Raw genomic sequence first — 1,007,103 nt, 5'->3', positions numbered from 1 at the left:
ATCTGCCCCCTACTCCATTAAACTGGAATTAATATAGTAAATCTAAAAAAGGTGTAAGTGAGCCTGGGTGGCTCAGTTGGTTAAGCATCCAACTTTGGCTCAGGTCATGATATCATGGTGCAGGGGGTCAAGCCCCACATCTGGCTCTGTACCGACAGCTCGGAGCCTGGAACCTGCTTTGGATTCTGTGTGTGGGTCTCTCTCTGCCCCTCTCCTGCTCACGCTCTGTATCTCAAAAACGAATAAATGTTAAAAAAATATTCTAAAAGCTGTAAGTATATTTGAAATGAATAAGTATATTTAAAATGAATAAATAAATAAAAATACTGATAGATGGGGGACTGAAAAAAAGCTATTTAGTGTTTTTAAAAATAACAGGTAAACCTTCAAGAAGTTAAAACCGAACTATTGAAATGAAAAACCCAGTGGTTAGCTTAAAATTAAATTAGATACAGCTAAAGACAGAACAAGTAAACTGGGAAAATTATCTAGAATGCAACAAAAGGATATGGAGAAAAAATGTGAAATAAGAGTTAGACATTGAAGATAGAATGAGAGGGTCCAAAATATATCTTCAACCTATTAGTGGCTAACCAAAGAACTTCAAAACATAAGGCAAAAATTGACATAATTACAAAGAAAATATGACAAATCCATAGTCACAAAAAAATGTTTTAAGACATCTCTCTTAGAAACTGATATATTGAAAGACCAAATATGAGTAGTATTTAGAACATTTGAAAAATTTAATAAGCAACCTTGAGCTAATGGACAAATAGAGAAATCCACCACCACAGAGAATACATTTGTTTTCTGGCTCATGTAAAACCAGTGCAAAATCTGACCACAAAATAGCCCTTAAGTAAAATCTTGGAAAATACCAAAGAATAAACATTTTGCAGTGCCGTAAAATTAGAAATCAATAACAAAAATACAGTCTGCTAAAGCCACACTTGGTAACTGAAAATACATATCTTCATAATTAATGGTTCAAAGACAAAATTATAATGGGAATTAGAAAATATTTAGAACTTTGTATGGAAACCAATTTGACAATAAATTATATTTAATATAAAAAAAGAAAATATTTAGAACTGTGTAACAAAATCAGCATATTCAGAAGACTTTGTGACATTGCTAATATAGTACTTTGTGGGAAATTTATAACTAAATTTGTATATTGAAAAACAAGGAATTTGAAAATATTTAGCAAGCTGTTACAATAAAGATAGAAACAACAGAATAATCACAAAAGGAAAAAGGATGGAATAAATAGTAAGAATGAGAGTACAAGTTAATGAAATGGGAAACAATAAGACAAACCAAATCAAAATTATCTTCAAAAGACTAATAAAGTATACAAAAGATTGATAAAAAAAGACAAGACAAAAATTAACAAAAGATTAACAAAAAATTAACAAGACAAAAATTAATTCTAATAGAAATGAAAAACAGTGGACAGATCTGCATATATTTTAAACCATAAGAGAACACCATGCTGTACTGAACATTCTTGGTAGTTTATTCATATCAGAATTTGGGGGAAGGGGTATATACCTAGTAAAATTTCTGGGTTGAAGAATGTATATACCTTCTACTTAAATACATATTGCCACCTGGCTTTCCAAAAGGGGGTTGTAGTACTCACTTATTTATAGGCTTGCCAACATGTAGTATCAACAGGTTGTTATTTATTGTTTTGGGGTTTTTTTTGCAGCTGGATAAGCATGAGATGGTCTATCAGTGGTTTCAATTTGCGTTTTCCTGGCTATTAGTAAGTTGGCAATATTTCCATATATTCTTTTCTGTGAATTGCCCTTTCATATCTTTTGCACATTTTACTAGAATATTGTTTACATTTCTCTTTTAGATTTGTCGGAGCTCATTGTAAACTCTAGACACCAATCTTATGGCAATTAAATGCAAAGCAAATTTTTCCTGATATGGGAGAAAATATATTTGCAAGCCATTTTGTGAACATATGTTTTCATTTCTAAAAAATAGATGCCTGGGAGTGAAAAGGCTGTATCACAATTCAGAAATGCATTCAACATTATGAGAAACTGCCAAATCATTCTCCAAAATGGTAGTACCATTTTACACTCCGCCAGCAATGTATGAGAGTTCCTATTGCTCCACATTCTCATCAACATTTGATTCTGTCTGTCCTTTCTTTTTTCAAGTTTACTTATTTTGAGAGAGAGAGCATGCATGTGTGAGAGAGTGAGTGGGGGAGGGGCAGAGAGAGGAAGAGAGAATCCCAAGCAGTCTCCACGCTGACAGCATGGAGCCCAACATGGGGCTTGATGTGGGGCTTGAGCTGGGGCTGGATCCAACGAACCACAAGGTCATGACCTAAGCTGAAACCAAGAGTCAGATACCCAACAGACTGAGCCACCCAGGCGCCCCTGATTTTTGTCTGTCATTTTTACTTTAGTCATTATAGAGAGCGTGAAATATCTCTTGTGGTTTTAATTTAAATTTTCCTGAAGACTAGTTATTTGCATACTGCCATTCATAAATCATTAAAAAAATTTTTTTATGTTTATTTATTTTTGAGAAGTGGGGGAGGGGCAGAGAGAGAGAAAGAGAGACAGAATCCAAAGCAGGCTCCAGGCTCTGAGCTGTCAGTACAGAGCTTGATGAGGGACTGGAACCCACAAACCGCAAGGTCATGACCTGAGCTGAAGTCAGATGCTTACACAACTGATCCATCTAAGCCCCCCTCATAAATCACTTTTTAAATATCACTTCAAGTCTTTGCCCATTTTTATTGGGTGTTTGCCTTTTTATTATTGATTTGAAGGACTTCTTTACATGCTTATATTTTGGCTATGAATCCTTTGCCATTTTTTCTTTCCAAAAGAATATTCAGTTTGTACCATTTGTTAAAAAGACCTCCCATCCTTGTTTGATTGACTTTGCCTTGGCCAGTAGTCAGTTGACCTTATATGAGTGAGTATATCTCTGGACTATTTTCTTCCAATGATCTGCTTGTCTCTCCTGTCAATAACACTCTGTCTCAATCATGTAAGTCTTGAAATCAGGTCATGTAAGCCCTCCAACTTTTTCCTTAGATTTCAACATTGTTTTCAAAATTCCTCATATTTCCAAATAAATTTTAGAATGAGCTTTGTCAATGGGGTATTGATTGGTATTGCATTGAACTTATGAATCAATTTGAGGAGAATGGACATTCTTATATATTGGTCATAAAGCCATCTACTTTGATGAACTCTGTCTTGTCCATTGCTAGCCCTAGGTCTAGGTGACACTATTTATTTCCTTCTTCTGTGTTTGAACCTCCAGTTAAACTCAGTTTGTATTAGTACTATCTCTTCCTTTGATGCCTTTATTCTCCTCTAATTACCAACCCATAACTTATCCAAGTTCATGGCTTGTCTCCTTCTTCCTGGGTGAGTGCTACTCAGATTATGTGCTCAAGGCATTCTCATTTCCAGCTTCCATGGGATGCCTTGTACTCCTGAGAATGGACACCAAGTCTCTGAATAGCTTAACGTGGCATACAAGCCCTCTCACATGGTCAAGCTCCTTCATACCTCTCTAGCCTTATCACTTAAATTACTATCTTGTGCTCTTCCTTCAGCCATAATAAGCCACTAGGAGTTCCTTGAACACACACACTCTCTCTCTCATCTGGACCTTTGCATATCCTATTACTATCTCCTGAAGCATGTTTCCCTCCCCAGACACACCCATCCCCATCCTGTTAGCTTAGAAACCTTCCCTGATTCTTCAAGGCTGGTTTAGATGCCCTTCTCTGAGCTCTCATAACAACAGCCTGCAATTCATCATAACAGCCCTATTACGCTGTGCCCTTTGAAGGCAGGGACTGGGTCTTTCTCACTGTTGAATTTCCAACATCTATTTTTTTTTAATTTTTTTAAATATTTATTTGAGAGACATAGACAGTGTGAGTTGGGGAGAGGCAGAGAGAGAGGGAGACAGAGGATCTGAAGCAGCCTCCGTGCTGACAGCAGAGAGCCCCCTGCTGGGTTTGAACTCACAAACCCTGAGATCATGACTTGAGCTGAAGTTGGACACTTAACTCACTGAGCCATCCAGGTGCCCCTCCAACATTTACCACGTTGCCTGGCACATAGCTCTCCATCAATATGTGTTAAATGTATGAATAAATGGAAGAATTAATAATAAGTAGACGCTGTCAGTATATCCATTATATATTCCTAGGGGATGGGAACCCTGACTCACTAAAGACATCATGGCAGTTATGTACCTGTGGTAGAGACAGATGACTCATTCTGCTCCCAGCACTTGTTAAAAATATCCCTTATCCATATTCAATTTTTATGCACCGATCAGTCTTCTAATCTTAATGCACTTTCCAAGTAGATTTCTTAAACTAGGGCGGAAATGTATTTGCTGGTGGATACATTCTTAGCCTATTGGTAGATAGAGTGCACATTGTAAATGAGTTTTTGTTTTTCTGTTTTTTAAAGCAATCTTATGTTATTTTGGTTGACATGGATACAATCTTAGAACTCCTGCTGGGAACTGAAAGAACTGTTTTTCTTTCCTTTTTTTTCCCCCCCCATATATACGTTCCCCATGGAGGGCTGTTCTTACTTGTGTTTTCCCCACAGGGCCTACCTAACATAGTGTAGAAACACCTTGATGGCATTCAATAAACATAAGTTGGATTTAACAATTAGCAAGGCTGAAAACTAAACTCTAGGGACATGTATTAGTTTGCTAGGGCTGTCCTAACAAAGTACCAGAAACTGGGCAGCATATCAACAAAAATATATTGTTTCCCATTTCTGGAGGCTAGAAGTCTGAGATATTGGCAGAGTTGGTTAGTTCTGAGGGCTGTGAGGAAGAATCTGTTTCATGCCTTTGTTTTAGCCTATGGTGGTTTGCTGGCAATCTTTGGCGTTCCTTGGCTTATACAAGCATCACGCTGATCTCTCTGCCTCCACCTTCACACGGCGTTCTCCTGTGCATACCTCTGTGTCCAGATTACCCCTTTTTATAAGACACCAGTGGTATTGGATGAGGGGACTGGCCTATTCCAGTATGACCTCATCTAAACTTACCTAATTAAACCTGCAATGACCCTACTTCCAAATCACCACATTCCTAGGTATCAGAAGTTAGGGCTTCAAGATGTGAATTTGGGAGTGGGGGGTGGGACATACAATTCACCTCAACAAGACAATTAACCCTAGCCATTGAAAACCTCAGAAAGGCTTTATATCAAAATATAACCTTAAATAGACTTCACTTAGGTATAATATACATTTAAGTATACAGTTCAGTGAGTTTTGATAAATGTATAAATCTATGTAACTACTACCACTATCAAGAAGATATAAGACAATTACATCACCCCAGAAATTTCTCTTGGTCCTCTTTTTAGTCAATATCCCCCACCCCAACTACTGCTCTGGCAACAACTGATTTAATTTCTGTCACCAATGATTAGTTTTGCCTATTCTAGAACTTCATATAAATGGAATATAATAGTGTGTAGTCTTTAAACAATTTTTTAATGTTTACTTTTGAGAGAGAAAGAGAGAAAGGAGGGGAGGAGGGGCAGAGAGAGAGAGGGAGAGAGAGTGAGAGAGAGAGAGGCAGAAACCGAAGCAGGGTCCAGGCTCTGAGCTGTTAGCACAGAGCCTGACATGGGGCTTGAACTCATGAGCCGTGAGATCAAACCTGAGCCAAAGTTGGACATTTAACCAACTGAGCCATCCAGGTGCCCCATAATAGTGTGTAGTCTTTAGTGTTGGCTTTTTTTCTCCCAGCATACTATCTGTGAGATTCATCTGTTTTAACATTTGTAATATCTGTGTTCATCAGCAGTTTGTTCCTTTTATGTTGGTTTGTAGCCCTCCCAGGGGCTTCCCTGGTGTAATCTGAAACTGGTCCCTGCATTCAGAGGGCAGGGAGAGACTGAAGAAAGAGGGAGGCCACTGACGTTGACCAGAACTCCATCTCTCAGAGCTGTGGTCTCTCGTGACTTTCCTTAACCTCCCAAAGCTTTAGTTTACCTGTATCTAAAATATATAATTATGCTGTATTAGTTTCCTATTGCTACCAATTTTGTGACTTAAAACAACACAGATTTATTACTGTTGAAGGAGGTCATCAAGAGGATGTGACCCTTGGTTGACCTGCAACCCCAACAGAGTCTTCTCAGTCCTTCCCCTGTCCTTGGACTGTACGTTCTGCCCACCTCCCCACAATAGGAGCCATTTTCAAAGACATAGTCTGGAGAGAGTAAGGTGTTATTGAGATCATCTGGACTGAATACATTACTGAGCCTAATTAAGGCCTGTATATAAACTTTTAAGATTCTGGCAGGTGGTTACATATATGACCCCTCTTGCAGCTGCCTAGGACAAGCCTTGTGTGTAAATTTCCTTGCTTATTAGAATAGCCACCTGTCAATCTAGAGTGGTCTGCCTCTATTTGGTCACCCCTTGCCCTCTGTATGGGGGCCAATTTTCAAACCAACAATTAATTTTCAGTTTTGGAGGTCAGAAGTCCAAAATGGATCTCACTGGACTAAAATCAGCAAAGTGGCCTTCCTTTCTGGAAGTTCTAGAAGTTACACCATTTTCTTGCCTTGCCCAGTGTTTAGAGGCTGCCTGCATTTCTTGACTTGCAGCCTTTCCATCTTCAAAGCCAGTAATGGCCCAGCTAGCCTTTCTCACATCCTATCACTCTGAAACTCTCTCTTCTGCCTCCCTGTTTCACTTATAAGGATGCTTGTGTTTGTATTGGGTCCACTCAGATATTCCAGGCTAATCCCTCATCTCAAACTCAGCTGATTAGCAATCTTCATTCCTTCTGCAGTCTCAATCTCCCTTTGCCGTGTAACATAACATAATCACAGGTCCCAGGGATTGGGTTGTGGATGTCTTTAGGGGGCCATTCTGCCTATCACAAATATCTTGCCTCTTAACTAGGTTCTAAGGATTAAATAAGTTATATTTAAGGCACAGTACCTAGCCTATGGTAAACTCTCTGATCTGTTGGTTCATCTCAAGAAAATTCTTGACTGACATCAACTAGTCTGGAACTATGTTTTATTCATCTTTGTTTTCCTAGGGCTTTCCTATGATCTGCCATACTAGGGTCGGTACATTTTTTCCATGCGTAAGTGAAGAAACGAATGAACAAATAAATGAAAACTCCCTATTCTTGATAGTGACTTACAAATTCAACCCTCACTTCCTATTATATTTATGCACTTGAAATTCAATTAGAGAAAGTTTGGGTACCCCTAACATATAACATGGGTATCAAAGAATCCGCTATCATAGACTTAGAGTTGGAAAGGACAATAAAAGTAACTGGATCCCCCTCAACCTCGGTAGAGAAGCGCAAATCAAAACTATAATGAAGTATCATCCCATACCCATTATGATGGCTATTATCAAAGAAAAAAATAACAAGTGTTGATATGGTTGTAGGGAAATTGGAACTCTTGTGCACTGCTGGTGGGAAGGTAAAATGGTAAAGCTGCCATGGAAATAACTCAAAATAGAATTACCATATGATCCAGTAATTCCACTTCTGGGGATATACTCAAAAGAATTGAAAACAGGGCCTCAAAGAGATATTTATCCACCTATACTCACAGCAACATTGTTTACAATAGCCAAAAGGTAGAAGCAACCCAACTCTCCATTTGTGGGTGAGTGGATGTACAGAATGTGGTACATACATACCTTGGAATATCATTCAGCCTTAAAAAGGAGGGGAATTCTGACACACACACTACAACATTGATGAACCTTGAGGACAGTATGCTACATGAAATAAACCAGCCACAAAAAAGACAAATACTGTGTGATTCCATTTATAAATTTTTTTTTCAACGTTTTTTATTTATTTTTGGGACAGAGAGAGACAGAGCATGAACAGGGGAGGGGCAGAGAGAGAGGGAGACACAGAATCGGAAACAGGCTCCAGGCTCCGAGCCATCAGCCCAGAGCCCGACGCGGGGCTCGAACTCACGGACCGCGAGATCGTGACCTGGCTGAAGTCGGACGCTTAACCGACTGCGCCACCCAGGCGCCCCTTTGTGATTCCATTTATATGAGGCCCCTAGAGTAGCCAGACTCCTAGAAACGAGAAGTAGAGTGGTGGTTGCCAGTGGCTGGGTGGGGGGAAATGGGGAGTTGTTTAATGAATATAGAGTTTCAGTTGTGCAAGATGAGAAAGTTCTGGAGATCTGTTGCATTGCTATGTGAGTATACATAACACTACTGCACTATACAGTTAAAATGGTTAAGATGCTAAACTTTATGTTATGTGTATTTTACCACAATTTAAAAAAATGTTTTTAAGTGATTGGATCCCTACTCCCACCAACATCAATTCTTTTCCAGTGTCTCTGATAGTAGATTATTCTCTTATACTCTAAAATATCCAGCGACAAGAAATGCCAGAGTTACTAAATGCCATTATTGGATGATTCTACTTGATTAAAAAAAGTTTTCCTATTTGGAGCTGAAATTACCTGCCCTATAGGTTACTAGATACAGATTTGTCCACTGATGTAACAGAATAACTTGACTCCTTCTATAAAACACACTTTCAAGGATTTGAAAAAATTTAGATCTTCCCTAAAGTAAATACATAGGACATAGTGCCCAAACCATTTGGAGGAAGATAATTTGGGTACCCACCGCCTGTAAACTATGAGAATTTTAGCATCTCAAACACTCTGAACCTCAATTTTATTCATTCATTCATTCATTCATTTAGCCAGTCTTTATTAAGCTCTGTTTTTTTTTTAACCAAGCACTGTCCAAGATACTAGGAATATAACGTTGAACAACACAGACATAGTCACTATATTCATAAAGCAGGTAATCCAGTGAGGAGTAAAGATAATTAAGCAAGTGTTAACAAGAAATTGAGACAGGTGCTAGGAGGTAGAAATTACAGAATTAAATGTGAGCATGGAACGGAATCATCAAAACTTGTTTGGGGACTGGGGTAGACTTCCCCTGAGAAGTAACATTTAATGTAAGCCCTTAAGAATATATAACAGTTTGCCAGGTGAGTAGCACCTAGAACCTTAGGGGTTATCAGGAAGATTAAACTGGATAAAATAATTTAGAAAAATTTTATCCTTGTGCTCTCATTTACCCCTATGGATTCAAATCTTTTAGACTCTATTATCATTTATGGAGCTACTGTATGCCAGGCTCTGTGCTAGCTTCCCATATCCTATCTAATTTATTTATGACAACCTCATGAAGACAACTCAGAGTGCTGCCATCTTTTTTAAAAAGTGACAAGAACTATTCCATTTTGGATGAAATTATGCAGAGTGCAGTGGGAAAACACAAAGAGAATGAAATGCTTTTGCTAATAGTATATTGTGAAATGATAAGCCATCATTATTACCATTACTTTCTTACATATTTATGTCTGGACACAATGATTAGCGTAGCCTGCAGTTTCATTAATATTCTGATGCTGAATTGGTTTACTTGCATATGTGGTCCTACAAATATTTTCTCTTTTGTTCTTATAAGAATTCTGTCCATTTAGGTCTCCTTCCAGTCTGCACTTACACAGCTGAATTTTGGAAATTAAATGGACACATTTCGTGTTACCCTACACATTTTTTACTTAACTGATTTGGATGCTTCATTCTAGTCTGTCAAGATAACCTTGAGTTCTGCTTTTGTCATTCACGTTAGCTCTTTTTCATTAGATTTGATAAGCATCTCTTCTGAGATCTGAGATTCAGCGACCAAGGTAATAGCCTTACTTTGTTTCCTTTGATTCTGCTGGCTCCAGGTGGAGAAAACTGAGCCAATGCCAGCTTTAACCTGTCTCAAGCTCCTAAGAAGATAGAGGCTGGAGCAAGATTCACGAGGCTTCTCCCATCACGTCTCATTGGTGGGGTTGGTTACTAGATCTTGCTCTCACGTTCTGGGATTTCATGGCCTAGTCATGCCTTTTGCGTCCTTCTTTCTTCCCCTGTTTATGAAGGTGTCCTTAAGATGACATGTGGACATGCCCCTTTCGTGGCACATCACATTCCATATCCTGACTTGACTATTCCCTTACCCTATCACATCCCTATCTGTGTGCTAAGAGTACACCCCCCACCCCAAATAGTCAGTGTTTTGCAAGTGGTTTGGTAGTGGTAGATAAAAGCAAGGAAATAATTTTGTTCATATATTTTATATGAATTAAATTACTTCTGCTTTTTATAGAAATCTCAGTTTCTTAAAATCATTGCATTCACTAAAAGTTTTATGCATGCCACACATGGCCATGGTATAATACTGTACATCATTTACATTATCAATGTGCTTGTTTTCATTTATAAAATTTTCACTTTTCAATGTTACTCTACGGTATTACCTTATGTTCCAAAATGTTCTTTAAAAAATGTGTCATTGCCTCCAAGGAGTTTTTTTTGAAACATAAAAGTGATAAAAATAGTAATAATATTATAAATGTAAACTGTGGACAGATCTCCATACAATACAGGGTGAAAGAGAAATGTAAAGTAATATTACAAATTATGGAAAGGTCTTCATATAACATAGAGTAAGGAATAAATCTCCAGCCAAAAAAATATAAATATAAAATTTAATAATAAGTATCTAAAAATGTATTTTATTGGGCTTGTAATCCATTTGCTTCTGCTGCCCCAGGAACTGTCAGTTTTAAATCTTTGCAAATACTGACAGGTAGCCAAAGAAATGCTATGCATTTTCAAATAAAGTAGGAACTTCTTTGGTAATCCAGTCACTTTTTCCCCCAGTCCTTGCACCAAATAGTATTTGCTAGTATGATTTAAGTGAATTGTATAGCCAGATGTAGAAGAGAGTCCAACACTCCAGAGGCGTCCATTGCTGGAAAACCTGATAAACTAGCCGAAAAGTTAGTGAAAACATTGCAAAATTCTTTAATCCAATTAATGCCTTTGGGTATTACATAGTATTAATCCTAAAAAAAAAAATGTGAAGAGAAATTGCTAGATGAGAATTTCTAGCACATATTTTGCTTTACATGTAGATCAAACCACTCATATGCAGAGTGTAAATCAACCCCTTGAATGTGTGTAGGGCATATATGACAGAGATATGTTCAACAGCTCATTATCACTGAAAGCCTGTGCCATCAGCAGACTTTTTCATTTAAGTTAAAACGATTTTGTGAGCCAAGAGGAGGACAGTACAAATACACTGGGACCCATACCAATAGTGCCCACATATTTTCTTGAATATTTTATTCACAGAGACTCATTAGTAGCCAACAGTATGCCTCTCGATTTTGATCCAAGGTTGAAAAACCTGTGGAAATTTTTACTGTGACTGAATCATAGCCAGTATATGTGCATCTTTTCACTGCGACGTGTTGAGAAATAGACTGACACATAGTGGTTGATAAAAAACAAAAATGGATGTTTTAAAGTTAGGAATAAAAAGAAAACATTTCTTTGTGACTTGATCACTTCAATTACTTAGAATGTACTAATATATATTTCAAAGTTGGAGTCAGTATCTTGAATAAAGGGAATCTGTCATTTCAGAGCTAAACGATTATAATTTCTAGTGTTCCGGACACAATATTAGGATTTCTTAAGAAGATCAAACCGTGAAGAAATCCTTCAATCATTATGGCTAATAATTTTCTTCCAGTGTCAGAGAGAGAAACTGATGATATATTATTGATAATGTCTGAAAAATCACACCCAATACTGCCACAAAGCATTTAGAAATATATTCCAAAGACACATTCATCCAAAGAATGAATTGGTATTTTCATCTTTCAAGTTGAAGGGTTCTCTGAAAGGTAAAACTTTGCCTATGATGTATTTATGTCTAATGAAACATGGAAAGCAATCTTCAGTGATAAATCTATTCTTTCTGAGGCAATGCTTTATTTGAATATCCAGGATTATCTAACTATCTTTATAATTGTAAATTGGTATCTTTCAATTTAGAAGGAATGAAGATTGTAGCACCTGGACGTGTTTTGAGCTACTCATTGTCAAGCTGGATCTAAACTAAAATTGGTGGTCAGCTTGCAACACGTGAAGTGGTCTGCAAATGCTCAGGCATTGAAAGACTGTGCCAGAAATTCTGACCAGGTTCAGAAAGCACCTACCCCCAGAGCAGGGAATTACCCTGAATCGCAGAGTGTTGACTAAGCTAACATCAGTCCTCATTTTTGCCATTTCTTTTTTCCCAAGATTGGAACCTCGTCATTTATTGTTGACCCATGACTCTATCTGACTGTATCTTTTGCTCACTACCTGGACCCTTGATTCCCTACGTGCCCTACCATGTTGAATATCCTAGAGCCAATTGCTCGAGCTTTGGTAGTAAGATAGACTACTGTGTTCCTTTGAATAGAATTCACCTGTGTGCTCCCTCTGTAGCTCATTAAAAAAGACACGCTTCTTTTCTCTTTTACTCCTGATGAATCCCTCCATGTGGCAGTGTCTCAGCTAGTGAAATGCCCCTGGCCTTAACTATCCTCGCTTATCAGATTTATGAGTTTTGAAGGAGAAATAGCTTTGGTAACCCAGCGCCTTCCTCCTGTTTCCCCTTGGGACTGTGCCAAACATGGAACAGGGGTTGCTGTCACTTGGCAGTCTGGCCAATGATGGATGATGACAGGATATAAAACCTGTGACAGGGTGGATGAATCTGTCTATTCTAGGGTTCAGTATCAGTATCAGCAGCTGGCCTGCAGATGTGTGACATTTACAAATATCAGCTTCTTCTCTTGGTAGTACAAGTGGCACTTCGGCTCTCTTTGCCTATTATTTTCACATGTCTCCCCCAATTCAAAGGGTTAGAAAAGGAGGTGCTATTACTTAGCTTTGTTCAAATTCTAATACCAGCCTCTATTGCTGGATCAATTTTCTCCACTGCTGTCCTGCCTTGGGGACAGAAAGAAGGTGCACAGTGTTTCAGCTCACTTCTCCTCCCCACCTGCTGGGAAACAGCATGCCTGGGTCTCAGAGAAGCTCAAACTATGGTTAAGACCGACAGGTAGTCAACAGTCTCTGGTGATTTAACCAGTGATGGAAATATTTAGCCAGTACCAGCCAGTCCAAATCTCCCCATCTTGTCTGTAAGCTATTGGAGTCCATTTCAGAGAGCTTGCTGAAATCTGAATGCATCCTCCTGTTCCCCCAGACTGGCAGGTAGTTTCAGGAAAGAAAGTGAAGCTAGTTCTGAATTTTTGTTAGTAAATGCTACTAGCTTGGTGGTAAAGCAAAGCCTTCTATATTTTTATAACCTCTGTGTCTCACACGTACTACATACTCAATAAATGTTTTGACAAATGAATAAATTAATCAGTCCCATAAACTATTGCTGACTCCTAATAATTATCTTTTTAACTTGTGAGTGTTCACAGACCATCTTTTTAATGATCATTCTTTCAGTGCTTTCTTGTTCTAATTTCAAACTGCATATATAAAAGGAGGGGGTCTCCTTTTTACCTCGTGGTAACACAGAACAGTATTTACCTTCCCCTGGCCTTCTAGCCTAGCTCTCTTTCTGGATCATTTCTTAAAGAGCAGAAATGTCGATCCATCAACAGAGACACGTTTTATTAATACATCCTGTGCCCTGAGGTAGAATTATTCTGGTTGTGAGAATTTGAATTCATTTAAAGCATATTAAATCCTCTCTTTATTATCTTTTATCTTCTGGGAAGTATCTGGTTGGAGATAGCGTTTCTAGCGTTTATTAATTATTCCCCTTGGTGGTAAAGGCAAGTAGGAACTGAGCCATTTGCTTTTCTCTCTCTCATGCGTTAACATTCTAATATCAGCCCTAAGAACTGAGTCTATACCCTTGTCTCCCTTGTAGTATTATTTACAACTTTGCCAGCCTCTGCTTTTCTGGCAATATTCTTATGGGTTCCATAATTTGTTGTTGTTTGGCTATGGTTCCCTTCTTCTGTATTTTTTTTAAATTAAAAAAATTGAGTGTGTTTAAGAGAGACAGCATGAATAGGGGAGAGGCAGAGAGAGAGAGAGAGAGAGAGAGAGAGAGAGAGAGAGAGAGAGAGAGAGAGAGGAGAGAATCCCAAGCAGGCTCTGTGCTGCCAGCTCAGAGCCTGACGCGGGGCTTAAACTCATGAACCATGAGATTATGACCTGAGCCAAAACCAAGGGTCGGATGCTTAACTGACTTAGCCACACAGGTGCTCCTTTTCTTCTGTATTTTGTACACATGCTTTCATTTAAAAGACAGTCTAGAGGACCCTTCTTGAGGTCACTGTCTTTCTCTGAGAGCCCACTGCCAGACTTAAGTTTCATGCAAAGCCATCATCTTCCTTGACCACAGTTGATTAGGCAAAGAATGAACATCTGGGAAACCAGACTCTCTCTCCCAGGAATTCAGAGCTGAGACGGGATTGCTATTTGAGTCTAGGTTGGCCACTTGGGTGGAGAGATTAGGACCTCAGAAGTTATGAAATGGAGCATAGGCAGACTGTACACAATGAATTGGTAAGAGGAGAATGGACAGATGTGTAGAATGAACTGGAGGCAGTGAGCCAAGGAGATGAGCTCCTGACGACTTCCCAGGTCCTAGCAAATCATGGCAGGATAATCTCTGAAGATTTCAATTTATTCTTGCTCCTTCCTGCTCCCATTATGAGGCAGGAACTAGACCACTGCTATTTCCTTGACTGTCCACATGACAGGGCAGAAAGCAAACACTGCTTAAAGACAACACAGAGAAGCAGTGTAGAGCTGCAGGGGTGAGAGCAAGAGTCTCGGGCCAGGCCATCTGGTTTTGAAGAGTCTTGTGTCAATTCCTGGCTGTGAGAACCTAGGCAAGTGGCTTAATCACCATGCTGTCCCATCTGTAAAATAAGGGTAATGCTGCATCCCTTGTAGGGTTATCGTGACAATTAACTAAACATGTAACATTCTTAGAACAATTACCATCATGTCACAAAGAAACTAATAAGTGCAAGGTATTTTTATTATCTTAGTTTTGTTTTTGTTTTTGTTTTTTTTTCCTCCAAAGCCCGAAACTAGTTGAAGGGCAGTGCTCTGTGTCCCAGAGGGTAAAACAGAGAGAGGACCACCTCTGAGGACACGGAGTGTGTCGGGGGGAAGCTGGCCAGGTGGGGTAGAGATTAGAATGGCCTGGAAGAGCAGTGGTTCCTACGACATTCTGACACAGTGTCTGGGAAGGATGCGCTGGACCTCAGACAGGAGGGCTGCCTCGCGAGTCTGAGAAAGCAGAACCCTGCTCCCAGGACCCAGAACCTGGCGTCGATGACAGACTGCTAGCTGCTTCCCAAATGCTATTCTTTCCTTCTCCCTGCTAAATTTTAGCTGGCCTCCCAGGTCAAAGTGGCTAGATTTTTTATGAGTGAGAGGCAAAGAGACTTCCATCTTAATCAAGCCTTGCTATTTTGTTTTTCATTTTCGTATGCAGCCAAAGCTAATCCTGTCTGCTTCTACACGAAAGTGACAGGGCTTCCTGACTTGAACTACCAGTTAGGAGGATGGGTGTAAGTAAGCCCAGGACTGCTGTCCAAAACCTGGAGAGGCTCTTCTGTTCTTTGGAGCCCCCTTGGACAAAGTAGGCAAGGAGGTCCCCCAGATAACCAAGATTTTATATCCCTCCAACATGGCAAGATGGGAGAATCCAAACCAGGTGGAAGTTGATGTAGTATTCCTCACGTTATCTGAGTTTATTGTTTGAGATTAAAGAGGTTTAACAGCCACCCTGGGATTTTGTGCTTTACCCTAGGACCCTTTAAATAGATTCCTCTTTGACTTCTTAAACTTAATCCAAAGTGATTTTTTCCTCGCACCCAAAAGGACCCTACCTAAGACACAGGACCTACCTGTGCAAACGCATTAATTTCTTAAGGTGTTTCTTTCATCTCTGGCTAGGGATACTTTAAATTATACTGTCAGATTTCATTTTTAGGCTCCTTCTAAAGCGGTTTGCTTTGGTGAAGTGTCAGTTCCTGGCATCATGTTCGTTTTTTGCCTCACATTTGACATCTGCATTGTCAAAGTTTCGGGCCTGGGGAGGGGGGGGCTCCCTCCCTTCACCCCGTGCCAACCTGGTTCTCTTCCTGGTCATGTCCAGACAGTCAGCTGTTCCTTATTGATCTAAATCAAGTCCAGGATGGCAGTTCTTGCCGGTTCCTCTACCAGCTGGGCAGGGAGCTGTCAGCGAGGCAAGGCAAGAATTTATCCGCTTATCAGCGGTAATTCTTCCGGAGGAATTAACCTACCTAAGGATGGCAGGCTCCTTGAATCTTTCAAATGTGGTTTTTACAAGTGCAGGGGACTACAGAAGAGATTCTTAGGCAGAGCTTGGATAACACCTCTGAGGAAGGCCTTTGTTATTTAAGCCATTCACAGATGCCCCACATTCTTTGATGCTGGTTGGCTGTTGAAACAAACTGAAGCCAAACACTGGAGAGAAGCAACTGGAAAGAGCACACAGGGGAAATGGGCAAGAGCAGAACTCCTGCATGAAATGCAAAGCCCCTCAGCTTTGCCACTGATTCACTCTGTGATCCAGTACAAGCCACTCGAACTCACTGGGGCTTACTCTTTCCATCTATAAAATGGGGATAATTATCTCTCTTCTCGATACCTCACAAAATTGTCTGGTACAGGGTTTGGAAACATGATTAGTTCTGTTTAAATGTGTGGTATTGTTATGATCTGACCGTGCTCTCAATCCCAGCTTCCATCCCCATATGAATTACATGTGCATTTTATTTTCTTCTTTTATTTTTTTAAACACGTATTCATTTTTGAGACAGAGAGAGAGAAAGAGAGCAGGGGAGGGCCAGAGAGAGAGGAAGACACAGAATCTGAAGCAGGCTCCAGGCTCTGAGCTGTCAGCACAGAGCCTGATGTGGGGCTCGAGGTCATGAACCCACAAGATCATGACCTGGGCCGAAGTTGGAAGCTTAATCCACCGAGCCACCCAAGTGCCCCATTTTTTTAATGTTTATTTATTTTTGAGAGAGAGGGGTGGGGGAAGGGTCAGAGAGCGAGACAGAATCCCAAGCAAGCTCCGCAGAGCCTGATGCTCTCACAAACTGTGAGATCATGACCTGAGCTGAAACCAAGAATCAGACAATTAACCGACTGAGCTACCCATGCACTCCAATTACATGTGCATTTTAATTTAACTTTCCCACCAGCCCAATGAGGCGTATATTAACATGCATTTTTGTGTTCACTTTGCAGACTTCCCTGCCAGGTTCTGGGAATTGAAGCGATTACTTACTCAGAGTCTCATAGTTGGTAACTTTTAGAGACAAAATTCAAGTTCTAGGTTTACTCCAAAGCCAGTGTGTGTTTGTATATACTGTACACAAAGAGGAAAGGGAGTAGGGAAGGAGAGGTTGGAACTCTAAGGCTATCTTTTTCTAAGGCATTTATTTGTGTTTGTTTTCTTCAGCAATGGAAGTATCTTTATGACCTGACACAGATTTATGGAAATAGAACTCCAGGGAATTTATTCCTTTAGAGCATCTGAGGTGCATTTGTAATAGCCAATCTGTTCACTGTCATCCAGGAACCCAGTCAGGTCCTAAATTCACGTCACTTTTCTGCTCAAAGCCCGCCAATGGTTTCTCATCTCACTCCGAGTAAAAGCCAGAGTCTTACAATGGCCCACCATTGTCCTGTGTGTTCTATGCTTGGTGTCCTTCCTTCTGGATTCCTCACTGTTCCTCATTCTTCCCCAACTCACTCTGCTTCAGCCATCTTTGCCTTCTTACTAATCATCTAGCCTGCCAAGGACTCTCCTGCCTCAGGGCGTTTGCATTGGCTGTTTTGTTCTATCTGATTACTCTTTCCCAGATTTCCACATGTCTCACTCTTCTTCTAAGTCTCTGATCTTATCAGTGAGGCTTTCCCTGGCCACCCATTGACATTGTAAGCCCCTCTTCCCCCACAGCCTTCCCATATCTTAAAGAAGTTCTTTTCTGCTTGTAATGAGGAGGAAATAGACCTCTCTAGGAAGTAACACCCCCCCCCCCCCCGCAGGACACAGAAAGCCTTTGAACAGCCCATTACAACATAGAAACAGGAGAGGCCTTAGAAATCCTTGCAATCAGTTCTTCCATTTCACAGATGGAGACAAGAAGGCTCAGAGAGGGAAAGTGAGAATAAGAAGCTGTGTAGAGATGGGTCTGGGAATAGAAGCCAAGTTCAACTATACATTCATTCATTTACCAAACATCTACTACAGGGTAGGGTCTTGAGCTACCCTGGTGAATGAAACCAGTTTCAGTTCTTCCCTACCTCTCTCTAGAGCCTCCAGCCTCATCAGAGAGTCACTGAACAAATCACTACATACACAACTGTGAAATTCAGCAGTGGCAGGTGTTTTGAAGAAGTCCTCGGTGCTTTGACAGCACAGTTTGAGGTGTTGACTTGGACGGAGAGATCAATGCACGCTTCTTAGCACTGGCGATGGACGAATGACTGACAGGTGGCTGGATGAGAGCAAAGGGCATTTCAGGCAGCCGGGCAGAGTGCGGTGTGAGATGAAGACAGACATGGAGGTGGAGGATGGAGTCTGCGGCTCCCTATAAGCCACGATAAGAAATTTTATCCTCATCCTAAGAAACACTGAAAGGTTTATCTGATTCCTATTTCCATTCCTTACCTTTAAGCACACTGACAAATAATGTTAAAGATAAGTAATAGGGGAGGCAGATTCAATTTCTATTTATATCCATGAACCATCCAGAGAGTGAAAAATACACTTGGAAAAATATTCCTTCCATCCCTTGCCACATCATACTTTCCTGGCCACCTGGACAGTCAGATGCCTTCTGTTTCTCTGCAAGCCTGATTTGTGTGTGCACTGCACGCACACACACACGCGCTTTACATATACCTCTTCATTTTAGCAAACAGTGTCTTGACATTCCCGATACAGGAATAACAGGGCTTATTCTGATTAATCTCATTTAATTCCAATTAGTTTATCCACTTGGGTCATTTGATCTGCAATTACTTGCTGTCAGGGCGCTGAGAATAATGCCCATCCTGACTTCTCCAAATGATGGTAATTCAATTGAGAGGTCTCTCCTGTTGTTCGGGAGTCCCACTCTCTGGTTCCAGAACACAGAGAAGCACCCAGGAGCATCATTATTAGCCACTTTGAAAGGTTTGTGATGTCTGTTTGCCTGGTTGAATGTTGCTTTTCTGCAAGAACCATGAGTTTCTGACATCTGGGACCTTGCTGACCCTGGAGAGGCTTGTCCCTCCCAGGGCCGGCCTTCCGTATGCAAATCAACCAATGCAAAGGTCTTACCCCCCACCACCTTCTGTATCTGGCTGTTACACTGTGGGCCACTCCCCTGCTCCAGTCACCGGAGGGTTGGGTACCAGACAACTCTGGGCCCTAACCCCAGAGCCCACTGAAGTTATTCAAACTAGGCACTCCTAAGCCCACTTACCCTGCCTCACGAGTCCCTTCCCTGGAAACCGTAATAAAGGCTCTTACCAGTGTTTTTCTCCATCACGTCTGCCTCTGACTGACCCTGGTATCTCCCCATGTGGCCCTGCATGATGTGCCCGCCCCTTCTCTTGGCAACTGTGAGTAACAAACTGTCTTTTCAATAACAGTCCTCTCCTGAGGTGCCTGGCGGGCTCAGTCAGAGGGGCGGAGGGGTGTGCTCTCCTCTCCCCCTTCCTTTCTCCTCTCATAACTCTTGGTTATGAGTTCGAGCCCCATGTTGGGCATAGAGATTACTTAAAATAAAAAAATAAAATTAAAAAAAAATCCCCTGATCTGTTGGCCTCATCATGTCTGAATACAAATAAAACCTACATTTTCAAGCATCTTCCTCAGACTCTTTTTCATTCCCTTCTGAGGAATCCCATGGGAGATCCCTCTGCCTCCCTGGGGTATGTGCTAATGGAAAGACACAGATTTCAGAGCCTGGCAGACCAGAGTCAATAGCCCTGGGGAGCCAGGGACCAGCTGCTTCACCCCCTTGACCCTCCCCCCGCCCTGCCCACCCCCTACAGAAACCAGGATCACACAGTCATCTCAAGAGGTTGCTTGAGGCTTGGATGAGATAATACAGACCATGCATCTAGCACAGAATCCAGTACCTGGTGTCTGCCTAACGTGATAGACCCCCCCTCCCCCCACTCCCTTCAGTAATCTGAGAGCCTCCTTTGCTGTCTGTTTTCTGCGTGCCGGTTTTATTGTTCAGTCAACCGGGAACCTTGAAGAAAATCCGTGGATGATTTATTGTAAGCTTTTCAACCTTTGCTTCCTTTATTTGCTAACCTCCAGCCAACCAGAGCCTTTTATTTTCCCCTCCCGAAGCCCCCTGCAGACTGACAGGTTCTGAGAGGGTGTTTTTCATGAACTGCTTGGGCCCAGCCACTCTCTTGCCAAGCATGTCAAAAGAGGGCTCCCAGGGACACAGGCCTGGGTTCCAGCTCTGACTCTACTTCTCATGCATGCCTGGGGGCACAATGGTTCACCCCTGGAGACTTCACTTCCTCCTTTGTAAAGTCAGGATAAAAATGCTTGTGTTGCCTCTTAGTACTGTTTCGTGAAGCCCTATGAAATGATAGGACACTAGCAAAAACCATCATGAACAACACGAGAGGCAGTCAGGGTTGACCCTCTGTTTTTCCTCTTCTGTGTCTCTTGACCTCCTTCCTGGTATTGGAGGTATATCCTGTCCCCTACCATCCAGGCCTCCTACCGCCCAGCCCTTCCCTTCCCTCTCCCATTCCTGCCTTGTGGCTCTGAGTCCAGCCTGAAAGACCTTCCTTTCTCCCTTATCTCGAGGATTCATAGAGGGAACCTCTGTGAAGGGGGCAGAGAAAACCACAGGGAAGAAAAAGGGAGAAGGATCAACTGTGTGTGTGCAGGTGTGGGCACATGTGCAGACTCACTACGTCCCAGGTGCTGTCCCATGCAAACCTAAGAGGAAAATGGGGATCCTAGTGTCATCACCTTACAAGTGAGGACAGGAGACACAGATGTGCAATAAGTAGCTGGGAAGTGAGGACTTTTTTGAGCCTGAGCTCTCGACTCCTATGACGTCTTGCTCCGCAGTCACATCATAAAAATGCTCCCATGCAGCCAATCCCAGGAAGGAAACTGCCCCCCACCCCCGCCCCTGCCTTGGGGTCGCTGCTGTTCCTGATTCACCTGTGTTCTCCTACTTGACTGATGGTTTTTGTGTGCTCATCTCCTGCACTAAGCAGTGAGCCTCGTCTGTCTCTTTCAGAGCCTGTGGGGCTGAAGCCAGCACACACACATTCTCACTGAATGCTGCATTTAATTTAATTAAAAGAACATCCTGTCCCACCCTGGGAAGAGAATGCACACATGAGAACGAGAGAAAAACGATCATGAAGCAGCGAACGGGAAGTGACGATACCTGTCATGGAATGGAGGGGTTTCTCCCTTCGGATGTCCGTGTTTTCAGAATGAAAGGCTAGTGCCTGGTGCATGTTGGTACCACACCTGGCATTGCCCAAGCCTGGCATCAACAGAGTACGAGCAGGACAGTCTCTGTGGCATCGGGTGATTTACACTGAGCAAGGACTGAGTGCCGCTATGGGGACAAAGTACCAGTCATGGGACCCAGTGGCAGCCCTCTCTCTCAAGGAGTGTGCGGTCGGGCCCGGATAGAGGTGGGTCACGTGACTCCTTGCTTGTGCCAACAAGAGGTTTCTCCACACGACATTGTAATTGAAACTCAGACTTTTTCTTTGGATTTATCTTCTCTCACAAGTTTTGCAATGTTTAAACGGCCAGAGAGCGATGAGAATTGGGATTCTGCGGTTCTGTCTCAGGGTCTTGGCTCTAATTTACCTCTGCTCACTCGTTAGACGGCCTTAGGGGCTACTGTTGACTAAAGGCACTGGGACCGTTTTTCTGGGTCCCAAATTCAAATTGTGATTCAAAAGTGGCTCTCTGAAGGAGAGTGTGTGAAAAGGTTGGTTATTTTATAAAAAGTGTGAAAAAGGAAAAAAATGAACCAAGGCTAAGATGCAATACAAGACCAAACAAAACCAACAAACCCTGAGCCAAAATCAAACCCAGACAAACACTCAAACCTGTTGTTGATTCTAAAATTTCGGTGACATGCTTCTACACCCAACGTCCTGTCAGTGTGTTGAAGTGTGAAGGAAATGAATCCTGAATAAAGGACTGTGTCTTCTCTGTCACGGGTTTGAGAATTCATTGTGTTTTTGCTTCTGTCTTCTCATCCCTGAAATGATTTATTTGCCCTCTAGAGCAGAGACTCAAACTGTGTGGCCACCAACATCCACCATGGCTATGGCAGCTCCTCCCAGCTCTTCAGACAAGTGCCCCAGAAGAATCTCTATTTCAGGGATATTCATGATAACTAACCTCTTGGCTCCCTTTTCCCACTCAAAAAAGCACAGATACTGAACAGGAAAAAAAAATGCATGAAGAGTTTTCTCGCAAACAATACTTTGTATGGATGGAGTGCTTTGAGGGTAAAACATATCCACTCATGCTGATGCCTTCAATCTTGACACAAATCTTAAGAGACAGGCAGGATTTTTCACAGTGTTTTCTTCACAGCTGAGTGAACCCAGGGCAGAGATGCTAACTGGCTTCACCATCACCTGGCTGTGAAGAGGTCTGGGAGACACAGGAGCTCATGCGGGTCTGATCTCAAGTACAGAGCTCTTATGACCAGGCCATTCTAAAAGAACTTCTGGAAAATTCTCCCTCCTCCTTTGCTTTTGGCCAAACCCCTTCTGGGGCACAGGGGGTAGGCAGGAGAGTCACATTCTTCTCTATTAAAGGCCTACAGTCCATCCTTGCTGGTGTCACCTCTGGTTCTTCTGCAGTGGGGAGACACAGGCCATCCTGTCTCTCCCACAGCCTGGTTCTTCTGCATGAAGGCCTAGGGTCCTACCCACCTCTCAGTGTGAAGCTCACAGGTAACCTCCTTAGGAAGCCGGAACTGATGCTCAGCCTGGGGTGGGTGCCCCTCCATGCTCCCACAGAATGTCGTGCCTTTCAGCTGGGCTGATAACTGATTAATTCCTTTTCCCTCAAAGGCAGTGGACTTGCTTCGCAGAAATCCTTCTGACCACAAATTCACATCGGAATCCCCCACTCCCTCCCACTCTGTGGCAGCAGGATTCTAAGGAAGCCCTGAAGTTTTTCATACCCTTGTGTGCTCGCCCTGTAGAACTCTACCCTGCCCTGGGTGTGGGCAGGGCTTGGGGATGCGATGAGGTATCACTCCCATGATTATATTACTTTATAATAGACTCTGTCTTAGCAAGCTGGAGGGAGAGGTTACCTCTCGAGGGCTTCAAAGAAGGAAACAGGCATGTTGTTCAGGGGACCACTTGGCAGGGAATGATGGGTGTCCTGTAGTTGCTGAGAGTGGCCGTGGCCAACAGCCAGCAAGAAAGCTGGGATCTTGCAGCATCATTTATAATAGTCAAGATATGGAAGCAACCCAAGTGTCCATCGATGGATGACTAGATAAAGAAGATGTGGTCTATATACACAATGGAATATTAGTCATAGGAAAGAATGAGATCTTGCCATTTGCAACGACATGGATGGATCTACAGGGTATTATGCTAAGTGAAGTAAGTTGGACAGAGAAAGACAAATACCACATGATTTCACTTACATGTAGAACTTATAAAACAAAACAAACAAGCAAACAAACCAAGAAACAGACTCATAAGTACAGAGAGCAAACTCATGGTTGCCAGAGGGCATGTGAAGGGTGGGGGGAGGGGGGGAGAGGCAGGGGCTGGGTGAAATAGACAAAGGGGATTAGTATAGTTAGGGGCATCTGGGTGGCTCAGTTGGTTAAGTGGCCAACTCTTGATTTCAGCTCAGGTTATGATCTCACAGTTTGTGAGTTTGAACCTGTGTCAGGTTCTGTGCTGGCAGCATGAAGCCTGCTTGGTATTCTCTCTCTCTCCCTCTCTCTCTTTGCTCCTCCCCCTGCTCTCTCTCTCTCACAAAACAAATAAGTAAACATTAAAAAAAAAAAAAAGTACAATTGTGCTGAGCACTGAGTACTGTACAGGAATGTTGAATCATATTGTGCACCCAAAACTAATATAATACTGTATACTTTAATTAAAAACATAAAAGCATAGGGGCACCTAAGACTGGGTTTCTTAGTCGGTTAAGCATCTGACTTCTGCTCAGGTCATGATCTCATGGTTTGGGAGTTTGAGCCCCACATCAGGCTCTGTGCTGACAGCTCAGAGCCTGGAGCCTGCTTCGGATTCTGTGTCTCCCTCTCTCTCTCTGCCTCTCCCCTACTCATGCTCTCTCTCTCTCTCAAAAAAAAAAAAAACATTTAAAAAGTTAATAAATAATAAAAAAAAAAGACAGTGGCACCCTCAGTCGTACAACCACAAGGAACTGAATTCTCCCAACAAACAGTGAACTTGGAAGAGGACCCTGAGTTCCAGATGAGAACCATACCATGGCTCGCATCTCTGTGGCAGCCTGGTGAGGCCCTGATCAGAGGACCCAGCCAACCCATGTCTGGACTCCTGATCCTTGGGAACAGTGAGATAAGAAATGTGTATTGTTTTAAGCCACTTAGTGAGTGGTACTTTTTTACACAGCAATAGAAAACTGATACACCCAGCAAAGATATTAAATGCATAATGAGGAATCTGTTATAATTGCATCTTTCTTTCCCCATCAGGGAGGCAGTAGCACATAGTGGTTAAGAAGTGAACTCTGGGGGCCCCTGGTGGTTCAGTCAGTTAAGTGTCTGACTTTGGCTAAGGTCATGATCTCACTGTTCATGAGTTCGAGCTCCACGTCGGGCTCTGTGCTGACAGCTTGGAGCCTGGAGCCTGCCTCAGATTGTGTCTCCCTCTCTCTCTGCCCCTCCCCTGATTGTGTGCTCTCTCACTCTCTCTCTCTCAAAAACATTAAAAAAGAAAAAAGAAAAAAGAAAAAAAGAACAAAGAATGTGAACTCTGGGGCCAACCTGCTTGATTCATATCCCAGCTCTGCTAATTACTGTGTGATTTTGGGCAAACTACTTAACCTCTCTGTGCCTCAATGTGCCCCTTCACAAGATAGGTCTGGTAATATAGTACCTACCTAAGGTTACTACTTAAACTAATTTATGAATTTTCTAAATGTAAGGTGCTTAGAATTATGATACATAGCAAGCACTACCCAAGTGCTTCCTAAAATCATTAGCAAATCAAAACCAAATGGTATAACAGAATTTCTGTTCAGAGACACACACAACCAACTGCCTCATATTATAAACACAGAAACTGAGCTCAAGAGATGTCTTGTTCAAGGTCAGAGGGACGGTTTGAAATTCACCAACTACATTTAGTCCTGTCGGTAAGGCTCTTGGAGCCCACAGGATAAAATCATATTGTAATCCATTCATGGCAAAATCAGACCTGAATTATGGTAAAGAAAAACAAGCCAGTTTCAGGTCTCTCCCTGCTGGGCAGGCCACTTAAATCAGGTTTGCCTCCTTGTTCTTTAGGCCAGTGATTGTCCTCTGTCAGATGTGACAAAGACTCTCTCCTTGACCCAACTCTGTATGGGCTCCTCTGAGCCCTCTTCGTGACATGGTTTGTTCCCATTCTGTGGTGAGCTCAGCCCATTATAGCAAAGAATCCTGCTGACAAGTTAGCTTAGTAAGAATCCTCTACCCTTGACAGATGATCAGCCTTGACATCTGACCAAGTTCTTCACCCCCACCTTTGATGCATAAGTCCTGTATCTGCACGGGCAAGAATCCTGTTAATTTGGTTTAGGAAGACTCTCACTACCCTTGAGGTCTCGGTGATTTTCCATCTACCAATCCGCCCCCCCCCCCCCACCGCCGCCACCCCACTCAGCTTGTCTATAAATCCCCCCCCCCGTATCTGGAGCTGAGCTCCGTTTCTCTCCCCTACTGCAACAGTCTTAACACCTGAATAAAGCCATCCTTACCATTTTAACATGTGTCAATCAATAATTTTTAACAGGAGTCATCTGTCTTGAGAGCCTTCCAGGAGCCCAGCCTGGAGTGAGCTCCTTTCTGCCAAGCTCCCATAACACCCTCAGTCCCTCTCCCGATACTTCCCCGTATGTCACTCATCACACACCTCTCTTCCTACTGGACACGGGGAGGGAGGGTGGGGAGGGTGGTTCCATGAGCTTGAGGACTGTGTCTAATTCATCTTTGAATTACCACCACCTGGCACAGTTGCTGAACCTTAGCCACTGTTTCTTAAAAATGAACCAATCTCCTGAACGGCAATTTTCCGAGGTATCTAGTGATGCCTGCTAGGCATGCTGTCAGAGCTCCACAAAGATTTGGAAAGAAGCTGAGTGACTGATGCTTAAAGGCATGAGACCATATCACGTGTGTGGACCAGGAGCCTCTGCATCATGTGGAAGTTTGTTAGAAATGCAGAATCTGGGGATGCACACACTGAATCAGCTTTTTTTTTAATGTTTATTTTTGAGAGAGAGAGAGAGACAGAGCATGAGTGGGGGAGGGACAGAGAGAGGAAGCAGGCTCCAAGCTCTGAGCTGTCAGCACAGAGCCCGATGCAGGGCTGGAACCCATGGACCGCGAGATCATGTTCTGAGCCAAAGTCAGATGCTTAACCTACTGAGCCACCTAGGCGCCCTGCACTGAATCAGCTTTTAATAAATGCTCACAATCCATGCACGTTAATGTTGGAAAAGCACTAGTTATAAGCCAAAGAGGAAACACACCCCACTGATGACTAGGCTTTTTCTCATTATTAAGGTCCTTTGAAAAACAAAGATTCTATGACCTTGTGTTAGCCAAATCCCTGGGAAACAGTGCAGACAACTGGCAACATCATGAGCTCTGGAGTACCTAGATCCGGCTCTTTTCACGGCTCTTGTTTAACGTCTCTGAGCTTCTGTTTTCTTACCTTTAACAAGGAGACACCTATTGCTGGTTAAATAAAATAATGCAAATTGCATACTAGTCAGCAAATGTCTGTCCACCCCCTTCCTTCCCAGCTCTGACTGATCCTTGCCTACATCGTTCAGAATGGTTCACAACACCAAGCAACAAAAGAGAACCCGGACTTTCGGGGAGGGAGACCATGAGGTCTAGCTTTATGTACACTGGGTTCAGGAATGCTGCGGGAGACCAGCAGAGAGACTCCTGTCCACTGATTCGCCCCCAACCCCATACGCATTTACTTCCATCCACCAAAATTGTGGAGTCAGAAAAATAGTGTTTGGTTTGTGGCCCTACCAAGTACTTCCACTGAGCCTTGGTTTCCCCATCTATGAAAATAATCCCTCCTCTCATGGGATTCCTCCAGACCACAGAAGAAATTTAGCACACCAGCCCATAAGTCCCGCATAAATGGTAGCTGGGATGGCTTCAGGTAGCCCTGAGCAGTATTAGAATGTTTGAAGTGGATTTGTTGTCAGATAGGATTAACTGGAGGTTTCCCATAAATCTCTTCTGCTGGGCGAGACATAGGTTTTTTATATTCAAGGAACTCAGAGTTAATGACATGCCCAAGCTCAGAGTTGCCATTGTTTAGGCATATAGACAAGCCACGCAGGACTGCAGGGTGCCTCAGGGAGGGGCCCCTGGGACTTTGGAATCTGAGAGTGGCTAGCTTGGTATAACACAGTGACCAGGGACTACCAGGAAAACAGACACTTTTGAGTGGGGCTTTTGGTTTTGAGGCCAGATTACCAAGCCAGGGTATACAAAGAGGGCTCATTGTCCTTCCACATCAAGGGTGTTGGTTATCAGCGGGTCAGTCTTCTCTCACCTACTTAGAAGACATTTCTGATCCTACTAGATGTTGACCTTAATATTCATGGGGAAGGAAACCTAGTTGCACAGCTCTACCTAAGTATTAAATAATCTTTGGGTAGGTTGAAAATATTAATAAGTTGGTGAATGTGGGTCCATACATAATGAAGTTGGGGGGGGGGAAGGTAAGAATTCTTGAATTGTTTTATCTTTTCTCTTGTAGATCTGAGAAACTGAGCTAAAAATGTCCACATTTACATCCACATGTAATATACATTCATCCTAACACACAAAGCATTTCGACTAATGCGTGTATCTTAAAAGTGACTACTTAAATTTCAAGTAAATAGAAAATGATCACTTTCATTGGTGATAAGATAACTAAGTGGGGTTAGTGATGTGTCCCCATGGCTGTATGTGCTGCCTGCCATAGCATCCCACCTATTGGACCATCTCAGCAATGCACATGCACACACATTGATGGTGAACCTTCTGAGGACTGGCTTCTTTAACGCTATTTGCCATACAATTTTATGTTATACAATATAATATATAATATTAATGAATTTAGAAAGTCACACATGCATATGTACCTATTTCATGAATTGCTTTGTATATGTATATCTATTTCTCATTCAAAACACTAAACTATTGCAAAATGACTGTGCTTTTCAAAAATCTCATTGTCATAAAGTGCAAAGGACCCAGGAATTATTCCTGATTAGAGACTGTAGGCAACTATGCAATGTGTCTTAGATTGGATTGGACCCTGGAGTTAGAGGTGGGATGGATGTGGTTACTGTGACACAAATTATTAGGGCAATCAGCAAACTGTGAATGTAGACTGTGTAATAGATTGTCATATTGTAGCAAACTTTTCTTGAATTTCATCACTGCATCATGGTTATATGAGAATGTCCTTTAAAACAAATACATGCTAAAGTATTCAGATTAAAAGGGGTGTAACATCTACAATCCACTGTTAAAGGTTCCAGAAAAAATATAGACAGATATAAAGCCTAAGTGGTCAAATGTTAACAATCATCGAATCTAAGTGAAGGGCATACAGTTCTTTGTATTATTCTTACAACTCTTCTATATGCAAGTGTAAGTTTAAAAAAAATAATCTGGGGTACCTGGGTAGCTCAGTCGGTTAAGCATCTGACTTACTTTCGGCTCAGGTCCTGATCCCAGGGTTGTGGGATTGAGCTGAGTCAGGCTCCATACCCAGGTTAAGATTCTCTCTCTGTCTCTCCCTCCCTCTGTCCCTCTCCCCCGCTCCTGCACTCTTTGTCTAAAAAAACAAACAAAACACCAAAAAAACCTAAAATTGTTGACGTGAGTGTAATAAAATAAGACCTATTTCAGCATTGTATGTTTTTTAGCTCTCCAGGTAAATATATTACCTGAAAGCTGGCTGTGCCTGGGTTGCTGCTGCATTCACAGTGCACATCCCACAGTAGATGCTCCATAAATTCTTTGTGGAATGAAGAAAGAAATATTAGTACAGTGAAATTACTCTGACGCCACCACTGGAGCCCTTCCTTCCTTCCTTCAGAATTTCAGCAGCATAACGTACCCAGGAATCTCTTGACAGTTCTTCTCTGGGCAAACTCTGTTAGTCATTCCATGACATCATCCCAGCCTCATTGGTCCCAAACCTTGGGAAACACTTTCCCAAAACTGACCGACCTCCTTTCATTCCAGAAAACACTATCTCTCAAGACTGTGTTGGAAAAAAACAAGGACCAACTCCATCAAATAGTCACAATAAGAAACCCAACATTTCTGTGGTGCCCCCATTATCTCCTTTCCGATATTATCAATCATTCCTTGAAATCAGGGGAGGGGGTTCTTACTAAGAACATTTTTGTTAAATGAATGAAGACAAAAACCATGGTATCTCTGACATTAGATTCTATGGGTCTGAAACTACTTAGAATGCACTTAGTGGATAACTGACATTTCATAAACTTCAATGGCATTAAATTGAAGATAAATACATGATTAATAAGGCAAGGAAAAAAAAAGCATATCACCATGAACTACATGATGATGTGGCTGCATAAGCCTGTAGCCAAACTGATTTCAATGTCATATGGGGAGACAGCAGCACAGAGTGGAAAGACATGGGTTTTTGAAGTCAGCCAGATTTTGGCTCAAATTCCAGAACCTTCATGAACAACCTGCGTGATTTTGGGCAACTCACATAATTGCTCTGAGGGGTTGGTTCCATTAGCTAAAGAGTAGGGATAGTCAAACCTTCCTTATATTATTATGCCACTGTGAAGATTCATCAGTGCCAACTACCATAGAAGTCTTAGTTCAGTAAATGGTGGCTCTTATCTTCCCCGAGAGTGTGCAGGAGCCGTGTTGGAGGGGATTTTAATCACGTTTCTTCCACTAACACAGAGCTCCCTAAAGGCCGGGTGACCACAAATGAAGCCTTAACTCAAAGACAGTAGAGTCTTTGAAAGGAACAGAATTAAAGTAGGGTCTGTCCTTTCATGATGGGGTACAAAGAAGCTATTAGTCAACTCGGCAAATATGTGCTCTGTAAATCAGCTCAACACTCAGATCACTTTGAAGCAGCAAGCTGAGTTCGGGTCTAAGGGCGAGATTAAAACATAGTGTCTCGACCTGTGCCATGTAATCTAGGAGGTAGCCCAGGAGACGCATTCAGGGAACGAATTACTGCTTCCTAGAGTTGATCCCAGCCATGTCTAAATATGATTATAGACTGCCAGGCCTATTTCACATGAATTTTCAGGAAGTCCATGAGCATAGCAAGATTTAGAGCTTCTAGGGGAAATTGCTGTCTGGACAGTGTTATTGGATGGATGTTGGAGAAAGTCTAGAAATCTAATACTCTTCCCATATAGGTTCAAATGCTCTCATTGGCCAATATTTGATAGATTTCTTTCTTACTGGGGAAGGAAGGAGCATTGCAGGTTATGTGGTTTTGGATCCACCCAAGTAGGCATGGGTTTAAATTCTGGTTCTGCCGTATATTATTGATGTGAATTCAGGGAAGCTAATTTCCCAGAGCTCCCTCGGTTTCCTCATCTATAAGCAGTAATTTTCATTTTGCAGCCTTGCTGCAAGGATTCAATGAGCTAATGCATGCAAAGGCCCTTTTACATAGTAGTTACTTGATAAATCTTAACTCTCCAGGGAATAGTATGGGGGCTAAATGAGAAGAACTTTTTTTTCCTCCCAGCTGAAAGCCAAGATGGTATTGGCTTCTTTAGGCCTGAAAACATCCGTGTGGCCCATTTATAAGCTTGTTTTGCCCTGGGGAACTGATTCTAGGGAATCCACATCGATAGTGATTGCCTCTGCCCACAGGCAGCGCCCCCCACCCTTGAACTGGGATGTGCAGTGAGATGCCGCTGTGGGCTAAGTTCTGGAAGTTCCTTCTGTTGGCTCTGCAGACCTCAGCCTCCACTGACTTGGCAGCCTCTGTGTTGAACTTGGGCCTTAGCCTCTGAGCTCTAGCCTTAAGTGAGACCGGCTTCACTGTGTCAGGCACCTGTCTTTGGGGGAATAGGATTTTCTCCTGTTGGTGTGGAGAGTCAGTTTCGGGCTTTAACAAATTCAGTGTGCATGAAGCTACATTGTCCTCCAATTTATACCTATTGTCTCAAAGCACTTAGTACCTTCTCTTCTTCTCAGAGGTGACCCAGTCTGCATGGTAAGTGATACGGTCATTCTCATACCCATAGAAACGCAAGTAAAAGCAAGGTGGCTGGGCAGGATCCAGGGGCTGTGAAAAATTTAAAACATAAAAGGCTTTAGGGAATTAAAAATTGATTTTTAACATCAAAGAGCTAGTACTACTGTATATTCTCACTTGGCTCAAGTAGCTGGTAGTGATTAATTAAAAATTACATCTATTAACAATGGTCTTCTCTAGAAAAGAGAGTTTTTGAGTGAGTGAACGAGTGTGTGTGTGTACACAACGAAGATAAAAAGGCACTGGTGTGCTGGTAAATGTTTAACAACCAGCTCTTGGCTGGGGGGGGGGGGGGGGCCCTGATTTGTGTTTTTCAGATTTCCCATGGTGTAAATACTTCCATCATGGCCAATTTCAAACACAAGAGTAGGAGAAAGATGCACACAGTAAGTCCTCATGAGCTGGTCGGGGCTGGCTCTCACACACCTATGGAGAAAGGGGACTTCACCATGTACTTTGAATACTTTTGTGATAGTCTACTTTTTACAGTATTCATATATTGTGATATGCATGCTACCTATATGCTATATGTATGTAATACCATGACAGACATACACATATGCCTACAGACACACAAACTTATCCGTATCTGAGGGTGAGTCTTATTGTTTTCCTAAGTTTTTAAAAATCAACCTGAGTGAAATCTCCCCTTGGGCATATAACACATGGAAGGGTCTCATAGGTCAGATTGCAGTGGGGTGTCACATGGCCACCAGGACAGAGCCTTAGAGGCTCACTCTGCTATTGACGACCAGGTTTTAACGTGCTAGCATCTGAGATATAAAACATCTGGCTCCCGTGCCGAGACAGAAGCTGGACGGAGACTCTGAAGACGCTTTGAGGGTCAGAGGGTGTGGTGAGATCTAACCTCAGAAAAGGAGAAAACAAGGTTAAGGTTCAAATGGTGAGAAAAACAAAACGGGAGAACACAAAGTGTAAAGTTGCTGTTTATCGATCTTGCTCTCTACCCTGGAGCTACCCTCTGCAGCTTCTTACAGGAGTGGAGGGAGGGAGCGGGGGAGACACAGTCCGTACTTTCGTTTATTGAATGCAGCGTTCGCTGGTCACATTGCAACTCAATACAAACAGCCCAGCCTAGAGGAGGGCGTGGACTTTTGTTCTCATCAATGTAAACACAACATTAATATTGAAGATTCAAGAAAATGGGTAAAAAGTCCAGCGTCTCCTCAATCCTTGTAATGGTAAAGGTGCTTGCCTGCCCTCTGGACAGGTCCCAGAGGGAGCCCCAGGCTGTGACCTCCTCCCACCCGCAGCGAAGCAGCACGGAGTCAGAGGAACCCAACACATTCTTCCTCAAGGTCTCCAAAGGGACATGTGAATCTTCGGAATTGGGCATGTGTGAACTATTACAGTTCTTCTGAAGGCCTGGGAGGTTCGTACCTTTCATATGCACCAAAGCAGCCCCTTCAGAGCCCTTTCTTCAGGAAGCGGTCACTGCCAATAGAAAATGTGACTGGTTGTAGACGGGATGGTCTTCCTATTTCCACAGTCCCCGTCTTAGCCCCTGGATTCTGGAGAGTAGGGAATTCAAGGTCATGGGGGCCTCAGTGAGAATCCTGAAGAGGGCTGCCCATGTTTAAATATTGGCTGAAGACTCTTGTCCTCCTTGCTGGGCCACTGCTCATAAGGGGATGTTGGTTGACGCAGCTGATTCTCTTTCAGAGACTTAAAAGATCAAGTTTTCAATTTTGGATTCCCAGACCAAAAACAAACAAACAAAATCCCCTCAAAGGAAAACAAATCAAAGCAAAACAAGAGCGACTTTGAGGATAAAGAACCAACCCACCCCACCTCCAGGTCCCACCAGGTATAATGTCCCCACTGGGTCTTTCCACATAGTTGGTTCAGATCATTGGATGGCCCCCACCTTGGATACACAGCTAGATTGCAGGACACAAAAGAAAGTTTCCTCTGGACAAAAAGACAGTTTTGCCTTTATTTTCTGGGATCGCTAACCCCCAGCACCCTGACTTCCCTTTCTTAAAAAGCAACAAGAACATCCCTAAAGACCAGCTCGGTTTTGTGGCTTTTTAGTAGGATAACCCCTTTGCTCCCTCTAACACCCCTGTGTCCCGTTCTTGAAGAGACTGTGTCGATGAGCTACTCTTCCACATTCTGGGAATGCCAGATTGTGGAGCAGAGAGAAGCTGGCTGGATCCTTGTCCCAGATCTCTGTAGTGTGGGTGGCTTTGTTGGGCCAAAGAGACAAATAAAAACAAACCAAAAAAGCATTGCTCAAATTTTGAGTTTGAAGGCTGGGCCCCAAATAGCAAAGTGGCTTTTCCCCTGCAGAATAGGTCTCTCCCTAGGGGTGGGTTTCCTGGTGCTAGCTGTTGTTCTCAGCCGTGAGATATTTGAGGGCGGCAAAGCCGTAGCGGCGGGACATGTCCTGCTGAAACTCTTCCTTCAGGGTTTTGAGACAGATGCGGTATTGCTTGTTGGACCGGAACTTGGTGATGTCAAAGCTGGGGGCGTGAGGCATGTGGATCATGTAGGCATTGGGCAGCACGATGAATTCATATTCCTGGAAGACAAGAGTAGTGTGAGAGCGCTTGCAAGAACCCTCCAGAATGCATGATGAATGCCCAAGTGCATGACCAAATGACAAAGTGACTGAATGAAGTGGGGAATGATGTCAGCAAGGAGGGTGGGGCCATGGAAAGCCTGCCATGCTGGAGAGGGACAGAGCAGGGCTGTTTCCCTGACTCTGGACAAACTTCTTGGCTTCTCTATGCCTTAGTTTTCTCATCTATAAAGTAAAAGTAATAATACCTACCTTGAAAGATGACTAATAATGTGTGGATGATGCTGGGCAGAGCTCATGGCCCATGAAAGATTCTTGATAAATGTAAGTACATGCCCACGTGGTTGTTCTAGAATGACATAAGCCACGAGAGACTCTGTTGCTCAATTAAATGATGTCTGTTTATGTGATTTCTCATAGGGCTTGATGAGGTTTGACAGACTAACATACTAGTACACAAGAGGGGACAAAAAAGGAATAATAAAAAAAAAAGATCCCAATGGAATCTCATAGATTCCACGAGCTTTCATGGAACGCTCATTAGGAACAAAGCTCTTGCCTACCTATCCTTCTTACACGTCACATCGCCATACAGGGGCCTCCGCTTGGCAGAATACAGATAGAAACTCAGACCAAAAATAAAATGTCTCCAAACAGCCCAAATGAGTGACATAAATTTAGAACGTGTAACAGAGGAGAATCCGGTGTACCTTCACTCAGACTCTGTGTATTCTGGTTTTGGACATAATGTCTGATAGGCTTTGATCATCTAGTTTCCCGGCCCAGAACAGATCAGAATAAACTATGAGAGGGAAAATCAGAATGGAGAAAGGTAGGGGTGCCTGGTGGCTCAGTCAGTTAAGTGTCTGACTTCGGCTCAGATCATGATCTGTGGTTCACAAATTCAAGCCCTGCTTCTGGCTCTGTACTGATAGCTTAGAGCCTGGAGCCTCCTTCGGATTCTGTGTCTCCCTCTCTCTCTGCCTCTCACTCTCTCTGTCTCTCTTTCTCTCTCAAAAATATATAAACATTAAAAAAAAAAATGGAGAAAGGCATCTGTTACAGATGGAAGAACACTGACCGCAGCAAGAAATGACAGGTGATGGTAAGGAGGAGTAAGAAAAATTCCTGAAAAGAAAATGCAAGAACTGTCAGAGCTTAGCTGTTGCGACATCTCCTACAGGGACAAAGCAGCTCACCGATCCCATTAGCCCCAGTAGGTGTGGCTGGATTACCTGTCAGGTATGACCTCATTATTTCCTTCAATCACTGGAAAGGGCAAAATTGGCTGTGCTACTGGCAAAAAAGGGAAATAAGCAAGAAATGCTCAAGAATCCGACCAAAATTGCCTAAAACAAACAAAGCCCAGGTTTTAGTGCTGGAAAAATTAATTTTATTTGAACCAGTTCACCTCACCACACTGCTGGATACAAAAATAGTACTTTTCTTTTTGTTCAAGCAGAAGCTGAGGCAGACTAAACATTTCTGTCTGTGAGTAGCACTAGACTACCTCCAAGTATCAATGACAAAATGAATACTATCAGTCATGCTTCTGTTGTTAAATATGGACACTATTCTACAGCCTTCCATCTACACAGGTGGTTTGCAACCCTAGATACTTATTAAAACCACTTGGGACTGCTCTTAAATATAACGAGCTGTTGGAAAATTCTCCAGGTGATTCTCAGGCCAGGCAGCACTGAGCATATCCAACCTTGCTTTTTTTTTTTATGAATTTGGTGCTCCTGTTGAGAAGTATGTGCACTGTGCTCCATGAACAGGTGCCTTGGTGAATAGACACAAAGAGAAAAAGGTGGAGTTGAGAGGCCCAGGAATCCTTCTCCTAACTTAACCAGATCAACTTTACTTTTGTTTGTTTGACACAGGGGCTGATGAATTGCAACATGTCCGGCTTGCTGCATGTTTTTATAAATAAAGTTTTATTGGAACACAGCCACACTCATTGGTTTATATACTGCCTACCACTGAATGACAAAGGCAGAGTTAAGTAGTTGAGAAGGAGACCTGTAGGCCCCACAAAGCCCCCCAATTCAAAAAAAAATTTTTTTAATGTTTATTTATTATTGAGAGACACAGCATGAGCATGGGAAGGGCAGAGAAAGGGGGAGACACAGAATCTGAAGCACGCTTCAGGCTCTGAGCTGTCAGCACAGAGCCCGATGTGGGGCTTAAACTCACAAAATGTGAGATCATGACCCGAGCTGAAGTCGGACGCTTAACCGACTGAGCCACCCAGGTGCCCCTAAAGTCCCCAAATTTTCTATCTGGTCCTTTGTGGAATAAGTTTGCAGACTCCTGGTTTAACCTGTTGGAATTCTACTGATTTCTTCTGAAGCAGGTGTTTAATAAGTATTATTGAATGAATGAAAGTGTTTCACAACTAAATACAGTCTAAAGACCATCACTTATAGTTATAACGTACAATAATGAGCTGCCCCTCAGCCTCAAGCCTTGTGTCACTCATATGGAACTCCTAAAATGCTTTGGGCCACTTATATGGCTCTAACGCTAAGTGACAATTTTTCATCCTCATCATTAAATTGGGTAAGGATGGGGGGTGGAATGTTTTGTCACAAGACACTCACACTTGCCTGGGTCCTGGTCAGGAATCGAACTCTCACCCAAATGTAGAGAAAGAAGGTTTGGAAATCAACAGCCCTAAGAATTAGCACTGCCATTTTCTCACTTCTGGTCCTAGGCCATGTCTTGTTCCCTCTCGGGCTCTGCTTTCTCACCTCCAAGGTCCCCTTTCAGCCCTGAAGTCTAGGCTGCTTCTTTCCTCACAGCCATGACAGTCCATTGTCTCACCTGTGCATCCAGTTCCATGATATGAGCCACCTTGTTCCATCCAAAGCCCACAAACCTCCGGTCATACTCAGGGCAGTCCCTTCTCACAACAACATATGGCTCGAAATCAGCTTCCCACTCAACACGGTAAGGCGTGGTGGCAGTCCGCCACTTGGCGAAGTTTGTGGGAGCATGGCCTTTTGTCCAGACGTGGTACCTAGGTCACACAGAGAAAAGCCATTGGGCAAAAGGAAGGAAGGAAAGGTTTATGCAGATACGGTCCTTGTGGGTTGCACTGTGTCCCCCCCCAAAAGATTTTCAAGCTCTAACTTTCAGTACCTGTGAATGGGACCTATTTGGAAAGAGGGTCTTTGCAGATATATCAAGATGAGATCATGGTGGAATAGGGTGGGCTCTAATCCAACCACTGGTATCTTTATAAGAAGAGGCAAATGTGGACACTGAGACACACACTGGGAGGATGCCATGGACAGGTGGAGGCAGAGATGGAAGTGATGCTCCCACAAGCCAAGGGACATCAGAGTTGGCCAGCCTCCACCAGGAGCTGGAAAGAGGCAAAGAAGGATTCTTCCCTAGAGCCTTTGGAGGAAGAATGAACCTGCCAACACCTTGACTTTGGATTTCTGGCTTCCACAACTACAAGAGAATAAACTTCTGCCATGTTGGGCTACCCGCTTTGTACAATTTTGTTATGGCAGCCTTAGGAAACTAACCCAGTCTGTTATGTACATCTTTCACTAACGCCAAGACTCTCACAATGAAGGGGTCGGTGAATTCGTGTATCATTTATATGGAATGAACTGCAGGTGAGTGGATGCTGGTTGATCCTACCAGAGAACACGGTGCCCCTGCCCTCATACAACATTCTCCCCGCTGAGGCTGAACCTGTGACCGTGTCACTCCTGTGAGTATGTTACATCATATGGCAAAAGGGATCCTTGTAGAATCCTCATAGATGTAATTAAATTGAGCAATCAGTTGACTCTGGACTAATTAAAAGGGGGATTCCTGGGGTGGGTCTGGCCAAATCATGTGAACTTTTAGATCTGAGTTTGGAAGAGAGTGAAGAGCCATGTGTGGGCTACCTGTGGGGGCCACATGGCAAAGAGCCAGCAGGGAAATGGTGACTGTGGCCTTCCAAGTGCAAGGAAAGGAAGTCCATGAGCCCAGAGTTCAAGAGAACTGTAGTCTTGCCCTCACTTTGATTTCAGCCCAGTGAGACCCTACTGAGAATCCAGACATTCCATGCCCCAATCTCTCACCCTCAGGGACTGTGAGGGAACAAATTTGTATTGTTTAAAGCTTCTAAATTTGTAGCAACTTGTTATACAGCAAATGAATACAACTATATAACAACAATCCTAACAAGCTAATAGTTATTAAGCACTTACTATATACCAGTTATATTGTAAATACTGTATCTATAGCTTTAAATTGGTATAACTTAATACCAAGTTACAAATAATAAGGATGGGCTGGGATTCAATCCTAGACAGCCTGGCTCAAGGGCCAGGACCCTGAACCACTATGCTAGGTTATCTCTCTTCCGTGTCATTCTTACCCACACTCTCTGGTCTATACAAACAGAGAGTCAATAATCAGACACTAAGTTGAATAACTAACTAACGAGTAACCTAAAAACCTGAGGGGTACCTAAGACAGAGGGCAGACAGTAGGGCAGGAATCTGCCTCTGGAAGCTACAAAGAGATGACAGGAGGCTGGGAGCCTAGTGAAGGCAGCAGACCTGGCCCAAGAGCAAGGGGTTAGGGACAAAGAACACGGTAGAAGATAAAATGAAAGTGAGACTGAAGGGTAGGACTGTAACATCTTAGGGAGCTACAGGGAGAACGGAGCTCGTGGTCTGGGGGTTCCACCTCCACGCAGGGAGGGTCTAAAGCATGTGAGATTTTTTTTTTAATGGGTATTTATTTTGGAGAGAGAGTGAGCAAGAGGGAGAGAGCACGCATGTGAGTGGGGCAGGGGCAGAGAGAGAAGGAGACAGAGGATCCGCAGCGGGCTTGGCACTGAGAGCAGAGAGCCCAGTGCAGGGCTTGAACTCAGGAACCGTGAGATTATGATCTGAGCCAAAGTCACATGCTCAACCCACTGAGCCACCCAGGCGCCCCTAAAGTGAGTGAGGTTTAAGTGAGAGTGGGTGGTCAGTGGAGCCCTGCTGGCAGGGGAGGCGGCCGCTTACTTATTCTGCTCCCTCCTGACGGAGGCTGGGCCTGCCCTGAAGCCTGAGGAACTCCCCAGTGCACGGGCACTGGCCTTTCAGGAAGCTGTGTTGTGGGGCGACATGGCCAGGCTGGCAGAGAGCAGGGACTTGAATCCTCAGCTCTATCAGTTCAGCAACTGCCACCTAAACCACAGTCACACAATGGGAAGAAAAATGAAAGGCTGAGTCACATCACCTTAACAGAGTGTGAAAAGCAGGGATACTGCGAGATGTCGGGATTAATCAAAAAATCAGGCCGGGAAGGAGTTGATTTTCCATCTGTGAACTAGCCCAACAGGCAGCCTTGACATCTGAGACTTGCACAGAGCTGGCCCAGCACGACCGGTGGCTGTGAACATGCACTAGGCTCAAGCATGGCACAGTGGGACCACCGCACCAGGGTTTAAAACCCACCTCCGCCACTTAGGAGCTGGGGACCTCGGTCAGCAAAGCATTTAAATGAGGCTTCACCTGCCTCTTGCATCCACTGGAGAAAAGAATATCTATCTTGTTGGACTGCTGAGGAACTGAAATGAGAAAATGTTTATAAAGGGCTTGGCACAGTGCTAGCATACAGCAGGCGTTCAATAAATGCTCCTTCCCTAGAGGCACTTTAACAAGGCGGCTGAAAACAATGGCTCTAGCGGCGCCTGGGTGGCTCAGTCGGTTGAGCGTCCGTCCAACTTCAGCTCAGGTCATGATCTCACGGTCCATGAGTTCGAGCCCTGCATCGGGCTCTGTGCTGACAGCTCAGAGCCTGGAGCCTGCTTCAGATTCTGTGTCTCCTTCTCTCTCTGCCCCTCCCCTGCTCACACTCTGTCTCTCTCTCTCTCTCAAAAATAAATAAACATTAAAAAAAAATGTAAAAAAACAAAACAAAACAAAAAAAAACAATGGCTCTAGAGCCTCCCTGTCTGGGTTTGAATTCTGTCACTTAGCAGGTGCAGAAAACTTACTGAATTCCTCTGCTCCTTCATTTCTTTCTCTAGGTGAATTTATTAATAAATAATAATTAATATGATTCATTTCTTTCTATAGGTAAAACAGAGATGCTAATACCTACTTCATAGATTTCTGACAACTATGTGAATTCACATAAAGTATCCAGAGCAGTGCCTGATATGTAATAATTCCTCAAAAAATGAAAATATTCTCATTATTTCCCCTTGTTTGCCCTAACTACAATGTCAATTCACAGTGGTCTTACTCCCAGGGATATCAATGCATCAATAGCCTTCTTATTTAGAATATAAACTCGTGGCCTACTGTATGAGAAAGAGGAAATGGGGGAGGGAGGCAGCTGGCTCAGTCCTCTACTCCTGGGTGGGAAGGCAGCTTTCCTTAGCTCAGCAGGAACACTGACAAGCATACTGAGTGGCTGGTCAGCACAGAACAGGGTGACATTACAGTTCACCTGCCATGAAAACACATCACAGCCTGAATGCTCGCTCAAGGAACCTACCGTGAGTCCAGTAGACATTGGACTTCAAGGCTGTTCTCTGGGACCATCAGCACCAGGTAGCCTCCAAAGAAACAGAGATGAGAGAGGTTTCCTGGATATAGCATGTGGGATGCTACTTCTGAGAGATCTGGGGGCATTCTGCTTTGAGCAGTGGTACTTAGACTTGAGCTGAGTACCAGAATCACCTAGGAGACTATTTTTTTTAACCAATCACTGGGTTCCACCCCCAGAGCCTCTGATCGGTTACATCTGGAATAGGGCTTGAGAGTTGGCACTTGGAAGTTTCCAGGGGATGCTGGATGCGACTTGTCCAAGGAGGCTTGACAGGTCATCATTTGGAGGGAAGGTGACAGAAGCAATTTCTTGGAGGGAAGGTCTATAATTTAGCACTTGGCCTTGTGGCTTGTGAGCTGTTGGCCAGAGCAGCAATCACGGATGCAGCAGGCCAAACATGACCACAGACATGGCCTTGAAATGAGTTCTCAGATCACCTGGGGATGGGGATGGAAAGAAAGATGCCTTGGAAATGTACCAGGCGTGGAGCCATGAGGCTATGGCATCTGTAGGAAACTCAGACTGATTTTGGTCTCAGTGCCTCCATGTTTACCTTTATCTTCTGACACTGATTGGTGGGAACATTCAGGACCCAGTCCAAAGGTATTAGACTTAAAAGCACTGGCTGTGCAGCTCCTAAGACCTGGTCTGAATCCAGGCTCTGCCACGTACTGGCGATGTGTCTTTGGGCAAGTTATTTAGCCTCTCAGAGTCTCAGTTTCTTTATCTGTAGAAGGGGAATAACAGTTATCTGCCTCATGGATTTGTTGTGAGGATTCCATGAGCTGATGACAGTGTCTGGCAGAAGTTATATATTCAAAAACTGGTGGTTGTGGTTATTTTTTCTCCAAGAAGAAAGAAGTCTTCGTTTTGGGGGGCAGGTATTAAATCAAGTGATTTCAGATCACTTTCCAGAATTCTGGATACAGGAAGAAGGTTGGGGTTCAAGTCCTGGCATGAGCAGGTCCCCTCCACTCCTCAGTTTATCTGTATAAAATGTGGAAAAGGATCATCTCTGAATTGTTGAATGAATAACCTATCTCATGAAGGTACTTTCCCAAAATAAAACTTGTTTGAGAAAACCTTCTAGAAACTTCTAGTAACTTAGTAGTATGGAAACTTAAGTTATTATTACAATCTTTTTTAAAAATTTATTTATTAAAAAAATTTTTTAATGTTTATTTATTTTTGAAAGACAGACAGAGCATGAGTGGGGGAGGGGCAGAGAGAGGCGGGGACAGAGGGTCTGAAGCAGGCTCCAGGTTCTGAGGTGTAAGAACAGAACCCAATGCAAAGCTTGAACCCATGAACCGTGAGATCACGACCTGAGCCGAAATTGGCCACTGAACTGACTGAGCCACCCAGGTGCCCCACTATTACAATCTTCTTGGTAAAATTCGGGTTGCCTAGAAATGTATGATTTTTCACTCCAAGGTGGCGTTGGCCATTCTTACACTGTTCAAAGCAGAGGCTTCTCTGTAAAATCGGAGACGGGAGCAGTGGCTCTGTCTTCAGACTGTTCTGTCACGAGACCGGGGAGGACTCGTACTTCCCCCAAGGGCACTACACTTACTGTTTACACTTACAGCCTGTTTCTGGGAGTCGGAGCCCCTTCCCACCTGTGCAGGTGCACACGCTCTCTGGGCACTGTGGACAGGTGGCAGGGCAGCTCCCCTGCGATGCTCCTGCAGGACTTTGGGAACTTGGAAAGTCAGGCAAGTGAGAGGCTTGTTCAGACCTGTCACTTGGGCAATAGCAAAGTCAGTGGCCCCATCTGCTATATCTGACCCTGCAGTCACCTTGATGCCATTAGTTGTTGAAGCTACATGAGCCCATCCTAGGCCTGAGGACCTTGGAGACCAGACCACTCACAGAAAAAGGAAAAGGGGGAATAGGAGTCATCATGCTAACAGGACGAACCCATTTCCCAGATGAATGAAGTAACAAACAAACCAAAGAGAGAATTCAGAGAGAGGAGATGGGATCAAGTATAAGCTGAACTTCCTACCTGACAACCCGATCCTTCCATCTGGACACATGATGTCCACCACCCATGTGCAAAACAGAGCACACGGCATGTGGGAAGAGAAAGAATATTCCAAAGACCTAGTGGGGGCCAGCGGTGCTTCTTCTGGCCTTTAAATGGTTTAAGGTAGCAACAAACTTCTGGGCCAGCAGCTCTGGTGCCTGGGTTTCCAAGAAGGTCCCGGACACCCCCAGGAGGGATGGCACCGAGGGCAACTCACCTGAATGTGAAGAGAGTCCCCATGTCCAGCATTGACAGCAACTCCGCTTTGGACTTGGGGAAAGACAGCCGGTAGCGCAGTGTCTCGAATGCAGGGACAATCATCGCTTTCTTGGTGCTGGCAAGGTCAAGCTGGATGACAGACTTCCTGAAAAGAGAGGGCAGGAAGAAACAGGGTCTCATGATACCAGGCAAATGCCTTTCCCACGTGAGGACAGGGAGAGGGTCGGCACAAGGGGGTGGAGGACAGAAAGCCCAAGTCAAACTCTCAGTTTAAAGATGGGGAAACCGAGGCTTGGGGAGGCCAAGCAGCCAGTCCAACACCACTCAGGAGTCCAGAGAAGCAATGTCATCTCTGAGCCAAGTGCAGAAGGCAGGTCTCCAAGGACTCACGGGGGGTTGGAGCTCAGCCTGCAGGAGCCACTGCGCTGGCTGCACACTCCTGCTGTGCCACTGGCCACATGGCATCGTCAGACGTAAAGCTGATGACGTGATCACCAACCTTGGCATTTCTGGGTCACCTCTCTTGGGCTCCTCAACCCCTTGAATCCCCCAGACCCTGAACCTTTAAACTAGCCAGGCCTGCCCCTTGCAGCCAGCACCCAATACAATAGAGCTTTGGTATTCCATGCAAGGGTGGGACATTCTCCATCCTCTTACACACTCCTACCTTTGACCCTGGCCTTCTGCTCGACTCCCCTGAGACCCAGCTCCTGCCCTTCTAAATTCGTCTGCCATTGCCTAGCTCTGTGGCCACCATTCTGAAGGGGAGAAGAGCAGGAGGTTTGTAATGGACACAGAAAGATGATGGGTCTTGTACCAGGCAAGTAATTTAGCTTCTTACTACCTCAGTTCCTCCTCCCTAAAACGGGGCAATGATCTCTCCCTCCTGGAGCTGTTGTGGAGGCTGAACGAGGTAATATAAATACAAATGCTGTTCGGTACACTCGGCACATGGCTGACTTGTAGCAACAAAAGGTCACTATTCTGCCACGACACCATCATTATTCCGGCTTTGGTCTTCCTATGAGCCCTTTTGGCCACAACTATGGTACTTCATTCTGGCTTCCTGCTCAGACCACTGACTCTCGGGTCTCAATGCCAGCAAGGGCTATTTGCTTATTATCTCTGAAGTCTTCCTTGGGGGAATCGAGGCACTGGAAGGCATTTTGCAAAATACTGGAAGCAGCAGTTCCATAGCAATACAACTTATCGCCGTATTGTTAAAGTCACTTCACTCGACACAACTTTGAGCCTATGCGTAAGCAGGGACTGGTCTGCAAAGGGAAGTCATGCTACCATTTAGTAACTGTTAGCTCGGGCCAGCATGGGGCAAGAACAGAGCCGCAGTTTGAGAAGGATGAGGCAGGGCTTGGTATCCATCCATGATGAGGTCAGAATAAGGACAGGTCTCAGAAGTTACCCTTGCTTAAGGGGTAGCACCAGTGTCCCCTTGAGTAGAGGTGGCTGAGAGATGGACCAGAAGGTCATTTTAGAATGCTCTGAATATCATTTGTAGTTCATTCTTTAGAACTAGGCTTGTGTTATGTTCACTATATACCAAATCATATATGGTCCCGATGGCACTATTTCTGGGGAGACTCATAGAGGGTGACACCAAGATAGAATCTGGGTGAGCTATATTTAGCCAGTTGGAGGACAAGTAGTCTGAGTCAGACAGCTTTGGTCTGCGTTCCTCTCCTGCTTTGTGTCTCTGAACAATGACTTCATGGCTTCAAACACCAAAGATTCCCTCATCCACGGCCAAGCATTCTCTTCTATATCAATCCTATATTAGACATCAGCAGAACTGAGGCTCGTCACCTTTCCTCCAGGAAAACTAGATACCTTATCTACTGGTTCTGGGTGTTGAGGATGGGACACATGGGTCTACAGAATTTCCCTGGACTCACCAGGTAGCAGAGCCCCTGCAACTACCAGGAAGGAGGGGTTGGGAGGTCCCCCTCCCCCCAGCACGGATAGATAGTTGCTACTTATTGAACAATCACTGAGCACACCCACTATGTGCCAGGCACCACACTAGGCACTGGGAGACACAGACTGAACAAAATAGCCCGGATCTTTCCTGCCTGGTATTTACATTCTTGTCTCAAATATCTCAGGATGCTAAAAGCCCAAGATTGCATTTGCAGATAATTGTGTTAAGATAATTGGAAAAAGCGTGGGAGGCCAGTAGCTCTGAACCACAAAGGGATGGGCAAAGCGTGCATACACATCCACAACAGAGATCCAGGAATGCACATGTGTCTATCTCTATTACTTTTATAATCACAGTCACGGTGGCCACTTCTCAGGCTGCCTGCTCAAAGATGACTCCCCTTCTCGTCGTCCCTGTGTGGAGGAGCAGCTCCCAGAACACACGGCCAGGGCAGTGTTCAGGGGCACACACTTGACTCAGGCTGAGCAAATCAGTTTCTCACTCTTGGAAGTTTGAACGGAGATGCAGAGACTGAAAACCAAAGAGCTGACATGTACTAATGTCAGGCAGCACTCTAGAAGCTTCTGAACTTCGAAAAAGATTTTTTTTTAACATTTTAATTTATTTTTGAGAGACAGCACAAGCAGGGGAGGGGCACAGTGAACGGAACACAGAATCCGAAGCAGGCTCCAGGCTCTGAGCTGTCAGCACAGAACCTGATGTGGTGCTCGAACTCACAAACCATGAAATCATGACCTGAGCCGAAGTCGGATGCTTAACTGAGCCACTCAGGCGCCCCGAGGCTTCTGAACTTCTGCTGCAGAGGGTCCCAGAGCTGCCCAGGTTAATTATGGTCTCAGGTATTGGTTTTTCCAGATTCTACTTTGATTCCATAAGAAATACCACTCAACTAGTTTTTGTCTTGTTTTCCTTTGATTTCTTTTCATTTTTATTAAGCTGCCTACCATTGGTTTCTGTTGCTTGCAGCCAAACCACCCTGATCGATATGTTGCAAGGCCCAGAGTAAGCAGACCCAGTAAGCAGCATGCTTCACAAAATGCAGCCCAAGAAAGCCTTATTTCCCTGCATAGAGAGCATCAGATTCCGGAGTGCTTTCTGCAAATTCCCTTTAATCTCCCTGAAACATGCACTGCCACAAAGATGGATTTGTCACTAGATAGGCCCATTACAGACTCAGTTCAAAGAGGTTCTGATATCGATGTCCCGAATGGGTCTCATTACGAAGTTGTTGCAGCAGTAAAATGGTTCCAGGATGCTGACTCTGAGCACATCTGCTCATGGACATGGCAAAGACAGCTTGGATCCTTCCACACGGCTTCCTTCCCTTGCTGGGGGTTTGTGGACCACCTAGGGATGCACAACATGCCTCCACTATTTACCTGGAAAGTGAGTCCTGCAGGAGATGGAGTGTTTCAAATGCAGAATCTTCAGGGAACAGAGGGGCAGTATAGTTGAGGTGAGAAGGCTAGACTGGGAGCCAAGAGACCTGAGTTCTGGAGCCAGCCCTGACAGGCTGAGTGACTTTTGGTCACTTCACTCATTCCTCTTAGAATCCTAAATCCAGATTAACACTGAAGATTCTAGAAGGCAGTCTGGTACAGGAGCAATCAGACACACTTAGCTTCTAGTTCTGACTCTAGAAAGTCACTTGAACCATTCTGAGATTCAGAGTTCATGCTCTCGTTAAATATTTTGGTGAGGAAAAGCACACGTGCATATGGAAATACTTGGTGCCATGCCTAGCGCACGTTAAGCACTGCGTATGTGATGGTTCAGCCTATGACGGTTGCTTTTATGTGCCAACTTAGGGAGGCAATGCTGCCAGCTGTTTGGAGGAACCACTCATCTAGATGTTGCAATGAAAATATTTCATGGATGTAATTAACGTTTACAATCAGCTGACTGGAAATAAAGGCCTGAAAACAAGGCCCGAACCCACAACTGTGAGATCATGACCTGAGCCGAAATCAAGAGTGGGATGCTTAACCAACGGAACCACCCAGGCGCCCCTGGACTGAGGGACTCTTAAAAGAAACCTTAGGCTTCTACTGAAGTAGTTCAGAACCCTGGGCAGCACATGCAAGTGACCTGGGGCCAGCCAGCACTGGGTTCAAATCCTGCCTGCCACTCTCTTATGACCTTGGGCATGATGCTCCATTTCTCCTGCTCACAGGTTCCCCGTCTACAAAGTGGAGATGATGACTCTTACCAATAGGGCTGCTGAAAGGATGAAGCAGAACAGTCCCTCTAGAGCCCGACCCAGTGCCTGACTTAGAATAGCCGCTTCACAAACAACCCCCTTCCCCTTTCCGGCTCGGCTTACTGATGGGCCTGTTGCAGGAGATGCGTGAGTGCAGTGGAGGCGGGAAATACAACACACTCTCACACCTGGGGCGGGACTCTGGCTGCCAAGCTGCTTATCTACGGAGACAGACTGTGTTAGATCTCTGTCTCCAGCCAGCTCTCTGGGTCCTTCTTCATGTCCAAAACAAGTCAGGTGTTCCCGGCAGATTAAGTTTGGCCCCGTCTGATCTGGCCGAGCTGATGGGGGGAGGGAGACCGTGCACCGGGTGGCGTCTGTCTTCGAGCCCCCCTAGTGCTCTCTCCTGCACATCTTCCTTAGGCATCTCCCCATAGCTTGCTCAAGTCTACAAATACCGCCTGCTTTGCTCTTGCCTGGGAAAAGTGGTGAGCAGGGGAGAGGACATGAGCAGTGAGGATTCCTATACCAACTGACGGGGTGGCAGAGAGCGGACTGTAGGCTCGCCCGGGCTCAGTGTCATGTCAAAGAAACAGCACGAAAGGGTACCCTGTAAGGTAGACAGGCTTCCTGGGGTTTCGAATGACCAAACCCCAAGACTGGTCCTGACCAGTGCGTGTGCACATGCATGCACACAAGCACATACACCCCTCCCTCCATCTCTCTCAATCTCTTTGCACCCCATCCTCTGCCCAAGAGGCAGGTCTCTGTCACCAGGGAAACAGGTACCAGGCATGAAGAGATTACGGAAGAGCATCTCAGAGAAATAAGGAACAGGGCACTGCAGAGCTCTTCTGACTTCATCCCATCAGTGGTGAGGACAAGGGCTTGGGCTGCCTAGCACTGCATCCTGGTGGATCACTTATCCTCTCTGTGCCAGTTTCTGTATCTGTGATCACGGGGGAGGTGACAACATCACTAGTCTCAGAGGGGGTCTGTGAGGACCACACAGCACTTAAACAGAGCCCTGCAGATAGTAACCACTCCATGCATGACGGCCGCTAGCACGACTGCCCACCCATCTTCTCACAGCGGCTTGACCGGGGTCCCAAAGGCTGGCGCCAGCACTGGCCAAGGTCTGACTCTGCTACTCATCTGTTCAAGTCCTCACTTATTCCACCACGTGCCAGAGGCTGTGTGAACACTTGGGATACATCAGTAAATACAACAGGCAGACATTCCTGTCCTCGTGGAGCTGACATTTCCAGGACGGAGACACAACAGTAAGTGAATTACTGTTGGAAAGCAAGAATTTCTGTGAGAGAGGAAGGGGCTGGGTGAGGGGTATTAAGAATGCCAGGGGTGGGGAGTGGGTGGCAATTTTAGATAGGATGGTCCAGGAAGGCCCCACGGAGAAGGGTGAGCAGCAGGCGAGGGAGCAGTCATGTGATCTGGGGCAGGCGCTTTCCAGGCTAAGGAAGCAGCCAGTGCAAAGGTCCTAATGACGAGAGCACAATAAGGAACAGGGAGAGTCCCTAAAAGTGGGGCCAGAGAGGCAACGAGGGAAGAAGGGGTGCTGCAGGTCACATGGGGTCGTGTAGATCACCGAAGGTTGAGGTGGGCAAGAGAACGGCACTCCCTCTCCTCCAAAAGTGTCCATGTCCTAATCCCAGAAACCTGGCAACACGCAACCTTACTTGGCAAATAGGACTTCACAGATGTTATTAAAGATGCTGAGATGGAAAGATAATCCTGTTTTACTTAAGTGAGTGCAGTGTAATCACGAGGGTCCTTATAAGACAGAAGCAGGAGGGTCAGAGTCAGAAAGATGGGATGATGGAAGCAGAGGTAGGGGTGAGGTGGCCACAAGCCAAAGAATGTGGATCCCCCTAGAAGGCAAGACATTCTCCCCTACAGCCTCCAGAAAGAACGCAGCCTGGGGTGCCTTGATTTCAGCCCTGAAAGACTGATTTCCGATCCTGACCTCCACTACTGTAAGATAATACGTTTGTGTTGTTTTCAAGTATGTTCATGGTGATTTGTGACAGCAGCCACAGGAGACCAATACAGAGGTCTTGGGATTTTACTTAGTGAGATGCAGTGCCACTGGGGACTCTGAGCTAAGGGGTGAGATGAGCTGCTTTCTATATTAAAAGAATCCCTCCAGGGGTGCTTGGGTGGCTCAGTTGGTTGAGTTTCTGACTCTCGACTTCAGCTCAGGTCATGATCCCAGGGTCATGGGATTGAGCCGTGTGTTGGGCTCCGTGTTGAAAGTGGAGACTGCTTAAGAGTCTCTCTATCTCTCCCTCTGCCCCTCTCCCCTGCTTGCTTTCTCTCTCTCTCTCTAAAAAAGAAGGGTCTCTCTGGCTGCCTTGTTGGTAAGAGGTTCCAGTGCTGCGCGGGCAGAAGCAGGGAGATCAGTCAGGAGGCTCCTGAGGTGATGCAGGTGAGCTAGCTTGGACCAAGCTAGTAACAATGAAGGCAAAAAGACTAGCCTGGTTTTAGAGCCAGCAGGATTTCCTGACCCACTGGGCGTGGGCTGTGAAAGTGGAGTACAGGACGTGACCCAAGGCTCTTGGCTTGCATCATGGGAAGACAAGTTGCCATCAACAGAGATGCTGGCGTGGGCTTTTGGGGGAAGATGAGACTTCAGTTTTGAACAGTTCATTTGAGATGCTCATGGGAGAACTGAGCAGAGGCACCGAGAAGGCCATTGGGACATAGGAGTTTTGAGGTCAAGGGACAGGGCTGGGTGGAGCTATACTGGGGATCAGTGGCAGATGCCTTTAAAGCCACAAGACTGAACAACATCAGCGAGGGACGGTGGAATGAGAAGAGAAGTAGCCAGCGATGAGAATTACAGGGAGGGACTAATAAAGTCAAGAACCACCAGGAGACAGGGATGTACTTCGGTAAGCCACGAAGAAAGAAATGGAGCAGCCATCAGTGGTCAAATGCTGTGGAGGAGTGAAGAGGAGAAGCGGGCACTGACCACTGGATTTTGGCAACGTGGTTTCTCCCTTGATGGCTGCCACCTGGACCCGAAGCAGCAGCCAAGACCAGCTAATGGGTGGGTGTGAGAGCCATGGCCATTTGGCATGGCCTGCCCGTACTTCTGCAGAAACGAACCAAATCAACATAAGAGGAGGGTCAAATCATTTGTCAGGAACGGGATCCACGTCACCATGCTGGCCCCTCGTCCCCCACCCAGCATGCACGCTGATGGTCAGAAGAGGCTGGCTATGGTGGAAGCAGGGGTGTTCAGAGAGGCCAGGGTCACTCACCAAGAAATGGGACCTTACACTTGGCAAAAACATACAACCTTGTTGTCATGAGTATCTTTCTGTGAAAAATGTTTAGTTTCACCTTATGTGATTAGAGGTTGGAAAGAACTGACCGGCATGGTGCAGTGGAGAGGAAATAAGTAAAAGTTCCCGACTGACACCTGACTTCTTAACCGTGTGCTGGGAGCCAGAAGAGGAGGCCAAGTTTTCCATTTAGACCCTCTAGGGGTCCCACAAAGGGTCACGATTTGCCTGCAAATGGGACTTGAGTTACTTGCCAGTTTCCCTCAAAGGATTAGCTAACTCCTTCCTCTCTACTTACCTGGACTCTGCTCTGTTCAGAATTCCCTGAAACAAAAGCTTCCTCTCTCATGGGCGTGGGCTTAGGCACTGCCAACCCCATTTGATGTTATTTTTAGGAAAACAAAATGAGAAAAATAATCTACCTCCAATGTACATAAAAATGAGAGGGGCGTCTGGGTAGCTCAGTCGGTTAAACATCTGACTCTTGATTCTGGTTCAGGTCATGATCTCACGGTTTGCGGGTTCGAGCCCTGCGTTGGGCTCCATGCCGAAGTGAAGAGCCTGTTTGGGATTTTCTCTGTCTCCCTCTCTCTGCCCCTCCTCTGCTCATGCTCTCTCTCTCTCTCTCTCTCAAAATAAATACAACTTAAAAAAATTTTTAAAAAGGAGACAACACAGTCAAATTTGAACAGGAAGAAATGGTTTTGGAATTATCTCCTGTTTCGGTCTATATTGGGTGGGAGGGAGGGGGGCACAGCCGCAGGGCAGGCAGGGCAGTGGAGGATAGCGGACATCAGGTGTCAGTGCTGGGCAGGCAAAAGGGGGAAAGGGCAGGGGATGGGATGAACCAGGACCCACACCCCTCACTGAGATGCTCTTCAACTCCTGCTGTGTGGTAGCCACATGGCATTGTGGCATCCCTGTGGCCAGGTAGTCTGAAGTTTCAGGAGGAGCCAGCTAAAATTCAATGCATTTGAGGGCTGAATCTCCCTCAGGGGGGTACCAGTTTGAAGGAGGCTGAATAGTAAGAAAGAGCGTGATCTTTATTTAAAAAAAAATTTTTTTTAAGTTTATTTATCTTGAGAGAGAGAGATTGCAAGGGAAGAAGGGGAAGGGGGTGGGGAGAGAGAATCCCAAGCAGGATCTACACTGTCAGCACAGAGCCTGATGTGGGGCTCGGAATCATGAACTTTGAGATCATGACCTAAGCAAGATCAAGAGTCGGACGTTTAACTGACTGAGCCACCCAGGCGCCCCAAGTGTGATCTTTTAGATGACAGAGATCCTATCTGAACTCTACCCCTTCACTAATTGTACAATCGGGGCAATTAGCTCAACTCTCTGGGCTTTTGTTTCCTTATCTTGATAATAAACATTTCACAGACTTGGTTATTAACAGAACTGAGATACTACAGTCATTAATTAATGGACATTTATGAAGCCAGGCATAGAAACGGAGTACAGAGCTGAATGAACAGATATAACCTCTGTCTACACAGAGCTCAAAGTGCAGGGGGGGAGGAAGACAGGAGTGCAGGGCTCTCTGGTGCAGAGTCACGGAGAGTTTCCCACCACTGTGTTCGAGGAAGCAGGAGTTAGCTGGTTAGGGGAGGGGGCTCTAAATATTTGCAAAGCTCTGAAAATGAGAAAGCACATAAGGTTTGGGGAAACGGATTTCTTAGAAATGCCCGGTACATTCATTGTAGGTGGTCAAGAGATGGCAGTAAAGAATGCTTATGTATGTTCAGTACCAAGCATCTTAAACACTTTATATGCTTCACTTCTTGAACCATTGCCATGTAGGGCACAGGCACTAGTATTTCCAGTTTACTGATGAAGCCACTAAGACTCCAAGAGGCTGAGCAATTTGCCTTATAACCCAGCTGGCAGGTGCAATCACCATCATCACATCATCATTATCAAGTGAAGGTGATGACAATCACTGTTTTAGTTAAGGCTGCACCAGCTTAGAAATAACTGGGAAAGATCAATAATCATGGGATCTGTCTCAGCCAACTCTGTTCGTGTGGGGACTTTACACCTGAAGCACTGAGCCTCTTGGAGTCCATGGGTCAAGGCAGCTGATGGGAGAGCCAGTGGGAACGGGAAGGAGGGAGACACCGGTATAAGACATACAGCCCGTATGCTTATCCTCACGGCAGACCCTTCCTCACAGCAGCCAGGTGGGGCAGAGGCCAGAGCACAGGCGGTGTCTGGAGACGTGAGCACCGATGTGCTGGCTTACTGAGCCTCCCACACTGGCGATTTCCTTTCTTCAAACAAGTGGAGTCTGCCATCGAGCCCCCGGATCTGGCCACGATCAGCAGTGTCCCTTCATTGTCAAATCTGACACTTCTCCATTTCCATCTTTCCCGACTCCTCTCTCATTTGGTGCTAAGACCACGCCCTCTGCCCTCAGCTGGAGAACTCCATCCCAGAATTTCTGGACAGCAGCTTCCCCCTTGCATCGGCTTTGATCAGGGAACTGCTTTGGGCATCAGCCCTTGTGGTGCTGGTTACCATTTGGATATCTCTTGTTCCCTCTACCTTTGGGCAGGGGTGGGGGTGGGGGGGGGGAATCCTTGATCTCTGCTCGTGCGAACTTCTGCTCCCATAACAGAATTGGCTGAGCTGGTATTTTGTGGCAGTGCGATGAATGGCTGGGGCCAATGCTGACCAGTGACAGACTGCTGGGAACCACGGGCTGAAGGCACTGGGGCTGGTGTCGAAATTCCAGGAGAGAAGGAGGAGGCTCATCAGCTCTCGGAGCCTTGCATTTGCACGGCCCAGTCGGCAGCATCCGATGTCAGAGAGCATGCTGTTTAATCAAACCTGAGCTGTAAGGAGTCCAAGCAGCTCTTACGGGCTCCTGGGGACTTAGGTGAAAGTCATATTCAAAAGGGATGGGAGGCGGGAAGGAAAGTTATGCTGGAGTGTGCACCTATTTCTGAAACCCCAGAATGGCCTCACGCTTTCTCTTAAGGCTTTGTGCACAGCCGGCAGGAGGAGCTTTGCCCTTGCACCTCTCCTGCCCACCTCTGCTGGCCTTGACGCATCCCTCGGATGATGGGCCCACATCTTCTTGGGGACTGCTTCCTTCTGGACAGTTCTGCTCGCCGGGGATCGTGAGAGGTGGTTCTGGACAGTTCTGCTCGCTAGGGATGGTGGGAGGTGGCAGCAGTCACAGCATGCAGACAGCCTGTGTGTGTAACCTGTCAGCTCTGCCAGGCCTGAGGTCAGGGACGCACCTCGTCCGTGGCTGTGTATCTAGCTCTGGCACACAGTAGGCACTCAATAAGTGTACAGAGAATGAAGGAATTCGTCTATGGTTGTCCTATGGAGGAGAGGACGGTATTGTGAAGGTTATCCTTTGGAAATGATGGAGTTTCCAAAACTGGGTTGAAATTGTGGTTGGTCCTGCCCCTTAATCCACAGGACCTCTGGGCACATTTACCTTCTGCACGTTCATCCTCTCGCTTGGATAACAGGAATGGAAGCCCTGTGCACTGACTGGGTTGCCATAAAAAGGAGAACATTTGTCGAGCACGTAGCACAGTGCCTGGTACACAGAAGGCACCTGTAAAACGCTCCTTCCTTCCTTGTTCCTTCGCAGACTGCTGTGCGGTCACATTCTCTGGTGATGTTCTCCAGGAGTACGTGGGCACAGCTGGGGTGGTCCCTGCTCGAAGAGAAAGCTGAGGCACACGTCTGAGGCTCACCCTCAGACCCTTTCCTGATTTCAGCTTCTTCCTGGAGCTAGTGGGTGGGCAGGGTGCAAACCAAACCCGTAAGTGAGCTCAGATGGTGAGAAGCAGCAGGCTAGTGTGGCCACAGGTGTAACCAACCGGGGAGGGGCAAGGAAGGGCATTTGTGTGTGTGTGTGTGTGTGTGTGTGTGTGTGTGTGTGTGTGTGTGTGTGTTGGGGGGAGGGCGGGGGGGGGTGAGGGAGCATAAGGCAAACTGACACCTCGCAGCCCCTCCCCCACTCCGTGGGATGAGTGTGATATTCCTCAGGCACTCCTGGCTGCCCAAGGACACAGGAAAGGAAAGCAAACAAATGGTTAACTGATGGAGATCACAGTCCTGCAGGACCCAAGTCTTCATTAGTTTACAAATGTCTTAGTAAACTACAAGAAAAAGCCAATCTTCTCAACAGCCTAATCTCCAGAAATCCTTAGACTTAGTTTCCTGGAGCCCCCAAATCACCCTCCCCTCCACAGTGATGTGGGGAACAGGCAAGGAGGGAATGGTAGGTAAAGTTAAGTTGCTTTATAACCTGCAGCCCACGGATAGATACTTGAGACAGAACACAGAGTCACACATTTCTCCAGCAACCCCCTCCTGTTGCAACGCTAATGTCTTACTAGAGAGAAAACAACTTTAACTTGACAATAGCAAGGCCTCCTGTATCCTAGAAGTCCTCTTTAGCATAGAAAGCTCATTTAGAAATTTCCTTTTTTTTTTTTGCCTTTACCTCCCCTAACTCCCTAGTATACAATTTTTTTTTTTAATAATGTTTATTTATTCTGGGGAGAGAGACAGAGCATGAGCAGGGGAGGGGCAGAGAGAAAGGGAGACACAGAATCCAAAGCAGGCTCCAGGCTCTGAGCTGTCAGCACAGAGCCCAACGTGGGGCTCGAACTCACAAACCACAAGAGCATGACCTGAGCTGAAGTCAGATGCTTAACTGACTGAGCCACCCAGGTGCCCCAACTCCATAGTATATAAATGGTCACCCCTCACACTTATAATGCAACTCTTTCTGCCCAAGGGTCCTGTCCCCGTGCTTTAATAAAATCACCTTTTTTTGCACCAAAGACGTTTCAAGAATTCTTTCTTGGCCGTCAGCTCCACACCCCCACCACTCCACAACCCCATTGTGTGTGTGTGTGTGTGTGTGTGTGTGTGTGTGTCTCAGGGAGGCTAGGAGAGGCCCCTGTCTCCAGCTGCCCCCACCCCCACCCCTTAAACCACCTAGCTTCAGTAGCACTAGATGTAAGCATGGCCTTAACCAGAGTGTTGGGGCTCTGAACCAGGTTCAGGTTCACCTGAACCGCATCTCTGAGGGCTCAGCAGCCTCCCTGAGGGCAGGGGAAGGCAGGAGCAGAGTGCCCCTGTCCTGATTACTGTGCTGATAACCTTAGAGGCAGGCCCCACACAGCCAGCCCTGCTTCCTCTCTGAACAGGGAGGCAGGTAACAGGGTGGACTCAGACCCTATTCCAGTTGCCTAGGAAATGAGCTCCTGGCAGACAGGCTTCCAGGAGGTGTGTGGGGACAACAGCAAAGACTTGCAAATGAGGGTGATCAGGCTGCCCACAGAGAATGCGACTGTAAAAGACACACATAATGGATGAGGTCTGGAGAGCCAGGGGGCTCCCAGGCCCCAGCAAGATCCCGTGGCTCCAAAATTGGTGGCATTAACATATCCAGAGAGAGAACCTGTCAGTCAGAGAGGGGTCAGGAAGAAAGAGAAGCTGAAAATGAGTCTTGGGGGCAAATTTTTAAACAACGAAATAGCTATAGTTACAACACCACGCTCCACGCTAGGGACTCCATATTCACCACCTCACGTAATTCTCAACATCCCTACCGACTCCTATTTAACTACCCCATGGCCACCATATTTACTGTTAGCAATCAGGGCTAAACTTCGGGGAGCGCTTTCTCTGTGAGGGCACTTTGTTAAGTGTTGGCTGTGGGTTATGGGAGGGCAGTCAATACCCCCGAAGTTAGGAGGGCAGCTTTGGGGCAGGCTGCCCGATTCACATCCTACCTGGACCCTCACCAGCTTGTGCTCTGGAGCAAGTTACAACGAGCAAGTTACACCGTCGTGCCACAGCTTTCTCTTCTCTGTGCGTGTGGTAGAGGGTGGGGGGCGGTTGTGAGGCTTAAATGGGTTATCTCATGTAGAGGTGAAGACAGCTCTCCAATGCATGGAATAGCACTTGACAAATACAACCCGTGATGATGGGCGTGGCCATGATGATGGCGGTGGAGATGGGCCCATCAGGCAATGGGAGCAATAAACGGATAAGCGTAGAACCCTTGGGATAAGCCCAAGATAAGTGAGTTGTCCCCTTGGCAATGCTGTGCCTGAGGGCATGCTTCTTAGTCTAACCCACCTCATCTCTAAAATGAGTTGTGATGAGGTGAAATGAGAAGATACAGGCAGAGTGCTGGTAACAGTGCTTGGCACATAGTAAGTGCTCAATAAACGTTAAATGTCATCGAGATAGCAGGATTAAATGATGAATTAACCCGAGGAAGTGCCACGTAGTCACGGCTCTTGGAAGGCAGCCAGTCGGCCTTGCTTGGTGCTACCTCGGCCTGGTCTTTTCAGATTTCTGCACTCGTTCAACAAGTATTTATAGAGAAGCTATGTGTGCCAAGGGAAATTTGATGCGGGAAGGTGGTTAGACATCATCCTGGAGAGAACAGAAGAAAACTGAAATCTGTCATTCCTGCACGCTGTCAGAATACAGTATCCGCGTAGGGTGGCATGTTCGTCCCCTAGAAAGCAAAAGCAACATTTGCAAAGCAGATGTTTTAAGTTTCAGGCAGTGAACAAAGATGAGGATTCTTCAGGATTAGTGAAAGGGGCGGGAAGCTTGCCCAGTCTCATGGATCTCCCTCTACCTTCCGGAACAGCCCTTGAAAGTGCCAGGATGTATCAGGCCTCTACGCCTGTTAGTCCTTCGAGTCCATTACCGACTACCCAACTCTTTTCGAGGCCTCCCCTGTCCACCACACTGGGTCACCTGGTTGTGAGTCTGAGCTCCTGGATCTTCTCTGTCTGTACCAATAACAAGAACAGCAACAGCAACGACAGTTGAGAGTAGCCCCTAGAATGTAAACCCCATGAGGGCAGGAACCTACGGGGCCTGTTCTGCCCACCGAGATAGCCCCGCGCCTGGAACAGTGCAGGGCCGCGGCAGCCATGACAATTCGGGGAATGAAGCACGTTCCAAGGCATTTTGCCAGGTGCTGTGCAAATACTACTATATTTAATTTTCCCAGGACCTTACGAGGGAAGGAATAATATGATCCCCATTTCACAAATGAAGAAAAAAAACAAGTTACAGAAAGTTAAGTACCTTTCTGGAGGTCAACTAAACGCTGAGTAAAGGGTACTCAGAATTGAAAGGCAAGGCTGGGGGCACCTGGGTGGCTCAGTCAGTTAAGCGTCTGACTTTGGCTCAGGTCATGATCTCACAGTTTGTGAATTCGAGCCCCACGTCGGGCTCTGTGCTGACAGCTCGGAGCCTGGAACCTGCTTCGGATTCTGTGTCTCCCTCTCTCTCTCTGCCCCTCCCCTACTAGTGCACTCCTCTCTCTCTCTCTCTCTCTCTCTCTCTCTCTGTCTCTCAAAAATAAATAAACTTAACAAAAAAGAAAAAGAAAGACAAGTCTGAATGACTCTGGGGACAGCACTGTCACAATGCAGCCCACTGCCTGGCACATAATAGGTACTCACTAAATATCTTTTTGAATAAGTGAATATAACTACACAGCTTCTCATTTTATAAGAAAAAAAGTGGAGGTGGTTATATGAAGTCACCCGGTGGCACTAAAGCTGGCAGTCTGCAGTGGGGAGGGGTGGGGGTGGGGGCCTGGCAATGAAGTCCAATTCTGAGTGTTGTGAGCAATTCTGAGTGCTGTACACTGACCATTCCCTCACACGAGGCTATCGTTAGCCCCTTTATTCATTGAGAAAACATAGGATTGGAGAGACGAAACTGCCCCAAATCACACACCTGGTAAGAACCAGGATTCGGATGCAGGTCTGCTGTGCCCCGCTGAATCCCACTTGACACTTCTGAGATCCAGTGAAAGCCACACATCTACCAGCTCCTTTAGGAGGAACTGGCGAAGAGGCGCGGGAGAGATTTCAGTGAAATTCTGCAGCTGTGTCCGTGCGAATAACTTATTTCATTATTTTCCAATTGGTCTGTTTGTTTTTGCTGTCATATTAGCTGGTTGGTAAGCAACTGCTGAGGGGAGCCATGATGCTGGACTGTGTAGGGAAAGGTCCCCCCAAAAGGACGATACGAATGTCTGGGCGGGGGGGTCCAATGAGAGGGCTGCCAGTCAGCCTGTGCTGGTGTCCCGGGGTCTGAGAGTGGTCTGGCCCCTTCCATTAGTGAGCAGGCTGTCACAGAGGCAAGCCCACCTTCCTCCACTGGGGCCTCAGTTTGGTCACCTGTAATAACCGTTACCTCACAGAGAAGTGTGAACAAGAGAGGTGACGTATAACAAGGCAGCTGGCAGGCTTGCTGGCCCATGTTAAGGGCTCAAGAAATTGTAACTATCCTCATTTTTAATATTAACGTTTTAACAGAGTTTGGGGAGAGCGTTTTGTTGGAAATCGATGCTGAAGAAGTCAGTCTCAAAGAGGGTCCGCCGGCCTTGTTGGGGTCCACGACTCTCATGGCAAGCAGTACTCTTAACCTCATCCCAAAGTAATGATATAATACTGGTCACGAAGTACATCCACTTTTAGTGTCTGGATCAGAAACACATTCATCCCGTTCACTGGGGACAAAATTTTCCAGAAGCTGATGGCAAGCCAATATGGTTATCTTCATATGAGAAGAACAGTACGTGCTTATTTGGGGCTCCTGATAGAATCATATTCCTGACCAGTCCCCCCAGTTCTGGTGCCTAGGAATTACCTAGGTCAGAGGTCACAAACTGGTGGCACAGGATGGGGGTGGGAAGTTCTATTCAGCCTGAAGACATATTTGATTTGGGGCTCAATAGTGTTTTTGTTTTTGTTCTTTAAATTAGTTGTCAACATTAAAAATCAAAACACAAAAATCCAAGTTTCCAGGTTCTCTTGAAAAATATGAAGACCTCAGCCCTGTCCCCCATTCCCAAAGCAATCATGCCACAATTAGGGTGGAGAGAAGCCAGCAGCCAGAGGTGGGGGCTGGGCTCAGCATTCTTGGCTCTTTTAGGCCAAGACTGCATTTCTGCCTCCTGATAAAAGTTCATTTCTTCATTTTACAATGCGGAAACAGGCTGGTAAAAATAGGATTGCTGGAAGCCACACAGTTCACTACGGCACACGGGGTGAGTGGGAACAGGATTCCTGGGTCTCAGCCAGCGTCCTGTCCACCATAACACTCAAAGTCAATGCCAAGATATCCTGCCCAGTCCTGGAAGGAATGGGCACAGCGGATCAACAGGTGGTCAGCATGTGGGCCAAAGCAGGCAGGACTTCTGGGTGAAGGCTTTGCAAAGGAAGACTTGGGTGGCAGCACTTGGAAGAGATTCCTCTTCCCTTTCAAAGTCTAGACACCTTTGCAGAAAGTTACTGATTTCAGCGGCAGGATCCCTCACTGGTCCATCAGAAGCCCTGCTGCTTCTGATCCCTGCGTCAGGCCCTCAGTGCCTCCCACCTGAATTAATGCAATCGCCCCCTCACTTGTCCCCCTTGCTCTGGCCCTGCTGATTGAGATCCTTCACAAAGCAACCAGAATGATCTTCCTGAAATGAACATCTAATCCGGCCATTCTCTCCATGATCTTCCATTGCTTTCCTCCCTCACGGAGTCCAAACTCCTCAGCATGTTTTACACGAAGTTCTGCGGGACCCACTCTGGCTTACATTTCTGGCCACATCATCTCTTGCTGTTCTCTTCATCAAGGCTCTCACAACCCTGCACCTCTGGAATGGACAGCCTCTTCTACCTGGAACATCGCCACTTCTACCAGCAAATGCCCACTCAGCCTCCACTTAGATCTATCTTCTTCAGGACATCCTTCCTCCCACCCCAGACTGGGTGAATTCCACCGGGAGGGGGCACAGTCCCTCACAGAACAATAAGAATTTACATCTTTAATGGTCATTCCTGCTGGCCTGTAAATGCTGGGATTCATAGTTCCTCTCTGTGTGGCTCACACACATGGGGGCACATAGTAGGTACCTTACAAAAGTTCATACACTAAATGAATGACAAGATGGAGGGGAAGAAATCAGGAGAGTCACAATGTCTTTTTACTCTAGACGGGCAAGACACAGCTTCCCTGTTCTCAGTTTCCACATGCATACTTTAAAGAGAAGACTGGATAATACAATGCAACACTCCAAAACCAAATAATCCAACTAAGAAATGGGTAGAAGACATGAACAGACACTTCTCCAAAGAAGACATCCAGATGCTCAACAGACACATGAAAAGATGCTCAACATCACTCATCATCAGGGAAATGCAAGTCAATACCATGATGAGATACCACCTCACATCTGTCAGCATGGCTAAAATCAATAGCACAGGAAACAACAGGTGTTGGTGAGGATGTGGAGAAAAGGGAACCCTTTTGCACTGTGGTGGGAATGCAAACTGGTGCAGCCACTCTGGAAAACAGTGTGGACATTCCTCAAAAAGTTAAAAAATAGGACTACCCCACGATCCAGTAATTGCACTACTGGTTATTTACCTCCAAAATACACAAACACTAATCCAAAAGGGTACATGCACCCCAATGTTTATAGCTGCATTATTTACAATAGACATACGGAAACAGTCCAAGTGTCCACAGATAGATGAATGGGTAAAAAAGATATGGTGTATATATATACACACACACACACACATGCCCCACAACAGAATATTAATCAGCCATAAAAAAGAATGAAATCTTGCCATTTATTACACATAGATGGAGCTAGAGAATATAATGCTGAGCGAAATAAGTCAGTCAGTAGAAGACAAATATCATATGATCTCACTCATATGTAGAATTTAAGAAACAAATGAGCAAAGGAAAAAAAAGAGAGAAACCAAGAAACACACTCTTAACTATCGAGAACAAACTGATGGTTACCAGCGAGGAGGTGGGTGGGGGGACGGGGGATAGGTGATGGGGATTAAAGATATGCTTATCATGTTGAGCACTGAGTCATGTACAGAACTGCTGAACTGTTGTATTGTACACCTGAAACTAATATATCATTGAATGTTAACTATACTGGAATTAAAATGAAAAAGTTAATAAAAAAAAAAAGATTGGACAAGATCATTTCTTCTCACTCAGGGTAGGGTCGCTGGGCTGCTACAGGGCCTGTGAAGAGAGCAGCAGAGCGGTAGAAGCCATGTGCACTATTTCAAAACCCCTGAGGGGACCACGCACCTTCCTGTAACGAGGTGGCAAAGGCCAACCAAGCCTCAGGTGACTGGGTGTTAAGAAAATGTTAATTAGTGGGCAACACTGCTTGCCTCATATTGAGTAAGGTCTTGATTAGAGATTAATAGAGTCTTTGATCAGTACAACATAGGAGTACAACATAGAAACAATCTGTTCGTGTGTGATGGTTTTTAAAACCGTTATGCCCATGAGGTAAGATAAGAAAATAGTGCTTGGAGGTGGGGAGCAGACCACACACTCTTAAGAGAGGACCAGTTCACCTTAACTCCTGGGAATGGAGGCCCCTCAGGTGCTCCTGCAGAATAGCTCCACAGGGGGAGGACGGGCCCTGCAGTCTAACCCTGATTCCTCTCTTTTCTTGGTGGAGGGCGGCCCAACCACTGTCTGTTCCTGAGGGACTCCCAGAGCCTGCAGGCTGCAGCGGCTTCAGATCTACACGACTCAGGCGCTGAGAACACAGTCTGGCCACACGGGGGCACCCTGAGCCCACACACTGGGCTTCCAAGGCCCAGCTGGAGCAGAGCCGGAGGACAGATCCATTCCTGGAGCCCCAAAGCCCATGCTCTTCGGGAAGACACCTCCCATCCTCCCTGGCTGAGGGTTATGCTGCTCCAGGGTCACAGACCCTGCTGGTGGAGAGAGAGAGAGATTGGACGGGGCTCTTCCTGTGCATAGGGGAGGGATTGAAGTTATGAAACCCCAAAATCACCCTGGAAGGAAGTCCGGTTCAGAAAAGTGGACAGAGAACACAGGCTGCCTTCCCTTGCTCCAGAGGGTAGGGTGGGGAGGGAGCTTAGATCACACCTGTGCTCTGGCTTCAGGACAAATGGTTGAAAGTGTTTTGGAAGAAGAGGCTTTTTTAACACTGGGAGCAACAGGGGCACCTGGGTGACTCAGTCGGTTAAGCATTTGACTCTTGATTTCAGCTCAGGCCATGAGTTCACGGTTCGTGAGATCGAGGCCTATGTCGGGCTCTGCACTGACAACAGGGAGCCTTGCTTGGGATTCTCTCTCTGTACCACCTCCAGCTTGTGCGTGCTCTCTCTCTCTCAAACATTTCAAAAAAAAAAAAAAAGTGATGGAGACAGTAAGAGAAAGACTGAGAGACAGAGGCAGACGGACACACACACACACACACACACACACACACACACACACACAGAGGGAGGGAGGGCAAGAGAGCAGGAGAGAAAGGATTCAGATCCTACCTGGTTTGGGTGCAGCCAGACATGTATGAAGCAGGGCGGCTTGCCCACTTGGAGTTTAACAGACACTGGTTCAAATTCTGGAGCAAGCAGGGGACTCTGCCCCTTTGAGCCTCACGGTTGCCCACAGTCTGAGGAGGGTAACCATGCCTGCCTTTTGGGTTTGATGTGAGGCTCCAGCAGGATAATTCATATGTGCAAACCACCTCTCATGGTACCTGGATCCAGGCAAACACTCACTGGGTAGCAGAGATAATTCGTGCTGACAAAAGCCAGCAGTAAAGAATTAAAACAAAACAAAAGGCTTGACCACTTACATCTTGTGACTTTAGTTTTCTCACATGGGGACTTTAGGGCTATATGAATTCAACAGTCCCTTCCAGTTCAGATCGGTTGTTATGTCATAATAAATGCCATTCCCCACACAGCCATCTATGCCTGACATGAGCCGAGGGCTCTCTCCAGCTGCTGGATGCCTGCCCCTCCACATGGGCAGAGCTTCTGGAAAGGGTCACTGGACAGTCAGAGAGGCAGCCAAGATGGAAATTCAGCACGTGGCTCTGGAGTCGGGCCGGCTGACCCCAACTCCCGCAGTAGGTGTATAACCTTGTGCTAACAGCTCGCGATCTCAGCTGCACACACTCCCATTCGGAAAATAAAGACAATAATAGTCCCCAGCGCAGGGACTGCAGGGGGTGGGAATGAACTACTTGTCACGCACTCAGAACCGCGCTTGGCACTCAGCAAGCACTTCAATAAATGTTAGCCTTCACCATCACTCTGATCTGTTTTACAGAATAGGCAGTGATCTTTCTAGAATGGTTAGATGAAGGCCATCTGATCCAAAACTGGAAGAGGGACGACACGTTTTCATAGCAGCTACAGAAAGAGCATTGGACTGGGAGCACAAGAGATGTTTCTGAGACCAAGCTCTGCCACTAACATTTCCATATGCAAAGTGGGGTTCCAGCCTGCTCGTCAGGAAAATGAAGACGCTGGCTTGCTGATGGCCCTTCCAAACCTGAGAGGACCATCTTTAAGAGGGAAGAGTTGGACTAGAGCCTAGGGAGCATCCTGCACAAGCTGATGTCCCCATGGTCCTCACCTGAGGTACTCATAGAGCCCGTACATGGGCAGGAAGTCGATGTCCGACAGGAACATGTAGGGTGTGCCGACGTGCTTCATGGCCACGTTGCGCAGCAGGTTCACGGGGTAGAACTGGCCCTCCTTGTACACGATGTGGTAGGCCACATTGTGGCGGCTCATGAGCACCTCGGAGCCCTGTGCGTAGCGGAGGAACTGCTGGGCCTCGGCGTCCGACAGGTAGAGGGCCAGGCTGATGGGTCCCTCCCAGTGCTTGCAGATGGCCTCGAGCATCTGGAGCCTGGACGAGACAGGGAAGGTGAGCCACGGGGACCTGGTCCACACACCATCCACCCAGCCTCCTGAGGGGGTGGGGGCAACTCCACCTCCACAGACACCTGGTCAACCAGCTCCCAATCCAAATCCCTGCTCTAACATTAATCACGGTGCAATGAGGGCAAATCCCCCAAACCTCAGTTCCTTTATCTATAAAATGGCCATAAAGACACTTACCTTTCTGGTTCTTGTCTTTATCTGCTTCCAATTGAAGGTGTGATACTGACAGAGTCATATCCTACTATCAGCCTTCTCTTTTCAGACTCCTCTTTCCACAGGGGGTGGGGATGATTATATTAAATGATATAAAGATCCCCTTCCAGCTCAAAATTCCGTTGCCTCTCCTCTCTCAGCAAAGATGTACAAGAGCCACACTGCTCTGCTAAAGCAGTGACCAGCCATAGAAGATTTAGCCAAACTGGGGTCATAAGTTGCAAAGAGCATTAAAACAGGGGTGATAACAACTATGATCACCGACTCATTAACTATGCACCAGACCCTTTCCAAAACTCCCTCAACAACCCTGTGCACGACCATCATTTCTCTGATGGAGAAACCGGGGAATCCAGATGTCCAGTCAGCTTGGATTCTTGGATGTGGACCAGACCCGTACAGATGGGTACTGGGACAGGGCCTCGGAGACGGTGAGAAGAAACATATACTGGGAACGGAAAAACATGTGAATGCCAGGGACAAAAGTTTGCCTGGAGTTACGCTGTCTTCATTTGTCAGAGTCCTTATTGCCTCAGGGTCTGAGCCAATTTTGCGAGGCAACATGACAGGCACCAAGCCAAGGATTATGGGCAGGGAAGAAGAAAGCCCAGAGAAAAAACAAGAGGTGCTTCCAATGGAGAGGATTCTACAAAAATGAAGAGAAATCTATAAAGATTTTTTACCCCCCAAAGGCATTAGAAGTGCCTGGCAGATAGGATCTATGGTTAAGAGACAGCAATAGCCTATTTCAATTTTTTCTCTGCCCAGCAAGAGGTACATAATCAGCAGTCTCCTGGTCGGATGCCCACTTTATTCGGACAATTACCAGGAAATAGATTCCATGCATTTCCCTGCTTCTAAACAAAAGAAAACAGGCACACCTATCTTGTGTCAATGGCTTTCTCGATGGACTTTCAGAGTTTCCTCTCAGTAATTCTGTGAATTGCCATTGCCTGGAGTTGCTTCCTCTTTCATGACGGGGGATTAAGATATTCACTAGGATAAAATGCCCTCCATTTCTCATACTTTTTACTTACTAATCAAATTGACCACAGCCAGTTTTCAAAGAGGGTCTGCATTCTCCACAATGCCTGATTTCCCTGAAATGTACATTTGGCTTAAGCCACAGACCCTGTTCTCCACTGGGCTCAGAGAACCTGGGATTTTGAATGATCCCACGTGCACCGCACTATCGCTATCTGTGAAGCGGGGCGGGGACCGTGCATTTGGAAGGGACAGCTGTTTGTACAAATCCTTTGAGATCTGGGGAGTGAAGGGCAAGAATAATTTCTAACATGTGGAAGGAAGAGCTTGCTAGAGGGACAGCGATGTGGGAGGCGTGCGTGTCTGCTGGGAAGAGAGGTCAGTTCCTGTGGTGGAGTCCCCCACTGCCTGGGTTTTTGACTCTGAGTTTTCTGCGTGGGGAGCCAGCTCTGCCAAAGGTTTAGCATGAGAACAGAGACACAAATACTCCAGGTTCTCAGGTGCTGCTGATGTGCTATACATCACACCCACATGGGCTTTACTATAAAGAGTACAGCGAACAAAGAGTAACAATGACCCAGCCACTCCTTGCCGGTCCGCCACCAGCCCGAAGCTTTCCCACCTCTCCTGCCTCAAAACTAAGCTTTCTGGCAGGACCTGAACAATAGTGGGAGACTGAGGTCTATCATAATGATACTACAGAAAATGTGATTGTGATACAATAAATCTCCACCATTTCTCTGCTGCTTCCAGTGTGCTGGCCACATTTTCAGTTACTGGCTTTTTTTTTAAATGTTTTTTTTAATGTTTATTTATTTTTGAGACAGAGAGAGACAAAGCATGAATGGGGGAGGGTCAGAGAGAGGGAGACACAGAATCCGAAACAGGCTCCAGGCTCTGAGCTGTCAGCACAGAGCCCGACGCGGGGCTCGAACTCACGGACCGTGAGATCATGACCTGGGCCGAAGTCGGCCGCTCAACTGACTGAGCCACCCAGGCGCCCCTACTGGCTTTTAACATTCACACTAATTCCATAAAGTTGAGATTCTTTTAAAAATTTTTTTAAGGTTTATTTAATGAGAGAGAGAGAGAGAGAGAGAGAGAGAGAGAGAATCCCAAGCAGGCACAGAGCCCGACTCAGGGCTTGAACTCACGAATCGTGAGATCATGATGTGAGCTGAAATCAAGAGTCGGCTGCTTAACTGACTGAGCCACCCAGGCGCCCCTAAAGCTGAGGTTCTAACCACTGTGTTACAGGTAAGGAAGTTCAGGAGGCAAAGGGACTTCTTTCAAGTCACGTAGCTGCAAAGTGGGGAAGCTGGATTTACACCCAGGTCTGTCAGACTCCAGTGCGCAGAACACAGAAGGTTATTCCATGCGGATGGCTGGCAGGCTGAAACAAATGTCCCCAAGCAGCTTCTCCTTGTTTCCCCAAACACGAATGTGTTCTTCCCCTGGTGTCAGCTTCTGTGCGTTCATTCCTTCCTCCTCCTCCTCCTCAGTCTTGGGTCTGTCTCAAAGACCCCGCCGTTCTCTTGACCCTCCTCCTGGTTGCGTGTCCCACACCTGTTCCTTAGGGTCCCCCTGTGCAGCTCTTGTCCACACAAAGTTCTGTGTTGAGTCACTCTTTGGTCTCTTACACTGGAAGATAAAGTCACAGCAAGGACCAGGGACGATGGAGAATGGTTCAAGAGACAAAGGTTCATTCTGAAACTATGGAATTTTCAGTTTGGAAAGAATCATAGAGGTTTTCTTAGATTATGCCATCTTTATGATCAAAGAGCTCAGCCTCGGAGAGGGGCTTGGCTTGGCGAGCACGTAGTGAGCGAATGGAAGAGCTCATTAGCGCTAGGACCCATGGTCCCGACTCTCTTGCCCCATGCTCTTCTCCACTTCCACCATTGCTTCATGTCTGGAAGGGGAGGACAAAGGCTCAGGAAAGGACAAAGAGATGGCGGGAAGGGCTAGATTGAGGCCAGGGCCACCCAGGGAGTCCTACTGAGACAGGAAGCCTCGTGTGCTCTGTCTAGAATCAAGGGAGCAGGCAAGGAGACAGCCAGGTCAGAAACCTGTAAGACTGGGTTGGAAGGGACTCTAGAATGCCAGTCGGCCTCTGCTGACATAGGGAACTCACTCCCTACAAGACAGCCAATTTGGTTCACCAGAGCAAGGCAGGATGCATGGTGTGGCAGTGCAACCGTGGGTTCTGGAGTCAGAACTGGGTGGGAATTCTGAGCTGTGTCAGTATCCCTGAGCAAGTCATGATGGTTCTTTTGAGCTTCCATTTCCACACATGTACAGCGTGGACAGTGATAACCTCTGTAGATCACCAAAGGGCTATAAGTTATTCTTCTCTCTCAATCTACACCCTCGGCTAATACTCCCCACACCGATTCTGGGATGGCCACGTGACTTGCTTCCAACAGGACACAAACACAGGTGTTAAACCGTGCTTACCTGGTGGGGCTTGGCCCTAGCTTTGTGACAACCACCATGGGACAAGCCTACTTACTACGCTTCTATGAGGCGTCTGGCACAAAGCAAGGTACACAGCAGGTACTCAATATATGGCAGCTGTACTCTTCCTTAGGTTCTGTTTCTGCCTTTCAAACATGCACCCAGCCAACAGATATTTATTATCTATAATGTGCAGGTGAACGTGCTGGGCCCTGCGATGAACAAGAAAGACAAGGTTCCTGCGCTCCTGGAGCTTCTTTCCAGTGGAGGGAAAAGACAGAACAAACCAAAGTAGATTCTGAGGGAATGAAGGGCTAAAGAAGGCAACCAAGACAGGAAATAGGATGGAGTAACTGTGACGGCTGCTGGGGAAGGCCTGATGGGCACATGAATTTGAGACTTGGGTAAGGAGAAGGTCCCAGCCTTGAGGAGTCAGGGCGAGAAGCTTTCCAAGGAAAGGGAGCAGCCTTTGGGACAACTGGGTATAGCATGTTCAAGCAAGAAGAGAGGGAAGATGGGTGAGTGAGGGGCAGAAGGGCAGAAGACGCTGGGGAGTAGGCAAGTGTCGGGTTACACGGGGCCCGGAGGCTGCTGTAATACTGTTCTGAATGTGGTGAGAAATCATCAGAGACTTTTAAAGATGGTGACCTGATGTACAGACAGATCCCAGCTAATGATGGGTTGACTTGACAAATTTTCAACTTGGGGCTCCTGGGTGGCTCAGTCGGTCAAGCGTCTGACTCTTGATTTCAGCTCAGGTCATGATCTCGCGGTTGGTAGGTTCGAGCCTGACATCAGGCTCTGTGCTGACCACGCGGAGTCTGCTTGTGATTCTCTCTCTGTCTCTGCCCCTCCTCAAAATAAATAAACTTAGAACAATTATTTAAAAAACAAAACAAGGGGCGCCTGGGTGGCGCAGTCGGTTAAGCGTCCGACTTCAGCCAGGTCACGATCTCGCGGTCCGTGAGTTCGAGCCCCGCGTCAGGCTCTGGGCTGATGGCTCGGAGCCTGGAGCCTGTTTCCGATTCTGTGTCTCCCTCTCTCTCTGCCCCTCCCCCGTTCATGCTCTGTCTCTCTCTGTCCAAAAATAAATAAAAAACGTTGAAAAAAAAAATTTAAAAAAACAAAACACAATTTTTAAACTTTATGATGGTGCATTCAGTAGAAACCATCCTTGGGGTTTAGAATTTGCATTTCCTCTCCGGGGTATCAACATGCTGTGTGATGCTCCCTCGTGATGCTGGGCAGCCGTGGCCGCGACACTCAGTCAGCTGCATAGTCACAAGGGTCAGCAACTGATACACAGACAACCAATCTGTACCCAGACAGCCATTCTGCTTCTCACTTTTGGTACACTATTCCAAAAATTGCATGATACATCCGACATTTTGTTATAAAATAGGCTGTGTGTGAGATGGTTTTGCCCAACTGCAGGCCAAGGTAAGCGTTCTGAACACATTTAAGGTTGGCGAGGTTAAGCTAGGATGTGTGGTAGGTTAGGTGTATTAAATGCACGTTTGACTTACGATCTTTTCAGCTTATGATGGGTTTACTGAGCTATAGCCCCAGCCACTGGACGTTAAGGAAGATCTGTATTAGAAGATCACTCTGGCTGTTACATGGAGAAGGGATTACCTTCCACTCTCTTGAACGATGCTTTTCAAACTTAAGCATGTTCAAGATCACCTGGGAGGTTTATTACAACACAGATTCCTGGGCCCCACTCTAGAGGTTGCTGTTGGCTAGGTCTGGGTGGGGCCAAGGATTTGTCTCTCTAACAGGCTCCTGGGTGATCGAAAGCAGGGCCCCCTTCACCTCAGCTAACATCCCTTCCTCCACTCACAGAAGGCAGAGAAGACCCATCAACCACAGGATTCCCTGGAGCTATATTCAGTATGTCAATAACTTTGTCAAAGGAACACAAAAGAGCAAGCTCTCCTGGCCAGGTGGCAAGGATGCTGTGACCAGAATCCCTCCTATCGACCGTTCTCGTGTGCTGCTAGGACGGGAGGGACGTCTCCTGTGTGCTGGGAGAGAGCAAACCTGCCGGTTTCATAGCTGTGGCAGGCGACATTCATTCTTTCTGAACAGAATTCTAGAGGGAGCCGGACACGGGAGCCTGTGTGCCGGCTCCCCTAATTCATTGTGGCGTTCACGTAGGGCCTACTTCTGACTCAAAGGTTTACAAACACACCCGGAATGTTTCTTCAATTAAGAATCAATCCAACAGGCACCAGTGAGCCTGCTGCATCATAATTGGATGTGTAGGATGAAGCGGAAGGAGGAATTCCTACCGTCTCCATCGGCTTATGGTACTGCTCTATAATTTTTTATTATGTCCCGCTAAGCATCTCTCGTTAGGGTGTGGAACTCCTTGGGCTCTCTGGGGTATTGTTAGGATGGCAACACTTGTCACAACGCATTAGGGGAGGGGATCATGCACCTGCTATGCCGAGGGATGTGCGTGCTTTGAAGGGAAGGTCTCTGTGGTCAGTGTTTGTGGCAGATGCGAGAGGGGCCAGGGTTTTCTTTTCAGAGGGCTGGGAGAGGGGGGCCTGCCGGGGTCCTGCAGCCCCAGCTGGGAGGATGCTTCTAGCCAGCACTAGCAGGAGCAGTTCTGTTTTGCCTGGATCCTTTTATTGATGGCAACTGCATACAGAAGGATGGCTGTGGGGTGTTAATCACTTAAACAATTTTCTAGTTGTCTATAAATTCCAGATCGCGAATTCCACAGCTAGTATAGAGGTTAAAAAAAAAAAAACCTAAGGAAAGGGAAACTAACATTTGTTGTAGACCTACATCTCACTGAGCACTCCAGAGCCTCTTATTTCAGAACACCTGACACCAATCTGTGACCCTGACAGTATTGTCCACTTCACAGATAAGTAAGATGAGGCTCAAAAAGCCTAAGTAACTTGCCCAAGTTCATACAGCTAGTAAGTGGTGCAAATGGGCTTTGAACCCAGATGTTTCTTTTTGTTGTTCCCACATCATTTCACCTCTCCTAAATACATACCATGTGCAGATGCTGTGGTCAGGGTTTTGAGATCTGTAAGCATTTATTGAAGGCAAATATATGCCAAGGGCTTTCACAGACAGTCTCTCATTTAATCCTATGAGGCAAATATTTTTTTTTAACTCTTTTTATTGAAGGAGAAAGATAACCAAAGTGCAAGTGGTGATCTTGCACAAGATCACCAGCTGAAGAGTAATGGAGTTGGTGGGATTTGAACCCAGAGCTCTTTGTGAGACGAGTGTCCTTTTGTGCATTACCACAAATACTAAGATTTTGGCCAACGGTGCTATCAAATGATAAGGAGCCTCTGACCACACACCAGGGCTAAGTCCTGGGTATGTACTATCTCACCTGATCATTACAAAAACCTTAGATGGGAGCTACTGTCATTAGCATTCCCAGATTACAGATGAGGAAACCAAGGCTTAAGAGGTGATTTGTTCAGGGGCACCTGGGTGGCTCAGTCGGTTGAGCGTCTGACTTCGGCTCAGGTCATGATCTCGCGGTCCGTGAGTTTGAGCCTCGCACAGGACTCTGTGCTGACAGCTCAGAGCCTGGAACCTGCTTCAGATTCTGTGTCTCCCTCTGTCTCTGCTCCTTTCCCGCTCACACTCTGTCTCTCTCAAAAATAAATAAAACATTAAAAAAAAAAGAGGTGATTTGTTCAAGGGTCAAAGTCAAGAAGTGGCAGTACCACCAAGACCCCACAGTGTCTGATTCCTGAGACCAAGTTATTCAAGGTCAGACCACTTTATTCAGATTAGAAAGGATGCCAGATTTACCTCTTTCATTTTCTCCTGAGTTTGGAGGTACCAGATAGCTACTAATCTTGATTCAGCATATTTTGTTGATAAACTGAATGTATTAACAGGAGGCATGAATTGGGCCAAGGAAAACCAGGGATGGTCTGAGAGCTGAGAACCTGGAATTGTCTGAAACTCACTCACCTGGGCAGATTACAGTATTTGAGCTTCAGGGAACCCATCTGAGGGGCCTGACGTGCGTTTATGCTGCCTGAAGAATATAGAAGGCCAATCTCAAACATCATTCAGCATGAATATTAAGGATTAGATTTTATTCTCATTTTAAATGGCATAGAGGAAAAGGAAAAAGAAATGAGGAGACTGGAATGGCCAGGTCACTCACTAAAGTGCTGCCTGGTGAGGGGAGAGTGTGCATACCCCAACCGAAGGCTGGGTGAGGAGCTCAAGGGACATAGAAGTTTAGGGGTGACTCTGGGGCTCAGGTCTTGGTCAGGCCCTTATGGAGCCTCACAGGGAGCTTGACAGGGTTGAGCAGGGGCAGGGGGCACCGGCCCTGGCATCCCAAACCCCTCTGTAATACTACCTGGCCATGTTCATCTGATCTCCTCTTCCTCACCAACCCCCAAAACTCTAACCACACTCGAGCCTGCATGTTCCCCATGGGCCTGGGGTCCTCTTTGTCCCATGAATACGCTTAGCTCCACCTCGGGAAGCCTCCTTCTTTCCCTGTGCGCTTTCTCCTGCCCACCTACTCAGCCTCCAGCTCAATGTAGGCAACACCTCCCTTCGGACGCACTCCCTGTCTCTTCTTTTCTCTGCCCCCAGGCTGGGATGGGGGCTCCTCTCATAGCATTTTCTCTATAGTGAGAATTCTAAGGATGAATTCTAAGCTGGGCCCCCCAACTCCTGCCCCCCTGACATATAGACCTGTATAACCTCCTCCCTTGAGTGTGAGCCAAACCCAGGGAAAGGGATGGAATATTGTTCCCATGGATTACGTGATATAACAGACTGCAGAGTCTCCTGCTGGCTTGGAAGACGTAAGCTGCCAGGCTGTGAGAAAACCACAAGGCTAAGACCTAGGGGTGGCCTTTTATTGCTCAGAAGGACCTCAACCCAAAAGCCAGCAAGGAAACGGGGACCTCAGTCCTAGCATGAGTTCTGCCAAAAGCCAAATGAGCTGGGAAGTGGACCCAGACTCCCATGAGATCACAGCCCCAGCCAACACCTGGATTGCAGTCCTGAGAGCCAAATAGGGGATCCTGCCAGCCCGTATCCAGACTCCTGATCCCCCAAACTGGAAGATACTAAGTGTGTGTTGAAGCTGCGCCATCTGTGGTTGTTTGTTCTACAACAATAGATAACACACACACCGTCTGAGCCATGAATACGCTATGCACTCCTTGAAGGCAAACATGGCGTCTTCTCATAAATATCCCCAGCTTCACAAAAGCCTGGTACAACACAGGAGTAGACGCCGACACAGTATTTGCTGAGTGGTCACACGAGTTTTGGACATTAGGAAACGGAGGCCATAGGAAGGGAAAATCTTGCTTGAGGTCACACGGTAGGTCTGGACAGAGCTGGTACAAGGACCTCTGTGCTCTCCTCTTGAGTCCCAGTTCATCTCTACCTGCCACCTGTTATGCTCAGCAAGTTCTGTGTATTTCTGCACAGGAGCCCTGAGCCTGTGAATCTCCAGGAAACACCCAACCAATGGAGCCACTTAATTCCACAAGCAAGCATTCGCCAACACACAGTGGCACTCCCACAGTGAGGAGCCTGCTTCCATAAGCCACACTGAACTCGACTCATTCCAGATGTCTCTTGATGCCAGGTTCCGCTCACACTCCTTGGACTATGTGTGAACCTTTCATGTCTGAGTGCTTACCCCTTCGTTGGCTTGTACAGTCTTCAATCAGTCCCAACTAATAACAACTGACATTTATTGAACACCTAACAAGTGTGCCAAGTACTGTTTTAACTCCTTTAATCCTGAAAACAGGCATTAACTCCTTTAATACTGAAAACAACCCCATGGAGTCTCATCCATAGGCTGGACAGGCATCTCCAAGGTGACTCAAAGACAGAGTGAGCCAATCAAATTCCCTTCCCAACTGTGGGAGGTGAGGGGGAATGATATGAAGGAGGCTGGGGCTAGGGAGCCACTGTGGGCCATGTGTAAATCAAAGAGAAAGCTGATCACTCGAGGTGGGAAGGAGACACATAGGACACCCAGGCAAAGAAAAGTATAGCCTTGAATGCGTGACCTCAGGACTCTGAACCCATATACCTCCTGGCAGCCAGAGAGAGAGATTTTCAAAAACCTAACCTGGATCATATAACTTGGTATAAATGTCTTCACTAAGTTCTCACCACCCTTAGGATAAAATCTGAATATTTTGTGAGTTTCTAATGTTCTATAATCTTATTCTCATGCCACTTTCCTGCTAGGCTTCAGCCACTGCTCTTCTATCATGTTTTTGAATGTTGCAAGACCCTTCTCACCACAGGGCCTTTACACTCGCTATTTTATCCACCTGGAAACGTTTTTCTTTCAGCAACCCACATACCTGCCTCCTTTTCTCATCCTTTAGATCCCTGCAGAAATGTCCCGTCCTTATAAAGATTTCCCCTGACCACATCACCTAAAGAAGGTCCCTCTCTTATCATAGTTATTATCAATCTCTTTTCCTTCCAAGCACGTATCACAATTATAATCATTTTACTCAACTATTTGTTGCTATTTATGCCACTATCCCCACATTCTCAACCCTGGCTGCACATCTCAAACTTAAAACAATGCAAGGTCTCTACCACACAAATATTCTTACTTAAATGGTGTGCAACAGAGCTTGAAGGTGAATTTAAGAGCTCCCCACATGATTCAATTTGTCCCCAGCCAAGGTTGAGAATCAGTGCATTAGAGTGTAAGCCACATAAGGGTGGAATCACGTCAGTACTTCCTGATAAGGGGTTGATGGATGTTTGCTGCATCAATCCACTAAGGAAAAGAAACAGCAATTGCTTTCCAGCAGTGATAGTGGTTCCAGAATATGTGTTTCCCTATAACACACCCCTTCTTCCTTCAGGTAGTCTGAGTAGAGCACTGTTCTTCTTACTCTATCCTCAAAACCACCACCCTCACCGGAAGCCAAGAGCCCTTGGGTTTCAGGGCTGGAGAGGGCTGTGACCTGAGCCTAAGCCTGTGAAGCCATCTCTCCCTTCTCTGTATGACTGGGTATAGAGCTGCAGGGAGGGCCCTGTGGGGAAGGCAGGGCCCATCTGCATACCTGTCCATGGAGAGCTGAGCGACCAGGGTGACATCCGTGTTGTCTGAAGCAGGCTCATACTCATAGTGTAAGAAGTACAGGTGGGTTCGGTGGACAGTGAATCGTTCTCGCCGGAACTCATAACACAGGTCATCCTCATCCAGCTCAGAGAGCTGCTTCTGAAGCTGAAAGATAGAAGAAAGGCGTATGGGACCAGGAAGGGAAGCCCCAAGGAGCCAGGAGCCTGCCCTTGCCTGAGGTGGTTACTTATTAGACGTTGTTGATGGGTCACACATAGAAAGACAGGATCACTCTTTTTAGTTTCCTTGGCAATTTAATTTTATAAAGGCCATGATGAAGAAATGAAGGCCATGAAGATCTCATGATCTGAGAAACAAGCCTCTCTCAGCTGAGAATGATGATGGTTATCATCAACAAACATATAAGCAACCACAAACTTCTTATAAACAGAAAAATGTTTTGGTAGATGACCTAGTACAACAATTTCAGATAACAGGGCAGAATGTACTGAAATCCAAATGCAGCAGTGCCTTTGTGTGAGCTGATGCTTTTCTCCCGCCTAGAGCTACAGACTTCAATCTCTATACCAGCTATTGTGAGAGAAAAGCAAAACCAACCCCCAAACAAAATTTAAAAATCTGTTTCTTTCATTCTATCCAAGTTTAATCAGAGTCTTGGCATCCACTCTTCTTTCTTCTTTCTAACTCTCAGGAAGTCGTGCTCTCTTAATCTGCCTGTAGAAGTTCTTAGCTCTACTTGCCTTCCAAATCCAGCATGTAAGAGCAGGCTGACCTGCCAATAGGGAACCAAGGACTTAGCATCTAACATTGACAGATGCAGACGCACAATATCCAGATTTGTCTGAGGATGCACAATTGCCTGACACACAACCATGTCATGCCAATCCCACCATGTCCCTCCCAGGCAAGGGTGACTGTGTCTACTTCATTGACGAAGATTTGCAATGAAAAGTAAAAGAACTTCAGCAGGGATAGAAATTAGATCAGTGGACGTGTGGGGGCAGAGTAGATGGACTGGGCAGAAGCAGGAGAGAAGCTTTTTGGGGGATGGAAATGGAGGACACTTTGTCTGTGAGACCCTAGCTGGCCCTGCCAGGTAGAGCTGGGTCCACTTCTCTGTGCCCCAAGAGCACTTGATTCATAACTCCGCTAAAGCACTCATTAGTTTGAACTGAAATTAATCAAGGGTAACTTCCGTGGCGCCATGGTGACACTTTACCATTGCCCTTAGCACTGTGCCCATTGCATGACAGGTGCTTAATATTCATGTGCTGCACACATGAGAAATGTTTGCTGCACATACACTGTAATCATTGTGCATTAAGGCCTGTCCTTCTAATTTTCCTTCCATATCCTCTAATGCTATACATAGAAGGTGATCCTTCTTAAGCCCTTTATTTGCTCCTGTATTTGCAGTTCAAGGGTCTGTAATGGCTGAAAACGTTTTGGACAGCAAACAAGCATGCACCAGGCTCTCTGCAAGGTGGCGGGTGCATGTGATCCCTTGGAGCCCTCCAATGAGGCATGTACAGCCTCATCTGACAGATGAAAAGCAGTTTCGAGATCTTGAGGTCACTCAGGGAGGTCAAACCTGGGTCTGCCACCAAGCTGCCTCTCCAGGAAGGATGCTCACTCAGCCTTGGGTCAAGAAGCAGACGCAGCACAGTGGCTGAGGCTACTGGTTCTATCCCACTCCCGCCTCTACAATCTTGGGTGAGCTGCTTAACCCTTCTGAGCTTCCACTTCCTCAACTGTAAAATGGGGTTGATAATAGTAACTACCCCAGGTGGCTGTAGGAGGACTCCAAGAGATCCTGCATATGCAGAGTACAGTGTTTGGAGGGAAGTAAAGACACAGCCAACGCTGTCTATTACCAAGGTTGTTATCACAGTTAGGAAAGGGAGACATGTGGGTGGATGCTTTCCATCCTCAACCACCACCTGAAGGAGACAGTACAGGGAGGGCAGGGGAGGCAGGGGCTGGGTGAGCCTGGATAGCACTTCTGTCAAACACAGTCCCTACCTCCTCCTCCTTGAGGAACCCAAATATACCTAGAAACCACAGTGTCACCCCCCCAAGAGGAAACTTAACCAATTCATATCCTCCTCCTCTCCCACCCACACTGCAAAAGAACACAAGCAATTATTCCCTTTCAGAGAATATACATCTGCAAAGTTCTTTGCAAAAGCAGGGTTGTTTGGAGTGGGGGTGGGGGTTGATTTGTGTGGTGTTTTTTAATGTGTTGACAGGAGTGCATGGCTTCCGGTTCAGTGAAGACAGGTGTGGGGTCGCATGTGAGGATAGGTGTGGACATGTGTAAGGGTGGCCACACACGTGTGCATGGAGAAAAGCGTCTTTGATGAGCTTTAAAAAGAGAAGGTTATTTTGAGAAAGGAAATTAGTGGGCAGAACATAAGAAATGCATGGGTGTATAGGGGTTTCTCTTTACTTATGCAGGAACATACCCTTGAGTTAGGGGCAAAAACCATCCCAAGGTAAATGGCTCCTCCAGGCAGGGGCTGTAGCCCATTCATCTCTGAATTTCCTGTACCTAGAACATCTAGAGCATCCTGAATGTTCACATAGTCTCTACTAGATGTACTCATAGCCATGTACTCAGGTTAAAAAAGGGAACAGTGACCAGTGACGCTTCCAGAACTCTCAAAGCATGGTCTGACCAAGTTGGGAGGGTCTACCAATAGTCCTGAGGGATAAGTAGCCTCTATGAACTTCATAGTAACAACAATGTGGTTCAGTGGCATCCATCCCTAGGTCACCTGTGGCCTAAGGGGTAGGGTCTAGGGAATACTGTTGCCTTCCTTGAGCTTTAATGTTCTATTCATTATCAACATGGTGGTCTGTACCTTTGCTCAGCTAACAGGAGTGAAACACCTGCTCTGGGCCAGGTGCGTTGCTAAATGTTTTCAGGTGGATTGTTTTATTAATTTAATCCTTTAGCACACATCTGTTTTACCAAGGAGGAAAGTGAGGCTCAGAGGGTTTCAGTTATCTGCCAGTTACACAGCTAAGGAGCAGTCCAGGCTGAGAATCCAGTCTTCAGACCTCACACCAGGGACATCTTCGCAGTGTGGTGACTCCTCTTCCAGGGGATAGATACAAGGATCAAGGGAGATGGTGGAAGACACAATCCTCCATGAAAAAGCAGGCCACAAAAATGCGTATGCAGTATGATCCCAATACAGCAAAAAGACAAACAAAAAGCCACACAGAAAACAGACAAAAGGGAACACATTACAATGTTAACTAAAGCTTTTCTCTCGACTGGTGGATTCACAGATGAATTTTATTAGCTTCTTTATACTTTTCTGTATTTAACAAATTCCCTGCAATTTTCTCAAAGGAACTAATGCATGTAAAAGTGCTTTATAAACTGTAAAGTGCTACACAAAACCTAAGCAATGTTATTATGATTCCATTATGTACCTTTCCAAATTCTAATCTAGGAATTCTTAGTGCTGACTGCATGGTTGATGTTATCTCAAGGGGAAGACTGGAACAGCTTAAAAACTGCTTAAAACTACCTCTTTTTCACCCAGAGTAGGCGTAATTTCTCCAGGGAGATGCTGGGCTGGAGGGAGGGCTTTCATTAACAGGGCCTGAATGCGCCCGCACTCCATACTCTGGCCACGGGGGAAGGAGCAGGGGGCTCCTGACAAGCAAGTCACAGAAACAAAAGACAGATTTCTCCTGAGATAAAATGCATTTGCTAAATTGCTTCTTTGGGCAGCCAGCTGAGGCACAGGGAGATTTGGACTCAAGGGAAAATGGCCCTTTAAGCACTTTGCATTTATTTCTTCCCATCCTTAAAGACAGTGGCCTGGATTGACCTCTGAGCTGTCAGAGATGACGGCTGGTCATTCCTGAGGATTCAGAGGGGTTGCAAGTGCGTCCATGGCTCTGGCCTAATGGCCTTCTGTTCAAAGTCAGGCAAAACTACAGAGAGAAGTTATGGGGATAACCAGAAACTGAGACCTAATCTCTCTGACATCCATTTTCTATGTGACCTTGACCGAGTCATTTCCCCGATTCATAAGACCAAGAGTTTGGGCTTCATAAAAGAGCTCTCAAGGATCAAATGCTCACTAGGGTCAGCAAACGTGCTGGGAGCTTTGCAGACACTTTCTCTTTTAATACTCACACAGACTCCATGGGTTAGGGACAGCTACCTGCCTGTTTACAGATGAAAGCATTCATCATCTGAAGGGTATAGCCACTTGTTCAAGATCACACAGTGAGTGGACGGAGCTGAGATATTACCTCCAGGTGTACTTCCTTTGAGTCATTGTAAGTAATCAAGTCACTACAATACCTTGTTAATCAATCTCTGGGACTCTTTCTAGTTCTAATGCTACATAGTTCTGTGACTATAGGAGACTGAACACATATATTCCCCACAGTGGCAGAGACATTCTGCATTCATCAATATTCATGTTCTCTTCTCTTCCTGGGTGCACAGCCAGGCTGTGTTCCCAATCTTCCTGCAGATAAGCTAACTGCATGGCAAAGTCTGGTCAGTGGAATGTGGGCAGGTTCTGGCTACTCTGGGCACCACTTTCGAGGCTAACTTATGCACCTCTGTCAGAGAGAGCAAGGGCATCCAGTAGAGTTCAAGGCTCCACGGAGGGAAGAGCCACAAGATGGAAGGAGTCTGGGTCCCTAAACCTGGAAAAAACACACCGGCCAATCAAAAACATCCATTTGGACTTTCCTGAGTAATAAACAGCTAGCATGCTGAACCCATTTCACAATTGCTTGTGTTACTTTAACTAACATGACTACTTGCCTCTTCTAGTCACTGAGTGATGAAGACAGAATCCAACAGACCAAGTAAGAAGTCTATTCCTTCTTAGGACACTTCTCTTTCGGATGCCTTGGCAGCACAGGTGGAAATACCTGGTGGGTAAAATAACACTCCAGAGTGTTGCTTTATACTTTCAACTTACTTTCGGTATTCTATGGCCTCGACACCCATGGCCTTATGTGTTCCTCTCAATCTCTGAATGAGACAGGTGGGGCTGCCCTATTGCCCTCAGGTGACTGATGAGGAAACCAGGGCCCCAGAGATTTGCTCCGAGAAGTTGGACTCTAATGCACGTCTCCTGAAACCTACCTCAAGGCTCTTCCCTGTGGTTTTCCGTGAAGCAATTAGGCTTTATCAAACCACACAGACAGGTAGAGAAAGATTACTAGCTCACACTGGCTGCCTGCAGTGTGTATTAATCAACGAAGTTCCAGGAACTCAAAACATCTACTAAGGAAAAAAACCCATGCGCCACTTTCCTGTTTTTGTGGGATGGGAAAGGCATGGGTTTAGGTCTATTCAGGGAGTCTTCCCAGAACTCAGGCTCTGAGGAAATAATGAGGAAAAAGGCCTGGTCTCCTCTCTCCCAGGTTATCAGTATTAATTCGTATGTGACACACACAATGAATAGGCGCTTATTATGCACCAAGCTGTGTGCTAGGAATGGGGAATGAACCCATTTCTACATCTAAACTGTTCATAGGGTCTGGGTGGGGAAATAAATGAGCAAGTTAGCAATTACAATGCTGTGTATCCAAAATACCAACAAAACCTAGTGTGTGTGTGGGGGGGGGGGGGTGTGGGCATGTGCTGTGTGCCACGCTGCCCAAAGTTCCTCAGCTCTCTTATATTTAGTTCTCACTGAGCCTATCAGGCAGCACTCGTTACGATGCCCATTTAACAGAAGGGAAAACTGAGGCACAAAGAGTTTAAGTAAATGGCCTGAAATCTCATATTTAGTTTTCCTAAGATTTTACATGCGGCAACCCTGCTCCAGAGCTGCCCTATTAGGTACGGCACCAGGAGCCGGCCAGTGGAGAAAAAGTCCAGGAGAAGAAGGCAGGGAGTTGCTGCAAAAGCACATGAGGGGAGGGGCACCTGAGCGGCTTACTCGGTTAAGCAGCCGACTTCGGCTCAGGTCATGATCTCATGGCTTGTGGGTTCGAGCCCCGCGTCGGGCTCTGTGCTGACGGCTCAGAGCCTGGAGCCTCTTTGGATTCTTAGTCTCCTGTGTCTCCCTCTCTCTCTGCCCCTCCCCTGCTTACATTCTGTCTCTCTTTCTGTCAAAAAGAAATACACATGGGAAAAAAAAAAAAGCACATGAAGGGAGAGCACCTAGCACATTGGAACAGATTCCAGCCAGAGCCTTGGGGCGGGAAGGGGGGATGCGTGCAAGTTGGAGCCGGATGGGAACAAAGCAGATAGGCCACCATGGCGTGCCTAGCACCCAGACACATCCCCTGAGCACCAGGACCCCCTGGCTCCTCCTCTTCTCCCTGCCCCCGCCTCCCAGGCAAACACTGTGATCCTTCTGGGCTCCTCCAGAATGGAATATGCCCGTGGAAGGCCACCAGAGGCTGGCCTTGGGCAGCCTGTCTTAGGGCCCTGGTGCCATCCACCCAAGGGCTCTTCTGCCCACCGCGTGAGCAAAGAGCTGGTGACCTGTGGCTCACACGTGAGGGCAATAATGCATTCTGGTTTTTCCTCTGGGGTTTCTCTGGGATACAGCTGTTTCCAGAGCCATCTGTTCCCCGGCCCTGCTGTGCAGACGGATGCTGTAAAGTGTTTATAGAATCCACTTATATATGTCTTATTTTTAACTTCTAATTGAGCCACGGTGATGCTGTGGTCTTTTCTTTTTGGTGGGCTTGGTATGAGGGAACGTGGCCCACACAGGCAGCCTGCCACCCTCGTAGGATGAGGGCGTTGAGTCTGGAAACTGTCCTTTCAGAGGCGAGGGAGCGCTCTCAGAGCAGCTGGAAGGGAAGGTGTCAGGACAAGCTTTCTGGCCAGCGCGCCGAACCTGGCCTCCTGTGGATGTGCAGCACTCCACACCCCTTAAACCCATCAACCCGCACAACAGCCTGAGCTGGGCTTATTTATTATGGACCATTCTACAGGTGAGACCACTGAGGCTGTGGGAGGTGAGAGTTATTCCTAAAGCCCCATATCTAGTCTTCAGGCCAGTTGTTCTGATTTCGAGCACAGGGGTCCTTCCAGTACACCACAGGTGCTTCCAGAGAAGGACTTATAATAGCTCATGTGTTTGCCAAAATTTACTGAACATACCAGGTGCCAGGCGGTCGTTTATGGGCATGAAGATACACTGATGAATGAAACAGACAAAAATCCTTGCAGTCACAGAGCTTCCTGTCTAGTGGGGAGAGACATAATCAACAAAATAAAAAAGTCAAGATTATAATATATCTAGTGGTGAGAAGTGCTGTGGGGAAAAATAAAGGCAGGAGCCCTGGGAGACAGGGATGCTGGGGTAGAGGGCAGGCACTACACTTGTAGATCGGGGAGTGTTTTAAATACTTGTAGAAAGGCCACTCGGCTGTGGGTCAAGCTGCATACAGGTTCCAGCGCCGCCATCAACCTGTTGCATGATTTGATTCCTCGGACCCGCTACCTCCTTCTCCAGAAATGGAGACAGTAACTACCTTGCAGGGTTCGCCTAAGAGTAAGAAGTGGTGATAAGTAAAAACCATGAGGACAGTCACCGAATAACCTGCAGTTCTCATTATGTTCATTTTCTATACAGAGCTCCATCCACATGGGAAACATGGCCCTAGTTCATCACTCCTGAGTAAGACAGACCTGGTTTCCAATCATGGCCCCACCACTTAGGAGCTGTTTGACTTTGAGCAAGTAACTCATCCCTTCTGAGCTTTGCTTTTCTTATCTGTGAAATGTGACTCATAAAGCCTACCTCCCTCGACTGCAGTGAAGATTAAAGCTGCATTTCCCTTTCTGCAGGAAACCCCCAATTGGCAGAGGCTGCTAGAAAAAGCAGATAAAAGTCTTGAAGCCACACAGAGAGCTGTCCCCATTTAGGAGACACTAGAGTGACTAATGCCTGGCACAGGGAGACTCAACAGGCTCCAGCATCTCTTATGTCATCACTTGGAGACCGGTGCTGGTTTCCTGAAGCGCTGTCCTGGCGAGGATGCTGGGGATGGGGCTGAGCCCAAGTACAAAGAGAGGGGCCATTGATTAGTGATATCTGCTGTGGACATGTACTAAGGAAGCTCCAAGTCTGCAATGTCCATTGACTTACAATTCCACATAAAGGTGAAAACTCATCAGTGTCCAGTTTTTTGTTGTTTTTTCTTTTTTTGGCACATTGTGGATGTTTGCTATGTTTCATAATTTTTTTTTTAATTTTTTTTTAACGTTTATTTTTGAGACAGAGAGAGACAGAGCATGAACAGGGGAGGGGCAGAGAGAGAGGGAGACACAGAATCGGAAGCAGGCTCCAGGCTCCGAGCCATCAGCCCAGAGCCCGACGCGGGGCTCGAACTCACGGAGCGCGAGATCGTGACCTGAGCTGAAGTCGGACGCTTAACTGACTGAGCCACCCAGGTGCCCCAGCTATGTTTCATAATTTAACTTCTCAATAATGTGTGATTCTTTTACTAGGGTCTTTCTGACTTACATATAATTGTTTTTACTTTTTTTCCTTCAGCTGCAGGGGAAGGATGAATGGGGAGGTGAGCCCAGAAAAGGTTGTTCTGAAGCTGATGAACTCAAAGTGACAGCTGTCAGAAAAGAATTTGCAGAATAAGCAGGAGAGTCTGAGGCCATTTCCTGCCAGGATAAACAGCATCCTCCTTCCTCTGGCCAATTCCTGCCTCCTCAGTCTAGTCAGTGCCGCCTTAGTCACTGAAAATTGTAAACTGAGGTTAGTATACTTTAGTTATTAAAGGAAGCACATGTACTTTATGAAGATTCCCATCCAAACTGATGAACACACCTGTATTCTAATGGTTCTGCATATAAAAGGTGAGCTTCCTTTATCTGGAAAATTCCCTTAGGTAGAACAAGGCACTCTTGATGATAAAACATCACTTTACAAATGCAATGCTTAGGGAGAGTTGCCTGTTTCTGAATCACCAATGTATGGAAACACGCCACCCTATCTGGTAGGCTGTCAGGGACAACAGGGGTGTATCCTTATTTTTCATTGCTCTAGAGGACAGTACTCAGAAGGGAAGGCTACACTCAACATAAGGAAGAACAGGTTAGCATCTGGAGCTTTCCAACAGTGGAGTAAGCTGTTGTAGGTGATGAGCTCCCTGTCTTTGGGAGGATTCCAACAGAGGCCAGATGCAAGCCTGTTAGAGTTGCCGTAGAAGGATTTTTGCATGGATTAGGGGTGGGGAGTATCTGTGATCATCCAACTGTGTTCTGAGGAGCCCCAGGGTTTCCTGGATACACTTGAGGGACGGGGTTGCTGAGGAAAAGGGAGGGAAATGCTAAGGTATAGAATTCTGGACTCCACTGGAACTTCAGATAACAACCAATGCCCACTGAATGCTTACTGCATTACATAAATTATTGGTTCCAGGGAGAGATGTTATGGGACAGGAGAGACCGTGTGTCCCATCGGCTGTTCATCTAAACCACAGATGGAACCTGCTCTTCAAAGCAAACCATCTTGTCCTCAAGCAAGAACCTCAAACACAGTCTAAAATGGGGGTCTGCTCCTTCCATCACATTGGGTTCTGAATGCATTTACTCTTTGGCAGCAAAGTCAGCCAAATGGGCTCTGCTTCTCACCCGGAATCTCCTACCTGGTGGGAAATCCATTTGGGATTGTTTGGCCCAGAGCAAAGGTGATAGTCCCCTGCTATGTTTTACAGCAAGGGCTCTAAGCAACGCTGTGTTCCTCTCTCTGCCAGGCCTGCCCGGGAAAAATGTTCATAAAATCTGAAAACCATTTGTGGAACAACAGATTTGGACTCAGTATCAGAGGGATTTGGAATCACAATTGGTGAAAAAATGCACCTCAGTGAATGCTGTGTTCCTGGTGCTGAGTCCCGTTTTTGGTGATTTAACATAAATTATGCATAAAACACTGTGACAAAGGCATCACTGTCCCCACTTGTCTGATGGTGAACTGAGGCTCGGAGGCCTCGCATGAATTCTCTGAGTCATATGTCTGCTGAATGAGTGATCTGTGATGAGGGAGCCCACTGTCTTCTCATCACCGCCCCAGTGAAGAAATAATAGTGAATTCGTGTGGCTTTTTATGTTCTCACATTGCCTTCCTTTGCATGTGCCCTGTTGTGTTCACCTCTGGTCTCCACTGCCTGTGCTGTTCCCTCCTTCCCACCAAGTCTACTCTCTGTACCCCCTCATTCCTCCTTTTTTGGCCTTCAACTCTTACCTCCTCCAGGAAGGTTTCCCTGATGCACCTGCTCTCCTGTAGTGTATGGAATGGCCTTCTCGTGTACTATCGAAGCAAAACCTTGCTCTGTCACTTCTCACACTGAAGAACGACCCCTGCGTGTCTGCATCCCTCACTAGAACAGGCTGTGATTTGCAACACTCCCCCTGGATCACTAGTCCTGTGGCCGGTGACTGTCTGAACAACTATCTGCCCAGCAGATACTCCCTTTGGAGCCCTCTCCCCTCTGGGACCTGCAGTCCCATGAAGAGGTTCCCGACTTCATTTCTTCAAGAATGCACTTGTCAAAGCTCTACTTATGACCTCTTCCCACAGAGCTGGGAGTATCTGGCTTCGGCCCACGTCCAAGATCTTACCCTTTCCTTCTGGCTGTGTTTGCCGGTGACACTTGACATGCTAGAGGGCCAGGGCTGGAACTCCCTACAGGGATGCCTTTCCAGGGACACAATGTTACAGCCTCTCTCCTCGCCCCCGCCCCTGCCATTGGGGGCGGGCTCAGCCAGAGGAACCTGGCAGCTGCAGGGCACAGGAACCTGTCCTCTTGACTTAGAGTGCTAGTTTTACTGCTCCCCTGTTCTGAGCTGTTCCTTCTGTCCCTGCTGCTGCTGCCCTAGGTCAGAGCCCCACCTCCACTTTTGCCTGGGATGTGGCAATGGTCTAACTGGCCTCCCAGCCTCCAACCTGTCCCTCTTTATTGTATTCTCTATATGGAGCGATTTCTCTCAAACATAAATGTGACCTTGATTAAAGCCCTTTAGTGGGTCTTCACTACTGACAGGTCAGTCAAAACTCCTAAGCGCAGCCAAGGTCCCTCCGATCAGTTTCATTCTTCGTCACTGTCAACATGTCTGTGCTCCAGGACACCAGCTGCCAGCACGTTCTCTGTGAGTGCCCTGCTTTTTTATCCGCTCTGTCCTTTACCTGGGACTTCCTTCGTCTCTCTTATTTCTTCAAGTATTCCATAAATATTTGTTAAGTGCTTATGAGGTCCTTGCTTCTCTGCTAGAGGAAGGAGTCCCTAGGCGGGAACCAGACAAAGTCTCTAGAGGTCTTATATTCTGGTCTTCTATTAGGGAAAAAAGAAGAAGAAGAAAAAAGAAACAACTGTATGAACCAACTAATTGTAGACAGTAGCATGTGCTTGGATGAAAGGAAAATGGAGCACATCACAGACAGTGACTTGAAGCATTACTTAAGGTTAGGGGCAGGTCAAGGGAAGTTTCTGAGGACGCCACATCTGAGACACTTGGGAACCTGGAGGCAGGGTGTTCTAGGCAGAAGCGAAGCAAGCACAAAGGCCCTGCCTTGGGAAGGAGATTGGAGCAGAAGGAACAGAAGGAGGTGGGTGTGGCTAGTGCACAGTCAAGGGCAGAGTGTTTGGGACAACAGCTACAGCGAGACATGCAATCGAGAGGGCTGTTCTCTCCTTCGAGGCCCTCCCTCTACTCGGAGAGACCACCCCCTTGGCAGTGCTAACACTTGTGCACAGCAAGTGACTTAACGTACAGGGACTGGGCCAGCCTCTGAGTTCAACCCCGGTGTCCTGCATGGTCTGGCAGACGGCTGGCATTCACACCTGCTTGTCGAGCAAATAAATGCGGTTACAGATTCTGAGAAGGACCACTGACGACTTCCCTACCCTGATGACCCACTGGGGGAAGCTGGTGGTAGGAGAACCAGGTGGGTCATTTATAAAGGGAGTCTCACCTCCTAAAACACAGAAGAGTGCACCTGGGGAACTCACTGATAGGGACAGCTAACCGATGGCTTCATCCTGCAAGGCATTTTATTTGAGCCTCTTCTATGTAGGAAGAAACAAAGGCAAGAGAACAGTTTCCATTTAGTATTTGGGGACAAAAGTGCCGAATGGGCACTTAGATATTGACAATGATGGCAAATACTGATTAGAGAGTGGAAGGAAAAACCAGAAGAACACGGTGTCTGTCGAAACCTCTAAGTGCTTCCCAGAATCCAAGCCAGAGTTCAAGTGCTTAATGGTCTTCTTTCCTCTACTGCCAGTGGTAGGGAAGGGCAGACACTGACAAAGGCATGGGGTGATGCAGAGGAGGGCCAGAGCTTGAGGGGAGTCCACTGTGACTCAGGGGTCAAATACTAGAGGGCAGGGGGGCCTTTGGACCAGTTGTCCTGATAAATGTCCAGCCGAGTGCATCCTCCAGACCTTCCACACACACCCTCCCCTGCCACTGGGAGCCTAAAAGAATTTTCATGACATCCAAGATAAGAATATAAACAATAACAATAACAGTAACAAAACAAAATCCTGACTCTTTAGCCTGCCTACAACATCCTTCCAATCTGTCTCCTGCCTTCTTGCTGCTCAGCTTCTCGTGTTCTCCTCCTCCCCCTCCAGCCCCTGGCCACCCTGGCCATCCTTCAGGTCCTCTTGTGGGCCTGGCCCTACCCCACGGCTTTTGCACTGGCTATTTCCCCCACCTGGAGTGTACTTCCTTTGCCCTTCCACCCCTGCCCCCCCAGCTTTACTGAAGTGTAATTGACAGAAAATTATACATAATGATAACAATTTGGTGACTTTGGACATACGCTACATTCATTCATGTATTTTCACTACAATCAAGGTAATAAACACATCTATCACCCCCAAAACCTTCTTAGATTTTGAGTGTGTGTGTATGTGTATGTGTGTGTTAAGAACACTTAACATGAGGTCTACCTCTTAAAACGTTTGAGTGCCCAATACTCTGTTAACTGTAAGCACTACATTGTACAGCAAGTCTCTGGGACTCATTCATGCCGTGCAACTAACTTTACACCCACTGAACAACGGCTCCCCACGGCCCCTCCCCCTGCCCCCTGGTAACCAACATTCTGTGGCCTACATCTCCAGCTTTTACTATTTTAGATGCATCTACATACGTGAGGCATCATGCAGTATTTATCCTTCTGGGACTGACTTCCTTCACCTGGCATAATATCTGCCTGGTTCACCTACGTTGTCACAAATGCTAAGATTTCCTCTTATTTTTGAAGGCTGGACGATACTCTATCGTATATATACACTACATTCTATCCACTCGTCTGTCGACGGGCAGGTAGGTCATTTCCACCTCCGGCTGTCAAGAGTAATACCACAGTGACCATGGCAATGCAGACACTGCCTGGAGATCCTGATCCTGATTTCAATTCTTTTGGACACATCCCAGAGTGGGATTACTGGGTCATGGGACAGTTCTATTTGTAATTTCTTGAGGAACTGCCATACCGATTCCCACAGCAGCCACAGCATTGTACGTTCAACCAACCGTCCTGGTTCCTCCTCATCCCCAACAATTCTTGTTACCTTTTGCTCTTTGGGAATAGACATTCTAACAGGTGTGAGGAGGGGTCTCATTGTGGCTTTGATCCCTTGCTCTTCCATGACTGGCTCTTTCTTGTCACTCAGGTCTCAGATGGACCATCACCTCCTCAAAGAAGCCCTCCAGACCCTGCAAACCAGCGGAGTAGCCAGCTCGTCATTAATATGCTTAGTACTATGTAGTATTTCCCACTGGCTGATCATTTTTCCTGAATGTTCTTGTAGTTATCAACTATGTTTCCCCCATGAGAATATCAGCACCGCAAGAGCAAGGACCATCGTCCTTTTATTACCTATGAATACTCAGTGCTCAGCATAAGAAGGCCCTCAGTAAATGTTTGTCGACTGACTACATGAACAAGTTACTTCTGTGTCTAATACTAAGGGTCAAGGCAAGGGAGGAAATATTTATTGAGCGTCTAACACGGCAGACGCTGAACCAGGTGCTTCAAATGCAATTTTGTGCTTAGTCTCAAACACGCCTCTAAGGTTTTCGTCCCCATTTGGCGGTTGAGGAAACGGAAGCACAGAGAGGTCGAGTAACTTGCCAGAGGTCACATACTTGGTAACTGGAAGGGGTTAAGCCAAACCCAGGTCGGCCTGACCCTACATGCCCTGCTTTTTCCATGACAGCTTGCTGCTTCCCCCCCTTCCTGCTCCCCAGAACTTCAAGTCACTGTCAACTTCGCCCCTTGCTTGCTGTGCACAACCTGCTTAACCTCTCTGCGCCTCAACTTCTCAACTCTGATGGGGGGCGGGGAGATGTTTCTACAAACATCAAAGGAGACAGAACATATAAACGATTATAAACAGTGAAGAGACAGGAAAGTAGAGGTGTTAGCCATGCCACGTACCTAACACTCTCTTCACCTCTGCTAACCCTAAAGGAGCCAGCTACTTGTGCAAATCTTTGATGCCCCCCGGGCACTGACCACTGAAGCCTGGGTCTCCCCTGTGGCTGCCAGGTCCACAAGGATGTCAGAGTTTCCTGGCTATGGAGAGACACGGCATCTGTTGTTTCACTGGAGCTTGGCTCGTCCTGATTCCTCTGCTTGGACACTCACTTCCGACCTCACCCCGTCCGGGCCAGGCACGGCCCTTCTACACCCACAGCGGGGAGCACGGCAGGGATGTGCTGACTCACCTGCCTCCCCCACAGCCTGGGGCAAGGGTGGTGGCTTGTGTATCTCATGGGCCCTGCCCCGCACCCCCAGGCCCCACGAGCCACTTACGTTTTCGCTGTTGACATCGGCTTCACTGGGGCAGCCAAACAGCTCTCGTCTTAGGAGGTTCCCGTCGTACTCCAGGAAGGTCAGGTAGAGGTTGCGGAAAAACTCCACGTGCTTGTTCTTCACCCGCAGCTTCTTCGGGGAGTTCCAGTGAATGACCTGCCCGGGCGATGAGGGGCCGTCAGGCTGGGAGGACTGTACAAAGACTCGGCTGGGCGCCGGGCTAAGCAGTATTGGTGGCTTGTCCACTCACTCACTCACTCACTCACTCACTCGCCATCTATGGTACAGTGCTGAAGAGGAAGGGCGCGAAGGCCAGACTGCCTGGGTTCAAATCCTGGCTCTGGTCTAGGTAGCTCCTTCATCTTGGACAAGTGACTTACTCTCTCTGTGCCTCAATTTCCATATCTGTGAAATGGGGAGAGCAACAGCTGCCGCCCATGCCAGCATTTTAGCTTCTGTCTCTCAGCTCCAAGCTTGCTTTGTGATGCTGAGGCAGGGACTTTGCAAACCCTATTTCTGCCTTGCCAGCCGCCTCCCATTAGATGCTGCCAGCAGGGGCCGTGACAGGGAGACTGACTGACAATCTGGGAGAAGGAAAAAGGAATGTGGCCCTCCTGTTGCTTCCTGTTTCTGCAAGCATCACCCTACCTCCTTTATTTTTATTTTTATTTTGTCTTCAATGTTTATTTTTGAGAGGGAGACAAAGCATGAGCCGGGGAGTAGCAGAGAGAAGGGGACACAGGATCTGAAGCAGGCTCCAGGCTTGGAGCTGTCAGCACAGAGCCTGACGCGGGACTCAAACCCACAAACCGTGAGATCATGACCTGAGCCGAACTCCAAAGCTCAACCGACTGAACCACCAGGGCGCCCCACCCCCCTCCTTTCTTCAAGGTGGCAGTGGCACATCCTCCCTTTAGCAGCAGCTAGAATCATTCTGCAGTTTTCCCAACACTGAGAACAAGTTTCCTCGTCTGCCCTGGAGCTGCCTGCTTTCCCCAGCCCAGGTCTGGGTTCCAGCCCCAAGCTGTAAGAATCCCCCCACCTCTCCCTCTGTTCCTTCAGCCCTGGGGGTGGTAATGGTTTCCTGCGAGTTTCTATTTTTACTTAGTTTACCAAATCAACACTTTATGTGTAGTTGCCATTTTTTAAAAATTAAATTCTCTGTTTAAATATTTGGTATGGTTCCTGCCTCCAGCCGGACTGAGGGATGCTCCGTCTCAGAGCTGCCTTCAACTCGTTAATACATGTAAAGCATGTAAGGAGTGTCTGGCCAAGTGTGAGCGCTCAATAAAGGCTGGCTAGTAAGTGCCAAGGTTGGGAGAGGGGCAGTGCCCCCTGCTGACAGTGCTCGCCCTTGGTTGGCTGGCGGTGGGCGGGAGAGGCATCCACAAACAGGACTCAGAATGTGACCATGGAGGGAGGGGCGTGGAAAACGGGAGCTCTAGAAGAGGAGCTCCAGAGGTGCACCTGCTGGGGCCTGAAAGATGAAGCAGAGTTTCCTGGGAGGCAGGGGCGGGCACGGAGGGCATGGTGGTGGCACAGTCCAGCCAGAGGGAAGACGGTGGGAAATGAGAAGTCACGTGCTGCAGCCGGAGCCCAGGTGCTGGGTGGGGTGGGTGGGAGATGAGGCTGCAGAGGTGAGCAGGGTGCAGGGAGAGCCCGGCTCCACGGAGGCCATGCTCGGGGTGCAGGGAAAGCCGGCTCCATGGAGGCTCAGAACTCAGCTGTGGCACTGGAGATTTTACAGAGGAGGAAATTACTAACTCCATGTTTGAGTAGGATCCTCTGACTACTGGACAAGACATGAGTGGCAGGGTGGACAGGCAGCAAGTGATGCCAGTTAGGAGAATTTCCCAGCAGGCACAGCTCATGCTTTTGGCAGGGGGGACCCCTCACCATCAGCTTTGTATTTGTTGTCTTTTAATCCTTATGGTGACCTGAACAAGGAATGCAATTTTAAATGTTTTTTTTAAATCTATCTGAGAGAGAGAGAGAGAGAGAGAGAGAGAGAGAGAGAGAGAGACAAAAAGAGAAAGAATCCCAACCAGGCTCCATGCTGTCAGTGCAGAGCCCGATGCGGGGCTGGGACCCACAAACCTCGAGATCATAACCTGAGCAGAAACCAAGAGTCCCAGATGCTTAACTGACTGAGCCACCCAGGCATCTCAGGAATGCAATTGTAAAGAAGAAACTGGAGAAGTGACTTGCCCAAGGCCACAGAGTTGGTAAACATGGGAGCCGGGATTCAAACCTAAGTCTGAATAAACCTGATTCCAAAGCCCACGTTCTTCTGTCCACAGGGCAGAGAACAGGAGAAGCCAGGTTGTAAAAACTTCCCTGTTGATGCCTTGTCACATCGCAGAAGAAATAAACTAGCTCTCACCTTTCTCCAACTCGCCTCATGTGGTGGGGGGACCAGCAGAGCTGACACTGAGACAGAGGAAGGGAATGGGGTGTCAGAGCTCAGTCTTTTCCTGGCTCCCTCCTTTAACCACATTCTTTCTGCAGGAGCCTCAACAGGCTGCCATTTAGAGAGGTCTGGAAGGCCTACTTCCCCCTGCCCGCCCTCTCAGGGTCCTCTGGAGGTATGGCAGCCACAGCCCTTGAGGCTGGCTGGGCAAATACTCTGCAAGACCAAGTCCTTCTCTCAAGGCAAAGGGAACAACAGGAGTCCTGACTGGTGCAAACCACACCCCCTGCCCTCCCATGACCAGAATGGGGTGATGACGGAGCAAGAACCCGGGATGCCAGGCCAGCCTGGGTTTGAATCTCAGCTACGCTCCTCATTAGCTGTGTGTCCCGGGACAGCTCGTTTTGTTTCTTGGGGCCTCAGTTTCCTCATGTACAAGGTGGGAATCAGTAACCCTGACTCCACAGAGTAGCTAAGAGGTTTAAACAGATGCCTACCTGGCCCAGTGCCTGTAGGCCGGGGTGGGCCCACCTTATGTGGGTTCTCTTCTCTCCTCAAAGACGGTGGCAGCAGCCTGCCTACTGGCATCCTGCCCTCCCTTCTCCTCCTGCCAGCCTGAAGTCCACTGGAGCAGTAAGTCAGGAAGAGAGTATTTAGCATTCAGGACAGTGCAGAACGGCCAGCAGACCCTTCCTGGAATGAGGCCACTTGGTGGCACTTGCATTTCAGGGAAGCAGGAGTGTGCACGATGCATTCTCTTCCTGTGCCTTCTGAAGGATGCAAGAGGGAAGGAGAGGGAAGGCTCTCCCCTGAGAACACACAACCTGGGCATGAGAAGGTCCTGGGCCACGCATTAAAATAATTGCATACGAGCTGGTGTCACTCACACCCTGTGGGGATCATGTCTTTGCTGCAAGACATTTTGGTGTGTGCCAAGTGCTGAGGCAGCAGGAAGGCTGATGGATATGCATCTGACTCAGGAAACCTGAACTTCCTCAACAGGGAGAAACTTAACACTAAGTAAAAATCAGGGCTAGCCTCTGTGTCCCCAGACAAACAAATCTTCACTCTCTGTGCACAAATCTGCCAGGCACTTTGGAGACACTGCGTCATCACATCCCCCAAATAAGCCCATTTGGGTCCTAGTGTCCATTTTACGGAGATGGTACTTGACTTGCCTGTGTCTCACAGCGGGTAAGTGGCAGAGCTGAGACACGAAGCCAGCTCTAAACCCGAACCCCAGCTTCCTAACTGCTATCACACACAGCGCTGTGGGCTGAGAGCTTTGCAGACAAGGACAGTGAGGCTTATGGAGGAGGTGGCTTGCCCAAGATCACGTGGTGAGTATGGACTCAGTCAAGGCTACAATGAGGACCCAGGCCTCCAGATGCCCCGACCCACTCCAGGCCACCTCTTAACCCATCATGCCTCACTCTGTTCTGTGTCTGCAGAGTGAGTTAGGTCTGCCTATTGCATCCAGGTAAATACTGGTGACTGGAGTCCTATAAAAATTAGCCGAAGTTAGAGGGAGAAGACGGTGGCGACACTGGCAGGCCAAGGGGATTCTGGGAAACCCTTTGCCACCTGGGTGGCCTGTGACAGGGAAGCTCACCCAAAGATCCTGGTGCTTGCCAAGTGCTAAGCCAGCAGGAAGGCTGAGGGATGTGCATCTGACTCAAAAAACTTGAGCCTCTTCAACAGGGAGAAACTTAATGTATATTCGGATTTACCTTTTTCTCCTTAGTTTTTAATCAGCTAGACACAACACACTCCCTTCCCCTGTGCTAGGCTCCAGAGAAGTAAATGATAGCTATGTTTATCTAATACCCATCATACCCTAGACATTAGGCCATGGTTGGCGTGTGTGTGCATGTGTGACGTTTTCACATCCAACCCTCAAAACAACTTGGTAAAATTATTTCTATTATCCCCATCTTTGCAGATGATAATTCTGAGGCTGAGCCTAACACAGTGTCACTCAGTAAGTAACCAATCCTAATGCAAAATCAGGTCTGTCGTGCTCCCAAATCTTTTTCTTTCTATCACATCATTCATTTATTCAATACATATTAAAAATGAGCACTGACTGTGTGCCAGGCACTGAGAGGGGCCGTGAATGCAGAGGTGAACACAAGAGATCATGACTCCCTTTCTGGAACTTACAACTGAGAGAGAGAGAGAGAGAGAGGCAGATATTATATAGCTGTCCATTTTAAATTACAGGTATGAGGTGTATTCTTAAAGAGATGTTAAAGACAGGCGGTTATTGATGGTTCCTGAGCTATAGTAAAGAAACCAAGGCCCAGAGGGAGAAAGTGACTTGTCCAGAGCCACACAGCAGAGGGAGAATTTGTGCCCAGGATCTGTCTCCTGGGGCACTGTTCCTTCCACTAAACCATATACCTGCCTCTGAAAATCTGACTCAGGATTAGTATTGCTGATAATTTTGATCAGCGCTTGTCTTGACGACTGAGAAATGTCATTTCCTGGTCCCTTGAGGGACAGAATCACCCATCATTGCTGGATTGGGGGCAGCAAGCTGGTGGTGTAGATGACATTTAGTGACAAGTTTTCACACATGAGATGGAGTGACACTGGAGAATGTGTCCCAAAAATAGATTTTTGCAAGGAGCTGGTAGTGTGTGTGAGTCTCCCAAGACTTGTGGTAAAAACCCATCATAACTTACTCCACTTACTGAGGCACATTGGCGTGGCAAGAATACTCAGTATCAGCAGCTAACATATATGGGAGGCTTGCGAACGTGCCATGGCACTGCTCTGAATACTTTGCTGTCATAGCTCCCTTAACATGTGCATTCAACACTACAAGTGATCGTCTCCTTATCCCATCTTACAGGTGAGGAAAATCCAGCGAACTAGGAAGCAGGAGAGTCAGGATTTGAACCTGAGGGAGAGAGACATTAGGGATTCCTCTCTCATTTCTCTCATGTCTATAATCATCAAATGACTCTATTCACAGCAATGAATGTGAGTTTTACTGAAAAATTATAGGATCATAAAATAAAAGAAGCCTACTTTCCCCTTCCAAGCACAGGGACCTCACCCATCCCTGGGATACTGAGGCCGAAGGATGGTTTAGGGCTTCTCAGATACAGGGGCTAAACCTCCAGCTTGGAAGGAAGCAGAGAAGGAGGTATCCAGGTTGCAGGCCAGGTGGGCTGCAGAAGCTGCCAGGCACCAAGGGGCCCCGTGGGCGTGATCTGCTTGGGTCTGAAATGTCTGTAAAGGCTGAGTGTATGTGCAGACCTGGAGTCAGCCTGGAGTGAGCCAGAGAAACTGACAGAAATTGATTACTATCCGGGGAACTTAAACATCATCTGGGAAGACAGCAGAAGTCAACTTGTTTAAAGGAGAAACAGGAGACTCTATCGCCCATCAAGGAAAAGGCATTTTAAAGGTAGAAACGAGACCTCAATACAAGGACAAGGCTATGGAAAGAGCTCAAAAATTCAGCTTCTGAAGCACTCAGAACCCAGAGGGTTCATAAAAATAACGCATGGTACCAAAATGCTAAGACATCAGAGCCTGCATGCAAGTGCCAGGTGAGCAAGAACATGGGCCTTATGTCTTCCAAGTTTACGGGGATAAGGGGTATCTGGCAAGTGGGTATGTGTCTCAAGACCTCCCCTGATTTTCTATGACTCACAGAATAAGCCCTACCCTCCTTGGCCTGGTAGTTAAGCCTATTGCAAAATGGTTCCCACTTACAATTCCTGCTCTTATCTCCAGGCTAAGAGAATTTCCTGGTATTTCTTGAGCCTGTCTTTCATGACTTGGTGCCTTTGCATATGCTCTAGCCCCCTCCCCAGAAATCCTTACTTCTTCTCTTTCACGTGAAGACCTGCTCGTCCTGAAGGGCTGAGTTCAAATGCATGTCTCTTATGTAAATCTCTGCCTGACCGCTTGTGGCAGAAGGTTTTCTCCCAGTAGGTCTGTCTCTCCAACCCATTCTTCATTCCTGACAGAACACTAACTCTGTAGTTGCAACTGCCAACTCCTGTGAATGGATCATGATCCATTTAAGATCTAAGCTAAACATGATGATCCTGTTCTCTGATTTCCCAGACCCCCTTGCAGCCAAGGTGGGCCATATGATTCAGGATTGCCCAAAAAGATACATGGGGAAGCATATATTTCATTTCCTAATAATAAGGTTCAGTTAAAGTGCCATTCTTCTCCCACCCCACTCACCTTTCTGCAGTAAACAGAGATGTGATGACTGGAACCATGACAGCCATCCCGTGACTATGAGAAAGAGCTCAATGCACTGCTATCCACAAACCAATGTCTGTATCTACTGCAGTATTCTTAGCTAAGAAATTAAACTCCCCCAATATAGGGGTTTTAGTTTAAGCCTCTGCAAACTGGGTTTTCTGATTCTCACTGCAAGCATTCTTAATGTAACACCTAGGGCTGTTGCTGGGCCCTTCTTCAATGCTCCATAGAATTCTTGCACTTAACTCTATGGAGGACTCATTGAACACTCTTGTAGTTATTTATTTACATGCCTGCACCTGGCAGCAATGGAATGTGAATTTCTGGGCTGGCAGGGAGCATGACTTATTATTCTTCCTGAGTGCCACAGTGCCTGGCAGGTACTTAGTATTCAATCGCTGCCCTTTGCTTCAAGAATGGAAATCATGATGATGACATTCTCAATAATCTTCACATTCTGTCTACAGCAAATCATTTATAAAAGCCCTATTAATGTGGACTTTAGGATGGAGAAATATATTCCCCTCTTCTTTGTCTAAGGGCCAAACAGCTTGTCATGTTCTCTTGAAGGAGTTGAAGCTCCCTCTGTGCTCCCCCCTTGTTTGGTATTTCAAGGAGGGGATGATAGTCTCACAAGTCCTTTTCCCTGTCATCCTCAGGATTACGCTGCATGGGAGAGAGGGAAGAAGCAGACACACCCACACACCGGCTGCCGGCTGCCATTAGCGGCTGGCCTGTGCTAAATTGCCTAATACCATGGAGACAGCCCCTCATCTACAAAAGGGCTGTCACAGAAACCACCCTGTAGTTCATGGTCAAGCCCAGAACCGATGGATCGATGCACATGAAGGTACGTCGCATGAGCACCTCAAGTCACAAAAGAAATCTGGGTTTGGATTTCACAAAATGGACACCTTACGAACTAGGAAGGCTGGATGAAAATGGAGTCTCTGGGGGCGCCTGGGTGGCGCAGTCGGTTAAGCGTCCGACTTCAGCCAGGTCACGATCTCGCAGTCTGTGAGTTCGAGCCCCGCGTCGGGCTCTGTGCTGACAGCTCAGAGCCTGGAGCCTGTTTCCGATTCTGTGTCTCCCTCTCTCTCTGCCCCTCCCCCGTTCATGCTCTGTCTCTCTCTGTCCCAAAAATACATAAAAAACGTTGAAAAAAAAATTTTTTTAAAAATAAAAAAAATTAAAAAAAAAAAAGAAAATGGAGTCTCTGTGTGGGAAGGGGGAACGAGAAACAAGAATGGAAGCTAGGGACTACAGGTGGTCGCAGGCTGAGGCAGAAGGGTAGGATGGGTCGGACGACACAGCCCAGAGAAGAAGCTGCGGTCCTGGCCGGACCACACGGAGAGGCTTGAAGAGGGACTACTCAGTAAGGCAAATAGGTTTAACATACTGAGCAGACACTGAGCAGTGCTGATGGGCAGAGGAACAAAGCAAATTTCACCTCTGCTTCCTCTCGACTCTGTCCCCTAAACAGCTTGATGTGCATGAACCTCGATTTTCCAATCTGATGTCTGCTTCAGAGGATCCACGAGACAAGAAATGTCAAGGCGCCCACTGCAGAGTCTGGAGCAGACTGGCGCTCAGTTCGCATGGAACACACACACTCTGTTCCCATGGGATGTCCTTTAAAGTGACACTATCCCTCAGTCTCTAACCGCCTGACTGCTGGCTCCCTGAATGCGAGGCCTGTGTTTGTCCACCTCTGCATGTGCAGTGACAGGCTTGGCCAATGTTTGTTGACTGACAATGGAATCCACCTCCCTTCTTTTATTGCCCCCACCAACTGTCGAAGATTCTTTTCCAGCTCTCGTCCTTCTCTGTTCCCATTCCTGACAATTACCGGGAGTAGCTATTAAACAAAAACAGTGTGTCTGAAACTCAGATTTCAAGCCACAAAGGCTCTGTTGACTCTTTGTCTCCTTTTTACACAGGTCCTTTGTTGCTTCTTGGTTCTTACAAATCCCAGAAAGAAAAAAAAATTCTTCCCAGACAAAAGTGCATCGTTACCCATGAAAGGAGCAGAGTACAGACCAAATTCAGTGATTATTTAGTCTCCTCATCTGGAAAAGGTAGACACGTAGGCTCCTGCATGAATCCGAGGCCCTGTCCTACATCCTTCCATCTCTTGTTCTGTCTCTGTAACATTATTTCTCGCTGTCTGAGGAGGGAGAGGATAGGGAGGGGGAAAATAACAATAGGAAAATGGATACTCTTGCTAATGCTCAGGGACGACAGGGTCAGGAATCCATGAGAAGGTCTAGCCATCTTCTCTCATGTTCATCACGTTCAATGTTTTCAGTTCTTTTTTGCTATAAAATGGAGTTAATAATCAGTTTGAACTGGGTTTTGGTATGTGTGGGGAATTCCTGATGGACCACTGATGGCAGGAAATGGCAAAGCCGTCCAAACTGAAGAGTCCCTCAGTGAGTGTTGTCTTAATGTGGCTTCTCTGCAGACATCTGACTTAGGACTTGTGGATGATAACTGGCCCCATATTCTTCCTCTCTATGAAATTAACTAATTACTAGGACTTGACCCACATTTCATAGACTTCTCACAGTGTCCTCCTGGGGAGTGTGTCTATTGATCTGGGGACAGGGAGGATAGAGGGAAGCAGATCCCACCTGTAGGGACAGCATGGATCTTTAGCAGAGGGATTCTCCCAAGGTTGGTTGAGGAGCAGATGGGTTTGTAGTCCAGTGGGATTTTGCCCGTAGGGGGTAATTAATGTCCTTAGGGCAGGCACCATATGGATCTCTGCTCCAGGAAAGGCAGCTGGCTTCCTGGTTCCCAGCAGACACCTTCCGTGATGGCTATTGCTTTTCTCTGTGCCCTACATCATTCCATCACAGAACCAGACCTGGTCCTCTTTGGATGATTCTCATGGGACTATCAGTCATGCCTGATATGCCAGAAGCATGGGCATGTGACTCACACTGACCAATGAGCCATTCCTGACCATCCCTAAGAACAAAGAGTTGGGTTCAGGTGTGGGCATGTGTCCTAAGAAGCATCAACAGAGTTATTCAGCTGAGGCACTGAGAGAAAGAGGGTCTCTTTCTCCACACTGGGATTATGAGTGCCAGTGATGGTTAAATCACTCGCTTTGATTTCTTCATAGCCAGTTCGATTGCCTGGAATGCCCCATTTGACCGTCTGTTTTCTTGTTTGGTATCTATATTCTGTGCTGGCACATAAGCTCACGGAGAGCAGGGCCTATGCAGTCTCACTCACTGCCGTACAACCAGTGCTCAGGGCAGTGCTTGGTCTACAGCACACACGTAGCGCGTATTTGTTGAAGAACTGACTTCTGCGTACTTACTGGTGGGGGGACTGCTAAAAGTTACCCTGCGGAAACACAGGCAGCCCGAGAGAGAGAAAGGGAGAGAATGAGTTCCTATGTCATTTGAGCGCCCATATTTCGCAGTGTCAGTGCAGAGGGCAGAATGTGGAGCTGTCACATTTTGAGACGTATTGGAGTTTAAATGTGTGTGCGTGGGGCACCTGGGTGGCTCAGTCGGTTAAGCGGCCGACTTCGGCTCAGGTCATGATCTCACGGTCTGTGAGTTCGAGCCCCGCGTCGGGCTCTGTGCTGACAGCTCAGAGCCTGAAGCCTATTTCAGATTCTGTGTCTCCCTCTCTCTGACCCTCCCCCATTCATGCTCTGTCTCTCTCTGTCTCAAAAATAAATAAATGTTAAAAAAAAAAATTAAAAAAAAAATGTGTGTGCGTAAGTGTTCCACCAACCATTAATATCTATTGCTAGTACATTTAATAATATTTTTTTTTAACGTTTATTTATTTTTGAGACAGAGAGAGACAGAGCATGAACGGGGGAGGGTCACAGAGAGAAGGAGACACAGAATCTGAAACAGGCTCCAGGCTCTGAGCTGTCAGCACAGAGCCAGATGTGGGGCTCGAACCCATGGACCTTGAGATCGTGACCTGAGCTGAAGTTGGACGCTTAACCGACCGAGCCACCCAGGCGCCCCCATTTAATAATATTTAATAATATCAATATTTAATTAAAATATCCCTCACAAAATGGAAAAAATGGCTTAAAAGGAGTCCTGCATGATAGCCCAAAGTATAAAATAAATATACATGCATCTACATGGATATAAATAAATATAAATGGAGAAGAGAAGCAGATCTCCTTACAGAACAGCCCTAACATGTAGATTCGAATCCCTTATTGGGAAGTAGAACTTAATCTCCCCATTTCCAGTGTGGGGTGGGTGTAGGGACTCACTTCCGAAAAATGACGCATGAAAGGGGAAAATAATCACCTTGTGGTACAGAAACCTGGAAACGCTCTCCTAACCAAGTACAGAGAGAGCCCTTAGTGAAGTTGTGTGTGAAACGCAGGTCCTCCCTGAAATGATGTGATGCCCTTGTGGGGGTGGGCACCCTTAACCTGTACGATACTCTCTCCAAACACTCACAATCTCAGTTTCATCATGAGAAAAAATACATTGGACAAACCAAGTTTGAGGGATATTTTATAAAATACCTGACCAGTCCAGCTCAAAACTATCAAGGTCGGTCATGAAAAACATGGGAAAACTAAGATGGTGTCAGAGGCTAGAGGAGACTAAGGAAACACTGGCAAAATGCACCTAAAGCCTGCAGGTCAGTGAGGAGCAATCTACCAACGTGGGTTTGTCAGTTTTGACAGTTCACCATCATCCTGTAAGATGTTAACATTAGGGGAAACTGACACTAGATGGCTGGGGATACAGGACTCTCAGCACTGCTTTTACAACCTTTTCTTTCAAAAATCCTTCCAAACAAAAGTGTGTATTAAAAACAAAAGAGAGGGTGCCTGGGTAGCTCAGTTGATTAAGTGTCCGACTTCAGCTCAGGTCACAATCTCACCGTTCGTGGAATGGAGTCCCACATTGCGCTCTGCGCGAACAGTGAGGAACCTGCTTGAGATTTTCTCTCTCCCTCTCTTTCTGCCCTTCCCTCTCACACACACACACACACTCTCTCTCTCTCTCTCTCTCTCTCTCTCAAATATAAAAAAAATATTTAAAACAAAACACAGTCCTACAAAGCATCGACTGATTGAGAACACCAGTGAGACAAGTTCAGGTGACCAGCAAGAAAACAGCCAAGCTGATGCTTCTGTTTCCAATATGAGCACCTCCTTAGCTACATTCCCAAGTACAGAAATGTCTACCTCATTAGATCTGACAAGAAGCTACAAAAAAAAAAATTTAATTCAAATATGGATTTACAACCACTATCATTAAGGAAGAGCTTCACCCCAAGTGTGTATAATGCCTCGAGATACCATTTGATGTTAGTACAAAGAGCCATGATTAGCAAGACATTTAAAAACAAAGCATCCAGAATATGAAGACAAGCCTCCATAATTTTTTGATGATGTTTAAAGTCTTGTGAAAGTCAGTCTAGAACTTTATAACATTCCACTAACTCCCATGAAAAGAGTTTAGCAGTCCCTTTGGGGATTTATACGTAACAATGAAAGATAATAAAATCCAATAAGGGAAACACTTGTTTTTCCTGCCTAGGCAAAAATGGCTGAAAAAATACACAAGATAATACAGTAACAAATGAAGTAAATTCCTTTGTCAGCAAATGCTGTGAGAAGAGTCACGAAAACAAATGCTGAAGGCCTGAAGATACACGTAGGAGAACAAATTACATGGGAGATTTGCTACCGAGTTAAATCAAAGCATAGAGGATCCTGGTGTGTGTCAGCTTAGGCTATTTGCAAGATTCTGTTTCGATAACGAAATACCCAAAGACCAACCTTCCAGTGAGCACTAAAAGAAAGACAAGTTATAATCTGAACAGCAACTTCCTGCTTTCATGATGACAGTGCTTTTATGGAAAGTGCATGTACGAAAGGTACAGTTGCTTTAATTGGAATAACCAGATTCCAAGTAAGGTTACAAAGTGATACTGAATTCTTTCACCGTATTAGTGAAGTAAAGTTTGCAACAAAGCGCTTGAAGCCAGCTGCACACTGAATGTCACTGATTTGGTTACTTTTGTAAAGGCAAGACTGAAAATATAGAATTTTTACAATACTTGGGAATGATACCAGGAATGACAATGGATATCTTTTGTAAAATACAGAGTTCATAGCAAAGCCCTTTAGAAGGCATACATAAAGGTGATTTATGCATGTTTTTATGAAAAAAAACCCAGTTATCTTTTGTATGCTATCTCGTACTTTTGAAAAAAAAATACACTTTTAATCTGACCCTTCAATGTCAAGGTAATGAATGGAGAAGTAACTACTTTTAGAAAGAGCATGTGATATAGATAGGGCTTTTAGAAAGTAAATGTTTGAAATTGTTGCCATTGTTATGGGGTTTTGAGGTAAAAAAAAAAATGCTGTGCTACCTATCAAAACTCTCATTTCAACATACTTAGAAATTTCAGTGGTTTGATATCCACAACCACCCAATATTGCTTAATTGGTAATTCCCTCTCTCAAAATCTTTTTCATTCGAGAGCCCAGACTATTTAGGGAAGTGTTTTCTTACAGTGGGCTTTTAAGGAACCAGTCCCACAAGATATTCTATGATCAAAGGGATCTGTTCTGTGTGTTGACGCAGAAATGCTGAGGGTCCACCAATCCCATCAGGATTCCTTACTGCAGGACTTCATAATGTGCTATTTTGTATATACAGTACACAGAACTCCCCCTCTGCAGTACCCCCCCCCCCAGCTCCCCCCTGTTTAAAGCAATCCCATTAACAATTCTTAGACTTGTTTGGATACATACCCCAAACAGTGCTACATAGGGCAGACCCTCCAGAGGCAACACCTTGCTCCTAGGAATGTTGTTGATGTTTCCAGGAATAATTGCATCTCAACTTCATCAGCTACGTATAACAAAAGCCAATGATGGATAACTTAAATCACTAACCAAAGGAGTTTAGTTCTGAAAATTACCTCATGAGCAAAGAATGGGTGAGTGTTGAAGGAAGACAAAAGACCAAAAACTTAAATTCTCCAAAGTCTCCGACACTGGGTATGCCATTCTCCAGCACACTAGTAGGGCCCAAGACCAAGTACCACAAACCAGGGCTTAATCTCGGGGGACAGCCCTTTCCCTCCTCAGGTCCCTATTTCTGGTCTGTGAAATGAGGGCATTGGGACAGACGAGGAAGAAGATCCCTTGTTTACATGCCCACTAGCTGACTGAAAACGACTCTAAGAGAGAGTGGGAACATTACTAATTATTAATTATTGGTAAGAAGGAAACGAGGCTTACTATGTGTCCCCCAGCTCGGTACCAACTGCTTTATACATAGCCCCTTGGACTAAAGTCATGCGATGAAACTGAACAGGCCTTGGCCTGGAGTAAAGAGAGGTCTGGCTGGGAGGTGGTAATTGTAGCTTTTAGATCTTCTCCCCCACAGCAACTGTTTTTTCTTCCTGATCCATCCTAATCTTCCAAAATCAACCTTACCGTTCATCATTCTTATTACCCTCGCTCTGGCTTCCCGGGCCTCATTTTTCACTGTAGTCTGCTCAGCTACAGCACACTCAGTATGCTAATGCACGGCGGCCCCTCATCTTCCTCAAAAGATGTGAAAACTGACACCTCTCTAAGTATTATAAAATGTTTTAAAACTTGAGTTATGTGCTACTCCTTTTATGCAAATGGTACAGATTGCCTCTAGGCACATGCATCGTTTCTCCATATGGATGGCACGTTTTCTCTTGGTTTTTCTCTTTAGGATTTTTCTTTTAAGTGTACTCAGCTCCCAATGTATGAATGGATGGCAGTCAAAAATCCAGTCTCTGACTCTGTTGCTTAAAATCCAAATGTTCTTTCAAGGAGGCAATGTGATATTGAGAGTCTCTGTTCTGGGGTCAGCCCTCAAAAAGCCATTGAATGCAAAGAGGGCTCACATAGAATAATCCTACATAAGCATTATCTCACGTAAAATGCTTTCCTGGGAAACTATATTAAGGTGGGAACTCAGCCCTGTATCGGAGGAAAGAGCTCTAGAGTTAGGGTCAGGCCAACGTGAGTTCAAACCTCAGCTCTGTCATATTTTGCTGTGTGACTCTGGGCAAGCAACTAAGTGACTTCATCCATATGATCCCTAATTTTCCGATGTATAAAACAGACCAAAATTCACCCCGTGATGCTTCTGTAAAGATTGAGTGATTACTGCCTGGCACACCACCCCCACCCCATCCACCTGAAAACTCCAGGTCATCCTTTGAGGTCCTGGCCACAGCCTGCTTCTTCTGAGAGGCATTTCCTGTCAATCCCAGAAAGGATCAGTGCATTCCGGGCAGATGTTTTTGGAGCACTGCTGTGGTCCCTGCTAGGCAAGTATCTACCAGCCCCCGGTTCACTATTCCTAACTTGCATGGGGGTTACTGCTCCTTCCCATTCTCCAGGGTCATATTCAGGGGAGGAAAAGTGGTTACACAGAAGGACTGGGGAGAGGAGCGGCAAGGGTGTTTGGGGGCTGAGGAATGACGTGAGGGCAGAAGACGAGGAAGGAAGAGACTTGGTATCACGACTGAGCTTGGACGTCCTATAGAATCCCTCAAGACACAGACTGCATCACATTTTCTCCCAAGAGGGGCCTCCTCCAGTTCTCCCAGGCCCCCTTTACTTCCTTCCACTGCAGCACTTAGCAGGCTGTACTTGGAATGTTCTGTTTGCTTAATGCTTGCTTCTCACTAGACTGTGACCCTCCTGAGCGCCAGGAGCTGTGGCTTACTCAGCCCTGGGGCTCCAGTAACTCTTATAGACCCAAGGACTGGATGCTCTGCTTGCTACCTCCTGACCATCACCCACTGTTTGTGGCCAGGACTTCCTTCTCTAAACGCCTACTGAAGACTCAAAGACTAGAACACAGTGTCATAGCTATCCTCCCAATCTACCTTCTCCCAGCCAATGCACAGCCCTTTTGCTCATCTCCTAAGAGCTGTGCTCTGGGTGAAAAGACAAATGCTCCGTTGGGTCCTTCTCTTTTTATTTAAGACTCAGCCAGGGAAGGTTGAGTCATCAAGCTTTAGGACTGAAAGATAAAAATGAAGGTCTTTGAAACACAAAGACTGAAGTAAAAAGTCAAGTGCATTTCTACGGACTACTCAAGGGGCCTGGTTGATAACAGGGCCAAAAATCATGGCCTCCATTTTACAAGAACATAACTGACATTGGGGAGAATGTACGTGGTTTATACAAGTCCTTCAGCTGGTAAGAGGTCGAACAGGCATTAGAGTGTAAGGGATTGCTTGGCTCCAAAAGCCCATATGCTTCTTCCCCTTTCTCAGTGAAACCATTTTTCCCTTAGTTGTGCCCTTAACCAATCTCTTCTTAGCATAAATTTCTCTACTGACACCCAGGGCAGGATAGATGCCCAGGGCTGGTAAGCTCCTGTCTGGTAGGATGTGGGAGTACGTCTGCTCCTACAGAGTGAGCTTTATGCTTACCAACAGTGAGCTGTGTGTTGCCAAATGTGTTTTGATACCACTTTTATTTATAATGTAAGTGGAAATGTATGTATTCAAATATTCTCTGAATTAGGAGAATGCAAAAAGACTTGCTATTTCCACGAAAGGCAAGCCAAAGCTTTGGGACAACTTGATTAAAAAAAAAAAAAAAAAGTCCCTTAAAAAATGGCTGTCAGATTAGTTGTGGGTGAGAGACCATACAAATCCAGGACTGTCCTTCACCTGCTTTGTAAGAGTCCTTAAGTTCTTGCTCGCCCTTCAAGGAAAGGAATCGGAGAACCACAGAAGATGGATAATGAGAGATGTCTATGCAGGATAATACAGCACAATCAGCAGACGAAAAAACCTGGCCTTGGTTGAAAAGACAAGCTAATCAAGGTTAACCTATTTTTAGGAATCTTGCCTGAAGCGACATTTTCAATCAGCTGACCCAGCACAGGTGCCCTGGGTGACCCACAGGTGGGCTTCTCAGGTTGGCTACCCTTTGGAGTGTGAGCTGAGGGAGAACAGCATTCAGGGCACCTCTGTATACTCCCCAGGGGGGAACATGGTACCCAGCAAACAGGAGGTCCTTCATTCCCATTGAACATGATGGATGAAAGAAAGGATGGGAGAAGAAGGAGACAGAATGAGAAGAAGAAAGAAAATGACAAAGATGCACCTTTACCTGGAATCTGAGGCCCAGGTTGGCCTGGAGGGACCTATAGACACACTGTGTCATTAAACCAGGCCCTCGGGCTCCATGGCAATGTACAGGCCCCGATATCACCCAAAGGGTGAAACTTGGGCTGCCAGCCTTTCTCCTTCATCCCTTAACCCTCTCCCCACTTTTACGGACTGGCTGTATTTTAGGGTTCTGTGTAAGATTTTGGTGGAAAAGGTATTGGTGGGTAAAATGACTTTCAGATTTTTTTTTATGGTTTATCTAAAAAGATAGGAGTTAATCTGATTTGACTCTGTCTTCCTGATTTTGCTATTTGATACAAAGGGCTCTACTTGTACGTAGAATAGGCTGCCAAAAAGAGTTGGTTCACAAATTATTTTGATAGTTTCAAAGTGACAATAATTAAGCAACCACTAAGCAATGTCAAAGTGGTGTCACCACCTGCTACATCAACATCTAATGTTAAATCATTCTGGTCTTTCCTGGAATAAAGCCAAGTTAGCCGTGATATATTATCTATCTATCTATCTATCTATCTATCTATCTATCTATCTATCTACCTGTCTGTCTGTCTGTCTGTCTGTCTGTCTCTATGTGACCAATGGCTTTGTCTGTTTTGTTTCCCATAGCATCACCAGCGCCTGTGACAGTGTCTGGCATACAGTAACCACTCAGTAAATGCACAAATGCATTGGTATGACTGTGAGGGACAGATGTGACACACTTTCACTTGGATGCCTAGCTAGCTTTGTTGGCATTTATGAAATGTCTAAGTTGAAGGTTCACCGAGGAGATCTCCTCTATTTTATGGTGCCTTTCCTTGTCCCTTTTGTGGCTGCCAATTTAGAATCTCTGATAACAACGTCAAATACACTGGTTTATGAATACCTGGCCAATTTTTTTTTTAATGAAACTCATACTAATCCTGCTAAAAACAATCAATTAATTATACAAGACACCTGCCACAGTCCTCCCCACCCCTGAATTCTTTTTATTGTGATAAAATGTACATGATATTTACCAATTTAACCATTTTCAAGGGTATAGTTCAATGCCACGAAGTGTATTCACATTGCTATGCAACCCTCACCACCATCCATTTTGAGGATTCTTTCAATATCTCCTATGGAAATCTGTACTCATTAATTCCATGTTTTCCCTTCAACCCAGCCCCTGGTAATCATTCTGTTCTGCTTCTGTTCTCTGTGAATTTGACTACTGCAAGTATCTCATATAAATGAGATCATCAATAGTTTCCCTTTTTTTCTGGTTTATTTCACTTAGCATTTTTTCGAAGTTCATCCACATTATGGCACGTGTCTGAACTTCCTTCCTTTTTAAGGGCTGCCAAGGTTTTTAGGTGCACTGGTTTTTGTAGAATTTTTATGTTTTTATTCTTTTTGTGTGTTTTTATGTTTTTATTTTATTTATGTTTTTATTTTTATCCTATATGAAAATAGGACTTGAGAGTTTAGAAGTCTCCTATCAAGGAGACTTGCCTGGTCAAGTGCCAAAGTGTTTTTCCAATTTTGTTGTATCCACTGACACTTCTGTCAACAGGACTGGACACTTCCTACAGATCAGCTGAGACTTGACAATACTACTCTTCTAATTTGGTGGGGGTGAAATTATATGTGGTCTTAATTTTCACTTCCAGGATTTAATAAAGAAGCTGTACATCTTTTCAAGTGTTTATTGGCCATTTTCTTCACAATCGGTGAAATGACTGTTTATATCTTTTACATATTTTTCTTATTAATTAGTAAGAGTTATTTGTGTGTTTAGTTTGCTAGTCCATTGTCAGTTGTGTTGAAATGTCTTTTTCTTTTCTCCTTTTGACGCTACTTTGACGGGAATTATTAATTTCAATGTGGTTGAATTCACGGATCTTTTCATTTGTGACATATGCTTTTGCTGTCTTGTTGAATACATTCTTCCCAACTCTGAGGTCATAGGCCAGTTACCTAAATTTTTTTTAAATTAAAGCTTAATTTGGTTTAGTTTTTTTTTTTTTTAATTTTTTTTTTTTAACGTTTATTTATTTTTGAGACAGAGAGAGACAGAGCATGAACAGGGGAGGGGCAGAGAGAGAGGGAGACACAGAATCGGAAGCAGGCTCCAGGCTCTGAGCCATCAGCCCAGAGCCCGACGCGGGGCTCGAACTCACGGACCGTGAGATCGTGACCTGAGCTGAAGTCGGACGCTTAACCGACTGAGCCACCCAGGCGCCCCTAATTTGGTTTAGTTTTAAGTCTCTAATCCCTTATAATTAATTTTGTGCATGGTGTGATATAGGGACCAATTTTCACTTTTCCACTTGGATAATCAAGGTGCCTCAACACCATTTGTGGACGATTACATGCTTTCTCCAATGGCCAGCAGGCCATCTCTTTATAGATCACATTCCCATTTGTGTGGGCTCTCTGTTCTTTTTTTTTTTTTTTTTATTAATTAGCACATCCCTAAGCAAATGCTCAGCAAAACTTTGCTGTAGGTTTTCAATGGATACTATTTATGAGAGTGTTTCTCATAAATGAATATTTAATCTTATCGAATAACTTTCTTGCATCTATTTACATGATTATGTGGTGTTTCTCCTTTAATCTATTAACATGCTGAATGATACTTGTGGATTTTTCAATGTTAAGTCATTCTTGTCTTTCCTGGAATAAAGCCAAGTTGGCCATGATGTATTATCTATTTTCTACATGGCTGAATTCGATTTGCTAATATTTTGCTTAAGGTTTTTGCATCTCAATATTCATGAGTGCTACAGGCCTACAGTCTTCTTTTCTTGTGCTCTCCTCGTCTGATTTTGGTATCGAGGATACTGTGGTCTTTTAAATGGGTTAAAAGTGTTCCTTTTTTTCTATTCTCTGGAAATTTACTTAAAATGGGAATTTTTGATTACAAAAATTGGTATAACTTAATCTCTATTTACCATCTAGGGATGCTGTGTACTTTGTAAGAGGGTTTAATGGCTAGAAGGTAATCCAGAATTGATATTTTTTCCTTAGGTCAGTTTTGGTAAATTATACATATGTAGGATTTTGTTCATTTCATGTATATATATGCCACTGTATGAAATGTATACAAGTCTGGAGTTCCTGTATCTTCTTGGTGAACTTTAATTTTTAAGTTGTGATCATCTCTACACCTACCGATGCTCTGTCTGACACCAACACAGTTATCTTGGCATTCTTTCTGCATCGTCAACTGTTCAAGTTGTTATTCGTTAGGTGTGTCTTTTATAAACAGCATATGTTGCACACTATTTCCTGTTCAGTCTGACAATTGGTCTTTTCATTCTCAAACTTAGGTTGCAATTATTTGCTTACTGATATATTTGCACCTCTTTCTATTATCTGATTTCTTGCTCTCTATTTCCCCCCACTTTTTCTATGCTGTCACTTTTTTTTTTAATGATGGAGATATTTTGGTTGGTTTTGTTTTTTCCAGTTCCATTTACCATCCTACCCATCACAGGCTTGTAAGTTATGTACTTTTCTTCCCCATTCTTTTCAGGGCTTCAGCTTGAATGGTTAACATGTACAACTACTTAGCAGCTAAAATTACTATCTCATTCCCTTTCTCAACAAAACTCTGATTCCAGAATACCTGAATTCTCATCGCTTCCCTCCTGACTTATGTGATGTCATTGTCTGATATTTTAGGTATAACCTTTTTAAGACCACAGTTATATGGTATTATTATTACTACTCCTATGACTACTATTTAGAAATTATTGAATGAAATCCCTACATGTTTCTAATTTGTTCAGCATTCCTTCTTGGATCTGGAATCACACGCCTTATTCCCGAAGTAAATCCTTTAGAAGTTTCTTCACAGAGGTATGTTCACGGAAAATTCTCTTTGCTTTTGCTCATCTGAATACTCTTTTCTCATGTCTGAAGGACTGTTTTGCTAAGTATACATATTGTTATTGTCACCCCGCACCCTGAAGGTATTACTTCCACTCTTCTGGCTTGCACTGCTGCTGATAAAAACTCTCATTCCCACCCATGAAATGTCTTCGTAGAGAATCTATTTTTTTCTCTCTTGGTTATTCTAAAAAAGTCACAGTAGGGTGCTGCAATTTTACTACTGTAGGTCTAAGTATAGCTTTCTCTTAATTTAAACTGCTTGCATCTGTGGCTACTTTTAGCAGTTCTGGAAAATTCCCATTCACTATAAAGATGCCTCACTTCCAATTTTCTCTATTATCTCCTTCTAACATTCTAATTAGACATATCTGGATATCTTAATTTCTCTCTGTTTTTCTTTTTCCCTGTGTGCTCGGTTTTGGATGATTTCTTCAGTTCTCTCTTCTAGTTCACTAATTCTCTCTTTACCTGGGTCTAATTTACTGCTTAACACATTCCTTCAATTTGAAATCTCAGTAATTATATTTTTCACTTCCAAAAGTACTATTTGATCCAAATACGTCTGTTTGCCTTCAAAAATCTCTTGTTCTTCCATCCTATTAATTCTCTTTTATTACTTACACATAATGACAATTCTTCTGTTTTATATCTGATGAGTCTACTACCTGAAGTTTTTGAGATTAGTTCTATAGTCTCTGCCCTTTCTCCTGGTGGCTGATTTCCCTATATGTTTAATGATTACTGAATGAGAACTCATTTTTCTTGAAATGTCACCTAAAGAATTCTTTGAAGTCTTTCTTGTTTTTGAGAGCATTCTTTTAGATCATATTTCTGTTTATTTCTGCCAGGCACCTGGCACATTTTCATTTTTTTCTATTTCTGCCCCACACATATAATTTTAGTCCATCAATTAATATGAGCACAGGCTTGAAAATAGAGATTCCCATTGGAAACATTTCTCTTATTTTACCTAAAGCCTAGGATAAAACATGTAACAATCACTATCATCTTCTTCTATGGATATTTTTAAATGTGTTATCCATTGAGGATATCACTTTTCCTGGATCTTGACTTCAGCAAGGATCTTTTAATTGTCTTTCTTGGGGTTGAGACCCAAATTCCAACACACAGCCTTCCAATAGAATGGTTGTACATAGGTTTGCCTGACTTTGATTTAGGCCTAATGTCCCAGTGTAACTAATAATAGCATTCCTTTGTTTAAATTATATAGTTACCTACATTTAAGCCAGGGCTCCAGCTACCAACGGTCAGCAGATACCCAGCAAATGTCAGATCCAGCTGCTTTTTGCTTATCCTTCTGGATCCATATTTTATCATGTGTCTGGTCTCTCCTTACTTCATTTACTTTATGGACTGATCTACTATGCTTTCAAATCATTAAAAAAAATTATTTATCCAGTATTTTTGGTGTTCTCTACAGGGCTGGTTTTATTTGCTTTCTCTTTTAAACTTCTAGTTCTTGACAGTCTTAGAAATATTCGTGAGTATTTCATATATTTTCTTTATGTCTAAGAAACACATGACATAGTGAAACTGCATAAAAGTTGGTTGAAAGATTCAACGATGGAGGCACTTCTGTTTTAAACACTTTCTAAGATTTTGCAATGAACTTCAAGAGCAGTGAAAAAACAAAAAGAAGTTCTTTCTTCTTGACTATGTAATTTCACTAACTTTAGACTGTTCATTACAACACAGTTTATCTTTGTGAAAATTGAAAACAACGAAACTAAAAGCAATGGCTCAGCAACAGAAGTGTACAAAATTCTATGTGCCTGAGGACAATAAATGAGATACAACACATACCTACTTGGAAAAGACTGATGTCTTTGGTCTCATGGTCTCATGGTTTGGGAGTCTGAGCCCCATGTCGGGTTCTGAGCTGACAGTTCAGAGCCTGGAGCCTGCTTCAGGTTCTGTGTCTCCCTCTCTCTCTGCCCCTCCCCTGCTAGCTCTCTCTTTCTCTCTCTCTCTCTCAAAAATAAATACATGTCAAAAAAAAAAAAAGTAAAAATTTGAAACTATTGCTACTGCAGTGTCACGTGGGCAATGGCTACACATTTTAAGTGACATGAACTGTTGATGGTTATAGGTGTCTGCTTCCTGTTTGATACAGCCAGAGAAGCAAACACACCTGCTGTCAGGCAGGCCTGGGTTCAAGTCCTTGTTCTGTCACTTATCAGATGAGGTCGGTTCCTCACTCCTCCCTCTGCAGGTAGGATATTCTGACACACCCTTTAACTGGGCTCAGCCCTATGGGTACTCTGGCCGACAGGATATCAGCAGCAAGGGCTCAAGCTTTCCTTGCAAGCACTAAGACTTCCTCTCCCACCTCTGCTTTGCTATGACAAACCAGCCTGGCCTGCTCATGGGACATGGCAGACACTGGAGGAGGACCAGGTCATCCCAGCCACCAGCCATCGGATCCGAGGCTGACCACAGACACTTGGTTAGGCCAATGAAAATCAGACAACCATCCCGCCAACCTGCAAACTCCTCAACTAAATAAATGGTTATTGATTTAAGCCACTATTAGACTATGGCAGCAGATAACTCATACATCCTGTTTTCTTCATTGTGTGGGGGGATGCACAAGGGCTCTCCATACAGGCCACCAAACGTGGAGTCTTCCAATTGGATGGCGGGGGGGCACCCAATGTGGGACAACCCAATCAGATGGAAGCTGGCTGCAGGGTGGTGAAAAGAATTCACTGAAGGCAGAACAAAGGACACAGAAGTTTACTGAATACACCTCAAGGGAGCGGTGGGCAGGACAGGAAAGCAGAGACCATCTGATGCAAAGCAGTCGTGGGGGGGCTGTAGTTAAAGGAGGAAGACGAGGAGGTATGGGGAATATGGAATTTTCCTTTTTTGGTAACGGTGTCCAGATGTTAGTAACTCATTGGTCAGCTAGGACTTAGGGCTATCTTGAGGTGAGTCACCTGATGGGCCTGTTTGTATTTGGTCAGGGGGTTGCGGGGTCACTGCGGGTCCTTGTACCTCACTCAGGTTTCCATTGTTCGGGCTGGTCACCTAAAAGCAGCCTCTGCATTACTCTTTCTATGTCCCGGCCCTACCACTATGTCCAGTACCTAGAGACCAACATTGAAGGCTTTTCTGTCACTGTCACCGCTGCCTGAGGTAGAATGAGACATTTGTGCTGGCGTTCCCACCCCTACCCCACCTCACCACAGCACCTGGCAGGCGTTTTTACATTCATTTCCTCACATGTGTGTCTCCCCTAGCCACGACTGACTTGAGAGTAGGAAGTAAGTTATTCCCATCCGTATCTATGGCACCTGGCACAGAGTAGCCCTTCAATAAATGTTTTTGTTGCAATTAAATGACTGGATTTGGGGAGCAGACAGGAACCAAAACAGCCAGCAGCAGGTGGCAAGAAGAATAACCACGCAAGCTGGTTCTTACGCTTTCTAGAAAGCCCAAACAAGAGAAAAAAAGAAAACAAAGGACAAAAGCACATTCTCTCTGCTCTTCTGTGTCCTTATCTCTCTCACCACATGCACACAAAGCTCAGAGCCATTCATCCCCCGAAGAGCCCTCCCCATCTGGCTTCCGTCCACCGGCCACCACCGCAGGACACCTCCCTCCACCTCCGGTCATGGGCCCTGCATCCACTGCAACCTGTCCTTCCTCTACCTTTAGATCAGACACGTCCCTGTAGCACTGCTCAGAGCGGGTGTGGTCCGACAGCTGCACATTCCAGAAGCAGGGGAGCTGATACACGAGGAAGGGGTTCTGTTTGATGACAGCGTTGAAAATATCCTGGGAGATAAAAGCCAGAGATAGAATGTTCAGGAGCGTTTCACTTAGGAGGCCAGCTCACAGGCACAGCCCCTCCTGTGCAAAGGCCTCTCTTTAGGCTCCTGCTCTGAGCACAGGCTGGCTTGCACTGTGAGGCATTCCCCTTGGAATGGACGGGGGAGCGCCCCACGCGTGCTTGAAGCTCATGGGCTCTCTGGCCTCAGGAGGCGCCATCCGGCAAGGGGACATGGGAGCAGACATGGCTGGTCTTTCATACTGGAGCCAGCACAGATGAAATGAAGTCACTTTTCCACCCCTCTTCCCACCTCATCCAGGAGCCCTGTGTCATCCATCCTGGGCCTCCTGGAGAGGAAACTGCATGATGACAACTGCTCTGCTCATTCAGGGGCTGAGACAAATTATAGATCTTGTTTCATCAGTTCTTCCTGGGGCTTTTGGCGGGGACTCGATGATGGATGTGCCTTGGACTCCTGCAGGCCATGGTGCCCGAGGACGCTCTCCCCACCTCCAAATCCAACTCCGACTTTTCTAGGGAGTTTTCCTTCTTTTGGGCTTTTCTCCAAGCTCTCGTCGCACCAGACCACGCTTATTAACTAGCTGCTGACAGCTGGTGCCGGGGGGTGAATTATGTGCCTTCGCAGAAGGAGATGACTGGATAAACTACCCTCATTGGACACAGATATGCAACTGCTAGCTTTTGGGGACATGCTGGAGTCATTGTGACCTGACTTAAAATATGATGATGGAGGACAATTTTCCCCTCAGGTTTAAAACAGCTACCTGGGTAATTTTTAACTCATTCATTATACCAGATCTCATGTTTGAAAAAGGAAATTAGTTTCTGGCTGCTTGGGAAATACTGAATAATAACAATGCTAAAAAAAAAAAAAATAGTAAAGTCACCCTACAGAGTTTCTTGTTTCCTCTGTATTAGAAAACTTTACAAAAATTCAGTGACTCAGACAGTTGAACATCGGGCAAAAACATGGGACTGCACTTTCTTTTTGGATGAACAGTAAAGGGTAAAACGCAGAGAACCCAGACAAGTCTTCTCCCCGTTTCAACACAGCCATCTACACCACAGGGAACTCAAAATCTAAATGCACAAGCCTGGCAGAGCCAAGGTCAAAAGCTCGGGCACCTACATTTGCTAGCAAAAATGAGGAATGGGATTTTTATGCATTCACATCAATGGTTTGGTGGAGTTCACAGACTTTTTCAGATCGCCTGGATTAGAAGCTGGTTATTCAAGACAGGTAGTTTGTCTCTTCCATTTAAATGCATTTCCCTTGAGGATAGGGTCATAGCACAGGATCTAAGTGAAAGGCATTGCTTTTAAAGTTAGACCCTATGTGCCGGAAAAGCAAATGTAACCTTGTCTGGGAAATGTGCTGTGGTGTTCTATGCACCCCACACCAAGATGAAGACAGCAAGCTCCTCCGAATGCCTCCTCATCAGTCTCCTTTAATAAGCTAGAAGTTCTCTGAGGCCAAGGACGACGTCCTTCATTTACCTCTGCAATCCTGTCTCTGAACGTCATCCTTGGCTCACGCAGCGTGCAGTGAAGGTCTGCTGAAGGAAGCGATGAACGGGTCACACGACAGGTGGAGACACCATTCAGACCCCTCTACTTTCAAGCTTCCTGGAGAAACCGCACAGGGCGTCCAGGAACAACTGCACCTTCTCACCTGGCCACTCACCTGGTCCGCTAAGGACGTGGACAGCATGCCCATCAACTCCCTCTCTGCGGTCAGCCGCCACATCTGTTCCCATTTCATCTTCCGTAGTTTGTCCAGAAGGAGCAGGATCACCCCTAGGCAACAGCATAGGGTGGAAGAAGGAAAAAACGACAGTCAGACAGACAGACAGACACACCTGTCCGCGTCTTGGAGACGAACATACCTGGGTTCAATCCCAGGCTCTGCCAGTGACTCAGGATGAGACTTCAAACAGCCTCTCTGAACATCCTCGTTGCTGGAAAACGTGACAATAGCATCGAAGGCTGTGGCCGACACTAAGTGAGATGGGCAGAAGAGCCTCGCACTTTCTGGAGAGGGGAGGTGGAGACAGTGGCACGACGTCGATGTGCTTAATGCTTCTGAACTGCACACTTAAAGCAGGTTAAAGCGGTACATTTGTGCTATGGAGATTCTGCCACGCTAATCTTGAAAAGAGCCTCGTATTGCACCTGATACGTACTACACTCCCGAGAAGCATTTGGTTCTTCCCTGTGTTTTTTCCCCAGAGACAGGACAACCTCCCTAGGTGTAGCTGATGGAAGGCGTTTGTACACTATATGCTGTTTATCTTTACACACACAAAGCGGCTCCTCTGTGACTTTTTTCTAGGTGAGACTGGCTGATTTGCTTTGCGTTTATTGACAAGCCATGGGAGCTTGCTTCGGTGTTCTGATTTCCAAAGTCTTCTCTGGTCCCCACAACGAACACAGATGTAAACTACAGTGAAGGTGGTGCTGATGCTCTAAGATGCACTCCATCTTTCTTTTGTTAGTTTTTACGGGGAGGGACCTGGGTCAATGGGGGGTTGTGTCGCGAGACAAACTGCCATCGCATACCCTGCTGTTATTATTTTTTTTTAATGTTAAAACAACTCAATTTATTACTCAGGTAAAAATTAGCTAGTAAAAATGAACTAGAAAAGCACATTTTGGCTTTGCTGAATGACTCAGAAGCAGCTGTCTACTTCCAGGTCAGTTAGAGCATATAGAGAATGCACAGAGAGCACAGAACACGAGGAACCAAGAGAATTTCCCTGCAGGCCACTGCAGTTAATTTGGTGGATGGAACTGTAGCACCCATGGGCTCCCAAATCAATCCTCCTCAGGACGCTGAGCTCAGCAGAAAGCTCAGCGGAGAAAACTCCAGGCAGTTGACAAATGATCTGAGTTGATACCTAGTACATACATTTCTAAGAGTTTTGGAGAGAACCTGATTCCCCAAGTCACATATAAATGTCAACTCTGGGAGTTTTTTTTTTTTTTTTTAAACCTATTCCAGTGGCACATATTTGGAGAAAAAAAGTAAATTCACCATTTAGTCAAAGGTGTTTGATCAGGTAAAGATGAAATAAGAAAAAAAAATATATATATGGTAGCGATAATAATGGGGTAATACACAGATCTGAACTCGTTAAGCCAAAGGGTTAAATTATATCCTTTGCACATCTTTTATGGTTTGCTCAGTTTTTGCACGTATCTTTTCCCTTTTTGCTCCCAAGATCACTGCAGGTTAGATATTGTCATCCTTATTTCTTAGGTGGGGAAACTGAGAAACTAAGTCAGAAGCTGGAACAATTCACAGTACCAGAGAAGCTACACCAGCTTCAAACTCAGACCTGCCTGGCTCCAAGGCTGGTGTTCCCTCATCTACACCACAAAAACCGAAGCCTCAGCACCGAGCCCAGGGACTCGGGCCAAGACTTCTTCCCTTTGGTGACCTTTGGTTTCTATATGTGTAAAATGAGAAAAATGCTACTTGCCCTGTGCAACTCAGAAAGCTGTTATATCCATTCATGGTACACTGGTAAATGTTTAGCCACAAGCTCCCGGGGGGGTGGGGGTGGGGACTCTGAAAACGTGATTTGTAGCATCTGCTGGTTCCTATGGTGTAAATTCTCCTATCGTGGCTGATTTCAAACTACCAAAGTAATCTCACTGAACACCCCATTGGGAAGACCCGGCACACAGCTGACCCTCGCCAGTCAGTGCAGGCACTGAAACTGTTCACAGAAGCAATTTCAGAAATAGTAAAATTCACCATAAGCATATTATTTGCTTCTTGTGGAGAAAGAAAAGAAAAAATTTACAGAGTTACAAACCAAGAGAATATAGTGATAGATTCAGGAAAATATATCCCTAACACGTAAGACAATTTCATCTTACTGTAGAAACTAATCCTAATTAGGTTGGATAGGTGCTCTAATATACAGAAAAAAATGGGAAGGGAGTGGAGGCTACAAACAAGATGGAGAATATTAATGCACATTTTGAAGCCTCTAGAGATGTCAATGGGAGATCTATCAGTCTCAGGGGACTGACCTGAGAACTAATGCTTTTTAATGGGTATTAAGACTTGGCAAGTCCTCTGTGGCCAATGTGATTCCACCCCATTTCCCAGACTAGTTGAAGAGAGGCAAGTGTCTAGACCAGAAAACTAAATGCAGAAATGTGGGCCTATTCTCCCAGTTACCTAGCCTTTTTTTTTTTTTTTTTTATGTGATGATTTTTTTTTTCTTGAAATTCATCGTCAAATTGGTTTCCATACAACACCCAGTGCTCCTGTTGGGATGAGCACTGGGTGTTGTCATGTTGATTTTTAAAAGCATGAACTATTTCAAACCACCAGAAAAGTCTAGAAATTAATATGACAAATACCCACCACCCCAATTTAATAAATGCTAATATATTGCCACATTTGCTGTGAATAATAAAACATTATAGATAAATCAAAAGCTCCTTCATCCCACTCTGGCTCTCTCTCTCTGTCTCCCAAGGGTAACCACCATCCTGAGGTGGTTGGGTCTCATTTCCATGCATATTTTTATAGTTTTATTCTCTGTGCATATATTAATTAACAATCTATGATGCCTTTAGAGTATTTCATTTCTCAATTCTCATTTACCTTTTCACCCAACATTACGTCTTGAAGACTTAACCATGTTAAGATTGCAATATCTAGTCTATTCATGGCAATCACTTCACTCATTGTAAAAATATACCACAAGTTATTTATGCATTGCCTGACTGAACAACATTCTGGCTGCTTCCTTTGTTTCTCCTGTTACAAACGATGCTGCAGTAAGCATCCTAATCTCAATTTGTGGGGCACATGGCTGAGAGGTGAGCTGGGGTCCAGCCTCCAAAACTGTGCAAGGATCGCTGTGTTGATGGTGCCACGTGCCCCAAAACTTCTCGAACTACTCTTTCTCCTCTCTCGTGTTTGGGCCATTGAAGCATCCCACAGATGCTACATTTAAAACGGCTTTTGCGGGGCGCCTGGGTGGCTCAGTCGGTTGAGCGTCTGACTTCGGCTCAGGTCATGATCTCACGGTTCATGGGTTCAAGCCCCGCATTGGGCTCTGTGCTGACAGCTGGGAGCCTGGAGCCTGCTTCAGATTCTGTCTCCCTCTCTCTCTGCCCCTCCCCTGCTCACACTCTGTCTCTCTGTGTCTCTCTCTCTCAAAAGAAAAACCAGGGGTGCCTGGGTGGCTCAGTCAGTTAAGTGTCTTCAGATCATGATCTCACGGTTAGTGGGTTTGAGCCCCACGTTGGGCTCTGTGCTGACAGCTGGGAGCCTAGAGCTTGCTTCGGATTCTGTGTCTCCCTCTCTCTCTGTTCCTCCCCTGCTCTCACTCCCTCGAAAATAAATAAAGATTAAAAAAAAATTTTTAAATGGCTTTTGGATCTCTTCCTTTATTCACTCATTCGGTGGTTATTTATTGAGCACCTATTTTGTGCAAACAACTGAAACAGACCTGTACATGTTTTTCTTCCCTACTTTTCCCAATTTCTTGGGTTTATTCAAAATATTAATTCAACACATATTTACTGGATGGAGAGCATTTAGTCTTGGTCATGCCCATCTGTGGAAGACACATTAAGCATCATGATTCAAGGCCAGGGCTGTGAACACTGAGAACGTGCACTGTTCATTAAGAGAGTCTGGGGAGGGTGGCGGGGGGGGGGGTGGTCAGCCTGCGCTATGATCAGGCCAGGCAGACACAAGGGGGACATCTGAAGAAACACGGACAAAGGCAGAGTAGTAAGACGTGTGGGAACAGGTGTATATGATGGCTGGATGGCTGAAATAGAGTGTTTTGGGGCAAATGTCAGGACATGACCTTGAACACGTGAGCAGGGATGGATCATGAAGGGCTCGTATCTGTGCAAGAGGTGCTTTCCAACCATTTTCATGTCATTTCTTACATAGAACATGAGATCCTTACAACCTGCTTAGGGCTGGAAAGGCCGACCCAGGGGTCTGGCTGCTCCAGGCCCCATTCAGGGGTCCCAATGGCTGATGGGATCACTATTTTGGCACATCTATTACCCACGTGTGCCACGCTGGTTGGAAAGTCCTGCTGAGGGCACCTGGGAGCTAGCGAAAGATTTTGAGCAAGGGAATGACCACAACTGGGTCTGTTTCAGAAAAGCCAACCTGAAATGTTGCTTTATCAGGTCACTTCACAGGCTCAAAGGCCTCTAGTATCTCAGGAAGCCTAAAGAACAAGCTGTAATTCCTTAGCCAGGAATTATAATTCCACAGGAATTACAGCCACACATTTACTTTTTTCCTTCCATCAGATTATGCAGTAAAGCTGGCACAATCAATCGCACTTTGCCACTTAACTATCTCTCTCTTTGCAAACTTGACAAGCCAATATGCAGTTTGGTTTTCTCATCAGAATCCAGAATGTTTACTAAATATACTACTGCCCATCCCTGATTCAATCAGAATCCAAAACAAACAAAACTCGTGAACGAACATGTTATAAAGCTTATGAACTTCACTGTCAGCTTCTGCATTTAAGAGTTTCCACATTTATCCACTTCTGACTCCACCATATCCTTAGAAAGGAGACAGGCTACTCATCATCGCTTCTGGATAGACGTGGGAAGTGAGGTGCTACGAAGTGACTTTCCAATGTCATGGTAAGTGTCTCCCACTGCTCCATCTAGAAAAGGGTCTTGATCTTAGAACATTAGAACTAATGAAGCCGGTGTATCCCCTGTGCCAGCAAGGTCTATGGGATGTATGTATGTATGTCTTGATTTTTTTTAAGTTTTTTTTTTGTTTTTTTTGTTTTAGAAATACGGCAAAGTCTTTTTAAAGAATTTTTTTAACAATTATTTATTTTTCAGAGACATAGCATGAGCAGGGGAGGGGTAGAGAGAGAGAGGGAGACATAGAATCTAAAGTAGGCTCCAGGCTCTGAGCTGTTGGCACAGAGCCTGATGTAGGGCTAGAACCCACAAACTGTGAGATCACGACCTGAGCCAAAGTTGGATGCTTAATTGATTGAACCACTCAGGCTCCCCTTAAAGATTTTAAGTACTCTCTACACCCACTGTGGGGCTTGAACTTAACCCCCAGATCAAGAGTCACATGCTCTACTGACTGAGTCAGCCAGGAGCCCCTGTCTCAATGTTTTGAAACAGCTGCTTCATGCTAAACATTAATGCCAAGTGTGTACTTGGCCAACACAGGCCAACAAAAGCTCATGGGAATCAGGGCTCCCAGGACCTACAGCCCGGCCATATGTGAGCTTCTCTTGACTTGTCAAACAAACCAGTGGGGATCCTGTCTGGTCTTTATTCATGGGGCCTGCATTCAGAAGTTATTTCTTCTACAATTCATTTAGAGGTATGTTTTGAGCACCTCCTACGATTCACTGGGTTAGCTGGTGACTTAGCGGTTTGTAAAATGCAGTCCTTGCTCTTAGGGAGCAAGATCTAATAGGGAAGGGAGATGGGCAATCAAGACAATGTAAACACTGTGACAGATACAAGATGGGGTAAGAAGCATGGGATCTGGGACTGGGAAATGTGATCTGAATGTGGGAGGAAGCATTAGGGAAAAGCTTCCTGAAAAAAATGATGTCCAACCTGAAAGCTGAATCCTGTCTAACCTGCAGCCTCTGAAAGGATGCAAAGGATCACCTGTGTGAAGGTCAAGCCAGACACACTTGTCCCTTCAGGGCTGTGACTGCCTATCAGGTAGCAGATTATTTTCCACCACATTTGAACAGCAGACCTTAAAAGGTAATGACCCATTTCCCCTTCTTCTCCCCAAAAAAGAAAGTTAAAAAGCGGCCACATAAAATTGTCTAGCATGGGTGAAACCATTTGTCTTTGCTCATAAATCTGTAATTAACCATGGGTTATTTGTACAATAAATATCCTCACATCCTCACGCTGATGCAGTTGAGTGGATTCTGGGAATACAGGCGTTTCTGTAGCTGTCACACAAGAGGAAACTGTATGTTAAGTGGAAACCTCAAGTTTTTCCAACTGGACTTGAAAACAGAAGCCCTGGGTTTGAGTCCTGACATCATCACTTACCACCAATTTCTCTTGAAAAAAGCCACTGGGATTCTGAGCTCCAGTGCCTTACCTATAATATATGGGGACAATCCCACATTAACTCAACATGATTAGGAGGACTTTTTAAAAAAGTGTATCTTTAAAAGTATCTGGTATAGGCCATGATCTATTATTTCCTACCTCAAAGTAAAAATCCCACAACATTATGAAGTATCTAGGGGTGCCTGGGTGGCTCAGTCGGTTGAGAAGCTGACTCTTGATCTCAGCTTGGGTCATGATCCTAGTGTCGTGGGACTGAGCCCTGCATCAGGCTCCGTGCTGAGCATGTGGTGCCAACTTAAGATTCTCCCTCAAATAATAAAAAAAAAAGGTATCTAGCACAGTAGGCACAGTACTTAATATGGCTGAACTGAGAAATATTAATTGATAATAAATATGCATGCCTAGTAATTCACTTACTAGCCTGAATTAACTTGTCTTTCTAAAACTCCTTAAAATCCCCTCATGTGTGGAATGCCCCGGACACTCAAACTATTTGAAATATCTTCAAGCCTATATTCTTCCTCAGATTTCTGTCAAATAGTCAGCTTATGGTGTCACAACCAGCATGATTAGGAGATCCCCTGGGGTTATTAAGTGGCAGCTAAGGGATGTGACCTACAAGGAAGAAAAAAATAATAATAAAGGAAAGAAAATCTACCATAAGTAAAATTATGTGCATAAATGATGTTTCTAAGCAGCTAGGGAGTCTGTATAGACTGTTAAATACAATCACACGGTGCACACTCATAAGAGAATCTGCCTGTTTCTTCAAAGGTTAGGAGTTTGCACACAGATTGTACAAGAGCTGAAAAACAACATTTCCAACAGAAACGGAGCTCTAGCTGTTTATTGACCTCACTCCTATGGTGCTGGGGAGATATCCTAATTAATGATTGTAAAGGGCTTTGAAAATATGAAGTGGTACATAAAAGCTTATAAATAACAGTTACAGAAACTATACATTTCCTCATTAAGGTGCCTAATTATCACTCACTCAACTTGCATAATTCCCACTAGAATGAATACAAATTATATGCATGCATTCAATGTGGGAACAAGCTTTTTGAGTGAATATTGGTTAAAATGATGAAGACGGCTCCTTCTGAAATTGGACCCTTTCGAGCGGAAACGACACAGATTTGGCTTTGCGGGGCTTGCCCCGAGTCACACTGTGACAGCGCTTTCCTGCTGTCAGGGGGATGGTGGTACCAAAGACCTTGACTTTGGCCTTTGGCTGGTATTTGCTACTGCACGATTCCTCCCATTTCCATACTTTCTGCCCGGATCTGGGAGCACAGAGAGAGCCCTCGGCCCTGGAGGCCAGCACTCTGCACAGAGGCAGCATGCCTTCCATTTGACAGAGACTCCCAACGGAGCTGGCTGGGAGGCATGGGGCTGGCACGGCTTTACCTTAAGCTGTTGTGCTGGGAGCCTAAGAGACCAACACTAAATAAATCAATGAATAAGTAAATTAAAAATCAAAGGCTTCTCCTGCGAACATCTGGTCCAGTGGTAGGGTGTTTCATCTGTGGATCAGAGGGCAATATTTCTGTTTTCCAAACTGAATATGTAGCAATAGCTTGCTAGCCAAGATGGCAGGGAAAGCAAGGGGGAGGTCTATGAAGAGAGGAGGGAGAAAATCATGCTTTTTTAAAAGAGCCAGATACTGGTTCTTACCAATGGAACTGCAAGAAGGAGAAGAGACTAAATACGGTACCAGTGTTGATAACACCTGCCATTTCTCAAGCAACTGCTGCATACTAGAGATGGGGCTTTACTTACAGGGCCTCCAAGTCTTAGGACAAACCTGCAAGGTGGATAGAATCATCCCCATCTTACACTCACCTAGCTAGTGAGGGGCAAAATTAGTCTCACCCTTTGACCTGTAGCCTTTCAACCATGCCATGTTGCCTCCCAGTGTGTGTGTGTGTGTGTGTGTGTGTGTGTGTGTGTGTGTGTGTGCATGTGTCTGTGCGCATGCTCATGACTGGATACGACAAGACTTAGCTGAATCAGTGGCCCAAACCCAAAACAAGTCAGGTAGCTCTTTAAAAAACGTAAGTAAATGCTTGAAGGACTGTGTGAAGACCACAGGCCATAAGCAGTTTACTTGTACGAAAACATACGGGGAGATCAGGCATTACAGGAGGCCAGGAAAGGGAGGGTTTCCCCATAGAGTGGGGCCTGATCAGCTACAAGGGAGCACAGGTGACCAGTTGGAGAGAGACGCAGTCAGGACACTGTTTCAGAGCTATCATGTCATCTCTCTCTCCTGGGTGGCACAGAGACCCTCTTCTTTCTGTGTCTGGGCCCACTCAACTCGGACCTCAGCTCGTGTCCCACCACCTCCTGCCTACATTCTTTAGATTGTGCAAGAATTCTGTTTGAAAGAGTCTGCCACTATTTTCTTCCTTTCTTTCTATGCAACCTGCTTCCACTCTTTAGTCAAGCTCAAGAATACTGCCAGAATTGGGTTGGTTAATTCAGACCACGTACTTTCTTAGTTCAGGGGAAACTGAGGTCCGAAGTGGCCACATGACTCCTTCAGACGAGATCAGAGCAGGCTTCAGATGAGACCCCTGTTCTCACACTCGTGCTAAGTCACAATGTATTGCGTGGTGTCCTGCAGGATGCCAACAGGTGTGTGGGAAACAGGGTCAAATCAGTAAATTAAGTTTAGGAGATGGTCAGTTAAACACAGTAGGCTGTATCTGTGTGCACAGTGAATCTCAAAGGGGGCTACTGCATCCAGCATTTCCCAGATTTATTTACCAGGACCTCTTCTCCCCTTTTCCCCAGGAATCTGGTAGGATGTTGCTTTTCCTTCACTCTGAGCCCTCACTGGCTTCTGTCTGCCTTTTCTTGGCTCTCTATCTGCACTGCAGGGACCAACACATGAAAATACAAATCTGTTCCCCTCGTCCCTCAGCATTTCCCGTGGTTTTGCTGGTTTGAATCAGAGAAACAAAGCCTTAAGTGGGTACTGCACATCTTCTGTACCAGGGGCTCAGGGGAACATGTGGGCTCTCATCCCAGAAACGTTCACGAAGATGACCCTCAAAATCACCACTTTCCTCTCCCGCTTTGAAGTTCTACATTTCTCTTCTCCCGCGTGACCCACGAGAAAGTGAGTTTATTAAAAACCACTTAATTTAAAATCCCCTGCTGATTTTACCTGGGACTCACTTTTGATCACATAAATTAAAAGCTTCTACTTTTTGTTTGTTAAATCTTTCCGTTTCTGAAAGCTGTTGAGCACAGAGAGAAAATGGAGATCCTCCCACCTGAAGCCTACATTTGCTGGGATTTCTGAAAGTGTGGATGGATAGGAAACAAAGGTCAGTTCATACCTTACAAGAGGCTGGTGCTCATTCACTCACTCAATCACCCATTCAGTTAATATTTATTGAGGAATTTCTATGCACCAGATACACAGAGATGGAAAACAGAGCGGTTCCTGCACACCAGAGTGGGAAGGATCTACAGGTGTTCAAACAGAGAGGGGTGTTCTGGAGAAGGGTAGGCTTGGTTCAAAAATATACCTGTCACTGGACAGAATGTATTTGCTACAGTTGTGATATGGCTAAGAACATGAAGGGTTTGGTGGCTGGCAAACACTTATTTTAAGTTTATTTATTTATTTGGTGGGGGGAGGTTGGAGGGGCCAGAGAGAGGGAGAGAGAGAATCCCAATCAGGCTCCACACAGTCATACTGGAACCCAAAGTGGGGCTTGATCCCATGAACTGTGAGACCACTACCTGAGCCAAAATCAACAGTCAGATGCTTAACCGCCCAGGTGCCCTGATTGCCAAACACTTTCAACCAAGACTTGAAGAGCATTTTTGTTTTTGCGACTTACAGGAAACTTTTAATTGTAGTATCATATACATCCAGAAAACCAGAGGGACCCTAAGTGCACAGCTTCACGAATTTTCAGACCCCTGAAGTCCTTGCTGGAACTAGACCCCAGACAAGGAAACAGAACATCACTGACAGACTAGAATGCCTCTTACAGTCACACGCACACACACCCGCCATGTTGCCATTATCCCAAATTCTGACATCATACCTTCGTTTTATCAGTTTCTGAATTTTATGTAAATTGAATCATATAGTATGTGGCCTTTTTATGACTGGCCTTTTGGCTCAAAACTATGCCTGTGAGATCCAGTCGCATTATTACACGTGGCATTTTGTTCACCTAATGCTGTATAATAACCTATCATGTGGATAGAACTCACCCTAGTTACGTATTACATTGATGATGAACATTTGGGTTTTGCCAGTCGTGAAAGTTACAATCATCCCTGATTGGGTCTCTTGGCATCATATGTATGACTTTCTGGGTCCCGGGATGTGCACACGTGCAGTCTAGGCAGACACTGCAATTGCTTCTTCCTCTTTACACAGCCACTAGCAGTGCACGAGAGGTTTTTTCTTTTTTTTTTTTTTTTAATGTTTATTTATTTTTGAGAGACAGACACAGAGCATGAGCGGGAGAGGGGCTGAGAGAGAGAGAGAGAGAGAGAGAGAGAGAGAGGGAGGGAGGGCGACACAGAATCCGAGGCAGACTCCAGGCTCTGAGCTTTCAGCACAGAGCCAGACACAGGGCTTGAACTCACGAACTGTGAGATCATGACCTGAGCCAAACTAGGATGCTCAACTGACTGAGCCACGAAGGCGCCCTTGTCCACTTTTAAAGCAAAGGATTGTGGGTCTTGGAGCTGACTGATGCTGATTTATGTCCAGTTCTGCACTTACAGACACCCACTGCTCAGAGCTGCCTGGATTTTCCTGGGTGGGTGGTGTTCCCTGCCCACATTGCTAGTTTTGTGGAACCAAAGAATATTAAGCTAGAAGAAACCTCAAAAAGTTATCAAATCCATGCTCCCACCCCTATCTTCATCTTTATGAGGAAACTGAGGTTCAAAAAGGCTAGGTGGGTGGCTCAAAGTAAAATAACCAGCACGAAGCAAACACAACTTCCCCAGGAGCCCACCCTTCTCCTGGGCTTTCTCTTTGTCTCCTGGCCCCCATTTCTCTCCAACCAAGCTCTTGAAACTCCTCTCGGTGTGGTTCTTCTAGACTCCTGGACCAAAATAAGGGAGACAATTCCTGGTCAACTGCACAGACCCAAGGAGATTCTATAGGCAGGTCTTTTTTCTTATTTAAAAGTTTATTTATTTTGAGGGAAAGAGCATGGAAGGGGCAGAGAGAGGGAGAGAGAGAGAATCCCAAGCAGGCTTTGTACCATCAGTGTGGAGCCCAACACGGAGCTTGAATTCATGAACTGCAAGATCATGACCTACGCTGAAGTCAGAAGCTTAACCAACTGAGCCACCACGTGGCCCTATAGGTAGGTCTTCTTAATCAGACAGTGTTTTGCAAATAATAAGTGGAGGAAAATCACTATTATGGGGTGAACTGAGTCCCCCCAGAAAGGTGTGTCCACATCATACCCCCTTACCTGTGAATAGGACCTTGGTGGGAAACAAGGTCTTTGCAGGTATAGTTAAGTTAAGATGAGCCACACTCAATAAGGATGGGCCCTAACCCAATGACTGGTGTCCTTATAAGAAGAGAAGACACGGAAACAGATGTAGAGTGAAGACAGGGGCACATACTGGAGTGGTACAGCCACAGCCAAGGAACACCTGGGGCTGCCAGAGCTGGAACAGACAGGGAAGGATCCTCCTTGAGAAACCCAGAAGGGAGCGTGGCCCTGCCGACACCTTGATTTGGACTCCTAGCATCCAGAGCCATGAAAGAATAAACTGATGATGACACTGAGTCCTTGGCACTTACAACAGCCGAGGAAACTGACATAGCACCAAGACCCCAAATCCACTTGATTCTCAAGCACCCTAAACTGCTGTCTTAGGCCAAACTTATTCCTGCCATTTTTCTGATTCGGGTAAGTTTTCAGACAATCATTAAGTCTTAGAAGGTAAGTGAGTTTGCCCATTTTATTTAAAAAAGTTTTCTTCAATGTTTATTTACTTTTGAGAGAGAGAGAAACAGAGAGAGTGTGTGAGCAGGGAAGGGGCAGAGAGAGGGAGATATAGAATCAGAAGCGGGTTCCAGGTTCTGAGCTGTCAGCACAGAGCCCGATGCGGGGCTCAAAATCACAGACCGCAAGATCACAACTTGAGCCAAAGTTGGGATGCTTAACGAACTGAACCACCCAGGAGCCCCAGAGTTTGCCCATTTTAGACAGTGAGTGATAAGAAAAAATCCAAGGCAGAAGCCATGCCTGCTGGTCTGTAGTTTTGGCTCTCCTGCTACCCAGAAAACACATCAGAAGATGGGAGTCTCGTATAGGACCTGCTCTGAGACAAGGACAGTCTTTCATTGGCAGACCATCAGATAGCAGGAGACAACAGATACTGAAGAGATATTCTGACCATGCCCAGCCCACTGTCATTAAGGTGGTTATTAAAGAGTCTCTGACCTGTCTCTTCCAGCAAGAGGAAAGTATTTTCTGGAGCTGTATATGGGAACGAATATAGAGAGTCCAAGCGGTAGATCTAAAAATTATCAGTAAGGGGTGCCTGGGTGGCTCAGTCGTTTAAGCATCCGACTGGCTCAGGTCACGATCTCACGGTCTGTGAGTTTGAGCCCCACGTTGGACTCTGTGTTGACAGCTCAGAGCCTGGAGCCTGCTTCGGATTCTGTGTCTCCCTCTCTCCCTCTGCCCCTCCCTGCTCACACTCTCTCTCAAAAATAAACAAACATTAAAAAAAATTATCATTGAACAAAATGGAGCATATTACAACGCTTAGAAAAGCCAGAGGTAGACGCAAGAGCCAAGGACAGCACAGCAGAACCTGTCTGGGGGGCCGGGAACCCCGTGACATTTCAGCAGGTACGGAAAAATTATTATACTCTGAAAAGAAGTCAGACCTGCCGACCAGCTCGTTGGCATGGAGATTTTAATTTTTTACAAATAATGAGCCTGCCTCTCCCTACCAGTCTGGCTGGATGCTCCACTGCACAAGATGATGTCTCATTTGCTTACCAAGAAGGGCGAGGCGGTGTGGATGGCCGGGCGATTCTGACCAGCCGAACGTGTGCTAGAGCCTGGCTGAATGCGGAGCTAATGGCCCGCAGAAAGGGCAAGAAGCTTTTTGCAGTTTCAGACTTAACCAAAGGGAGTCCACATGGAAGGATGCATTGTGCGCCTCTTCACTACTCACTCGTTCACATGCTCAGAGAAAAAGCAGGTACTGCAGGACAGCCAGTGAGGTAGGTAGGGGTGCACAGCCGCCTTCTTCACTTTTCTCCCTCCATTTATGAAGTGGAAAGAAATAGCACTTCTGGAGTGTCTCTCATGCAGCACATGCCTTGCCAAGTGGCATATTCTCCATCTGTCCGCTTCAGCCCCACTCTCTGGTCTTCTCTGCACCCTAAGAGATGCTTCCCCACAGACAGAATTACCTGCGACCCCTGCTGGATGATTCCTAGTTGGAGGCATTGGCCACAGACTGGAGGGTGGGAGGAAAGAGAGGGTGTTCTCTTCTCATGCACTATCCAGTTTGGGCAATGTGTCCTACAGTACCAGTGTCCTCTCCTGCTTCCGCTTCTACTGGGTAGCCATGTAGGTAGCCAGGTAGGGTGGCCATGCTGGTTTCTTCTCTTGGTATCTTGTTAGGGGCTGAACTGTGTTCCCCCCCAAATTCCCAAGTTGAAGTCCTAACCCCCAGTACCTTATCATGTGATTGGATTTGGAGATGAAATCTTAAAGAGGTGCCAAGTGCAAATAACATCATCAAGATGGCCCCCGATCCAGTATGGCTGGTGTCCTTCTAAGAAGAGGAAATCTGGACAGATAGGCACAGAGGGTCAACCAAAGCTCAGGGAGAAGTGGTCACTACAGGCGAAGGAGAGAGGCTTCAAAATGAATCAACCCTATGGACACTTGATCATGGACTGCTAGTTTCCAGAATTATAAGAGAATGTATTCCTGCTAAGCCAGCCGATTGGTTATACTTTGTTATGGCAGATCCTGAGAAACTAACACACATTTCCTGGCCCAGAGGTGGCAACAGCTTGTGGCTTCTGCTCACCTCTGGTGCCTCAGCATCCTTGCTGATACCTTCATTGCTGCCCATTCATCTCATACATAGTCCCTTCATTACAACACCTTATGTCTGATGACATCCTATTACATGTATATTATAATCATTTCATCCCCTGGACTGTTTCAAGAAATTTGGATGATTATATTCAGCTGGAAAATAAGGAAACTGAGGCTGAGAAAAGTCACACAGCTAGTGGGTGGTAAAGTTGTGATTTCAACCGAGGTCTTTCTAACTCTAAGGGCACAGCATGCTGGCTCTGGGAAACCTGTGGCAGGTGGAATGAAAGAGCCACCTTGCAGAATTAGAGGCCCATGGAGTGGGTAGGACCCTTGGACAACATCTAGGGCAATCTCTTCATTTTATAGATGAGGAAAGCGAGACTCCGAAGACTGAACTCAGTAAAGTGAGGAAGCTCAGGACGCTCATTCATATAAGTGGCTAAATTAGGGCTTGAGTGTCAGTCTCTTGACTCCAGCTTTGGTATGTTCTGTTGCTTCCCTGACTGGCACCTCATAAGCCCCCAGCCTGGACTATCTGAAGACTCCAGCGTAGGTGTGAAGAGTAAGGGTTCCAGCAACAATCCACATGCTTGTTCTATGCTTATTAGCTACGTGACCCGGGGCAAGTAGAGTGACTTAATTACTGCTCTATGGGTCAGTGTACTCTTCTGTAAAATGGGTATTCATAACTCCTAGGATTGTTAGGAGGATTAAATAGGACAAAATAAAACAGTCAGCACAGCAACTAACACACAGGGTAGTCTTCATTAAATAATGAGCTATCGTTATTACCCAGGGTAGACTTTAAAACTCAAACCAAGTTCTTCCTACTGATGTGTAGGCACTGAATTTATTGCTCAGAAGCCAAATGATAATAAATAATGGCACTGATAACTAACAAGGATGGCAGAGCCCACTAATAGGCCCCCTCTAGGCCCCAGACACTGTGCTACGCATGTCCATGACCACTACTCCTTATAACATCCCAGGAAAGTTGGAAGTAACGGAGAAGCTAATACGGAAGAGCCCAGATTCAAACCTAGTTTCATCTAGTTAGCAAAGCCATGCATTTCCCAGGCTCAATGTTGATGAGATGAAGCCGGACAAGCTTAGTAAGCAAACTGGCTGTGAAAAAGTCCCACACAACCCTGTCTACACAGATGTGACTTTAACATCCACAGCCATCGTGCATGCTTTGTGCCACAAACTGTGAGCTCCCGGAGGGTAGCATGTGTCTCACCAACTGCACCCCAGGTTCAAACAGTCCGTGATACACGGCAGATCTGCCCAAGACAAATATAGTGACCTACCCGTGGTGTTGCACTGAATTCTGGACAGTTGCATTTCAACCAGCACAGTGCCTAGAGCCACAGGAGGGACCAGATGTGGTCCCTTGGTTAAAGTGAATCCCTGTTACACTAAAGCTGAATTTAAGCGAACGTTTTTTTTTTTTATTTTCAACGTTTTTTATTTATTTTTGGGACAGAGAGAGACAGAGCATGAACGGGGGAGGGGCAGAGAGAGAGGGAGACACAGCCATCAGCCCAGAGCCTGACGCGGGGCTCGAACTCACAGACCGCGAGATCGTGACCTGGCTGAAGTCGGACGCTTAACCGACTGCGCCACCCAGGCGCCCCTAAGCGAACGTTTTTACAGGAGGAGTAGGCAGTTCTGTCTCCGTATTTCCTAGCACATCCACACTTCTAGAGAAGGCTTTGGGTTTGGCCAGATGCTGTAGGGTAGAACCGTAAAGACTTGAGGGTCTGAGACACAGGTTAATTCTGGATCGGTTCATTACTTGTTTTCCAAACAACCTGGGGCACACTGGCTAATTTCTGTAAACCTTCTCTTTCTTGGTCTGTAAAATGGTTATGGCGATAATTATATTTGTTTTTTCACTCAACTGATATCTGCTGAGAGTCTGTGTACCAGAACCCATTCTGAAAACAAGCCATTGTCCTCATGGAGCCTATATGCTGATAGAAGAGGAAAGACAATAAACAAGTAAGCAGGTTGAGGATAAAAGTGTGTTCTCTGATGATAACAATAAAGCAGGATGGGAGATAAGGAGCAGTTGGGCAGGGAACCTGTTGAAATCTTGAATGGATGGTCAGCAAAGGTTTCTCTTCAGAAGGTGATATTCAAGCAAAGACCTGCATGAGGCCAGGGAGCATGGGATGCTGACGTGGGGCGAGGAAATCAGGCTGAAGGAGCTACAGGTGCAAAGGCCCTGGGTGAGCTGATCTACTGCAGGAACAGCAAGGAGTGCCTGCCTCCTGGGCTGCTGTGAAAGTTAAACAAGATAATAATCCATTTGAAATATCACATTCATAACAAGTGCTCAATAAATGTTAGCCAGGACTATTAGCATTATTCCCGTGGGCACACAAAGGCCCATATCTACTGGAAAGCGACTCCAGCAGGCAGAAGACCATGGTAACCCTTCGGGGTGTGAGCCTGTACTAATGAATGAGCCTACTGCTCTTTGCCAGCCTGATCTGGGCAAACCCACAGGCTGTCCTGTTCACGAGAGAGGATTTTGTATAAATTGGATTAGTGGGGTGCACACTGAATGCTGGGCAGAAAGAAGGGAGAACTTAATCCAGCTTTGTTGTGGTGTCAATCATTGAAAAAGCAGGCGCAAAATTACCCTGGTCCGAGCTTTCAGGCAAGAATGATAAACGTCCTTCCCTTGATAACGTTTCCAGCGTTCAATAAAACAGAAAGAAGGAAGGAGTGGGGATCGGTGGAGCCAAACGGCATTATCCTTCCAAGGATCTATTTAATGCAGGGTGAAATTTCTCCCCGGAAATGAATTTCTGCTTCTGTTAAGTGGGGGGAGGGGAAGTGTGGTGCAAGCTGTACCTGGGAGCAATTATCTGGGGTGATTCTTAGTAATCAAGATAATCAAAGAGGACACAAGAGCAGGAGCCCTGTGTTGGGAGGGTGGGGATCAGCGTTCGTTTGGCTTTTAAGGGCATATAGTCATCCAAAGCTACGCTTTAATGGACACTGAAATTTGAATTTCATCTAATTTTTATGTGCCACAAAACGTACTTGTCTTTTTTCATCATTTAAAAATGTAAAAACCATTCCTAGCTTGAGACACACCAAAACAGGTGGTGGCTAGATCAGGCGTGCATCAATCCCTGCTGTAAACAGTTGAACGTTAGGAAGAGGTTGAACATTAGGAACAGTTGAACATTAGTCTATTTAGACTGAGACGAAGAAAATAAATGTCCCCTCAGTATATTTGCCTGGGCACTCCAATTCGATCTTGGGTTTGCTGAAAGCAAGGGCTATGTTTTCTACTTCTTTTGTTGTCTCCGTTGAGCATAACTAAAGATGAGCTTGTCTGCACTGTGCCGGGCACACGGTCCATGCTGGATACATGTGGGCCCAATAAGCAAAGCTTGCCTCTTTGCAATAGCACTGTCAGCTAAGAGACGGGTGATTTCTCTTGGATAATTGTCTGAGCTAAGATTGCCTTCACTTCGAGGAGTCCCTGAGGGCCCTGCTAACCAATTCAGGATATTCCATGCTATTCTGATTCAAATACATCTGACCTGCTGTGGGGAAATGTCAAATATGGTCTAAAAGGACATCTGGCAACTGAGGGCTCAGGAGGACACAGTGCGGGGGGGTGGGGGGATGCTTAAACATAAAGGTGGACGACAAGAACAGCTTTCAAGGAAAGGGAAGACGGTGAGGCTAGTCTCTCTGATGTCACTGGCATTTTTGCCGGGTTCTGTCAGTTCCAGGGAAAGTATAGGATAATGGGTCATAATCTGGGCAACAATGGGGGTGCAAATAAACCACTGGAGGTGCGTCCTTGCACCCCCCCCCCTTCCCTGTAGCCCAAGACTTGCTTCATCTGGGCACTGATAGATTACAACCTTTTATAATTGTTTCTGGGTCTGTAACATTTAACTTAACTTTATTGAAGAATAACCAACACATAGAATTGTATATATTTAAGGCGTATGATGTGATGATTTGATATACCTGTGCATTGTAGAATGATTATGAAGATCAAGATAATTAGCACATCCATCACCTCGCATAGTTAACAAAGGCAACTCTCCAAAGGAATTGAAATTAGGATCTTGAAGAGATGTCTGCACACCTATGTTCACTGTAGCAGTAAATAGTCAAGATAGGGAAATAAACAAAATGCCCTTTGATGGTAAATGGGTAAAGAAAATGTGGTGTGTACACACACACACACACACACACCAACCAGGAATATAATTCAGCTATACAAAAGAAGGAAATCCTGCCATTTGTGACAACATGGATGAATCTGCAGTGCCTCTATCCTGGGTCTTCCTGACAGCAGTCTGAGGCCAAGATTCTGGTTTCACTCAAGTATGCCCAGAGGCTAACACGGGGTCTGATATTACACAAAGCTAATACTCAAAATGTCTTTGCTGAATGAATGTACACAAAATCAAACAGCTATGGAGTCCCAGAGTCTGGTGACGGTTATAGAAACAAGGTGAAGATAGAGAAGGTCCAAAGAAAGCTGTGGGAGGCACACAGGGGTACCTATAACTACTTTATAATGTAGTTTTGGGAAAGATTAGGGGGCAGGCCTATCGAGTAGAAAGGAAACACCTCAGGGGTGCCTGGGTGGCTTCTGACTCTTGATTTCGGCTCAGGTAATGATCTCACGATTCAGGGGATCAAGCCCTGCGCTGGGCTCTGCGTTGATGGCACAGAGGCTGCTTGGGATTCTTTTTCTCCCTCTCTCTCAAAAATAAATGTACAGAAAGAAAGAGAGAGAGAGAGAGAGAGAGAGAGAGAGAGAAAGAAAGAAAGAAAGAAAGAAAGAAAGAAAGAAAGAAAGAAAGAAAGAAAGAAAGAAAGAAAGGAAGGAAACAAGAGAACACATGTTTGATTTGAGAGGTGAGCCCTGGACAGTAGGGTTTTTAAGATCTCCCTAGGGGATGCCAGTGCACAGCCATGACTGTGAAGCACTCTTCTAAAGGAAAGTTTTGAATACCTGGGCAAACCGGACAAAAGATATACTGAGAGTTAGATGAGATAAAGCATAAAGTGCACTTAGCAAAGGACTCAGCAGAGTAAATGCTCTGTGAGTGTTACCAGGTGATACTAACATAATGCCTGGCCCTCAATGCGTGGATGGCACAAGGTTGTAAGACTACAGCTGCCTAGCCCTGCGTATTGGGGAAGGGGCTGGGTAATCCTCCCTGGGGTAAATGCTCTCTCAATCTCAAGCACTGAAGGCCAGAGAAAAGACTGGAAAGTAGGCGCAAGCACTGGGCTGTTTACTGGCTCTGCTAACTTCTGGAGCCCATCAGCCCCTCTGTACCTCCACCGACGCCTCTGATTACGTGAGCCCGTGCACATAAAAGCATGAGTCGACTCTAAGAGATGGGTACTGTGCACTGGAGAGGCCTCAAGGAAATCAGATGCCTCCCACGTAAACATGTCTTCAAGGAAACAGTGCACTGAATGAATGCCAGATTATTTTCTTTATGGCAGGAAGATTTAGGATCATATCCTCCCTTCTTCTGCAGACTGAACCACCCAGGTGTCTGGGTCAGGAAGAGCTGACCTTCTGTGGACCAGCAGAGTAGGGCAGAAACATTTTCAGGAAATGACCACCCCTTGCGTCCACTGATTCGGCCTGGTCAATACGCTTCGTCCAGGTGTGGCAATGCCAGAACCAGGCAGAGCTCCCCACAGGAAGGAAAGGGCTCTGCTTGAGTTGGCCGCTGCTTTGTGATTCATGGCTTCCAAGGCCTGGCTGGACCTCTCAGTCAGAGACTGTCTGCCTGGATTGGAAAAGGCTGAAATTGGGTTTTGTATTTGGTGGCTCAGGCTGGTGTAAGAGAACACCGCGGACTGGGTGGCTTCGGCAACGGGCATTTCTTTTCTCACAGTTCTGGAGGCTGGAAATCCAAGATCCAGGCAGGGTTTCTGGCAGGACGGCTTCCTGGTGAGGGCTCTCCTCCTGGCTTGGAGAAGACTACTTTTTCATTGTGTCCCCTCATGGAAGGGGGGGGGAGGAGGGAGGGAGGGAAAGAGCGTGAGCCTCTCTGGTATCTTTTTTTTTTTTTTTTTTTTGAGAGAGCATGGGTGGAGAGTGAGAGAGAGAACCGTAAGCATATTAAGCAGTCTCCACGTCCAGTGTCGAGCCCACCAGTGCCAAACCCGATGTGCGGCTTGATCTCACGACCTTAAGATCATGACCTGAGCCGAAATCGGCAGTTGGACACTTAAGCAAGTGAGCCATCCAGGCGCTCCTGGTGTCTCTTCTTATTAGAACACTTAACCCTATCATGAGGGCCCCTCTCTCTTGGCTTTATGTAAACCTAATTCTCTCTCAAAAGCCCCATATCCAAATACCATCACATCAGGGATTAAGGCTTAACCTTATGAATTTGGGGAGGTGGCACATTCGGTCCACAGCAAATTCCTATTAAGTAGGTACATGGCAAAAAACAGATTCTTCTGCAATATACAGACTGTGTTCCCAGCACTGAAAACAAAACACATACATATACACACACACATTAGACTTTTTTCAAGTTTACTTTTAAATATTACCTGTTCCACCTGACCTCCACACATTTAGCATTTTCTAATCTAAAAAAATTTAAAATATCTATGTTTTTTTAAGATTTAAAAAAATTTGTTAATGTTTATTTTTAGGAGAGAGAGAGAGAGAGAGAGAGAGAGACAGAGTGCGAGTGGGGGAGAGGCAGAGAGAGAGGGAGACACAGAATCTGAAGTAGGCTCCAGGCTCTAAGCTGTCATCACAGAGCCCGACATGGGGCTCAAACTCATGAACCATGAGATCATGATCTGAACTGAAGTCAGACGCTTAACCGACAGAGCCACCCAGGTGCTCCCTTTTCAAGATTTTTTAAAAGTTTATTTATTTTTGAGAGAGAAAGTGGTGGAGGGGGAGAGAGAGAATCCCAAGCAGACTCTGCACTGTCAGCATAGAGCCCAATGTGGGGCTTGATCTCATGAACCGTGAGATCATGACCTGAGCTGAGATCAAGAGTTGGATGCTTACCTGACTGAGCCTCCCAGGTGCCCCCACAATGTTTGATATAGCAGTACCCCTTCTTAAAATCCATTGTGTACAAATACACATAAGCAAACAAATAAATATAAGGGATGTTTCTGTGTATTGTTTGTAAATGGAGGGGGGCAAAGCCTAGCAACTAAAATAGCAATTAATCAGGAAATGAGATCAATTATGGCACATTCATCAAATGGAAAAAGCATGCAGTTCTTAAAAAGAAAATGCAACTTTATATACCAATGTAGAAAGATATCCCAACATCCTATTTTTAAGTAAACAGAGCACATAACTAAAAAGGAGATGCATCCGTAAAGAGAAATAATTACAGAGGCAGAAGAAGTATTAACCTTGGGGAAGGTGATGCGGAGAGGGGATTTCACGTATTACGGCATCTCGGTTAGATGCTGGCAAATGTTTAACATTTGCATCTGCAGAAAGACAAGCTCTGATTTGTAGTGTTTGCCAATTCCCATGGTGTAAATACTCTCACTGTGGAAGATTTCAAGTTACTAACACAGTGTCACTGCTGGAGCTGGGAGGAGACGTGCAGTAGCAAATCACAATACACTACTCCCACCATATAAATATGGCAGATATAAATAACGTTAGGAACACAGATAGTAGTAAGATGTTTAGGAAGTAATGAGTTTTGAGCATTTATTACCTGTTTAAAAAATAACTTATTTAATGGTAAGTTTACAGAATTTGATTCTAAATAGTAGTTGTGTTTAACAACCAGATCTCGTATTTCCTGAAAATTTAACCACAGGCTCTCACAAGCCAAGGCTCTAGTACGTCACTGCACTTCTTTACTATTTGTCCTTTACAACAAATGTGGACATGGATTGTTGTCTAAAGTTTTTTACATGCAGTTTAAAATTAAAAAAAAAAAGTGATCCAATTCTTTGGCAGTAATCTAGTGCTCTCACAGCACCTGGCAGAGTCTATAATGGAATTTTAAAGCTCTTTCTGAAAGGCCCATTGTGTGCCAGGTTCTACAGAAAGAGTTTATTGAGTGCCTGCTATGTGCCAGAATATGGATTTTTTTTTTTAAGTTTATTTTTGAGAGACAGAGTGAGAGTGGGGGAGGGGCAGAGAGAGAGGGAGACACAGAATTTGAAGCAGGCTCCAGGTTCTGGGCGGTCAGCACAGAGCCCGACATGGGGCTCGAACCCACGAACTGTGAGATCATGACCTAAGCCGAAGTTGGATGCTTAACCAACTGAGCCACCCAGGCGCCCCCAGAATATGGATTTTTAAACATACACACTATACATACACCTTACAAGATCTCTACTTCTGCCCTGAAATACCCTAAGTAGGTATCAGGATTTGGGACTTTCAGACCCCTGAGAGCCCTCTCAAACATCAAGGCACAGGAAGCCCTGTTTATGAAGATGACCGCCATATGCCCTGGGGAGAGGGTTTCTAGCTGCAGAATGAGGAATGGCTGAAGGTAAGTGGATAAAACAGGTGTGATCAGGCTGAAGGAGCAAGTGGTGATATGTAATTAACAAAGTGGTGTAGGATTGGTGACAGGCGCTCAGATGTTAAGAAAACACTGATGACCTTGTTCAGCTCTATAGATCTCTACGCTTTTACCTTCTCAGCAGTAGGGTGACATTTCAGGGCAGGTAATTATGACAGACTGAATGTGTGCCCCCCAAACTCCTATGTTGAAGCCTAATCCCCACTGTGATGGCATTAGGAATGGGGGGTCTTTGGGAGGTGATCAGGTCAAGATAGGAGGGACCTCATGAATGGGATTAGAGCCCTTATAAGAGGGACCACAGTGAGCTCCTTGCCTTCTCCACCATGTGAGAACACAGGAAAAAGATGGCCATCCATGAACCAGGAAGCAGGGTCCTCAGCAGACACCAAATCTGCTGGCACCTTGATTTTGGACTTCCCCTGTCTATAGAACTGTGACCAATAAATGTGTGTCATTTATAAGCCACTCAGTCTCAGGTATTCTGTTACCAGCAGCCTGAATGGACTAAGACAGCACTGTTGCTTTCAACTCACAGCAGAGAACACTGAGGCTTGGAGAGGCGGCTGGACTACCTTCCGTTCAGGATGCATAGCAGTTTAAGGACAAACTCAGCAGCAGCCAGTAGCACCCCCTTCTCTAGGTGACAGATGAGGCCATTCTAGCTCACCTGGACAACTGCAGATGAGGCCCAGTGGAGGCCAGTGGACAAGTTTTACTATTGTTCTTGGTTTTCTCTTTATGATTTACTTAGCAAAGAGAGAAGAAAACTGTGAGACCCTGGTCAGAGCTACCCAGGAAACAGAATCATTTATAAGGAAAATAGTTCAGGCGAAAAGATCCCAGAATGAGAGAAGTCGCGAAGCAGACTTCTTGTACTTAAGGTCAGATTCTGGAAGCCTTACATTAAACACACATTCTCTCTTGTGAGGCCATGCCAGGGGAAGGAAGGAAGCAAATGACAGAGAAACTCTTCTAGAACAGGGGCTTTTGCTCAGGAGGGTGGGGGATGAAAAATCTTGCCATGTTTTCAGAATGCTGCAGTTAGGAAAACACTTCAGCAGTTCAGGGTAATTGGAGGCCACCCATCAAGTCTGACAAGTGGAGGGGGGCTCTTGCTTGGCTGCCTTGCGAGGGTACTACAGAGAACCCAGAGCTACTGAAGGCAATGTGGTGGGTTAAGTGCCCTGGGCCTGCTGATGGGCGCTTCAGCAAAGTGTCTGCACAGGCTGTAATCCCAGCGCTCAGATGAGAACCTGGCTCAGAGACAAGACTTAAATGGAGACCGTGAAAAGGGAAGAGAGTGCTGGGTGAGGACAGTTTCTCCCTAGGGCCAAGAGTGAAGCTGTGCATTGTTTAAAAACCTTCCAGCCTGTCCGGTGAAGCTGGATGGGCCCTTTAGCATTCAGACATTGGCCCTACCTAAGTTCCCAGCCTCTTGGCCTACCACTGTGCTCTGTACTCTTATGCCAGGAGTCTTAGCTACCATTTGTTGAGTGCTTACTGTTGCCAGGCATTTTCCATTCACTTACGCTTTCCAGCAATCCTCTGAGTCTGTACCGACACTCCCATTTTACAAGAAAGGCAAAAAAAAAAAAAAAAAAAAAAAAAACAACAAACCAAAAAGGTGAAGGGATGTGCCTAAGTGACCACTGTATGGTTGCTGTAAGGCCACTGAAGGAGCCAGAACTTGGGCTCTTCACCACTCCCCACATGCTGGGCACATACTCTACAAGTCACATCTTGGACTAAACTAAAAGCCCAAACCATGGGCTGTTTGGTTTCTGTGCTAAGAAATTCTACATCTCCTAGCCTGGGCAAGGGGCAAAGTTGGGGGGTGGGGGAGCTTGCTGCTCTATTGACCTGGAATGTCCACCCCCACCCCCATCCCCACCTCCAGTCCTCTTGGCTGACACTTCTCAATGCATGCAAGCAGGGACTGTGGGCACACCCCTCCATCACAGCACCCAACTGCATTGTATTTGTCCTTAACTTCCTACTTTAAATTTAACGTGACCATGTGGGGGGAGGGGAAATGGGGGTGCAAGCAGAGACCACACGTGACTTTAATTTCTACTCCTAGTGTAGGGCCTGATGCCAGGCACCTGTGACCTGCTGAGTGCATGCCTATCGAATGGGCACATCCTGTAAGACACGGGGACATAGATGGTTTCCCACTAGTGACTTTCCAAGTTGTCTTCCATGTCCAGAAAGGCAGGATTGATGGAAGCTGGAATGCATTTATTCATTCGACAAATATCTGAGAACTTTCCCTGTTCTGGATGGGGACATGGGAGCAAACAAAACAAGATTCTCACCCCTCAAGGACCTTGCTTTCTTGTGGGGAAAGACAGGGATACAAGGCTCCTGTTGCTGCCATAACAAATTACTTTAACAGCTTAAAACCCACACATTCATTATCTTGTAGCTGTGTAGGTCGGAAGCCTAGGGGTGGGGCTGGGTTCTCCACTTAGTCTCACAAGGCCAAAATCAAGGTGTCAGCCAGGCTGGGATCTTAACTGGAGGTTCTAGGGGAAAATCTACTCACAAACTCATCAGGTTGTTTCCAGAATTTGGTTCCCTGTGGTTGTAGAACTAAGCTCCCCTCTTCTTTGCATGCATTAGCTCCTGAAGGCTACCTGCTCTCCTTGTCACACACTGTCCACCAGGGTGGCATGAGAACTCTTCCCCACACTCCCAGTCTCTCTGGCTCCCCTTCTGTAACATCTGTCCTGTTGTCAGGTGGAAGAAGCTTTCTGCTTTCAAGGGCTCCTGTGATTAGATTTTTGGGCACATCGGATAATCCAGGATAATCTCTCCATTTTAAGGTCTGTAATTACCACTGCAAAGTCTCTTTTGCCATGTAACGTAACAGAATCACAGATTCCAAAGATTAGGGCATGGGCATTTTTCGGGGGCCCATCTGCCTACAACAGGCAGCAGCTGAATAATAAAAAATGTGTCTTTTATAACACTGATGAAAAGCACAATGAACCAAAAGAAACCAGGGTGAGGGATGGGGAGTGTTCCCTGGGAGAAGCAGGCCAGGTAAGCCTGCCTTGAGGAGAGGCTGTCTGAGCAGAGCACTGAAGGTAGTAGTGGAAAGAGCAGTCCAGGCAGAGGGTTCAGGCTTAGGGGTGAGAATGCATTTGGGTGACAGCCAGGAGGCCAGTGTGGCCAAACAGGAATGTGCAGGGAAGAGGAGGGGCCATGTGCTTGGAGAGGTAGCCAGGACCGGCCCAGAATGACCCCCTTCCAATGATGCTACACTTTGCCACGATTCTCTCTGGGCTAGTGGTGGTCTTTACAAACCCTAGACCAAAGCAGGAGAACAGGACCAGATGCAAGGCTCCAATGTGTGTTAACGTGAGTCAGAGCTCCCAGGGCCTGCAGGGCAGAATCTGGAGGCATTCTGAATCTGCATACTTGAAGACCCGGCTTTGAGCATCCCCAGATTTCTAGAGGAGGGCTTGGACACTGCAGGTAAGGAATGGCCCAGAGATGGGTTAATCCTCCGTAGCTTGGTGAAAGTATGCTTGACACCTGTGGCCAGGGGGTGTGGGGTGTGACCATAAGAAGAACATACACATCCAGGTCTACTCCTGCTGGGGGCCTCTGCTGTGTTGGCCGTTCTCTCTGGAATGCTGTTCAGAACCCAACATGGCTGCCAACTTCCTTCCTTTCAGGTCTGCTGCTCAAATGCCATCCTCCCAGAGAGTCCTTCCCTAAAGAAATGGCTCTTTCCAGAAGAATCCAATTCCCTTCTATGCTTCCCAGCACATCATATTACATCAGGGTTTTCTCAAACTCAGAAGCGTAAACATTTTATGCCGGACATATTTTTATAGGGGACCTTCCGTGCATTGTTGGGTTGGCTGCATCCCTGGCCTCTACCCACTAAATGCCAGAAGTATCTTCCTCACTGTGACAACCAAATACATCTCTGAACAGTGCCAATGTCCCCCAGGAGCCAGATTTCCCCACCAATTCCCACTGATGACTGCTGCTCTGTGCTACTGTCTCCAAAACACTTACCATCTTCCAAAGTTATTAATTTCATTCAACAACAAATACTTACTCAATGCCTAATATATGCCAGGCGTGATTCTAGGGACAGGATATAAAGCAGGGAAATTAATAGACAGAAATTACTACCCTTGAGGAACTTAAATCCTCATGGAAAGAGACAGAAAATTAAAAAGAAAATGAGGGAAATTATCGTAGGTCAGATGGCAATTACCACGACCGAGGAGAGTAAGGCAGGGAAAGGCAGTGGAGTGAGGCTGCTCTCTGGAGCTGGATAGGCCCCCCCCAGGTTCAAACAGGTGTGTTTGAGGAATGGCAGGGAAGGCAGAGTGGTTGCAGCTGAGTGAGTTCAGGAGCGCCTGACACCAGGGCATCACAGGATACAAGAGGGGGATTGCTTCTCTCCTACAATAAGGGACCTCCCACAAACACAGCTCCTTTTTGCTCTGTCTCTAGCATCCCCTGAGCCTAGAAAGGCACCTGGCAAGTCACACATGCTGGGTGCGTGAGGATTATGTGTCCAGCGAATGACTGAACACATGGATGGCTGGTGCTGAGGAGGGAGTGCTCAGGCCCAGACCTCTTCAATGGACTAACGATAGGGTGACTATCAAACCATGTTCAAGAGCCACAACTGTTTTCCCTCCATGGGAACCTCATAACATTTTTTTAAAGTTTATTTCTTTATTTTGAGAGAGGGTGAGCCAACATGAGTGGGGCAGAGAGAGAGGGAGACAGAGAGCTCCAAGCAGGCTCTGCACTGACAGCACAGAGGCTCAATCTCATCGAACTGTGAGATCACGACCTGAGCTGAAATCAAGAGTCAGACAGTTAACCAACTGAGCCACCGAGGAGCCCCGGGGAACCTCAAATATAAAAAGAAAGTACTAATATCTGACACTGACTGATCCAGAGATCGTCCCAAGCACTTTATAAATATTATCTAATTTTGTCCTCTAAGCAACCCTGTGAGGTGAGAATGCTTCAAGTCCTGATATGATAAAGACTATTAGATGCCCGGATATCATGGAGCCAGAACCAGATGGAGCCATGAGTTGAACCCACAACTGTTCATTTCCACAAGTAATACTGTGTTTTAAAAGGAAAACGGAGGGTCACCTGGGTGGCTCAGTGGATTTCGGCTTAGGTCATGATCTCCTGGTTCGTGAGACTGAGCCCTGCGTTGGACTCTGTGCTAACAGGTGGGGCCTGCTTGGGATTCTCTCTCACTCTCTCTCTTCCCTTCCCCTGCTTGTGCATTCTCTCTTTCTCAAAATAAATAAACTAAAAAAAAGAAGAAGAAGAACTAAGGCCAAAGGAGATTCTGGTTCAGGAAATGAAGTGAACAAGCTTTGGGCAACTTCACTGAGCCTTAGAAGAAGCGTAAATGCAGAGAAGTAGCTGGCGGCAGTATTGCTACACAGACTTCTAGCTGAGTGAATTTCCCTCTGAGAGGGGAGCATATTATCTTATTCATTGATGCTAACCTTGAGGGAGATCACAAGCAGGTCACGGCTTTGCACTTGGGTCCATCTGTTGAACAGCTGCAGTGCCTTGAACTCATGGCTCTCCATGGGGGCAATGCCTCTTCTTCCCAGGAAAGGCTACCACAATGAAGACTATTCCTGCATCCCATGGGTCCCCCTGGACATTTGTGTTTAGGCAATCTAACTATCTGAGCCTGAAACTCATCTCCTTACAGAAACAGAACTAAGTGATGTTTTTTCAATGGTTTTAATAATAGACAATGAATTTGGAGTGCAAATCGAGGGAGGAGGATACTTCCTGCTACCTGATAATTTGCCAAGAGATGGTTACCACTTTGGGAAAACATCTCACAGATCACAAACGCCACTCGTGGAATCTGGATTGCCAGTGCCCCGTTGGTGATGTTCAACACTGTCAGCATCACACTGAAGATGGCTGTACCCTGAACACAGGCACAGAAGCATCTGACTATTCCATCAGGTCCTGGTTCCACTGGAGCCAAGCCTGAGCAATTACATGTGAAGTCAATATTATTTTATAGTAAATTAATTTCCTTTTATCTCTTCTGTAAATTATATAGCCAGGTCACTATATCGATTTTTTTTTGAAATTGTATTTGTAGACAGTGTAATATAGGTAACCTTTGAATTTTATTCCAGGATTGTAAAAAAAGCCTTCAAAACATTTGTTACAAAAATGAGGCAAGGCCACTGGCTGAATGAACAGAAGGCATTTTCATTATTTCCATTATTTTTGTGGATGACCCTAAGTTGAGGACTAAAATGAAGTCAAATAAAATGAGACAAAGATGGGTCTAAATCAGATAAAACTCAACTAGAGATAAATATAAAGTCTGTGCTTTGGGGTCAGTAAATCTAGTACAGAAGTACAGAATGGGGAACCTTTGGCTCAACAGTCACTCATGGAGCTTCTCAGTTGAACTCAAGTTCAATGTGAGCTTGATGTGCAAATGGCAATAAAAGTGTGTACCAGGAGGCTGTCTCTCAAATTTTAGCATGCATCAGAATCACGTAGGGAGCACGCTTCGAAGCACAGTTACTTGGCCTCACCTCCAGAGATTCAGATTCACTTTATGTGGTTTAGAGCCTGAAAGCTGACATTTTTAAGCAGACGTTCTAAATGATTCAGAAGAGTGGACAGAAATGTCCAGGTGGAGGCGTGAACCTCTGACAGTTTGATAACATCCAGAATGTATCATTCAGATCAGTGTGTCGCCCTCACAGAGAGAAGTTGGAGCTACCCAAAATGGCCAACCCAACAGGATGGTGGAAGATCTAGAAGCTATCTCACATAGAATTCCTTCCTATGGGAAGGAGGTTTTGGAGAGCTGGCAACTGGCTTCAGACATGTAATGACACCGAAGATGTTGACTAAGAAGGTGCAGTAAGAGCACGTCTACATCCTTACAGTACAGAGATGGATCAGAAAATACAGTACAGAATAGACTAGACATGTCTACTGAGTGAACCATGCTTCGAATGGCAAGCATCTTTCTATGGGCTTATTCTACAAACTCTATTTAAACTCTTCTGTGCCACGAGCTTGGGATACAGAGCTCAAAAAGTCATAATCCCTGCCCCCAGAATTAGTGTAAAAGTAGTTTTTTTCCAAACTTCTTTCCATAGCCCTAGGATCAAGTAAGAGTGGAAAATCCGCTGGGCTGAAAAGCCTCCCTTACTTTTGACTTTCCAGGATCTCAAATACACCAATACTCAATTTGAATCTCTAAGGGAAGGATCTAGTGTACAGATTTCTCAACCTTATCTGTCCATAGTTTCTAAAGATGTATCAACATCTCCTGCAATGCCTTCTGGAATTAGTCTAGAAAATGCTGGTTGAGGTTTATTACGAGGTCAGCATTCAACTCTGAATCTCAATCGTCCTAGGGGCTCAAGTCACCCTAAGTCTCTGTGGATAGGCAAACTTTCCTCCACTAAACCACAATCTTCTTAAAGGAAAGTTCTTGGTAGCACTCATTTTTTTTGTTGTTTACAAATCTTTTTCTACGCTGAATATAGACATTCAGTAGCATGTGTTGAATGAACTACATTTAAAGCTAGTTTCTCTGAAAGCAATTATTGCAGACAAATCATCCAATACTAATATTCCTTCAGAGCATAAACAGTTCTTAGCTCTTGAGCCAAGAGACAAGGAGGGCTCTGAGAAATGAAAGGACTTGCCTTGGGCTGCAGAAGACTGGAGGTCAGGGGCAGAGCAAAGGGTCAGCGGACATCCCACGCTCTGGGCGGCCCTCGAAAGCTAATTGTTTAGGAGTTCTTTGGCAAGTGGCCAAACATTGGCTCCTTTTGAATTCCTGCCCTGGAATCACCGTGGCACCTGGCTTTGCCAGGCCTCCACCTTCCACTTGTACCTCTTACTGTGCTCTAGCCTCAGAGCTGAGTCCACCCTTGAATGTCCCCATTCGATTGTTCTGTGGATGAGGATTCCTAGAGAAATTCCTCCTCCCTCCCTGGAGAGCCAGGTCTCCATCTGCCTGTCTCTGGCCTACTTTGGAGACTGAAAGGAATTGGGATACATTTTATTTTTAAATTGTTTCTTAAAGCACATCCTCTGGTTAACAACCTCGTCTCGGGGAGGACGCACCTTGTCCTGGAGTAACCTTTGGGATCGTCCACAAACAAACCTCTCTGTCAAGCATCTCCTTTCTACCGGCCTGACTTCCCTCACCCCATTCTCCGGTCACCTGCTACTTGTAGCTTTCTTTCTCCTTCTCTTCTTTGCTGGTGTTTGTTTCTAAGATATTCGCCGTCAGCGTAGGAACTGAAGTGGGCTGAATCTTAATGAGCCTGTCATAATCTTATTTAAGGAAAGAAAAAAAAAAAAGTCCTGCAGACAGCTGAATGCTGGGTGAATGACAGCTTCCCGCACCTAGATGATGAATGGACAGAGTGGTCGGGAATGAACCCATCTCGATGCAAGGATGTGGGAGGTGCCCTTTAATTCCACCCGAGTGCTCATGGCAAAGGCACTGTGCTGGGGTCGGCCTGGTCGTCCACAGCTGCTGTGGCTCAGCAGTTCTGTGAAGATGGAATTAAGTTGTAAACAGCTCTGGTAAGAAGGGAGGGGAGGATGTGGGAGATGGCGAACAGATCTGCTCTAATCGTTTAGGCCCTGTGGGCTTTGTGCAAGCAGACTGGGAAGGAGAAACAAAAGGAAGGAGGAAGCTGGCTGGCTATTTTCAGGGGAATGTCTACCGCACAAGACAATTCTAGGAATTAATGAAGATAGTGCATAGTAAAGTGTCTGGTCTGATGCCTGGTGAATGCAGCTGAACTTGATAAATGTGGACAAATCTAAATGACTGGAAAACAGTTACTCAGCTAGGCTGTGGTCCGGAGGAGATATAAAAACTACAACCAACTCCTAATGCATTTCGGTTCACCAGGCCCTTGTAGCTACACTACCACAACAGAGCCTCACAATGGGCTCTGGGTGGGCTTATTCATTCTCCGTTCCCAGAAACAAACCCAAGGCTCAGAGAGCTTGAGTAGCTTTCCAAAAGGAACCATGTTGGAAAGCGATAAAGTTATCTCTTGAAGACAGATTTTCAACTCAAACAGCCTATGCTTCCCCCCCACCCCCGAGGATTTTTAAAGTAAAACACAGTTAGGAAGCTGGTCTATGAAGTAAAATCATCTCTTTTTCTAAAATGATATGAAAAGGTAACTTTTTCCAGATAGTAGAGAAACAGGAGAAAAAGTGCTAGGTGGCTGCACTGTATTTAGGGAAGAGCGAAAATCTCAGGTTTTTTTTTCTGACCTGAGAGGGCTTTGAAGACCTTAACAAACGTCACATAACCACCAGTTTAAAAGCAGAGGACGGGTTCCATTCCCCCATAGGACAAGTGACAGAAAATCCAAGGGAGCACAAACTAAGATTTACTGAGCACTTGTTTTGTGCGAGACACCGGGCTAGGCTTTTGAACTAGTTACCTTGTTAATCCCCCCATACTAGGTACTATGATCCTATTTTATAGGGGAAAGAATTAATTAAGTTTCAGGGAGGTGAACTAACTTGGCCAAGCCTACATGGGCACTTAGTGGCTGAATCACGATTCCAACATGGATCTGCCAGAGTTTGCCAAGACAAAGCAGAAGTCTCAACGCGGGGCTTTGTTGGAGATACCCCTTTTGGAGGCCTGCTTTCCGTTAGGATTTAGGGCAGCGGGCTCCCTCCCAGCAGAGTCCTCAATTTTCACGAGAATCTAAGTGCTTCATGACTCATCCACTGATGTGTGGTACAATTCCTAGTCTTAAAATAACAAATCCCCATCATGAAAGCCAATGCATTCTGATGTCGCATAAATCCTTTTATAATGATCACTCGGTGTCACTGGCTTATTTAAATGGACACATCACTTCTAACAGGGTTTTCCTCATCTGCTCTGCCCTTTAAGCAGCAGCAAGTGGGAAAGTAACTCACTGCCTTGGCATATCAAGGAGGAGCTGGAGGTGGTTTAGAGACTTGTATGTCTCCCGACCTCACACTGAAGCAAACTGGGAGAGGCAGGATAGGATGTGTCATTTTTGTCATAATAAATTCCCCAGTGTGCCACATTCTTCTCCTCCCTGCAAACCCAGATTGATGACCTGTGGTTTTTGTTTGACACAGATAACCACGACCCTGATGCTGTGTCCTCGAGACCACTGCAGTATATATCTCTGTGTGACACTGTCTATTATTCTGTGTTGTGGAAGACAGATACCAGGGTTTACCTGAAATCTCCCTTATCCCACCCAACAGACATGGGTGTCTCGGGCTTCCTGAAAGCCTGGAGTGAATGTACTGGAATTCAGGATTTTACAAAATATCAACATCAGATGATAATTCGTTTACCAAAGGAAAGAATGGGGCGGGGTGGGAGGAAGGCATATGATTGGCCCCACAGTGGGTTCCTAAAGGGTCTAGCCTCAAATACACTGGGAAAGCCCTCTGGGAAGGTTTGCTTGGAGAAGAAACAGAGTGCCACATTTCAGAGCAGACTCTTCTGCTCCAGAAACATCCTGGAGGCTTATGAGGCAAAATTCTAGGCTCGTCTCCAGATGGTTGAAAGACAAGAGTCCAGAATTCCACAATGTATAGTATTCTTGATCTTGAAGCCAGTGAAGTTCAACCTAGGAAGGTCAATAGTCAACAAGGCAGCCTCCTTAATGCTCAGACTAGAGCCTCAACCCCTCTCAGTGTGAGTTTCCTGGGTATAAAATAGAGATAAGAATAGTGCCTGCCTGGTGGGGTTAGTGTAAGGATTGTATCAGAGTAACTTCTAGAAAGCACCCGGTACATACTCAGCTGGTACACCGAGACCAGAGATGTTGCCTTAGCCATTATGAAAATACTTCTACACCAGCTGAGGGAGAGCTGGTGCTCAGAGCCCTTCTGCCTCTCTCCCCCAGCCTGGCCCCTCTCAGGGATTCCTCAGACATCCTCACCATCCAGCAACTCAAGGGTTAATGCCCAGCGCAGCAGGGGAGCCTCCAGGAGGTGCGTGAAAGGCCTGTTAAAATTCCTTAGCTGCAACCTGCAAAGAAGGCTGTAATGCCTGGAAGGTATCACAGGAAAAAATTCCATAGAGGGAGGCATGCCTGGATGTTCTGCCAAATGTCAGCTAAGGACGGCCCCCGACCCCCATCTCAAAGGACAGCCTTACAGGACTCCCTAACTGGCACCTCTGGACATGGACTCTGACACTTCCTTTCCTTGTCCTCCTCCAGCTTTGACACCATCTCTGAACTCTCACCTCTGGAAGCTTGACTGTCATCCATTTTTCTTTGGCCTCTGGGGCCCCTGCATTTGCACCTGACCCTCAGCTCTCAGAGTTGACTTTTAGCCCCCAGGACCTTTTAGGTGGTGCCATCCCCTGACACCCGCCCCACCCCAGTCCACCTGGTCTCAGATGCCAGGTCCCAGGCCTTCTGGGCCTCACCAAACCTACTGCCCCCTGAGCTCCAAGTTTTGATCTTGACACAGACCACACATCTACATCCTTCAAGAGCAAGGTTCCAAAGCAGTGGCAATAGAAGATAAAGGAGAAAGGGCAGAAGGATCCAGAAGCACTGCAACAATAGACATTGGCAGTCCTGAGCTTAAGGAGAGGGATGTCGCTCTAGTCTCTTATTGATACACTCTGTGAGGTCATGGGAGTTATCTGGCCTACCTGGCACGGGGTCTAGGGTCTAGTCCACACCAGGCACTCTATACATAGCTGTTGAACACAGAATGAATGAATGAAGATACCATTAGCCAATGAACTATTAGCAGAAATTATGTCACTTCTGACCAGAAACTTTCAGAATCAATAGGACATCTGCTACTTTCCTCCCTATACCGGGAAGGATGAATCCAGATGAATCCGGAATGCCTACAGTGAGCAAGATCCAGCAGGCCTCACACAGACATGGAATGGGAGGAAAGTAAACTTTTGTCGTGGTAAGAAGCTGAATGTCGGGTTCTTTGTCACTGTGGAACGATCCTTGTATCAACGGAGCCAAGGGACCTAGAGGTCATACTTCTAAAAAAGTCCAATGGGATCTAGATCTGAAGGTGAGTCAGGAGGGAGGCTTTTTGCTGAGGTTGCAACTGACAGCCAAAGTCTGACAGCTGAGCTGACTATAGTTGTGGCTCTAAGAAAGAACCGAAGGTCAGCTGTGTATGTACCATCCACTGCAGAATTCAGGCAACCAAGTGGTCTCCTCCTATCCTTTGCCTGCCTCCTCCCTCAGAGGAAGGCACACTGAACCCTCACGTCACCTTCTGAAACCCCCACCATGTACCACCCTCACGATTTACCTGTGTTGTAGCCCCTTCCAAGGGCAGGCCAAGGACGGTGATTTTTCCACAGGTTTCCAAGGTACCAGTCACTCTGGTTCTCTACCAAGCCCAGGACCTGCTGACCTGTAAAGTACAGAGAAAGCAAAGGTCATAAAAGAAGCCAAGCCACACGGAACAGTAAGTACTGAATAGGAGATATAGTAATGGCAAATCTTATTGTAGTTTTTATTAAGTGTCAGGCCCTGATCTAAGTGCTTAACTTGTATTAGTGTATTTAATTTTCAAACTTTGGCAGCCCCGCCATTTTTTTTTAAGTTTATTTAGTCATTTTGTGAGAGAGAGAGAGAGAGAGAGAGAGAGAGTGAGCGAGCATGCGTGTATGGGGGAGGGGCAGAGAGAGAGAGGGGGAGAGAGAGAGTGAGCGAGCATGTGTGCATGGGGGAGGGGCAGAGAGAGAGAGGGAGAGAGAGAGAGAGAGAGCAAGCAAGCGAGCATGTGTGCATGGGGGAGGAGCAGAGAGAGAGGGAGAGAGAGAATCCCAAGCAGGATCTGGGCTGTCAGCACAGAGCCTGACTTGGGGCTTGATCTCACAAACCACAAGATGATGACCTAAGCCAAAATCAAGAGTCGGATGTTTAAACGACTAAGCCACCCAGGTACCCCTTGCCCCACCATTTTTATTACCCCCATTTTATAGAGAAGAAACTAAGGAGCAGATAATTAACTTGCCCAAGGTCACCCAGTTACTCTGTGATAATACCGGAATCCCAAACCAACCAACCAACCAACCAGCCGACCATCCAGCTGACCAGCTGACCATCCATCCCTTAACTCATGCAACACATATTTATGGACACACCTCAAGTGTTCCAGCTCTACTATTCCCCACTGTACATGAGTTCACTGGCTGTCTGGGCATCAGCTGAGATCATCTGCCCCCATTGGAGGGAAGAAATGTCCCTTGGTGAAGGAGATGGAAGCCCATAGAGAAGAGCCCCCTTTTGGCCACCTCCCCACAGTGTTTTCACCCTCACGTCCATTTCATCATGAGTCCCAAGCCACTGTGTCATGTCAGTGCAGGAGTGTTTTCTAGAGGAGCAATTGGTTCTCTGTCCCCAGCACTCAGCTCTGACGTTGGCCTGTGTCTGCTGTACTGGGACCAACAGCACGGCTGAGCCAGGCCTCTTAGACTAGTTTCTCAGCACCTTAGGGGAGTCAGTCACTTCTCTTGATTTCTTAGAACATAATGTTCCTGGGAGTCCAGGCCTTGTATGGAGGGCAAGCAAGGCATCAGACCCACCCATCTTCCACGAGACAAGTCCATCATCTACTTGCAGAAGGTATTCATTCCCTTGGATTTAACCGTCAACTATTTACACACCAGGAAACTGAAGTTCACCAGGATCATGATGTGCACAGGTAGTGGTGGAGCCAGCACATAATTTAATACTTGTGCGACACGCACACTCCTTCCACCGTCTCAATTCCATCTCGTTTGCCTTTGCAACAAGCATTTGTGGGAAGAATGAAAAACCCTTGTTATGGAAAAAGAAACTGACGCTTGGATATTTTAAATAGCTTGCTAAGGGTCACATGACTAATAATCATGGTCTTCCAGAGCTAAGTGATGCCTTCTGGGGCTGAAATCTTGATATTATTGGCCAATCTGAGAAATAAAGACCTTTCTGACCAAATGAAAGCCTGGCAGCATGTTAAGAAAAACACGACATTTCTCCCGGAACAGCATGCTGCATGATATAGAACCTCCCTGGTGTGATGGCAGCTCCCTGAAATGATGGTGTGTGGGCTCGGCATAATTTATTTGATCAATTTATCGAGCTCCTATCTAAATCATCACCCCGGCACAAATACATAAATTAGAGGCATGGGAAAAATACTACCACCCACTTTGTCATTGTATATGATCACATCCCAAACTTGTAGAATCCCTCAGAAAAACACATCAACAATTCAAGAAGTGGAAGAGCGAATCAATTCTACATGCAACGAGCTTGGGATGTTTGTGCAAAACAATGAGATCTGAAAAGCAGGTTGTCCTCGGCTGAGAAAGATGTGTGCCGCATCCCGATGCTGTGACCTCCTTACAGAGTCCACGTGATAACCTCTCACAGAGGTTGGGGTGCAGGGGGGCTACAGAGTCCTTGAGGGATCCGGTTCATAATTACTAATGACCCCGGGTTCAGTATAATGAACACGGTGTCTGTCACATGCTCAAAAATGACAACAGGGGAATGAGCGTTCACTGACTTTTAGGGTAGCCACCTAGAAGTTCAGATATGCTCATCTTCAGCACCTTCAAAGTCCAAATCGCATACTCTGGCATTCCACGAACTGTGTTCTGCCTCAATCTACTTCTTCAGAAGCTTTCTCTTTTTTTTAAGTTTATTTATTTTGAAAGAGAGAGTACATGTGCGTGTGAGTGAGCAAGAAGGGTCAGAGAATCTGTGCTGTCAGTGCAGAGCCCGATGCGGGGCTCGATCTCATGAACCATGAGATCGTGACCTGAGCTGAAATCAAGAGTTGGCTGCTTAACCAACTGGGCCACCCAAGCACCCCAGAAGTTTTCTCTATTTAACCACACTTCATTCCTGACAAATAAAAATGTACAGTTTTATTGTTTACATTCTCACCTCTGGCTATTGCTCATTTGGCTCTTGTTTGACGGGAACTGCCCTGACCCCCAGACAACCCCTGCCCGTCAACCCTTCCCGTTCATCTAGCATGAAGCCACCTATGAACACCCCTAAGTCTGAATGGTCACTCTACCTTCACTCCCATGAGATGGGAGACAGCTCTATTTAGCACTTCCTCCTGGCATGTTTTGCATAGCCAACTTACGCCCGCCCTGTAAAGGACAGAGTGGGTGATACGCAGGTACACCCACACCTCATTTGTAAATATCCACCTACATTAGTCCGAGGGCAAGGACTGGGTGGTATCCAACACACTAACAGGTGCTAATAAATATGCTAAATCAATGACGTCTGGTGGATAAACCTCTCCCGACTGGGAGACCCGCAATGTTAGTGTATTAGTACCCCCACACTTCTGAAGCTGCAAAGCATTGTGCCCTCCCCCTACTCACCAACACATTCTCTGGCAAATCTGGCATCTTCCTCACCTGCATGGAAAACTGCAAAGGTGGGGTGGCACCACCTGAAAGCATGTTTATGTTGGTTGCTCTGCCCAAGGCTCGAACCCAAGGTCTTGATCTCCAGAGAAGGAGTGACATACATGATTAACCTAAGTTAATGTTATCCAAACTCCCCTCTCAGTTTGCACCTGGGCTGCATTTCTCATGATGGTTGCATACGACTCCTTTACACATGCCAGCCCTCTTTAAGGTTAAAAAATCCTTAATTAGGAACACGATAGCTATAATTTTAACATCCGCTGGTTGACAAAATGCAAAATAATAAATAGCTACTAAGATTTCATTTTGCTTTTTCAGATGGATTCATTAGCTGCTCTGTCAGGGATTAAAAGGGTAGCTGGGTTGGGGAGCCTGGGTGGCTCAGTCGGTTAAGTGTCCAACTTCAGCTCAGGTCATGATCTCACAGTTTGGAAGTTCAAGCCCCACGTCAGGCTCTGTGCTCACAGCCTGGAGCCTGGAGACTGGAGCCTGGAGCCTGGAGCCTGGAGCCTGGAGCCTGGAGCCTGCTTCAGATTCTGTGTCTCCTCCTCTTTCTGCCCCTCCCCAGCTCGCACTCTGTCTCTGTCTCTCTCTCAAAAATAAAATAGAACAATGGGGTGACTGGGTGGCTCAGTCGGTTAAGTGGCTGACGTCAGCTCAGGTCATGATCTCATGGTTCATGGGTTCAAGCCCCACGTTGGGCTGTGTGTTGACGGCTTGGAACCTGGAGCCTGCTTCAGATTCTCTGTCTCCCTCTCTCTCTGCCCCTCCCCTGCTTACATGCTCTCTCTCTCTCTCTCTCTCAAAAATAAATAAACATTAAAAAAAATAACAAAACATTTTAAAAAATTAAAAAGAAAAAAAGGGCAGCTGGGCTTTGCAAATGGGCTTGTGAGTACCTTAGACTGTCTGATGTGTCCTATCCTGCAGAGGTCTGTTGTCCATCCACAGGGAACCATGCAGCAGGGTAGCTAGAGGTAAAGAGTGGAAACCTCAGGTCCCACTGCCTGATCCCAATTCCTGGCCCTGCCCCTGCCCCTTTCCAGCTGTGTAGCCTTGAGAAAATTACTTGACCTCTCTTGGCCTCAGTCTCTAACCATTAGGGCTGTTGTGTCTACACATGTCTGAATGACTTCATGTGTGTTAAGGGTTAAGCATAGGGCCTGAAACCTATTAAGCACTCTGTAAGTCATAACTATTTTCACAGATCATCCAAGCTCCCCTGGAAGCTTCTGGAAGAGAGCAAGCCCATCCACAAGCTTTTCTTTGAAGGTCAATCTAGCACAACAGTTAGGTCTTTCTAGGACTTTATCTAACTGTGGTCTGAGAACTGAGTGCTTCTGAGGTTCTTATTAACTGCAGGTTTCCTGGGCGTCAACCTAGACATTAATTATGACCCAGAGGCAGCTTCCTCCTGCCTCTCTGGTTTCTAGAAGGAGGAATTTCCTGGCTGCTAGCCCCAACCCTTTGTCTCCTCTATCACACAGGAGGACTTACCTGGCTGGTGAGCTTCAGAGAAACAAGCCTACATTGCTTAACCCCTCCTCCATCCCTTCTCTGACAAAGGGTCACCTTAACCCTGTCCTTTCCTGGGGCAGGCCCCTTTCCATGAGGCCACGGTTGCCCCACGCTTCTTGGGATGGGGTGGGGGGGGGGCGCAATTCCAACTCAGAGTGTTGATATGACAAACACCCACAGTAAGCCCTCCAATTTAACTTGCACTAAAAAGGTGACATTTTGCTCTCTTTTACCCTTAAATTGGCTCAGTGTCTGGGAAGGTGGGGTTCACGTCATCTATTAATTCTCTCATGCCTCAATTCTAAATAAGAATTCCGGTCACTGGGTCTGGTCATCTGCATTTTAAAAAAACAGGTAATTGGAAAGGACATTAACATTTGAGAATTAGTGATCCAGGTCTGGAAACTCTGTCCCTGACAGTCGAAGGCGAGGGTCGAAGGCGAGGTTCACCAGTCGGGTCCCCAGCATACGATAAACTCATGGCATCTAAATCTAGCCGACAAACCAGCAGAACTCAGTGGCAGCCTCCAGTGGTAGGCTTCTTGAGGACAGTGAAGGGATGAAGAAGCGAACATCAGAGCCAGACCGCCCACATCCAATCCTGGCTCTTCCACTTATTAGTTGTGCAACCTTGAACAAGTTACTCAATCTCTTGGTGCCCATTTCTTCATTCGTTTATAAAGTGAATACGTAGGACATCCCTTAGAATTAATTTTTTTTTCTCTAGGCACTATTTTGTGTTCTTTGCTTATTCAAATGTTACCACTAACAATGCCTGGAAAAATAGTAAAATGTTCAGTAAATATCTGCTCTTATCATTACACCCAGAATTCCCTGGCCCCACCTTCTGTCCCATCCACCTGGATTCAGGCATCAGCAGTTTCGGCCTTCTCCCCTGATCCTTCCTTAGCTGACACGGTCCTTACTCGCCTAGACTTTGGTTCTGTTTAATATCGACTGAGGGTTTGCTCTGTGTCAGATACCACACAAAAACTAAGGAATCAAAGACAAATAAAACACGGTCCTTGCCCTAGAGGCAGCTAGAAGAGGAGGCAGATAAACAATTATGAAACAGCATGGTACCCACAGTGACAGAAACACTGATAAGTTAGAGGAATGGAGGGCAGGGAATAATTGATTCTGTGGGGGAGGGTGGGTGATGCTGGCTTGGGGTCTCCCCGGGGTCGTCTACTGCATCCTAACCTGCACTGTGGGCTACACCTGCTGGTCCACACAGACCTCCAAACCCCCAAGCTTCCCCACAAGCTTTTCTGATAACAGTGCTATCTCACAACACCGTTCTCAGCAGAGACGGTGCATAAGACAGGCCATCCTTTATAGCTTTGCCAATCCCAGCTCATCAGCCAGATGGCATCTGGTCTCCAGAGGTCAAAGTCTAAAGCCTTAACCTGGATGATGCGAACACACATGAGATCTGCCATCCCATTAAGAGGTAAAGTCCCAGGGGACTCCTCTTGGAGGGCGGTGCGGGGGGCTGGGGGGAACATGGCCGCTGGCGTGCTGCCTCGCTCAGCATCCCGCACTGTGTCGTCTTCTTAGGAGTTATTATAATAAACCACCGTGACTAACAGAAAAGGCTTTGTCATTGTTTTCCGTGCGGCCCTGTGGTTATGATTAAGTGCACTGTTCCCCGTCTTCCTTACTCCAGGCACAAGTTAACTTATGAAAATGAAGCTGTCTTCTTTGCTTATTCATACATCACCACTAACAGCCAGACAAGAGCGAACAAGCTTGCTATTCTGCTGGGGCCCTGGTGTCGGTGTCACCAGCCAGCAGACGGATGGCTCCAGGCTGGGAACTCCCCTCGCTCCCTCCTTCCGCAGCTTTTGGCTCAAGGCAGAGAGCTCCGTTCAGGAGGTGAAGCCCCAGAAGCAGGGGGATGGTGATGCTTCCACGTGGCACATGGGGGCATGGACAGGGCATGCTGGGCATTCGCCCACCAGGTGGCCAGGAGGGAGGCAGACAGCATGGTGAATTAGACAAACGGTTTGTGACCCAGATGAAGAGGGGGGTCTAGCCCTGATTCTGTATGGTTTGGCCACGGTCTTACTTTTCTGAGCCTCTATTTCCTCACTGTAAAGGGGCAAGGACAGAATCTACCTCCCGCCTCCAAGAAGGGATGTGCAGCCAAGTGACACAGGCAAAGAGCCCTGCTCCTGGTGGATGCCTGCCTAAGGCACTGCCCTTCCTCTCCACGGTGATGGTCACTGTGCATATGGTGTCTGAGTCTTCCTATCAAGTGCTCACACCGGCTGCACACACTAGACTCTGCGAAATCTGGCCCTACTGCCTGCACCCTGTCCTGCTGGCCCTGCCGTGCCTTTCTGAAGCTATCAGCTGCACCAGTCTCTTGGCTGTTTTCTTCCCTCTAAACATTCTTTCCCTGCCTCCCCTTCGATGCTGGTGCTCCCCAACTCCCATCCTTGCCCCCCGCCCCACTTCTTCTTGTTCTACATTTTATCCCTGGATGACAGGATCTGCTCCAGTGGCCTCAAGTACCACTGACAGGAAGTTAGTCACCTATCTCCATCCCAGTTCAGACCACTTTCCAAAGCATCTTCTCTTAATTCCTTGCTCTTCAAATCCTTGCCATAACCAAATCCCACAGATTTTATCTGCTATTTTTCAAACCTGTCCCCTCGCCTGCTCTGTCACCCCCTTATCACATTTTCTTCCCAGATTACTTGGCAGATTGCACTTGATCACCTTCTCTGAGGGGAGCTGTGCCATTCCATTCTGCCTATGTAAAAATATTTGGAAGGTGCAAATTTGATAATTTTGCTTCCTTGATTAAAAGCTTAGTGCTCCTGGGGGCCCAGTATAGCACGGATGGGTAGATGAAAATCTATCACGGACCACCCTAGCCCATCTGGAACTGGTAAACTCTTTCTAGCTGAATGGGATGGAAATGGATGCTTACAGGTTAACCTCGCCAGGTAAACGCCAGGAACAGAGTTCTAACGCGGATTGCAGATGCTCCCAGGGCTGCCTCCTCTCCCCCGCCCCCAGGAAAGCTCCTGGATGCACAGAGAAAGTCCACCAATCACTTCTGCATATCAAAACTGCTCTGTTTGCACCAGCAGGTGAATATTAAAATGTGATAGCCAGGGGCTGTCCGTAGTATCAGCAGAGAAAGCAACAATGACATTTCAACCTCATATTTATTCTAATAAGCTATTTTAAAATAGAAAAGTCTTTAATAGTACCATTCAATAATGCATGTCTGAGCACAGGACGGCTGTAATAAGGAAAACGTATAGTGTCACATTACCGTTTACTACACATCCTGAGAGGACTGTTCCTCGCCCTGGATGCCCTCTGCTAGTGGGTGTGGAATAATAAAGCATCCCCTGAGAAGATGCAACACAAAAGGTATTTAAATCAACCCTGGATGGGTTGAAAAGGACTGTTTCGGGAACCTGCATGTTTCCCTACATCCTACATCCTCAGTATAACTCCGCCTGAAGTCACTCTGGGATCACCGAAAAGTCCCAGGCACAGCAAAGATCTGAGTACTCACTCCAGAACTGCCTGCTTTTACAGGTGGAGCCCAGAGAAAGGGAGTGAGGTGCTTGGGAACATACCATCCAATGCTGGGGCTCAAGTGCTGACTCCATGCTGGCTGTGCTTTCTATGCTCAAGCTTCTCCAACCTGGCTGCCTCTCCTTTCTTTGAACGTGAATATAATTCTCACCTTGTTCAAATTCTACTTGAATGGTAATCCTGGGTCAATTCGTACTCCCTCAGTCTCCTCCTCTGTATAATGGTAAAGGGATCTACTTCATGGGGTTCCCTGAGACTCTTGGTTAGGTTTATGTACCACAGGCTCATACTGTGCATCCTTGCGTTGGAATGCACGTGCCCTAGTTAAAAAAAGGTCTTCCCTCCAATCATTTTCTTGCCTTGGGGGTGCTCCTCTAGTTTATTCATTCCAGTCAACCTCGATTTCATTTGGAGATAAAGACCCCATTCTTGCTGACCTTGATAGCTGAGGGATAATCCCCTCTAAGAGGAATTAGAATCCGTGTCACTCTAGAAGGCAGAATTAGGCTGAATGAGTGAAGACCGAAGGAAGATAGATTTTGCTTCTTATAAGCAAGGCTGTAAGTTCCCTTAGAGTTCGCCAAAATGGAAACAGGCTGCCTTTCTAGGGAGCAGCTTTTAAATACTGGCGTAGTTCTGGAAAAGGCTGCATGATTCAGCCCTCAGCCAGCAGGTATTCACCAAGATCCTACTGTGCACAGGGCTCTGTGCCAACTGCCGGAGACACAACAGCGAAGAAGAAAACAGGCCCAGTCCCCGCCTGTCAGATTTTATGATCTCTACGCAACGCTTCTCAAATGGTTTAGCTACCTTCCGCCAGGCCCCACCCCTAACCTCACTGAAGCAGATTCTCCTGGGATGAAGCCTGGGGGTTTCTCTGCAAAGACAGCCCCCTTAATTCTCATGCATGGCAGATTTGGGGGCCTTTGGAGTGGAAGGGCACCCAGGGATTTCTGTACTAGATTTGATGACCTCAAATCTCCCTTCCAACTTGATTATAAGATCTCTTTATTAGGCGGTGTTCAGATTACTCTGTTGCACTGTGTTTCCACACCTACATTTCTGGTTAGGAACAACCTGCAGGGCCTCTCCCTCACACTGTGGGTAAGGCTCCAAAGGACAGGAAAGAATGGGTAGAAAGGCTGCCCAAGGCGTATTTGACCTGCACACCTGTCCCTGCCTGCACCGCCACCAGAGGCTGTGGGTAGGGGTCCTGAATACGGCAGAGTCCTCTGTGGTTCATCTAAGTGTTAATTCCAGAGCACTGAGCTGAGAGCACTTCCTATCCCAGGGGCATCTGTGGAGAACAGAAAAGGACAGCCTGAGGTTCAGAAAAGAGTCTGCAATCCAATAAAGGTCCAGGTAACAATTCCATCTGCCAAGATGCAAGAGTAAGTCCCCACCCACCTCCTTAGGTCAGTCCCAAGTGGGCCCACATTAACTTAACTTACAGTTTAAAAAATCCTGCTCAATCTCAAATAATGATTCTGTCTTCTTCCTTCCTTGATCTTTGGTCTTTGGAAATGGGAAAAACTAAAAAGGAACACAGGGCCAGCTGCTGGGCAATCTTCCAAGGCTGCTTTTATCACACCAACTCCCAGGACGCTTGACTGCTGTCACCTCTCAGACGAGGCCTCCCCCAGGGGAGCAGAGCTGGCCTGGATCCAGCTACAACTTCCATCTGTGGACTCCTTGGATCCTTTTTTAAAAACACAATTTGTTTGGGGGCGCCTGGGTGGCTCAGTCGGTTAAGTGTCCGACTCTTGATCTCGGCTCAGGTCACGATCTCACGGTTTGTGAGTTTGAGCCCCGTGTCAGGATCTGTGCTGGGAGCAAGGAGCCTGCTTGGGATTTTGTCTCTCTGTCTCTGTCTCTCTCTGCCCCTTCTCCACTTGCATGCTCTCTCTCTTTCAATAAATAAATAAACTTAAAAAAAAAAAACCACCCACAATTTGTTAGCAACTTTCAGATACCTGGCTCACAGATACTCCTGTAACTCACTGTTGATAGCACCTAGGAGAAACAATCTCACTTTTCCTACTACGATTGAAGAAAAAGCACTTACTTGTGGGAGTCTCAGACCACCAGAAAAGTTCTGGCTTTTCCAATTATAGCTGACCCTTGAACAACATGGGTTTGAACTGTGCGGGCCCATTTACACATGGAGTTTTTTGGTTAAATCTGGTACAGGGCTGTAAATTCACTGCTCTTCTGATTTTCTTAACATTTCCTTTTCTCTTGGTTGCTTGTAAGAATACAGGATATAATACGGATAACGTACAAAATATCTGCCAATCAGTTATTCACATGACTGGTAAGGCCTCCAGGCAGTAAGTAGGTAAGTTTGGGGGGAGTCGGAAGCTAAATGCAGATATTCTGACCGCGTGAGGGGCAGGGGTTCGGTGCCCCCATTCCTGAAATTGTTCAAATTGTATTAATTGTGCAACCTGGGCCAATACTGCTTGATTCCTGAGCTTTAGTTTTCATTTCTTTAAAATGGATGATGGTAAAATTCATTCTATTTCCATCATACAGTTATTTTAAGAGTAAAATAAAATGTTGTAAACCAGAAACTACTGCTCAACTTTAAGTATTACCATTATTAGCCAACATTTTTGTGTCTTTTGTAGCTAGTACTTAATTTTTTTCCCATATAGTTTTTTTTTTTTTTTTTTGAGAGAGAGAGAGAGAGAGGGAGGAAGAGAGAGGTAGCACGTGTGAGGGGGGAGGAACAGAGAGAGGGAGAAAAAGAATCCCAAGCAGCCTTCACAGTCAGTGCAGAGCCCTACACAGGGCTCGATCCCATGAGTCTGGGATCATGACCTGAGCCGGAATCAAGCGTTGGAGTCTCAACTGACTGAGCCACCTAGGTGCCCCAGAGCATCTTTTGTTCTAATGAGGTGACTCTTGGTGGGCTTCTAGAGAGCTACATTGGGTGGGGGAGGCTGGCTGCCAGAAAGACAAAGTCTTGATTGGAAGCTTAGGATTTTCACCCCACTGCCCAACCTCCAGAGAAGGGAGAGGGACTGGAGACAGTTCATCACAAATGGCCAGTGATTTAATCAACCATGCCTACCTACCTGACGAAACCTCCGTGAAGACCCTAAGTAACGGGATTAGAGAGCTTGCGGACTGGTGAACACGTCAGGGTGCCTGAGGGGAGTGCACTCAGAATGGCCACGGCCCCTCTACCACACCCTCCCCCTTCAACCTCGTCCTTAGGCACCTCATCCATGTGGCTGTTCCTGAGTTGCATTCTTTAGAATCAACCACTAACAGTAAGTACAGTGGGTTCCTGAGTTCTGTGTTCTAGCAAATAGCAAACCGATGTGAGAAGGGGGTTGAGGGAGGGTCTGACTTTGTAGCCAAGTCAAATGGAAATGTGGGTAACCTGGGGGCCTGATGCTCATGTCTGGTGTCCGAGGGACAGGCAGTCCTGTGGGACAGAGCCCATATGCCTGTGGGGTTGGATGCCAATTCCAGGTAGTTGTATCAGAACTGAATTGTAGGATGCCTACTTGGTGCCCCCAGGGGGCTGGAGCACTGGTTGTTGTCAGGAGGAAAATCCACCCCTCGAGGGACTGATAGCCAATGCGGTAAATGTGCAGGGCCTCATGGTGAAGGAGTAAGGAGCTTCTCCGTGCAGGATAGGCAGGGACACAGCTGAAGAGTCTGAGGCAGGCAGGACTATCTGCTCACACAACACCGGGCACCATGTGCAAAGAAGACAACATGAACCGTGCCCTGTGGTGTGGTGTGGCACTGAGGGGAACTGCACAGCCCCATTTATGGCCATTAAATGCCCGTGTGATCAGAGTTTGGATCTGAAAAGAACGTTGTTGCTGCTGTGTGGGGTAGGACGAGTGGATGCTTGGAAGGGTTAGCAACCAAAGGTCTTATTTTATTTTTTTTTCCTTCTATTAGAAACAGCCCATTGGAGATCCACATGCCTGGAGATGCGTGGAGATGTAAGGGCTGCAGACGTGCATCATGGTCAGTAAACACCTTCTGAGGGATCTGGGTGCAGATGGCATGCTTGGGCTGAGGGCCATCCACACCAAGAGGTGGAGGTGAGGTGCCTGCAATCCAGTAAGGGGGTGGAGCATGTAGGGAAGGGGATAGACTCTGACGCTCCCCTAACCCTGGATCTCCCAAGGCTCCACATACCCCGGAGAGCATTGAACTGCTCTCTCCTTGCTGGGGATGGTGCTGTGGTGGTAACAAGTCAGCCTGTGCCTGGAGCCAATCAGCCTCCTGGAAAGAGGTGGTAAAGGCAACTTGATGCAATTATTATTGCATGTGTCTTGAGGGACGCAAAAGAGATGCTGCTGGGCATGGGGTAAGTCTCCGAGGAGGTGAGACTCACCCCCTAAAATAAGTCAAATCAGTAGAGGGAGGGGAAGGAAGGGACAGCGAGGTAAAAGGAGGAGGGGAGGAAAGTTCTCAGGTAAGAACTCCCACACATGCTTTCTGGAGTCAGCGTGGGGAGACACGAAGCCATAATAACAAAATAACATACTCAGCCATAAAAAGAAAGACGTATTGATATGCGCTACAACTCGGGTGAACCTTGGACACATTACACCTAGTGAAAGAAGCCAGACACAAAAGATCACATACTGTACAATTCCTTTTATATGTCTAGAGTAGGCAAATTTATAAAGACAGAAAGTAGGTCAGTGGTTAACGGGCACTGTGGGAGGGGTGGTGGGGAGTGATCACTGGCTGGGTATGGGGAGCTTTTCTAGGGTGACAGGAAATGTCTTGAACGTAGAGAGAGAGAACAGCTGCATAACACTATAAACAGCTAAACACTACTGAAATGCACATTTTAAAACGGGCAATGTTTGAATTGGATTTCGCCAACATAAAAGCTGATGACAACGTAGCTAATGCATCGTGGAAGTAATATATGTCAATAATAGGTCTACGTGGGGCATCCCCCTGTGTCTTCACCACTGAGGCCAGAGTGCCGAGACCTCACTCAATCCCTGGAGCTTCTCTGTTTGCCAATCATCTGCCTGCGTCCCCAGTGACTTCCCTCCAGGCCACTGCTTTATTTATTTATTAAAAAAAAAATTTTTTTTTTAATGTTTGTTTATTTTTGAGACAGGGAGAGTGTGAGTGGAGGAGGGGCAGAGAGAGACAGAGAGAGAGGGAGAGAGACAGAGGATCCGAAGCAGGCTCCGTGCCGACAGCAGCGAGATCTAAATGGGGCTTGAACTCTCAAACCATGAGATCATGACCTGAGCTGAAGTCGGACGCTTAATCAAGTGAGCCGTCCAGGTGCCCCGGGGCCACTCTGCTTTAAATACTGCCCACGTGTTGGTAACTTTCAATTTATATCCCCAGTCTGATTTCTACACTGAGCCCCAGAATCATAAATCCAGCCGCCATCTCACTTCTCTCCTTGGGGCATGTACCAGGCATCTTGGACTTGGTGCATCCCATATTGAGGTCTTGATCCTTCTCTGCTCCACATGTTCTCACCTGTGCTACCCACATCAGGAAAGAGCAGCTCACTCTGTCCACCTCTCTAGTTGCTTAGACAGAAAACTATGGAATCATTTCCTCAAGCTTTACTGAAATACAGTGGAATTCAATAAACTCACTGATCTGGAGTTTAACAAAACTTTGGCAAATATGTCTAGCCATGTAACCATCCTCACCATCAAGATACAGAATGGTTCCAACACCCCAGTGTTTCCTTGGGGCCCTTCTGCAATCTACTTCCCTGAACCCCAGCTCCAGGCAACTGCTGATTTTCGTTCCGTCACACTATCGTCGAGCCTTTTCTAGGACTGCACTTAACAGAATCACAATCACAGAGCACACGGTTTTTCATATTTGACTTCCTGTACTTAGCATAGTGTTTCTGAAATTTATCCAAGCCATATGCATTAATACTGCTTTTCTTTTTATTGCTGAACCGTATCCTAAAGCTTGGATATATCACAACTGGGGTAGAATCAAGAGTTCTTGTTTGGCCTAAATTAAGCCTGCGATCCAAGCTGCAGATTTGGGTATCACTGGAACACAAATGGCATTTAAGAACATGAGCTTATGGAGGGGCACCTGGGTGCTCGGTCAGTTAAACATCCAACTTTGGCTCAGGTCATGGTCTCATGGTTCGTGGGTTCAAGTCCCACATCTGGCTCTGTGCTGAGAACTCAGAGCCTGGAGCCTGATTCAGCTTCTGTCTCTGTCTCTGTCTCTGTCTCTCTCTCTCTGTGCCTCCCTGCTCACAGTCTGTCTCTCTCTCTCAAAAATAAATAAACATTTAAAAAAAAAAAAAAAAAAGGACACAAGCTCATGGAAAGGAGAGGCTAATGAAGACCAAGGCAGAATGCCGAGCCCCATAATGCTTTGCTGTTGAACAAAGGAGAAAGAAGCCAGAAAAGGAATCTCCCCTGAATAATAGCAGAAGGGAGGGCAACCGTCTGTCACCCGTCAATGGGGACTCTAAAGGTAGGGATTCTAGACGATATCGGCTCTCTCTCCATCTAAAATTTGCAACGAAGCAGTCTTGACTCCCAAACCCAGACTCACCCTCCCCCGATTCATTACACCTGCCATCACCTTTCATTCACAAGATGCTGTCTATGGTGAGAGTTGTAACTGGCTTCCTTAGCATTAGTGGCGAGAAACCAAGGTCTCTGTACTTCTCTCACCAGCTTCAGATTGAAGCACCTGATATACACGCCTTGTGATACACGTCCTTCTGGGAGGGAAATCAGTTGCCACTCTTCTTTCCTCAAACAATGTGCCAAAGCAGCCCACTGGGGCAGGAAAGCTGAGCTCAAAATCACATTTCTCTCTGTTGATAACCTGAGGACAAGTGCTCACATAAGAAAACTGTGTCTCATGTTTAGAAAAGCCCCCCCACCCCTCCGCCCCGTGTCTAAGGAAACTCCTGCATCAAGGATGTGGCTTTTTTACTTAAAAAAAAAAACAAGAAAAAAAATGAACAAACCCATTCCAGCATCATGGCATAGGATATCAAAGTGGCAAGGGCCTGGGGAATATTTTGGACCACACTTTCCATCTGAATGATAAAGAAATGGAAGCAGGTGCCCTTGTCCTTCCCCTGTGCGGTCTCCACTGCCTGCACAGAACATGAATTAAGCATCTGCTATTTTCCAGACACTGGGCTAAAAAAAGAGTAGACACTTTAGTAGGTGCCGTGATGCTTAGCATTTTATAATCTATTGTGCAAAAGTGAGTATAGATACTCCAAGATAAACAACAGAGGTGTCATATCCTATGGTGTCTAAAGAACAACCACCAGGGGTTGCCTGGGAAAGCTCTGAGGGTGTCTTGAACTGAGCCCTGGAGGGAACAATTAACATTACTTAGTCCCTGTTAGGCACTGTGCTAGAGGTTACTTAATCCCGTGACCAACCCTGCAAGGTTAGCGTTGTTCCCATTTACAGGTAAGGCTCAGAGGTAAAATGGAACTAGCCTGATTCAGCACAGGCTAATGATGGAGCTGGGATCTGAGTGTGACCTGAAGCCTAGGTGTCGTTTTTCTGGGATGAAGATGAAAAGAGACGGAAAGGGGGTTAAAAAAGTTTCCTACGGGTGCCTGGATGGCTCAGTTGGTTAAGCGTCTGACTTTGGCTCAGATCATGATCTCACAGCTCGTGGGTTCGAGCCCCGCGCTGCACTCTGTGCTGACAGCTCAGAGCCTGGAGCCTGCTTCCGATTCTCGTTTCCCTCTCTCTGCCCCTTCCCTGCCCGTGCACTGTATGTCTGTCTGTCTCTCAAAAATAAATAAACATTAAAAACATTAAAAAAAAGTTTTCTATATTGAAGAAATGTGAGAGATGGCATACGAGAGTGATCAGATTCTCAGAACTTATGCATGGAGGATTTATGAATTTTGCATAAGCCACCTGTGTTTTGGGGCATTTCACTGCATAATTAAAACTCCATCAGCAGGTACCCAAGTGCAGGAAAAGAGCTGAGTCGCATTGTCCACACAATGCACAAGTACTGGGCACTAGCTCTGACTATGGGTGACAGACCCATAGATAAGACAGGGTCCTCTCCCTCAGAAAGGCCACGGACTCATCAAGGAGACAAAGCACGTGACCAAATACATGGCCTGAAACGTGTAAGAGAGACATGCTAAACAGCAGACTTCAAAAGGGCATTTAGAACAGCTTATCAATACCAGGTCCTAATGTGGTTAAAAATATTACACTTGGAACAACTTAGTAATCATCTACTCTAACCTTGTCATGGCATCACTGATGGAACCGAGTTACAGCAAGAGGAAACGGGATTCTCAAGATTACACAGCTGTGTAGAGACCAGAACCCTCGAGTCTTAACAAAACGGTGCTTCTCAGCTGTTCAGGATCACCGTGGGAAGGAAGGCTGCTGATACCAACAGCTGGCGTGGACCCTGGCTTCCTGGGGCCCTTACACACACTCTTCTCACGCCACACCTGCAGGAGCTGAACAGCAGACACGCCACATAAACCACGGGGTTCTGCTCGCAGTCTCGAAGCCTGCTCGTTGCCGTCCTCCTTGGAGAGAGTCCTCTCTTAGCAAGCCAAGGGCAACACACCTGTAATAGTCAGCTAATGGTCTTCTTTGGCCTGGTATTAAGTCGCCAATAACAAAACGCAAGACCTTGCTTTCCAACAGTTTTGATATCCTTTTTGATGCAGACTATAAATGGAGGCTTGCAAGTTCAATGTAGAAAATAATTTGGTCTGGTGAAGTCACTGGGCAGTGGTGGGAGAGAGCCAGACAGGGGATGCATGTATGTGGATGTAGATAAGCACATAATTCTGAACAAGGAGCCAGCATTCTAATCTAGATCTGCTCAGCCAGCCAGCCAGCCAGCCACCCACCCATTCAATTCATCCAGCATTCATTTATTAAGTGCCGATTATGTGCCAGGCACTGTTCTGGGCTCTGAGTTGTAAACAACAACAACAAAGCCAAAAACCTTAAGGTCCTGTCTCATTGGCACATCCGTTCCAGTGGGAGAGCCAGGTCACAGACAGATCCACAGTAAAATGCCAAGTGGGGCTAAGAGACATGGGGACAGCACAGTAGAGGAGGGGGTCCAGACTGATGGCGGCAGTGGGAATGGGAGCCTACCAGAGAAGACGGGGGTTGGAAAAGTATAGCTGAGGTGACATTTGAGGAGAAAGAAACTCTCCCTCGGCTCAGAGCAAAAGTAAGAAGAAAGAGCGGCAGACGAATGGGGAGCCTGTAGCACCGAGGTGTCTAGGAAAGGAACCAGGGGCAGCTGAAGTCTGTCTGTCTGTCCCAGGTGAGCTGGCTGCATGAAAAAGCTTTTGTCGAGGCTCAATCTAGAAAAGGTCACTGATTTAGTAGCAAGTGGCAGGTAAAAAAATCTGCCTGGATGGAATGTGTTCCTTACTTAGAGCTCAAGGCTGCTGGAGAATAGGTCAGAAGGCACGAGGCTGCATGCTGTATGTTGTAAATACATTTCAGAGCCATCGAAGGAGGGAAATGATGCCCATCTTGGCCAGAGAAAGAGAAGTGCATAGAAACAACACATTCCCTGAGCCCAGAAGTTGAGAGGTGTACGTGGATCCCAGGGAAGATGCCTACAGCTTTCCCATCCTCTTTTCGTAGTCAAAATTAGGACATTTCAATTCATTTAGGCTTTAACTTACAAAACAGTCATTTCTTTTGCTATCAGAATTTAACCCTGCATGATTTGCCATTGAGGTCCTGCCAAAGGCCTGGGAGAGAGGAGTCACAGTGATGGATGACTGGTTAAGGGCCGGTGGGGGGATTGCAGAATGCTGCATGACGGGGCCACACTGCCTGGGGCCTGTACTGAACTCCCATGCCTGGCCTCCAATTTTCACCAAAGGACACTGAACAAAGAGCTCTACAAAACTCTCCATTGCATTTATTGCAAGGATGTTACTGAGGACACCGTCCACTGTAGATTGAGTCCCCTCAAAATAAACAATTATATATTCTTTTGGAGCAAGAATCCTTCAAATGACCGAGTAGACCTTTTACTTTGGCAGCCTGGAAGCTCAGAGCTCAACTTTAAAAACAGCACAGGATACAATGAACCTTGTACATAACTTATTGTATAAGTTGCCTAAAACCCTTTGTAGGATAAAGTGGGCTATAAATGAGTGATAAATAAAACAGAATGTTTGTGCAAACACAGAGCCTGTTAGGTGTTTAACTTTGTTTAAACTTCTTACATGGTTTCTCACTATGGTTTGTTAGACATGAATCTTCGCAAAGTGTTTCCCATTTTCCATTTTCTAGTAGTGGGCCAAAGACAAGCTGACTTCTTTGTCACCATGTAAGGTTTGGAACTCCCTTAGAAGGAAGACTTTGAGATGTTGTCCTTTCACTGACTTGCTAACTTGGACAGCTACATATGCTCAGTCCAGTCTCCCAGGAAGTAGCACAAATTACCCCACTCCAGAGGTTAGAGTTTATAAAGCTTCAACCGATGTGTAGAGTCAAGCACAAAGACAGCCAAGTTCACCCGTTTCACCGAGGGGCCCGGTCCTTTCCATTAACCTTGATCTGGAGCACATCTGACCAGCAGCTTGCGGCCAGTCCATCCTCATTCTGTCTCTGCATCTGTCAGGCTGTCCGTCTCTCCTGGATCCTAGTTTTTACATGGATTCTGGCTAAACTCCAGAGAAGTGACCTGGTTCTGACCTCCAGTTCCTATTTCCGTTTCACTTCCTGTAGCTTCTGTTGGATGTCTGGATTTTCTCAGTTTTCTCAGAAACCTGAGAAATGGGAAAACTACTCATTTTATCCTTTTCCTGCTGCATTTTGAACATACATCAGAGGCTCTCTCTGTTGAGCAACATTTAATCACTGCGCTGAATTAGGTACCTGGGAGGACATGGAGGGATGAGATTCCAAGAATAAGAGCCCCTTGGGGTGCCTGAGTGGCTCAGCCGGTTAAGCGTTCAACTTTTGGGCTCAGGTCAGGATCTCACGGTTCATGAATTCGAGCTCCACGTCAGGTTCTGTGCTGACAGCTCAGAGCCTGGAGCCTGCTTCAGATTCTGGGTCTCCCTCTCTTTCTGTCCCTCCCCGGCTCATGCTGTCTCTCTCCTTCAAAAATAAATAGACATTAAAAAAAAATTAAAAAAAAAAAAGAAAGGAAAACAAGAGTGAGGGCCCCTACTCTGGGTCAAGTTATCACAAGACACTGCAAGGAGAGAGGAGCCCAGAAGCATCCCGCCCCAGTCACTGCCACACTGAAGAGAGCTCTGGTCCAAATTTCACACACGAGGTCTGTGAGCTATATATCCTGTCATCACCACACTAACGAGAGCTGTGTCAGTCATACACTGCTATGTATATGCCAACAGTTATGTAGTTACACGCCACTGTCCAAGGAGCAACTGCCCCATGAAGCTGTTGACTCGATTTGTTTGCCATGTGCTGTTGACTGGGTATTTGCATGCCCCTCAAGTTCTTATGTTGAAACATAATCACCAGTGGGGATGGTGCTTGAAGGTGGGGCCCTTAGGAGGTGATCTCTGGGGTGATTCCTCAGAGATTCCTCACCCCATCAGCCATGTGAGGACACAGAAAGGAGATGGCCAACTATGAACCAGGAGGGAGTCCCACACCAGACACCAAAACTGTTGATGCCTTGATCTTGGACTTCCCAGTCTCCAAAACAGTAAGGAATAAGCGTGCCATGCAGTGTATGCAATTCTGTTAGAACAGCCCAAATGGATGAAGACACCAGACCAGGTAGAACTCTCAAATACCATTAATGTGTTTGATTGAAGGTCTATCACCTTTCTTTTGTTCCTGGGTCTGCAAGGGGAGGGAATAGATTACAATACATCGAGGGCCTCCTGCCCATCCTTCCTGTTTCCCCAGGAATGTGTTACATGGACTGGTGCATAGGGCATGCAGAACAAGGTCTACTGAGTTCTTCAAGATGTCTCCACTTTCCCGTCTCTGCCCATTGGGCCATGGGTGAACCAAGAATGAGTTGTGGTTGCTCCAAAACCTGTGTAGGCCTGTTGTTATTGTTGCAGTTAAGTATGCTAAGTCAACATTATGTAAATTGATTAATTAGGAGGGTGAGAAGAGCTGTTTCTCTGAAAACTAAATTGGATTCTTGAGAAAGATCTGATGATGGCAGTGAGTAGCTGAACAACGGCTATTGTATTAGAGAACTCAGAAAGGCAGTAAACATCGGGCTGGATTCTGCATTCCTGGGCTTGGAGAGTGTCTTTGATGCTACCTCTAACTGAAATTGGAAATGACATTACAAGCGTAGGCTATATAAAAAAAATGCCAAATAAGGCTAATCAGTGGACTCTAAATCAGAAACAAAGCTGTGACTTCAAAACACCTGCATTTACAGCCACGGTTCATCTGTACGTTTTCTCCCCATATTATGGCCATCTTTGTGATACCTGAGCAATTATCATAGGCAGTCTCAGAAACAAGCATCACGAGGGGCTCCTGGGTGGCTCAGTTGGTTGAGCGTCCAACTTTGGCTCAGGTCATGATCTCGCGGTCTGTGGGCATCAGGCTCTGTGCTGACAGCTCGGAGCCTGGAGCCTGCTTCCGATCCTGTGTCTCCCTCTCTCTCTGCCCCTCCCCCACTCTCACTTTGTCTCACTCTGTCTCTCAAAAATAAATAAATGTAAAAAAAAAAAAAAAAGAAAAAAAGAAACAAGCATCACGAGAGTTCTAGGCCAGGCCCAATTGTTCCAAGACCTGGGCATCCACTTTTGTGAAATATTTCCACAAAATAATCCCAAAGGTCCATCTGAGTTCTGACACTAGGATTCTGTGGCTGTCAATTAGCTCATAGCTGCTTAAGACCTAAGCACATCCATCAATCCATCTGTACCGAAAAGTCTCCCATACAATCTAAGGACTCTGACCTACCTTATTATAATCAGTGCTCCCCACCTTGGGTACTTTTATTCTTCCTTAGAGACAGGAAGATTTGGGACATATTGTCTTCATAGTTTTCAAACACACAGTTCTTGGTTTGCCTGTGACTTCTAAATGTATTCCTAATCAAAGTGTGGAAAACTCTTAAACATCTTATAAAGTCCTTTGTGCTGCTTCTGTGCTTGACGTTTTCCATTTCAATTAACTCTGTATTAAGGTGTCATTGGATGAAAGGCATCAGAGAAACAGAGGAACCTGTTATAAGCGCAACCTTTTAGCCCCCGGGAGATTCTAATTCCGTTCCACTTATGCAATTTTTGACTGCTGCTGACCCGGTAACTTAGGGGCAAGCTTCCTCATCATGAATCATTTTAAAGAGCTTGTACATGTGGGCAGCTGTGGCTCTGAGCTAACAGAACTCAACATGCTGTCCACTCACCTTTTGTAGATTTGGAATAATGTGCCAGGTGAGAATGAAGCCAAAGGGGGCCGCAGAGAAAGATACAGACGAGGAACAGGAGCAAACCTGCAGTCTGGGAAATTCTGTGGCCATCAACAAAGCTAGGCACTAAGGCAAAGTGAGTCAACTTTGTCTTCCACTAACAGTCACTTGTACACATCACTGAAGATTTAAGGACGAGTATGTGGAAGAACATACTGAATCACAACCAGAATTTTTATTCTTTAATTCGATACACATTTAGTGGACATCTAGGACAGGTCATGGATTATTATTAAGTAAAAGAATGAATGAGATAGAACTGCTGACTTCAGACACACTGCAAATAAATATAGGAGACGTTTATGTGCATGAGAGACACAAGAGAGTATCAACTGTGCCCCGGTGGAACCTAAGTAAACTCCCATGGAAATACTGCAATGCACTAATTCTTTGCAACTGAGAGAGCCAGGGGAGGTGGTATTTGTGCTGGGTCTTAAAGGATGAATAAGATTTTGGTGGGCAGATTAAAAGTAGAAGGGCCATTTCAGGCTGAGGAAAGACCCCAAGCGTAACAATCACACAGAGCCCAGCATGGGGAAGGGAAGCTGCATACGTATCAAAGACACCACCATCTTTGTTTCCAGTCCCAGCAGAGCCACTGGCCACTTGTGTGTCCTTTCAAATTCCTTTTATTCTCTGGGCTTTAGTTTGTTCTCTGCAAAATGGGGCTGATAAAACCCACTTAGGTACTATAAAGACTAGAGATAATATAGGTAAAGTATCTATACCTACACTGATGTTGTTTAATAAATGAATTGTGGTTTTTACTGTTATTACTAGGAACTAAATCTGGGCAAGTGGACTGGGGTCAGCGTGGACACAGAAATCTGGTCTTGACTTAGATGCTGAAGCGAGTGGGCATCAAATTTGCTAAACAGGAAAAGAATATGAAACTAATCCTTGTCCTATTTATGCCTTAGGGATTTTAGGAACCATAATAACAACAGCAAAAGTAACAAAGAGAAGTGTCCATAAGACAATTAGTATAGGGCATTTAAAATACACGGTTTCATTTAAGTTTTCCAATAACCCCAGAAGATAGATATTGTTACCTTCCATTTAACAGAAATGGAAACAGAGGCTTAGAAAAATTGAAATCCTTTGCCTGTGGACATGCTGCTAATAAGCTGTGCAGCTGGATTCAAACCCAGGTCCTTCCTGGGTCCAGATATGCAAGCCTTGTGAACTGTTCAGGATCTCCTTTCAATGTGAATCTAGGGGTGTGGTCCATTGTGAAGACTTTTTCAGGTTACTGAAAAGTACAACCAAACTCCCCTGACACCACAGGGTTTGATACAGCTTGGGGTCCTGCCAGAAATGGACCCGACATCCTGAGGGCTGTCTCCTGTCCAGAATCCTCCTGGCTCAGCCAGTGTAGCTGAAATTCTCTGACTTTTCAGCACCTGACAGCTTGGACAGCCCACGCCATACTCTCAGTAGGACCAGAGAACAACGCAGGTGGGTTTCTACTCTGTAGGCTGGAACGCTGGTGGCTAAGCCCATGCAATGGGCAGACATGTGGACGGCATTAGGAAGTTTGAGAACCTCATGCCACAAGGTCGGCCACCTCACAAGGTCTTGCTACACACACAGTGAGAAGATGGCTGCCACCTTGTGGACATTCCCCGGGGGCCTTCGATACGTGGAGCAATGCTGATGTTAGATGCATACCTATGGTAAAGCTAACTGCAGCAGAGGATGAGAGGGAAGGTTTAAAAGGGGTAAAAAGCAATTTCCTCCTCTATAAAGCCTTCCCCAACTTCATGGGCCAAATTTAGCTCTCCTGCTGCACTTCCATTGCTCCTGGACCATGTCCTCATTATAATAATTATCTCTTAGTATGAGCGGGCATCACGATCCTCTGAGGAGGCTTTTTAAAAGTACATGGACTTGGCTCCCCATCTCAGGAGATTCTAATTTGCTAAGTTTGGGTTTTGGACAGGGAATCAGTATTTTTAAAGAACCCCTCCCCCAACCCCGAGCATTAGTATTTGACAGTGTGGAGGATAATATATCCTGAAAAACAAACCAAAAATCTTGGTAGAAACCTAAAAATGCTGGATTAGTAATAATGATGATGATGATGATGATGATGATGATGTGGGGGGGGGGTGTAAAAAAGGAAAAAAAGGAATAGACAAGAACATAAAGATAATCTTCAGAGTCAATAAAGAAATTGATAAGAAAGCACAAATCCAGAGAGGTAAGCAAGCTGAAAGCAATACATGAGCTGGGGAACCTGCCTCCATGAGCATCATTAAGCACTGGTTTTAATAAGCCAAACACAGGAAGAGAGACAGACTAGGACTGTAGGACTATGCAAAAGCAGGCTGGGCAACAAAGACTAAAGCCAAGAATCCACCCTGCCCTCCACAACCCCTGGGGAAGTCAGGGCCCTGGTCAGTGAAGCCAGCCTTGCAGAGGGAGAGAGAAGGGACATTTGCCTGTCCTGGCTCCAAGTCTGGGTGAAAGACAGTGACAAAGAGGTCTCTACTGAGAGTTCTTAACTCCAGGCCTATCCGCAGGTATTTGGGGGCCAGAATTCATAGCTGTCTTTTTGGTTTGAAACCACTGTGAACACAAATCCTCCCTGGAGGCGTGTATTTTAAAACCTGGCATCAAAGGTCTCATAGATAAATCTCCAACTCTCTTGCTGCCGCCCCCCCGCCCCACACAGACACACACATATACACACAGTTGCAAAATCTATCAAAAAACAAACCCTGCAGAAGTCAAAATGAATTCAACCCCAAAAGACTGACTATTGAAAACATTACATAAGAACATAACACAGACCCACAGACTAAGAAGTAACAGGGAATGGGTGGTGGTTTAAAAACATCCCCAAATTCTTTCACGCTCCTTCCATGAAAAGGTAGAGTCTAATCCTCTGCCCATTGAATGATTCATTTCGATACCAACCTGCCTCACACTGTTTGCTCACTTTGAGAGAACCCAGTTTCCATGAGACAAGGACACTGGAGAGGCCTCCATGAAGGGTCAATAAAGCTCCCAGCCTACATCAGGCACCAACTTGCCAGCTATGTGAATATACCTTGAAAGTCAATTACACAGCCTCTTCAATAAATGGTGCTGGGAAAACTGGATAACCACATGCAGAATGAAATCAGACCCCTATCTTACACCACTCATAAAAATTAACTCAAAATGGATTAAGGACATATACATAAAAATTGAAACTATAAAACTCCTAAGAGAAAATATATAGAAAAAAAAGCTCTTCACTTTGGCAATGATTTTTTTGGATATGACACCAAAAACACAACCAATAAAAGCAAAAATTAATGAGTGGGACTGTATCAAACTAAAAAGCTCTGTATAGCAAAAGAAACAACAAAATGAAAAGGCAAGTGATGAAATGGGAAAGATATTTGCTTAACCGACTGAGCCACCCAGGCGCCCCTATGAAAGATATTTGCAAATCACATATCTGATAAGGAGTTAATATCCAAAATATATAAGGAACTCATACATCTCAACAGCAAAACAACAATCTGATTAAAAAATGGGCAGAGGACCTGGAAAGATGTTTTTCCCAAAGAAGACATACAAGTAGCCAACAGGTACATGAAAAAGTACAGCCATCACTAATCATCAAGGGAATGCCTATCAAACTACAGTGAGATGTCACTTCACCCCTGTTAGAGTGGCTGTCATCAAAAGGACAAGAGGTAACCTGTACTGGCAAGGATGTAGAGACAAGGGAACCCTTGCGCACTGTTGATGGGAAAGTCAACTGGCATAGCTATTAGGGAAAATGGTATGGAAAAATTAAATACAGAACTACTATATAACCCAGCAACTCCACTTCTGGGTATATATCCAAAGAAAATGAAAACAAGATCTCAAAGACACATCTGCACTCCCATGCAGCATTCATTATTCACCCTGGCACTATTCACAATAGCCAAGACATGGAAACAACCTAAGTGTGACCAGACAAATAAAGAACATGTGGTATATAGAGTGGAATATTATTCAGCCATAAAAAGAGGGAGATCTTGCCATTTGACACAACTTGGATGGACCTTGAGGACATTATGCTAAATGACATAAGACAGAGAAAGACAAATACTATATGGTATCACTTATATCGGGAAATCTGAAAAAGCTCATGGGAAGTATAACGGTGGTTACCAAGGGCTGGGGGTGGCAGTGAGAGGGGTGGGGAAATGTTGGTCAAAGGGTATAAACTTCTAGTAGTAAGATGAATTAGTTCTGGGGATCTAATATGTAGCAGGGCGAATATAATTAGTAAGACTGTATTACATACTTGAAAGTTGATGTCAAATGTTCTCATCACAAAGACTGGGACATGATGGTAATCATTTTGCAAAGTACAATGTATCAAATCAAATCAAACCAAAAACACGTTGTATACCTTAAACTTACATAATCTTATAAGTCAAATCTATCTCAATAAAGCTGAAAAAATAACTGAAACAAAAATAAAATACCAACACCATAACACGATAAAATATTTTGTGTGTAAAAAAAGGGGAAAAGATCAATTATCCAAACCAAGATGACATATGCCTACAACAGCATGAGTCCCCAAATGAGAAATGACCAGCTAAGCCCTTCCTGAATTTCTAACAGAAATCATAAGACATAAGTGACTTGTTTTAAGTCACTAAAGTTGATCTTAATTTGGTATGGATGAATAGGTAACTATCCATACTATAAAAAGTATGATAAAAGAACATGAAAGCTGTCAAAAATGACCAGGCATATTTGAAAAAAAAAACCAAGAAAAGGATGTGGAAATGAAAAGTGACTGACAGCTGACTTATCAACAGAAACAATGTAAGCCTTTAGAGAGTGGAAGAATTTCTTCAGCGTGCCAAAAGAAAATCATTATCACCTAGACTGGTGGATACAGTGAAAACATCCTTTAGGAGGGCAAAATAAAGACATTTTTTCAGAGGATCAGGAACAAATTTGACTAGGAGCAGACATTAATTAAAGGAAATTTAAAAATATACATTATAGGGAGGAGGAAAATTATCCTAGAAGGAAAGTCTGAAATGTGGGAAAGAATAGAGAGAAAAAAGCAAATTTATAAAGTTTTAAAAACATACCAACTGAAAATCAACAATGCTACCTGATGAAATTAGAAGAAAAGTGAAATATGGCACAAAAACAGACACTCAGATCAATGGAACAGAATAGAGAACCCAGAAGTGGACCCACAAATGTATGGCCAAGTGATCTTTGACAAAGCAGGAAAGAATATCCAATGGAATAAAAACAGTCTCTTCAGCAAGTGGTGCTGGAAAAACTGGACAGCGACATGCAAAAGAATAAACCTGGACCACTTTCTTACTCTATCCACAAAAAGAAACTCAAAATGGATGGAAGACCTAAACATAAGACAGGAAGCCATCAAAATCCTAGAGGAAGAAGCAGGCAAAAACCTCTTTGATCTGGAGGGTATTACGCTAAGTGAAATTAGTCAGTCAGAGAAAGACAAATATCATAGGACTTCACTCAAATGAGGACTTTAAGACACAGAACAGATGAACATAAGGGAAGGGAAGCAAAAATAATATAAAAACAGGGAGGGGGACAAAACAGAAGAGACACATAAATATGGAGAACAAACAGAGGGTTACTGGAGGGGTTGTGGGAGAGGAGGATGAGCTAAATGGGTAAGGGGCATTAAGGAATCTACTCCTGAAATCATTGTTGCACTATATGCTAACTAACTTGGATGTAAATTCAAAAAATAAAATTTAAAAAAAAGAAGAAAAGTGAAATAACCTAACATACTTTAAACAACAAGCATGTAATTCAAGAGGAGGTGATTATAGACAAAGCATTCTAAAGTTCTCATGGGTTTTTTTTTAGGAGAGGGAAAATATTGATTTTAGACTTTAAGTTAAATATTCATGTTAAGATTCCTAGATTCCTCAACCTAACAGAGGTTAAAATCCAAATAAGATCAGAAAGGAGAAATGAGGGAACCTAAGAAGTGGGACCAGTAGGAGGCACAAAATCAAATGGCAGAAGTAACAACCACCATATGAATAACAGAAATTTGGATAAATAGACCCAAACCTTCTGGGTGAAGGATTTTTATACAAAAAAATTTTTTAAATCCAGCTACATGTCATTTAAGAAGGAAAAAAAAAAAATAAAAAGATAAAAAAAATCTAAAAGGCAAATAGGAAATACATCTATTAATATACCAAAAAAAGACATTACTAGAGGTAGTCTTTACATTATGAAAACATTGAAGTCTATCGATAAATTATTAGGACCAGTAAGAGTTTAGTAGATTTCTGCATATAGTGTCCATGTACAAAAATTAATTGTCTTTTCATATATGGACAATAAGTTAAAAATACACTAAAATATCATTTGCAATGGAAAAAAATACATCAGATACCCAGAAATGCATCTACAGAATATGCGTAAGACTTTTATGGGGAACACTATAAAGTGTTATTGGAAGATATTAAAGAACAAACCAAAAGAATAACAAATCATGTTTATAGATTTTAAAAAAACCCTCATTATCATCAAGATAACAATTCCTGTCAAACTGATTTATGGATATTGACTTGAAAAAATTCCAATCAAGATCCCAATGTTTATGAGTGTGTGTATACATGCACGGGACCTGAGAAATTTATTCTTACACATATTTAAGAATAGGCAAGACTCTGATAATTCACTAAGGTATAAACACCTATACATACTGTATTTTTGTTATAGTTCAATTTTAAAAAGCTTTTTTTTTTTAAAGGGAAAGAATAGGTGAGGAGACCACCACTATCAGCTACCAAGACCTATTATAAAGGTATAGTAACATAATGTGGTACTGATACAGGGATGCACAAATAGTCCATGCATATGCAGGAATGTGATCTATGACAGATAAATGGGAGAAAGTTGATTTGAAAAACTATCTTGGAAAAAATGTTTATAAAAAATAAACAAACTTTATACTTTATGTAAATCAATCCCATATGAAGTTAAATATGAAAAACTCTTTAACAAACTAAAAAAAATTAGAATAAAATGTGGAGAATATTTTTATGACTTCAGGGTATGGGTTATTTTCTTAAACCAAATACAAAAGCATGCAAACCATAAAGGAAAAGTCCGATAAATTCAACTGTGCTCTAATGTCAGTGTATCAATGGACACAATAAAAAAAATTAGAAAGACATGAAATAAACTGAGAGATGATTTTGCAGCATATAGAATTTGCAAAGGCTTAGTATCTAGAACATATAAAGAGTGGTTACAAATCAATAAGGAAAAGATGAGCAACTCAGTGGAAAAATGGGCAAAGACATGAATATTTCTAGAATAGAAAATCCAACCAGTCAATAAACACATTAACAATGTTCAACCTCATTAGTAATAGAAAAATGCAAATTAATGTACCAGTGACATATCATTTTTCACACAGTAGACTGGCAAAGATTTTAAAAAGTAAGACAACAAGGAGTAAATACCAGTGTAGATGGGTAGCCATAGGAACCCTTAATCACTACAGTGGGAGTATAAATTGTAACAACTACTTTGGAAAACCACTGGCAATCAGTAATCAAGTTGAATATATACATATTCTATGACCCACCTCTATGTGTAACCCCTCAGGAAAGCCTCAGGAGGTATGCACCCTAAAATATATATAAATAATATTCATACAAGTATCGGTGGGAATAGCCAAAACTGTGGCAAAAGAAGGGATACACTGTGACTTAGGCATACAGAGCAGTGAAAACAGAATGAACTCAAGTTACATGTCGCAATGCTGATGTAGCCCACTAATAAGACATGAGCAAAAGAAGGAAGTTACAAAAGTATATAGGCAGAATGCTTCCATTTTTAAAAAATGAAAAGAGGCAGAATAAATAACACAGTATTTGAGAATGTGGATTGTTAAACTACAAAGAAGAGCCAGGAGGTGATAAAACATACTGGATTCTGGATTTAACTCTGGGCAAAGAGTACATAGGGCTTCAAAGGGTTTGACGAAGGTTTATTTCTTGAGCTAGATGGTGGATACATGGATGTTGGATTTATTCTTCTTTAAGCAGAATGTAAATATCAAATGTATTCCTTTCCGTGTAGAGCATGTCTCATATATTTTAAATACATAAGAACAAAAATGACAACAGTTGCTACAAAACAAAGCTGGTGGAGGCAGGGGGACAAGGGGTAAATAAACAGCCCAGGGGATTCTGCCAAGCACCTCCAGTTGTGTGCCAGTGGGTCCTGTTGTTCTAAGTGTTTATTTGCACATCTGTCTTCCTGTTACAACTGTGAACCCGGTGAGGGCAGCGATTGTATTCCGCTCCCATCTATTTCCCCAGCCGTGGCATTGCTGACGTGCCACGAACATTTGTTGACTAGTGATGATGGCATCCTTCCTCATACTGCCTGAGCCAGAAAGCTGGAAGTCAACTCTGATTCCTTCTCTCCCTCACCAACCATAGCCTAGCATCCTAAGTAGCACACCCAAAATATATCTGAGATCCAGACACCTCTCTCTGCAAAGGCTACTATCCTCCTCTGCCCGAACCAGTCACCCTGCTTTGATACTCGTCTCCTCCAATCCCACTTCCATGCTGTAAACAAGCTATGTTCTCGGAATGCAAATCAGATCCACACCAGTACCTTACTGTAAAACTATTTAAACATAAAAACCAAACTATTATTGTGGCCTCCAGATCCCTACATGAACAAGCGCCTGCCCATCTCCTTCTGCCCTTCCTAATGTGTGTCCCTCAAGATTACTCCAGCCACAGGGGACATCCCGTTCCTCCAAGGCCAACTGTTCAGATGCCACACGTGCTGGAATGTTCTCTGCCAAGCTCTTCCCTACTTTTCTCACGGTCAGCTCCTCTGCACTCTTTCAGCTTAAGGTTCTCCTTCCAGAGAAGCCTTCCTTCTTGTCCCTCTCCCCAAATACTTCCCCACTCCTTTATTCTCAAATTCTCTCATGTTTCCTTCAGAGGACCTATCTCATTGATTTTTCTCTTGCCTCTCTTTCATACTACATAAGCTTCTGAGGGGGGTTGTTATTCCATGTCTAGAGCCCAGTAGTGTCAGGAATATAGTAAGTGTTCAATAAATATTTGTTGAAGGGGAGGAAAAAAAGGAAGCCCAGATTAATTACAATGGAAGATACTCCTTGGTTAAGTCATGAACCTTAACTGTGATCCCAGGTGTTTCCCCTCCTTTCCTGATCTCCTCACTTACCCACTCTCTCAAGGACAGGATGCTTCCTGTGGCAAAGGAGCTCAGAAGAACCAGTCCTCACCTCATTCTCCCCTGAGTTTTCTCTGTTCTCCCCTTTATCACACACACACACACCTGATGTGGTAGTTCTCTCACACTGATCCTATCTGTCACTTCTAAAGGAATGATATTATTGTCTCAATGTTCTCTTACATTCTCCAAGGGTCAGGTGCGAACTGTAAGGAAAAGACTGGAGACGCCCTGCCTTCCCTTGGCCGCTCTTCCTTGCTTACCTGCCACATGGGTGTCTCTGAATCTGTACAAATGGTGACACTCAGCCCAGGGTACTCAGTGTTGAGATGATTCTCAAACTACGAGAACAATTCAAAGGAAATGATATGGGCTCATTGGAGACGCGGCAATTATTAGAACAAGACCTCTAATCTCATGAACAGTTTTCCTAATTAACAAGTCCCATTTTCCCTTAACTGATGTATATTCTAATTTTTTTAATGACAGCTCATTCATAGAGAGGCAGAATCCAAAAAGAAAGCCTTCTGAGTTTTGTTCAAAGGATTCAAGTTTAAAAGCAAATAGGTGAAGGATTAACGGAAGGTTCAAGTTTCATTAAGTAGATGTGTTGATGTTACGGGAAAGTAAAGTACAGAGGGCCAAGCCTTTCCATCCTTAGGAACACGTCGCCTGTAATGAATTCTGTACAGCACTGCTTTCAACCTTGCGATATTTCATTCATTGATTTTATTGTCAAATGAAAAGGCTCTGGTTCCAAGTGGCATTTCGTGAGACAGACGGGAGTGACCCAGACTTCATTACTCGGCACTTGCTCTCTGGATAATTTTAATGCTACGTGGGCGGAAAGCAACAGAAGAGGACAGTGTGCTGATTCCAACATCTGGAATCACTTTGGTTGAGGTCCACGTTACCAATACCCCCCAGCTATTCGATTCCATCTGTCTCTGGAAATTTGTGTGCCTGCCCTGGATGCTAATGAAGGGCCTGACCCCAGCTTCTCTCCCTCCCCTCTGAGGCTCGGAGGGGTGACTGGCACAGGTGGTCAATCTCGCTAGCTGTGGCAGAAGATGAGGACAGAGAAGGAGCTCGGCATGTGGTGGGAACACCCGGGAAGCATCCCGATGAACAATTCAACAGCGTGCTCTCCGCACTGTGGCAACACCGGGGAGGGCACAGAGCACAGAGAGCCCCGTCTCTTCCGTGATCTTGTCACCTTTTCAATAGAAAGTTCATTTTTTTGCCAGGGGCTCTCTCCATCAACGTCTCTGACTCTACGCGTGCCTATCGAACCTCGTATGAGTTTCGGTCCCAGATCACCAACTCTACACCCAACATTTTGACGCGGCTGTCACTCAAGTTCAGCATGTAACAGCCCAGACTCCAAATTTTTCCAGCACGGTTGCCATTTTTAGGCAACAAGTCTGGGGGCTTGAACTCAATTAATTATCAAACCCATTAGTAATTCCTTTGGAAAAAGAGGACATAAAGCCACAACATTTATTATTTCCTGGGAACAGGTGCTCTGAAAATATTATCTGTTTTATTTTTCCTAGTAGCTGAAGTACATACCTCAGTCTCCATTTTTCAGATGAGGAAACACACTGACAGCTGAAGGGCACTCAGCTGGAAAGTGGCAGAGCCAGAGCCTGGCCTTACACGGCTTACGGAAAGTCCAAAAGCAAACCCCCAAAACATTAAGCAAAAATAATCATTACTGTTGCAATAATTATTAATAACTAATAATAATGAAAACCACTGCCTCTCTGTACAAAGCATATGCTCAAGTTCTCAATGTGTTTAAGGATTTATCACTGGTCTTTTCTTTCTCCAGTCGCTAATTTTTTGTGTCTTAAGCATTTCATTTCCCACCAACGTGCCTCACCAAAAGGAATACCAACGTGGACTGGGGTGCCTGGGTGGCTCAGTCGGTTAAGCGTCTGAGTCTTGATTTCAGCTCAAGTCATGGCCTCACGATTCGTGAGATCAAGCCCCGTGTCAGGCTCTGCACTGGCAGTGCAGAGCCTACTTGGGATTCTCTTCCTTTCTCTCTCTGCCCCTTCCCTGCTCATGCTCTCTCTCTCCCTCAAAATAAATAAACTTAAAAAACAAAGCAAAACAAAAAAAACATGTACCAGTTGAATAGCTGGTCAAGACCGAACACAAGACTGCCTGGGAAACTCTTTCACTCAAGAAGGTGTGGGTCTTAGCTCCTTCCATCTCTCCCACTGCCAGTCCAGAGGACACAGAGAGGGAAAACACTGGGCTGATTTTATGATCAATAAAAAGAAGCGAAACCTCAGCTCAGGGCTAGTGGAATTAATGGGAAGACCACCCAACGAATTCAGTCACAGCTGGAACTCAGCATACATTCCTGATTCAGGGTCATTTCGGTCATGTTAGAGCTGATCCTTTGGGTTGGTTTGGTATGTCCAAGCATACCCTAAGCAGTTTGGGGATGAAGATAGTTATCAGCAGACTGTCCCAGGCGACTTTGTAGGATGTTGTACACAGAGAAAATCTCTACAGGTTGTAGCTGATGAAGGACAGGAAATAAGAGAACAAGGACAGGAGAAGGTCTGCTGTACCTGATCTCTCCTTAAATATTTATTTCTTCTCAAATGTGTAATACAGTGATTTCCACTGAGGGAACTACTGCCTCCTAGTGGGTGGTCTGGAAATCTGTGCAGGAGGTTTCTGTTATTGCTAAGACTGGAGAAGCCACCGGCTAAATTCGGAAAGTAAAGTCAAGGATGATCAATATTCCACAGTGTGCAGGACAACTCCACACCACAAAGAATTGTCTCTTGCCTCTCTTGACTTTCAAATACCTCACTAGATATTCATTTAAGGGGAAAAGATGTCAATAATCATCTGTGTATGAAATCAAAATTACATTTTACAGGTAAACTCCACGTTTTTCTGCAGACATTGATATATGCTGAATTTTCCAGCAATGCAACTACTGAGTAAACAGAGGGAAGATTCGGTTTTGTTTGTAATTTTACCCAGAGTTCATCATTTTGTGAAATAATGCTATCGACAGTAGCGTCACTTGGAGTATCGGAGTCACCACTACAACACATCTGTATCTCTCTGCATTTGTGGCTGTCACCGGCACAGGAATTCTACCTGTTGAAGCTCACACATCATGTCTTCCAGGGTAGGCATTTCTGAGCAACCGGGTGACGAATTGCCCTTGAGGGGGTTCCTGAATGTAGAACTCTTAATGCTAAATGAGAAAAGACCCAGGTAAACCGGGATGGGTTGGACACCTCATTGAACAGGAACACATAAGCACTGTACTCTCAAAATCATGCCTTCTTTCCTTCTTTATACCCACCATATACACAGAGTGCCTGGCACATGGAAAGTTCTCAAAAAATATTGCTGAATGAATGGGAGAAGGAAAAAAGAAAGACCATTCTCTTAGAGTTAACAAAAATTAATTCCCCTCCATATACATGCTTGCTTCTTTCTAGAAACATGTGGCTGAAATACAGGCTCACCTTCCCGCCACCCCACAGTTTGAAGACTTCTCGTATTGTTACAGTTTTCTGCCAAGTAGCTCCCCAACTCTTCTTTGGAGGGCAAAGAAAGCTGGCCTGGATTTTACAAAGGAATTGTAATATCACAGGATCACAGACTTTTTTCAAGGGAACTTCAACACCATTATTACATCTGAATAATCACTTGTATCCAAAGAGTCCCAGACATGTATTGTTGGCCATTGTGTTTAAGTTGCCTGTTAAAAGGCAACATAGGGGCATGCGGGTGGCTCAGTCGGTTAAGCGTCTGACTTCGGCTCAGGTCATGATCTCAGGGTTCATGAGTTTGAGCTCTACATCAGGCTCTCTGCTGTCAGTGTGGAGCCTTCTTTGGATCTTCTGTCTCCCTCTCTCTCTCTCTCTCTCTCTCTTTCTCTCTCTCTCTCTGCTCTCCTCTCTCTCAAAAATAAACATTAAAAAATAAATAAATAAAAGGCAACATAATGTGGCAGGTGACTCACCTACTTACAATCCCAGAGACATAAAACCTACCGACTTATACTTGGAAAGTTTTGTGTATTCGTATTACACCTGCCTTCTGCTTGCATACACATGAGTTTGAAACCTTGCTCTATGCCTCTGAGACCCAAACAGCTTCTATATTTTTGATAAGTGATCCTGAGCCTCACCTTGAACATCTGCTGTGAGATAATAAGCAGTAACTGGAAAACAGTTCTCTGTTAAGATTAAGAGGTGGTCACAAGAGGAAATGAACCAAAAGCTTCCAGGGAAAATAAGCAATGCAGACAAAGAGCAGGATGCTGTGGGTTAGCTGGTGTCCCCAGAGAAAACTCAGCTGTCAGCACGATGCTAAACCTCCCGAACCCCAAACCACTGCTCATCTATAATCCTGAAGCAATTTAGTTCAAGGGAAGACTGGTAGGAAAAGCAGACAGTTTTTGAGTCTCTTATGTTTTGGCTCCCTCCCTCTCTAACCAATTTGACAATAAATTTCATATTAATAAAAAGAAAAGAAAAGCAGACAGATAGAAGCGAAAAGCCATGAACATGGGTTTCTGAAAGGACTACTGAATTTACTGAGACCTATGGCCTTCTGTCAGGCTGCACTTCTCTACCCATCACCATCTTCCGGAACCACAAGGGGTAGGATCAGGGGACAGAAGACCTGAGTATGGGAATAGGGAATGGTAGTCTATTCACTGAAACAAAGCTTTAGGGTTTAAAACTGCATTCAGAAGTTTTTGGGCTTTTTTCTTTTTTCTTTTTCTGAAAGACTGTCTAATCCAGTATAGGAGGTGATTTCTGGAGCTGGACTACCAGGGCTCAAATCCCTGTTCCATCTCTTCCTACTTATATAACTTTATCGGTCAAGGCCAACTGGCATATCTTCAGTCAGCCTCCTCCTTGTTAGCTAAAGATGGTAACAACAGAGTTTACATTATAGAGAGTGTTTACAAACACAAATTGAGAGAGAGAATGCAGAGAAAATGTTTAGTCCTGTTCCTGGTCCATTTTTTTTTTTTTTAATTTTTTTTTCAACATTTTCTATTCATTTTTGGGACAGAGAGAGACAGAGCATGAATGGGGGAGGGGCAGAGAGAGAGGGAGACACAGAATCGGAAACAGGCTCCAGGCTCCGAGCCATCAGCCCAGAGCCTGACGCGGGGCTCGAACTCACGGACCGCGAGATCGTGACCTGGCTGAAGTCGGACGCTTAACCGACTGCGCCACCCAGGCGCCCCAAGGTCCATTTTGGATACTCAGTATCAGCTGTTATTATTATTATTATTATTTTTTTTTTTTACAGCTTGATTTAGATACAATTAACATGCTGAACAATTAGCTATTTTTATTAAATTTTAAATTTTGATTCCAATATAGTTAACATGCAGTGTTATATTTAGTTTCAGAGGTATGATATAGTGAGTCAACAATTCCATACATCACCCACTGCTCACCATGGCAAAGGCACTCTTCAATCCCTGTCACCTATTTCGCCCATCCCCCCACCCACTTCCCCTCTGGTAACCATCAGTTTATTCTCTTTAGTTAAGAGTCTGTTTCCTGGTTCGTTACTTTCTTTTTTCCTTTGTTTTGTTTCTTAAATTCCACATATGAGTGAAACCATATGGTACTTCTTTGTCAGATTGACTTCTTTTGCTTAGCATCATACTCCAGCTCCATTTGTGTCATTGCAAATGGCAGAATTACTTTCCTTTTTATGACTGAATAATGTTCAGTTGTGTGTATATGTATATGTCTTCTTTATTCATCCATCCATGAACACTTGGGCTACTCTCATAATTTGGCTATGGTAAATAATGCTGCAGTTAACACAGGGGTGAACAGATCCTTTAGAATTCGTGTTTTCATATTCTTTGGATACTCAGCAGTGGGATTGCTGGCTCACAGGTAGTTCTATTTTTAATATTTTGAGGAACCTCCATTTTTTTCCACAGTGGCTGCACCAATCTGCCTTGCCACCCATAGTGCAAGAGGGTTCTTTTTTCTCCACATCCTTGCCAACCCTTGTTGTTTCTTGTGTTGTTGATTTTAGCCATCCTGACAGGTGTGAGGGGATACCTCATTGTAGTTTTAATTTGCATTTCCCTGATGATGAGTGATGTTGAGCATCTTTTCATGTGTCCGTTGTCTTCCGTATGTCTTCTTTAAAGAAATGTTTGTTCATGTCCTCTGCCTATCATATGTTTTTTGAGTGTTGAATTGTGGAAGTTCTTTATATACTTTGGATATTAGCCCTTTATCGGGTATGTCATTTGCAAATATCTTCTCCAATTCAGAAGGATGTCTTTTAGTTTTGTTGATTGTTTCCTTTGCTGTGCAGAAGTTTGTATCTTGATGTAGTCCCAATAGTTAATATTTGCTTTTATTTCCCTTGCCTCAGGAGACGTATCTAGAAAAATGTTGTTATGGCTGATGTCAGACAAATTACTGCCTGTGCTCTCTTCTAGAATTTTTATGGTTTCAGGCCTCACATTTAGATCCTTAATCCATTTTGAGTTTATTTTCTGTATGATGTTAACAAAATGTCCAGTTTTTCAACACCAATTGTTAGAGAGACGTTTTCTCATTGCATATTCTTGCCTCTTTTGTAGAAGATTAATTGACCACATAATTTTGAATTTGTTTCTGGATCTTCTATGCTGTTCCATCGATCTATGTGTCTATTTGTATGCCAGTGCCATACTGTTTTGATTACTACAGCTTTTCCGTGTAACTTGAAATCTGGAATTGTGATGCCTTCAGCTTTTTCAAGATTGTTTTGGCTATTCAGGGTCTTCTGTGGTTTCATACAAATTTCAGAATTGTTTGTTCCAGCTCCAGAGAAAAATGCTGTTGGTATTTTGATAGGGATTGCATTCAATGTATAGATTGTTTTGGGTAGTATCACATTTGTAACAATTTTGCTCTTCTAATCCATGAGCCTGGAATGTCTTTCCATTTTTTTGCATCATCTTCAAGTTCTTTCATCAAGGTTTTACAGTTTTTAGAGTACAGTTCTTTCACCTCCTCAGTTTATTCCTAGATATTTTACTATTTTTAGTGCAAATGGAAGTGTTTAATTTCTTTCTGTTGTTTCTTTGTGTATAGAAATGCAATGGATTTCTGTACATTGATTTTGTATCCTGTGACCGTACTAAATTCATTTATCAGTTCTAATAGTTTTTTGTTAGACTCTTTAGGGTTTTATATATATAATATCATGTCATCCACAGACAGTGGAAGTTTCACTTCTTCCTTACAGATCTAGATGTCCTTTAATTCCTTTTTCTTGTCTGACTGGAAGCTCGGACTTCCAGTACTATGTTGAATACAGTCTTCTTCCTGACCTTAGGGGAAAAGCTCTCAACTTTTCACCACTGAGTATGATGTTTGCTGTGGGGTTTTCATATACGGCCTTAATTATGTTGAGGTATGTTCCCTCTAAACCTACTTTGTTGAGGATTTTTATCATGAATGTTTGTCAAATGCTTTTTCTCAATCTATGGAAAGAATCATATGATTTTTATCCTTTCTCATACTGATGTAAATTAGCCATTCTTTTAAAACACATCTCTCCTGTCCCTAAACCATCTACAGCCCATAGTTTGGACAGGTGCAATTACAATGTGTTGTCATTTAAATAAGGTAACTTTTCACTCCGATTCTGTTCCACACCTCTACCCCTAGGAAATAATTAGGTACTATTTAGGCAGGCCCCAAATAATGGTAAGGTCATGAACAAAGAGGGCAGAATTAGAGACCCAAACAGTGGTGTCAAAATGTTGTAACACAGGATTTTCTTGATCAATGCTGACAGCAAGCTTTAGTGACATTACCTGGAAATGTACTGTGATATGCTACCTGCTGTTATGGACTGAATGTTTGCATCCTCCCCAAATCCTTATGCTGAAGTCCTAACCTCTAACGTGATGGTATTTGGAGGTGGGCCTTTGGGAGGTAATTAGAGTTAGATGAGGTGATGAGGATGGGACCCAGTCTGATAGAATTAATCCATTATCATAGCCTTAGAAGAGACAGCAGACAGCTTGTGTACACTCATCCCCCCATGTGCACGTAAAGAGCAGGTCACGTGAGCGCATAGCCAGCTGGCTATAGCCTCCCAGCCAAGAGAAGAGATCTCAGGATGAAACTTATCTTGCTGGCACTTTGATGTTGGACTACTTTGCCTCCAGAACTGGGAGAAAATAAATGTTCGACCCACCCCACCCCATTTATGGTATTTTGCTATGGTGGCCGGTGGCCGAGCAGCCTACCATACTTGCTGTTCTTCAGCTTAGTTTACCAGAAACAAAAGGCAGCAGGGGGCTCAGGACCGCCCAAGACGTGAAGAAACCATTTTTTGGGGGGGCTGCCTTATGAGCCTGCCACACGTTTTCTTTTCTCAGGTCATGTAGAAATAACTTTCCTGGAAAAAGTTTTCAGAGAGATGAAAAAGAAGGGCTAAGAGCTGCACTGTGACTTAGTTTTCAAAGTGCCATGGGTGCCAAGGGGATTCTGTAAGAAATATTCTTAGAAGAGCCCCACCTGGGGTTTGAGAGATCTTGACACTTGTGTGTGTAGATTCTTCCTTCTTATACAAGTCAGGAGGGGATCAACAGAGTATAATTATGACACTTCAGCAAGAGTAAGGTGAGGCCATTGGGTCCCTTCCAAGAAAGCATTTGCCTGTCAGCTGCAAGGAAAGGGGAATTCTGCAACCTCTGAAGGGCTCTTTGTTGAAAGTTTCTATTTGATAATTATGCTGTCTGAAGATTTTCTGACAAAAGTCCTGCTTTGTTTAGAAACCATGCAGTCTTGCTCTTTTGGGTTCAACAAAAGAGTAGGAAAAAAATTGCCTCAGTATAAGGTACTGAAAAAGGTACAAGAATGCTGTTTGTGCTCGCAGGAACTTAATTTCATGTCCAAGGGAATCTATCAAAGGATTCAGAAGATACCCCCAGAAGCTTGTCCACAGGTAAGCATAACCGCCCCCCCCCCAGCCAAGGATGCAGACCACACCCACCCCCCTAAATGTGAGTCCTTCCAGTCCCAGGGCTCCACTGAATAATCCCACTTCAAGCAAAGGGCTAAAAGCAGTATGACTATGACCTAGGTAACACTAAGAATTGCAATGAATTGCTAATAAATGGAGAATTAAAGCCTATGACTACCATCTGTCTTTTCAGATCTTGCACAGTCCATTTCATTGCAATAAAAATAGCCCAAATGCCCAGAGAAAGAATCTCTGATTGCCAAAGAATCTAAAATCCTCACCCTGCCTTACCCAGATTCTTTCTACATTTCCCCAACACGCAGCCTCTCTGCTTGAACATGTGAGTCATGGGCCCTAGGACCTTCTTCCTGGAAGCCTTCTTCTCAGTTCTTCAGTCAAGGTCAAGGCCCATTTCACACACCCTCTCAGATATGGATTAGGCTGTAGTGATGACAAGTTCAGTGGGCACTGGGGAGGGAGGGAGGAATAGGACACAGTCCAGAGAAAGGCAGGCTCGCAGACCACGGGTGCCATTCTCAGAATAGCTCATCAGATGCTGGTTAAAGGAATGGTATTTCTGAATTTGGCTTTCACGGGACACAAGTGCCATGATGCACTGTGTGTTCGTGTATGCCTGCCACAATGTCCTCTCCGAGCCTCACAGGACATGTATGTAACCTGAAGAGATAAAGAAGCTCCCTACTTAAACCTGTTTAACCCAGCATTTCCCCCAATGTATTTAACCATGGAAGCTTTTTCTGGTTAAACACCTATTAACATCTTTGTTCTCCAAAATAGTCTGGGAAACAGTGCTGCGTTACCAAGTAGGATGAAATCATTGCCAGAAGGGAATTTCAAATAAAGCACCAAAGGGTAAACCCTCCTCCATGCTGTTTCCCTAATTGCAGAGGGATGAAGAGGGCAGACAGCTGTGTTTGGGACTCAGTTATGCAGTTCGATACCTGTGACCTTGGCCAAGTCAATTAACCTCTCTGAACCACAATTTCTTCAGCTGTGAAAGCTTAATAAACTGTCACAGGATTTCTTTGACAATTAAATGAGATAGCACAAGGAAGTATCTGGCAAAATGCCTAGAAGGAATCTAATAGGTGTTCAATAAAAGCCTGTTTCTTCCCCCTCTCATTTTATGGAATTCCTGTAACACAGACACGGTCCACATCACTGAGCTGGCACTTACAGGTGGTTAAGTACTGATGGCTCTCCTTCCCATGGGATGCTGCTTGGGGTTTGCATCCCCAGTCTTCGAGGCTCACGGAGTGGATGCTTCAATACATAGCTGATATCAAGAATTTTACCAGTAAAGTAGTTATTTTTCAAGGAACCCTACCATTTGTGTTCCCTGGTGGCAACGTGACACCTCTTGACTTCTTTCTGTGTGATTCCTGAGGCCAACTTTCCATCCAGAGCAGGTGAGTTGCAGAAGCAGGAACTAGATAAGGACAGGCATTCCTGCAGCCAGGAAAGAGGTGATCTGTAGCTGATGTGTTTGTGTGGGTGGTGCTCCCATGTGCCTCCACTGGGCATGCTGGGGTTATGCCCAGCATAACACTTACCGGACAGTCCCTGATCTTGTCTCATTTCCTCACTAGACCTTCCACTTTTTCAGAACAGGAGCAGGGCCTTGTTTATCAGTATCTCTCAATGCCTACCACAATACCAGGCATCAGATGAGCACTCGATAAGTGATGGATAGATAGATGGGCAGATGGTTAGAACAAGGAAGGATGGGGAAGAGGGGGAAGGAAGGAAGGAAGGAAGGAAGGAAGGAAGGAAGGAAGGAAGGAAGGAAGGAAGGAAGGAAGGAAGGAACTGATCTCAATTCTACTGAAATATGAGCTTCGTAAAAAGTGTCTTTTTGTCCCCTGTTAGTCACTGCTGTATCCAACGGGACTAAAACAGTGCCTGGCACTAACAGAGACTAAATAAATATTTGTTGAATGAGCAGATGAATAATTGAATAAACTAAGCTGAGCTACCCATTTGGAAAATTAGCTGTAAACAATTACTACTCACTGACAAATCAAATTGCTCTCATATTATTTCCTGATCTGCTGATTCCTCAAAATTATTAGGGCAGTTTAACATTCATGCAAGTCAAAATGAAAGCTGAGAGACAGTAGCAACATGAAGGTCTCCTAGGGGTCAGGCAATGTACAAAGCTGAGGGACTACAAGACGGGGCCCTGCCCTCCAGGAGCCACAAAGACCTAGAACCCCACGCCTCAACTCAACGCAGTGGGTTGACAGCAGCGGGAGGGAAAGGAACGAGCACCTTCTGTGGCTTCACACATCGCGGAGCAGGGCTGCGCCACCCCAGCTAGAGTGCGCTCGGGGAGGAAAGCAGAGAATGACAGTCTCAATTGATCCCTTCATGATCCTAATGTCAAAAATGTAAGCCTTTTATGATGCAGTAAAACTATTTTTATGGGTTTTTCCATCCGTCTCATGTCTTGATGTATTTTTTAATCAAAAAGGATAAGAACAAGAAGTCAAGTGGGTATAAATCTCCTGCTCATTTTTCTGGTTCTCTGCCCAGGGAGGAGAGACAAGCCCCACAGTGCCCCACAGGAGATTCTGTGGTGCTTCCTGTTCTCCCTGGGAGTATTTTCCAGAAAGAAGCCTATTATTCCTGGTTTGGAGAGCTGGGCCTTGCTTTAAACAACAGACACATTGGGGCACCTGGGTGGCTCAGTCGGTTAAGCGTCCGACTTCGGCTCAGGTCATGATCTCACGGTCCGTGACTTCGAGCCCCACGTCGGGCTCTGTGCTGACGGCTCGGAGCCTGGAGCCTGTTTCGGATTCTGTGTCTCCCTCTCTCTGACCCTCCCCCGTTCATGCTCTGTCTCTCTCTGTCTCAAAAATAAATAAACGTTAAAAAAAAAATTTTTAAACAACAGACACATTCTCTAAAGACTACACGTAAATGAAATCTCAGTCAATCAAAACCTCACGTTTCCAATAACTTATAGGTTTATCATTCTTGATTTCTGATGGTCTGATGACGAGACCCAAAAAAAAGTGTTCTTGCATGAAATGCGCAAATCAGAATAAAGCACAAACAAGGAAATAAAATTACCTGCATTCTTATCACCTAGAGGTAATTTTAAAATGTAATCTTAGACTTTTATTCCACATTGAGATACAGATACATATTCTGACAAAAAAAGGGTAACGGTAGAGGCACTATGTAACCTACTTTTACAGCTGATCTATAAATATGTCATCAGCATTTACTCATGTCAATATTCTACCTTTTATTTACTAGTTCCATTAGCATTCTGCTCTATGGACACACTGCAATTTAACAAGTTCTTGATTTGGGATGCTGGATTTGTTTTCAACATTTTATCACAAATAATGATAAATATCTCCCACAATTTCTCATCTCCCATAATTTCTTAGAAATAAAATGGCCATGTCACATACATGCATATTTTTAAAATTAGATACATTTTGTCAACTTGTCCTGCAAAAATGCTTTGGCCACTTATACTACCTCTAGCAAGAAAAGAAGTCCTTACATTTTTATCTTTACCATCACTGGTGTGTGTGAGTGTGTGTGTGTGTGTGCATATGTATATTTATATATATGTATATATACGTGTATATATACACGTGTATATGTATATATGGTAGTGTTTAATTCCTGTTTTATTTTTCATTTTTTGATTAGTCACAAAGTAGAATTTTTTCCTATGTTAATTGGCCTCTGGATTTTCTTAAGCAAAGGATATCCATGTTCTTTGCCCATTATTTTTTTCTTATTGATTTATAGCAACATTTTACATACTGAAATACTGATGCATTATTTTTCATCTAAGATGTACATCTTCCCTAGAGTAGTTTATTTCGACGTTTTTGTTTTTAAATGTTTATTTATTTTTGAGACAGAGAGAGCATGAATGGGGGGAGGGTCAGAGAGAGAGGGAGACACAGAATCAGAAGCAGGCTCCAGGTTCTGAGCTGTCAGCACAGAGCCTGACACGGGGCTCGAACTCACGGATCGCGAGATCACAACCTGAGCTGAAGGCGGATGCTTAACCGACTGAGCCACCCAGGTGCCCCTCGACATATTTTTTTTTTAAGTGTTTTGTCTCGTCTCTTCATCCACCCTCCCAATTTTTACTTGTAGTTTCTCTTGTCTCCTTACTTATCAAATAGTTATTGGTAAAATGACAGGAGAGAAAACCACCACCGTTCACTCCAAGTTTATCAGTAATTTATCTATGGGATGATCAAAGGAATTTTCTTCAAGGTGGTAAACTTCATCCCTTAGAGCAATCACCAACCCAAGGAGATGCTGGCAGTCAATGTAGAAATTGGTCCCTACAGAAACCTTACCAGTTATCTTAGCAAAGTCAGGCAGCAGCAGCCTCATTTAGAACAATACAATTTTGAGGGACATGGACATCACCAACAGAGTTGAGAATTTGGAGTTCCTCAAGGGACTCTGAGTTTCTGGGTCAGTAAGGCCACTTCCTGCATGTTAAAGGAGGGTCTTGCTTGTAGGGAGATGTTAATCAATGAGTTACTTCCCCTAGAGGAAACTTCCTCCATGAGCAGAGAAATCAGAGTAAAAAGACCCTTGTCTCTATTAATGGAAAGCTGGCTTTGTTGTTCCTCAAAATGATGATGCCAGGAGTCTGAGCATTGGTGCAGCTCCCAGTTGGTGGGGACAGGTATGGTGCCCTCTCCACAGGGTGCTGGGAAACCAGCAAAGCAGAGATCCCACCTGAGATAGGACGGGCCTTACAAGGTCTTGGAGCAAACCAACCACTACAGAACCAGAAACTCCACCGTTGATCTTTTACTGTCATGTCTCTTGTGGTTCCATTTATGAATTACATTTCCCCACTACTTTCTAATTGCAAATTTTGAATCTTTTTGAAAGACTTGTCTGGTGTGCATTGGGTTTGGCTCACACTTGGGCCAGGGCATTAAGGGTTAAGTGGTATCGTCCCAAGGGCCACCAATATGGCAGCAGTGAGAGCGAGGAGAAAGACTCTAACAGAAGGTCAAATTCAGAGGCCCTCTACCCTTTCTTAGAAAAGGCATTTGTACTTCCACAGCCACCCTGGAGATCCAAGATTCCATTTTATTAATGAGAATGCTTTCCTGCACAGCCAGCAGTCCAGCAAAGCTTGGGGATACATTGATTTAGGGGATGGGAAGGCATGCAAAACTGGCCACTGAGTTCTCATGCCCAGAGGACTGAGCACAAGGTAGTTTACGGACAGGGGAGGAAAGGATAGACAGAAGGAGGATAAGGCAGTGAAGAGGCAGGCTAGAAATCAAGATACAGAAGCTTAAAGACAGATGGGGACAGGTGAGAGTGGGTGGGGCAGTAGCCACAGGAGGCTGAGGGAGAGAACTGCACCAGGACGGTGGATATTTCTAATGACCGCTGACACTCTTAATTATAACCGCGGGCCACTAAAGCTCCTGTCTCGTTAAAAAACAATTAAATTATCTTCACTCAGTTAAACTGATGGAGGCAGGATAGTGGGCCACTGGCTTTTAAAATTCTCTTCAGAAGCAGGAATGACACAGCAATGGGTTGGAGATCTGGGGAGGGTGACACAGGATGAGAGAGTGCCAGTCTGTGTCTGGGCCAGGCCTGGCGGTGGGTGCAGGCATCACGGTGGTGGTCTGGCACAGTGAGATCTACAACCAAGATGGCTGCAAGTTTAGATTTTTCTGGTAATCTGTGAGCATGTTTGAGGAGAATGTGGGTACAAACAGTGGAAAGCCATGATCTGGGATGATGACCACCATCTCCTTCCTACAAATGCATTTATCACTGGACTGTAAATGTGGGACATTTCAAAGGTGCTCCTCACCAAATACAGTAAACAACGAGATAATGGACAGCGTGGGGGAGATTCTGATATCCCTACGTTAAAAAAAAAAAAATTAGCTGTATTTCCATTGTTCTTCTCACTTTATCAAACAATCTTTTCTAATAAAATCAATAAATATTTATGGAGCTAGGTGCTACGGGGGATACAAAGAAAAATGAGCCACGGTCTCTAACCTTGAGGAGTTCCCACTTAATGACTATTTAAGAGACTTTTTTTCCCCCTACAACCAATGTCATCACTATTTAAATGCAGGAACAGAAATACTCAATAAATCTTACTGCGAATCATACTTGGAAAAGAAATAATGTTTCTAGAAAAAATGTTAAGGGATGATAAATTCCTCTTTTCCCATCTTCTCAGAGTTTCTGCATCTGTAGGTACCAGCAATGTTAAAGGGCCCGAGGATCCCGCCATCTTGAAGTGAGCTGGGCAGGGCATGCAGGAAGGCTCTGGGGGGCTTGTACTGGAGGACACAAGTGCAGGAGGGGTCCAGGGCTTACTCTTTAGCTGACTTTAAGAATCAAGCATAATGGGGGCACCTGGGTGGGCTCAGTCGCTTGAGCGACTGATTCACGTCATGATTTCATGGCTCATGGGTTCGAGCAGTCGGGCTCTGTGCTGACAGCTCAGAGCCTGGAGCCTGCTTCAGATTCTGTGTCTCCCTCTCTCTCTGTCCCTAGCCCACTCGCATTCTGTCTCTCTCAAAAATACATAAATATTAAAAAAAAAAAATCAAGCATAATGGTTGCTTTTACTCTCCTGCTGCCACATTTTTACTTAAATTTGCCAACAGGATGCTGAGCCACGCCCCATCTGGTTATTCTCGTTCAACTTCTCTCTTTCTTCCACACTCATTGTGGCTTGTTAATCTATCACTTCACTACAATGAAACCTCCCTCACTCACAGTAATCGATGAATCTTTTATTATTATCAAAGTAATATATATTTCTCGTGCGAAATGCTAGGAATAAAAATATAGTGAATAGAAAGAACTGTAGGGGCACCTGGGTGGCTCACTCAGTTGGTTGAGCATCTGAAACTTGATTTTGGCTTAAATCCCAGGGTCATGGGATTGAGCCCTGAGCACTGGGTGTGGAGCCAACTTGGGATTCTTTCTCTTTCCTTCTGTCCCTTGCCCTGCTTGCACTCTCTCTCTATAAAATAAAAATTAAAAAAAAAAAAAAAGAACTGTAATCCCAGAAGTTAGAGATTCGCACTGTGAACGTTTTAGAGGGTATTCAAGGACTTTCTGGAGCTTAGACGCTGTTTTTTCTTAGACCACCACCCAAACTCAATCATCAGCTCAAACACCATGCTATCAACCAGTGAGGCCTCTCAGACTGTACTTCCCAGTTACCATAGCAACTCCTCTACTCCCCACCGCCCCCCCACCCCCACCCCACGCATGCTCCACCACCTAAAACACTATGTATTTATGTGCTGTCCTGGGGCAGAATACCAGCTCCACCAGGACAGGGACTTTGCCTGTTTTGTTTGCTGCTCTGTCACTAACATCCAAGGACAATTACCTCAAAACAGCCAGCACTCTTCTCCACCCAGTGAAGAACTGTTAGTAACAAAGACCATCACTCCAGGGGATGGCCTCTGCAGGTCTGCCACTTAGTGCTGGTGGAGAGAAAGGGGCAGGGAGGCCAGGAAAGAGCATGGGAGCCCTGGCCACCAGGACTGACTCTACACTTACTTTTCTGGTTGAGCTGGAGCATATGGCTTGTCCACACAGAGTCTCGGCTTCCTCACTTATGTAAATGAGAGGGCTGGAGGGACCCGAAGCCCAACGGCTCTTGCATCTATCTGTTCCTTGTTATCATACGGACTGTATGGAGAAAATAACACACAGCCACCAAAAGCAGGGTGGATGTCTGACTACTCTCCCTACCATCCACCCCGTGCCACCCCCTTCCACTGGCACAGCATTTGACAGTTTACTAAGTGCTGTCATCTAGATGATCTCATTAACTTTATCTATTGGCTAATCAGCTCCAAGAATCTCAAACAGAGCATCAAAATCAAGCTCAGTGCGCTCCCAAAATGCCATGACAAAGACAGCAGGATTAAACAGAAGCGATAGGGAGAGCCAGCCAGAGAAAGACTGAGAAACTGCATCGATGAGATTAAATGTAACTTCAGAGAGGGGGAGAAAAAGAGCACCAAGAGGCAAGGGAGCTAATTTTCACATAACTCACCCAAATTGCATTTAAATACTCTTCAGGCAACTGTCACCCTCCAGCAATCCCATGGGGATTACACAAACCACGCCAATTCAGCTCTATGTCCTTACTCCTGGCACCTCCTCCCCCACCTCCCTGATGGACGGGATGAAACTAGGTGGTTTCACAGGCTCCCACTCCCCAGACTTGGCTTGAGGGTTCCAGGATCCTCAGGAAGCGGCTGCCAAAACTTTTGTAACAAATTTAGGAGGATATATCTAGATTCCTAGCGAATCTGTTTACTGAGTTAAATAACTGTGCTCTTATTGTGATTCTGTGACTTTTATCAAAAGGCTGGATCTGAATTGCAGACACAAATATTCCCTTCTTACATTCTCTCCCAATGAGTGACTACAGCCCCAGGTGATTCTCCAGTCCCTCCAGATTGCTATAGAAGTTCACAGAAGCAAACACTTTTTTTTTTTTTTTAGAAGTCCTTTAGGGCAACCGTAAACTTATGCTCATCAAATTATTTATTCATTCACCTGTTCATCCATCCAACAGATGACTATTGAAAATCTCCTGTCAGCAAGACACTGATCTAGGCAATGGGGGTAAAGAATCTCATTGGAACTGGAGAGAAAGATGTAACTCACTTGCACCAGGGGTTAGAAGGCTGCCTCCTGTCGTCATCACAAGATGCTGAATTCCCTGGCCCCACTCCCTGGTGCAGGCCACCAATTCCTCTTGCTTCGATTTACATCAGTCTGACAGGGTTCTCTGCAGCAGCCTAAGGTCTTTCTCCTTTTCTCTTCCAAGTCCTTTTACCCAACACACACCCCTCTGAATGCTTTTCTGGCTCATGAGTTACTCTGTCCAGTACCTTTGGGGAGCACTTTGGTTTTAAAGGTCTTTCTCTCCTGCTGCCAAGCCGGGGAATCAGAGAACATGCCTGTCCATCTCACAGGGTCAGTATACCTCTCGAATAAGGGAGTTTTGAGAACACGTTGCTAAGGATGCTGTGTTGTTGCCAGTTAAGAGGTGATTTTGTTTCGCAGAGTAAAGAGGAAAAAGTCACTGAAGTCTAGAAAGTAAGTCTGCTTTCTGGCCCAGTGCTTAGGAAAGTGCATTCAGAATCTCTCTTCTGCTACTCACTGGCTGCAAAACCGTCATGGGCACTTGATTTAAAATTCTGTGTTTCAGTTTCCCTATCTACAAATGGAGATCATAATAGCTCCCCTTAGGGTTACTGCCAGTGTTAAATAAATGCTACCTTTATTGAGCATTTACTATGAGTCAGGCAGTGTGTGAAGAAGTACTTTTACAAATAGAATCTGTTCCACTCCACATCAGCCTCAGATCAAGGTACTGGTGGGGGATTTTGGTTTCCTAAGAAAGAGTGTTTCTGGAGCAACTAGGTTGGGATTAAATACTTCAATGATGAACAGGAATTGGGGAAATGTCAAACGAGGTTGGTCCAGATATCTAGAGTTGTGCTAGCCATGTACCTACCTAATACAGCAGCCACCAGCCACCTGCAGCTACTTAAATCTAATCAAAACTAGGTTCGATTAAAATTTCGTTCCTAGGTTACACTAGCTGCATCTCAAGTGCTTAATGACCAGTGTGGCTAGTGACTACCTTAATCAACAGTGCAAACATAAAATATTTCCATCATTCTAGAAAATTCTATCGGAACTGGCAAATATAAAATAAGTTATGGAAGGAGAAATGAGAAAAATCAACACCAGGGTGTGAGGGTCAACTCCATAGACACTTGTGAAATTTCAGCAGATTTTCAGTAATTTGTCAGGGCTAATAGGGTGAGGCCGTTCCCTTTGTGGTCTGTCCTAACAAAGTGCCTTGGGGGCATCTGGATGGCTTTGTAGGTCACCTTTAGTAGTTGTGGTTACTAACAGTTCAGCACCATTCAAAGGTATTACATTTTCAGATCTTTTACTAATTAGCACAGATCAAATAAAGACATTTATTAAAAAGTCATACAGAATCCACTCCAACAAGCCAAATGGCTCCCCTATCATTTGCCCTGACAATATTAATTCTGATAACCTAGCACTAAGGAGCCATACCTCAAAAATAAATCATGTGCTCAATCATTATGACTTGCGGAAATGCTTTGCAATACTCTCGGATGTAAGGAGTCTTCCCTCCAGATATAGCCTACTCTCTATTATACAAGCTCTAGTGTGCTCCCAAACTCCCTCTGGCCACACCCAATGGCCCTTGTAAAATGCAACTGTGATCAGATCCCCCAGCTTCAAAAATTTCACAAAGCACTCTTCCCTAGATTACTTATCAAAAGCCCTCAGCTTGGCATAGGATCCCCTGCACAACCTGACTATAGTTCGCCAAACCCACCCTTACTCCTCTGCCCCAGACCCCTACCTACTCCTGCTGCATTCAATCTCACAGAGACAGCCTCATTCAGCCATTCATTCCTTCAAAAAGTATTTATTAAGGACTCCTAGGTGCCAAATATTATGCTAGGTACTAGAGATACAAACAGTGAAGGCAAGAGAAAACAAGATCCCATCCCTACCCTCATGGAGGTTACAATGTAGTCGGATGAGACAGACAAGAGATAAGTAAATGTATTTAGATACAGGATATGCCAAATGGCGATAGGTACTACAGAAACCAAAACATGGGTGGTGGCTGGTGGGGGTACTTTCCTTACATTTAGATATTATATTATTTTCTTAAATCCTTTGAAATTATCATTCATTCATTCAATAGATTTCTATTGCGTAGTTGCCATGTGCTGGGAGGTGTTCTAAGCGTTATGGCTGTAGCAACAAACAAAACAGATGCCCTGACAACACCTGATGGAGCTTATGCTCTAGTGGCTGAGAGGGATCATAAGCAAGGCAACACTGTAGAGGCTCAGCTGATGGCAAGTACCGAGGATAAGGGAGGTGAAAGGATATAGGAATGCAAAGATGGGGATGGAGAGGTGGTGTTCCCGTCTACACAGAAGGTCACTGCGCCTGGACATGCACAAACTGTACATGCATCTTTTATTGTACATGCACTTGCATAGGTGGCCACTTCCTCCTCTGTTTCCTCTCCAAGCCCTGACTGCAATGGTACTTTCTGGAGCTTTTCTGATTCTCCCCCTGATGGATTTCTCCCTGCATATTATAAACACCTTGATTCATCTAGTATCATACAATATTACATTATGGATTTAGGTATATGTTAGTCCCAGTGGGTTCAAATTCCTGAAGGGCAGGGACAGTGTCTTATCCATCTTCATTTATTTATTCTAGAAGCTTTCACGGAACACCAGCTACAAAGCTTGCCCTGTTTCTCTACCATAGAGGATAAAAGAACCCCTATCATTTTGTCCTAACTTGAAAAAGACCTGTTTTCTGTCCACCCTGCCCACCCACAAGAAAGCACTGATGCGCCATTTAAATAAAATAACGTGTGCAGAAGTGTTTGAAATCGCACCAAGAACATGAAAATTCCTCTATAAATAGGAATTGTTGCTACTATAATCATTCCTAATCTAAATCTGTTGTTTGTCTGTCTAGTATAGTACATGCACATGTACATAACATGCACATGTTATCTAGTAAGTACATTATGGGAATGCTTCTGATTTTAGTGTCTGACGATGGTAAGATACAACTCTAGCACGACCTGACTAGTAAACCTGAAAGTGGGCACCTGGGAATCCTGTACAGCTTATCTGCTCACTAAAGAGACAGCTCGTATGGGAAGGCATTGCAGTGACTTCAAGGTGGTTACTGACCCTCCACATCATCTCCAACACTCTCGATACTCAGTTATGGTGGAGATACTCTTTGTTTTCAAAGCCTGTAAGTATGGACATGGCTCTTTGCCCCCCACCCTGAGCTGCACAGCGGCCCCACCTCTTGGGTCTTTTCTGCTGTTCACTTCTTCAAACCCTTGGCACCAACTCCCCAGACTCTCTTCCCTCCTAACCCATGTTTCTTCTCTCATATATATGTTACCTATATATTGTCTGGAGAACGTGTAAAAAATCTCAGCAGCTCGACGAGACAAAATTGAGCCCTGCACCCTCATGCCCCATTGAAATGGCTGTAGGACCACGGGGGCAGATCTGTCTCTGGGTCTTGGAATGTTCTTTTGTAAAAGGGAATAGCATCTGCTTTCAAGGCAGTCGAGAGGAGGTACATACCTTAATCCCACAGTGCTGGCAACACAGTGTCTGGAAGTTCGAGGGCATGAAAATGCTCTTTCCTGAATAGATGGCCACCTACTACATGTGGTTATAGAGATACAGCTTAACAATTATATTTTAAAATCAGAAAAAGTTTTTAATGTTTATTTATTTTTGAGAGCGGGGGTAGGGGCAGAGAGGGAGGGAGACACAGAATCCAAAGCTGGCTCCAGGCTCTGAGCCCAATGCAGAGCCCCATACAGGGCTCGAACCCACGAACCATGAGATCATGACCTGGGCCCAAATTGGCGACTGAGCCACCCAGGCACCCCTATTTTTAAAAAAATGTTTTAAGTGTATTTATTTATTTTGAGAAAGAGAAAGAGAGAGAGAGAATCCCAAGCAGGCCCCACTGACAGCAAAGAGCCCGAGGCAGGGCTTGAACTCACAAACCATGAGATTATGACCCAAACCAAGGTCAAAAGTCAGATGCGTAACCAACTGAGTCACACAGCACCCCTCACGAAGTATTAAGTAGGCATGAGCGGGAACCATGTTTTTATACATTAGCTGTTTGTGGATAGGAAGACTGAGGTCAGTTGACCTGTACCTGTGGGGGGGTCAGACAGAACCTCTGATAAAAATAGTTAGAAAGATGAATGCATATTCTTAATTGGGCTACTACACCAGGCAGCTAGGGCTCGATAATTTAAAAGACGATGCTGGACTCTCATTTCAAGGTGAGAGAAAATTCTGAAGAGGAAAGAATCTTCTCCAAACTTACTTCTAATGAAAGTGTTGGTTGGCTGCATTTCCCCTGAGCTCAGGTCTTGGTCTATGGAGGGGAAATCACATGGGGCTTTGCCTAGACAATGAGCCACTTCATTTAAACTGGAACTCAATGGCGGGTTTTCTAGCCCCAGTTTTGTGCCCAGCATTGGGTAGGTTTGAAAAGTTTTTGAAAAGTATGAATTCAGTCTTTTTTGGCCAACACTGCCTGCATGGTTAAAACTAAGCAAAATTGTCGAATTGACGCAGGAGAGAAATTTGAGATGTGGCTGAATTACTACAAAATGCAGATGAGGTTAGGAGGAAAAACAAAACAAAACAAAACAAAACCCCAAAACCCACCATTCCACAGCAAGTTGTAAGGCAAAATTTCTGCCGAGGTGGGGACTGACCCACCGACGCGGCTGCAGGGCTCAATACATGAGAAGAGTTTCACAGAATATTTGAAAACTGAAAACTTGCAAAAGATGCTAATGTTCTGCGCCGAGCAGGTGCCAGAAAAGTGCTGAATTACCAAATGGGCGATGACAGAGAAGAAAAAAGGCTGGCGGATGAGCAAGTAACAGTAAGATTGATGGGACCGGTCAGCCACTAGCAGGTGACAGATGAGCCAATGCATCACCAAGGAAGATGGAGGGAAAGGCACAAAAATACTCTGAGCTGCGGGGTGAGCTGCGGGATGGAGCCTCTCTAGCTGAGAAGCGCAAAGCAACAGGAGCTCTTGGGCTGTAAGCTCCATGGCCCAAGGAACAGAGCAGGCCACCCTTGATTCCTGAATGTGCCAAGTGAAGCCAAAGGAGGGTGGGAGAGAACACCACCTGACAGACACTGTGCTTCACCTCTACATATGTTATCTCCTTTGACTCTCCCCCAAATCTACTGAAGTAGAAAGCAGTATCATCGTGATTTTATAGCAGAAGAAACTAAATCTCCAACTTGTATACTCTGGTAACACAGCAAGCAGGGAGCAGAGCAAGGACTTACAGCTGGTCTGTCTGAAGGCACAGGTTGGATGCTCTCAGAGCTCTGCAGAGTTTTTCACTAACGTAATTCCTAGGACCCTGGGGAATGAATACACAGCCCAGATTAGCCTGCTGGTAAGCAAGCCATTTCTTTGAAGTCTCAATTTTTATCGTAATCATTTGTGCATTTTATCTTGTATTTGTGTTTTAACTGAAAAATAATGTTTTAAATTTCTTACCATATGGAAGGACATACTGTCCTTGTCCTGGGGGCTTGGAACAGTGACTGGAGTCATAGCAGGCACCCAAGGGGAGAGGGGAGAACAATGGGTGGGCCATGTGCACCCTGTCTTGAAAGGCAACATATTCTACCATGCTGCCTCCTCACACTCCATTTTCAGGGCAAAATAGGAAATATCAGAGTGCCCCATTAAAGTCAAAATTATGTTTAATGGCTGGATAAGTGAGGAGAGCCATAGTGCTCTGGCGAATAACTCGCATGTACTCTCTCCAATTGAGAAATAACCTATCTAGGCTACTTTCCTGGTAAAAATCCTCTCTGTCCAAATGAATACTCCTATGGGCATGGTGTTTTCTTACAGTCTGCATCATCTGTGCAGCTGACATTATCACTCAGCCTAAAGGTGACAACAGGTGACTCTGACCCTAATAGTGACAATAGGTGACTCTGAGTGTTGGTCCAGGTACTGGCCAAAGGGTTTTACATGGGTTGCCCCCAATTAATCTCTTTCAACTACTCTATGAAATAGGCTGTACTATCACATCCATTTTGCAGATGAAGAAACTGAGGACGGAAAGGGGGCACCTGCATGGCTCAGTTGGTTAAGCATCTGACTTTGGCTCAGGTCATGATCTCATGATCATGTTTGTGGGTTCAAGCCCTGTGTCAGATTCTGTGCTAACAGCTCAGAGCCTGGAGCCTGCTTCAGATTCTGTGTCTCCCTCTCTCTCTGCCCCTCCCCCGCTCATTCTGTCTCTGTCTCTAAAAAATAAACATTGAAGAAAAAAAAAAAAAAAAACCAACAACTGAAGACAGAAAAGCTGAACTGCTTGGTCCAAGGTGATCCAAGCTAGGGCATCTTGGGGCTGGGATTCACATCAATGTAACTGGATTCAAAAGCCTTCATTTTAGCAAATCGCCCCAGGTAGCCTGGCTCCTTGGCCCACCTTTGCATAGCACAAAGCGAAGAAATATCAGTAAGCTCATTTCTCTTGACATAACTAAGAAGCTCTACTAACCCATTTGCTGAGTGGGGTCTTCTATCTTCTGATTGGGTAGCCATCATTAGCACCTTCTATTGGTGCTAAGGGAATAGTTGCTCAATCCTTGCCAAAGGTTCTCATCTAAAAGATGCTGCTCGGAGATTGCAATGCCCACTGTCAGTTTAACACATGTACAAGGTAAATGCCCAAGGTAAATTTGCTTTTGTTGAGCTCCTCAGCCCAGAAGTCAAGTTTGAATGCTGGGTAATTGATAGATACTGGCAAGGCTATGGTTGTATGAAACTCTGTCAAGAGAAAGCAGGGTGGACTCATGGTCAATCCGTTCCGGAACCAAACAGCCCTGGGTGTGGATGGGTAACCTTTCCACTTACAGGTTGCATGGTTCTGAGCGCTAAACCTAACCGCTGCGTCTCTGTTTCTCCCACCTGTAAAGTGGAGTTAGTAATTCTGGCCCCTCAGTGCTGCTGTAAAGATAAACTGAGACATGCTTCCCTAAGGTTAAATGCTATTTGATGACTTGTGTGAATGTCCACAACAACCGAGCTCCTTCTAAAACACGACACAGATCAATGTATCGTAATGATCCCCGGACAACAGCAGGGTTAGGGGTGCTGCTCCCCCTGCCCCCACACGGTCAAAAATCCACATACAACTTTTGATTTCCCCAAACTTAACTACTAATAGCCTACTGTTGATCAGAAGCATTACCGAGAGCATAAATAACCGACCAACACGTGTTTTGTATATGCTATTACGACAAAGCTAGAGAAAAGAAAATGTTACTTAGAACATCATAAAGGAAAATACTAGCATTGTCCTGCGTTTATTGAAACAAATCTGCATGTAAGTGGTCCCGGGCAGTTGAAACCTGTAGTTAGCTGTTCAAGGGTCAGCTGTGTGCGAATGTGTTCAGTTTGGTGCCTAACACACAGTGAATGTTCAATATGCTGTACATGACAACGGCATCAGAATATTGGGATCTGTGTTGCCGTGTTATATTTTTAATTGTTCGGATCAATAACATCAATACCTTGCAAACGTGTTTCTTTAAAACCGTTTCAAACTGCTTTCCTACCGTCTTCTCCAATTGATAATCACAAACCCCTGGCAGGCGGGTAGCTCAACTAATATTACACTTCTTCAGCAGATAAGAGACGTGAGGTTCAGAGAGATTGAAGAACTTGCTTAAAGCCAGGAGGCTAGTTGGTGTCACTGTTGCAGCTAAGACCAGAGATCGGATTCTCCTTCTTTTCCTTCTGCCACCGCTGCTTTGAAAATACCTGCAGGTTCTGCGAGATCACAAGGAAGAGAGATAATCGGCTTCTCCAGGATCACACAGCAAGTCCACGAGAAGGCAGGAAACCATCCTCAAGTCTAGTCTTCCACTGTGCTGCAGTCAGGCAGATAACTGCACCTTACGGTTCACAGGGAGAGACAAAACCTGCTCAGGAATGCTATATCTGAGCCCCAAGTCAGACAGCAGCTGATTTCCTCTGTCCTCTGCCTCCAGTTCATCAGAAAGCCCTCCATGAATGAGCCCCACACCCTACCTCCTGACTCCCCTCCTCCACTTGCTATACTTCGGTGATACCCGCTTCCTTGGTCTTTATCTGCTTTTTGCATTTGCCGTTTGCTCTGCTTAAAGCACTCTTGGCTCTTGGAAGCGTTGGTGTCTTCTCTTGGCTGAAAGTCCTCACCCACCCTTTGTGAGTTCCTACAGAAGCAGCCTTACATCTACCCACCCATCTCTGTATTGTTGCTCTTGGGTCCTTCATAGCCCTTATCACCATCGCAAGTTGCTTCTGTGCAGTCTTCTTTCCTCCACCAAGAGATCTAAGCTCCATGGGTGCAAGTCCCTTGGCTGTACCTCACGCAGTATGTGTTACATGGTGTAAAAAAATTTTCCAACCCCAGCAGCACCTGCCTAGGAGAGATCAAAACTGGAAGTGTGTGTTTCAGTGCAACTGCTCTTAATAAGCAGCTGAAGCTGTTCAGAGACCGTGATCATGGCAGGCTCTAACTGGACCTAAAAAGAAAAATCCTTTCCTAGCCAATGAACTGTATTACTTTCTCTCAAAAACCTCTGTGCAAACCAATGAACTCATCCTGTCCCACTGAGAACACAGTTTTCAAGTGCTCTTTCCTAACCTACCTCTCTCTTTTGCATTTAAAAACTGACTTTTTCTCTCTGCCACCTATTCGGTACTTTTTTTTTCATTGGTGTGTGTTCCCTTACCTGGCAATGAAATAAACAATAAATTCAACTTAGTTTTGTTTCTTTGTGTTTGTTATATTTTATTTATTTATTTAATTTTCTTTTTTGCTCTTGTTAATGAAAATAGGGCTCTTCCTGAAGTATTCTGACATACCTGGAGAGGCAGTATACATAGGGACCCGAATCTCAAATTCGGGAACAAGACAATCAAATTCAGACCCTAGTTGTGCTATTTTCTTAGGCAAATGGAGTAACCACTCTATGCCTCAGTTTCCTCACTGCAAACTACAATAATGATGATGATGATGATGATGATGATGATGATGATGCCTGTACCATGGTCTGGCCCAGAGTAAGAGCTATCTAAGTGCCAGCTACCATAATTATTCAGCACAATGTCAAAAAAGAGCCTCAAAATTTGTAGACAGGATTCTTACAAGGTTGTTGCCAGAAGCTTAGGGCTAATATGTTTATCAGTTTTTCAATGTGATAAAACATACAAAGTGTCCAATACATATTGAATAAATGAGAGCAACTCTTCTTCTAAAGCAAGGCATGAAAATCAACGCAATATATAATTACTTTCAACTTTTTACTAAGGCTTTGCTAAATAATGAAGTTAGTACAGGCAGTGAAAATGATAACAACCTTACTGTTTTAGAAGAGCTTTTAGGGGTGCCTCGGTGGCTCAGTCAGTTAAGTATCTGACTCTTGATTTTGGCTCAGGTCATGATCTCATGGTTCGTGAGATAGAGCCCTGTCGCGCTGACAGCACGGAGCCTGCTTGGGATTCTCTCTCCCTTTCTCTCTCTGCCCCCTCTCTGATGCACCCTACCTCTCTCTCCAAACATACAAACAGAACTTTTATATACTTGATCTCAGTTAATTGACACTGCACAAAGGAAGTCTTAACAGGTGCTCATTTTATAGATAAGAAAGCTGAGGATCAGAGATGGAATTGTGACTTGTCCCTGGCCCCACAGTGCAGGGGAGTCAGATTTAACTTTTTCACTAACTGTATTTCCTAAAACCTCAAGTAAGGGAAAGTCACTCAAGTGGAATTGTTCTATAAAAATAATTTCTAGAATTCTTTAGAATGACTCCATAGGAGAAAACGGGTTGTGATTAGGATATTTCTTCCTTCAGAATAGTAATCTTGAGTATGTATATTCAAGATGCTGCCATTGTTAAAATTACTACTGCTGTAGTAATATCCTAAAGCATTTTCTGAATACCAAAGGACTGGCATATCTTTCCCTCTGAGAGTTGATTTAATTTTCATAAAAAGCCAAGAATCCCATGTACTTTTAAATCTTGTAAATAAGATAAGTGGTAAAGAAAAGTAATGAGGGTTTGTTCTTTTTAAAAAAAAAAATTTTTTTTTAATGTTTATTTATTTTTGAGAGACAGAGAGACACAGAGCACAAGCAGGGGAGGGGCAGAGAGAGAGGGAGACACAGAAGCGGAAACAGGCTCCAGGCTCCGAGCTGTCAGCACAGAGCCTGGCACGGGGCTCGAACCCATAAACTGTGATCATGACCTGAGCCAAAGTCAGATGCCTAACTGACTGAGCTGCCCAGGCACCCTACCCTCCCCACCTTTTTTTTTTTTTTTTTTTTTAAATAAAACTGACTATAAAAGGAGACTCACATGGTTTACAAGGTAGTTTTGTAATAGGACTTTGGCGATGATGGACATTTAGAGTAGCCTCTGTGATATTCCTTCCTGTTGCTTGCTGTCTTCCATAGAATTAGACTAATGCTTTGTAGCAGGGTGAACTCTGGGGTCACAGCGGACCCCAAGCCTAGAGCTTTCTGCCCTAAATGCAATAAGGAAACCAAAGAAAGGTGCTCTGTAGCAGACTAATAGTTGCAGCTTCCTCTTATCTTCTTCCCTCCTCTATTTTGTAGCAGCCATTCAGTTTAGATGGGAGTCACCTCACCCCTGCTCAAAGCTTGGACCCAACCTGATCTAGGCAAGGAGCCTAATCCGCTCTTTAGCTATATAGATTGGATAAGGAGTGGGGCTATGGTCTGAGGTAGCGCAATTAGAGTAAAGCATAGGACTCTTCCTCCCTTAGAGATAAATGAGGAAGCTGGCAGCCCAAGGGATGGATAGAAATCATGTGCTACTAAAAGGGAAGTCAGCCTGAGGACAAAGATGAAGAATCTTTGAGAAATGAGCCAAAGCCCATCTGCCACCTGCAATTACACAACGCAGTGCGTTCATTTTTTATGCCAGTATGGTATGGATTTCCTTATAGCACGATTCCTCTCTTTGTTTCCAGAGCACCCTATGTCATTCCTTACATCAGATTTTTTTTTTTCAACGTTTTTTATTTATTTTTGGGACAGAGAGAGACAGAGCATGAACAGGGGAGGGGCAGAGAGAGAGGGAGACACAGAATCGGAAACAGGCTCCGAGCCATCAGCCCAGAGCCTGACGCGGGGCTCGAACTCACGGACCGTGAGATCGTGACCTGGCTGAAGTCGGACGCTTAACCGACTGCGCCACCCAGGCGCCCCAAGATTTTAAGTATGTAAACATATAATAATTATATCATTTCCTATGTACACATTAGAACGCATATACGTAAGATAATATGTAAGTCTGCATATATGTTCTTTTTTCTTCTACACGTAAGTTTTTCAAAGTAGAAAAGGATTCACTTTTGAATCCCCAGTGCTTAGCACACAGCTTTGCTAACTAAGTGGGAGAGGCTTCTCTCAAAAGACCATTAAAGTTTTAGAACCTCTTGGGGATGCCTGGGTGGCTCAGTCAGTTAAGCAACTGACTTTGGCTCAGGTCTTGATCTCACTGCATGTGGGTTCGAGCCCCGCATTGGCTCTGTGCTGACAGCTCAGAGCCTTGAACCTGCATCGGATTCTGTGTCTCCCTCTCTCTCTGCCCCTCTTCCACCGCTCTAAGAATAAACATTAAAAATTTTAAAAAAGTTTTAGAACATCTTCAGGCAGCAAAGGAATTACAAGGCACTTACTTCATATCTCCATCTTTCCAAACTCCTAACTTTACCTGTCCAATTACAGGTACAAACCCACTTTGAGGACCATGATGTTGACAACTAAAGAGAGAGGAAAAACATCATTACAGGCAGAATCTCCTATGGGAGGCCATTTGGATATAAAAATTCTAGTATGTATTTATTAAGGAAAAACAAGTTCCATAGCTTCCTGGTTTATAAGGTGGTTAAGTGGAGGTGTGTGCATCCCTCCCTGATGCTACCCGGGGACTCTCTCCTTGCTAACTGTGGGAAAGCTACTTCACCTAAGTGTTTGTGTCCTCATCCACAAAATGGGGATGATAAAATCACCTTTCCTTAAGTGACTGTTGGAGATTAAATAAGGCAATACGCATGAAGCCATTAGCCTAATGACTGGCATTATCAATAAATGGAATGCATTATTATTACTAATGTTATGACTCTTATTACTTCAGCACTTGCTAACACAGAAGCCAATCCAGGCAAGTGCCTTAATGGAAATTCACAGCTAAACCAACAGAAGAGTTGCCATCCCCGGAAGGGATGCAGGAGGAACATCTGGTCCCAGCACAGGTGTAAGCTCAGGGGAGACACGGCAGATGATCACTGCTGGACCGGTGATGAGATGGAGGTTTCAAGGGAGCCTATGGATGGCTTCCCGACCCAGCCCGAGACCCTGCTGGAACGTAAAGAGGAACCAAGAGAATGGGGAGGGGGTAGGGGCAGGCTGTGACACTTCAAAGCCATTTCGGGGCTGCATCTGAGAGGTACAGGATTGAAAATGATACATTAAAGAGCTGGACTCTGAAGGCGAGTGGATTAGAGCTACTCTCCAAGTCAGGGATGAAGCTAATGAGGCTTTTCTCGTCACCATCTATAAAAGTTTATTACTTATACTTCAAAGGCAGTGAGCAGCAGAGGGGCTGGGGAGAGGGACTGCTTCTCACAAGAACAGGAGCAGGAAACAGAAGATGCTGACTTTGTGGGGAAGGGGGGGGTCACCCCCTGCATCACTGCTTCCAAAAGAACTAAGCCCGGGGGCGGGGGTGGGGCAGTAGTCTGGATGCACACACCTGTGATGGTCAGGAGCTGGTGGTGGTCACAGGGTGGGAAGAAGATGGATAGGAAGGAGGATTAATTAACTTTATTATGAGGCAGGAGACGGGCTGGTTACCCTGAAATTACCTGCCGGCAGCCCTCAATTCTGATCTCACACACTCTAGGTTTCTTTCCCGGTAGAAAGTGCTGCAAGTCTTTGTTAATATCAACCTACTTAACACCTGGCTGTCCGTCAACATATATTCCACTTGAACACGGTCATCCAGACAGGATGGCAGGCGGCTTGCACAATGACTCTTCACTCACCCATGAGATGGATGATGCCTTCCTTCTAACTCAAAGCAAGTCACTTTTGATAGTTTGTAATTACAGGGAAAGGAACAGATATTCATTCCCTCATTACATATTTACTGACTGCTCACTACTGTGTGCTAGATACCAGGAATACAGTGAGGAGCAATGATAGCCCAGGCCTTGCCCTCCTGGAACTTTAGAGTCTAGTGGGATATATGGGACATTAATTAAAGAATCATGCAAAACCAAATAAATTCAAAATGATAGCAATCCTAAGTGCTATGAAGGGGTAACATGATGTAGGTATAAAATAAGAGGAATTGATCTGAACAGGCAAGGCTCTCCTGAAGGAGTGAAGACAGGGCTGTGGATGGCAGAACATGTAGGATCAACCAAGCAAAGGTGGGGAGGTTGGCCTAGGAACACAGGGAAGAAAGCTCCAGTGTGAGGGAAGAGCATGTGCCAAGGCCCTGTGGTGGCAGGGAGAACGAGTCACTCTAGAAACACAGAACACCAATATTTCTAGAGTGAGGCAAGGAGTATGTGGAGAGGCAAGTAGGCATGGACTTTTGTCTGTATTTTTCACTACTTATCCTTTTGGTTCGTACTATGTGCTTTTACACCACATAGTAAAGCTCAAGTGTATGGGAATGCAAACTGGTACAGCCACCCCGGCTGGAAAACTTATGGAGATTCCTCAAAAAAACTAAAAATAGAACTACCCTACGACCCAGCAATGGCACTACTAGTATTTATCCAATGGATACAGGTGTGCTGTTTTGAAGGGACACATGCACCCCCATGTTTTATAGCAACACTATCAACAATAGCCAAAGTATGGAAAGATCCCAAATGTCCATTGATGGGTGAATGGATAAAGATGTGGTATATATATACAATGGAATATTACTCAGCAACCAAAAAGAATGAAATCTTGCCATTTGCAACTACGTGGATGGAACTGGAGGATATTATGCTAAGTGAAATTAGTCAGTCAGAGAAAGACAAATATCATATGACTTCACTCATATGAGGATTTTAAGAGACAAAACAGATGAACATAATAGAAGGGAAGCAAAAATAATATAAAAATGGGGAGGGGGACAAAACATAAGAGACTCTTGAATATAGAAAACAAACAGAGGGTTGCTGGAGGCGTTGTTGGGGGGGGGGGGACAGGCTAAATGGGTAAGGGACATTAAGGAATCTACTCCTGAAATCATTGTTGCACTATATGTTAACTAACTTGGATATAAATTAAAAAAAAATAAATTATTAAAAAAAGTTCAAGTATAAATGCTGAAGTGAAATGAATGATTTACTACGATGTCAGGATTTTATGTACTGTATCTTACTGAATCCATTAATTCACTGATTCCCATTCAATCAATGCCTTTTACTCTCAGAGAAAGAACAGCTGATAAACCCAAGGTCACAGAGGTGGTAAGTCCCAAAGTGGAGATCCCAATCAGGTACCCTTCAGAAACTTTATAGGTAGGCTAGTCTGTGTAATGTAGCTGAAATTCACGAGTTAGGTTATCAAACTAAAATAATGAGTCAGGAGAGTTTGCTCACTTAAGACATGATTCCTGCACTCAAAAAAAGCACTCAAAAACAATGACTAGGAAATGGGAGCAGCCACTTTGAAAAAATGGCTCGGCAGTTTTTCAAAACACTGCATATGCAGTTATTACCTGAGCTAGAAATCACACTCCTAGGTATTCACCAAAAGAAATGGAAAGACGCCCAGGAAAAACTTGTACACGAGTTTCGTTAGTAGCATTATTATTCATAATGTCAAAAAGTCATTAGTAGCATTATTCATGTCAAAAAGTGGTTAACAGCCTCAGTTCAGTGTCCAATAACCATGAATGAAAAGATGAAATGCGGCATATATCCATACAATGGAACATTATGTGGCCATAAAGAGGAATGAAGCACTAACAAGGGCTACAAGATGGGCGAACCTTGAAAACATGCTAAGGGCAAGAAACCTGTCATAAAGGCCATATGCTGTCTGATTCCATTTCTATGAAATGTTCAGAGTAGGCAACTCCATGGAGAGAGGAAGGAGATTAGTAGTTACTTAGGCTGGGGAGTGATGCTTAATGGGTACAGGTCTCTTTTTGGAGTGAAAGTCTAACATTAGATTATAGTAAGGGTCATGTAAGTCTGTGAATATACTAAAGAGTACTCAACTGGACACTATAAAGGGGGATATTTTATGGTATATGAAACACATCTAAAAAATAAAAAGGAATAGTGACTAAGACTCCGACAGAGTCTGAATCCTTAGTCTGAATCCTTGCTCTACTAATCACTAAGCCATGTGAAATAGGGCAGGTGAATTTCTCTCTGCAAGCTTTAGTTTCCACATCGGCACAAGATCCACACCCCCAGCTCACAGGGGTAAAGAGGCAGCAGCACATTTGCCATAAGACCTCCCCACTTAAAATACCTTAGGTGGACGCTGTGATCATCGAAACAACACATGACAGTGAAAAGCACAATTAATCATGTGTCCAGCAAGTGCTACATCTCTTGCCAGCTCACAGGTCACCCCCACTCCCTAGAAAAAGTGCAGAAACTGAAGAGAGTTTCCCCTGGAAAAAGAGAATAAAAGGCTCACCAGGTCCATTCTACCTGCCCCAGACATGTGAAGGAGAATTCTAGGAAGGGGGATTTATTCTGCCTGGTGAGGGCAGATCCTGAAACAAAGAAAGGAGTTACAGAATGAGACATGGGGTTGAATGTGAAGAACTTTCAAAGGTCACTGTTCTTTGGAGGCGGAATGTGTTGTTGTGATAGTGAGTTCACCATCACTGGGGGTATGCGAGCTTAGCTGACGACTTGGGCAAGACAAGTGGGCACTCTAGGCCTTGAGGATTGCTTGTCATGCTGAGATTGTCATTTGAGGCGCTGTCTCTTGGTTTCTGTCATTTGGAATCAATTTCCCTTCTCTTCCTTCACTTCCTAGTACTTAATAAATGACGGATCTGACAACTGCTTTGCTCCCAGAGCAACTTGCCCTCTGCTCTACTAAGCACTGGTCATTCTACATCAGATATAATTATCATGCCGTTCTCCTTGCCAGGGACTGCTCTTTTCATCCCAGACACCCCAGGGCCCTGAAGCACAGGAGGCGCTGAGTGTGTGGGTCAGGGCAACAACATTCCCTATGCTTTATAATTACAAACTGTCCTCACTCAATTATAAGACTCACTGCAATGCATTCTGGACACTTGCTTGACTCTCCTCTGACATTAGATCTTCCCTGAAAGAAGGAATGGGGTCTCATTTCAAACCTCTTTACCTCACAGGATGCCTCGAGCATGGTACACACTACATAAAATGTAATATGTACTGTGTATGTGTGTGTGTGTGTGTGTGTGTGTGTGTGTGTGTGTGTGTGTGTATTCCCCCCCCTCCCCCCAAATCAGAGCAACGCATCTTCTTACTTAGGGCTAAAGAGGCAGCTGCTGCTTCTGGAACAATTTCCCATTTACACCTAGTAATAAATGACAATTCTGAACCAGGCATGAAAACCATACAGCTCCTAGAGCCAGAGATCAAGCCCCTCAGGGCAAGAATTTGGCATTGGGGACATACAACTATAGATGTACCTCACAGGGGCCCTTCCTCATCACCTAGGCTGGACTCAACTTGCAAAATTCTACTCGGGGAGGAGCTGGGGTAGTGTAATGGAATCTGCGAGGTCCCAAACGGATCTCCTTTCTTATTAAAAAAAAAAAAAAAAAAAAAAGATTCTACTAGGATTTCTGGGTTTTCTTGCCTCTATTTAGCAAGCTGCTCAACAAAGGTTACTGAGCACAGACCGTGTGCCGGGGCTTTCTTCCAGGTATCTGGGAGACACTAGGGCAAGGGGTACTCACAGGCTGAAGGGAAAAGTCACGGAGAGAGAAGGAAGTGGGTAATTATAATAGTGTGGCACGCCATGCAAACATGGAGGCCATGAGTACTGAGCTCAAGGGGACCCCAGAGCGATGCCCTGAGAATGAGTTGGAATCCAGCAGGCTGATGAGACGGGCATCCCAGACACAGGAATTAGAATACGCAAAGACCTGAGAGCTTGTGAGCAGTTTGGTTTAATAACTTTGTTTGCCAGGGGCTGGTGGGAGAAGGAACGGGGAGTTGGTGTTTAATGGGTACAGAGTCTCAGTTTGGGGAGATAAAAAAGTTCTGGAGACGGGAAGGTGGTGATTGCTGAGCAGCGTGAATGCACTTAATGTCACCGAAATGTACACTTGAAAATGGTTAAAATGCTGATTTCTGTTATATTTTACAATAATTAAAAAAAAAAAAAAGATTATGCCCAGGAAGCATGCCCAGGACCACCCTTCTGCAGTCTATAAATTCAGGAATCTCGGCTGGCACTGCACTGATGTGGTATGGGAATCAGACACCCATGGGAAATGTCTCAGACTCCCTCTTTACAAATAATCTAGCAGTTTTAAAAGCTGTCGCCTCCTGAAAGAGGTGAACCTTTAAGTCACACAATTTCCCCCTCCTCCCCAAGTTTTTAACAAACTCCCCTAATTTTACCCCTTTGGGTTGAGGGAAGAAATGAGGCAGAGCTGAAATAGGCAGGCATCCTTTGATAAGGTGCTCCCTCTCCTAATTAACAGGACCCCACACAACTAAACATCTGCCAGCTTCAAAAACTTCCACAGTGATGAGCTTTGATCACGGTGGAGCACATAGTATCTGTACCGAAAAGAGAATTTCACACAGCTGAAATCAGACACTGCTCAATCCAACTTGACTCAACTCAATCCAACATATGAAGACGGCCGTGAGAGTCAACCCACGTAAGGCATGGGGGTGCTGCAGAGAACTGGGAATGAGCAAGATACGATCCTTGCCAAACTGAAGGCGCCCCGCGGTTCCAAAGCAGCCTTTCTCTTCTTCCAACGTGCACCATGTTCATGGACAAGCTAATGGGAAGCTCGTGTTAATTCTATCTCTTAACATTTCCTGGAAGTTTCCTAAAGCCTATGTTTGGTAACTCAACACCACGGTTGTCAAAAGTTTATGAAGTTGCCTTTCTGTCTGGAAATGATCCTTTCTTGGTTTCTCTTCTTTCTCTTTGGTTCTAGTCTCACAAAACTCAGAGAGAACTGTCATTTGGTGAGCTCATCCAACAATTTCTGACATGCCTATAAATCATTTTCTGCTTCCTGGAGAAAGTTACAACGTACATCCTGACATCGCCATAGGAATTATGCAGGTGCATCCAAAAGGTTGATTCACAACTTTCACATACACCCCAACTGAATCAGCACGTCCTGGCAAGCATTAAAAAAATACCACTGCATATTATTACTTCATGTAATCTTGTCTCAAGAGAAGAATCCATCCAACTGTGATGGTGTTTTGAATGCAAAAGAGAAACATGGCAGAAAAACGTTGAGAAAACTCAGAGTGAATTCAAATGGTGGGGATGTCTTTGAACCACAACTGTTTTCCTCTCTAGAGTCATTAGTGCTAATTACTAACAACCACCCTGGTGACAAGTGCTGGCAGTTACTTAACTGCTAATTGGCTTCAATTTACCGCTCTGATTGTGTGGTCACAGGTATATATTTGCTTGGGGAGTGAGGAAAAAGAGCAGGTATCTCAAGCCTTGAGGCTGTCCTTTAAAAAGGCATCAACTGTCTAAAATGTCCAGTTTAACCCCAGTGGGTCTCAAACTTTCCTGAGCATCGGAATCACCTGGAGGTTATTTAGCACAGACCTGCTGGGCCCCATCCCCAGAAATTCCGATTCCGCAGGCCTGGGGTGGGGCCCAAGAATCTGAGTATCTTAGAAGTTCCCAGGTAATGCTGGAGCTGCAGATTCTAGGGCCAGCGGCTGAAAACCACTGGCCTCCTCAATCCTCTACTCCCCTCAGCCAAGGTAGGCTCTGCCTCTCCCGCCTCAGCTGTCCCACCTGCTGCGAATGGACGGACGGGTGCAGCTCAAGACCACCCAGCACCCTGTAGGGTCTCAGGGTGCACCGCCTCAGGCAGGAGAGTGATGCTGTATGAACGCGGGGGAGATCTATTGAAAGACGGGGATTTTAGAAATGATTTGCCTCGCCCCCACACAACTTAACTGGGCATTTTACAATCTTTCTGCTTTTTCAGATGGACAGAATGAATCCAAGAGAGAGTAGAGGAAAAATGAGTAAAGCTTCCTCACCTGGGGTTCACCCAGCTGTGACTTGGCAGTCAGAAAACGTCCTGTGCTTCATTGCTAGGACCCCTCTCCACCCTGCTCTTTATACACATTTTAGACCTAAAGACGTAGAATGTGTAAATATGGTAATAAAGGTTCCAGCCCCTAACCTAACAGATTAGAGAATAAACCTGAGGAATGAGCCTTATTCAAGAAACTGCCATAAACAATGCGCTGGGAGTCAAGGATATAATCATGACAATGAGAACTACTGTTAATTAAGCCTCACTGCACACTAACCAGTGCAAAGGACAGTGCGGGGACTTCAGCACACGCCTACAGCGTGCCTATCAGGTCCCAAGTTTCTTCTCAGCACTTGGCACATACTTATTTGGTTCCAACAACCCTGGGAGTTGGAACTTTGCAGGAGAGGCTACTAAGCCACAGAGAGGTTCAACAGCTTGGCCAATTTGCTCATAAAAGGTGAACATAACAATTGCACCCAAGTCACCGGCCTCAGGGGATGTACCAAACCCTATCCTATTGCCTCTGTTGGTCAGTGACGTCACCCACGTTCCACCGATAAGAAAACAGAAGCCCACGGAGGTTTCGAATGGACTCAGCGTCTGATTCTGAAGTCTGTGCTACATGCCCCCGGGCTCTCCGATGATTGGCATGAGGCAGCCGCTGTTCTCAAGAGGAAGACGGGCATAGAAACTAGGAAACACAACTCAAGGTGGCGGGTGCCATGACGGTGCAGTAATGTTAAGCAATCCTTCACACACAAAGTGATTTTCTTCCCGTTCTACTGATGGGCTGTTAAATGACTAATGAGACTGATCTGGGGCAGCCAGATTTTGCTCCCATTTGGGCCAGATGTTTCCACATGTGGCAGCTGTACTCGGATACCTTCGCATGCAGGTTTTATCGCCACTTCTTTATGTTGCCAGTGCTGCCCGCGTTGAGTTGTACCTGTGTGCGTACTTCCTTGTGCCCTCATCTGGAAGCTTAATACCCTACGTGGTAATATTTGTTGAGTATCCTTTAAACTCTTACGGAGACTTGAAGGCTTTGACACAGACAACACGGGTGGTATTTTCCTGGCATTTAAAGAGGTTTTCTATGTGTTATCCATGGTGCCGCTACTGAGAGCAAAGCAGGAATCAGCTTTGCATCATAAACCCCAGAGCATTTCGGCTCTGCTATCATCGTTCCCCAATATTCTAAAGATTTAGGTGAACTAAGCAGTTTCACCCCTGAGATTAATCCCATAAAGACAGGATGGCTCCAGGTTAGAGACAGAACTCCCCCAAAGCTGGGATGTTTGCAGGCCCCTATAGCAGAGATGGAATGCCTCACCCTGGACTCGGCAGAAGGAATGTGTTTACAAGGAGGAGTGGGTCTTCTCCTCTCTGACGGCCTCTGCTATATCCTGCATCTTGCGAGGCAGCTTCTGCACACCCCAGCTTGGTAAAGACAAATCTGAATGATGTCAAGGTTGCCTTTTCCCATGAAACAGAACATCATTTTTCTACTTAATGGCCAGCTTTCCTCCTTCAACTCCACCAGAAGAGATGCTTTTGTCGAACTGTCCAACTATATCAACCGCCCACACCTGTGGATGGGACTGCAGGGCATCACCTTGTCTGACCTCTTTATTTTACAGGGAGGAAAACTGAGGCCCAGGACAAGGAACCACTTACTTGTCAGTTGGTGGTCAGGTCACACAAATTTTTTTTTTTAAGCCATTCTTTTTTTCTTTTTTTTTTCTTTTATAAAAAATGTACTGTGAAAGAAAAATCAGAGTCAGAACTTCATTGTGACCTAAAACATTAAATTTATACCTCTGCTAGGGCTCTCTCTGACATCACTGGCTGTACTATATATATATAGTAGCATGCCTTGTAAGAAGAAAACTGAAAATTTCGATGAGGAACCTTCAGAAAATTCAAACCCCAAAATCACACTCTGCTAATTTATACTGAAAGATGAATCTGGAAGAAGGAATGCTATATGCCACAGAAATTCAGTAAAGTCTTAAGTAAATCTTCAAAAAAAAAAAAAAATCAGAAACATCCTAATTGGCCCCAAGTAGTGAGAATGTCTTAAAATAATAATTATGATATATCACTAAGTGGAACATTACCCAGATAGTGAAAGTGATGATTATATGGATCAATAATGTTAAGTGAAAATATAAACAATCAGAATTGCCTACAGAAGCAACACAACTGTCTTGAAAAATGTAGAGAAAAACTCGAAGTAACTGATCAAATAGTGGTGATTTCTAAGTAGTAGAAGTATGATTTCCCTCACTTCTCCCAATCTTCTCGAGTCTCCAACATATTCTGTGATGCACAGACTTTATTCTATAATGAGGAACATGCACTGTTATTTTTCTTTTTTTTTTTACATTCTTTTTTAAATGCCTGAGTGAGATGTGCTATATCACCCTGACCAAGTTTTTTTTTTTTTTTTTTGGGGGGGGGAGGGGGGGGCAGTGGCACCTAACACCCAAGGATCCCGGAAGATGCAAACATTGCATTCAGATGCTTTGCTGGAGAAACATAGGTGAGAAGCAGGGCTGTCAGGATGTGCTTTGGTGTGACCATTAATCAAAATGCTCAAACAAAAGTAAGGAATGTAAAAGAAAGGTACTGCAGAAGAGCCTTTCTGAGAAAGGGAATCGTGCTGGGGGGAGGGGGGGAAGATTTGTAACAAATGCAGCCATTTAGTAAGATTAATGAAAGGAGAAACTACTTTGCATGGCGGTCAATCTTCAATAATTTAAGGGTAATCGAGACTAATTTCGAGGTAATAGGAAAAGCTACCCATGTCTAAATTTTGGCTGAGATTCCTTTGTGTGCTAAATGGGCTAACCCTTGTGAAATCTGAGTATTACTGAGCATGGGGCAATTCCAGAACCTTTTGGTTCCTATTCCATACAGTTGTATGGCCAGGCTCCTGAATCGTAGAATTGGCATGCAGACGATGGAGACCAGCAGCAAGAAGATGTTTCTGCTCCAGGAAACTAGTTAACGGTAAGCAGAATGATGACAGATCCAGGAGAGCAGAATAAACAGAAATAAAGCACGTGCAAAAGAGGAAATTAATAAAAATCCCCATGGACCGCACAAGGATTGATAGAATCCTTGCACTGGAATGGGCAAAAATTAATTTCTCTGACCCTGGAGCACTCCCCCATATGTGAAAACGCATCATCGCTTAGGAGCTGGGACACGGACTACAGACTGCAACGACAGAAACAGAAAAACTCTACAGACCTACAAGCTGAGGTTCTTTGCGCGCACACACACACACACACACACACACATAAGGCATATGTACATATATGTATACTTATGTACACATATATGATACGTATCTCTATACAGGCACAGATATAGAGACCTCATACTGCCATATTTTAGTTGCCCAGTGTATATGTGGAGGAGAGACAATCATCCCAGGTCCAATACTACTTAAACTGAGTCTGAAAGAGACCCATGTCGAGCTGAAACAAACACTTGGTCTTATAGAAAGGGACAGCCAAAGTCCAAAGCAAGAGGCCTAAGTTCAGAGAGGGTTCAAACAACATGAATGGACAAAGCATCACGTGCACACAGGGACCAGGCACTGGGCTAAGGAACTGACGTGCAGTATTTCCTTGGCAGCAGGTGGTGTGCCTGGCCCTATACTGCATGTGAAAACTACCAGCTGATATTGAGAAGTTGTTTGCTCAAGGGGTCAGCAAACAGCACAGCCGAGACTGAACCCGGTGTGGTGTGACTTCAGAGGGTAAACTCTTGATCTCAAAGCCACTTTTGTTGGTGGTGAGGCCTGGATGGTAATTCAGGTCTCTAGACTTTGGGCCCAAATGTTCCTCCTTTCACACCATTACGAGTGGCTTTTCCAGTGCTAATTGAGGCATCGAGACCTTGAGAGATAGCAAATCTATCCATGCCAGTGGCTCATCCTGGACATCTATGAAAATGTATGTTCCAAAAGGCAGAGGTGTGGTTTGGTTTCACTGCTCTTTTTTGAGGGGCTCAAAGAATCCCTAGCACATGACGGGTACTCAGCATACATCTGCTGGCTGGCTGAATGAAGGAAGGAATATCGACAGCAATTAGAGAATAGAAAGCCAGGGTTGTCTTTTCCAGAACGTTGCAGTTGGATAAGAATTCTGGGCTCACTCAGCACACATTCAATACTAAATTAGAAATGCCATCCTTGTTTTATAGACTGAAGAACCCAGGTAAGGAGGTGGGGGTCTCCTGACTTAATCTGCCTGGAAGGGAGTGCAGAGTCCAGGAACAGGCATTTGCCAAAACACAAGGGTGTCCCAATGTGTACTTCACAGATGAACGGTGCCCTGAGATACTTGGTGAAATGAATGAATAAGTTTGTGAAATTCAGTGCATGTCAGCACACACAGGGCTCTGAGAACCCTGAAGTCAAAAGTCAGGTCACCTTGTTTAATCCCCCACTCCCTCCAGCATATCTGACCTCAGAACTGTCCCACACCACAGCTGCAAACTCAATGCAGGAAGTAGTGTGTTTCAGCAGATTCTTAAAATTCAGTGGCGACTTTGGCCTCTTACATGCCAACACCTGTTTTCTGTTTCACAGTCAAGGTCCTGAATCTTACAAATGGCACAGAGTCTGAATCAGACTCATGGAGACCAAGAGGAAGAAATGCTTCTGCCTGAGCAGATCACTGATAAAAGCAGGCAGAGTCAAGAGCAAACCCTCAGCCTTCTCTTGAACCCTCACACCTGGTTTGGCTTTGCCAGATGGCAAAGAGCATCCCCACACAGGCAATCCACACATACCAAACAACAAAGGTGTGACTGGCACTGGGTGAGCCCTACAGAATACATACAGCAGTGAGCAGCTCAGATCAAGTCCCAGCCCTACAAGAGCTTACACCTCACTGGGGTAAGAACAGCAATAATGATGAACCATATGTATGGAGAGAGTCAGGTCTTTGAGGCAAAGGGTGTAAGGGAGAGTGTTTGCAAAGGCAGGGAGTGCTATTTGGAGGAGGGTGCTCAGGGAAGGCCCTTCTGCTAAGGTGACGTCTGAGCAGGAACCTAGGTGGGCCCTAGGGTGACCTCGGGGCACAGACTTCCAGGCAGAGGGACAGCAAGTACAAAGTCATGAGGCAGGTATGTGCACACTGTGATGGAGACACAGCAAACATCCAGATGCTCAAAGTGTGGCAAGCATAGGGGATAAGCCCCCATCCCAGCATCCTTCCAGGGCTGGCCTCATGGTCTTATGACCCATTTAGCCACCAAAAACCCCAGGCTGCACTTGGATTAACACTCTGCTGTCACCATTCTGAAATTCCTAACAGTTCTAGAAAGAGGAGGTCTTACGTGTAATTTTGCACCGGGCTCCACAAATTACACAGTCAATCTGCTGCCCGCAACACCATCCACAGAGGACCTGCCAACGTTACCCTTAAGACCAGTGCCTGTATCACTGGGGGAAGTGCTCCCCACTTTGTCCTGTTTAAGCCCTTTTCTCTCCCACTTACTAGACAGTGATGACAAGAACCCCACAGAAGTCCACAAGGGGGGGGGGGGCCCATCATTTTTTTTTTTTTAATGTTTACCGGAGCTTTAAAAAGAAAAACAAACACTCTTGTGTTGGGGCCCAGACCTCCAAAATGTTGCCAACTCTTTATTATCTGCATTAATAAGGGGAATACGGAGTGTGAATAATTCAAAAGAAGTGATGAAAATCTCCAGTTCTTGAAGGTACATGTGGCTTTTTTTTCTTTCTTCCCCTGCATAGTTTCCTTAATTGTGAATAAGCACTGACTGGTAATCCTGAGCCATAGGAAAGCGAACTCTCCGTTACTGAGCAAAGCTGCTGAAGGATGAAAAATTGCGAGGTGGTTACAAGCTTACTTCCCTCACCACCAACTCTCCCCTTCCTCATGATCACCTGTCAAGTATCAGGGGCACACTCTCACATCCGTGACAGTTTCCGTCTAAGAAATGACAACCCACGTGTGACAGTGCCACCAAAGTTGCACCTAATACACAAACAGTTCTGCACATACCTTCTGAGGGGTCTGAGAACTGCCATAATCTATGGACCCCAGGTAAGAGCCCTCCCCCTCCCCGGACTTAGGAATGGGGTGCATGGCAAGGAACTGGCCCAGCACCCAACTGTTGTATCACCAGACGCAGCACACCCTGGGAAGGAAGGGGTAGATTTGGGTCAGCCACAGTGGCTTCTTCTACAAAAATAAGGCCACAAAGTTGGACCCCAGCAATTAGGTCCAGGAGATTACAAGTGGAAGGTGACATTCCTTACCATCTTTAGATAGACTTTTTATTACTTGGGGCTCTCTCTTCCCAAGGCAGTGGGATTCAGGATAGGACTTAAGGCTGTTTTTATGGCCAAGAAGACAACCACAGGAGAACTTCGGGCCTTTAAGTGAAGGAGCTGGAACAATGGCAAATGTGCACTGAGCATCTTTTGTTAATCACTGTTCTAAACACGTAACATATATTATTACCTCACTGGATTGTCACACTAACCATATGAGTTAGATTCTGTTACTGTCATCCCCATCTTACACATGAGGAGACTGAGGCCCAAATAAGTTAAACCACCTGCCCAAAGTCACACAGCCGGTAAGTGGTAGGCTCAGGACTTGGAATGCTGGCCGACGGGTCCTTCTCCACTAGTGTTGACCATAACAGGATCCCACATAAGTTCTACCCACAGGGACCCTCCTAAGTCAGCAGGCCACGGACAGTTCTCCAGGATAGGGGTCGATGTGTGAGAAATGAGGCTGACAGTCCATAGTAAAAAGAGTGCCAGCTATTTCCTGGGAGGGTCCCTAAGGGACTGGTTCAGACAAAGGGATACGGCTGGGGGTACTAGACAAGGTTTAAAATTCTGGTAATAATCTGAAATACCTAGCAAGAACAGACACGAAGAAAAATTCCATTTAGTCAGCTGGGTGTAACGTGTTTTAGGAAAAGGAAAATAAAAGGTTTCACTTGCGGCCACCTGATACCACAGTCTAAAGGGACTTTGGCTTCCACAGGAAGAATGAAATCCCACGGATATGCCTAAGCTGCTGAATGAAAATCCAACTCCTCCTGCACACTGATCTCTGGCAAAACCCTGAAGGCCTCTGAGCTGCCCACACGTCAGGAGGACACGTGTGCTCTAGAGAGAGGTTCACCCCAAGGAGACCGGGGAACTCTGGGAGGTGGATGGCTAAGGCACAGATTCTACCCCAGACACAGAGGGCCCAGGATTTTGCAAGTTCTGTTAAAAACCACTCACGCCAGAAGGGGGCACTGTTACCTCTAAAACTCACCTTAAGCTCCATCCAGGTCCTGAGGCAGGTTACCTGAGCTGATAAAAGGAAGCCCCAGCCAGACCCTTCAGGTTTCATTCATGGGGCAAAGGGCACATCTTTCAGGTTCCATATCACAAACTAGGCTCCCCATCTCCCACCCCTGAGGACTTTACTTCCTACATTAAAAAAAAAAAAAAAATGATGATTCCCTTCCCAAATTTCTTTTAAATAGTTGCTATTTTTACATCTTCTCTGCTCTACTGAAGTCTGTCATTTAACTAAAAGAAACAATATTTTAGAAGTAAAGAACAAGGGTGGGGGGGGGAAAGAAACCACTCATTTTTTCAGAGGCCTGATCTGGGATGGCTACATCACTAGCCCACATTGTTTTTAATGTCGGACATAAAAGACAACATTTCCAAGTTGTGTTCTGAAGGAAAGGGGGATTTATTTCTTCTTGGTATTTATTTAAAGAGCATTTTCTTTTCCTTGGGTTAGAAAGTTGCTCCAGCTGGCTTTCCCTTGTCGAGAGGCTTGTCTCTCTTGTAAGAGACCGTGATTCATCAATTTCAGTAGTTCTTAAACTGCTGTGAGCCTGAGCCCTGCACACAGGAGTGATAAAATGTAGTCTCCCGGATCCCACAATTGTGCAGGGAACATCCTCTGGGCTTCTGCATTTCTAACAAGCATGCAGGGAACTCAGACCTCTCTCTGCAGAGCACAGCAGTTCAGAACTGTCATCTCCAACTCACGCTGCCCCTGACACGTGTCCAGCTACTCCCTGTGCATTAGGCTGAAGCACAGTCCACTCCCCGACTGCTTCTGCAGTCCACAGTGGAGTCCTAATCCTGGGTTTGCTCTGCTGGACTCCCTATGGTTTTCTCTGTATTTCTGTCCTGGTTTCTGTAATGCTCTGTGAAACACAGACTGCAGGAAATTCACGGGATTACTGTGCAAAACACGAGCTATCACTTTGTGACTTACTTCACTCATTTGTGAAAGGCAAGCACTGAGCGCTAAGTGCCCTACACTTCCCTCCTTGTCAACTGAGGGAGGGCATCTGAACCTTCCCAATTTACTCCCATCACTGCACTTGCCAGCACCTGAAATAACTGTTTCTATTTATCTCTTGCTGGAAGGTAAGCTTCCTGAAGCCAGGGCATCTGACTTTGAGTCCTTAGCACTTGCCAAGTAGAGTCTTGATGAATATTCGCTGGTACTGCCTGTCTAACTGAAGATGAGATTGAACTATGAGTTATCTCAGGAATGATGATGAAATGGTGAAGAGAGAGCATGACAGGGCATATGTGGTTCTTAGAGAACTTGTCTCAGAAAGAACACACTGGGACCCGCACTGCTGTGTAACAAATCCCCCCAAGACGTACTGGCTTCAACATGCAGGTGGACCATGCATGGTCTCATGGCTGAGTTTGCTCAGCATCTGTAGTTGGCTCGTGGATCAGCTGGGGTTGGCTACTATGTGATGGCCTCTGCAACCCTCATAAGGCAGCTCAGGCAACAGGGACTTCTCTTCGCATGGTCTCTCATCCTCTGGCAGGCTGGCCCAAGTGTGTTCACGTCACAGCAGAAGGCAGCAGAGGGGTGAGACCCAAAGCTTTCCAGTCTCTGCTCAGGTCGCGTTTGCTCCCATCCCATGGGCCAAAACAAGTGCTAAGAGCAGCCCAGATTCAGGAAGTAAAGACAAACTCCTCCTCTTGATGGGCAGGGCTGCAAAGCCGTGGTGCAGGGCATGCGCACAGGGAAGGAAGGAACTTGTGGCCATTTCTGCAAATGTGCATGCGCGCACACGCATACACAGGCACGTTTTTAATTCACATCCTACTGCTGAGTTGCAGCAGACACATTGCTGGGAAGGGTAGCCCTTGTCTGCTTATCCATGCTCCAGCTATAAATGTATCACTGGGGAAGGGCAAAATGAATTTTCTCTGTTCCAGGAATTTTGTCAGTTCCGCCGAGTCGCCCGTTCATACTCCCACCAGAAAAGCCTGAGAGGGCCGCTTTCCCACAGCTCCGTCAACAGAACGTGTTAACCAAATTTACAGATCTTTGCAAATCTCAGATTTTAAAAGTGGTATCTCAGTATAGTCTTATATGCATAACTGTTTGTTTTTTTAATTTTTGAGAGAGAGGTTGAGTCTCTTTTATGTTTAGGAACCACTGGTATTTCTTCCTCTGTGAATGATGTGTTCATATTCTTTGACCATAGTTGTTGGTCTTTTTCATGTTAATTTCTAGGAGTTCTTAGCATATAATTTTGAGATTAGTCCCTTGTGTGTGACATGAGCCAAACAATTTCCTCTTGGGGAATCTTGATGATGGACACCACACAAGCCACCAGGGGCTGCCTTCTGGTTTGAAATGACACTATTTGTCAGAAGCGCAATAGAGGTTATACCTAGTTAGACGCTAGGACATTATTTGCCCTGTCCATCACATCATTTACTTTTTTTTCTGTTTGCAGTACTATTTCCTTTTTTTCCTCCCAAGTTAAAACAAAAACAAAAACAAAAACAGGACCTTTTTTGGTTTGAAATAATTATAGATGTTGCAACATAGCACAGGGAGGTCCCACGTACCCTTCACACAATTTCTCCCATGGTGACGTCTGACATTAAGTACAGTATGATATCCAACCAGGATACTGATGCTGGCACCCTGTGTGAATAGCTCTGTACCACTTTATCATACACGGAGAGTCAACTAACTACCCAGCAGTCAGGATCCTGACCTGTCTCATCTGACTGCAAACACCTCCCTGATACTGTCCATTGCTTTCAAAACTGTAGCTACTCCCTTGTACTCTCTCATCCCTGGCAACTGCTCATGCCATTTCCTTTCTAACCTACTAATTTTTCTTTGTGCCCTCATCATCTTCTAAAATCTCTAATGTTCCAAGTATAGGGTCCCATGTAAAATGTGTTTACTTGAACCTGGGAAACTACCAACACAACGCTGGGACCCCAGAACGTCTGCGTCGTCATCCCGTTCCGTGTTCTCTCATTCCCTCCAACATGCACCCTTCCGGGGTGAGTTCGGGTGCCAGACAACTGCCTTCATCCCAAAAGCCTTTCAGTCAAACCTTCCTCTCATTCCAATACAGGTGTGAGCCTCCTCGAGGTCTGAAAAGCCACTCCTGCTTCCTGGTTGGCTGGAGTCACTGGTCTACCAAAAATCACAAGGTAAAGCTAAAACAAAACAAAACACCTTCAAATCAAACAGAAGCCATAAGAAAAGCTCAGCCCACTGTCAGTAGGCATGGTACAGAGAGCCCTTTCTCTTCCAGTGTCTCTACAGGGGAATGTATCTCTGGTAGAGGCAGTTTGTTGTGGCAAAGAAACCTGGCAAGAGGGACCCCAGGGAATTCTGTCTGAAATGCAGTAAGGCTGCTACCACTGAGGTGGTTTTGCATTTGTCGACTCAGTACACAGACCTTCTGGTTTAGGAAGGGTCTAAATGCTTGTTAATCTTTTGTTTAGAATCTTTCCATTAGAGAGTGTGGTGTTGTCATAAAGATGAAAGTCCTACCTCAGTTGAGACAAATAATAATTAGGGCAGGGAGAAAGGACAAGAGTCAGAGCTGACCCCGTACTGCAGAAGGTCTCATTACCTGCTCTGCCATCAAGAACAGAGGGACCCTTGACCTGCCGGCTCTAACAGGCTCTGCTTAATCCTTTAGGATGGAGGCCCAGAGAAAACACCTTCAGTGAAAAACAGTCTCCTGGGCAAATCAGTGGCCACCTCAGGGCCACGGTATCAGCACGATTTGGCAGCACAGAAGGTGTGACCTCCAGTAAGAGATTGGAGGTATTATGAACCTTGATTGTAACTATTGTACAAAGTACAGAGACGGAAGCCAAAAGCTGCAGGAAATAGCCTCTCAAGCAATTCTGCTGCATGCCACTGAAGAGAAAGAAAAACAAATACAAGTGATACATGATGTGTGATCAGGATGCAGGCACCCGTCATGGAAATTTACCTCTTAGATACCATCCTGCCTTTGCCTCATGGCTAAACAACTTCATCTGTCCCAAGGCGACCCCTAAGCCCTGGATCCTCTGTGTCTTTACCCATCACACTGGACCCACTCACTGTGTCTGAACTGGGCCTCAGAGTGGCTGCAGTGATGGAGGAGTCTGCAGTTCTTTGTTCCACATTCGTCACGTGTGTTTCACCTGTCTGATTAGCTGGCTTTCAATGAAGACACAGGCGTTGGTATTCTTAGCACACGAAAGGCTAGGTCTAAGATACAGGCTTGCAAATGGGACACTTTGGAAAACAGTTTGGCAGTTCCCCAAAATATTAAACAGACCTTCTGTTTAGTATATTCCCAAGAGAGCTGAAAATACATGTCCACACAAAAACGAGCTATGCAATATTCATAGCAGCATTATTCCTAAGAGCCAGAAAGTGGAAACAACCCAAATGTCTATCAGCTGACGAATGCATTAAAAAATGTGGTATAACCCTACAATGGAATAGGACTTGGCCATAAAAAGGAATGATGTACTGATACATGCTACAACGTGGATGAACCTTAAAAACATGCTAGGCAAAAGAAGCCAGAAAAGATCACATAATGTATTATTCTATTTATATGAAACAGAATAGGTGAATTCTAGATGCAGAAAGTAGGCTAGCGGTTGCCATGAGCTGGCAGGGTGAGGAATGATGGGGAGTGACCACAAAAGGCTGAGAAGTATCTATTTTGGGGTGATTAAAATGTTCTAAAATTAAAAAGTTCTGATATAGTTGCACAACTCTTTGAATGTTTGACTATGCTAAAAATCACTGCACTACATACTTTAAAAGGGTAACTTTTATGGTATATGAATTATATCTTCATAAAGCTGCTAAAAAAAAGAAGAAGAAAAATATATGGGCTTACCCAATACAATAAAGACCCCATGAATGAATGCCTGCTAAAAAATTACTACGAGGGGAAAAAAGTCAAAGCAAAGTTAACTAATATCTTTCCAACTTTGGAAGATGAGCTAAAGTAATTGCTCTCTCTGCTATGTATTACAAATGATAATAAAGAGCCCCAAGTCCATCTTTTAGTATTTCCTCCATTCACAGCACGATCCACCGCTTAATTATTCATTTTCTGATATTCAGGAAAATCAGACGCAGTGAGATGAAGTCAGCTAGTTCCTAAGAAGCAGAGCTGGTATCAGAACCTGGTCACTTCATTAACCATTTATTCCGGAAGGATTTATGTGCCTACCATGTACACAGCACATGAAGTTCTTGGTCTTCAAGGGCTTCTAGTCTAATAAGGGAGATGTGAACATTTTAAATAACACAAAGCAAAGCTCTTGAGGAGGCCGGTTTTAGAAAGAGATGGCACTGATGTAAAGGAGAGACTGATCCAGCTTGATCTGGAGAAAAACAGAATGTGTTTCAGGAGAAGGTAATGCCCAAACCAGGCTTAGGGTCTGGAAGCACTCGTCAGATGAGTAAAGCCCAGTGCAGGCGTCTGTTCACAATACAGGTAAATTCCCCACGTAAGGGTCTGGCTTGACACGATCCAGGGAGACCAGCGACAGTGGGGCCCCAGGAAGAGTTCACACGGAAAACGCTGAACACAAGTTCTTAAGTTGCAAAGGCCATTCTGATCTTTCAGGGCAACTGATTTATACTGTTTTCCTTTACTCTCAGGAAACTTGCATTTCCTGAACTCCTTTCTCTTCTCTTTGTATACTAATTAATCAAATAGTCAATTAGCCCACCATTCAATTAAAAAAATAATCAGGCAAGATGCTGGGACTGCACAGATACAGTCACAGACTTGCTCCCATGCAGCTCACAGTTGAGTGAAGAAGCATTTCTCAAAGCATGACCCAAAGATTGCATCCGTATGACCCATGAAGTTGGGTAAAAATATGGATCTCAAGGTCAAATCCTGGTAGGTCTGGGGACCTGGACCTGGAAATCTGTTTTCCTAAGGAAGCCCCACATGTTTCTAGGCTGGTGGTCCTCAGAATACACGTTGACAAACATTGGCTCAGTGACAATGACACTGGCACGTGGCAGGGGCTCCAAAGACCCAAGTAGGTGATGTGGTAGGAGCACAGAGCATGGACAGAGGAGATTTACCTTCAGGGAGCTCAATCCTGACATGACTCTTGGTGAGAAGTACTGGGATGGTGGGCAGCTCAGAGACCACCTCAAAGATGAGTGTCAACTTGAACCACTTTCACCATTTCTCCACCATCAAGATGACTTAACATGCCCCTGTATCTGATGTGACACCTCCTGACCCAGCTTCTGAGTGCCACAGAGTCTGCGGTCCCCTGGCTCCTCTGTGGAAGGTACAACCATCTGCCCAGATGCTGACCCCATTCAAGGAAAGTGCCAACACAAAGAGAAAGTGACTGACTATGTGGGTGAAAGGAACTGTAACTGCAAGAGGGAAAAATGAGAGGAGAGAGAAGGCCCAGAAAGGAGAGGAGGGAGAATGAGCCGGTGTTCCTAAAAGACAAGTCATACCCTACCCTAGAGCAGGGCTAGACGTCCGTAGGCAGAAACGCAGTTTCCATATGGAAGAGCAGAAGAACAGCTTTGGTGCCAAGATACTTCTGAGCTTGAACAACTAAACAGCTGCATGGGAGCAAGCCTGTGACTATATCTCTGCATCCCCAGACCTCATCTGCTGTATTTTTAATTGAACAGTAGGTTAATTGACTATTTGATTAATTAGTATACAAAGAGAAGAGAAGGAAGTCCAGGAGATAGAAAGTTCTAGTTTCTTAAGAGTAAAGGAAACAAAATAAATCAAACCGATTTCTGGACTTGAACAAATAGCTTAATCTTTCCAGAGCCCCCAAATTTTCTGCTCTGTAAAATCAGTATATTAATATCGATCTCAGTCTATTGGAGGAATAAAAAGAAAAGTTCTAGCAATAGATCTTTGCACAGAGTAATTAATGTACCTCCTTTCTTCTCCTTCAAATTGTGGGTTTTAGAGGGTCAAATCTCATACAGTTTCCAAGATTAATAATAGCAGATAATTTAATACATGTCTACTAAATATGGGGCACTATATTCGGTATTTACATTTGTGAAATTCTTTAGTCTTATACCCTTACCTTCCAAGGTGGAGAGGTTCATCAACTACAACAATTATTGTACACCCACCATCAAAAGTTACAACATTCCATCTCCCTTACCCAACTCCCTAAACATGGAACGGTGAATATCTTCTCTACTCTCTCTTTTTTTTACTTCCCCAGTATCTTTTCTACCAGCCATGTCCTACCAAAAAAGAACTCTCTGAAGAGTTGGAGGAAGATGAACTTCAAATGGTATCTTGCGTGCTTTTCATTAGAAGAAATATCAAACCCTCTTTAATACCTGGCTCATTGCCACTGAGTGTTGTGATGGCCTCCTGCTTTATCAACCCAACCTCAGGTTGGGTGGCCCCTCAGGTTGAACCAGCACCGTGGGAATCACAACTCCACCACTAAGGTCCATCCAAATGCAGTAGCTAAGAATCTTCCTAATTTACTGTGGATACCTAATTACCTACAGGAATCCAGTCAAGGGCATTTACCAAGTGGGCACCTGGAGCCAAAAATGATAGTGGGCAATGAAGTACACAGGAGACAAAAAGCAGCCTAATGTGTAGAGCTGTTGGCAGGGCAGAGAGCACTAAGTACCCCAAAGGAAAGACGACATAGTTGACAGCGGTGGAGGTTCTTACTCTCAATGAAAAGGTAGGACTTCCAGAAGAGAAAGGATTTTCGCCTTGCTTTATCTTTCTTTAGAGACCCTGGAGTAAAGATAAGATGGCCTGGGCCATGGCAGCCATCTTGCAACCATGAAGCAAGAAGTATGGAGACAAAAAGCCAACACACTAAGAATATAAAAAGATGGGAAGAATCTGGGGTTTTGAGGACACCGTGGAGCTGCTGCAAAGGCCCTGGGCTTCCCTACCTCCTTATGGCTTAAAGCCCTGTCACTTGCAGCAAAAGCTCACCTAACTGAAGTGACATATATAACAATTGGCCTAGAACTTGGCAAACCAAAGATGTTCACTTCCTGTAGGGCAAGACTGTTTCACTGAAGCATTTTTTTAAAGCTATCAGATAAGCTTCCTAATGGCATTGGTTTTATATTTTCCCAGCAAACTAAAAATGAAGACCAAACAATCCAGGGGCAAAATGTCCTTTTATCCCAGGTCTCATACGACCTCAGCTCACCAGTATTGAGAAGTTAGGTGTGTTTGCTCTCTTGTGCCCCCTGAAGTCAACTGTGTCAGTCTCATAGTGCACAGACCTCACTCCGTACCTGTAGAATCTGAATCTTCAAGCACGGGACCCATGGTCTGAAAGTTCCCTAGGAGACAGACTTTGAAGCACATCCAAATTTGAGAAATACCAGCCTGCATATGGACTCAGACTCGGATATGATCATTTGGTTAGCTGGCCCTTTTCTCTGGACTGGAAGGACGCTATCTTATTGTCTGGCCATCAGGTACCACCCTGTGCACAGCAAGAATTGCAATCAAGTACCACCCTGTGCACAGCAGGAATTCAGACATTGCAGAGACTGGCCATCCTGACTTTCCACCCGGTCATTCAGGGCACATACAGGGCACTGATATCCAGCCTCACCCTGACCTTCTAACAGACGTTCCAGGCTGGGAGGTTGGAGGCTCACGTGTCCTGATGGTACATCAGCATCTTCATCCATAACCTGAGACCTGACCCCATCAAGTCAGAAGCACTGCCTGTGTGGACGGCTAGACACACATACAGCACTATCATGCAAAGCTACATCAATTAATCCTTCAACTATCCAGGGTCCACATCATTGTGACTGCCCCTTCCTTTTGAGGAGCCTAGAGACCGACTCACTGGCTCAAGGTCACACAGCAAGAAAATGGCAGAGTGGAACATGAGTACGGTCCTATGCTGGTTTTGTGATCATGTGCTGCCACCCCAGACAGAGATCCCGGTAAACATGGAATCCCACTTCCTAGAGGAATTCAGACATTGGGCCTGATGGAGGTAAGCCTTGAAGGCAGCCATGAAGCCAGCCGTTAATTACCTGAAAGGACATCATCAGAAAATCAATCAGCCTCAGCTCTAGGTCTTGGAGGGCATGACTCTAAACAGGGAGAAGAAGACAGGCAGTGGTTTAGGCTTATCCAAGCTTTGCTCAAGATGTCCAGAAGCAGAGAAGATTGTCCTGTGAGGTTAGCTTCTTTCCAAAGGATGCATACAACAGAGGCTGAACACCTACCTGCAAGGCAGGGCTTATACGGAAGGGCCTGAAGCCTCAGGAGTGCCGACATGATCCAGAAAGCCATTTTAGTGTAATTGTGCCATGAACTTAGGTATAGCAGTGGTATCCAACTCTGATATGCTTGGCACATAGTAGGTGCTTAATTAATGCTTACTAAATAATGAATGAAAAAAACAGAAATGAAGAGGGCCACATATATCCTTTAACTCCATCACATGCTAACTGTATTAACCTAAGTCTTCCTCATGTGAGATCTAGGAACTTGTTAATAATCTCTTAGGGTCCCATTTTCCCCCACCTGTAACAGCTGTTATACTGGTCTCTGTCCCCACAGGCTCTAGGATGGGTTTGTGCAGGCAACAGATGGATGCACAGATGTAGAAGTCCCGAAAAGGGGGGAGACTAGGAGCCCCATCCATTCAGCCCCTACTCTTGTGCCAGGTGCCACTCTGTGTATGTCTCACGGAGCATCTCCAATAATCCAGATACTAACACTCTAGGGCAGAGATTTTTCATCCCCAATTTACAGATAAAAACACTGAGGTGGACTGAGGTGGTCACTGACCCAAGAGCAGACAGCTACTAGGTGGCCTGGTCCTTGTCTGCAAGTGCTTATCACTGCTGGCTTAAGTTCTGGGCTCATCAGCCCCTCCTGATATTTCTAAGACATGACATTAAGACTGTGCTGATTTTAAGTTTATTTATTTTGAGAAAGAGAACGTGCACATGCATGAGTGGGGCAGGGGCAGAGAGGGATAGAGAGAATCCCAAGCAGGCTCCACGCTCAGTGTGGAACCAACTCGGGGGTCGATGTCAGGAACCATAAGATCATGACCTGAGCCAACATCAAGAAGAGCTGGACACTTAACTGACTGAGCCACCCAGGCACCCCAAGACTATGCTGATTTTCAGAATGGAAAAGAATTCAGTCCTAAGACCCTTTCCCCTTGTACATACAAGAGGTATATGCTAATTTCTAAGTGCCAAGCACAGCGGTCAGCACAATTGGCCTGAAAATGGCTGCCGGATAACGCCCAGCTACTAATTCACTAGGAATGGACACGGAGAGCACGAACTCATATACCAAAGAGCCAGCACAGAGCAAGATATGGCATAGGTTAGAGCTCAAGACATGCGTTGAACTCGAATGCTTGGTTTCTTTCAGTGGGAGAAAAAAAGGTAAAAATATTTAGAACAAAGAAACATCAAGCAGATGTATCTGCTGTAGGGACAGACCATTTTAGAGATGGGGGTAAAAAAAAAATAGTACATAATTGAGCATCCCAGGAGGAGAGAGGGACTGAGGTCCAGCCACTGAGCACGGATACTAGTCTTTTAGGAGCTAACAGATGTTCATTTTATGGGCAAAGACAAGAGCCATTTGGCCTTTTTAGGTAGCTATAAAAATCTGGATAATTTTAAGTTATTCTAATAGCTGCCTGACAATTTTATTAACATTGTCAGCTGCTGGGTGGCCCTGTCCATGCCTGAAGGAATGAGCCCTCACTTGGGATTATTCTTATCAGCTGTGTCCTATTCGGAACACCTTCCTGGTTTTAAATTAGCCAGAATAAGAGGCTGTCTGCCCATATGGCCCCTTCGAAACTTCACGGCAGGCTTTCTCTCTGGGCATGCAGTCCCCTTTAAGAGGCTGACTGGAGCTTTAAAATCAGGCAGTACTTTCCGCACCCCGGTTTCCTAATGTAGTGGGTGTAAAACACCCAGACTCGTGGACTTTTACCAGCAATAAGCAGGATAATGTAGAGTTATCCCAGAGACTGACACTTGGTGTTCAATAAGTTGTTAGTTTGTGTTTTCTTCTCATTAGCCTAAAGTCATTTGAAAGAACTTAGGTGGCGAGGCTCCCCATTCAACAGGGATATGAAGCCAAGAATTTTTCTGACCATCACTACTACTTATTATTATTATTATTAACAAAACGTTTACGTCATCCTGTGTCAAGAACTATGCTAGATGTTGGTGTTACAGGATTTAAGCTCCCAACAATTTCATGAGAGACTAAGTATTGTCATCCCCATATTCTTTACAAGAACACAGAAGCCCAGAACCATTTACTAACTTTCTTAAGACCAAAAGTTAGCTGAGTGCTCCTCTTCTCCCTCATCTCTGTTTCTTAGGTATTCCTTTCTTTCATCTGTCAAAATGGACCTCTGACTTTTATATTAGAGATTTTCCTCCAATGTGTACTGACTCTTCACAGTAGATATGAATGAGACACTAAAAATGGCTTGGCAGCTTTGAATTCACGGGTAAGCTTTTTAAAAATTTTTTTAATTAAAAAAAAATTTTTTTTTAATTTCCCCCCACCCCCCCAGCTTTACAGAGATATAACAGACATGCACCATCAAGTTTAAGGTGCACAGGGTGTTGACTGGATACGCCTATAAATCTCAAAATGACTATCACCAGAGTATCAGCTACCAACTCTATCCCATCACATAATTACTATTTCTTTGTTTGCGGTGAGAACATTTAAGATCTACCCTCTTAGCACTGTTCAAGTATGATACAGTATGATGAGCCAGAATCACCATGCAGTACATTAGATTCCCCAAACTTCTTCATCTTATAACTGGACGTTTGTGCCCTCTGACCAGTATCTCATGTGGGTGGACTTCCTGGCTGTTGGCCTTCACTAAAGGGTGTTGAAACGAGTATTGGTCTCTTATTAGGTCCATTAGTCAGGGTCCAGTCAAGGAAGAGGAACCCCACACAGAGGAACCTTACTAAAGGGTTGCTAGCTAGGTATGGGGGTGCTGGAAAAGCCAAAAGGAAAATACTGAAATGTCACATAAATAGCACCTGTGACAAGTGCCATTCAGAGAGCCAGCACAACAAAGGGAAGTGAGGAATTAGGATTACTAGAGTTTAGGAGCTAGGAAGGGAGCCCCCCCTCAGACCTGGGGCCCAGGCCCCTGAGAAGGAGGCACCACAATGTGGGTGTTGGGAGGGGATAGACTAAAGTTGGAATGAACTGCACACCCAGGTGAGGAAGTCCTGCAAAAAACAGACTGTAGATAAGCAGGAGCAAACCCCTTCTTCTCTCCAGCCTTAGTTTTCCTCTAGTGCCCTATTCATAGAACCTCACAGGAGCCAAGGGCAGGACTGAAATGTTAGCAGAGTCCCAGCCCCAGCATCGCAGAGCAGAGCACACGAGGCTGGGTTTGAAGCTGAGAGTAGAAACTTAAAATGACCTCAAGTGAGCACATGGGCTGTCCTAAACGTCAGTGCCAGACTCTTGGGCTGGGACCTTTGCCCACAGACATCAAACAATTTCTTGTCTAGAGGACAGGAAACCTGCCACACATATTCTGAGCTCTGGGTAGAGGAGGAGACTGAGGGGTCTTCTCTGTCCAGGACACAGACTTGGAGGCAATCTCCCGACGTTCACTCCAGCGTCCAGTCCCAACCCCATGTGTGCATGAAGGGGGTGGGGGGCGTCAGAGCCATGGGGGTGCAGTGCCCCCCATCTGCCTTCTAGATCCCACAGTTACTGATGCCCTTGTCCGTTCTCCTCTCTCGTTATCTCTGTTCTTGTGAACTTGTGTCATTTTTTATTCCTTTCCTTCCATTTTAGTAGACTTTGGGAGGGTCCAGAAATAAACGCATGTGTTCAATCTGCCATGTTTTATAATTCACATTAAAAAAAAAAAAAAGTATGTGTGGATCCCTTAAAACACGTGTGCAAACCAAATCTATCCTCTGGACCATCATCTGCAACATCTGCAAGGCCTCACAACGCTGTCCTATGAATAAGGGAAAGCCAAAATAATTTGGGTCATTTTGCTTGGGAAGAGAAGGCTGAAGAACAAATTAATGGTAGGGAAGAGACCATTTGAGGACAGTGTGCAGCTGTTCTCTTGCTCTGCGAACAGAATTAAAGGGCATGAGCATAAAAGTACGACAGGAGGGATGTTAGCCAGACAGGAAAAACCCTTCTCACCTGGATTACTGTGGGGCCCACACTGGTCTCCTTACCTGTTGCCTCTCCCTCTGTTAACTGCCTTCTGTGCTGTGCATTTCCCCTCTCTGATCTGGAACCTCTAAATACAACAGAGCATGCATCCAATCGTTTATCAATTAATTCTAGAATGCAAAACATGCCAGGGCCGTGCCAAACGCTGGGGAGACAGGGATAAACCCAACAGATATGGTCCCTTCGCCTCAGTGCTTAGTGCTTCGCTAGAAACAAAGACAAGCCAACAAGCATTGTAGCAAAAAGTCATTCTGATCTGTGATGAGGTCTCTTATTTTTATCTACTTTCACAAATAAATCTTGCCTACATGCCAGGTAGCTGGCTAATCCCCGTGTTAAAGGAGACACACACAATCCTCACCAAAACACAACATGAGGTTGCTGCTGTCAGCATGATTATTCCCATTTACTCCCACTTTTACACACGCGGCTTAAAGAAGTAAATTCCAAAGGCCATCTAGACACTGCATTAGTTTCCTAATTGCTGTAACAATCACCACAAACTTAGTAGCTTGAAGCTAAATGTATTACCTCACGGTTCTGGAGGGAAGCACGGAATCTGACTAGGCGACCATCAAGGAGTCGGCAGGGTTGCTTTCTTCTGGAGACTCTGGGAGCAGAATCGGATTCCTTGTCCTTTACAGCTACCAGGGTGCCCACGATCCTTGGCTGGTGGCCACTGCCTCTGTCTTCAGAGCCATTACTCCAGTCCCTGCTTCTGTAACACATCCTTTCTCTCCACAGTCAGATCACCCTGTCTCTTTCTGGAAGGACCCTCTCCGCTGTTTCTACTCCTAACGCCTCTGACACCAGATATGTAGGACCTTTCCTCACACCAGCCAACTCTCCAGATACCAACCATCCTACAGCCCAGTTCGATTCTGACACTAACTACCTGGAGTCAGCACAGACCCACAGCGTTAAGGGCTGAGTCCCACAGGACTGCCCCCACTTCAGACACAAGTCCCAAGTACTGGGTCCCCAAGTTACTCACACTTCTGTGCAAAATGGCTACAAAGTCGAGGGTTCCCACAACCCTCACTGTTAAGTTCAATCACCTGCTGGAATGACTCACAGAACTCAGGAAAGCATTTTACTTTCTTACCACCAGCTTATTATAAAAGGTTTAACTCATGAATGACCAAACGGGAGAGATGCATAGGGCAAGTGTGTGGGCAGGGGCATAAGAGCGCCCACGCTATCTCTGGGTGTGTTACCCTTCTGGCATCTCCAGGTGCCCACCAACCTGGAAGCCCATCAACTCCCAGGGTTTGATGGAGGTTTTGTCACACAGGCATGATCGATTAAATGACACGCTGGTGATTAACTCAGCCTCCACCCCCTTGCCCTTCTGGATGTAGGGGGCCTGCAGGGGAAGGGGGCTGAAGATTTCAATGCTGTAACCATGCCTTGGGTCTTTCTGGCTACCAGCCCCATCATAAAGCTATCTAGGGGCTCATTAAGAGTAGCCTCAATAGAATAAAAGACATTCGTATTACCCAGGAAATTCCAAGAACTTTAGGAGCTCTGTGTCAGCAACAGGGGACAAAGACCAAATATATATATTTTCTATTATATCACAGACACTCCTTACATTTTTAGCTCACCCATTATCTTCCAAGATAACCTCTCCATCTCAATACCCTTAGCTTAACCACATCTGCAAAGTCCCTTTTGCCGTATAGTTTCATTTCCACAAGTTCCAGGTATCGGGACGAAGGTATCTTTGTGGGCATTATTCAGCCTACCACAGGTAGAAAGAAGGGCCTGAAATTCAGACCTGTGTTTTGTGCCTCAAGGCCGAGTGTTTAACCACCTGCTGTGCATGCCAGCTGCCCCATGAGCCTGGAGCTTAAGCCCTAGCCACAATTAATGTCCCCCAAATCTACCCCGTGGGACCACTCCTTTTTGCCATTTCTAAGATGTTCCTTTTGCCTGGAATTACCATCTGCTTGGCCCCTACAAATTCCTACTAACCTTCAAAGTCCAGATCGAGTACTTCCCCTGTGTGTTTGCCCCTGCCACTCCCAACCAGAACTGGTTCTCCATCTTCCATGTCCACACAGCACTTTGGTAAACTCTCTGCACAAGCAAGGACCACATTACTTGACGGCTGCTTCTCCTCCCCCTTCCTCTTCACTTATACAGGAGTTCCTTAAGAACAAGGATACCTTCCCTTTCTTGTGCACTCACCATATGATATCTTCCATGTCCACCATTACTAGGCATACAGTAGGCATTGAGTACATGCTCCTGAATTGCAGTTAGTTAAAAACAAAACCAAAAGCAAATGAATTGCATCATCCAAGTGGATTGAGCCATCTTCCCCAAAGGTTAATGAGAAAAAAGAACCGAGCCACCTTTTTTTTTTTAAAGATTATTCCCCATTGATTTACTGAGCCCAGTGCTGAGCATTATACTAGCAGCTAGGAAGAGAGAGATGAATAAAACCCGACACCCGCCTGGGAAGAAAGGACAATGAGACATATGGGGTCCCCCACCATGTGCCAGCCACCGTGCTGGATGCCACCCCACATGTTAGCTCATTGAAGTGGAGGTCGGCCAGACAAGAGGGGAACAGACTAAATGAGATCCCCGTGGCCCCTTCCAGCTCATGGATTCTAGAAAATGAGTTTATGATCTCCTCTCTGATTACTGGCAGCTTTGCTGAATTTTAGAATGCTCAACACAGAGTTAAAAGCCATCTTAAGAGAATTTCCAGTCCAATGTTTTTGAAACTAGGGTGTGCCACACATTAGGGGGTTGTGAAAATAACTTAGTGGGTTTCGACAAGCATTTTAAAAATTAAAATCCTTTAGATCGATTAGAAGTATAAAAATTCACTGAACATTAGTAAGGTTAAGTATTGTTTTAGGAAGATACTGTGTTTTAGTTACACAGCTGTGTCTGTATAATGTGTACGTGTATACACGTATAGACACACACATGCATTTTCCTTTAGATTGCGATGTAAGATATACTTACTACTGTAGGATATAGTCAAAAAGGTGTAAAAAGTACTGATGCTCCTACATCTATACTTAGATACAAGGAGCAAGAAAGGCTGGGCAATGGATTCCTGTCAGCTCTGTTAATAAAGGGCCCGACAGGTAAACTCCCCAAGCCCATGGGCGTCTGCACTTGACATTCAGTCCACTGCCGTTCCTGAGAAACGGGATGTCCTTTTACTAAAGGAGCCAGTGGGGTTCCCACGTGAGCCCCATGGGGAAAGTCACCCACACAGGTATGCCTTGTTCTATTCCCTAGGCTGTCCTGACAAACTTACATGGAAAACCTTTTAATAGTTTACAGTGGGATTTCCTTCTGATTGTCACAATCAAGATGGGATGATCCAGAAATGGTCTAATTAAATCCCCTGAACTCCTAAGATGTGGAATCCTGAGGAACAGGTCACAGGTTCTGAAGTTCTGCTGACCTCAGATAAAATTCCCACCTCGGCCACTTGCCGGCCAGGTGGTGACCTCAGGTGCGTCGGCTGCACTGGGGAAGTGGGCCCAGTGTGAGGTGGGCACCCCTTCAATCCTGGGAGGGCCTGCACAAAATACAAGCTCAGTAAACACCAACATCTCCCGCCTTCCACTCCCCTTCTCTTTCTACGAATATTTGCAAAGAAGTTAAAAAATAACCACATGCCAAGTACACTAATGAGTCAAGAAGAACAACCGCTGAGAAAATAGCATTTCTCCTCCTTCGGCAAAAGCAACAGAGCCACGTGAACCTCCATTCTGTGGCTGGGGCGCCGTATGCCTGGGCCCTGCCAAGTCCCCCCGGCGCTGTGTGCCAGCTCAAAGTTTGGAGTTGACCAAGCGCCAAGCCCAGCTCGGCTGTGTGCGCTCGATCCTACGAGCAAGCCCAGTCCTGACCTTTTCTGGTATTTATGATGTCGGATTGGATTTTGATCACTGTTTGAGCTCTTGACACAAAATAAACAGGTTGGCACTTTTCCCTGGGAGGCATGAGTGCCAGGATTCTAATCCTGTCTCCAAACACTACCCTGCCTCACCACCCCACGACAAAACAGCCACGACACAATGTCTCTTTTGCAGCAGCAGCCAGCAGACCCCGGGGCCGAAACTTTCGAGCAGGGAGTCTCAACCTTGGTGGCACAGGAGACTTATAGAAGGGGCTTGTCAACATGCCGTATCCAGAGCCCAGACCAGAGATTCTGACTTGGTTGGTAGAGAGTAGGTCTGGGCACTGCTCTTCTTAGAAAGCTCCCAGCTGATTCCAACTTGAAGCCAGTGTTGAAGAAAACTACATTGGGAGAAGGGAAGGGAACAGAGAGGTACATGACTGGGTTCAACCCTCAGGTCAGCCCCTGTGAACTGGGGAGAAAGTACCTGGTTTTCATAGCAGGAATGTATAACAGAGAGACGTTAACTGGCTCATCCAAGATCACACAGCCAGGGCTGGGACTTGAACACAGGGTTATCTGACTCTCTGCAGCCATGACATTGTAGCATGAGGCTAAGTGAGCTTCATATGTCAGCAACCTCAGGGCTCCAAAGACAGGGTGAGCATTTTGCTCTTCTTGAGAATACCAAAAACCATTGGAAATGGCCCAATAATCTAAAACAGAAGGCCTGGATTGGCAAATAATAACACAGCCATACCACGGGATATGAGGAAGCATAAGAAACCACATGGCACATCACATTGGAAAACGGCCGCAATGTGTAGTTAAGGAGAAAACACAGCAATGTGGAAACAGTATTACAATAGGATCCTAATTTTATACAAAAAATAAACAATTTTATATGCATGGAAAAGCGTCTGAAAGGAAATATACTATAATGTTAACACTGAACTCTAGGTAGTAGAAACACAGGAGGAGTTTTATTTTCTTTGTGCTGATATGGACGCGCATTGTTTTATTCATGACACATACATATAAAATGGATCAGTGTAGTGAACCTTAATGATGCCCACGACAGAGCTGTCTGTTTGCGGAAGGATCTAGTAAATTCTTGTTTTTGCCTCTGGAGATGAAGCTCTTTCACTATTACAATAATGCCCAGAGGGCATCTTTATGCTGCCTGCACCCTGTCCTGACTAGACTTCTCTTCTTACTGTTTTACAAAGAAAACATATTTTCTTCCTCAAAATTTGAAAGCAAAAACAACAACAAAACAAAACAAAAACGTAGAGCCGAAGTCATGGGCATCAGTGTGCCTCTAAAAACCTAAGTCAGAGGAACAAATGCTATAGGGATGGGCACCTAGCGTATGCCGCAATGGAGAAGCATCAACAGGTATTCAAAGCCCACTTCCCATCATTGGTGCTTCCACACCTCTCTCCAAGATAGAGGCCAGAACCTGGCGTGGGTTTGGAAGCCCACTGTCAGGAGCTTCTCGCTGGACTGAGCAAGCCAGCTAGTCGCTGTTCGCTCTAGAAGTTCTAGATCCTCATGGGAACCCTACTTTGGGGCTGACTTCATTCTCCTCACTGGATCTCCACTCCTGTCTTAGACTGTGTTTCATGCCTCCTTGAACCTCAGTGCTTCAGGTCCCCTTGGAGACTCCAGGGCAGATGATTTCCTACTTTATAGGAGCAGACAGGGGAAAACAAACAAACAAACAAACAAACAAACAAACAAACAATATTCTAGAATCCAAGGAGCCACAGAAGCTGAAGACCTAATTTTGTTTATTCAATAACTAATTTTTTAGCATCTCCTAGGCTTGGATTGGGATAGACCTTGAAGGTGGTCTCACAGGACTTGCTGGTAGATAAATGCAGGGTCAAGGGAGGCATGAAAAGGACTCATGTTTTCTGTGATTCTGGCTTTGCCTCTAGCCATGTGAATTTGTGTTAAGATTCGCAGACCTGAAAGGGGCATTGAGATTGTCCAGGCAAACTCATTCATTTTACAGATTCATTTCTGCACGAGGCACTCAATAAATACTTATCAAAGAATTATCCTTGGGTCAGAAAGGTAGAGTGACCTGCCTAAGGCTAGTAGTAATGACAAAACAGAGACCTGTACCTAAGTTAAGTTCTCCTGCAACTGCATCTCACAAATTAAAGACCTTCTGGACCTCTCTTTACCTTTGCAACAGAAAGCACTAAACTAGCTCACAATCTCTTAACATCCTTCCAGTCCCTATTTCCTCCATGTGAGCATGCCAGCAAAGCCACTACAACACTTCCTTTGTTTTCTACTGCTTCTATACAAGACTGGAAAGAAAATTCATCTTTCAACGTGTCACCTTTCCACTTTGACAAACACTGATTTATTTTTTAATTGATGTCCCAGGAAGGCACACACCTAATCTGCTTGAATGATGACACAGTTAATTAGGCCAAACAAGGAAGAATGCCCAGGACGGAGCCCAAGCTGGAGGCACTACTTACTAGAAGCTATGGCCAATTTCTCAGGAAAGAGTAATTTGTAAAAGGGAAGATCAAGGAGATATTCAGTTAGGTCAAACTTTTAATTTAGGTCACATTCGAGGATAAATCGGCTCCAAAATCTACCTTTTCAATCTAGACAGAATACTCCTCTAAAAAACTGAAGAAAATCTGTTCACGTGCCAAAAATTTACCATGTCTATTATAGGCTAGTCCTGGTCACCGAGGAAGACCCCATTTGAGACAAGGAACAGTGACGGGGATTTGTGGTAAAGAAGTTAAAAAAGAACATTTTAGGTAGAATAGGTTTTATTGGCCAGTGTGCTTCTTAAGACTGTAAGTGACAGAAATTTAAATTGACCTAAGAAATTAAAAAAGGAAAATCTGCTTCAGGCATGGCTGGAACTAGGGACTATAATACAATGTAATCTGGAATCGGTCTCTCTTTTCAGGCTCTCAGATCCGCTTAACTCTCAGACAGAAAAGCTGTGCAGGAAAGAGGCACCACAGCCGGCCTGATACTTTTCTCTTTTAAAAGGCCTGCTTGCCACGTTAGGCCTTGGCTGGCACCTGTGAACCTGGGTTCCAGGAAGGTTCCCGCTCTTCCCTGGTAAGAATTGCCCATTGTCTAAACTGTGCAAACATTATGGTTTATTATGAACACCTGCTTTCCTTCTGGGAGTCTGGTATTTTGGTATGGGCTAGTAGAAGGTGCCTACATGACAAGCCCCCAGTAAAGATCCCAGGTGCTAAATTTCTAATGAGTTTTCCTGGTGAAGAGCATTTCACTAATGTCACCACAACTCATTGCTAGAGGAATGAAGTGTGACCTGGATGATGGCACTAGGAAAGGACTCTGGAAGCCTGAGCCTAGTTACTCCTGGACTTCACCCATGTACCTTTTCCTTTGCTGATTTTGCTTTATGTTTTCTGCTGAAGTTAGTCATAGCCATGAGTATGACTCACGCTGAGTCCTGTAAGTCATCTTAGGAAATCACAGAATCTAGGGGCGGTCTCAAGGAGCCCCTGACACAGTGGCAAAATGACTGAATGGAAGTTCCAGTCTCATCTCCTCATAGTTTAGCAACTGGAGTGGAAAATCTTCTCCAGAAGTTCCAGAAAAAATCCTTGGCCTCATGTTCTGATTGGTTCAGTGTGGGGCACATAACCACCCTGAACCAACCAATCACTAGAGCCAGGGAGATGGCTGCGGCCCTGATGCTGACCAGAACTGGCTCATGCCCTTACTTTGCAGCCAGGGATGGATTACCACCCCTGAAAATCAATTAAGACAAGAAGAGGCAAGGTTTTCAAAAGAAAAAGACATTCTGCTGATGTTTATGGAAGGGGGACATGGATGCTGAGCAGACAAACAGGACCTCTACCACAGTGGAGCATAAATGCAGTATATTATGAGGAAGCATCTGCTACCATTAAAACATCAACCTCCGGTACTGACACTAGCACGACCATATCACACATAGAAGAGTTGAACTCATTTTCTCACCCAGCACTATGCTTCCTCTTGTATTCACACCCAATCTGCTAAATTGTGAAACAAGAGTCATCTACAAATCTCTCTCTTGTATCACATTGTATCTGGACATCCATCCATTTCTAATTGATTCTGTCATTGCATCCCACCTCTGCCTTTGTCCAGGCAATGATCATTTCTTACTTGGATTACTGACATGGCCACCTGATTGGATTTTGCTTTTGGTTTTGTACCATCCAATTCATTCCCCCACTACAGCACATCACCTTTTCATACTGGGGACTGACTGGTCTGACTTGGTCAATCTTCTTAGAGACAGTCAATGGATTCTCACTATCTTCTGAATAAACCCAAACTCCATGGCATGGAATGCCAATGCCAGCCCCCCCATGACCTAGCTCCTGCCTACTTTTCAATCTTCCATCACATTTCCAACCCATCCTCCCATGCTCCATTTTTGTACTAATTTTCCAGCCACAGGGAACCCCCTGAAGTCTAAAGAACACGCCATACATACTGTTTCATGTCTCATGACTTTGGCCCATTCTGTTTTCCTGCCTGAAATGTCCCATTCCCCTCTTCCTTCGTGGAGATACTCTAACCAATGCACAAAACCAATTTATCTTATGATGTAGGTGACGTCTTTCCCAGTCCCCAAAGTTAACTATTCTCTTAATGGTGGCGCCACTGTGCTTGGTACATGCCCTCCTATCTCTGCCCACAGTCCTTTCTCAGGAGCTGTGTGCCCTTCTAATTCTCAATGAGAGTGTCCTCTCCCTGAAGGCAGGTGTATCACTCACTATCCTCACAGCTCAGTACCAACAAGGAGCAGGGCTGAAAAACCTGTGGGCTTATTGACAAAGGAAAGAGGCTATCCTTGTGGCCCTGCCATGTACTAGTGAGGTGACTTGGGTCTGTTATTTAACCTCTTTAAGTGTTGGGTTTTCACTCTTATAAAAAACGGAGATTGGACTATCCCTCTGTCAGGACTGTTGTGATGAAAGAAGCATATGTATGTAGAGCATCTAGGCTGCATGAACAGTCTGGACGGTACCAGGCAGCTTGTAAAAAGGCATGTTCTGGGGCACCTGGGTGGCTCAGTCGGTTGAGTATCTGACTGTTGATTTCAGCTCAGGTCATGATCGCAGGGTCATGAGATTGAGCCCTATGTCCAGCCTGCTTAAGATTCTCTCTCTCTCTCTCTCTCTCTCTCTCTCTCTCTCTCTCCCTCCCTCCCTCCCTCCCTCCCTCTCTGCCCAGCTCACTGGAGCTCACTCGCTCTCTCTCCCTAAAATAAAATAAAATAAAATAAAATAAAATAAAATAAAATAAAATAAAATAAAATGACAACTTGCCCCCCAAAATGTACCGTACTAATGTTAAGATGCTAATAATAAGGGAGAGAGGGTGCAGGGCGTACAGGAACTCTGTACCAGCTCCATAATTTTTCTGTAACTCAAAAATTGTTCCAAAATTTTACAGTTCACTTAAAAAAAAAAGTAAGTTCCATCCCTACCAACCAACCCTCCTCCTTCCCCTTCCCTCCTCCCTGCTCCCCCCAGGCCCTTCAAAGGCTGCCTCCTCCTTTTTGAAAACCTAGTATCACATCATTTCAAAAATAAAAATGCTCAGTGGCTGGATTTGGGGAATCTTTTTAATCTTGTAAGACTTCTTAGCATCGTGGCATCAACCTGGGTCTCTTCTGCCATCTCAGGAATAAAGAAGAGAAGCCCCAAATTGTCGTGACCTCTTTGCCTCTGAGACCAATCAAAAGGCAAACGAAAAAACAGAAACCAGACTTCCTTTTCTAATGAAGATGGTTGTGAATGAAAAAAAAAAAAAAATACCCTCTGCTTCTAGGGAAGCTGGTAATTCTACCTGGTCCTAGGCTGGCTGACAGTGTTCCCTTAAATGGCCCCTCCATCCATCTCAATAAGGAATCGGCACACACACCTCTGCCCACTGCACTCTTCCAGATGGGCAAGCCCAGCGCACCTTGCGGAGAAGAGAACAGTTATTTGTCTTCCTTGACAGGCCACGTCCGTCCTTGTCATATATTAGATGCTGCTAATAATCTATGTATATGCATTTCGGAGGGGAAAAAAAATTTGTGTCCTTGCAATAGTCAGCGAATGACATGTGCCGATTTCCTCTTTTCGTGAGGATGTAGATGAGGGGTAAGTTGGTCCCTCTTGTAATTTCGGGGGAAGATGGTAAATTCCAGTGGGTCCTAACAGGATCATGGCCTTCTATGGATATGAATGCATCTGAGTCTGGTTAATTCAATCACACTTTCCCTTAGTATCATGTATCCTTCCAGGTACAGGGGAATGAATGCACTCATTTATTTTCTGAGAAAGGAAATTCAGTACTGGCTGTTCAACTCTATCTGTAGCCCTAGAAAAAGAGAAAATTTATGGTTCAAGCATCTTCGAGGCTAGCATTGAGGATAAACAAAGGAAAAGAAGTCTGGAGCATACAGAACAGGAGCTTGAACATAGAGATGATTCAGAAAGTCATTCAAAGGGCATTTGGTTGGGGGTTTTCCAAGATAGGAACTGATACACAAGTTATAGAAAGTTCTAATTTTATTTCTTCTTTTGAGCGTTCATTATCAACCACTTAAAACCACCATCACCACCAATGCCTGACTGAGCCCATACACTTTCATCAGTAATGGTGGGCCACTAAGGAAGGGGTTCTCAAAAAAGATAGATTTTGCCCCTCAGGGGACATTTGGTGATACCTGGAGACGTTTTTGGTTGTCAAAACTGGGGAGGGTGGTGTCACTGGCATCTAGTGGGTAGAGACCAGGGATGCTGCTAAACCTCTACAATGTACAGAACCAGCTCCCCACAACAAAGAGTTCTCCAGCTCCAAATCTCAGCATCACCAAGCTAGAGAAACACTGCATGAAGGCAATGAATCTCAGATCACTGGTGATGTCCAGGCCAGTGTGGGGGACAGGAGTGTGCCTTGGTGATGTGAAATCCGGGAAGACCTTACAGGTAATTCTGATACCAGAAAAGGGCCTCTCCACCCTAGAGCTACCCTTCATGTAAGGCCCCTTTAGCCAAAATACTTGTAGAGCAAACAAGAAAAAAAATTGAGCATATGATTCCAAAGATGGGCTTTGTCATTGTCTCCATCAATTCATTCAACAGGTATTTGCTTCTTTCCTCCTACTGCCTATTCTGCAGCTGTCTCTCTCTCTCTCATGCCTTTATTTGATCCCAACCTGCTCCCTCACCCTCCCTCCCTTCCCCCAGAATGACCCAGGACAGCCGTATATCCTCTATGCATCCACTAAAGCTACATTCACCATCAAAATCTCTTTGCCTCAAGGTAGCTGATTATCAGCTAACTTGAAAGAAAAGCAACCTGAATAATTCACATTAATGGCAGGTACCACCTAGTGGCACTCCCAGTGCACTGCGCCCTCTCCAAGTCTGGGGTCCCGCCCTGAGCGGGCAGCAGGTACACAGACTGCTAAAGTGTTCCCAGAAAAAAAAAATCAGAACGATCTGATTTTTTTCAAGGAAGAATGAATTAGTCGCATCAATTTCTAATAGACTGAGCACTAGAGAGCATCGCTTGTGTGTCTGGTACCAAGTAGGTGCTCAGGAAATATTTACTGAATGTCTGAATGAGCAAAAAAAGACTTCTGGGCAGAGCAGTTTCCTGTAATTCTGGGTTTGATGCTTAAGCTTTTTGATAGCTCTTTCTGAAATTTTCAAAGCCTAAAATGTTTCCGTTCCATGACTTGATGACCTCCCCTTTTCTCCATGCCCACAACATATTTTTTATTTCCAGGAAACACATAGTCAGTCTCCACAGCAGAAGGGCCTGTTAGGGGTGGTAACCATTCCAATGTGGGAGCCACAAACAAGGTGTTCACCAAAAATAGCAACAGCACAGATGACCCAGGACCCTGTGGCCATACAATAACAGGAGATCAAAGAGTGGCCTGCTAAGACCCCCCCACCCCCGCAAATCCTTCTCTTTTACTGATTCTAATCAACCTCCCAACTCCAGTCTACAGCCCTACCCAAACTCTGTCCCTCCTCTACCACTCCACGATAAGAGAAAAAGCTAGAAAAAATAATAACACCATATTTTCTGGATTCTAAGAGGCCACTGATTATAGAATATATCAAAACATTTTCCAGGAGAAAAAGACCATCAGGCAAATTACTTTTGTAAGTCACACATCTCAGTTTTGCAGATAGTAAAATGTGAAAACCCCTGCATGGAAAAACTGAGCTAATATAACAAATACCTACAAAGCACTAGGTGAATTACATATTTTGCCTCCCAACTGTTATTCCCATTGAGATTGAGCAACAGACGTGCCAACTGTATGGGAGAGCCAGCCTCAGACCCAGGTCCTGGGACTGGCACACTCCACAGGGAGAGTCTGTGCTCTCCCCACGGAGACAGGTAGCTGATGCTCTCCAGTTAGGACAAAACCCTGACTTCCCCCAGGACCCTCCTCCCAGGCTCCCCTCCTCCACCATGATCATAACTGGGGCTATCTGCGGAGTGCGCCTTACTCACAGAGGACTAAGGTTGCCTCCTCTGATATCCAGATCCTCCCACCCTGAATCTTAGGTCCCCAAACAGCCGCCCTACTGGGATGGCCACAAAATGACTCTAATATTAGTACCAGCAGCAGCTACACACGGTCAGTGCTGACTCTGCAGCTACTGAGCTAACCTCTACGTGCAACATCTCACACGACCCACGCAGCAATACCCTAGCAGCATTATTATCCCCATTTTACAGGCAGGAAATTTGACTTGAGACGGTACCAAGGGTAGAAAGGGGACCCACCCAAAGGAAAGGGCCTGGATGTCTTTGTCCCACTCCTTGGCAGTGGACACGTGAATTAGGGAAGAAGGGAAGGAATACTTCACAGCCACTTCTAGAAATGTGCCTTTCCTCCTCTTTCTTGGGAGCCTCCCAGTGTCCTGGAGAGCCCGGAGCTGTGTGCGTTTAGGAACAGCCACGCAGTTGACAGAGGTCCCGTCCGCCCAGTCAGGGGCCTCCTGGGGATGTATAGGGCATGGCTGGCCTGAGAACACATGGCCACATCAGCAGGAGGTACCCTCAGTCTCCAGGTATGTGCTGCACAATCAGGGCAAGGTCGGGGATCTTTCTCGGATGAATTCAACTCTGCACTCACCCTGTCGCTCCTGCTCACTAACCAAGGCTTGCCAACCACACCTCGCCCTGCTTGGTGCTTGCTGATTGCTCATTAGCCTTCTATTAGGGACAGCAAATCCTGCCATTCTCCCTTCGGAAACCAGGAACCACAGAAAACAGAAAACCAGATGCTACACTAGGGCACACCAGGAAGTTCAGAAAAGGAAACTGTAAGAGCCCAGTGAGAACACTATTTTAATACCAAAAAGGATGGGGCGCCTGGGTGGCGCAGTCGGTTAAGCGTCCGACTTCAGCCAGGTCACGATCTCGCGGTCCGTGAGTTCGAGCCCCGCGTCAGGCTCTGGGCTGATGGCTCGGAGCCTGGAGCCTGTTTCCGATTCTGTGTCTCCCTCTCTCTCTGCCCCTCCCCCGTTCATGCTCTGTCTCTCTCTGTCCCAAAAATAAATAAAAAACGTTGAAAAAAATTAAAATTAATACCAAAAAGGAAACACCTAAAGATACCTCCAGCCCAGACCTTTGCTGTAAGATTCAGAGCTGCTCATCTGTCTCTGCATGTTCCACCCTGAACTCCAGGCACCGGGTGCTATCCACTCAACTTTCCTAGTTCACCTCTAATCCAGGTCCTCTGCTTGCTCCCAGGGGCACTATCCTACCATAGGCCACATGTCCTGATTGGACTGAAGCAGTAGCCAACCCAACGCATACTGTCACAACTTTCTTTCAAGGTATGGGTTTCGTGCCTCACCTTTTGGATCACTGCCCACACTGCAGCCAAAGAAGTCGTTTCCAATCTGAGAATCTGAGCATACTTCTCTACCTGAAACTCTAAGCCTTTTAATTACCTGTGGATAAAACTCGAAGCTGTAACTTAGAAGACCCTTCCTAGTTCTCTTACTTTCCACCCCGCAAATCACCTAGAATCATATGCTTTATTTGTTCATTTACCTAACAAATATTAACTGAGCACCTATTATCTACCAGGCACAGTTCTGGATGCTGGAAATGTCTCAAGAACAAGACAGACAAAGGCAGTATTTATGCATCAGCAAGAAAGACACACAGCAACCAGGTAAAGCCAGAGGCATCCGGGTACCCAGGTCTTTGCTGCTTAGTGGGTAGCGTGGAGCAGCCATCTTGGTAAATCCTTGCAAGACAGACTAGAAGGTGACAGTTACTATAAAACATGAAAAGAGCAGGGTGGGAGCGAGAGGCTGGCATCTCAGGTTGCAGGATTAAAGGCAACAATCAGGAGAAGCTCACTGAGAAGCTGAGATCTGAGCCAAGACTCGTAGGGACTTGGGGCAGCAGGACAGAGCAGGCTAGGAATAAGCATTCCCCAGCAGGGGGACATCAGAGCAAAGGACCAGAGGCAGGAGCCCTCCCAGTCTGTCTGAGGAGATTTGATGTTCCCTTCAATGCCTGTCTGCACCATTCTCTCTCCAGGATCTGCATGTGGCATTCTCTCTGGGAGGTGACACGGAGGCTAATGTCACCATGCCTCTTCCCTCCAGAAGCCTTCCTGACTCCCTCAGCCCACCAGACCAGGGCTGCCTTCCCTGAAATGTGATTCTACCTCACCCCGAATTCTCCCTTTCAAGGTGCTTTCCACATTTTATGTAACCGTGTGTTCAGCTGGGTCTAGAATCCAGTGGTCAAGAGCACAGGCTCTGGGGCCACCCTGGCTTCGGTCTAGTCTCTGCCACTTGCTGTATGATCTCAGCAAGACAGTTAAAGACTTTTATGAATGCTAAATGAAATAGCCCACTGCCTGACACGTGAAAAGCACTTATTAGAAATTAGTACCGTGAGGGCAGGACTTGGGTCTGCCTTATTCATGATTTTCTTCTCCCAAGCCTGAGGCGGGCCCAGAGGCTCAAAAGATAAGGAGTCAACGAAAGAATGAGTGGATGAATGAACATGGAGGCAGAGAGAAGGACAGGGACAGGGTGGCAGGGAAGCAGGTGGGTTTCTGTTCCCCCTAACTCCTCAGGAGTTGCTGGCTGAAGAACAAGAAAACAAAGACGCAGATGGGAAAGGGAATTATCATTGATGATTAAGTAGCATGCAAGGCAGAGCCATTTCCTGACTTCACCACCAAAATAAAACCTATGGGGGGTGTTTATGGCCAAATTATTCCCCCACTTTCATAGAACAACAGCAAAAAGGAAGCTCAGAGAAGTCAAACGATTTTTCTAATATAGTGAAAGAAGGCAGATCCCCTTCCAAGTTAATGGGAAAAATAATTAAAACGTCTTCACCAATTTTGCCAGGAACAGAATCCCTTGACGTTCCGCCAGTGACGAGCATTTCAGCCTGTCCAAGGGAAGAACCGTGAGCTTGTGAGAGAAGCCAAGAGCTAGTTCTTGGGGGCACCTGGGGGCTCAGTCGTTGGTTGAGTCTCCAACTCTTGATCTTGGCTCAGGTCACAATCTCCCAGTTGGTGGGTTTGTGAGTTCGAGCCACACATTAGCTGTGTGTTGCCAGTGCAAAGCCTGCTTAGGATTCTGTCTCCCTCTCTCTTTCTGCCCCTCCCCCACTGGCTCTGTATCTCTCTCTCAAAATAAATAAAAATAAACTTAAAAAGAGCTAGTTCCTGGACTCTGAATGGAAGGCAGCACAGACAGGACAACAGATTCGAAGAAGGAAGTGGGTGAGGACATAAAGGGCCCTCAAATTTTCCACACGGAAAACCAGCTGAGAATTAGCAGTTAAAAAACAAAGCAGTGAAGACTGGTGGTGAGCAAGGAACTTTACGAACAGGAGGAGTGCAGGAGAACATTCGAAACCACGGCACAGACGAAAAGAAATGCCCCAGCCTTTGACTGAACCCTAAAATGAAACACAAACCCCACAGAGAAGACTCACCCCATCACAGCAGAACCCCAGCACCTTCTACACTAACAGAGCACCACCCACACAGACACAGGCTGCCAGAGTCATTGGAAAGCACCTGATTTGAAACTTCATAGCTTTCAAAGTTTCTGCTTTTCTTCCCTGGGGCCAAGCAGCCTCTCTAGGAAGGCAGGAACAGATGTGCAGTGAGGGGTACCTTGTCCAGAGCAGGCCTGGCCAAGGAGGGCTGGCTTTACTCAGGGAACATGGGCCCTTTGACTCCCTGTAAGTCAGCTGAAGGGGGAGGGGAGTGTGGAACTTTACTTGCAGGTCAGTGAAGGGAGGGAAGGAGAAGGATCTAGAGTCAAAGGAAAAGGGGCAAATGGGATATGACAAACAGTAGACACAGGAGGGAAGAGGAAGAGGAAGGAAAGGAAAGGAAAAGGAAGAGGAAGAGGAAAAAGAAAAGGAAAAGGAAAAGGAAAAGGAAAAGGAAAAGGAAAAGGAAAAGGAAAAGGAAAAGGAAAAAATAACGAGACAAGGAAGGAAAAGCGTGTACTGGGCACTAGGGTTCCTCAAACCCACAACCCTGTGAGGTGGCATCTGTGTTTTCTTTCTACAGGTAAGGGAGCATGGTGGAGAGGTTAAATGACCCCCCCCCCCCCACCCCTCAAGATCATCCCACTGATAAGCATACCAGCGGGGACTTGAAACTTGAGGTCTTCCTTTAAAGCTTTTCCTACTCCACCAGTTCCAGAGGGAGGGAGGGGGAGGGGAGAAAGGAGAAGATAAGGAGAGGAGCAGGGAAGGAGGGGGGAGAGAAAGGGGGAGGGGAAAAGGGCAGGAATGGTAGAGGGGGGAGGAGGGGGAATGGGGAGGGGGCAAGGAGGGGGAAATGGGAGAGAAGGGGGAGGGGAGGAGGGAAAAAGGAAAGAAGGGAACAAGGAAGAAGGGAGGGGAGGGAGGGAGAAGGGAGGGAGGGAGAAGGGAGGGGCAGCCTTCACAAGATAAGAAATAGACCTGACCCACTGGAAGAAATGTTACAAGTGTTTAAAAACTCCTTCAAGGCAAGTGGTTATAATCACAAAAGTTCTACAAGTGTCTTTCCAGAAGTCATACTTTCAAGGTTTTTCATATTCAGCTTTTCTACATTATTTTACCCTTACAGCCACCCCAGTGCCGAGGAGGGCTTTGTAGACAAAGCTGCAAAGTAATGGAGCAGACACACTTTAAGGATGTCCACCATCATCCCATACTCTGGTGGGAGTCCTTAGAGAAAGTGGAACCTGGGAAGAATGACGCACGTTATCTTGTGCACTCCTCACAAAGACGTGCACTGTTCCTGGTTCATTTGAGCCCAGAGAAGTCAGTTAACCCACCATGGTCACAGAGCGACCCCGATTCTGCCTTCTTCTACTGGCCATGATGAGCACATGAGTAGAGCTCTTGGGGCTCACGGCTACTTTAAAGATGATGTTCTGGGATGTCACAAGCTGGGCCAGGATTCTGGAGACCAGAATTTTATTTTCAAATCCTGGGAAAACCACACTTCTCCATGGCCCTGATTTTGCCTCCACACCTCTGTTCTCAGGATGCCTATATCACCCGTACAGCCCAGTTCACATGGTCACCCAGACTGCTTTCTTGTTTCTAGCTTCGGTCTCTCCACAGAGACTCTAAACTCCATCTGCTCCCCTGGGGAGTGTAGGTGCAGGGTAAAGGGTATTGGATTTAGAGTCGGGTCATCTGAGTTCAAATCGCAGTTCTACAATTTAGGAGCTGAGGTGCTGGGCAAGCTACTTTGTCTCCCTAAGCATGAGTTCCCAGATCTTTAAAATGGAAACATTAACAATAATTACTTCATGGGAGTGTTGTAAGGATTAAATGAGTTTCACCATAAAGTGCTTAACAGAGTGGTTGGCACAGAGTAAGTGCTTAAAAATGTTAGCTGTAATTGGTCCACAGTGAGTCTGTTAGCTCTTGAAGAATATCCACTGGTATCACATACCTACCCACACTGTGGCACCATGGGGGTGAGCAGGGCAATACCCACCTGTGCTTGGTACTCTGATCATACCTGTTCTGGGGCCAGAACTTTACATGATGGCAATATGCTCCTCCTACAGGGAAGGCATTTCTTCTCAAGAATTAAAAATACTAGGTTGAACACGCAGCATGGAGTTTTTCTAAAAGCTTCAGATTATGGGGGTACATTTATTATTTATGTCTTCCTAATAGCCCCTTCCAGTATTGCTAAAATCAGATAGTGTTTCCAAATATTTGTGCAGTAAAACGATGGCACTCAGGGGTGGTGGGTGACTCAGGATCAGCGGTCACAGCTGAACTAAAGGCAGCCCTCCCCCCAGCCCACGCACCCCCCAACGACCCCCCCCCCCCGCCCTGGAACACACACAGCCCCCTCACCATCAGGAAGCCCAGAAACGCAGGAGGCAGAGCGCAGACTCCACAGCCAGATGGTCCAGGGCTGAGTTCTGCTGTGAATAGCTCTCTGAGCAGGAAAAGTTATTTAGCGTCTCTGGGGCCCAGTTTATCCTGCTTTTCAAAAGTACAAAGCTTCGAGCTCAGGGCCTGGACCAGAAGAAGGTCCGTAGGAACCAGTACTTTCCCTTTGCTTTCCAAGCACTCATTCACCTGCCTCCTTCTCAGCATCTCCGTGTGGATGTCCAATGAGGCATTTCAAATGTAAAGGGTCCCAAACCCAAATCTTCTTCTTGCAGTTGTGGTGGGGTCTGCCAAACGCCGGCTTGGGCGTCCCACACTCTGTGCCCTCTCACCTCCCACCACCTTGACCTCCAAAACGTACCCCTACCCTGACGACGCCTTTCACCTGTGCTGCTCCCCTAGGGTCTGAGCTAGCAACAGGCTTCGCCTGGAAGACTGCCACGTCTCCTGAATGGTTTCCTTGCTTCCTGTTATTCTCAACTGGGCAGCCAGGATGACCCAGTAAAAACATCAATCAGGGGCACCTGGGTGGCTCAGTCGCTTAAGCGTTTCTCGGTTTCGGCTCAGGCCATTATCTCACAATTCGTGAGTTCGAGCCCCGAGCTGGACTCTGTGATGACAGCACAGAGCCTGCTTGGGATTCTCTCTCCCTCTCTCTCTGCCCCTTCCCTACTTGTGCCCCCTCCATGCCCCCAATAAACTTAAAACAAAACATCCGTCAGATCACATCACTCCTGCTCAAAGCTGCACAATGGCTGCCCTTATCACAGAAGGGTAAGGCACAATTCTCCCTGTGCCTGACAAAGGAGACCTCCGTGACCAGACCCATTAGCCCCCAGCCATCCTGGGCTCATTCCGTCCCATTCCTCAAACAAACCAGGCCACAGGGCTCCCGAAACGTCACATTTGCTGTTCCTACTGCCTGGGACAGTATTCCACTTTTCCCTAGGCACCTGGCATGCCTATTCTTTCAACTTCTTCATGTTTCTGCTTAAATGTCACTTTCCATTAAATGTCACTCTTCCATTGGAAGAGCTTCCACTGCTGCTGGATTTGAATACTGAAGCAATGCACGTGCGCACACACAGACGTATTCCTCATCTCCTCTCCTCCAGAGCAACCACTAATCACCATCTAATATACTGTATATTTTACTTGTTTGTTGTCTGTCTCCCCCCGACCACCCCACTCAACTATACACTTGCCAGGGTAGGGGCTGGGTTTCTTTTATTCTTGCAACATTCCCAACAGTCAGGAGATGATCTGGCAACTATTAAGCTCAGTAATATGACCGAATGGGTGGCTCTTCATTCTCGCTATCCGTGGCACATTCGATTCTTTTTGCTGAGAATCACTGAAAATCCTCCAGCAGTTGCAGCTGGTGGTAAGGGTGGGGAGGGAGGCACCTGCCATTTAGGTGAAGTCAAGGCTCTGGGGGCGTGTGGACATTTCCAAGAGGCACCCAAAGTTTCCCATGGTGGAGGCAGAGCAAAGATCTAAGCCCTTTCTAAAAGGCTTCTTACTAGTGTCTCCGTGTAAATGGATTTAGGTGAGGGGAATTTCACAGCGTTACGAAGGAGTCAAGCATATGTGATCTGAACACAAGAGCCCCAGATAACTAGCCGTTGTGAAACAGAGAAAAATTAACAAGGCCAAACTACATCCATGTCACTCAAAATGTTTATGGTGAAGAACGCCAAATGCAATTGCCTCAGGAGAGGGGAACTCTCCCTTTGGGATCAGAACTTCCTACATTCATGAGTTTGTCCTATGGGGTTTTCTTCCTATTCCATGTTCTGGCTACTAATCGTTCCAGTTTAGAAAAAAATAATTAAGCAACAACAACAAAAAAAGCTGTAGAAAAGAGTGCCATATGGAGAAGAGAAGAGCTTGCTTATTTTCTTTTCACCTCCGTATTATCCCAGAAAAGTTAGAGTGGGCATGGGAAAACCTCAGATGTTTTTATATTCCTTTGTTGGTGATAGATAAAAATACAATGCAGCCTGCCTTGTTTGTGAGCTCCTTGAAGGCAGGGGCTGTGTTCTCGACCGTTTTAGGTAACAACAGCATCTAATATATTCCTCTGCACGGCAGGGGCCTAACAAATGCTAGAAATAAACCAATGAAAGAATGAACAAATAAAATATAGCCCATTAACTCAGCTCCTTGCATTCAAGTGCACACTCCCCCCTGACTCCTGCCACCCCCGGGTCCCTGTCCTGACCTTGGCTCATATACTCTGCTCTACCCCAGGACCCAAATCCTTGGGCCACAAGCACCTTGGGAGCCTTTCGTTCACAGATGATATCGAGGGACTTAAAACCACAATGATGCTATTGTTGTTATTGGCTTCAAAACCCCACCAGCACTATGGCAGGTCCTAGCTGGGACAGAATAAATGGTATTTCCTAGCTACAATGCTACAATTAGTGACCACCTGTTCTAGTGATTTTGCTGAGTTACATTTCTCCAAGGGAGACTTATAGCTTTAAATGCATATTTCAGGGTGAGTTTCTGGGGAAGCAGACTCTGATACAGAAGTTAGCATGCAGGAGGTTAATTTAGGGAGCGGGTCTTGGGAAGAGCATCTGAAAAGAAAAGGTAAGACGACTGGGCAGAGGGAGAAAACCAGCTGCGAGGGGTTCTCCAGGGAGTGTTAGAGCTGGCTCTGCAAGACTCCACATTCTCCAGGAAGGGGACGTGGCCCCAGGCATGTGGCTCTTCAAGGGGCTGGTAGCTGAGGGCCACATGCGGGCAGTGATCCCAGCAGCTGGAGTTAATACATCCTTTACTCCCAAAGGGGAATGTCGGCATCCACCACACAGACCCACTTCTCTCTGGCAAGTGAGAGCATGATGACCACCTCCTCTGTGAAGCCCTCCCAGCTGCCTTCTCCAATCCCCTTCAGAAGAAGTCTCCAGAGCCCAGCATACCAGGGACACCCAGTAGGGATGCAATAAATGCCTGCTGAATAAACACATCACTGAATACTAGACATTGGCATAAAAGTAGGAATATCTTAGAATTATTTTTTGAAAATTGTCCTCAAGGAGTTCAATGTAATCAGAAAAACAAAGAGAAGTAATAGGGAACTCGAAAAGAGGTGTGCACAGAAGCCAACACACATACACATTCTGGTCTCGACTCTGGGCTGAATCCTGCATGCCCTCAAGCCTCAGTTTCTTTGTTTGTGACATGAAAAACCAGACCCCCAACATTCCATGAAGAAGAGACCAGAGCTGAGCCACATGATGTCTCTATTAGTGTCATTACTGACATGGGTAAGGAAAGTATGTTTCGATCTTAACAAGGGAAAGAGTCTGAGGGTCAGAGTGTCTCCCCCATGAGATGCTGAGGACTTTTTTTTCAATTAGCCTAGAGCTAAGAGACCCGCAGAAAGAAGCAGGCCAAGACCAGAGTAGGTGAGGAATTTACTCTTCTGTCCATGAGACCAACTGGAATACCCTGAGATTTAGGAAACGGCTGTGATTTAAAAATCACTGAGTAGTAGCTCACCTTCATAGGATAAGAAGCTACAGAGAAGTAGCAGGAGGGATTTTAAACACAGAAGCCAGAATGCAATTTTAAAAAGAAAACTAAGAAATAAAAAGGAAAAAAAAAACCTCTCACTCCCAAATTTATCTCCCACTGCATTTGTCTAATACAGAGAAGAATTTGTAAGATAATGCAATTTTAAGAAAGACATCTGGAGGGGGGATTAGAATTAAAGCCCGAGATTTGTGCTAACCTGTCACTTCTCCCATGCATCCACACCAGAGTCAAGTACACCTACTGGGCTCACAATTCCCCACCACATAATCTCATATACCTTGAGGCAGTGACAAGAGCCACAATAGCTAAGAAAAAACTAACTGGATGAGAGGGAATGTCATAAAAAGCCAAACTTATACACTTCCTAAAAATGATCAACCACAACATTAATGAAAGCAAAAGCCATAAGAACATTTTCCAACACTCTAATCACTACCCATCTCTACCACCTCACAGGCCTTCTTCGCAATCAAAACATCATTTGATTTAAAAAAAAAAAACAAAACAAAACACTGATAAATGTATGTCTCTACACAGTTAAGTCAACACTCAATTATCCGCATACAAAATATATGCATTTGACGTTTCTCTCTTACAATGCATCCTAAATTGGGTTCTTCCTATGAACATAAACCTTACCTCTTTATTTACTAAAGAAATGCAAACATATGCCAGTTTGATTCAAACATGTTTCAAATGCCAGTAGAGTTGATACTTAACTAGATTTTGTAATTCCTTGTCCATTAGTATGGACCCGTTAAGTGTAGGCCTCACATTAAAAAAAAAAAAATACAATCCCTCTTCTTGGCATGGCGAGACCTTTAAAGATACCAGGGAACATGGGGTACAATTACCTTTGAACTTGTGGAACACGGCCCACAATTCTGCAATGTCAGTGGCAAAGGTGATATCCGTGTCAAGGACAATGACCCTCTCCAGGTTGGCAGGGAGAGTCTTGGTCAGGACGAGCTTCATTAGACCATAAATGCCAGAGTAGTGTTTGTTGGGGATCCAGGAAACTTCAGACTACACCAGGCAGGGAAGAGAAGGAGCAGAAAAAAGAAAAACAAAAAGAATCATTACATTCATTTTTTGCATAAACATTATAAATAGTGCCTGGTACATAAAAAGTATTCAATAAAAATTTGCTGAGTAAATGAGTATTTCCTTAAAGATACGTTTATGTGATGTACAGTTTGGCATGTGACGTTTTTTGGAAGAAAATGCATCTGAATCAAGGGAGAGGAAAAGCAATATTTATTAAATAAATATTATTTCAAATGCTAGGCTCAAATTTTTTTAAATAAAACCTTTATTATAGAGAGTATATAGGCTCACTGGGGAAAATAAGAATATGTGCAAAAGAATAAAAATATAAAAATTGGATCATACCCTCATTTTCACAAATAATACTTAATTGTTCCTAGGTAGAAATATTTCTTTAAATCATATTCTGCTTGTCATTAAAGACTGCTACTTCAGTGGCATTGTCAAAGCTTCTGCTTATCTATTTTTTAGAGCTGTAATTAAACCAATGAGTGTTGCTCCTTTCCTGTTTCTCAAACACATGAGAAGGACTTGGTCATGACCCATGCAGCACTCTTCACTGGGGAGTAAGAGGATACACACCCATAGACGGTAATGAACCACCAATGGAGAGCCACCACTGAAATCCTCACATGATATAACAGGACAACCAACGTCCCAAAGGTCGGTAACTCTGTCAGCAACTCACACATCTCAGTACCACTTGGGACACAAAGGCAAGGCGAAAAATAATACAGAACACCAGTGTGCTGAAAGTTTGCACAGGTACAGGACATATATGAATGTAACTATGGGTGGGGTCCCCATTCTAGCTGCCATGGGGAATCTCCACTAAGGCAAAAACACACTTATTTTTCATGAAGTTAACACTTGGGGGGCCCTGGGTGGCTCAGTCAGTTAAGCGTCTGACTCTTGGTTTTGGCTCGGGCCATGATCTCACAGTTTCATGAGTTCAAGCCCCACACCAGGCTCTGTGCTGGCAGTGTAGAGCCTGCTTGAGATTCTCTCTCTCTTCCTCCCTCTGCCATCCCCCTGCTCGTGCTGTCTCTGTTTCTCTCAAAATAAATAAATAAACTTAAAAAAAAAAAGTTAACACTTATAATGGAATTCTTTAGTGGAAAATGAGGCCACCTTATTAAGATTCCAAAACATACCCTTCCCTTTTGCCCTTTAGGGACATTCTGAGGACACTGTTCTTAAAAAAAGTCATATTTAAAAGCAAGAAACCAGTTTTGTTCCCAAAGATGTTCATCACCATGTTATAAAATAAACAGAAACAATCCAAATACCCCTAAACTGGACAGTTAATGAAAACATGCCTTTTTTTTTTTTAGCTTGCTAGCATACTATTCAATGGCTATGAGCAATGTAGATTAAGATATACTGAGAAGAGGGGCGCCTGGGTGGCGCAGTCGGTTAAGCGTCCGACTTCAGCCAGGTCACGATCTCGCGGTCCGTGAGTTCGAGGCCCGCGTCAGGCTCTGGGCCGATGGCTCGGAGCCTGGAGCCTGTTTCCGATTCTGTGTCTCCCTCTCTCTCTGCCCCTCTCCCGTTCATGCTCTGTCTCTCTCTGTCCCAAAAATAAATAAAAAACGTTGAAAAAAAAAATTAAAAAAAAAAAAAAAAGATATACTGAGAAGAAAAACTTGCATATGATGTTAAAAGAAAAAAAGTAAGTTTTAAAATTGTTTTTGCTTAATAACCACTATGTATAATCAACACGAAAACACCCAAATTTACGCAGAGAAAGAAAAAATAGAAGCACGGCACTGAATTATAATAGTGGTCATTTTGGGATGACGGGTCCCTCTCTAGATAAAAAGATATGTATATTATACACACACATACACATATATTTAACTACACTTTTTTTTTTTAAGGTTTAATTATTTTTTAGAGAGCAAGAGACAGAGCATGAGCAGGGGAAGGACAGAGAGAGAGAGAAGGAGACACAGAATCTGAAGCAGGCTCCAGGCTCTGAGCTGTCAGCACAGAGTCCAACGTGGGGTTCAAACTCATGAACTGGGAGATCGTGACTTGAGCCAAAGTGGACGCTTAACTGACTGGGCCACCCAAGCACCCCTACACTTTTAAAAACTTCTCAACTTTTTAAAATGAGCAACCGCTACCGTTGTAAAGAAAACCTAAGCCCTGCATTCTTTTTAAACATGCCCACATCTAGTAATGGTAAGAAAACAGGGACACAGAGGCTGCCTTGGGAAAGCTATGAAAAAGGAGCCCTGTGGTAACTCACACAGTCCAGGCCATCTCTGAAACCCCCTCCGGATTCTGCATTCATCTTCAATGTACTTGAAAATACCATGTCAGCTACTCCTTATCAGTTTTACAATGGTCCTTCGCATACATGTGCAATTTAAAAAAAAAAAAAAAAAAAAACACATAAACTGATGGACGAAACTGTTCACCACGTGTCGGCATCAGGAAAAGAACCTTGAACTCTGTCGCCCCCAACACTGTGTTCCCAGGCAGCAGAGAGGAGGGAAAGCAGAGACAGAAGGCAAAATGTGAACCCCTGTCCCATACAAGGGGTTGACCTAAGCCTCAGCTCCTCTACCTGTAAAATGGAGGCAGTGCCTACATCACATGTTCACGGAAAAATTAGAGATCAGACGGGGTGAGTGTTCCGTACACAAAAGACCCTCAGCTCATAGAAGCTCCCACCCTTCCTCCTGATCTCTCTCATCATGTCCAGGATTTAGACAGCCATGCCTCTTTGCTCCATACCAAAAAGGGGGTTGGGGATCCAGAGTTCTGGAGTCGGGCACACCTGGATTCAGATTCTGGTGTCCCTTAATCACCATGTCACCTTGGACAAGTTTGCTCAGCCTTTCTGAGCTTCTGTCACTTAAAAGAGGCAGTTACTTGGCCTGCTTACTGCACTATATCAAGGTGTGGGTGGAAATGGCACACTCCAACTGGGTAATCTGAGGAAAGCAGGTAATAAAAGAACTATCTACAAAGCGCGTGCATAATTTAGGGCCAGTTGTGAGGCACCATGTGGCACCCGAGAACACAAAGAGTGGAGGGTCGTGACCACCCAAGGCCCAAAGGGCTGGTACCAGTGGCTGCTGGAGTCTAGACAGGGCGGCCATACACATAAGCCACCAGGAAGGAGCCGTGAACTTCAGTAGAGAGATGCGGCCAGCCTGTGGCAATCTCACAGGACAGAGCAGGGAGACACATGTCACTTGGCTTCTCTCCCCTCCTACCCACCAATCTCCTGTGAGGGCGCCCCTCTGCACAAACCCAAATGGAAGCCAGAGGGAAAGGGAGCTCAGAGGCATGGCCCTATGTAGCAGCGTCGCGGGGCACAAAGCAGAGTGGAGAAGGGCCAGAGAGCATCTGGAGAGACTGCCTGATACGTCCAGCAGTCATTAAACGAATGATGGCCAAGACCAAAAGGCAATGCCTTCTACATGACAGATGCAAAATGCTATCCATGATGGGAGGTGAGTGGGCAAATGGAAGGACGGACAGAAGGATGGGCAGGTGGACAGATGGGCAAATGGCACAGGAAGGTGAGCGATTTGCCCACAATCCCACAGTGAGCAGGATGCAAAGCTATAGTTAGAAGCCGCCAGGGGAAGGCATGCGTTCCTTCCCCAAGCCACGTTATCCTTCCTTTGAAGTGAGCACCCTGAGTAGCCATCAGCTTAGATTGTAGGGCTGGGGGCTCCTCAAGTAAGTGCCTCCAGTGGACTTTAAACAACTCTTCCTCATGAAAGCCCTGGCCTCTGGAACTCAGCTCAGCTTCTTCTCTCCCCTGAGAACCTTCCTGAACTGAAGCTTGGCAATCATAGGTCCACGCGGCAGAGCTGTGCTATTTAATCAGACCTTTGATTAACTTATTCATCTATTTTGGTTACCATCAAAGCCGGAGAGCTTGGTGAAGACTGAACACCAGAGCGTTGGGCTGAGCCATCTAATTAGATTGCCCCGACTCTCGGCTTTATTTTTAACACACACGTGAGGCACTCAGATGCATCACAGAACGGTAGAGAGACAGGAATAAATTAATCTCAACATGAGCCCAGGCCGGAATGTCGCCCCAAGTCCCCGACTTAATACATAATCAATTAAGTCAGAGTGTTCAATTAGAGGTAAAGGAAGCATTCGGATGAGTTTGTATTCAGAAAGAAAACCTCAGAAAGAAAACTGAGGAATCTACAGGGGGAAAGAATGTGTGGTAAGAAGCAGATACATTTATTATAAATGGTGTTCTCTCTTAGAAGTAGAATATAACATGCCCCCTCACCCCCACCTTAGTCTAATCCTGTTCTTCCTTCAAGCCTCAGCTTAGAAGGCACCCCCCAGTCGCCACCTCCCTGGGGCCCCAGGCTGGGCATGGGCTCCTGGAGCAAGCCGCTTCCCTCCAGCACGGCACACTCTCATGCTGTGTCTAATTTTCCATGTCTCTCACCAGCTCTGGGCTGGAACTCCCCGAAGCAGGGACGATGTCATTTTTGCTGTGGTAACAACACAGTCATTACTCAAAAAAAATGTTTGATGGACGTGCATGACTGCCGAGTTTAAATCCTACCTTTGACGTTTTCTGCAACCAGCGGCAAAAATAGCCCTAATTGCTCAAGTCCAGGGTCAGAACAGTGCAACGGAAGAGGCACGGCTTGCTGAGCCCGAAAGCCTGGGATTTAGCGCCATCCCATCATTTCAGCTCTGTGAGGCTTTTCTCATCTGCAAAATGGGGGCTTGGAACGCTCTCTTTACAACACCACTGGGAGAAAGGCAAAGCACCTGGCCTGGTGCTGGGCACCCAGCCAGCCTCTGCAAAGACCCCTTCTCCCAGGGGAGGTCTGTCAGCACAGTGGAGGCTCAGATGATTCAGGATGTCGAGCTTGATAAAAGCAAGGAATGAGGCTACCTTTAACAGTAAAGGGAAGTCAGGAATGAAAATGGCTTTATCAGAGGAAAAGGTCACTCATCACCTTTCCCTATAGTCCTATATAGATTATTAACAAAATCCTAAATTGAGATCTCTTTGGGAACTCAAAGCCTCTGCTGGTAGATCTCCAAACCGGACAGGATACCCTTGGTTTTAGGAGGAAAAACCTACTTATCCACCAAATTGGGTGAAGTGGTCACCTGTGAAACCTTTGGGACAGTCTCTTGGTGTAACCCCTGCTGCTATCAAATCTCACTCCCATCCTGCAATAAACTTCAGTCCAATCAGGGACATTAAGTCATGGGGTCAGCAGAGAGAAGACCGTCCTCAGAGGCACACTGCAGAGACCTGGGGGCACCCCAGGCAGACTGACCTCAGAGCATCCTAGAAGATGGCAATGTGTCACGGAGCAAGAACCTAGCATGTTCATCATTATAAACACACCGAAGGGTTTATGTAATTAAAACAATAATAAAAATGAAAGTTAGGTTTATTTTAATGGACAATTATCCTTGTAATGGCTGTTAATAATTCTAAGCGACATGTTCTAAGATTTAATTAGCAAAAATGCAATTGTGCTCAAGAATACTACCTAATGCACACATCAAGGAGCATTAGCAATCCCAGGTTTTCAGGATTTCTATGCAGAGGAGGGGGTGGGGGATGCTCTCCAGGGAACATTCACCTTCCCCAAACTGCCAGCTCCTTGTCAGACAGATCCCAAGGGGAGTTTCTATGAAGTGCTACAGGTGATTTTAAGGTTCATCTGATGCTGGGTGATCCTCAGAGAAGTTACTCAGAAAACCTGACCAGGGTAGTAACAGGAACACGGAAGCACAGGGTGTGAAGGGAAGCGATGTCTTGATGTGATGCCAGGCTCCTTATCTCTGACAGACAAGGGAAAGACAGGAAGAGAGGTTGGTTTTATCAGGGAATGATGCGAATTTCTTCCTGAAGACTCTGAGTTTCAGGAGGCACTGGGGATGCCCCAATGATAAGAACAATAGAAAACACCATCTAGCATTTCCTGAGTGCTTCCTGTGGGTCAGGCATTACGTTAAGAGCCTTCTGTGTAAGCTTTCAGTTAGCCACCCCCCACCGTGAGTGGGTGGAGGGTTACCATCCCAGTGCCTGAGTCCTTCCTATCCAGTCTCTCAGCCCCCAGCCTGAGACATTCCACTCTGAAACGATGAATGTTTCTCTCCTCCCCCGCCCCCTGCCCCTGGTCCCAGGAGTGCTTTTTACCCCTGTGGGATCCTGTATTGTCATAACCGAGCCTGTCTCCATCCAGACAAACAGAGAAGCAGCTTTTCATGCCAATTTGGTGCGAAGGGTTTGGGGTTGGGTATTCCTGGCTGCCACGTTTCTCTGGGCCTGAATTGTCTCATCTGTATAATAGGGATTATAGTAGCACATCATGCTCTCTTCCTAGGGAGTTATTTTATTTATAGTCTCTAAGCTTTCCCCCATCATCCTGGAAATATTTATTGCTCAGAATAGATTTCTCACCCATATCAACATTTTCCTGTGGATTACAAATCACCTTGACGCCTTTTTAAAAATTAAAAAAGAAGTCTTCCTACCCGCAGAATGTTCGAAAAGTCATTTGCCTTTCATGTTGTTTCTGAGTGGTCGTCTTGGCAACCAACCTGTATGTTCAGAACATAATTGTTGAGAAAGGAGGGTGAGGATCGCAGATGGGGCAGGGCTCTGGGAGACACCACAGTGGAGGGCGACGGAACATGCACAAGCTCAGGCGTCTGGTTGGCCACATTCCCAGTCCAGCTCCATGGCCTCTAGACCAGCAAGCTCATCTCTCTAAGCCTGTACCTTGTCACCCATAAAATAGAGAACATGACATAGATCACATGAGGTTTGGGAAAGTATTAAATAAGGCAGGGGAACTAAGGTATCTGGCCCAGTGCTTGCCCCATGGTAAGCGTTCAATATTTAAAATGCAAGATTTTAAGGGGTGCCTGAGTGGCTCAGTCGGGTTGGGCTTCCGAATTCAGCTCAGGTCATGATCTCACAGTTCATGAGTTTGAGCCCCGCGTCGGGCTCTGTGCTGACAGCTCAGAGCCTGGAGCCTGCTTCAGAATCTGTGTCTCCCTCTCTCTCTCTGCCCCTCCCCCACTCACGCTCTATATCTTTCTCAAAAATTTCTCAAAAACATTAAAAAAAATTTAAAAGGCTTTTAAACTGACTAACTGTGTGCACTCTGGAGCCTGACTGCCTGGGTTTGAATCCTGGCTCTATCCCTCACTAGCTGTGTCACATCAGGCAAGTGATTAAACCTCCATGTATCTCACTTTTCTCATCTGTAAAATGGGTATTCTTACAGCTCATACTCTATAGGACTGTGAGAATGCTGGTGCTATATAGAAGTATTGGCTATTGTTGTTCATTGTTAATATTATCAAAGATATTTAAAGCAACAGAAAAGAGGAGATTCATGTCTACGAGATAAAGTCATCTGCAGTTATATTTACGCTTTCCAGCAAAAAAAAAAAAAAAAAAAATCCACTTTAGTTCAGTTGTGATCATTTAAATAAGCGTTTCTAGAAAACTTAATGTGGGCCAGGTACTGAGGAGAGGCTAGGGACCAGAGTCCATGATGAATAAAACATAGCTGATGCTCTCAAGGAGTCCATGGTCTACTAGATATTCATTATCCATAACAAGATACCTCAAAACATAGTAGCTTAAAACAGAAATATTTATTATTTCACCCAGTTTCAGCGTCAGGGATTTGAGAGCACATTAGCTGGGTGGTTCTAGCTCAGGATTTCTCTTCAGGTTGCGGTCAAGGTGTCAGTTGAGCCTGCAGACATCTGAATGCTTGGGATCTGTTTCTAAAATGGCTCACTCCTACATGCACGGCAGGTGACGCTGGCTGTTCATAGGAAACCTCAGCTCCTCGCCACATGCACCACCTGATAGGGGAGCTTGAATGTCTTTACAACATGGAGGCGGCTTCTTCCAGAGTAAGTCATCAAGAGAGAACCTAGGGTGTCTTTTATGGCTTGGCTCAGAAGTGACACAGTGTTGGGGTGCCTGGGTGGCTCCGTCAGCTAAGCGTCTGACTCTTGATCACTGTTCGTGAGTTCAAGCCCCGCACTGGGTTATGCACTGATGGTGCAGAGCCTGCTTTGGATTCTCTCCTTCTCTCTGTCCCTCCCCCGCTGTGCTCTCTTTCTCAAAAAATAAACACACTTAAAAAAAAAAGTGGCCTGGTGTCATTTCTGCAATGTCTTATTGGTTAACTTATTGGTTATTGGCAACGTGGTTAGAGAACAGACAAGGGTGTGAATACTAGTGGACAGGGATTATTGGGGGACATCTTAGAAACTAGTTACCACATCTGTAATTCTAGAATATGGTTATCAACTGGATTATGATGAACTCCAAGTGTATGTATAAGAGCAGTCTAGTAGAAGTACAATTAAAAGGGAGAGAGAGGTGGGGAGGGAAGGGTAGCCAGTTAGAGATGTTTGGAAGAGATGAGCCTTAAATTGGTCTTAAAAAATGTGTTGAAAATTGAGTTTCTCAGATAGTGAGAGAAAAGCAGGATAGTGGAGATATTATCATCAGTGAAGGCACAGAGATACAAGTAAACAACTGTGCGTGCATGTGTGTGTGATAGTCTGATACACCCAGGAAAAGCTTGGAGCTGGAAGTGATGAAGAAGAACATGGAGATGAGGAAAGGGTGGAATGCTGAAGAATACTGTATGCCCTGCCAAAGAACACTGGACAAGGTCCTAAAGATGGTGGGAAGAAACAAAAGGGTTTTCACTAGCAAAGAGACATAATCTCAACTGTATTCTTAGAATAAACTCTAACAACTTGCATAGGGAAAAGATTAACAGAAGACAGCTCAGAGGCATCAGAACCTTGGAGGATGCCTACAGACAATGCAGATTCCCAGCGGCACCTGGGTGGCTCCATCAGTTAAGCACCCGACTCTTGGTTTCGGCTCAGGTCATGATCTCACAGTTTGTGAGTTTGAGCTCTGCGTCAGGCTCCATGATGACAGCATGGAATGTGCTTGGGATTCTCTCTCTCTCTCTCTCTCTCTCTCTCTCTCTCTCTCTCTGCCCCTCCCCTGCTCATGTGTGCGCGCTCTCTCTCTCTCTCCCTCAAAATAAACAAACTTTAAAAAAAAAAAAAAAAAGAAAAGAAAAGAAAATGCAGATTCCCAGAATCACACCCAGAGGTGGTGAGGATTCATCAGGTCCAGGGTAGGGTCCAGAAATCTGTTTTTGATTTTCCCACCCCCGGCAATACAAAAAACAGACTCTTAACTTTAGAAATAAACTCATGGTTACCAGGGGGGAGGTGGGTGGGGCCAAGGGTTAAATAAGTGATGAAAATTACAGAGTGCCCTTGTTGTGATGAGCACCAGGTATTGTATGGAAGTGTTGAATCACTATATTGCATACCTGAAACTAATATTACACTGTATGTTAACTTGAATTTAAATAAAAACTTAAAATTTTTAAAAAATCTGTATTCTTAAACCAGAGCCCTGTGTGGTCCTGAAACAGGTGTCCCCAGACTATACCCTAAGAACCACTAAGGAGACATAGTAAGCACTGTATTTCTCAAGGACTCGTTGGTTGAATCATTTACATTGGATCACCAATCAGCTAACTGTTCAGAAACATGACATAAGATAGCCCAAAACTTAAGGGTACCACCTGAACTTGATACAGTTGTATGTACAGGGAGAGAAGACCTTTCTCAAAGATTAATACAAAAAAGAGCTGATGGAAGGTCAGGAGTTCTTTAGATAACCCTATACCTCGTGGGCAGTTTATGACTGTGGAGCCTAGAAGGTTTCCTGCCTGTCCTTTTTAAAAGTAGAAATCCCATTTCCATAAAAGCCACTCTAGGTCAGCTACTGTGAAATTCTAAGGAACCAGTATCAACAGGAGAGCTGGGTTACAGATTTCACATCTTCCCACAATGGAAACTTGGAAGGGAACCTTGTTAAGAGCCCCCAGGTTGGTCTTTTCAGGTGACAGCCTTCTACACCAAGTGTCAATGAACATTATTCAGACCTCACAACTCCAGCCTGAAGTAAGTTAGCTGGCTTCCACCTGAAATGCTCAGTGTTCATAAGTCTACTGAGAAACCATCTTCCATAAACATAATTAATTCTAGAGTGATGACAAAGGTAGGATGAGTCAAGAGGAATGTGCCCATGGATCTATAAACACATTCCTCCTCATATCAGTGGCAATGAAACCCCTTCCTATCACGTCTGGCAAGAAGCACTCTGTATTTAGCTTTGTGAAGCTTGGAGGGCATTGGTCACTGGAGCACTTCTGGATTGCCTGAACATCCCTCAGTACTTTACATTATGAAACGAAGCATTTCAAAGCACTGGGAGTTCTGATTTGTGAACTGGACTGTTACAGTGGTTTAATTTCCTGAAATATAGCTGCCTTCTTAACTAATAGATTTTTCAATGCACTGAGGAGAAAACTGCATTAGCTCCTGCGTAGCCTGGACTTAATATTTTTAGAAGCTGCAATTCTTATTACAGCGCACAGCAGCACACAGTATGTATTTATGTATGTATACTTAGCGCAGTTTCTGACACACAGAAGGCACTCAACGAACAGTTCTGAAAACGTGAAATCATACAAGCGCACAGGTGGTGAGTATCGAGAGCCACTCCTCAGGATGGGGATAGAACCTGTCGCGTTGACCATTCACTCATCCTTTCAAACACCAGATGACGGCTTGAAGAGACAAAAACAATCGTTTCAAAAAAGCATTATTACAGTATTCAGGATACTGGTTTGTGTTAATGGAGGCTACAGGTGGTAGGGGGACGGAATAGGAGGACGTCCTGGTGGTTCTGCTGATACTATTCTAGTTCTATGTTAGATGGTGTGGTGTTTCATCAGTGTCATCATAACCTACTTCTCTACAGTCTTCAAATGTGTGTATGGGCCTATGTGTACAGGAAGTCATGGGTGACCTAGAAGCAAGAATGTCAACTAGAGAGAACACAGGATTTGGGAGTTAGAGAGACCAGGCTTAGCCAGCTAAAAACCCACCCCATTCCCTGACCTCTCTCTCTCTCAATTCCTGCTCAAAGCGCTAAAAAATGGAGATAATCATTTTGCTAGTAAAGGCAAGGGGGGGGGGGTGGTGTCTGGAAAAAACCTCTTCTTTCCCTGTTACTATAAATTTATTCTTCAGCATACATTCATAACAAGGCAAAAATTGTTTTGTGAGGAGAAAAAATAAAAAATCTTGGATATTACCATGACTTGTTATTAAAATCTCACAGGTGCAATTAGGGGGAAAAATGTATCTAACTAAGCTCCTAGGGAAAGGCTGATAATAATTTTTTTCAAAGGTTGAGAAACTTTGCTCTAAAGGATTACAGGACACCAAGCTAGCCACAAAACAGAAAAGTGTACAAAAACACAAACAGAGGTGCCTGGGTGGCTCAGTCGGTTAAGCGTCTGACTTCGGCTCAGGTCATGGTCTCACAATTTGCGGGTTCAAACCCTGCGATAGGCTCTGTGCTGACAGCTCAGAGCCTGGAACCTGCTTCAGATTCTGTGTCTCCCTCTGTCTCTGCCCCTCCCCAACTTGTGCTCCCTCCCTCCCTTCCTCTCTCTCTCTCTCAAAAATGAATAAACATTAAAAAAAAATTAAAGAACAACAACACAAACAAACCAAAGCCCCAAATCTGCTGAGCTGAGCAGTTCTTCCTGAATTTACTCAGAAGGCAGGTTAATCACAAAACACTACAGTTATCTGTTCTCAAGTTCATCTGGAGATTTTAGGAGAACACTTGCCCAGGCTTCCCTCTCTCCTACTCCAACCACTTCCTTACAGGGAACCTTCCTGTGAAGGAACCTTCCTGTGAGAGGCAGCCTCAGAGCCTACAATTAATGAGGCACCATGCTGCTCTGCATTAATGAGATGTTTTTCATTTTCGGAGGGCTCTGCAATCCTTTGGAGGTGACGCTCTCTCCTGTGACATTCTCTGGTCCCAGCTTCAGAGATCTAACCTGCAGGCCAACTGAACTCTAAACACATGGGAGGGCAATCTGGAGCAGGTAAAGAGGGTTAAGGAGGGTGAACGAGAGTTGCCACTTAATTAATTCCTGGTTGGTTTAAAAACGGTCTTCTCTCGTAAAGCATGGAAGGTGAAACTATCCTGGTATAGTACAGATCCAAAGGAAAACCTTGACAAAGACCAACAAAAACCTTGTCAATGACCCTCTTCACTGGTCATCCCTGAAAAGATGGTGCCTTTACTCAGCCCTTGTAATACATCTAACAAACATTAACCAAGAGTCTTACTGTAATTTAAAATATTTTTACCTTGACCTTGAAGCCTTAGACTGTGGTTAGTTATATTGACATTCACCTCCACAACAGGCCCTTACTATTTATATGAAGGGTTGTCAAGGAAACCAGGTGTTGAAGATAGCTAACTTGTCTAGATTTAGAATTTATCATACACAAGAATACAGAAGGGAGATGAATGTCACCCTTAGAAAGTACTGTAGACGATGGTAATGGCATAATATAATTCCATTAAGCCTGTAGTTTCCACTTGGGGATTTGGTTACTGATCAAAAGAATTCCTAATGCTCTAAATCCCTCTTCAAAAAAAAAAAAAAATCACCTAATTCTGAAAGTGACTCATTTCTGTAGACATTCACTGTGTGTGCCAAACTCTCGCGTAGATGTGAAGGAAAGAGCAGTGAATGTGGAATGTTCTTATTTCTTAGGAGATCATGGGTAAAAAGGAAAGAGTATTATTATATTTATGATGATAATAATATGGCATTTGTTGAATGCTCACTGTGTAACAGACACTAGAAGAAACTTATAAATACTCTCTTTTAACTCACACAATAACCCTTTAAAGTAGACATTAAGGAAATCACACAATCTTAAAGAATTATAGGAGCCGGGACTACATAGCAGATTTGATTTGCTTCAAAAATCTTAATCATTTTGGAAACTGACTCAAATAAGATATTCAAATGATCGTCAAGCAGGGAAAGCTATAAATAAAGTCTCACTAGAATTCTTGGGGATGGAGCAAACTGGTGGTACCTGGAAACAGGAAGTACAGTCAGAAAAGGCAAAGGTAACTACTACCTGGAGCACATACCTTCGGCACAAAGGTACATTCCACAAGTCACAGTCAATGCAACCTGTGAGGAGTCACATACCTTCTCAGTGCAAATGTCTCCCCAGCATCTACAAGGCCGCAAGTGACCAGTAAGAGTTTGAAGAAGAACACTGTCAATAACACCAAAATGAAAAGCAGAAAGGGAAGATTGAAAAATAGACCCAAAGAGTGTTCAAATGAATTCGTAAATTCTGCTCCTTAGCACATAACGAGAATGTCAGAGAACATCTCAGCCTCTGATGCTCAGCCTTTATGTGAACAGTGCGGTCGAGGGCCCAACTTCTCTAGGCCACTGAGGAACACCAGCTGGAGGCGAGGCCTGGCACCGGCCGCACATGAGAACCACCTCGTCCCACTAACTGGGCCTGCCCCAGGAAAGCGAGCGGTCAGGCCTGGTGCTGCTACTGCTTCTGGTTTGATAAAGATCATAAGCGATGCTAATGTGCAATCAATGAAAGGCCCTGCCATTGTTTTGTGGGTGCTGTTTTGTGTTTGTAAAGTCTATCAAGTGATTCTCAGGTGCAATCGAGCCCGAGGTACACATGCAACAATTGGGGAAGTGAGCCAACCAATCAATTCTAACTAAGCCTAGCTGGGAAATCAAATTAATGATGGCCCAGCTCTCTACCTTTGGTTCTTTTCTGTTTGCACACACACTGTCCAGTTCCCATAGAGTATTTGTTGTTATTGTTATTGTCTCTCTTAATTCCCTGGTGTGGGAATATTTAAGCGTTCTTGATCTGGAAGCAACATGGAATAAAGACATGAGCGAGCACTGTACTCAGAGTTTGAAAACACACGCTGGGAATCGGGTCAATTCCCTTCTCTCTCAGATTCTGCACCTGAAAGAGAGAGACAAAGCTGCTCACTGTTTGTGGGAGACTGAAAACCAGATGATGTCTGGGGAAGCACCAAGCGGAGTGCCTGACAGAATCTGCACTCACAGCTGCTGCTCAATTCTGGATATAGAAGTAAGGAATATTTCTTTACGTGACAAGTAGAATAAAGGCCTGATCACAGTGAGCAACTTGAAATGCCAGAGCCTCACCACATCTGCCACCGCTGGTGATTTCCTCTTGCTTCTTTATAATGGCTGGTTTTGGAGGGTAGGGCTTATGTATTATGTATATGTAATGTAAAGGCGACAAGCACATTCTGGGACACAATGTACGTTAGGTAATAACACCATATTAATAATAATAGGGGAGGAGAAAGGGGAGTCACAGCAGCACTATTATGCCCATGAATAAGATGTTGATCATTGCTTGCTATTTTCTCTTCAAACATATTATTTAGCCAGTAGTGAGCAGATTTAAAACCCACTGGGGTTCTTGAATTCAGCCTAGCTGAGTGGTTAAATCCAATGAAAATATCCTAGTTAGATGAGTTTTTAGCCAAGGGAGTTGAGTATATAAAAGGATATTTAACAGGGCAGTTTGTGAAGACGTCCATCTTTCAAAAATGATAAGGGGCATGATGATAATACATGCATAGCATTTCCTAGTTTGCAATGCAGTTTCAGATTTATGTCATTTGATTCTTGAAATAACTTTGTGAATTAAGCAAGAACTCATATCCTCACTTTGCACACAGGAAACGAAGACTTGAAAACAGCGTTGTCCAAAGTCGCACAGCTAGGAAATGGCAGGGTTGAAATTCATCTCTTTTGGCCTTCAGGAAAATCGCTTTTATGAGGTCCCCCCGGCAATGCTTTGACTTCATCATGGTAAGCAGATGGAACTGAGAGACTCAAGTATTGTCTCTTGTTCCTCAGCAAGAAAGCTCACATTCGGACACCTCTGTGCACCTTTTTGTTGGTTACATGGTGCAACAAGGGATGAAAACTTGAAAAATTCTAAGTTTGTGTAGAAATAATTCTAGCTTGCTTTCCACATTTCCATTAGAAAACAAAGAATCTGGCCCTTCAGTGTCCCAAATGAGGTAGGAAAGAGTGGTGAATGGACATCACCCTGGGGTCCACAGGTAAGGTGTCCAGAACAGGCAACACGTGGGTATATCACGTGACTGGGCATAAAAAGACATAAATCTAATTGGCTCGTCTCTGACTTAGCGGCTTGAATTTTCCACTCCATGGCCTTCAAGAGCATCACAGTCAGGGCTTGCCTAAACAGCAGACTCACCTCCAATTTTGTCAGGTTTTAGTGCACTGGTTCTCAACTAGGGCTGATTTTGCCCCGCTATGGGGCATTTGGCAATGCTGAGGTCATGTTTGGTTGCCACATCCCGAGGTTCTGGAAGAGAGCTACTGGCATCTAGTGGGTAGAGGTCAGGGATGTTGCCTGACACCCTCAGATAGGACAGCCCCCCAACAAACAATTATCTGCCCCAAAATGTCAGCGGTGCTAAGGTTGAGGCACCTTGTTCAAAAATACTAGTGAAAACTTGAAAAAAGTATACAGGTGAACAGGGAAAATATTGATTGCATCCTAGTACCAGAGTACAAGTTTGCCTCAGTTTTGAGGCAAATACTGGAAACTACTGCATTACCCAGAGTTAGGGAACTTTGTCTGAAGAGGAGGAAGGCAAGGGTTTTCAGTCCTCAGCATCGTGAGCTAAAGGAAGAGAAGCGGTATTTCCACAGCCACACAAACAAGACAGAAGAGTAAATGAGGCTTAGAAATAGAAGAACACAAAGTTTCACCGAGCAAGACTGCCCAGAGGCTGATTCAAGGAGGACTCTCCTGGTTGGCAGCGGCCATGGCAGCCCCTCTCCCAGCAAGAGCGATTCCCATTTCCACCAGACCCAGGCGCTCCCTCCACCTGGCAGATAAGGCTCATCCTAAACACTACTTCGTGAAGAACCCAGGACTCCAAGCTCCAGGCGCTAGGCAGCTGTCACTGTCTTGCATCCTCCTAAGCACTTCTACCTAATCCCGGGCTTTCTCACTCCAGAGCCCCAAATGTTAGGTTCCCTCCCATCCTTGTACTATACAAAGCAGAGTAGATTCCTTCTGCTGCATCACAGTCCCAGGATGCACCTAGCTGTGTCCCAACGGGGCTCACCTCTTACTTAGCAGGTTGCCTAAAGAATGATGCACTTGTGTACCTGATGACCCTGCATTACGCAGTTATCTAGGGGGGAGAATCACATTCATTATGAGCACTTCCAGTAACACACATTATACTCCCTAAGTGGATATCTAGATGACAGACAGAACTCTTGCTCTTCGTGAGAAAAGGTGTCCCTTTGTCAGTTTCCTTCAATATAGGTGACACCACCACACACCCACCAGCTCCTTACAGGATTCTAGGAAGTGAACTTGATCCCTCTCTCCCTCTACTGCCATACCCAACAGGTCCAAACCCTACGAAAGCTATAGAAAATCAATCTGCCTTTAATATTAGTCACCTGAAGAGGAAGAAGGCGGTCTAGGGAGGAGACTTTTAACCAAAACACGTCTATACCTTCTTTCTGGGAACTGTTATAGTATACAGCAGCAAGTCTGGAGTAGATGAGCCAATTCTACTGTTTATTTTTCACTCATCCATCATGACATCCTGCCCCCAAGATCCATACTGTCACCAGGTCACTGGTCCCGAGAACCTTAAGATCAGGCTCTTGGACTTCATTGTTCATTTTAGCACTGCCCCGAAGCACAAAGAGTTGGCATTCTGTTTTAAGTTACCTAAGGGAAACGGAATCTCAGGAAGGAATTTGACAATGCTCATCCCATTCAGCTCCCCTTTTGTCCTCAAACCCACTGAACAGATCAGTGTCATTGATTTCTAAATGGATTCTGCACACTGCAAAATCAAAGTTCAATTTTCTAAATATAAGGCCAGTCAGGTCCACACTCATCTGCTACGAAGCATACTTCTCTCTGCCTTTACTCCATGGGTAACTTACATATATACACATATCTCCTCCATCTGAGCATCCTTTGTGGTAGATTCACTATGTTACCTCAGAAACTCCTCTAAACGTTTTCTAAGATAGTTTGCATACAGTAGTCATTCAACTTGTTGGCTTTATGGTGGATATCGTGACTATATGGATACTGAAGACTAAAAGGTAAAAAACAATCAAACTTTTCTCCTATCGGCATCCTGAGCAGTCCTAGGTGATAGTCTTAGTGAACCAGTTTATTCGTTTCTTCTACTATCAAAAGGTCTGACATTCATAAGTGAAAAACAGAAGGCCAGCCAGATAAAAGAAATGCATTTCTTTCTTTTCTGACAGAAAAAGCACAAAGATGAGGGTACTAAGTTTTATAGCTAAACTCAGCAGATAATAAGCAGACAAAGGAGTCCTGCTTGGGGAAAGGTATTCTCTTCTTAGGGCAGTGAAAGCCTGTCATTAATTCACAGAGCAAGATAAAAAGCTCTTACGCCTTCTCTCCACCCTCTTCCTCAAACCATGTTCTGGATAATTATGTACCCAGCATGGGAACGCCCCTCTCTTTCCCCTTCACTTCTGGAAATCGCACTAGCCTCCAAGGCCCAGCTCCAAATCCCATTTCTTCTGGGAAGCCATCCCTTGCTATCTAGCTGGTAACTGATTGGTACTGCATCTCTCCCTATTTTTATTCACTTTCACTAAATTCCTAGAGAAGATATTAGCTGCTCTATCTCTGCACTCTCTTGGAATAGTGTGCATTCAGCAAATCCTTATCTACTCATTGACTTATACCAAGGTACAGACCTGAGTTGCTTCCTCTTAATTGAGAATTCAGCTACCTAATAATTAGAGTTAGCATCAGGTTTTCCCCAAGCCAGTCAGTCTCCCTGGGCTCCTGAGAACATGGAAACCATTGGCAGTCTGTCTATCTTGATCCTGGAGGGACTGGGAACTTCCCCATGTACAGACTAAGTGCCTTGGGAAATCCCAATGAAGTTACTCATCATAAACTCCAAACTAGTTAACTCAGAGCAAGTAGAGAAAGAATACACACACACACACACACACACACACACACACACACACACACACACATATATGGGTTATCCCTGCCTAAATATGCATTTTCTTCTCACAACAAACCTGCAAAGGGAAGTGTGAGAGACTCTACTGCTTGTCTACCCACAGCTCTTCCAGCTCTCTAGCGGAAAGGCTGCAAATATGCAGACACACAGAAACCCTCACTTTCCCAGTCTCCCCTGAAGACATGACATGGACACATGACGATCCTGACCAATGCACCTGAGTGGAAGTCTGCTGGGAGATTTGAGATTCCTTCCTTGCGAGAGAGAGAGAGAGAGAGAGAGAGAGAGAGCGAGCGAGCAGGCAGCGGCGGCTCTCCTTTTCCTTCCCAATGTCCTGAGAGGAGATGCCTCCTGGATTTTGCTATGGCCTCTGTGACCAGGAGACCAAGAGAACCCCCAAGACAACTACCATCTCTCACGGAATGGCCAATCTTTGGGCTTCTTGCTATGTAAGAAAATGAATAGGTTGCTTAAGCCATATTTACTGGGGTAGTTCTTTTACTTATACCAAAAGCAATCTAATTGATAGGAGATCATGTGAAACACTGGGAACCATACTTCTGTAACTTCTCTTTGGGAACTGTCATAGTATAAAACAGTGAGTCTAGAATAGATGAGCCAGTTCTACTCTGACCACATAAATAATGCAACCAAGAGTCACTGGGGCTGCTCAAGAGAGCAGGAGGCAAGTCCTTAGTGACCTGCTTCTCCATTATGCTTCTTCACCTGTCCCATAAGAACATCTCAGACATGATCGAAGCAAAGAGGGTGGACTTACTAATATGCACAAAGCCCCAAGAAGTTCCGGGGTGTCCTTCCAACCAGATTCTCACCTGCGACACAGCAATGGTGGTGCCGACAGCCACGATTCACAGGCAGATGAGACAAACCCCACAGTGTGCGTGCGCTCTCCTACCTTTGAACATGCCGTCTGCTCACCACACCTGGAGAACAAGGTTTCTCCTCTGATTACTTGCTTGACGTCATTATTTTCTCTTTGTTTTTCTCCTTCTCTCCCTCCCTTCTTTCAAAAGGTAAAAAATTTTTTGAAAACTGAGCTAACTATATAAATTTTGTATAATCCAACAATGACAAAAAAGAACCAGAATCCCTGTACCCAGAGGAAAGCTATTAAATGATGCCCTGTGTGCTTCCTTTTTCAATAATTATATAACCACACAGATGGCTTTAAACTGGGGGGGGGGGTGGGGGGGGTGGTAGCTTTGTGTCTTTTTTTTTTTAACTTAAAATACACCACAAGTATTTTCCCTTTTCATTGATTCAAGTAACATTCCACCTTGTTACTAAACCAATAAAAATCTCATCAAAAGAGAGATTTTGAAAAGTTTCAAATATCCCATTGTGAAAATGTACCATAATCTACATTTTCACCACTACTGGGATTTAAGTTGTGTCTAATTTTTGCTACTATAAACAATACCATTACGAAATCCTTGGACTCCACACCTCTATTTCCTCAGGACAGAGAATTTCTGCATCCTATAGCTTGCATATAGTGCATATAAGTACTGCCCCACTATTAAAAATAACACTATCCTGATGTTCATTTATAACAGAAATTTTCACAAGAGTCGGTCCGACTGGATACTTGCCAATAGTGGGTAATACATCTTTTTAAAGCCTTTCCCATTTAGATATAAAAATCTTATTTTTCTATTTCTTTGAATGCATAGCAATTCATTAGCAGTACCCCGTATGTGCTGTATAACAGTACATACACCCTCTTACCATTTGTTTTTCTTATTTTGTGAATTCCTTTATTCTTATCCTCTACCCATTTTTCCACTGGTCTATTTTTCCTATTGATTTGTGAGCTCTATGTGTTATACACTATGTGGGTTTCAAGTATCATTTTCCCAATTTATCACTTGCCATTTAAATTTGTTTCAATTGCTAACAGACATTCAGAATTTTTCCTTTTTTTTTTTCATTTCAATTAAATCTACTAGAGTTTTCCTTTGACTATATTTTTCCCCATTCCTTTTTGGCATATACAAATTTTCCTCACCCTTGAATGAAAATTTTCATATTTTTTCTTCTAGTTTTAATGCTTCTCCAAGTCTTCAAACTATCCAAAATTTATTTTTTGTATCTGGCATTATCCTATTTGATCTTTTCCCAAATGCTCAATTTCACAATAATGCCTTTTGCTACAGAATCCATTTTTTATCTACAGGTTGGAAATTCTTCCTTGAGCAAAGGTTGACAATTACCCTGAACACAAGAGATCACTCTTTCCTTTCATATTCACAGCTGATAGAAGTAACAGTTCCTGGGACTCCTCCCTGCTGAGTGGAGGAAAAGCCTCAGCATTCTTATTAAGACTCCTTCATTCAAACATTTACTTAGAGTCAATTACACACAAGCACTATGCTAACAGTAGAAATAGGCAGGATAAGAACAGAGGGGGTCCATCCAAGTGGACTGCACATTGTAGTTAGAAGAATCAGACTTATAACTAATATTGGGCATTGAGGGTATTTAACAAATAATCATACAAGAGAGGTGTTTAACAAATAATTATACAATGGCGAGCATTAGGGAAAAGAAAGCAGAGGGGCATGACAACTCTGAGAACCCAAACATTAATAGGATGTTGGGCCAAGAAGAGTTTCCTTGAGATTTAGGAAACAGTCAGTGGGGAGGGAGGTGAGGAGGGAAGACCACTATTTCAGGTAACATGGTGAACTAGATGACCTCAAAGCCTTCTCAGTGAAATATATGTAGTATATATGCATATAGAATATGCATATACCATATTACATACAATGTATGCATATGAGATCCATCCCATGCATGTATATTACATGTACCTAACACACACAGTATATACTAAAATGTATATTCTACATATACAACTAAAATACACCTATGTAAGGCACAGCATTTTACAGCGTTATGTTCTAGGAATCAAAACCCAGACACATTATCAGGCTGAAGGGCTCCAATCCTGTTTCCACCCCCTTCTAGACCATAGGTCTTGGCCAAATGGTCTCTAGTTTCAGGTTCCTCATCTGCACAATGGGATCATAACAGCACTAATCTTAAAGAGTGGTTGTGATCACTAAAAAAGCTAACCCACATTAAATACTTAGTACTGTATCTGGTACAGAAGTACCACATAAATGGCGGCTACTATTGCTATTTTATTACCATTTTCCATGTACATTGTTCTATCCATCTTATTGTTTAGCATATTAATATTTTCTCCACTCATTACTACACTTGCCAGAGGACTGCCATTTCCTACACACAGAACCAGCTTTCAAACATTTAATCCTAGCTTTCTGTTTTTCATTTTCCTTATTTCACAGACTTCTGCTATTAACTTTATTTTCCTTCTGCTTTCCTTAGGTCCACACCATTGTTCTTGTTCAAATTATCGAGTGGAATGTGAGGTTCATTTATCATCATCTTTGTGTTTGAATAATGAAGGCACTGAAGGCTATTAAAACATCTCCAATGACAGCTTTGAGCACACTCCATAAGCTTTACTGTGAAATATTCCTCTTTTGTGGTTTTCAAAATAGGCTATAATTTTTAGTTTTATTTCCTTTTGGATTAAATAAGCATTTAGAAAAATTCTTTACCTTCCCCTAATTTCCAGGTATTTGTAGCCCCCCATCTAAAAGTTTGTGATATGTACGACTAATTCATTGCAGTCAAAACTGGGGCCTATATAATCTTTATGGTTCAGAATTTAATGAGGTTTTCTTATGCTCTCAATTTATGTAATTTTTTTCACAAACACACAAAAATCCATTTTTATTCCATTTTATGGATATGAGCTTTGATATCTACTCATAATGATTATATTCTTAAAACTGCCTTTGTCATTAACAATATGATTTGCCTTGTTAGTGGTTGAAACTCTACCGATATATCCTATATTTCTATCAGTTTTTGCTTTATTAGAAAGCTTTCTACTTGGAAAACAGCTTGGCTATTATCTCCTCTTATGGATATCACACTTGTCAACCTAAAATTACTAATTTCAATTAAATATACTTTATATTTGAGATGGTCTGAAATTAACATATTCGTACCCTATTTTTCTTCGTATGTCTGAGACATCCTAATATAAATTTTATTTTTAAATTTTATGATTTATTTTACATATGTTTCTTTAAGATTGTAAACATACGGTTAAGATACTGCTATCTAATCAAGCATCTGAGTTTTTCTCCAATGACAGAAGTTTCATGCTTGTATATTTGTTGGTTTTGCTTCTGGAACAGTATTCTTGTGCATAATTTTTCAGCTTTGAGAAAAAATTTAAATGCGTTATAATCACCCCTTTAAAACAAAAAACTCAACAAGTGTATACAGTCTGCAACCAGCACACAATTGCTTTATACAATTCTATCACCCTCTCCCTGTGTCCCCTCAGCCCCTTTTCAGGTGATCCTGAAAAGATCCTACTCTTTGGCTCCTCGTAACTTCTGTCTTGCTTTCGAGAATTTTGTACGAATGCAGTCATATAACGTGTAGTCTTTTGTGTCTGTTTTTTTTCACTCAGCATACTACTTTTGAGATTTACTCAGATTGCCATATATATCATATTCAATGCCGAGTAACATTCCATTAAATGGATATATCACAACTGTTTCCCCTGGCTAATGGACATTTGTGTTCTATGAATAAAGCTGACGTGAATAATCACAGACAAATTTTTGTGTGCGCACGTTTTTATTTCTCTTGCATCAATACCCAGGAGTGGTACTGGTGGGTTGTAACATACGCCTCATGGCTCACGAAACTGACAAACTGTTTTACCAAGTGGATGTACCACTTTACACGTCAGCTAAGTACAACAGTTCCCATTGTTCCGCATTCTCACCAACACTTTGTACTGTCAGTCTTTTTAATCTTAGCCACTGCAGGGGGTGTGATGTGGTATCCTGTGATGACCTTAATTTGCATTTCCCTGGTGACTAAGGATGCTGAGCATTTTTTAGGGATTTGCTGGCTATCCCAGTCTTCTTCAGTGATGTCTCTTAAAATATGCTGCCCGTTTTTAAATTGGGTCATTTGTCTTCTTGTTACTGTTGTATGAGTTCTCTACTTATTCCAGATACACATCTTTCATCAGACACATGCTTTGCAAATTTTCTCTCCAAGTCTGTGGCTTGTCATCTTCTTATTAATGTCTCGGAACAAAAAAACTATCAGTTTAGATGAACTGCAATTTATCAATATTTATTTCTTTTAGTTTGTGCTTTTTTTCAGATTCCACTTAAGAAATCTTTGCCTAGTCTAAGGTCTCTAAGATTTTCTCCTCCGTTTTTTTCCTATCACCAGTTCTATTGTTTTTAGTTCCTATCTTTAGCTGTAAGATTCATTTCAAGTTAATTTTTGTATATGGTATGAAGAGGGTCAAGGTTCATTTTTTCTGCATACGGATATCTAATGCTCAGCATCATCATTATTTTTTTCTGCTCCCTACCTACTTTATATAGACTTTGTTTCACTTGCAATATTCACCTTCAACAACTCAGTTTTAATTCTATTTATAACTTTACCAGTGGTCACCTTTGATTTTTTTCAGAAACATCTTGTCTCTCCTCGACGATCAGAGAGAAGGGTTACAAAATTCCACTTGAGTTATACAAAACACAAGACACTTAGCAGCTTTGAGTCCAACAGCACCTCCCAACCTGTTTTAAAATGACTGATCAGACTTCAGTATTCAGTACACCATCATTTACAACAGCCAAGACACGGATGCAACCTAAGTGTCCACTGATGGATGAGGAGAAAAAGAGTATTGTTCGGCCATAAAAAATAAGATCTTACCATCTGGCAACATGGATGGCCCCTGAGGGGATTATGATAAGTAAAATGAGTAAGACAGAGAAAAACAATTAGATATAATCTCCCTTACATGGGAATCTTAAAACAAAAACAAACAAACAAAAAGAAATCCAAACCAAAAACAAAACAAACAAAAACAACCCAAGCTCATAGATCCAGAGAAGATAGACGATAGACGGTTGCCAGAGGTGGGAGGTGCGGGGCGGGCAACACAGGCCCAAGAGGGAACAACAACCAAACAAACTGGTTATTTGTGTGTGTGTTTTAAAGAACAACTTCAGGCATTTGCAGTCATCTTTGCAACTGACTTAAAACAATTATTTACAGATCATTCCACGTGTAACTTCTTTCAGTACACACTGCCTGCCCCTTTAGAATGAGATCTCTTCATTCCTGAATATTCATTTTGATGACTGTTTTGGTTGGCTGGCAAATTACTGATGACACTTCCTCCAGAAGTACACAGTGGTGTGTATTTTGTGAGCTGTTGCATTGAATATCATTTTTCTGTTGTCTTTATACGTGAGCAAACATGGCTGGTGTTCTGAGGTCTCTGTCTTTCTAGCTCAAAAAGCGTGGTAGACATTTTATTAAGAACATTTATTACCCCAGCAAAAAGGCTTATGTAGAACTTTTACTCTTCAGAGATGTGTTTCTCTCTACCCCTTGCCCTGGAGTTACGGTGGAGCCTCAGAAACCAGGTTTTGCTGCTTCTCCACAGCTACCAGTTGTACGTGGCCATTGAGCCCTTGAAATGCAGCCTGTCCTGGTTGAGATGTATGAAATACACATTGACTGTTGAAGATCATATGGAAAAAAGTACATGAAATATCTCAATAGTTTTTAAAATACTGATGTTGAAATGGTAATATTTTGGATATAGAGGATTAAGTAAAATGTTACTATTAAAATCCCTTTCACTTGGTTTCATTTTGCCCTTGGAAATATGACCAGCAGAAAACTTGAAATTATACCTATGATTTGTCATTGTATTTCTCTATCAGACAGCACTGCTCAAGAGCCAGATTCCAGTCGTATTCTGGCTCACAATGCTGAGTAATTTCAACAAGTCTCTTTCAGAAGATTCCATTTCCTCACCTGGAAATGGGTGAAAATAATTATACTAACCTCAAGGCTTACTGTGGGGATAAAATAATAATATGTGTGTAAAACTACTGTGTTGGCACATAATCAATTCTTATTAATGAGAGCTATTATTATTCTCAAAGGAAGGATTTTTTTGTATTTTTTGTAATCCTTATGACTCATAATGTTTCTAGGGTGTCCCCTGATGTGGCCAACTTGTTGCTGATTTTGCCTGAATTGTAGGGGCTTTTTTTGATCTGTGTGCATAGAATTCTTCTCTCTTCTTAAGAATTTTTCTTGGATTTCATCACCCTATGGATGGACCACCCATCACCACCCTTGCCTTGAAGTTCCTAGAGTTCCTAATTTGCATTAACTTTTCATCACGCAGTCTTAGGGTAACATGTCAAAAATACACCTCATCTGAAACACTGAGGGTCTAACATTTCACTCCCCAAGTCCAGCCTTTTATTCTTTCAAAACATTTGGAAGAAGAGTCATGTTCTCACTGGGAAAATGTCTTAACTTCCTAATTCTCAGTTCACTCTGCCCATTCCTGTCACTTGTCAAATAGCTCTGGTTTTATTTTGTTTTGTCTTGGTTTGGTTTGGGGCCAGCTTATATTCCAAAATCCGTTGCTGTCACCACATTGTGGAATCACTGATGTTGCTTTTTAACTCAAGCTGTGGATAGGTACAATTTTTTAGTACTAGGGAAGAGCACTGTATTCAAAGCCAAAGAAGTAGATTCTGGCATCAGTTCTGCCTCCGATTATTCCTTTGGTAAATTCCTTATTAACACAAGAAAACATGTGCTGTTTCCACAGCATGGGATTCTTGAGGACACAGTAGAATAAGGCACAAGAAAGCATTTCCTTCTTTATCAGGGGGAATGGATTACAAAGGAGAAGAGGACAGCAGTGAAAATGGGAAGGGATCGACACTCATGATGGGGACACTTAATTACTTTGAATGTGTTTAGGTCTGAGCCCAGGCCAATTACAGCTCCTGACGGGGCATGTCACCTACATAGATCTGACACAACTATTGTATTCTGAAGGACCACAGAGAATGGTGGACAAGACAGAGACAAAAGTCAGCACATTCAAGGAAGACAACAACTTGGAAACCATGTATTACACAAAAATGTCACAAGGTATATTTAAGTGACAAAAGCGTTTGCCTTTGTGCTGGTGTTTGTGGAGTACTGCAGAGGCTCTCTTTAGATAACCGCACCCTGCTGTCCGGTGGGAGACAAGCTTATATTGTTCTTCTCACAGGGGGTGGATAAACTGCTACCTACACTTCCCTACCTGTTTCCTAGGAAGATGTGCTTCCAGATGATGGACATTTTCACTTAGGAGGCACTCATGCAAACAGGAAATCATAGGGTTTCAGGGTTAGAAAGAAGCCCAATAAAAATAGCTACTGTTTTTAGATAGATGAGGCCCAGGGTTGGGGGGGGGGGGGGGGGTGGTGGCAGCGGTGGTTAAGAACTGTCCAGGATCTCACATGTGATTCTTCCTAACACAGTCTCTTCCCCAAATTGGGTCTGGACGTTTGGTCTGTGGAACCTGGGATGTAGTTCGAAGGGACTGCACTCGGCAATAGTTGAACTTCACGTGCAGGCTCCAAATACCCCCATGGGGCTGGAGCAGGTTCCAGTTAGACTCTGCCTGCAGAGCAAAGACAGACATGCTGGGACGTGTCTCATGGAGGATATGATCTGCTCTAAGATGCCCTGCAGAAGAGTAAGGAATGAAGTAAGGTATGTGTGATCTTTGGGACTGTCTTGCGTGGCTTCTGTAATAATATGGCAATACCCAGAGTAACATACATTGGTTAATTGTCTTTTAAGATTGTTACCTCTAGCTCCCCTTTATTGGTGAAGATTAAATGCAAGAAATGAGGTCTTGTAATGGAAAGCACAGTGCTTGGCACATTGTGGGCACTCAAAAATTCTATGTTTTCCCTTTCCCTTTCATATATTTGAAAGGCTATGATTAACCTCTTAAATCTGTTCTTGTTCCTTCTCTCTGAGTCTCATGTTATATAGGAGGGCTGGCAGAGGTTAAATCTTATGTTCAGGTATGGAAAAGTTACCATTTTCCCATTCTCTTTATTGTCTTGCTTGGGCCCTGGATTATTCATGTAGTTTGTGAATATAAGGGTTGGTTCCGTAAGGCCAGCAATGGACCTCTGGCCTTTGTGTAGCAAAGGTGAGATCATAGGATGGACGTGGATAATTGAAATGCATCTGAAAATGTATTTAGAATGCTAGTCTTTGGCTTTTAAATATTACACATGGAAAATTGTAAGCAACCAACAAATTATAATCTGCGTTAGAAAAGAATCTTTCTGTGTGAGTTGTACAATTCACTTTATACACAGGCAAATATTTCTTTAAATAATGGGGTGTCCTAATGAGTGGGGCCTGTCCCCTTCTGAGAATCATAGAATCTTAATTAGGAAGGAACTTGGCATTCATCGGGCATAACCTTCCACTTTCTTCTGTAATATTCTATATAAATGGTCATTAATCTTCTGCTTTTGAATACTTCCAGAGATAAGAGACCATTACCTCCCAAAGGACCTTGTTCCATATTTAGAAACTCTATTAGAAATATTCGCCTTGTGCTGTACTGAAATCTTTTATCTTTTTGATTCCCTCATTGGTCCTGAGCATTAATAAAGACCAAATGCAAGTGTGTATATCATTGTCTGTTAACTCATGTGCCTGCCCCACTAGACTGTGAGAACCAAGAGGGTAAGGCCTGTAACTTTTATCTCTGTGCCCAGCTTTTCGGACAAAACCTGGTCAAAAGTGGCTCCAAGAAAAGCATGGATTCCATGCTTTGGGGTGACAGAGCAAGTCAACCAGCTGTTTGGAGACTGGCAGATCTCCTATGTAGGAAGCTGATTGTTAAGAGTCAGCCATCAATATTTTCTGTAACCATCATCCTGAATCCCACTTCATAATCTTTCTGATGTTGGTAACAAGCAGGCATCAGGCCTAAGAGAAAAGGAGATAAATCATGACCCTTGACTGGACAGGTGAATCATGAAACAGCCCCTACCCCAGAAGCTTCTCGTTGCTAGCTCGGGATCATCCTCACCCCAGTTGATGGCATGGGGGTGACTTTCTGAGCCAAGTGGGGCAAGATCAAAGCTGGTACGTAGGTAAGGTCTTCTCTGAAAATTGACAAGATATATATTGCTGATTTAAGGCAAACCGTCCAAGGTAGTGACTACTTCGTTTAGAAAATAATCCTTGGGTGCAAGTGATAGGGCTGCCCCGAACCTCAGCAGCATCGTTGGTGGGGTGTCTTTTTATCCTCAGCAGGAAGCTCCAGTCCCAGTAGGCCTTTTTTTTTTTTTTAATTTTTTTAAAGGTTTTATTTACTTTTGAGAGAGACACAGAGCATGAGCAGGGGAGGGGCAAAGAGAGAGGGAGACACAGAATCTGAAGCAGGCTCCAGGCTCTGAGCTGTCAGCACAGACTCCGATGCGGGGCTCGAACACACGAACTGCGAGATCATGACTTGAGCCAGAGTTGGATGCCCAACCGACTGAGCCACCCGGGTGCCCCCCCACCCACCCCAGTAGGTCTTTAACAGAGGGGTCATGCTTAACATTTGTTCTTCAGGAACAACCAGAAAAAAAACCTCCACTGACAGCTTAGAGGACCCTTGTGTAGACACAATAACAGGGTCCCAGCTTAAAAGTTGGCTACAGAGAAGGAAATTCAACACCGGGGAGCACAGGTTTTGGAATCAGGTAGTTCTGAGTTTTAATTCTGGCTCTGCCATGTATGAGGTGCATACATGACTTGGGGTTAACCTCCCTAAGCCTCAGGTTCCTAGTCTGCATAGTGGGGGTAATAATAGCACCTGTTCCACAGAGTTCTGAGCATTCTATGAAAGAACCACACAACACACAAGAAACAAAGTGTCCCATCAATAACACCTGTCACACTGCAGGCTATGGGGTCCAGAGGCACCGAAAGCAAGAATTCTGTGTTCAAGTGCAACCCAACAGTGGCAATTTCATTCCGCAGCGGCTGCAGCCCATGCCTCTCTCCTCCTTTTCAGATCTGCTCCACCTCCGTGTCTACTGAATTATACAATCCCGTATCTCATCTCATTTCATTTGGAAAGGGAAAAGTTAAACAGCAGCCTTGGCATTCATTAGATGCCTGATCTTAGGCAAATACTCCTCAACTCCGGGCTTCAATTTATAAATTATCTGTGAGATGGAGGTAATAAAACTTCTCAGTCCACCCCACAGGGCTGTTGCGAGGAGTGAGTGACGGCATGCCGCCATCTACAAAGCTCTACACAAAAATAAGCACCCCCCCCCACCCCCCGCCTCCTGCTCCTCTCTCCTCTGTTGAAAGGAGCTGCATGTCTTGAGTGGAGATTGGGGCACAAAGACGCACTCAGTCCTGGTAGCCTGTTGACATGGGGACTTGGAGGCTGGAAATGAATGGGCCCTGTAAACATCAGGAAGACCAATGAGCATTTCACAGGCCACAGAGACAAGCAAGCTGAGTGATCACTATTTGCAAATCTACACTAATTGGTCATTACTGAGAGAAGCATACCAGTCCACTGCGAATTTCCCACAGTTCATTTTTAATCATGCACCAATCCCTCATAAATTTCCTCTTCCCTCTTAGTCCATTCTCCAGCACTAACGGATATAATAAGGGGCCCGCAGGAGTATTTCTGAGAAATGCCATTTCCAACAGCTGTACAAAGCGATTTCTCGGCACCAGATCAGGGAGGCCATCGTGTGTGTCTGCTGAGGGTGCCATCTGACACGCTTCCTGAACGCAACTACAGAACACAGCACACGTCCCTTCCCTTCCTATTCTTCCTCCTTTGCTAACATCAGGTAATGGATGGTGTTTTAATGCATTCATGGAAAGACACTCACCTGTCCCCAGGGATGCTCTTGGGACTTTACACGGGGCAGCACAGATGGAGCTGCCTTATTTATGACACTGCAGGGTCACTGGTAGACAAATATCTGGCGGCCCGCCCGTGGCCCAAGGCACAACGGGCCTCAAGAATGTGGTGAGCCCTGACAGTGATAAAGAAACCCCTTTCTAATGGCTTTATTACTCTTGGGAACCAGCACTGAGCTTATTGTATATCATCATTTTGCAAATATTTTCATAGGCCAGGCATCACACTAGGCACTGAAGACAGCAGGGTGATGAGAAGCAGACGTGATCTCGGCGCTTTGGAGCCAACTATCTGGGGAAGAGGACATTTACCAGCTTACTACACAAAGGCATGAAAGAGCACACAGGGATGAGTTTACTGAAGAAATGTAGGAGACCCTATGAGAACCTATAACAAAGGAACCCCTATGAGATTATGAAGGCAGGGAAGATTTCTCAACGTAAATGTAGCTTAAGCAAAAGAACACGGAATTAACCAGCAATGGGAAAGAGGAGGCAGGCTGGGGGACAGAGGTTAACAGACAGAAAAATAACCAGTGCAGCGGCCCCCTGGTGGGAGGGAACGAGCAGAGCAGACGTGATAATCTAATGGAGGGAGGCAGGAGCCAGAAAGCCCAAGGAGATGCCACCCAGGACTGTGGTCTTGATCTCAGGAGCACGGGGAAACCATGGAAGGTTTTATCCACAGGAAAGGGGATGGCATGGTTGGGCATGACGTTGGGAAATCCAACTCACGCTACTGATGGAGAATACATTTGGGGGAGGCGGAGTGAGCAGAGCAGAGGGGAAAAGACTAGTCTGGACAGAGACTGCTGTTGTGTTAGGGAGAGGTCACAAGAGCTCAGAGTGGGATGGTGGCAGGGGAGACGGGAGACCAGCTAGGATGTGGAGTGGACAGACACACAGTGAGGAAGAGGGGCTGTCAAAGACGAACTCTTGGTTCTGGGGGTGCAGCTAAGCAGACAGATAATGGTGCTACAGCCAAGAGATGCTCAGGCTGCAGGGAGTAGGCAGATCACGGTTTAGGGTTTGCAGAGCTGGATTATGCATAAATCATTATTACTGTGATCATCAATTATGGCCAAATTATGTGTACAAAATGGTTTCACACCCATTGTCCTTACAGGATTCGGACAAGAGTCTCATGGGATACAGGATGGTGGGAGATGGGTGCTAACTGGTAGGGAGATAAAATGCAGGTGTTCAGGACCTTGCAGAGTGTAGCTGGGAGCAAAGGTCACACTAGAGGACAGGACACTGAAGACAGCATCCTTTGGAACACATCAGATTGTTTTTGTTTTTATTCCTATTTTTTAAGCCATGGAATCACCAATTCAAATGGATAAAAATCCAGTATATAAAGTAATAAACAGCAGGTCCACCTGGATTAAAGTGGTCATGGGAGAGTCAGAGCACCAACCCTCCTTTCCCCATCTCGTTCAAGACCTCAGGGAAGCCCTGCGTCCCCAGGAGATTATAGCCCTTGCTATACTCCTTGCCTTACTCCTTCAGTTTCCCAATGGTCCACAGATTTCCTAACAGGCCATATAATCCAGAGTATTTTAATCCTATGTTGCCTTGGCTGCAAAGGGGAGTGTATGGGGCATTTTCAAGAACTTGCATTTCAGGCACCGCTGGGCCTTCATAGGAATTATCTTGTTCAGGGTCTGACTTGGTGGCCGGCCCTGATCGAGCCAGGGCTCAGGACCCAAATCAGATGGTTCTTCAATGGCAAGTGAGGATATGAACCTGGGGTTTTGTTCACCTACTTTTGTGTTTTCTTAAAGAGTAGGGTGTACAGGCTTACAAGGGACATGGCACAGGATAGTCCCAAAAAGGAGAACGAAGAAGGAGGCAGGAGCATCCGTGAGCACCAGGCGCTGTGCCTCCCCTCCCGCTGCTTTTCCCCACTGTGTTGGCGCTTAGACCCTGGGAGACAGAGAGGCTTGCTTTCACCTTAATTAGTGCAGCAATTTGCTAAATTCTGTTTTTCCCTTTTAAGAGTGTTAATCAATTTTAGCTCAGAATAGATTGGAATGGCACACAAATTACCACGACAATCCCCAAATGCTAAATTCTGAACATCTCGATCAACCTCAGAGCCTGAAATATGGGAAAATCAGAAACTCCGGCCGGCATCTCTGTGATCTATTTAAAATGTTATGGCTCCGAAATGAAAAGATAATGGCTTTATGAGGTTTGGAACAAGCAATTTGCTCGAATCTGCCTCATGCCTAGGTGTTTAGTCCTTCCCAAGGTGACTGGAGATAGAACATCAACATATTTCTGCAAAGTTACATGTTCCTCTAACAACAGCAATTTGTTAAATCCACAAGCATTACAGGGTACCAACTGTGCACTAGAAATTAGAAAGGAGTAAGACGTGCTCCCCACCCCCTCCCCCATTAAGAAGGTTCTAAACTAAAGCGGTAGACAGACACCTGAATAGAGAACATCTTCCTCTTTTCTGGAGAGGTCAGGGAAGGTTCTCGGAGGAGGTGCCAATGCCGCAGCGTCCTGCAGGGTGAGGAGGAGTTGTGAAAAGGCAGGTGCAAGGGCAGGCCAGATAGAAGGAACACCATCAGCAAAGGCTCCAACACAGGAGAGCCAGCAGGGACCAGAGGTGGTTTCTTAGAGCGGAGTATGGGACTGGAGGAAGAGTCAAGAGCCAGAAGCAGGACTTCTTAATGAGACCGTGAATCTCAGTCCTGATGCAACAATGTGGCACAACAGATGGATTCTAAGCAAGGAAATGGCATGACCAAATGAGTCTCGTTTGGTGAAACCCTCCAGTCCAACACAGTCTGTGCTATTTATTCAGCATAATCTTTTAAAGCACATTGACACATATTCTCTCATTTTTGCCTATTAATTATCCAATTGAGGTTGATATTATAATCACCTTTTCACTGATGAGAAACAGACAAAGCAAAGGTCTAAGTTATTTGCTTTCTATCTTATGACCAGTAAATGACAACATACGAATTACAACCCGGGCCCATCTGACTCTGAGTTCAGCACTGACCTCACTGGGGAGCAGAATTCTCTAGAACGGCCACCACAGACCTCCTTCAGATGTATACCAGGCCAATGGCCTCCACCTCTAAAGAAAGCCCTGGTGGCCAGAACCGCACAGACCAACATGGATTCTGTGCTGAGGACATGGTTGCTCTAATGTTTTCCGCAGTCAAATCTGATGCGGGTGGCAAACAACCTCAATTATACTCTGGATGTTTCCAGTTGAAAGCTGAGATTTCCTCCACTGCCAGTCTGCTGAACCACAACCAGGAAAAGCTTCCAGCATGAGGAGCTGAGGGGGCCACCTCTCCCCTCCCGCCTGTACCTTGAGCTCGTCCGCATTGTAGAAGTCTACACGTACGGCGGGCACCATCCACGTCTGGAAGAGCGTCGCCAGGATCTGCTCTGCGATGGAGTCGGCGATGAGGTGGAAGTGGAGAGGGTTCCGTCTGTAGGAAGCGGGGAGAAGACGGGTCAGCAGGGAGAGTTCCAGCCATAGAATCACATGCTTACCAATTTCACAGCAGCTGTGAAAGTCAGTCAGGCACGTTACCAACCCAGCGCTAAAAAGGAGAGAAGGCATCTCACGCAACCTCAGGATTTCAGAGAGGGTAAAATCATTGGTAACGCTCCATCCAAGCCAACCAGCATACCTGTTACTAGTATATTTGTGTTTCCAGAAATCTTAAGCATATGTAACAATTTGGTCAAACGGTATCTGCATTGGTTTCAGAAGCACATGGACAGAGAAGGGTCTCTGGACTGGCTGAACACAACTGGGAAGATTCTGAGTTCTGTTTTCTGCTTGCTCCTCTCTAAAAGAAACCTAGGCATCCAAGACGGCATCACCAGGGGCTCCCATCACTGAATGTCAGCTTACCCTCACTTAACATTCCTACAGCTTTTCTTTGTTCCACCTCCATCAACCAGCCATTACTGAGGCAGTACCCAAAATACAAACTAGCATTACACATGGGAAAAGCTTCCGGAGTCAACCAGAAATGGGTTCAAGTCCCAACTGTGGTATTTATTAGTGGGGATTCTGAGCATGTCACTTCTATTTCTTCACTGCTGCTGCTTCATTCTGTAAAACGTTGAGAAACATCTCCTTATTGGGCTACTGTGTCGATAAGTATAATATATGATGCATATCAATAATAAACACAGATAGGACAATAAATAGCAGATATGTTCTCTTGAGAAAGTACCAGGCACAAAGCCATAGTTCAATCCAGGAGGACTACTCTCATAAATACTATCGAGCTAGTAAAAACAGCAGCATAAATTGTAACACCATGCATGAGCACCTTTGGGAAATCTAAAGATGAGAATGACCTGGTCCCCCTGACTTCAAGGAGCTCATAGTCTTTAGAGGGACGGAGGATCCACAATTAAATACAAACACAAGGTGGAACATAACGTTGGTAACAACCACAATAGAACACAATGTTCTATGGGAGTAAAGAAAAAGAAGGGCTAATTCTGACTGGCTCAGGAGTACGAGGAAGAGTTGGGGGAGCAATACCTCAAAAGATAAAGGGGTTTGAAAGGAAGCAAAGGGAGAGGGGGACACAATCCAAGGAGAGTAACAGGAGACTATGGCCAGAGCCGAGGGGCGTGCCAGGAGTATGTGGGGACAAGCGGTTAGCTGGGACCCAAGGGTCAGAGCAAAGGAGGACAAAGTGCAGGAAGTGCAGTGAACGCCCAGTTAAAGAGTCCAGACTTCACCAGTGAGGCGTGGTAGCAACATGACTGATTTCAGCTCTTGGCCCCCCGTGCAGCCTCTCCCCAGCCCTGCTCTAGACCCTCCCTCAGATTCCCATGCTCCCATGCTGTCTTCACCTAGGCCTTTGCATATTCGGTTTGCTCTGTAAGAAACCTTCTTGCATTTGCTCCTTTGATAACTACTTACTGAGCACCTACTACTTACCGGGAGATGAGAAGGATGCTGGGGACAAGGTAAGACACACCATCGCTGCTGTTGGAAATCTCATGGTCTGGCCCTCTCCTCTCCCACCATTCACGCTGCCCAGTCAGCATCTATCTCTTATCCACCCTTCAGTTCTGAGGTCTACCACCATTTTCTCCTAGAGTCCTTCCCTGACTACCCATGACTGGGTCAGGGGCCTTCCCAACGAAAAGCCATCTTAGTGCCATGTACCCACCCTTAGGTTTTGATCACCTGTTTACCTGTCTAGATCCTCACATGACTGTGAGCTTAGGGAGGTCAAGGATTGTGCCAGTCACGTTCAAGTGGATCACCTTATGATGTAGCTCTGTGCATGGAATGCAGGAAGAGTTCAATAAATGAACTGAATGGATGGATGGGTGATGGAAAGTAGACAGATAAGGGGAACCAAGGTGGACACATCATTTGGAAGACGGGACTAGGTGAATGTGAAATGAGGATCTGAGTAGGACTGAGTCTGGGGAAGAACAATAAGGGAGCTGAATCTAGAGGGATTTTAGGAAAAGAGATCTTAGATATGGGGAGAAATGGAGAAAAAGAAGCAGAAGGGGACACTGAGGTTCCTGGGTTGGTGGTGATATCTCCAGGACAGGGGATAGGAGAAGAAAGGTATATTGGAGGAAGATGATGGGTTTGGGATTGGAGGTACCAAGTTTAAAATGAGGGTGGTAAAGCCAGATGGAGCTGAATGAATGAGTCTGGACCCAAAGGCAATTATTATCCAAGGCCAACCCACCATCTACATAACAGGTGCTCAAGGGTGACAAACGGAATAAATGAATACAAGACCCAATCAGCACTGCAGAATTTCTCCACAGGGACCCGTTGCCTGAAAAGTGCAAATCTGCCCATAAACTACCTATAGTCAAGGGGAAGGGGCACACCTGCCCTACAACATTCCCCGGAAGCCCTAAGAAGCTTCCCCATAAGAAGCTACCAGGTGGCCCGAGGGAGGACTGATGCCAGTGGCGGGGGCATGTTTATCAGCCAGTGACTTGCCTGAAAGCTAAGTGAGAGGCAGCTCATCAGAGTCACTGGGAAGACACATGGGTCCATTTAGCCCTCAGTGTTGGCACGGCCACCCCTCCACCCACAGAAGCCACAACGGAGACTTATGCATCCAGAATGGATAAAGGTAAGCCTTTGTAACTATCAGTTTGCATTTGTATCCACAATAGAGGAACGGCGTAATTTTAGACACCGAATGGCAACACAAAACAGACCAACCTACATATGTTTGTTCCAACACGATCACGCTGTCCACACATCTGTATCTCCATGTGCAGCTTGCTCTCCAGGGAATACTCGCCCCTACTTAGAGGTCCCACGAATTCCTGTTCATCCTTCAAACTTCCCTTTTTAAGTCATTTCCTCCAGGACACCTCCTATAAGCCCTCCCTCGTCCTTTTTCCTGCTAACCTGGCATCTCATACGAAAAACATGACTAACATTCCCAGCACGGCACTACGATACTTATTCAAACATGTGGCTCCCTGTCTCTACTACGAGGCCCCCAAGGACAGAAACCGTGTTTTCACCTCCATCTCCAGTGCCCTGCAGAAAGCCTGGCACGTAACAGGGGCTCAACAAACACTTGTGCAACAGGAAAAGAAAGCCAACGTCCCTCCTTCTAGGCCACCATTAACTTTACCGTAAGAACGGTAACAACAGTCAATGGCAGTCTACATCAGTGCTTCGGAGCTGGGGGCTCTGCTCCAGAATGTCTGGAGTGGAGCCCTGGCTGCACGAACTGCTAACTGAAGGCCCAGAAGCACATCACTTCATCTTTCTAGGCATCAATCTATTCATCTCCAAATCAAGAATGGTAATGGTAAGTAAACAATACCACACTGTGCAGACTAAGTGACATAATGTATATAATTTTTTTAATGTTTATTTATTTTTGAGACAGAGAGAGAGAGAGAGAGCGAGAGAGGGAGAGGGAGAGAGAATGAGTGGGGGAGGGGCAGAGAGAGGGAAACAAAGAATCCGCAGCAAGCTCCAGGCTCTGAGCTGTCAGCACAGAGCCTGACACGGGGTTCAAACTCATGAACCACAAGATCGTGACCTGAGCTGAAGTCGGATGCTTAACTGACTGAGTCACCCACGTGACCCAGCATAATGTATATGTAAGGTGTTTAGCAAAGTGCCTGGTGTGTAAGATTTCAACGTATGTTAACCCCTGGTATGGTCTGAATGTTGGTGCCCTGCCTGCTCAAATTCCTATGTCAAACCCTAGCCCCTAAGGTGAAGGTGTCAAGACGTGGGGCCTTTGGGCCCTACTCCCAAAGCAGGTGAGGGTAGAGTCCCACTGAAAGGGATTAGCGCCCTTAGAAAAGAGGCCCCAGAGAGCTCCCCCTCTCCTTCCATCATAGGATGCAGACAGAAGTCAGCAACGTGTAACCGAAAAGCAGGAAGGCAGGCTCCCCCCAGAGCCAGACCACGCTGGTGCCTGACCCTGGATTCCCAGCCTCCAGGACTGAGAGGAATCAACATCTGTTGTCTATGACCCTGCCCCATCTGTGGTATTTTGTTATAACACCCTGAGTGGATGGGGCCACCATTACCAGTGTTAACTCGGGGAACTTATTTTCTCTACTGCTTTACATCACTTTTCAAATGAAGTAATTTCAATAAGTTCCTCCATCCATAAACCCCAAAATGAGTTGAATGAATAAACATGCAACAAAGAGCTGTCAAGCAGTAAGTACAAGTAAGGCATAACAGGGATTTAGGTGACTCAGGAACTGGAACTCTCCTCTCTTCGGGAAGCTATCAGGCTGGCAGAAACAGAGACAGAGAGGACGCAAATAACTAAATAAACATTGGAACACGGGTGGGCCGGAACACTGGGCTACCTCACACAACTGCTAAGTTTGGGAACTGCACACCTCCAGGGGAGACATTTGAACGGACAGTAAGTGAAGGGTACCCTTGGAGTTGGGTGGTGAGCAACTGTGCAACTGTACGGGATGGCTCTGCAAGGAGACACAGAAAAGCTACAGGAGTGGAAGAGGCTACTTCTCCATGGTGGAGAATCTAGGATGTTTGCATGGACTGCGTGGCTGTTAAACCAGACATTCAGGTAAGAAAAGATGGGAGGATGAAGGCGTTCTGCAGGGGTGACAGAATCAGGAAAGGGACAGAGGCAGGGAAGTACACAGCATGTCTATGACGGAACAACAGTTTTATCTGGGTTGACCACACTGCTGCATTTGGTGGACACCTCCTGCATGCCAGGAATAGGGAGGATAAAAGGAAAAAATTAAAGTCCTAACGGAAGGCTGAGCCAGCGTGTGTGACCTCTTAAGATCCATGACTTTCATTCTCTAAGAGAAAGAGACCCAGACAAGACTTGGGTGCCGAGCAGGAAGGAGATCAAAGCTGTAATTCGGGACGTTAATCTGGCAACAGAGCAGAGGATGCACCGGCATGGAAAGGGCAATAGGCCCACAAAGGGCACAGAGAGCGCTTGTGTGAGGCTTTCCCCTTACAAGCTCTCACTCTGGTCTATTGCAAGTATCTCCCCAGAATGAAGAATCAATCCAGAGAGACACTTAGCTCATCTTTAGGGCAAAACTAGCTGTTTGCTTGGCCAAAGGGGTCCATGTGCCTCATTAGAAGACTATGAAAATGTTTAATCAGAGGGCACACCAGGGTCCCCAGTCCAGGGGACCATGGAGGACCTGGCATTTTGCTGACGATCTCTGCAATCCAACGCAGCTCACCAGCAGCTTGGTCTCACTCCCTGGAGGCAGAATGCCTGGAAGGGCTCTACCGAGCTCCACCTTCCACACCACCGTGAGAAGGTGGGTCCTGTCAACCGCACCTCTCGGCAGCCACAGGACAAGCATGTGAAAACACTGCCCAGACCACTTTGTTTCAAGTTTCTGTGTAAACCAGAATGTTTCCCTTGAGCTTTAATCTATAAATCCAACCATCAACTAGACGGTCCCACCTTCATGCCCACAGACCACTCGGAATCAAGATGGCCTAATTACAACCCTCCTAATACCAGGTTACTACGAGTTTTGCAGACTGTTCAGTACCCGTCTTCCCTCAAGAATGTAAGCTCCATGAGGACAGACATTTGGCTGTGATCCATGGTGCAGCCTAGCTCTCAGAACGACACCGGGCATATTAAATAGGGGCCTCTTATACATGTCTGTCTTCCGGGATTCCCTGCCGGGGCTAAAGGCACATCATTCAACATGGGAGTACTGCTTGGGCTCCTTCCCGGCCCATCTCCCACACCCCCTATCAATTCCATGCCCTGAGAGGCAGCTCAGCCCAGTGGTCAGGAGCCAGATCTCTACAGCCAAATTGCCTGGCTGCTTCTTATCATGGTTTGTCACAAAGTAATGATATGAAGTTGAGCAAGCCACTTAGTCTTAGAGTCTCAGCTTCTTAGGTTGTTATTATCAGATTGACTTAAAATGTATGAAACACTTAGAACAGTGACCCACAAGGAGTAAGGACTTAACACACATTAGCATTTATTAGCCTTTCTGCTCTTTGGTGAGATCTCATCAATATATTCACCCCTTCTCTCATAGGGTCTCTGTGCTGGTTCCCTCCAACAGAGCCTCTGTCCTGTAAGCCCTCAACTCCCTCCAAAATGATCATACAACCCCCTGCTCACTGTACGATGAGTCGCATCCAGCCTCCTGCTTGGAGCTAGCAGGACCTTTGATAATCTCACCCTGTCCACCTCTCCAAGCTCACGTCTTCCTACTCCCTCCTCAAACCTGCATTCCAATCATTCTCTTCCCCAGACCTGCATGTGACCAATTCCTCTCCCTCTTCAGGAATAAAGAGTGACCTGCTCAGGGAGGCCCTTCATGGCCATTCCCTCCAAAGTGCCCCCTCCCTCCCCTATGGCTCTCCACCACATTGCTTCTTCCTAGCACTTCTTTTTATTTTTATTGTTTAAAAAATTTTTTTAATGTTTTATTTTTGAGAGACAGAGAGACAAAGTATGAGCAGGGGAGCGGCAGGGAGAGTGGGTGACACAGAATCCCAAGCATGTTCCAGGCTCCGAGCTGTCAGCACAGAGCCCGATGCGGGGCTCGAACTCACAAACTGTGAGATCACAGCCTGAACTGAAGCAGGATGCCTAACCGACTGAGCCACCCAAGCGCCCCATCTTCCTAGCACTGCTTAGCACTGGAAATCTCTACATTCATCTTCAGGTCTACCTCCTGCCCACCACTAGAATGTGAGCTGTGTAGGGTGGAGTTTCGCTATTTCACAACACACCACCCTCATTTTCTCTCTGTACAAACCCAGTGCTAAGCAAGTGCCTAGTTGTGGGTACAGATTAATCACATTTTCCTGCAGGCTTGTGTGCTTGCTGTCTCTCTTCCTTAACCACGTTCATGTTCCCTCCCTACCTGCGCTTCTAGCCTTCTGTGGTCAAGTTTCAGCACCACTGCTCCGGGGAAGCTATTCCACTAGATCAGATGCCCTTCTTTGTGCTTCTCATGGATGCCGGGGCTCAAAATACATGTGACCGCAATAATCTACTGACACTCACTTCTCTGTTTCCTGCTAGATGGAGTCTAGGCACTGGGATTGTATTTTGTGAATAATCTTATCCTCAGAGTTTCAATAGCCCCGTAGATGTAACATCCAGTACCTGTTTATTGAAAGAATAAATAAGCAGACAATAATTACCAAAGAGATCCAAATGTTCTCACAGTTTGACACAGTTACCTGGATGTTACAAGTAGAGGCACTTACAAGAAAATGATGGAGTAAATCTTTTAGCATTGGGTTATAGAATGGTTTCTTTTTCTTTTTTTAATTTTGTTTTCATGTTTATTTATTTTGAAATTTTTTTTATGTTTTTATTTATTTTTGAGACAGAGAGAGACAGAGCATGAGCAGGAGAGGAGCAGAGAGAGAGGGAGACACAGAATCTGAAGCAGGCTCCAGGCTCTGAACTCTCAGCACAGAGCCCAATGTGGGGCTCGAACTCACAAACTGTGAGATCATGACCTGAGCCGAAGTTGGATGCCCACTCAACTGAGCCACCCAGGCGCCCGTCATGTTTATTTATTTATTTTGAGAGACAGAGACAGAGCGCAAGCAGGGGAGGGGCAGTGACAGAGGGAGAGAGAGAGAATCCCAAGCAGGATTGGATTGGGGCTCAATGTTGCAAATCACAAGATCTTGACCTGAGCCAAAATCAAGAGCTGGATGCTTAACAGACTGAGCCACCCAGGCGTTCCAGGGAATGGTTTCTTTGACACAAAATCCAAAGTACAATCAACAAAAGAAAAAATGAACTGGTTTTCGTCAGAATTTAAAACATCTGTGTTTCACAGGACACCATCAAGAAACTAGAAAAGATAATCTCAGAATGGGAGTAAAAATTTGCAAAGCTTTTCATAAAGGACCTGTAGTCATAATATATAAAGATCTTTTACAACTCAAACACGAAGCAAGCTGATCAAAAACTGAGTGAAGGATCTGAACAGCTGTTTCTCACAGAGGAGATATGATGGCCAACGAGCACAAGGAAAGATACTCCACATCGTCAGTCACCAGGAGATGGCAATCAAAACCACAAAATACCAGTTCACAGCCACTAACATGGCTCAAACAATAATAATGAAAAAAAAAGGACAATAACAAGCGTCGGTGAGGATGTGGGGAGACTGGAGCCCTCATTTGTTAGTAGAGAGATGATGTTAGTGAGAGATGGTGTAGCTGCTTTGGACACAGGTTCTTGGAGTTTCTCTAAAAATTAAGCATAAAAAGTTACCACCACTGAGCTCCACAGCAGTCCTACTCCTAGTTATACACAAAACCCGTGTTCACACAAAAGCATGCACACAAACCTTTGTAGTAGCATGATCCATAACAGTCACGAAGCGGAAACAACCTTGATGGCCACCAAGTGATGAACGGACTAACAAAATGTGCTCGAGCCACGCAGTGGAATGTTACTGGCAATGAAGCGCAATAAAGCACAGACACGGGCCACAACATGGATGGAAACATGATGCCAAGGGAAACAAGCCACTCACGAAAGACTAAATAGTAGAAGGTCCCATTTCTACAAAATGTCCAGAACAAATACATCCACGGGAACAGAAAGACAAGTGGCCGCTGGGGGATGGAAGAAGGGGAAACAGGGCAAGACTCTGCATGGGTAGAAGGGCTTCTGAGGGTATAGAAATGGTCTAATATTAGGAAGCAGCGATGGATGGACAACTCTGAATATTAAAACCCAATAAGCAGGCTGTACACATTTAAGGAGTGAACGCTATAGTATGTGAATCAAATCCCAATACTTATTCATTTGCTTGTGATGGGATGTGACCTGTGGGTTTGGGGGAGGAAAGTAGACCCAGTCCGCTCGGCGGTCTCTGGCTTCCTTCCTCAGGGAGCCGTGTTGTACAATAAACGGTCCGCCACATGGGGAAGGCCAGCCTCTGACTGGGAAGGAAACTCAACTGGTTGGGACAAAAAAGAGCCCAATTGTGCCCACATTTGAAAGAACATCCCACAGCCCAGAGCAAACTGCACTAAAGGTGACATGTCAATCTCCAGGTGTGACTTCTGAGTCTTACTTTACTTTCAGTTCCTAGCTCAGGAAGGCGTGAATTCGTTGTGTGTATGTGTGTGTGTTTAATGTTTGTTTTTGAGAGACACAGAGACGGAGCACACGCGGGGGAGGGGCAGAGAGAGACACACACAGAATCTGAAGCAGGCTCCAGGCTCTGAGCTGTCAGCACAGAGCCCGACGCGGGGCTCGAACCCATGAACCAGGAGATCGTGATCTGAGCCCAAGTGGGACACTTAACTGACTGAGCCACCCGGGTGGCCCAAGGAATAGTTTTAATGATACGGCGCCTTCAAATTCCAAAATCAGCCAAAGGCCGAGAGCCTGCCACCTATTCTCTTTTGTTCAGTGGGAGATTAGCAAGAGTTAGACAGATGTTAACGACACATTCACACCAACAGAACTTTACCAAGGGAAGGATAAGCACTTATCCAGAATTTCTTACTATTCACACGCACACACACACACACACACACACACAAAGATAATTTTCTCGATAGATGATTCATTGTTATTTAATTTTATTTCTGTACAACATCTAAAACAGTCTTTTATACCAGCCGCCAATTATATATGCATTTGGGGAGCATTGCTTTGAGCCCATGAGAAAAGGCTTCTATGTGAACAGCCCAGAATATCTTAATATAGAACGGGTCCCATGTAGCTTGCCGGGGGCCTGAACGACACAGACGTTAAGTCTGGTCTATATTCAGACCAGATCACGCTTTGACAACAAAGAAAGAAGCAAGTGCATGTTTTATCTTCAGCAGAGCCTGCGGACTTCGCTTATAATGAGCAATGCTCCTGCTGCCTCTGATTTCCTTAACTGCTCCCCTGGTCCAGGTTGGGATGCCGTAAATATGGTAATACAAAGAGCAAAGATGATTAAACCCCAGCTTTCTCCCTGCCTTTCCTTTCTTATCTTGTCAGGAATGTGCCACAGCCCCTACAAGGCAATCTAGGGTCTGCTTTTATTAAAATACACAGGGACATCTGAGCTGAAATAATCCTTAATTATTAAGTTTACAATGGAATGGCAATTTTTAGAAAAAGAAAGAGCCTGTGACAGCAGCTCCAATGCTCAGTGAATCTGTGACACTTGGAGATTTAATACAACTTATTGCAGAAAAACACAGCCGCCAGAATGAGGGTTTCTCGGTGTGCGTTCCCAGTTAGAAGGAAGAGAGGTAGCACTGATCATGTGGGAGGGTTCAAGGACAAGTCAGCATCACATCAGAAGAGCTCTCCGTGGGAGAAATACAGAGCAACTTTCCAAAAACAAACAAACAAAAAGGCCTCATGGATTCCAGGCTTTGGCACAACCAAGGTTAGAATCCCAGGAGCATCATTTACTCACCTGTGACCTTGAACAAGCTATTTAACCTCTGTGAGCCCCAGTTTCCTCATCCATTTGTGGGGACAGTGGCATCTACTGTACCGGGTTGGGATGAAGGTCAAATACAATGGCCTATGTGATGCCTGGTATCTGAACTACACACATCACTTTTCTTTGGCACATGTACGTGCATGACCAAATAGCATAGGTATCCTACCCGTTCGAAGATATCACATGACCATAGCACTTTCTCTTTTCCCTAAGTTTACTGAGGTCGAGTTGACAAAAACTGTATATATTTAAGGTATACATTAAATATATTACGAACTTTTAAGGTGATGTTTTTACATATGTGTGGAATGTGAAATAATCACCACAATCAAGCTAATTAAGTTAACCATCACCTCACAGTTACCACTTCCTTTCCTCCGTGCTTTTTTCTTAAGTTTTACAAGAACACTAATGTCCAAGCCTTTAAAACCACTATTTATTTTATACTCAGCACCTCAAAAATACATACTTATACATACTTCAGTGGAGGGATGAAAGGGTGATTACAGAGATCATAGTAGCAATAACAATGTCCACAAGGTCACCCAAAATGATGATTAAAAACAGAAAGAATAATGATATTCAAAATAGTAACCCCCCCCCCCCCCCCCGCCACCCCAGTTGAGGGCTCAGACTCTGAAGCTAGACTGACTGGGTACTAACCCATATCTGAGCATCCTGCGACTCTGAGCTAGGACTTAACATGAATTCTCAGCTTCCTCATCTCTAAAAGGGGGTGATAACAGTACCCACCTCCTGGAGTCACAGGAGCATTAAATGCATTAATATCTGAAAAACACTTAGAGGAGAGCCTGATATAGAGTGAGAGCTACATTTATATTTGTTCAATAAACAGAATACAGGGGTGCCTGAGTGGCTCAATGGTTAAGTGCCCATCTCTTGATTTCAGCTCAAGTCATGATCCCAGTGTCGTGGGATCAAGCCCCATGCTGGGCTCCATCTGAGCTTAGGGTTCTCCCTCTCTCCTGTTCTGTCCCTCTCCCCAGCTCCCATGCTCTCTCTCTCTGTCTCTCAAAAAAAAAAAAAAAAAAACAGAAGTGTTTCACATAGATTATCTCTGTTGACAGTCAAGCAGGGCTGTAAGAAAGGTTACAGAACAAGCCAAAGCTCTAAGTACAGAGACTTCACTAGGGTCACCTGGCTCATAGATGGCAAGACCAAAATCAGAACCTACTTCTGTTTGTTTGTTTTATTCAAATCCTAGGTTCTTCCCGTCACAAGCTAGACTCTACTTGTATAATAAGCTTAAGCCTGAATAAGCAATAACACAATTAGAGACGGATACTTGGCACAAATAGGCTGTTTTACCCTCCATGTTCTTCAGGGGCACGAGTGAAGTTAAAAAAAAACAAAAAACAAAACAAAAACAAAAATCCAGCTGCTTGATATGCAAAGTAAGGGAAATCACCCAGCTTCTTCCTGCCAACAGGACTATACAGTGTAAGAATCAGTAGATCATTCCAGCAAACAAATATTAAATTTTTACAAGCTGGCCCACCTTCCTGCCCAGGAGGTAAACACTTAGCTACTAAGTAATTTTTTTTCCGCTCTGCTCACTAAAAGCTTAGCTTCCTTGAAGAACAGCTACACTTCCCAGTTTATTTGCAAATGGGATTGGAGTTACAGGCCCCCAATTTCCTTTAAAAGCCCTTCCATGGACACATATTGTGCTATTCTCTATGAGATAAACCCTTGTTCACATGTATTTTGTATTCATTCTTTCTCATCCACCTTTTTTCTTTGCACAATGAGATGACCCAAAATACACGTAAAGAGAAAACAAAAACAATATCACCTTTATTTCTACCTCTCCAAACACATGAAAAATGCCATTTTTAAACAAAGTCTCTGCTACTCTTTCTCCTACCAGTGTTTTGAGAATATTTGTGCACATCTGCACACATGTGACACATATGTGCTTGTATTTATACAGCAGAATGATATTATGCACATGTTTTGAACTGTCTTATCACTTATTTTATATCATAAAATACAATTTGTCCACCAACTGAGAACATAGGTTACTATATAAAAGAGCGATCCACTATTTAGTCTTATTGTTTTTAAGAATGATTCAAATTAAAAAAAAGATTTAGTGTTTAGTTATTTTTGAGAGAGAGACAGAGACAGAGCGTGAGTGGGGGAGGAGCAGAGAGAGGAGCACAGAATCTGAAGCAGGCTCCAGGCTCTGAGCTGTCAGCACAGAGCCCAACGCAAGGCTCGAACTCACAAATTGTGAGATCATGACCTGAGCCGAGGTTGGATGCTTAACTAAGCCACCCAAGCACCCCAGTATGATTCAAATTTTTATCATTATAAGCAGTATGTCATAAAAGTGTTTTCTATAATCAGGATTATCCTTTTTTTTAAAAAAAAGATTTCTTAAATATTTTGACTTTTTTAAATGTTTATTTTTGAAAAAGAGAGAGAGAGAGACAGAGACAGAGACAGAGACAGAATCTGAAGCAGGCTCCAGGCTCTGAGCTGTCAGCACAGAGCCTGATGCGGGGCTCAAACTCACAAACTGTGAGATCATGACCTAAGCCGAAGTCAGACACTCAACTGACTGAGACACCCAGGTGCCCCTTAAATATTTATTTTTGAGAGGGAGGTAAGGAGGGAAAGAGAGAGAGGGAGAGAGAATCCCAAGCAAGCTCTGTGCTGTCAGAGCAGAGCCTGATGCAGGGCTCGAACTCATGAACTGTAAGATCATGACTTGAGCTGAGATCAAGAGTTGGATGCTTAACCAATTGAGTCATCCAGGCCGCCCAGGATTATCCTCTTAAGACAGAGTCTCTGAAGTCGTCATATAGGGTCAAGGTCTTGGGCATAACACCATAAAATTTCTTTCCAAAAAGGTTATAGCAATTTCTGGTTCTGGTAGGAGTATATAGGAGTGCCTATATCACTCTTTTACTCTCTTTTAAAGTCTACTATGTCAACTGTCACCAGGCATACTGCAGAAGTAAAATTGATTTGATGTAACAAAGCAAGCCTTAAATGAAAATTTGCTGAAAGTCTTGTCTGGAAAATAAATCTAATTGCTGTAATTAACAGAGAAAGCCAAAAGAAGCATCCTACACCACTATTATTACATTATTATTAACACTAGAAAGGTACTTCATTTGCCAAAGTATTTTATAACCATGTATTGGTTAATCCCCATAACGTGCTTCGGAAGCAGTGAAGCTATTTATAGCTGGACTTTCTGAGCTGAAAGTCTTTCAAAAGTCCTTTTGTCTTGGTATCTTCAGTCATTATCACCAGCAGCACATCAATCCACAGACATTCTCATTTGTAGAATTTCAAGGATGGGAGGGATTTAAATGGTCATCTGGGTGAAGATCAAGTCCTCACTGACGTGGGGTGCAGAATTTTCCTAACGCATACTAAGAATTTGCTTTCTTCTCAAATCCCCAGGCCGCCACCAAAGCACGGCATGCCATTGGCAGCCAATTATAAATCTATTGCTATTTTTAAATGTAACATCTTTGTGCTGTGCAGTTACTGTAGGAGTAAAAGTTTACACTCAATGGGATTCCTTAGGGTTTCGGCAACTACTGGAATTATTTGATTTGTAGCGAAGCAACAGCGATAATATTTACACCCAGCAACACAAAACATTTTTATGGCTTTAACATGAGCCATAATTGAGAGGCAGCACATTTGACTGTCTGTAATCATGCGAATACTCTTCTCTTAACAGGGGGGCTTTTCCCCCCAATCAGGGAGGGACCCAAGTTTTTTACTGGTGACAAGAAACCAACACAAAAAGGCTGAGAACCACTCATCTAATTCAGTGCTTATGGGACAAAATGCCCGGTTTCAAGCAGATGAAGGATGAAGAACCACAAGGAGTCTCAAACAACGCACAGGAGTGATGGTGGTGTAGAAACGGTATCTCACTTTAAGTCAGAAGACATGAGGTGGAGCCCCACTTGGGGCTTTATTGGTATCTTTATTTGGTATTCCCATTTCCTCCTGAGAGGAGCAACTGAAATCCCAATACCAACCTGGCAGAGGTAAGAGGAGAGAACGGAGAGCCCCTCCCATCAGCCGACCGCATTCTCTACTTGTTGGTTACTCAGTGCTCCTCCTTCCCCACTCCAGGTCAGGGACTGAGCAGGGAGGAAGGCAGGGAATCTCCTGCTCCTGGGTGCAGATCAGGGAATCTGACATTTTGTGGGCCTGCTACCTGACTACAGGCACATCAGGGCACCCACCAAAAGACCCGCCCAGGTGAGTTCAGTTTAAACAGTTGAGCTAATAAATTTTGTCTTCAATCTAATAAATATCGGGGTGAACTGATTCACAGCAAAAGGTAAGTAACCTAAGCATGAAAGTCTAAAGGGTTAAAATGACCTGCTGAAAATCACTTAGCTGTAGAGTGGCATGAATGTGTAGCTGAACCAGGTCTGAGCTGGATCTATTAGTTAACTGGTTGAATAAATTTATCTTCAGGTTATTTATTAATGAAGTTCCCCAGATTCACTTGTTAAACCAGTAAACATTCATGGAGCACCTAATACATGTGAAGTCCTTTGCTAAGATACTGAGAATACAGAAATATAAGGCATGGTTGCTGTCCCCAGAAGTCCCATATTCGACTACAAAAGACAACATGAATACAGAAATAAAATACAATGTACTAAGTCCAGTAACAGAAAGATGCACAGGGTATTATGGGCTGGGAGAAGGGGAGCCCCAGCCCAGACTAACAGGTACAGGTGGGCCTCTTGTTGGAAGGATAAGGAGGGGCACCTGGGTGGCTAGGTTGGTTAAAGCGGCCGACTTCAGCTCAGGTCACGATCTCATGGTTCATGAGTTCGGGCCCCGCATTGAGCTCTGTGCCAACAGCTCAGAGCCTGGAGCCTTCTTCGGATTCTGTGTTTCCCTCTCTCTGCTCCTCTCCTGATCTCTCTCTCTCTCTGTCTCTCTCTCAAAATTAAGTAAATGTTAAAAAAAATTTTTTTTTTAAAGAAAAAGAAAAAGAAAAAGAAGGATAAGAAGTTTGCCAGGCTGGGAGGAGGAAGAGGCTGGAGGAGGTGAGAAATGGACAAATAGACAACAGGCAGGGAGAGGGTGGGAATTCAAGCAGGTCAATGTTTCTGGAGAGTGAAGTATCAGCAAGGGGAGGAGACAGAATCACATCAGGTCCTGATGGTCTAGACAGACCCGGGTGAAGAGGTTTAATTCTCTCCCGTCCACAAGGAGGAGCCAAGAAAAGGTTTGAAGAAATCAGATTTGCCTTTTTAAAGTATCACCTGGCGTTGGAGAGGCTGGATCTTTTGGGACTGGGAGGCCAAGTGCAGGAGGGAGATTATGCAGACCTCAGCACTGACAGCTAGAGTCGGGCATTAACGTGACATTGATCTCTGTTCAGGTGAGATCTAAGAGCTTCTCGTGATCATTCACACTGCCCAGAACCTTCTGCATCTTGGCCACAGCCATGAATAAGCTTTATCTAAACCCTGGGTAAGAATGTTAGAACAGAGCCAAGGATACTGGCTAGAACTACAAACTCAATTCTGGATACACCTTGAATAGGTCTATCAATCTATCAATCAATCAAAATAGTGGAAAAAAAAAACAAACACAAGAAAAGTCCTGTAAAAAAGTAGAAGCAAATGGCAGGAGTTTAAGTTGGATAAGAGAGGACTTAGGAGAAGCAGAATCACTTCCAGGTGGAGGAGAAACCTGTCCTTTGTGTGGCTAGTTCTACGGGGATCCACAAGGACCCACACACATTATCTACGGGTTGGAAAATTTCAGTTCAATATAAGGCAGGACTTTCCAATTGTTAGAAATGCCCAGATATGGGACAGGCTACAACTGGAATACAGCAAGCAACCTCTGTGAGCTAACTAGGGCTGCCATAACAAAATACCACAGACTGGGAGTGCTTAAACGAAATAAACTTATTTTCTATGGTTCTGGAAGCTGGAAGTCCAAGATCAAGGTGCTGGCAAGGCTGGTTTCTCCTGAGGCCCCTCTCCTGGGTTTGTACATGGGGGGGTCTTCTCCATGTGTCCTCACAGGGTCTTCCCTCTGCATAAGTCTGTCTCCCAATCTCCTCTTAGTAGGACACCAGTCATACTGGATTAGGGTCCATTCATATTGCCTCAATTTAACTGAATTACCTCTTTAGAGGCCAATCTCCAAATACAGCTCACGTTCTGAGGGAGTAGGGGCTAGGGCTCCAGCAGGTTAAGTTTTAGGGGGACACAATTCAGTCCATAACACAACCTGTCAATAGGGATGTGTAAACAGAGAGGTCTGGTGACTGTCGGGAGAGGAAGCCAATGAAGAAATGGAAGTCTCAAATCTGAAGTGTCCTTGAAGGTCCCTTTAGGTCTAAGAGCTATAATCCTAAACGTTGTGGGACAGCACCTAACTGCTCCCGTTAAACATTATTAACACAATAATCTCCCCAGGGTTTCAGACAAAAAGCATATTTTCACAGCAGCTTCAGTGATTGATGAGAAATGCTGCCCTTCTTTAACTCTCTCCAGAGGAAGTGTGCAGGCAGGCAGCGACACGGATGGATCACACGCATGAGCCACTCGCCCCGGCCCCACACACGAGCCCGCAGAGAACAATGGCCGCGCTTACCTGTGAAACAGGACAGACTTGACCAAGGTGACGACATCGCGGCTGGCGTTATATCCGGCACAGACAATAGCAACGTGGATTGTCTGGGAAGCAAAGAAAACCGGGCGAGCAGTTAAACAGATGGAAGAGGGCCTTCCTGGTGTTCCAGACCACATGAAAAATAAAACCCACCCTCATTTCTTGTTGGGATCATTAGAAAACAAAGGGCATAGTCTGCAGCTGTGGAAAATAACTTGAGAGAGTTTTATTAAGGCCTTTTTAATTGGTTTATGGAGCTATCATCATTTGGAAACCATTAAGGCTCTTTTCAATTACATTTTGGGGACGAGAGAAAGAGCAATCGGCTCACATAGGCAAACAGTGCGTCCCCTGCCCCCAAGCTGGGGGACAATGACAACTGGTCACATGAGAGAAGAAAGAAATACACCCTGAAAGGAAGCAGTGACAATCAGGGATCTCAGACTGAGAAGTGATGGCTCAGAGCTGGGAAATGTTCTCGCAAGATGACTCAGGTTAGGGGAGCCTGACCAGGCAAAGACACCAATGAACATCTATAAGGGCGCCAGCTGGGACATCGTTCCAAGAACTCAAGACAGGAGAAGTGAAGGGGACTTTATGGGGCATCTCATCTGAGCAGTTAAGAGCTCGGGCTCCGGAAAGGAACCCTGGCTTCCTCCTTTAGCCCAGGGTGACCCTGGGAAAGGTGTGGCATCTCACAGTCACACAAGGGCCATGACGCACGTCCTGCAGGAGGTCATGGAGCACATAAGGGAACAATACCAAGAGTAGAATAAATATGGCGCTTGGCACACAGCCTTCCGATCATAGCGATGATGTTCTCTGGAGCTGGGCTTCCCAAACGGGGTCCCCTTGGCACCCTGGTGTGCTGTCAGTGACTTACAGGGGACAAAGTCACTCATGTCCTGAAGCGAGGTCTTAAGGCTTACCAGGCAGGGCTGGCCCCTCAGGCACGGCTACCCTGTGTGCTGTAGCAACTTGACAAAGACTGGGAAACCCTGTTCTAGGGCAGCCCCTATAGAAAGCCATCCAGCCTCTCACAACAGCTCAAAGAATAGAGGGGTCACGCCTCTCAACGTTGTACCTTTCGCCGAAGCACAGTCCACCTTGGACTGAAACCGGCCTCCTAACAGCCACCCCAGGCTTGCTCTGTCCTGGGAGTATTGCAGAACGAGCACGTTCCCTCTAGCACCCAATACTTAATTAAGAGAGGGGCCTCCAGAGGTGCCTTCTCCACCTTCAGAACTACTCACAGCCCTCTCCCCATGGCATGGCTTCTGGACTCCCCATTATTCTCATCAGCCAGTTCAAAACACAGTTCTGTTGACCCTACGTACTACCTTTGCAACTTCCTAGAAGTCTATAATTACTTCAAAGTACAAAGTTAAAAAACAATAATAAAAATAAAAAAGCAGTTCTGATATCCTGGTTGCTCCCCGACAGGCTTTCAGGATAATGACCTCTGGTTCCCAGGCCTACTTTACCACACTCCCCACCCCCCCGGACCCCCACCCCTTATAACATCACCAGGGGAAGTTTACTCAGGCTTAGATGGGATTCGAATTCTGGAGCAGACATTCTTAACCCTGATAGTACATCAGAAACACTTGAAAGGTTTACAAAATACACCCTGTGCCCCAGCCCCACCTCAGACCAATGAACTCACAATCTCTGGTGTCCAGGACCTTAAATTACTCTGCTGGAAGGCAATGGTTCTCCACAGGAGGCAAAATTCATCCCCCTCTGCCTTACCCAGAACATCTGACAGTGTCTGGAGTCATTTTTGGCTGTCACTCCTGGTGTGTGCAGGCCTACTGGCATTGAGTGGGCAGAGGCCAGGGATGCTGCTTGACCCCCCTACAAGGCTCAGGGCAGCCCCCCAACATGGCATTACCCTGCCCAAAAGGTCACAGGGCTGTTGTGAGGAAACCCTGCTTTTAGAAAGAAAAAGAGAGGGTACAGGGAAACTCAGACCCACAAGCTGTCAACCCAACCTTGACTCAGTCTAATTTATGCATATTTTAATTTCTCCACCTGTAAAATGAAGAGAAGACACCATCACTTATCTCTGGATAATATCTCCAAAAGACTTGGGATGAAAGACTGTTATGCGGATGCAACCATCACCGTTTAAATCATGAAGGAAATGAATAGGAAAATGCCTGCACGCAGGAGACATAACCAGGAAGGGGACAAGAATGGATAAAAGCACGCTGAATCAAGCTCTTTGCAATTGCAAATATTTAAACATGCGGCCTCTGAGATATCAAACTTTGTCTTGGCTTCAGGGTTCAGGGGCTTTTTAAAATGGGCCCATTAAATGAAAGCACGAGCGTGCACATTCTCAAACATTTTACATAATTTTCCAATCTCTTTAGTTTCATCCAATACACCTGCCACCATGAATAAATTCATCATCTGGAGCCGTAGCAGCAAGGCCCTGCTACCAAGGAAGGCAGAAAATTGGAGCACTGTGAACATGCTCTTGGAAGAGTTCTGGGTGGTCCCAGCTTTTGTAGGTGTGGGAGTGAATGCCAAGAATGGGTCAGCGGTTAGGCTTCAGAGCAGAGACAGTAGGGGGACAGGGATGAACGTCCCTTGAAAGAGCAGAGCCACAAATATGGTCTCACCATGATAACTTGGTTTTGAAGCTACAAAGCCCAGGTTTCAAGTGTCTCTTTGTGGTGACTTAAAGATGGCCAATAGCCAGGGTCACCTGGGTGGCTTGGCTGGTTAAGCATCTGACTCTTGGTTTCAGCTCAGGTCATGATCTCACGGTTCATAAGTTTGAGCCTCACATCCGGCTCAGCACTGGCAGTGCAAAGCCTGCTTAGGATTCTCTCTCTCTCTGTCCCTCCTGCGCGTGCTCTCTCTCTCTCAATAAATAAACTAAAAAAAAAAAAAAAAAAAAGATGGTCAATGGCCAAACTACTTGGACATTCATCCCATCAAACTGAAGCATCTAAAATACCAGATTTGGTGACCACTGGACAGTCATCAAGACAATATAAAACTACATTTTATATAGATGTCATACTTACCTTTACTGGTCACAAAGCTCAGACTGGGCTGGGGTGATGATCTTAATTTGTGCCTCCAAACTCACTCTTACCCTCTTTCAATTTGCTCTGTGCCTAAGTGCCTGACATTTACAGACTGAATAATTGGGCTCCCACTGCCTCTGGTTTCTGGTGGAGTTTGGTCACTGGGAGGCCTGAGGGCAGGCGGAAGGAGAGATCAGATCCCCTGCACCTGTCAGAAACCCTCCCCCTGAGTTCTGATTCTGCTGGGCTCCATTAGGCCACCTGTCTCCTATCCCTCGGGCCCAGGGGTTCTAGTGGCTTCACCACCCTCACCAGTTCGCATGTCTGCGCTGCCTTAAACCCTTCCTGCCTCCTTCAAGAGTGCCATTGATTTCCTGCCAGGGCCTGACCAATTCCAGTGACCCTTCCTAGCCTCACATTGGTTCCGGTGGCTGGAAGGGAAGCACAGAGGACTCTGAAGCATTCATAGATAAACTGTCCATCCCTAAGCTGAAAAAAAAAAAAAAAAAAAAAAAAAAAAAAAAGGCAGGAGAGCACCAATGTAACAAACTTGAGAATGTAGAAGCTGTATGTATAAACTTTAAGTAGCTTGACAAAGTTCTCAGACACATGGACCAAAAGTTCTTTCTGAGGAAGCCCACGAAGCTTCGTGCTCACTCCCTTTAGTCCTGAATCTGGCACTCAGCATATCCACAAGCTGCCCCTGAAGACATGATGTAGCTGAACTAGGTTCGAGTGAGTGACATCGACTTTTAGGACTTATAAGAAGGATTCAGGCATGACATGGGCATTCCTGGGGTCCCTGATATGCCAGGCACTATGTTGAGCTGGATGGAAAGGTGAAGCAGTCCCCGGGATGAAGAGAAGAGGGAGAAAGACAGCTCACCAGACAACCCCATCAAACACTGGGAAGGATCCTATGTTGACGAGATCAGAGTCCTTGCAGCCTAGAGCAACCTGCACCATCTAGGCCAAAAGGGTACCAGCTGGCTTCAGGGAGGAGAGGGCCTTCCAGTGATTGGACCAGAGCAACTGTCACTCCTGACATTCAGGGCCACCTGGGATTTGTAACTCTCTGTGTGTTAGCCTTCAAGAGAACCTGAAAAAGAACATTCTCTGTGTTCTGGCCTCCCCTCCCCCAACCCCAACACACACAAGAAAAATCTCCACAGGGTTATCTTCTCAAATATGGACGCAGGGAAAAAGTTCCTGCTATCCCGAAAGAAACGTAGGAAAAAATTAAGGGACGGCAGGCAAGGTATGGCCCCAGCAGAAGTAATTAATACTGTGCCCAGCTGTGCTTCCCCCCAGCAACACTGCGAGAGAGACTGTGCGATGGGAGAGAGGGCAGAACCCCATTTCAACAATGTGCTGTGAGGAGTCAGGCTGAGCCCACGTTCTGATTGTGTGGTGGGGGAGCAAGGGGCGGGGAGGCAGGACTCCAGGAGGACAGGCAGCTGGGGAGAAGCACACAGCTAGAAACAGAGGTGGAAGAAGGTTCATGGGGAGATCTGGTCTGAGCTGCAACATCAAGGCTAAGCTACTGTTTTGTGACTGAGGAGCATTCATTCAATGTCCCTGAGCCTCACTGGCTTGTCTGTAAAATGGACATAAAAATGGGCGCCCCACTGGCTTGTTGTACGCAGACAAGTGAGGGCAAGAAGGTGCACCTCATGAAGTAATGCTGTTCACCAAATGCCTCAACAGCATAAAGAAAAGCTGTTCAGCATCTTTGTGCTTTAACCCCCTCAGGAGAGCTGGGTGGTGGCTGCAGCTCAGCCTCTGGCCAGCTGAGTGACCTTGTGCAAGTAACGTAACCTCTCTGATCCTTGGTGAATCCTGTCTAAGAGCAGTGTAGAATTTCTATATACAATAGTGCACAGGGGATACTTTCCAAGACACCCCCAGTGGACGCCTGAAACTGGATAGTACTGAACCCTGTAATATACTATGTATTTTCCTACAGATACATACCCACCATAAAGTGGAAGTTATCAATTAGGCACAGTAAGAGATTAACAACAGTAACTAATCACAAAATAATTATAGCAACATACTATAATAAGTTATATAAATGTGTCCTAAGTCTCATATTGTCCTGTACTCACTCTTCCTGTGATGAAGGAAGAAGATAAGATCGCTACATGCAGAGATGAAATGAGTGAATGACGTGCGCATTCTGACGCAGCGTTAGGCTACCACTGACTTGACGAATCATCAGGAGGAGGACCATCTGCTTCCAGACCACAGCCTGACCACGGCCAACTGTAACCGTGGAAAGTGAAAGCATGGATCGGGGGGATTTCTGCAGTCTTCCTAACATCCAGCGTTTTCCAAATTTCAAGATGACGAGTGAGCGACACAGGGTGGCTAAGTGTCTCTGGCTCAGCCAGTCAGTGGCAAACCGAGGGGTTGAATTCACAGTCCTGCTGTGAAACCCATACCACCCTGTCTCAATAAAACACGTATGTGACTATTAAAATGAAAGCAATGTATTGCTAACAAGCCATCTACTATCATCTTACAAACCTCCAGGACATCCCTACTCTTCTGGGAAGCCAGTGATCGAACTCTGTTTTCTCTAAATACAAAAAACCATGGACTCAAAAGACAAAATTATCTCCATCCTGTAGAAAATAAAGGTAGAACACCTCCTATGGTATGTCAACATTCAAAAAATTAAAAACCGTTTAAAAATAAAAGTAGACATCTCCTGACTGTAATGGGACCCAAGCTGTCAGGGGCTCAGCAAGGAAGGGCAGGTGGAACCACGGGGGCTACAGGGCCAAGGATGAGGACAGGAAGGGCCACCCCTGCACTGGGGACTTCGAGCACCTTCTCCATAGCCAAGGCCTAATAAACGCACAACAAACGAATGAACCACCAGGCGTTCTCCATCCTGCATATTTCTGGTCCACTTTAGGATTTTCCTGTGTTACAAAGAACAGAGTACCCTCACCCAGTCAGAAATCCAAATGTTATGTGGAAGACATATTAAAGGGGCAGACTGATTTTTAGGGTGAGTCAACAGAAGTCTAACCAGGATTTGGAGCAGGTGCACTGTCTGAATACAGCCCCAAACGAACCTGCCACGCATGGTGTATGTTACACCCCTACCTAAGGTTGACCTGCCTGAGCCAAAAGCCTACCCACATTCGCCAAACCTGCAACCATTCTGCAAATGTAGACTTGAGCACCTACTATGTGCCAGACTCAACTGTAGGTGCTGGGGAAATAGCCTGGAGCAAAAGAGGGAGCCAGGCTGCGTGGCAACCAGTCCACAAGAAGAAAGGCAGGAGGTGAGGAAGACCTTCTAGAGTTCACAGCCATTTGGAAGAACTTGGCTTTTCCTGTGTGTGAAAAGAGAAGCCACTTGAGGGTTCAGAGCTGAGAGATGGCATGATCCTACTTCTATTTTATTTTATTTCTGTTTTTGTTTTTTTTAATGTTTATTTATTTTTGAGACAGAGACAGAGCATGAGCAGGGAAGGGGTAGAGAGAGAGGGAGACACAGAATGTGAAGCAATCCTACTTCTATTTTAAAGAATCACTCAAGCTGCCCGTTGAGAACAGAGCATGTCTGTGTGCAGGTGCACGGGGAGGGCGGCAGAAGGAGCAAGCTGGAAGCAGAAAGGTCAGGAAGCTACTGCAATCACCTAAGCATGGTGGACACGCCATGATATGCTGCCCAAATGCCCCTTCAATGAGGTATGTATTGCCAGGAACTACCTTCCCTGCAGAGAAGTGTTTGCTGGGGCAGCTACCTCTAACAAACCCCACAGAGCCTTCAGGCGCCGGTCCCAAGGGCACACCTTCATAGACCGCACATGAAACTCCGTCTCAGGTGTGTCTTACCATTGCACTAAGCCAGAGGTGCTACAGGACAGGGAGGCAGAGGTGGGGGCGGGGGGAGAAACGGCCACACAATGTATTCTTGCCAAGTCCTTGGTGATCACTTTGCAGTCAACTTCCCCAGCAGAGGAAGCAGACTATCAGATACATAAAGATTTACAATCTGTGGCAAGGATATGGAGAAACTAGACCCTCGTGCACCATTGCTGGGAGGATAAAATGGTACAGCTGCTGTGGAAAAGAATATGGTGTTCTCTGGAATAATTAAACATAGAATTACCATATGATCCAGCAATCCCACCTCTAGGTATATAGCCGAAAGAACTGAAAGCAGGGTCTCAAAGAGATATTTGCACACCCACGTTCACTGCAGCATTATTTACAATACCCAGAGGTGGAAGCAAACCCGAGTGTCCAGTGTCAGATGAACGGATGAACAAAATGTGGGCTATACATTCAGTGAAATATTATTCAGCCTTAAAAAGGAAGGGGATCCTATCTCATACTATAACTGAACTTTGAGGACGTGATGGTAAGTGAAACGAGCTAGTCTCAAAGACAAGTACTGGGGCACCTGGGTGGCTCAGTCGGTTGAACATCCGACTTCGGCTCAGGTCATGATCTCGCGGTTCGTGAGTTTGAGCCCCACATCGGGCTCTGTGCTGACAGCTCGGAGCCTGGAGCCTGCTTCAGATTCTGTGTCTCCCTCTCTCTCTGCCTCTCTCTCTCTCAAAAATAAAGAAACATTAAAAATAAATTAATTAATGGGGTACCTGGGTGCCTCATTCAGTTAAGCGTCCAACTCTTGATCTCAGTCATCATCTCACAGCTTGCGAGTTCGAGCCCCATGTTGGGCTCTGCACTGACAGTTCGGAGCCTGCTTGGGATTCTCTCTCCCTCTCTCTCAGCCCCTACCCCACTCGTGCTCTCTCTCTCTCTCTCTCAAAATAAATACATAAACTCAAAATAATTTTTTAAATAATAAATTAACATTAAAAAAATTAAAGGTAGAGTAGAGCTATATATACTGATGTTGGATATTAATTGCTTAATTAATATGGATATTAATTAATATGGATATTAGTTACTCCAAGATATTTAAAAACAAACAAGAAGTAAAATTATTGTTTTGAAAAAGATGCGCATCAGGGCACCTGGGTGGCTCAGCTGGTTAAGTGTCTGACTTCAGCTCAGGTCATCATCTCGCCGTTTGTGAGTTCGAGCCCTGCATTGGGCTCTGGTGCGGACAGCTTGTAGCCTGGAGCCACTTCGGATTCCCTGCCTCCCTCTCTCTCTGCCCCTCCCCTGCTCACACTCTGTTTGTCTCTCTCTCAAAAATAAATAATACCACCAAAACTAAAAGGCAACCAACAGAATGGGAAAAGATATTTGCAAATGACATATCAGACAAAGGGCTAGTATCCAAAATCTATAAAGAGCTCACCAAACTCCACACCCAAAAAACAAATAACCCAGTGAAGAAATGGGCAGAAAACATGAATAGACACTTCTCTAAAGAAGACATCCAGATGGCCAACAGGCACATGAAAAGATGTTCAACGTCGCTCCTTATCAGGGAAATACAAATCAAAACCACACTCAGATATCACCTCACGCCAGTCAGAGTGGCCAAAATGAACAAATCAGGAGACTATAGATGCTGGAGAGGATGTGGAGAAATGGGAACCCTCCTGCACTGTTGGTGGGAATGCAAACTGGTGCAGCCACTCTGGAAAGCAGTGTAGAGGTTCCCCAGAAAATTAAAAATAGACCTACCCTATGACCCAGCAGTAGCACTGCTAGGAATTTACCCAAGGGATACAGGAGTGCTGATGCACCGGGGCACTTGTACCCCAATGTTTATAGCAGCATTCTCAACAATAGCCAAATTATGGAAAGAGCCCAAATGTCCATCAACTGATGAATGGATAAAGAAGCTGTGGTTTATATACACAATGGAGTACTACGTGGCAATGAGAAAGAATGAAATATGGCCTTTTGTAGCAACGTGGATGGAACTGGAGAGTGTGATGCTAAGTGAAATAAGCCATACAGAGAAAGACAGACACCATATGGTTTCACTCTTATGTGGATCCTGAGAAACTTAACAGAAACCCATGAGGGAGGGGAAGGAAAAAAAAAAGAGAGAGGTTAGAGTGGGAGAGAGCCAAAGCATAAGAGACTGTTAAAAACTGAGAACAAACTGAGGGTTGATGGGGGGTGGGAGGGAGGGCAGGGTGGGTGATGGGTATTGGGGAGGGCACCTTTTGGGATGAGCACTGGGTGTTGTATGGAAACCAATTTGACAATAAATTTCATATATTATAAATAAATAAATAAATAAACAAACAAACAAACAAACAAACAAACAAACATTAAAAGAAAAAAAGACAAGTGCTGTCTGGCCCCATTTGTACGAAGTATCTAAAGTAGACACATTTACAGGAAGCAGAATAGTGGTTGTCAGGGTCTGGGGGGAGGGGGAGGGAAAATGGGAGAGTTGCTGTTTAACAGATATAGTTTATTGTGCAAGATGAAAAAGTTCTAGAGATCTGTTAACAACCGTGTGAATATACTTATCACTACTGAAACACACATCTCTTTTTTAAGAGAGTAAATTTCATGTTAAGTGGCTTTGCTGTACCACAATTAAAAACAAAAAAGATTTATAATGTAGACCTACACTTTTTAGCCATGTAGCCTCACCAAGCCCAAGCTTCCACAGCTATAAATTCAGGATGATTGAGTCCAGGAGCTCACACACATAGCGAACACTTGCTCACAAAGTGAAAGCAGACATGGTTAGCATCATTCTCACGAAAAGCCCTGCCCGCTTCTTTTCGTGGTGTTCGTGCCCTGGTCAAGCTGGATGGCTCGCTGGGTTTCTTCGCTTCCATAATGAGCCTTCGATTTAATACGCCCTAGTCCTTCACCTCACTTAACAAACTCCTCCCCATCTTTCAAGATACACTAGCACCTAATGGAACCTCAGTTTCTCCATCTATAAAGAAGGGGTAAAAATTTCTCAACTCACAGAAATCTGGACAGATTAACTGAGATGATTCATCATCTTACAGGAGCCTGGCATCCTGTAAGTAGGAGAGATGTATCACAAATCAGTAGTGTTACTATTAATGTAAGAGTTTACACTATGCTGAAGGGTCCACCACCTTCACGGTATTGAGCCTTAAATATTCTCGAAGGTCACACATCAGTTTCTTTCCTTCTGCCCTTATCCCCAACTCTCCTTCAAGTAAGGATTGGGATAGTCTTTCCCCCACTATTGAAAAGAGGGCTTTGGAGCTGCCCAATTCCCTCTGCTGTGTCAAACATTGGTGCTTCCTTCACCTTCCTCCCATACAAGAGGGCAGAAGACACAGGAACGTGGAAATGAACCACTGGAATCATTTGTTATTTCGGCCTTGGTGGCAACTGTGTAAAATTAGGACAGATCCTTTATTTTGCTCAACTTCAGCTTCATCATCTTTAACACGAGAGGGTTGTACCTTTACTTGTTGTTCTTAATGGTACATTTTAGAAATAAAATATAGTAAGAGAGTAAAATATAGAAAAGAGATCAAGGCAGGACTGCTCCAGGGTAAGCACAGACGAGAGACTGCAGGAGACAGGGCCCCTTGCCATTGTCACGGTGAGGTGGCCACCTCCAAGACTGTCTCCAAAGATCCCTGCCAGCTTGTGTAACCCTTGAATAATCTCTCCTATGCTGTATCAGGGTCGGGCTGTATGACCAATAGCACTGGGCAGAAGTAACAGTATATGATATCCAATGCTAGATCATAAAAAAAAAGACTGTGGTTTCTGCCTTGTTCTGCACTTATTCGGGGGGGGGAAGCCAGCTGCTACAATGTGAAAACGCTCAAGCAACCCTAAGGGACTGAGGTCCCAGCCATGCCTCTGTGCCGTCTCTGAAGCAGGTCCCTGTCAAGCTGACAGATGGTCACAGCCCCCACAGACATCTTAACTGCAACCCCATGAGAAAACTACAGACACAATGTCCGACTAAGCTGCCCCCAGATTCCTGACTTTCATAAACTGTACGACAAATAGATGCTTGTTGCTTGAAGCCATTGGGTTTGGGGGATAAGTTGGTGTGAAACAGTAATTACCAGATTCGGGGACAGGAGGTAACCTAAGTTACCGCTGTAGGAGCTAGGGTTCCCTGAAAATCAACACGTAAGAAAATCCTACTAAGTTTCTTCCAGTTGTACCCATTCCCTAATTCCAAGGCCTGACATTTAGGGAAGATATTTTAGCAGATTTACATCCTTGAAGGAGCCCCAAAGACCGCCTATGAAGCTAATGAAATCTGAATCCAAATGTTGCAACAGCATCTTCCAAGAGCAACATGCATACGGGAGGATGGCAGGCAAGCCCTCTACTGCTGAGTTATTCCATAAAATCCTCAAAGTAAAAACAATAGATCAAAATACCGTATAGTTAGGGGCCCAGAAAATGAAGCTGCAAGACGTCAAGTTTTATAAACATAATGCCTAAAGTAAAACAGTACACCTCTACTAAGTTAACAAATGCAGTCACAATCTGGAAGGCAATTTAAAACAGAACTTCTTTTATAAGAACAGACATACCCTTGCCTCAACTTACTGAGAAATGAGTATCCCTCACAGGGCTACTGTAGCCCCCAAGGGAAAGATGACCTCCATCATGCCTGGTCACCCTGAAGCCTTTCAAGGTGGGGCACCTGCCAGACTGGGGCTGTAAGTGTGGGTCCCGGGCACTCTAATTCACAGAGCGGGAGTGCAATGGTTCCAAGCACAGGTTCTAGAAGTAAACTGCTTAGGTTTAAATTTGACCTCCGCCTCTTCCAGGCAGTATGACTTTGAAGTAATTATTGAACCTTTCTTAGCAGCCTTCTAATGGGTAAAACAAAGTATGCTGCTGTGTGGACCGAATGAGATATTTTATGTAAATTTTAGCATAGTGTCTGATCTACTTTAAAGGCTGAGTAAATGTTAACTTTTATTACTACTACATTAATACTAAGAAATGAAGCTCAAAGCACAGTGCAGAAGGAGAGGCATACTTCCCTAATGGTGGTCTCACATCAGAGAGTACGATTCACTTGATCTCCCATAATAACAATATTAATTGTTGCCATATTACAGTATATCCACAAATGCTTGACATTCCTCCCACTGAGAGATGAGAAATGTGTATCCTTTTACCCACGAAACTGGGTGAGCTTTTGAGCCAGTTTCAACTAACAGATTACACTATCAGCAGAAGTGATACTGTGTGACTTCTGAGGCCAAGTCATAAAAAGTGCTTCTGTTGTATCTTGGTCACTGGAGTATTTGTACTTAGTCTTCAGCTGCTACGGAGGCAGCCGACTGCCCTGGGGCCGCCATGTTGTAAGGAAGCCCAAACCAGCCATAGGGGCAGACACAGAGAGGCCTTGAGTCTACAACAGGAAAGAAGGATGCTGGGTCAGAGCCCACTGCTCCAGCCCTTGCTGCTCAGCTCCAGCCACGAACTAATGGCAACTACATGAGGGACCCCCAAATCAGAACTGTTCACCCAAGCCCTTTCCAAATCCTTGACCCCAAAAAACCAGAGAGCTAATAAAATGATCACTATTGTTTTAAGCCATTACATTTTAGGTGTGTGTTAGGCAGCATTAGGAAAGTGGACCACCCAGAGTAAGTATATGTGACACTCTTGGAGAATTAGTTTCCCAGCCGCTATCTCATTTCAGCCTTACAACTGCACTGGGAAGAACATATTATAACTCTCATTTTGTAATGATGAAATAGACTACAAGAGGGTAACTGAATCACCCAAGCTCACATGACTAGTGACTGACAAAGCAAACATTCCTGGTCAGGAATTTGGATTCCAAGTTCCGTGACTTCTCAGCTGCACCAGAGCGGACTCTCAGAATACACCAGAACCAGAAATGCAAGAAAAAATACACAGAGCCATACACACGCTGGCCCGAGTGGAGATCAAAGAGGGTTATTCTGCTCCAAGTTCCATGGCACACAGAAACCAGTGCCTTGCTGAAACAGAATTGCCCTGACAACAGAGAAAGGCAAGAATAAAATGGACAGCTATTTGAAGGCCACATAATTAGGAACGATAAGAGGGCACAGGGACTGGCGAAGGCCCATTGTTTCCATCACCAGATATCTCGGCTGACAGCCTGGCATCATTACAGAAGACTTTTCAGAAATACTTGTCATACCCCAGAGAAGTTTCAGTGCAACAAGAGAGGATGACAACATCCTCGGTTATGAGGCGCTGTGCTCTGACAGGGTGTCAGGACCAGCTTTGCCGCTTGTAATCGCAAAGTGTCGTGACGAAGGGAGACTTCTACTTTGACGCCACTCGCCACTAACTGACATTTCTTCTTTGCTTCTATGGCTTCTTCACTGAAATCTTTAACGACACCGAGTGATGGAGACAGAGAAAGCATTTATACTGGAATGGGTATGAAGTCAGCATCTCATGGTAAATGTGGACCCAGGAGACCACGCTGAGACAAGATGCCAGCAAGATGAAGACTTTCAAATTCATCTACGGAAATTCTGAACAGGACCAGGGTTTCATCACAGATAATTCTACCAAAACCAACCTTAAGGGCCTAAGAAGTAACATTATCAAGACACACAGGGAAAGCAAAGAAAAATGAAGAAATCTTAATTCCCAGGTGCAAGTCAAAAGACTAAAAAGAGAAGTTATGATGAGAATCAACAATCCCAAGATCTTAATTCCTATGGTGCTACTTTATCTTTCAAAGAGCAAAGGGATACAGAGAACCCCATCGTTTATGTTGTGCCTTCAAGCAGCGGCTTCCAAACATGCCCCACTATCTCGAATCACCTGCACAGATCTCTTTAATGCCCATGTTCTTGCAGCCTGCACTCAGAGATCCTCAAGTAATAGGTTGAGGGTGGGTCCCAAGAAGATGCATTTTGGGTACCCAATTCTAGTCACAACCGAGTCTGGGCACAACCCATGTGATAGGGAATGTTCACTGTAACCCTAACATCTGTTCTCTCGAGTGGCAGAGCTCCAAAATGTTAGCAGAGAACATGGTTTCCTTGGATAAAAACCCAACTTTTCCAGGCTCCCTTGCAGCTAGATGGCAGCTGCCAACAGCCCTGCAGTAATGTTTTTCCACAACGTGCTCCAAGGGGAACAGATGGTGAAATGTCTAACATGTGTTATTAAAGGAGGGTGACATGCCCTGCCTTAACGCTGCTTCTTTCCTGCCTGCTGGATGGCATGCACAGATATGACCAGTGCTGGGACAGTCATTATGGACAATGAGACCCCCTTGGGAATGCCAGTCAAGCAAGCTGAGCGAAACATAAAGGATGCCTGTATCCCTAAAACAGACATCCCCACTCAAAAGGTCTCCAGCCTTCTTAAGCTTCAAGAGAAGACTCAAAGCCATGGTTAGTTGGGATGTTTTGATACTTAAAAGTGAAATCTAATGCCAATAACAACTATTTTAGAGCTTGCCTCTAGTTCTAATATATATCGTCACCCCTGACATAGTACGAGGAAGGAGCTTGATTTTTATCTTTTTACTGGTAATTTACAAATGAGGAAATCGAGACACAGAAAATGATAAAACCTGCTTGTTGCCACATGGCTGTGAAGCTGCGATGGGGTCAGGATTTAGGTCAATGTACCACCAGCTTCAGTAGCTGTTTTGCCTACACGATTTTGCAAGGCACTCCAGGCAGAGCCCTCGTTAGAAATAGGAGGTGTATCTCTGAAAACTGAACGGGGGGAAGGGAGCTGCTGGCCAGACAGACCGTGGTAGGAAGAGAAAGCCCCCCATTTTCTCCCTCTGCTCTACATGTGTCCTCCTTTTTCCTTTTCCTTTCCCATCTCCACTTTTTACCTCCTTGATGCTAGGGCAGCAGAGTGGGTCTGAGTCATAACAGCATAAATACACCTCCTCCCTCTAGGCCCTCCTACCTGGGCCATAACCTGAGAGCAGACAACATGCAAGAGAGCAAGCAAGCCTTCTCCAAGGCAAGAATACAAGTTCTCAAAACTACAGCCCTCCCAGAACAGCCTAACGTGGGAGAAGTTGATAACACTGCCAAGTCCCCATTTTCGAAGATGTAAAAGAGAGATACTCAGTACCACGGGCCACTGGCGATGGCAGTGGAAGGTTACGTGGATGGGACCAGGCATGCAGGCAGGACCGAATAAACACACAGCATTTAACAAGTCCTAATGTTCCCAACTCGATGTTTCTTAAACATTTCTTCCTCCACGCCCCACCTCAACATGAGACAAGAGGAGTTTGGTTCATTGCTATTTCCCAGCACAGGGAACAGCATGGGATACATAACGGAGGCTCAGTAACTATTGGACGAAAGAATGGAAGAATGAATGAAAATACAGTTCGATCATGTCCTGGCCCAGGCTGTCTGTCTGTGCTTCCTGACCAGCTCCCCATGTCCTGCATTCTTTCTCGCCTTGCTTCCTATTCTTCATACTCTCATGTACATTTCTCACTGGACAGCCTCCATCTACCTATGTCCACCTCTCCACCCCTCATCAAGGCTGGAGAGACCATGACAAATCCTCCCAGCCCAAGGGCTCTCCTCCTTCACCACTGATCTTCCCCAGAACTGAGTCTATATTGCTCAGCAAGCCCTACATTCCCTGACTGCAGTATGAGCAACAGAACCAAGGACTCCCCTCACATGAACAACATGTTGCTGTTTGCCAAGTGTTTTCAGGGGGGGTTGAAGTCTAACATTCTGAGAATGTGGCCAGGAAATGGAATAAAGCAACAGCAGGTAATATATCTAACCAAAATCAATAAAAGTTAACCACAATTGAACACATATTACGAACCAGGCTCCGTCTGTGGCTTTATATGGCCCATCCCTTTTACTTCTCATAAATCCCCCACGAAGCAGGAATTATTTTCTCAAATTTATTGGTGAGGCACCTGAAGTTAAGAGAGGTCAGGTAACTTGCTCCGGCACCTACGGCAGAAACTATCAGAACTGGGATTTGAACTCGGGCTTGTCTGGGTCACAAAAGGCCTTGCTCTTAACAGGGGTGCTCTAATTCCTGTCCTTGGGAACCGGGAGAAGCAGGAAATAAACGTGCATGCCATTGCGTTCAGTGCACACAGAAGCACAGATGCACAAACAAGAGGGGTGAGGCCGGTAGGGAGAAGGGGTGGGTAAGTTCTCCAAATGTCCAAAGAGTTACTAACACAGAAAGCATACTTTAAAAATGGGGGGCAGGATATTCAGTTGTAAAAGTTCAAGACACTGCCTTAGAGAAGCAACAGGTCTCTGGTTCTCCAGAAACTGTTCGTTAAGTGAGAAAGGAGGTGGCCAAGGGAACTGTTGCCCAGCAAGGCCACAACTCCAGGTACACCACTCACACCGTAGTCTAAATTAACAGGTGTCCCCAGGAAGACAACTAGGCGTAGAGACCCTGAGTGGGTCAAAAGGAACCGCAAAGAAGGAAGCGGTGGTTTCCATCCCTTTGCTCCTCGTAAGCTCTCTGTGCTGGAGGCCTTCTCATACCCACTTTTCAGATGGCAAGGCTGAGGCTCAGAGAGGCTAATCGACTGGCCAGGCCACACGGCAATGGTAGCGACCGTGCAAGGTTCCCACGTAGGCCCGAGTCAAAAATGCCAGCCCTTTGCGGGCACCTGGCGGTGCTTCCGGGTGGCCTCTGCGAGGGGTGAGGGCCGCTGGCCTCTGGACCACCGCCCCCGGGGTGCTCTTTACCTCACACTTCTCCACGACCGGCTGCTGCCCGCACTCCGAGCTGTTGCCCGCCACGATGCCCGCGCGGAGGTTCTCGCTGTCCCCGGTCCCCTCCTCCATGGAGTAGGTCTTGTTGTGGTTGCCGCGGCGGTGGGCTGGGGCGCGGCCCTGCGCCAGGCTGAGCTGCCGGCGCAGCGCGCGGTTCTCCTCCTCCACCTCGCGCACGCGCACCTCCAGGCTCTCGCGCTCCCGCTGACCGGCGGCCGCGTACCGGGGGCTGTGCGGCTGCGACTCCAGCGGAGACAGGGACACCGGCTTCCCATCTGGGGAGGCGGAAAGACCGGGGGACGGTTAACCGCGACGAAGCAGACCGCGAGCCCCGACCCGCACCCCACGCATCTGTTCCGCTCACGAGGGAAGGTGGATCCAAAGTGAGTGACCAAGAGATGCGTCCAGACTGACCTGGGGACAGAGTTGAGAACGGAATGACTTAGGAGGTGATAAAAAGTAACATGCTATTTAGAGAAGACAATCATAATTTTTCCTAACTAAATACCCTGTCGTCTTTTCCCACCTTGGCACATTTCCTGGTAGGCGTTTTTCTTCTGGATAAAACACACATGAATATGAAGAAATAGCAGGAGGAAGGGAAAGAGGAAAAGGAGAAAGTGGAAGAGAGCAAAAAGAACAAATATTAATAACGACAAAAGTTTATTTTGGTCTTCCTATGTGAACTCCTATTCATCCTTCAAAACCCTGTTTCTGAAGTATCACCTCCCAGGAGTGTCAGAATTCGTCCCCAGGTCTCTCTTAGGTCTCATCCTATACACTCTCCACTTAAATACAGTTTCATAGGAGGCCCTATAGAGAGCTATGGATTTTTAAAACATTTTATTAATGCAACATCCCCATCTCCCAAAGGTACTTAGCATACCACATCTTGTACACAGGTGCCCCAGGAACACGACACACTCAAAGCTGTCTGTCCTCCCTGTTCCTATGCTGCAGACATCCCAGTATCCAGCTACAACACAGCTGCCTTAGGGACTACTAAGCAAAAATAACATCTCTAGAAAATTACCCTCTTAGCCACCCGCCAAAAAAGAAGCTTCTCATTTTCCATACTTCAAGTTTTTCTTCTTCCTGCTCAGACCCCACTGAGCTTCCAAACCATCCCAGAGAGTCTCTGCGACCCACAAAACTTGAGGATCAAAGAACGCAATGAATTACACCCTGCGGGGTTCACCTGTGCTGCTGAACTGAGTCGGCCTCTGCCCAGGGCTTTTTGATGTGTCTCTGGGCCTTCACAAACATGACTCATTTCTCTCCCTCTTAATCACCTCGGGGTTAAACACCTGAGCTCCTGGCCCCCTCCTATCAATGTGGCATATAGGACTCGCTGCATCCCACTGCCCAGGACCACAGATCAAAGGCTGAGGCTGAATGTGTGGGTACACAGAATCACAGGTGGCTTAGGGCTGTATTGTCCCCAAGCTGGCCAATTACAAGCTCTAACCCAGGCTTTTGAAACCTGTTTCCCTGTTTGGTAAAACCAAATTAGTTCCACTGAGAATAAAAACGAATAGGCCACTGACGGCAAGTGTGTTTGCTCAACTGGCATCGACCCTTTGAGCAGGGGTGGGGAGAGATGCGCATCAGGGCCCCACTATGCATCCGTGCAGTGCTGGGTAGTTCCGTGCTGATAATGTCTTAGGTTATTCCGACAAAAACAGGTGTCAGACTCTAAACACTTAAGCCTTCCTGTTGGGGTGGAGCCTGAGCAGAAATAAAGTTTCCATGACTGTATGGGGCCGCGCCCCTGCTTTCGTGCTGGGAGTTAAGAGTTCTGGGGCTTGAGCGGTCTTCTTTCTTATGGAAACAAAACAAAACACCGGAACATTTAGGAAGGCACCCAGAAGCTCCGGAAAATTCACAACAAAGGAAAATGAGAAATTTGTTCTTTGGAGGGATTACTTAAATGCTCTGAGCTTCAGTTTTCCAGTCTCTGAAATGGGAACAGAAACGCTAACCTCACAGGCGCAATGGGAGGCTTAAGTAAGATATGGAAATACAAAGCTCTGGGGGCTTTGTTTCTCATTGGGCAAACAGTTCCAGTAGTTTCCGGTGAGAGTGAGTGGTATTATAAGTAAGCTGAGTTGATGACATAAATTAGCGTGTTAAAGGCTGTACATTTTCTGGGCTGTTCTCTGAGTAGTGTATGGGAGAAAAGGGCCAACAAACCTTGGCTTATTCTGATCTGTGGCGTCTCTGAACCTTCTTCCCTTCAGCCTCAGTTAGGTCCAAGTTCATCCAGAAGCAAAGTGGAGGAGTGGGTAGGCTCCCAGGGAGACCTCTTCACTTCCTCTGGCTCCCCTCCCAAAAGCCCCACATTTTGCATGCCTATAATTCTTTGATTATGTGCTTATAAATAAAGTCATAATTATGTAATCCCCAAGCAATTACAATTCCAAGGGTAGCAAGGGGGAAATCCTATCAATATTCTTTAGACCCCAAATGGTGTTTTTTTTTTTTTTTTAATGTTTATTGTTGAGAGAGAGAGAGAGAGAAAGCAAAAATAGGGGAGGGGCAGACAGAGAGGAAGACACAGAATCTGAAACAGACCCCAGACTCTGAGCTGTCAGCACAGATCCCAACATGGGGCTTGGACTCATGAACTGGGAGATCATGACCTAAGCCGCAGTCAGATGCTTAACTGACTGAGCCACCCAGGCGCCTCTGGACCCCAAATGGTTTTAACCAAACTTAGCTCTCCAAGGCCTGCAGGTGTTTTCTTCACTCTATAGATTTCTCAGGGTGCCTGAGTGGCTCAGTAGGTTAGGTGTCTGACTCTTTGTTTTGGCTCAGGTCATGGTGCCACAGCTCATGAGTTCAAGCCCCACATAGGGCTCTGCACTGACAGTGTGGAGCCTGCTTGGGATTCTCTCTTTCTCTCTCTCTCTGCCCCTCCCCTGCTTGCACTCTAACTACATAAACTTTAAAAATAAAATAAAAAATAAAGCTCTATGGATTTCTCAACCATGAAGACACACGAAATAATAAATGCCAGGCCTTAAGGAGGGGAACCAATGTTGGGAAAGGCAACATGTATGCTGTGCCCTACACCTGGCATATAGGAAGTGCTCAATCAAGAGCAGAATTCTGGTTTGTTCTAAAGGTAGGCTGTCCTGAGCTGCCCTTCCTCTTCCTTGGCCAGGTTCAGCTTCTGGAAGGGAGCATACTGGAGATGTGCCTCAGGGCCTTCTTAGCTGACTTTCCCTGCCTCGTGTGCACAGGGACCCTGTGTCTCTTCCCTGGTGGATGGATCCCAATGCCGCTTGATACCAAAGGGACCTGTTGCTCTGCCAAGTTCACGGCTCATTCTAATTTCATTCATCCTGATTCTTGCTTTTCTTCCTGGGCTACTCATCTCTCTGGTTCCTGACCTCTTTGTTTTGGCTTGTCCTAGCCCTCTGGGTGGGGAGGGGGAAGGGTTAGGACAGCGAAAGTTCACCTTTTCAGAGGTGCTTTGCAAACACCAATGATGGGGACATCTTATGGGTTCTGGTCTCTCCCGGGAGTGCTCCCCTAGCTCTGGGTACAGCTTGTCACTCGAAGGCCCATCACGTGGGATTTTATGGCCTATGTCGACAGCTGTGCCCACACCAGTACTTCTCAGACCATCAGTGGAAAAGAACCAATTTTCCTCCCAACCAATCCTGGATAAAAATCTGGCCCTAACACATGTACCCAGTACATAGCTTGACCCACGTGCAATACATCACATGAATTTGACAAATTGGCCTATACCCTCTTCATCAAGTCTACCGATCACATGCTTGGGCTGCCACAAAGTCCAATTTCTCTAGAAGTTTCTTATATAATTTTCATACTTCCTTGTTGTAGAACACTTTGGGCACTGTGATGTTTCATTTTGTGTGTCACTTGACTGGGCCACAGGGTGCCCAGATATTTGGTCAAACATTATTATGAGTGTTTCTGGAGGAGCTTAACCCTTTGAATCAGCACACTGAGTAAAGCAGGTTGCCCTCCCTAATGTGGGTGGGCCTCACCCAATCAGTTGAAGGCCTCAAAAGAACAAAAGGGCTCACCCTCTCCTCTGTAAGAAACTTCCTCCTACTTGACAGCCTTCAAACTGGGAAAATTGTGGGGTTTTTTGTTTGTTTTATTTTTTCCCTCCTGCCTTTGGTTATGAACGGAAACACTGGCTCTTCCTAGGTCTGAAGGCTACTAGCCTTTTGAATGGTATTACATCGTCAGTTTTCCTGGGTCTCTAGCTTGCCAATCACCCTGCAGATCCTGGGACTTGACCAAATCCATAACCGCAAAAGGCAATTATAATAAATCTCTTTACACACACATATGCATGCAAACCCTAGTAATCTATTTCTCTGGAGAACCCTAATGCAGGGACCAAGAACAGGGACCAAGAACAGAACTGGCAAGAACAGTCTGCCACACTGAGTGGCACGGCCCAAAACCTGGTCTCTCTATCCTCAGGGCCTGGCACACTGCCTGTACTTAACAAACATTTGAGGAAGGGATAGAGGGAAGGAATGGCATCTAGAAAAAAAGGCATAAAAAATTGATCTAGCAAATCTTAAACTACCAGTTACTTAAAAAGTGGCCTCATCATATACAAAAAAGAAAAACGTGGCCTCATGATAATATTAAGTGCTTAAGGAGAGGGAGAAATAGCCAAGAAAAGTAAATCAGGTAGAGTTATTCTGAATCCCAGACGCTTATAAGAAAGAACTGAATTTGAGTTACAGTTCCACTTACTAATAAATAACAGCCTTAGGCGAAGGACTTAACTTCTCTGTGACTCAGTGTCCCCATCTATAAAATGGGGGGGGGCGGGTGGCGTATGTGTGTATGTATATTACTTAGCATCAGGCCTCATTAGAGGAGACACACGAATTTCCCCTTTCCTCCTACCCTACCGCACAAAACCTGGAAGCAAGAGAAGATCCCTCATTCTGAGTTCCTTTACTTTTGCTTCTCTATTACCTTCCCTTCCAGGTCCTATTATTCAGATATACACAGTCTATTTGTACACATGGTACATCTCTGTCACATAATGCCTATATGTGTTGATCCGCGGTTCAGCCCACTTGAGAGTTTAAAATGTCAGAACAGACATTATTCAAAAGCTTAGTTGACAACATCTTCCTCCTCCCTCCCAAATTCTCAACAAACGTGAATTTATCATCAGATTTGAATTTCTGAATCCACTTGAGATGAATGCTCTGAATTAAGAAGCAAAACATCTAAGATTGAGAACAAAAAAGGTAAATTGAAAATCAACCTCTGTGCAGTGTGGTGACAGAGATTAGGGACTTGCCATCCAAAACGCTCTAAGTGACGATCTGAATCAATTTGTGTGCGCTGAATCGCTCTGGATCTCTCCAGAGTGCTAGTGTTTAGCATTGTGTGTGATATCCACCACCAGAACTGCGGGTCGGGAGGGGATCTTAACAGAGGCAGGGTCAGGACCTGGGTGGCCTCCCAGCCCTTAGGCCACCCATGTAGGGGACTCCACCGGCCCCTTCCAGTGGGGACAGACCTAGATCTCTCTAGTCAAGGACACCAAAATTCTACACTCATGCCCAGATTTCAGGAAGCCTGTCATTCTGTATCATTCTACCCACGACAAAGACACTGCATCCTTAACCTTTATGCAGCAAAATCCCCCTACGTACAATCTGTCACCAGGGCCTGAAGATTCTTCCTTCCCCGTGTTTAAAGTACTTGCTTCTATCACTATATTTCAAGCATTCCATCCCAAACCAATTCTTTTAATCTTATTCTAAACCAGGGGTCAAACTTTTTCTGTAAATACCCAGAAAATAAATACATTTTACACTGCAGGCAATACAGCCTCTGATGCAAGTACTCAGCTCTGCCAGTTCAGCACAGAAGCAGCCACAGAAACGTGTAACACATGGGCATGGCTGTGTACCAATAAAACTTTATTTACAAAAACAAGTAGTGGGCCAGATTTGGCCCATGGGCCATAGTTTGTGAGCCCCTGTCCTAAGAACGCTGGCCTCCAATCTCTCCCTATTTCTGCCAGCTTCACTCACAGATGCCGGGGATAACGTTCTTCAACCCCATGGGTACCGCGCATCCTGCATTGTGACAGTGCACAGAAGCAACTCCATCTACTTCAAGGTCCTCTATCGCTTTCAACAAACACTTGGTCACCATTCCTAGTGAGCACAAGCCCGTGCGTGGAAGCTGTGTGCGCCGTCTCATTTGATTTAGCAACACTGTAATGAAGCAGGCATTCTCACTTTCCCAGGTTGACTATGAAAGGGGGGCAGGAGGGAAACAAGAAATAAGACACACGAGTTAACTTGTTCAAGGTCATCCCAGCAGCAAATGGCAGAGGGAGAGTCTTGAACCCAGATTCACTGGCTCCAGATCAATGGCCCTTTTATGTTCTAAACCAGGATGTCTCCTGCTCATCCTCTCTCCAGACAAGTCCAGTCTAACTTTTGTGTTGCCTCTGCTTCATTTCCTGGTCCCTTTGTCCAGTGGTTCTCAATCCTGGCTGCCGTTACAATCCCCTGGGTAACTTCTACGGAATCCCAATGTCCTTACGCCCCCTCTCCAATGAATTAGCTCAGAGGTGGGGATCCGGTTAGCATTTTTAGAAGCAGCCACTCTCATGGGGTCTCCTGTACAGTCGAGGTTGAGAAACCCTGATTTAGGCATGTCCCCCAATCTTCTAAGGCACCATAACCCCCCACTTGCAAGTGTGCCTGTTGGCTCCTGAAGGCAAATTTCCGAAATGGCTCAGGTGCAAAGGAGGTCTTAGCATTGCCACACTTAATTCCATTACTGCTCTGACACTGGGCCCCCGTTTCCCGGCCCAAGTCTCAACTGTATTCTTAGGACAGCTCCTATTGTATAACGCAGGACCTTCCTGAATTCCTAGAATCTAGGTTGCCCGGTGTTCTAGTTCATTCAAGCTTGGGGCTGTTTTGATCCTGTCAATGCCTCCCTTTCCAAAGCAGCTACCCACCACCACCCCCCACCTGCTCCCAGACCTTCCAGCTTCCCTGGTTCTAGGCTCCCTTCTCTTAACCCACAGGTCACTTTCATGCCAAACGAATTCTCCAATTTCTCACCTTCCACATAAAGCTGTGTTCATTAAGTAAGCATTTTGTAATTTTTTAAAACACAATGTCCTCCTCTTTAATTAACATAAAAATTTCACACCCTCAATACATTCTGAAATTGCAAAATAAATATTGCAGCCAGAGTCACTTCAGAAAAATTTAGAGAACTCAATCTCAATTTCATCTTAAAGTCTCACATTTAAAAAATTTTGGGGGGCGCCCGGGTGGCTCAGTCAGCGAAGCATCCAAATTCGGCTCAGGTCATGATCTCATGGTTTGTGGGTTCAAGTCCCACGTCGGGCTCTGTGCTGACAGCTTGCTCAGAGCCTGGAGCCTGCTTCAGATTCTGTGTGTGTGTCTCTCTCTCTCTCTCTCTCTGCCCCTCCCCTGCTCACACTCTGTCTCTCTCAAAAATAAAGAAAATGTAAAAAATAATAATTTAAAAAAATACGTATTTTTTTAACATTTTGATCTATGGATGTCCATATGACAGCTGAATTGGATATGGCACTAATTCTGGGTTGAATAAGACACAGGGCTCAGCCTGGACACTTTCCTAATTCCAGAATTGTGGGACTAGATTTGCTGCAGGGAGGAATATGGCAGTGGTGATGAGCAAAGGCTGCTTACTTGTGTTGGGGTAAACAGGGAACATTTTACCCAAAAACTCCCCAAAGTGATTTTCTGGAAGTTGTCTTGGCAACCAAAGTAAACTTGAGTTCCAGCAAAGACCTTGGAGATCCTCTGGCAAAGACTAAACAACAGTTAAGAAAACAGTTCCCCACAAGCTTCTAAAAAGCCAGGGAAAGAAGCCTGGTTCTGTTTCGTCATAATAGGCTAAATGCGATTTGACTTTTCTCCTCCAAGAAAGTATTTTCCAGAACCTTGCCTTAAAGAGCTTCATTAAGTCAAGAAAATGAAGACATTTTTAGCACCAATTTGCTATAATCCATAGCTGGGTTTTTGCTACAAGTGCTTGAAGTATATCTTAATGAGCAATGATGTCAGTGCTTTGCCCCTTGAAACTTCAGGTTCAAGGACTTCAAAGCTCCAAATGTTTTCTGCCGAATATCCTAAGTTCTGGAAGTTTGAGACAGTTGGTCTCTGAATTACTATTCTCACAGCAGAGTAACTGAGTCTTTCCAGTTTTAGATCTGGCCAATTCTATTTCTCTTTGATTCCCAAGGAGTCTAAGTACAGACAGAAGGACCTTGTTGACAGCATTCAAACCATTACCAAACAAGGCAAAGGATAATGTGAGTAGTGCTTTATTTTTCATATGTTTGAACAATTTGACAGTGGGGTCCAGTTCTTCTCTTAGATCCCCGGAAATAACTACCAGACACGGTGTGTCCCAGAAAATGTGAGGAGACAGTCACTCCAAATCTGGAAAAACAACCAGTGGGTAATAATAAATTCACATTCCAAGTAATCTTTGATTACCCTCTGTCCCCACTTAACTCATTAACTTCAATCACTTTTAGCATGGCCTCCAAGTCACCCAGTTTTCATGGTGGCCTCCAGTGGTTGAGTTTGGAAGGCGGTGTTTCCCCCTCCTCTGGCATCCTGAGCCACATTTCCTAGGTGTGCAACAGTTGAACACCATTCCCCTTCAGGGACAGTCCTCAACACTCCAAGGAAAACAGGCATGATGATTTTATCCTTAGCAAAACATCAACTAGCCATCCTCACCGGAGTCATCAATATGGTGATCGACTATAGAATCAGACCCAGAAATATTCTAAAATTTCTTCTTTTATTTTCTCTTTGGCAGTATTCAAGATGAAAGATTTCCTAAGTTATTTTTCCACTGATCTAATTTTTAAAAAAAAAAAATCCCAGCAATAAATGTGTTATTTTATATGAAATATTCATAGCCCTTATAAAATCCTACTAATAGGTTCCAAGAGTGGCAAATCATATGTGCTGGGGAGAGTCATATTTTACAATAAAAATTTTGAACAAGGATTTTTGTGTGTGTGTGTTTTTTTTTTTTTTAACAAAATCTTGTTCAAATCAAGAGAACCACATGGGAGGACACTATAGCAAAGTTTAAAATTTTTTACGCTGGTCACACTAAGGATGTTCAAAGCTATCCTTTTCTAATTATGTGAATCCATTACTTGCCATAAAACTCAAACCATCATTCTTGGTAGCCATATTAAGTATTTACCAAAAAGGAATTCTGTGATTATTTTTTTTTTTTTTTTTTTTAATGGGGAATGCTGACAATATCTGGTTTGGATGGCAAAGGGATAAAGATTTCACTGGCAGGGAGCCAGTGTTACAGGTCTCCAGACAAATCAGCAAAACTCTGGCCCCATCCCATTCTTGCTCCTTACCCTTCCCCGGGCGTTTAAGTCATCTTCTTTCAGGGGTGGAGTGTCACAGTGAAATTCACATCTACGGGAAAGAATTAGGGTCTCTTATTCTTTAAGAGAGTGTGTCTTTAAAGATTTTTTTCATTTTATTTATTTTATAGAGAGAGAGTGGGCAAGGGCAGGGGGTGGGGGGAGAAAGAATCTTAAGCAGGCTCCTTGCTCAGCACAGAGATCCTGATGTGGGACTCGATCCCATGACCCTGCGATCATGACATGAGCTGAAATCAAGAGTCAGACACTCAGCTGACTAAGCCATCCAGGCGCCCCGCGTGTGACTGTAATTAGACTGCCTCAGACTCGAACAACAGTGCTCTGCTCTCCTAGGGAGGGACAGGGACTACCAGACAGCACTCTCAGACATCACTACTCTCCCCTGTGTTTGGAAGACAGTAGTCTCACAAATGCCCTAGGTAAGAGGAAAACTAACTGCAAAACAGGACTAAAAGTCTAGCGTGTTCTTCATGCCCTATGTCAGTGACGGCACTCAGTTTGCCCACGTCCAATCAGGCACACGCCAAGTCTGAGCAGAAGTTCTCTTCCTCTGCATTGGGTGGAAGTGAGGATTAACATAGGAGAAAACTCCTTGCTCCCACTTCTGGTGTTTCAGGTGGTCTAGTGTCAGCGAGGAGTGGCTGGGTCTGCATCATGTTCTCTGGGCCCTCTGACGTTCCCCTCTCCTCCGCAGTGAACTGGTTTTGAGAGACAAAGCCACCGCCTTTCACACAACACTTACCCAACCGCCTGTGGCTATCATGCTGGTGCAGGGCACACGGCCCCAGGGGAACCCAACTCTGGCATGTGGTGCTCATGATACAGTTATACCTGATGACATACTGAAAGGAAGAGGTTAGAAGGCAGGTCAGTAGGAGAAGTTAGTTAGTAGGGCTCTTCATGTGCACAGGGTTAAGTGGGTAATGGCCATGGAACCCACAACAGCATGAGTAGCTGCTGCAAAGAACAATCTAACACGTTTCAACAAGAAGGGGAAGCAAATGTTTCTGTGAAGGTGGTTGATTCCTTCACTAGCGCCCCTTTCCTGCAAACTGCCACATCACCTAAATCAATGACATCGTCTTCAGCTCAATTGTAAATTAAAAACAAGAGAAAACAAGCAGCAGCCTGCCTGAACATCCCCTCGCCTATAAATGTCTGCCCTCCTTTATGCCGTCTTCTTCCCCCTTCTAAAGAGTCTCCGAACCTCCTATATCAGTTCGACTTAAAGTTATATTCCAATTCTCGTGACTATCTATATTGAAACAACGGGGGGAAAAAAAAGAGGGAAAACCCTTATCATCCCTTTTTTCACCCATTCCTGGCAAATCCAAACCATCCCTCGGGAGGAAATCAGAAATGAAGTATGAGGTTTTATCAGGATAGATGGGGTGGGGTTGGGGAGAGGGGAAAATAGAAGATTTTATCAGAAGCTCAGCTTGACAGAAATAACACTTTATCAGGATGGGCACTTGGCAAAGATAAGACATTACCAAGAGCAAGATAGATGTTTGGGTAAAATATTACGCTAATACCTATTAAGCAAAACCTGCCATCTCTACTTCTGACGGAATGTTATTTATTTGCAAGTCCTACTCCTGGGATGACAGTGATTTTTTATAAGGCGCTTCCACCAGTAGCAAAAGAGCAACAATAATAAAACCAAGGACCCTCTGTGAAGCAGAGGGAGGCTATGCCTCAGCAAGTTGAGAGGAAGCTGGGCTTGGGTGTGGGGAGTGCTAACAAACACAGAGGCCCCAAGAGATGCCCTGATGGTGGAGCCTCCAGGACAAGACCCCAATTTCCTGGCCCCAAAGAAATGAGTCCCTTGCAGGACCCAGACGAGGCTTTACTAATGGGACTGACCTCAGAGGCTAGGTCGGGACAGAAACCCTGGTGTAAGACTTCCTGGAATTGCTGTTGAAATGCCCTGCACTTTATGACTCCACCTTCTGGCCCTGAAGGGTACCTCAGACAACCCGTGACCTTCGCCAGTGAGTAGTTCCAAAGCCCCGACAGGTACAAGCCCTATGCTAAGTTCCTGGGCACCACGACTGGCAACTGGAAGGAGCCTTAAGGATCTGTGCGATTTCCCCTGCAGGCCTTGTCACCTGGCGAGTTACCATGGACTCTCCCCTACCTGAGAGATCATTCCTAGGAACCCTTCTCCCATCCGTCCAAGGTGAGTCAGCCACTCCTCTGTTCTGTCACTGGATTTCCTGCAACCTGCTACGATACAGACCACAGGCAACAGCTCTTATTACATTTGTGATAACTGTTGATGTAGCCTGCTTCGCACCGTGACTATCCATTCCCTCAACACCTGTTTGGGGCAGACACTTTGTGGGTGAAGGCAGACGCCACACTGAGTACCTTTGTTCCCGAGTACCACAGAGATGGACTCAGGAGCCCCTCGTGTCTCCATATCCAAGTGAGAGCCCCTGGTTCCCACCTCAAAACCCCCTGCTCTCTCAGCACATAGCATCACTGTTGTTACCAGTGCACAGACCACAAACACAGAGCTCAGTCTTGAACTTGAACTTCTTCCCTCCTGTTCCATAGACCTCTTGAACGATATATTTTAATGTGTGTTTTACCTTTCAATACACCCCAGATACAAACTCTTAGGCCACCATCCAAGTCCCAGGCCCCACCTTTCTTCACCTGGACTCACACAACAGCCACCTAACCGGCCTCCCTACTTCCCACGGTCTACTTACCACTCAGCACCTAGACAACATGTGAAGATGGTTCTCAGATCCCATTACTATCCTGCTCAAACTGCCCCTCTTATGGCTTCCCAGCAAACTTAAAACCCAAATACCCTACAGTGGATTGCAAAACTTTTATCAGAATTATCTTTCTGACCTTAACGCACTCCTCCACACAGGCCTTTTATTTATTTTTTGTTTGTTTATTTTTGAGAGAGACAGAGCGCAAGCAGGGGTGGGGCAGAGAGAGAGGGAGACACAGCATCGGAAGCAGGCTCCAGGCTCTGAGCTGTCAGCACAGAGCCCGATGGGGGGCTTGGACCTACGAACCACGAGATCATGACCTGAGCCGAAGTCAGACGCTTAACCGACTGGGCCACCCAGTTGCCCCCACCATCTTTTAGATGCTTCTCGAATGTACCAAGCATTCTCCCACCTTGGGGCCTCTGCACCTGCTGTCAGAGATACCACTCTGCAGAGAAAACTCTGGCCACCCTTCAGCCAGAATCTGTCTCTCACTCCTTCCCTGGTGATTCTTCCCCTTTGCACATATCCTAGAACTCCCCTAAGTATAAACGTCTTTGTTTTCTTTCTTGTGTGCCTGTCTCCACACCTAGAATACAAGTTCAGTGTTGGAAAGGTCCTTTGTAGATCAGTCTTATCCACCATTATGTGCCCAGGGCCCAGAATGGAGAGCACACAGTAGGCACTCAATAAATATCATTTAAATGATGAAAATTAATGGGGGCATGCAAGGACTAGAAAGTTCAGTGGTGGGAACTGATTTTCAAAGGAGAATGATTATAACTCCCTTACTGACCACCCACTTTGGTTGAGTGGGTCTCACGTATCACCTTATTGTACGAGGTAGGTTTGATTGTCCCCATGTTAAGGTGGAGGCAATAGGTTCGTTGAGCTTAAGCAACTTGCCAAGGCTTAGTGCAAAAGTAAAAACGCCCGGGATGAAAAAGAATCTGACACCCACCTCCAAAGAAAAAGTCTGTTTTCATTCCATCTTCTACCTCTAAACAGCTCTCTTTCCAGAAAACAAAGGTTGCCTTTTGATGTGACAAGGAGGAGACACACGAGAGAGACGAGGGCAAGACAGTTGCGACAAGCCTCGAGAAAGTTAAGAGCGTCCTGTGGCAAGAATGCTCGGAGAATCCAAGTAAAACCATCGGTACCAGCCTGCAGAACAGAACCCTGCCGAGGCACAGCCGGAACAAGGGAGTCTGACAAAGCAGCCCAGGTGTTACTTCTACACACCCCAGAGGCAAGTGCACACACAGAAGAACAGGAGAAGCAGAGGAAAGTTTTGGATATCGTGAGCTAGAGATCCTGGGCACCCTGCCTCTGGGTCACCCTACGTCCTTTGGAAAGGATGCTGTTGGTTGGTTCTGAACAGGAGAGCTACTGCAGGGAGGCCAGTATTTCTAGGGCTGGAAGCAATCCTGCCATGGCCAATAGGGATGGGTCTATTCTGCCTTCTGTAGCCTGTAAAACAGAAAGGAGGTGGGGGCACAGGAAAGATGAACACATGTTAATACGAGGGGTCAGGAAGACCCAGCTGCCAGGCTCCAGCCAGACAGGAGGGGGGACAAAAGGGGGAAATCAGAACCTTTGTCTCCAATCACCGGAGTATTCAGAGGCTAGGGGAGGCGGCATATCCGGATGGACTAGAAATGGTTAACTCACAGTTTCTCTCCTGAGGAGCAGCTTCAGCTGCTCATCAATAGAATCTCCAGCTGATAATTATTAAGTGAAACTTGGGGCTTGCATTTGCATATGTAAAGCACACTTCCCTCGGAAGCCACAATGGGAGGAGAATGCACTTCCTGATTGTGCAGCCCTGGGAGGTTTGGGTGGGGTGGGGCTCCAGCCTGCTTTGCATGTGCTTCTCCACGCTAATCAAGCCAGATATTCAGCAGAAATAAACCCCACATCCCAAAATACACCATTTGTCAAAATCCAGAGCTCAAATAAGAGACCTCTTTTCTCCAGATCTGAGGACGCATCCTACCACAAAACAGGTCTGTAAGGAATGTGATTACCCAGCCAGGTGCACATGAGCTTGTACACACACACCTGGGTCGTTTTGCCGGACAGAACGGTTATTAGTTTCTCCCAAAGCAAGGCTTCTATCTTCCTCGGGTTTCCTGGCATTTCTCAGTCTTTGCACCTGTCGATTAAGAAGCTTCTGCCCCGAAGAAGAAAGAAGGAAATGCAAAGAGCATCAAATTCCAAGTATCTGATGGCTTATCTCTGTTCCTTTGTCTTGGCTTTCGAGGAGGAAAGAAGTTACTGAACTTGTCTCTCCTCCCATAGGAAAGGATGCCATATGGGGAAGAGCCATCAGTCCCAGGAGTATAGTGAGGACACTGCCCTTAGCATGGCTTCAAAAATCAAGGACTTCAAATACCAATGCCATTTCTAGGCGCTACGACTTGATTGTGATAAGGATGCTGTTGGGGCTGTCTAAATTTACAGGGTGTCTAAAATTACACCCATGACATTCTGAAGACAGAAACAGACAACAGGATTAAAAACAACAACAGCAACAACAACAAATTGTCAACTCTGGATCTCTTCATCCTTGGTCAAGCCCATGATCCTTTTGGCACCTCAGTGCCCTCATCTGTAAAATGGGAGTAAAGATTCTGCAGGAACCCTCTTACCCAGCATCATTGGGGTATGTATCTACTATAAACTTTTTAACTGATAACCTATAAACACACATTCATTTGACAATCTTTTGATATGGGGCCAAGGCCTTTACTGTAAAAACAGGCCCACTGTGTGAAAAGGCACAATACCTCTGTTGCTTAAACCAGAAAGAAACTGTCAAACACTTCTGGCTAGAGTTTTTTTTTTTTTTTTTAATGTTTATTTTTGAGAGAGAGACACAGAGCATGAGGAGGGAGGGGCAGAGAGAAAGAGACACAGAATCTGAAACAGGCTCCAGGCTCTGAGCTGTCAGCACAGCTGACAATGTGGGGCTCGAACCCGCGAACCACGAGATCATGACCTGAGCCAAAGTCAGATGCTTAACTGGCTGAGCCACCCAGGCATCCCTGGCTTGGGTATCTTTAAAATACAGGGGAATCTTTAAAGACATTTGTGAAGTAATCAGAGTACAGAATTCCTTTCATATTTTTATCTCCCCCCCCCCCCCCGGTTTTTTTAGCTGTCTTGCTTACATTTGACAGCTGTTTTTACAGCAATCTGCCTTTACGTCATTGTTCCAAAATACACAATTTAGTTTTCTATAGACCCGCTTCTTCCTGCGCTCATATTTCACTGCCTTCTGTAATAACTGTATCATTTAATTATATGATAAAGATACACCATAACAGACTTGAAAATAGATTAAAATGTTTTTTTGCTAAGCACAAAATTCAACTGGTGGGATCAAATGCCAAACAGTTCTAGAAAGCCACCCAATATCCAGGAGACTGCATGCAGTGGGCTAGGAACAGTATTTTGATAGAGGGAATGGAGGAATGCGTGGTTATTGGGTGTGGTTCTTTTTTGTTGTTATTGTTTGTTTATTTATTTTTGAGAGAGAGAGCAGGGCAGGGGCACAGAGAGAGGGAGACACAGAGTCTGAAGCAGGCTCCAGGCTCTGGGCTATCAGCGCAGAGCCCGACGTGGGGCTCGAACCCACGAACCACGAGATCATGACCTGAGCTGAAGTCGGACGCTCAACCGACTGAGCCACCCAGGAGCCCCTCTTCAGTGGAGGTGCATTAAGAATCTTCCACTGAGTCTGCCTTGTGGTGCTGCGGGAAAGAATAACAGATTTCCCAGGGGGCATTTCACTTCCCAGGGTAGGTAGGGAAGGAGGACTCTGGAAAAGTTCTTGCCATTTTTCTTAGGCAGGGTCAAGTCACTGCTTCGGTAAACTATGGCTGCAGGCTTTGAAATCACCTTCCATGTGCTTCTGGTAAAAAATACTCCTCCTTTATGCTGGTAGAGCACCGTGAGACCACATTCGGAGCATCTGTGGGTCTTTGGTCCCCCTTGGTCTTTCATGTGAACGGACACAGGCAGGGAAGGGGTTATGGCTGTTCCCACTCTGCATGAGGCAAGTGAGGTCTGGAGGTGCAGAGGCACGTGCCCGGGAATGTCAAGAGCAGGACCAGAAGTGTTGGTTCACATTCCCAGATATTGCTTCTCGTGCATATTGGCTACTTCCTATCACCTTTGTAACTTTGGAAGCAGCATAAGCAAGCATTTCATGGAGTAAAAAGGTGCACAGAAACAGATCTTTGCTCGCAATAGAGAAAGGTCACAAGAGAGCAGACTTGAAGCTTCTATGCAGACCCCTCAGCCGATCCTGTCCTTCCACATAAAACATTTCCACAGACCTGGAGTCCTGAAGCCTCAGGCTGTGTCAAAGATCTTCAAAGGCCCACAGGGTTACAGCATAAGTGAGAAAAGTCTCCCCTTGCAACAACTGAGCCCTTACAGAAAGGAAGCAGTAAAGGGTTATCAGCTGTGCTGACCTTGGGCGAGTAATTTAACACCTGTAAGCCTCAAATGACAGGGAACAAACTTTCCTGTCTACCTTACAGGGCTATTTGAAAATGCATTAAAAAGAACGGGCCTAGGGGCGCCTGGGTGGCGCAGTCGGTTAAGCGTCCGACTTCAGCCAGGTCACGATCTCGCGGTCTGTGAGTTCGAGCCCCGCGTCAGGCTCTGGGCTGATGGCTCGGAGCCTGGAGCCTGTTTCGGATTCTGTGTCTCCCTCTCTCTCTGCCCCTCCCCCGTTCATGCTCTGTCTCTCTCTCTGTCCCAAAAATAAATAAAAAACGTTGAAAAAAAAATTAAAAAAAAAAAGAACGGGCCTATAGGAAAGGCCTAGGTAAGAGAGACTTATGGGAATGGGACATGATCTTTTATTATTATTTTGTAATGTTTATTTATTTTGAGAGAGAGAGAGAGAGTGTGTGTGTGAGTGATGCAGGGCTCGATCTCATGAACCATGAGATCATGACCTGAGTTGAAATCAAGAGTCAGACGCTTAACTGACTGAGCTGCCCAGGCGCCCTGGGACATGATGTTCTTAAGCAAAGACACACAGTAACTATGAGTACTGTTACCAGACATTATTCATGAACCATGTTATTTTTTTTTTGAGAGAGAGAGAGAAAGAGAGGGATTGCACATGACAGTACATGTGTCCATGGGAGGGAGGGGCAGAGGGGGAGAGAGAGAGAGAGAGAGAGAGAGAGAGAGAGAGAGAGAGAGAGAGAATATCTCAGGCAGGCTCCACACTCAGCATGGAGCCTGACACGGGGTTCCATCTCACCACCCTGAGATAATGACCTGAGCGGAAATCAAGAGCCAGACGCTAGAATGACAGAGCCACCAACATGTCCCATATACCATCTTATTTAATTTAGCAGTAAAAGCAGCCATCTGGTTCCTTATAGCATTACTGTCCCCATAGTCTAAGGATAAGACAAAACTGAAGAAAAACAATGTCCAAGAAGCTCTAAAAAGCCACTTGAGTTATTTTTAGCCCGGTGGAGGACGTGGCCATCCTTCTTCCTTGATATTCATCTCATCAGTTCCAGGAACAGATAACAGAAACACAGACAACCAATGTGCACTTAGGTGACCACCATCTGCTAGTTGAGGCCCGAAGAGACCTCTCCCACCTGCTCTGGTGTAAACCCACGTTCTGCACCCCCTGACAGGAGCCGGGCCACCGTCCCCAAGCCTCCATCATCTGGAGATTGAATGACCACAGCACAACTGTATTTCCAGTAATGCTACAGTATGCCGGCAGTTGGAGCCATCAGGCAATGTAACCTTTTTTCCCCTAAAGGAAAGAACAAACACATTTGAAGCAGGTTATACCTACAATTTCCCAACCAAAAAGATGTGTCTATGGGTCAATGTCTCGCAACATGAATAAATGCAAAAGGCTCAAAATGATCTCCGCTGTGGTTTATATTGAAATTCAGGAGGCCATGTGCTTATACCCAGGGAGGTCTGCAGGATGCAGCGAAGGAGCATATGAGGTCACGGAGGGCAAGAGACACTGCGTGTCGCTAAGGTCAGGCTTTTATAAAAGACATCCTCATACAAATGAGAAAAGCCCTGTAGTTGTCAACCTTGTCTGTTTGGAACACTTATTTCCTCGGGTCTACAAGCTCATTCTGAATAAGATCCAGTAAGTTACTCATTCATTCACTCAAGGTACACATTTACAAAGCATCCGCAATATGACAGTCACTATGCAGGTCCTTTCCTTTGAGCAGCTTAAAGCCCAGGGAGAAAGATGAGTGAAGCTAAAATGACAGAGATAATGTTTATCTCTGCAAAGAGGTAGGATCATAGGGTCTCTCTCTCTCTCTATTAAGAGATAGAGATGCTAAGAAGGATGATGCATCCATGCGGCAGCACCCCTTAGCACGTAAAGGCCCAGGGGAAACTTCCAGGAGTCCTCATGCTGACGGCTAAAGCATGGGCACAGGAAGCCCGATGGAGAGGAAAAGTGTTCAAGCAGAGGAAACAGCGTATGTAAAAGCTAAGAACCACAGTTCTCAAACTGTGCCCAGATTCCCCAGGGTGACCCAACAGACCCACATAGGCACCCCAAGGTATTCTAAAATCGCTACAGAAGCACAACAATTCTTAGTGCCTGTCGGGCATTGCCCGAACTACTAGCTCAAGATAGTTCGGTTTCAACAGGAGGTTGTACCACATTCCGTATCTTGGGCAAAGCTGGGTTTTCAGAATTTGCTAGGAAAGAAAGCAATGACTGCACAAGAAATCAACAGGTGTCCAGGCTCCTTCCAAGATTTGAGAAGTTATGCATCCCGTAAGTAAATAACGCTGTGTGTCACTTTATGTGTGTCCTATTTTCAAGCAGCTACTAAATTGTTAGGACAGGGGCGCCTGGGTGGCTCAGTCGGTTAAGCGGTCGACTTCAGCTCAGGTCACGATCTCGCGGTCCGTGAGTTCGAGCCCCGCGTCGGGCTCTGGGCTGATGGCTCAGAGCCTGGAGCCTGCTTCCGATTCTGTGTCTCCCTCTCTCTCTGCCCCTCCCCCATTCATGCTCTGTCTCTGTCTCAAAAATAAATGAAAAAAAAAAAAAAAACGTTAAAAAAATAAATAAATAAAAATAAATTGTTAGGACATAAATACTTAATAAATTGAATAGTTTGGTATTTCATTTGACCTATGAGCAAGGTGACACTACGGGGCCCAAGAAATGAGAAAATGTAGGAACCTATGGTTTAGAGATCAGAGGGCCTAGAGCTTATAATGGACAAAAAAGATTTTCACATAAGGCACTCAGGGCAAGGGGTGGAGGGTGGAAAAAGATGCTGGAAAGACAGGTAGGGCAGATCACAGAGGGTTTGGGGGCACCATCAAGAACTTGACCTTCATTCTGAGGCCAGTGGGACCCACAAAAGAGTTTTGAACTTCCCTGTTGCACTGAATGCAATGCCGCCTGAGTTTTCCCAGACTCTCCCCAGTTCTCAGAATATCTGCACTTCACAGCCCATCATGTGGGTACCACACAGCTGAGGCCACACTGAGGAGTGAGGTACGCTGGGAACCAGACCAGTTCCAATGAAAGCCATCGAGTCTCTGCAGAGAGGCTTGCAATTTCATCTAATCCACTGAACCTAAGTAAAATCACACTGTCAAGTGTAAAACGCCTTACAAATTATGTAGCCTTACCATTATGTAGCATTTATATGTATGCTTCATATTCTAATAGTCAACCCACAGTGAATTTAAGTCCTCTCTGGACCTCTCACAGCTGTTAACACCTCCTCTCCTTTTTCTACAATATTGCCAAAGCTCAGGCTTGCTTAGTCCTCTAATCCCTAAACCAACTTATGGATTCAAAGAGAAGGAGCTATATGGTGAAATCTGAACTGCTTAACCTCGTGTGTTTGAAATGCTGGACATGCTGAAACAATGTATGTTGTCATTTCTCCAAAGCTAAGATTTTAAAGAATGTTGACTCTTCGTATCTGCAGGTGTGATACATTGTACAATAAATTACAAAGACTATTGGAAACAAATTTACTAAAACATTTCACATGAAGATATTTTTCCTTTAAAATGTGATGCTGAAGAAAAATTTCTTGCCAGGCACAGAAAAGCTTTTATCAACCTAAAGCTAAGCTAGACACATCATCCCAACTTCCCTTGCAGTTCCAAAAGTCTGAAAACAGCAGGGTATTAAGTAATTAAAAAGTCACCATATCCACTGGGTCTTAGAGAAAAGAACAACAAACGAAGAAGAGAAATTGTGTAAAGGCTGTCCTAGAACGAGCACACAGTAGACAGGACCCCACTGGCGGCTCACGCACAGTCTCTTATAGAGGACAGAGAATGGTCAGGGGACCAGGGGCTTTGGCCAGTCCCAAGATCTTACCCCAGAAAAACCTACTCACTCTGAAAATTGCAGCAAGAGCTACTGTTCTGTATTTATTAACCCTTCGACCTCACTGCGCAGGGTCCCAGGAGGAGGGAGCTCTGCCAGAGCAGCAATCCTGGTCCATCACGGCACCTGCCGCTCCTCCTAGGGAAAAGGAGGCTACGTTTGCCCATCTGTGCGAATGACTTGTGCATGCTCAGCCTTGCCTGGCTTCCCTGTTCATTCGGGGTCCATCAGCCTGTGGAGAGCATGTGCCACATGTCCCCAGGGGGAAAACCTGATGTTTGCTTTGCTAAGACAGTCTAATTTGGGTGAGGAATTAAGTCTGCCTGCTTGAGACACATACATTCTCCAAGTAGCTTTAACAAAAAGGGAAGTTCTGATCTCTTTGGGCTCAATCCCATGCTCCTCCACCTGTTCTTATCTCACACACAGGACAGAGGGGTATTACTTTTTAAAAAAAATTTTTTTTAATGTTTATTTTTGACAGAGAGAGACAGAGCATGAGTGGGGGAGGGGCAGAGAGAGGGAGACACAGAATCCAAAGCAGGCTCCAGGCGCCGAGCTGTCAGCACAGAGCCTGACGCGGGGCTCGAACTCACAGACCGCGAGATCATGACCTGAGCCGAAGTCGGTCGCTCAACCGACTGAGCCACCCAGGTGCCCCAGAGGGGTATTACTTATTGATCCTGAAACCTTAACACTAGAAATAAGCCAAAGCACCAAATCAGCAAATGGAAAGGTAGACTTGATAAATTACACTTCAGAAGCAGGATGTGGAGCACCTGGAATGTGCAAGGCCTCAGGCCAGGTGCTGGGGATACTGGGTGAAGCGAGCAGACATGGTCTCTCTTTGGGTGCTATGTCTAGTTCACCGGGAGGACAGCCGACGACGGCCGATTAATTATTTAGCTGTAAGAGTGATTAATATAAAGTCTTGTGATGGATCCTATCAGGGTTCTGTATCTTAGCAAATTAGTCCCCATTGGGTGGGCAAAAGCCCGAGCCCCAGGAGCCACACTCACCCCATTCCTTCTCACCCCCAAATCATGCCGCTGCTAACCAGTTCCCAGTCCCCAGCGGTTTGACCTCCACGGTCACCTTCCAGGCCAATCCCGTTCTCTCCCATCCCTCCCAGGAACCCCACGTGCCAGACTCCTTACCGGGTTTTCTCCCCAATGGCGTCTGTAGCCTTCCCACTGATCCGCTTGGATCCATTCCTGTTGTGTTTTATTTTGTTTTTAGTTACTTTTAATTGTGAAATAAACACATGAAACTTTTCATCTTTGCCATCTCTAAGTGTGCAGGTCAGAGTCAAGTACATTCAGGCTGCTGTGGAGTCACCTCCACCATCCATCCCCAGAACCCTTTTCCGCTTGCAAAACTGTAACCGTCCACACACAAGAGCCCCGTATTCCACTCCCCTCCGCCCCTGGCGACCGCCATCTACTTTCTGTCTCTGTGAAGGTGACTCCTCTAGGGACCCTGTCTGAGCAGAATCAGACAAAAACTGTCTCCTTATGACTGCCTTGTTTCACTTAGCACATGGCCTTTATCCCCCTTCTATCTGCAGGGCCCAGCACACCTGATGGCACCTAGCAAGGTCTCAAAAAGGCCTTTTATTTGCTTGTTCACTTAGCAAATTGACACTACAGTAGAACCCGCCTTTAAGACTCCAAGACCACCCCCCCACCACATGCACACACATACACAAGGATTATATAAGGGGCAAGGACTCTAACTTCTTATATCATTATCTCAATTAATCCTCACGATGCTCTGAAGTGGTTATTCTCTCTGATTTAAAGGACAGTAAATTGAAACCAAGAAAGTGAAGCCAGTTGGCCCAAGGCCATTCAGCTGGTGAAAGGGCCTGAAGTTTGGACAACGATCTGTCCCTAACACCCATGGGATTTTCATCAAACCATGGCTCTTAGGAAGCCTAGAATCTTAGGGGGTTTTTTCAGTTTTTTTTTTTTATACTTATGTAAATTCTTATTCCAAAAGAACAGTTTTATGTTTTTATGCATTTCAGACACCAGCAGTGGAAGTTGTAGGGTGATATTTTGGTAACAAAGGATATTTTTGCATAAGAACATCAAAAAGTGGTTTATGCAGATTCACTGCTCAGTATACTTGCTGGGAAACTCGGGTCACAGCTCGGAGGTTCCCCCAAAGAAGCCAGATCCTGGAGACGAAAATGGAGAAGCAGGAGCCACTCCATCACAGGTGGGAGAATCCTGAGAGAGGTCACTGCTCACATGCCGTTCTTTTCATATAAGAGTACGTCCCGTGGGTTAAACCTGCATGTCGTATCACTGCAGATCAAAGGCAGGGGGAAAAATTGCTAGCTAACCAGAAGTGGTTTAGAAAGACGGTGAAAGAGAACAGAGAATTACATACAACAGACAAGAAAAACCGAAAATACACATCAAAGACCAGAACTATATAATAAAATCAAAAAGCCAAAGTCTACGATACACAACACGAATAACAGAAAGCTATTTATTCGCATCAAGACCCTGAGATACTTGAACAAGGGTTGGAAAACTTTTCCTATAAAGGTACAGATAGTAAACACTTTAGGCTTTCTGCGCCACGTGGTCTCTGTCGCAACTACTCAGCTGTGCCACACTGTGGCTCAAAAGTGGCCACAGACAGTACATGAAGCTGTGTTCCAATAAAACTTTATTTACAGAAACAGAGTGAGGCAGATTTGACCTGAAGGCCGTAATATGCCAATCCCCATCCCTGAAGGCCAAGAATAGGTCTTCTCCCATCCTTCAAGGTAGTAACACAGAGCTTGGATATTGCACAAGGAGGAAAATTAAAATTAAATATTTCCCAGAGTTCTATTTAATTTTTAAAAAACCCTATTCTGTGAACTAAATGCCATTTATCCCCATTTTTCAGAAGAAGGAACTGAGGTTCAGAGACCTGCAACACTTTGCACAGGGCCACCCAGATGGCAGAGCCAGGAATAGAATCCAGGTGTGGTGGGCTCTTACATTCAGGTGCTTGTCACCATACTGGGGCTAACTGCTTATGGAGGGGGCAACAATCTGGCTGGGAAAAGGATCGGGGAAGATACAGAAATGGTCCTCAAGATGCGACCGCACCAAGTGGGATTCCATCTGCAAAATTCCAGGGGCAGAGACAGAAACTCACTTACACTGGTCCAAATGGAAAAAGACAGTTTACCATAAACACATGGGAACTGTCTAGGAACAAAGGAGTTGGAGTCTTGGGGGACTGAAACCACTGGAAATCAAGGCAGTTATCTCTCCATATCCACCCTCCATTTTCCCCTCCCTCCCTACTCCCCATCCACAGATTTCTCTGCATCTCTACCAGAAGCCTGAGGGACTCTCCTCTGTGCTTTCCTCAGAGTGTTCACAACACTGTCCCCTCCACCAGCTGATGTCCTCTGCTGGCTCACAGGTGCCTACAGTCGCATCTCCAGCTGACCCATGAACAAGTGCACCTGCCACAGCCACTGCCCTGGTGCCACCCTCTGCTCTAGACCCAGAGCCGATGCTCAGCATCTGTCCGTCCAAATTCTCAGAACGGAGCGTCCAGTCCTCATGCATGAGCACGGGGATTCACCAGGCGCGGTTCACCATGGCATGTGTTCTCTGGCTAGCCGTGGCCAGAGATGCAGCAGACCTGGGGTCCCAAATGCCTGTGGCATATGCCGGAGCCACAGGCAGAAGCCAGTCCTCTGAGAGATGGGCACACACTTCCACACGTCTGACGCCACAGGGAAGACTGGTACCTACGATCCGAGAGAAACAGCAGACAGACTGGAGGAGCACAAAGCCAGGCCGGAATAAAAAAAAAAAAAAAAAATTACTTAAAGGAAGTGGGATGTGTTTACTCGATTCAGGAAGAATATGCAGGAGTTGGAGACAGACCAAATGAGAGCGATGAAAATAATCATCTAGATGAAAAATCCAATATGCAAAACGACAAAAACTCAAAGGCGGTGGCTGCTCTTATTTTCTGTAAAGGGATACTATTCAACAACTGTGGAGAGCTGCAGCGTGAGTGGGGGGAACGAGAATCGAAACCAGGGCCTCCTGTCTGATTTAAAGAAGCTGGCAGTAGATTCCAACAGGAGTTGCTAAGGGGGGCAGCAAAGTTTCTGAATCACCTTGAAAACACAGTAGAAATGATCACCTGAGCGAGTACACAAGGCATTTGGGGGAAGGGGAACTAGCACTGCAAAAAAAAAAAAAAAAAAAAAAAAAAAAAAAAAATCATCACTTGATGGCAGATTTCAATATGGAGATCCCTACCGGGAAGCTCATTGTCTCTGATTTCTCTGCCCGAATGGTCCTTCAGCAACAGGAAAATAAATCTCTGCCCAAGTTCTGTTTTTAGCACGAGCCCTAGAACCAGCTCATTCTCTTTTCTGCTTCTCCAAGCTGGCCCAGATCTCTCCGCATCTCTTAATGACGTGCTGAGATTTGAGGAGAGCATGGTTATTATGTGATATATCCTCCCAAATCCAAGCCGAGTGCACGGAACAACGGAACCCTTCACAATGACCACGAGGACAAGGCACGCTAGAGGCAGCTCTGCCTCATGACATCCAAGTCATTGTAGTGGCAAGCGAGGTGACATCCCCATACATCCCTTTTCTTGATGCTGGTCTAAGAAAAGAATTGACCGCTGGGGAAATAGTATCAGTGCTTCAGGGCAGTGATTCTTAAAAGCAGAATTATCTTCGGAGCATTGTTAATAATATCTTCGGAGTGCTGTTAGAAAAACAAACAAACAAAAACAAAACAAAAAACATACTTGCCAAGCACCTACTGCAAAACTCCAATTTAGTAGGTATGGGTTGGGATCTGGGAATCGGCCTTCTACAGAACCCTCCAGATGGTTCTGTCATACAGTCAGCCTTCAGAACCACTGACTGAGGGCATGAAACACTCAAAGGATACATAGGGCCTTGGGCAAAGAGAAAAAGCAGAGGAGTAAAGGATCTCCATGGGCCAATGACCCAGGTTTGGAGCTGTTGGTCTAGCAATGGAGTGGGAGGTCTTAAATAGGGCAACTGAGTTATCTATCCAAGGGGTGGCTCAACAGAGAGCTGAATACACAGCCCCACTGGAGAGGTTAGAAGAAGAGGTTCACATCTACAAACAGATGGGAAGAAGGTTGAACAGACTTGGAGTTTCTTTGAAACCCCGTGAAACTAAGATTCAAACAGGGATAGAGGCCTCTGAAATTGCTTTCCAGGCCAATGTTCAGACCAAATGTGACACAAGATTTTAAGAGTTCTACTATGCATTTAACGCAGCTGCTTTTCCCTAAGGTTTTTCCTTCCTTCCTCTCAAATATCAGAACTCACTCCCAAGGACTTCCAGGGTGTTTTAAAAATAAGCCTCAACCCCAAATACCTTCTTCAACGAACCCTTGCTACACGTCGTATTTAATGTACAACTGGGGAATCACCACAGTGCAGGCCACAATGTCTCCAGATCTCCTCATGGCACAGGGAAGTTTTGGCTCCAATGCCACCGGCTCCCAGACACCTGCCTTGACTCCATCTCAAACAGCTGCCCATGGCACACACCAGTGGTTACCTGCCTCCCCGTTTTTCTTCATAGCACATCACTACTTTATTTTTATTTTTTCATGTTTGTCTCTCTCTCTCTCTCTCAAAAATAAACAGAGTGCAAGCAAGGGATGGGGAGAGAGAGAGAGACAGAGAGAGAGGGAGACACAGAATCCGAAGCAGGCTCCAGGCTCCGAGCTGTCAGCACAGAGCCCGACGCGGGGCTCGAACTCACGGACCGCGAGATCGTGACCTGAGCTGAAGTCGGACGCTCAACTGACTGAGCCACCCAGGCGCCCCTCTGTCTTTTTTTTTTTTTTTTTTTTTTTTTTTTTTAAATTTAAGATCTCCCCCGATTAAGATATGAGCTTCCTGGGGCACCTGGGTGGTTCAGTTGGCTGAGCATCCGACTCTTGATTTCATCTCAGGGTCATGGGATTGAGCCCCGCGTTGGGTTCTGCACCAAGTATGGAGCCTGCTTAAGATTCTCTCTTTGGGGGCACCTGGGTGACTCAGTCCATTAAGCGTCCGACTCTTGATTTCAGCTCAGGTCACGATCTCACAGTTTGTGAGTTCGAGCCCTGTGTCGGGCTCCGTGCTGATGATATGGAGCCTGCTTGGGATTCTTTGTCTCCCTCTCTCTCTCTGCACTGTGTGTAGTCTCAGTCTCTCAGTCTCTCTCTCTCTCTCTCTCTCTCTCTCAAAATAGATACGAACTGATCTTCTATGTAGCAGCCACTTTGCTCGTGTACAGGCTGGTATGGGTTGAACTGTGCCCCCTCCCCAAATTTATATGTCAAAGTATTACCCCCTAGCTCCTCCGAAGGAGACCTTACTTGAAAATAGGGTAGCTGTAGATGTCATTAGTTCAGATGAGGTCATACAGGAGCAGAGAGGACCCCAAATGCAATATGCCCGGGGCCCTTATCAAACGAGAAGCTTGGAAGCACACAAGGAGAATGGCATACGGAAAGATTGGAGTCATGCTGCCACGAGCCGAGAGGGAACATGGCCCGGCCAATACCATGATGTCGGACTTCTGGCCTCCGGAAATGCTGAGACAAAAGTTCTGTTGTTTAAGCCAGTCGGTGTGTGCTATTTTCTCACGTTAGCCCTGACAAACTAATAGGCAGGGATTCCAAATTCAGGAAGTTACGGAATGTAACACTTCACTCTACAGCTGCCCCAGGTCACCATCTGGGCCACCCAAAACAAGGTACCGCGTGCAGGTTACGCATCCAGCTTCAAAAACTGGGTTTCCATGGAGCCCCTGACCACCGTGTGGTACGTAGTAGGAGTAAGGGGATGGGTGTGCGAGGGGACGACCTCCAGGGAAAACACTCAGGTGAACTCACAGGTACAGGTGTTCTTACTGGGGTGTCTTGCCTGGAGCTTTCTAACTCCAGAACGGAGGCTTTTACAAATCTGTCCTGATCTGGCTGTACAGTAACCATGGGCTGAGAACAATCCTATCCTCCTGCTTCCCAAGGAACAGACTCTTGGCTTTTGGAAAGGGCAAGGCCCACCCGCGAGCGTGAAAGACGCAGCCTGTACTCGAGTCTAGCAATGAGAATCTTGACTTTCAGATGTCTCATTGAGACATTACCCAGAAGGCGAGTCATTATTTCAACTCAGATGTCTTCTCAGAATACCCTCTTGTCATCTGCTTTCAAAAAAAAAAAAAAAAAACTGAAAAGATGATGTTGTTGGAAATGTCATCTGCCTGTTACGCAGAAGCAAAATCAAAGTGCTCTTTGTGTTAAATGTGACTGTCCCTGCACTTGTGATCCAGGGCACAAATGTTACTAATATCCTCTGCAATCACCCACCCAGTTATCAGCTGGCAGAGGCTACAAGGACAGATTCGGATTTCTTCATTTTGCCACTTATTTTTTTCTTGTTCATTTAAAAATATCACAGTGTTTTAATTGCACTCAATTTAATGTACTATACCTGCCAGTTCCAACACACTTCATTATTTATATTGCTGGAAAAGCACTTAAAAGTCAGATTGCATAATTTGTACTTGTATATCTTTAAGGTAGATTTATATCCGAAGTTGTCAAATAGCTGTGGCAACATTGCTCTGAATATTAAATTTTAGCAAGTTGTCAACCCCTAAACACACACAGAAGCTAGTGGGAATCAAGTCATTAGTTATTGGAGGAGATAGCTATTAAAAGAGGAGTTGAAAAGTCCATCAAATCTGCAGCTGTTAGGGGCAAAGGGTCCCAGGCCAGACTGCCTGGGTTCAAATCCTGACTCTGTGTTTGTGTCCCTAAGCTGTGACCACAACTTTCTGTGCTTCGTCTTCTTCCCGTCTGGTATGGAATGAAATCAGAGAACATACAGAAACCCTCAGAACGGTGCCTGGCATACAGTGAGGACAATTTAAGCATGTGCTAGCATGTGAATTTCACTACCTTAACGGTCTCTGGCTAATGAGAAGGGCAGAGAAAGAACAGATTCGTCAATGATGCAGTATACCTCACGAAGCCCACAAGTCTGGTGCAAAGTGGTTGGGAGCTCTCTGGTGGGAACAGAGGAAAGTAACAACCAAAAATGAGCCATCGTGTGGCACATGGGCATTCCAAGTTCTATGCCACGGTGAGGCATCCCTTAGCCAAGAACACCACAACCAACCCCCCCACCGACCCCGAAATGTTAAAATCAGGTTGATAATTTGCACTTTTTATTAATGTTGCAGTTGTATTGGAAACATTATATACATCTGTCGTGCTCTTCTATAGTTCATTCGAGCTACTTCTATAGAGGTTGCACGAAGTTGCACATGTCAATAATATCATGAAAATTATTTATGTCAACACAGAGGGCTGTGGAAACAGCATTCCTTGGGAACAAGATGGCAAGGTGCTAAAGGTGAAGAAACTCAGCCCTAACGGACCCACGGAAAAGAGGGCCTGCGAGCTGGTCCTGGCTCCTCTCCCGTCCCCGTGCTTCGTCAGCAAAGCACCCACTTCTATCCCCTGTCGCCGGCCTCCACTATCTCCCCCAGACGGGAAAGTCCTAGTCTGCTCTCAAGTGCCCCCAACACCCATCCACGGGAAGTCTGGTGATTCCTACAGCAGAAGTTAGCTTGTCTTCGACCTGGTCCCACTACTGCTATGAATGCAAGCTTCTACTTCAGCCATTACAGCTTTGTGCAAAATCTTCTCTGGTCACATCTATGTTCTCATGGAAGAGTAGCCTGCTTCAAGCCAGAGACCGCGTATTTGTGAATCTCTGGATCCCCAGCCATGAATGCCCAGTCTGGCATACAGCAAGTGCTCAGCAAAAACACGCCCGCGAGCGAGTTACCTACTGTGGGCCAGGCACTCTGCTGTGTGCCTGCTGCTGTGTTCACCTGAGCCCACAGGAAAACCAGAGACGCGTGCTTGGGTTTCACTGGGGACACAGGAGGCCAATCTATAGCCCAAAGTGACATCGGCAGCAGGAAGCAGAGGTGCAAGTTCATTGCCAGGTTTCCTGGCTCCAACCCACCATGTACGAGAATCCACGACAGCGATGATGGAAATAACAACAGGTAACATGTTATAACCTCCCATGTAACAATATTGTGCTTTACTTATAACACCGTAAGACACAGGCTATTATTATCTCCAGAGGACAGCCACTGAGGATCAGTGATCAGCAGACTGAGTGATCAGGCAAGATACCAAAGTCGCACGGCTTCTAGAAGTTGGACACAGTATTTGAACATCTACCATGCCTGCCTCTCTTCCCAGGGTGACTGAACGCCACCAGAACAGCAGGGACCCTCCCTGCAGCCTGCGATGAAATGCCCAAGCACGTGTCCAGAGGTACCGGAACAGAACGGAGGGTTCACTGAGGTAAAGCCCCACCCCGAGCCCAGAGTCTAGTAAGCGGATGCCACCTTCATTGTTACTAACAGTGGTGGTAACAGCAAGACCGCTCTAGGCTGATGGCTGTCCATTGGCATGGAGGCCAGTCGGGCAGGGAGGCGCAGAGAGCAAACCATTCTGAGCTAATGTAACAGTTTTACGGTGAGCAGCTCTTTAATAAGACGCGAAGCAAGATTTAGTGCCCAATGCGCTTCCCCGTAAGTCAGCAGCATCAGAAATCACCACGGGTGGGGACACCCAGAGAACGTGGCATGTGTTCAGGGGAGGAATGTTCTAAGATGCCTCTCCCCAGAATCCCTGCTCTGTGGCATCTGATCCCTCCTCCACGCAAGCTCCCCACCATCGACCCGGGACAACAAACTTACAGGGAGCAAGGGGAACCACGATACAACTACCGAGGCCAATGAGAGATTGAGAGACTGGCCCTGGGCTCCCCATGTGTTCTTTTCTTCACGGCCCTGCCACCCACCAGGTAGGACCTCCCCTCAGGAAACAAGACTGATACTGGGGAAAAACCTAGAGAGAACCCCACAAGGAGCTCTCTCTTTCCTCAAAGAGGACTCACCTGGTGTTTCATCAGTTTCTCAAGTAGCATTGCCTATCAGCAAGGGGACGGCTGCACAGACCCCATGAGGAACTGGGGAATTTCAGGACCTCACTCACTGGGGATCACTGTGTATGGAATGAATGCCAAGGTCCTCAGTAGTATACCCAGGGATGAAGAAAATGTTGCCAAGCCAACAAAAGTGTAGTTAAGAAGCAGAGAACTCCTTATATAAGGCTACCCTCTCTTCCACATCCTGTACTCTCTCAGGATGCCACTCCAGGCCCCCTGCCCTCCCACACCTATATTCTCCTCCACTGACCCCCAACTTTTCTTGGCCTCGGTTCTGAGCTTTTACTTCATTTCTCTGAGGTGCTGGATGAGATCTTCTGAGGCTCCACATCACCCTCATTTCGAGGACACCCCAGGTGCCTGGGGCAGAAGCACCTTACTTCACCAAATTTCCACCAGCAGAGTTTTCCCTTGGGATGAGCATGTAACCAAAACATATTCAATCCACGTTCTTCCCCAAAACGTGCACACGGGGTGGGGTGAGAGCGCATCCGGCTGAGGAAAGCACGTGGGAGCGGCCGGCACAGGTCCTGGATGTGAGAAGGGTAAATGCAGCCTGATGGCTGGGGGGTGCTGGAACCCTTGGGACTGGGGGAAGGTACTCAGCAAGTGTGGGGGGAACATCAACAGGCAAAAGAAACCCAAAGCCATTCTGCCCGAAACACTGACTGCAGATCTTCCCCGAGGCATCTGGTAAACGATGTGGAAATCCTTGAAAATATGAATCTGAGTAACCTATGCGATCAAACTGCGCTCAAAGCGCATCCCTAATGCCCAGTGACGGAATCCAAGCATGTCCCACTGGGTTCTGTTTGGTATCATTAAAGCAGAGTCACAGAGTATTTCTCAAAGAAAGTAGAGGAATAATGACATCACAATCGACTGTAGGGTTTGTCCGAAAACACATGCCCAGGCCATACCCTCCAGTCTGACAGAACCAGAACCCGAGGCATGGTCTCAGGAGTGTGCATTTTTAGCAAACCTCCTAAGTGGCTTGTATTCCTACTCGAGACTGAGAACACTGCTATATAAAGTTATGGAACTGGGTTCTAATTCTGACACTGAGGTTTTGGACAATTTTGGGAGATGTCCCTCATGTGAACAACCCAGCTGCCGAGGGCCAAATACTGATACTCACATGCCCACAACACAGTAGGAAACAGAGGAATAACCCAGACACCAATGCAGCAGGTAGCAGGCAAGTCACATGGTCTCAGACCCTTGATATGCTGGGCTGTAAACTGTGGATGATCCCAGCACCACTTGGTGGGAAGTGGGGGGCAATCACATAAGAGGAGACAGTTGTAGAGAGCAATTAGCTGAGAGCCTAGCACAGGTTAAGGGCTCAAAAGATGAGGTATTCGGGGCGCCTGGGTGGCGCAGTCGGTTAAGCGTCCGACTTCAGCCAGGTCACGATCTCGCGGTCCGTGAGTTCGAGCCCCGCGTCAGGCTCTGGGCTGATGGCTCGGAGCCTGGAGCCTGTTTCCGATTCTGTGTCTCCCTCTCTCTCTGCCCCTCCCCCGTTCATGCTCTGTCTCTCTCTGTCCCAAAAATAAATAAAAAACGTTGAAAAAAAAAATTAAAAAAAAAAAAAAAAAAAAAAGATGAGGTATTCATCTAGCATAGTAACCACAGAACTAACTATCCAGGCAGAGCACATATAAGTTTAGTGAATATAAAAACAAACGCAGGGGCACCTGGGTGGCTCAGTCTGCTGGGCATCCAACTTCAACTCAGGTTGTGAGTTCAACTTGCAGTTCATGGGGTCGAGCCCCATGTCGGGCTCTGTGCTGACAGCTCAGAGCCTGGAGCCTGCTTCAGATTCTGTGTCTCCCTCTCTCTCTCTCTGACTCTCCCCCACTCACACTCTGTCTGTCTCTCTCTCTCTCAAAAATAAATCAGCATTAAAAAATAAATAAAAAACAAACAAAAAAACAAATGCAGCAAAACATGGCAAATTGCCCTGCGATCTGTGGGCACCTGAATCTTTAGCTCAACAAGACCTTAGGTAAACAGCAGGCGACTTGGTCTACAGCTGACCCTGTAGGACTCCACGCTTCCCCTCATGAACTAGAGCTTAGGACCAGCCCTGCCTGCATCCTCTGTCTCCCTGGCATGTCCAGTCTACTACCAAGTCCCATAAACATCCAATATATCTACCCAAACACTTCTCAGCACACCTCCACTGGGGCCCAAACCAGCCCCACGTCTATCTTGGGGATGACTGCCTCCTTCCCGGTCCCCTGATTGCAAAATTCCTTCTAGCCAACAGCCTCCAAACAGCAGGCCTCTGCTCTGAGCCCACTGATGTAGGGTTGCCAGGTTTAGCAAATAAAAATACAGGATGTCCAGTTATGTCCAAACTAAACAATTACCCATCATTTATCTGCAATTCAAATTTAATTGGCCATGCTATGTTTTATCTGGCAACACTGTATCAATGGCCTCTGCCTGCAATTGAAATCGAAACCTCCTTTCTAGCATCTGTGAGCCCCATACCATTGGCACTGGCCTAACTCTGCTCCCACGTTGTCCTCCTTACTGTCCCTGGAACATACCAGACTTGTCCAGCCTCAGGATAGCTACACGTGTCGTTCCCTCCATCTGGGACACGATTCCCTCCGATCTGTGTGGCCTTCATCCCTCACTCCATTCAGGCCTTTGCTCCAAGAGAGCCTCTTCAGAGGTCCTTTCTGACTAAAACCACACTCTCTATCTACCCAGTCCACCAGGTTCTATCTCCTTCCCTTGCTCAAGTTTTCTAACATTCATTACTAGCTGACAGGATTTATTTAGCACCCGCTGCCCCTTCTGGAAAGTTCTACGAGGTCAAGACCATCTGTCTCAGTCATGAGTATATCCCCAGGGCTGAGAGCAATAGGAGGCTGGTCGTAGGTGCGAAATAAGCATTTGTTGAATGAATAGATGTTCAAGGAAGCACCGTGTTCCACTCCGCTCGAGAGAGCCACGCAAGGAGGGCGCTGTGCCAGGCCTGAACACCCCGGCAGGTGTTGTTGACGGCTCTGTCACATCTTGTACTAGGAAAGCATGGGGGGCGGGGGGGGGGGGGGTGCAGGGGGGCACGTGGAGTGGATGCTCCCTCTCCCAGGGAGGACGGGGAGGTGGGAGGCAGAAAGGGGATCTGTCAGGGGGGCCCCGTGCCAGCATGGGTGCTGCCCACCTAACAAGTAAAAATACCCCAATACTAATTCTTGTCCTAATCTTCCTCAAACAAGGCCCGCACTCAGCTTCTCTCTCGGTGGTAAACACTGAGACATCACGCCTGCGGAGAACTTCCATATGTTCCTTCTCTCCCAACAATTCACCACAACCCCATGCAGACGGTATTACTGCCCTCATTTTCCTGGGGGGAGGGGGGAGGAAATCAAGGCTAGGAACGGTTAAGTAACTTACCCCAAGCAACATAGCAAATAAGAAGCAAAGTGGGGATTCACGTGCAGGGAAATGTAGCAACTGGAGTGTAGAAACCACAGCCAGACTGCCCGTGATAGAATCCTAGCCCTGATGCCACCTTTACCACAACGTCCATCTACAGACGTCTCACGAAGACGTGAAGATTCATGACTGAGCCCTCTCAGATAGGAAGCACTACCCCAGTGTTCATCATTCTTTGTGCTCAGATTTTAAGCATCTAAATTCCCTGTATGTTGCTCAGATTTGAGCCCAGACCTCTGGCTTCAAAAGCTGTGCTCCTTTCAGCCTCCTTTCCCAGCCACATCACTTTTCTCTCTGGACCCTGCTCTCAGCTGCGAGTTGACAGAAGTGGCCTTGTTGGTCCTGAAGCCTCCCATGCTCATGAGCCAGGCTCTCTGCCTCTTCCTTCGTCTGCCTCTTCCCTTCTGAAGGTTATGGGCAAACTAATGGCCCCATTCCACCTACCTAATTTTTCAAGCCTTCCCCCCACTACAGCATCCTTCAGTGACTACCCCCAACACTGCCCTAGCTTTGCAAGGTTTTATGACCTTCCTGAGCACATATCCAAATGTAAAAACACTACATTAAGCACCAAGCCCTGGTTTAGAGCTCCAAGCCAGTAAATTAAAAATTATAGTTCCCACAGTAACCATCTCTCTCCCTACCATGCCCATATTTAGAACTGTGTGTTACTGTACAGGCTGACAAATTTACTGCCTTTAATGTGTGTGTGTGTGTGTCTGGCTAAGTTATGAGGAATGCAAAAATTCCGTCGCAGAACTTTGCTGACTTTGGGGAGATTAAGTTCTCAGCCAGAGTCCTGCACAGGGATCTCCCCCTGCCTGAGAAGCATCTCCTCTGGCAGGAATAAATAATAAAGACGGGGCACACCCTGGTGACCGCCTGAGGAGCCACACTCCACCCTGTGCTGTGCCCCCAGGAATGGGAGGGCCCGAGGCTAGCACAGACTCCCCAGTGCTCCCACTGTGCCTGGAGACAGGGGCTGACTTCCGTCCTTGCTGGATTTCGTATGGCAAACATCAAGACGGATAAAAGCAGAGAGAGATGAGAAGGGAGAGAGGGACAGGCATGAAGCAGACGGTGGGAGGAGAGATTTAGGGAGACAAAAAGGAAATGGAGAAGGGGAATATACTAGGGAGTGCAAAAAGGCGAAAAGATCAAAAGCTTTAAAGAGGAAGGGGGGCTGGGCCAAATCCCCAGGAAAAAGGGCATAAGAAGTGTAAAAAGAAGGAGAAAGGAAAAAAAAAACAGGACCATTAACAGAAAAATATGAGTGATCTTTTAAATAGTTATAATTTATAATTATACACCCAATACATACATTGTGCATCTTTCACATTGCACGTTAAGGAACTTTTGCCTGAAATTGGAGACGACACAAGAAAGCGAAAAGACCTTCCACACTCATGGATTGTTAGAACAAATACTGTTAAAATGTCCATACTACCCAAAGCAATCTATGTATTCAATGCAGTCCCTATCAAAATACCGACAGCATTTTTCACAGAGCTAGAACAAACAACCCTAACGTGTATGGAACCACAAAAGACCCCAAAGAGCCAAAGCACTCTCGAAAACCTAAAGGAAAGCTGGAGGCATCACAATTCCAGACTTTAAGTTCTATTACAAAGCTGTAGTGGTCAAAACAGTATGGTACTGGCACGAAAACGATGGAAGAGAATAGAAAACCCAGAAATAAACCCACAATTATATGGTCAATTAATCTTTGACAAAGCACGAAAGACTAATGGGGGTGCACAGAGTGGCACCTCCACCCACAGCTGCTGTGGCTGTATTGGTCCTCGGGTGGCGCCAGTGGGAGGGTCTGTGGAATTGGCACTCAGCCACGCAGCTCCTGAAGGGCAGTGTGGGCACTCACAGGGGGCTGACCTCTGCTGCTGCCTCCTCCACCTCCACCTCAGTTCCTGAAAGAAGGTCCCCATCTAATGGCCAACAGACACATGAAAGGATGCTCAACGTCACTCCTCATCAGGGAAGTACAAATCAAAACCACACTGAGATATCACCTCATGCTGGTCAGGGTGGCCAAAATGAACAAATCAGGAGACTATAGATGCTGGAGAGGATGTGGAGAAACGGGAACCCTCTTGCACTGTTGGTGGGAATGCAAACTGGTGCAGCCGCTCTGGAAATCAGTGTGGAGGTTCCTCAAAAAATTAAAAGATAGAGCTACCCTATGACCCAGCAATAGCACTGCTAGGAATTTACCCAAGGGACACAGGAGTGCTGATGCAGAGGGGCACTTGTACCCCAATGTTTACAGCAGCACTCTCAACAATAGCCAAATTGTGGAAAGAGCCTAAATGTCCATTAGCTGACGAATGAATAAAGAAGATGTGGTTTGTATATACAATGGAATACTACTTGGCAATGAGAAAGAATGAAATCCTGCCATTTGCAGCAATGTGGATGGAACTAGAAGGTATTATGCTACGTGAAATAAGTCAGAGAAAGACAGATAGCATGTTTTCACTCATATGTGGATCCTGAGAAACTTAACAGAAGACCATGGGGGAAGAGAAGGGGAAAAAAATAGTTAAAAACAGAGAGGGAGGGAGGCAAACCACAAGAGACTCTTAAATACAGAGAACAAACTGAGGGTGGATGGGGGCGTGGGGGAGAGGGAAAATGGGTAATGGGCACTGAGGAGGGCACTTGTTGGGATGAGCACTGGGTGTTGTGTGGAAGCCAATTTGACAATAAACTATATTAAAAAATAAAAAAATTAAAAAAAAAAAAAAGGTCCCCATCTGTGGCCCCAATGAGCCCTGAGGAGTCCAAACCATGGGACCAATCCAAGGGAACCAGCCTGTGGTTTCAGGTCATGCATTCTTTTCAAGAAAGAACAGGTCACTTACACACGTCACCAGGCTTTTCTGTACCAGCCAGGACACCAAGGAACCAGACCCTCTTCCACAGCCTCCAAGCACTGTGGTAACATCTGTAGCTGGCACCATCGAGACTGCACATAATCAAGATTTGTCACAGTTCACTGCACTCCCTTAACTGATTAACTGCCCTAAATCCCTTTAAAAATCTTTGGGCCAGACAGAAACCTTGGAGTTGGCTTTTGGACAAGAGTCTGCCTTCTCCCCAGGTGGTCAGCCTCTTGAATAAACATCATATTCCCTTCCAATCAAAAACTGAAAAAAAAAAAGAAAAAGAAAAAAGAATATATAATGGGAAAAGGACAGTCTCCTTAACAATGGTGCTGGGAAAACTGGATAGCTGCATGCAAAAGAAAGAAACTGGACCAGTTTCTTACACCATACACAAAGAAATACATTCAAAATGGAGTAAAGGCCTAAATATGAGACCAGAAACCATAAAAATCCTAGAAGGCAGCACAGTTAGTAAGTTCTTTGACATCAGACGTAGCAACTTTTTTCTAGATTGGTCCCCTGAGGCAAAGGAAATAAGAGCAAAATGAACTATTAGGACTACATCAAAATAAAAAGTTCTGCAGAGTGAAGGAAACAACGAAACCAAAAGGCAATCTATAGCATGGGAAAAGGCATTTGCAAATAGCAAATCTGATAAAGGGTTAGTATCCAAAATGTATAAAGAACTTATATAACTCAACACCCCCAAAGAGTCCAATTGAAAAATGAGAAGACACAAACAGGCACTTCTCCAAAGACAACATCCAAATAGCCAACAGACACATGAAAAGATGCTCAGCATCACTTACCAGGGAAATGCAAATAAAAAACACAATGAGATGCCACCTCACACCTGTCAGAATGGCTAAAATCAACAACACGAGGAAAGTGTTGGTGAGGATGTGGAGAAAAAGGAACCTTTGTGCGCTGTTGGTAGAAACGCAAACTGGTGTAGCCACTGTGGAAAACAGTACAAAGGTTCCTCAAAAAACTAAAAGCAGAACCACCCTATAATCCAGGAATCTCACTAGTGGGTATTTACCCAAAGAATGCAAAAGCAGCACTTCAAAGGGATACATGCACCCCTATGTTTATAGCAGCATTATTTACATTGGCCAAGATACGTAAGCAGCCCAAGTGTTGATCAACTGATGAATGGATAAAGAAGATGTGGTATATATACAATGGAATACTATTCACACATAAAAAAGAATGAAATCTTGCCATTTGTAATGACAGGGATGTGGCTAAAGAGTACTGTGCTAAGTGAAATAACTCAGTAAGAGAAAGACAAATGCCATAGGATTTCACTCACGTGTAGAATTTAAGAAACTAAACAAATGAGCAAAGGGGAAAACAGGAGAGAGACAGGCAAACCAGAAACAGGCTGTGAACTATCGAAAATTGAGGGTTACCAGAGGAGAGATGGGGCGGGGGATGGGTGAAACAAGTGATGGGGATTCAGGAGTGCACTTGTGATGAGCACTGGGTGACGTGTGGAACTGGTGACTCGCTCTATCGTGCACCTGAAACTAATGTAACACTATTAGTTAACTGAAATTAAAATAAAAACTTAAAAAAAACTTTCATCCATAGATGTCCAATAAATGTTAGTCCCTCATTTCCCCATGTTCCAGATGCTTCCATGGATAAACTTGCCATGGTGTGAAGGATGGAGCCAGGCTGGGTGGAGATACTGGCTTCCCCATATAATAGCTGTGTGACTTTCAGCAAGTTGGCTGCTCTCCAGGCCTGGTTTTCTCATCTGTGAATTGAAGACAATAGTCCTGTCTCGTGGATGGTCCTGAGGATTGAGTGCACACATGTAGAACCAGTAGGTGATATACAAACATAAGGGCTATAAAAGTTTTAGTGAGCGTGGTCATTATCCAGATCTCCCAAACAGCAAGGAGGTAGGTATCTGCAGTCAACCCTCTAAGACACTGGTGCCCAAGTTCCGACACACACTCAATAGGACACAGAATTCTAACATGCTCCATGTTCCTTTTTCTAGAGACCACGGGGGAGAGAGAAGAGGAAAGGAGAGCAGGGGAAAGAAGAACGTAAAGGGCGGGAGAAGCACCCTTTCCCTCTCAGATCACAGGGGAGGAGGGGTGAGAAGGAAGAGAGACCAGAGAAGAGAATAAAAAGGAAAGACATCCTGGGAACTTCTTGACCAAATCAAGGTCAGTTTCTGGACCATCTCCCTGTGGCTTAGTGGGGTCAGTGCTGGAGGGGGTCCCATGTTGCCACCTCCCCGCAGTCCTGTCTGGTTTCTTCTCCAAGAGCATATATCCAGGCATCCAAGACTCCCTTGGACTCTTCCAGTATCGCAAAGCTACAGCTGCTGCACAAAACAGAGCTCACGGGGACCCTGCCTGGAACACCCTCCAAAAGCACTGACCCCAGGTTGAGTTACTGGAATCATCCTTTGGCTTGAGAACAGGGTACATGTGCTATGGGCAATACCGAAGGGAAACACAGAAACCCCACAGAGGCTCTGTGCGATTGCTTTCCACAGTCCAGCCACACACCGTAAGCAGATGGGCAGGCAGCCACACCTGCAAGATGTTAATCCAACTGTCATTCTGAGGGCGCGAGGGACGGAGGGAGGGAGGGAGAAGAGGTTGCTGGTCAGTATCTTCTCCCTTTCCTAAAAGATTTGTCAAAGCCCTACCACCACTAGCCACGCGCGTGACATTGATCACAGAGAGAATCAGTGAGGCCGAGCATTAGATGCAGTGGTACTGGTCGACTGGCTTCTCACCAGCAAATATTGACTGCACACTAAGATAGCTTGTGAGCCCAAGATTGGAAACACTTACTACTAGGCTCTTCACAGGCCAGGAGGTGGCAAGTCAGCAAGCAAGCAAAACACACAACCACACATCCCCATACAGACTCAAACACAAAAACTGACTAAGCCCCATTAATCTCTGCAAGTTTCCCAGCATGCCTGGCCCAACATGGTGGATTCCTAACAAGTATTTGCAAAGGCCACGACTGCTCCCACTCTCTAGGCCAGTCCTTCCAGAAGTTTAGACATGCAGACAATGGGAGACCCCCCCCCCCTAAGGAACCACAAAGAGCCACGGCCTAGGAAGGTGACCCCACTCTTCTCTGGGCAGCTCTTAGGACACCAGAGGACCAGGTCTCTTTTTCACTCTGCATCCATACTTCTCCTCTTCAAAATGTGCAGTGTTATAGCATCCGTGATATACCTCAAAAGGCAAACAAACATTTCCCTTGTTATTTCAATAATTCATTCCTGAAAGTAAAATGCTCTGTGCCAAAAAAGCTACCACGGAACCAATTTCCCATGATTTTAAGTGGGAAACGTTATAATTAAAATTATAAATTAAAATTATAATTAAAACTTATAATGCATTACACGTTAAGCCAATTCCCTCCTCCCACTCAGTTTTATAAAATGAAATGAAGACATCATAAACATTAAATACCTGTATAGAAGTGACACATTCTCTCGTTAGGATGTGAAATACTTACAAATGTCACTTCCTGACCAGAAAACTACTCATGCAGCTATCAGCCAACAGTTGCTGTGCATGCAGCCGAGTGACCTTTCTTAGTACCAGCAACTTCCTAGACCCACATCCCCATCTTGTTGAGGCTTGGGCACTTCTAAAGTCTCTACACAGGATTCTGATTTTCTGTCTGTGTATCTGCCCTATAACTTAATGCTTATCACAATACGTTATTTCGTTAAAAGTATTATGTTGGTTTTTGCAATGAAAATATAAATTCTCCCTATGTAAATATCACTTCAAAAGTGTGGGGTTGAGATATACCCAAACTTCATAGAATGCACATAAGGAAAAAAAAAAAAAAAAGAGGCAGCAGCTTTATCTATAATCACCAAAAGACAGAAAAACCCCACTGTTCATCCACAGATGAGCAGATACACAAAACACATACATACAATAGAATATTATTCAGATTTAAAAAGGAAGGAAGTTGTGACACACGCCACAGACACAGACAAACCTTAAAGATATTCTGCCAAGTAAAATAAGCCCGTCACGTAATGACAGATATTGTAGGATTCCACATATATGAGGTCCTTAGAATAGGCAAATTCACAGAAACAAAGTAGAAGAGAGATTACTAGGGGCTGGGGGCCAGGGAATGGGGAGTTACTGGTTAACGAGCACAGAGCTTCTATAGAAGATGGTAAAACAGTACTAGAAATCGATGGTGGTGATGGTTATACAACATTGTAAAGGTACTTAATACCATGGAAGTGTACTCTTAAAAGTAGTTAAAGTAGTAAATTTTATGTTTATTTCACTATAAACAGACAAGATGCGCTCTACTAGGAACTCAACCCAGAAGCATGGAGTATGGATCCAGAGACCTGTGGAAAGGATCTGGATCTAGTTTGTTTTCAAATGGGGTTTTCTTGGTGACCTGGTGGCTTGTTAAAATAAACGGCTGGTGGGGGCGCCTGGGTGGCTCAGTCGGTTAGGCGGCCGCCTTCGGCTCAGGTCATGATCTTGCGGTCTGTGAGTTCGAGCCCTGCGTCGGGCCCTGTGCCGACAACTCAGAGCCTGGAGCCTGTTTCAGATTCTGTGTCTCCCTCTCTCTCTGCCCCTCCCCCGTTCATGCTCTGTCTTTCCCTGTCTCAAAAATAAATAAACGTTAAAAAAAAAAACTTTAAAAAAAAATAAAAATAAACGGCTGGTGGAATTTAGAAAAGAGCTCTGACTGGTAAGATGTTCTCAAGAAATGTAGGCAGGCTAAAGCGTTTTAGAGATTCTCCCACCTTTCCATAAACAGACTGAACACCTAGAGACACCCCAGCAATAGCATCTTACGGGTGGATCCCTAAGTAGTCTTGTTTCCAGCCACTGTTTGGAAAGACTTCTGTCTTCTTGACACTAGTTACGATGAGAACAGCAATGGTCCCTGTAATAATGCTGCCATGCCTGTCTCTTGTCATCCTTTCTGTAAAATGGTAGCCAGAGCATGTGAAAGCACAGAGGACAGAGACATCACTGATATTTTTAACTTTGCTTCAATCGCTTGGTGCAGATTGACTAATGAATGCAGGAAGGTTGCGGTGGGAAGCTAACCTTCATCCAACTCAAATGTTTTGGTTGCTACCATTACCTACAAAATCAGCTAAGATTTTTAAATGACCAAATTGATTTAGGGAAATTCACAAAGAAATAAAATAGGATTATGTCGCTCCCCTCCCACTTTGGGTCTCCTCCAACTATAAGTTTGCGCTTAACCTTATCACAGAAATGCCTAGTTGTAGTATTTGCTAGCACGGACTTTGGGCTATCACTACAGAGTAATAGATTAAGTACTTTCTAGGCATCTTCTGAGGATGGGTGGATACAGACTACATCCCTAATCCCACTTATTTCATCACCCAAGTTAGGAGTCCTTTGTGCCATCCTGTATCCTGTTGAGCAAAAATCGCCTCGCCCCATAGAGTGGTGCCAGCCAGCTGAAGTGACTCGGTTAACGACAAACTGCTGCCTGATGCAGGAGAGGAAGGGACCACACATCCTACCAGTTTTGTTTTAACGTTCCCTTATGAAATTTTCAAACCCACCACAAAGGGGAAAGAATTTTACAGTGAACATGTATACAGTGAACATATCTGCAACCTACATCAACATCTAACCATGCTTGCTTTCTCATCCCTACCTACGTACCCATCAACTCATCTCTTGAAAAATGCATTTCAAAACAGTAAGTTAGTCACCAGCACATTATACCCTAGGCACTACAGTATGGACAGCATTAACTAAGGATCAGTAATGTTTACATATTTTTCTTTTGAGGAAAAAGTTACCTTATTATAATGAAATGCACAGGGTGACTTGTGACAAATACATACATTGTAAAACCCAAACCCCTTTCAAGACACAGAACATTCTGGAGTGATGAAGGCTTTTACTCAAACCTCTTCCCAATCTCTGCCTGCACTCCCCAGAGGCAGCCATTTTTATAATTTATTCCCATTATAAAGAGGTTCATTTATTAGGGATCAAAGTATACACTCTTATGGGTAAGTCTTCTTTCCCAGCATAACATTTCTGTGATTCATGCATGTTTTCAGTTTCTATCTATTGTTCAGTGAGTGACAGGTCATTGTATTAATTGTATTAATATATTATATCTGTTCAGTATTCATTTTCTTATTGAGGAGCACCTGAGTTATTTTCAGTTTTGGCAATGATTACAACTGAAACTGAAGGGTTTCAGAGGGTATATGTTTATCTTTAGAAGAAACTACCAGACCTCTTTTCAAAGTGGATGAACCAGTCTATACTCCCACCAATAATGTAGGAAAATTGCACTGTGCCACATGTTTGCCAACGTCTGATATTATCAGTCTTTCTAATTTTAGCCATCCTGGTGGGTTTGTGATGGCATCTCCTGATTCATCCAGCCTTTCTGTGGGGTCCTCAAACATTGTTTTGGAATTCCATTTTGATTCGCTTATGGGTTTTTTTGTTTGTTTGTTCTTTAGTGTATTTCTTTGTATGGCTTTTTGAATGGTTTGCTCTAAATATTGTTATACCAGCATAACTTATCAATGTCTCCTGGGGCCAGGAGATCACGAAGTTTGAGTGAAGTGCAGAAACCCTAACTCCATCTGAATCCCTTTACCCTCTCGAATTTACAATAGGATTATCTCGAGCGCCTGGGTGGCTCAGACAGTTAAGTGTCTAACTCTTGATCTTGGCCCAGGTCATGATCTCATGGTTCATGGGATCGAGCCCCTGCATCAGGCTCTGTGCTGACAGAGCTGGGCCTGCCTGGGATTCTCTCATCTGCCCCACTCGCTCGTGTGCTCTCTCAAAGTAAACACTAAGCGTGCGCGCGCGCACACACACACACACACACACACACACACACACACACACACGGGTTGTCTCAGTATTTCCCCTACATACACTGAGAGCCACATCAGACATTTTCTGAGCTCCTTTAAGCCTATTTACTCCTAACTCCTGGACACCCACTGTGAAACATAGTTTCCACCACACAGATACAACCACGGGAGATTGGAAAGCCACAAATGAACATCAGGAGGTAGGGCAGCTCTACTGTTGCTTCTAGTCTTTTCTGATGAGCCTAAGCAAGGGAGACTGGTTTCCTTCCAAGGCACCTGTAGTTAGATCCCGGAGTCCAGTCCTGAACTTTGTGAGGATCAAGAAAACATGATACCCATACTGCTGACCCAGATCTCATCACACAGGGTGTGGTCCTTATGGGGCAGTAGTCTCAGGCCTTCTTAACCACAGTCTCCCTGGTGGTCTGCTTCTGTGTGGTCTGGAGAACCGCTCCTCACAGCTCAAGCGGAGAGCCTGTGCCTCTGGCTTCTCCTAGAATCCTGCACCCAATCATGGCCATAGATCCTTTTCTGTTTAAACTCATGCATTCTCTTGTCTGTAACTGAACTCTAATACATGGAGTCCCATGGCTAATTACTGGCACAGCTGAGATCAAAACCCTGCTCTCTGTCCTTTCTTCTAGAGTGTGCTGCCAGAGTCTCTCTCTGGCACTGTGTTCTTCAAAGAAGAAGGAGTTGAAAGTCCCATATTCTATTTTGAGAACATGCACTGGGAACATAATGTTTGTATCTCTTTGTCATCGCCTCCTTTGCCCACTTTCCCACGCGTGCAATCATCCCCACCTGGGCTGGTTAGACCTCTGCTCATGGAACCAGACGCCATGAACACTTCCCAGGCAGCACGATGGTGACAATGATGAGCACATTTTTTTTTTTGAGGGGGGGGGGTGGTGTGGAACAGTTACTCGCTACTGGAACTGAATCAAATCAAGACAGTGTTTCTGAAAAGATTAAATTCAGTCTGGTAAATAGACAGAGGTGTAGTCTACAGAGCTTCTCATATTTACCTGCATGAAGACAAACCCCAGACTCAGAGCTCAAAGATCTAGAAATTTCAGCTCAGGCTAGATCCCAGTTTGTGCCATTTATCAAGCCTTTTTGAGCTCCAACACAACTGGCTTCCTTGCTGTGATCAACGTGTATTTGGTCTTTTTGTCCCCAGTTCTGGCACACACAGTGCCTAAAATCCCTTGGAATCTCTTATCATCCCAGAATGTCCTGTGTGTGCTAAGGAGAGGCGACCGGTGGCCGGGAACCCCTAGACAGCTTCAGGATGGGTACTGGTCACCACAGAGAGGAAGGCATAATTAGAGGGTGGGCTGGAGACAGAGTTAAACACCAGTGGCCAATGATTTCATCAATCATGCCTACATAATGAAGCCTCCATAAAAGCCCCTACATGACAGGGTTCAGACAGCGTCCAGGCTGATGAACACATCAAGGGCCTGGCAAGACAGCATGCAGAACCCCTGCCCCCTCCATAACTTGCCCTAATGCATCTCTTCCGCTTCAGTCCTTTGATAATAAAACTGCAATAGTAAGTAAAGCACTTTCCTGAATTCCAGAAGGGGTTATGGGAACCTCTGAATATACAGCTGGTTGGTCAAAACTTAGGTGGCAACCTGGGACTTGAGAATGGAGTACGAAGTAGGAACAGTCTGTTGGATGTGAAGCCCTTCACCTGTGGGGTCCGTACTAACTCTGGATAGTTAGCATCAGAATGGAGTTTTAGGATATCCAGTTGTTGTCCCGAGATGGACAACTGGTGGGAAACCGCCTGCACCCCCATGTATTTGGAGTCAGAAGTGTTGCAGAAAAAGAACCATGCAGACTTCCTATCCCTCAAATAAGACAAACACATCCCTGCCACAGGACCTTTGCACTTGCATTCCCTCTGCTCCAAATCTACATCTGTATAGTGTATACCTTCACTGCACTCTAGTGTCTACTCAAAAAGCCTTCCCTAACACCATGCATACCCCCACTTTTCTTCTTATAGCATTTACATGATTCAGTCTTAGATATCTATTTTTTCATTGACTATTCCACCCAGAGAATTTTCCACTTCAGTATTCCCAGTGCCTATACTGGCAACTAGCACAGAGTAGGAGCTCATTTAACTATTAGGGGAGTGAATGCCTGTTTGCATGTTTAATAGGGACCCAAGTTCCTCACCTATACAAGAGGTCACAATGCTGACCTTGGCAACTGTCATAAATACTAACAGACCGGTTATGTGAAAATCCCTGACGGTGAGAACATGTGCCTAGCACGTGGTGAACATTAAAAAAAAATTTAAGATGTGGTTTCCACATTGTAACATCTTTGAAACCAAGAAGCCCCCAGCAGTAACAGGACCACACAGCAGCAGTAACAGGACCACACAGCAGCAGAAACATGGCTGTCATCCCCAGCACATTCACAGAGCTTGCAGAACAGATCGGGGGCCAGTGGCTTCAGTAGGAATCCTGGAGACCATGGAGGAGGGCAGTCTTTTAACCCCGTGAACCGGATGGTTGTGGGAAGGGGCAGGAGGAGGTGGAGAATCAGACGTGTTAGCAACATTCTTGAAAGAGAAGCCAGGAGCAGGCCAGCTCCACAGAGCCGCAAAGTGGGCTCAAGTGTCTTCTTGATGGGATTCTTGCAGGAAACCTAACGTTCACAATGGTGAGGAAGAGGGCACAGTGTAGCCAAAACGCATCTGGCAAGGACAGAGAGCTGAGAAAGGATTTTGAAGAGCGAGACTCCATGTAAAGAAGCTTTAGGAATGCGAGAACCAACATATTTGCCAATACTTTCCTTTTGACGTAGGCATGGCAGTAAAATATAATAAAAACCCATCTAATTAGGTCTAAAAGGGCCCTTTCAACAAGTACAAAAGAAAGATTCAGCAGGATAAGAAAGCATTGTGTCGCAGTTTAATTAAAAGCCTTTTTAAATTTTCTTGGCTTTATATAAAGCAACAGTGCATCTTACAATTGGCAGCATCTAGGTTTAGATGAAATGGAATTTGTTTGAAAAAAGAAAAAAAAAAAAAAGGACTAAGAAACAAGATTCCAAAGTACCCTTGACCCCAAATATTTCTCTGCTGGTTTATCCCCGGACTTAATTTCTCCGTATTTAATCCCCATGTGTATTGTCAGGCCTGACGTACATTGAAGGTTCCCCTGGGGAAAAGCAGCAAATCTGTGTGTTTCTCAAGGACAGTGGTTCTCGGAGGGGTTGTTTCAGGACCAGCAGCATCAGTGTCATCTGGCAACTTGTTAGAAATGCACTTTCTTAGCCCCCACTCCCCCCCCCCCACCAGACCTACTAAATGAGAAACAGGGTGGGGGGTTGTTATAACACACCCTCCAGCTGATTCTGATTCATACTAGGATTTGAAAATCACTGCTCTAGGAAAAACACCCAGTGCCATCAGCGTGAGCACTCAAGTTTAACTACTTATGCAAGTTGAACTAAAATGTCCTGGGGACTCATCGTGCACCAGGCACGGTGCTGGGGGCGGAATGCTGCCTCACAAAAAGAAGTACACGTGCAAATGACTAAGCAAAATGTAAAACAGAATGAAATGATGGCTGAGGAAGGTGCCGTAAGTACCACACTCTGTTTCAGGGGATGGGGGATAAATTCTGATGCAGAAGTCCTGGTGGGCTTCCCAGAGGAGGTGGCAGTGGAGCCTAAATCTTCTAGGGGAAGATGGTTTGGGGCGAGTTTTCGAGGACACTCACCCTAAGGAACTGGGACAAGCAAAGGGCACAAGAAGATCCACAGACCTGTGAGCACAAGGGGCCATCACTCAGACCTGCTCTAAGAACCTGATGACTTCGACAGGCCTCCGTCCCCTTTTAAGCCCCCACTGTGGATTCCACTTGTGGCAAAAGCACCGCCATGTTGCCACCCCACAGCCACGCTCCCTTTGCTGCTCAGGAACGGAACCCTGCTTACACTCAGGGGAGCAAAGCAGCCAGAAGAACACCACGGCTCACAGCCTCTGCAGCAGCTAAGTACGGCAGCAGGACCTCAGGACTACAGGCAGCTTGCCAGTGGCGACGTGTGCCCATTCTGGCAGCCTCTCCTGCCTCTTCTTGGCTGCCAGCCCACAACGAGGACATGGAGGCTCCGGCGCCATACTGGACGCGGAGGTGCCTCGGCCCACAGCGGAGAATGGCAAAGCCAAAATACAGTGCTCTGGCAATGACACCGTTAAATTACCACACCGACCCACTGTCGACAGGCGGGCTGCCTGGGTGCAGGAGAGAAGTAAACTTCCCTCGGGCTTAAGCCGCGGTTACTGGGGGCTGTTGTCGCATGCTGGGGCACCTAACCGTCCCTGATTCACCCCTATGTCCACCAGCCGCCTCTCAGTCACCACTCCAGGCACCCCCAGGCACCCCCTCCGCACTGAACACCTTTGCACCAAGCCCCCGCGTTTCCTCTCCATCTACGCCGTTCTTGAGAACATGACCACACGGCCATCCGACCTTCTAGCCTGACAGCAAAGGGCAGGCCTCATTTCCAAGCACCTTCACCCACAGCCTCCCCCAGACCCACATCACCCTCCACACACTCCCAGACCTGCGTCACTTCCCCCACCCCCAGACCTACATCACCCCCCCACACACACCCCCCAGACCTACATCACCCCCCACACACACACACGCCCAAGACCTACGTCACCCCCACACACACCCCCCAGACCTACATCACCCCCCACACACACGCCCAAGACCTACGTCACTCCCCACACCCCCCCAGACCTGCATCACCCCCAAACACACACACACACCCAAGACCTGTGTCACCCCGCCACACCCCCCCAGACCTGCATCCCCCTCCACCCCCAGACCTGCACAACCCCCCCACAGTCACACCCCAGACCTGCATGCCCCCCAAACACACCCCCCAGACCTGCATCAACCTCTATACCCCCCAGACCTGCATCCCCCTCCACCCCCCAGACCTGCACCACCCCCCCCACAGGCACACCCCAGACCTGCATTCCCCCCAAACACACCCCCCAGACCTGCATCCCCCCACACCCCCTCAGACCTGCATCCCCCCCACACCCCCCCAGACCTGCATCCCCCTCCACCCCCAGACCTGCACCACCCCCCCACAGACACACCCCAGACCTGCATCCCCCCCAAACACACCCCCCAGACCTGCATCAACCTCTATACCCCCCAGACCTGCATCACCCCCCCACACCCTCCCAGACCTGCATCACCCCCAACACAACCCTCAGACCTGCATCCCCCTCCACCCCCAGACCTGCACCACCCCCCCACAGACACACCCCAGACCTGCATTCCCCCCAAACACACCCCCCAGACCTGCATCAACCTCTATACCCCCAGACCTGCATCCCCCCCACACCCCCCCAGACCTGCATCCCCCTCCACCCCCCAGACCTGCACCCCCCCCACAGATACACCCCAGACCTGCATGCCCCCCCACACACCCCCAGACCTGCATCCCCCTCCACCCCCCAGGCCTGCACCACCCCCCCCACAGATACACCCCAGACCTGCATTCCCCCCAAACACACCCCCCAGACCTGCATCAACCTCTATACCCCCCAGACCTGCATCCCCGCACACCCCCCAGACCTGCATCCCCCTCCACCCCCAGACCTGCACCACCCCCCCACAGACACACCCCAGACCTGCATCCCCCCAAACACACCCCCCAGACCTGCATCAACCTCTATACCCCCCAGATTTGCATCACCCCCCCACACCCCCCCAGACCTGCATCACCCCCAACACAACCCCCAGACCTGCATCCCCCTCCACCCCCCAGACCTGCACCCCCCCCACAGATACACCCCAGGCCTGCATGCCCCCCCAACACACCCCCCAGACCTGCATCAACCTCCATATCCCCCAGACGTGCATCCCCCCCACAGACACACCCCAGACCTGCATCCCCCCACAACCCCCCAGACCTGCATCCCCCTCCACCCCCCAGACCTGCACCACCCCCCCACAGACACACCCCAGACCTGCATCCCCCCCAAACACACCCCCCAGACCTGCATCAACCTCTATACCCCCCAGACCTGCATCACCCCCCATACCCCCCCAGACCTGCATCACCCCCAACACAACCCCCAGACCTGCATCCCCCTCCACCCCCAGACCTGCACCACCCCCCCACAGACACACCCCAGACCTGCATTCCCCCCAAACACACCCCCCAGACCTGCATCAACCTCTATACCCCCAGACCTGCATCCCCCCCACACCCCCCCAGACCTGCATCCCCCTCCACCCCCAGACCTGCACCCCCCCCACAGACACACCCCAGACCTGCATCCCCCCCAAACACACCCCCCAGACCTGCATCAACCTCTATACCCCCCAGACCTGCATCCCCCCCACACCCCCCCAGACCTGCATCCCCCTCCACCCCCCAGACCTGCACCACCCCCCCCACAGATACACCCCAGACCTGCATGCCCCCCCAACACACCCCCCAGACCTGCATCAACCTCCATATCCCCCAGACGTGCATCCCCCCCACAGACACACCCCAGACCTGCATCCCCCCCAAACACACCCCCCAGACCTGCATCACCCCCAACACCCCCCCAGACCTACATCACCCCCAACACACCCCCCAGACCTGCATCCCCCCCACACCCTCCCAGACCTGCTTCCCCCCAACACCCTCCCTACCCAGTGAGAGGCAGGTACTGACCACATCAGTGTCACCTGGGAGACTGAGGAAAGCAGTCTCTCAGGCTCACCCCAGGCTTCTGGACCAGAGTCTGTATCAACCACATCCCAGGAAATCTGTGTGCCTACTACAGCTCAACAGACACTACTGTCAACCTCATCACAGTCACCTCCAGCTGCTCACCTCCTGACCACAAAGCAGGAGATCCATTCTCCGGCTACATCCTCCTGTCCTTCCAGGACTCTCTGCCAGCCAGCCTTCCCTACAGCTTTAAAAGCAACCTATACTACCCTGAAGTCCTTGCTACTCACTCTTCCCTGAACACAATAATTACTTTCACACTTCCCTGCTTCTGGTTTCCTTATTCCCTCTGCCTGGACTGCCCTTCACAATCCCAGACTACCTGTGGATTTCCCACTCACCTTTTAGGGCACTGCCAGCTTAGATGTCTCCTCCCCTCCAGACCATGAGCATTTTGCGGAGAGGGCCTGAGCTGGGCTTTCTCTGTCAGCAAGGTGGGCAGGAGAACACTCTGGAGCCCACATCATTCACTAGACTGTGACCCTGGACGTGGACAGCAACCTCTCTCTGCCTCAGTTTCTTCCTCTGTAACTCTGATAATAGGACCTGTGTTTCATAGGGTAGCTCTAAGAAAGTCAAGGAAGTGATAAAAATTAAAGCACCTGGGAGAATGCTTGGCACATAGTAACCACTTAATAAATGCAAGACACTCATTCTGTGTAGCAAGACCTAGCATGGGAGCAGACACACAGGGGGCACTCCGTATACATTTACTGATTTTTCCAGATTGGCTTCAGTGCCTTAATTTTTCCTGGGCTCACGAGTCCACCCCACCCACTCTTCTGCACAGCCCAGCAAAAAACCAGCATCCAGCCCCCAACAGGGACATTATTTAGATGAAAGAACATTTTCCGCAGCCATCCCAGTCCTCAGAGCCTCGCCAAGAAATAGAAAAGAAAAGCAATATAAATGTTAATAGGAAATTGTCTATTCGCTTTTACTGAGGCTAATCTACTGCAGCCCAACAAAGAGGGAATTAGACAGCTGAAGAAACAGGAAAACATGGGACCTTGACCTGCTGAAGCCCAAAGGACTACAGTTCCCAGGAGGAAACGATTCCAGGCCAATGAGGTCGTGTGGACATCAGGACAAAGGGCTTCCCCTTTGAATATCTCCATGATGGGTGGCATGGTTCCTGCCCTGGCTCCCACTTTCCTGGGCACCCATCAACCTGCACCTACGAAGTGTGGCCACTGGCCCACATGGTAGAGATAGGAAGACAGTGACAATGCAGTCCCTGTCCCCAAGGACTGCTGGGACAGGCCGACAAACAAACCTACATTATCATACAGTGTGGCAATGCTAGTAATGGGTTTAAGGTGTGTACGAGATCAACAGGGCAGGAGATGGAAGAGGACCAAAGAAGTCTTCTAGAGAAGCCTCAGGGGTGGGTTCTGAAGGATGAGCAAGAATGAACCTCATGAAGGAGGCAGGCAACGATGTCCCAAGCATCAAAAACACTCAACACAGAGACCAGGGAACCACACTGGGTTAAGCTACATAACAGTCCCCCAAAGATGCCCAAGTCCTAATTCCTGGCCCTTGTAAATGTTACATCATAAGGCAAAAGAGACTTTGCAGGTATGATTAAAGATTTCGAGATAGGGAGATGATGCTGAATTATCTGGGTGAGCCCAGTGCAATCACAAGGTCTTTTTTTTCAACGTTTTTTTTTTTTTTTTTTTTTTTTAATTTATTTTTGGGACAGAGAGAGACAGAGCATGAACGGGGGAGGGGCAGAGAGAGAGGGAGACACAGAATCGGAAACAGGCTCCAGGCTCCGAGCCATCGGCCCAGAGCCCGACGCGGGGCTCGAACTCACGGACCGCGAGATCGTGACCTGGCTGAAGTCGGACGCTCAACCGACTGCGCCACCCAGGCGCCCCAATCACAAGGTCTTTAAGACACATGCAGGAACTGTCGGCATCAGAGGGAAAGTCAGTGCGACACGGAGGCAGAGACTGGAGCGAAACACTTTGCAGACGGAGGAACACGTCACAAGCCAAGGAATATGTGCAACCACCTGAAGCCGAGAAAAAGCAAAGGAACGGATTGTCCCCTCAGAGCCTCCACGAGCAACCAGCCTTGCCGACTCCCTGACTTGAGCCCAGAGGGACAGATGTTGCACTTCTGACCTCTAGGAGTCTGAAAGAATCCGTCTACATTGTTGGAAACCGCTAAGTTTGTGCTAATTCGTCATAGGAGCAACAGGAAATGAATACGCACATCTTCGGGAACGTTCAAGAAAAAGGACCAAAAAATGAACCGAGGAGGCAGCCATGGGCCAAACCGTGAAAGGATTTGTACACGAGGCTGAGTTTCCATTTTGTCCTCAACACGGAGCTGCTGCTAAACGATATTAAGCAGAGGGATGATATAATAAGATTGCCCGTGCTAAAGCACTGAATCGTCACATTTTTCGATCTTAAATCTCGGGAATTACCACATGTCTAATTCTCCATTTTATTGACTCATTTCTTTTATCATGGTCTATAATGACATTATGAAAAAGAAGGAATAAAGTACTGGAATATGTAACTCTAGTGCCAGCCGCCCCCCAATGGCCCCCTCCAAGGCCATTTTTTGTGTTTTTTGATGACGCCCACCTGTATTGGTAGGACCGTCATCAGGGAGGAGTATGCATGGGCGGACAGCTGGACAGGACCAGGGATTGAGAGCCCCCCCGCCCCCCAAAAACTCCTGGATGGATGATTGCCGTGTGCATAAAAAGAAAGACCACATTCAAATCCAGCCCCGCTCCCCACCTCCAGGAAGCAGAAAGACAGACAACACGTCCTGAGCGCTCACTGGGGCCAAAAGCTTTGTGAACATTTCCTTTGCCGGGGCCCCCAACGATCCTCTGAGGAAGAATGATAACCACCCTTCTGGGCGGCACTCTAAGTGCCGGGAGGGGGGTTGGGGGCTGAGTGTCCAGTGACTGAGAGCCATCCCCCAAGAACTGTTGTCACCAGGCACCGAGTACTAGAGAAATCCAAGCAGAGGAGATGATCCGTCTGCCCACGCACCCCAGAAATCTCTTCAAGTCTCTGTCTGCACACAGAAAGGCCTTGAAATGTGAAATTGCAGCCAGCCTCCAGGCTCCGTGGCCTCCCCACCCACCGTGTGCATCACATCCTCCACCCACAGGCACCTCCTTCAGGGCCTCTGTGGGCTCCGCCCTTTGCCGTATGTCACTCGTTGCCAAAGGGACTGCTTAGGCGGCATCTCGGCAGCCCCGGATCTGAACAAGCTGGCTTTGCTCTGACACTGCCACCAGACCCCTGAGGCCACGGGCCAGGCGCTGCAGAGGTGGCCACGGAGTGCCTCGGCTGGGACCAAAGCAGGGGACCCACAGAGAAGGGTGCTCCACAGACCGCAGAACTGACTTCAAAAACACCCTAGCCCTCTCTGGGCTTCGGTGAAAACAGCGGCCTGTTGCCTTCCCCGTCGGGACATCCCAAAGACCGGAAGCCGTGCACACTTCCCACGCTTCCGACACGCTCCGTGGCCGTAGCGGGCTCTGTGGCGTTAAAATGCCAAAAAAGGGCTGACGACGTCGGGCACGTGCAGCGTTTTCAATTTGGAGCTATTTTAAACAGAACTGCTATGAACCGCTCTGACAGGCTCCACTCTTCCCCGCTCCCCCTTTTCTTTTGGGATCTATATTTGGGGACAGTACATTCCTAAGAATAGAATCACTGAGTTAAAGGGTAAAAGCACAATTTATAGTTCCTATGGTGAACTGGCAGTTTACTCCCCAGAAAGAGCGATGTCGGTATTGCTCCGACAGCCGCTGACTGAGCCCTGACTTAATCCCAGCACTGAGATGGGCACCTCCTTTCCGTGCTCTCTCTTCAGGATCGAACGGCGCTCGGTTAGCCCCATTTCGTTGATGAGGACACCGAGGTCATGTAAAGTAAAGCAAGCTGCCCCAATACACTATGAGTATTTCAAGTTATTTTGAGACAGGGCTGGGAGAAGAAAGTTAAGTCCCTGGATCTCCCAGTTCTGCTGTATCTGCTGAATTATTCAGATCTTTGAATTATCCCACACTGCGACAATAGCTTTCACTTATTACGATAACCAAGAGCAGGGACTAGACTGGGCACCTTCTCTGTTATGGAAGCCAGCACATCCACCCCAGGCAAAGGTCAGCGAGTCAATCTCAACAAGGAAAACCCCAGCGAGGATAGCACCTACTACTGAATGCTCCCCGTGTGTAAGTCATTGTACAAAGTACTTTACATTCGTGTATTAACTCTAAAGACCTGAGTTAGGCATTAATATGCCCAGTTATAGATAAAAGGAATGAAGCTCGGGAAAGTGACTTCCCTCAACAGTTCCACAGATTATAAATCCATCCATCAATAAATGGATCTGAACACAGGGCGGTCTCCAAAACCTAAGCAGTTTGTCGCAAGGCTAGACTGCTCCTAGCCGTTACCACCAGCAGGTGGGTGGTGAGGAAGGAGGTTTCTAAAGATGGTGGTGAGAAAAATCAGCATCCCATTTTGGTCCATCTTCCCTGTGATGTGCCGGCTGTGTAGTTTGATGAGGGTGGCGTTTATTTCAATGCCATCCGCCCAGCTGCATACAAATGCACATCCTTCTCTCCTGAGGGCTGCTTCCCATTATATGAACGAGAACCACAGGATCAGCCCACATCCCACAGAGGCCTCCAGTGGACCCCTCCAATGGCTAAGAGGGGCCTTCCCATGAGAGCCTTCGAGAAAACATGAAGGTTCCTCTCAGTCTCTACTGTGCAGTGCAGATGGAACAGAAGGGTGACAGTTCCTAGAAAGCAGAAGGAGCTCCCTGTAAGGCCAAGAGCGTCCAAGATGGGAAAGAAGTCGCAGGTTCAAGTCCCAGCTCCGCCAGGAGTGACCTGGGGCGAGACAGTCTTGACCTTGCAAACACTGATAAATCAGACAAAGAACTTGATGGAATTTCAGACTCCCCTCTGGAGGGGGTAGGGTGGATTCTGGTAAAGACCGACTGAACAGCTTTAAAGAAAGGAAAAGATTCAGCAAATCAAGACCAGGTACCTGGGTCCCACATCATTTGCACAGCTAACCTACCATCTCACAAGTGCTTTGCCTCAAAAATGCAGACAGAAACCTACGGGCTGGCTCCTTTCTGCCCTAAGGCAGTGGCCATCATAGATTCTTGTCAGATGCCACGCCAGCTCACATCTTGGTAATATTGCAGGTTGAAAGCAGCCTGAAAAAGAAATCATTACCTCCATCTTCAAGTGAGAATGCTATCATCTCAGGAGATCCAGAATTGACACACGAGACCAATGCCAGCCGAATAATGTTATGACTAATGGGACAAAAACGGGAGTCAGGAAAGGAAAAGCCCACACTGGCTTCCCTTCCTCACTGTCCCGACACGAGAAGGATGTGTCTTTTTCCTGGTCATCCTGCCCGTTGCTAAAGGGAGACCTCCCAGGACCACACCTGTCCTCTGGCACAAACAGTCTGACCATTTGATTATACATCCATCAGTGAAATACAGAGAATGCCCAGGGGAGAATGAAAAGCAGTCAAGCTACACATAACAAAATTCACCAAGTCAAGTTCGGCTTGCCAGAGTTGCTCTTTTCATTGTAACTTAGGAAGTCTCCAGGTGCTAACAGCTGGAAATGGTTCTAGGGCTCCTCTTGCTGGGGTTTATGGCTACATTTTCAGTCCGCAGCCAAGGTTTTCCAAGCACGCAGGACGCCAGGCACATATCCATCATTCGCCCTCCTTTCTCCAATTGCTCTGGCTTCCTAGCCAGCCTTACTCTCTGCTCCCAGTTCTTTGGAATCAAAGGAACTTAAAAAAAAAAAAAAATCAAGCTGCTTTGGGAAAAAAAGTGTCAAATTGTAAATTCCCTACTTGGCCCTGTCTACCTGCAAAGACACAGAAAATTCTAGAAGTGAAAGGAGAGGATTGTTGTTTCCCTTTTTAGTTTCCAGATGGAGCTGCCTCCCACTGGCTACCCACACACTCAAGTGGCTGATGTCACTACTGGGATTTTAGTAGTACTGTGCGGGCCCTAGGGCTAGTACACCCCCCCCCACCCCCCCCACCCCCCGCTAAAAATCCACCAGAGTTAGCACATCTGAGAAAGCCAGAGATAGAAACAAGGAAACCATGTGTATACCTGGCCCTGGAAATGTCCACAGAAGCACCAGAGACCAGCAAATGGACTGAACATCAGTCTTAGAGAGGCAGACACACCTGAGCAGGCTGACAGAAGTCTGGGTGCTGAGAATAATGCAGCCCCAAATACCACCCCCACCCCCCGGACCTTCAGGAGAACCTCCTTGGGCCATTTCCTAGGATGAATGGCTCAAAACTCAGCAACCACACTGCATGGTCTGGAGGAGAAAAAAGCACTTTCGACTGAGCCTGGCACTGTGGTGTGAGTAGCCTCCACAGACTGGAGAGAAGTTGTCGGCACCCAATGGGGCTGCTATTTGAAAAAGAAAGTAGTTAGCACGACTGTGCACCAGGCACTAAGTCCATCTACCGAGAAGGTGGAGACACGGATGGGGGCTCAAAGCTGAACCCCTTTTACTTGGTCCAGCCAGGGTTCTGCCATGTGGCGTACCATGTAAGCTAGACATCACATGCCTTCTTGAGCCACAGTGCCTCTCTTCTGGTGACTGTCACCGTCTTAGGTTACTAGTGTTGCCCTAACAGAGAACTGCAGACTGGGGGTGCTTAAACAACTAAGGCAAGCAATGTATATATGTTCTCACAGTTCTGGAAGCTGGAAGTTCCCAGATCAAGGTGTCAACAGGGATGATTTCTTTTCAGGCCTCTCTCCTTGGCTTATAGGTGGCTGTCTTCCCCTGTTGTCTCCATATGGTCTTTACTCTGTGTCTGTGTCCTCATCTCCTCTTCTTAAAAGGACACCGGTAACAGTGGATTAGGGCCACCCATGAGATCTCATTTTACCTTAATTAACTCTTTAAAGACTCTATCTCCAAATACTGTCACTTCCAGGGTAGGAGTTCTTAAGCCTATGCATTTTGAAAGGAACAAAATTCAACCCATAACAGTCATTACCACTGAGGAACGGGACACACACAGCAAGGGTAAGCAGCTTACCAGAGGGTCACAGATCTAAACAGAGTGACAGTGGAGCCTGTACCTAAGGTCTAACTTTATCCCAAGGAGTCATTCGCATCGAGCATGCCAAGACTGCTCTAGGATTAAAACTGGCATTTTTGTGGTTGTTGAGCCAGCAACTGCCTGTCGTCATGACTCATTCTCCTCTGCTCAGGGTTGTCGAGACACCATGGTTGTGCAGAGCTACCCATTCCCCATGGCAGTGCACCAATTTTTAAAAACCTTCATTACGAGCCACTCAACTGTGGGATCACAGCCCTCAGTAGCCCCCATGTGATTGATGCCTGCTCTCCAAATTGGATTTCATGCTTCCTCAGAGCCTTTTGATGGTACCTCGTGGAAAACCTTGCACATAGTTTCCTGATCAATATTTCTGCTGAATGCATGAACGTATGTATGAATGGATGGAGTGGTCAAGGTAACCTCAAAAGAGCCTTCCCAGTTTTAATTAAGTTTCATGATTCTGTTCTAGGAGGTAACACACTGGGACAGCTGTTTGACAGCTGAGGATTACATCAGATCCAAAACCGTTTCTTTCTTCTATAAAGTGTGTCTTCCTCCCGCCCAGCCAGTGGATCAGGGCAGCAGCACCCATGGAAACAATGCAGTGATAAGCTGCCACTGAAAATAATGGCCTTTGTTCAGGTACAGAATGATGGAAAACCCCAGGACCAATTAAACTTTGCCCTTAGAATTAATCCCAACACTACTTTGATGTACTTTCTTCTCTTGCCAGACACTTGTTAGGTGGAAAAAAGAAGGAAAACTTCACTATCGCCATCTGACTGTACTGTCTCTGTTTCCTTTCTGGAAAAGACCATTGTCATTCAACCAATGTCTGTTTGAGTAGCCCTATATGCAAAGAATTACCATGGGCAGTTCCCAAAGAAGCAGAAGACAATAGCTCATGAAGCAGGGCGTTTATAAGAATTCAAGGAGATAAAAAAAATTCAAGAATGCAGAACAATGCAATACAAATTGTATTAAAATGTGTTAAGTCTTTGAGGAATACCAGTAACAAGTGTAAGTCTAGGAGTTTAAATAAAGGATTCTAAGAAGAAAAGAGACAGTAAATCAAAGCATCAAATGGGAGACTAAAACTGTAAATCTTGACCTTGGCCCTAAAAAAATGGCTAGTTCTGGGTCTAATGGATGCCCATGGATAGAACTGTCTAGGTATTGAGCAAGCTAAAAGAACAGTGGCAAAAATTGGAGGTCCAGGAGCTGTACCATCTGCCAAAGGGCAGGTTGACTCCAGAGAGCTTTAACCACTCCCACTACCCTGTTCAACAACCATGCCAACCACGTTGGGTGAAGAACAAGATGGCAGATGCCAACTTGGTAGGGAAGCCAAGAACCTGGATGCCAGGCCTACCACTGGACATGAATGGCTCTGGACCACTAAGGATGCTGCCTCAGTTGGAGAAATGGTTCTTCCCTGAACATCTGGGCAGTCTTTCAACGTTTTTTTATTTATTTTTGGGACAGAGAGAGACAGAGCATGAACGGGGGAGGGGCAGAGAGAGAGGGAGACACAGAATCGGAAACAGGCTCCAGGCTCCGAGCCATCAGCCCAGAGCCTGACGCGGGGCTCGAACTCACGGACCGCGAGATCGTGACCTGGCTGAAGTCGGACGCTTAACCGACTGCGCCACCCAGGCGCCCCTCTGGGCAGTCTTGAGGCAGGCAGGATCAGATGGGTCTTGGGACGAGGCCCTCAAGGAGAAGAGCGCAAGAGGGGAGCGTTCACTGAGACCAGAGACCCAGAAGTTACGAGCACGCCAGAATGAGAGGTCTAGCCACTGGGCAACTAGATGAGCCACACACTCTACTCCATCATCAACAGGAAATTCCCAGGAGATCAACTTGGCTCCAAGTGTAGTCAAGACACAGAAAGGAACAGGTAGAGAACTAGAGGAAACCAAGAATGGTTAGAGCCGCAGCGGTTAAGAGAGAGGGATGGAGAGTAAGTGTGCACACACACACATGGGTATCATGCATCCTACTGAGGCCAGCAAGAAAAGCTACTAACATAACCCAGTCTTTATAAAAACAAAGTAAAAGCAACAAGGTGAAAAAGAGCCAGTTACCTTGGCCCCCGCATTCCTCACCAGCCTTTACCTAAGTCAAGTTTAAATTCTGTTCCTGTGGCACCAACTCTACCACCTTCAGGAATCTGCCTTGTACAACAGGTATACTCGCAGGTGGTGTATCTTAAATATCTATGGTGCCAATGACAGCCACTTGTTCACAGCCACAAACTGCCTACCCCCATAGCTAATTTGTTTTGCTTGTCCTCAAAATCTCCCCTTTATGAACCTCTTCATCTAGAGAGCAAAACCACATCACTCAAGGGCTAAGATTTGCTAAGAAGCTCAAAGCTTCATTTCATATCTATTTTCTTATAATTAATCAGTTTTATTTAAAAAGCAGGCGAGGGATAGATATATCTACAGACCAGGGAAAATGGATACGGCTTGGAGAACGATTATATATAATCGTCCCAGAAGGTTTAGCTGTTCAGATGATCATTAAAGAAATAGATGAAGTTGGTTTTTAAAAAGGTTCCAGCTCCCTGTCTTCCCTGAATCAGATAAAGAAAAAATGAGGAGGCCTCTTCCATGTCTTTCTGGAACCACATTAAAATGTATCCCCAAACAGCCCTTCACAGAGAGCCGCCCCACCTCTGCCATGCCTCTAGTATGTGAACGCAGGGCACCACCCCTGGATGTTGGAAGCACATTAGTTACAGCTTACGGTTCACTTATATTGTGGTGTTGGTGGTTTATTTTTAAACACACCAGCCAGCACACATGGCTGGGCCCAGTAAAGCAGGTTGGCATTGTATTAATCTGAGAGTTCCTTAATTATCTAGGTGATGGTTTTGTTTTAGGCTTCCCCCCCCCCCCACCCTGCCCCAGGTGCAAATTTCCTGTCATAAATGGTAAATTTGTATATCTGTTTATTCTTCCTCTGTGATATTCAGGGTTTAAAAATGAACCCCACCAGTTGGTAATGTTGAACCGGATTATCTTGCACAATGGTCTAGGCAGCTGGGGACTGGATGCTTGCCTTTCTACTAAGTTGGCTACAACAGCAGAAAGTTCCCACTATCCTACCACCGTGGTAACAGACCAGAAATGAAGAAGTCACCCTTGCCTGGACAAATTAAAGTACCGACTCTAGAGTCAAACGAGCCAGTTCAGATCTTGGCTCCTTTACCTGTGCAACTTTGGACATACCCATTCCCTCACTGCCAGTGGCCTCATTGCTGAACTGGTGAAAAGAATTATACCTACTTTCATGAGATTAAATGAGCAAGATCAAACTGGGATAGAAGACAGCATACAATAAACTGGAGCTAGAGATAAGAAGCAATTGCTTTGATTGTGTAAATGCTAAATTAAGAACTATAATATACATTTACCAAACCAATCGAAAAAGGGAAAACAAAAGAAACTGGGGGGGTGGGGAACCATACAAAGTCCAGGCAAAATGGACTGTGACATCATCTTGTTCTCACACAGGCCTATCACTGGCCCTGAGAAATTCTCTGAAAACCAACCAACCACACACAGATCTCTGACCCATTCCAAGCTCACTCTGGCCTTCATGACCTCTTGAATTCCAACGTAAGCCACCGCAGATTATAGAAGCATACAAGCGACTACTTCGTGTGCACAGAACACAGGCCTCCAAAAATGCATAGAGGTGGTGGGAGAGAAGGAGGGGATCAGTCTCAGAACCTCATTTCATTTCATCCCCATCCCCTCGGACTTTGGGCTCAGTAGCCCTTCATGCAGACTGAGCAAGGGAGACACCTGCAGGTGAACCTGCTCATTCTGCATCACCTTGTCTGCCCCTCCCTCCACCCTTCCTCCCTCCCCACCCCCCCACCCCCCCACCCCCACCAGGATAGGAATCTGAACTTGGGCCTGATGGACTCCAAGGGTTCCTGGCTCCCTCCAGGAGGTCCTCTGGAATCCAAGTCACAGACAGTCCCCCCTCATCCTCAGAAGGACTGGTGTGCAAGTGTGGAGAGAAGTGGGGGGGGGGCAACAAAACAGAGAGCAAAGAGCCTGGGTGGGAAGCAGGAGACCCCAGCTCATACTCTGCTGGGGGAAATTCTTGGGCTTCCAACTCTTCATCTTTTGTGTGAGAGGCTTGGGCAACAAGGAGTCCGAATCAAGGCTGTTCCTCTCAAATCCTCCCTTGACACCACCAGAAACTGAGGTCCAGAGAAAAGAAAGCAGTCGTATGAGGTTAACTGGACCACTTACTGGGCAGGTCATGACTAGAAACCAGGGTGCCTACCTATCACAAGACTTTTCCCACATCTTGGTATCAACACACCTGAGATAGCTCACCACCAACAGGCGGTCTTCTGAGCCCACTGAGCCCTCCCACGGCTCCTTGAAGGTACAACAGCAGACTCAGGCCATCCTGCTTACGTGGATGTTCCTAAGGGCAGGTTGGTAATGTTCAGGTAACATCTGGGTGTTAACCAGTCTCCAAGTGGTTTCTCCAGACTGGCTGGGCTCATAACAGCCTTTTTTTGAACCACAAAGCAAACACTCTTCAATAGTCCCTCTGCTGCTTAGAACAGAGGTGCTCAAACTTCAGCGGGCAAAGTCACCTTGAGGGCTGGTTAAAAGCTAAGAGTGCTGGGCCCCATACCTCAGGGCAACTGCTGCAGTAGGTCTGGGGTGGAACCCAGGAAATCATATTTCAAACAAGTGCCCAGTTCAGAAATTCTCTCCCCTAAGCTCCCCAATCCAGCAACATGACATGTGGCAAGGATCACAAATCAGACCCCCGTCTGGTACCTCAGGGGACATCGCACAAGCCAGCCTGAAGTTGCTACTCTCTCCAACATGGGTCAAATCTCTCTTGTGATCACAGACAGATGTCATGAAGAAAAAGACCCACACTGCCATGCTGTGGATTCCAGCTGGCAGTGGGGCTTTCTTTCCACTGTTCTGAAACCAACACTAAGAAATCTCTCTGAGGAGTTACAAACCATTCACAATTTAATTTTGAGTTAATTCTCCATCACTAACTACTAATTCCAATTTCATGTTTCCCTCCAGATAAATTGTTCCAACTCTGTGCACAATCTACATTCAACTTTCCACCTCAATCCATATGGTTAAGTAGGTTCACAACAGGTAGCCCTCACTTTGGGAAACAGAGGCAAACCTTCAAATGTATTTCCATAAAGTCACTCTGATGTCCCTAGGGTTGCCAGATGCAGGAAATAAAAATACAGTACACCCAGTTAGATCTGAATTTGAGATGAACTAATCACGTTTTAGTATGAGCGTGTCCATGCAATGTTTAAGTGATGTTTATACCAAAAACTGTTAAATGTTTATTTGAAGTGCAAATTTTAATAATCTTGTATTTTATATGGCACCTGTGCACTCATTCAAAAAAATATGTTGAGCCTTTACTATATGTTACTTATAGACATATCGTAACAGATATATAAATATAATACTACAAATATATGACACATACGCATATATTATACTACAAATATAAGGACATATAGGCAGGGGTGTGTTGTAAATGTTTACCAACTGGCCATTGGAGAAGGGATGATTTTTAGTGTTTGTTGATGCTTGGGAATGCCTACAACCATCTTGCAAATATAAGATCAGGAGACCTTCAGAGATCCCCATCCAGAGGACCAATATGATTGAGCCACAGAACTGATGGCAAAAACCACACGCCTCCAAGGTGTAAGACAAACACACTCTTGTTTAAGCCACTGTTAGTTGGCTTTTCTATCACTAGTACCCAAGTCATTCCCAACTGACACTCAAGATACTCCTCTCAGCTGTGTATGTTATACTCTGCCTCTCCAAGTAGACCAAATGTTGTTTCTGTTTGAGGGTCATGTAGGTGGGTTTCTTCTTTCCTCCCTTCCTTCCCTTTCCTTACCTACCCACCGACCCAACCGTCCACTGCTCACAGTGTAACATTTATCCATTTATTGTATCAAGACATCCACTGGTGCTATGCTCTAGAGCTGTGGGGACATACCCCAGTGGACTAGGATTCAATCACCAGTATTTTCTCCCAGGGCTTCTTTTGGAACAGTATTTTGTAAATCTGCTCTCAGCTGCTACCACAGAATAAGGCTTTCTTCCTTCTAGCACTGGTAAAGCCCAGACCTTCTCAGGACCCAGTTCTTTCAACCTACTCAATACTTGCTTGGGGTCAGTGTACAACCCTACAGAAATCCAGAAACAGAGGAGCCACGGAAGGCCAATAAATCCACTCCAGAACCCTCAAATATCTGCACTGGGACAGGAGTGCTCTTAGCCACAGGTTTTCTGGGAAAGCTGTTGACCCAATAGACCCTTCTTTTGTGAGCAATCCAAGCTTGAAAGACTGTACCTAAGAAACCAACTGGCACTTACTTCTCTCACTGGTACAGCAAATGAAAAAGGAAACAATGCATGAAGGATAAAGATTATTAAAAACATGCATGGAACCACTTGACTGACCATGTCCTGAAATTTCATTTCAAACCTATTCCTCCAAAGTCAGGTTCGTCGCAAAGAGCCAAGATGTCCATCCGCATTCCCGCCCCCTATGCCAGGCCTTCCCACTTCACTCACCACTAATTTCCACCTCTGAGAGATCCTTCTCATACATAGTCCCTCGGCTTTCACTGCCCATCTCAACCCTAAAGCTTTTCTCTTTCTGTTCTCTAGGTTCCTGTAATACTTTGTCAATCACAATTCTGCAGTGCAAACCACCTTTTCTGTTTCACTGCTGACAATTCTAGGCACTATCTATACCTGCCCTTCAACCAAGCCAAGTGTGCTATTTGTTTATCCTCAGCTCATGGTTCCTTATTAGCACACTGACTGTCCCCAGAGACCAAATGTCCAAGATTATCAATACCTTGAGGTACTGATTCAAGAGGCAGACCAAAGCAGAGACCCGCTTTCCTTCTCTGAAGCCTCTTGGCTAAGTGAGGTCCATCAGAACCACAGCTGGCTCACTGGAAGACAACACCATTCAGAGCAAAAGCAGATGCTGGGGAGAAATCTAAGACAGTGACCAATTGATGAGGGGGAACAGGATTGGACAAATTGCAAGGCACAGGACGAGGCTAAGAAAATAAACAGACAGGAGACTTTTTAGAGGAAATCTGTTCACACGGAGGGTAATTAATTAATGTGTTGACTGGACTTCCAGAGGCAATCACTGAAGCTGAAGCCATGATTATTTTTAATAGACCTGGGCTCTTATTGGGTGGAAACAATATGAGCCAACAAAGAGCTGGCTGGCCATGTGGCCACATGACTCAGCTCTCTCCATCCCGATCCACAATTATTTTAATGAGAGTGAAGTGGCTCTCCCACCCCAACTTTAATTCACTATCATTTTTAGCTTCTACTCAGCCTGGGATGGCACCATTTGGAGGGAACCACCTTATCTCCAAATGTCCTACACAGGTCTGTCATTGTCTGCATGTCCCAGCCTGATTCTGTCCTCCCCTGTTCTGATTACACCAGCCAGAGATTCTGATCCAAGATGGCGGCTTGGGGCTTCAACCAGCAATGCTGAGCCACTCATACTTCTTCTCATGGAAATTTTAAATAAGGCATACAAAGAGAAGTTATCACTGATGGCAGGTGCTTAAGCTGACAGGTCACAAGGAGTTGGAGCTGGAAAAACCCTACTAGGTTGTATTTAAAAAAAAAAAAAAGAGCAGAAAAGAATGAACGAGAGAAAGAGAAGAACACAAGCAATGAATGAGGAGAGGCAGAGATGGACAGTGTATGGGGTGGGGAACGAGAAAGACAGCAAGAAAGAGTGAAAAGATGGAGAGACGGACAGACAGAGGAGACTGGGGACTAGATGGATCCTAAGGATTCCTACATCCTGAAAGTAAAAGCCTTGATTCATAGATTTTCAGGTAAAATTGAGCTGTATTTCTCACTCCTGGGTTTCCAGGCATATACCTAATATACCTAGGTCTCACAGATACCACCACCATCCCCCTTTCCAAACTTGAGCAGATCTACAGGTCTTGCAACTAAAATATGAAGGATTAGTACTTCATCAACATGAAACACTCTCCTTGGGAGAAGCACAAAGGTCCTTTTAAGGTCAAAACGTGTCTTCAACAAAGATTTGTTGGACATCTTCTATGTCTTTGACCTTGTACTTAGAACTGGCTTGGAGGAATGAATCAAAACACAGCTGGTACCCACCCACAGAGTGCAGAAAACAGAAGGGAGATTTCCCAGCACACACAATTATGATACAGGCTGATAAGTGTTATTTATAACCAATGTTAGCAAGGAGGCATGTGAGCACACAGAGCCTCTGCCAGGCAGGGGACAGGTGGGTGCTGGTCAAGAAAGTCATCCCAGCAGAAGTAGTATCTGAATTAAGTTCCAACAAGAATCAGCAAGGTGAAGAGGAAAGAGAAAGCTGCCAGTGGTATGCTGGCTGGCTCCCACCATTGGGAGAATTTATGCCACATGAATGAGCAAATAATTGCATATCAGGCCTTTTTTAATTCTTTCTTTTCTGAGAGTCAGTATACCACTGCACACCCGGAGGCCCAGGGCTCAGAGGCTTGGAGAAGATGATTTGTGTTTATAATAAGGTTGAAATATAGAATGCCAGAGAAGGAACTGGCTAGAGATAAGGCTGCCAGGTAAACAGGGGCCACCTTGAACACATCCTTGGTGACTGCAAGCAGTTGAGATTGTCCTAAGCCACTGGGGGGAGGGGGGGGTTAAGTAAGGGGGTGAAATCGTTGGCTGGAATGATCCGGCTGCACAGAAGATGGTTGCTAACAAAAGCCGGGACAATGAAGGCAGAGGGCCGCTGGAAGAACAGCCTGGTCCTCCAAGAACACCATCTCCATGCAGAGCATTAGGGCCTGCCCAGGGAGGGCAATTCCTGGGTCCTTAGTGCCCATGGGATTCTGAATGGAAAGCAGAAATCCAGAGCATTCAAGGTGAATCAAATCTTCTTGACAAAAAAACAGAGGCAGAAGGGAGTGGGATTCAGCAGCAATATAGCTGGGCTTTACCATTTACAACCCTCATATGACTAAGTAAGATTCAGTAAAATGACTTCAGAGTCAGGTGTTGTGCAGGGGAAAAACCGAACTTGAAGTCAGTAGGTTTAGATTGAAATGTTGGCTATCCTGCTGTAGACAACCTTGGGCAAGTTATCGAACCATAGCAAAATATCTATTCCTTCTGAACGGCAATAATCTCATTCACAGAATGTGGACAAAAATACCATAAAAATACCAGAATGTGGACAAAATTCTGTTTTCCGGGTTTATTATGAAGACTATGTAAGAATCTGAACATGTAAGTCCTTTATGTACAATACTTGGCAATTATGGGGGCTTGCTGCTGAGTCACAGAACTCTGAAACTCCCCTCTTCAAAGTCCGGACGAATTGGGGCAAAGAACAACAAAGGACGACACAAAGCCATGAGCACAAAGGAAACGCAATCAGGAACGTTTCTATGAAGCATCTTCAAGGGATGTCTTTTAAGTGCAATTGAGGCCCCCAAATTAAGAACAGCATTGAAATCTGACAGAGAACCAGAGCAGCCACACAATAAATGTTGCATGGTGCTCCCTTGAAGCTTATTGGTCAAATGCAGGTTAATGGCATCAGGTGTAAGCGATACATAAGAACAAACTTCTCACAGAAGCTCTGGACTTCACACGCGGAAATAACTGATCTGGTGTGAGCGTGACCTTCTTTGGCGCTAAATGGAAACATGAAAGTCTTGTATGCAGCCCTGACACGATTTGTATTTTTATCTTTGTCTCTTGGCATATGCTGTTTTATACCCAGCAGCAGAAGTCCAACGGAGAGGGCCTGGATAAGAAATTATGCTGTTGCTTCAAAGTCACTATAAAGATAGTAATGACAACCACGTTGGATGAAAACAATGAAGACAACAAATGAAACACAGACAACGTTAAAAGTGCTTCAACTAAATGAAAATGTATTGAGACCTATGGCATGCATGGAACGGAGCCAGACATTAACAGGGATTCACCATTCATTCCTGCCCTTGGAACTGAATGGACAGACAAAAGCATTCAAGAGTCCCAGCAGAGGGCACACGGTAATAGGCTACTGTCATGGAGGGAGTTATGATGGCAATAATGAGGAGGGAAAAATACCTTCTGACAAGACAGAGCAGAGAATAGTACTGGGAGAGGAAACAGTGGAGGGGACTCTCTGGAAAGGACAGGGTGGGCCTACGAGAGAGGAGGTGGGCCCTGCGTGAGGACCAGCCTGCAGACAGATAAGGGATGAGGACATCCAGGAACATCTCCCATGGCTGCTGCAGGGGTCTGCTGAGGGCTGGGGTCATGAGTGGCAGTTGAGGTTGATGGCTGGGGATGGAAGGAGGGGTGAGGCGAACCGCTTCGGTAGAGCTGGAAAGGGAAGTCAGAGTGAGATGCTGGAAAGCAGAAACAGGAAGCTCACGACTCTTGTTCTGGCAATAAGGAGCCACAGAAGGCTTTCCAGCAGGGAGTGGTACAGCCTTTGAGGAAGATTCCTCTGGAATCCCTAGGAAGGACTGGGGGAACGACAGGAGACAGAAGGCAAGGGAGAAGAGGTCCGTTCCGAGCTAACAAAGCCTGTTTCAAACAAGACAGCCACTAGGGGCAATTACAAATGAGAAAAGTTTCTTTTTTTTTTTTTTTAATTTTTTTTTTAACATTTTATTTATTTTTGAGACAGGGAGAGACAGAGCATGAACAGGGGAGGGTCAGAGAGAGGGAGACACAGAATCTGAAGCAGGCTCCAGGTTCTGAGCTGTCAGCACAGAGCCTGACGTGGGGCTCGAACTCACAGACCGTGAGATCGTGACCTGAGCCGAAGTCGGCCGCTTAACCGACTGCGCCACCCAGGCGCCCCTACAAATGAGAAAAGTTTCAATTTAAAAGAACTTGATGAAGCTCTTGTAACAGGGGGAGACTGTTAATTTCCGGGTGAGCTGCAGAGAAAGCCCCAAGTTGGGTTCATGGCGAAAGACTCACAACCTCGAAGGTCCAGGGAGAAGGGGAGACATGTCGTCTCTGGATCTCTCAAGAACTTTAGGATTGTGGGTAATGCACAAAGAAATTCTGGGGACTACCAGCCTCGTGCTCTTTCTTCTGCTCCCAGCCAGCTCGTTTCTGCAGACACTCTAGGGAGTCCTGCTACGTGTGATGTCCCGTAAGGTAAGAAAGTGGAAACAAGAATGAAAAAGGCAGTTGCTGATTCTGAGGATCCAACACCCCAAAACAGCTGTGACACCAGGTATATTTGGGTAAAGGGCATACAAGGCTGAAACGAGCCATCATGGTAAAAGGAGGGGGGAGGGCACAGAATTTGGAGTACGAGAACAAAAGCCATTGGAAGATGGTCTCTGTGCTGGACGAGAGAAAAAGTCCTGTCTTCCAGGCCATCCATACATATATCCATACAGGATGTGACCCTGCATTTACACCCACTGTGAGCCCCCTTTCTTCGCCCGCTCCCCGTGCATTACAGGGTCTTTGGGGACCTCACTCATGCACACTCTGTGGCTCACGTGGCAGGCGGACTGGCGCACAAGGCTGTGTGGAAGACAGCAGATATGGGAGCAACAATGATGACCCATGTCAAAATTCTGTGTGCATTAGATGGGGGGAGACGGGGAGCGTGAGCGGGGAGGGAGGAGCGGAGGAAGCAGTGAGTACCAGGGCACGGAGGCGACACCCCTTCTTGATGATGCTGGCAATCAGATGTGGAGTCCGGGGCTCCCAGCCAGAGTTCTACAAGGGTTCTCCTTGACACCTCATCTGTATATCCATGTGGGCTCATAACCAGGAGAGTCCCCGCAAGATAGAGAAGGGCTGACATAAGGCAGACCAAACACCACTCAGAGATTCACACAGGTACAGACTACCAGCACCCAGGTCACACTACCAGAGCAGTGCGCACTCTTGGGAACTTTGTAGTGACACAGAGTCATCTTAAAAAGTCTCCTTTGTCAAGAGGGAATCCATCCATCCATCTGCTTATTCATGGATTATTACTGAGTGCTCAGGACATGCCAGGCACTCTCCTGGACACTGAAAAGACCTACAAATGGTCCACCCTAAGGACTTTAACACCCTAGTGGAAGAATACAGATAATAGCCTCAACAACAACAAAATACAGTGGATGTGTCAGGTGGTGATCAGAGTTGTGAAGACAATAAAATCAGGTGTGGGGGGAGGGAGGAGGAGAGCCACTTCATAAAGGGCCCCAGGGAAGGCTTCTCTTACAAGATGAAGTGTGGACAAGGACGTGCTCGGAGTGAAGGAGTGAGCTATGACGGATGGGGAGGGACAGCATTCCCAGAGGGGCCAGAGCCGTGGGCCCAGCAGGGAGAGCAGCTGTGGAGGGAGTAGAATGAGCTGAAGGGCTGTGGGGGAGTAGAGACAGAGGAGTTGGGGGTGAACAGTGGGGGCACCTCGGGAAGACCTCGGAAGGTCAACAGTCCAGTGTGATGGAGAGCTCTGAGCAGTGGCACTTTGCAATGTGGACTCCTCTGCCTCAGTGACAGGTGAGCACAGGGAAGAGGTGGAAGTGACCCACCCGCCAGATTCTGGTGGGGTTGTGAATGCAAAGGAGAAAGGCAACAGCAATGTGACAGTGTCTGTCATCTCCAAGGGCCAGCTGCTCTAAGGGACAGCCTCTCCCAGGCCAGGGTTCACAGGAACCAGAGGACCAGCCAATGAGATCATCCCTTCTCCCCACTGCCCTCTTCGCCGGGAATCACGACAGGAGAGCCGCCAAGCCTGAAGAAGGCCTGACTGTCGACATCCCTCTGCTATTTTTAGGTCAGAACAAAATGTTCGAAGCAATCCCGAAAGCCCATATGCTCAGGTGTAGGATTCTCGAAGCCCATCATAATCTCATTACCTTTTTTGATGGTCTCTCAGAACCCGGTGCAATGCAGTGAGCACAGTAAATGCTACACAAATACCTGTCAGATAAATCACACAACTGCATTATCATCAAGAGTGATGAGGTTTTTAAGAATACCTCAGTCTGTCTTTTGGGGCACCCAGGTGGCTCAGCCGGAGAAGCGTCCGACTTTGATTTCCACTCCGGTCATGATCTCACAGCTCGTGGGTTGAAGCTCTGCATTAGGCTCTGTGCTGACAATATGGAGCCTGTTTGGGATTCTCTCTCTCCTTCTCTGTCTCTCTGCTCTCTCCTTCCCTGTCTCTTTCTCTCTCTGCCCCTCCCCTGCTTGTGCTCTCTTTCAAACTTAAAAAAAAAAAAAAATGCCTCATGATATCTTCTTACTCATGCCAGTAGTTCTCAGCTTAGGGTAATCTCAACCCCCAACGGACATTTGGCAATGCTTGGAGACATTTTTGATGTCCTAACTGTGGGGGAGGGGCAGATGCTACTGGCATCTAGCCGGTAGAGAGGCCCGGAAAACTGTTAAACATCATACAATGCACAAGACAGTCCCCCATAACAAAGAACCCTCAGGCCCTTAACACCCCTGCTCATTTAATCCCCATGATACTCTCTTTTCCAGCTGAGGAAACTGGTCTGCTGGGAAGTCATGGTACCCAAGAGAGCACAGTAAGGAACATTCTAAACTACAAAACGGCAGCAACAGAGGCCAAAAGACAAGTTGAACAGTTTTTACTCAGCACTTTTGACACCAAATGTGCTGTTTCTCCCCCTCACCTAAGTTCTAAAACACCCTCACCTAAGTTCTAAAACACCCTCACCTAAGTTCTAAAACACCCGGAGTTAATGCAGACCCCACTGGTGGCCCTACTTCAGACACCAGTCCAAGCATGGGCCTCCCTTCCCACCCACTGGCTAGAAAGTTGGCATGCTTCCAAGACTCCCTCCTCAGGTTTCATAGTTTGCTAGACTGGCTCACAGAACTCAGAAAAGCACTTTCCTCTGTCACTGCTTTATTAGAAAGCCTACAACTCAAAACAGCCAAATGGAAGAGGTGCAGAAGGTAAGGTATGTGGGGGAAAAGACATGGAGCTTCCATGTTTCAAGGGGTACCACCCTCCCAGAACCTAGAGCTGTGCGCCAACCAGAAAGCTATTTAAGCCCCTTATTGGTTTATTAAAAAAAATTTTTTTTTCAACGTTTTTTATTTATTTTTGGGACAGAGAGAGACAGAGCATGAACGGGGGAGGGGCAGAGAGAGAGGGAGACACAGAATCGGAAACAGGCTCCAGGCTCCGAGCCATCAGCCCAGAGCCCGACGTGGGGCTCGAACTCACGGACCGCGAGATCGTGACCTGGCTGAAGTTGGACGCTTAACCGACTGCGCACCCAGGCGCCCCAGCCCCTTATTGGTTTAACAGGGCATGACCGAGCTGGCCAATCAATGGTCAATGATTTACTCAATCTCTAGACGCCCCCCCCCCCATACCCTCTCCCCATTGCCTTGCTCTGACAACCAGCTCCCCATCCCAAAGCTATTTGGGACCCCCACCAAGTATCACCTCATTAGCATAAATCCAGGTAGTTTTAAAAGGGGCTAATTATAATAACAACAGATGCTCCTCTCACCCCTTAGGAAATTCCAAAGGTTTTACACACTCTGTGTCAGGAACCAGGGCAAAGACCAAACACATATTTCTAATTATCTCACAGCTAAATATAGATTGGTAGAGTATAACACATAGACAGAGAGATTAACACCAAAATGGGAAAAATCAAGAAATATAGACAAGTTCAGGGAATGGGCTGGGAGGAAGTACCTCTAAGTCAAGCTCTGCCAAGGACTGGCAATATGGCCCTGTGACTCTCACTCCCCACGCTAAACCAGTGCCCCCAACGGTAGGACTTTCGGACATGTACAGGATCACTGGCTCCCAGCCTTAATGTCGTTAGGACTCGTTCTCCTCTGCAGCAGAGACATCAGCTTGGTAAAAACACTTACAGACTCATGGCAACATTAGTCATACAAATCCTAAATTCCTTCCCCTTTACCCAGAGAAGGCAGAGGTGCCAAATGCATTTACTAGATACTCCTCCCTCCTCCCTCCTCCCTCCCCACCCCTCCCCCCCTGCTTTCTTACTTCCAAAAATATCTATTGACATCCACTCCATGTCAAGCACAGTGCCAGGACTGGGAATATTCGAATACAAGATGCAGGGGGGTCCTCCTCTTTACCCAGTCCATTTGTAAAGCGTTCCTTACCTGCCCAGGCCCAAGGTAGGCAATTTTCCTACTGCAACAAACAGGGCTGCCACACTGGGACCCGGCTGGCCTGCCTGCCTCCAAGCAGCAAGCAGGAGGAGGGAGTGTGGGTGGGGGAGGAATTCCCCACATCCCTGCCTGTCAATATTTACCTCTCCACTCAATAAATCCTGATGTTCATCTTAATAGAAATCAATACCTACTTAATGGCAGAGGAACAAGAAATTAAGGCAATATAAGTGAAGGAAAGAGACAGGTTTTGAGACATGTCAGTGCATTTGGAAAAGCAACGTAGGGAAAGTCAGTTTGCCGTGGCAAGCGTGGACGGCAAACACTGGCAGCGAAACCAAGGCTTGAAGGTCGAGGTGATATAGGGCAGCCATGACAAGGTGGAAGACGGTTAAGGATGGAAAGGAAGAGGGAGGGCTTCACAAACAAGAGTGCCCCCAAACCGGACCCCCAAAGAGAAAGACGTCTTCCATATCTTATGCCAACCATTGTGCATGTGGTTGCTAAGAATCAAGAGATTTCAGACTGCTCTAAGGAGTCACCACAAATAGCGAAGCTTGGGCTGATTTGATGAAGCCATTTTATTAGTATCCACTCTGGGCTGGGCACTGAATTAGGGCTGATCCATTTCCCCACCTGATTCAATCTGCACATTGATATTACCCCATATATACCACAATCAAGGGCCCAGAAGTATTTTGCTAAACCAAGTCAAGAGAAAGAGCCAGCATTCAAACGTGACTGTGTAATGCGTGTTCTTCCATCCTACTGTAGTAATGTGAATGGGGCTGGACAGTAGAACATGAGGAGAAATGCGATCTTAGAGCCCTGTGGCTCCAGATCCCACGATGAACGCTGTCCAATGGGAATGAGATCAAGCCTGAGTTCATTATTTCAGGAAGAAGACAGAGGTGTCTGTTTCTTTTCTTTGTCTAGAAACTATCATCATGTCCATTTTACAGATAAAGAAAGTAAGACCCAGAAAGTGACATGGTGCACCTAAGATCACAAATCCATGGACTAATAAGGCTGGGACCTCAACCCGGGTCCATTCTCTAAATGACTAACACAGAAAACAAAGGCAAAGAGAGAAGGCCAGGAAAGGGAGTAAAGAAGGAATTCCTGAGGCTCAGGAAGTTCAGGGAGGGCTTCCTGGGGGAGATGGGATTTGAGCTAAACTTTGAAGTATGGGTATGAGTGCAGCCAGCACAGAACCATCAACAGGCTCAAGAACGGGGGGGATAAGTAAGGGACACTCTGAGGCCCGGCAAATGGGGCCCAGTGCTCACAAGGCCTGATGGCAAACATCAACCATCCCGCACAATGGAATCAAACTCTCAGTCTGATGCAGAAATGCCCACTCAAAGCAAATGGCTCTCCATCAACTGTGCCACACCGCACATGTGGTCTGGTGCTCCCTCATCAGCCCACCTCCTTTACCGCTTCCCGCCTTCATCCACCTCTCCTCTTACACACATGTAGACTGCTCCTCCAGCCTCCAGACTCTCTATCCCACAAACGAAACCGTTTCCAGGGGATTTACTCCAGGGACACCTGTCTGCTGGAAGTGACAGGACAGACCGACCTCCAGGTCTTCCCACCCCCCAGGAGGCCACGGCTCCACTCAGCACGTAAGAGACTGGCCCTGCCTGCACCATCTGGCCTCCCCACCAGCTACTTGAGGCAGGACCCAGAGTAGGACCCATATATGAGCACCTGCAGGTGTTCCAAGGCCGTAGGCCCTCAGTAAACACCAAGACAACAGAAGAATATTATGAAAAGAGAGCAGATACAGTCTTAAGTGAGTCTCTGGCCTCCGGCTGCCTCAGTTGTCTCAATTCTGTGAAAGGGGTAATATCTGGCTTTCTGTGCTCGTCTGGTAATCTTTATAGAAAGTCCAGAAGCTCAGGGGTATTAATCATTTCAAGAAAAAAAAAGTTAATTTTTGGAATGAGCCTTTATTTCTTTTTAATTTTTTAAATGTTTATTTTTGAGAGAGAGAGAGAGAGAGAGAGAGAGAGAGAGAGAGAAAGAGAAAGAGACAGAGTGTCAGTCAGGAGCAGAGAGAAAGAGACACACAGAATTCAAAGCAGGCTCCAGGCTCTGAGCTGTCAGCACAGAGCCCGATGCAGGGCTCGAACTCACAAACTGCTAGATCATGACCCTGAGCCGAAGTCGAACGCTTAACCCACTGAGCCAACTAGGTGCCCTGAGAATCAGCGTTTATTTCTGAAACAGAACCAATTTATGTGGTGCCATCATAACACAAACACACACTGGTGATAAACCGATCGAGGCACAGTGATGAGAACTCTCAATTTACACTTTGATCCTTACTTCCTGCTCCTTTCCCCAGTGAGTTGGCTGAGAACTGTAATATGTTTACAGAACACCAAAGCGCCAATTCGGCAAGAGGAGATACATAATGGGGTAAGGAGCTGGGAAGAAGATGGTCACATCAAGTCCCGGCAAAGGTCAATGACTGCAATCAACTGTCCCAAGCAAGGGCAGCCAGGGCAGGAAGGAAAAAGAGAGGAGTTGAAGGTGTCTTGCTCAGGGGACAGGATCAATGTCACGGGGCATGGGGTTGAGCATCAGCTTTCAGGAGACACACACGATCACCAATATGTTACAGAAGAGGAGGAAGCAAATACGGTTTTCAGAACCATGGGAAAGAATGTGCTAATGAGGGACACAACAGACTGCAGCCCACAGGCCTTCCACACCCAGCGACCTCAGCCTCCTTCAGAGTGGTCGTCCTAGAACGCTTTCATTCACCCCAACTGAACATGCCACCGTCGCCCCCCAAACAGCAAGGGTGCCCCAAAAGTACCTTCAGGGCTCACTCCCTTCAACAGATGATGCCGAGGACAGCAATGAAGATCAGCAGACAGGAACACAGGACAGATGCAGCCCCAGCCCTAAGCCTGGCTCCTACAGGCCAAAAGTCATTCTCTCAGTTCCCTGCTGAAGGCTATTAGGAGAAGGGGTTAGAGTGCATGAGGCTCGGCACAGATATGGTCTGTGACGCCTGCCCCTCTTGGCCCTTCAAGACATACTTACAGAGAACCTGGAATGTGCAGGGATACTTCTGACTGTGGGGTACAGCAGTACCTAGCAATGAGAACAACCCCGTCCCATGAGCTCACGCCTGTGTGTACTGTCTGCACGCACACGTGTCAGGGGAGATGCAAAACAAAGCAAATAACCGCATCATACAACAGATTGAAAAGTGGACAGGGATCCCTGGGTGGCTCAGTCGGTTGAGCGTCTGACTCTTGATTTTGGCTCAGGTCATGATCCCAGGGCTGTGGGATCGAGCCCTGCATCGGGCTGTGCACTGAGTCTACAGCCTGCTTAATTAAATTCATTCATTCATTTATTCATTCATTCATTCTCTCCCCACCCCCCGCCCCTCTCATCCATTCATGCGCTCTTTAAAAAAAAAGTGGCGTGGGGCGCCTGGGTGGCGCAGTCGGTTAAGCGTCCGACTTCAGCCAGGTCACGATCTCGCGGTCCGTGAGTTCGAGCCCCGCGTCGGGCTCTGGGCTGATGGCTCAGAGCCTGGAGCCTGTTTCCGATTCTGTGTCTCCCTCTCTCTCTGCCCCTCCCCCGTTCATGCTCTGTCTCTCTCTGTCCCAAAAATAAATAAAAAAACTTTGAAAAAAAAAAAAATAATTAAAAAAAAAAAAGTGGCGAGAGGAGAAACATTAAGTAGAAACTCAAGAAGTGGCAGCAGGTTGCACTTCTAACTAGAGTGGTCAGAGGGAGCTTATTGAGAAGGTGGTGTTTGGGGGACAGGTGGACATCTGAGGGAAAAGCATTTCAGGAAAGGGAACAGCTAATTGGAACTCCTGGCAGGAAAAAGATGGCACGCTCAGATTGGCTAGTTTGAGGAGCCTGTCCTCAAAGGTTTAGGGAAATAATCAGCACTTCAGTAGTCCAGGGTTAGGAAGAGTAGGGACCAGGCCACCTCCAGGCCCGACGTGGTCCTGGGAACGCGACAGAACTGCACAAGGAAGGCTGCCGGCAGGAGCTGTAAATTTCCCTGCTTCATTCCTTCTGCCCTCAGGGAGGAAGCCTAAAGCAACAGCAGCAAACCCAGCCTCACTCTCTCCCTCCCACTGATCTCCTGCCAGAGTCCTCCAAATAGAATGCTGGGGGCACGGAAGCCTTTGCCCACGTGCCATACAAGTCAGGCTGAGGGGCACCAGGATGGAGCAGGGGAAGAAGATAGGGAAGGGCAACAGAAAAAAATTCCCATATCCAGTGCAAAGGTCCTGGGGCAAGAGTACGTGTAAGGAGAAGCAAGGAGGAAGTGGCTAGTGTTCCTGGAGGAAGGTGAACAGGGCTGGGGGGTGGAGGGTGGGGGGCACAGGAGGTCTCCTCAGCAGACAGATGCTGCGTGGCTTGTCTGGCTCACTGTCACATTGCCCAGTGTTTGGCACAGACCTGGACACAAAATGTATGCACAGGACACATTCTGTCAACAGATGAACAGGTCAGCGATGAACAACTCAGTAAGCAAATCTTCTGCAAATGAGAGGACGTTAATGTATGCGATTGAATTTTAAAGAAGCATTAAATTGAAAAAATAAAATTAAAAACAAAAGAAACAAAAAAAAAACCCCATATTCTAGAACCTCTGCACCCAACATGTGCAGTCACCACCAAAGTGCTCACAAGCAAGGCCACTCTTGCACTCAGACTGCTGCCACTGCTCTCTTTCACCTGGGCCCCTCTCCCTAGGAGTTGCCACAGGGATGGGCAGAGGCCGCAGTGCCTTTGCATATGCTTTTCTGTGTCTAGAACGCCAGCCCCCCCACCTGTGGTCAGGCAAAGCTCCCATGATGAGCCTTTCCTGACCACCACTATTGGGGGCTGGGTACCCCAGTGTACACCCCATGCTACCTTCCAACATACTGCTTCTAATTATACGCCCCGAATTCTGCCTCATTCCTCCATTGCACGTCACCCAGACTAGACAAGCCCCTTGAGGGCAGGAGCTTACTGCTTTGACCGCTGTACCTCTAATATTCACAGTCCATGGTGGAAAGCTGGCACTCAGATTTTAGCTGAATGTCTGACAAAATTAAATCCACACAGCATTAAGTGGCAGGCCCGAGTCACTGAATTCCTGGATTAGGACTCTCCGGAATAAAGCAACTCTTCTATTTTTAATGCACCCCACATTCTTGAAGACATCACTGCTGCAGAATTCCAGAAACACGATGAACAGTTTACAGCCCGTGCCACACTCAGCAGCTCAAGTGACAACATTAATTTAATGAACTTAAACACTGGTGAACTTTTTTAACACGTCCAAAAGTTATTTATACTGGGAAACGTGTGCCTGAAGACAGTTGCTAAAGAGAGGCTCCAACAGAGAGGACACACACAGCTTTCAAATGTTAATTTTGTATTTTAAACCTTGAGCTTTGAAACCAAGGAGGTGGTTTTTTCTCTTCTGGAGTCAGAACATCAAGATTGACTTTTGACTTCTACATCCGCCCATCCTTCCTATGAGACACGTACATCAGAGGTTTTTAGTACATTCGGACTGTTGGATTCCAGAACTTCCTAACCCTCCCCTAATAATCCCCATGCCCATTATTCTCAGCCACTCTCCCCCAACCCTTGGAAACCACTAATCTACCTGCTGCCCCGCTGGACTGGCCTATCCGGACAGTTCACCTGAACAGAGTCATATACAGTCTTTCATGACTGGCTTCTTTCACGTAATGTTTTCAAGGTTCATTCAAGTTGTAGCACGTATCAATACTTCATTCCTTGTCATGTCTGAATACCCTCCACCGTGTGGCTATACCATTCTCCGAAGTGGCTGCATATCTTACAACCCTCCCAGCCCTGTCAGAAGGGTTCTGAATTTTCCACATCCTCTCCAACACTCGTGGTTTTCTACATGTTTGATAACAGCCACCCTAGTGGGTGAAATGGCATCCCACTGTGGCTCTGATGTACATCCCCCAATGACTAAGGATGCTGAACATCTCTTCGTGTGCTCATTGGCGATCTGTGTGGCTTCTCTGGACAAATGTCCACTCAAGTCGTTTGCCCACTTTTCAACTGGGTTGTCTTTTCATGAATCTAGAAGAGTTCTTTATGAAGGATGTAAGTTCCTTATCAGATTGCAAATATCTTCTACGATGTAGGTTGTCTGCACGGTCTTAATGGTATCCTCTGACATGCAGAAGATTTAAATCCTGATGAAGTCCAATCTTTGTTTGTTTTTGGTTTTGCTTCTGATATCACATCTAAGAAACCAGTCTAATCCAAAGTCACAAAGATTTACTCCTATGTTTCCCACTAAGAGTCTTACAGCTTTAGCTCTTATAGGTTTATGTGAGCTCTACAATCCATTGAGTTGATTTTCGTTCTTATCCTTTGGAGAGAATGGCAATCCTCATAACGTTTAACTCTCCCAGTGCTGAGCCCCCGAGTTCACAGATTCTGGAAAGGAGGAGTAACTTTGCCCACGGCCACACAGCTGGACTCACATTCAGGTTCTCTGCCTTGATGTCCACAGTGGGCTGGCTTTGGCTCCCCTTGAGCGCACTGGGTAGGTAGCCTCTCCACAGAAGGCTATGGCATCCCCATAGAAGCACTGAGATTCAGCAGCCCTGCAGCAGCCTGAAATGACCCACAGTGCTGTGAACAGGCTTCCTACATGTCCTAGAACCCTTGCAATTAATCTCAGGTCCTGGACCCCAGCCCTCAAACTGGCCCTCAGGTATCAGGGGAGTAAAGTATCGTTCTCACAACCTCCCTTTCCCAGGTGGACTTTTATTCACTCAACAGAATTCACGGAACACCAACCGTGTACCCTGTATCTGGGGATACAAAAATATATTATTTAACCCATAGCAACTTTGCACAGTAAGAATATTACTGCCCCATTTATAGCACACATTAAGCACCGATTCTGCGCAAAGCACTCTAACCAAGGGACGCATAAGTGCTGCAGGGGCAGAGTGAGGAGTTGGGGACAGCTTCAAGTACAAAGGGACCAGGGGTTGACCTTGCACAATGGAACTTCTCAGGGAAAAAGCAGAGTGTGGGGCAAAAATAAAGGCACCAAAATACCTGTCAATTTACAAGACAAGTGAACAGAGGGATGGGTATATCCCAGGGAGAGGGGGCCAGGCAAAGGGAAAGGGCACAGCGCCTGGAACCTCGGAATTCACACTCCTAGACCACAGCCTGGACAGCCAGCACGTTACACAGGGGAAGAGTCACATTGTGTCATAATCATGCATATTTTGTGCCTTTCAGACAATCTGCCGAAAAAAAAAAAAGAAAAGAAAGAAAAAAAAAGAAAAGGAAAAAGGCTGCCAACTAAAAAGAAACCGGTATTAATATGATCCAGTGTGAGGATATGATTGATCTAAGAGTCGGGGGTAGAAAGGAGGCTGTTTTATTCCTTACAATAATAAATACTGGTATTTCAGGTAATCGAGTTTGGTTCTTAGCGTTAATGTCATTTTCTGCTAATTTAATGTCCCGGGGATCCCTCTGAGGGAGAGCATCGCTGGCGGAATGCAAATGGAAACCATTCTAAGGGGAAACAGAACCATTTCTCCAACCCAGGTGTGATCAGAGGCCGAAAAAAGGCCAATCCCACTGTGTAGAGGGAGTTAAACAGATCCTCCAAGGTGGCCTGGGCACATAGGCTGCGTGCTGAGCAGGGGAGACGGTGGTTATTTGAGATTCTTTGCTGTGGAGGCAAACTAATCAGGCCCTCCTGCACCAGGCATCTGGGAAGCCAGCAGGGCTCTGTCCTAGTGGGAGGGGAAGGAGGAGGAGACAATGGGGTCTGTCTTGCCATCTCCGCTTCCAGAAACGGCATGGAAGCATCCCTCTGCCACCAGCTGTAGCAGAGGCAGGAGACCGTGCTTCTTGGTTACCCTGGACCAGCCACCATTTATGCCTGGTGGCCCAGCCTAACTATTTCAGCATCCCCGTTCATTCCTTAAAGTGTTCCAGTTTGGACAATAAATTGTATAGCCATCCTTGGTGGGCAGAGCGCAACAGGAGGAGTCAAGAAACCAACGACCGAATTTGGTTCCTCCTTGCTTGGCAACCTTGGCAAAGGCGCGCAACCTCCCAGTGCTCAGTTTCCTCATCTGGAAAATGGACTAACAATGCACATCTGGCAAGTTCGTTTGTGACTGACTATGCCAACGCAGCATTTGGCACATAATAGAAGCTTGGTGCACGGTGAGCTATTTCTGGCAGTTGGTTCACAGAAGCAGGAACAGCTTGGGACGGAGAACAGCTTTGGAAAATAGGTCCTCTTCCATCCTGTCTGGTCCTCAAGCTCTTTGCCTCCTTCCCCAGCCATCCAGGATCACAGAAACTCAGGTGCTGTCTCCAAGCGTTAAATGGTATTTCATAGACTAAAAAGCCTACAGCTTCCAGCTGTGGTATAGCCCCGTTCTAATTTCCCCAGCAGTAGTGAGGACAGTGAAGCTGGGAGTTCCCATCAGAGGGAGCAATTTTCCCTTCCCTCCATCCCCTGACAGGGGTCTTCAATTACAGCATGTGATGCTTGGATGCAGGGAGGCTAAGAGAGGGAAGCAGAGAAGTGACCCTCCTGAAATGCATGTGCAGAAGCAGATTACTGAGCAGACACGTTTAAGAGCCCCTAAGCTCCATGGGGGGAGCTGGGGGGAGGGAAGGGAAGAGCAGAAAAAACCCCAGCTCCTCCACGGGCCTGATGAAGATTAATATCTCCTCTCTGACGAGATGAGGCGGCTTAATCGCCGCCATTAATACAGAATCACTGAGGGCCAAAGATGGGGGCGTGGACGGATGTGGGGGACGGGAGGGCAGCGATTCACAAATACCATACAGAGGCAGAAAGGGACACCCTGAATGTTTGGAGAGAGGATTTCTTCAAGGCTCGGAGGTTAATACTGAAAACCTGCTAGCCTGTGCATGGTTCCACACAGATCCGGGTATCATTTGTGCTTTTCCTACTAAGATCATTGGGCCGATTCCTTAAGCACACCACTCTCAAAGACCATTAGCCGTCATCACTGGATGATCTCGGCAGGGACCAACCTCGCAATCTCTTGACCCCAAGCAACAACACTCAGCCGTGGCCTTCCAACTCTGCTCTCCTTGGCTTGCTCCTGGTCATGTGGCGAGACTCTGCCCAAGAGGCACGGTCCTCATGAAGCTTTCCTTGATGGCCCCAGCCAGCTGGACTCCCCAAAACAGGTGTGCACACTTCTAACACAGTAGCTCCTTTGGACTGTAACTTTGTGTGGCGGGGGCGGGGGGGGGGGGCATCACCTCCAAAAGAGATTGCTGCTCTTGAAGACTTCAATCTTCCTTCTGATCATCCTCTAGCCTCCCTCCTCAACCACACAGTATCCACCACTTGTGACCTCCCTCCTCCACCACACAGTATCCACCACTTGTGACCTCCCTCCTCCACAACACGATGGTCCCATCACCTCATGTGGTTTCCTCCAAGGATCCACTGTCCTCAGGGAATGACCACTTACTAAAAGGTCATGATCACCTAAGACTAACAACAGAACATCTTAAGGACAGGGACCATACCTTAACCTGCTCTGTGTCTTTCTCAAGACCCCAGTCCAGAATCAAACATATACCCAGTACTTAATAAACACCTCCTCCATCATCTAATAGGAAAACAGGGGAGTAAGAAACGAAGGCAATAAAATCAGGTGGCCATCCAGAGGGAACCTCAACACACACAAAGAAACATGCAAACACAACGGGGATAATGCAGGTCTTTCCTGCTCAAAAATACCAGGATTTTCTCAAGGGGGATGGCGGGGGAGAGGTCATTAAAAAAGGCACAGTAAGGGGCGCCTGGGTGGCTCAGCTGGTTAAGCACCCAACTCTTGATTTCGATTCAAGTCATGATCTCAGGGTCGTGAGATAGAGCCCCACATCAGGCTCTGCACTCAGTGTGGAGCCTGCTTGGGATTCTCTCTCCCCCTTGCTCTCTCTGCCCTTCCCCCACTCATTCATTCTCTCACACAAAATAAATAAATAAATATGTTTAAAAATGAATTAAAAAAGCAGTAAAAGTAGCACTCCCTACTAAACCTCACTTGCAAATTCCGGGTGAATTTTCATCTCAAATAAGCTCAGGATTTGACTCCCCAGATGCCACACTATCTGACATTAGGCTTAAGTGCTTGGGAAAAGTGGAATTGGGATGGGGGAATCTGGAAGGGCAGGGCAAGCCTTGGGCAGAACAATATTTACGCCCATGTTTTACATGGCACCTGGGTAGCTCAGTCAGTTAAGTGTCCGACTCGATCTTGGCTCAGGTCATGATCTCATGGTTCAGGAGATCAAGCCTCGCTTGGGGCTATGTGCTATCAGCATGGAGCCTGCTTGGGATTCTCTCTCTCCCTTTCTCTTTGCCCCTCCCCTATTTGCAATCTCTTTGTCTCTCAAAATAAAGAAACATTTTAAAAAAATAGTTTTTAGGGGCGCCTGAGTGGCTCAGTCAGTTGAGCGTCTGACTTCGGCTCAGGTCATGATCTCACGGTCTGTGAGTTCGAGTCCCGCATCAGGCTCTGTGCTGACAGCTCAGAGCCTGGAGCCTGCTTTGGATTCTGTGTCTCTCTCTCTCTCTCTCTCTGTCAAAAATAAATAAACATTAAAAAAAAAAAAAGAATAAAAAAATAGTTTTTAAAGGGAAAAAAAACCTTCAAATGAAGGGGACTAGCCTGGAACTCACACAAGAAAGGAAGTCATCAAAAGGTGTGTGACACACACATATATTTTCTGTGTATATACTAATCAGCACACTGGAATATAAAACACATGTGTATGGAATAAATGCTGTGGTATTATAGTACTGAGACTGCTTTGCTCCAGCTTTTAGGTTTAAAAAAAAAAAATCAACAAAAAGTAGTATCATGCAATAACATGCCTCCCTCACGTAGGTTAAAAAAATCAAATTACTTAAAAAAATTTTTTTTTCCTAATATTTACTTTTGAGAGAAAGAGTACAAGCAGAGGAGTGGCAGAGAGAGAGGGAGACACAGAATCTGAAGCAGGCTCCAGGCTGTCAGCACAGAGCCAGATGCGGGGCTTGAACCCACGGACCATGAGATCATGACCTGAGCCAAAGTCAGATACTTAACTGATGGAGCCACCCAGGCGGCCCCAAAGAAAACAAATTTAAGAAGTGGCCAATATAGGACCACCGTCTCAAGTACTGATCACTACCCTTACATGCTGCACCTAGTAGGGGATTTAAAGAGCCCCCAAAGCCAGTTTGAACCTTCAAGGCTCTCACAGACTGATAGGCAATATAAATATTAGAAAACCCAGCAGCTGCAAGGTGAAATGTCAGGCACCTGGGGCAAGCTGCAAACACGTCTGATGGAAATGAGACTTTCCTAAATGCACAAGCTTGCTTGAACCAAGTATAGAAACACGGAGCCGGTAAGGACACCCAACCCTACGGGGCTTAGAGTCTTCAGAACAGCACGATTCTGGCTAAATCACCCCCACACACCCCACACACCCGTGACTATAACTTCTCACTAAGCTACAGGCAGGAGCAGAGAGGGGGATCCAGGGGGAGGGGCCGCAGGGGAACAGGGATGCTGGACCGCATGGCCAGGGCACTGGAACTGCAGTTGGAAGGGAGAAGGACAGCTACGGTCCGGTCCTGAGACCATCTGGGGAAAGAGCCGACCTTTCCGAGGCCCGGGGCTGGGAGGAGTATAGCAACAGGGCTGGACCCCCTGTTTGAGATGAAAACCCCCTCCTTAGCTGGGAGTTCCAGCAGAAGCAGCTTCAGCTTTTAACCATTCACAAGTGAGAAACGTGCTAATTGCCACAAACCCGCTGTTTCTGTAGGTACTTGATCCCCTGCCACCTCAGTTTCCTCATCTGTCAGATGGGGATGACACAGGTCCCCTCCATGTGCGGAGACCGCACAGTAACTAAAAGCATGGCCCCCAGGGCCACCTCCTCTATTTCCAAGAAAAGGGACCTTGGGCAAGGAATTTAACCTCCCGGTACCTCAATGTCCTCACCTGTAAGTGGGGATAATGAAGAGACCGACCTGGCAGGCTGGTTTCATACAGATCAAAGAGCTCATCTGGGTAAGTCACAGAGAACAGCATCAAGAGCGTGTGAGTGTTCAATAGATGCTAGCAGTGTTCCCTCTGATCTCTTTTCCCTCAAAGAGGGCTGACGCTTGCCGAATAACCCCTGTACACCTGGCAGCATGTCTGCAAGGATCCTGTCCTGCATTAGCTCATCTGTCACAACCGTGTCCTAAAGCTTGATGAGGAGCTGAGGCCCCGATACAGCATGGGACCACTCCAAGCTGATGCATCTGTGAGCAGGAGAATCCGACTCAGAGCCCAGGTCTTATGATCCAGGAGCCACACACTGGCTGCCCTGGCACACCTCCACAGCACCACCTAATAAAGCCACTGCCGGCACTTCTACTGGACTTCAAACACACTTTTCTTTATGATGAATATTAAAAGTACAGGGGCGCCTGGGTGGCGCAGTCGGTTAAGCGTCCGACTTCAGCCAGGTCACGATCTCACGGTCCGTGAGTTCGAGCCCCGCGTCAGGCTCTGGGCTGATGGCTCGGAGCCTGGAGCCTGTTTCCGATTCTGCGTCTCCCTCTCTCTCTGACCCTCCCCCGTTCATGCTCTGTCTCTCTCTGTCCCAAAAATAAATTAAAAACGTTGAAAAAAAAAATTAAAAAAAAAAAAAAAAAAGTACAGCGTCTACTTCATACTGGAAATGAAAAAAAGCCATCCCAATCTTTCTTTCCATAGAACATTTCTTTTTCCTAGCAAAGACTGTTGACATTGGCAGCCTACATCACCTCTCTGCTAAGTGTCACTGGTTCAACGGTCCCAACACCCAGGTGTGACCAGGTTGAGGGCGCTTACTGTCAGATGCTTGGTCTGTCACCGAGAGGTCTCAAACCGGCCACTGGTTGCCCCACATCGGCTCTTCTGCTGGATCTCGCTACCTTTCTCTCACCGTCAGGAACCAAACATCACCAGGACCTGAAGGTTCTCTACAGAAAGCAGCGGCCAGCCATTTCTGCCTCACCTCACGGCCACCATCCAAGGTCAGGTCACCTCACTGCTCACATGGACGACCACACTAGCCACCTGGCTGGAGGTCTGGCCTAAACTCCCGCCTCCTTATAGCATTCTCCATGCAGACCCCTGAGGGACGGTTCCGAACGTAAATTTGATATGGCTGGCTGAATAACAGCCTCCAAAACATCCATGTCCCAATCCTTGGCCCCTGGGACTATGGTGCCTTAAGGGAGTTTGCAGAAGTAATTAAATGAAGGGCTTCGAGATGAGAAGATTATCCTGATGATCCAGGTGGGCACAGTGTAACATAAGGGTCAGAGTCGGACAGCAGACGTCACAGTGGAAGCAAGATGGAAGGTTCTGAAGATGCAGGAAGGGACCAAGAGCCAAGGAACCAGGCAGCCTCTAGAGCCGAGCCTAGAGAAGGCAAGGAAACAGATCCCCTCGGAGCCTCGAGAAGGAACCAGCCTCGCCGACACCCTGACTCCAGCCCAATGACACAGACTGTGGACTGCTGACTTCCAGAACCGTAAGAATAAATCAGAGTTGTCTAAAACCACTATGGGTGTGGTCACCTGATACGAGGGCAGAAGAAGTGAATACATCCACCATGAGGCTGGCCTCGCCCCCAGCTTCCAGGACACTACTGGTCTTTAAAAGAATCCAAACTCCCATCAGTGGTCTGTCCACACTGTGTCTGCCTAAGTCCCCAAGTGCATCTCAGACCACGTATCCTCGTGCTTATCCCACCCCTGGCTCCTGGGCCTCCATCAGCTTTCCCCAAACACACTATGCCCCTTTCCAGACTCTGAGCTGTTACAGCTGGTCTCTTTGTGTGGCTGTTCTCATGCTCAGAATCATGCTTCAGGTCCCAGTTCAAATGTCACTTCATCAAAGTCCTTCCCCACCCGCCCTCTCCAAAATGGCACGCACAGTGTCATTATCTTATTTGTAAACTTGCTTGCTTACTATTTCCTGGTAAACTGAAGCTCCCTGAGGACCAGAGGGTTTCCAGAGAACCCAGAAGTGTGCCTGGGACATAGCATGCCCTCAGTGAATTTTTCCTGAATTAACAAGTGGATGAGGCCGTATGAAATCAAAATAAGGCTGCAGACTCTGCTTCTAAATGGCTAGCCAAGCCAGATGGGTTGCACAGGAAGGAGTGAACACCAAGGCCTGGGAACAAAAGGCTTTCAGAAGGGTATGGGGAGAGCAGGGTGGCTCTCAGCAGGGCCTTGAAGCTGGGGGCAAGGTTGGGGAGGGGTGCTGGGCGACAGAAGGTGTGAGGTCGACAGGGTGGGTGTTCAAATACCTCCACCTTCTACCCTGCAGACCTCAGCTGTATTCAGAGGAGGAGGCATTTCATCTTTTGACTCTGTTCTAAGATCCTTGTGTGCACCAAAAAGAGTCTCCAAACATTTTCCGTATTTCTAGAGAAAGAGCTCAAGCAGGCCACCCTGGAAAATTAGGAACCGGGAATGAAATTCCACCTGCCCTTTGTCAAGCCAGCTAACCTTTCTTGGTTTTCTTCTTCAAGGACTATTCAATCCGATCTCCTTAACAACTCTCTGAGGTGTGGCAGGGCAGATATTGATCACTCCCATTGTGCAGGTTAGGAAACAGAGTCCTGGATCGGCTTCATGGCTGTTTGGTGATGAAGTCCATTCTTGGGGCCAATGACATGAGCGACTGGACAGGATATTCAGCTTCCTTGGATCTTAATTTTCTCTGAGAGAAAGAACACTAGCACAGCTGGACTCTCAGAGCTGCTGCAGAGACCAACGAGAAAGTGAGTGCCCCCGTGTGCTGGCCCGGTGACCCTGCACAATCCACTTAACCGCTCTCTCATTTTGTGCTTTCTCCCATCATGCCCTGCTGGCAATGAGGCCAGTCCAACCACGTGCAAACAAAGCCTCTGCTTTATATTTACTGGGCAACAGCTATGTGCCAAAAGAGGGATTTTTATACTATGTTTTATTTTCAATTACCTATCTGAAGTTTATCAATAAATGACCTCATCAAAACAAAACAAAACAAAACAAAACAAAACAAAACATAACATGTCGCTGTAATTTACTGATAGCCCAGGATGTGTCAGGTGCTTCCATAACTCTTCACACTCAGTCTTCTGAATAAATCTTTATGAAGACAGTGTTGTTCCCATTTAGGCAGGAGAAACAGAGGCACAGAAAAAGTGAGAGGCATGGAGAGGCGTGCCTGTGGATGCACAGAAGAGTTCAAACCCAGAGCTTTCTGTCTGCAAAGCTCATGTCCCTTCCATTCTGCCCTGCCTGCTGTCCTCACGTTCAGGTGCACGCTCCTTTGACAGGCAACTGCCATGCAGGGGGCACGGGAGACGTCTTCCGATTCCCTCTTGCCCTGGTGGCTTCTTTCCTCCGTGTCTTCCCAAATGACAAAAACGCTCTCACGAATCCCCAGAAAACTCTAACCACCTTTTCAACATTTAGCTCCAGATCACTTCCCCGTGAAGCCCTTTTCTGACCTGTGGCCCCTGCACAGCCCCCTGAGCTTTGTACAGTGTTCTCATGGCACCAGCAGCACATTTGGACTTCTGTATTTTTGTGTCAACCCCGTGCCCTGGGAAGTCCTACTCACCTGTTCCCCTGTGTCGGGCACCATGCTTTGCACAGAGGGAGAACCACGTGTGTGCCACCATAATGGAAGGGAGGGAGGCGGGAGGCAGTGTATTGGTCGTTAAGAGCACCAGCTCTGAGCCAGACAGGCTGGGCTCACTGGCTCTGCAACCTAGGGCAAGTTTCCTAACACCCTGCACCTGATCCCTGCAAGGATGACAAGAACGGGACCTGCCCGAAGAGGCGTTATCAGAAGCAGTGTGCGTGCCTGGAACAGCACACACAGCCAACACTCACCAGTGCAAACTTCCCTCGTCCCGCAGCAAGGGCAGACGGAAGGCAGGTCTCAACGTCTGAAGGAGCCCAGGGAACTAACTGAACAAGGGAAGAAGAGGAGAAAATCTGCAACTCAAGGTCTCTTTCTGATTACCACCTGTCATCAAGGCATCTGGAAAGCAGTGCAGAGATTGTCTGGGGCAGAGGGGTGGACTGAAGGGAAAAAGCAGACTCCTTTCTGCTCAGCCAGCCACCTGAGCAGAACTCTGTATTAAGAGAGCGGTGGTGAGAGGGAAATATAAAGATTTCATAAATACTCACTCTCTGGGATCCTTACTTATCCACCCCTTCACATCACTCACCTCAGAGTGTTTATCCAAAACATGAAATTAAGCTGTGAGTGAGAGGCTTCTCTCTCCAGACCGGTCTCACTCACTGCCACCTCAGAGCAGTCTCCCACGTGTGCCACAGGGGAGTGCCTACGTTCATTTCTGGACTGATCTGACAGCTTTCAGAAACCCACGTGCCCCCAATCTCTTCAGGGCAAGCCAGGCATTGCATTCTGGGAAGCACAGATCACAGGCATGGTTTCCGGGTAGGAGAAAGCATAGGTTAGTTAGCTCTATTGCTCAGAAAAGGCTGACCCCTTATCTGTCCCCGAAGTCTGGATCCAACCATCAACAGGGCAGAGGCAACTGGCAGCTAAGCCCAGGAGGCAGGAAAGAAAACCCACGGCTTGACAAGTAAGAAAGGTTAACACAAGTGGATACCCCGCCACCTGGGAAGATTTGGTCTAGTACTTTCCAAGTATGTCTGAAGGGTTACTCACCCATGGGAAATGACCTGCTTTTCCCAACCTCCATGGAGAACGACGCAGGAAGAAGGGAACTCACACAGTAAAGAGAAAGGTCTGTAATCGTGTCAGTTTAAGAGGTAAAGGGAGCCTTGGTGGGATCCTGGTGAACACCAGCTGCCGGAGCAAAAAGCCCTACTCTGGAACCTTGAGCCAATTACTGAAACTTCCCGTGCCTCCGTTTCCTCATCTGTAAAATGGGAAGGTCAGTACTCACCTTAGCTGTTCCGACACACTGATGAGTTATTACAAGCACCTAAATCCTCCGTAAATAAGAGCTGGTGTTTTTATCTCAGGCACTCTTCAACACTTGTGAGCACCCACTACATTCCAGGTGCCCCACACTAAGGATTCAGAGATGATGACACAAAAGCAAGACCTCACCATCTGAAGGGTGTAGAAATGAGGGCTAACACTAGCAACAAAAACAATTGATCCGGCACTCTGTCCTGTGCCAGGCCCTCTCTGAGCGACGCACGGCATTATTCCAGCCTACCCGCCAACTTTGCAAAAGAAGGCAGTTACGTAAGGGAGGTGCAATTCAACTCTAGAAGCTGAACAGAGGCACAGACAGTATAGTGGCTGGAAGTAATAATATCTCCCTCGGGAACCTGGTGGGAGGAGATTTAGATGTCAGAGATGAAGCACAGAGCTGGGCTGCTGCAGAATACAAACAGCAGGCATTAAAGCCAAGCTGTCATCACCAACCTGACCGTTATCAAATGCAGGTCCTACAGCCCATGAGCTGAGGAAGGGAGCTGAGGTCAAACACCCAGAGGAAGAAGGGAACCTACCTAGCAGAAGGAAAGATCTAGACTCGCGTCAAACCTCCCCAGCTTGCCAGAAGATAAGGCTGACCCTGGTGCGCTTGTTAAAAACACAGGCACCTGGGCACCTCAGCAGCAGAATCTCAGCATATCCGGGAAGGAGACCAGGATGATGAAGAAATCAGAGCCCAGAGCTCCAAGACCCACTGGCCAGGCCTGTGCGGTGGCCCCCACTTTTCCTGACTTCACCCACCACACTCCCTTCTCCAGCGACCTGATTTCTCCTTGCCTTTCTACAAAGGCACTGAGCACTCACCGCTTCCCACCGTTCCTTCTGCCTGAAATGCTATTCCTCCCATCTCCACCTGGCTCTGCTTAAATGTCACCCAGCAGAGAGCCCTGTCCAACCACCCTATTAAAACAGCACCTTCCCCTTTCCTGACACTTTCACCATCACCTTGCCAAACTTTTTCTTTGTAGCACCCACCACCACTCAGCAGAAGAGGAAACTGTCCATGAATCATTTTTCCCCCTGCACCAGAAAGGGAGCTCCGGGAGACCAGAGGACATGCTCATGGGATTGCAAGCTCGATCCCCAGTGTCGCAGAACAGTCCCTGGCTGTGTTTGTTGAATGAATGAAGGTCCTCGGATGATCCATCAACGGCTCTGAAGCTCAATTACCTCATTCGAGACAAAATACTGCCTTCCCCAATGGAGTTGGGGGAGGGTTATTTAAATGTATGGGAGAAAGCTTCTGTGTGGCAGCACCATGCTACCTAATCGTCATGGCTACCTACTGGTGCAGTGGAGAGGGTTCCCACCTAGGACATCACCACCAGCTTCAACAGCCCGCACCTGCTCAGTCAGGACAACTCCCGGGTAGGCAGAAGATGGGGCATGGACTGCCCTCTGCTGGAGCAAAAATGACAAATACCCATAATCGAAAGGGCCCACCCTGGAAAGACCAGGAGCCTTGCATCATCAGGATCTCTTTAAGCCACTCTGGAAAACGGTGTGGAGGTTCCTCAAAAAATTAAAACTAGATCTATCCTATGACCCAGCAATACCACTGCTAGGAATTGACCCAAAGGATACAGGAGTGCTGATGCATAGGGGCCCTTGTACCCCAATGTGTATAGCACTTTCAACAATAGCCAAATGATGGAAAGAGCCTGTGTCCTTCAACTGATGAATGGATAAAGAAGTTGTGGTTTATATACACAATGGAGTACTACTTGGCAATGAGAAAGAATGAAATATGGCCTTTTGTAGCAACGTGGATGGAACTGGGGAGTGTTATGCTAAGTGAAATAAGTCAGGCAGAGAAAGACAGATACCATATGTTTTCACTCTTATGTGGATCCTGAGAAATTTAACAGAAGACCATGGGGGAGGGGAAGAAAAAAAAAGAGAGGGAGGGAGCCAAACCATCAGAGACTCTTAAAAACTGAGAATAAACTGAGGGTTGATGGGGGTGGGAAGGAGGGGAAAGTGAGTGATGGGCATTGAGGAGGGCACCTGTCGGGATGAGCACTGGGTGTTGTATGGAAACCAATTTGACAATAAATTTCATATTAAAAAAAAAAAAGGATCTCTTTAAATATTTATTTTGAGATAAAGAGAAAGAACATGGTGGGGGGGGGGGCGGGGGAAGGGCAGAGAGGAGAGAATCCTAAGTAGGCTGCCCGCTATCAGCACAGAGCTCAAAGCGGGGCTCGACCCAAGAACCGTAAGACCCTGGCCTGAGTCACCAAGATCCTTCTGAATGGCACAATCTTAAACATTCAATTCTGGTGATTCCTGGAGCGATTTTCTTGCTTCAGAGAGCACAGTGTATAAAGCACAGCTAACCACAAAATGACTGCGAATCTACTCCAAATTACACACAATGGATTCCTTATCACCTGCACAAAAACCCTGTTAAATAGGGAGCAGCACCCCACTGTTAGAGGGGACCATTTGGGCACAGAGGGGTTAAGTTCCTTAGCGGACAACACACAGCATTGGCAGGGAGGTTTGGGAATTAGAGGCAGGTGTGCCAATGCATTTCCAGCCCTAGAAGACAAATCTGGTCACAGAGGTGATTCATCATGGAGTCAGAGGATGGTCCTCTCCTCTCTGTTACCCTTCAATGTCCTCACTACAAGGCCATCCATGTGAAATAGCTTCACTTCTCCAAGCACGGTTCCAGGGTCCCCAAGTAGCTGCAGGTGCATTTACGACCACAGGTTACGGGTCTCAGTCTCCCCACTTCCTCCCCCTGCTTTCCAACACCTACAGGGAATGCTGCCAATGTACAGAAATGTACTGAGGGATGGTTCCAGCCACACTGCCAGCCGAGACGCAAGCTTAGTTTGTCCAGTTCTGCTGACTTCAGTGGCCTCTGTGGGCCTTATTTAGACCAGGGGGGTGATCGTTTGCATCTTTCCAAGGAGGACCTTCTAACACTCTAGGAAAACAGGAGAGGGGGAAGAAAACGTCCTCAACAACTGTCACTCTGTAAGACACTCTGCTCAGCCTTCACAACAAATGCATGAACTACATTCCTGCTTCCCTTTCCACGGGGGAGTGCTGTGAACTCCCATGTCTACTGTCCCTCTGACTTAAATCATGCTACCTAGCCCTCAGGAACGTGTTCATCACCCCCACCCTCCAACAGCCCCTGCCCCAAAGTCAATTGGTTTTCAGAGGTTTTATCTGCTTAGGTTGTAAGGCTGCCCAAAGGAATCCTTAAATTCACTCCCGCTCTTAATTGTAGGAGTCTACAGCAGAAGCAAAATGCAATCTGCACTATAAGACTAATCGAATTCTCTGCTACATAAGCCAATATATGGCTAATAATAATCCTGCTAGCCACAGAATATGGTTTGCCCTCTTCTCGACCAAGATGGGTTTTGTCTTGTCCTTGTCTGAAAACTTGAGCATATGGACTTTTTTTTTTTAACGTTTATTTTATTTTGAGAGAGAGAGAGAATGAGCAGGGTAGGGGCACAGAGAGAGGGAGAGAGAGAATCCCAAGCAGGCTCCGCGCTGTCAGCACAGAGCCCAACATGGGGCTAGAACTCACGAACCATGAGATTATGACCTGAGCTGAAGTTGAGTGGGACGCTTAACCAACCTAGCCACCCAGGTGCCCCTAAGCACATGGACTTTAAAATCTCCTCTGCCAGCCATTTCTGTATCTTCAAGTTGAGAAAGGGCAACGTGCAGGACCTTTTTGGGGCAGGCCTGAGTTCACGTGCTGGCTCCAAGTTATCAGCTGGGTGACCTCAGCGAAGGAACACAACACCCTGAACCTCAAGTTCCTCATCTGTCAAACAGAAAGGCGTGAAGCTGTCTGGAGGAAGAAATGAGAGAACGTAGGGCACATCCCCACCCCGGCACATGGCAGAGAGTAAGCCAGGAAGTCCAAATGCAAAGTCTGAGCCAGCCAGGGTCAACCAGGGACCTAAGCAAATCCCAGAAGCACTTTCTTCTCAATCCAGCTCTGTGTAAAACAACAGTGCACAGAGTGACACAGGGATCAACCAGAAAGGATGGCTCGGTGACAAACTGGAATGTCCATGCACTGGGCAAAGGGACAGCCACTACCCAGGTCCAGCCAATGGCTGCTAGGATGAAAAGTGGGTCTGGTTTGCTACATCTTTCCACGCTGTTAAGCAAGGTCAGAAATCATGATTTTTATGTGCACTCTCCCAAGTTTTAATGGTCAAAAATCCAGTTAAAAACAGTAAAAGCAGTGCACCAGCCAAGCACAATGCAACTTCGGGCCAGATGCAGCCACTTTCTAACCAGAGACAGTAAGTGTTATCCCTTCCAGGTTTTCATGTCCAATAAAAATTTTCTTTCTTGGGGCACCTGGGTGGCTCAGTCAGTTGAGCATCCAACTTCAGCTCAGGTCATGATCTCACGGCTCATGAGATGGAGCCCCACATCAGGCTCACTGCTGTCAGCACAGAGCCCACTTTGGGTCCTCTGTCCCCCTCTCTCTGCCCCTCCCCCATTTGTGCTCTCTCTCAAAAATAAAACATTAGGGGCGCCTGGGTGGCGCAGTCGGTTAAGCGTCCGACTTCAGCCAGGTCACGATCTCGCGGTCCGTGAGTTCGAGCCCCGCGTCAGGCTCTGGGCCGATGGCTCGGAGCCTGGAGCCTGTTTCCGATTCTGTGTCTCCCTCTCTCTCTGCCCCTCCCCCGTTCATGCTCTGTCTCTCTCTGTCCCAAAAATAAAAAAAAAAAAAAAAACATTAAAAAGTTTCTTTTCCTTTCTTTTCCAGGCACAAGGGTTTTATGGACATGCAGGTCGGCTGATTAATGCAGATGGGAACTTTTATCCAATGTGGCTTGGAATCCGTATTAAGAAATACTATCACTTTAATATTAATTGGAAATTGTCATTGCTGGAGTTCTGGTTAGGAACACTGATCTCATTTCAAAGTGATGGAAACACTTTCAGAATTAGGGCTTTATGAGCAAATTTCAGATTTTGAATCAGTGCTGTGATCAGGCCCTCACAGGAGGCGTGTGTGTCCAAATGGTAAGGTGGATCAGGAGGGGAAAAAAAAGGAAACGTGGTGAAATAGGAATGTTAAATACATACCCCAAAAGAAAAGTTTCGTGTTTAAAAGGTATTTGAATTTCAAAGTTAAACAATGACACTGATTCGTAAATCCCAAAGGTTAATAAAATTCCTCTTATCTGAAAAGAATGCAAACCCCACAAAATCTCTTCAAATTCAGTTATCAATAGAGTTGCAGTGTTTTTTTATACTATTTTATTTTTATTTTTATTTATTTCTGAGAGAGACAGAGCACGAGCAGGGGAGGGGCAGAGAGAGAGAGGCTGAAGCAGGCTCCAGGCTCTGAGCTGTCAGCAGAGTCCAATGCGGGGCTCAAACTCATGAACCGTGAGATCATGACCTGAGCTGAAGCTGGATGCTTAACCGACTGAGCCACCCAGGTGACTCTGCATAGTGTTTTGTTTTTTGTTTTGTCTTTTTTAAATAACACATGCAGAAAACAAAAAAGCTGATGAATATTCACAAAGTGAACACCCCTTTAGTAATCACAGGTTAAAAAGTTAGTCACCTGGATTACCAAGTCTTCCTTTGGCTCCTCCCCAGTCTCTACTCCTAGATCAACTTTTGTCTGCTTTTGTATTTACATAATTGAATCCTACCATACATACTCTTTTGTTCAACACTATCTGTGAAGATATTCATTTTCATTGCTCTGTAGTACTTCACTATACAAATATGCCACTATTTATAGGTTTATTTTACTGTGGACGTACATTTCAGTATTTTCGTATGTGGCACTATTAATAATAATGCTGACGTGAACATTCTTGCACACGTCTTTTGTGCAAACATCCATAACGCTTCTCTTTGGTATGTGACCAGGGACAGAACTGATGGGTTACAGGCTATGTTCAGGTTTAGGTGGTAACACCAAATCGTATTCCAAAGTAGTTACACAAACATTTTACTTAGAATTAATAGACCATCACAGGGTTCTCTGAGGGAAATGCCCCCTTCTTTGGTTAAATTGGCGTTTGAAATAAGAAAGATCACTTTAAGACCTGCACCCCCCCCCCCAAAGAGAAGTTCCTGTCCCTTCTTTTCAGAAAACCTTAGCCTATCATTGGTTATTGAATAAACACCTATTATAGAAAATATTATGGTTTACAATTGTTTGAACAGATATGAATGTAATGCCTTTTTCATGAGGGGCAAGTCCTGCTGGATATTTATGTGTATTAGAATTATAGAACCCCAAACTCCTAGAGCAGGATAAGACAGAAGAGATGATTCCACATCCTTTTGTCCCTAGACAAAAGCAAGATGGAGGGGATGGGGAGGGTAGACTAGGGCCATGTGGAGGACCAAATAATGGCCCCCAGAGATGTTCGTGTCCTACTCCCCACAACCTGTGAATCTGTTCCCTTCTCTGGCAGGAGGGACTTTGCAAGCGTGACTAAACTAAGGCTTGTGAGATGGAAAGACTGTTCTGGGCTATCCAGGTGGGCCCAGTGGAATCACAAGGGTCCTTTTAAGAAGACAGGAAGTCAGAGAAGGAGACCTGAGGATTTCCAGCAGCAGGCTCAGAGTTAGAAAGCGTGACCTGAGGGGTGCCCAGGTGGCTCAGTCGGTTAAGCGTCCAACTTTGGCTCAGGTCATGATCTCACAGTCTGTGGGTTCGAGTCCCGCATCAGACTCTGTGCTGACATGTCAGAGCCTGGAGCCTGATTCAGATTCTGCGTCTCCCTCTCTCTCTCTGCCCCTCCCTGACTAGTGCTGTCTCTCTCCAGCTCTCAAAAACAAATAAATGTTTTTTTAGAAAGAAAGAAAGAAAGCAAGAAAGAGTAACCTGAAGGAGCTACACTTCTGCCCTCGAAAACGGATCCCCGCTGAGGCCTCTGGAAGGAACCAGCCCCGACAACATCTAGGCTCTAGCCTACTAAGACCTGACTAGATTTCTGACCTCCAGAACCATACGATAACAAATGTGTGTGTCTTTCAGCACCGAACTTGGGGTACTTGGTTACAGCGGCCGTAGGAAACTAATACAAGGTGGCTGCTGGGATTAGTAGACCCCAGGTTTCCTAACACTTGGTCAGAGATTCTAACCATGAGCTCCTCCAGGAGGTACAGCCAACTGATGACAATCAGGGCCATTTTCTCCACCCCAGCAGGACCGCCAAGAATGCTTTATGATCAAAAGCTGGTGCGAGAAAAGTAAAGGTCACCTTAGCAACCATCTCGGAGCTGAACACAACGGGGATGGATTTCAGCCACCCTCAGGGTCTAAAATAAGGAGATGCTTTGGGGCTCCAGGTGAGAAGCGCAGTTGTGTGCAGGCCCGCTGTGCCCGCGACTTGGGCTCCACTCACTGCTGCCTCCCTCACATCCTGTTTCGTAGGCTTCCACTCGGCACGAACAGCTAGGAAGCACTGGCCAGGAAAGCCCTTCATTTCTGACCTATTAAGAAAAATTTGTATACTTTCCATTTCATTCTGCATTCAGCACCCTGTGTTTTTGCACCCCATAATCACCTCATTATGGGGTTCATTTGGGCCACTGGCAGGAGGGCATGGCTCACATCACAGCTGCCACAGAGACTCATCCCAGGGGATAGACACCAAAACCTTGAGCAAATCATTCACTAGCACCTCGCACACTCCAAACTCACCAACCTTGGGGCACGGTCTCTGGGCTGAGGGAAGTGGACGGGAGGCTAGGGAATCGGTCAGGTTTGGACACCGCCCCCCCACCTCCCCTTTTCCACCATTCATGCGCCCCGTGATCCCTCACAGTGAAAAGGAAAACACTTTAACTTACAAGTCCTTGGTTCTCAATGCAATTCTTCAAAACAGTCAAATGTCAGGCCCTCATTTCTTTCTGCTGAAATTTATCAAGACAACTCTCAAACCATTCATTTTAGGAGTAATTTGTGTTGATAAGAATGGCATGAACAGTGAACTAAAATGTGGGTGTGGGCTGAAACCAGTCCAGATATTAATATCCTGTGCCTGTTCCCGACACCAGTTTTAAATGCTCAGGACTTTGCATCCTCTGAAGACATTTCCTTTTGAAAGCACCCGCACCCTCCCGGCCCTGCCTCCCTGACCATTGAAAGCTTCCGGCCTGAGCTTCTGCACAGAGCTGGTCATAAATTATCAGAAGGCAGCATGTGTGAAAAATCTTCTGAATGGCCGAAAAGCACGCTTTCTCCGCATGCTGGTAATTCAGTAACAGCTGAATACCATCTCCATGATGGGCAGAAGAGACAGAGCCACAGCCCGTAAATAAAACTCACATGCCCATGAGATAAGGTGATTCTGGTGGAAAATAATACGCATGATCTAAATTCAAACAGAGGTGTGTTTAAGCAGAATTACTCAAGTCCAAGAATTAACATTCCATCCAGAATTAAGGGGTGGCTCCTGGAGCCATATTCTGAGGTCTCAAAATCACAGATGCTCAGGGCTCCGGATGAGCCCTTGGCTACTACAGACCCCTGCTTCCATCAACATCCGGACTCCCACCCAGTCAACATTCACTAAGGCCCAACTAAGAGTGATGCCCAGGCTCTGAGAATGGAAAGATAAATAAAACAGCCCCTTGTCTCACGAAACTCAAAAGCGAGTGGATAGAAAGACACCACACAAGCAAAACATCCCTTGATGAGTGCTGTCATAGAAGTTTCCACACAGAATCAGACATTAGGGGAAAATGACATTGAATTTGGGCGCTGAAGATGTTGGCTGGGAGGAAGAGTAGTGGGAAAAAAAGACAACTGTATACTGGACAGAAGGAACAAAGAGCAAAAATTGAGAAGTAGGAAAACAGATGTTTTCTCAATGCGTTCAACGAGGCATTCACCTGAGTAAAGATGGAAATTATGAGCTAAGGGAAAATGTCTGTGAAAGACCCCAAGCAGTGACCACGAGTATGGAGAGAACCCAGAGGGCAACGGTGAGAGCTGAGAGCTGTCGGCATTCAAAGCCAGAAGAGGGCATTCTTCTCTCATTCATTCATTCAACAAACAATTCTCCTGACGCTGGAGTAGGTTCTAGTGACAGAAAGATGAATAGAAGAAAACCACTCCATTCCCTCCTAAGGCCTGTACTCACTTGTGAAGACAGGTGATTAAAAAAAAACAAGAAAAGGGGCGCCTGGGTGGCTCAGCCGGTTAGTGGTCCGACCGGCTCAGGTCATGATCTCGCAGTCCGTGGGTCCGAGCCCCATGTTGGGCTCTGTGCTGACAGCTCAGAGCCTGGAGCCGGCTTCCAATTCTGTGTCTCCTCCTGTCTCTCTGCCCCTCCCCTGCTTACACTCTGTCTCTCTCTCAAAAATTAATAAAGAAATTTTAAAAAATAAAAGAAAACACAAGAAAAGTAATGAGGGTATGAAGAAAAGAAAGTAAAAGGAGTTTGTAGACGTGGCAGAAGCCAACCTAGCTAAGGGGGAGGACCCATCATGCTCAGCTGAGACCTGAGGGTCTAAGTCAGCCCAGCAAAGAAGGAGGGAAGGAGGGGGGGTGGGCTGCGGGGAAGGATGGAAGGGCAGCAGTGTCCCAGGAGCCAGCATGTGAGAAGACCAGCAGTCTCAGAGGGCAGGTGCACACAGCACCCGAAGCGAATCCAGTGTGGCTGATGGAAGACAGGAGGGGACATAAGGAAACAGAGGCAGCACAGCCGGCAAGGAGCAGGATGGCCCCGCGACTGAGCTCTGGCCGCTCTCTGGAGGCTGGAGGACATGTGTGAGACGGCGGGATGTTCCATCAGCCGCGACCACAAAGGATGAAGGTGAATGGCTGAGCTAGGGCCATGGCAGTGGTGAAAGGCGGGAAGCAAAGACGTGGCCGCAAGAGGCCACAGTCAGGTGCGACAGGATGTGGCACCCGGCGATGGAGAGAATAAAGAAGGAAGCAAAGACTCCACGCTTTGAGCTTGATGGACGGGTAGCTGGGAATGGTAACTGAGATGCTACAGGAGAAAAGGAGGATGGGGGAGGAAACGAATAGGGTTGAGGAACTGGGGGGGCTGAAGTGCCAGCAAAGACATCCCCTGATCAGCATCTGTAACCAGCAGGCACCTGGCCTTTGACAAACAGCTCTGCGAATGGGGATCTCATCACTTTCCAAGATGTGGACTCCAACACCTGGCAAGTCGAATCTGCGATTACAATGGTTCTTTTCTTACATTGAGTCAATGCCTGTTTCCTCATAACTTTTATGCATTGATCCTGGATCCACACTCAGGAGCAAATCACAGGAAGCCGATTCCCTCTTCCTGACATATTTGCCATTAACTGGAGAAGATTCTGGCATTTCCAATTCATTCACGTCAGATGCTTAGAATAGAAGACTTCCAGAATGTTAGTGCCCCAATAGCCCCAACAGGTGACATTCATTTTTTTTTAAAATATATTCTTTAAGTTTATTTGTTTTGAGAGAGAGTGAGAGAACACAGGGGGAGCAGAGAGAGAGAGAGAGAGAGAGAGAGAGAGAGAGAGGATCCCAAACAGACTCTGCACTGTCAGCGCAGAGCCTGATGCAGGACTCGAACTCATGAATCAGGAAATAATGACCTGAGCCGAAATTAAGTGTCAGACGCTCAACCAACTGAGCCACCCAGGCACCCCAGGTGACCTTCAGTTTTATGTCACTTCGTGTAGCAGGAGACAAAGGCTTAGAAAGAGCAGTGATTGTACCCCAAATCACACCGCTACTCTGGCTCAGATGATTCGGAGCCTGAGGCTATCATCCAGGATACTCTCAATAGATCTTACTGCTGTGTGTCATCGAATTCGAAAACTTTATGCAGGAGGCATCTGCATCTCTGGGAGAGTCTAGGCTCTGCTCTCAAGAGATCCATCGAAATTAAACGGGGTTGAAAAATAAATAAACTCACATAAAATATAAATAGCATCCCCATGAATACAGGCAGCAACTCTGTCCCTTATTTATGGCTCCACCTGCCTTGAACAGAAAACTCAAGGGGGTCAATAAACGGATTGCAAAGTTGTTACATTTTTTTTTTTTTATTTTAACATTTACTTATTTACTTTTGAGGGAGGGAGAGAGAGAGAGAGAGAGCACAAGCAGGGGAGGGGCAGGGGGAGGGGGGCAACACAGAATCCAAAGCAGGCTCCAGGCTCTGCTGTCAGCTGTCTCTGACAGCTGTCAGCACGAGCCCAACACGGGACTTGAACTCACGGACCACGAGATCATGAGCTGAGCTGAAGTTTGACGCTTAACCGACTGAGCCACCCAGGCGCCCCAAAGTTATGTTTAACTGCAGAGAAAAGAATGTCTCCACAGGCTCTTTTGCAAATGTACTGATATCTGCTGACAACTGGCAAGGGCTCCACGGAGGTACCTTTGTCTCCCAGTACATACTCAGCCTTTTCTAGAGCCTCAGGATCTCTGGGTCATCCTGCCCTACATTACCGCCCCCCCCCCCCCCGCCCCATGCTGAGCTCCCCGTACCACACGACACTTGTATTTACACACCTCTCATGCTGGGTGTTTCACTACCTCCCAGGGCAGCTCATTCCAGCCCTGGACAGGATGATCCTTTACTAGGATGAGTTCGACAGCTGGCTCCCTGCCATGTCCCTCCATAGATTCTGGGGCCATCTCTCTTTCGGGCGACAGCTCCTTGACTGTTTGTGGAAGCCGATCAGGTACACCTGGAGTGGAACCTCTGCTTCTCCAAGGTAAATAGCCCCAATTCTTTCCACTATTCTGCATGTCACAAGGTTTGGATTGGCACTGGCATTCGCCTAGACTCTCCTGAATGTGCTGACTTGTCTAGATTGTCCTCCAAGTGTGGCATCTAGAAATAAATGCTGTGGTCCAGCTGTGGATTAACTGATACCCCAGAAAAGGCATCTATCCCCGCTGTCATTCTAGCTGGGATACTTCTGTTAACGTACTCACATCATCTAGCCCCTATTTAATGCAGTTTGTGATTTGGTCACAAGGGGAGGATTTATTATTAGCAACATGTTGGTAAATAGGGCACCTCTTTCCAGTCTGTACAGGTCACCTCAGAGTATTATTTCCTCAATCCTCTCTGTTTCCCGTCGTCTGTCTGATAGTCTAATACAGTCATTCAAAGTCAGAGATAGTGGTCACTCCATCAGCCAAGGCTGGCCCAGACAGCAGGAGGCTGGAAAGGAGATTCTAGCTGACATCAACCTACCACTAAGCACAGCCAATTATACATTCTCCATATGTCAGATCCACTCCTAGTCTCCTCTTTGGGAAAATGCACCATTTACCTTTGGGGGCCATTTTGAGTCCCTCATTCTGACTCCATGTATTTCAGGGAACTCCTCTTTACCCTAAGACCAAAAATAGGCACCTCCCCCAGCCACGGTGATTGGTCTCTGGACCACAAGTGACCAGAGGCAATCCAATCAGGCAATACTGTGGAAGCAGGGGGAGGACGAACTCCTCTTTCCACAGGCACTGGTGAATGTAAGTTGTAAACTAAAGCTTCCTCTGTGGAGATAAAACTGCCCTGAAAGAAACCAAGGTGGAGAAATGGAGAGCAAAGGCAAGAAGGGAGACTGCGCTACAAAAATATCATTTGAGCCCCTGGATCCAACCCTGCCTGAAGCCCGTCCTACATTTGAACTTACTGGTTTTGTTAGCCCCCAAATTCCCTTCTTGCCAAAATCATTTGGGGTTGGGTTTTTATCAACGAGTGCAAATGAAAATTCTGCAACTTCCCTCTGAGGCACCCAGAAAGGTCATGTGACACCTTGTCAAACCCCTAAGCCAAAGTCTGATACCTCACTGGAGCCCCCATCTACAACATGGTATCGTAGTTACGAAGCTCAGATCTCGAGTCCAATAACACAGGCCCATCCTGACGGGCTTTGGGGTCTTGGACAGATCACTGAAGGATTTCTGCCTCGCCCTCCTCTTGTATACCTACTACATGGGATTACTGGGGAGAGCGAGACAATGCATGCAAAGCCCCTGCAACGATAACTGGCCCGCAGGAATGTCTGAAACACTGGCATGCTCATTATCGTTAATATTGTTACATCATTAGTATTATCACTAGTCCCGTTATATTGGCAGGGTCAAGGTTTTCACGTGCTAACCCTGGACTGGCACTGGGTGCTCTCAGCCTTCTTTTACAAGGGCTTTTCCATCATCCCTGGCCCAATGCTTCCTTCTGTCTCTTCTAGGATCCACATCAACTCACCTTTCTCCCTCTGATCTCTTTGCCAAAACTTAATCATCCACTGCCATGGCATAATTTACTCCACGTAGCTGCTCATATGGAAACTCCTCGACTCCAGGGACGTATGGGGCAGGACATACGGGCCCTTTCCTGCTCTACAGGCACACAGCCACCCCGATCACACTCAGTCGAGCTAACTCAGGGCAAATCTCACAAAGTCCACAACTCCTAATTAAAAGGTAGCCTTGAGCTGTCAAAAAAATTATGCATAAAGGAAATGTTTAAAAACACAGTGGTGACTTCCTTGAGACAGATTTTCATCGGAGATTTTTTTGAACTCACTTATGGGCATAAATAAAAAGAAAGCGTCCTCCTCGATGCTCCCATCCCTTCCCACCCTGAAGCTTAGAAAACCACCTTTGATACGCGAAACACTGTGCAGCATTTGAAATTGCTGGCTGGGAGAATGGCCAGGCTTGTCTTCTCCACTGATTGCTGAGAAGCGACAAGGATCGGCGTTTGTTTTGATTGGCTTGGGGAGGGCCGCTCCTCTGCTTGAACGCCTCCATCCGGCCAGTGTGACCATCATCTTTCACACCCAGCCAGGCCTGACACCCCAACGGCTGCCTCCCGCGGCACCCTGGGCTCCATGCACGGCAGTCCTGTGCTCACCTGTCGTCCCCCCCCAACCCCCAACGCATTGTGAATGTCCAGATCTGTGATCGCTGCATTCCCAGCACCTGGTTCGGTGCAGATGTTCCACAACAGCAGCAGCAGCAGCAAGAGTCACAACAAAATGTGAAATGTGTGAGTGAATGAATGAATGAATGAATGAATGGAAGAATGAATGAAACAGCTGGCTCCATGCGGCTGAGAAACCTCTCCAGGGCCCAAACCTTTCGCCCGCTATTGACACAGCGATCGACCTGGAAAGCTGGTAGCTCCACTGCACCCAGGTGCACCTGACTTCGTTCCTGTTTCTCTGTGTTCCTCCTCACGACAGACTCCCTCCAACACGCGTGTAAGCCCCACGCAAGTCTCTGCCTGAGCACCAACGTTCTCCTGCTCCACACGGTGACCCGGAGGGGGCTTCCGAGGACTCTGGGACGGCCAGTGTCCTTTTTCTTCCCTCTCCATCCCTCTCCCTGTGAGGAAGCCTCCTTCTTACCTTCAAAGCTCCCGGCAAAGAGGTAAAGCCAGGTGACGGCTGGGATGCAGAGAACAGTCAGCGAGGCAGCCAGGAATTTCCGTCTCCCTCTGCAGATTCCCAGCATCCTCTCAGAAGTGACAACCCCTAATCCCAGCGCCGATTCTCTGCCCGGAGCACGGGGTCCTCGGCCTCCCTCATAATACTTTCTGAAAGGAAGAGCAGAGAGGAAGGGCTGAGTTCTTAGCACTGTAAATGGATGCAGATTGCAGAGGAGAAATACCCTGTAGGTCGTGAAAGTATCGGACTCGTCCACAATCTCCTGCTAACCTTCTATTCTGAGACAAGTGCGGCAGTCTTGCAGTTTATCAAAACAGAGACAGCTCTTTAAAAAGTAAATGAATAAAGGATGATAAAAAGTATGAGATCTCAAGGGACACTGGGTGGCTCAGTCGGTTAAGCGTCCGACTCTGGATTTCGGCTCAGGTCATGATCCCAGTGTTGTGGGATCGAGCCCCACGTCAGGCTTAGCATTGAGCATGGAGCTTAAGATTCTCTTTCTCCCACTGCCCCTCCCCAGCTTATGTTCTCTCTCTTTCTCTCTATAAGAAAAAACAAAAACAAAAAACCCTATGAGATCTCTCCCTTCTGCCTCTCTCTCTCTCTCTCTCTCTCTCTCTCTCTCTCTCTTTCTCTCTCTCATGCACACACACACACACACACACACACACACACACAGGCATGTATTCTATAGTGTAGGTTAGCTTGCAGCAAGAATGTGACAGACTGAGCTGTGCACAGAGCTCTGTGGAAAGACAAACGAAGTTGCTGACTGATGCAGGTGTGGCCAAGATGCCAGAACCGTTCCCGAGTTCCAGATAGGAAGAGCTGAGGAAGGCACTGGAGGCTGACTGATGGCACACTCAGAGGAGAGGAGACTGCACTGGCCACATCATCATCTGCAGGGGACTACAACTGGATCACAGTTGATAACCCACAAACACTCACCAGGGACTATCTTAATAGCTCCCGCCTTTAATACAGAAGAAGATATCCAGAAAAGCATGGAAACAATTAAAATGTGCAGAAAACGGAGAGGAACACAGATAACCTACAACTCATCTGCAGAGAGCCAGTCCTAAGTACACGCAGAAGACTGCCTGAGACATGTTCAAAGAGGGAGGAGAAGGTCAATTCTCACGGAGTAGGGGCCCATGATCCTTCACCTGGGTATCTGACCACAGGTCATATGCCTTACAAAGGAATTTAAAACCCAACAGACCATGCAACCTCTTCACCTATATCCTAATGTGGATGTCACAATGGCTGCAGGTGGAATGCGGGATCCACATGTTAGGAACCTCCCAAACAGGGCGGAAGCTACTATTGCAGGTATCTATACAAGGCTTCCCATCCCCAAAGAACAATGTCCACGAAAGAGCTGGCTTTGCTGTCCCCTTGGGTAGTCCCACAAATGTCCTTCCCTCTGCCAGAACCCCTAAGCCCCATGTGACTAGGGTCTGGTTGAACTGTCTCCCCTCCCCACCAGCCGTGGCGTCTTCGGGAGACAGACACCCTGTCCGCCCATCTTACATTGGCCTAAGACTTAGCATACTGCCTGTCACCTGCTGGCTGGCTGATAACTGTCTGCTGAACGTACAAATGGAATCAGAGTCTAACCAAAAAAAAAAGCCTTTTGGAGCTTTAGGAATTTGCGTTCAGCAAGTGGCCGGCAATAAACACCTAATGGAGCCAATCTCAACTGTCAGTGCCAGGCTTTCTTCTGCAACCACTCTGACGCCATTTTCGAAATGGCCCTCCCTCGAAACACAGGAAAGACCACAAGGCTGGAGGGTGTGGCCTAGAAAGTAAAACCAAAAAAGCAAAACCCCTTTCAACAAAGAATGTTGATTTGACAAAAGGTGCCCCCAGCCCCCTCCACTACCATAGAAAGTTTTTCATTCTGAAGCATGGGCAACAAACCCTCCACACCAACTGTGACTCACTACGAATGAGGATTTCCCAGATGCTGGGGGATCTCTCAGGAAGAACATACTGGGGACAGGAGGCTATGCAGTGACACTGATGTGGCTTCAAATCCAGTTCCACGCTCAACTAGCTGCAACACTGCCGAACTCCCCGTCTCCGGGTAAGTTCCATGTTGTCCATCTACAATGAAGCGATGCCCTCTCTGCCAGAGAGTCTTAAATGAGAGATCCCTTGAAGAAGGGCCCAGAAAGGACTGATGGAGCATGAGGCCAGGTGAGCCCCACGTCTTCCTGAGAGCAGAAGGGCAGAAGCATCATGTTTTTCTCACTCCCCATTCCCACAGGGCTTGGGAGAAAAGAGCCCAACAAAGAAGTCCTGGCTGACATTGTCAAGTGCAAATGGGTGACTTCAATCAGAAGGACCCACTGGATTCTCCTTCAGGAAGACACCACATTAAAACTGCCTCTCGTGGTGTTTGGTTGGTTGTTTGGTTTTTGGGTTGTTGGTTTTGTTTGTTTTTTTTTTTGGTTTTTTTGTTGCTGTTGTTTTTGTTGTTGTTTCTTTTGCAGTTCACTTATTTTTTTTAATGTTTATTTATTTTTGAAAGAGAGAGAATACACACACACACACACACACACACACACACACACGTTGGGGAGGGGCAGAGTGAGAGGGAGACACAGAATCCAAAGCAGGCTCCAGCTCTGAGCTGTCAGCACAGAGCTCTACACCGGGCTTGAACTCACAAACTAGGAGATCATGACGTGATCTGAAGTCGGATGCTTAACCCACCGAGCCACCCAGGCGCCCCTGCAATTCACTTATAATAATAGTAAAGACAACTAGCAATAAGCAGCATGTATTATGTCTCAGGCTCTTTTAATTCTCCAAAATAACCTAAGAGGTAGAAACTATTTTTCATCCCCATTTAGTGGATGAGAAAACTAAGGCCTAGAAAGGTTGATGAACGGGCCAAAGGTTACATGCCCCTACGGCCGAGAGGCCTTGGGCTCTGCTCTCCCCAAGTAACTGATTCCAACAACCTTTGCCAGGGGTCGTTTCCCTTCTGATCTAACCTAAATCTTTCATGTTGAATCTTAGGATTACTTTCCTCCCCTGGTTAAATACATCACCACCGTTTGTTCCCTCTCAAAACAAAACAAAACAAACAAAAAAAGTACAACAGACGGAGCAAAAACTGGAAAGCAATAGATGAATTTGGACTTCAGGGGTAAGTAGTAGGAATATATACGGAACTGAACGCAAGTGGCATTAATATTTAAAACCGTTTTTAAAAACCTCTTTCAAACACTTCCTTTCCTCCTTTCTTCACTCCATCTGCAAAAGTTAATTTCAACTGGCACAATTTGTCCTAAGTTTTGAAACAGAGTCCAGGGTGGTTTGCATTTTATGATAACACTGGCATCTGAAATTAAACCCAGCAGGTAAAAAAATATTCCCTCATGGATTTGACTTTTAAATGACACCTCTGTGCACTAAAAACACAATTTAAAGAAAAATCTCAATTTATATCAGGAGTTACTCCAGGAAGTCAATACAGTGAAGGAACACAAGAAAGAAGGAAGGTCTGGAAATCACCTCCCATACCTGTGCAAATGTTGATGGATTAACTGGGGAAACCAGTCTGGAACCGGTTCTTGCCTGGTCTGAGGGAGACAGACTCCAGGGTGAATAGGCAGGGCAAAGAGTCACCTCTAAAATGCCCATGCCTCCATCTGTTGGGATGAGCACTGGGTGTTGTATGGAAACCAATTTGACAATAAATTTCATATTTAAAAAATAAATAAAATAAAATAAAATGCCTCAAAACCCATCATCCAATTCCTTGGCCAAGCTGGTCAATTTCTGCTCCTAAACTTCTCCTACTCGATCTGTCTTCTCCCATCTGTTTTAACCAATGAAAGTCACATTTATGCAGAACACTGTATGAGCCAGAAAAATTATCATGCTCTATTAAAGCCACAAAAGCAGTACTCACAGCTGAACATAAATGTGATTACAAGTATCTTTCAGTCCAACAAAACACGTATAAATACCGATACAACTATACATATGAACAGTATAAAAGTTAAAGGTTATCTCTGGGTATAGGATACTGATCATTTCAATATATCTGAATACAGATTTCTCCCAAAAAACTTTGACAAAGAATATGTGTTGCTTTTATAACTGAAAAATATTTTAAAATTTGAATCACCACGTCTTCTTGTTATATTGCATGTTGATTCAAAATACCTCAGGGCACACAGTGAAAAATACATGTGTTAGTTTTACTTTCCATGACAGGTTCAGTAAGTTAAGATCTGCAGGATCCTAATTAGGAATACATCTTCTGGGGGTGGCTGGCTACCATTTGAAAGACTCCAATCAGAAGCCCACCTTCCAAATGCTGAGCTGAGCTGATCAACACCAGACAGTTGTTATCCCCTTCCCCTTACTCTTCCCCTTCCCCTCCTTCTCCTTCTTCTCCTTCTCCTTCTTTTTTGAAGTAGGGTCTAGGCCCAACTTGGGGCTTGAACTCACAACCCCGAGATCAAGAGCCCCATGCTCCAATGACAGCCAGCCAGGCATCCCTGGAGGTTCTCTTTAAAAAAAAAATTTTTTTTTAACCTTTATTTATTTTTTGACAGACAGAGAGACAGAGTGAGCGGGGCAGGGTCACAGAGAGAGGGAGACACAGAATCCAAAGCAGGCTCCAGGCTCTGAGCCGTCAGCACAGAGCCTGACATGGGGCTCCAACTCACAGACCATGAGCTGAAGTCGGATGCTTAACCGACTGAGCCACCCAGGCACTCTTGGAGATTCTCTTTTAATTAGCATCATTAGAAATGAATTTTCATGGGTGTTCAAGACATGTGAATTGTCTAGAAATTCTGCACATGAAGAGTGAATAAAAATCTAAGTAACTTCCAAAGGAAACAAACAAAAGTCTAAGGAACCCAATGACTGAAACCCTTCAGAATTATAAGGAGCCCCAACTGATCCTATAGGCGTGTAACAGATTTGTTACATGTTATATTCTATGTTGTTACAGGCTATATGTTATTTGTTACAATTACCAATTGTAACTATAAGATAGGGTGAATCCTGTCAGTCCCATATTGTCATTGAAAGAGCAGACCTAGACCGGCCGACTCTATTTTGTTCTGTGTCCTCCATCTTGAGTGACTATGTCCCCAACATGGCCCCCTTTCCGGAAAAACCACAGAAAGAAATTCCAGCTCAAACCTCAGACCACGCCTCCTCTCCTTGAGTAACTTCCTGCTCACCCTTCAAACTTCCCATTCAAACCACACCCAGCAACCTGCGCAACAGGACTCTGACCCTTCCCCAGCCAATCAGCTAAGGCCGCGACCATCACCCCCCCCCCCAACTACCCCTAAATCCGTATAAAACCTTTGTGCTTTTGAAACTCGCTCTCTCTCTGCGGCATCTCACCGCTGCGTCGGTGCAGGTAGGGGATTGAGCTCGAGCTAGCTCGAATAGAGCTAGCTCGAATAAAGGCTCTTTGCTTTTGCCTCAGACTCGGCTCCCTGGTGGTCTTTGGGGATCATGAATTCTGGTCATAACAGTCATCCCAATCTCAAGTGAACCTTTCTTGCAAGAGGCTGTCCCAGTTCCTAAGAGGGCACAGGGCTGGCCCTCACTGAGCTTATAATACAGGTCCTACAGCAGACAGACCCTCCACCGATGTTGGCTTTGTTGTGTCATTATTTGTACTATTGCTAGTGTTATATCCACACCTCACACCTTTGCCCAAGCCTCTCACACACAGCCCGACTGTCCTGCCATGTCTTCCCTCCTCTGCTAGACCTCAGGAGAAATTTTAAGTCCTGGCTGCTTCAGTGAAACATCTCTGGCAAGTCCAGACCTGGAGATGTTCCCTCCCTTTGTTCCAAACTCCAAAGGCCATCGGGAGCACAATCCAGATCACTGTCATTGTCTTTTTTTTTTTTTTAACTATTTTTAAAATATAATTTATTGTCAAGTTAGCTAACATACAGTATATACAGTATGCTCTTGGCTTCTCCAGTAGATTCCCATGATTCCTTGCTTACATACAACACCAGTGCTAGTCCCAACAAGTGCCCTCCTCAATGCCCATCATCCACTGTCATTGTCTTCTAATCATCTCCTGTCTCTAATCTCTCTTCATCAGACTAAAACCCCGAAAGGGCAAAGGATGCTGGCCCTCTAGTGTTTGTTTTAAGCCTCTGCCAGAGACCAGGAGCTAAAACATTGGTTTACACTTAGCCATCTCCATCCAAGTGTGGCGCCTAAATCAGCAGCAGCAGCAGCAGTGGGGGCTCATATCTTGAGAGAAAGGCAGACTGCCAGGCCCCACCCCAGCTCCACGGATCAAAATCTGCATTTTAACAAGAGCCCAGGTGATGCGGGTGCACTCTACTACCAAAGCACTGAGTAAACAACTGGTTATTGATAAATAAAGCTGGCCTCCTTCCACTCCTACCTGACCCCCTCCTTCACCTTACCCCTGCAGGGACTGGCCAGTGCACTAGGGAGAACCATCACATCCTGGACTCTGTTGATGGCAGATTTATTACAACAGTTCTCTGATAGACGGAAAGAGAGTTTCTAGAAGGAAAAGTGCTTTTTTCTAATCGAACAGAAGCATCTTATGGACTAGAGGTTGCTCTGATGACCCATCCTGACTTCCCATCAAAAACACTTCTTCCATATTTGAATGACTGAAAAGCACCAACACCACCCACAGAGGCTGCATTATATCCATCTTTCAGAGACCAAGAGAGGCTAAGGACACTGATTTAGTTGGAAACCCTGGGACTCAAATTCCGGTGCTTCCTGAAAAACAAAAACAAAAGAAAACAAAACACCCCAGAAAATCAGTTCTATGCTACAGGACACACAACTGATGCCTCAAGGGCAGATACTTTGTTTTGGCCACAGCTGTTTTCTTTGTTGCTAGCACAGTATCTAGCATACAGGAGGAGATCAATAAACATTGAATGGATCGATGACTGAGTATTTCAGTCACAGCCGGCAGGCTCCTGGATATTCACGACCATACAAACTACTCCTGGGACACAAGGGCCAGCCCACACCTTCCTCCCAAGCCCAACTGTAGAATCCTGTGGAACTTCCACTATGTGATCAGCAAACTCCTCTTTATCCTCAGCTTCACCTGGCTTCATTCCAGCTCTGCTCTTGTGTGAAAGGACAGCTGTCCCCCGATCTCTGCCTTCCCCAAAGGAGAACCCTTTCCCCTACTCTTCTCAAGCAAGTACGAAATGGCTACAAGGCAGGCCTCTGTCCTCCAGGCTTCCGGCTGTCTGCCAACTCTTACTGGTTCTCCCTCTCCTGAAGCCCCTATTCGTCTTTGGCTCAGCATCGTTCTCTCTGTCCTTGTCACTGTCATCTGGAAGCTCCTGGTTACTCTTCTCATTGTCTGAAGACCTCAGCGTCCACCACACGTCCTTCTGCCTCTCCACCTCAGTTCCATGATGGGAATGGTCGGTTCACAACATCTGCCACTTCATGTGGACCAAATTTATGTTCTAGCTCTTGGTGTCACCAAAACCAGCACAGTCCCCAAAAATCTCAAATGTCAACATCAACCCCCCCATCCAGCCCCCTGCTAGCCTTCCCAGGCTGCCATTGCCCAAATTCTTCACTGTCATCATGAACCCCAGTCCACCGGCTTTCTTCATTACTGTCCAACCAGGTCTAGATTTTCTTTCTATTCTCTCTCATTCAGCTTAGATGCCATGGTCCATTATTATAACCTCCCTCTGCAAGCATGCATGCCTCCCTTAGCCCTCCTTCTTTCCAATTATACTGGCCTGGAAAAATCCAGTCATTCAGATGAGCACAACCACACTTGTTTACCACGGCTCTACTTGGGAAGCCAAATGTTGGGGTAGGAAAACGCACTATCAGGCAGGCAGATTTGTTCCATTTAATCATGTCTGATTTCAAATGGTCAGTCAACTACTAAGAGGTGCTATTACCTTTCTCTGGTAAACTCACTGTGCTATTATCTGAGATATTTATTTCATACATTCCTTTTCTCCTGTAGCCTTCTCTTGTCCAGATGGCAAATTCCAGGAATGTTCCAGGATGCAGTGTGGGACCCATCTTGTTTTCTCTCCCCAGGTGAGATCTCCCATTCCAATGACTTGGGAGACGGTCTCCGGGCTGATGTCTCCCACTTTTGTATCTCCAGCTCTGGCCTCTCATCTGACCTCCAGACTCACATGTACAATGATTTTCCCTACCACGTGTGCCTCAATCCCAATCTCCCCCTTCTCCACCCCCTCTTCTCCAGAGCTTCCCGCCGCCTTAAAGAGAACCATCATCTACATCAATGCTCAAGCCAGATACCTGGGTACCAGTTACCAAGTACCTCAATTCCTTACTCACTCCTCATATCTTGTCAAATCTGGCCATCCTCAAACCCTGCCATTTTTACCTCTGAAACATTTATTCTGTCCTTTGATACACCCACTTCTTTCCAGTTTTACTGCCACTATATAAATCCAAACCGCCATCATCTCACGCGTGTGCCCAGTATGATAGCCTCCTAACTCAGATCACACCGGAAATTATTCAACGTCTCCCCGCAGCTCTTAAAATAACCCCCTAACTCTTTGTCATGTCTGTAAGGATCTCACGGCGTGACCTCTAACTGTCTCTACGTCCTCCTCTCTGGCCAGCATCCCTTCAATTCTGCTTGCCTCCAGCCACACCGGCCCTCTCACTTCTGGAACACACCTCAGGGCCTTTGCAAGTGTCTTCCCTCTGTCTGGAATGCTTCTCGCTCTGCTCTTCGCTTGGCTAAGTCCTTGTGATTCTTGAGTGCTGTCAACTCACAGGGGTCTTCTCAGAGGGTCCCAGGCCTCAGTGCCCCTCCCTCACGTCCTCCGTCCTGCTCTCTGGTTACCTCCTCCTCCTCTGCACACATCAAACTTTGGAATGATACAATCGTCTGATGGACTACTTAGGTAATGGCTGCCTCACTCACTACATTTCAGTCTCCACTTGGGCAAAAACCAGGATGGCACCTAGGCACACAGGAGGCAGCCCTTAAATGGATGAACGAGCGAGTGAATGAACATGCCAGACAGCCTTGGCCATCAGGCAGGCACCTGGCAGCCTTCTCTAAACAAAAGCTTGCCATCTTGCTGCGGGACTCCACAACATCTATAATACGAGAAACAGAAGCCACACAGCACCTCAGGTAGGTCCCTACAGTTGCAGTGAACCCTGCAGAGACCATTTGGTACATTTGAGGTCACCTGCAAAGTTCACTTTGGCAACTCTCTTTCCTTTCTCTGCTCCACGAGGAGGAACACACAAAGGGGGTTTGGTCTCTCCCCCCGAGTCCAAGGCATCGCTCCTGGAGGCCCACCCTACAGATGCTTCCTCCCTCCCTCTCTTCTCTGCACATCAGGGCCCAAGGCATCTCCCTCCTGTAGATGATCCTTGGGCTTGTCAAACTGGCACTCCCAATTCCTTTTTTCATTTGGAGAATGGTGTTTGGCCTCGGAGGCACTGTTTAAAAATTAATCACGTGAACTACAGGAGTAAAAGCCACATGCAATATGCTTGGGAACAAACATTGAAAACTTGGGAGTTCGCCATGTTTCAAAGGACTCTAAGGGCCCACTGTCGCCAGCTTTGTTCGTCTTGATCCCGCTGTGAAGTCAAATCCTCTTGCTGCAAGGAAACATATCCCTTCGCTCTCAGAACCATGATGATGTGTCAGATCAAGGGTGGAGGGCCTCACCAGGGTCTCTGGTCTGGTCTTCAACCACCCATGTCACACACCTTTGCAGTTAGGACATGCTGCCTGCAGCCTGAGAGTTTTGCCATCTTGTCTCCACTATGTTCACAGCAAGCTCCGAGGCATGGTCTGCATTCTATGTGGGCCTCACAGCATTTACAGAGGATGGGGAGTCAGGACTTGGGCTCAAACATCAGCTCTGCATATTGGCTGTTCAGGATCTTGACAGGTCATTCCCCCATCCTTTTTCATGAAAGCCCGTGGCAGTACTGTGCACTAATAGCTGTTGGAAGCATTGAGGGAGATCAAAAGAATATCCAAAATATGATTACAGCAATGTGAGAGGCTAGAGTAGTATTAGTAACATTAAAATGAATCAGTTGGATTTCAGCTGCTTGACCAACCAAATTCTAAGAACTTGCTGTCGCACCTACAAAGTTGTTAGAGGGGCGTCTTCATCCGTGTGGGCTGCTTGGGTAAATACCATAGACTGCGTGGCTTAAACAACAAACATTTATTTCTCACCATTCTGGAGGGTAGGAAGTCCAAGACCTAGGCTCTGGCAGATTCAGTGTCTGGGGAGAGCCTCCTTCCTAGTTTGTAGACAGCCATCTTGTTCTTGTGTCTGCACACGGTGGGCTTTCCAGGTCCCTTTTATAAAGGCACTAGTCCCGCTCGCACGGGCTCTGCCCTCATAGTCTAATCATCTCCCAAAGACCCAGCCCCCTAAGACCATTGCACTGGTGGTTAGGATTCAACAGGCAGATCTTAGGGGACACAAACATTCAGTCGTAACCAAGGTGGGGAGGGAGGTAACAAATATGGGTGTGCCCTCGTCCTGCCTCAAGGCGGTGTATAGGGTGTATAACACTGTACTGTAAAGGGAGTAGTATTCAAAAGGAAAAAGACATCCTAACATCTGCAGGGGGAAAAAAAACCTGCGCTGAACACATTATTCAATAAATGGCTACTCTTTTAAAGGGGCCATTTCTGTTCTTTAAAATTAAACGGACTGCTCCGTGAAGCAGATTATATCTCAAAACTCAGTGCCAGGAAATGATTCTCTTTTGAACCAAACCAATATGCTTCCTTGGACAAGACAATAGCTCCTCTTACAAAACTCATCTTGTTTTCCAGAGCCACCTTTAAAAAGGTAAAAAGAAATAAGGGAAGTTAATTTTAAGAATATATTTAACTTAAGCTAGCATGTCGAAAACATTGGCATTTTAACACGTCACCAACGTAAAATATTATTGAGATATTTTATACTCTTTTTCTCTCATTCTAAGTCTTCAAACTCCAGAGCTCACCTAACAGGAACAGCACCACTCAATTGAACTAGCCACATTTCAAGTGCCCCAGAGCCACAGTGCTGGACAGTACAGGAAAGTGTCTTCTGAGCCTTCTTGACATCCTGCTTCAGGAGGCAAGCGTGGCTGCAGGCCTGAGACGGAGCTGGAGCAGAGAACCCACGAGGCTCTGCAATAACACAGGCTGCATCGATGGCAGCTTGAGTGGGTGGCAGTGGAGCTAGAGGGACTGGAGGTCACCAGACAAGGGAGCGTGAAGACGTTGTCTTCAAGAAGGAAGACAACAGGGGCGCCTGGGTGGCTCAGTCGGTTAAGGGTCCGACTTCGGCTCAGGTCACGATCTCACGGTCTGTGAGTTTGAGCCCCGCGTCGGGCTCTGTGCTGACAGCTCAGAGCTTGGAGCCTGTTTCAGATTCTGTGTCTCCCTCTCTCTTTCTCTGCCCCTCCCCTGTTCATGCTCTGTCTCTCTCTGTCTCAAAAATAAATAAACATTAAAAAAAAAATTTTTTTTTTTAAAGAAGGAAGACAACATTTATTGGGCAATGAGTGCCAAGCACCATACTGACGCTTCCACGCGGTCTTAGCTCACTCAGTCTTTACAACCAAGCTGTGCAACTCTACTTTCCAGATAAGGGCACCAAGACTCAAAAGGTTAAGTGATTCTCATCACATAGTGGGGGGACAGGAGGGCAGCCTGGGATTAACCCCAAGGCTTCTGACTTCAAATCCAATGTGTTTTCTTCAGCATGGTATTAAAGGCCTCCACGACCTCCAGCCCACCCACGTCACACTTTCCAATGCAGAACAAGCACCCAGATGAAGGACGCTGTGTCTGTCACATTTCCCTGCCTTTCTGCCTGCTTTGACTTCTTCCTACTGGTCTACCTCCTGCTTATCTGCGTGGTGAGCCTGAAAGACATTGGTTCTCAATTGGGGGTAATGTTGCCCCCGACCCTGGGAACATCTGGCAATGTCTGGAAACATTTTTGACAGTCAAGACTGGAGAGAATGGGGTGTTACTAGCATCTAGTGGCCCAGGAAGTACCACACATCCACTGTGGTCATCTTCCTCCAAAGTCACCACCTCCCTCGGCCCGGGGAGGTGGACTGTGTTCATCTGCATCCCAGGGACTTTCCTTAATTTCCACCCTTTCTATCGCATCATACAACCCAGATTCTGCTTTTTAAGAGCAGAAATTCAAGTTCCATTGAGATGTTGACTGGCAGGCAGTGTGACTATCACTTCTCACACAGAGCTCTCTCTGGGGTGACACAGGTAGAGAGGCAAAAGGAAAGAAAAGAGTCGAGACGCAATCAAAAACTTCCACTTACAATATTAACCTCTTTCAACAATGCATTGCCAAACAGATCTTTAATGCAAATTGATCTTTCCTGAGGATACACGCTTTTCCTGGGGTCAGACTATAGCTCCGGGAAGGCTGATTTTTATGTTTTTCTTCTGAATGTTAAATCAGCGCTTAATCATATCCACGAGGCTACCCATTGGAGTGTTTTGGTCTTCGTTCTTTTGATTTTCACTCTGGAAAGGGATGATTTAAGCAGGCATTGCCTCCCATTTCCATTCTGCTTAAGCAAACACTCATAAGCACTTAACAAGGGCGGAGACGAAAAATGCACTCCAGTCTTCCCAACTGCTGGAGGGTGATGTGTCTAACTTGCAGAGTCTATTTTTCCTCTGGGTTTCAAGGCCTATGGAGATTTTATGTAAATATCTCTTGTGGCAAATGATAAGAAGGTAGCTATTTCTTTACCTTCTCTTGACTCTGCCACTTTCCTCCTCATTCCACTCTGCACGTGTTTACGGGGCACACACTCTATTCCAGGCACAGGGCTTGGAGCTGAGCATAAGAGAAGGGTACAACAGGGCTCCTGCCCTTGAGAAGACTTGTGAGAGCATAGGGACCAGACAGACGCAGACACCATGAACAGGAACACAAGACAGGACCAGAGAAAGTGCTCGCAGGGGAAAACATCTGGGCTGAGCCAAGGAGGATGGCACAATTCAAATGGCTGCCAAGGGAAGAAAAGTCATCCCTGGCAGAAGGAGTCCCTCAGGAAAGTTCAAGGGCATGCCTGGGACCAGGGGATGGCAGCTAACCATTCCTTCCAGAGTCAGGTAAGGAGGCTGATGGGTGGAGGGGAACGAGCCTGGGTGGCCTTGAATGCTAAATGAAGGAGAACTTGGACTTCATTCTACAGACCCTCAGGAGCTGCTGAAGACTCCTAGGCAGGAATTACACCATCTGTGGTCAAGAAGACCAACAACTCTACGAGCAATATGAATTCTGGGTTGGGCAAAGAAGAACACACATCCCAGAGACCAACTTACAGGCTTCTGGTGGCAGGCCCAGCTGGGGGCCATCCCAATAGCCATGTCCTTGTTTGGGGGACATTTCTGTTAACACGATGCCAATTTGGTACATATATGGGTGCAATGGACTGAAGATCTGTGTTCCCCCAAGATTCATATGATGAAATTCTAATCCCCAATATGACGGGATAAGGAGGTAGGGCCTCTGGAAGGTAATTACATCACAAGGGTGGAGCCCATGCATGGGATTAGTGTCCTTATTAGAGGCACTCTTCCCATCATGTGAGGATGTAAGAAGTCAACTGGAAGGGTATCATCCCCAGAACCTGACCATGTCAGCAGCCTGATCACAGTTACTGTGACAAATGCATTTCTATTGTTTGTAATCCAGCCATTCGGTCTGTGGTACTGTGTTCCAGAAGGCCTAGTGGACTAAGACAGTGAGGCAGCACTGTGCTGAAGGATGGGGCCTCTAGACGCCCAGGATCAGTCATGGTTGGTCTCAGTGTGCTGGAGCAGTACTGTTCTCCTTTGCCAGAGAACAGTTTGGAGAGTACTGGTCCTACACTGCAATAAAAAGTCACAGTGTCACCAAAGCCACAGCAGGGAAAGTGAAAAAAAAATTCCTCTTTTAGACAGAAACATTACTTGCCTCAGATCACAAAGACTCTATGCCTCCCAATTTCAAGATATTTGAACCATACTGTGTGATGGCTTCCAAGTGTGACATTTTGACCCTGTTCCACGTTCCCCTGATTTGGGCCACATTAAACATCCTTGTGACTAAAGAAGAACGATGCTTTTCTTTTTACTGGGTTAGAATTCACTTACCATAAAAATAACCATTTTAACAACACAGAATCCAGCGGCATTTACTGCATTCGTAGTGTTGTGTGCAACCACTGTCTCAATCTGATTCCAAAAATTTCTCATCACTCCAAAAGATAATCTCATACCGTTAGGTGGCCACTCCCCATTTCCCCTCCCCTGGCCCCTAACAACCACCAATTTGCTTTCTGTCTCTATGGACTCACCAATTCTGGATATTCCACATAGGTGGAACCATACAATATTCCAGCCTTCTGTACCTGGCTTCTTTCACCTTGCATAATGTTCCTGTGCTTCAACCCTGTGTTGTAGCATGTATCAGTGGGTCGTTCTTTTTCATGGCTGGATAACATTCCACTGCAGGGATAGACCACATTTGCTGATCCATTCATCGGGTGATGGATATTCAGGATGTTTCCACCTTTTAGGAATTCTGAATTGTGCCACTATAAATGCTTGTGTATAGTATTTCCTTGAGAAGAGTGGCTTTTCTTAAGGTTATCTAAATCCCTTTGCTCTATGCACACAGGGAGGTCTATTATTATTAATGATTTTAAATTTCTAGAACCTCGCACTTGGGGAGCTCAAGCAGTAGCAGCTATTTAGCAACTACTATGCAGCTGGGTCCATGCTGGGCACTTGACATTTTCATCTCATTCAACCCTCAAGACTCCTAACATTTGTGTATCTTTGGTCCACTGTGGAGAAGAGAAAACCATGGCTCAGTGTGGGTCAAATGCCACACATGTTACACGTGTAGTATGAGGTAGAACCAGGATGAGACACAGTGGGAAAGTGCCCAGCATTTTATCTGGCACAGAGCAGCTAAACAATGAGCATGAATGAATAAATGAATGAATGAATGAATGAATATTCAATTAATTCACCACACACCTAATGGCAGTTTGATAATTAAAAAACAAAAGAACTTTGGAGGAGGGTAAAAAGGAAGGTACTACAGTCGATTATTTATTCTCATAACTAATTATACTTTTATGGTATGAAATGCTTGGTGGGTGGCTGTATTAGTTTCCTAGAACTGCTGGAACGAAGTTCCACAAAATGGGTAACTTGGCAGAAATGTATCATCTCATAATTCTGAAGGCTCCATGGAAATCCAAGATGGCAGCATGAGCACTCCTGAAGTTGCCAAGGGAGGAGCTGACCCAGACTAGTCTCTGAGCTACTGGTGGTCCATGGGCTTACGGCAGCACAACCCCAGGATTCACGGGGCATTCTCCCCGTGTGTCTATCTCTGTCTAAATTTCCCTTTTTATAAGGACAACGGTCATACTTGATTAGGGCCCAACCCAATCCAGTATGACCTCATTCTACCTAACTAGATCTGCAATGACCCTATTTCCAAATAAGGACATATTCTGAGGTACTGTGGATTAAGACACCACTAAGATAATGAATTTTGCAGAGATGTAATTCAGTCGCTAACAGTTACCTTCATCATCACGCAGAAGTCAAGAAAAGAAACCACCATGAAGGCAGAGAGTCATGAAGAGGCACTTCAGTCCTACGGGGTCAGGGATAACCTGTCAAAGAACAGCAGGACTGACTCGAGGACACTGGAGAAGGACAGGCTGGCCTGGACCTACCACAGGTCTCAACATTCTAAATGATGTGAAAGAAAGAGCATGAGACCAAGCTTCAGGAAATCTAGTCCTGCTCAACCAGCAACTTACACTGTGACTCAACTGGACACTCACCTCCTCTGGGCCTCAGCATCCAATGATAATAAATGCAGGTTCCATAATTGATCTCTAACACCCAAAAGGCACCTGATTGTCAGTTCCAAAGTCCATCAGGAGATACAAACCCCACCTCTGCAATGGTGCAGAACTATTCACGGCTTCTAACAATCTCTTGCTGCCTTCGCTCTACGTAAGAACTTTGCAGCCAATGGTCCTGCTACCTTTAAGGTTAGAGATTAAGTCTCAGGCATCCAGGCTTCTATCAAAGAAATCAAATTATTCCGACGTAGCTCACTCACACAACACATCAGACAGATGAAGCACAGAAAGTAAGCAGGCTAGTTAATAAGAGCTAGTTCATTAGTTGTGAGGCTGTCAGGAGAACCTAATCGCTGTGATAACACAAAGCTGTCCCTCTCTTCAGAGTCAAGCTAAATGCTTTCCATTTTTATCACCCAATTCATAACCGTGCTGTCTGGCTTTAAGAATCAATAGCCTGGTGGTTTTGGTATCCACTAAATTCGTCTTAGTTTGGACGTTTTTCATTTCCCGTGTCACTTGAAGAGAGCAGGATAAGGTAAATTGCTCCTCTCATGGCATTTGTTTTTCCAAATCTATAATTTCGCACTGACATGTTCCACACACCAATGAAGGCAAAGGGGGAAAGGAAGACTCTCTCAGAAGCCCCATTCCAAGATCAAGGAAGCTTCCGACTGGGATCATGTGGGACAACCAATTTAACAAGTTTCACATGGGCAAGTGTCAACTGGTCTACCATCACCAACGGGTGATCCCATCGTTCACTTCGCAAAGAACTGTTATCTAACACTAAGTGCCAAATCCTTGGCTAATTTACATGAATGATCTCATCAGTCCTCCCAAGGCAGCTGCCTCCAAAAATGCCACTGTTTTATACACACGCACACACACACATATAATATATTTACGTATTTTGACACATAGCACGCTGAATTGGAAACTAAAAAAGGAAAGCAATGCCAGCATGGAAGATAAGAAAGCAGCAAGAAACTTAAAGAACAAGCACACATTTAAAGCCAATCAATATAAACATGCATAGACTCAAAATCACTGAGTTTAAGCCTAAATGAGAAGTTGGAGAGGGAGCAGTTCTCAAATTGAATACAAGTCATCTAACTGCGGCAACTGCGGCTCAGACAAGGGAGTGACATCCCGAAGTCACCCAGAAAGCAAAGGGCACAGTTAGGTCTGGAACCCAAATCCTTGCTTTCCTGTCCTGCTGCTTCTGTTTTATCTTCTTCATCATCTTCAAATCAGCACATATTTTTAAAAATGTTTAAAGGACCCAGAGGTGCCTGGATCAGTTAAGGATCCGACTCTTGAGTTCGACTCAGGTCATGATTTCAGGATTGTGAGATCAAGCCCCACATCAGGCTCCACACTGGGTGTGGAGTCTGTTGGGATTCTCTCTGTCTCTCCCTCTGCCCTCCCCATTCGTGCACGTGTACACCCTCTCTCTTTCTCTCTCTCTAAAAAAATTTAAAATGTTTAAAGGACCTAAATATGTAAAGATTCATGATTTGTAAGTATTCAAGATGGGAGAGAGAGATACTCTTCAAGAATCTCCCAGTCTGAATCCAAGGAAACAGAAAGTGTCTACCTGGGGCTCACGGAAGAGGGGAAGGGGGGACTGCTAATGAGTATGTGGTTTATTTTGGGGCTAATGAAAGTGTTCCAGAATTAAAATGTAGTGACAGTAACACAATCTCGTGAATACGCTAAAACCACTGACTAGTACACTCACAGTAAAAACTACAGTATGTAAATTACACCTCAGTTGAAAAAATACTCAGTGACACCAGAACAGTCATGGCTGAACAACACAGACCAGCCCCTATCAAAATAAAGAATCAAGCTGTAAGAAAAACAAAACAAAACAAAACAAAACAAAACAAAACAAAACAAAACAAAAAAAGATTCTACCAGTCACCTTATTTATCCTGAGCAATTTCCAGACATAAGCATGTCAGGTAACACACAACAGTTCCTTGTCTCATTTGATCTACACAATAATTCTGTGGCACAAATGCTATCGTCCCCAAATTACGGATAAAAAACTAAGTCTCCTAAAAGAGATTTCCTCAAGATCATATAAGGGGATCAAACAACTGTCTTCTCTATCTTCTATCACGGACTTTACCAAATCTATTTTAATGAGTTGGTGTGGATCTGGCTCATCAGAGAATGAGCCCCTCTAAGCAGGGACTATGATTTTTCAGGAAAAGAACACGTGTGAAAGAACAGTTTGAGATGTACAGGAAGGCGAACTGGAGCCAGGAAATGGAAAACAAAGAAGGTTGAGAAATGAGTTTTGGGGCACCTGGGTGGCTCAGTAGGTGAAGCGCCCAACTCTTGATTTGGGCTCAGGTCATGATCTCAAAGTTCATGAGTTCGAGCCCCGAGTTGGGCTCCGCGTGCTGACAGTACAGAGGCTGCTTATGATTCTCTCTCTCCCTCCCCCTCCCCCTCCCCCTCTGCCCCTGCCGGGCTCGATCTCTGTCTGTCTCTGTCTCTCGTGCTCTCTCTCTTCCTCTCTCTCTCAAAATAAATAAACTTAAAAAAAAAAAAAAAAAGGAGTTTCCATTAAAGGAAGAAGTGTCTACTTAAAGGTACTCCAGGCAAAAGGGTTTTAATTCCCCATTAATTCAATCAAACAAATTTCCATGGAAGCCTACTGGTGTATGATAAAGTGCTTACAGTCCAGCTGGGGATAGGGGCATGGTCCCACAACAAGACAATAGCAACCTCAGTGCCACTGCACGATTCTGACAATTTGTGTTGAGAAGTGGCTCTAAATCCCCTGGTGGCTATTGATCACCAGGCTCTGCAGGAAGTCCTGGGCCAGAAAAGGCAGTGGAGGGGGATTAGAGCCTTCTTTCATCGGTGGATGATAAAGAGGACCTGTGTGCTCAAAAGGAACTTCAAAGTTGCTAAAACCAATCAATACTGAACCGCTAAGACAATCTCTCACTTTCTTCTTTCCTTTTTTCTCCTTTTGTGCGTGATAAGTCATGACAACCTCCAATCCCTCCTTCAGGGGCCACCTCTTTGGGGAAGCAGACCCAGACTCCTCTGAGCACCGCCCCCAATACTCTGTTTACTTAGAACCCTTTTTCTGTTTTAACAATTGCAACAAGACGAGTAGTAGTAGTATTTTCTATCATCTTCCAAACAATATATTTGTACCAAGCACTGCATTTTAAGTGTGTCACATGCAGTGTCTCACTGAAATCCAACCACGCAAATTAGGGAATACTATCCCCATTTTAGAGAAAAGGTAACACAGCCAGTATGGAGGCTGGACCTCTGGCAGTTACCTAAAGAATTTCTGAATTTTCTTCCAAATTTGAAGGAATAAAAATTGAAGGTAGGGGCACCTGGTGGCTCAGTCGGTTAAGCGTCCGACTCATGATCTTGGCTCAGGTCAGGATCTCACGGTTAATGGGATTGAGCCCCACATCGGGGGTCATGCTGATGGTGTGAAGACTGCTTGGAATTCTCTCTCTCTCCCTCTCCCTCTGCCCCTACACTCACTCACTCTCTCTCTCATTCTCTTTCTCAAAGTAAATAAATAAAACTAAAAAAAAATTTAAAGGTAAAGGTTTCTAATTTCCTAATTTGCTTCTTAAACTACCTCAAAGTTTAGGCCTCTAATGCAAGATTAAATAATATGTTGAAAAGTTATAATGAAGGTGGCATTCTGCTCTCAGTCTGTCCCACTTTCAGGAGATAGTTGCAGGTACTAATAAGCACAAATCAATCTTTATCTTATTTACATATGCATACATATAAATGTGTACACCCATACAATCACACACATATATATGCGTATACAGTTTATATTTAAAAAATGTGTACACTATCTCTATATAGTAGACACATGCCACACACATACGACACTTAATACACATACATACAGGGCATATACACACACACTACATGTATACATTTTACTTTACTATCCATTTTATCAAGTAGTAAACTGGGGAATAAGGGTGTTAAACAACTTGACAGAGACACTTGATGAGTAACTGGTCAAGCCATATGTCACACACACACCTAGCACACTTTCTAACACACCAGGCCAGGGACACCTGGGTGGCTCAGTCGGTTGAGTGTCCAACCCTCAGTTTCAGCTCAGGTCACTCGTGATCTCATGGTTTTGTGAGTTCGAGCCCTGCATCCGGCTCTGTGATGACAGTGCAGAGCCTGCTTGGGATTATCTCTCTCTTTCTCGCTCTCTGCCCCTCCCCTGCTCACACGGGTCTCTGTCTCTCTCAAAATAAATAAATTAATTTTAAAAAAAACAAACATGTCTAATACACCATACCAGTTAATTCTAGAACAGCTGCTGTGTGTGAGGTCCGCCCCGCTGACGACTAACACAAGGGAAGTAAGAGACCTGAAGAAAGCTAGGGCGCATTTCTACAAACCTCAGAGAGAAGTTTAAAAAGAAACCCCCCCCCCCCCCGCCAAAACCCATGCACAGGGATACAAGGCCAGGTGAGAGGGGGGAAAAAAATACAAGCCCCAATTTGTTCCTGTTTACAAACACTTTTCAGCTGTTTGTCAAACAAAATGAGTTTGTCTGCCAGATGAGATGCCAATTTTCTAAGTTCATTAGCGGCAGATGAACAGAAAGGGTAGCCCTGGTGATTTAATAATTTGGCCCTGAGTCTTATCAAAGCCACTTAAAAGAGAGGAAAAAAAAATCCAAGCTGTCAGGAGAGAAAGGAAATGCTATTTGATTCAATTTGGGCACTATTTCTGTGCAAACACGTTGCAGATATTTACAGACATGCTGTATTAAGTCCCACCGCCGGGGCAGGATGGCATAGGAAATAAAAGAAGGGAGGGTGGTAGGAAACGTTTCAAATAAGCCATGCTGCAAGCCACAGGCAGCATTAAATTGCCTGCAAGCCGATTCTGACAGCCTCTATATATTTTTTTTTAATCCTGTAGGTAGCAAAGACACGCCTTTTTTAAATTATAAAACTCAGAATCATTAGGGAATGAGGAATTTTTCAAGAAGCCTGTCATCATGTGCATAAGTAGGGCTCACTATTCAGAGGCCGGGGAGACTGGGAAGGTGGCTTTCCAAGTTCTAATAAGGCCCTTGTTAGGAGAAAAAACTTTTCTTTTACTATTGCCTTCATTTTATAATGCAGGGGAACACCAAGGTTCTTATTCAAGTGTATTAATCAGAATAATAAAACATCCCCAATATATCTCTCTCTCCAAATTACCCCACCATGAGCTCTCAGGGGGAAGATTCAATATTGCTACTCCATAGCCAAAGGGCATTTTTCTTTGAAGAATGAGTCCCATTCAGTTAGTTACAGCCCTTGGAAACTCCATTTCATGTTTGAACCTTATGGTGCCTGCCAGTAGAAGGAGGGCGGAGGCCTAATCTCTCCCCACTCCCTCCAGAGGAAAGGGGACATTCGCCTTTATAGCCTGACAGTCCCTTCAGCTCTCAATTCTCACATTCCTGGGGAATACCCTCCTTCCTTCCTAGCATTTACCTGCGTGACAACCTACACTTACTTGCAAGGTTGTTTTTGTTTGTTTAAGTTTACATATTTTTGAGAGAGAGACAGACAGACAGAAACAGAGTGTGAGCAGAGGGGGAGAGGGGAGCAGAGACAGAGAGGGAGACAGAATCCAAAGCAGGCTCCAGGCTCTGAGCTGTCAGCACAGAGCCCGATGTGGCGCTAGAACTCACGAACCTGAGATCATGACCTGAGCTGAAGTTAAGACGCTTAACCGACTGAACCACTCAGGTGCCACTGCAAGGTTATTTTATTAACGTCTCTCTTCCCCTCTAGAGAATATGCTCCATGTGTACAGGGCTTACGTCCAAGTAAATAACATGCTTTACTTTCAACTCATGGCTGATAGGATTTTTTTTACCCAATTTTAAATAGGAACTAGAGAAGATCTTTGAAATTCCTGATTTATTGGTTAACCCAAACTTCTGGAAAAGTGCTGGAGAGATAAGTTTCAGAGAACAAGGGGCACTAAGGAGGCTGGTGACCTTAAGTCAAGACATGATGTTTATGCTTAGCAAGAAGTGAGGGCAGGTGGGGATTAAAAGGGCACTTTGTCTCTATGATCTTCCTAAAAACAGAGAGATCTTCACAGTGAAGTCTCAATATTCTTCGGAAACGTCTTTTAATTTCTAGAATTTCAGACTTTCACCATTTGACACCAGATATAAAATAATGTACATTTCAAAACCAAATAAAAGCAACTGGATGACCAGCCTTTTGGAATGTCCTTCCTCCAAATTATCTGCTAACTCAGCTGCTAGTTCTCCGTCCAGACATCACTTAATGGCCTCTATGAAGGCTTCCTCGGCAGGCAGGGCTCAGTTCCATCAGAATGAGAAAATCAAGTATTTAATTCAGTTTTTGCAAATCTTCCTATCTTAGTTCAAAAGAGTTTAGTGAGAAAGTTACTTCCTCCTTTTTCAGCCCTCCTTATGATGCTGGTGTATCCTGAAGGCTTTCCACTATTTGACAAACCGGAGTGAGGACTCCCCTTAAAAAGAGCTTTGGGTTAGGGCGCCTGGGTGGCTCGATCAGTTGAGCATCCAACTTCGGCTCAGGTCATGATCTCACGGTCTGTGAGTTAGAGCCTCACGTCGGGCTCTATGCTGACAGCTGGGAGCCTGGAGCCTGCTTTGGATTCCGCGTCTCCCTCTCTCTCTGACCCTCCATTGCTTGTGTTCTCTCTTTCTCTCAAAAATAAATAAATATTTAGAAACAATGTTTTTTAAAAGAGCTTTGGGTGGGCAGCAGCACCTAGCCAGGCTTTAACACATCATGGGTTGCTTTGGTTACCTGCTTAGGGAGCATGATATAAATTTCTCATTACCATAAATGTATTTACGTAAATAACAAGGTCCTAAGAAGAAGTGGACGACCACTGAACAGGAAGACGAAAATGGCAGACCGGCAGAGCTCAGGAAGCCCTGGCCAACTGCAGACTCCATCAGGCTAGAGGGGTCAGTGTCCGGCTGGTTCTCGGTCACGCCCACGCCCTTGGCCCCTGGAACGCAGCGGCCGCTCAGTAACCACAGGAGAGAAACTGAGATGCAGACGCTTTCAGCTAAATGGTGTAAGGACACAGCAGGGACTTAAACCACGTCTCCCTGCTCCCGGTCCAAAACATTTTCAACTTTGGAACTCTGTACCAAACTTTCTCTCAAAAGCTGAGAAACGCTTGTTACGTGAATAAAAAGAAAACGAAGACGGTTCTTTTCCCGGAGGTATTCATAACCCAACAGGAACACTTAGCAACTCATACCATCCAGAGATTTCCCTTTTTTTTTTTTTTGCCTTCAAAAATATGATGAAAGACCAACCTGTGCTTCTGTGGAAGTTGACCAAAGTATAAGTTTATCCTGCCCATCACAATGATTAAAACAAAAACTCCACATCTGGAGAATCTACTTATCTGACATGCCAACTTCCCAAGTTCAGCAAAATAGGAGATATAATTGGCAGGTATTTCCAAAGGCTGTTCTGAATTTTGTTTTCCATAGCAACCCATATCCAGAATATTTATTCAGATTACTTCAGAAGTTTCAATCCTCACTTTTTTTGCTTTAAAATGCCCTCAGGCACATATCCTCTCAAGGTGAACATCAGGTAAGAATTCTGCCAAAAACAACCACTGTGACTTCTCTTTGTATACACCACAAACAAAATTTCCGGAAGAGAAGGTAAAGAACACAGATGCTTTGTAACTCAGGTTGGCTGTGAAGATGAGGCTTTTCAGTGAAGAAAGAACCACTTTCCTAGAAGTGAATGAGAAAAGCTCATCAAGTGACAAGATAAACAGTTCAAATTTAAAAGTCTGTGAGCCACTTCCTAGCGGTCACCCCCCCCCCCCAATTCACCAGGTACTTCAGGTGTGGGGAGGACTGGCTGATGGCCCCTGGCAGCTGACAGCAGGCCTGAAGAAAACAGAAGCAAAAGGCAGCCACAGAAGCCACAAAAGCACCACAGTGGGGGCCACTGATTGTAGGGGCAAACTATTCTTCACGCGGGGCCATCCCCATGGATGACAGTACAGCACAAAGGCGAAATGAGTCTCATTATGAGAGGTTTAAATAACACTCGGTCTCACGTTTGAGAAGGGAGAGAAATGGGAGTTTAGAACGTTTTCTGCAACGTCACTATTCGTTTTTGGTTTTCTTTGGTTTGGGACATTTTGCTGCCTTATGGGGGACAAGTGTCCTTTCACTCAGAAACCTACCTGTATGGAACATTTTATTGCTAGCAATGACTTATTATTAGGCTATTGGGTGTTTCATGGCTAAATCTCTTTAAGAATAATGCTAAGTGGCATCATTATTAGAATATATATTAATAATATTAGCAGTAGGGGCGCCTGGGTGGCTCAGTCGGTTAAGTGTCCGACTTCGGCTCAGGTCATGATCTCGCAGTTCATGGGTTCGAGCCCCACGTCAGGCTCTGTGCTGACAGCTCGGAGCCTGGAGCCTGCTTCGGATTCTGTGTCTCCCTCTTTCTCTGCCCCTCCCCCACTCATGCTCTGTCTCTCTCTGTCTCTCTCTCTCTCTCTCTGTCAAAAATAAATAAACATCAAAAAAAAGAAAACTAAAAAAATTAATAGTATTAGCAGCATATTTTTCCATATAATAATCTGACAGATGATTGCATAGAAATCATTAACGACTTTCATATGGAGGCTAAGCCAAAGCCTTACTGCTATGGTTACCACCACCACTAACAACTACCACCATCTTTCTAGGAACAACACATTTTAAGTCTTACATGTGCCTAAGGGAAAAGGAAATCTTTGTGTGTCTTATTTGTTTCACACCCGCTGCCTGCTAGGATAGGTACCAGGTAACACAATCTCATTCGGTCCCTGTCCCTTACCACCTGTCCCCTTCTCCATCCGAGGAATGTGATACCAGAGAGGCTAAGTGGCATGCAAGGCACCCGTGTCAGAGCCAACGTTCAGACCCAGACACAGTGACTCCAAGGCCAGTGTTATTACCCCTCCCTGTGACAGAACATACTATGACTGCAGATATTCTGGGATGAGAAATGCCCAGAGGGCAAAGGTGGGACCAGGAAAATCTGTTCTTAGATGACCCCTCTCAGGGGGCAGGATCAGGGGAGAACAGGAAGGAGTAAGAAGCGTCTTCTATGACCTAAGGGCAGCCAGCCCTTACAAACCAGACTAGTAGAGTCACGTGCTCCAAAACAAAAAAACACACCAAGCTTCTGGACTTTCCTCTACAGGAAACGCAGGCATCGTCAAGTCCCCTGCCCGCAGTCCACAGAAGTGTCTCTCTCCCCGACTTCACTACCCAGTGCGCTTTGTGATTTTCCGGAACAGACTTCCCTTCCCACTATGTCCCAGGGGTTCTCCAAAACCCCACCCATGAGAAAAGGAAAGGAAGAGGTGGGGTCAGGGAGGTCAGAAGAGCATCTAATCTGTGCCGAGTGCTATCTTACTTAATATCCATGAACAGCTTGCCACAGGCAGGACAAAAGACCCCTGGGCGCATCCGAAGGAGGGAGCTCCCTGGCTGGCTGAGCTGCTGCAGGCAAGAAAAGAAGGTTCAGGAGATGCAGAACATGCTCTCAAGGCATCTCGGAGACGGGTGTTCAAGACGGCGTTACGATTCACGCTAGGGACACAATGAGGAGCTGCAAAACACGTTCTGAAAGTTTAGAATTCCTTTCTGTCTCTCACCACCTGAAGGGTGTCATAACAGTTGGGGGAAAAAAGGAAGCAGCCAACCACCCCACCTCTGATCACAGACACCGGACTTTTCCAAGCGCAGATGAGGAAGGACAAGCCCAGCCTCAGCTCCAGCTGGCATCCATAATGCCCACCGCAGACCAAGTAGAAAAAAGCCTCCAAACCCGGGAGTAGCCGCTTCCAACAGCTGAAGCTGGGACATAAATTCAGTTTTATTACAATGCCGTTGATGAAAATAAAAGGTTCACCTTCCCAGTTTCCCCTCCAGAACCTGAAACCCCAGCAGAGGCTGTAGGAAGTAAAGAACACTGCTTCCCTCGGGACAACGGCTTGGATTCCAGAATGCAGACGGCTAGGCCACCATGTTCAGAGTCTCTCCTGCCCACCCCCCCCCCACCACCCCCCACCCCAGGAACTCCGGAAAATCCTTCTCCTGGAAACAGAACTTTTTCCAACTCAGCTCCCAATCTTGGAGGCATGTCTGCATTATATCCTCACCATTGTGGGAATCTCTGCGTATTTATAGAAGGCAAGCCCCCTTTCATCCGTAAGAATCTGCCCTCTCAAGGTTTGTCATATAAAAAGTAGCGTGAGAATCTTTTGCTTTCATGCAAATAGACCTTTAAAAAAAAAAAGAAAAGCAATATTAATAGAGATGGGATTGGTAGAGGCAGCTTTGGGGTTTGTTTATTGTTTTTTTGGTATTTTGCAAAAGAATATGTTTTGGGTTCTGAGTTTTCTGTAGGGCCTCTCTCTCCTACAACTACAGGGGAAATAAGGAAGTTTATTGGATGCGGAGGGAAAAACTGGGCTCGGATACTGTGAGGTTTCACGAAGACCAAGACGACACGTTTATGCTCGACGCGACGCCCACCCAGCCTCCGAAACTCACAGATCCACACGCACTTCCCAGCTCCCACGTTCCGTTCCTGAAGCGTGTGTGAGGGCCCCATGTGTCTGTGCATATAATTGGTGAATAATTTGCAAATGTTGACAAGACTGTGCAGCCGATTCTTCCCAGATATTGGACCACCAAAGACGGGAGTCTCCGTTCAATTCTCAGCTGGGTGGGAAGGAGGGACGGAGAGAAGGGGTCCAAAGCCTTGGAGCTGCCCAGGCACCTGCAGTCCCAGCTGGACCTTGAGGGCTGGGGCTGGAGCACACAGAGCATCTCTGCCCACAAACCTCTGCCACGGAGGCAGCAACTCTCAGAGGGGTGGGGGTGGGGGTGGGGGGTGGGGGAAGGGCTGTAATGGTTGAAAGACTTGGCTCTTGGAGTAGATGGATCCGGGTTCCAGCCCGACCCACCCTGTTACTGTCATACGGCCTTGGGGAAGTCACACAATTCCTCTGAACTCAGTGTCCTCATCTGTCCAGCAACCACAGATACAATTGCCCAAAGTTGGACAATCTCAAGAGCAAAAGGGAGTAGTATTCACACAAACTGAGGCCAAAATAACGGAGGATGGCTCAAATGTGACAGTGTAAGTAATGTTTTCCTAACAGTTGTTGCCGGTCCTATTTTAAGAGAACTGATCTTCAAAAAGGTTTAAATTCAGGCTCCATCTTTGCAAACTGTGTCACCTGGTAGATACTATTTACTCTGTCGGCCTCAGTATCTTCACCTAAAAACTGGGTTAGCAATAGTAGCAAGCTGTAGGGCTGTTGAAAGTTCAGTATGGAATAATTTAAGTAAGCAATTAACATGACACCCAGCATACATGTATTTGATTAACTCTTAGCCGTAATAATTACTACTATTTACTTATATTTATGTTCACATAGATATAGCCAATTTGATTCTTGCAGCAATCAGAACATATACACTGGTAGATATATGCATGTGGGGTTTTATAAGTGTGTGTGTACTTGTAAAGTACACACAATGTACTTTATACATTGCAATGTATAAAGATGCATTGGGAGATGCAATGATTAAGAGCATAGATTCTGGGGGAGCCTGGGTGGCTCAGTCAGGTAAGCGTCCGACTTCGGCTCAGGTCATGATCTCACAGTCTGTAGGTTCAAGCCCCACATCAGGCTCTGTGCTAACAGCTCGGAGCCTGAAGCCTGCTTCACATTCTGTGTCTCCCTCTCTCTCTGCCCCTCCCCTGCTCATTCTTCTTCTCTCTCTCTCAAAAATAAATGTTTAAAAAAGGAAAAAAAGCAAAGAGTGTAGACTCTGGAGCCAGACTGCCTAGGTTCAAATGCTGCCTCTGCCACCTATATAGGCTGTGTGACTTCGTGCAAATCAATTAACATCTCTGGACCTCAGTTTCTCCATCTGTAAGATGTGATAAAAATTGTACCTACCTCATAGGGGTTCTGTTTAATAAGTAAATATATGTGTAATGCTTAAAATATATGAAGTGCTCAGATCTTACCCAGGCAATATACACATTAATGCCTGCATCATCTAATTTAATTTGTTACTGGAACCCTTTCTGAGAGTCGGTTTCAGTGGGAGTGAAGAATAAACAGCTAAGAATTTGAAACATTAGAAGGGATGAACCTGGACAACCCACTCACTTGGTGGTGGAGGAGAGAAGCATTGAAAATAATTCAAAACTCTAATAAGAAACACAAAATAAACCTTTAAAATAATGAAAGGAGGAGAGGGGCCAGGAACAGTATCTTCCTTGTAAAATCACCATGCCAGCAAAGAACACAATAAAAGGAACTAAGAGAAAGGTGACAGGAAAGTCCTGCTTGCGGAAGACCCTGGGAAAATGCAGAGACAGAAACAGGTGGAACAGGAGGGGAGGCTTCCACCTTAAGGGTGATGTGGTGGGACTTGGGCTCTTCTAAAAGCATACGGAAAGGTGCCAGCGGGTGTGGGGACCTACAAGGAACATGAGCAATAGATGGGGGTAGGGGGGGCGCCTGGGGGGCTCAGTCGGTTGAGCCTCCGACTTCGCTCAGGTCATGATCTCACATTCCGTGAGTTCAAGCCCCGCGTCGGGCTCTGTGCTGACAGCTCAGAGCCTGGAGCCTGCTTCCGATTCTGTCTCCCTCTCTCTCTCTCTCTCTCTGCCCCCCGCCCCCCCGCCGCTCATGCTCTGTCTCTGTCTGTCTCAAAAATAAATAAAGACATTAAAACTTAAAAAAAAAAAATAGATGGGGGTGGGTACACGGGTGGGTGGCTGGATTTCCAGTCAATCCGGAAGCGGGCAGATGAAAAAGGGGGAGGAAAGAGACCCCTCCAGCCAAGCCATTCACCTTCTCCAGCCAGCGCCTCCTGCCTCTTGGCTTCCCTCCACCCTGGCCTGCCTGTTGACCACATCTGAGACCTTCAGACAGTGGGGTCTGCATTTCTCTCTTCTTCCCTCTGCCCAAAGGACCTGGGTCACCCAGCCGATCGAGCGTGGGGAGGAATCCCACCACCTCCAATGTCACGGTTGATTCCAATCAGCCTATACGATCGTAATCAAAGTCCCAGGGCCACAGAGAGGGATGCCAGGTGGCACACACCTGAGCCACTCCAGTTGCTACAGAGCCAATGCTGCTTGTGGGAAAGCAGCACATGGAAGAAGACACTGTCACGTCAAGTCAGTCCTACCTCTGGAAGTCTCAATTACAGGAAACCCCCAGTATATTCCCTAAACTGCTTAAGCCAGTTTATAGATGCTGCTTCTCACAACAAAGTCATCTAAACAGATACAGTGCCTTTGAGTTCTGGGATCCTCCTTTATCCGTCACATGGTGCTGAAGATAAACTGACCTGAGTCTTACCCCACTTTTGCCATTTACAACCGTGACCCTGGAAGTTAACCTAACCACCCCTCCCCACCCCCACCCTCATTTTATTTTGCCCCTCTATAACATGGGGATCGTAATCCTAAAGTGCAGGGTGTTGCGTGAATTATGTAAGGCAATAAATGCAAAGTACCCAGCAATATCTGGAGTAGTGTGAGTATAGATGTGAACACACATGCGCACACACACACACACACACACACACACACACACACACGAGCCGCATTTACCTTTAAAAATGAACATATTATAGGGGCGCCTGGGTGGCTTGGTCGGTTAAGCGTCCGACTTCAGCTCAGGTCATGATCTCACGGTCTGTGAGTTTGAGCCCCGCGTCGGGCTCTGTGCTGACAGCTCAGAGCCTGGAGCCTGTTTCAGATTCTATGTCTCCCTCTCTCTCTGTTCCTCACCTGTTCATGCTCTGTCTCTCTCTGTCTCAAAAATAAATAAACGTTAAAAAAAAAAAATTAAAAAAAAAAATAAAAATGAACATATTATATAATAAAAAGTATCAGCAAAAAAGGTATACAGGAAAACTTTAGGAAAGGAGTAAGTGGAACTTTATAGGTCCTCCTATTCCTAAGGTTTAAAAGGGAAACTGATGGAAGGGGGACCACAGGAAGTGTTCCGCAGACAATCTCCTTCCTTTTCTCCACTCTTCTATTTACTTTTTAACATTTTGTTTGTTTGTTTGTTTGTTTGTTTGTTTATTTATTTATTTATTTTGAGAGACAGAGAGAGACAGAGCATGAGCAGGGGAAGGGCAGAGAGAGAGAGGGGGAGACACAGAATCCGAAGCAGGCTCCAGGCTGTCAGCACAGAGCCTGACGCGGGATTGAACTCACAAACTGCGAGATCATGACCTGAGCCAAAGTCGGATGCTTAACCGACGGAGCCACCCAGGCGTCCCTCTCCAGTCTTTATCAAGACACACACATGACTTTTTTGCATCAGGAATGTTCCACACTGGTAACTGCTGCTCCAAACGCTGGATGCAGGATCTGGACACATTTTTCCAAGATCTAATCTGGGGGGATGATGCAATCCTTCAGGTCCCCGCCACCCCCAGCTCTCTTACTGGAAGAATATGCAGAAAGGAAAACTGGCACCAGCCCAGCCTTATCTGGCCCGTGACGAGGGTGCCAAAGGCAGACGCCATGACAACCTTCCTAAATCCTTCCTCAGAAATCATTCTCCATGAGGGCTTTCCATCCTGCTCTTAAGTGGAGCCAAAGAGACACTGGGGTGGAAGGAACCTTCAAGGTCAGGTACTTCAACTTCCCAGCCAACACTACTGCACTCAGTTAAAATAACAACGGTGTGGACCTCAGTCACTTACAGCAGTGAACTCAGGCTTCTGGTCTGTATGACTGGCTTGAACACCTTCATCAGTATTCTGCCTCCAGAATCTGGAGACTTCTTTTTCTTCAAGAAATTGCTGATAACAAATTTGATCCCTATCAGGATGGAGAGCAGCTATATGCCCTGTCCCTTGCAAAACGGTGTCTGTAGTAGAATATTACGCTTGTAATCCTGTGGGTAGGAGGTAAGACTACCCCTGTGAAGTCAGACTGGAAAAGGGCACACCACCACCTGCTTGTTCACGCGAGAAGCATTTCTAGAGCAACACGACGGGCTGGCACTGTGGCTGCGAGAATAAAGGCATAATCCATGTGGTAGAAACAAATCAGTAGGCAACTAACTCTAGCAAAAAGGGATGCCTGTGTTTGTAAAGCTAGAGATAAAAACATTCTGACAAAGAGTCACTGGCTAAAAGTATGCTGGTGTAAGGAAATGCTTGATGTGCACAAACGGAAAATAGAGACGTCTCCATTGACGAGATCACAGTGCAGCAAGGATCTGAAGTATGGACAAGGGTTTGCCGAGTGTGTGTGTGTGCTCACACATGTGCGAGCTGCACTTAGATAGAGTGCAGGGAAAAGCGATATCGTAGCTGCCCCATGCACTTTCTATTGTTCTTTTTTTTTTAAGTTTATTTATTTTGAGAGACAGAGACAGTGTGAGTGGGCAAGGGGTAGAAGGAGAGAGAGAGAGAGAGAGAGAGAGAGAGAGACAGAGAGAGAATCCCAAGCAGGCTCCATGTTGCCAGCACAGAGCCCAATGCAGGCCTTGAACTCATGAAATGGCAAGATCATGACCTGAGACAAAATCAAGAGTCAGAAGCTTAACCAGCGGAGTCACCCAGGGGCCCCTGTGTGTTTTAATTCTTAAGAAGCCTGACTGCGCAGCTTTCTCTTAGGCCCTGACTCATTCTATTTGAAAAGTTCAATGTGGGCATACCAAACCCCTGTACTAAACAGTCAGTTTCTTGTAGGCAAGGATTGTAGCAAATGTTCTGACTGCTAAGCATTTAGCTCCAAGGGTTTTTAAAAACTTTATGCTTATTTTTATTTTGAAATATAATAATTTTGAAATTATTTTGAAATAATTAACACGTTCACAGAGGTCCTGTGTACCCTTCACCCAGGTTCCCCCAATAGTGACATCTAACATGACTATAGTCCTCATCAAAACCAGAAAACTAACACCAGCCCTGTACAGTCAGATCACAGACCTTACTCAGATTTCACTCGTTTGTGCAGCTACTAGTGTTTTTGTTTTGTTTTGTTTTGTTTTTGGACTTTGGGTACAGTTCAAGAAATTTTATCATGTTTGGATGTGTGTAACCACCACCAGAATCAAGATGCAGAATTGTTGTGTTACCTCCAAGGCAACTCCCTCAAGTTACCCCATTATCCCCACACACACCCCTGCTTCCGGCCAGCCCTTGGCAACCACTGATCTGCTCCTATGCTCTGCAATTCTGTCATACAGAGGATACTATATAAATGGAATCATATAGTATGTAACCTTTTGAGATGATTTTCACTAAACATAATGCCCTGAAGACCTCACCTCAGCTATTGCACCTATGAAGTTCATCCCTTTTTATTGCTAAGTAGTATTCCATTGTAAGACAAGACTACATTTTAATAAATCACCTGTTGGGCTCCTGGGTGGCTCAGTGGGTTAAGCATCTGACTCTTGGTCTCGGCTCAGGTCATGATCTCACAGTTTGTGAGTTCAAGCCCCGCATCGGGTTCTGTGCTGTCAGTGCAGAGCCTGTTTGGGATTCTCTCTCTCTCTCTCTCTCTCTCTCTCTCTCTCTCTCTCTCTCTCCCTCTCTCTCTCTCTCTCTGCCCCTTCCACACACTCTGTCTCTCTCAAATAAACAAACTTAAAAAAAATTTTTTTTACATAATAATTTGCCCGTTGATGATGAAGATGTTTATCTTAATTATGGCCACAGTGTCGGGGTGCCTGGGTGGCTCCGTCGGTTAAGCATCCGACTTTGGCTCAGGTCATGATCTCGCAGTTCATGAGTTGGAGCCCTGCATCAAGCTCTGTGCTGACAGCTCAGAGTCTGGAGCCTGCTTCGGATTCTGTGTCTCCCGCTCTCTTCCCCTCCCCCACTCGTGCTCTGTCTCCATCTGTCTCTCAAAAACCAATAAACATTAAAAAAAAAATTTTTTTTTAAATTGTGGCCACGGTATCACAAGTGCATGCATATGTTCAAACTCATCAAACTGCATACATTAAATATGTGTAGTTTTTATATATCAATGATACCTCAATATAGCTGCATAAAAATAAATGCATGTGTAAAAATAAAAAGCAAATTCTGGCATCAAATAATGATAATAATTATTATAGTTACCTGTTGAAGGACACAGGGGGCATGTCCAGCATGGAGCTATTACAAATAACGCTCCTATGAACATTTGCATCCAGGTGTGTGTGTAAACACAAGTTTTCATTTGTGAAATGAAATGGATAAGTGCCCCGGAGCGGGAACGCTGGATCGTATGGTAAGTGTATATTTAAGAAACTGTCAAACAGATTTGCAGAATGGCTGCACCATTTCACATCTCTGCAAAAGACACGGTGTCTGTGCATCCTCACCGACAACGGCTACTGCCAGCACTTTTCACATCCCTCTAATAGGAGTGTGGTGGTTAGCTGACTGTGGCTTCAATCTGTAGCTCCCTGATGGTGTGGAATCTCTTCTCATTGGCTTCTTTGCCATCTGCGTGTATTCTTTGCTGAAGTGTCTATGTAAGCCTGCTGCCCATTTTCTAATTGCACTGTTTGGTTTCTTCCTGTCGAGTTTGGAGGGATTTCTATCTATCCTGGAGAGAGCTTTGCTGTCAGATATGCGATCGGCACAGTTTTCTCCCATTTGGTGGCTTGTCTTTCCCCCTCCTCACAGCAGACCCCCCTTCCAAAGCAACACTTTCAATTTTGATGAAGAACAATTTATCCATTTTGTTTTGTATTTTTGTGTTGTTTTGTGAATTATGCTTCTGGTGTCCTGCCTTTCTTTAATCCAACTTTAGATGAGGCACTTGAACACACTCCTTAACCCTCTGATGACTCAGTTTCCTCACCTGTAAAAGGGGGCGGGTAAGCCTCCCACCTAATTCATGAGTTATTGTAAGAATCAAGAGCTGAAGTGTATTCTATAAAGCACTTACAATGCAGTGTTTGTGGTTTTTATTATTTTCGTGCCCTCATGGAATACCTTTCGCTCCCCCCACCTCCTGAGGACACTGGGAGGAAAGGCCTGGTAATTAACTCTGGAAAAAAAATGCAGGGTTAATGAGCATCTGTGCAAAGGAATGATTTCTTGGAGGCAGAGAGGACAGAATGCTCTAAACACAGAAATCAGGCCAGATTGCTCACACGAAAGGTAAGTCAGAAACAAAAGGAATTCTGACCCCAGGCAAAGCCAAAAATAAAAGCGATAATTTGGCTTCTTCAACTCACAACAGCTGACTCTCTATGGGGGCTTCAGCCCCCACATCGTTGCAGGAAGAGTTCTGAGCCTCTGCTGCAGGTTCCAGACCACTCAGTTCCAGGGTCTTCCTTTGATTACCACTGGCAGGTGAAGGAGGTAACTGCCACTTTCCTTTGGAAATGGCTCTGTCCCCTGGCTCTGACTCATCTCAATGCCAAATGAAAAGAATATTTTAAATTAACCTTTGGGGAACCCCGCAGGAGGACCTTCCCCTCTCCTCTGCTTAAATGTCCATGAAGGCAGGGACAGGACACCCGACCCCTGCACTGGTCCCTTTGTTTGATTAATCTCCTTGGACAACCTCACTGACCACGTTCCCTCTCTCCCCACCCAGATGAATGAGGCGTATGCTCCTGTGGGATTCTGGCGAGACTTATGCATATCACTTTCCACCCAGAAGTACTTGTTTCTATGTCCATCTCCTTCCCCGTGGACCACACTCCATGGGGGCAGAGACCCTACTCAGCTCATTCCCGTACCCCATGCCTAGCACATTGTGTGACACATAGTCAATGCTCAGGAAGTTAACAAGCTGCCTGGGTGGGTGAGTGGATAACCAGACGGACAACTGGATGGATAGGAAGACAGGTAGATAAACACACTGATGAAAGCTTAAAGATGAGCAAGGGATACTAGGGAAGGGCAAAGCTTTCTTTCTCCAAACCACTCAACTCTACCAGTGTCTTATAGTCACTTCTGTAACACCCTCAAGACAGGAAGCATAAGCCTGTCCTTAATAAAAACGACTGTCACATCATGGAATTTTCCCCAACTTCTAGGGGTTCTGCTTGTATCAACCTTACATTTTCTCCCTCAAATTGAGATTCTGTCTCTGCATCAATCATCTCTGTGACATACATAGCAACCCAAACGTAGAAATGTCTCAGGCACAAGTCACCCATGGAAGCACGTCATGGAGTGAGTCTTTGTAAAGGCAAATCAGCCTGGAGATGCAGACGTCTTACAGATGTGACACGCTAATGCCATTTACAGATAGTAGTGCTAATGACATTTCATGGTCTCTAAGGTGACAGGACTATTTAGTAAAGCAAACAACCAAAGGTGGAGCAGTGTCAGAGGTCCCCAAGACCAGGCCCAGGTTCCATGATTCTCTAAGAGGACTCAGAGGACTCAGCATATACTCACACATACTCATGGCTATGACTTATTATGGCAAATAGACACCAAACAAAACCAGCAAAGAATAAAGGTACATGGGCAAAATCTGGAAGGAACCAGACACTAGCTTCCAGAGTCCCCTCCTGCTGGACTCACCCAGGATGCACCTAAGCCACCCAGCAATGAGCTCTGACAACACATGTGAAATGTTTAACCAGCAAAGTTCAGACTCAGTGCCCAGGGTGTCTGCCAGAGACTGGCCAGATGGGTATCCTTTGCCTAACATGTGCCAAAATTCTGGACTCCCAGAAGAAAGAGAGGGGTTCAGCATCAACTACACTCTTTGCACAGACGGTTGAGGCACAGCGAGCCACCCTTACCGGCTTCAGGAAGGGTGGGAACCCTCCTAAAATCCGAGTTTTCAGACGTCAGCCAAGGGCCAACCTTGTAAACAGGCCTTTCTCCGGATACCAGCCGGGCCTGCTACCTCTCATCTACACAGGGCCATACACCCAGATTCCTCAAGCATGTATTTGGCACCTTGTGAGGACCAGACCATTTCTCGGTCACTGGAGACACACATATGAGAAAAAATGCTGCCAGACACCCATAGCCCAGTGCACTGTTGTTCAGCCCAATAAACACCCCCCCACACACACACACACACACACACACCTGGGGACCATGTGCCACAGAACATTGCACAGAGCCAGCTGTGTATCTGTGTGCTTTTGATACCTTGAGCAACCTGGTTTCTTATTTTCCCCGGAGAATAAGACTGCAACTCTTTGCTTTAAAAAACAAAACAAAACAAAACTCAGGGCGTCTGGGTGGCTCAGTGGGTTAAGTGTCTGACTTCGGCTCAGGTTACGGTCTCACGGTCTGCAGGTTCGAGCCCCGCGTCGGGCTCTGTGCGGACAGCTCCGAGCCTGGAGCTTGCTTCGGATTCTGTGTCTCCCTCTCTGTTCCTCCCCTGCTTGCTCTCCCTCAAAAATAAATAAACATTAAACAAAATTTTTAAATCTGTTTTTAAAAAAAGACTAAAGAACCCCCAATGTTCCCAGTGCAGCACAGACTTTATTTTTCCAGAGCATGGATAGAGTGCAGCCAAGTACAGCCTCCTCTTTTCTACTCGTTCTGTTCCCTGGCTGATCTCAGCCAGACCCGTGGCTTTAAATGCCACAGAAACAGTGGCAACCTCCAGTCTACAGCTCCTTACCCCAACCTTGCTACCGAACCTCCGGCTCACATCCCAGTGTCTTCACCTGGTTACCTAAAGAGCAATGCTATTCAGTAAGACTAAGCCCAAACTACTAATATCCTCTCCCAAACTGGGACCCATGTAACCTTCCCGTTACTGTAAATGGAAGCCCTCCCTCCTTCCTTCAAGCTGCTCAAATAAGAAACCAGACTCACCACTGATTTCCTTCCACATCCCACAGGGCAGCAAATCCTGGTGAACTTCCCTCGAAAACACACTCAGATTCTGATGCAAAACAACACACCGTGTTTACGACCCCAATGCCAATCCAAGCCACCAGCACCTCCTGCCTGAGTGTCTGTCCCAGCTCGCTGATGGATCTTCCCCACTTGCACCCTTGTCCCCAGTCTCTTGTTGACACAGGAGCTGGAGGGATGGTTTTTTGTTTTTTTTTTTTTTAATTTTTTTTTTCAACGTTTTTAATTTATTTTTGGGACAGAGAGAGACAGAGCATGAACGGGGGAGGGGCAGAGAGAGAGGGAGACACAGAATCGGAAACAGGCTCCAGGCTCTGAGCCATCAGCCCAGAGCCTGACGCGGGGCTCGAACTCACGGACCGTGAGATCGTGACCTGGCTGAAGTCGGACGCTTAACCGACTGCGCCACCCAGGCGCCCCTGGAGGGATGGTTTTGAAAAGCAAGCCAGGTTGCGTCACCACCGTGCTGGGAGCCTGAGTAAAGACCCTTCCTGTGATTTTCCCTGTCCCACGGTTCTTAGCTGGGCCACCACTTGGCACACACACATTGTGCCCAAACAAGAGGGCAGGACAGAGAGGGATGAACTCCAGCCAGCCCTCTGGGGAGCCCTGTGCTCATGGGCTGCACCTCTGGGGGTGGAGGGCACCTTGTTCTAATCTGCGCTCAGGCACTTGGGGACAGCAGCAGCACCTTCTGGCTCTGATCCCCACTCGGCCTGTTCCCCAAACATGACACATGATGGACATGCTCTCCTCCAGCCCTTTGCCCTGCTGTGCCCTCCCCTCCCTCTGCCTCTCCCAATCCTCTGCTGACACATCCCTGTCTCTAACGACAACCCAACATTGCACCCAGGAGCCCCATTTTCCTTCCCTTGCATCTCTAAAATTTGCACCACGAACTTCCTTTGCTTAATGCTCATCTCCCCTCCCTAGAATTTTTTTTTACTATTTTTTTTTTAATTCATTCAAGTGTGGGGCGCCTGGGTGGCTCAGACGGTTGGGCATCCAACTTCGGCTCAGGTCGCGATCTCACAGTCTGTGAGTTCAAGCCTCGTGTGGGGCTCTGCACTGACAGCTCTGAGACTGGAGCCTGCTTTGGATTGTGTCTCCCTTTCTCTCTGCCCCTCCCCCATTCATGCTCTGTCTGTCTCTCTCTCAAATATAAACATTTTAAAAATTTAAATTCATTACAGTGAAACACAGCAGAACATAAAATTAAATATTTAATTTTACTTATTTATTTATTTTGAGAGAGACAGAGAGAGAGTGAGTGGGGAAGGGGCAGAGAGAGAAGGAGAGAGAGAGAGAGAGAGAGAGAGAGAGAGAGAGAGAGAGAGAGAGAGAATGCCAAGCAGGGTCCACACTGCCAGCGCAGAACCTGATGCTGGGCTCAAACCCATGAAACTGTGAGATCATGACCCGAGCTGAAACCAAGAGCTGGATGCTCAACCTACTGAGCCGCTCAGGCACCCCTAAAATTAAGTATTTAAAGTGAGCGATCTCCTGCCATTTAGTGAGTTCACAATGTTGCGCGACTGCCAACCCTACCAACTTCCAAAATATTTCCATCGCTCCAAAATAAAACCCCCTACGCACTGGGCACTTTCTCCCCACTCAGGGCCTGGTAATGGCCAATCTGCATTCTGTCTCTACATTTTACCAATTCTGGATATTTTATGTCAGTGGAATCCCACAATGTGTGACCTTTAGCGTCTGACTTCTTCCACTGCCCCTCGCCCAGAATGTAAGCAGCAGTCTCTGCTTTATTCGCCGCTGTATTTCCTGAGCCGAGGGACAGTGCCTGATGGAAGAAAACCAGTTGGCAAAAATAAGTGTTGAATGAATGAATGGGCGGGTGGATGAGTGGATGAAAGAAAGGTGGATGAGTGGATGCTCACTGTCATCATCTGCAGAGTCAGGAGGACAGCTGTGGTTTCTGCACCCTCAGACTTCTGGGAGTAAATGAGTTAACCCATAGGAAGCACTCAGAACAGGGACCAGCACTTAGTGAGTGTGCAAGAAGCCTTCACTTTCACAACCAGTTTTCACCCTTCAAGTTCCTCCATCTCGTTATCTGTGAAAAGAAGAATGAAGCCTCGCCAGAGTGCTGAGAGGAGTCAGCAAGGGGGCATAAGCAGACCCCTCTGCCCCCACCACCGGGCACAAAAAAGCAGGGGGAACGTGATAAGGAGCCTTCTCCAGTAAGAAGTAAGTGTCATAAGTATTTCCCAAATGTTTTCAAGCTGCAAGGCCCTGTGCACCGTTTTGGATCAGGAGCGTACCTAGGACTCGGAATCGCCCCATCCTGAGCAGGTACACAGTCTGATGGCTTCCATGGAGTGAAGTGCACACTGGCCTTGGACCTCTCTGGGGACTCAGCGAAAAGATTCAGGGTTTCACACACTTTTCAGGAGACCATCCTTTCTGTATTTCCCCATGAAAATGAATTATTTGCGCAGCTCGAAAGGACGAGATGGGAGACTTGGCACTGTTTACCCCTCAGCCCCGAGACCCAGATGCATACTTTTCACTCTGCCTGAGACACTCCTCTCTGAACCCCAGGCCCGCCTTCATCCAACCCCCTTCCCTCTGAGTTTAGGTCTCAGCAAATCATTCTTCCCTAACCCCACCCACCCACCCAAGGAGCACCCCCTAACCCCTTCCCTAACCCCACCCACCCACTAAAAGGAGCAGGTCCTGTGTCATTTGCTTTCCTATCATCCTATGTGTCTGATGTGGCATATAGTGACTTACACTTATGTATATACACCATGGTATCATTGGTCCCCAGCCCCCCACCACTAAGCATGAGCTACGAGAACACATCTGTTTTGATCAGTACTGATAACCAAGGGCTTAGCACAGCACCTGACACAGAAGAGGTGATCAGTAAATCTATACTGACTGGATGGATAGATGGATGGATGGACAGAAAGATAATCAGACTGAAATCCCAGTAAGGCATGGACCTCACTTTCTGTATCTCTAAACCAGCACCACCCAATAGAATGCTAGCCCTGTATGTAATTTAAAATTCTCTAGTAATTAATTTTAATTCTCTTATTTAGCCCAATATATCCAAAATATTATCACTTCGACAAGTGGCCAACATAAAAATGATTAATGTCATAATTTACATGCTGTTTTCATACTAAATATTCAAAACTGGGCATATCTTATACTTATGGTACACTTCAATTTTGATGCTATGTTTTCAATAATTAAAGTGAAATGGAGTCCTTCCAAAGCAATTATCCTTGTGTTTAAAGGAAAAATATTTCCAAAATAATAACCTTCCATTTAAAGGAAAAATATTTTACACTGCTCATTTTAAAATTTAAATCATCAAGGGACACCTGGGTGGCTCAGTCGGTTAAGCATCTGACTTTGGCTCAGGTCATGATCTCGTGGTTCATGAGTTTGAGCCCTGCATCAGATCCTGGAGCCTGCTTTAGATTCTGGGTCCCCTCTCTCTCTGCCCCTCCCCAGCTCATGCTCTGTCTCTCTCTCAAAAATAAATAAAAACATTAAAAAAAAATTTAATAAAATAAGATTTAAACCATCAAGATTAAATAAAATCTGATGTGCAGTTCTTTAGTCACACCAGCCACATTTCGAGAGCTCCAGAAGCACGTGGGGGTGTGTCCTCCATTAGGGAGGGCACAGATATCAACTACAGCAGTCTGCAGGGAACAGGCACAGAAGCTTCCACTCTGAATGGGCTCTAGGGGAGGCAGCAATGACCATTTACTGTGACAAAATCAGAGATGCTCTCAATCCATTATCTCACTTGATCCGTACTAGTCCTTGATGACAAGTATTACTGTTTTCATGTTACAGATGAAGACACTGGGTTTGAGAGAGGTTAAGTCGTTGGCCAAGGTCACATAGTTAATAAGTGGTGGTCAGGATCTGAACCATGGACTGCTAAATCCCAAGCCTGTGTCCTTCACTACAAGACTTGCCGAGCCCCATAATCTCTCTGTACTGACTCCCTAGAACCACACTGTACAAGGCATAGGAATGTACCGCTCTACTGTGCTATGGTGGGTGCCAGGCTGTTCCCAAATACCAGTTCTCCTGATCGGAGCTCATTGAAACAGAAATTCTCCGCTCGGGTGTGGCCACGTGACTTACTCTGGCCAATGAAATGAGCACACAAGCAACTGAGGGGAAGCATTAAGAACCAGTGAGTGTTCCCTCCTCTCTCTGCCATGATGACCAGAAATGGTGCCTCATCATCCTGGATCCTGAAGATGGCATGGGCTAGAGCCACAGGTGACCTCTGATAAACATGTATTACGGGGCAGGGGTGGGGGGTTAGGGGGAGGACTCATTAATGTGAGCCACTGAGATTGGTTACCCAGATAATCTAGCTTCCTGATGGATGTGCACACAGTTAACTTGCAGCGGAAGATGGGTAAGTTTGGTGTTGAAGGAAAAGTGGGGGGCTCAGAGCTTTTCCTTATATTCACTGCCAGAATCCAGCAGTCTGCTCCTCCCCAAAGCCAGTGAAAGGGCTATTACACCACCAGCTGTGGTGGGGTCTGGTTTCATCCCTACTGGTATTACTGTATTTCTTACAAATAGCTCATTAAGGCAATTATCAGTCATTAGCACAGTAGCCCGAGCATCAGTACAATCACACACATTAATAAAACACAATTTAGCAGGGCGAGTGAAGACATGAACAAACTGGGCTCCCTTGTGGGGCACTCATGGCTTCAGCTGAAGAGAATTTCCACTAAACTAAAGCAAAGCACTGAAGAGAAGTTTGCCAATTCCAGCACCTTCTTAATGCTCATTTGCATGCAATTCAATTCAACCCAAAACAAAAACAAACAAACAAAACACAAAAAGCAAAAACCCTGAGTCTTAAAGGAGGAGTAAGAGTCTCAGAAACAGAAAAAGTTAGTAGGCTTCCCAAGGGAAAAGAGCTCACAAATCTTGGAAACATGGAGAATATGTTAGATTCGGAGAGTGGTCAAGTTGAGGTCTGGTACACAGATGTAGGGCCCAAGGCCAGGAGGACCAGAGCCCAACTGGTCACAGCCTTCTATAACATGTTCACTTGTTCAGACTTTTTCTAGAGGCAATGAGGAATAATCACAGAGGCTTAGCCATGGGCTGCCATGAGCTGCTCTGAGCTTTAGAACAAGCCCTCACCGCATGGGAATGATGGGTTAGGAGACACAGGAAGGGGGCGGGGGGGGGGGGGGGAGCAGGCCAGCAGCTAGTGCCATCGTCCAGGCCCAGGATGATGGGAACCCCACCCAAGCCTGTGGCAGGTGGAGATGAAAATCCTCCTCGCCTGGATGACCTAAGTAAAGGAGGAAAGAGGAAAGGGGAAATACCAGAGACAGAGTTCCTAAAGAGGACTCTGACATTTCAACCTTGGGGACACAACGGTGTCATTAAAAGAGGCATTTTGAGGGGCGCCTGGGTGGCGCAGTCGGTTAAGCGTCCGACTTCAGCCAGGTCACGATCTCGCGGTCCGTGAGTTCGAGCCCCGCGTCAGGCTCTGGGCCGATGGCTCGGAGCCTGGAGCCTGTTTCCGATTCTGTGTCTGCCTCTCTCTCTGCCCCTCCCCCGTTCATGCTCTGTCTCTCTCTGTCCCAAAAATAAATAAAAAATGTTGAAAAAAAAAATTAAAAAAAAAAAAAAAAAAAAAAAAGAGGCATTTTGAAATTATTTTGATAGGTTTAATCTGGGAGGGGAAATGTAGGAGATGATTAACATACGCAAACACAGATGTTAAAAACTCATTTCTTTTCCCATTCAAGGGCACTTCATATCTGAACAACTCCAAAAGCAGAGGCCCCAGAGGGCTAGATCATGAGGTCAAGGCTACACAAGGATCCAACATACTCTGAAACGTACTGAGAATCTTGCCTGCCCTACTCTGCCTTTTTTTTTTTTTTAAGTTTTGTTTATTTATTTTGAGAGAGAGAGAGAAAGTACATGTAGAGGAAAGGCAGAGAGAGAGGGGGAGAGAGAGAGTCCCAAGCAGGCTCTGCACCATCAGCACAAAGCAAGATCATGGCCTGAGCTGAAACCAAGAGTTGGATGTCCAGCCAACCGAGCACCCCAGGCGCCCTCCCTACTCTGTTTTTCTGTGGTTCTGACAAAGCGGCACGCCTGCCTGTAATGTGTGATGGACAGCTACATTTTGGACAAGGCTCCGTCTGTGACAGGTGCTGTCTTCTCCAGGTCATTACTTCCACCGGATGTATTCAAGTGATGGCCCTCTCCCTGCATACCACGATGCCACTTCAATCCATTCAAGTCTCAAGGGACACCAGGACTCACACCAGTGCCTCCCAGCATGTACCTTCCAGCTAGGGTGAGTTGTCATTGGTAAGACCTCACTCAATCATGCGTGCACCTTCGATCTGCCAGGTCGGAGACACATATGGTACAGGCCTCGCCAGGCTGTCCCATCCATCTATCAGACCCTCCGAGGTGTTCCTCTTGGGACTCTGGTCCATTACTGCGTTTCCCTGTGTTGGAGTATTTCATTCCATAAGCACAGTCAAGCCTCAACAGCTGTCCAGGCCAACAGCACAACATGGATCAAGAAACTCCCTCACAGTGTGTCTGCTCATCCAACAAACATATACACTGTGCCCTGACAACATGCCAGACCTTGTGCTAGACAATGAGGCACAGGGATGGAAAGAAAACCATCTGTCCTTCAAGGACTTCACAGCCTTCTCAAGGAGACAAAGAAAGAAAAAGACAAAATACAGACCTATTTAATGCAACTGGTTCTGCATGCTTTTTGGTGTTTTCCCATGCAGAGGTACCAAGTTAGTATAGAAACCAATGTGAAGCAAATAGTCTGTACGTAAGGGGTTGTCTTAGTCACTGCAGACTGCTATAACAAAGTACCATGGAATGGGGGCGTTCAGAAACAACAGACCCTTATTTCTTGTAATTCCGGAGGCTGGGAGTCTGAGCTCAGGTGCCAGTGTGGCCAGGTTCTGGTGAGAGCCCTCTTGCATGGTTGCAGACTGCTGACTTCTTGTATCCTTGCATCTGGAAAGCCTTTTGGTGGTGACTCTTATAAGGGCACACTAATCCCAGGGTGCCTGGGTGGCTCAGTCGGTTAAGCATCTGACTTCCGCTCAGGTCATGATCTCATGGTTCGCGAGTTCAAGCCCCACGTTGGCTCCACACTGACAGTGCAGAGACTGCTTGGGATCCTCTCTCTCTCCCTAGCTTTCTGCCCCTCCCCCGTTTGGGCACTCTCTCTCTCAAAATAAATAAACTTTCCCCCCCCCCCAAAAAAAGGGTCCTAATCCCATTGATGGTGGGCTCCACCCTCATGACCTCATTTAATCATGATGATCCCCAAAAGCTCCACCTCCTGATACTATCATCACATTGGAGGTTAGGATTCCAACATAAATTTCGGAGGGGAAGACAGACAGACGGCCGGTCTGTTGCAGCGGGAATTGACCAGGCTCATATAGATTCTCTGTCCATCTTCTGACAGCCCCAGGACCAGAAACAAAACAGGTGCCAATACTGTCCCACACAAACATGCTGGTGAAAGATGGACATGTAGTGCATTTCAGATCCCCTCTGCCCAACAGGACAGGGATGGATGACACAGGATTGACAACGGTGATGGCTTATCTGCAGAAATGATACATCACCGATTCCCATTTGCACACAAGCATCAGGAAACAAGCCTCCACTTCTGCCCTCGCCCAGCTCTCAGATCAGATGACAAAGCAGTCCTTCGGGGTGTTCTATCTCTTCTGCTCATCAAAGATCTCCTGGTGAAATGCACTTTCATTGTGCACATGGGAAAGCCAGGCAGTCCTGAACACCATACTTGTCCCCACCTTGACAGATACTTCCAGCTTTCCTGAACTCTCTTGCATTCTGCAATGTTCCCAGCTTCAAACCCCTTTTGGAAAATCTTTAATTAGAAAACAAATGTCCCATCGTAACAACTCAATAAGCACTTAACAGATACACAGGGAGGGAAACAATTATTTACTGAGTGTTTCAATCATGCCGGATATACTCCACACTCTTACAATAAGCCTAAAAGATGTTTGTTTTCCCCATTTTATGGAGAAAAAATGTTTTAAAAGCCATTGCTGAAGGTCAGTTACTTATCACAGTGTGGAATGGGAAGGAAGTTATGTTGAGGTCAAGATTCTAAGTCAGGTCTGTCTGGCTTCCAAAATGAAGATCCTCTCCATGACATACTCTCACTTGACCATTTCAAATTCCAGAATGTTCCCCTAGAAAGGCTGGTCTGATGGTCTGTAACTCTCCCCTAAGTGCTTCTGTCTCTCAAGTCATTCTCCTCAACCTGACCTCATCCATCACAATCTATCTCCACAGTTAACATGTTGGCTGTGTGTTAGGCCAGCAAATGACACTTTTCCAAACGGGGGCAAATACAATATTTGGTTCCTGGCATCTCAATAACAGTGACAACAACAATGATGGTTAGTTTAATGTGTCAACATAGCTAGTCTATAGTCCCCAGTTACTTAATCAGACACCGGCCTCAGTGTTGCTACGAAGTCACTTTGTAGATGTGGTTAACATCTGCAATCAGTTGAGTTTAAGTAAAGGAGATCACCCTCAATAATGTGGGTGGGCCTTGTCCAATCAGTTGAAGACCTGAAGAGCCAAAACTGAGGTTTCCCAGAGAATTTCTGCCTCAAGACTGTAGTATTGACTCTTGCCTGAGGTTCCCACCTGCCGGCAAGCCCTAGAGATTTCACAATTCCCACAACCTCGTGAGCCAATTCCTTAAAATAAAGCCCCTAGGTATAAATATATCTCTATGTCCTATTGGTTCTGTTTCTCTGGAGAACACTGCCTGATACAACGACTAACACAGGCATAATGTAATCCCGTGTGAACTATTCCATTTGATCCTCACAACAGGTCACTGATGTAAGAGTGTCTTTTCTCCAGAGGAAGAAACCACAGCTCCCCACCACTGAATAACACATCCAAGGAACACACAGACATAACTGACAGGGCCATCACTTAGACTGCCGTCTATTGCAATGGCGTGTGCCTTTCCCCCAAGACATGCTGTCCCCCAAAAGCCACTGTAATCCCTAATCAGAACACCCGAGGAAAGGAGATTTAACAGTTTGCCGCTGGCTACATCTTGAACACAGCCCAAGGAAAATGGACGCCCACAACCTAAGCAAACTGGTTCCTCTCCTCTTGGTGGGGCAGCCCTGGTGTTGCAGCCCAGAGCCTACCATGCTCAACTTCTCCCAGGACAGTAATGAGACCACGGACAACCGAGGAAGGGGCTAGCCGAGCAGAGAGTTTCCCTCAGTGCTTACCACCTTGGCTAAGCCCTGGGCCCTCCTGGGGTGCTCCCTTATCAAGCTGTCCAGCTGTTCAACATGAATGCCAAAATCACCGTTCTTCATTAATTCACTGGAAGCCTTCATGTAAACCTCATTAACGGGCACAGTAATTGCTCCGTGAATATTGCCCATTTTCCAATTATGTTTCTTTCCTCATGCCGGGAGAATCTCCCATCGGAGAAAAAGCACTGTGTTGCCTTCATCCGCTCGAAGACAAGTGGGTGAGTGATTGGCTTTTGACCATGGCTTCTACAACCATTAAAAAAAAAAAAAGGACTCTTTTCACCTAAGACCCATTCTTTGGCATTCAACAGTGAGCCAAGTGCAGGAACCTGCCTGTCAACCCAGCCCAGGGACTCACACACTTGTGCAATTTCAGAGAAGAGGCCGGCCATGAAAATGAAGTTTCAAAACAGAGCTGCAGCGAGGGTGGGAACTCCTTTGCTGCCTTTCCCACAAGGGGCATCACCGGAGGTGCATGCACATTCACATGCACATGGACGCCCTGCGAGTGTTCATCCTTGAGCATCGGCAGAGAGCAGAAGGGGTGGCCACACGAGGAAGACCTTGGGGAGATGTGCCTTAGAAGTAGGAACCCGGCTGCTCAGCCGTTTGTAGACCCTCATGAGCACCTCTTATGAGACTATCAACTGCTCATCACCTCCAAAAACCTGCAACCCTCCTGAGTCCAATTATCTCCAAACTTTCCCTCTTTTGCATTCAAGTTTCTCATGAAATGAGCACACAAAGCATGGCCTGGCGTTTGGATGCCTGCACTGTTTCACAAATAGCAAGAGTCTAAGTGATGGAAACTGAGCCTGACAGTAGCCCCTGTGGCCTGTGCAAGAAAGGAGAGAGTGAAAATCCCAGGCCAAAGATGAACAGCGTGAGGCAGCCTCTGGAGTAACATGCAGGGTAACCCTCAAGAGGCAGTTTGTTTGTTTTTTTTTTTAATTTTTTTTTTCAACGTTTTTTATTTATTTTTGGGACAGAGAGAGACAGAGCATGAACGGGGGAGGGGCAGAGAGAGAGGGAGACACAGAATCGGAAACAGGCTCCAGGCTCCGAGCCATCAGCCCAGAGCCTGACGCGGGGCTCGAACTCACGGACCGCGAGATCGTGACCTGGCTGAAGTCGGACGCTTAACCGACTGCGCCACCCAGGCGCCCCAAGAGGCAGTTTGTTTTGACAGACTGATAGACACAGACAGACACAGATATCAACAGATGGATGGATGACAGACACAGATGGATGGATGGATGGAGGGATGGATGGATACATAGACAGATAGACAGATGATGGATACAGATAGAGGGGGGAAGGAGGGAGAGATAGACGGACAGATAGATAGACAGACAGACATGGATGAATGGATGGATGGATAGACAGACATGGATGGACAGACAGACGGATGGACGGATGGATAGATAGATAGATTCATAGATAGATACACAGATAGTGGGGATGGATGGATGGATGGATGAACAGATAGGGAGTGAGTCAGTTGTTGAGGCCAAGATTCTAAGTCAGGTCTGTCTGATCTCCAAAACTAATATCCTCTCTGTGACACAGTGTTTACCCTCACTTGACCATCTCAAATTCCAGAATGTTCTCCTGGAAAAGCTGCTCAGAGGGACTGTCACTCTCCCTAAGGACCTGTCTCTCAAGTCATTCTCTTCAACCAATCTGTCCCTATAACTAAGATACCAGGTAAATGTCATATGCGTGTATGTGTGTTATGGGTAAATATACATGTGTATACCCACACACATTATCTGCATATACACACCCACACACAGCGTCAAACACATACCCCCTGAGGCTCAGTAGTTTCCATAGTCTCTCCTTCGCCAGGCACGTCGGTGCCTTCCCCACCTGGCACTTGCCTACAACCTTGTCTCCCACGCACCTCAGCCCCTTGTAGGCCACTCCCTCTACAGGCCCCTGCAGAGGCTGTCGGAGGTTTATGAAAGGCCCTCTGGCTGCCTCTTACCTCTCCTCCAATGGTGTTCCATGTGTGAGCATCTTTCTCAGGCCTTCCCATGGCTTGCCGCGCTTGGTCACACATTTGCCCTTCTCCTCTCTCTAGACCAGGACACCCTCAGGGCAGCCCCTACTGCTTTCATGGCTGGATCCCTAGCACGACGTCCACTGTTCTCGTGGCTGTTGGCCAGTTCACAGAGCCAAAGAGCTTTTGAGTCGCTGCAGAGTCACCGAATCCACATGCAGAGAGATCACAGAAGGGAACCGGAGCAAAAATACAGAGGACGGAGCTAGAGCCGGACTCAGCTTCCTAGTCGAGCTGGGGGCAGGAAAAAGCCCGCTGGCTAAACAGCTACCTAGTAAATGTGCCCTCACATCTGAGACAGGCTCCGCTGCGAACTAACATTCAGTAGCACACCTTCTATTGGCAAAACGTTTCATTGTCATTTTTACTGGTTATGCCTTACAACTTCCCGCTAGGTCAATATCATGGAGGGGGTCAGTGGTAAGGTAGGACAAGATCATTATCCATGTTTGACAGATAGGGAGGCTGAGGAGAGAGGGAAGGCAGAAGGGAGGAAGGAAAGCTGGGGAGCCTAGTGTGGCACACGGAAAAGGGGCCTTTACAGGCAGACGACCCCGAAGGACACCCCAGTTCAGTAACTATTTTGACCTTGGACAGTCTGTGCCACGGTGTGTCACCTATAAAAACAAGCTATGATAGGGCGCCTGGGTGGCTCGGTCGGTTGGGCGGCCGACGTCGGCTCAGGTCACGATCTCGCGTCTGTGAGTTTGAGCCCCGCATCAGGCTCTGTGCTGACAGCTCAGAGCCTGCAGCCTGCTTCATATTCTGTGTCTCCCTCTCTCTGACCCTCCCCTGTACATGCTCTGTCTCTCCCTGTCTCAAAAATAAATAAACGTCAAAAAAAAAAATTAAAAACAAACAAACAAAAAAACAAGCTATGACTGGGGCACCTGGGTAGCTCAGTTAAGCATCTGACTCTTGATTTCGGCTCAGGTCGTGATTTACTGTTCCTGAGTTCGAGCCCCACATGGGAAGCCTGCTTGGGATTCTTTCTCTTTCTCTCTCTCTCTCTCTCTCTCTCTCTCTCTCTCTCTCTCTGCCCCTCCCCTGCTTGCACATGCTCTCTCTCTCAAAATAAATAAATAAACTTAAAAAAAAAAAAAACAAGATATGACTATACTTACTCACACTAGCACAAATATTAAAATCTCCCTATGATACAATGGCCAGTTTATAAGAGTTAAATAAATGGCATTTCTTTTCCTAGTCAAGATGGAGTACAAGAGAGTGAGGGGCTCAGGATTCCAACCTGGGGGCTCCCAGGGCTCAATATGGCGGGCACGGTGAGAGCCAGTTTACAAGATTTATTCACGTGCGTGGGCTGCTAGTTCTTATGTAGCCAGGGCATTTTAACAAGAAAAGTGGGAGAAGGGCTTTTAGGAAAACATTTTGCCTTGGAAGGTTGGAAGAGTCGGCTGGGAGGGAAGGGGGTTCAAAGAGGTGGTGTGTATGGGGGCACCCACTCTTTCACAAATATTCACTGAGCGCCTATGACGTGCCAGAGACTAGGAAGAGGGCCACCACCTCTCACGTGTGTCTCAATATGCATTCACTCTACCCCCATCACCTGACTCAGCTTTGAGCCATCCACCACTGTGGCCCCTTCAGTTCCTGCTGCCCACGGCTAAGCCTCACCCCTCAGGTTAGCTGCTGGTCCCCCCGTCACAGGGCAGCTCCTCCACCTCCTCAGAACCCAGAGCACCCCCCACCCCTGCAAAGACCTTCCCATCCAGCATGACCCCACAAGACACTCCCATCACACTGCTGTCTCTGCTTTACCTGGGGCACATACCAAGGTGTGAAACCGCCTTGTTTGCCCGTTTACAGCCTGTTGCTCCAAAGACAACATTTGCTCCATGGGGACAGGGACCCTGCCAACTCATTCGTGGTTGTCTCTCCAGAGCCCGATAGACCGTAGGTGTTTAAGAAGTACTTTCCAAATGATCAGCGAGGAGGAGAGAGGAGGAGCATGGGGTGGCTGCACAAGACTGGAATGGACTTGAGACCACGCGAGAAGCAGGCAGACTACCTACTGCCGGGGCCCTGGGGGCAGAGCCTTGTACAGCAGGGGTTCTCATCAATATCTGTCCACAGTCTGTACAAGCTTGCCTTCCCCGCCTCCCCCCGCATGTATTTATTTTATTCCTTCGCTTCTTGAGGGCAGCAGCTCTGTGTCCTACCCTTCTGTGCCCCATGGACCTGAACAGATGGTACATAGCAAATACTTATTGAATAATGAAAACAAAGCAGCCTTGCCCGCGCTTTCTGGTTTATTTTTAAACAGATGAGACACCCAAGGACCAGCAAGCCCAGTGACTTGGCAAAGGCTCACAGAACTCAGCGGGTGAGAACCGAGGTGGTCCCACCTTCGGGGGCTCTGTGTGCTGTGATCACTGATTCCCTCGGATGCCGAAAGAACCATCAGTCCTTCGACCCCTCCTCAGGAGCGTCTCCTCTCCACAAGCCGGCTCCGGCCAAGGCTGTGGGTTACACCCCATCCCATTCTCACTGCCTTCCCAGGAACGGATGCCACAAATATTCGGGCACACGGTACGTGTTCAATAAATATGCATTGATAGAATGATTTATCCCCACGCTCAAAAGCAACCTCAAAGACCACCAGTTTGAAGGGAATTGGACTCATCCACTTTACCAGCAGTCTCATCCGGGTTTCCAAGTTCACACGGGCTCCCATAACCTTTGTAATCCAAAAGTACTGACCACGACAGCCAATTTCCGTCCACCCCACCATCACATCTCATTTTATCTCCTCCCCAGGGTACGTGAGCTCGAAGCTCTCCCTGGGTCTGCTAGCCTGCAATGCACATGGGAGGACTAAACAAGTAAGTTATCCCACACATACAAATGCCCTGAATAACCTGTTTGAAGTTTAGACCTTCTGGCCACAAACTCTGTATCCCTCTGTCGCTGACAGATCTCAGGTTTTCTCCCTCCCTTTCCCATTCTACCACCATCCCCGGGCAGCTCCAGCCAGCCTGTGGCTGTCCGTACCACCGGTTTACCCAGTCGTTAATTTCTGATGCCAACATCCTTCACCACCATGCCTCCTTGGTACCAGCTCATGGTCCCAGACATCATCCTAGAATTTCCTCAACTATCTGAACGGTAAATACCCCTCCTTTATGAATTACTTAATCCCACTAAATCCACTTTCCTTAACCTACATATCCCCCAACTGTGGGGCCCTTTGTGGAGAGAACTCATTGTTCACCAAGCCCCATACACAAGGTGAGACAGTTTTCAGCCTTCTTGCAGTGAGGTGTGACCCTGGGGGACTAAGTTTTAACCAGTGGGACATGAGCAGCACTGGCACCGTGCTCTTGTCCTGTGCTGGCTGGACATCAGTATCCACAGCTTCGAGACCACATGAGGACCCAAGTCACTGTGTGGAGCAGACATACCACCCCCTTCCTTTACTCTCCCCAACCTTCTCCTTTGGAGAATGAGAAACAAACCTCTTGAAGCATTCTACACTCTTGGGGCTATTCAGGCTGCTCTAATGACATGGTTATAATAATTAACAAAAAATTTGCAAAATGCCTAGTACAGGATCTGACATAGAGCCTGCCAACATAACAGACACGTGATTAATTTTTTTCCCTTTATTCGCTCGTGTAGCATTTTGCGCCGACTCTTTAAAATGAGAACAGAGGTTGCCAGGTATTAAATTCCCCACTGCACTCTCGCCCTCAGTGCTGCCTGGAAAGCTGGTAGCCATGTCCTGCTTAGACCCCTGGTAAAGCCCAAGACCATTCAAAAGTGGACCAAGAAGTTCATCCGGCACCAGCCAGACGAAGTCGTCAAAATTAGAAGCAACTGGAGGGAACCCAGAGGCACTCACAACAGGGTGCACAGAAGATTCAAGCGACAGATCGTGACACCCAACCCTGGTTACAGGAGTAACAAGAAAGCAAAGCACATGCTGCCCGGTGACTCCCGGAAGCTCCTAAACCACAACGTCAAGGAGCTTGAAGTTGCTGATGTGCAACACGTCGCACTGCACAGATGTGGACACTGCTCACACGTGTCCTCCAAAGCCACTGCGGAAAGAGCAGCCCGGCCGGCCATCAGAGTCAGCCATCACAACGCCAGGCTGCACAATGAAGAGAGTGGACAGACGGCTTGCGCACGCATTGTATTTGTGTTAATACAACCATAAAACTACAAAATAAACCAACTAATTAAATACGTTCCTCACTGCAGCAAGCTGCATTTTTCACATCTTCATCATCAGTTATTAAGCACTGGTTATCAGTGACTAGCAGCAGCTGGCATTCACGTGTCAAACTTGAAGTGCTTTGTGTGTGCGATTTCATTTCCTTACAAAACCCCTAGGTGGGAGGTACCATTTGTATTCCCAGGTTTCAGGAATCGAAGGCTCAGGGTGGGTTAAGGATTCTGCCCGAGGTCAACGAGCTAAGAGAGAACAGAGGGCTTGACTCCAAAGCAGGTGTTCTGGTCCCATCTGAAACAGGATTGTCTTTTCCACTAAATGTGGCCCTCCCTCCTGGTCCACCACCACCCAGCTAGCTGCCCAAGCCAGGAATGTGCAGACCCTCCCAGGCTCCTTCTTCTCTTTTATTCCCCATGCTTACCACTCACCACTCATGAGACCAAGTGCTTCTCTCCATCCCCCTGCAGCCATCTGAATGCAGCTGGCTCTCATTCCTATGGCTTCTTGATGGAGACAGCAGTGGGCCAGGGCGGGGGAGGGGGGGCGGTTGGTAATTCACCTCCCAAATTGCTCCTTCCTCGCCGCTGCTCAAGAGGTATGCTGGCTGCAACTCAGTCACACAGTGCCACACCCCTGAACACCCTCAATGCTTCTCATGAACTACACATGAGGCACCCTTGCCCGTGCCGCTGCCCATGGTAGCAGGCTCCCTGCACCGACTTGATGAACTTATTGTCAGTTACACAGCACTAGACTGTTCACTCCTGAGGGCAGGAACCTTTCTTCTTCTTCGTCTTCTTGTTTAAGTTTATTGTGAAAGAGAGAGAGAGCAAGAGAGAACGCAAGTGGGGGAGAGTCAGAGAGACAGAAAGAGAATCCCAAGCAGGCTCCATGCTGTCAATGCAGAGCCCAACACGGGGCTCCATTTCACAATCCATGAGATCATGACCTGAGCTGAAATCAAGAGTCGGACGCATACCTGACTGAGCCCCCCAGGCACCCAGGGCAGGAGCCTTTCTTAACCATCACTGTATCTACACCAGACTTCCAGGTCATCACCAGGAACATGGTGGTAAACAGAACAAACCCCTCTGCCCTCCTGAGATCCCACTCTGCTTCAGGGATCTCTGAATGCTCCATGCTGGCTGGCAGGTATCATAGCAAGGGCAGAATGGACTTAAAGAGAACCCTGGCTTCACATCCAAATGCTGCCACTTCACTATGTAAGCACAACAGAGTTAGCGGTCTTCTCCGGTCTCAATCTCTTCATCATCAAGTAGAAAACCTGGCAGCTACAGAAGCCTACCGTAGGGTTAAGTTAGGTGATATAAGCTTGGAACGGTGTGAGGCACGTAACAGGCAAATCCTGACTGATCTCCCCATCTCGAAATGGTAAGCTCTTAGAGTCTGGGGGCCATACTTACATTTCCCTTTCTTTCTCCACCATGCCATTGGGGATATAAACCATGCTTGATAAATGTTTGTTTGACTGATTAGCTAGTGAAGATCTCCAGGAAAGTGAGCCAAAGATATTTAAGGATCTTTCTTCCTAGCCACCTGTACAAAGGATATAGAAGAACGTGCTGAGAAAGAGAACAGAGCAGAGATAACAGGTAAAGACTACTCCAAAATGATGTCCTGTGTCCTTTTTACCCCAGCCAATGACCTTCTGCTTGCTGAAGCTCATATTTCTCCTGGTAGAAAGATATGTATGCATGTGTTCATATACACTTACATCAAAGTAGCTCAACTGTCAGTACTCTACTGGAAATTCTCAACAACCATAAGCATAAGGAACAAGAAAAAAATAAGAAGAAGGGAGACAGACTAAGGTCTGCGCGAACAATCAAGCACTCACAAACTGCCCATGAAGAAATGGAAAACTATAAACAGCAGTGCCTCAATTTACCCAAGTTCTATTGAAGTCACATTTTTGGGTAACAAAAGGCTTACTGTTTTTGTTACATTTAGTTTTAACTAAGTGAAAAGACACTTCCTCTGGAGTTATAACCAATATAACAAATATATTCTAAATTTTTCTTGATGATCCTAGTTAATTACATATCCCCAACCTTGGCACGGGCCTGACCAAGGCACTGTGTAGCATGAGCTTTTACTATATGCAACAACATTATATGTGCCCCCGGGAGCTAAAGAAGCATCCTGGCAATCAGCTCTACGCAATGGATCTACCTGACCTTATCACTGGTAGACAGACATGACTTTCCTGTACTTTTCCTAGATGTCAAGCTGTCACTCCTTTTCATGTTTCTGGCCAGCTTCTCAAGCTTGTCTTTCAATGCACTGTTTTGTTATATCCTCTAGCCTAGGAATTCAAACGTGAAGTTGGTCAGAATAATCTAAGGCTATCAGGAATCACCTGGTTCATCTTCTCCCAATCACAGGCAGACCCGATCGTCCCCAGCTCCTGTAAGTGAACAGTGACCATGTGACTATCTTAGGACAACCAACTGTAAGCAAAAGCCTGTAAGAGCCAGAACATGATTCCCCAAGTTCCAACTTCCTCCAGCCACCGGGATCTAGCACATTCCAAGGAGTGGGACTTAAGCTTGAGTCCCAGAGTATTGAGTAACACGGAGCAGAGACCCTCCCCACAGACACATACCAACCACAGATGAGTGTGTTACATGAGTAAGAAATAAATCCTTATTATTTAAACCACAGAGATTTGGGAATTGCTCATATAAATAACATAATCTAATCCATCATGACAAATATAAATGATATATTAAAAAAGAAAACAAAATCATGAGTCATCTGTCAAGAGGCCCTCCAACAAGAAAAATTCATGAGCTTATACTCAGACCACAACACACACCTTGCCCTTGCTCACGTGCATAAATATATCCCGGGATGCCTGGGTGTCTCAGTCATACGTCCAACTCTTGATTTTGGCTCAGGTCATGATCTCAGTTTTGTGATTTCGAGCCCCACTTTGGCCTCTGCCCTGACAGCGTGGAGCCTGCTTGGGGTTCTCTCTTTCTCTGCCCCTCCCCAGCTCACACACTCTCTCCTTCTCTCTCTCTCTCAAAACAAATAAATAAACTTAAAAGAATTTATAAATACATCCACAGTACCAGAGTGCACCTGATTTTACTGCCTCCTTGCTATGTCTCTGGGGAGCTAAAACCTGCCCAAGGGCAGAAACCATGTCTTTTTCCTGTCTCCCCAGAACCTAATACAGTGCCTGATACAGAACAGAGGTCAATACATAATAATGTAGGGTGGAAAAAATAATGAGTAGAGCTTGCCCAAGTTAACACAGGGACTGTAATTGAAAAGGAATTAGGCTCAACCACCCTCCTAAACCACAGTTCCAACCACCCCATCGGATAGGTCCAATGGCATGCTGTCCCCTGTCCTTGCCCTCCACATCTGAGGACACAGCCAATGACTCATGCCCATAGACAGCGTGACTGTGGACAGATGCATCTGCACCCAGCCAGCGGCTCCTTCTGTCCATTGTGCCTGCCCGTTAGACAGTGAGGAATTTTCTGGCCAGGGCTGATGGTCGATAGAGTTCTTTCTGCTGCCCTTTGGGGTCAAGATATCCTTGTACCAACTGAGTCATGTGAACTTCACAGTGGCTGTCCTGTTGGAAGGGAAGACCTTGGAACAGGACTTCATAGTTACCCCAGAGCACCCCACAGCCAATGACAATGCATTCCTCATGTGCCCTTCAAGTACCTCACCAACTAACAAAAATTGCTGCCATGTACTGGGTGATCATGCCATTGTGCTATGTACTGGGTTAGGTACTTTGCTTATATTCCTCTCCCACCCAATCTTTAGAACACTCTCATAGGGTAAATATTGCTATCCTCATTTTCTAGATGAGAATATGAATGAACTGAAAGGCTCATGTCACATGCTCAAGTGAAACACCCAGGGGGCTCCTGGATGGCTCCGTTGGTTAAGCTACTGACTCTTGATTTCGGCTCAGGTCATGATCCCACGGTTTGTAAGACTGAGCTCCGTGTCAGGCTCTGCACTGATAGCTGGAGCCTATTTAAGATTCCCTCTCTACCTCTCTCCTGCTCAAACTCTTTCTCTTTCAAAATAAATAAATAAACACTAAAACACACACACACACACACACACACACACACAAAGGTCCTGGATTTTCTTAACATTTTATTGACTGATATTTCTCAATCACATGTATTTTTCTGAATCCACCATTTATCTGTTCATCTACTTTTTCCTTTCACCTATAAATATTTACTGAGAGCTCTACTATCCCCATTTTCTATATGAGGTTTCAATTTAACTAGCAAATGATGGTTCCAGAATTTAAAGGTTTGACTCATTACAAAGCCGAGGCACTCTTTACTAATAACAGCACCTACCTCATAGGGTTTTAATGATAATCGGATGAACTATATAATATAGGGAATGTGCTAACAGCAGTGCCACACACATAGTATGGCTTCAGTAAATGTCAGCTGTTTATAAAATTAAATAAATGACAGCTATTGCCCACCAAGACATTTTGGCACAGTCTTTGGTAAAGAGAGGTAGGAGAGGGATGGGGGCAGGTGGGCAATAGGGACCAGGTCTTATGTTATATTGTATTAGTGCTCACCCCAGAGGCAACACTCGGGGGCTGTGCTTTCTCATATGCAAGATGAGGAAAATGTGTTAGATCATCTCCAGGAACTTGTCTTAAAATGTTCTGATTTGTGATTCTAGTAGTTGATCAATAAATAAGCGACTTCATGACTAAGCACCCAAGGGAATCCCCCAAGTCCGCTCTGCAGAGAACACGGGTCTTTACTCTAGAAAACGGGGGAGGGGTCCCAGATGACTGAGCCGCTCTAAAACAAAGCTCAGAAAGGAACATCCAAGAGGCCACTCTTTTCATGTCAGAATAGGGGTATTTATCAGATCCCAAATACAGGATGGAGACAAAGACAGGGAAACAAAGCCCACCTGGCGTTCCCACCACCCATCAATGCTGACTCCAACAGAGACTGGAAGCCACTAAACTCCCCAGCTGCAATTAGTGAGAACAAAACAGCAGGTGTGCATGTGGCAGAGCAGCATGATGGGAGGAAGCGCCCGGGAATGCAACACACAAACTGCCACTCAATGAGGAACGCAGAGCAGGAGGCTCAGGAAAGCATCAGAACGGGGCTGGGGAGGGGCAGGGCTGAGGACGCCAACCTGCCCGTCCCACACCTAGAAATCCTGGTGCCAAGGACAGACACATCTGCCATCCAGCATACGTTTCAAACACAGGCACATTCGTTTCTCTTTTAAAACAGAAAGAAAGAAAGAAAGAAAGAAAGAAAGAAAGAAAGAAAGAAAGAAAGAAAGAAAGAAAGAAAGAAAGGAAGGAAGGAAGGAAGGAAGGAAGGAAGGAAGGAAGGAAGGAAGGAAGGAAGGAAGGAAGGAAGGAAGGAAGGAAGGAAGAAAGGGAGAGAGAGAGAGAGAAAGAAAGAAAGAAAGAAAGAAAGAAAGAAAGAGAGAGAGAGAGAGAGAGAGAGAGAGAAAGAAAGAAAGAAAGAAAGAAAGAAAGTTTGTTTTTCTTTTTTTAATTGTGGTAAAATTCCTTATGTCACAAACTTGGTGGCTTAAAACAACAGAAACTTGCTCTCTTAGAGCTTTGGAGGCACAAGTCCAAAATCAAGGTATCCGGGGGCTGGGCTCGTTGCAGCAGATCCAGGGGAGAATCCAGTCCTTGCCTCTCCCAGCTTCCAGTGGCTGCTAGCACTCCCTGACTTGTGGCTTCTTGACAGCAGTCCCTCCCTCCGTGGTCACATCGCCTTCCCCCCCTTCTGTGCATGGACATCTCCCTCTGCCTCCGTCTTATAAGGATGCATGGGATTGCATTTAGGACACACCCCCAGTGATCCAGGATTATCTCCTTACCAATCACACCTGCAAAGGGTCTTTCCCGATTTTCAAATGAAGTAACATTTACAGGTTCCAGGGATTAAGACCTCATATCTGTGGGGGACATTTTTCAGCCTACTTCAATTCTCTTCTTACCTAATTGTAAGAAAACAGACAAATATTTTGCCTTCAGAGTCACAGACCTAGGATAGCCAATGCTGGAGTAACAGCCTTAGACATCAGCACATTCCAGCCTCCTCCAACTGAAAAGAAGAGGCCAGAGGTGAAAGTTTTTGGCCTGGAATTCCCCAGAAGACACAGCCAAGCAAACAAAAGCTACTTCAATCCGTGGCTTCTCCCAGGGCATTTAAACAACTTCTCTGAAAAGAATATTCTATTACCCTCCTCTCCCCCCCCCCCCTCAAAAAATCCACCGTGCATAAATTTTTGGTACATCTGCTGCATAAAATGAGCCACATCTCTACAGAGGGATATAATTTACCAAAAAAAAAAAAAAAAAAGCCACTTCTGAGTTAGCCCAGTAGACCAGAAATACGAAATTCAAGAGTTCTGACATGGGTTCACGCCTGGGCAGTGTGACCTCAGAGCTGTCACACCGTGGTCTATGCAGGAGCCACGCGGGAGGTGTGTGACAACTGGGGTCTGATCAGGGCTGCTCCTGAGGAAGAGGAAGCCAGCATCGTGGTGCACAGCTGATGGGAGCAGAGAGAAATGAGTCATGGAGACGGGGAAGGAGGCTTATTCAGTTACCTACCTCGTTGGTTCTCAGGCTTCAGGAACAATCAGAATTACCTGGATGGACAGTGTTAAAACACAGGTTTCTGGGCCCCACCCCCAGAGACTCAGATTCTGCAGATCCAGGGTGGGGCCCAAGTATGTGCATTTCTCACGAGTCCCCAGGTGCTGGGGAAGCTGCCTGCTGGTCTGCGGGGACTGTTCTTTGGAGGACCAGGGCTGGGACAGGGAAGAGAAGTAGAAAAGGAACAAAGGGGGTGGGTATCAGAGACAGCACTGCTCAAGAATTCCTACGGTTTTGGTGGATGGGAAGAAATGAGTTGACAGGCACAAAGGTGCTGTATTCACAAGAAGTGGGAGCATAAAGGGGGAGCTGTGAGGAGGAGGGAAGGTGAAGGATTCGGCGTTCCACACACTAAGTATAAAGCTGCCACAACAGAGCAGGTGGGCGAACACATCCACACACCCAGGGGGCGAGCTCATGAATGAGGCGAAGCCACAGAACCTGGAGGTGACCCGCGTTTGAAGGGCGGGAGAAGGGGTGTCGACATAGCCAGCTGGATGGGAGTCCTCAAGGAGCTAGCTGAGTGTGGAGAATCCTTTTCCAGGAAGTGCCCAGGAGGAGGCCTCTGCAGCAGCGGGAGGTGATCTGTGGGATGAAATGCGCCACCTGGTTCAGGAAGGGGGAGGATGGAAAAGGGGCGCGTAGACCTAACAACCAGCTCACTGACAGCACAGACTGCAGCTTGGGAACGGAAGCCAGATTCTGATGGCCCAGCTGAGAATGTGAAAGCCTTGGCCATGGGCTCTTCTTTGAGGCCTGGTGTTGAAGGCGGAGGCAAAAGGAAGGAAGAAAGAGTTTTATATCTTCTCAGTGAGGGACCACTCTCTCTAGAGGTAAAAGAGCCATCTAAAAAGAGGAATGGGGGGCGCCTGGGTGGCTCAGTTGGTTGGGCTTCTGACTTCAGCTCAGGTCATGATCTCACAGTTCATGAGTTTGAGTACCACATCGGGCTCAGTGCTGACAGCTCAGAGCCTGGAGCCTGCTTCGGATCCTGTGTCTCCCTCTCTCTCTGCTTTTCCCTGCTTGTGCTCTGTTTCCCTCTCTCTCAAAAATAAATAAACATTAAAATTGTAAAAATAAAAAAAAAATTAAATTAATTCCCAGTCCCTAAAGTAGTAGCTGACAAGTGGCATCCTTGGTAAAGGAAAACTGAAGGAATAAATGAATGAATGAGAAAATGTAAATAATATAGAGGTATAAGTTACATTTGTTATATATGTTATATATATATATAATGTAATAAAGTATCAAAATTCTGTAAGAGCGATATGGAAAGACAAAAGAAAGAACAGACCAACATCAGTTCCAAATAGCACCCCCCCCCCCATCTTTGGACTTCTGTTTCTTTTTTTTTTTTTTTTAATTTTTTTTTTTAACGTTTATTTATTTTTGAGACAGAGAGAGACAGAGCATGAACGGGGGAGGGTCAGAGAGAGAGGGAGACACAGAATCTGAAACAGGCTCCAGGCTCTGAGAGGTCAGCACAGAGCCCGACGCGGGGCTCGAACTCACGGACCATGAGATCATGACCTGAGCCGAAGTCGGACGCCCAACCGACTGAGCCACCCAGGTGCCCCTGGACTTCTGTTTCTTAAACTCAGCTCTAGCATTTCTACCTGAAAAGCATCTTTTTAAATTTAATCCAGATGGAAGAGAAAATGCACCTGCCACTCTACCCCCTTTATTGCCAACACTTTTCTTCTTCTCCCCAAGGAAAGAGAAATTGCTAGCCTGATTGATAAGGCTGAGAATATTCATCTGGCCATACTTGAAAGTGAGGATTAAAAAGAAAAAAAAAAAAAAAAAAGGAAAGAAGGAAAAAGAAAAGAAAAATTGGTGTGCACCTCTTCACACCCATTCCTCAGCTCCCAGAGTCTCCTTTCTAATCACATTCCATGCAGGGCGCCTGGGTGGCTCAGTCAGCTGAGCATCCGACTTCAGTTCAGGTCATGGTCTCACAGTTTGTGAGTTCGAGCCCCACGTAGCGCTCTGTGCTAACAGCTTGAGCCTGGAGCCTCTTTCGGATTCTGTGTCTCCCTCTTTCTCTGCCCCTCCCCTGCTCATGCTTTTTCTCTCTCTCTCTCTCAAAAATGAAATAAACATTAAAAAAAATCAATCACATTCTGCACTCAGGGCCCTTATTCTTGCTGTTCCCTCTCTCTGAAATGCTCTTCCCTGCTTATCTAGGTGGCTTGCCTCCTCGCCTCACTCAGGACCATGATTACTTGCTACCTTCTCCAGGAGGCTTAAGAACCTTTTTCTAAAACAACATCCCACCCCATGCTCATGGCCCAGTCACCCTCTTTAGTTTCCCTTCTCAGTACCTCCTGCACTTGACATAATCCGTGCTTGTTTGTTCACTAGAAGACCCACTGGAGCATGGGGTTGGCTTTGCTCCTTCCTATATCCCCAGTGTGTAGCTCCTGGCACGTAGTAGGGACTCAATAAATATTAAAAAAAAAATTTATTTGTGTACAGTCAGCATCAAGAACTATTGATGAATCCATTGCCTTACTTCTCTGGAATCCCATCCCAGCCTTAATAGTCCCTTTAAGGGTCCCTGGGGGGATGGACTGGAGTAGTGGAAACCCGAGGGAGTAAAAACCAGCTCCTCCCTGCACCTGTGCTGCAATCAGAGGAAAACTGATGACTGGCAGAAAAATCCAGCCACCATCTGGCTGTTCAAGGACCCCTCCTGGGTGCTGACAGCATTGTCATTCAAGATAATGAAGATTAAAACCAACAGTGATCCAGGGGGACAGGTTCCCAGGAGGCAGCCTGGCTGGACTTAACTCCTTCTGAGCCACAGAGCTTCCAGACAGGCTGGGAGGAAACCACCCCTCCCTGAGGATGGAGGCAGGAGGCAGGCCGGGTCCCTGCTTGAGAGACTATAGGTGACGGTCCCAGAAAGGGAGGAGAGCGAAAGTGCCTGGGGGAGGTAAGGAGCGCCACCCCAGCGACAGATGTAACGTACCATCTGCCCATCCGTCAACAAGGCCCTTCAGGCTGGAGGCCAAGGATGCTTTCAGCTCATTTATTAAAGCGATGGTGCGTGCTGCCACCCCCAAGGCCTGAGACCCACGGCCACTCAGTCTTCAACGGACAGTCCACCTCTGAGGTTGACAGACACAAGTTGTACAGCTTAATCACTTTCCACGAGCAAGTGCTGACCACACTCGATTCGAACATAAAACTTCGGGGAGCTCTCAAGAGCACAGGAAAGCAACAGTGTGCAGATGCCAAGGCAGAGGGATCCGGCTGCCATCCAGGACACCCCCTCCCTGGAGCACGGGTGGAGACACCACCAGGGACACGTTTGCTCCGTGAGAGGCAGCAACGGCTCACACTGCGCCAGACAGCCTGGGGTGGGGTTCCACCTCGGCCGCTCAGCGGCTGTGTGGTCTTCGACAACTGATTTAACATCCCCACGCCTCAAAGGCGAAGTAAGGCTGCAACACCTCAAAGGCGAAGTAAGGCGAAGTGACTAACTCCCAGGGTTGTTATAAAAATTAAGTGAGTTCATTTATGTCAAGCATAAAGAACAAGGACTGGGGTACACCTGTATTCTAGAGGCCGGAGAGGATGATATGATGCTGGTGGTGATGATGGTAACGGGACAGGCGGTGGTGATAATGAAGGGGATGGTCGTGGTGATACTATTTCCAGATTAGCAGAGATTCTGGAGTTACACAGAACAAAGGAGTGACCAAAAAACTCACTGAGAGAAGCGTTACATAAAACGCAGTACTTTATCTTGCACAGGGTGCGTATGAGTACTGTTCCTCTGCCCCTCCTTTCCTACTCCTCCAGTAACACACCTGAGAACAAGGAGACAAGTCTGGAGAGATGGAAAGATGCCGACAGTGGGAGAGAGCAGCCGAGAGGGTGGGTGGGAGGCTCATCAGTAGTTGCACTAGGACCTAATGCCAGCCCCGAGGCCTCGGGTGGCCCTGGGGGCTCACAGGAGCACTCTTGGGGCTGACGATGACTTCCTGGAAGCAGATGCTGGAAAAGTACTTTTCAGTTTTAAAAAAGATCACTGAATGAGAACGTACATGGTATGTCTGCCTCTCTCCTTAGTGCCTTCACGTCCAGCCCTCCAGCCTTCACAGTCAAGTCCATGGACCCCTTTCACTCAGGCACAGGTGCACCACTGGGTAACCTGGGATCTACAGGACAGAGTCCACACAACACACACACACACACACACACACACACACACACACACACACAGGTGCCCATGCAGGTGCACCACATACACACACATGTACCTGCACACAGACTTGAGCCCCCAAAGAAGAGGAGATTCAAGCTGCTGACCAGCACACAGAGCCCCTCCCAACCTGGCCCAGGGATCATCCCCTGACACCTACTTCACCTTTCCAAATCCCAGGCACCTGGGCAGTCGTACTAACAGGTTTGAACAGTGCCTTCCACCACTTATCTCAAAAGTCCCTCACCATCCTGTTCCTGCAGCTCCCACTGACCGGCAGGCCCTCCCTCCTTTCTTTCTAGCTAACTCCAAATCAGTTTTCAAGGTTCTGGAATCAAATGCCTCCCCTGAAAGCCTCTAGTCAGTGGCCCTTTTTCCAGGGCCCCATAATACTGCTCCTTACTTCCCCTGTCAGAGCACAGGGAGTCCCAGCACCTGCCATAACAACCAGATTCCCAGGGAGCCCCTCCCTGGGGCCCTGGAGGCCCCCAGCTATCTTCTGCCCTCATGCATGGATCAGACATGGGCCCTCATGCATGGGCAGACACAAATCCTAAGTCCCATATACTCCAAGAGCCCCCATCTAAGCGACAAAATAGATGAGGAACAGCCCTGAGAGGGGGATGGGTATCTGATGACCAAAAACACAGAGGGACCAAGACAAACTCATGTCTTAACCAAAAGTGAAGTCGATGACCAAGGGACCCAGGATGCAGAGCCAGAGCTTCCAAGCTTCCCAGGAGCTGTGGCTTGGGCCCAGTTTAGAACTCTGCAGACAGGAAGTCAGGAAGGGCTTTTGAGCTGAGGCAACCCCAGAGGGCTGGGAACAGGATGGCTCCACCCCGAGGGCATAGGGTAGGTGAGCTGCCCCCTGGGTTTCAAATACAAACTCCAGGGGCACCTGGGTGGCTCAGTCAGTTAAGTGAACGACTTCAGTTCAGGTCATGATCTCACGGTTCGTGGATCCAAGCCCCGCATCAGGCTCTGTGCTGACAGCTCAGAGCTTGGAGCCTGCTTTGGATTGTGTGTGTGTGTGTGTGTGTGTGTGTGTGTGTGTGTGTGTGTGTCTGCCCCTCCCCACTTGTGCTCTTGTCTCTCTCTCAAAAATGAATAAACGTTAAAAAACTTTTTTAAAAAATACAAACTCCAGCACATGCTATGCTATCGCGGAGGAGCTTACCAAAACTCTAAATAGGAGCCCAAATAGAACTGTGCCCAGCAAACAGTAAGCGCTCAATAAGTGCTGTTATTAGGCCACTGTTAATGAACTAAGCCAGACAGGACTTTGCAGGTACTGTGGAGCATCTGAAGTGTGACCCTGTCCTCAGGTAGGTAAAGGCAGGCCACAGCAATTCCTTAAGCCCCAGGACGCACGTGTACCTTCCACAGGAGAACGTGTGCAGGAAAGGGGTAGAAGGAGGTCCTCTCTAGAACCCAAAAGCACCATGTTTGCCAAGATCTTAGAATATACCAGCCTGTGAATTGACTTTCATGCTATTAATTATACTGTATCTTCAATTAGATTTGAAACTCCTCAGTAATACCAAAACAGGTGAATGGTGCTTCACCAATTACAAAGCCCTATAATCAGGTCAGTAACTTCCCTGTTCCAGGTAGAACCGTGTCTCCTCCTTCACCTGGCCCTCCACCCCTGCGCACCCCCCCCCCCACCTTAATCTCTGCCAATTCATGTTTTGAAGTCTTACTCCCAGGACCTTAGACTGCGACTGTATTTGGAAGCTGGGGTCTTTAAAGAAGTAATTAAAGTTAAATGACATCTCTAGGGTGGTCTGATCTGACTGGTGTCCTTATAAGAAGAGGCCATTAGGACAGACACGCACAGAGGAAAGACCATGTGAGGCCACAGGGAGAAGACGGTCATCTGCAAGCCAAGGAAAGAGGCCTCAGGAGAAACAACCCCCTAATTCCAGCCTCCAGGACTGTAAGGAAATGCATTTCTGTTGTTTAAGCCCCTCATTCTGTGGTGCTTTGTAACAACAGCCCTAACTAACACACCCAGGTCAGTCTTAGTGTGTTAATTACCGTCATTGTACCATGAGAACATTGGACTTCTCAGACTTAACCGCTAAGAGGGATTCAAGAGAATAAAACCTAATTCCTTCTACTCCCTCCTAAGGAGCTGACATTTACTGCAAAACATTTATTGAGTATCTACTATATGCTGAGATCTAAAAACCTCTTTCTTCTCTCATGGAGCTTACGAATGAAGGAGAGGTCAATGATAACCATAATCCGATAAATATAAAATATCTACCTTAAGAAATAACCAGGGAGCACTAGAAATATGAGCAATTTTTTTTCTTATTCCCATCTGTAGTTTACAAACATTGAAGCCAAACAATTAAAGTTTTGTTTTTAAAAAGCTAAGCCATAAAGTGAATATTCAAAGGAAAAGTGCTGGGGAAAAAAAGAACATTGCTCACTCATTTTACTCTTCTTTAAATGAAAAAAAAAAAAAAAAATCAAGCAGTGGCAAGTTATAAGCCCTGAGTAAAGTTTCTGTCACATTAATATGCCTCGGCAGCAAAGCTACAGCCTTAGAAATGATACAGTTAGCATTTTCCTACGCAGGATAATTTTCCCTCTAAAGTTTGAGGCCAGAGCTATTTCAAAGAATAACTACGCTCAGGGAAATGAATTTTGTTTTTCTTCACCCAGATGAGAATTCGCACAATGGCTAACACTCTCCGCCAGGGAAAATTCTTGCAAAACTGGATCGAGCTGAATTTCACTTTATGGCTGGTGCTTACACGTAAATTATTATTACATGTTTATGAGGGGTTTATGTTGGTATAATATTTTACCGCGAGAGCGGCGTTTACACAACATGTGGCATCTTTAAGTGTTTTTCCGTTTACAATCCTGCACTTTGGGGTCCGTAATGGCAGGCAAGTCTGTGCAAACCCCTTGTGACTGTCAACCCCCTGACTGGCCTGGCCCTGTCTCAGCGGGGGGATTAACTGCACTGCTGTGTGCGACAGAAACGGCAAGGACTCCACATCCCCACAGCCCTCCAGGAGTGTCAGGTGCTTTTGTAGCCACGTTAATTAATGCATCGATGGCATTCAAGACGGAACCAGAAATTCAATAGCATTCCCCAGGCTCGTGGATCTGAGCTGCCTAACAGAGGCACAGGTGAGGAATGACATTTGAGGTCCTGGCAATATCTACAAGCACTTGTTTATTCATGCTAAGAACATTCTGGCACTAACTGCAGCCTGACTACTTTGAGATTCAGTGTAACTAAGAGCTAAGTTAGAATCCAGGCTCTGAAGCTCAGCTGGCTTGGTTCTACCATCCTTAAAATGGAGGAAATTACAATACCTCTAACAGAGGATCACGGGGACATTGAGATGAAATGAAGCCGTAAGCTCTTGGTCCCAGACCCGACACATGACTAGGCACTTAAAGGTATGCTATTTAGGTAAAAGAGGTCACAGCTTATTGGATCCACATAAGAAGAGCGGTCAGGAGTCCCTCTGTTCCTCTTCTTCCCCACTGCGTTGGTATGTCAGGGTCCAGCCTGACTTTGAGAGAGTGGGAACGGGGTTCCGGAGCCAATCAAGAGATGCAGTAAAGTCCTTCCATGTGCATGCAAAACTGTGCACATGCAAATATGCACAAACGAGACCCTTTGGGGAAGAGGCCACATTGTAACAGCCTCTCCAAAGGGACCCACAGCCAGAAAAGGTTGACAACGACCTATGTGGAGTGCAGCTTGCTCTTCTTGTTCAGCTTGCTTCCTGCAGGCCGGACAGAGCAGGTGTGATGAAGTGGAAAGACAGTGGAGTCAGTTCAAAAGTTCAAATCCTGGATCTGTGCCCTTCCTGCTAGGGGCCGATGGCAGAGCTCTCCAGCTCTCTGAGCACAGTGCTTCAGCAGCAAAACAGGATCTAGGCCACCTCCTTGCAGGGTTTTGGGGAGGGTTAAATACAATAACACATGTCTGGCATGCAGTGGCACCAACTAAGTATTAGTCTTCCCATTCACAGTCCTGCTGGGAGAATGGGAGGGTTCCCTTGGTCAAGAGGACCAAGCACACACCTCATCTTATCTTTCCGTCCGTTCGCTGCTTCGCGCACATCACGAACCCGTGCCACCTAGGCTATTCCTGCACCTGGCTGGGCTTCATCTTGCCCGTCTACACCCACCCACAATCCCACACTCTCTCTATTCCCAGCTAGTCCCGTCCATGCCTGGCTCCACAGCCAGGGCCTGAGTTGCATCCCTCTTTCAAGTGGCAGCATTAGCTTCAGAATCGAGCCACCTGGGTTCACACCTCAGCCCTCTCACTTCCTAGCTGGTGACTGGAGACCAGTAACCTAACCTCTCCAGGACTCAGGTTCTCAATCTGTAAAATGGGGATGATCATGGTTATATACCTGGCTGGGGAAAAATGAGTTAATCCATGTAAAGTGTGAAGACAGTCCTGGCATATTATGAGTACTAGCTGTGATTCAGATCTGATTGCGAAAAACACAGACTTAATGAGGCCAGCTCGGATAATGACAATTTACCATGAACACTTTAAGGACAAAAAGGGAGACAGCCCCTCCTATGAACCCCAGAATAGCAGCCGTAGTATAACCAAGCAATATAGAACTGGCCACTAGAACCCAGGGAGCACAAGTGACCTCAGCTGGGGGAGCATGGGCTCTGCCACGAGCGGATTCCATGGCTCTATGTGTCTCTAAGATCTGGCCTCGTTTCCTCCAATCTCATATCCCACTGCTACATCTCAGACACGACAGCTTTTCTCTGTCCTTTGAACAAGCCAAGTTCACTTGCACCTCAGGGCCTTTGCACTTGCCGATCCCTCTGCCTCAAATGCTCTACTGTCCTATCTTTGCACAGCTGCTTTATCACAGCCTTCAGCTGTCTCCTCCCCAAGAGGCCTTCCCTGACACCTAATCCTTCCCTTCTACTGTCCACTCTCTAGCCCATCGATCTGGATTATTTCCTTTATAGCACTTGTCTTTCAAAACAATAAAAAGCATTTTTCTATATTGCCTCACCCTGGAATGTAACATCCAAGAAGGAAGGGACTTTGCTTCTTCATGCCCCTAGAAGAGTGCCTCATCCATAGAAGAAACACTGTAACTATTTGTCACAGGAATGAATTTCTCTACTTCTTTTCTTGAGGCCAAGTGACTGCTACTCTCTGTATTTCTAGTTAAGATTCTCTAAAAGATACACATAACTAGTCACCATTATCGCATCAGGTTTCGGGTTCCTATGCTAGCCCACTACAAAAAATGCTGCCCAGACTCTGCAATGGCCGTGTCGGCTGCCCACCCTTAAGGCAATGAACACATATGCCCACAAGAGTCCCCATCAACAAGGGGGAGGCTACTGCTATCCACAGGTGTTGGGAATGTGGCAGAGCCCATGACAGTCATGTCAAAGGCAGAGTCTTTGTAACACCCTCCTTTCCACATATATAAATCCTTCCACATATATACTGTTTCCCCAACATTACGAAATTCTTAACGCTTTCGTACCTGCCCTTAACACCTTCAAGAAGGGCTAATTCAAACGGATTATGAAAGGCAGACCTAGTGCCTGAGAACAAAGACCAAAATACAGCAGGAAGAGTGAAAAGCATTTGTAAACCATAAAGAGCTTTGTGAGAACATCTTTATGGGAACATCTGAGTCTTGAGGCACGTTCAAGGAGCTGCAGAGGAGCAAGCCCAGGCTAGTGTCCATATCAAACAGCCGCAGGTGGGGCTGAAGCCCCTGGCCAGTCTCCGAACGAGGATTTCAGGTGTGGTGAGGCACTGCTCCCCCAGTCCTGGGCCAGCAGGGCACCGTCCACTGAGCAAATGTCATCATTTTCCACGATGCTTCAGGGTGAGAAGCATCAGAAAGCTCTGCCCTAGAGCATAGATCAGCATGCTGTTTATGTAAAAGGTCAGGCAGTAATATGTTGGGCTTCGGGGCCATATGGTTTCTGGTGCCACTACGCCACTCTGCCCTTGTAGTGGGAAGCAGCCACAGACAACAATGAATGAACAGGTGTGGTTGTGTACCAACAAAACCTTCCTTGTGGACGCTGACATTTAAATTTCATATAATTTTCACATGCAATGAAACAGTATTTTTTTTTTCATTTTTTTGACCACTGAAAAATGTAATAAAAGCCACTCTTATCTCATGGGCTCAGGCGGTGGGTTGTAGTTTGCTAATGGCTGCTCTAGACCACTCCCCACTGCTGTCTCTTATCACACGGTCTGAACGTCAAGATTCTCTTGACATTCTAAGCTGGGGCTATGGATGCTGGAATTTCCTCTACTCAATCTTTAGTAACTCATAAAACCACTATATCTCAAAAAAATTTTTAATGTTTTTTTTTTTTTTGAGAGAGAGAGAGCGAGAGAGCGAGCAAAAATGTTCACATGCATGAGTGGGCAGAGAGAGAGAGACAGGGACAGAGAATCTAAAGCGGGTTGTGCTGACAGCAGTGAGCCCGATGTGGGTCTTGAACTCACAAACTGTGAGATCATGACCTGAGCCGAAGTCAGACACTCAACCAACTGAGCCACTCAGGTGCCCCAAAAAATGTTGTTTTAAAAATTGTCCTTTGGCCTCTGATGAAGCACCTTGGCCAGTAGATCTCCACCTGCATGAGGAAACAACCCACCCGGCTGGTGGACAGCTCCAGTGCTGAAAGTTCTGTGCCACGAACCTCCCTCCACCTCCTGGTGACTCTCCCCAGAGCTCCTGGGTCTCCTGGATTTTGTCTGCAGAATTTATACCCTCCATTTTCCCCCTAAGAGTTTCCACATTTTTATTTGCATCAAGAGAGAGGGAAAATGAAAGAAACAGACTATTCCCATGACAATAAAATCTAACCCAAGAGAGCAAGCAAACACGTAATTTTGGTGGAAAACTCTACTTTTATCTAAGTATCAGCTCCAGAAATAACCCCAAGTCCACAGACCTACTAGGAACTCAAGAAATGACTTAGGACAGGTGAAAAGAAAGATGTTTCCTCAACACCTGGCGGAGAAGGTCCCAATTATAATTTGAATGAATGAATAAATGAATGGACCAATATATTTTCATATGTCTGAACAGAGAACCTCCTCATCTTTCTACCTAAAACTTGCCCAGATCTCAAAAAATAGAACATCTGCTGAGCACAAGTTTTAGTAGTCTAAAGAATTAAAAGATGGATGCTACTGGGATCAATTGGTTCTTTAATAAAATTCCTAATTTCCCTAGAGCTAGACTCACTGCCTGAAAATACCTCATCTACATGAATAAAAAAAGAAAAATAAGAAAGGTAATTACTGACAACCTACCAGGTGTGAGGTGCTTTGACACGTATCACCCCCTTCAGTCCTCACAACCAACCCACCACAGAGAACCGTGATCCTTCCTTTTTTCAGATGAGGTCACCCAGACCCAGGAGTGAGGGCTCCAGGTCTCAAACCCACATCCACCCAACCTCAAAACAAAGCCCATGCACTTCCTGCTGTTTAGGACATAAAACTCTGCTTATTCCAGTCAATTGTGGATTATGAAATCATTATTCAACCATCCACAGGTCAGTTAGAGAACATGCCTCTAAAATGCCTCTGAATGGCAAAAGGTAAGAGACAACACAAATCAATAGAGAAAAATTTGTATAATGTGAAAAACACACGCCCATTGTGACTAGGTTTGGGATTCCAGTCTACCTCATGCTTAATATAAAAGTATTTGATTTAATAACATCCTATGCAAAACAGCTAGCCTGGCACTAAATAGGTGCCTCTCAAAATGGAAAGCCCCACTTAAAAATCTAGGAAATTAATACACTAAAAAAGGACCTAGTTTAGAAAACCAAAAATGGCCCTAAAAATAAAGAACCCTTTTGCAGTTTTACTCCCAGTTCTTAAGAACTACTTTTACATACATTCATTTAAAAATTATTTTTGGAGGCCAGCTCACTTTGGGAAAATACTGAGAATGTTATAATATGGTCTAGTCTCTTCTGTTAACGTTGATTAATGAAACTAAATTGTTGCTCCTTATCAAATAAATAAATAAATAAATAAACAAACAAACAAAGTCAAAATTTGGTTTGGAAAGCTCTAACATCTTTTTTCTTACAAATATCTGATACCAGTATGATTTTACCCTTTGAAAAAAATGCTTCTGGATATGTCACCTTCCTTCACCTTTACAATAACCTTAGGTGATAGGCAAATACTTTCATTGTTTTTTCCTTTAGGAATATTTAAGAAGGGAGGCTTTTCCAGTTGCAAAGGATAGAAAAACTATTCTAAAGAAAACAGACAATTTAGTGGCTTATAATCTACGAAGTCCAAGGGTAGATCTGCCCTCAGGCAAGGTTTGATCTAGGTCTAAGGGATGACCTGGTCTCTCTCCAGTTCTCAGCTCTGCTCTTATCCACACTGACCTCATTTGCAGATGCCAAGCTGTGAAGAGACAGCTGCCAGGTAGGATGTAGCTAGGATGTGCACAGCTCTCCCCTCTAAGGTTCAAGGCCAGTGGAAAAGAACACATGCACCTTTCTCAAGAGTCCCTACAAAAGTCCCATCACATCTAATTGGCTCTGACTAAGCCATGTGCCCACTCAAATCACCGTGGTGAGGGTGATCTGTCTTACCTCTGAAGGTCACACCCTGAAGTCAGGCACAATATTGTCTCCTCCAAAGTTCATGGGCTGAAGTAGATTTCCACAGAAATCTACCACCTGAACAGGGTGAACACATACTGAGTTGGAAAACCAAGAGCTGCCCTTCCAAGTCTTGCCCCACCAAACAGAATACCAAGAGACACAATCAGGACTCAAGTAAAAATCTTCTGAAAGCAAGCACTCCAAAAACAGTGGCAAACTGTTTCAAAACACAGGGAGTAAATCACAAAAAGCCTCAAAACCGAACCTCTTGGTCACAGAAAAACATTTGAAACTATTGATCGACGGCTCACAGAACTTCAAAGAAAGCCAAGCCCCTTTTACAAAACATAAATTTTGTGAAATTAAGCAAGGTTACCATTATCTAAATCAAAATCCCTTTATGGCTCTAAATGGTTCCTCACCATCTGGAAAGTCAGATCATTGTACTCAAAAGGAAAGAGGAAAAGCTTTTTGACCTATTTTTGTCCCTCCACTAATGTAAAGCACTGAATCCTATTTATTAAGTACCCTCAATGCGTGCTATTTCACTGGCTATTTGCAACTCTAAAATGACACCTATTATTCAGTTAGAGATTAGAATCTCAAGCAGTAGGGTGTTTTTTAATAAAAAATAAAATTAAAAATAGATTTGCCGTTGCCTTTTTAATGAAACTAGTGGCTCTGCTGGCTTAGAGGGGAAATGATATATTTCTTGGGAGCTTTACATACTGATCTGAACAGTGCTTTAAAAAAAGTTCGGATCTTAAGCAAGTGTACAGTGTTTCTCTTCTAACTGCACACATCATCCCACTACCCCTTCAGCGAGAGCCTAGGCAGCCGACACGTGCTCTTCCCTCCAAACCAACCAAACCAAACTCTCTGAAACCTGACACCTGCAGGTGATACACCAGGTGGGGCCTGACAGGTGCCTGCCAAATAAGGACATGATTTAGTCCAGCACTCTCCAACAGAACCTCCTGCAATGATGTAACTGTTCCACATCTGTGCTCTCCAATATGGCAGCCACTAGCTGCATGGGACTATTAAGTCTGAGGACCTGGAATTTTTGTTTTATTTTAATTAATTTAAAGTAGCTACATGTGGCTCTTGGCTGCTGAAGAGGAGGGCAGTACAGATGTTGCCCTTGAGACTTTCTCCAGTATGTCCATCTACTGGCCTCTCTCCCCCACTTGCATTTTCTATCCCAGCACAAACCAACCACCTGCCACTCTCCCAACAGGTGCCTGTTTGTGCCTCTGGCTCCTGCATGTGCTGCTCCTTTGGGCCGGAATTTCCACTCCGGGCCTATGTGGGTAGACTCCTTTTCATCCCCAAAAGTACAACCTAGGTTTCACCGCTTCTCTGAAGTCTTCCTTGACTTTCCCTTCTCTCCTCCACACTCATGAGAGTGGGTTGTCTCTGCTTCTCCATCACCTCTATGCTTACGCACATTTCCGTGGCTGTGTTTGGCACACTGCAATGTCCCCTCCACAGCAGAAGGCAGTAGGGCAGGGTGGTAAGAGGGAGCACTCTAGAAGACAGCTGCCTAGCGTCAAATCCTTCTTCTAGCACTTACTATGAGCTCTTTGGGCCCAGGCAAGTCACAGGACCTCTCTGTAAAATGGGGTTACTAATGGTAACTTTCCTTTGTGGTTGCTTCAAGGACTAAATGACCAAACGCAGGTAAAACATTATTACCATGGTGGCTGGCAAGGAGCAAAGACTCAATAAAATTGAGCTCTTAGGCATGATTTTTCCATTACCTTATTAGACTATGCACCTTAGAGCAGGTACTAGACCTAGCCATCCCCATAACCCAGAGTCAGAGCACACAGCAGGCACAACTTAAAGACTGAAATTAGTAATTCGCCTTCCAGCAGATGGATGCCAGTCCTGAATTCAGTTCTGAATATACCCCATAATGCTCAACAGCCTTGAGACTAAACAGGAGATCTCAGGGTAACCCGACGTAGAGGAGGGAAGTCACAGGTAGAACAAAGAGTTTCATGGGGGCTTATTCAAACTGCACCCAAAGTCACTACCACCACCCTCCCATATGTCCCATCGCTAGCCCAGACCCTTTCCCCATCCCCAATCTGGCCAAATCTCTACCCAAATGTTCCTGATGGAAGTTAAGCCTTATCCTGCAGGTTTTGGGGGCAGTAACAAAAGTTAAAGTGCCACTGGCCCAACATTAACCTAAGAGATTTTATAAGCCAACAATTTGTTTCTACCACTTTCCTCCATACTTCTAGTTCACCAATTCCCCTCTTTTCCTAGGTGGATAACCGGATACGGGACGGGAGGGGGAGAGGGGAACCTCTACTTTCAATGTACAGAAACAGCCTTATAAGCCTGGATTCTAGCTGTGCTCCACCTGTGTACCTGGCCCTGAAGGATGGGGCATCTCCTGAGTCCCTACGAGGCACCTAGTTGGACTGAAGGCAAAGAAAGACGAGCATCAGATGAAACAAGCATTAAAAATGATTCAGTGTTCAGTATACAGGCTTTTCAGCCTGTGTAGGGTCCCAACGAGACCGTTCATTTCCCAAATCCGATATCCGATGTCCTCCTCCTGCTGCAAGGCTCCGAGGCTCCCTGGCACAGGAGCACAGCCATGAATTTGGGCAGAGAGCAAGTCCGGGAGCCCGGAGCAGGAGCCTAGAGCAAACACTGCACCCAGAGAAGGACTTCAGCCTGCTTCCACTGCAGCTGGGGAGCGCAGCACCAAACACCAGAAGGCAGGTGATCGAGCCTCCTGGGGGACCCTGCACAAGAAGCCTAAAAGAATAACCAAAAGCATGACTGAGCAGTGCAAGGGACAGCTAACAAGAGGTCTGGGGCTCTGCCGCGTGCCTGGGGTGTGAATTTGGATACATCACCTTCCCTGCCTGGGCTTCAGTTTCCTGGTTTATAATGCTGAGGAGTGCTCTCCAAACTTTTTTTCTTTTTTTAAGCAGTAAAAATATCTTTTTGTCCCAAATGAAATCTTATGGGGGAACTCCAAGATATAAAATATACAAGTGAAACAGCTGTGGTCAAAGTGCACTTGTAGGATTCACAAAGCCATACCTACTGAGTCTCTCTCCCTGCCCTCTCCCAACCCCTAGAGACCGAGGGGACAGTTCTAGCAAACTGGTTCATCTTTCTAAGATCATACCACATTGGAACATTTCAGGATATTACTTACAGCAGACCTTACTATAATTCTCCACATGGAGTAGAGGAGAAATAGACCAGACTGATGACTACTTTATTTAAAATTCTATGTCAGAGTGCCTGGGTAGCTCAGACAGTTAAGCACCTGACTTTGGCTCAGGTCATGATCTCACGGTTTGTGGGTTCAAGCCCCACATCAGGCTCTGTGCTGACAGCTCACAGCATGGAGCCTGTTTCAGATTCTATGTCTCCTTCTCTTTCTGCCCCTCTCCTGCTATGCTCAGTCTCTCTCTCTCTCAAAACTAAAATAAACATTAAAAAATAATAATAAAAACCATCTCCCAAAATGCTGTCATCTACTCAAAAATATTTTCACATATTTGTCTAAAAGACAAGAGATTTTGAAAATCTAGCCCTCAGTTTCATTACTAAGAAAACAAAAACATTAATCCCTTAATATCATCTGCATCCAAGTCACCGCTCCATCAGTGTTTCCCTCTTACAATTAATTTGATGAAGGATTGTTTTCTATAGCATTTCCCACTGCCTGGATTTTCATGACTGCATCTCTGTCATTTGACATGTGGCTGTACCTCGTGTATTTTTGCTGATTTCAGAATAGATCAAGAGTCTCAACCAGATACCGGGGCACCTGGGTGGCTCAGTTGGTTAAGCATCCAAATGTTGGTTTTGGCTCACGTCACGATCTCACAGTTCATGGGTTTGAGCCCCATGTCAGGCTCTGCACTGACAGTGCACAGCCTGCTTGGGATTCTCTCTCTCCCTCCTTCTGCCTCCCCCTACACCTTTGTGCTACCTCTGTCTCTCTCAAAATAAATAAGGGGGGGGGGGGAATCTCAACCAGATTCCAGTTCCATCAGGAGACACATAACATTTGGTTGTTTTCTTTCTGCGTCGTTGGCAGCCATTAATTATGACTTTATTAGATTATTTTTTAGCTTCTTGTGTATCTTCCAAAACGTTTCACAAACATACAAAAACATCAAGCTATACCTTTTTGTTTTTACCCAGAGTGTATTAAACCCTGTTGTTGATCTGAAGCTCTCGCTGAACAATGTGAGATTATTCACTTTAAAAATCAGAATTCAATAAGACACAGTTAACATGGTAATGATATTGGGTATAGCTGACATTATAACAACTTACAGTTTAAATTCCAGAATTTGTCCAGAACAGTGCTTTACACATAGCAGGTGACTGATAAACAGGTACTGAATAAATAAGCAACACCATTAAATTTTATTAAGTTTTATTAAGTTTTTATTTATTGATTTTTAGTAATCTCAACACCGAACGTGGAGCTCAAACTCACGACCCCAAGATCAGGGATCCCATGCTCCACCGACTGACCAGCCAGGCGCCCCAGAATCCACCAACTTGTCCAAGAGTAGTACATACTATCAACTGACCTGCACAAGGGCTGAAGATACCACATCTGCTAAAAATTCTCAATCATCTTCTCAGATAAACTGCTAGGAAAAGCCAACCAAACCCTGTTTTCCACCACTTCACATTTTCTTTTTTTATAAATAATTGCTTAACAATCCCAGCATGACCCCATCTCTTAGTGCCTCAAGTCGCTCATTCATCAGTTTTCCCGCCCCCAAAGAGCCTAACTATAAGCCATAGTCCCCGATCAATAATCAAAGCAGTGCTTCCAGCCGCCCCCACTAATGCTAACTGGTGGTTACAAAATTAACAGCCTGCTTCTGTGTGGCACTGTCTGGAGGACCCCAAAACGATCAATGTCCCTGTTCCACTTCCTGACGAGGGACCTACTGAGGCTAAAAGCAGTCACTCTCCGGTCCGTTAATAGTCCCATGAAAGAAGCCAGAATATGAGCAATCAAAACTAAATCAGCAACACAGATTTTTTTAAAGCCCTCTGTAGGTTTATTTACTTTTTTACTGGCATGACACTATTGCTTGGATCCACTGTGGAAGCTCAGAGTATAAACAAGTGGGTGCTTATCAAGAAAAGACTAATCAGAAGTCTCCTCCCAAGTCTATCTTGACCACCCCAATAATGCTCATGGCAAATGCATTTACATCTGAAGTATGTCGTGTAGAAGGCCAGAAACAGGAGGATGGCTAAGTGGTTTTTAAACCAGGCTCACAGACCCAAGGAAGCAGTGGACTAAGAGTAGGTATGAAGAGTTTTTGGCCAGCAACTCTATCCCCTACCCCCCGAGGGCCACTAAATAACCATTCCCTCCAGAATTAATGCAGAGGAGGAAAGATGTGCCCCTGATCCACTCTCCCCAAGCCAGCAGCCCATCCCCAGCCTGAGCCGGGTTCTACCTCAGTCAGCGAGGAGAGGGAACGAACTATTCCTGAAGCCATACTGAGACAAAGGCATCCCCTACTTATGACACACAGCCAGGCATGGGGCCCTTAAACCCTAGTACTTAAACCCAGCAAAGGTATGCCCACCTGCACTCACAGAGCTCTCATCCCGAATAAACTGCTATTCTACTAATTACTCGAGGTAAGCCCTTGGGTCCATCCCAGAGTGACTCTGAGGCACAGGGACCTGCGTCCAGGTCCTTGATCCATCCCTAACTAGCCCTGAGTAAATAACTTACCTGAAACACCTCTCTGGTCTCCAAATTGGAGAGCCATACTCACTACCTTCTAAGGTATCTAAAAGGGTAAGTCAGTCAGAGAAAGACAGATATTGTATGTTTCCACTCATATGTGGAACTTGAGAAACTTAACAGAAGACCATGGGGAAAGGGAAGGGAGAAAAAACAGTTTCAAATGGAGAGGGAGGCAAACCACAGGAGACTCTTAAATACAGAGAACAAACTGAGGGTTGATGGGGGGGGGGAGGGGGGGGGGAATGGGTGATGGGCATTGAGGAGGGCACTTGGTGGGATGAGCACTGGGTGTTGTATGTAAGCGATGAATCACAGGTATCTACTCCAGAAGCCAAGAGCACGCTGTATACACTGTATGTTAGCTAACTGGACAATTATATTAAAAAAATAAATAAATAATAAAAGGATTAAAAGGAGTAATTATATGACCAATCCCTGTCTTCTCTGCTCCACCCCACCCCCTTCTTTCACTCTGCTTCCCTGTTCTTGATCTGTTTCCCAAGCGCCTGCTCTGTCTCAGGGACCATAGACAGATGAGCAGGATATAACCTCTATGCCCTTGTGCTGTTTCTGGCCTAGGGGCAATGCTGTATCATCAGTCTCAAAGCCCAGGCAATACCTTTGCCTGAGTCACCCCAGGATGGCATGCTGATCAAAATAAACCCGTCTCCTAAATACCAGGTCCAACACACACACACACACACACACACACACACACACACACACACAAGTCCACTTCACAGAACACCCAACCACCTGGGTGGGTGTGGTAAGCAAATGTTTTTCGCGAACTTCACCGCCCAGCACCTCCCCAACTTCACCATGTCTTCAACGGCATCCATGGCGGGGATATGGGTCCTGGGCTGGGGCGGGGGGCGGGGGCAAGGACCGGAGCTCCAGCATACTGGAACAGACTCAAATTAGGACTACGACTGTGGAACAGGTAGCACTTAACTGATAACTCACCATGTACTAAGCATTTCAAATATATTAATTCCTCCCATTTTTATCATATCCCTCTGGCATAGGTATGGCTGTTATCTCAATTTTCCACATGAGGAAACATAAAGGCATACAGAGATTATACAACAAGCCCCCACGTCACGTGGCTGGCCAGGAGCAGAGGTAGGCTGGGAGCCCAGGTAGTTTGGCTCTGTGGTCTTAGGTCTTTTCCAACTGAAAAACAAAAGGGGACCCACACTTCTGTTCAAGAAACCACACTAGGAGAAAACCATCCGGAGAAAAAATCATATGAACTCTCTAGACTGAGGTAGAGATCGAGGTCTTAGCCCAGCCGCCCCCCCCACCCCCACCAACAACATGGCCCTCTAACGGGGACCTCACCTCTTCCAACCTCCCTTTACCCAACTAAAAGAAGATGCCCTAGATAATAGCTCTCATATACTAGGATTCTCTGAGAGGACCCCAGGGAGCAGAGTCTTAAGACTTTGGAACTTGAGGTCGGAAGGAACATATTCAAATGTAGGCTATGAGACCTGCTGATTGGTAACTGGGGGTAGGTAATTCAGTCTCTCTGTGCCTCAGTTTCCTCATTTTCAAAGGGGGATAACAATGGATTTGTTGTAAGTGCTAAATGAGATAATGCATACGCATGCTGAGTGCAGTGCCTGGTGTATGACACCCAGCAAACGGTAGACGGCGGTATTGTTACTACATATCACCATCACCACCAACACCACCACCACCATCATCATCATCATCATCGTCTGAAATTCCATAGAAGGAACTCTCTCCCTCTTTTTTTTTTTTTTGTTTATTTATTTTTGAGAGAGAGGGAAAAAAAAAAAAAAAACAGCGCAAGTGGGAGAGGGGCAGAGAGAGAGGGAGACAGAGAATCCAAAGCAGGCTCCAGGCTCTGAGCTGTCAGCACAGAGGTGCGCCCTTTCCCCTCTTTAATACAGGTAGATTTTATAACCTTATTTGGAAGAATAATGTGGTTAACACATTTTCCAGTTTCAATCCCTGAACAATTAAGGTTGACTCAGAGTGGAGGGGATAGGGCAGATGGTTTAAAGGTAGCAGTGCCTTCAATCCAGGGCCGACACCGGAGGGAGGGGCTGTGTGGGCTCCCCTATTGATGTAATGCCCCTCCCACCACATTCCTGCCCCCAAGACCCTACAAGTAACCTAAAGGGCCTTGGGAAAACACTCTACCCTCCCAAGTCTACATCTGCTGAATAATAATGACAAGGTTCCTATGGCAACACTCCTTAGTAAAGTTTGAGTAGTGGAAGACAGAGGGCTCACTTAGCACCTGGCTTCTGTTCCGTGAAATACCTTGAAACCACATTTGTTTGTTTGTTTTTCTTTTTCTCCACAATTAGAGTAGGCCTTACACTTTTTTTTTTTTTTTAATTTTTTTTTCAACATTTATTTATTTTTGGGACAGAGAGAGACAGAGCATGAACGGGCGAGGGACAGAGAGAGAGGGAGACACAGAATCGGAAACAGGCTCCAGGCTCCGAGCCATCAGCCCAGAGCCTGACGCGGGGCTCGAACTCACTGGCCGTGAGATCGTGACCTGGCTGAAGTCGGACGCTTAACCGACTGCGCCACCCAGGCGCCCCAGGCCTTACACTTTTTACAGCACACGACCATTTATTTTTTTTTTTCCAACTTTTTTTTTTTTTTTTTTTTTTATTTATTTTTGGGACAGAGAGAGACAGAGCATGAACGGGGGAGGGGCAGAGAGAGAGGGAGACACAGAATCGGAAGCAGGCTCCAGGCTCCGAGCCATCAGCCCAGAGCCTGACGCGGGGCTCGAACTCACGGACCGCGAGATCGTGACCTGGCTGAAGTCGGACGCTTAACCGACTGCGCCACCCAGGCGCCCTTTTTTTTTTTTTTTTTTTTTTAAACTTTTTTTTTTTTTTTTTTTTTTTTTTATTTTTGGGACAGAGAGAGCACACGACCATTTATAAAGCACTTCTACCGGAGTTCCCTCCTCTGTGAGGTAGAGAGAGATTACTGGCCCTATTTTTTACATTTTAAAAATCTAGCAATCAGAGTCATTACGAGCTCATACACAGTGAAATCAGCAGAAGACCAGTGCTGTTCTCAAGACCTGCAGTGTCTCTTGAAGTTGTCCTATCAGCCCCCTCCAGCAGGCTTTCCCTTTCTCTCAACCTCCAGGCCTTGAGGCATACATACCACGACCCCTGCGTTAACATCCCAAACAGGGAAGGCTTGATGGACTGAGCCCTCCGCTTCTTTGCAACAGCAATCACAGTGGTTCACTGAAGCATTACGATGCAGACTCTGAGCTTGGAAGTCCAAACATGTGACTTCACATGACAAAGACCTAGGTTTCAATCCCAGTTCTGACACTGTTTAGCTGTGTGATCTTAGGAACCTCTCTGTGACTTCATTTCCTTGTGTGTTCACTGAAGTAACAGCACTTCCCTCGTATGGTTATTGTGAGAATTCATGGGACCTTGACTCACCTCACACAGAGTAAGCTCTTGGAAATTTTATGCTATCATTATCATTGATATTATCTGGCAACATCATTATTAATTAACATCGTCAAAACTTTACAGTTAATAACACCAGAATTCAGGGCCCTGCATCTTGTGCAGGGCCACACAGCGTGCAAGTGCTACAGCCCAGGAGGGAATTCCTCCTGCTTGTACCTCTTTTCTGGCACGCACTGAGCACTTAGTAATACCCAGGAGCCACAGAATGTGGCAACTATAAGAAACACCAGTGAGTCATCTGGTCAACCCTCTCCCTTTGCCAATTAGAAAACTGAGGCTGAGCGGACACCACATCTGTTCAATACCATTTATCTATTAATGATGACCTACACAGTTGTACAGTGATGCCTAGTGACAGAGTTTTATTCTCCAGGCCATTCGATGCTGAAGCCTCCAGCCAAAGACCACCAGGAACACACCTGAAGTCAGACAAGGAAGTCACCCTGGAGAATCTGAGCTGTCTCAGTAAGAGGATGTTAGGAAGTATTCAGTATACAACTTGGGCCTGCTTAGTGGTTTGGGGGAGGGTTCCAGGAAGCATGGTTTTGTCCTGGTGGGTGCAGTCGTAGAGCAGGAATTCTCTGAGCACGTACCCTTGTAACAGTTATCTGAGAAGCAGGAGGTACAGACAAGGGCTATGGCTATAATTGGTGAAGAGACAGCAGTCATTCACACGATCTGAGAAAAGGGGTGTTTGACCAGTTTCGTGGACTGCACAGTGAGCTTGTCTTCGTCTGCGATCAGTCCTGGTCATAGAGTGGCCTTGCCTTCCTCTTAGGTTCTATCACCATCACACAGTGACCTTGCCACATCTCGGTGCGCTGTGAAATTCCTCTCATCCAAAAGGAGAACACCAGGGCCTCTCCATCAGAGCCAGGCCAGCCCATGCGCACAGCAGTCAGAAGCTGCTGGGCTTTTTTCCTTTTCTCTATAACGTGTTCAACTCTTCACAGCACCTGTTTGTGTCAGGCAATTACAAGACAATGGAAGTTCAAAATAAATGAAGTTCCTGACCCTTAATGAGGCTACATTCCAATGGGAGGAAGAGGTAATTAAAAATAAACATAATACATCAAAAAAAAAAACAAAAAAAAAACTCTACAGTATATTACAAGTGATAAGTGCTTTGGGAAAAAAATAAAGGGCAGAGCAGGGCAAAGGAGATGGGGCATGCCAGGCAAGGACAGCAGTGATAAGTAGGTGGCCAGAGGTGGCCTCCTCCGTATGAAATTTAAACAGACACTTTGAAGGAAATGAAGGACGAGGACCACAGAAGTTAGCAACCTCGTCCTAGTTCAGAAACAAGAAAAGTGACACTTGCAGCAGCAGGGAACATGTCGGAAACCACCTTGCAATGACATGGTAGAACCAGGGAGCCCTGTGGCCTCCGGATCCTCTGCCACAAGTGACCTTTCTCTGACAACAAACTGGATGTAAGGTCATTCCTCATGCAGGACTGGGCCCAGGATGGACTCCAGACTCAGGGGTGTAAGTGTGCACTCTGAAACTAGAAAGAGCCTCACTTTCTCACTCGCAGCCAGGCTGACAACACATCAGTGTATCCACATCGCTGGACTCAGAAGAGGCCACTCAAGATATGCCCCGCTGGCATAAGGACCACTTGAGCAGATGTCATGGAGAAAAAGCAGACAGATCCAGGATGTGCTCTCTGCCCTCTCCCTACCTGCCTGAAAACAGGGCACAAATTCCCCTGTTAAAGTTCCCTCTCTCCCACACCAGGAAGTGGGGAGAACAACTTTATCACCAGAGAGGCAGACTGCACGAAGGAGAATCTACATAAACACACCCTGCTAGATAACCCTTTTCTGCCACTGGTGCCCCCCCATCCACCCGGATACAGTGACCTTCTCACAATTCACCACCCCTAAAGGTCCGGAAACCCCTTTCTTTATATCTTCCTTTGTCCCATCCTAGCTGCTTCTCTGGGGAGTTTTCTCTTCTTACTCCTAAGCCTCCTCCCCCCACCTCTGTGCCCCATAAAACTTGCAACATCCAATAAAATTTGAATGCTTTTTTCCTGTTAATCTGTCTTCTGTCAGCTTATTTTGCAGGCCTGGCCGCTGAATCTTAGAGGGCAGGGGAAAATTTGTCCTCCCCACCACAGATCCTACCTACTAAGTGCTGCCCCTATGCAGTCAGGCCATCTGCTATGCCCCTTACTCGTCATCTCAATGACTCAGAGAGGGACATCCAACCATTAGCCTCATTCAACAGAGGAGGACATGAGGCTATGAACACTGAGGTGCCTTTTTCAATACAGCACAGTTGGTTAAGAGGCAGGGTTTATTTTTTGGGGCGCCTGGGTGGCTCAGAAAGTTAAGCATCCGACTCTTCATTTCAGCTCAGGTCATGATCTCACAGTTCATGAGTTTGAGCCCCGCATCAGGTTCTGCACTGACAGCACAGAGGCTGCTTGGGATTCTCTCTCTCCCCATCTTGGTCTGCTCTTCCCCCACTGTTCAAACTGCCTCTGTCTCTGTCAAAATAAATAATAAACTTAAAAAGAAAAAAAAAAAGATGCAGGGTTTATTTTCAAACCCAGACTGCATAATTCCATAGCTTAACTGTTTTTGCAAAACACCCCACACCAAACTAATGTTTACAAATGTGTGTGTGTGTGTGTGTGTGTGTGTGTGTGTGTGTGTATAATCCCAATTATTGGTGAGGTCTAAGTAAGTATGCCTTGTGTAGCAAGGACCCATCCAGCTCCCGTCCCACATAAGCTGAGCTGGAAAGAGCATGTTCACAAGGAAAGGACTTTGTCTTCACTTCTGTATCCTCAGAACCCACCTTGAAGCAGGTACTAAATATTCACCAGATGAACAGAGAGAAAAGCAAACTTCCTTCTGCCCTTTGCCCAGAACACTGGAGGGACCCTTCCCCCAAGATCACCTCTTGGTTCAGCTGTGGACAAGAGGAAGCAAATGTGAAATGAAACTGTTCTCAGCATGTCCCCATCTGATTCCCAACAGACAGGCAGGAACATGGCCAGCTGTACACATAGCCTGGCCTCACCAGACATTCTTTTCAGATGCTGAACAAGAAAATTAAGGTGCCACTTGGGGATTAGGCAGTCTACCAAGGCACTCTACAACTGACTCAAACCTGTTTGTATCAAAAAAATAAAATAAAACAGGGGCACCTGGTGGCTCAGTCGGTTAAGCCTCCAACAGCTCAGATCATGATCTCACCATCCGTGAGTTAAAGCCCCGCATTGGGCTCTGGCTGACAGCTCAGAGCCTGGAGCCTGCTTCAGATTCTATGCTACTCCCCAACTTGTGCTCTGTCTCTCTCTCTAAAATAAATAAACATTAAAAAGTTTTTTTAATTAAAAGTTAAAAAAATAAAACAAACCTCACATTCAAACAATTAAGATAAATTCATAGTTAATGAACGCAAATACTAATGTGCTTAAAAAATAAAAAGGAACTTGCCCTTGGCACAGATGACTGGCGGTGAGGGATTGGTCAGGAAGCTTTGCCAAATATAAAACAAATTCAAAACTAAAAGTGACTATTAAATACTTGAGCAGTTGTTGGCAAAGAAAAAAAAAAGGGAAAAAAAAAGTCCTGTCCTGGGAGCATGGGTTTCAGTTCCTCAGTGTGAAGGTCCTTTTTTATAGCTCAAGGGCAGACCTTTCACCCATCAGCTCACATCAGCCTTCTCCGCCACGTTCCTTATTTTTTATAAAAACACAAAGTTAAATCCCCTGGTGCTCTAATCAAGCTCCCTTGCTCATCTGAAGGGTAACCTTCACAGAAAAGAGGCCACTTGATCAATTCCAAGGGAATAAAAATAAAACATAATGGAAAAGACAGTCTAATCATCAAGGCTAATTACAAAGGAAGAGTATCCTTCCCCCACCCCAAATGTCCCTGATTTATTAAAAAGAAAAAAGGTAAGAAAAAAAAAAAGACCCGTCTGACAAAGATGTCCTTTGTCACTGGTCTGAAAACGAACAGAAGGAGTCAGCTATGACTTACACATGTGAAACCAGATAAATTAGCTTTTGAAAAAGTAATTCATATATTTACCGGTGACATACTGGAATATCTATGATGTGCCAATTAGATCCAAGAGGCTGGGGAAACGTGCTGGGAGGGGTGGCCATTGAATCAGGCAAGACTCTGCCCTCCACTAGCCTATCGCCTAACATAGAAGACACATCTCATTCCAGCTGGTGGTGGCATTACAGATGTCCAGGAGCAGGACCCTGGGGCACTGAACAGAGAAGGGTGCTTTTGATCTGAGGAGATAGGTTAGCACCTATCTAACTTATTTTTATTTATTTGTATTTGTTTTTGAGAGAAAGAGAGACAGAGCATGAGCGGGGAAGGGGCAGAGAGAGAGAGACACAAAATCCTTCTCTGAGGAGAAGGGAGTCTTTCTGGAGGTGACTTTTAAGCTGCATCTTGAAGGAGGGGTGGGAGGTGGAGGGCTGAAGTGAGTGCGAGGAGACCCTGAGAACTTGCCCCTACCTGTCAAACAGGTCAAGTCAAATCAGTCAGGAGACTTCAGAGGTCTGCATGCCCCTCTTTCTTAACTGGGGCCGCACAGGAGCATCACCCGGAACGCTTATTTTCAGAATGCATGCGCCTAGCTCCAACCAAGATGTAGTGAGGCAGACTTTCAGAAGCAGGGCTTTGTTGGGGGCTTATAGGAAAAGCCCCCAAGGAATTTCTGAGAAGCATCCCCCTTTAAGAACTTCTGATCAACACCATGATCTCATTTTTCAAAGTGGGGGAAATGAGGCTTAGAGAGGTACCCCTTATTCCCTCAGTCATTCAGTAAACATTTACTGAGCACCCACCTGGAAATACAACAGTGAGCGAAACAAAGATACCTGCTCCCATGAAACATTTTTGCTCCCTGAGACCTAGCACCAACACAGAGGGGTATTACTCTCACCCCAAGACAAGGAAACCTCGGCAAAAAAAAGATTAAGAGAACATAAATAATAACTGATGGAGACAGGATCAACCTTAGCCCTCTGAGAAGCCCCTCAGCTTCAGGACTGTGGGTTGAGGGCCTCCTGTGGACTAGCCCTTGGGGGATGAGTTTGCACAAGGAATGGCCTGTTTTCAGAAGCAAGGACAGAGCAGGGGAGAGGGGTAGGGTAGGGGAAAGCTATGGGAGAGAGCTCCATGCCAGACTTCCACTGAAGAGATTCCGGAATGTTCCATATGCAGAGTCTAACCAGAGTTAAGTGTTGATTTGTGGCTATAACAGCTCTTGGGCAGCCGTGTTCCTCTGGAAATGTTCTCCATTGGGCTACACAACCCTCCATAGGAGGAGGCCAGGGACTGGGATGCAGGATCACTTCCGGGTCAACGTGAGGAAGCCATTATGTCTTCTGTGGTGGGAGAAGCAGAAGAGAGCCCCAAACTCATAAGAGGCCAGTGCTGAGGCACCGGCCTTTCCACTTACAGCTCTGTGACAGTTAGCCAAGTCACTTAAGCACAGTTCATCCAGATGCAAAACACCAATTTGCAAAGGTTCCCTTGAGGATTTAATAAAACAGCTTTGGAAACACTCCGCATCTTACCTGGCACATGACAGGTGCTCTACAATGGCCAATGCATCTGAATTTGTGTCTAAATGTTCGTTCGAAACAATAGACGAGTTCCCCTCCTAAGGTCAGCTGTCAGATGAACCTGTCTGTCATTATCTCTTTTTCTTCCAATTTCTGTTTTGCCAAGAGCGAACAGAAAAGGTTAAAATAGCATCTGAAGTCAAGGTTCGCGAGGCAGATGGAGCTTGGCAACCTTAGGGAGCTCACCTCATCGCCCACATGCCTTCTTGGTTCTGAACTGGAAACCAAAAAAAAAAAAAAAAAAAATAGACTCTCCTCAAGGGCAGGAGAAAAACCATCATGAGCTTTTGGTACTCAAACAGCCTCAAATGCTAGAGTTAACAGATGTGCACAGTAAATATTCCCAGTGGACACACAACTGTAAGAAATGATGCGGTCAGAGAAAGAGAGAGCTAAATTAAGCCCCGGCTGCAGTTACACTTCCCAGAGAAGATACTAATAAAACACCTATCTAACTTATTTTTATTTATTTGTATTTGTTTTTGAGAGAAAGAGAGACAGAGCATGAGCGGGGAAGGGGCAGAGAGAGAGAGACACAAAATCCTAAGCAGGCTCCAGGCTCTGAGCTGTCAGCACAGAGCCCCATGTGGGGCCCGCACTCACAAACTGTGAGATCATGACCTGAGCCGAAGCCAGCCACTTAACCGACCGAGCCACCCAGGCACCCAAAAGCACATATTTAAATCTTTCATCTAGTTGTTGATGCCTATATGGTAGCAATTAAGTGCCTGGAAGAGAAATCACACCAGTTAGGAACTCCGGAGTCAGAATGTCCTGGTGCAAAACCGTCCAGGTGTGCCCTGAGGCAAGTTACCCAACCTCTACGGTCCTCATCTGTAAAAGGGCAGCGGGACCACCCAGAGCTCAGAGGGGAAATGTTCTGGGAATAAATGTGCGGGAAGTATTGAGGAGGGCGCCTGGCACATGCTGAGGGCTCATAAACTGAGATGCGCTGGAATCACCAGGTGAAAGTGGGGACAAACCCAACACAGCCAGCTGGCCAGGCCACTGCCCTGACCACCCCCCCCCCCCAACCCCTCCGGGCCAGTCCACCCCTCCAACGGCCACAGCTGGGCTGGGGCATCCATTCCCTTCACCCCAGAACCCCAGAGGGGCGGGACATGAAAGCTTGTTCAGCCTGAGGGTGGGGAGGCAGCGTCGCCCACACGGCCTCTACCTCTGCTCTTCCCACTCTCCTGCCCCATTCGGGCAGCGAGGAAAAGGTCAAAGCTCAGCCCCGTCCTGCTATTGTTCCACATTAAAGGGAAAGTGGCTTGTGCACCAACAGAACAGTGGGCTCCTTTCCCCTCCTTGAACCCGGTGGGCTAATGACTCCAGCCTTCGCCATCACCCACTCTGCAAGAGGAGCCAAGCCCTGTGGTTTTGCTAGATGTCCCCCCCACCCACCCACCTGCGCGCGCGCGCACACACACACACCCACACACACACCCTCCACCCCACATCACAACAACAGAAACCAGGACAGGCTGCTTGTAGCACATCATCATGGAACAAGCCAGACCTGGACTTGAATCCCAGCAGTGGGACCCTGACTAACCTGGCCAAGCCTCAGGCTCCTCACCTGCAGAATGGACACATTGCCATCTCGGCTGCTCAGGGTTTAGACACCCCCTCCCCCTCCCCTCTGTATTTGGTACCACTTCCCTAGCCCCACCGGCTTCTGAATGGATCAACGCGGGAGCTAGTAAGGCATGTCACCTCTGCTTGCCACAGTTGGGCCACAAGGAGCCGCTTGGCCCTGCCTAACTGAAAGGGCGGGGTTAGGGAACTGGCCCCCGTCCCCAGAAAAAGAGGGTGGGATTTGGGTGAGAAGCAGAAGTTTCTACGACAGACACAGTCTCCTGTCTTCAAGAGCTCCCGGCAGTGGAGGAGCTGAGACACACAAACCTCTAAGAACACATAATGGGAAAGGCTACAACAGAGGTTCACATAAACCACCATGAAAGCAAGGAAGACTCCGCTCACGCCACCTGGGAGCATGAGCGGACAGTCCATGTTATCAGGGAAGGCTTCTCTGGGGTGGTGACACTCGAACTGTGCCACGAACAATACAGGACTTGCCCAGGGAAGGGCAGCGAGCCAGCACCGAGCGGTGATCCAAGCCCGGACTTGAGTACCACCACAGTCCTGTACCGCCTTTCCGCTTTTCCAGCAGCGTTTCGGGCTCCCCCACAAGAGATCATAAGCTCCCTTGGGGAGGGCCTCCCTCATACAGTGGCTACAAGCAGCACAGTCACCAGGACCATGGGAGGTGAAACTGTCAGCCAGGACACGGGGGTCCTTGGAGAGACAGCTCTGGCTACATGTCCTTGGGGGCCCCCGGAATGTTGCATATGGGCTTGATGTTGTAAAACAGAAGTTCTTATTCTAAGAGCTGTGTCTTCATTAATAAAATGACAACTCTATTAACAAAGGCACAGTCCAGTAACACAATGCTCAAAATTGTTACTAGAAGCAACAACTGTCAAAACTGTGATGATCATTAAATGTTACTGTTAACGTTACTCATCTGGTAGGGCTCACATGTGCTGAGAGCTTGTGGCGCACCAGGCTTTACCTGAGTAATCTCATTTAATCCTTATCAATCCTGCAAGATATTACTATTATCATTAACCTATTTTACAGATACAGGTGGGAAAACTGAAGCACAGGAATCAAGTGAATTACCGCAGATTGTGTGAATGTGATCCTGGGCCCTCGGCAGGGAATTCAGTATCCCCACCTCTCCACACATCGTCGTGGCAGACGGGAACATAGAGGAGCCAACAGATTAGGGTTCAAGTCCCAGAATCTGCCACTCAATAGCTGTAAGACATTTGGGGCAGGGATGCTTAACACAAATTTTGCATCCGTGTGGTTCTGAAGGTTGTAAGTCCAAAATGGGATTCCTGGGCTTACAGAGTTCCATGTTTTTTCATTTTTTGTTCTTGTTTTTCTGTTTGTTTTTAAGTTTATTTATTTTGAGAGAGAGAGAGAGAGAGAGAGAGAGAGAGAGAGAGAGAGAGGCAGGGAGAGACGAAGAGAAAGAGAATCCCAAGCAGGCTCCACACTGTCAGTGCAAAGCCCCATGAGGGACTCGATCTCACTAACCATGAGATCACGACCTGAGCCGACATCAAGAGCTGGATGCTTAACTGACCGACAGAGCCACCCAGGTGCCCCTGTTCCCTCTTTTTTTTTTTTTTTTATGTTTATTTATTTTTGAGACAGAGAGAAACAGAGCATGAACGGGGGAGGGTCAGAGGAAGAGGGAGACACAGAATCTGAAGCAGGCTCCAGGCTCTGAGCTGTCAGCACAGAGCCCGACGTGGGGCTTGAACTCACGGACCGTGAGATCATGACCTGAGCCGAAGTCAGACGCTCAACCGACTGAGCCACCCAGGCGCCCCTGTTCCCTCGTTTTTAAGTGGAGATTAATACAGGCTCACTAGGAACCCAAGACAACTACAGTAAAACAACATGAATTAAGCCCTTGACACAAAATAAACTCCCATGAACTTGGTGACCTTCTTTCTTCCGGCTCCAGAGGGACCCATGCCCTCTCTGCTTGCTCGACTGCCTACTGCCTCCTGCCTCCCGCCTCCCGATGGGAGGGTGGGCAGTGGCACCCCTCCCAATGCTGGACGATGCAGTCCCCATTTCTAGGAGTCTGAATGAGGCCTTGGACTCCTTCTAGGCTCAGGTGAACTTTATTAGGAGTAAAGGGGCAAGGGGAGCGGGTAAGAGTGCCTTTTCTCCAAAGTTTGTAGATTGTGGTTCCTACACTGAAGACACCAAGAGAAACCTGGAGTTTTATATAACCAAACAAATTGTCTGGCATGCTTACATTTCAATGTTACCTAAATGCAAAGTAATATGTAACGTCCCACGTTTTTACTCCAGAAAACTAACCCCTCACCTGTTTCCGGGGGGACCGTGAAGTGCATGGAGGTGTGGCGAGCTTTGGTGAACCTCTGTCTTCAGTGAGAGGTGAGGCTTCCCTTTCTTCTTCCACTGACTGGCAATAGCTCATGACAGAACATACCCTGCTGGGCCTTACCCAAGAGAGGCAAAGACAGAGTTGAAAGCTGGGACGGCCCTTCAAGTCACTGAGGACTGTTAAGATCCCTTCCAGTTTAAGGGGCTCTGATTTACTTCCATGGTTCTGGAGTCCCTAGCAGTGTCTATAATTGGGCTGGGTCCCAAGGACACCCCTATCCTTGGGAGGGTTACAATAAAGATGCAGTAAAGGGCTACCCTGAGCATAAATTAAATACCCCGAAGCATAATGCAGACAGTGACTACATGTATGATAAAGACAACAGGAGAAGCAGAGAAAGCCATGCTGGCCTCATGTTACTGGCGAAAGCTACACAGCCAAAGTGCTGTTGACCATCGGGTGCAGAGCATCCAATGCCTTCTTTACCTGCTTCATAAACACATGCCCACGTACATGTCTCCAAACAGGACTATGACCTCCTCAAGCATAAGCACGGTGCCTTGTTCACCACCCTATCCTCAGGATCACGGACAGACTCAAATGCTGGCTGGGTGGGCGGGCAGATGGATGGACAAACACACAGAGAGAAGGGGCTGGTCTGGGAGGCTGTGTGACCGCCTTGAGATAGCAACAAGAAGAATGTGTGTCTAACTGGCCAATCAAAGCCCTCAGAGAGCAAGGCTTTTCCCAGAGGCCACATTTCTTCTGTCCCTGCTTCTCAGAACCCAAAGCACTCTTGGCCTGTGGTCCCTGGGTTCCATCCACCATCACTGCCTGTATTTGGACCATGGTCCTGATGTGGCCTCATCCTTTAGGCCCATCCCTCTCACCCTCTTTCCATGTCTCTCTCCCCGTCCCCGTTCCTCCAGCTCTGCTTGTAACCTGAATCCCTGTTTGGTTTCTGGATGAGCCATGGGCATGAATGACAGACGGCCTCAGCCCAGCATGCACAACACAGTCAGATGAATTTTTCTCGCAAAGTAAGCTGACCTCTACTGTGGAACACAATTCAGTGACCTCTGCCACCCCAGCCCTGACACAGAGCCCTCTCCCACCCATCCTCAAGAAGGGAGGGTGCAGCCAGGAGCAGTAGAGTCTGCTCATTCTGCCCACAGGCTGCAGTCCCTTGTTCACCCCAGCAGGACTGCGGATTATTTCAGCTCCATTTTTTTCCTCTCCTTCCCAGCCTGACCTCGAAATATTATCACCATTACACCAAGAAGCAGCTTTTGTTTGGTCTGTTTGTTTTCACTAAAGAACATCCTGGCAAGGAATACTGGTATCTTATTTTATTTCAGAGTGACACTGACACAACTCTACTTCAGGTAAATAAATGTTTTCGACCCAAATGAGTCATTTGGTGGGAACAGTGAGTTCACAAGCCTGCATATGGGCTGACCCCTTTCCCAAGCAGGGAAGAGGGCGGCATTGTGTGTGAGGTTCAAAACCACTTAGAACACCAAGACCTCATTTTTCATGGCGATATCCATTGCTGTACATGCAGAAAACAGGGAGGACAACAGGGAGATCATTTAAAACGCTGGGATTCTCGCTGGGGTAGAATCCAGCTATGTCACTTTCTGACTGTAAAATCTCGGGGGTGGGAGGAAGTGCTTGACCCCTGACCTTCGTTAGTTCCTTTGTGACTGTGAGGATTAACCTAAATCACTTACTGCTGTAAAGCATTTGAAAAATTGCAGCACATGCTAAACAATTACAGTAAACTGTTAGAATATGTACAGATCGCATAGGAAGGTACCGTGCTGTCCAATAAGGTTATCACTAGCCACCTGCAGTCATTTACCTTTAGATCAATTAAAATTAAATCAAACTAAAAATTCAGTCTCTCAGTCACACTAAACATATTTCAAGTGCTCAGTAACTACCTCTGGCTAGTGGCTACTATACTGGACAGGGCAGAAACAGAGCATTTCGTCACCACAAAGTTCTACTGGATGGCGCTCGTATGGAAGGAAGCAAAAATGGCTTGAAGCAAGAGAGTCTGTGTGACCTTAGGCAAGTTACTTAACGTCTCTGTGCCTCATTTCCTCATCTGTAAAATGGGGATAATAGCAGCTACATTATTCAGTGATGATTATTATCTGCTGTGCAAGCGTGTACGATAATGTTTACAGTAAAGGTTGGCACTCACCAGCTAGTACCCTACAATGGGGGACAGACACACGTAGGATGAGAGATGTGTTACTGGGAGAATTTTTTTTTAAGTTTTATGTAAAACACCTCCCACAGGGCCAAACACATAGCAGACGCTCAGTTCATTCACTCTTTTTTTCAACCAATGTTCATGGAGCACCTACTATGTGCTGGGCATACTTCTAGGCACTAGAGACCTAGAAATGAGCAAAGGCCCTGCCTCCTAGAGCTTAGGGTCTCAACGAACTGGGGCTCTATTGTGCTGATACAAATAGGCAGAGCCAGATTTCCATTTTACCACATCCTAAGCACTCCCAGCAATGCAGAGAGAATGCTGCCAAATATAAAACTAGCCCCAAACAGATACCTGATAAAAGTGCTCTTTGGATGGATGGATGATGGATGGATGGATGCATGGATGGATGGATGGATGAATTAGGGAGCTGGGAGGGGACTAGATAATGTACAAATAGTGAGTTGGGCCCTGGGTGACCCAGTAAATTACTCTCTGGTGGGAGTGGCTAACTCAGACAGCTGTTGCCAGGCAACACTAACAACTGATCCTACAGCAGTATGCAAACTGTTATGCATAAAAGCTTAATCATCTTTAACGAGAGAATCTTAAAACTCGAATGCTAGGATAGAGATGGCCTTTACATACATGCCCTCTGGCTTCTATTCTGGGCTCTGCTCTGACTCACCCTGCCAGCTGGGGCTGCTCACTCCCCTCCGTAGTACCCAGAGGGGAAATGAACCAACCAAGGGGCCCACACCTACTTTGCCTACCCACCTCTCACACCAGGCAAACAGCCTTTTGCTGGTGCTGGACAAACAGCCACCCAAGAGGGAGGCATCCCGTTGCCCAGCAAACTCCTGTCCAGCCCTCAGACTCACTTGCGGGCTGAGCAACTTGCACACTGGCCCCAGTTCTATTACTCGCTGGGCACATCTTTCCCAAGAGGCGGCAAATGGCACCATACCTCTGCCTGTGTTTCTATTTGCAAAAATCTAAAAGCTCATTTTGATAGGTTTGCAGCTCCCTGACACAGCTAAATGTCATGGGAGGGGGCTATGTTGAATCACTGGATCTACATCTTATCCACAGGACAGGCCTCAGCAAGTTATTTCAAGTCCTTATGTCTCAGCCTCCCCTTGGTTGCACAGTAAGGAGTAATACTGCTCGCTACACGATGTTGTTGGTGGGATTAAATGACAGAACTTAAAGCTCCCAAATACTCAGTAGGAACTAGTTTACGTTCTGTCTAGCATGCCAAGATAGGTGGACAACAGGAGGAGATGTGGTCTAAGCCCCATGTGCTGACACCATCAAGGCCAGCTGGTCAACCCATGCCTCGCCCACTTCCTTAGCACTCCAAAGAGGAGGCTGAACTGGATCTGTGCAGTCTCTTGCACACGGCCTTCCCTATTTTACCACAGCTATGTTGCTTTTCATCCAGATGAAAAGAATGCAAGGTATTTGGAAATGCAATACAAGAATTCACATCAGCAACCTCTTCCATCTGCATAAGCCTGACTTCCAAATGGTTATAATAGGACATTGCTCATTATAGGTCTCACACATACAGGGGCATGCAGGAGAACCACCATGTAATCCGTGGGATCTGCAAGAGAGAGCTACTGTGACCTGTCTTACCCTAAGCAGTAATACCTGAGAAATGGCAGGTGTAGGATGCTAGTTTTATAGTAATATAAAAATGCTTGTCTTGAATATCACACTTCAAAACACACAGGACTGGATGATGTCTAAGGGTTGTGCTGTGTTTGATGTTCTTCTAGGATGATTTCTGCTAGGAGCTGAGCTGGCTCTAGGAGGACAGGGCTGACACAGGGAAGCGATGTTCCCTACGTGGCCTCAAATGATCTCTGTCCATTTCTCCCCTCACCTCATTGCACTCAACACCCAGCATAACGTGCAGGACCTCTTACCTGTCTTAAGCATGTCCTTAAGCTTAAGTTTAAGCTTAAGCTTAAGCATGTCCTTAAGTCAATGACAGGCGATTTTCATTCCCATCCATGTGGACTCTTCCCACCAAAGGGGTCTCTGTGTACTCTATTATTCTCATTCATTCAATGTCCTTTTCAAGGCTGCTCAGGCCCTGGTATGGGCAACAGGAGACCACCAGTCACGTCTAATTCCACTCGTTTTGCATTTTCTGCATGTCCATTCCATGACAGGCTCAGCCTACAGACACGACAATGACCATGGCTGACCTCGAGGGGCTAAAAAACAAACAGGAGCCTGCAAGATAGCCAGAAGTACTTCCTCAGAATCATAAAAATGGTAGGAAGTCCAGGCAGCTGTGGTTGATTCCAAAGGTGGGGGGGGGGGGGTGGGGAGTGAAAAAAGGGTCTTGTACTGGGCTGAAAATGAGCAGAATTTGGACAGGGGGAGGGGGAGGGGAAGGAAATTGCTTGGGTCCAAATACTAATTTCTGATACATGCTCATCTCTCAAAGCCCCTCTCTCCAGATGCCTTTTCTCCCCGGAGTCAGTCCCTTGTGACCACTGAGACTGCAGCACCCTCCAAATTCTTGCTTGTCAGTTGGCTACTCCGTGCTCATTCTGACCCTTTCAGGCCTGCTCACCTTCCCCATTCTCTGGGCCCTGACCCAAGACAGCACTCTCCGAGCTGGCATTAAGTGTGGCAAGGCTAAAATTAGGACTGTTTCCATAGATATCTAGACTTCTCTGTAGCAAATCTGTTCGGCTCCCAAGTGGAAAAAAAATTTTTTTTTTTTCTTTCCCATTCTGACTGCAAAAGCAACTGGGGATCTGGAAAATCCAAATCAGCTGATGTCTGGACACAGCTTTGAGCCTTCCTGACCCCATAGGAAGGGAAGAAGGACCCTTCTTTGTCTGTGCAGTGGCCCCCACAGGAGTTTGTCCTCAATGGGCTGTAAATCACCCACCACGATTGAAGGATGGCAAGCATGGGAAGTACCATGTGTCTAGGCCACCAACACACTGGGCCTCACTTCATCCTGGAGGGACTGGTCCTACTTCCTCCCATCGCAGAGACCCGCTGCAGATCAGCGGGGTGAAAAAACAGCCTCGCCCTGGAAGGCGGGTCACGCCATTCAGTTAATACATGGGAAAGCTCGTATTTTAACCAACAGGGTGAAGACATGAGGTTCATAGATGTTCAGAGACCCTCCCACGGCCACCCAGCAAAGGGCTGCCATTGTGTTAATGATGACAGGGTAACAGCAATGACAGGCACAGCCAACATTCACTGGCACTGTTCTCTTCTGGGCTCTGTGTCCACTGCTTCTCGTGGATTCTTCTACTCCATCCTCGTTATGGGTTGAACTCTGTCCTCCCAAAAAGGACATGTTGAAGTCTGACCCCCAGGAACTCAGAATGAAACCTTATTTGGAAACAGAGTCATCGCAGATATAATTAAGATGAGGTCATACTAGAATAGGGTGGGCCCTCCTCTCCGGGGTGCCTGGTGTCCTTATAAAGATGCCATGTGAAGACAAATGGAAAGAACACCCTGACGACACAGGATAAAAGTGATGCATCTACGAGCCAAGGACGACCCAAGATTGCTGGCAACCACCAGAAGCTAGGAAGAGGAAAGAAGGCTTGTCCTACAGGTTTCAGAGGGAGCACGGCCCTGCTGGGGTGCCTTGACTTCAGAACTCCAGCTTCCACAACTGTGAGACGATGAATATCTGCTCTTTTGAGCTGCCCAGTTAATGGTATCTTGTTATGGCAGCCACAGGAAACCTATACAAGCCTCATCCCAATTCTATGAAGTCGTAGGTACTGAGATAGTCAGGTTTTACGCACGAGGGCACTGAAACTTAGTGACAAATACCAACCTGCTACTAAGTGCTTTATATATATTAACTTGTTTAAAATCCACAACAACCCCAAGAAGGTATTCCATTTTAAATTTTTTGGTTGTTGTTATTTATTTATTTTTGAGACAGAGAGAGACACAGAGCGTGAACAGGGGAGGGGCAGAGAGAGAGGGAGACACAGAATCCGAAACAGGCTCCAGGCTCTGAGCTGTCAGCACAGAGCCTGACGCGGGGCTCGAACTCACGGACCATGAGATCATGACCAGAGCCGAAGTCGGCCGCTTAACCAACCGAGCCACCCAGGCGCCCCAAGGTATTCCATTTTAAAGAGGAAAGAAAATGAGGCACAGAAAGGTTAAGTAATTTGCCTGAGGTCACACAGATCCTAAGTGGTCGAGTCCGGATTCAAACTCACACCCGGAATCAGTGCTCTTATTCACTGTCACCACCTGAAGCCAGAAACAGAGTGTCTAACCAGGACTTGAGCTCAGGTGTTCTGGTGTTAAAGCCCACATCCTGGGCCGCTGTGTCACCTTTTGTGTTCCACCCGTCAAACAGAATGCTCTGCACTTAGGGGCCCTCAGAATGCTTGTTTGATGACATGGACAAATTAATTAAATGAGCAGTGACTTGCATGCATACCATTAATTCAGATTAAATTCAAATTAGTTCATTTTAGCAGTTAAAACTGACCCAGGTCCATACAGGCGAGAGAAAATAGGAAAGAAGCAATTAGGGTAGCTCGAGCACTAAACAGCAGAGTGAAATAAAGCTCTTCACTTACAAAGCTTTTATGTACCAAGTTGTTTCCATAAACATTTACTGAGCCCACTACGTGCCAGCACAGAGTCAGGTCATGTGAGCAGAAAGTCACAGCTCCAGCCCGGGAAGGACATGGGCATGGTCAAACGGCCATCTATCCTGGCGGGTTCCAGCACTGAGGTCAGCGCAGAGGTACCTGAATCTGCCCAGGTCCACAGCAGGGGCTTCAGAATAGGAGGTATCTGGGCACCATCTTGCTTGTTATGATGCTGACCCAAACAGCTCCCTCTTTCTTTCCCGCCCCCCTCCTTTTTGTCTCTCTGTAACTTTTCCCTGAAACAAGAGTATTCTCACTGCATGAAACACACTGGTGCACATTTGGCGACATTCAATTTTCATGCTCACTAATCCATAGCAGAGGGAATAGAGTTAATTGTTCACCTTCAAAAAAGAAAAAAAAATGGGGGAAGAGTCAGAGCCTTTGCAAAACTAAAGTCAACAGACAACTGGTGATGGTTACGAGTGTTAATTCAGCTAAACTATCCCTCATTTGGTGACAGAGTGACAGACTACTGCACTGTATTCTTTATCAACAAGTGAGAGAACAGTATTAGGAAAGGTGGAGGTCAAGGTCAAGGGCCATGGAACTGACCTCACTGGGGGAACAAACACTAAAATTAGGAGGGTGGGGAGCAGCATGTGGGGGACGGGGGGTGTCAAGGAAGAAAGATCTAGAACAGAGATGTGTCCTGTCACCCACCTTTCAGCCAGCTATTCACTCACTTGCAGGGCCTCTCCACACACAGCATGGCACGATCATGCGTGGCTTATCCGAAAGAATGAAGGTTCTGACTTAACCCTTTAAAAGAACTTTTTTAAGTTTATTTATTCATGGTGAGAGAGAGAGCAAGTGGAGAGGGGCAGAGAGAGAACGGAGAGAGAGAATCCCAAGCAGGCTCCGCACTGTCAGTGCAGAGCCCAACGCGGGGCTTGAACTCACGAACTGTGCGATCATGACCTGAGCCGAAATCAAGAGTCACGTGCTTAACAGACTGAGCCACCTAGGCGCCGCCTGACTTGAGCATTTACAGGGGGTATACAGGGGCACCTGGGTGGTTCAGTCAGTTAAACATCCAACTCTTGATTTTGGCTCAGGTCATGATCTCATGGTTGTGGGATCAAGCCTCACATTAGGCTCTGCACTGACAGCTGCTTGGGATTCTCTCTCCCCGTCTCTTTCTCTCTCCCTCTCTCTCAAAATAAATAAATAAACTTTAAAAATACACACATACATACATGCATACATACATACAGGGGGTATACAGAGTGGTTTCAAGATCAAGTGCACCTCTGATGGCTTAATTAATAGCAAATGATACTGGTAACAAACACCAACCTGGCACTAAGTGCTTTATATATATTAAGTTGTACAATCTCCACAAAGACCCTAACCCACAACAACCCCATGAAGCTATCACATTTTCTGGTTATTTTACAGACAGAGGGAAAAGGGCAGAGGGAGGGAGAGAGAAAGAGAGGGAGAAAGAATCTTAAGCAGGCTCCACACTCAGCGCACGGAGCCAGGCATGGGGCTGGATCCCATGACCCTGGGCTCATGACCTGAGTCCAAATCAAGAGTCCAATGCTCAACTGCCTGAAGCACTCAGTTGCCCCAAAGCTATCCCATTTTAAAGAGGAAAAGTGAGGCATGGAACAGACACACAGTCAGTGCCAGCCATTACTGTTATCAACACGGTCTTCATCACCAAAGAATTTAACACAGTGCCCAGGCAACCAACCAGCAGCTACGCCTCTCCATCGCCATCACCAATCACCATCACCAATCATCATCACCAGTACCGCCACCAGAGCTGTGTACAGCCTTGGGCAAGCCCCTTACATCTCTTGACCTGAACTTCCACGTGTGTGAAACCCAGTTCTCATGGAGTGGAAGGACCAGGCGTTAAGCGCGGGCAGGGGAGGCTGGCCCGGCTCACGCTGGGAGCTGGTCTTCCTGGAGCAGGCTGGCAGGAAGTAGGGAACCATGGTCAAGGGCCATGGAACTGACCTCACTGGGAAAACAAACACTAAAATCGGATCCTTTCACCAGGAAACATTCCCACTCACCTCTGCCCCTTAACGAGATCGCCCTGCCCCTATGGAGGGGGCGGAACTGGCCGTCTGACAACTTTGGTTTCCTGGGGCCCGGCAGAAGCTGGCAGAAAGTGACCCCGATAAGGCACCAACCTCGCTCAAGAAACGGCTCGCCTCTGTGTTTGGGTTTATTATTTCTGCACTGCTACAAAAAGCCCTTGGATCGGCGTGAGTATTTCTTTTTTTAACCCCCCTGGCAGGAGCTGCACACAGCAGAGGCACGCCTCGATTAGCTCAAGCTGTTCCTGGACTAAAGAGACAGACACACCGTGGACTTTATTTGTGGAGCCTCTTCTGAATGGCGTCGGGCACGGAGGCCGAGGTCCCCGGGTGGACCTTCTCAGAAACTCTGCTGCAGGCGGGAGACCCATAGGCTGAGCTGAGGAGCAGACTCCAGCCCCTCCAGCCTCACCCTCCTCTGCCCTGAGAGGCCACCTGGCAGCCAGGGAGCACTGGGGTGGGAGTCAGGGAGCTTGGCCACTCACCAGCTGCGTGGCCAAAGGTGGGCCAGGGTCTGCCTCTCAGCGGTACCCCATCCCGGGGCCTGGAGTCTATTCTGGCACTAAAACCTGTGGGATCCCTTCTCTTCCCAAGCCATCCTCCACCCTCCCACTGTCTGCCACCTGCTGTTCACATCCTTCCTCCCTGCTGGCTCCACCCCAGGCTTGCCCTGCCCTTCCCAAGGCACAAAACTCCAAATACAAGTCACCAGGCTCACCTCCCTCCTCCTGAGCCCCTGCCCCCACCTCTGCCCCATCCCCTCCCCCTCACTCTCCACCCCTATGGCATTTTTCTCTCCCCCCCCCCCCTTTCTCTGGCCTCCTCTCTGGTGCTGGTTTCTTGCCTCTACTCAGGGAACTTCAACACGAAAATGGTACCTTCTTTCCACAGACTGTGCAGTGCCCTCCTATCTCTGTCAAACCCGAATCTCCTGTTTCCTGGCTGCTCTGGTCCTTTCCCAGAGCTGGTACAGGTCCAGAGAACGGGACCTAAAGAAGGGCTGACGGTCAGAAGGGTCCAGCCAGCCTGGGCAACAGACACCAAGCACAGACAGATGAGACAGCGAGGCTTCACTTCTCCGAAGACACCACCGCCTCCACCCTCCCACATCAAAGCATCTCCCCCTCTCGTGAGCACATCAGCGAGAGAAGAGGAGCCTCAGGTCTGACAAGACCACAGAACTTTCTCACCCAGGTCTCAAGACACAAGCCAAACACAAAGACCATGGAAATGTAGCAGCTGAAATGGGGCCATTCACTCAGCAAACATTAGTTATGTGTATTATTTTAAATGGATCATAAAATAAATAGCATCTGTCCTGTTTTTTCCTGCAACTATGGGAAGAGTGTGTGAAATGTGTGTAGTTCTGGGAAAGCCAACGGCAGCTTTACCCACCATTCACTGGAAAGCCTGCAGAAGGTTGTGCTGGGTTCACATTCCACCTCAGTGGCCTCCCGGCCAGGAACTGACCCTATCTGTGTCTCAGTTTCTCTGCAGGTAAACTGTGAAGACGAAATTATCTAGCACCCCAGATTGCTCAGAGACTAGAACCGATCCGTGCACATCTTCATCACCATCATCTTCTTCATCATCATCACCACATGAAAGTTTACTGAGCCTTTAACATGTCAGGCAGTAACCGAAGTGCTCCACGTGGATCCATTCATGAACACGACAGCTCCACGTCACGGCTGGACAGAGAGGTCAAGTCACTTGCCCAAGGTCACACAGCTAAGCAGAGGATGGCAGGATTCAGCCCTAGACAGTCTGGCTCCAGAGCTATTCCATTCAATCCCTGATGTTAGGCCCAGTGGCCAGCTAAGAGTAAATCGTTCAGCAACTCACTTGCTAGGATTATTATAATATTGGCTTTATTTTTATAAGAACCACTGCCTCAGAGGGATGATTTTATTTTGCCTTTTTGAATTAAATTTCAGTCCTCAGGGCACCGAGCCTAGGGTAATAGCTTCTATTTCTGCCTGCTATCCACTCCCGTCCTAGCAGAGAGAAAGCCAGGCTGAGGGACTGCCTGCTTGCAGTTTTATGGGTCAAGCGGCATTCTCCGGGCCAAAGAGGCTGGGGGGTATCTCTATTCCAGAACTGTTGGCAAATATCTCTCAGGCCACGGCCAACTGCAGAATGACAGCTACCACCTGTCCCTCTGGACTGGAGAGCGGTGGGGGCAGAGGGCAGTGCCACGGAGAGAGCAAAGCTCCCCAGCGTAGAATACGTATGCCCAATTCCAACCCTCCGAGGGGCCTCCAGGCCAGCCAGGGGCTGCCCTCCCCAGCCTGCCACTCTGGCTCCCTCCCAGGAGCGCTGATGGGTGCTAAGCTCCAAGGTCCTCACAGGCAGCAGCCCCAGCCGTGCCCCCAGAGCAGGAGACCAGTGTGTGTGGCAACACAGAGTCCTTTCCACTTAGGTGGGAGTGAGCTGCTTTTGAATGGAAAGCTTCCCCCAACAGAGCCCTGGGTGAGCCTGTCAGCAACAAGCAGGGGTGGAGAATGAGGAACCCACCCGCCCACCTGTCCCTGTCACCCCACCCGGCATGGGCTCGCCAGCCAAGCCACTCTGGAAGGTGCGGGAGGTGCGGCCTCTGGGATAAATCCAGCACACTGGGCTCTGAGCTGGGATGGCTAGCCCTCCTCTGCAGCATCAGGGCGGTGGCTCCAATATTGCTCAGACCAGCAATCTCATCCTGAACATCCCAACCTTGCATTTTAGACAAAATGCCGTAGAAGGAGACCTATGGATATGGGATGGTCAAGAACACAGGCTTTGGAGCACTACAGCTCTGGGTCTGAATTGCCGATCTATGCTCAAGCCATGAGACCTGGGCAAGCTGTATTACCGATGTGAGCCTTCGTTTCTATCTGTGCAATGGACACAAGAATCATGTCAGAACCTTAACCTGGGAGAACATCAGTGTAACAAGACAAACAAACTGCCCCTCCCCCCCCCCCCATCTCCAATCATCAGGATTTCTCAAAAGCATGGGCACATGAAGGTCAGAAGTCAGGAGAGCAGATACTCTTGGGAGGGCGGGGGCAGGGTGGCTCTGGGGTACTGGGGTACTGGAAATGCCCTATTTCTTGATGTGAGAACTGGTTATATAGGGGACTCCCCTTATTAAAAATATATCAAGCTGCACACTTTGTTTTCTGGGCTTGGCTATGCTGTATCTCGATTTCTTAATTTTGCTAGAAAAACAAACAAAACAAGAGCTTTGGCATGGGATGTATAAACTCTGTCCTCAGCTCAGAGCGAGAACTCTGGATGTGAACATGCTTCCACATGAGTCCCCTTCACCCAGGGCTGTATTTATGAGACCATCCCTTAAAGGCACAGCTTCGTCTCCAAGCCTTTGACGGGCTCAGGGGTCATCATATCCACTGATGCTAACGCATCCCCACCGACTTGCACAAATATTTACCAAGCAGCTACTATGCACCAGGCTTGGGTCTAGATGGGAGCAAACCGGAGAAAGCCCTTTCTCTAGCAGACTTTCAGGCTCATCCAGATGATCCTTGGGGCCTTCCTGCCTCCTCAACCTCTGGTGTAAACTACCCAGTCCAGGCCGAATGGTAAGATTCAGTTCCTCCAAGATTTTTTAAGGTAACTAGCACAGCAGGGCTCCAGAGACAGCTTATCTGAGTTCAAACCTCAGCTTCATGACTCTGGGTAAATTTCTTAACTTCTCTGTGTTGATTTTCCCATTCTCAAAAGGGGAGAAATGATGAGCTCTTAGGGTTCCGTGCGGATTGAGAGGCTCCAGTGAGATGCTTAGAACAGTGTTGGACATACGGCGGCTACTGTTTTGCAAATTCCTAGTGCACTGCCCCTTTCTCTGTGTCCTTCCATGAAACTTATCCCGGTCTTCATTGTCGACAAAAATCCATTCACACAAAGCATCCACTGTGGTCTCCACTGCTCATTTATCTTCTCAGCCCTCTCAGGGAGGGGAAGCATGGAGAGAAAGACAGAGACGAAGAGAGACACAGATGGAGAGAGGGAGGAAGAGTTACGGCACTGCGACTCTGGCTCCTCCCAGGACCCACACCACCCAGTACAGGAGCCACACTTGTCCCGTGCTGGTCTGAATCAAGCTACGCAATAAATATAAACCATGCACCAGCTTGGACTTAGTGTAAAATAAAGAATACCAAATAGTGCAATAATTTTTACACGTATTTTGGTTATACTGACTTACATACAACCTGTTATCACAATTCATCTCACCTATTTCTTTTTACTTATTTTTTTTTACCCTTGCTACCAGAAATCTTTAAATTACATATGTGGATTCTATTTCTATTGGACGACATGTTGTAGCTTATCAACATCTTTTCCTACTCGAGGCAGTTCCTTCCTTCAAAGGTGTTTCCATCCTAGTCCTTGAGATAAATGTTTCACACGATACATATATACATGTCAGACAAAATGTCATGGGTGCAGAAACTCCACCCAGGAGTGAGGTCACGTGGTTTACAAACGGTGCGGCCAGAACAAGGTCCAGGTCCAAACAGACACTGCCCAAGCTTCTCCCAACACTCAGACCAACTGGCATATGTCTACTAGTCTGCCCTATGCCATCTTCCCAGGAGAGAATGAAGAACCAAGGTGCAATCCCTTGCGATCAAGATCACAAACATGTGGCTGTTTCTTAAAGGGTAAGATCAATGGGTACCTCAAGGGGAGACAAGGCTTAAACAAGGTGTGAGTAAATGTCTGCAGAGGTAAAATCAGGACGTGTGATATTCTGACCCCTTTAACAGCTGGCCCTCCATGACATTTCCAGTCTCAGGTCCTTCTTAAGCAGGGCACACTCAAGGAACCTGGCATATCTCAGGGCTCACTGCTACAAGAGGGTCACCACGGGCCAAGCACAGTGCACCTTGCATGTAGTAGGAAAGAATCCTCCCAATACCCCATGAGGCATGGAGTCTTTATGCCCACTTTACAGATGAGGAAACCAACTCACAGGAAGGCTCAGTGATTTGCCCAGTCACCCAGCTAGTAAGTGGCAGAGCTGAAATTCAAACCAGTCCCTGCTCATCAACTGCATATCCCCCCCTCATCTTATGCGTCCAAACCTTTGCTCCTGCGGTTGCCTGTGCGAAAATACTGTTTTCACACTACTTTTCTGTAAAGTTAATACCGCTCTCTCTTTTTTCATAAAACCAAGCACTCGGGGGGCACCTGGGTGGCTCAGTCGGTTGGGGGGCTGACTTCGGCTCAGATCATGATCTCACAGTCCGTGTGTCCATGACTTCGAGCCCCGCATCAGGCTCTGTGCTGGCAGCTCGGAGCCTGGAGCCTGCTTTGAGTTCTGTGTCTCCCCACTCACACTGTCTGTCTCTCTCTCTCTCTCTCTCTCTCTCTCAAAAATAAATAAACATTAAAAAAAAAATTAAGAAGAAAAAAAGACACCAACCTCTCCTTCCCTTGGTCCCCATGAACTTTGAATACCATCTATCCTGTACCTACTATGAAGCATCAGAATCCATTGCTTATGTGTCCATTACCTCCATCATCAACAGTCTCAGCCTCTTCACAAGAAAAGCTACACCTTACCCACAAACGTATCTTCAGTTCCTGGCACAGAATCAGGCCCACAGGAATTACTCAATAAATATCTGTTGACTGAAAGAATAATCCACCAAGCAACCCATCCTGACACCGCTTTTTGCTCTGAACCCTTTTTCCAACCAGCTTCCTTATTCTGCGTTCCGATGTTCCTCCCCATGGGTGGCTTCTCCACCAATCTGTTTGCGTGGAGAGAAGCCAAATGCATTGCTTTCAATTGCAGCTTGGTAACACCAATTGTCACCTCTCCACTTTTATTAATTGCTGGGTTAATCAAGCACTCCAAACTGTGCCCACCCACGCTAACACGAAAGCATCTCTGGATGACCAAGAAAACAGGTGTAAGCTGAAATGAGACGGAATCTCTCATGGCCTTTTGGACCCTGCGCGGCTGCCATAGTTTTCAGAGTATGCGGGTGCGAGTCGCATCGGATGTTGGAACAGTCTTGACCAAAACCTCGGCCATCCGAGGCTTCTACCCAGCAGGTCGGCATCACCGTGAACCCTGATGTACATTCTCACTTGCATGCCCTCACAGTGTGAGAGACTCTGGTGTTATACCAGCGTTCAGAGACGGACACTGAGGCCCAGCTGAGAAACACACCACACACTTGCCCACGGCCTCCGTGCGGATCACTGCACGAGTGATCACTAGTCCCTGCCATCCAGACCTGAGGACCACACTCCTGTCTCCTCCCTGCGGCCTGGCCCGCTCTCCCAGACTCACCTGCCTCGCTCTGATCACTTCATCGAAGTGGGGCTGACCTGCGGCTGCGCTTTCCCAAACCTCCCAGACATAGTGGGTGAGGACGTTTTCATCAGAACCTTCAGCTAAATCTTGCTTTCAAATTCTAGAACAAGTTTTCATGCAGACGTTTTTACTCCCTCTGCTTCTCTCACGTGTGACACAGGCGTTGATGAAGGTATATGCCTCTCCCTCACACGTGCCTGTCTCTGCACCATTTTGTGAGCAGTAAACACAGAAGCAGAGGGAAGTACAAAGTGAGGAAGATTTACCGTACGTGTTCATGTACTTTTTAGGCTTCTGATTGCAAAGAATAATGTCATCCTTCCAAATTGTCCCCTTCTAGTTCACAAAAAAAGCAGCTTTTTTCATGCTCAATAAAGATGCCAGTAGGCCGCTAGGCCAACCCGCCATGACATTCCCTGACAGGCTTCCATATGGAAAGTCTAACATTCCAGATGCCTTCCCATGTACCAGGTTTCCAGAAGCATAGTTACGAGCACCCCCGGGGGCCGAGAAAAGAGTTCTGTGCACAAGACAGGCTGTAGGGCTTACTGCCCAGCTTCACGAGCAAACTGCTCAAAGCCTGCAGTGGGCCCAGGAGCCCCCAGGGGTCCCTGTGCTAAGTCATGGAGGGGAGTCACCTCCTGCTCCCCAAATGAACAGGTGGAGAACGCAAAGGGAAGGTGTGCATCTGCATAGGAAGGCTGATCTGAGCCTCTCTGCCTGGAGAGGAATCTAGGAAATGGAAGGTAAAACAGAATTCTCATCAAGTTTCTTCAACGTGGATAACAAACTGACGCCTCTCAAAGGGGGAGGGGGAGGCTGGTTCAAAAGCACAGGTCCTACTTTCTAAAAATACATGCCAACTGCAAAAGAGCACAGCAAAGCTTCATGGCAATGTTTTTTTGTTTGTTTTTTCTTAGTTTACCATCGACTTATACACCCCCAATTTAAAAAGTTTTGTTGAAGTGGCAGCTCCCTCTCCTAGAACATACGGAAGAAAGACCCGCCTACAGAGTCTTTGTCACCAAGGCTAAGCCTTATGGGTCAGGGAAAGTTACAAGGAACAGTGCGGCGATGCTGTGTCCACACTGACATCTGGGGCTTGTTCTCCAGGACCCAAGGCTGACTGCAAAAGCCGCCAGGGCAGTAACAACCAGCACGGACACGTGACATGGAAGAAACGCCTTCCACACACGTGCACAGAGTAGGTGCTAAAACCCTTACCACACCAGCAAAACTGCCTCTGTCCTTCCAGACTCCTTGTCCCTCTCCTTGATGAAAGAGGCCAGGGGCCCAGGGTAAATGAAATCCATCTAGATGAAGCCATCTAACGTCTTTCCGGATCTTGCCAGACGGCCACCACTTCTGCCCCCAGCAGCCATAAGGGGGCCAGGAGACATGCCAGCAGGAAATACTGTTCAACCTTAGGGAAAACAACCCCGATGGCATTCAGCGGGAAATCAAGGACTGGCACATCAGGAAAAATGGCGCGGCAATGCTGACCTTTGTCACAGAAAGAAACTAATGACAGTAAATAATGCACTTTGCAAATAAAAGTTCCATACGTCCCACAGAGCAATAAAACACCCTTAATTACCTCACTAGGGCACTTCTAGTCAATGCCTGATATTCGATCTTGGAACAACAGGTGTGCATTCCTTAAGAAAACTGAGCCCAAATTTTGATTTTCTTCTGTTGTTCTTCTACTTTCTCTGCTAGGAGTTACCTTGAACTCTGAGAGCCCAAAATTACAGGATTTCAACAGACTGATGGAGCACTCTTTCAATTTATTGCTCCATAATCCAATTTTCCTCACACTGGACCACAAATCACCCCACCTCTTCACAAATCCTTGGACGCCATGAGACGTGACACACAGCTGGATGAATTATGTGGAAAATGCGAAGACTCATCACTTTGCACCCCAGCTTCCAAATCACGAACTCAAGGAGGTTGGGTGAGAACACCTCTGCGGACCTGCTGGTTCATCAACCCCAGCAGAGACCATGCAGAGAAGTTGCCAGAAGCCTGTCGGCCTCAGCACCTCAAGCCCCTTCCCGAGTGGCACGACGGAAGGGACAGCACACAGCCTCCAATGCCAGCTGTGGGGAGGGTGGGCAGTGCCCCCACTGGGGTCAGGCTCATGCCTGGCCATTGCGTGGCAACCGCTCTGTGAAGTAGGTTTCATTATCTTCATTGCAAGGCTGAGAGAATTAAAATCCAAGGATAATAAGTAACTCGCGCAGGATCACAGAGACTGTAAGCAATAGAGACCCAGAATTAACTATTAACCAACACTTCCCATCACTGTAACCCTAGCTGGAGTCAAGGTCACCTCCTGCCTGAACTACAGCCCCTCATATACAGTCTCCCTGCTTCCATCTGTGCCCCCCAAGGGCAATCCTCAACAGAGGAGTGTCCTAAGTGACTACCTGAGAAATGGGTGGGCTTATTAGGTCACTCCTCCAATGGCCCCAGCTCACCACCTGAACCACTGAGCCTCTACTCCTCTTTGACCTCATCCCCCCACTACTTTCCTCCATGCTCCCTGCCTTCCAGACACTGACCTCCTTGTGGTCTCTCAATTAGCAATTGAAAAATGGCCTCAGGGCCTTTGCATTTACCCCAGCTCTTTCTCCAGATAGCCCCATGATTCGTTTCTTTACCTTTTCAGATCAGATGTTTGCTCAAATCACCTTGGAGAATCCCCACCTGAGTAACTTCAACTGGCAAACTCCACCTCCCAACACACGCATCCCCAACCCTCCCACCTGCAATTTCTTTTTCTCCGTGGGGACTTATCACCACAGAAGGCTCGACATATTTCACTTATTTTATTTGTTACTCTGTCTCTCTCAACTGGAATGTAAGGTCCCTGAGAACAGGGACTTTTATCACTCCATTTATGGGGCACCTGGGTGGCTCAGTCGGTTCAGTGTCCAACTTAAGCTCGGGTCATGATCTCACAGCCCATGAGTTTGAGTCCTGCATCGGGTTCTGTGCTGACAGCTCAGAGCCTGGAGCCTGCTTCAGATTCTCTGTCTCTGTCTCTGTCTCTCTCTCTCTGTCCCTCTCCTGCTCTCATTCTGTCTCAGTCTCTCAAAAATGAATAAATGTTAAAAAAAATACTTTATCACCCAGTTTACTATTTATAATTAGTTTACTAATAGACCCACTGCACATATAACCATGCCACACATAGTGCTCCATAAATATTTGTATGACAAAAAAAATGATTTGAACACAGGTCTGCCACAAGGTGTTCTCTGTTCTCTCAGTCTGGGCTAGCGTGTAGAGCACCAGCTCCCGGACAGCAGAAGTTAAGCAGACAGGACAGGCCTCAGTCAACACTGGATTCCTCCATTTACTACCATTTACTAGTCATTCCTGAGCTGTCCCTCCAGGCTGCTCGGAACACATCACTTTAAAGCACCTGGATATTTGCAAAGAACGTGGTCCTGGGTCACTGCATGTGGGACCTCTTTCCTCTGATGGCATTAAAGAGTGTGCTCTTCACACACAGCAACGGTGCAGGGTGAGTGAGCCCAGGAGAAGCGGCCCACTTATCAAACCCCACGTCTCTTCCGCAGCCCTAACACGGCGCCAGCCCAAGCGAAGCACCTGACACGAGAAGGCACGTGCCACATCCAAGCGACTGTGAGTTTGGCCGGAAAGTCACAATGAAGCAGGGAATCAGTCAGTGGGAGGGCGGGCGAGGCCAGATGGGGGAGGCCCTGCAAGGCCAGATGCCACCGTCCCACAGAGCTGCCAGATCCTTGAGGTCACTGCTTACACGGCTGAGGGCTGGCAACCCAGCCTTTAATCTGCCTGCTCGGGGAAGGGAGGCCTCCCCCTCCTGCAAATCACACACGCACACGGACTCCAAAAGCCAGCCCTCGCCTCCGAGGGACCATGACAGGAGCGTCTCTAGGTTTCCCCAATGGCTCAAGTCAACCTCCTTCCTGTTCTCTGAAGCCCAAGGTCCTGCAGCCTCCAAGGTGCCTGCTGAGCATAAGGACGGGGTCACCCTGCGCCTGTGATGCTATCAAGAGCACATGCATTTGTGAGGCTTTCTACTGAAAACAAAACAAAACAAAAATTTTTAATGTTTATTTATTTTGGGGAAAGAGAGTGTGTGAGCAGGGGAGGGGCGGGGGGGGGGGGGGGGGAGGAGACAAAGGATCCGAAGTGGGCTCTTGTGCTGACAGCAGAGAGACAGATGCAGGGCTATAGAACCTATGAACCGCGAGATCACGACCCGAGCCATCGGACGCTCAACTGACTGAGAAGCCACTCAGAAGCCCTGAAGAAAATTTTTTAATAAAAGTCCAGGTTGAGAACCTTGGGGAACAGGAATAACAGCAATGTGCATGCGTGCTGAGCCAGCCAGTTTTCAAATGATGGCTCCTTTCATCTTAATGCCCTGATTCAACCCATCAGTATCCCCATCTTACCCAGGCAGAAACTGAGGCTCAGATGAGAAGTAATCCACTCCAGCCTGAAAGGGACAGAGCCTGCTTCCAAACCCAGTTTGTATGGCACGAGGGCGTGAGTCTCACAAGCCACACTGCCTTTCATGGAACCAAGAGGACCTATCCCTTTTTCAGTTTGGAAAATACAACAAAGTTGTTGCTGAGCCACTCTGTCACGAGCTGGTGTCCTAGGTGACCCTCTGCAGGAGGGAGCAGCTGAAACTCCAGACCTGGATGGAGGCGCTCACTTTCCTTCAGAGGGCCAAATGGCACGTGGAGGTTAACAGGACCTTGAAGCCCTAAGACTCAAGTTCAGATCAATCCCCTAAGCCTCAGTCTGCTCATCTGTGAAATAGTAATGTTTATCCCATATCCACTTCCCCTGGTTGCAGTCAAGACCTTATATTTTTTGACAGTAAATAAAAGGTGTCAATAAAAGGCTGGTGTACTCTCTGTCCCATAAAAGGCTGTTAGAACACAGTTATGATTATGACGCAGTCCAAGTGAGTAACACCCATTAAGAAGTTGAACATTGGGCATAAACAGCTACCCTCCAGAGGTGAGCATGGGCTCACCTGAGCTGCAATTTCCTGCTCACCTCCCACTTAGGCCCAAGTCTCTCCAAACTTCATAAAGGACAAGAACCTTCCAGGCGACACCCAATCAAGAAAGGGTACACTCAGATTACAAGCTCCCCAGGTAAGCATCTCAGGTATGTAGACGAGGTGAGCCGTAGGCCGCCGTGTCCTCGTTGGACCCACCAGACACTGACCCAGGGCAGTCCTGCCTCCTGGTGCTCAGCAGATCACGTGGACCCAAAGCATTCCTACTTCCCCACTTCCTCCACCTCTGGCAATCCCTCTCACACAATGTTCCTCCAACCTGAGTGACCAGGGGCCACTTGTACAGAAAAGAAATTGGCAGGGAAGCCTCATTATGGCTTAGTTTTTATTCTAGTGTTATTTTAGCATTAAAATGTAAAACATTAAAATTAAAAAATGATTTAAATATCAACTGAGTGCTAAACGCCAGGCACTGTGCTCAGTGTTGCAGACAGAGTAACAAGGAGGTACCCTCCAGGTGTCCTCCTGGCCTCAGCAAATCACCTAAGAAAGAAATGAACCGAAACATCCCACAAAACAAACAAACAAACAAACTGTAAAAATCAACTGGGAAAGCAGTCTTAAAGCTCTTTTAAAAACACAGAAGGCAAGGCTCAGGTCACGATCTCACGGTCCGTGAGTTCGAGCCCCGCGTCGGGCTCTGTGCTGACAGCTCAGAGCCTGGAGCCTGTTTCAGATTCTGTGTCTCCTTCTCTCTCTGCCCCTCCCCTATTCACGCTCTGTCTCTCTCTGTCTCAAAAATAAATAAACGTTAAAAAAAAATTAAAAACAAAAACAAAAACACAGAAGGCAGGTGTTGACCTGGACGAGGCAGTGTGAGAGGACTGAGGACTGGTAAGTAAATTGAGGGTGGGGAGCTCCAGGACAGGGCTGATGAATGAGGACAGAATACCAGGTGAAGAGCTGTGGGCATGACCAACCAATGGGGGCCGCACACCCAGGACCTGTGGCTCTAATACAACCTTAAAGGCAAACCAACTTACAAGGTACCTGCTTGTTTTTTATAAGTTCAGCAACAATATAAGTGTAAATCAACTCAATGTGATAGTCAAGGCTGAACCTAAGCCAGCACTTTCCCAAGGGAGCATGGTTCACTGTGCTCAGGTCAACGAGGTTCTTTTGAGGTAGTGCCCCCAGCTGTATGCCTTCTTGATGTTGGAAACACTGTGGAATAGCCCAGATGCCTCCTTCATGATAAGCACTCCATCCTTCCTTCATGAGCTTCCCTCAACTGAACAAGGAACCATTTGGTGCCAAGGCAATGGTTTATCAGTACAAATCCAGGGCCAGTATCTGATTATAGGTGGTCACCCAGATGACCCAGAAGATATTTACACTAGCTTGAGATGACATCAAAATTCAATTTAAAAAAATTTAAGTGGGGGCACCTGGGTGGCTCAGTCATTTAAGCGTCCGACGTCGGCTCGGGTCATGACCTCGCAGTTTGTGAGTTCGAACCCCCCATCAGGCTCTGTGCTGACAGCTCAGAGCCTGGAACCTGCTTCGGATTCTGTGTCTCCCTCTGTCTCTGTTCCTCCCTCACTCATGCTCTGTCTCTGTCTCTCAAAAATGAATAAATATCAAAAAATTAAAAACATGCGGGATGCCTGGGTGGCTCAGTTGGTTGAGCATCTGACCTCAGCTCAGGTCATGATCTCGTGGCTCATGAGTTTGAGCCCCGTGTCGGGTTCTATGTTGACAGCTCAGAGCCTGGAGCCTGCTTCAGATTCTGTGTCTCCCTCTCTCTCTGCTCCTACCCCACTCATGCTCTCTCTCTGCCTCTCAAAAATAAATTAAAAAAAAAATTTAGGTGATAAAAAAAAGTCTCAGATAACACCGGCAAGCCCATCAGGAAACACTGTTAGAGAAACAAAGAACCTGCTTCCCTTCCATTTGTCAAAATCTCCACACCCTCAAAAAACCCCTCCCCCTTGCATTTTCAGCTGCCTTTCCACTTTTCTTCCAGTCTCAGAAATGGTGTGTGTATTGTGTATAAATGCAATAATGATGCATGCAATGGACAGCCCTTCTATCTATCACACACGAGGGTGAGAAAGGGACTAACATCCACTGAGGCCCTCCTGCCTGAGAAGCACCTTCAAATATGTCCTCATAACACACGCAGTCCGTTTCATAAAACATCTCACCCATTTTAGAGATAAGAAAGCCACGGGTGTTTTTCGTACCTTACTTAAAGCCAGCCCCACACTTAGTCAAGCGCCTGATTTAATCGAGGTCTGTCTGATCCTAGAGCCCAGACTCCGTGCAGGACCTCAACTCCCTCCCCCCTCCACCAAAGAAAACCCTCTCCTTTGAACTGTAAACAATAGGTACCTCTAAAATTCTTACCCAGCTCGCTCCAGAAGCTCTATGTTTTCCTTTTAATTACAAGCCCCTTCATTCAATATAAATGAAAAACATTCTGAGTCAATTGTATCGCCTTCCCATTTTAATTGTCAGATTTGCAAGTGTGGCCGTCTGACAATTTTGTGGCAAAGGTCCCAGAGTTAACTCCCTCCTGGGCCAGGCAGACTTTTGTGTACCGAGCAGCATTCCGTAGCATCTTTATGACATCTTTTTCAGCGGGAGAAAAGAAGACGTATCCTTTGGAGCCCATCCATTCATAAGTTTGAGCTGGAATAATACAGACTTGGAAACTATGCAAAATAGTTTCCTTAAACTTTTTTTCTCTTGGTCCCCTTTGAAGTTCTAACAGAGGCAAAAGTCAAAGAGGGCCTCTGTTCAATCAACTCATGTCAACAGCACTTATTAAGAACATCTGACATGGGAAAGTGGGCTCTGGGCCTGATATTTGCTGCGGGGGCGGCGGGGGGGGGGGGGGTGGTGGTTGTCCCACAGGCGCTCACCAGCAGGCAAGGAGACCGCCCCCAGCCCTCGCTGAAGCACCCACATAAAATACCAGCATAATATTAATATATAGGCTCAAGCTGTTAGTTTCACTACAGGAGGATGGGATCATTTGAAGGGAGAGTGGTCTTGAGTGACCTGAGGACAGGGGAGAAGATAAGTGAACAGAAATCTATTCATTCATTTGGTATTTACTGAGAGCTCAAAGCGGAAAAAGTACTAAGTGCCAGAAATACAGGAAAACAGATATGGTCTCTGCCCCTGGTGATGTATGCAATCTCACAGGATAAACAATGATAAACATGTGGCCAAACACAAATGGCCACACATGTCAGCACTGAAAGAGACGCCCCAAGGTGCCACCCATGAACCGGGACCCCAGCTGGTGCCTGCCAAGCCTTCCCAGCCTGGCAGGCACACTGGTTCCTCAGGACTGGGACAGAACAATGGTGGTGGTCTGCAAAAGAAGGGGATGCCTGCACAAGTTTTAGGGACACAGTTAGTACAGCTGAGGGGTTAAGAGGATGGCTCTGGGGGGTTCAAATCCTAGCGCCCCCCTAAATAGTGCTGTAGCGATAAGGGGAGTTATCACACTTCATTTGTAAGGGGGGGGGGAAATCACCCCATCACATGGTTTTCTGTGAGGATTCAAAATATCAAATGAATCCATTCATACAGAGGTTAAAAAAGACCACTTGACACATAGTTGGTGCTAAAAACAAAGAAAAAAGAAAAAGAAAAAAAAATCCTAGCTTTTTTTTTTTTTAAATTAAATTGTGTAACTCTAGGATGTGGATTTTTATCTCTATTTCACAGATGAAGAAACAGAGGTTCAGAAAGCTATTAAGGAACTTCACTAAATTCTCACAGACAAATGCTGGGGCCAGGATTCAGATCTGGGTCAAGTTGCAAGTTGTCAGTAAATACTTTCAAAACTGAGAGTCACTGGGTGTGATTCTACGGCGGTTCGAACTACCACGAGCTATTCCAAATTCATTTTATATCTGCAGAATTCCTAGCTCCACTCAAGAGAATCACTGGCTTGGTGATAAGCCAGCCTTATTAGGCAATAAGTCTTCAAGTTGTTTACGACAAAATGGGTCTTGGTTCCTTTTGTTATGCTGCCTCAGTTTCCTTAAAGTGACAAGGGTTAGGGGAACTAGAAACAAGGTTATAAGATTGCAGAGACTCAAGTGTTCACAGCTGTGGTCACAAGAGCTCAGAAAGTTCACTGCCAGCACCTCCCTCACCCAACGAACATTTATAACTGAGCGCCCGCTGTGTCCCAGAAGCTATGCTGGGCACTGGAGGGCATGTATATATGGTTTCTGTAAACTCACATCTCCTCTGCGGTAGACCCCTTGCTTCTCCCTTGTCTAACTCAGACTCATTTGAGACTCACTCCAGAGATCACCACTTCCAGAAGGTGCTACCCTTCCTTTCTGGGCTCTCCCAAATACCTATAAATATATCCAGGATCTCCAACCACTGACAGCCTCATTGTGTTATAAGGATCAGTCCAGAAATCTGGAGACTGAAGTCTCGTCACCAGATAAAATTTCCATACAGACACTGTTCCTTCTTAATAGATTTATTCATTTTTTTTCCCCTAACAGATGTCATCTGAGCACCTACTGTGTGCAAAACATCATCCTCTGTGTAGTGACACAAAAATGAATGGAGAGGATGTCAATCTAATGGGAGAGACAGATACAGAGAGTAGAATGAGACTCTGATGTTACTGCAGGGCTTAGCAAGTCACCTACCCTCTCTGGCTTGGTTAATTTACCTGGAAAATGAAATTAGCATTAGTATCTATCACTCTATCTTAAGATGATGAGGATTACATGAGATCATGCCTATAAAATGCTGAGTAACCACATCCTCGGAACTCAGTAGGTATGTCAAATACACATCGGGTAGTTCTTTGTGATAAGCTTTGGAGAAATATTAGCTGTCATCACAGGGGGATGCTGTAATCTGACACCAATGTAGCTTTAAGTCTTAAGAGCCTTCTTTTGGTCCAGTGAAAGCAAAGTCATTAGACACTTAACGGAAAATTGATACCAATGCAATCCAGCTTTGATGAGAAATCAGTTTTGAACAACCACATATTCTAAACTCAGAAATCTAGTCAATGGTCCTCTATTCTGAACTTTGATAACATAGTCAAAGAACATCCTTTCCAAAGGTCACCCCCTCCTTGAGGCCTTCCTGGATCACTCACCCAGCAGACTCTCCCTCCTTGAACTCCCTTTATTGAGTCCTTTCTTAGGGCATTCAAGCATCTTCTCTGCCCCGTAGGAGCTAATGATCTTGTCCTGGCCCCACCATCACATTCCCAGACTCTAAGACTTGAGGATCTATGTCTGAGTCACACTAATATCCCTCCTTCAGCCACCTGTCACATCACAACACTGTGTAACAAACCATCCCCAAAAGCAGTGTCTTGAGGCAACCATCATTTACCTGCACTCAAGCATCTGCGGGTCAGCTGGCGCTCAGCAGATCCGGTTGTGGGGGGGAGGGCTTGGCTTCTCACTGCAGTCTCGAGGGTTGGCTGGGCAGCTCTGATCCAAGGATCTCTCACCCTGCTCTTCCCCAGAACAGCAAGCTAAAAGGGCATGCTGTTCTCATGGCAAAGGCACAGAGATGCAAAGAAAAGCAGGAACACTCAAGGTCTTCAGAGGCCTAGGGTCGGAACTGGCGCACCAGCACCTCTGTCTCATCCTCAGCCTAAAGTCACCTAGTTGAAATATACCATAATCTTCAGATAGGAATTCCGAGAATTCAGAAAGGTGTGAAAAACTGAGACCATTAATGCATATAACATATCACATCCACCACCCAGGCACCTTTATACATAAAAACAGAATCCTTGGGCACGGACTAACTGAATGAATAACTGAATGAATGAATGAATGAATGAATGAAAGAAAACTGAGTGTCTTTCAGAACCTTGTCAAGACACATGACAATTTACCAGCAGCCACTCTGAGTCCTAAATCTGGTAATACAACAACACTCTCATTAAATATTAGTTGGCTACAGGTCCCTAGACGCCCCTGTACTCTAGCTGAAAAGGCAAAATTTCAAAACCTTGTGTGAACACATTGTTATTTTTTTCATGGATCTCAGATTATGGAATAAACCGATATATCCATCCACACACGGGAGCCCGCATGCACACACACATCATGCCCTCTCCCTAAAAGAAGGAAAACGTGACAGTGTTTTGCACACATGAGGTAAGGGAAGGGGATCCAAAGGGAAAAGGTGAAGAGGTGACTTTGAATCAAACCTACGGCGGTTAATTTTCATTTAACTACCTACCTGAGACTAGAGGCTCAGCAGAAGCACATTAAAGTCCGTGAACTTATGAAATGATGCATTATTGAAGCCACAGCAGGGGAAAGGGCTCGGTATGCAAGACATAAAAGACTAAAGCCTGCAGAATTGTCATTTTCCATTACAAGGTAACTGCTAAAAAGAAAAATAAAAACATTTTAATTGAGAAAGAAGACACCAGATCTAAGAGGGTAGGTAAAGTAAAATTAACCCATAGCTCTCCATTCCTCCTGCCCTGGGAAAGCCTGCAGTTCATCTCAGAGCTCAACCAAGGGGAAAAGTCTTAGATGAGCCACAAGCCACCATTTGTTCATGCATTCGGAAAATATTTACCGAGAGCCTTCTATGTGCCAGATATAACGGGACAGAAACACCTGCCACCATTAGCTTACATTCAAGTACGTTGCACAGTGTATAAACAAACAGTGATGCTACATATAGGAAAAAAAATGGAGCAGGCTACAGGAGGCGGTGGGTGCAGTTACCACAGGTGCAAATTAAACAGGGCAAAAATCACCAAGTGTTCCACTTGCCCAAGTGACCTCAGGTTCCCTGCGCTTCAACTTCCCAAAGCTTTTTAAACCAATCGCCAGCTGAAGTTGTACACAGCACCCATGATGGTAAATCCATCACGCCATTCACTCCAGCAGATCACACGTGAGGTCCTACCCACAAGATGACTGCCATCTAGCACCACTCGTCAGGAAGTGCTCCAGCTACGTGGGAAAACAGCCCAGCCCAGATGTAACCACTAACTCTAGGCAAGAACCAAAAGCAGTCCAGGCAGACACCAGCAGACTTACTAAGGCTTTGGGGTCTGTATCCCGACCCCTCTATCCCTTTCACTGTGTGTTGAGTAGGAATGACTTGATGGCACTAGAGAAGCGGGGGTCCATCGAATCCACAGCCAACTATGAGTTTGCCTCACTGGGTCCCCAAATTAGGCTCCTGGAAGCCAGTCCTGTGGGCCTGGACTCTACAAGGCCAAGGCTATAAACATAGAGTCTGTCTCTAAATGGGGGAGACAGGAGAAGAGGGGGTGCCTGGGTGGCTCAGTTGGTTAAGCCTCTGACTTTTGATTTCAGCTCAGGTCATGATCACATGGTTGGGAGAATGAGCCCCACGTCAGGCTCGGGGGCTTGGGGCTGGGCATGGAGCCAGCTTAAGATTCTCTGCCCACCACTTCCTCTGTCCCTCCCACTTCTCTGCCCCTCCCACTCCTCTGCCCACCATTTCCTCTGCCCCTCCCCTGCTCATGCTCCTGTGCATGCATGCTCTCTCAATCAACCAAAGGGGAAGGGGGAGTATGGTGGTATTTGGGACCATGCCCCTACCCTTAGCCTCTGTCCACTGGACCTCCTACCCAACTTCCTGCCACGTGGAGGAAGGTTCTTCCAGTGTTCTGAATCTTGACTGCATGTGCTAACCTCCTAGGGAGTTTGGGGTTCCCAGCGTCCAAACTGCACCCCAAACCAGTTGAATCAAAACTTCCAGAAGTGGGGCCCAGGCATCAGTAGATGTGAAAGCTCCCCAGATGATTCTAGTAGACAGCCAGGGCTGAGAACCACTTGGGACCCCTCATTCTGCCTACTCCAAATGAAATCTCCATTCCTGAGCACCTGGTGGTCTCCCTCCCTATTTTGGCTTGAAGGCTCAGCTGTGCCCTCTACCCCACATTGTCCCACTGTGGTCCACCAGGAAGAAATTATCAGAAACCTCCAGGTGGCCTGTGTGCAGCAACTCTATTTTCCAAGCAAAACTGGGACACAGGACCTGGCAGGAACACCCCTGTGCTCTTCCGAGGCAGTGAGCCCAGACAAGTTAGAGAACAGTTTTGGAGTTCTAATCCTGGTTTGGACACACACGCACTCCGTGTGACCTTGGACGGGAAAATAAACCCCACTGCATCTCAGCGTGCTCCTGTGTAAATCAGGCATCATGATAGCCACCTCACCGGGGCTGATGGGAAGACACGAGGGGAATCATTAATCAAGGGTCTGACATACAGCAGGTGCTCAAAAGACGGCAGCAGCTCTTATTAATTTACTGCAAGGGAACCAGTCCAAAAAGAGCGTAGATCCCAAAACAGACTATCTGGGACAGTTTCATGGTTTACAGGGAAAACAAATGGGGCAGAAGATTTGAAACCAGAGCCACCCTAGAAAATCTGATTACCTGCATTTTGTATAGTGAGCACTGTAACTAGGAGGCAAGACAGGTTAAGCCACTGGCAGTGAGCAAGCAGGTGAGGGATAGAGGTGGTACCCCGAGTCTCTGGCAACGTCCACCAGTACACCAGAAACTACTCTTCTTCTTTCCAACAGGGGACGGGACACTCCCCTCAAAGCACAAACCGAAGGAGAGTAGACAGGAACCAGAAGGACAAAGCGGCTCTAACATGGGATGTAACTGAACGTAAACAGAAAACAGAGAAGCTGCACACTGCCGGTGAAACAAAAGGGAAGATGGAGGTCTGAAGTGACAAGGGTGGATGGAAAACGAGAATGGAATGAATCCACACAGGTCTCCTGTGAGGTTCCGTATTAGTTATCTACTGCTGTGTAACAAATCACCACCAAGCTAGTGGCTTCAAACAGCACACATTTATTATCTCACGGTTTTTGCAGCTCGGGAGTCTGGCTGTGGTTTGTAGCTGGGTCCTCTGCTTAGAGACATGCAGGGCTGCAGCCAAGGGGTCCCGGGTGGCATCCTCATGTGGACGCTCTGGGGGAGAACCCACTCACAAGCTCACTCGAGTCCTTGCACTGTAGCACTGAGGGCCTCGCCTCCCTGCTGGCTGCAGGCTGGCGGTCACCCACGGCTCCTGGCCACGTACGTGGGCATCCCCAGCATGCCGACTTCATCAAGCCAACAAGGACAGCCTCTACCACGAGTCAGCCAGAATCACAGAAGCAGCATCCCATCACCCCTGCTACGTTCCATTGGTCAGAGCAAGACACCAGTTCACTCACACCCCATGTGCAAGGGATCACACAAGAGCATGACCATCTGCCAGTGGGGCCACAGACAACCACGTTTTTTCCCCATTGTGGTAAAATACACATAACAAGGGGCGCCTGGGTGGTTCAGGTGGTTAAGTGTCTGACTCTTGGTTTTGGTTCAGGTCATGATCTCGTGGCTTCGTGGGTTCAAGCCCCACATTGGGCTCTGTGCTGGCGGTGCGGAGTCTGCTTGGGATTCTCTTTCTCTCTCTCTCCCCCCTTCCCCACTCACACTGTCTCTGTCAAAATAAATAAGCTTAAAAAAAATAAATAACAAAACTGAAAACTGCAACCCTTTCCAAGTGCACCATTCAGTGAAATTAGATCCATTCACACAGTTGGGCGACCACGACCTCCATCCATCTCTAGAGCCTTTTCATCTCCCTAAACTGAAACCCTGCAACCTCAGTCAATCAGTCAATGAGCCAATCGACGAGGAGAGGAAAGTGTGACTGTGTTTGGGACCTTTGCCTCTGCCTACTGGACCTCTTATCTGACCTCCCGCCACACGGAAGCCCTCCAGGTGTTAGCCCTCCATGCTAACTACCTGTTCTCCTCTCTCCCCAGGCCCTATCATCCCCCACTCCTTCAGTCTCTATGAATGGGACTCCCCCCAGCACCTCACATGGGTGGAATCATAGACACCCAGGAGCAACATAACACTGTCAGCACCTCTTCTCTCTCAATGATGCCGTCACCCTGCTAGAATGTGCAAGTGAAAAGTGGATGTGGCACCCCACCTACAGGGGTCGGGATGCTGACCACTCCCCATACCCACCCACCCTTTGTGTACTCTTGACTCTTGCTGATCATTCTGCATTTTGAAGGAGTCTTTTTCTGTTTTGAGTTTCCTGTAAGCAGACACTTGCTCTCTCTTGGTATTCAGAAAAGCTCACGGTCAAAGACAGTCTCTCCCGGCACCGCCTAGAGGCCAAGCGTGGACACCACACAGCAGAGCGCCTTCCCCACTGACCAGACCTGATGACACAACACCAGGAAAGGTCCTCCAAGAGAGGAAACTCGGGATTAGAAAAGACTTGGAGTCTTCCCCCCTCCCCCGCTTAGGCATTTCCCCCTATCGTCTGCTTTGCGAATTCTCTGACCAAACCTTAGCAGGTTAGGGGCAGTGTTGCAGGAAAGAGGAGGCCAGTCCTTTGAGGCGCTCCCTTCCCCAAAAAGCCAGGAGGAAGCTGAAAGGAAACCTCAGGGAGACTCACTCTCAGCGAATGAATGAGACACATCTTTCTCTGCGCAGCAGCTGGTCACTTGGGGCAGAGCACCTGGAGCCTTTAAGTCGAGCCTGCTCTTTTGGAAATCCTCCTGCCCCCCCCACGGCTCTGCTTTTATTACTGCTTACCCCAAAAGCTGCAAGTGGTCAACTCTCATGGGTGGTTCATGCAAACAAAGTCCCAGGGATGTGTTATTACAGGCAGCATGAGGGGTTCCTTCCTGCTGTCCCCAAAGTAGCCCAAGAGAGGGAGATGGGCCACGTCTGCTGGGCCACTGAGGGGCCTGGCTCCATGGCAGGAGTTGGGCCGGGTAGTGTGACGGGAATACACAAGGGCGGCAAAGGAGTCCTTACCTCACTCCATCCCATCTCCGCCAGTGAAGGTGAAATCGGAGAGTGAATGACAATGAGGCCGCCCAACTCCAGACAGCCAAAAATGTGGCGGTTTATTACAGAGTCTAAGTGACTGCAAACAGGCCATTATCAAATCTCTTCTGTGACAAAGCTCCGTGTTGAAGGGGACAAATAAAAACAAGTACATTAAGCACAATAAATCACAGGGGCCTGTCGTGGAGACCCATTATCCCTGGGGGATTAAGGGACTGTTCTCCTCCCTGCCTTCCAGCCATCCGATCCCGGGTTTCTCATCATTGTTTTAATATTGCAGCCATTACTCTCCCAGCCACGAAGAGCCTGCTGTTTCTCTGTAGTTCTGGGTGGCAAGGGCATAATTTGTTTTTGATTTGCTTGGGAGGGTAGCTGTTTTATATTCATCTTTAAAAGATACGTTCAATAATCGTAGCAATGAGACCCCGCTTAAAAAATGAGACCCAGCCCTGCCATCCCTTCCAGCATCAATGTGGCCACCTCTGCAGCAGCCCACAGGGTACCCAACCATCACCAGGAGGGCCAGACCATTTCTCTGGAGTGGTGGGGGGCGGAGGGGTGGGGGGGAGGGACCAGCCCAATAACAGCCTGGGCCATGTAGCCTGGGCTAGAGGGAGTCAACCAGAGGCCAGAAGTCAGGGGGCCTGGATTTCACCACTGAAGTTGCTGTGACCTTAGACAGGTCCTTTGACCTCCCAGGCTGAAGTGTACCTATTGCCAAATCATTCAGTTTGTCCACATGTCTGTCTCTCTGGAGCCCAAAGAGTCTGCATCTCTATAGGATGCAGAGGGAGAGTGAAGAACTTTAAGCCAGATAACAGTACTTGTATTTATCTCCTCCTCTCTCTCAACAAAATCATTACAAAGCATCAATCCTAAGATAAAACCAACCCACTATGCAACTGTCAGAGACTCTCTCCACTGGTTCCTTCTCCCATCCACGTGGAAACCTTCCCTCCCGCCCCTCATTCCCCGAGAAGGTGTTGTCCAGGGACAGGTCATCGTAGATCCTGTAAGGGAATCCTCTCCCAATTTTATCCAGCAGGAAGTGGATGGGAGGTCTGTAAGGCTAAACCTGCTGGGCCAGCTCCCCACAGCAGGGCCAATTTACGCCCTTCCCCATCAGAAGGCAACAAGGCAACAAAGGCTCTCCGCTCTTCTGCAAGATGGCTGGTGACTCCTGCACACAGCGTGGGGACATCAACGGTCCTTTCAGGCATTCCCGTTTCAATTACCACATCTAAATCTCTACATGAAAAGAACACTTCTTGCAATGTAATGCTTCCAAGGGCGGCACTACGCAAGGCAGCCATATAACAAAATTGATCCCAGGGCTTCATTGGCCATCCGAGAGGCATTGACATAAAACCCGCCCGACAGTGCCCAACTCTCAAAATACTCTATAAAGGACTCAAATTCAGAAAAGGCAAGAAAAAAAAAAGTTACAAGCTCTCTCGTGTTAGAAACGAAGCTGGGTTTTACGGATCATCAAAGCCCGCTGAGCAGCCTCTTGGGAGTGCAATAGAGGATTCCCTCTAACCAAGCGATGCCTCTGGCTTTGCAAAATTTGGTGTAACAACCCAATAAATACCAAGTGGAGTTAGATATATGGTAGCCTTCAGCCTTCAGTGCACGTGGCAAGTGTCAAAGGAAGTAGCTTTGCATGCAAATGGGACAGAGAGCAGGGAGACAACACATCCCAGACAAAATGAACTGCAATGAACCACAGGCCATTGGGAATGAGAGCACCATGCAAGCAGGGCCTCACGTGTTGTCCTCACCCCAGTGCCCAACACAGTGCCTGGGACATAGCAGATGATGCATGTTCACTGAATGAAGGAAGGAAGGAAGGAAGCGCAGCATCGTTTGACCTGAAGCCCCCGGAAACACTGATCCAGCTGATGGGGACCATGTTAAGACCTTCTTAACAAGGAAGTGAGATCTCTGCCGAGTTTGTGCCATCTCCAAGCAAACATCAAGATGTTCGAGTATTCAGACAGCAAAACATACTAAGCTCTTTGTAAAAGGAAGTTGAAGACTCCAAATCCTTCCCATGTCAGGGTGAGGCCTTTGAGGGTTGTTTTTGCTTTGTTTTGTAGCTTTTTTTTTTTTTCATACCACTGCAAGTTACTAACAGAAAGCAAAAGAGAAACACTCTCCGAAAACATCCTTAGCCTCTGCCCCAGTGAACCTCTTTTGAATATCAAAATACATCTCATGAAAACAAACCAATAAAGCTACCACGCAGTCCCATGCCCTCTATGAAAGATTCAAGAGTTGGACAGATATCTCAGGGTTTACATCCAAACTGTACCGCGGGGCGGCAGTGAGTGGCCAGCGAGTCGGGACGAGGCAGGAGACACAGCAGTCTCAGACTCTGTGGGGGCACAGCTTCATCCTCGGGGCGACATACCCATTGCAAGTCCACAGACAACTTGCCCCGAGTTTCCGGCAAATGCACAGCCCCGGTCAAACATTCACAGTCCCCAAAGGACCTTTACTTGCAAAATCACAGAGAACATGGCATGCGCCAGATCCGAATGCTCACTAGGTACCAGAAACCAGGAAGAAGACACATCTGACATCCCATAGGGCATCCAGCCGTCACTCAGGGGATATGTTTTCTAGAGTGCCCTCGGACGTGACTGTGTTTGATCCCTACGCTGAAGATGGGAACAGATAATGGACCCTGTGAAAAGGAAAAATGAAGCTCGGGGAGCAATGGGCTGACTTGTGTCCTCCCCACCACAAAAGGTATGTTGAAGTCCTAACCTCCAGGACTTCAGAATGTGACTACATTCGGTAACAGGGTCTTTACAGAAGATTCCAGTTTAAATGAGGTCATTAGGATGAGTCCTAATTGAAAATGACCGGTGTCCGTACAAAACGGGAAATTTGGACACGGAGCTGTGCACAGAGGGCAGACAGTGTGCAGACACACAGTGAGCCTGTAGCCATGTGACCAGAGTGATAACAGCCAAGGATCCAGGCAAACCCTAGAAGCTAGAAGGGACGAGGAAGGGGTCTCCCCTAGGGCTGTCAGAGAGAGCATGGCCCTGCCGACACCCTGAGATGGCCTCCAGAACTGTGTAACTTGTTTTAGACCACCCAAGCCCAGTTCCGGTACTTTGTTACAGCAGCCACAGGAATCCCATACAGAGAAGGCAAGTGCCTTGCCCAAGGCTGAGCTAGTGAAAAACAATAAACCATGTTCTGCCCAAACTTCCACCTCCTGAGTCCTAGTCTCCCAGGAACAGTGACCCGCTTTCAATGAAGACAATCTCTAAATCGCTTACCGCAACCCACACTGGCATATGAAGGGGTGTTACTCTGTGGACAGATTTTTCAAAACTTCATCCTCTCTCCGGGCAACATACGTAGCCTTCAATCACGTCCTGCAGCAGAGGGCTTTCCTAAGCAGTAAGTACGGAACTTTCTGGACTGTAGGTAAGCACAGTTTGGGTGGGACATCTGGGGGTTTTGACATGAAAAGACTACAATCTGACAGGCAGCTGCTCACCCCCCCATCTTTTCAGCTGTGATGCTCCATCAACGGACCAGATGTTACTGGTCTCAGTTGTTCCTGGTCTCAGTAACAACCACTCAGCAAAGGAGAATAGCTGACAGGTTTGTCACCTGCCGACTTTAGAGATGAGCCCGGAGTGTGAATGGAAAGTGATTTCGGCCCTTTTAGGGACTTGGGTCAAGGTGACTCATAAAACCCCTCACTTGCAAACTCTGTTCCCTAAGACACAAAATACAGGATGACGAGATTTCTCCTTCACACACACCAGCCCGGGCACAAGGGGGGCCCAACAGAGCTCAAGGTCAAATAATGCACCTGCTCCAAGGGAAAGAGTAAAGGAAACCGGCTTTGGCCACCAGCTGTTGAGCTAATGCAAGAATCCTGCCTCAACACAGCCTCTTACCCAGCTCTGCAAAAAGTCCTAAAACTCGTTCCACAACCCAAGTTCACCCTCAGGGAATTTCAGGGAAACTGTTACCTGAACAACACTGGCAGCTGAGCTTAAGGAGGTGAAAGGTCCAGGTCCCACCACGGGATCCCAAGCATTTTTGGCAAACCCACAATCAGTTCTCACCTGCCTTCTCTCTAGTCCTATTAAGGGGACAAGTTACCCAAATCACAGAGTCAAGCTTACCACCCTGTAATGGGTTGTCTGCATTTCATTCGCGAATCTGTTACTAATTTGTGCTTTAAACAAGGTGTGTGCATCAGTATTATTTTTCAAAATATAACCCATTCACAGAGTTGAAAGACAGGATGGTGTTATGGGCATCTGTGTCTCCCCTCCCCCCCTCTCCCACCAAATCCATAGGCTAAAGTCTTAACCTCCAGGACCCCAGAATGTGACTGCTTTTGGAGACCATCTCTTTAAAAGAGATGATTTCCCTAATCCAGTTTGACGGTATCCTTATAAGAGGAGATGGATACAAATCATACTTAGAGGGACCATGTTGGGGGGGGGGGGGGGCGGTGGACGGCCACAGACAACCCAACAGAAAAACCTCCAAAACAACAAGCCTGCTGAGACCTTGATCTTGGACTTTTAGCCTCTAGAACTGTGGGGAAATAAATGTTGTGTCAGCCCCCCAGTCTGCGGTCCTCTGTGACGGCAGCCCAAGCAAACTGACACCCATGAAATTCCACATTTTTTAATTTCTTTTCTTTAATCACATAACTCATGGTCTTTAAAATAAAAAATCACAGGGGCGCCTGGGTGGCTCGGTCGGTTAAGCGTCCGACTTCGGCTCAGGTCATGATCTCACGGTCCGTGAGTTCGAGCCCCGCATCGGGCTCTGTGCTGACCGCTCAGAGCCTGGAGCCTGTTTCAGATTCTGTGTCTCCCTCTCTCTCTGCCCCTCCCCTGTTCATGCTCTGTCTCTCTCTGTCTCAAAAATAAATAAACGTTTAAAAAAAATTTTTTAATAAAATAAAAAATCACAGAATACACTATGTCAGGGATTTTTTTTGGCATTTCTTTCAAAGTCTTGAAACTACCAAAGCAGGGAACAGAAGGTATCACTAATGTCACTGTGTCATTGGGCACATGGGTATCCTAACATTAAAAGTGTTGGCTGGGGGGGGGGGGGGGGGGGTGTAAGGGAAGCTTATCCAGGAGAATAAAAGGGTTTTAGAGACTTGTGGTTGGTTTGATATGACTTCAAGATCTCCAGGCTCATCTTCCCATTGGGCATTTGGGGGTTTCTGCTTGGCCAGCTTCTGTTGGCAACCCCTCCCCATTCTCTGAGCAATTCAACCAGGACTGGTCACTTTCCCCCCAACTAGCCCCAGGGCTTCATCTCAGCCCTCCTAACAGATCACGACCAAGACTCCCACCACGTCTACTGGGGAAGAGACGCCCTCCTTCAGCTGTGATGACGAGGTGAGTACGATGTAAGCCTGAGGACCAACCATCCTGCCTTCCCATGAGGACACTCTACCTGAGAACAGAGCCAACAGATAAGAAAGCAGAGCCAAGAGACAGAGTAATGACTTCCTGAGGACTGGATCCAGCACTTCCTGATGCTGCTCTCTATTTTTCAGTTACTTAGGCAAATAAAGTCCTTTTTTTTTTTTTTTTGCCTAACACCAGTATGAACGGGGTTCCCACCATTTATGCATGAAATAGTACTCACCGAGCCACTGAGGCATTCTGGTATACATGATCACATGTCTTGCTCCCTACGTAAAAGTTTCATCAAAATTCAAAGTGTGTTTACATTTGACTAAAACCCCACGTAATGTCAAGTGTGCTTAACTAGGAGTGCAATGTATGAGCTTTAGGAGACATTGATGTCTCTGAAATTCTAAGAAAGAAAAAAAAAAATTAGGTGCATCAGAGTCTGTGGCAGAAACCCAACTTAGGAGCTGTCCCATCCAAACTTCAGTATCTGAGGTGGGGGAAGGACAGTACAATGATCAGGCTATTTTTTGAATTCTGAAAGTTGAAAAACTTGCAACACCCTGCCTATTTTTAGGCTGACATCTGAAGTTCTTCATCATAAACTAATTTCTAAGGACAGAATTCCCAGCATATCATATAAACAGTAACACTTTAAAATAAAACCTTAAAAAAATAATAAGAAAGAAAGAAAGAAAGAAAGAAAGAAAGAAAGAAAGAAAGAAAGAAAGAAAAACCTTCACATCACGTCTTTAAACAGAATCTAACCATCTGAGCCCCATCACTCATTTTTAAAAATTCAAGAGCAAGTTATTTTTTTTGGAGATTGGAAACATTTCCATCATTCCTCAGCATGACAAAGGGGCCCAGATGTCCTGCTTGAACACCAAGTTTAAACAGGTGAGAGACTGAGTCTGCAAAGGGGTGCCATACGGCAGTGGCTGCATTCACAGAAGGTTCCTGCCCGCCAGTTTCAAACAGTTCCTCTGTTTGGTGCCTCTTGAAGGGTTCTCTACTCAAGAGCAGTGCACCAGAGGGAGATTCGTGTTGGGTAAGAGATGTCCCTTTAAAAACGGGGGAAGACTTGGGATACCTGGGTGGCGCAGTTGGTTAAGCGTCCAACTTCGGCTCAGGTCATGATCTCGCGATTTGTGGGCTCAAGCCCCATGTCAGGCTCTCTGCTGACAGCTCAGAGCCTAGAGCCCACTTTGGATTCTGTGTCTCCCTCTCTCTCTGCTCTCCCCCACTATCGCTTTGTCTGTCTGTCTGTCGGTCTGTCTCTGTCTCTCAAAAATAAACATTAAAAAAAAAAAATCACGGGGGAAGACTGGGAAAATGAAAAGACAGTCCATGGACCTGGGAGCAGTGGTCTCCGTGCAATACATTTCAGGGGACAGTTCACATGTGAGTTTGAAAATCTGAAAACTGATTCCCTTAAAGCCATCCACATCTGCATACTCCATGGAAAGGCTTCACATGTCCCCAGGGGTGTGTATATCCCAGTGTCAAGACCGCTGGGCTGGAGGATTACGGGACAGAGATTAAGAGGAAATGCTCTACAGACAGAACTGGGATCCAGTCTCTGGCTTTACACTTAGGCCAATGACCACATCTCTGCACCTCAGTTTCCCCACCTGTAAAATAAAATGGCATAGCTCAGAGGGTTGTAGTTAGCATCAAAAGGTGTCGTGCATGGAAAGTGTATCTCGTAAACAGGTAAGAGGCCCTCAGCGGATGGTCTACTACTATTACCACTGCAACTGTTACCATTATTACGGTTACTGTTATTTTTAATACTGAGAAACATAACTTGCTAAGGAAGAGTCCTCTCCTATAGCATTCACTGACTCTCACCTCCTTTGCCAGTCAGGGTGCCAACTTCCCAATATGAGAAAGGAGCATGGCGGGACAGAAAGCTTCAGAAAAACAGTCTCAGGTGATGAGTGGGCTAGTGTTTGCCGTTACCTTCGGGGCCTCTGCAAGCTTTCTGAGATCTCTGGACAGAGCTGAAAAGACAAAGCCTGTGGCCTCCTCCTCTGCCCCAAGAGCCATTGGTTTCCTTCTTTCACCAAGCACGACCACCATAAGTAGTGAGGGAGAGGGGAGAAATGGTGGGGGAGCTCTAAATAAAAACACAATTACAACAGCTAATACTTATGGCGTGCTTTCTGTGTATGGCTCTGTCCTAAGCATTACAGACACATTAACAGATTTAATGAGCTCAAAAATGTTGTTTCAACAGAAGCTAGGGATAAATCCAAGCAGAAGAAAAAGGGAAATGTCAATAAGTAAGAGCCAGAGAAAGCATCCCTTGGTGTGTATGAAGTCAGACTACTATTGGAAAAGTAGCAGGGCCTTGTGAACCATGAAACCAACTCCCGTGCCAAGTGCAAGTTTACAAAGTGTTGCCAGTGCCCAGATCACATACACCCTCCGATAAAGCCCAGGGTTCATCTATCACTCCTCCCTGATTCGCTAAGCAAACCTACTCACGCGGCACCAATGCCGGGCTTACAAGGGCAGTGTGATAAAAACCCAAACGGACCTCACAAATACTAGAGGTGATCCTAAAAATTCCGACATAAACACGCTGGTTACCTGAAGCAGAGTCTTTGGGCGCTGGGGCTGGGCTTCTGTGCAAGACTATCCATCCTCCTCAGCCACTGCCCATCACTGCCTGGTAATCTCTCAATCTACTCCAAGTGCCACTCTGCAACTGGTTCTCTAAAGAACGTGCGACGGCATTAAGCCTAGTAAACAACGGAAACCACGGTCAAAGACTCCATCAGCACCTAGGGACCAGCAGCATCACCAGAAAGAATCAAACACTCGAGGGCAAGGTCCGCTACGGCTTGAAGGAAAGAGCTGACCTTCTCCATCAGGGTTTAAAAAAGCCTAGGAGGAGAAGAAAGAAGAGGCTAAAGATCAGAGACAATGGAGGAAAGCAGAGAAATGCAACGCTGAGGCAGCAGACACAAGAGGGTGTGGTGAGGGTGATGGCAACATAGTTACACGGAGCAAGACAAGAGGAAGCAGCAGGGATACAGAGGTTCTTTAAGCGAAAACTTCCAACATTCAGCCTGGGGGTTTGTGTAAGAGGCACTTCTCTGTCTGGAGAGGTGGCAAGGGCCCCCTCCCCACCTCCACCCCACATTAGCCATGCTGGTCCCTGGCAAGGGTGCATGCCCTCTTTAGACTGGGGGTACCTTGAGAAGGTAATACACACGCACACCCCATGTGCCCCTACAGCACACTGAACACTCAAGGTTCTGCAGGAAAGGGCTGTATTATGCCTGGACACGCAAATTCGATGAAATCCAACATAACAATCACTGCCACCACGTACGGAGCGGACAGCACGGTCCAGGCATCCGGGGAAACACTGAAGAGCCCTCAGCCCTAAGATGCCCTCTTTACTGAAAGGCTCCCACACTCACGGCAAGGCGGCCAGCTTGAAGAGCTAGGAATACAGCGTAGAAAATGCAGAGGCAGAGTCCAGCCCCAGACACAGATGCGGTTTAGCACCCAGAACCAGGAAAAACTTGCAGGAAAGGCTGCCTGTCCTGGGTTGTGAAGGAAAAACAGAGGTGTCAGAGGCAGACAGAGGGAAAGAACTCATCAGAGAGAAGGAGAAAGACATGCACAGCTTGGCAGGTTTAGGGGGAAATAGCCAGTAAGGGAAAAAAAGATAATGAGTGGGGATGCATGAAGGCGGGGGAAGGCGGATGTGGCCGCAGAGAAAGGCAGGGGCCAGTTCATAACAAGCTTTGTGTGTCCTGATAAGAAAGCTGGATGCTTTCCAGTGGCCAATAGCAAGCCGGTGAGGGTAAACGCACAGAACATTCTAGAAAAGCCCTCACTCCTTAAAGATTAAAAATAAAGCCTGTCTTATCTAGAAGGGATCGGGCTAGTCGATTTGAAAGACTCTGTCATCCAGAATGGCTGACTCTGCAATTCTGAAAGGTGGGGACTGTAATCTCCCAGCAAGGCCCTGCTCAGGCGGAGAAACACCACCAGTCACGGGACACACAGCACAGCTTCGCTTGTAAGGTGGATCGGGAGCCGGACGTCTGAGCCCCAGTCATTCTGCTCTCAGCTCTCTGCTGCCACTGCTTTAGGGACCCCTCATGAGGAAAAGAAGAATTTTCTCCATTCCATCCCTTACTATCATCCAGGGCTAGGAAAAACGTTGCTCTCTACCGCGGGGCTCACGTGAACAAAACCCCAGTAAAAGAGGCTCTGGAGGGTGCATTTTGACCCAAGTCTCATCCCCTTGCCCAGCAGAGCCAAGGGAGAAAGCACTATTTTAAGAACACCGATAGGGGCGCCTGGGTGGCTCAGTCGGTTAAGCGTCCGACTTCAGCTCAGGTCACGATCTGGCGGTCCGTGAGTTCGAGCCCCGCATCGGGCTCTGGGCTGATGGCTCAGGGCCTGGAGCCTGCTTCCGATTCTGTGTCTCCCTCTCTCTCTGACCCTCCCCCGTTCATGCTCTGTCTCTCTCTGTCTCAAAAATTAAAAAGACGTTAAAAAAAAAAAAAAAAAAGAACACCGCTAGTGTCACAAGTAAACTTTCCAGGAGGCAACGCAAACCATCTGACTTCTGCACCAATGACTGGGATCAGAGAAAAGTTCAGAAACTCCTCTGGGCTACTATCCCTACTGTACCAGTTCTGGCCCAGTGGTCTTCAGAACTTCACGTGCGAACCAGGGCAAAAGCCTGTTCAACGGCCTCCCAGCTTCCATGTCTCCCCACTCCAATCTGACCCCAATACTGTTGGGCTCATCTTCTTAAAATTTTTTTTTTTTCAACGTTTTTAATTTATTTTTGGGACAGAGAGAGACAGAGCGTGAACGGGGGAGGGGCAGAGAGAGGGGGAGACACAGAATTGGAAACAGGCTCCAGGCTCCGAGCCATTAGCCCAGAGCCTGACGCGGGGCTCAAACTCACGGACCGCGAGATCGTGACCTGGCTGAAGTTGGACGCTTAACCGACTGCGCCACCCAGGCGCCCCTGGGCTCATCTTCTTAAAACAGAGCTTTTTTTTTCTAATTTTTTTTAGTGTTTATTTATTTTCGAGAGACAGACAGAGTGTGAGTGGGGGAAGGGAAGAGAGAGAGAGGGAGACACAGAATCCGAAGCAGGCTCCAGGCTCCGAGCTGTCAGCACGGAGCCCGATGCAGGGCTCGAACTCACAGACCGCGAGATCAGGACCTGAGCCGAAGTCGGATGCCCAACCGACTGAGCCACCCAGGCACCCCTAAAACACAGCCTTTAATACACCATCCTTCTGAACAAAGTCACCGTGCCTTCCAAAAGCCCACAGCCCCAACCTTGCTTGCCAAGTTCACCTCCAACTCCCTGCTAAAAGAAACCCAAGAAATCCTGTAACCCAGAAATACTTACTTGTCCACCTAACGTGGGCCCCTTGACCTCCCTATAATTCTTCTGTTCAGATTTTAACTATCCTGAGTCCAAAGACCCAACTCAAATCCTACCTCCACTGAGTTTGAGCAGCTAAAGTAAACTCCCACCTCCTATTTCCCATCCGGCTCCAATAATCTACAACCATTAACTGCACTGCCACATGGTTTCTATTTTTGCTCTGAACCGTTGATTTGAATCTTCTCTTGTTATTTAACTTACCACACATTCTTTAATTTTTTTTTAACGTTTATTAATTTTTGAAAGACAGAGCACGAGGGTCAGGGGGATGGGCAGTGGCAGGAGGAGAGAGAGGGAGACGGGGAATCTGAAGCAGGCTCCAGGCTCTGAGCTGTCAGCACAGAGCCCGATGCGGGGCTCGAACTCCCACCTTAAGATCATGACCTGGGCTGAAGTCAACGCTCCACTGACTAAGCCATGCAGGTGCCTCACCACACATTCTTTAAATCTCTCCAAGTATCTTTCTTGAGGGCAAGGACAGAGGGCTTTCAATTTAATTTCATAAATGATTGATTACTTTAGGGTTCCTAAGTGCTAGAAGGGTAGCAAGACACACCCATAGGAACACAGATGGGCTAACCTAGCCACAGTGAGGAAATAAGAAAAGGGTAGAGACACTGACAAGATGCCATGCAGAAGACCATATGAAAACATGCCACAGTCTCCCGGGTCTGGGGCAATGCCTCTCCCACTCTGTTCTTCTGTCTCCTAGTCACTAAGAGCCAGACTGAAAACTCTCTTCTTCGACCCCCCAAGCACAACACTGCCAACACACGGTGCCCACTGCCCTTCATGCATGCCCTTGTTAGCATATACCTCCCTCGCCAAGGCTCCCGGGTGATGGCGGGTGATCTCACCCCCGTGTTGCAGATGTCAAGCTGAGGCCTGTACATCATGGGAGTTTATACTGAACGTTGGCTGAAGAGTGTTGGCTTAGTGGATGTGGAATGAATGAAGGAAATGCCATCAAAGACACACAGAGTGCACGGGGCCTCTAGGCAGGAGAGATTCTCCTGCCCAAAGGAGGGAGGACGGAAGAGTCTGATCCAGCAAAGGGAGCAGCAGTAACTAACAGGCCCAAGCAAGAAAACAAGAGGCGTTTCTGGGCAACAGCCAATAGGCTAGGACTGGAGAAGACCTACAGGGTCCTGGGGCACACAGCGAGTGTAGACGGGCGGGGAAGCCAGGCAAGGTCAGTACTGAGGCAGCAGACCGAGTCTCAACAGCCCAGGGTCGAGTCCCAGCCCCAGGCTTCATGGCTGTGTGACCTGCGCAAGCCTCAGCTTCCACGCCCAGGAGCTGGGGAGAGCAAGAGTGCCGTGCCCACCACCAAGGGTGCGGGAAGCCAAAACGACACAAAATGACCCACTGGAAGAGTGCCTGCCACAAAGGAGGCACTCGGGGAACGAACTTTTGGGTGTGGAACAAGCTGACATAGAGCAATGACAGGAAGGGAAGGGGGCTAGGGACAGACACCCAGAAGTCACGGGTGTGAAAAGGCAGAGCCACAGGCTACACGGGGTGGTCAGGAAGCTGGGTGCTGGTCCTACCTCCCCTCTGGATAATCCTCCTTACCTCCGGCCTTAGTAACCACAGCTGTGAAACAAAGGTGTTAGTCTGGGGGGCTCAAGGTCTCCTCCAGCCCTGGTGGCATCTCCACACCGCAGCTCTGCCCCCGATGCAGAGAACTTCCCCGACGTGGAAGAGCCCACGTGCCAGTGATCCATGTAAACAGCGAAAAAAGACCAGACAAGATGGCAGTAGAGAGGTCTCCCTACAGGGAGAGAGCAGGCTCCAGCCTTCCTAAGCTTTTCCAAACCCCCCCCTCCCCCTCCTAAGAGGGAGCCACCCCCACCCGGCTCCACTCGGGTCACTTCATAATCACCCTCACCAGTGCTGGGAACAGCATCAGCAACAATCCCGCTTTTCCAGGCACCTTCCAGGCCACCTGGCGTGTACATTTGACAGGCTTTAGGGCACGCCCATTCGTCTGGTGCCAGAAAAAAAGTCAAAATCCTCACAAATTCAGAGCAAAGGAAATCCGCCACACATTTTGGTACTGTACTTCCCTTGCCTTGTTACAAAGCCATCAGTGTTTGAACCACAACAATGACCCCTAAGAGAATTCATTTTGCTGACCTGAAATGTCCTTCACATTTTTAAAATAACATCTTCCTGGAGAGGCCTCGAGTCTGTATGTCTGCTGGTGTTTACTCACTCTCCCTCCCCCATCACCCCCACCCCAGCACTGAAAACACGACCATTTGTTCATTCATCAAACAAACCGTTCTGGGAGAACACACTACTTACCTGGTGCAGACCTACTAAGCACCAGGCACCAAGCGTGCAGGCAAGGAAAAGCCCCATCCTGCTCCGTCACTCGGCCTGTGCCTCCCTTGGCTCCTGAAACAACCAGGAAATGCCATTCCCAGATGAGAGCTGACATCAGTCAAGGAGGCTGGTACACACACAGGCTGGCATATTCAAGATCTATGCAACCATTCTGGAAACAAAGCAGGGGAGGGGGTGTTTCCCAGTAGCCACAGAAATGTTAACCTTACTCAATAATAAGTATGTGGTCCAACGTATCCAAGGCAATCCCTAGCCACAGAACAACACTGGAGAGCCCATGACTCCCTGCTGAATTTAAATTAAAAAAAAAAAAAGGAGGAAGAAAGAAATCCCCACATGGCCATGTGCTGCTGTAAATCCCCCTAAATTCTACTGCTTCTGTGGAAAGATCAGCAACTGGCCTTTCTTCCCGACTGGCCTTGGCACTTTGAAAAAGGACTGTGCACAGAGCAAACCTCTCCCAGCAGGTCAGGGCTCCGTCTCCATCTTCGCCTGCTGCCTGTCCAAGGCGCAGCCCCATAAGGTGACAAGAGAGGCCAAAATTACCGGTGACACGGGACTTTCCATTCTGGCCCCAGCCTACAACTCCAGGTTGCCCCCAAATTACCTCTGGAGCCGTAAGTGCTTCACATTTTATTTCATTCCTAGAACAAATTCTTTTCTGGGAACTTTCATGAGAGATAAAGGAACAAAAAAACAAAACTGAACTAAAAGCCCTAGACATTTCAGATGCGGCAAAGGACAAGCTAGTAGGCAAGCATGATTCTGAACATCTCTTACATTTATCTCCTCTCCTGTAGACTGAGAACAAAATTCATTCCGTGTCTCCGCAATTAGGAAAACTCACAATCCTGGAAACTCTTACCTAATTTCCTCTTTAAACCGCTTCTGTTTTTGATATATTCTCAGAGGTAGAAGCTCAGTGGGGGCAGTGAAGGGACTCAGGCAGGTGGGTAGTTAGGACAGCCATCTCCAGGAAGACAAGCAGTCAAACAAGTAAATCTGCCCCAAGTAACTAGGTAAGTGAGGGAACACTAGGTGCTAGTTAGTGGTTATGAAAGTTAATATAACTACTGTACTTCTCAGTAAAACAGATCCTTATTAGGATCCTTGGCAGGTGAACATAGGGAGTTATTTGTTAAAACATTTGAGAAGTTTATAGTATAAAAAAAAACCTTGGTTTTATGGAACAGAGGTTCCCAAAAGCATCCATCATGATTGTCGTAATCAAATAATTTGAAATACAATAAACTATCTAGCCCTTAAAAAGAGCCTTTTATGAATCCCTTTTGTATAATAAAAATCTGTTGTGCCCCAATGACTTATCTTAATGTGTTCACCTTTAAAATCAGATTTCAGGGGCACCTGGGTGGTTCAGTCGGTTAAGCGTCCGGCTTCCACTAAGGTCATGATCTCATGGTTTGAAGGTTCGAGCCCTGCATCAGGCTCTGTGCTGACAGCTCAGAGCCTGAAGCCTGCTTCAAATTCTGTGTCTCCCCCTCTCTCTCTGCCCCTCCCCTTCTCGCACTCTGTGTGTATCTCTCCCTCTCTCAAAAATAAACTCCAAATAAATAAAATTAAATAAAATCAGATTTCACAAGGCAAATTCTCCTAAAATAGGGCATTCCTATAGTTAGCTTCTAAACTGAAATAATAATGAAAAAAAAAAACCCAAAAACCTTATATTTACACTGTACTCACTTCGAATCTCCTCTTTCCAGTAAGCACTACCCTCTACACCCAGGAGATCAATGTCTGGCGGGGGAAGAGCTTTCTTTCTAGAACACAAATTTGGAAGCATAAAATTAACTTGGTTTTTATTTTTCCTGACTTGTTCATCTACCCAAGTGCTTTTCTGCATCTATTTTTCTTCCAAACATCCCTCCCCCCACACTTGCCCCACAGCTTGACTGCAAGGTAAGCCGCCCCCGCCCCAGCCATATGAAAGGGTTCCCCTTTCCACATTAGAGTCCAGGCTTTGCAAAATCCCTAAGGGTCAACTCAGCTTTTATCTACTTAAGGTGGAAACAATCAAAATTTTCAGCATTGCTTTTTATCACGAGGTACTTAATTCTCAAGTCGTTCTCAAAGAATAGGTAACATCAAAATCAACTGGCTTCCATATTACATAATAAGTTAGCAGGCAAGTCTAGCTGCTTATGTGTGAATGGCCCAATACATCAGAGAGGGATCAGAGAATCTACAAGCAACACGGCGAAGACTTTGTGATTCTTTTATTCAGTGTTCCATCCTTGTGGTGTTTTATATTTCCAGGTAAAGTACACCTTTGAACTGGCCAGGCCTCTTCCCATTTCAGAGTCAGAAATCTTAAGAAGTCCGAACTTTGCCACTAACTTAGGTAATCCCATTCCCTTTCTGGGCTCTAAATTCCTAGTAGCAAGATAAAGAACTCATGTATAGAGAGACAAGGCCTGAAGCCCAGAGAGGTCAAGAAGTATTGTAATGTCACACAGCAAGTCAGCAACAGATGATGCAAGGCTAGACCCAGATTTTCCGATTTTACTTAAACCACCCTGCCTCTCACTCAACACAGGTAAAGAGGATACAAGCAAACGCACACAGAAGCTTCTTTTACCTCCACTGTCTGGCTCCTATTTCTGAAAACACTAAATATATTTTGCACTGGGGCTCACTGCTGCCACTGTGATTTTCCTTCCTCCCTAACATCCTCCAGCAGCTATACTGTGGTTTTTCTTCACTATACAGTTTCCTCATGCCACAACACACACACACACACACACACACACACACACACACACAAGTACATTTGCACACATGCACACACACATACTCATCCTCATTATTACATTCTTCTTTTTCCAACAGCAAAGAAAGTTCAGGCCACAACTGAGATGATTCAAATACAAGAACCTTGTTCAAGTGCTAAACACGGCCATAACTCTACCCAGAAGCAAATCTGACAAAATGGAATTTGTTGTCATAGAGAAGGATTTTCTTTCCCCCATACTATATCATTTGTCAAGCAACATTGTCATTTCTCCCACTGCTGCATAATCACATAATGAAAGCCCCAGATGGAATTCTTGTACACAAGAGGGCGGACTTATGGTTGATAAGGGACCCTTTCTTTATTTGCATTGCTAATAGTTTTTTTAAAGAACAGGCAAAGTGCTATATGTAGAAGGATAAAGGACAAAAAAGAGAGTTCCTGTTTCTGTTTTTATTAACAATGTGGCATAATCAACTAGTACTCGAGGATCTTATCCAGAAACCTTTCTCATTGCCATTTGAACACAAGGAGCATGAAGCTAGTCCCCAGCATGGAATCCTATTAAATTCTCTCCCTTCTAACACCAAGCCTTTCCCGTCTCCCAGAAATTTTCCAGCCACATCAACTAATGGCTGTGCTCCATATACAGTACATCTTTTAAAGTTCCCATGCTGTTCTTTCCGACTGGGACTCTCTTCCTTTCTCCTCTTCTGGCAAAGTCAAGCTCATCCTTTGCAGAAACCTATACAACGGCACTTAGCTTGTAGTAATGGTTCGATGTCTGCGTCCCTGAACTAAACATGAAACCTCTGTAGCCTCCACACAGAGCATGGCTGCCACATAAGAGATGTTCAATTATTGTTTGTGGAGTTAAAAAGAGAAACATTTTCTAAAATACATTTCAGGGGCACCTTGGTGGCTCAGTGGGTTAAGCGTCCGACTTTGGCTCAGGTCGTGATCTCACGGCTGGTGAGTTCGAGCCCCACATCTGGCTCTGTGCTGACAGCTCGGAGCCTGGAGCCTGTTTCAGATTCTGTCTTCACCTCTCTCTGCCCCTCCCCTTCTTGCTTGTGTCCGCACTCTCTTTTTTTCTCTCTCAAATATAAACATTTAAAAATATATAAAATAAAATAAAACAAAATATATTGCATTATGCTGTAACTTCACCGGCTGCTTCCTACTGGGCTCCAAACATCAATGTGCTCAAAGAGGAACTCAGCACCCGAGTACCTCTCAATGTCAAATGCTCTAGAGTAGAGCAGCAAAGCCTCAACAACACTAGTGGATCCTGTGAGGGGGGCTATATTGCTAAAGTGTGTCAATGGCTGGGTGCCCAGAGCTCCCAGTGCCCTGGGACTCACACCCCTGACCTTGCATGCTCCCTATTCTCTGAGAACTCTGGCTGCAAAGATGCCTTCACATTATTCACAGACCCTAAGGAAGGCCAGTATTCTGCATCGACTTCTTACTCTCCCTCTGCCACCTGGTGTCCCTAAAATTCAGAAGACTTCGCACACACTGTAGGTCCACAGTATATATCTTTTGCAGGACCAGTTTTCACTAGTTGATGCTCAGTGGCAAATTTAACAGTGTTCTCCTGCTCCAATCTCCTACCCCCTGGCTATACGGTGCCTATGAGAATCAATCTATAAAGCTTTAATAACAGAAATAAAGCTTTATGCTGACCATTTTCCTTAGACCACAACAATAGCTCCCTTCAAGCTACCTAAATATGCACTACGCATATGGGTAAAAGATCACAAATGTAGTCTGCAAGACCCCAGGGTTCAGGAAAGTGTAATAACTCATACAGGTTCACAGGTTCCAGACACTAAGTCTAATTCCATATGCTGAGTTGGGGCTTTTAGAATCCATTGAGACCTAAATCTTGGTGACATTTGCCTTTTTTGGTGCCAGTGTTCTGAAATGGGTAATCTCTTCTTGGACTCTGCTTCTCACCTTTTTCTGTCTGTTCACCTCTGGAAGTCAGCTTTGATAAGGTTTGGCCACTGTGCGTAAGGTAAGCCTGGGCAATGGGGCTTTGTTCTTCAGTGAAATAGAATTATCTTGCAATTCTGCTGGAAGAAACCTAGACACTAATGACTTAATGCTGTTAAAAGTGCAGAGAACATCTGAGATGAAACCACACTGTCAAATGTTCTATGTGTATAAATACAAGGTGTGTACTTTCAAGCGATGACAAGTGAGAAATTTTAAGTTTGAGGGAGTTGATGCTGGACTCCACTCAGAAGACTGCAGGTGTTCGGTGTAGCCCAAAACCAAAAAGGGGATTACAACCTCTCAGGGAACACAAAGTCAGCATGGTCTGACGCCCAAAGGACGGAATCTGCAAGAGATTCTGTCTGCCCGAAATGTATAGCCCCTGTAAATTTAGAGACTGCAACTGAGTTTTTTTCAGTCTTGCATAGTACTTTGCAGTTAACCGGTTCTGAGTTGCCTAAATGACACTTTAGATGTGATCAGGCCCATCATTTAAGCATTTGGAATACACTCATTCATGCAAGCATACATCAGGTACCAAAAAGTCAAGTTCCTGAGCCCTAAAGATACACCATAGCCTTTTGTAACATGCGTCCTTATGTTTTCTTCATTGGTGGTGGAATAGAAAACTAGTCCCCTAGTGTCCTGCCACTGTAGATGGCTGAAAAATGGAGATACTCCTGCAATCAACATCCACAGTAAACCACAGCTCAGGAACCCAAGAACCTAAGGAAACCTTCATATCATCCCAATGAGATGGAGGTCCTCTGGGACCTATGAGGAGCCGGGAAAACTTTTCATTTCATTTCCAAGGCCCTTCTACCTCTGCTCCCAAAGTCAATGCGATCTGCGTTATCTTACAGCGAAAAGTTAACCCACCAGCTAGCACATTTCACTACCTGAAGGAAAAGGGCCCACTCCAGAGTGATCCCATCTTCTCCCTGAAAGATGAAGGGAAAGATGATCCCTTCTCTCTATCCTGTTGGGGGAATTTGTTTCCTTTCCTCACCACCCTTGAAAACCCACTAACATGTAGATCTTCAGGACTTTTGCCTCTCTGTTCCAATTAATTTTCTTCCTGGTATGGAAGTAACAGGGCCTGGCTGGATAAACGTGTGTTCTCTTCAAACAATTTTCACTGAAGGAAAACACTCTTCAAATATAAAGGTTCACTAAAATGTGTGAAACCTTAAAGCCAGGTTTTGTTTTGTTTTGATCCCCAGTGAGGACTCATGCCCGCGAGCAATTCATTCATGTCACCCATTTGTGAGAGATGAGAAAAGAAAACACCACTTATTCCTTTCCTTATTTAGAACCTTCCCCTGTCTTAAGTCTACCAAAGCTGATTCCTGGGGAGGGAAGACAGGAGAGGTGAGAAAAATTAGCCTGAGGTGACTGCCTCCACGGAGTGAATAAGCACTCTGGGTTTCCACCTGTGTCTGAGAGGGACCGATCTGCGTGACGGACCCACTAGCAGCCCCACCTCATCCCCCAAGAAGGAAGCAGGAGCCTGAGTGCTCTCTAGGGCAACTTACATAAGACCCTGTAAAACTTCCTGTGACATTCACGGAAAATGTAAGCTGCTATTTTGCTCCCTCAGGAGATCATTTTAATGGACTGAGTGACAAAATTCATGGATTCGGGATTCAACAGAAACCTGCTCAACCGAGGTACATCAGCTCAGGGACGGAAAAAATCCATCCCCATTAAACAGGGTCACCGGGGGGATGGAGTCAATGTAGGAGAGACAATCTGTTCCTTCCTAAGTGACCCATTTAAAATCAGATTGTTCCAGGGAAATCTCATAGGCTTAATAAATTTCAAACAGGCAAGGACAGGCTTATAGGACTGAGGTTCCTTAAAAGGAAAACTTTGAAGAAAGTAATACAGCAATAAACAAAATAAGGAAGCACAAACCTTGGAGTCAGCCACTCTAGCCTTCAGCAACAGAGATATTCACGAGAATACCTGGATCGCTATATACTGATCACTCCCCACGAGCAGGTTTGTGGAAACAGGACTGGCACTCTGGTTAGGTTTCCTCTCTACAGATGTCCCCGCCACCCAACCACTCTGTCCTATAGAGGGACTGGAAAGCTGTGGCGGCTCACCCTAAATCGCCACGACTCTCTACAACAAGGAGCAAAGAAAAGTTCTTCACAGCCTCACACCAGGAAAGGCAGGTGAGGATCACCGAAGAGGGGCAGCTAAAAACACAGCAGGTTCCCCAAAGCACAGGTGCCCAAAGCTAACAAGCTGCGGGGGGCTTGGGGGGGGTGGGCGCGGGCACACTACCTCCCGGTGCTGAACAGGAAACTCCTCCTTGCTTGCTCCCCGTTAAGCAGCCTATGTGCCTAGGAGCAAGACAGTCCCGGAGAAGGGTCCTGGGGACATCAGAGACTTGGGGACTTGTACTTCCAGCTTGTCCAGGGTTCCTGGCCCAGACAGCTGAGGGTGTGCTCTCACAGGGGGTACCAGCTACAGGTTCGGAGAACTTGTCCGGCGCCGCTCACCAGGGCGTCCCCGGGGCGGCTCTCAAGCACCCCCGGGCTCTTACCTTGGCCGTGACTGCCGCCAAACACAGGGGGACCGCGGAAGAGCTGGGTGGCGCGGCGGCGCCGCCGCCGCCTACAAGGCGCAGAGGGTCCGGGTCGGGGTCCCAGCAGGCGCTGCCCTAGCTCAAGCGGCGGTGCCAAGCGCAGACTTCGGGGCGGCCCCCGGCTCCAAAAGCTGCGGGGAGGGTCCGGGCCGCCCAGGCTGGGCACAGTCCCTTCTTCCTGTCCCTCCGGCGCCGCTGCCTGGAGCTGATCCCCGCCCTAGGGACTCTTCAGAGCCGGGGGCGCCCCGCACGGGCAGGGGCCTGCGTCCGCCTCGGGCCGGGTCTGGGAAGGGGGCGCTGGGGAGAGACGCGGGGCGGCCGCCGGGGCCGGCTCCACCTCCCGCTCTCCCCGCGGCTTCGCCCCCTCAGGGCAGGGCCTGCCCGCTCCCGGCCCCGCGAGGCGAGCGCGGCCGCGCCCCCAGCTTCGGGCGCTCGGGCTCCGCGAGGCGGCGGGGCAGCGGCAGTCTGGCCGGGCCGGACGCCGAGCGCGGCGGCACGGAGGCTGCAGCCGGCCGCGGCGCCCCCTCCCCCCGGGCCTGCGCCGCCCGCCCGCCCGCCCGCGGCTCCGCGGTTAGGAGGCGCTGGAGAGGGCCTCGCCCCGGCCTGGGGCGCGGGGCCGGGGGCGCGGGGCCGGGGGAGGCGCCCCGGGAAGGTCACCGGAGCGGAGGCGCTGCGCAGCGCGGTGGGTGCGGGGAGCCGGGGCGGGCGGCCCCGCTGCCGCCGGGAGCGCTCGCCGGCCTCGGCCGCCGCCGCCGCCGCCGCCGCCGCCGCCTTCGAGACGGGCCGGCTTCCCCGAGCGCCGGGCGCTCGGAGCTGGGCTGCCGCTGCAGCCGCCGCCGGCAGCCGGGCGCCGCTGGCCGGAGCCGGCGCGCGATCCCCGCCTCCCGCGCCCGGCCAGGCGGGGGCCGCCGCGCGGAGGCCCGCGGGGGGAGGGGGGGGCGCGGGCGGGCGCTGGGGTCCGGGCTCCGGGCTGGCCCCGCCGCCGCGTGCCCAGAGCTCCGGGCTCGCTCAGCAGCTGCAGTGACTGTGTGTCTGTGTCATGTCTGTGCAGCTGGGGGGGACCGCGAGCCCGGGCCGGGCTCCCGGCGGGGGGCGGGGCCAGCGCGCGCCGGGGCGCCCGCCTCCACCCCGTGACGGCGCGACTGGCCAATAGCAGGCGCCGCAGCCGCACGGACCGAGAGGCCGCCCCGGCCTGGGCTCCGCCCCCTCCCGCGAGGCTCCTCCCTTCTACTTCTCCAGCTCACTCGCACGCGGGCGGAAGCAACACCCGGAGCCGGAATCTCGGCCCGGGTTGGGATGAAAGGGTGCTAGCTGGGAGCTCCCCGCCCTTCTCCCCCCACCCCGACCGCCCCCCGGCCGCCTCGGGCTTGGCCAGCCTCGCGGAATGAGGGGGAAGGGAAGAGGGACGGGTCCGCAGCTGCCGCTGTCGTGACGCCGGCAGGCTCACAGGGCGGTACAGCCTGCCCACTCCCCCTTGGACAAAACCGCCGTCGTGGGAAGTAGGAAGTTTCCCCGCCTCCACTTCTACTCGGGTCGCCGCTTCTCTCCGACGTGGGCAGGGTATGGGGCAGGCTGCGGCTGCGAGGAGCCACGATGAAGCGCTCGGACACATTATTTGGAGCTCTGTATCTAAGAATCCGGTCCAAAGCTCCCAGTTCTTTCGGGAAAACTGCATTTCTTTGCCCCCACCCCCAACACACACACCCTTGCACGCACGACATGCCCCTCCCCGTTCCAATTTCATTCTTGCTCTCCGTCCTGGCAAAAGAGCCCCGCGCGCGACATCCCACTGAATGGACTTCCAAAGCCTCCCAGTCCTAAAGCCGCGAGTGGGGCGCCGAGAGTCCTCTGAAGCTATGGAAGGAGTGGGTGAAACCGGCAGGCCAAAGGGGCCAGTGGTGTGAGAGTGAATGGAAGGAGGAGGCCTGGAGAGAAAACCCAAAGGAGGGGGAAACAGGCCCGGAGAGGAGGAGAACGCAGAGGGATGGGCAACTCTGACTGGGAGACCCGAGCTCTGGCGCGTGATCCAGCTCCCGGGTTTTTCCTCAGCTCGGTCCCAGGGCTTCTGGGGTCCCCTTCCCCACCCCACCCCACCCCCAGCCCCGGGTCCCCACCCCTCCCCAGCCCGGCGAGCCCCGGGTCCCAGCCTCGCCTCCGCTCGCCTCTCTCTCGGCCCTTGGGTGCAGATGAGGCAGCGGGAAGCCCACAGTACTCCAGGAAGGGGCAGGGGAAGGATGCAAAAACAGAGAGAAAGTGCAAGGCGTGGGGCGGGAGGGTGCATAAGACAAGGATGCGGAGCTCGGGATGCGGTACTGACCACACTCCCCAGAGGTCAGGCTGAGGGCCCCAGGGTTTTGAGGTCCGGCCCCTCGCTCGGCTTCGGACCTGGCTCCCGCCAAGTAACCCCGCTCTTGGCCTTCAGCTCGACCCATCCGGGACCCTTCCGCCATCCCCTCCCTTTCCTCCAGCCTCTTTAGGCAAAGACCCGCAGCCTCGGTGCTCCCCACCCCACCCCTCGTGCACCGCCACCTGCTCTCCCGCAGCTCTGGAGCGCTGTTTACCTAATCTCAGCGGCAGACCCAGCAAAGGAGAATGCAAAAAGACGGTAGCGGTTACACAGCGGCGTCCCCGGCGAAGAAGTAAAACGTTTGCACTGGAGCTTCTGGATAAGTTAACTGCGAGCCGGGGTCCTGCTGGCTTATCTCCGCGGGGATGAGTCTCACACTGCACGTTTGCAGGGATAGGAGATCGTTATCTGGTTTTGATGTCACTACCGTGTCGGAGAAGAACATTAGATGATAAAATATTATCTAATATCCTAGAGACCATTAAAGTGTCAAAGTTTAATGCCAATCCTTTTAGCTCGAATGCTGCTTCCTTCTTCCTCTGACGTGCAGCTCTGTTGTAGAACGCTCTGAAAACAAGGGGATCATTTTTATTTTGCGGGTCGACCGTGCTTCCTACTCTTCCTCCTCCCGTACTCCAACCACACCCCCCACTCCTGCCCTGGAATTCGGTAAAGTTAAAGCAAGAATTTGGGCTTTCTTTTTATTCATTGCTTTGCTTCATTTCATTAGTGGTGTAAAAATGCATTATTACAACACATTAGCATAGTAATAAGGTTAACGTTACTGAGGAAGGGGAGGGAGACCTGAAATTTACAAGCAAAGAAGATATAATGGAACAATATCAGAAACTAAAAGATAAGCATGTGGTAAAGAAACATCTCCATTATAATTACCCAGTATATTGCATTCTCTAGATTGGATTTTAGAGAGAAAAATATGACCATAGTGAGGGACAGAGCAATACTCACTCTGGTCAATAAGATACATTAAAGATATATTTCATTATTAGGGGATTTCACAAAAATTACTTGCATCAGTCAATAGGCACCCTAAACGGGTAGAAGCTTTGCTTTCTCAATGTAATGTTGCAGTTTTGAACTCAGTAGCCTGTCTAAGATTCTAAACGATAGGAATGTTGTCAGAGTGAAATATTCCAGAAACTGAGCCCTTCAGTTAATATCACGTGAAGCCCCACATTAAAAGAATTCCTTTGCCCCACCAATGGTATGGATAGGTGTGTGTGTGTGTGTGTGTGTGTGTGTGTGTGTGTGTGTGTGTGTCTGTGTGTGTGTGTCTGTGTGTGTGTGTGTGTGTGTGTGTAAAACCTAAGATAGGATGTACTTACCTATGAATTATAGTCCTTTGACACAAACCAGGATATAAATGTCTTAAAAGGAGTTCGCTATGACATAATATAGTATGAGGAATGCAGAATAAAATATGTAAGGTGATATATCTGTTATTTCTAAAGAATCTGCACTGCTTTCGCTAAGAACTGAGAAGTGAAAAAATACTGAGCCCTCTAAACCAACTGTTATCTATTTTTCTCCACACAGTTATTGCACCTGTCACAGGAGAGATTCAGAAAGGTCTCTCTCTCTTTTTTTAATCAGGGTCAAGGAGACCTAATCCTAAAAAAAAAAATAAATAAAATAAATAAAAATTGTCTTAAGTCAGCCACTAGGGGGCCCTAAAAGCATCTCAAAGAGGAAGCCTGGAACCCTGCTCTCCCCTCCGCTTTTCCTGGTCTCATATTTTGTGCACCCCAAGGAACTGGAATGGAATAAGAACATGATGCAAAGTCTGGAGGCAGATTGGTTTTATGTTTTTAAAGAAGAGAGTTCCGTTTTCCCAATTCTGTCTTTGCTCCCAATACTACTACTAATAATAATAAAGAATATTGCACTCATCCAGACGAAGGTGGCCTGATACTCTTACCATCTTAAAATCAACCCAATTACTTTTACTATTCCAAATGGAATCTCATTTCTAAAATTTTAGAGCTGTTTTCTGAATGTTTTGAACATTGTTCAAGTGCTAGGTAGGGAAACTAATGAATGCTCACAGGGGTGATATGAAAATTATATAACCTGTAACAGCAGGGCACCTACCAGGCAACTTATGGGAAGTCAAGTCAGCCATGGGGCACCAGCACTAGAACAGAGTCTGGGGGTGTCTGGTAGGCCCAGTATTAGTTCTTTGGTGCTGGGTTTGGTGAAACGGTGGTGGGAGGAAGTAATGGTTTGGGCAGAGGACAATGGCAGCTGGGGTAGACAGACAGGGGATGAGGGCTGGAAGGATTTCAATATTTTAAATGGTAATGTTATATTTGTCAAAACAATTGAATATCAGGCCTGATTATATGTAAAGTTGCTCAAATTTTTTTTGTAGACTTCAATATCTAGCAATCAAATCTTCAAGGTTTCAAATACTTAGCAGTCACATAATATTTTTCCCACATCTTACCAGTAAATTAGGTTACAATGCCCTTCCAAGAGTCAAGAATCAAACAGCACTCAGACTGCACAGATACAGAGAAGACTAGTTATCTTTCAGCTGATGCTGGAGAAGTATCTAGAAAAGGTAGTCTACCCAGACACATTTCAAGGGAAAATGTATGTGTGGGGCGTGAAACATTCCTCTGTCATTCAGGCCAATAATCAAAAGACATTTCTGAGCAAAACAAAATGCCTCCATCAGCTCTAAGCAGGATACCAGCCACTTGCTAGCTGAAGAATTAAAGAACATTGCAAACGCCACAGAATTAACACTAATGAAAGTGTGATTTGAACATAATTTAACTAAAAACAAAGCAAGTCTAGAATTGAGATGTGAGATGGGGAATAAGGATAAAGTCTTTCTTGGTGGAATGAAAAATAGTTTATGTTCCCATCATCATGTTCATTAAGCAGGCAACTTACAGGTATTCTCAAAATAGCATTATTAACTTCCGGAAGACTTGCCACTGAAAACCTCAGAGGCAGCTAATTAGAACAAATTTGGCTCTAGATAGAGAATCCCATTGTCTTTAGAAGAAAGAAGGTTTATCCACTCACTGAATGCGAAAATCCATCAGAGTAAAAACCTTGTCAGGTATATAGCTCCCTGATCACCTTATGATAAAGTGCTTAACTGGGAATGCAAAGGCCTTTTGGAGATAGGAAGGAAAACTCAGTGCTGAAGAGGTCACTTTAAAGGCCAGAGCCAGGTTTTGTCCTGAGGTCTTGGCCCCCCCGGAAGAAAAGGGGACCTCAAAAGACCAAGACAAAAAAATGAATATATATATATATATATATATATATATATATATATATATATACACACACACCTATATATACACATATCTGTATATATACATACATATATGTACATATATATGTGTACATATTTGAACATTGGTAAAAGCAGCAAAGTATTGAATCAAAATGATGAAATCTACTTTTTGAAGCTTTTAGGCAAAACAAAACAAAATGCTGTTTAAATGGCAATCATAGTTGTGTAGGTATATTTTATCAGTTCTGCTTATTTCTCCCCTCTTTATCTAAGAGACCCACACAGCAGGACATCTCAAACCTCAATGTGCATATAAAGCACCTAGGAGCCTTCTGAAAATGCAGAAACTGATTCGGGAGAGTTGAGGCAGAGCATGAGATTCTGCTTTTCAAACAAATTCCTGTCCAGGGGCTACACTTTGAGTAGCCAGGATATAGAGGACACGTGTTGGTAGTCAACAATATCCTACCCTTGCGTTCCTATTCCTGAGAGTATGGTGTTAGTAGGGTTCCCCAGAAAGTAAATGCTGAGACAAAGATTTGGGAGCAAGAAGCTTATTTGGAAGGAGATTCCAAGAAGCATAGTGAAGATGCAAAGAAATAAAACCAGAAAGGGCAGGAAGCTAATAAGAGGTATATTAATAAGTGGTCAATGGGTGCTTACTAACAAAAAGGATGCTCTGAGAGACTGTGTAGAATGGCATTGTCCAAACAACCTGCGTGATGGAAATGTTATATGTTTGCACTGTCCAATATAGTAGCCACTAGTGGCTATTATGTACTTGAAATGAGGCTGGTCAGACTTAGGAAATGAATTTTTAATTTTATCTAATGTTAATTGATTTAAATATAAATAGCCACACATGGCTATTAACTACTGTGTTGGACAGCACAGATGTAGAACATGACTCAGAATTGTCCCATTAAGGGACAGGAAACCTAGGGGAGTAATTATCCACCAAATCCCTTCATCTGTTGAGCATTGCTCCTGGGAATTGGTCACTTCTAGCACTTCTCCCATGCTCCCAAGGCCAGAGAATACCCACAGCAGAGAGGTACAGGTGCTTAAGATAGGAAACCTTCAGTTTATGTGGAATCTATCCATCAAAGGTGGAGGTGATCACCAAGGTGGGTCTGGGGGATACGAGCAAGGCACTTGCAACATTTGCTAAATGAATCCAGATTTTATTTTGAACCTGAACTATCCCCAGTTCCAGGAGCAGACATGAGTAGACATAAGGTAATCAAAGCATTCCATATCCTAGACACCATCATTGGTTCAAGGCTCAGTAGATAACCTAAGGCAGTCCAATCACGGTGACTCTCAGGAGTCTTATTTGGGATGCTGGTCTACCACTGTTCTTTCTGTTAGCACTGCTGGAGCCATTTTAATGCCATGACAGATTAAAGTGACACTGAGAATAGCAGAGCGCAGAGAGAGGGGAAAAATCTATCTGTATCAACTAAGATTGCTTTGAGCTACAAGTAACAAAATATCCAGGTAATAGGTCCTTAAATAATAATCTCCCAAATGATAAATCTCAGAGTAGGCATGTCCATGTTTGGTACAGCAGCTCGATGCTTTCATCAAGGAGCTAAGATCTTTCTCTCTAGCCTGCCATTCTCCCATCCTCCATGTATTGCTTTTTGTGTTGCTTCATGGTCACAAGTTGGCTGTGGTTGCTGTAAGCATCATGTTCTCAAACCAGCATCCAAAGCAGAAAGAAAAAGCCAGGCCGAATGTGCTTTGTCTTTTGTTAGATTTCTCCCTTAGGATTGACTTGGGCTATGATTCCTCTTCTGGAGATGGAGCACCGTTGGGTTTTGTTAACAAATAAGAAGGGGAGGAAGTGACTCCTGGAAGTGACCAGCTAACAGTGCCTTCTCTAGGACCCTTGAGGACACTGAATAGAGCAACCCTGGAACTTACCCTATGAATTCCCCATTTACATGAACCAATAAATATACCTATTGCATAAGTTTTAGTTGAGATTTCTCTTATTTGCATCCAAAAATATCTTAACCAATATAGGTAAGAGGGCTTGCTGCCCAAAGACTCGGACTTAGCAATTCTCACCTTCCCTATTCCTGGATGGGATGACAGTTGATCCTGGAAGGGTACGAGGAGCTCCCCCTCCTCCAGAGACTGAAATTCTGTTTGGAAATCATTTGCTATTTTATGCTTAGTGTGAACAGACTTAGAACCTGCGGTTCCCACACTCTACCCACCACCTATCACATGTGGTTGGTCTCCCCAACTACAACTTGCCTTTGCACAAGGATCCATTTACCGTTCCAATCTCCTGCTGAGTCTGGCATGAAGACCCAGCCTGCTTGGTTACCTCTTTCACCACCCTCTCTCCTACCCCACAGTTCCTGCCAGCATTTCTATCACGGGAGCTGGAGCCTACCTCTAGAACCTTTGCTTTGACTTTGGAAGATCTACATTCCAGCAAGAACCTGACTTGAGAACTGATGATGGCTGACAGTTCTTCTGATAGCTCCATTCTCCACCAGGGCAATTGGACCTTTGGCTTTTAATCCCATATGTTTGAGTTTGAGTATGCTGTAGTTACAGAACTAGGGAATTTGAATCAATGACCTCTGTGTTGACAGGGCAAGTCATGGTGTCCTAGTTAAACTCCCAAACCCAAGCCTCAAATTGGTCTCTTTTAGGGCAGAATACAGCAGGTCTGGAGGCCAGGGAAGAGCTGTTTCTGAGTGTTTTACCCAGTCCTGCTAGAAAGTCATGGATTTCTCATCTTAAACAGTTTTAAAAACTACTCCATTAAGAAGATTAAAAAACGTAACCTGAGTGTTTAGAATCGTGTGTCTCATGGTTTACTGCGAGGCGCATCACTACTGTGCTATGCATTCTGTGGGGTGGGCATCGTGGGGACAGCAAGCCAAAGGAGATGTGGATGTGTTCCTACACTTGAGAATCTCCAAATCCAAATCAGGGGACAAAGCATATACTTTGAAGAGTTAAATGACTTTGCAAATATGAGATAAATCCAAAGACTTGTCCTTAAGTATTCTTAAAAGATGCCGTAAGAACAAGAAACACTATGAATCCAAAGAGAGAGATCACCATGCTCCATCCGGTCTTTGGAAGACTTCTGAAAGCAGGAGTTTCTTGTTGGACATGGACGGTTTGGCAAGATTTGACCGTATGCAAAGAGAAAAGGTTTCAAGCTTTGAGAAACAACTAAGGCGTTAAATAGAAGGTGTGATTGGTTAAAGTGACACAATTATTTGAAGGATCAGAGACTGGAAAGCTAATTTCAATCTAGAGTTATTTGACAAATAGTGTCTGAATCCCTGCTGAGTGTCAGTTACTATGCTGACTATTGAGGGTTTTAATAAAAATAAAGACAGTTCTTACTTTTTTAGTGGCTCACAGCCAGTGGACAGAGGAAAGAAAAATATTAAAATGTGATGGGTTAAATTCTTAACTTTGACTCCATCCACAGTTTATCCTCAGTCACCAACTGTTGTTCATCCTACCCTCAGAACATCCTTCAAATGCTTCATCCAAACTGTTACTACCTTAGCTCAGATCCTTTTTTTTGGTTTTTCTTTCTTTATTTTTTTTAGAGAGAGAGCGAGAGTGCAAGTGGGGAAGGGGGAGAGGGAGAGAGAGAGAGAGAGAGAGAGAGAGAGAGAGAGAGAATCTTAAGCAGGATCCATACCCAGCATGGAGCCCAACATGGGTCTTGATCTCATGACCATGAGATCATGACCTGAACTGAAATCAAGAGGTGGACACTTAACTGACTGAACCACCCATGTGCCCCTTTTAGCTCAGATCTTTATCTCTCACCTGAAAAATTGTAGAACCCACCCAACTTACCTTCAACTTCCTTAAACTAACCTTTTCCCATTCCTACATGCTAACCAAAGGAACTCTACAAAGTAAATCTGAGCATATTTCTTACTAACTTACTAACTTTACTTCTGTCTTATTTATTCTAGGTCCTTCCCCCAAATATCTATAATTCTAGTTTGACTCCCCTATGTGAGGATCTGAGATACTAGCCCCAGACTGGGGTTTAGAGAGTATCCAAAAGCTCCCTGGTCTCCAGAGAGGAGAGCCAAGGGAAAACCCAAAGTCCAGAACATCACCTGAAATTCTCAAATGAAGTATCAGTCCTCAAGTATCAACCCATTTCAGTAGAGAGGAAGAAACCAGGGACAATGCAAAAGATTTAAATAATGCTTTACCACGGATTTGCAATCCACTTAGCACTGTTCAGAACGCTTTCGTATATTAGCTCATTTAGTTATACTAAACCCTCTGAGGTAATTACTATTCATTTTACAGATGAGATCATGAGGGCATAAAGAAATCAGATGACTTACAAAGTTCACACAGTAACAGTAGGACTGGATTCCAGACACAGGCAGTTTATTTCCAGAGTCTGAGCTCTTAGGATGCCTGGGTGGCTCAGTCAGTTAAGCATCTGACTTCGGCTCAGGTCATGATCTCATAGTTCGTGGGTTGGAGCCCCACGTCCAGCTCTGTGCTGACAGCTCAGAGCCTGGAGCCTGCTTCAGATTCTGTGTCTCCCTCTCTCTGCCCCTCCCCTGCTCAGTCTCTGTCTCTCAAAAATAAATAAATGTTAAAAAAATTAGAGTCTGAGCTCTTAGTCACTATGCCATATTGCCTCCGCAAAGTGTGAGCGTAGAACAAATTAAGGAGATCATAACAAAGGCTAAGAGATGACTGTGGAGATACAGATCTGAGCCCCCAGAACAAAACTGTAGGGGCTTTTTAAAGATTGTTCACAACCTTGGCTAAGGGCTGGGGAGGGAGTAGACAAAGATGCAGGTTAGTTCCCTGTAGTTCTTTTTGTCTGTAGGTGTTATCTGATAGAGATGCCATTCACCGTCTCATTGTTTTTAACCCCTGAGGGTTCATATATGCCTTCTGAGAAGGCTACCCTAGTTTATCCTCTCTGGCATTGATCCACATTTCCATATGCTCAGTCCCACTCTCTACTGATTCATTGTAGATTTCAATTCTCTGTTTGTATTTCATTTTTTGTTCTCCTTACAATTCTTATTTATACCACCTGTCTCTCTTTTAATTTCATTTTCTTTGTCTTGACATCTTGGCCTTTCTGCTCCAGTTTTATAGATGTTAAGCAGATTCTAAAGTATCACTTTATTTCCTAGAGTAAATCATTGTGAGAGAATTCTTCTCTCCTTAGATCTTCAGGACGGTCTTCCCTTTACCTTATTCTGCAGTGTTTTTCACTGGCTTCATATGGTTGTGGTTCCCTGCTCATTTATCCTCAAATAAGAACAAATCCATCGATACCCAGTGTTTACCAATATACTGGTGATGGATTTCCCTTAGCTCAATTCTCAGAGTGGTAGTTTTGAACTGTTTTCCAGATCTACAGCTGGCTGGACACTGATATGCATAAGCAATTCCTGGCCCAATGTCTCATCCCCTCCTACCCCACAGCCCACTCTGTCTTCTGTGGCTTGCTCATTTGAGAATGAATCTTCTCTCTCCCTGCCATGTGGCTCTCTGATACTCTGAACAAGTGGACTGTGCAAATCTAGAATTCCCAGTTCTTCCTCTCACTGTGCTTCCCTATCTTGCTTTGCCTGTGAAGACTCTACCTTTCAGACTCTGGTTAGTTGAGACCTAGAGTTTCTCAATCAGAAGGCGGGGGCTGGGGGTTGTGCCACAGGGCCTATCCATCAATTTCAAGCTCCCGTTACTTCTATTGGCCCAATGAAGGTGGTCCATGACTGTGAGCTTCTTCATCCCCACCAGCAGCCATGTGGTTGGTATAATTACTCAATCGATAGGCCCACTTTTCCATGTTATTGTGTTGTAAAAAGTTGTGAAAGGCGATGTGTGAGCAGCCAAAGCTTTTTCATGCTCAGGAGGGAGAGGATCACAACTTACGGTTTTCTTGTGTCTGGTTATAGGGCCTTTGTTTATGAGCACCACCTTCTGAAGGATTTCTTAATGTTACAATTTTAGTGAAAGGTATATATTTCAGTTTCCCAGTGAAAGCAGGCTGAGGTTGAAGGAGAGTGGGGAAGTCAGATACTGCTTCTCTGGGGAACAGCTGTCCACTTCAACCCAGCATAAGAAGACATACTTGTTGGGCAGGTTAGCCAAACCAGAGCTAGCCAGATTAACCTAACCAAGTTGCTACTTCACGCTCCCATTGATGCTAATGAAAAGTTGAGTTAACTCTTTCTTGTCCAACATAAATAAATTACATGCTGAAAGCTGGTGGAAAATGTCTCCAGTGGAGAGACATTTTGGTTGATTCTAAAGAATTCTTTTTTGTCGTTCTTGTTGTTAATGTTTATTCATTTTTGAGAGAGAGAGAAACAGAACACAAGCAGATGGAGAGAGGGGGAAACATAGAATCCCAAGCAGGCTCCAGGCTCTGAGCTGTCAGCACAGAGCCAGACATGGGGCTTGAACCCACGAACCATGGGATCATGACTTGAGCCGAAGTCTGGACGCTTCACTGACTGAGCCACCTGGGCACCCCCATTTGGGTTGATTCTAACACTCATATGTTCAACCAGGATTTTTTGAGGGCCTGCTTTTCTAGCCTGGTGCCAAAAGTGGGCAGAATAGACATGTTCCTTCTCTCGTGGAGGCTACGATCTAGTTGGAGAGACAAATAATTAAGCAACCAAACACAAATATCTATATAACTGTTAACTGGGGGAAATGCTACAATATACATGTTAGGGGTACAGTGGGAAAAGGACAAAAGCTGGAGTTCAGGTTGGTCTCTCCAAGGAAGGGACACTCAGTCTGGGATCTGAAGTAGAAATAATCCAGGCAATCAGTGAGGACAGAGAGTATTCCACGTTAAAAAAAAAAAAAAAAAAAAAAAAAAAAAAGAATATTCCAGGTAGAAGGAACAGCATGTGCAAAGCAATGAGGCAGGAAGTCTTGGCATGTGTAAGGACTGAAAGGCCAGTGTGGCTGCTGCTTGGTGAGCAGGAAGGACAGTCCTGAAGAGAAGAACAAGACATGAGCAGCTGTTGAGGGCATTTAAGGGAATCAAGAAGAGATGAACATATGGAGGAGCAGCATTGCCCCTTGAACTTAGCAGAAATTAGTGCTGATCCATCTCACCCCATTCTGGGACTTTCTCCAGCAACATTCTCTCACTCTGTCTGTCTTCTACTTTTGCCTGGGTTAAAGAGATGCAGGATAACCCAGCTTCACCTTTTGTGATGGTCTGCCTGGTCCCTTAGCCTCTGCATTTGCTAATCCATGCTACAAGGCCTACTTAACCTTCTTATGTAGCCTTGTCTTTAACTATATTCTGGAAACACCTTATCCTAAGCAGGGAGATTATTTGGAAACTGTCAACTTTTCTTTGACTACGTTGAGTAGGTTTGCGATATCCCCTCCCATCCCATCACATTCCCATCTCCTTCCCAGTGGGAATGGGATGGCCTTTCAGTAATTGTGGCTTTCCTGGGACCACCTCCAATCAGTTGCTTGTCTCTGGATCCCATTTTGAGGAACTCATATCCCTCACACCTTACCTTTGGACTAAAAGCCGTGACCTTATTTTATAATGCACCAGACCTTTTTTGTTCAAAGCATCCAACTGGCCTCCTCCTTCTAGAAAGCCCCAACTCTTACACTGACAGTATTTACATAAGACATCTTTAATCCTCCCAATACAATCTCTGGAAGTGTTTCTTGGAGTTAAAACCTGATCTCTTTCAGTAGCACTTGAAACTAATTTCCTATTGTGTAGACCTTGGTAGAAACCAGATGATTTGGTCACAGCTCTCTTTGTGGAGACAATATTCAAGTTACAAAAAATAATTAAATCACCCTGTTCAGCTTTCCTTTCCCCAGACTAATTTAAATCCCTTAAACTTTTTTTTTTTCTTGGTTACATATTTAGACCTTACGTATTTAAAGGGCTTTCAAGGGCAAGTCTTATTATTTACCAGGGTAAGAGCTTTCCAAAAACAATAACAGCCACAAGGCCAACAATACCTTGCAACTTTATGGCTCTTAACTTTTTTCCCAGTGCTTTTTTTATACATACATTATCTTATTTTGTCCGCTTAATGACTCTGTGAATTAGGGAGGGTGGATGTTACTATCTCCCAGGGGAAAAAATAAAACAAAACTCAGCCTTGATTCACTCTGATAGATATTCAGAAGCAGGTTAGACCGACACGAGGTTCCGACCACATCCCTGGAGTCTCCCTCCCAACCCTTAGCTGACCTATTCCTCTTTGTGCAATGCCTTCGCCTTTTATCAAAATCACCCAAGGATAATAGCCAACACTTGTTGAGTACTTAATATATATCAGACACTGCGTTCCGTGGGTGCTCTAGATGCATTTTATCTTTCAAACCTCAGAACAAAGGGGGTGTTTCTATTATCCCCACTGCTCAGATGAAGTTAAGGGACTTGCCCAGGATGCTACTATGATGCTGTGCTGCCTGGTAAATAAGCCAAGGAAAGCCCACTTCTGTATGTGCTGTGAAACTCTTGGGGAGGGTAGAGTCTGGTCACTTTCCGGAACGTTCCAACAGAAATGCCCACCTTTTTAGAAAATTCACAAAATTTACCGCCAGGCATAATGTACTTTCTCTGGAAGAGAGGGTTTTTGCTGACTTTTGTGTTTTGTGTTGTGTTTTTACTGTTAACAAAAAGGTGTGTCACAGTGGAAAATAATAGGAATTAGAAAGACCTGGCTCACGATGCTTAGTGGCCATCAGAGCTCGATGGATTCAGCTGCAAGTTTGCCACGTAGTTGTCTGTGGACTTCACACGAGTCACTTTATCTTTTTGAGCCTTCGTTTATTTCATTTTTTTAATGTTTATTTATTTGTGAGAGAGAGTCACACAGAGCACGAGCAGGGGGGGACAGAGAGAGAGAGGGAGACACAGAATCCAAAGCAGGCTCCAGGCTCCGAGCTGTCAGCACAGAGCCCGACAAGGGGGCTCAAACCCACAAACTGCGAGATCATGACCTGAGATGAAGTTGGACGCTTAACTGACTAAGCCCCCAGCTGCCCCCATTTCATTTCTAAAATCGTAAAATGATTATGGTAGTAATAGATAATTTAGGGATCATTGTGAGTGTTGGAGAAGATATATGTAACAGTGCTGTTGTAGTATTAATGTGTCTTTTTTTAAAAATACATTTTCCTTTTAATTTTTGAGAGAGAGAGAGCATGAGCAGACACAGAGAGAGGGGAACAGAGGATCCGAAGGGGGCTCCATGCTGACAGCAGTGAGCCTCATGTGAGGCTCAAACTCACAAACTGTGAGATCACCACCTGAGCCAAAGTCAGAAGCTCAACCGACTGAGCCATCCAGGTGCCCCTAATGTGTCTTGTTTTTCTCTTTTGCTTCCCAGGGTCAGAATACCACTCTTCTTTTATTTTAATTTTTTATTTTATTTTATTATTATTATTTTTTTTTAGTGATCTCTACACCCAGTATAGGGCTGGAACTCACAACCCTGAGATCAAGAGTCACTTGTTCTGTCAAATAAGCCAACCAGGTGCCCCCAAATGCCATTCTTAATTGGGGAGACATTCTTATTATTTTAGTCTTGGTAGGAGTGAGGTCCCAACTTTTCAACGTGGAAACTGAAGAGGGATATATTACCAGCTAGGGATCCTGATTATGATCAACACTAAGTGACCCTGGATGATAAAGCAGAGGACAGACAATTTACAGATTATTGGAGGGCTGAGGAAAGGGTTCGATTAGGAAGGATGTGGAAACCGTGCTGGGAGTTGGCCCCATGAGGAAATTGCTGTGCTCTCATTGAGTTCTAGATGTTAGCACTTGCACCCCATTAGGGACTCAACTTTTTGCCCTGTCTAGTATGCCATTTATGCATGGGGAACTTGACCTTGCAACCAGCAACCCCACAAAACAGACACTCCACCCAAAACCTGCTTCCTCTTGTTGTCCTCTATGGATGGGTGGAGCTGAGGTCGCATCTCTGGGTCAAGGCTGCAAACGAGTTCGGAGAAATAATTTTTCTGATTTCTACCTTGGGAAGATAGGACCCATGGGGGAGGGAGTGGATTGCCCAGAGATTACAGGGTAATCAAAAGGTTTCCTAGGCAGACAGAAAACACGAGAAATATCCAAGTATCTATCACAGGGAAGATATTCCCTCTCAATACTCTCTGGCAGCTAAGGCAAGGGCGTATGATCAAGGCTGAACTAACCAAATGTCCCCGTCAAGGACTTTGCCATCTGAGAGAGCAAAGCAGACACCCAGGTCAGTTGGAGATTGCTCCTGGTGGCCGTGGCAGAATTGAAAATTGGGGGCTGCTGCAGTGGCTTTCCGGGGGTGACGGTACCCACAGTGGCATCCTAACCCGATTCTTTCTAAGACATAGACTCGCTTATGGTGGCTTCCTTTAATCTCCACATTTGTTTTGAGCCTGCTTTTCCGTCATTTCCTTCAGTTCTACAAGCTTTGTCATAACCTTCCAGTAAAATAATTTATCTAATGTTTGCAATACTCGTTGGTATAGAAACTGGTAGTAGGGAGTAGGTGATGGACAATAGTAGACCAAAGAGAAAAGGGAATAATCTGTGATTGTTTTTGGACTAATCGGGGCTGTAGCAATGTGGCGGATTATGGTATATGGTAGTTTTATAGGTTCCTGGACCTGATTCCAACATGTGAGGGTGTTGGAGAGGAAAAATTTTATTCTATCCTTCTAGGTCTTCTAGCTGGTTTAAGGATTAAATTGACATGAGACAGATTAACAGAAGGGAGAAAAAAGTTTACTTACATGTGCACAGAGGCCCCATAATGAAATTATGACCTAAAAAAATGACCAAGGCAGGTTGTCTTTATACTTTTTAGACAAAGAGACAGCAAATTTGTGAGGAACTGATGGACAAAGTAAACTTACATTTGGGAGTTTTAATTAGTAAGGAATTCTAAACAGCATTTGGGCTGGGGCAGTAAATTAGTAAAAAGTAACAAGGTTTATTTATACAGCCTTTGACTCTAAATGGTCTCTCTTTGGTGATTGGGATGTCTCTTTACCTCCTGGCACAGGAGGGTACCTCTCACGTGGGAGAGTTATTTCCAGCTTTCAGGGGGACAAAGGAAGGTCAGAGTATTCTTCTTTCACTGGCCATTTCTTGAGTAACTTTTAATTTAATGTAATCAATATGGCTAAAGTGGTATATTTAGGGACAGCCTGCCCTTGGCCCCTACACTTGGCTCCCCCACACCACCCAGCAAGTCTCTGACACTAAATGGGTGTCCCCACAAGGTTAGGGACTGGGTCCCACAAGACTGCCCCTCCCCCACTTCAGATGCCCATCACAGGCTCCCATTGTTACCTGTGCTTCTGACCAACTGTAAATGAGGTTCCAGGACCTCCTCCTCAGGTTTGATTAATTTGCTAGACTGGCTCACATAACTTAGAGAAACACTTCACCCACTTGATCATCAGTTTATTATCAAAGGATATAACACTCAGGAACAGTCACATGGAAGAGATACAGAGGGTGAGGTCTGGGAAAAGGGCATGAAGTTTCCATGGCCTCTCCAGGGGCGCTGCTCTCCCCATACGTCCAGGTGCTCATTCACTGAACTCCATCTTTTTGGATTTTTATAGAGGTGTCACTCTAAAGGCACAATTGATTAAATCATTGGCCCTTGGCAAAGGATTCGCCCTCCAGCCCCTCTCCCCTTCCCTGTAAGTTCCAATGGCATTTCTAAGGGCAATCCAAGAGTCACCTCATTAACATAACAAAGGACACCTTGCTTTCTCTCAGCACTCAGGAAATTCCAGGGGTTTTAGGACCTCTGTGACCCAAACGGGGTGAAGACCAAATATATATATATATATATATATATATATATATATATATATGCCATACATTACAGTGTTACAGTCATTTAATTAATGAAATCAGTGCATTGGCTTACCTCGAATTCTGTGCCCATTGAAGGACCAGTGAGTGTTCCTCACTACAGGGCAAATAACAGGCTTTTATTGAAATCATCCGAGATACTTTGTTTCAGTAAGAACTCCAACAGAGTCAAAAGCTTTATTTATTAATTTTTTAGCATCCATGCATGTAGGATAAAGAAAGGAGTACCAAGAAGACTTTTGGTTTATCAAAGAAACTTCACAAGTATTTGTAGCCTTTGTGAGGATGCCGCTCTATATATTATATTCAGGCAGCAAATCATTAAAAGTAACAAAGACAATTGCAGCAGCTTTAGAAGTAAAAGGTAACACCCAACCTGCTGAGGCCATCTCGAGTCTGAGAGTTGTAAGGACTCCTCTGTTAAGAAAATACATTTGCACATACAGCATCCCTGTACAAAATCGAATCTGCTTTTCTATTGCTGAAGCAGAAAGGTGAACATTATCTCCTTATTTTTCTTGAGATTCCTTTCATCAGAAGTAGAAGGGCCCATAGCTTCAAGCTAAGCAATGAAATCACACCAGTTAGCAGTGAGGGGGCGGAAATAGGCCAAGAAGCTTAAAAGCTAACAGTATGGAAGAGAAAACATCTCGAAGGAAATGTTTAACAATTAATGTGCGAACATGTCAAATTTTGTATTTACGAGAGCATGAGGGATTCGTGGACGATGGGTGGTAACAAAGAAATAGAACGACGTCTTCAAATCTTCCCATTTGGGCTCAAAACTCAAAAATGGAGGACTTTCAACGACTGCAGCTAAATAATGTTATCTATTGCAGCTGAAAATCAAAAGCGAATTTTGATCCTGTGGATTACCAAAGCAATGCCTGTTGAATTCAGTCCCACCAAGTGTCTTTTGTGTAAGGTAGGTAATTGTTAAGAGTGGGCCCTCAAGAGTTAGAAGGGGGGATATGTGAGAGAATTTAGAGCATGGGAACTCCCAACCCTCAGTAATTCTCCCACTAAACCGCAGGAAAAGCAGCCCTCTCTACCCACATGTGTTGAGGCTGTTTTCTCTCGCTCAAAGGCCTAAGGGCATTCTCTTTGAAGACACAGTTACTTCTCTGCCTGACCTCCATACCTATGAATACTCAGGTCCCAGTATTCCTTGAGCTGGAAGTCAATTTAAAAGTTAAGCCTTGGGGGGAAAGGATGAGTCACAAAATAATTTTGATATGGGTTTACATGCTGGAGATGCTGAATTCAGTGTGTTAGCTCAAACAACTGGAATTGGTTCTAATGGATAGTTTGGGTGGTTGGCCGAAACCCACACGGGCGCGCAGGCGCAAAGACAAGCCCCCAATGGTCTTGAAAGCACAAATGCATTACAGTAACACTGCCCAAACTCATCTAGGCCCCACATCTATGAAATCATGGGATTTTCCAGTGGCTGAGGAGGAAACAATTTGAGTTTGGCATATGCTGGGTCCTCACTGTGTGCGTAAGCCAGAATCGTGCCTGTTAAAAAACAAAATTTAATTGAGTAAATTTGAAGGTCTAATTGGCTTTATTAAGCGACCCATGAATCCAGCTGCACCCCAAGTAGCAAGTAGCAAGATGCTCTGAGGGGCTGCACAAAATGGAAGGTTTTTATAGGCAGGTTTTTTTGTTTGTTTGTTTGTTTTTGTTTTTAATAGGCAGGACAAAGACATTATTAGCAAAACAAAAGAAAGGATTGTTTCAGGCAGGACTTTTTTTTTTTTTTTTTTTTTTGGAGAGGAGCAAAATCAGGGTTTTTATCACACAGATTACCTCACTAATGCTGATCTGGAAATTTCAGGTTGACAGTTAAAAGGTCACATTCCTAGAATAGGTTGAAACTGTCATTAAGTCTTGGTTTGCTGGCTTGGGGAGGGGAGCAAATGACTCCAATGTGGGCTTCTTTCCTTTTTTAACATACCCTGTGGTGATACTTATGGGTGGTCTTGTAGAATAGGGCTGGAGTGGCCTTGCCGTGAACAGGGCTTTGAGTAGAACATTCATAGACCATTCTCAGTTGTATGAGGAATAGTTGAATTAGTACTATTTTAGTTGGAAGCAGTCTTTTTTTTTTTTTTTTTTTTTTTTTTTTTACGTAGGAAGAAGTGTTCTGAAGTTACTGGGTGCTAGAAGGGGCAGACTTCAAGGAGATCTTTTTATCATATCTTTTATCTTATCCTTTGTGGTTGCCTGGAACCTGAATATCCTTCCTATTAAGGTGAAATTCCTCTTTATAAGGACCTTGGTTGGATACGGCCCCACCCCCAATAAGGAAACTGATAGGAGCAGGTGTTTCCTCCCTCTGGCAGCTAAGATGTGGCCACCTGATCCTGGTTGACCAAATAGAAGCTTCAGAGTTCAAAGGAGGCAGATGCAGTTGTTTAGATATTAAGTTGTCGGACTCACTCTGAAATGTGTCCTTGCCTGCGGCCTCAGCTCCCTTGTCCCCTTTCTTTCCTACCAGTTTTTAGTTTGAATTCACCCGTGGCGTAAATGGGCTGAATCCAAGGACCCAGAGGGGGTCTGACAGGACCAGCCAAGGGGATCCTTGGCTTCGTGGAGGATAGAAATCAAACGTGAGGAAAGAGGAAGTGAGAGCGGAGTTTATCAAATAGTGTAAGTGAGAGAACACAGCAGGCAGAGTGTCTGGGAGACTCGGAAAGGAAAGGTAAGTCTCCCCGTCATTTGGGGTCAGGGGTTTATATTGGAAAGAGGTTCAAGGTACATGTTCCTCCAAGAGTCCAAGGTAGGATAGGGTCCCATCAAAGACAAGTGTCAGGTGAACAACAGATATTACACCATAAATCACAGAAAGTAGGCAATATTGATGCCAGTGTTGACTGAGGTTTGTTTGAAACTAATGTCCTAGAACACGTTAAGGATCCAATTCTTCTTAGACATTATCAGGTGTACGGGGGCCTAGGACGAAACTCGGAGAATGATTAGCTTTCCTGCCTCCCCCTTGGAGTGGGAACTTTGCTTCTTTGGTTTACTCAGATGCCAGGTGAAATACAGAACATAAATAAATAAGGTGTAGCAGAGAAATAGCAAACATGGAGCCTTTCTAAAATGGAGTCCTTTCGGGGCGCCTGGGTGGCGCTGTCGGTTAAGCGTCCGACTTCAGCCAGGTCACGATCTCGCGGTCCGTGAGTTCGAGCCCCGCGTCGGGCTCTGGGCTGATGGCTCAGAGCCTGGAGCCTGTTTCCGATTCTGTGTCTCCCTCTCTCTCTGCTCCTCCCCCGTTCATGCTCTGTCTCTCTCTGTCCCAAAAAAAAAAAAAAAAAAAAAAAAAAAAAAGTTGGAAAAAAAAAAAATAAAATGGAGTCCTTTCAGTTTCCCTGCCTCACCAACCTTCTCAATTCCACTATGGACCACTTTGGTTCCTTCCAAAAATATCCATTTCTGCTTATCTTAACCAGACATGGTTTCTGTTGTTTGCAGCCTACACCCTGCCTGGTTGTAAGTGCTCACACACAGCAGGATGCTTGACACATGAGATGACCAATAAATGGTAGGGACTGTTGTTTTAACAACTTTTATGATTTCATTGATTGATATCAAAAATCCTCTGAGGCTCTTTTAATCAAGTACTATTGTATTTAGTCTGTTCTGGAATAATCCCTTCATTTACTTAGACATTCTGGTTGTTTCTGTCTAGAAGCTTTCTTGTTCCTCCCTGTCAGTGTGTGATATTAGCAAAATTACACAGTCATTCTCCCTAGTGAAACCTGAGATTTCAGGACTAACCAGAAATTGCTACTGATATCCTTGATATTTTGATTAGAGATCTTTGGTTGGATGGTGTGAACTGATCTGCCTGTAGCTCTAACATCCAGAAATTCTACTTAAAATTTTAAAAATCATTAAAAATTTCTTTTCTTCTTTCTTTCTTTCTTTCTTTCTTTCTTTCTTTCTTTCTTTCTTTCTTTCTTTCTTTCTTTCTTTCTGAGAGAGAGAACACAAGTAGGGGAGGGTCAGAGAGAGAGAGAGAGAGAGAGAGGACCCAAGCAGGCTCCACACTCAGCATGGAGCCTGACACAGGGCCCATGTGAGATCATGACCTGAGCTGATATCAGGAATCAGAAGCTTAACCGACTGAGCCACCCAGGCATCCCCCCACCCCCAACTTTGTTTAAATCATTTGGATTAAGACACTAAAGAGTAACAATGGTTTTGTTTTGTTTTGTTTTTTTAAATCACATTACATATGGGATGCCGCATCATTACGTGATCAAGCCCTGAGTCAGGCTCTGTGCTGACAGTGTGGAGCCCGTTTGGGATTCTCGCCCTCTTTCTCTCCCCTCCCCCACTCATGTGCACTCTCTCTCTCTTTCTCAAAATAAATAAATGTAAAAAAATCACATTATGTCTTATTTTCTGTGTTAAAGATGTGAGCATAGTTGCTTAATTAGTTAATTTATGAAAACTAACTCAGAAAAATAGTGATTGGCCTAAAGGTATAAAAAAAATCCCTGTTTAAGGGAGAGATACTACTTAAATTCTGTGAATAAAACCAGACTTAAAAACTTTAGTGATCATTCATGGAGAAATCGATGTTGAGCCAAGTGCCTAATCCAGTGATAAGCTCCCTAAAAAAACTAGAGTCTAGCTGCCAACAGGCATGCTACTATTGTACATTTGCAGAGTTGCTCTGAGCAGGAAATTCATCCTTTCTTGGGTTCTTAAAAGCATCACACAGATTTTCAGTTATGTCTCTAGCTTTCCCATTCTCTCTTCTAGTCCTTTCTGCATCTTGGAAAAGCCTTCACTATTTATCCTGTCCCCTCCCCCATGCAATCTCTTCCCACTCCACTTCCCAGGGGATCAGTTAGGGAGAAGAAAAGCAGGGGGCCTCACTGTTGAGGTGATTTTGCAAGCAGTAAAGGTTAGGAGTCTCCAGAAAAAGTAGTAGCTTTCTCGACATAAGAGACGTCATCGAAGGGGCCCCGCCATCTTGCCATCTATCCCTGACCGGCACTACTTGCCCAAAGCACATTCCTTACAGAACTTCCTGGGATATGATGAATTGCAGAAGGATAGACCTATGTGGTTATGATTTTAAGCGAGGTAAGAGTGTAAGGACAAACTGCCACTGTCAGGGCAGGAGATAATCCAATCACAGCAGGGGCAATAAATCAGTGGTAAAACTCCCAGTGCTGATTCAAAAGTAAAGACTTGACCTGAAGATGGAGATTCCTGAGTTGTCTTTGCAAGATTGAAACCCCTGTGAGCAATCAAATAGTGGGCCAAGTGGAGCAAGAGAATCGATGATACTCGCCAGCCCTGGTGACTTCTTCCATCAACTAAGACCTAGAATCTGTTTCCTTAAGACGACTTTTGCCTCACTTCCATGCCGAGTTCCCCACTGCACGAGCCCCTTTGTGAATGTGTGTGCCGTTAGCTTCAAACCTCCCCAGTTTTGTTGCTGGGGGAGACACTATTTTGGGAAATGTGCCTGATGTTCTCCTTCATTTGTTGCAAATGCATTGTGGCTTGACACCCACCAAGAGGCAAACCCAGTGTTGGGTAACAGTTTCATTTGTTTGGGGTTTATTTTCATGAAAGACTTGAATGTTTTACTGCTTGCTTTGGATTCCTACACCCAGTTTCAACTGGGGAGCAGAGGGGGAGAGTGGTGCCTGAGGTTTCTGAGAACTCAACTCAATTGCAACACAGTCTATCCAGGGACAACATCAAATCTGACGTGAAGGGCTCAGTCTGACAAGATTGCCCCTCCCCCCACTTCCATTTCAGAAGCTAGTTGCAAGTTCAGGTTGTCTTCTGTGCTTCTGACCAACCTGATACAGATCAGAGGTCCCCATGAACCCTCTTTGTGTTTGATTAATTTTCTTCAGTGGCTCACAGGACTCAGAGAAACAGTTTACTTTCTAGATCACTGGTTTACTGTGAAAAGATACAACTTAGGAACAGCCAGAGGGAAGAAATACATAGGACCAGGTGTGGGGAACAGGCTTGGAACTTCCATGCTCCCTGGTCACACCACTACCGCTGGAATCTCCACTTCTTTGCCAAACCTGAAACTCTCCAAACATGTAGCTTTTGGGTTTTGATGAAGGCTTATTACATAGGCATGATTGGTGAAATCACTAGCCATTGGTTATAGGTTCAGTCTCCAGCTCCTCTGCCCTCCCTGGAGGTTTTGGGGTAGGAGTAGCACATTGGTCTGAAAGTTATAGCCCTCTAACCAGGTGATTGGTTCTCCTGGCAACTAGCACCATCCTTAGGTAAGTCCCCAAAGTCATGTATTTAACACATCAAAAAACACTTCAGTCATCTCTTGGGCAATTCCAAGGGTTTTAGGAGCTCTGTGCCAGAAACAGGGTCAAAGATCATATATTTCTTTTTGCAAATCACAATATCACACTGTCCAACCTCAATAAATTTGTAGTATAACTGACTCTTCCAGACCTAAGACCCAGGGGGTCTTAAGGTCATTAAGGGTCTTAAGGGAGTGTCCATTGTCTACGGAAAGCTTTTGGTCAATGGCCATAAAGGCTTGTCCACAGGAAATAGCCTGAGGCTGTGTTTCCAAGCCTGCTCCCTTATCACCCCCTAGCCCACAACAGTAGTTTTTTTATTAAATATTTATTTATAAAACACTCCTAGGCTACTCTGTGTACCCTTCTGCTGAAAGGGAACCCTGGGAGGCCTGATTATTCTTTGATTCCCTAATGCAAAGCAACCATTCTGGGAACTGCTCAAAGATGGTCCTGCAGTAATTCTGAGATGGTGCACAGTGCCTACTGACAAAGTCATCCTCCCTTCTTTCTTGCAGGCAAAGCCCAAGCTCCAGGGGCAGATCCTAATTAGTCTATATCTACCACTGAGCCACAGTCCTCTTGCCAGAAGTTGGTTTAGAGATATGCCTTAAAGTAGTTCTGGCCAACGAGATGTGAGGAGTATGCTGAAGGTTTGGGAGGTGGGTTTCATCACTGATAAAAAGGGACACAGTGGTCACTTTCCTTCCTTTGCACATCACTGTGTTCACATTGTAATGCTCAAAATGGTGGCAGCCATATCCCGTGACCATGATCTCACCAAAGACAAAGCTAGCACCATGGCACAGTTGAAAACTAGAAGAATTGTGGGTCCTTAATGTCACTGCATCTTGAATTAATTAATTCTGAAACCACCTAATCTTAGAATCCTTGCAATTTGAAAATTTTAAATTTCCTCACTGTTTAGATTGGTTGAGTCAATGTTATCTGTTACTTGAAGCTGAATGCATCCCAACACATGTATCTCGAGAACCATTCACTCATGCCCCTCTTCCCCCCACCAAAATTGAGCTGTAATGATCAACTCTATGGTTCTTCAAATTTTACTGTGTATAAAAATGTTTCTGTTTAGTAGCTGCCTGTGAACACCTGCCTGGTACTCAAAATTACCAGTGATATGTGGACACCCATCACTGAAGTCCTAACTAGAGATACAGGGCGATTAAATCATGGAAACAAAAATAATACTAACAAAACCAAAAAAATACATATATATGTCTGCTATGTTCCAGGTACTGTTCTGGGTGCTTTGTATCATGTGTTTTGAGAAGTTTTGCTGTTAAGAAAGAGATAAATAGAGCAGTAGCTTGAGAGTCAAGGGAAGATTTTATCAATAGTACTCATAAGATTTTCCCAAACACATCCACATAATTTTTAAACTGTTAATCCTCAGCCCTGGGAGTATCTACTCCACGCAAAATTGTGTTTAAGAGCCCACCCCTTAGTCTGAACTCATGTTAGAGTTGCCAAAGGCCATTGTAGAATCAGTGGTATCTGAGGGCCAAAGCATAGACATTGGAAGAAAATCTTCCTTTGTTAAGCCTCGTTAGGATGACAATCATTCTGTTCCAGGAGAATGTAATCTATATCATCCTGAATTTAAACTCCATTGAGAGAAATTTCCCATCAAGCTGTTAATTTTGGCATCATCTGATTGCTGTATATGGGGCGGGGGAATTGACCTACGCTTCACATCTCTTCTCTAAAGTGAGCAATTCAAATAGTTTTGCCTTCTTGAGAGTTTGGAAACATGTGTTGGCCCTTGCTGTGCAGTTCATGTCCCACCAGCCACTCTTCAACACCATCCTTCCCCACCTCCCAGTAAAGCTTCTGATGTTGTTACTTCATGGAAAATGGTGCTTGCTAAGGTCCCCATTGGCTTCTATCTTGCTGGATCCAATTCTCATTTTATGTGGCCTCTTACCAGTAGGGATGGTGTCTACTGTACTTGCTGAAGTGTTCTTGGTGCCCAGTAGAGTCTGGCTCACAGTAGGTGCTCAATAGGTAATTGTGAATGAGTGTATGAATATACATCTTATGTCACATGATGTCTTAGGGGCAATCAGGTCTAGAATTCAGAGTCCAGAGTTCTTGCTACTAAAACATACTTTGATAGAGCTTTACATGGTGAGACTGAGATACAGCATGTTTACATTTTCTAAAGAAGGAACCAAAAGCCACTTTTACTTCTTTGCTTTGAAAAACAACTAAGTCCAAGAGCACACTGAATCTAGAGTCACTTTTCCTTTTCAAACATTCTTCTCTCAAAATTCCATTGCCTTGTAAGCAGGTGCATGGTGGAATGTTTTCAGAAAAGCTCTCACGCAGGCATCAGTTTTGTTTTGAGTTCCACACCCAACCCCAATTCTTCCAATAGCACTCTGAAAGAACAATTAAGCCCTGAATTTTTTACAAGGGGCTGGGGGAAAAAATCTGTTTTAAAAGCTCCATTATCAATCACATAAACTGCCAACTAATTATTACAATGTACCAAATAGCCAAAAGCAGCAAATATCTTTTGTAGAGCTGGCTTACACAGCCAGGAACTGGGCCAAAAGACCCAGCTGGGAGGCCCTGCTGCTCTAACCAAAGGTAAGCTGCAATGTCCACTTACCTTCCAAATTCACCAGTTAGGCAGCATATCAGGTTTTTGCTGTTGCTATTGTTGGTTGTTGTTGTTTTTCACACAAACCCTCATGAAATGTCAGATGGAAACCAAGGCAGTAGACTTCATAGCTTCTTTTGAAGGGAATGGCCTGATGCCATTGCCATTCTTTATGGGAAAGATAGATGTTAGCTCATTTTAGAGAATGACTATGCTTGACTATCAATCCTCTTTCTAGGAGGCACCATTCTAGTGCCCAGTGAACACAACAAATTGGGATACACAGTTACTCAGAGAATCCAGAGCAAAATAACTGGAGATGGCTTCTGAATGTCAGTCAAGGTCGTAGTTTGGAAAGAGAGACTGAACACTAGGCCTTCAAGATGAACCATGGCCATCAACAGGAAAAAGAGTGACAGAGTTGGAAGTCTGGGCAATTGGAACCTGGTTGGAATGCTCTGTGCTGAATGCACCTGGCGGGAGGCTGGGGGGTGAGGAAGAGGGGGCAGAAACAGGTGACACTGGGTATTGAAGGTCCAGGTTGATGAATCAAGGAGATAGACTCTTGCAGAACTGAATGCCAATGTCCCCTTGCTCCTACAAATGCTTTTTCTTCACATCTTTGGACACTAACCAAATGCATTCACAAGATGCAGCCAACCCAGCATTGCCCACTCACCTCTGTAGGTTTGCCTTTGCTACAGAACACACTGAAGTAGACAATCTAGTGCCTTCCCAGTTATGTGTCCTGGTTGCCTTTGGAATAAAACCCAAAATTTGCCTGATACTCACAAGTTACATTTTGCTTTTTAGGGGGTTACTTTCTCCTGAAGGACAAATACACCCTTGAATATATTTTGGCCAATTCCTCCAATTTTCTGTATTCTGTAAACACTGGGATAGCTTTGCAGCAGAGCCAGGCATAGATATAGCAAAGTCTGAAATTTAGGGTAACAAAGTAGGACATCTCAAAATCAGGCATCTTCTGAATTAATAACCTATTTTTGGCGATGATTTTTTATGGCGACATCTCTAAGCTAATATCATACTTTTTATATTAAAGCAGAGTCTTTGGGAAAAGCTGAACATTCACAGTTTGTGCCTACCAGTACAGTCCTTAGCCTCAAAGTTCCCAAGGAACAGGGAAAACACAAGAGCTCCCATGATGACAATGGAGCATGAATTTAGAGAGAGTTCAAGGGTGCTATATGTGGGGGTGTGACTAGATGTGCCTGGTTACTTAGTAAGACCAAGGAAGGTGAGAGGGGGTTCAGAGAGCTAAATTAATTTCATTTGGCAGGCGTGGGAGTGGGAGGGGTGGAGAAGCTCCTGATGCTGAAGCAAGGACTGGTCCTAATATCCAAGTTCTCCAGCCCACAGTGACCAGTAGTCAGATTTCCCAACGAATGGATGGAGTGTAGCTTCAGCAATTTTAGATGCAGCAATACCCAGATGTCCAAGTAGGCTGTTGCTTTCTAAGAAGTCCAAGAGCTTGTAGTCAGCCCCCTGGTGCAAGGTGGGGCCCTGTTTGTTCTTCAAGGGCAAAGATGGTGTTTATTTAATCTCAGACTCCCTAAGTAATGTTCATGAATGGAAAAATGGATGAATGGAAAGGGACATGGTCCATAGCAGGCCATGCCCCAGTCATGGGTTGGGAATGAGATATTAAGCATATTATTAGAACAGAAGCTGGTTACAAGGGACAAAGGGTGGCTGTTGTACTCAATTTCAGGTCACTCCGTGGGGACCATAGCTTAAAAATAGGACTGGAACCCAGATATCCAACAGAAGAAACTCAGATTCAGATGTCCAGCAAAATGGCTTGGCACCAAGTCTCTGACTAGAGCTCTCAGAATGCTCCCAGATTGCAGGTGCACCTCAAGAGGCTACAGCCATGGGAAAGAGGGCAGGGTCCTTGAGGCTGGGTGGACCCTCACCTGGGAGGAGAGGGAAGCTTCTGATTGGTGCTGGAATATATCTGCCTATGGACCTCCCATGATCCAGCAACTGAAGGGGTTATTCCCACTACGGCAGGGTCTGGATCTGTTCCAGGGGGTAGGGGAGGCTGTGCTAATGCAGGTTATTATAGGCTTGGAATATCATCCTTGCATGTATTCATCCCCAGGGTAAAGCTAACCACAGGATCAGCAGTGGATTGAGGGTATGTGAGAGAGATTTTTAAGAAGTGTAATTGGGGTGTTTGGTAAATAGAGACCAGCTACCCAGTCTTTATTCTCCTGACACTCTTAATCTCCATACCTGTACAACAAAGAGCAAATCTGTAGACTCGGAGTTGTCTGAAAAGTCTCATGTACTGACCACCACTGGCCCTGTCATTTCTTAGAGCTTCCTGTTACCTGAGAACTCAAAGAGAAACAGATTTGTATCTCGGACCAGAGAATCAGAACAGGGACTAAATTTTGGAAAGTTGAGAGTTTCCTGTATGGAGGAACAAACCAGACACAGGATAGGAGCTCCATCTGTTTTTGTTTTGTTTTTATTTTCCCTTCTTCTGGTTATAGGCTCACTTTTCACAATGTCTTGCTCATCCACCCTTGCAGCTGGACACATGGCTCTATCAAGGTCAATCAGATCTTCTTTCAATGGAATGGGTGGTGCTAGAATTAATCTGATTTGGTCTCCCTAGGAAGTACTTCGTCCCTATTCCTGACATGCTCAGAGTTGCTCTGCTTCCTGTCCGATAGTCATTCAGTTCTCTCTCTGATCTGCCAAGTGACTTCATTGTCCTTCTAATAAAGCTCCCTTCCTTATTTCTGTTGTTCACATTCTGAGAATCCTAATACACCCAAGATAGTAAGGAAAATATTTTGCAGGAAAAAGATGTAAGCGTACTATCATTAAAAACCACATAGACAACTACTTTACATTGGTATAGACCAGTCAGGAGTCTTGTTAGTTGGGTTTGCACTTCAGAGATCATGGAAATATGTTTCTGCATCCTAAATACCGTTGGCTGAACATTCCTCAAATACAGTTATACTTAAAATTAGCTTGACTTTTATACTGTGTTTCCATTGCCTTTTTTGTCACTTTGGCAGAACCTTAGGAAAAGAACAAAAATGGGGTATTATTGAAAAACTGAACATTGATAGACGGAGTCACAATGAGCCAGCCCATGTCTGACATCCTTTCAGGGAGCTCTAGTTATGTAGTAATTCATTTCCTGTGGAACAATTTACTTCGAGCTTTTCTCTTATCCCCAGAAGAATTTAGGGGTGACAAGCACCTTCTGAGCTAACTCTAGGGACTCAAATTAGGAGAAAGAAAAAGTCCTGGCAACAGCAGTAGGAGAAATTAGCAAGGGCGGGTAACTCCCAGTTTACAAAACAGTGAATGGAGAAACCAGCAGTTTTAGGATGCTGATCATTTATTTTGACAGGTGTAGTTTATCTCTGCTCATTTATAATAATTATACATTGTAGAGACTCATTATCCTGCCCCCCTCTGTCTCAGTGCTGAGAGCAGTTAAAAGTAAATTTGGCAAGTCTGTGGGGGGAGTGAGATAATGGGTGTTAATGACCAAATGGGAAATCTATACTTGAGCCACTTACTGTGAGGATGGCACATGGATCGTTGAAAGGGTGCTGGCAGGCTTTGAAATAACAGTTCTAAACTCTTGATTTTTTTTTTCCTCCCATTAACGTGTTCCCGTTACCTGCTACTCTCCCCTCTCCTAAGAAGACAGAATCTTTTGGATTCGGAGTTCAGAATAATATTGATATTTGGATGAGATGGGTATGGATGCTTTGGAACGTCTTGGAATGTTTTTATTTTAGATAGGGAATGTGGGGATATATTTGGGGATGATATTGGTTAATCACACATACCCTGGAGCCCAGGAGGTTTCCAAGCTCTGTTACCTACTAAATGTGCTACCACAGCTTAGTTTTGCTATCAGTACCATGAAGTTGATGATAGTAGCTTCCACAAAGTTTTATTAGCAGGGTTTAATTGGTTTATATAAGTAAAAGTGCTTAGAGCAATGCCTGTCGCATATTAAACACTATGTATGTATTTCTTCTACTTCCTCCTCCTCCTCCTCCTTTTTCTTCTTCTTTGCAAAAGGGAAGTAATAACAATACCCACCTTACAGACTATGCTGTGAGGATTAAAGCATAGAGTTCATACAGCTCTCTCAATAAAAGCGAGTTATTTTTAGTACCCATTCTGATTTTGTAATATTAAAATCTTGAGTTCAGGATTCTCTTAGAACTGAAACTTCACATTATGACCTATAGCATGTCATACAGTTTTGCTCAACGAACATATTCTGAGTGTCCAGTCTTGGCCAAGTCCTGGGAATGCAAAGATCAGTTAGACGAGAACCCTAACCCCTGGAAAGGGAAAGAAAACACAAGCAAACATATTCTGAGAGCTAAAAGAGACGCTGGGAGACCCTCCCTCCCCTCCATGCAGAATTGAAGATAAAATATTGTAAATTGCCTTTTTGGAAAAGTCTTGCTAGAAGGGCTGTTTTCTAAGACTCCTTAGAACCACTCACATACCTGTGTCTCTCTCCACCTTTCACCTGATTCTCTCTCATCCCATAAATGAGGTCTCTGCCTTCCCACTTCGTAGGGATGAAGAGCACTCTTGTTTTCTCGTGGACATATGCTCTGGTTTTGCTTTCAAGTTTATCGACCCAGGACTGCCATTTGCCCATAAGGTGCCTTTGTTCAAATTAGTAAATGGCGATCTTTGTTCTGGGTGTCCTGGTGCAGAACTTTCACGGCGCTGTGTGGCAGCCCACGGCTCTCCACTTTCTAACTTCCTCTATTGACATCTCAACTCTGGAGGGCTCTGCAGACTGAGATGTCCTTTCAGAAGTGAGTCCTTAAGAACCACCTCTGCTCTAGGGAAGCTTTTTAAAAAGGCAGATTTTTCTTTATTATTTTTTTTTAAGAAAGGGAGCAAGAAGTGAGTTATTAGGGAAAGGTGTGGCAAAGAGGCTAGATATGGGAACTGTTGCGTGTGATTTCTTTGGCCACTGGCCTCCTCTACCTGTGACCTGGCCTCCTCTACCTGTGACCCTCTACCTGGGAGTTCTTCATACTTAAGCCCAAATTACAGTGACTTGGGCAACTCTCCAGCCCACATCTTCTGATGCAGGAATGGAGGTCATTTTGGGGAACCCTCTTCCGCTCCGGCTCTCATCAGTCTGCTGTGCCACTTGGAATCTGGAATCTGCTGAAAGGTTTCCTACAGTTACCCCTGTTCCACGTGCTTATCGCAAGGATACCAAGGTCCATGCAGGACAGAGTGACCCAATCCTCTCCAAACTGTGAAGACTTGGGGTGCGGGCTTCTATGCAGAGGTGGGAGAGACATCTCATGATGTGACCCACCAGAGTATTTAAGGAAGCCACCAGAAATGTATGGGCTCTTGGGAAGACCATTACAATCTGCTCCCCCTAGCTAACTATTCTCAAGGCTAATCCGTAAAGGGAGTCCATAATGAAAATCGATAGCTTACCTTCTCCTGTAAGGTCCCAGCACTGATCCTATTATGCCTTCCATGCCTTGTTACCTCAGTCCCTGTCACATTGGCAAGCCTGTCTGACCATCCCTGGTCCCCTGGACACATCCCCAAATTGTCCAGCACATCACTTGCTTGGCCTGATCTCACACTCCCTTCCTGGTCCCTTTCACTCTTCTCTGTATTCCAAAAAAAGGAAAAAGAAAAAAATCTACACCCATCACCCCATCTCTGTCTGTGTGTCCCCGTTCTCTCGTTGCTGTTACTCCCCTGAGAAAACCACCTCCCAGGTGGCCCTCTCAAGTGCTGGTTGTTATTTTCACCCCCAAGGATTAGCAGACTAGGGGACAAGATACATGTCCAAAGGGCTTCTCATCCAGACCCACCCACGTTCCCTCTAGGCTGAAGCTACAGCTGTGAACCAAAGCAGATAAAATCCTTGCCTTCATGAAGGAGACGGGGGTGGCAACAAATAACAAATACCTATGAAACATGTAAAAAATAAAGCAGAGGGTAAAAAAAAGGAGAGGAAGAGGGAAAAACAGGGATGCTAGGATCTAGGAGAAAGCACACCCGATGGGCAGTGAACCAGGCATGTATCTGAGAAAGAAACAATGTGCGAAGCCTTCAAGGAGAACATCGAGGTAACCGATCCATCCAACATCCAGGCCTCCGTCCTGCATTCCCATGTCCTTCTCATTTTCTCCCTCCACTAAATCCAAGCATCTTGTCACATGACTCCCCCCTCGACTTTGTCATTGGCAATAGCTGAACTATCTTCCAGTTCTTGCTTGAAGCATCTTACTCTTTGACAAGCGGATTCTGTTTTTCCAGCTCATTTATGTGACGACTGCCCCCTCCTCCACTCCCAAACAGGTCTCTCCCACCTCATTCAGACCTGCACCAACCCTAACACTGTTTTACTATTTATCAATTGCTTTTGAACTCAGCTTATAAAACACAGACCACCACTGCAATCAACACAGCTTGTACATGTCACTACCACCGAGCCCGCATGCTAGTCCCCAACACTGCTCACCATCTGCTTCTCAGCCCAAGTAGCTGAACGTGGAAAAACGTTCTATAGCAGAAAAACACACATCCCCGCTGATGAACCTCACTTCAAATTATGGTAAGTCATATGCAGATGTTAGGGCTGCCTGGCTATTCTACTGGATGCCCTGACCCCCTCATTCTCTTACCCTTTGGGCTACTAATTCATCATGTCTCCTCCCTCCCCACAATTCCAGTGCTGCTCTGGCCTTGTCACTCACTCCATCTCTTTCTTCACTGCCATTGATGATGGAATCTGGAGGGAGAGGGCTGCCTCAGCCAGCTTCTTCCTGCTTCATCGCTTTTCCTCTTTTTGTCTTCTCTGTGGAGAATGGGTCCGGTTCCCCGGGGTTGCCATTGGCTCTCATCCTGCCCTATTAGTCATGAGCTTTGCAGCTCTTTGGATTATCCCACCTATTTCTTGTATGGACAGCTTCTCTCTTTGTAGGACCTACTCCCATAAGTATATGAGCACATGAGAAATAGCTGTGATGTTTAAGCAAAACTGAACAAGCCATTTTTAACCTCTGTTTCCCATCTCAAACCTAAGTAATTTCTTTGCTCGCCTTTAAGGTAAAACTTCTAAAGACTGTGTATATACTTGCTGTCTCCAAACCACTCAACCAAGTCACTGTAAATCTCTTTGTTATTCAACCTATCCTATTTAGGTTGCCTCCTCCATTCCCACTGTTCTTTTCCAGCTTACCAAAGCCCATGGTCAATTTTTGATCTGTATCTCACTTGACATCTCAGAAGCACTGGACACAGTGGACCACTCCCTTTCTCTCAAAGCCTTTTGTGGCTTCTGAGCTACCCCCCTCCTCCTGTTTTCCTCTTACCTCACTGGCTGCTCCTTCTCCTCCTCCTTTCTGGGACTTCTCCCCTCCTCCGGACTCAACATGTGTTAGAATTCTCCAGCACACCGTTCTACTTACTCTCTTTCCTCTGTGAACTCACCTCACCCCAGTGGGATTAAATATTATCTGTATTCTTAAGGCTTCCCTTTTTTTTTTCCTCTGCCCACCTCTTCCCTGAGCTCCAGAACTGTGTGTCTGGTTGTTTATTTTGGATTCACTCAAAGAGGTGAGTGTCTACATGGCCAAACAGGCTTCTTTATTCTATTTCCCAATATTCTCTCCCATCAGTAAGTGGCACCACCGAGCACCTAGCTTCTCAGGCTCCAAACCCTAGGAGACTCCTTGAATCCTTACTTTCCCCTTACCCCATATCCAATCCAACAGCAAACCGCAGACAGGTCCCTTTTCACCACCTCATCTGTTACCTTTCTAATCCAGGGTGCCGGTGTCCCTGGTGGCCTGATAAAACAGCCCTGATTGACTCCCCACCCACTTTTGACACTAGCATCCAATTCTCCATATGACACCCAGAAAGATCTTTAAAAGCCATAAATCAGTTCATGGTGGTTCTTTTGGGTTTTTTTTTGTTTTTTGTTTTTTTGTTTTTTTTGCTAAAAAAAAAAAATCTAATGATTCCCTGGGGCACTCAGAATAAATCCCAAACTCTTTACAATGGTGTCTAAGGCCTTACATAGTCAACTTCTGGTTATCGCGTCAAACCCATCTTCTACCACTTGGTGCCTGGAATGATATTTCCTCAAACTTTTGAACAGTTTGCTCCTATTTAAGTCTTTATCCAAATGTGATCTCTTCAGAGAGGCCTTCTTTGCCCACTGTTAAAACAGTCATCCCATTCTTCTCTTTCCCTTTAAATTATTTATTATTTTATTATTTTTATTAAGTTTTTAATTTTAACATACAGCATTGAACATACAGCATTATGTTAGTACAATATAGTGATTCATATTAGCTGGTGCTCATCATGGCAAATGCATTCTTAATCCCCATTACTTTCTTCACCCATCGCCCCCCACTCCCAACCTCCCCTGTTGTAACCATCACTTTGTTCTAGATAGTTAAGAGTCTGTTTCTTGGTTTGTCTCTCTCTCTCACTCTCTCTCTGTTTCCTTTGCCTTTTTTGTTTTGTTTTTTAAATTCCACATGATGAATAGATAAAGAAGATGTGGAATATTTTTGAGCCATAAAAAAGAATGAAATCTTACCATTTGTAACAACATAGATGGAGCTAGAGAGTATAATGCTAAGCAAAATAAGTCAGAGAAGACAAATACCATGTGATTTCACTCCTATGTGGAATAGAACTTGTTTATTTTTTATAGCATGTATACTTCAACTTTTTACTATAATTTTTATGTAATTCATAATATTATATCTTTTTTTTAACTTTTTTTTTAAATTTATTTTTGAGACAGAGAGAGACAGAGCATGAATGGGGGAGGGTCAGAGAGAGAGGGAGACACGGAATCTGAAACAGGCTCCAGGCTCTGAGCAGTCAGCACAGAGCCCGATGCAGGGCTCGAACTCACATACTGCGAGATCGTGACCTGAGCCCAAGTCGGACACTTAACCGACTGAGCCACCCAAGCGCCCCTAATATTATTATATCTTATACATATTCTATATTAACTATTTCATATATAATGTTATACATAATATTCATATTATATTTTATATAATTCATAACATTAACAGAATAAATAAGAAAAGCCATGTGATGCAGAAGTGCATCTGACAAAAGTCAATACCTAGTCATGATAAAGTCTCTCTGCAAACCACGAAGGAATAAAAGGAACTTCTTCAACCTGTTAAAGGACATTTTTAAAAAACTTACAAATAACATCATAATTAATAGTGAAATACTGAATTATTTCACCCAAGAGTAAGAATAAGGCAAGGATGTCCACTGTCACCACACTTTTTAATGTTGCACAGGACACATCTTAGTTTTTGCAATAAGGCAAGATAAAGAAATGAAAAGACATAGGGATCAGAAAGGAGGAAGTAAAACTGTCTCTACTTGCAAATGCCATGATTATTTACATAGAAAAGTCTAAGAAATCCACAAAATGACTAGAAAAAATAAGTGAATTTCACAAGCTTGCACAGTTCAAGGTTAACATGAAAAATCAACTGTGTGGTATATGTCGGCAGTAAACAATTAGAAAATGAAATGTTACAATTCTATTTATAATAGCTTCAAGAAACATAAAACACTTGGAACTAAATATAACAAAAGTCAAGGTCTGAACACTAAAAATTATAAAACACTGCTGAGAGAAATAAAATAACTAAATAGAAATATATACCACGTTCAAAGTTTGAAAGACTAAAATGTGCATATTTTTGTTTATATGTATATTGTCTGCTTATCCAGCTAGAACGTAAGGTCTTTGAGATCAGGAATTCTTTCCTATTTCATTCCCTGATGTATCTTCAATGTCTGTTAACAGTGTGGGGCACACGGTAGTTGTTTATTAAATATTTGTTGAACGAATGACAATACTAGGCTCGAAAGCAGCTTTGATTTTTGCTCCGAGTCTCACAAAGTTTTTCACGAAAACAATCCTCTATTCCTCTAACCATGAGGACCGAAATTGGCTCCCGCAGCCTGCCAGCTGGAGAATGTCCCCTTCATAATCTCCATCCCCTCTTGTATCTCCAGCCTCCAGCCAGAGCTCTGGTCCCCACCACTCGGCTCTGAACAGAGGCTCCTGGAGTAAATGGAGTGCGTGGCCTCATTGCCAGACAAAACACCTCATTAGAGCAGACCCTGTCTGCCAAGTGTGGAAAAGAATAGATTCAGGTCTTGCAGCAGAGTTGGGTAAGGGCTGGACAGTTACCCTAAAATAATGAAGAGCCAAAAATGTGGCCACAAAGAGGGAAGTTAAATTCTATAATGGTTCCCAAGGGAAGGGTGCAGATTAGAGCCAAGAGACAAAACCAAAGCAAAAGTCAGAAGCTGGATAGACGCTGTAGGGAAGGAGAACACAGGACAATGATTAAGACCTGGCTTGCCCCACTCCTGGGGAGCAGAAGATGACTTATCTGTAAAAGACTGAAAACCTCAAATTTGAAGTCAAGTATGGATTTAAAACCCAGTCGTATGCATAGGTTTTGCTTTCCCTAAGACTTTCTTTCTGTACTTAATAGGAACTTTAATACCTGCTATGCCTACCTTGTAGGATCATTGTGATTGTCAAGTATGTATCATGGAAAGATTATTATTATTTATTAGCTTAAGACTTACATTATCAAAGTTCTGAAGAGTGCTCAGGTTTAATTTTTCGTGGTTCATTATTTAATTTGAAGCGAATTCCCATAATATAAGACCTTTCCATATTCAAATATAAATTTAAAAATCCATTTTGCTACAAAATATATGACTGTGGGGAAGATAATTTGTGCCTTGGCTTACCTGCAATGGTGGGTAGACCATTAGCGACCATGCCGTTTTCTTGTAGAGTTGAAAAATATCTCTTCCACTCTTGGTCTTGTTTTCCAGCTACATAATCTCTTTCAGAGGCCCTCATAAATTATCCCAGACAAAAGCATCCAATACATACAAAATCCCGACAAAGGATCATCCAATATCTGGAATAAAGACAGAATTAGCTTAAAATAATTACATAAGTCTCCCATTTAAAAACGTCAACATCAGGTTCATATTAAGCCACAGTGTTAAGTAACTGGGCCATGTTCAGGTTGTTTTTGTAATGCAATCTCCTTGGTAAATTCAATTATTAAAAAAAAAAAGTGGTCTTCTTGGTATGATAACAAGCACAAAATAAGTGGAAAACACCATTAAAATGAACTCTACATTGTTTAGAAATAGAATAGTTAATCGTATTGAATGTCCTGCCACTTATTACATAGAAGAGCTGGAAGCAGATCAAATCAATGACAAGAAATGTCACATCACTCCAGAGTCTCACAGATAGGCGTGTGCATTTCACGACATCTCTTATCTTCTGCCTTGAACATTTGCTTCTCATCGCCGTTTTTCTTAGCAGACTTACCTGACTTTAGATTGGTCTGTGCCCTTGTCTACAGTTGTAAAAGACAATTCACCAATATGATTTCCCAGGAACTGGTAGAGGACAGAGACCAAGAGAAGAGACAACCTGACTTGTCTAGGTTCTAAATGATGCACAATCATGAGCCATATGGTCGAGGCCTCAAAGCTAGGAACTGGCCAGGCTGGGGTTTTAGCTCAAGCCCAAACATTGTTCTTTTCTACAGAAACAGCACCGTCTCTTGTGGGAAGAATCACATAATGCTTATAAAGGAATGGATAAAAACTAGTGATGATCAGAAATGTTACAAAAAAGCCATTTCATACAATGGTTTGAAATATCCCGTCCCCATTTGATATAGGGATTTGTGATGGTCTTCGTGACCTATCACGTCAGTGACAAAAATAACCATTGGCCCAATTGCTCAAGCTTGAAATAAATCAGAGAAAGGCAATCAATCAGTCAAATATTTTTCAAGTGTCTTCTGTTTGCTCAACACTATGCTAGACTCTGTGGGAAATGACAGCTCACACATCAAAGTTCTTTGGCAAGCAAGAAGTGAATATGAAATAGAATCATCAGAGAAAAATGACAGGAGCTGGTCTGGCTTCAAAGAACCTAAATCACAATGTGGGGGAGGGGGGTTTCAAATAACAATAGATCCTCATTATCATAAACAGCACAGAAAATGTCTTTCATTGGTGATTAGACCAGGGACAGGCAAACTTTTTCTGTAAAGGGCCAGATGGTAACTATTTTAGGCCTTGCAGGTCATAAGAGTCTCTTCAGCTGTTGAAGTGTGAAAGCAGCCGTAGCCGTTAAAGGAATGAGCATGCCTGTGTTCTAATAAAACTTTATTTAAAAACACAGGTGGGCGAATCTTTTTGATCCACTGGTTGTACTTTGCCAATTCTCGCTTTGCTTGAACATGAGGGAAGGGTGCAGAAGTGATTGGCTCTGAACAGTCAAAGAAACCTTAGTTACAACCAGCCGTTATTCAGGGCCAACCCTCCGCCAGGCACTCTGTGTCACAGTTCCCTGAATTTTTAAGACACTCCCCACCAATGCAAGCTGCTTAAGTTTACACAATTTAGTAATAAGCTGTGGCCTACACTTCAATCCAGGCATACCTGTTTGCAATCCTGCACTCTCCCACCATAATAAATTACCCCTGCAGGCAGACCTGCTGTTTTCGCCTCTCACTGTACATCTTAGAGAACTCGGCATTTTGAGCCATTAATAACAGGACGACCCGGCTACCCAATCCAGAGGTCAAAACTCACACAAAATACTTGGAGAATTGGTCCTCACACTTTGCTGCATGTGGAAGCTTTAGCAAATCCCTGGAAGCTTTAGAAAATCCCGATGCCCAGACCACACCCTGTACCAATGAAACCTGAATTTCTAGGGGTGAGACCCAGGCATCAGTATTTTTCGAAAGGTTTCCAAGTAATTCTAAAGTCCAGCTAAACTTGAGAGCCACTGTGCTAAAGCAGGATGTCATCTACGTGTGTCATATGTAAATGGTACCCCCTGGAGTTGTCGAAGGTAACAGTCCCGGGCTAACCCTCACTGAGTAAGCATACATTATCAATCAAATAATTCGCTAGATATCTGTAGAGCACCTTCCTGGGGCTGGCCACCATTGTAGACATGAATAAACAGTAACAGAATAGGTAGCCAAGAGTCAGAAAGCTGTCCTCGATTATGTCAAACTATTGTATTTCTTGAATCTTCTTTATTTCCTTCCTGTCTCCGCTAGTATTTAACAAAGGCTTTTGAAAATTCCGGCCTGTCTTCTCTTGGCTAATGATGCACAATCCACTTTGAATAGTAGCATAGCTAACACACATCCTACCTATGGTAACAACATAGCTAACATTTACTGGACATCTATCACCCTGCAAGGGTGTACCCATGTGGTGTCACAGCTCTGAGAATCATGTTTTCCGTGTTCATCCTGGTTTATACCTGCGTAAACAGTTCCAGTGAGTTCCTTGTCCAAGGTTACCTGGAGAGTAAGGGAATAAGTAGGATCTGTACCAGATCTGCTTGATTTTATAACCCAGGTGCTTAAACACTGGAAATTACTGCATGGGTTACCTCCTCAATAAGTGTTGGCCATCTATTGAAATGACAAATGAATAAATGAGAGAAAAACTTTTGCTTTGAATCAGACCATTAATTAAGAAGGAGAAGTAGCCCCTGGGCATGATATAGGGGTGACAATGGAAGGTAATGAAGGAAAAAAAAAAAAAAGAATACCTTTGACTGGCAACCCCTTGCTCACCCGGAAGGTTTCTTTTTTTTTTTTTTTTTTTTTTAATTTATTTTTGGGACAGAGAGAGACAGAGCATGAACGGGGGAGGGGCAGAGAGAGGGAGACACAGAATCGGAAACAGGCTCCAGGCTCCGAGCCATCAGCCCAGAGCCCGACGCGGGGCTCGAACTCACGGACCGCGAGATCGTGACCTGGCTGAAGTTGGACGCTTAACCGACTGCGCCACCCAGGCGCCCCACCTGGAAGGTTTCATTCCAAACTTTTCTCTATTCAAATTCCTCAATCTGTATTTTGGATTGAGAAGCAAGGCTGTTTTATTTGCAGAAGCACCTTGAAGAATGTGCGGGATCAGGATAGATGAGAGGAGAATGTCTTCCAGGCTCAAATGCCACCATTTCAGTGACCACATTCTCTTTCCACATTCTCCAGCCACCCAAGACAGAATGAGTAGTTCTCTCCTCTGAAAATCAGAACACTTTACTCCTTCCTAGAGCATCTGATCCTCATCGTGGTGATTTCAGATTTCTATTATTGTTTTTGATTTCTCTGCTGTCCCATTAGCCTGTAATCTCATTATAAGCCAATGTAACACTATATTACGCAATATTATAACTAGTCTAGCCTCAGCCTAGCATGGAGCCAGGCACAGAATTGGTGGCCAGTTAAATTTTGCTCTGTTCCAGAGGCTAGATTTTGATTGTCTAATAATAATAGCTTCCAGTTCTTGAGAACCAATTATGTCCTAGGCATTGTGATATGCATGTTAAAGTCTACTTAGTGCCCTCATCCTCATAATGAGCTTGCAGTATTTTGTATCATTATCCCTATGAGGGTGGGCTTTTGGCATTCTGGTGCCCAGTTTCCCTTTCCTGAAATAGCCCAACATGCATGGTCATGTGGACACAGCAACCCCTGCAGTGATGGAGGCTGAAGAGATCTCTTCCATCCTGGCAGAGCCAACAACATGGGAGTGATGTGGCAGTCACAAATGAGGACGTTGAATCTTGAGCCAATGATCAATGTAAGGACACGGGGCCAGTTGGAGGTCATATTCATGCCAGCAGCATTAATGGTCACTAACCACCTTCTTGCTGCTGCATGGTCTTGCTGTGGTTTCTGCCCAGTCACCTGGAACCTTCCCAAACTTACCAGTGTTCCAAATTGGTCTTCTAGTCTCATTGGCTGTAGAAGACCCGAATGCTTCCAATGACTTGTGGTTTTTTTTGGGGGGGGGGGCGGGGGGCGGGGGTAAGTTTGCCCAGTCCATTTATGTCAATTGCAATCATGGCCCCAATGGACTCGAACATTTTGAAGATAAGAGGGCAGGCTGTGTTTCCACCATCACACAGCTAATAAGGAAGAGACAGGATTTGAACATACTTCCTTCTGATTCGAAAACCCGTGTTCTTCCCATCCACTGCTCTCTTTTGTACAGGGAGGGTGCTCAATATTTGTTTGCCTTTTACGATGCTGCTGCTGCTATTCCAGAGTTAATGGTTTTCTTTCTTTCAACTTAAGAGCCATTTAATTCTTTATTGCCCTGGTATTTTCTGTGTTTAATTACCTTAACCTGCTGCCTGACACTCAGAAACTACTTACATATAGGAAGGTGATTCTTTCTAAATTTATTTCTAACCTTTATTAAATGCTTACAATGTGACCAGCGTTGTGCTACGTGCTTGGCCTGCATTACCTGATTGAAGCGTCCCCCAAACCCAATGAGATACAATTATTTTCATTACCAACATTTTACAAATGAAAAAATAGGGGCTCAGAAAGATTATGTATTTTCTCCAAAGGTCATGCACTGATGTATGTTGCATCCAGGATCCACTGAGGACTGACTCCCAAATGGATATGCTTTAACCTTTAAGCTTCGTTGAATTACTAAAAAATTTTTAACTTCAATTGTTTTTTATTACAGAAACAAGAGATTCATTGTGGAGAGCAAGGAAAATAAAGAGACGTTGGAAGGAAAAATGCAAATAATCTCTCCACTTAGAGGTAGCAATATCTATGCTTTTTTTTCTACATATGCCTAGGTATGCTTTAAACAAACAAACGAAAATAATCATAGTGTGCCTCATGGTGTGTGCCAGTTGCTTTTTCACTTAAGAATATGTCTATTGCTGTGTAACAAATTACTCCAAATTTAGCAACTTAGAGCAACAAATTTATCATCACACATAATCTAAGGGTTAGGGTCCCCAGGAATGGCTTAGCTGGTTGTGGCTCAGGGCATCTTGACAGTCAAGATGGAGACAGGTCTGCCATCACCTAAAGGCTGGGCCAGGAGAGAAAGATTTGCTTCTTGAATCACTAAATGTAATCCAATGTGTGTTCCAGCAGGAGTCCGTTTATTGTAGTTCCAGACTGAAAGGAAACTTCGAGGTCATGCTGTAAATACTTAGCTCTTTTGTCACTCATCCACTCCACAAGATTTGACCTGATAACTAACTTCATTTCAAGGGTTGGAAGAAACTCCTTTGGGGACAAGCAAAGTCTTGAGTAAAATGTTCTTTCCCTTCTCGAGTGAAATCAATGATGCTAGCAAAGCACTATGCAAGCATATTTTACATACCATTGTGTCTATGGATTAGTTTCTTGATGGCATTTTTAATTATTTAAACGTATTGAGAAAAAAGTACAAACTGACAAGTTTTTCCTTTCTCTTGCTGGTTTCTGTCTGTTATGGGCTGTCCATTACAGTCACTTGGGGTTGGTTACCTAGGAAATGGCTGGCAGACTGGAGCTTTTAAATTGATCACCAGACTTAGGGCAGGAAGGTGAGTCACATGATGTGAATTTAGTTGCTTCTAAGTGGAAGACTAGAAATTGCTGAGCATTAAAAAAGAATCACCGGAACTTTCCCCCACTACTCCTTAATTTTAAAGATGAAACAAATGATCTCCTTTCAGGAAGTCGCAGAGATCTAAATTTATCTCCAGAGGAAGGGAGTCTAATGATTCCATGACCATCTCAGACTTCATGGTTATAAAGAGACACTGTATTCAAGGTGTGCATGTGTGTGTGTGTGTGTTCATGATAAACGCAAACTCAGCTATCTCTTAAGCTAATGAAAAATGAGGTGTTTCCTACTTTCTTCACAAGGATGAGGATTAATACGTATACAGCTTCTTGAGTTGCTCTGAGAAGCACCATTCCTTTATCCATAGAGCCTATGGTTATTAATCTCCAGAATGAATAGAGTATATTCAGTAAAACTATCTCAGTAGCTAAAACGTCATTATCTGCCTGATAAAGGAAATAAAATTCATCAGAATGAAAAGAACTGATCAAATTTGAAGTTCCTTAATAAAATATGCCAGGCACTTAAAACATAGTTGGAGGATAAAGAACATGAACATTTGCCAACTAGTGACTGTGAGCTAGGCACTTTTATTTAATATCTCACTTAATCCTAAACAAGAAAAAGGTAGATATTAGTATAGTAATTTTTAGAATTTGGTGATGCAAATATTTATTGAGCACTTAATACGTCGTGTCTGTACCAAGATTCAGAGAAGATAAGTAACTAATCTGGGATTAGAATCTATTTCTGTTCTGCTCCAATGGCCATGCATTTCCTGCTTCAGTATATTATTTTTCAGTAGGGCATTTTTGTATCAGAAGTGTGGAAAATTCAACAATTAATCTGGACGTTTTTATTATAAGACATTATCTAATTTGTAAGTGAGATGTGCATGCATGTACACACATACCTTCCCTTATTCCTGAGACTTTTTCTAGCGGGCCAAAATCACCTTGAAAATCACCTTCTATCTTGAATTTGCCTGCAATGATACAGGAATGGTTGGTAAATAAAAGCAGTGAATCTGTATTAGGCCTTTACATGTGCCAGGCACTGTACCTAATACATAATCTCCTTTAATCCCAACACAACTCTATGAGGGAGGAACTATCATGATCACTGTAACAGATGACAGGACTAAATATGAGAACAGTGACCATGCCAAGGTCACATGGCAATATGTGACTGCTTTATTTTCTTCATTTTCTTTTTTTTTTTTAATTTTGATTTATTATTTTTGAGAGACAGAGAGACAGAGCATGAACAGGGGAGGGGCAGAGAGAGAGAGAGAGGGAGACACAGAATTTGAAGCAGGCTCCAGGCTCTGAGCTGTCAGCACAGAGCTAGACACAGGGCTCGAACCCATGAGCTGTGAGATCATGACCTGAGCCAAAGTCGGATGCTTAACCGACTGAGCCACCCAAGTGTCCCTCTTCATTTTTTTTCTAACTCCAAAGCCCATCCTCTTAATTACTCCAATATCTTCCTCTTCTTTGAGCTAGAACTGGTTTTCCTAGTCAGCAAGCGGTGGTGAATGCCAAAGATTAAAAAAGAAATTATGGGAGGAAAATAGAAAATCCTCTTATTAATATACTTCCTCTGCAAACGAAGACATTAACATCATTCTGCTTTATCAGAGGAACACCATGATTCCGAGCATAAGATGTGTCTCACTGCAGCAAGCTTTGAAATCCCCTGGGCTGGACAGACCCACATTTAGTGTAGAATTCTCAGGTATGTTGATCTCCACCTGTGGCAGGTGTCCTTGTGTTCCCTAACAGGTAGCGCACTCGATCTCCCGTTGTGAGGGGCTAACGGGAGAAAGCATGTTCTGTGCCTAGAAGGATGCTCAGCACACAGGACTAGCATGAGCTTACACTTTATGTATTAACAGTTACTGCATATAAATAATGCATTATGGAACAATGATATACAAATACTTTCATAATTTCAAGACTTACCATAACCACTTTCCCCCATCCCCTAAAAAAACAAAAGTAGCTTCTGGCTCTGAAATCCCACCATCAAAGCTTGATTCCTTTCCCTGGAGGCTTTCACGCTGTGTAAAATGCGACTACACGGGCGCCTGGGTGGCTCAGTTGGTTAAGTCACCAACTCTTAATTTCAGTTCAAGTCGTGATCTCACAGTTTGTGGGATCGAGCTCCGCATCCGGCTCTGTGCTGACAGCCTGCTTGGGATTCTCTCTCTCTCTCTCTCTCTCTCTCTCTCTCCTCTCTCTCAAAAATAAATGTTAATAAAATAAAATAAAATGCAACTATAACTGGGGAGTCTTCAGTCATGGATACCTCAGAGAAGCTGAGGATTTCAGACAAGGCTTGAACAGAAGAGAACAGGGAAGGGAGGGAAAGTCCCAGAAGGTCCCAGAAGCAGAATGTCAGAGCGGGAAGGGTCTTTGGGAGCCTAGAGCTGTACCTCCCGGTCACCTGACAGACTGGGAAACTGGGAGATAGAGTTAGCGAGTTGTTCTTTCTTCTTTAAGCATGGATGAGCACGTGCATGTGTGTGTGTGTGTGTGTGTGTGTGTGTGTGTGTGCTTACTTGTATGTTTTGGGGGTGGTGTTCCCTTCACTAATGCTGTATAATAAACCACCCCACACTGAGTGATGTAAAAACTGAGTGATGGGGGGCGCCTGGGTGGCGCAGTCGGTTAAGCGTCCGACTTCAGCCAGGTCACGATCTCGCGGTCCGTGAGTTCGAGCCCCGCGTCAGGCTCTGGGCTGATGGCTCGGAGCCTGGAGCCTGTTTCCGATTCTGTGTCTCCCTCTCTCTCTGCCCCTCCCCCGTTCATGCTCTGTCTCTCTCTGTCCCAAAAATAAAAATTAAAAAAAACGTTGAAAAAAAAAAAAACAAAACTGAGTGATGGGCATTTTGTTCAGGTCACAGATTATGAGGGTCAAGAATTCAGACAGGGAGCAAAGGCAATAGTTTGTCTCCGTTCCATAATATTGGGGATTCACTTGGGGAGAATGAAAATGCTGGTGGTGGCTCAGATGTCTCAGGCTGGGAGCATTTAGACATATTGCCTGCTACCTGGTCTGGGATGACTCACCCAGAGCATGATGGGTAGGCAGTGTCTCCATGTGGCTCAGCCTTCTCCCAGCATGGGGCCTGATTCCCAGGAGGGAGTGTGCCCAGAGTGAGCAGTCCATGCAAGTCAGGTGGGAGGTACCTGTACTTTTCTGACCCAGTCTTGGAGGTCAGAGAATCCATTTCAGCGGCCTTCTACTGGGTATGAGCAAATCACGAGATCAGTTCAGATTTCAAGGGCAGGAGAATTAGAGCCCATATCTCAGGGAGGAGGGTCAGGTTACTTTGTAGAAGAGCACGTGGGATGGGAGAGAATGTTGCAGCCATCTTTGGAAAATACGGTCTGTCCAGGAGAGGAAAGCAGCAGTTTATAGCTTTTCTACTAAGTCTTCAAAATGTCTCTCTTTCATTCTCTAGGCCCTGGCTTCCTCTCTGGGCACCTTCAGCACTGGCCTTCACAGGTGTGAAGTGAGCTGATGAATGCTGGAAGCCTCCCATCCAAACCTGCCTCCTAAGAGGGACAGGTTTCCAGAGGGGACTCTGGTGGCTTTGTCTGGTGCCAGGGAGCCCACTGGGTCCTGGGGAAGCCTTGATCCATCACAGTTGACCTTTGGGAATTTGTGAGAGTGGGAGGGAGTCTGCATGGGGGAGGCTGAAATAAAGCGGAGACTTAACACTCCAGGAACCAGAAGGAAATAAAACAGAGGGTGTGTGTGTGTGTGTGTGTGTGTGCGCACGTGTGCGCACACGCCAGGGTTGCTGAGGTTGAGGGTAAGAGAGCAGAAACTCTCCAAGAGATGAAAAGGCATTTGGATCAGGCTAGCAATGCTGGACCCTGGAGAACGGTGTGTCTGGAATGAATTCTCCTAGGTCAGCACTCCCTCGAAAATGGAAGGAAATCAATAAGGGTGGAGGACCTACTAAGTGTCAGGTACTCCATTAGGTACTTTATATACATTTTCTTATTTAATTCTTTCAATAAACTCACAAGTTACAAGTGCTAGTAGCCTCTTTTTATACCAGAGGAAAACTGATTGAGGTCATATAGCATCTAAGGACCAGAGTCTAGATTTTAAGGTATTTCTTGGGACTCTAGGACCTGTGAGTCTGTCACAAAACCAACTTCTTCAAAAGGCATTAAAGTTCTGTCTTTGCAGAAAATATTAACTTAAAGAATATAAAAGAGACTCTAAAGGAGCTGTTATGGTTGAGGCAGAGATGGGAGATTTGAGATGCACATGGCTGGACTTCCTTTTGACCCCAAGTAACAGTCATGAAGGGTTTGGGGAACCCAGGGGTTCCATGGGCTACTGTTTGAAAACCCAGTTAGTAGTACTTCACTAGCTGCCAAACAAGACATTATATTTGTCCTGTAGTGTTTCTGCTCATAATCCTGAACCTACCTGGGGGCATCTCTTCTTTCTTCATCCATCCAAATCTTAATCCTTCAGTGCCTCTCTCCTGGAGGCCTTCCTTTGGGTTTGTTACTTTTCTGTCTCTACACTCCCCCGGAAATATATGGTAACTCCAAGATTCTACTTACCTCTGTGTGATAATGATTTCTCAATTTATAACATCAGTTCACCATTTCAGACATCTCCTTTGAATTCCTGATTTGCATATCTGAAACGCTACTTGACATCTCGCCATGAGTGTTGATTGGGAGTGAAAATTTAACATGTCTGAAATAGAACTCTTGAGTCCCCATCCTCTCACCCCTCCCAAACAAGTTCACTTGTTCTTTTGTTGGTCTTCCTTATACCACTGACTTTCCTTGACCATCTTGAGATGGTTTCCAATAACCAAGTCCCAAGGAAGTAATCAAACTTTCTTCTGATCCTGAGCATTCTTTAATATCAAGAGGCTATAATGGAGAGAACAGATGGTTTCTCAGCCTGAGGTGGGCTATGGAGATGATGAGGCTGTCAGTAATTGAAGCAGGAATATACTATTCCCTCCTCCTCAGGCTGGCTAGATTCCTAGTGGGCAAGAGAGACGGCAAGAAAGAAGACTCAGGCACAATGTTCTCTGAGATACTTTGGCAGAACTTGGGTACTGGTGAGAATTCCTGGCATTCTAAGAGTCTGGCTCCCCTTACCCCCTAAAAGGCATTAGGGTCACTGTTGTGACTAGGTGATCTCAGTTTGTGTGGGGACTTCCCAACTAGATTTAACCCTCTTAATATCGGAGGTCATGACATGGTCTTCTGTTCATCAGCTCTCATGCCTGTGTAGTGCTCCTCATCAAACATCTGCGATTGACCTGATCAAGCAGATGCCATCAACAATTGATGAAGCAATACATAAAATGTATTTGAGTATACACTCAGGTTCTTAGGGAAAATAACATCTAAAAGGACTGGGCAGAATGTTTGAGGGCGATCTGGATGTGACATCTGTCACCTCATTGACAGACAGGCTTGATTTCTGTGGATCTTGCTGACTAGGTGGGGTCCCCTTCCTCCCTCACTGCTCCATGTGTGTCCCTCTCAAAGCTTTATATTCAGTTGAAGTGGACAACCTTCCCTGATACAGGAAGACTGTTCTTTGGTGAAGGGTATAGGAGTAGCTGCGCTCCCCTGCTAGAACCTCCAAACAAGCTCTCGAGGTCCATTTGTAGAACAAAGGATAGTCAAGCTTCCAAGGCTCCAGACACATCCAATGGGGCACTGCATGTGGCAACCTGCCTTTCTTAAAAAAAAAGATAAAAAAAAAAAAGGACTGAGCAATTTGCACATTGAGAGTCACATTTCAAGACTTTGGTGCATTGTTTGTACATTGCCCATATCACAGGGAAGGACAAAGTGACTGAAATCTGTGAGGCATGCCCTTGGTGCTGTAATACCTGGGTATATCATGTCATTTCACTCCTACACGGTCCATTGAGGAAAGAAAGGCTGAGAGAAGTCCAGTAAATTGTTGAAGCTTCTTAGCTAATTAGTAAGCTGAAGAGAAACAATTTGAAGTTAGGTCTAGTTGATTCCAATTTATAGGTGAGGCATATAAATTTCAGAGAGAGCCAGCAATGTGTTCAAGTTCAAGGCTAAAATTTATATCCAGATGTGATTCCTGCACCTGTGCTTGGTATCTGTATTCATCTGTATCACATCTCCCACCAATGCTAACTCCATCTCCAATAACAGTGGCCCTGGTTGGATGAGCAGTGAGATAAGCGTTGGATCCAGTTTTCCTGCCCGAAGGCAGGATTCTGAGAACAAATCTCTTGCGAGGAAGTTGCTAAGCAAACCTGACATCTCCTGGGGATGTTGGAAATGGAGTGCAGTTCAAAGGACTGGTAAGTGCCTACTAGTATTTGTCTTAACATTATACTTCCTCTTAGTTACCCTCTTGCTGGAAATAAATCGTGTTGTTCTGAGGTACTGAAAGAAATGTTTTTATAGTGGAAATATCAATTTATTTCCATAATAGGAAATTGACTATGTTATTGATCAAGATGTCCCATCTGCCAGGTCTTCCTAATTATACATTTGAAAGGTGCACCCAGTAGCATAGTAACTGTCAAACAATTATTGATGGGAAGCTGTTGTTATAAGTTTCGATGTAGGTCCCTCTAATGACAGAGTGGTACAGAATGAGACACCAAATTAAATATGTTCCATTTCCTAGTAAAATGTTTTTGTTCAGTTTTGTCTCCCATGAGTTGGTTAACAAAATAATCCTGTGAACTGTTCACTCCCCAGGAGACACTGGACTTTACCAAGTGCCAGCCCTGGCCCGTGCATACAAAAGTGATATCACGCATCTGAGATTAATGCTGTTTTAATTTTTTTTTAATTTTTTTTCAACGTTATTAATTTATTTTTTGGACAGAGAGAGACAGAGCATGAACGGGGGAGGGGCAGAGAGAGAGGGAGACACAGAATCGGAAGCAGGCTCCAGGCTCCGAGCCACCAGCCCAGAGCCCGACGCGGGGCTCGAACTCACAGACCGCGAGATCGTGACCTGGCTGAAGTCGGACGCTTAACCGGCTGTGCCACCCAGGCGCCCCAATGCTGTTTTAATTTTAAAAACTGATGGGTTTACGTAGCTCTTCATTTTTGTTACTTGGTCAGAGATTCTTATAATCCCCAGTCTGCTTTACTTGATGAACAATAATTATCTTGCTTAAGTGTCGACATCACCCACAAATATATTGAAATATTATCCAAGCAGATTGTTACATGAGATTTTTTTTTTAGCATTTTGCACATTTGATATGCAATAAAGGATCTCAGAGATGGTTTCTTATTTTGATTTTCCCTCCAGTTTGGCAGGGTTAAAGCTATTGTCTGTCATAGGCCAAGACTGTGTCAAACGGGATGAACTTCTGAATAACACGCTACAGAGACTAATAAACTCTAATTATCCCACAGGCTTCTTCTGAAATGGATACTTCCAATTCCATCCACCACAAATATTGGCCCAGAATCAAAGATGATGCTTTTTATTGCATTTTATATCATGGAGAAGTTCCATTGAAGACAAGGGAGCAAAGAGAAAACCTCTATACAGTGACAGACCTAGGACAAATGTCAAAGGAGAGGGTGGGGAACCCAGTTACCTCTGAGCATCTCATGCACTAGGTACCCAAATTTGTAACATCAACATGCTTTTCATTCAAACTGCTCTTGTGCCCTTTAAGTCTTTAGTCTTGTATCTTTCTTAACTCTGTGGAATGTCTTCTCATTCATTTTATTATTACTTCCTGTGCACATTTGACCCTTTAACAACACAGGTTTGATCTGTGCAGTCCGCTTACACATAGATTTTTTTTCAATAAATACAATAGAGTCCTGTAAATGTATTTTTCTTCCTTGTAATTTTCTTAATACCATTTTCTTTTCTCTAGCTTCCTTTTTTTTTTTTTTTACATTTATTTATTTTTGAGAGACAGAGAGAGACAGCATGAGCAGGGGAGGGGCAGAAAGAGAGGGAGACAGAGAATCCGAAGCAGGCTCCAGACTCTGAGCTGTCAGCACAGAGTTCAACGCGGGGCTCGAACCACAAACCATGAGATCATGACCTGAGCCGAAGTCGGACGCTTAACTGACTGAGCCACCCAGGTGCCCCTCTCTAGCTTCCTTTATTGTACGAATACAGTATATAATACACATAACATACAAAACTGTTTATGTTAATGGTAAGACTTCCGGTCAACAGTATCCCATTAGTTAAGTTCTTGGCGGAGTCAACACCTATACATCAGTACCCCTAACTGATAGCTGGTTCAAGGGTCAGCTGTATTCTCTTTGTTCTGTCTTCTAGAATCCTGACTGGAGGATGTTCATGCTTCTTGTTATTTTCTCTATGTTAATATTCTTTCTTACTTTCTCCCTTTCTATTCTTTGGCACAGCATTCTGAGAGAATTCCTAGGTTCAGCCTACCGATTTCTCACATTGTTCTCCGTGTACATGTCCATCCTGTTCTTCAGACTATCACGTTTGGTTTGATTTTATGGCTTATATTATCTATGATGACAAACTGGTCTTATTCTTACTTCATGGATATCCTTCCGTGTCCCTGCAGAAACACTTAACTTTTCTTTCTTTTAAAGTCTTTCTTTCTTTCTTTCTTTCTTTCTTTCTTTCTTTCTTTCTTTCTTTCTTTCTTTCTTTCTTTCTTTCTTTCTTTCTTTCTTATTTTGGCCCTCTGATTTCCTTGGGTATTAGTTTTTCAATGTGTTGAACTTAGTATTTTTTCTTAGATTAGTTTCCTAGGGCAACTGTAGCAAATGCCCACAAATTAGGCACCTCAAAACAACAGAAATGTGTTCTCTCACTGTTCTGGAGATTGGATGTCTGAAATTAAGGTGTTGCCAGGGCCATGACCCCTCTGAAGGCTCTAAGGAGGAATACTTCCTTTGTTCCCTTTTTCCTTATTCCCTTCCTTCTTTCCCTTTCTCCCTCCCTCCCTCCCTTCCTCTTTCCTTATATTATGGTAAAAAAAATACATAACATAAAATTTACCCTATTAACAAAATTTTAAGAGTACAATACAGTATCATTGACTATATTCACATCATTGTATAGCAGATCGATAAAACTTTTTCATCTTGCATGACTAAAACTCTATACACATTGAACCATTTACCCTGGGCCCCAGATCCTGGAAACCATCATTTTACTTTCTGTGTCCCTGAATTTGACTACTTTATATACCTTCTATAAGTGGAATCTTGTAGTATTTGTCTTTCCCCGACTGGCTTATTTCACTTATCAATGTCCTCAAGGTTCATCTCTGTTGTAGCATGACAAGATTTCCCTCTGTTTTAAGGCTGAGTAATGTTCCATTGTATGTATCTGCTTTAGTTTGTAAGCAGACATGGATTCTCTGGGCTCACCCTGATTAGGATGCATCTTCACTACATCTATGGGAGGCTTTCTAAGCTGTTTCCTGGAAATAGTACGCCCTATCCACTGTCTCCTCACAAAGAGTTTACCCAAACTGCAAAAGCCATGATTGAACAATTGAATTTCATGTAGGAGTCAGTGAAGGGTCAACCTTTGCAGAAAGGTTGGCTGAAAGCCAGAGCAAAGCCAGCCTCTACAACTGAAGGGGCAGCTAGTGGTTAAATTATAAAAGATAGTGTTTCCTTTCATCAAACACCTACTGTGTGCATGAGCTAATTGCATGGATTACAGTATCCTTATGAAACAAATACTTTTATCTCTGCATTTTGCAGAATTAAGGGCAAAGTGCCTGGTGGGTAGGTGAAAAAGGTAATGGGGAACCAAAAAACTAGTGTCTTCCTTGTCAGTCTTTTCCCAGGTTCTCCCCTCTGTAGGCTGGACCCAATCCTTTAATCCGGGAAGTTGGAGAGTGTAGTATTTAAGAGCAAGAACATGGAATAAGACAGATGTGAGTTCAAACCCAAGTTCTGCTCATTACTGATGGTAGGATCTTGAATAATTTACTGGACGTCTCTGGCCCTTAATTTCTTACCATTAAAGGCACGAGTATGTACAAAATAGGGGGACTGCTATCCATTTGCAAACATGGTATTTACCCAAAAGACACAAAATGCATATCAAGTGAAGAACCCAGATAGCAAGGTACTCTGCAGATTAGTGAGGAATTTAAACACTCTGTAAATGAATGAGTCCCTCATATTTAATGTTTGACAAACAAGGAGAGATGAGGACAGAGAATAATTTCCTAGTTTAAGGTTAGAGGCGATGCGGGGTCGCAACAAGATCTTGGGCTTTGGAAAGGCCAGACAGGTTATTCGCCTCCATCATATACTCGGTGTGACCTTGAACAAGCTGCTTATCTGCCTGGGTCTCGGGGCCCTCATCCGAATGTGGACACCTAACTTGAAGAAGGATGTGGGGTTAGATGAGGTGAGTGACATAGCCACACCTGAAGTGGGGGTGCAACCTTCATCTTCTTATCCCAGGGTACAAATTACCGAGGTCATGCCTCTCAAAGCTCCCCCAAATGTCTGTTTCTGCTGCTACAATCCTTTTTTACCCCTTAAGTTTATTTTATTGAGAGAGAGAGAGAGAGAGAGAGAGAGAGAGAGAGAGAGAAAGAGAAAATGTGAATTGGGGGGAGGGGCAGAGAGAGAGAGAGAGATGGAGAGAGAATCCCAGGCAGGCTCCACACCATCAATGTGCTGAGCCGGATGCGGGACTCGAACCCTCAAACCGTGAGATCATGATGTGAGCCAAAGTCAGATGCTTAACCGACTGAGCCACCCAGGCACCCCTGCTGCTACTGTCCTTCTGATACAACTCATCGTCTTTTGTCTGGATGGGTGGGATCCCCTCTTAAAAGTTCTCCTGTCTCCAGAATGCAAACTGAGTGATGCCCTTTGTGTAGACTCCTTCGGTGGTTCCCAGTCATCTAAAAGGTAAAATTCATGCATCTTTGTGTGACATGTGGGCTCCTCCCTGTCTGATCTTTACTTGCTTCTTCCTCTTTCCCTGGGTCTCATTCCTGCCACGTCTGCCTCTCCTATTAGGGAATCACCTGCTTTGGTGAAACACCATGTTCTCTAAAATGTCTTTTTTCTACCCTTAATCCACCTGGAAGCCTCCTACTTTTTTTTTTTTGTAGCATTCAGTCTTAGCTCAGGACATGTGAAATGGACCCATCAATTTTTCTAACCCTCATTCTCTTCATCTGTAAAATGGGATACAATTTTTACTTAAATAAGGTGGCCATGCAACTTAAATAATCTAATTCATATACAGTATAAACATGACACCAGAGACGTAATAAGTGTTCAACAGATGTTCATGATTACTACTTTAATACTATTATTATTTTTTTATTAGAGCACAAAGGAAGTAGAGCTTAACTTCTGGGGTTAGGGGTCAAGGAAGTTTTCCTGGACAGGGGATGCATGTGCTGAGCCTGAAAATATAATGGGATTTGACTGAGCACCCCACCCCACCCCAGAGGAGAGGAAAATGAGGAAGGACATTTCAGTCTCAGGGGTGGGAATGCGCATGATATGTTTGGGAAATGGAGAGAAGGTGAGTTTGCCTAGATTAGGGTACAGCAGGGAGAAGAGGAGAATGGGTGGAGGTAAAAACCTTCCTCCTCACCCTGTTCCCTATTTACCTGCCCCCTCCCTGCCCCCAGTCATCTTTACATTCTCCACCCTCAGACTGGAATCTGGAATGCCCTCCAGCTCATCCTACCCAACACTACCTGTCACTTGCCTTTCGAAGTCCAATCCATTCTACAAGGCCCAGGTCCAATGTTACATTTTCCGGTCCGTGATGGCTGGACCGTGTGTATGCTATCATCTCTCAGTGCTTGCCATGGATTGGGTACTCATTTCTTTTCTTTTTTTGGTTAAATAAATGAGTATATGGCAAACCCTGTTAGTTACTGTCCAAATCGGCCTCCCCACTCCTCCCCCGTTCTCCTTGCTGACAGAATGCCTATGTGGTTAAGGTAACAATTTTCCCAGCCTCGGGCAATGGGTCATGATTAGCCCAGCACAGCGCCGTCCAAGAGAAACAGAATGAGAGCCACAACTGTGGGGCGACCACATTAAAAAAGCAGAAAGTTATTTTGAGGGTATGTTTTAATTTTTGTATGATTTCTTTCGAGAGTATGTTTTAATTTTTGTACAACTGGTTTTGATGGTATATTTAAATTTTGTAAAATTAATTTTGATAGTATATTTAACTCAATATATCTAAAATATTAGCATTTTAGCATGCAATCAATACAAAATTATTAATGAGACGGTTTGCCTTCTTTTTGGTACTGAAATCTGCTGTATGTTTTATGTTTACAGCACATCTCTCTTGAGTCCAATCATATGTCAAGTCCTTAATAGCTGCACTTGGCTAAGTGGCTCCATTATTGGAAAGCTCAGGTTTATCCATCTCTTGGTATCCAAGACTCTTTTTCTGCAAAAGGTCACCATGTGACCCAGTTCTGACCCGTGAGGTGAAAAGGAAAGTCAGCTGGGGCCGGGTGGGGCTTACACCACTTTTCCCACCTTGTCCTGAAAGCAAATGTACTTTCCAGAGCACATTAAGAAATGGTAAGGGCAGGGGTCAGAAACTTTTTCTGTGAAGGCCAACAAGCAGATATTTTAGGTTTTTCAAGCCATATAGTCTCTGTTACAACTACTCAACTCTGCCATTGTTGCACAAAAGCAGCCGAAGATAATATGTAAACATATGAGCATAACCGTGTTGCAATAAAACTTTATTTGCAAAAACAGTTGGCAAGCCTGATTTGGCCTGTGGGCCATCGTTTGTCAATCCCTGGTCAAGAGAATTATAGAGACGCCAGCTCTGATGTTGTAGATTCACTTCCAGACTTCTTATTATACGAGGAAAAAAAAAAAGATCAAGCCATTGCAATTTGGTTTTCTGTGACTTCTGGCTGAAAGTAACCTAATGGATAGTTACAAGATAGAATCAGTGTGTCAGTTATAATTAATCATCTCTCCTGAGATATGTGCCTTTTAAAAATATTATCACTAAGAGGATATGATGATCATAGTAAGATTAATGCCATTGGTTGAAAACCACTTGTTTTAAAAACTTTGATCCTCTCAACTATCGTTTTTCTACATTCATTGATCAGGACACTGAAGCCAAAAAAAAAAAAAAGCATTGATTAGATCATGTAGTTGATAACCAGCAGAAAGAGGATCTGAATCCAAATCATTTAGAAATATTTTTAAATCACCTACTATGTTCCGGCTACTGTTTTCGGTGCTTGGCAAGATCAGTGAACAGTAACAAAGATCCCTACCCTTGAGGAGTTTACTGTCTGGAGAAGGGGCAACAGGCAATAAACAACCTGCACTGAGTTAGGAGGGTGTCTGCACCCCCAAGTTCACTGCATTGTTATCCACCATGACCAAAATGTGGAAACAACTTGAGTGTCCTCAGGCAGATAAAGGGACATGTAATGATGTAATACGTAATATGTAATAATATAACAATAATGTAATATATATGTATATATATAATGAAATATATATATTCTGACTATATAATATATATATATATTCTGACTATTCTTATTATATAAAAAAATATATATATATATAATATATATATATATTATATATATATAATGAAATACTGTTTAACCTTTAACAGAGAAAGAAATCCTGCCCTTTGTGACAACATGGGTGGACCTTGAAGGCATTATGCTAGGCAAACTAAGCAAAACACAGAACGAGAAATACTGTATGATCTCATTTATATGTGGAATCCAAAATAGTCAGACTCATAGAAGCAGAGTGAAAAATGCTGGCGGTGGGGGGGCTGGGGTGCAGGGAGAGGAAATGGAACGATATGGGTCAAGGGTACAAAGTTGCAGCTATGCAAGATAAGTAAGTTCTGGAGGTCTAATACGGAGACGGTGATGAGAGTTAACAATACTGTATTGTATACTTGATATTTGCTAAGAGGATAGATCTTGAATCTTCTCAATAGACACGTGCAAACGGTAACTGTGTAGAGGTGATAAATATGTTAATTAGCTTGATAGTGGTGATCATTTCACAATGTATGTGCATATGAAAACATCAGGTCACGCATCTGAAGTACATACAATTTTTAATGTCAGTGGTACCTCAATAAAGCTGTTAAAAATCTATATAAAGAGGAGGAAGTCAGGCAGGAATCTTCCCACTGTGCGGCCTGCCTCTTTGCACTTCTTTGAATTGCGTTTATCACAGGCTACCTTATGTAAGGATGACGTGAATGTCTGTGTGCATTTCCCCCTCAATTACAGCCTCTTGGCACGGAGGGCCTCTATTTCACTGATCTTAATACAGCTACAGCAAACAGCAGGCACTCAATGCTTGTTGGAGAAAAATCCAATCGATTTCACTTTGGCATCAGCTATTCAGTTGGAAGCAGCTCAAGAAACATGGATATCAGAGAGGAGGGTGAGTCCAGTTCAAAAATTCAACAAATATTTTTTGTGAATGCCCACAAAGTTCCAGGCACCGTGCTGGGCTCAGGGCTCCCAGCGGGCTCTGGTGGGTTTAAGGAGGCAGATGCCCAGGAAAGCACACAGCTTGCCAGCAGCAAAATACACAGGCCTGGGCTACACAGCTCAAGCCAAGACTGTAGGAGCAAATCCCTAAAGGGAGAGACCTCGGTAGGGTAGGGACTTCAGGTAGTAACTGCTGCATCTGCCCTCCTACTTCTTATACTCCCTAAGATTGCATGTTTATTCTGTCAGCTACTCTGTTCCCTGGGCCAAGGGACATGAGCTTTTTTTTTTTTTTCTCTACATCAGGTGTACAACCCCTGTTTGCAAACCTACCACAGGGAGAAAGCACACACAGAAGACATTTGCATTTTGTTTGTTTCAGGTGAGTGGCTTTCAAGGTCCAACTAAGGAGGTCACCTGATCATTCAGTGTTTGAAAGACACCAGCCAGCCACAGGCATCCCTCTAACTGACAGGGCCAATGAAAGACAGTGAGCAAATATTCCTGGGAGCTGTATACGGAGGTAGAGACCCAATTTCAGGACCAATACTGCTTAATACTTAAAGGCCAATGCCGAAAAATAAAATGCATTATTCCCCCATTCAAGATGGAAATCACTTGATTGAGTTTTATGGGGTGCGAGGATGACTATTCTTACGATTTAAATTACCTACTTTACTGGATAGGAGAATCTAAATAAGAAAACCCGGCTCTGCTTTTTAGCCGTTAAAAAGTTAATATTCAAGTGTATTTTTGTGGTGCCAATTTGATCCTGAAATTAGATCCTGCTACTGGAACCCAAAGTTAAATGGGCCACAGTTAACTCAGCCTGGGTCTAGGAACTTGGACAGACCACATCTCTCCAAGACTTCATTCTCTTATCTGTAAAATGAGGGGTTGGACTAAAGCATCTCTAAGTCCCTGACAGCTTTGCCATTTTAGGATATAAATAGATTCATAATGATAAGGTCTCAAGGGCTCCTAAACCTGTGTGTGCATCAGGAGCAGCTAAGAGGTGTCTTAAAAAATCAAGATTTTCTGATCCAGCCCTAGAGATTTGGATTCTGTAGGTCTAGTTGGGGGCCTAGAAACAGGCATTTTAAATTGGCTTTGGTGTTTCTGCAAAGCCCATTCTGCAAAGCCCAGCTTCCCTGGCATTTGACAGCCACTGGGAGAACAGAACAGCCAGCCCAGATTGGAGTCATTCTTGTTATTTTAAAAGATCTCATTGGATAAAAACACTGACTTGTCCCTGGTGTCTCTAGCTCTCATCCTGGATTCTGGGCCTTGAAACTAGCTTATGTTAGTAGACATCTTCCAGAACACATCATTCAAACTCATGTTGGGGGGGCGGGCAGGGGAGAAGTCTTTGTATTTTGCATTTTTTTAAATTCCTTTTTATTATAATATAGTCCCAAAGAGGCAGTGGGTTTTAGGAAGGGGATAAGCCCCTCCAATTCTGGCTTGACTCGTTGTTTGACGCTGGCTCAGGAACTCTGCCCGGCTGTCCCAGTTTTCCTGGTGTGGAAAATGGGGAGTGCAAGCCGTGGCCTGTCACACATGTCACATGCTGCTAGCACCATTTTTTAAAGCTCACAAGTGCTTTGAGGATTAATAAGGTGCTTGGAAAAAGGGCAGTTTCTAAAACCGTGGTGTTTGGATTCAACATTGACAGAGAGCCAGCAGCAGCATGTGCTGGAAAGAACACAACACCAGAGACGAGCTGATTTGATTCCAGAGGACTGAAGTATCTAAATGCAACATCCAGGCCAGGCATGCCCTGGCAAAGGACAGCCCCTTCTCAACACGTGAAGCATGGGACGAAGGTCCCGATCTGAGGTTGGGGATGGGGGGGGGGGGTGTGGATTGGGGGGGGTTGTTGAGAAACAAGGGAAAGGAGAGTAATGGAAGGAGGGAAACTTGGTAGGGATGTGGGGGGAGGCAGGCAGAATTTAGGGTCCATCTGACTTTCACGGCCATGAATCTAAGGAGAGTGCTGTCAGCTTGGGTATGTGTTTTCTCGGCTGCATCCTGCTTCCTGAGCAGGCACCCAGCCGGCTTGAGGGTTGGGGTTCACTGGGATTTGGATTTTGCTGAGCAAGGACAATGGAGACAGGGCAGGTGGGAGACTTGATGGCGTGGTGGTGGATGGGGTACCCCACAGAGACAGAGAAGCCCCTTTAAAGTGCACATCATGGGAAGAAGGAGTGAAATGTGCTCTCCCTGAGGGATAGGGGAAAAAAAGGTGAGCTACCAATTTGCCCAGCAGGGTAGGATATCCTCCCTTCCCAGGGAGGATAAAGGTTAGAAGTAGCACCAAAAGGTTAAGGAAACAGCCGGAGCATGGGAGGCGCATCCCCCTTCCTAACCAACTTCCCGGAAGTTGCTGTGGGAAGTATGGCAGGCCAATGTTATCTGAGTGTGCACAACTCTGGATCCCCTCCTCAGGGTCCCCTCCTTCAGGACAATGTTTACTTACAAACTGTGTATGTGTGTACTCACTACTAATCTATTGAATACATCATAAAACATACACAAATACCAGATGTTAACAAAGGATATCGAAGATCAACATAAGTAGAAGTTCTAGGATTTTCTTCCTGCTCCCCAGAACATCAGTGATTTAACTCCCTGTGTGACACTCCCCTTTTTGGAGAACAATCTTCTAGACCATGCTTCCATGAGAACCAGTGCAGTTCTTAAAATGCATCTTCTGCTTCAGTAGGTCCTGGGTGGGGGACCGAGAGTCTAACAAGCTTTCTTGGATGCTCATGGTGTTTGTTAGTCCAGGACCACACTCGGGGTGGGAAGGCTCTGGGGTTCAGGGTACAGTTGTAGCTCCAGTCATTAGTGGAAAACAATGATGCCTTTTTTGGGGGGTCGGAGAGTAGTAGAGGAAAATAAATAAGGAAGGGACCTAATGTGTTTTTATGTAACTGCATTGAGCTCTCTAATTTAAAATATCTTAGTTCAGTCTGACAATAACACAAATTATACCCATCTTATAGATGAGAACCTTGAACTTCAATGATATTATATATTTACCTGAATTTGTACAGCAAATAAGTGCAGAATAACAGATATGAACGCCGGTCTGTTTTCATACTAAAAACAAATACATATTTATTGTAGGGAGAATTAGAAGGGCACAGAGACAAAAATTAAACTTTTTGTTCCCAGCACCCCAAAGCAGCTGCCACCAACATGTTGCTTTTATTTTGTTTTGTGTTTACGGGAATTCGGATCCTTTCTTGCATGAGCCGTGGATCTGAGTTTGAATCTTGGCTGTATTCCTAATGAGTAAGACCTTGGGCAAGTCACCAAACTCTGTGCCTCAGTTTCACCATCTTGAAAATGGGGATGACAATAGGACCAAAATAGAGTATTTGTGAAGATAAAATGAGTTGTATGTAAAATGCCTGATCTACCACTCCTTGGCAGATAGAGAGTGCTCAGTAAATATTGCCAATTATTATTTTTATTACCACTAAGACCAGAAAGGAGGGAGACACATCTACTGCGTAAGTTATACAGATTTAGCTGTAGCGACATTCCAGAAATTCTCAGATTCGAGTCGGCTCACTGTGAGGGGAAGTGGGGAGGCTTCTAGATCTTGTTAAATACACAGTTTATAAGCACGCCCCCTCAGGGTTCTGAATCAGTAAATTTGGAAAAGGAACAGGAGCCCAAAATTAAAATAAGCTCCCTGAGATGGTTGTGTGGCCAGTGGCCTGGGAAACACATGTTGAGGAAACCTGCTTGTTCATGTCTCAGTATTTCTGTTTAAGGGGGTGTGTGTGATCTTTCCATTGCTTCAGGCTTCTCCCTACAAGCATGCACAGTGGCTAAGAAGTCTGGATGCCAGTGTTTAAATATCACATTATTATTATTTTGCTATTTATCTCAGGCAGGTGTTTTGAATTCAGCTGGCCTGAGTCTCTCTCATTTCCCAGCAGCCAAGCTGGGATGCAGAGTTCGGCTCAGCTCCCAGAGCAGACTCTGATGGCTTCCCTTCAGCCTCTCCTAACCCAGGCTGAGCGGGGCAGTGTCTGTTCCAGCTGCTTGCGAATTAGTTCACACGATCGGCCAGCGAGGAGTGCCAGTGTGCCCAGCTCCACAAAGATGGCCCACCATGGGGTCCCCAGCATTGCACACAGGCTCTGGAGCACAGTAGAGCTCAAAAAATGCTTGCTGGGAATGAGTGAACTCAGTTGCATAGACTTTCCTTTCACAAAACAACCAAGGTGTGAACAAAATTAATCCACCATGCACATTTTGTGTCAGAACATGGGTCAGAAACCACTGCCCTGAAGGCATTTTTCAGAAGTCCAAACAGAGTAGCACAGGCTCTTTGACTTGGGAAGGAGAAAAACTTAGCTGAAGGAGACCTAGTGGGGGTGTGATCACAAGCCTGGCATACCTCAGGGGCTCCACCAAATGTTGGCTCCTGTCCCCTTTCCTTTTCCATCCAAAGATTCAGTAGTCTAGGATTCCAAAAGGTGACAGACATCTTGAGACAGAGGTTTACTTATAGATGTGGAAACCAAAGCCCAGAGAGGTTAAATCACATGCCCAAAGCCACACAGCAAGTAAATGCCTTAGTGGGTTTGAATTTGAGCCAGAGGCTGGTTCCTGACTTGAGTCCTTTCTTCAAGCTTCTAGAGGTTGGCTCCCTAGACATTTACATCAAAATTACACCTGACTGGTTCAGTTGGGGGAGCACGTGGTTCTTGACCTTGGGGTTGTAAATTCCAGCCCATGTTGGATGTAGAGATTACTTTATATATATTTATATATATATATATATATATATATATATATATAGGCACCTAAGTCTTGCAAAATGCAAATCAAGGGTCCCACCTTGTTGGATCAGACCTTCCTGGAATGGAGGCCAGGAATCTACAGTTTCCATAAAACGAGACTTACTCTGGATCAAAAGTCAAACAGACCTTAGTACAATAAATAAAGGTCAATTTCTGTAAAAAACAAACAACCCTAAGCAGGTAAATCACATTTGCACTAAAGTTCAAGCACCACAGCAACTCAATGTCTTCTACGTAACTAAGGAGATCCCTAAATTCATCCCATAGAGGATCAGATTCCCAACCCTACCCAGTCGTTATTTATAAAACAAAATTGTGGGGCGCCTAGGTGGCTCAGTCGGTTGAGCCTCCGACTTTGGCTCGGGTCACTATCTCAAGGGTTTGTAGATATCTCAAGGGTTTGTAGGTTTGAGCCCTGCATCAGGCTCGCGGTTGTCGGCGCAGAGCCCTCTTTGGATCCTTTGCGCCTCCCCTGCTCCTGTGCTCTCTCAAAGGTAAATAAATTTTGAAATAAATAAATAAATAAATAGATGAATGAATGAATGAATGAATGAATAAGTAAACAAACAAACAAACAAACAAACAAATAAATAGTTTTTCAAACCTGGTGCAGCAAATGTCTTCTTGAACCCCACCATGAGCACTGGTGGGTATTCTGGTCCAAAACCTCCCGTTGGTCCTAATGGGGGTCACCGTTGCTGCCCCCTCACCAAAGGGGTGACTTGAAGAAGCCAGCCAGAAACAACAGGAACAGGCTCTCGCAAGGCCCCAGACGGCTCTGCCAAATTTCTCACATTCAGATCCTGGAGTCGTCGCCCATCAGGACCTATCAGGACCCGGGCAAGGGAGTTGGGGGAGTGGATTAAAACACGCGTTTTGAAGAGGCTGCAATGGAAGCCGGAGTCCCTGGCGAGCTAACCTTGGAGAAAGATGACACCAGAGACACCCTAGATGAGTGTGCTCGGGATAACAAAGGCAAGGACACGGCGCTCCCCGACTTCCTGCGCAATATGCCTTCACCTGAAGTTTAGCTAACACCCTGTCTCTGGGGCCTCTGTTGCTATCAGATTTATGCCTTACGAAATGTCAAAAGGGAGGCACTGCTTCTCCAGTACAGCGGGAAATTTCTTTCTTTCTTTCTTTTTCTTTTTTTAACGCAATGCCCTCCTGGAGGATTTTTGCAACCCTGGATAAATATTTCTCTGTCAATTCAAACGGAAAAGAGCTTATGCCTTCTCAAGAAGGGCACTGTTTTCCTCTTTGTGCGGTGCTCCAGGGCAGAGGGGGAAACGTTTCCCTTCTGCCCCTTCAGTGCTTTGGCCGGTCTAATAATTAAATTGACATAAGACGGTTTAACAGGAGAAAAACAAATTTAATTACGTACATCCTGGAGTGCCATAAAAAAAAATATGACACCCAAGGACAATTCTGGCAATGGTGGTTGATACGCCATCCTGAGCTAAGGAATCGGCTAGGGACCTGGGGCTTCAAAGTGGGGGAAGGTGATTCACAGAACAAAAGAGGACCAGATGTTTGGTAATTAGATGTTTGCCCTGCCACACAGATAGGTCATTTCAGATAGAAAGTCATCACTGGTAATAGCTCTCTCTCTGGGCCAGTCCCCCTATCTAAGCGTAGCTAAGGGAGAGAGAAAAAACTTTTCTTTGAATCTGCCGGGTCTTGATTGCCTTCAGCTCAAAATAATCCACATGCCAAAGTGGCATATTGTGGGGTCACCTGTTGGGCTCCTTCTCATCTGCAAAGCAGCCGAGTCAAGCATCCTGGTGTGTGCCCAGCACTGAGGCGTGCGCACCAAGAGCGGAATCCCAGGTGCCTTCACCAGACTTACCTGCAGAGGAGAGAATGAATCGCTGTTATTAAATCAGGCAGAGTTCTTTCTTTTCTGCGTGGTGCCCAGCAGCCTGACTGCCAAGGCAAACTGGACGTAACTCCAACGACTTCGAACTCAAAATGGTCTCTGAGTGTAATGCACCTTTCGCAGGCCACACCTCCTCCAGGAAGCCTGCTGGTACTTCTGCAGCCCAGTAGTTCTTTCCACAGGGAAACTAACATGTCCTGAGTGACTGCCTTCGGCCAGGGGCAGTGAGGACATGATCTCATTTATTCCTCCACACAACCTTGTGAAGTGGGCATTATTAAGCCCATTTTATTATTGAGGAAACTGAAGCCCAGAGTTTAGGTTAGGAAGTTCAACAGAAATCTCACCTCCCCCACTATTCAGGTGGGTGATGTGGGGCAGCTTGCTTAACTTTTCCGAGCTTTATGGCCCCATCTATAAAATGAGGAGTATACTGTACTTTCCAGGTTCATGGGGATTAGTCACTGCAATTATGTATATAGGGCTCAGCATTGTGCCTGGCATAGAGGAGACATTTAATAAAATGGTGGCTATTGCTATCATTATGATTAACTCTCCTAAGGCAGAGAGGAGCAGAGGAGGGATCCAAACCTGGGTCAAGGTGACTCCAGAGCCCATGGACTTTCCTAGGTGTGCCCTGATGTCTGCATCTCTGAAGGTTTATACTCTTAGGTGTTCATGTGTGTGTGTTTTCTGTCCAGCCTCTGAGCACATAGGTATGAGATAGACTTTCTTTTCATTTGCCACACTGCCAGGCTCTGGTGTGCAGGAGAAACATACTAAACACCTAAACGTGGCTCAACCAGAGCCCTCCCAGACTAATGACAACTTTCCAGTCCTTTCTCTCCAAGCATTGGCATCCAAGTATTGAATCTACAAAAAATAGTAAAGAAAACCATATTGGAAGATTTATTAGTTATCCTGAATATCTTTAAAAGAATCACAAACGGATTAGGAAAAAACCCCATGGAAACAAACCAGATTAAATAAGATTAAATATATGACAAATCATGTTGTGACAGAAGCCCCCTACACCGACCTTCTTTGGCCTATGTGGGAAAGACCCTCTGAGTCCAAGAAGAAAGCCAGAGCAAAGTGGTGATCTCATCTTGGCTTGTGCGTTCCCATTCTTGTATTTGGGAAAAAGCACCTTTTCCTGAGAAGTTGAAAACAGGGATCTGAAATCCCTTTCTAACTTGGGGACTAGCCTTTGTATTACGGCCACTTTGGCTTACAAGGGAGCAGTGTGGCCCGGTACTAAAAGCAAGGGTTCTGGAGATTCTAGAATGGTATCTCTATCACAGCAGGAACACATGTTATTCACTGTTGTGCTTCCAGAGCCAGGAACAGAGTTGAATGAGTGAATGAATGAATGAATGAATGGGCAAATGAATGTACCAGGAGTGCCTGGGTTTGCATTCCGGTACCACCTCTGGTTAGCAGGATCAGTTTTCCTGTATTTGTTTGCCATGCTGTGTGACAAATTGCTACAAACTTAGTGGCTTAAAAGAATACAAATGTATTACCTCACAGTTTCTGCGGCCTGGGCCTCACAGTTTCTGAGACCTTAGGGTCTCACTGGGCTGAAATCAGAGTTCTGGCTGGGGCTGCAATTCTCAGCTGAGGTTTGAGCTCCTCTTCCAAGATGACAGATCTTTGGCAGAATTCCTTTCCCTGTGGTAGTAGGACCGAGGTCCCTGTTCTGCCCCTGGCTGTTGGCCATGGAATATTCTCAGATCCCAAATGCTACCTGCAGTTTCTTAACACATAACTGCCCTAGGTGGCTCACGACATAACTCTGCTTTCTTCCAAGCCAGCAGAAACACATCTCTCTCATCTTTGTTGTTTGTAACTGCCGGACCCTCTAAGAGCACACCTGATAAGGCCAGGCCCACCCAGGATGAGCTCCCTTTTGATGGACTCAGCTGATGAACAACCTCAGTCACATCTACAAAAATCTATTTTGCCATATAACGTAACACAACCACAGGACATCGCAGGAGTGACGTCCTATCATAGCCACTGGTCTTGCCCACAGTCCAGGACAAGGGGTTATACAAAAGCATGGGTCACGGAGGGTCATTTTGGAAGTCCACCCACCACAGTTCTTTAGTTGTAGAAGGAGAATAATAATAGCATCTAGTCTGTAATATTGTTATGAGGATTGTACAACATGACATAGATGAAATGCCTGTCATGGAATAAGTGCTTAATAAATTATAAACTATTATTTATATTGATATAGGCGTCTCATGTGAGTCTCCAGGGCATGCCTCCAGAATATCCCCTACCTCTGTACATGGGAAAAAGTTAGATTCAGACAGCCAAGAGCAACTTCATTCAAGCAGATCCTTTGTCAATAGCACTGTTTCTCAGACTTTCCCCCTCCAGATGGAAGAATGTAGACACACATTCTTGAATGGTCTGGAGTATACCTGAAGGAACCAAGCACTGAAAAATTTCTTAGAAGTCTTATGTTGAACTTTAAACTAAAAAAAAAAAAATCATGAGGATTTGGATTTAACTCCAAAATCTGTATTTGCTTTAACGATCATGGAAACGTCTGCAAACAACACGGATACTTCAAGAAGGCATACCAAATTTACCCTGCCGCCTCTGGAGTCCCCTGACACATCAATGTGTCTGTCAAACCCTAAAGGAGAGGTCTCCCCAACTTTAAACAATTTTTTTAAATGTTTATTTATTTTTGAGAGAGACCATGAATCGGGGAGGGTTAGAGAGAGAGGGAGACACAGAATCTGAAACAGGCTCCAGGCTCTGAACTGTCAGCACAGAGCCTGACACGGGGCTCGAATTCATGAACTGTGAAATCATGACGTAAGTCAAAGTTGGACACTAAGTGACCGAGCCACCCAGGCACCCCATCCCCGACTTTTTATCTCCTTGATCGTGTACTACAATGAGGACATTTGTTTGAGCCGATTCTTTAATGTGTGTATAATTATTGATAAATTAGATGCATGAACTACAGTGTAATATATTAAGTCCCTAAGAAAACATCTCAATTTCAAAAATAGAAATTTAAAAAAGATGAGATAAAAAATAAACATGGGCACCTGAGTGGGTGAAGCGAGTTAAGTGTCCAATTCTTGGTTTGGGCTCAGGTCATGATCTCCCCATTTGTGAGTAAATAAATAAACATTGAAAAATAAAAATAAATAAATATGAACAGAAGTTCTAACATTTCCTCCCTGTGCCCCCAGTGGATCATGTTGTAAGACCCCTGGTGTAGACCCCTCTTTTGGGGGACCAATAACCAAAAGGATGCATTACAGATCCTGCTGGCCACACCCATCTTCCTATCCCTGTGTCCTGTCCTCAGGGAGGCTCCTGGGTGTGGGACAAAAGCAAGTAGGAGCTACAGATTTCCCAACACAAGAAACAAAACCTTTGGGAGAAAGAGCATAGGAAGACAAAACCTTCTTTCTGCTCTCTCATTGTCTCTCTTCTTCCTTTTGCTCTCACTCAGTTTTTTTTTGGTTTTTTTTTTTCTTCTACTTTTTGCTTTGGAAGGCAAAAAAAGGCCCAGAACAAAGACAGGGTTGGAATCTAGCACTTACGGGATAGCAGGCTACGTGACAGGTTCCGCACTGGATGCTTCTGGGTCCACTATCCCTCTCGCTCAGTGCAGCATGCTTGCTGGGTGGCTGTTAGAGTCCTGGTTTTACACGTGACAGAGATGGAGAAGTAACTAAACTGAGCCCAGCTCTACACAGTGGAATTTGCATTCTAACTTCTGTTCAAGTCCAGTGCCTCAGATTTAACCACTTTGCAATTTCTGAAGAGATTTTGTTATATATTTCAATGCTGTTAAAGAAGGGGTTGCATATGTGGAAGGTTAGGATCGAGTGGGTACGGGTGATATTGGAGACCCTCCACTCTGGCCCACTACAGTTTGTCAATATTGGAATTGAGCCAAAAGATGCTCCTGCTGAAACTGTCTCCAGAAATCACCTAGGCCATGATCACCTAGGTCAGAGAACTACAGCTTGTAGGCCGAACCCAGCCACCACCTGTTTTTGCAAATAAAATTCTGTTGGAACACGTTCATGTTCACTTATTTACATATAGTCTATGACTGCTTCTGTGCTACAAAAGCTGAGTTGAGTACTTTTGACAGAGACCATATGGCCTCCAAAGCCTAAAATATTTTACTGTTTGGCTCTTTACAGGAAAAGTTTACTGACCCCCATCTAGTTCAGAGACCTGAGACCTTCAAGCTATTTTGATCTTGTGCTCCTATTAGTAAAACGACACACACACCCCCACATCCTTTGAACTACATAGGTATATTTGTTTATTTAGAAAATATTTAAATGTGCTACCATTCTAATAGATATTTTTCATCAGAGGACACCCAAACTAGAAATTTTTTAAAAAAATTTTTTTTTCAACGTTTTTTATTTATTTTTGGGACAGAGAGAGACAGAGCATGAACGGGGGAGGGGCAGAGAGAGAGGGAGACACAGAATCGGAAACAGGCTCCAGGCTCCCAGCCATCAGCCCAGAGCCCGACGCGGGGCTCGAACTCACAGACCGTGAGATCGTGACCTGGCTGAAGTCGGACACTCAACCGACTGTGCCACCCAGGCGCCCCCAAACTAGAAATTTAAAATGAACTGAAAATAAAGGTATAAAAAGGTACAGAAAATAAAAGTATAGAATTTTTTCCAACACTCCTATGGACCATTTTGACCCTTTTTTGGTCTAGAGGTTTGGAGACAGATCTAGATCATGATTTTTAAACTTCATGCCTAGAAAGGAGCTATTATGGGTTCCATAAATAATGTAAGAATTGTGTCCAATGATATGGATTTGAATTCAGCAAAAACACAACTCTCTCACACGTATCCCTCTGCTGTATCATGTGTATATGACAGATTTCATTCAAAAAGAGGATTTTATAGTTAAGAATAGTTTACTTAGTTTTTAATGTTTTTTTTTAAATTTATTTTGAGAGAGAGAGAGAGAGAGAGAGAGAGAGCACACAAAGGGAAGGGGCAGAGAGAGGGAGAGAGAGGATCCCAAGCAGGCTCTGCACTGCCAGCACAGAGCCTGATGTAGGGCTCAACCTCATGAGCCATGAGATCATGAGTAGAGCCAAGATCAAGAGTTGGCTACTTATCTGACTGATCCACCCAGGCTCCCCTATGGCTAAGAAGAGTTTACAAATGGACCAGACTTATTTAGGCTGGTGCTGGAAGCCAGACAGAAAGCACCATTTGGGTCTCGAATAAATACCTTATTTCCAAGCAGAACATTTTAGGCACCAACTTGCCATAAGGAAAGAAAAACACTTTGGACTTACTGACCTAGTCATTGAAGATCCAGGACATCCACTGGGCTTTGCTTTTAAAGAAAATCAAGGTCATTTGATTACAAAGACACAAACTCTAACATCCCATCTCTTATCCAGGTGGCTGTATGAGCAGGTGGGCTTGGGGCCTTCTTGAGAAGCCAGGTCTCTGTCTGTCTGTCTGTCTGTCTGTCATTCTTGCTGTGTGCCTACTTGAACATGTGCATCCCTAGCATCAGAAAGCAGTAAGGCATTTATACCTCACGCCTGAACCACACACTCAGCATCTGACCCGAACTCTGCGGTGAAGAAGTGGGCCTGTGGGAAACTCTGGCTGAAGTGAAGCCTTGACCACCACCTTGTCTAAGCATGAAGGGTGGTTTGAGAGTCAGGGTCTCAGCGATCCTGCCTGCTTCATCCTTTACTTCTAAGAAACATGAAAAAGAGTTGGAGAGTGGGGGCCTACTTACAAGAAGAGGCTAGTGGCTGGAATGACATTTTCGAATCAGAGGGGCGCCTAGGGAGCTCAGCTGGTTGAGCATCCGACTTCAGCTCAGGTCATGATCTCAAGGCTCGGGAGCTCAAGCCCCGCACTGGGCTCTCTGCTGTCAGCGCAGAGCCCGCTTCAGATCCTCTGTCTCCCTCTCTCTCTTTGCCCCTCCCCCTGTGCTCACTCTGTCTCCCAAAAAATAAATAAATAAAACATTAAAAAAAATTTTTTAAGTCAGGCAGAAGTGGATTCGGCTCCTGTTATGAGTTACTTAACCTGAATCTCTTTTGCTGTTTCAGGGAACACTACGACTTGCCTTGCAGGCAGTTCTGATGCACTTGAGTGGTTTTCTGTATATAAAATCAGACACAGCATAGACCAGTGCGCATTGCATGCATCACAAGGATTAAAGCATAATCATAACAATGACATTAATATTATTAAACTTTGTGGTGCTAACCAAGGAAGATGCTCTGTCTTCTCCCTGGATATCCCTGCCACACCCAGACCATCACCAATACCTCTGAAGTCTCCAGTGAATCCTCTTTCGTCTCATATTCCTCCCTTCTGTACTGTCTACCACTCCCCAAACCCATTACTTCCTCGATTTTACATTTTTTATTCCTTGCAAGCAAGCATCTTAACTTCTCACACATTTGCTAAGAAGATTGAGTGAACCTTGTCTGTGGACAGCGCAATGCAGATGCCCATTATTGCAATTGCCTTGTTTTTAAATCTGCAAAATCATTATGTGGCTACAGACTGGAGGTTAGACACCCACTTGCTGCATTTTTTTTTGCAGCAAAACACCCCAATTTCAACAGTCAGGTGCATTTTATTTTCCTACTCTGTGTTCATTGTTAGGGCGGCAACTCCCATAAATTTCATTTAATCTGTTCTGGACTAGGAAACAAGATAACTCCAATTCCTTAAAATGGTGAACTGGCTCTCGGTTTGGTCAAGGGTGTCCCGCCCTGGAGGACAGAACATGAACTTCACTTCCCGCCTGTAAAGGCATTTACTTTCATGTTTCAGAGGACTTCCGTTTATTCTTCACATTTGGGCTGTGTGCTGAGGGGCGGTGGTTAACGTTGAATCCCTCCTACATCTTTACTCCATTTGCTCGTGCAGCAAACCATGACTGTGTGCCAAACATGTTCCAGTTGGAAATAGAGTTTTGAAGTATCATTTTCCCCCCAAAGAGCAGCTCCAGGCATGGCTCAGACAGATCCTCTGACTCACCAGACTGCAGTCAAGGCTTTGGCCACTCTGTGGTTTTCGGCTGGACCTTGGGGTCCTCTTCCAAGCTCATTGTGGTTGACTTGTGGTTGTAGGGCTGAGGCCCTTGCAGCTAGGAAACAGCCCTTCTCCAAGACAGTTTTGCTTCCTTCTTGATGTCAGCAGGATCATCTCTGTGAGTCTCACTTTGTTTCCCTTTAACTTGAGAAAAATTTCAGATTTATGAAAAAGTCACAAGATAGGACAGAGAGTTCCCATAGATCCCACACACACCTTGTCCTACCATTAACAGCACATGTGAGTGTGGTATATTTATCACAATGAATGAACCAGTGATGAACCATTATTATTATTAATTCAAATTCTGGTTTTATTCAGATTTCCTCTTGTTTTTCCCAGTATTGTTTTCCATTCCAAGATCTCGCTCAGGATCCCACATCCCATTTATAGTTTGCAATCTCCATTTACGAACAATCTATGTCTGGTTTCAAAAAAAACTACGTCACTTCAGAGGTTGTACAGGTGCCTCAAGAGTATTTCTCACTCTTCTTCCTCCTGCCCACAGGGATATCACTGTTATTTACTTATCTCTAAGTACACTCATCTGGCACACTGTAACCATTATTGCTTCAAACAATATGTCATATTTTAGGTCAATTAAGAATGGCAACAGGGGCACCTGGGTAGCTCAGTTGGTTGAGCGTCAGACTTTGGCTCAAGTCACGATACCATGGTCCATGAGTTTGAACCCCGCATTGGGCTCTGTGCTGACAGCTCAGAGCCTGAAGCCTGCTTTGGATTTCTGTGTGTCCGTCTCTCTCTGCCCCTCCATCACTCATGCTCTATCTTTCTCTCTTTCAAAAATAAATAAACATTGGGGCGCCTGGGTGGCTCAGCCGGTTGAGCGTCCGACTTCGGCTTAGGTCATGTTCTCACGGTCCGTGGGTTCGAGCCCCGTGTCGGGCTCTGTGCTGACGGCTCAGAGCCTGGAGCCTGTTTCGGATTCTGTGTCTCCCTCTCTCTCTGACCCTCCCCCATTCATGCTCTGTCTCTCTCTGTCTCAAAAATAAATAAACATTAAAAAAATAATAATAAAATAAAAAAATAAACATTAAAAAAATTAAAATTAAAATAAAAAAAAAGAATGACAACAATAAACTATTTTATTTTACCTTCATTTATTCCTTCTACAACATCCTCCCTTTCTTTACGCACCTCCAAGTTTCAGTCCCATATAATTTTCCTTCATCCTGAAGAACTTTGAACATTTATCGCGGGGCTGGTCTGTTGGCAGTAAAATCCCTCCAATTTTGTTCGTCTGTGAAGTCTTTACTTTTCCTTCACTTTTGAAGACTTTTGCTAGATATGGATTTCCAAGTTGGTAGGGTTTTATTCTTTCAAAACTTTAAAGATTTTACTTTACTCTCTTCTCTCTCGCATGGCTTCTGATACAAAGTTTCGCATGATTCTTACCGTTGTTCTTCTATCGCTAAGGTTTTTTTTTCTTGTAGCTTCTTTTATGATTTTCTCTTTGTCTTTGGTTTTCTGCAGGTTGAATATGAATGCCCTGATACATTTGGTTTTGTTTTTACTTATCTTCATTGGTGTTCTCTGGAACATCTGTGGTTTGGTGTTGTCATTGATTTTGGAAAATTCACAGCCATTATCCCTTCAAATATTTCTTTTGCTTCACTCTGTCTTCTGACAGTGTTTCAGTTATATGTGTAATTTCTTCTGATGTTGACCCACAATTTTTGGATGCTCTATTTTGTTTTTTTCCCTTTGAATTTTCTCTTTGGGGTATTTCTGTTGACCTATCTTCAAGCTCACTGGACTTTTTCTTGGCTATGCCAAGTCTGTTGTCAAGCCCACTGAAGGTGTCCTTCATATCTGTTGCTGTGTTTTGATTTTTTTTGAACTTTTTATTTATTAAAAAAATTTTTTTCAATGTTTATTTTTGAGAGAGAGAGAGGGACAGAGCATGAGAGAAGAGGGGCAGAGAGAGAGGGAGACACAGAATTGGAAGCAGGCTCCAGGCTCTGAGCTGTCAGCACAGAGCCAGATGCAGGCTTGAACCCACGAACGGTCATGACCTGAGCTGAAGTCAGAGGCTTAACCAAATGAGCCACCCAGGTGCCCCACTGTGCTTTGACTTTTAGCATTCACTTGATGGTTTCCTGGAGTTTCCACTTTTCCACTTACATCACCCATCTGTTCTTGAAGGTTGTCTACTTTTTCCATTAGATCTCTTAATATATTAATTGTAACTATTTTAAATTCTGTCAGATAATTCTGACATCTGTGTCATATCTGAGTCTGGTTCTGATGATTATTTTGTCTCTTCAGACTGCTTTTCTTGCCTTTTGACCAACCTTGTAATTTTTTGTTAAAAGCCAGACATGCTGTATTAGGTAATAGGGGATCAGGTAAATGGGCCTTTAACATGAGAATTTATGTTTCTCTGTCTACAAAATGTGCTGTATTAATGTTTTTTGTAACTACAGGTGCCAGAGGCTTCCCATTCTTCAATGCCCTTATTTGTATCTCTCTTTTTGACTCTGGGCTTCCTTCAGTACCCTCCCCAGAGACAGTCTGTCCCTTGCTGCTGTTTCGGCCCAAATCCACTATCGTTATATGGGAGCCCTATTGGTGTGGTGGAAAGGTATGAGGAATGGGGAACAGTCTACACCTTCCAGTTAAATCTCAAGTCTTTTGGGGGTGTCAGGGTGGCTCAGTGCATTGAGCATCCAGCTCTTGATTTGGGCTCAAGTCATGATCTCATGGTTGTGAGATTAAGCCCTGCAGTGAGTGGGCTTGGTGCTAAATGTGGAGCCTGCTTGGGGTTCTCTCCTTGCCTCTCCCTCTGCCCCTCCCCAACTTGCATGTGCACATGCGTGCTCTTCTCTCTCTAAAAAAATAAATTAATTAATTAAAAATCACAGTCTTTCCCTGGATTTGTGTCTTGGGGCTGTGACCTTCATAACTATTTCTTCAGTGATACAGCTGTTTTTTCCCCTTCCCCTGTCTCCTCCCTCCTTCCTTGGCTATAGTGTTTTATCTGTTTCTTGGAAGGCCTTATCCTTATTGACTATGTTTTTCCTCCCTGTAGGTGATCTGGGAATGTTGAAGCAGGCTGGAGTGGGAGGATCTTTCCAGGTGGATAGCTCTGGCCATGCTCTTCTGAAGGTCAGGCCTTTGTAATGGAGAAGGCTCCTGGTGTATTTCCCTCCTGCTGGCAGAGCCAAGAAGGGATCTTTCTGGGATCTTCAGCATGTAACCTGGTAGGGTTCCTGGAGGTAAAACTCACAAAAGTGTGGGTCCTTCTGAGACTGTGGCCCCCAGGAGTTTCTCACTCTCATGGTCATCCACACTGAGCCTCCAGCAATTTGTCAAAATTGCTTTCTGAGTCTTCCTACCAGCTTATGACCCCCAAAATTTCTCTTCTGGGTAAGCAGATCTCACCTGTGTCTCTCTGGATTTTAGGGTGGCAGTTTCATTTACAACTACAGCCATCTCTTGAGTCAAAAAACTTCATTTATTTTTCACGTTGTCCAATTTTTTCTTGGTGTAAGGATGGGAATAAAAATTTCCAAGCTCTTTACATGTCCAAGTTGAAACTGACAGTCCTGTATTGACTTTAAAAAATGTTTATTTATTTATTTGGAGGGGTGGGCAGAGAGAGAGGGAGAGGACCCCAGGCAGCTTGTGCTATCAGTGCAGATCCTGACTCAAGGCTCAATCTTACAAACCATGAGATCATGACTTGAGCCAAAATCAAGTCAGATACTTAATCAACTTAGCCACCCAGGCACCCACCCCTATACCCCCCATATCGACTTTTTTAAAGAGTGCACCTGATTATGCCAGGATCACTCAGAATAAACTCCCTTTTGATTAGTCTAATCCCAGGAGAGAAATTCCATGTGTACATACATATCACCCACACTCAGTGGGAGGAGACTACATATTATATACACCAGGGGGTGGGAATCTTGGGGGCCATATTAAAATTCTGCCTACTACAACTTGCCAGAGTAGGTGACATTTGAAGTTAGTTTTAAAAAAACAAGTGGAATGAACTGACCTGGAAGTGGGGGGAGCACACAAGGCAGAAAGAATTGCACATAAAAGAAAGAGAAGTCATTGAAAAATGCCATCGAGATCCAGATGCTATGTCCAAACTCATCAAACTGTACACATTACATACATGCAGATTTTTGTCTACCAATTATACCTCAATAAAGCTAAAAGAAAAATCCAGGCATTGACTTCCTTTACTTTGGGATTGTGTCTTGAAGTTTTTGGTTGGAGAAATGTCCTCAGGAACTCACTTTGAGAACACACGTAGCTAGCCAGCAAGAGTTAAAAATAAAGAATCCTCTCCATCAACCAAGAAAACCTCAGATTATTAGTTTCGAACGACAGGAGGTCTAGGTCACCCGAGGCTCCCAGTGAATGCCTGCCTGGAGTCATGGTAGTTGGGTTGACGGATATGGTTCTTTCCTTCCAGAAATGCTGCCACCTTGGTTCTAATGAACCAAAGCTTTAATGAACAAGGTCTTTCCAAAGAAGTGTTGTGTCTCTTCGAGAAAGTCTTGTTAAACCTTTTCCTTATTTTTTCCCTCAAACAGAAGTTAAAACAGCAACAACAAAACCACCCTGCACCCCCCCATTTGGTCCAGGGGGAGAGTTGGGATAATTCTCGATTGTTTCCCATTTGTAATTATAGAAATGCCATTCTTTTCTTGGACTGTCATGTTACCGGACATTTCTAGTGAAGATGTTTACGTTCCTGCAACACATTCAGAACACGTGAGGCAGCCGCTCTGCAGGGAAATGGCATTGACGGTTGCCATGGGAACTGTGTGAGGTCACAGAAAGTAGATTATCTCATAATGCATTACCCTGTGTCAGAAACCAGCAGCCTGCCTGCGGAACAAACTACCCATTAACAAGCGACAATTCAGGGCCAGAGAATAGAAACAAAATAGAGGCCGGCCTTGGAAAGGTCGTGTTCAAGCTAATTTATCGGTTACTCTGCTCTACTCAAACCAATTATTCTGATTGCTTTCCACCCATAGAAATCTATTTCAACCAGTCCAGACTTCTATAGGGGGAAAATCCAGAAAAATGGAATTTTGACATTTTAGTGAAATGTTTAGGATCCGTTGTTGCTGGGGTTTTGTTTTTTTTTTTAATCCTTTTGCTCAGTCAGTGAGATTTTCAAATTAAAGTTTTCGTCTTTTTATTTCTACAAGTTTAAAAAAAATTTTTTTTAATGTTTATTTATTTTTGAGACAGAGAGAGACAGAGTGCGAGCAGGGGAGGGGCAGAGAGGGAGGGAGACGCAGAATCCAGAGCAGGCTGCAGGCTCTGAGAGAGCCCGACGCAGGGCTCTAATTCACGAACCATGAAATCATGACCTGAGCCTAAGCCAGGCACTTAACCAATCAGGAGCCACCAGGTGCCCCTGTTTCTGGAAGTCTTTCGGAGGCAGTAAGCTTAGCAATTAAGGGCGTAGGTCCTAGTATCAAACTACTTGGGTATAAATTTTGGCTTTGCCTCATTAGCCCTGTGGTGTTGAATAGATGACTTTGTTCCTCCAGGCCTCAGTCTCCTCACCTCTAAGATGGGAACAATAATAGCATCTACCTCTCCAGTAAAAGTTTCCACCTCCTGGGCTCAGCATAATGCCTGCTCATTATTAAGTGTTCAGTATGTGTTTAGCAGTCTTATCTGATGAAAGTACTCATGTTTTCTTGCAAAGAATTAAGGAATTTTGAAAAGCTCATCTTGTGAAGAAAAGCAATGAAAGGAGAGGGAAAAAAAATCTGTGTTTACCGCAAAGTCTAACATGAACCCACATCAAGGTCACCTGGGAAGCTTTATCAAACCACAGAACACAGGACCCTACCCTAGACCTGCCGAATCAGAATCTCCTGATCTCAGGCTCAGGCTTATGCATTTTAAATGACCTCCCTAAGAGAGTTGGATTCATTTTAGCAAGCCTAATAATCACTTATTGCGCTCGTAAGAGTCATTTTGTTGTGTTCATGGAAATGCGTTTTTCTAAATCCCATTTTCTGAGTTTGATCAGCACACGGAGGACAGCGGCACAGTAGTGAAAATTTTAACACGCATCTCGGGATTCTGAAGCAAGTAGTAGGAAAACCACACTCGTCAGTGTCTCTTGGTCCCCTCCCCTCACAAACCTCACTTCCTCACTTAGGAGGAGGGGAAATGTCTTAGAATGTCCCCAGATGTTCCTGGGTATGGAGTAGGGTTTTCCATGGACAGAACAAAGATGGAAAAGCCCTTTTCTTCCCTGTGGCAAGCCACTGTCATCTCTGTGTCTCCTGTGACCCAGACTGCTTCCTGTTGGGGTCCACCTTCCTTCACCCCGAGATACCTCATAAGAGGCCAGACGGAAACTGGATTGGGGGCCCTGGGACAGAAACCTCCCACGAGTGGCTTCGGTCACTCCCACTCTAGGTGAGGAAAGAAACTGGGCACTTGTCTCCATATTTCCCCTGGTTCCTGGAATGCACAGGGTCTAAGGAAGAGGTGTTCTGGTTTCACAATGGCTTCTCGACAAAACAAAACAACAAAGAACTCTTATTTGTAGCACTTGGTGATTTCCATGGCATCAATATTTCCACTTATGGCTGACTTTATTCATTTATTTTATTTTAATCTTTTTGAGAGCAGGAGAGTGCGTACATGGGCGGAGGAGGAGAAGAGAGAATCTCAAGCAGGCTCTGCGTTTGGCCCAACGCGGGGTTCAATCCCACCACCGTGAGATCCCGACCTGAGCCGAAATCAAGACTCGGATGCTTAATCAACTGAGCCACCCAGGCGCCCCAGCTTATGGCTGATTTTAAGCCACCAAATGAAGTCCCAGAACAGACTTGGGAAAAGAGAGGTACAATTTGCTCTCGTGAGCCACCCACTCCAGCTCCAGTACAGCTCTGGGCCAAGTATGAGGACCAGACTGTGGAGCCAGTGGAAATAAATACAAAGGAATTTGCCACTTGGCTAGGTCTAGTTTTGGCTTTAAGCTAGAGGGACAAAGGAGGGTCCTCCTGCATGATCTGTGGCCCAGCTCATTCACCAGGGCAGAAGACCACATTGGCCTCAGAATGGCACATAAGTTTCTTCACAAGTGCTGACTTCAGTTGGTTGGCAGTTGCTGCCTAGAGGGGATTCTGAGCTTCTCTCCTGATTTAGCAGCAATGTTTACTATGATCAGATAGTGACGTCTGAAATGAATACAGAAGAGGGGAGTGAAACACACATTTGCCATCCAGGACATGGGGATTCCATTCAGGTGTTCAGAATACACAGAGTCCCCATTAAGTTCCAGGCATTGTTCTAGGCACTAAAGGCAGAACTGTGAGCGAATCAAGCTCTTACATCTTAGTGGGAGAAAGAGAGACAATAAACAAATGCACTTGTAAGATGTTAGGTAGTGTTGAGACTGTGAAAAAAACAAATAGCACCTAGGATTATGGGGTAGGGGAGTGGATGTGAGATAATGTGGTCAGGAATGGGATTTTGATTAGATCACATTTAAGCAGTGGCCTGAAGGAAGTGAGGAGGTGAGAAATAGAGTTTCCACAGTAAGATAGATCCAGCAAATGCAAAGGCCCTGTGGAAGAGTAGTGTGGGGTTGTCCAAGGAACAGCAAGGAAGCCATTGTATCGGGAGCCCAGTGAGTAAGGAGGAGAGGGTGGGAAACCAGGGCCAGTGCTGCCACAGGGCAAGGTTATGTTGGGTTTATAGGATTGGGTTCAAAGTTCCAATTAATAATAAAATGAGAATTTCCTATCTGTATATAGTTCTCAAACCTGAATAGATAGTTTGCCAAGAATTCAAGGGTCTTATTCAAATGTCTTTCCATAAGAGGCATGAATGAATCTGTAGGGAGTTTCTGTAACTCAGGGCCCATCTCTGGAAGCAGGAAGAGGCAATGAGAATACAAGTGTGTAAGAAGAATAAAAAATCCTTGTATTGTCAAAGATGTATTCCACTGATACTTAATTTTCAGGAAGGAGGAGAAAAACAGACAAAGAGCTTAGCAGATTTTCATATTTGGGCATTACCTTTGCCAGGATGAAAAGTCTGTGGTCTTATACACACACACACACACACACACACACACACACACACGAGTATGGTTCTATAGAAACATGCACAGATTTTGGAGACCAACAGGGATGGATTTTGGTTCCACCTCTGTTTCCTTAATTTTCCATTAGTGCATATGCACTGAGGGCCTACTTTGTGCCAGATGCTATGCTAGGCACGGGGAGGTATAAAGATGAGTAAGAGACTGTCCTCTCCTCAAGGTGTCCACAGTCCATTTCAGAGCTGTATGAGGTACTTAGCCTCATTTGACTTCATAAGCAAAGTAGTGTAGGTGAAAACATCCACCCTCGAAGGGTCTGGGGGCATAAATGAGATAATGCAGGAAAGCTAAACTTAACCGGGTTCTAGAGATGCCCAGCATACATTTGTTCCTTTGTCCACTTTCCATCCCTTATTTCTCCTAACATTTGGAAGTTAGAGCCACTCACAGAAAGTGTTATCCTTCCTGAAAGTGTTCCTCTAATCTGGTCAAGGTGAAAACCAACAGAAGCCTTGACGGGAAAATAATTCATCAAGATATGCCATCCCTGAGTTAAGACAGTGAAACTACCTTGTATGATATTATAATGATGGCTCCATGTCATATATTTTCCAAACCCACAGAATATACAGTCCTAAGAGGGAACTTGTAAACTATGGGCTTTGGATAAACGTATCTGTGTTGGTTCATTGATTGTAACAACTATATCCTGAGTGATGTTGATAATGGGGGAGGCTATGCCTGTGGTGAGGGGTGGAGAGTATAGGAAATCTCTGTACCTCCCTCTTAATTTTGTTGTGAACCTACAACTGCTCTAATAAAAAAGAAATCTATTTAAAAAAAGATGCACCATGTGGTTGGAGGGGTGGGCCTAGAAATTGGAGACTTTCTCATCTGGTCTGCTGTATCTGATTATAAATCCACATGCCTGGCAACCTTCAGTTTTACTCTAAGAATCCATTGACATATTAGTTAAGACTTGAAGTGGGTTTTCCAAAGAGAAGACATTTTAAATGGTTTCAGGGCACCCCACAAAGACCTATTAAGTGCACATGTAATTTCAGGTAAATTATGAGTTCTAGAGATTCCCTGAACCTTGGGCTTCCATGAATGCTGTGTTCTCGGGGATACTTCACTTAGCTGAGATTCAAGAAGCTAGGACCAGCGTGGAAGTCTTGTTTGCAGAGGGGAGTGCCAATAGACTGGTTATCAATGGAAAAACATGTTCATAGAGGCATCTGGCTGGCTCTGTCAGTAGAGCATGTGACTCTTGATCTCAAGGTTGTGAGTTCAAGCCCCACATTGGGCATGGAGCCCACTTAAAAAGAAAGAATACAAAAACAAATAAAATATTTTAAAAAGCCCAAGACATATTCATAAACTAGACATTGCCACTATATAAGCCTCAAACTTCTTGCTTTCTCTTATTTTATTTTTTATTTATTTTGAGAGAGAGAGAGAGAGAGAGAGGGCAAGTAGGGGAAGGGCAGAGAGAGAGGAAGAGGGAGAATCCTAAGCAGGCTCCACACTGTCAGCACAGAGCCCGATGCAGGGCTCAATCTCATGAACTGTGACATCATGACCTGAGCTGAAACCAAGAGTCAGGTGCTTAACCGGCTGAACCACCCACGCACCCCTTACTGTCTCTATTTTAAACCAAACTTTCCTCTTCTTTCTCATTGCTTAGTCACCTGTCAGCTTGTTGGATCCTGGCAAGGGGCATGTGCATGTATGCGCATACCTGGGTTACCAAACACTGAGCATTTTTCTTGATTTTCATATCCCCGACATAAAGATAGAAAATGTGGTGGGTGATGGAATTTCGGCTTGCAACTCTCCTTCTAATACCATACGTGGAAACGCAAATTCTAAGGTCACCTGGTTCCTGTCTAGTGGAATCAGCAGATTTTCAGCTGGCTGTGTGCATGCATGCATTTAGACACTGTGAGCGTGTTATTCAGAGAAGACCAATGTCTCTATACTCTAAAGCCTTTATTTATTTATTTGCACATGACATGTTTAATTCTAAGGTGCTCAAGGCGTCTTGCAAACATTAAATTAACTGTTAATCCTCTCCATGCCTCTATAAAGCAGTGAAGAAAAAAAGCCTTTTATTATAACACATTATGAACTAAATCTGAAAAATAGACTTAACAAGAATAGGGATAATCAAGAGGGATGAACAGAGAAGACACAACAGGAAAAACAGACCTGGATGAAAAGTCTCCTGTAGCTCCCAGCCATGTAGGGAAACTTTGGGCAAATTTTCCCTGCAGCTGGGGCCCAAGCTAGCTGTGCTGCATTGCATATGGTGACTGCATGTGTGTGTTTCTAGGCTTGCTACTTACTACTTCAGTAGCTAGATAACCTTGAGTAAGAGACCTCCCTGCTTGAAGTCGGAATTTTCACATCTGCAAAATGGGGATTACAACAGTATCCAACTCACAGAGTTATTGTGAAGAAGACTTGTGTTACCTTTCTCTTCCTCTTCGTTTTCTTCCTCCTCCTCATCCTCATCATCCACAATCATCAAGCAAGTCTTTCTCTTGGTCACTGCCGGTAAGGGGATTATTTTCTTGCAGTCAGAACTATGTCTGAAAATTCCCCATCATATACTGTTTGCAGGAATGTCCTCAAATCTCCATCCCTCCCTATATCTATGCCTTTGACAGTGTGATTTTTGAGTTCCTCCCATCTCTGTTTTCCTACCTCTCAAATTTGGGTTGGTTTTGTGACTTGCTTTGGTCAACAGAATACAGAAGTATTATTATCCCAGTTCAAGTGGTCTTGAATCCTTCTGTTTGCTCTCTTGGAAACTTGGCTTCTACCATGAGAACAAGTCCAGACTAGCATGTTGGATGATGACAGCCACGTGGTCCAGGAGCACTCACCCCACCAACCGACGGCAATCCTTGCTTGATCAGCCTTCAACCCCCTGCCAGATGACCACACATGCTTGAGGCCAGCCAATAAGGCTACGCCTGACCCAGGTCAGCAGAACCTCTCAGCTAGTGAGCACTAAACAATGGCTCCCGTTTTAAGTTACTAAGTTTGGGGAATAGTTCGTTATGCTGTAATAGCTAACTGCTACAGCCTTCTTCTCAGGTTTACCTTTCAGTCATTTTGCCAGAATCTTTCTTTCCTGATTTATAAAGATGAATCCATTCTATGAATTTATTTATGGCTAACTCTGACCACGGTCAGTGAGAGTAATAGAGATGGATGAGTCAAAGTCTCAGTTGTCATGAGGCAACAACCCAGTTGGGTAGGGAAAACATGGCAGATAACTATCATGAGTGGTGAAAATGGCAAAGGGATTTTCATCAAGGAGTATGAGCAAAAGGAAATGGGATTCTGAGAGAATATTGCTCACGTGGAGTTGGGAAGAATGGGAGAGTTGGTGGAAGTCACATAAAGAAATGAAAAAAAAATTTTAATGTTTATTTATTTTTGAGAGACAGAGACAGAGAGACAGAGCACGAGTGGGGGAGGAGCAGAGAGTGAGGGAGGCACAGAATCTGAAGCAGGATCCAGGCTCTGAGCTGTCAGCACGGAGCTGGATGTAGGGCTCTAACTCACAAACCGCAAGACCATGACCTGGGCTGAAGTCAGATGCTTAACCAACTGAGCCACCCAAGTGTCCCAAGAAATTCTTTCAGTATCTCTAGAATCCATACTTACCCCTTCTTGTCCACTTCCTCAACCTGACTTCTGGACAGGTTGATACAGGCCTCGAACTCATCTCCCTTTATTAGCCTTGCCTTTGCTCCAATCTATTCTTCTATCAAATGATTTTCTCCGACATACAAATCTGGCTATGTTTCTCCCTTATTTCAAACCCTCAAGTTAAAACCAGAACTCCAAAGCATGGACCACAGCATCCTCCCTGGTCAGTCTCACTCCTGTTTCCCCCCCTAGTTTTATATCTACCCACACCTCCCATCCATTACTTAAGATCAAGCTGTGGTTTTTGGAGTCTCTGAGGAGCGTAGAATTATACTTCCTCATCTGGGTTTTGAACAAGTCAAGAAAAATAACTTAAGGGAGCCAGAACACTGAATTATCACCTCTCATTCTGATAAGAACTAAGTTATGGGTGCCTGGGTGGCTCAGTTGGTTAAACATCTAACTCTTGGTTTTGGCTCAGGTCATGATCTCATGGTTTGTGAGTCTGAGCCTGCACACTGGGCTCTGTGCTGACAGCATGGAGCCTGCTTGGAATTCTGTTTCCCCCTCTCTCTGCCCTTGCCCCACTCACGATCTCTCTCTCTCTCTCAAAAATAAATAGATAAACATTAAAAAAAAGGGGGGGGGGCTAAGTTAGATGACACAGTTTGTGTGAGTGGCATGGGCCTGCTAGCTGATTCCCCTGAACCAGGCAAGTCCCCCATCCAGCCACAAGAAATCCTGGCTTGGGGAGTCTTGAACCAGCAAGTGTAAAATGCATGATGCGAAGATGCACAGAACTGCTCTTTGCATGTAATTTGCTCACCAGAGGATAAAGGGAGGTCTGTTTTATTCTTTCCAAACTTACTGATCAGATAAGTCTCCTTACTTCCCCTCGGATAGAGTGAGTAAAGGGGTAGAAAGAGGCCACGGAAAGACATCAAAGAAGAGAAAATATGTCCCTCTAACAATAGGGAACTGCCGTGGTCCTATGAACACACTGCTGCAGCTTTCACACCTGTGCATCTTCACACATGCTGCTGCTTCTGGCTGGAACATTTAAAATGAAAGCGTCCCTGGGCTTCACTAGAATGCCGAAGAGGTCAAAGGCTTAGACAAGTTTAATAATCCATGGTATAACATTCGAGACTGGTCACTCTTGAACCAGTTTGGTTGAATTAGATCCCAGCTCTGCTGCCTATGAGCCCTACAATCATACAGCAATTATTTAACTCCTCTGAATCTCAGTTGTCTCATCTATAAAACGGAAATAAAAATAAGGCAAAATTTCTAGACGACATGATACTCTATATGGAAAATCCAAAATATTCCACTAAAAACCTGCTAGAACTGATCCATGAATTCAGCAAAGTCACAGGATATGAAATCAATGCACAGAAATCAGTTGCATTTCTATACACTAATAATGAAGCAGCAGAAGGAGAAATCAAGGAATCGATTCCATTTACAATTGCACCAAAAACCATAGAATTCTTAGGAATAAACCTAACCAAAGAGGTGAAAAAATCTATACACTGAAAACTATAGAAAGCTTATGAAAGAAATTGAAGAAGACACACACAAGAATGGAAAATATTCCATGCTCATGAATTAGAAGAACAAATATTGTTAAAATGTCGATACTGCCCAAAGCAATCTACATATTCCATGTAATCCCTATCAAAATAACACCAGCATTCTTCACAGAGCTAGAAAAAATAATCCTAAAATTTGTATGGAACCAGAAAAGACTCCAAATAGCCAAAGCAATCCTGATGCTGGAGGCATCACCATCCCGGACTTCAAGATGTATTTACAAAGCTGCAATCATCAAGACAATATGGTATGGGCACAAAAAACAGACACTTAGGTCAATGAAACAGAATAGAGAACCCAGAAATGGACCCACAAACATGGCCAACTAATCTTTGACAAAGCAGGAAAGAATATCCAATGGAATAAAGACAGTCTCTTCAGCCCCAAATGGTGTTGGCAAAAATGGACAGTGACTTGTAGAAGAGTGAACCTGGATCACTTTCTTACACCATACACAAAAATAAACTCAAAATGGATGAAAGACCTAAAGGTAAAACAGAGAGCCATCAAAATCCGAGAGGAGAAAGCAGGCAAAAACCTCTTTGACCTTGGCCGCAGCAACCTCTTACTCAACATATCTCCAGAGGCAAGGGAAACAAAAGCAAAAATGAACTATTGGGACCTCATTAAGGCAAAAACTTCTGCACAGCAAAGGAAACAATCATCAAAACTAAAAAGCAACTGATGGAATGGGAGAAGATAATTGCAAATGACATATCAGATAAAGGGTTAGTGTCCAAAATCTATAAAGAACTTATCAACCTCAACACCCAAAAAACAAATAATTCAGTGAAGAAATGGGCAACAGACATGAATAGACACTTTTCCAAAGAAAACATCCAGATGGCTAACCTGCTCATCATCAGAGAAATACAAATGGAATGTTTTTGTTTTTGTTTTTGTTTTTCCTGGACTTTCCATCACTAGCTCCTTGGAGTCATGTAGGTCTGGGCTGAAATGTCTCTTCCACAACAAAGTCTTCCTTGCCACTTGGAACATGCTTAGATTTGAGGCTATTATAGATATGTTTTAATTAGTGTATGAGTGGAGGAAACTCTATTAACCACTGCCTTCTTGTTGAAACTTCCCTGCCTCATGGAGCAGCACCTAGCAGTCTAGGGACCTGGAGGAGAAATCCAGAGGAAGGAGATTAAGGTGATGGGTAGCCCCTGAGCCTTGAGAAGTTGTCTTGTCTACATGGGGACTCTGCTTGTGCACCTGCTTCCATGGCAGGCATCATCCATCTTGGCTACTCGCTTTCGGATTAGCTGCAGCCATGAACAAATCTGTACAGTAGCTGGAGAAGGATGGGTATTTAAAACTTAGCAAAGATCTCAAAACAATTATTTAAAAGTTTTGCACTTCCAAATTTTCCCTCCGTCATAGCTCTTTTTTGGCTTAACAGCCATCTCCAAATGTATTTGCTTATTACCTCTGAAAATAATTTTGAAATTAATATGCTTCCTCAAAAGTTTTTGAGTCAATGTCTTGAAATTTTCATCTGAAGTTTAAATAATTGCCAGGGATGCCATTTTTAGTGAGTTATAAATATTGACATTTAAAACTAAAATGCCATGTTGTGATTTAAATGTATCCATTGAAATCTAGCCACTGAGATGGTGATTAGAAAATCACCATCAAATATAAAAATATATAAAAGAATAATTTACTTTTAAATAACTGGATATTTTGCATTCTTGTGTAAATTTTGTTCAGCATGGGTCAAAACATTGCATTCCTAACACTAAGCTTTGCCCTTATCAGAAATGTTTACAAGACAGGCAATAAAGGCACTGAGTTTTGCATTCCTCACAGAGATTGGACAGAAGTCAATGGTATTTAAAGAAAGGAAGGAGGATGCTTCCAAGGTGTTAATTTTTAGAACCATGGACAGAGGGGTTCCTCAAATGTTTTAGTCACGCTGCTCTTCAACCCTGGATTTGAGCCCAACATGGGGATGACAGGCTAGGTTGCTGACAACTCTCAGATGTGCTGGAACCTGCATCCTGGCCCCTTCAGAGTCTATTCCAGGCTGAATGATCTAAATGCTGATGAGTATCTCCACCCTCCTGACTCTGCGCTGAGGCTGGGCCTTCAGCTGTGGATCTGTCAGAGCAGGGAGGAAAAGAACAGCACCCTGACTTCCTAATTAAGGTTTCCTAGGGCTAGGATTTAAATTGGCTTTTGTTCCCACAGCAAACACTAGGACAGAGAGGCAACAGTGGGCAGTAGCTATTGGTTGGGAAATAAGGGGCATTTGCAGATGATTTAGCAAAGGACAAGCCACACCCAGTTAATTGGGAGTAGGGAACAACCAGATTTTAAATGCAAAAGGATTGAAAATCCAATGTAAATGGGCTTTATAGGCTTGGTAATGAAATTTGTGCAGTGTCCCAGACGAAGGTCAGAGAAGAGATGGAGACATGTCAAGATTATCTTTTCAACAGTTCTTTCTTTCCTTCTTTATTCATCTGAACACTAAACCGATTTATCAACCAGCCTCATTTGGGTAACATAATAATAAGTGCTTATGGTAGGATGCATTCAAAGCATACATAGATGTCAGGAACACCTGGATTTAAATCACTGCTTTACTCTTTGTTTCTCATATGAGTTGAGATAAGGTACTCAATTTCTCTAAAGCCCCAGCCCCATCTAGCCCTTGTGGATGGCAGCCCCAAGGGTGGGCAATGCATAGACTTCCTGGCTATTTATGGTGGCCTGGACTTGCATCATCTCATCTGGAAACGGGGACGATATCTTCCTTAGGACGATGGCAGGAGAGTTAAGTAAGTTAACGTGCATACATTGCTTAGCTTGGTAGCTGACATGGAATTGGCATGAGTAACTATTGGTTTTGAACGTGGCTATGTGCCAGGGATTATTAGATAGGATTTTTATCATTATTTTTAATTTGAGAGAGAGAGAGAGAGAGAGAGAGAGAGAAAGAGAGAGCGGGCCTGGGGGAGAAGGGCAGAGGGAGAAAGAGAATCTTAAGTAGGCTTCACGCTCAGTTGAGAGGCTGATGTGGGGCTCAATCCCATGACCCTGATATCATGGCCTGAGCTGAAATCAAGAGTTGGATGCTCAACCAACTGAGCCATCCAGGAGCCCCATAGGATTATTGACTTTAACTCCCACAACCATCCAATGAGGCAGACCTTGCCCAACTTCCCGTAGCTAGTAATTGAAACATCTTGGCTTTGATTTAGCAGTGTACTTGTATAGCCTGTGCTCTTAACTAGTACTATACCCTGAATAACATGCTCTCCTTTCCTTTCTCCTTCACTATTATCCTTATGTATCTTTCCCTCCGTCCGTCTGTCTATCCATCGTCTACCTACCTACCATCTTCATCATCTTCACCATCTCTATTCTTTTTCTTTCTGTCTGCTTCTATCAATCACCCATCTTTCTGTTCTCTGTCTACATACCCTATACACCACTTTATGTGCATATGGTTGACGTAATACACAGAGAACAAAGCAGAGGCTCAGAGAACGTAACAGACCCCAGACAACAGAGCTGGTTTTTTAGTCTAGAACTGTCGACTCCAAAACCAGTGCTGGGATGTTTCAAACATACATCAAGATTATGATTAGAAGTCGTCAGCAATTCATCTTCAGGATAGTTATTTAAAATTTTTTTTTTCCAACGTTTTTTATTTATTTTTGGGACAGAGAGAGACAGAGCATGAACGGGGGAGGAGCAGAGAGAGAGGGAGACACAGAATCGGAAACAGGCTCCAGGCTCCGAGCCATCAGCCCAGAGCCCGACGCGGGGCTCGAACTCACGGACCGCGAGATCGTGACCTGGCTGAAGTCGGACGCTTAACCGACTGCGCCACCCAGGCGCCCCCAGGATAGTTATTTTAAAGTTTACTGCCAAGAAAGAAAAATATAAAGGCATCAGCAATCTTCCTCAACATTTTTTTGCTGTTAGCAAATAAGAAAGCATATTTTAATAAGGGGAACCGGAGCTAATGTTTTAGGGATGGAGATCATGCGTTTTCAGGAGTTAGGATGGTACCCATGTCGCTTGCATGCCCGTCGAAGGCTTGGTGGTCTTCATGTCTGGCTGCACGGTTCTTCTTGCAGGCGCAACCGTGAGGATGACAGCTTTAAAGGCGACACGGTGGCCTAGAGGCAAGTGGAACCCAGGAAAGGTGTGACACGCCCTGCGCATTTATATATAGAGACACTCTACGGAGCTGACACAATTATCTGCAGTAATAGAGGGGAGTTGGCAGCACACAAGATCCAGAACAGCAGGCAATCCCCGAATCATAACTCTCCAGCTTTGGAATGCATGGACTTCATTGGGATAATTTTGCATCTGATTAACTTTCCTAATTAGGCTTCCCATAAACCAGCATGCCCTCTTCAGCATTTCTCCCGGAATACATCAATTCCTCTGCAGTAGTTTTCGATAATTTGGGAGATGACCCGTGGTTGGCACCCTTTCCCCTCCTGTCTCCATGGCTCCAAGTGATTGCCTCTCTCCATCAAGTCCCTTGCTTTGTTCCACCTGCTCCTGTCCACAGATGACCTAATGCCAGCCCCAGCAGGCAAACACAGACCTGCTCCCATGGTCTCTCTCAACTTCTCTCACATCTGTCTCCAAAAAGGATATCTAAGCAAACACATGGCATCACTCTCCTGGAAACTACCCATTTCATTTATCCTGTCTTGTTTTCCCAGTAAACCTTAGGGATACCTGCAGACGCCAATAGTTTTGAATCTAAAGTAAATCTCCCTAGATCACCTCTCATTGACCCCAGCTGACACAAACTGCTCTATGTTCGGATATTTGATTAACAAATAGGGGCACTTGTCCAAGTTTTCTGCTCCCCTTCCTTCTTAGAGGATGAAGTGATTCCTACTCCTTTCCAAAATAAATCCTCCCTATTGTGTCCTGGATCCAGTTTCCCTTTGGGAAGTGATGCTATTGCTTTCCCCTTCCCCCTCCACCTCATCTCTCTTTTCAAGCTCTTCTTTTCTACTGGCTTCTCCGAGTAGCCTTTGACATGCTTTGGTGGCCCCCATACAAAAATAAAAACAAAGACAAACAAAAGCAAACTTTTTCAGAACTCAACCTTTCCCTTAAGTTGCTCCCCGGTTTCTTCTCTTCAATTACTATCATTAGTCTTTATTGTTCCTTCATTACCCAACCTGCAGCTGGCTTGCTTTGACTTTCTCTTCCCACCAAAAGCACACTCTGTAAGGAGACCAATAACCTCCATCAAAACTCTTTTTCACATTGTATTGTTATTTTTTTATGTCTGTTTTCTCCCACTGGTTTGCTCTTTGAGATAAAGAAGACATTAATTATGTGTGCTGGCATTTAACCAAGGGCCTTGCATTATGTATCTTCTCAGCTAACATTTTTGAATGAATGTGCTCGGCCAAACCCAGTGGGTCCTTTTCGCTGTCACTTTACTAGTTTTCTCAGATGCATTTCCTGCTGCTGACTGTCCATCCTGCTTGAAATTCTCCCCTCTGGATTCTGGGATGTAGCTTCTCTTTTCCTATTCTCACCTCAACCTGCTCCTAGGGAAAATGGGTAGGGTCTTATTCATTCTTGTAATTCATCCCTCTTGTCTTTAGCAGGTCATGATAAATCAAATGGATTAGAATGGGTGAATCACGCTGGCTATGTAAAAGTTTCCTGTACTCTGTTTTTATTCCAAGGAAGGTATTCCCTAAATAGGTTTTTAATTCTCAGAAATCTCAGGTCTCTCCAGTAGGTGATTGTTTGAACTCTGCCTTATTTATGTCCATGGATCATAAGACACTTGCTGCTAATAAGTATGGAACCCTCTTTGTATTTAACCTTAATTTTTTAAAATACGTAGTCTAAAGAAGTTTTTAATCTAATTTCAACCAGGAAATCTGATTGAAGATCAAGCATGCCTTATCTCTTTTACAAGAAGCAATAAATGTGCCCAAAGCTACCCACAAAATGAGTGGTTAATATGAAATTAAAAGCTAGACTTATTGCCCCAAAAACAGTGAGATAGATTGATTATAAAACTTGCCTAAATTCTTTACTGCTTCCTGGATCCTCGCCCTTTGCAATGTGATTTTTCAGAGGCTCCCTCCACCCCACCTTAATTTTGGTTGGCTTTATGACCCGCTGATTAAATGTGGGGGAAGTTGGGGCACCTGGGTGACTCAGTCGGTTGAGCATCTGACTCTTGAGTTCGGCTTATGTCATGATCTCAGGGTTGTGGGATCGAGCCCTGTGTTGGTCTCTGCACAGAGTGTGGATTGCTTAATATTCTTTCTCTCTCTCTCTCTCTCTCTCTGGCCCTTTCCCCTGCTCACGCTCTCTCTTTGTCTCTAAAATTAAAAAAAAATGTGATGAAGTGACTCTGTGCCAATTTCCAATTCCAGCCTAGGGCTCAAGAAGTCTGGCAGTCTTCCATTTATTTTTAGAACCCCACTATCTCCATGTGAACAAAGCTGGGCCAGCCCTTTGGAGAAGGAGAGACCATGTGAGGCAGAGATAATCATTCCAGCCAACACCATCCTAGACTGGCCAACTGTCAGCTGAATGAACAGCTGACCAACATATGAGCAAGTCAGGCCAAGATCAGCCTAGCTCAGCCCAGAGCAGTGGTACCACCCACTAGATCTGCAGATTTATGAGCTAAACAAATGCTTGCCATTGTAAGACACTGTGTTGTTTCTGGATGGCTAGCATATCTACACGAAGGAAAAGACTGGGTCGGAAATGTGATTGGTGTGTCTGACCCACTCAATGATGAAATGACAAATGTCTGACTGAATTAGTTGATTATCTTGATTGATGAAAAAATAGCTTTACTGAGATATAATTCATACACCATACAATTCATCCACTTAAATTATACAGTGGTCTCCCTTATCCACAGCAGATATGTTCTAAGACCCCCAGTGGATGCCTGAAACTGAATAGCAGCAAACCTTCTATATACTATGTTTTATCCTATGATAAACACACACCTGTGATAAAGTTTAATTTATAAATTTGGTGCAGTAAGCGATTAAACAATAATAACTAATGATAAAGCAGAACAATTATAACAGTATGCTTTAATAGGTTATGTGAATATGTCTCTCTTGCTCAAGATATCTTATTGTTGGGACCTACTTCTTGGGATGATGGGAGATGATAAAATGCCTACATGGTGAGATGCACTGTGGTGAACGCTGCGGACACTGTGATGTAGTGTAAGACTACTACTGACCTGACGATATGTCAGAAGGAGGACCATCTGCTTCAGAACCACAGTTAGCCTCAGGCAACCGAAACCACAGAAAGCAAAACCGCAGATAAGAAAGGGTACTGTATAATGCAACAATTTTCAGTGTATTCAGAGTCCTATAACCAGCACCACAATCAATTGTAAGGTATTTTTAGAGCCCCTCAAAGAAATCCAGCACCTGTTAGCAGTCATTCCCAGCTTACCATCTCCCCCTCCCGGTTGCAGCCGGGTGCAACCGCTAGTCTACTTTCTATCTATGTAGATTGGCCTATTATGCAAATAGCATATAAATGGAATGATACAATATCCGGTGTTTTGTGGCTGGCTTCTTTTACTTAGCATAATGTTTTTGAGTTTCCTCCATGCTGTAGCATCTATCAGTACATATGTCATTTCTTTTATATTGCTGAATAATACTTCATTGTATGGACATACCACTTTTATGTACCCATTTATCAGTTGATGGATATTTGGATGGTCTCCACTTTTGAGCTGTTATGACTCATGTGGCTGTGACCATTCATGTACAAGTTTTTGTATGGACATGTATTTTCATTTCTCCTATGTATATACCTTGGAGTGGAGTTGTTTGGTCATCTTATTACTCTCTGTTGAATTTTTTTTCTAAGAACTGCCAGACTGTTTTCCACAGTGGCCACACCATTTTTCAGTTCCATCAGCAGTGTATGAGGCTCCCATTTCCCCATATCATCACCAACAATTGTTATTATATGTCTTATTGACTATAGCCCTCCTCGTGGTATGAAGTGGTATCATATTGTGATTTTCATCAGCAATTCCCTGATCACCAGTGACGTTGAGATATTTTCATTTATTTGTGGTGTCCATTTGTGTTCCTTCTTTAGACAGATGTCTATTCAGATCCTTTGCCCAATATTTAGCCAAAATTTGGAACCACTGCCTTGGCCCATATTTTTCTAGGTGAAGTGATGTTGAGAAATAAGGGGACTTACTTGGAAATTATAGGTCAATATCAGGAAAAAAATAAAGGCTTCCAATGCTTGCACCCGGCACATCTTTTCACCATGTAGGAAGGCTTAATAATAAATGCTGTGTATAGATAGCAGCGATGGGCAGAGGAGGCACAAAGTTCAGCTGTAAACACTTTATTAACTGCTCTTGAAAAGCACAGACTCCACTTTCTGTAGATTGTAACTCACAGACCCCAGAGGAATAAACTAACAAGAACTCAAAGGTAAAAAGTCCTTACTGTCCCCTGCTGTGTTCAATAGCAGTTGTCCAAATAGACCCCTAACTGGGAGATGTGGAGTGGGACAAGGGGAAGAGGATATTGAGTAGATTGTGAAGGGAACAATAATGCTGGACATGAGGAGCAGTGGATTGATTTTGAGTGTATAAAATCAGGGAATAGGTGCCAGTTAAGCATTATCAGCTTCCACATTCCAGATTCAAATTCTGGGAGGAAAGGTCTGTCAGAGCCCCTACGACCAAGGGACTGGGAAGGACTCCAAAGTTTTGTGAGTAATAAATCAGGTTTTTCAAATTTTCACTTTGCAAAAATCCTTTACAAAACTTGTAGCAGAGTTAATTATGCAACCAGTCCCTTTGAAAAGCTGTAACTTTGCATGTAGGTTATGGTTGTACCTCAGATCAAATAAAGGTAGGAAAAAAGCCTAGAAGGAAGTAAACCAAAAGATTCACATTATGCACATTCCAATTTTTCCAAAACAAGCATGAATTGGGGTTTTTTTTTAATAAGTAAAATTTCTTTTTTTGAGATAGGCAATACATTTAGATTTAAGTGCACAGAATCAAAACCCAGGCTGCCTGTGTTTAAATTGCAGTCCTGCTACTTATTAGCTGTGTGGCACTGGGAAAATTAATATCCTCTTCTGTGTCTTCATTTCATCTTGTCTAAGATAAGCATACTAGTGGGACATTCCTCATAGAGTTGATGTGAAGATTAAACGAGTTTTAAAAGATTAAATGTTTTTTAAATTTTTTTTAAGTTTATTTATTTTTGAGACAGAGAGAGACAGAGCATGAACAGGGAAGGGTCAGAGAGAGAGGGAGACACAGAATCAGAAGCAGGCTCCAGGCTCTGAACCATCAGCCCAGAGCCCGACGCAGGGCTCGAACTCACGGACCGCGAGATCATGACCTGAGCTGAAGTCGGACGCTTAACCTACTGAGCCACCCAGGTGCCCCAAGATTAAATTTTTTTTAAGTAGGCTTCACACCCTGCGAGGAGCCCAACATGGAGTCTAAACTCACAACCCTGAGATCGAGACCTGAGCTGAGATCAAGAGTCAGATGTTTGACTGAGATTAAGAGTTGGACGTTCAACTGACTGAGCCACCCTGGCGACCCTACATGAGTTAACCTTTTAAAAGTGTTTGCTATGCGTACCTCATGTAGTAAAGACTATGCAAGTCTTTGATATTATCAGTATGGTTTTAACCATGTTGATTTTGAATGGACTTATTAATTTCTTCATTCAAATATTCAGTGAACGTTTTCTGTTTGCCAAGCCCTATAGTAGGCATTACTATGCAGAGATAAGAAGGTGTGGTCCCTGTTTTCAAGCTCATGGAAGTTCCAATGGAAAACCACTCTCATTTTCTCCTTCACACAATAGTACCTTCCATTCAATGTTCAATTATCATATGCCAGGCACCATGTTGAAAGTTCTCCAGACATCGTTTGAGACTTAGATTTGCCCTTCAGGGTTAATATTCTGATTTCTATTCTACAGATGAGGAAAACATGTCTCTGAGAGGTCAAGTAATTTGGCCAAGGTCATAGCACTACTAACTGTGACCCTAATGCAGGTGCTTTTAATAACTACATGATCTTTCCTCTTAAATTCCAGTTTGTGACTATTGGAATAAGTATTCTTATCAGCCTCTCCAGCAGTAGCTCTAATGGGCTTGCTGTCGGGTTTTGCATGGAACCAAGTTTGGAGAGAAGGGTGTGAAGGTTGAGGAAATGTCTGAGAAGAAAATATCATCAAATAAGTCATCAGGCTGCCGTCGCAGAAATGTAGTCAAAATTCCCCTCTAACAGATGAAATCTTGATAGCCAGAGTCCTGTGTCTTTTAAATCTTTCCCATCCCCAAACTCCAAAGTAATAAACCATTCAGATAAAACTCAATATTCTTCAAGGTATGAGGCAGATCACCCCTTTTTGTAGGAAGTATGTGCTCGGGGTGATTTTTTAAAAATGTTTATTTTTATTTTTGAGAGAGAGACAGAGCATGAGTGGAGGAGGGGAAGAGAGAGGGGGAGACACAGAACCCAAAGCAGGCTCTAGGCTCCGAGCTGTCAGCACAGAGCCCAACGCGGGGCTTGAACTCATGAACCACGAGATCATGACCTGAGCCGAAGTCGGACACTCTACTGACTGAGCCACCCAGGCGACCCTAGGGGTGCTTTTTGAAGAGAGAAGGCCCTCTAGAGCCATCTCAAATTTAATTTGCCCCACAGTGGGAGATAAATATTATTTCTTACATACCAGATTAATCCCAGCCAAGCCAGTTTTCCTAGCCAATCCATCCTCCCTGGGCTTTGGAAGACTGCCTCTCCAGCATCCACAACACAAAGAGTTAATGCTACAGCCTAAGTAGGTTTTTAAACAAGAGACACATCTTTTGTGTGTGTGTGTGTGTGATCTGTTGAATTTAAGTTTGGAGACGGTGATGAGGAAGAGCTCTATTTGCTTGGAAACTGTAAGGTAACAAACAAAGAAAAAAACGACTTTGGTTCACATGGTTGATTTCACACTCTTTCTCTTTGGACCTTTTTATACATTAATCATTGAGTTCAATTTGTATTGCCTTTCTTCATTTATGCAAGTTCTATAGAGCAGAACCCCTAATTCTCTGCACTTCTTGACCCTGTCTGAGCCCCTGGGAAAATTGTGCCATAGTGGGAATTATCTTCTGTTGTCTCCCTCTCCTGTGCTTGATCCATTTATATCGAGGTTCATTCTTCTGTCTGTCTGCCATTCCTGTGGATTTGGAAAGTGGCCTGGCATTCGCTGGTAAAAATCTTCAGGTGTTAGCTTTATGGCAGGACTCGATTAAAATGATGTTCGTAGTGGATTTTCAGGTGGTATGACAGGTCAGGAAGAAGAAGCAATTATTTGATTCATACTTACAGGAAAAAAAAGTTGGGCTCTGCCATCGATGGTGACTGAAAGCTGTGTCAGTGAGCCAAATCTGAAAATATAAATATGATGTTTGTAACATCAGTAGTGATCACGGTTTTGAGTTATGGTAGATTAATGTTCCAAGTTTCTGGAGTCCAGCTGTGGGCAGAATGAGGTGGGAATTGGGAAAAGCCTGCTGAGTTTCAAGTATCTACCAAACCAACCCCAGGTTTTCAGGCGGAAGGCTAGTGCTAGGAAGATGAAGACATCCTTTTTTCCCTTGTTCCAATAATGTAGCTGAAGCCCAAAGTCATTCTAGCTCTAGGAGCAGTAGAGAGTTGAAAAGAACTGTATTGTCCAACCCAGCAACTATTTCCTCTTTCATCACCTTGAATAGAGACACATTTGTTTATTCTCTCAAATCTTTTCTGAAAAATGATAGACTCATGGAGAAAGAAGCAATGTTATTGGCCCACGACTCCATGGCTGCTAGTCCACAGGGCTGGCTTTGAATGTAGGCAATCTAGTAAGTGAAGTAAGATATTGAAATTAGAAGGAAAGGTGTCCTAACTAGATAGTTAATTACCTGGGTAAATGGTGGACATAGTCTTTACTGGAAATACACTGAATAAAACACACTTTCTGGTGTTCTTGATAATATCATGGAGACATGTAACCCCCAGAGAATCTACCCCAATTCCTTCATCTCATAGATTAAAAACAAACAAAGTGGGGAGGAGGAGAGGAGAAGTGATCTACCGAGGACCTGAACATGTCATTTTCTTATGGTTTCTGCCTTGCACTCACCAGTCTGTCCCTTAGCATGTGCCGTTCCTGTCCCTGAAGTCCTAGTCCCCACAAATTTCTACTTACCTTTTATGTCCGAGGTCACAAATAACCTCCTGAGACCCCCTGTATGTCTTCCCTCTGCCTTACGCCACACCAGATTAGACCCCTCTTCTGTTTTTTCTGCCCAACTATCTATAGGCAGCAACTCCCCATTTAATTGGTTGATATGGTTCAGTCTCCTGATCTGACAGATAAGGAAACTGAGGCTCAGATCTTAGAAGGGATTAGCCTGTGAGCACATGCTTGGTGAGAAGCAGACTCAGGACTACAACCCACATATCCTAAAGCCATAGCATCTCACCAATGTATGTGACTTCTCCATATTTTTGCTGATTTTCATAGCAGTTGGTAAAATTTTTCTCCCATGTAGTAGCTGTGTGCCTTTGGGAAAGATGCTCAATCTCTCTGAGCCTCACTTTCCTCATTGGAAATCACACACAATAACTTGGCTTATATTAAGATTTACTGTGAGAATTAATTGCGAAAATTCATGTAAGGTGTTTAGTACAGTTGTTGGCACTTATATATAAGTATGTCTAATGTCACAATCCCAGGGGCCCAATTCTCATTATATTCTTAGATTATCCTGTTCAATAAATTAAAAAAAATTTTTTTGCTTTAAAGAGAGCACGCACACATGTGTGCATGTGGACAAAAAGGAGAGGGGCAGAGGGAGAGAGAGACTCCTGAGCACTCCTGACACAGTGTCCAATCCCATGACCCTGGGATCATGACCTGAGCCATAATCAAGAGTTGGACGGTTTCCTGAGTGAGTCACCCAGGTGCCCCCACAAGTTTACTTTTTATCATTGTTTTTATGTCAGATGCTCTGACTCCCATTGTATTTTCTTGCTTGTTTTTTTCTTTTCCCTGTGGGTCTTGTTTTCCGCATGAATATTGGAAGCCTTGCAGGCTGGTAGAGCTATTTAAGACTCTGCACTCCTGGGTTCTGACCAGCAGCCTGGTGAGAACACCAATCAAACCAGTTTCACCCTCAAGTTACCCAGCAAAACGGATCTGGACTTTCTGATCTGCGCATATTCCCTGTATATCTACCGACAGGACGAGTAAGTGGAAATTCAGCAACCCTGAACTAATGGAAGAAATACAGTGCTGGATGACTTTCAAATTTAAAGGGCAATGCCGTTTTGGAGAAAGGTCTCTGTGTAAGGTTACTCTTTCATCCAGAGCGGTGCACAGATCCAATCATCTGGAAAGTCAATAGAGAGGTATTTCGGTGTGAGGGTGACTATCTTTAGATTTGGGGGGTTCTTGGGTACTTGTGCTTTGGGATTAGGCAATCTGATGGACCTGTAAGCCAAAATGAGTTTTGGAATGGAGTAGGGGGCTGTGATTGGAAAGCATGTGGTCTCAGAATAGACGTGGGTTTGATCCTGACTTCCACTCTCTGCTTGTGTCATGTTGAACAAATTACTCTCTCTTAGTCTCAGGGTCCTCATCCAGAAAATGGTGATATTAACAATACCTATGTTAGGAGATTATTTGTTCATTTATAGGAAACATCACTGAGCACCTACTCTGTGCCTGTCCTTGGCACTTGGGTGACATCATTAAACAAAACAATGCAAACAATCAAATGAGATAATATAAGGCATACATTTCAATACTCAATGGCTCGTAAGCGGTGAAACCGGCAGCAAATGACAGCTATTTGTACCACATTTTCTTATTCACTAAACAGAACTATGATGTGCACTCTGTTTGTTTTGAAGCCTGTCCCTGCCCATGGGTGGTATGTAGCATCTTTGTGACTTTGATTTTGCCTGGTCCATTGAACTAGCATGGCAGTGGGGAGGGGATGGGGGAATTCAGAACTAAAATGCTAAGCGGAGGGTCACACGATATCAAAACCTTTCAAGGGGATGACAGGAGGATGTCTCCTGAGATACACTTATCTAAATTAGGGATGAAGTTCTCAATGGCGAGCTTATTTCTTCCACCTCTTCATATTGTGTTTTCTATAACCTTTTTATAGCCTGTGCGGGGGATGGGGGGGGGGCTGAAATGGGACCAAAAACAGTGTGCAGAAAAGGGTTTTTCTCATTCCTTTTATCAATCTTGTTCAAAATGTCCATTCTCCAGAATATGGGCTGGGGACGTAAATTCTACAATTTATCTATTTCCAGCATGCCTTGGTGAGGACAAGTTTCTCCAGGTCTCCAAGGACTGTGCTTCTGTGATGTAAATGCTGGTGCCAGAGATAGGGAGCATTAAGCACACCAAACATCCATCTGGGAATCACAGTGCAAGCTGACGGAGGGGAGGGAACACCAAGCGTGTTCCATGTACCAGACAACGTGCTAGAGGAGCCCACAGCCAGGCGCGAGGAGGCATGGCGAGGAAGAAAACGACTTTAGATGGGAAATCAGGGAAGACCCCCCCCCCCCCGGCCCCGAGCAGGTGTTTTTTTTTTAAAGCCGAGACCTGAGGACCAAAAAGAAGCAACATGGAGGAAAAAGTCACCAGAGGGAAAGGTGGCATGTACAAAGATTCTGATGTGAGGAAGGACTTTGACCCTTGGTGTTTTCTAGGAGCCAAGAGGAAGCCACAGTGAATGGAGCAGGGGGCAAGAGAGGGTTACAGGAACTGGTGTACATGAGGCAGGCAAGGTTGTGCAAAGGAGTCCTAATCTTAGTCCAAGTCAGAAGGAAATCTCTGGAAGGTTAAAAAAATTGTTTGAACTTTGAAATAATTTTAGAGTTGCGAGGATAGTATAGTCACTTCCCTTATACCATTTACCCAGTTCCTGCTAATGTTGATAGCCATCTCCCATCTCCCATAAATGGTTCCATTGATCAGAACCTAGGATTAACACCGGTACCGTACTATTAACGCAACTTCAGATCATTGGGAGATTCTAAGCAGGAAGATTACTTAAGAATGGCCACCTCCTTAAAATATAACTCACTACCTGTGGGAGTGCATCAGAGTGGGGTAAAATGGAAGTTAGGAAGCCATGGCAGTGAGCTAAGTGAGAGATGGGGCGTTGTGACGCTGTCAACGAGGGTGGACTCAGGGTTGGGTGGGGAACGAGTGGGGGAGGGGTGAAGGAAAGGAAGACAAAACTGCATCCTCAACACATGGCCCGAGCAGGATGATGGATGCCAGTGCCATTGGCTGATATGAGGAAAAACTGTAAAAGGTAGGAGAGCTTCGGGGAAGATCAAAGCTTCGGTTTGAGCGTGTTAAGTGCGAGATGCCTGGAATTTTGTAACATTCTATAGAAATATAATTTATCATTACTAGCGCTGGAAGAGAGCCTCAATTAGGGGTGTGTTGGATTGAACACTTCTGTCCAGCTCTTACGTTTACCCTTTTAACTAAAAGGAAGCAATAGTTATTAAATATTATTGAAAAGTCAGGTCCTAGACTAGATTCCCAAATTCAATTAATAGGATGGTTTTTGGCAATGGAAAATATACTTTAATGTGGCAAATATTTGAAGAGAGAACTCTCTGGATTGTACCCTGAAAGAGGAAATCAAACACTGACAAGTTAAAGTCCCAGAGGCAAGCGCCCAGGCAGACTCTAAACCTGGGTTTCTGTGTCCTGTTGGCTGGATACTGTGGGACTCAGTTTCCTTATCTGTAAAGTATAGACAGCAAATCACCACTTGGGGGCTGCTGGGCTGATTTACATGATTTGGTGTTTATAAAGCGCCTGGTACAGTACTTGGCGTATAAATATCGGTTCCTGTTCTCTCCTTCTAAACAGATTTCCTCGCTTTAACAGAGCAATCCCCTGCACTTTAAAAACATTTTTTGATTATCAAAGTGCCTACTGCAGTCTCAGAGCCTAGACTCATTTTCTCAGAAATCAGAAGAAAATGGAAGTATTTTTTTCTTCCTCTTCAAAGAAAACCTGAGAACAGTTAATTAAATGACCTGAGTTGACTTCATTTAGTACAGAATTACGGGCTCTCGGCATGGGCCGATATCCTTGACCCTCTCGTTAACCTGCACGGTCTCACATTCTAAAGACCCTAGCACTCTTGCCATCCAGGCATCTGAGTGTCCTTGCTGATCTTTGGCTGATCTTTGAACTCTCCCTGTTTATTTTCTCATCAGTTAGTGGCTTCCCACCCTCTTTGGGCTGAACTCTGTGCAGGGAGCCCCAATGCTCCCTGCCCGGCCTTTACTCCGTGGCAAGCTGCTTTGCGATACTGGCAGGGCTCTGTTCACCTTCTGCTCAGTTCTCTCTGCCCCCACCCTTCTCTGCCTTCCTCCTGGACCCCAAAGGCCAAAGCTGTGCAGGTGGGTCTTATGACACCGTCACACCTTTTATCTTATTCCTTGGCCTTTGTTGATGTTTGCTAGGCTCTTCTTCCTCTGGAGCACCTGTTTCCACTCCTTACCCTTGCTCTCAAGTACGTATTAGTCCTCCTGATTCAGCTGAGGCCATTTTATCAGAGTTTCCTCGACCATCTGGTTCCCATAATTCATCCATTGATTTATCGTCCATTCAATCATTCATTCAGGCACTCAGTTAATCACTAACCCGCCTCCCTCCCTTCATCCTATCTTTCCCTCTCATTTCCTGCAGGAGGCAAACAGAGTCCTGAGAGCCACTGTTATGGAAAGTGGCAGGCAGATGGTTTGTGACTGGTATTTCTGGGTTGGGTATGATTATCGACTTACTGTGGGTGCCCCCCCATTCATATGTTGAAACCATACCCCGAATGTGATGGTATTCGGAAGGGGGACCTTGGGAGGTAATTAGGGTTAGGTGACAGTCAAGCCCCCATGATTAGTGACCTTACAAGAGTCACTAGAGAGTTTGCTTTTCTCTGCTGTCTGCCATGTGAGGATACAAGGAGTTGGTGTCTGCCCACTCAGAAGAGGGCTCTTCCCAGAACCTGATCACATCGGCACCTTGATCTCGGACTTTCCAGTCATCGGAACGGTGAGAAATAAACTTGTTCATAAGCCAACCAGGTTATGACATATTGTTACAGCAGCCCAGGCTGATTGAGACAGATACCTAGCACCAAATCCCCAAGGGCTGAAGTCCATCCTTTCTGTTGCCGCCCTCCCCGCACCCCCAACCCGACAAGGACAATCAGTATCGAGGGTAGAGCTGATTGGGCTGCAGTGATGGGGCCTCAGAAATTAACTCGTGCATCCTGTCCCATCTTACAAATGAAGAAACGGAGGCTCAGAGGGGGAGCTGGCTCCTTGTCAGTGGCAATGCCATCCGATGCAAGGCACCTACCTGGTTTATAGAGTCAGGTGACAGGCATGAACTTCTTGTTGCGCCAACTGCGAGCTGTGTGCCCGTGGGAGAGTGCCATATTCTCTCTGAGCCTCTTTTCTCCTTTAAAAACAGGATTATAGCATCTACGCTTCAGGGTCGTTGTGAAGATTCAAAAGAGTGTAGAGAGCCAAGCTCATTCCCTTATAAATAGTAGTTGCTCAATAAATGGTGGCTGTCATTAGCTGAGGCCCAAACCCAGGAACCCAAATTCTTAGTCCGGGACTTTTCTGTGACCCATACTCACTGCAAAAGTTCTAGCTTCAAAGCCCCCTTTTCTGTGAAGCCCTCTTGTACCTCGAATCTCGTCTTGCTCTGTGCTATACGATTTTCCTTTTGCCACTTTTGGAGCAGTCCTGTCCTTCTGCCTTGGATTGTAGGTATTCACACACCCCTCTGTCTCCTCCCCTTGATCACAGAGCTTGAAGGCTGAACAGTGTCTACTGATTTGGGGGTCTTTTTAGTGTAGTAGTCTTCAAACTCTAAAGAGGATTAAAAGTCACCAGGGAGGCTCATCAAAAATGCAAATTACTCAGTCCTACTTCCAAAAGTAGGTAGGTGCATGACTATAGATCTTTAACACACACTCTATGTGATCCAACTGTAGGCAGGTTACAGCATTCTGGCAATTACAGAGCATCTACCTATTTTAGTGGCTTGTGTGTAGAAGAAGGTTCTAGAAACCTTCATTAGGTGAGGTACGATAAGATGCACTGTATTGAATGTTTATTGCTACTAACAAACCACCTCTAAATGGCAGTGGCTTGTTACTTCTCATTAATTGTGTGGGTTGGCAGTCTGAGTGGTTCATCTGGGCTCCTCACGTGATTGCATTCAGCTGGAGGGTCAGTTGGGGCTAGGCCAGCTGGGCCAGCTGGGCTCCTCTCTCCAAGGTGTCATGCGTCTCCAAAGAGGCTAAACCAAGCTTCCTCACACGGTGGCAGTAGTCTTCAAGAGGCACAGCAGTCTCTGCCCAAGCATTTATCACGCCTCTGTATGTGTTACACTTGCTGACATGTCATTGGCCAAAGCAAGTCACATGGCCAGCATCAATAAGGGAGGGACCACGCAGAAGTGTGGCTGCATGATTTATTGGTAGGATTGCAAGACAAGACACAGGACAACCATAAGTAAATTTCAGATAGGTAAAGAATAATATATATATTTTGGTGTATGTCCTATGCAATATTTGGGATGTATTTGTATTAAAAATATTTTTTTGTTTACCTGAGGTGCAAATTTAATAGATCATCTAATATCTTCGTTTGCTGTATCTGGCATTGCTACATCGGAACCATTAATGTAATACTCTATCACCTTACTATTATTGTTTTTTTAAATTAATCTTTACTGTGAAATTGCTGCTTTGGGTTTTTCTGCTTCAGATGGTTCCAAAAGTGGGTGCTTGCTTCTTTGCTGCTCCTAAGTACTCAGGGCTCCTATATTTTGAATTTTCCTATTCCACATTTTCTAGATTTCCTGAGGAACAATTTCTACTTAACTCTGTTCTTCTCGTGTGTGGTATTCTTGAGTATCTTCTCTTCCAAATCAGAGTTTCTTCTGGAGCCCCCATTTTTCCTAAAGTAGTTCCCCCCACCGAGGCCAGACTTTGTTCTAGACACATTCTCTTCATCTTTTTATTGTGGGTTCCTTTGGCCATCTGTGGAAGCCTATGGACCCCTTCGCAGTGTCATGCTTTTAAATGCATCAAATACAACACAAAAGAGTATTGAGGAATTATACTGAAATTCAGTTTATCAAAATATTGATAAAACAAAAGCAACAAGAGTTGTGATATAGTAATGTACGTCCGTCCTCGTTCACCATGAAATAATACTATCTATAGGCAGGTGTCCTTTGAAGTCGTTGGTGAGGGTAAACAGTATTTCAAGATCCCTGCCACAACTGTAATATGATATAGAAGTTTCTTGATTCTCTTGGCCACAGAATCAAAGGTCCTGAAAAAAATGGCAAACGTCAGAGGTTAGCAAAAGTAAGTTTGCTAAAAACAAAAACAAAAACAAAAACAAAAAACCAAACTTTTTTTTTTTTTTTTTTTTTTTTTGCCACTCAACTTCATAGACCCCTGAGTTCTATCCATGGCTCCCCAGGGGGCCCTAGGTAAGAAAGGTACATCTAAAACAAGGTGAATCAATCCTCTTTTCTCTCTTTTCTCTGGTGCTCTTCCTCCTATGGCAGAAACACCTCATTTCACTTTGAAACTACCCCTGATTAGCTACAGGTAAAAGCGCTGTGAAGCAATTATAGGGTAAGTTAAAGATTAAGACCTTCTTTTCTTTTCTTTTTTAACCAATAGGCACTTCACAGACCTTATCCAAAGGATGGAGTGCAGTCCTTCGCGATATTTCCTATTCTAGGGACTGGGGCTTTCAAGATTAAGCTCTCAAAATTAATCCAAACCATGATCTGTGATTTCGGCTTGTCATTACTGTTGGCACCAAATAGTTCTTTTGCCTGATGTGGGTATTGATTATCACATAGTTATTTACCCAACGTCGTTTCCTTGTAAGTGCTTTCCTTTCTCCATGCAGATGATGTCAGTGATCGAATGTCCTTCCAGGAGGCGCGATTGATGTGGGCTCTTCTTATCTGTTCAGGTGCTGGGTTTCCCTTGGCTTTAGGACACTGCCCTCTCCTGGGCTCACACCTATCTCTCTAGCTTGGTCATTCTCCTCTGCTGACTTATTACCCTCTGATTTCAACACAACAGAGTACCCCTGGGCTCAGTCCAGGGTCCTTTTCTGGTGTGTGCTGTTCTCCTGCATGGTCTCATCCAGCCCAAGCCTTTATTAGCCATGTATTTGGTGAGGATGGTGAAATCAGTATCTCTGGCCTGATCTTCCTGTACTCCAGATTCCCACATGGATTACCTCTTTCACACATCCAAGTCAGCATCTTGGAGGCATCCCAGGTGTAACACGGACGGTTTTCACACTTTGATTCTCCAGATCTGTCTTTTTTCTAGACCTCCCCCTCTCGGTGAACGTCATCAGAATCCACCCAGCAGCTCAAACCAAACAACTAGAAGTCGTTCTCTGTTTCTTTGTTTCCTTTACTCCCTGCAATGGCAAGTCCTGTTGGCTAACCCTCCCTCCCTGGTCTGAGCCCCCACCCCCATCCCCACCCCAGCCATTTCCATGGCTTCCACCTGTGCAGAGGCCCCATCATCTCTCATGTCACCTCCTACCTAGATGGATCGCTGCAATAACAATCCTAATCAATTCCCCTGGCTCTTGTCTAGCCCCCATTACCTACTCATTATACAGCAGCCAGAGTGATCTTTTAAATTAGATCATGCCATCCCTATGCTCAAAACCCTCCAGCCCCTTCCCACTGCTCTTAGAATTCCTGCTCCTCAGGTGGTCCGTACAATTCTATGTCACCAATTCCTGCAGACCTCTGGGACCACCAGCACCTACCACTTGCCCTTTGCTCACTGACTTCCAACCATACTAGCTGCCTGTCTGTCCTTGATTGCCCCAAACTTGGCATGCACCCAGGACCTTTGCACTCGCTCCCCTGTCTTCCCAGAGCCTGACACTCTCCTAATTTTGCCTTCCGATGCTTCTTGACATTCAGCAATCATCTCACAGGCTGCTTCCTCAGTGATGTCTTCCACACCCTCTGAGTAGCCCTCACAGTCATTGGAACTGGGCAGCCTGTTGCAGCCAATGGACCTTCCATTGTCTTGTTTTGGTTTCTTCACAGCATTTAACACTTGCTAGAGTTATGTTGCTCGTCTATGGGCTCCTTTCTTTATTCACCATCTCCTCTCTAGGGTGCAGTCTCAACAACATCAGAGCTTCTGTCAAATATTTTACCCTTGAATCTCCAGCACCTAGAACCATGTCTGACACATAGTAACTGCTCAATAAATATTTATTGACAATCTGGAGAAATGGTTGGGCCACCACGTTTATATTCTGATCTCTGGATGGCCCTGGTGATTGATCATCAGGGTGGGTGAATGTGGAAGTTAGGGATCCCACCTCTCGCCAAACACAGAGGTATTATTGGAACCATTTGTGAGTTGGATTTAAAGCCTTGGTGTTGTAATTTCATACTTGTTTATAGTGGAGTGTATATACTGAGACGCCCAGTAAAACATGTCATATCTTCAGCAACCATTGTTTTTCTAATGCATTGATTGATTTATTTTCTTTTTAAAATCTAACCTTGACTCTGTGCCTCTTCTGGGCCGGACACTGGTAACTAATAAGGCAATATCTACCCTCATGAACTTCTGCTCAGGGGAGAGGAGGAGGAAAGCCCAGTTGTTGGGTTTGGAACCCATTCTATTGGGGTCCAGGAGGGTTTTTCTATTGGGGTCCAGGAGTGGTGCCTGGATAAGTTTTAAGGCAGGCACTGGAGGAAGCTAAACACAGGGGTGGGATGGTGGGTGGGGAACTTTTCTAGGTAGCAGGATAAGCACAGGCAAAGGTATGACACTGAGGGTATGGTGTTTCCCAGAGACCATAAGAAGGTCGACAGGGCTGGAGCACAGCTGGAACAAGGAGTTATAGCAAGAGACAAGACTGGAGAGACCAGATGATGAAAAGTCTTGTGTGTGACATAAAGGAGGACAATGGGGGTCACTAAAAGGTTATAAATTGGGAGGAACACAATTGTGTTTGCATTTCAGAATGATCATTTCTAGCTGTTGGAGGATGGCTTAGTGGGTATGTCATGAGTGGAAATAGGGAGGCTATACTTTTAGGACTAAAATTTGGGACAGGAAGTGGGAAAGAAGGATCTTTATATTAGTTCCTGGCTTAAGAAGCAATCTGGGACCGGTAATAAGGACGCTAAAACTTTCTGCTATGTGAGGCAGCATGATCTTCAAATATATAGGTAGCGGTCTTTTTTTTCTCATTTTATGTCTAGGGCACTATTCTGGATGAACTCTTTCTCATATACTTTGATTCGATAAAAAGATGGAACTGCTGAGTTTCTAGATTTTTCTCTTCCATTTTGCTTTCCTCTCTCTGTTGATCCTTTAGTTTCATTGAATAGTGCCACAGGACAAAGCCCCCAGACATTTTTACCAACCATCTGACTGGTCCCTGAGTAATCACTGAGTCTACAATAGATGGATTCAAAAGTTTACGGAGATCTCAGCCATTTAGCTGCCCTCCTGGGACAATTGGATCAAGTGTTGTAATTGGTCCCAGATTGAGACCAGGTCTGCAGCTGGATGGGGGAGGGTTTGTGTAGGAGAGAAAAGTGACACGGGAAGGAACATGGAGGGAGCCCAGCACCGGGGCAGAGCCGCCTCTCAGCAGGAGTAGGGAACAGGACAGCCTGGCTGGAATCTAGGGCACCTTCCTTGCTGTCATCACCAAATGTCGAGGGAATGAATCCTTCTACCTGCTGGGAAGTGTACATTTCACAAAGAGACTCTGGAGGGGGAGGATGAATCGTACCTGTACATGGGAGCAAGGAACTCTCATAGATTCCGTTGCTGCAAAAGGCTTTTGAGATTCATCTGTGTAGACAAATCCGACTCATCTTGCTACACTGGGGAAAACACCAAGACTGTAGGAGGAAGTGGTCAAATTCACAGAGCTGTGGAGTAGCACGCTTAGACTCTGGGCTCAGTGTAATTGAAGAACGTTTCTATCATTCTTGTCTTAGAGCAAGAATCATTGAGACAGTGGGGGATGGGGTAGGTTGTTAACTGTATTCCGGAAATGGTTAGGATGTTTCGCCTTGGCATGAATCCTAGGCACACCATGAATCCCTGGGCCATGCTCAGCTCTTGTTCAAATCTCAAATCAGTCCAGACTTCTCACCTGGTCCCTGAGTAATCACTGGGCCATGCTGACTCCCTGGGCCATGCTCAGCTCTTGTTCAAATCTCAAATCAGTCCAGACTTCTCACCTGGATGGTGGTTGCATTTACCCAGATGCTTCTTTTTAATTTTTCCTTGGCTTACTCACAATCACCTTGAGATATATGCTGTGGTCAGACACCCAGAATCCATCCCAATGCCTTCTGGAGTAACTTCCTGAACTATTAAGCTTGGAAAGCTAGCAGTTATATTTCTCAGACTCCACTGCAGCTGGAATTCTGGAGGAAAACCGATTATATGTATGCACATGAGATTTGGAAGGTAGAGGCCATCTTCCTGCTGCAGTTGGTGGGATGTCGGATTCTTCTGCAGTGGGGTCCCCGCCTCTGGTCACTGCATTTTTGGATATGGAAAGGCAGCTGCTTCTGAAGTGGGAGCAGCAAGAGTGGCTTCTTGATTGTTGTATCATAATGACAGCAGTCCATTCTTGAAAGCAGTGGTCCTGCGGCAGCCATCCTGATTGTGGCAGAGGCAGAGGTTCCCCTGGAGGGCAAGTTCTCAGGTTCATTGTTGGAGCCTGAGTATGGGGCGTGTTCCTGCAGTCCTTTCCATGATTCTGTAAGTACTTGTGATAGATTGTTTGCAAAAATGGTCATGATGTCTTATATCTCCCTATATCCATTCCCCTTTGCAGGGAGACTTTGCAATTCTTCCCATAAAGAGATGGGTCTGTTTCCCCACTGCTAGAATTTGGGCTGACATTGTAATTTGCTTTAACCAACAGAATGAGGTAAAGTGACATTCTACCCACTCTGAGCCTACCCCTTAAGGGGCCTCATATACATCTTCTCCCAGCAGCTGTGTGAAAAGCTCAAGCCAGACTGCTAAATGATGAGAAATATATGGCCCAGAGTTCTTTATCATGCTCAACCAACAGCTAATCAGTGTCCAGATGCAGAGCTGCTAAGCTAGTCTGCAAATGACCACAGACTAGAGTGAGCCCAGCCAAGACCGGAAGAACCACTTGGCTAAGCTCAACCCGAAATTGTCAGAGAAATTGTGAGCTAAGGAAATGGCTCTTGTTATAAGAAATAAAGTTTGGAATGGTGTGTTCCACAGTAAGAGATACCAGAGAGAACATCTAATTCTGGGAATTAAATCCATTACTGCTTAAAACAGCTAGAGTGGTTTCCATTGCCTGCCATTGAGCCTTGACTGATGTACACTTATAACCGACGTTTCCAAAACCAAGCTCATCATGTTCCCCGATAGAGCACTTGTTCTCTCCTGGGTTTCTATCTAGCCATTTGCAAGTCTTCTCCCGTGCTGTTGTATCCTACTGATCCTTGAGATTTGTTGTTTCTACCCCCCAAATACATGTGGCTTTGTCCACTGTCCACAACCACCCCCGTCCACATTGACCTTCACCTTCATCTCCTGCTTGGACAACAGCTGTCTCCCCCCTGCTTTTCCTGCTTCTACTCTTGTCCTCTTCCAATGTTTCTTTACAAGGCAGCTGGAAAAACCTGATGTTTTTAAAATGCACATCTGATGGAATTGTTGAGTCCCTCTATTGTACACCCGAAACCAATATAACTGTTCACTATACTGGAATTAAAACAAAAATAAACCAAAAAAAATGCTAGTGGTATACAACCACCCTCCCCAGGTTGTGCTTCACCAGCCTCATAATGTAACACTCTTACCCTCCCTCTCAACACTGTAGACCTCCTCCCTTTCCTTCAGTTTCTAGAACCTTCTTTTCACCTTTCCTTCGCAAGGTGTTTGTACATACTGTTTCTTATGCCTGAGACACTTTGCTTGTTTACCTGCCCCACCTTCAGAGCTCAGTGAGAATGTCACTTGGTCCACAAGGTGTACCATGATCTCTCCCTGCTGTTCCAACAAAACTTGGCATAATCGTAAATAAACAGTAGTTTTCGTAATTACTTGAATACTATCTTTTTCCACTGCTAGGTCCCCTGAGGGAAGGGACCTTGGTTACTGTTTATTTTCAATGGCTAACAAGGTACATTTGGTATAAGAGACACTCAGGCAGTTTGTTATGTGAAGGAATAAAGGCTTGTCCCTCAGGTTGACTGCTGTTTAGCAGAGTAGACGCTTGGATGCACTGTCACTTGGATAACTGACACTTGGGTGCTTGTTAATATGCATATTCCTGTGCTTTGTCCCCCTATGTTCTTTTTTTAAATTTGCATTTTTATTTTATTGTGGTAAGAACACTTAAGGTGAGATTTACCCTCTTAACAGATTTTTAAAAAGACAAGTGTTGGTGTTCTTTTTTGGTAAATAACTCAGGGTTATTTCAATGCTGTGCATGCTGTAGTAACAGATTTTTAAGTGTGCAATACATTATTATTAACTAGAGGCACTATAGAGATCTGTTGTACAGCAGATCTTTAGAATGAATTCCTCTAGTATAACTGAAACTCTATGTCCTTTGACCATTACTTTCTCCCTCCCTGCCCTGGCAACCACGATTCTGCTCTCTGCTTCTGTGAGTTTGACTCCTTTAGATACCTCATATAAGTGGAAGCATGCAGTATTTATCTTTCCATGACTGGCTTATTTCACTTAGCACAATGTTCTCAAGGTTCATGCATGTTGGTACATATGGCAGGATTTCCTTCTTTCTTTTAAAGGCTGAATAATATTCTCTTATTATATTTATATATATATAATATCTCTCTCTATATATATATATATTCCAATATACCACAATTGCTTTATTCCTTCATCTCCTGTATTTTGATTCACTAGGTCTGGCCTCAGATCTGGACATCTGCAATTTTAGCAAGATTCCCAGGGAAATCTCCACAGACCGCACTTGGGGAAAAGGTTTCGATGGAGAATTACCTTGTTTCTTCAGTAAGTATTCATGATTCACCTGTTACGCTTCTTGGTGTGTAGATGTTTAAATCATGGACCCAGCCTCCAAGTATCTTATTTTAACTGGGGAGTCAAGCTTCTCCTGCATGAAATATTTAAGTGGATGGCATATGACGAAATTTCCTAAGAGCTTTCTTTTATGGATCAGGGATACATGGGGGTGGGAAAACGCAAAGCTCTTAAGATGTTAATTTCTCACTTGAGATTTGGGAGGAAATCTGGCTACTGGAAAGAGAGCCGGCTTGGACTCTCCGTGGTCTGGAATTCTGGAATTCTATCTCTTCTTGAGCTAACTGTAGCATGTTGAGCAAGTTATTTTACATCTTCTGAGCCTCGGGATCTTCATTCTTTTTTATTTTCTCTAAAGTTTATCTATTTATTTTGAGAAAGAGAGAGAGTGAGTGAGCATAAACAGGGGAGGGGCAGAGATAGAGGGAGAGAGAGAATTCCAAGCAGGCTCTGCACTGTCAGCACAGAGCCTGATGTGGGGCTCAAACCCATGAACTGTGAGATCATGACCTGAGCTGAAACCAAGAGTCGGCCACCTAACCGACTGAGCCACCCACGTGCCCCAGGATCGTCGTTCTTAAAATGGAGATGGTGGTAAGTAAACAATCCATATCTTACAGTATTGGGTGGACATTAGAAATATTATAGGCAATGTACTTAGCCCAGGGCTTGGGCTTCCAGTGAGCACTCCAATGGCGAATTGTATTATTAATTCCAATGATCAAGCAGTGCATAACCATTGTTTTTCTTAACTGTAACTTCAGGCTTCAATGGGAGAAGGGCTTATATGATGTAGGAGAGATGTGTTGGATTCAAATGCTCACTCTGCCATTTCTTAGCTGTATGACTTTCAGCACTTAACTTTGCTTTCTAAGTCCCAGTTTGTTCATCTTTAATTGAGAGTAAGACTATCCATCGCATGTTGTTATAACCTGAATTAAATAATAATAATAATAATAATAATAATAATAATAAGCAACCCTAGGTAAAAAACCAAACGTGGTACCTTGAACATAGTAGGTTATCAATAAATATTTACTCAGCAGCTTCCAGCATCAGGGTTAAAGAAGGAGTACTCTTAACAAACTGAGGGTTGATGGGGGGTGAGAGGGAGGGGAAGGTGGGTGATGGGTAGTGAGGAGGGCACCTTTTGGGAAGAGCACTGGGTGTTGTATGGAAACCAATTTGACAATAAATTTCATATATTGGGGAAAAAAAGAAGGAGTACTCATATATGAGAAAGTACCCAGCCACTGTTTGAGAAAGGACTTAGGAATTATAGGGAAGAAGGAAACTAATCCTCGATCAAAATCCTCTGAGAAATTTTTTAAAATACAGAATTCCTTTGTTGCAAGAAATCCAAAACCCAACTAAAACCTAGCTGGAAACAAAAATCAAAAGGACTGTTGTATATAATGTGTGTCTTATGTAGTTGACAGCTTCCAAGTGGGGCCAGTTTCAGGTATGGCTGTAGCAAGGCGGCAAGACGTGGTCAGGCTGTCCCCATTTCATAGAGCTGTTGGCTCAATTGGCAGTCTCCCTGCCAGTGGTGGAAATGGATTCCAGCAGCTCCTGGCCATCATTCTGTTCTCTTCTCAATCCCAGCAGGAGGAACATACCTCTTCCCTAAACTCCTTAGCATGTAGCATCAGTCCTTGGGCTAATGATGATTGAGTTGACCAGGGTCATTTGTCCATCTATAAATCCATCACCATGAACAGAAGGACGGCGTACCATGATTGTCACAGCGCTGGGCCAAGTACCTATCCCTGAATCTGGTGTGGCTGGTGCTGGCCGTAGCTCAGATCCCAAGAACTGAGAGTTAGGGGGTGATGGGTCTCCCCCAGAATGTGAGTGTTATCATCAGAAGGGGGAATAGAGCCTAGATACATAAAAAAATAACAGATTCCACAATATTCATTTCCCTTCTTGTGCTGTTTTCATTCACCCCTGTCTATTTCCCAGTCCCAACACCCTAGGAAGAAAAGGCTGTGTGCTTATTTTCCACAATGAAATCCGGGAGCCAGAACTGCATCCTAATTTGAAACCAGTCTTTGGTGGGAGACAAATCTGAGAACTGGAGGCAGTCCCGGCAGCAGTGAAGGGGAATGGGAGGCAGGATTAGTCTCTGGGGCTGTCGGAAGGGGAAAAGGACCCACGGGAAGTTAGGCTGAGGGAAATGTACCAGCTGCAAGAGGCAGTGCTCCTGGCTGCTGCCTATGCCGCCCTGTTTCTTCCCTCCAAGCCCCACTTTCACCAGGAATTGCAGCTGATGGGTCAGGGCGGCCTGGCCTGGCCTGAGTCCCTCCTCTTTGCCGACACCATGGTGCCCCAAGGGTCACCTGCTGGAGGACAACCATCCTTCTGGCGAGGCAGGGCTATGTTTGTTGGGTGGCATATTAAGCTATGCCCCATGGGGGCCAGAGCTATGAAAATAGACTCCAACCCCAAGAACTGAGCAGAATACATTGACCAGCCTTTACATCAAAGGCAGAGTGGCAGGAGCCAGCTTGTGTCAATAGCAGGCTCCCACACTCAGCATTTTCTTCATAGAAAACAACATCACTAAGTGGCTCTCCCCACCCTCCCTGCATCTGCGGACCCCAGAGATCACCCGCAGCCCTTGCCAGGCGGTGCATTTGCTCCATCTCGGTTCTCATCCATTTTTCTTCTTGTCATGGGAAAAGACTTAACAAAACACTCACATTAATAATTCTGATTCCCTGTAAATGGCCAGATCCCCCAAGAGAGCGCCTTGGCCTCTCTGTCCACACGGCCCCTTCTGCCTGCCACCCTCCCTGGGACACAGCAATGTCTCTTTACATTCATGTCAGTTCAGAGCTTGGTAATAACTTGTAATCCATACATTCAGGCTCCCCGGTTATTCACCATTCCCTACCGAAAACATTAAAGTGGTTTCCGGCTTGGGACTTCCGTCTCCAAAACAATGCTCATACTTCCTTAATGAAACAATTTCATCAGCTCATCAAGGAGCTGGCCCCAACACAGACGCCCTGGTAGGTACACCTACAATTAACTAGGAATCTGGATGAGTGTGGTCTTGTATAAAAGCCCACTGTTATATTTCCAGCTCCAAGGACAGCTTTAAACCATGTATTTTCAGTGGTTCTCAACTGGCAGTGAATCGCTCCCCGGCCACCCCCAGGGGACATTTGACAATGCGTGGAGACATTTTCTGTGGTCACAATTCGGTGGTGTTGGTGACATATGGTGTGTAGAGATCGGGGATGCTGCTTAGAACACTGCGGTGTGCATGGCAGTTCCTGCCACAAAGAATTATTCAGCCCCAAATATCACTAGCGCCACGGTTGAGAAACTACGCTGTACATCGAGGATAGTGATGATTTACTCATTGATTCTTTGATTCATTCATTCGTTTAGCACTTGACTATGGAGCATCCACTATGTGTCAGATACCGTTCTATATATCAGGGATTTAATTGTGACCAAAACAGTCAGGGTACTTGTTCCCATGGAGCTGTTTTTCTAGTGAAAGACTCTGGCAATGAGTACATTAAAGAATAAGATGACTTAGAAGATCATACATGCCACCAAAAAAAAAAAAAAATGCAGAGGAGTGAATTTGAGACAGGACCGGGGCCCTGTTAGGTGAGGAGATTGTGGAAGGCCTCCCTGAGGAGTTAGCATTTGATCTGAGACCTGAAATGTGAAAGGAAGCCAGTGTGTGAAGATCATGATGAAGCGTTTCAGTGAGAATGGCAAGTGGTCCTGAGGCAGGAAGAGCTAGGCTTGTTTGGGGAAGAGAAGGAAGACCAGTGTGTCTGGAAAAGAGTGAGTAGAAGAGAGAGCAGAGATAAGAGAGGAAAGGTGGGTCTGAACAGACGGTGAAGAGGTAGGTTCAATAAATCTGATATTAGAGGGCCAGATGGTAAATTCTTTTAGTTTTGTGAGCCAGTCTCTGAAGCAACTACTCAAGTTTCCCACTGTAGCGCAAAAGCACTCATAGACATATGCAAATAAGCAAACATGGCTTTGTCCCAATAAAACTTTATTTACACAATCAGGCAGCAGGCTAGAGTTTGCTGCTCCCTGGTGTAAGATTTCTTAGGACATGGAAAGGAGTTTGAATTTTAAGTACCCATGGATTATTTCATGCGGGGGGTTGGGAGGGGGGGTGAAATCATGATGACTTTTAAACGTGGTTCACAAGAATAACCCCTCTACTGGCTTTGCGAACTTAGGCCCACATAACACATCACCTGTCAGCACCAGTATGCCCTTGTTTGTCAACAAAACGGGCCGGTCCCTGCCCCAGATTGTTGTGTGGCCAGGACCACAAGGATAGAATGAGCGGAGCGTAGTGTGCAAATGCAAACGACTGCGGGTGTTGGAAGCGTTTCCATCTGTGGAGGCCCCCACACCCTCACACGCATCCTTGCGGCCTTCTAGTATGAGAGATGGCTCCGCTTCCGAGCTGGAGGAGCTTCCTGAAACTCCAGGAGGCAAAATTACTCATTTGCGATCGCAGAAGGCATAAACAGTTGTGTTTGGGCTCCCGCCCGCCTGTCTGCATGTTTTTCAGCTCAAATATAGACTTAGTGCTCACTGCCTCGTGGGTGCTGCTTCTCTCCCAGTATGCCCATGAACTTCATTTTCTCTGCAGAGGAGTCACCTCTCATGGCAAAAGCCGCTTCCTCTACCTTGTTTCTCCTTGGCAAAGGCACCCTGCAGTCTGGCTGCTCCGTGCCCAGGAGAGCTCTGAGCAAGTTAACAGGGGGAGGAACAGAGGGGCAGGAGCTGGGTCCTGGAAGCCAGACAGGTGTGCAGGGAGGAAACACGCAAGCTCTTGGGAAATGGTGGGAGAAGTCCTGCCTGCCTGCCTGCCTGCCTGCCTGCCTGGGAGACAGGGTCTGTGCTCCCAATTTCCTAGAAAAGGACTCAGATTCCTCCCCAAGACCCAAGGCGGTCTGACTCGCGATTCACCTCTCTGCCTTACCTGTGTCACGCCCCCTCCACCTTGCCCACTCTGCTGAGGCCACACTGGCCCTCTCACTGCCCTCCAAAATGCCAAGCACATTCCTTTCTCCGGGCTTTTGCATGAGTTGCTCCCTCTGTCCGGCTTGCCTTTCCTTCAGCTTTTTCTTAGCTTTGCTTGGTCCCTTTGCATAAATCTCAGCGTCAACGTCTTATCCTCAAGGCAACCTTCCTGGACTAACTCAATTAAAATTGCACCCCAGCCCATCCATCCCTCTATTCTGTTTATTCGATTTATTTCTATGCCTTTATTTTGCTTCATGTTTTCAAAGTACATCATATATTCCTACCTAATATTAAATTACATGTTTACATGTCTGTTTAGTTTCTGTGTGCCCCATTAAAAATGTAAGCTACCTTATCACACGTATGGCCAAATCCCTGTCTCCTGCTCGGGGTACTACACATGATAGGAGCTTAACCATTTACGTTGAATGAATGAGAGACTTTCAGTTAGGGTAGGAGAGGTGCTATACTGTCAGGCAGATGATCTTTAATGGGTTAGTCTGGTAGCAGCTGAGAGCTCTGGCAGGTTGCAGGAAGCCAGCAGTGTCAGTTCTGGACACATATAATATGCAGATTGCATTACAGTCACCTAACTGCTAAAACAAACAAACTCCCATATTTCCATGACTTGGGACAATCTTTCTTTCTCACTTATGGCAGTCCATTGTGACTTTTCCTATTAACAGAAGGCTTTCCTCCGGGTGGTGATTCAGGAACCCAGGCTTTCTCAGCTTTGTGGTGCCACCATCCCTAAGGGCTATGATGTCCTCTGCATCCAGTTGGAGGTGAGGGGAAAAGGGGTAGAGAAGGCATGCCCACTCCTCACCCACTTTGGCTTGGAGGGGACGTACCACTTCTGCTCCACACCACTGGTGAGAACTGATCACATGTCCCCATCAGGCTGCAAGGGAGGCGGGGAGATGTTTCCCACTGGGCACCTGCTTCCCCACAGCAGCTCTCTATTAAGAAGTCCCCTGGACTCCATATCCCAAATGTTGCATTTAAGTCTCTCTCAGATGGTCTTAGCCCCTTCATGGTCTCTGCTTTCTTCTACATTGCCAGCCTTGCCCAGTGCTAGTTCCCACAACAGCCTCTGGACATGTTCATGCTCCCTAGCCTGCAGACGCTTTTTCTTGAATCTAAATGCTTCCAAGCTGCTGGTGTGGCCACCTTCTTCCCTTCACAATTGCCAAACTTCTTGAAAGAATTCTCTACTGACTTCACATTTCTCACAGATTACTTATTGCTTAGTTTACTGGCACTTCTCCAACTCAAAGTCAGCAATGACCTTATTGCTAAATTTGGTATTCTCTTCTCAGCCTTAGGTCTATATGTCTTCTCTGCAAAATCTGACACTGAGGAGCACACCTTCCTGCTGAAACTCATGCCCTTTCGAGCTTCCACCCTCATAGTTCTCGTCTTACCTCTCTGATTGCCCTTACTCACCATTCTGACGCCATATTTTCAATGCCATATTGGTCTCACTTGATTTCTGTCTTGGGTCCACCTCTCTCCTTCCTCACCATATCCTGGGGCTTAAAATCCTTGCATCTGTGTTCATCTCCTAGGACTGTTGCAACAAACTACCACACACTGGGGGGCTTAAAATAACAGAAATTTATTCTCTCACAGTCCTGGGGGTAGAAGTCCAAAATCAAGGTGTCAGTAGGGCTGGTTCCTGGTGGAGGCTCTGAGGCAGGGGGGAACCCATTGCATTCCTCTCTCTTAGCCTTGAGTGGCTCTGGCATCGTTGGCAATCACTCTCATTTCTAATTTCCTCTGTGTTCTCTCTGGGTTTCAAACCTCCCTTTCCTTTCTCTTATTTGGACAATAGTCATTGGATTTAGGACTCTTAGTTCAGGATGATCTCATTTCAAGATTCTGAAATTAGTTATATCCACACTCATGGTTACCGAGGGTTAGAATTTGGACATACCTTTTTGTGGGACACTATTTAAATCATGAAATCTCTTTGGGGTGCCTGGGTGGTTCAATTGGTTAAGTGTCTGACTCTTGATTTCAGCTCAGGTCATGATCTCACAGTTCATGGGATCAAGCCCTGCCCTGGGCTCTACGCTGACAGTGCAGAGCCTACTTGGGATTCTCTCTCTCTCCCTCTCTCTCTCTACTCCTCCCCCACTCATGTCCTGCATCTTTCAAAATAAATAAATAAATTTTAAACCATGACACCTCCCAAATTTATACTCTGTCACCAGCTTCTTACCCGGGATCCAGATCCACATTTCCAACTCCCTGCTGCGCATCTCCAACCACAGGGTGCCGAAGAACTTCACATGCACAGGTCCAAATTGGCATTTATAGTTTCAATTCCCTTCACTCTAATCATTCTGGATTTTCTCTTGTGGTGGATGGCTCACCATCTGTCCACTCTGACAAGCTGGAGGCATGAGACTCATCCTGGATTCCTTCCTCTCTTACCTCCCACCTCCAATCAGGCACTGATTTGTGTTGTTCTGACTGGGAGCTGTCCCCCAAACCCCTCTGTCTCCAGCAGATCCATCCTGGAGCAACTCTCCATCGTTTTTACCACCGGTTTGCCTATAGCTCCTTAACCAGCTCTCTTTTCTCCTTCCTTCAGTCTACTCTTAGCTCAGCTTCCAGAGTTTTCCACCAAAAGATTATGCATCTGATCATGTCAGAAACCCATAATCCTTGATCCAAAACTTTGAGTCTTCCAAAAATTTGGAAGCTTTTGGAGTTAAGAAAAACAAGCTACAGCATATCATGTAGGTCTAGCAGTGAACTCTAGGGCAGTACCCTGTAATCAAACACATCAAGTGAAATGTATGAATATTCACATGAAGAGGGAAAAATGAAGACTGTGAATAGCCTCGTGTAAGTTCAGTCAGTGTTTGCTGCCAGATGAGTTTGGGCCAAACCCATGAAAAGCCTTCAGCTGTCAGCTTTTAGAATTTTGAGATTATGGATAATGATTGGGGACTTGCACTCTTTTTCTTGAAACCCCGGTTGTCTTCTGAATGTCTCCCTTGGCAGGATTTGAAAATCGGTGCCTCACAACCGGCCTACGGCCTCCAGACATGTTGCGTGAGGCCATCACAATATTTTTTAATCATCCCAAACTGAAAGCCTTTACGAGGAAGATGCATCCGACAGTTCATCAAGTTGGCCAGGTTTCTACCAGCACATATTGTCTTAACAACCTATGGCCTCACACACTCACATTTTCTTCCTTGTCCCTGTGGGTATTTGACCTTGAGTAAATGGCTGCAAATCAGAGTCCCAGGTTACTTCTCCAAGATCATCCTGACTCCTTCTGCTATGTCTCTCTTAGCCTCCTTATCCTGGGCTATATCACATTATCCAGGTAAGTGGAATCCTGAGATTATAAAGTTAAGCTTCGTGGCTTGGCACATGCACTTGCCTCTGCCTGAAATACTCTTTTACCGCCATATCTGAGATTCAAAATGTCTTCATTTGGCAAAAATCTATGCAACATCTACTCACCAGTGCCTACTAGGGATCTAGGGATAGAGCAGAGAATCAGGCAGACAAATCCCTACCTGCACAGACTCTACACAAGCTACTAAATGTAGCCTGGCCAACTAATCTTACTATTACTGTATAACTAAAGGCACTGCTAATGCCACTTCACTTTCTCTTATTCTTATGACTTTGTTCCTATGACTTCTCCTTCGTGGCACTTGTTACACAAAGTATTGTCCTTACTTGTTTACTTAGCTGAGCTGTCCACAGATGTGAGCTTCTAGAGGTCAGCATTAAACTCTAGTAGCTCCCGTGAGCCAAGAGCCATATCTACAACTCTTTAGTAGTTAGATTTCCTAGATTTGCTGTGTTTCCATGTTCCCCTGGCTTGCTCTCTTGACTTAATTTTGGATATCCTGAGTCACCCACTGTCCATCTTCTGGATCAGTATAACGTACTTTAGTTCTTCGTTATGGCCATCCCTTACTTTCGAGTCCTAATCTCTGTATTGGTCAGGATGGGGCACATTGTGTTGCAATCATAACCACGGACTCTTGGTGCCTCAGCACAACACAAGTTTATTTCTGTTAACGCTTTATGTCCAACACAGATGAGAAGGGGGCTTCCTTTTGACAAATGCCGTACCTTTGTGGTGCTGGAGAGAGAGATGTGGCAATTTGTACGTTGGCTCATAAAGCTTCTACCTGGAAGTTACTCAGTTATCTGTTTACAGTTCATTGGCTAAAGTATGTCACTGATCATACGGCTCTCAGGGGGTGTGAAAGTCCCTGGAAGTAAGAGAACTAGAATATTTGCAAATACATCTAGTCTAGTGACTGCCATATCAAGTGTCTGCTTGGCAGCAGCTAGCACATGACAGGGCCCTCTCTTTTAGGGGAGCAGAGGCAAGAATCCCTTAAGTTAAAGTCAGTCCTTGGTTTTGAAAGATCTGGGGTCTCAAGCTAGGTTATAGAGGCAGGATTTGGGCCCAGGTGGGTTCCTTAATAGGAGACAAGGTTGAAACATAAATGATGGAAATGAGGTTCTCGGTGGGAATTTGATCACAGAGGTAAAGTAAGATTTTCGTGGCTAGAACTGGTGCACACAGAGTTGAGTGAAGAGTGTGGAGCTTTGTCTAAATTATTTGGGTAATAACCTTGAGCCCCTTCAATTTCCTTTGATAGGGCCAAATTTATTTATTGAACACCTGCCATGTGCAATTGGATAATGGACCATTGCTGACCAATCCCTGCCTGCCCGTGACCCTTGTCTTCCTTTTGCCCCACCACATGGATGGGCATTTCTGTTCCCAAAATAGTCATGACTCAGGGCTTTGCACTTGGTATTCCCTGGTCCGGAATGCCTTCCCTTTTAATCTTTAGGTGGCAAGTTCCTTCTCACCATTCAGACTTCAGCTTAAATATCACCCTATTTCAGTGCACCCTTTTAAATATTCCTCCCACATTGCCTTAGAGCAGGGGTTGGCAAACCATAGTCCACAGGCCTGCCACCTGTTCCTACGAACGCAGTTTCATCCTTCATTCCTTTACATATCATCTGTGGCTGATTTCATCCTCTAACAGGTGAGTAGATATGACCTAGACCGTATGGCCTACAAAGCCAAAAATATTTACTCTCTGACTCTTTCTAGAAAATGTTATAGACCCTGCCCCAGAGTCACTCTGTCGTCTGTCATATTTTCCTTAATACACTGTGAAACCATCTTATTTGTCATTTCAGTCTCGTTCCCTACTAGATTGGGCATTCCATGAGAGTAGGGACCTTGGCTCTACCTTGCTCATGGCTGCAACCCTAGAGTATTTGGAGGCATTCAATAAATACATTGTGTTTGAATGAGAAAAACAAATGGATGCTATGTATACACTGAAGGCACAATTGGTCTGAAAACCTGGGCAGGTGCAACTCTGGCCAAACGTGGACCAGTGAGGGGAAAGGAAAGAATGGGTGCTCAGGAGGTGCGGTGTGTTTTCCATCTTTGGATTTAGGTCAACCAGCTGCCATCACCCTCCGTCTGTTACTTAAGCCATGAAAATAAAGTGCAAGAAATCAATTTCATAGGCTGGCCAAGGATTCAATGGTGTGTGGTCTGCAATGGGTTCTTGTAGTAATGAGGCTCTCGACCTCCTCTAAGGGCTTTGGCAAACACGAGGCAAAGAGACATGCACTGGCTCAAGCCACTTCCCTCCAAGACCTGAAATCCTGTCCGAAATCAACACTTTATTAAAATGGTACAGTGTGCAACACTCTCCCTGTGCTGCTGGCTTGCACAGATCTTTACCATGCCCGAGATGGGACAGCTTTCCAGGGAAGCCATCACCCCGCTGTGTAGTACTTGCTGTGTACAAATGATGCTTCAAAAAAAAAAAAAAGTAAACCGGCTTCCCCCAAATTACGTTTTGCTGGAGAAATCAATAGCAGTGACTCGTAGGCTCAGTCAGGGCTTTAGAAAAGGAAAAGGTGCAGGAGGCAAGCGAGGGAGGCTTGGGGGCTAGGAGGAAGGAGCCAGGTGTGCTGGCAGATTTCACTCCGGAGCATCTTCGCTGATGTGGGCAAAATGGGAGTGTCCTCTCTGTAAGCGTTGGGGTACTGGAAAGGTTACTCATTTAGAAATCCATCTGAGCCAACAACCACCACCCACCCTTGCTCCCATCTTTCTCCTACCCTCTGTCCTGATTGCACCCAGCAGATTCTGTAGGCTTTCCCTCCAACATAGCTTCTGAATCTCACCTCCTCTCCATCACCACCAGTACATCCTGGACCAGCTGCCATCAACTCACACTTGGACTAATGCAATGGCCTTCTCCCTGGGTTTCCTGTGCCGACTGCTGTTATGGCTTCAGAAACCTGTTTTCTCTCCTCGGTCACGGTGATCTCTCAAGGGCTTAAGGCAGAGTATGTCACTGTTCTGGGTAAAACTCTTCAATGTCCCTACCATGCTCACGAGGTGCTAATAAGCTGACCCTTGGAGAGTCTCTGGGCTCATTTCCTCCACCCCAGGTCCTGGTCCCCTTGCTGTGCTTACAACGTGACAAGCCTGCTTTTCCTGAGAGCCCTTCCACTCAATGCTGCCTGGCATAGCCTTGCCCACGGATCTATCCCACCAGCTCCTGTGGTCATTCAGGTGTCAGCTCATATGTCACCTCTTCAGAGAGACCACCCTGAGCGCTTATGTATAAGAAACCCCAGTGGCTCTCTCTTCAACTCTTTGTGTTATTTCTCTCATGGCGCTCCCACTATCTAAAGTCTCTTGTTTCTTTACTTCTGTACTTGCTTCTTATTTCTCTTGCTTCATTCAAGGCCTGGGCTCCAGGCCTCAAACTGTGCCCAGCATGCAGTAGGCACTTAAGGGGTAGCTACTGAGGGGCGCCTGGGTGGCTCAGTTGGTTAAGCTTCTGACTTTTGATTTTAGCTCAGGTCATGATCTCACAGTTCACGAGCTCAAGCCCCACATCATGCTCTGCACTGACAGTGTGGATCCTGCTTGGGATTCTTTCCCTCCCTTGCTCTCTGCCCTTCCCCCACTCTCTCTCTCTCTCTCTCTCTCTCAAAATAAATAAATAAACATTAAAAAAAGAGGTAGCTACTGAATATCTGAAGGCCACTTACCTCAGAATAACAAATCTGCTAAAGAACTGGGCATATTTTGGTCATTCATTCATTTAATCAATCAATGTCCCAGCACCTGCTAGATGCTAGTCTCTGTGCTTGATGCTATGCGTAGAGATAGGAAGACTCAGGCTTTGCCCTTCAGTGACTTTTGCTAGGGGAATGAGGACAGACACAGCACTGGAGGCAGGCCTAGGCTTCAGCCTGGTAAGTTCCAGAGCAGAGCTGTGAACAATAACAAAGTCCTTCAGGAACACGGGGAGTATGGACTTACATTCCCTGATGGAGCGGAGAAGACCCCACGGAGAAGGTGGCATTTCTGCTGGATTTTGAAGGGGTGATGAGATTGTTAGCTGTAAAGGGGGTGTGAAAGAGATATAACACCTAGCACGTGAAGGGAAAGACTTTTATGGATATTTTGATTCAATGGAGGGAAGACCCTTGGAGAAGTCAGACCTGTCCCAGGAAGGGCTGTTCTGGCCCCAGAGGTTGCAAGATCTCATTTTCTTATTCAGATGAAGGACAACCACATGGAATTCAAGTGTGAGCTCCGTGAGGGTGATGACCTTTGCCTGTTTTGTCCACTGTTCTATTCTCAGTGCCTGGTGCACAGTAGGTGTTCAAGGGAAATCTGTTGAGTGGCTAAATGATTTGGCAGGGTGGATTGAAGCGTCAGATGGGGCAGAGGAGGCATAAGGCCAGATGGTGTTTAAATTCACTTCCAATTCTGCAACTTTATGTCTTTGAGCCTTACAGGAGACCGTGACAGCAATATTCTTGAGGCTTAGATTAATGACCTGCGGCCCAGACTCAACCACATCTGGCAAATCGTGGTTCAAGGAAGAAAGGCAAACCCCCCCCCTTCCTTCAGGTTAATTGGACAGGGCCTTTGCAGAAGGAAATGGGGCTCTTTTGGGAAGACATTCTTTTATTCCTTTGTGCACTTGACACTTCTTGTTTCTGAGCATGGGAACTTAGAAACAGGAGGGAAAGATGTTCTTTCCAATAGGACACAACTAGTCCTTGCCTTTTAATTTATTTGACTTTCTGAGACTGTTGGACCAGCCTCAGCCTTCCCCACAGCTGGCTCAGTGTCTACATGGGAAGAGCATAGTGGGGAGAGATCACAGGGAGGACAGACAGAGGATGGAGAGAACGCACTCATTTCTGTGCAGCAGAGCGATGCCCAGCCAGTTTTCTCCTCCCAGATCTCCCTGATCTCCCCAGGTTCTCTCTGGGCCATCTACTCTGCTTGTCTATTTTTCCTCAGTCCCAGGGAGGATCTGAGCAGGGAGAGCTGTAAATTATGCTGTGAAATTGGACAGTACAAGAAAGTGGCAAGGAGACGAGGGCCAGGGCCTTCCCGGATAGCAGCCAGATGAAAATGCCTTATAAAAATGGCATGGGGGCCATGTTTGAACACCCTGTCCTTGACATTGGTGCACAGGTTCCATGTTCTTGGCAGCCAGCCAAAGGCCTGTCTATAGGTGTATTTCTTTGCCCCACCTGGCATGAAATCATCCTCTGGATTGCACCTGTAGGCAGCCCATTCACATGGCCTAGTCTTTTAAGCTCGTTCTCTTTTTCCTTTTGGTCCATGAAAATGAGCTACAAATGCCTCCATTTGTGAGCTCCTAGAGGTTGAATCTGATTTATCCCTGAAACCCTCAGTGTCTGGCCCAGTGCTTGGCACAGCGTAGTTCCACCATAAATATTTGTAAAATGACTAAATGAGCAAATAGATTTTTTTGAGGCATTGCTTATCCACACCTTCACCTTTCTCTCTGGATTGTTCTCCAGATTGACCTTCTTTTGCTTTGTGTGTATGGGAGGGTGCATTTGGCTGCAAAAGCAGAAAACCTGGCTGATAGTGGATGAAGTCATTAAACATTTATCGTTTTTATCTTTAACCAGACAGGAGACAGGTAGTGCCGGGATTGGTTTGTTGTCTTACCAGTGTCATCAAGAACCCAGGTCTTTCTGCTCCTTCTATTTTGCCACCCACTGGGCATCTCTCCTGCCCCCTGTTGGGTTTTATATGAACTTTCTCTGCTTCCTCTACCAATTCTTCAGGATGAAGACAAGCTCTCTAATGCATGGGTTGCAAACTGATGGCTTCCTGACATATTTGTTTAGCTTTCAATATTAAAAAAAAAATTAAAGTAGTTTGCAGCATTTAAAATTTGGGGTACTTTACATAAAATTCCAGATTTTTGAGTCCTCTCCCCAAATCACAAGATCTAGAAGCATAGTATGGCTGCAACAAGCCACAGTCAGTGGTGACTGCCCTGTTAGAATGAGTCACGTACTATCCAGTTCTCTGGAGTGCCTGCCACTACTATTTTTGATGCTTTTCCAGCTTTATTGAGGTATGTTTTTAAAATTTTATTACTATTATTTTTTTTAATTTAAATCCATGTTAGTTAACATATAGTGTAATAAGAATTTAGCGAAGCATCACTTACATGTAACACCCAGTGTTCATCCCAACAAGTGCCCTCCTTAATGCCCCTCGCCCATTTGGCCCACTCCCCCACCCAACACCCCTCTCGTATTGATTTTACCCTGTCAGCTTCACCCATTCATGCTGTCTACAGGAACCCCTGCAGGTTTTTGAGTCCGGACCCTACTCTAGAGATTTTTTTCACCCCATTGGCCTGCAATTTCAGGCCACCTATTAAGAAGCTCTTGCAGTTACTTTCCCCCTAAGAATTGCTCTAGACTTCACCTCCCGATGTTCAATTGTTGTTTCTGGATTCCACCCATTGGCTCTATTCTCTCCCACCCTTTGACTCATTAAAAAAAAAAAAGTCTCTCAAATTGAGACAGCATTAAGGTTTGGATATGTGTGAAAGCAAAAATGACTAACACTGCAGAAGATTCAGAAAATACATGACAATATGAGGCAGTGAGAATCAACCATCACCCTGTTACCCAGATAACCCTGTTGCTACTTGGATATGTGTAATTCCTCGGGCACTTTTGACATGGTAGGCACTGATCTAAGTGCTTTCCATGCATTATTTCATTCAATCCCTCAGAAAACTCTAAGAAATGGGTATTATTCTTATCTTCCTTTTACAAGTGACAGAGTCAAGGCATGAAGAAGTTAGATATAGCTCCTAAGGACACACAGCTGATACATGTTGAAGCCTCAGTTTTAATTAAAGTAGTCTGACTCTAGGGTGTACATTCTTAAAACTAGAATATACTGAGTATGTGTCATATGCACATTTTATATGTAAGTGGCTAGAGATTGCATCACTCACCCCACGAAATAGCATAATGGGAATTCCTTTTGTTGTGTTTTCAAAGAACTCACTAAAATGCCCCAAGAAAACCCAGGATTGGGGGGAAGTCCTTCCTATCATCATATTTTAAATGCTATTCATTCTGAATACCCTAGATAACCAGACTCCTTGTGTGGTTGACTCAGAGGGTCAAGACATTGGCGAGACATATCTTTTCTAGCTTAGGTGTTTCTTATTGGTAGTATGGAGATGATGATATTTTTATGAATACCAAGGGTCATGGGAAAGAAGTAAAGAAAACAATTTTTATATCAGAGCTATTATGTATCTGCTATTTGGCATATGCATCTCACAAGGCCCCTTACAGATGGACATTATCGTTTCCATTTTTTTTTTCCCGCAGGTAAGGATAGAAAGGTCGAGTCACATGTTCCAGGGCATACAACTAGAAGAGACAGACTAGAATTTGAACCCGTGTGGGTCCAATTTTCAAATTCATTTCTTCTCCACTCTTCTGTACCATACTCCATTGGATAATGTCACTAATTATGATTGAAAGGCTAGCCATTGCATAATTTTGTCAAAAGAATTATGAAATATCTGACGAGAGTGCTCTGTGCCCTTTCTTGTGGGCATCCCTGCGAGATATATGTGCATAACGTGAGTTGATTGATTTGTGGGCATGCTCATGTTAAATCACAGAGCTGTCCTTGAAAAAGTGAGTGCCAGTTAAAGTTTCAAAAATAGGATGACTTTGAAGTCCATCACAGGGGAATCAATACGAAAGGGAAGCTCTGTTTTATTTGTTCGTAACACATGTAACCTGGCTTCTCTGTCAACTTCTCTGTTGTGAAAAGCTGGCTTTCTTAGAGGGAATTACCCCATTGTGAGGATGGCCAGACACAGGTATAGATAGACCTATGGCTGATGTGCTGATCATCTTTGATTAGAAAAAAATTCTCCTGGGGCGCCTGGGTGGCTCAGTCGGTTAAGCGTCCGACTTTGGCTCAGGTCATGATCTCACAGTCCATGGGTTCAAGCCCCACGTCGGGCTCCATGCTGACAGCTCAGAGCCTGGAGCCTGTTTTGGATTCTGCGTCTCCATCTCTCTTCCCCTGCCCTGCTCATGCTGTCTCTGTCTCTCTCTCAAAAGTAAATAAACATTAAAAAAAAGAAAAAAGAAAAGAAAAGAATTGTGCTGGGGCACCTGGGTGCCTAACTCTTGATTTCAGGTTAGGTCAAGGTCTCACGTTTCACAAGATGGAATCCCGCATTGGGCTGTGCGTTGACAGGGCGGAGCCTGCTTAGGATTCTCTCTCTGCCCATTCCCTGCTCTCTTTGTCTCTCAAAATAAATAAATAAACTCAAAAAAAAAAAGAAAAGAATTCTTCCCAATTATTACAGCAGCATTATAGCACCATTTGTGGATCTTCTACTGTGTGATATCTAGTTTCAAAGCACTAAATACATGTCTCTTCACTGAGCAAGTATAGGCATGTGTTGGACCTCAGAAGATTCTGAAGTGACTAAGATCCCCTTCTTGTCTTTAAGAATCTCAGTGTTTCACAGGAAGACAAATATGTAAGCAGGTTTATACAATAGTGTGATTAGTGCAACCAAATAAGTGATCTGTTCTTTCTATTGTTTCTATCATCCATTTATTCAAAAGTGTTCAATATTTAGCTCCTACTATGTGCCAGGCTGTAAGCTGCCTTGAGCTTATGGTTTCTCACTGTATCTGCACTGGATGCAGCATACAATAGTATCTAAGTGCATGGGCTCTAGCCCCATGCTCCCTGGGTTCAAATCCTCCCCTTTGCTGGTTCTATAACCTTGAGTAAATTATCCAACTTTTCCATGCTTTAGTTTCATCTGTCCTATGGATGAAAAAAATCACATAGTACCTATTTCATAGAATTGTTATGAGGCTCAAATGAATTAATATTTGAAAACGTCTAGGTGAATGACCCTCTCTCAATGAAGGCAGAATGGTGTTTGTCAAGTAAGCAAATGGAATGGTATATCATAGACTCGGGTTATTCGAATTTTGGCCAAATCCACATGGTACGTGTATCATTTGTCATCTTTAAGCATCAAAAAACCCATCCATCCACATCCAACCAGACATCACGAACAAGACTTTACCTTGCTTTCTGGGCTGCACTGGTAAGGATGCAATGATGGCACTGGGCACTTCCTTTGTGAAGCCCCTCTTTGTTCGCCAGGCAAGACCAGCAGCTCCACCCTCTGTGTTCCTATAGAACTTTGTGCCAGACTCTATTTAGTGCCCATCAGAATGCCTAGAATTCAAGCCTCATCTTTGGCGAGTTGGCCAATACGAGGCTTTCCTTTGATTCACCCTGCCTCCATAAGCCCAGGCCTATAAAGACTGAGAGTAAGAAAGTTTTCGCTTAAGCCCACTGCATAAAGCACTCCATGACTGTCAGATATTATATGTGCCTCCATGTACCTATGTGTCCATCCAGAGAACATACACAGAACATACATGCTTACCAGATAAGGAACATACCCACTTAAGCATGAGAGAGTTTTAGAATGAGCAGGAGGCAGGGCTGGGGAAGCTGTATGTTTCTGGGGTGGGTGAGGAACCAAGGGCCATGTTTGAAGCTGTGTCTGAGTCTCCATTTTTATAAAGTAATGAGAAGAGCAGAGGCTCATCCATACTGCCCCAGTGACCAAGAGTAGGGACCAAACTCAAAGGTGTGACAGCAGAAGAGAGAAAATGAGTCACTTTTTACCTTAGGGGGTCTGGAGGACGTCTTCCATGACTTCCTTGTGTCTCTATTGATTTCAAAGGATGTAGGAAGGGGTTCACCATGCAAATTCATTCTAAGCAGAGGGAATAGCACAGAGACAAAGGCGCCCACCAGCATGAAACATTTGGCTAAGTATTGACATTTAGACAATATTTTAGGGTAGGAGGTCAACTGAAGAGTTTGAAGAGAAGAGAATATAGAGGTAAGTAGGGGGCCCGTCATTAAGATCCTCGAAGGTCCAAAGGCACTTGTACGTATCTTTAAGAGGTTGAAAGAGAATGAAAAATTCCCCATGCCAAATCACTACTGCTTGAGTGCATTCTGAAACAAATTTCTTCAAATAGAAGTTTTTTTTCTCTTTTCATACTTCTGCAATAACCAGTCTGAGGAATCTGGCATTTAAAGACACAAATGTTTCTGAAATACCCCACCACAGCAAAGTATCTGAAAGTGTTTCTTAATTGTTAGAAAAAACTATTTCTGTATGTGCTTGGAACACTTTTTAAAAACACTGCCCTTCAAACACACCATCCTTTCTGGCCCCAAGTGGCTAAGGATGGTGATGCTAAGTGGTTTAATAGAGACACTGTTGTCTGTCTCCTGCACATCACGCCTCCAGTTCGATGCATAATTTTATTTTTTGCTTGGTAAGTGCCCTACAAGGTTGCCATAGATGTACAGCCCAGCACGCAGAAGGGAGTCAGACGATCAGCAGAGTTGCCTCTATGTAACCAGCCAGGCAAAGACTTTGGAGAATCCTTTGGCCAAAATGTTCTTTAATCCATCCAATTTGAATGAGCTCCATGCACATTTACCAAAGTCATGGCCTCTCCAATCTGCCTCAAGCAAATACATGTCCCTAAGCAGTTTTCTGTGGAAAGCAAATTTCTGCAGAGGGGATGAGAGAAGAGAATTAGCCATGCTCATTTTACAATGGAATGCAAAGTGGGATTGGATGGGATTCCATCCTGCGCCTTTGGCCCGTCCCCTCTGCTGCCACACCCCTTTCAAGAAATCCTCCCTGCTCAGTGTTCACTCACTTTCCTCAGAGTGGAAGAAACTGGGAGATCAGCATTGAACATTCCTAGTGCATCCTATAATGCCCTCAGAAATGAGGCCATTAGTTTTTCTCTATTTCTCCATGTTCAGATAGGAAATTTGACCACCCCCTGTTCTTTACTTTGGGAGATGGAGGGAAAAGGAGGTGATGAAGATCAGGGAGGTTCTTCCTTGAATGCCCAAACTAATCATAGTTGGTAGTGTGCATTCTTGCTCTTTGGTATCTTGCTTTGAACTTCTAATTGTCATTCTCACTGTTACCTTCCTTGTAGTACCAGCAATGAGGGAGCCCTGGGATTCAGGCATCTGGAAGCGCTTGTAGCTCCCAGGACAAGGCTAACTCTCACAATCCTCTGGGGCTCTGCTGGGGCTGCTCTTGCTCCTTGGAATGCCCCTCTTGTTCTTTATTATTAGCCTGTGTTGGTCTTCTGGGCTGCTACCACAAAATACCATAGATTGGGGGCTTAACCAACAGGCATTCATTTCTCACAGATCCAGAGGCCAGCCATCTCCTTCTCTTCCCTTTGTATACAAAGCCACCAATCTCAGCATCCTAAAGCCCCACCCTCATGACCTCATCTAACTCTAACTACCTCCCAGAGGCCCCACCTCCAAGTAACATCACACTGGAGGTTAGGGCTTCAACATATGAATTCAGTCCATAACATAGGCCAGCTCTTTCTTGTCCTTCAGATCTTGGTTCAGGTATCAGTTCCTCCAGAAAGCCTTTGGTAAAACTCTCAACATCGGTTGAGATCTCTCTCTGCAAATACCTCTTACAATAGCACCCATCAAGCTGTACCACCACAGACCATTGTTTTGTCTGTCTTCCTCATTAGGTTGTGAGCTTTTGAGTGTAGAGCCTTGTCCTTTGTCTCTATTCCCAGTGTACATGGTCCTTAGTAAGTGTTCAATAAGTGATTACGTGAGATTGGGAGACAAGCAACTACTTTAGAAGAAATGTATAACAGAGGAAATTATGGTTCACTCCTTCAATGGATGTTATGAATGTCCATTTATACCTGAGGCACCATGAGAACAGCTTTGTGAGGGCTTGCTTTTTAACCGACCTCCTAACTAGGGTAGGGGAAGGGAACTAACTCTTACATCTGTTCAGTGGGACCCAGATTTTCAACGTCTGTGTTTAATTCAGTCCTTGTTTGATCCCACCCCTCCCCCTCATTTAACAAATTCACCAGTTTAAGTCAAAGCTTCTCTCTGAACTCGGGAAGGCAGATCCTGGGGGCAGAGTCTTGAAGAGTGACTTTGCAGTGGACAGGATGGGAGAATCTTTTACTCATGAATCTCCTACAGGTTACAACTTGCTGTTCTTTTCACTCTTTCTCAAGCAATCTTACACTTTCAGGTAACATGGATGCTCCTGTCCAGGCAGAGAGGAAGCACATACACTGAGCTGGGAAAAGAGATGCACAAGAATAAATGCCTGTGCTCTGCTCATTGCTTTATGTAGTTAGCTTTTCCCATATTAGTACAATACACTGTGTGGCCCTCGGTTCAGCAGTCAGCACCACCTGGAAGCTTGCTAGAAATTCGCATTAATGGGCTCCATCCCAGATCTACTGATTCAGAGTCAGAAGGTGGGTGAGAAGGATGGGAGCCACTGTGTTCCAGATAGAGTTTGTGGGTTCCCCTGTTTCACTCACTTTCTATACTTGGAATAAAGCTTCCTGATCATGGGCAAGGGAGTGGTTGCCTGCCACTGGTTGCATTTTCTTTTCTGGTGTTCCCTAGCGAGGCATGGTTCCTGTCTTGCGGGCCCTGATACCTTAGTCTGGTGTTATATACTTGCTTATTTAAGTTTCTGTAATACCTCACAACATTGCTTAGTTTGGACCCCCAGCCTTTTGTCTAAAATCGGCTGCATGTTAAATAACCTCCCTGATCTTCATCACCTCCTTGCCCCTCCATCTCCCAAAGTAGAGAACAGGGGGTGGTCAAATTTCCTATCTGAACATGGAGAAATAGAGAAAAACTAATGGCCTCATTTCTGAGGGCATTATAGGATGCACTAGGAATGTTCAATGATGATCTCCCAGTTTCTTCCACTCTGAGGAAAGTGATCCCAACAGAGTTGGGATCTCTGGGTGAGAGTCCCCAAAGGATGACCCACCAGCAGGTGTGGATTTCTTCATTCCAGCTTGCTGCAGTATGGTCTGCACAACCAGAGTGGAGGGAATTCGGGTAGTAGACCATTATGCACGACAAGGACCTCTACCGAGTCAGGAGACCCTTCCTCCCCACATCCTCCCTTTCTTATGTGGATTTGCTTACACGGGGTCTCTACACATTGCTTGTGTCTTGGCATCCTGGCAGCAGCCACAGATGACCTTATGCTATTTTTGGTTTAAGGAGTTGTAATCAGCTTGTGGGGGCAGGTGCATGCCACACATGGACTAAGAATCCTGAACATACCTCAAGGTTAAAGGAGTTCCACATTTACTCACAATACATTCAGTTGCACAACATAAATGGAGCCTCTTTATTTCAGGAAGCTATTCTGATTGTCCTCATTTTCTACCCCATCGGGTGGGTCCAACCCAGTAATCAAAGTCCAGTGCTTTAAGCTTTTTCTTTGGCTTTGGTAATTCACTGATTTGCAGAGTGCTGTTTTTCTCCTGTTTCTCTGCATGTTAGAATCTGAATGAAAAGGGGAGTGCGTCTCAGGTGACTTTAAGGAGGCAGTGGGAGGAGAAAGACAGGGTCTTTGAATTCCTCTCAAATCCTCAGGATCCTTCCTGCTAATTGTTGCAGAGTAGAGTATCTCCAGGGGTGTGTGGAGCCCTGAAGCACACTACATCTGATGCTGTTTTGTGGACAGGATGGGAGAATCTTTTACTCATGAATCTCCTAAAGTTTTATAAAAAAAAGCTTTATAAAAAAAAGTTTTTAATAAACTTTTTATTTTAGAACAGTTTTCGATTTACAGAATTATTGTGAGGATAATACAGAGAGTTCCCATATGCTGCACACTGTTTGCTCTATTATTAACAAGTTACATTAGTATGGTACATTTGTCACAATTAATGAACCAACCCTAATACATGATTATTAAGTAAAGTCCACACTTTATTCAGATTTCCTTAGTTTTTCCTCTTTCTGCTCCAGGACCCTATCCAGGACAATGCAATTTGGTTGTCATGTCTCCTTAGGCACCTTTTGGTTGTGACATTTTCTCAGAGCTCCCTTGCTTTTAATCACTTGACAACTTGGAGCAGTACTGGTCAGATATTTTGTAGAATGTCTCTCAATTGCGATTTGTCTGGTGTTTTTCTCATGATTAGACTGGGGCTATGGGTGTGGGTGTGAATGGGGGGAAGATCACACAGGTAAAGTTCCATTTTTCTCACATGAAATCAAAGGTACATAGTTTTGATATGACTTATCACTGTTAGTGTTGACCTTGACCATCTGGCCAAGGTAGTATATGTCAGGTTTCTCCACCACAAATGTATCCCATCCTTTCCATACTGTCCTCTTTGGAAGGAAGTCACTATGCACAGCTCACAATCATGGAGTGAAAAGTAATGCTCCATCTGCACAGGAGATAGATAGATAGATTTATTTATTATTTATTTATTTATTTATTTATTTATTCATGGTATTTATTTTATAGTTTGGGTTATAATCCAATAGTACTTTATTAATTTTGTTGCTTAAGTGGCTCCAGCTCTGGCCATGGAGTCAGTTGGCTCCAGTTGGCTGCTGTGTTCTTTGACACGCTTGCATCATTGTGTGTGTGGGTTTGGTGCCATCTGTTTCTGTGGGTCGACACGAGTGCTGGCACTCCTGGGGGCTTGGTTATCTGATTCTGCAGTCTCTCTGCTCCACCTCTAGGTGGCTGCTCTGACATTCCCCTTGGAAACTCAGAGTCCTCTAATTGGAGCACATTGCTGTTCCTGGTATCGCTTGGCCACAGTTGCAGGCCATATGGGCCCAGGAGTACTCCCTCCATCTCATCCATCTAGCCACTCTGATGGCCATGCTGGAAGATTCACCTCTATGCCACTTGAGTATGACACCGAGCTGTGGGCTAGAATCTGGGGCCACTGTAGCATCTCTCACCACATTCTTCCGTTCTTAGTCAAGATCCTTCAGGGAGATGCATGCATTTGCCTTCTCACCTCCCACGTAGTCCTCAGCTTACTCTTATCTGTCTTCACCACTCTACTGAAATACCTCATGAGAAGATCTCCACAGATCCCCACATGGCTAAATCCAAGGAGTGCTTTTCAACATTCAGGTTTCTTGGTCTCATGGAAGTTCAAGACCTATTGACAAGACCTTCCCTTTCCTTTGGCTCTTGGGATGCTTCCTCTGCTGCTCTTTCTCTCACCTCCCTGGAAGCCTTAACTCAGTCTTCCTTAGCCATATCCTGCTCTACCCCGCCTGGAAATGTCAGAGCTCCTCAGAGTGTCATTCTAGATCTTCTCTTCTCTTGCTGTACTCTCCCCAGGCAACCATGTCCATATCTGCCAAAAGCTCACGGAGCCTTCAGTACAATTTTACAAACACTAGTTGTGAGTGTATTTCTTTTAGAAGAAGAAGGGGAGCTTTTTGTCAAGGAGACTTGGGCTTGGAACACAGATACTATGTAGAAATGCAGGAATCCAAACCACAAGGAATTAGCAGAAATTACATTGTATCTGAGGGCTCATCTAGGTCATGACAATGGGAATTTGAGGCAATTACACCTAGATATCAAGAATCAGGGATTCAACCGGCACACTGTTTTATTGTTTTTATCTTGGTGATGCATAGTGAGGCCAGACACACATCAAGAGAGAGAAACTAGAAAGAGTTGTACCATTTTCTTAATCTTGGCTCCCTGGGAAGAAATAGCATACTCTTCAGAGACACTCAGCTGAAGCATAGGGTGGGTGATGAGGTTCACGGGAGGTATCTGTAGACAGAGGCTTTATTGTGGGTTCTGCAAGAAGGAAAGGGTGTGGCGGGATAAGTAGGTTTAGGATAGGCTGATTTGAATAATTTCAGGAGGTTGTGGGCCATAAAGGGTATCTCTGGTTGTGTGGTATGTGGCCCTGGGGTGGTTAGAGCTGATGGGCAGTGACCCAGAGTGTGAGCCCTACAAGAGAGGTGGGTGGGCGGTGTGAACTTAATCAACTACTCAAGAATGGGACTGACCACCCTCTAGCCAGGGCCTCAAAACTAGGATAAGACATTTAAAAAACAAAACCTATATTATACCCATATCATGCCCCACCTCACTGAAGTAGAGGGTCTGGGAGCATATTGATAGTGTCTCTCCTGTTACCTGCTATACTGTTAGGATCTACAATAGGTATCTTGCATATAGTAGGTGCTTGATAAATAATTGTTGAAAGAATGTATAAATTCTTAAACAGGCTTTTTTTTGAGAGAGAGAGAAAGAGTGCAGAATGGGGGCAGAGAGAAAGAAAGAGAATCTTAAGTAGGCTCCATACTCAGCATAGAGCCTGCCATGGGACTTGATCCCACGACCCTGGGATCATGACCTGAGCTGAATACAAGAGTCAGAAGCTTAACTCACTGAGCCACCCAGGTGTCCCAAGAATATGTAAATTCTTAAAAAGAACAATTGGACTTTGTATCATCATAAATAAGTACAACGAGAGAGAAAAGCTGTATCTTAAGAAACCCAGAGAAGATATCTGAGGGGCTCAGGTTTTTAAAAGATGGTGGTCAAAATCAGAAATACAGTATCAGTGTATAAGGACAGTTCTCAATGGGTAGGAGTTCCATAGTATCCTGAACCACACCAAAATGGTCGTGTCAGGATTTTATTTGAAGCAAAGAACAGGAAAAAGAGAAGGCCAGCACTTGAGGAAAATGTTAGAACTCTGTCCTTCTTCCTCTTTGTAATAACAGTAATCCCATGAGAGTGGTCCTACAACCCCCCTTACCCAAACGTCATCATCTTCTGAAGGCCTCACCTTCAGCTTCTAAATGAAAAGGGTTCTGCCCGATTGGGGTTATGAACTGGTGAGGGTGATTAAGTAGCTTGAAGGTGGAATTGGAGCTGCACACAGGTGAGCACACAGAGGGCACCTGTGAGCAGAGAGGGCAGGAAGTGCTTTAAATGACATCACATGTCCTGACAGACCAAATCCCAGAGCACTGGAAGGAATGTCAGCTGATCTCAAGACCAAGGTGGGTGATCCTGGTGAGGAGCCCAGAGGTGGTGGAGATGTGGAAGAGGGGTCACGGGCTTGTTCTGTCCCGGCATATGATGACGTAGACAGCTGGCGCTCTAAAGCACTAAACTTTAATTCCATCAAGTCCCAGGGCAGATAACAAACAGATGGTTTACCAACATTTAGGAAAAGTAAATCTCTTGGTGCTAACATGGATTCATATTTGCTAAATCACAGCTTTTTTTTTTTTTTAAAGTAAAGTTATGTGACTGGCTAATTATGAAAGGCCCTGGAAATACTACTACTACTAATATAATAAATTCCATGAGGACAGGTCTCTTATCCATCTTCTTCACAGCTCTACTCCACACCCTAGAATAATGGCTAACATCAGTAGATGATGATCAATATTTCTAGAATAAACTAATAAAATAACTCATATTTATTGAACCTTACATGCCAGGCAAAGATATAGAGATGAAATCTATTAAAATTACAGATAATCATCATAATAACAACATTTATAGAGTAATTTTAGAATGTATCCAGCATCAGGGCACCTAGGTGGCTCAGTCAGTTGGGTGTACAACCTTGGCTCAGGTCATGGTCTCAGGGTTTGTGAGTTCAAGCCCCATGTCAGGCTCTGTGCTGATGGCTCAGAGTCTGGAGCCTGCTTCAGATTCTATGTCTCCCTCTCTCTCTGCCCCTCCCCTGTTCACACTCTGTCTCTCTCTCTCTCTCTCTCAAAAAAATAAACATTAAAAAAAATTTTTTTTAAAAAGAGAATGTATCAGGCATCATTTTAAAGAATTTTGCATACACAGTATTATGTTTGGAAATCTCATTAACTGTTATGGCTTAAATTGTGTCTCCCCCCAAACTTACTTGTGGGAGTCCCAACCCCCATTACCTCAGGGTGTGACTGTAATTGGAGATAAGACCTTTACAGGGGTAATTAAAGTAAAGTGAGGACATTAGGGTGGGCTGGGCTCTAATCCAATATGATTGGTGTCCTTACAAGAGGAAGAGATTGGGACACAGATACACACATGGAGAAGACCAAGCAAAAACACTGGAAGAAGACGCCCATCTACGAGCCAAGGAGAGAGCCCTCAGAAGAAACCCATCTTTCCAACCCTGATGTTGAACTTCCAGCCTCTAGGACTGCGAGGAAACAGATTCCTGTTGTTTAAGCCCCCCAGTATGGAGTATTCTGTCATGGCAGCCTGAATGGGCTAATACATTCACCCTTGTAGCAAGCAGGTATTCTGTTCTGGTTCACACTCCTGATTGCACCAGGAAGTATGCAGTGATAGCTAACATCTACTGAGTATTTAACCAATGGCAGCTCAGGACTGAGGTTCTGCCTGAATTCTGAAGCATTCTGTCGTGCTTCATATCTTTTAAAGTTTTCTTCAGCATTTTGCACTGAATTTTATTACATATCTTTCCATCCCTTGTTATCCATTGACTTTTCTTCTCAGGTGCAGGGTATCTACCCTTGGTCTACAGTAGCAGGTCTTCCGGAAGAGCCCCACCTCAGGTTGTTACCTGAGAGCTCACAGAATCCCATGAGATCTACTGTCCTCTCTTACTCAGGGTGATTATTTGGCTAACCACACACTAGGAAGGTGTAAACAAAGATTATTCAATAATTCAACAAACTAACTTGCTGGGCTCCTACTATGTGCCAGACTCTGAGTACGCACTAAGGCTGCAGAATTGACACAGGGTGTCTGCTTCAGTAAATCTAGATCCAAGTGGAGGACACAGAAAATCAGTGGAGTCACAAGTGAATGGAATCATCGCAGGCAGTGATGAATGCCATGGAGGAAGGAAACAGTGACAGGATGACCCTGGCTGAGGCTCCTTCAGACAGGGTGGTCCAGGAAGGTTGCTCGGGGCTGAGAACTGAATGGTAAGAAGGAGCCAAACAGGGGCGCCTGGGTGGCTCCATTGGTTGAGCGTCCGACTTCGGCTCAGGTCACGATCTCACAGTTTGTGAGTTCGATCACCATGTCGGCTCTGTGCTGACAGCTCAGAGCCTGGAGCCTGCTTCAGATTCTGTGTCTCCCTCTCCCTCTGCCCCTTCCCCTCTCATGCTCTGTCTCTCTCTGTCTCTCAAAGATGAATAAACATTAAAAAAAAAAAAAAAGGAGCCAAACAAATAAGGATTTGGGGGAAGAGAGATCCAGAAACCCAGGGAGGGAGCAGCACGTCCCAAGGGAATGTGCCTGGCTCCTTGGGGGAAGGAGCTGGAGCCTTGGAAGGAGCATGGACTTTGCTTGAGAACCTTGGTGTAAGGGTAAACTTTGCCCAGCAGCACCTGTGTCACAGAAAAATGTTAGATGCTCCAGAAAAATGAAGATGTGTTCTTTTGCGGAAGGGAGGAAGGTGCTGGAGAAATGGCCCAGGAAGTTTAGCTGAACAAGCAAGGCACTATGTATTCTTGTGCTTTTATTTTGATTTTCTGTTTATTTTGACGTGCTGGGTCATCATCAACTCATGTGGCAAGGAGAGGCACATCTTAGTCGGTTTAGGAGTCCATGTGGATTGCACGTGGCCCTAACAGGTTCGCCTCATTAGAGAAACGCATTCACGCTCAGGGGTGGCCTTTTCCTCTTTCCAGTTTGCATGCGTGTCTGAGGTTGACGTGGAGCATGAGAGGTCAGAGGAGGGGGGTCGCCAGTCACCCCTGCCAGTCAGGCACACCCTGCATACTTGTACACAGGGGTGTCAGTGGAGGGGAGGCTGCAGCTCCCAGCTCCCGCAGAGTTGGTGAAAGCTGAAACCCATTCTGAGAAGCTGCACAGGGAACATCAACACAAGCTACTCCAGCATCTGGATCTTCAGGGCTGGGCCAGCAAGTTCAGTTGCTGTGTGGCCAGGGTTCTGCTCTGCACACTAGATTTTAGTTGGATACTCCTGGGGGCTGGAGCCCAGGGACTAGGGTGTGTGGTGGGAGAGGCCATGTGGCCTGGAAAAGAGCCCAGAACTGTCCCCGGGAGCCCTGCATCCAGCCTGGCTGGGCTGCGTTTTGTGCAGTCTTTGGGTCACGATGATGGACAAGTTGCAAGAGACAATGAGAAGAAAAAGTGGGCACGATTTAGGGATGTGCGTCCTGGATGCCAGAGACGGTGGTGGGACAGAAGTCAGCAGCCAGAGAGATGACTGGCTTTGGAAATGTTGAGTGAGGGGCATCCCTGTAGCACCAAATAGCGTGATGAATTTTAGAGAGGAGGCAGGGCTTATAAATGCAGCTTTGGGAGTCTCATGCTGGGAGTTTCAGGTCACAGAAAAGACTTGTGCAGCCTAGTAAGCCACAGGGACAATGAAAGCAGCCCTTAAGGAGATGACTTCCTAACCTACATCTCTGGCCCGCCCTAAAAACTGTTGGAGCGAAGCTAGCCTGAAGCTAGCCTCTGGCAGTGGGATCTCCTGCAATGGGGTTGGGAATACCCGGGCTGTGAAGGGGTTCGGCTCTTTGCAGCAACGGGGGAAAGCCACATGCTCCTTGTGGTGCGTCCTCCTTGGCCGCTGACCCCTCGACCCTCTCATAGCCCATTTTTCTTGAGTGCTGAGTGACAGAAGACAGACAATTAAGTCAGAGCCTGAGGACTTCATCTGCTGTTTCCTTAATTGTATTTCCTACACATTCTTTATAAATAGATTTAAGCGAGACACTATGTCCTTTAAATTGTGCATCTCTGTTGCTATGGAAATGGTTGTTTTTACCCCCCCCCCCCCCAACAGCTTAGCTACAAAGAAGTTAGCACCTGTTTTCCCAGGCAGGTGAATTGCCTACAAATTGTATTCTAAGAAGGTCTCTTTGGGTGGGTTGGAGTAACCTGCTAATGGCAGCTACTTAAGAGAAGCATCAGGTGAGGGTTTGGGATTTCCAGAAGATATGATCCATCCTTGCTAACCCTTCAGCTGATAAATGACTCACTCCATACATTCCTAGGCTGTTGGAACTGGAGAAGGATCTCTATAGAGATACAATAATAATTAAAAAGTAACTTACACTGTACATTTGACACATTCACTTATTTCTAAAGGAATCCTTTAATGAAATCATTTGTTTGAAAACGTTTACTGAACACTGACACTGGGCTGGGACGGGCACAGGTAATCATCCCAGAACACTGCAGGTGCCTGTCACATGGAATGGAGTCCACAAACCTTTCTCAGTGAATGAATAAAGCTGCCCACTCCTCCAGATGGTGGAGGATGCAGACATTGAACCGGTTATAATGTTCCGTGTCTCGCTGGAATGTGGGTGTGTACAGTCATCACAGCAAACAGCTAGTCACGGATCCACTTTATTTATTTATTTATTTTTTTGCAAGAAGTGAGAAAGCAAAATGCAGAAGACTTGCAGGGAAGAGAGTTGGCAACATCATGTGACTCTTTGGTGCCAGAACCAAATCTAAGACCCAGGTTCCCTGAATCCCTCCCTGATAGTTTCTTCCCATGTCATACTGACTCTTGGAGCTTCCAAGCTCTCGCGGGCACAGGAATCACCTGGGGATTTTGTGTCAGTGCAGATTCTGATTTAGGAGGTCTGGGGTGGGGTCTAGAATTCCGTGATTTTGGTGATGCTCGTTTGCAGACCACACTTTGATTCACAAGGCTCTGAACACTATTGGTGAATCTTTGGAGATACTGGACCCTTTCGACAATCTGATTACAGCTAAGGACTCTGTGTTGCTTAAGGTTATTTGGTTGATGAGAACAGAAACTTTGGCTAATGCACATAGCATAACATAGCATACACAGCATAGAGTAATATAATCAATCATATATAATAACATATGGTCTATATATGAATGTGTATATGTACATGTATGTATATATTCATACATATAGGTGTATATACGTTTGTGTGTGTGTGTGTGTGTGTGTGTGTATAATGGGATAGTACAAAAAAGGAAAAAGTGGAACTTCCAGTCAGTGGAAAAGAAGGAGACCAAGGAAGCCTTAGGGTCTGGCCAGCAGAATGCATGGGCAGTCCCTTCAGGGGAACCCTATCAGGGTGGATATATTCTAGTTTCAGAACTACACCATTTGAATAAAGACACAGTTTTCCAGGAAGAGACCTTTGCTGCCTAGCTGAGATCCAGGGCTGGCCCCTCAGCCAGGAGAGTCTGGGAACTTTGCAGGACGTTTCCATATCCACTGTGTCCATCAAGGCAGGGTAGTTGGCCAAATGTGAAGCGGATGTATTTTCGCCAGAGGAAGGAGGAATGCATGCGGGGAGGTCAGGAGACACTGATGGCCAGCAGAGACTGTCTCTCCAGAAACACGTCCACGTATCTGCATGTATCAGTCAGCATCCCCACGTTTCACCTCCTCCACTGCCACTTAGGTCCAGGCCATCCATTCACGTGGGTCTCTGCACTCCTTTCCTGTTGTCTCCCTGCTCCACGCTGCCCCCTTCAGTCTGCTCTGCACCAGGCGAGCCTTTAAAAACCCGAGTCGGATCGTGCTGGATCTTTGCTCACAGCCGGCTGCTGGAATCCCATTATCCTCACAGCTAAATCAAATACCAAGCCAACACATCGCTCAGCAAGATGCTACATGCATCTTAATCTCTCTCTCTGTCCTCCTGTCCTGCCATCTTCCCCACTGCTCACCACACTCCCGCCGCACTGGCATCCTTCCCGTCTCGTGAACACGCTAATATCTCATCTCAGAGCCTTTGCATCCGCTGTTCTCTCTGTCCGGAACACTGTGCCCCAGACGACTGCACTTCCCATTCCCTTACTTTATTCAGATATCCACTCAAGGTCCACCTTTGCGAAGAGACCTTCCAGCCAAAGCTACCTGCGAGGGCTCCCTGGCAGCCTGCCTACTCTCTGGCCTCTTAGCTTTGTTACTTACAGAAAATAGGCGTGGGCCTCGCGTGTCTTCTCTCCCCAGAATGCGAGCTGCTCCCGGGCAGGGACTTCCGGTGGTCATCCTACAGCCCGGCGGCGGGGGTCGGCCCTTGTGGGCGTTGTGAAAAGAACCGGGGAGCATACACGGATGCTTCACTCGCACAAACACACGCACACTCCACACCCATCCCACACACTCACACACACACTCCACACCCACCTGCCCACACACTCACACACACTCTTACACACACACACTCCTCATCCACCCACTCACATCCACTCCACACCCATCCACTCACACCCACCTGCTCACACACTCACACACACTATTACACACACACACCCCTCATCCACCCACTCACACCCACTCCACACCCACCCGCTCACACCCACTCACACCCACCCACCCACACACTCACACACACTCTTACACACACACACCCCTCATTCATCCACTCACACCCACTCCACACCCATCCACTCACACCCACCTGCTCACACACTCACACACACTCTTACACACATACACCCCTCATCCACCCACTCACACCCACTCCACACCCATCCACTCACACACACACTCCACACCCACCAGCTCCCACCCGCCCACACACTCACACACACTCTTACACACACACTCCTCATCCACCCACTCACACCCATCCACTCACACCCACCTGCTCACACACTCACACCCACTCTTACACACACACACCCCTCATCCACCCACTCACACCCACTCCACACCCACCCGCTCACACCCACTCACACCCACCTGCTCACACCCACTCTTACACACACACACCCCTCATCCACACACTCACACCCACTTCACACCCATCCACTCACACCCACTCACACACTCACACACACCCCTCATCCATACACTCACACATCCACACATTTTACACACATATTCCACATCCACCACTCACACCCTCCACACACACTCTTACTCACTTATACACACTCACACTGCACACACATCTGCCCACCCACACACTCACACACTCTTATACACTTACACACACTCACACATGTATGCATCCCACATCTACACAGCCACACACATACCACTCCACACATTCTCCATAGTGATACACACACTCCACACACACTCTTACACACTCACATATGCATAACCCCACCTCCACACTCCACATACAACCTTTCACACTCACACATATACACATCCCACATCCACCCACACACTCATCCCCCCCATACTTTTGCACACACCTCACACTCCACACACACTCACATACATTCCACATCCACCCGCACATACACACGCATCCCAAATACACTCTTACACACTTATGCACATATACACTCCACGTCAACCCATACACACCCCCCCATACCCTTAAACACCTCACATCCACCCGCACATACACAGTTACACACATATGCACATACTCCACACACTCTTATACACCACACATCCACCCACACATATACATACTCTATACACACTCTTACACACACATGTACACACACACACACACACACACTTTTGCCTATGGTTTCAGATGATTTATAGGCCTGAAACTTTGGGGTCCACATATCTTGGGTCAGCAACCTCTACTGTGGCCCAGGTATCTCCAACTCTGAGGAAATGGGGTCCCAACACCTCAGCACCTGTCACCGCCCTCTTTGTCCTGCCCGGCTGACTTTTCTCAGTAGGGCAATGCCATTGCATTGCCATGGAACATGGGTGACCAAATTGAACTTACACTAGAGTTACAGTAAGAACAACAATAATTGACATCTGTCCAAGGAAAATAATGAAATATGTTAGATATAAGGAGCCTCTAGTATGATTTGATAAATTCGAGGGCAGAATAAAATTTTACTTTTATTCAACAAGTATTTATTGAACATTTGCTATGTGCCATTCAATCTTGTAGGTGCTGGGGGAATGCGGTGAAAGAACAATGATGTGGTCTCAGGGAGTTCGTATTCAGGAAGGGCTGGGAAGACAATAGAAGAAAGCTAGGTATGACAGCTAGAGTATGCTAGAAAGAGAAAAGGGGTATAGGGAAAAATAAAATCAGGAAAGTGGGCTAGGCAGTCCCATTGGTGAAGGGAGTTATAATCATAAATAGAATTTTCAGAGAAGAGCTCTCTAATGGAACAAAGAGCTAAGAAAATGTGGGAGGATAAAAAGATATCTAGGGGAAAATATTCCAGGAAGCAGAAGCAGCAAGTGCAAAGGCCCTGAGGCAGGTGTCTGCTTAGGGTGTTTGAGTCACAGCAAGGAGGTACATGTGGCTGAGGTGGAGAGAGCCATGAGAGATGAGAAGAAAATGTGGTCAGACCATAAAATGTAGGGCCTCATGGGCCAGGTTAATAAAGACTTCGGCTTTTACTTTGAGCAAGATGAAATTCTTTGGAATTCTGCAAGTAGAGGAGTGACCTGATCTAACTTGCATTTTAACAGGATCATACGGGCTACTGTGTTGAGAGTAAACTCTAGGGGAAAGCAGGGAAACAGTGGGACCATTAGGAAGATCAGTGAGCATCGTCCAACAAATACAACTCACCTACCCTGGTGGGTCTCACTCAAAGCCAGTATCGTAGAACTTGGAAAGACTTCACTGACCCTGAATATTAGCCTCCAGGAATGCCTCCAAAGTTCCCAAACAGGAAATCAAGGCAAGAGTTTGTTCCCTCAAGGTGGACAAGCCCCCGAGAGCTCTCTTGGCTGGAAAATGTGGAATGATAGTCATTCTGTAGGGTACAGTAGGCTTGGAGCTGGGTTAGAGTGGGGGAAAAAAAAAGAAATTATATTTAAATCAGAAGCCTTCCCACAAACTGAAATTAGTTAAATCCAGTCAATTGCTGACTGATTTTATGTTATGGAATTCAAATGCTTGGAGGCTCAGTCAATTGAAACCCCGTCTCAGGAATGAGCCAGTTATGGATGGATCTGCTGTTCTATTATTAAAAGAAATGGATGTGTTCTGAGCATAACATATAGAACACTAAGAGCCCACTTGGTGGATAAATGCACTTTTTTTTTCCTTTATGTCCAAAGACCTGGGACCAAATTCTGGAAAAAGTCAGAGACCTGCAGAGATTTTCATGACCAGTAATCTCAGATAGCACATGGTCTCCTTATTCTCCTAGTCCAGAAACTGAGGCTTAGAGAGGGCCAGGAAATGGCTCACTGTAGGCTAATTACTCCCCCAATTTTAGTGGCTTGCTATAATAGAGTTTAAATTTTCACTCATATCACAGTCCAGCGTGGACGGGCAGGGGCTCTGTTCCCTCCAGTCCCTTGGGGAAGCCAGGTGCCTTCCACACTGTGGCTTCTTCCAGCTACAAGTCCCCAGAGACGGTCGCTGCTCAGCTGCAGAAGGAGGTGTGAGAATCACCCCAAGGGGGTTTTTATGGGCTGAACTTAGCAGTTGGACACATCACTTCTGCTCCCATTCCGTTGTCCAGAACCTCGTTTTGTGGCCATAGCTGGCAAATGCTGTGTGGCCATGTGCCCTTGAAGAGGAGAATGTGGAGGTGGAGGTCAGTGAGCACCAGTCACATCCAGCAGAACCAAATAGGTGGTAAGAGGCAGAGCCGCATTGGAGTAATGCAGCCGAAAAGACACGGAGGCCTACAGCGGCTTGCATGTTTGATGGGGCATTTTCCTTTCTCCTACGCATGGGAAATTTCACGCTACAAAATGTCTTGTGCTGACTTGAGTAGAGGGGAGCACATCTTGAGCTTTGTTTGGGATCTGCAGAATCCCTCCTGGGCGCCCTGTAATTTAAGGACTCGAATCTTTTATTTATTTATTTTTAAAAAATTTAAAGTTTATTTATTATTTTGAGAGAGACGGAGACAAAGTGCGAATGGGGGAGGGGCAGAGAGAGACGGAGACACAGAATCGCTCCGGGCTCTGAGCTGTCAGCACAGAGCCCCACACGGGGCTCCAACCCACGAACTGTGGGATGACGACCTGAGCCGAAATCGGACGCTTAATCGACTGACCTACCCAGGCTCCCCAGCACGGATCCGTGTTCGATGATTTTTGTTACTGAAAAAAACATAAGAAGGGAGTAAAGGGATTTTGGTGCGTTCTGTGTAGAAGGAATGCAATCTATCAGGCAGTGTGAAAGGCTGGGTGTGAGTGGTGGTCCCAGGTCCTTGCTCCTGGGGTCCCAGAGTGGGGGGCTGATGGTGAAGTATCTTTCAAGTATGAGCTAGCCTGGCTCTTTGGCTCTTCTGGTCTGTGGTGCCCAGAATTTGTCCCTATGCCTGCATGGAATTAATATATGATTACCCAAAGTCTGACATTCGAGTGTGTGAGGTGGCCTTTCCCAACTATGATGGCTATGGCCATCAGCAGGGAAAGCCCTCTGGTGAAGAGAGTCTCCAAACACTTCTCCACATCTCTGGAAACACATTCAGATCAGAAGGGATAAACCCTCGGGGTGTCCCTCCCCTAAGGTTATACAGGCAAAGGGACCTAAGCCACCTCTTCCACACTCCTCAGGATCTTTATGTGTCTGCATCGCTTTGTGGTACAACCTCAGGGCTGCGTGGATGGGAACAGGGCACTTGTTACTGGGCTGGTTTTGCAGGACTGGAGTTATGGGGAGCTTCAGGCTGAGAAATAAATCGGATTAAGGACAACATATTCCTTCACCAGCACTAAAGGGAGCCACAGGCCAGTATAGACCTTCTAATTGTGTTGAGTTAGGACTTAGTGTTCAATGTGGGGTGAACAAGAGATACCTTTGAGGGACCAGCAGAAGTGGCCTGAAGGAAAGAGGTTGCCACTGTTTCGGCTCCAGCCATGACGATACAAAGTACTGGGGTTACAAGAGTGTGCCTGGGCTGCCATAACAAAATACTGGGGGTGGGGGCTTAGAAAACAAATTATTTTTTTTCACAGGGCTGGAGGCCGGAAGTCTCCAGAAGATCAAAGTATCAGAACAGTTGGTTTTTCCTGAGGCCTCTCTCCATGGCTTGCAGATTGTCCCCTTCCTGATGTGTCCTCACGTGGCTTTTCCACTGGTGTTTACACCCTTCTGGTGACTGTCTCTCTTCTTAGAAGGACACTAATCCTATTGGACCCTAATGACTACATCAAGCCCTAATCACCTTCTTAAAGGCCCCATCTGCAAATACAATCACATTGAGGGTTAGAGCTGCAAATGTATGAATCTGAGGACATAATCCAGTTCCTAATGGGATCATACTTCTTTGGGGAAACACTCACAGAAAAACATGTAACTTCTAGGAAAAAGTGCCTATTTGGAAAAATAACTACTGGAAACACACTTCATTCTGAGATAATATCTGATGAAAACATATACTGCTTAGTAAAAATATCCAACAGGAAAAATTCTCCCCAAAAATGCTCCTTAGGAAAAATATTCTCTGGGAAAACTGTATTATGAAAATGCTCACCATGAAAATACTCACTAGGCAAAGTATCCACTGGAAAAAATAATTGCAAAAAAAACGGGGAGGAGATATAACCTCTGGAGAAAGAGCCTTTCTAGGAAAAATGCCTACCAGGAAAACATTCACTAGGAGAAATGACCACTCAAAAAATATGAGCAGAAAAATGTCTGGGGGGAAAGATCGCACCTAGTATTAAAAATTACCTACAGAAACATATCCTGCATTGAACAAATACTCACTGGGAAAATATGCACGGGAAAATTACATTCATCTGGAAAATGGCCTTTGCTGTTATAGATACTGTGAAAAACAGGAAACTGTCATTTATTTTGTGTATATCAAGTGTCATGCATTCTACTGATGGCTTCCTATTAACTCAATTATTCCTCATAAAAGCTCTGTGAAATTGGGGTCCTGGGCGGCTCAGTCGGTTGTGTGTCTAACTCTTGATTTTGGCTCAGGTCATGTTCTCATGGTTTGTGAGATAGAGCCTGATGTTGGGCTCCACACTGATAGTGTGGAGACTGCTTGGGATTCTCTCTCTCCCTCTTTCTGCCTCTCTCTGGCTCACGCTCTTTCTCTCAAAATAAATAGACATTAAAAAAAAAAAAAAGAAAACAAAAGAAATAGGTACTATTCAATGCCCTATTTTACGTATGGGGAAACTGAGACACAGAGAGTTAAGTAACTTGCTCAAGGTTGCACAGGAAGTAAATGTGCCCCAGCTTTGAACTCAAACAATGATTCATTTCATTAATTTATGGAGCACCTAATGCATGGCAAACTCTGTGTTAGGCACTGAAAGAAACATAAAGCCCAGGTTTAATAACTTGATGTGGGAAACAGATGCAATGCAGACAATGAAGTTATAGTGACAGGAGCCTTTATACATTTGGTCTCCATCTTGGAAACTGAAGCAAAATGTTTCCACCAGCCTGAGGTTCCTTTGTGTGTTTTAGAAAGAAGCTAACTGTCCTGATAAGCCACAGGCCCCCTAAGAATAACAGCCACTGGGAAAACATTAACACCCAGGAGACCACTCACCAGCACGCTGGGAAAACACATTCCCAGGGGATAGGTCCTCAAAACATGTACCCCGCTGGAGCACGTGTTTGGAAGCTGGTCTCTCCACCATCCACTCCAGGTCTCTGCTCTGGACCACGTGAGCCCAGCAAAGATGACCAAGTCATGCCACAACCTGGTTAGTGAAATGGGCTGCAGGAAGCGTTGTCACAAGGGGGGAATTAGATGGAATCTGGTGGAAGTTCTGAGTTCTTTTGATTTTTAAAAACCGTTGCTTGTATGTGGTCTAACCCTACCAGTGCATTAGCCCCACGTGCTCAGGTCGGCCTGTGCAGTTCATCTCAGCATCCCCACTGCTTACAGAAGTCGATGCTCAGTAAGTAATATTTCCAAACGAAGGAATGTTGACCATTGTATGGCAGAGGTGTCAAACTGCATGGATGCTGGGGTCAGATGACCTGATTTCAAACCCTGCACTGGCATTTCCTGGCTGTGCAGGCTTGGCCAAGTTACTTGCTAATTCTGAGCCTCAGTTTCTTCATCTGTGCGGTGGGGACAATCATACTTTTCCACTATGGCTATTTGGTGGGGGCGGGGTGGGGGGAGTAGATGAGGGAGTGTCTGTTAAATAGCATAGTGGCTGACACATGGTAAGATGGTGAAGAAATAATCAGAACTGATCCCTTCCTTCATGAAGTTCGTAGTCAAGTGGGTCATCACCCACCCACCATGCAAAAACTTCCAAATTGGAGGCAGAGGCCCGGAAAGGCTGATTAGTTAAGTCTGGAATCTGCAACTCAGGTTTTCTCTCTCCTCTGCCGTCTCTAGAGAACATGTGTGCTGTAGGGTTCCATCTGCTTCTGTAATAAAACATAAATTATTAAAACCATAAAATATTGATGAACTGTTTTTATAAAACAGAGGGACTTTAATGTATTGATTATGAATTGAGAAAGCCTTAATGAGCTTCAGGAAAAATAATCGGGAAATGATAGTGGGTTGATTTCCTTCTGTGCCCTTGAACAACAAGCAGTTTTGAGAATAAGCTCCTCTTGTCACCATCATACTGCATTTCTGCCACTGTAGCTTTAAAACCTACCCTCTGGGGCGCCTGGGTGGCTCAATCGGCTAAGCCTCCGACTTCGGCTCAGGTCATGATCTCATGATTTGGTGGTTGGAGCCCTGCATCAGGCTCTGTGCTGACAGCTCAAAGCCTGGAGGCTGCTTTGGATTCTGTCTCTCTCTCTCTCTCTCTCTCTCTCTCTCTCTGCCCCTCCCCTGCTCGTGCTCTGTCTCTCTCTCAAAAATAAGTAAGCATTTAAAAAAATTAAAAAAAAATAAATAAAACCTACTCTTCTGTGGACATTAAAGGCCAACCCAAGAGAGAAAGAAGAGGGGGTGGATTCCTTGCTAAAAAGCAACAATGTACTTTGGTTGCAAACTTAACATGCTCATGGGTGGTTCCCAGAGACTCTGGAGAACCAGTGGTTAACCGTGTTGTTATTTTCATGCTTAGGTGATTCCTCCAGTAAGTTTCTCTCACTGAATTGCAGGAAGACTTCTCCGTCCCTTTCATTTTAGGATGAAGGATCTGAGAGCTAGAAGCAAACTTCTTAGAGCCCAGGCCAACACTCTCATTTTTTTGGATGAGAAAACGGATACCCACAGAGAGGAGTTACCTTGTCTGTGATCTCATAGTTAATTAGGGTCAGGACTTGGCTGGGCACCCAGGTGCCCTGACTCCCCGGATTCTTCTGCTTCCACACACTAAGGCGTCTTTTGGGTGGTGAGAGCTGGTCAAGGGTGGAACCAGGCTCTTGGGGCTTGGTCTTAGTGACCAGTGAGATCTCCATCACTTGGAAGTATGGAGCAGAGGTTGAAAGGGAATCTGAAAAACCAGAGAGCAATGTGGTCACTCTCTCTCGGTCATCCACGTTGGCCTGCTGATCTTCAAAATCTTCACTTGTTTCAGGCTTGGAATTCTAGACACAGCTGCCTATTTGCGATGCTCGGGGATATTGAGGAAGGTCAAGACTCTGCTGTCGGTGGACTGCTCAAGCCGTTGCACCCATTATGTTAAGAAGGAAGCATGTCAGTGGCGACTAGGAACTGAGGCTCGGGGACGTCGATGGAATTGCCTGAGATCCACACAGCCCTTTGGTGGCTGAGCCAAGGGCTGCAAACATTGCCTTTGGAGAACTGGACTACCGATCCTATATAAATACCGTGCTGCCTTTTAATTATATGTGGAAGATAAGGCTTATTGACCTGGAACAATCAGAAAATAAGATGATGCCTATAATTAGGGATTCACTGTGCTGAGAATTCTCAGAGAAGGACTGAGGCTTTATTGACAGCAGAGTTCACTGCCAAGACAAGAGTGACGTGTTTGCAACGAGACCACCTGAGGTAAGGGGCTGTTGTTTGCTTCATTTTTTCCTCCACATACTTTAGGTCTGATTCTCGCGAGGCAAGTTGGCAGGTAAGGTGCTGAAGTATTAGCAGGTAGTATTTGCTGAGCACTTTCTATGTGCTAATGTTTCACTCCCGTTACCTCATTTTTCTTTCACAGCAATCTTCGAAGCAGGGATTATCATTGGCCCATTTTACAGATAAAGGCATTGAAGCATAGAAGGTTAAGTAACTTATCTGAGTTAAGTAGTGAAACCAGGGTTTGAGCCCAGTAGGATGGACTTGGGAACTAATGCTCTTTCTAAAGTTGATTATTTATTACTTTACAATTTACAAGTGAACAATGAGGGGGTTAGAGGCACTGACCTCCCCACACAGCTGAAAATCTGAGTGTAACTTTTCATTCCCCCAAACGTAACTGCTAAATAGTCTGCTAATAGTTGACTGGAAGCCTTACCGATAGCAGAACTAGTTGATTAACACATATTTTTGTATGTTTTATATATTATGTACTGTATTCTTGTAATGGAGTAAGCTGGAGCAAAGAAAATGTTATTAAGAAAATCATAGCATTTAAAGTACCATACTATCTTTATGGAAAAAATTTCGTTCATAAGTGGACTAGTGCAGTTCAAACCATGCTGTTCAAGGGTCAACTGTAATTGACATATAATATTGTAAGTGTGAGGGTTACAACATATTGATTTGATACATTTATAGTGCAACGTGACTGCCCTTGTAGAGCTAGCTAACATTTCTGTGGTGTCACACAATCAATGATCATTTCTTCTAGTGGTGGGAGCAATTAAGATCTATTCTTTTAGCAAGTCTAATGTTTATAGTACAGTTTTCATGTCCGTTAGTAACCTCCTCAGGAGCTTCCTGGGTGTAATGGAAATTGGCCCCCTGAACTGGGAGGGCAGAGAGAGAAGAGATAGGCCATTCTAAGTTGTTAGGTGGCAGTTTTAGTAAATAGAAACATCATTATCTCAAAGCTATGTCCTTGGAGTAGCCTCTGGGGGAGTAAAGGCAAGCAGAACCCACATTCCAAGGACAGGGATGGGGGTGAAGAGCCTCTGATCCCCTTGCCGTAACAGGTCAACTGCTGGTCACGTCTTCTTGATGACCTTTCCCTACAGTTTTCTATAATCTGATACTGTGTATCAGATCTCCAGGACCCATGTATGTATCCATTAGTTACAAGTGTGTACCCCTAAGCATTTCTCCTATTCCCCACCTCCCAGTCCTTGGTAACTACCATTCTACTTTCTTGTTTTTTCCAGATGGATTCTTTTTAGATTCCATACATACGGGGTATCATACAGTATTTGTCTTTTTCTGTCTTGTATCACACTGCATAATGCCCTCAAGGTCCATATTTATGTTGTTACAAATGGAAGGATTTCCTTCTATCTCATGGCTAAATAGTATTTCATTGTGTGTGTGTGTGTGTGTGTGTGTGTGTGTGTGTGTGTATGCATCACATCTTCTTATCCATTCATACATTGATGATCATTTAAGTTGTTTCCAAATCTTGGCTATTGTGAATAATACTGCAAAAAACATGGCAGGGCATAGATGTCTTCCATATCCTATTTTAATTTCCTTTGGATGTATACCCAGAAGTGGGGTTGCTGGATCATAAATGGTGGTTCTATTTTTAATATTTGGAGGAAACTCCACACTGTCCTCCATAGTGACTGAACCAATGTATGATCTCACCATCAGTGCACAATGGTTCCCTTTTAGGGAGCCTATACTCTTTCTTAACTGTGGGCACCTTTATTCTTGTCTGAACCACACCAGTTCATTTGATACTATTGACCCCTCATTTCTTTTTGAAGCTGTTGCTTCTCTTGGTCTCAACTCTGACCATTTCTTCTTGGTCTCCTTCACTGACATCCTTCTGCCCTGCCAGTCCCTGGTGGTTTCCCAGCGTTCTCTCCTGGGTCCCCAATTCTTTCTACTAGATGCATTCTGCTTGGGGCATCTCAGCCATTGCATTTTTACATGCACTGCTATTTGCTATTACTGTGCCAGCTTCCAACCGCCAGCCCTGAACTCTCCCCTCATATCAGGGGAATGTGGTCTCATAAAATGAGTTGGAAAGTGTTTCCTCTGCTTATAATATCTGCAAGAGGTTGTACAGAATTGGTGTTATGTATTCCTTCAATGTTTGGGAGAATTTTCCAGTGAAACCATTTGGACATGGAGATTTATTTTTTGGAAGACTTTATGCTCTGAATTAAATTTACTTTAAAAAAATTATTTATATATGTAAGTTTATTTATTTATTTTCAGAGAGAGAGAGAGCATGAGTGAGCAGGAGCTGGGGAGGGACAGAAGGAGAGACAGAATCTCAAGCAGGCTCTGCACCATCAGCGTAGAGCCTGATGTGGGGCTTGAACTCACAAGCAGTGAGAACATGACCTACCTGAGCCCAGATCAAGAGTTGGACGCTTAACCAACTGTGCTACCCAGATGCCCGCAATTGAATTTCCTTAATAGTTAAAAGTCTGTGCGTGTTTGTGGTAGGGTCCCCTCCTTAAGGAAAGAATAAAAACAGACAAACCTGTAGGCAACCTGGCTATATGTGACAACATCCCTCCTGACCTTGTAACAATGAGACCACTTAATCAGACTGCATGTTTGTGTGTTACCATATATGGGAGACAAAACAGTAAAAAATATATAAAAAAACTATGCCACATGGCGTTCAGGGCTCAGTTCTTTGGGTACAAACCCAACTGAGCTGTGCCAACAGGAATAAAGTCGCTTCCTGGAAAGAAAAGCCTCAGTGTCAGGACTCTGTGAGAATCCTGCTACGGGTTATCTATTTCACCTTGGGTAGTTTACGGTTTTTCAAGCACTTTGTCCGTTCTTCATTACATTTATTATTTTCTTCCTTCTGCTTACTTTTATTTTGCTCTTCTTTTATTTTTTTCTAATCCTTAAGGTGGAAACTTAGCTTATTGCTTTGGGACCTTTCTCCTTTTCTAATAAACATTTAATATTATATTTTTTCCTTTATGCACTTTATGCACTTTAGCAGCAGCTGACAGATTTGGCAAATTTTTCTTCAGTTCAGTGGATGTTTCCCTTAAGACTTCCTGGTTGACCCATTGATTATTGAAAAGTATGTGGTTAAAACACAAGTGGTAGTGAGATATTCCAGACTTCCTGTTATTGTTTAACTTCATTGGAGTCCAGTAACATATTCTGTATGGTTTCAACTCTTTTAAGCTTGTTAGGTTTGTCTTATGGCTTAGAATATGGTCTATTGTGGTAAATATTCCACGCGCGCTTAAAGAGAATGTGTATTTGGATGTTGTTGTGTGGAAAGCACACAACACTCATAATTAATAAATATCAGTTCAATACAGTTGGTTGATGTCCTTGCTAATTTCTTGTGTGTTAGTTCTATATATAGCTGAAAGAGGAGGGTTAAGATCTGAAACGTATTTGTGGATTTATCCATTTCTCCTTTCAGTTTTTCAGTTTTGCTTCGTGTGCTTTGAAAATCGTTGTTAGGCTGCATACACATTTTGGACTATTATGTTTTCGTGCAGAGTTGACCTTTTTACCATTATGTTTTGTTCCTCTTCAGGCCTGGTAGTTTTCTTTGCTCTGAAGTCTATTTAGAATAGCCCTTGCAGCTTCCTTTTTAGTAGTGTCTCTATGAGGGGTGCCTGGGGGCTTAGTCGGTTAAGCGTCCGACTTCAGCTCAGGTCGTGGTCTCGCAGTTTGTGAGTTGGAGCCCCGCGTTGGGCTCTGTGCTGACAGCTCAGAGCCTGGAGCCTGCTTTGGATTCTGTGTCTCCCTCTCTCTCTGTGCCTCCTTCACTCGCACTCTGTCTCTCTCTGTCTCTCAAAAAATATAAATGTTAAAAAATATATAAATATTAGTATCTGTGATATGTCATTTTTCATTTTTTTCCCCTTTTAACTTAGCTGTATTATTATAGTCAAAGTGAGTTTCTTTTTTTTTTTTTCTTTTTTTTTTTTTAACGTTTTATTTATTTTTGAGACAGAGAGAGACAGAGCATGAACGGGGGAGGGTCACAGAGAGAGGGAGACACAGAATCTGAAACAGGCTCCAGGCTCTGAGCTGTCAGCCCAGAGCCCGACGTGGGGCTCGAACTCACTGACCGCGAGATCGTGACCTGAGCTGAAGTCGGACGCTCAACCGACTGAGCCACCCAGGCGCCCCAGTCAAAGTGAGTTTCTTATACACAGCCTATAGTTGGGGCATATGTTTTTGCCCATTCTGAAAATCTCTTTTATTTAGTGTGCTTAGAAAATTTACTATATTTAAAATTTACTATAAAATATAGTAATATTTACTATAGTAAATAAAATTTACTATATTTACTATAATTTAATATATTTACTGTTACGTTTTTATTTAGATCTATCATTTTATTTCTCCTTTTGTTTCCTTTGTTTTTCTCAGTTTCCCTTTCCCTGCCCTTTATTGGGTTATTTTAATATTTTTAGTGTTTTATTTTAATTATATATTTAGATTTTGACTATATCTCTTTTATAGTTACTTTAGTATTCAACAAAGGGATGTCAATATACATACTTATTTTCTTGTAATCTACTTATAAACAAGACACATATAGAAAACTTACCATCCTTTAGGTGCCTTTACTCCCCCACCTTTGTATCCGTCTTACATATTGCTTCTGAATTCATTTAAAACTCCACCAGAAAATGCTCTTTACTTTCAACTGTGAAATCCATTTTAAAAAACTCAAGAGGAGAGAATTGCCTATTATTCTATCCTGATATTTCCTATGTCTTTTGTTCTTCCTTCATTCTGACAATATTTTGTCTTCTTCTGGTTTCATGTACATTCATGCCAGGAGAAATTGCTTTAGAAATTCCTTAAAAGCAGGTGTATCTTACAGGTGCATTGTCAAGAAATTCTCTGTTTATCTTCATCCGAGAATGCCTTTATTTTAACTTTGTTCTGTTACAGATCACTACATACAGAATTCTAGATGGGCGATTTTTCTCTTTCAAGCACTAAAAAACATTAGAGTCCTTTTTTCTGGCCTCCATGATTTCTGATGAGAAATTTATAGTCATTTGAATATTTGCTTCTCTTTCAGTAGTGCATTCTTTTTCTCTGGCTGCTGTCAGGAATTTTTTCTTTATCTTCAGTTTTTGTAATTTGTCTGTGATGTGTCTTTGTATGTGTATTTCCTTGGGTATATCCTGTTTGGGTATCACTGAACACTTTTACCCTGTAGCTTTATATAGTTTTGCCAAACGTGGGGAAAGTTTTCAGCCTTTTTTTTTTAATTTTTAAAATGTTTATTTATTTTTGAGAGAGAGAGAGAGAGAGAGAGAGAGCAGGGGAGGGGCAGATAAAGAGGGAGATACAGAATCCATAGCAGGCTCCAGGCTCCAAGCTGTCAGCACAGAGCCCGTCGTGAGGCTCGAACCCACGAACCATGAGGTCGTGACCTGAGCCAAAGTCAGACACTTAACTGACTGAGCCACCCAGGCGCCCCTCAGTCTTTATCTTTTAAAGGTGTGCAGTGTCACACTCTCTATCTTCCCCCTTTGGAGTCAGATAACACAAATATTAGACCTTTTGTAATAGTGCCACAGGTCTATAATGGTCCACTTATGTAATGTTTTTTTTCCCCTCTCTGTTCTTCAGACTGGATCATTTTTATTAAAATATCAAGTTTGCCGAATATTTGCTCTGTCATCTCCAGTCTGCAATGGAGCCCATCCAAGGGAATTCTTTAAAAAAAAATTTCAGTTAGCTACTTTTAAGTTTCTATTTGATTTTTTGATAGGTCTTCTCTTTCTTTATTGAGATTTTCCATTTTCCATTTGTTTCAAGATGGTTTATGATTGCTTGTTGGAGCGTTTGTACAATGACTGCTTTAAAGCCTTTGTCAACTAATTCCAACACCTGTGTTGTCTGTTAACCATTTCTTCCCAAGGGAGCTAAGAGCTTTCTGGTGCTTGTATACTGACTGATTTTGAGTTAGATTCTGAACATTTGGGTTGCATATTATGCAACTCTGGTCCTTATTTAACTAACTCTTATGGAAATTGTTTTGCTTGAGCAGGAAATCAATGGGTTAGATTCAGGTAGCAAGTTCCAGCCTCCCTTTTGTGAACTCTGGCTCCAACGGGAGTTTGGTTTTCTTTTTTTTTTTTTTTTAATTTTTTTTTTTTCAACATTTTTTATTTATTTTTGGGACAGAGAGAGACAGAGCATGAATGGGGGAGGGGCAGAGAGAGAGGGAGACACAGAATCGGAAACAGGCTCCAGGCTCCGAGCCATCAGCCCAGAGCCTGACGCGGGGCTCGAACTCACGGACCGCGAGATCGTGACCTGGCTGAAGTCGGAGGCTTAACCGACTGCGCCACCCAGGCGCCCCTGGGAGTTTGGTTTTCAAACCTCTGTCCAGCTATTTAGATCTGGCCACCGCTGCGCCACCCGGTGGTCAGTCTAAAGACATGGGTCAGGGTACATCTGTGGGTCCAGGTCTCAGTGTTAGGTATGCTGAATTGAATCCGACCCCATGCAGGCACAGCTTGGGTGTGAGCACACGAATTCATCAACCACTTTACAGGGTGGGGTGGGGGGGTCCTCTCTCTTGAGCCCCTGTGTCTGCTTTATGTCTCCGGTGCTTCTCATTTATTTTCCTGGGGCTCCCCTTTTCCTTCCTTTGGCTAGAAAGTTGGGGCTTTAGTTAGCTTACCTTGCTAAGCACTTAGCAGCTATGCCTGTATCTGGGGCCAAGCTGCAGGAAGACAGAGAAACAGAGACAAATGTAAGATGCTAACAATAGGAAAACTGCCTCTGGGGTGCATGGGGATTCTCCACACTGTCCTCAGGGCTGTCTGTAAGTTGAAAACTATTCTAAACTAAAAAAGTGCAGGGGCGTCTGGGCAGCTCTGTTGGTTAAGTCTCTGACTTGGGCTCAGGTCATAATCTCACAGTTTGTGGGTTTGAGCCTCATGTTAGGCTCTGTGCTGACAGCTCAGATCGTGGAGCCTGCTTCAGATTCTGTGTCTCCCTCTCTCTCTGCTCCTACACTGCTCGGATTCTGTCTCTCTCTCTCAATAAATAAATAAATAAATAAATAAATAGAGTTTAAAAAGTGCATTTATAAAACACAAATGGAGAGGGACGCCAGGGCGGGTCAGTTGATTGACTGGTGAGTTCGAGCCTGGTCTTGGGCTCTGTGCTGACAGCTGGGAGCCTGGAGCCTGCTTTGGATTCTGTGTCTCCCTCTCTCTCTGCACACCCTCCCTCCCCCCGGTTATGATCCGTCTCTCTCTCTCTCTTTCTCTCTCAAATAAACATTAAAAAAAATAAAAATATAAAAACTTCAAATGGGTGTTTGCTGCACTGAGCTGAGCCAGGCTCCCTCCCTCGGCGTTTTGGTCCCCGTAGCCTCCTGCTGGTCCTCTGGCACTGACATCACAGGATTGCTTGAGGTCTAGATCTGCGAACGGAGAGAGGGGGAAATGTGCCCTGTCCTGAGCCTGGAGTCACAACCAGAAGCTGCTTCTGGAGATGTCCGTGTTCACCTGGGTGCTCACTTGCTGGGTTTGGGCCGCTGTGTGCACCCACTGGGCACCACCAGAGGAAAAGCCACGGCAGACTCACCTCCCGTTTGCTCGTTCGAATTCTCACCTTCCAGGTTAAGAAGTAAAAGATTACCGATATCCCAAAAGCGTCCGTGATGACTCTCTCACTTTCCTGCTAGAAGCACCCATTATCTCCGGACTTGATGGTGCCCATTTTGGAACTTATCTTTTATCTGCCATCTATACCGCGGTAGCTGTGCATTTTTTGAACTGTATATAAATCGAATCATACTTTTATGTCTGGCTTCCTGTGTTCACCAGGGTGAGATTCACCTACGTGGTTGTGTGTAGCTGTCCTTATTTTCATTTCCATGTTCCATCCTGCGAATATACGGCAATGTGTTTATCCATTCAAGTGCCGATGAGCACTTGGGTTGTTTCTGGTTTGGGGCTGTTGGGAGAATGCTCTATGACATTCACATACAATTCTTGGAGCACGTGCACATAGGTTTCTCTAGGATATACACCCAGGAGTGGAATTGCTGGGTCATAGGATACATCTTCAGCTTTGATAATAATGGCACACTGTTTTCTCGAGCGTTGTTCCAATTTACATGCTCACCAGCAGTATATGAAAATCCCTGTGGCTCCATGGGGCCATTTTTAGTCATGTTTGTTCCCACCACACATGGCACAAACGATGTTCAATAAACATTTGTTAAGTTATTGAACTGACAGCTGGCTATGACTGTATTATGTATGATTGAGGTGAAGTCCTTTTGTTCAAATTTTGAAAAGCCCTGGGTTATGCTCCACTCTCATTAGAAGGGGATCGAGGACATGTCACAACAATTATCTCCAGTGGAAAATGTGCTAAAGAAACCTAATGATGATTTGTGAAGGGGAAGGAGAATCTCGGGGCCATTGAAGACTGAAATGGCATATCAAAGGCCATCATCTACTCAGGGAGTTGGGTTTGGTGGAAAGCTCTGGGCAGGAGAATAGAAGCGGTATAAAAGAGGGATTATTGCAAGAACCCCAGGATAGGAAAGGAAAGAATGACTGAGAAGATTCCATGGTGGGGGAACAGAGAGTGAGTCACTTGTTCGGTGTTAAGCATCATGATTCACTCCATCAGAGTAATGGGATTCAAGGCTAGATGGAAGGAATATCAACTACACAGTGTTAGGAGAGGCATCTCTCCATTTCTGGACTCTAATTTTGGGTCCTGACTTCTTCCCATAAACTATCTTAAACTCTTAGACTTGGAGAAAGCCTCACAACCCAGGCGATGGACAGTTTAATACAGAGGGATGATCTCATGGTCTTACAAGGATAAATCACAAAAATTCATAAAATCCTTCTGAATCTGGTACAGATGGAAGAGTTGCTATATGAAATAGGATATTCTGAATTAAGCGAGAATTACTGTTCAAGCCCCCCGAAGAGATTGGTTTTTGAATGATAAAATCCATTCAGTGTAACAGCTGGACTAACCTTAATGAGAGTAAACATTTAAAAACTTTTTTTAATGTTTTAGTTTTTATTTTTGAGAGAGAGACACAGAGCATGAGCAGGGGAGGGACAGAGAGAGAGAGGGAGACACAGAAGCCGAAGCAGGCTCCAGGCTTTGAGCTGTCAGCACGGAGCCCCACCCAGGGCTTGAACCCACAAACTGTGAGATCATGACCCGAGCTGAAGTCGGACACTTAACCGACTGAGTCACCCAGGCACTCCAACGAGAGCAAGCATTTATTATTATTATTACATTTCTTTCATATGCCAAGCCGTGTCTGGGTACTTTCTTTATATGATTTTCTCAACTGATCCTCACAAAAAGTTTATGAGGTAGGAAATATTATCTCCATTCTACAATTTGGGAAGCTGAGGCAAAGAGAGGTTAAGTGACCCACTGAAGGTCACACAGCCAGTGAGAGTTATAGAAGGGAACCAAACAGCTCAAGTGACCCCAGAGCCTACCTTCTGTGCTCCTGGATGCTTGTTTTTCATTGCTATATAACACAACTCATTTTATTTTGGTGTAGGATTCTATGAGTTTTAATACGTGCATAGATTTTTGTAAACATCTTCACTATTCTGACACAGAACAGCACCACCATTTCAAAAATCAGCCTCACGGTGTTCCTTTATAATCTCATCTTTCCCACCCCTAGCCTTTGGCAACCACTATAGTTTGGTCTTTTCTAGAATGTCCTATATTATCATACAGTACATAATCTTCTGAAATTGACTTTCTTCACTCAGCATAATGCTTTTGAGATTCATCCACGTTGCTGTGACTATCGATAGTTTGTTCCTTTTATGGATGAGTAGCGTTTCATTGTATGAATGTACCACAGTTTATTTATCCATTTACTTGCGGAAGGACATTTTTGTTGTTTTCAGTTTTGGGGGTGATTTTTAAAAATTTATTTTGAGAGAGAGAGAGCACAAGTGGAGGAGGGACAGAGAGCGAGGGAGACAGACTCCCAAGCAGGCTCCATCCTGCCAGCATAGAGCCTGACACAGAGCTTAAACTCACGGAATGTGAGATCATGCCTTGAGCTAAAGTCCAGAGTTGGTTGCTTAACCGACTGAGCTACCCAGGCGTCCCACTGGCTGGTTTTGACTAACATTCACACGCAGGGTTTTGAGTGAACACGTCTTCATTCCTCCAAGGTCCATCAAAGGAGTGTAATTTCTTGGTCATGCAGTTGTGTGTATGTTTAAGCTCTCTAAGAAATTGCCAAGGTATTTTCTAGAGGGGTTGAGGCATTTTCCATTCCCGACTGCAATGCACAAGAAACCCAGTTGCCACCTGTCCTATAAGCACTTAGTCATGTCAGATGTAACATTTTCTAAGAAAAAATTAGCCATTCTAATAGATGTGTGGGCATATCTCACGATTTTAATTTGCATTTTCCTAATGATTTACGATGTTGAATATCTTTTCCTGTTCTTCTCTGCCATCCACATATCTTCTTTGGTGAAGTATCTGCTCCATTCTTTTGTCCATTTCAAAACTTGGGTTGTTTGTGTTCTTATTGTTGAGTTTTGACATTCTTTATATATTCTAACTAGAAGCTCTTTTTTGTTGTTGAAAAGCGATTTTCAAAGTGTTTTCTTCCAGTCTTTAGCTTGTGCTTCATTCTCTGAACATTGCTTTCTGCAGACCAAAGTTTATTTATTTATTTTTTTATTTGAGAAAGAGAGAGTGAGTAGAGGAGAGCGGCAGAGGGGAAGAGAGAGAGAGAGAGAGAGAGAGAGAGAGAGAGAGAGAGAGAATCTTAAGCAGGCTCCATACTCAGCACAGAGCCCAATGTGGGGCTAGATCCCATGACTGTAGGATTGTGACCTGAGCCAAAATCAAGAGTCAGACACTCAACCGACTGAGCCACCCAGGCACCCTCAGACCAAAGGTTTTAATGAAGCATAATTGATCAATTTATTATTTTATGGATCATGCTTTCACTACTGTGTCTATGAACTTTTGCTTAATCAAAGGCCACAATTGTTTCCTCTGATGTTTTCTTCCAAGCGTTTTATATGATTGTGTTTTCCACTCATGTCTCTGTTTCTTGTTTTGAATTAATTTTTGTATGAGGTGCAAGATATAGGTTGAAGTTTATTTTCTTGCGTATAGATGCCCATTCATTCCCAAACTGTTTGCCGCAAAGACTATCATTTGAATTGCCTTTGCAACTTTGTCAGAAGTCAGTTATGACCATATCTGCGTAGGTATATTTTTGGAGTCTATTTTAGGAGTTGGCAAAAGTTTTCTTAAAGGGCTAAATCGTAAATATCGTAGGCTTGTGACCACATGGTCTGGTTTGCACGACCGTGGCCACAGACAACAGGTGTTGTAGGGAGAGAGGCAGTGTCAGACTTGGGAGGTGAGTTGAAGGCCACCTGCAGATTTCTACTTGGGGACCTGAAGCTATTGGACCTTTCAGTTGCTAAAATTCTAGGTCAGCGTATTAACTGGATTAGACTCTTTTTGCATCCTCACCCAAAGTTCCATAGGCCAGAGATTGTCCAGTCTGTGTGTGCGCCAGGATCACCTGGAGGTAAAACAGATGGCTGAGCCCACTCCCTGAGTGTCTGAGTCCGTTAAGTCTGGGCTGGGGTGTGAGAATTTGTATTTATAATAACTTCTAATGTGGTGCTGATGTTGCTTGTTCTTTTGTTCCAGTCTGTTCAGAAGTAACCTCCTCTGTCCAAGTGAATGCAGTTGCCACGTGTTCTGCCCTGGGGCATCTTTGCATTTTTAGCAGTGGATGTTTGCAGGGAAACTGCTTGGGGCTCCAGCATGTGCTGTCTGGACGTGCAAGGCGCTTAAGGCCTCTTGATGAACCCTTGAGCCATAGAAGATAAGAGCTGCTGTTACATGTTAGTAGGCAATTCTTTTTTTTTTTTTTCTTTTTTTAGAGAGAGAGAGAAAGTGTGAGCTGGGGAGAGGGGTAGAGGGAGAGAGAGAGAGAGAGAGAGAGAGAGAGAGAATCCCAAGCAGGCTCCAGTGTGGAGCCTGTAACGGGGCTGGATCCCACGACCCTGGGATCATGACCTGAGCCAAAGTCAAGAGTCAGACACCAAACTGACTGAGCCACCTAGGCACCCCTAATTCTGAGATGCATTCTGGACGGTGGCTCTGAAGGTTCCAGGGGAAGTAGCACCCCAGTTGCCCATGGTGGTGACCAAGTTGGTGTTATGCATCATGCCCTTACATTGGCTTTCCCCCCTTCCATGTTTCACTATCCATTCTCCCACTCCTGTTCCTAGGCTCACTTTCCAAAACAAATCACCTGCATGCAAGTCCTTGACTCAGGCCCTGCTTTCCAGAGGAAACTCAGTCTAAGACATCGACTGTGGCTGTCTATCTCTTCCGCTGTCTCAATCAATTAAATGGCCTAATTGATATTTACCTGGCATGAGAAGCACAGAGTTCCCAAGACTCCCCTAGACTCCATGGTCAGGGACTACGGATTGCTCATTGTTGTACCCACAGCACACATGGTGGGCGTCTGGAGAATTATGAATAAATGATTCAGAGAAAGTATTTTTACACTTATTAAATGGGCGTGGGTGGAGGGGATGGCGCAGGAGGAAATGGCAGGTGCTGAGTCTGGTTGCAGAGAGAAGGCTAGCACTCACACAGTGACTGCAGCGCAGGGCGGGACTCGAGCTAACAAATTGCAACAAATTGTGAAGGAGGGGTTTAGGCGATCCCAGTTGGAATCCGCCTCCAGCTTTTCCTAGCTGTGTGACCAGAGGCAGCTTTCCCTTCGAACTTCCATTCCCCCTCTGTAAAATGGAGGAATAGCCGTATCTTTCTCACTGAATTTTATCGAGACAAGAGTGTGATGCAGTGGGCTAGACATCTAGCAGTTTTTCCGGCACATAGTAGGTGTTTGAAACATGTTAATTCCCTCTGTGGTCAGCCACCCACCCATCAGAGGTGCGCTGGCAGGAGGTGGGAACGCAGGACCTCTAAGATTCTCTCCACTTCTGGGATTTCAGGAGACTGTGGCAACAGCCAGAGACGGGTTAGTAACATTAATAATGAAAATCACAATGCTTATTAATAGTAGCTAATGTTAATATAGTGTTTACCATACGCCGGGCACTGTTCCAAAAGTTTTATGTTTTGGCTCATTTGATTCTCAAGCCACTCTAGGCGGTAGGTTCTGTTATACTCCCAATTTTCCAAATGACGGAACTGAGGCACACAGAGAAGGGAAGTGACCTCACCAAAATCACACAGCTAGTAATGAGTTCAGCTGGGATATGAACTGAGGCCGTCCCGCTTTTAACCTCTGGGCTGTATTTCTGGGATTTGAAATAGACTGTTCTGGTCTCACGGTGGAGCCTCGGGGTCCTGACCACTGTGTCTCCCAGCACCGGGACTAACCAGTACGATGTGGTAACGGGATCACAGGTTGTACAGCAATTTCACACATCTTATCTGTTGAGCGTATCACTGGAGAAGGGGAAGCGTGTTACAATTATCTTCAGAGCTGGTGTCTTCCCTCCAGTCTGCCTTAATGCATGCTATCACACCCCCCATGTTTAATGAGCCAGGTACTCAGCTAGGTAGCACTGAGAAAGACATAGTTCCCACCTTCAAGAATCTGTCTCTACCTTTAAGGAGGGTGGAAGGGTAGAGCACATGAACAAGGAAATGCCACGTGTAATTAATTCACGGTGTGGGGGCAGTGAAAAGAGGGAGTGGCCAACAGTGCCTGGGAGATCTGGGGCAGGTCCTGGGAGGCCAGTACTAAGCCTCTACTCTTTCTGTCACTTAAATTGCCTCCTGAGACTTTTCACTTTCTCCCAAAGCAGAACAGGTTAAGAAAAAAAATAAAAATAAAAAGATTACAGCTAGAACATGTCAATATGTAAGGGGATAGAATGAGAATTATTGGTGTTTGCACAAAGCATTTGCCTCCTGTCCATCCCTGGCTGTTTGTTTGAAAAGTTGCCCTGAAGAATGTCAGGTTTTGTTAAGATCTGGAAGGAGTAAGATTGAAATGCTCAGGCATTGCTTGTCTCCTCTCGTATTATTTGTGTACATGGGAAATGCAGAAATCCAATGAAAAGTCTTTTGTTTTAAATTGGTCTGTTTGATGTGCCTGAAATTGATGGATGATGCCGCTGGCTTAATACAGACGAAAATCTCTCCTTCTATGCTACGCGCTGCACTCACACAGCCCGGGTTTCCTTTTCAGTGGAAGGCAGGGGGCAGGTGAACAAAAGGAGGAACACGGCTGAGCCCTGGTAGGGGGGAGTCCTCCCATGTTCTTGGTATGGACTTTTCCTATTACAAAAACAGCAACCCCTGCATTTCTTATGCTTCCCACCTCCAGAGTGGTGCAGTAAATTGTCTGGGGTGTGTGTGTTTTGGGGGGGGGTGGTGATCTGTCCACATTTCTGTTTGACTCAAGTAACAAAGGGGGGCGGTTTGGCCTTATCCTCCTCTTCCACATGACCAACAGGAGGCAATGACCCCAGTAAATGCAGATGCAAACTTCTTCCCGATGGGCTGGTTGTAGTTCAGGATCAGGAGGCCGGAAGATGATGGATCCATTTAGCAGTCCCACCAAAACCCCCAGATATTCCAACATGGACTTTGTGCTTGATGACTTTTGTTTACCCCTGCAGATCCTACCTTCTCTGTTCTTTGCTGCATTCGAAAATACGTGCTCGCCCCGGTCTCAGAAAATACGTGTAGCCCTGGTCTCAGACCGGGGAGGTCTGGAAGGAAGAGGGTAAGGCTGGGGCATTTATTCCCATGGCTCTCTCCCTGCCGGCTGTCATTGGTCAGCTGCGTTCCTTAACTAAAGTATGTGACTCTCTCAGGCAGTCACTCCCTCCCCTTATGCCTTAGAGCTTAAGCATAGTGACAGCTCCCGCTGTATGCAGGTCTAGTTGCTTTTCCTAAATTCTTCCCCATACCCTTGTAAATAGATGCTTTATTAATGCTTACGTATTTTTGAGAGAGAGAGCGAGAGAGAGCGAGCAAGCTTGAGCAGGGGAGGGGCAGAGAGAGAATCCAAAGCAGGCTCCAGGCTCTGAGCTGTCAGCACAGAGCCTGATGTGGGGCCTGAACTTACAAACAGCAAGATCATGACCTGAGCTGAAGTCGGACGCTTAACCGACTGAGCCACCCAGGTGCCTATAAATAGATGCTTTATTAAACCTTCCTCCGTAACTTAGCCTGACTGGTTAGCTTCTATCAGTGGGTTAGCCAACGATGGCTGCACCAATATATATCCCATCCCACCCCTCCTTCTTCAAACATAATCTCGATACTCTTCCACCAAGAGAGTCTCCATGTTCCCTCCTTAAATCTGGGCAGGACTATGAAAATGGCAGAAATGATGCCACGTGAATTCCAAGGCTGAGTCATTGGTGGAGTCCAAGGTGGGGGCAGTATCGCTTCCACCTGGTCCTCCGGGGATGCCTGCTCATGGAACCCAGCCAGCATATGGAGAGGACATGTATCCTTGTCCTGGTCACAGGTCCCAGGTGCCAGGGGGTCACGTGCCCAGCTGCCAGGCATGCGAGTGACAGAGCCTTCAGATGATTCTAGCCCTGGACCTTTGAGCTGCTCCAACCAATGCGAGTATAGCAGAGACAGGGAGTCCAAAATGTAGCCCTGTCCAAATGGCAGCTTTATGAGCACAATAAATATTGTTTTCGAGCCCCTAAATTTTTAGGTGGTTTGTTATACAGCAGTAGATGATCTGTAATAAAGTTGATATTTGGCCTCTATTTTGCTCTTGCATTTTACTTCTCTCCTTGTTTAGAAATTTAGATGGGGAGGAGAGATATATATGTACTGGATGTGCTGCAGAGACTCTGACATTCACATGCTGTATTCCAGGCCCTTCAATACGCATTTTATAACATTCCCTCATGTGTGTTTCACCACAAACCTAAGTGGAAGGTGTTACTGTCCACATTCTTCAGATAAAGAGACCATACAAGCAGGAGAAAGATGCAGCAACCAATCAAGATCGCTCAGATGGTCAACTTGGGAGTCTGACATGGAACCCAGGTTGGCAAAACTCCAAATCCTATGTTCCTAAAATGGTGCCAGGTGATTCTATCTTATTAAAATGCTAATATAGAAAGCTGCTCCGTTGTCACTTAGGTCACCTGTTTTCATCAGTGGAATCTCCATTGTTTTCATCTTGAAGGGAAAAAGAATCCTTTCTTATGTCCTGGTCAGCCTTTATTGAATCGTGTTTCACCCAGTCTCAGTGATGCTCTTGGAGTGCACTGCCTCCTTGGGTAGTGACCGCTAGGTCACCTTGCTCGTCATCCATGTTTGCTCTGCAGGAAGGTGGAGAGCCCCTGGGCATGTTGACCAATGTCTTTCCCATGTGACCCTTGGACACCTCCTGCACTCAGTGTTCTTCACATGTATTGACTGTGTGCTCCTTAAGATCAGGAACTATGGTGATTTGTTCATCTTTGTGCTTCTAGTGCCTACAATTTAATAAGTAGCTTAGTGAGAATTTGCTGAATGTCTGAATGCATCCTTATTTTCCCAGGCAGAAGGTTTTATCTGACTTGCCCCTTCCTTCATTTCTCATGTCAAGGCCTCCTCCATTGCTGTATCTGACCTCCAAGCAGACATGCTTCTCCATCTCTGGAACGTGTATTTCATTTTTAGACCACAGAGCCCATCCTGCCTGGTCTGTAAGCTACGGTTTGCAGACACTATGGTCCTAATTGTCGCTCACTCATCAGTTCCTGATCTAATTCTCAGAGTTTTTTCATCTTCTCAGGGACTGTCTCAACTATGCCAGCGGCTGCTAGGAGAGTTTTTCCTAAAAAACACAATTTGATAAGTTTTTGCCCTGCTTCAACCACCATTCACGTCTTGGTTTCTACAAGGATCAACTCCATCACTTGCTATTCATCAGGCCCTTCATCACTGGCCTCCGTGGACCTTTCTGTGCACGGCTAACTGCTTGCCCTATGCATGCACCATCAAGTAAAGGCACACTGGATCTGTCATCAAGGCCTGGACAAAACAGGTTCTTTCATGATCTTGTGACTTCATACCTTGTTTTGAAGGCATTTTTGGTTTTGGTTTTGTTTTCTGCCCCCACCTCTCGTGTTTTCCTCTGCCTGGCGAGCTCTTTAGCTTCAATATTACCTCCTCGGTGATTCTGTTCTAGCTCTAACAGGCTGATAAGCTCCTGTATCCTTTACATGTTCACAGCATTTTGTCTGTGACTCTGTTCCAGTACTTAATGCATTGTTAAGTCATTTATGTGTTTACAGTGTCCGGCTCCCCTATCAGTCTGCAAGCTATTTAGGGGCCAGGATTGTGGCTTAATTATCAGTGAATCCAGATGTTTCTGCCTCTGCCACTGACCACGCTATCGGGTTAATTAAGACTTGAGACTGTAATCAATAACTTGAATGTGAAGCCTGGTTCTAGCCTACATTTGCCGGATCTGAGGGCAAGGCACGCTTCTTCACTCCCTTAAGTCTAAAGTTTCTTTTCTTTTAAAATAAGAAATTTTGAATGATAGGATTGTGTGTGTTGAATGAGACAAGCCATGGGAAGCACTCGGCACCTCATGAACACTTAATAAATATTATCTGAAGTACTTCTTACTGCACAGCCGCATTACTAGACATTAGCTCATTAAATCTCATGACGGTTCTAGTAAGTAGGCATTATTATTTCTGTTCTACAGCGAGGGAAACAGGCTAAGGGAGAATAGGGAGCTTTCCCAGGGCTGTGTGGTTGGTATGCCATGAAGCGTCTAGTGTGGGGTGCTTTCTAGGGGCTCAGTACAAGCTTGAAAATCTTCAGCCTCCTTAGCCCTTGTCTCTGGCGGTCAATCCATACTTCACATTTCTTGGCCTCTGGAAGCAGAGTTCAGCTCCAGAGGGGTCTGTCTCCAGTTCCCCTTTTCCAACCACCTTCCAGGTTGTTCGGTTCTGAGCCAGGCGGCGCGTGGGCTGGTTTGTTTGTTTTTGACGCCGCTGAAAAGATGTCTTCAGGCTCATTCCCAGGTCAGTACACAAACTCATTCCATCTGCCTTACAATTAAGATTCAAAAGCAGGAGGCAAGAAAATTCCTCCCTGTGCACCGATTCCAATCAGTGATTATGCTCTTAATGACCGGCTAATAAAGAATTCACAAAAGCAAACCACACGATTAAATATAGAATTGTATTGATGCCGACCTGTTGGGAGTACTTTCTGTTCCTTTTCCAGAACAATGTCTGAGAACAAGAATATAATACTCCTTCCTTGAACATTTTTTTGCCCTTTTAAGTAGAGCCATCTCTAAAACAAAGATTTGTAAGGAGGTATCCATTCCCCAGAAGCCAATAAAAGGCTGCTTTAAAAACACAGTCCAAGGAACGTCGATGAGGCCCGACGTTTGCCCATCCGCAGACTGGTCCGACTGGTGATTAAAGCATAGTAGCCTCAGACGAGTTTATGTGAGCTGTGCTCATGTTAGCAGCGTCACAGGGAAACGGAAAAAGAGACGTTTGAAAATGAAACAAAACTCAACATTCTAATAACCTTGGTGATGAGCATAACGATGGGCCAGCCTCCACGCTGAGAGCTTTATGCATACGATCTCGCCAGGGCCCCAGAAAAGTCCTGGGAGGGAGCCACTGTTCCATTTTACAGCCGAGCAGAGTTCAGAGGGCTGACTTAACTGAGGTCACTTCACGGTCACTTGGGGATGTGTGCCCAGGTATCAGTGATTCCTGTATCCTGACTCTTGGCCGTGACTCACAGGAGAAAAGAAAAGAATATCCAAGTTGTAGTGATGGGGGATGCTATGTATGTTTTGATTGGATGTATACTGGGCCTGGTGTTTAGAGCTTTCGCAGACGTTAGACCAATTTAGCTTGACTAACACCTTGTTGGGCCGGCATTGCCCATTTTTCTCATTTTCTTGATGGGGTTCTGAGAGGTTGTCACTCTCTCAGGGTGACTCAGCTGGTGAGGGACATGGCCTCGCCTTTCACACTAGACCTGGAAAGGTGATTGAGGTCGGTAGTGGGGATGGGCAGAATGAATCTCCTGTTTCTTTAGGGGCTGAGTGAGTGGGTAGCACCTTGCTTCCCTGGGAAAAGCCAGCTGAGAAGAAAAAGACTCACTCCTCACTCCTTCCTATGGGGCTCAGTGACCTGAGGACAACCACAGAGAGGCTGTGTTAGTCTGCTGGAGTCGCCATAACAAAGGACCATAGACTGAGTGGCTTAACCATAGAATTATTTTCCCACAGTTCAGGGGGCTGACCATCCAAGATTCTGGTATTGGTGGGGTTGATTTCTTCTGAGGGCTGTCTCCTTGGCTTGTAGACAGCAATCTTCACATGGGCTTTCCTCTCTGTGCACATGTGTCTGTGTCCAGATTTCCTCTTCCTATGCTTATATTGGATTAGGAACAACGCTGAAGGCTTCATTTTAACTCAGTCATCTCTTTAAAGATCATATCTCAGGCACTTGGGTGGTTTAGTAAGTTGAGTGTCTGACTCTTGATTTCAACTCAGGTCATGATCTCTCACAGTTCCTAAGATTGAGCCCCGCATCAGGCTCTGTGCTGACATCATAGAACCCGCTTGGGATTCTTTATCTACCTCTCTCTCTCTCTCTGTCCCTCCCCAGAGCAAGCTCTCTCTCTTTCTCTCTCAAAATAAACTAAGCTTAAAAAAAACCCACATCTCTAAATACAGCCACATTCTAAGTTCTGGGTGTTGGGACTTCAACATATAAATTTGGGGGAAGAAGGACTCAATTCAGGCCATAACAGAGTCCCAGTAAGTTTTTCGTTTTGTTTTATTTTATTTTTAACTACATGGCCTCATCAAACATCCACTAAGACCTTTGGTAAGTCCATATGGTGAGAACCTCCAAACCTCTCAGATTCCTCATCTCTAAAACTGGAGGCTGGTGAAAGGATAAAATGTGACAATACATTTAAAGCATAAAGTGGTTCATGAGCTGGAAGTGTTCATTCCCACACTGCTGCACAAACTCTTCTCCCAGCACCACAGCTGTTCCCAAAATGTGGCTGGCTACTCTGTGGGCAGTTAAAGGTCAGGGTCCCAAGGTTTGGGGGAAGATGCTGCTGGAGCTTGGGATGGTGAGTTTTCTCTTGCTTATTGTGTCTGCCTTGTACCTTTAGAGTGGTAGATAGAGACAGTGCTAGGTGTTCGCAAAATCGTGTTTTATGTTCTTCTTGTGCACCCAGGCTGATTATAGTTCCCAGATACCCATACGGGTTGATTAGGGATGTGTGGCTAGTTCCTAGCCAATAGCGTGTGGGTAGAGGTGGTATAATCTACTCCCAGCCCATGCCAATTCTTTTGAAATAATTTCAGACTTACAGAAAAGTTGCAAAGATAGAGTAGAGAGTTCCCATAGGCCCTACACCCAGCTTCCCCTAAGGTTAACATCTTACATCACTATGACGGACTGGTCAAAACTAAGACATTGACATTGGCGCCTTACTGATAACCCAACTATAGACTTTATTCCGACGGCACTGTTTTTCCACTCCTACCCCATTTTATGTTCCAAAATCCAACCCAGGATGCCACACTACGTTTATTCACCTTATCTCCTTAGTTTATTCTAATTTGTGACAGTTTCTCATTCAGTGCTTGTTTTTCACAAATTTAGTAATTTTGAGAGAACTGGTCAAATATTTTATAGGATGTCCTTCAATTTTAGTTTTTCTGGATTTCTTTTTCTCATGATTAGACTAGGATTATGGGGTTTGGAGAAGAATACCACTGAGGGGAAGTGTCCAGGAAACAGGACATCCATATGACTTAAGACTCACGATGTTAGGGGCGCCTGGGTGGCGCAGTCGGTTAAGCGTCCGACTTCAGCCAGGTCACGATCTCGCGGTCCGTGAGTTCGAGCCCCGCGTCGGGCTCTGGGCTGATGGCTCGGAGCCTGGAGCCTGTTTCCGATTCTGTGTCTCCCTCTCTCTCTGCGCCTCCCCCGTTCATGCTCTGTCTCTCTCTGTCCCAAAAATAAATAAAAAACGTTGAAAAAAAAAATTAAAAAAAAAAAGACTCACGATGTTAACCTTGATCTCTTGGTTCCAGTTGGGTCTGCCAGGTTCTCCACTTTAAGGGTTATATTTTCCCCTTTCCATAATTTATTCCTTGGAAATGAGTCATAAGTCCAGCCGATACCCAAGGTTTATTCTAGCTTTCTCTCTCTGAGTTTTACCTTCTTTCTCAGACAGTAGGAAATCTAGTTCTCGTTACCTACAACTCATTTATATAAATTGTTAAAACACTGTAAACAATCAAAATTACCTACATCAACTCCTTCCCATCAGTAAGGTTATGTGACGCGTACTTTATACAGATAGATTTATTTTTCATGATCTGCATTCCATCCTGAGATCCCTAGACATTCTGATTGCTTAAAAATTTCTTTACATACAATAAAGTTTACTCTGTAAGGATTTTGACAAATGTGGATTCATGTATTTAACGACTTCAGAACACACAGAACAGCTTTATCACCCTAAAAAATTCCGCTATGTGCTCCACTAGAGTCAACCTCTCCCCTTCTCCCAACCCCTGGCCATTACTCATCTGATATTTGCCCCGCTAGTTGTGCCTTTTTCATTTTATCCTATAATTTTAAAAAAATTTTTAATGTTTACTTATTTTTAATAGAGAGACAGAGTGCAAGCGGGGAAGGGGCAGAGAGAGGGAGATACAGAATCCAAAGCAGGCTCCAAGCTCTAAGCTGTCAGCACAGAGCCCGACACAGGGCTCGAACCCATCAGCCATGAGATCATGACCTGAGCCGAAGTCGGATGCTTACGTGACTGAGCTGCCCCTCATTTTATCATATAAATAGAACCATATATCATTAAGCTTTTTGGGTCTGAACTTCTTTCACTTAGCAAAATGTATTTAAGATGCATCTTTGTTGCCATTGGATCAATAACTTACTCGTTTTTACTGCTGGGTAGTATTCCACTGTATGGATGTACCACAGTTTGATGGGTCCATTTAGAGTTTTGGATTTTTTTTAGCTTAATATAAATGTTGCTGTCATTGTTACTGTAAAGAACTCATGAGCATCCTTTCTCCTACCCCCCAAGCTTTATTGTGGTGTAGTTGACAAAGAAAATTATATATGTTTAACATGTACAATGAGGTGATTAGATATATGTATACATTGTGAAATATTTGCCCCGATTAATGAATTAACATATTCATCACCTCATATAATTACCTTTTTAATAATGAGAATGTCTAAGATCTGCTCTTTGCAAATTTCAATAGACAATACAGTATTATCAATTGTAGTCACTATGCTGTACATGAGATCCTCAGAAGTTATTCATCTTATAACTGGAAGTTTGTACCCCTGATCAATATTTTCCCATTTCTTCTACCCTCCCTCCCCAGTCCCTGGCAACCATTCTACTCTCTTTCTATGAATTTGTCTTTTTTTTTTTTTTTTTTTGATTCTACAGCTGAGTGATATCATACAGTATTTATCTTTGGTTTATTTCACTTAGAATAATGCCTTGAGCATCCTTGGTTTTGCTTTTCCTTAACCTTCATGCAGGCATTATTACCTCTTTATAACCATCCCCCCAACAAAATCCTTCTCTCAAAGCATTAGTGTGCAATGTATATTTCATTAAAGATTTTGTAGAGGGAACTCAGAGATGTTTCACCTGCTATGCACTGCAACAAACATCAAGTTGTTTGATATTCCCAGATGCCTCACCGAGTGTGTGCGTGTGTTTGTGCGTGTGCCTGCGCGTGCACGCACTGTTCTTTCTCCTACTCAGGGCTGCAGCTTCTAGGCATTGTCCTCTAGCTCCTCCACCTTCTTCTTCTGTCTCTTGCATCCTCCTGTCCTCTGATTAGATACAATAACCTACCTCTGATTCTTCCAAGCTTACATCCCCACAACCGTCACCTTGCTCAGCAAACAGAAAAGCCATACTCCCAGAATTTGCCGTACTCGGTCGGCATGCCATGTCTGTGTTTTCTATCACATTATTTTATAACTTCATATGGTTGACTTGTGGGCTACATGAATGAGTGAGGTAATGTACATAAAGCCTGCTTTATATGTAGTATATATAAAGTCTCTGTATATAAGAGACTGCCACTGTGGGAAACTACCAAATAAAGATGTATTACTTAGATCTCTCATGGCTCGTTTTACTTTTGACAAGAAGAGACTTCTGGAAAGAGGTCATTTCAAGGTTAAAGCTCAGAAATTCTGGAACCCTACCTCCAAAGCCAATTCTTGAAAGCCCCGATTAAAGTGATTATTGATTAATGCTTGTGGTCTGCCTCCCCCAGGGGGGAATGCTGCCTGCTTACTAAGGGGAAAACCTGCTGACCGCTGGCCTTGTCAGACACTGCTGGGTTCCTGGAGAAGTCAGGGAACTCGCCTTTCCTGGCAAAGGTTGAGAAGCGGGAACGTGCCCATCTGTCAGGGATTTTGCGAGCCCAGCCCAGCTTGGAGGCTGGGGCGGGGGGCCTTTATTCACATTTGCCACTCTTCCCATTCCTGCAGTCAGTGTTGAGATTCTGCCTTGCTTACTGTGCAGCCGGAATGTACAAAACGTACTCGCCGTCTTGCCTGAGCCTTTTCAAGTTAAGACTGAAGTCATCCGCCTCTTCCCCTTCAGTAACAGCCTGCCCCTCGACTCCTAGTGCTCCCTTCCTCAGTAACCATGACGCCATTCATTCCACATCCTTGTGTCTCTCTCCCTCATGCCCGCTATTCATCCTCCCAGCCCTGTGGATCCTCCCTCTATAGCATCTCAGCTCTCTTTCTGTCGCCTCTGCTCTGGTTTATACTCTCACTACCTGCTCTGGGCTACTGCAAGCCCGGATTTTACCCTCCTTGCTCCTGCTCTACCAAAACAAAGCAAACCCGGGTAATTGTATCAGGTTATGCTACTGTATGGTGTAATAACAAAGTGCTCCAAAATCTTGGTCGTGTGGAACAGCCAAGGTTTACTTTTTGCACATAGTACCTACTCAGCACTGACCAGCTATATCTCCTCCTCGTGTTACTCAGGGGACCCACACACTGGAATGGCGTGGCCACTTTCTGTTGGAGTCCCTGCCCACGACAAAGAGAGGGAACATGGTGAATGGTCTCTTGAAGATTTTCCTGCAAATGACACAAATCACTTTTTAATCATATTTAATTGGCCAGAGGAAGTCATGCCACAAATCTGATTTCTGTGGAATTATAATCCGCTGCCAAGGTGGGGAATCAGATGTTGGTAAGCAGTTTAGTCTACCATATAGGTGTTTTTTGGTCCTTAGGTTGGCACTAATTGGTAACAATAAGGCTTTGGCATCAGATCTGGGACTGAAGACTTCACCAGTTTTATGTATTTTTCCAGCTGGTTATACACTCATTCATAACTAGTTTTCCATCCATTTCTTCATAAGTTTATCTAACTGACATATTTTCATCCAAGTCCTCCGCAAATAATCCGGGATACATAATACACAAATCCTGTCTTCAGAAGTTCATAGGTGGAGATATGTGAAAAAAAGAGCATTAAAAACTAGATCATAGGGGCGCCTGGGAGGCTCAGTCAGTTAAGTGTCCAACTTCAGCTCCGGTAATGATCTTCAGTTCGGTTTGTGAGTTCAAACCCCATGTTGGACTCTGTGCTGACAGCTCAGAGCTCGGAGCCTGCTTCGATTCAGCGTCTCCCTCTCTCTGCCCCTTCCCCACTCACACTCCCTCTTTCTCTCTCTCAAAAATAAACGTTAAAAACAAACAAAAACTAGATTATAGAAAATTACAAACATATACAAGCATGAATAAAATAATATAACGCATTCCCTTGAACCTATCACTCAGTTTCAACAATTCTCAATTCATTGCCAGCCTCACTGATCTTACTATGTCTCTACCACCAACATCTTCCATATTAGTGGTTTTTTTTTAAATTGGAACTTTTATTGAGATAATTGTAGATTTACACAAAGCTATAAAAAATTACACAGAGAGAGGTGCCTGGGTGGCTCGGTCAGTTAAGTGGCTGACTTTTGATTTTGGCTCAGGTCATGACCTCCTTATGGTTTGGGAGATCGAGCCCTGCATCAGGCTGTGTACACACAGTGGAGAGCCTGCTTGGGATTCTCTCTCTCCTTCTCTTTCTGCCCCTCCCCTGCCTATGCGCACTCTCTCTCAAAATAAATAAATAAACATTTAAAAAACCTAAAAAAAAAAATGACAGAGAGAAATCTGTGTATGCTTCTCCCTGTGTCCCCCAGTTGGAATATCTATAAAGCTATAGTACAATATCACAACCAGAATATTGACATTGATACAATCTGCTGTCTTATTCAGATTTCTCCAGGTTTTCCTGTATTCTTGTACTTCTTTGTATGTATGTGTTTTGTCCATATCATCTTGAAGCAAATCTCAGACATTATGTAATTGCTCCCAGAATTGTTATAGTTATATAGCTTTACAAAATAAGGACTATTTTTGAAATAAATTCCACAATATCATTCTCCTATCTTAAAAATTTAACAGTAATTCTTTAATACCATCAAACACTAAGATATTGTTCAAATTTCCATTTTTCCTAAGTGTCAGTTTTAATAACTTCTTTGAATAAGGTCAATACCTTGTGATTGTTTGATATGTAATTTACTCTTAAAATCTAATGTGTTCTGGGGCACCTGGGTGGCGCAGTCGGTTGGGCGTCCGACTTCAACCAGGTCACGATCTTGCAGTCCGTGAGTTCGAGCCCCGCGTCAGGCTCTGGGCTGATGGCTCGGAGCCTGGAGCCTGTTTCCGATTCTGTGTCTCCCTCTCTCTCTGCCCCTCCCCCGTTCATGCTCTGTCTCTCTCTGTCCCAAAAATAAATAAATGTTGAAAAAAAAATTAAAAAAAAAAATCTAATGTGTTCTTTCTTCCTCTCTTTCTTCCCTACCCCATTACAAGTATGTATTTTGTTCTTTGTGGCTGGTCTGAATTTGAGTGATTGTACCCAACTGTTATATTTTAAACTATCTCTCTGTCCTTTCTACTTCCTATAAACTGGCAATGATCAGATTCAGGTTCTATTATTATTATTATTATTATTATTATTAGCAAGACTCTTCCATCAGGAGGCAATAGTGTCTCTTTTTGTGATCTTGGTGATGATCAATGCCTACGTTTGTTAATGAATTAGAAGTTATAAAATGGCAACATTGTAATTCTATTTAGTTGCCTAGAAATAAAGGAAAGTAGGTATTTAAAAATAGTAAATTGAGTTCTCTTATATCATCCTAACAGTGACCGATTAGTTTAAATTTTTAAAGCATCATTACTTATTCGTGGGTGTAAATAAATTCCATGTATTTCAATCCACGGAAGCTCAAAATGTCCTATTTTTGGCCAGGGGGAGTCTCTTCAGTTTGGTTCCTGATCTGTTTTGACATTAGTAATATTTGATAGTTTTCTAGGATCTTGGTATGGCAATCTGTTTTAGGCTTCCTTATGTATTTCCTGCTCCAGATCCGGAATCAGTCGTTTCTCCAAGGAGTACTGATTTCTTCTACTGGTAAATGAAATTTCAAGAGTACAATCTGTACTTTAAGAATGCTCATTGCTGTTGGGGTTTTCATTGGGGTTTTAGGTGTTTTCAGTGGACTGTGCTAAGACATTTTTAACAGATAAAATACATCATGAATTTATACTTGAATACTTGAATTCATGGTACTTACAATTAAATGTCAGGAATATAGAGCTTTCCCTTAATCTTTTCTCTATTACATTTGTATTTCTTCTATTCTGGGATTGATCTCATGAAAATTGGGAATAATAGAATGAGAGTATCATAAAAATTTGCCTTGTGATTACACACCTGAACAGAAAAACAATACCAGTAGTTGCCCCAATAATGTGGTGGATCTTGGTGTATAGTCTACTAAGGATTTACAGTTAAAATTACTGTCTTTAAAGTTATTTGGAATAATTCTTCTCTGTGTGGCTCTGCTGACAATTGGATATGCTTTTGGAGATCTTTGATATTGTTAAACTTCTTTATTTTTAACGTTTAGTCATTGCTTTTCATTTTACTTTACAATTCCATAAAATAATCCGTGACTCCAAATGAAATCTACAAAACAAGATATATTCAAGTAAGTCTAGCTTCTGTCTCTGTACCTTTCACCTTATTCCTTTCCTCCCTTATAGGCAACCATTAAAAATTTATGGTTTATCCTTCATTGATTTTTTAATTGAAGCAAATATGTATACCCCCCTTTTTCAATAAACAGGAGCATATTATATGTGCTTTTATATTTCTTCTTTCTTATTTTCTCTGAAGCATATATTTTGGGATTACTCCATAGGGGTATATGGAGATACACTTCATTTCTTTTTTTTCCATCTGTATACTAATAGCTTTACATAATATCTTCAGTTCCTCATTCTTAATTATGGTCTATTGGTTCTTTTCAATGAGCATTATTGAAATCAGTGAGTAACCTCTTCTTCCTCTGCTCATCTCTCCCCCCAAGTAAAACCTTCTAATACCCAGTTAAAAATTATAAATCAACTAGCTTAACTGAATTCTTAGTCACTCTCCTCATCACCCACCCGTTTAAAAAAATTCAAGTATAATTAACATACAGTGTTACATTAGTTTCAGGTGTACAATGTAATGATTCAGCAATTCTGTACATTACTCAGTGCTCATCATGATTAAGCGTAGTCTTCATCCCCATCACCTATTTCACCCATCCCCGACCCACCACCTCTCTGGCAACCACCAGTTTGTTCTCTATATTTGAGAATCTGTTTTTTATTTATTTGTCTCTCCCACCCATTTTTGATAGCTATGCTGTCACACATATAGTCACTGCATTCTGTATACTCTCCCTTATAAAAGTCTTAGCTCTACTACATATATTTATACAAGTACTTATCTATTTATATTTATATGTATTTAATATTCCAGTGATTTTGGCAAGCTGAAGCTCACACTCAAGTGGATGCTTGGAAGAGTTCTTGGGAACAGTACTCCTCAAGTACTTTCTTTATTTTTATTTTTATTTTTATTTTTATTAAAAATTTTTTTTGAATGTTTATTTACTTTTGAGAGAGAGAGAGAGAGAGAGAGAGAGCGAGCGCACATGCATGAGTGGGGGAGGGGCAGAGAGAGAGAGGGAGACACAGAATCTGAAGCAGGCTCCAGGCTCTGAGCTTTCAGCACAGAGCCCGACATGGGGCTCGAACTCACAGACTGCGAGATCATTTCCTGAGCCAAAGTTGGATGTTTAACCGATGGAGACACTCAGGTGCTCCTCCTTGAGTACTTTCTTGATGAGAACCATTTGTTAGCACTTATACCTGAAGGTTAGTTTGGCTAGATATAAAATCTTTGGCTCACATTGTCTTTCCTTTCATTTTTTTAAATTTAACAGCTTTATTGAGATCTAATTCACATATTATAACATTTACTCTTCTGAAGTGTACAATTCAATGGTTTTAATATATTCACCAAGTTGTGAAACCACCACCACTATTTCAAGAACTCTGTCATCATCTTCAAAAGAAACCCTGTATCTGTTACCAGTAATTCCTCCCTGCAGCCCTGGCAACCACTCATCTACTTTTTGTCTCTGTAGATTTACTTATTTTAGATATTAAAATAAAGGGAATCATACAAGTGTGGTATTTTAGGACTGGCTTCATTCACTCAACATTCATCTTCTCTTTCTTTGAGTATACTAACTGTTGCCCCTTGTCTTCTAGCATATTGTATATACTACTTTCAAAACGTTTGATGACAATCTGATATTCTTTCCCTTGGAAGTGACTTAGTTTTTGTACTTGGATGCCCTAAGGTGTTTTTTCCTTCAAAGTTAAGCTATTAGAATATGTCTCTATACTGGTTGTCCTGGGTTGATTGTACCCAGATATAGGATGTGGCATTTTAAATGTGGTTTCAAATTTAAAAAAACAGTATTTTTGGGTAGTCTTTTTAAGCTATAGTTTTAGAATTTGTTCGGTTACTTTTCTTTGGTTGTTTTTCTTCTAGCGCTCTAATTATACATGTACTGGATTGTCTTTGACTATCTTCTGCATTTGTCACTTTCTCGTTCAATTCTTCTTATTTATTTTTTTATTTAAAAACTCCTCCTTGGGGCGCCTGGGTGGCGCAGTCGGTTAAGCGTCCGACTTCAGCCAGGTCACGATCTCGCGGTCCGTGAGTTCGAGCCCCGCGTCAGGCTCTGGGCTGATGGCTCGGAGCCTGGAGCCTGTTTCCGGTTCTGTGTCTCCCTCTCTCTCTGCCCCTCCCCCGTTCATGCTATGTCTCTCTCTGTCCCAAAAATAAATAAAAAACGTTGAAAAAAAAAAAAAACTCCTCCTTTACATCTTCTATTTCTTTTAAGGCATTATCTGTTGTGTTTCTTTTCCTCTTGTGTTTTTTTTTTCAGTGTGAATCTCCACTTCTAAAATGCTCTTTTGCCTTTGTTCCTATGGTTTCCTGAGTATTATCCCAGTTTTTAGTATTTCTTATTCTGACTTATGTTGTTAGTTCACATCTTTTATGATCACTTCTGTTAGATCATTGGAAATATTAGATTATAAACAGTTTCATCTCTTTCTTTCTCTCTTTCTTTTCAATTTTGTTTTATTTTAGAGAGAGAGAGAGCAAGAGTGCATGAGTGGGTGAGAGAGCCAGAGGGGGAGAGACTGAGAGAGAGAGAGAGAGAGAGAGAGAGAGAGAGAGAATCTTAAGTAGTATCCAGCACAGAGCAGAGCCCAATGTGGGGCTGCATCCCACAACCCTGGGAGCATGACCTGAGCCAAAATCAAGAGTCAGACGCTCAACCAACTGAGCTAACAAGGTGCCCCTCATCTGTTTCTTTAAAAACATTCAATTTTTGGTCATTATTTTGTCCTTGGTATGGGAGGACGTTTTTCTGTGCTCATGTGGCTGTTTTCATAATAATTTTGTGTGGGATTTGTGCATAATCTTTTCCTGATGGTCATTTTTACATGAATGTATTCTCTGGCATCCTTTGTGGGGATGGTAGGAAAGACTTTCTACATTTAGCTCTGGACTTCTCTCTTCTGTTGTTTTGTGAAGTGTTCAAAAATCAGGTCCTTATTAATTCTGACGTCTCCTGGCTTCTTTTCCTTCCTCCATTTTTATCTGGATGTCTTTGTCCTTTCTCCTGTCTCCTCATCCTATTAATTTCACCTCTATTCACAGAAGTTGTCATCAATGTGGAACTTTGTTTTATTTTTTAGAAAAATTTCTAAAAATGTTTATTTATTTTTGAGAGAGTGAGACAGAGTGCAGGCAGGGAAGGGGCAGAGAGAGAGGGACACAGAATCTGAAGCAGGTTTCAGGCCTCTGAGCTATCAGCACAGAGCCTGATGCAGGAATAAAACTCACAAACCATGAGATCATGACCTGAGCTGAAGGTGGACTCTTAACCAACTGAGCCACCAAGGTGCCCCTGGAACTTTGTTTTATTTTTTTTTATTTTTATTTTTTCCAATATATGAAATTTATTGTCAAATTGGTTTCCATACAACACCCAGTGCTCATCCCAAAAGGTGCCCTCCTCAATACCCATCCCCCACCTTCCCTTCCCTCCCACCCCCTTAAAGGGCATGTTATGTCGACCAGTTAATTTGGGTGTTGATACGGCATAGATAGTTTCAGCCCTTCCAGCATTGTGTGAACCCCCTGGCATTCACTCACAGATTATGTTGGAAATCTCTCCTAGTGTCCATTATTATTCTTAAGTTGACTTGTGTGTTTGAGGAATATGGGATGCTCTTTTGATAGTTCTTCCAGTCCCAGTCTGTCAGATGCCGCTCTGCTTCCCTCTCCTATGTTACACACAGATACACATGCTGATGAAGGGCAGTGGTCTGTCTTCACTGGGTCTTATTATGGTGTTGATGAGAATATCTAGTCATCTGGTTGTATTGTAGATATTGTCTGTGGAATTTCAGTTTGGCTATCCCAAGTGGTCTGTATGTTTTTATGGGAAGGGATTCAAAATCTAGTATACCATAGTAGCCATCTTTTTTTTTTTTTTTACTCCAAAATGTAGTCTTAAAAGTGCCAAAAAGGCTGTAGGCACAGGATGCCCCTGAGATGCAAAGAAAGGTGGATGGAGGGTGGTTTGGAGGTCAGCTAGAAGAGGTAACTTCTGTCTGAACTGAGTCCCAGGAGAAGTCCGTTGGGCAAATAAGGGAGGATAATATATTCAGGCAAAAGGAACAGCATGTGTGAGTGGTCAGGGCATTGAAAAGTCAGTTACCTGGGGGATATGAGAGGCCCTGATACTTGTCATGTGCTAGGTGGGTGACCGGTGGATGTGGGCCTATGGCACCTCCTTACTTTTGTACCAGATGCTCTATTTTCCTGACCTGGCAGCCTTGTTTTCCAGTATGGACTAGCTTTTATATATTGTGAGTTCTCACCTTTCTGGTCCCTGGGAAATTTCTCATTATTCATTGCTATTTACAATTCTCTCAGTTTAGAGCCATTTGTGAAGTTAATTTCAGTGCTGTTTACTCTTTTCTTCCAAATCATTAATGATGATAAAACATTGAATTGAATTGAGTTTTGCAGCCATTTCTGGGTAATTCCACTGAGGCTCGCTCTTGTGCCAAATAATCATCTTTAATTTAACTATGTTATCACCCCTTCAGTCAGGCTTCATTGGCTCTTGGGTCAAAGTTTGTGTTCATTTAATTTTAGCTTTTGACAAAGACTTCATGAGGTATCCCAGCCTTACTCTTCAACAAAACAACAAAGAAGTAATCAAAGATAATCAAACTAAAGCATTATGGAGGAGTTTGTGTTTTTCATAGACAACATTTGTCAAAGTTTAGGAAGTCAGCACCTGTCCTTGGTGAAGTGTGCTGAAACAGGTATTTCTAAATACTTTTATAAATCAATACAGCAATTAAGCATGGAGACTAGAAGAGGGTTTATCCTTTTTACCAGGATTATGAATTTATCCTGAGAAAATACTTTGGGAAGAAGGAAAAAAAATTGCATGAAATGGTTATTGAAGTGTTAACCTTAATGTTATATAATGGGAACAGCCCAAATTCATCAGCAATAGGAGATTTATTAGATAAATTAGGTGCCTGAACTGAATGAATGTAAAGTAATTAACACATAGGAGAATCTCGACAACTGGTAGCTGCTGTTATTATTGTTATTAGTAACATATTAGTAACTTTGGTGCTGTTAACCTCTGATGCTAGGAACAGGTTGCTTTTCCCACAGTACTGTGATTATAACACCAGGTTACCAGACAAAACATATTTTGTCCTAAAATAATTATCAAAAAATTAAATTAAGACTAATAGTTGTGGGGCATTTGGGTGGCTCAGTCGGTTAAGCGTCCGACTTCGGCTCAGGTCATGATCTCACGGTCCGTGAGTTCGAGCCCCACGTCCGGCTCTGGGCTGATGACTCAGAGCCTGGAGCCTGTTTCAGATTCTGTGTCTCCCTCTCTCACTGCCCCTCCCCCACTCATGCTCTGTCTCTCTCTATCAAAAAATGAATAAACGTTAAAAAAATTTTAAAAGACTAATAGTTGTATCTTAGAGAATGGTAGAATGTGGTTTATATAAATAAGAGCTTTTTGGGGGGGTACCTGGGTGGCTCAGGCAGTTGAGTGTCTGACTCTAGATTTTGGCTCAGGTCATGATCTCTCAGTTGTGAGATTGAGCCCTGTGTCGGGCTCTGTGCTGAGCATGGAAACTGCTTAAGATTCTCTCTCTGTCTTTTTCTTCTCCCCACCCCCCCGACTCATGCTCTCTTTTTCTCTCTCAACGTAAAAAAAAAAAATTAAAAAAAGAGCCCTGTAATAGAACTCTTTGAGGATGAAATAGCACAGGAATGTTCATAGCAGCATTATTCATCATAGCCCCAGATTGGAATCAACCCACATGTCCGTCAGCTGACAATTATATAAATAAAATGTGGTATATCCATAGAGTGGAATATTGTTTGGCAATAAAAGGAAGTACTGTTACATATGACAACATAGATGAACCTGGAACCACATTGTGCTACATGAAAGAAGCCAGGCACAGAAGTTCATATTGCCTGATTCCATTTATAGAAGGTCCCTGACTTAGGATGGTTTGACTTAGGGTTTTCTGACTTTATGATAGTGTTAAAGCGATAGGCATTCAGTAGAAACCATACTTAGAATTTTGAATTTGGATCTTTCCCCAGGCTAGTGATATCAAGATGGTTTTCTCCTGATGCTGGGCAGAGGCGGCCACAGCTCCCAGTCGGCCATGTGATCACGAGGGTCAACAACCTGGACACTGACAGTCATTCTGCGCCCAGACTGCCATTCTGTTTCTCAGTGTCAGTACAGTATTTGATGAATTACGTGAGACGCTCAGCACTTTGTTATAAAATAGGCTTTGTGTTAGATGGTTTTGCCCAACTGTAGGCTAATGGAAGCCTTCTGAGGACATTTATGGCAGGCTAGGCTGAACTAGGATGCTTGATATGTTAGGTGTAGCAAATGCATTTTCAACCTGTGATGGGTTTATCGGAACGTGACCCCATTGTACGTCAAGAGAGATCTGTACACGAAATGCCCAGAGTGCGCAAGTCCACGGAGACAGGAAGTAGGTTAGTGATTATCTACGGCTGAGGAGGGGTGGGGGAGTGGGGAGTGCCTGTTATGGTGCAGGGGGTTTCTTTTCCAGGATGATGAAAATGTGCTAGAGTTGATTGTTGCAATGGTTGCAGCAACTCTGTGACTATAAAAACCATGGAATTGTGCACTTTAAATGGGTGAGTTGAATAGTACATGAATTATATCTCTATAAAGCTGGTACCAAGAAAAGGATGAAATAAGCAGGCTACAAAAAATGTAATTGTTTAAGTGGTCTCTATAATAGGCAATAATTCAACCTGTAGTGAGACCTAAAAGAGTAGATGCCTCGGTATTGATGTAGGTAATTCTTTCTTAATATAATCCTGACGCCTCCTAACTGTTCTGTGGCTTTGGTGTAATTCTGATTTTAACTTCCCCCATCTTCACAATCTTCAGATACTGAAGCAGTTTTAGGAAACTTACAAGAACCAGCAAATGACCCGAATTTTGATTTTTTATTTTATTAAAAAAGTTTTTTTTAATGTTATTTATTTTCTTTGATAGGGAGACAGAGTGGGGGGGGGGGCAGAGAGTGAGGGAGGCACAGAATCTGAATTAGGCTCTAGGATCTGAGCTGTTAGCACAAAGCTGGAGGTGGGGCTTGAACCCACAAACCCAGAGATCATGACCTGAGCCGAAGTCAGACACTTAACCGACTGAGCAACCTAGGTGTCCCCCCAACCTGAACCTTTAAAACCAAGAGATTTTAAACTATTTGGTTTCCTTGAACGTTTAGGCACCGTATCACTTAAAATTAGGTTTGGCTGATAAATAACAGAACCCTCCAGGCAATACAGAATTAAACAAAATGGGGAGAAATTCATTCCCCCCCCCCCATGTAAATATAGGTAAATATAGATAATGCTGGGTGGATGAGGCAGTTACTTGATCACTGGGTCCCAGATCGTTTCTAGCAGCTGTTTTGGCATTTCAAAACAACATTCAGCTAGTAGTCCATCGTGGCTGCTCAGGTCCTGCCAGCACATCAGCATTCCAGCCAGGAGTGGGAAGGACAGAGAAATAAAAAAGACAGTTCCTCCATGTATGGATTTGTTCTGGAAATTGGATGCAACTTTCTGCACGTGCCTCTTTGCTAGAACTCAGCCACATGCCATAATTAACTGCCAGGGAGGCTAGGAAATGTTGCTTTTATTTTGAGTGGCCCGATGCCCTGCTAAAATCCAAAGCAAGAGTAGATACTAGGGGACTAGCATTCCCTGATACAAAGCGTCTCTGTTCATAAGTTTTCACGCGTAGATACAGGGGAATCCATATTCAGAATACTTGGGTTTGGATCCTGTCTCTGACCTGGAAAGTCACCGAACATCCATGCAACCGCTTCCTTTGTTACAAAGCGAGAACAACCATTCCTACCTCCTTACACTGTGGAAATTAAACGTGGTACTGGGTGGTGATAGGTTTCACAAACCACGAAGCAGTACACCATGAATACATTTGGCCTGAGAAAGAGTACGCAGGGGTAGCACACAGCAGCTGTTCTCAAATGTCTGAAGGAATTCCAGGGGAAGACAGAAGGGGCTTTCTTTCTGTCTCTGTCACTCCCAAGGGCAGCACTGGCAACCAGGTGCATATCAGGTAAGCCAGTGTCCTTCATTCTAGAACAACTCCCATGCTACTACCCCTTCCTGGTCAATCGACTTTTTCTTCTTCCCCCCTTTCCTTTTCTGTATCTCAGACCCTGGGTAGACTGTTCGTAGACGGCTTGCTGGGACATGTGGAAGCAAGGATGGACAAGTGTGTAAGGTGGTGCTACGAGGTTTCTCTTCACAACGTGTACAGAGGAAAGGACTTGGGCTTGAAGGTTGTACCTCCCCTGGAAGCCCCTCACGAGTAGATCTCCTATCTTGTGTGATCTGTACTCCCAGAGCCTCACCTGGGCCGGGAGCAAAGCCCCGTTTCAATGAAGGTCTGGTGCATCGCTGTTCAAGGCCAGCCTTGTTTGAAACCTCAGTTCGGTTCCTGACTGGTTATGACACCACTGTTGTTTCACTCTTCATGCTTCACTTTCCTCCTGTGTAACAATGAAAACACTAAGTGTTGAGAGGATTCAGTGGCATAAAAACCCAGTGTGTGTGCCCGTGTCGGTTTCTTGAGGCTACTGGAAAACATTTCACAGATGTGGTGACTTCAAACACCAGAAACTCAGTCTCTCACTCCTCTGGAGGCAGAAGTGCTGTGCTTTCTCTGGAGGCTCTCGGGAGAGTTCTTCCTTGGCTCTTCCTGCTTCTGGTGTCTGCTCCCTCCTTTGTGGCATCCCTCACCCCAATCTCTGGCTCCTTGTTCGCATGGTCTTTCCTCTTTGCTGTGCCATATTCCTCTTCTGTCTCTCTTAAGGATATCTGTCATTGAATGTAGGGCCCACCAGGTAATCCAGGATGGTCCCACATCTCAAGATTGCTAACTAAATTGCATCTTCAAAGCCTCTTTTCCCCAGTAAGGTCACATCCACAGGTTCCATGGGTTTGGACATCCATGGGTTTGGACTTCTCTCTGTTTTTAATTGCTAAAGATTTATTTATTTATTATTTTTTTAAATATGAAATTTATTGTCAAATTGGTTTCCATACAACACCCAGTGGTCATCCCAAAAGGTGCCCTCCTCAATACCCCTCACCCAACCTCCTCTCCCTCCCACCCCCCATCAACCCTCAGTTTGTTCTCAGTTTTTAACAGTCTCTTATGCTTTGGCTCCCTCCCTCTCTAACCTCTTTTTTTTTTTCTTCCCCCCCACCATGGTCTTCTGTTAAGTTTCTCAGGATCCACATAAGAGTGAAAACATATGGTATCTGCTTTGTCTGTATGACTTATTTCACTTAGCATAACACTCTCCAGTTCCATCCACGTTACTACAAAGGGTCATATTTCATTCTTTCTCATTGCCACATAGTATTCTATTGTGTATATAAACCACAATTTCTTTATTCATTCGTCAGCTAATGGACATTTAGGCTCTTTCCACAATTTGGCTATTGTTGAGAGTGCTGCTGTAAACATTGGGGTACAAGTGCCCCTATGCATCAGCACTCCTGTATCCCTTGGGTAAATTCCTAGCAGTGCTATTGCTGGGTCATAGGGTAGATCTATTTTTAATTTTTTGAGGAACCCCCACACTGTTTTCCAGAGTGACTGCGCCAGTTTGCATTCCCACCAACAGTGCAAGAGGGTTCCTGTTTCTCCACATCCTCTCCAGCATCTATAGGCTCCTGATTTGTTCATTTTAGCTACTCTGACTGGCGTGAGGTGGTATCTGAGTGTGGTTTTGATTTGTATTTCCCTGATGAGGAGTGACATCGAGCATCTTTTCATGTGCCTGTTGGCCATCTGGATGTCTTCTTTAGAGAAGTGTCTATTCATGTCTTCTGCCCATTTCTTCACTGGATTATTTTTTTTTCGGGTGTGGAGTTTGGTGAGTTCTTTATAGATTTTGGATACTAGCCCTTTGTCCGGTATTTCATTGGCAAATATCTTTTCCCATTCTGTTGGTTGCCTTTTAGTTTTGTTGATTGTTTCCTTTGTTGTGCAGAAGCTTTTTATCTTCATGAGGTCCTAATAGTTCATTTTTGCTTTTAATTCCCTTGCCTTTGGGGATGTGTCAAGTAAGAAACTGCTGCGGCTGAGGTCAGAGAGGTTTTTTCCTACTTTCTCCTCTAGGGTCTTGATGGTTTCCTGTCTCACATTCAGATCCTTTATCCGTTTTGAGTTTGTTTTTGTGAATGGTGTAAGAGAGTGGTCTAGTTTCATCCTTCTGCATGTTGCTGTCCAGTTCTCCCAGCACCATTTGTTAAAAGATTTATTTAAAAAAATTTTTTTAAATAACTTATTTAGTTAGAATATTAGTTAGTGCAACAATGATTTCAGGAGTAGATTCCTTAATGCCCCTTACCCGTTTAGCCCATCCCCCTGCCACAACCCCTCTAGTAACCCTCTGTTCTCCATATTTATGAGTGTCTTATGTTTTGTCCCCCTCTCTGTTTTTATATTATTTTTGCTTCCCTTCTCTTATGTTCATCTGTTTTGTATCTTAAAGTCCTCATATGAGTGAAGTCATATGATATTTGTCTTCCTCTGACTAATTTCACTTAGCATAATACATGTTAGTTCCATCCACGTACTTGCAAACAGCAAGATTTCATTCTTTTTGATTGTTGAGTAATTCTCCGTTGTATATATATACCACATCTTCTTTATCCATTCATCCATCGATGGACATTTGGGCTCTTTCCATACTTTGGCTATTGTCGATAGTGCTGCTATAAACATTGGGGTGCATGTGCCCCTTCGAAACAGCATACCTGTATCCCTTGGATAAATACCTAGTAGTGCAATTGCTGGGTCGTAGGATAGTTCTGTTTTTAATTTTTTGAGGAACCTCCATACTGTTTTCCGGTGGACTTCTCTTTTGGGGAAGGGAAGGCACCGTTCAACTCATCAAGTGCCCCTCATCAAGTTTCTCTTCCCAGCAGAGAAAGTCTAACATCCTATGAAATCCAAGGAGCATTACCTGCAACTTTTCACTTTAGTAGGTATGTAATTTAAATTATTGCTGTTCTCCCATTTAACAACCCTCTACTCTTCTCTGTCATGAGCTCTGCTGGTTTGTGCCTGGGGGTACAGAGGTGAGGGTCACCCAGGCTCTTAGAAGCTCATTTGAGGGTGTTTGGCTCACTCATTTTGAGACTATGTTCTAGGAAATCTGTGGATAACATATATGCCCCTGCAGAAACCTTAGCTATTCGCTTGCTTCTGCATTCTCCAGATACTTAGTGAGGGCCACCTATCTGCCAAGATCTTTGCTAAGCCCTAAGGGAGACTCAATGGTGGCTGAGATACAATATCTACCTTCAAGAAGCTTACAATAGAAAAAGGAGTTTGAAGTATATAAAAACAATAATCTCTCCTAGTAAAAGGATAAATAAAGTGAGGTTGGACTTTAGAACCCTATGGAATGAAAAGAGCATGTAAACATTGGAAATAAAGACTCCCTAAGCTTGTACCTTCTTAAATACACCGTGTAGCTTTTAAAAATATTCTTCGAAGGTTGAATACCCTCAGCTCAGAGACAATCAAGGGAGGGTTCATTCTTGAGAGTGCAGTTTTTCAGAATGTTCTGACAGAGTGAATGCTTTTAAGGGGGAGGCAAACATTGAAATGTATTTGGGGATTGAGGGAGGGGCAGGGTGTGGAAAGATACCAATTGTATTATTAATAAAATTGATCCAAGGTAGGCCAGTGGAAGTAGAAGGAGGAATTACATCAATAAGACAAATGGTACCTCCTGTAACCTTGAACTCAGTATTGATAGAAAGGTGGGTAGGGAAATTTGGGGAATCAATGCAGCTATCGCTAACATCTCAAGGCAACTGATTGAAAGAGGGTAAAGAAAACGGGTAAAAACAATATCAGCCTGTCATCATTGCAAATAAGGCCACATTGCTGCTCACCTGCTCTTAAAATCAGACTCTTACTATAAGCTTCGGGAGGAAAAAAATAAAAAGGTGTCACGCAATCTGAAAATAGGTTAGGCTGCTTGGGTGTATTAATAGGAAGAGAATGATCTAGTTCATGTATTCTGAGTCATTCAACTTTTATGTAGGAAATGAAATCAACCCCATTCAGGATGATGGAATCCTTACCCTCACCCTCTTAAATACCCACCCTCACAGTTCGTCTTGTGTGAATACGGAAAACGGAAACATTTCCTCACCGTGCCCTGATGCTGAAGGGACGTATGTGATGGAGGCTGGTGTTGTGCACCTTTCCCGACCACAGCTTCTGCTCGCCACTCCACAAACTCCGTGCTCACTCTTGAACTTCTGAACCAAGGCCCTACCTAGACTCCAACCGTAGCCCTGTATCAACCTCTGTAGGCTTTCTTGAATCGGAAGTATTTCATGAATCTAGCATTTGGGATGAGTTAGGAAAGGTTGGACTCTTCTGTTTGTAACCATGCGTGGTACCTCTTAGTTACTGGAAATTCTGAGAAAATGGGTGGATTCGATCATCAGATATTTTTAGGTAGGGTTATATTGTGGGCGGCACCTGCCCTACATTCATGTCTCCTGATGCCAGTAAATTTGCCCTCATTTTTTAAAAACATTTTTTAACGTTTATTTATGTTTGAGAGACAGAGAGAGATAGAGCATGAGCAGGGGAGGTACAGAGAGAGAGGGAGACACAGAACCCAAAGCAGGCTCCAGGCTCCGAGCTGTCAGCACAGAGCCCGATGAGGGGCTCCAACTCACGGGCCACAAGATCATGACCTGAGCTGAAGTCAGTCGCTTAACTGACTGAACCACCCAGGTGCCCTTCGCCCTCATTTGTAAAAACATAGCTACCCATCCTCTACCATCAGTTCATTCTTTATTTACTGAGCTTATGTCGTGTGCTTCATACTAAGAAAGGTATAAAGGATGTGGTGAGTCAGACGGACAAGATTCCTGTCCTGATGGAGCTTATATGCTAGTAGGGAAAATTGGAAATAAGTTAAATATGTAATTTACATAAGGGACAAATGTGATCAAGAGAAATTAGGTATAGAATAAATTAGGTGTAGAAATTTATAGAACTAGGTATAGAAATTAGGTATAGGGAAGGATGGGAAAAGAAGATTATGTAGCAAGGAAATTTTCTTTGAGGAAGTTCAGTGAAGTCAAAAATCAAATAGGTGAGAGAGCAAGCCATATGATAGTTCTCGGGGGCAAGTGTGCCAGGCAGAAGGAAAAGCAGGTGCAAAGGCCCTGTGGTAGCAAGTAGCTTGGCATTTTCAGACACAGCCAAAAGGTCAGCATGGCTGAAGTAGAGTGAGCAAGGGTGCGTGAAGGGAGATAAAAGCAGAGAGGTGCCAGAAGAGACTGTATCATGTAGGATCATGAATTTGGATCTTATTCTGAGTGAATGTATGCCACTGGGGGGTTTGGGTAGGAGAAGGATTTATGTCCTTTACAGATGATTGAAGCTTCTGTGTGGAGAATAAATTATACGAAGAAAAAGAGGGAGCCGAGGATTCAGTTAGGAGGATACTACAACTATGACATATGGTTGGATGTGGGATGTGTTATGTATGTATGTATGTATGTATGTATTTAGATTTACATCCAAGTAGTTGGCATCTCGTGCAACAATGATTTCAGGAGTAGATTCCTTGATGCCCCTTCCCCATTGAGCCCCTCCCCCCTCCCACAACCCCTCCAGGAACCCTCAGTTTGTTCTCCGTATTTATGAGTCTCTTCTGTTTTGTCCCCCTCCCCGTTTTTATATTATTTTTGCTTCCCTTCCCTTGTGTTCGTCTGTTCTGTGTTTTAAAGTCCTCATATGAGTGAAGCCATATGATATTTCTCTTTCTCTGACTGACTAATTTTGCTTAGCATAGTACCCTCTAGTGCCATCCACATAGTTGCAAACAGCAAGATTTCATTCTTTTTGATTGCTGAGTAATACTCCATTGTGTATATATATACACACCACATCTTCTTTTTCCATGCATCCATCGATGGACATTTGGGCTCTTTCCATACTTTGGCTATTGTTGATAGTGCTGCTATAAACATGGGGGTGCATGTGCCCCTTTGAAACAGCACACCTGTATCCCTTGGATAAATACCTAGTAGTGCAATTAATGGGTCATAGGGTAGTTCTATTTTTAATTTTTGAGGAACCTCCATACTATTTTCCAGAGTGGCTGCACCAGCTTGCACTCCTACCAGCAGGGCAAAAGAGATCCTCTTTCTCTGCATCCTCGCAAATATCTGTTGTAGCCTGGGTTGTTAATGTTAGCCATTCTGACAGGTGTGAGGTGATATTTCATTGTGGTTTTGATTTGTAGTTCCCTGATGATGAGTGATGTTGAGCATTTTTTCATGTGTCAGTTAGCCATCTGGGTGTCTTCTTTGGAGAAGTGACTATTCATGTCTTTTGCCCATTTCTTCACTGGATTATTTGTTTTTTGGGTGTTGAGTTTGATAAGTTCTTTATAGATTTTGGATATTATCCCTTTATCTGATATGTTGTTTGCAAATATCTTCTCCCATTCTGTTGGTTGCCTTTTAGTTTTGCTGATTGTTTCCTTCACTGTGCAAAAGCTCTTTATTTTGATGAGGTCCCAATAGTTCACTTTTGCTTTTGTTTCCTTTGCCTCTGGAAACGTGTCGAGTAAGAAGTTGCTGCGGCCAAGATCAAAGAGGTTTCTGCCTGCTTTCTCCTCGAGGATTTTGATGGCTTCCTGTCTTACATTGAGGTCTTTCATCCATTTTGAGTTTATTTTTGTGTAGAGTGTAAGAAAGTGGTCCAGGTTCATTTTTCTGCATGTCGCTGTCCAGTTTTCCCAGCACCACTTGCTGAAGAGACTGTCTTTATTCCATTGAATATTCTTTCCTTCTTTGTCAAAGATTAGTTGGCCATACGTTTGTGGATCCATTTCTGGGTTCTCTATTCTGTTCCATTGATCTGAGTGTCTGTTTTTGTGCCAGTCCCATACTATCTTGATGATTACAGCTTTGTAATACAGCTTGAAGTCTAGGATTGTGATGCCTCCTGCTTTGGTTTTCTTTTTCAAGATTGCTTCAGCTATTTGGGATCTTTCTGGTTCCATACAAGTTTTAGGATTGTTTGTTCTAGCTCTGTGAAGAATGCTGGTGTTATTTTGATAGGCATTGCATTGAATATGTAGATTGTTTTGGGTAGTATTGACATTTTAACAATATTTGTTCTTCCTATCCAGGAGCATGGAATCTTTTTCCATTTTTTTGTGTCTTCTTCAATTTCTTTCATAAGCTTTCTATAGTTTTCAGTGTATAGATTTTTCACCTCTTTGGTTAGATTTATTCCTAAGTATTTTATGGTTTTTGGTGCAATTGTAAATGGGATTGATTCCTTGATTTCTCTTTCTGTCAGTTCATTGTTGGCGTATTGGAATGCAACCAATTTCTGTGCATTGATTTTATATCCTGCAACTTTGCTGAATTCATGAATCAGTTCTATCAGTTTTTTGGTGGAATCTTTTGGGTTTTCCATATAGAGTATCATGTCGTCTATGAAGAGTGAAAGTTTGACCTCCTCCTGGCCAATCTGGATGCCTTTCTTTGTGTTGTCTGATTGCAGAGGCCAAGACTTTCAATACTGTGTTGAATAACAGTGGTGAGAGTGGACATCCCTGTCTTGTTCCTGACCTTAGGGGGAAATCTCTCAGTTTTTCCCTATTGAGGATATTAGCTTTGGGTTGTTCGTATATGGCTTTTATGATCTTGAGGTATGATCCTTATATCCCTAATTTCTAGAGTGTTTTTATCCAGAAAGGATGCTGTATTTTGTCAAATGCTTTCTCTGCATCTATTGAGAGGATCATGTGGTTCTTGTCTTTTCTTTTATTGATGTGATGAATCACATTGATTGTTTTGCACATATTGAACCAGCCCTGCATCCCAGGTATAAATCGCACTTGGTCATGGTGAATAATTTTTTTAATATATTGTTGGATATGGTTGGCTAATATCTTGCTGAGGATTTTCGCATCCATGTTCATCAGGGAAATTGGTCTATAGTTCTCCTTTTTAGTAGAATCTTTGTCTGACATTGCAATCAAAGTAGTGCTGGCTTCATGGAAAGAGTTTGGAAGTTTTCCTTCCATTTCTGTTTTTTGGAACAGCTTCAGGAGAATAGGTGTTAACTCTTCCTTAAATGTTTGGTAGAATTCCCCTGGAAAGCCATCTGTCCCTGGACTCTTGTTTTTTTAGGAGGTTTTTGATTACTAATTTCATTTCTTTACTGGTTATGGATATGTTAAAATTTTCTATTTCTTCCTATTTCAGTTTTGGTAGTGTATATGTTTCTAGGAATTTGTCCATTTCTTCCAGATTGCCCATTTTATTGGAGTATAATTGCTCATAATATTCTCTTATTACTGTTTTTATTTCTGCTGTGTTGATTGTGATCTCTCTTCTTTCATTCTTGATTTTATTTATTTGGGTCCTTTCCTTTTTCTTTTTGATCAAACACGCTGTGGTTTGTCAATTTTGTTAATTCTATCAAAGAACCAGCTTCTGGTTTCATTGATCTGTTCTACTAGTTTTTTGTTTTCTTTTTTTTTGTTTGTTTTGGTTTCAATAGCATTAATTTCTTCTCTAATCTTTATTATTTCCTGTATTCTGCTGGTTTGGGGTTTTATTTGCTGTCCTTTTTCTAGCTCTTTAAGGTGTAAGTTTAAGTTGTGTATCTGACACCTTTCTTCCTTCTTTAGAAAGGCCTGGATTGCTATATACTTTCCTCTTATGACCGCCTTTGCTGCATCCCAGAGGTTTGGGGTTGTGGTGTTATCATTTTCATTGGCTTCCATGTATTTTTAAATTTCCTCTTTAACTTTTTGGTTAATGCATTCATTCTTTAGTAGGATGTTCTTTAGTCTCCAAGTATTTGTTACCTTTCCAAATTTTTATGTGGTTGATTTCAAATTTTATAGAGTTGTGGTCTGAAAATATGTATGGTATGATCTCAGTCTTTCTGTACTTGTTGAGGGCTGATCTGTGTCACAGTATGTGGTCTATTCTGGAGAACGTTCCATGTGCACTGGAGAAGAATGTATATTCTGCTGTTTTAGGATGAAATGTTCTGAATATATCTGTTAAGTCCATCTGGTCCATCTGTGTTAAGTCCATCTGTGTCATTCAAAGCCATTGTTTCCTTGTTGATTTTCTGTTTAGATGGTCTGTCTTTTGCTGTAAGTGGGGTGTTGATGTCCCCTACTATTATGGTATTATTATCAATGAGTTTCTTTATGTTTGTGATTAACTGATTTATATATTTGGGTGTTTCACATTTGGAGCATAAATGTTTATAATTGTTAGGTTTTCTTGGTGGGTAGACCCCTTAATTATGATATAATGCCTTTCATCTCTTGTTAAGGTCTTTATTTTAAAGTCTAGATTGTCTGATATAAGTATGGCTACTCTGGCTTTCTTTTGCTGACCATTAGCATGATAGATGTTTCTCCATCCCCTTAACTTCAATCTGAAGGCGTCTTTAGGTCTAAAGTGGATCTCTTGTGAATAGTACATAAATGGATCTTGTTTTCTTATCCATTCTATTACCCTATGTCTTTTGAATGGAGCATCGAGTCCATTGATGTTTAGAGTGAGTGCTGAAAGTTACAAATTTATTGCCATTATGTTGCTTGTAGAGTTGGAGTCTCTGGTGGTATTCACTGGTCCTTTCTAGTCTTTGTTGCTTTTGTTATTTATTTATTTATTTATTTATTTATTTATTTAATCTTTTCTCCCCTCAGAGAGTTTCCCTTAAAATTTCTTGCAGGACTGGTTTAGCGGTCACAAACTCCTTTAATTTTTGTTTGTCTGGGAAACTTTTAGTCTCTCCTCCTATTTTGAATGACAGCCTTGCTGGATGAAGAATTCTTGGCTGCATAGTTTTCTGATACAGCACATTGAATATATCCTGCCCCTCCTTTCTGGTCTGCCAAGTTTCTGTGGATAGGTCTGCTGCAAACCTGATCTGTCTTCCCTCATAGGTTAAGGGCATTTTCCCCTTGCTGCTTTCATGATTCTTTCCTTGCCTGAGTATTTTGTGAATTTGACTATGATATGGCTTGTTGATGGTTGGTTTTTTTTGGGGTCTAATGGGAGTCCTCTGTGCTTCCTGGATTTTGATGTCTGGGTCTTTCCCCAGGTTAGCAAAGTTTTCCACTATGATTTGCTCACATAACCCTTCTACCCCTTTTTCTCTCTCTTCATCTTCTGGGACCCCTATGATTCTGATGTTGTTCCTTTTTAATGAGTCACTGATTTCTCTAATTCTTAAATTGAGCTCTTTTGCCTTAGTTTCCCTCTTTTTTTTGCTTCATCATTCTCCATAAGTTTGTCCTCTATATCACTGATTCTCTGCTCTGCCTTATCCATCCTTGCCACTGTGGCATCCATTCGAGATTACAGCTCAGTGATGACATTTTTTATTTCATTCTGATTAGCTTTTACTTCTTTTATCTCCACATGAAGAGATTCTAATCTATTTTTGACTCCAGCTAGTATTCTTATTATTGTGATTCTAAATTCTGGTTCAGACATCCTACTTGTATCTATGTTGGTTAAGTCACAGCCTGTCGTTTCTTCCTGCTCTTTCTTTTTGGGTGAATTCCTTTGTTTTGTCATTTTGAAGGGAGAAAAGGAATTAATAAGGTAGAAAAAATTTTAAAAATTAAAATTAAAAAAAATAAAAAATAAAAGCAACACACACACACACACACACACACACACAATCAAATAAATGATGCTAGATCCTAAGTGTGATTTGGTCTGGGTGTGGAAAGGGGCTTGATAAATTGGAGAAGAAAAGGGAAAGGAAAAAAAAAAGGAAATTGTTTGAAAATTTGAAAAAAATGAATAATGGAAATAGAATAAAATGAAATGATGGAAATAAAATAGAATTTGAAAAAACTTTCACAAAAGCAAAAACTATAGTAGAAAAAAATTAAAGAAAAATATTTTCAATACAAATTTAAAATAAAAATAAATTTTTTCTCATCCTGTATTCAAGAAAAAGAAAAGAACTCAAAAAGAGAAAAAAAAGAAGAAAATTGAATAGATATACCAGAGAACAGATTGAAATATGATTGAAATTACTTCGTTTTCCCCTAGAAGTTGAACTACAAAGCACTTTATAGTCCATAAAGTAAGCAGGCAGTGAGATTTGTGTTCCTGAAGAGCAAGGTTGGCCCAGTTGGGCGGGGCTTAGTGTAATGGCTCCATTCTCCACTAGATGGCGCTGCTTAGCTTACTGGGGTGGATTGTTGCGGTGCTTGTAGGCGCATATGCACATGTGCGGGAGCAGTGAAAATGGCGTCACCTAGCTACCCAGTCTCTAGTATTGGAACTCTGTTCTTCCCGATCAGCAATCACGCACTTGTCCTTTGTCTTCAGTTTCCATCCACTCCCCGATTTTACACAGTCCGTGACCAAGCCCCAAGCAGCACCTCCCTTCTGAGTTTTGTCTCAGATGCGGCTGTGTTTCCTGACCCCTTATTTCTGAGGGATTGTGGCTTTGACCCATTCTGCCCCTCTGCAGAGGGTCTCACTGAGCAATGGCTGGATACTGGCCGCACCCAGGAACGTTCGCAGGACCGTGCTGCTGCCGATGCCCAGAGACTGCGGCCGTGTGTCAGCCCGCCCCAGAAAAGGTTTGGGTGGTTGTGTATCAGCAGCGTTTCAGGGATTATAGCAAATCACAACACGTATCTGGCACCAGGCTTCACCCTTAACGACCTTGTTCCAGCACCAGCGAATGTGGTTCTTCTCCTGCGACCAGTGGCGCCTTTGCCTGTGGGGCGGGGGCCACATGGCCTCTACCAGATATCCTTCCTGCAGGGGAACCAACTCTCTCCATGTGGCCCGAAGACCTCCAGCCTCCACTCTGCTCCTGGGGATTTGTCCTTCTCACCAGAGCACCACCAGGTACTGAGCTGCAGAGTTTCAGACTCTGCACTTCCCTGCTTATAGAGTCTTAATGAAATTTAAACCCTCTCCTTTCTCATTTCTCCCCTTTTAGTTCAGTCCCTGTGGCTGTTTCCATTTTTTCACTTTCTCTCCAGCTGCTTTTGGGAGGGCGGGGTGCTTTTCCCATATTTTCCCTCCCTCCCCATCTCTGTCCTCTCTCTGCATGCAAAAACAGCTCCCTGCCCTCCGTGGCTTCTCTCTTCCCAAGTTCACATTTCCACACCATGTACCTGCTGAATTCCGTGGTTCAGTTTGTGCAGATTGTTGTGCTAATCCTCAAATCGGTTTTCCAGGTATGCAGGATGGTTTAGTGTTGATCTGTCTGTATTTCAGGGATGTGAGACACACAAAAAAACTTCCATGCTCTTCCCTGGATGTGGGATGTGTTTTGAAGGAGGGACTAAAGGGACTGATGGATCAGACAAATGCAGAGGTAGAGAGGAATCAAGTATGACCCCTGTGTTTCTGTCTTGAGCAGCATGGTGGGTGGTGGTGTTGTTTAATGAAATTGGGAAGACTAGAGGAAAAGAGGGCTTGGGGTAGAAAATGAACAATTCTATTTTGGAAATTTTCTTTGAAATGATTAATAGATGAATAAGTGGAGATGCATGAAGGAGGCAGTTTGATACATGAGTCTGGACTTCTGGAGGAGAGAGGTCAGAGCTATAGGGACGTATTAGGAGTCTTCAGGGTATAGAAGATATTTAAAGCTGTTGGACTGGATGAGATCATTTAGGGAGGAATTATAGAAAGAAAAATAAAGGAACAAGGACAAAACTCAGAGGTCCTCTACGAAGTTCAAGGTGAGCTGACTTGCCCTGCAGCTCCAGGTGTAATCATGTAACTCAGAATGTCCATCAGAGCTAATCTGGTGACTTCTGTGGTTATTAGGAGGAGGATGCTCTCTTGTGGGCTGGACTCGAACCCAGGAATATTAAGTAAGCCTGGGATTTCTGAGGGCCACCGGTTTAAGAGAGCCTGCCTGAGAATGAAGCTGACACAAAGAAAAGCAGAGCCAATAGATGGAGATAAACAGTCCCGATCACCTAACCCTGGCCTGGATCCAGCCATACTTGAAGCTCAGTTTATTCCTGTGTTTTGCTTTTATATGAATCAGTAATATCCCCCTTTTATTTAAGCCACTCAGGTTGGATTTTATGCCTCCTGAAACTCTCCCCCACCGTCCTACCACGTACCCTATGTAGGATAACTGAGGTGCGCAGTTTGAAGTTATTAGTGACACAGCTGGGCTTTCCCAAGCCTGCCTGGTGGTCCAGGGCCCTCTTCCATCACATCTTCCTGCCTTAGGGCTGTACTCCTTGCCACCATGTATCTTCCACAGTTTCTGTATCGGTCTACTTTAGATGACTTTTTAATGACTCTGGAGTGGTGTGTATTGTGCACACGTATGTGTGTGGTGTGATTAGGTATTCCTCCCAGGAACATGTAAGTCGAGCCCCTCCCCCCCCCATACCCACTCTGGGAATGGAGAAGCTTCCAGGATAGCCACCAGCAGCTGGCATGCCACTGAAATAGCTCTTGCCATCAGCATTTATGCCAAGGACTTCTGCTGCCTTCAGCAGCATATTGAGACAGGAGGACGAACATCTGAGACCCAAACTCTTAGTCTCTTGGGCTGAAAATGGCACTGGCTATATAGATTTCTGTGAGGATAGCCAATGAGTTACCATCTCAACCATCATCCCATCCTGTCCCAGGAAGTCTCCAAGGTCCAAATATTCATTCATCCACTTACTATTTATGGAGCTCCTTCTATGTTCCACACAGTATGCTGAGTACTGGAGAAATGAACAAGCCTGGGAACCTGTCCCGTGAGAACTTTTTCTTATGGGAGAGAAGTATACAAGCATACTGGCTGCATGATAAACTCTAGGATGGAGTTAGATGCAAGGTGTTGGGGAGCAGAGAGGAAGGTTCTGCCTGAGTCATTCAGGGGCACCTTCATCACAACGGTGATCCTTAAACTGGGCTTACAAACTCAGATCTTTCCAGGAGCTGAGGTAAAATAAATATTTAAAGTGACCAAATCTGGGACAATTGGGAGAGAAGAGGCATCCTGCAAGCACGGAATACCCATCCCCTCCAAAGGAACCTTTTACACAACACTGTGATGAATGGATAAAGAAGGTGGTGTATATATATATATATATATATATATATATATATACAACTGAATACTACTCAGTGATCAAAAAGAATGAAATCTTGCCAGTTGCAATAACATGGATGGAATGAGAGTGTATTATGCCAAGTGAAATAAGTCAGTCAGAGAAGAATAAATATCATATGATTTCACTCAGATGTGGAATTTAAGAAAGAAAACAGATGAACATAGGGGAAAGGAAGGATAAAAAAGATAAATACAGAGAGGGAGGCAAACCATAAGAGACTCTTCAATCCAGAGAACAAACTGAGGGTTGCTGGAGGGCAGGTGGATGGAAGGATGGGCTAAATGGGTGATGGGCACTAAGAAGGGCACCTGTTGGGATGAGCCCTGGGTGTCATATGTAAGTGATGAATCACTGGGTTCTACTCTGGAACCCACTACTACACTGTGCGTCAGCTAAATTGAATTTAAATAAATAAATAGATAAATAAATAAATAAATAAATAAATAAAAAATAAAGAACACTGTTCTGGCAAAATACACTCACATGCAGGATGCTTTGGTCACCAGTTTTCAACCTGTGCCTTTGAACCAGTGAGTAAGAAGGCTCCAGGCAGACAAGACAAAGCAGCACCCCAGGGAGTGGTATAAAAAGCCCGAGGACAGGACCCTTCTCGACAGGGAGTACACAGATCTCCTAGGCTGACACAGAGGGCTGGCATAGTATGAAAAGTTCTCCTGGCTGGTTGCTCTCCTTGTCTTGATCTTGACCCGTGCAACTACATTCATGCCTCTCGACCATCTCTCTGCTTTGGCCTGACAGGGTGATTTCATGCTCCACATTTCAGCTATGATGTTTGGACTCCCACCCAGGTTACAGCTTCACTCTTGGTATGCACTCTGAACCCTCCACCTGCCTGCTTTTGGAAACCGTCTCCTCCAATTTTGAATCCCGCTGAATGTATCGATTATATATCATGATTGTGTAGCGATCGAGTGTGGGTTTTGAATCAAACACTTGGATTGAAATCCTCAGTCATCACTTACTAGCTATGTAACTTTGGGGAAATTCCAAAACATATATATTTAATCCCTCTGAGCCTCAATTGTTTTTTTTTTCTGTTAAATATAATAAACCAGACTTTGTCTTATGTCTATAAAGTACTTGGCATTGCTCTGAGGATGTGAATGAGCACTGACATACCATCTGTATTCCCACTGGGGGTCTTGTGCCAGGTTCCTTTCTTTGCCTCTGTCTTGGCTCTAGATTTCCACATTCCTCTGCGGGTTCTCTCTCCTGGTCTCCCAGCCAGCTTTTCTGGTCCTTGCATCTCTGCCCACACATGCTTCCTCTGGTCCTGAGGCTGACGTGAGGAGAGCCGACTGTGGGTAAGATATTAAATAAGATATTAAATCTGTCCATCAGGAGGTATTTTGTGTGCGCTCAGCATGAGATGGAAAGGGCCCTGGATCCTTCTGCTCAGACCCGACCCTCCCCGCCAAATTCCATCTTTTCCCTCTGGTGACCTTCTCTGTCTCACTGCCAGAACTGTCTCTTATTTTCATTGACAAATATCGCTCCCTATTGGCTACAAGACATCCTGGGCTGTGTGTCAGTGGGAACTGGTGAACTTCTGAAGTCACTCAGCCTGCAGCCTTCTACCTTACAAACACCCCCTATAGTGTTCCATAATTGCCTGGAAATGCATGGTGTCTCCCATGTTGTTGCTTAATTAAAATTCAGTTCTGTTCAACAGAGTCACAATTAAGAGGTGTTTTTTTGTCTTCCTTTCTTCTGCTGTCATTTTGGACCCCTGATCGTGATGCCTCCTTGCTTAATCAGGAAATGGTCTGAAATATTTTCATGGGCAGTATGTCACTGGCACAACTCCTAGAAAAGAAAGGCACTGTGTTCTATTGAGAACATACGAAGCAATAGTTTTTGTTAGCTACTTTATTTGATGGAGATTTGGCAGGTAATATCATCCTCTTTCATCCTGAGAAGGAACTGAAGCTCAGGGAGGTTAGGTAGCTCGCCTAAGGCTGCACAGCTTGTCAGGGCAAGAACAAGAATTGAAAACACAGAGTCAGCTGTCTGCATCACATCATGGGAGGAATGCTAGAGAATGAGAAGTAGGACAGGGCACCTGCACGGCTCAGTTGGTTAAACATCTGACTCTTGATCTCAGCTCAAGTCTTGATCTCAGGGTCATGAGTTCAAGCTCTGTGTTGGGCTCCAACTGGGTATTAAGACTACTTAAAAAAAAAAGAAAGAGAATGAGGGGTAGGTTGATGAAATTGCTCACATAAGGGATGAGTTCTCGAATAGCTGAAGGTTTTTCAGGAGCAGTTAACAATGATGACTAAATGGGGGAAATCCAAAATCTGCAACCCTCAACCTCTAAAGGTTTTGAGAACTGGTACAAGAATTGGTGTGTCTTTTTAATTTCACTACCCTCAACATCCAAAGTCAAAACAGTGTGGTCCAAAAGTCCTGTGCCCCAAACACGAATAGGGCCTAATCAACATTTGTTCAATTAAAAAAATACTTTGCATATTGACTTAAACATCAGCGTCTCTTAATTCTCTTGAGGAAGGTGGCTGTCTCCACAGCACTGGAATTGACCCCATTCTCTCCTCAGTGGGATGCCATGGGAGATGAATTTGGATTTTGGGTTAGCATTAGAAAATTATATAATTATTCCCCTGAACTAGTCTCTTCTCTGTAATGCCAGTGCTAAGTGAGGGTTGACCCTGGCTCCCCCTCCCCACCTCCTCGTGTAATTATCTCTCCAGTTAAAGAGCAAAGGGCAGACCACCAATCCGGAGGTTCTGCTGAATTACAGCTAATCAAACTGTGTGGAGGAATCCCACTCAGCTTTGACCTCATATCGCTCTGCACACACAAGACTTTTCCTCTCAGGCTGGTTGCTCAGAGCATCGCTGTGCCTAATCAGACGTGTCACACCTCCACCGAGGTAAATTGGGTTTATTGGAGAAGGGAAATCAAATTAAGTCTGTTTAGGAATTAATTGTGACTGTCTAGGCTTAATCTATCATATTATCCCATTGTGGTGTATCGGGATCAAAATCTGCTGACCCAGTTTAAAAAAGATACAACCTTCACAGCCAAGAAATAGGCATTGTGTTTTGGGCAGAAAAAAAACCAGCAAAAGGAAAATGAAAATTTAGGAATTAAAAGGGATAGGATCCATCCATCAGCTGATTCACTGTGGAAGAGAATGAAAAACAAAATTACAGAGACCAAATACACCTGACTTAGTCTGCCTGCAAATAAAGATGTGGTGGCTGGCAGATAATTAGGGACTCAGTAAATATTTATTTAAATGTATTTTTAATATGTATTTATATTACTTTTAATATTGTATGTATGTATGTATGTATGTATTATGAAATTTATCATCAAATTGGTTTCCATACAACACCCAGTGCTCATCCCAAAAGGTGCCCTCCTCAATACCCATCACCCACCCTCCCCTCCCTCCCACCCCCCATCAACCTTCAGTTTATTCTCAGTTTTTCAGAGTCTCTTATTTTTGGCTCCCTCCCTCTCTAACCTTTTTTTTTTCCTTCCCCTCCCCCACGTTCTTCTGTTAAGTTTCTCAGGATCCATATAAGAGTGAAAACATATGGTATCTGTCTTTCTCTGTATGATTTATTTCACTTAGCATAACACTCTCCAGTTCCATCCACATTGCTACAAAAGGCCATATTTTATTCTTTCTCATTGCCACATAGTATTCTATTGTGTATATAAACCACAATTTCTTTATCCATTCATCAGTTGATGGACATTTAGGCTCTTTCCATCATTTGGCTATTGTTGAGAGTGGCCCTATGCATCAGTACTCCTGTATCCCTTGGGTAAATTCCTAGCAGTGCTATTGCTGGGTCATAGGGTAGATCTATTTTTAATTTTTTGAGGAACCTCCACACTGTTTTCCAGAGTGGCTGCACCAGTTTGCATTCCCACCAACAGTGCAAGAGGGTTCCCATTTCTCCACATCCTTTCCAGCATCTATAGTCTCCTGATGTATTCGTTTTAGCCACTCTGACTGGCGTGAGGTGGTATCTGAGTGTGGTTTTGATTTGTATTTCCCTGATGAGGAGCGACGTTGAGCATCTTTTCATGTGCCTGTTGGCCATCCGGATGTCTTCTTTAAAGAACTGTCTATTCATGTTTTCTGCCCATTTCTTCACTGGATTATTTGTTTTTCAGGTGTGGAGTTTTGCGGGTCCTTTATAGATTTTGGATACTAGCCCTTTGTCCGATATGTCATTTGCAAATATCTTTTCCCATTCTGTTGGTTGCCTTTTAGTTTTGTTGGTTGTTTCCTTTGCTGTGCAGAAGCTTTTTATCTTCATGAGGTCCCAATAGTTCATTATTGCTTTTAATTCCCTTGCCTTTGGGGATGTGTCAAGTAAGAAATTGCTGCAGCTGAGGTCAGAGAGGTTTTTTCCTGCTTTCTCCTCTAGGGTTTTGATGGTTTCCTATCTCACATTCAGGTCCTTTATCCATTTTGAGTTTATTTTTGTGAATGGTGTAAGAGAGTGGTCTAGTTTCAATCTTCTGCATGTTGCTGTCCAGTTCTCCCAGCACCATTTGTTCAAGAGACTGTCTTTTTGTCCACTGGATATTCTTTCCTGCTTTGTCAAAGATTAGTTGGCCATACTTTTGTGGGTCCAATTCTGGAGTCTCTATTCTATTCCATTGGTCTATGTGTCTGTTTTTGTGCCAATACCATGCTGTCTTGATGATTACAGCTTTGTAGTAGAGGCGAAAGTCTGGGATTGTGATGTCTCCCACTTTGGTCTTCTTCAAAATTACTTTGGCTATTCGGGGTCTTTTGTGGTTCCACACAAATGTTAGGATTGCTTGTTCTAGCTTCGAGAAGAATGCTGGTGCAATTTTGATTGGGATTGCATTGAATGTGTAGATAGCTTTGGGTAGTATTGACATTTTAACAATATTTATTCTTCAAATCCATGAGCACGGAATGTTTTTCCATTTGTTTATATCTTCTTCATTTCCTTCATAAGCTTTCTATAGTTTTCAGCATACAGATTTTTTACATCTTTGGTTAGGTTTATTCCTAGGTATTTTATGATTCTTGGTGCAATTGTGAATGTGAATCACTTTTATTATTGTTTACACTTATTTACATTTATCTAAATTAATCGAAAAATGAATGAATGGGTGAATTGTCATCAACTTTACTACCACGATCTGAAGGTCTTAATTGGGTCACAAGTGACCAGGTTACATCGTATGTTCTCTACATTCAAGGGCAAAACAATTATTTATTAGAGACTTACTGTGTATAAGGAACTGTGCTAAGCGCTAGGGACACAGGAGAGACCCAGTGCGTGCCATCATGTAGCATATAGTTTCTGAGGGAACACAATGACCCAAGCAATCATGATAAAGTAAACCTCTGTTACATGGGGAGTTTGGTGCAGGCGCACAGTGTGTCCAGTGAGAGCTGAGTCAGAGGGCCAGGGGCCTGACCACAAAGCCTAACCTGACTTGGAAAACATGGGTGGAGGTTAAGGGGAGAAATGTACAAATGCTTGAGTCAGTTATTGATAGGGTTATTGATCAGGATGGTCCTAGTTGGCGCTTTTTTTTCCTGGTGTAACTGCAATAGTGCCTACTTTGACTTCCCCAAGTTCCCTAATTTGAATGATAAATTATACAGCAACACTGGTTATTGAAAATTTCCGTGAGCTACCGATGTGTTGAAGAGAGCGGTGTGATTGCTGGCAACAAGCTATAGGTCTTATATGATGGAGCACAGAGAGAGCTGCTGTTGGACCAGGATGGTCTGATGGAGACATCTTGTGTTAAACTCTAGGCTTTGAGAAAGGTACAGAAAGTGAATCCCTGCTTCTTTACCTTGAGTATGTCAATCCTTTAAGAGACCTATAATGGTGATACTCTTTATTCTGTTTGGTGTGAGTCTTGGTTCCTGGTTTCCTAATAGGATAAGAAAGGGAGAACAAGCAGATTGTAGGTATCAGGTCACTGGTCAGTGGAGATCAGCAATCTGGCTTAAGTAAGCATTCATTGGCCACCTGCAAGTTAGGATGTCTACAAAATGAAGGTAATTAGAAAGCTCCTTGTAATGCATCACCCAGCTGGAAACTAATGAGTGATGGAGACCCAGTGAAGAAGAGAGAGAGCCTAATTAGACTAAGTGGGAATTCCTTCTGGAACAGGAAAGCATCAAGAGTCAGGGAGAAATAATTTTTTTTTCTAGCAGCATTTGAAACCAGATAAATCCATTTGTCTCTTGTAGTGCATTCATATAATTTTCTTAAAAAAAATTTTTTTTTCAACGTTTATTTTTGAGAGACAGAGAGAGAGACAGAGCATGAGCAGGGTAGGGGCAGAGAGAGAGGGAGACACAGAATCCAAAGCAGGCTTCAGGCTCTGAGCTGTCAGCACAGAGCTCGATGAGGGGCTCGAACCCACAAACTGTGAGATCATGACCTGGGCCAAAGTCAGACACTTAACTGACTGAGCTACCCAGGTGCCCCAATATAATTTCTTTTACAATATAAAATAACAATATTTCCTTTGTAAATGGGAAAAAATTTTCCCATCTTAACACACACACACACACACACACACACACACAGCAATATTCAGAGAGCAAAACAAATGAGGGAATCTGGGCAAAGACTTAAAAGATTTATTTATTTATTAAAATAAATTTGCAGATAGGATATAGGTAGTAAGGCACTCTCCTTTTTTGGTGAATCAACCTAAGCTTTTTCTTTCAGATTTTCTCTTCTTCCCACTGAAATTATTTCGTAAATGAATACTAGAATTGCTAGTCTTCTCAAGACATCAGGGGGCGATGGTGGTGAAGAATGTCTAATGTTTCCATATGATTTCAGAGCCCTGACCATTTACCTGTCCATCCACGTATCCCTCCACCCACCCATCCATCCATCATCCATCTATCCATCTGCCCACCCATAAATCACTTATCCACCCGTCACTCCATCTACTCATCCATCTACTCATCCATTCATCGAGGCACTAGGTGGTGTAACAGTTCCAGCTTCAAGTTTTGGTTCAGCCACTTGGGAGTAATTTAACCTCAGACAAGTCACCTAACATCTAGAGGCCACCATTTGTTCATTTACAAAATAAGCAAAACTATAGTAGCTACCTCATCTCATTGTGAGAAGTTAATATGTACTCAGTAAATATAAGTTATTATAATAAAAAAGAATTCACTTGTTTATTTTAAAAAGTAGTACATGATTACTGTCTGCACTGTGATTTTTTTACTCCCAAGACAAACAAGCCAACCGCAATTGCTGCCTTCAAGACACTTGGATTCTAGCTTGGGAGACTGATGTTTATATTGATATATGAAATTGAGTGTGAAGTGCTGAAGTGCTTTGTGCTGAAGTGAAGATGTGAACTTAGCTGTTAAGGGAGGCATGAGGAGGGCCAATAGCTCCACATGACTGGAAAGAGACGGGAAGCTGAGTAAGTTTTCACTGAGAAAATGGTCAAAATGGGAAGATTAGTTAGAAAAAGGGTAGGTAGACTATTAGTATAACCCATTTAAAATTTCAAGTTAACTTTGGTTTAATCCTTTTAAGGTGCACTGTTACCTCCCTTGGGTAAATTTGCTAAAGAACAAGACTGAGTCTTGTATGAGGTAGGTACTTTTTTTTATATCATTCATTCATTGTATTATTGAACAAAGATTTGTAAGGTGCCTGGCACAAATTCAGATGGCAAAAATTAGGGATGAGAAGGTCGGCTCTTATTCTCAAGGATCTCCTGTCTGGAAGAGCAAAGAAAAAAATATACTTGTTTTAGCAAAATATCGTAAATACCATGATATGCAGAAGGAGGTAAAATGGAGGGCTAAAGAATTCTCCAGGCGAACACCTATGGATCATCGATTTCAGATGGAGCCACCTGAGCGAAGACACTAATGAAGGGAAGAGAGCACATTCCGCAGGGAAACTCAACTGTGTTGGAGGTAGCAGCATATTACAAGTGGGGATCAGAAGTCGTGGGTAAGGTCAGATCTCCTGGGACATTTTCAGGACCTTGGATTTTATCCAAAGGTAAAAGGAGCCATCAAGGGTTTTCAACAGGAGCGATACAGTCGAGGGTACACTTTGAAAAGGTCAGTGTGGCTGTGGCGTTGAGGATGAACAAGTGTGTCACAAGAGACAAAGAGAGGAGAAACAAGACCTTGGTAGAGTCTGCGAGAACATTAATGAGGATCTCATCCAGGGCGGCAGTAGGAGAGTCAGAAAGAGATGAGATTTCTGAAATATACTTGACCCTTGAACAACTGGGTTTGAACTATGCGGGTCCACTTCTGCATGGAGTTTTCACGCTACGGCACTATAAGTGTATTTCTTCTTCTTTGTCATTTTATTAACATTTTCTTTCCTCTAGCTTCCTTTACTACAAAAATACTGCATAAAAATACATACAACATACAAAAGAGGTGTTCATCGACTGTTTATGTTATCATAAACTTCAGGCGAACAGTAGGCTATTAATAGTTAAGTTTCTGGGGAGTCAGAAATTACACTCAGAATTTCAACTGTGTGAGAGGATCAGTGCCTGTAACCCCCATGTTGTTCAAGGGCCCACTGTTCTTAGAATCTAAAATCGGTTTCTAGATGTCTCAGCCCAGAGCATCTCATTATAGAGATGCCTCTGCCGGAAGGCATAGGATGGCTAGACCCCCCAAGGGCAGCCTGGTGCTAGGCCCCAAGCTAGAATATTCTGTTCCCAAAGATCACCACCCTCTGAACCACCATGTATCTGAACTCCTTGCCAACGATTCCTCCTCCTTCACAGATTTCAGTTCCTGGAGAACAGAGTGCTTGTACTGTAAAACACAAATCACTAAACTCCAGCTTTCAGATGTTTCTGAGCACATGCTGTGGTTTTCAGTTTTTGCAGCCTAAGCTTCCATATTTCTTACTGAGCGGGCAGGGTGCATGTGGCTGAAACCTTGGTGCCTGTGTTCTTTTGGAAAGTACAAGTAAAGCAAAGGGTCTTAAATAATTTAGAACTGTCCTAAATTTTTCCAGCTGTCTCCCTTCTTCCACCTCTCCAAGGGATGCAAAAAGCAGCCTCTAGCACTCTAAAATGTTCATATTTCTAGAAGCTCTTGGAGAAAAGAAGAAAAACCACAAATGTTCCGTCTTGAAATATTGCTTGTATCATATTTTCTTCTCTTCATACCCAATGGTGGCAGGTAATAGTCACAATTTTAGAGAAAAACGTGGTCTAGTGAAAAGATCTTGCATTTTTGCTATGGTTGCTTTGAATCATAGACTGTTAGAACTGAAATTTGAATTTAGAAGTAATCTGCTTCCAAGATGAACACCTGGCACACACACTGTAATTCTCCTCGCCCACATCCATGGCAGACATTGCGAATCCATCACTGTAGTCTTTTGCTGCGCGTGCACGTGTAGCCTCAAATCTGTGAATACAGCATTTAAGTGACTGCTGATTGATTGCAGTTGGCATGTTGAAACTCGTTTGTCACCCCTGATCTGGTCACAGCAGTTGTATAAGGGAAAGGAACAGTGGAAATGACCTAGCACCACCCATCTGTAGATTTTGTTGCTAAGACCTGCCTATAGGTGCTTTACTCTCAAACCAGGAAGTAAGACCCTTCTAGTCCTGACTCTGGGTCTTTTTCTCCTATGTCTCCATGTCTCTGTAACCCCCAGAATCTCTGTGTCTTTCTCCTTCTTTGGATCTCTGAGCATCTGTCTGCTTTCTAATCATCTCTGAACTGCTGTCTCTCTCTGCACATCCCTGCCTCAGTGTCCCTCAGCTTTCCCATTGTGTAGCTTTGGGTCTGGGAATGCTCTTGACCTGTCCATATGTGAGTTGAGAATTGTAGTTCCTGCTCCGCACTAGAGGACTTTTAGAACATTGTTGCTAATTATGATGGGAAAGAAAGCTTAGGAAACACATAACTACAGGGAAACATAAAGCAATAGTTTGAATTGTGATCATGTGAGAGCAAGATTTTTCTGAGACAACAGAAATGTTGAAGCACATTTGTTCATAGACGACTACCATTTAATTAGCCTCTGGAGAGAGAGTGTGGAGTTGTGAAGAAGAACCAAAAGAGGCAAGGGTGAAATGGGAGTTCACTGTATTTAGAGGCCAGTGGTAACTTCCACATGTTTGCCCTTTTTGTTTTGGTTTGTTTGGTGTGGCAAGGGAGGTATCCTCTTACAGCTTTACTCAGTTTCTAGGAAAATGTCTGGCTCAGAAGCACATGACTGGAGCTTGGAGTTGGGGGAGTCTCATAGAATTATCACACTCGGTGAGGAGGGTTCCTGGGTCCTGTCTGCCTCCAAGCTCCTATCTATTTCACTGGATCAAAAGAGATATCTATTGAAAGTGTATACTTGCTTTCTGAGCCAAGGACCTGCCTCAGTCTTTGACACAAGCCCTTCTCTTCGGACAGTGAGTTGACTTTTTCAGTGTACAAGTTTACTCAAAGGTGGATGGGAGATTCTCAACATGTATCACCTAAACAAGCAGAGATACCTTACTTTTATATCAAAGGACATCTTCACATTGAGGCATGCTGTGAGGAACGATGCCATCCCAGTGTGGTCTTGCTGGTCCTGCCAGATCACCACACTCTCCCTGAGCACTCCTTTCTTCTCTCTCCTGAAGCCTTCCTGCATCTCTGGGTGCAAGGTTTCCTTTTTAGGACAGGAAATCAGAGGTGTGGTTCTATAGCATTGGTGCTTAAACTTGGCTGCACAATGGAATTTTCTGGGGAGTTTAAAAAAATATCGATGTCTGGGTCTCACCCCATGAGATCCCGATTTAGTTGGTATTGAGTGTAGCCTGAAGTAGGAGCGGTTTTAAAAATCTCCCTGGTGATTCTTACATGCGGGTTCAAAACCACTGCTTTATAGTTCCCAGCCCCGATAAACACCATCAGTTTCCTCCTTTGGATTCCTTTTATGATCTCTATCAAAATGAGAGCTCAAAGTGTCCCCTACCACTTGTATCATCTGTCAGTTCAAGCATGGGATGCAATTATCCCTGCACTTGCTAACAACCAAGAAGCAGGTGGTATAGTCAGTTATTGGCCGGATTTCACGCATTAGGAACATCTGTATTTACTGCTACAGTTGCCACATTGGGAGGCATTCTGATGGTGGGAAATATCTCACTCACAGGGAGGTGGGTAAGGTTATACGTGTCATCAAAAGAGGAGGAAACATACCTAGTAGAAGAAATACAACCTTACCTTTTTCAAAAGTAAATTATCAGGGGGGTGCCTGGGTGGTCCAGTCGGTTAAGCGTCCGGTTTCAGCTCAGGTCATGAGCTCATGGTCTGTGAGTTCGAGCCCCGCGTCGGGCTCTGTGCTGACAGCTCAGAGCCTGGAGCCTGCTTCAGATTCTGTGTCTCCCACTCTTTCTGCCCTTCCCCCACTCATGCTCTGTCTCTATCTCTCAAAAATAAATACAAAGTTAAAAAAAATTAAAATGAATTACCAGAAGCCCTTTTACATGGAGAACCAGACAATTGCCAAGGTGTAAAGGCCCACCCTCAGGAAAAAGAGCACAGTGTGGGTGGTAGCTGATGTCACTCCAAGTGGCAAATGTCAAGTTGGTATTTGGGTGTGTGCACCTGCCCTCACACTTGAAACACACCTTGATGACTACTACAAAGTTATTTAACTTCTCTGAGCCTATGTCTTCTCCTCTGTAAGATGGGTTTAATCAAACCTACCTTAAAAATTATATTGGGCATTAAAGTAAATTATGAATTTAAGGTTAATTGTACATGTTAGTCCTAGAGCTCTCAAAGGTCTGTAGGGAAATGTAAAATCTCAATTAAAAATCAGTAAGAACATGAATGGGCAATTTGGTGAAGAAAAATATATGTGGCCATTAAATAAAAGGAAACAGCATCACTAGTAATCAAATATTTCAATTAAGATGAGAATACTATTCTTTTATCTTAATAAATTGCCTATGACTTATGTTGTAGTGAGAAAGTCTCTCTTATACCATGTTAATGGGAGTATAAATTGATTTGGTCTTTCTCAAAAGCAGTTTGGCAACGTCAGAAACCTTTAAAAAGTTTTATTTTTAAACCAGAATTTCTATATCTCTAATCCATCTTAAGGAACTAAATAGGGTTGTTTATAGATGTTGACATCAATGTTATTTATAATAGTGAAAAATGGAAATAACCTAATTACCCCAAAGTGTGTGAATAGTTAAATAAATTATGATGCATTTTCAAAATATAATAATGTCCCTATAAAATTTAATTTATAAAGATTATCTACTGACGTAGGAAAAATCTCTTGGTAAGTGAAAAAGCAAGATAAACATTACTTTCAATATTTTAATTTTGTTTTTAAAATATTTTCTATTTTATTTATTGAAATGCTTTGATTTTGCTAGTATCAGACACTGACTCAATCTGGCTTAAATAATAAAGCAAATTTATAGGCTCATTTAATAGAACATATCCAAAAACATGTCAGGCTTCCAAATTGGTTGATTTAGCAGTTCAATATTTGTATTAAAGATCCAGATTCTTTGTAAATCTCTCCTCCACTATCCTGGGTGTTCCCTTCATCTTAGGCTGAAAGTGTCATATCAAAAGTCAGTAATGTCTGGAGAAGGAGAGAAGTTATATCTCTTTCTTCTCTCCCCTCCTCTTCTCCCTCCTTGCCTCTTTGGTTGATTGAGGAAATTTTTTCACTGGCCCATCTGCAGAATACCTCTCACATTTTATGGCCCTGAATTGGGTAGTGCCCATTCCTGAACCAACCCTTGGCCAGGGAAATGAGACTACACTTAGACCAATTAGGATCGATTCCTGAACTCAGGGGTATGAGTGTCCTAAGGCTCGTGGCTTGTGGAGCAGGCAGAAGAAGTGGACAAAAGGATACTGGGTAGGCAACCAACTCAGTCCACCATGAGTATGCATCAATCCACGAAGGTACATACCTTCCAACTGATCTGACCACCAGGAGGATGTTTGATGGAAAAATACTCTTAGGGGACATGGAAGAGATTTTCAAGTCATATATATACTTGGTGCTAAGATTTTGACTGAAGACTGGTTCCATGTGGAACCCTTTTAGAACTCATGGGAGAGAATCAAATCAAATTCGGAGAGTAGACCAGTTAGGATGTGACCTCTGATGATCAACCTTCTGAAATGGGGACAGAGGCTGCATGACCTGGCTGTTTCTTTTCATCTCTCTGTGTGATATGCCTGTTGCTTGTCCTTGGATATGGCTTGATCATGGAGATGGGCATAAGGTTGAAGCTGTATAAGAATGAGGAGGCATTAGTGAGGGAGCAGGCTTTTTTTGTCATTTGTATAAAAGCCTCAGTTAAAATTCACCTAGTGAGGGGCACCTGGGTGGCTCAGTCGGTTAAGTGGCCTACTCTTGATTTTGGCTCAGGTCATGACCTCACAGTTTGTGGGATCGAGCCCTGCACTGGGCTCTGTGCTGTCAGCATGGAGCCTGCATGGGATTCTCTCTCTCCCTCTCTCTGCCCCTCCCTTTCTCTCTCTCTCTCTCTCTCTCAAAATAAATACACTTAAAATAAATTTCCTAGTAAAGTAGGCTGAAGATATTCATGGCCCTGTTTCCATGATGTCATGAAACAATGGTTGCAATAAAATCTCCTAAGATTCTGCAAACCAGATTTATTTCTGAATCCTTTTCATTACTCTGGACTCCCAAAGGGTCCCAGAAACCCAGAGAGAGAGTACCAAATACATGAATTCATTCTTTTTTTTTTTTTTTAAGTTTATTTATTTTGAGAGAGATACAGTGTGAATGGGGAGGGGAAGAGAGAAAGAGAGAGAGAGAGAGAGAGAGAGAGAGAGAGAGAGAGAGAATCCCAAGTAGGCTCTATGCTGTCAGCATGGAGCCTGATTGGGGCTTGAACTCATGAACTGTGAGATCTTTACCTGAGCTGAAATCAAGAATCAGATGCTTAACTGACTAAGCCACCCAGGTGCCCTTTGTCATTCTTGTATTCAATAAGCATTTAAGGGGTGCCTGGGTGGCTCAGTCAGTTAAGAGTCTCACTTTGGGTCAGGTCATGATCTTACAGTTCATGGGTTTGAGCCCCACATCAGGCTCTGTGCTGACAGCTGGAGCTTAGAGCCTGCTTTGGATTCTGTGTCTCCCTCTCTCTCTGCCCCTCCCCTGCATGCTCTCTCTCTCTCTCTCAAAAATAAATAAACATGGTACCTAGGGGCTCAGTCAGTTAAGCGTCTGTCTTCAGCCCAGGTCATGATCTCACAGTCTGTGAGTTTGAGCCCCTTGTCCGGCCCTGTGTTGACAGCTCAGAGCCTGGAGCCTGTTTCAGATTCTGTGTTTCCCTCTCTCTCTTCCCCTCTCCCACTTATGTTCTGTCTCTCTTGCTCTCAAAAATAAATAAAACATAAAAATAAATAAATAAACATTAAAAAATTTTTGAAAAAAGCACTTAAACCACATACTCATAATGGCGGCTAATTTGTGTTCATTTCTGTGGCTTTCCATAACAAGGTACCACAGTGGGTTGACTCAAAACAACAGAACTGTATCATCTCACAGTTCTGGAGAGTAGAAGTCCAAAATCAAGGTGTTGGCAGGGCAATGCCCTCTCTCCAGGCTTTAAGGGAGGATCCTTCCCGGCTCCTTTGTAGCCTCTGCTATTTGCTGGCAATCCTTGCCATTCCTTGGCTTATAGAGGCTCACTCCAATCTCTCTCTCTTCCTTCACATGGTGTTCTCCCCATGTCTTTACATTATCTTCCCTCTGTGCATGTCTGTGTCTCCGTGTCCAAATTCCCCTTTCTCATAAGGACATCAGTCATATTGGATTAGGTCCTACCCTAAGGACTTCATCTTAACTTGATTACATCTGCAGTGACCCTAGTTCCAAATAAAGTCACAGTCGCAGATACCAGGGGTTAGACTCAGCATATCTTTTTAGGGGACACAGTTCAGCCCGTAGTACTACTAATAATATGTATTGGTACTATTCTAAGTACTGTTCTACATATATACTGATATAGTTCTCACAAAAGTTCTGTGAGATAGTTACTATCATTCCTAATTTATAAATGAGGAAGCTAAGTGTTGAAGGAGTTGGTTAACCAGGACAAGGTCATATAGTTAGTAAGTGGCAGATTTGGAATTCACACCCAGGTAGTCTTAGTTCAGAGGCTGGTAATTAAACAACAGCACCATACTGCCTCTTCATGTCCTTCCTTACTGTGTGATGCAGGCTGTATATGCCAAGGGCACAGAGTGAATGAAGTCTAGTAAAGTGGCCAACACAAGCTAGGTGGTAGATGTATGCTAAAAGGAAGGGAGAAACAAAGGAACGGAGAGAAGAAAGATATGAATTCTCTATCACTCATTTATTCAATTATTCTTTTAGAAAGTATTTACTGGAGAGCTGTTAGACATGGGGATCCAGAAATGAATCAGAAAGATTATTTACCAAGGGGTCCTGTAAACGAAATAAATTAAATATATTGTAGAAGAGAATCCCCATCAATCCATTTGATTAGTCGACACATTGGATATGTTCTGTGTTCTAGAACTTGTGGGGTTCTCAAATGAATGATTGACATCATTGAATCATATCAGTGATAAATGATGAGTGGTAACTGAATGAATGGTATTGTCGATGCAATGATATATCACCGTTAAGGAACCTACTGTCTAGTAGGAGAGGGAGAGAGATTTCTAGAAAACAGACAAAATATTCAGTAATACCCAATATGTACATGGGTTTATATCATAATCATCCCCAAATCCTCACAACACTAATGAAGAAAATATTATTATCTTCATCTCGCTAAAGGAAATAGGTTCACAGAGGGGCGGTGATATGCCCAAAGTCACCCAGCTGGCACTTATGAGAGCCAAGACTCACACCTAGGATGGCTACAAGTCCATGGCTCCATGCATGGCTACTCTTTTCCCCTTAACCACAAAGCAAGATGGGATGAATGCCACCAAAAAGATAAGAAAAGCTCATCAGAAGATCCTATTGGCTGCGGTGAGGGCATGAAGCTCTGAGTAGACAGGACATTGGTCAGACACCTTTTGACCAATGTCAGATGTCAAACGTACAAATGGTTCTTGCTAACCCCAGGAATACCTGATGTTCACATGAATTCCAACAAGGAGAATAAAAAAACAACAACAACAACAACTAGTGGAACAAAAGGAAAGTTCTGGGTTCTGGGCACTGTCTGGGCAGGATATACATTTATCAGAAGCTGCTTGATGGAGCTGTGCTAGGGAGCCAGTTTACATTATGTTTACAAGAAGCAGAACGAGAGGGGCGCCTGGGTGGCTCAGTCGGTTAAGCGTCCGACTTCAGCTCAGGTCACTATCTCGCGGTCCATGAGTTCGAGCCCTGCGTCGGACTCTGGGCTGATGGCTCAGAGCCTGGAGCCTGCTTCTGATTCTGTGTCTCCCTCTCTCTCTGCCCCTTCCCTGTTCATGCTCTGTCTCTGTCTCTGTCTCAAAAATAAATAAACGTTAAAAAAAATTGAAAAAAAGAGAAGCTGAACGAGAGCAAAGCATAAATGACTTATAATTAGTGCCTACAATATTCCAAGCACTGTGCTAGTTGCATTGCTCTTGAAATCCCATATCACCTTTACAATGACCTGGAGGTCTGGTCTTATTTATCTCTATTTTGTGGAAAGGAACACTGAAGCCAGGAAAGTCTAAATTTCTTGCCCAGTGTCACACAGCTGTATGCCACTGCAACAAGAGAGGCTCCCCCAGCCCTGGAGGACATGGCATCAGGATGACAGACAGAAAGAGAAAGGCCGACCCCAAAGCCAAGAACCTCCTGCCCTAATATTTCTTAATCTACAACAGTAGCCACAAGGGGATAAACAGAGAGACAGAGACAGAAAAAGAACTGGGTCCTCTCACATCCAGAGGGAGTCCCAGCGCTCACACTGCAGGGGTGAAGAAGAGGAAGAGAGCCCTGGTGTGTCTACACTGACTGACCTGTTCACCCATTGAACAGTTGACCCTTTGAACACATAGCCCAATTTGTGTCTTGCGATCTAATTCACCAGTTTGGCATTCTTCTGTTTAAGGAGGTAGAAATATTTGTCCCAGATCCTGGCTCATCCCAAAGGAGGGGAATGGCTGGGCCTAGAGGGTGGGGACCAAAGAGTGCTGAGCCCCACTAGAGGTCAACACATGCATCGTCTCATCTGATGCTCACGTCACCCCTGGCATATAGATATTATTGTTTCTATATTACAGGTGACAATCTGAGATGCCCAAGAGGAGAAGCGCCCTGCCCAAGGTCATTGCCTACTAATGGCAGATGTGGTATTAGAACCCATGCTTCCAAAGCCCTTATATGTGCCCCTTTATATGGCCCCAAGGCTTATGAATGAGCAGGTGGGCAACCTGCTTGCTGTTATGGTACCATAACCAGTAGGAGAGGATGACTCTGACTTTCCCTGGTCGTGCTCAAGGCCATGCCGGTTCTCAGCAAATCTGAGCCCCCAGTGTTTCTTCTTTAGAGGATCCTGGTTGCTGACGGATGAGTCCCTGACCCAGGAGGGGTCTGAGGTGCTAAAGAAATAGAAGTAGGTCACCCTTTTGGCTGAGTCTCCAGATCTGCTTCAGAGATAACTGCTTATAGGTTACCACATTTCTGTGTTTGGTGCAGGGAGTTGTACACGGTGACTGAGGCTCAGATTTGGGACCGGGGATCTTTTAGGAGTCCAGAAATGTTAAGTTCTAGGGGTGCCTGGGTGGCTCAGTCTGTTGAGTGTCTGACTCTTGATTTCAGCTCAGGTTATGATCTTGCAGTTTGGGCGATGGAGCTCCACATTGAGCTCTGCAATGACAGTGCAGAGGCTGCTTGGGATTCTCTCTGTCTCCCTCTCTCTCTGTCCCTCGCTGCTTGTGCTCTGTCTCTCCCTCTCAAGATAAATAAATAAACATTAAAAAAAGAAACTTTAAGTTCTAAGAAGAAATAGAAGCAGAATGAAGAGATTGACAGAATGGAGGAGGCCAGAGGGAAGAGCAGTGATGGCAAATGAGTGCCTTAGGGGTCTTTCCATAATAGAGAAGAGTGGAAAGGTGGGCCCCTGATTCTGGTTGCATTGGCCCACACATCCCCATCCTCTCTTCTGGTATTGAATCCCTTTCTACACTCTGCCTCTGTGATTAAGTGGGAGTGACCATCCCATCAGATCCAGAAATGGGCACATTAGTCAGGCTGCCTCATCACTCAAGTGCCCCTGGCCAACATGATTGGTTTAGACTCGAACACCTGACTTTAATCAGCATGAATTCCAGAAATTTTGCAGGAATAGTTGAGAAATAATAGTTCTTTTTTTCCCACAGGGATTATCACCCAAAATAATAATAATAATAATAATTAATAATAATAATTTGAGCCTGGAGATGCATGAATCTCCATGTGGGCAGGGCTTATTTAAGGATGAAACCAACCAAGTAGGAAACAAGGCCAAGAGGTGGGGGAGCAGTGGGAGAAGAACGAGACAGATGGAGAAAGAAAGAGACAGACAGACAGATAGACCACTGTGTAAGTAGATGGACCCAACAGTACTGAAATCAGCAACCATCCTTTTCAGTTACATGAATCAGTAAGTTCTCACTGCTGAGGTTGAGATTTCCTGTCAATACAACTGAAAATGGCCTGGTCTTGGACAACGCATGCATGGTGTGTGGGAATAGCATGCCAGTTTCAAGATGCATGAGCTTGGTGCATTCCCTTTACCTCTGCTAAAATGCTAAGATGAAGAATAATTGATATTCAAGGTCACTTCCTCTATGAATAATTGTAATGATGTCTAATATTCATCGAGCACTTGCTATCTGCCAGGTACTGAGATAATATATTTATACTCTTTGTTACTCATCACAGTCCTAGGGGATAGACCCTGTAATGATCTCTGTGTTACAGATGTGTAAACCGAAGTGCAAATAGTCAAGCAGTGCTCTTGAGGTTGGAGAGTTGCTAAGTGGCTTAGCCAAGATATGAGCCCAGTGGTCTATCCACTAAAACTGCGCTCTTAACCACTATACCAAGAGAATGAAACATTCTGGCAGATGGACAGCAGGTGGTGGGGTGGAACCAGACCTGGATGAGAATCAGGACACCCTCATTCTAGTCTCTGCCCTGCCGTTAAGTTGTTCGTCTCTAGAGAAGTCATCTCCCCTCTAAGGACCTTGTTTATTTTCATGTGTTCAGTGAGGGAGTTGGTCTAGATGTTCTCTAAAAGCCTATCTAGTTTTAACATTCTGTGATTTAGTGACAGAAGCTGTTACATAGATCATGTTCATTTTCCTCTCCGGACAGTAGATGTGTTCAAACCACTGACTACTGGGCCCAGAACTGTTCTCATTCAGACCACAGTTGGCAAAAGAGCAACCAACAGGCAACTTGGCCTTGAACGGACTTCTTTCAAAATCTAAGGCATTCCTGATATCAGGTCAATGGAGCACACAGTTCCATAGCTCTGTGGATTGTTTTGGGAAGAAGAATAGAGTCAATCAGGGTTTTTGGTTGCAAGCAACAGAAACCAACCCTGGGTTTCTTAGGTGCAAGAAGATTCACTGGCAGGGTGAGGGGCATCTGGGTGGCTCAGTCTAAAGGAGGCTGAGGGGCACCTGGGTGGCTCAGTCAGTTGAGCGTCTGACTTTGGCTCAGGTCACGATCTCATGGTTCATGGGTTTGAGCCCCACGTCAGGCTCTGTGCTGACAGCTCAGAGCCTGGAGCCTGCTTCAAATTCTGTCTGTCTGTCTGTCTGTCTCTCTCTCTGCCTGTGTCTCTCTCTTTAAAAAAAAATTAAGGAGGCTGACACTGGGCAGGGAAAAGGGGAGGAGATGGGGAGAGCTAAGGAGAACTCGGCATAGGAACCCCAACCATGGGTCCCAACCGGGGAGTCTGGCGTGCACACATCCACCACTCACCTGAGTCCTGGGAAGAGTGGCCAGTGGGTCAGTTTGGCTCACAAGCCCATCCCTTGGCTGTTCTGTTCTGTGGCAGAGGGGCAGGAGATCCTGTAGATGGAGGGGTTCTGTAGTGAGAGGCCTTGCCAGGATGCACACTTCACTGTACCTATGGGTACAGGTGTTCCCCAAAAGGTAGTCAGGTGCTCTTAGGAGAGGAATGACTCCTGAGCAATCCAAACGGTAAACATCCTCTTCAAGGGCATAAACTACAATGATACTTCAGAACTCTCAGTAGTAAATGTAGAAATATTTTTTTAAAATACAACAAAAATCTTAGAGCTCTTCCTTAATTCCCCTCTTCTTTTATCTTTCCCTTTATTTCTCTTTTGCATCCACAAATATTTTTGTGAACCTTTTTTTTTATGCAGATGGATGCATTGCATCAAGCCCCTGTAGCCGGGCCGCCTGGATTGGAACCCCATCTCCACTACTGCTTCATTAGGGAGCTTTAAATAATTTACTGAACCTCTCTGGGCCTCAGCTTTTTCATAGGGTCTGTAGTAAGCATTCTATAATGTTTGGATGCAGTTGTCATCACAAAGCTGTACAAAGAGTAAGCTAGAAAGCTTGCCTTCCAGGAGTGCCCCAGCTAAGAAAGGAGCTGAAATTGCATTGATGTGTGTTTAGTCTGTGACTGCTGTATAAAAACATTAGCAAAATCACACTGGCGTGCAAAACAAGTATGTATTTTTCACTCATGCAGATGCTGGATTGGCTGGGATTTGGCTGGTCTAGGTTAGGCTGGGGTTGGTTTCAAGTTGTAGTTTGGGTCCTTCTGATCCTCTTAGATTAGTATGTACCTCCAGGATGTTCTCCTGGAAAAAGGCAGAAATGCATGAAGACAGGGGCGGCTGGGTGGCTCAGTCGATTGAGCGTCTAACTTGGGCTCAGGTCATGATCTTGTGGTTCGTGAGTTCGAGCCCCACGTCGGGCTCCGTGCTCACAGTTCAGAACCTGGAGCCTGCTTCTGATTCTGTGTCTCCCTCTCTCTCTGCCCCTCCCCCACTTGTGCTCTCTCTCAAAAATAAATGAACATTTAAAAAAGAAGGAAATGCAAGAAGACAGGCCCAGCTCTGCAGGTCCATTTCAAGCTTCATCTTGAGTCACATTCTCTAACAATCCCATTGGCCAAAGCAAGTCACACGTCAAAGCCCAATGTCAAGTACTCCTGACCACACCAAGAATGCAGATCTATAATATCACAGGGTAGTAAAAGGTTTGGGGCTGGTAATGCAGCCTCCATCATGTTTATTTAATGTCAAGTAGAAGGTTAGAGACATGATCAGAGAGATACAGATAGAAGTGTCAAACTAACTCAGAAGTCGAAGACCTCACTTTGAACTGGTGGAGAATTCAAGGGAAATATTGTGGAAAAGGAAGTGATTGGGATCAGTCTTGCAAGATGATGAACAGAGAGTGAGCCCCTACAGAACAGAGTAATGTGTATAGCTCTCAGCCAGCCTGGCGACAGTATTAACCATCTGGCACGAATAAACAAAGAAATTGTGATGAAGAAGCTTATTTATTTTACTCGCTCAGAAGAGTCTGGTGCCCTTCTCAGTTGAAAAGGAGAATGACATTTACTGGGATGTTGGAGGGTAGAGATGAAAACCCAGTGGGTAAGGTCAAAATGGGCGGTGACGAAGTGCAACACGAGTTTTGCTATAAAGGTGAGCAAAGCAATGGGGTAGCAGCTGCAGGAAGGTGGGGTTGAGAAATGTGAGGATTAATTTTTATGTGTCAACTTGACTGGGTCATGGTGTGCCCAGATATGTGGTTAAACATTACTTCTGGGTGTGTCTGTGTGTGTTTTTCTGGATGAGATGAGCATTTGAATTCATAGATTGAGTAAAGGCAATTGCCCTCTCCAGTGTGGGTGGGCATCATCTAATCTGTTCAGAGGTTAGATAGAACAAAAAGGTGGAGGAAGGGGGAATTTGCTGTCTCAGCCTAACTGAGCAGCGATATCCATCTTCTCCTTCCTTGGACTGGGACTCTGATCATCAGTGCTACTGGTTCTCAGACCTTCAAACTTGGACTAGAACTCACATCATTGGTTCTCCTGGTTCTTGGGTTTTTGGACTCGGGTTGGAACTACACCACTGGCCTCCAATGCTTGTAGGGTCTCCAGCTTGCAGATGGCAGACTGTAGGACTTCTCCACCTCCAGAGTTGCATGAACCCATTCCTCATAATACACTCTTAAAAGATGTAGCTATAGATTTTTTCTTGAAACATACAAGAACTTTATTTTTAAAACTTTTAAACTAATAATCAGTAGAGAGGAATCTTCTCTAACTTGATCTCATCTTTCTTAAAATGTCCTTGGCTTTTTCAAAATCATCTTGTTCAAAAGCTCTGCTTGTGTGGTCAGTCAATTCTTTCTGTTTACAGATACAGATATATTGGTTGGATCTGCTTCTCTGGAGTACCCTGACTAATACAAGAGCATGGGCACGCTAGGGTGCTGAGGGTAGTTGCTAGAAGAGAGATCCCACTAAGGTGGGGGAACGGGGAAGCAAATGTGAGAGCAGTATTCTTGTAGAGGTGAGACAGGAGGGGGTCCGCCACACAGGAGAAGAACTAGACTTTTAATAGGAGCATGTGTATTTTTGGCAATAGAAGGGAACGCAGTACATGGGATTAGATCTGGCAGGTTCATGTATGTCAGAGGAGCTTAATTGGGGTTCTCATTGCTTCTATGCTTTCAAAGTCCCAGAAGGCATTACTATCAGCTGAGATTAGAGTAGGGAAGGGCATGTGGAAGACTTGAGAAGAGAGAAAATTGACAACTATTTTCTAGAAGAGAGAATGAAGGGGCAAAGGAAAAAATTATTATTATGCTATTGGATATACCTAAAGGGCCCATATGAATTTGATGGCCACAGGGCCAAATAAGCCCAACGAAAATGTGTGCATGTGTGTGTGTGTGTGTGTGCATGTGTGTAAATATGCATATCTTATGAACAGGTTCATTTGTTTGGGTAGGAAATATCTAACCAAGATTCTTTTATTTCTCCAGGCTAATGATGTCTTGAAGGGAGAAAAAAGGAAAGTATTTGAAGATGTACATAAGGGAACATAAAATCAGAGCTCGATAAGCAGGGAAATAAGCATATGAAATGGGATTTGGGAAAGTAGTGGCAGAATCAGTATATTGAAGGTCCTTGTTGGATTCAGAAGTCATTGGTGTTGGGAAAAGAGAAAGAATGGGCTGGACACTTCAAAGGAGGTAGGGCCTAGGATGCACAAAACTGTTGAGGAGGGAGTGCAATCAGGAGTAATGGTAAAACCAAATGTGATTCTAAGAATGAGAGCCTGGGTTAGGTGGACAATGAAATCATTGAACTAGAAGACATAAAGAAACCTAGGGAATGTGGTATTGGGAGGATCTTACGTAGAGATACTGAAATAATTGAGAATAGTATCAGAGAGTGTTGAGGTGACCCAGGTACTAAAATCTTTGACGGATGAGGAGGATTGATCCAGACTTCTGTAGACAAGTGCAGGAAGGGGTGGGGTAGTGAATGGTGTATAAGCTGATGGTATAAGCTTCAAAGCCAAGGTTTTTCCATGGGGAAAGCAGTGAAAATTATTTGAGAAAAAAACACTGATGAGTAGGCAGGCAAGCACCATACCAGGTCCAGTGGTGCAGAGGGATTTGGGGGAAATCAGCCAGCTCTGGAAAACTCTGTAGGAGATTAACTGTCTGTCTTTAGTTAGGGCCACGCTTCACTGAGAGGAGGAACATGAAGGAATAACTCAGAGAAGAAGTGAGAATATAAGGGACTTTGCTGATAATGGACTATGAGTTCCAGAGGGCAGAGAATAGAGTTTCCCAGAAATGAAGCAAGGTAGGCGAGTGGTTAAATAAAAGAGTATACATCACCAGCTGGGATTGAGAGTCAAAATGATAAGTGCTATCCAGAGAGTCTGACAAGTCTGGTGGTTCTAACAAATAGAAATACAGGCATGATGAGGTTGGTCTTGTGCATTCCCCGGGCAGTTTGTGGTGGTGAGGTTGTGGGTATGTTCCTTGTGTATGAGTGTGGGTTGGTCGGAGGGTTGTATGCATTAAAACTTTTTTTTTTTAACATTTATTTATTTTTGAGAGACAGAGAGAGACAGAGCATGAGCAGGGGAAGGGCAGAGAGAGAGGGAGACACAGAATCCAAAGCAGGCTCCAAGCTGTCAGCACAGAGCCTGATGTGGGGCTCGAACTCACAAATCACAAGTTCATGACCTGAGCCAAAGTCGGATGCTTAACCGACTGAGCCACCCAGGCACCACAAGGGTTGTATGCATTTGTTCGTTCATTTGTTTGTTTGTTTACTTTTTATTTATTGATTTTTTAATATGAAATTTATTGTCAAATTGGTTTCCATACAACACCCAGTGCTCATCCCAAAAGGTGCCCTTCTCAATACCCATCAGGGTTATATGCATTTGAGGATCAAGCTGATCTCTGGGGCTTTGCCATTTTTTCTACAAAATATTACTATAAACCACATTTTGAAAAGACATTTTATCACTATGTTAAAAAAAAAAAACCTTTGTAAAATTAATCTAAAGTGGACATAAAATTAGTCAGGGGAAATAACATAAAACAACAGAAAAGTTTAAATGTGATCTGGTGGATCTCAGGAAAAAAAAAAAAAAAGAGAGAGAAGGATAAAAATAAAACCATCACAAGAAGGAAGATTTTTACAAGAGGAGGCACAATAATAAAGACTTCCACATGGCTGAAAACATAATGAGTGAGGTGGAAGAGAGATTAAGAAAAGTGAGTTAAATGAAATGTCCCTGGAGAGAGGACGAGAATGGATTCGAAATAAAACAATAGTGTTGGAAGGTGGATAAAGGGGATACAACATACACATAATGGGTGGTCTCTATTTTTGTTTTTGTTTTTAGTTTCCTTTTAACACAGTGAGAGAATACATCTTTTTAAATAGTAGGATGGAGGCACCTGGGTGTCTCAGTTGGTTGAGAATCCACTTTCAATTCAAGTCATGATCTGTGTTCGTGGGTTCAAGCACTGCATCAGGCTCTGTGCTGACAGCTCAGAACCTGGAGCCTGCTTTAGATTCTGTGTCTCCCATTATCTCTGCCTGTCCCCTGTTCACACTTTCTCTTGCTCTCTGTCTCTCAAAAGATAAAACGTTAAAAAAAATTTTTCTTAAATAGTGGGATGGAAAAACAACCAAAACATAATTCATGAAAAATTTTCAGAAATTACATGTGCACACACACACACACACACACACACACACACTCACACACCCTGGGGATATTGGCCTGGAATGATAAACCCTATAATAACTAGGCCAAGTAGGAAATCAGACTGTTTAATGAAAGATTTAAAAACCTTAAGTGATGAAGACAAAGAAAGGTACCGAATATGATTGTTTTAATATGCTGTGCTTGTCCTGTTCTCAATGTTTCCACGTGGAAACATTGCTTCACTGCTCCTGACCTCTCTCTGTCTCTCTTGGCTTCTTTAGACACCCTGCCCCAGGGGAGGTGAAGGGATTTATCTATTTGGTAAATTTAGAAGCAAATGGATCACACTCATCTCAGCTCTTCCTAGTTTCTCCTTGGGACTGAGCTGCCCTTAGGGTAAATGAGTTCTAAGCTTCTCCTTGAGGCAGTGCACCTTATCTTTGCTCAGAGCCCCAGGCCAATCCTGGCAGGTTCGTCTGTGTCTGAGAAGGTAAGTCCCTTCAATTCTGGGGTTCAGTTTTAGAGAGCATACACATCCAACCTAGTCTTTATCAATAATAAAAACAATACTTTGGCTTGATATTCTCATCTCTCAAAGTACATTTTCGTACACAGGTGCGGGAGGGGATGCTGTTTATTGGACCCTTACAGAAGACCCGAACTGGGACACCTTGTGGCTCAGTTGGTTGGGCATCGGACTCTTGGTTTCGGCTCAGGTCATGATCTCACAGTTTGTGAGTTTGAGCCCCGCATCAGGCTCTGTGGGATTCTCTCTCTCCCTCTTCCCTCATCGCACACTTCCTTGTCCTCTCTCTCTCTTGATGGATAAATAAACTTTAAAAAACAAAAACAAAAGACCCTAACCAACAGTGATGATTTGGGGTTTCTGAGGGGCCCGACTCAATGAGTGAATATTCGTAGGCCGGTGTCTGGAACGTTGTGGGTCCTTACTAATTGCAGCGAAATGAGTAAGTGGCAGGTTTTAGCACCTCGGAAGAAAATGACAGCTAGTCAGTCTCTGGTGTGGCAGAAAGCAAGGACAGGCAAGAGCAGGAGCTGTAGAAGAGTCATCCTCTCCATCTGCGCACAGAAAAAAGACACAGGGACTTTGCAGAGGAAGAGAATGATGCAAATACGGCAGAGGTCAGTGGAGACAGACCTGGGGACACAGAGGGATGGATCTGGGGCCATCTTGCTTCCTGTTGGCTTCTCAGTTACTGGCTCCCGACCCTTGTGGGGCCCAGCAGTGTTCTACTCCCTTGGGTTTCCTAACTCACCCACGTGTCCCGTTAATAACCCCTGCACCCCCTCCCCACTTCTATGTTTGCTGCTTAGGCTCATTTGAAGTGGGTTGTTTTTACCTTCAGCCAAAGGACTAACACATGAGATGCTAAGGTCCAGAGCAGCTGGAGGATGCTTTCTAAGTTTATAGAATTTTTGAGAATTTTGAGTCTGGGCAAACAGCCAGAATACTCTATGGGAAGAGCAAGGGCACTTTTCCTGGCAAGGAAAGGACCACTGGGTTTTCCTCAGCTAACGGTGAGGGTGGGTCTGCAGTCCAGCTGTCACGGGGACCATCAGACTTGGAGAGAAGCCACGGGCGGCCAGGGATGTTAAACAAAAACGCAAAGGCTACTGCGTAGCAGTTAAAATCCCAAAGTGCCCGGCTTGTGACTCACCAGCGACGTGTAGAGCTCCTGAATTCGAACCAGTTAGGCACTACATTAATTCCACTGTGTAATTCTCTGAATTCTACAGTCTCACAGATGGAGTCCAAAAACTGAAATAACAGCCTGTTCCATTCTGATGTGAGTCCTCATTTGCCTGCGCCCTGCTTTCTCAGGAGCCCAGGGAGACTGATTGCAGACCCTGGACTTCATTGGGCTTGAACTAATAAGTACGGTGAGCGTGTATTCTGGGACGGAGGTACCCAGGAAGCCGGTAATCGGATGGGAGGAACGTTCACCACACAAGCCAGGATGGAGATGAGCTTCCACATGGGGGTGGGGGTGTGTGTAAATAATTCCAGTTAATAAATAGATCCAAACCCTGGATGGATAAAGTGTGGTTGTAGCTTAGCACTCTTAGCACTCTCACAACAGGGTCTGGCACAGAGCAGCAAAGAATTAGTTGAATATCGAACGAAGTCTGTCGAGCCTCCCCCGCTTGTTCTTATATTACACGTTTCTCTCTTTGGTAGCGTTCAACACAATAATGTTTCCACTTACCTAAGTATTTATTTGATCAATGTCTGTATTCCCAAGGAGAGAAGCAGGCAGATGAAGGGGGAGTGTTTACATTTGCCCGTTATTGTTTCCCAAGAGCCTAGCACTGGGTCTTCATGTTGTTTGATCTTAATAAATATTTGCGGGATGGATAAACAATGTCTCGATTTGCAAAGTGTATGCTTGGCAGATACTCGGCTCAGAAGCCTGGGTGTTTAATTTGGAGGGAGGTCAATGTCCCTGCCCATGGCCATTTGAGTGATTTCTTGGCAAGGCCCTGAGTTTTCTGTCTCCTCTCCTGCCCGGATGCTAAGGGAATGGCACCTTAGTATTGGACCTATTCTTTCTCTCCTTCTTGGAATGAAGGAGTTGATCTTTATCAAATCAGGCTCTGCCAAAACTAAATGTATCAATCCCAGCTGTCTGTCACTTCCCAAGAGACTCATTATGCAGAACCATAAGGACACAATTTATAGCCGGCATACTGCACAGATCACCTGTGGGTACAGCTGTCTGGGTGCTGTCTTGCCTCTGTGGACCTTATCCTTTGCTTCACTCTTGTATGGTCAACTGGGTCTTTCTTGAACCACTGCAGTGAAGCTGGGGAAGAGACCGAAAGGCTGGGCTTCTCCTGCTGCCTGTAGCGCAGTGCCCAGCCCTAGCAACGGGGCCTGTCTCTTTGGAGCCGTGGCTGAGGTTTTTGCTGCAGCAGGATGGGGTTCTCTGCTTTCTTCACTTCTTTTTTGTGCCTTGTTGGTGCTTGTTCTGTGTCTTGATGGGACTTGATGATGCAGGTGCAGGGGTGGTGGCTGAGACGTCTGGCCTGTACACAAAGGGCCACATCAGAAAGAAATCGGGCCCCCTGGGGAAGTGGTGGAAGAGCAAGGAGGGAGACTGAGACATTGTGCACTTTCAGGTGTTCCTGGAGAGAAGACTGCAAGGACTTGCAGATAACTTGCAAGGTAACTTGCTTGCCCCAGGCCTCCTTGATTTGAAAGTGGCAAAGCTTAATCGAACAACAACAAAAAGTTTAAGAAAGAAAAAAAAAGAGGATTTTATTGACCTGGATTACTGGGGAGTCCCAGGGGTGAAGGAAGCATTTAGGCCTGACTGGACCCAGGCACTTGGAAAATACCTCCAGGAATCAGTCTTTCTTTCTTGGTTCTGCTTTCTTCTAGAAAGGCTTTGTCCTGGGACACTGGGTGGCTCAGTTGGTTAAGCATCTGACTTTTGATCTTGGCTCAGGTCATGATCTCATGGTTTGTGAGATCGAGCCCCACATCAGGCTCTGCACTGACAGCACAGAACCTGTTTGGGATTTTCTCTCTCTGTCTCTGTCTCTCTGCCCTTCCTTCAAGCTCTCATGCTCTCTCTCTCTCAAAGAAAGAAAGAAAGAAAGAAAGAAAGAAAGAAAGAAGAGAAACAAAGAAACTTTAAAAAAAGCTATGAAAAAAGAAGAAAGCCTTCACTTTTAGGCAGGCTTTCTACATGGGGTGGACAAACGGCTGCTGATAAATTGGGGCTGACATCATTAATTTGCTGGATTTATCAAATAAGAATATAAGAAGCTCAGTTAGATTTGAATTTCAGATAACTTAATACATTTAAAAAATATTGTATGTTGCATGCATAAGTATACCCCATGCAATGTTTGGCATATACTTACACTAAAAATGCATTTAGCATTCTGTATTTTTGCTAGCAACTATCATCCTCATAGCCAATAGCTTCAGAGGAAAGAGCACGACTCCCACTCTCACACAGTCTATTCTTAAAATGATTCTGAATGACTAGCCTAGGGGAAATATTCATCCCTATGGTTGGTGAGTTTGGTCCGTGTAATGAAAGACCCCAGTGGGAAGAGACAGTTGTCAGCCAGTAAATATTTGTTAAGTACTACTTTGTGCCAGGCTTCATTTTAGGTGCTGGAGATTCAGCTGTGAGCAAGACAGAGGCACCCTGGCTGCAAGGAGCTTACTTTCTACAATGGGAGCGGGAAGACAATGGATACATACACTTCTGAGTAAATAGATAATTTCATGTAGAGATAAGCAAAGCATTATGGAGAAGATAAAGTAAAGTGCTGTGATGGGAAGTGTGTGGCACTGTCATGGGTTGAATTATGTCTGTCCCCCACCACCTTGCTCAAATACATGTTGAAATCCCCCAGTGCCTATGAAACGTGACCTCATTTGGAAAGAGGGCCTTTGCGGATGTAACGATGAGGCCATACTGTGTTAAGGTGGGTCCTACTCCAATGACTGGTGTCCTTGTGAAAAAAATGTGGACATGGACACAGAAAGGACAGTGCCATGTGGCATGCAGGCAGAGACTGATGTGATTCAGACTTTCAGCCTTCAGATCTGTACGAGAATACATTTCTGTTGTTTTAAGCCACCCACTATAGTCATTGATTTCTTTGGCAGCCCCAGGAAACTAGCATGGGGCAGAGGGTCGGCTGAGGGGTCAGGGAAGGCCTCTGTGAGGAAGTGACCTTGGGGTTGAGGCTGGAAGGATAAGCAGAGACAGCTGTAGGGACATCTAGGGAAGGGTGATTCCAGAAGGACCGGAAGGTGTGGAGCCCTGCTGTCAGGCATGGTGGCACATCAGGAACCTGTGGCAGGAGCAGAGAGGAAAGAGAATGGGGCGGGGGGAACACTCAGATGACTGGGAAGCTCCCTGAGGGTGGGGAGCCTGGGGCAGTAAAAGCTCGGTTTGCACCCCAGCTTTGCCACTTCCTCACTGTGTGATCTGAGAATGCAGATCTGAGTTTCTTCAAATATAAAATGTTCATGCAAATGCTTCTGAATCCAAGAGCTAGCTCCCAGGCCTTCTTGGCTTGTTGTTTCCATGACCTTGGATTTTCTGTGAAATTTTATTCCTATTCTAAACCCACATGTTCTTTCATTGCCTGTTGTTGTCATTTGCAGTCTGTCTTGATCATACCTCCTAAAATGCTTTCACCTTACAGACTGGTGTTCTGCCTAAATTCCCTTGGCCTTGCACAATATCCTTGTCTATTCCTGGTTTTGCTTTTACTGCCTCCTTCTGGGTGCAGATAGCTCATTGCCCTAAGCTGGGCTCCACGAATGAGCAAAGACAGTGCACTAGTAATTTAGAGCTGGGAATTAGTCTTGAGCAAACAGATTTGCACTGTGACGTCCGTCCCTTCTCTTAGGACTAAATAGCCTGCAAGTGCACAGAGGCTAGGGTTAGGGGATTCGGTATAGGGGGAGAAATATCACTGGCCTTGATGCATGAGGATGATCTCATGACCTTGTCCTCATAAGCATCACATTGCAGTCAACTGGCCCAGATTCATGGAGAGACCCCTTCTCTGATACTGAATAAGGATGGCTTTTCCTTAATCTTGTGGTTCTCAAATTTGCGTGAACATCAGAATCATCTGGAGGGCTTGTTATAGCACAAATGGCTGTAGCCCCGCCTCAGAATTTCTAATCCAGTAGGCCTTGGGTGGGGCCTGAGAATTTGCATCTCTAACAAGTTCTTAGGGGGTGCTGAAGCTGTTGGCCTGGGGACCACACTTCCCACTGCCCTGAATTAACAGAGAAAGTTGAGTGCCACAAAACCGTCAGACCCACAGGGAGCGAGGGAGAAAGAAAGCCTCCGGGAAGATGGGGCTTAGTCATTCAGAAAGTGAGTCCCAGTGGGGAACTCAAAGCACCAAGGTCCTCCAAAAGCTTGTACTTCGGAATACAGAATGGAAGAAGAACTAAGAAAGGCTGTGTATAGGAGACAACATTTGGACTGAAGCGGTGTAGTGAGGGGAAAGATGAGGAAAGACATTTTAAGGGCCAGGGTCAGAGTGGGTGAAGAAGGCACAGAGGCAAGGAAGGGTGAGGGACTGGTGGCCAGTCCTATGGTTTGGTTAGGACTTCACCTGTTTTGACCACAAGCTACAGCAAGACACAGATTTTACATTGTACACTCAATACGACGAACACTTTATTGCACTTATGCCGTATACATTTTTAGTTATCTGCTACAGACCTTCATGAAAGTCACCTTTCTGTGTTCAGTGCACCCTAGATTTTCTATCCTCTTCCACACGGTTCTACAGTATATTGAGGCAGTATTGCATAGTGATGAGGAACATGGCCTCTGACACCATGGCTGCTTGGGTGCAAGCCTACCTTAATCACCTTGGGCAATTTATTTAATCTCACCATGTGATGGTATCTTCATCTGTAAAACAGGGATGGCAATAGTGCCTACATCACTGGGTCATTGTGAGAAGTCCGTGAATCTGTGTGAAGGATTGAACACAGAGCCTGCTGTATGGTAAAAGTCATGTGAGTGTTTGCTCTTTTGCTGTGAACCACATTACAAATGCTGGTCACAACACACTCGATTGATTTCAGGACCTTCTTGATGAGCCACTGCCTGCAGCTTGGAGACCTATAGAATGGAGGTGTGGAAAAGTAGCTAAAGCAGAAGGGCAGATATGGTGGTTTGGATCCATAGCAGGGAGGCTTGCCAGTGTCAGAGTAAGGACTCTGCACGTTCGTCATTGGACAGCTGGGAACGTCTAACAGTTTTATTTGGACAGCGATGTGACCAGAGCCATGTGGAGGGCCGTGATCTGGCTGGAAAGTGAAAGCCATCTGGGAGTGAAAACGGGGTGGAGTGGAGATAGACTGTGGTCCTGGCGAGAGGCGATGTGGAGTCCACGAGGGCAGAACAGTGGGAATGAGGAGGGGGAAGGAACAGGAGCCCTGGAGGCCACATGGTGAGCCTTTGCCACTAAAGCTGAATTGCCGCTTGAAGCCAGCATTTGAAGATCCGTATCTCCTTTGTCACCCCGACTAAGAGAAACTTAAGTGGGGGGAGCCTCCCCCCACTTAGCTTCCTCTGAAGATGTAAATGAAATGGGAAGGAACTCTAATACAAAAAAGAGAGTTCTTTATAGCCCAGCAAGGGCTAATCTTGGGTCCACTCCTCAGCAGGTCCTTGGGGCTGGCAGCAGTATTCAAGTGAGATAAAATTCCTCAAAGGCCTAGGAAAGTAACTGAAGTCTCTCCGGATGCTGAAGAATAATCCTCAGAGATTAAAGCAGCATCTGTGACCAAACCTTCACAAAAGATCTTAAGCCTGAATTCAAGTTGCTAATTAGATCCTTGTTTATAATGTTAGATTCTTTCAGAGGCTTAGTGGGGGGTAGGGAACATTTGTGGGCAGGGGGGATTGATGCATAAGAAAGCTGGTAATTAATCTTCTCCAAGGCTTAATCATATCCTGACAATTTAAATGTTGATATGAGTTTCAAGTTGGTCTTCTCAGGAGCTTGTGATGGGGCAGGAGGGAGCAAACCCTGAATTCAGGCAGAGGACACATAATGCATTTCTGCCAGTCAGCCATGCTTTCTGAGCACTCAGCAGTGGCCATTATCAGATGCTCCTGGAACCTTTGAGAAGGCTATAGCATGGTCCAGAGGCTGTGCTGCAGGCTTCTAAGAGCACGCTGTCCCAGAAACATTCTAATGAAGTTTTTTTTAAAATTTTTTTTTTAACGTTTATTTATTTTTGAGACAGAGAGAGACAGAGCATGAACGGGGGAGGGTCAGAGAGAGGGAGACACAGAATCTGAAACAGGCTCCAGGTTCTGAGCTGTCAGCACAGAGCCCGACGCGGGGCTCGAACTCATGGACCGCAAGATCATGACCTGAGCCGAAGTCGGCTGCCCAACCGACTGAGCCACCCAGGCGCCCCTCTAATGAAGTTTTTAAGTCACATTTTTTGTCTCCACTTTGAGGTCTTCTTATTTTGGTCTCTTGTTGATACCTGTTCGTTCTTTGCCCTGGATCTTTTGCCATAAAAAAAGCAAAGACTGAGTGCTTACTACATACCTGGTTCTGTTCTAATTTCTTCACTTGCATCACCTCATTGATGGCTCACAAAATCTTCTGAAATATAGTCTATTGTCCCCATTCCATCTGAAGGACAAGGAAACGGGTATTCCTAACTGATGGGATTTTCCCCAGGTCACAGAGCACCCACCTGGTGGACCTGGGATTCAGGCCTAGGTAGTAAGGACACAGAAACTCATTCTACTCTGACTCTTGTACAGATGGGCTTTGATTTCCAATGGCTCCCCTCCAGATCTCCTTTGGTTTCTGAGGTCCCCTACTAATTGGCCACTTTAGCTTGTAAATGGAAGGCTGATGGTTCTTCATCTGGAGGTGACAAGATCACTCCAGAACATAGCTCCAGGTCAGACCCCTGGACACTTATCTTCAGCTTTTTGAGAATAGGGACACAGGGAATCTCTTCCAACATGGTTGCACCCAGGGGGTTGGAGGCATATCCTCTCAGGATGAGTCCCAGCAAACTGAGGTAGGCAAGATTAGAATATGGGTTTAGAATATGTCTACTTACATATTCCAAGTCTCTATGGATAAGTTTTGAGAATTGGATAGACTGTTAGAAGTTCAATGGACGCAAACCAAAGTCATCGGCTCTTAGAAGCCCCTCCAGACCTAGAAAATCCCATTCATTCATTCATTCATTCATTCATTTGCCCTTCATACACCTAACACACATATATTTATCATTTACCATGTGCTAGAAACTACTAGGTACTAGGGAAACATTGATGAGTAAGACTTAATTCCTGCCCTCTGGTGCTTAGTCTAGAGGGGAGAGAGACACTGTAAAAATAAAAAACGAATAAATACAAAAATCACAAATTGTGCCAAATGCAATGAAGCATCCCTTTTCATTATTAATAATGGTGCCTCATTTTCGTGGCTTTGTAAAGAGATAAGGTGGTTCATATTATATTTTCCATTACATTTGCTAATGGTTTTATCATCTGTTTTTGGATAAAAATGTTTTCAAAATGTTTACTTGGTGTGTATGAGGATAAGTTTCTATAAGGAAACTTAGGTTTCCCAGTGGTTCATGATCCCAGTCTTAGCTCAGGCATGGTCACTCAGTGGATAGTGGTGAGATGAAACCCAGGGGGAAGAGCCTACAGCTTGGCCTAGCTCTCCAGTCCCTCTGGGACACAGAGGCAGCCAGATTCTGAGAACGTAAAAGTGGATAAAAATCAGAATAAAAAGTTCTTTTCTCTTTGATGTTTCTCACGTATTTCACATTTTCTCACAAAAGCCCTGTGACACAGGCATGATTTCCCATCAAGGGGGTTTGGGGTTTAGTGATGTGAAGGACTTTCCAGAAATTTCCCAGCTGGAAAGTGGTGGTGCCAGGGTAAAAAAAAATCCAGAGCTTCTTGACTGGAAAATCAAATGCTTATGTTATGGGTTTGTGTCTTCAGCTGAGAAGAAAAGATAGAAAAGCACGGAATAAAATCACCCCAAATTTTGAGGTTGAAGAGCACTGTCTAGGTGCTAGGTTGTCTCATGCCATGAATGTCAGGAGCTACCATGCACATTGTGTTTTCTGCTTGACAGTATCTTTCTCATTTTATAATCCTTTCACATCACATTGCAGTGTATTGCATTGCACCCTAGCTCTCCTATTTCTTTACTTCCCATAGCATTCCATCACCCCCCCCATTCCTTCCATTCCATTCCATTCCATTCCACTCCATCCATCCATCCATCCCACTCCAGTCCATATATCCATCCATCCATCCACCCACCCATCCCACTCCACTTTATCCATCCATCCATCCTAACCCAACTCATTTTATCCAACCTCTTTCTGTTCTTTTCCATCCCATCCCATCCCATCCCATCCCATCCCATCCCATCCCATTCCTTCCCATTCCATTTAATTCCATTCCATCCCATTCCTTCCCATCCCATCCCATCCCTTCCCATCCTATTCCTGTTATTTCTATACTTTTCCATTCTGTTCCATACCACTGAACCCCATATCATTGCATTTAAAACAACATGACTGCATTAGGAAGCAACATGATAAATGGAAAGATTGCAAGGCAGAGAGCCAGGAAGGGCGCCTTCTAGTTCCTGTAGTACCACTGAATTACATAGGACCTTAAAAAATCCACTTCACCTCTCCACATACCTCAATTCTATAGCTGAAAAGTGAGAGTTTTGGGTTATATCTGTTTTCAATCCTGGCTGCATTAGAACAATTTGGGGGAACTTTAAAGAGATATAGAACCTGTCCCTTCCCATCCCCTCACACAAACAGCTCCAACTGTTTGTACTTAGTCAGTCTAAGGTGGATCTTGGGCTTTGGGATTTTTAAAAAACCATCCAAAGATAGATCTAATAAATAGCCAAGGTTGAGAACCACAGGGCTAGACAGCCACAAAGCCTTCGTTACTATCTAGTCAAAACACATTTATTGTGCACTAACTATATAAGTGGTATTATACCAGGAATGATGTGCATTCAAAATTGAATCTACAAAAATCTTGTCCACAAAATGTTTTTGTCTAATGGTCAGGGATAAAAGATGGAAACAGTGTAGAAATCATAAGTTCTGGAAGTGTCTCAGGTAAAATGTGTAATTTAGAGGATATAAAATGTGTAATTATCAGCTCTCTGCTTTTGCTCTGTGTGTCTTTGGGCAAGCCATTTAACATCTCTCAGCTTTTCTCATCTTCAAGGTGGAAATGATATTATTCCTCCAAATAGACCTTGGGTTAGCCAGAATAATAAGCAGCAGCCCTTACCCTGTCTTGGGGGACTTGAAATTTAACCACTGGTGGGATGGTATCGATTGCCCTCTGAGAAACTGTGAACAAGTCACACACATTATTTAAGAAGTCTTTGTGTGCCCATTTCTGCAGATGTTGTTCTAGTCTGGGTACTGAGTCTTATGCACCACTCTGGCATCTTGCAGGAGGCAGGGTTTCTATGGTCCATCCATTTTGTTTGGGTAGGATGAAGACAGGAACATTTGGGCTCTGCTGGGCCATCTTACTATAGCTAAAGTGATGGATGTAGTGTTCAGCTCATGGGTAAGCTCCAGTATTTCAGTTGTAAGAACAGCTTATTACAGTCCTCAGCAGTCGGTCCACCTGGACCAATTCAAATAAGTGCTTTTAACACTTAATTTTTTGAGCGGGGGAGTAGAGGGAGAGGGAGAGAGAATCTCAAGCAGGCTCCACACTCAGTGCGGAGCCCCTCGTAGGGCTCTATCTCATGACTGTGATATCATGACCAGAGCCGAAATCAAGAGTCAGATAGATGCTCAACCGACTAAGCCACCGAGGTGCCCCTTAACACTTACTTTTTTTTTTTTTAAGACTGAAGTCTATTTATTAGACGAGTCATAAGCGGCTAGTTCTCCCTCATCTCCAATCCTTGGTTCCAGGGCATGATACTCACCTGAGCTGCGATGTCTGTCCAGGTAAAGGTGCAGCTGGAAGTTCTTAGTGATCATAATGAGTACTCTAGGACAGTAGCATAAGGAAAGAATAGAGTCAAGTCAGGTCCAATCCACTTTTCAAACAAGCAATGTTTACTTTATGAGTCTCATCTGTGACCATATTCAACCACCTAATTTCTTCTTGCATCTTTTGTCAAATGCTATGGAGACTTGCTTCTGACCTGCCAAACAGAAATGAGGACTTATTTATTTTTTTCCTTCTTTTTAAACTGTTTATTTTGAAATAGTTTCAAAATGTGGCAAGAATAGTACAAAGAAATACTTCACTTGGATTTCACAATTGTCAATAAGCTTTATCATTTTATTTCTATACTTATACCTACATATCTGTCTTTTTACCTATGTAACTATTGGCTTTATCATTCTATATCATTATCTACCTATCTATCTATCTATCTATCCAGCTATCATTTTGAGAGCAAATTGCAAGCTTTATGCCCCTGCTCCTTTACCCCAAATATTTCAGTGTGTGTTTCCTAAAGCTGTACATTCTCCTATATAGCCAGAGTACAATGATCAAAATCAGGAAATTAACATTGATTTAATAATATTATCTAGTCTATAGAACTTACTCAGATTTCATCAGTAGTCCTTATAATGATCTTTACAGTAAAAAAACAAATGACAACAACAACAACAACAAAAAACAAACCCAAAATGTTTGCTGGTCTACAATCCCATCTAGAATCCTACGGTGCATTCAGTTGTTGCCATCTTTTTGGTGTCTTTTAGTTTGGAATAGTTGCTTACTCTTTGTAGCTCATGACCTTGTTATTGTCGAAGAGAACAGGCCAGTTGCTTGCAGAATATTCCTCAACTTGAGTTTGTCTGATGTTTTCTTGCAATTAGATTCAGGTTACAAATTTTTGGCAGGAATATCACAGAAGTGCTGCTGTGTCCTTCTTGGTGTGTCATGTTGGGAGGCTTATAATGTTGATTCGTCCCATTACTGGAGGGAGGCTTAGTTCTTAATGGCTCACATCCATTTTTTCCCCTCCGTGCAACACACAGCAACAGCATCGCTGCACACAGTTTTGCAATCAGCCGTTGATAATAATTCCAAGCTCACTTTGGTTTTCTTAAAACACTTCGTTCAGCCCCTAACATAGCTTGAGGTTTTACTGTTTTGTCTTCCAATGAGAGATAATTACAGCCAGACTTTTACCTGGTTCTCCTGCTCTGCCTGTCTCATGAGGAAAGGTGAAGCTCAAATGAGACAGTGAATGAGAAAACGGGTTGTAAACTGTGATGAGTGAGAGACACCTAAGGGATCATGATTGTGACGAGGATTGTTTTTCTCGGATTTCACCAGGAACCAGGATTTCAGGCGGCGAGTGGGCGGGAGCTGTCCAGGGTCCTGTGTTCCAGAGAAGAATCGCTTTTATTTCCTTTCTCAGGTTTATGCTCACTTTTCTTCTGCCTGTGATCCTAGAATCTCCCAGTCTTCAGGAGTCCTCAGGATTTGTCCTTGCTTCAACCCCACCAGTCAGGGGAGCCTGGCTGAGTCATCAAGTTTTTCAACCTTGCTATTTGCACCAGTGTCCAGGTTGTTAATATATATGCCTGCACTGTGTGCTGCTGGCCTCCACAAGTGCTGGAGGGCACGAAAATATTAACTTCTGTTCATGCAGAGAATTTGCTATTAACTCCAATGCTTCATTTAAAAAAATTCATTCACAGAAACCTGACAAGGTTTTTACAGCTTTTTCCAGCTTATCAACCTGGTTCAAAAATCTTAGAGGTTATTTTACCTTTTCTCACCTTGTATTTCTAGGATTGTTTAAAATAGATCTTCCCTGATTCAAAATAAATCATTCTCATGGTATAAAATTTGGAAAGATCAGAAAAGTATAAAGAAGAAAATAATTTCTTTAAGTTTTAACTCCCTGAAGCATCTACTCCCCAACGTTTTTGAATATGATGCAGGTATTTTTCTTTTTCTTTTTTTTTCCTGGCTGGATTTTTACAGAATTAGACTCCGGTATTTACAATTTTGAATGTGCCTTTTCTTCCCAATGAACGAACTCTGCCTCCACTTCGGGGTCCCGTTCAGTTCTCTGCTCATCTGTGAAATTACCTGCTGGCCCCAAGCATGTGGGAGATACACACCAGCCTCACCCCTGCCTCAGACTGAGCAGGAGCATGCCATGTTGGTGGGCTTATAAATGGCACAGTGGAAATCAGAACACTGGGCAGCGGATGCCTTGGGTGAGGTATCTCTGTCTTAGAGCCCCTGCAACCCTACTTACTAGTTTTGTGCTGCCTGGCAAAGTCTCCTAATGGTTCCAGAGGTCAGTTTCTTTTATAGTAAATAGGGATAATGATAGCCACCTCTGAAAGTGGTTGTATAGATCAAAAGATACAATGCATGTAGCCTACTCCACACATAATATATGCTCAGTTAATGGTAGTTCAATGACCTTCCTTAGCTGTAGAAGAAATCTCTCTCTCTCTCTCTCTCTCTCTCTCTCTCTCTCTCTCTCTCTTTTTCCTGCCAAAGACCCATCCCCTTTCTCCTTATTACAGTGTCTCAATATTCCTCTGGAAAAGCCCTCCTGGTCCAGTCGTGTGTATGGTCCAGGCAGAGCTGACTTCCCCTCTGGCATCAGGGAAGGGCATAAAACCCCATGAGTGTGGCCATTCACTGTGTAGTATCCCTTTCAACGGTAGTTGGTTCAGTGCTACGGACTGAATGTTTGGGTCCCCACTAAATTATATGGGGCCCTAAATTCTCATGTGATGGTATCTGTAAGTGTGGGCCTTTGGGAGGTAATAAGTTTAGATGAGGTCATGAAGATGGGGAACCCCATACTGAGATTAGTGTCTTTGTAAGAAGAAGTGAAGAGACTAGAGTTCTCTCTCTCTCTCTCTCTCTCTCTCTCTTTCTCTCTCTCTCTCTCCCCCCTCTCTCTCTCTCCGCCCCCCCCCCCGCCACCCCCACTGTGTGAGGACACAGAAAGAAGGCAGCAGTCTGAAAGCCAGGAAGAGGGTTCTAACCAGACACCTCCATGCTGGCACCTTGATCTTGGACTTCCAGCCTCCAGAACTGCAAGAAAGAAATGTCTATTGTTTAAGCCACCCAATCTGTGGTGTTCTGTTAGAGCAGGCTGAGCAGACTAAGACACTGGGCATATTACCTATTTTGGGTCTCAGTGAAATGCACTTGTAGAACTTTGTTGTTACTTTTGGAAAGGAGCTGTCTTTCCACTTGGTTTGAAGCTGGGATCACACAAGCACTGAGCTCATAGGAGCTTCTGCGCTCTATCCCCACCCTCCACAGTGTGGAGAAGACTGAAAATTAAGCCTCTATAATGGGATGCAGAGTTGAGGGACAGAAAGACTGATTTATTTCCACATTGTGTGACCAACTGGATCCAGCCTTGCCTGAAGCTAGAATACTCTACTTTTTCTTTGAACGAGCCACAAACAGTTTACCACACCCTCCTGCCCCCTTTTGAAAGGTGGTTTGAGTTGTGTTCTGTCATTGGCAATCAAAAGACATTTGACCAAGATACTTTCTTGGCTTCTGCTTTTCAAAAATCGAAGATCCTATTAATCCCTTCTTCAGAGCAGATTTACCTGTGTCAAGGGTAGTCCATTCAGAAGCCCACAAGTGCCAAGTGGTTAATATTCACTCAGGGTACTTTGCAGCCTGGATCTGAATGCACATCTTCAACAAGTGGGGGAGAAACAGATGCTTGCTAAATCACGATGCATGTTAACCGAAGCTGCCCTGGACAGCTTGGTCTGCTGGCTTGGGGAGCAGAAGTTCATGTTCAATATGCAGTTTGACTTCCCTTTTATGATTTATTCCTAATTAGTGTAGGAACAGTCTTTGTACTCATCAAATATCCCCACCACCCATTTTTTTTCCCTCTCTCCTAAGGAAACCCAGCTACCAATGCACACCTCTTCTGCTTCACCTTTAAATCTTATTCTCTTATAATTAGAATAGACATACTCAGAAAACTAATTAGACCATAACTTCACTTGTTCTGATAAAACCCTGTGATGATATAATTTTTCTAATCAGAACCTTGTTTTTAAGCCATTCAATTCCTTTTTATTTGAGGTTGACTATACAGAAGTTACTTTCCATAGAGTACTACTGTATTTATACGTTCTTCTTAGGAACTCATTTCAGGTCTCCCAAAGAGGCCTTATTTTTGTTTCTTAATGTACAATTGATATAGTTGTATCACTTCATTCTGTATTACTGACATAATGTACTTAAATGTACAACAAATAGAAGGGATTTTAAATCTAGATGTGTAGTAGTTGAGGTATAAGGCTTTTGGGAAGTGGATATTATTAATAGCATTAAGGAGTCTGTTGTTATTGGTTCAGCTGCTGAGTGATGCCATCACTCCAGAGGGGGTGTGTGGTCACCCAATACTCTCAGTTCCCTTCAAAATTTGGGGTACTGGATGCCCCTTTGCCATTTGCTTTGAGTCTGAGTAGCTAATTCTGGGTCAACAGTAAAAGTTCCATTTGCTATCCCGCAACTCTTATTACCTTAACCTAATTAGAAATTATGTAAGTCGATAAAATGTGCATGTAAAAGGAAATAGAGCAGTGTTTCCATAAAAACTAAGTTAAATCAGTTGAAGAGAACTTGAAAAGCCAAGTCATTTAAAAATGTTGTTCAGATATGTGTGAGATCATTGTAAGCGGCTGGAAAACAATCATAAAAATAGAGACCGAGCCTTCACTCACACTCCTTCACTCGGTCTCTACATCCACATCCTATTTTAATGGATTTGAAACTGGAAATTGAAAGGGAAAGGAGTTTTGTACAAGAAGATTGGGATTTCCAATTTGCAAGCCCCTACTGGAAGAAAGAAGTGCGCTCTACAGCAAAAGGGAAACAAAGGTGCGTTGATATGTTTTAGATTGAAATAAAACCTTTAAGGGGTGCATCTTTCATTTTTAAAGATTTTCTTCTTTCAACTCACTGGTTCTAATCATTCCAGATAACAGGGCTTTCACAGCAGCTCATGGCACCAGCTGCCAGCCTCCAGGCGCCTTGCAGACAATCTCTCAGCCAGTGAAGAATGTCACTGCCTTTCTCCTGCAGCCCCCTCCCCTCCTCCTCTCCTTTCCTCTCCCTTCTTTCCCCACACCGTCATTCTTCCCTAGCAATTGTCAAGCTCCCAGGCTCCTTTTGCATCTCAGGATTCTTGCGTCTGTTTCTGCTGCTGAGTAGCTGGACATGGAAAGCCATGATGACACAGTGGGGTTGGGGAAAGACGTGAGAACCATCTGCTCTTGGATCCCCCTTTGACTTTTTATTCCCCATGTTTCTTCAGTATCCTGAAGTAGTAAAACAAAACAAAACAAAACAAAACAAAAAACAAAAACACCCCAAACAAAACAGATACCTTGTCCTGTATGGGTTAATATTGTAGCAATAGTCCTCACCCAGGATACATATAAGATTCCATTTTTTACACTACTATAATTTTTAATCTGATAAGAGTGGCTGTGTCTATTTCTTGCTTTACATAGACATTTTCTATTAAATTTGAAAGCACTTTGCCCAATTACGGCTTTGTAGTCCTTAGGTTTTATTTCCTTATCAGAGGGAACAAGGAGACAGACCTTCCTGCTATCTGTCTACCTATGTATCCAGTAACCTGACTGTATGCATGCATATATGTGTGTATGTATGCCTGTGTCTGTGTGCCCATCTTCTATAAAATGTAGTGTCTGACACACAGGAAGTGCCTGACAAATGCGTGTCATTTTTATTATCAATGGTGATCATTGCTGATGTAATCAGTTGATAGCAATGGTATCATTGCTAACAATTATTGTTATCAACTAACACTGGTAACAGTGTTATCAATTGATTGATAATTGGTAATGTTCTGTGTAGCTGATCGTTTGGTCCAATCTGCTATTGGGGGTTTTTGGTTTTGTCTTTTGGCCAACTTCATCTTCTGGTGTCTTCCTACCCTTTAATCTGTATTTTTCCCACCCTGATCCCTAACTCTGAGCCTGCTCTGATCTACGATCTCCACGGGCTCCTGTTTCTTCTGGACTTGTATCCTCCAAGAGGATTTTCTGCTTTGCTTTGAATATGGACAAAAAAATAACACAAACATACCTGTCCTCAGTGCCCCTTTCCTCCACTTTTCTACCCTCCAGACCAAGAAGAATCTTTTGAGACAAAGTCTGAAATGTCACAACTTGCCCGTGTATCTGTGACAAGTATTCACACTCAGGTCTACGTGGCATGGCTGTTGGGCCATGTGTGGAACTAGCAAGGATGTTACGGACAACAGAGAGTTGAAGGTATTTCGGGCCCATCGCTCTGGCTTCTTCTTCCACTGCCCAGAACACCCAGCTCCTAGTTCACTGAGGCTGTAGGTATTTTCCATCTACATCTCTGCTGGATCCACTTTGTCTTTCCAAGGCTGCTCCCTTTGTCGGAAGGCTTGCAGGCCTCAACTAGCAGAGATGGTGTGTGTTTTTGGTTTTGGAGACACTTGCTACCAGGACCAGTCTTCACTAGCACATGAGTATTTAGGGGCTCTCTCAGTTCCTGGGAGCATGGTGCTCCGGGTCCTGAAATCCATACTATAAATGATAGGAAGGGGCGAGATCCCTTTCCACCAGTGCAGTGTCAATGACTTAAAATGGCCCACTGGTCCTTGCATGCTGTTCTTCAGCTCTCAAGATCCCTCACACATATGCCCCTCAATTCTCTGCCCCTTGCGTTGTCCTCCAGCAGCCATGAGTTGCTTGCAGATCCCAGGGCAAGCCTCACTGCCTTGTAGGGTCTTCCCTTTGCCCAGAAAATTCTCCTCTTTCTTACCTTGCCTTTTCAACCTATCCTCAGTCTCCTTGGCCCGAAACTCCTACTTACCCTTCAAGTCTCAATTTGGATGTCGATTTTCCCAGAAACCCTTCTCTGTTCTCCCAGAGCCTGGTGTCCTGCTTTGCTGCAAGCACATTTCTTAGTATTACAGAGTATTTGTCTTTTCACTTATTGGTCTCCCCCATTAGATAATAATTTTTAGCAAATTAAGAACCATGTTTATCATTGTGTCCCCCTTGCATAGAGTGGGAGCCCAATACAAACTCATGGCACAATAAAGGAGAGGCTACAACTAAGCGCTGTGCTAGGCTTGCTCTGGTCGCTCCAAGTGAGATCCAACCCAGTGGGGCCAGCCCCACTCTGCTGAATGGGGGACGACTGTCCAACTCAGGGCAGAGGCACATTTTAGCTCCAGCAAATCTGTCCATCCAGGAGAGGCTCCATTAGCACGGCCAGCTCACCCATTCCAGAAAGGCATTCATACCAAGTCGGAGACTAAACACCTTACCAGTGACTGGCACCTGGATTTAGCCCAATAAGGAGAGGAGAAGAAGAGAAACAGACCTCATCACTACAAGGGTATTAGGCTTTGAGACAGCAAATTTTAGGGAATTAAGAAATCTAATCAGCCTGGTGCACTAAGAGGGAATCTGCAAACTCCCGGGTGTGGAAAAAAGCCTGAGTATCCTGAGGGAGATCCTAATTAAAGCACAGCCGATTACAATTCCTCTGAAAACGGAAAATGAAAGGACTAAGAAACATCTGCTGTGGATTCATGAAGGACTGCTCAAGGATGCAGAGTGTGAGCAAAAGAAATCCTTGACAGCCCTGAAGAGGCACAGAGCATGTCTGTTCTCCATTGGGCAAAGCTGGTGGGGGACAGGCCTGGTACACAAAGACAGTGGTTTAGGATGGTTTGGGTCAATGGGGCAAAACAAGAGAGACCACGGTTTAGTGGACATGACAGGGGAAGGCAAGACCCCCTGTGCAGACAAGAAGGGCTGAATGATCCCTTCAGCCCTCTTCAAATTGCTTGGCAACCAGCGAGCTAAGTCTGAGCTCCACCCTTTAGTGGGAAGGGTTATGCCTGACACCCACTTCCCAAGGTCTCTGTGTGCTTGGCATCTGGACATTCCAGGGCTCCTCTAAATGTCTGGCAGCTAGGCTCAATCTGGTTGGTATCTGAGTCTAAATTGTTTATTTCTTTCTCTGAGGCCACTCTCATGCTCATCCCTTAAAAAGGCAGAGCAGCAGATAGGGGTCCATTCCCTGGAGCCCAGACCCACAGGTTGTCCAGCTGTGCCCAAGTCTAAGCACACCTGGCTGCAGGATGCAGAGATGACGGGAGAGCCATGAGCTGTTGCCCTTCTGCCTGCACATTAAGTGACATCCTGGGCTTTGCCCCAGGCCCTATCCCTGATAGATCTCCAAAGAGGAGAAGTTTAGACCTGATTAGAGTTAAGTGTTCAGCTATCCGCAGTGGAACCTTCAAATGGGTGAGCTGGAAGAGAACTCAGGGGTCCTATAGCTCCACCTCCCACAAATACAGGAACAAAAGTAAAAACCCTGCTAAGATTTAAACAACAATTTCATACAAATAGTGATTTGGATGGAATTTCCAAAGGGTGGTACAGGAAATACATACTATTGAAATACAGAGAAGGGTGTAGACCATGGCCTGGTCTACATCAAGGCAGAACTTTCAAAGGTCAACAAGACTCAGGGGAGCCCTCTGGGAGTGAAGGGCAGGACATGAAAATTCCAAGACAGAGAGAGACAGCTTCTCAGACAGTAGCACTCAGAGAAATGGATGGAGCTTACTTAGCCCAGTGGCGTGGTTATATCTCCAACTGTTCCAGTAATCTGAGGTATAACAAACTACCCCAAAACGTAGTGGCCTGAAACAACCACCATTTTATGGTAGTCTCCTGTGACATCTTTGCATCTTTGCTCAGGAATTCAGGCGGGGCTCAGCTGGATGATTCTTCTGCTGCACATCATCAGCTACAGCCACACATGCTGGTGGAGGCTGGGCTACTGTAGGGCTTGCTCACAGTATGGCTTATTCACATGCCTGATGCCTTGATGACGAGAGCAGGCAGGATGGCCTTGGGTCGCTCTCCTTTTCCATGTAGTCTCAGAGTCTGCCTCTCCCAATGTTCTCCCGCAGAGCAGTCAGACTTCTTACATAGCTCTCAGGGCTACCAGCTCGTGTTCCAGGAGACCCACACAGAAGCTGTCAGACTTCTCACGTCATAGCCCCAGACATCCCCCGTGTCACTTTCATCACATCCCGTTAGTCAAGGGAGTCCTTAAAACTGGTATGGATCCAAAGGGAGGGGGAGTAGACCTCAGCTCTCAAGCACTCCCTTCCGTAACAAATATTTACAGACCACCCACCCAATGCCAGGCCTTTGCTACCTACTCACGGCGGCTGTAGAAGCGAATCACTCGTGTCCCTAACCTGGGGAAGTTCACATCCATGTGGTGAGATAAAAGCTAGAAAAGGCAGGAACTAAATGGCAGAAGGCCATAGGAAAAAAGCAGCCTGCCTCAGAGGTTGGAAAGCTGTGGCTTTTGGGCCACATTCAGCCTGATACCTGTTTTTATGAATAAAGTCTTGGCGAGCACTGCCGTGCTCATTTACTCACGTGCTGCCTACGGCTGCTTTTGAGCTACAAGGGCAGTCGAGTGAGTAGTGGCAACAGAAATCGTGTGATCTGCAAAGCCTAAAATAGTTACTCTCTGCTCTTGACAGAAAATGTTTCCTGGGCTAACTTAAGAAGTGTGGTTGTGGGGCGCCTGGGTGGCGCAGTCAGTGAAGCGTCCGACTTCGGCTCAGGTCACGATCTCTCGGTTCGGGAGTTCGAGCCCCGCGTGGGGCTCTGGGCCGACGGCTCGGAGCCTGGAGCCTGCTTCCGGTTCTGCGTCTCCCTCTCTCTCTGCCCCTCCCCCGTTCATGCTCTGTCTCTCTCTGTCTCAAAAATAGATAAACGTTAAAAAAAAAAAAAAAACGAAGTGTGGTTGATTTCTAGGAACCATCAGTCCAAATTTGGGGCAATTGTTCAGAATTCTTGACTATGTTGGGATACTGATCCTTGATTTTCCCCTTACTTTCATTTTCAAATATATTTTTACTTCCCTTATGTTGTATATGTTCCATATTATGTATATTCTAATCAATTTTATTTATCTAAAGACTTCTTTATGCAAGCTCTGTATTAGGTCTTGCTTGTGGAAGACTCACAGTCTAACAGTCGGAAGACCAAATACAGATATAATTATAATACAAAGCAGAAAACTAGGCAGGAATGTGAAAAAGGAACAAGGTTGAGACTAACCATGTGCCAGGCTTTATGTGTACTATTCATTTAAATGCCATAATAACCTAATGAAATACCTATTAAAAGACCATTTTATAAATGTGGAATTTAAGGGTCAGAGAAATAAAATAACTTCCTTAACCAAGGTTAGTTAGTAGGTGGTAGAATTGAAATTCTGTTACAGATTCATCATATAAGCTATCCACTGAGGTTTTATTTATTTATTTATTTATTTTCTACTACTATATTTTCTATTTCCACAATTTGTATTTGGTTCTTTTTCAAATCTGTAGGCAATTTTTTTTCATGGTTATCATACTATTGAGTCTCTTTCATCCTTTTTCTCTTTGAGTATCTTAAACATACATAAGTGGAAGCTGCATCTCCAATCTGGCCTCGGCCCCAAAACTGTCAGAAATGTGGATAAAGTGTAATATACTGAGGGCTAGAAAGGCGACTGAATTTCACTAAACACTGAGTTCTATGTCTGCAGAATAGTGGCTGTTATTTTTTGCTTATTATTATTACCCTTGGTTCTTCCATGGGATGTGATCCTGACATTTGCTCCATCGGCTGGGTCACATTGACATTTATTCCCGCTGTACTTTGTAGTTTTTCACTGCAAGCTTGTCTTCAGTGGCATTTGTTTTCTCTTGTGAATCCTACATGTCCTGACTTATGCAAGCATCCTATTGAGGATTTTACCATTGGCCTCTATGGAGGAACTACAGGATTAACTTGTTCTGGATCAGTCTTTTTGTACATTTCCCAGTTTGGGGTGGACACCATGTGGACAGTGTTAACTTGGATGCCATGCTTCATGGCAAGGATGGGAGCTTCCATTACTCAGGGCTGACTTCCTCTAGCTCAAGGGATCAGCAGATTCCATTGCTCTTCTCCAAGCAGTGGAAGGGGGTAAAAATCATATGTTTTATTTTTGTTTGTTTTTGATTTCCATGTGCTGATCAATTTTATCTCCCTCTGTGCCATCTTTTCTTTTTTTAAATTTTTTTATGTTTATTTATTTTTTGAGAGACATAGACAGAGCACAAGTTGGGGAGGGGCAGAGAGAGGAGACACAGAATCCGAAGCAGGCTCCAGGCTCTGAGCGGTCAGCACAGAGCCCGACACAGGGCTCAAACTCATGAACTGTGAGATCATGATCTGAGCCGAAGTCGGACGCTTAACTGACTGAGCCACCCAGGCACCCCTTCTGTGCCATCTTTTGAATTGAAATCTGTTCAATTATATTTTTATGACTACACATGTTCATGTTAGCTATTTCGTTTCTTTTTGTGGTTATCCTCGATGCTTCACTTAACTTCAAATAGCCCAAAATTTGTCTTTATTTTCTTCCTAAACAATAAAAGGATCACAGGATGTTTTTGTGCTTCTTACCCTCCAATAATAAAATGATGTCCAATTTTCGTTCTATTTAAACCTCACAAAGAGAACATCTGATTTATTTATACATTCCTACGTTGTTGAGATTCACACCTGTTAATTTTTCCCCTTCACCCTCCCTCCTTGAATCCCATGCCTTTCTTGAGGCTCATTTTTCTTCTTTTCAAAATACATTCTTTATGAAGGTCTCTTGGTAGTAAGTGCTTTTTTTTGGTTTCTGTATGAATATGTCTTCGTTTCACTATTGTTCTTGAAAAAAATGGTTTCTCAGAATACATATTCTAGATTGACAAAGATTTTCTTTCACTACTTTTAAGATATTATTCTTTTGACTTCTGGCTTCCATTTTTGTGGATGGTGAATGAGAGGTCAGCTTATGTCCATAGCCCCTTTGATAGTAACGTGCATTTTTGTTCCTGGGATTCATTAGATTGAGCGCACCTCTGAAATTGTGCCTTTTGGTTATTCTAAACATTTCTCTGATGGTAATCTTCACATGGTTTCCATCTCCCTGGTCTTTCTGTTGGCCCCTGTGGACACTTGTTGCTTGTTTGTTAGACCTCCTTGCTCTATTCTCTGTGAGTCCTTTTCCATATTTCCTGCCTCCTGTCTTTCCAGACTACAATCTTGGTAATTAATTAAACCTATTTTCCAGTTCAGCAAGACTTTCTTCATCTCTGTGTAATCGGCTACTCAATCTATTCATAGTGTTTCTAATTTTCATTTATTTGTTTATTATTTCTAAAAGTTCCATTTTATTATTTTTCAATATTTCCTGGTTAGTTTTGATAGTTTTTCTTTTTTGAGGGAGAATGATGTTTTGTCATACCTTCAATACCCTATTATATTTCTTTAAGTATATATATATATATGTATATATATATATATACACATATACATATACATATACATATACATATACATATACATATACAGTTTTGTTTTTAATGTTTATTATTTATTTTTTGAGAGAGAGGCAGAACACAAGTAAGGGGCAGAGAGAGAGGGAGACACAGAATCTGAAGCAGGCTCCAGGCTCTGAGCTGTCAGCACAGAGCCTGACATGGGGCTTGAACTCACGAACCATGAGATCATGACCTGAGCTGAGGTTGGATGCTTAGTCGACTGAGCCACCCAGGCACCCCTTTAAATATTTTTTTTTTTTTTAAATTTTTTTTTCAACGTTTTTAATTTATTTTTGGGACAGAGAGAGACAGAGCATGAACGGGGGAGGGGCAGAGAGAGAGGGAGACACAGAATCGGAAACAGGCTCCAGGCTCCGAGCCATCAGCCCAGAGCCCGACGCGGGGCTTGAACTCACGGACCGCGAGATCGTGACCTGGCTGAAGTCGGACGCTTAACCGACTGCGCCACCCAGGCGCCCCTTAAATATATTTTTTACACTTATTTTTATCTTCCTATGTCAGTTCCAACACTGAGTCTTTATGAGTCTAGTTCTGCAATTTGGGGTGGTAGTGTTGTTCATGGTTTTAATCTTAATCATACTGACTTGCTCCTATATGTTATGTAATTTGTTACTGTGAGTGCATGTTCCCTGGAACATCATTCTTCAGAGGCCTCTTAGAGGAGGCCCCAGGGACCCTGGGGGCACTACTACAATATTGGACTACTTTTAGCTACATTTTTGGTTTGGGATATTTTTTGGACTATATATCAGATATGAATTCTGGACCCGAACCCACATGCAGATAGACTTATGGGTAAGGACGCTTTTTATCTGTTTGTTTTTAGAAAGGGGGGAGAGAGGGGGGGAAGGAGAATGGTGGGGAGGGGCATAGGAAGGAGTGGGAGAGAGACACTCCCAGGCAGGCTCCACACCCAACATGGAGCCCAATGTGGGGCTCGATATCACGACTGTGAGAGCATGACCTGAGCTGAAATCAAGAGTCGGACTCTTAACCGACTGAGCCATCCAGGAGCCCCAAGGGGAGGGATTCTTGAAGAGGCTTTAATCTGGTTTACCAAGAGATAAACAAACAGTCCAACCTTGCTTTTGGAGAGCAAGTCTTTAAAAAAAATTATTTTTAGGGCGCCTGGGTGGCTCAGTCAGTTAAGCATCCAACTTCGGCTCAGGTCATAATCTTGCGGTCCGTGAGTTCAAGCCCCGCATCAGGCTCTGTGCTGACAGCTCAGAGCCTGGAGCCTGTTTCAGATTCTGTGTCTCCCTCTCTGTCTCTCTGCCCCTCCCCTGCTCACGCTCTGTCTCTCTGTCTCTGAGAAATGAATAAACCTTAAAAAAAATAAAAAAATAATTTAAAAAATAATTTTTCTTAAATCACTTTTGAGAGTCTTATCTTTAGATATGGGTTCCAAATTCAACTCCCCCGACACCCCAGCCCCCCCACTGCAAGTCCTATATTTTGTCTGCTGTCCCCTGGCTGCATGGATTATTAAAACCAAAGTTCTTGGCTGCCAAGAATTGTCAGCCCTAACGAAAGTGATACTTTCTCTTCGGACTCCTGTTATTTTCCCATCATTTCTAACTTCTGTAGAATTTCCTCATTTGTTTATACTTTACTCAGAGTTTTAATGAATTCTGTCCTGGGGAGGTGTCTCTGGACCTAGGAAGTGAGGTCTCTGTTCCTGTTCCTGAGTGGATATCAAAACCCCAGGCCCAATTTGGCTGTTGCCCTCAGCCCCTGCTCACCTCTTGGCTTTAAATTCCCTCTTTTTCACAGTGGAGAATCCTCCCTGTTGCTTTCAAATGCTACTGCATTTTTGTCTTGCTTGTAATTATTTTTGTCCAAGAATTCTGTACGAGAGGCTGTGAAGCACCATCGTTAAGAGTGCAGTGTCTCATGCTGGACTGCTGTGCTGTCCTGCCTCTGCCGCTCTCCAGCTGTGAAAATTTGGACAAGTAATTTAGCCTCTCTGTCCCTTCGATCTCCTCAGTGATCGGGTAGATACAACACTGTGCCTACTGCGTAGAGCTTCTGTGAGAATGCAATGGGTCAATCTACATTAAGCACTTAGAACAGTCCCTGGCATGTAATTTGTGCTGTATAATTGTTAACCAGTGTCAATAGGGTATGTTTAGACCAGGAGCTAGTCTTTCTGCTTGACTTCAGGCTTTCTGAAGCAGACCTAACTCATTCCAAAGCCCGTGTTCTTTCCATCACACGGGGATGTCTACCCAGGGCTAGGAGAGGAGCTGTGTGAGTCTGGTGGGATGGACCGAGACCGGCTTGTTAAATTGGGGATATAATGTAGAGAGAAGCTTGATTGTTAAATAATAAAATGCCGCTTCCTATAAGTAGGGGAATAAAAGTGAGAACAAGGGACTGGGTAGATTTGGAGGTGTTCACATAATGGACCCCTTACTTGGGTAATAAACACTGGTCTTCACGTTTGTGGCAGGGTGGACTTATGGGTGAGGGTTAATTGCCCCCCAGTTTAAATTCATTTAGGTTGGAGGGGGGCAGAATCTCAGGAGCTCAGCACATGTGCCCTTGTGTCTTTGGTAAAGACGTGCACAGTGGCTCACACATCACAGCAGCTCAGTGTGTACTTGCTAATCAGGGAGTAAACACCATTTGAACCTGTTCCTCTTTTCCAGGGGCCAGATGGATTTGTTTTCTATACTCAGATTCTTGTGGTTAGCTAGAAGAACATAGGCAGAGTTAGATGAACTGGCCTGTGAAATTTACCCACGTGTAGAAAAGAACTCAGCTGCTCAGTTTCCTCCGTGGCTACTATACAGGAAATGTGAACTAAGGAGCAGACAACAAAGGCATCCAGTTGGGAGACATCTCTTATTGGGTGACACCAGGGAGGCATTGGGTAATGCTTCATTTTAGATTTTTAATTAGTTATCTGAAAGAGAGGTTCAGTAGTGCTATAGGGACTTGCATGTGTGTTTCACCAGGAAGGATGCCAAATGGCACAGAAGAAGAATGGAACAAAAGGGGGCAGTGACAGCAAACCAGGGAGGGGAAGTGAGCAGACACTTCTATCAGCTGTGGTCAACATGGAGCGCTTAATGGATAAGCGCTCAGTGAAGCAGAGTCTTCCTTCTTCAAGATATCTGGTCTACCTGTTGGTTCCAGCTCTTTGAACATACCTCCACCCTGTATGATATTTGCATCACTCATGCCCTAAGGAGCATTGCCCAGTGTGAGTTCTCTGGAGTTGGGCAGACTGGGTTTAATGTCAATTTTCAGGAATGTAATTTTGGATAAATTGCCACCTCCCTGATTGTCTCATCTATACAGTCACGAGGATTGTGGCCAGGATAAGGCTGAGGTGAGTGATGAGCCTAGTGGGTAAAGTTTAAGGGGGCACTTACTCTCTGGGTCATGTAGGTGCAGGGATGCCACTGGCTCAGCCCTGAGAATGAGTGCCACCTTAAATTTTTAGCCCTACGTACCCCACTTCCTCACCCTCATCCCCCAACCTTGGTGATCATCATATCTATGCCATAGGACTGCAGTGACAATCAAATAAAACCACACACACGGGGCACCTGGATGGCTCAGTCAGTTAAGCGTCCGACTTCGGCTCAGGTCATGATCTTGTGGTCTGTGAGTTCGAGCCCCGTGTCGGGCTCTGTGCTGACAGCTCAGAGCCTGGAGTCTGCTTCGGATTCTGTGTCTCCCTCTCTCTCTGCCCCTTCCCTGCTCATGCTTTGTCTCTCTTGCTCTCAAAAATAAATAAAACACAAACACACACACACACACACACACACACACACACAAATAGTACTTAGCAGAGTGTCTGATCTACAGGAACTGTGAATATTTGGAGCCTTCCCTTTCTTAGCCCCAGTGTTCCAGTCTCACCAGACTCTGGGAAATTGACCCTGGGAATCTGTTAGAAATTACCGGCCTCTTAAAGGGGAAAAAACTCATCATCCTAGAGAAAACAGATGCCTGTCCTTCTGAGAACAAAGATGAAAGCAGGCTCACAGCATGGGCCCTCTGAGTAGCTGACATTTGTAAACAAGAATATACATTGTTGGATATAGAAATGGGATGTTTTATTATATGTTTTTATCGAGTGGAAACTACTTAGGGCAAACACAGATTGCTCCTGCTCAGTAGCCACTCCCCAACCTCTTTTTCCTTCTGAAGGAGACCACTTCTCACAACAGAAGCTGAAATGATAGGTGTTTACTTCCTCAGACTCCCTTGCAGCTATGGCAGGAGCACAGGAACCTATCTGAGGGTGTTTCTAGGGAGAGTTTTCTTCCCTAATGAAGAAAGATGCCTCCTTGTCACATGGTGAATAGGTGGCCCTGAGCTGTGTTTTTGAACAGCATGTCTGTTAATATCATAGCATCACTGTGCAGAATGATGCAATTTCTGAGTTGGAATCTAACTTGGAAATTAAGCATTAGTCCCTAGGAAACAAAATTATCTCAGAGATTATTTTTCTTTATACTTTCAGATTTGTTTTATTTCCCGCTCTAGTTTCGGAGTTCTTCTCCAGTTCAGAGCTCATATTTAGTTTTTATTAATGTTTGTTTTTGAGAGAGAGAGAGAGAGAGTGAGCAGGAGAGGGGCAGAGAGGGGGACACAGAATCTTAAGCAGGGTCGAGGCTCTGAGCTGTCAGCATCGAGCCCCATGCGGGGCTCGAACCCACGAACCGTGAGATCATGACCTGGGCCAAAATTGGCTGCTTAACTGACTGAACCACCCAGGAACCCCCAGAATTCTTCTTAAGATAGAATTTGTCCTACCATAACTGGTCAAGACAGAGAAGAGTTTTGACAGGCAGGGAGTAGCATGATGGTGCCTACAGGAGACCAGCCAGGTCTGGAGCCACCAGCAAAGATGGAAGGGAAATGAAGATGGAAAGGTCTGGGCCACTTGTGGGCTGGCCTGAGTCTTTTCTGTTATTCCCTTTGAATGTGAGGCTGGTAATTGCACTGTCAAACAGCGTCAGAGGGCAGCCCGTGGCAACACCATTGAGCAAACACTAGGGAGTTTGTCAGCAGAAGCACATTCTGGAAGCACTCATGGACACCTGCATATGAACAACACGAGAGATAGTGAAAATTAATAGCATGGTGCTTTCATCCAAGGGTGCAGGGTGGACAATGAGAGGAAATAGTCAACAAAGCCCTTGCTGGATGAGGTCAATTACAGAAGGTCACAAAGATAAGGCGAATTTAGAGCTGAGAATTGAGAAAATCACAGAATTGTGTTTGAGCCACGAAAGGATAGGAGTGATCTTCACATTCAGTGTTTTCTAATTTAAATTGTACGTTAGAGGTAAGTGACCCCATTGTGAAAAATGCCTAATGGCAAATATTTTTGGCTTTGTGGGTCATCAGTCTCTGTTGCAACTGCTCAGCTCTGCCATTGTAGCATGAAAGCAGTCATAGACAATGAATAAATGAGCGGGCATGGCTGTGTTCCAATAAAACTTTATTAACAAAAATAGATGGTGGGCCGGGTTGGCCTGTGGGATCTAGTTTGCCAACTCATGCTCTAGGATTCCAGAAAGACGGAGATGTAGCAGCTATACTATGGCAGGCACTGTTTGGACCATAGGAATATACTGACTCTTCCTAGGGTTTTATTATTTCCCTTCTGCTTTTTCAACTTTGACTTTTTTATTTCAATCACTACCATCATCAGCCCCCAACATTAAGCATTTTCTATTGGTCAGACCCAATGATAGGAGTTTTATGTATGTGCTATTTTTAAGTTTCAAACAAATCCTCAGTATAGATTTTATTATTTCTGTCTTGCTGACTAAGGAAACTGGGGATCTACCTTTTGCCCAAAGCTCTGGAGCTCATAGATGCTGGAGCTAGAATATAAGCATAAGTCTTTCATATTTCAAAGTACCTGCTCATTCTAAGATGCATTATAGATTCAGAAGAGGGAATCTGGAGACGCACTACCTGGAACTGAATTCTGACTGTGTGACTTTTGACAAGTTATTTGTCTTCTCTGTGTCTCATTTTCCTCATCTATAAAATGGGGACAACAAAAGCATGGACTCCATGGGGTAAGTGATGAGACTTAGCTAATGTAAGTAAATCTCGTAAGGACAATGCCAGGCATACAGTGGGTGCTACATAAGTATTAGCTATGATTGTTCTTATTAACAAGGGGTCCAGACAAGTAGAGGAGAAAATTACACTACCTTGGGTAGAATATCACAGGGGCTCTTATAGTCATTGTAAAGAAATGCTCCTTCCCTGCAGGTAGTTTTGTTCCCAAGGGGGCGTTTGAAAATGTCTGGATTCATTTTGATTGTTATCACTGGGGGAAAGGGGACAGATCTTAGCATCTAGTGGGTAAGGTCCGGGATGCTTCTAAATATTCTACAATGTACAGGGCAGCACTCCCCCCAACAAAGAATTATCCTGCCCTAGATGTCAACTGTGCCAAGTTTTAGGAACACTGTTGTAATCTTTTGAACAATGGAAAAGAATAGGTGGACTATAGAATGATGTATTTGGGCTCAACCCAATAATTGGTCGGGGCAAAAATGAGATAACCCCTATCTCTACAGTCCATGTTCTGAGTTCTTTGTCCTCCATTATATTGCTCCAGCAACAACTGTGGAATGAGCAATGCCAAGCCAGGCTATGGGAGCTGTATGTGTAAAAACTTAGAAGCAGGGAAAATGGACCACAAGACTTTGATCTGGGAAAAGCATCCTAATTCGTTTGATGTAGACAGTCTCAGTGTGGGGGTATCATGAGAGGCAAGGGAGGAAGGTGGGAAGGGTCCCCGGTGAAGAGCTCAGAGTTGGTAAAAGAGGCAATAGGGAGCCATGCTGGGCATTTGAGCAGAGGAGTGATGCCTCGCTATTAGGAGCAGGGAGGTTCTGTGCAGAAAGATACTGGAGTCTGCTGGATCAGCTGACAAGTGACTGCAATACTCTTTCTGGCAGGTCCAAGGCTCCCGACAAGGTGGACAAGAGGGAAGGGGTGACTCAGAGACCTCATGGAGGGGCCTCTGTGAACCTGTACTTGGCTTGTGTTTGGCCTTCAGTCAGAGACAAATGAGGCTAAAGGCCACTGGCCATGCGTGCAAACCTTCTTCTACACAGCCCTGAGTGATTCGGTGCCTGCTAATGAGGTTTTCTGGAGGGCTGTTAAAGATCATTAAAAAGCAGTTTTTGCAAACTCAATATTAGTTTTTAAATAGTTAGCAGGGGTGAGCCCTTACCGCTCAATGTTAACCAAAGCAAGTGATGAGTTGCCACTCAGGAAACAGAGGGAGGCAGTACTAATCCCTCAGGTCCCATGGGCGGTGGGGGGCACTTCTGAATCAGTGCTACACCATTTATTTCTATGTGAGTCACAAAAATGCTTTTTGAACACCCTTTCCATTCCTAGAACTGTGCTAATCATTACAGAATAATACTGGTAGCAATAATAGCAATAACAATCATAATTATAATAATGGAAATTTACTGGGCCCTGACCATAGATTAGGAACTGTGTGAAGTCCTTTGTAGAAGCATTCTCCCTAATCCTGCAACTCAGCTGCAAAGTCAGTGTTATTAACCCCATTTTACACAAGATGATAAAAACAAACTCGAAGTCCTTAGAATCTCATGATCTAATAGGAGAAAATGCTTAAACAAATGGTCGCTACATCGTATAAGACTAGAAATAGGTAAGGTACTCTGTTACTTTCATTCCAGATAAAAGCTCCTTTATTTCTCACAAAACACTATGAGGTAGCTACTAAGATCCCCATTTTCCAGATTGGGAAGGTGAGGCAGAACACTTCTTTTAAGATTTTTTTTTTAATATTTATTTATTTTTGAGAGAGAAAGAGAGAGAGAGAGAGAGAGAGAGAGAGAGACAGAGCATGAGTGGGGGAGAGACAGAGAGGGAGACACAGAATCCAAAGCAGGCTCCAGGCTCTGAGCTGTCAGCACAGAGCCTGGGGCTCTAACCCACAGACTGTGAGATCAAGGTCTGAGCTAAAGCTGGTTGCTCAACTGACTGAGCCACCCAGGTGCCCCAAACACTTCTAAGGAAACTTGCCTAAACTTGGATAACAAGTCAGAACAAGAACCAGATACAAGCTCAGGTATCGAGTTAGTTAATCCGACCAACACTCCTTTTATTCGCCTATCTATTGACCTGACAAAAATATTGCTCTCAGAGACATATTGCAAGGATCCAACCATCCGATTGCCCTAAAATATTTAGCAGAGCACCTGGCACATATTGTGTGCTCCATAACCCCCTCATCCGGGTGTTTTGTGCACACCTTTATCCTCAGTGCCTAAAGCCTCCCAGACACAAGATAGGCAATCAAAAGAAATTTGTCGAATGCATGTGAAAGTGTTGGCTGTCAAACTAGCCATTGTTGTTACTGTGGAGAGATGAAGGGTGACTTTACATCCCAATGTCTGGAAGAGTTTGATCCGGCTCTGAGGAATAAGGTGTGCTAGAGGCAAAGACAAAGTGGGGAATCTTGTCTGACATAGAATCGCGGGATGGCTGAGACGCTACAGGCGCAAGCCACATCCCAAGCTTGGGAAAGTTCTCTGGAGATGTCTGGGGGGAAGAGATGTATGTGTAGCAGAGGTGGTTGCCATGGAAGCCAACACATCTCCAGCCAAGGAGGTGGCCACCTGGGGAAGAAGACACCTTTGTGCTAAGAACAAAGGCCAGGTTTCCTCTGCAGCAGACATTGCCCCCTGTGTCCTTAGGAGAAAGGCAGCCCATGGGAGGACAGAATAGACAGTTTTGTTAGGAAATGGAGAGGTCACGGCAGAAGTTCAAGGCGAAGAGTTTTGAGATGGAGGTCGTCCACGGTGTCACACACTGCAAAATTCTATTTCAGGGCTCGGCTGGACAAGGGCTACCCCACGATGCCTGATCCCGTATGGGCATAGGTAGCTGTTGAGTGAACTTGCTGAAGATCAGAGTTAAGTGAACATCCGGGATTTGGACTCCAGTGTCTACCCCAAGCTTGAACCACTGTACTCTCCATAAGTCGCCTCTTAATAGTTGCAAGCTTTGCCTCACATATCTCCTGGGCGTATCTATGTTTGTGCCCTTAATTCTTCCCAGGTACCATCCTCCACCCAAGTTGGCCAAAATGTCTGCAGTTTTTTTTTTTTTAAAGGATCCAGTAGTCTTTCACCATGAGTCACATCTAATTCTTCCCATCTATACATCATCACATATTTTCTCTTTGTTTTCTCCTCCATAATTGTAACATTGAGCTCATTCTACTTTTTTATTACACAATTAATTGTTTGTTGCTTTTTTGACCCACTTGGGGCCCTTTAGGGCAGGATGGTTCTCTATATTGTGGTGTTCCCCCTTGACACTTAGTGCTGTGCTTTTGACACAACACAGGATCAATAACCCTTGTTAGGTTGAAATAAGACATAAACAGGGTATATTTCTCTCCACGTATTACCTCCAAACTGGTCTCTCGAGATTTCTGTTGTCTATAGAGCCAAAGTTTTCGTAAAATTTACAGGAGGATCTAAAAATGCCCTTGGGCAAACAGAAAGATGCCCAAAAGAGTAGAAAAAGCTAAATGTACATCAACAGGGCACTAGTTGAATAAACCTTGAGATTTCCACATAGCTGTAACAGAGAATATGTTTAAGGACAACAGTGGAGTGGTCTCTGGAATATATTCTGGACCAAAGCAAGTAAATTAAGCAAAGTGGAAAAAAGCATGTATAATTTAAGAACATGAGGACAAGCATATAAATTATATATATATATATATATATATATACACACACACACACACACACACACACATACATATATGTACACATATATACATACACACATATATATGTGTATGTATATATGTATATGTGTATATATACATATGTGTATGTAGATATATAATGATAGGAAGAGAAACCAAACACAGATAAGAAAGGTTACGCATATCTATAAGGCAGTGAAGAAACAAGATGAGGGAAACAGGCAGGGTGAACCCTGGAACCAGGAAGACATTTTACATAATTACAAAGCAAAATCAAATCTAGGAAACAGCAGTCTCTGAAGATTGAAAGCAAAGTGAAATAAATGAACGTGTGTGTTCAACAATCAAATTAGAGAAGAATTGTTTCAAATGACTTCAAAATGTAGATGTAGATAACTACATCTCTAATGGCGTATATTCTATGGCTAGAAACACTAGTAAAATAAACGTGGACATCTGCAGTGGTCCTAATGTCGGTGTGGGGTTAATGGGGTTCTTTTTTCTTTTTATTTATTTATTTTGAGAGAGTGAAAGAGTGCCAAGGGGGTAGGGGCGGAAAGAGAGAAGGGGAGAGAGCATCCCAAGCAGGCTCTGCGCTGTCAGCACAGAGCCCAATGTGGGGCTCAATCTCACGAACTGTGAGATCATGACTTGAGCCAAAATCAAGAGTCGGTTGCTCAACCGACTGAGCCACCCAGGTGCCCCTAATGGGGCTTTTCTGAGACCCGTGTGTGTGTGTATGCCATGAGATAGATTAAGCGCTTGGGTTAATATTGTCAAGGACCAGAATTATTTGTGTGGCGGAAATGATATGAAGGCATCAGATTGAAGAGATTAAGTCAAGGCTCCTTAGTCCTGAATTTGATTTGGAAGTTTAACTGTGGCTTGTGATGAATTTCCTCCTATGCAAACAGATCACAAAAACCTTGTTTTCAAGCTTGGACCACTGGAAAGACCTGGATACAATGACCAACCTTGCAGCAGTGAGTGATCTGAGTCCCCATAGTGTGGTCTTCAGATACCACTTCCCAACAGAAGAAACAAGGACTCTCTATCACCATCTAGTATATTCTATATTTCATTCATTAAAAAAAAAGTCTGCCTTCTTCTGCTGATATGTGAGCTCCATGAAGGCAGGGACTATTCATCTCTCATTTGCTGTTGTATCGCTAGTTCTACGAGGTACTCAATAAATATATGTTGAATGAACAAAAGAATGGTATGGAAAACTAAGTGTTCTGGCCACAGAGGCACCAGTTAATGTCTCTGGACACTTCGCAGATTCATATTAACCTAAGTGCGGTTTCTTGTACGTGAGAGAAACATCAGAGTCCCCACAAATAGTAAAATTATCGTATTCTGTTCTCTTCCCTCAGGTCAGTGTGTTTCGTTCCTGTCTAACCACCATTCTTGTTCTCGATTCATTTCCCCCAAGGTTTTTAGTTATCTCAGGGGATTCGTGACTTGCGCTTCATAAAAAGGACAGGGGGCTCATCGCTGAAGCTGGAGGAGGAAGGAGTCTCCTCATATCCTCTTCCTGATTGGTAACAGTCACTAGCTGTCAGTGCAAAGAGAAAAAGCCCAGGCTTGTTTGATTCTTGTCTACCTTGGTTTCCACTACCACTGCCCCTGGGTCCTGCACACCAGTACTTTCTGCAATCCATTAGTGGATGGAAGCACCAAGTTACTTGGATGTGACCAGGATTCACAAAAAATATAATAAAAAGAATAGGTGTCCACACTGTGTCAGGAGGTTTCAGTAAGTATTGTTTCCTGAGACTTTTGTTTTGGTTAAGTGTGTGTCATCTGTGGGCTTGTATGTCAGGTCTTGACGTAAAAAGTGTTCTGTATAAATATTCATTCTCTCTAGCTTTCTTCTTCCCTGCCTTCTCTTCCTCCCCCTCCCCCTTCCTTCTCTCCTCCACCCTTCCCCCCTCCTCCTCCTTTTCCCTCTATCTCTGCCTCTCTTTCTTCTGAATACTGGAGGAACTTGTTGAGAAAGGATATCTGATTCTTCACTTCCAGATCTCTTCACAGTGCTTCTTGTCATTATAGTTCAAGCCAGCACCTGACCTAAATGTCGGTCACTGTACACAAGGTGTGCTTCTTGGGGAGATTGGTGAGAGGTGCTTCCCAGGCCCCATGCACCCTAGGGACACTGACTGGATAGGTCTGAGTTGAGCCTCAGCATCAGATTTGTAGCTGGCTTCCCAGAGATACTGATGCAGGGTCAAGACCACATTTTACAGATATCCATAAGCAAAAGGGAGAGATTGAATTTGTGCAGGTCTCCATCGAGGCCAACAAACTGTGTCTGACTTGCTCAATGGTCCCCATTCTTACTGGGACCATGAGCGGCTTGAGGTTGACATACCTCATGTCTGAAGAGATGAAGACTCTTGACATTGAAGCAGCTTCCTCTTTTCATGGAAATATCCATTCATCATTTCATCCTCCTTGAAGGAAATCCTACTGTCATTGGCTCATAGAGGACTCATTCCCAGGCTTTGGCTCAGGTAACAGCGTCGTGGCTCTGCCTTCAAAGAAACTATGCCGCTTGATTGTCCAGGAATTGTCCAGCAATTTGAAAAATCTCTTGTGAAAAGCAGAGCCCACAGGCCACATGGTAGATTCTATCAAGAAGGTGGGATGCCACCACGTGGGGGCTCTTCTCAGCCTTGGCCAGCCTTTGAGGTGGCACAACAGATGTTTTCTTGTTTCCTCTGCACACAAAGGTACATTCTGATAATAAAGCAGAGAACCAATGTGGAAAAATCACCTACCTGTTTTTGGGCTTAGAGTTTAGCAGTGCGTGTGGCGGGGCTGGTTGAGATAATAGCTGGGGAGCACTCCCAGATCCTCAAATGAAAAGTGTTTCCCACATACCTTATACTGGTAATGGGATGAATATGTTACATCTTCAGTTATAGTCTTATTAGTGCCCTGGAATTCTCCACTTCTTTGATTTACGATTGCTTCCTTGTAAATATGTGTTACCCCTCAAAACACCAGGAAGTGAAGGGGGTCCAGCATTCCCAAGACTCATCTTGAACCTCAGATAATGCAAACATATATCATTCACTATTAATATATGTCAGGAACCATTGTCAGCAGATACACACATGTTGATTCATGTAATTCTCCCATAGCCCTACAACCAATACCATTATTTTCCTTATTTTCGAGCTAAGGACTTTGAGCACAATGAGGTCACGTGACTCACTCAGAGTCACAGAACTTGTAGTCCTGGAGTTAGGGGTTGAATCCAGGCAATCTGGCTGCAGAGTCTGTGCTACTAACTACTATGCCACATTTCCTCTTAAAAGAGTTTACAGTCTAGTTGAGAAAGAGGGGAGACTTTTCTCCACAGTAAATAAAGTAGCAAGTGTTTTGAATGGAGAAGGGGAAGTGGTAAATACATAGCATGGATGGAGCACGTCATTAACCAGTGTTAAGGCTTCCAAATTAGAATATGTGTCATTTATTCCAGTGGTTTTATAGTACCCTCCTGGTAAGGTGGTTAATAATAGATCATAGATATTTAGAAGTGTGTCAGCTTCTGCTCACATTTCTGATGGGTGGATCTTCTGGATTGGCTAGACCCAGTGAATCTCAGTAGAGTTTGCTCATATATTTGCATCCAATCAAAAGTTCGTTTGGTCCTAGCAGGTTGGCTGGAGGCTAGCTGGTACTGGATGATAGTAGGTGGTACTCAAATGTCTGGTGATTTGCTGGTTAGGAGCAATGGGGGTAACTGTGCCACAATCTATAATCATCCAGGGGGCTAGCTCAGGAATTTTCACGTGGCAGACTAGCCCAGCTTATTCAATTGATGGCTTATTCAAGAAGACCAAGATTGGGAAACCCCAGAGGTAAGCCTTTTGAAGAAGAATCTTGGGCTGCCTTTCCAATCTACCATAGTCTGCCCTCTGCAAAATTGTTTACATTCCACTCACACACAAAACGTGCTTGTCCCATCTCTGGGTCCTCTACATGTCATCCAATTATAGCATCAGGATCTCCTGATCGCCATCAGGTCCGGATATGGATAAGGTTTCTTGGGTGTGGTTCTTTGAATGTGGTTCCCCTTCATCTTGAGCCCTTGAACTAGTAAAGCTATCTGACCCCAACTCCCCCAAAATACCTTAGTAATACAGGGAAGGACATCCATACAAGTGAAAACAATGGAATGCACATGGCAATCCTGACCCAGAGAAATTCTGAAAGCCCTCCAGGCAGATGCTGCCCTGTCTCCCTACTGTGGACAAAGGAAATGTTCCTTGATGAGGACTCAGGTTAGCTCCTTGATAGGGACTCTGAGTCTATTATTTTTAAAGGGTCCATTCTCTTGGTTTTCACCCTTACCTTTTGAGGCATACTTCCTTTTCCATAAGAAATGGCCCATGTTGGCAGCTGAATAGCTTTCTCTGCTCACTTTATGCCCATGTAGAGCCCAGAGCCTAGAGGTCTTTTTGCAGTTTGAGCAATATCAGTCTTACCCAGTTAAAGCTGATGGCTCTTTTACTGATACAAGTCTCTCAACACTTTGTGGGTTTTCTAGTTATCAAATAAGTCCACTCCATTTGACAAAAGCTTATCTCTACTATGGGACAATTCCCCTAAGACTCTGATAAGTCCCTTTCTCTAACTAAGAATGTCTGATAGGCAGCTCATCAAGTCTTTTCATGAGGTTTAGAGTTTTTTGGAGCCACATCTTAATTTATCTTTACCTTGAGGCTGTTACTTACTTTGAGAATCTTTTGCCTGCTCAAGACTCGGATTGAGAAACACATTTATGTTACCGTCAAGAAAATTCTGACCCTTCTATGCCTTCTAAATTCTGCTTCCAAAACTGGATAATTGTTCCTTTATCCTCTTTTTTTTTTTTTGTATCTTTACACAGACTCTTAAATAAGCCAACTGATTCTTTCAACATTATGCCTGGAAGTGATTTTGCCAAAGTCCAAAAGCTTGAGACCCTTTGCTATATTTTACCACGGATGACAGTGTTGATGATTGCCCTGATTGCCCCACTGCTATATAATACAGGTCAACATTTTTTCCTGTTTCTCTTGCACTCCCATCACTGTTTTTCCAGTTTCCACTAACACTTTGCTCATCATTTTTATCCCTTTCATTAACATTTTCTTTGCTTCTTCTCCAGGCTCCATCCATTGGTCCCAAAGCCAATGCCACATGTATAAGATTTTGCTAATGGCAGCAGGCAGCCTTTAGGTATCAATTCCTGTACCAGTTAGCTTTTGCTGTGTCACAATACACTCCAAAACTTACTGGCTTAAAATAACAACGATTTCCTCAGCTTCTGATTCTGTGGATCAGCTGGTTCTCTTGGTGTGGGTCATTGTGGCTGAGCTCTGCTAGGTTGCTCTTGAACGTGTTGTCAGCTGGCAGACTGGTGACTGAGTGAGTAATCTATGGCCTCACTTACACACCTGGAAGTTTACAGACTTTGAGTTGGGGCAATAGAGGGGACTTGGCGAAGTGTCTGTCATCACCCAACTAGCTAGCCCAGGCTTCTTCTCATGGTAGCAGAGTTTTAAGGATAGAGCAAGCTCCAGTCCATAAGCACTTTTCAAGTCTCTGCCTGCATTGTATTTCATGTTGTCCCATTGGTCAGTCAAGTTATATAGCCAAACCCAAGGCAGCATGGGAGGAGATAACCAAGGCTGAGGTTACAGGGAGGATAACCACGGCAGCCAGTTTTGCAAGCAATCCATCATAATATGGAGAGATGGAAAGATGGAAAGACTTACTTAAAATCCTATCTGAAGGGGGTGCCTGGGTGGCTCAGTCAGTTAAGCATCCAACCTTAGCTCAGGTCATGATCTCACTGTCTGTGAGTTCGAGCTCAGAGCCTGGAGCTGCTTCAGATTCTGTGTCTCCCTCTTTCTCTGCCCCTCCCCTGTTCATGCTCTGTCTTTCTCTCAAAAATAAATGAACATTTAAAAAATAAAACAAGATCCTATCTGAAGGACATTGTCACTGTCAAATTTATTTATTTTTTATTAAAAAATTTTAAGCTTGTTTATTTTTATTGAGAGATAGAGAGAGACGGGGAGAGGAAGCACACACATGAGTGAGAGGGGTGGGGAGGTGCAGAGAGAGAGGAGAGAGACAATTCCATGCAGGCTGTCAGTGCAAAGCCTGATGCAGGGCTTAATCCCACGAACTGTGAGATCATGACGTAAGCCAAAATCAAGAGTCGAACACTCAACTGACTGTGCCACCCAGGCGCCCCAATGTCAGAGATTTATCTCAGTGCCTAGATGGGACAACCAGTTGAAGAAACTCTTTAAAATCTTGTCCAATGGCTCAGCAGATGGTTCCACTCATTGTCACTTACACTTGGAAGACAAGACATACAAAGCAATGGAACTCTAGTAACCTGAGACTTAATATGACCTTTGGATGCAGAATATTTGAGTCAGTGTTCCACTTACGACACCTGGGAGAGTGACTGGCCCAGAGAGTTACTTTCTCTCATGCAAACACACACAGCTGACTTCAGTTACATGGAAGGGTTGAGAATTACAGCGACCTAGCTGGATCATGTAACCTATCTATCTATGAAGGAACACAACTGACAAGGACAGTGGAAGCAGAGGTCACATGTTTGCAGTGAAGGCAGATCATGCAACTTCTTGGCACCTAGAACTGGATTCGGAAATGAAAATCCTTACGGATGCAGTATCAAAAGTGGCCGTATGGTATAAATGAAATCAAAGCCAGCGTGCTTCAAATATAATGGAAAGATAATAGATGTTGATGGGGGTGAAGGTCCTACTCTGGAAGGAAGCCTACAAATCTACAAATCATGGCAAACATTGTGTCTCTGGGTAAATGTGTTCTCTGTTCCAAACAAATAAATGGCTTGGAAGCTAACTTTTAGGTAGAATAGAGTCCTAAATTGGTGAAAGTCTGTCCTTAAATGTTCCTCTCCCAAGGAATGAGATATTAAATTGTTCCTCTCTGAAACAATGGGATGCGTAATTATTTCTCTTCCAAATAGTCTCATGCTCAATTGTTCCTCTCAAGCAATGAAACATTCAATCAGTCCTCTCCCAAACAATGGAGTGAGCTCAATTGTTCCTCTCCCGAGCAGTGAACCATTCAATTATTCAGGCGAATGCAGCGAAGCTTCCATTTCTAGCAGTACAAAGCAAAGCTGTGACCAGGGCAATGTTTTGGGCCCAACTTGCTTATTTGGAGTCAGGCAAGTTCATGATTATTATCACGATCCTTTGGGTGATTTCAAAACTTTCTGAATAAGAGATTTCACTGTCTCCCCTCCACCACCCCCACCAGAAGAACCTCTTAGATTTTCACCTTCTCTTGCCAGCCATGCAGAGTAGGTAAGAATGGCCTCTCCATGTAACAGATCAGCTTGTGGCTCCCATTAGTGATATGTCACAGTCAAGGTAAAACTGAACAAAACATATCTGATCTGTTTTAGCAGAGCTGAGTTAGTACCACCCAGGTCTATAGGAGACTCACATTCTTGTTGTCTGGGGAGGTGCATCACAAGAATCAGCTGGGTAGTTTCCAGTTGCCCTCCGAGGCTGGAGAACTCCACTCTTCCTGGAGAATCGGAAAGGCTGTACATAGATGACAATGCCCTTGGGCCTTGAAAAATGGGAAATATTCTCACAAAGGCAGAAGACTAGGGAGAACTGGCCCAGGAAGAGAGAAAATCACACACACAGTCTGAACATTCATAGCATGGGATGCCGCAAGCTGTAGCCTCATGTTCAGATATCGGACACCTGGAGCAGGGTGGGGGCACTTGAGTCTGGATTGTGAAGGACCTGCAGTGACATTCTCTGGAGCTTTGCTTTTCTTCTGAAACCCTCCAATCACACAGAAGCCAAGAGAGGGGGCGTGATTGACACAGAGAGCCCAGAGAGGAGTACTGTCTTGGAGATGTTGAAATGAGCCCTGATTACACAGGATGTGGGGGACTTCCCTGAGGTCACCGGAACCGATTGTCACACACAAAAGTGTCAAGTGTGTCCATAAGTGACAAGAGCCAACTCTCTTGCCTGACACCTCTTCCTTTGAACTTCCAGTCTCCAGGTCCCTGTTGCTTCTCGAAATTCTTCTGCATGCAGGGAGTGAGACAGAAGCTGCCAGGCGTGCCCATGCTAGAGGGACTGCTGATCTTTCTTGGACATGCGGATGGCATTTGTGGGGATGGAGAGGGCGGGCTGCCTCCTGGAAGGAGGATGGCATATCCAGTTAATGAGGAAATGTAAACAGGTCACGGGATGCAGACATGCTCCCCTTAAACACCTAAAATCATCATTTAGGGGTGACACATAAAAAATAACACATATCCTTAGTCAAAATGGGGACAAGCAGAAACATATCAAGACAAGTGAACATATAGTATCCTATATCATCACTCAGAACTCACTAGTTTAACATGTGCTTGGTCTTGATTGCATTCTTTTCTATGCATAGACAGCTATATGTATGTCGTTTTTTAATTTTAATTTTTTTTAATGTTTACTTATTTTTGAGAGAGACAGCATGAGTGGGGGAGGGGCAGAGAGAGAGGGAGACACAGAATCTGAAGCAGGTTCCAGGCTCTGAGCCGTCAGCACAGAGCCAGACACGGGGCTCAAACTCATGAACTGTGAGATCATGACAGGAGCCGACATCAGGCGCTTAACTGACTGAGCCACCCAGGCGCCCCAGGTCTTCGTAGATCTCAAAAAAATATTTCAAGGGGCGCCTGGGTGGCGCAGTCGGTTAAGCGTCCGACTTCAGCCAGGTCACGATCTCGCGGTCCGTGAGTTCGAGCCCCGCGTCAGGCTCTGGGCTGATGGCTCGGAGCCTGGAGCCTGTTTCGGATTCTGTGTCTCCCTCTCTCTCTGCCCCTCCCCCGTTCATGCTCTGTCTCTCTCTGTCCCAAAAATAAATAAAAAACGTTGAAAAAAAAAATTAAAAAAAAAAAAATATTTCAAGCCAAATTCAGATTATACTGGTAGTGCCTGGTTTTGTATTCTGTGTTTTCATTTCACCTTCTCCCATGAGTATTTTCATATGTAAATATACCTTGGAAATATGTAGGATCTTCATTTGTGAATCAAATATTACTGATATCGTGCCTATTTTGGGCAATTTTACACATATTAACTCATTTACCTCTCACAGATATCCTATGAGGTACATACCTTTTTCCCCCATTTCTTTAATCGTGGTAAAATATACGTAACATTTACCATTTTAAGTGTTCATTTCCGTAGCACAAGGTACATTCGCATTGTTGTGTGATCAGCACTACCATCCAACCATCCCTAGACTTTTCCTTTTTTTAAATTTTTTAATAAAATTTTTAAAGTTTATTTATTTATTTTTTTGAGGGGAGAGAGAGTGAGCGGAGGAGGGGCAGAGAGAGAGGGAGACAGAGAATCCCAAGTAGGCTCTGTGCTGTCAGCTCAGAGCCCAATGTGGGGCTTGAACTCATGAACCGTGAGATCATGACCTGAGCTGAAACCAAGAGTTGGACGCTTAACTGACTGAACTACCCAGGCACCCCTCTAGGCTTTTCTGTCTTCCAAGCCAAAACTGCACCCATTAAACACTAAGCCCCCATTTCACTGCACACTGCAGCCCCTAGTAACCGCCATTCTACTTCCTGTCTATGAATCTGATAATTCTAGGTATGGAATCACACAGTATTTGTCCTTTTGTGACTGGCTTATTTCGCTGAGCATGATGTCTTCAAGGTTCATCCACATTGTAGCACATGTCAGCATCTCCTTTATTTAAAGCCTGAATGGATATACCCCATTAAAAACATGTTTTAAGTTTATTTATTTTGAGGGGGAGAGAGAGAGAGAAAGAGAGAGAGAGAAAGTAAGAGAGAGGGAGACAGAAAGAGAATCCCAAGCAGGCTGCATGCTGTCAGTGCAGAGCCCAATGCAGGGCTTGAACTCACAAACTGTGAGATCATGACCTGAGCTGAAATCAAGAGTCGGAAGCTTAACCAAATGACCCACGTGGACACCCCTGGATATATCCCATTTTTTAAATCAATTCATAGATAAACGGACACTTGAGTTGCTTCTGCCTTTTGGCTATTGTGAATAATGCTGCTGTGAACACAGATGTACAAATACCTGTTTGAGTTCCTGCTTTCAATTCTTCTGGTATCTACTCAGAAGTGGATTGCTGAGTCATTTGATAATTATATTTTTTAATTTTCAGAACAAATTTAAAATTTATTTTTAACATTTTATTCCCAGTTATTGGACATATTGCTATTTTGTATCAGAGTTCTCTAGAGAAACAGAACCAATAGGTGATCAATCGACCAATCAATTGATATGAGACAGGGCGGGGGGTAATAAAGACTCATTATAAGGAATTGGTTCACAAAATTGTGGAGGCTGACAAGTCCCAAGATCTGTAGGCAGCAAGCTGGGGACCCAGGAGAGCCAATATTTCAGTTGAGTATAAAGGCAGGAAAAATTCAATGTCTCAGCTCGAAAGCAGTCTGGTAGTAGGAATTCTCTTTTATCTGGGGAGATGTCAGCCCTTTTTTTTGTTTGTTTTATTCATGCCTAATTTGGTTGACTGGATGAAGGTCACATTAGAAGGACACTTTACTCAGTCTAAACTCACCCAAACACGCCCTCACAGATACACCCAGGATAATATTTGACCAAGTGTCTGTGACCTGTGACCCAATCAAGCTGACATACAAAAATAATCATCACACATTTTGAGGTAGGTAATATAATTATTGCCATTCTACAGATGGAGAAGCCGAGGCAGAGAGAGATTAAGTGATCTGCCCATTGTCGTGCGGTCAGCAATCAGCACAGCGGGGATCTCAACTCCTCTAGGTTAGACTCATTACTGCTTTTGGCCTCTGACCATTTTTAATGCATTAAAATGCATTAAAATATGTATAGCCCCTCTCTCTACTGTGTTGGACATTTCAACATGAAGACAACACAGCCTCAGACAACATTGTATATATACATGCGTTTCTATTTTGTTAGGATTAATTTCAAAAAGCAGAATTAAGAAGAGAAAGGGGCGTGAACGTTTGAAGGATCTCAATACGGACAGTATTGCCATCCCAAATGGTTTTATTAATTAATCTTCCGCCAGCTATAAATGGTGGCACTGATTTCGCTATGCCTTTATCCACCCTGATTATTTGATATTTAAATGTATCATTGACAGTTTAATTGGCTAATGTGATTTCACTTTTTATCCTTCGAACTATTAGTGAAGTTAAACATTTTCTTCCCCGTTGTTGGACAAATGTACTGCTCCCATATGTTGATGACCTGATTTCTCTTTATTTTTCTAACTGGCTTCTCTGAGCTTTTGTCAGGGACCTGTGTGCAGTGACATCTTTGCTGGTAAATGACAAGGTAAAAGTAAAAGGCAACTTCTGATGATAAACCTTCTCAGGATGAATCCATGTGCCCAGGGCACATTCCTAATGAGGTTTTGTAACTTGGCGGGGAATGGTAACTTGTAGGCTGGTGTGTTAGTTTTAGGTGGTCTTAGTTTGGCATTTTCTGGACCAGTGATACTCAGGTGTGGTCTGTAGACCAGCAGCACCAGCAGAACCTGAGAGCATGTTAAAAAATGCAAATCCCACTGAATAAGAATCTCCAAGGCAGAGCCCAAGATAAGGCCTGGATTTTATTTTATTTTTTAAGTATTTATTTATTTTTGAGAGAGAAAGCATGAGCAGGGGAGGGGCAGAGAGAGAGAGGGAGACACAGAATCTGAAGCAGGCTCCAGGCTCCAAGCTGTCAGCATGGAGCCCAATGCAGGGCTCAAACTCATGAACCGTGAGATCATGACCTGAGCCGAAGTCAGACGCTCAACTGACTGAGCCACCCGGGTGCCTGACAAGGTCTGGATTTTAACAAACTCTCCACATACTACTCGGCAACAGGGAACAAACTACTGGCAAGTGCTGTCATGGATGAACTTCAAAAACATGATGTTTGGTGAAAGAAGCCAGACACATGGGACAAGTATTGTGTGATTCCATTTCTATGCATGTCCAGAGAAGGCAAATTTATACAGACAGAAAGGATATTAGTGGTTGCCTGGGGCAGAGGGTGGGAATAGGAATTAATTGTCCATGGGCATGAGGGATCTTACTGGGGCGGGGGGATGAAAATGTTCTAAAATTGGATGAAAATGCATCTAAAATTACGATGCCATTTAGTAAAGTTACTAAAAATCATTGAATTGTACGCTGGAAATGGGTGAATTTTATGATATGTAAAATATACCTCAGTAAAACTGTTAAAAAGCCAAACAAGCTCTCCAAGTGATCCTGATGCTTTACTCTGATTTAGATGCACTGATCTGGGCTCACTGATCTACCCAGTGTTTCCCAAACCTTCTCCATCTGTAAAATGGCAGGTTGCTGCCTCAGCTTCTCCATCTGTAAAATGGCAAGTTGAAGATAAGCTTCACCTGGAGTGCTTGGTAAAAACAAGAAACCAAACCAAAACCAAACAGATTCCTGGGCTCCCACCTAAGCCCTACTGAATTATAATTTCCATTGGATGGGCACGTATGGGCATAAGGACTCTTGTCATTCTTCGGTCACCATTGGGAAAACACTGAAGAGAATTTAAAACAATCATTCTCAACCTTGGCCATACAAGGCAACCCTAGCTATTAAAAATACAGATGCCCACAGAAGTTCTAATTTGGGGGGACATTAGGAGTTTTAAATTCTACCCAGCTGATTCAAATATGCAGTCAAGTTGGGGACCACTGCTAATGGTGATTACTTCTGGAACTTTCCAGCTCTTGTGTCTGTTACTCCTGGGATAGACTCAATCTTCATAGCTAATCCTCATATTCTAGGGTGGCTGCTCAAATTCCAGGCATCACATCCATACTTGAGGAAATAAGGTGGAAGAAAAGAGACAAAGGATGAGCATATCCTCTTCCTTTCAAGAAGCCGTTACCAAGGGCGCCTAGATGGCTCAGTTGGTTAAGTGTCCAACTTTGGCTCAAGTCATGATCTCAGTTTGTGGGTTCAAACCCCGTGTCAAGCTCTGTGCTGACAGCTCAGAGCCTGGATCTTGCTTTGGACTCAGTGTCTCCCTCTTTGTCTACCCCTTCTCAGCTTGCACTCTGTCTTCGTCTCTCTCTCTCTCTCTCAAAAATAAATAAACAAACAAAAAAATTAAAAAAAAAAAAAGAAGCAGTTACCAATTACCTGTATATCTTCTTTGGACAGAACTTAGTCACATGGCCACACCTTTCTACAAGGAAGGTTAGGAAATAGAGTCATTTAGTTGCGTAGTATTTGCTGCATTTTCTTGCTTTTCTCACTCAGTGATGCTTTTTGGAAAGCTTTCCAAGTCCTTAGGTAACTTTAACTCATTTTCTGTAGTTAATGGTAGGAATGCCCACAGTTTACTCAGCCATTTCTCTATTGACGGACATTCACTTTTATTTCCAGTACACTGCCTCTTAGAACACTACTGAAATGGACACCCTAGAATTCATGTCTTCATGTACTTAAGCTTTTATTTCTATAGGCATGTACCCTGAATTGAAATGGCTGGATTGAAGGAAATATGTATTATGAAATTTAATAGATGCTGAACACATCGTTTTCTACAAATGCTATGGCCTTCACATTTCCACCAACAATACATAAACGTACGCTTCTCAGTTGATGCCCACTGGCAACTCCCATATTAATCAGACAGGAGCCATAATAGTTTGATACTTAGTATTCTTCTTCCTTTTTCGTGGCTTTTCCTGGGCATTTTTCATTCATATGGTATTGAAATTCATGTGGAAATGGAAAACTTTTCAATGGAATAGAATATCCACATGTTGATCCCAAAATACTTGAGAAGTTCAATCAGTAGATGAAAGAAAGGTAATTTAAAAGTGATTGATTATGGGGCGCCTGGGTGGCTTAGTCGGTTGGGCGGCCGACTACAGATCAGGTCACGCTCTCACAGTCTGTGAGTTTGAGCCCCGCGTCAGGCTCTGTGCTGACAGCTCAGAGCCTGGAGTCTGCTTCAGATTCTGTGTCTCCCTCTCTCTCTGCCCCTCCCCTGCTCATACTCTGTCTCTCTCTGTCTCAAATATAAATAAAAACATTAAAAAATAAATAAATAAAAGGGATTGAGTATGTACCTGGGAGAAGAGAAGAATGGATTCCCATAACAGGCTGTTTTAGTCTCCTCAGTCTGCCATAACAATATACCATAGATTGGGTGGCTTACACAACAGAGATTTATTTCTTCCCAGTATTGGAGGCTAAAATGTCCAAGATGAAGGTTCTGGAAGGGCTTGGTTTCTGGTGGGGATTCTCTTCCTGTCTTGTAGACAACCACCTTCTCATTGGGTCCTCACATGGTGGAGAGGCAGATCATTTCTCTCATGTTTCTTATAAGGGCACTAATCCTGTAGTGTCAGGACCCCATTCTTAGGACCTCATTTAACCTGAACTACTCCATTTGGCCCTACTTTCAAATATGTTACATTGGGGTTTAGAGCTTCAACATATGAATTGGGGGGGGCATCATTCAGTCCATAGAAAACACTATGTACAATAATAAATTCCATATAGATTAAAGTTTTAAATATATATTAATATATTTAAATACATATATATGAATGAATAAAAATCTTATAAAGTGTCCAGGGAGCTACATGTACAATCTGCTCTTGAGAACTTCCTAACCATAGTTACAGGTCCAGATGCTTTAGAAGATAGAAATATTTGACTATATAAAAATTTAAAACTCTGCATGATGAAAGATACCATAACATAATCAGTGGACAGAATTAATAAATAATAGATCTGAAAAAGTTTAATATTGCTAATAGATCAAGACATAATATCTATAAAATAAAAATGTGCTTAAAATTTGACAAGGAAAAGATAACACAACAGGAAAATTGATTTGAAAGGGCAGTTCAATACTTCACTCTTTTTTTTAATTTTTAAAAATGTTTTTTATTTATTTTTGAGAAAGAGAGACAGAGCATGAGCATGGGAGGGGCAGAGAGAGAGGAAGACACAGAATCTGAAGCAGGCTTCAAGCTCTGAGCTATCAGCACAGAGCCTGATACAGGGCTTGAACCAGTGAACCATGAGATGCATGACGTGAGCCGAAGTCAGACGCTTAACCCACTGAGCCACCCAGGTTCCCCCTTTGCTCTTTTTATTGAGACCTAACATCCAGTAAAGAACTCAGTGAATATATATGTATACAACTGTGTAGTTCCCATACTGATCAAAACAGAATACCATCAACACCCCAGAAAATTCCTTCCTACCTTTTTCTAGTCAATACCACCACCCCAGAGGTAATTTCTGTTCTGATTTCTATCAACCATAGAATAATTCGGTCTGGGGGCACCTGGGTGGTTCAGTCAAGTTGAGCATCCGACTCTTGGTTTTGGCTCAGGTTGTGATCTCACAGTTCATGGGTTCACGTCCTGCATTGGGCTGTGCTGACAGTGCAGAGCTTGCTTGGGATTCTCTCTCTCTCTCCCTCTCTCTCTGCCTCTCCTCCACTGTGTGTGCTCTCTCTCTCAAAATAAATAAATTTTAAAAAAACTTAAAAAAAAAAGAATAATTTGGTCTGTTCTTGAAGGTCTATGAATGGAATCATATAGTATGTACTTGCATCCATCAGAGTCCAAGCAGAAGATGGAAACTACTAGCTTCTTTCATTTAAGTTAATACAGGTAATGTGAGATTCATTCATGTTATTGTATGTTTGGATGTTGTGTTCCTTTTTATTGTTTATTTTATTGTTCTGTACCAAATATACCAAATTTTATCACTTTGTCTGTTAGACGTTTTGATCATTTCTAAGATTTGACTGTTATGAATGAACTGCTCTAAAAATTTTGTACATATTTTTTGGTGGGCATATACACTCATTTGTCTTGTGTATACATACATAGCAGTGAGATTTCTTGGTCACTTATGACCCTTGCCAAAATCTGGAATTGTCTTTTTAGTTTTAGCTATTCTCATGGGGATGAGTCACTGTCCTATTGTGATTTTGAGTTGCATTTGCCCAGTGTTGAATACCTTTACATGGGCTTATTGGCCAGTTGAATATTGCCATTTGTGAACTGCCTATTCAATTTTTTTTGCCCATTTTTAAATTGGGTTGACATTTAAAAAAATACACTTTCTGGTGATGAGTCCTCATCAGATACATATATTGAGAATTTCTTCTAGTCTGTGGCTTGGCTATTTACTTTCTTATCATTTCTTTTGATGAATAGTAGTTCTTAATTTTAATGAGGTACAAATTATCTATTTTTCATTTATGATTATTGTTTCTGTCCTATTTTTAAAATTTCACATTCCCCAGGGTCATAAAAATATTCTCCCACATTTTCATCCAGAAACTTTCTATTTTTGCCTTTGATGCTTAGGAATGTGATCACCTCAAATGAACTTTTGATGTGGGATAGGAGTCAAGGTCCTTTTTTTTTCCTTTCATATGAATATCCAGTTGTTTCAGAATCATGTATTCAAAGACCATTCTTCCCCCCGCCCCCAAATGAGTTGCATCGGAGTGCACGCCACAAATTAAGTGCATTGTATGTGAGGATTTATGTCTCACATACATTTCTATTGTCTTTCATTGTTCTATTTATCATTGAGCCAATACCACACAGTCATAATTACTATAACTTAATAGTGATCGTTGAAGCCCTCCAAATTTGATCTTCACGATTTTCTTGATTACTCTATGTTCTTTCCACTTTCATGTAATTTTAGTATTAGCTTGTTAATTTACACACACACATGCATGTGCACACATACCACTTCTGGTATTTTGATGGGAATTATTTTGCATTAATCTATACATTCGTTCAAGGAAGATTGACATCTTTATCATAGGAAGTCTTCTAATCCATTATAAATATGGATTATCTATTTATTTAAACACACCAATGTCCCTTAGCAATGTTTTAATTTGTTTTGTTTTGTTTTTTTGGTATGGAAGTGTAGCACTTCCAGGATTTGATATTTTTGATGCTGTTGTAAATATTTTCCTTTTTAAAAATTTTATTTTTTAATTGTTTGCTGTGGCATATATAAATAGACCTGATTTTTGTATACTTATTGTTTTCATTGATTTTATTAAATTCACTTATTAACTCTAATAATTTCTTTGTTGGATCCTTTGGATTTTCTCCTTACACAATTTTATGAGTCATTTTCTGGGAATAAAGATAGTTTTAGTCCTTCTTTTTGAATCTTTATGACTCTTATTTCTATTTTTTTTTTTTGTCCTATTGCTCTAAGAATTCCAATACAATTGGATAAATGTCACCCTAGTAGAAATCTTTAATCTTGTTCCCAATGTCGCATTTCACCATTAAGTATGTTAGTGGTAGGTATTTGTTGAAGACATCCCTTATCAGATTGAAAAACTTTTTCAATTGAATTTTTCTTTAAGATCATGAAGGGGTATTGAATTTTATCAAATGCTTTTTCTTCATTTTTTGAAATAATCATATAGTTTTTGTCTTTCTCCTGTTTATGGTGAATTATAGGACTGATTTTTTAATATAAAATCAACTTTGCCTTCCCAGAATAAATCTTACTACATGATTTTCTCCTCCCCCTCCCCCCTTTTCTTGCTATTTATGATTTTTACTTCTATGTTCACAAGAGAGATTGACACGCAGTTTTTCAATAATGTTTCTTGTAATCTTTATTTTTTCAATGTGTTCCTGGAACAAATAAAAATAGCCACTGAATTAGACTGATAATATTCTGTTTTGGATTGTTGCTTCTGTGTTCATGAAGGATATTGACCTTAATTTTTATTTCTTAGAATGTTGTTGTCAGGCTTCAGGACAAGATTATAAAGAATTCATAATACAAGTTAGTGAGCATCCTCTGTTTTTCCATTATCTGGAGGAGTTTTAAAAAGATTTGTATTATTTATTCCCCAACTGTCTGATACCACCCACCAGTGAAACCATTTAGCTATAGGATAGCTCACATTTTCCATTTCTTCTAGCAAGAGTTTTGGTAAATCATGATTTTCAAGAATTTGTCCATTTCATCTGTTTAAAAGATTTACTGGCCTAAAGTTATTCATAGTATACTCTTACCTTTAAATGTCAGCAAATTCTATAATGATGTACCTGATTATTCCTGGTATGTGTAGTTGTGTATTTCATATTTTCTCTTTGTCTTGCTCCATTTTTATTTATGTGATTAATATTTTCAGGAGTTAACTTTTGACTGTGTTACTTTCTCTATCACAGGTCTTATATTTTACACTGTCCTATAGTTTTTTCTGCTCTACTTTTGTTCCCTTTCACTTTCTTTAGGCTTAATTTATTTTTTTATTTTTCAAGTGTATTGAGTTAGAAGCTTAGATAATTGATTTTCAACTTTTCTTCTTTCCCTAATATATGCACATAAATACACACTTTCCCTCCAGGTTCTGCTTTAGCTTCATTTCACAAATATAGATATTTAGTGTTTGAGATATTCAATATTCAGATGAAACTATCTCCTAAATTCCATTCTAATTTCTATTTTGCACATGGGCTGTCTGAGATGTGTTATCTAATTTTCAATCATTTGAAGATTTTCTAGTTATCTTTCTGTGATTGAGTTTTAATTTAATTCCACAGTCATCAGAGTATACACATTAAGTTATTGCCTTCTTTGGAAATTTTTTGAGATGGGATTCCTAGCAAATAGTCTGGCCTGTTTTGATGAATGTTACATGTACACTTGCAACAGATACATATTTGGTGTGGTTGAATGTATTCAGTTTGGTCCGACTGGTCAGATTGGCCACATGGTTCTAATCTTCTATTGACTCACTAATGTTTTCTGAATGGTCTGTGATTATTGGCATGCGCGTGTGACAACTTACAACCCTTGTGTGGTTTTGTGTCTCTCTCTCCTATTGGCTCTGCCTACTTCAAGTTTGTATATATTAATAGTATATTATGAAGTACTTTCAACTTGAGGATAGCTGTATATTCCAATTAAACTTACTCTCTTGTTATAATACGTTCCTCATTTTCACTCATCATAACTCTTTCCTTGCAGTTGCCATTCCTTCATATTAATGGAGCTACGCCTGCTTTCTCTTGCGTAATGTTTGCTTAGCATTTGCATATTTTATGACATATACTTTTCCATCCTGGCAACCTAGGCTTTATGTTTAAAATGTGTTTCTTGGGGCTTCTGAGTGGTTCAGTCAGTTGAGCCTGTGACTCTTGATTTCGGCTCAGGTCATGATCTCACAGTTGTGAATTGAGCCCCAAGTCGGGCTCCACGCAGAACATGGAACCTGCTTAAGATTCTCTCTCCCTCTCTGTCTGCCCCTCTACTCCACTCTCTCTCTCTCTCTAAAATAAAAAAAAAAATTAAAAATAAAGAAATAATTAAAATGTGTTTCTCGGGGTGACCGGCTGGCTTAGTCGGTAGAGCATGTGACTCGTAATTTCAGGGTTGTGAGTTCAAGCCCCACATTGGGAATGGAGCCTACTTTAAAAAAAAAATAAAATATGTTTCTTGTAATCAGCACATAGGCACATCTTGTGTTTTGTTTTTGTTTTTGTTTTTTACTTCGGTCTGACACCCTTTTAATTGGAGTATTTATTTATTTAAATTTAATACCGCTACTGATATAATTGAGGTTAAATTGATCAAATTTATCATCTTGCTGTTTTTTATGAGTCCTTTCTGTTCTTTGCTTTATTACTCCCTGTTTATTAGTTTTGGTATTTATCATGTGCATATTTTCCTTCGTCTGTTTTATCTCCTCTAATTTTTTTTATTGTTTGTCACCTTCAGAACACTGCTACATCTTTTCTGTAGTTTAACTCCACTTAGCCCCATCCTGTTTTTTGTTGTTGTATGTTTCCCTCAACACATGCCTGCTTTCTAAGAGGCATTGTTACTATTGTTGCTTTAAGCTGTAAATATATTTGTTAATGTGACCCATATATTTATCCTCTCCAATGCTTGTTCATTCTTTCTTGAACTTTCATGCATCTGTCTGGAATATTTCCCTTCATTCTGGAAAGCCTCATTCCTGGTGGTGTAAGCCTACTGGTCACAGATGTTCTCAGTATGTGTTTGTCTGGGGATGTCTTTATTTTATCTTCGTTTTTGAAGCACAGTTTTTCTGAGGAGAATTCTAGCCTGGCCATTGATTGGTTTGGTTGGTTGGTTGGTTGGTTGGTTGGTTCTCCCCAGAGCTTTAAAGAGGCCATTCTTTTGTTTCTGGAATTCCTTGTATCTGTTGATGAGTGAGTCACCTTATCCTTTTTATTTCTCCTTTTTGTTTGCAAGTTCGCGATTTTCGCTTCCGCAGTCGTGGTCAGTGTGAAGTTCTAAGGCGGCTTGAGGTGAGTGAGGAAGACGCTGGGTAGCAATGTGGTTGTCCTTGTCCGCATCGAGACTGCCTCCCTTTGTGAGAAAAGGGGTGAGCTCGGTGGTCTCTCAGTTTCTGCAGGCCAAAGGTCAGTGAGTCCCTGGGTCAACAGGATGGTAGAAGGAGCAATTGGATTGGGAGCCCAGGAACTTGGCTTAACGTCTGAGCTCCTTCCCTAACTCCACCTGTGAAGTGGAGGACTTCAGAAAGGGGGACTGTGGTCGCCCGTTCCCCTCACTCCAACCATCTGTGGTCTGAGGTCAGGGTCATTAGAGTCATCCTGTTGACAGGGGACTTCTGCAGCACTGGACCAGTGATCATGGAGGCTGGATTCTGATCCTAAAGTGTAGTAACTGGAAGTTACTAGTGAAGATAAGGATGCCAGGTATTCATTGCATGTCGGTGTTATTCTAGCCTCTGTGCCGTGGACTTTGCCTGTGCTATCTTACTTAATCCTCAAAATAAACCTCCACGCAGCTTTTATTACTTTCCATTTTATAGATGCAATCACGGAGCCACAAGGAAGCTGAGGAACATGCCCCAGGCCACAGAGTGAGGAGGAGGAGGAGGAGGAGGAGGAAGAGCAGAGACTGGAGCCCAGGGAGTCTGGCCCCAGGGCACCCCCTCCTCTTCCTGCCTTTGCTGACACTTCATCATCTCATAGTAGAATCATTATAATGGATCGATGGGTGTAGTCTCTTAAAATTTACAAAGCATTTTAAAATTCTGCTCGTTTGATCGAGTGCTCTTAACATTGGTTTTATTGCTTTGATTTTGGAACCGAGAAAACGGAGGATCGAAACAGCTAGGGGACTTCGCACAGATTCACAAATTGGTCAGGAGCAGAGACATTACTGCAACGGGTGCCCCTGACTCAGAGTTCAGGGATTTTTCTGCAGCTTGGCAACTAGCTCTGTGAAAGGAGAAATAATCACCTCCCTGTGGCACGCTTCACATATGAGAATGTGAGAAGCTGTTCCGGAAGGTGTAAAATGTCTTATGAACATGTGTCCTATGGCCTCGGGTTCAAAAGCAGGTCCCCATCCTGCTTGTATGTGGATCTGTCCACAGCACCTTCCAGCGCGCTCCTTAACGTGCCGCAGATGGGGAGTGACTCAGGCGGCCAATCTTCGTTCCCGCTGGCGCTTCAGCTGCTCGAGGCTGTGACACCCTGTGGGTCCCCAGTGGTGGGGCGGACATGACAAGTTAATTCTGCAGCAGGCTGGGCTGGAGGAGGCCTGGCAGCCATGTAATGAGAGGGGCCCTTGTTGCTGCTGCTAGCGAGGGCGAAAGTCACATACGACAAGTAGATTATCAGAGACCAATTGTATTAGGAAGGAAGGAAGTGAGAGCTCCTGGTTTCCCTGGAGAACGGTTCTGTCCACCTGGTGTGATTTGGTAGCAGGGGGAGGGGCTGATCCAGGAGGAACCAGACAGGCTGGTGATTGCTTTCTCAGAGGAAGATTTCAGGAAGCTTTGATGTTGCCAGTTGCACAAAGTAAATCTCAGCGATGATGGCCCCTATGTTTTTAGGGTTCACAGAATCACGTAACCCATAGAAGCTTCTCAATGACTGACACCAAATCCTCAGTACCTCCTGTCCCTTTGGACCTTGATTCTTGAATCCAGTCCTCCCCCACCCCAACCCTGTGACCCACACAGCCAGTGACCAGTAAGAGGGAGTGGAGAATACGGCATCTCCCTTGGTAACAATAGTATCCAGAGGATGCGGTCCAGTTCACCAAAGGCTTCACGGCTGAATCGCAATCTCCTTAGAATTGTTCTTTCCTCCTGCCCCTCTCCAGTTCTGTTCTGATTTGTACCTGAATTGTGACTCAGCTCTTCACATTTGGGCTTGCTGGTTGACTTCAGTTTGCCTAGGTTGGCTAACCATGAGCAGTAAGGGTTTTGCTTTGACTTGCCTGGTCAGCTGTTTTCTTTCCCAAGTCCTCGATAAGAAACCTCAGTCTGGCTCTCACCCCTCATCACCCGGATAACACCACAGTCCACTGAACTGATGCTTGACTAGGTGTCCCGCCTAGGCACCTCATAGATCCTGGGCTCTTCCCCAGACCTGGGGGATATTTGTTACAGAGTTAACTGATCTTTATCCAGTGACTTACCCAGGCTACAGAAAAAGGAAGCGAATGAGGATTCGCCCAGAATCAGAGTTGAGGGTAGTAATACCCACACTAATACTATTTCTACCACTGCCTCTACGACTACTTATAATAACAACTCCCAATATATACTGAGCACTCGTGTGCTGGCATAAGCACATTACATAGGGCGGATCTGTTATTGTCCCATTTTACTGATAAAGAACCAGAGGTGTAGAGGCTAAGTAATTTATCCAGGGTCAAAAGGTAGTCCTCACTCCAAACAGAGGGAGTGAGGAGTGTGGCAACATGGCCCCTTGTCTGAGGCCCGTGTTGATCCAAAGTGGGAGGAGAAGAGAAGGAGTCTCTAAAAGTAATAAGTCAGGAAGGAGTGCTGATGTTTCCAAGTAATGAAAATCTGCCTCAAGCTGGCTTACTGGCACTGACCCAGAAGTGGAGAAGGTTTCAGGGTCTGTTTGATTTAGGGGCTCACAATGGATGTGGGGCCACAGTTCCAGTTCCCCCCACCTCCCTTGGTTCTTCTCTCCTTTGTAGTTTGGCTTTCATCTCAAGCTGACTTCTTATGTTAATGATACAGATGCTGACAGCTCCTGGGGCTACTTGGTTCTTCACTCACATCTAGGAGCAGGGAAATGGCCTTTCATCCACCAACCAGTGAATAAAAGTCTTGCACCTTGTTCTCTTTTGACAGCATAAGTCCTGTTCCCACAAGAGGATGCCACGGCTGGTGGTATAGGCCTAGGGACAAGGGCACAGGATTGGGGTGACTGAGTTTGCAACCCCTGGATTTTGTGATCTAATGAACCCTTCCAGCTCTGGCATTAAAAATATCTAGAAAAATCCATGCCAGGGTACCTCCTTCCCAGCCATCTGGTCATCTCTGCAGTTCTCATTCCCAGGAAGTGACTGCTCTCTGTCTGCCTCCTCCCATGGGAGGTGGGGAGAAGAATGGAGACAACGGTAAAGGGAGGAAGCAGACTGGAGAACATGGGTTGCTCTTGCAGTCACTCACCCAGCCTTTAAAAGGTGATCGGTATGGGATGCAACTGAGGTCTTTTTCTGCTTGGTGTCTTGGGGGTTGAAGGAAAGAGTAGGTGTAGGAAGTAGGTAGAGCTTATGGGCTGCACCTAGAGCCACTGGTGAGCTGTAGGGGCTCAGTGTGAATGGGTCTATAGAGAACTTCATCCCAGGAAGAACCTCAGAATGCCCTCTTCAGTTCTGGCTGTATGCTCTCTCTGGCCACTGGACCAACCTCAGATCACAGGGAAGTGGAGCTGAGGGCCAGGCTGCCATCCCAGCAGGAAAAATGCAAGAATGGAAGAGCGGGGACATAATTTAGTCTCAAGTTGACGTCTTTCGAAGGCTGGGGCCTCTTAATGTCCTCTCTGTTCTCTGCTTCTGCTTCCTAAAAGCCTCCTGTTTCTGATCAGGTGCTGGGTTTGAATCCGAACCTGGCTTTGGCCCCAACCCCATTGTTGACCTAATTTTGTCTTTAAGTTCCCTAGATTCGTTCCCTTTAGGCTCATCTTTGACTTCTGAGTTTGAATTCTCTGCTGTTTTCACTACTTCTGGCTACCCCTGATAGGGATCATAATAACAACAGGCACCATTTACTGAGTTCCTACTCTAAGCCTGGAGCTTTACAGACATCATTTTCACAACACTGCAGGTTGGTTATTATTACTTCCATTTTACTGTGAGAACACAGAGGCTCAGAATGCTTATATAATTTGCCCGAGGTTTCTCAGCTTGTTAAGTGGCAGCATTAGGGGTCAAAACCATTTCTGTCTGACTCCCACATTCTTTTTCTTTTCACAGCACTCTGCTATATCTCACAGAGCAAGTGAGAGTAGAGAACCAGGTTGGAAGACTGTATCTTCAGGTTGGAGTGGGCAGATGTACAAATGGCCCCGACTCCACTCCTTAGGGTTTTACCTTCCATTTGGGTCTCTTTCTGTCTGGTTCCTCCTGGGACACCATGCCAAGCCTCCAAGGGCCACAGCGTCCCTTTCAACAGTTGAGCCCAAGCTTGACAAGACTCTCTTTTCCTCCATCCCTTTAACACAACTGAGACAGGCTGATATTTTCAGAAAGATTTTTTACTAAACACTAAGGGAAACTGAAAGGAAATAATTGCAGCAAATACAGGCAGTATAAAAATAGCCAACTTTCCAAATACACATTTCTGGCTCTAAGAATCACAGTGGAAACAGCAGAAAGCTTTTCTGCTGCCCAAACCTGATGCTAAGGAAGCTGTCTTCCCCTCCCCCCCCCCCAAAAAAAGCTGCTACAAAGTCCATTTTAGGGGAGCTCAGCTACATGCATACCTCTGGTCAGGGATCTGACAGGTCTGTTAAGAGTCTGGCAGGAGAAGAATGAATAGGGCAGGGTGTGGCTGCAGGACCCACATCTGCCTGTGTAATCTCATCTGGTCCTGTGGCCTTGATTAGCACCTATATGCGGGTGCTGCTAGCCCAGACTGCTCCCAGGAAGCCTCTGGACATCTCTCTGCTTTGATGTCCCATGGACTCCTCTACACTTGAACCCCTCATTTATCTTCTCTTGAAACACCTTCCTACTCTTCCACTAGATGGTCACCACCATCCAGCCAGTGTGCTGTGCTAACACCAGGGCTTGGAACACATTCTTCTCTCTGACTGGAAGACCCTCGTTCCAAGCTCTCTTGCCTGCTGTCACCTGTAAGTCTTAACTTGGATGTAACTAGCTCCAGAAGGTTTTCACTGCTGGAGTGAAAGTTACACTTTCACTGCTGTGAATCTTCCCTTTGAGCAGGTCTGAGGGGCTCGTCTGGCCCACTTTATAGCCACAGAATTAAGTTTTAAAAGAAAAAAATATTCATCCCTTCCTTTCCTCTCCTCTTCTTTCCCTTCATTTTTCTTACCTTTTATGTCCCGTCTACTCCTTTCCTATTTAAATGAAACCCATGCCATGCCTGTGTTTCTCCCTACTTTCATCTTCCTCTTTTAATTCATTTGTGATGCTCCAGATCTCACTTTTATTGTGATTTATTTAAGAATGTGCTGGTGGGACCTGGGCTGATGCATTTCTGAAGGTGGTGTGTTAGCATCCTAATTGATTACCCAGCATCCTCTGTGACTAACCCACTCCTGTGGTTGTCCAGGCAAGGAGGGGCTGGTGAGCAAAGCCGCCCAAGAGTTGGAAAAGGATTAGTGTTAATTCCTCCCAGACACCTCCCTGTGATGCTTCTCGGTCAATAAGAGATTATGTGGGGAGAAGGTTTAAACACACCCATGCTTCTTCTCATCAGCTGCTAATCCCCTCCTCTCGATTCCCACAGCAGGTGCAGGTGTGGGGCCTGAGGTGTGGACCCACCAATGCAAGCAGGGCCCTCCAGGGCCTTCCTCCTTGTCCCAGACCCATTGTCAGGAGAGCCCCGAGCAGCAGAGGCTTCTGGTGGTGTTTTCAGACAAATGGGCCCCTGGGATGTGTGATCAGGAGCTGCTGAGTGGTCTCATAGGAGGGAAGGTGGACAAGGAGTGGGTGTATATAGGTACAAGATGGGAAGAGAAAGTAGGAGGGCAGGCGAGTTCTCAGCAGCATGGCATCACTGTCATGTTTGGCAGCCTCAGGGGTTGTGGCCGACAGACTCTAGGGTGTTCCCTGTGAGCCTCACCTCTGGGTGTTCTCACCCTTGTATGATCCCCTCCTTCGGTGTGGCTGGGCCCTGTCACTTTCTTCTAACCAATCATACATAGAAGGTGATGAGGCATCACTGCTGGGATCATATTATGGTATGGAAGTCTCATTTTGCCAGCTGACTCATCCCACATTCTCTTTCTCCTTCATCGTGTGTGTGTGTGTGTGTGTGTGTGTGTGTGTGTGTGTGTTTCTGGCTTTGAAGAAGCAAGGCTCCTTGAGTCCTACAGCTGCAGGGAACCGAATACTGCTGACACCTGAACAAGCTGGGAAGAGGATCTCTGGCCTCAGATGGGAACTCCACTCTGGCTGACACCTTGTTGCAGCCTGTGACCCTTAACTACAGGACCTTAAGCCATGCTGGGACTCCCAATAGAATAGCATAGAAACTGTGTGCTCTCTTAGGCTCTGCTAAGTCTGTTGTAATCCGTTCTGGTGATGGAAATCAATAGTGATAGAAAACAAATAGAGTGGCCCCTTCTCCTTCTTGCCTTGAGCACCAGTGGACACTTTTATCTTTTTCCATCATCAGAAAAGTCTCTCGGAAAAAGACAGTGAACCCATTCATACAGGCATGAACTTGACTGACCGCAGCTTGGGTTGCTTCTCTCTCAATGGAGGCACCCACACACAGATGAACCTTAACACCTGTGGCTTCTTGTAAAAAAAAAAAAGTCTATTAGTGGTGCCTGGGTAGCTCAGTCCGTTAAGTGACAGACTCTTGATCTCAGCTCAGGTTATGATTGCACAGTTTGTGGGTTCGAGCCCTGCATCAGGCTCTGCACTGACGGTGTGGAGCCTGCTTGGAATTTTCTCTCCCTCTGTCTCTGCTTCAATCCCACTCATTCTCTCTCTCTCTCTCTCTCTCTCTCTCTCTCTCTTTCAAAATAAATAAATAAACTTAAAAATTTTTTAAAAACTCTATTGGGCATTAACACCTTATCAAATATATAAGGAACTCATGCTAATCAATAGCAAAAAAACAAAATAAAACAAAACAAAAACAAAAAACCCAAAAAACTAATAAATCCGATTTAAAAGTGGGCAAAGGATTTGAATAGATATTTTTCCAAAGAGGTTATACAGATGGCCAACAAATACATGAAGAGGCACTCAACATCACTCATCATCAGGGACATGCAAATCAAAACTGCAATGAGATATACCACCTCACACCTGATAGGATGGCTATTATCGAAGAAGAAAGGAAATAACAAGTGTTGGCGAGGGTGTGGAGAAATGAAAAGCCCTGTGCACTGTTGGTGAAAATATAAATTGGTGGAACCATGATGGAAAAACAGTATAGAGGTTCCTTAAAAGATTAAAAATAGAACTACCACGTGGTCCAGTAATCTCACTTCTGGGAATATTTCCAAAGAAAACGACATCACTGTCTCAAAGAGACATCTACACTCCCATGCACTGCGGCACGGGACTCCTATTATTCATAGGAGTCAAGACATGAAAACAGTCTAAGTATCCATTGGTGGCTGAATGGACAAAGAACCTGTGATATATACACAATGGAATATTATTCAGCCACACAAAAGGAAATTCTGCCATTTGCAACATTGATGGACCTGAGGGCATGATGCTAAAGGAAGTAAGTCAGACAGAGAACAACAAATACTGTGTGTAGCCTGTCACTTACACGTGGAATCTGAAAAAGCCAAATTCATACAGAGAGTGGAAGGGTAGTTACCAGGGGCAAGGGTTGGGGTGATGAGATGTTAGTCAAAGGGTAGGAAATTTAGCTATAGGATGAATACATTCTGGGGATCACTAGTACACAGTAGAAAGACTGTATTGTCAGGACTGTGCTATTTACTTGAAAGCTGTCCAGCGAGTAAATCGACACACACACAAAGGTCATTATGTTAGGAGGTGGAGGTGTTAACTAACTTTATTGTGATAATCATGTCACAATGTATATACCTGTATCAAAATATCACATTGTACGCTTTAAACTGACAGGCGCTGCATTTCGATGATACCTCGGTAAAGCTGGGGACAAAAAAAGGGTTATTGGTCCTTTCTGTTAGTTTAGATAGTTCAGTGTGTTTGAATCCTGTCCCCTTTTTGGGGGTGGGCAGTTTGTGGCAGTACTTTGAATGTTTCATTCTTTCTTTTAAACTATTCTTTACTTGGCTGGGCTTTCAAGATCTGCTATTTAGGCTCCATTAGAAGGGAAATTACTTTCATTGTCAACTTCAAAACCCCTTTCTCAAAGCAAATCCCCTTTAGGCCAGTAGATTCCCAGTTAAAAGACAGCCCGGAAGCCAGAACCTCTCTGGAAACGAAGGCCGCTTTCTGAGAGGGAGCAGGTAGGAGCGTTGGTTTTTGGACATCTGGGTGAGAACAGCTTTCACTCTTTCTACTTAATTTGAAGGAGCATGGTCTCTGAAATCAGACAGAACTAAATTTTGCCATCTGTGAGCTATTTACTGGCTGTGAGTGACTTACTTAACGTCTCTTGTCCTGTTTCTCTTTTCAACATACGATTTTTGTGAAAATTGAATAAGGTAATGCGATGAAGAGTTCTCAGCTCCATGGCCAGCCCCCAGCTGTCAGCCAATACTTGTTCATTGTGTGTGTGTGTTTCTCCTCTGTCTGTGTGTGTAAGGGGAGGGGTGTGAGAGAGGACAAGGACAGAAGTTTCTCAGCGATGAAATCCTCAATCTCAGAGCAGGAGGGGCTACTTCTCCTTCACTCTGTTTCCCTGTGATTCCTCTCCTCTTCCTTCTTGCTCCTGAGTAAATCCATGAAGTGCCTAGGACAGTGCCTGGCCATAAATGCTGGTTTTGCTGCTGTTGATGTATTTCTATTATAATTGTTGTCATCACCACCACTGTCTTTACTGTCGTTGTCATCGTCAACATCATCACCATCATCATCTCCTCCCTCCCAGCTTACCCTCCCTTCCGCAGAAGAGGTAATAGACTTGTACTTTTTTTTGTAATGCTGAGGCTGGGAGCCTGTGTAAATTACATTTCCTGAACTCCCCTGCCATCTGGCTCCTTGTTCAATTTTATCAATAAGGAGACACTGTCAGAAAGGGAAGGCTTTGCATTGGCTTCTTCTTTTTCTGCTCTTGGCAGCATCTCTGGAGAGGGCTGCTTCGCACTGGAATGATCCCGGTGTCAGACACAGCACCCGATTCTTGGCGATCAAAGCCTCAGAAGGGGACGTCCTTCCATGTGTCTGCCATCATCAGCCCTTCTCCATGGGTTGAGCATGGACTGGGGCCCGCTCTCCTGGGCAGTTTCTGTGCTGACCAGGCGGCATGGCTACAGCACTGGTGTGAATGCACCCTGGTCTCTGCCTGCGCCATTCCCCCACCCTTCCTCCTGCCCTAGGGTGCTTGCTGCTTCCTGCAGTGTTTCAGTCCCAGGTCATCACACCTTCTGCTCTTTGCTTTCTCAGCCTCAGCAACACTTTATAATTCATTACTTGGATTGCATCTTCTCTTTTCAAATTTCCTATTTGGATTTCTGTTTTCCTGCATGGACATTGACTCTTAAAGGCAGTGACTTCTATCTATTCCCCCCACAAGAAGAGGGATTACAAGTAGTTTAGTATCAGAGCTCTTAGGGTTAACTGCTTTCCAATGCCTTCCCGTCTTAGAGCACCAGCAGATGGAAATTAAAGCCACCTCTTAACTCACTTTCTCAAGGTTGTAGAAGGAGAAAGGGAGTATATGCATCTCCCTTTTGCCCTCCCCTCTGGATGTCCATGGAGATCCCTGAAGCTGATTGTTTCATCCACTTTTATCAGTGTGGGTCTTCAGAATGCCAAGAATCATTTCACCCATTCTTGAATTCTAAATTCTTTTAAACTTTTCCTCCTCCCTCCTTACTTCAGCATCTGATATCTGTCTTTCTCCTCATCCATCATTGTCAAAACAATCTTGAAGGAGCGTCCTTCACTATCCACTAAACTAGCTCCTATAATGATTTTTGAAAAGCTAATATTACTGAAAATTCTACTCCATGATGTAGGCAATATTTTTCAGATGAGAAGACTGTGGCGTGGAAAAATTTATCATCTGCCCACGATCACTGAGATAGTAAGTGATGGAGCTGTATTCCAAACCAACTCTGCCTGATTCCAGGGCTCATACATTTAATAACTATACTATTCTACCCTCCACCCACCCACCCATCCATCTACCCATCTGATGGTTAATGAGAGTTTAGTACATGCTGAGCACTGTGACAAGCACAGTAATGGAGAGTTGGAAGGCTCAGCCCATATTACCTAAAACACCACAGAGGCAGTTATGTCCAGAGCCAGCCCTGAGAGAATGGGCAGGAGGCCTGGGGATGGAGTGATGGGTAAGGGATGAGAAGGTGAGAAGCAGAGAAAAGAGACAGGGTGAAGATCAGCTGTGAGGTGAGAAGCGGGTCCAGGTCAGCTGCAGGGAAGCCATAGGAGGCCTTGGTCTTCTCTTTCTGCTCTCCAGATAGCTGGGGTGAGAGCCTCCATCGATGTTCTAGAACCCCCAAACTGAGAGCATGTTCTCTTTGATATGGCATCAAAGTTCTCTCGATATCTCATTTCTCTTTTTTTCCTCAGACTCTTTTGTTACTTTTACAACAACAATTAAATAAACTGACTAATGAAATAACTTAACTACTATACCTTTAATCAAATTTTAATTTTTCTGGAAGAAATAGTTAAATGGACCCATATTGATTCAGTATAATGTCACTTGAGGGAATCATAAGTGTCACACCATTGGGGAAGTGATTAAGGAGTCGTTTTTTAAAAATCTAGATAATATTCCAAAGGGTATGAACTTTCTGAGAGAAGAAACTCTAACTCACCTTCATGAATCTTGGTACAATCTCTGACACATTGGGGAATCTGTCTGATTCCAAAGCCCTGAAGTACCTTCTGCCTGAGTCATTCTTTGCCTATATCTGTATATGTTTATTCTGCTCTGTGCCAGTTAGCATAGGCTAAGTTGTGCTATAGTAACAATTGTGCCCCCAAATCTTTAGTGAATTAGAACAGTGATTCTCAACATGTGGTTCCTGAACAGCAGCATCAGAATCACCTAGGAAATTGTTAGACATGCAGATTCTTTTTTATCTTTTTTCCCTTTCCTTCCCCTATGTTATCTGTTGTGTTTCTCAAATTCCACATGAGTGAAATCATACATCTGTCTTTCTCTGACTTATTTCGCTCAGCATAAAAACAGAGAGGGAGGCAAACCATGAGAGACTCTTCAATACAGAAGACAAACTGGAGGTTGCTGGAGGGGAGGTGCGTGGGTTATGGGCATTAAGAGGGGACACTTTTTGGGATGAACACTGAGTGTCATATGTAAGAGATGAATCACTGGATTCTACTCCTGAAGCCAAGACTACACTGTAATGTTGACTAATTTGAATTAAGAAAAAAAAATGCAGATTCTTGTCTCTCCCTTAGACCTACTGAGACCATCTTAGGATGGGGCTGATCAGTCTTTGCTTTACCAAGCCCTCTGGGTGTTTTTGTGCACACTAAAGTTTAAGAACCACTGGCTTAGAACAGTAAAGACTTGTTCCTTACTTCCTTACAAGAGCACTGGGGGTTGTCTGTAGCTCTGTTCTACATCATCTTATTTTGCCAGCATATGGAGAAGGCCCTGTTGGGACTGAAAAGAGAGACATGATGAACCAAGAGCTAGTTCTTAAGACTTTGCTCTGAAGTTAGGTATCACTTGCTCTCATGTTCCATTGTCCTTGGCAAGTGAGAAGGGAAATGATGTCAAGACATATAACCCTGTCACAGAGAGGGGACACATAAGAAGGGAAATAGGACTATGGTATTAGTTTTATTTTATCATTTCTCTCTAGATTTACAAATGATAGTAAGAGTACTGTCTTGACAGACATTTTCAAGGTCATGGAACAATCATAATTTTTCCCATTGTTGAGATTGCATTGTTCATGAGACGAATGGTCATTTTTATGGTTCTGTACTACTGTGCACCCCACAGTTAACAAATTAATCTGTAGTATGTCAAGTGGTAAGAAGCAAAATGAAAAGAAATTAAGCAGGGTAGGATGGATGGAGCTATTTTATATAATGTGACCAGAGAAGACTTCTCTCATCAGGTGAGCCTTGAGGAAAGATTGCTAAGAAGTGAGGGGATAGGTGAGTGGTGCAGGAGAATTCCAGGAAGAGGGTAAAGTCCTTCAGGTGGTGATATGGTTGCCATGTTGGGGAAACTAAAGAAACATCTGAGTGATTGGAGCAGAGTGAGCTAAGGCTTAAACTGTTGGGCCATGACTCGTACTGAGACGTAAATTTTATATGGGGACCCAGTACACACACACACACACACACACATGCACACACACTCTCACCAAATTCAGAGTCTTACAAAAGAATACTCACCTTTACTATATGCAGTGTTCTGTAATATTGTCTATTCTATTTTATTAAAAAATTCTGGTCATGACTACGTAAACTGATTACATAATCTGCCAGTAGTCAGAACCTACAATTACACTGGGATAGGCTGAGAGTGTTAGGAATTAAAATCAGAGAGGTAGTGGGTGGGTGGTGGCCAGAAGATGGGCTTTTCACATTCTTGAAGGGGGCTGAGTAGGAAGGCTAAGAGAACACTTATTGTTGAGGAATGAGTTATGTTTCTAAAACATGATCCCAGCTGCTCTTTGGAGAATGGAATATGATAAACCAAAGGTGGAAGGACAGAGAAGAGTAAGAGACCATTGCAACAGCCCAGGTGAGAGGTGAAGGTGGCTTGGGTCAGAAGATTGGTAGAAGAGATGGTGCGAAGTAGTCTGATTACAGACTTACTTCAAAGCTAGACCAAACAAGACTTTCTGATGGTTTGGATATAGAGTGATAAAGAAAGGTGGAAATCAAGGATCATTCCAGTGGTTTGGACTCAGCAACTGGAAGAATAGAGTTACCATTTATTGAGAAGGGTCATCTGAGGAAGAATTAGATTCAGAGAAAAGAGTGGGATCAAAAGTTCAGGTTGGGGGCATGTAAACTCTGGAGACAACTAGGTAGAGAGGTCAAAAAGCCAACCTTATATGTCAGTGTGAAATTTAGTGCTGGAGACATACTCTTTGACTGATTAAGTTTATGAGTGGTGTTTAAAGCCCTACCAGGTAGTATTACCCATGGATGTTAAAGACGTACAGAAGAAGGAGCCCCGAAACACACCAAGAGTTGGGAGCTGACAAAGATGAGGGGAAGCCATCAGAAGAGTGAGATGGAAAAGTAAAAGGAGGACCAAGAGTGGGCAGAGTCCTTCACAAAGGTTGGAGTTGTCATGTGTATCAAAGGCCACTGATGGATTAAGAGTTTAGGACCTAGAATTGACTGTTGGATCAGGTGGTGTGGAGGTAGTTTGGTGACCTTCAAAGGAGCCGATTTAATGGGGTTGGTGCAAAACATAGCCTGATTGGATTGGGTTCCTGAGAGAATGGCAGGAGGTGAAGGAGAAAAGAGGGTAAGGAAAATTCTTTTGAAGAGTCTCCCTTTAAAGGGGAGCAGGGAAGGGGATGGTAGCTCTTAGGTAGGATGTCACATTTGGAACCGTGACAGTATCTTTCAGCCACCAGGAAAAGACCAGGGAAACTTCAGAGACTTTGGCCAGAGACCTTACATTGGTGAGGTGCTGAATTTATTAAGCAAGTACTAACAATTCTAATACTAACTCCTGGCAAGCAATCCGTTTCCTGTAACTGCACGCATCCTAGAGGAAATGGCACCAAGTATATGCTTGCATCAGGCTCTTGTTCCTGGAAGCAAGGCCATGGAGTTTGGGGGTGTGGGCACAGGAGTGAGTTCCTGGCTTGCTGACCAGCTGCGTATTTGTGGGCAATTATTCAACACACATGAGCCTCAGTTTCTTCATTGGAGCAATTGCTTTTGTAACTGTTGTGAAGCCGTACGTTTATTTAGAGAATGAGATGAGGTAATTCTTAAAATGCACTTACGCTGTGCTTTCAAATTATAAATGTTCAGGGGCGCCTGGGTGGCTCAGTCAGTTGAGTGTCTGACTTTGGCTCAGGCCATGATCTCATAGTTTATGAGTTCAAGCCCCGTGTCAGGCTCTGTGCTGACAGCTCAGAGTCTGGAGCCAGCTTCAGATTCTGTGTCTCCCTCTGCCCCTCCCCTGCTCATGCTGTCTCTTTCTCTCAAAAATAAATAAACATTAAAAAAATTTTAAAAAGAAATTATAAATGTTCAATAAATATAGGTCATTATAACCTTCATTGAACAGTGCTGGTTAAGGAAAACGCTTTGTACTTGCCCAGTCATTGGAAGACCTACAAAAGCCAGCTCTCCCTGGCTTCCCCAGTAGGGCAGGGAGGACTGAACAAGGATGACCTTGAATAAACTTCTAGATCAGGGAGCAGGGCCCAGAAGAGGAGCTGCTGAGCTCTGACTCCTGGACATTTTCCTGCCAGAATAGAGCAGCACAGCATCCTTCACGGCCATCTCCACCCCTCCCCCGGCCCGCCCCCTTTGATGGAGTTATTCAGTTGTTCATCACGCCACAGTGGCCACCAGAACCTCCGAGTTCTCTTGAACCTCCACAGTGTATTTACTGCTGAGCAATGCTGCCTCGGAACAATTAAATCAAATGACAGTTGTCAAAAAGCATTGGCACTTCTTTGGCCTGTGATCGCCAGACTCCACTTCCTTTGTATGCTGGCACCTGGAATCTGTAATAACCTGCCTGGCTCCCTGCCTCCATCTTTCTCCGATCCTCTGCAGCCCAGGCCATTTATCCCCACAGCAGGCCGGGGCTGCCTCGGGTTCTGGAACCAACCAGCTTATTCATCCGAGGAGGAATAAAAAATCCCAGATACTCAGACTAGCTGAGGATCTCATTGTGACCTGTACTCCAGCCCTAGAGCGAGCCTGCCTCTTGTTTCTTGTTCCAGGTTTTGCCTTGTCAAAGATGAAAGCGCTTCTCCCAAAGCCCTCTCAGACCAGCGCCTTCTAATTTTGCCTTCGTCCTTTCTGCCGCTGAGGCCACCTTACCTCCAGCTTATGCTCAGACTTCCCCCTAATCTCTAGGGCCTGTTTTGATCTGAGCTAGGAAAGGCACCACCTCGGTAGAGTTCAGGCATTGCTTTAGAAACTTTATGTATTTTATTCCTTTTATTATTTGCATCAGTCATCTGGACAAGGTTAAAGCAAGACTGATGACTTTCCCAGGGGCACAAAATGTGGTAAGAGAGAGAGGATTGTGTTTTGAGGGAAGGTAAGTATTTGGGTGTGAATTACATCCAAATGATTCACCTCCCACCCTCCAAACTTTGCTTTCCTTTTGCCTTCTACTCAGGAGTTCCTCATCTGGTAAGTAAGTTCTAGAAATATGACTAGGCTTGGTATTTTAGAAGGTGGTTGACTGCCTAGCAAAGGGATGATAATGGCTTCTCTCTCTCTCTCTCTCTCTCTCTCTCTCTCTCTGTCTCTCTCTCTCAGACTTGAATGTTATCACTTGGTAAATGTGGGGTTTTGCCCTATTGGGTCAGAGTAGATCCATCCCTGACAGGCCTCAGGTGAACATCTCTACATTCTCCAGGTAAATCTGCCAGAGGGCAATGCCTGTGGCTTTGGGTACAAGCCCAACAACAATAAAATTTTACTGACTTTTCCCATTTGTCATTGTCCCTTGTGAGTGTCTCTCCCTTAAGATGAAGCCAGGATGGCTAGATCTGAATATTGTTTTGGGTTCTAAGGACCAAAACTTTATAATGAATTCCTGAACATCATGTCTGTCAGACTTCAAATCCAGGGCTCTGAACGTATAAAACTATCTATAACACAAGGCATTAAATGCAGCAATAAAGGCCTTTCTGCCACCAAACAAAGCCCCAGCTCTGACGGGATCTCCTATGTACAATAAAATGCTAAGCGTTTGCTCAAACATGCCTTTAATCCCAGGCAGAAAATTCCATCCACAAATTTCCTCTGGATATTCTACAATGGCTTCAAATTTCTTATGTTTGGCTGAATGAAACACCATCACTTCAATACTGGGAAATACAAAGGCTTTTCAAAGGAATGTACTCTACAAGAACTGTTCTTTTTATTTTATTTTTTTAAACTCCAACAGTTGACTTTCAATATCTGATGTTCGCAATTGTAGTTAGCAATTTCTTGACGTCAGGCCCATACATTTCTGTGGCAGGAGAGAGAAGAGAGGGCTTAGGTTTATTAAAAGAACAGTAACACTGTCTCTGAGACATTGCCCTGTGCTGGGCTGGTTGTGTGGAAAATGAAGACGCGGTCAAGTCTGAAAGAGGTCACTCCAGGTTTCAAAGATCTGTCCCTTTGTAGAAACCGAGGAATTGCTCATCTGTGTAGAGATTTCCCTCCAAATCTGCACTGAGCTCACCCTCAATCTTCATGCTGATAGGCTTAGTCCACCTTTCTAGCATTCCTCTGTGGCCCCCCTTAGCACTGATTTTCTGCACCACATCCATCGAATGCCATTTCCTGAGAGATTCGGGATAAGCTCTTTTCGGGCCAAATGCTCGTCTTGCTTCTGCGATGGAGATTCTGGCCTGAGCCCAGATCCCACTCCTTTTCGTATCTGAGAATGGAAAGCATGGTGGGAAGGGTGTGGGGCTCAGAGGAAGAGTGTAGTTGTATCTCAGTCTTCCTGTCCCATGACTTTGGGTAGGGTATCGTCTGGCTGATGTTATGTGCTACCACAAATAAGGCCCCAACTCGAAGAGACAGTGTAGCAGATGCTTCTTTTTGGTTCATTTACCAGTTTCACATTTTTGCTCCTTGTTACTGGCTAGTCTTCCCTGTGGTGGTGACTCAGGGACTCTGACTCTGCCCGCCTTGGGACTGCATCCTCCCCTGGGCCCTCAGCGTCCCTTTCATTCTGTCTAAATATGGGGAAATGGAGGGTGGAGAAGGTATAGCTACTCCTTAGCCAACACAGGCTGGAGCTGACGCACATACCATCAGTAAGATCTTGCCGTGGGGCCCCAAGGGGCTGAAAAGTGAACTTGATATGTGATCTTTGGCAGGTGAGCTGCTTTCAAGCAATAATCTCTAGTATTGAAGAGATAACAAAAATCTTTGGTGGGCAGTTTGCTATTTCTAAACCTCTAGAAATTTCCATTCCTTATCTGAGAAATGGAGCTCCTGGAGAAGTTAAATAAATTGTCCAAGGTCACGCAGTTGGCAAATGATGAGGTTAATACTACAAGCCATATCTCATAGCTCATATTCCATATTGTTAGTACCTTACCTGATGGTATCATAAAAACGTTTCAGGTCATTCTAGACCCTGTACCCTCCACTTTTGCCTCGTAGCTTAATAATAAACTTAGGAAAGACAATTTTGAGTTGACCAACATCTATCTTTATAAAACAAAGAGATAGAGGGGAACCTGGGTGACTCCGTCGGTTAAGCGCCTGACTCTTGACCAGCTCAGGTCATGATCTCACAGTTCGTGGGTTCAAACACCACGTTGGGCTCTGCACTGGCAGTGTGGAGCCTGCTTGGGATCCTGTCTCCCTCTCTCTCTCTGTCCCTCCCCTGCTCGTGCTCTCTCTCTCTCTCTCTCTCTCTCGAAATAAATAAATAAACTTAAAAACACACAAACAAATAAACAAAGCCAAAGAAATAGATGATAGGGTCCAGTGGTGGATTGAAGAATATCTCCCCAAAACTCAGGTCCACCCACAACCTCAGAATATGACCCTATTTAGAAATAAGATCTCTTCAGATATATTTAGTTAAAGATATCAAGGTGAGATCATCCTAGATTTAGGGTAGACCCAACATCCAGTGACTGGTGTCCCTGTGAGAATACACAGAGACACAGGGAAAAAAGCCATGTGAAGACAGGAGCAGAGATTGGAGGGACGCAGCCACAAGGTAGGAAATACCAAAAGTCAACACAAGTTGGAAGAGGCAAGGAAAGATTCTCCCCTAGAAACTTCAGAGGGAGCATGGCCCTGCTGACACCTTGATTTGGGGTTTTTGGCCTCCAGAATTGGGAGACAAAACATTTCTGTTGTTGAAAGCTGCCATGTTAGTGGTTCTTTGTTATGGCAGCCCTAGGAAATTAAGGCTGGCTCTTCACAGAGGAACAAACAGGGGGACCTTCCATTTCACCCAAAGGGGAGCTGCAAACAGGAATTCCCCAGAGCAAGAGGCTTTGGCCCGAGGCAAGGAAAGAACAACACATGCGTTTAACCTGTGGTAAATCATGTCCATTTCTGTGAGCCTCAGTATCAGATGAGGAATTTGCTTTAGCAGGCACCAGAAATTCGGGAGCCAGTCAGTTCTTTGGGCTCTGGATTCAGCATCTCAGGCAAATCTTCACACTGTAGCGCTTCTCCTACTGCTGAGAGAACACACACTTGAGTTTCAAACCTCAGCTCTGCCACCGTTCTCTTTGTGTGACTGTGGGCCAGTCAGTTAATGCCCTCACAAAGCAGAACATCTCTGCCCCTTCCTTGTAGAGCTCAATCCTATCCTACCTGCAGAGTGTCCTTTATAATGCTGTCACACAGTAGGAACTCAAATTAGTCTGGCCACCACTGCCAATCTGTGCCCCTGATTTTAGCTGGGCATTTGTTCATTACTTATTTTCAATAGTTTTTTAGATTTTAGCCTCCATATCCTGTTTTCATAAACGACGTTTTCTTTTCTTTTTAAATATTTATTTTTGGGAGAGCAGAAGTAGGGGAGGGGCAGAGAGAGGGAGACAGAGGATCCAAAGCAGGCTCTGCATGGACAGACTGGCAGCAGTGAGCCCGATGCGGGGCTTGAACTCGTTAACCATGAGATCGTGACCTGAGCCGAAGTCAGATGCTCAACCCACTGAGCCACCCAGGTGCCCCTTACCCCCATATCTTTAAGGACCGTGCCTGTCTGGGTCACTGTTTTGTCTCTAGCACCCACCTGACAATATTGGTGGGATAAAGAATTGAATTTGCCTTGCACCTGATCTAAGTTCTTAGAGAATATGGGCTCCCATTCTCTTATTTACTTTGTATTCTCTCCAGGGCTCCCTTGGAACTGAGCGAGAAAATATGCTCAGGGAGTATTGTTTTGATTGAATTATTATGAGAAGGAGTGAGAAGGCAAGGAAAGTTCTTTGGGTTCAGAAAGAGAAGAGTTTGAGGTGAATGCATTTTGGGACTTTTAATTGTCGAGGACGGATGGCTCTCAGAATCAGAGAGCTTCATTATCTTTTTAACTTGTACATATAGAGATTTATGAGAGTCGGCTTCGATGAATGTATTCAGGATCATTGACTCCAAAGAAATTGTGAAGCACAAACCATTTTCTCCTCGGAAGGACAGATTAAAAGGTCAGTGCTTTTAAAGTCAGTAAAAGAATGTGTTCTCTCTCTCTCTCTCTCTCTCTCTCTCTCAAAACTTTCTGGGAGGGGGGGCATCTGGGTGGCTCAGTTGGTTAAGTGTCTGACTTCCGCTCAGGTCATGATCTCATGGTTAGCGGGTTGGAGCCCCACGTCGGGCTCTGTGCTGACAGCTCAGAGCCTGGAGCCTGCTTCCAGATTCTGTGTGTCCCTGTCTCTCTCTGCCCCTCCCCTGCTCACGCTCTGTCTGTCTTTCAAAAATAATAAATAAACATTACAAAAATTTAAAAAAAATAAAAAATAAAAAATAAAAACTTTCTGGGAAGAAGGGTATCGGAATTCACAGGGACAGAGTGAGTGTTGGCACTCTGCTCTGTTCCCAGAATCTCGGGTTCTGACGTCATGTCCCCAGTAGTGCTCTGCCGGTCACGTCCACGTCTGTTCTTCCTTCTGAGCAGAACATGGTATCAGCGCGAGGGGGAGCTGACCACTCAGCAGTCACTGGGCGGGGGGGGCAGGGGCGTGGGGAGCCCTCAATGGCTAACTGGGCAAATCTGAGGGTGGTGGCAGTCCCTGAGTGGGTGCCAACTGGGATTTGTTTCAACAGTGTGCTCTAGCCTTCAAAATAATGGATATGCTAATCATTTCACACTGTATATGAATATCAAAACAACACCTTGTACACCTTAAATATATACAATTTTTATGTGTCAATCATACCTCAAGAAAGGTAGAAAAAATAATGCATTAGCACACATCTACTGAGGTCTTGTAATGTGTGATATTAAGCACTTACAAATTTTTTAATGTTTATTTCTTTATTTTGAGAGAGAGAGAGAGAGAATGAGCGGGGAGAGGCAGAGAGGGAGACAGAGGGAGAGGGAATCCCAAGCAGGCTCCGCATTGTCAGCACAGAACCCGATGTGGGGCTCGAACTCACAAGCTATGAGATCATGACCTGAGCAGAAATCAAGAGTTGGATGCTTAAATTACTGAGCTGCCCAGACGCCCTGATGCTAAGTATTTTAAACCACCACTTTCATTTAATCCTCATAATTATGCAGCAAATTAGGTCCCATCACTATCAGCTCTCTTAATTTGACAGGTGGGAATCGGACTCAGAGGTTAAGTAACATGCCCAATGTTGCACAGCCCAGAAGGACAAAGGTAGACCTTGACCCTCAGTGTTTCTATGCTCCTGACACTGAGAGGAAGGATGGGGTAGCTCAGGGCCAGGAGCTAAACCCATTGTGCTAGAGGCCCCGATTCAAATGGTTTCACATCCCACAAAGTTCAGAGTCAAAGCTGAAAAGGCAGGAGACCCAGCATCATGTCTTGTCCCTTTTCTGTAATGCCTTAGAGTCCAAGGTCCAGGACACTGGCTGCTAACAGAGTCTGGAGAACGGGGTTTCTAGAGCACTGCCCATGGTGTGATCCAAAACCACGCTGGGATGGGATCCTCTCGCACCTGATTTTGACCTTCTTCACTGATGTGTTTTCCAAGTCCAAACTCCTGCCTGGCCAAATTCAAATTCCTTTGCAAGGTATCACTTCTGCCTCCCTAAGTTCTGGACTGCAGATTAAGGACCCACCCATTTCATGACCAGCTGACTTGGTCTGAGGCCAGGAAGATCCGGGGGTATAGTTTTGGCATGAAAATAGAGCATCCTCGAGGCTTGTTGGGGTTAGAAGCATGTAAACTGATTTTAGGGGAAGGAGTGCTGTGCTGCCCTGTCCATCTTGGCAGAGGTCTCTGTATTGGACTCAGTCTGTCCCAGTGAATAAATCAAGGGTTACTTTGCTTTCTGGGTACAGCCTATGTATGTTTCCCCATCAAGGGCTTAATGAAGTGATTATTTACTGTGAGTAAAAAGTAGAAAGTCTGGAGGTGCATTGTCTAGATTTAAACCCACTAACTGGGTGACCTCAGGTTGTTTTTTGTTTTTGTTTTTTGTTTTTGGTCATCTGTAAAATAGATGTAATAGTATCTCCTACTTTCTGGAAGTTCACATTTTGCCCCTTCGCTTTTACAAAAGACCTATATTAGTCCAGTAATGACTTTTTCCATAAAAGCGAAAGCCCTCTTTAGATTGCTTTCAGATAGCAAAAACATGTAGTAATGTAGGTCGTTTGTAAAAGTGAGGGGGTTCTACTTTTGTATGGGGTGCCTGAAGCGTCCGAATTCAGCTCAGGTCATGATCTCGGGGTTGGTGAGCTCAAGCCCCACATCGGGCTCTGTGCTGACAGCTCAGAGCCTGGAGCCTACTTGGATTCTGTGTCTCCCTCTCTCTCTTTGCTCCTTTCCCACTCACACTGTCTGTCTCTCTCTCTCAAAAATAAATAAACATTAAAATAATTGTTTTAAAAAATATTTATTTCTTTTTGAAGGAGAGAGAGAGAGAGAGAGAGAGAGAGAGAGAGCATGAGCTGGGGAGGGGCAGAGAGAGAGAGGGAGACACAGAATCTGAAGCAGGCTCCAGACTCCGAGCTGTCAGCACAGAGCCCGCCGCAGGGCTCGAACTCATGAACCATGAGATCATGACCTGAGCCAAAGTTGGTCGCTTAACCAACTGAGCCACCCACGCGCCCCAAATACTAATCTTTATCATGGTTTGTTGTGAGGATTAGGTGAGTTATTTCATGTAAAATGTGCTTAGAGCAGGGCATGACATGTGCTAAACATTCAACAGATATTAACTGGGATTATTCCGTGGACATGATGTAATTTCTGACTTGGACTGGGAATTCAAATCTCACTTGGGTTCACAGCTTAGTTCTGCCACTTCCGAGCTGTGTGATATTTGCTGAGTCCCTTAGCCTCTCTGTGCCCCAGTTTCTCCCGACTTGTAAGCTGAGCTGAATGCTGCCCTTTGATAAACTTTTTCCCACCCATCATGCCCTTGGGCATTTTCTTCATCATCCTCTGCCAGACCTCTCCTTTCCCATCCTGGTTCCCGCCATGGAGAATCAAGGCCTGGCAGAGAGCAGTGAGCAGTTCTGGGCTTATTTGGGGGTCAGGCCAGCCTACCACTGTGGGGGCGGTTGGTGTTGAGGTCAGGTCCTGTAAAGAAGGTTATATGTAGTAAGGGGAGGTAAGATATTTTGAAACAGAAGGAGTTGAAGAAAGAATGTGGAGGCTTAGAGGTCAAGGCTGTCTTGCTGTAAGAGGAGCATTTGCCTTTTATCCATGTATGTCTCAAAGTCTGTGACAGGGTTCCTTAAGATCCCCAACACTGGCCACTGGTTTCGCTCCTACTTCTTTTACTCCATTTTGAAAGGGAAATGCTGCTATTTATGTAGAAACCGGTCAGTCAGGCTCACTTTGCTTTCTTGGCCATTCTGTCTTTCAGGGGGTCTTGGCCTGAGATCTGGTGTTCTGACCTCCAAGAAGAGTCTTGGTGAACAAGAGGTGGTGGAATTTGAGTTGGGGTATCCTGCCTTCTCTGAGGGTACACACCAAAATGGTTACTCTGGCTCAGTTCCTACCACGGAGTCCTTAGGACTCTAACCCCACCTGAATCTTTCTGTCCTTCTCAGGAGTCCATGAGGAACCTCATAGGGGCTCACCACTGGCTGCACCCACCCACCATTTTCTTCCACCTCCTGGCACTTGCTAGTACTTCTTCCCTTGATGCAGACCCACTAAGTGACCCTTCAGCTGCAGGGTCACCCTCTCCGTCTCAAAGCTATTGATATGAGGTAATGTTCCACCTCCTTAACAATTTAAATTTCTTCTTCTCCAAAAGTCATCAAGTGAATACCCAGGGATTCATCATCTATTTCGCCCACATTGGCCTCCTCTCACATTGGGTTATAAAGTTTTGGTTCCTACCAAAGGACTCAGAGATGTGGCTATTTCATCAGATCTACCTTACTGTGGCATCAGCCTGCTACCCCATCAGACTACTTGGTTCCTTAGGACTTTGGCTCAAGTCCCTAGACTAAAAGTCATTGGTTATATTCACATCTGGCTTGATTCTGGCTTTTCTTTGACCTTCATCTATTCCTTCTACCAATTTCTATAAAATAAATTTCTCTCAAATTGCTTTGTCCATTAGGGATGCCAATCAGGGTTTTATAAGGTGTCTATGGTAAGTACTTGGGTGCGGTTTCCATGAAGCCAGGAACCATGTTTATTTCAGTCACTGGCTATGTCCCCGTTCCCTAGTAGAGTACCTGGCACATATTATAGTCTCTGCAAAGACATGTTGAGTAAACTAGATATTTTCCCAGATGTTCTTCTCTCTCTTCCTAACCCAGTGGACTCGTTCTTTTCCTATAGTATTTGAGCTAAACCTCATCTCTTCTTAGAACCCTTCCTTCACTCTCTCAAGTCTGATTAAGACACTTCTCCTCTAAGCCCTCATAGGAATGGGCTTGCCTGTGCATGGCCCTTTGCTCAAAGAACATAATAATTTATTTACATGTCTGTCTTATGCAAGCACCTTAAAGTCAGGAACAATATTTAATTTGTCATGTCTGATAAATGAAAAAAAAAAAAGAATGAATTAATGTGTGCCTTGGTCCCTAATCACATCACATGTTCAAGCATTGACCCTCTCAGGTGCTTCTTGATATCCCATTAGTTATTAAAGCAGAGATATAACTTGCTGTGAATTCAGATGGCACCAGGTCCTGAGTTTTTGTGGGGCAGGGGCCGAGATAGGACTCAGGAGATGGAAACTCCTGACTTCCACCTAGAAGAACAGCCTGGCCCATCCTGAAGCATGTATGGCTTCTAGTGAGGGGCTCCAGCAATACAGCATCAGAGAAACTTTGCTCCTAGACTTGCTCTGGCCCTGGCACTCCATTTGAGTGATGTGACCAAGAAATTTCCTGTGGCCTAGTTCCTGGCTCATGGTGTTGCATTGCATTTTACCTGGGGGAAAGGATGCCCATCCTTTTTTTTTTTTCCTGCACAAAATTTGTGTGTTTTAAAAAATAGAGTTCTGATCATCAAACATATTCTTGTGAAGTGGGTCCTAGCTGCCTTTGCTTAGGGTGCCCAGATGCCAACCATCAGCTGTGGCCTCCAGCCTAGATCCCCAGTGTCACCCCCACAGGGACTCCCACATCTTGTTGACCTGCCAGAAACATGACCGGTGCTTGCCTGGGGGACCCGGTTCCTTCCAGGTTGACCTGAGCCCGGCAGGTCTGGTCCTCATATTCTGTTCTGACATATCTCAGCCCCATGGAGAGAAGGAGAATCGGACACAGCCATGGCTAGGAGGAGGAGGAGGAGCGACTCTTTGCCCCCAGTATTTTTTTTTAAGTTTATTTATTTATTTTGAGAGAGAGCAAGCAGGGGAGGGACAAAGAGAGAGGGAAAGAGAGAGGGGATCCCAAGTAGACTCTGCACCATCAGCATGGAGCCCATGGGGCTAGAACCCACGAACTGTGAGATCATGACCTGAGCCAAAACCAAGAGTGGGGGGCACTTAAGTGACTGAGCCACCCAGTGCCCCTCCCCCAGTAGTTTTGATGTCAGCATGGACAGGCCAAGATATTCTGACTGGGAGAGCACCCTGAGGCCCAGTCATCTCCATTGTCACTGGGATAACATTAACAATCCGTTGTTTCTGGGGAGCACTGGGTTTTTCCTTCAACATTTTCTAGTTTTGGGGGTTTTTTTTCATTCACAAAAGCTGTGAAGAAGGACAAATGGTTTTATTGGTTTTATTGTAGAAATGTGGTCCACTGGTCAAGTTGTACTGTTCTTTTCTACCCTAGGACTCGGACAGTGCATGCTGTTCTCCCTGCACGCACTGTCCTCTCCTTACCTCTCCTCATTGTGTTTTATGTCTCCATTCTACTCCACCTCTCCATGCTTCCATTCCATCCCAAAGCTTCTTACCGATGTGACAGTAGTGTCTTAGAACAGCCAGAAGCTTTTCGGTTGAGACACTGGCTCTACCTCTTACAAGGTGCACGATATCACATCTCTCAGCTTCTATCTCATTATCATAGGATGTGGAGAGCAGTATCTAGTCCATATGGGGAAGGTTAGAACTGCATCATGGGACACAAATGAAAGATTGTTCCACATACACAGGTTATGATTATTATTATCATGTGCAAGGCCACAATGCTAGCCACTGAGGGTCTCTGTGGAGTCTTGCAATTCATAACAAGGGACACTGGGACCCCTGGGTGGCTCATCTGGTTGAGCGGCCAACTCTTGGTTTCGGCTCAGGTCATGAACTCATGGTTCCTGAGATTGAGCCCTATGTTGGGCTCTGTAATGACAGTGCTGAGCCTGTTTGGGATTCTCTCTTCCTCTCTCTCTGCCTCTCCTCGGCATCTGCATGCATGGACTCTCTCTTACAATAAATAAACATTAAAATATATACATTCATAGCAAGGGACACTATTAGTGCCCTTGTTGACTTTATATGGCACAAATGTGTTAAGTCTTATGAAAAGTATAACGTACAATGAGAGGAAATATTACCCCTAACCTGGAGAGTGTATGTGTGTGTGTGGGGGGGGTGGGGGCTGAGTCTGTATGTATGACTGAGAGTTTCACGGAGAAGGGAGCATTTGAACTGGGGCAAGAAGCAGGATGACATTTTGTCAGATAGACAGGAAGTGACAGCAGAAACTTTAGGTAAGCTACTGCATTTCTCTGAGCCTCCCATCTCTCAAATGTAAAATGTAATGTAAAATGTATAAATCACATGAAAAATACTAATGGTGAAAATGCTTAGATAGAACTCAATTTTGCTTGGACCTGTTCTAAGTGAAGCATACACATTATTTCTTTTAATTTCCACAACAATTTTCTGGAATCATGTACTATTATAATTTTGACTAATTTTATAGTCAAGGCTCAGGTAACACCAAATGGTTAAATAAATGTCCACAGGTGCACAGTATTATGAAGCACTGGGATGGATGTGAAATGCTCACACAAGGCCTGGGGACTCCAGGGCCCCATGCTGCCTTCCATCAGGGAGGCAATGGAAGTGGGACTCCAATCCCAGAACATGCTCCTTCTTACTCTGGTCACACAAATGCTTAGTTTTCCCCCACATGAGTTCTGGAGCCCGTTCCAGAGCCTGGTGTGGTACATCAGCCTAAGGAATATCTAATGAAACATTTTTGTTAAACTCTGTGTAAATGTGCAAGGGCTTCCTAAATGCTGATTTATAATTAGAGGGCATCCAATAAAGAAGATTCATCACTGCTTCCTAAATATATATGTTCTGTGAGCAATTCTGCAACGATGTGGAAAAGGAAGAATAGGAATCAACAGTCCCAAACTCGCTCCAGTCATAGCTATCCCAAGGTAAGAACGTGGAACCCACTGGCAGAAGAAATGAAAGTGAACCCCCCATGGAAGAGTTCTGCTCTGTGTTCAGATACTCCCATTGGCTATTTCCCTCCTTTCCATTCCTAACCTGAATGAGGTTTGGAGTTAACCTGACTGGGAATCGGATGCAGGTAACAGAGGCTATGGTAGATAATTTCAGCAGGAATTATTTCAAACAGAGTGGTAGAATATTTCCAAATCTTTGGGAAGGTTGGAGCAGCAGCCATTGGGCCTGGGGCTCCGCACAACAACATGGCGGAACCAATGTGCCCATGGAGCTGCTTCCTCAGCAGCATCAAGAATTTGGGGAATCAAGAAGTTCCAGGGCAGAAACTATTGGCTCCAGTGACAATACAACTGAGTTACCGTGCAGGGCTCAGTGAACTGGCTGTGGCTGCTTCTTCCGAGCTTGTTCAGAGGGGCTCTCCTGGTGCTGGGCATGCATGCCTTTAAAGTTCTGAAGCCCTGCCCTGTGACCTTGACTATACTGCTGTCTTATGGGTGACCTTGTGGAAATGATTATACCCTCTCCATGCCTCAGTTTTCCCCATCTGTAAAGTGTGCATAATAATCCAACCTGTCAGGTTTTTGTGAGACTTCAGTGAGAAATCTCATGGAAAGAGCCCAGCAGAGTGCTAACCTCTGCTTAGTTATTCCTTCCTTTGCTTGATGACACGGTATGGTTTCCTGATTGTTGAGCTTTGCTCCCAAATCCTCAAATACTCCCTTCTGCCTGTCAGAGGCTTACAGTTTCCACATGATGCTCATAGATTGTTAGAGCCAGAAGGGAATTAGTTAGGATTTCATCATTTTTAACACCCAAGCAGCCCGGTAGCTATTTCCCCCTGGGATCTAATGTTTCAGAAGGCTATGTCTAAAACAGTGCATCTGTTAAGCAATAATTAATTTGTACTCATGCTTTTAAAAAACCAAAGGCATTCCACAAAAAGACCTTCTGACAGGCATGAATTAATCAGTTTTCCTACATTGAATGAATATAGTTTGAGTCTTAAAAAAAAAAAAAAAGAAAAGAAAACTTGACATTTCAGTTTGCTTGAGTGGCCTCACTTTGGGTTCATGTACAATTTCTATTTGGCTTTTGTAACTGAATGTGCACATGCACTCTTCCTGTGAGAACCAGCAGGCCAGGGATCTGTGTACATGATTGGCTTCTGGCCACTTGAGCCACGTGAGGGGTGCCCACTGAGGCATGTGAACAGAGTGGGGGAGGGGAAAGTTCTTCAGGGAGGGAAGAAAGAACAGTGCTTCCTTGTAGTTACTCAAGGAAGGTAGAAAGAGTGATGGAAGGCCATAATCCAACAAAGGCCCTCTGTTCTAGAACCTTCCATTCAATCTTCACAACAAGCCTGTGAGGTTGGCATGTTATTGTCATTTTACAGATGAGAAAACTGAGGCTTAATGGGGACGGGGGCGTCTACATTTGCAACAGCAAGGGCTGAAACAGGTCCACATTTGGTAGCTACATTTGTAGTGAGCTTAGCATGACATGTAAAGATGACAGATGTCAGATGTCAGATCACTAAGCTGTACACCTGAAGCTAATGTAAGAGCACATATCAACTATACTCAAATAAAAAAAAAATTAAAGAAAAGGAGGTCCACATTTGCACAGAGGTCCAAGTTAGCCACAGGGCTGGGTCTCCTGGCCCTGTGGTGGGTGTTCTTTCCACAGGCTAATGCTCTCCTGCTGATACTCTGGCCACCAGCCTGGCCTCCTTTGGCTCTTTCCCTCCTGCCTGGAATTCTTCCTCTCTCTCTCCCCCTTAATCTCTAGGCTCGGCCTTTCTTACCAGAGAACCTCTGGGGTCCAGACTGCTTCACAACAGAGGCACAGCCCAAGTAGAGGCCTTTGGAATTTGCCATAGCTACAAGCCCAACAGCTTCCCACTGTGGGTTGGGAAATAATTATTGTCAGTAATTAGAACTACATTACTCTTGTGAAAACACACAGAACTGCAGCACCAGCACCTTGGCGTCTTAGATCCCTCTGTCCCAGTTGTCTTTCTCTCTCTCTCCTCTTGGCTAAGACTACTATGACCCCCAGAAGTTCCCCCTCCATTCCAGACTCCAGGCACGGGTCCCAGTCATCCCAACCTTAGACCTACTGTGTGTAAGGTGAGGAGGCTGGATTTCTGAGCTCCTGTCTCTCTAGATGGTGAAGCAGGAGGAAAGCTGGTAATAATAACAGCGGCCGCTCATGGCAGTCAAACAGAAGGGAACAAAATGCAGCTTCATGTGCAGTGGAACTCTAAGGGCTTACAGTCAATGGAGGCGTCCTGAAAGTTCACAGGCCTGAGCGAAGACAGGAGTGGAAGAAAGGAAGGGAGGAAGGAAGGAGGGAAGGAAGGAAGGAAAGAAGGAAGGAAGGAAGGAAGGAAGAAGGGAAGGAAGGAAGGAGGGAAGGAAGGAAGGGGGAGGAAGAGAGGAAGGAGGGAAGGAAGGAAAGAGGGAGGGGGAGGAAGGAAGGAAAGAAGGAAGGAAGGAAGGAGGGTGGAGGAAGGAAGGAGGGAAGTAAGAAGGGAAGGAAGGAGAGAAGGAAGGAAGGAGGGAAAGAAGGAAGGAGGGGGAGAAAGGAAGGGGGGAGGAAGGAAGAAGGGAGGGAAGGAAGGGAGAAAGGAAGGGTGAAGGAAGGAAGGAGGAAGGAAGGAGGGAAGGAAAGGAGGAAGGAGGGGGAAGGAAGGAAGGAAGGAAGGAAGGGGAAGCAAGGAAGGAAGGAGGGAAGGAAGGGAGGAAGGAGGGGTGGAGAAAGGAAGGAGGAAGGAAGGAGGGAAGGAAAGGAGGAAGGAAGGAAGGAAGGAAGGAAGGAAGGAAGGAAGGAAGGGAGGAAGGATGTGGGAAGGAAGGGAGGAAGGAAGGAGGGAGGAAGAAAAGAGGGAAGGAAAGAGGGAAGGAAGGAGGGAAGGAAAGAATGGGGGGAAGCAAGAAGGAGGGGAGGAAGAAAGGAAGGAGGGAAGGAAGGAGGGAAGGAAGGAAGGAGAGGAGGAGGAAGGAGGGAAAGAAAGAAGGAAGGAGGGAGGAAGGGAGGGCTTCTATGGCTTCCTTTCTGATTATGGCAGGACTACAAGGCAGTTTCAGAAAATTTAGAAAATAGGGAAAAGTACAAAGAAAGAAATAAGAATCATCCCAAATCCCAATATGCTGAGGTGATTGGTATGCGTATTTGGAGTATTTTCTTGAGTTAGATTTTTGTCTTCTCTCTGTCTCGCTCTGTCTCTGTGTGTCTGTCTGTCTGTCTGTCTGTCTCTCTCTCTCACACACACACACGCAAGCACACGCACGCATGCATGCACAGAGGATAATTTGGTTCTTCCCTAGGCTCGTCAGGAAGTACCAAGTGGTATATCAATTTGCTTCCGCCACCAGCATATGGAGGGTTGACTTGCACTTGCACTGGCAGGGAACGAATGAGCATTTTCCCTCCCAGGGGTGGTCTTTAGGGCTGGAATTTCTGCCATGGAGAGAGGAGCCGTCCTCTGTAGAGGGAGCTGGGGAGACTGCCTGGAGGGAAGAAAGAACAGTGCTACCCATAATGTTTTCTGTACTGATTCTGTCGCTTTGAGTTCTCCGGCGACCTTACAGAGAGGAACCAATACTCACTAATGGCCCTAGAAGCCAGATTCCATTTGGTTCAGAAAGAGAATGCATTCCAAAAGAATGTATTTTTTAAACCTGAAATTTAGGGGGTAAGTTCATGCTTGCTACCGTGATGTTCTCACTGGGTGACATCATCCTGAGTGTGCAGGGCTGTGTGCAGCCTGTGTGCGGGGCTTCCTCTGACCTGTTACATACAGTGCACTTCCTCATGCCCTTCCTGGGCTTCCCTGGTCCTTCCCCAGGAGCCTGTCTCTGAAGATCGGCTGGGCAAAGTTGGGACTGACACCCGTGGCCTCAGGAAAGAAGGGGCCCCTGGGAAGCCTGCTGGCTCCATTAAGTTCTCACGGGAACTCCCGGGGCTGACAGAAGATTTGTTACTAGAGAGAAGGCCGAAGATGGATGATGGCTATCACTGCTTCTGCAAAACACAGGAATCTTATGTGTCCTTGGCTCCCCTTAAAAAGAGACTACAGGCCCCAAATGGAGTCACTAGTGCTAGTGCTAGTGACTAGCCTTTGTCACCAAATGAACACTCAATACCTAATTTAATTACAGTTTCAACCTGTTCCATGAGTGACGTCTTAAACCGGTCAATCTGGGCTCACCTGATCAGATCCAGTGAGGTCATCTGCCTGATAGACACCTGCCATCCCCTAAGGGAAGGTGACTTTGCCTGGAACAATCCAGTCTTTGCTAGTAATTTCCTCCCCCCACCCTCTCTTCCTTATAAAAGTCTTTCATTTTGTGCAGCTCTTTGGAGCTCTTTTCAGTTTGCTAGATGGGTTGCTGTCCAATTCACGAATGGTTGAATAAAGACAATAAGAACTTTAAATTTTACTCGGTTGAATTTTGTTTTTTAGCACTCCGCAATTAGGAGTAGGGCGACCTTGTAAAATTTACTTAACTGCTCTGTGCCTCAGTTTCCACTTCTGTACAATCAGGGTAATAGGAGGGCCAACCTCAAAAGAGGAGTCTAAAGATTAAATGAGAAAATACTTCTCATGCATGAGACATAGTAAGTGCTCAAAAAATACTAGCTGCTAGACCATGTTTCTCTTTGTTTTCTTCTGCCTCAGTAAATGAGACTAGTATAAAGCATCATATGCCTATGATACTTTAATGGGAGCCACCAGGGAGGTTAGTAATTTTGGGTGCCCTCTTGGAACTCTGGCCTTTTCTCTCCCACCACAAAAACAGCCTCATTGTAGGCAATTTGGTGGCTTGCCCTCCAACCGCCCAACCCCCATTCATCCTGGAGATCATCCTAAGGGATTCCTTTCCTGCCCCTCCCACCCCCTTCAAGACCCTTGTAATAAGCTCTCATATGCCTTCATGCTCTCTGCATTCCTTCCCAACATGAAACAGCCTCTAGGGAAATAGCTGAGCGATTACTTGATTAATATATCACTAGACCATAGAACCACTATAACAGGGACCACTTCTGTTTTTTTCTCACAATTGGTACCCATTGCTGGGCACAAGTAGGTACTGGAAAGAGAGTTTAATACGTGGTGTTGGAACTGTAAACGAGAGGAGTGTTCCTGTGAGGAAAGACTTGCCTCTTCTCTCTGTTGGAAAAGAGACTCCCTTGGACAGTGGTCCTTTAATTATTAGGAACTAACTAATTTTGTTACATGCCTCAGTGTTCTCATGTTTAAGAATCTATGCCCCCACCCCCGCCACATTTTCTCCCTGTTCTCCCACTTAAATAATACATACTGGACAGAGACCCAGCTCCAGAAGTAGGAACTAAATTCCCTTCCTTGGGTGAGAGAGAAATGTAACAGGAGATAGGAGCTGTCAGGGGGTAAGTCATGGATGGTCCACTTAATGAGAGTTTCTGCTGGCTCCCTGCTTTCACATTCCAGCTCCAGAGGAATCTGGGCAGGGGTTTTCTCATCACTCTTGATACAGATGTTCTCTCCCTTCTGTTAACTGGAAGCTGAAGGTAATCACTACCAGAAGCACAGCTCCGCCAGGCACATTAGGCTGGTGGAGACTTCACTGGGCTGCAAATCGTGACTCTAAATTAGGCAGTTGCTGATGCAGGGAGCTCAGAATCTAGTTTAAAGTCTTGCTTAGGCCTGGAACATCTTCCCACTATAAGTGGTCTGAAAAGCTTTGGGAAGAGGAAGGAAGGGAGGGGGATGCAGACGGATTGAGCAGGGAGTTTGTGTGGATGGAAAAAAAAAAGGTTGACAGACTGAGAGAGAAGACAGAAAGAAGACATAAGGAAGGAAGGAGCCTTCCACCTTCACACTTGATGACTAGAAAGGGCACCAAACTTCATTTTAGAAGGTTTGAGCACCAATCCTTGGTATAATAACTTTGGAAAACCGTTTGGCATTATCTACTAAAACTAAACATACACCTGTCTGACCTATGATCGAGGCAATCTACTGCAAGGTTTCTATCTAAGAGAAATGAGTATCTATTCCCACCATGAGTCATGCACAAGAACATTCATGGAAGATCTATTCAGACTAGACCCAGTGGCACAACCTTGATGTCCATCAACAGGAGAATGAAGAGATACTTTGAGGTGTTTCCTACAGTGGGGTACCACACAGCAGAGTTTAAACAGAACACAAAGCAACTACTAACAATTGCAAACCCCAGGGGATTTTGTTGAGCAAAATAAGGCAGGTACAGAAAAGGTACATTGTGTAAAATTTTGTTTTTATCAAGTTCAGCAACAGGGAAACTAGACTTTGGAAATAGAAGAATGAGGATAGCAGGGCACCTAGATGGCTCATTCGGGTAAGTGTCTTACTCGTGATTTTGGCTCAGGTCATGATCTCACAGTTCGTGAGACCGAGCCTCGCCTCAGGCTCTGTGATGACACTGTGCAGTTTGCTTCGGATTCTGTGTCTCCCTCTCTCTCTCTCTGCCCTTCCCCTGCTTGTTCTCTCTCTCTCTCTTTCTCTCTCTCAAATAAATAAATAAATAAATAAACAAACAAACTTTTTTATTAAAAATTTTCTTAAATGTTTTTATTTATTTTTGAGAGAGAGAGAGAGAGAGAGACAGAGCATGAGCAGGGGAGGGACAGAGAGAGAGGGAGACACAGAATCCAAAGTAGCCTCCAGGCTCTGAGCTGTCAACACAAAGCCTGACATGGGGCTCAAACTCACAAACTGAGAGATCATGACCTGAGCCGAAGTCTATGCTTAACTGACTGAGCCACCCAGGTGCCCCAGTAAACAAACTTTTTTAAAAAAAGAGTAAGAGTTGCTTCTTATGAGGGGAGAACTTATTAGGGAGGAGCACAAGGGAGTTCCCAGAGGGCTGTAAATGTTGTATATTTTGACCTGGGTGTGGTTACACGGATGTAAAAACTATGTAAAAAGTAAGCCTACCGTATGCCAAACATTGGTGTCCTTTATGTAAATTGTAGCTCAATGAAAAGCTTTCTAAAAGGAGAACACCAAAGCAATGGGTGAAGAATGCTGTCTTGTGGTTCAAACTTGCCTCTCTTTGACTGAATGAGGAAGAAAATCTTTCACACGCTTATCTATCTTAAGCATTTATTTGGTGAATTGCCTGTGCCTGTTCCAGACCTGGTCCCAACAGGAATCTGGGTTCTTATCTCCCTAACTTGAACAGCCTTGTTAAACAGCAGTGCCTCTGAATCCTTGTCTAGTTGTTTGTTGCAAATCCTTCCTCCCTGTTCATCGTCTGTCATCAGCTTTTTTTTCCAATGATGGTTTTTATGTAGAGAGTTTAAAGTTTTAAGTAATCTGATCTATCATTCTTTTCTCTTGGCTCTTCCTTTCATTGCCTGTTTTTGTGTTCTTCCCAAGCTTCTTACTTAAAAATTTTTTTCTTAATGTTTATTTACTTTTGAGAAAGAGAGAGAGAGACAGAGAGAGAGACAGAGAGAGATAGAATGTGAGCATGGGAGGGGCAGAGAGAGGGAGACACAGATTCCGAAGCAGGCTGAAGGCTCTGAGCTGTCAGCACAGAGCCTGATGTGGGGCTTGAACTCACAAACCACGAGATTTGATTGAGTTGGATGCTCAACCAACGGGGCCACCCAGGTGTCCCCCAAGCTTCTTACTTTTGAGAAGCTGATGAAGCCAAGGTAGCTAGAGCTGCAGAGGGAGTAAAGGGACACCAGCAAAACTGGGGTGAGACAGGTAGTGAGGGGATCAGATAACACAAGTTTTTTGACTTCAGAATATATACCAACTGCAATGGATAGTCAAGAAGGGAAGTCAGCAGAGCAGGAATGCAAATTAATTTGTGTGTGATGAAGGTCACTTTGGCAGCCGGGTAGGGGATGGATGGGAGGCATGTGAAACCAGAAGAGCTGTGGTGACTATGGTAGTGGTCCTGGGGAGAGTGGCACAGAGATGGAGAGACGGGGACGCGTCAGAGACGTGCATTAGAACTCAGTTCCGTGGGATGCAATCTGGCGGGTGAGGAGGGAGGCAGGTCTTGGTGAAGAAGCCCAGGCTAACCAAAGACAGATGAACGCTCACCCATATGTGTTCCCCTGGACTTCTGATTTCTGGGTGTGTGTATTTGCTTATTTGTACTCTTATCGCTTTGTCAGCACAGAATGAGTTTTTAGTGGTTCAGTTGAGGCTGCCATTTGTACGCCCCCACCCAAAAGTGAATCTCTCCATTGCAGAGTCCTGGGTCACCTCTCACTGCCTTGTCGATTTGTGAGGTCTCCCTTCCTGGTGAGGAACCAGTCCTATTTCTCAACCTCCTCTAGCAGTGTTTCTTCTTCCTCTTCCTCCTCCTCCTCCTCCTCCTCCTCCTTCCCCCCTTCCTTTTCTCCTTCTTCTTCTTCCTCTTCTTCTCCTTCTCCTCCTCCTTCTTCTTCTTCTTCTCCTTTTCTAATGTTTATTTACTTTGGGAGAGAGAAAGTGCACACAAGCAGGGGAGGGGCAAAGAGAAAGTGGGGCAGAGGATCTGAAGTGGGTTCTGGGCTCTGCCCTGACAGCAGAGAGTCCGATGCGGGGCTTGAACTCAGGAACCACAAAATCACAACCTGAGTCAAAGTTGGATGCTTAACCCACCGAACCACCCAGGTGCCCCTCTTCTTTTGCTTTTATCACACAATTCTGATGTTTGTATGTTTTGATTCATTTGTGTTTTTTTTGAGGAAAATTCTCTCTTTAATCACTCTTTAGAAAGTTCACAGCTGTTTTCTCATTAATCTGTTTTGTTTGTATTATTATCACTTCCCCCCCACCCCCAGGTGAACTTAAGAATCTAATAATTAATTTCCAAACAAATTCCATTAGGGATGTAACTGGAATTTTATTAAGCCCATAAATTAATTTCAGAAGAATTAATGTATGAATTTCTCATACATAAATATTTTTGCCTATATGTTAAAAATGTTTATTGTTATTTTTCAGCAAATTTAGGGGCATACACTGTAGACCTTACTTATTCTTCAAAACGTTTTTCCTCCCTCAGAATTATATGTTTTGGACACCACTGTAAAGTCATTTTTTGGGGTCATTTTTCATGGATTACTATTGATACATATAGGAAATATACAACTTTAAAAAATACCTTCTGTGAAGTTACTTTATAAAACTAACTTAAGGGGCCCCTGGGTGGCTCAGTCAGTTAAGCGTCCGGCTCTTGACTTCAGCTGAGGTCATGATCTCATGGTTCGTGAGTTCAAGCCCCACATAGAGCTCCATGCTGACAGTGGGGAGCCTGCGTGGGATCGTCTTTCTCTCCCTCTGTCTCTTCCCCTCCTCCACTCGTGCCCTCTTTCTCTCTCAAAATAAATAAATAGACTTAAAAAAAACACTAACTTAAAAGATATGCTTTAAACATAGATTCTCTGGAGTTTTATAAAGGTACCATTGCATTATGCTACAAAGTGATAATTTTGTTATCTTTTCAACAATCATATCTCCTCCTGTTTTATGCTAATTGCATTGCTGAGAATTTTCGGAAAATGCTAAACTGTAATAATGACGAGTATCTTCTTTACTTGCTTTTGCCACTGGTTTTAATAAGAATTCTCTTTAGTTTTCCACTCTTAAGGGTAATGTTGATAGTTAGCTTAAGATATAAAGTCTTACTATGTTAAAAAAAAAACAACAACTTCTATTTCTCATTTCTTCCCAAAACAAATTTGGGGATTATTGAATGTATTTGAATGTCATTGAGCACTTTTTCTTCCTCTATTAAAATGATTATTCCTGTTTTCTCCTTAAATATATTCATATGGGATGTTGCATTAATAGATCTTATAATAATTATCTTTGCATTTCTTAGATAATTCCTACCTGGCCATTGTGAATAATTCTCTTAATTCTGCCACTGGTTTGGTCCAATAATGTATTATTTAGGATTTTACATGACTTCCCAATTTTACTACAGTTTTTATCCTCACTTCTTGCGTTTCGGAATCAGGGTTATGTTGGCTTTACAAAATGAAAAATGTATTCATATTTTTCTAAGCCTGGAACAATTTTAATAGCATAGGGATTTTAGTCCCCCAAAAGTTTGAAAGTACTAAATCTCAGAACTGTCTGGTACAGGAGTTTTTGCAAAGTAATTTCTTTGATGAATTTTTTAGTCTTCTCCAGTAATTTGTCTGTTCAAATTTTCTACCTTTTCATGAGTGAATTTTTTAAAGTGTCTGTTTCCCCAGAATCTTTCCATCTCAATGAGATTCTGAAGTTTAAGTTTTTTATAGTCTTTCACTATTTTATTTTTTTCCTCCTCATCAGTAGCAAGATTTCTTTCCTCATGTAATTATTTTTCCTGATTTAATATGTCAGAGGTATCCACTTTACTAATCTTTGAAAGAATTATTATTTTACCTTTAAAAAATAATAAAATATGTCCTACACACAAAAAAAACTACATTTAAATAGAGATACACTTAAGTGCTAAAACTAAAATAAACATTTTATTCTAGTTTTGAGGTAAATAGGGATAATACCGGTTACCCAGATTCACCCACTCCAAATGGCCCTTTCCTCCCTTGCTGAGAAGTAACCACATCCTGAAATAGCATATGAGTCAGTGGCATATTTGTAACATAGGTACTTTTTCTAAATAAGATCTAATTTAGTTTTGCCATTTTTGAACTTTTTGTGAGATGACCCATGCCATATGATTTTTTGTTCAGTTGCAAGTTTTTGAGGTTTGCTGTAGCTTATGCATGTAGTGGGGCTGATCCTTTTTCACTGCAGTATGGTATTCCCACAAATGAATTATAATACAGTTCCTCCATCCTGTTTTGAAAGGACTTCTAGATAAAGTGTTTTATTATTTTTAAAATTTTTTACTTATTTATTTTTGAGAGAGGAGAGAGAGAGAGAGAGAGAGAGAGAGAGAGAGAGAGAGAGAGAATATGTGAGCAGGGGAGAGGCAGAGAGAGAGGGAGAGAGAGAATTCCCAAGCAGGCTCCACGCTCCGTGTGGAGCCCAACATAGAGCTTGCTCGTACGACCCTGGGATTGTGACCTGAGCTGAAATCAAGAGTCAGTGCTCAACTGACTGAGCCACCTAGGTGCCCCCAGATAAAGTGTTTTTTATCACAACTTCTGCTGCCATGAATATCCCTGCACATATTTTCTAGTACCCCTGTGTCCTTTCTCAGATATATAAGGAGAGAAATTTCCAGATCATAGGATATTTGGAGTTTAACCTTACTAGGTTATATTCTTTTCTGATGGGGTTGAGCAAGTTCACGCAGACACTGGAAATGCTTTGGAACACCCCACCCCCTCACCACACTTAGCATTGCCAGGCTTTTTAATTTTTGCCAAACTGTGGGTATGAAATAGTATTCTAGTCAGTGTGAAATCCCAGTGGCATTTTAAAGATAAAGTTGTGCAATTATTGGGAACAGGCAATTTATACGCATGGTTCAAAGACAAAGTCTTGTTTTCAACTTTGTTCTCACTATATATAGTCCCCATTATCCTGAGTCAGAGTTAACCATTTGTTAGTTTCCATAACTTCCAGACCTTCTTTATGCAAATGCACACAGATACGATTATATATTTTTATTTTATTCTTTTTATACACAAAGTGTCGCATATGTTTTTTTCAAAGTGTAGCATGTTATATACACTCTTATCTACTTTGCTCTTTTCACTTAACAGTGTGACTTGTAGATCTTTGCAGATCAGTAGGTAGATAGCTTCGTTTTTCTTTTCTTTCTTTTCTTTTTTCTTTTGAGCAGGATAGCAAATTCTATGGTATGGATTCACCACATTCTATTTAACCAGTCCACTACTGAGAGGTATTTCTTTGTTTCTAGTCTTTCGCAACCATAAACAAGGCTACATAACTTACCATTTGTAGAGGTCATTTCCCCAAGTTGGGACTGCAGGGCCAAATGGTCTGTCTAGGCATTTGAATTTTTTCCATACAAACTTGACCATCAACACTTCTATTTTGTTAAACAAAACCCATTAATATTTCGATGGGGATTATGTGAAAGCTCTAAACTGTATAAGAAGAATTAAAGTCTTTATGACATTGAATTTACATATCCCAAAACACAGCAATTCTGTTTGTTTCCACAAGTCTTTTCTAAACGTACATTTTGAATACTTTTTGTTATTCTATTTTCTAGGTAGTTCATCTTTTTTATTGTGATTGTATATGGGGTCTGCTCTTGATTGCTGATGGGTGTTGAAGGATACAAAGAGCTTGTTGGATGAGTATATGACAGATATGTTAATTTTCTGTTACGTATGTTAACTCCAAGAAGCAGATGCCAAGATGGGAGTTAGACTGCCAGAGACTGATTAGCAGAAATGCTCTGAGAGCGAGGGAGGCTGGGAGATGTAGGTGTGACACTGAGTGAGGAGAGGAGGGCTGGGTGGAAGCATGTCAGAGTGTAGTCCAGTTCTGAGGAAAGTTTAGCAAGGCCACTGGAGGTGGTGGTGGTGGGGGTGGTCCTGAAGCCAAGGTCGCCTGTTAGGGGAGCCCTTCATCTTCCCTGAAACACTCAGCCCTGGTGAGAGCAGCCAGTGGGCAACATGGTCTCTGTAGGCATGTGGTGATGGATTTCAAGCAGTGGGGCTTGCTGGTCAGTTATGCACCCTGAGGTCTGAGAGCACATCATTTGGCTACCACAGTCCGCCCCTGGCATTGCACTTCTCCACATGGACTTGGGAGCAGCTCTGCCATGGTTCCTGTGGGTCTTTCCTCCTGAGGGAAAACACAGCAGATAGAAGGGAGTGGAGCCCTTGTCACCGTAGTGATCTTAGGGCTCTAAGTACACTCATCTGCTCCCTCCTCCATCCATTCTGGATTCCCTCCACTCCCCTCAGCAAGTTGGTGGCTTTTCTGGTAGTATGCCCCAAACCCTCATTGACGAGAACATGAACTCTTCATAATTGTATCCTTCTTGGTCAGTTATAGTGGTGCCCGCATTCCACACTATTCCACCCTGACCGCCTGTGTAAAAACCCTACCTCCTCATGCTGATTGAGATCCATTACCCCTGCCAGTGACAATTCTCCTCACCCCTGGTCCCTTGTCCCAGGAGTCCCAAGTATGGTGGTAGCCACACGTCGTAGCTCAATGGAACCCTTGCTATGTTTCCTGCCAAGGTTCCTCCTTGGGAGATAAGACCTTCAAACCCTGCAGAGTCCAGAGAGAATGGGAGGCACAGAATTCCCCAGCAGGTCATTGGGAGCGTCCATAAACACAGCCGCTCCTACTTCTACCCCTTCATCCATTCTGGACCCTTCCTTCTATTTGGGGATCTAGTATCATGCAAAGCTCTCTAATTTAACACATACATTTCATCCTGAAGAATGGTACCCCATTGTCTTCAGTGTTACCCTAAGTCTGGCATTCCATCTAAGCTTTAGAAGGCCACTGCAGTGTCCCATGAGGAAGACTGCCTCTGGGTGGTTCAGTATGTGAGGCCACCAGTGGAACCCATGAGTATGGGCCCACCAACACCTCTGTCACCTTGATGTGGTCACCCCAGCCCGATGTCATTCCATGCAGGATTCTATTCCTATGGATCAGGTATTCCAGAAGCCTCCATCTCCTAGGAATGGTCCTGTCTTTGTATGCCAGCCCTCAGCACAAATGAGATGCATTCCAGTGCCCAGCAGCTGGGTCTGTAATTGTATTTTCAGAGTCGATGATGCAGTCACAGATCTGAGAGGTGCCCACTCATGACCACCATATTGAGCTACCTTCCTGCACTTTCTTCTTATTTTCAGTTTTTTTATTTGATTTTTTTTCCTGGATTACAATAACATAATCTGAAACTAATGATTGTTTTACTTCTCCCATTTTTCATTGCTTTTTGTTAAATTGTGGCATCTGAAACGTCCAGTGCAGTATAAAGTAAAAGTGATGATTATGAGCAGACTGGTCTTGTTTCTAACTTTTTCCAGCCCAAACACCCTCTGTTTACCCTTTCCAAGTTTTAAACTCCCGGTCTCCTTCTAGGGTAAGATCATCAAAGGGAAATTGGGGCAGCTGCCCAGTCCTTCATGTCTAGGTTGGATACCAGTCATTTAAAAGCTAGAAATTCCAATGGGACTCAGAGGCACACATGGAAAAAAGCTGTTGCACAGTATAAACGCAGCAAATATTTCTCCTCTCCCAAATGCCTCAAAGTCTGATAGAGATGCTGTTTTCTCTATCCTGGATTATTTGCTACAGACACAGATGCCTAGGAAAAGCTGTGCTGTGGAAGAGGCTGTAGCAGTCTGCATCTTGAATCCACCATAGTGCTAAGAGCCCATGAGTTCCGGAAACTTCCCTCGTTGCTGTAGACGGGTGGTTCTCAGGCTTCGGTATGCATCCGAATCTGCTGCTGGGCTTGTTAAAACGCAGATTGCTGGCCCTACCTACTACTACTGGAGATTCTGATTCAGAAGTCCAAGCGTGCAGCCCAAGAATTTACATTTCTAGCAGACTTCCAGGCCAGGCTGATTCTGCTGGTCTCGTAGCCCCATGTAGAGCACATCCACTGGTGACCCACACCTGCTGAGAACAGAAGGTCAGTGCCTCTGCTTACCAGGCCGTCTGAACAGCAGACATTATCCTTGAAGAGGTCCTTGTGGTCCCTTGGCTTTTACTTATGACCCAATGTAAGGAAGGTAGCTTAGTATGGCAGTCTCGGATGGGTGCCCCTCAGATCTCTGACTGTGTCACTGACTTTGATAATGTGCCTATTATCAAAGCCCAGCTGCTGGGCTCTGGAATTCACCTCCTTATCTGTGCTGCCTTTATAGAAGGAGCCACTTGCCTGCAGATAAAGGTACCATCAGCTGAATTCACCCGCCAACGTCAAAGAGCACGTGCTCTAAGGCTTGAAGGCCCAGGCCTCATCAGTCAGAAGCTGGCCTTATACAAGCCTCTAATGAACTGCCAGGTCAGAATGCCCTGCTCAGACAGTAAAGTTCAGGGTCCAATGTCACATGTTCCGGTTGCACCAAAAGCCTCTAGGGTTTGTCTTTATACTTTAATCTGACAACTCTGTCCTATATTGTGAGGGGTTGGTTGAGTTTTGTAGGTGGCGATTCCTACATATTTGATTTATTGCTATCATACCTTTTCTGTATACCTCTTCCTCCTTTGCATTCATTGTGCTCTTCCCCCGTTTTCACGTTTCCCTTCTAATAATCCGGAAAATTCTGTGTTCTGTTTCAATTCTGCAATGATTACTCTAGAACTTTTAACATACTTACAACAAAGTCAGAAGTTAATCAGTATCATTATTCTCCTTCTGAACAATGCATTCTAACCCCTCCCCACCCTCTTCTCCTGATGTTTGTTTGCTTGTTAGCCACCACATTAGTCTACCTTCTTTTAAAGTCTAACATTTAGACATTGTTTTTGTTTAATCAGTGTTTGCTTCGATGTGTACATTTACGCATATGCTGTGAGATGTTTTACTCCTTCCTAAAATGAACCCTCTAAAGTCATTCTTTATAAGAAGTTTAGCAAGAGTCTATGCATAAAAGATTGTTTGTTTTTTTCCATGAAAATGTCTTAATTGTGCCAGATTGTTTGTTTTTTTCCATGAAAATGTCTTAATTGTGCCATAGTGTTGACATGATATTTTTACTGGGTATACATCCTAAGTCAACAGTAATTTTCTGTCCTAAATTTGAAAATGTTATTCCACCCCTATCAGCCCTATCAGGGTTCCATTTTTTTTGCTGGGAGATGTTAGCTGACATCTTAATTGTTTTCTGTGCAAGTTATTATTTTTCTCCATCAGCCTTTAAGATATTTTTCTTCTAGGAGCGCCTGAGTGGCTCAGTCAGTTAAGTGTCCGGCTTCAGCTCAAGTCATGATCTCATGGTTCGGGAGTTTGATCCCCATGTCGGGCTCTGTGCTGACAGCTCAGAGCCTGGAGCCTGCTTCAGATTCTGTGTCTCCCTCTCTCTGACCCACCCCCATTCATGCTCTGTCTCTCTCTCTGTCTCAAAAATAAATAAAAATATTTTTAAAAATTGAAAAAAAAGATATTTTTCTTCTGCCATGTTGTGCAGTTTGGTTGTGACCAGTTTAGGTTGTAAGTTTTATTATTATTTTTCATCCTGCTCGTGTTTCGCTGGGGTTTTTAAGCCTGAAGCAGTGCGATTTTGCATGTATTCAGCAAAGTTTCAGCCACTGCCTTGTCAAATGTTGTATCTTCCCCTCTGTCTTTATTATCTCCCCATGGAACTCTGATTAGACACATAATAAACTTTCTCCCTTTCCTCTATTCTTATAACCTCTTTTTCACACTTTTTTCTTTTTGTCCCTCCGTGCTACATTTTCCATAATTTTACATAATTTCTTCAGCTCTATCTTTATTTACTAGCCATCTGTTCAGATGTGTTAATCTGCTCTTTAACTTGTGGGAGTCTATACTTGTTATTATTATATAGACATTTCTTTCTAGAAGCTCTTTTTGGTTCTTTTTCAAATCCGCGTGGGTATTAGTGATAGCGATCTTACCTTCCTGTATCATACTTTCAGTAACTTGGTTTCGTTTGGTTTGATGTTCATAACATTTTTAGTTAGCCCCCCACCCCCAATGGGATGATATATGTATGTGTAGAACTAATCAATGTTTTTTGTACTGTGGGAAATTATAAATAGTATAAAATTGGAGTGTATAGTTCGGTGGCATGAAGCGCATTCACATTGTCGGGCGACCATCACCACCATCCAGCTCTAGAAACTCTGCACCCGTTAAACAATAACTTCCCCCTCCCTCTTGCCCCCTCTCCCTGGTCCTTGGCAACCACAGTTCTACTCTATGAATTTGACTACTCTAGTACCTATGTAAGTGGAATCATACAATATTTGCCCTTTTGTGTCTGGTTTATTTTCCTCAGCATAATGTCTTCAAGATCTATTCATGTGAGGCTTCTATCAGAATTTCATTCCTTTTTAAGGCTGAATAATATTCCATCGTACGTATACACCACATTTTATTTATCCATTCATCTCGTCATGGACATTTGTGTGGTTTTCTACCTTTGGCTATTGTGAATAATGCTGCTATGAACATTGTTACAAAAACATACATGTTCAGGTCTCTCTTTCAATTCTTTTGGGCGTAATATTCAGAAGTGGAATTGAGGGATCATATGGTAATTTTATGTTTTATTGTTTAAGGAATCACTGTATTGTTTTCCGAAGTGACTATACCATTTTATGTTCTCATCAGCAATGCACAAGCATTCCAATTTCTCCACATGCTCACCAACACTTGTTATTTTCTGATGTTTGTTTATTTGTTTAATATCTGACCTAATGGGTATGAAGTGATATTTCATTGTGGTTTTGATTTGCATTTTCTTTTTTTTTTCTTTTTTTCTTTTTTTAACGTTTATTCATTTTCGAGACAGAGAGAGACAGAGCATGAATGGGGGAAGGTCAGAGAGAGAGGGAGACACAGAATCTGAAACAGGATCCAGGCTCTGAGCTATCAGCACAGAGCCTGACGCGGGGCTCGAACCCACGGACCGCGAGATCACGACCTGAGCCGAAGTCAGACGCCCAACCGACTGAGCCACCCAGGTGCCCCATTGATTTGCATTTTCTTAATGAAGAAATGATGTTGAGCATCTTTTTATGTGTTTATTGACCATCCACATATCTTCTTTGGAGAAATGGCTATTCAAGTCCTTTGCCCATCTTTTGATTTGTTGTTGTTGAGTTGCAGGAGTTCTTTATATATAGTGGATATTAATCCTTTATCAGATATATGATTTGCAAATATTTTCTCCCATTCTGTGGGTTCCTTTTTACTCTGTCAATAGCATCCTTTATTTATAAAAAATTTTTTAATGTTTATTTATTTTTGAGAAAGAGAGACAGAGTGCAAGCTGGGGAGGGGTAGAGAGAGGGAGACACAGAATCTGAAGCAGGCTCCAGGCTCTGAGCTGTCAGCACAGAGCCCAACAGAGGGCTCGAACTCACAAACCATGAGATCATGACCTGAGCTGAAGTCGGACGTTTAACCAACTGAGCCACCCAGGTGCCCCACTAGCAACCTTTAATGTACAAAGGTTTTAAATTTTGATGAAGTCCATTTCACCAGTTTTTCCTTCTGTTGCCTGTACTTTTGATGTCATTGCCAAACCAGTGTCACAAGGTTGCCCCCCTATGCTTTCTTCTAAGAGATTTCGAGTTTTAGCTTTTACATTTTAAATCTTTGACCCATTTTGAGTTAATTTGCATATATGGTGTAATGTAGGGTCCAACCTCATTATTTTGCATGTGGATATCCAGTTTTCCCAGCAGCATTTATTGAAAAAACTGTATTTTCCCCATTGAATGGTCTTGACACCCTTGAGGAAAATCATTGTAACATCTTTGCAAGCATTTATCTCTGGGTTCTCGATACCATTGGTCTATGTCTGCCATTATGCCAGTACCACACTCTTTTGATTACTGTAGCTTTGCATTAAGTTTTGAAATCAGGACATGTAAATAAATCCTCCAACTTTGTTCCTTCTTCTCAGGATTCTTTTGGCTGTTCAGAGTTTCCATGTGAATTTGAGGAAGGAATTTTTCTATTTTTGCAAAAAAAAAAAAAGCCATTGGCATTTTGATAGGGATTACATTGAACTATAGATCACTTTGACTTTATTTTAAATAAATTACATATCTAATTATATATTCCTGTATCTACAGTCATTGTGGGTATGGTTAGTTGTTTCTGCTGCCTTGCATTATGATGCCTAATTCCCACATAAGTTCTGTGATTTATGATTATAAGATGATGTTTTGAGAAATGTTATCGGTGGGAATTTTGGGGGTGTGAATTCCAGAGAGGAATACATTTGCTATTGCCAGTGGCTTAGGGAAGATTATCATTCCAGAACACTTTAAATTATAGTTTTATTTTATTTTTGAGGACAATGGTCTAGGTAGTTAAAACTCATGCAAGTGTAAACTTGGCATTAAGGATTCATGGGATTAAATCTTGAATCTTTTTTTTAAAATAATTTTTTAATGTTTTATTATTGATTTTAGAGACAGAGAGAGAGAGAGAGAGAGCAGGGGATGGGCAGAGAGAGAGGGAGACACATAATCAGAATCTGAAGCAGGCTCCAGGCTCTGAGCTGTCAGCGCAGAGCCCAATGTGGGGCTTGAACTCATGAGCTGTGAGATCATGACCTGGACTGAAGTCGGGTGCTTAACCAAGTGACCTACTCAGGCACCCTTTTTTTTGTTTTTTGTTTTTTATTATTGGTTTTCACAGAAACCTGAGCCAGTATGGACCAGAATCCATATTGTTTATCTCTGAAGGTGTGTGTGTGTGTGTGTGTGTGTGTGTAATTTTAATTCGCTGAGGATGGTGTTGCCCTTAGAGGGGTTGGCTTTATGCAAGGGTCTCCCAACTGTGTATCTCAGGTTTTGTCCTTTGATTATGTGTCTTGTCCCCATGATACATGGAATCCTTTAGAACCTACAGTCTAGGTCAGCAGCAGATGACCTAAGTCCTGAGGGCAAATGGTGCTACAAGGCTCACTTATCTCTTTGTATCTGTTCTTTTTATTTTGTTTTTGGCCTTTTATGATTTCTCTTGCTTCCTCTCCAGCTGAATGATGTATTCAAAAGCTCAAGCCCCATATTTCATCCAGCATTTTGTATGTTGTTCTGAGATGTCTCTCTGGACTTCTACTGTTGTCATAGTCTTAGTGTTGGGAAGTCCAGGAATTCCTTCCAGAGTTTAATCAAGAATTCTCTTTTACTTATTTGTACTTCACAAATATCTGCCTTCAACATTATCATTTTCTCCTTTCCTGATGTTATTTTAGTTCGTTTTAAAAAATTAAATCCTTAGTTACTCTAATTACATGATTTTCTATTTAATAATGACAGCTTTTAAAGGGCTTGACTTTAGGTAAAGGGTAACCTTTTCCATTGGGTTTGATAAATATTGTTCTCATTTTTGCTATTTTCTAGATAGCATGTAATTATAATTTTTATTTCCTCTTTGAACCAATCCTTATTTAATAGAATGTTGTTTAATTTCCAAGAGGTTTTCTCACATTGTTTTGATTACACTTTGTGATTACACTAGCTTTAATGCAATGTTGCCGGAGAATATGGCCTCTACAATTTCTACCGTATAATTAAATTCTGTAAACACCACATGAATGCTTACAACAGTATATTTTCTGTTTGATGTTAATATAATTGCATATATATTTTATTAATTTTATCACACTGTGTAAATTACTAAATCTTCTCCATCACGCTCTTCCTTTCACATCCACATCTTCTGTCAAGGGCTGAGAGAGGTGCATTGAAGTCTTTCACAAGAGCTGTGTATTTGTAAATTTCTCATCTAATACAGAAAAGCTTCATATTTTTGCCTTATTTTTTGACCTTTGAAATGTATGATTCTTTTATCTTAACTCTGGGATTAATATTTTATCAATTTAAGGTGACCTTTTTGAAATGATTTGTGCTTTGAATTATTTTTCTGATCCTATTATTGTCATAATTCTTGAAAGACTTTTGTTTAGGGCTCAAGACTTCCTTTTTTTTTTTTCTTTGAGATGTAGTTTACATACCATACAATTTACCCATTTAAAGTGCACCGTTCGGTTGTTGTTGTCTATTTACAGAGTCATACAATCATTTTCATAATCTATTTTAGAATATATTCATTAACCCAAAAAAGAAGCCCCCACACCCATTAGCAGTTACACTCACTTCCATCCCCACCTTGCACCCCTGACCCTAGACAACCACTTATCTATATCTGTCTCTATTGAGGTACCTGTTCTGAACATTTCACGTAAATTGAATTATATACTATGTGGTCTTGGGACTGATTTCTTTCTTTCACTTAGCACAGTGTTTTCAAGGTTCATCCATGTAGTAGAATATATCAACACTTCATTGCCTTTTATTGCTGAATAATATTCCACTATATGGATACCAAATCTTACTTATCCATTTATTGTTGGACATTTGAGTTGTTTTTACTTTTTTACTATTATGAATAACGCTGCTATGAATATTTGTGTACAGATTTTTGCATGAACATATGATTTCACTTCTCACCATGTATACCTATGTAACCATGCACCCCTCCCACATTGATTCAATCAAGAAGCTTTGCTTTGTGCTACCACAGATATGTGCTTCCTTTCCTTGCATTCTTGGTTACTGTTTATTGAAACAACATCAACTTTTATTACGTTACTTACCGTTAGTCCTATCTTTCTCTGGGTCATTTCCATTTCACAAAGGTTAAACACCATGAGACCTTAAACATCCAAGAATATATTTTATTTGTTTGTTTTTTTTAATGCTTATTGTTTTTATTTTTGAGAGAGAGACAGAGTGCAAGCCGGGGAGGGGCAGAGAGAGAGGGAGATACAGAATCTGAAGCAGGCTCTAGGTTCCAGGATGACAGCATAGAGCCCAATGCAGGGCTCGAACTCACAGGCAGTGAGATTGTGACCTGAGCTGAAGTCGGACACTTAACTGACTGAGCCACCCAGGTGCCCCAACTTTATATTAATTTTAAATTATAATTTAGTAGAATGTAAAATATAAGTTCAAAATTCCCATCATACACTAACACTTGAATATGTCCTGACTTCTCTTAGTATTTGATGCTATTTAAAAATTCTGATGTAAGCAATAGTAACAAACACTCACATATCACTTCTGATGTGCCAGATTATTCTAAGTACACAATGTGTATCCATTTATTCATTGCTCCTTAAAAGCCTCATAAAAGTGGGTATTATTATTATTGGCCCTCTTTCTAGAAAAGGAAAGTGAGGCATAGAGAAGTTAGGTTGCTAGTAATTGGCTTAGCTTTATTTGACTCTAGTGAGGGGCTAGACCATGACTGCTGCCCTAAAAGCATGTGCGCGCGCGCACACACACACACACACATACACTCCACACTCTATTATTTCCATTTCTCTGGAAAACCCTAAACCATTCATAACTTCTCCAAATATTTCCGTTCCTCTGTATCTTTTAAAATATCATTTGGGATATCTGTTGTCCCTCTTGTATTAGTCAAGAATTCTTATGTTAATGCTGCATCACAGTCCACCCCCAAGTGCAATGGTTATGTTAATGCTGCACCCAAGTGCAATGGGCGTTTAATAATCATGCATTTCTCATTCAAGTGCTCTCAGATCAGCTGGGATGGCTCCTCTTGGTCTGCATATCTGAGTGTTAGTCAGGTCAGCTTTGTTCCACATCCTCCTTCTCGGGGCATGGTTAAGACATGTCCTCTCTAGAGCGATGTGGTTCAGAGAACAAGAGGAAGATCCAAACAGGCAGACCTATTTTAAATCTTGACCATGACTTGGGAGGCTCAGTCGGTTAAGCGTCTGACTTTGGTTCAGGTCATGATCTCACTGTGAGTTTGAGCCCTGCATCGAGCTCTATGCTGTCAGCACAGGGCCTATTTGAGATTCTCTGTCTCTTTCCTTCCTTCCTTCCTTCTCTCTCTCTCTCTCTCTTTCTCTGCCCCTTCCCTGCTCGAGCTGTCTCTGTCTCAAAAATAAATAAATAAACATTAAAAAAATCCTGACCATGTCACATGTGCTGATACTCCATCGAGCAAGGTTAAGTCAAGGCATGGGGGGCCTTGAAGCCATTGATGCCATGGCAAAGTTGTGGATGCATAATCGCTGCAAGGGAATGAAGCGTTGGGCTGGTGATTTCATCTGTCACAGCCAGTCTTCCTGGTCACATATGTGAAATGCACTCACTCTCACCCTGAGACCCCCAAAAGTTTCATCCAATCTAGCATCAGGCTCGAAGGTCAGAAAATTGTGTTCTTTATCATTGGAACTTGAAGAGTACCTACAAATAACACCTTTGTCTGCCTCTTCTGAGTACAGATATGATGGAAAAATTGTACAAGGGATCAGAAATATTAGCTTCATTTAAAAAAAGGTGTGGGACGCCTGGGTGGTTCAGTTGGTTGAGCATCCAACTCGATTTCAGCTCAGATCATGATCTCGCGGTTCATGAGTTCGAGCCTGGCCAAGGGCTCTGTGCTGGCAGTGTGGAGCCTGCCTGGGATTCTGTCTCCTCTCCCTGCCCCTCCCCTGCTTGCTCTCTGTATCTTTCTCAAAAATAAATAAAAATTAAAAAAAAAGAAAGATTAGTATCATTTCAAGCACAGTGGGATCGGGAAATAGGGCTTCAATCTTAGCAGTTTTGGGGTTCCTTTAAAAAAGTTGCACACCTCACTACAGAGAGTCTGAGTCCGTTGCACAGTTTACCACTGAGAGAGGAGTTGCCTGGAAAGAAATGTCCCTGCAGGCTGGTGGGGCTGAGAAGGGAGAGGCAAGACTGCACCCTACACTCCAATCCAGTGGTTCTCAAAGTGTGGTCCCTGAGCCAGCCATATCAGTAAGAACCACCTGGCAACTTATTAAAAGTGAAAATTAACAGGCCCCACTGAGACCCATTGAATCAGAAACGCAAGTGGCGATGGGGAATGGTGGGGGCAGCCATCTGTGTTTCAACAAATTCTCTGGGTGATTCTGCTGCCAACATTTGAGAAACACTCTTTGACCCAGTGGTTCTCAACCTGGCTGTGCATTGGAATTGCCAGGGAAATATTTAAAAGTGTTTTCTACCATTCCATGAGAATATGTTTAGGTCCAGCCTGAAAACTGTCCTTTGTAAGCATCCAGTCTCTTTGCTGTCTGTACAGGCAGGCAGGCAGTCTTATCGCTGCTGGTCTCCTTTGAAGGAGCCCAGAACTTGCTGCTCAGTCCCCAGTGTCCTTAAGTTTAGTGGGGATAGTGATGGTGGGCAGAGAGGGCCCTGGGCTTAGAATCAGGCGACCGGAGTTCAAGCCCCAGCTCTGCCCCTTACTGGCAATGTGGCCTTGTGCAGTTCACCTCAATTTTGTGCCTTGATTTCCTCTTCGGTAAAATCTCAGTTGCCTACTTTCTAGAGTATTTGAGAGAATCAAACATGAGACGGTATAAGGAAAGTGCTTTGCCGACTAAAAAGTGTTTGGGCCTTATGTAAGCACTTATTCTCTTTTATGCACGGAATTTGAGTAGTCAGCAGCTTCAGTGCGTGCACAGGAGGCTTGGCCCCAGAGGCCTGGCTCTCCAGATCACTGAAGGTTCCGCAGGGAGTTGTCTGTTTGTTCTCCTAATTTGAGACTAGCCTCAGGATGACGTCTGCCCATCATGCCATGATTCACCTTGCCCCTTATCACAGAATTCTCACCAGGGCTTTTAATTACTCGGGTCTCCTCTCCGCCCTGGGCGCCTCTTTAGCTCTGTCTTTGGCTGCTTATTTCCACCAGTTTGAGCAACCAGCTGTAGGCTCAAGGCCTCTTGGAGCCATTTTTGCATGGCGGTGCTCTGTGGAGTCACACAGAACTTTCTCGTCTCCCCATTGTATGAGCAGATACGAGGGGAGGCAGTGAGAGTGTTGTTCTCTAGAACTGCCCCATCCTCTAAGTGACTGCAGGGACTTCCCCATGGGCACAAAGCACAAAGGATTTCTGGACATCGGTGAGTCGAGAGCACCTTCTCATACCAAGAGGAATATTTCATGGAGAGAATACTAAGTGACAAGCCAAAGGAACAGAGTGTGCAGCCAAGGACTGAACTCAGGTATTTGGACCTCCAAAGTCCACATTCTCTATTTCACATCTTCCTCTTGAAGGTACTCTCCAGGTCTTTGATTTGGTGTGGAGACCATGGTCCGTTCATCCTCAGGCAGGGTGTCCTGACAATGGACAAACCCAGGATAAGCAGTTGTCTTTCCTGTGGGATTGATTGGTATCATCCCAGCAGGGTTGCCTCAATATATGTTCTATGGTTATAAATAGGTGCTTGATAACCCGCATCTGTTAGGGAAAGTGAGATGGCCAACATTTTTTCACTCAGCAGACATTTATTGACTCAATTTTTAAAATTATTTTAGAGAGAGAAAGGACACGCAAGTGGGGGAGTGGGGCAGAGGGAGACAGAGAGAGAATCTCAAGCAGGCTGCACGCTCAGTGCGGAGCCTGATGTGGGGCTTGAACCCACGATCATGACCTGAGCCCAAATCAAGAGCTGACGTGCAACCCACTGAGCCACGCAGGTCCCCCTTTTTACTCAATATTAAGAATGAAGCAGGGTAGTGGTGAGGAAAGAGGTCAGAAATATGTAAGAAATTGCTCCTGTTCTCCAACACATTGTTGGAAAATATTTATGATAAATCTCTTTCTCTCTCTCTCTCTCTCACATACACACATATGTCTATGTCTATGTAGTGTGTATATGTATATACAGTTAGTGTATATACAATATACACAATACTACTAATTGTGTGTGTAAACACACACACACACACACATACACCCACACCTATATATGTGTGTGTATACACACATACAAACATAGGTATATATAGTATATACCATATATACAGTTGATTCTTATTATTCACAGTAATATTCTATAAAGTCATTGCAAACACTCAGCCATTGCTCCAAGGGGAAATACAGGTTTAGGTTCTTACAAGCCTCTGATCACAACATTTTCATCAAGTCATCAATGCATAACCTTTGTTTTTTTGTATGTGTGTCTGCCTAAAGACATCTAATTTGATGTATATTGTTGATTCATTAACATCGAACTCATGGCCCAACAGCACTGTAACTGAGGCCTGAATGAAGCTTATCTAACACACCTATGTTTTCCCTAAGGTACATCCCTGCCGGGAACACCGGATGGCACTTCAGTGCTAGGCTAAGGGTCATTTTAAATGGTGAAGTTGTCAACAAAAAATAAAAAGTAAAAAACGTAGTGCTACGTAGCCTGTGAGAAGGACACTTGTTTGTTTATACTCTGAGAGCAGACACAAGAAGGCAGAGTGTTGCTGTCTGGTTCGACCTTAGCTGGGAACATGCGTGTCAGGAGACCCATTTTTCATCTCTCTGCACATCTGCACGTGTCTGCTAATTACTGCAGAGGTGCTGTGAGTATTGATTTGGGGTTACAAATACATTGTAACAAGTAGGCAAATTTGCAAATATGGAATCCATGAATAGCGAGGATTGAAGGGACGTGTGCCGCAAGATGGATGGATAGATATTATGTGAAGATATGTTAGTTCCCAGTAAGTGAGCGCAGGCAGGCAGAACATGATTTGTTGCAAGGGTACCCTGGTGGCAGCTGAACCACAAGATGGCAGGCAGCGTAGGGGTGCAGCAAAGCTGATATGGAGGATTTGAGCACTGCCTGGATTTTCTTTGACTCGGTTTCCCATCTGTGCTGCCGTCTGTTCCGGTGCACACTGCTACCCCCCACGGCACAGGACACAGCCACCAATGGGCTCTGCACTTTGCATCTAGTTGCTTCCACTTGCAGACACCCTGTTGTGCTTATTTCACCATTGGGCCAATCACTTGAGAATGGATACAGGATGGGAGATGTGGCCTCATCATTGGCTGGCTTGAACTTGATGTAATCAAGGAGACTGAGTTTGTAAGAAGATAGCAGTGCCCCCTTGAGGGTCACAGCTGAAATTACAGGAGGAGGAACTCCAGGAAAAGAAGATGCTTTTCCTAGTGGAACAGAGTGATTCTGGGAAGACCTACTAATGTATATCCATTATAGGCACGAACAAAATGGCTCTTTAAAAAGAGCTGGTATATTTGAGGCAGGGGGCTGACAAGATTCCTCTCACTGATTACAACCCTGACTTGTAAAGAGCGAAGAGATGTCACATCTAGCTGGGGTCAGAGGCAGCATCTTAGAGGAGGTAGCGTGGGAATATACGGGATTGTGGTGTGGAGGCAGCTCCCCTCCTTGTAGTTTAGGAGCGTGATCTCTTGGAGACAGAAGGATATGGTGCAATGAGCCGGTCTGAAGAGTTTGAATCTCATATCTGCCATTTTCTAGCTGTGTGCCCTCGAGTAAGTATTCACTAGTCTGCGCTTAATTTTTACTCCTTGTAAATCGGCTGGGGGCGGGGGCAATGTCTCTCTCGTGGTGGCATTAAAGAGGTGAAATAAAATCATGCCATTAGGAGCCTGGAGGAGTAACAGTTGGTAATGTTAGTTCCTTTCTGCTGCCAGAGTTTATGCAGCGAGTTAGTGGCAAGTACGTGACTTGAACCCAGAACCCCCAACTTAGAGGCTAAGACCCTTACCACTACAGTATCTGGCTCTAAACTGTTATTCTCTTAAGGTCATTGCCTCCTCCTTATCTGATCTTCTCCCAGTGCCCAGTGGGTCCCCCAGGCCTCCAGGGAGTAGAACTGCCTTGAAGGGCATGCCAGGCCTTTCCCTCGTTCCTTGCCTCCCTCACTTTAGACACATTAGTGATGATGCTGGAGATAACAGAAATGCTGACTTTGAAGGTGGCATAATTATTTATAGGCTGGTACCATTAACAGCTTCACCAATCAATGTGGGACTAAGTGAGGATTCTTAGCACATGGAAGTCCTGTCTCTCTTAATTAAAGGTGATCACTTAAAAAAATGATTAGGGCTCTCACAACATTCCATAAAAGGGAGATCTGTCCACCTAGGCTAATTTGCCATCAAATTAGCAACCAGAGGAAAGATGGGCAAGACGTCAAAGCCAACAGATGGCAGATAGTGAAATGAATGTTTGCACAAGATACTTAACCTACTGGGACTCAGTGTCATTGTTACAGCAACACAGTAACAATATGAAATAAAAACAAAACTGAAGAAGCAGCAAACCTAGAGAAACTTCACTGAGATCTTTTGAATGCCGGAAACTAAGTACTTTGCGTCTTTTACCTCATTCTGTCCTCCATAAGCCTACGAGGTGAGAGGCACCTCTATCTGCATGGGTGAGGGAGGTGCAGCCCAGACAGGTGCCTAATCTGTAAAGTGGGTCAGTAAAGAACACTTATGCTCGTGAGGGGAGTGTGGAAGGGTCTTCATTCCTGTTTGACAGTTGTTTTATGGTGCTGGTTTGATGACTGGGTCCAGAAAGGAAGCCAGGATTCCCTTCCTGCCCCCAACATTAAAAGGAAGGGACTTTTGGTAGCTGGTATCTATAGGTGCCCTTCATCTTCCACCCAGATAGCTGAGTTTGCTCCCTTCCTTTAGCCAGTGTCTGCTTACAGGTTAGGAAATGGAAGAGGTTGGGGTGCCCACGTGGTTCAGTTAAGTGTCTGACTTTGGCTCAGGTCATGACCTCATGATTTTTGGGTTTGAGCCCCGCATCGGGCTCTGCACTGACAGCTCAGAGCCTGGAGCCTGCTTCGGATTCTGTGTGTCTCTCTCTCTCTGCCCCTCCCCCCTCATGCCCTCTCTCACTGTCTCGCTCTCTCTGTCTCTCTCTCTCAAAAAAAATGAATACACATTCCAAAGGAAAAGGAAAATGGAAGTGGTTGTAGTTCTTGAGGACTGTTGGCATAAATCCATATGCAAATCCTCTTTTTCCCCTGCCCGTGTTCTGAACCAACTGAGAAAAAAACAGGAATCCAGTGAATGGCAAAATGAGGTATTATCATTGTTAAAGCTAGAGTATGCAGCTCAGATGAGTTTCACGTGGGCTTTGTGACACTAAACTTCAGGATGAGACAGGATTCTCCACCTCAGACACGGGCAAGGTTGGGAAAGGTCCTACCAACAGGACAGGGGACTTTAAAGATAAACTTACTTACCATGTGGTTGAGAGCTGGTCAGTCCCAAAGAGAAAGCAGTGGGAAGAGGCTGATCTACACACACCTGGATCTTCTCAAACTCACTGTTAGACCAAGCACTGCTCCCAGCACCCAGGGCGGGGTGGAGGGCGTGGGGGCCGGACGGGGAGAATGAGTGTGACGTGCCAGAGGAGGGGGTCACACTAGGGGATAGGAATTGTATGCAAGGAAGCTTTGGGCTATAGGTATAGAATTTCTTCTCCAATAATTCTAAAGTAGAAAAGGATGAGAAGGGAATGGCTGTGTGTGTGTGTGTGTTGCACACAGGCATGTGTGAACGTGTACTACATCAGTATTAATTGTCTAATACTGACATTATCCAAGCAGTCCTTCTACTAATATTTTCCCTTGAGAACATATGGAAATTGAAAGATCATCACAAAAATTATCTTCAAAGGACAGAAACTTAAAACTACAAGGGTACGGGTTAGTCATCTGGAAGACAAAGCTTTTGCAGAGTATAAACAGTCTCTTTTTCATTTTTTCAAGATTTAGCCCCAGCCTACATTCAGTTGAGCTAATATTTAGATCAGCCTGCTCATGCTGATGTCTCTAAGAGTTTGACTTAGGCCTTCGTATTCTGGCCGAGGTCTTTTGGAAAGACCGGTGGATGCTATAAGAATCAATGGGGGGTGGGGGCGCATGGGTGGCTCAGTCGGTTAAGCGGCCGACTTCGGCTCAGGTCATGATCTCGCGGTCCGTGAGTTCGAGCCCCGCGTTGGGCTCTGTGCTGACAGCTCAGAGCCTGGAGCCTGTTTCAGATTCTGTGTCTCCCTCTCTCTGACCCTCCCCCATTCATGCTCTGTCTCTCTCTGTGTCAAGAATAAATAAACGTTAAAAAAAAATTTAAAAAAAAGAATCAATGGGGATGTGAGCATTGAGTGATGTACAGAATTGTCCAATCAATATGTTGTATACCTGAAGCTAATATGGCATTGTGTGTCAATTATACTTCAATAATAAATAATAAAAGAATCAACGGGGGTGTGGAAAGTTAAACTATAAGTGGAAGAGATTTAGTTATAGTGACAGAGATAGGCAAGGCAAAAGGCAAACACTGCTGTCCTCTCCCCCATCATCACACCCCAGAAAGAAGGCTGTTTGTCCCTATTCTTTGGAATGAAGAAGAATAACTAAATGTACCTGATACCACCTCCAGCATCTTAAGACAGATTCTTAGGAGGAGGGAGTCTAGCTGAAAAACTCATTCATTTCAATTAAGTAAAAAAAAAAAAAATCCATAGTAATGCAATGTTAGCCTTGTGGTAAAGTCATCATTTCTGGAAATGGGGAAAGGGATACTCCTTAAAGAAACACAATCTCCCTCTTGACATGGCGTCTAAGAGGCATATATTGACCAGGCAAAGAGAAAAGCAAAGTTCCTCCTTTCTCAGCAAGCTGGAGGAAAGGAAGATGTTAAAATGTGAGCCTATTTTTCTCGGACTTTGTTCACATTTCTCTCTAGCGATGCAAGGTGAGTGGAGAAAGTACCAGCTTGGAAGTGAGGCAGAACAAGACTTGCTCCCTGGCTCCCCTCATAATCTGTGACTTGGCAATCAGTAGTACCTGGAGCTCTAAAACTCTCTTTCCTCAATGGTAGGATAAATGTGATGATGATAGTATGTTTTAAATCGACAAGCTTCTAAAACAAAAATAAAAATGAAATGAACAGAGACCCAGAGCACAAGTAGTTGCAAGGAAGGAAGGAAGGAAGGAAGGAAAGTAGGAAGGAAGGAAGGAAGGAAGGAAGGAAACCTGTTTTCTTTGGTCAAATATTTATGATGCCTTGAATTGGATTTTGTTATTAAAGTATTGTTGAGAGGAACATTACAATGTTAATGTATTCGTTCCTCACTTGACAGTTATTGATTGTATACCTACTGTTTATTTGGCCCTGGACCATTGTGGCACAATTTCACTTCTGAAAGCAGTCTGGAGCTGTGATCTTGGCAGGGGGTGGGGGAAAGGATGGTGGTGATGGTGGTGGTATAGAATATTTGGATGGAAAATCAACTTTTTACTGTATTTGGGTACCTTTCCATTCTGGGATTTCTTGTTTCAAATGTGAGGGATTTATGGCGTCCTTTCCTTTGTTTTGTCTCAGACTCTTCTCTCTGTCTTATCTGGATTTTTCTCTTTTTTCTTTCCTATGTGGCTGGCTTGATAGGACAAGTCAGGAATACCTCTTTTGGGGAGAAGCCTTCCTCTTGAGGGACCTAAGCAGGAATGAGAGTGTGGTTCCTGGAAAAGGAAGCTTTGTTGAGGTCATTTAGACCTGCCCTCTGGTCTAGGATAGAGGTATGAATGGACTCACCTTGAAATTAGGGTGGAGACCTGATGACCTCGGTGAGGTAATTTCCTAGGGCTCCTGACCTTGTAGGGAACAAAGTTCACAGGTACCTCAAGCTCTGTCTGGCTTCATAACTTACATAGGATGGGAAGAGGATTAATAAACGTGGAGGTGATGGGACAGAAGGCAAAGAATGACAGGATGTTTTAACTAAGAGGAGACCTAGAAATAGTTTAGTCCACCAACTTCTGTTCTCTCCTGTTTCACCCACCATTTTACAGAAGGGGGCATTTGAAGTCCAGGAAGATGAATTCATTTTGCACAAGTTAGGGAGTACCAAGTCTAAGAAACCGTCTCTTGAATTGTTCCCCCCTGTGCTTGCTCTCCATGGATTGACTTTGTGGTATTTTCCACAGAGACTTTCTCAGAGACTCCCCTTTGTGTTCCTCAGGCCAAGCCCTCCTGTTAAATTGGCTTATTCTCAAGATAAGACTGTGGAGGACAGGATAATTATTGGCGAGATATTGAGGGGGTGAAATCAAAGCCTATTCTAAGTTGGGTGAGTGAAGGGGCTGCCATCAGAGGCAGAATGGAAGAAAAGCAGGCTTGGAAGGAAGGGAAGAGTTTCAGACATGTTGAAGTCCCACTCGTTGGCCAAGTTGGAGGGTTTCACAGAATCAAGAGAAGGAACCATCTAAAAGGCTCTCCTCTTATCTATAACCTTTCAAAATCTGACTGAGTTCTCAAGACCCTGTCCAAAGCTTCCCAATCTGTGAAGGGATCCCTACCTTCCCACTCTCTCTCACTTCACCCTGCGTGCACCTACAGTGTGTGGCTTGTGCCTTTGTTAAGCATTCCTCCATCCAGCTGTGTGAGAATTTGTCCTCACGAATGTCCCAGAAAGCACACCCAGCACCAAGAGGCTGTATGGTGTTGTGGTTAGGAGCACAGCCTCTAGGTCCAAACTGCTTAGATCCAACCAGAGCCCTACTCCCAGTGTTTTTGACTTTGGGTGACTTGCTTGCTTAACCTCTTTAATGATTCCATTTCCTCCTCTGCAAAGTGAGGATGAAAATCGGTTATTTGCCCAACTGGACTGTTGTGATGTTTAAATGAACGAATAACATATGATGTCGTATGTTTTCACTCATATATGGAACTTGGGAAACTTAACAGATGACCATAGGGGAAGGGAAGGGAAGGAAACTAGTTTCAAAGAGAGAAGGAGGCAAACCATAAGAGATTCTTAAATACAGAGGACAAACAGGGTTGATGGGAGGGGCAGGTGAGAGGGGAAAATGGATGATGGGCATTGAGGAGGGCACTGGTTAGGGATGAGCACTGGGCATTGTATGTAAGCAAGGAATCATGGGAATCTACCCCCGAAACCAAGAGCACGCTGTATACACTGTATGTTAGCTAACTTGACAATAAATTATATTTAAAAAAAACAATAAAACAATAGAAAAAAAATAAGTGAGCGAATAAGTCTAAGTGTCTTAGAACAGCACTGGACACAGCACATGCAGGAAGGCTCCCTTCCTTTTTTCAACTTCTTACAATGAATCTCTTGGTTCTCTAACTATACATCCATCTGCTGGTCCCCATGTAGCATCTCTTCAAGTGAGGAAGTACCTTAATTCAAAATCATCTCTTTTTTTCTTTTGGCTCAGCAAGGATCCTATGCCCTCAACCAGGATTTTCTGGAGGCTGTTTGACATTTGAAATTCGAAACAATTTCAGAGGAAAAAAAATTCTGTTTCAAAAGAGCTATCTGTTAAGGACCAGGGGGTGGCAATACGGCAAAATGCCCTCCTTGCTGAACTGAGAGAGCCCTCTGGGGAACTCCCTGACCATCTTCACACCCGAGTCACAGTGACTTCAGATGCACTTGGAGAACAATGCTTGGAAGGTATGTTTCTTTTCTTTTTTTAAAATCCTTCCCTGCTAGTCCTGACTGAGTGAGTTGAGGCTGAAACAGAAATGGTTTTGAACTATAAGTGGCATGTCCGTAGCTGCAAATTCGACAGTAATACACTTGTTAAGCTGAAGGTGAGGTGCAAGCTGGCAGCTTAGAATAGATTTTATTTTCACTCTTGTCTGCTGCCAGGAACACCGTTCACCTGTCTCCCGTGCTTTAGTTCCTGTGGGATTCAAAGCCAACGGCAGTCCACTCCGTCTGTCTCTGCTCTTCCAGCCCAGGCGCTGACTTTCTTAACCCCCCTGTGGCTGCAAGGAGGTTTCAGGGGTGTCTTCGGTCCTGGTGTGGTTGACTAGGAACCAGCTGGCCAGCTTCCCTCTGGCACTGGCAGGTTAGCAGCATAGTGTCAAAAGGTTGAAGTTTTGCATGCAAAAGTCGAGTTTGCATGTGGAAGGGGTAGGGCAGGAGCAGTGAACCGTCACCGGTTTTGGTGTCCGACCTGGATTTGAATGTTGGCCCTGCTGCCTTGAGTGAGTGACATAGCTTCTCTTAGCGTTTAGTCTTTTTCTGTAATGGGATTTATAACCTGCCTTGCTGGGTCGTGTAAGCATTAGAATAGTCATGGGGTGCCTGGGTGGCTCAGTCGATTAAGCATCCAACTTTGGCTCTGGTCATGATCTTGCAGTTTGTGAGTTTGAGCCCCGCGTCGGGCTCTGTGCTGACAGCTCAGAGCCTGGAGCCTGCTTCGGGTTCTGTGTCTCCCTCTCTCTCTGCTCCTCCCTTGCTCACACTTTGTCCCTCTTTTTCTCTCAAAAATAAATAAACATTAACCAAATTTAGAAATGAGGATTAGGATAGTCAGAGCATTTAAACATCCAGTTCATTGGCTGAAACGGAGGATGCTCTCAGTAATAGTTTCTGGAAAGGTCTCTCAGTTTCTTACTAGCAAACAACCTTGCAGAGAAGATGGGTGGGTTGCTGCTAGCTAGTATAGGACTTTGCGCAAATTTTAAAAAGTGGACTCTCTTAAGGTACCTGGGCGGCGCAGTGGGTTAAGTGTCTGACTCTCGATCTCAGCTCAGGTCATGGTCTTGTGGTTTGTGAGTTCAAGCCCCACATGGAGCTCTTTGTTGATGGCGTGGAGCCTGCTTGAGATTCTGTATGTCCTGCTCTCTGCCTCTCACCTGCTTGTGTGGACTCTCTCTCTCTCCCCCCCCCCCCGCCAAATAAATAAACTTTAAAAAGTTAAAAAAAAATAAAATAAAAGGGTGGACTCTCCAAGTGGATATCCGTTGTGCCAGGGCCCCTGGTTTGGACAGATGTGTAGGCTAGATGCCAGGCCCCACCTGTCTGTGCAGCTAGGTTCCTGTGTGCAGTGCACAACTTCAACAGTTTTTCCCCGGTGACTCAGAAGACTGATATCAGCATTGTGACCTGACCGTGGTTTTTAGCTGCATTGATCTCAGGACGACACAAGCAAGTTCAAACTCACATGGCATTGAAAGGCTTTTAGCATGTGACCTACAAGCTGGTTTTTGACTTTCTCTTGTGTTTCTTTTAAAGAAGAACATTTAGTCCACACAAATGGGAATTCTAGTTAACATGACCTTGCACGTGATCATGGTTTTGCCATATGGCGTGCTTCATCTGCAATGCCTGATTGACCATCAGGGGGCAGTATAGTGTAGTGGCTAAGGGACTAGCCAGGCTGCCTGTGTTTGGAGCTCTGCCTTGGTGCTGATCACCTGTGCCATCTTGGCCATTACTTAATCCCTTGGTGCCTCGGTTTCTCATCTGTCTAATGGAGAGAAGAATAGCACCTACCTCACAGGACTACTGTAAGAATTAAATAGTTAATACACACGACACTAAGAACTGTGCCAGGCACATGGTGTGTGCTCAGTTGACATGAGCTATCACTTTTCTCCGTCCATGGCTGCCTCCCTTGATTCTGTTTCTTTCTGTCTTCCATGAAGCCGGCATAGAGGACCCCATGCAGAACGGCACTTCCCTTTCTGGCGCATGCAATAATGATGGTTGGTGACACTCACAAGAGGGTCACTTTAAGTGTGTGCCTTACTTCTCTGTCCCCCATTTAACAGTGAGATGCTAGGAATATCCTCCACTTTAACGCCTTAGCCGTTAGCTTCATGCACCACTCCAAGCCCAATAAGGATGTGCTGAGTCACCTCTCAGGTCCGAGCTCTGTTGGTTGTATGTGACAGAAAACCTGCCTTGTACTAGCTGAGGCCATAGAAATTCCCAGCCTAGAGCTGGAGCAATGTACACAAATGCTAGGATCCCCTCTCTTCGCTGCCCCCTCATCTTTGCCACTCTCTTCAGGTCTGTATTACCCGCTCAGCTCTGCCTTCTCCATCGCATTGGAACCATTGTCACAAATAGCTACAGGCACACATCTTTCCAGCGAGGAAAGACCTTCTAATTCTGGGTCTAGACATGAAATGTCCACAGAAGATTCCAATCGGCTCATCTTGAGTCAGGTTTTTGTCCGTTGTCTTTGTGACAAATATAAGGTAAACAGATAATAAGTCACATTAGGACTGTTTGGTATAGAAAGTGTTGATAGAGACAGCCTGGGTAACCGGAGACATGGCGGCGCCCCCAGCTGAGGCCAGGAGCATGAGAGGATTGAGCAGGAAGGAGAAACACTGCACGAGGAGTTCGATTCTGGATACTCTTGAGTTAGAACCATAAGTAGGACATTCAGGTCGATGGGTCTCAGGGCAGTTGAATATATGAATTCAAAGCTCAGGGGAAAGCTCAGAACTAGAGATAACAAATTTATGAGTCATGAGGACATAAGAAATTTTTCCAAAGAGGACTTTTACTTCTAAGTAATATGTGGTAAGTTGTAGTAGGCTCACACTCCCTTTGCATCAACTAGGGAGAAAACATTGCAAAAAAGTCACATTTTCAAAAACATTTGGGAGCTGTGAAAGCAAAGAGCAATAGATGAATGAGAATTACAGAGAGAGAAGAGCCTTTTCTGGGTGAGCTGACGCCATTTGTTCCCCAAGGATCCTGCCTCTCCAGGTACAGGCGGAAGATCAGGCATGGCACTCACGGATGGGCTCTCCTGGGGGAGAGACCGACAGAGCGTGCACCAGTTGTGTGGGGCTAGGAGAATGGACTAGAAACTGGAGAAGCCTCAAAAGCAAGGGTTATTATCCTCCATGGAATAGAGAATTAAAAATACACAACTAATAGAAATGTAAAAGTCTATCCTAAGAATTCTTAACTACAAACCTACAGTCTTTTTTTTTTTTAATTTTTTAATGTTTGTTTTTGAGCGAGACAGACAGAGCGCAAGTAGGGGGGAGGGGCAGAAAGAGAGAGGGAGACACAGAATCCAAAGCAGGCTTCAAGCTCGGAGCTGTCAGCACAGAGCCCGACACGGGGCTTGAACTCATGAACCGCAAGATCATGACCTGAGCCGAAGTCGGATGCTCAACCAACTGAGCCAACCAGGCGTCCCAAACCTGCAATCTTATGGGAAAAAAAACTAAAGTATTACACAGAAGGGAAGCATTGTTTATAATGCTTATAATGCATCGCTTCTCGGCCTTTTGGTTAAGATCAAGGGTATAATGCTTATAGTGCAGAATCAAGGGACACAAATGTAATAATCATCCAGCTAAAGAAGTTTCAAATAGAATAAGTGCTCAAACCCAAAGAAAGTAGAAGGAAGGAAATAACGAAGAGCACAGGAAGGGATGAAGTGGAATAAAATGCAAATACACATTTAAAAAAGAAAAGAAAGTCAGTCTCTACAAACAGTTAAGGAATTGTCAACCTCTGGCAAGGCTGATATGTCCCTCCCAGAAAAGGGGAGGCAAAGGAAAAGAATACTGTGACAAAAGAGACTGTGACAAAACTAACTGAAGGACAGAGAGAAAAATCAAATGATTTTTAAAAAAATTTTTTTTTCAACGTTTTTAATTTATTTTTGGGACAGAGAGAGACAGAGCATGAACGGGGGAGGGGCAGAGAGAGAGGGAGACACAGAATCGGAAACAGGCTCCAGGCTCCCAGCCATCAGCCCAGAGCCTGACGCGGGGCTCGAACTCACGGACCACGAGATGGTGACCTGGCTGAAGTTGGACGCTCAACCGACTGCGCCACCCAGGCGCCCCAAAAAATCAAATGATTTTATGACCACTTCAAAACACACGAGCAGTTACCACCTACCCACAAACGTTCACACAATCTTATGTGTGACTTCTACAGAACATAAAGGGACCGATCATCCCAAATTTCGAGAAAAATATTTTAAGAATAAAAACTGACTGATTTTTGGTGCAGGCTGAGGTGGAATTAGTTCTTTTTTTTTTTTTAAAGTAGTTTCCACGCCCAGCATGGAGCCCAATGTGGGGCTCGAACTTATGACCCTGAGATCAAGACCTAAGCTGAGATCAAGAGTCAGATGCTTAACTGACTGAGCCACCCAGGTGCCCCTGAAATTCTTCATAGACTATCTCTCCCACTACTTACAACTAAAAACCCTAGACCAAAAAAAAAAAAAAAATCAACTACCTGGAGATTCTGAAAAAATAATTAATAGGCCATTTGGGGCAGGAAGTCAACCCCTGAAGAATGACCAGTACTGTAAGGGCAAGGGAATATTTGTAAATCATATATCCTGATAAAGGACTTATGTCATGATTATACAAAGAATTTTTAAAATCCGACAATAGACAACAAAAATTTTTTTCAATTAAAAAAATGATTAAAAGATCTGAACACTTTCCCAAGAGGATATATGAATGGCACATGGAAATACAGGCAATACAATTACTGGTCACTGGGTGAGATGCCACCACGGGCCTCGTAGGATGGCAGCTGAAGTAGAAAAAATAAGCTCATACCAAATGTGCATCAAAAAGAATGAATTTTACGATTGTAAATTTAAAGTAATTGTTTAAAAAGTAAGTTGAATGATGAAAAGTTTCCCAACTCACTCTTTTTTTTTTAATTTTTTTTTTTTAACATTTATTTTTGAGACAGAGAGAGACAGAGCATGAACGGGGGAGGGGCAGAGAGAGAGGGAGACACAGAATCGGAAGCAGGCTCCAGGCTCTGAGCCATCAGCCCAGAGCCCGACGCGGGGCTCAAACTCACGGACCGCGAGATCGTGACCTGAGCTGAAGTCGGACGCTTAACCGACTGAGCCACCCAGGCGCCCCCCCAACTCACTCTTTATATCTTTCTTGAAACGTAGACATCAAAACTGTACCTTGCTATTGTAATAACAGAAAATTATAGCTCACTCTTCTTCCTGAATGTACACATATACTCTGAATATAGCCGTATGTGAAATAGTAATATAACATGACCAAGCTGAGTTTCCTCTTGAGGATGTTTGGTTTGTTCGAAATTAGAAAATTTTATTATTATAATCACTACGTTCCAAGTTCAAGGAAAATTACTAATGAATGATCACCTCCATGGGTACAAAACTCAGTTTATCAAAGTTCCACCCTCATTCATGATAACATGAAAACTCTTCTCAGACTTGAAATTGAGAAAAAAAATTATTCCTACATAGACACAAAAATCCTGAAGCAAACATTATACTCATAAAATATTTAATGCATTCCCTTTATGGTCAGAAAAACAGATGAGAATGATATCTATCATTAGTTATTTCCAGTATTTCATTGGAGATTTCTAGTTAGCAAAATAGAACAGGTAAAGGAAATAAAAGGTAAATGAACTGAAAACCAAGACTCAAAATGTCATTACTAGAAGATGAGATTTTCTATATTAAAAATTTCAAAGAACCTATAGTACATTATTATAATGTATAGGAAGTTGAGCAAAGTTTCCAGATGAAAAAAAAAATCAACATACACAAGTCACTTGCATTTTTATACATTTTACTCACAGTCGAGTTGAAAATACAGTAACAGGGGCACCTGGGTGGCTCAGTCAGTTAAGCGTCTGACTTCAGCTCAGGTCATGATCTCAGTTTGTGAGTTTGAGCCCCACATCGGGCTCTGTGCTGACAGCTTGGAGCCTGGAGGCTGCTTCAGATTCTGTGTCTCTATCTCTCTCTGCCCCTCACTGGCTCGCGCGTTCTCTCTCTCAATCTCTCTCAAAAATAGACAAACATTAAAAAAAAAATTTTTAAAGAGAAAATGCAACAACAAATAACATTTCCAAAAAATGAAAATCATCAAAATATAAGAGAAGTTATCTGAGACTTTTATGGTGAGAAGTATAAAGTGTTACAGAAAAGTCGTTAAGGAAGATCCAATACACCAGGAAAGGGATACTAAGCTAGTGGGCGGGAAAACTCAATGCCATGAAATGTGTTAATTCCTTCCAAATTCATCTCTCGATTTCCCAAAACTTCAATCAATCTGCCAAGAAGCACTTTTGTGGAATGTGATACACTGATTCCGATAAGCACACAGGAGAACCAAAAGCCGACTAATAGTCAAGATACTCCTAAAGATGGTGAACCAAGCACGGAGACTCGCCCTTACAGACATCACAACTCACTATAAAGCTATGATAATCAGTAGTCTATCATCCTGGTGTAGAAAGAGACAGCTATTCCAAGGGAACACAATAAAGTACCCTAGATGTACCCTCGTCCATATGCAGTCATGATATAGCATGAAGCTGGTGTTTCTGACCAGTGGAAGTGATAGTCCGTTTTTCAATATATGTTCATCAGCAGTTAGATGGATGAAAAAATAGTAATGGATCTTTTGTGCACATCACATGTAAAAATCCCTTCCAGATGGATCTAAAGATTTCAATGTGAAAGGAAGCTTTGAAAATTCCTAGAAGATAGTGTAAGAGAATGGCTTTCTGATCTCAGAAAGGGTAGGACTTTTTAACAGCGTCTAAAAATGCGCAACCCATGGGGAAAAGCTCGATGGTTTTGACCACATGAAATTTAAGAATTTTTACTCATCTTAACAGACATCACAAGCGCATGCCACAAAGTTGGGAGTAGATATTTCATAGTATATATGGCCAAGGAAGGATGTATCCATAGTGTAAGATATAAAATGAGCAGGAGACAAAATCAGCCATTTCACAGAACAGGGAATATGATTGGCCAATAAACATATAGCAAAATGTTCTTAACCTCATTATTAGTTAGGAAAAGGCAAGATAAACATATTGAATTGAAAAAAGTTAAAAATCTACCAAAGATGTGGTGTTCACTCACAGAGGAAGTGGAAATCGGGGTAACTGCTTTGATAAACAACTTGGCCCCGCTTCTAAAGTGGAACATGTGCCTGCTATGTGAAATGTCCCAGAATTCTGTACCAAGGAGCACACGCTGTAGAAATGGCGTATTTATGAATAATGAGCTGCATCTAAAGGATGCTCATTGTGGCATTGTTTTTAAAATTGCAGAAACAATCTCTAAAGTGTCTGTCTACTATGAAATGGTTAAATAAATTGTGCCTCATGCAGACATCACATAAATAAGCAGTGAAACCAAATACAGCCATAAGCGTCAACATGGGTAAGTCTCAAAAAACTATGTCGTTGAGGGAGGGAAAAAGAAAGAAACAAAACAAAACCAAGTTGCCGAAGAATGTATTCAGTTTGCTGTCATTAATTCAGCTTTCAAAAGCAGGGAAAACCTAAAAATATGTAGTTTCAGAACACATGCCTTTGGGTAAAACTATCAAGAAAAGCAATCAACTTGATTTTTAAAAATTCAAAACACTGGGGACCTCTAGGAGAAAAGCAAGGGGATGAAATCAGATAAAAACACAGGAAGTACCAATAGTATTAGCAAAATTTTATTTTTCCATTTGGGGAGTGAGGGTGTGATGTGTGTTCATTTGCCCACTTTTCAGTTGTCTTTTACACATGAGTTCTATACTCTACAAGTGCTTGTTTTTCAAGTGTTTGTGTTTTGTTAACTTGACACCTACATTACATCCCTCCTTTGCACCTACGGCATATTTCTCACTAGAAAGAGTTTCGAGAAGAGCTGATGAGGGGATCGGGAGTGTTGGGTAAGGAGTGTGGGATTCTTTATGAGGTGATGAAATGTTCCAAAATTTATTGTGGTAATATTTATATAACTGTGACTATACTAGAAGCCTTCACATTGTGGACTTTAAAGAGGTGACGTGTGACATATGAATTATACCTCAATAAAACTGTTAAAGAAGAATTAACATAGTTGAGGAAGTAGGGAAATACAGGTAACACTTTTTGAGAATTTTTAATTTTTTCTAATGTTTCTTTTTGAAAGAGAGACAGAGCAGGAGGGGAGGAGGGGAAGATAGGGAGGGAGACACAGAATCTGAAGCAGGCTCCAGGCTCTGAGCTGTCAGGACCTGGGGCTTGAACTCACAAACTGGGAGACCATGACCTGAGCTGAAGTCAGACGCTTAACCGACTGAGCCACCCAGGCGCCCCTGGGAATTTTGGATGAGGACAGAAGGAGAGGATAGCGGTAGCTTGAGAGTAGCATGGAATCAAAAAGTGTTTTTTGTTTTTGTTTTGGAAGTTTGGCTATAGGCTGAATATATATGCTCGTTAATAACTTAGGAAAAGCAAATTTCATGGGATAGAGCAGGATTTCAACACAGGCTTTGCTCTTCAAAGTATAGGAGTCTTTCTACTTAATGAGGCTTCCTCCCATATGGTTCTTTCAAGTTTAAAGAGCAAAGTGATCCCTGATTCTGTGCTCAGCCCTGAGCAATCATAGGCACCATTCAGACTTTTGGGACAGACTTTCAGAAACATGGGGTCCTGGTGGTGCTGTCATTCTTGTAACCTGGGTGATGAGACATACTGAGCCACCTCCTGGAACTCTGCACATGTGAACTCCAACCTGCAATGATTTGGTGGGGTTAGGTATCATCTGGCTATCATGATAGGATGATGGGCTTTAGGACTGGGCAAATGTAGGGGCAGAAGCTGGACAGCACAAGATCTGTGTACTTCTTTCTAATTGCCCTGTCCTATAAGATTCACATGGTGACCCTAAAATTGTTCTGACCTCCGGGGTCCCCCAAACTCATTCTAACCCTTTGCAGACAATAACATAGACCAGGTACACACCAGGTAGTGATGTGTTAGAAAGCACCCCTGTTGTCAGTGATTTGGCACCCACTCCCCACTCCCTTTACAGAGCAAAGATAGAATCAATAGTAAATTGACCCACCTCTCACAAAGTGAGCAAATAGAAGAAAAAACATGCTGGCATGAGAATCAAGCAAACCCTATTCTAAACAGAGTTTCAACATGCCCAGCTTTTCCTTTAGTCTTACTCATTTATAACTAGGGTTCTTCATTTGACCTCTTTCCCACTGTCCAACAGCCGTCTGATTTGGGTGGCATTTTCCCCATGCACAGCTCCACGGGTGGGCCTTGTTGGGTCCAGCCAATCCAGTTAATTCCAGCTTGCTTTCCACAGTGACTGGTTGAGAATATCATTTAGGTCTGGGCCAATTGGCATACGGGATTTCCCTGTTCAACTGTATTGGTTCAGAGGCAGTCTAGTCCCCACAGAGTTTGAGACATTGTTTGATGACTGTAAGATGGAACTGGCAGCTTTTCACTGGACGTGAGATTGGTGCTTTCTGCCATTCTGTGACCATGATGGGGCCATCCCCAGGATGCCGCTGACTCTGGAGAGCAGAGCTGAATCAGAAACAAGCATATCTTTAATTTTGTATCACTGAGCTACGGGGTTAGCTCACACTAACGTCTGCCAGTTTTCACTCTTTCCTGTCACATGAGCCAAGCCATCTCCTCTATTGGCTAATCTACTTTATGTTGGGTCTTCTACTCCTTGCAATTTAAAAAACCCTTCCTGCTTCATGGAGAGGATAATATTTGCCACAGTTTTTTCATGGGGTCTGCAGGGCTCCAAGGTGGCATCAGTAATACACATGGAAGAACATATAAAATTATATCCTTCGAATAAGTGTAGCGTCTATTTCTTTTCAACAAACACTGGATGGACGCTGAGAGAGTAAAATAGATTCAGAAAAGAGCCAGAAACAACAGACAGACTAGGATTTAGAAAACTCTTCATGGTGCTGTATCTTATTTAACTGATTTTGTTAAATCTGCCCTGAACAAATCGTTCTAAATCTCTGAGCATCTCCCCAATCTGTAAAACACTTAAATGATACCTAGAAGTCAGTTAGATCTATCAGTATATAAATTGGGGGCAAGGCAAATGTCTTATCCATATACTTTCAATAATAGATAATAAAATAACAAATTAATAATGCAAACAACCAACATTTATTGAATGCATGTATTGTACCATGCACTGTGTTGTTTCACACACATTATCTCATTTGTTTGTCACAACTATTGTTCCCATTATACATATAAGGAATTGGGGCTGGTGGGGTTAAATAGCAGGTCTAAGTCTGTGGTGAAACAGGGATTCAAATTTGGCTCTTCTGGATCCAGACCATGTGCTTCGCACTGCTGAATAAGTTCAAATTGTATTCATTCACTCAGCAGGATTTGTGGGGGCCTGTTGTACGCCCGGCCATGACATAGACCACGCAGATAGGGAGATGAGCCTTGGATTTAAACGATTTCAACATCTAGAGAGGGAGATTGCCTAGAAAACAAATATATATTCATATATATTCATGCCTTGTATCCTCCACTTAAACACAGCAGCCACTTAATATATATTTAATAAAAAGATGAATAAGTGAAAAGCTATAAAAATGAATATATGACAATGAAAAGTTTCTGAAAATATGATTAAATTTCTGTGACAAAACTCGATCCTGAAAGAGTAACAGAACAGTTAAGAAGCAGGGGCTCAGACAAGAGACTTTTCACGACATTCAAGGCTTCTCTGGCTTTCTTCCCAAGATCCCTGCAGCTCTGTTGCCAAGGATGTTCCCTGGGGTAAGCAGGGCCCCGGATGGGCGATTTGGTGGGTCCTGAGATACCCAGAAGTGTCCATCTTGCCCTTCAAAAGGCCAAAGCAGGGATGGAGAGAAGCACATAGTCAAAACAGTTTGTTTGTCACGTTGCATTGAGTGAATCATCTCCTATGTGATCAGTTAAGAGGGACACGTTTGTGTAGTTTGGAAGTCATGTTAGTTCCTTCAGATTTCCCCAGCACATTAATGCTTTACTGTCATCGGGAGCGAGTTTTCCAAATAATTAAAGAAGACCCCGTAACAGAAGACAAAAATCGCTTTCTCTAGTACATCTAATGGCTAGTTTTAAGGCTCCAGTAACCACTGTACTTCCCACGTGTTAAGGTTCTAGGGAATCTGGGATGACATTTCCCCCATATTAAAACCGTGGACTCCAGAAGAAGACTACCCTCTGAGTCATATTCTTAATTTTGATGAAATTGTTAGTCAAAGGAGACAGAAGGCCCAGGGTGTCAAGCCGCTGAGAATGAAGTGTGATTTGGGTACATCTGCTGGTGCAAAGTTAACTGTCCTAGGGTTGTGATTGTATTGTGAGATCTTTGGTTACAAGCAGTTCTGACCCATCCTCCCTGACCTGTTCTTCCCATGAATGCTTTTATTTTTAGCATGTGGTATGGCCAGGCATGAGAGCAGAAACATTTGGAGGAGTGTTTAGAATTTATAGGTGTCCCAGACTCCAGCCAAAGTCTTCCCAGCCCTTGTGATCTAAATGAGGTGTGTTTTGGCCTCTATCCTAGTCTCTGAAAATTCAAAGTAGTGTCCTGTATTTCTAACAATCCCCAGGGGCTTTACCCTTCCCGTAGCTTCTTTGGCACTAGCCTGGCTCCCTTGATTTCTGGGATATCTTACCCTCTGATGCATGGTATCTCATTTGCATCTGTGCTTAGCCAAGGTAGGAGCTCAGCCTCCTGCACCCACACACACTCATACACAAAAGGCACATGGGAAGCTATCCTTGTGCTGGTTGCCTTTGCTAAAGACTTGTGTGTAAGCAAGGAATGTTGGAACCCAGTTTACACTTCAAGCATTTCACTTTGCTCTCTTAACCACATGCTCCTTCCTTGGAACAAGAGATTTTTTTCCCTCCTTTATATTTTTCTCTTTTATCTCATGCAGAATGGTTTAGTTTTTTCTTTGTTGCCCGAGCTCCTGCCGAAACCCATGCTTCCAGAGTCCCACCTTCTACCCTAAGAAACATACTAAGGTATGTCCCTTAAACACACACACACACACACACACACACACACACAATTTCCTCCTTAAGAAAAATTTCTGGTACCAACTATTAAGTTAATACATTGTCACTTCCACTCCACTTCCAAAGACTTTTGCCTCTCAGGGATTGCACAAAAGATCAAGATCCAGCTGTGCTAATTCAAACCAGAGCTCAAATCATCCAAGCTTTGGGCGCCTGGGTGGCTTAGTCAGTTAAGCGCCTGACTTCCGCTCAGGTCATGATCTCACAGTTCGTGAGTTCAAGCCCCACATAGGGCTCTGTGCTGACAGCTCAGAGCCTGGAGCCTGCTTCAGATTCTGTGTCTTCCCTCCCGCCTCTCCCCTGCTCACACTCTGTCTCTGTCTCTCTCTCAAAAATAAATAAGCATTAAAAAAAAATTTTTTTTTAATGATCCAAGGCTCTGGTTTGTTCCCTGAACTGCCAGGCGTGTGATTCCCCATGCTCTTCCCATGGCTGCTGCAAACCCCAGAGTCTTGTGTTGAGATGGTAGTATTGTATGATGATAGAGCCTCTGTTAGCCCGGTGCCGGGGTGTGGGGGGTGTGGGGGGGCGGTTCCAGGGACCAGGGACTCCCTGCAGCTCAGTGCTGCACAGGTAGCAACAGCAGAAATAAACTCCATTGATCTAAGTGGTGAGGTGTTTATTTTTGCTTTCTCCCCAATAACACAATCTGGCTTCACCTTTCTGAAGATGCTCATGTGATAGCCATGACTATGCTTTTTTTGCGTTTTCATGGGCTTTTACACTGCAAGCACCTTTATCACAGGTATTCTTCATTGAATGTTAAGTGCTTGCACAAACAAGCCTTTTCTGGCATTTTTGCACAAGCTTGGCAGTTGCATTTCCTCCCCCCAAAAGTGTCATTTGCTCACCCAAAAAATATTTATTTCTTGTCTATTAGGAACCTGAAATTGTGCTAGGCCCTGGGAATTTTAAAGGAAACATGATAAATATTCTTGGAGGGGTCTGTGTGTCACTTCAGCATTTATGGAAGGTTTTCAATTCATTGATTGATTCACTCATTATTCAAAATCTATTCAGCCATTGATGTGCCATGCTAAGCAGTCATAATTCAGCAGTAAACAAGACAGACACACTCTGAACCTCTGGGATCTTGAAGTCTGGGAGCAAATGTGGATATTGAACAAATAACTCTGCATGTCAAGAGTGCAATAAAGGGAAATCATAATACAAATGACAATAACTGATAGTTATGGAATTTTTGTTATATGACAGGGACTTCTCTGTGTGATTTATGTGCCATAACGTAATTAATTCTCACAACATTACTCCCCCAAATTAATATCGAAAGGGGACACTGAAACACAGAGAGGTAAAGTAGTTTTCCCAAAACCCACAGCTGGTAAGTGGTAGCTGTGGGTACAACTCCAGGCCTAGGCCGTGCTCTTAACCACTCTACTATTCTGAAAAAATCTGAGGGTCAAGGGAGACTTCTTGGAGGAGGTGATATTTTGGGTGAAACCGCAAGTCTGGGTTGGCATGGAAGAGATCAGGGAAGCACACTTTGATAAAGAGAGACTAGTAAGAGAGAGTAGTAAGTGTGAAAGCGTTTGAGCCTCTGAGGGAAGTCCGGGAGTCTGGGAATCCTGCCTGCCTCACAATGCCCAGGTACCTCTACACCCCTGAAGCCAGCTTTTTGGGGGAACCCTATGGTGTGCTCAGCCTTAGTCTTGAGAGCTCGAGAAAAATCTACTTCTGTAAGAGGGCTCTAGGTACCCCCTCACCTGCATCGATAAGGTGAGGTGCTCCCAGTTCTGGGTCACCTTTTGCGGTGACAGCAAGGACAGCTGGAGGCACCATGGGAGCTTGTGGAAGACGGTCTAATTACTGAGGTGACAGATCAAGTCTTCTTGTAATAGAGGGGCTCCCAAGCTTGTGACTTGAAGGATAAAGAACCTCTTATTTTTTCCACTTCAGTGGATATTTGATTGTTTTGTGGACCTGTGGGAATGAGCTTGAGAGTTTAGGATGAGCAGAGGGAGGCAAAAGAGGTCTCTGTTTTATTCTTTTTGAATTGGAGAAAACCATGTGTCAAGCCAAAGAATGGATGAACAGAACAGGACTCGGTCAACTCCTGCCCCTTTCCTCCTCCCTCCTACCCCTGTCTGAATTCTTCAGTCTTCCTCGTCAGCCAAGCAACACTTTGGAAACTGAAGAGGACTGAGCTTTTTGCTTGTCAAGCCCCAGGCACCTGCATGTCACAGGGGCTGTGAAGTTTTGTGGCATTCATGGGTATGATAAGATCATCTCTGCACTGGGATGTTTAGGCTCCACTTATTTGTTATTTACTCTCAGAAACAAACACTTACATGTTTACTCTTACATTCATTCATGGATGTGTTTTGAAGTCAGGTCTTTGCTCCAATCTCAACCACTTTTAACCTGGTTTCATCTATGTCTTCTGTGGGATGAAGAAGTTGCCTGAAGTTGGCTTTCTCTGGTTTTATAAGCAAAAGCTTCATCCAATGAATCTTCCTTTGTCTTCCTGGGGCTCAGCCCAGGTATCCTTCCCTGGCCCAGGTCAGCATCCAAACAGCCTATTCGTCCCCCTCTCCATCCAGCAGAGCCATGAAAACACAGTCTTTGCAGCAGCCCCAGCCCCGGCTTCTGCTTGGTATCCAGTTGGCTGCAGAGTGGAATATCATCTCTACCCACCATCTTTTCTCAGCTTCTCCCAACGAAGTGATCCCTTCCTCCTTTTTTTTTTTTTTCCTGTAAGGATTTTCACTGCTGATCTGTATGAAAACACCCATGAGAAAAAGTGTCTGTATTTCACAAACTCCCATGTTTCTATTCCCAGGGTCTGTCATGAACTTCTTATTGATGATGAGGAACAATTCCCCAGGAACAATCACTAATTTTCTTTCCTTTTAGCCTTGACTCTAGAGTAGGGAGCCATATTGACTCCTACCTTCCTCTATAAAGGGCCCCTAACTAAAACTTTACCCTAAAGAGCCAGCCTGGGGAAAAACATAGGAGTACCTTCATCTAACCTGGATTCTTAATGTCTAAGAACTTTCAGTTTGGGAATCCGCATATCACTGAGCCTTGTCATCCTCCTAGGCTTTTGATGCCCATTCTGTGGTCTTGCGTATCCCATTCAGCATGCGTGCGCACGCGCGCACACACACACACACACACACACAGAATATACTTTGCCTATTTGTTTCCAACTCAGGTAGCTAAAATAACTAAAGTGATCATAGCATCCAGTTAGGAGAGTGATAGTCTCCCTTCTTCCTGCCATGATGTCCCCTCAATGCCAAGCGCATTATCTCCTCACTTATAGGTACTCAATAAATATTTGTTAAATGAACAAATAACAATTGAAAATCACTCAAGGAACAGACAGATTAGGAGTATAGATTTCCATGAATTCTAGTGTCAAACATGGATCTATTTCTCTGATTAGATTTTAAGTTGCTGCACTTGGGATCTCCATCTTTTATAGCAATGATAATGGCAGCTCATACTATGTAGCTCTGTTCATTATAAGTCATTTTCTCTTTTACTGCTCACCACAACCTGAGGCATTATTGTTATTTACACATGAGTTATCTACACATTAGAAAACTAAAGCCCCCAAGGGGGATAATAATTCATGCAGTTCCTAAGGTTTGTAATCTGGAGAGTGAACTTGAACCCAGGTCTATCAAAGTGCAACACAAGGCTCTTTCCTTTATGCCCTGCTCGGCCCACCTTATTCATCTTGAGTTGAGTTTGTGGTTCCATGCAGTAGAAGAAGATGCAGAGACAAGTGGGCCTCTATCCAGATCCAGCCTTGACAGACTAATGACCTTGTATCTTCCCAGGATGGGGGATGGGGTGAGAAGCAGAGGGCAGGACTCACGTCACTGCCCAGAGGCATTCCCACTTTTTTCCCATGGCCGCATATTCAGTTTCTAGGTTGGGTTGCCAGGTTGAATCAAATCTCTCTTTCAAAGCCTACCATCATAAAGTTTATTTCCCCAGGTGACCTTCTTCTTGTTTTTCCCTTTGTTACCATATTTGAGAATAATCAGAGACACAGTGTCAGTTCAAGGATAATTGACTTTGACTTTGGGGAAAATGTCGGGAGGAAGAGGCTGATTCCTGAGACTGCTAACTTTATTGGGAGTTATGGTCTTCCCAGGGGCCTGAGCTTCATTCATTCAACAGGTATTTGTTAAGCACTTTCTATAAGATATGTCTCATGTTTGTAATTTTATGCACTTGAACATGGGCTTGAATAGAGACTCCATGTTATTGTTGGCCAACATCATCAATTTATTCATCATATAATTATTAGTATCTTCTATGCCCTAGACCGTATGTAAACATTGCAAGATGACACTCAAATTTGATGGCCACTGGGTGTGGGGGAATGGGTTTCTTGATGTCCCTTTTTAGATGACTACTTTGCAAAAGTTTCTGTTGTTTCCACACTGATGTTGGGAGTGGTGGGGCAGTGTGTGTGTGAGGGGTTCCTTCTAGTCAAAAGCAAGAAGTTCTCCTAGCCCTTGAAGGTCAGACAAAGTTTACTCACTAAGGGACTCCTGGAGTTTGCCCCACAGCACGAATCCTGTAAGCAGAGATACTGGGGATTCTGCTGAGGTATGGCTCTTGAGTTGTTACATTCTAGTCTTGGTGTCTGAGTGATCTCCCATTTGTTGTACAACATGGATAAATGTTACCCCATTTGTGTCTACAAATATAAGATCTTTATAAGGTGAAAAAAATCTTAATATCTTAGCAGTTAAAGCTTCTCATCTCCACCCCCGTAATGCCCCTAAGGAACACTTTAGAGTAACTGTGTATGGCAGGTAAACTGCTTTGTAAGGAAAACAGTTTGAATTCAGGAAGCTTATTATAAAGCACATTAACCAAACATCATTCAAAATGATGGGAAAATACCAAATCTCATTATCCTAAGGATGCCCAGCCTTCACACCATCCTAATGCCAGAGGGAAACAGACCAGTTCCTTCTATTCTAGAGAAGTCTTTCTTCAGGAAGGCTAAAGAAAACAAATTTGATGGGCTGTGTTCACAGAAAAGGAGCTCTCTCCTTGTCCAGTGTGCATGGTTTCAATCCTTATAGAGTTCATAGTCTGGTGGGGGATACAGAGAAACAAACAGACAAGCTTTATGTTATATAATGAGACAGGAGCCGGGTGCCATGGGAATACATTTTGGGAACAGTTTACATGGCCTCAGAAGATTGGCAGAAAGCTTCCAGTAGGAAGTTTCATTTAATGCTGAAGGATGACCAGTAGCAGATCACAAGAAGCAGAGGAAGGGTGGGTGGTAGTGAAAAAAAGGAGTCCAAGCCTGGGGAAACAGCATGTGCAAAGGCCTGGCAGTATAAATAAACATGGAGGAGACAGGGGATGCAATCAGTTCCATAAGTCTGGACTGTAAGACAGGGTTGAGACGAGGCAGGTAGGAGGCTGCAGGGAGGAGATGTGATTGGGCTCGGGGACTCTAGAGAGAGATAAAACCAGGGAGATGAGCATGACCACAAATCAATGAAGGCCTTACAACCCATGTCCTTTTCCACATTGACTAGGCTTGGCCATGTGACTTCATTTGTTTGGGCCCCCGGAATGGTAGCAAAGGCATGAAAATCACCTGCGCATTAGAGCTTGCTCTTTTCCTTGCTGCTTTTGGGATTAAGCCACCCTATGAAGATGTTCAGACAAACCAGCTAGATGGAGAGAGATGTGTGGTCCAGTGGCCCCCATCAGCCCAGCCAGTCAGCAGGCATCCAGGGCCAGCGAGCCCTTGGCTGATCCACCAACTGAGTACAAACACATGAATGAACTCAGCTGATACCACACGGAGTAGAAAGAAGCCATCCCAGCTGAGCCCTGTCCAAACTGTCCACCCACAGAATGAGCAAATAAATGGTGGTCTTCTTAAGCCACTAGGGTGGTTTGTTATGCAGGAATAGAAAACAATACAACCCCTATCTCCACCAAGTTCCTAAGGAAGCAAAACACGTTAGAACCAATAGAAGGCTGCGTTAAAGTTCTACTTTATCATTTGCAGATCTAGCACCCAATAACCCCAATGTATATATAAGGTCTATGATAAAAGTTGTGTTGAGCTTTGGCCCTGGAGGTCCAAGAGAGACTCCCACTTGCCTCTGAATCGAAACCTTAGGGACAGCATGTGTTCATCTGTCTGTGGGGGGAAAGAGAAAGATCCTGAAAAGGCCTTTATTGTATCAGCTCAACACAGTGTGAAAGTGGAGGTGCAGAAGCCTGGGTATCCTGACCCTAGAGACTGATGCAAATCCAAGGTGTTGGGGGCTAACCAATCAGATTAGCAGCTCTCTCTCAGCAGGGGAACAGACTCAGAGTCAGGACAGGGTAAGGAGTGGTGATCACAAGAGGCAGAATTGTTTTCTTCATTCAGAAGCCATCGGGGGAGTGCTTAATAATGACCTCTGTTCTTAAAGAGCCCCCTCTAGTCAGAAAGATGTGAACAAGTTTGTGCCAGTCAGGGGCCAGTCAGCACACAGAAGTGACCACGTATTTCGACTAAGAGAATTTAATCAAAGGAATTGGCAAAACAGATGTTGGGGAGCTGAAAGGGCCAAAAGAGGGCTCTGAAGTTCTACAGTGATGGTTACTATAGGGAGCAGCCACCACTATGGGGTCAAGAGGACAACGGGAGAGAGTGGAGTCACCAGAACTTCCGAAGTTAGAGGAGCTGGGAGTCAGCCTCTGCGGGGGTACCTCTAAAGTTCAGAGGTCCCCGTGGAGATGGGGTGCAGAGGTATGGAGGGTCCAAGGGGAGGGCGCAGACAGGCTGCCAAGGACATCCCCAAGGGGTGCGGTGAGGCTGACCCCGCAAGTGCATAAAAAGGCTGGATAGTGGCCATCCATGCCTAGGCTGGGTGAAAGGCTCTTGCTGGTGCAGAGCTGGCAGAAACTGTATGCAAACGGAAAGGAGCAAGTTCCTTCCCTCTTCTTGCCACGTGGGATCTCTTCAATGCCTCTGACTGGCAGAATCTAATGAGAACTCCTTGGCTAAGGGAGACACATGGTTTGCAGAGCCCCGGCGTCAGCCTCAGAAGCAAAGCACAGGGTGGGTTTGGAGGTGAGACGCAGTGACTTCCTCCCTGGCTCACAGACTGGGTGATGTGTGGAAGCATCTACGGGGCTGATCTCCTAAATCTGAGGCTTCACAGAGCCTAATGGCAAAGTCCCTAAAAGCGGCTTTCCAGAAGTGGGGCACTAGACGCTGGCAGGACTTGAGTTTAGGTGGTATGAGAGATCCTTCAGGTGGTAGGCAGCCGTTGAATTACACAACACTGAGCAGCACAGTGAGATCATTAGTTTTTTTCAATTTCCGTATTTCTGATTAAGGCGAGCAAAGTCCTGGTTTAGTGTCAGCAAATCTTTAGCAGGATCTTAACCCTTGCTGCAATACATCTTAACAAAGACAGACGAGGCCTCAGGCTCTGAATCTTTAGCAGGCAGCCAGTTAGAGTTTAATAACATTTGTCTGAGTGCTATTTATTCCCTACGCATACCTTCTGGTTCATGGAAAGTGGTTCCAGTTTCTTTTCATTTACTAGATATTCCTGTTTAAGTAATTTTATTTGAAGAAAATGTGAGTAGGATTAAGCCTATATAGTGAGAAAATAATAACAGAGGTATACGGGAAGAGCAAATGAGAGGGTGGAAAATCTCCAAAGTGGAAGGGCAATGACCGGGTTTAGGGAAAACTTCCCCCAAGGCAATACAGAGATAGCCTTTGTTTGCAGATTAAGCATTGATACAATTAATTAGGGTGCTGAGGGGTGAATTCTGCATATCACAAAGAGGATGTTTGGCTAGTAATTTTGACCAGTGGGCTTCTTGTCCTGGGTGGGGGTTGGGGGAAGGATGCCTGGACTAAGCCCCTGGAGCCTACCTTGCCATTTGGCAATTCCCTTCCCCAAAAGCAAAGTGTTTGGGGCCAGATGGGCACAACTTCTTGAGAAGCCTGACACAAAGATTGGCTTCCACACTCAGATTTCACATGTTCTCCAAATGACAGCCGGACAGGTTCCTTCGAGCCGATCCCCTAGTGAAGTAATTATCACTTTCCCATTGATTTCCTCACAGTCTTATGAGCATTATCCCATTGGAATACAGCCCCATGAAGCCCGGGACGTTGTCTATCTTGGTCACTGTTGTGTCCCCAGGGTCTAGGACAGTGCCTGGCATATAGCAGGGTAGACTAAACATGTGCGAGTGCATGAATGTATCCATGAAATAGCTTAAGGGTTTCCAAATTTGAAAAGAAAAATGAGTAAGGCGTGGCTCTGGACATTGTGGAGTAGAGGCCCAGACTTTGATTTCTTGGGACCCCCTTCACTAGCAGAATCATAGTGAGTCAAGAAACACATTTTTTAAAAAACTTGTTTTGGAGGCATGGGGGGAGCAGTTTTAGGTTCATAGCAAATTGAGAAGGTACAAAGATTTCCCCTCTGCCCTCTGCCCTCTGCCCCCACACATGGGTAGCCTCCCCCTGACTGTCCCCATTCCCCACCAGAGCGGTACATTTATTACAACTGATGAACTTAACACTGACACGTCATTATCACCCAAAGTCCATAGTTTACCTTGGGGTTCAGTCTTGGTGTTGTGAATGGTGTTTCTATGGATTTGACACATGTATAATGACGTGTATCCATCACTATAGTATCATGCAGAGTATTTCCACTGCCCTAAACATCCTCTGTGCTTCATCTATTCATTCCTCCCCCACTCCATCCAAAACTAACACTTGCAAACCCTCATCTCTTTAGTGCCTCCATAGTTTTGCCCTTCCTGGAATGTCATGGAGTTGGAATAATACAGAATGTAGCCTTTTTGGATTGGCTTCATTCACATGGTAACTTGCATTTAAGGTTCCTCCATGTCTCTTCATGGCTCAATAGCTCATTTCTTTTTGTCGCTAACATGCCATTGTCTGGACCCACCACAGTTTATCCATTCACCCGCTGAAGGACATCTTGGTTGCATCCAGGTTTTGGCAATTATGAATAAAGCTTCTGTAAACATCCCTGTGCAGATTTTTGTGTGGACATACGTTTTCTGTTCTTTGGGTAAATACCGAGGAGCGTAATTACTGGATTGTATGGTAAGAACATGTTTAGTTTCATAAGAAACTGTCAAACTGTCTCCCAAAGTGGCTGCACCATTTCGCAAGGAAACACATTTTGAAAAATCAGAGCTCGATTATTCTTCCAACAGCACCGCAAGGTGTTTAAAAGTTTACTCCTATTTTAGAGATGAGGAAATTGAAATTCCAGGGCATTTCATGATTAGCTCAAGGACATATAGCTGCAAGGGGCAGTGAGGGGGCGGGAGTATAGGATTTCATCATGAAGATTTGCTTTAAGTGAAAGAGCCAACAGCAACCTCCAAGAAGATTTGGATATTCTTCCTCTCTTTAAAAAGCACCAAAGTTAGTTCCAGTCAATTTACAAAGAACAAGAAGTCAAAATGGTTGTTTTGGGGTCATGTAAATGAGCAACCATTTTGTTGAATGATTTTTTTCTGTTCATTTTTTTAGTTGACAGCTGTGACACCGTCTAATCTCCATTTTTACACGCTAAAGTAATTAATTCGATGGTGTCTCAAGGAGGTAGATGCCCTTAGGGTTAATATCACTAGAATTCCCTTCTGATAATCAAGTTCATATTTGAGGATCTTCTTTCTCTGGGTCATGGGGGTGTCTCACTGTGAACTCCTGTGATGCCTTTAGAAGCATCCAGTTTCTCCGTTAGGGAATTTTAAACATTAGCAGTGACTTTTAAAGAATCTTGAAGTCTTTGAATTTAAATGGCATTCAGTCCAACTTCTTAGCTCATCATCTTTCAAAATGGCCATAAAAGCAGATTATTGAGTCTGTGTCCGAATATTGTCAGCAATGGCAGGAGACAGCAGGAGCTGGGGGATTCTGAATTCTGTGAAGCAGTCTGTTTCATTGCTGGGAAACCCTAATATTAGAAAGTTCTTCCTAATATGCAGTGAAAATATGCCTGCCTGTAAACTACCCATCAAATCATAGATTCAGAATGTTACAGAAAAGGGACCTAACATTTTTGAGCACTTATTTCTTATTATGGTTATGAGTTTACATTCAGTCTCTCTTTTGTGAGAGAGTGATCATCTTTCCCATTTTGTGGGTGGGTAAATCAGTGCTAGACCAACTTGAACAACTTTTCACTCTGATAAAAGATCTAATTGGGACTTGACTGTCACTTCTCCAGTGTCTAAATCCATATACTCTTCCAACTGCCTCCCTTCTGAGAGCTTGCCAAAGCTGTCAACATTCTCCTACCCATGCTATTCGTATTTGTATAAAACCAGTTTTCAGTAACAGGAGTAGGGGGAGGGAGAGTTGCACTATTTCCCTCTTTCTCTAGGAAAGCAATGATCAGCATCCCCAAGAGGCTTGCACAGTTTGAAGAAAGTGTATCTGCCCTGAAAACATTGACAACTCCCCAGTCCTCCTTCCCTCCCATGTATGTTTTCATTCAGAATCTCTGATCATCTAAATTGCATTCTTACCAGTGAGAAATTGGCTGCCCAGATAGGCAAATTTCAAAAGTAATGTTGGTAAATGGATGTTCACATAAGGTGGCTGTACACTGGGAGGAAGTTTGAGTGTCTCTTGAAAGGCAGCTAGATTAATTCAAAGTCACCTTCCAATAGGCATCTCTTCAGGTCTTGGGACTTCAAAAGCAACTTTTACTGGAATCCAGAGGCTGTCACCAAGGTGAGTTATCAAAGTTACTGCCACCCCAGCATCACTGATACGCATGAAAAGGATCTGGGATAGATGTGCCCACGACTTGAGTTTAGGGTCAATGTGGGAGAAGACATATTTCACAATTTTCAAATCAGCTTAGGCAAACTCATGTCTGGATAAATCATAACTAATCTACTCACCGGGCTTTAAAGACAAATTCAAAGTCGGTTCTCATTTCAGTTTTTCGTCTCTGATACCTATTTGACAAAAATTCTCCATGTGTTCTTGCTCGTTGGGTTTACATTCTCATTCAGGACATAGGAAAGAATCAGTGTTGGCCAATTCCTGACGGAAGGAAAAGAAAATTATTTGCATCTTCTCTGTATGATGGGGACACTTACAAAATTCTCGTGTTAAACCCTCACAATAGTCCTTTGAGTGCATATTATTGCTTTTAGGTAATAGATGAGGAAATTGATGCTAAGAGAATTTTGTTGCTTGTCAAAGATTAAATGGATACTGTGGGCCAGAACTAGGATTTGTATCTCCTTGATTAACACTGGACAAAATCTCCCAGAGTCTAGAGGAGTCCCTTGGGTATGTAACAGAACTTCAAAGCTGTAATCTAATTGCTGAGATACAACAACTAACATTCCATAGCTTTTCCTGTGAACCAGGCCCAGTTCCAAGCACATCATATGTATCATATATTAACTCATTTAATCCAGCAACACTGTAAGGCAGATACTTACATTATTTCCCATTTGATAGATGAGGAAACAGGCATAAAAGGCACAAGCTCACATTTTAGGTCCCACAACTAGTCAGTGGAGAAGCCAGGATTCACATCCACACAGTCTGCTGCATGCTTTTAACTGCTAAGCTATATTGTATTTGCATTAGGAAAAGGATTTTGTTGATGGAAATAGGTTACCCTATGGAGCCTAGAATATGTCCTTCATTCATGGATGGGGAGTGAAATGCTCTTACAGAGGATGATGGCGGGCCAACTGAGTAATGAACTAGTAAGGTGAATTGTATGATCTTGAAGAATGTTACCAATATGCTTGTTCTGGCATCAGAATCAGCAAACAATTTTCTGGGAGAATTTGGTTTCCCAGGTATCCTCCCTAAAGGCAGAGATTGGCTCATGTTTGTCCCTCTGTGTCACTACCCTCTTGCCTATAGGCTGAGTCCAAGCTCCTCACGTTCATGGTGCCCCCTGAAGTGGCATCTGTCTTTCCCTCTCTGCTCCCCCTTCCATCACTTCCACCCTGTTCTCCCTTGTCACTAAACTTGTGTCCTGAATGGGCAGTTCGTAGAAAGAGAGGCCATTTCATGCCTCCATAGCTTCATGGGTATGGTTGCCTCTGTCTGGAGGGCTCTTTCTCACCATCTCCATAGGACAAACTCCTACTTACCCTTCACAACTCAGCTCCAGCAGCTGCTACTCTCAAATATCTCCTGATTTCCTCCAAGCAGGGTGAATTCACCCCTCTTCAGTGGCAGTGAGGTCCCTAGACTTGGATTTTCATGCTCATCTCTAGCTTCGTGTGCATTTGTTTGCATGCCTGTCTGGTTAACAGACTGTGAGTTCCTCAAGGAAAGAGCTCATTTTTGTTCATCTCTGTCTCCACAAGATCTAACACATACTGCAGCTAAGCACTGAATGAATGATTGAATAAATAAATTTAGCCTATTGAGTATTATCATCAACAAACAGGAGATTTGCTGAAAATATATATTGGCACCTACATTACCTATCAGGAGTCTTGTAAATTTGGGAAGTGCTAATCTGTCTCCTTGAGTTGTATCACCTCTAGGTATTGAGACAAAATTGAGGATCCAAATCTACAAAACTGGAGACTAAACTGTAGGGGGAAAAATGATCCTAACAAGGTATTGCTGTGCTCTGAGGGAGCAGGCCAGACTCCTAGTGTGATATTTCTTCTGTAACAAAAAAGAATCTTCCCCAAAGGACAACAATATACTATACTACTATACTAACAATATACTAACAATATTACTAATGTGTCATTATCCTGAATTGTAGTTCTTAGATGCTTTTATGGAAGAGCATTGTTGCCAGTAAATAGATTTAGGATCAAGAGCATTTATTGAGCACCTAATGTATGTGCTGAGGTCTCCTTATATATATTCTCATTGATATTAACCTGAGGTGATTTGATTTCATTTGACTTGATTTTCACAACCCTATGAGATATGGCCAATTGTTTCCAATTCAGAGATGGGAAATCTGAGGCTCAGAATTGATTTATTCAAGGAGGTATAAGGTGTGAGTAAAAGAGCTGGTGTTTGAATCCAGATATTCTGACTTTGAGCCCAGTGCTCTTTCAACACTCAGGGAAAATATTTGAGGCAAAAGTACTGACTTTGATAATTCAGTTTGGTTAGGATGAGATGGTCCCTTGCTTGCATCAGGGTGTGCTGTTTATTGAAATGAAGAAGGAGTCATAGCCTTGGGGCAGGTAAGACAAAAATCTAAGAGTTAGTTATAGAAAACATCCATGTGCTCTGACCCAGTCATTCAAATCTCTCTCCCATCTCTCTCTCCTGCTTGTGCTAACAGGTTCCCCAAATGAATTGTCTACATCAGTGGTCCCTACTTCTTCAACACCCACTCATTGCCCCTACCAATGTCTTGGCATTTGGATTTTATCCCTACTGCTGTTGGAGGAGAGCTTTATTTTCCCCTTTCATTAAAAAAATTTTTTTTAAGTTTATTTATTTATTTTCAGAGAGAGAGCAAGTGAGAGCAGGGTAGGGGCAGAAAGAGAGGGAGAGAGAGAGAGAATCCCAAGCAGGCTCTACAACATCAGTGCAGAGTCGATGCAGAGCTCAAACTCACAAACCTCAAAATCATGACCTGAGCCCAAACCAAGAGTTTGTCACTTAATCGACTGAACCACTCAGGCACTCCTCCCCTTTCATTTTTATTTCAAAGAGGGAAGACAACTTTTCTCTCCCTTTCTAGAAGGCAGCTTTGTGAAAAAGCTAGCTTCTCTGTTTCCTCTCTGTGGATGGATAGACTCATCTGACTGATGATATTGGAAGAATCCTGAAGTTTACTTGTTCAACAGTCCTCCTCTTCTTTCAGGCGTATCTGTTCATCCCTATGCAGTAAGCTTCCTTGGGCAAATTCTACCCTGCAACCGAGAGAACCACACTGCAGAGAAGATGGTCAGCATGAGGGAAAGGGAGAAGTATTCGGTCCATTTGACCACACACCTAAGCCACATTTTGCTTTCCATCTGATTTTCAGGTGTTAATTCCTCAGCTGATTCCGTCCACAGCCTGGGAAGGTAGGGATGCTATTAATTGGCTTCCCCAAACCACTCACGCTCAGTTGCAACCACTCTTTTAATGGCCTTGTCCAAAGATTCTTTAGCTCTTACCTCACCTGATATCTCAGTAGCATTTGGTAGTAATGACCACTTCCTGTCAATCTTGAAACTTCTCTCGTCTTTCCTTTTTAAGCCATTCTTTTCTTATCATCCCTTATCTGCTCTGCCGCCTCCTCTTTCCCTTATAGCTCAGATTCTTGGCATACACGACTAGCTTCTTTTATCAGTCTTTGAGTTATCCTTGAGCAATTGCACTTGCTTCTGTGGTTTTAACTACCACCTCTCGTCTGATGACACACACCCCTTTATGTTTTTGCCAACATAAACACTTGTGGATGCAGCTACTTAATGGCCGTCTTCATTTAGATGTTCCATGAATATCACAATTTCAAACATGTCCTAAACCAAACCTACTGTGGTCCCCATTAAACCTGCTCCACCCTTTTTGACAAACTCATTTAATGGTGCCATTAGTCTCTGGAGTCAGCAGCCTAGGAGTTATTCTTGATTCGGTCCTCTTCCTCAGCTCTGCATTCAATCAGTTGCCTATCTGGCCATTTTTACCTTATATATATTTTAATTAATTCTCCTCTCTCATCCCTCCTAGAGCTCTGTCCTTATTCAAAACCTCATTATCTTTCACCTGAATTATTGCCTCAGCTTTCTATTTCCTATACGCGGGCTCACCTCTAATATATCATCCATGCAGGCACCATAAAGATATTTCTGAAATAAAAATAAGACCATGGAACTTCATGTAAGGCCCTTCAACTGCTCCCTAACAGGATAAGGTCTGTGCTCCACAGACCCTCAACACACCACACACCCTCAAGATACTTCCCCCTCAACAACCTAATTTCCATCTCACACTTTACCCTCTCATAAAACAAATCTTTTCATAATCTCTACACGTATTATGCTGCTTCTTGTATTTCTTTACAAAATGGCCTTCCCACATTTCTTTACCTGGATAATGCCAACTTTGCTTAGGGACTGCCTCCTCTAGGAAGCAGTCTTGAAATGCCTCATTAGACTGGGTGAGTTACCACTCTCCCATTCTTCCAATTCACCTGTGCCTCTGCTGTTGTGGCATTCATCGTGCTGCACTGTACCTACCTCCTTGGCTCCTTGGGATGACAGGGATCATATATTACTCATTCTCACACCCCCGCTTCTGGCATAAGACCTGGCACAGAAGAGGGACTCAATGAATTTTAATAGAACTGAATTGAGCAACACTATGGGATATTTAGAGAGTAAAAATAAAGTAATTTAATCAAATCACTGAATTAAGTGGGGCATGGTCCAAAACAAGGCTGCTCTTTCTTTCTATCTGGCAAGACCCACCAGATAAGAGATTAAACCCAAGAATCTAGTGTAGAAGATATCCGTGTACTGTAGCCAAATCATCCAGACCGCTCCTTTTCCAATCTGTCTCTTCCTGCCCTTCCCATCTTCCCTAAAGGTGGGTCTGGACAGACCAAGACTCTCCAGGGTTCCTTGACCCTCGGTAATGAGATACTAACAGTAAACTCTGCTCTCTGGATAGCCTTTGTTTCGGTAGATTCTTTCAGTCTTGAACTCTTCTCAAGAGGAGTGAAGTAGAGGCTGTAGGATGAGAGTGATGTAGAATGATGGAGAGAAGCAGGCATGACAGAAAAGTCTTGAGCCTGATCTTCTCTGCACTTAAAGGATCTACCAAAAGACCTTGGCATCAATGACTGTCCAAGGCTGTCCTTGCTTCTGTAACTGACCACTACAGAGGATTTTGTCTCACTGACCTTTCCATCTGAGTCCTTGAAGCTGCCCTGCAGGCTTTGAGAGGAATTTTCAGCTCCTAGCTATTTGCACCTTGCCCATTTCTCCTCGTATTGGAATCTGGCTTCACAGCTCCTACTATTTCCTCTTTTGTTTGCATTCAGCTCTCTGGGTCACAAAGTACTTCCACATGTTGCACTTCTTTTAACCCTCCTAGCTGTCCTATGAACCAGTATATTACGCCCTAGAGCATGGATCTGGTAACAGAGAGGAGTCTGGATTTGAACTCAGGCACTTGTGATGAACGCTGGGTGTTGTATGTAAGTGATGATTCACTTACATATTACACCTGAAACTAATATTACACTGTATGTTAACTAACTGGAATTTAAATAAAAGCTTGGGGAAAAAAATGAACTCAGGTCTCATTATTCCAGAAACTGTAGCTTTCTATTGCTCAGGGAGAAAAATCAAGAAAATCTCTCATATTCATCTCTCAGCTATTTGTGGACACTGATAAATAAAACATTAATATTTACTACTCCTAAGTTAAGCGCTAGACATCTCTGAATTTTTATAAGTTCACTTTGCCACCCGATCTGCAAGCAGTTATCTTAGCTGGTCTTCAACACTTAAAAAAAGGAAGCAAGTATAGACATCTGTTCCTTTCATCTGTATAGTGCCCATTTTACCACTGCCTCTCCTTTTCTCGTTTCTCTCTTTTCATAAGAATGTCCTATTCTCCTTGCCGAAGTGATTTGTTTCAGGATTTAGAAATATGGTCCATGCTGGACCAATTATAGTCTTCCATGGGGCTTTCTGCTGGAATTTTTGGAAAGACTTATTTCCACTGGAAATGAACTGTGGGTCTGGGGTTGCTGGCCACCATCTTTTCCTTCACATGGAAAGACCGTTTCTGAGAATAGAAAAGAGTAACAGAATCTCCACTATTTTGACTGATCTCCAGGATCTTGCTTGCCTAACTTTTGTATTTTTCTGGACTTTTTATTTTTTTTTTAAATTTTTTTTTCAACGTTTTTTTATTTATTTTTGGGACAGAGAGAGACAGAGCATGAACGGGGGAGGGGCAGAGACAGAGGGAGACACAGAATCGGAAACAGGCTCCAGGCTCCGAGCCATCAGCCCAGAGCCTGACGCGGGGCTCGAACTCACGGACCGCGAGATCGTGACCTGGCTGAAGTCGGACGCTTAACCGACTGCGCCACCCAGGTGCCCCTTTCTGGACTTTTTAATGATGTAAGTCAATGAGTCAACAAATTCCTTTTTTCTTAAGCTTCATTAAGTTAGGTTTATCTTACTTGTACCCAAAGTACTTTAATTTCTATTTAACGGATAAATCAGAGACATTATGTAAACTTATAAAAGTTTCATGGTTTATAGTGGTACAAATAATGTTGGGGAAAAAAATCTTCTTTCAGGCGATAATATCTTCTTTCTATTAACGCAGAAGTGGATCTGTAAGAATATGTATATTCATGGAGATCAACGCAGGACCGAGCCACACTCTTGGCCTAATGTATTATGTGTAACCCTTCTTGATTCAGACATGTGACCTTGAAATTGAGTGACTCTCATCCGGCTCTGCCAGCCCATTTGGCCCAGACCCAGCATGGACCCTCCAGTTCATCCTTTACTATGTCTGAGTTTTTTATGATTGGTTCCAGATTGAGGAGTTCCTCTGGTCCTCAAGCACTCTACACATGCTTTCACAGTGAGGTTGATGTTGTTGATATCGGGTCCTTCCTGGACATTGAATAACCCATTGATCGGTCTCCCTTCAGGGCCACTCGTATTTCTGCTGCATCTCTGCTGTCTATGGATATACATTTCCCAGGAACCTTGCAGAGCCAGCTTCAGAGGCAATTTGTTTCAGGGCAGGCTATGACCCGGCAAACAGTTTGAAGCTGTATCGAAAACACTCACTTCCAACTCAAGTCCAGGGCTACACCTGCACATGTTTCTATCTTTTGGAAAGTGTAATGCTTATGTTCAGATATTTTTTAAAAATGAAAACATGAAAAGACTTTCCTTCAGAGCCTTCAGTTTGCCTGACTTCTTTAAGATACCAGGTACCTCCTGGTGTCATACCAAACAGGGGTTAAAAATAGACCCCTGACCCCCTGACCTTTGTTACTAAGTTAGTGTTGAACCACTTGATAAAACTTACGCTGCATCTCTGGACCTTTCCATGATTTGCTAAGATACCCACCCCTGTGCCGCTCACCAGCTGTTTTATTGTTCATTTCTGTCATGTTTCCTGAAATAATCTAAGTACGTCCTGATACAATGCAACAAAAAGTGAGAAACTAGAACCTTCGGCTTGCAGCCCTGTGGTTTATTGTCACATGTTGGTCATGCCTCTTTCCAGTAGTTGATGGCCCAGCAGTTGTTATTGCCTTGGGGTTGGAAGATAGTTCTGAGGTCTCTTCCTCAGTAGAAATTTGGATGATGCCTCTGGCTTGGCTGTTCTCCCCTGCTTGCCCCCACATGCTTAGTCCATTCCAGTCCCCATATCTTGTATTTACCCAAGTTCCCTTAAAATTTCTTAAAATTTTAAAAAATGTTTTTATTTATTTTTGAGAGAGAGAGAGAGAGAGAGAGAGAGAGAGAGACAGAGTACTAGCAGGGTAGGGGTAGAGAGAGAAAGAAAGAGAGACAGGGAGTCCAAAGCAGGCTCTAGGCTCTGAGCTGTCAGCACAGAGCCCACCGCAGGGCTCAAACCCATGAACTGTAAGATCATGACCTGAGCGGAAGTTGGATGCTTAACCAACTGAGTCACCCGGGTGCCCCATAGAACAGTGTTTCTTGTTCTGTTCACCGTGACCTGGATCGCAGTGCAAGCTTCCCAAGAGGGAGAATTTCTGAATATTGGCCTTAGGAGTAACCATAGTGTATTGGTCGGTGTTCTTCATCTGGAGAAAAAGAAAACAGAGAGAGAGAGAGAGAGAGAGAGGTTGATTTACTATAAGGAATTGGCTCATATGATTATGAAGGCCAAGAAGTCCCAGGATCTCAGTTGGTCAACTAGAGACTCAGGAGAGCCAATGGAGTAGTTCTAGACTGAGGCCAAAGTCCAGTCTGAAAGCTACAGGCTTAAGAGTTGATTTTTCAGTTCAAGTACAAAAGCAAGAAGAGAAGTGTTGTTTCAGCTTATAGGAAGTCAAGCAGAAGTTCCCTCTTATTCCAGGGAGGGTCAGCCTTTTCTTCTCTTCAGATCTTCCATGAATTGGATGATATACACCACACTGGGGAGGGCTATCGGCTTTACTCAGTCTACTGATTCCAATGTTCCTCTCATCCAGAAACGCCCTCACAGACACACCCAGAATAATATTTAACCAAATGTCTGAATGTCTCATGACCCAGTTGAGTTGACACATAAACCTAACCATCATGTATGATAATGAGGGCAATGGTATTTCCTTCCATGTTCGCTGCACATTGTGCATTGCACCCTGCAAGACACTTTCTCCTTTTTTATGAAAAAATTTTTTAAGTTTTTTTATTTTTGAGAGAGAGACAGAATGTGAGGAGGGGAGGGGCAGGGAGAGAGGGAGACACAGAATCTGAAGCAGGCTCCAGCCACCGAGCGTGTCTGCACAGAGCTGGATGTGGGGCTCGAACCCATGAACTGTGAGATCATGACCTGAGCCGAAGTCGGATGCTTAACCAACTGAGCCACCCAGGCACCCCTAGTTTTTGTTTTTTAACCACATTTTATCCTCAGAATTGTACGCTGAGATAGGATTTCCCATCCCCTTTGTGTGTACAAGGAGACTCAAGCTCAGGAAAGTCAAGTCCAAGGTTTATGTATTCATTCACCTTCTATGTGCCAGACACTGTGCCAAGCATTGGAGGCTTAAAAACTAGAGTCAAACTCAGTTTCCCATCACTCTATGAATGGCCACAGGAGCTCAGGAGAAATGGCCCTGTGCCAGGCTGGCCCAGTGGGACCAGAAATGACAGAACATGAGCTGTGTCTGCCAGAGTGGTTAGCACTAGAAGAGGAAGAGTTGGTTGGCAAATGAAAGGTGACAAGAAGCTTGACAGGGAGCAGATGAATCATCTCGGGGTTTGTAGTGGCTATGGAGAAAGGCTGGGAGCAGTGGGTGCCCTGGCATGTGGGGAAAACTTTCACAAAGTTTCAAGATGAGAAAAGTTGAGGTTCTGAAAGAGAGCTAGAGAGCTCTCACACCTGCCATTTCTGCCCTAACAGCTCAGAGCCGGCAGCCTAGACTTTTTTTCTCTCCTGCTCACTTTTCTCTTTCAACTAATAAACCCTGTTTATTCCAGCTTCTGCATACTTCCCTCTATTTCCTTCTGTTCCTCCCCTTGGCCACTTCTTTAATTCAGGCCTTTCAGACCTTGACCCATGCAGTGATATTCTGCTTCCTTTTCCACCTCCTCCCAGCTTTCTGCACTGAGTCTCCAGCAGTCCTTCTAAAGTGTGGTGGGGCCAGGCCCAGATGTCCATTTGCCTATTTTACTCTATTTATTAGAACTTCTTGGTAGGATTAGGATGGTTTCCTATGAGATCCAGGCATTCCTAGATCTCTCACTGCAATACCAGACAATATTGTCAAACATTTCCCTTTAGTCTCTAACAGTGAATTTACATGAAATGGATGTAGAGTGCTTAGCACGGGCCTGCCACATTATTTCGGGCTCACTAAATGATTGCTGTTTTAATTATAGATAGTATAGATTTTTGTTTTGTGTATTATTTAATAGCTCCTGATCACCTATAGTTTGAAGCACTATAGTCTTACAACCTCTTGTTACTTGACTTCAAACCTGTTTTCCCGTCCTTATCTCCCATCTGTCAACCCCACTCCCTACATCCTAGCCCTTATGGAAGAACCTCATAGTTACATGGTTCATCGTGATATTTCAGGCCTCCATGTCTTTGTACATGTTATGGCCTCGGGCTAATCTTCTATCAATTCTTGTGGGTTTTTGTTGTCGTCGTTGTTGTTGTTTTATTTTTTGGTTTTGGGTGTTTTTGGTGATTGGGGGATGAACCATAAAAAGATACAATTCAAATTTTACCCCCCTGAGAAGCCTTTCTCGACTGCTCTGAACAGAATTAGCAACTCCTCTTTGTTACCCCTCTACAGTTTGTATAGTACTCAGATGTAAGATTGTTTTACCTAATAATGTTTTCTGGTATTTGATTTTATGTCTGTCTACCCTACTGCATGGTGAACTCTGCTGAATAGGCAGCAGTGATCACAAGCGAAATGTTTTCTATCAGATGAGGAAAAAATATCGGTATTAGTTAACAGAAGTAGAATAAGAAACATGAATGAATGTAGAAAAAAAAAGCATATAGGCAGATGGGGCATCAGAAAATAAGGAAGAGGAGCTGGTGCGTGCTTACACCCTCACGATCACAAAAGCAAGCTTGGCTGTGTGCGTATACAGAATTTTCCCGAATGAAGCAGAAGGTACAGATATATAATAAAGCTGTATCCTGGGAGTGGAGCCACCTCGTGATAATGATATTGAAATGAGGAACCCATCCATATGTTGATGAAATAAATCCTAACTAGATACCAGCAGCCACTGTTCTGCCCATTCCATTCTGGAAGCAGGTCCAGAGAGGTATTTAGTAAGGATTTGTGCAACAAAGAAGGAGCTCAGGAGGAGAAGAATCTGAGTAATTGTATGTAAATAAAGGAAGTCACACGGGGCCAACATTTTCAGACTCTCCTTGGTTAAACCACAACTACAGTTGTGATGAGTACACATAATGAAGTAAACATTTCTGGAATCCGCATGCCACAAATGCATCACCCAGCACTACCACTGTGTGGAGAGATGTTGGGCTGGTGGAGTGACTTCTCCTGGTTCATCCGGTTGCTCAGGACAGGAGCCACTGCAGTAGCCTGCGGCTTATTTTCTCTCCCAGCCTCCTGATTTTAAGCAGGAGTATCTAGATCTCTCAGAAGAGAGAGAACTGCAGAGATGAGTAAAAAATTTTAATATTCACATTTCTCTTACTTACCTCAAAGGCTGGCTCAGATAGGTACTGAGTGCAAAGAAAAATTTGTGATCGAATGAATGATAACAGATGACTGTCCAGGAAGGCTAAAACCCCAGATGTGTTGATTCGTACAGAAGGAAGTATCTACCATTTCCCATACTGTGCTAATTATCTAGGACAGTCTGAAATGCTTTACATCTATTGACTCATTTATTCTCATTTAAGACTCAAAGCAATTATCGGAGAATGGGCCTGATTATTCCTATTTTGTGAATGAGAAAAGTAAGGGTGTATGTCACTTGTTCAAGGCCATGGAAACAGCAAATGGCAGAGTTAGCATTCAAGTTAAGTCTGTGTGCTCCCAAGCCCTTGCTATATCAATGGACATAAGGATCATATTATCATAATAATAAAATCGGGGAAAGGATAATGGGTCCTTGAGGGTCAGGTTTAAGTTGATGACATAGAGAAATCCATGCAAGTCTCATTCTCTTTTGCTTCTGCCTTAGCAGAAAATCTGAGCCCTAAAAATGCTTGAACTCTAAGTAGGTATTTATCTGTTGAAATCTAATTAGATTTTTCTTACACATATGCATAAATATGTACAAAATCCATCAGTTTAGAGAAAACTGATCAAAGTGTTTTTAGGCTACAATATGCTTAGTATTGTAAGAGTAGGTTTGGGATCTAAATGATCTGAATTCAAACTATTCCCTGCTGTGCCCCAGTGCTGTGAACTTGAGTGGGTTATTTCATTTGCCTGAGCACCAGTGTCCTGAGAGGGTAATAGTGGGTAAAATAGTACTATCTCACCGGATCAGTGTATAGATTTAAGTTAGAAAAATATAGAGAGAATGGGAATATGTACTGTGGACCCTACTACATGTTCAATATGAGCTATTATTATTTTGTTACATTCAAGATGCATGTTGATATCCATAGCAAGCAAAAGAGGGTCTTGGGAAATACTAATAAGAATTAAGATTCAAGGTTGCATCCACAGGGTCGTCGAAACTATGCAAACATTGAGAATGAAAATTGGAAAAGACTTTAGAGAAACAGACTGGAGGAAAATGTATCAAAATTATCTAAGAGATTGCCTTTAGAAGAGGTGTCTCTTCATGATTTTGTATTTCTTACATCTTCTGTGATCAGCATATTTTATTAATGGGGAAATTTAATTTTATATACTTTTTAAAACTATATGCTTATGATACCTTAATCCTTAAAGGAAATAAATAGAAAAGTTTGGAAAGGTTTTCTGCCAGCAAAATGTCAGTTTGACTACGTGTAAGCAAATTTACCTAGCAACTAGTTCACTGAGTATTGCAGGCTCCCAAAGGCCCCTCTAGGTGAGTGGGGCAGATGACTGGAGCTGGGACCCCAGGAGAGCACTTCCCAAGAGTCCTAGAAAGTCGGAAAATGAAAATTCATCTTTGTACTCAATCCCCTGTGATTGAACTAAGAAGCCCCTGGGCTCTGAAGAAGTCTGGATGTGTGCCACATCCCTGTTCTGACACAGTTGAGTCTGCAGGAAACAGAGCTCCTGAGCAGGAACAGTCCTGCTTTATCCGCATCCATGGCTTGAGCAGCCATCAATTAGGCTGAGATTAGCTTAAGTACAGTAGTTAGTTAATTACGAGTTTGACACAGAACTCCCTGTGTCGCAGCATGCAGCCTGGAAGCTGAGCCAGAACAGTGGGAAGATTTCCAGGAACATTGCAAATGCATCAAGTGGAAATGAATACACAGCAAGGATGTGGAAGATGAGGGTGGTCCATCCTGGTTTTGGAGTCCTAGTTTAGCGTGGCTTGAATCCTGAATGGCTCTTTGAAAGAGTCCAGGTTGGTTGTACAAGAAGCCTTGCAGAGGTGGTAATACCAGGCCAGAATGCTGACTGTCAAGTAGGAAAGAGCCAAGTAGATCTTTTAGAAGACTTTTGAGGTCATAGGGCTCAGTCAGAGATTGGGCATCTGAGATTCAACAGGTAGATCAGAAGGTCCAGTATAGAGTATAGTAAAGGAAGGGTTGGAAGTGGCAAGAAGGCATAAGAAAGGTGGGGGAGAGAGAAGTCTCTGTGGGAAGAGAAGGGAAAGGGAGGAAAGGGCAGAAGTCCATCCAGGAATTGAAAATATTCATCCATCCATTATTTTGTTCCCCTTTTTTTTTCACAAATAGAAATTAAACATCAACTTTTGTGCCTAACACTGTACTGTGACAATAAATCAGGGAGAGGGAGAGACACATTCAAAAATGGGTGATCACAACACTGTGGTCAGAGCTAGAATTAATGTTTCGACAAGATGATATGGAAGCCAGGAGGAAAGAGGTAGTTGGGGTAGTTGAGAAGGACTTCAGAAGGGATGGGGCATTTAAATAGGGTTTGAAGGGATGGGTTGGCAATTAACAAGGCAAAAGGAAGTATATCTCAGAGAGAAGAGGGAAGTAAGGCAGCTTATGTCTGGGGAGGAAGGAACAATCATAGGTAGATAGAGGATGGATGTAGGAACAAGAGAAAAGAAAGGGAGGTGGGGTCGAGGTGGGAAAGTTAAATTCCTGTGCTAGGAATGGGAAAGGGGTTCTGTGGACCAGTGGTCTCCACCTATTTGATCATGCCTATTATTGTTCCTAAATCAGCATATACCACACTGCTTCCCTAACGACAGACCAGGTTAACTGTCCTAGATATCAGGTATAGAGAATCATTTCTTTTTTTGCCATCTTTTCATATCTTATATATTTAAAAATATATGTGTACATGCGTATGTAAAATATATAAATTATATATATAATTTTTTGAGGACTTTTTCTGTATGATGGATAGAATTGTTTGTGTGATTTCTCCCTCTTAACGGAGCTTACAAAGAAACCGTCCTCTAACTTCATTTCCTGCCCAATCAATAACCCCTGCCTGTTTTTAGCTCCTTTATCCTAGGTATTTCATAGAGATTTGATTTGCTTGTTGTTGGTTTCATGTCCCTGATGGAATCAGTTTTAAGTATATATGCTGTGATCTTGTGACCTGATAAGATATCCTTTGCCCAAAAAAGTTGATACTTTTTGGAAGTGCAGACAATGTAATGGTTCCCAAATCTTTATCTAAGCCAGACAGTATCCTGACTGTTTTTCATGTACTGACTTGGTTCATCTTCACAGCAACTTCCGTGAAGAAGATTGCATTGTTATTGCTATGTCATGGGTGGGCAAGCTGAGACACAGGAGGACCAAGCTGTTGTCCAAGGATGCTTACTGTACAATGGTACCTGAAAGAGCCAGGTTTTGAGTTAATTAGGTTTGGTTCTAGAGCCTACACCCTTGATCAGTGTATCTAACATCCATGATAATCACAAGTCGCATGCATCAAGAGTTTACTGTGTGCCACGGACACTGTTGATTGTGTCAGTACCTCAGTGAGCTCTCATAACTCCCCAGTGGTACAGCTGGGTACTGTTATTATTGCCCATTTCACAGATGAGGAAACCAAGGCTTCAAGAAATTAACTAGCTTGCTATAAGCCATATAGAAGGTGAGCGGTTGGGTTGGGTTGGGTTGGATGGAGAAGGCAGACAGCTTATGCCCAAGCCCATGTACATAACCTATTAGCTATACCACCTCTGACACCTGGGGAAGGTCTTTCCTTTTAACTGTATTTCTTACAGAATGTGCTGTTGTGATGTTTGCCATCTGATTATAGGTAAACCACCTGCAACCATTATTAGTTTCATCACGATCCGTTAAGGAGAGAAAGGGGTTGTCTCCAACAAGCTTTGAACGCCATCAGATACTGAGCTAGTATTTTATTAAACAGTATTTTCCTGAATGTCCCAGACAACCTTCCCAGGGAGATATTATTTGTTATCATCCAGTTTTCGTGTCAGTGGTTTGATTGAGAGACATTGAACGGCTTCCCCAGAGTCATATAGCTGATAGGAGAAAGAACCCACATTGGGACCTAGGTTTCCCTAATTCCAAAGTCCATTATCCCTTGGAGCTTCTGGGGATAGTCCCCAGGCTTTTCCCTCCTCCTCCACCTGAGAAAAGAACACAGGACACTCTTGTCACACATACATTTCTCTGTCTCTGAGCTGCCTGAACTCCCAGAGAAGGACCCACCAGTGATGTCCCCAGTCCAGGTGACAGTGTCCCTCTCCTCTGCTTGTCACCTACAGTCTTCCAGGAAGAAGGGAGTGCTTCAGAAGGAGGATTTATGGCTTCAGCTTCATCAACTTGGCTCCAAGATGCCATGCCCTAGCTCAGCTCCCTCTTCCCCATTCATCTTCCCCGGCATGAGCAAGGCTTATAAATTCACAATGCCTTGTGATTAAGCTTTAGGAGCCAGTGCCTCCCCCATCAGTGCCAGACACACACACATGCATACACATACACACACCCCTACTCATATCTCTTGATTTCCACTATGTAAAACACAGAGTTTTTCTCACATACCGTAGTCGTCAAAACTATGAACTCTGTAGCCAGACTATCTGGGTTCATATACTGACCCTGACATTTACTAGCTATATGATCTTGGGTCACCTGTCTGTGCCTCAGCTTTCTTACCAGTAAAATAGATATAAAGTTCTTCCTTGACTTATCATGGGGTTAAGTCCCGATAAACCCATTGTAAGTTAAAAATATCCCAAGTCAAAAATGCATTTTCATACACTTAACCTATCCAAAACATCGTAGCTTATCCTAGCCTACCTTAAACATGCTTAGAACACTTATGTTAGCCTATAGTTGGGCACAATCATCTAACACAAAGTCTGTTTTATAATAAAGTGTTGACCATCTCATGTAATTCATCGAACACTGTAATGAGAGTGAAAAACACAATGGTTGCATCGGTGCAGAATGGCTGTAAGTGAATTGGTTGTTGACTCTGGGGATCATGAGGGCTGACCAGGAGCTATGGCTGCTGCTTCCCAGCATCAAGAGAGAGGGTCGTACCACATATCACTATCCTGGGAAAGATCAAAATTCAAAATATGAAGTACAGTTTCTACTGAATGCGTATCACTTTTGCACATAGTAAAGTTGAAAAGTCGTAGGTCAAACCATCTTAAGTCAGGGATTGTCTGTATATTAGTACCAATCTTACAGGGCTGTTCTGATCATCACATGTAAAGAACTTTAAAAAACTGACTGCAACATGTTAAATGCTCAAAGTTAGCTATTTTACCATTACATCCTTATCATCATTGTTGTCATCAAATTATTATGCTTTGCTTCTTGGTTGATCTATTTCTCAGGAGTATTCTTCAACTAGAAGCCAGGAACACTGTCCTGGAAGGTGACCTTGAGCCCAGTCGTAAACCTTACTCTATCTAGAGATTTTTTCCCCCAATTACAATAATCTCCATTTATCGGGTAACATATTTTATTCCAGACACTGTAACATTGTAATAAGCTGTGACAGATCCGTGCCTATTTCTATTCCCCGACCCTCCTGCCCCCCCCCCCATCCATTCCTTGCTTATCTCTGTATCACAAGGAGGCTATAATTGCTAAGATCCTACATCAACTGGCTTCTGGCTTGGTGTAGCCAATGGAAGGCATGGGTGGAAGACTGGAGAGCAGGCGGAAGAGAACAACTGATGCAGCCATCAGCTATTGCTGTGTAATAGCACAACTCAGTAACATACGATGGCAAGCATTTCAGGCTCCCATGTCAATGGATCTATTGGGCTGGCTCTGCTTTGATCTACAGTGGCGAGGAAACTATACCCCTTGCTCCAATTCTGCAAGTTTTCTGGGGTGTCTCTATTCCATGTGTCTCTTATTCTTCAGGGACAAGTTGGCTACCCAGGGAATGCTCTTTGCATGGCAATGGCAAAAGTGCAGGGGAACAAGTCTAACTGTGCAAGCACACTCTGCTTATGTCCTGTATGCTAATCTCTCTTGGTCAAAGCCAGTTACATGGCCAACCCTAACATCGATAGAGTGGGAAAATTTACTTTTCCCATGAGGGTGGGAGCCGGGAGTAATATTTTTAAATGTTGGATAATCTATCACACCGGAATATTCCTTCCTTCACTCTCTGCCTTGTCTCTGCTTAGAGCTGCATTTCCTAATGACTCCAGTTTCCCCTGGCAGACATCTTTTGGTTCCAGCTTCTACTGATGACTCTGGCTCTTGGGTTTTCATAATGCGGCCCCTTCCCTTTGTGTCTCCAGCCTAGGGCTTATAGCAGTTTTCTGCTTTTTTGCCTTCACTCTCTTCTGTGTTGAATTTTTTTTTTGTTTTTACTTCATTTGTTTTTGATATTGAAAGCTCACAGAAATTTTACAAAGTACCAAAAAATATACAAGGACTGTTAACCTCCCTGTCATCCCAACTCCCGATCCATTTCCAAAGAGTTGGAGCTGTCAGTAGTTTTTTGCATTTGATCAGAAAATTTTGCAGCAACTCTTATAATTTAAAACTCATCACAACCCCTAGGAGGGAGGTGCTATCATTCCCAGTTTACAGAGGAGGAACATGGCCATTCTGCAAATTAGGGGAAGTTGCTGAATTTTTCTGAATCTGTATGTCCTCCCAAAATACAGAAATTATAATAGTGACAAGGTCTATGGTCAATATATAGAGGCAATGTGCAAAGAAAGCCTAGCACAGTATGGAATAGTTTAAATGTTGGGTAAGTAATAATAATGATGATAATGATATTACTACAGTAGTGATTATTATGAGTGTTATTTCTCAACGTCATTCAGATTCAGAGGCTTAATGGAAGAGCCAGCCCCAGAACACGTCTTCTGCATTTTCTATAAATAGTAACAATTGTCATAGGGAGGGGTTGGGGCTTCTGAGAAGAATTTCTAAAGGCTTCCTTACTCTCCCAGGAAACTGAAAGAGATGTGAAATAGTTTTTGTCAACCCTTTTGTCACCTGGGTACATTGGCTTTTCCTTGGCTTGGTGGGGTCCATTTTTAAGAAGGCAGATAGTAACTCCTCTTTCAAGAAGCCTCCCCTGTCTACTCCATTCCACCAAACTTTTCTTGTCAGGATTGTATTAGCCAGTGTGCATGCGGTTAGCCAACTTGAAAGTCAATAAGGATTCCTGGGTGTCTTGCAAAAATGCATTCTTGGGGATTGTCTCAATCTACTGAATTTGAAGACTGCCAGGTAGGGCCCCAGGTTGACATTTTGAGCAAGCACATTGGGTGATCTTCTTCAAGGATTTAAGGACACTGTTTAAGCCAAGCTGCCCCATCTTCATTCAGTCATTCAGGAAATGTCAATAGAGTGCCAGCTCCATTCTGGGCACCAAGAGAGTAGTAAAAAGATACTTTATAATAGAGGGCAATAAACGTTACAACAAAGGCAAGCACAGGTATCTGTGGAAACACAGACTTAGGAAAATGGTGGTCATAGAAGGTTTGATTATTGCTCTGGTAAAACTCTGGCAAGCAATTAATCCTAAGCTTTGTGGAACATGTCAGGATACACATCAAGAGGGTTATAGCAGGGAAGAGCTAATGTCTGAGACAGAATGCCTTCTGTGAGCCTTCCATTCTTCCCTCACCTACAGTAGATAGCTGATATATTAACAGCCATTTCTACTGGCTTAATTTCAGTTTACATTTGGGAAATGGGACTAGGAGACACATTTAAATTATGGAAGGTACTGAATAAAACACATATGCTCATAAACGTACACACATACACTATAAACTGACATCGAAGATACTCTACATTTGGAAAGCAGTGCTTTTTTAAACAGGATGCTATAAGGTTAAAGACAAAAAGAACTGGGCACAAATACTGTAACCTTATAGTATATGCATTACAGTTCTATTACTGCATGTTATACTGTTGTACAAACAAGTGAGTAAATTGTAGATAATGAGATCCAGGTATTTTGTCAAAGAAAGAAGTCACAAGGAAAGTGGAACAGCTAGAATAAACTTAGTGTCACTGGATTGGAATGTCAGGTTTCAATATTAACTTATAGCTCTATAATATATACAGATAGATATACAGAGAAGTAAATTAGATATGTATGAATGCATGAATACATTTCCTATCTCTGGCCACTGAGAGATCTTCAGCAATGTCATTGAATGCAAACTAATCATGAGAAAACATCAGACAAACCCAAATTGAGAGACATTTTACAAAAAAACTGATCAGTACCCATCAAAAACATTAAAGTCTTGAAAAACAAAGGAAGAGTAAGGAAGTGTTACAGATTTAAGGATACTATGGAAATATCACTAATAATTGATAAATGGAATGTGGGACTCTAGATGAGACTCGAATAGAAAAAAAACATTGGGGTAAAGCTAGTCAGACTTGAATAGTCTATAATATTAATTTCTTGATTTTGATAATTAAACTATGGTTAATTAAGTTAACATTATAAAATGTAAACACTCAGCTATTTTTGTAACTTTTCTGTAAATATAAAACTATTTAAAAATAAAAAGTTTTTAAAAAAGGGAAAAATAAACACTTAGTCTGGTTGCCTCCTCCACAGTGCCTGGCATGTCTGGAAATGTAATAGGTGTGCCTGGCTGGCTCAGTCAGAAGAACGTGCAACTCTTAATCTTGGAGTTGTGAGTTTGAGCCCCATGTTGGGTATAGAGATCACTAAAAAAATAAACTTAAAAAAAGCAAAATATCACACACACACACAAACAAAACACTCTGCTCCTCTAAACAATAAGATTATTTATAAAAAAATAATAAATGTAATATACGCTTATCAAATTGTTTTGCTGCCATGTCCATGATCTCAATCAGTCTCCCTCACTTGGGGTGCTATTCTCTCATCCTCACATTTCCAGGTTTGTTTTTATGACATTATGTATGGCCATGAATTATTTGATGTTGATGTGAACGACATGAGCATTCTGGAGTAGGAAGCACTAGAGAAGAAACAAAGGTGGATATGGGGATTGAAAGCCGCTACCATGTCCTGAGGCACAGCACAGGCATTAGGGGATTGGGGAGGAGAGGAGAGGCTCCCGCAGTTTTTCGTCCTATGTACTGCTCCACACTCACCAGGTAGGGGGCAGCATATCACCAAGAACCATACACAGGGGGCCATGAGTTGGGCAGCTGGTTGGCTCCCAGGAGCTGTCCGTGGTCCTGAGATGTCTGTAGTTCCCTATCTGGCCAAGGCACTGCTGTAGTTCTTAGATTCTGCCATGTATTTGCTGTAATTGAATATGACCCTTAGGGTACCACATACTGTGGGGAATGTGTGTGTGTATGCGTATGTTCCTATTTGTAAAGCCAGGCTCCAAAGAACTCCATGATTGTGGAAGGTAGCAGAGCTGGCTCATTTCGGAAGCTTGGAACTGGAGTGACTTAAGCCCCATGAAGCCAACACTTTCCCCACAATGAGTTTCATAAAATGTAGTTCCAAGTAGATCTACAACATAATTTCCTGTGACTTGTAAAAATGCAATTTCCAAGCCTTGCCTAATCATACCTATTAAATCAGAATCTAAGGCAAAGGTGGAGGGGAAGAAAAAGGAGAGAGCTGAATAAAAATACTCACTTTTAAAAAGCTTCCCTGGTGATTCATATTCACCCTGAAGTTTAAAAATAATTTTATATGCAATTTAAAGTGGAGTAGATAGTAATGTGCTGAGGGGGAATGGAGGGAAAAATCACCGGAACTGCTATTCATATTTATTTGCCTCTCTTTTTTGAGTTTTCCCCTTTTTCAATAGGAATTGCAATTTGCATAATATTTCACTACATGAATATACATTAGTTTGTTTGAGTACATGAATATAATTCATAAATAAATACATGTGTATTTACTCATGTGTTTATTATTTCATTCAACAAATGTTTATTGAGCACTCCCTGTGCCCCAGGCACTATCCTAGGCCCTTCACATACAGCATTGAATAAGACAGTCTCTGTCCTCACAGAGCTTATGTTTTTCTTGTGAAAGGTGAGGGAAAAAGAGGAACAGATATATTGGTGATGCAAGTTCAACATGAAAAATAAAAAAACACTTATGGAGTAATTAATTTTTGAAAGTTTAGAAACTGTTTATTAGGCTAAGAATCACAATACAACTGGACAGTCTTCTCTCCTTTCAGAGGGTTCTTTCCCCCAGAACCTTACTGGCCCCAAGAGGGCTGGCCAATTCTCTATCCTGTTCCGGGTCCTTTTTGCTATTAGCTCTCAGGAACTCTCCTTTGGCTCCATTTTGCTTCCTTAGAAAAACAGACAGTGTGGAGTCCCTGCTGTTCTGCTGCTGTGACAATAAATGAGTGTGTGTTTTGCAGCGCCACCTCCTTCTTCTATGGAAGGAGCTGAAAAAATGCAAAGTGCTTTCCTCCCCCAACATACATACTTTTTTTTTTAATCAAAAATGCTGTTTTGTACTCATCGGGTGCCCTCTTCCTAGGAAGAAGAATTTATTATTAGATCGGCAACTCCCTCAAACACTGAATAAAAGAATAAAAGAGAACTGTTTGGGCTGCCTCGCTTTACTGGAGGCTCTTGGCATAATGTGTGAGCTCCAGTGTGTCACCATATTTTACAGTAACACTAATGTTTTCACCGGGCGCTTTTGAGTCAGGCAAACAGAACTCATATTTCAACCCAAACTCAATTTGCATAGCACAGATGATAACATCACATCTTTCAAAGCTGCCTTCCCTCTTGGGATCCCTCACATTCAGCTCAAATTCTCCTGTTCCCTAAACAAAAGGATGTTCTATAATTATTGTAAACAGGTCCTAAAGCCCATTGGAATTGACTATTGTACACTCAGCAGGCAGAGTGATGTCTTATCCAAGTCCTGACAAAGAAGATTGGTCATGTATTATCACCTCTTCACCACTTGGGCAGCAAAGACGTCCCCAAGTCAAGGTAGTACAGACGGTTCAACAATTTAGCTTGGAAACAGTATATCCTGTCGTTAAGAAATGATGTCAGGACAGCAAAGCTGTAGTTCTAGAGCATGAAGCAAAGAAGAGAGATTAGTTATGTACTAAGAGATCACTAGACAGAGATTATCCATTCATTCATGAAACCACTGATTATTGAGCATCTATTCCATACCAGGTGCTAGGCCTAAAGCAAAGAGTGACAAAAATCCAGACCCTCTATCTCATGGAGTTTCCAGCCTGTAGGAGACAGACAATTAAATCAGCAAGTATAGGGGCGCCTGGATGGCGCAGTCGGTTGAGCGTCCGACTTCAGCCAGGTCACGATCTCGTGGTCCGTGAGTTCGAGCCCCGCGTCAGGCTCTGGGCTGATGGCTCGGAGCCTGGAGCCTGTTTCCGATTCTGTGTCTCCCTCTCTCTCTGCCCCTCCCCCGTTCATGCCCTGTCTCTCTCTGTCCCAAAAATAAATAAAAAAAAAAATAAATAAAAAATAAATCAGCAAGTATAGGGGGCGCCTGGGTGGCTCAGTCGGTTAAGCGTCCGACTTCGGCTCAGGTCAGGATCTCGCGGTATGTGAGTTCGAGCCCCGCGTCGGGCTCTGTGCTGACTGCTCAGAGCCTGGAGCCTGTTTCAGATTCTGTGCCTCCCTCTTTCTCTGACCCTCCCCCGTTCATGCTCTATCTCTCTCTGTCTCAAAAATAAATAAACGTTAAAAAAAAATCAGCAAGTATAGGAGAAAATGTGATATGTGTTACCATAGAAAAAGCATAGTGTTATTAGGGAAGTAGTTGAGGGCATCCAACCTCACTCATGGGACTCAGAAAAGGCTTCCCAAAGGCCATGTTTAAGCCAAGACTCAAGGATGAGTAGCAGGATTGGGTTCTAACAGGTACCTTGACCCTATTTCTTTATTTCAATTATTTCTGTGTTTGAAAATGCTACTGTATTCCAAGTCCTATACCAGACAACTACTAGCCCCCTGGCTACTGACTTTAGAACATAAAATGGAGTGTGGGGACAGGCACATGGAAAGATGGTCTGGGCAGAGTGCTATGCAGAGGAGTGAAGAGCTACTCCTTCTGGAGGAAAGCTCATTGAGAGGGTTGAGTACTGAAAGAACAGTTGGAATTTTTCGAGTGAAGGATTAAAAAGTTTACTTTAGACCCAGCATGTGCAGAAGTATGAAGCTGTGCTAAGTCCAGAAGTGTCCAGAGGATGGTGAGAAGTTCTGGATGAGTGAGACACAGGTGCATGTGATGGAGATGAGTGTGGGTTGGATGGAACACGCCAAAAGAAACAACAGAGATGTTCCACTCTTTCAGGCAAAGTGGAATTTAAAAAGGATTTTATGCAAAATAATGCCACAATCAGGCATGAGGTCTGGAAGTACATCAGAACTAGTTTTCTAGGGAAAATACAGGAAAGAAGCAGAGCAGTCCAGAGTCCATTATACTGGTTCCGGTGATGGGTGATGAAGGTCAAATTAAGTCATTGGTATTCTTCATAGACAGAAAGGAGATTTTTTAAAGTTTTCTGTGGGTATATTTTAGGTTTTGGTGTCTGACTAAATGTGGGCTAAGTGGAAAAAAGAAGACAAAAATGATAGACATGTTATGTTCAAGAGAAAAAGGTTCACTGATCTGACTGTATACTGGAATCACCTGTGAAGCTTTGAAAAAGCTGCATAGGTCCTAGACCAAAACAATTAAGTCAAAAACTGTGGGGGTATAGCCTAGACATCTTTAAAAACTTCTCAGGTGAAGGGTGCCTGGGTGGCTCAGTAGGTTGAGTGACGGACTTCGACTCAGGTCATGATCTCAGGGTTTGTGAGCCCGAGCCCTGAGTCGGGCTCCCCATTGTCAGCATAGAGCCCACTTCAGATTCTCTCTCCCCCTGTCGCTTTGCCCCTCCCCTGCTCACACTGTCTCTCCCTCTCTCAAAAACAAATAAACATCAAAAACAAACAAACAACTTCCCAGGTGATTTTTAACCTGTTTTTAGGATTGGGAAACAATGGTCTGGCTCAGTGGTTTGCAAACTCTGACTCATAGGACAAATATAGCCCACTGCCTGAGTTTTCTTCTTTTTCTAAAAAATTGAGACTCTTATTGAGATAGTTGTAGATTCACATGCAGTTGCAAAAAATAATAAAGAGAGATCCCTTGATAGTTTGCCATTTTCCTAAACGATAACATTTTACAAAACTGTAGTATAATATCACAACCAGGAAATTGACATCGATACAATCCACCAATCTTATTCAGATATATCCCATTCTGCTTTTGTGTGTTTATCGGTGCTCTACAATTCTATCACCAGTGTAGGTTCATGTATCCACCACGGTTCTCAAGACAATGGCCAGCTCTAACACCACAAGGATTCCTTCATGTTGCCTTTTATGACCACATCTACCTGCCTCCCACTCCCAGTGATGCAAGAGGTGGTTAAGAGCTTGCCTTGTTCCCGATCTTAGAATGAAAACATTCAGTCTTTCACCATTAAATATGATGTTGGCCATAGGACCTTTGTAGATACTCTTTACTGATTTGAAGTAATTTCCCTTAATTCTTAATTTGCTGAGGGTTTTTTTTTTAATAATGAATAGCTGTTGGATTTTGTCAATTTTTTTTCTGCATCAGCTGATATGATCATGTGATTTTTTTTCTTTAGTTTGTTGATATGATAGGTTATGTTGATTAATTTTCAAACCAGCCCTGAATCCCTTAGAATAAATGTCCCTTCTTCATGGTGTATAGATTATATTTATATATTATTGCATTCAGTTTACTAATACTACGTTGAGACTTTTTGTGCTTATGTTCAAGAGAGATATTGGTCTGTAGTTTTCTTGTACTATTTTTGTATGGTTTGGGTATCAGGGTAATCGTGGCCTCATAAAATGAGTTAAGAAGAATTCCCTCCTCTCTATTTTTGGGAAGACATTGTATAAAATTGGTATTAATTCGTAGTTAAATGTTTGGTAGAATTCTCCAATGAAATCATCTGGTCCTACGCATCTGTTTTTCAGGAGTTTTTAATTACAAATTCAATTTATTTAATGGTTAGAGGGTTATTCTGATTGTGAACTGCATCTTGGATGTGTTTTGGTAGTTTGTGGTTTTGAGGAATTGATCCCTTTCTTCTAAGTTGTCTAACTTATGAGCATAAAGTCGTTGAAATCTTATTATCTTTTTAATGGCTTCAGAACCTACAGTGATATCCCATTTCATTCCTGATATTGGTAATTTGTGTCTTTTGTTGTCAATCTTGCTAGAGGTTTATGAACTTTATTGATTTTTTTTCAAAGAAATATGTTTTTATTTTATTGATCTTTTTCCTGTTTTGGTTTTATTGAATTCTACTTTTATCTTTATTATTTATTTTCTTTTTCTTGCTCTTGGCTTATTTTGCTCTTCTTTCTCTAGTTTTTTGAGATAAGAATTTAGTATTGTAAGCATTTAGTGCTATTAATTTCCCTCTCAGTACCCTTTAGCTGCATCCCACATAAATTGGTATGTTTCAGTTTCATTCAGTTTTATGTGTTTTTTAAATTGACTTTGGGACTTTTTCATTGCTTCATGGATTATTTAGATATATGTTGTTTAATTTTCATATTTACACATTTTCCTGTTGCTCTTGTGCTAGTAATTTCTACTTAGATTCCATTATGGCCAGAGAACACACTTTGACTTAAATTCTTTTAAATTTTTTACAATTTGTTAAGACTTGTTTTATGGTCTTTTTATGTAATCTTGATGAAAATCCCTTGGCCACTTGAAAAAAAATGTGTATTCTGCTGTGGTTGGGTGAAGTGTTTTATATATGCCTTTTGGATCCTACTGGTAGATTGTGTTAAAATCTTCTGTATCCTTACTTATTCTCAATCTAGTAGTTCTATTCGTTGCTGAGAAAGGTGAGTTCTGTATCAATTTTGGCTTCATGTATTTTGGAGCTCTATTGTTTGATGTGTGTACAACTATGATCATTGTCTTTCCAGCAGTGTGATATTTCTATCATTATGATACAATATTCCTCTTGGTCTCCAGTAATTTTCTTTGCTCACTCTTGAAGTAAATTTCTTATAAACAGTATAGAGTTGGGTGTTATTTATTTATTTTTATCCATATTGCCAATCCTGGATTTTTGATTGGTATTTAGACCATTTACATTTAAGGTATCATTAAAATCTGGGTGCCTAAGTCTGCCATTTCTAGTATTTGTTTTTTTATTTGTTTCCTCGTCTTTTCTTTTCTTCAGGGTTACTTGACATATTTTAAGATTCCATCTTGACTTATTTATAGTGTTTTTGAGTGTATTTCTTTGTATAGTATTCAGAGTGGTCACTCTGAGCATTACAGTATACATATGTGTCTTATAATAGCCACCTAGTATCATTTTGCTACTTGAGAAATGTGAGGGGGCACCTGAGTGGCTCAGTCAGTTAAGCATCCAACTTTGACTCAGGTCATGATCTCATGGTTCATGAGTTCAGGCCCTGAGTTGGGCTCTGTGCTGATAGCTCAGAGCCTGGAACCTGCTTGGGATTCTGTGTCCCTCTCTCTCTCTCTGCCTCTTCCCTGCTCACGCTCTGTCTCTCTCTCAAAAATAAATAAACATTTAAAAAATTAAAAAAAGAGAGAAATGTGGAAAGCTCAGTTGAATTTAGAACCCTTTTTCTTCCTCACTTTTAAATATCTTTGTTTTGAATATCAGATGATATCCTAATTTTTTTTCAATTATAAAAAATGACATAAAACTCATGAAAAAAAAGACACTATTTAATGTATGTCCCTATTTCTGATCATTTCTTCCTTCTTGCTTCCTGGTGCTGCAATATTTTTTTCTTTTTCCTTTACTTTGTGTTTGAAGAACTACCATTAAGGATAAGTATGCTGGAGACAAATTCTTTTATTTTTTATTTTTTCATTTTAGACTGTTTTTATTTCCCCTTAATTCTTAGAGGACAGTTTCATTGGATATAGAATTAACTACTTCCTTCTGGCTTGCATGGTTTCGCATGAGAACCTCTTTCACTTAAATTCCACTATAGGTAATATGTCATTTCTCACTGGCTGCTTTCAAGATTTATTTCTTTGACTTTAGTTTTCAAAATCTTTTTTTTTAACATTTTCTTTAATGTTTATTTATTTCTTTTGAGGAGGGGGGAGGGACAGAGGAAGAGAGAGAGAGAGAGAGAAAATTCCAAGTAGACTCTGTGCTGTTAACACAGAGCCTGATGTGGGGCCATTTCACGAACTGTGAGATCATGACCTGAGCCGAAATTAAGAGTTGGACACTTAACCAGCTGAGCCATCCAGGCGCCCCAGTTTCCAAAACTTAATGATAATATATTTGGTGTGGATATCTCTGGGTTTATCCTGCTTGGTGTTAACTCACCCTCTTAGATTCATAGATTTGTGTCTTTCACCAAATTTATGAAGTTTTCAGCAATTATTTCTTAAAATATTGTTTTAGTTCCATTCTCTCTCTTTTTTAATTTTCTTCTACAACTGTGATGTATGAATGTTGGGTTGCTGTTATTGTCCCAAAGATCTCTCTCTCCTTCTCTGTTTTGTCTCTATTGTTTAGATGGGGTGAATTTTATTGTTCTGTCCTTAAGTTCACTGATTCTATCTTCTGTCACTTCCACTCTATTATTGAGCCCATCTTATGAAGGCTTTTATATTATGGAATCTTTCAGTTCCATAATTTCCATTTGGTTCTTTAAAAATAAGTTCTGTTTCTGTGTTTAAATTTTTTAAAAACTATTTAAAGATAATTTGTAATTGATTATTGAAGTATTTTTGTGATAGCTTCTTTAAAAATTCTTATCAGATAAGCCCAATATTGCATTCAAATAAGTGTTGGCGTTAACTGTCTTTTCGCATTCAAGTTGTGATTTTCTTGGTTTTGGTATGATGGGTGTTTTTTGTTTTTTTTTTTTACATTGTATTCATTATATTTATTATGTCAAGAGACGTTGGGTTCTACTTAATTCTTTTATTTTAGCAGGCGATCACCTCCTTTTGGTTTTGCATGTGGGTCTTGGCCCACTTCTGTGGACTATGGTTCCAAAGGCAGTTTAATTTCTAGAGACTTTGCAGTGTTACTTTTGGGCTGCTTGGTTTATCTGGTGCTGCTAGGGTTCCCATTGGGTTCCTTGTGGTGCTGCGTGATGTGGAAGGCATTCACTAACAGTGGGGGGTGGGGCTGCTGAATGTCTCTTTGCTGTGGATGCATGTGGTGAGATCCTTCTATTGGTACTCCTAAGTTACCCTGGTGTCTCTGGGCAGGGGAGTAAATTCTCAAGCCCATGGGTAGTACAAAGAGGCTTTCTGGACTGGATGCCTGCTGTAGCTGTCCCCTGCCCCCTGCCAGTTCTGCTGGTTATCCCTCAACAGAAAAGGGTAGTCTCTGGCACAGTGAGAAATGAGAGTCTTTCACCTGTGGTGGATTTAGTCTTATCTGATGTTGATATGGTGGGGGAATGAATCTACGCGAGATGTCTTCTGGTGTTACATCATGGGTCAAAAAACATTAGGTCTGGGTGCTCATCTTATGTTGGGTGATGAGGGGTACAAGAAGTCCAGGCAGTTTTCTTCCTCCTCCCAAACTGCTTGTCTCCTTCTTACTGCCTGTTACGGTTCTCCTTTGCTTGTCTCTTGTGCCATTTTCAGGGCTTATCGTTGTGCTTCTTGGGGAGGAGCAGGGAAAATCAGGCCTATGTCATCTCATCTGGATCATAGGTTTTACCTTTTGTTGTTGTAAATACTGTCACATGGGAGCATAGCCACTCCCACCCATTTTATATATTGTCTATGGCTCCTTTGTGCTGCCACAAGTGGGTTGAGTAATCATGACAGAGATCATCTTCCCTCTTTCCACCTAGAGATATTGAGGTGAGTGGGTATAAAATATTTATTATCTGGCCCTTTATAGGAAAATCTTGCCAACCCCCAGTCTAGATGATCCATCAACCAAGAGGTCATGGTTGAGAGGTTTTAAACAACCAGCCAGGCCCCTTGGCTGACTAACTACTTAGGTAATATCTGCTGATCCAGACAAGGACCTGATTAATAACAGAATAGTTTTCAAAATTCTTCCACATTGGTTATGCTCCTCACTGTAGTCTTATGAAGTGGAACATTAATAGATTAATAGCGCCCATACTGTATAAATGAGAAATATGAGAACCTAGGAGTCCTAATGATAACTCTCTGGAATTATTCAGCATGCAAGTGCTGAGCCAGGACTGAAGCTCTAACCTCATGACCCCTGTTTCAGTATATTGCACTGACTTTTAAGACAAAGTGTAGCCTTTGCTGCCTGATGCCCTCAGAGAGTCTATTTTATACTGTATGTGTATATATACACATATATATATACATATACATATATATACATATACATATACATATACACATACTATATATATATATATATATATATAGTACACACATCAATGGAGGATAAGACCCCAGAAAAGATGAAGAGGTCATAAAAATACTGTGTGTGTGATATTAGCTGTATGGTAATACCCTAATCTTTCTGTAATAGGAGAGAAGGAATTAATGTAATTAAGTACTTTTTATTTTCTGTGCCACACACACCCTTTACCATATGTTTATGGTCCATAATTTTCAATTTTTACAAATGTGAAAAATGAGTTGCTGAGATATTTCCCCAAGTCAACAAACAACTAATGTCTTTAGATTTGTTATATTTTACAGAGCATTTCACAATGATTATTTCATTGAATTCTCCAGTAATTCTGCAGGGTGGGGTATTAGCTCCCTGTTTTATAGGAGAGAAATCTGCAGTTTAGCAAAATGAACTAGTTTACTTGAAATTGCTAGGTAAGCATCCTAGGTAGAATTTGAATCTAGGCCAGTCTGACATTTACTGTGAAGGGGAACTAGCTTGCATAGGACACTGGACATGAGAAGGAGCCAGGAGACTTTTCCTTTGACTCTGTTCCATCCCACTGGTGGGGGATCAGACAAGGGGGAAGAGAACAATGTCTTAAGGCTAGAATCTCTATGGCTACAACTTTATTTCTCTCCCCTTCCATGAGCAGTTATACTGGTTTACAATTCTATTAGCACTTTCTGTGGAATGAAATAAGCAATAATAATAAAAAATGCTTTGTTATTATAAAAGAAAAGAGAGATTAGTAGCCTTCCATTTGCCTCTTATCTCCTGCTTTTCTGCTAAAGGGTATCTGAAGAGAGTTCATTTTGTTCAAGACAAAGGGGGAGGCCTTCTTATACTTTTTCAGCTGGCCAAGATCACCTGGTTTCCAATTTGGGAGACAGGAATAATTGTTTATCTAGATTACCAACTCAAGCTCCTAACTAATCCCCAGCCCCAGGGGCCCCATGACTGTGATGTTACATTTATTGTAATGGGTTTGTGAGAAGGCAAGGGTCACATGTTTCCTCTGGTAGGAGCAAGCAGTTTTCCCATGTGTAAGGGGCCTGGGGAAGAGTGATGAGACCGTGTCTGACTCTGATTCTGAAGGAGAATCAGGCAGGTTGAGATAGTTTTCTAAAGGTAGTAGTTAGTAATAAGTATGTGTACACACTTATGAATATGACTGTATCATGCATGTACATGCATTTGTATGCATTTGTGGGGGTGGAATTCAGAAGTGCATGTATGCTGAATATTTGTGATTGTGCAGGAGATGTGCATTCAGGTGTGTAGAAAGTTGCATATGTGTGTACATGGAATGTGCTGTGGCTTTGTGTGTGTATTCACTCATGTGGAATGTAAGGTGCACTTGCTAATTTAACATATACTGTGAGCACAAGTCACATGGTTCTCCTGTGTGAGGTACACAGTTACACTTACATCAATCTACATGGAGGGACTTCCCTACTAATTTTAAATGATTAGTTTTTCAAGAAGACATGAATAATCCACTTTCTTGACCTCTCTCTTTTTGTGGAACTTAAGTCTAGAATGAGATCAGCCTGGCCTCTGAGCCAGATGGATCTGTGAAATGGATTTGAGTCTGGTCTATAAAGGAGTTTGTGCAGAATCCTTGAGCCAACAATGTTGAGATAGGACTCTTTACCCAAGAGGGGAACCAAGCCAAGAGTCAAATTACAGCTCATGTGCTTGTTTTACTTGGCCTTAGATGACCTTGGACAGAGCTATGAGGAAAGAGACAGTAGGAGGCTCATCCCCCTGGGAACTGGCCAAGGAGATGGGAGGGAGTTTATCATACATTCTTTTTTTTTTTTTTTTTTTTTTTTGGCATCCTCGTCAAAAATCAACAGACCATAGATATATAGGTTTATTCCTAGACTCTCAATTTTATTGCATTGGTCTCTATGCCTCCTATGGTATTTTGGGCATAGATGGAAACTGTTCGAGAGAAACAGAGAATCTTGTTACTCTTAAAAGGGCCTTGAGAGCCCAAGTCATCTTTCCCTTCATATGTGGGACCCCACTACAACTTCCTAGACAAAGGATCCTGCAGCCTCGGGTCAAATACCACATGTGATGATGCTATAGAACTCCACTGTTACACAGCATACATGTTCCTAGGTAGCTCCCCCTCCTCTGGAGACCAGTTCCACCTCTTTATAACTCCCACTTCTCTCTGTCCTTTGGGCTCCCGAGTGAAATACTCTCTTTCTTTTGAGGGTAGACATATTGGAAAGAACACCAATCTGGTCCTGAGTTCAGATCACACTTTGTCACTGAATAGTTATGAAGTCCTGGGAAGGGATCTTCCTGAGAGCCAGTTTCCTCATGTGAAAAATGAACACAAGGACGACACCCCATGCGTCACAAGGATTGTTGGATAGATTCAGTGAGATAAGGACTCTAGAGTCCATGTTTCCCAGATCATCCCAAATCTCCTTTTCTTTAATCTAAAAAGCCATTTCCCTCAATGGTTCTGCACTTCACGTTTATTTACAGACCCCTCAGGAGTTTATTTTCCATTTTCTAGGTGTGCTTCCATTTGTTGATACTGCTTTGAAAACGTGGAGCTCAGGTCTGTGCACAGGGCAACAGCTGTGTTCTGAGTATCCCAGAGGGACCGGGCTACTCACCTCCTCTGTAAGGAACAACACAGCTCTATTCACACAATGCCAGGCTGCCTTAGCTCTCCATAGACCTAATCTGCTGTTGCTGTGCTCATTCATGGCACTGTTCCATCATTAAGTCATTAAGGAAGTTCATGGTCTCTCCCGCTTCTCCCAGTATTTGAGGAGGTAATTTTTGAGCCTGGCAGGGGGAGGGGGGTGGATTAGTACATATTTAGCCACAAGAAATAAAGCTCATTTCCCCTCCCAAGGTCCTGTGCAGTCTGGTCTGTTTTGTCTCATTTCCTGCCACTCTCCTCCTCCTCCTCCTCCTCACTTCTTCCACTCCAGTCCCTGTGATCTCCAATTCGTGCATCTCACCAATGCCATTGCCAGCTCGGGAATCTGGCACGAGGTAATGCCTTGGCCAGGAATGCTCTCCCCACTCCCACGATTTCGGAGGACTGCCTCTTTCTTATGATACAGGTCCCTCCTAAACCCTGAGACACACAACTTAAATAGCCCTTTCTGCCTACCTGCATTCCATTTCATCCTACTTCATAGCACCTGTCACAGGTGGCGATTATTACTGGCGTACATGTATACCGTTTGTCTCTTGAACTAGATGGTAAAGCTCAACAGAGCAAAGTGAATACCTTGCCTCCCTTGACCATTTCTGAATCTCCAGCATCCAGCACAGTGCCTGGCATATGGTAAACATGCAATCAATAATTTTTGCATGAAAAAAAAATGCATACATGCATGAATGAGTTTATTCCTGCTCCATATAATCTAATTGGATTTGGTCATTTTGATGGAACTTGTAACTTAGATTTTGATTGGAGTCATGCTTGCTCATCTAACTCTCTTGGCACTGCGTCCTCCACACATTTGTTCAGTGCACTAACCCTTAACCCAAGTTATTGAGGAAAATGTTGCTGAGGGTAGGGTCCAGGAAGAGCATACAGTAAGCCACAAATAACCCCAATCTTCTGGAATATGCTGCAGGGAGCAAGGACAATCGGTATAGGCTGGAAGGATAAGCCAATTCAAATTCAGCCTCATTAAGAGAAGAAGAAACCACTGTACCTGTTCTATCTCTCATTTTGTGTTTGTTGGACTTCTGTGAATTCAGAAGTTGACCGTGTACATTGACAGCAACAATAGTAACCAGCTTATCTTCCAGTCTGTTAAGTAGGGTTCATAGTCGAGGGAACAGTAAAATGTTGGTAATTCCATTTGGCTGAACTTAATAGTCATGCCTGCCTCCTAGACTTGTTCTGAAAATGGACAATACACACAGGAGACACCTGGCATTATGTTTGGTGCACAACCTTACCCTGGCACACATGATTATGGTTGCTATTAATCTTGCTTTTTTTTTTTTTAATAATAATGGAGCACCTGCTATGGGTCAACCGTGCTGTGTGTTTTACATGGGTTCTCCCAATGAATTATTTGTGAGAACAGAACATCTCCTTTCTGTGCCTGCTGTTCCCTTCCATGTGAAGGGACGTATGGTAGTGTAACACTCGTACACGCTCACCTTCCACCCTCATTGTTGCCTCTGTGGAAGCTGAGACTTTTCCTTTGGTGACTTGAGAAGGAGACACTATACATGAGTAGCTCAATATTTTCTCTTTCTCTTCTTCTTAAAAGGAAATGCCCACTGGGTCATGTGTTCCTCTCTGCTCCCTTAAGCTGTGGTCCTCTGTGTAGCTCTCTTTCCCAGGCCACCCAATTTAGTAGAGTGTGTCCCCATTTCCCTTATCTTGTTTTATTTATCTCCAGAGCACTTATCATATAACATTTTGTATATTTATTTACTATCATTTTAATTGGTCCCCACATCAGTATATAATCTTCTTTCTTTCTTTCTTTCTTTCTTTCTTTCTTTCTTTCTTTGTTGTAATGTTCTTCTGTATCCTCAGTGCCCAGAATGGATCCTGGAAAACAGTAGAATTTTTTTTTGTTTTTTTTGTTTTTATTTTAGAGAGAGAGTGCATGTGAACACGTAAGGAGCAGAGAGAGAGGAAGAGCGAGAATCCCAAGCAGGCTCCATGCTCAGTGCAGAGCCTGATGCAGGGCTCGATCCCACAATCCGGGGATCATGAACTGAGCCCAAATCAAGAATCCAATGCTCAACCAACTGAGCCCCCCAGGCACCCCAGTAGGAGATTTACAAATACTTGTTGAACAAACCTGGCTCGCCTCATTTGTAATTTGTCTCAGTTTAAGTTCAGAAGCAAATAACAACAACCAAATCAATACACAAACCTCCTAAAGTCAAAGCTGAACCATCTCACTTGCTCACACAGTGGCCATCCTGTGCCAAAGCCTCTTACTGGGCCAAGAGGCCCAGCCAGCCCTCTGCTACTTCTGAAGAGCCACAGCAACAGGCTCCAGACCCTGCTGGGGAAGTGGCATGTAGCATAGTCCCAGTCCCAGATGAGCGTGAGAGAGATTTGTGCCCTCGGGGGAAGGATGGGAGGCCTTGTTCCCTCTTCCTTCTGGGAAATGTTGTGGCCCAGTGTGTTTGCTTCTAGGGGTTCTACAGATTAGATCTAGGGTAAAAAAAGCCAGTTATTCAAAATGTATTGTTTAATTTACGTTCCCCCATGGTTGGGATGCCACCTGATTTGCGGTGGAGGGTGTGTTCTTCATTTACTTTTTTATTCAGTCATTGAGAAAACATTGATTGAGAACATATGTGCCTGCATTTTCTAAGTCACTGGGGAAATGATAATGAGGAAAAAGAAAAAAGGAACAAAGAAAATACCCAGTCCTCCATGGAACAGACTCTTCTCCAATACACTCTTTTGGGTTCCTCCCTCCTGTTCTCTCTCTCTCTCTCTCTCTCTCTCTCTCTCTCTCTCTCTCATCTGCCTCTCTGCCCAAACTATTTGGTGTTATGGAGTCACTGCCTTCCTCCCCCACCCCCAAACCTCTCACTATCCAACACCCACAGCTCCACTGCACCAAAAGTTTGTTCAGGGATGCTTGCGTATTACATACATACATACATGTGTGCTCATGGCATAATTACTAACACGTTTTAGTCACATACAAACATCCTGACTTCAAAGACAAACAGTAAACAACTCTTTAGTGCAATTGTACTTGTTATAGTTCCTGGGTTTTGTTTTGTTTTGTTTTGTTTTGTTTTGTTTTGTTTTAAAAAGAGATATAATTGGGGCACCTGGGTGGCTTAGTCAGTTAAGCGTCCGACTTCGGCTCAGGTCATGATCTCGCAGTTTGTGGGTTTGAGCCCCACGTCAGGCTCTGTGCTCACAGCTCAGAGCCTGGAGCCAGCTTCAGATTCTGTGTCTCCCTCTCTCTCTGCTCCTGCCCTGCTCATGCTCTGTCTCTGTCTCTCTCTCTCTCTCTCAAAAATAAACATTACAAAAATATAAAAAGAGATAACATTTTTTTAAATGTGGGTAATATTTATTTTTATTTTTAATCATACTGGTTTGAATGCAGAGATATTTGCTGACTCTTAGTGCACGATCCCTCTAGCCAGGGTGCCTTGTCCAGGGTTTCAGTGCGGAATAGGAAGTGCTGGAGACCTGAGCCTGGGACAGCGGGTCCAGTGGTGCCAATTCAGCCCGAGTACAACCCACAATGCCATAATTGAATAATTATGTAGGTAAAAACTGGCTCTGGAATTACTGATGCAGGCCCATGTTTATAGGGGAGCTCTTTTCCTTTACATTTTTGATTAGAGAAGTTTCATTTATTTGGGACTGTGGAAAGGGAGTAGGGATTTTTATAGCTCAGAGAGGAAATTTTATCATTCATTCTGTATCTTGCCTCTGACTCGGGGAACTCACTTTCCTCAAAATAGCTAGAACTATGTCTTGTGTTTAAATTTTTCACATTACTACCAGCTGATCTCACTGAATCATTAACATTTTCTATTGAGGCTGATATTATTATCTTTATTGTGCAGATGTGAGGCCTGTGGTTCAGCCTGACTTGCTCAAGGTCACCCAGCCTGAAAGTGGCAGAAAGAAACTTTTCCTGGATATGGGTTTTCTGTTGCCAAACCATGAGCTCTTTCCAGGGTTCCATTCTTACCTTCCCCCTACCCAGTCACTTCCTTTGCCAGTTCTTCATACATTTGCCCCAGGCAGAAATTCCTGAGTAAGGAGGTTCACTCTGCTGTAGCTTCTAACTTGCCTGTTAGGAACACATGCTTAGCTTTCTCAGATGCTGTGAGAGTTCCCACCCACCAGTTCCCCTGCTGGAGTCAGAGGAGCCATTTTGCTGGTTTAACTAGATGCTATCATCATAACACACGATTGCTAATTCCCCTCTGGAGTCCCCTAACAGCCAGTTTAGTGGAACACAGGGGCTGCCTTTCTTTTATCTTTTTAATTTTTATAAAGCAAAATGCATAAACCGAAGGAGAGAAACCAACTAAGATCTGCTTGGAAAATGCCTCCCAGTCTTCTTTGGTTTGTTCTTGTCCCTGGCCATCCTTGGCCAAGGCATAGTCTCAGTGTCTTTCTAGAGATAGCCAATTAAGAGAAAAGCTTGATGAAAAGTCAAAGATCCAGTGTTGGGACTGGGTGCCATGAAGCTGAGCCCATGGGACATTTGTCCTCCAGCCTCTACCATCAAGTTCCTTGGACAGATAGACAACACCTGGACTTGACTCTGCAGCCTACAGATCCCACCAGGCTGTACTTCCCTGTCATCCCAGAACACTGTTAATGAACTTAGTCCCTCTGGTTCCACCATGTTCTCCCTTCTGCCAACCCTCCTTTTCTTATGTTTCCTCCTACTCTCCCACTTCCTCCTAGGAGACACGGTTTCTCCACCCTCCCTGTACTTTCTGGCTTTTCCCATTGAGAGGTGGATTCTATTTCCCTTCCCCTTGTATCTGGGCTGTCCTGTAACTTTCTTTGAGGAGTGGAATATGGCAATAGTGACCTTATGCCAATTCTGAGCCTAGGACTGAAGAGACCCTGCACATTTCTGTTCATTCTCTTGGCATCATACTGAGCCACTATGTCAACAACCCCAGGCTAGCCAGCTGGATGACAACAGATACATAGCCCTTTCAGCCCTGGCACCTTAGCTGAGCCAGTCAACCCCCAAAAACAGAGCCATGCATTGACTGGCAGTTGACTATTGATTGAGGAATGTCCCCAAGCCAAAACCAGAAAAGCCATCCAACTGAGCCAAGACCAATTGTCAACCTGTAGAATTGTGAGCTAACTAAATAGTGTTATTTTCAGCTACTAAGTTTAGAGTTGTTTTTAAATCAGCAATAGCTAAATTGATATATCTCCATTTCATACATTTCCAAATCCTCCTTAGAGCCATTTTCCTAATTGGCTTGCCTTTCTAGCTCCAAAGACACCCCCAGCAACCATGGCTGTGGCAGCCAGGGGAACTGCCCCTCCTCTTATCTTTTCTCTAGCCACATGGAACAAAGGGAGAGTTGCCATCATCTTATTGACTCCACCTCCTTCACAGGCCAGAGATGAGCATAGGGCCCAATTTGGACAAAATCAGAGTACTTTATTCCCAAACAATAGTAATTAGTCCAATGTGGGGAGGGCATGTGAACCAAACTAGGGAAATCAAAGGCCATGGAACTTCCCAACTGGAAAACTGAAGCAGAGTAAGAAAAGCTTCTTTCCAAGTGAGAAAAGAGACTGTAAAGATGTCAACTGGAAGCTACCATTGACCGACTTCCTTGTCAAAAGGAGAAACTGATCTAGGGAAATAGAGCGGAAGACCAAAGTTGAATCATGAGAGGGTGACTCTGCAGGTGGACTTAGAGTCCCTGGTGTCACCCTTCCCTGACCTTGGTGTGGACTTAACATGTGAACCAATAATGTCCACGATTTCTCTAGGCTAGTATGAGCTAGGCCTCTGTGACTTGCAACCAGAGTCCCGAATGAGACCCACTCCATGGCCAATGATCTTCCCTGAGCTATGAGACCCGGGGAAAGGTCTTGCCTGTTGAGTTACTTCTAACCCCAGCCCAGTCTAGCTTAATTTAAATGCAGTTGGCATCTGGAAGCATTTATCATCATAGACATTTCTTTCCATGCTTTTTTCCTTTATTCATTCAAAACATAATGGCTGTGATAGGCCAGAGCTGCATGTGCATTTGATATGTAAAGACTAACCACCTGGGCTCTGTCTGCCCTTAGCTAGTTTGTGATCAAGGAGGGTGAGAAGCGAGTAGCTGGCCAGTTCTCCCTGGCATGGTGATACTGCAATACAGGAGACGTAAAGTGCTGTGGTAACACAGGAAAGATCATGGGATCCAGCTGCCAGGGTGGAAGAGTAGGCTCACTTAAGGAAGGTCTCCTGATAGAATGATGTGCTGGGTGTGGCAGCTGATAGTAACTAGCCAGGTCAAAGCAGGAGTTACAAGGTGAGACCATTTCCTGAAGAAGGGATTTATATGTGGAGAGACTTTGAAGAACAGTAGGTTGAGGTGACAGACAGAGGGGAAGGGGATGAGAAGAGAAGGAAGCTACAAAGGTTTGCCCAGGGCATAAATAGATTTTTGGATCATGCTACAAGGATGGGCTTTCCACCCGCCCCCCCACCCCCAAGATTGGTGGGAGATTGTGGAAAGTCTTCAATCAATGAGTCAACTGATTGGACATGTGCCTTATGAAAACAGGTTTAGCCTCTGTGCAAAGAACAGATTAGAGCAGGGAAAGCCTGTGGCAGGGAGATGGGTTGATAATCCAGGAGAGGGATGGTGAGGATCCAAGCAATTCAGGGCAGCATCCTTGGGCTTTGGGGATGCAAAAGTAGGGTGACTGAGGCAGATAGTAAAGCAGCAGAACAAAAGGAACTGGCGTTTCAGGGGATGTGGGAGGGGAAGGCAAGGAAACCTTTCTCCGGAAATGGAAGCAGAGTGGGCTGTGCCGAGGCCTTTGGGTCCAGATTCAACAAACTCCTTGGTATAAGAAATCTTCAAACAAGAATGGTCAGAGAATATTGACCCTTCAAATCCTGGCTGATTTAGTAGCCATGAACTCTGCTGTTTGTTTCCCCAGTACCTCCAGACTGCTAAAAGCTTAGCCCCCAACCCAAGGCCTTGCTCCCCATTGCAAACAAATCGACAGGTTCCTTCTCTTGTGTGCTGACTACCTTGGCCACTGTCCACAGCCCTCCATCAGCTGTTTTTGTAGTTGTTATAGTTGTTGATTTAGCTTTTATAGTTCTTGGCAAGACGATTGGTCTCATACAAGCTTCTCCAACTTGGGTGAAACGGGGAGTTCCCAACCACAGCTGCGCTTGATTCAACAACATGGTACATGTTCACTTCAGTGCAATCAACATTTCTATTGGGAATGGAAGTGAAAATATTCAATGAGCGCCTAACGTTGCCAGGCAGTTTGCAAGGTGCTTTATACAAAACACAAGCTGTATTCTTTAGTAGTTGAGTACAGTGCTCTCAGGAGACACTGCCTAGGTTTAAATTCAGAACTTAATACTTAAACTCAGGAAACTTATTAAATTCCTCTATGCCTCAGGGTCCTCGTTTATAAAACCAAGGTGGCAGATACCTATCTTCTGGGACTATTGTGAAAGCTCAAAGGCATAAGACCACAAATACCATGGCACAGTGAGTGTCTCACTCACATTAAATGAGGGTGTCTGTTAATACTTTCTCATTTCCATGGCGCCATAACCCTGAGAAATAGTTATCACTGACCCCATTTCACAAGTGGTGAAACTGAGGCTCAGAGAAGGAAATGTGAGTATGTGTGTGCCCACGTGTGAGACCATGTATGAACACATATGTGTGAGTGTGTGAGGGGACATGTGTGAGTGGGGGTGGGTAGTGAGAGGACCAGAGAAATAACCACATTAGTGCTAAACTAAACAAATCTAGGTGAGAAAGAGAGGCAAGGAACGATGTCCATTAGGTTGTCGTAATGGACAAGGAGAGTGAGGGCCTGACACAGGTTAATGGTACCAAGATAGGAAGGAGCAAATAAACAGAGAGATGCTGTGGAGAGAGAAGCAAGTGGATTTAATGGCAGCTTGACTGTTGATTTTAAGATAAGAGTCAAGGATAGCCCTACGATTTTGCATCTAGACCACAGAAAGGAGAACAGTGTTGATGATTACCAGGTGGCTCTTTGTGGAGACAGAATTAATGAAGAGACTAAGAAGGGGAGCCAGGATGGAGAAGTTTTGACAAAAAATAGGTGCTTGTCAAAGATGCAGAGTATAGGTACCAGGTGAAGAGAAAGGCCCCGGGGATGTGGCATAGTAGGAAGTTTTCTAACTTCTCTAGTTGTGAGAGGATGTATGTTTGGTGAGAAGAACCTACTGACCATGGAAAAGATGTCACAAGAAATTCATTTAATTTTATGGTTTTCTCTAGTGCAACCCTAGACACTGCTTAGCACCTTTGAAAACACTACAGTAATCCTGAAGGCAGATCACATTTTGAGAAAGAGATAAGATGAAGAAATTTTCCACCTGAATCCATCCATCCAACCATCCATCCATCCATCCATCCATCCATTCATCCATCCACCCATCCACTCTTTTATTACTCACACAGTTCCCATTACCTGACAAGTATTAAAATATGGGCATTAAAAGCAAGTCTCTGACCTCTGGAAATTCTCATCCTAACAGGAAGACATGTATATAATTTAAAGTTTAAATACAATTTATACTTCTACAATATAGAGAAATATCACAGCTTCATATATAGACACTTTCTGGTAAAGCTGAAAGGAATCCACTCAGGATTTCAGCTTTGGCTCTTATGCTGTCTTGCTAGATGACCTTGAACAAATCATGCCCTGTATATATTGAAAGGTCATAGGAAAATCTCCTCTCACTGAGGCTTGGCTTCCACATCTGTGGGTTGAGAGTAGATGGCCTGGGAGGTCTCTTCCAGCCATTGACATGTGGAGCCTGACCAGCAGTTCTGCTTCCCCACTTTCTCTCCCTACCTAGAGCACATACTGAGCTCTCTGTCCCAGGATCATAAGGGGAAACTTCAGGGGAATAGCCTGTGAATAAATCTCGGAAAGTGGCTGACACGTGAGCACAAACGTACCCTGTGGGAGACCCTGGTAGAAGCTCTCTAGCAGCCCAAGTGACATGAGCTTTGTGATTTACTGGACTGTAAGGCTCAACTCCTGCAGTCCGATAAATTTCCTGGCTCTCTCCTGAGATGACACCTAATGGGGAAAGGAAGAAATGGAGAAGACAGCGACTTCTCCTGGGATGCAAAGGAGATAACGATTGCCCCCATTGTCCTGTCTTGGATCCCCACACTTTAATTTTGTTTCCTTAGTCTCTTACGTTCACCTCAAATGTTATGTGGAAGAGACCAAAGTGTAAAGCCTGGGGAGAGTTCTTGGGGACAATCTTTGTGACTAACTTCTTTGGTGTACAGTCTCTGCTTCAAGCAAAGTGGCCTCATCATGGCACTAATTGCCATGATGGCATGATGTCATATGCCATGAATACACCTCCTTTCTATATACATGTTCTTTCTCCTTCCTGGAATGTCCTTTCATATGTTCTCCTCCTACCTCAATTCCATCCACCCTTCAAAGCAGGCTTTCTGGACTCTGTCCAGTCACCTCCCTCTAATCTGTGCTAACACTTAAGAGAATGAGATCTGGGGCCAGACTCTATGCATCCAAATCTCCACTGTATCACTTACCATCAATACAACACTTTGAAAGTTAGTTCATCTCTTTGTGTCTCGGTTTTCTCAGCTGTAAAATGGGGAAAATAAGGCTTCCTGTTACTGAAGGTTGTTGTGAGGATTAATATATGGAATCTGTTTAGAATGGAATAATCTGTTCAGTGATCTCTTCCATGGAGTCTGCCTCTGACCAGCTTCCTTTATCCACCTTGACCTCCACCATTTGTTCTCCACACTCTAGCCCCACATCCTGCCCTGCTTAAACTTTCTAATGACTTTGCTGGCTCTTTGCATAAAGACCATGACCTCACAAGACAGTAGATGGACCTGGGGGGCCCAGGCTCTTGTCCAGTCTCATGCTCTGCCCTTCACCCACATGGGCTTTCTTTGAGTTCTTCAGGCTGACCTGTCTTCTTCCCACCTCACACTGCTTGAGCAAGTCATGTCCTCTGCCTAGAATACCTCCTCAGTAACTCCTTCCCATCCTTCAGATGCTTGTTCACATGTCATTTCTTCTAGAAAGCCCCTGTATTCATCTTCTAGGACTGCTGTGGAAAATCACCACAGGCTGGGTGGCTCAAAGCATCAGAATTTCTTCTCTCCCAGTCCTGGAGACCAGAAGTTCAAATCAAGTTCACATTAAGGTGGGTTTCTTCTGGAGGCTCTGAAGGAGAATCCATTCATGATTCTCTTTGAGTTTTGGCTGCTGGTGGCAACACTTGGCATTCCTCAGCTTGGGGATTCTTAACTCCAGTATACGCTTCCATCTTTACATAACCTTATTCTTAAGTCTGTGTGTTTTAAATCTCTTCTCTTTTCTCTTACAAGGATATTAGTCATTGGATGTAGAGCCCATCCTACATCCAGGATGATCTCAAGGTCCTTAACTTAATTATATTTGCAAAGATCCTATTTCTAAATAAAGTCACATTCACAGGTATTGGGGGTAGGACCTGGACTTTGGGGCGGGGGGGACTCAGTTCATCCACCATACTGCCCAAGCCACCCCCCCAACACACACACTATGGTGCCTCCTGACATGCACACCAGTTTTCCCTCTTGATATGCACTCTCCTGGCACTGTGAATTCTGGATTCATAACTTGTATGACACTTGTCATGTTACATTTATCTATATGATCACATGATTATCTCCTATCAGAGGGTAATACCCAGGAGGACAAAAACCATGTGTGTTTCATCACCTTCAGATCTGCAGAGCCAAACCTAGTGTCTGGCATAAAAATGGCATTCTAATTTAAATACTTATTGACACATGGGGTGCCTGGGTGGCTCAGTAGCTTGAATGTCTGACTTCAGCTCAGGTTATGATCTCATGTTTCATGAGTTCAAGCCCCGCATCAGGCTCTGTGCTGACAGCTCAGAGTCTGGAGCTTGCTTCGAATTCTCTCTCTCTCTCTCAACAATAAATAAACATTTAAAAATTTTAAATATTTATTGACACAGGGGATTTAGAAAATATTTAACGATAAGAGAAGTAATTTGCAGTAAAGTGTTAAGCAAGAAAATACAATCCATAAAATGTTTACACATTCACACACATATATAATATATTATCTATCTATCTATCATCTATCTATCATGTATGTATCTATATAGGGAGACAGACAGAGAAATGAAGAAGCACACCAAAAATTTAACAGAGGTTATAGCTGGGTAGTAGAATTAGGGGTCATTTTAATATTTTTCTTTACATCTTTCCAAGCTTTTATATGATGTACTTGTTTGTCATGCTACTTAATTCACTTTCTCCTACGCATATGTGGTACTTATAAAATTTAAGAAATCTTAGGAAATTTACTTTACAGACACCACCACATGGCTTTTGTGGTTTATAATATACAAAGTTCTAGAATAAACTGCACTTAGTTCCCATTCTTCGGCGTGAGTCCAGCGATTCTCCATAGACCCTTTTGTGATTATGAGAAAGATTAGGATTGTTTTTCCTGGCTGGGCCATTGTTGACCAGAACTGGATTAGCTGTAATGTTGTGTTCGGGTTACAGCTACATCACTGGTCCATGCATGGTGCGGGGTCTTTACTTTTTTAACAGCGTAAGTATCCATGAGCATGACTTGGACGCCACCTCCCTCACCTGTGTGTATGCTCATCTTTTCCTGTCCTCTGGACTCTCTGTACCCCTTCCCCCACCACACACACAGCACAAACCCTCTATGGACTTAGGCTTGTCAATGCCTGGGTGGGTAAACCTGCATGGAGCACTAGGGCCAGGATCCGCCCAGAGAGAGAGCTCTTGTAGATGCTTTCTTGATGAAGACTGTTTCCCCTCCGTGGACTATGTTACCTGAAAGCAACATCTGGCTCATGGTAAGTCCTGAATAATCATCTGCTAATGAGTGAATGGTTAGAAGGAGCAAGACATTGAATTTGGCAATGGGTCCATCCTACCCGGTCAGGACCTGGACCTTCAGTAGTAGGAAGCTTTGGTTGAAAAATGAAACCAGGAAACTCTTGGATCCCAGAATGTCTCAAGCAGGTTTGCAAAGTGATTAGAACAGTGATTACCAAACTTGGATAAACATCAAACTCACCTGGATAATTAAAATCATTGAGAATGCCAATTCCTGGGTCCCACTCCAGACCCACTGAACCTGACCCCCTTCAGGTGATACACAGGAAGGTTTGACAGGCTCTGGGTTAGAACAAAGCAGAGGAGGCCAGAGCCTGTTGTATGTCAGGATGATTTCTCCCTGAGAAACCTTGATGCTGTGGCCACAGGAGGCCTTGGCAACGTGAACCTCCGTTCCCATGGGAACCGGACCAGAAGGGTCCCTCTGAACTGACAGAAGAAGCCCTGAGAGCACTGGGAGGAGGGTGTGCCCAGCCTTTGTTCAACCAGGAGGCCACGGAAAACAGTGGGGTGGCAGTTTGAACTTCCAAAGGAGAGGTGGGGAGAATGGGCTAGAAGAAAACGCCAGCTCTCCTGAGGGAGGATGACCCCAAATTTTGGAGAAAACACTGAAATGAATGAACTTCAGAAGAGTGACTTAGGCCAACACATGCAGAAATAAGCTTGCCCGGCCATGGAGCAAATTTAAGTCAAATGCCATTTTTGTGTGACTCACACTTTCGGACAAATACTATGAAGAAAAGAAGTGTTAAGTCAAGTGAAATAAAAGGCATAGAAAAGGAGGAGCTGGAATTGTCCTAGTGATTTGCTCTATATGTTACGGCCGTCAGAGGGCTGAGTCTATGGATTCAAGGGGATAAGGATGTGCTATTCTCTTCCTTCAGGAAGAAGGTAGGGGGCTGATCCCATCTCTGCAGAAATATGTAGATGCCCCAGTGTTGGTTTTGGAGCCCGAAAGAATATTTTGTACTTTTAGGCACATTTCTTAACCTTTCTGCGTCTAAGGTTACTCTTTGGTAGATGCCAGAAGCACCCCCGTCAAATGTCCCAGATTTGGCCTGAGATTTGTCTGGTGTGTACAGCTATGGAGGATTGTGGGACAGACACCCCCAAATGCAGTTTTCACAAGTCCACTTGCTTAAGGGTTTTGGTGAAAAGAGAACCATCAATGCCAGAGCACAGGGGAGGGGAATTGCAAGAAGCAGACGGTGTTTATCTGGCAAATTGTGCTTCTTAAAAAAAAAAAAGTGTGTTTTATTTTTTATTTATTTAAAGGTTTTTTTAATGTGTACTTATTCTTAAGAGAAAGAGATAGAGCCTGAGCAGGGGAGGGGCAGAGAGAGAGGGAGACACAGAATCCGAAGCAGGCTCCAGGCTCCGAGCTGTCAGCACAGAGCCCAATGCAGAGCTTGAACTCAAAAACCCCGAGATCATGACCTGAGCTGAAGTCGACACTCAATTGACTGAGCCACCCAGGCGCCCCTTGCAAATTGTCCTTCTCACCCAGACTATGACTAACTATGCACCCAGATCCTAGAAAATGAAACCAGGTAGGCAGAAGCAGAAGCAATGATTTCTGCTGTTGTTTTTTAAAAAGCTCTTTGTGGGGTGGCTGGGTGGCTCAGTCGGTTGGGCGTCCGACTTCCGCTCAGGTGCTTATCTCAGGGTTCATGAGTTCGAGCCCCGCGTTGGGCTCTGTGTTGACAACTCAGAGTCTACAGCCCGCTTCAGATTCTGTGTCTCCCTCTCTCTCTCTGCCCCTCCCCCACTGTGCTCTGTCTCTCTCTCTCTGCCCCTCCCCCACCGTGCTCTCTCTCTCTCTCTCTCTTTATGCCCCTCCCCCACCATGCTCTCTCTCTCTCTCTCTCTCTCTCTCTCTCTCACACACACACACACACACAAAATAATAAATAAACATTAAAAAAAATCTCCTTGAGATCTCAGTGCCCATGCAATCCTGTCTGGATGCTGCAGCAACCCAGGGAGAACCCAGGCTGCAGAGAGGGAGCTTTTCTCTCTGGGCCACCTCATGGCTTTGGCCCTTTCTTTGTGAGCTCCCTGGGAAAAGAATGCCCATTTGGGAACTACATCAGCCATCAGGAGAGGATGTCACTGTGCCCAGCAAAGTGGCGTTTGGGGTAGACATCAGAGGCAGGTTGCGGTACCTTCAGGTACGTAGACATTCACTGTTCTGGCAAGGTGACATTTCTGGAAGGTCTGATATAGAAGAAGAGCTTGGTGAGTGCCTTGAGATGCTGAGGCAGCTGTTTCTGAGCACACATGAGACAATGTTGAGGGAAATTCTGAGTCTTTATAGCTTGGAGAAGAAAGAGGGGTAACAGCCTGCATAACAAAGATGATCTATAGTTATATCCCAATCTACCTTTAAAAAGTCTGGGCAGGCTAAGAATCATGGGGATGCATAAAGCGTAGTAGCATTTAACTCAAAGCAGGCTTTCGCCACCTTGGCGCTGTTGGTGTTTTAGGCCAGATAATCCTTTGTCATGGGGGCTGTCACATGAACTGTAGTATACTTGAAGCATCCCTGGCCTCCACCCACTAGATGCCAGAAGCACCCCTGCCAAGTTGTGACAACCAAAAATCTCTCCAGATTGCAAATGTCCTGTGGGGGGTAAAACTGCCCCGCATTGAGAACCACTGACTAAGGGTGACCGTGAGAATTTAAGATGTCGTGTGTTAGTTGCCCAGTCCCAGGCCTGGCACATGGCATGGGCTCAGAAAACACCAAGTTCCTTCTGCCTTCCTGTCGCTGGCACCAGACCTCCGGCTCTGGTCTGTCTGGTGGGAAGACAGGTCTTCCCCACCAGGGTGTATGGATCACAAGTAGCTAGGGCGGCTGCAGTTCTAATGCCTCTTTGATGTGTGACCTTGGGCAGTCTCTCTGGTAACCTGAGCTTCCCTAACAGCAAAACGAGGGGCTGGGACTCAGTGACTTTTAAATACCATGTCCGGGATGACATTTCTCAGTTCTCAAGAGTATGCGGCCCAGGGCTGGGATAAGGAAGATTGTCAAGAGCACCTTATGAGGAAAAATGAAAGGTCCTTTCTTTGTGAGATGAAGCAAAATGATGACCGAGAGGGCTGTGCTACTCAGGCCAAATATCTGAAGGCTGGACACATAAAGGAGAGTGCGCCCAGGCCTCAGCACAGTGATTAGTGAAGAATGGAATAAAGACAGGAGCTACCGTCAGAATGGACACGGAGATATCTGGCTAAATACGGGCCGAGGGAAACCCGGGAGAAGCGAGCTATTTGTACAGGCCAAACACTAGTGTGCTAAGCAGAGTTCTAGGATGGGCCCAAGTTTTCCAGCCTGTGATTACACACCCCTTCTCCCAGAGATTGAAACACTAGTCCAGGTACTGCTGGGAAGAGATTTTACAGATGGAATTAATGTCCCAAATTAGTTGACCTTAAGTTAGAGAGACTATCCTGGTGGCCTGGCCTAATTACCTGAGCCCTTTCGATCTGGATCTAGAGGTTAGAGACAGAGCTCAGAGATAGAAAGTGTGAGAGGGGCTTGATGGAGGCAGGTGGGGGACCCAGATGGTGGGGTATGTGGGGCCTTCTAGGAGCTGACAACAACTTCTGTCTGATAGTCAACAAAGAAATGGGGGCCTCAGTCCTATAACTGTAAGAAACCAGCTTCCAAGCATGAGTGGGTCGGGAAGAAGTTCTGCAAAACTTCTAGATGAGAACTCAGCTTGATGGAGGCATTGATTTCAGCCTTTGAGACCCTAACAGAGAGCCATGTTGGGGTCCCTGATCTGCAGACTGCGAGATGACAAGTGGGTGTTGTTTCCAGGCACTGAGCCATAAAAAATTGATATGTCATGAGGACCTCTGATGTGTCCCCTTGTGTAGAGGCATCACGGAGGATTCATTCACTGCACAGTCAACCACAACGCCACACCAGTGGCTCCCATAGAGCTCTGTTTGGAACAATCTTTGTATCCAACAATGTCAGTGGCAGCTAACAAGCTGCAGAAGCAGAGGTCAGGGGGAAGGGAGAGGCAAACTCCCCATGGTTTTGACTTCAGGGGAAATGGTGAAAAAGTTCCTGACTCGGGTCTCAACCAAATAAAGTTGGAATTTTTTTTCTCCCATTACTGTTTACAGATATCACCTAGTCTGAGCTCAGAGTAAGCTCTGTTCTTTCTTAACAGAACTACAGACTGAATAATCTTTGGGGCTGGTGGGGAGAATAACAGGAGATGTGTTATGTCTTTTTTTTTTTAATGTTTATTTATTTTTGAGAGAGGAGACAGAGTGTGAGTAGGGGAGGGGCAGAGAGAAAGGGAGACAGAATCTGAAGCAGGCTCCAGACTCTGAGCTGTTAGCACAAAGCCTGACGTGGGGCTCAAACTCACGAACCGTGGACCTGGGCCGAAGTCAGATGCTTAACTGACTGAGCCACCCAGGCGCCCTGGAGATGTGTTATTTCTTAAAGTAAGTTGGTGATAGATCAGATGCACTCCTTTGTGAAGCAAAATGAGGCTGAATGCAAGATGTACCGTGTATATCTGTGCACAAATGAAGTGTGTGTGTGAGTGTGGGTCTGTGCAGACACAATAGTCAATCCACGGAATGTTGTGATGTGATGTGTGGAACTCATGAGTCATGACACATGCTGGTGACATGTGTAGGTACATCCATGTGTGAGAGTGTGTGGCAGGCAGTGGAGTGGGGTCATTGTGATGGGGAGTGCGTGTGTGTGGAACCATGACCCTGGTATATTGGTATGTGAACAGACAAGGGTGTGATGGAGCAATAGAGCTGACAAGAGTGTGCTGTGCGATAGAGCACGGTAAGGAAGGAACTACATGTGTGGTTATTTGTCTGCAGGAGAGATGGGGTGGGGATGGTGAGAGGGTGATGACATGGGGTGGGTGAGGAAAATACACTTGTGCACCACTGTATGGAGGGCATATTTGTGGGACTGTTCACAGTAGAGGGTCTGAGGTGTGATGCGTATGAGTGGTGGGTGTGGGCTCGTGGATCCTGCTCAATGATTCTTGTCTCCCTGACGTTACCTTGTTTAAATTGTTTTTTTTTTCACTTGTGATTATCTTATTTATCTATGTAATCTGTGTTATTTTTATAACTGGTCGTGTATCTGTCCCCTGGAATGTAAGCTCCAGGAGGGCAGAGCCATGCTATCTTATTTGCTGATGTAACGTCGATTCTTTAGAACGGTGCATGGCATGAGATAATAAATGGATGTGTGGGGAGGGGGTGACATGATAGTGGGGTGTCCGTGCCTCTGAGTGTATATAAGATGGTCTCAGGGAATTTCCTAGGACAGTGGAAATGAGATCACATAGCTGATCATCTGTGAGTTAGTGTAGAGGTGAAGTGAGGTTTGCGGAGGTGATAGGCGTTGTGCGTGATTGTGCAGTGTGTGCACATGAGCATGTGCTGAAAGCATGTATGTGTACTTGAAAGTGTGTATGTGTACTTGAGGATGGGTGCTTGAGGATGTGGTTGGGGGCGATGTGCAGGAAGAAGGTGTGGGATGTATTTATGTTACAGCAAATGTCATTTGCGATCTCCATTGACTCACTGGGGTGTATCTTGTCAGGCACTGACTCCCTTAGGTTCCAGGGACCTGACGCTGTATTGTGTCTTCTTAGTGAGGAATCTTTCTCCACAGCTGGATCTCAGAAACCATAATTGTCCGGTAGACACAGGTGGCATAGGTGGGGTTAAGGGAAATAGAATTCTGTCTTCTTAAGTGATCCCTCAAATGAGAAGCAGGTATGCCTGGATGCCTGTAAGATGTGGCTATAAAACACAAGAGCCTAAAGTCCAGTTGGTTTTGCTTGTTTGTAGCAGTCATGTGCTGAGTCTATGGGTGTGGTGTGGTGTGTGTGTGTGTTCTCTCAAAGATCCAAGGCTTTACCTCCAAGGTCCTAAGACACTTTCTAAGATCTGAACAATTAAATTCTAAAGGTATAAGTGTCCTTGCAAGTTCAGTTCCTTGTTCTTGAACTAGAGAGGCTCATTTTCCTCTAGGATATTTCTGAAGAATTATCCTTTTCCTTGTCTTTTAGAGTTTTGCTTATAAGAGCTGTAAGTGCCTGCTAAGTCTTTTGCCCAGCTCTAGAATCACCTTCCTCCTTGTGTGAATGACCTCAAAACTCTCCAGCCCAATTTATCTTGAGTTCCATCTATTTTCACTTTTTGGAAAAAAAATGTTCTTGGCACTTTGGAGCTTCTAGGTGTAGGTGTCTGTCTTTCTTTTTTCTTTTCCTGTGTCCTTGATGTAGCTGTAGGGCAGTTGATTAACTACAAAGAACTACACTAGAATTTCAATAATGCTCAAATTGGCTACCTGAGTAATTTGAAAAAAATTTTTTTTCCTGGAAATCCTTGATTAGATAGTTTGACCTGAAATTTACTAAATGCCAGGCACTGTAAAAGTTACCCTCCCTGTCCTCATTTTTAAACCTACTGTGTAAAAAGCATTGTCTTAGAACCTGAAAGTGAGATGGAAAGTGAGAGGGAGAAAATTCTAAAACAAAAATAAGTAAAAAAATATGCCTGGTTTAAGAGAAAAGATTCTTGAAAGAACAAAGTTGGATCATCAACCACCATCAACATCACCATCACTGTCATTCTCCTCCTTACCAATAACCTTAACCATAACCCATAAAATTTACAGAATGTGAATCATTGGTTTCTCCTCTTCTGGTCTTAAATTCATATTAAAAGATAAAAGATTATTGTCCTACCCCAAATCTTGTCCCCACCAATGTGGGTTTCATAGAACACAAATTTTATGGGGTCATTCCTCTGCCCAAGGTTATTCAACTCCCCAGTCTAAATTCAGATCAAATCCAAAGTCTTCTTTTAAAAAAAATTTTAATGTTTATTTATTATTATTTTTTAAAATTTATTTTAATATTTATTTTTGAGAGAGAGACAGAGAGCAAGTGGGGAGGGGCAGAGAGAGAGGGAGACACAGAATCCGAAGCAGGCTCCATGCTCTGAGCTGTCAGCACAGAGCCCAATGCGGGGCTCGACCTCACAAACCATGAGATCATGACCTGAGCTGAAGTCGGACACTTAACAGACTGAGTCACCCAGGCACCCCAAATCCAAACTCTTCTGATTGCCAGTCGGACCATGCCCTGGCTTCATTTGGTATAAATCTTATCTCCACTATGAATTCCTCATCTAGTGCATACCAGATGGTGACAGGCTCTGTGAGCTGGGGTGCAGAGGTGGGAACCAAATACAGATTCCTATATCTGGCCTCAAGAATCTCACGGTCCATCGGGAAAGGCAAGGTGTAGCACAGATGGTGATAGCCAAGTCTGTGTTGGGTGGAAGGTGGTCATAAAAAGGGTTAAAAGAAGATGCTGCTGGGGTTGAACTTGGGAGGATGGGGCAGGAGTGTTCCAAGAGGCTAAGTGCTTACAGAAAAGGATAAGATCCTCAGACATGCTCTCTTAGACATCACACATGTTCTAACCCCCAGGGGTTCGCTGATGCATTTCTATTATTAGAAATGTCTGCCCCCCTCTTCTCTTATTTGTCCAAATCCAACTTCCTCTGCAAGGACCATGTCTGATGTCAACTTTTCCATGAAGCCTTCCCCGACTGCTGGGACCCATCCTCTCTGTCTCTTCTCTGAGTTCTCCAGTCCAGACCGTCATGCTCAATATTACTTTTTTTGGCACTGGTCTTGTTTCTCTACTAGGGAAGAAAACTCCAAGGGAAGGAGGCCCAGTTCTTGTCTTTGGAACCATGCACTGGCAAGGCTAGGCAGAGTCTAGAGAGCTGGACAGGGCAGTGTTTAAGAGCGCATTCTTGGAAGCCAGACCATGAGAATTGATATGGGGAGGACCCTGGTGCTTTGCCAAATGTGTCACTTTCAGAAAGTTATGACATTTCCTGTGCCTTCATTTACTCATCTGTAAAATGGGAATGATAAAGTCGATTTGTTGCCAGAATTAAATAAGTTTTTAAGCGTAAGGCCTTTAGAACAGTGCCTGAGAAGTGATAAGCACGAAATAAATGTTGCTTATTATTATTATGGTCTGATTCAACCAGCCTCTCTGCTATTTTATAGATGATGAGGCACAAAGAGGGGAGGGACCTTTCTAAGGTCACTTAGATCATCACAGCTGGTGAGTGGCAGAGCTGAGACAGAACTTATGCATACTAACTCCCAGGCAGGGCTCTTTGGGCAGCATGACATCACAGATCCTAACCCAACCCTGAACTCACAGCTCCAAACTTGTTTGTCGAGTAACCGATTGACCACTGAGCCCAGCCAGATGTTCCAGAAGAACTGGCTGGTGGTAAGAAGTGAACAAGGGATCTGATCAAAATCCTGGTGGTGTGAGCTCTCCCTCCATTGAAACGCTAGCCCAGCCTTCAGGGAAGACATTATCTGTGTGCTGGAAGAAAGGAAGAGTCAGGGTAGTTTGAAATGAATGCTCTCCGATTGGGTTTAAAAGCCCCTCCTTCTCTCTCTCCATCTTCTCTTACAACCTGGAGGCAACTTGACTTTTGCCCCCTTAAGAGGCAGCTCCATTTAAAAGCCATTAGTTTTTTAATTGCGCTCCTGCTGCCTGGCTGCAAGCTCTCCTCACTTAGTACCGGGTACCTGGGAACTCATGTGCCAGGCAGCCAGCCGTGTCCTGATGCCTCACAGAGCAGAGCTGGCCCGAGCTCCTCCTAGCCCAGCCCAGACCCTTTTCTTACCTAAATGTTCCCCCTCCTGTTTCAGTTACCCAGATGTGTAGCTGGGGAGGCAGAAAGGATCCTGCAGTCTGTTCCCTTCTGGACCACAAGCTCCCTGTGTGAGCTCTGGCACGTTCATGTGATTGTTGGGACCTCAATCTCTTTGTGACCATAAGCAACATTTACTGGATGTCTGCAATGCATTCAGTTAGACCCATCCTGATGCATCTAACAACCCAGCAGAGAAAGTTTTATTATCCATTTCCTATGTGAGGAAGCAGGCCCCGAGAGGTGAAGTGACTTGTCCAAGGCCACGTAGGTGATTCAGGGAAGCTTGGACTCAGAGCACTGTGGCAGGAAGGAAGAGCTAGAAATACCATGGCATTAATCCAGATTCTTCCGGTACTGATGCGGTATCCTGGAGCAAAACCCTTCTGCCAAATGGCAAACCCTTTCATATTAAAAAAAAAAAAAAACTTTATATTTAATATTCTGTGGTAGAGTCATTCCCAAATGTGCCTACACATCTGACTTGCCGCCAGAAGCTTCATAAAAACAGATTCTTAAACCTTAATCCAAGCCTGGAGACTCACAGATCTCTGTGGATAGGACCTGGGAGTCTGAGGTTGAGCAAGCTCATGTCTGACACATGGAAGAATGTGCAAACCACTGCCAGTTCTCTAGTCCTTGGATTTGATGAGACCGTGCCTGTGTTAGTCAGGTGCAGCAAGGCAGAGCAGTAACAAGCAAATCCCAGATTTTGTTGTATGACACTTAACCCAAGTGTATTTTCCGCTCCTGCAACCTCGGGTGTCAATGTGGGTGCCTCTCCAGAGCAGCGGTCCTCCACGTGGTGGCGCCCATCCCAGGCTGTCTTCACCCAGGGTACCATCATGACAAAGTATGCTTCTGGGATACTCCCCAGCAGGGAGGAGAGCCCTGGCCACGGGCTACTTCCACCCCAAAGTGATACACACCACGTTGGCTTATATTTCATTGTTCCAAGTAAGCCCTGCTTGCTAGAAATAATGTAAAGGGGGCAAATAAGAAGTCATCCCTGTGTGTCTCAGAGTGGTAACCACTGATAAACAGGAGAAATGCCTATTACTGTAAGCTGATGGAACTGCTCAGATAATGCTTTCATCTCCACCTGGTTGCACAGATAGGGGATAAGAGGCAAGGCCAAGGGTCCAGGACTGACTCATGGCAGTGGTAATAGCCACGCGTTCATTTGTTTATTCATTCCTTCCTTCCATAAACACTCTCTGAGATCCTGCTATGTGTTTGGCACTGGAGCAGGGAGTAAAGAAACAAAGATGAGTCACCTACGGGCTACGGAACTCACAACGTGCGGTCAAGTGCGGCAGGCAGACACATAAACGGATAATGAAAATAAACAGCCACAAATACCAATTGAAGATAAGAGCAGAAAGGATTTTCCAGATGGGGGAACAGTATGTGTGAAGTCATGGAAACAGGAAACGGTGTCTGTGACATTTTTGTGTGGCTAGGGCCTTGGGTAAGAGAAAGCAAAGGTCGAAATAGTGAAGTCTGGGTAGGTCTGTGAAGATAAAGGTCAAGGGGAATGGAAACGAAGGGAAACAGTGAGAGACCCTCTTAGACACCGTACCTTTTCATTGCTTTCTTTGTGTCCTTTTGTTTTGTTGGAAAACACTTTGGTTTGGGATGGACCAGGTTTAGAAAAACAGCTCCGCCAATTATTGAGGGACTTTGGGCCGGGCGCCCGATGTCCCTGCACCTCAGTTACACCCACTTATAAAGTAGGTGTCTGTACAGCCATGGGGTGGGGGTGGTGGGGGTCCCACTCAGATCTCCCTTCATGGGAGAACCTGCTGCGAGGGGAGGAGTTAGCAGACAGCTCCAGCTGTCACACCTTCATGACCTGTGGCAGAAGTTATGTTGGGCCGTCCCAGCTGAGGACTGAGCTCGTGAGGGGACTATCGTCAGACATACCTGCCCTCTGTGGGACTCCTCTAACTGCCCATCTTTGCTCCAAAACTTCCACAGCCTTGCTGAGACTTGCTCAGATCTACACCTTAGCCCTAGAAGCTCTTCCTACCCAGACCTCTACCCTCCCTCCCTTCACAGGTGCCAGACCCGCATCTTGGTCTGAGACCCTCCTCATCTACTCCTGCCATTGCTCCCTTTTATCTTCCATGTGCATTTACCTCAATAAATTCCCTGTGCTTCTTTTTTTTTTAATTTAAAAATTTTTATTTTAGAGAGAGAGAGAGAGAGCACGTGTGCACAAGAGAAAGGGGTAGAGGAAGAGAGAGACAGAGAGACAGAGAGACAGAGAGACAGAGAGACAGAGAATCTTAAGTAGGCTCCACCCTCAGTGCAGAACCTGATGCAAGGCTCAGTCCTGTGACTGTGAGATCATGATCTGAACTGAAATCAAGAGTCAGACACTCAACCGACTGAGCCACCCAAGCACCCTGAATGCCTTGGGCTTCTAATTCCATCTTGGCTACTGCTTCCCAGGGAAGTGTAGGCATGACACGGTGTCATGCCAACATTGTGAGTTTGAAAGAGGATTGAATGATATACAATAGGGGTGTACAACAGGTAGACAACCTGTATTTTCTCATGAAAACATCTCAACATCTCAACATCTATTTTCTCATGAGCTCATTTGCCTTGTACCTTACAGGAATACATTGTAGTTAAAAAGGGCACTAGACTTGGAATCCTATGGTTTTGGTTTCAAGTTCTGGCCTTGTCAGTTTTTAGTTTTTAGCTATGTGATATTCTTCAAAAAGTTACCCTTTCTGAGCCTTAGTTTCCTTATGATTAAAAAATGGACAGCATCTACCTTCAATAGCACTTCTTAATGATGAAATAAGAAGGCCCGTATTGAAGTGGAAGGTCAAATATGATTGTTGACCATCCCTCTGGACTCTTTTTCTTTTGAAAATGTCCCTCCATCTCTCTTTCTCCACTTCCTCATCGTGCCTCTTTCCTTTCTACTTGAAGGTCACATGCTCATTCGCGGCCAGAAGAGCCTGGGCTTTAAGTAAGGGCTTACACTCATCTGTGCATCTTCTTACTGGTCAAACTTCATGTCTGACTGTGAAATTTGCTCCAAAGTTGGTTTGGACTTGGGGCCTGGGCAGTATCCCCAAACATAACAAGTGAGGTTCATTCAAGAATTGTGCACCTGACTTTGGCACCTTCACTATGCCCAGCTGGGGATCAGGAAACTGACATGAAGGGGACATGGTTCAGCTTTCATGTCAATTACAGTCAAGGAGAAGAACTTGATCATCACCATTGATACTGGCATCCTTTCTGTCCTTCACACCTGCCTGGTGTCTTTACACTTGTTCCTCCCTATCCCCTCCTCTTTTAATTCATTGAATGATTCCTTTTCCTATGACATCTCAGTTCATAGGTCATCTCCTAGGCAGACCTTTTTGATTACCAAGCCCTAGATAATCTTGGTCAGACCATGGTATTCATTTTGCTCATAACATTTGTTGGGCATCTTGGGAAGATCTTATAAGTTTATTTTCTTTTTCCTTCATAGTGGCCACCAGCCATCTACACCTTCCAAAAGAATGTAAGTTCCTTGAGGGCAAGGATCCTGTCTGTCTTTCTCACCTCAGTAGGTAATCTTGGAACCAAAGAGTGCTAATACCTCAATAAGTATTTACTGGATGAATCAATTTATTAAAGAATTGCTCTTTACCAAGCGCATTAACTCATGAACATATCAAAGGTTATTTTTTTCCCAGTAGGAAAATGCATCATACATGTTCCCATTATGTGGGAAGAACTGGACTTAATGAGGGCAACTTTATTACAGCTTAACTCTTTCTCCCACTGGCCTCCAAGCCTGCTCTGTGTGGGTTAGTTCTTACCCTGAACCTGCAAGTAAATCTTATGCATGTGCCATTGCTTTTTGGGTTCTTTTCATTCTCGAGAGTAATTTCATGTTGGCCATTAAACCATCAAATCCAATCTACTGTTTTAGGTTAAACCACGAGAAGATGCCAATATTTGATAATTTTTGATCTGTGTGAATGACAATGTCACATGCAGTGTGAAGCCAAACATGATTCAAGTTTGAACTCATCCCCTACTCGGCTTGCAAACTGGCCCCCAGTGAGGATAGAGGGTGTGCTCGGCTTCTTGTCTTTCTCTTGATATCCTTCTAGTCCCCTGGCCACCTGCTGCTTCCATCACCTTTAGGGTAAGCCCAGATGAAGAAAGTCAGCCTACATGTGGCTGACCACATAAAGCTGGTGCTGCAGGTCTAAGTTTGGTGAACAGTTAAAACTGACTTTTCTTTCTTAGACCACTTCTGTGTGTTTCCCTTGGGATCTTCCAGCAAGGCAATTCCTTTACTGAAATCAATGTGTCACTGGGGGACAACCTTGTGTTTCCGGTCAGCCCTGGGTCTTCTGAGAGTCCATCCTCTCATTGGGTGCCTTCAGGATGTGTCCTCTGGACAGAATCCTCCTGAGATGTGCCAGGCAAGCTCTCTGAGTTGTGGCCAGTATCTGGTCCAAGAAAATCCACAACTGTGTCCCCCCATAGCAAAAGGATGGCTTTCATGTGCTCAAATCCTACTCACAGTTGGCTCAACAGCAGCTCACGCCACCCTAACATTCCCTCAGTCCTCAGGGACACAGGCCATGTTCCCTGTGTGGTCCCATTAGCTGTCTCTCATCTAATTTAATGCCCAGAGGTGCAGCCCTTGACATTTCCACCTTGAAGGGAAAGAGGAAGAGAGAACCTATAGCACTCCAACAGCCCTCTTCAAAGGGCTCTGTTCTGCAAATACCTCCAATTTGACAATTTTACAGGCTGGAGGTAAGTGATCTCAGTGGCAGAACCAGTCTTATCACATCCTTTCCATGTCCCCTGTAGGGAGTATGGCATCTTATTTTAGGATATGGGGGTGCACATCACCCATTATGCATTCTAGGCCTCTGGGGCCTCTGTTGAAACTCTAAGACAACAGGGAGGGCTACCTTTGACGTTGGGCTTTATTTATACACAGCTGTTGATCAGATCCCTCCTTGCCAGTCATTATATTTCAGACATGACAGCAGAGCACAGGCAATTCTGCAAAGTACAGCTGCTTCTGAGCCCATTAGATGAAGATTCAGGAAACAACTTGGCTCCCGGTTAGAAGGTTTTGATCAGCTTGGCCTTTGAAAAAAATGGATTACAAGAGCACCATGTGATCACTACTGCAAGGGGGACCTTCAAAGTCAGTTTTCTGCTAGGAAAGGTCACACAGAAGTATATTGACTAACTGACCAACCACTCACAGGGCTGAATCACTTAAATATGGCAGCTGCTGACCGAGTCTGACAAAGATCAAACCTTATATCTACTTCTTCCTAAATGGTATCATACAAAGAATCCAGACCTCATGAGGAACAGTGAAAAGCACAGTAAAGTTCTAGAGTTACTGACTTTTCCACCAACACATAGATGATCTGGTGTAATTGCTTAGGGACCAGATTTAGGTGTCACACAGACCCAGCTATGAATTTGTGCTTTCCCGCTTACTGAGTGCCGTTGGTCAAATTTTACGTATCTGGAAACCCAAATTTATAGGGTTTGTGTGAACATTCAACTAAATATATTTCTAGCTCTGTGCTTTGAACATATTAAATACTTAATACCGATGAACAACTATCACAATAACAATAATTATTATTGCCAACCTGGTAGCTGTGGGCCCAAGAGTCAAACTACTTGGCTTTGGATCTCAGTTCTGCTATTTAGCAACTATGTGGCCTTGTCCAAAAAATGTGGCATTATTAAAACCTATCCATAGGGCTGTGAAAAATACTAGCCCGAATTAAGGAATATAAAACAGAATAACACCTAGAACACAGAATACTCCCAGAAATTGTTAGTTGTTACTATTGTTTGTAAGGCCCTCTTTATTGTCCTTTTCCCCAGGAAATCCATAGATTGGAAATTTTGGTCTATTCAATCACGTAAGCAATGCTTAATTTCTTTCCTCCCCTACCATTTCATTAAAATGGATCAGAGACATTCATGACTGCAAATTAGGATTTCTGATTAGGAGTTGGGGTAGGGAGGAGACAGCAGTGTGATCAGACTAATTTCAATAAAAAGCAAAGACCTGACATTTTTGTTGACAATGAAGGATTATCCCTCCAATTGCCTTTAAGAAATTTTTAAAACAACCCTAAACTTCGAAAACTTTTACCAACACATACAGATATTTTGTTTTCTAAACCATCTGAGAGTAAGTGTGCAAACAGATATCCAGTTTACCCCAATACTTCAGTGTGTCTATCCTGCAAACAGCAACATTCTCTTACAGAAGCACAACACATCCCGGAGTGCCTGGGTGTCTCAGTCAGTTAAGCGTCTGACTTTGCTCAGGTCATGATCTCATGGTTCATGAGTTCGAGCCCTGCGTCGGGCTGACAGCTTGGAACCTGGACCCTGCTTCCAATTCTGTGTCTCCTGCTCTCTGCCCCTCACGCTGTCTCTCTCTTTCTCTCTCTCTCAAAAAATAAATAGACATTTAAAATGAAGAAGAAGCAGCACAACACATCCCTTGAATCAGGAAATCACCACCATCCACTCAAGTTTCTCCAGTTGTCCCAGTAATTTCCCTGATAGCGAGAGGACTGTCCTTCAGTTGTTTCTCAGTCTTTCTTTGACTTCCCATGGCCTTGACACTTTTGAACAGTGCAGTCTTTTATTTTGTAGAATACCTCTCTATTTGGTTTTATATTATACTTCCTTACGATTAGATTTGGGTTGTGCTTCTTTGGCAGAAATACTGTAGAAGTGATGCTGTGTTTTTCCCATCCCATCCCCCCAGGTGGTGGATGAGCCCATTTGCTTACTTTGATTCTTTGATTAAAAGCCGGTGTCTGCCCCCCTGTAAACTCACTCCTCTTCTTTTTGTCACTAGCAAGTATTTTATGGGAAAGTACTCTATGACTATTTAAATATGCCACTGTCATCAAACTCTTAAGTTGTTTTTATCAGTGTGGATTCACGGTTTCCTATTTTGTTCAGTGTGCAATAATCTATTACTATGACTTATTTGATTACTTGGGTTGTTCTCCAATTTGGCCAGCAGTGTTTCATTCAAGCTAGGTTTGTGCCCCTTTAATACGCTTCACTTATTTCTCTCTGTCACACGGTGTTCCCTTTCCATTTTGTAATCTCATCCCTTCCCCACTCCTGAAATTAGCTACTTCCCAGTGAATTTGAGTTTCTTTTAGTGGAGAATGATATTAAGAAACCAAGATATGAGCTGTAGGTGTGCTCACTGCTCTTGGGGTGATGCTGCTCCCAGATCTTCTCAGTGGACAGAGTCAGGGAACATATGTGCATATATTCACGCATTCATGTTTCTGACTATCAATATTAAAAACCTTGAATTTGCTCCAACTGTAATCCAACTCCGCAGTTTCCTTTCCAATTTTCTTTCCACGTTTGTATCTCGCTTCTCCAAATGGTTCCCACCACCCCTACTTTATTTACTTATATTTGGTCAGTTTCTCCTACACAGCTAATCTCCCATCCCCACTGCCTCTCCCAGAGCAGATGGCCCCCTCTTTCCATTTGAATTCCAACATCCCCTGTGGGGCCACCGCACTGTGTGAACACCTGTCTCACCCTGCTGGGCCTTGGATACGCCTGCACTGAGCTGCCCCCACACAGGGGCATACTCTTTTTTTTTAAAAAAATTTTTTTTTTTCAACATTTTTTTATTTATTTTTGGGACAGAGAGAGACATAGCATGAACGGGGGAGGGGCAGAGAGAGAGGGAGACACAGAATCGGAAACAGGCTCCAGGCTCCGAGCCATCAGCCCAGAGCCTGACGCGGGGCTCGAACTCACGGACCGCGAGATCGTGACCTGGCTGAAGTCGGACGCTTAACCGACTGCGCCACCCAGGCGCCCCTTTTTAATTTTTTTTTTTTTTAATTTTTTTTTTTCAACATTTTTTTATTTATTTTTGGGACAGAGAGAGACATAGCATGAACGGGGGAGGGGCAGAGAGAGAGGGAGACACAGAATCGGAAACAGGCTCCAGGCTCCGAGCCATCAGCCCAGAGCCTGACGCGGGGCTCGAACTCACGGACCGCGAGATCGTGACCTGGCTGAAGTCGGACGCTTAACCGACTGCGCCACCCAGGCGCCCCTTTTTAATTTTTTTTTTTTTTTAATTTTTTTTTTTCAACATTTTTAAATTTATTTTTGGGACAGAGAGAGACATAGCATGAACGGGGGAGGGGCAGAGAGAGAGGGAGACACAGAATCGGAAACAGGCTCCAGGCTCCGAGCCATCACAGGGGCATACTCTTAAGGATCATGCTTGCAGTTTCCCCCCCACCCCACTGCCAGGCACCCCTCCTCACTTTGCTCATGCTCTGACTCTCCACTCTAAGCTAGTCCTGCCACCCTCCCCCACATGACACTCCTCATGGACTGTCCGTCCTGAGGATCACACTCTTCATCTTGCTAAGGTTCTGACTTCCCAGGCCAGGCAGCTGCCCCTCCTTGACTGAATAGATATACTTCTCACCCCACTTGGGCCCTGAAGGCTGCTCCACTTTGCAAATGCCCCCCCTTGGCACACTTGGGATGGCTCTCCCTGACATAGACAACATTTTCACATGTTCCAGGCCCTGACACTTCACATCAGGCTACTCCTTTGCGTGGCCAGGCTCAGGTTATTCTGCTTGGGCAGCCCTCACATGAAGACTTCCTCCCCTCCCTGAGCTCTCCCCTCCCGCCCCACTCCAGAGCACTGCACTCTCTCCCCTGCAAATGCTGATGCCTACCCTCTTCTGTCCCACCTAATTGACTTAAGACTGAATTATTCTCTGACTCAATGACAGAGAAAGCAAAGGGGGGGAGGGAAGAAGAATGGAGAAAGATTTGAGGAAAAAAATTGTTTTTTAACAGTCAAACTCAGTGTTTCACAAATATGTACGTAAATTGATAACAATGCTAGATCCTCTAATACTTTCGAGAAGTATCATTTAAAAGAAATTTATAGAGTTTAAAAAAAGTTATTTCAAAATATTTTCATGCTGGTAATGTTTTCAAATATGTAAGATGACCTAAGTCTCATGATTCATCTTTCAAATAATATTAACATCCTACCCCAACCAATGTTGTAGAGGCGCTATAGGGATCAAATGAGATAATAAATGTGAAGTCCCTATTCAAAATTTAAAGTGCCATTTGATGGGAAAGAATAAAAGGCCCAAGATAGGCCTCCATTTTCCACACAGACAGGAATGGCTCTAGTCCAGTAACTGTCATTACTCTTCTCTAAGTAGAAAAGTCCAGCACACAATTCATCCTTCTTCCTTTCCTATCTTCCCAAAGATGTAGCAGGATCAAGGTCACAGCATTCTCCCATTGAGGAGGAAGAGTTGGAAGGATGCTGGCCTGAGTGGCCCCATTCCATCTATTTAATGAGAACTATGATTCTGATGGGTGGCACTTTCAAGGAAATGGAAAGATAAGATAGTGCACATGTTCCCCTCTTTCTTCCTTCTGCAAGTTGGTGATGATATGGTCTCACCTCTCTTTTTCTCTTTTGGATGCTCTCGTTTCTTCCAAGAGACACAATATGGCCCATTGATATAACCCTAGACCAAGAGGTCTGTGGGCAGCCTTAGCAAGCTTGGCTCTCCACCATGGGGTAAGTGTTCTTCCCCCTCACCCCCAGCCCCACCATCCCAGATCCTTTTCCTATGGTCCCTTAGGTTCATTGAAAAAGTAGGAGACATATTTGAACAGTGGGAAGAAATAGACATCCTAGGCCTTCAGCTTGATCGGTTCAAGGTTATATTGAAAGCTAACAAGTAGAGGAGAAAAAGAAATCCTACCTGTGGCTGAGTGTCTCTTATTAGAGTTTAACCTTAAGTTCCCTACTTTGTTCTTCTGCTTTTGTCTATGTTGGTCTTCTAAGACCTATGGGAAGGAGATGTGGCTTGTCCGAACTAGGGCTTAGATACTCTTGGGTTCTCTTCATTCACTCTAATAACTATATGCCAAGCTCCTATGTGCTAGGCTGGTATATAATGGTAAGCATGTGAGATATGGGTCTTCCTCTCAGAAACTTAGAGTCAAATAGGAAACTATATATATAATTACAAATCACATCACTTGAAGATATGGCATTTAAACTAGGTAGAAACTAGCCAGGTGGAGTTCTAAGAGCATGTATGAGGCAGAAACAATAGCATGTGTAAGTGTCCTGGGGCAAAAAGAAATTGGATAGGTTCAAGGGACAAACAGGAGGGTCCAGTGCTTAGAAAGCAGTGAGCAAGGGGGAAATAGAAGCATGAAATAAGTTGAAGAAATAGGCAGCTGCCATATCATCATGCTGGTCTTGTAGGCTGCTAAGAATTTCAGGCTTTATCCTAAATAAATGAGAACCATTGAAAGATCTAAGCAGAGGAGTGGGATAATTTATTTTAAAGATATTCTTGCTACTTTGTAGAAAATGAGTTGAAAAGGAGCAAGATTAAAAGGCAATAGGCCATTAAGGAACTCTTGCAGTCATCCAGGTGTGAAATGATGCCAGCCTATGTGAGGGTAAGAGCAGAAACGCTCCTATCCTTCACCCTCAGCAGCCTCAGGCCAGGATGAAGGTAGTGGGCCTGGGCCTGTAAGAGATTTAAAGGCACGACTTCAGGCTCATTAGATCAGTCTCCTAACTTTTGGTCAAACCAGCCACAGTAAGATATGATTCTTTCGCTCATCCAAGAATGAAACTCATTATTCCCTGTAATAGTTGGCGATATTCACCGATTCATCATCCTACATATTATAGAGGGCATCTGAACCAGGTGGCCTCTGAGATGGCCTGCCACAAGGCAGGCTTCTTGATATTCACACACTTGTGTCATCTGCAGCCCCCAACAGCTGAGTGTGAGCTGAACTCACTAATTCTTTTCTAGTGAGCAGAAGGGTCATGTGCTACACCGGATGTTGTTCACTCTGAGGGAGGCCAGCTGCCCTGTTGTGAGCTGCTCTATGAAAAGGCCATATGGCATGGAATTAATGTCTCCAGCCAGTAGCCAGTGAGGACCTGAAGTCCGCCATCAGCCACATGAACACACGAGGGAGCTTGGAAACAGATCCTCCACCTGTCAAGCCTTGACTGTGGCTCCAGCTGACACCTCGACTGCAGCCTTGTGAGGGACATGAAGCCAGAGGCACCCAGTTAAGGTGCACCCAGAGACCTTAGCCACAGGAACTGGGACACATGTGTTTGTTGTCCTGAACTGAAAGTTCTGGGACAAAATTTTTGTGCAACAGTGAGTACCTGATTCAGCAGCGTTATGAAATGCTTCATGTATTAGTGAATTGTCTGTAAAAGCAATCTTCGTGTTGAGGCACCTGGGTAGCTCAGTTGGTTAAGCATCTGACTCTTAATTTTAGCTCTGGTCATGATCTCACTGTTCTTAGGATCCAGCCGCACATCGGCCTCTGTGCTTGAGAGCATGGAGCCTGCTTAGGATTCTCTCTCTCTCCTTTCTCTGTCCCTCCTCCATTCTTTCTCTGTATCCTTCTCTCTCTCTCTCTCTCTCTCTCTCTCTCAAAATAAATAAATAAACATTAAAAAAAACAATCTTGGTGTTTGTATGTCAGTCTTCTATAGCCACATGAATGAGTCCATTCCTATCAGGACAGTAGTTGCAAGCCACAGAGGCAAAACGTTCCTGCAGACTTGGGTTTTGGATCTAGAAGAACCCTGGAGATCAATGTTGAACCCTCTCAGATGTGAGTAAGTGGAGATTCAGAGAGGAGGTATATCTGTCAGCTCACTGATTTTAGTGTATGGATAATGTGTCTGGTCTTATAACTTCCAGATTGATATAGCAGAGGAATATTCTAGCTTTCAGGGCAATGAGCCACAATTCTGATCAGAAACTTCCAGGTGACATTTAGAGTATTGGCACTGTAATATTTTCCTATTGCTTTTATAAGCAATAACCACAAGCTCAGGGGTTTAAAAGAGCACAGATTTATTGCATTACAGTCCTAGAGGTCAGAAATCTGAAAGGAGCCTCACTGGGCTGAAATCAAGGTTTTGGCAGAGCTAGACTTGTTTCTGGAGGCTCTAGGGGAAAATGTATTTGCTTGCTTTTTCCAGCTTTTAAAGGTTGCCCACTCTCCTTGGCTCCTGGCCCCCTTCCATCTTCAGGGCCAACAATGGCAAGTTGGGTCTCACACTGTATCACTGTGACATGCTCTCTCTTCTGTCTCTCTTATCCATTTAAGAATTCTTGTGATTACATTAGGCCCACCTGGAGAATCCAGGTCTCAAAGTCATCTAATCAGCAGCCTTAATTCTAATTGCAACCTTAATACTTCCCCATGTGTGGTAACATAGTCACTCATTCTGGGTATTAGGACATTTTTGGGGTGGGGGCAATGTTCTGCCTACCACAGGCATCTTCCCTCCACTTCCCTTGATACCTTGTTGATTGTTGTGGAAATGTTGAGATCATATCATAAGTTACCAAATATATATGCTCTTCCCTCTCTTCCTTGAGAGTTGTATCTTCAACGTACCTCCTTAGTGTCCATTACTGGACAAGCCATTGACTGAGTATGTGGCTGGACTTCTGCCAGAAGTGTTTCCAACCACAGGTCAGTAGGTGGCCCAATAGGACTTTTGTGAACACTGAGATCAACACCTGGAAACTCAAATGTGTGCTGGCATATGCGGAAATTTAGACTTTGTGCTGGCAGTGGACGGTGCCTGGTGTGGGGATGGCCGCATGTTCTGTCATTCCAAGGACAGGTCTTGTCTTCATTTTCTGTGGGGTCTTTGTCAGTGGCAGAAGTTCATTGGGCCAGTGAAACAAAGTAGAAGATGGGAAAGGTAGAAGAAAATTTTCTTGGTTCGGGTGCATAATTCATGAAGCCTGAACATTAATATTAATGATCCTGTCTACCAAAGTCAGGCAAATGAAATATGCAAAGGAAGATAAACTTGGAAGCTCAGAAACTTCAGGTCTTTCAGACTTAGTTCCCCTGAGGGTATAGCTGTAAGAATATAGCCAGATTTGTATAGCAAATTATTGCTTGCTGAGAACCTTCCCATTTATTAATTTGCATTTTGCTCACAATAACTCTGTAAAGCAGGACAGACGGGAAGGAGCTTCCACTTTATGGATGAAGAAAGTGAGGCTCCCACCAAAGTTGTAGCCTGACAGAGCAGAGCTGGAGCCAGAATTCAGGTCACCTGATTTCAAATCCTACATTCTCTCCGCAACCTCCCTCTGCTATGTTAGCTGTTAGGTGATATGATTAAGAGGACACACAAAGCCCTCTCAATGTTAAATAAACCAAAAACAACAACAAGCGCAGAACAACAGCAAGATCAAGCCACTGTGCCACGAACATTTTATAACCTCTCTGGCTTATATAATCGCTCTGTCTATAAAATGAGATAGAAGTAGGGCTCACTGCATAAGTTTCTTGGGTGATTAAATGAAATAATGTACAAAGAAAAGCCAAATGGTGCCTGAAAATAGTAAGCACTTAGGAAATGGCAGTTATTACAAGAAACTAAGTAGCTAAATAAGGTGGTTTTCCAGGCAAAATAGCCTTTATTTACTTATTCATTCATCTATCCATTCAACAAATATTCATCGGGTATCTTTTCTGTTTGTTTGTTTTACAAGTTTTATTAACTGCTCATATTTAATGTAAACAATTTGATGAGTTTGAACATATGCATACACTTATGAAGCCATCACCACAATCCAGGTAATGTGTAGACATATTCATTACCTCCAAAAATTCCTTGAGTCCCCTTCGTGTATATAAGAACACCTAACATCTGAGCGTGAGTATTGTTAAGCACAGACACTACCCAGAGCTTCTGCTGCATATTACGTGGCTGTTCTGAACACTGTGGTTGCAAGAATGAACGAAAGAGACAAAGACCCTTTTTCTTTTTGTTGGGGAGGGGGGATCAACATTTAACTAATAAGAATAGTAGTCATCTGGTAATAAAATGGAGATAATTAAGGCAGGAATGCGGGGTGTGGGGGGGTGAGATCTGAATACCAAGAGGGCCAGGAAAATCCTCTCTGAGGAGGTGATGTTTGATCCACGTGGAGTGTGGGGCTGAGCTGTAGGCTATGGCTCTTGGAGAAGAGTGGTCCAGCCATGAAAGCAGCAAATTCCAAGTTCCTAGACAAGAGGTGTTTAGCGCTCAGCACACAGGCTTGCATCTTGGAGGTTTTCCCGAAAGCTCAAACTCAAGGTGCCCTGTGCTTCCACTTTCCACCACCTCCCATGCCTGCTAGGATTTGCTTCCCACATCTGTGCAAGGGGAACCCCCAGGAGAAGGTGGGGTTTCACCTTTCACATCTTGTTTCAGGGCACTGGCTTTTTGCCTGGAAGCTGGGTGCTGAGTTCTCTGTCAACCCCACATCTTGTCGCTGCTTAGGTTCAACTGAAAAATCCCTCCTACATCCTTACCATGGCACTATTACATGCTAACTACTTATTCATTGAACTTAACAAATATTTGCTAAGCAGCTACTAGGTGCTGGCACAGTGCCAAGCATGGATATACAATTAATTACCCATCCCGTCTTATTTATGGTTAGTTTCTGGAGGGCAAGGATTGTGACTTTTTATGTTTGTATCCCTAGCATCTAGGATTTCCTTGATAAAAAGCATGAGCTTAAGAGATATTTGGTGAATTAATCAAACTGAAATGCAATGCATTTATTACTCTTCACTTATCCCTACCTTTAATAAAAATAACATAAAATTCCTTCTATTTTACCTGACTGAGGTTTCATAAGGCTCTTTGTATACATGATCCCATTGGGAATTGGGAGACCACAAAATGGCCATTCATTTCATTTCTGTAATAGTACTTTTAGGAAATTTATTCCAGGTAAATAAAAAGAATCTGGTCAAATATTTCAACATAAAAGTACTCTTTTCAGCATTATTTATATTAATTGAAATTGGTCACAGTCTGTGTATCCAGCAATACAGTAACAGTCATGTATATTATGTTTCCTTCTGTACATTTGTATCTTTTCTCCTGTTTTCATTGTTACTC

At 44.9% G+C, this 1,007,103-nt stretch overlaps 1 protein-coding gene and 2 long non-coding RNA genes across 5 annotated transcripts; 2 read left to right on the top strand and 1 right to left on the bottom strand.

Moving 5' to 3' along the window:
* Window positions 1-32,545: 32,545 nt before the first annotated feature.
* Window positions 32,546-577,353, bottom strand: LARGE1 (LARGE xylosyl- and glucuronyltransferase 1). Of its 3 annotated transcripts, XM_058741472.1 has the most exons (15): window positions 576,969-577,341; window positions 434,313-434,500; window positions 329,788-330,089; window positions 313,113-313,195; window positions 295,876-295,999; window positions 262,408-262,579; window positions 151,219-151,323; window positions 115,840-115,952; window positions 114,014-114,139; window positions 89,668-89,823; window positions 74,847-75,010; window positions 63,806-64,084; window positions 42,878-43,024; window positions 36,897-37,092; window positions 32,546-34,067 (listed from the first exon to the last, which is right to left on the bottom strand). In XM_058741472.1, the coding sequence occupies exons 2-15, from the start codon at window positions 434,416-434,418 to the stop codon at window positions 33,870-33,872; spliced, it is 2,271 nt and encodes a 756-aa protein (XP_058597455.1). In that variant the 5' UTR covers window positions 434,419-434,500; window positions 576,969-577,341; the 3' UTR covers window positions 32,546-33,869. The 3 variants fall into 3 exon arrangements, with proteins under 3 accessions (XP_058597455.1, XP_058597456.1, XP_058597457.1); XM_058741473.1 differs by lacking the exon at window positions 89,668-89,823 and having other exon boundaries at window positions 576,969-577,353; XM_058741474.1 differs by lacking the exons at window positions 329,788-330,089; window positions 576,969-577,341 and having other exon boundaries at window positions 434,313-434,440.
* Window positions 162,136-191,278, top strand: LOC131518940 (uncharacterized). Its single transcript, XR_009265366.1, has 4 exons — window positions 162,136-162,714; window positions 163,361-163,429; window positions 179,622-179,675; window positions 191,021-191,278. It is a non-coding gene; the product is annotated as an uncharacterized LOC131518940 (long non-coding RNA).
* Window positions 577,354-594,028: 16,675 nt separating the features above from the next.
* Window positions 594,029-619,195, top strand: LOC131518941 (uncharacterized). The gene is made up of 3 exons (XR_009265367.1): window positions 594,029-594,158; window positions 595,367-595,452; window positions 619,116-619,195. It is a non-coding gene; the product is annotated as an uncharacterized LOC131518941 (long non-coding RNA).
* Window positions 619,196-1,007,103: the final 387,908 nt, after the last annotated feature.

This window comes from Neofelis nebulosa, chromosome 8 (assembly GCF_028018385.1).
Source record: "Neofelis nebulosa isolate mNeoNeb1 chromosome 8, mNeoNeb1.pri, whole genome shotgun sequence".
Classification (NCBI taxonomy): Eukaryota; Metazoa; Chordata; class Mammalia; order Carnivora; family Felidae; genus Neofelis; species Neofelis nebulosa.
This window is presented reverse-complemented; position numbering and strand designations above follow the sequence as displayed.

Bases quoted from the DNA above. Each gene is read 5' to 3' on its own strand.
- LARGE1 (XM_058741472.1), bottom strand. From the start codon at position 434,418: ATGCTGGGAATCTGCAGAGGGAGACGGAAATTCCTGGCTGCCTCGCTG. The intron at 330,090-434,312 runs GTAAGAAGGAGG...CCGCCTCCCCAG, and splicing joins CTTTGCCGGGAGCTTTGAAG to ATGGGAAGCCGGTGTCCCTG. The intron at 75,011-89,667 runs GTAAGTGGCTCG...TCTATCTTTCAG, and splicing joins CCGATGTCAACAGCGAAAAC to CTTCAGAAGCAGCTCTCTGA.